Source organism: Nylanderia fulva, unplaced genomic scaffold (genome assembly GCF_048542155.1).
Source record: "Nylanderia fulva isolate GAGA-0341 unplaced genomic scaffold, ASM4854215v1 Scaffold8, whole genome shotgun sequence".
NCBI classification, from domain to species: domain Eukaryota; kingdom Metazoa; phylum Arthropoda; class Insecta; order Hymenoptera; family Formicidae; genus Nylanderia; species Nylanderia fulva.
The window spans coordinates 715,992-1,797,734 of NW_028190916.1; the positions used below are offsets into that span (position 1 = coordinate 715,992).

General features: G+C 35.0%; 34 protein-coding genes and 2 long non-coding RNA genes across 58 annotated transcripts; 20 read left to right on the forward strand and 16 right to left on the reverse strand.

Moving 5' to 3' along the window:
* Nucleotides 1-4,749: 4,749 nt before the first annotated feature.
* On the reverse strand, nucleotides 4,750-55,817 carry LOC114929518 (uncharacterized). The gene is made up of 9 exons (XM_085489178.1): nucleotides 55,691-55,817; nucleotides 53,427-53,502; nucleotides 28,353-28,384; nucleotides 27,338-27,425; nucleotides 25,104-25,183; nucleotides 12,719-12,762; nucleotides 7,375-7,435; nucleotides 6,683-6,729; nucleotides 4,750-5,972 (listed from the first exon to the last, which is right to left on the reverse strand). Exons 1-9 carry the CDS (start codon nucleotides 55,711-55,713, stop codon nucleotides 5,185-5,187), a joined length of 1,239 nt encoding a protein of 412 aa, XP_085345304.1. The 5' UTR covers nucleotides 55,714-55,817; the 3' UTR covers nucleotides 4,750-5,184.
* On the forward strand, nucleotides 17,290-18,461 carry LOC114929520 (uncharacterized). The gene is made up of 5 exons (XM_085489226.1): nucleotides 17,290-17,357; nucleotides 17,457-17,644; nucleotides 18,116-18,157; nucleotides 18,239-18,405; nucleotides 18,447-18,461. Exons 1-5 carry the CDS (start codon nucleotides 17,290-17,292, stop codon nucleotides 18,459-18,461), a joined length of 480 nt encoding a protein of 159 aa, XP_085345352.1.
* Nucleotides 55,818-56,883: 1,066 nt separating the features above from the next.
* Nucleotides 56,884-58,572, reverse strand: LOC114929525 (protein DPCD). Its single transcript, XM_029301096.2, has 5 exons — nucleotides 58,470-58,572; nucleotides 58,298-58,368; nucleotides 57,680-57,879; nucleotides 57,312-57,545; nucleotides 56,884-57,202 (listed from the first exon to the last, which is right to left on the reverse strand). The coding sequence occupies exons 2-5, from the start codon at nucleotides 58,359-58,361 to the stop codon at nucleotides 57,002-57,004; spliced, it is 699 nt and encodes a 232-aa protein (XP_029156929.2). The 5' UTR covers nucleotides 58,362-58,368; nucleotides 58,470-58,572; the 3' UTR covers nucleotides 56,884-57,001.
* Nucleotides 58,573-61,356: 2,784 nt separating this feature from the next.
* On the reverse strand, nucleotides 61,357-177,240 carry cnc (NFE2 like bZIP transcription factor cap-n-collar). Of its 3 annotated transcripts, none has more exons than XM_029301097.2 (13): nucleotides 175,752-177,240; nucleotides 131,379-131,546; nucleotides 125,546-125,621; nucleotides 106,965-107,275; nucleotides 105,901-106,095; nucleotides 89,416-89,647; nucleotides 88,887-89,111; nucleotides 63,656-63,944; nucleotides 63,174-63,322; nucleotides 62,910-63,086; nucleotides 62,663-62,761; nucleotides 62,188-62,552; nucleotides 61,357-61,967 (listed from the first exon to the last, which is right to left on the reverse strand). In XM_029301097.2, exons 1-13 carry the CDS (start codon nucleotides 176,208-176,210, stop codon nucleotides 61,800-61,802), a joined length of 2,913 nt encoding a protein of 970 aa, XP_029156930.2. In that variant the 5' UTR covers nucleotides 176,211-177,240; the 3' UTR covers nucleotides 61,357-61,799. The 3 variants fall into 3 exon arrangements, with proteins under 3 accessions (XP_029156930.2, XP_029156933.2, XP_029156934.2); XM_029301100.2 differs by lacking the exon at nucleotides 175,752-177,240 and adding an exon at nucleotides 167,630-167,788; XM_029301101.2 differs by lacking the exon at nucleotides 175,752-177,240 and adding an exon at nucleotides 156,081-156,544.
* On the reverse strand, nucleotides 78,899-80,348 carry LOC114929529 (uncharacterized). The gene is made up of 2 exons (XR_003819259.2): nucleotides 79,754-80,348; nucleotides 78,899-79,193 (listed from the first exon to the last, which is right to left on the reverse strand). It is a non-coding gene; the product is annotated as an uncharacterized LOC114929529 (long non-coding RNA).
* On the forward strand, nucleotides 83,428-87,771 carry vas (ATP-dependent RNA helicase vasa). The gene is made up of 4 exons (XM_029301103.2): nucleotides 83,428-83,630; nucleotides 85,060-85,140; nucleotides 85,321-87,363; nucleotides 87,591-87,771. Exons 2-4 carry the CDS (start codon nucleotides 85,078-85,080, stop codon nucleotides 87,669-87,671), a joined length of 2,187 nt encoding a protein of 728 aa, XP_029156936.2. The 5' UTR covers nucleotides 83,428-83,630; nucleotides 85,060-85,077; the 3' UTR covers nucleotides 87,672-87,771.
* Nucleotides 177,241-181,086: 3,846 nt separating the features above from the next.
* On the reverse strand, nucleotides 181,087-198,504 carry LOC114929517 (endoplasmic reticulum aminopeptidase 1). 4 transcript variants are annotated; one of them, XM_085489133.1, is made up of 15 exons: nucleotides 197,876-198,504; nucleotides 194,696-195,681; nucleotides 189,333-189,485; nucleotides 189,172-189,251; nucleotides 188,644-188,740; nucleotides 188,471-188,553; nucleotides 188,194-188,399; nucleotides 187,919-188,099; nucleotides 187,497-187,722; nucleotides 186,750-187,333; nucleotides 186,439-186,670; nucleotides 185,880-186,285; nucleotides 185,632-185,774; nucleotides 185,183-185,538; nucleotides 181,087-185,068 (listed from the first exon to the last, which is right to left on the reverse strand). In XM_085489133.1, the coding sequence occupies exons 2-15, from the start codon at nucleotides 194,832-194,834 to the stop codon at nucleotides 184,907-184,909; spliced, it is 3,048 nt and encodes a 1,015-aa protein (XP_085345259.1). In that variant the 5' UTR covers nucleotides 194,835-195,681; nucleotides 197,876-198,504; the 3' UTR covers nucleotides 181,087-184,906. The 4 variants fall into 4 exon arrangements, with proteins under 4 accessions (XP_085345259.1, XP_029156919.2, XP_085345261.1 ...); XM_029301086.2 differs by having other exon boundaries at nucleotides 189,333-189,488; XM_085489135.1 differs by lacking the exons at nucleotides 194,696-195,681; nucleotides 197,876-198,504 and adding an exon at nucleotides 191,050-192,504.
* On the forward strand, nucleotides 198,241-201,136 carry LOC114929522 (high affinity copper uptake protein 1). 3 transcript variants are annotated; one of them, XM_085489136.1, is made up of 5 exons: nucleotides 198,241-198,698; nucleotides 199,486-199,598; nucleotides 200,382-200,521; nucleotides 200,587-200,643; nucleotides 200,724-201,136. In XM_085489136.1, exons 2-5 carry the CDS (start codon nucleotides 199,593-199,595, stop codon nucleotides 200,920-200,922), a joined length of 402 nt encoding a protein of 133 aa, XP_085345262.1. In that variant the 5' UTR covers nucleotides 198,241-198,698; nucleotides 199,486-199,592; the 3' UTR covers nucleotides 200,923-201,136. The 3 variants fall into 3 exon arrangements, with proteins under 3 accessions (XP_085345262.1, XP_029156927.1, XP_029156926.1); XM_029301094.2 differs by lacking the exons at nucleotides 198,241-198,698; nucleotides 199,486-199,598 and adding an exon at nucleotides 200,157-200,305; XM_029301093.2 differs by lacking the exons at nucleotides 198,241-198,698; nucleotides 199,486-199,598 and having other exon boundaries at nucleotides 200,313-200,521.
* Nucleotides 201,137-215,838: 14,702 nt separating this feature from the next.
* Nucleotides 215,839-220,546, forward strand: LOC114929521 (uncharacterized). The gene is made up of 2 exons (XM_029301092.2): nucleotides 215,839-215,974; nucleotides 216,953-220,546. Exons 1-2 carry the CDS (start codon nucleotides 215,956-215,958, stop codon nucleotides 219,331-219,333), a joined length of 2,400 nt encoding a protein of 799 aa, XP_029156925.2. The 5' UTR covers nucleotides 215,839-215,955; the 3' UTR covers nucleotides 219,334-220,546.
* A 1,064-nt stretch (nucleotides 220,547-221,610) lies between these two features.
* On the forward strand, nucleotides 221,611-231,409 carry sosie (oogenesis-related protein sosie). The gene is made up of 4 exons (XM_029301079.2): nucleotides 221,611-225,795; nucleotides 227,027-227,176; nucleotides 228,547-228,678; nucleotides 229,432-231,409. Exons 1-4 carry the CDS (start codon nucleotides 225,651-225,653, stop codon nucleotides 229,509-229,511), a joined length of 507 nt encoding a protein of 168 aa, XP_029156912.1. The 5' UTR covers nucleotides 221,611-225,650; the 3' UTR covers nucleotides 229,512-231,409.
* On the reverse strand, nucleotides 231,409-233,442 carry LOC114929516 (EEF1A lysine methyltransferase 2). Its single transcript, XM_029301083.2, has 4 exons — nucleotides 233,153-233,442; nucleotides 232,951-233,049; nucleotides 231,814-232,223; nucleotides 231,409-231,661 (listed from the first exon to the last, which is right to left on the reverse strand). Exons 1-4 carry the CDS (start codon nucleotides 233,206-233,208, stop codon nucleotides 231,567-231,569), a joined length of 660 nt encoding a protein of 219 aa, XP_029156916.2. The 5' UTR covers nucleotides 233,209-233,442; the 3' UTR covers nucleotides 231,409-231,566.
* FeCH (ferrochelatase, mitochondrial) lies at nucleotides 233,054-236,563 on the forward strand. 2 transcript variants are annotated; one of them, XM_029301081.2, is made up of 8 exons: nucleotides 233,054-233,118; nucleotides 234,342-234,540; nucleotides 234,622-234,843; nucleotides 234,975-235,076; nucleotides 235,331-235,496; nucleotides 235,578-235,685; nucleotides 235,813-235,977; nucleotides 236,049-236,563. In XM_029301081.2, exons 2-8 carry the CDS (start codon nucleotides 234,443-234,445, stop codon nucleotides 236,244-236,246), a joined length of 1,059 nt encoding a protein of 352 aa, XP_029156914.1. In that variant the 5' UTR covers nucleotides 233,054-233,118; nucleotides 234,342-234,442; the 3' UTR covers nucleotides 236,247-236,563. The 2 variants fall into 2 exon arrangements, with proteins under 2 accessions (XP_029156914.1, XP_029156913.1); XM_029301080.2 differs by lacking the exon at nucleotides 233,054-233,118 and adding an exon at nucleotides 233,135-233,893.
* Nucleotides 233,056-528,045, forward strand: Invadolysin (leishmanolysin-like peptidase, invadolysin). The gene is made up of 15 exons (XM_085489267.1): nucleotides 233,056-233,118; nucleotides 237,223-237,578; nucleotides 378,463-378,563; nucleotides 470,124-470,154; nucleotides 488,598-488,680; nucleotides 517,467-517,578; nucleotides 519,087-519,268; nucleotides 520,513-520,716; nucleotides 523,800-524,025; nucleotides 524,209-524,402; nucleotides 524,476-524,608; nucleotides 524,806-524,965; nucleotides 525,057-525,223; nucleotides 525,467-525,586; nucleotides 525,744-528,045. Exons 2-15 carry the CDS (start codon nucleotides 237,396-237,398, stop codon nucleotides 525,900-525,902), a joined length of 2,055 nt encoding a protein of 684 aa, XP_085345393.1. The 5' UTR covers nucleotides 233,056-233,118; nucleotides 237,223-237,395; the 3' UTR covers nucleotides 525,903-528,045.
* On the reverse strand, nucleotides 264,665-266,545 carry LOC146719989 (uncharacterized). The gene is given in 2 exon segments (XM_085489190.1): nucleotides 264,665-264,770; nucleotides 264,772-266,545. Coding segments are annotated over 2 exon segments (1,785 nt in total). The 5' UTR covers nucleotides 266,512-266,545; the 3' UTR covers nucleotides 264,665-264,725.
* Nucleotides 375,351-377,820, forward strand: LOC146719990 (uncharacterized). Its single transcript, XM_085489263.1, has 2 exons — nucleotides 375,351-376,580; nucleotides 376,684-377,820. The coding sequence occupies exons 1-2, from the start codon at nucleotides 375,509-375,511 to the stop codon at nucleotides 377,232-377,234; spliced, it is 1,623 nt and encodes a 540-aa protein (XP_085345389.1). The 5' UTR covers nucleotides 375,351-375,508; the 3' UTR covers nucleotides 377,235-377,820.
* Nucleotides 389,973-391,788, forward strand: LOC146719991 (dynein light chain roadblock-type 2-like). Its single transcript, XM_085489222.1, has 4 exons — nucleotides 389,973-390,407; nucleotides 390,629-390,784; nucleotides 390,901-391,235; nucleotides 391,309-391,788. Exons 3-4 carry the CDS (start codon nucleotides 391,178-391,180, stop codon nucleotides 391,518-391,520), a joined length of 270 nt encoding a protein of 89 aa, XP_085345348.1. The 5' UTR covers nucleotides 389,973-390,407; nucleotides 390,629-390,784; nucleotides 390,901-391,177; the 3' UTR covers nucleotides 391,521-391,788.
* Nucleotides 528,046-531,707: 3,662 nt separating the features above from the next.
* Nucleotides 531,708-602,422, reverse strand: LOC114931831 (trace amine-associated receptor 9). 10 transcript variants are annotated; one of them, XM_085489321.1, is made up of 12 exons: nucleotides 602,149-602,422; nucleotides 601,432-601,686; nucleotides 572,336-572,631; nucleotides 571,643-571,966; nucleotides 568,196-568,321; nucleotides 559,946-560,062; nucleotides 555,459-555,613; nucleotides 554,562-554,709; nucleotides 541,945-542,199; nucleotides 538,902-539,001; nucleotides 537,392-537,541; nucleotides 531,708-536,748 (listed from the first exon to the last, which is right to left on the reverse strand). In XM_085489321.1, the coding sequence occupies exons 4-11, from the start codon at nucleotides 571,862-571,864 to the stop codon at nucleotides 537,393-537,395; spliced, it is 1,272 nt and encodes a 423-aa protein (XP_085345447.1). In that variant the 5' UTR covers nucleotides 571,865-571,966; nucleotides 572,336-572,631; nucleotides 601,432-601,686; nucleotides 602,149-602,422; the 3' UTR covers nucleotides 531,708-536,748; nucleotide 537,392. The 10 variants fall into 10 exon arrangements, 6 of the variants coding, with proteins under 6 accessions (XP_085345447.1, XP_085345445.1, XP_085345449.1 ...); XM_085489319.1 differs by having other exon boundaries at nucleotides 601,432-601,736; XM_085489323.1 differs by having other exon boundaries at nucleotides 537,392-537,520; nucleotides 601,432-601,938.
* LOC146719992 (uncharacterized) lies at nucleotides 555,244-556,693 on the forward strand. Its single transcript, XR_014926289.1, has 2 exons — nucleotides 555,244-555,682; nucleotides 556,381-556,693. It is a non-coding gene; the product is annotated as an uncharacterized LOC146719992 (long non-coding RNA).
* Nucleotides 602,423-607,737: 5,315 nt separating the features above from the next.
* Nucleotides 607,738-632,782, forward strand: prom (prominin). Of its 3 annotated transcripts, none has more exons than XM_085489147.1 (17): nucleotides 607,738-607,833; nucleotides 609,225-609,605; nucleotides 610,055-610,110; nucleotides 610,355-610,530; nucleotides 611,089-611,276; nucleotides 614,269-614,364; nucleotides 619,982-620,184; nucleotides 622,573-622,708; nucleotides 628,437-628,607; nucleotides 629,221-629,317; nucleotides 629,875-630,069; nucleotides 630,491-630,707; nucleotides 631,291-631,590; nucleotides 631,721-631,879; nucleotides 632,008-632,144; nucleotides 632,273-632,317; nucleotides 632,475-632,782. In XM_085489147.1, exons 1-17 carry the CDS (start codon nucleotides 607,818-607,820, stop codon nucleotides 632,503-632,505), a joined length of 2,604 nt encoding a protein of 867 aa, XP_085345273.1. In that variant the 5' UTR covers nucleotides 607,738-607,817; the 3' UTR covers nucleotides 632,506-632,782. The 3 variants fall into 3 exon arrangements, with proteins under 3 accessions (XP_085345273.1, XP_085345274.1, XP_085345275.1); XM_085489148.1 differs by having other exon boundaries at nucleotides 629,266-629,317; XM_085489149.1 differs by having other exon boundaries at nucleotides 629,299-629,317.
* LOC146719993 (uncharacterized) lies at nucleotides 632,344-638,331 on the reverse strand. The gene is made up of 5 exons (XM_085489151.1): nucleotides 637,583-638,331; nucleotides 635,320-635,476; nucleotides 634,905-635,103; nucleotides 633,316-633,619; nucleotides 632,344-633,066 (listed from the first exon to the last, which is right to left on the reverse strand). The coding sequence occupies exons 1-5, from the start codon at nucleotides 638,286-638,288 to the stop codon at nucleotides 632,897-632,899; spliced, it is 1,536 nt and encodes a 511-aa protein (XP_085345277.1). The 5' UTR covers nucleotides 638,289-638,331; the 3' UTR covers nucleotides 632,344-632,896.
* On the reverse strand, nucleotides 638,291-641,170 carry LOC114938090 (uncharacterized). 2 transcript variants are annotated; one of them, XM_029311843.2, is made up of 4 exons: nucleotides 640,419-641,170; nucleotides 639,705-640,002; nucleotides 639,065-639,201; nucleotides 638,291-638,336 (listed from the first exon to the last, which is right to left on the reverse strand). In XM_029311843.2, the coding sequence occupies exons 1-3, from the start codon at nucleotides 640,480-640,482 to the stop codon at nucleotides 639,111-639,113; spliced, it is 453 nt and encodes a 150-aa protein (XP_029167676.2). In that variant the 5' UTR covers nucleotides 640,483-641,170; the 3' UTR covers nucleotides 638,291-638,336; nucleotides 639,065-639,110. The 2 variants fall into 2 exon arrangements, with proteins under 2 accessions (XP_029167676.2, XP_085345276.1); XM_085489150.1 differs by lacking the exon at nucleotides 638,291-638,336 and having other exon boundaries at nucleotides 639,134-639,198.
* A 3,762-nt stretch (nucleotides 641,171-644,932) lies between these two features.
* LOC114938074 (adipose-secreted signaling protein) lies at nucleotides 644,933-647,415 on the forward strand. The gene is made up of 4 exons (XM_029311817.2): nucleotides 644,933-645,127; nucleotides 645,990-646,107; nucleotides 646,345-646,500; nucleotides 646,786-647,415. The coding sequence occupies exons 1-4, from the start codon at nucleotides 645,115-645,117 to the stop codon at nucleotides 646,982-646,984; spliced, it is 486 nt and encodes a 161-aa protein (XP_029167650.2). The 5' UTR covers nucleotides 644,933-645,114; the 3' UTR covers nucleotides 646,985-647,415.
* LOC114938065 (uncharacterized) lies at nucleotides 646,576-652,984 on the reverse strand. The gene is made up of 5 exons (XM_029311808.2): nucleotides 652,569-652,984; nucleotides 649,197-649,331; nucleotides 648,816-649,063; nucleotides 648,401-648,637; nucleotides 646,576-648,037 (listed from the first exon to the last, which is right to left on the reverse strand). Exons 1-5 carry the CDS (start codon nucleotides 652,648-652,650, stop codon nucleotides 647,567-647,569), a joined length of 1,173 nt encoding a protein of 390 aa, XP_029167641.1. The 5' UTR covers nucleotides 652,651-652,984; the 3' UTR covers nucleotides 646,576-647,566.
* A 51-nt stretch (nucleotides 652,985-653,035) lies between these two features.
* On the reverse strand, nucleotides 653,036-655,502 carry LOC114938083 (uncharacterized). Of its 2 annotated transcripts, XM_029311836.2 has the most exons (4): nucleotides 655,371-655,502; nucleotides 655,056-655,300; nucleotides 654,614-654,812; nucleotides 653,036-654,534 (listed from the first exon to the last, which is right to left on the reverse strand). In XM_029311836.2, exons 2-4 carry the CDS (start codon nucleotides 655,238-655,240, stop codon nucleotides 654,490-654,492), a joined length of 429 nt encoding a protein of 142 aa, XP_029167669.2. In that variant the 5' UTR covers nucleotides 655,241-655,300; nucleotides 655,371-655,502; the 3' UTR covers nucleotides 653,036-654,489. The 2 variants fall into 2 exon arrangements, with proteins under 2 accessions (XP_029167669.2, XP_029167659.2); XM_029311826.2 differs by having other exon boundaries at nucleotides 655,056-655,502.
* Nucleotides 655,503-657,030: 1,528 nt separating this feature from the next.
* Dop1R2 (dopamine receptor 2) lies at nucleotides 657,031-683,393 on the reverse strand. The gene is given in 5 exon segments (XM_029311800.2): nucleotides 657,031-659,951; nucleotides 663,904-663,988; nucleotides 676,064-676,767; nucleotides 676,769-677,845; nucleotides 682,835-683,393. Coding segments are annotated over 4 exon segments (1,422 nt in total). The 5' UTR covers nucleotides 677,282-677,845; nucleotides 682,835-683,393; the 3' UTR covers nucleotides 657,031-659,831.
* Nucleotides 664,707-666,638, forward strand: LOC114938049 (uncharacterized). The gene has a single exon (XM_029311786.2). The coding sequence runs from the start codon at nucleotides 664,749-664,751 to the stop codon at nucleotides 666,636-666,638; it is 1,890 nt and encodes a 629-aa protein (XP_029167619.1). The 5' UTR covers nucleotides 664,707-664,748.
* Nucleotides 683,394-686,584: 3,191 nt separating the features above from the next.
* On the reverse strand, nucleotides 686,585-687,605 carry Obp9 (odorant binding protein 9). Of its 2 annotated transcripts, none has more exons than XM_085489250.1 (5): nucleotides 687,552-687,605; nucleotides 687,264-687,321; nucleotides 686,994-687,188; nucleotides 686,721-686,785; nucleotides 686,585-686,611 (listed from the first exon to the last, which is right to left on the reverse strand). In XM_085489250.1, the coding sequence occupies exons 1-5, from the start codon at nucleotides 687,603-687,605 to the stop codon at nucleotides 686,585-686,587; spliced, it is 399 nt and encodes a 132-aa protein (XP_085345376.1). The 2 variants fall into 2 exon arrangements, with proteins under 2 accessions (XP_085345376.1, XP_085345377.1); XM_085489251.1 differs by having other exon boundaries at nucleotides 687,264-687,314; nucleotides 687,548-687,605.
* Nucleotides 687,606-705,765: 18,160 nt separating this feature from the next.
* dy (transmembrane protein dusky) lies at nucleotides 705,766-711,580 on the forward strand. Its single transcript, XM_085489174.1, has 2 exons — nucleotides 705,766-705,831; nucleotides 709,071-711,580. Exons 1-2 carry the CDS (start codon nucleotides 705,787-705,789, stop codon nucleotides 710,781-710,783), a joined length of 1,758 nt encoding a protein of 585 aa, XP_085345300.1. The 5' UTR covers nucleotides 705,766-705,786; the 3' UTR covers nucleotides 710,784-711,580.
* A 3,432-nt stretch (nucleotides 711,581-715,012) lies between these two features.
* Nucleotides 715,013-724,282, reverse strand: m (zona pellucida domain-containing protein miniature). The gene is made up of 7 exons (XM_029311850.2): nucleotides 724,208-724,282; nucleotides 718,564-718,808; nucleotides 718,065-718,258; nucleotides 716,835-716,957; nucleotides 716,527-716,741; nucleotides 716,027-716,413; nucleotides 715,013-715,937 (listed from the first exon to the last, which is right to left on the reverse strand). The coding sequence occupies exons 1-7, from the start codon at nucleotides 724,247-724,249 to the stop codon at nucleotides 715,335-715,337; spliced, it is 1,809 nt and encodes a 602-aa protein (XP_029167683.1). The 5' UTR covers nucleotides 724,250-724,282; the 3' UTR covers nucleotides 715,013-715,334.
* A 27,077-nt stretch (nucleotides 724,283-751,359) lies between these two features.
* On the forward strand, nucleotides 751,360-752,179 carry LOC146719994 (uncharacterized). Its single transcript, XM_085489283.1, is given in 3 exon segments — nucleotides 751,360-751,452; nucleotides 751,747-752,058; nucleotides 752,060-752,179. Coding segments are annotated over 3 exon segments (525 nt in total).
* Nucleotides 752,180-756,571: 4,392 nt separating this feature from the next.
* Nucleotides 756,572-758,258, forward strand: LOC114938041 (uncharacterized). The gene is given in 3 exon segments (XM_029311774.2): nucleotides 756,572-757,302; nucleotides 757,305-757,759; nucleotides 757,761-758,258. Coding segments are annotated over 3 exon segments (1,398 nt in total). The 5' UTR covers nucleotides 756,572-756,599; the 3' UTR covers nucleotides 758,001-758,258.
* Nucleotides 758,259-759,205: 947 nt separating this feature from the next.
* Nucleotides 759,206-1,029,067, forward strand: Sol1 (CUB domain-containing protein Sol1). The gene is made up of 13 exons (XM_029311762.2): nucleotides 759,206-760,937; nucleotides 795,012-795,078; nucleotides 814,962-815,142; nucleotides 849,385-849,596; nucleotides 877,888-878,044; nucleotides 880,345-880,404; nucleotides 889,106-889,317; nucleotides 890,688-890,762; nucleotides 998,406-998,592; nucleotides 1,003,787-1,003,977; nucleotides 1,017,591-1,017,798; nucleotides 1,021,141-1,021,388; nucleotides 1,024,470-1,029,067. Exons 1-13 carry the CDS (start codon nucleotides 760,935-760,937, stop codon nucleotides 1,024,547-1,024,549), a joined length of 1,881 nt encoding a protein of 626 aa, XP_029167595.1. The 5' UTR covers nucleotides 759,206-760,934; the 3' UTR covers nucleotides 1,024,550-1,029,067.
* A 7,092-nt stretch (nucleotides 1,029,068-1,036,159) lies between these two features.
* Nucleotides 1,036,160-1,040,227, forward strand: LOC114938001 (NADP-dependent malic enzyme). The gene is made up of 10 exons (XM_029311738.2): nucleotides 1,036,160-1,036,304; nucleotides 1,036,384-1,036,542; nucleotides 1,036,614-1,036,795; nucleotides 1,037,184-1,037,493; nucleotides 1,037,606-1,037,788; nucleotides 1,037,897-1,038,122; nucleotides 1,038,190-1,038,332; nucleotides 1,038,415-1,038,709; nucleotides 1,038,788-1,038,932; nucleotides 1,039,646-1,040,227. Exons 1-10 carry the CDS (start codon nucleotides 1,036,260-1,036,262, stop codon nucleotides 1,039,683-1,039,685), a joined length of 1,728 nt encoding a protein of 575 aa, XP_029167571.2. The 5' UTR covers nucleotides 1,036,160-1,036,259; the 3' UTR covers nucleotides 1,039,686-1,040,227.
* Nucleotides 1,040,228-1,043,514: 3,287 nt separating this feature from the next.
* LOC114938023 (RWD domain-containing protein 1) lies at nucleotides 1,043,515-1,045,009 on the reverse strand. Its single transcript, XM_029311750.2, has 4 exons — nucleotides 1,044,805-1,045,009; nucleotides 1,044,324-1,044,673; nucleotides 1,044,047-1,044,233; nucleotides 1,043,515-1,043,953 (listed from the first exon to the last, which is right to left on the reverse strand). Exons 1-4 carry the CDS (start codon nucleotides 1,044,872-1,044,874, stop codon nucleotides 1,043,838-1,043,840), a joined length of 723 nt encoding a protein of 240 aa, XP_029167583.2. The 5' UTR covers nucleotides 1,044,875-1,045,009; the 3' UTR covers nucleotides 1,043,515-1,043,837.
* Nucleotides 1,045,010-1,045,916: 907 nt separating this feature from the next.
* On the forward strand, nucleotides 1,045,917-1,070,572 carry Tusp (WD40 superfamily protein Tusp). Its single transcript, XM_029311690.2, is given in 16 exon segments — nucleotides 1,045,917-1,046,727; nucleotides 1,052,613-1,052,780; nucleotides 1,061,536-1,061,718; nucleotides 1,062,186-1,062,293; nucleotides 1,062,625-1,062,781; nucleotides 1,062,882-1,063,153; nucleotides 1,063,277-1,063,365; nucleotides 1,063,490-1,063,624; nucleotides 1,063,722-1,064,142; nucleotides 1,064,227-1,064,404; nucleotides 1,064,486-1,064,571; nucleotides 1,064,573-1,066,131; nucleotides 1,066,614-1,066,727; nucleotides 1,066,801-1,067,029; nucleotides 1,067,148-1,067,327; nucleotides 1,067,401-1,070,572. Coding segments are annotated over 16 exon segments (4,092 nt in total). The 5' UTR covers nucleotides 1,045,917-1,046,631; the 3' UTR covers nucleotides 1,067,518-1,070,572.
* Nucleotides 1,070,573-1,072,303: 1,731 nt separating this feature from the next.
* On the forward strand, nucleotides 1,072,304-1,075,340 carry Sply (Sphingosine-1-phosphate lyase). The gene is made up of 9 exons (XM_085489143.1): nucleotides 1,072,304-1,072,666; nucleotides 1,072,759-1,072,907; nucleotides 1,073,026-1,073,241; nucleotides 1,073,321-1,073,529; nucleotides 1,073,632-1,073,868; nucleotides 1,073,935-1,074,144; nucleotides 1,074,227-1,074,465; nucleotides 1,074,556-1,074,823; nucleotides 1,074,898-1,075,340. Coding segments are annotated over exons 1-9 (1,632 nt in total). The 5' UTR covers nucleotides 1,072,304-1,072,664; the 3' UTR covers nucleotides 1,075,000-1,075,340.
* The last annotated feature ends 6,403 nt before the right edge of the window (nucleotides 1,075,341-1,081,743 follow it).

Sequence of the window (1,081,743 nt, forward strand, 5' to 3'; positions counted from 1 at the left end):
AGATTATGAGCATAACTCAGACTGTGGTACTGATTTGACCGTGATGAAAGCTAATCATTCACAGATTGTATCTTGTTTTATTATACCAAATGCAAAATTCGAGACTGAAGAGCAAAAGTAATTTTATTTCGAATAATCATGATACTGTGCGAACCATTTTTTTTTAATCGAAAGCTTTCGAAATGTATTTTGGTTTGAGTTTATCATTGACTTTTTTATTCCCAATTATTGTATGAATGTATTAAAAACATGCCATACGTTTCCACTCTTTACTCATCAGATTATTTTTATTACTCATTTAATTACTCATCAGATTATTTTTTTTATCATTCATTACTAAAATTTCTAAAAATTATATTTCAATATGCATCAATTAATATATATTTCGTTCAATTAATATATTACTATTCGGGACATCCTCCCTCGCGATTCTTGGAAATACGCCAAAGTGCTCTAGTAATCATTATAAGTACGATAATGTGTATTTAAGATCGAGAGGCAAGCAATACGCCAATTAAACACACATAAGTGCGCTTAATTTATGCCTTTTCTATCATCAAGTCTCACTTTTTAAGGCCCCGGGGTAAAATTCTTAAGCTCTAAGGCGTTACTCGCGTGTGACGCGTGCAATTTCTCGTGGAAATTATTCCACGGACGCCAACGGCAGTTTGTGATATATGGCCAGGCGCGCGCGAGACGTGTCCCTCCTACACACGTGACCCCTGTGACTCCGGTCCGAATATTGAATCACTTTAATATCTTGGAACGAGATACACGATGCGCACGACCAGTCATGGCTCGTCCCAATCTTCCAAGCGTACGTTCAATTACGTTTGTGCCACGCGCGTACCTGCCCATGTAATCTTAGCAATGACATCAAACTATCAAGCTACTTTAGTGTACTTCAGTGTATCCTACCGAATGTGTCCTTATAAAATATTTATCGAACACTCGTAGTAAGCTGGGAAGTCGTTCTCCAGAGAATAAATTTATATCGATCGAAAGAATTGATTATACATATATATAATTGACAATTACCACTTACCAATCTGATGTACAAGAATGCAGTTGTAGTATATTACGTTGTAACTGCAAAATATAAATATATATCCAGATTATATGCAATGTCCAAAATAATTAAATAGATTAAAAATAATAATTATGTACAATTTTTTCAGCCGATCTTTAAACAAATATTTATAAAAAATTATATTTGGAAACATTTTTCAAAAATTTTAAACTTAAAAATTAGATAAAAATTTATTTTCATATAAATAGTCATAATTATAAATGTGTTAATAACATTAAAAACAATATATATATATATATATATATATCAAGATACTAAAAAATATTTTATCTAAAAATAATATTTAAAAATATATTTAACATCTAATAAAATTCATATTTTATTAATAAAATATTTCAAATATATTTTCACGAAAAATCTAAAATATTTTTTACGCATTATATTACAAAATAATGTAAAATAGATTACCGCGAAAATATAAAAAGTAAATAAGTAAATTATAAAATAATGCTCACTCAATGCGGTGTTCCATCGTTGTTCGATGCCACCTAGGCCTCCTCCTCCTCTCTTTGCTGTTTCTTCATAACACTCACTCGCGAAAAATACAGTTAATTATTATAATTACGGGCACACGATCGTAATTGTCAACAGAATATCTCAAATGCGCGAAACATTGCACGACATTTCCGGCATTACTCGAGCAGGACGCATATTTTACATTGCGACGAGAGAATTAATATGATATACAATTGCATAGATTATAATATACAATTGAATAAATATGTACTCGTGTAATAAATTTTACGTCTCGCTACGGAAACATAATTTGTAATTGATAAATAAGTTCATATTATAACACACGTAATATGCATTTTGATCAATTACCACGATATGAATTAACGATCGTACTCATTAATAAAATGCGTTTCGTGCTCGATCTAATTCAATTCATCATGTATTTGCAACATTTCATTTATAATTTGAAAATAAGAAAATAATGACAATGAAAGCTTAATATCGTTTGATATGATGTATAATTTACGCGCGATAAAACATCAAAAAATAAACAATTATAATTCAATGCTACATACGTTATATATCTCAAATGGATAAATATCAATGAAAATATATCAAGATCGTTCGAAATATTAGAAGCTTTTCATTATTTCAATCACTCCATTCTGCTATTTTGTGCTTCGGTTTAATCTAACTTTACTACCTTTTCATACCTATAAATTGCGTGAAATACCTGCTTCGATGAAAAGCCGTAATCTCGACATATTTAGGAATCGAGAGTTAATTAATCGTGCACGTCGATAATCATTAATTGTAATGGGAAATGATCATGCTTCAAGATATAATACGAAAAACACGGAGCGCGACACGCCACGGCTTTCCCGCTCGAGTCTCGTCGCGCGAATGACAAGGCCACTCAGGGTAAACATGGCGCGCACTATGTTTACGCGCCTTAGCCTTGAATACTGAACATAGTACAGCTCGTAATATTTTTTTGTTGGGAGCCTATGAAATATTTAACACATTACAGTATAAATTTTATGCAAAATATTCTGTTCTCTGAAAAGAAATTAATTATAACGAAACGGCTAATATATATATTATTACGACTTTTTGAATTATTTAATCAATTCGAATGGATATTATTACGCGCTCTTAATTTAAAGTGATTAATAAATTATATCTTTGATAATCATTTTTAAACTGACATTACGTATAATACATGAATGTTTAATTAATTCAAATAAAATTAGATCATCAGAGAGATACAATCATTTTTATATGTATATTAATAATTAATTTAAAATTTTTTACATAGATTATTTGTCGCACAAATTAAAATCGATAAATCGATTTACTTATGTAATTTTGAATATTACAATTATGCAAATATTTTTTTAATTTCAGTGTATATGTATATTTTATACTTAACATTATCAAGAAATTATATTATCGCAGCAAGGCAAAATTTGATGGCGCAATTTTCGATGTTCAATCATAATTTTCGCCTTGTTCTTTATATATATTCTTTCTAAAATTACGATCGTGCACGTATAATCGTAATTAACTGTATTTTCGCAAATTGTTTTACAAGTGCCACATATAAATAGCGAAAAATAAATAAAAAAGAGAAAGACCTAAGTGGCATCAATCAAGTGATAGCGAAGCAACCATTGTGTATTTCGTAACTTATTTATTATTAAAATTAGTTGCTTTATCGCAGTAATATGATCTATTGTACATTATTTTAATATAATATAAAATGCGTAAATGTAATATAATACATATAAAATATATATATATTTAAAATTTTATTTAGAATATACTTAAATTTTTACTTAAATTTGTAATAAAAAATATATTTTTTTAACATTGTTAAAATTTATAAATGCTTAGATTATTCATATAAAAATGAAATTTTTATTTTTATTATATAATATTTTTAAAAGTTTACACCTAACAAATTTTTTTTTAAAACAATTTTTTATTATTTAGATATTTATATTATCATGTAAATGACAGTAAATTTATTTTCAAATACGAGGATAAAGAAACTTTTATTAATTTAATCATTATAGTGAATTTCTCTTATCTCTATATGCACACATTTTATTTAAAATTATACACAGAATTACTGTCCATTCTATCTCCATTCTATTTCCATATGTTTTGATCTTTAGACAATTTGACTTAAAAAATGTTGTTTACTAGTGGATTTACAATTCACACAATAACCAAAATATTAAACACATTAAGCAAAATTAAACGTTTAAATTAAATTTTCGTAATAACGTCGGATCGTAAAAAATTATGTTAATAGTACTTAATGTATGGATAGTACAGAAACTGAAATGTGAGACATTATAATTACTTTTTCTTACATATAATATTTCACTTCCCCATTGAACAAAAATAGCGTAGTAAACAATATTATATAAATATTCTTAGCAAAATTCTGTTGCAAACTCATGATACTGACAATGAGAATCTTTAACAAATAATTCTAAATTAATTTTAAAAGAATTAGAAATATGTAATCTAGTTATTAAAATAAAAATTAAATGACATACGGTGTTATTAATGAACTTTTTTCATGAATTCATTAACATATGAATTTGACACACATATATTTTTTTATGTTGAATGTGTTTCGATATACGTGTAAATTCATATATTAAAGGATTAATGACACCGTTTGTATATATATTTACTTATACAATTTATTTTTATAGAGACCGGCTTTTTATAACACACCAATCTACAAAGATGCCTTTTTGGAAATGTTAATTTTACTAAAAACTTGCAATATACATATATACACATATACATTTATAAACGCGCAAGCGTGATTAATGTACATACATGTGTATATATGTATATAAATCATAAAATAAAGTGTCATGAGACTTTCGACGAAGTCTATTGATTCGTTAATGACCTAAAATAATAAAATACGAAGTAAAATAAAAAATAAATGATAATCCTTAAGAGTCGCCAGTAATAAATAATGAAAATCTCTCCTCCAATTTTAAAGTCGACCAGACTGGCAATAATTTATTTTAAAAATTAGTTAAATTACAACGTTTCGGCTGTCATTGCAGCCCTTTTCAAGTAATCAGATTAATACAATAAATCAAATTTACAGCAAACCCCCGACAAAATTAACCATTGTTCATCAAAACAATGGTTAATTTTGTCGGGGGTTTGCTGTAAATTTGATTTATTGTATTAATCTGATTACTTGAAAAGGGCTGCAATGACAGCCGAAACGTTGTAATTTAACTAATTTTTAAAATAAATTATTGCCAGTCTGGTCGACTTTAAAATTGGAGGAGAGATTTTCAAAATAAAAAATGTTAGCAAGAGGTATGTGTTATTGATATCGAATAGATGTAGCACGTTACAGAGTTCACACACACACACACACACACACGCGCAATTCAAATCTGTAGGAATTTTATCATCCAAATTAAAAAAATAATCAACCCTTAATCGCACAACTGCAATGTACATTCGCCTTATAAGAGTCACAAAATACAGCATTCCTGCATTCCTCGGACACTTACCAATCTGTTGTTAATATTACATGGAAATCGTACGTTAAGTATCATTATCGTATATTCCTAACGAAAACATGGTCACTTGTTTTGATTGAATCGTCCCTTCGTTTGTCGTCGCGATTGCGTGCTGATCGAAGTCGTGAGAAAATTTTCCTCAAACGTATCCACGGCAAAGTCTTGCTCCTTATGTACTTTAGGCATGATTCTGCTGGCCGGTCCGTTTCGCCTCAGCCGAATGTTTACTGCGCGCTCCATGATACCGTTTCGGATCTGCTGCTTCTTCTTCTGATTATGGAGCTGCTTGGCCACCGCCGTTCTGGAAGGCGGCAGTGGCGGCGGCGGCGGCGGCGGTGGCATCTTCGGCGGTAATCGCGCAGCTGGACCAGCCGGCAATCGCGGTGGACCAGCCATCCTGGGCATACGTGGCGGGAAACCGGGATGCCCGGGATAACCGGGTGGCGTCGGCGGCATCGCCGGACGTAAAGGCGGCGGTCCATACCTAAACCTGGGCCCGTAAAGCCCAGGTGGGCCCATCGGCGGCGGAATAGGAGGCATACCGAGCGGAGGAGGAGGCATCGGTCCGAATCCCGGAGGCGGCGGACCCGCGAATCTCTGCAGTGAAAACGGACCGCCGTTTGCGAAGCCTCGACGCGACATCGCCCCATACCCTGGCGGTCCCATCGTTCGAGCTGAGTTTTTCAATGCCGAACGTGTCTTCGAATTTTTCTTGGCCGGAAGTGCGATAGGAGAAATCTTCGGACTCAAAACGACTTTACTCGTATCGATCTTCTCACCGCATTGAACCTCCTTCAACGCGGCGAGATAAATATCGCGTTCGATGGGATATCCGCGTGCGTCCCCGAAAGCTAAATACAGACAGAGAGAATTTTCGTTTGGGCGATAAGCTTGTTAAATAAGAACGTGATTTGCATATATACGAAATATAATACTTATTGATTGTCATCGTCACTAACCTAGCTTAATGTTCACTATGTCTTTAATTAGCATACTTGTGAATGAGAGGCTTGTAGTATAATAAACAAGAACATAAATTATTATAGAGAGATTATAAATTTGCAAGTTGGAAAAACTTGATTTAAATATTGCAGCATAAATTAATTATGATTATTTATATAACTTGCAAAAAGACCAGTTTACGTATGTGAAATCATGGCCTACTAGATACTAGTTTCTTTCACAGGCAAACATATATACGCAACACAATATTTCTTCACAATTCATAAATAAATAATAATTCATTGATCATTTTTCATGTTTAATAATTAATTATTTAAGTATATAATTAAACAGTTGATTAAAATTATATGATGACTTTATCCTCGAGAATCCAATAATAATAAAATAATATAACAATTAAATATAATACATAATATAATTTTTCTAATAACGCACCTTTTAAATGTTAACATAATGTTCAACATTTAATAATAATTATTATATGATTGAAAGATCTATTAAAATAATTATAATTATTTCAACCATGAAATCCAATAATATATAGTAAAAAAATTTAACATAACAAAACGTAATACGAGAATTTTTTAAATATACCTACCTTGTACAGAATCTTGAATTACCCAACCCAGCTGTTGAATGAGATATCTATAAAAAATTGTACACCATACATGTTTCAACAACGGCTTTTCTGAGAATATTCCGATTATTTAATAACAAATAAATATAAAAATTTTATCCTGATATAATATTATACGAGATTCCAATTTCAAACGAGTATTCAGATATCTGGATAATCAAATACAAATCAAGCAAGTGAACGGCAAACGTTACTCACTTGAATAATGATAAACGAGATATATCTGAATATCACAGATAGATGAAAAAATACTACAATTAATAAAAAATAATACAGGGCTCTAGTAATAACTAGATATCAGGTACAATAAAATTATTTTTAAATTTATCTACACTAATTTTGAACGTTTGGTCCTTCCTTAGTTACGATTATCCTCAGCATACCAAAGGAAGGGAGGAAATAAGGACGTTCGCTCCTTTTAGTTCCTTCTTCTCCTTTGATTTGCTGAGGATGGTCCATAGAAAGAATCAAATCGTTTAAAATAAGTATAGAGGAATTTAAAAACAATTTTATTGCACCCCTAATATTTAACTCTTATCAGCCCTTTTTATACCGTGTTTTATATTTATATATCAAAGTCTTTTCGAGCTATTAATTAATTAATAATTGAATTAATTAAAAGCACACGATATAAAGAGTTATACAATACTGACCTACAAATTAGGTAACCGGTACGATTCACACCGTGTGTACAATGAACACCTATAAGCTCACCTGTAACAGAAAATTTACACCATTTTCTAATCCGATGACTTAAGCAGCGATATCAGCTTTATATAGACTATTGTTTTGATAAGGACCCAAAACAATAAGGATCGAAACGTTGTCTTGATTTAATAATATGTCTTAGTAACAATAAAGATACTTTTATGCCAGTTGGGTCGTTACGATTTTTCTATTTATTTATTATTCACTGGCGAGACAAAGATTTATTGATTATATATTATTAAAATGATGTTTTAATTACATTTTATTATATAAAAATCGCTGCCATCGTATATATATATATATATATAAATTGAAGTATCCGAACATTGCGCACGTTTCGCGCATATTTTCTTTTTTTCAGATATTTCGTAAGTAATGAAGAAACAATCTCGATAAAGTAATTATGCGGCGACGCAGACGAGAGTTCGGTCGGCAGGACACGCGATCAGTATCTCGAAAGTGCTTTCGAGACATCGAGCGGCGCCGAAAAGGACGCGCCGAAATATTCGCTTGCGAAAAAAGGCGTGCAATAAGGATGCATCGCGGCAAGACATACGATTCCACGGGTCATCAATTCGGCCTAGGGCGTGGGGTCGGTACCTCTTCGAGCCCAGCAAGGGGCTGATTATAATATTATCGCAAATTACCGGCGAAAACTGCGACGAATTCACGACGACTCGTGACTCCCCGACTACGGTCAGCCCAGCCGGTCGATCGCGGCAGCGTTTTCGTAAGAACTGCAATTTTAATAAGAGTAGTTGACCAGCGCATAACGATCGAAGAACGCGTCTACGACCGCTCCTTTTCCCTTCAAACTTCGGGGTCTTCTTGCTTTCGCGCGAACAAGCCGGAGGATAAGTACCAAGTACTTTAGAGGCACTTCGTACCTCCTTACAGCTCTCAGTGTGAATTAAGTGGCCCATCGCGGGTCATGCGATACGCCGTTTGACCTCTGCAAGCCGCTTGACCGAACGAAAACTACATCGGTGTATCTCTCTTGCGACGGTATACACACAGCGCGAGTTATGTCCCTCTTTCTTGGACGGACCGAGGTACCGTACTACTCGCAATGGACAATAATACAAATAAATGGAGAATTCAATGACGACGCGATAAGATTTTCAGTGAAAAAAATTGTGATAAACAGTATAATAAAACTGTTGACTGAGCACTATCTTCGATCTAACGTGTAGCATCCGAGAAAAAAGTATCGAGATAAAAGTATGCGAATGAGCAACTTGTTACTAGACTCGTGCATAAAAGCTGTTTTCTTCGTAAGAGAGTCCTTGGATTATCATATATGAGAAAATAATGATGTGAAAAATAATAGAGATTGTGAATGCTTAACATAAATAGAACATAAACCGAAAAAATCACAAAAGAAATTGAAAAGATTATAGAAGGATATTTCTATAAATTTATTTTATAAGCAAAATTATTTAATCTCTCTGAAAAAAATCGAAAGGAAAAATTTCATCATTTTTCTTTTGTTTAGAGTCTATTGAATAATTTAAATAATCTAGAGTTTTTATACATATACAATATAATTATAATAAGAAAGTTTTTTCTTTAAATCTGTACATTTTTAAAATTATTTCGACATATATTAACGACATATAAAAATTATATATTATGTTTTTAACAAAATATTTAGTTCTTATTACATTCATATTTATTTGCATATATTCGATACCGCAGATTTTGTTAAATGCAATATTTTTTTTCCAGTGTACGTATAATAATAACAATCCAAATAATTCGTATGTACGTATATACGCATATAAAATAAAATAAACTCGTTTCACGTCTGTACCTATCACGAGGTCATCTAAAGTTTGCATAAGCCAGAAACTTACATCTTTTAGCGTCGAGAATCTCAGAACACGTCGGCATCTAATGTGAATCTAGAGCCGGTACCCCTGTGGTGCAGTATGGCCTTTGTACCAACAAATAAACCGATCTTCAGATACACAAATTGTCGTAGACATACAACTACTTTGATATGTATTAATACATATCATTTCTCTGCAATTACTGTGTGTGAATATTATCTTCTCTTTATTTTTGTATAAAAGACATACACATAATTATATGTTTTATATCAAATTTAGATAATTATAACATACAATATCGACCTTTAAGTTTATATAATAAATTGTTTTTTGATATAAATAAAAAAAATTATATTTCATTGTAAGACACGTGTACCGATTATTAAATAAAATAAAAAGATTGAGAAATATTTACAGGCGGAATTTTGCTTATCGGAAATCTTCGATATTTGAGATTGTGAAACTCACGAATTCGCACTTGACTCATGTGTATGCATATACTTACATGCCCATACATAAGTATGAAATTACAACGAGCAGAGAGATATTACGATGATCTTTCAAGGCACCCTGCCGCTCAACAGTTGAAATCAAACGTTGCTCAACGGGAGCCAAAGCACACGATAATAATGTTCATCGGTCGAAAATCAGCCTTGTACACTCAGCAATATCATTAATTAAGTATAAGTCCGCGATTAATTCGGGATATCTGCTTTTTACCGTTACGATCATTCGCAGAGATACATACAGTTTTTTTCAGGTCTATGTTATAAAGATAGAATATGCTCGTCAAATTTACGACAATAATTAATCAAAAATTTACGAGATCTTTAAATAAAGAAGTCAAAACATTTCGTTTGTTAAATTTGTCATTATATAATATTGTTTCACGTTCATTGTTAATTAGGAAAATGAGTGTTATTTCTTATTCAAAAACTGTAAGCTTTTTAATTAATAATTTAAATAAAATTTCAGAAAATGTATAAAGATATTTTTAAGGAAAAATAAAATTTAAGTATGATTATATTATACGAGAAAGATTTCAGATAATACCTTACTCATCTCATATCTTTTATGAGAGGTCACATACGAGAAAAATGTGATTCGTTTACCAAAGTCAGAACAATAGCATGTTTCGCTTAACAATTCTTTGGTGGAGTAAAAGTTCACTATCACGAACCTTAGTGTGTCATATGTGAAACGACACAAAACGACGGAAAATAGGGAGTCGATTTTATAGATCAAACTCGTGTACGCTGATGAAGGTGAGGGTGAGCGATCGCATGCAAATATTGTTTTCGTCTCAACCCCCCGAGATATCGCCGACAAAAAAATTAAAAGGCAAGACTACGCACCCGGAATTGCACGTGCCACTCTGAGTACAGCGTGAAGATTGGTTTTCAGGCTACTGGAGTAGTCGTGAAGTACAACCTGAAGCGACGCGGCAAATGTGGCGATATGATATACACGCGAGTAAGGTACGTCGGCTCAAAGAGCCCCTGGTGGTGGATGCGAGATCCTGGTTACCTTGTGTCAAGAACACGCGAAGAGAACTCCTAGTAGCTCGAGAGTGAAGTAAAAGCTCGTCGGAGATATATGTATGTAAGAGCTGCTGAAACCGGGGAACGACGTTAACGTCCGGCATACATAAACATGAAAATATCGCTGGCATGTTACTGCAAGTCTTTTTGGGACGCCGATTACTGCCGTCTTAAATCAATCGAACGCACCAAGTTCGGTTGCGACGCATCGTATACGAAGCGCGAAACGGACAAAGAATTTTGCGACTTGTTTGAGAACGAAAGTAAATATTAATCCGGAAAATATAATTTATTTATTTTTTTTTTCGAAACTGCAAGAACTTAAATTTCAGAAACAATTATCTGTATGGAGAAATAATTTTTGTAATATATATATATATATATATATATATATTATAACTTGGTATAATTTAAATCTTTAAAAAATTTAAATAAATTTAAATAAGAAATATTAGGACATGCAATTTTAATTTTTACAACTCTGACACGCAATTTTAATTTTTTATGCATCACAAATTTAACAAATTACCAAGGAGATAAGAGTGATTTGTACGCGAGTCATTTTTACGTGATCAATTGGCGTCTCAGTATTGGACATTGGATATACGGTATTGATAAATGCTAAGTGGTAGGCAACGAAGCGGCTCCTTTTGCCTTGGAATGCGTCTCGACTCGTTCTTCGATGGACCGCTCCACCTCCCAGCTCAAGTTAGTCAATTCGTGAGTTTCCCACGTACAAATCTGATAGCTCTGTAAACCGCGATAACGTAACGGAATCCGCTCATGCGATTTCATCAGTGAGAATCTGGGACAATTACGTTCATTTAATATTTCACAAAGTTCCCAGGGAATCTTGAAAATTCTAAAAATTCCAGGTTATAGATTTTGTGCCTGAAAATGTTATATTAAACATATTACCTATTAAAACTATTATATGAAAACGTGAAAAGTGAAAAAATGATCCTAGATCTCTCTTAGATATGTAGATTTAAGATACAAACTATACACACCCATACACGCACACATTTGAACGTAAACTAAGAGAATCTCGAGTCTTAAATTGTACAATGAATTCCGATGCAACCTCATAGATATGACTGGTCGTTTGGCATGAGAAAAAATGGAGGAACAGATACAAATACGCAAAGGGGAGAAAAAAAGGAAGAAAGGGACGACGCGGATGTGAAGAGAAACGAGAGTAGGAGAAGAAAAAGAACAACGCTCAAGGGAACTTTCTTCTCTACTGGTTGATAAACGGCGGCAGATAATTAACAACGCCCCGGTATGTGTATTTCATGCGTGGGCGTCCTCGAATTCTGATCGGATTCGTTGGGATCGTCGCCGTTGTCGTCGTCCTTGTCGAATCGTTTCCTCTCGTCCGAGGCACAGAAGCCGGGCGAATATCGTGCAACCGCGCGAGTAAAACAACCACCGGCTATTCTACATTCGATCTCGCAACATACAATACAACCGAACCGTAATCGAGGGAGTAAATTAGGAAGGGATACGCTCGTACAGTCCTGATCAGCAGTTTCGTCCGAACGAGGATACACCTACGACGATTCCTATCAATTTTTCCTCGTCGAAACACGAGTATCCGTGTTTCGTATATTTTTTTATGCTTTCGAGGATTGTTAATACAACGTTTCTTAAAAACTATTTACCTATGCGAGTGTGTTGTTGAACTTGCATTTTAGTTGGCGCCGATCAGTTTTGCAACTTTCATCAGACATCTCAGCAATAATACAATTATTATGTATAAACCAATATATAAAACATTATATATTTGTAATTCTGTCAGACGTATAAGAAAGTTACTTCAATCGCCGAATCAAGAAACTTTGTTACGAAAAAAACTTGCATATAATTTATAAGAAATCGGCGAATGTAATATTTTTAATGTAATACAAACTCACCTTCACCGCATGTTGCCATGAAATCGTCCATCACTTTAAAGAATCTGCAAGGAAAGAGAGCAAAAATTTTTACTTTTATAGCAAAGCAACGACTCCACATCTTTATCTTTTTGTAATTTTACTTTTCGAAAAGAATTTACTTTTCAATAATCAATTTGAATCAATTTAAATTTATAAAATGTTACGTAGCCAACCGGAGCCAGCTAAAGAAACTTTCCTACAAAAAAAATTGTGAATAATGTGTATCATTGATATATGTGTGTTTAATAGCGTTGTACATATGTTTTTGTAATAATAATCAGTTTGTAAAATAGGTTTATAACTAACTAACGAGCATTAACATTCTTGCCGTCGAATTTTTTACACGGAGGGAATAATTATTTTTATCTTGTATAAACAATATAATTAACATCTTAAAATATATCTGATATATAATGTTACAAGCATGCATAATAACAGCGCCGCCTTTGAGGAGACAGCAATCTCTTATTCTTCCTTTATTTGCTGTCTATAATTTTACGAAGCAGCCAGCGCGACGGTGTGGCGATCGAATTTCCATGGAGCTGATGAAAAAAGTAATCGGCTAAATAAATATTCAGGTACTGGTAACCGGTCGAGCAAACCGGCAGTGTAATAGGTGTATGTAATAGGTATGCAGAAGCCGAGCGGCAAACGAAGGGGTATGGTAATGAGACTTAAGAGCCGGGACGTTGCACACGTCCTGAGTTATACGAGTGAGCGCAGTACGAGTCCTTTACGCGTCACGTAAGGGCGCTAAGAAGTTAAATCGATTCCGAATTATGTCATGAAAACACGCGTCCCCGACGTGGATTAATAATAGCCGCGGCGGCGGCGATTTTTCAACGGGCAACACATTTCCCCTTTTGTCTTCTATAAACTTTACCGTGAACTTACTGGAGCGGTTTCTTTGTGATCTATGGGATAAAAGGCAAGGAGAAATGGAGAGACAGGAGAAAGAGATCTTTGAAACTTCGCAGATTCGGGGAGATAGGGTGACGCTTATATAATAGTTTACGGGGGTGCAGCCATGTATCACGCTGGCTCTCCTTCAGCCATCGTCGACGAGAGATCAGAAGAGGGAGGGAAAACTTATTAACGAATTAAACCTATTTCGACAGCTCGATAAATTATTTTATATAGAAAGGTATCCTTTTTGCGTTCTTGGGAAAATTCTGAAAATATTTTCGATACGCCGAACGTTGTATTACGTTGTAATAAAGTTGATGTCAACATGTAATATTAATTTATCAAATATTATATACAAAACTTTAACATTATATAATGCATATAACAATTATTATTGTTTTTAGATTTTATTAATATATGATAAGTAAATATATTTTATTATGTAGGGAGAGAAAAAGAGGATAGTTCATTGCTCCATCAAGTATTTTTCTTTAAATTCGAAATCCTAGAATTAATTAATAAACCTGAGAGATTGTTATATATAATAAACAGAATGCTCTTCTTCAGATAAGTTTGATAAATGTGCTAACATTTAGTTTCCATAGAAATGAGAATAGTGGTGACAAGCAGAAAATTGTTTTAATCCCCGACCGCGACTACGATAGACTTAGTTAGTTCTCCGAAAAGTTACTACGTTCATCAGTATACGGGGATTGGGTGGCCCAATTGTAGCGGTCTATAGAAGCTTAATAGGACCGTTTTAGTGCCTTTGGTCCCTTTCAACTCCGAAACGGACTCCCTATAGCATCGATTAGACTAACGCGATTATAAGCAACTAACTCATTCACGACTTGCCGACTGGTTTCGACCACCGTTCGATATCGATAGCCTACGAGGTGAGAAATATTTAAAACCTTCAATGTCTGTTAACTCATAATGACTCTTGAAATAGGAGTATCTCGTTTGTTGAAAAAAGAAGAGGGATCATGCAAATGTATTTCATTAAGATCGGATTATATAAACTGTATCATATTCTTAGAATTGTCAAATATATATATATATATATATATATATATATATATAACACAGAAATTTTCAATAATATACGTACACATGACAATTTTACCTGATGAAAAATTTATTATCACAACAGTGCATCATGATTAATGCACGCGTGATACGACAAACTTACATTCACGTCTCGTAATTTACAGCGCATTGTCCGCAAAGTCAGTGCAAGAAATAAAATGAATCTTCCGTATATATACAAATCGGTAGCAGAATAACGCATAACGTCGACTGTCATTCGCTCGCACGGTCGCGGCGCATTTATAATATTTGAAATATTCGTGGTGCGTCTTCCTCGTTTCAAAAACGTGACAGCACAATCACGGAGAAATGCATCTATCACAGGGGATGAAGGCGGAGTGGGCACGGCCTTCTCCAAGATGAAATATTGAAAGATAGCTGCCGGGGCTCCGCGTGCCGCGGTGCGGCGCCGCCGAAACGTGAAAAATGACGAGTGTTAAATTAATTTGACTTTCGGATTTGAATTACAGATTCGAGGCGAACGCGGAGGTGTCGTTGTACACGGCGTTTCGCACTCGGTAGAAATTCCCCTCCAGCAGAAGAACCCAATGTCGGAGACCAGCTCCAGCATGATGATGATGATGATGATGATGATGATGATGATGATGATGATGATCATGATGATCATTATCATCATGACCATCATCATCAACGTCATTAGTACGATGACCATATTTTCTATACCGTCCTCCTCGGAAAATCAAAATCAAAAGCTCTGACCTGCTATGTGAGATGAATGGCCATCAATATTTATAAAACCAGTCATCCATCAGTGACAAACTCTACTTCAAGAATATTTTACTGCGTTATCTACTATGAATGTATAGGTTTGACCGCGTATGCACGCACACATACACACACATCGCATGTTTATCTTTTTATTCAACGTCGCGAAATATCATTTATCTCGTTCCGATGCTGTGTGTATGTGTGACCAGCCACAAATTGATTAATTTGGTCACTAGTAAATATTTCAACTCAATATAGCTTCGTTTCATTACGTTACATAATTTTGTGCGTTTTAATTTGTCATGTGGTCTTTAATCTTAAAAAAAAAAAAAGATTCAGAACTATTTTACTATTCAATACAATTATAATATAAGAAGCGATATTATGATAAAACTTTAATATTTGAAACTTATTAACATGTAAATTATTAAGTCATCGTTTCAATGAGTTTTTAAGTATATTAATTTTTGAATTTATTTTTATTATATACGTCATGTAATTATAATATATATATTTAGTACTATAATTTCAAATTTATAAATAACATTATGTAGATATATGCGACGTTCATAGCAATTATTTGCGCCCTACTGTGAAAATCATATACAATAATATCCACAACCAAGGTGTTAATGAAACACGGAGTCTTACAAGCCTCTCGTGTCTAAGCAATTTCCTCGCTAATTAACTACAGAACCTATATTGAGATTATGTTGCCGATAACTCCGGTCCGTTTCGCATAAGCCATGAAAATCACGCGTGACGAACGCAACGGAGAGACATTCGACTGGAATAAAGTGAAGCGTCCGCGTGAAACCGCGAAATGACATTTATGGTAGCGCGATTGTCGGTCGTAAGCGGTGTTCATTTGAATATCGCACGGTGTGTGGTCCTTCGCACGCGCCCACCGTACTACGTGCTCGTTTGCGTGCGTGCGTGCGTGTATGTACGTAACTTTACCGTGAGATCACGATCGGGTTGTGTTCATGCCGTGAGGACGGTGTGATTGCGTAACACGACGTGCTATCGAAAAACTTCATCGTCGCCCGGAAGAAGCGCCTATTTAAAAATCTAAATAGATATCAAGTTACAATTGCCGCCCAACAAGATGATGATAAATAAATACACCATGGCGCTTATAAATTATTTTAACATGCAGACACGCCTTGATTATCATCCGCGGAGACATATCAGACATTCGTAGTCCGTTATGCGAACGATTTTTTATTTTTTTTATCCTAGCAGATTTCGTCTGGCCAATGTATGAGATGATCAACATGTAAAAGAGAATCATCATAGATGTTCAATCGAGTCGAAAATTAGTCAACAGTGTTGAATAGCTTTATTCCTCGAACGATTCGTATCTCACGTCAAGAAGAACGATAAATTATAGATAAACGAAAAAATTTATTTAACTTGTGCATATCTTCGCGTGAAATCTTTTGATTATTTATTCAGCTTGTTTAACTAAGCAACACATTTTTAATTTATCTCTCACTTTTCTGTAGAATCACGAAATATGAGAAATGGAAATCTGCCTTTTTTATTTTATTCTACATGTTAATAATATTAAAATGCCATTTTTTTTTAATCGTGCAATATTCAAACTCAATTATTTATAAAAACGTATGTGTATACACATACATATTGTTCTATTCTATATTGTGAAGAATGATGCGAAACGCAATCGATAGTCGTTGATTGACAGATGCTATCATGTGAACTTATAATCCATGTAATTCTTTAAATGTAAAAAAAATCTTTTCGGCAAAATGTTCTAAATTATAAAATACGCGTTTGTTGAGAATCACGAAAAATAAATAACTATGTGTACCTGCGATCAAAGTAATCCTGTTACGGAAGAATATCATACTGCATTTTCTGACTTGGAAACGTATATAACCTAAATTATCCATGTTTTACTTATAAAAAAAAAAACGGAAAATTATTTCAACTTATTGAGAATATATTGGAGAAATCTTGTAAATTTTAGATCACCTCGAGAAGAGTGGCGTACATCGACACGATATAATGAGGCAGTTATTACGGCACCAGAATTCACACCGACTCCAACACGAAGACCTCAACGAGATATTCAACGTGCTATTCCACGAATGCCTATGAGAACACGTAGAATGGATCTCACAGCTGGAGTGGCTATTGTTCCACGACGAATCGATTGTAAGCACAAAACTCGCGTATAATCAGACGAATAGCATAGTAAGAGATTCAACGTATAAATATAACAAAGTATGTAATGCGAAATATGATAAAACCTGATGAGATATTAGTCTAAAACTAATAGATATAAAATTATTTCTCTCTAACTCATAATTTTTTGACCCTTTTTATTATATATGTTGCGCTGAAATTCACTAAAATTATAATTAATATCAGCCTACGAACAAATCTTTTCAGCGATACAAGTCATATTTATTACAATAATTTGTATAAAGCTGTTATCAGCTTATTAAAATTATTGTAATAAATGACTTGTGTTGCCGACTTATGTCTACAAGATATAAATCTTATGCACACGGTTACTGCTCCTATGCTTATTTTTCATTCTTTCAACAAAGCTACTGCAAACTCGCTTGAAACTATTATAAACGTGCTATAAGATTATTTAATAATCAAATTTTTTTTATTCAGTCGACGCGTTAGACGATGATTTTAACGGCGAAGATATGGGAGGTAAGTTGCGATTGCATTATGATTTGTGCGTTCAAAGATTCAAATCATTCGCTCAATATCGTTGCTTTTCTTTTTTTTTAGACGTGACAAGAAGAAGGGTAGAACGAAGCACGCCACAGCAACCCGAAGTGACTGCTCCTGGAACGTATAGGCTGAGACGCACAAGAGCGCCACAATTTCCAAGGGAAATCAAAAGGCAATACGCACCAAGAATGACTAGAATGACACCTTGCGGGAAATGTTTAAGAGTAAGCGATTTAACGCATCTTTCTCTGTTTGCAATAAGCAGAACTGTCCACTTTAATACGTCCCGATCAAACAAGAGAAACCAACATATTTTTGAATTTAAATTAAAATCCGGTATGCCGAGAATGTTTCTGATCATGTTTCTTGGAAGTGAAGTATGTGGTCATCTCATACGGTTAGAGCTGACCTAGAGTTAAGTTTCCTACCGCTCCCAAGCGCAGTTTTGGCTGCCCTTTCTTCCGCTCATAAATTCGTTTTCTCCGATTTTTACTTATGTCTAACGCTTCGCATCAATCTTTCTTTCGCGTTGCCCTACATTTAGACGAGAAGACGAAGAAAATATTCAGTGCAAATAAATCTATTTATACAAATGCGATTATTTATCAATTTTATTAAAATATCTAGAAATTATTATTAGACATTCAATAGTTAACGATATTCAACTGTAAACTCACTAATGTACAAATCTCATTTCCTTGACAGATGTAAAAGCATTGAAGTAGCACCAAAATGCAATCAACGGATTTACACAAGTATGTATATCCAGACTTCTTTGCATTTTTACACTTTACACACAGCATATTTTATTTATTTGTAAATATTATCGTGAAGAAGCCCATATAATTATTATTCAGGTATTGCAACATACGCAAAAAGTAAGAGAAAATCCTTGGAAAGAAGAACAACACACGATATTACAATGAAATGAGCATCTTGTTTCGCGTTCGTCGTAATTCACGACCGCGAATTGTGTTTTTACACAAGTACAAATGGACCAGCGAAGAAGGTGGCCGATCGCCTGAACGTGAGATTCGTGTTTGAGAATGTTTAATGCATGGACCGCGCGCGGTCGTAGGCAGATAGATGAACGGTTATCCGATGTTTGTATGGCTATACTCCCAGCACAGATCCCGGAACCCCGAAGATATCGTAGAAGTACTGCGCAAACACTCTGACTGACTGTTTCTCAATCAGAGTCGCGTACGGAAGGCGCACGGTTATAGCAACACTCTGTACACGCCTGTTTTCACGGTCATTCCATCTCTTCCAAGTGCGCAATTTGTCATCATATAAAGCATATATTTAAATGCATTCAATTTCATAAACAACATATGACCACGTATCTCCATTTCAAAATGAATATATTCAAATTGTAGAAATTTATCGAAGGAATTTATCATATAGAATTTACAATCGGAAACATATTTTGGCACAGAATTAAAAGTCAATCGTGTACATATAATATGATATAATAAAAGGTAAAAGAATCGAACTTGGACGTATCTTTATACACAAATTTGGTGCCGTATTTTTAAAATATGTTTCTAATCAATATTTATAAATGCAATGAAATGCAAAATCAAATTTCTTTTAAAATAAAATAACAAGATTAATGAGAAACGACATGATTTCGTCATTTTTCTACTGAAAGATTGATAAATAGTCAATAATATTGAATATTAAATAACATAGTGATCATGTTTGAGGAGTCTTCGTCGAGGAGAAAATTAACATTATATATTGCATGCCTGACTATCCTCTATACGTGAGAATAATTATCTCTGATCGAGAATGGTTAATCGATTCGTTGAATCCTCTCAGACAAAAAAGTTTACTCGGTATTTCATGCGAAATCGCCTTTGCACCATTACCTCATATCGCACGAGGAGGCGCGTGCACGCGAAGTCGCGGAGGACGCGAGTGGTGGCGAATTTACGTAATGAAGCGATCGCCCGGGTGGTCCCGAGCGTGAGACGCGCGTACGCACGTTCCTCTGGCCGTCTCGACGCGAGACGCTTGCCAAGGTGGAGAGAACAAAGAAGAGGGATCTCTCTCTTGCTGCTCTCGAGGACGACTTGTAGCGTCGTCGTGCCTCGTCGGGCCTCGTCGAGCCGAATTAACGGCACCGGAAATAAGTGAAGCAACGTGCACGCGCTCGGACGCATTATACGGCAGAGAAGAAGGAGCGCGCGCCGTACGTTTTACCACCCACAATCACTTGCCAAAACATGCCTCTCCCGTGGATCTCCGAGCTCTTCGTCAGGGCACCGGCCCCGAGACGCCACACGTCAGAATATTTGAGATGGGTTCGCCCCGGGCGCTAAAGGAACCAATCGACGATCTTTCAGAGAAACGTCGTCGGCATTTATGTTCGCGCGATCTGCGGAGATTACCTTTCCTCTTTGGCGGGATATATAGATTTCCTCTGTTGAAAACTTGCAGAAAGTCCAAAGATTCTTTTTAATTATGTTTTCATCTCGCTCAAATCGTTCATTTGGAAGATAAGCGCTAAATATATAATAGTTTTTTTTTTAAATTGTCAGCTATGCAACTATCTCGACCGATGATCAAATGCAATTTAATAATTTATTGGAGACATTATGGAAAAATTAGATCTACTTTCCTCGATAACAGTATTTTGCTCAATAAACTAAAAAAAATTTTAATTTTTTCAAGTGATCTCTTATGTATTCCCCGAGTATCGCGAATATATTTTCACGCTCGCAAAATATATACACAGCATCCTGCAATACAAGACAGAGAACATGTGGAAACTTATGTTCGATGTCCTTGCAAATAAAGACGTCTGTCGTACACCCACGTTTCTTGCACTTTCGCGTGTACTCGTTTTAAGCTCATAGAGAATTACGTGCACACGTGGTTTGGATAAATTCGATCGCATTTAATCAGATCACTGTCACACCGCAATATAAATATTATAATATATTAAACCATCTTGTATTTTTTTATTTCTATTTTAAAGTATATATCATTTTTTAATGAAATAATACTTTCATGTAAAATAGCTTTTTTTATTTAAGAATTTTAAATTTGAATTTTTCAATCAAATACTTAATTTTATTATTTACTATATTTTCTATCAAATATTATATTGCAGTAACCATCTCGTTTTTTTATTTTCAATTTGTTAAACACATAAATTCTATAGGATAAGTTAAATTTCTGAGAAACTTTTGCTTCTCAATTGGAATCATACGGTACATTTAATAGATATTAAATGTACCTTATTTTTATCAAAACACACGTACGACAAATAGAGAAAAGAAGCGAAAGAAACAGCAAAGTTTCGATCTATCTCGGCATGCCAAAGTAAAGATATGAGAAACTGACGAAGCATAGAGAGAGACTAGAATCGCCGAGAGAATGACAGTGGGACGGCGCGTTGAACGCGGAGGTGGAGAGTTGACAACGTTGATGAATATAGTCGGATGCAACATAAATCGGCCTGCGCACAGTCTTATGCACCATGAGTATAAGGAACCCGAGCCAGAGTTGCTGCAGCTCGGCAGCAGTCCTCGCATCAGGTTTACATTGCATGCGCTTATGTTTCAATTAACATCGTGTTTCATGTGAAATTGCTTAATCCGCCGCGCATGCGGCTAACAAGCCGCTATCAACGTGATTATCGTTAGTAACTAGCTCACGTTCACGGAACAAACGCTATCAAACACGCATTGCTTAAGGTGGCTATTAATTTTTTAAAGATAACGCGTTAACATTCTATTTATACACATCACTTAATTATAAAACTATATTGTATAATTTTTAATAAGAACTATATCTATTATATTCATAAATATACATCATAATTTAATAATTATATATACGATGAAATAAAACGTTCAATGTTGAATAATAATTTATAAAAAATAATAGATATGTGTATAAAATTAGCGTCTCTACGCGTTATCTGTTTTTATTAATTTTTAATCAAGCAAATTAATTAAGTATTAAATAAACACATTTGTTGCCCCAAGTCCAGTTAGCCGACCACTCGAGAAATGCGCAATTAACCGCGTCAAATTTAAGACTCCATCGCGAGTGAGCATAATCACGTGTCGGTTTTTTTCCCACGATTTCTCCTTTAATCGCCTTTAACCGCGTCAATCCTGAATTCACAGCGCTGCGAAATAAGGAAACGTCGTTTACCTTCCGAATACCATTTTCGAGCGACAGAACATCGACGCCCGCTGTAAAGATATTTTTGGCATATGCTTGCGGCGCTTCGTAGACACGTTCTCGCGAGGATATCCTTGAGGCAAAAGATCAACAACTTCGATCTTCCGGGCGCGCGCGAAAAACGAAGAGATTCCGCGTCCGCGGCATTAAGTCAACGTTAACCGTCCAATAAATTCAATACGAGAATACCTCGCGACCTCGAAGGATCGACTTGGTAAAAAAAAAATTGCAGCTTCCTGATTCTGCGATTGTTGGTTTATCTCGTTGGTTTGTCACCATCCCTGCGCTTTCGTCAGAGTTCAAGGATATCTATAGGATATTAAGTGGCGCCTAGTTTTCACCTATTCCATACCTCCTCTCCCTCACCACCCTTTCTCCATCTCTCTTTCTCCCTTATTTTGGCAGCGCCGGTAAGCGATTCGATCCTATCAAGGATGCAGTTAATTACACGTCGCGCAACAGCCGAGCCACAAAGCCATCAGGACTCGCTCAAAGAGATCAACAAGAGAGCATGCCGAGACCAGACAGGCGATAGGCTATTCGCATACCTGCCGGCTATTAACCGTTGATGCGAATCACCGTTTTATCCTCGAATTATACAAATCGGGCCGCGTCCTTTGTGCGGGCTGATCGACGATCGAGAAAGGAGAGCGAGATGCCGGATGATCGCGAAAGGTCGTGCTTTGACCCGCGAATGGACGATTCAAACGCCACGATTTTTTTTTTGTTTTTATTGAGAAAATATCTCATCTGTATTTATTACCCGTCTCCCGTTCGGTCGAACAAATAAATAGTATTTAATGCGACGCGACGTTGTTAAGAGCGCGAACAGATGTCACGTTTTTCGCGCGATGCACTTACGAGAATGTTTTTAGTAGCGCTTTCGCCGCGAGAAATAATCGCGTCGAATATCGCCGTGAAATGTCTTTATATTTCTTCGCGACCGCAAAACACTTAAGAGACACGGTAATTAATACCTTCATTACCGTAATAATAAATAGTTTTTATACCTCATAAGAAATCGTTAATTGCAGCACTCGAGCATTGCTCTTTCCTGATCGTATAATGCAGTTCTTACACATTAACCGATTATATAGTACTTAGAGATATTTTTCGCATGTGACAACGGGAGAGAAAGAGGAAGAAACAGAAGAGAGAAAAAATAAGGAAACGGAAGAGCGCAGTGCACAATATTCGGTAAATCATTGGACGTTTACTGCAGTTAATTAGTCGACCGACCCCATCAGACTGTTTTGCATGTATCGTTTGGAGAAAAGCCACACGCGTGTGTGCGATGGCGCCGTGCAAAGATTAACATGCATCCTCATCCCGCACGAGCGAAATATCGGATGTTATCTTGAACATCTTAGGAATTTCAAGAATTTTTTTATTAAGCCTCTTCCGATTACCTCGACGATCATTAGATGAGAATTTCAGTGATTATTTGTGTCTTCTCTGTTTATATCAGAAAAGTTTACGCGATCCATTAAGTTCAAGAAGAAGATTATTAAAGAATTAAAGAAACTTATATAAATAGCTATTGACAGAATATTAATATGTATATACATCTATTGATATGAAAATATAGTTATATAAATTTCTTTTACTAAAGATCAAAACAGTTTTATAAAAAAAACCTCCCTCTGTTCCCCTTTTAAATAATTTTTTTAATAAAAAATAAATATGTAACATTTGTATAATATATCTTGTTATAAGCCTAAATATATATGATATAAAATTTGAGCTGTAAATCCATTATCATAAATATGTATTATTAAAAATTGTCATAAAAACGCATCTCTAATAATAAAAGGATGCTAATATTACTATATATTTTTTTATATCACAGATAAATTTTTAAAGATGCAAATATGCACGACTAAAAATAATGTTTGTTTGAAAAATCGCGTCTACGCAGAAACGTTAAAACGCGGATATTGAATCATCGTTCCCTGGCAATGATTAGCCAAACAGAACAAAAATTGTCACGATCTCAGTCTCATTGTGCAAGATAGATCATAACTAAATTCATTACTCGATGCAATATGAACTAAGATATTCCGAGGACAGTGTAACATGATTCGCTATATAGCGGACATTGTATCTAAATTAGCGGACAAAAATACCGTGAAAGAATTAGAAAAAAGCAATGGTAAGCAATAAATGTCTGATGTGATATTCGCTCTTGATATCTCAAATGTTCAGAGGATAAAAAAACGATATACGCTAAGCTTTCTTAGTAGTAACATGTGATTTGCAGACAGAATGATTAATTAGTCACTTATGCAATACGAATCTTGCATCAACAATCGCCGATGAGAAGAATAATAATGCAAAACATAATTGGCACATTAAGATTAATATAAGTATTAGAAGAATCTTGCTTGGAAATCGATTAAGTTGCTTATGAAACCCATCATAATTTGATGAGATCACTATTGTGTCAAAATGATTGCTTCTTGTAGTAGAAAAATAATAATCTTTAAATTTTAACTAATTATAGTTTGAGAAATATGTGTTATATAAGAAATTCTGATACTAAACTATCGCAAGAAATTTACAAAATTTACGATGATTTCAAAAACATTCTAAACAATGAGTTTGTGTGACTGACAATATCATTATATCTTTTAAGCCAATATAAATATTTCATTCAATGAATGAAGTAACACGAGGTATGCCGCATCGTATGTTGTAAATAACACACAGTTATACTTACTTTTTAATTAGATCCATAGGCGGCACTTTTCTTCCTGGTATAGCAATCTTCTCGTATTTAACACCAGCATTTGTAAATTCCTAAAACAGAGACGTCAACTACATCAACAATCGCATGCATATTATTATGTAACAAAGGCAGAATGTTCGCCGTCGCAGATGCATTAATTGAGTACGAGCACTATAATTTGATCGGCCGAGCTATTGTCATGTTAAATCTTCATTCATTAGCATCACTAATTATCACACATCAAACCGTCAATTATAAACAATGTTAATAATCATATATTTCTGAATGCGAGCGCGTCATCAAAGTGTGATGTAAACCGAAACAATCGATCGTTACGAAACTTGCAAGGGCGGAAAAGAAATATACGATACTAATTGGCACGAACGAAAGTAAGATTCACAGTCATTCGTATTTCCTTGGCACAAGTGAATTCACCAGAAGGAAACAAATGGTACACATTCATGAATTTCTCTACTTTTAAATTTCACACTATTAAACGAAAAAAAAAAAAATTATTTCTAGTTAAAAAAAAAATTCCTTAACAAGAATAACGACGATGTAGTTCTAACTCGTTATGAGCGATATCAGATAACAGTTACCACTCGTTTCTCCACTCTGATGACAGATCACGTCATAATAATCAATCTTTTTGACTTTGCTTTTAGCAAGATATTAGAAACTCAATCCTGGTGATCGTGCAGTATTGCTTTTAATGGTTATCTCTCGAAGCTATTTTCTCTTCTCCTACCGTCAATAATGCACAAGAAATTCTTTCACACATTCAAAAGTATCTCTACTTCTTAATCTCAACAAAAGCAAAATTAAATTAAAATAATCTAAAATAAAGAAAATTAATCTTGATCGTATGTGCGTCGCGATATCTTGTAATGAAAATTCTATTTATAAATTATTTGATATATTTATGTAGAAAAAAAAAATTAATCATATATCTAACATAGTTTAAATATTCTATATATCTTAAAAAAGAGAACTGTGAAAATCAACGTGCATTATATACACGAAATGAAGAGGGAACCACATTTGTTACAGATGATAAAATCTTCATAAATAGAGGCACGCAAGATCCTTTGTCTCTATAATCTTGTTTTCCCTTGTGACACATCCACCACGAACAGGAAAATTAAAGGGATCGGCTAAGCGCTTCATTATATATGTATAATGCGCTCTAATTAGGCGTGGGCGACACCGAGAGATCTCTCTGTTAATTATCGTTGCCCCGCAGTGCTATTGATGTTTACGGCGGCATTTGTGTGTAGTGTTTTTAAAACATATATATCCCCTTAGTGAGATTCCTCACTCTCCTCGCGTGGCAAATGGCTGTCCAAACGTCGGTAGAGCCGGGACAAAAAGCAGAAGATGGAACGACCGAACCGACTCTACGACTTATTAATATAATTGATCGGTCTTCGGCCCTGACAGCTCTGACCCAGAAAACATCGCGGACATATTCTCGCTTGCTCGACACGCCGCCGGCTCGAACCGGCAGATCGAAAGTCGCTGGCAGCCGATTATTCCAAAAATCTAATAATAAGTTCATTAGCTCGCGGCTCCTTTACTCTCGCTACAAATTAGTCGGGCCGCTCTCGGGCATTCTTAAATCGAAACTGATATCCCGATGCGATATTAATAAGTCGGGGCGAGAGCAAAGAAGGCGCAGGTGAAGCGGAGGAGGGAAGAAAAGTATGATAGACAAATGGAGATAATGCGGACAGTCGAACCGTAAAGTTCGAGAAAGAGAAGGAGATCTGTATATCTGTTCGATCAAGGAATGCGGCAGGTGACAGCTTGCGAAAGAGTGAGAAGAGAAGATGTTTCTTGTCTCGAGTTACTGAAAGGTAAGGAAGTACGTACATAAACATAGCGAATTACGGCTTGAAACTCGAACGGTACGCAATATGTTTTCGCATTAACTTTGTGTGGCAATATCAGTGTTATTTCATCAGACGATATTGCCTGCATGTCGCCCCTTTTTAATCGCATGCAACAATCTCAAACCAATTTACTTACGTTATATGTTACATGTGTTATGCACAATCCAAGAATATTTATTTTAAAAGCGACGCAATTATCAAATTGATTAATTACTGACAACATAAGAATGCCACTATTGTTCAAGTGGCTGAACGTTAGTAGTTTTGATGCACAACTGATCATTAAAAAACAAAACATCCAATAATAATTTGAATTTTGGCCTTATCACTTACCTTTTTATCATAGTAGCGACACGTGTTTGTCAGGTCGATGATATACTTGAGACTAGGAAACGACTGCAACAATACTGCCGTCGTAAATCTGCAACAATGAATATGGTCAAGATTATAATACGTGCTGAATCGTGTTTTCGATTTATCGGTCGGTCGTAAAATCATTGCGCTACTTGAATCATAAAACATAAACGTGACGTCTTCCTTCGTTCGCGTAGACAAGAAAAGATAAGAAGATCTAATCGACTGAGATGGCGTATACAGGGAGATGCCTTTCGAAGGGGCGCGATCTGTATGACTGGATGATATATATCGAGGGAAGAGCGAGGAATCTCTGAGGTTCTCCAAGCAAACGGCTCGGTTCGGATTAGGCGGGGGTGTCGGCCTAAATAGTTTCACCATCCCTTTCGATATATCAAAACCCTGAGAGACGTACCAGGTGCATGCATACGTGCGTGCGTGCATGCGTATAGATATAAGGAAACGAGCACGGGCCCTCGGCTTTCGAGAACGAACGATTCCCCATAAATAAACAACCCTCGTTCGTGTATACGCGCGCGCTGAGATGTTATTAAAAAAAGCTCCCGTGAAATTTATTGGGATACGAGTCGATTTAAAAGCTATTAACGGCGAGCTAATGTGATCCCGTAGATTTATGTAACTGACCAAGTGAGAAGTATCGCGTCTTCGAGAGCGCACCACTATAATCATTGCTATAATTTTTACGAACGACGCGATTTATCAACGAACGGATGAAACTATTTTTTTCCCTTTCTTTCTTTCTTCCTTTTCGTTTTCGCGCATCGAGTTACCACGGCGCGACATCGCCCCGTCGATCTCGCTAAATGTGTTTTAGTACGTTCATGCATCATCCCCTGTCTGCCAGGAGAGAAATTCTGCACCGTACTAGAAACGCAAGTGCAAGATATTTGCGGGATAAAAGAGAGGCAATCGGCCATGGTATTTACACTTTTACACGAGGTTTGCCCGAATGACAAGTCATGCCGATACTTACCGCTGCTGCGGCTGCAGATTCTTCGCTATAGTCTGAAACAAAAAGAAAACGACACTCATCAGCGAGGAAACGCCACAAAAGATAATTAATAGCGAGTTTAGCGGCAAACCGCAATCACATTGTGCTTCGGAAGAAATTTTAAATCGCGTCTATGAACGACTTCATCTCCGCAATCCGTTAACCACCGCTGTATATATCTACGTTTCACGAAACTTATACATATATATATATATATATATATATATATATATATATATATACACGATACGCAAGTCATCTTCTATTTCTCGTTAATTAAACTAAATTAATTAATAGCGCGAGCTTAATAGGCCGCACGAGACGATCGCTAACAAATGATTGATTGACTCAAGTCTTAGATAGGTCTTAGACTCAAGTCAACGATACGTCGGTGACGTCGATGAACACCCAGAAAAAAAGTTTAAAGGCACGCTTTAGCCACGGGCACGATGACGCGATTATATAATAATATCAACAATCTTATCGATGTATCGAACATGCAATCTGTTAATTCTATCTCGCAGACATAACGTATCATTACGGCATGCATTTCTATAAATATGAGTGAAAACTTTTTGCAACAACTAAATTAAAGGATACACACGTTTGAATTGAAAAATTGCAGATATACATATATATTTATCTATTTAAGATTAAATATACATGTATATCCTCATAAAGTTGAGTTAAGAATATATTGTAACATATTTTACGTATATACGTTCATATTTTAAGTTAACAAGTTGCATAGAATAGGATAGAAGGTAAATTGAAACTTTCATTAGTCGACTTGTAGCATCGCACCCGCTATGGGTGGGCTAATGATAATTACGGGTTTAGACGTTAGCTATCCGATTGGTTGGGCGGAGAGATCGTATCTACAGATGAGTATGGAATGAGTATCGGTCGCATTAATAACGGAGTATGGCTTTCGTATCCGAACGTAATAATCCGACATTGACTAGGCGTGAGACCTTTTCCTATCCTTTTGATAGGCGATCCTGTCCTTCGTATGTTTCACATTTCAAGATGTAATTTCGCAGTTTCACAATCAACATATAATTTATAAAATGCTGCTTACGCACAAAATTACACAATGTATAGAAGATACGTTCGCTAAATGTACTACAAAAAAATTAATTGTATAATACATTAATAATTTTGAACAAATGCGGTTTAGTACAGTAAATATTTCTGTTTTGCAATGTAAATTTAAAAAAAATCTTTAAACCACGAAAGATTGACAGTAATTAATAATTTAGTAATTACATGCAGTGCTGCATATTATGATGTAAAATCAGAAATTCACAGGGAACAATGCTATGCATATTTATGTTCCAAGTAAGGAAAGAACGAGCGAGGTAAATGCAAGGATTTACGAGCCTTCGGGGGAGAGAACATTCGCGGCACTCCTCGACGGAAAGACCGAAATCGGCAGCTCTGGAACGTGGGCCACGATAAAGGAAGAAAAAGAAAAAGAGAGAGAGGATTGCAGGTAGCTTTTGCTCACCTGTGAAATTTACTAACCCCCTTCGTGCGTGAGGGGCAGTTTATTTTTCGCATGATATACTCCGTTCTCTTCGCGGTTGACAGCTGGATCTCTGATTCCACCATTCAATTTCACGATCTTTAGTCTAATATATGGGCCCGTCTAAATCAGGATTATCGGCCGCGCCTGCATTGTGAATCTTTCTGACGGTCCGCACGAGTTCGCGCAGCATCCGTCGTAATGTCATAAACTTTCCCCCGCTCGTTGTACCGCTCAAAATTTTCATTCACATTCTCATTCACATCCGTAAATATAGTATATAGCATTGAGTAATATTTTAATACAAATTTTAAATACAAATTTAAAAAAGTAAAAAAATTTGAAATTGCTTCAATTTTAAAGAATTTATTTTTTTCTAACAGCTAAAATTTTTTAAAAGGAATAATAGCAAAAAAATATTTTTTAATTAAATACATCTTTATTTATTTTTATATTTTTAATTTTTTAAAGATTAAATAAATATAAAATTTATTTTTAAAAATGGACAAAAAAGTTCAATATTAAATTTCAAAAACAAAACTCATTTTATTTAATATTTTGATTTAAACATTTCAAATTAGAATGAAATATTTCTTCATATATGTACATAAATCTAAATGTAATATCTGAATAGTATCTCTAAAAAGTGCACGGTGGGAGACCAAAACAAGACTTCGCACACCGACAAATTTGGCTGGTCGAAAACACAACAAAGGGGACAAATGTTAAATCATATTTCGTTTCGTGCCAACAACGTGTATTGGCTATATAGTATAGTGCAAGACATGTGCGCCGACATACATATGTATGTGTCTTGTTTGTCTTTAACAAAAAATTTTAATGTAATAAAAAATTAATTAGAGATTCATCAATTAAAATAAATAAAAAAATATATATTTATCAAAAACATATCCATATCTCCACATACTGATATAACATAAATATCTATACCGTAGAATATTTGCATACGTCATAAACATGTGTAAAAGTGAGTATTAACCAAACATAACGCAATAAAAAGCTATCGAAAAATACCTTTACACGCGACGTAGGCGTTAACCAACAGTTAATATTGATATTTATTGGAAATATTTATACGAGAGGGGTGAGTTTTCATGCCTTTATATCGAGTGGATCATAACATTCCAAAGATTCCCGCCTGGTCATTCGGAATCGACGGCGTAATCTCTGTGAAGATTGGCGTGAGAACTTTGGCGAGAACGAGTAGTCACGAATTCAAATACGATGTCGACAGTACGATTAAAATTGTTTAAAAAAATATAAACAATTTATTTTTTTCGTAAATTATTAAAAATAATTATTGAACATAAAAAAATATATAAGAGGCTAAAAATAAATAATTAACTATAGTAATATAAAGTCAATTATAAAATACCAATTACAATAACATTAATTACTATTAAAATACAATAGCATTATGTATAATTAAAAATTATGAATAAGTAGATTAATCTGTTCGAATAATTTTTTATTAATTCATTGTTTTATTATTTTATATGCTCACTGTTGTGATTTATGCAGCAAATTCGTAAAGCATTCTGTATATATAACTCTCATAAGTATGTTTTCAATAGGTACAATACGCGGTAATTTGGCAAACCAAAATCAATGTAATGCAAACTAGGACGGCACAACAGTTCAAAAGACGAAGCAAACAATGGTGAATAAACAGAGGTACTCTCGTATTAGAGAAATAAGCGAAACCTCATTAAATTCTACATCACTAGGTTAACCATATTTCCCATGAATTGCTCGTAACTCCTATTCTCCTGAATAGACAAGCGTGGAGAACAACCCGCAAAATATTACTCTTTGTTCGAAAAATCATTATTTCGTTTAACACACGCTCACTGTGTCTCTTTTATTTAACAAAATTATCCACAGAAATTCTTCATAAATAAGTATTATTAGATATTTATTATTGACTGATCCTACGCTAATTCAAAAAGCAATGATCAATATAATAATAATTAATTCCATGATATAAAAAAAAGATTTCATGAAATTTGCCGATAGAAATTATATGCGAAATAATAAACGCGATACGAAAAAAGGGAATAAAGAGAAAAAGGAGGCCAGTGACCTGTGAGAATATTTTACTGCATATAAGAGAGCAAAAGATACTTCTGCTATAGAGCCATGCGAGCCATATAGACTGTTATATGATCATCTCGAACTGATACATGCGCGACGTTATTCATATATACTTATTTCTTCATTTGGCAGAAGATTCGAAGTGATCTGAAATGGGTCATCTACACGGAAAGAAGACATATGCGACAATGTGACAATGCGTTACTCGATAAAGACTTTATCAAAAACTTTATAAATATATCATGAATGATCCCAAGAAACTTCCGGTAAAAATAAAAAAAGAATCTATTAACCTAGCACTTTTTTACCATTAGAAATTATATAATTCAGATTTATAGTAATTACCATTTAATTTTAAATTAATTTAGTTATAGATATTAACAACTTTTATAAAATTTTTCCAATACTATATTGTCCCACGATTTTCTCTGAGTAGAAATTCATCCAGGAAAAAATCATGGTCATAATTTTCAGGGTAAATTCTAAGAGAAAATTCTCTCTTTGTAATAAATTTCAAATCTTTTTGCCGAATGTCATATAAATAAATCATTATTCATTCGCGGTTTTATAATTCGGGTCGCTTGGTACTTGTCCATACCTGACAAATTGATGGCATTAGCGGAACTCCAAGAGTTGCATTCGTAATTAGTTGTCTAGCGTTTAGTATCACTGCATTTATCTGACATACAAATATTTCGATCTCCTGGTATCGTTTTGCGTTCCCTCGTATGTCATAGCTGTCGGCGGACCACCGGCGACAACGAGAAACAAATTCGGGGAACAAATTCGTAGTGTCGGCGAACGCAGTGGAGGATCGCGATCCTCGTCTGCCGGACACGAGAAAGGAGACTCCTGTGGCGCGCGGCCCGCCCCGAAAATATTTTTAATTTTATTATAGTCTGTAATATGGAAATTCTATGGTCGCGGTTATCAGGTGTGAATTGAATTATAGCGACTGCCGACGCGGCCCTATTATTTATACATGGTCGAGAAACACGTTCTCGCTTTCGCCATGAGCGTCCACGAGAGTCGGTGATAGGAAACACGCGCAATGGTAGTCTATAAAGTCTCGTGTCGGAGTGGGTACTAATTCGTTACTCACACAAAATAGCGAGGCTACGCCGATGTATCGCAGTACACGAGATGTCTGTAATCAATTTTTAAATGTTTGTAGTATACTGTTCATGTCGAAATAAACCTTGACGTATTGCTGATACAGACGATTCAATTTCTCTTTCCGTTTCTCGCTGCCTCTCTCTCAGTCTTGGAAAATTTTGACACCTGTCATTTTATTGATATCTCTTCTCGGACATGAATCAGCACTGATGAAAAACCATTAAGTATGCAGTCAACGGTGATTTCATAATGACTTCAATTTCAATTCAATACTTTATTTGCCCCCTCAGGGATTAAAGGCGCTTTTGAGGAGCGTACCCAAACCTTACAAATTTCTTACAATCTTAACTTATAGACTACTCTTACATTCTACTCTTATATCTATCTTACAATTATCTTATCTCTAACTTAATCTACCTATTTACTAATTAAGAGAGAGAAAGAGCTGTCCCTAACCTATTTCTCGCTTCGCCTCGGCTTCCAGTTCCCCATACATTCCCCAACACCTCATTCATACTTTCACACATTCTCCTCATACCTCCTTCCTCCTCTTCCCCTTCCACCCTCCCCTCCATCCTCTTTTTCTCTAATTCCCTCATCCATCCTTCTCCCTCTCCTCCTTCTTGCAGTATTTCCCTCATTTTTTCCCACCAGTTTCCCTTATTCCCCTCTCCCCCACATTCTCCTATTACATGTTCCCAAGTTTCATCTTCCATCCCACATAGTCTGCATCTTCTTTTCCCCTCCTCTTCCCAGTATCTCGCCCCCCTCATTTCATTGTTCATTCTATACCTCACTATCCTTCTCCATCTGCTTTCCCCCCATCCCTTTCTCAAGTATTCCGGTAAACCCTCCTCCTTCCATTCTCCATACCATCTATTGTATCTCGACTCTCTTATCTTCTCCCATCTTTCCTCCTTTTGCCTTTCTCTGTCCTTCTGCTCCCATCCCTCATATACTTCCTCCCCCCTTTCTCTTTTTTCCTCCATCTCCCTCTCTTCTATCCCCCTTCCTTCAAAAAATTTTGCCCTCTCCTCCTCCCACACCGTTTTCTCCTTTCCTTCCTTTACCCTCTCCTTCATCTCCTCATAGCATTTCCTCGCTAAACTTCCTCCCATTCCTTCCTCTAATTTTTTCTCATACCCTATCGCTCTTCTTCCTGCTCTTATCCTGAATTTATCCTTTCCTATCTCTTCTCTTACCATATACCCCGGCGTACACCAATCTACTCCTAGCGTCCACCTAATCCATCTTTCCTGCATTGCCTCTACTTCTCTCCTCTCCTTCCACCCCCATATTTCCGCCCCATACTCCATCACCGTTCCCACCAACCTTTCCATTAACCATACTCTTTTCATCCAGTCTCCTGCAAATCTTCTCTTTCCCATACCCCATACTTGTCTCATCACCGCTCCTGCTTTCCTCACTCTGTCCCTCACCTGCGCCTCCTGTCCTCCATTCCTTTGTAACTTATATCCTAGATACTTGAACTCTTTCACTTCCTCTAATTTTTTCCCTTTCCATCTCCACTCCATTTTCCTCATTCTTCCTCCCCCCTTTCTAAACCTCATTATTTTTGTCTTGTCCACATTTACCTCTAGCCTTTTTGTATCCATGTAATTTTCCATTTTCCCCAACATATGTATCATCCCCTCCTCCTCCTCCGCCAACAACACCATGTCATCAGCAGAGATTTCATAATGACTTTTCAAGTTATTATCTGTACGTAAATTTTTTATGTAAAACTCGCACAAAGAATTACTTTTGAGATATCTTGCATTTCACCATTATATAATGGTCGATATCTCTTGCAACTTAAATTTGCTAATGGTCAATTCGTCAGGTAATAATATAAAGTCACCCGATGAGTGATTGATATTTAAATTATTTTATATATTAAATTGAAATAATTTTTAATATTGTAATTTGAATATTACAAAAATTTATTATGTACGTTTTAATATTTTTTATTGTGATAAATATTTTAATCAGAGAAACTCTTATAAAATTCTTGCAATACCATATTGTCCCACAATTACCATGATTTTCAGGATAAATTCTAAGAGAAAATATTCTCTGTGTATTTGAGATGATTCGTAAAATTATGAGAAAATATACAGTAATTCAAAATAAAGAAATAAATCGAACAGATCGTGTAAGATTAGTAACTTGATTTTCCATAGAAACAGTGTTGCAATATCGAGCCGATGTACGGCTCTCTTTTGCAGCAATCACGATGTCGGCGATGTGCATTAAGCGATATTATGGGTGGGCATTACAAAAGGAAGTTATAATGCTTTCGTGTGGGTAGCGCGCCGAATGGAGCTCTAGTGGACTCTCTAAAGCCACGGTTGCATCACTTTTGCGACGTTGAGCTTCCGGTATTCACGACGTAGTTGCAGCAAACGACCGAAATGACTTATACCGACATTGGCATTTTTCAGTCAGGGATCGAATGCCGTTTTTATTACAAAATTCTTACGAACATACTGCAAGATCGAAACAAGGAAAATCCCGACAGTTCTTCATCTCTATCGACACTGGACGGCATATTTTTATCTTTTTTTTTCTATACCCCGAAGAACGGCGTGTCGGCGGTACCGGAGGTTCCAACGAATTGATTGTTTTAGCTACGGGGGTGAGAATACATTATACATTAACGAACAACCGGCGCGACCGAAGACAAGATTAACGACCCACAGGTATTTATAGCCGTGACTTGTCGGGATCGTTTAAACAAATGTTTGTTTCATGCCTCGGCGCAACCCCGCCTCGTCAGTTTCTCGAGAACGAAAGGAAAGGTAAGAAGATTTCCCGAAGATCGTAAAGGTCCGCATCTGCTGCTCCGTGGCGCCGTCGAGAGCCCATTCGCAGTTGACTGACTCTCTATATATTTCCCTCTTTTTCATCCACCCGTGCCTCGTCGATGATGCTTTCCGCCAAATCGCGCGTCGCGGTTCATTCGTGCGCGATGGAAACAGATCGACCGACAGATATCGCGGATCACCCCGGCTAAACAAATAATTCCTGCGATATTACTCTATAATGTGCGTAACCAATCGCGCGGTTTCCTCCCCCGATAGATGCGTCGACCACGCGAAGATTTATAGGACACGAGGTACCCCGCCTGCTGTCGTAGCATGCCTTTTTCTCGAGGACGTCGGAACTAATCGGACGGCGCAACAGAGCCGGTAGAAGGCGGCCGCGAGACCAATAAATTCGGAAATTTCTTCGTGTGTCATCCCATCCGTGCCCGGTGACTCTTGTAAACATACGAGCGATCTCTCGCAAAAGGAGGATCCGACCACCAGGATAGAACGAGAAATACGGAAACAGGAGAGACGAGGGAAAGAGAGACGATACAGAAAACCGGGGTTAAAGTTAGGGTATAGAACGGTGGGCACCCGCTCATACGCGCGCCATTCACGAGGAAATTTATGTACCAGAAGCATAAAGCCGCAGTGCCGCGTCTCTCGGGCATCCAAAACCACCGGCGAATCTACAATCGTTCGTTCCTTTCATCCCCCAATCTCTCTTTTTTCATCTTGTCCCCCCTTTTTATACTCTCTTTCTGTTTCTCTTTCCCTTTCTCCCGCTTGCGCGATACAATCCAGACGAATACTGCACTCCGTCACGTATAATGACGCTAGAAACGGGATGAGAGAAATCCATGGCGAAGAAAGAACATATAGGGACGAGAGCGAGGAAGGAGACATTGGTGGTCGAGAAATAAAGGAAAACTAATACTATTGCCTCCTTCTCAACGATTCCTGTCGCTCTTCGCGAACTTTCCGCAGAACATTTGCGGGCCATTATTTTCCCGTAAAGGGGATGGCCAGTGCATATAACGAAGAAATGGTTTCGCATCACAGTTATAGTTTCTTTAAAAGAAAAAAAAAGACTGCGATCGCCTTTCGATTCGCAACTTTATATTTATGAATTTCCAAATCATCTCGCCACATGCAAAATGTTATCCAACATTTAAAAAAGAAATAGTCCTCATCTTTTGTTGTGTATGAAGTATTTTAGAAATTGCGTCGCAGTGTATATCGAATAAGTGGCATTCTGCAAATTTTTACAAACAATTTTTTGTTATAAAATATGTTAAAAAATTCTAGATTTGATAATTTGATATTTTTGATTATTTCAAATCTTCTTGCTAGATGAAAGCAAAAATCTAACATGTGATATTTTCATAAAAAATCTTTTGATAGTTCAGATCCATTTCAGATAAAACTGAATATAACTGAAAATATACTTATCTGTTTGACAATTTTTTTCTCTCTAAAAGTATGATTTTTTATTTCTCTAAAATCACGTTTTTTTCTTTTTAATAAAAAAAAATGTTTATCGATATATCACGATTAGATATATTATTTGAAAGATAATTAATTCATGTTTATGATTATACTTTTTGTATATTTAATTTATTTTTAATATATTTAAAAGGTCAAAGATGCATGACTTACATTACAGTGAAATAAAATCTATAAACTTCATTTTATATATAAATATTTTGCTCTTTACAATCAGTGCAATAATTATGTAATATAAATTTTTTAAAAATAATCGAAAGAGCTATTTTCATTTTTCATAAATCTACACACATAAAAAGATAGCGAATATTAATTCTTGAACAAAATAACAGAATATTAACAAAAAAAAAATAGAGGCACTTTAAAATTTAGTGATACACCAAAAGTAAATTATATACGTATTTACATTAATATCATAAGTAACAAACACACTGAGAATAATAATAATTAATGTTTTATATTAATTAAATATATTAAAGAGAAAAATGTTTTTTAAAATAATTTTTAGATAAAATTATCGTTCTTTAAACTGATAAATTGGACGTTTATAAAAAAAAAAAGAAAAAAAGAGAAAGAGGAATGTATTCTATAAACGTGATATATTATAAACATAATTTGTCAATAACACGCCTTTAAGACGACAGTAAAAGACGATAATGCGAATATATATCAAGCTGTATCGTGAGTCGCATAAAGCTTTGAGTCACAGTAGATATATCCTAACTGGCTGTGTGAGTAGGATACTCTAGATTCTTTACGACTATGCACGCATGCTTGCTGTGCACGTACGTGTATAAACGGACAGTATCTACGCGTAACGAAGCCTCGCAAAATGAGAGGAACAGCGAAACACGATCGGGTAAGAAGATAAGACTGGCTACTGCGAGATCTCCTTTATTACGCGGGCTTCCCGGAAAGAGAGGACCCCCAGAGATGGACACTCGCCATCTTATCTAGCGAAGATAGGCCGCGGTCCAGCTACCATATCTGATGAGACGCGATGGATGGGGAACGCGTGACACTAAAGTACGAGACAGAGGTGTCCTGCGCGTCGAGCTTCCCTTCGCTACAATCATCCCCTTCGACGCTCGCGTATACATTTACAAGGACTCTCACCTGAATTCGCGATCCTCCCGTGACTGAAACTTTTGCTATTCGGTGCCATTTCAATTTACAGTCGATTCTATTGAGCAGGCTTCTACATTGCTCATTGTTCACGAACGCGCTGCGAGAGAAAAGGATCGCGCTGCACGAAAGGATGAGTCACTCTTTGTACTAAATTGACTTTAATATTATAAAACAATTAGAAAACGAACACTTTAACAAACTTTTACAATCTTAATTAATTTACAGAGAAACTCGAATCAAAAATCAACGTGCGGAATAGCGGCGGTCGTCAACGAATTTTGCGGTTTATCAGATAAGCGGTTTGCGATATGTTTTCACGACGGAAAAGCGATAAAGCTGGCAAGCGGGGTGAGAGCTCCTCATTTATAATTTCCGGAGCGGAGCCCACCTTCGTGTGACGCGCCAATAAATTTGCGTCTTTTTAAAGTTGCGCGAGGTGACCTGAGCGTATTACGCGTAATTGGCCGCTGTCAAATTTGACAGAACAACGGCTGTTAGAAAGCATGCGCGAGCTGGAGATCACGATGAATATTGGCGAAACGAGGCGCCCGTGAGAAGCCGCGCATGCTCAATAAAATATAATTATTCGGCGGAACGGTTGCGACACCGTTAATTGTTTATATTTCGAGCGTGTTTTTGTACGACAGGATAATTTATGTCGCGATATGTTTTCCAGAAAAAAACATATAAAAAAACGATATGCCTGTTGACTTGCGATCGGAAGCGAATATTCTAGAATATTCCAATAATAAAATATAATATTTTATTACACAAGTAGTTTTCTATTATGCGTTTTAAACATTCCCGCCCGCCTTGTCGCGCAGTGACAACATATGGTGGGATTTCGGTCGCGGAATCGCAAGTCGATAGTGATCGATGGTGGGGCAGGCGCGCCGGCGCGGCGAGGTTCACGTGATGATTGCGTGTAATTCGAATCGATCAGCTGAGCCGCGGAAACACGTGGTGATCGCGTGGAATGTGATGATCAGCTGAGACAGTAACGAGTGTGTGTTTGATGTGAAATGACGAACGTGTAGTGCAGTGTGGTGATTATGGAACAATTGCAAGTGCGGTGGTGCATGATGAGAGTGAGGTGTGACAATGATACAGTGATGTGTTACGTGCCGGCGGACGGCGTGTCTGCGTTATTCGTGTCCGGAATACGATCCGCGCCCGGGAGCATGACCAATTTAATGATCGGGCGTACGAATTCGGATGTGGCGGTGCGTACTGAGACCACGCGGACGACACCGTCGTCCCCGGGATGCAGTCTCGTGATCCTTGCAAGAGGCCATCGAGTCGGAGGGGTGAGCTCCGAGCGGATGATGCAAAGGTCCCCGACGTGAGGTGCGGCCTCGGCCTTGACCCATTTGGTGCGGGGGTTGAGCCCGTGCACGTACTCAGCCGACCACCGCTGCCAAAAATGGTCCCGCATCAGCTGCAGGTGATGCCAGCGTGACAGCGTGGATGATGATTGTCCGATCCGTGACGGCTCAGGTATAGCTAATAGAGGCGCGCCGATGATGAAGTGCCCTGGAGTGAGTGCTGAAGTGTCGTCTGGATCGTCTGACAGAGCCTGCAACGGACGAGAATTAAGACACGCCTGGATTTGTGTGAGGAGTGTGTTAAGCTCCTCAAAAGTGAGCGTGGTGTCGCCGATTACTCGGCGGAGGTGAAATTTAGTGGATTTCACGGCAGCCTCCCAAAGACCACCGAAGTGAGGGGCCGCTGGCGGATTAAAATGCCAGCGGATCCCTTGAGTGTTGGCGGCGCGGGCGATGTGAAGGCCCTCGGAGGTCGACGCCTTGAAGAGCTCCCGCAGGGTGCGATCGGCGCCAACGAATGTTGTGCCGCAGTCGCTGTAGACGTCAGTACACAGTCCTCTGCGAGAGACGAAGCGGCGTAAGGCGGCGATGAAGGCCTCGGAGCTGTAATCCGAGACGACCTCGAGGTGGATGGCCTTCGACCAAAAGCAGACGAAGACCGCGATGTATCCTTTCTGTGAGCGGTGTCCGCGTCCCTTGCTGGTCCGGATGGAAATTGGTCCCGCGTAGTCCAGTCCAGTGCTCAAGAAAGGTCGAGTTGGCGTCACTCGGTCCCGAGGAAGGTGGCCCATTGGAGGCTGTGGCGTGGCAGCGCGCCAGCGAGTGCAAGTGACGCACCGATGCAGTTGCTGCTTGACGACGGTCCTTCCGCGTGGTACCCAGAACCGAAGGCGAAGCAGACCGAGTGTTATCTGGACGCCGCCGTGCAGAGAGCGACGATGGCAGGACTCGATCAGCAGTCGTGTCATCCAGGAGGCCGGCGGTATGATCACCGGGTGCTTCTCGTCGTAGGGCAGCAGTGCGTGTTTGAGACGTCCTCCAACGCGCAGTACACCTTGGTCGTCGATGAACGGATTCAGCTTGATCAGTGAACTGCGTGGTGAGCCGGAGCGTCCTGCGGTGGCAGCAGCTATCTCGTCCGGGAAGTGGAGCGCCTGTACTACTCGAAGCCACTGGAGTAGGGCGGCGTCCAGCTCGTCGGGGTGTAGTGGACAACCAGGTGTGACCTCCCGGCTCGCCACGTTGAGCCATCGACGACACCAAGCCGTGACGCGTAGCAGCCGATGAAGCGCAGAGAACCGAAGAAGGATGTCCGGTTCGACGACGACGGAACCCTTGGTCATCAGGCTGGTGGTGCGCTGCTCAGGAAGGTCATCCTCCGCGATGTGGACCTCTGAGCTGGGCCATGCTGTCTCGTTCAGTGCCAACCAGGTAGGTCCCGTCCACCATAGCGTGTGATTGACTAACTCTTCCGGATTAATTCCTCGTGATGCGCAATCTGCAGGATTGTCCTTCCCGGCCACGTGTCTCCACTGAGCGTCCGGGAGCTGAGTCTGGATGTGAGCCACCCGGTTGGCGACGAACGTTTTCCAGCGAGTGGCGTGTCCCTGGATCCAATGAAGCGTGACCTGGGAATCGGACCACAGATATACTGGAGTAGTTGCCAAGCCGAGAATGTCGCGGACATGCAGCGTGAGCGTGGTGAGTAGGCTAGCAGCGCACAACTCAAGTCGCGGCAACGAAACCTGCTTGACGGGTGCGACCTTGGATTTTGCCATGAGTAGATTAATTGACGGTTTTCCCCTTTCAGTGGTGCGGAGGTAGACTACTGCGGCGTATCCTCGTTCGGAAGCATCAGCAAAACCGTGGATCTGCAACGTGGAGTAATCGCTGTCGGTGCTGAGCCAGCGATTCACCCGTATGTTGCTGAGCAGAGGTAGCTGGTTCAGCAGCTGTTGCCAACGTTTGACGTCCTTGGCAGGTAGTGGAGTGTCCCAGTCGAGTTGCTGAAGCCAGGTGGTCTGGATCAGGATCTTCGCCCGAATCACGACAGGTGCGAGCCAGCCCATCGGGTCAAACAGCCGTGCAGTCTCTGCTAGGACGCGTCGCTTCGTAAACTCGCTGACTACACGAGGATGTATGGCGAAGGCAAACCGGTCTTCTTGAGGATGCCATCGCAGACCCAAGGTCGAATGGCTCTCGTCGTCCCAGGAATGTGGTCCTTGCTGCAGCCGGTGCTCCTGTGGGACTCCGCTGAGGACGTCCGGATTGTTTGAAGCCCACTTCCTCAGCGGAAATCCGCCCGCCATGCAGAGATTGCGCAGCTCTGTCTGGAGGTTGACGGCATCGCCGAGGTCGTCCGCTCCGGTGACTACGTCGTCGACATAGCAATCTCGCCGAAGTGCTGTGGCCCCTTGAGGAAACTGCGCCCCTTCGTCCGCACAGAGTTGTCGCAGCGTCCGGATGGCCAGGAACGGTGCACACGCCATGCCGTAGGTCACCGTCAGCAGCTCGTACTCCTGGATCTCGTTTGTTTGGTGTTGACGCCACAGTATCGTTTGAAGGCTGCAGTCCTCAGGATGTACGAGAATTTGGCGATACATCTTCTCGATGTCTGTGACGAAGACATATCGGTGCCAACGCCATCGCAGCAGCACGTCGGTGAGAGCGGGCAGCAAATTCGCCCCAGTCAGCAGATGCGAATTCAGCGAGTTCCCAGTTCGTGTCCGTTGAGAGCCGTTGAACACGACTCGGAGCTTCGTCGTCGTGCTCGCCTCCTTCAGGACCCCGTGATGCGGTAAGTAGCATCTGATCTTCTCAGCTGTTGTTGCGACATTTACCCTCTTCATATGTTGCAGGTCCTCGTATTCCTGCATGAAGCTGCGATAGAGGTCGCCAAATCGAGGGTCTCGGCTGCCCTTGGACTCCATGGCTTTCAGGAGGTGCTCCGCAGGACGGCGAGTGTCTTGAAGAGTCGTCGGCGGTGATGCAAGAGGCAGTCTCACCATGTATCTTCCGGTGGGCGTGCGTGTGACGGTGCGCACGTAAAGCTCCTCGCACTTGGTTTCGTCAGGAGTGAGTGGAGCCTGAGATATTGGCTCGCTCTCCTGCTCCCAAAAGCGGCGAACGAGGTCGGCGAGGTCACGATCGGCGGTGCATCGGAATGTGCGGCGATGTCCGTTGACTGATGCGGCGTCGTATCCGCCAGAGAGGATCCACCCCAGGCTTGTTTGCTGGGCGATCGGCATCCTTGAATCTCCTTTGCGGAGGCCCTCCTCGAGGATCAAGGAATAGACCTCGGCTCCTAAGAGTAACTCAGCTGGGTCGTCGTCCAAAAAACGAGGATCGGCCAGTTGGAGTCCCTTGAGATGAGGCCAGCTGCGTTCTCCTCGTGAGACTGATCCTTGCTGCAGTGATATGCGAGGCAGCACAAAGGCTACCACGCTGAGCTCAGCGTTGGTCACGTCTGACGTTACGTGCAGCGTTACCTTGCCTCGAGCGGATCCTGAGCGGGTCCCTCCGATGCCGAAGATTGAAAGATCCGTCGAAACTCGAGGAAGACGAAGGCGTTGTGCCAAGGTCTCTGAAATGATCGACACCTCAGAGCATTGGTCGATCAGAGCGCGTACGGCGTGTGGGGACCCGTACCGATCGGCGATGTTCACTCGAGCTGTTGCCAGAAGAACGGCCTTGTGATCCTGATGTTGCAGAGTCGTGGTCAGTGTGGTGGCGCGTGTGGTGGCCTCAGCTGACAGTGAAGACGTCGGTGCTCCGTGCAACATCGTGTGGTGTCGTGCGTCGCATGTGAGGCAGTTCTTCTTCGACTGGCAGCGAGATAGAAAGTGGTTGCCTAAGCAATTGTAGCAGCGCTTGCTTGTCTCTATGAACGCCTTACGCTCGTTGACTGTCTTGGCCTTGAAGTCTCGGCAGGCCATCAAGGTGTGGTTCTCGCGACACAGTGCACAGTGCGGCGGTTCAGATCCTTGGTGTTTCGTGACGTGTGCCTTGGCGATCCGTGGAGCATCTCCGGACGGTTTGCTGGCGCTCTTCGGTCGTGCGGCGTTGAGCGTCAGGATCCGGCGGCTGATGAAGTCCACAAGTGCCTCGTTCTGTGCTGGCTCTGATGAGTCTGAAATGGACGACTCCCACTCCAGACGTGTGCGTGCATCAAAAAGCTCCGTCACCAGGAAGTTGAAGAGGTCCATCCCGTGGGAGTTTATTGGACGCCCGATGCTCTCCTGACCGTTGACGGTGGCAGTAACGGCGTTGTGGATGCGTCTCAACTCCTCTGCGGTATCTCCCTTCATCTTTGGCACGGCGATGAACGTGGCAAAGTTGGAGCGGATCAATTCTTTTTTATTGTTGTAGTGCTTGTCCAGTATCGCCCAAGCACGCTCATAATTGTCGCTAGTGACGGGTAACGACTTTATTAACCTTTCAGCCGGTCCCGTCAGACATGAGCGGAGGTGATGGAAGCGCTCGATGTTGGAGATCGCGTTGCCACTCACGACGGAGAGAAAGAGATCCCGAAACGACGGCCAATCAGCGTAAGCACCAGAGAATGGCGGTACCTTGATGCGCGGCAGTGACGACCGTGGCGTGACGTCGGCAGAAGGAGCTACGTTCGGTGCACGAAAGTGTTCGGCGTAGCCATCAAGTATGCTTCGCTGACTTACATACAGATTTTCTGTATCTGCGTGGAAATCTGATTGGAAATACTCGCTCTCACTGAATTTGTCTTTCAGGGCCGCTCGGATAAGGTCGTGCTGCGTCTCGAACTTTGCCCACAGCTGATCCAGGATTCTGGTGCGTGTGGCGATAGCACTGGTGGTGATGTTGGCGCTGCCCAGCTTCTTCAGGTACTCTACGGAGCGTGAGATTCGGATTTGAATCTCACGCTGACAATCGACCAGCGTGGACACATCCATGACGGCTGCACACCCAGACGTTCACACCTTCACTCACACGAGAAGTCACGCTCGCGAACTTGCGGTTGCCGGTGCGACGTCTCCGGCTCGAAGGACCAGAAATATGTTCACGAACGCGCTGCGAGAGAAAAGGATCGCGCTGCACGAAAGGATGAGTCACTCTTTGTACTAAATTGACTTTAATATTATAAAACAATTAGAAAACGAACACTTTAACAAACTTTTACAATCTTAATTAATTTACAGAGAAACTCGAATCAAAAATCAACGTGCGGAATAGCGGCGGTCGTCAACGAATTTTGCGGTTTATCAGATAAGCGGTTTGCGATATGTTTTCACGACGGAAAAGCGATAAAGCTGGCAAGCGGGGTGAGAGCTCCTCATTTATAATTTCCGGAGCGGAGCCCACCTTCGTGTGACGCGCCAATAAATTTGCGTCTTTTTAAAGTTGCGCGAGGTGACCTGAGCGTATTACGCGTAATTGGCCGCTGTCAAATTTGACAGAACAACGGCTGTTAGAAAGCATGCGCGAGCTGGAGATCACGATAATTATTGGCGAAACGAGGCGCCCGTGAGAAGCCGCGCATGCTCAATAAAATATAATTATTCGGCGGAACGGTTGCGACACCGTTAATTGTTTATATTTCGAGCGTGTTTTTGTACGACAGGATAATTTATGTCGCGATATGTTTTCCAGAAAAAAAACATATAAAAAAACGATATGCCTGTTGACTTGCGATCGGAAGCGAATATTCTAGAATATTCCAATAATAAAATATAATATTTTATTACACAAGTAGTTTTCTATTATGCGTTTCAAACATTCTCATGTTTATGTCTAATAAATCCATATAGATCATTTTTATGTCTAATAAATCCATATAGATTGTGCGCAAGTAGATGAAATTCAGGTCTTAAAGACCTGAATTTATATCTTTTTAGTTTTGAAAATATTTGACGTATAATTATATTAAAATTTAAATAGAGAGATCGATGCATGCACTGCCATTTCGTGAATTTTTTATTCGCGCTTTTCATTTTAAAATCGAATCCTCGACCGTAGATCGCAAGACAGTATCGATAACAAATAAAATAAGCGGCAGCTCCAATTTAGTAAATGTTCAACACTTCCACGGCGCTCCCAACCCTCTCTCTCTCTCTCTCTCTCTCTTTTGGACATAGATAAAAACTAGTTTCATCAACAAATGACATGTTTATATGCTTTCTTCGGTGTCGATTGGCGGAACTTCGAAAGCAAAGTCGTTCTGGCGCAGTGGGTCTCGGCGTGACGCACGACGACCCCCTTTAGAGGCGCCAGGCTGCTAAGGGAAGAGCAGGAACAAGACGACGATGAAGGAGAAGAAGACGAACACAAGAAAAGGAAGATGGTGAAGAAGAAGGAGAAGAAAGAGCGGAGGAGGAGAGGAAAGAAGGAAGGCGTTCCGACGAAACGGAGCGCAGTGTCGGATCTAGATAAGATCTCCGAAACGGGGATCAGTAATATTTTACAAAGTCATCGAAGTTGCTCGCTAACTTCGGCATAAATTACAATCGCTGTCTCTCTTTCTTCTTCCAGCGTTTCCCTCCTTTCTCCCGTCACGCCGCTCATCCTCGCTCGTGAAATGCTCTATGGGAAGATGAGGAGGCACTCGCGGATCCACCTCTCTCTCTTTGGTGAGTGTTAAACAAACACTTACCATTGCTAATAACATAGAACACGCGTTCGCTTCGCAGTGAGCCAATAAATCCGCTTATCTAACGACCGTGCACGGCCGATTCCTATGGGAACGTGATAATGACGCAAAGAACGTGTCCCGAATTAATCACCGTAATCTTCCAGCACGGGAAATTCGTGAGAAGAATCATTAAACGTCCACGTAATCTTGAGCGAACACCTCTCTCCGTTAAATCAATTTATGTTTGGATATCGTTTTACTGGATTTAATCTTATATATTTTAAACTAGAGAAATATATGTCAAATTGAATTATACATAGAGAGAATCTTCTTTTAGAATTTATTCTGAAAATCATGATAATCGTGGGTTAATATATGGTATTGGAAGAATTTTATAAAAGTTTCTCTCTGATTAATATTTACCACAATAAGATATAAAATATGTTCGATTAATTTTACTATGTACATTATTATTTTTTATCGTGATAAATATCAATCAGAAAAACTTTTATAAAATTTTTCCAATGCCATATTGCCCCATGATTACCATGATTTTCACGGTAAATTAAAAAAAAAAAAAATTGTTTTACATTTTGTAAACGTAAATTTGCAATTAATTTGATTATAATGTGACAGCACAAAATATATATATAATTATCAAGAATACCAAAAAAAAATAATGGAAGGCTATACAAATATTTTATTTGCCTTGAACTAAAATACAAACATATTGCGCGTTGTGAATGTTTATAAATTTTGTAATAATAATATATACTATATTATGCGTAAAATATGTGATATAATAAAAGGCCAACTTAACGAGCTTATATGCTATTAATTGAAAAATTTTTATTTATTAATTTACGTCATACTATACAAAAGTTACGATAAACGTTTCGACTGTACGACAGTCTTTCTCAATATCCTAATAATATGTTAAAAAATTAATTTAGTCATTTCGACATCATAAATAAATACAACAATTATAAGATTATATGACGAACGCAGTACAAAATTCATGATTGTTGGCATGAGTTAGAGCGTCAGATGCTGTTATATTATGTAACAACACTGCGTTTGTACTGCGTTCGTCATATAATCTTATAATTGTTGTATTTATTTATGATGTCGAAATGACTAAATTAATTTTTTAACATATTATTAGGATATTGAGAAAGACTGTCGTACAGTCGAAACGTTTATCGTAACTTTTGTATAGTATGACGTAAATTAATAAATAAAAATTTTTCAATTAATAGCATATAAGCTCGTTAAGTTGGCCTTTTATTATATCACATATTTTAATTGTATACGAGCCGAAGTTTAATTTATAAAATATATATATATATATTATGCGTGTTTGTCGTATTAATATGAAATGACCCAAATTGATCACAAAGATAATTACAATTTCGTAAAATTCCCAGTAAAATTCGTGCGAAACTATAAGAATCATTGATTACGAAGTCGACTATTTACCCGTCAGATTAACGTCTGCGACAAGGCACAATGACGCCGTTTATTATTTCCGACAATGACCAACCGATCGCTATCGCCGTTACTTAATATTTCGTCGTGAAAAAAAGAGACGAAAGGAATCAGTCAGAAGGACGCGGAGCCCGGACCGTGACACGAATATGTTGCACGAGTGATGAAGTTCGCGAGGATCTCACTCATAAATCATATGTAAAAAAATGTTTGCAGCTAATCCTACACATAGTATGCTAGCAAAAACGTCATGTATGGCAGCTGTGAATAATGATTGCTGCATAGCGGACAATGAATCGATTCAATACTCTCGCGAGATGTGTAACGCGATATTCTTTTCCTTATTTGCGCAGCTAGAACTTATTTTTCCGATGCAGGTAAAAACTGGAAATGAAAGGGCCGGCCGAGAAAAGGTATTCTACATTCTTGAGTTATCATAACAGAATTAATCAACGAGTCGGTGGAATATTTAGCTAAGGTAGTGCTATAAAATTCTAATGACTATATCGAAGAAATGTCGTTATTTTTCATGTTAGAAAACAGAATTTTTCTTCTTCCTTCTTGTTGCATCAGATATAAAGTATATATTTAACAAGATATATTTGCTAATTATCTTAATAAAAATAAAATTGAATTTGTACCTCATGCCACAAATAAAATTATCAATAGTTATATTTTATGTAACATTAAATAAAAATTTTGTAAATAATTTCGATATAAATTTAAATAATATTGCACAATAATATTATATACAATATATACTAAGTGTAAGCTTAATTTAAATTGCAAATGAACAAATTCCACCGCGTGAATTGAAATACATTCTTCTACAGTATACAGTTAAAGGAATACATTCCTCTAGAAAGTTTTAGGCAAATTTAAAACACAAAATGCTCAATCCTCTCCATTCGTCTTATTCCCGAAGAAACAGCTGCTTATACGCGTTTACTAGAAGGGCGAGTAGCCCATGTGTAACTGAGAAGTTCACGCGATAACAATCTCAATATTCGGGATTTTTGGAGGGTTGAAATATAGATATCACCCACGACGAGAAACATTATCTAGCGAGCCCTATCCTAACTTCTGGACATGAATTAATATTCTACCACCGTGCAGAAATCCCCAACATTGCCGCAGCAGTTCCAAAATAGAAAGAAAAAAAGGAAAAAAATAATCTGTCGAGATAGGCGGTCGAATTCCATATTTGACGTCCCTATCGCTCAAGAAAAAATAATAAGAAATAACTTGATAGCTATCTATTTATCTCGGATCTTGACAATTTAATGAAAGTATATGCATAAAAAATATATATACATATCATTGTCAGAAAGTAAATATATGTTTGTAGAAATTTAATTAGATATGTTGAAAAATTCGAAAAAATTATAAAAGCTTATATAAATATTTTAAAGTGTTCAATTTTTCTTCATTAATTTTATCTTTAATCAAATATTTATTATATTAAACAAAAAGTACAAACGCAATATAATAATAATAATTTGCAAAATTTTTATTATAAATAACACGAAGTTTTGGCAGTCAAGTGAAATCCCCATCTAGTACAAGTTATTTTCAAATTATTTCTATTTATTTTCTACTTATGCAAATAATTCATTGTAGAAAAATAAACTTTTGCTAAGAAATGCATCTGCGTCAAAAATATATGAGTAACACCATCTTAAATTCATCAAGTCAGCATCGTTCCCCAATCAGAGAAGGAAAGATAGAAAACCTACTGTAAAGCGTCGGCGAAGAGCGTATTACGTTTCGTGTGAGCCGATATTTGTTACAAGTTCTTATATAGATGATGAAGAAGCGTTCGCCGTGCACGAGCTCAGGCAGCCCAAGAATGAGTGCTGGCCCTTTGAGGGCCCTATTAACAAGTGGCCCCCTGCGGTCGCCGCCGCCGCTGCAGCGGGGCCCAATCAGTTTGTGAATCCAATTCGGAGCCCTAACTTCGACTTGTTTTATGTAATGCCCGCGATGCCAGAATCAATTAGCTATGGCACTCTCCTATTTTGCGTATGCATATATACGCAACGTATACGCATAGCGGGCGATCCCAACGAGCCGAAACTTATTTGCAACTGTCCTGCGCGAGTTAGAACGGCCGAAAATGGACGGGAAAGACCGGTTCCGGCCGCGAGTTTAGGCGGAAATTAAATAGCTCGGAGCAAACGAGGATCGCAAAACATTGCTGCTCACCTCCGACCGTGCGGCGAATTAGGATCGCTAATTCTTCCACTCGGATCCCGCGGATTTTTGACACGAGCGACTTGTAAAGACCCAAGGAATAATGCGACTGGGTAACGAATAGCGTCAAAATCTTCTTTCGAGTGTTTAAGCAACGATTAAATTTAATTAAATCAATGGAATGTATGCATATCTCAAATTTATCTGTAAGAATATTAAGATCAATTTAAGATACGCTGAAAAAAATTGTTAAATTAATGAATATTTATTTTAACACTGCCAAATAAATCATTGATTTGAAACAAATATAGCAATATAGAAATAAATATTTATTCGAATTCAATACAATTTTTATTTTCTTTTCAGTGTATACATATATGTATATTTTTAAAATTTTTATTTTAATACGATAAAAATAGAATATTGTATTACATATGACGTGCATGTAAAATAAATTGTGTTAATTATCGGGAAAGAAGTAAAGTAAAAAACTATGGATTCTTCTAAACAAAAATTATCGGAATGTTCCATCCAAAAACTTATCAGATACGGAACGTTAATCAATAACCATTCAATGTTGATTAACATACAAATTATCGTGAACTATTATAATTGCCATGAAAAATGGCCGGCCTAATCATATCTTCAATGAGATAACGAGAGTCGCGAGATTATTTTGTAAGTGGAGAGATGCGACGATCAGAAGTACGTCGTCGTGGCAAGCGCGATGCGGTCAATTAGACGGACTATCGTTACGTGTTTTAATGAGAATTTGACGCGGAGTCGAAGGTATATAAAAATGTTTTATATCCTATGAAACCTGGACACCGTTGTGCCGTCAATTAGGAGCCCATGCGCCGCCCATAATCAGCATATGCAACGTGACGTATGCGAGGCCCTTAAACCGATAATCAAAAAACGATTGATCTCGACTTATTTTGGTAATAAAAATGCCGCAATATGCCTGTTAGGCGTCAACAATATTTTCATATTTATGCAAAACGTTTTTTTTTTTTTCAAGATAAATGAGATGCTATGCAAATGCTCATTGACTGTGTATACAGTCGCAGGTGAAAATATTATATTAAATGAAAAGAACATTGATGACTAATAATTATAATTATATACATATTAAAATAATATCTCATGCAATATCAAATAAAATCGGAAAAAAATAATTCAGCATCTTTTATTATTTTATTTTGATATATTTTCTTTATATATAATTATAATCCCCTTTATAATTATAATTCCCAATAAAGATAGGGAATGAGAAATATTAAAAAAAACATTGAAAAGAACATTGAAGACTAATAATTAAAATTACATATTAAAATAATTTCTTATGCAATATCAAACTAATTAAAATATGCATGATATATTTTCTTTATAATTATAATTATTACGACAAGCATTTTATAATCCCCAATAAAGATAGGGAATGAGAAATATTTAGAAAAACATTAGAAGCAAATTGACATCGACAATTATAATATCTCGATCAAATTCTAATTGAAAATTCCAAGAATCTCAATGAATGAGCGCATGCATCTCATTGTCAGCGTGCGAATAACTAAATGTCAATCGGCGCGTGCAATAACGTCTGGCATTAGAGCACACGTTTCACTTATTAGACTAGTAGAAGAGGAGAGAATCGGTGAGACGGTCTGCACGAGCCGCCGAGAAAGGGAAAAGGAGGAACACACATATATCATGTTTGTTTATATCTACAGGGGGGTCATCGCGCGCGCAACAATACGGCAATTTGGCCGCGACCGATATGAGATCTCACGACAATGAGGACGAAGACGACGACGATGACGACGTTGCTTTCCCACCCTTGGGTGCAGTCCCGGAGTAGACGGGTGAACGCACGGCTCTCTTCCGTCTCTGCTTCTCTTTTCCTCCGGCTCTGCGATGCCGCATCGATTTAACGGAGACCCGTGCCACGATCCCACGAGCCCTACGTGCGTGCGAACGCACCTATACACGCGTGCATGTATCACAGCGACGACGCGTGTACCTGCCGCCCGTCGTTCATTTCGAGAATCCAACGCGATCTTATCTGCCATGCGGTCGTCCCGACCCCCGCAAAGAGAATCTTTGATTTAGTGTAAAGGGGAAGAACGAGAGAGGAGAATTGAAGAATGAGGGAGAGATAGAAGGGCGGTAGACAAAAAGGGCATCCTGTTTCAGCGAACTGCGACTATAACGTGAATTCCGCGAGAACCTCGCGTGCTTTTATAAATTTTGCTTTAATAGAATAATGCCTATAATTTAGATTTTTATATATATTATAATTATGGTGACCATCCGTCCTTTAATTTAAAGGATAAGTTTTTATTTTGAATAGTTGTCCTTTAAAATTCATTTTTTTCAACACTCAATTTTGTTCTTTATTTTAAAATTATGTCCTTTATGTTACAATTTTATCCTTTATTTTTTATTTTGCGTTTTTATATCTAATGTTGTATACTAACATGAGAATTTGTACAAAAAATAATAGAACTTCTTATCCGAAATCTATTTAAAAAGTCAAGTATTTGTTCAGAATCAAACTATAAGATTATATATACCTTTAGACTTTTGATAGTCATAATATTATTTTTTTTTTGCTCGTCGATCTTTACTTTAGTTACAAACTGATTTGGAAACATGTTGAAACAAAGTTCTAAAGTTTTCAGATTTGTCCTTTATTTTCTCTCAGAAAATGGTTACCGTAATTATAATAGAAAAATATACTTTTCATTTTTGAATATTATAATACAAACGTTTTCAACATCATGAATCGCAATAATACAACCCTTAACTCAACTATAAATATTTTTTATATTACATTCACATGAATGTAAGAATCATCAATGTTCTTAGCATTAAAAAATCAATAAATATTTATATCATGTCTGCAGTATTTTAATTTATATTTATATTATATTTATATATCAAATTTTTGTTTTATTCTTTAGATCAGTTTGCAAAATATTTTACTTTCTTTTTACATTGATATGCTAAAGCATAAATACGATTTAAGTAAAAATTGTTGATTTGATTATTTGTTTTTAATATTCAACATTTTAATTTTTATATATCCTCGTTATATACATAATTTATTAAAATACAATATAATTGAAAAAAAATCAATTATAAACATAATATATAAATATAACATAAATATAATATAAATTATATTATAATATAAATAAATATAATATAAATAAAATAAGTAAATTATTTAAGACTCACGTCTTTTAATGGAACTTTGAATGCTATGATATTGGTGCCCTTGATCACGTTACCAAAAGGTTTGTACTCTAACCATCTGTAATCACAAAAATTGCAATAATTATAAAATTAATAATAAGCAATATTATATTTTTGCATTAATTCGATAGCAGAAATAAAGTCCAATAAAACGCAGATAGTTTCATTGAATCAGATATAAAGCTTTTTCACAACAAATATTTTAACAAACATTATAAATATGTATGTCATTATCAATCATCAAATTTTGATTTATCAGTTCCTATTGTGTTTGTACATATATTCGTGCAGATATTCCACATAGAGAACTTTCTCTTAGAATTTACCCTAAAAATCATGATAATCGAGAGACAATATGATATTGGAAGAATTTTATAAGAATTTCTCTGATTAATAATATATATATATATATATATATAAAATTTATCACAATAAAAAAATATTAATAAAATCTATCACGATAAGATATAAAATATGTTCGATTAATTTTACTATGTACATATTAATATTTTTTAAAAAACCACTCCTCAATGTTTAAAGTCGACCAGACTGGCAATAATTTATTATAAATAATTATTTGAAATACAACAACGTTTCGGCTGTCATTGCAGCCCTTTTCAAGTACATCTATAAAAAGTTCAATCAAAATAATTATAATTTAATACACTTATTCGCAACAATTAATTATACATTTAAAAACAAAAATGTGTTACATACCAAATTTAAAACAGTAAATCAACTTCTATGCAAACTACCGACAATGTTAACGCTTGTTTTGATGAACAATGTAAGACTGACAGAAGTAAGCACATATTAAATAGATGTTAACTGTTCACAAGAATCTTAGTCACTAAGCGTTAAGAAGATAGAGACGAAACTAAATGTGTCTTTCGTAATTTAAATCGTCATAATAAAGTCAAATAAATAAAAATAAATAAATAGGTGGATATAAAAATAAAAATAAAATTAAAAGTAAAAATAAATATAAAACGACTTAAATAACGTCAAGAACACGATCATAAATCCCACTGAAATTCTCCGTATCTTTCTGTAAATTAATACTTTTTCCTTGTTTTTTTATGTAAAACATTTCTGCAATTTCTCTTTTTCTTGTCTGTTTTTCCTCATGCAGAATCACCGGAGAATCCCAACGGAACTCATGATCGTTGCAAGTCCGATGTAAACTAACGACAGAATGCAATGTCTTGTCTTTTTTTATGTTATTTCTATGTTCTTTAATGCGCGTTTCTAAATTGTTGCGAATAAGTGTATTAAATTATAATTATTTTGATTGAACTTTTTATAGATGTACTTGAAAAGGGCTGCAATGACAGCCGAAACGTTGTTGTATTTCAAATAATTATTTATAATAAATTATTGCCAGTCTGGTCGACTTTAAACATTGAGGAGTGGTTTTTTATTAATTATTACTGGCAACCTTAAGGATTATTATTTATTTAATATTTTTTATTGTGGTAAATATCAATCAAAGAAACTCTTATAAAATTCTTCCAATCCCATACCTATTGTCTCACGATTACCATGATTTTCAGGATAAATTATAAGAAAAGATTTTCGTATCGTGTATACACATATGCTATTTTTTTCTCTATTTATTTTCTATTCCTCTTAATCTAAAAATATGAATGATACTCAATTTCCACTAATTACGTACTTAATTCTACGAAAATACATTATCTCTAATTCATTCTATTCCAACATCTTTAACGATATATCGCTATGAAAATTAGACACTCGACGCGATATAATTATTACACACACATATCTAAAAAAAGAAACTCACGATGCCCAAGTAAACATTAACATTTTCGGGCGCGCACACTAATGAACTAAAAATGAAATTTCAAAATTCGGCGAGTTAAAGTACATAAAATGCCATCTGCAATAAACGGCGGGAAATTACACGAGACATTCGTGCTCGATCGGTTAATCAGCTGTCTCGAGGGTAGCGTCGAATTTCTTTCCGAATTAACAAAATCTCAACTATTCGCTCTATATTGACATTAGACACGTCACAGGCGCTATTTCATTCTCGGATTAATGATCGCGTACAATTGTCGCATTACCGGCACTATCGCAGGATGTATTTCGGACGCAAGAAAAAAATCGGCGAAGCATAACCTCTTCGCAATGTGACTACGCTTACGATCCCGATTCACGAGCGATTTCAACTATTGCGAAACAGTCGGCGAGCCTCGCCGTGCGGCGAATGGAAAATCGCTTACCTGTCCGGCACCGAATTCGTCATATTTGCCGTTCACTCAAAAAGTCTTCCCGCGAAACTAAGGACATGACACTGAAACGCAATACCACCATCACACAGCACACACACGCAGCAACAGCAGCAGACGCGCGGACTCGACCGACGAAGAGTTCGATAGATCGATCTCTCGATTCTTCGCGCGCGATATCGACGCCTCGATTAATCGTTATATCACTTATTGTTAATAGGTATTTTGTTTTTTCGACATTTTTTACATCAAGGATGTCTCGACGCTACAAATCATTATCACGTGCGATTAGTAAGTGCGAGAATCACACAATATTTTAATTTCCGATTCGGAGATCTCGATTTTATATTTGTATATATTATGCGAATTGAATTTAGCCGGGAGATTAAAATCGAATCAGTTTTAACGGAACCGGAAGTTCGAGATTTTTACGCGCCATGTAACGACTGCGTCGAGACGTTTCGTGATGCAAATTTAATTGTGTGTCGTGAGTGTCGAAGAAACGAAATAAATTGTTGTAATTAATATCATCATTCTAATTAATATTGTGATCGCTATAAGGGATAGCTATGGTTATGTTAAGATAGAAACATTACAAACTAGATTTCTTTCTATATCCGAGTTATGGATGCGGAAATTGCTTAGAATAAATTCGCAAATAATATTTTCTTATCGGGAGTATCAAGAAAAATATCGGGCGATTGTTTTATTATATTTTACTTTACTATATCGCGTAGTGTAAAGTGTGACAGTCTTTATAAAGGAAATTCTACACAATCACATCTGAAAGAGCATCATTAAAGTAAGTAGACCCAAGTATTGTGCTAACCTATTCACCATTTTTTTGCATAGGGCATCTCTTAAAATTTATTTAAAATATTCATTTTATTTAGATACAAAAATTTTATTTATGTTATACATGTATAATTACTGCGTTCGGATATGATTAATTATAAAAAATATGAGATCAGTGACATTTTTCAAACAATTCAAATTACTACAATTTAATTTACTATGCCTGCCTTACACAATAGAACATATATAATTAAAAAAAAGATTCTTATACTATTTATTAATTTAACATTTTTTTAATTAGCAAATGATATAAATATATTTAAGAAATATTATCTTTTTAAGGCACAAAATTCAAATTATAGAAATGCGTCACAAATTTTAAATACATATGATATTAATTCACAAACTTTATTCTGTACAAAAGTGAAATTATTTTTTATTTGATTAATACAAAGAAAACTATCACAATCTGACTTGATCAAGAGTCAGTAATATGTTCATGACGCTTTATTAAATGACTGGACATTGTTGTGAAGAATGTTGTGAATATTGTTGTGGATGTTGTGAATATTGTTGTGGATGTTGTGAATATTGTTCATTTTGTTGTCCATATGTTCGTGCATATTGTTGTACATATTGTTTACTTTCCACCTCTAAAATCCTGGATAGTATTTTATGTTCCACATCGAGAAGTTCGGCAGGCTTTTTATACTAAAATAAAGAAAAAACAAATAAATAATGATAATAAGTCATATAAATAAATATAATTAATATAATAAACAATATATACAAAACATGTATATAAAAAAATGTCTCATACCGTTATAATTAAAGTATTATACTGATGCACAAATGATAGTCTTTCCTGTTCTGGTTTTAATCCAATTCGCTCGAGGTCTAGAATCTTTATTTTCTTGAAGTACTTTCTGTTAGTTGTACGTACAGTTATAGTGTCATCTTTTTCTACAGTAACTTTATATATATAAGGAGGATATGGTAAATTCATAATTCGCCATTCCAGGGCCGTTTTTGTTATTCGTTGTATAATAAATGGCTGCAATTAAAAAATAAATTTAGAAAATACATTATGCATATTACCTGTTTATAAATATCACACTTTAGATTTTAATTAATTAATGTTGAAATAGATATTTCAACTTATATATTTATAATAGAAAAATAACATACAGCTTTTGAACTTTCTCGTATTCCGATTTCCATACTATTTTCATTAGGTTCAGGATCTCCAATTTCTACGGTCCAACCGAGATCTGTACCAAAACTATTTTTCTTCTTCCAAATTCTTCGCATTACTACATGGGTATCTAGATTATATTCTTCTACCATTTCTGCCCCATTTTGAAATAAAGAATGAACTTTTCTATGTCCTATAATCAAACATAAATCAGTAAATTATTTACATTTATTGAACATATACATTGCATTTATTAAACATTATGCAAAATTTAATTTTAAATATTTTAATATCAGGACATCCTTTAATCGAAAGAACAAGTATACAATTTGATGTATTACAAAAGAAAATATCACATATAATTTCACATATATTTGAGTATGACAAATATATTAATTTGAAATTTATTAAGAAAGCAATGAAATTGTTTCGAAAAATTTAGTAGCACTGTGACATGATGTAATTAAGAAAGTATTGTTTCTATAATTTCATATGTATATATTTTATATATCTTTTATAAAAGATTACATATATATTTGGAGGTTAGAAGCACATAACTTGTAAATTATAGGTCTGATTTAATAATCATGACTATATTTAATTATTCTTACCATTCTCAACAAAGACAGTTATCTTGGAATTATATATGTATTTTAACCATGCTTCGGGCGTCATTTTTACTCTGTAAAGATTTTGTTTCTTAGCAACCACAATCAGATATGTCAAAATAAATATAAAGTAGATAAACGAATGAATAAAGAATATTAAATATCAAGAACTTACTATATAACGAACGAAATATACAAAGCAACATAATCCTATATCGCTGAACGATCTCTCTGTTACCACGTGCTACTATTATATACTGTGCTACTACTTCCGGATTCCACTTCTACTTCCTTCCTTCTCTGGCTTCTCCCAACCGGAATTCAGCGGCTGCGTATTCGTAATTCGAGAGTTATAATTTTTGACGTTAACATTGAGCAATATATCAAAAAATTATGTACATATTTTTCAAATTTGTTTTTTATAAAAATATTTTATTATTTATTTTCCAGCTCAAAAGTCATTATATAAAGATGACTTACTAAATATTTAAATAGATATATTTTGTCAGTAAAGGGATAGGGCGTAAAGCTTACAATTACATATATATTTTCAAGAAATATTAATTTAAACAATATGACGTTTTTAAAATGGAAAAATATTTTATATGCATATATAAAAATTTCACATATATTTAACTTTTAATATCTCAAAGATGTAAAGTGTTCAATGCGTGCAACTTGAGAATATATATATTAATACATACTTTTATAACATATATACTTATTATAACTTGATTAGAAAATGGAAATATATTTTATATGCATATATATATATATTATATATATATGTATATATATATATATATATATATATATCTAATACAAATTTCACATATATTTAACTTTTAATATCTTAAAAATGTTAGTGTTCAATGTGCAACTTGAGAATATATATTATATATATTTATATATTATATATACAATTTTAAAAAATATATAAATGTGTTTTTCTTGAATAATATTAAATTTTTATAAAAATATTAGTATTCATAGATTAGGTATTCATGAATTAGACAAGTACAAATCAGTATGATACTTTCCCCAGAGGTTTATTCAGCTTTATTTATATAATATAGAAATTTAATGACAGGAGATCTTCATTGTAATTAGGTGGATTTGCACTCTATTTGTGCATATCCAAATAATTGTTTGTACAATAGACGAACAGAGTTCTTATAAATTAATTTTTTACAAAGGTTTGCCAATAGTGAGATCTCCGCTCGCTAAGTACAATATGTAAAAGGCATCCTACACCCCATTATATGAATACAATTGCATATGTAAATGTTAATAAGGAGCTGATTATTAATAATTGCTGACATAAATTGTATCTTCGTTCGTTTTTTAACATTATAACATATATTTTATTATTACTCTTTGTGTATATGTATTTATATATACAGATACATATACATAAATACATACATTCATATATTTCATATATATATATATATATATATTTTATATAATATTTATAGAAAATTATACTAGCTACATTAATATATACATAAAAAGGCAAATGTGAAATACCTGAACATTTCTCATCTTTTTATTTTATAAAAATATGTGTTTTATCATGTTTGTTCGTATTTCAACGAATGCTATTAATAATATAGCATTATAATAACGCATCGCAGTAAATGTATTCACATACTTGTATTATATTTACTATGTTATTTGTAATATATATATATATATATATATATATATATATATATATATATATATTACAGTGTGTGATCTGTCTGACCAGAATGAAATTTAAAAAATCTGTTCAAGCTGCTTTCTACATGGAACACAAAATGGTTCAAAGATTAGTTACTGCAAATTTGCCAATGCCTCAATCATTTGCCTTTTATCGCTTCACTCTACTTTGTAATCCTCAATTAAATGCAGTTCTAGTTTTGCATTATCCATCTAGTTTTGCACATCCATGACGCCCCTGAAACTAAGCGCTTCGCAAATCGATGTGTATTCTCTAAATTTATAACACAACAAAGTTTATTTAATAGTATACATATTGCGCATGATTAACGTTCACTTTATTCACATCAATATGCACACGATGTATCAACATCGCAACATTTTGCTTATTCACATCAATATGCACATGATGTGCCAACATCGCAGCATTTTGCTTGTGGCAAGTTAGAAGTGTCATACTTTTGGCAATTAAGTATACTACTAACAATAATCACAATCAATTGATTGAAATCACTGGATAGGTACATTTCAATGTAATCATCGCACTCCTATACTTCTATGAGAATTTTATATATGCATTTTATATATGTATGTGTGTGTGTGTGTGTGTGTGTGTGTGTGTGTGTAAAAATCAATTTATGTATCATATTCATAGATAAAATAATTACATGGAAACAAGATAAAATTTGTTTTTATGAATATAAAAAATGAGTTTTTTAAATGTATATTGTATCACTGCACATGTCAGTTACACATTTACGTATATGTATTTGAAGAAGTTAACAAGCATATTTTACGCATAAAGCAGGAAGAATAGTAATTGGAATAAGACATTAATTTAGAGTTGCTTCAATTATGATGACACAACAGTTCTTGTGTATGATTTTACAATATAATTATTTTACAATATAATAGTCATTTTATTATATTTATTTTTTATTAACTTCTTATTATTTATGTGTATCAATTTATCTTATTAATTATGTATGGTAATCTTCCTTTAACGCTATAGATACCGTGATTTATTTAGACAATTGCAAGAAAACTCACATACTATAACTCATTTCATTATCCTTTCAAAAGTATATAATATTATGTGTCACTATAAGGCCAATATAAACTCTTGAAATATGTTCGTTTAGTGATAGCTTAAGTAAAGCTTAAGTAAAGACAAGATTACAAGAAATTTATGAAGCTTTCAGTTTATTCATTATTCATTATTTTCCTTATTATTTCATTATTTCATTATTTTCCTTACTTAGGACAGTCAACGGACAAAATACAATGTATACGAATAAACTAATTGTATGCCCTCCCCCCGATGCTGTAATATAAAAATTTTATTGTGAGAATGAAAAAAAAAAAAAAAAAAAAAAAAAATACGCAACATGATCTTTGGACGTGAAAATGTATTAATATGGGTGTGGTCTGTAACTGAATTAAAGTAACTGAAAAAACTGTGATATCACCCTTACATACAACAACCATTACTAGGATGATTAAATCCTATTTTTTTCTTATTTTTCTAAATATATTTAAAAAAAAAAGTCATTTGTCAAGAATCGCATAGTCGCGATTTGTAAGCTAATAGCTTCAACGAATTTCGTTGTTTATTTGGAGTGCGAACCATATGTAAAATCATGAATTTTGTTTGACGAGAATTATGCGCAGTAATTCTAATAACGTATAACAATCTTCATTCCCCGACACCGTATACGCCTTCACTACGCTTCGGACGCACGTCCTCTGTTCAAGAGAGAACAGGAGTTCCTCAATAATCAATCACAATCCTTTAAGAATTTCATTCCTTGTGCTCAGGATCGGGTTTTGTCTTCGGTTCCATTGAAGACTGCCGTGATTGATGCGGATTTGTCTGATTTCTGGGAACTAACAGAACGTTCCCATCCGCAGACTGTTGAAGACTGTATTCATAGGGATGATATTGATTACCATCTGGATCCCGTAAAGACTGAAATATAAATATAAATAATTAGATATTACAGTTTTTTAAATCATTTTTACAGAAAACATTTTAACAGAAAATCATAAATAATAAAATAAATACATATAAAAGATAATTTATTATGTAAAAAATAATTTATTATTAGAAACAATTATTAAACTTTTTGATTAAAAAAATTAGTATATACTTAATACTAGAAAGAAGTAAGATTGATAGTAATACTAACTTGAAAAACATGACGATAAAGTTGACTAAATTTGTCTTTCACTCGCTGTCTCTCAATTAGCATAAACTCACGCTCGCGGACAAGCCTCATCTTACGGTCTCGCATTTCTTTTACTTCGTCAGCTAGACTTATGATTTGATCCAATTTTCTTTTGCGACAATTCTGTGCGGCAACCTTGTTTTTGCCTCGTCTTCTAATGTCGCGTATTAACGATAGTTGGGCCTCACTGAGATCATATTTACTGAGACGTTCATTAAATTCGTCCATGGGAAGGTTGATGATGTCACTGACTGCAATCGGCACATTCAATGCTCTTGCTCTCTTCTCGTCTCTCGTTAAATGCTCATCATTGTCATTTTTGCGGGCTAAAATTATAAAAAACAAACATATGATATTCTCATATTATATTCTAATTATTAACAGTTTTTAAATATTGGTATAAACTTTTAAAAATATTATACCCTTAATATATTACCTTTCTTATCGCGGGAAATTGGACGTTGAAGGGATCCTGAACTCTCAGCAGGTAAATGATAGGTGTGATTATGATGAACATGTTCTATTGCAGATCGTCCTAAAATAATATAATTATTTTTTAAATTTATATAAAATTATTACATATACGTAGAGTATATAAAACATAATTATGCATAAACAATATATTCATCGTCTATAACAATGTTTCTGAATTTTATTGGATAAATTTGTCTATTTTCTCTTACCAGATTGATGACGACTGAAATCCACACTACAACTATATTTAATTTCAGGCTGTGGCCCGGCTGCACCCTCGATTGGTCCAGAATACGTGTTCCCTGGTGCTCCCGCACCAACTGTATGTGTGTCATATTCATATTTCATTGGAGTAGTCGGATGTGCAGTAGCTCCTAAAGGTGAGCCTAAAAAATAATTTTAATTAAATTCTCTATGTCATCATTCTATATACTCTGAGAAAATTACATTAGAGATTATTTTTAAATACTAACAAGTGCCTTGCTCTTGAAAATATCGCTTGGCGAACATTTGATGTTTCTTTTGTGCGACTGGCGGTACAGTCCGTTCTGTTTGACATCTCGGAGAGCCGGCATTTCTCCCGGATACCGAGTAGCTACAGTCGTATGGCATGCGATATTTGCTACAATGAAATACAAAGATTATCTCGATAAAAATTTTAAAATATATTGCATATTAAATTATATATTGCATATTATATTTATGGTCATTAAATCTTGAAATCAACCAAATTCTCTGACTTAAAGATAAGATAAAGAAACTATTTGAGCTTTCACAGTAACTCAATATGACATTTCATCTTATATAGCTATATCTCGAAACACAATTTTTTTACAATTAATCAAAGAGGAAATTGTCATCTTTTTTTTTAATTTTTAACAAAGATTAAGTATATTACATATTAATACTTTCTGACTCGATTACATATTAAGTAATACTATTACATATTAATTACCTCGCGTAATCCATAGTGTAATGAGAGTCAGCCTGAGTATGGCTGGAATTTGATCCAGTTTCCATCCATTCGCCGTCCGAGAGAGATGGTACGCGTTCGCTACCCATACTACTGACAGCGCTGTCACTCGAAGCGTCCATCCTCTCGTCGGCTACCCCAGGTAAAGTCGTGACACCCGTAGTCGCCGGAGTCGCACCGCCAGCCGTTTGCACATTCGGTAAAGCCGCTGCACCGGTGGGTCCGGATGCATTGTTGCTACCGTTATCCAACATGCGCATAGTGTACATGCCTACAAAACAATAAATAATACAAATTATATAATTTCGTATTATATAATTGCTCTATACGAATAATTAAAGAAGTTAAAAGGTACACGGAGAACATTTTCAAAATTTATCCTGAAAATCATGGTAATCGTGAGACAATATGGTATTGGAAGAATTTTATAAGAGTTTCTCTGATTAATATTTACTACAATAAAAATATTAACATCTATACCACAATAAGATATAAGATATGTTTGATTAATTTTACTATGTACATATAATATATTAATTTTTATTCTGGTAAATAATGATCAGAGAAAGTCTTATAAAATTTTTTCATTACCATATTGTCTCACGATTATCATGATTTTCAGGGTAAATTCTAAGAGAAAATTCTCTCCGTGTAGTTACTTAAAAAAAAAAAAATTATTTCAGAAACGTTCGATTACGAATAACATGATAATTTTGATAGTGCAAATATTTAGATTTTTTTTACTTGATATAATCACTTCTTATCTCGTGCGAATGTACAGCTTTGTACAACCCTAAAATCATATTTACAGAATACGCATGCCGCGAAGTAGGTCGTCGCCTACATCTCGTGCATGACAATTTTTCGCGGACGTAATGTTCTTTCGCAAATATCTTGTTTGAGCAAAATTTAACGCAACAATAAAAAACATTTTATAGAGAATTAAATGCAATTTCTGATATGTTGGTATTTGAGCCTTTCGATAGCAAACATGACATTTACTATAACCGGTTTTTGCGCGGATGATTATTTAAAACATGTGCAAGTATCACAACTAACAATTTACTATGATCTGCAGAATATTCTTCGTAAAAAAATATGGAAATATTATTTATGAATCTATATTTAAATATAATAGTTATACAGAGATTTAGCTGTTGATTAAACAAATTACTTTTTCATGTAATTTGTATATTTTACACGCAAAAAAATTATTTTAATTGCTCTTATGTTAATTTATCTATTTCCATATGAAAAATTTTTATATATCTATTACTAATATAAATATTTAAAAAAATATTATATGTATCAAAAAAAGCCTGCGATATTATTCAAGATAATTGAGAATATAGATATATCATTAATCAAACATATATCATTAATCAAACATGCCTATTAATATCAATCGGATTTAAAGTCCACCGATTGTACACAAGATAAGATCCGCAAGAAAGACGTGCAAACATATGGGAAAAATACGTTGGCACATAAATCCCGTTATCATCATAGATGTAGTAGATTGTCATTGTTGCAAGAAATATTATATATAACTAGTTGCAAGAAATAAAGTTACTGCAAACTTTTCACTGACCTATAAACTTTAATTATTTTGAAACGAACGATCGATCTGCCTTTTATTATATGAATAATACAAATAGAGTTCTACCACAATTTTTGTGTATAAAATTATAAATTTAACATATATAAGATAGGCAATAAGAGCCAAATCGCGGATGACAGTGCGTTATTCTAAACGAAACTAAATTTTTTCGTTAGAATTAAATACCTGTGCGTTTAGAATAACGCACTGTCATCCGCGATTTGGCTCTTATTGCCTATCTTATATATGTTAAATTTATATTTATATTACAGAGCCTAGTTAAACTCTTAATGTATAAAATTATCTTTGTAGTATTATATCGCAGTAGAATCGATTAAATAAATGTATTAATCGTAACAGCTAAAAATATAACTCCGAATATTCTCATTTCTAGCTTTTTTTTAATGAAAGGAAGCTATATGGCAGAGATAAACACACTAAATATCTTCATTTACTAATGTTAATTATATTATTAATATTTTGGATATTTAGGATATTTTTATAAAAAGATAACATTTTTATAAAATAAACATAAAACTGATATTTATTGATTGCCATTATTTGTTTTACTTGATTTTCTTCGTAAACAAAATAAATAAGAATATCTTTTGCATTTAACGCCTATAATCACAAATCATTGTTCATTATATGACATATATAAATAAATGAAATATTTTTATAGTCATCAATAATTACTGTAAACGTTGAAAAAATTATTCCGAAAATTTTTATATGTGTGAGTCATAAAAGTTTGAATACAGAGATAAATTTGGATTGATACTATTTATTTATATAATAATATTATTTTATGTGGCTCTCGCACACAGAATAACAAAGAGACGGAGAAATAAAAAAATTCATTTCCACACATATTAATAACATGCATCTTCTTAAATCGCGACAAATTGCATCTACGGTGCAATGACGCGCTGATACAACATTCTTAGAAACAGTCAGCGTGACCGAGTGCCTTCAAACCGTACGTGACTGGTTCCAGGTTTTACTCGTTATTATTAACTAGTTTCAAGAAAAGGAAATGCGTCGTGCATTTTTTCAACTCAGTCTTCAACATTGCAAAGTTAATCGTTTATTTAGCCTCTCTATCTTCTGCTAACAGCAAGTATTTTTATCCAAGTAAAAGAATAGACGTTTGTGCAAGTTGCAACTTCACAATATGTAGCAAATCATATATTATGTATCATATATTATACATAATATATTTATCATATGTTATGTAATATATAAATAAACACATAAATAAAGCGCATGCATCTAATTTATATGTTTATCATATATTGTTTTTATTACATATAATGTATTATATATTATTTATAAGATGTCAAGAAAAAATTCAACCAAATTTTTTTATTGAATCTTATAAAAAAATATAAGAGAGAGATATAGATATGGAAGAAAAATAAGATATAGATACAGATGGCCCTAATAAACTCATACTCATAACGAAACTTTATAGCATGCGTGTTATAAACTGTTTATCTACCATCGATTACCAAATGCTACATAGAGTGAATTGTCGTTATCATGTTTTCAAATTGAAGCTGTGAAATAGATGTTAACAATAGATACTTTTATTTCTTTCTTTATCCTTTTCTCCGTCTTTTAAATAAGATGATACTTCTTAGAGATTCATATTCGCGCGCGCGTGAAAAAAAATTATTAATCTTTATTAATTATAATTTCCTTTCTTTTCTTATCTCTTTTCTTTATTCTTTTCTAATTTTCTCTTTTCAGATATTTATGTTTTTATTTATTATAACTCATGATACTACATAGTTATACAATTTTTATTGTTGTATTTATTATATGATTGAGTATATTTATATATAATTAGTATTTATATAATAGTTTTTAAAGTACGATATGAGAGCAGTTATATTTTACCGCGTTAAAAAATAAATATTCCATTCTGTTTTTTAATATTTATTCTATATTTTTACGTATAAGTATTGTACACACAAAAATTCGTTATAAATTATTTACTTCACATGTATTAGAAAATAATCTTTGATACATTTTATTCAATATTTAACATGCTTGTGCGGACATGCATCAAATATCGAATTATCATGACTCAGCACTACACAGACGATAATGTTATCATGTTGTCAAGAGTTACTTCTCAAGGATCAGCCGAGCGTTTAATTCAGACGTCGCATTATGTAATGCTTATTTTTACTCAAGTAAAACATTCGACTCTCATTCTAATCTCATTATACCCAAGATGATTTCATTAGCGGTGCGTGTGATCTAATCGAGCTGTCACATGGATCGGTAACGACACATCGTGCCGATGACGCAAGTCGTATGATCGGGCAATGCAAATATATATATAATAAGTACTATCTCTTTCATAAAGAACACTGAAAGATGTTATTCACATTTTTCTGACTTCCTGGTCGCGCGAGTCAGGGTCGATAAACATGTGACGTGATCGCGATATGGAAATTCGAGTGACGTTGCAATTTTCGCGGTTTGTTTCTATAGATATCAGCGAGCAGTCTTGAAACAAATAAGCGGTGCAAACGCTCGATATGCTTTAAAAAAATAGTATTGTTCGTTAATATCTTTTTCTTTTGAATTCTCCTTTATCGCAAGAATATATATTTGATTTATTATCGATATCAGTGTCCAATAAAATTGCGTCATTGTGATAGATAATAAAAATCATAGCATCAACGATGTATAAACAAATTCAGTTTACATTTTCAAGTCAAATACGAAATGATAGGAATAATTTTTGTGGCATATAGAGAATTTGAATATAAGCGAAATTACCTACTTGGAATATATACGATAACTCCCATCGTCGCCATTCAAGCTCATCGAAGAGCTTGACGATTTCGTGAAGAATCTTGATTCAACCCTTCTTCGACGTCACAGCATCGAAACGATTACGCGAACGATTAGACGTTGATTTTTACTCTCATTTAATCAGAGCGTCATCGCGAACAGCAAAGTTTCTTGTGCAAATCGTTTCTGGCAAAGTCTAAAAGTCCGGGGATCTTCGCTCAGCTCGATAAAGATCGCGGCCTGTACGAGATCTACGGAGTCTGCTCTTAGTTAAGAGTCAGCGACGAAGTCAGTTTAGCACCTCCGCTCTGCCAGATGTTCCTTTCTCTCTTTCACAATAGTCATCGAGAGTACGTCGGCTTCACCTCTCGCGCTGGTGCATATTAATTATGGCTAGCTAATGGAAGCTAACATGCTCGACGCGCGTTTCGGTTAACAAAATCAACATTCCCAGAACCGCAGAAACGCGACCGCGCACATTCCTCGACATAAGTACCGCCGTATAACGCTATTGCTCGCGAGAGTGGCTCTGAAGATAGAAGAGTGTTCTAGCTCTTCGAAATATATTCGATAATACTATTTGTCATGCATGTCAGAACGAAAACGAAAAAGTTGATGCGCTGGCACGCGTCGGAAGCACCAATCTCGTGCAGGCGATATGACAAGACGAATATCGAATCCATGACTGATAATACCACTATTGAATATTACGTTTTCACGATAACACCGTTCAAACTCTCTGGAAATTCCTGTATAAATCGTGTCACATTGTAAAGAGTATATCCGTTGGTGCAGATCGCGTTTTTGCTCCAAATTAACGTCAATGAATCACAGGATGAACCACAAGAGCGCGTAAAAGTGTCACTGGATTAATTACATTCTCAACTTTATTATTTATATTTTATATTTATTTTTCCACATTTTATTTATATTTTCTATATGTTTTTTAACATTTCTCATTTCTTTTTTATTTATTATTTCTTTTTAATTGCTCTCATGATCGACGTACGTACGAACACGAAGTATGCACGCGGCGAACACGAATCGTATTGTCCGCACGAGAGTCGTTCACGGCTTTCGCGGTGCAGATAAGACCGGCTAAGACCTGGTGAGTGATTCCGCGAGGAAGCGAACGCGATACCCGCTCGATCTGGCAGACGCGAACGCCGCGTAAACATAACTAGGTATTTCGCACCGCGGATCCGCGGGTCTGACCCTGCATGGGGCGTAACCACTCGTACAGAGAGGCTGGCGACTAGCTTCACTTTTCACTGCGGCATTGGACGGCACCCGGCGGTGGGAGCAATGTTGCTGACTGCGCGCTATAATTATAGTATTCGCATATATTTCGCATTATAATTTCGTCGTGACGTTTATACTAGTTTTTTTTTCATGAATCATATATAACGTACTTCAAATCGAAATTGCTATTGGACGCGATTTTCCGTGACGAGATGTCGATTCGGCGTTGATTTTATCCGATTCGTTCACTGATCACTGATTAACTTCTCGGAAAGCTATTCCGTATTTTTTCTCTCGCGGCTTTGATATTGACGACTTTGTTTTTCCTGTATACATATTTTTTCGCATTCGTTTAATCTTTATTGTCTATCTGTATAAACTTCTAATTATTGCAATATTCCGCATATGACGGCAGAATTGTGTGAAACACATTTTTATGCGTACGTAAAACGTACATCAGATTTTTAAAACACAATAATCAGTTAAGAATAGTATTTGATTGATAAAAAGCAATAATAATATATTTATATCTTAAATCTTTAAAATCGATGCTGTAATCAGTGATATCGAGCTTTTTTTTATCAGCAAATTGGTTAAATTGAAAGTGGTCATTCCTACAAACACGCATCTTTTCTGATAAACAAGTGGAGTATATACAAAAAACCTGAAAATATAGTATTGCTTGTGTTCAGCTATATAATTTATCGCCTTGTTTTATTATCACTGCTTATCTTAATAGAATCCCGATTTTGAATTAATGAAAAAGTATACTGGTATAAGGAATATTAATATATTAAATCATTTTAAACCATATCACATAATGGTTGAGTATCAATTCGTTACATTCGTAAAGGTAGAGATATTGTATATATTAATATATTATTATATATAGCATATATTTATAAACTAGAATGCGATGTTACAGTGTGCACGATGTAAAATAATGCAATTTCGTAAAATTTTACGTACAAAGTCTCCACAGAGAATGTGTGTATTATTTTTTTCGCAAAGAAAAAAGAGAAAAAGAAGGAAGAGGGAAAAATTGCATTCATATTACAATTGCATCCCGATATACTCAATTTGTCAATTTACAATATCGGACGATGCAAAAATATGGCTCGTCTCCATACTAGTGCTTGATTGATTTAACATACGTAACATTTGGCGAATGCAACGCGAGAGAGTTCGGCGCGATAATCGTGCGACGTAAGAGTCCAGAGAACGTAACTGCATAAGTATGCAGACAGCGGTCATTTGTACTTTCACCGTTCCTCGTGGGTGTAAATCGCGAAGTTGTTTCGCGTGCATGCGTGTAATTATATCTCACCATGTTGCGCGACGAATGGGTGGAACGCGTAAAAACCTTCACTCCGTTAATAAGCCACAGAATAGACCGAAAAACATACGAGTCGTAAAGCGAATTAATATGCTAATTAGAATGATTTTTTTTACGATTATTTATTTATAAGAGTACGGTGTTCTCTCTCTCTCTCTCTCTCTCTTTCGTAATAGTCATTACATTGCAACGCGAGTGACGCAATGAGTGGTTTATTCCGAAAGCGATGTGAGTGCATGTATGTTTGCGATATTACAAGTCATTCTCATAAACTTTATGAAGTTAAAGTCAAGTGAGATTTAATTCACTTTGTCGCGACCATTTAGAGATAAAGAGAGAAAAATCACACTTAAAGCAATATTTTTCATTTTAACGTTTGAATAATTCGTTCTACTTATTTTACGTATAGAAGAGATAAATTATTCTAGATATTATACTAGTAATGATCGCTGAAGTGGCAACACGGTTCCTTTTATATCTTTCATCGAGATTATATTTCCTGCAACTTCATTATTTTTAATGACACTTGTTTATCACAGAAAAAGAATATATATTACATTATATAGACACTCAAGGACTAAAAACTAACTACTGCTTTGTTAAAGAACAGAAACGCTCCATCTTTTTATTTTAGAATACATGCACACTTGCAAAAATCATAAATCTTGCTATTACCAAGCCTGATGTAGAGATACTCTAAAAAACTCGTGCATTCGCGCGTCCACTAGAGCGGAGAATTTATTCAGATATAAAATATTCTCGAAGTGATGGATAGTTGGGCGAATTCATGCAAAACATTTCGGGTCTGAAGATCGCAAAGGTTTTTTTTTCCTTTCTCATTATATTCCTTCCATGTAGCACGTGACACGTGAGGACTTTTGGAACCGGGCATCTCGGGCAACGTTTTTTTTTCAGAAGTTAATTGGGAGAACTAGTAGAAGAGCCTTTCAAATCACCGAGGTCGCGTGACTAAGCGTTTCAAATATGGACGCGATATCTGTTCGCCAAGCTCGCCGAATGATAATAAAGAACATGCGGTCGTGCATGTAACTATTTATAACCGTGTGTGGTTTCCGAGTTGAGTCGGAGTGTCGACGCAATGTTTTCATCTAGGACTCTGTTTTAGGATAAAAGCGCGTTTTTTTCTCGTCTCTCTCTCTCTCTATGGAGAACAGTCGAAAAAATAATGAGAAGAGAAATAATAGAGGATTATATTCGCGCGCTTTTTTCAATTCTCAGAAAAATACTTTATCCCGAAAATGAATGTACCTACGTTACATAAATATGAATAACGGAATTATTCAGATATTGTTATAAATATAGTATTCTCTTAATTTATTCAAGCGAACAATTTTGTGAAATATACTCTTGGACTATTACGGAACAGTTATGAAAAAATCATATGTGTTTTTGCATTTGCGAAATATATGGAATAAAAATATATGAAATAAAATATATGGAACAAAAATTCATTCGCTCGAAATGGTAACCAGTGATCTGAAATTACCTCAAACATAATAATCGACTGAAATGTTGCAGAACATCTGCATGACGTACGTGATGGAAATGAAGCAGCAGTCGCTACTTATTATGACGGATAGAGTCAATATTTAAAAGAAATTTACATCGAATATTTGGTTACGTAAAAAAAAAAAAAATGTATATATGTAGTATGTAAATGCGAATATAAAATAATGTTAAAAACGAAAGTGGAACGGTACAGTATCCCCGTATGACGGAGCATCGCCCTCAAAAGTATCGATAATCGTCTGGCTCGTAACTTGAACTGGCCAAATGACGAATTAGCGGTTTTGTTCGTCATGAACGTGACTTGAAGTCGAAGAGAAGCGTACAGTGTGTTATCGTGTTGTATAAAGAAACGACGTCGCAAATCGTTGACAGAGATAAAGTTCGCGTTTGCTGGGCTCCTATATATGTAGATAGCTACAGTTGTTCTTTTTTACTTACGACTTATTATCTAGTCTTTTATGCGAATGAGATAATCTCGTGTTTGTCCACGATGATCAATTATGCCATATATTTAAGACGCTGATGTGCATATAAAATTTTCCAAAGCAATTTTCCAGCATTCTATTTTGATGATTCTCACATGAGCAACTCTATTTTTTTTATTTTATAGAACATAATAATATAAAATATAAAAATATAAAACATAATCTCAAAATATATATGTAATAAAAATTCTTATCAATTCAATTTAATTCGGAAAATTTATATCAAATTTTCTATATAAATTCAGAGTGCAATATTTTACACAAAGAGGAATTTTATTGAAGCAAATATATACTGGGTACAAGGTTATTAAACAAAACTATACATATTTGCTCCAATAAAGTTTTTCTTTGTGTAAAATATTGCGCTCTCAATTTACATAAAAAATTCGAAACGAACAACTTAATAAAATAAAAGATATTAATTGATAATTATCACTATAATTAAGAAAATTAAACAACAATGTTCTAGTGGTTACTATTGATAAACATTACCTTAAAATATAAGAAAATTGCTCATGTTTTTAAAATAGTTTCTATTTTAATATTTTATCTTTTTTACGTATTAGAAATAAAAGAGTTGTTGAAATATGTGATTTTATATATATTATGCAATTCACACGTAATTTTCCTTCTTTAGATAAGTAATTAGATAAATATACGCATTAGTCATAATGCGTATAAAGTAACAACTGCGACGTTTTGAATATTTTAAACGATTAATTAAATTTACTCACATTAATTCTTTATTTTTCCAATACAAATCTGTATATTTTTCATTCGTCAAAAGATCAATATCTTTATTACAGAAAGAATATCAATCAGTTCTTTATTTGTCTGTGATTAAAAAAGAGGCACTATTCTTCCTACAACAGAGAGAATTTTCTCTTAGAATTTACCTTGAAAATCATGATAATCAGTGGGACAATATTGGAATTGGAAGAATTTTATAAGAATTTCTCTGATTAATATTTACCACAATAAAAAATATTAATATGTACATAGTAAAATTAATCGAACATATTTTATTGTGGTAGATATTATTATTTTAATTTGTGGTATATTATATTAATCAAAGAAACTCTCTTATAAAATTTTTCCAATACTATATTATCCCATGATTGCCATGATTTTCAGGGTAAATTTTAAGAGAAAATTCTCTCCGTGTACAAACTCTTTTCTTACAAACTTCAAATATTGTTATATCTATAATATTATTCAAATATTACTATCAAATCTTATTCTATCTTCAAATATTATTATATATATAAAATTATGCATTTGCAACCGTCTTGCCGGATATAGTAATGCAAAAATATTCGACATTCAATCAAACCTAAAAAAATACGACGCAATGCATCGTTGCAACGACGATTCCCTTCCGAATTCCGGGCGCGATTTTATAATAAGCGCGAGTCGAACGAGCGATAGCAGGCGGGTAAAGCGGATTTGCAGAACCACCGTTGCAAATCCGAGAGCTATAAAGAAGCTTTGTAGAAAAAAAAATTAAAAGCGGGAGTGAGTCTCAAGCGGTTGCGAGGGCAGTACCCTCGGTCAGGGTCGGCGAGTGTAAGCGAGTACGAAGGTAGATCAATGTCGATGTCGACTCACGTGTCACCGGATCTAAAGTCGACGATAAGCGCAACGTTAGCGCGGTTGGTCGTGTTATGGATCGTGGTTAGGAAACGACGTAGGAATGCATCAGCGATAAATTCATGGGTGCAATCAGTTCCGCGGAACATGTTCTACGGTGATTCTAAAACTCGGAAGAAAAGAAATCGCGGAAATAACGCAGTGGACGATGCGGTAAGCCGATATTCAAATCGAGTCCGATTGGATCTTAAAGCGCGTGGACAGAGCCTGGCAAATGCAATTTAAACGCGCGCACGTATATCTCGGAGAATCGATGGACTCGAAATCCTTTCAAGCCGGTTCTAAACGATCAACTCGTTCGCCAAGCCGAGATGAACCCAGAATCATAAGCGCGACGCAAACGGAATCGACGGGACAATGTAGTGATTGATGCAGAGATATGTCACATTCTTATTTAAGATTGAGTAATGGATAGACTTTTTAGTATACCATGTGAGAGCGCACTATATGTGGTCAATCATCAATTTCTAAACATAAATTTTCAATTAAAAATGAAAAATCTATTTTATCAATGTTATCGAACGTAAAACATTATTCATCTATAGCTATGGTGACCATATTTTCTGAGAAAAAAATAAAGGATAAACCTGAAAATTTTAGGGCTTTGTTTCAACAAAAAAATTCTATGCTTATCAGAATTATATATTCTTATAGTTTAAAACTGATTCTACGACTATGTTGAAACAAATCCTTGGTTTCTTAAATAGATTTCGTATAAGTTCCATTATTTTTTTACAAATTCTCATATTAATATTACGAAAATTATTAAAACGCGAAATAAAAAATAAAAGACGAAATTTAGATTTGGAAAATGAATAAAAGATAGCTACTTGAAATAAAGGACTGTCCTCTAAAATAAAGAATGGTAACCGTATCTATAGCTCTTTTACAAATTATATGAAATAGTAAGATTATAGATAAATTAATTACATAAGTGCGAACATACATATGACACAAATGAATCATTTAAAACTGGCTCCTTTTTATGACGACTCGTTTATTCGGCTCGAATCTCGTGCTGAGGTAGGCGAATTCTTTAACACGTGATTTTGCAGCTGTAATGCGAGTAGCTGCAATTTCTACCATAAGATATAATGCCGTCATGAGGCAACGTTGCGTTATTTCTTGTTCATTCTTTTGCGCCGAAAGTTTTCTTTTTATATAATTATCTATTGAATATTTAGTAGCTGTTAAAACGGTCTTGTGAATACTTTACGCGTCGCATTACATAATGACGATTGCTAATGATAATGAACATCAACGGTTGTATGTTACTTTAGCTTAATGAACCTAAAGTATTTGCTTTGTTTCAAATTATTTCTACCGTGTCGCTTTTAATCTTCGAGGTAATCAAGATTTTTTTTTCTTTTGTCGCAGCATTTTATATGACGTTAATGTGTTCCTTGCCATTATAAATGATATTAATTATCTTCGATTGGATTTTTTTATTCTTGAAATCAAATAAATCAGAATTGTAATTTTGTAGAGACAACTCTTAAAAGTAATCGAAAATTCGAAACTAGACTTTTAGTCAAGAATAAAATAAAGTGTTGTGTGACAAATGATGTGAACATGTTTTGACCTCCGAATGAATAATCGAAAATCTATGATTATCGTCGATAATTGATCCGCGCGTTATAATCCTTCTCTCCCATCATAACACGCGCAAATTAATAATGCGACACGCATCATCGCCAAATGTCAACCTGCGAAAATGAGATCGAAACGCATTGTCGCGTCGACGCTCCTCCGGTGAATCAATTTCGTTCTATTATTACGATCGCTGACGAGATGCAACGGCAAAAGAAGGCAGATGACTCACTTGGCTGGTTGTGACATACATACATACCTACATATGTATATACGTGTGTCTGTGTGTGTATATGTATATGTGTGTGGGTGTGTGTAGATACATATGCATATGTGTGCACGTTCTCTTATGAGAAGAGAAGGTACGGCATGAGTCGTCGCGCCGCTGCAACGATCACTGCCTGCAATCGTTTCTCCTTCATTACTCATCGCCTGAGTGAATGATGCAGATCATGTTCCGGACAAACAGTCGCATTTATACGCACGCGCGAGAGGACTTGTACGCGTTTACGTTAACGCATATGTGTTCTCTTTTTTTTAAAAACGTTAGCGTCAGAGCAGCGATTCCCATTCGCTTCGCAATTTCTTCCATGCAATATTTATAATGAAAAACAATCTGCATTAAAAGCGGGATGAAGGTACTTTTCCGGAAATGATATGGGAATTTACACTCTATTCGATTATGTTATCTCTATCAGAAATTAGTACCTCAAAATAAAACTTTTATATTTTTTTCTTTATATAAGCAGTTAAATTAATTATTAATAACTGTGTAAAATAATTGAAAATGTTTTTTATTGTAATTGACACTGAGTATTTAATGTGAAACGTTTAATAGCACTTTTTGCATATCATGGGTTGGGAATCGCTGGCGTAGGAGGACTTGCATAACACGCATCGTAACTGTCTGTCTAGATCAGCTGACACGCATAATTATTTCGATGAAGTACCATCTTCTCTTTTTTTTTTACTCTCGTTACAGACAATATATTCGTAATTAAATGCGACTGCAGTCAATGCTTTAAAAAACGATAATCGGCAATATATTACGTATGTGTGTTAGAATATTATCATATTATTTATCCTTTATTTCTTATTCTACAATTGACCTTGGATTACTTTCATGTTATATACGATTTATAAATGTGCGCATAAAATGTGCGTTTAAAAAAAAAATATGATTAACCTACTTTATTAATTTGTATCGCGAGTATGTAAATTTATCATTTGAATTTTTTTTCTCTAAATGTAAAATAAAATCTCGTATTACGTTTCTGTCAACGAGAAATATACGTGATAGTATCGAATGTCTCATATATGTTTATAAAGTGGATACACTCTTATAAACAGTTGATAAGCTAAACAAACTAAAGTCAACTCAACAGCCAACCTAATCGTTGAATATACGATTGAATACTATTAGAGATATTCTCTTTACAAAATGAAGACGTGAAGAAATAATTATTGTATATTTTAAACTCCACGGCTATGATCAATCATTTTTAAAGATTTTTTTGTATCTCCCATTATTAAAATTGTAGCGAGGTTACTAATATATTCCTCTTTTAAGAGATATAAAAAGGCATAGTTATATAAAAGAATGACTTTTTCCTAATCTTAAAATGTAATACACAGAAAGAATTTTCTCTTTGAATTTACATTGAAAATCATGATAATCAAGGGACAATGTGGTATTGGAAGAATTTTATAAGAGTTTGATTAATATTTAGCACAATAAAAAATATTAATATATGTATATGTATCCATAGTAAAATTAATCAAACATTTTATATTTTATTGTGGTATATTGTAAATATTATTATTTTTATTTGTGGTAAATATTAATCAGAGAAACTCTTATCAAATTCTTCCAATACTATGTATATATTATTCCATAATAATCACGACTTTCAGGGTAAATTCTAAGAGAAAATTCTCTTTGTAAAATGATCGTTTCTACTTATAAAAATATCATCTATAATTTGCAATATCTTCGTTCTACGACGGCTCTCAAAATATATTAGCGTTCTTCACGATTTAAAAATCTAATCGTCTTTGCTATGCGCGAATATATATGCATACGAGATAGATTCAAAGTTGATCGGTCGGCACTTTGTATGATATTATTCCGAAGTTGCCGATTCACGTGCCATGAATATTTACGAACGATGATGCTGATTGAACTGTGGTGGCTCGTTGTTTTATCGCGTTGACTCGATTAATGAATTCGTTCGAAACGAATGTGATCGCGTCTGGGAACGAGCATTGCACTAATTGTCGAGGACACGACCGTACGGAATGCTAATTGTTTTCGAATGGTGCACACACAATTACGCTCTCTCAAATGCTTTAGTCACTCTGTCGAAAAGATCTCGGCATTCACATTTGTCGGACGTCATGGAAGAGTGCGCAAACGCTGATCCTGAGATCGCCTGACTCTCGTGTGACTCTACTGCTATTAGTCATAATTAATATTCTAGGAAGTGTTTTTCTCTATTAGAAATTCAAAATGCAGAAAATAAAATAATCTGCTCAATGTCGAAATACAAACGGTTTTTGTGCCGATTAGAAGTTCAAAGCTCTTGTGAAATTTATTCTTTATTATAAAGAGAGACCATAATTGCATGTATAAAAAGGTGACTGTTTCCGAAACTACTATATATACATATATCTGCAATTTCCTTCATTGTAATGCAAGACGTTTAAATTTTATTTCCGGTACGCTCTATTGCATCGTCGTGCGAACGTTAAAAAAAGAAACGTATCCGAAGGTCGTAAAATTTGTTGTTGCATCTATAGTCGAAGAGTAGGTATACGCGATTATGTGGTTATATTGCGTATCATTTAGATTGTAGAGACGCACGGAATGTCTAGAAATTTAAAATAGCGATAAATCACGTCAAGCAAAAATTATGTTAAGTGCAATACTGCGCTTCTGTTATCTGTTGCATATTATTTTGCGCACTTATGAATAACAATAATTACAGATCCGTTGCTCTTCGAGCAGCGAACTTTGCGATAATTCAAATTCCGAATGGATCGAGTATCCGATAGCCGAATGCATGTAGCTATGCATAATAATTTAAAATGTGTTGCGTATTACGCGCCGATCGGAAATTCCACGATTCCCGCAAATATATTCGGTCGCGCGACCCGCGACCTCGATTTTCACAACACGCGTCTCTTTGCTGGGAAATGACACATATACGTATAGGAAATCGCGGTGACACGTCTGGTATCTTCTTCGAGAACGTTTGATGAACGACATATAATTTTCTGCAAGATGAAGATGCTCGAATCAAGAGCTTATTCTCAGAATAAATTAATCACTCGCGGAATAAAATTTCTTTAATCTAAAGTAATTGAATAAATTTAATAAATTTCATTAATCTTGTAATTTATCAAATATATTAATATACAAGATGTATCTAAATAAGTGCGAAAAATTTTAGGAGATGATTCTCTGTTGAAAACGGATTTACGAAGGGAGTTTCTTATATATAAACATGTATTCTTATACATCTCTCCCTTGAGGAGTTATTTTTTTAATATTAATAAATATCCTTTTTATTAGTGGAAAATATCTATCAAGTTTCATCTTTTTAATTTCTCCGAAATTTGAGAAAAAAACAAAAACTAAATTTTTACCTCTCTCTTTAGAAAAGTGTAACTCCTCAGGCAGAAGGATATATAAAGAGTACATGTTTATACATATATAAGAAACCACCCTTAATTCTCGACAAAAGAATCATCTCCTAAAATTTTTCGCACTTATTTATAGATACGCCTTGTATATATCGCAAAAAATAGAGAAATATAATAAAGTGAAGTCACACATGGTAATCACGTGTCGCATCGGCCGCACCCTGAACCGAACGCTTTTACTACGAGGAGCGTACACGGTGATAAGGAGAATATCACGACGATATAGTCAGATACGTCGCGTACCCGGTAGCGAATCGCGCGCGTGTCGCAAAACTTCGAGCGACGTTACGTTACTGGAAACTGGGGCCCCTATCACTCCGCAAAGCGACATGATTCTCTTCCTCTTTCCTTCGTCTCTTATACTGCGAGACACCTACACTTATTGTTAGGTATCTCACGCGTGCATTGCGTGGCTACTACACGTATCACCCGCACCACACGCTTATATATGCATCCTTGCGGCAAATGACGTGCACAACGTAAATCTGATAACACGAAAATATGATTATAACTTATTCGCTAATAAACTAAACACGCGCGCGCATAGCTTGTCATTATAATTATCATATTTATTAATTTTTTTTCTCTTCATTATTATCGCCACATCAAAGGATATGTTTCCGATATGGTGCTTATTAAGGATACACATTTCGAAGGATCGTCAATATATTGTCATATATTGTTATATGTATATCTCGATATATTAACAATTTTGCGATGCACTGAGAACAAAAAGTTGTTAACTTGACTAAATCGTTTAACTAATTATTATTTTGTTAATTGAACATATAGAAGGATTTAAATGAAATACAATATATTAAATCCAACATAACGTATTTTACTTAAATATTTATATACAGGGTATATCTAAATAAGTGCAGCAAATTTTAGGAGATAATTCTTTGTCGAAAATTAAGGGGGGTTTCTTATATAAATATACATATACTCTTACAGCCCTCCCTGAAGAGTTACATTTTTCTAAAGAGGGAGGTAAAAATTAAATTTTTATTTTTTTTCTCAAACAGACAAATTAAAAAAATGAAACTTAATGGATATTTTCCACTAATAAAAAGGATATTTATTATATTAAAAAAAAATAAAAATTTAAATTTTACTTCCCTCTTTCGAAAAGTGTAGAAATAAAAGTATATGTTTATATGATAAACCTTTGTTAATTTTCGACAAAGAATTATTTCCTAAAATTTTTCGCACTTATTTAGATGCACCCTGTATATTCAATTAACAAAATATTAATTAATTGAACGCATTTAGTCAAGTTAACAACTTTTTCGCAGTCTGTGAAGTAAATCTCTAAAACTGATTTGCAATATTCCAGAAATCTAACAATGTTATAAGCAAGTACGTATGAAATAATTTATCAAAATCTATAAAAGATCGTTTGAAAATAACAGTCCATGAATTTCACTACGAGGACATTGCCACAGGAAAGAAAAATAATGAAGCGCCTGTTATAAGTTTGACTGCTATTGTATGGAAATATGGGAAATCGGTGCCACAATGATTGCATCATTATCAACACATATTCAACAAATTTAATGTACGACGATGTAATCAATACGAAAATACTACATATTATATATATTAAATAATCCGTCGCACGATAGAACAGTTTTCAGATATTAATCAAATGTGATATGTTACCTTTACTTGTAAACTATTCTTCTTATTCCATTATATATTTGCTATTCGAAATATAGCTTGAAAATTATATTAAATTAAAATAGCACAACAGCAATTGGTTTTTTAAATTCATCAGTAGCACTTTGCTGCATTTGCGCATAATGTGATTGATTAATCAACGAATTAAAAAACTCGCTAAATAGTTTAAATTTAAATACATGATAGTCGAAATTTATTAGAATATATCGTAGAAACAAAACAGTATACGAAAAAAATAATTGTGCTTTGCAATTGCAATAAATATGTATAAGTTATCACACGAAGACACAGTAAATTGTTCACGAATATCATAACGAATGGACTATAGATTTGTCTTACATATTTACATGAAATTTAACGTGGCATATTTTTCTGTTATATGCACAATAGGCAATTTTGCATATCACCAGTTTGATACCAGTTGCTTGTATCGTGCTTATGTCGCGTTCTGGACAAAGGTGCTTTGAGAACAATACGAGGCTCGAAGGTGCGATACGGAATGACTCAGCGTTTATAATATTAAGTGACAACGCGTATGCGATAGCGGACTCTTAAATATGGTGCAAAATTACATCAATGATAGAAGAAAATACACTTTAAAAAATGGTAAATTATAATTAAAAATATCCTCAAGTTAATGTGTCTCGAAATAATACAAAAATATATTTTGTATAATAAACGTGTACACATACTTATGTAAAACATGAAATGTAGCAGTAAATAATACTTATTAATATCGTAGTCAATGTAATATTAGAGAGAGAGAAAGAGAGAGAGCAGATTCTCTTTTTTTTCACGATTTATATAATATTTACTTACTGTCTCATTGAGAAATTCGTAAAAACGTTATTACAGGCACATACATAAGGTCTATTCGTTTTGGCTACACTAGTCACACTAGTTCAGAGATTGTCGTTTTTGCTCGACATTGAAAGGAAAAAAATAATCTCTGAATTAGTGTAGCCAGTGTAGCCAAAACGAACAGACCTATACACACATAAAGATTGATAACATATTACCTTTTGACATCGTGAGAAAGAAATACATAATATATATATATATATATATATATATATATATATATATAATATATACATATACATAAAAGATTTTTTTCTACTCTATTATAGGTTCGATTTCTGTTGTTTGCATTCTTCACAAAACCAAATATCGACATACATCTAATATGTTGTTATTCACTTTCAAGGTCGTAATACATCTCTCTCTCTCTCTCTCTCTCTCTCTCTTTTTCTATTTCTTTAGAAACTGACGTAATATTTTGTTTATATTTTTTAAAAAATTTACTTTTAAAAATAATAGTTTAAAAATTTATACTAACTCTGATATATCAAAACAGATCAGTCTTACATAATGTGTATGTATACAAGCACACACAATACTTTGATATTAAATCCCCAAGATTTATCAAAATTAAAAATATGAATAAATGATTTTAATTTAAATTTAATATCTGTTATAGTTATTTTATTTTAAATTAAATTTAATATCTGTTGTCACACACATATAAAATATTTATAGCCAATATTTGAAAAAAAAATTACCAAAGAAGTTTGCAAAAGAATTTTTTGATATTAACTCTTTAAGATTTATAACAAAAAATATAATAATAAATGATTTTATTTTAAATTTAATATCTGTTATCATATAAAATATTTATAGACGCATTTAAAAAATTTTTACCAGAAAAGCAGTGTTTTGCAAAAAATGTTTTGATATTAACTCTACAAGATTTATAACAAAACATATAAATCAATTATTTTATTTTAAATTTAATATCTGTTATATAAAATATTTATGGCTAATATATATTTGAAAAAATTTTACCAGAGAAGTTTGCAAAAAATGTTAATGATAAAACATTTCTAATAGCATTGAATCGATTAAATTGTCATTTTTTTCATAATATATTTGGATTAGATATTAGAGAAAGATGTTTATTGCTCGTGTTGTATCGATAGTGCGAGTCAAAGGCGCCTTTATGCGGTATTGATAAATAAAAACGCGCGCCAAGAAACAGATCTCGCACCCGTACGATCGGGAGGAACTAGAGGGGATGAGCCGCGTAATGCGCATGCGCGCGCTGATCCTTTCCGCAGCTGATCTACGCGCAAAGAGCGAGAAACGCCATACAGCGTTGATACGCAATTTGCGGTGGTTCGTCTGTTCGTCTCTTAGCGGTGTACTCGAGATTGCAGACTATTCCGGTTGTGTTACTTCAATCTCGCGACTGCTGATTAAACAATTCCGTAATAAAGAACGCGGAAAGTATCCTGATTAGTAATCTGATTATTAACGAAGACTCGCAAGGTACGTAAGCGAACGAGAAAATGATCCGTTTCATCTCGGCCATATTAGCCGGTAGGATACGTTGTTTCATAATCGATCGTCTACCACGTGTTACAATAATTATGCGTTGAGATCGTGTTGGTGCGTGTAATATACGCCGACTGCGATGTTTATCGCCTGAGATTAATTACGATTCCAGTTTTTTTTTTTTCGTGATCCCGTATGAAGTTACACGATAGTGTTTAGTCTGAAAATAATATCGGCATTGCCGGTCACACAAAAGAGCCGATACCGCGCATTTTCTTTGTCTAATTCGTGGTACTCTACCTGAAAACCGGACTTCGTGGTATTTAGCTATACACGCCTTTGATATATCGAGATATGTAAACAATCAAGTACTTAGTTACTCAAAAATATTTTTAATGGAATTCACGATTTTTTATCAGTTATGAATATCTGCTATGAATATTCCGAAGCAACTATAAAAAAGATGAAACTTAATATTTTACGATCAGGCCGATAGCAAGAAAGCAAATCACAATTAAAAAATTGATCAAGACGTAATTATCAATTTTTTAGTAATTAAAGATATTTGTATTATATATACGAGTGTAAAGAAATAAAATATAATTGAAATTTTATGAAACAGAAATTGCGATGGTTTATATTATGTTTTGCTTTTGCGATTTATATTTTATTTGCTTATCAGTGACATGTATTTATGGTTTTCATATTTTTGTTTCTTCAACACATATTTCTAAGCAAAAACATACAAAGGATAGTGCGACTTTCCAAGCTTTAATAAGTTTATAGTAAAAAATGTGTAATATTTGCTAAGATAAAATTGCTAAGAAATGTCTTGATCTTTAAAAGATAAAATTATTTTTTGTTACAAATAGTGAACAGTATTTTGAATGAATTTTATCATATATAATTTTTTGTGTATTATTCGCGTACATAATAAAAGTTATTTCTGACATAAATTAATAAAATATTCAAATATATATAATTGAAAATGTTCAAATATATATAAACGCAAGAACTTTTACTTATATTATTTTTTAGGAATATAAGTTTAATTTCTTTACATTAGCAAATATAGATGAAAAATTCTTATTTTGTTGTATAATTTACATTGACTATATTGCTATAATTTATTAATAATGAGATTTATTATAATTTATTAATTTATTACTTTCTCATAATTTATGTACAAATTTATGTATAATATATTATTTTCATTACTTTATACTTAATTGTTTTTTGTGATATAATTTAGCAAATAAATTGGTTTTTAAAATTTTTTTATCTTAAAAAACAATTCAATTTTTAGTAATTATGTATGTTATTAAATTAAAAATGTTTTAATTATACATTAACTATACATTTTATTTGTACATGTTATATATATCCATTATGCTAAATATATATATATGTAATGTGCAATTAGGTACTACGATAAACAAAAATGACAGAAGAACAGTGGGGAATCAGTGATGTGGACTTTTTACCACCAGCAAACACATCATCGGTAAGAGTTTTAAATATTTTTTATGCAGAACTGTACTATATATATATATTGTACATTATTTATGACATATATGCATGTGTGTGCGTCTGTCTGTGTATGAATATATACACACATATAAATCAATAAATGATGAAAAATAAATAAGCTGGTCATTAATGTTGGCGTTTTATTTATAAATAGTTTGAAGAAGGACGTGATCCCTCTCGTGGCAAAGGACGTGGTACAATTCCATACAATTTCAACACCGATACACCAAATTATTCTGTAGGACGGAATAATTCATATGATAATGGAAATATGGATAACTATCAAAAAAATTATGGAAATGCAGATAATTATGAAAATAATGAATATGAAGACAATAATAGTAACAGATTTGGACGAAACAACAGGACTGATAGAGGACAAGACAATGGCAGACCACGTTATGGAAATAATGGTGACGATGGAAATAATCACAGGTGGCAAGGCAGGGATAGGAACAATAGTAGGCGAAATAGAGACAATGATGAAACTGAAGATAATGAAAATAATGGAAGTTATCAGAACGATGGAAGAGATAGACCAAGAAGAAATAGAGATGATAATGAACGTGATGGAAATTATCAGAACGATAGAAGAGATAGACCAAGAAGAAATAGAGATGATAATGAATATGATGGAAATGATCAGAACGATAGAAGAGATAGACCAAGAAGAGATAGAAATGATAATAGAGGTGGAAGAGGTGGCGGTTATGGTAGGAACAGGGATGATGGTGATGATTTCAATGAAAACGACAGAGGCCGTAGAGGGAACGACAGTGGACCTAGAGAAGGCAATGAAGATGAACCAAAAAAGAGAGAGATTTATGTTCCACCAGAGCAACCTGATGACGAAAATTCTTTGTTTGGAAATGACGTAACGGTGGGAATAAATTTCGATAAATATGATGACATTGAAGTAAAAGTGTCTGGTGAAAATCAACCGCCGATGATACAATCCTTTGATCAATCTGGCTTGAGAAGTATCTTGTTGGATAATATTAAGAAATCGGGTTATACAAAACCTACTCCCGTTCAGAAGTACGCTATCCCAATTATAATGAGTGGCCGCGATTTGATGGCTTGCGCTCAAACAGGTTCGGGCAAAACTGCAGCATTTGTACTTCCTATCCTGCACACTCTGTTGGCAAGCCCAAGAGATTTAATTAAAACTGATTCTTCCTCCGAACCACAAGTGCTGATTGTATCACCCACACGTGAGCTTACTTCGCAGATTTATCAACAAGTCAAGAAATTTGCCTTGAATTCTATTATACGCGCTGAACTTGCTTATGGAGGAACATCGGTTATGCATCAAAGGAATAAGATATTTGCCGGTTGCCACGTTCTAGTCGCGACACCAGGTAGATTGTTGGATTTCATGGGAAAAGGCAGAATTAAACTTTCTTCATTACGTTTTTTGGTCCTTGATGAAGCTGATCGAATGCTAGATATGGGTTTTCTACCCGATATCGAAAAGATAGTAGATCACGAGACAATGGTACCCGCATCAGAAAGACAGACTCTTATGTTTTCTGCTACCTTTCCGAATGAGATACAAGAACTTGCGGGTCGATTTTTGAACAATTATTTATTCCTTACTGTTGGAATCGTAGGTGGTGCTTGTGCTGACGTAGAACAAAATTTCTACCAAGCATCTGGTCAACCTGAGAAACGAAAATTACTGAAAGAAATTCTAGAGAAACAAAATCAGATGGGAAGTATAGAAGGCACTTTGGTATTTGTCGAGCAGAAGAGACATACGGATTTCATCGCTGCTTTCTTGTCGGAGAGCAATTTTCCAACAACCAGTATACACGGCGATAGACTGCAGAGAGAACGAGAAGAAGCCCTATCCGATTTTAAACGAGGAAAAATGTCGATTTTGGTAGCAACGGCGGTTGCTGCGCGAGGCTTGGACATTAAAAATGTCGCTCATGTAATTAACTTTGATTTACCAAAGACAATCGATGAATATGTTCATAGAATCGGACGAACTGGTCGTGTAGGAAATCGCGGCAAAGCGACTTCATTCTTCGATTCAAGTACAGATATGCCACTTACTGGCGATTTGGTTACAAAGTTGAAACAAACTGGTCAAGCGGTACCTGGCTGGCTAGAATCTGGTGGTGGCGGCGGTAGTCGAACCTTTGCACCAGGAAGGGGATCAAGAAGATTCGGTGGAGAGGATATCAGAGGCGTAAGTAATACTATGCAATTTAGATTTAAAAATAAAATGTCAATAAAACAATTTATTTTTATATATTCGATCATTTTGCCTCTGAATAATGAAAATTCTTGATTATAAAAGCACAAAGAATATAAATGGATCAAATTAGAAATTTTAATAAATATTAGATATAGCTAAATATAAGTAAATAGGATTTATATATATATATATCAATATGATAGACTAATTTTTTGCAGAACAATGATGCGTATGCTGAGAGAAATGATGATGTTGGTTATGCACCTCCTGTATCACCAGAACCAGAAGAAGTGTGGTAAACAAGACGTGCCTCCTATTTTTATAAATTGCTATACGTTTTCTTTAATTTACAATAAATAGATAACAGATTCACATATAAAGTATATGCAGACAAACATACATATATGTTAGACTGATTATTTTTTATTTTTTTTTATTTTTTTAGTTTATTGAATTTCATAATAGTATTTTCGTTATGTATTAAGGTTTTGTTTTTAGAGAGAAAGAATTTAAACACATTCATATTACTTTAAACAGATTAATATTACTACCTCAATTTCAGTCATAATTTTAACTATTCTATAATAATAGTTAACAATAGATTTATAAGCCTACTGTATAATTTTAATTATTACACTGAAAAAAATGACTAAATTAATAAATATTTATTTGAATACTCCCAAATGAATTATTTATTTGAAATAAATAAATATTTTATTTGTTTTGAAAAATATTTTCTTATATTAAATAATAGAAGAATTATTTTTTTATATCAAATCAATATTATTAGTTTCAAATAAATAATTCATTAGGCAGTATCGAATTCAATAAATTTTTTTCAGTGTACAATAATAGTTGATAATGTCTAAAGTTACTTTCAATAGTTAAGTTTTAGATTATATACGTTTAATTTCATTACTTGAACAACAAAAAAATGTATATAGTCTTGAATAAGGACATATTTTTTTCTTTAATTGAAACCAAACTATCTTCTATAGAAAGTGATATTGAAAAGTTTAATTATTTATCTTTTTGATAATGATAAATTACAAGTTATAATGATTACATTATATATAATTCCTTTTGATATTATATTTTTATGTGTTATAATCAAAAATATAACTTTATTATAAACTTTATACTTTTATAATAAAACGTTTTCTACTGAATTTTATTTCAATATGTTCACTGACAAGTTCTAATATATAGTAACCAAATATTAGTATATTATTATAATTTATCATCAATTATGCTTTTTAATTTATATAAAGAGTTAATATGTCTAACTGACAATGAGTAAAAATATTAATAAAAGTTATGTTTGAAAACTTTATAGAATTGTTTTAAATTTCAATTAGATTCACTTCATTAAATTTTGTTATAAATTTACTAATTTATAACTAATTTCTAAAAATATTGTAAATAACAGTTAAGAATGTTTAATTTTACAATAATAAAGAAGTGATTTTATTGCGAAATATATTGATATAATAATATAAGCAGATAGTACTTACCATCATTCATCGCCATATCCATCAAATGCAAATCCTCATCATTGAGTAAAGATGAAAGAAATCCATCTGTGGTTTGGTTGATCGAATCTGTTGTCGGTGTGTGATAATACATCATATCGTTAGGTTCAGATTTGTAAGTCGCGCCACTCTCTGCACCCATTGGTTCACTACTATTTGTCAAATTCATTGATGTTGCCACAGCTGAACCCAGGTTCGACGACCCACCTGTAACAGTGAGCAGTTTAGTTCAGACAATGAAATTTCTTTTAGATGACATTTTAGATTATTGCGTTCCTATTTTTTTATAAAATTAACATATACTGATATGGTTAGTATTTATATAATTTTCTATGTGTGACATAAAGAAATGTTCTATATGAAAATTATTTTTTACTTTACGTTTTTGATATGTGCACATATATATTAGCTTAATTTTAATTTATGCTGTCAAATCTACTACATCAGATAATAGCAGGATTTAATATAAAGTAGAAATAAAAACTTGCACACAACTTTAGGCAACACTCACCCACATTGTGATAAGGTCCGGTCGAATTGAGATCTCCTACCGGAGGTGCTAAGGTAGGATTGTGGAGCAATACGTTACGTTGCGTCTCGTAATGACTGTGACTTATGCCGTGTCCTGCGTATCCAGAATGTGCTGGATGTGCGAAATGATCCGATGTCGGTAGGGCTAACAGAGATGCGAGATCTTGCCACCGCTGTTCCATGCTCATCGCTCGCATGAATGGCATGCGACCCTGAAACGAATAAATTTGATAAAGTACTAAGAAAAAAATTTTATAAAAATACACGGAAGAATGATACATCTGCTATTTTTATCCTAAAACTTCGTTTTAGGAGACATTTTTCATGTAGAATTCATAAAAGCTTTGCCTCAGAATTTTTTATGTACATAATAAAATTAATTACTATATATATATATATATTAATATTTTTTATGGTAAATATTAATCAGAGAAATTTATAAAATTTTTTCAATATATTATCCCATAATTATGATTTTCAGAGTAAATTCTAAGAGGCAATTCTTTGCGTGTAATTCCAACGCTTGCTTTTCTTTTTTGCATTAAAAATTGTTTATATGTGTATAATTAATAATTATTAAAATATTTATTATAAAAAATTCTTTTAGCATTTGTTATGTATTTCGTTTATATTAATATAAAATATGAAATTTTATATAATTGCAATGTGATATAACATCTGTTATATTTATCCTCTCAAAAGAATTATTAAAATTTTATGATTTTGAAACTATTTGAGGGGATCTTCTATAGTGTAACACGCGTTTTTATTTTTTCAAAATTTTTTAAACAGAAGCTTTTTGCATCGAAAATTTTTCTCATATTTATTAGCATCTACAATGTGTTCCCAAATTTCTTTGGTACAAAAAACTGAAATTAGCTGCAGTGGAGTTATCGATGAAAAAAAGAGTTGGCTCATGCTGTCCATGATTGGGCTGGTTCTGCGCATTTAAAACAAAAAATTCAAAATAATCTCTAATTAGTATGTTTTTGGCTATCGCTCCTACCACAATTATGTCAAAATATTTTTTTCCCTCATTTTCACAACTTTTTAAAGATTTTAAAAATATTCAAAATTTTCAAAAATCAAAACCTAATTTTTACAGTGATGTAATTTTTTTTAATTTTTTATATATTTTTTATTCTGGTATCTGCTATAGCCACAGGTATACTAATTACAAATCATTTTGAATTTTTTGTTTAAAATGAGCAGATTCGATCCAATCATGCGCCAACTTTGTTTATCCAATGATGATTTCAAAGCAGTTCACTGCAGCTAATTTTCATTTTTTAGCGAAAAAAAATTTGTGAACACACTGTAGATACTAATATATACGTAGAAAAAAATTTGATACAAAAAGCTTTTATGGGTTTTGTATAAAAAAATGTTCAAAAAAACTTAAAAAATAATGCTTGTTATACTAGAAAACCCTCTTAAGAAATCTTGCATACGAATGTGTATAAATTAATCGCAATTTCATTAAACTATTGATAAGTTTCACATTCGTGTTTAAACAAGATTTATAAAATTGTTTGTATGATTATCGAATCTCAATTATTTTATTTTGTACATCTTATTATAGAAGAATCAAACATCCATCGATCGGATGTCACGCAAGAGGAACCTCGTAGCCGTCTTGCCTGTCAAATGTCAACCAGGTAGACACCAGAGAATTCCGAGGAGACAGGAACCCCTGCTGATCGCGTAGGTGTTGGTTGCAGGTAAGATCGATAAAGGATATTAATAACAGCGGTACTACGTGTCAAAAGTATCCTTTTCCTCTTGTAAGGGCGTACGTCAATCGTGATCGCGTGTCAATCGATATAGGAATTATGATGGGCGAAATTAATGATGTAAAAACCCGGGACCACTTTTATAAGTAGCCACCAAAATAATAACGTTACTCCACGAATTATCAAAATTATCAAAATGTTTGTTGAAATAATATAGATACACGAAAAAAAATTTGCCATCATAACTAAATTTTAGCTGTCTCACGGAGAGAATTTACCCAGAAAATCATACTAATCATGGAACAATATGATATTGGAAGAATTTTATTAGAGTTTCTCTGATTAATATTTATCACACTAAAAAATATTAATATGTACTTAGTAAATTTTACTATTGTACATAGCAAAATTAATTGAACATATTTTTTATATCTTATTGTGATAGATATTAATATTTTTTATTGTGATAAAAATATTAATCAGAGAAACTCTTATAAAATGCTTTCAATACCATATTGTCCCACAATTAAGATTTTGAGGGTACATTTTGAGAAAAAAATTATCTCTCTGTATATTACACCTGAAATTTAGTTATCATGCCTAAATTTTAGCTAAGATAGTTAATATTGTTGCTATAGCATTCTCCATTACTATAGCTAAATAATATTACACTTCTCAAAATAATTAAGAGATAAAAAAATTGTCCAAAAAATAAATAAATTTTAATAGCTGTAACTTTGTTTCAAAAAATGATAATTTAAATTTAAAAAAGGGTTTTAAAGCTTGAAATCTATACTTTCGAAATGTCATAACTTTTTTCATTTTCTTTAATTTTGATATTTTTATATACAGAAAACGACGAAAATAAGAAAATGGAAAATTTTTTTCATTTTGTAGACATGTCGCATACGCGAGAAGATTTAAAAAATTTTTTTGACATTTTCAGGTTAAAGCCTGAAGGTTTCTCTACAAAATCATTTTTTTAAATAAAAATTTTGCTTTTTCCTTATGCAGTTATCGCAAATTGAAGAGAAAATGTTATTTCTACTTTAATCGTTCATAACCCATTCGTTAAAAATTATCAGTACAACAAATTTTAAGAATGGATTCTTAAAGCTGAATCTTTGCTCCATAGTATGATATACAGACTGAATTTTTTAACTCGTCAACTTTTTACAAATAGGTGAAAATAACTTTACATTTTTTAAATTTTATGTTAAGTTTGTTAAAAAAAATTTTCTATTTTCTTATTTTCGTCGTTTTCTGTAAGTAAAAAGTATCAGAATTAAAGAAAGTGAAAAAAGCTATGACATTTCAAAAGTAGAGATTTCAAGCTTTAAAACCTTTTTTAAAATTTAAATTATCATTTTTCGAAACAAAGTTAGAGCTATTTAAAATTTACCTATTTTTTGGACAATTTTTTTGATCCTTTAATTATTTTAAGGAGTGTAGTTACCAAATATTAATCACCATAGTTACAATTTAGGCATGTAACTAAATTTCAGGTGTAATGTAAGAACAGCTATAAGCTATGATGGATAATTTTTTTCCGTGTATCTATATTATTTCAACAAACTTTTTAATAATTTTGATAATTCGTGAAGTAACGTTATTATTTAGGGACAGCTAAAATTTAGCTATGATGGCTAATTTTTTTCCGTGTAGCCTCCCGAGAATGTAAGAATTACAAATACTTTTCATCTATATTATATCACATGTTCGCTAATATATGTACAAAGTTAGACACAGAACGTGCAGTAAGAAACGTACAAATTAGTACATTAAACGCTTTATTACAGGTGAATAATAAGCATCTTATTAGCATATTTCTTGTTTCTTTTACGCTTGTTAAAGTCTCAGCGTAACAGGAAATACGGAATTATCTCCTATTTCTCTCTCTCTCTCTCTCTCTCTCTCTCTCTCTCTCTCGAAATGCGTATTTTACGGTCTATCGGAAAAAAAATATATCTTTACGTATGGTTCAAGAGCAAGAAACCTCGACAACATGCGCGCGAGGAGAATCCCGATTTGTCCGCTAATTGTGAGAGAAATCTCACGCGTGTACTTTCACAAAATTTCCTCCTGTTCACAACAGCAATAGGAGGAAGAGGAGGAGAATGAGAGAAAGACTCAAAGTTGCATCTCTCGCGGCGTAAGTACGGTAGTGCTGCTGCCGGGGGTAGGTACTCAACAACAACCGGCGCCTTAATGCACATAGGTATTGTCGCTAATGCGCCGGAGCGCAAGAAGAAGATGAATAGGAAAGAGCGCTGCCGTTGGCTGGCTGTACGCTGTCGGGCCTGTTGAATTGTTGTTCGCAGGACGCATCAATCAGAGTCGAGCCGGTGCAATCTGTCGAGCGCGACGCCTTTAAGGCGAATCTCGCTTGTCAGCGCATCTGCCGGCCTCTGTGTGCGTTGTAGGCCGGTGCAGCGAAATGTAGGACGGAGAAGACTTTTGTTCCACGGCGATTTGTCGTACGGCGCGACGCGGCACCGCGCGTTTCTAATGGCCGGACTTTACGGCTCATCCTGGTTCGACGTAACGCGCCGTGATTGAGTTATAGAAAAAAAAGCGTGCGCCGCATTTAAGAGCCCGTCTCTCTCTCTTGGTCTCCCTTCGTCTTCCGATAGAGAGGCGATTATCGTCCGCGACGCGACGACGTGCGACAGCTTTTCTCGCCGGACGCGACTTCCAGTTTTCAATCATCGCCGGGAATACTCCGGGATTCGTTATAGCTCGCGGCGGATTAATCCATGACGGAGATGGTTAACGGACTTCTCGTTCCTTCTACGAGGAACCGGAGTTCTCGTGGACGGTACATTAATTTCAACATTTGTAAAGATCTTTCTAAATTTATTGGAATGGAGTCTCACTTCAAAAGAGTAATTGACTTAGTTTATTATCAATCTTTTATGTAAAAGAATTGATATCAATTTATATACACATCTCTCTTGCATGATAAAATATAAAATCATAGGGATACTCGAGGATGCGATATCTGAATTGTTATCTTCGCGATTTAAGATACGCGAAATATTTAGATTTATCGGAGTTAAGGTTGCTCGACATAGAGTTCACCTTGACGAATTTACACCTGAAATCTTTGGTACCTATTATCTGTATGAAGTGCGATAAACGAACGTTATATGCATTCCTCAATAGCTACTGGCACTTGATGATTTACGTACTATTACACAGTACAGCACATGTATATGTGCAGATCTCGCTTCACGTGCACAGCAGAATCGTATGAATCCGCGAGAGGCTGCGAGGAAACATATCTGTGCGCTAGCAGATGTTTGAAACGCGCTGTCGAGGACTCGCTAGATTTCTTCCGAGATCTCTCTCTCCCTCTCTTTATCCCCTTTTACCCCTCTGTAGCTATGTGCTCTTTTTCCGCGCGTATTCATTAAAATCGTATAACTTTATCAATCAATAAAAAACCACTCCTCAATGTTTAAAGTCGACCAGACTGGCAATAATTTATTATAAATAATTATTTGAAATACAACAACGTTTCGGCTGTCATTGCAGCCCTTTTCAAGTACATCTATAAAAAGTTCAATCAAAATAATTATAATTTAATACACTTATTCGCAACAATTAATTATACATTTAAATACAAAAATGTGTTACATACCAAATTTAAAACAGTAAATCAACTTCTATGCAAACTACCGACAATGTTAACGCTTGTTTTGATGAACAATGTAAGACTGACAGAAGTAAGCACATATTAAATAGATGTTAACTGTTCACAAGAATCTTAGTCACTAAGCGTTAAGAAGATAGAGACGAAACTAAATGTGTCTTTCGTAATTTAAATCGTCATAATAAAGTCAAATAAATAAAAATAAATAAATAGGTGGATATAAAAATAAAAATAAAATTAAAAGTAAAATTTTACTCGCTATTTTACTCGCTGACCCTATTTTTCATGAAGAAAATATTAATTTAATCAAAAGAATCCTTATTAATAATTGTTACCCGTTAACAATTATTAACAAAAACATCAATAAAAGACTACGAGCGATTAAATTTGGCAGTAATCTTAACTCGCCCAATCGAAATAAATTTGATACGCGAAATTGCATTGTGTTACCTTACATTAAAGATCTTAGCGAGAATATTACGCGTTGCATCAATAAAAGTGGAATTGATGCTTTGTATACTGTCCCAAAAAAATTGGACACGTTGATAAAAAGAGGTAAAGATGGGATCGAAAACTTAAAAAGAACTGATGTTGTTTATAAAATTGATTGTGCGAATTGCGATTCGGCTTATATAGGACAGACAAAGAGACATTTAGAAACGCGCATTAAAGAACATAGAAATAACATAAAAAAAGACAAGACATTGCATTCTGTCGTTAGTTTACATCGGACTTGCAACGATCATGAGTTCCGTTGGGATTCTCCGGTGATTCTGCATGAGGAAAAACAGACAAGAAAAAGAGAAATTGCAGAAATGTTTTACATAAAAAAACAAGGAAAAAGTATTAATTTACAGAAAGATACGGAGAATTTCAGTGGGATTTATGATCGTGTTCTTGATGTTATTTAAGTCGTTTTATATTTATTTTTACTTTTAATTTTATTTTTATTTTTATATCCACCTATTTATTTATTTTTATTTATTTGACTTTATTATGACGATTTAAATTACGAAAGACACATTTAGTTTCGTCTCTATCTTCTTAACGCTTAGTGACTAAGATTCTTGTGAACAGTTAACATCTATTTAATATGTGCTTACTTCTGTCAGTCTTACATTGTTCATCAAAACAAGCGTTAACATTGTCGGTAGTTTGCATAGAAGTTGATTTACTGTTTTAAATTTGGTATGTAACACATTTTTGTATTTAAATGTATAATTAATTGTTGCGAATAAGTGTATTAAATTATAATTATTTTGATTGAACTTTTTATAGATGTACTTGAAAAGGGCTGCAATGACAGCCGAAACGTTGTTGTATTTCAAATAATTATTTATAATAAATTATTGTCTGGTCGACTTTAAACATTGAGGAGTGGTTTTTTATTAATTATTACTGGCAACCTTAAGGATTATTATTTATTTTATCAATCAAATCCATTATGAAAATTTCAGAACAGATTCAAGATTCGTATGAAATTGATTTTGAAATCGGAGGATTTGTTAAAAAAATGTTCGCTATATATAATATTTATATTATTATTTATCACACTATTTTTTAATTAACACATATTTCCTATATATGAACAAAATGTTGAAATAAGTTCTTTTAATACTATAATGAGTACATTAGATATTTCAAATAACAGCTTCAGTTAATTACCGACGATTATATTAATAAAACAAGTCATGTGAATTAACAGCTATATTTTTTGTTAGATCTGCTTTCTAGAAATATCATGTTTTCCTGTTTCTTCTTTTTCCGCTTTAAAATGCTATAAAATGCGATCAGTCTCTTCTTTTAGAATCGCTTGTCCGCAATTTTGTTTTTATTCCGCCTATAATATCACGGCGTGCACGAGCGGCAACGAAGCTATTTCGATCTATTTGACAGTGATCAACTAACTGCTTGACACCTGCCATCGCCATCGTTAACCTACCGGTCTCTCTACGGTCCTCGATCAGTTACTCCGAGTTACCTACTTTTCACCTCAACACGTCGCATGTGTTTTCGTACGTGACTGCTGGCAAAGCTCGTTTCTGTCACGAAAGTTATGAATGAAAATATTGATGGATACGGATTCAGCCCTCACCCTTTATTACGTTGCGGTATGTGAAAAATATTTTATCTATCTACCGATTCGTTCGCCAAGTTGAAACTTTTTCCCAGACCTTCGTAATCGTACACGAATATGGTAAGTAAAGATAAGATTTTTAGAGAGCCACTTGATCTCATTCAAAAATATTTGATCTATCTATCGATTCATTCTTCAAATAAGAATCTTTTCCCGATTTTTGTATACGGATTCTTAGCCGTAAAGATAAGATTTTTAGCTACTCGATCTCGTCTAAAAATATATTTATACGATTGTATGTGAGATAAAAGATTTTTTTAAATAAAAAAAGTCGGAATATATTGAAAATAAGTATTGCATCGGAGTACTGCATTCGCGCCTCAAATCCCGATATCTTGCCGCGTTTGTTGTCTCTTTGCTGCATCCACGCGTGGCCTCAATGACCATACGAAGACAGAAATTCGTTTCACACATCCTAGATAGCCCTGGCGCGGAGGCGCATTATGCATTTCACAGCGCATAAGTCCAGCAGCTGCCTGGAATCTTGGCGAATGGAACGGACTGTGACGCCCCGTCGCGTTTCTTGGTTCTTGGTGAAAATTGCCCGGTCGGGGTGCGCGTATGTAGGAATTTATGGACGACAGAAGTGCGCTAAAAACTTGACTTTCTCGCGAGACTTCTAAAATTGACGCGCATCAAGGATTTTACGCGAACATACGTTTCGCGGTGCAATAAAATTTTATAGATGGAGAACCTTTACATTATATCGATTTAACTCGAATATAAGTCAAATTACGATTGCAATTATCTTCAAATTATTTAAATCATTATATATGTGTGTTTTTAATAGAGAGCGATAATATAAATTTACTTTCATTTATAAAATAGAAGTAAAAAAGTATTGAAAAAAAGTTATAAATAATTCAAAGCATTAAACTTAACGAAAAATGGATGTTAAAAGTTAAAATGCTGAAGAATGAAAAATATGATACGGGTGTATGAACGAGAGAGTAGACAATATTTCCACTTTGTCTGACTATATCACGAATTCAATAAATACCGGATGTTACGTGTACCGTTTTGTTGAAACACACCGACGCGGCGGATGGCCGGAAACGACTACCTCCGTAATGCGTCACCGGCAAAAGGTAAGTAATTAAAGATACGCGAGAAAGATGTGCGCATTACCTGTGGTCACCAATGTAATCTTACAACTAATGGACAAAGATATTAATTATGATTCATTCGGATCCGTAGTCATCGGATTAATGCGTCCTGGCGTGGGTTACCATGAGTTTGCGCTCGCGCCAAGTTCTCCAGCTATCGCCACAAGTGTATCCTAATGTCCGGCCAGCATCTGTGCTCCCTTCCTCCGCCTTTCTTATTTCCATAGCATCCCGTTTCTCTTATTAATTTCGTCTTACTGCTCCTCTCCGACTTCGCAATCCTCGTTCCCTCCGTCTTCGTTTCCACCACGTGGATTGCCCTCTCTCACGATCCTCTTTCTCTTATTCCTTTATCTTCGCGTTCTCCTCCTTTCTCCTCTCCCCGATCCTTCTGTCTGCCGACTTTCTTCCCTCTTCGATTCGTAACTCGGTGTTATACGTAAATATTGTTCGGCGGTCCAAGGATACTTGGAGGGCCCTCCTCCAAGGCGCTTGAGGTTCTAAGCAAATATTCAAGTGCCATGGCAAATAGCACGCTACCGGCTGCTCATGGGGTCTAGCAAATCTTTGTGCAAAGATATATGCGAAGAAGTCCATCAATCACGGTCAAAGGTCATCCGGTAGTTTTCTGCTTCTTCGATTACGAGACCCCGAGCATCGCGACTTAACTACGATCATTATCCAATGGTGCGACGAACGGCGATAATGATTAACTCGCCGATATTACTTGATTGACTGTTTACGCTCCACATCATTATCTAGTGATCGCGCTTCATTATCCAGTTTCTTTCGAATATATAAAGGATATAAATTATTTAAATCAATATCCTTTAAATCACATTTATAAACATGAGGTAATAGATTATTACGTGATTTATGATTTATATGCATTTTTACAGAAGGAATATTTATTTTTTGTATATCTCCAGCTTTATCATAATTGTGGAAAAAACAAAAACAAATTTAACATTTTTATCGATTTCCACTTTATAGCTTTAGATTGATAGAATAATTTATTATTGGATTTATTTATGAGTAATTTATTCAAAAACTTAACGAGCTCGCATTCTAATAAAAAAAAGCACGTGCATGAGACAATTTATTGTGCCATATGTTATATGCATTCACGTTCTTTCCAATATAACCCCATAATTTATGAATTTTTTTTTATTATAGCAAATATCCGTGAAGATTAAATTATGAAAAAAAAAAACAAAAAATAAAATAATATCAACATATCCTATAAAAATAAATATGTATCGTTTTCAAAAATTGTTTGTTGCAAAACTACTTTAATTATTTTTTGTGTTACTATTCTTTCTACACCTGTCAGGCCCTCCGGGTGCATGTTATAGCGATAATTATTACTACGTCTTGACATATTCGACTTTATTCTCTCATTATTTATATAGAACTCCTAAGACATTCTACGCTACCCGCAGGCGAACATCTACCTTCTGTATGCCTCTGTGTACTTAATTACTAATTACTTTTTTATAATTAATTCTTCTACTGTACTGCGCAATTTAAATGCTTCTCCCGTTGACTTACAGCAATGGACGAATAAAGTTTAAGTTTTGCGTATCAAATAATAAACAATAATTATAAATAAGACAGGTAGCAATTGTGAAAAAAAATACTATGTTTTTTGCAGTTGTATAATTTATACTTGAAACTAATAGCAAAAATAGCTCTGAGGCACACTATAAAAGACACAGTATAACTAGTTATATCTTTCAGAATTTCAATTTTTGCACAGTGAACTTTATTATGTAATTTATTGCGATTTTCTTTCAAACTGTAGTTTTCAGCAATCTGAATGAAAAAATGTCTGGAGTAGTGACTCGATGACGACAGATTGACATTGATCTTGGTCGCAGTTTAAATAGAAAGTCGCCACTGGCCAACCCATAAGAGATAATCCGCTAGAAGCGGTAACGGGTTTGGGTCTGCTTAATTACGACTTAAAACTCCGGGAGGTCCTACTGTTGTCAAAACTGTGGCCACTCGGAGCTTTCATCCTCTTTAGACTCCGAGATCGTAAGATTTCGAATGAAAAGGCAGAAGGTACCTGTCGAATTCCTATTTCTTTCTACCACCGCATCTGCTTTCTAGAGAGAGTTTGGTTTGGAATTTTCTGAAGCGAAGTTCATAAAGAGCTATTTACTTTATAGAATGTAGCAAATGAATTATTTATTATTTATTCAAATAAATATACTTTTTAAATTTTGCACGAAAGAGATAGAAAGAGAGATGGGTTTGTGATCTAATCTGCTTCGTACATTCAAACATCACTCCAAAGTATTAGATCTACAAAACTCATATAAGAAAAAAATTATTACATAATGTATAGATATAATAAAGTTCAATTAAATGTCAAGAAGTCTTCATAATACAGGGTTCTCACACACCACACGCACACAAGTAGACTTAATATTAGTTGATAAATGAATACGAGTCTCTTAGACCTTGAAATGCAAATAACCTGTAGTTTCTACACGTGTGCTGTACTATGAACCGCCTTCGATAGAAGTAGATCGCACAAAAAAAGTTTGTGCGAAGTATCGCACATAACCGAGGCACTCGTGTTCGCAGAAGCGCACCGTTTTCCACAAAAAAAAGAAAGAAGAGGATCCGACGTGATACGATGTCGAAACGTACGTCATCCGACTGTAGTGAGTCGCATTACATGTTCGTAGTTTGTAGCTCGATGTATACGGTAACACGTAGCAATTACAGGTGACTGAGGTCAGTGTTAATACGACGGTCGCGTGAGAGAGGAGCTCCAAAAATGATATGGCTCGCGAGCGGCGACGGCGCGGTTTTCTTGCGTAAGCCTTCCACATAATACGCACGACACATCCTTCTCCGTAGGCAAAGGTCCCGGGCGTAGGAATATATTAATTTAGTGTACTCATTACGTATTGAAAGAGACCCGCGCCGAGTATGTATTACTCCTCCGGCGGCAGTTGCGTTTTAATGACAGTTCTACACGTGTACGCGAGACGCAAGGTCGCACGAGACCATATATATATATATATATGTCTTTATGTGTATGCGTAAGAATTACTACGAAAGCGAATTTCAGCGAGATGTCGAATCACTTTTTTAATGTCTTTCCGCTGTGAAGCCATTAGCATTAGAAATAGTTGAGATTCATCAGTGAAGAAACATGCATCATTTTAAACAGCAATATTGATCCTTTAAATATTGACCACAGATATGAGTATTTGCAAACATATAGCTATTATATATAATAGGTTTTTTGAAATTGAAATTTCCCTATAAAATATACCTTTGTTTTATTATCGCAATAAATTCTATGCTTAAATTTATGCGTTTTATATTTCTTCGATACTATTTTTTCACCATTTAATAGAGTTTCTTTAGATATATAAAAGCTATATATAACTTTATATTGCAGCAAAAAACATGCATTATGATTCTAGAATTAATGGCAGCGAACAGTCTGTCATATTAACTAAGTATTTTCAATTATTAACCGATGTTTTTATATATATATTTTTTTTCAATCAAACCTTGTTCGCAAGACCTTGCGCTAATCTTTCCCTCCTTCTTCTAACTAACTTTACGCGTGAATGTACATATCATATCTGTTATCGCATTATGCATTTTTATTTGGTTATCGTGATAAGTATTGCGCAATTGGTGTAATCTACCTGAAAAAGACCTTCGTCCAATATCAGACTCCAACATTCTGTATTCCCTTGGTATGTGTGTTCGTTGGTTTGCGGATGAGGTTTAACGAAGACTTGCTGCACGTCATTCATGTGTATCCTCTTCACTCGAAATACGAATTAGGCACGAGGATCGCACCGGTCTTCGTATTGTTAAATCAACCGAATAACAAATTTTTTTTCTACAATGAACTTTCACCTGCCGGTAAAAATTGCACATCTAATCGTCGCAAAACTGATTAATTTTAATCAGTTATGATTTTTACTAACGCACACTATTGTGTTATTATAGGATACTTTTGCATTCAGGCAAAAATCTCATTCCACTAGCGATTCTGTGATGTACAACATATCATCTTGAAATGCATAAAGCAAAGATTTGTGTATTCAACGTGGGCGGTCTCATGGAATGACCGTGAGAAGAAGGGTTTCTTGGCCTCGTTCAAATCGTTTCGAACCTATAAGTGGTGCGTTTTACAGAGATTGTCATTGTACCAACTTTATCACTTCCATGTAGTTTAATCTTAAACTCCATGTATTTGCATCAGATTAGTATTCACGTATAACGCTGAGATTTTCGAACTTTTGAACTGTAGGCGTACGAAACTTTATGTAAATTACAAACTTTGTAGAATAGTCACTGGTCTCATCAAACAAGGTAGGCAGGAATAAACTGATTACGATAGTTCAACGTTTTCATTTTGCAACCAGTTTTTCATTGATAATACGAGTGTTCTTCCGGTAATACGTGGGTGAGAAACTTGGTATCCTAGCGTGTACTTCAGAATCTACTTCTTCTTAACTTGGAAGAACCATTCCAACATCACAATATCGGTAGAATCCCGTTCAGTTCGAGGAACCTTTTGGAACTATCTACGAAACGAATTATTAACCGGTGAGATCGCTTCTTCTCGAGTGAGTTAAACTTTTCCGCGAAGTTCGCGTTCACTTCTAACCGCGTGTCGTCCGTCGAGTGTCAGCGCCGTCGGCCAGGATCACAAACATTGCGATCGCGTCCACCACTACGATTCATGGTAGTAGGGGCTAATGCTATCTCTCCCATTGGCGGGACTTTTCAGATGTGTTCCTCCACGTGCACGCAAAGAAGTCCTGCACACGTACGCGTTGCGTCACGTTTTCTCGCTGGACTCATCACGGACTATCTGGGTAGGTCATTGTCACGATCATTCTTTCTTATAACGATATAGTTTCTCGACGGAACGCATTGTATTATATGCCCCGGTAGCAGCATCCAAAATCCGGGGAAATGTGCCTACTTTCTACGAAGTTTCCGGCAGGTTTTCGAATTCACGACTTTGTCTTGAAAAATTGCATTTTACGTGCTTCGGTAACTCGTTAATGCATCTACTGAATATATTTTCTAGGTCCGGAGCAGTTAGTTAATTTTCAAATATTTAATTAGTTCACTTTTATGGGTGGTATTAAATTTGTATATATGTATATGTGTATTATTACATATAGATATATTAAATCATGGATTTTTTTATGCATATTAATGTATTTGTATCTTTCCTGGTGCAAATGATTTTAGAAGCAGGAGCAAAGATAAACTAGTTTTTGTTTTTTGCTGCACTATTTAAAATTTCTGAACTCTTGGCAGCAAGATGATTACCACATCACGTAATATACAGCTCTCTATGTAATGTTTGTATTAGCAATGATATCTCTAGATTGCCGTGTAATTGATCTGTCACGTCTGATGCAATAATTACGTGTTTCTACAATAATTACGTATTTCTATAATATATGCGTTTTTGTATATACAAAAATAATAATATTATTGTATTGATAATTATCAATCGTAACTATAAAGTCAAAGTATTTGTAATAATGCATTTGTAATGTGCATAGAAAAACGAATAGCATACTTTCATGTATGATTATTTCTATTTTTTTATTATATAAATTTATAGTGAAACTTTCTCTCTTTCTCTCTCTTTCTCTCTTTAAACTTTTTTTTAATTTTATATATCTCTCGTATATAAAATTTATGTATATTAACATATTCCTTTAATTATTTTAAATATTTTTACACATAAGCAAATATACGTGTACAAAAATAATATTCTCGTTACTTAGTAAGTACAACATCGCGTTTAATATCTATTGCGGCTGTAAAACGAAAAGATGCCATTCGAGCATTATACTCGCAGTATTGCCAAGATATTGTGTGATAAAACATGATTTATACTTTATAAAATGCCAAACAAAACAAGCGACTTAAGAAGCACCGAGTTCACGCGCATGGCTTTCTAATAAGCACGATCTATTCGAGTAGTAGAACTTGTTTCTCGCGACTGCAATAAAATTCTATAACGCTATAAAGTGATAATGAGCAAGAAATAATCTTAATATTGAACACGCTGAATAATATGTCTCATAAATAAAGTATGCTGCAAATGATAATAGATCTAAGTAGCAACGCATAAACTATATGAGAGATTGAAAAGAAAATTAAAAAATATGAACTTTAATTTTGTTTTTTGAGAAAGAGAGAAATTGTATTCAAAATATATGTATATCTATTAAAATTAATTGTTGTTGCTAACTATTGTTAAATGACAAATTTCTAATAATTAAATTATAATTGTTTGTTATAACATTGTTGAGCAAAATGTCATTGATAGTAAACCATCGATGAACTCTCTTAGAAAAATGACGTTATATCACAGCAATCAGACTGTGTAAAAGTATAAAGCAAACATTAAAAAATGATAATTACAATCAAGGAGTTGACCTTTTGCGAACTGTAAAATATATTACACAAATTTGCGACAAATGCCGTCAAAAAACAAATAAGATGCTGGTAATATTTTTCTAAAACAACGATTAATTATAATCTTCTGTGATTGCCATGTTTAGACTGCAAGATAATAAAACCCATATAAGGGTTGGAATGTAGATTTAATGCAGTCAAATAAAAATTTTGAAAAATAAAAATACATACAAGATGTTTCGCTTTCCGTTGTATCCTTTATAATCATTAATTAAGCAATGAATTTAAATGTATAACATAATTAAATTGCGATATTAAATTGATAAGACACTAAATACGTAGATTTATAATATAAATGTGAATAGGATAATATATATTTTCCTTTTTTAGCTACTAAGTCATCTTTAAATAATCTTTATGATAACAATTTTAAATGTTTGTCTTGAAACACAAGATTTTGTTTATATACATATATGTCTTTATTTTTTAATAACATCACCGTAATTATGTAATATATTACTAATAATCGTGAGAGAAAATTTAAAGTATATACGAAAACATTGTTCGATAAAATAAATTGCGGAAAAGATCCATTTTTGATACGTCCCTCATCTCGTTATATTAAAATGTACATTAATTTATGATGTGTAATTATCTGGCCCCCGAAAGGGGGTGCAAAACCACAGGAATGGAGCCGCACCGGAGTTTTTGTGGTCGACGCTGTAAAGAGTGTCCCCGTTTATGGACCGTAAACGCTGCTCCAACTGCGCGGCTTTGCGCGTCTTATCTTCTCGACGTTTGTTTCCTACTTCGTATATCATCGCCGCCTCTCGCGGTATCATCACGCCATTCCGAACCCCTCATTAACGGAATGTCGAAAAATCCCGTAGCCACTCTCGGCGACTACATCGCGACTTTCATCGTTTCTCGAAACGCATGTATCGCGAACAACGTTTATAAGATGATATAAAAGTTAATTTAGCTGAACATGTTATCTTGCAACCTGGGCAATTTTTCGGAAAATCGCCATCATGAATAAATATAAATGTTGTGTACGTTGCAAAACAATTTGAGATAAAATTAAAACTCTGAGAACGTTAGTTACATAATAGTGTATGAAGAATATTTTAAGTAATATATTAAATGATTGGAGAATATTATTAAGAATAAGATAATTCAACATTCCCGATATTCATTCAGAAAGCGCATTTAGAGAGCTCATTAGACGAGATAATCTTTCATTGATTTACTCGCATTGCATATGTTTAATAGCAAGCCTATGTGTACTTTGTACATAAGTCATTATATTGTCGCAACCATGATGACATTGTGTATGCAGTTATAAGAGACACTGGTACACGTTCTAACCTACAGGTAATGAAATCAGGGTCGTACGTACCTGGAAGGAGCGGTGATGATGGGGATGATGAAACTGCGGTGTGTGAATCATGTCGCCGGTCTCGGGATCCTCGCACTTGGATGACTTCGCGACCTCGACGTTACTCGAGGTTGAGATAGCCGAATCGTCCTCTGCACTTGCGGAGTCTTCGGTAGTATCCTCTTTCTTCTTCTTCTTCACTTCTGGTTTTGTTTCCTAATAATCAATCTTTACGTAGTTATCGCCAAGAACACCACGATATTGATATCGCGCAAGATAAAAATATGTATCAACGTATTATATATAATAATTTTTGTCGACAAGAGATTCAATTAAAAAAGGATTTGTGCCAACAGAAAATTATATATTAATATTATCAATCATTATATCATATATATTATTATACAAGAAATATAAAACACGTTATATAAAAGGGCTGATAAAAGCCAAGATATTAGGTGTAATAAAATTATTTTTAAATTTCTCTGTACAAGAGTGAACGGCCTGATCTTCGCAATAAACAAATAATATTGACTTTTTAATATTATTTATTTATTGCGGAGGTCAGGAGGTTTGCTCTCGCTTTTCCTCTTTCCTTAATATGTTAAGGCTTTAAAAAAATTTACAAATCTAACCGAAATGTTTAAAATAAATATACAGAAAATAAACATAATTTTATTACCTCATGCTTCAGTTAGTTGACATTCCTTTTTACCGTGATTTGTATTTATATATTAAAGGCTTTTCGATCTATTATTTTATTATTATATATTATTATTATAAAATATCTTAAACATAAATAGGAAGCGAAAGAGTTTTAAGTATCATCATCAAAATCAAAGCTGAAATAATTTTTACTGATCTTGCGCGAATATGAACAGTAAAAAATTTTAATTAATTACAAAAATATTAATTTTATGAAAAATATTAGAAATAAAAGTGAATAACATTTCATGATCAATGTTAGAAAGCGACCTACTCGAAACTCAAAAAACAGACAAATTTTCTTAATATCATTGATTTTTTATGAAGGCTCGAATTGTAGTTGCTTTTACAAGTAGAAGATACGAAGGTATCTCACAAACCTCTGGTTGAGCCTCATCGAGGCCAACAAGCTGAAGCGCCTCCTCAAGATTAAATTCGTCGGGCAAGCCTAGAGTATCGTTGCTGAGCAGGCCCTCTACGCCAGCGCTTTCCAAGAGACTACTTCCGAGTAAGTCTGATGTAAAGTCATGCTCGAGTCCTAGAGTGTCGTTTAGACCCAGAGAATCATCAGTTAAGTCAGCCAAGGGATGATTATCCAAAGCCAACGATGCTTCGTTGAGAAGCGGACCGTCTTCTTCGATGATGCTACTTCCACTTCCGTTCTGACTGCTGGAGCTGAGAATGTATTCACCTGCAAAGAAATACACAGATGTTCGTAGGAGGCGAATAATCCTCGACTAAATTGATAGAAATCGATCCACAAATCCAAGAAGAAAAAGCATTTTCGACGGTTTATCACGAAAAATATGCCTGCCTCGAAACGACAAGGTGATGAAACATAAGCAAGCGTAAACAAGTTTGCGTGCATTCGCAAGGTTCACGCAGAGATCATTTCAATCTCGAGAATATTTAATTAGTCGTTTGATTGTATAATACATTATCCAGGAATGTTTCTCATTCGCTCTATTGTGCAACTTGATTCTGACACGTCATTGACAAGTGTTATTATAGATTTCCTTACATGCATTTTCATTCGCGATAAGGTAGCCATTATAGAATTAACATTGTAATTTGTCAATGTATTTAAATTATTGTATAGAAGTTAGCTAACGTATAGATATTTATGTGCATTTCTATACTGATTGATGATAAAAATCGCTCGCATATTTCTACGTGCTTACATCGTTAAGAGTTAGCAAAGAATGATCATTATGCATCTACATTTTAATCATGTTTATGTTTATGTAATATGCGGTATTTATAGTTATTAGGAAGTAATATACTCACGGACACATTAATTATAGCACACTCACATGAAATAATTACTTAATCTGTTTTTATCTAGCCATTTGCAGTATTGTAACGTAGATGCGAGAATATAATCGTGACTCTTCATTTCGAGGAAATTGTTTCGCCATGTATTTAAAGAGCGATTTATCTTTCAAATCACCATAATATTTATTGCACTATAAAAATTATTATTTGTCAAAAATATTTTTATTTTTCTTGTATCCATCACGCTATTAACAAAGCGATTAGTAGTATAATAATTAATCGCAATTTTCTTATGTATACAAGGGGAGTTATCGTGAGAAAAAATAAAATTCGCAATATTTCATTGTATTATAAACTTATGACTCGACAGAAACAGTCTGTTACGAGGCGCGATGTCAAACTGGCAGCTAGTGACAGGCAGGTAAAATTTTTGGAGGAAAAGGAGAGGGATTAATTGAAGCATAAAGGGATGTTACTGAAGATCCACCTGCTAGTTTAAACAACCCTCATATGTTCCCATCGTGGTCTCATCCCTTGTGTATAAAAGATGACAGGGAAGCTGTCCGAATTTTTCACGGTTTCTAAAATACGTAACGGATTTGTATATGTAAGGTGAGGCAATATATATTATATATTTTCATATATTTCGAACAGTTAAGTAACATTTATAAATCAAAATAGTAAAAACTTTGAGAAATTATTCGTCTCTTTTTTGATCATTTAAATTGTTCTATGTTAAAATATGTATGAATAAAAATATTTTTTGTAGTTGCTAAATAATTTTGCATAAAAGATTAATGTATAGTAAAAATTATTATATTAATAATTCCTTTCCATTTATCATACAGGGACTAAGAATTATTAATTTGAAAATTGTCAATGCCAAAAATTATTCACGCTATTCATTAACAAAATTGAAGTATTGTAAATAAGATTAATAATTTGTATAATATTAATTGAGTAGATATAGATTCTGGTTCACGTAATACTGCTAATTGCTGATAATTTTTTTCAAAAAAATCTAAGTTTAAACAGTTCTGAATAGAATAATATATATTTAACTCGAACTTTACATCCTTTACTTTAACATTTATGGTAATGTTTTGCACGTGACAGAGAACACAGGTAAAGGAGCTTCTACCTAAAATTTCTACCTGGTCGCTTAACAAAACGTCGATATTATCGAATAGCTCGAGCGAGCTACTTCTACGTGTGAACATTTCCATCGAACACAAAAGCGTACTCCTTTTCCTCCCCGCAGCCGAAACGCGCGATGTTATTAGAGATAATAATCTCATAAAATAATAATTCCTCTTTCGGGAACTGTCTGGGATCCGAGCAGGTCCGCCCGACAAAACGACGGACAGGTTGGAAGAGGATTTTCGTCCTGCGTAGCTTCTGCCGGTGCCGGTACGAAGTAAAGAGGGAGATCGCACCTTTTGGATGCCTATTACATTAACGAGTGGTGGCGGCCATTGTCTGGCCCAAATGCGAAGCCGACCGCGCGATAATGGCTGCCTATAATTTGAGGGAAGTCGGAACAGCCCCTTCCCGTTCGATGTTAAAGCCTATTTAAAGCTCCGGGGGAATTACGAGGTAAAATTACTTTCAGCCACGTACACATACACATCGAAGTGTGTGCCACGCGTAATTGGTACAAGTGTAATTTTTAACTGGTGCAGCATAATTTTTTGTGACTTTTATTATCGCGTTCTCTTTTCTCTCTTTGTTACAAACAGGTATTAATAAAATGTGATTTCTGTTACGCTTTCTTATTCCAACAATAGAGATTTATTGTACATATGGACGCATTGAAGACAAACGTCTCTCGCGATACGATTTCTCTTTATTCTCTAATCAAAAGAAATAATTTTTAATAAATATGAATATTCAAAGGAACATAAATTACAATAAATAATAATCCTTAAGGTTGCCAGTAATAATTAATAAAAAACCACTCCTCAATGTTTAAAGTCGACCAGACTGGCAATGATTTATTATAAATAATTATTTGAAATACAACAACGTTTCGGCTGTCATTGCAGCCCTTTTCAAGTACATCAAATTTAAAACAACATCAAATTTTTTTTATAAATTACAATATTTTAGATACATCAATTTTAATTAAAATTAAAAAAATTTGGAAATCTCTCGTTATAATGAGTTATCTAATATCAGATGTTTGTTATTAGATTCCATTTTTTGTCAGCTTCAGAAATACGGGTGTATATAATATTTAACATATCCTATACATATACAATTATTTTTATTTTCAGAAAAAAATATTGCAGTGCTGTTTATCAAATTGAAAGATAAAAATATGATATTTCCAAACTGTGTTGAATCATTAATTCGTTCATGGTTATATTATGCAAATTACTAACGCGATTAAGGATAAGTTTCAAGGAGTAAATTCTCAGTTTTCCCCAAAGCTCGAGATTCTCTACCGTTGGAATGAATTTTCCTTCAGCTAAGCCCGTCGCAGGGAATTCGCCCTATCACGCTGCATCTAATGGCGCGGCCCTCCGGCTTTTTCAATTCCACGGCTTCTTTGAAGCCCGCGTTCGCTTTTTCCACGGCCACGGGAACGTCGACAGATCATTTCTCATATTTCGCGCGCACGCTTAACGATCATTTTCTTCCACCCTCCCTCCCTTTTCTTTCCCTTCGTCCCGACGGTCCGCCGCGTTGGATAATAATTCTTGCATTACTCGACAGAATTTTCGGAGCCGACGATCTTCCCGTGCCGAGTAAGTAAACCGGGAACGCGCGCTTTGCTTGTCCGTTTCCTATTCGCTCGTAGACAGCGTATCCGACGCGTTGCCGGAAGAGAATCCTCGAACTCGAATGCGCCAGCACGATTGTCCTATTCCCGGGGGTAACAAATATACACACACACACATATATATATATATATATATATATATATACTATATATATTTACGTGTATATGTTGCGACGATCTCATTCGCACCCCTCGACAAAAGGTGACGTTCACGATACCGGTTTGTACGACGTTAACTCCGGAACGGAATTTGACGTCTCATTTGGAGCCAAAGAAGTGCGCGAATCATCGCGCGTCACCTGCCGTGAACGATAAATTGTAATTGCGATCATCAATCCTGATCGATGCCGAACTGTCGGCCGTGTTCGTCGACTCTTATTTCGTCGGACGAGTGTGCAAACCGGTCGATCAATTGGACGGACGCGTCCTAGATGTGTCTTATCATATCTCACGTCTCTTAAAAGTCTCTTGGTTCATCTTTTTAACTGTACACGGAAGTTTAATAGAAATTTAACGTGATCCACGCGTAAATCTTATTAACGGTAAGATAATTAATAGTTTCAACATTTTATTGTGTGAAGAATCTGTGAAAGTTTGTGTGTAAAGGCAACTGCTGCAGAGTAATAATAATACAGAAATCTTAATATATATTTGCAATTTTATTAATCAGATATATGATAATATATAAAATTGTATATCATTGTGATTTTGTAGAAATATATTTGAGATAACAGCTATATATTTGAGATAAGCTGTATCGCGCGTTTGACTATCAGCTAGCCGTCGCACAAGGATTTACATGAAACTTTCTATTCAGAAAATAATTGCATTTGCAACTTCTAAACATGATTATGATTCTAATAGTCATGCTCTAAATCAGTCATATTTAAAGAATATTTCTAAATCTATTATGAGGGAGAGAAAGAGAGAAAGTTATAATCATCAATGTATATATGTAATGCAAAAATATTATTTAATAATGATTAAAGCACAATTAAAATATTGTAATGCAAAAATTTTGAAAAATGTAGGACAATACATGATAATCGCAAATTAATCGACTTGACTTGTAAACTAGGCTTTCTATCATAAACATTGTCAATGACATGTCGCATCTTTGTTGTCAAATTATGGTGATTAAGACAAATCGTCGTTAAAGCAACTGCACGTGCCCGTGTTATGTAATCCTTCAAGTCGCACTTATATACGATATAAACAGAACTACTTGGTGTTTGTTGCATACCTTTATCTAGTAGATCCTAATAGAAGAATTCGAGAAAGTAATCCAAAATGCTGTTTCACAACAGTAATCACAACCACAGTGACAATGTTTCAGTCACTAAATCATTTTATAACAATCGTGGACAATTATTAAGGGTCTTCTGCCTTTGCACTAAGCACATTATTTTATTGAATAACAGTTGTTATTCTCCAACTGGAGCATCGATCTTTCACAGCGAATATTCCTACAGAGAACAGAATGTCTTTCCCTGCTATGAGAACAACCTGTCCGTACCTGGAACTTCGAAGGTACAAGTTAATCCTCAACGCGTCCTTTTAACGTCTTTAGACTTTTACACTGACGTTGTACGTAGATATCGATGATGATCTTAGATCATCATGATCGTTGTCTGCCAAGGACTTTCAATGGGAGACTATCGACAAGGAGAAATTGCGAAAACTCGATGCACACAGACTATAATGAGACTTGAACAGGGCAGTACCCTTTATCACGTCTTGGTACGGATCACCTCCGTGTTATACAATCCGATCTTGAGAAGAGTCATGATACTCGGGCACCGTCAACGAGTTCGAAACGGGCGCAGCATGGAGTCGACTGATAAACTATCGTATAGCCAGGCATTGCCTAACCACGGGCTGGTCGGGTATTGTGCCAAGCCACGGGTTCTCCGTTAAAAAACGGACCAATCACGACGGGGTTGGCTGTTACTCCAATATGGCTGCCAGACAATGCGCGGCTCTGAGACGAGATGGGAAGGGAGGGAAGGTCTCTCTACCCGTAATGCCATTCTCCGGCTCCCCACTGCGACCCGGGAACGTATACCCGGGCTTGATCCGCTCGACGTTGCCGTGCCATGGGCTTAGCCAGGGGTGCATCTCGCCTTGGTATAGCCCGAGTCATCCCCCGACTTAGCAACCCTCCCTCTTGCTCCGAAGACCACGTCAATTGCTCCAATAGCGTTTGTCGTAATATCGGTCGCAATGGGAATTGGTCTTACGAGATACCATTTTTCACTTCTCTCCTTCGGGATTGAGATGATTACATACGTTATGCGAAAGTCGAAAAACGTAACGACGAAGGTTTTATTTATATTAACATCTGAATTAAAAAAACATCGATTCTAGAAAATGTGTATTAATACATTAAATTGTGTATGAAGATTTATTTTTATCGAGTATTTAGCAGAAGTTTAGCATCGCAATTACTAAATACATTGCATCTTGAATGATAATTGCATATGCATTTGTAGACTACTAATTTAAACTTTAATATATACTATTTTATATACCTAATAAATGTCAGCAAAAAAAAACAAAAAATTCATAAATACCACAGAGACAACCTTTAAAAATAGATCAATTCGATCAATTGCTGGTGTAATTTAGTATTAGCATTGTTTTTGTACGTTTGCATAAATATGCCTATTTAGCCCTCGCAGTGACTAACCGTTCTAAGAGCCAGTCACTAGGTTAAAACCGTCAGATGATAAAGCTTGTAAACCACTGCTGTTAAGATGCTATCTAAATCCTGTCAAATGCTCAGTCCATTGATACCCTTTATTCTTGTGTCGTCACTTTCATTCGAATGCGATTCGAGATCAGCTGCGGCATGTATTGGAATAATTGCCACTGATACGGTCAGTATATTTATTATGCACATTATATTCTACATTGCTTGACAGTGGCACCAGATATTCGATAAATGTGTAAATTTTATGATCGTGACAATTTTTGATAGTATCAAAATTATATTCATAGTTAAGCAATTTCTCTGATAAGAAAATTAAAAAAAAAAATAAAGTTAGAAAGAAATCTGTAAATTGAAAGATAAATAATGTCACTTCTTCATTTTCAAATATATATGTATAAATAATATTTAGAGAGAGAATATAAACATTTGACAAAATTAAAATTATATCAAAATAATTGCTCGGCGCAATCGATGTCTTATCACAAAATGACTCGAACGCAAATAATTATTGCAATTTTTAATATAGTTTTGCTCATTATTAATTGTTGCTTCTTACAATCAAGATTCAAAAAATGATGCATCTTTTCTATAGATAACTATAGGCGCGTGAATCGATTTAAACTACCCAGAAGAATATGACGCTATTTCAATTTACCATGTCAACGTCACTTCATCATGAATATGTCGAAGAATATTGCCATCTAATGGCAAATGTAGCGCTGATTTATTAACCAATAAGTGCAAATCATTGTATCTGCCAATACGCCACCGCGGACGAACTATAGGGCTATCGACAAAACTGTAACGTAACAATACGCAATCGATCCTGTAGAAATGTCCTGAAGAACGCAGAGTGAAATACCTTATGCAGCCGATAAATAATAGTGGTTGCATGAACTTGTGCTTTCCAATATTTCGCCAATATTCCGGACTCGTTCCGGAACGCCGGCTGACACCGACGCGCTCTCTTTGACTTTTTCTGTTCGTTTCCTCGTCAAAAGCGTAATAAGAGTTATTCAATGGCATACTCAAGCAATATACCGTCGGAAAGTAGCCTGAACCCGTTCACTTTAGCATCTGACTTGGCGATTATTTCGATTACTTCATAACACTTAATGAAACATCTCGAAGCGATAAATTTTTCAGTGTTTTTATCGTTGAAAATTAAAGTTGCAATCACTTTTAAGTATTATTTCTTAACAGTAATTAATATATAAGCTATTGAGCGGAGTAGAATACATATATCAATTAATAAGAAGCCATATTTCATATAATATATAACACTTAATTATTTTGATATCGTATAAAGAGATTCTTTTCCTTATATTTTTATCCTGTTTAAATAAAAAAAATAGTATAATAAAGTGGTTGGATTGTACAATTTAAGTGTTTTCACGGTTACGTTGTGGACATTCTATAAGTTACGGATATCGATAGCCATTTCGATTAACAATGAGACGTGAATTGCACCAGCAATTGTAAAATGAACTTGGACGTCGAAATTCACGGTGAGGTAAGGTAACATAATTAAGGGAATAATGGCAGCTAAAAAACGTTGGTCATCGTTCAGACAACAGACGTTCCGCCGTAATCGAATACGCTTACAAAAACGATGTCACACCTCTCTTTTCGAGTAAACAGTTTGCGGATCCGTGAATAAATCATGACACGGTTCGGTAATCGTGGAAGTAAATACGAAGATCTACATCAAACTACACAGTATATATAGATATCATCACAATTAATAAATTCATATTTGTTTTTTTTTTCATAAAAATGCAAAGCATTGTCAATAATTATTTATAAGAGACTGAATTTGTTTATTAGATGATAAGGAAAGTCATATAATTTTAACGGAAGCACAGGATTAAAAGATATATTAGATTCAAATTTTCCCCATTTTATCAAGATATCACGGAAGAGCAAGATAGTCAAAACGGCATTCGTACGCAAAGAGGAATTCTGAAAACGAGGTCAGAAACCTTGCTAACACCTCATACGTACAAGTCATTCTCGATCTGGTCGTGCCCGTCAATGAGCATTGTTGCCACCTCATAGTATGACGTTCTCTCTTCGTGTCTAGCTTGCACTTTTCGATGGCCACGCGTCCACCACGAGAGAGCCACGAGAGCGGTAGTCAAGTCATGCTTAGAAGGTGCATTTTTCTCATTTCAACTTCCGAAAACTTCGTCTCCCGTTACGCATCTCCTTCCGGCTCGTCGTCCTCTGTCATATCAAAGCCAGTCGGTCAGACGCGACGCGACGGCGCTTCCTTCAGGTATACGCTGCTTGCCGTGTGTATAAACCACGTTGAGCAAACTGCGGTAGCTCGTAAGGAATATTTTATTATAACGCGTCGGCTGTCCAATAAAGCTCACGATTTATTGGGTACTTTGCAAAAGTCGAGTCGAGTGTCGGCCTGCGAGAAACGTTCTCTGTGAGGCAGAGATACTATCGCGATTTTATATCCAAAATAATATCGTTCTGTGCGTATGAAGATTTATTACATTCAGACTGACTTTATTTTAAATAAAACTTGAACTCTGTGTAATTTTTTAAAATCATATTTGCAACAGTTAATTTTTAATAACGTACAAGATATAACTGGAAGCATAAATTTTTATATACAGATAAAAACAGATTCTTCAATTTTTTTCTCAAAAATATAAATTATTGTAAAATTGTTGCCAATTATATTAATATTTTGTTTATGTAGGTATTTAAATGTATATTAATGCAGTAACTGTTTGTTGTCTCTTACATCGATTCTCTTATGTTAAGCTAAATCGTAAGTGCTGATTTATAACATGTCTCGGTCTGACTTCCAAAGTTCTTTGTTGCAAGTTGTGGTGATGCACAAATTCTTTCGCGAGACATAGTAACCCACATGACAAAACAGATTTTAAATCGGTCGATCTCTAACTAGTATCAAGTCCTTCATATGTGCGTAAAAGAACTTTCATTTCCTTTGAAAATAAATGAAGAAATTTATATATTAATTTTATTAAAAATAGATCTCTCATTTATTTTCTCGTTAAATATTTTTATATTTATTTTTATTTATATATTTTATATTTATTTAAACATAGCATCCTCCCAATAAGATACTATCGTTCCTTTCCATATACGTTTTGTCAATTTCGAAAGCCAACAACAATGATAAAATAAAACAGAGATATATTATAGATTTTTTGTTAATAATTTTTTGTTGAATTTCTAAAAAATAATAAATACCAGACTAATTGTAGCTAATTGTGTTGTAAAATCGCGCGAATAAATGTACGTATTCTCTGAATAAGTATATGTACGTATACCATTATTACTTCTATCATAGTCTCTTCCGATATCTGATTGATACAAAATAGCTTACTTCTATTGTTCGCAAGAAATTCTCAGGAAAGTGCATCAACAAAAAAATATCTTGATGCATTAATGACAGGTTGGAGGTAGAACAGAGAGGGTGTCTAGAAAGGGCTAATGGTACTTCAGGTGACAGGCTGACCTTAACCCACGCGGTCTGATACATATCTATCCTAAATCAACACGATTCCACCAGAAGAACGCGCCTTACTCGTGTCCTAGTAGTGCGGTCTTTTGTTTATTTAATGTTTGGCTTTGCATTCTTCTCCACACTTGAATTTGTGTTTTATCCGGCTTAGCTAAGAATATTTCAGTATAATTTATCAATAGAAAAAATGTTGAAAGAATATTTATTTAAAAAAAACAACAAATGCACAATTTTTAAAAAGACTCTATAATATTTCTAGTAATTTATAACTCTTTTAGGATAACAACAGAGGCTTGGAAAATGTCGTTACTATTATGAATACGGCGCAGCTGATGAAAAAAAGTTTCTTCTTGAAAAGACCGAACATATTATATTATTATCCGGTAGCAGAAGTCGAAAGTCGAATTCGGTGAGGTTTCGACGAGCGGCAAGGCATGTCGATCGCTTATAGAAGTAGCATGATTTGCAAAAAACCTCACAAAATCGTAGAGGCGATCTCAACCAGGTAACGACTTCTACAGACTGTAGACAAGCTCTATTGTACGGCGGCGAGAAGTTCGAAAAGCTAAAAGGAAGAGAAGGAAGAGAGAGAAGAAGATGCTACAAACTTAATTTTTCATCGTTACTGGCGACTGTCGTCATCTCCAACATACTGCAGCTTGACTCTAATACGAGTTTTATGTTAATGTTTTAATCCGCCGATAGAATTGAAACGTTTGAGATATACGAAGGACACGGCGAAGAAGCGAGCGAGCAGCCGCTCGTGCTCGTCGAGAAGGAATCCGGCCCTTTTGTCGAGCACGTCGACGCGGCTTCAAAATGGGCGCTCTATAGCGACGCTGTATTCCATTTTATTAATGTGAGATTAACGGAGGGATTAATTAAAGCGCTCTGACTCGAAAGATTGGAGTCGACTCGCCAATCTGGACAGATAATTACACCGAACGTTGCGATCGGTATTTGTACCGCTACTCGGTTTGCGAGTACTATGCGAAACACATAATATATTATTATAATTATATTTATCAATGTCAGCTTTCAGATAGAGCCTGTATATTGTGTGCTAGCGAGATATTCGCAAGATAATTTCGAGAATTATTATTCTGCACTTGCGTTGCATGACGAATGATATATGTTTTACGAAGATGGAATTCGGAATTCAATTAGCTAATTAGTTTCTTGGGGGATCGGTATATTTAACACATGCGTGAAAGTAAGTGCAGTGTGAATATTTTCTTCCTACAATTGTTGCAGACATATATAAATCCGTAAATGTATGAATAATCTTTTCTAAGAAAAATACTTTCCATCGCAAAGAATTATATCTTTCTTTATTTGATATGCAACCTTTTATATATATCACTTAATTTATTTTTACAAAGATAAGATTAGGTAGAGATTAGATTGGATATAATTTTTACAAATATTATTTTATAATAGTTTTATCTGGTATATATATTATAAGATCAATCACAGTATCGTTACGGTATATCACAATATACCGTTCGGCATATAACAAGCCTCGCATGATTGCGAGATTGTTCCAATTTTGGTGAGCATGTATATTTTTGTATTATATACTTTATCCTGGCGCGATTATATATTTGCATTACGTATTGTACCGGCACGAAGCTAGACACGACGTCGCGGCTATTGTTGCCGCCTATTTTCATCCCGAAGCTTCCTGAAAGTGCCCTCCTGGATTCGTCCCGAATCCGTGGCGTGCAACGAGCCGCGATATGAGTAATGGTGCGTGCTCGTGTTACAGGGGTAGATGTGGCAAGTCATGGCCCCGAGTATCCCTGTAACCCCATACACGCCTCGCCAGCTGCCCTCACAGGCACATCCCTCATGGGGGCTGCTGCTGGCTGGGCATAGCTGGACTAACATGGCGGAACACGCACAGCTCCAAATATTGATTCCCTCTTGGGACGTAGTGAGGAGTCGAATAGCGCCCACAAAAATTGTCCGATGAATGGAGAATTCGGACCGAATTTCAGGGCATAATTTCTCTTGCGGAATTTATTATTGTTCAATCCTTTGATCCTCCGCACACATTCGTTCCCTGTTACAATTCTCGAAATGTCTAAGTTTTTCTAGCAAAATTAAGAAGAGCGCGAAGGGAAGGAATTTATAATTCAAGCTGATTTTTTTGCAGTTATTCCCGAAAAGAAGAATGACGAGGAGGATTTCAAGAATCGCGGAGTGTTCGATCCGGAACGATTCGAAGTGGGCTTCCCGCGTCTAATTCCAAATCCACTTCGGGAGAAATTGGTCACGGTTATTGCCACGCGTGGAGATAGTCGGATATTATTTTTTCCCCTCGAGGCAATCCTTGACGAATCGAAGAGGAAATTAACGCAACCCGATCTATCGATTACATCTATCATTTTTTTGTCAACTGCATTTTCTCGGTTATATTTTTTTTAAATTACCCTTTTTTATATATATTGAAAAGTTATATGCTAATTAATTTTTTATATCATTACTATGTTATTATAACAACATCGTGATTATAAATATATAATTTCTAATTACAAATAAAGTCATTTTAGAAATCTCTCTCAAAGAAATTAATTCAAATGTCATAGTATTAAATTTCAATGTTATATGATTCAAAATTAAAAATTCAATGTTATATGATTCTAATATTATCTGGGTAATTGTTTAACTCTTTCATAACTTTTATAAGAAACAGGATATTTAAATATTTTAAATTTTCTTATTCGTTATTTGTGGTCATATAAGAGCGTTATACATGTACCTATACATATATAAGCCTATAATAAATTGAAAAATTTTAAATTGATATGATCATGGAATAAAATACCTTCATCACATATAGTATAAAAAAACTCATGGATAAATACTCAGAGCACTATCTTTAATGAACAGCAAAAAAAAACTCAATTTTATCACTGTAGAAAGAATTGATCCTCCAGATCTCTTTCATAGACTTCATAAATATCTATAATGTAATGAAATTCGATGAAACATTACTTATATACACGTTGTTGTAATGGCTTCTACGTCTATCCATTAATTAACATTTCGATATATTAGAGCTGAAAATCGACAAAAAAATAGTCAACCCCCAGGCGGCTGCGCATACGCATGGCGGATGCGGCCATACTTTCTACGATATTCCCCCTCGAGATTTCAGTCTACGCAACGGATCTACGCACTATGCGCCGCCCGCGCACGTGGCAGATGTTCCGTTTTATGCCCTCACGCATGCGTCCATCTATTGAGAAGTCCCCACCAATTTCAATTTTGCTGTCCTACAACTCGAACGCTTCATCTTACCTCGATATACGTTCCCTCAATTTACTAAATTACTAAAATAACGAAGATCTTAAGTTGCCCTTTAAATTACGTAAGCTAGATTCTTTATTAGCTACTTAAAAAAATTCAGACTGTTTATTCAATTTTTAAGATGTAATTTTACGCTGCTAATAATCAGATCGTGTTAAAAAAAGTATAGACTTTGTGATTAATTTATAGTATCTAATTTTTTTTAATACTTCGTAGATTAAAAAAATTGTTTGAAGAATCGTGCGTGGAAAAAGTGTGTGCTATGTAAATACGTTGCAAGAATTTATGGTTGAATACTTAAAATTGATTGAGTGCTTAAAAATTATCATATTCTTTTTAGCTAAATGTAAATTTTTCGGTCGATTTACTTGAACTAAACGTAATTATCTGCCATAAATGTCTTTGAACACAATTATTTTTGAAAAAATATAAAATATCTTTAATTATTGTATTCATATTGCTCGGTATTCATTATAATATTTTTTAAATAAATCTCCGTAATGATAATAATTTTCCGCGATCATCATTACATCATAAATAAAAAAAAATGAAGCAAAAAAGCCGGTTATCTGGAATCAACGTTTTTTAAATCTACGAAGTATTAAAAAAAATTAGATACTATAAATTATTCACGAAGTCTATATTTTTTTTAACACGATCTGATTATTAGCAGCGTAAAATTACATCTTAAAACTATCACCAATGCGATCATCGCGCAAATAAGACGCGCGTGTATATCGTGTAGGAGTAAAATTGCAAATAGAAATTATAGTTATTCATGTATTATGCAACATGTGTTAAAATAAGGTGTGGCATGTGTTACTCAAGAATTTGCAAACAATAAAAATATATTTTCAAAATGAAAATCGTGGAAAAGTTTATTTTTAACATTAATTGTTCGCGTAATGTCTTTAAAATATGCAAAATCACAAGATTGTTATCAAGATAAGACAAATATTCAAAACAACTTTATAAATTATATATTGTTTATTAATTCTCATTTATATATTAATTCAATAAACAATATATAGTTTCATAATAAATAAATATAATAAATAATTCAATAATACTACGATAAATAAAAATACGTAAAAAATTCAATAATAATTATTAACTTATTAATATCAAAATTTAATCAAAGAAAAATTGAAATAAAATTATATTTCGATAATTAAAAGACTTATTCTCTTAACATCGATTTTTATTTCACGCGAATAATTTTTTATTGCATAACATTAATCTCAATATCTACGATTATAACTGATTAACAAACAAATTCTTCCGCTTTTAAGTAGAATATCTTTCTACTTAAGAGTTTCTGTAGAAATTTTATATGATCTACCTGTTTAATCCATGTAGTCAAAGCTACAGATAATGTCACAGGCTTATATCTGAGAAGGTGGAGTTGTAGAGGTTGAACACCTATTATATGACTTGAATCTTATGAGGCGTAACGAAAACCGATATATCTCTTAGCACAACATCGATCTCGATACAAGTTATTCAGTATAGAAGGTGTTAATGGTCGGCTAAACGATTATCCGAACCTTTCCATTCGTATAGACGTATCGTTATAATAAATATAAAAGTATCACGAACATGCGATAGTCGGGTTATGCTCTTATTGCTTACCAATCACGTATAAACACTAAGACTATCAAATATCTGTGCTTATAATCTTGACGTTCAAATAAGTTTCACTTCGATTAAACTGCGCGTATATTGTATTATTGTACGGGATTATTTTCGAGAATCCTAAATATTTTAAAATTAATAAAACAGTTGTTACGAATAAAATTCACTGCAGTCCTAAAAATTCATTTAGTCGACTGCGATTGAATGCGTTGATACATAAAATGTGTCAAAAGTGCACTTAATACGTACGCACGCGTTCGAGACAATGTTATGATAATTTATTCTGTGGATGTAAATTTTTTACACGAGTCGCCATATAATCCATCATGCTTCGTCAAATTGGTACAAGCACTTTGTGTTGCAACGGTAACGTATATGCTGCCCTTTTCATTCCTTCCTCGGTTTCTTTTCATTTCAAACTATGTACTACCCTCGCGCGCGGATATAACGATTCGCATGAAATATATTCTATAAATATGATTATTCTCGTACGATTCAAGTATCAATATATAGCTTGTGTCATAAATGCCATATTAGTTTTTTTATGACAGATTTTATGATAAATTCAACATCTTTTCTTATCAAAAATGATGGAAAAGAGGTCTTTAGCAATTTTGTAATATTTAATAATAAATATTTGTAGCTTTAATCAAATTTTAACTTCAATTCATATTAAACCAATAAGATTGTTTAATATACTAATTGAAAATTAAGGCTTCTTTTATATAAGTATCAAAGCGAAAAAACTAGAAATTAAGATGTCTCGTACAAATGTTTGATAGAAAAAAAATGACGTGTCAAGATTTTCCGATTTTGCGTAAATTGACGAGTTTTTATGATTCATGACAAGCTTCAGATGAAATAACGTGTAGTGCGACTTTCTTTAAATAGTTTCATAATTAATTTTCAATCAAATCGATCGCTATTTTTTTTCAGCGTACGCATCGCACTCTTGCTTTATATTACAACGGACCACCATTTTCTCCCATCAAACCCTACGGAATAAGAATGATGGAAGAATTTCTTACGTATTAGTCTAGTAACTCATTAATCATATACGCCATGCGCCGAATATCTCGATTGATCAACGACGAGATAACCGCGTAATGAGCTCTGCTGCTCTTCTTGGTCCATTCTCGGTTTAAAAAGTTATTACCGCACTAACGGATTAATTTGTTTCCGCGTATCGTTATGGTAAGCGAAGAAATACTTCAATCTATAGCGTTCTCCTTAAGCTGTCAATAATTTTTCAATATTACTTTTGACGAATAAACTAGAAACCGTATGTGGTTGAAAAAAATTAAAATAAAAAGAGAGATATTAATACCCGAAATAATTTTTATACAAACCGTGTAACATCTGTGTAAAAAATATATGAAAATCTTTTAATTTGTAAGAAAAATGTGTATGTGTAAATAAAAATATATAAATCTAATAAAGTTATTTCAAATGCTTAATTAATAGAATATCTTATTAAAAAAATGTCCGCATAAACCTTATGGATTTTGGCCCTTGGTGAAATTGGCTGAAACTGTAGTATGTTATAGTTTTTGATTCGCTGATCAGAAATCTCCACATAGGCACAAAGTTTAAGAATGACTACTTTTTTGCTACAGCCATTTAAAGTGTTGAATTTTAGCATTATTTCAGTAACGTTCTACATCAGTTTTTGCCAGAAAATGTGAAAATTCTGATTTTAATAAAACTTTATACACATATTAGGAGACTAAATAGATAAATTTATAAATATTCAGTTCATGTTTAAAAATGGTTTTAAATTTTTAAGAGATAAAACCATCTCTTATATATAAAGCAGGTTTTTGCTTTTCTCGAAATATATTTCGGAAAGCATTCGAGATATATTTCGAAAAAAGCAAAAAACCGCTCTAATATGAGGTGTAGTTTTAATCTCTTAAAACCATTTTGGAGCAACAGCTACGAAATATTTACAAATTTATCTATTTTGTCTCCTAACATAAATATGAAGTTTTACTAAAGTCAGAATTTTCAATAAAGTTTCTTGCAAAAAGACTGATGTAAAACGTTACTGCAATAATGCTAAAATTCAACATTTTAAATGGCTGTAGCAAAAAAACTAGCCATTTTCAAGCTTTGTGCCTGCGAAGACTTTTGATTAGTAAGTCAAATATTGTAACATACTAGTTTCAATCAATTTAATCGAAAACCAAAATCTATAAAGTTTGTGCGGGGTTCTTTGTAAGCATATATAGATACACAATATTCAACAACATTTTTCCCTGTTTTCAAAAATCTTTTATTATTTCAAGTATTGTCCATTGCTTTAAAATGATCTTTGAGATAATGACATATAACTGAGACGTCGATATATGTATGTATATGTATATGGATTTCTAAGGAGAATTTAACAAGCGGACCTTCGTCAACCGTCGATAGCATGCTCGACGTAGAGTGTCTCATAGCTAGGCGTATATTCTGTCGGGCGTAAAGTAATTAAATGCAGAGAGAGAGAGAGAGAGAGAAGAGAGAGGGAAACCGAACCCGACCGAAGGGCTGGACAGGCTGGTGGGGTTGAAAAGACGAGAAGGTAGGGAGGAAGGTAGCGAGGGCGTTCCTGAAGCCACTCCCCAACCTCGAGTCCTCCGGAACTGGAACCTGCTTGCTTGGAAACCTGTAGTTATATACCTGAATAAAGTGCACCTTGGCATGCAGGTAGACGCCGCGGTGTGTTACATGCGCGCTCGTTACAGTCTCCTTCCATTTCTCTCTCGCTCCCGACATTCGCGCAAGTGTCCTCGAGCGTTCTCCCACATGCAGTTCGTGTCGCATAACATTTCTCGCTGTTAGCGTATTTACCTCTCCTTTTATTATGCGACAGAAAGTGCGCGCGATAAGAATGCCAAAAAGAAAAAAAGACTAGACGACGTAGCCTAGTCTATTAAAACGTTTATTATCACAATATATCATATATGTATGAATATACATGATATATACGAATTCCAATTAAGTATACTATAATTCTATTAATTTTACATTGCGCCTAGAGTCTTTAATTTCGACGAATCAATTACTTAATTACGTAAATGTAAGTCCTCGGTCATTTTTATAATCGTTATTCATGGGAAATTATAATAATTTTAATTAGTTCAATTCAATTGCTCTAGTATTTTTGATATATGTATCTTATTAAGAATCGCACGAAATATATTTTCAATTTAGTTGACTAATATATTTTTTAAGTTTAAGACCATACCTTTTTAACGAATGTGTTCTTTCACGATGTATATAGCAACAAAATGTTTCATGGTGTACGGTATATGTACTTCCAAAGGAATGATCGACGAAGTGCATTCGGTCGGCGTGTTTATGCTAATTAGCCACGCAAAGGCGCGGCCAGGTGCGGCTGACTCGGACTATAGCGAATGTTCGGATTGGATCTTACAAATTGCCGCGTTAATTCGATACGCTCCGGACATAAAGAGCCGCAAGAACGCCAGATGTATTTAGTTGTTCTTGCTAGCATATGAACAAATGTGAAACATGCGTGCAACGCGTATGTATGGATCAATTCCTTAATTAGTATTTAAAAAGGAAATTGCGATCTATAATAATTTCGATTAAAATAGCTTATTTATAGTCATCGTATAAACGCCTTTAATCGATCGCGAATATATTTTTTCTTCCTGAATTATTATATAAATATAAGAGATGACACATGGAAATAAAATAGAAACATCGTAAATAAACTTACCGGTTTCGAGATCCACGGTGTAAGGAAGTCCTGCCCATGGATCATCTTCCTGCGATTCAGGCTCTTTGGCATCATCCTGGAAATAACTTTTTCCGGTAAGTGATAGATCCAAGCGAACGAAAGGATCATCTCCTTTCGTCCTGAGATGTCTCAAAATGTTCAGACAAACGCGACTCGTCCCCGCGAGTAAAGTTTATCTCGAACTGTAAAAATATTTCTTATATTTATAATATTATATTTATATTTATCTATAATTAAATTAATTAAAATTAATCAATTAATAACAGTGCATAAATCGCGACAAAGAGTAAATTAGCTGGAAAATTAGATTGAACGAGCGCCGAGATGTAATGAGCGCTGACCGTAATTAACGACGTTGCAGCGTCCAAAGGACGCCAAGCAGGAGCGAAGGACCCGTGGTGTGGCTTTCGAAAAGAGATGTGATCGGCACCGGAGCTCGATCGCATAAAACGTAATTCCAACAAAGATGATTACGAAGCCGACGAATTTAAGATGAAGCTCGTCAACAAGTTCGGCAACAATGGCCGAATTCAGTCGAACGCCATTCGACTCGGCCAAGGTCGAGTCTTATGGAGACGTCATAATCAAGCGGCCGGCCGACCCTATATACCGCCGCGCCGACGTGAAAAAGGGCCCAAGGGCGCGCGTATGTCCTGGGCCATAGGTCGCCCGTAGCGTGGCGATACATGCGAGCTGCAGTGAAATGAGTTTAATGAAAACAGTATTGTACTCGATCATTAATCATAGCGAGTCCCTGATAGCAACCATCCACGACCGCAGCCTCCTCTCTATCCATCCCTTTTCCCCTCCCTTTAAAAATCCGCCTCTCTCCCTCTCCTTTTTTTCGCTGCTCTTCCTCGTCGATCCCTCTCGAATCTTTCATCCCCCCGTTCTGCCTACGCTCTCCGGTCATTTTTTCATTCGACGATATGATGTATCGTTGTTGAGTGGTGCGTTACGCCGAGCTCGACGTTATGAATACGAAATTCAATCTATCTCGGCGTTCTAAAATCGAATTTACACGAAATCGACCACTTCGCTACGAACTATTATATAGAGTTATTCGACCGTTAGAATAGGTCCGAAAATATTTTTTATCCATAAAAATCATATTATTATCAGATAAATGTAACTCTTTTAATTTATATCCTTTAGTATATCTAAAGTTGAACAAAACGTTATTTAGAAATGAAAACCGCCTGCTGCTCGAGAAGTTTCTGCATCTTCAAATTGATCCTAAAATATTTTTTGAAGAGTCACGGCACAGCGTATAGCTATGCGCTTTATTTTGGGCCCACAACGTCATCTTCTTCGACTCTCGAAGAAAACGTCGGTCCTGCTCGACGACGCAGCCCTCGATGCGACAATGGGGGTCCTGTCAGCGATACGAACTTGCATAGCCGGCATAGCTCTCAATTAAGGTTTACGAACTGTTACAACTGTCTGCCCCGATCAACCGCTTTACAAGGCCTAGCGTGGAGATAGAAAGCATAATTCAAATCAACCTTGATCGACGCGAGTAAATACGAATTCAATACGGTATCGCGGCCGCCAAAGATACGGCGCGAGTCACGCTGGTTCGAATCGTATGGAACTCGCGACACGTTTCACATTTCGTGCCTCGTTCTGAATATTTCGTTTCAATAACCGGGGATGATTTTGAATGAACAATAATTAAATGTTACAAAATTTTTTATAATACAAAAAAAAGCAACGTTGGTTGTGCTAAATATATATAGAAAATAAAATGGAAAAACGTAATTTTTATAGTACCAATAAAAAAATCGTTCCACGAGAAGAGAGATGAGTAAGTTGCTAAAAAATAGCTCCACCGGAAGGAATGGATACAAAAAATGCGATAAACTCGATCATCGGTATCACCACATGTGCGCGCCATTTTGTTCCGAAATTCCAGCCGATGGAAACAATCGGGACAAGAGGAGAAAGCCAAACCCACTTCGGCTCACCGGGCGTTTTCAATTTCCAGGACCATCAATACGTCCCTCGGAATACCCCTCCCAGAGTGTTCCAATCTCTCTGGCTCCCGAAATCCCCTCTCCCTTCGTTCGCTATCTCTCTTTTTCTTTCGCGAGAAACGCTTTGGATCGACAAATTCTCTCTATCTCTTTCTCCTCTCTTTTTGGTCCCGATTCTCTTCCGTTCCGATAGGTCCATCGATGGCGCCCCTCGTACCAAAGGGGATGCTGCGTACATCTATCATTTTACCAGACCCTGCCGGCTTCACGGATACATCGCAGGAACAAATGAACGCTAGCCATTTTGATGGTTTTATGAATACGCTCGGCGAGGATGGAGAACGGGGCGAGAGAATCCGTTGTTTTCGACATCCTCCTATATCGCGCGGATCGACTCATCCTCTTCTTGCCACGGGGTCCTCCTCACGAGTCTCCCTCCTCATTCTTCTGGCACCGAGACGGAATCGCTCTAATGGAGCCCGTCGTCTAGGAAAGCTCGCTTCATTTGAATCGCGTTGGTGGATTAAAAATTCGCGTCAGTCACGATGGCTCCGAGGAAGCGATTCTCTAGAATCGAGAGTAAGACGCTCCGCAGCGATTCATCTTGTGCGCAATACGCATTCGCGTTAAAACAATTCAACGAGGCAAGGAACTCTCTAAGTGGAAAACGATCGAGTTTTGCATTACGTTTGTGCGTTGCAGACGATAAATCATTGGTACGAATCAATGCTGACTGATGAGACGCATAAAGATATACGCAATCTATAGTAAATCGCAACGAATATTAAAAGTATCTGTATACGTTATCTGTAAAAGTATATGTATGTAAGAGAAACATTGTAAGAATAGTCTATTTTTATTGTTACATTTTTTAATTTAATTGAACATCTCTAATTGTTGCAATATTATTAATAATATTTTTACGTGCATCAGTCAAGAAGTAACATGCGAAAAATCAATAAATATAGATAAATACCCGAAAAAACCGTGACGACGTTTGCTAAGCGGGAAAATTTGTTGTCTTCGCGACGAATGCTTTCCATCCTGAATCGCTCGATCGAACTTCCTTTTTCCTACTTTCTAGATTGACGTTCCTCTAAACGCCTCCATAATTCATTCCCGTTTCGCAGCGAGACGGAGTCGCTCTAATGGAGCCTGTCGCCGCGACGTGCACCGATCATTTAAATCTTGGCTCTGGATTAAAAATTTTTACCAGTCATGGCGGCTTGAGATAATTGTACAACAGCAACATGCAACGTGGTTTACAGTAATTCACTTGCCTAGCGTCTTCCTAGTGACATCAATGTCCTTTTTGCATAGCACAACATGTTGACAAATATTCTGCGTTCCAAGATCCTTTATAAAATACTTTCATTGCGCCATTTACCTTGATTTTAATTTAGAGGGTGGTAATTCTGTAAAGTTGTCTTTTAATAGACAATTTAATTTTAGCGAATTTTTATGTCGAAAGAAAGATCCAGGACCATGCAGATATCAATAATATATCAAGAATTAAGCTCGTCAAAATTCTACGGATTTTTAATCCAAAAAAGTGATATTTGATTCAAAAAATTACGCGCAATCAAATTTTCTCTTTATCGCTTCTAACAACGCCGTATCATTTTTTTATTTGATCGCTGCTTGTCTTCGATTAAAACAATTCTGCGGCCAGACGTTGGAACAATGCATGTCAATAAACCATCGCGATGCAAGACAGAGAAAGAGAAGTCGAGAGACTGAGCTCTTCTTTGTTCTCAGCTGTTCGCGGACCGTGTCTCGGATCGATATGTCGGCTTTCGATCGGGATCGAGGGTCTTCCCCGTATTATTGGGCTCTCGAAGACGGCGGCGAGCCCCCACAAAGGTGGGACTTGCTGGAACAATGCGATCTTCGTAGAGGAAGAGGTCGATAGAGACGATGCGGCGCATAGCGACGTCGGGAAAGAAATCAAGAAAGAAGGAGCGCCGACTACCGAAGGTCGTGAGAAGAAGAGAGAGAGAGAGAGAGACAAGCGAAAGAAGCGAGGCTGAAGAGAGGATGAGACAGAGAGGAAGACGAAGAACGTCGAGGAGTCTGATGGGTTACCCGCCCAGAACGTCGATGCATCGTCATTGTCGGTGACCATCGTATGGATGAGCTCTCGTAGGCTCGAATCTGCCGGATACTTAAATGCGCCTCGTGTCCATCCACCGAAACGCGCCAAGCGAAGAAAAGTCGTCGCTATCGATAAACTTGCATTGTACGACAAAAATTGGATCAAGAACCAATTGGAATTCGATCGACAAAAGAGAGTTCTTCATAAATCGATTCTAGTTCGAGCGATTGAGGAATCACCATTGTTTCGGTATATATTATCATAGATGATAATCGAACAACAGAGTTAAAAGATTCATCATCTTGTTATGATAATAAGCAGGATGAAATAAAAGCTCTCTATATTAGAACATAAATTATATCATTTTTGCAGCATATGAAATAATATTTTATTTGTATAACACATGTTAATAATATGTTATATTAGAGTCAATAATTTCTGCAAAAAATATCTTTACAGAAGAAGAGAACAAAAAAAATGCTAAAAAACGTATTAATTCATAATTTCTATCTGTAATGATATCAATAGAATATTATTATAATAAGAAATATTGCGGCCAGTCAATCTTCTACACAACTGAAAAAAATTACAATAAATTATTAAAGCATTGCAGCATCTGTGACACTGTATAAAGACATGTGTCTTTTCGTGGAACATTAATATCATCGTAAATATATCGTGAGACAAAACATCCGTTATCTTGATCCGGGTGTGTGCGTATAACTTCGAAAAGACAAGATCGATGGCCGATATATGTAGAGATTGGAATATCGATTAAGATTATATCTCCGAGAATGCATGGACTCCTAATTTCTCTTTGGGTCTACTAAAAATGGCCGCTATGGATTGGATCGGCTTAGTGTCTCCGATCGAGATCGATCATCTACTAGCGATTATACGAGTACGGAAGTTATACGCTAACTAGAATAAAATCGTAAATAAAAATAAAATTGCTTTAAATAAATATTTTATAAACGATGCGAATGTTGACTTTCAGGAATAAATTTTATATAGAATGTACAATAGATGATAAAGAAATAACCTGAGCGCCAAATTCCACTGTTAATCGAGCAAGCAGCGTCAATCTTATATTTGAGATACTTCATGATTAATTTCATGAATCGATTTAAATCTATTTATACATATATATATATATAACGCTGTTGTTTATGTTTCACATCAATTAGCTAATATTAATAAAAATGCATACCAGTGTATGCTTCTATCAAACCAAGAAACGTCAAATTGATTCTTAATGGTAGGTAAAAGCAAAAACGAAGAATATCCTGAAATATTCTGCAATGTATGTATAAATACCCGGAAGATAAATCTGTAAATCTTTTTCTTCTGAAACGTCGCGGAAAATGTCGCTTCCTATTCGCGCAATGCAATCGGTCGATGATTACCGGAGAGACAGAACGAAAAAATGCGCGACGTCGCGAGCCATTCTTTAACGTACATATGTATGCTCAGCTTTCTATCTCCAATAATCACCCGGGGGACACAGGAAGACATCAATGGACCCGTTGGCACACGGAGAAACGAATGTTTAAATTGAGTCCGAGGAAGCAAACGCTTCCTTTTACGTGCGTGAAAGCAGAAAGTTCTTGAGAAACAATTGCTCATTAGCTGCTGCGATTGGAAGACCGAAACAACGAATTCGTGTAACCTTGTGATTTTGGAGGAGAAATGAGTCAAGGAGAATTCAAAGGTATTAATCAGAAAAAGAAGTTTTTCGTACCTTTTGATTCGTGGCATTAATAGCTTCCAAAGCTTTCAGCTTCTCAATTTCGTCTGCTGATTCTTTTTCTGATGTAGATGACATTTTGGCGGGTGTCGTGGCTGGTTCCACCAACGTAAATCCGAGATCCACATCCTGCTTCCAAAGAACCTCAATTAGATCCATATCCTGAAATCAAATGTCCACGTTGATATGCCATTATTATCCATGTATGTGAAAAATCTCACTATTATTAATTTAATTAGCTTTAATTTAATTTTGTTTCTCTGTATATAGTACGACGCAATATAACCAATATACATAATAATAATATATTGTTTAATTAAAATGTCACGCGTGATTCCTTAGGACAAAATGTATGTAAAATACTTTTTGTTCATTATCTAGAAACGGAATATATATGCGGGTGATACTCTATAAATGCAAATCAAATAAATGCGAGTGCATATACGGGTGAAACTCCATTTTATATGCTTAATTCTCCTCTGTATCCATTTCAGTCTAAAAATGATATTCACGGAAATTAAACTTATATCGCCTTTTAAATGTTTTCTTTATTTGACTATAAAATGACAAGTACTTTAATGTCTTTATCAAGTATTACCAGGTGTACATAATTTAAAAAAATAGCAGATGCATGTATGATGCGCTCTCTCAAAGTATATAAAATTTATTAATATAACTCACATGCTTGCAGAAAGATAATAATAGACCATTCTAAAATTAATTTTACTGCTTAATATGCATATGCAATTAGGTTTTTAATTTTACGATGCGGTCGCGCGATTGGCATTTACGATTTTTTAAATTTTGCACCGAGTAATTATAATATATCGCTATTAAAAGTCGCACGATTAATGTTCCGATACTTCCATGACAAAATGCAGCATTTTCGTTTATATTTATTTTATATAAGTTAATAACATCTGGCCTCGATTGCGTTCAAGCTCAGTCCCGATCTTCGAGATTCATTTTTGTTGCGTCTCGGATGTCCCTCGCAGGGAGTCCCATCGACGAGTGTGTACAAAAGTGCATGATTAATGATGGCCGAGTATCGATGCATCTCGAAATGGAGGAGATCGAAGAAAGGACCTGGGAGAAGGGACCAATCACATGACGGAGCACAATCCTCGGGGCAGCTGCCCCGTAGGTTTTAATCGAGCCAATTTCGCCGAGTTCGTACTGAGCCTCGTTAACCAATCTACGGATTTTCCTCGCCAATCTAAAATCCTCTCCGTACTCGCGGCGCTACATGAAATGATTAACATGTTCAGAAAGAAAAGACCAACTTATGTATGTGTGTATCAATTTATGTACCATGAAACATTTTTTGTCTTTAAAAGTTCCAGTTACAGTATTATAGCTTATATATCATATACTTTATATATACAGGTGCAAACGTAACTTTCTTTTATTATTTTCAGATGACAAATATTAAAAAATATTTTTCAAGAGTATATACAGTATTTCTAAAACTATGTTAGAAATTTTAAGGGTGTATTTTAGGAGTCAAAAAGAAGAGGTTAATAAGAAAAAAAATTCCTATAAATATGGGTCCAAAAATGCTTTTCTTCCAAATTATAGCCCCCTAAAGTTGGGAGAAAAAATTGAAAAATGTATTAGCTATCGGAGATTTTTTCACAGATCGTTGAAATTTTGCACAATTTAATCCGATTTTGAGAAAAATAGGGGGGAATGCTAGTTTTTATTTTTAGACACAGACAAGTTTATAGAAACTTTTTTCTTATTTTAACCCCTAGAATAGGCCCTTTTAAAATCTGACATAATTTTCACGTAAACAGCCTGTATATAATATATAAAAGAATTAATTCTTATATTAACACATAAGATATTCCCATATTATATATAACTATTCTAATTAATAGTAATAGACAATAAAATAATGTCAGTTATAAATTGTTAATTTTTAGTACAAGCAAAAATTACTTTCTTTTACATTGTATTTTTCGAAGTCAGCTTAGAAAAGGTACCAGCATTTTACCTTAATATTCAGTGCCTACTCATCGTTTGCTGTTTCCCCATTTACCGATAAACTGGCGCCGAAGCGTAACGCTTCTCGAACCGCCACGTTTGCGAATTAAATGACTAGCGGGATACACGTGAGTTCTGCGTCTCTATAGCCGAACGGTAGACCTTGCTTCCGCGTCAATTAAAGTTTGCGATTGCACGTTTAGGGCCCAATTGCATATTTCTATTATATTCATGACTCGTTATATACTATTATTGCGTGGTACCTCATCGTGGATGCACCAATACTTTAAATTGTAGCAATAATTTTCGCTTCGTCAGTGACATGCGCGTAGATTAAACGGCTTGATACTTGTCGAAGCATCGGCGAGACAAGAAACCTCGCTGTATTCATACGAGAAGCACGTAAGTATGACGTGTGTCCGCGAGGAAGAAGCCGCGACTCTCGTAAAGCTCGCGACTCTTGTCAAAAACGTTAAAAGAAGAAACGAGGCTCTTCGCGTTAATGTCTGAATAGACAATTGAATCAGGAAGCGATTAGATCTTATTCCCTCGCAATGGACAAGCGTAACAACTCGACTGAGATCAGTTTTGATGTCTTGAAATAATTCCATCATTATTCAAGATCGTTTTACCTATTTTCTTTTAAGCTTCTCTCGATAGACAGGATTACGTATCTTGAAAGACTATAACAGAGACTATAAAATGAACGAAATTCTAAGGATCATTGTATGCATATAAATATTATTTTGCAGTAATTAATGGGATTTTTCTTGGGATTCTTTAATATACACAGACAGAATTTTCTTTTAGAATTTATTCTAAAAATCATGATAATCGTAAAACAATTTGTATTCGAAGAATTTTATGAGCTTTTCTAATTTTTTTACTACAATAAAAAATATTAATATACCACAATAAAATATAAATGTACAATTAAATTAATATTTTTCATTGTGGTAAATATTTAGAAAAACCCATAAAGTTTCCAATATACCATTTTGTCCCACGATTACCATTATTTTCACGGTAAATTTTAAGAGAAAATTCTCTCTGTACTATACATTGTAAAAATAAGTATATATATATATTTTTAAGTGATACAAAATATAAATTTTTACAGAATGTAAGCCTTTACAAGTATCTAAACTTTAATTAAAATTCTTTTTTAGCGTTTTCATATTTATATTATATCTTATTAATCTGCACTAACATTCTTTTATACATAAATGTATATAACATATAAGATTGAAACAACAACACATGTATTACTTTAAAAAGGACATTATTCACGCTTTCGCAAATGACAAGTGGAGAAAGCAGTGATGTGATTTTCTCGATCGCGAAATATTCCCCTCCGTCCAATCCATTACCACGCCCGTGTTCCTAATTAATCAGGGACCTCACGACTACTTTTGTCGACGTGCCCCTGCCAGTTAAAGACAAAGGCGCCGCGGCGCCATTAATCTCTCGGTATCGTTATCGGCGATCGCGAATTTGCCCGCACCACCGCAGCGAAGGGATGTAACGGATATGAGGCGCGCTCGCGCACTCGCGGGCGTAGCTTTGTAAATGACTTCGCCGACCGTGTAATTCGATGTGGCGAGAGAATCGAGAAAGGCGAACGCGGTTACAGTGGGAAGCAGACGAGGAAAGACACGGCGTGGGTGTGCATATGACGTCGGCCATGCTGGAGAGACACAGCGGGATATCCGCCGCGCCCACAGCTGATCCTTCGCGGCGCGACGTCGGTCGAGAGTTATCTCTCGCGTTTTATGTGCGGCGCAGCATCGCCGCGATGCGCATCGCGCTATGCGGCACGCTGCATTCGCTCGCTGGTCCAGGCCGATATCGATGCCCTCGATTTCTATTCGATTTAAAGGCGGGTTGGACTTAAGTCCCGAAAAAAATTAATTGTATGATGCTAGTATACAAGGTATTTCTAAAACTAGTCAGAGATTTTAAGGGTAGGTATATTCTAAAAGTCAAAATAAGAAAAAAGTTCCTATAAACATGGGTCCAAAAATGCTTTCCCTCCGAGTGAAGGGAATTGTCTCTTCAAGATAGGTGAAAAAATCGAAAAATGTTTATTGTAGTTTTCGGAGATTTTTTTCACAAATCGTGAAAAACCGACTTTTTCAACAATCTGTGAAAAAATCTCCCACAATCACAATACATTTTTAGATTTTCCCCCCTCTTTAGAGGGTTATAACTCGGAGGAAAAGCATTTTTGGACCCATGTTTATAGGAATTTTTCCTCTTATTTTGCTCCCTAAAATATACGCCCTTAAAATCTCTGATATAGTTTTAGAAACACCTTGTATACTGGAAATTTATATGCAAATAGAAGACAATAATTAACTGGTAATTTAAATAACATTTATTACTATCTTTGATTAAAACTCGTTATATGGATATTATGCAACTAATGCATCAAAGAATTACGTAATTATGTAATTGCAAAAGTATGCAATTTTAGAAAAAAAAATACTGAATTATCAAAATAATTAAAATTATATATTTAACTACATAAATAAATAAATATATACCTATTGCTTATACTTATAGCTAAACAATGTAAGTTACTCTGATAGATCAGTAATTATGTAACTTCTAAGAATAGAACATTGCTTGATCGAAAATGATTAATATCCTGAAATTCCGAACGATGCCGATTTGATCAGAGAAACTTGATGAGATCGAGTCAATGCAAAACGATCATGCAAAAGTAGAAGATGTATCTGAGGATCAGTAATTACACGAAGTGGGCTGGTAATGGTCGACCACCGGTTTATCTAACATCGCTCGTCTCTCCGACAGAATCGGATGTGTGGCGGATAAAGTTTTGAGAAGCTTTGCCGATGAAACGGTTTCGATATACTAACCAATTGTATCTGCGCGAATTATCTAGGAAAAAGCGATTGTTTTTGCGTATAGCTTATAACAGGTGCAACGCTCCCGTTATTTCCGTCGTTCTCTTCACTACAAAGGCGAATCTTTGCTTGCAGGATATTGAGTACATTACAAACGAGCATTAATACGTTCGACTATAACAGTAAATAAATTGCAGCTCGTCAAGTTAAAAAAAGATCGACACTTTTTGTTTCTGACGTTAGAAATAATAAATAGAGCTTGACATAGATTATTGTATTATTTGAAAGACCCGTTGCAATTAAAATAAAAATAAATTGTTAAAATAAAATATTTTGTCAAAGTAAAAATAATTAATAAAAAAAGAAGTATACACAAGAATACAATCCGTCTTATTGCGATATTTGCTAATATAATCATATTAGCATAATTTCGATTAAAATAAAAAAATATCAAATTAACAGATACAATGGTATACATGTCTATGGAGCAAAATAATTGTCGACACAAGATAGAGTGACTTTCTAATTTTCATTTAGTTTTGAAGAATTTGCTCAATAGAATTGCTTACTACTTTTTAAATTGTTTTTACATTATCAGAATATTATATACTTATGAACAAAAATACACACAATTATTAATTATATCGTTACAATCACTTGCTCAAAAAGTGTATCAGATGCAAGATTTTAATTCTCAAAAAAAAAAAAAATTTGACAGGAAATACTTAATCCTTGTGTATACAGAAAAAAAATAGATTTTAATAAATCATTAAATAATTTATTTATATATATAATTTAATAAATATAGTTAAATAAAATAATTTATATGTATATCAAAAAAATATAAAACTCAACGAATGTGTGTGTGTATATATATAAATGCAGTTGCTTTACCAGCGCACCCTAAAAAATTAATTCTTTTAACATGCGGGTGGTTGAAAATTTCTTTTCAAAATTTATGAGTAGTATCATTATAGCCTAACTCTATCCTTAGTTTTCCTTTAATCCTTTAATACATTTGTATACATTTATATACTGATTATTTTATAGTATTCAAGGGTAGTGTATCTGTCAGATGTACCTGACTATGAACTAATAGGTCTAATGGTGATTCTACCGTTAGGTTGACCAAGTATTATCCGCAATTTTCACGCCACCCTTTCGCTTCTGCGGAATGACGTACCGACACGTTGCTACCTTTTTTGCTATGAATGAAGAATATTCTACATATTTGCCTTTCAAATATATAAACGTACAATTATATGCTTAACATAATAAAAAAATTTTACATTATTCTATTATTATCTATATAATACTGCTTTTATTAAAATTTAATAGAAAGAGAAAGAGAGATTAAAGATTTCGAGCAAATAAAATTAAACACAAATATCACATAACATAAAATATAATTTTTTATATAATACTGAATGAATTCTTCTTTAACAAAATTTAACTAAAATACTTGCACAGTTTGGCACAAAAAGTTAGTGTTAAAATTTTTTAAATAGTTAATCGCAAAAATATACAATAGGTTTTGAAATTATCACATGTATTTATTAATTTATTTATAAATTTTTATTATTAATATTTATACACTTTTTGTCGAATTCAGTAAAATAACGAAAATACTCAGTACTAATTTGATATAAAATTGGATTTCAGTTAAATCTACTGGTTTTCTCAAATGTAACGTATATGACCTGCTGAACAAAAAGTGTAAGACTCACAATCATAGTTAAAAAATAAACAATTTTCTTATTTGATTGACTTATAGTCGCCGATATCTTATCATAAAAAATTCGATAACTTCGAAACAGTTAATCTAAATCTGGATAAAATTATAGTCTTTTAAAAAAGAGTCTGACTAAGGCTATGAGAACATGTAATAAAAAGTAAGATATTTCATTTAAAAAATTCAAAGTGACTTTATCTCGATCTTGGCAGCATCTAAGATTAAATTAAAAAAGTCAATAAATAAATTCTTTTAAACTCTATATATAACATTTTAAACTCTATAACTCTATAATATTTTGTTATAGGGTTTATCGAATATTTTATGGTAAGATGTGGACGACAAGTATAAGTCAATTAAACAAGAAAACTATTTATTTTATTTTCTAGCTCTGAATCTGACACTTTTTGTTCAGCGGATCATAAGCGGCAACATTTAAGAAAACCAAAATCAAATTTTACATAGAATTATAATTCGCACTATAGTCAAAGCACATCTGTCAAAGTATTCCGCATGGTGCAAAATACTTTGACAGAATGTGGCTCAAACGGTATGTAAATGTATTCGTGTTGAATAAGAAAAAACTTTCTTTCAAAAGGATCTTTCTATGTAAACAAATATTTCGGCGTTTGAAAAGAAGAAAAATCTATAGGGAAAGAATCCTGCAGTGTTGATAAATTAGTATGAGCATATTTACAAATGATTTTTGACACATTGCGGTAGACCGACGACAAACCATTAATGGATTCCTAATGGATGTCTATACATTTTTTGAATGCTGAAAACCATCGATTTGAAAAGAATTTACGTGCGAAAACTTGAAATACGCAGATTAAAACAATTTTATTAAAATATTTTTAATAAAATTATTTATCGTAAGTATATAAAATAAATGTAAAAGTCTCTTCTATATTTTGTCAAAAAAAGTGATTATTATACTTAAGAAAGCAATTTGTGTGTTCTAAGAATTTTATTTTTCGCTAAAAACTTTTTTAACGTCAAATTTGCAAATGCAATTCCTCATAGAAATAATATATATTTAGCAGTTTGATAAATTAAGATAGATAAAAGCAAGTATTGTTATAAGATAAAGTACACATCTCGTTCAATTGCTTCGTATTATTTTGAATTAAAAATGTAACAAAAAATTTCTATTCCAATCTTTAAAAAAATAGACAATTTATTCAAAGTTATATATACAGATTCTCTTTAATAAATAAAATATAAATAAAGTAAACAAGATAAATTTTAAGTGTATATAAAAAAAATTTGAATTATAGTTGATTCCATAAAGTCTGCATTAATTTAGGCATAAATCTCAGACAGATAAATAAAATGGTCGATCTTTGTCTTGAATTATAAAGTTTTCCACGTGGCACCATGCGTCGTATCGAGAGAGTAGGCGCAAAGGGATAAAACATTAATTTCCTGGTTTTAATTAGTGCGTTGTGCATGCAGCCGCACAGTAATGGCGGCTGAGCCTTCGGTCAAGGCGGGGATAAAGGGAGAGGCGAGGCTAAAGGGGAATTTGATTAATGATCCTATGGGATCTGAAATGGGAAGAGAGGGAGGAAGCGTATCCTAGGGGACGCCTGTCTTGCCACGAAGCAACGATCGGTCCGAAACGTAATTCGAATATACAGGCAATATTTTCGGATATATAGCACAATTGATATAGCTATTATATTGCTTTTTCATTTCTTGTGTGTGTGTGATTGTTGGAGAAAGCGTAGCTCTTATCAATTAAAATTATATTAAAAGAAAGTAATACAATGACAATAATATAAAGTTAGTCAACAATAAATTTTGTAAATTTATTAAATTTGTACGATATAACGTTACGAACTCTAAAATTATATTAAAAGAAAGTAATACAATGACAATAATATAAAGTTAGTCAACAATAGATTTTGTAAATTTATTAAATTTGTACGATATAACGTTATACGAACTAATGTAATATAATAAACGAGTATAAAGTATCTCGAAAGAGGGCGATTTAATTACGACCAAAGTTTTTTGAAGCAAAGGGTGAAACTTAATGTCAGTCACCGAGGAACCCTTGAAGGTCTTTCAAAAGAGAAAGTTGGTACCATAATTAGGGGAAGAGTCATAATCCGGCGATCAATATTATATATTCTCGCAATGACGACGATTATTTTTGGCAGCACGCATATAAGCAGTATTATAATTAAATTAAATAAATACAAAATGCAAAAACATACTTTCAAATCGCGATATGCGCGATTTAAGTGAAACAAATTTTTTTTTCATGTTTTTTTACTCTTTCCCATTGCTAATCAGAACGGAAGATGGAATATGTGGAATAAAATGAGAACGGATTGCAGTGAAAGATCAAATAAAAGTACATGCTTTGCTTGTAGTCGATCGGCGAACTATATAATCGCTTAAAAACATCTAAGAGTTTTTAGTAATTAATAATATCCTTTCAAATTTTGTCCATAATAAAAGTTATTCATATACGTGCGGGAAGAAAATAATCAAATTATGAAAAAAAATACTAATTGCATGAACTAATTAAAATTCTAATCGCAAACCGGTTACACAACTTCGCATAGAGAATACTATGACTCAATTTATTATTATTTCCTACCTGCGGTTTTCATATAAAAGTAATTATTCAAAAATCACAAGTGAAAATAAATTACGATTGCAATTTCCGATACACACAATTGTTACTTGTAACAAAAATTCCATCAGATTTTTGCGGTTCAGACATTACCAGTACGTGCGACTAAGCCCATTATCATAACGCCTTTAAGCGAACTAACGAATAACAAATTGCGCCCTGGTGCACCGCGACTTTTAACGCTCGCGTGAGTACTGAAATGCGATCATTTGCATCATAATCAAGACCGCCGCGTTATTTTCTTCGTTCGCGCGAAGCGGAAAAAAAGAAACGAACGTTCTCGCGGACGTAAGACTCAAGGGTGAGAGGGTGTGCGAGACGTGAGGGAACAGCATGAAAAATAGTTCCGGCGCTATCGGTGCAGCCAAAGCGCCCTCCTATCTCGTGTCCCATCGACGTATCATCAATGTAATTCGTATAATGTATCCACGCAACTCCGACCAGCAGGGTTGCGGAGGAAAGAAGGAGGGATGGGGAATTGCGGAGGGAGAGAGACGCGTATTTATGTTGTGGGATATCGCGGAGGTACCAGTCGGGAAAGGGAAAGAAGGAGTTGGAAGAGGGTGGGGAGACGGTGCGTGCACAAAGGGAACGCCGACGGTGCCCTCACGATCATTCACCCCGACAGGGGCGTACACTCTCCCTCCTCAATTCCGATCACTGCGGTGCGATGCCAAGCCCATGTATTTTGCATTCGCTGCTTTTTGCGCGTATTCCAAAAAAAAAAAAGAGAATACGGTCGTAACTCGAGTGTCAGTCGCGATTTTCGGTAAGAACGCCGGCAATTTTTCAAAAACGAGTAAAATCTTTTAGAATTAATTGTTGATCGCATCAGTGATAAAATTTTCACAAATAATAAGATGCGATTCAATTCGACCAAAAACTGGATATTCCTTTATTGAAAATAAGTACACGCTACGTTTCGACCCACATTGTGGTCCTTTTCAAGTATTGTTCTTATTCAGCAATTATATTAATTAAAAATAGAAACATAAAAGTTGTCCTGTCATATCGACAATTTGTTAGTTACTGTGATACTTTCATGTTTCTAGTTTTAATTAATGTAATTGCTGAATAAGAACAACACTTGAAAAGGACCACAATGTGAGTCGTAAATGTAGTGTGTACTTATTTTCAATAAATAAATAGCCGGTTTTTGGTCGAATTAAATTGCATCTTATTATTTGTAAAATCTTTTAGACAGATTAAAATTGGTATTCACGTGATTAGCGCAAAATATGCTACTGAAAATACGTTTCGCGTATATTCCCGAAAAAATATGTAGTTTATCGTGAAAAAACTTTACAACGTTTTTGCAAGTTTATTTGTATATTGACATTTTGCGCATGATAATCCAATAATGAATTATGTTGTAATAATGATCGCACAATAAGAAAATAATCTTCTATATGGCTATCGACCAATATTTAATCAATACATTTCACAGCAAGAAGTGGAAAATATTTTTTTCCCTACGTGAAAAGAAAGAGAAATGTATGTATAACAATTTGTATGATATACATAAGTGCATAGACACAAAATTAATAAACATTATTGAACGCCAAATTAGACTGGGAAAACATCATTTGTCACAAAGCTAAGTAAAGACAAATAGTTTTAAAAAAGAAACTTGTTACACAGGAAACTTGTTAAAAAAATCATTCAAGATTCATATAATAGGTAGTAAACACAATACTGACAATGAGTAAAAAATCTTAGTAAACATAGGTCGAAAACTCAATTGTTTCAGAGATATAAACTATTTTATATTTTACTATCACGGTAATTTGTGTATTAGGTAATTAGTGTCTTTTACGTGTCATATATGAAGGTTTATCTTGATGTTTACAACAGAAGGTGTTTCATGTATTCTCCTTCTATTATAATGCACGCTTAATATCTTCTTTTTACAGAGTTGTGTGCTTATCAAATAATCCAATAAAGACAATAAATTTTCGAAAATTCGCAACTTTTTAAAAAGAAGATTGCAAGCATGCGTTGTAATGGAAAGAGGACATATGGAACATCTTCTGTTGTAAACACCGAGATAAACTTTCATATATGACATATAAAAGTCGCTAATTAGTCATGATAGCAGATATATAAAATTGTTTATATTTCTGAAATAATTGAGTTTTCGATCTACGTTTATACTAATACTTTTTTACTTATTGTTAGTATTGTGTGTACTATCTATCATAAATCTTGAATGATTTTTCTGTCACTCTGTATATTGTAAGTTGTTTATAGTGTTATACAATAATGAGATCTATTTATAAAATGTTGCACAATGTTTTTTATAATGCGTTTCTTATGTATGTGTATGTTGTCGAGCATGAATACAATTTTCACAGACTTTTAGATAACTAATTGCGTGTTATATCACATACTATTCTGGATCATTAATAATTTATAATTTATTCACATGAAATCGAAAAAATTCTAACACGTGTTGAGAACCTGTATAATTAGCAAGAAAATACCGATACAAAGGATACTTGCCTGTCAACGTTTAATAGAATTTTTTCAATTTATGATAGTAAAATGGATTTTTTACATAATAAAAATTAATAATAATAAATATCGCTTATTTATTATTAAAAGTGATTAAATATTAGTTTCGCGATCATTTTTAGATTGATCAGCGATAAATCGATAAAGCGATAAACACAGCTAGACATTTATTGTGATAAATATAATATCAATCATTAACTTTTAATATGAATACTTACAGAAACTATTTGACAAAAAAATAATCCCTGCAAAAGAATCATGCTAAACTATTTTATTGTATAAACTGATATACGGTTAAAAAAATTAATTGTAATGTAAGAAAAATATCAAATTTTGACAATCTTCCAAATAAATACATAAATTCTTCATACTCTTACACATAGTTTATAAAGTAGTTCAATCCGCCATATTATCGGTGAGCCTATCTCCTTTCTTTTACTAAAGTTTCAGGTCAATGTGAACAACAGGATTTGTGTGATTTGTGAAAACAGGAAACAATCTAAGAAGAAGACTGCCTAGTCTAGGCTAATTTGTAGCAGATCATTTATCACATATATTTTCTTTTCCGCGATCCAGAGATGAAATCCTCCGTTTTACTAGAAAAATTCTTATCTTCAGCCCGAGGCTTTTCCGTACGCGTGCCTTATCTGCCATGCGCGACATAAGCTGAAGAAGTGCGAAACCAATCTCAGTCATCGTCGCAAGAACATGAACTGAATCATTTTCTTCTTGCCTGCCTGCCACTTTCGTTCCACCGCGGCCATTGAATCAACATGTATCATCCGATTATTTATTCTTGCGCGTTAGACGATGCGTTTTCCGATTGACAATTAGTATTATATCGTTGCGTGTGAATAGGAATCGTTTATTATCGCAAATCAGCGAAATCAATCATTGATTTATAATCTACCGGAAAAATCACAATAAAAACTGGATGTTGATACAAACTCGTGTATTTCTCTTTTCCTCATCGAAGTGACTATTTGTGGCTATTTCTAAGCCGATGGACAACGTACCGAACAAAATGCCTTCCAGTTTAACAATGTAACAAATATAAATAAAATTGCTTAATTACGTCGGAAGAATGCAGGCAACGAGCAAGAAATCACGTATCGAACTACTCTACAGCGAGATTACGATGCAATTTTTGCGAATATATTTACGGTTCACTGTAATAAAAATAAAAGAATTAAACGCCTTCGAGCGTGTCTCATAAATGATGATCAATTAAACGTGTTCCTAAAGCATCTTCCTCATTTTGAATCTTTCAATAATTTGTAGATAAAGTGCGCCTTAGATAAGGCTATCTATATGAAAATTGTTTGGTCTTATGATAATAATCCTTTTATTTTGATTTGATGTAAAAATACATATTTTTTCGCAAAAGACATATTTGTCGATGATATGTAAAGATCAAAGAAAAATGGCGGTTCAGCCGATGATGGCGATGGACCCTGAATTTTTTCGAGATACCGCGCGATTGGTTCGAACCTTATAATTACGCTCGGAGAAGAAAACCGGTCTTGAGCCTGGCGATGAACGTCTTCGCTCAAGTCTTCGTGTAGTTGCTATTAATGCAAATAAGGTCCTAGATGACACGATCGGAACTAATCACTAGATTTAACCTTGAATTTTTTTTCTACAAGCAATATATAAATTGTTGAGATTTATTCGCTACTTATATTTCTCACGATTATTAAAACATTCCAAGATTTTCATTTATGTGCCAGATATTCAGGCTTCAATGTCCATCTCAGAAGAAAGCACGATTCTCTCAATCCTATTTCTTTTTATAAAGTCTCTCTATTATAATTGTCTAAAATGATATTTTATATTTTTTCTGGTTACAGAATTTTCTAGGAAATATTGACGAAGTTGTAAAATCGGCCGAGCAGATGGTGCGGTCTTTCGATCAACCTCATGCCACGGTTTCTGTGAGAATCGTTTGTACCTATAACTGCAGTCTATGTGATGCGCGTTCGTATGAAGAAAATGCAATTCATGATGTAATCTCCAGGGAACGGGCATCGATCACACGGTGATCTTCCCCGACGTCAAAATATTTTCAAAGACAGTCCGCACGACGGGAGCCTGGAAATCGTTCGATCTAAGGGAAATCGTGTTTTAAACCTCAGACTCTATCTCTTCTGGATGATTCGCGGGAAAAATTAGACTTTCTCGACAAAAAGATATTATTCTTGTGATATATATTATTCTTCATGACACAATTCGAAACACATAGATTTTATAAAGTGATAAAAACCAGTTATACACTGCAACACATATCACATTTATAATGATACAAACTGCTAATTAAAGAGATATAAAATAAATTTGATCGATGATTTGAAAACATATTGAGAGATTGCATACACATATAAATATACATATATGTATGTATATCTATTTAACTGATTGATTAAACTGTTCCATATAATCAATTCCAGAACAGCAAAATTTCTTAATATATAAAAATGTAATATAATGTAGTACATACACGAAATGTGTAATATACAAAATACAAAGTTTTTTTATAAATAAACGCATTTATGTAATATGGGGAGAACCAATCACCAATTTTTTTATTTTAAAATTTTTATTGCAAATTGTGCCTAATACATTCGGGTACAATTTCCAGTAGAAATCTCGAAATAAAAAAATGATGGTTGGTTCCCCATATTGCATATAACTATATGTCCAAATATCAGAATATTTAGTTCAGAAAGTAGTGTTCACGCTTCACAGTTATATATCCCAATACGCATTATACTATTAATAATACTAAGGCGCATCGTCGGATAAGATCAGAAGAAATTAAATGCCTCCACCGAGGGCATTTAGTTCTCTTCGCAACGCGGACACAGAGTTTATCGAAAACGCACCTGAGAGACGTTTGCCTTTTTTAATCTCATGAGAATACATAGAAAAGGCATAGAGTCGAGAAAGGGCTCAAGAGGTAGCTTGACAAATGAAGAGGACGGCATCTCTTTGAATCGGACAGCTGTATAAGAGGCCTCCGACGAGACGCCGAATCCGACCAAGCAACATATAGGTACGTTTGTTTAATACAGAACTCATAGTGTCGATTATGGAAAAAAGGAGGAAAAAAAATGTTAACGAGCCGGATGCGGCCAACAAACGGCAGGAAGGTTAAGGCGAACCGAATCCGGCCGAGAGCTCGATAGGTCGACAGGACCTATCGAGGAATCGGACGGCCGATCGACGGAAAAAGACATTGCTGCGTCAGCCTGATAAAATCTCGAATATTGTGGCGTGTATCATTACGCGGCGTACGAACATACTTTTACGTCTCGCACTGTCTTTGCGGCTGTCACGATAATTACCGGTGACGATCATTGCCAGTGTCTCTACCGTTAATGAATCGATAAAGACACCGCTGTCTTGTATGCACGTTTGTCTGGTTCACGCTTTCATGCTGGGCTTTAAAGGCGCCCGTCGTCTCTATAGCGAAGAAGTTTACAATTATAAAAAGCATAAGACATAAATGTTTATCTGAAGGCAGTATGTTGAAGTTTAGAAGTCAATAACACAACTGTGTTACAAGTCGAATTTAGGGTGAACTTGAAGGGAATTTGACTGAAGATAATTCATTTCAAACAATGAGTATTTAATGTTAAATTTTTCGAATTTTTAAAATAAATAAAACTGAATCGAGAAAAAAAAATATTTTTGAGAATACTGAGAGGCGATTTATATTAATTTTTTACGAGATTAACATGGGAGCTAAATATAATAATTTTCCATTGCACCCTACTACTTCTACGCCCCTGCCTTTCTCCGGTGCTTTCACGTGGACCTCCACAAAGTGTCATTAGTCATCGCGGCAACATTTCTCCGGAGACTCGAGAAAGGGGACGCAAAACTATTCTACCCACTTGTTCCGCAAAGAAAACGGCGGTAAAGGTGTTTATGGTAATCTTAGCGAGATACCCAGCAAGGTGTCCCGTCGTTACGACTATTTTTCAGTTACTTCAATATCTTTAGCTAGAATCTTCAAAAAAAATGAATGATCGACTTCTAAATCCTTTGTGATACAATCTAACAATGAAGAAGTTTATGATCTATACGCTCGAATCTGCTAGCAAGAAAATATAGTTTTCTTTTCAATTAGTACTCATTAAAAAAACAATATTAATTTTACTTTATTTTTACAATTTAAATGATTCATATAGAGCTTGAGATTTACGACTTAGAATTCATATATGAAAAAGAAATATTATGATGCAAAGTAAATGAAGATTTGCGAAACTCTTGATTAGAATTTCTTTAATAACGCAAAGGATTAAAAATAAACAAATAAATGACTAATGAAAATCTCTAATATTAAATATATGTGTGTATGATCTAATAAAGTAAATGTATCTCATTTGACAACATAAATAACAGATGTTTATTTTTATCATGCTTTTAGGTTTTTTGCAATAATTTCCGACACTGATAAATTATGTTGAAAATAATATTATTGACTTCGTGTATATATATATAAATAAGACTATCACAGATCGATGTTATGATGATATATATGTGCGAAAGTATTGTAGTTTTCAACGTCCGTGTAGGGAACGAGACTTGACACATTGACAAGTACGTGACACGAGACCACCTCCGCTACAACCGAGATGTGTATCTTGTTTGTTATCTTGTGGCTACCACACTTTGTCAAGACAAATCAGATTGAGCTTAAAGGAGGATCCCGATCGACAGACAGGAGACATTCCTGATTCTCTAGCAAAGGAAATAGGCTTATTTTTATCCAACAAATATGTTTCGTATAAATTTGATCGAGATCAATAATCATATTACGATCAAGCGCTAAATTATTGATGCGAGTCACATCGCATCGTAAAAAATTATAGGACAATGCAAATGAATGAAGGAATCTACGTTAACATTTACATTCTAGCGCCATCTAGAACCATACGAGTGAAGAGTAAATACATGGAGTTGAATGAAAGCTTTGATGTGATACCGACTATTCACAAATCAGAAAGTAGCAAAAGATAGCGCTACCAGAAACAATGTCGAAAGATAAGAAAACAATAGTTTTTCAGCCGCATTGCTAATACAAAATAATAAAAATAATAACAGAACTGTAACTTACAATTGAATTTAGAGCGAAAGCAATATAACAAAGTGAAATTAAATGCTTAATAAAAATAAAATCTGTTAAAAATAAACAAAAAACTAAAAAGAACGAATTTGGTAGTATATTTTATGTGCAAATAAAGATTGCACTACTATATTGCAAAAAATATATCTTGTGTATACAGAAATGAGTAAAAATATATATGACGCCAATAATATCTATATTCATCTATCAATTTCTGTGATAACATTTTTCATATAAAGCTAGATTGTATAGAGAAAACACGATAAATCTAACAAGTATATTATAAATTTCATACTGCAAAGTCATTATTTATGACATATGTTTATAATTGATATAGAAAAGATGATACAAATTAACGTATAGTCATCTTTTCAGTGTTTTCTTAATATCCGTCTAATGAGATATTATTTTCTACGAAAAATAGTACAAAGCATCGTAATATTAATATATCTCAATCTACTAATATATTGTTAAATTTTTTTATATATTGCGAATAATTACATTTACTTAAATGTTTATATTTCTTTTATAATTTTCTTCCATCGATATGTGTGAAGTCAATTGTAAATTTGTTTTATTTATCACAATTTTTTTCTTCTCAGTTAAATTCATAATTAGATAAAATAAAAACTCTCTGTATTCGAATTATCATTTATAATGTAATTTAAATACTTTTTTATTGGCAATAGAGAAATGTGAGCATAATAAGAATGAATGCAGTGGTTTGTTCTCAAGATAAATGTGCGTACGTGGCTACATAATAAGCTTAATGAATCATTGATTAGTTTCCTGATGTGCGTATCTGACTAGTATATCTAAAACCTCATGTTGCATGTGATAGTAAAATTTAGCATGAAAAATTAATGAAAATTTTGATTCATCTATCCAAGATATATGATCATATCATACGTATGCTGTACATAATAAAAGTTTAATAATAGTTTAATTTTATTTATTTACGAATTTTCGATCAGTAAATATAATTATTCCGTCATCGATACGTTATTTAATCATATGAATCATATATATGTATATTACACTATAAATATAATATTATTATATAAATGCACGTTTAATAGTTATTTCGAAATAGTTCTATAATATACGTGGTAAAAAGAATTATCTATCACAAATGACATACAAATAGAAATTCGTTTTTAATTAAGATCCTAAGTATACGTAACTTATTGTACACAAAATTGCAAACGCGTTGTTATTGATAAATGTCAAGCAGAATAAAAAAAAATATTCTGAATAATTCTGCGTTGAGCATTGTAATGTATTAGGATACGGTACTGGGAGCGAGCAGCGGCGCGACGGCACGAGTGGAAATGACTGATCCGCACTCGATATAGAAGTAAGTCAGTCGAGCGTGGCGAGCGTCACGGACGCACGCGGGTACATACATATATCTGTATAACTTTTACTCAGCATTAAAATATCTTACGGTGATTGCGAAGCGGAATTGGTCATCAATTGTTAATGAGCCACCTCACCCGATACACTACAATTGGCGACGAGGACAGAGGTTTTACGAACCGAAGCAAAGGTTTCGAATAGTGTGAAAGTCGTAGGAATTTCACGTTTCGGCGTAGGGTACGAGGCGACAATAAACAGAAGCACGAAAGGACGATAACAGCAAACGCGGATGGCACAAGCGACGCAAGATTTAATCGACTATACGAAAACGTCGTGGATTTATGAACTAAAAAAACCGGAACTAAGAAAAATAATCCAAGATTTAAAATTGGTGGCGGATGAAAATTTAAGTATCGACGAGTTACGCAGAATTGTACGCGCGCACGTAAGCGAGATCAACGAAAGCAGATCAAAGCAAGCGGACGAGGCTTGTAATTTATTAGTAAACAACGAGAAACCGAAAATCATCCACACAATGACGGAGAGTAGTAGTGCGAAATTGGAATTTCACCTCGGAGATGACTGGGAAACATACACCGAGAGACTGGAGCTATATTTTGTCGCAAACGATGTGAAGGACGAGAAACAAGCAGCGGTATTGCTAACAAAAATAAGCGCAGACACGTATAAGCTTATTAGAGATTTGTGTACACCAGTTAAGCCGTCAGCGAAGACATTTGCACAATTAGTGAAATTAGTCAACGATCACTTGAATCCAAAGCCATCGGAAACGATGGAAAGATGCAAATTTCATCAAGCACAACAATCGCATACAGAATCAGTAGCAGAATTTGCAGCAAAGTTGAAAAATTTATCAATTACATGCAATTTCGGGAACAACGCGACAACAGCGCTACGAGACCAACTTGTTTGTGGCTTAAGAGATCACGCGACGAAAACATTGTTATTTCGAGAGGAGAACTTAACGTTCGATAAGGCATTCAAGTTAGCGACAACAGTAGAATCGGCAGAAAAAAATGCTAGCTCTACAAGTAGACCAAACGGAGAGTCGTCGAAAGAAACAGTAAATAAATTTCAAGGAAATTCAGAGAATAATCGTCAGTTCCAGTCACGGGGCAAGGGGTCAAACCGAGGTAAGCAAGGGAGCCCACAGCATAACAATAATACACGACCAGGGGTCAAAGATAAGCGGACGACAAACATAAACCAAGAACGTTCTTCTTCATGTTACTGCTGCGGAAAAAATAATCACTGGGCACGTGATTGTTACCATCGCTTCAACACGTGTAATATCTGCAAGCAGAAAGGACACTTGGCTTCAGTATGCAAAACCGGAAGAGCAGTCCAGCATATACAGCAGGGTACAGATGACCACGAGGAACAGCAACGGGACGAGTACGACTTCTTCATGGCAACAGACGGCAACGACTCATCAAAAACAACAAGCGGTAAATTATACTATAAGGACCATGTAAATGATGTAGAAGCGGAACCAATGTATATGAGTATGATGATTAACGGAAAAAGGATAGAAATGGAAATTGATACAGGGTCATATGCGGCGATAATTTCAAAAAAAGATAGAGAATTGTATTTCCCGAACTGTGAAGTCAAAGCAAGCAAAGTACCGTTGAAAGCATATGGCAAAGTGTTGTTAGAACATGAAGGTATACTTGATAACTTAGATGTTAGGTTAGGTAAACAAAGAGCAACACTTCAAATGCGAGTAATGACGAGAGACGGTCCTATATTAATTGGTAGACACTGGTTGAAAGTTTTTGGGTTGTGGCCTTTCGAATTAAAGAAAAGAGTTGAATTTTGCAACAAAATTAACTTAATGAGCGTAACAAAAGATTTCACATCTAAATATCCAAAATTATTCGGTAAAGGACCAGGTTTATACAATAAAGGAATGCTGAAACTAATGGTAAAAGAAGGTACAAAACCTGTGGCACTAAAAGCGAGACATTTACCATTCGCGTTGGCAAGTAAAGTTGAAGATGAGATAAACAGACTAGTAAGATTAGGTCATTTAGAGAAAATCGATGTCAGTGAATGGGCAACACCGATTGTCCCGGTAATAAAATCAGACGGATCTGTTAGAATTTGTGGAAATTTTAAACTAACGTTAAATCCCAGCTTGATTAGAGACAGGCACCCAATACCATTAATCGACGAGATTTTTGTAGCGTTAAGAAACGGTAAAACTTTTTCACAGATTGATCTGCAGCACGCTTATATGCAGATCCCGGTAGAGGAAAGCAGTCGAGATTTCCTGACAATAATAACGCACAAAGGTCTCTACCGGTACACAAAAATGACGGAAGGAATTGCATCAGGTCCAGGAGATTTTCAGCGGAAAATAGAGCAGTGTCTATCAGGCATCGATGGTGTAATTCCTTATCTAGACAATATTTTTGTAACGGGAGAAACCGACGAAATTCATTTAAAAACATTGTATATGGTATTCCAAAGATTAGAACAAAGTGGATTTCATGTAAATATTAATAAATGTGATTTTTTCAAAGAGAAGCTAGACTTGTTAGGATTTGTTATTAACAAGGAGGGATTACACAAATCAGAAACAAAAGTGAAAGCAATGACAAATGCACCGGTACCGCGAAATAAGAAACAATTAGAATCTTTTATCGGATTGATTACTTATTATGCGAGATTTCTACCTAATAGAGCAGAAAAGTTACAACCTTTATATAAATGTGCTAAAGCGGAAACGTTTAAATGGACGGTAGAATGTCAAAAAGCAGTTGATTGGGTCAAAATGGAATTAATATCACCTCGAGTATTGGCACACTACGATCCGAAAGAAGATTTAGTATTGTCATGTGATGCGTCCACGTATGGATTAGGAGCAATTTTAGCGCACCGATATAAAGATGGTACGGAGAAACCAATAGCTTATGCATCTAAAGTAATACCGGAAAAAGAATTAAATCGCGCAATCATTGATAAGGAAGCCAGTGCAATCGTATTTGGATTTAAAAAGTTCTACAACTATATTTACGGAACAACTACACTAACGTTACGGACAGATCACAAACCTTTGGTTTTTATCTTTGGTCCAAAGCAAGAAATTCCTTTGACGGTAGCAAGTAGATTACAAAGATGGGCGTATTTTCTATCGAGATTTACATACACCATAGAGTACGTTACATCGCAGGAAAATAGAAACTGTGATGCACTGTCGAGACTTCCGATTAACGATAGCATTCAGATATTTGATAATGAATTTACAATGATAAATTATGTTTCAGAAGCTTTAGATACATTAAACGCGAAAAAAATTGCAAAAGAAACAAAGAAGGATAAGCTATTGAGTAACGTTATTAAGTATATAAGCGGTACATGGCCAGCGGTAAGCGAGATGAATGAGGATGAGAATAAATTCTATGCGAAACGGGATGAATTGAATGTCGAAAAAGAGTGCTTACTGTGGGGATATCGCATAGTGGTACCAGAAGCAGTAAAACCCAGTGTTCTAAGTGAATTGCACGCGTCACATTTTGGGGTGGTAAAAATGAAAATGTTGGCAAGAAACTATGTGTGGTGGCCAAACATTGATAAAGACATTGAGAATGTAGCAACGGCATGTAAAGTGTGCGTGCAAGAGAGAAAGAAACCGCCTAATGTTCCGCTAACGCCATGGCCGTATCCCGATAAGTGCTGGAGTAGGATACATACTGATTTCCTAGGTCCTGTTCATGGACATATGTTCATGGTAGTAATGGATGCGTATTCGAAATGGCCAGAAGTTATCGATATGAACAAATGCACCACGGCAGAGAGGGTCATTGAGGAGTTTAAGAAAATTATAGTTAGGTACGGATTACCGAAGCATGTAGTAACTGATAACGGCACACAATTCACGAGTAACGAATTTCGAGAATTTTGTAAAGCGAACGGTATCAAGCAGAGTTTCACAGCACCGCATCATCCAGCAACAAATGGTGCAGCTGAAAACTTTGTCGGTACTTTCAAAGATAAAGTCAATAAAATAATGCAAGGCGGGAAATCATTAGAATATGCAGTTAATCTATTTTTGTTTGACTATAGATCCATTGAGCATTGCACTACAGGCAGATCACCGGCGTTCATGATGTTTAAACGAGAAATAAGAACGCGCTTTGAGCTAATGAAACCGAGTGTAATCGATGATGTAGAGAAACAACAGAGAGCGCAAATCATAAGTAGACGCGGTAATCGAAATGTTGAGTTCCAAACAGGTGACATGGTAATGGTTGAGGATTTTGGTGTCAGAAGTAAAAAACGGGTCGTAGGCACGATCGAAGAAAAAGTATCACCGGTAACGTTTAGGGTGAAGGTTGCACCTGATAAGCTATGGAAACGACATGTCGATCAAATCATTAGATACACACCGACGGTGGTCGATAACGATAAAGGTACAGCGGTACCAGCAAGCGAATCTCGAGTGAAGCTACGCCGCTCGGAAAGAACAAGTAAAGGGGGCGAGTTGTAATGTATTAGGATACGGTACTGGGAGCGAGCAGCGGCGCGACGGCACGAGTGGAAATGACTCACCCGCACTCGATATAGAAGTAAGTCAGTCGAGCGTGGCGAGCGTCACGGACGCACGCGGGTACATACATATATCTGTATAACTTTTACTCAGCATTAAAATATCTTACGGTGATTGCGAAGCGGAATTGGTCATCAATTGTTAATGAGCCACCTCACCCGATACACTACAAGCATCATGACAAATAAGTATATTACGCTTGAAATAAAATTGTGTACAACAAGATATGCACAATGCATATAAATTCGATATCGTTTCGCGACGAGTTTTATTTGATATGATTAAAGTTGTTCGATTATCTAAACGAGATAAAGAGATACAAAGTAAACGTGACTTCAAATTCTGTATCAATCATTACATAATTTTCGATAGTTAAATAATGATAGACATCGGATAGTAGATGTAGATTCCACAGAAATAATTAGTTGACTTGCATCATACTATGATCGTGAATTGTGTTATCTATTTGGTATTACCGAGAGATATATTATTAATAAATTGTGAAGAGACTTTATCCTTCAGAACAGAGAGTCACGACTTTGGCGCCAGTGTGAAGTATGTACATTTCAATGTCAATGGAATTCCAGTGACGTGCCGAAACAATATATCAATTAGTGCTCTATTAGTCTTTTTAATTTATACTAATATTACAAATAAAATTCTTACCATTTGATTTGATAGACATACTCTTATTAGCATTAATATGCATAAAAATATTATAACAATTAGAAATTTAGAAAATGTATTTCAAATTGATTTCTTTCTTTTAATATCAAAGAAATATTTCTTTTTATTTTATTTAAAAAAACTGCCTAAAAAAAGATTTTTAGATATATGCGTTGGCAAAAATTAAAAATAAGAATCCAGAACTAAATATTTTGTTTAATATTTTTTTTTTTTGAACATTTTTATATGTTAATATTATTTTTCAGATATTATAGTCGGATACGTCAAATGAAAATAATTTGTTAATATCATGTTTAAAAAATATACATGTATCTTCGATGAAAGAATTATAAATTTTATTAGTCTTCTTTGTATATTTATATAATAATAAAGATATAAGAGAAAAAGATTCTATAATGAAATAACTAGTATACAAAGGATCAAGACTTTGTTTATCAGCTACCAAGAAACTTGCGCATTAGTTTTATTCACGTGATTATCATGTTCGCATTTCAAGTTCTCTTTTAATCTCAGCCAGTGTTTTGCTGTCAGAATAAATTATCATCATTATTATCATATTCGATTGTCGATAGATGGATAATAGATGACATGTGATGTGCACATCTTAAATAAAAAAAAATTTTTTAAATAGAAAAGCTTTTTATATGTCTGAACGGAAGTTCGCATACACAAATTTTGAACTTTTTCGCGGAAATCGTGACATCATACGGAATGTCCGTGTTGCCGCGAAATAACAATTCAAATCATTTATAAGAACACGTTTGACCGGTTATACGAGCATCATCGACGCCAAGAGTGTGAAAAAGAGAAGTCATTCGGGTTATCCCACGTGTATCTGAATATAAGATTCCTCTTCACGTCGAAAGTAGGTGAAATATAACAAAAAGGGTATGCAATGCGCGTATAAAAGAACTTATGTTTAAATAATGTTACCTTACTTTGCATATTTTATGCTAAAAAGGAATAATTTTGAAAGAAACATTTTTAGTTTTTCATTATTGTATAATAACAAAAATTATTATTATACTTGCGTGTCAAAAAACCTAATGTCCTTTTAAAATTTCACCTTGTTTTTATCAAGTATAAATTAGATATTACTATCCCATTTCATATTGCGAAAACAAAATTTCTCTTTTCCATATTCCAATATCATTATCACGATGTTCTAATAGCAACAGCATCAAGACATACCGCATTCGACATCACTTCCAGACTCATATTGCTCCGTTCAGTCTTCGAATATATTTGGCCAAGAGAAATCACTATCTTCACAACGTTCTTCCGCGAATGCAATACGTCACGGTTATTTTTGGCGGGCTCGATGATATCTTTCGCACAAGAGATGCTGCGTTTTACCGCGTTTCGGACACGGTGTGCGGAACGATAGAGTCACGTGTGCATTATATAGTAACGTAAATTCGAAATCATCAAGATTATATATTCGCAGATCGATTCACCATTAATTTGCAGTGGACACGAATTTAACGTTTACCGTATCGGGAGATCCGATAATTTCGACGGTATATTCGCTTTTTTAGCAGCACATTGGAGAAAGAGAATTTGCCGGATGAAAGTAAAAATCACCAAACGGTCTTTCACACTGTTACATTCCCGTTGTGATTTATACACTCGCGATCGCAAGACTGACGATTGCGCGACGACGATGTAATCAACAGCGGCGAGTTCGACGGCGGCGGCGGCGACGTCCGACGAAGACAGATTGCTCTACGCGCGCGTCACGATGATAACGATGAGTACGTTGTAAGCAACCGATTCGCACCACTCGTGTCGCGAATCATGAAAAACCTCACCACGGATAGATTGCCTGTATGAAATTAGCCCCCCATTTTTCGAATTTTAAAATTTTAAAGGTTGTTCCAGGTTGTTCTAGACTTGTTCTAAATTGTTCCAAAAGATCAAATTTAAAAAATAAAAATTTTCGCGAAAAATGGAAAAAAACGATTTTTTGACCTGGCCCCCCATTTTTCGAAAATCGAACTTTTAAAGGTTGTTCCAGATTGTTCTACTTGTTCTAAACATTGTTCCAAAGTGATAATTCCCTAAACAAAATATTTCACGAGATATAATAAAAAAATAGTTTCGTGCGCTAAAACAGTATTTTTACGTTTTCGGCTATAGTTATTATCTCTTAAACACCAAACTGTATATTTTAGCTAAAAACGAACAGAACAACCTGGAACAACTCTCAATTTTGCTAGAATATAATTTTAAAGAGTACTTTACTCTTGGAAATAAACATATTTTTGTTGTTTTTTCGTGTTTTTCGACCGATAACGACGTGACAGCGATCCCAAACTATAGAACAATTACGTACTGGCATAGAACAACTTGGAACAACTCTCAGTTTTGCTAGAACATTATTTTAAAGGGTACTTTACTCTTGGAAATAAACACATTTTTTTTGTTTTTTCATCTTTTTTGCCCGCTAAAGTCGCGATAGCGGTCCCAAACTATAGAACAATTACGTACTGGCATAGAACAACTTGGAACAACTCTCAGTTTTGCTGGAACATTATTTTAAAGAGTACTTTACTCTTGGAAATAAACACATTTTTTTTGTTTATTCATCTTTTTGCCCGCTAAAGTCGCGATAGCGGTCCCAAACTATAGAACAATTACGTACTGGCATAGAACAACTTGGAACAACTCTCAGTTTTGCTGGAACATTATTTTAAAGAGTACTTTACTCTTGGAAATAAACACATTTTTTTTGTTTTTTCATCTTTTTTGCTCGCTAAAGTCGCGATAGCGGTCCCAAACTATAGAACAATTACGTACTGGCATAGAACAACTTGGAACAACTCTCAATTTTGCTAGAACATAATTTTAAAGAGTACTTTACTCTTGGAAATAAACACATTTTTCTTGTTTTTTTGTGTTTTTCGACCGATAACGTCGCGACAGCGGTCCCAAACTATAGAACAATTACGTACTGGCATAGAACAACTTGGAACAACTCCCAGTTTTGCTGGAACATTATTTTAAAGAGTACTTTACTCTTGGAAATAAACACATGTTTTTTGTTTTTTCATCTTTTTTGCTCACTAAAGTCGCGATAGCGGTCCCAAACTATAGAACAATTACGTACTGGCATAGAACAACTTGGAACAACTCTCAATTTTGCTAGAACATAATTTTAAAGAGTACTTTACTCTTGGAAATAAACATGTTCTAGTAAAATTGAGAGTTGTTCCAAGTTGTTCTATGCCAGTACGTAACTGTTCTATAGTTTACAATCGCTGTCGCGACTTTAGCGGGCGAAAAAGATGAAAAAACAAAAAAAAATGTGTTCATTTCCAAGAGTAAAGTACCCTTTAAAATGATGTTTTAGCAAAACTGAGAGTTGTTTCAAGTTGTTCTATGCCAGTACGTAATTGTTCTATAGTTTGGGACCGCTGTCGCGACGTTATCGGTCGAAAAACACAAAAAAACAAGAAAAATGTGTTTATTTCCCAGAGTAAAGTACTCTTTAAAATTATGTTCTAGCAAAATTGAGAGTTGTTCCAAGTTGTTCTATGCCTAGTACAGTAATTGTTCTATAGTTTGGGACCGCTATCGCGACTTTAGCGAGCAAAAAGATGAAAAAACAAAAAAAATGTGTTTATGTTTCTTAAGGGTAAAGTACCCTTTTTAACATAATGTTCTAGCCAAACTGAGAGTTGTTTCCAAGTTCTTCTATGCCAGTACGTAATTGTTCTATAGTTTGGACCGCTTGTCGCGACGTTATCGGTCGAAAAACACAAAAAAACAAAGAAAAAATGTGTTTATTTCCAAGAGTGTTGTATTTGAAATGTTTTCAAATTGATTTTTTTTTTTAATATCAAAAAAAATTTTCTTTTCATTTTTTAAAAAAACTGCTAAAAAAGATTTTTAGATATATGCTTGGCCAAAAATTAAAAAAAAGAACCAGAACTAAATATTTTGTTTAATTTTTTTTTTTGAACATTTTTATTTTTAATATTTTTTTTCAGATATTATGTCGGATAGTCAAATGAAAAAAATTTAATTCTGTTTAAAAAAATTTAAAGTATCTTCGATGAAAAAATTATAAATTTTTTTAGTTTTTACAGATTGCTCTACGCGCGCGTCACGATGATAACGATGAGTACGTTGTAAGCAACCGATTCGCACCACTAGGTCGCGAATCATGAAAAACCTCACCCCCCCCCCATTTTCGAATTTTAAAATTTTAAAGGTTGTTCCAGGTTGTTCTAGACTTGTTCTAAATTGTTCCAAAAGATCAAATTTAAAAAATAAAAATTTTCGCGAAAAATGGAAAAAAAAAAACGATTTTTTTGACCTGGCCCCCCATTTTTCGAAAATCGAACTTTTAAAGGTTGTTCCAGATTGTTCTACTTGTTCTAAACATTGTTCCAAAGTGATAATTCCCTAAACAAAATATTTCACGAGATATAATAAAAAAATAGTTTCGTGCGCTAAAACAGTATTTTTACGTTTTCGGCTATAGTTATTATCTCTTAAACACCAAACTGTATATTTTAGCTAAAAACGAACAGAACAACCTGGAACAACTCTCAATTTTGCTAGAACATAATTTTAAAGAGTACTTTACTCTTGGAAATAAACATATTTTTGTTGTTTTTTTCGTGTTTTTCGACCGATAACGACGTGACAGCGATCCCAAACTATAGAACAATTACGTACTGGCATAGAACAACTTGGAACAACTCTCAGTTTTGCTAGAACATTATTTTAAAGGGTACTTTACTCTTGGAAATAAACACATTTTTTTTGTTTTTTCATCTTTTTTGCCCGCTAAAGTCGCGATAGCGGTCCCAAACTATAGAACAATTACGTACTGGCATAGAACAACTTGGAACAACTCTCAATTTTGCTAGAACATAATTTTAAAGAGTACTTTACTCTTGGAAATAAACACATTTTTCTTGTTTTTTTGTGTTTTTCGACCGATAACGTCGCGACAGCGGTCCCAAACTATAGAACAATTACGTACTGGCATAGAACAACTTGGAACAACTCTCAGTTTTGCTAGAACATTATTTTAAAGGGTACTTTACTCTTGGAAATAAACACATTTTTTTTGTTTTTTCATCTTTTTTGCTCGCTAAAGTCGCGATAGCGGTCCCAAACTATAGAACAATTACGTACTGGCATAGAACAACTTGGAACAACTCTCAATTTTGCTAGAACATAATTTTAAAGAGTACTTTACTCTTGGAAATAAACACATTTTTTCTTGTTTTTTTGTGTTTTTCGACCGATAACGTCGCGACAGCGGTCCCAAACTATAGAACAATTACGTACTGGCATAGAACAACTTGGAACAACTCTCAGTTTTGCTAGAACATTATTTTAAAGGTACTTTACTCTTGGAAATAAACACATTTTTTTTGTTTTTTCATCTTTTTTGCTCGCTAAAGTCGCGATAGCGGTCCCAAACTATAGAACAATTACGTACTGGCATAGAACAACTTGGAACAACTCTCAATTTTGCTAGAACATAATTTTAAAGAGTACTTTACTCTTGGAAATAAACATGTTCTAGTAAAATTGAGAGTTGTTCCAAGTTGTTCTATGCCAGTACGTAACTGTTTTATAGTTTACGATCGCTGTCGCGACTTTAGCGGGCGAAAAAGATGAAAAAACAAAAAAAAATGTGTTCATTTCCAAGAGTAAAGTACCCTTTAAAATGATGTTTTAGCAAAACTGAGAGTTGTTTCAAGTTGTTCTATGCCAGTACGTAATTGTTCTATAGTTTGGGACCGCTGTCGCGACGTTATCGGTCGAAAAACACGAAAAAACAAGAAAAATGTGTTTATTTCCAAGAATAAAGTACTCTTTAAAATTATGTTCTAGCAAAATTGAGAGTTGTTCCAAGTTGTTCTATGCCAGTACATAATTGTTCTATAGTTTGGGACCGCTATCGCGACTTTAGCGAGCAAAAAAGATGAAAAAACAAAAAAAATGTGTTTATTTCTAAGAGTAAAGTACCCTTTAAAATAATGTTCTAGCAAAACTGAGAGTTGTTCCAAGTTGTTCTATGCCAGTACGTAATTGTTCTATAGTTTGGGACCGCTGTCGCGACGTTATCGGTCGAAAAACACAAAAAAACAAGAAAAATGTGTTTATTTCCAAGAGTAAAGTACTCTTTAAAATTATGTTCTAGCAAAATTGAGAGTTGTTCCAAGTTGTTCTATGCCAGTACGTAATTGTTCTATAGTTTGGGACCGCTATCGCGACTTTAGCGAGCAAAAAAGATGAAAAAACAAAAAAAATGTGTTTATTTCCAAGAGTAAAGTACTCTTTAAAATAATGTTCCAGCAAAACTGAGAGTTGTTCCAAGTTGTTCTATGCCAGTACGTAATTGTTCTATAGTTTGGGACCGCTATCGCGACTTTAGCGGGCAAAAAAGATGAAAAAACAAAAAAAATGTGTTTATTTCCAAGAGTAAAGTACTCTTTAAAATTATGTTCTAGCAAAATTGAGAGTTGTTCCAAGTTGTTCTATGCCAGTACGTAATTGTTCTATAGTTTGGGACCGCTATCGCGACTTTAGCGAGCAAAAAAGATGAAAAAACAAAAAAAATGTGTTTATTTCCAAGAGTAAAGTACTCTTTAAAATAATGTTCCAGCAAAACTGAGAGTTGTTCCAAGTTGTTCTATGCCAGTACGTAATTGTTCTATAGTTTGGGACCGCTATCGCGACTTTAGCGGGCAAAAAAGATGAAAAAACAAAAAAAATGTGTTTATTTCCAAGAGTAAAGTACTCTTTAAAATAATGTTCCAGCAAAACTGAGAGTTGTTCCAAGTTGTTCTATGCCAGTACGTAATTGTTCTATAGTTTGGGACCGCTGTCGCGACGTTATCGATCGAAAAACACAAAAAAACAAGAAAAATGTGTTTATTTCCAAGAGTAAAGTACTCTTTAAAATTATGTTCTAGCAAAATTGAGAGTTGTTCCAAGTTGTTCTATGCCAGTACGTAATTGTTCTATAGTTTGGGACCGCTATCGCGACTTTAGCGAGCAAAAAAGATGAAAAAACAAAAAAATGTGTTTATTTCCAAGAGTAAAGTACTCTTTAAAATAATGTTCCAGCAAAACTGAGAGTTGTTCCAAGTTGTTCTATGCCAGTACGTAATTGTTCTATAGTTTGGGACCGCTATCGCGACTTTAGCGGGCAAAAAAGATGAAAAAACAAAAAAAATGTGTTTATTTCCAAGAGTAAAGTACCCTTTAAAATAATGTTCTAGCAAAACTGAGAGTTGTTCCAAGTTGTTCTATGCCAGTACGTAATTGTTCTATAGTTTGGGATCGCTGTCACGTCGTTATCGGTCGAAAAACACGAAAAAACAACAAAAATATGTTTATTTCCAAGAGTAAAGTACTCTTTAAAATTATATTCTAGCAAAATTGAGAGTTGTTCCAGGTTGTTCTGTTCGTTTTTAGCTAAAATATACAGTTTGGTGTTTAAGAGATAATAACTATAGCCGAAAACGTAAAAATACTGTTTTAGCGCACGAAACTATTTTTTTATTATATCTCGTGAAATATTTTGTTTAGGGAATTATCACTTTGGAACAATGTTTAGAACAACTAGAACAATCTGGAACAACCTTTAAAAGTTCGATTTTCGAAAAATGGGGGGCCAGGTCAAAAAATCGTTTTTTTCCATTTTTCGCGAAAATTTTTATTTTTTAAATTTGATCTTTTGGAACAATTTAGAACAAGTCTAGAACAACCTGGAACAACCTTTAAAATTTTAAAATTCGAAAAATGGGGGGCTAACTTCATACAGGCGATAGATTCTGCCTTTGAGCGCGACCAACGATGTTAAGAGCTCTCGAAGACGCATCTAATCTTGTTCGAGGTCAAAATTATCTTAGAATCGGTTGCAAAAAGCGATAAAAATAATTAGCTAATGATCTGAGGGGATACGACACGAAGGTATAAGAGCAATTTTCACACAGTTGGCACTTTCAATAGAATTATTTGAAACCTGATTTCCATTCATTTGGACTGTGATTTCTCTTAAAATAAATAAACTGACGTTGAAGAGGAATCATCCTTAAATCGTTGCCAATGGTCAGGGGCAAACCGGATAAGATATAAACATCGATGTAAATTTAAACATAATCTTCTACTTATCTAAACGAGCGCATTTCATGAAAGAAAATATTGAGATGAGAGTAACTATATTTTTGTTTGGTAACTATGATCCTTCTCTCTCTATAAATCAAATACCGCGTGAATTTAATATATAAAACATAAAATGTATTCACAATCCTTACGAAATTATATGTATAATCTCTCAATTCATCACAAGTTTTTATGGTGAATTTATTCTCGCAATATTGCGTACGCTTATAATATACCATATGGTCAAACGGATAGATTGCGAGAGAATGCAAAGATAATACAACAAAAAATGCTACGTTATTAAAATGTGTCCACCAAGGTGATGATAAGATAGGATAAAAATATTATCGGTCGCGTATACACATGTATTTTCGTCAAAAATAAAAAAAAAAGTACAATGCGCGTAACGAAATAATGATTACACTGTCTGTTTGATAATCTTTCTTCATTATTGGAGTAAATGTTCAAAATCTACTTCTCTTGATCAGCAAACATGTTACGTTTTAGCAATAGCATTTTACAAATTCTTGTATAATTAGTATCTGCTATAATTATAGATATACGAAATCTTTCTCAATTTCCAAGTTATACAACTTTCCTTTCATTGAAATAAACTGTCTTTATACATATTTTCTGTGCTTCCAAACAACATTCTTTATCATACTCTCTTATTTTTTTTATGCCAATCATTCTTATCATTTGGTATAATTATATACATTCCGTATATGAGAAAAATGCAGTTTGATGGTGGAGTAAACTTTACAATATTTTGGACACCGCTTTGACAACTTGTTAAGTATTAATTTTAATAAATTAGCAAAAAAGTGATCCGATTGCTAGTTGAAATAAATTTAATAAATTAGATAAATTACCAAAAAAAGTAAAAGAGATAGCGTTAAAATTTGTTTTTTTTGTTATTATGCAATTATTTAAAAAATTGTTAAAGTAAAAGTAGAAAGTAGGTAGATGCATACATGGCAACGTTAAAAATTAAAGTCACCGATCATATTAGATAACAAAATAATGCAAATAGATCTTATTATCAACAAGACATGAGTCTTAATTATCATAAATAGTTATTAATAATAAATACTAAAAAATATAATTTCGAATGTGTCCGGAAAGAATATCATATTTATAGCAAAGCATAAGAAAGATTATCATACAGAAAATATGAAAAAAACTAGGTGGCAACTATAGATATATGTACATGTTTACGCAATAATGTATGAACAATTATTTGAACTTATGTCATAATAGCTGTGAATAATCGTACAAGTGAATCTTATTGTGAGTTCTGAACAATTTCTAAAAGAATTATAACTCTATCTACAATACATTGTCTAATATAAGTTAATATTAATTTTATTAAAAAATAATATCTCTTTTAGTTTATTATAAAAGACAGTAAGTAAAATGTGAATTTATCGCCAAACATATTACGTGCTATTAAACCAGTTATATTAAACTATTATTTTATTATTAATTATTAAATCTATTATTTAATTTGCAATTTTTATTTGTTTATTTTTTCCATCTTTTTCTAGATCTATTAATGATGCATTTTTTCCATATTTATATTAATAATATGATTTATAGATCTATTAAGATTAATCAGGAGAATAGGCTGAATTGAAATATATATGATTCGATACACTATGTATCTCCTATCTTTAATAAACAATAAAGACAAACGTTCTATTTCGCTTATACACACATTAAGTAAATTCTCTCTTTTCACAAACCATCCATTCGAGATAGTGTAAATTGGTTCGATTAACGTACCAAGAAAAATGATTACTCTCAATTAACCGTCGTGCTGACCTTGTCAGTTGCCACCTTGTTCAAGCGTATTTATTTTAGTTTTTTCGTAAAAATACAAGCGCATTAATTATTGCAAAAGTTCATGAGAAATCTTATCTTTACAACTTTTATTAAGCACAATAACGCGCGAGCTTCGTTATCAGAGATAACATGGTGGACCGGTCCTAAACATAGTTACATGCGCATCGTATCATATCGTGCGTGCTGTTTTTTATCATAATAGAGAAATTAATAAAATAGATATAGTTGAAGGAAAATATATTTCAGCAAGAAAGTAATATCAGCTTTTGCGTATTTTTAAAAAATGAAGTCAACAACATTGGTTTTCTTTATCGTAAATATCAATGCAGAGAATTGTATAGTTAGCAATCGGTAACTAGAATTTTGATAAAGTAAACTGAGAGTTGCTCTATCAAACTGTTTTACCAGTGGAAAATACGAAAATCATATGTTGGTTTGCTGCAGCTTTCTGCATCTACTTACATATCTTAGGCCTGATTACACCAATACTATTTTGGTATTAAGTGCAACTTAAATATATGTTTGTCTTTATTTATTTAAAAAGAAAGATAAAGATAAACATATATTTAAGTCCACTTAAACTCAAAATAACGTTGGTGTAATCGAGTCTTAGACTTGTATTTTATGGACATTATAGTCAAAATTTATTATATGTATATGTACTTATTATATGTAAAAATATTTTTGTTTTTTTATCTCATGTCCAATATTCAATATTTTTTAAATTTATAAACTGAGAAAAAATAAGCAAATTAATTTCTAAAAATATGAACATAGATCACACAACATTATAATTTCCCTCCAACAAATAAAATTAATTGAGAGAATAATGCAAAGACATTTAATATTTTGCTGCAAGTATGTAAGAATCTTGTTACTAAAAAGATAGTAACACAAACTATAAATTTTATCGAATTATACATATAATTGATTATTTATTTAACTGAGAAGAAATATAAAACTGCAAATATGTTTTGCACATATATATGGTATACATAAATGAGCGATAAATTGTAGCATCGTTGTATTAAATATGAAAATGTATATGCACTTGCAGAATTTATCAGCACAATTTGTCATTATTAGTATTAATTGTACGAACAAGGTAAAACTTGACGACGAATGCAACAAAGATATCTCGAATTCGATTGCCAAATGCGCGTACGAAAGCGCGTGGGCTTAACCCGCGAAGGTTACAAGATCGCTGCACTCTTTCATGAACAAACGAACGTTACAGAAGAGGCGCAGTTATTTTTACAGAACTGTCTCGACCTCGCTAACCTTGGCGATCATCTTTTCTAAAAATTCATCGCAAACGATTCTGCAATATGCGATAAAAAAATCGCGTTTTTTCCCTGGCTATCGACTTACGTACAGTTACCTGACTAATTTTATGGCGCAAGTCAAAAATAATGCAATGTTGTTTACGTGCGCACCGATAGAAAATACTGCGACAAAGACAAAGGTTACCGCGTTAATTTGTCTGTGAATTGGCAAGGTTTCATCGAGGATTACCTCTGATTCACAGGATTTCTTGTTGACACACATTTGCCACAAATTCATTGTAACAAAATTTTTAATTTTTATTTTTACCTTACCTTCACATCCTGGAGATATGGAATTATATCTTCTTCTCGTAAATAGCGGAGATTTAAAAATGATACAATATAGATAAATGTAATTAGCAGGAATCTTAATAAAAATGTATTTTTGCCTCAACAAAATATCATTATTCAATTTTAATTATAGTATATTAATTATATATTATATTGTGTAATATACGCTTAGTATAGCAAATTAAAAAATTCTAAGAAAAAGCAGAATTTGTGAGACTAATACAGATGCAAGTGGCAAGGATAAAATAGGAAAGTGCATAGAAAATGCAAAAATGTTATATTATCAAAAACTCACCAAAATAACGTGAATGAAGTGTATGTTATATTCCGAACAAAAACAATGTGTTGCAGATTTGTTGTGTAGCAGACAAATGCAAAAATATTGCGCATAAATAATGGCAAGTTTCAGTAAGTTTGAAATATCTTCGAGAAATTTAAGATGTGGATACATACCTGAAACAGAAAAAAACCAATATCGTATTAATTGAGAATAGTCCATAGTAAAAGATAAAGAAGTACACTAATTATGCAACATGTGGTATTACAGACAAATCTTTAATTCAGTTTTGAGTCTTCTATATCAACATTTTCCTGTCATTTACCATGTGTATTATAGGTCGTAACAAATTATCTAATAACAAATTCGGTTGGTGTGTGATGAACCTTTATATGCACTAGTGCATACTAAGTGCATATAAAGGTTCATCACACACAATTCACAATGAGACAAGTCATTAAAAAAAGAAAATAATTAGTAGTAAGAGTTATTATTGCTGTTTAATATGAATAATAATAATAACTCTTATTATTAATTATCTTATTTTTTTAATTACTTATGTCATTGTAAAATTTTGAGCGATATCCTTTATGTGCATTCAGTGCGCACTAGTACATCCAACCGAATTCGCTATAACACACAAGTTTAAAGGCCGAAAATATCACTTTAAAATATTGCATTATCAATCTTAACAAATGCCATATCAATATCTCAAAAGCGTCCTCTCTTGCAATTTAAATATCCGGTCACTCTGAAGCCTTATACACTCGCAAACGGTATTGCGTATAAGTGTTTTATCACACGCGTGAACGGCGATACTTTTTTAGCGCAAAATTAATCCGAAAATTAGATAAGAGACGTACATCGTCTGGCACGAACACAGCGATCATCCTCGGCTGTTTCCTTTTCCTGCGCGCCATCTGACACGTGCGAACAAACGATGACGATCACTGCGTTTCGGCGTTAATTACGCGTGCGGCCAATGCGTGACACGCAGTCTCTAACTTGAACTCGACTTGCGCGACGTGTTGCCGGACTGTCGGCTTGCACCTCGGTTGCGACGAGGCGCCTTGCGTCCGTCAACCGCGGACACGGGTCGTCAGGGTCATCGTTTGCATACGCTCGCGATGCTGATTTATGAAAATTTATGGAACGCTCGATGAACATGTGGCGCGATGACGGTAAGGACCCGTCGTGCGCTACCGCACGATAAAAACTCGCTGGAAGAAATCTGGACAAGAATTTTGACTTCTGTGTTCTTGGCAAAACTACGATTTATAAAGACTATGTAAAAGAGTCAAATGAACCTAAATGTCGAACAATTGTATATTCAATTTTAACTCTAGTATACGATGCTTTAAAATGTCACATAAGAATTTTATGATACTCGGTTTATATATTAATATTTTTTTCAGTTTATTTCGTTAATAAAATTATGCAGTGTTTTAATTCATATCCAAACTACATATTCATTATATATTTCATCACTAATTTGTAAATAAATTGAAATATTATTATTCGAACAGCGCAAAAAAAGGAAAGAATATGCAAATTGATCAAAAACCTGTATTTTATAATATAAATACAGCAAGATTTTTTAATTTAAATTTAATTAAAAATTTGTTTACCTTACTAGTGTTAAACTTAATGTCATAACATTTCTTATGTGTACATCTTTAACTCACTGGTATGTTACATTTTTTAGTGTAGAGTCTATAATTAAAATATATTAATACTTCGGACGATATATATAGTGACTATTCGAAATTGTTTAGTATATTATTAATATAATATTATGCAATATTTTCGGTATTGCGAGCAAATAATTATTCTTAACTATATATTAGTGGTAATATTAGCTAATAAATATTCAGTTTGCATGAATGCATATATATTGACACGATTTTTACGCGTTGTTTACCGACTCGCGAAACAAGTTAATGATGCACAATGACAAAAAATTAATATATATTACGTATAATAATTCATATAATTTTTGTATAATATTTGTATAATTTCGTATAATAATAAGCTAAAAATAGTGTTTTATACCATTCTATAATATATGTATAATGAAGCAAATTAATGTAAGAGATGGTTTTAACAGCAAAGATAAATGCGTTTGTAAATAATAATTTTTCATTATATTAATAAGAAATCAAAGTTTTATTTGCGATTGAGAAAAAATGAATATAATAATGTGTATAGACATATAAATGATGCATATAATCATATATAGACATATAACGATCTATAAAAAATATGTAAATTATGATTTGATGAAAATATTAGTTTGTAAGAGATTGTGAATGATAGTTCAATTCGTTCAAGGTAATCATCATTACGTTGTTTACTCTAGGAGATGCTTCGTTTTTGTTAAATCTCTAAACAGATTTTATACGATTGTACGTTTAATCGCTTCACATTTAGTCTACGTAAAGGCTAAATATTCTCAACCTTTGCACTCATGCGTAAGATAATATGTATAAAACCAGTAACGTAGACAGGTATACACTATAAAAGAGGTAAAAAACATAAAAATTTACTAAATGTTACAAGTTAAGCGATTCGATAATAATAAATGTTATTTGATTTATAATATATCTAGGTAAAAAAATATGTTCAACAATTTTTAACATTTTCTCTAATACATATTAAATATAAAATGTCAATTTTGAAAACTTTAGCTTTATAGAAATTTTTTAAATCTTTAATTTTTTAATCTTAAATTTTTAAATCTATAAAAGTTTAAAAATTCGTTAAATTTTTTTTTAATTATTTGGATGCGTGTGTAATCAATAAGACAAAAAAACATACTTATTGACATAACAATTACAATTAAGTCAAAGTTTTAGAAATGTCAAATTACACAGATTTATCATCTACAGTTTACGATTTAAATAATAGATAATGATTGTAAAGATATTACATGTGAAGATACTATAATATATGTTTTGATTTCTATTAATAAATTACACAGATTTATCATCTACAGTTTACGATTTAAATAATAGATAATGATTGTAAAGATATTACATGTGGAGATACTATAATGTTTTGATTTCTATTAATCAAAATTTTCAATTTTTAAATATAAACACTCAAACGTACAATGCAATTGCAAGAAATTAGTAGAAAAAAACTTGTCGGCACACGAGCTCTGGTAATATTATGGAACGAAGGTCGATATAATGCAGCGAGGTCAGACATTTACTATCTCTATATTCGCTCGCTTTGCTTTCCGTTTATCTTTTAACCACGTGTTCATATAGCATCCAATATTTAAATGTCAATTATGCATATTTGTCAAATCTTTGCATTTGACGTATATTATGCTCAAATTTTTTAATCAAGATTTTTTCATACAGGTGTATAAATAATACATAATATAATATAAAAAAGTCTAAGAATATTTATTATTTAAATATTATATATATATATATATATATATATATATATATATATATTACCTGATTATAGCTATTCACATCAGCGCAATTGCAATTTATATATATATATATATGAATTTTCAATTTTACTGTCAATAATAATCTAATAAGTATATAGTGAGTTAATTTTACTGATCGACAGTTGTCATATTTTAAATTTTTGGAATATAAGTAGTTATGTTCAACTTATATTCAACAGATCGTATTGTTTTATGGTCATATTTTTACGATTGAAGTAATGGAAACTTTCTGTTTTACACCGGCCATCCGCCTGCCAAGTTTTAAATCGTGCGACGATTTCGGAACGGGTCAGCGTGTCGAGTCTCGAAGTAAAACAAACAGAAAAAACAATGAATTAAATCGATTTTTCGATTTTTTGAGAATACTCACAGGACGAATAATCCGTAATCAATATAAATAATCAGTAATCAATATATATATATTTTGATGTAAAAATTTAAAAATATATAGTAAAAATATATTTAAAGATATAGATATATAATTTTAGAAAATCACTTTAAAATGTTTTAATATTACTTATGGTTATAATTCTTTTAAAAAGACATAAATACACTCTACTATGTAAAAACTATTTTAAAATAAATAACAATTTCAAAAAGCAATCCCCAAAAATATAGAAATAAAAAATATAGATATAAAATACTTCTGTGAAATCGGCACTTCATCTTTTAAGAAAATTATTTTTTTAAGATCTGAATACACTTAGAAGAGTTCTAGAGAATTCTTTATTTAATAATGGTTTTGAAACCAGTTCTGCCGCATTAAGTTAAAGAATGCAAGGATACACTCAATGCTACATAAGAGAACTGTTTTAGAATAAACAGAACTCTCGAAAATCGACTCATCTCGAATTGTCAAAGCATTATCATGCAATTTTAAATTGTCTTTTTTAATCACTATAAAGAACGTGTGAGAGATGCATTTCAATCGCATTAGGGCAATTCGCCAATCTCTATTCGTCAAAGACCATTGCTATTGAGATGCGTATATTTCTCTCGAGACACGCTTGGTTGCATCTGCCTTTCTAAGACTGGGGAAAGTTCGACGTCTACACTCTTCTCGATTTTCATTCACAAAAACAATTCAAAACATTTGAAACAAAAAATTTAATTGAAAAAGAAAACTATAATTTCTAATGGCATATAATAATTTTCAGGAAATTAATGCAAATTATTTTAAAAAATAATTATAAATGAGATCTAAGTTATTTTAATAAAATTTTCTTTTTTCAACTTTCAATTTTTAAAAATTGGCAAAATAATAGTGTATAAAATAGTATTAAAATGTTCACACAAACAATTATAAACTGTTGATGCTCAAGTAAATATTGAAAACCTGTTTTTAAAATATACTGGGTATAAAATATAGATCTTTGCGCGACATACATAACATCTTATCATTATTATCTATATTGACAATAAGTATCTCCGTATAACAATTTTCAACGCACAGCAACAATAAAAACACCGGTATTTTTTGCGGCATTTAGCATTACTATTCTGTTTGGTTTGCATCTGTACAAATGTCACATTTTAAAAAAACATTACTTTAAATTATCGGCCAAACCGAAGAATGTGATAAAAAGTTTTGCGAAAAATAAAATTTAAATCTTGAGATTTGCATTGCATCGATCAATGCGTCCTTAACACGTAAATTGCAAACAGAAGAGAGAATTTCTTTTCATGAGCATGTTATAATCGCCTCAAAAATCCTCGACCGGTTTCTAATTTTGAACACATATATATTGCTCTGAGAACGAGATTTGCAGAAGTTTTCAATTCTTGTGAAATGGGGGCTGCATCTGATTTTTATGTGTTTCTTTTTTCTTCACGAAAAAAGTCGTTCTTAATGCGCGTGCACCTACGCGTATGCATACAATTATTTTTATAATCGAGGTCGTCGTACGAATATCGCAAGAAAAGCTTTCAGCAATATTTTGTTGAAATGTTCGCTCAAATAAAGCAGCGGTTAATTTTATAATCACGTTCAGAAAAAAATTGAATAATGATTCCTTCGCGATATAAATTGAGATAAATTCTGTCAAGCAATCTTCGAAATGCAATAAATTTATTTGATGTCATCCACGTGTTGGAACGAGGCCAGATGTTTAATTTGGAACAAGACGATTCTCGGTAATGTACGGAAAATACACTTACGTATATTTTTCGTCGCATTTAGTTAACAGCACTTGGAAATAGTTACATAAAATTATCATTGCAACAATTCCTTTGATCTACTCTAATTTATAAACATATATTTTCAAACTTCGATATTATTCGATTAGATTTCGATTAAAAGCTCGATGAAATCTATTACCAATGTCACAAATATAAAAATTATAAATTTAAAAATAATGTATATGTATATGTTGTGTAAATTAATAAATATAGAGTAAGAACGTGATATACTGATGTTATACAAAATATATGTAAAAAAAATGTTTCCTTATATTTTTTTTTTGTATCATATTAATCGTGACTTTTTTCAGTACAAAGGTTTATATTGTTTCAGAAATATTTTCGACCCAAGAAATGCTTACTTATCATGATGCCCAAGCATATTTGATGTATAAGCACGTTTTGCGAAATAATACTCCACTTAAAAGTGAGTTTGACATAGGAATCATCATTATTAAAATATAGCTTTACTGACTTATTACATCACCTGTATTTCAAATATATCACACATTATGATAATTATTATTAATAAACAATATTATTTCTGAACTTTGAACAATTTACAACTTCTCAAAATTAAAAAAAATTGTTAATATTTTAATATCTTTTCAGATTTATGTAAATTGAATTTTACATTATAAAAATAAAAATCTAAAATTTGAATTGCGCATATATAAATTTGTCAATAACTTATTAACAATAGGTTATTAAATTTAAATTCAATTTCTCAGTCATTACAATACCGTCAAACATTTCTACATTTGGTGCACTAAAATATGCAGAAATTTTTACATTTAATAATCGTAAATCGATAATGCCAGCAATATCCTTGTTCAAACGTAAATTGTCAGTTTTCATATGAAGGCTTTTACTATAAATAGTAAAATAATCCAAAAAAAGAATACTTATGCATATGCATGCTATCATAGCTTGATTTGACCTCAGCTCAATTTGATCTCAGTCAAAGATTGCAGAATTCTATTGATAACCAAATTTAGTTCTATTCTGAACGAATCAATTGCATAGCTAATTAATGCTTGATCAGTACTTACAAGGTTACAAGGAACATGAAAGCTATTTGCGATTGGAAATATAATTTTAATTGATAAATCAGCGTACATTAAGTATATGCTTTTTTCTTCTTCATATACGCACAATTTTAAAAATATTGTTTATTACTATATTTTTTCCTATGACAATTTTGATTATTGTTTCACGTTTCATACTCATATAATTATTTTATCAATTATTTTCAAAAAAATAAATAAATCTAAATTATAAATTTTAATAACACGGAGATATCTCAAAAAAGTACTACCATCATTATTATTTAAAATACTTGAAGAAAAATTTCAAATATATTATTGTATATTATATATTATATATATATACCATATATATATATATATATATATATATATATATATATATATGATAAATCGTTAACAGATACAACTATATTTCAAGTTTTACTTTAATTTAGGGATTTAAAGTTGGACGTTCTAATCACAAGGTAAATATAAGCTCTATGTGAAAAAACTCAGAATTAGTTGAAGATAATAAATAATTTTACTAAAACATGATATATGTTATCGTATAAATTGCATAACGTAAAAGGTTAATCAATTAATTATTGCGGATGATATCAGTTACGATAATGTGTTTTTTATTATATAAGTGCGTGCGTAGTTGTTCATCTTAATGTGACATTGCGATCAATGAGCTCGAAAGATCTTAAATCTACTAAAAAGGCTACCATGTGGAGAGATTCGCAATTAGTTAACCCAGATTAGTCAGTATAGATAACAAGGACATTGTCCTACAAAGGAAAGAACTGATCTTTGTATATGCGAACTTGGCAAAGATCGAGGCAAAAATATAGACAAACATATATATATATAAACGAAACGAGCGGAGTAAGATCAAATGCAGTCACACTTTCGAAATATGTAAACAAAGAAAAGTAAGTTTGTGATTCATCAACCCGTTATTATTTTTCTACACGCGCTTTTATTTATAGTATCAGTTAATAAACTTTCTTTTGCTTTTTAAGTGTGTAATGTGCGCTCTTTCATAACGAATAACATACGGAATGAAATTCCAAAGGAAATTAACATTAAATATATATATGCATTTATATATACATTTGTAAATAAAAAATAATATATATATATATATATACATATATACATATATATATATATATATATATATATATAATAAGAATAATGTATATGCAAATGTTTGGATTTTTATATCTATATAATCTATTTAATTTCTTGTAATAAGTATATAAAATACTATGATAAGAAAATCTGATCCAAATATAAACATAATCATCCATTATATACATAGCACATAAAATTTTGCAAGAAAACTTATTAAATTGATATTAATAAAATGATTAAAATGATATATAAGTTAATTTAATTTTGAAGAAGCAAGAAAAAAAGCAAGAGGAAAGTCAAAGAATATTTATACGAACAGAGCAAGGTTGTTTACAAGGATTTGTGAGGTCATTTGCATGATGTGTGATTATACTGTTATAAAGAGTGATTGCGTTCTCTTTTCAACAGGTACCTACTTTCAAAATGACCGCAATGACATTTTTACAACTATTTTTGGCTTTTTTAATTCGGTGGCTTTTAGCAAAGAAAAATAATGTTCCAGATACACACTGCCAAATATTATTTTTAAATCTGATTGGTGCATGTAGTTTTACGCACTCAGAATTTACGTCATGAGACTGTTTATTTTTATGTTATTGGTTGAAAAATATTATAGGGGATGGATATTATACATATATAAGATTGTAATATAAAATATTTATGCTCTTCTGTGAAATTGATAATAAAATAAAATAAAATTGATCAATATTATAAATATTCTTCACATCACGAATATTTATAATTATAAATTTATAATTATATAAATTATATAAATAATTACATTTATAAATTATAAATATTCTTTGAAATAAACAATAAATTTAACAAAAAAATGCTTTTATTGATACCAAAAAGTATCTAGACTTTTAAAATGTCTAGAATACCTACTCTTTAGTACTCTATCATACATAATCTATTCTATATGTATAAATATGTAGTCACTCTCATTGTACTTATTCTACAAAATAAAAGCAAAATAAAATAAACAAAGATTAGCATGATCTTGTAATATAAGAAAAATAATTTGATTATACATAATAATTAGAATATCAAATAACAGATTTGATAACAAAAGATGTACAATTCCTATGATATATATTAGTATATACTAATCCTTGCTGTATCTATATGTTATAAATTTCTATGCTAATAATCAATTGAAGAATGTACCTCTTGAGTGAGTTCCGTTGCACCAACTGGCTCTGCAGGACTTTGTGTAGAGGTTGGTGGATCAGGAGACGTCATGTTTCTTGTTGTATTGGTTGAAACAGGCACGCTGGAGCTTGCCAATGCATCTCTATTAGATTCATCGACATTTAATAGATAAGCATGTATAGCGTTGAGACCAGAATTCATTCTATTGTATCTTCCTAGTGAATTGAGTTCTTCAAACAGATCTCTCTGGTAATTTAGAAGCATGGAATCTGGATTTTTTGGATGCACAAACATCGGACGATGGATAATTGTGTGATCGGTGTGCCATCCTGATCCATTATTGAGATCCAAAGATCCTACGTTGAGGGTTTGAATGTCCAGACCCAAATAAGATTCTGGATCCACACGCAGTAAGGAGAGCAACAATGCCAATTGCAGCAGCTCCTCCCGATACAGTTTCTTTATGCACAACATCTTGCTGGCTTGTTCCAATTAAATCAGCACAAATAAAAACAAAGTTCTATATATCTTGAAGTGTTGTCACAGTGGTTTATTGTCTTCGTTAAGTACAAATAATAGACTTAACATCATGAACAGATGATGCAATTCCCGAAGATATTTGTTGACACTGCGTGTAAATAATGCAAAGCTGTCCTCACGAAAATAAAGGATCTTCTCGTGGAACAACAATATTTCACTGTTCACGCGACAAAACACATTTCGAAGATTCTGGAGTATCAGTTTTTAAGGTTAGAACGCACCGGAGTCACCTGCCGTTTTCAATGTTTAAAAGTCCGGAGGGAAGAGTCTCGATCGACTCGTCGCTCGTAGAGTCAAAGTGAAAATAAAAGATCCTCGCTTTTCCCTCGCAAGAGCGGTATCTTAGGTCAGTTACACGAGACCGAAATAACCTCAAAATAACGCACGAATCACATCACAAACTACAGTGCAGTCGCGCGCGTCGCACACGCATGCCTCGCGAATACTCCGTTTGACAAGTGGCTCAGCACCTCCCGATAGTCGACGGCACTCGCTCGGACACTATCGAAGTATCGAATCGCGCAGGCAGCGCGTGTTGCGCGAGATGCGTCAAGCGTGACACATCACATGCGAATCAGCTGCGATCTGCGATTTGATATGAGCGGGGAGAACAAAGAATTTGACAGGTCCCTGCCGATGACACTCATCTGTCATACATATATATATAATATATGTATACATATACCTATATAAATACGTATACCGGCACACACACACCAAAAAAAAAAATGAAAAAATTATCGATTTATCGCAAAGTTCGAAACGGATATGTGCGAGTAGCCCGCGAATTATGCGCGGCGATTCGCTGTTTATGTCATATATAAATCGACACTTTTACACTTTGTCGTACAAAACACTTGCGCGAATGCGCGAGACGATTGTATACATACACGTTAAACGCGGAGAAACCGACCGAATGAGCGTCGTACACCTTTGCCGGGAGAGATCGTTCGCGATATGTGACTCAGCAGTCGCGCTTCAACGCGACGTCGCGCGCTTGTCAGGGATGTGTCAATGGCGCGAATTGCCTCGGGCAATTTATTCTTATTATTAAATCGCTCGCGTCCGATAATTGTCAGTTTTGCGCTTTCTTCAATTATTTAGCGGAGCATTTTCTATCGATGATTTATTTCGTTATATTATTCTCGTGATAACAATTCCTTCACGATAATTAATAATCTCTTCAGGTGTAAAAAAATAAAAATTTTTTAAATTAATTAATTATTATGCCTGATCAAAGAGATTTCAAAAATCGGATACACTAATACATATATGATTTGTTGACATCAAACTCAGAAAGAATTGCGAAAAATAATGCAATTTTCGTGAATGCAATTTTCTTTTCGACTCTGGTAAATAGTTTTGTATTATTTATCTTTAGTCCCCATTGTATAAGTAGACATAGGTCGATGAAAATGCAAAATCACCGCGTTGATAATGAGTCTCAGTAACGGATAATGATTGATACTGCGTCACGATATTCATATGCCTGTTTATATAACACAGTGATATTTTTTATTATACTTTTACTTTTATATGTTTGCTCACGATGGAAAAATATATAGATTCTTACACAATGTCTACTTGTAACATATTTTTATTACGAGATGTGCATTATATAGATTGTTATATATATATACGTATATATGTATATATATATATATATATATATATATATATATATATTACACACACACAATCAGAGACACTTATCTTTATATCAAAGTTTTAAAATCTGGATACTGCGCAATGATTTATTATTGTAAACACACACAAAAGAAAAGAATAATACATAGAGAGAAGTTTCTCTTAGAATTTACCTCGAAAATCATGCTAATTGTGAGACAATATGATATTGAAAGAATTTTATAAGTCTCTCTGATTAATATTTTTACCACAATAAAAAATAATATCTATTCCAATAAGATATAAAATATGTTCGATTAATTTTACTATGTACATAGTAATCATAATTATAATATTAATTTTACTATTTATACATAGAAAAATTTGCTATATACATATTAATATTTTTTATTGTGGTAAATATTAATCAGAGAATCTCTTATAAAATTTTTTCAATATTCTATTGTCTCACGATTATTATGATTTTAAATTCTAAGCGAAAATTCTTTTCATGCATGTATAGATATGTATCTTTTATTCTATATAGCCAATTTTCAGTAAGTTTTTTTATTTTAATAAAAAATCAATAATTTAAGACTTGATTTAAAAAATTTTTTTAAGAGAAGAGACGCCGCGTTTCTTTAAAATCAAGAGTTTCAAGAAACTTATCAGGATAAATACGTTCCTGCCATTCGATGCAAATCTTGCGACCATCGTGTCATGCGGACACACGCGGTTCTACTTGCGTCGTACGATTACAATATATATCTATTATGCGCAAAATCTATATCGCAATATAAAATACGAGTTAGCTCCAACGAAGAAGTGACACGTACACTGTTTTTATACGTTCCTATATATGCGACTTTGGATTTGCCACGAGAGATCGTCTGTTGGCCTGATTACGAGTCATAAAGCAAAGTGACGCAAAGCTCAATCTCTTTGTAATTACGCGCAAGTATATGTACAATATCTAGTATGCATTAGTGCAATTTACCTCATCCTCTATTCTATATAATTAGGGAAGATGGTTGCGATTTATTTTCTTTTATATAATTGGCTCACATATTTACATCTTATTTAGTGCTGAACAAGCAGTCTAATTTTAAGCATGATGTATTCACTGTAAATTTAATATCGCGGATTGAAAGTTGTGTCACTGATCATCTGATAGATAGCAAGAATGTATGTTAACATGTATATTTTATATATAGTTCGGTATGTATATAAGTAAACGTGCGTAATGCACTCTCTACGATATATAATTTTCATCTTCCGCAAAACAATTTATACTTTCTCCGTGGCTCTCTTTAAATGATATAGGTGCGTGCGCGTATATAATTCTTTCAAAGATAATTGCCATGTTTAACAAAGTTTCACGCGATGCATTTGAATGAGATAATAAAACAACAACCCTTACAGAAATTTATCACTAGTAACGCTAATTAATCACTTATTTCGAGTACTGTATACTGATATAAGCTATGCAAAATTTCAGCGGTCTGTGAAAAAGTCTTCGAAAGCTAATACATTTTTTAATTTTTTCTCCCAATTTTGATGGCTAGATGCGAAGAAAAAGCATTTATGGACCCATGTTTATAGGAACTCTTTTTCTTATTTTGACCCCTGCTAGAATACGCTCTTAAAATCTCTGACATAGTTTTAGAAACACCCTGTATATTGGTAAAGTAGTATATTCTTATAAAAAGCCGCTCTATAAATTAGAATTTGATTTATTTCGATTTTTCACGAGAACTTATCTGTCAGCGACGTATTCTATCGTCTTTTGAGACGTCGAAGTTGCAACATATCTGCGACCGTATTTACGATAACGAACTTTGACCCCTGTCACGTGGTCGTTCACGCGTGGCATCGTTGCTACGTTTTTCCACACACGCCTTTAACGCCTGTGCGTGAGCAATAATTTACATACGAGCGTTTTACGCTCTCACCTGATGTACGGCCTTCATCTATGACGCCTTGTTCAGCAATGATCGCGTTTGCGATGATTTCTCCGACAGCAACATGCCTCTTTCTCTTGCAAAAATGACATCGATATCTAGTTGTTATTTTGCACACGTGTTATCACGAATCTGCTGCTCCGTCACGAGACCAGCCAGATCTGTCAATGCTCGCGTGGCGATTGCAACGAAGTATCATTGCGTACGCCGTGCACGTCACGATTGACACTTTCATCATCGCCGCTCACCATCACAACCTTTTTCCCGTATCTTCCCGATGAAATTGAATCTCAATCTTGACTTTAAGAAAAATTTACCCGATGTTGCTTTGACATAGTTTTATCGTTTGTAATATTTTATGTGAAATGCCGACAAAACGAATTTTGAACATGAATCAGTACCATTAATTTCGATTAATTTTGTAGAACGACTATAGGAAATTTATAAAAATGTGTGCGTGTGTTAAATGTTGCAGCTATATCAATAAATTTTAAACGCACGCTGTTGTGTGTAAAGAATGATACAGTATATTATTATGTGCAATATGAATATCAATACTTTGATGAAACTTTTTTTCTTTAATATAGATACATACCTTAATTATTTTTAGAGACACTGCTTCCTTCTTTTATCACATCTATTGTTCACAGACGTTGTAAAAAATAAAAAAATTCTTTGCGCAGTAGATGCTTCACGTATTCTAGTGTTACACGTGTAAAATTATTAGCGATGGCGCGACAATCGTCAATTTTATTTCCGTTCTCCAGCAAACACGTGGCACTGGTTGTGAATCTGTTTATAGGCAACGCAATAACAATTTGTTGCAGTAATAGTTAAGAGAACAATTGTTTGACACATACTTTTAAATTTATCAAACGAATTAATATTTTTGAAAATTGATTATAAAATTGTAATTTATATTTTATTTATTATTATATTTATATTTTATTTATATTATTATTATATAAATATGCAAATATATACCTATCTAAATTTTTACTGTACTTATGTCGAGTATGATATTCGTCAATAAAGTAAAGGGGTCTATTTAAGCATTTGATCAATTACAGAGTATTACAATATTTATTATATCTATTTTTAAAAAAGAAAAAGTTATGTTCTTGGTTTCCTCATCTATGATTTCTTCACAGATCTATCATGTTTTAAATTATTCTCTCTGAATGAATTGGGATCTCAAATACATATCACACACACATCTGTGGTACGTTAAACATATAATATATTCATTTATATGCTTGTACATATCTCATATTTTTATACAACAAAATATCTATGACAACAATACAGTTGAGAACGGTATACAATATACTGTTATATTAATTCATTCATATGTATAAATATGAGAATAAGACAGCTTTGTTCTCTTATATGATGCAATTATGTCGTGATTTCGTAAAATACATAAGTATATACTCTTGATTATTATGGTATCCAGTCTTTCAATATATTATATTTTTTTTTGTTCTGTCTTACATACAATGAATCTGATATAATGGAATTTTTTTTAAATGAGAAATAAAATATCGACATTGTGTAACCATCGACGGTATCCGTTTTGATAAATCACTCACTCACGTAAGACTAATGAATCATGACGAAAAGTATTGTTTGTAAAAATAAAATATTTATTTTTAACTAATTTTAATAAAAAGAGTTATACCAGCATATAAATTAAATATTTAAATAATATATTTAGTAAGAAACACATTTTTAACGGAGAATGTACTTATCAATGCTTCTTCTCAGCCATATATAAATCTTAACATTACAGAAAATCAAAATTTTAATTTAAACTGAAAAAAAAACAAAATAAAAAATAAATTCACAAAAGACTCAATGTCTATAAAGAAATTTGTCGCATATCTACATAACGAAAATAAAACTTGAACATTCTAAATCATTTTCTTTATTGTTCATAACATATCATTTATCTAGTCAATTTTTATAAAATATTGGTTGATTAATGCTTATATAATCAAGTTATTATCCTTATAATCAAAGTTTTAAAGAATTGATATTGCGTCAAATTCTGTCCAAAATCTTTAATATTAATTGTCATAAAATATATATCGGTGATTAATGCGTGAGTAAATTATTATCACAAAATTCAAATTATTATTGAGTCAAAATCGATCCAATATTTATAAAGAAAATCTATAACAAGAGTTACATGTTAACAAAAAGATGTAAAAAATAAAGATGAGAGATATTAACTTTGTTTAGATAAAAACTGTAAAAATTTACACGAATATTTACTTATCTACAGCCAAAAATGCGACAAAAGTGAACGCAGAACTTATAAGTAAAACATGTAATGAGATCCAAAATGTAATGAGTGCATAGTTTCTTGCGTTTCAAGAAATCGAGTGAATTTTAAATAATTAAGTAATATTGCATACAATTTAATAAAGGCAAACTAACAAACTACAAAATATATATTTATATAATATTTGAATATCATTATTAGAAATAATTTAGATCTAATGACAATTATAATTTTGATCAATAAATATGTAAATAACGAATAAATCACGTACACACTTACACGAGTACTTTCGAGTGTTGTAAAAATGTTAAAATAGGCCAATTGTTTTGCATCTTGTGTGCAAGTCGGTGAGCAGACGCTTCTTTAAAAATCCCGAAGCGACTATTCGCTAACTCTTTAACAAGAGAGAATATCCGTTAGTGAAAAAATATGCTATTTACACGTAAGATCTAATTGTGCGTCGATTCATTAATTCGCCGTTTGGAGTGTGTCAAAATCTACTTAATGGGACGATGAAATGATTCATGTTGTCATTATATTTACAGATTTTTTTCCATGTGCTAGGATGTTGTGTACGTGTGTATTGGTATGTATAAGTGCGGTGCCCTTAGTTAGCTCATGGAATCGTAAATCTTGTAAATGTGAAGAATTACACACGCCGTTTAATAGATTGATTTAATAAAAATATATTATAATTATAAGTATTATTAAATATTAAGAGAATGCCATTTTTTGTAGTGGATATAGTAATGGCAAGTACGAATGGCAGTAAAGATTTATGGTATGAAACTATAGAAATACGCCATATCCTATGTGTTCAAAGGTGACAATTAACATGTGTTTTATTTGACTAACAAAGTGCTTCAATTTTAATAAAATGTTTAGAAGAACACACGCAAATTTCAAATTCAGTTAATTACTTTTCTAATAATAGCAGTGAAAAATATTAGAAAAATAAGAACAGATAGCATATGAGTGTTTGCGGATAATTTGACATTATCCGATCGAAGCAGGAATTTGTTTTACAATTGGTTTTGCAACTATATAATTGTTAAACACTTTGCAGATCCTCGAGTCTTTGTATATCCGTATATATGCGTTCAGTTTTATACAATAGACATCTAGATTTCTAAGCCTTAATCATAAAACGTTAAATCAATTTACATTGTTAAAGCAATTAATTAAAGCAATTAATTAACTATAGTTAAATATTCGTTAATATATCTCACTATTTTCCGGCGTTTATTGTCCAAGCAGTTAATTGTACGATCAAAAAATGATAAGCGGATCGAAATATAACAGAAATTTAATTGTTTCGAACATTAATCGCAATATCGTAATTTAATTAAATATTGTTCAATATTAAAGGCCTAAAACAATGATGTTTAAGAATTCTTAGATAAGTTTAAGGTTGACATTTTGCGTTAGCGTCTAGACTTTTTACAAAGTAGTTCATCAAACACGGGACACACGTCTCTCTTATTCTAATACGTGCACACCATACATATATGTATTATATATATGTATAAAGCGTTATTAAGATTATACAAATTTATTTACTTCTTCATAATAAAATATCCAATTTTCTATTTTTATACTACTTCGCATGGAGAACAATCAACTCCATACGAGACGTATCCTGCGCCTCCAGCAACCTCTAACAAATACGAATACGCGATACGGAGTACATCAATCTTTTTTTACATACATCTCCATATGACTCGCGGCCGAATTTTTTTTTTATATATCGTCTTGTCTCGTTTTTCATTGGACGGTGCTTGTGAGACACAGGCACAGATCCGAGCAATTTAGCGTATCACGCCTCTTTGCCGTACATTGATATGCTACTTACTTAGACGTATGAAACGATCGCTCGTACATTCATGATAATTCTATTAATTCTAAACGCGTCTGCAAAATACTGCAAGTTTTACACGCAAATTTTACTTATCTAAGGACTGTAAATAAAGCCGTACAATTAGCATTTTTTCTTCGACAAATTTGCCGCAAGCTCAACTCTCCCTGTCAAAGTAATAATTTATTGGTGGATGGTTTATAGAAATGGAGTTTAAACATCACGTGGAGATAATATTACTCCATTTATTTGCTTCTTGTTATAATAAAATATAGTGAACTTGGGAGACTAAAGCTTATATGATGTCAATAGGCGTACGTCGTTAGCCCTTATTTGCCAAACGTTAGGTTAACGACTACCCTAGGAACAACGATGTTTCTGCTCTCATTATCTTGTTTTATACTTATTGTTAATGATCCGATCGCGGCACGCGCTGCGTGCACGGTAAATAAATACTTTCGAAAGTGCGTATATATAAATCGGTGTATAATGTATTACATATAAACAATTCGGCTTTATTTATGCTCGTTAAGGGACCCTTTTCAGCACAGGCAAATTATGATAATGAGTTTTGTACAATCGCGAGAGTATCTTTTCAAGGAAAATAATTTGTCGTACAAGAATTGTCCTTTTAAGTTCTATGCTTTGCCTGACGGAGATGATCCCCTAACAAAGCTGACGGAAATGGTTGGCTTTTGATCTGCAAATTTATATCTAAGATAATGATTGAGATTCTTTTTACCTTTTAAGCCTCAAGAGTCTCACTTTTCGTAGGCTGTATCACGTATATCTTAGGAGTATTTCGCGTATAAATAAGAACGAGTAGAAAAATTGGCCATAGTTGCATAATGGCTGAATGCTCGTTGCGGTTCATTCTTGTTCCATTTCTGACGAGCGGAGGTTAACTCACAAGATTCAGGTCGGTGAAATATTGAACGAGCCAATCATTCACACTTTGCGCATTTATTTTCACCCAGTGGATGTTAAACTTTATCATTTCCAAGCTCAGTTGCAGTGCGCGCTTACCGCTGCGAACATCGTGTTGTTTGAAGAAGTCCGAAACCTGAGAAATAATACAATAAATAATAATATAAAATATTTTTAAAAATAATGCGACACAATTAAAAAACCAAGTACGATTGTTCTTATTCACTTAAAAAAAAAAACTTCTACTTACTTCGTGATAATCGTACTCTGTGATAAAGTAGTCGGGAACGACGTTACGTATAAGATCGCTTATCGAGAGCGATTCATTTACGTATAAGTCTTCTATTTGCGGCCAATAAGCTTTAATATGACGCCAAGCGAGATAATGTCCGTGTGGATTGCCAGCGACAGATCCTATGATAGTATTAACATCTTGCGCCTTAATTAACGTACGATTCAGTGAAAAGCGAAGATAAAGTTTAAGTAACGAAGGATCCATTGCAGTGCCTAAAGCTTGCAACATCATTATCTTTTCATTTTGAATTTGTGACTCAAGATAGACTTGCCAGCAATATCGCCAATCAGCTTCCTCTCCGAACTTGACACCTATAAATACATTTGCATTTGGCCATATATATTTATATATTTCTATAATGTCGTAAATATTTCCTATTATTACAAATATTATATTTTCCTTACCTGCCATATAAACGATATTTCGTATGTTGGGCGCGATGCGTGTTCTGTTCGATATCCATTCTTTAAAAAGATTTCTTGCAGACTTCACAACATCATCCATTTCTAGTTCGATAGCGGATTTCATTACTGTGATTCTTAATAATCTGGATTAATATAACAAAATGATTTAAAATTATGTTTTGTTCATTACGTAAATCATTGGAAATTTACATATATGTAAACATGATATGCTTAAATGCTGTACTAACTTTTTTAAATGAGATCCTTCATCTTTCCATCCGATGTATTTTGTGATCGGACCCAATAGGTTTTTAAAGAATAAGATATATCTCTTGTATGCTTCACTCTCCCCTAATCTTTTTTTCCAGAAGTTTAAATATCGAAGCGCAGTCTCCCACGGGGCGTAATCTGTTTCATTGACAAGATAAAGTGAAAGTTCCAGTGGGATTGAAGCATCCAATTCACCCGCATCGCAAAGTGCAAAAGCATCGTCGATGAGACTCGCTCGATCTGCCGGACTGAATTTGGTATGATTCTTCATTAATGTTTTAATGATTGACATCCACATCTCCTTCGGATAATTAACTCGATAAAAGCCGGTTTGGTTGATGTTGCATTTGATGTAATCGACGTCGCTCGGTATTTCAAAAGATGCTAAGTGAATGAAATATGTCTTAATTTCTTTGTCAAAATGCGTAAGAAAATGATATATATTTTACACTGAATAAATATATAATAATGAATAAATACGATATACGTGACATTGAATAAATATGTAATTTTAACATAATCGTCTGAATATATTACCATTGGTCATATTCATCCACGTTTCGAGTTGATCCGGAGGCTCTTTGTTTGTGTAACAATTCAACGGAACATACCACTTATAGTCGAAGGGTGATTTGGGCTGCGAAATGTTTGTTTTATCATCTCCTGGTGAAGTGAGGAATCTCTTCTGAGTCGCTGTGATAGTATCGCCTTCGCGAATGATATTTACAAGAGGAAAACCCATTTGCTGAGTCCAAGTGTTCATTATTGTCTGTAGACATTTTTTAAATGTTATTAAATATGCGTAAAAATTCGTGTACGACATAATATTTCCCACGCATTATACTTACTTTTACGTCAAGCTCAGTATTAACAGATGTGTTAGTACTCTTCATATGCTTTGTGAAAACCGCCCACAGATCGTTGGTCTCTGTGTTTCCGTATGCGTGTAAATTTAGATAATCGTTTAATCCGCGTTTGAAAACGCTCTCGCATAAAACTCCTTCTAGCATGTAAAGAATTGAAGCGCCTTTATAATAGCTAACTGCGTCGAATATGCTTTCTATGTCAATAGGATTTTCAACGGGTACACTTATTGGATGACTATTGGCCAGAGCATCGAGTTCGAGCGCTCGTTGCGTTTTGTATAAAATGAGTAAATCCATCATGCCCCATTCCGGTAAAATGTGATTTACGGCTTTGTATTCGAGGAAGGTTGCTGCTCCTTCATTCAACCAGACATCGTTCCACCATTTCATCGTAACGAGATTGCCAAACCATTGATGAGCCAATTCGTGAGCCATAAGAACAGTCATATATTCTTGTGTTTCGGTAGATGTGTTTTGTGGATTGTATATCAAAAATGATTCTCGGAACATAATTAGGCCCCAATTTTCCATTGCAACAGGCACAAAGTCGGGAATTGCTATCAGATCTAATAAATAAATAATAATTGAGATGATAATAATAATAAAGGTAATAAATTGAGAATAATAAAGGATAGAAAAATATGAATCTCATCAAATATGATATATATTTAAAAATATATATATAAATAATTTTTACGTTATTTTATACTTTGTATGAAGAGCGTATACCTTGCTTTGGCAAAGGATAAGGTATGCCGAAGAAAGATTCAAAGTAATCCATAATACGAGCGGCAGTAATCATGGCATACTTTGTTTGCGGAAGTATGTGCGCTGGCGCGTACATGCTCACAGACGTATTTCTCTTGGTTAATGCGAAATCACTTTTAAATTCGCATACCACAAAGGCTACCAAGTACGTTGACATCTCCACAGATTCTTGAAATTCGTCACGTAACTGAGAAGTAGTATTATTCTAGATCAGGTTGATGTAAATGCAATGCTCGCAGGCAATATCATAATTGCAATATGACGTGAACTGTCATATTTACGATTGATAGTAAGAAAAAATTAATAACACTTTTAAAATATTGATCAAACGTGCTTTGTGCCACGTTAAATTGCGTCATTATGAAAAGAAAATGCACACTTACGAGATTTTGTCCCATGTAAAATCCGGCTTCCTCAGTATTTATCACTGGCATGTTGCATAACGAAATATGGAATCTGTCTCTGTATATCAATATCTTAAATTTGGCTTTAAATTGTGGCTCGTCGAAACATGGAAAGGCCATGCGCGCGTATGTCGGCACAAAGTAAGTTGTCGCTATATATCTAAAGATTGAAAAAAAAATTTAGCAACTCATACGAATGATGTATACATATATATGCAGCATTTGAGAAAGAGAATGATTAATTTCGCAATTACTTCTGTTCTTTTCCAGGGATAAGATAGCTGCTGACATAGAATCCTTTAAAATCAGTGGAATTCAGCGTTGAATTGAACCTCATGAATAGCGTATAATTGGTTCTTTTTTGAAATTTGTTTTCCTTCAATTCCAGATACAACTGCTCACGTTTCGGATACTCGAGTAATTTCCCAATTTTCATATATTCTTCGCCGCCTTTGACTATCTGAAAGCCGATTCTCGAAAATTAAAACAAGAACATTGACATAACATCATAACTCTCAAATTATGACTTACCTGTTCCTGTATTGTCAAATTTTTACTATGGAAGACAATAAATTTGGTCTCTTCATCGACATAGAATTCGATCGCGACTTGTCCTGCAAATGAGAACAAACAATGAATTTATTAAATATAAGAAGAAAGAAAATGAGTTTCTTGTTGCAACATAGAGCTGTATTTATATTTACCTCTAAATTCTAAAGTGGTAAGATTTGGATGCATAGTAATATTGTACCTAGTAGGATGCACGAATGAAGGTAATCTTATGTCATCCCATGGAAACACCTGCAAGATTTTTCATTATATTCGATAATCTGTATGCGTGAATAAATTATTATGAAATATGAATTATTAATAAGCAGAAAGAGATATCTACTGTCACAAATAAAATATATCTGTTGATTGATTTTCCGTTATGCTACATCGTATATATATGTTTGTCTCTCATTTTAACATATGTTCAAACATATATATTCTAAACCGCGAATTCTTAATTTGTTAATTTTTATAATTATGTCATAAGTCATAGATAAATAAATTTTTAAAATTTTATGACATTCTTGATCAGTTAATAAGTTTAATTTGATCGGTTAATAAAGTTTAATTTAAACAATGTATACATAAAATTTTACAAAAATATATGGAACAAAATGTATGTAACTTTAATATTGTTATTATTAATGTTTTTATGTGATAATAGATAGAAACATGCGCACCTCTCCATTGTCCATTCGAGGCACGGCGCTCTCTTCATCATCTACAATTTTACGGGACTCTTCTTCGGAACAAGTGCAGCCTAAAAAAATTAATAATTACTTTTTTTAATTAAATTTATAGATAACATTTGAGTGACAATAAAGGCTTGACATTTAAATACCATTTCGTAAAGGCGCCAAGGCAATGATAAGTGACGTAATGAGAAGTACCAAACAACAGACACAAAGTACACAGTAAGTTTTTCTTTCAGAACATCTAACGACTTCATTTGCACGCTCGTAAAAATTTCGTCTGTGTAAGCCTGCATTGCTATCTCCTGAAACAAAGAATTTCCTAAAAAAAAGATCAACGTTCTAGCAGCATTACGTTATACTCATTACGTTGTTATAATGACTTATTCAATAATTGATTAAATAAATTTTACACGTAACTATTAATCACAAATTTAATAATTTCTGTTTATTAGGTGATTTTTTTATTTTTGTATAGATCGAGATAATAAATACAAAATAGAGATAAATATTTTAATATATTTTTAATTTTTATTATCTTATATTATTGTAAATTTTAAAAATTTGTATTTATCTGCATAGAATTAAATTAATTTATATATTATATTCGAGAGTATCGCGGACTCTAAAGTGTGATACTTTGACGCGCGCACATACAATAAGTTCGGTTTTCTCATAGCTACAGTCTTGACCTGAATTTTAAATTGCTGAACGGCTACGCATAATAACGCTAGTGTACTTGGTTTGCATTTTATGAAAATGAGACCGATAATATTTTTAACATACTGTATTTTTTATATATTTACTTATATTTAAAATAATTTATGCTATTTAAGTATTTATTAAAAGTATTTATAAAATTTAGTAAATATATATAAATAAAGAGAGGGTAAATTATTATATATTATGTTAGAATATATTGTTTCTACATACTTTAAATATAAGTAAAGTAGTTATTTTTTTCTTTATTATATTTATTATTGCAAATTTTCAGAAACTTTTCAGAAATTTTTTACTACTTATTCTTTATATATTGTAGTAAAAAGAATAAAGAAAAAAAATATAAATACGTTGTATATAGATTTGGCTCTATATTTATGTTCTTATAATTATTTTAAAAGTAATTTAAAAATTGTGTAAATTTTGAAACTAAAAAAATAACTTTTTATGTGTGTACATGTCTTAATATTTTCTACATTTTTACGTAAAACATCATATCAAATAATATATTTAGCATAAGCTTATTACTTTTGAATATTCCAACAGACTAAAAAATAAGGAACTTTCTTGTTCCTTTTATGTTAGAAATTAATTCAGTCGTTATATTATAAAAGTTGTATTTTAAAAATAAACTTCTTCAAGAGAAGGAACGAACTATTTAAAATAGGAAGTTGTCATGTATATACTTTTGCAATATTTTATTACATAGTCGCGCACATATATATACTACATGTAAATATATGTACACAATATGTATCACTAAATAATATTACGTATATTTTACGTATATTTTAGAATACAATATTATATATATTTTAAACATTGTATCTATTTTTGTTGTCAATAAGCGGGTCTCAATAAACGGTCAGCAAAGGTTGTGATACAAGCGTGGCCGAGAACGAGGTGGGCGCGTTTTAATTCGCGGGATCATAGGAAGCGTCCCTCTTATTGATCGTACGCACGTGTTTCTTGTATAGCCTATTCGCAGCTCGGAGGGTTGCGAATCGGCCATATAGTCGACCCATTCTTATGCAAAAGGGATTGTGTAACGCAGACGCGAGCTAAAAATATCAAAGAGACGACGGACACATTAAAAGGACACGCGATTGCATTCTAATTTCGAGCTAGCTATCTAGAGGATCTCACCTGTCAGAAAAGCAACATCGTCCACATCCTGCTCGCTCATCGCGAACCGATTCGGCGGTCTCCGATGAACGAGTTCTTTTACCTGACCGTCTTTCGAGGCATAGGCGACTTTTATAAGCGGTTCTCTCTGTTCAGCCAGTATTCGTGTGGACGCTTGATTGTCGTTTCGTAGCTTCTCCCTTGATTGGGCTCTCGCCACTCGAGCGTGTCTTCAAGATTAAAGACTCCGATAATCGAGAATTTTGATTTTAATGGACGGCGTTAAAAATTTGATTCACCGGCAAATACTCCCAGATGCTAGAGTCGTTCGAATCGCATCAATTATGATCGGCTCAAAATTTATGAAATTTGCTATCGGAAAATTCGATCGTTGTGCCAATAAAATGGAACAGTGTGACCGCGTTTGACCGCGTTCACCTTTTTTGTAAATGCAACTTTTAACAGATCGCAATCGATAATCTCAATCCTCTATCGATGGATCATCGATAGCGCGCGCGAGACACGAATGCGCGAGATCCTTCAAGGGAGCAACACCAAGGGGTGAAACACGGCGTGTGAGCCGCGTAAGTTCACGGCACTCGATTGGCGTGGATGCGCTTATTCGTGCGTAACGCAGGCGTTTCTGACGCACCAAACACGACCAGAATCAGGACTCCGTGAACACTATTGCCGGCAATAACCGCGGGAAATTATCGGTCCGCGAGCTTATAAGACCCGAACCAAGTAGCCCGACACCATCGGCGAGTCTATAACGCGCGACATTCCTTGACATTTCATTGGCATTAAAGCGTTGGATATAGCTACTGCAGAGTTAGGCAGAAATGGCGACTTTCCAAACCCCCTGGTGGCGGATTGCTTTGGTAGCGGGGGTGGTTTTGCTGGGTCCTCGTCAGTCAAGGGTGGATGGCCATCACGGTGGCGCCATCCGTGATTCACCCTCTGCAACCCTTCTGTGGTATTGGTATCAGTCGTGGAAGCAGTTAACCGTAATACGTGTATTTGTTTTTTACTGCAACTTTTTTACTGGCTGGATATCATGAGAATTTATGTTGATATGCTGATCTGATATTTTTTTTTTAATTCCTTTGAGAATAAGCACTAATTGATCTTACAGATTTGATGAATTTAATGCCGATTTTATAAAAATAATATAAATATTTGTTTGCTACTTGAGTAAAGTAAGACTATGTCAGACATTTAAAGTGTGGTAAAAATTTCATATTCGAGGAGCAAAAGATCATTTCTTTACGTGCATTTTGCTTTAAAATCTTGGAAATATTGATAGGGTAACTCAATTAAGGTTCGTGATGGCGTGCACAAGAGTTTTACTTTTTTATCCCGCCCTAGATCAAGAGAAATATACTTTTGACATTACGACATGCATACAGAAATTCGAAGAATTCTGTATAGAATTATGTTTTCAAATTACGAAAAATGTTTTAATTTTTAAAATTATTTATAATTCAACAATTTTTAATATTTTAATTTTAAAAGAACTAATTTTTCCAATAGTAATAATTTTTCTTAATTTATATTCTAATACGTATTGAAATGTGCAATGGATACTTAATAATGTTGTATATATGAATGTACTTTCATTTTTGTATCTTTTATAATTTTAAGTTGTAATAAATAATAGAGATTGTTGCAAATGTTATGTAAAAAGAAAAACGAGTGTGTAATATACATAATTACATTATATATGAAAATAGACTCTTTTCGAGAGATCAAATTCGAAGGCCAGTTATGTACGAATGGATCAGAATTCGTTAGAGGGGTATCGTATCGATTTTCTTTTCTCTACGCAACCCCTCTCACAATCATATTACGTTCAGTCTACTGAAATAACATTTGTGCTTTTCGTTTGGAAAGAAGCATTTTTTATGAGTTGCGACTTAATTTTAGAGAAAATTAACCTAGAAAAAATTAAATTTTTCGTATTAGAATAAAAGGAGACAATATTTTCAGGAAAAGATTCAATTTTTTAAGCGTAAACCATATGTCTTTTATCTTTTATCTAGAACTAAATTAATTTTATAAAAAAAACCGCAAAGGCGAGAATACTGGCTGAGTTAATTTAAATAGGATAAACTGCAGCATACATAATAAATTGCTAGTACAAGCTATAAAATCGAATCACAGACAAAAGGTTCTTCATTTGTATATACTGAATTCTCTATCTCCTTTAAAAACTTTCTAAGTTTCGAATTTTGTTATAGAAGATTTATAGAGTTATATATTAGATTTATATATTATAGAATATCTTAGATTTTTTCATATCAAGAGTAGCTAATAAAAAAGGACAATAAAATATAAATTATTAAACTTTTATAACATGGCAACTATATGGCAAAGAATTTATCGATTTATTTATCGATGTGATTAAAATATAAAAGAACTACCTTTATGTGAATTAAAAGTTTACGACGCTTCTAAAATTACACATTCACGATATCTGCCAATGTTTAAAAGCTAATAATATGCAAAGTAGAATTTAAATATTGACGAATATTGATGGGGAGAGAGTGTCTATGAATAGCTGAACTTTTGAACTTATGACCCTTTGTGCTTTTATCCTCGCTCTTTCCTTACGATTAAATCTTTCAATTGCAAAAAAGATACGTATTGTACAAAGTAAATTATTCAGATATTTCCCTTGGTCGTCGTGAGTCTCGCATTGCTACCAAATATATTTTGTATCTGGTTAAACGGGTTCCGCGACAGTAGACGAAACACAATGAAACATTCATGAACTTTCTGACTAGAATATGTTCGTTGAAGTTTTACGCGTCTCAAAAGATTCGGCGTTTTTATATCAATCTTTTTCACTTTAACTTTCTTAGTCACTTTAACTTTGTAATATGTATTATTAGTTGCGCGTAATAAATTCTTCTTTGGGTAATGAATTAAATACACAGGCTATAAGAAAAAATTCAGTACTAATTTATACTATGAAAAGATCGCAAAGCTAATCTTTTTTCTTAAGATAATATATCTATCTTTAGATTTTCGGAAGTAAATTTGGAAAGTTTTGCATAGTGAGCTAGTTACGAAGAACATCAATTTGCGAATTTGAATGCATACAAGTTTAAGTGAACACGCGAGAGAATCGAAGAGAGCTATCCTTAAATTACATTTATATCAAAATTCATCTACATATATTCAGAATATTCCAAATTTGATTTCCATTAAAATGAGAACTTGATTTACACAAGTAAGTACGCCGAATCGTATATATAATTGAATCTATATATAATATATATATTGATAATCACAAATATACAACACATACATAGATAACACATACATAGCATAATTTTTAAACTAATAATTTTTCTTCAAAAATTATGCAATTCATAATCTTAATACATACAATCTTATTATTTATACACAAATTATCAATAAAATTTATTTTATAATTTTTGTTTTTTTAATAAAAGTCTGTTTTTCATCAGTTGTGTTTTGATGGACACAGCGCAAATTTTTTTTATATATTATAATTTATATATATTTTTATATATTATGTATTATAATACATTTCACATAAGCACATATTAAACGCGTGAACATATACATACATTAAAATATTTACATGCAATAAAAGCTTAATAAGACTTAGCAAAATAATACATTTTATCATACATACCTAAATCACATGTTTTACGTCTTAGTGGTTCTTTTACGTCTTCTGTGGTGTCCGCAGATTCGTTTTGCCTAGAGGTCCTAGATAAGGGCTCTAGTTGGATATTCTCACTGCTATCTTTTCCTGAACTTCCTTTCGGCATTTTCTTTCTACTTTTCTATCTCCTCTTTTATTTTGCCGATTTACTATTCGGCAAAATCGGAACTATGCACGGAAGAAGCTTCTTCTGTTTCTCAAGATTCTTTGTTTGTCAAGTGACATATCTCAAGATTGCGCTAATAATTGGCGCCTTATAATTATCTTCGCATCATACACTTATAAGATAATAAACGTAGAAACTGTAGACCTTTTCTGCCATCTTTAAATACTCCCGTCTTCACAACGGTATCGATCGTTCTTTTCTTATACTGGATGTAATGCTCATGTCGAAAATTATATCGCTACTTTCGCTAATCGTAGCTCTCAGGTAAGGCTTACTTCGGCAAATTTATGCCTGTACATATACGAACATTTTATATCGATAGCATGTGCATTGGTCCCAATATTGCGATATGTTGCGTTTACCGGAATGAACAACCAACTTTACTTCGTCACTATGAGAGGTTTTATATAAAAATGTCCGACGAATGTGATGCTCTGGCAAATGCAATCAAATATGCTTGTTGTCACTGAGGTAGTGCAGCAATTTAATAAAAATTAATAATATTCCATATACTTTCTTTATACGTGGTCTTTTGTTGTTTTAAAGTAGAAAGATCTATTATAAGATCGCGTTATATCCGGAAGTTTTATTTCTTTCTGAATCAAATATATAGCTTTGTATAATGCCACGTAATTATAAGAAGCTCACAATGTGGATGTATTTTTTTTATAAATTATAATAATAAATCAGTCTTCTATTGCATATCCGATATCGTTGACTAGCTTTAAATACGATGCTAATATATTTCTCTTTGTGAAAGGTCGCTACACATCCAACCAATTTAAATCTGCAACATAATTGAGTATTATGTCATTATATAATTTCCTCGTAAGTTTAATAAAGCTGTTTCGAAAAAATTATTGCAACAGAGGGAAAAGATGAGTTATTTTTGTCAAGCTTCATTATTGGATCAATACTTTCAGAATAAATATTTATTCATAACAAGAACTAAAAGTAAAAAAAAATGAGAAAAATATTTATAACAAAACATTTTAGAGTCTTTCTTTGTAATTTTGATAAACTTCGTACATTTATATGTACTTTAGTATAATGTTTTCAATTATATTATAGTAAAATGACTTGTGTTATCTTTGTTCTATTTAATTGATTATATTCTTTCTTTGCATAAACATTCAAATACAATAATTAAAATTTGAAACTGTTTATTAATTATATATAATTATATATTTTATAAATAACATATATTTGATAATTCTTTTAATATAAAATACATATCTACGAACAAATGACATATAATATACAAGTGACTTATTTTTTGCTGTCGAGCAATACTAAATAAAGTACAAAATTATCAGAACGTATTAAAGTTTTTAAATGTTATTGTAAATGGACGTAGTATGATACTGTGTCAAGGTCTGTACGCGAAACATAAAGCAATTATTATAAAATATAGGATCGAAAGGGTCTGAATAGCTTAGTTGGTAAGAGCAGTCGCCCGGAAAGTGAAAGACGCGGGTTCGATTCCCGCTTCAGCGACTTTTCGGACCTATATTTTTCTCGCTTATTTCTCCATATGTAAGTTTCGAAATTAATTTATGTGGAACTTTGGGATCTCAAATTGAGATACAGTTCCGTTTAATTAATTTTTCGTTTCGTTTCCTTGGTTCTATTGCCCAGCTTAGAAGACAGCATACTTATATTATTTATATTGAGAGCCGATAAAAATATTTATTTCTGAGTTTATTCACGCCTTGGGCTAATCACGGCGGTATTTACTAACATCTACTAAAAAGGCAAATGAAAAATATAGGATCGAAAGGGTCTGAATAGCTTAGTTGGTAAGAGCAGTCGCCCGGAAAGTGAAAGACGCGGGTTCGATTCCCGCTTCAGCGACTTTTCGGACCTATATTTTTCTCGCTTATTTCTCCATATGTAAGTTTCGAAATTAATTTATATGTGGAACTTTGGGATCTCAAATTGAGATACAGTTCCGTTTAATTAATTTTTCGTTTCGTTTCCTTGGCTCTATTGCCCAGCTTAGAAGACAGCATACTTATATTATAAAGCAATTATGCTCCGACTTATGCTAATTATTACGAACATGTATGTGGTAATAATGGTTTTCATCTAACTTGTTACGTAAATAGTCTTGCGTTAGAAAATTGTTTTGTTTAGTATTGCATTGTATAAAATATTGTCTTGGACAGCTTGGACTTTATCAAAAAAATATAGAAAGATATAATTTTGGAGCGAAAGTAATTTTCAACAAGTTACTAGTTTCTCGAATTTTTTTAAATGTATTTGCAAATATTAAAATAATAATAAGAATTAAAAATCAATTGGAATTATAAGATAAATTATAACATATAACATATATAATCAAATTATAACAAAATTAAAATTATTAACTGTAATAATATAAGTAATTAAAAAGTTTATCTTATACATTTTCAATATTTATGCACATATATATGAGAATTAGAAAATTAATATTCTTAAGAAATAGATATACTTATTTCAATTTTTTGTGTGTAAATACAATCCATGAAAGTTAACTGAATATTTTAACTGAATATACATGTATTAACTTTATTTAGATGTCTACTTTAATTGTGTTTATATATTTAATTTAGGGATTTATATTGTTATAAAAATAAATCAAAATTTTCAATTTTATGATGATTATATGCAAATGCAAATATACGTGTATTGTATATTTAAGAAGCTGCAATCTCTTTTAACAGAGTATCTCGTAACAGAATATTAACTCTTTAGCAAGAGATATCCTTGGATAAGAACGCTAATAAATGCAAAATACTATCTCACACGAATAAGTGTTGTAATTCCATGATAATCAATTTAATTACGAACGAGTTGATTACGAACTAGTTATTTATGCACTCACTGATTTTGCATAACATATCGCAATAGAAATTTTGTATGCATCTTACATATAACACGATTCACATTTAACATTAAATCAACATAAACTACACAAGAAAAGAGAAAAAGAAACTTACCTTTCTCTTGCATGCAACATCGATCAGAGCAATATCCGACATCCGATGTGAGAAGAACTCTCGCCGATGTTGTTCATCATGGCCAATCACAAAACGTCGCTAATTACACATTCTTCATCGAGAAACGCAGTTCTTTTTCACTCGCGGTCTAGCCGTCACCTCTTTCCTCGACAGTATCAATCCTTTTTTCGCACTCCGTTGCCATATGCGGTCAACTCGTTAAGCTTGCGATCGCTGTATCGTAAAAATGAAAGTTTCAGCGCGACAGCTCTCGGCATCCCTCGCAATCATCCCCCGAGATTGCGTCGCTACGCTCCGCGCGCGATCTGTCCCTCGTAGTAGCGATGATGATGCACCCGCATCCGACGCGCATCGCCGCCGTCGACGATGATTCGCACGTTGCGCACGTCGACGGGCCGGGGTTTTCCTCGGCAACAAGCTGACGACGCAGACGGCCGCACGGTAGGAATGGCACTGAGAAGTCGGAGCGCTTTGAGGATCGAGCGTGGCTGAATTTTCGGAGCAGAGAGAGTGACGCGCCGTGCCGCGCCGGTCAGGATCAGCCACAGGTTGCGCTCGTCTCGTTCACGCAGGGCAGGCATCTTGGCTGATCGTCGAGTGGGTAAGGGGTGGCCTGTGCTAGTGGCGTATGCACTTGGGGGAGAAAACCGGAGAGAAAGGGGAGAAATCGATTTACTTAACATCCAGAACTCTTTGGCCCTTCACGACCGGGAGCCAGGAGGGATTTAGCTCGCCGCACCGATGCGATATCACGTAGTCGCGACACGAATCGAATCTACTCATCGATTTCCACTCGTCCAGCGTATGTAACCACGAGCAACATGCATCATCATGACGTTGCAATTTTAAACTTGAATTTTACCCGAGAAAATGTTCACACATAAAAGCATCGATGGATAGTATAGAAATAGGAACTTTTTAATAATCGTAATTGCTCTTCGTGATCAAATTTATTATTAATACAGAATGAAATTGCACGTTTTAGAAATTATTTAGCAACGTATTACTTTACAGATATTACATGCACTCTGTAACTTTCAACTGCTATTTATCGAAGAAAACCTGGGTTTTTATAATAAATCACGTGATCAGTTTTTTTATTAGTTTTTGTGAACGCATGAAAATTTTATATTATATATATTAAAAATTGCACAATAAAAAGTGAATAACAGAAATTAATAAAATTGATATATCTTTAATATTTTGTTACCCTTTTGAATCTGGGTTTTTTTTAGTCGGAAACTGTACAGCGCACAGCTGGTGACGCCATACATATTTTAAAATCCCCATAAAAGAAAAATTGATACAAACATAACATATTTGAATCGAATACGTGAAACTTTATGATTTTTTTCGAAAAATAGAGACAGTATAATATTTCTTTTATGTATGACGAAAAATAAAAAAAGATAATACAAATTACACAACGTGCTATTTTTAGTGATGCCGTAAAGTAAAGTAAACAATCTCTTTTTTAATCATTTTTTTATAAGGTTGAACATTGTTCATGTATTGTTTTTTAGCTTGATATTTTGATATATAATTATAATAATAATTATTATTACTGCATATATTGTTATTTATTGTAGGCGTCTGATGGGCGTGAGAGAGAGAAGTAGAATGTTTCTCTCACCGTTTCGATTAGGATATCGTGTTTCAATGGATAGGCCAAAGGTTTAATTTATTCCAACGCAAAATGATAGTATGTATATGTATGTATAATGTGCAATTGTGAATATTACACGTCTTCACGTCGACAATTCTTCAGAGCCGTATCTTGCCGTTTTCGCCGTCGTTCGATGTTTCGAAGAAGAGAGATATGATCTGTTCTGTTCGGTTCTCTATTGTCTGTCGATTCCCAAAAAGTCGGCATATTTATACCCGGTGTTAAAACCTTCCCTACCCGAAACATCGGACCAATCAGAATTACCTTCGTTCATCGCGCAGAGATGTGTTTTCGGTTTTCTCGACAAACAAAGGATCGCTCAGAACGCTTTCAATAATAAATATTACAAATAAATAAGTACCCGGCACGAGGTCGACAAACAAAACACGTAAATCAGCTAATCTCATCGTCGGTTAACGTCTTTATAAAAAAATGCCTACATTATATTTAATATTAATTAATTGGAAATTATCTCAAAGAGAATTTAGTAATAAATGTTTAAGTTCAAATTTCATCTTGAAAATTAAACAGAATTTATAGATACAAAATGAGAAAAAGCAATATGTATTTTATGTATTATAATATTTATTCCGATAAAAGCATTTTAATTTTAAACATGATAAATATACGATATGATATCTATAATTTGATAAGGTGATATTTTTCATGAGACAAAATCTCATAATAGTCCGTGCTGACTCTCTTACCTTATGTCAGTAATATTTTAATACAAAATGCATGGCGTAAGTGTCTTCCTTTCGTACGTATATATTCGTTCTCTTTATGATTATCGCAATTACGATGATTGTGCATATGCAGATGGGAATGTCATTCCATGGCGGCGTCGTGGAGACGATTCTGTTTAATGGCTGGTACATTAATGATGTGTCAGGAATGATTAGCTCCGTCATTGGAATTATTCTCTTAACTACATTATATGAAGGATTAAAATCTTACCGGTGAGTGAAATATTAAGTACGCATAAATACGTGCAGTCTCAATCATGCGTTCGTATGCATTGCAGCGAATATCTTTTCGCGCGCACGGAAATTTTTAAGAAGAACCAGAGGGAATCCAGAAAGTATGTATTTGTGTGTGTAATCTTTAATATTTTTTAAAATTATTACAGTTTCATCATAATTTATTACACCTTTATTACAGTGTATTGTTGTTCTCCAAAGTGCATTTCCTTCAAACGTTTTTGCACGTAATTCAGGTAGTTCTTGGCTACTTTATCATGTTTATTTTTATGACATATAACTATTGGCTCTGTATCGCCGTTGGAGTTGGAACAGCTGTCGGATATTGGTTATTTGCGTGGGAAAAAACTAATAATAGCAATACAGAGTGTTGCTCGTAATATATATCTCTAAAAAACTAAAATTTAATAATTTATTGAACGATAAATTATAATATATTACTTTTTGTATAAATTCAGCTAATAATATATGTTATATATGTATATATTTTTTGTATATGTATGTATTTGTATATTATGTAGATTATATCTTTCGAGATTAATCAATACAACAATTTTGATTTAGTCAAGAAATACAGTAATATATTGAGTTAAATTCTAGCTTTAATATTTGCCAATCTAGTAATAATCTCACAAAATAATTATTACATATATTCTGATACTAATTCAATTAATTTTTTTTTCCTTAATAGATAAACGCATGTCTACAAAATGGACATTTTTTACAATCACCAATTGAAAATTATCAGCACATGTTATCTAATCTAATCTAATTTATTCCTTAATACGATATCCATTTATTAATGGTCTTCGTGGATCTTGAACATTGCTTCTTGAATATTTTCTTAGTCGTCGAAGAACATAGGAATATTTGACGTGATGGCGAGCAATCAAAATAGTACAACAATTTGTTGTTCGGAATCAAATAAGCACATACGTCAACTAAATTCAATCCATCATATTATTTTCGGATGGGACAGATTTAATACTATAACTTGGCTACTATTATTGCTATTTTTCTGCATTTGGTGCATAGCATTCTTCAATATGTATCAACCAATATCAGAAGATAATCATGAAGATCATCATGATCATTATTGAAATACAAAATGCATAAGAAAAGATGATTAGTCGTATAAAAATAGAGCAAAATGTAAGTATTTTATAATATTATTAATTGTAAATGTATGTACGCATTTTTTTTTGCACGTTTATTTATCTAAATTTATTTATACATTTTTATAATTTAGAAATATGATCAGTAATTATTTTTATTTTTTGATTTAGATAACATAAAACTGAATTAAGGTTAAATTACTGGATTCTAACAAATTTGGTGAATAACTCGTATTTTTTGGCACCAAACACAAGGTCGACTGTAATAAATTGTTAAACGAGTATTTAAGCGTCTATACAAAAATATTATGATAAAATGATTTTTCCGGAACTTGTTTTCGAATGAATAATTTTTTTTTATATAGGAAGAGGTCACAAGACATACCGCTATGCTTGTAATTTTTAGAATTAGATGTCAAAACGGCAACAATGAGTTTTGTACGGACATATGTGCGCGTATATGTAAATATCTATACTTAAGCGGAACTCTTCCGGACTTTGTTTATTAACAAATATATTTTTTCTGTCATAAATAATCTAAAATTGTTAAACGGGTATTTAAGCGTCTATGCAAAAATAACATATTAAAAAATAAAATAATATTTAACTAAATTTTATTTGCAAATTTTTGTCTTTTTTAAAAGAATAAAATACTTCCATTTAGAAATAAGCTACTTCGTATTCGTTTATGGTATCTTTTTCCTATCCTAAAAGTACCAAGAATTACATTTGGGAATTGCAAGTCTCAAGAGGATTGCCATAGTCTATGTCCAACCCATCTGAAGCACGCACGACCGCACTGGTAATAGTTGAAAACGTGTTTGATGTAAGGAAAAATTTTGATATTAGGATAAAGCAAGTTATACACGTATTTTGGATTTATCTAATGTGTGATATAACTAATCTTTTTAATCTAATCCTATATTTCGAGTAAATTATAGAAAATGATAATGTTTTGAATTTTATATTTTTTTATAACTTTTACGACACTTAAAAATGTAAATAAATTTATTATATTATTCAAAGATATTTTTAATATCAATACAAATAAGTAAAATAATAATTATTATTATCTTGTTTTTTATTATTGTCTCGTTAATTTTAGAATAAGATACTTTTCTAGTTATTTAATTGATTCAAACACGTATTTGACACGCTACATAAGCTTTTTTCGATACTAATTTCAATTTTTTTGAATTGCTGATTTAATGCATATGGAGTTATATAATGCTTGTCTAGCAATAGATGCATGAGACGTGCATCGTTGCACGATTTATGTGAACAACAGTTATGATTGAATGGCTCTGTGCAGACAGAATGATGTAAGAACGATGTTTCTGAATATATTCAGAATCATCGTTCATACAGTAGTTCATACTTAGTATACATATATATATATATATATATATATATATATATATATATACCGTAAGAATTACCTTGTTAAATCTCTCTTACCGAATAACGTCAGTTGTGTTACAGAAATAAAGTGATATAGTCGAGATTACCATAAAGACATCTGTGGCACTTTTGCCGATCGATTTTTTTGCAAAAACAGATTTTATTGTTTTTTATATTATATTGGATTAAATAGTGTAATCCAAAAATTAATGCGCATCTTTTCATTTCAAAGATACAAGTTCTTTTTCTTCTCTTTTCCCGCGACATTTATTTTTCCTGCAGGCTGTAGCCTTGAGCAGCCTTTGTCTTTTGAACTCAATAATCATGCACATTGCAGCTCAACGGGGCGGGAATTTTTTTTTTTTTTTCGTTGCAATTCACGTCTTTGCCATTTTTGTCCGCTTAGCTTTTTCTCTCATGATCGTTTATATAGCGCGTTCTTATTTTACTAATGTAATAATAGCAAAATGTAGACCGTTTTTCGCGTATGACCTTTCACCGATGCATGTACATGTCAAAATGTCATGGGTGATCGACGGCCGTTTACCGATAAAATTAACGATTGGAATACGGAGAACGTGTTTTGGCTCTAATCAATATTTCGGCCGATCGTTGTCTGCATTAATAGCAGACTTAAAATCGACTAATCTATTTTTTGAAAAGATATTAATGAAAGAGCCTAGCCGGGTAAACATGTAAAATCTGCCCCCGCATGTATCAAGTCCAAATTGGTATCATATATTGGCATCTATGAGATACAAAATTCCTCCAAGTCTCAACCTCGAAAACGTATATTTGTAGGAGTTATGGAAGGAGAAAGAAAAATAAAAAAAGTAATTTTTCTCGTAAATGGCTTGACCGATTTTGATAAGCAAAAAATATGTAGGTCAATGGGACAATTTAAAAGAAATTTTGAAAAAAATTTTTGGACAAAAATAAGAGGTCTAAAAAAATTTCTGAATGTTTCAAAAATTATTTTTGAGGTTATGTTTTATATTGACACCCACCATTTTTTTTATAAATATTCCTTTAGATGTCCTTTTCAACATATATTTTTTTTCAAATTTTTTGAAGTGGTGCAACATAGTGAAAAAAAATAAAAATCGTACTCAGGACACTGTGTAACTGTGTACCGTTATGGTACTCTGTTCTTGCCGACTATTTTTTTCAGAAACAACCCTTTTTTATCTGCCTTTCATCAGCAACGTTGTTGGCAAATCTAGAACTTATATTTATATGTAATAATGAACAATATATTTTTCCTCGCCTTTTATATTACGGGGTGCTTTTTTATTGTGAGTCCCCTCGCCGCTCACAAATCAATAATTGCATTTATTTTTCTTTCTCCCTCCATAACTCCTACAAAAATACGTTTTCAAGGTTGAGACTTGAAGGAATTTTGTGTCTCATAGGTGCCAATATATGATACCAATTTGGACTTGATACATGCGGGGGATTTTACATGCTTACCCGGCTAGGCCCTTTCTCTTAAAAAATTCACGTCACAAATTTTATTGTGAGTTTTATATATAAAGATGAATAAAGAATTCTGCAGAGCATAAGAAAACAATATGCTTTTCCATCAATCCAACATAAATTATACAAAGAATTGTAAATAAAGTGTAATTGTCGTAAAATGTTCTAAATATGTGGTAGACGAATATATTAAAAGATTAATGTATTAATTTATTCATGGAAATAGTCCATTTAAATACTACTTATATAAATTAATAAAATTAATTGATATCACCATTTGCAACGTTATAAAACAACTTTTTTAGCATAGATAATTCTAATTATAAAATAAAAAAATTTCTACGACGTATCTTCTTTGTCTTCATTTAATATAATTTATACAAACTATATAAAGTACAGCGCGTATCATTCTTTAAAATAATGTAAAAATACAATCTCTTTCTTTTCCATGTATAAATATTATATATAATATAACTTTAAGAGAAGTTGTTTTTAGATTATGCTTTTATTATACTTGGAATATAATAAATGCACCCTAAAATATCTTGAGTCTTAGAAAGGCGCGTGTTTATCAGCTAGACATGTATTTTAAATAATTATGAAAGATTTTATCATATTTTAAAGGAAATATAAACCAATCTAGATAGATAATCATCGAGATATTCGTCGCCAAATATTCGACGCTGTTAGAACGTACGCGTGTGGGGCTGATCGATACCGGCGTCGCTAGGTGGTAAGCGGTATATTTCTCCTTTACGCATCAACCCCTCGAACGTATCGCGCCCTTCAGTCCCGATCTGTCGTTTGGTTGGAGCTATCCTAAATTAATACAGCAGACCATATAAAATACTTCTTTAAAACATTTTTATTGTAGCGCGTTAATCAGTGCAGATAAAATACATTGTACTTGTTCATTGCAGTAATTAAATAAATATTATTTTTATAAAAGATATTTATAATTTAATATAGTGTCAAAAAATGTGCACAATTTATTGAATTTAATATGATAATTTTTATATTTTCAATAATAAACATTCTCAATAATAAGTTATATGGTAAATTGATATATTAAACTTTTGTGTCTAAGAAGAATTTATAAATTTTGGCATGGTATACTTGTATTATATATTATTGTACTCCATTATACAATACTTAGAAAGTAAAATAATATAATAGCACATTAATTTTGATATAATTGATGATGATGTTTTTATATCTAATAAACATTTATGTCGCATTTCTTAATATTTAAAAAAATTTATATAAATTTATATAAATAGAAAATTGTAGGAAATTTATATAAATTAAAAATATAAAATAGATAGATTTTAATGAAATATTGATATAAAATATTGAAAGAAAGAAGAAAAATCTGGGCTCTGGCATCAGCGAACTTCCGCGGAACTATTCGTTACTCTCTACAAATTTTCAGATCCGTCTGGATATCAACGAATGATAATTGCATTATTTCTGAGATAAACGTGTATTTGAGCTTCTAAGGAAAATTTCTGGCTACTATCCAAATTCGATTCTCCACGTGTTGCATATTGTAAAGTAAGATGATATGATATACAGAAAGAATTTGTATACACGAACATTTTAATTTCCTTCATATGCAGGACATGTAAAAAGGTGGAATATATTTATATGATATAATACAAATTCTTTCAGGTAAAATTAATGACAGATTGACATAATATAAAACAAATAAAATGTGTAATATTAATTGAGGAACTCTCACTGAAAATACACTATCTATCAAATATATTAAATTCGATATGCGAAGAATGAAAATATTTATAATTTTATAATGATAATAAATTTCAATTATACATTTTATAACATTATAACTATTAGCTTTAAAATAAAAATAAAATAAAAATAATTTTTATAATTTTTATGAATTAATATACTAATATAATATAAAAATTATCGGCGATTAATATTTCATAACTTATTGAGTTACTTTGCAATTTTAATATTTTAGTAAAGTTGAACTTGTTCTGAATTATATTGTATTGAAATAGTAAGTTTACGATTCTTTTGGTAGATGGCAACACATACTTCTTCTTTATACTTTTACGAAATAAAATGTATATACAATATATATGTACGCATACATGTATCGATAAAGCTATTCGATTATTTATACTGCGTTATGAATATATAAATGCGCAGAATTACATTATTTTTCTTAAGAAATGTAACGATCATAAGTAGCAATTTAATTTCAATTTTATATTATTCAAATAAATAAATTATTATTACAACTTTATGTCATTCAAACAATTTATTTTTTATTGCAATTTTATATTAATTTAAATGTTTTATAAGCTGTATGCGGCAGTAAAAAATTGCTCATTTCGAGCGAGGTGATAAATTATGGCCAATCGAGCGGACTACATGATGAGGTCGTTGTAAAAGTATAACTTGAGCATAAATCGAGAACGAAGCTTTATTCCTTTCGTGTCTGTTATTACGTGTAAATTTTTTCGTCATAAGCAGATGTTAATAAATTCATAAAAACGCTGCGTCACGCTGCGTGCCCGACATGCGAAATTCATTTAAATAATAATTGCTGGCAACAAGCGCCATTTCATAAAACGTAAAAATAAAATGTATGGCAATCACATATAAACATAGAATAATGTTGGGCATGCGCCTTAAAAATACTTATTCTGCAAATACGATCGTACGTCATATTTTGCGGCAACCCCGTCGGAATCTGATAAAGAATGTGCGCAAGTTTAACGAACACCTAAACGTAATCGTCTTTTCCAACGTTCACTTTCTGCCATATGAAACGCTATCAGCATATCTCTAGAATTTAATTTAAGTTACAAAATTATTTTTAGTGATATCTGTAAGCTTGTAAGACTCATAATCACATCATAAATCACTACAATTTTTAAATGTTATTTTATCTAGTTTTATTATATCAGATCAAAATTAAATTCTGTATATTAAATATAGTTCTTAAGAAAAAATTTAATATAAAATTTAACATATATAAGATAGGCAATAAGAGCCAAATCGCGGATGACAGTGCGTTATTCTAAACGAAACTAAATTTTTTCGTTAGAATTAAATACCTGTGCACAAGGCACCAAATTTTTACTTGGACACGGCCAAGATATAAAATTGGAATAATCTCTACAAGAGATTTTTAATTCCATGTATCCCCTATTCCCCCTAAAGAAATAAAGTGCGAGAGAAAAATATAGATCCGAAAGTCGCAGAATCGGGAATCGAACCCGAGACCTTTCGCTTGCCGGGCGACTGCTCTTCCAACTGAGCTATTCAGATCCTTTCGATTCTATACTTTTCTCTGTTATATATATTAATGTTGGTAAATAAACGCCTTTAAGCCAGCGTGTATAAATTAAGAGTTTAACTAGGCTCTGTAATATATAAATATAAATTTAACATATATAAGATAGGCAATAAGAGCCAAATCGCGGATGACAGTGCGTTATTCTAAACGAAACTAAATTTTTTCGTTAGAATTAAATACCTGTGCACAAGGCACCAAATTTTTACTTGGACACGGCCAAGATATAAAATTGGAATAATCTCTACAAGAGATTTTTAATTCCATGTATCCCCTATTCCCCCTAAAGAAATAAAGTGCGAGAGAAAAATATAGATCCGAAAGTCGCAGAATCGGGAATCGAACCCGAGACCTTTCGCTTGCCGGGCGACTGCTCTTCCAACTGAGCTATTCAGATCCTTTCGATTCTATACTTTTCTCTGTTATATATATTAATGTTGGTAAATAAACGCCTTTAAGCCAGCGTGTATAAATTAAGAGTTTAACTAGGCTCTGTAATATATAAAGCACTGTCATCCGCGATTTGGCTCTTATTGCCTATCTTATATATGTTAAATTTATATTTATATATTACAGAGCCTAGTTAAACTCTTAATTTATACACGCTGGCTTAAAGGCGTTTATTTACCAACATTAATATATATAACAGAGAAAAGTATAGAATCGAAAGGATCTGAATAGCTCAGTTGGAAGAGCAGTCGCCCGGCAAGCGAAAGGTCTCGGGTTCGATTCCCGATTCTGCGACTTTCGGATCTATATTTTTCTCTCGCACTTTATTTCTTTAGGGGGAATAGGGGATACATGGAATTAAAAATCTCTTGTAGAGATTATTCCAATTTTATATCTTGGCCGTGTCCAAGTAAAAATTTGGTGCCTTGTGCACAGGTATTTAATTCTAACGAAAAAATTTAGTTTCGTTTAGAATAACGCACTGTCATCCGCGATTTGGCTCTTATTGCCTATCTTATATATGTTAAATTTATATTTATATATTACAGAGCCTAGTTAAACTCTTAATTTATACACGCTGGCTTAAAGGCGTTTATTTACCAACATTAATATATATAACAGAGAAAAGTATAGAATCGAAAGGATCTGAATAGCTCAGTTGGAAGAGCAGTCGCCCGGCAAGCGAAAGGTCTCGGGTTCGATTCCCGATTCTGCGACTTTCGGATCTATATTTTTCTCTCGCACTTTATTTCTTTAGGGGGAATAGGGGATACATGGAATTAAAAATCTCTTGTAGAGATTATTCCAATTTTATATCTTGGCCGTGTCCAAGTAAAAATTTGGTGCCTTGTGCACAGGTATTTAATTCTAACGAAAAAATTTAGTTTCGTTTAGAATAACGCACTGTCATCCGCGATTTGGCTCTTATTGCCTATCTTATATATGTTAAATTTATATTTATATATTACAGAGCCTAGTTAAACTCTTAATTGATACACGCTGGCTTAAAGGCGTTTATTTACCAACATTAATATATATAACAGAGAAAAGTATAGAATCGAAAGGATCTGAATAGCTCAGTTGGAAGAGCAGTCGCCCGGCAAGCGAAAGGTCTCGGGTTCGATTCCCGATTCTGCGACTTTCGGATCTATATTTTTCTCTCGCACTTTATTTCTTTAGGGGGAATAGGGGATACATGGAATTAAAAATCTCTTGTAGAGATTATTCCAATTTTATATCTTGGCCGTGTCCAAGTAAAAATTTGGTGCCTTGTGCACAGGTATTTAATTCTAACGAAAAAATTTAGTTTCGTTTAGAATAACGCACTGTCATCCGCGATTTGGCTCTTATTGCCTATCTTATATATGTTAAATTTATATTTATATATTACAGAGCCTAGTTAAACTCTTAATTTATACACGCTGGCTTAAAGGCGTTTATTTACCAACATTAATATATATAACAGAGAAAAGTATAGAATCGAAAGGATCTGAATAGCTCAGTTGGAAGAGCAGTCGCCCGGCAAGCGAAAGGTCTCGGGTTCGATTCCCGATTCTGCGACTTTCGCATCTATATTTTTCTCTCGCACTTTATTTCTTTAGGGGGAATAGGGGATACATGGAATTAAAAATCTCTTGTAGAGATTATTCCAATTTTATATCTTGGCCGTGTCCAAGTAAAAATTTGGTGCCTTGTGCACAGGTATTTAATTCTAACGAAAAAATTTAGTTTCGTTTAGAATAACGCACTGTCATCCGCGATTTGGCTCTTATTGCCTATCTTATATATGTTAAATTTATATTTATATATTACAGAGCCTAGTTAAACTCTTAATTAATATAAAATGTTATAATCGCGTAAAGATTTTAGAGTAATTTTTTTATATAAGTAATATTTAAAAAATTTTAAACATATACAAAAAATTATTTTATATTTTTATATTTTATATGTATTATTGATCATGTTGCATTTGGACCTTCTTAAAAAAAAGAGAAAATAATAATTTTTAGAAATCAATATGTGTATACAATGTGAAAGGCATTTCTTTCGACGGATATTTCTCGATTTGATCGAAGCCTGGTCGAAACCGATTTTCTCGACCGATGAATCGTTGCGTAGTCTCAGGACTGGTCGGTATTGCGACCTTGGCCTCCGTTAACACTGTATAATATAACGCATGACACATAAGGGCGGGTAATGTTGGACACGCGATCCGATATGTATACGCGGGTCGCAAGAAAATCGCTGCGACACGAAATACGACGTCCGTTCCGCGTTACCGGGGGTGAATAAGAATTGATGCTTGCCCAGGGCGCTCAGCACGACGTCTGCAATTTGCACTTACAGATCGTGGACTAACTCTGAAATTTCTTAGCGCTGACGACTTTCTCAACAGTGATTTTCGTCACGGACGCACGCGGAGAACGATGAGATATCAAACACGAATTCTCGACGGTGCTTGTCCTAGATTGGTGCGCTCGTGCAAGCTCGTGGTCTGAAATTATACCGAGAATTATTACACGGAGAATTACGGTGCAACCAGCCGCATTATCAGATCTTTAAATTCGTTTATTATTTTTTTTTGTTGCACTACATTAACCACGCGTGTATCCGTCATACTTGTATGTAGCCGGAATATTTCACAGTGCGAGAAACGCAAAGCTATTAGCCACAAGTCATAATTTTTGTGTGAACTTTGCGTTACGTTTTCTTTGTAACTTATAGATAATATCAATGTGACTTTGTAGGTGTATCATTGCAATGGTTGGTTACGCCTTTTAACTGTTTCTTCAAGAAATCGTGAGCAAAACAAAAAATAATTGTTCTATGAATCATATTACAATCTTATACTATTTGATAATAAAATTGTTCTGAATTATTATTAAAATTTATATATAATAAAATTGTTATCAGATTATAAAATTATGTTATCAAATTAATTAGAAATTCTTACGATATATTTTTCAAGGCTAATAAGATTAAATTCATCTCTAGTGTGTAAATAAAATTATGGATATAACTATTATGACATTAGTATTTCAAACCTTAAGGTACACATTTTCTTCATGATAATTGCTTGTAATATAAAATAACACATCCAGAGAAATAATCATCGCGAAAAGAGAGATAATAATACCTATAGCATCAATAATTTTAACTTTTAATTTTTAAGTGTTATGTCGCTTTACAATTTCAATTTGAATTTAATTATATCAGCAATTTACAATATCAGAAAGTTCAAGAAGATTTAAGATTCGACGATCTAACCGTGTGTTAAAACTTCGAATTTCATGTCCGCGATCTTTGTAGTAGCGTCACTTCCTATCCGCGTGAGCGAGTTCTGACCCATTTCACGAAGAAAGAAGCCAGGTCGGACCTCTATCGGTTGTCCATCTGGTTGGCGTGTGACCTTTCGCATCCCTTCGTTACTTGACCGCGCGAATAACAGGTAAACGAACATTTTGGATTTCTTCTTGGATTCTCATTTATATATTATATATGATAAAAGTACAGATAAAGTCTCTTGAAATTTTTATTTTTTAAATTTTTATATTTATCTATAACAACCTATTTATATGTAAAAACTCACATTTAGTGCTTAATTCTCTCCTAAAACAATTAATTTTGACAAGAGATAAAATTAAAAAAAAAACTGCATTTAATATAACGTATAATATATAAATATACAATAAATTTGAACCGTTGAAGTATATACATGTTTCCTGAACTTTGTCTTTGGAATTGTGATTAGCAATAATGCTAAATATTGCTTATGAATATTAACATTTACTTAGAAAGTCATTAAAAATTTTAAGTATTGATTTTTAAAGACACACATTGATTTATATATAATATAAAATTTTTTTGTGATATGATAATCGGTTAATTAGTAATTCACGCTGAAAAGAATTTGTAATCCCTAAATATCATTTGACATCGATTTTTTAACGCTTATTGTTTTTATCCTTGTCTTTGTGTTATGCTATTATGATCGATTGATATTATCTTTGCATCTGTAGCAATTTCATAATTGAATTTCCCTGTTTTTACGTGTACCTTTGTGCCATCTGTGACAGCTATTCAACACCGTTTAAAATTCACATTTCACGATTTAATTTTGTATATATGCATGACATTTTCATTCAGTACGTTTTCGTTACATATTGATAAATTAGAGAACATATATCATGATGTGCATGTACATGTATCGAATTTTTTGCAATTTAGTCGACATATTGTGTTGAGTAATACATATAATATAACCGGGAAAGATTTATTTTATAAAAATAGAGAAAATATATATGCAAAATTTACGAGATTTTTACTTAAATATATTTTACTTAACATTTTTACTAAACTGTGTGTATATAGATATACATATAAACTTATACATGTAAATATATTACATATGCTAATATTTGAGTATAAAAATGAGTTTTATTTAATTCGTTTTATTAAATTATCTTTAATGAAAAATTTTATTTGAAGAAAACAAAACTACTAATTATTTATTAACTGACTAAATTAATTACTATAATGGTCAATAAACATTATTATCACACACAGCTAAATTAGTAAATTCAATTTGAAGTTGAATTTTATATCAAGTATTTTATGAAATCGTGTAAATTGCGTTTAGGGTAGGCAACAGTCAGCACATGTTTAAAACTTTAAAAGTCAAAGTTCTCGCCTTTTCAGTGCTTTGTCAATGTGCATAATAATATAAAAAATTTGCATTAATTATTTAAAACCAAAATATTAATAAAATATGAATTGCTTATATGTATCAAGAACATTTTATATTTTTAACCATATATAATTAAATTAAGAAGATATAGTTATCTGCTTAAGCAAATTGTCAACCACATATTTTGATAAAATCAGTACACTATTACTACAATCGTTAGGAGTAATTTTTTTTAATCTGATTTTATATCTGTGTCACATAGTATAAGTAGTAATTCTGCTTAGGTCGTACAAATGGAGATTGTACAGGTGTAGAAGGGTACAAAAGATCACGAGGTTGCTCGAAGTGCATTATTCAAATTGTAATATCAAAGATAGACGCAGCACGCTAAAGTAAAATTGTGAAATATTTTTTCCTTAGTTATAATTTTTTTAGTATCATTATAATTAAATTTGTTTAGAACAATATATGTATATAATTCAGAAAGTGCGCATTTGAAAAATATTTTATATACAATTCCTTTTCTTTTAATTAATTTTTGTTGGGCAAAAAAAACATTAAATTCATCGATAATAATAGCGAAAATGATTGTCTTCAATCTTGAGATTTTTGATAAAAGAACTAACGTTAATTTTGAATAATGTCAATGTAATGAGCTCTCGTATCTGCATTGGCGAGACGCATAATGTTCGTCGACCACGTACAGCTGCATTGAATAGGCGCTGGATTGCCTATGGTACAACTCACAAGGAACAAAAGCTCCGAGATGTGAACTATATGGCCACAATATGACTGCTCGATGATTCAGTGCTTGACAACACGTAGCTAGAACTATAAATTAAGATTAATTGGCCGAATTACACACTATATTTGACGTCAATCTTGAAGCATAAAAATGAGAAATGATTAAATCAATTTCGAATACTTGATCGAACATATGAGTTTGCATGCGACAAAGGCAGTAATAATATCCAAACAGGATGTATCTATTAATTTTATAGATATATTAATCAAACAATATCCATCAGTGATTTTTTTATTTTTATATATTGTTTGACAAAATTTTTAAATAACTGCTGTTAAATTTAACTCTTCAAAATAATTCTATCATAATATATGTCCTGATTCTTAAATTTTTTGAAAAATGTTCAGAAAGATTATTGTTATTCCGTGAAATTCATTGAAATTATAAATTACTTTCGCAGTAACCCTAACCCGTTAATTTTCTTCTATGATGCGGAGGCGACGTTACCAGTTTGATAAGAGCACTCTATACGTTATAGTCGATTGCACGAAGGATATATACTTGAATAATATGCCTTGACCTCTCTTCTCTTTTCGTTTTACCACGTCATTATGTCTTGAATTCACTAGTGACGTCATTGGAAGCTTACCTCATAGAGCATTGCTCGCTCAGTAAAAACGGTCTTAATGAATATAGCCGACGTGGCTCGCGTGTCGACTATTTAGTTTCTTTATCACGCCCAACGGAACCCTAAGTACGCAATTTTTCTTTAATCAATCTTATTGGCCGGAAATGATAATATTTAAATCACATGTTGTTCATATATAGTCTCATTTTTCGTCTGTTTATATCGCGTTAATTATATCACAATTGTGGTAATAGAGACCTAATTATCTAACCACGATCTTATTGCGATCTGATTAACAGAGACTGAAAGTATGAAGAAATGTGTCGATCGATTTTACGAGAGTAAAATATGAAAATAATATTCTGTGTGTTGCTTTAATTTTTCTTATCACAAATTTTGTTTTTAATATTTTAATTTTTCTATATATGTATTATATAGTAAATAAAATAAGTTAGCACGCTTTTTATTAGTTAGGCTCAATAAATAATAATTAAAGAGTAACAAATGGGCAAAGAGCACGTACACGATCTTGGTGTAAAGTTGTAATAAAGCAATAACAGCAATTAGTTGTCAAATGTTTCGGTTATTATTTAACCATCTTCAGTGACAAACTTTAGAACAGCAGTGATATCAGTCAACAAACAACGATCTATGTCGACATATTAAACGGAATTCCTTATTACGCCCAACGGAACCCTAACTACGCATTTTTCTTTAATCAATCTTATTAGCCGAAAATGATAGTATTTAAATCACATGTTCATATATAGTCTCATTTTTCGTCTGTTTATATCGCGTTAATTATATCACAAATAATCTATGTTAAATGGTATTCCGTTTAATATGTCGACATAGATCTTCAGTGACAAACTTTAGAACAGCAGTGATATCAGTCAAAAAACAACGATTTATGTCGACATATTAAACAGAATTCCGTTTAATATGTCGACATAAATCGTTGTTTTTGGACTGATATCACTGCTGTTCTAAAGTTTGTCACTGAAGATGGTTAAATAATAACTGAAATGTTTGACAACTGATTGCTATTATTGCTTTATTACAACTTTACACCAAGATCATGCTCTTTGCCCATTTGTTACTCTTAAATTAAAACAAATCTCATGTAACATATATATCAGCAATTAAAAGAGAAGCAAAAAAAATATAATAATTGATTGGAGGAAGATAATTTATAGTACATTTATTGCTTTCAATTGACAGTCTTATAATCAATCTTAACAAACTTTATAAATATTATGTAATGCATAAATTTAAATTACATTTCTTTAAATTTTTACATCTTTCATATTAAATATAGTTTAAATTTGTAAATAGCAAGATGAATTGATGAGGCTTTGTTGACAACAAGGCACGAAGTCATCAGCGTGATGACCCGGGAAAGATAAACGATGACCCCAAAAAGTTCCTCGTAAGACATAGTGGGGGACAGTTTTTATCGCGACTCTTCACTTCTGTACGCTACTTTGACGGATCAAGATTTATTCATACTACTGCGCTAAACATTTAACCATTTCTTGTCAGTAAGAATTGTTCAGTTTGTGAATACTCACGTGTTTATCATGAAGGAGTGGAAAGATGGTGAGAATAAATTAATTATTAATATATATTCTCGTTTTTTAATATAAAAATGTGATTCTCTTTATATATATATCATAATTAAATATAAAAGTGTGATTTTCTTTACATATACCATAATTATAATAATAAAATAAAATAATAAAATAATTAATTAAAATATTAAAATAGTAATAAAATCTATAAGTGTAGTCTTATTTATACAAAAGTGTAGTCTGCATTTATATAATATTCATATTTTTATTTTTATATTTCATTTCTCTAATTATTACAAAAAAAATTGTTTTGTAATATAAAAAATTATTATCGCGCATGCTCATTTTTAAATTTATTATATATATATATATATATATATATATATATATATATATAAGAAAGAAAGAACTATGCCCAGTTTGGGCCCCCGAATGAACAGTCATGAATTACATGTTAATCGATAGAGGGGCACTCACAAAGTACGAAACAGAAGCTTTTAATTGCTTAATTGCAGTTTCATTTTTCCCCTTCAGAAGCATCGCCGTCACAAGAATAAAATCCGAATTTCTTGGACATGACGGCATAGATCGTGTTCAGGGGCTTAGCCGGATTAATGAACTTGTACCAAATACATTCTAGACATATTACTTCAATGTCTTTGGTACAATCCGATGCAGAAAACAACGATAAAACCTCAGATAAGATAGTGATACATGATGATAATAGCGAACATAGATAGCTCTAGCACTAAGGGGACTCCTCAGAAGGACCTGTCAATGGAAGTTCTTAATCTCTTTTATTGATGCCATAAAATTCTAGCCATGTCTCATTGCTGTTCACTAGGAGCCCAATTTTTTCTATAAAACTGGGCATAGTCCATTATATATATTTTTTATAACGTATATTCTTTTATCTTGAATTACATACGTATGTTTATTAAAATATAATTTTTTTATCATTTTATTAATAAGATGTATAAATAGATAAAAATTTAAATTTATATAGGAAAAGACGTAGAAACTTTAGAAGAAGGATTACAACAGGAGAAACAAGAATTTATAAGTAAGCTCAAATATAACACCAATTGTTGCAAGCAATGGACACGATGCATCAGATTGATATTTTTGTTACAATTAACGTTATTCCTCGGATGGGGTTGTTACATGATCTTACAGAATTATAATTTCCGAGTAACGGAAAATGAGACTGCAGATATCACTCGTGAAAGATATTTACCACTAGTGTCCAAAATACAGAAATCACATCCAACTGAAAAAATGTCTGCGACATTTGTCAAACCTGAAATTACAGATGAGCTAAATAATAATTTTCTAAAAGGATTGAAAGAACCAGATTTAATGCCAAGCAAGACAATTGAAATAGATGTAGACAGCAGTATGCAAACGAGTACGCAGAATTCTATTAGCATGTCAAATAAGAATATAATGGAAGCAAGTGACATCAATAATCCACTGATGACATCGTCAGAAGACAAAAAACTTTTGAAGATAATAATGTCATGGGGAAATAAGAATATAATGGAAGCAAGTGACATCAATAATCCACTGATGACATCGTCAGAAGACAAAAAACTTTTGAAGATAATAATGTCATGGGGAAATTTTCCGCTCGAAAACAGCGATATTACCTTTAATAACAACGAAGAATCTAATATCAGGAAACAATTTCTTGAAAACAATATAGCGATTATTGACTTAAACAAGTTTGCAATTAACAATGATTTTACTGAAAATGTTAATCCTTTGATGTTAAATCAAGAAGATCGTGCTCCAAATGCATTCAATGAAATCGAAAGTGTACGACCTAATGTTATGATTCCAAAAGTTGAAGATGCCGAAGATTTGACAAAAAGTTTGAAGAATAGTGCACAAGATCCGGAACAGATATTTCTCGATATGTCTGAACAATTTGCGGTACAAGACGATCATAGTGAAAAAAGTTCTTCGAAAGATGGGACTGATGAACAAATCAATGCATCTTCACAATCAGATTTTGTTATGTACTCACCTAATCAATCGCATGAATCTTCTGATATGTCCTCAGAATATTTGATTCAAAGTTCTTTTGCTTCTCAAATTGGATCAATAGAAGAATCCTCAAAAAAAATTAAAAATAACGTTGATGATAATTTATGGCCATTATTTTTTAATGAAGATAATAATAATGCGTATGATCCATATGTCGATATGAAGAATAGTGCACAAGATCCGGAACAGATATTTCTCGATATGTCTGAACAATTTGCGGTACAAGACGATCATAGTGAAAAAAGTTCTTCGAAAGATGGGACTGATGAACAAATCAATGCATCTTCACAATCAGATTTTGTTATATATCCACCTAATCAATCGTCTGAATCTTCTGGTATGTCCTCAGAACATTTGATTCAATGTGCTTTTGCTTCTCAAATTGGATCAATAGAAGAATCCTCAAAAAAAAGAAAAAATAACGCTTGTAATGTGTTATTATTGATGTCATTATTAAGACTAGAAAGGTTTAATGAAGATAAATATGGTGCGTATGATAGCAATATGTCGTCCAAAAGCGATAAGAATTTTGATACACGGATGTCAATCGTACAAGATACAAAAGATGCCGAAGATTTGACAAAAAATTTGAAGAAGATGAGTGTACAAGATCTGGAACAAATATTTCTCGAAACGACTAAACAATTTGCGATACAAGACGATCATAGTGAAAAAAGTTCTTCAAAAGATGGGACTGATGAACAAATCAATGCATCTTCAGAATCAGATTCTGTTATAGACCCACCTAATCAATCGTCTGAATCTTCTGGTATGTCTTCAGAACATTTGATTCAAAGTTTTATTGATTTTCAAGATGGATCAATATTATCAGATGATAAAATGCCAAATACTGCAAAATCTTCGATATCTAGTTTTGAATGGTTGAATGCGCCCCCTACTTCTGCAGATAATCTACAAAGTGGACCGGAAGACATATCAGAATCTAACAAGAATCTAAAAAGAAAGAGAAGAAATCCATCATTGGAGGATACGATTGAGAACACGGAGATTATTGATGCTTTTATTTCAGAAAAAAATAAAATACATAATCAATCTTACTTCAAAATCAAAAAGATTGATTCAGATAATTCTGAAAATGACTCTGAAATTAGGCGTCAAGAAAGGATTATTTTTAATGCACTTAATAATTTTAAGCCAGCCGATATTTCAAAATACAATTTTAACATGCCTGATTACACTTTTAATGTAAATGATATTGATATTGAAAAGATAGAGGATGAATTGAAATATGAAACCGTGCAATTAAATGATAAATTACTTTCTAATAAGAACTTTGATAACAAAATTGAAGATGTTGAAATGCACATTGGAATTTAGAATTCTAAGTAATAATTTTGTACAAGTTTTACAAACATACTTTTACATATACTATTATAATACGTATTAAAAAAATGTTATCGCGTTTTTTGACTGTTCGTCCCTTTCCTTATGCGTCGACGTGTGCACGTCGTGTCCGACTCAAATAATTCAGATAAGCATAATATTAATTAACATTAATAATAGAAGCATGTTTACACCATTGTAATAATTATTGCCACTACACTTAACGAGTTTTATATTTACATTTTTACATACTCATATATTTGTTTGTTAAGAGTTTAACAAGGCTCTGTAATATAAATATAAATTTTAAAGTGTAAGACAGGCAATAAGAGCCAAATCGCGGATGACAGTGCGTTATTTCAACGAAACTAAATTTTTTCGTTAGAATTAAATACCTGTGCATAAGGCACCAAATTTTACTTGGTCACGGCCAAGATTTAAAATTGGAATAATCTCTACAAGAGATTTAATTCCATACATCCCCTGTTTCCCCCTAAGGAAATAAATGCGAGAGAAAAATATAGATCCGAAAGTCGCTGAATCGGGAATCGAGTTGGGAATCTCAGTTGGAAGAGCAGTCGCCCGGCAAGCGAAAGGTCTCGGGTTCGATTCCCGATTCAGCGACTTTCGGATCTATATTTTTCTCTTACATTTATTTCCTTAGGGGGGAACAGAGGATGTATGGAATTAAATCTCTTGTAGAGATTATTCCAATTTTAAATCTTGGCCGTGACCAAGTAAAATTTGGTGCCTTGTGCACAGGTATTTAATTCTAACGAAAAAATTTAGTTTCGTTGAAATAACGCATTGTCATCCGCGATTTGGCTCTTATTGCCTGTGTTACACTTTAAAATTTATATTTGTTTATTAGCTTGTTAAAAAATATTTTGTTTATTCAAACTATTATAATTTACTCGGTAGTTCATTTATATTTGATCTCTGAAAACTATTTTGCATATAATATTTTTTATTAATAAATGTTAAGAGGCTTACTATACAACTATAAATATTATTGTTATATATACATGATTTGGTTTGATTAAATTCTTATCGTTTGGTCTAATTTTTGAACAGAAAGCGCGCAGCGTAATGTATCTGAAGATTGACGCATTTTAATTACAAGAAGAGAGAAACATACCAGATTTAAGAATTTTGCAAAATGCATTTAATTTATTCTTCAAAATAAATTCTTTTGATAGAACAAAAATTGATAAATAATACAATTAATAATCCAGACACAAAAGAAGAAAAGTAAGAAATATCCTTTTCTTCTCTCTCTACAACAATATCCCCCTTTACTTTTTTATAAATTTGACTCAGATACCGTCAATTCTAACAAAGAATTGAATCTATCGCTGAAGATTTCCGATACGCAACAACAGAAACATTTAAAATTCACAGAAACACAAGATTTTTTAGATTCCGGAAATACTAAAACATCTTTGGAAAGTAACGAACGTATTTTTATCTTGGAAAAGGAACTAACTTCTGTATTTGATGATAAAATGTTAAATATCGTGAAACACAATAATTTCTATGAAATAGTTTTTTCTGAAACTGATTATTCGGATTATATTCGTAGCATTTTCCTTTACATGTATCCTGCATTTTAAAAGTCATCATGGCGTCAACAGTACGTCGATTTAAAAACAATTCTTGGAAAAAATACATATTCAAGATAACCCATATAAAGAATGATATAAAGAACGACTACAATTACAGAAAGAAACGAATGATGCAACGGAACAACACACACACATATATATGGTATGTTAATTATTATATTAGAAGAAGAAAGAGGTTAGTTATATTTCACTTATTATTTATAAAATATATAAAATATATAAAATAACTTTGGAAAATTATATGTATCGCACTTCAGAAAAATAAGAAAGTTCTTATAATATTTATTGAATTTACGGGCAGCTATGTAAAATATATATAATTTCATCTTTCATATGACAATTTTATTAGTGTTAATTAATACATTGTAATATTAGAGACATTTTTGTGTTTCTATTTATTCATTTAACTGTCTGTGTGTGTGTATTAATATTAAATTTTTTTTATATTACAGAACAATCGAATACATTGCAAGAAGTTAATCAACACGTAAACTTATTTTAAAAAATTCCTTGAAAACAATTTTCCAAGAAATGAAAGTTCTTACTGCTTACATTGATAGATTTCATGAACATTTTAATAATAAATTTGATGAAGATTATGTTTCGAACAAACTTCTGCTGAAATTTAAAAAATCATATATAAACATATAAAAGGTAATAATATATGTATAAATATTCTTGTTTTTATATATTACGTTAGTTTTTTATGTTCACTTTATAAATAATTTATAAAAATATTAAAATATTTTTATTTATACCGATTATCACTTATCACACACTCACATATTTATTATAAAAACTATTATTACGATCAAAAAGAGAAGAACGAATAATAGATACATACAGGTACATAACTCTGGTTTTCCTTTAATTCACGAATAATATAAATACATACATACACATATATAGTACATACAGGGTTTGTCCGGAAAGTAATGCGTCGCATTTTTTTGTGACGCGACTATACATCGCAGAGCGATGGGATCGGTTGGGGAGGAAGGGGGGTACCCTTAGCTTTCCAACGGTAGGTCGCTCAATTGTTTCCATGCGCTTGGAGGGTTAGGACGGCTTATTCTGTGAACCTCTGCTTAGTGGTCGCGTCGAACTTGTGATGGAGAGAACGATAGAGCAACGCTATGCGATAAAGTTTTGCGTGAAGCTGGACAAGACGCCGCTGGAAACTTTTGAAATGCTCAAGAAAGTTTTCGGGGACGATTGCCTTTCCAAATCGCAGTCAAACATATGGCACAAGATGTTTAGAGAAGGTCGGAAGGAGGTCGCCGACGAGGCCCGCGCAGGACGCCCGTCAACATCGCGAACGGACGACAATGTGACTCGTGTGCGCCAATTATTGAATTCAGACCGTCGAATGAATGTTCGCTTAATGTCGGAATTATTGAACTTGCCGAAAACGATTGTTCACGAGATTGTATCGGAAGACTTGGCCATGCGGAAGATTTGCGCAAAATGGAAACTCCATCACGACAACGCGCCGGCTCACACCGCCTTTGTTATTACGGCCTACCTGACCCGGATCGGTGTGGCAACGGTGCCGCAGCCGCCCTACAGTCCCGACTTGGCCCCGGCGGACTTTTTTTTATTTCCTCGGCTGAAAAGGGAGCTCAAAGGACAACAGCTCGAGTCGGTTGACAACGTACAAGCTACTTCGACGGCCTCCCTGAACAGCATCCCAGTCAAGGAGTTCCAGAAATCTTATGACGCATGGAAATCGCGTTGGCAAAAATGTATTGACGCAGAAGGGTCATACTTCGAACAATTTTAAGTTGTTTTACCTATGCGATCAATAAATTCTTTTTTAAAAAAATGCGACGCATTACTTTCCGGACAAACCCTGTACAGTGTATGTATGTATGTGTGTGTATGTTTTATGTCTATATAAAATACATTCTAATGGTTTTTTGTCGCACAATATGTTATTGTATTTAATATGCAATATTTAATATATTTATACTTAATATGTAATATTCTCTCATATGAAATTTATTCGTAAAACCTGTGAATATTTGACAAAGCATGCTATGGTACAATTAGTGCGTTGCTCATATGCTGCGCATAGACCTTGAACTTATTCATGCTAATTTGTTACGATTTATACGTAGTTGCGTTAATCCGATAAGGTTCCCATGCGTTGGTTGAATAGCGATTACAATTGGTCATTCAATGATTATAAAACTGGGAAAGTAGGTTAAGCTCGTATATCTTTATAACAGTTTTTGATAAAGCATAATCTTTCCAAGATGTCACTTTTACTTTAAAATAAATTCTGAATTATAATTCTGTATCCTGCTATACAAATGTCTTCTTTTGTGTGTGTGTGTGTATTTATATGGCTAGACACATTTTTGTGACAATTGAGCTTGACGTTATTAGTTATTAATTCAATAACTCTATATCGCTTTATTCAAAGATATTATATTTTGAGATTTCGTATCAATGTGATGTATCGTATTATCACTTATTAAGAGTATACATAAAGGATATATTTTTGCAAATTGCGCGGCATCGTGCACGAGAAAAATGCGATTGATTTATTCAACAATTCTGACATTTAAACTGATCGAAAATGCTGCAAAATATTTAAAGTTACGTAAATGGAACGTTTAATAAAGTATGATGGCTGATCTTATCAAGTTTGTTATTGATTTGATATAGCGTTGCGCTTCTTTATTAATGTCAGCACCCAGCCAATCACGGGTTTAATCGCGCGCTGACCTTACACCTTACCAGAGTTTCGTGAAACATGCAAGATCGACCACGACAGTTCGATCAGTATTTCGATCGCCGGACGAGCATTCCGGCAAATTGCCTTGTAAATCACGGCACGTTCTGCACGCGTCTTGTTAAATTTATGAATTACACGCGAGCCTTCGTGATCGACGATCGATGCGAGCTTTTCCTTGTCGAAACGAGAGGCGACGCGGTTGTTGTAAAAACGACACGACAATTTCACACGCGTCTCACCGCTACTGTAAACAGATGTTGCAAAGCGCGATGCACTTAGCGTGTAGACGAATACATTCCTACGATTGTCCGGCCATAAAATACTGGCAACATGACGATAAATTTTCCCTCGCTTTCGTGCACACGCTGCCGGATGAGCCTCCTTTGTAATCTGCAAACTTAACATTTCGAACTCGACCGTATTCGCTGACGAAGAGACGCGATAACGGGTGTACTTCAAATGATAACAGAGAAACTGTGCTAGATATTCAGATAAATTCTTATAAGAATTGCGCTAGAAGCTTTAAGAAATAATATATTTTACGGGAAAAACTGTGCTCAGTTCTATTCTTTCTATTGTTGATACTTCGAAAGAGAAGAGATAATGAACATGTATAATTAATATATTTTCGCATGTATCTTTTGAATTTTAATGAGTGCTGCGACATCTTATACTATTGTTAAGCTTGTTAGATTATTCTTAATATAATAAAAAGTTTAAAAACAATTGTAAAATAACAAAAAAAGTATAAAATGCTTTCTCTTACAATTGCAGTATCATTGCTTATTTTCGCAAACTATTTGATGCAAACAAAGAATAATGTAAGTTTAAAAAGAATATTTTTATGAAACAAATGGTAAACAATATATATTAGCCAGGAATACAATGTATTTAAAAATTATTTAATGTTTCTGACCTATAAATAATTTTTTTTTCATTGACTAATATAAATGATCAAATATTTGATTCGACGTATATATATTTTAATGAAAAAAATAGCGGCATTTTTATAAGTTGTTTTTCACATGCGCCATCAGCATGAAGCAAATTTTTTAAATCAATCTCGTGTAACTGCGAAATATACGCTACATCATAAAAAGATTAAATCAAATTTTTTCGAATTGACTAGAAAACCTTAAAAGATTGTTGATACGATCAGAAGATAATTACAAAAGTTATTCGAGATAAATGACTTTCTCGAAAATGAAAACATTGGTATTAGACACGTTTTTATTGACTGTTCAATTTTACGTATAATTTAGTAAAGATTACTAAATTCCACCACTAATGTATGAGGATCTATATTAAGACTAGATGGCAGATGATAACGATGCAGAGCAGAGAATACTTTGGAGGGTTGTTCTCTGCTTGCGTTCCGAAAAGGAGTTAGGCTCCATGTGTTGGATTCTCATAAATTTTGGTGGTAGTAACAGTTCGGTAACAGAACACAGTCACACCTAATCGCGTCTTTCGTGGCGATCGAAGTTCAGCCGGCCAGCTTCGTATTCAGATTCTCGAAGAAGGTGGTAAAGTAACCACCTTATGGTAGAGCATTTTCTGCTTTAGTGGTGGCAGCACGGAGGGCAGTTTCGTAGTGGGGGTACTTTGAAGGCTTAAAAGGTCTTCCAACGTCCTTGTAACACGCAGTCTTGGAATCAAACATACTTGTATTTCGTGTAAGTGGATCGAAAGTGCGAGAAGTATTTTTACTTAAAAGTTAGCCGCCGTTGATTCAGACTTCCATTAAAGTGATCCTGTTTATGGTCGAGATTAATTTGTTAGAAAATTAAGAAATTAAAGAAAAAAGCCGAATGGAATAAAAGTTTATGTAGAAAAGGAAGTGATTTTTCTCTTCGTGAGTTATCTTTTTTCTAGAGTCCGTATTTGTGATTTGTGACTATAAGTGATAATAATTCAATTATTTGTATAACGAGTGACAGACCATGAAAGACGAAATGGTTGTCCGAATAATTATATCTGTTCTACTGGTCGTATCAATATTTTCACCACTGTCCTGTGCTCTTACTACTTTTGGAAAGACCAATCCACAGAATCAAAATCCAAATCCACCACCGCCGCCAACACCAAGTACGTATATGAATTAAATAATACAAATTTGAAGTTAACAATGCGACATGTATTTATCTAAATAAGTATTACATAATAAGCATTATTATTTAGAAGAAAAGTATTTGTTTAAAAAAATTTTTAATTTATGTTAAATTTTTATATTAATATATATACAATATTTATAATATATTATATATATTAAATATATATTGTACATGTATTATATATTAAACTTTTTACACAGTTAAATTATTAATTTGTGTTTATTGTGATAAAAGTATATGTTTAAATAACTTAAGTGCGATTAACAATTTTAAAGTATATTCTAATAACGTCTATTAAGGCAAATTCACAAAATATTTTAATGTATATAGCAATTCTATTTAACTTTGTTTTATTAAAAAATTCAAAAACGTCGTAAAGCTATTAATTAATTTTTGTCTATTAATTTTATTTTAAATAGAATTTCTAATTTATTTTAGAATAATAATTATGGATTTCTCCGATTCAGATTTCTATGTATATAAATTTTAATTTGATGCTCTTTAAAATTATATAAAAATATTTTTTACGTACATACATATACTGTATTTACTCAATATGTATAAATTTAATTATTTTATTGTATACATAGAGAAAGATATTATATAAAAATGTATATCATAAATTTCTTTAATACTGGCATTTATAATAATATGTAAATTAGTATTTAATAATTAAATACAATTTTATTTAAAATTGCGTATAAATAAAAATGATATTTATGAGAGTCAAGGTTAAATTGAAATGCAGATGAATACTAATGCTTTGCTGAATGTCAGAGTTCTCATTCGTATGACTTTTTGACGATTACTATTCTAAGTTCTTCATACTCATCTTTGCACAATTGAGATATAATTGTATTTGTAGATTTTATTTTATTTTACTCTTTACAATATTTTTGCTTTAATAATTTTACTTTAATCATTTTTATTATAAAAAACATAAAAAACAAAACGAGATTCTTTGAATAAATATTTTAAATATTAAATAAAAATGCGATAAAGAAAAAAGTGAATATAACAAACTTTATATATTGCTTTAATTTCATAACTTGCAAATTTAATGACCAGTAATATATTCTGAAATAATGTGTCGCATACATTTTTTACGGATTTCTATGGATTAGTATGGATTAAAAATGTATGAAATTAATTAAGGATTAAATAAAATTACGGTTTCTTATATAGATTAATATCTATAATTGCAGTTGGCAAAGCACGCGAATGCAAGATAAAAAGTGATTGTGATGGAATTCAAAATACAACATGTATGGCAGATCCCCGAGATGGAAGAACCCGATGTCTATGCGGCGATTATTCAGCACCACTTAATGGTGCCTGCACTAATAAATTCAAAGGTATTAGATTTTTACATTATTAGTTCTACATTATTTTATTTACTCGTTATATAACAGACAAAAATAACAAGATCAGTTTTTTGACAAGATTGACTTTAGTATGTAAATATCTCCAAGATAAGAGATGTCCCAAAATAATTGATAAGAATTTGAGCATCATATTCTTCGCGAAATTTGCAAAAATACAAAATTAATTTCTGATTTTTGTCAAAAAATCTGCTTCCGTGAAACATTTTTCAAAGGGATTTAGGCACGCTATATTCTGATACGTAACATCATTTTTCTTGTGTATTTAAGTTTTTGTATGCATGACAAAATATTTCCGATGTTTCGCATGTTATTCGTTAGGTCTATTATTTTAATATCATGAAATAGTCAAACTTCGGAAGGATGATTATAACTGGAAGGCACTCGGATTTGCACCAAGATTTGCATATACTTACGTGCTGTATTGCAATATGTGAACATATGACGGTGTTCGTAGCGGGTCTATGGTTATCTATGCAAATTGGTACGGGTAAAGAGTACCGCCCCGACCTACCTTCAACAGTTCTGATACTACCTGTTTTTCTGCAGTATTCCTGCACAGCAAGAGAAAGCTTAAAAATAGAACGACAGCAAAAAATATTACATTTAATCATTATTCTTTTGAAATTAGACTGTGAATGTTATTATGTATTTATTATAACATTTTACGAGTTATAAAATTACTTACGTAAGTAAAGACGTCTTTATGACTATTATATTAAATCACATCAAATGACTGATAGAAATGATAGCAATAACCGTACCTGGCACAATGCAATAAAATTGAACTAAATCTCAAAACTTTGGAAACTGCATAGGGTAATTGTATAACTGTATAACCAAGTGATTTGTAGTTCGATACGTAATATTAGAGGTTCGTGAAACGATCCGGAAACCCGGCAATTTGACTTGATTAAATGATCACTATGCATGTTTCCTTTCTGATTTTCGGCGAAGTTGCCGATGATTACCTCGGACATTTTAAGTGCAATTAATCGCAGTTACAAATCGATCGCCGTAAAGTTTCGTCGTAAAGTTATGCTCGAGCTCGAGAAATTAAATAAAGCTTTGTATGTATTACAATCACACACACACACACACACACACACACACACACACACACACACACACACACACACACACACACACACACACACACACACACACACACACACACACACACACACACACACACACACACACACATATATAAGACGTTGAATAAATGTTTAAAATCTTTGTAAAAGTAAATTTACAAATTCTAAATCTTGAAAAGCACGATTGCTCTCTGATCAGTTTTTATATCATTTGTTATTTTTAAAATTTGCGTTCTTTTCTTTTAGCGCTTCATGCATCCTGCAATGATGATGGAGAATGCATAGAAGATGCTCACTGCGTTATCCAAAACAGTTCTTTAGGAAGACGATGTTATTGTCAAGATGGATTTGTTCAAGAAACACCATTATTTTGTAATGGTAAGCTTCATTTTTTATCATCTCAAATAATTTTTGGTAATATAGTGGGGACAATATATTATATCCTGTATATATATACATTTGATATTGCGATTTCTATAGATTACAAAAATATTTATTATTGCTTTTTAATGCATTATCAAAATTTAATTTTCTACAAAAATGTAAATACAATTTGATAATTATTTTACATTGAAATAATTTATAAAAATTTATTAAATTTATTAAAATTTTTATGTTTAATATAAAAGAAGCATCAATATATTATAAGACAAAAATGTTCTTTTTAATTCTCTATAGCCATAAAATATTCTGTTAAACACATATGAAAAAATTCTGTTAGTTTTTTATTATTGCTATATTTAATTAGTGTATAATATTTAAATAATATTTATTTAAAATAAATATTTGGCAAATATCTTTCTGATTCCCCTGAAAAACAGAATGTTTTTAATCTACATATGCGTAAGAATTAAAAAAATACGATAATAATTTGCGTATTAAATATTACTTATCATCTCTGCACAATTAATAAGAAATCGAATGACGTAATAAATATCGCTTAGCTGTTCTATTTGTAATCTAAAATATGAGTCGCGATAAATGTGCGTTGTGTGTAATAATAACGGAAGTTTAAGAAATTTTTATAAATTTATCTATGAGATAACAGAATTTCTTATTTTTTCCCGTGCCATGATATGTGTTGATATTAAAAATATCATCAGCTGAAAATATTATTTATATCTTTTGTAGGTTGCTCATCGATCTTTACGTTGCATACGATGATTTTTCTGGCTACTTCGCTTATACTTGGAAGACTTAACTATATCTAAATCTTCAAGCTTTAAAAAATTATCTTGTCAATTCCTGAACCTGTATGATAACCTACGGTAGAGAAATAACAATTCTTCGAATTAAATTATGAATCCGATTTTACGCGAACATATGCTAGATTATACACTTATTTATAAGAATATCATTAATCTCATTAATTTAATAAAGCATTTAAGTATAATATATATGTATAATTATATATTCGACTTTTAAAATGATAAAGCACTTTTATATAAACTAATTATACATTTTCTATTCTGAATGTAAACTGTTCCAGTGGTCGCGCACTTTTTTCATGACAGACTATCTTGAAAAATAGTTTTTTTTTACAAGGAAAAATTTTATTAATAATTTCTTTTTTCACAAATTTTTAATAATTGCTCATATGAAATAGTAAGACGTTCACATATTTCGTAGATTTACAATTATTTAAATTGATTCTTTCTTTTTTAACATTTAAATATATATATATATATATATATATAACTATTCACTATTTTTACTTTATTTAAGTAATACGGAAAAATGTGCAATTATTGGAACAGTTCGTATACTATATAAAATGCACTATGTTGCAAATATATACGTAAATAGTCTCATATTTTCTAATTCTAATTCTCTAATTCGTTTTAAACTTGGAAAATTATACCTATTTTCAAATCGTCTTCTCTTTGATGCATATATATTGTAATCCATAAAGCCTATAAATTCTAAGTGATAAGATGTGTAATAGCTTTGCATTTATTCTATAAGATAATGGATAAGTAGACTTTTTATTCATTTTCAATCTATAAAAATAAATAATTTTGCTTTTGCCACTTCTGGATAATTTTTATTAATATAAATATCACTATTAATTTAGTTTTATGTTGTTGTATCATAGAGTGTAGCTCAATTTTTAATTATAAAGATTACGTTTGTAACAAAAAGTTAAAAAAGTAAACATTAACTTTAAATCATCTTGTATGTAATTATCAATCTATCGTAAGTACATAATCTCTTTCGTACTTGTGTACATATTCTATAATACATAGAGCACGCTTTAATAGATTTATTACGATTAGAAAAAAATTTATTATAATTCATTTAAATTAAAGTAAACAATTCATTAGCATATTCTATATAAATTTTATTTATATATTTATTGTATGATTACAATTTGCTATTTAATTACTATCGCACTATATCTTAATTTTCACATTCTATTATTCTATTGTTTTATAATAATCACAAGACAAGTGCGAAAGATTGAAAATATTAGATTAAAAATAGATAAAAAAATATAATACTAATATATGATTTAGATAAAATTTATTATTAGATTGATGAATTAGATTGTTGAATTTAACTATGTTTAAAACACGAGATATAAGAATGATGCTTCAGTAGTAAATTTTATAGTGTATGATTAAGCTTCATGTTTTAAGAACATTAAAGAGCATTGAAAGATAGAAACATTTTCATGTAGACGCACATATGCATTTTATATATCACATATAATTTATTTAGTATAATTTATATATTGTAGTACAATTTATTCTCTAATTTAACATATTTCCTTTAACATATAAAATAATAAAAAATTTTTTATCTTAACTCTGTAAAAAAATTTAGGTGTGACATCAAAGTAAATCTTTCTGAAAAATATTTTGTTAATACCTTAATTATTAATATAAATGCACTAGATAAAGAATGTATTTATTTCTCTGTGCTACCGTATATATTTAGAATATTTATTAATAATAGAGATTTATTGCAAATTTTAATTTATGATGATATAAATATCTTTTGTAAACTTTGTAATGTAATAAGAGTTAAAAAATATGTAGAAATTATTCTCACTCTAATATCATGTTATGTATTTAAACATTTTGTGTGCACAAATAAATCTTGAACTTTTTCGAAATATTTATTTATTCTCATATGTAAAAGATGATATTATCAAAATCTTTATACAAATTATCTTATTTTTTATTTTATACAAATATCTCGTTTATTTGTGTATGTAGTATAATATGTATATATAAATATACACATAAAAATTTTTTTTATTATCATTTTTTCCTAAATACCAATTGTGTTACAGTATTTCCTGTCTGTCCACCAAATTGAAATGTATCCGCAGGAAGTTGACTTTCGAGTTCGAAATCTGTAAAGAATATAATTGTATTTTGCCACAAAAATATATATTTTGAAAAATTGTCTTCATAACAATTTTTCTTGTAAAAAATTATATTTTTTATATAATTATTAGAAAAATAGAAAGAAAACTATTAAACTTTCATTATAAATTATACTAACGATTCGTAAATTGTTTTAATAATTCTTCCTTGGTCCAATTACAGGAAGTCAATACTAAATATCCTTTTGGCAAAAGAATGTGATGTATATTTTCTATATATCTCTGTCGCTTCGCTGTTGGATCTTCTGGATTTAAACTAATAGCATCATAAGTGCCTTTATCATGGACAAGTTTAAAGTCATGTGATAATGTATTATTGAGAATATCGCAGACTTCTAATTTCACATTTGGTAAATTATTATCATTCAACACCATACGGGCGAGATCCACCGCTTTCTGTGAATAATCTACTCCTGTCAAGTCTGCGAAACCTTGTTTCGCGAGTTCTACCAAAGTCATTGCATTACCGCATCCTACGTCGATTATTTTATCGCTTTCTCTATTTAAATCCAATTTCGTGGTGATCCACCTAGAAAATGATCTTGTTTGTTAATTTCAAAATTTCCGCACATATGTCTTCATTTTTATGTATGTACATATAGAAAAATAATTAAAATTGATTTTGTTAAAAATAATGAAAGTCCACTGCGCTTTTCTCTGATATTTATTGCATATTTTTATATATTGTTATCATTTATTTAACAAAAAAAATCACCCAATAGTCAACAATTACTTATTTTTTATATTTTATGAATAAAATTATGTAATAATAATAAATTTGCTCTTACATTCTTTCTATATACAAAACTCTCACATATATAAGATATTCAGATTAAATATTCAGATTATACAACATATAATCTTTATCATATATTTTAAAACTGACAAGCGTAAATATAGAATCAAAACTATTTTAATGCAATCATTAAATCTGAAATAATTAAATCTTTTACACTTATTTCTCGATTGTAATTAAGAGAAAAAGGAGAAGACAATTTTTTATAGATAATAAAAAATATATATTCGAAAAAGACGGCACAGTACTTTTTATCTACAGTAGATAAAGCTACTATTGTAAATACCGACGCGGTAACGGAAGAAATAGTTTCGTAGATGACGCCATCAGTAACGCGCGAGGAACTGCCTCGGTCGCGTCGTGTTTACATTTTCGCGCGAAAGTCCATCGTTTTTTCGTCGTGTTGTTTACTCGCGGTGCGTAAAACGGTGTGTTCGCGGTCAATCCCTAGCTCACTTACCGTACGACTTTGCGCGAATTGGCGGTGCCGAACCATATCTCGCCCACGTCGCCGTGATCGTGGAAGTTGTCGAGTTCCTGGGCGTACGCGTTCTCCCAGCTGCAAGAGACACAGAGGAACGTCAAGTAAAAGCGGCGAGTAATGCACGATGAGTGTTGCGCGATCACGGTACGTACGATATATTATATTGTATATCACTCACAATTCGAGAGTGCCGAGATTTGACGGTGCCAATTCCTCGTTTTCTTGCTCCGTCATTATTTTATTGCGATTCCCTTCGGCCTGATTGTCGAGCGACACAATTCCGATACGACCAGATCTCTCGTTACGTCAGAATTCCACAGTTGTTGTAAGCGAAGGAGGGAGTTCATTCACAGTCAGATGCGAAAATCTAGACAGATATACATAGATATTTATTAGGCGTGAACCGGTTCAGTAAATTTCAACGTGGAAAGGAGACCATTTGTGTTGCCACAGATTGTTTCGAAACTTTATGGTTAGATGGCAGTGACATCTAAGGGGCTTTCTCTTTATAATTATTTATTTAAATAATATATAAAAATATAAATAACATATATATTTAATCTTTTATTATAAGAGAAAACATAACAATGTTTTTTTTTATTAATATTATTTTGATCAGTCTAGGGAAATATTCTTTGTAGAATTGGCAACTTGATGCCAACTAACACATTTACATTTTCCACTTGTACATACACAATTGCATGTGAATGAATTGTGTCGTGTCGAATCTAACCTCATCGCCGCGTCTTATCTAACGGTACTTACTGTCATCGTGATAGTGCACGTCGTTTTTATTAACTTACATACTGTATCGCAACATTAACTTACTACCTGCAATTTTAAACATTTCGGCTTAGATTGTCAAGTACTGTCTATTTAGACATGAGTGTCAGCAAGTTGTTAATGAATTTGTGTTTTGGTAAGTAGATTGCCGTGATACTTTTATATCCGGTGATAACAGTTAACAATCAGTTGATTGCAATTATGTAATGACAATTTAATGACAAGAGAATATTAATATTATCTTGATATAACCTCTACGTTTATGCATGAAATTATTAGCCACAACGTGTATTAATATTGAAGTTAAACTATTTTTTATTGTTTAAGATGACAAGCAATATTAATTATTTTTATCTGTAGTTATTTTTTAACATTCTACATCTTAATTGTATAAGATATATAAGCTTATGAAGTTTACGGAACACTGCTATATATTAAGTTAGTTTTTGCAGTCTTCGATTACATGTGGAATAATTCTGAGCTTCAAATTTATTGTTTACATTAATCCTTGAGATAATTTACTTTTATATAATAGTTAAATGAAAGAGAATTCTACATAATAATAATAATATGATGTTATTTAGGACAACAATGTACAAAACTCTCTGTTTCAACACGGTGCTACGCTTCCATTGCTACAAATCTAGCAAATAATGAAAACATAAAACCAAAAACTGGTATATTAATGTTAAACATGGGTGGCCCTGCCAACATTGATCAGGTCCATGAATATTTATTAAGAATAATGACCGATCGTGATATGATTCAGTTACCAGTACAAAGGTTCTTTATATTTTAATACATTTGTGTGATTATAATAGTGAATATTATATAGGAGAGATGTCTCACAGAATTATGTTACAGTAAATTAGGTCCTTGGATAGCTAAACGTCGTACTCCAGAAGTACAAAAAAAATATTCTGAGATTGGTGGTGGATCACCCATTCTGCAGTGGACAAATAAACAGGGCGAACTTTTATGCAAAAAATTAAATAAAATTTCGCCTGAAACTGCACCTCATAAATATTACGTTGCCTTTCGATATGCAGATCCTCTCACAGAGGATACTCTTGAGAGGATACGCAAGTATAGTTATATTATATTTTCTTAAATATAATGTAAACATGTGCAATCTAAAAATATTAATATTAAAAGATAATTTGAATTAATTGTATATCTTTGGATAATTGTATATCTTTTATATTTACTTTTTTCAGTGATAGAGTACAGCACACAGTAATTTTTTCTCAATATCCTCAATATAGTTGTTCAACTTCAGGTTCCAGTTTTAATGCTATATACAATTATTATAAAACTAGGTGATTATTATGTTATCTTTCATTTATTTTTAGATAAGAGTCTTAGAAAAAGTTATGCACAAATATTTGATATGTATATTTATTTTATTTTTAAGTGTATATATGAGATATATGATTTGATGCATTCTTATGCATTATTTTTACATATATATGCTATATAAAAGTTGAAATAAAAAGGATGAAAGATAGAATAGAAATGCATAAAAAGACATATATATGTGTACATGAAACAGATGTAAATTACATCTTTGCAGAGAGTTGCCAAGTGAGATGAAATGGAGTATAATAGATAGATGGGCTACACATCCTCTCCTTATAAAAACTTTTGCTGAAAGGATTAAACAGGAACTTGCACAATTTCCTAAAGAAAAAAGGGATGACGTTATCATTTTATTTTCAGCTCATTCATTGCCATTGCAGGTTGCCATTTTTAACATATACATTTATTTTTGTGATTCTTTAGAAATTATTTCAATTAGTATTTTTCCATATGATCGCTAGGTTGTAAACAGAGGGGATTCTTATCCCGCGGAAGTTGGAGCCACAGTTGCATTAGTCATGCAGGAATTAAATTATTGCAATCCATATAGTTTAGTGTGGCAATCGAAGGTATATCATATAAATGTATATGTTTAAAATTTAACGAAATTAATTTAGAAGAAAATTAAGTTAATTTTAATTTAGAAGAAATCTTTCTTGTTTGATGCATTTCATATTACGAAATATATATATTTAGGTTGGACCTACGGCATGGCTAGGGCCTTTTACCGATGAAGCATTAAAAGGCTACGTTAAACAGGGCAAGAAAAATTTTATTTTGGTACCGATTGCATTTGTAAATGAACATATTGAAACCCTCCATGAATTGGACATAGAATATTGTCACGAACTTGCCCAGGAAGTAAGAAACGCTTCCGTATTTTTATTGTTTATTTTATTAACGAACAAGAATATTTTATGTTTAATTTTCAGCTCGGTATCGAGACAATACGAAGGGCTGCGGCTCCTAATGATCACCCTATTTTTATCGACGCTTTGGCCGACATTGTTGATTCTCATCTTAAATCGAAACAATCTATAAATCCTAAATTTTTAACGCGATGTCCGCATTGCGTAAATTTAAGTTGCGATGCTAGTAAAAATTGGTATGCTAAAATATGTAAAAGTTAATAATTATTGCGATATTGAAATTATATAAATATTATCCTTTCTTTATATATTTATAATTACATCTGTTTAATTATATAAATTTTATTCTTTCTTTAAAGTATGAAACCAGTATGAAATAATTGCTTGATTAAAGATACGATTAATTATATGTGTGCAATCTGTTTTATATACACATTAGTTGTATAATGTTATGTGAAAGAGAATGTTTGTTAATAATTGGATGAAAAAGAGTGAATAGGGCATACGAATTATATATACATATATGTGTATATTTTGTAAAAATTTCGTATATATATTATAATATTGATTAAATCATATTTCTTATATTTTGTTCTTAGAACCTTCGCACATTTCCTTGGCAATTCCCAGTTTAAAATCTACTTTAAAGTGATTTTATTAATAAAAAGTAATTTTTAAATATTATAGCTAAAATTGCTCGCATATTTCCTCGTTTCCAATCATAATCTAATTGTAAGATAACGTGATATTGCCTGTTTTAAGTAAATACAAGTTCTTATCAAGATATCTATATTTTTCGTGAATTTATATATAACTGTCCGAGTTGCGCATTCAGCGGATTTCTACTTTTTCCACGAGGTTAAACCATGATTACATTAGATGCATCGACGATTTCGATGTTAAATTAAGTCTTACTAACTTTTTCTTGTAACAATGTCACGACAATCAGACCGTAGAGATCGTATCCGTAGCTATAAAACAGCAGTTATTGCATTTTACATGTAAACTTAATAATATTACAACCAAAACAGTTGCTTGTAATTTCGCAACTATTCAACAAATTGTTTTATATTAAAAATATTTGCTTTGTTTTTTATATATATATATTTTTATTCATTCACCAGTCGTTTAATAAGAAAAAGAATGAATTCATGTTAAATTGAAAGTTGAATTGAAAGTTTTAGATCGAAAGCGCGAGACACACGTCGTCTAAGAGAATGCTGTGATTTCTTCTCAGGTTTTTCACGACGAAGGGTTTATCCCAGCGACAGCATCATCATCGTCGTCGTCGTCGGAGTGCAGCCTCCTCCGCCGGCGTCGTCGCGCTCGTGGTATCGAACGTGAGTCGCGCGGCGCTGCCTGCCGCCGCGTTAGCTATATAAATGCGCGACGCCGGCGGGCGCGCTCAGTATGTATCATGCGTTGCAAGTGCGAACATCGTCTGTGATGGCGGCTAGAGTGCGGTTGAAGATTCGTCGCGGCATCGGCGTGTCACCGATCGCCGTTCTGCTTGCAGTGTGCGCTGTGTCGAGTCTTGTGAGTGGGATGTTCGAGCACCGGCACTGCGATCATCAGCATCCACGAGCGCACGAGGTAAGTGCATTCCATTCATGAACATCGCGAAGGGCGATTCTAACCTCTCTTCACTCTGTACAGTAGTTTACTCCGATCGCTCGTCCTCGTCGTCGTTTTTTCTTCCTCGCACAAGTATACATATGTCAATTGTGTACCTCGCGAATGCGACATTTCGATCGTTCTTTCGTTCGTCCGATACTTATTAATATTTCGACATCTGTCAATCGCATTTCTCTTTTCTTTAACGTTTCCCAACGAGTTTTTAATCTTGTTGAAAAGAATGTTTACTAAACGTGACGCGTTCGTGTTCGTATTGGAAAGCGTGCGACCACTATGTAAATATACGCGGGAGAAACGAAATAAACATGTTCGCTTACATTCAGTGTGTCAGTTCAAATAAATTCGCACGTGTCTCCATATATTCCATATGGATTTATTGCGATGTCAATTCAAATGTTTGAGCGCGTTTTCTCTATTATAAGATGTCAAATCTCGTAATATTGACACATAATAATCTAAATAGATGAATATAATAGGTAACGCAATATAATAAATTGTTACGACTTATCAAGTCTTATAATTATGAGTTCTTGAGATGTGGAATCGCCCTGTGATATCTTATTGTTTGTAGCATTAAGTTGTTCATATTTGATTCTCATGATCTCGTGCATTTTTGCGCTACTCCTACTCTTTACTGTCAGACGACTTTGGTGAATGTTTCCATGCGCGGTGAGAGGAGAGAGAAACACGTGTTTTCGCGGCAGACACGTGCTGCTGCGGAATGTCTCACCGTATGACTTCTAATAGTTTGCGTGTCATGTTTTGCGAACAATCGATCTCTTTAAAATTTAGATTACGATTATTGACATTACACACTTAGTATTTGAAATATATTTTACGCACAATTATTAAAATCAATTCATATATTACGCGTATCGATATTTTTTTCTATAATCTTTCGTTGCATTGACATGGTTTGATGAAAAAATTAAAAAAATATATATTGCATGCGCAAACGGAATATAAAATTATTAATATAATTGAAAGGAGAATAAAAGCGCATAAAGATTTAATTTACGAACAATAAAAAGGGTAAATCATCATTATAGATTATATTACACATGCAGGTAAGGTAATTATAATAAATATATGTGTTAAGATTAATGTATTTGTGTATTTTGTCACTGGTTTGTGCATTAGTTATTTATATTGCTATTTCAAAGAAAAATAGCATCATATTTTAATTAACTATGTTACAAAATAAAAAATGATTTAACTTTTCGTTAAATGTCTTCATACGTTTTGAAAATCGTTTAAATGTTTCATTGATTTGATTATTGTCTGTTTTATTAAAACTTTTTCATTCGTCATATGCATTTTCTATATTGCAATGATATTATATTACATGAATTTTATTGACATTCGATGTTTGTTGAATAATGTAACAATTGTGCTATCAATTAATATTAACTATTATAGTTAATATTAGTAAATATTAATTATTCCCCAACATCATGAATATCTATCGATTTATAAAGTATCGAATTATCTAATATTATATTTTAGCGTTAATGAATAAAATGATTAAGGCAGCAATAGCTTTTGCATTATAAATGTTTAAAAATGAAAAATTTCCCGTCTCTTGACATCTAATTTAGTTATGAAATTGAATTCTTTAGTCTTTAAGTAGTATATTCTATTTTAATTGAATTTTAATAAAATAGTATATTTTCTACTTTAATTGGATTTTAGAAACTTTGATCATTACATAATAATTTTAATTAATATTTAAAAAATTCTCATTGAACTTTTGGTTAGAAAAATGATGCATTTTGATCAAAAATTTTATAGAGAATAAAAATAACAGCGAGACTAAGTTATATCGAAAGGCTTGCATTGTTTATTAGAAATTGTAATTTTGTGTAAATTTTAATTTTATTCTTTTTGAACGCAGGTTATTTTTTCTATAACAAAAAACAATGGACAGATACAGCACAAGTTTTGAAATCGTCGGTGAACAGACAAGCCGTCATTTCCATTTCCTTTTTTTACTTAAAAAAAATAGAATCAATTTGCAGGATTAGAATGGCTAGTATACAGATGATTCTCTCTATTCGCAGAACGAAGTAACTTGATTGACTTTTCACTCGATTACATTTGGCAATTTTCGTTTGCAAACATTGATATAGCTAAAAATGTCTTTAGAAATACAAACGCAACGCGTTGTTCTTTAATTTCAAGCATTTCGTGGTGAGATTGAAATGGACTTTTTCACAGAAATAGATTTTTTTAATTGTCCGATATCATCTGACCTACAAAATTAAACATTTTGTAGCTGAGTTTTATGTTTATGCTTAGTGTGATATATTTTGCATTAAAAATTTAGCACGTGTCAATTATTTTTTTAATCCAAAACAATAAATAAATGTGCCATTTTTAAATCTAATACAAATCTAAATAAAGATATATACATGTTATAATATGTTATATATATTATATCATTATTCTTGAAATCTTTGATTTTTTGATATATTATAGATCTTTACGGTATATTACATAAACAATCGTGGTTGATAAATTAATTTTCTTCTCTGCCCATGTATTTATTTTATCTAAAATTTATATATGTGATGCAACTTGTATTTTGCGCTACAAATTAATCTTTCTAACTGTAGATGAATTATTGCATCTCAGTTGAAATATATGGTACCATTTCTTACGTATTCGCGCGCGTGCTTTAAGGATCATTTCAAGGAGAATTTGAATGCCAATATAAAAGTTTACAGTCGACATAGTGTCCCACTCGTGCTCGCCGCCTTATGACATCTCGCACCAGCGTTCGCAAAACTTTTCTATCCGGCGATCTCGTCGTCGTCACGTACCGATTTCGCATTCTCTTAAAGATATAATTCACATTTTGATACGGTCGCCCTTTTTATTCCATAAAGAGCTCAGCGATAAAGGAGGCGCGGTTGAATTACGCGTTCGTCCACCTGGCGACCAGCCAGCTGTTTACCGTCTGCTCTTTTTCTTTTGCCAATCTAATAACACGGGAAAGTCGTACATTTCAGTGCAAATCGATATCACGGGCTCTGTGAATTTTTTGCTGCAAGAAAAATGCTTTCACCTTCTTTCCTCTTTGTGTAAATTACATGATTTATAATTACAAGAGATCTTTTTTTTTTAAATCTCGAGACTTTAATTTTTAAATTATACGATGAAAATTAATCACACTGGGTTACAAACGAATCTCTACTTATGATTATATTGTGTTACGATTTAGATCTGTTTCTCGTGATAGAATTGAAGTCATAATATCTATAAAGGGGATAATTACGCGCGTAATATCTCGTAACCCGTTTTCACAGCGAGAAGTGTCGAGTTTTCATTACGATTATCCTCGTAATTTTCTCCGCCAGCAAGAAGAACGCGTAACGCAAAAGTGTCAAGTTTTCATTACGATTATCGGAAGTACTTCGTGCTCTCTTGCAGTCGTGGCGAGAATAAAAGTAAAACGTAGGTTGCACGATTCCGCAGGAAAAACTTTCCTGCGAGCGCTTCAATGAAAGTGTACGGGAATGGAATTTTGTCGGCACATATACGTACGCGCGCGTTCGTAACTCGGTATTTTTCTCTAGCACTGATTTATTTACGAGGCGGTCGGCTGAAATCTCGTGTGCAGGGAGGTTATTAAGAAACTCGATTCCCATCGAAGTTTATGGGCTTCGTGAGACGTGCAGTGATATACGCGACGGTAAGGGGTTTAAGAGAGGACATCGTGGACACGCGAGCTTTATGTATTGAATTTTTTTTCCGACGATCCTTTGATTCGGATCAATCGATTGAGAGTGTTAAGATCCGTTCGTCTCGCGTTGACAAATTGTAGTACGGAATTACAATATAGAAATCGCGTAATGGATTTTCGACGATTAATACATTCTTATCCGGCCAATCGGTATTTATTGTATATACATGTCTTGTTCGAAGAAATTCCATTTCACAAGTATACATTTTCTACGATAAAATACTCATTTTCAGTTAGGATTGGATTTAGAGATAAAAAAAATATTTATTATATACCTATATATAGACAACATTTGATGCGCTACGTAAAAGTATTTTGAGGAATTTATACCTACTATTTAAAAATGAAAGTTAGCTAAGTTTCGTAATAATTCTGCTTTAAAATATACCGCGTTGACATCGTTAGCAAATTTATTTGCTAAATTTTTCTTCAAGAAAGAAATTTTCTTAATTTTTTCAAGAAAGATATATTGCTGTGAACATATTATATAATTTTTTTAGAAACTATTAAGTGTACACAGAGAGAATTTTCTCTTAGAATTTACCTGAAAATCATGATAATTGTGGGACAATAATGGTATTGGAAGAATTTTGTAAAAGTTTCTCTGATTAATATTTGCCACAAGAAAAAATATTAATATCTACCACAATAAGATATAAAATGTTTGTTTAATTTTACTATGTACATATTAATATTTTTTATTGTGATAAATATTTTAATCAGAGAAATTTTTTATTGTCTCACGATTACCATGATTTTCAGAGTAAATTCTAAGGAAAAAGTCTCTTCGTGTATTACTGTTTTAATGCAACATTAAATTCATTGAGATTATAATACATTAAAATTTATTATTTAATTTAATATATCTTATACACGAAATGTATATAAGTTTTAGATTATTATTTTCGTGAAACATGATTTTCTTGACATTGATAAATCTAACGAATTTATTTAATTTTGACATGATGAAATAAATAAGAGATATTAAGTTAAACAACACAAATATATATACTAGATTGAGCATTAATATAACTACTCAATTCCAAGTTTTGCAATCTCTTGAAAATAAGTACATGACATTGTAAAATCTTATGCTAAACAAGATTGTCAAGCATATTGAGAAACTTGTTGATATAAATACATACAATGATATATGTATATTTTTATTAAATATATATATATATATTTAAATCAATATATTTAATATTAATAATATAATATTACAGCTAATTGTAATTAAAAATATAGCTATATAATTTGAATATAAAATGGCATTATAATAAGACCATTAAAAGTTATATATAAAATATCACGTTTTTAAAAGATCGTATGTTTAAAAAAAACACATTAAGAGCACAAGTTTGCTATGGGAAATGCATATTTATAAAATTCAAATTTTACTTTAAGTTCTTTTTTGAACATTGTGTTTCACAATTTTATAATCTAACCATGGTGTCAGTTAATTAAGATATTTGTAAATATTTATTTAGAATTGCACGCAGACACTCGATTAAGTGCTGATAAATAAAAATATTATGCAAGGCCGCCATATTTGATTAAAAATAATACCGCAGTCAAAGTCATAATTAAAAATTATCTCTCATGCGCTAGCTTATCAAACTGTGAGAAGTAAAATATGCTAACAACACGAAGATCTGTACATAACACGCGTATACAATATATTTGAATTTATAATACGAATGTGGCATTAATAAAAATAAATTAATTCAATTTTATTAAATATTTGCAATTTCATTAATGACATCTTTATTAAGAGTTAATGTTAGATAAAATGTTCCAATATACAGAAAACGCAGACAACATAATATTTTCAATAAGAAATATTTTTGTCGGCTCTCAATATTAAATAATAATAACAAATATGATATTCTTAAATCATCCGAAAAGCCCAAAGCGCGAAAATTAATTTTTTGGAACTGTATCTCTTGGTACGAGATTACTAAAAGTTCCACATATTAATTAATCTCGAACTTACATATGGAAAAATAGGCGAGAAAAATATAAGTCCGAAAAGTCGCTGAAGCGAGAATTGAACCCGCGTCTTTCACTTTCCGGACGACTGCTCTTACTAAACTATTCAAACCCTTTCGATCCTATATTTTTTATTAGCCTTATGATAGATGTTAATAAATATCACCACGATCAGGCCAAGGCGTGAATAAAATCAAATAAGAAATATTTTTGTCGGCTCTCAATATTAAATAATAATAACATAAATATGATATTCTTAAATCGGTTGAAGAGCCCAAAGCTCGAAAATTAATTTCGCGCTTACGCGAAATTACTCGGATTTTTGGGCGCCAGACGCGATCTTGCACGTGTCAATTCGCGACACACGGAATCACGCAACAATTCGGCCGGAAGTTCCGCAACGGTCCGGCTGCTCGCCTAACGGCAGAGGAGCGAATTCGGCGAGTCGGGGGTAGGATTCGCGATAGCCATCAATTAGGACTTTCCGCGATTTTCCCCGACTCGCGTGACAGTAACGCAACGTGCGGAGTATTTTCGGTACTTCTCGCGACAACAAATTTAATATATAAATCTCGCTGAGGAGGCACGTTATTTCTAGGCTTTCGCGGTCTGAAACGACGGCCTCTTATTATACGTCGACCGACGGAATCCTGGCGAGGAGAGAGCGGGGATGCGGAAATTATCCGCGGGTCTTTGAAGCCCTTCTTGGAGCCTGCTGATGGGCGCGCTCCTGCAGCTCTCTCGCCCTGCGGCCGTTGTTGTGCTGACTTCTCGTAGGGCCACGTACGTGTTCCGTGGTGTTTTCGGTTCCTTGTTTGCCGCTTTTTGCCTTCCTTGCTAATCTCTCCTCAAATAAATCCTCTCGGCAAGACTCCCGACATTCATAAAAAAAAAAAATAAATAAATAAAAATAAAACGCGTTAATAACAATATTCTTTTGGCCGATTTAAGAATATCATATTTATGTTATTATTATTTAATATTGAGAGCCGACAAAAATATTTCTTATTTGATTTTATTCTCGCATTGGCCTGATCGTAGCGGTATTTACTAACATCTATCATAAGGCTAATGAAAAATATAGGATCGAAAGGGTCTGAATAGCATTGGTATAAGAGTAGTCGCCCGGAACGTGAAAGACGCGGGTTTGATTCCCGCTTCAGCCACTTTTCGGACCTATATTTTTCTCGCCTATTTTTCCATATGTAAGTTCGAAGTTAATTAATATGTGGAACTTTTAGTAATCTCATACCAAGAGATACAGTTCCGAAAAATGATTTTTCGCGCTTTGGGCTTTTCGGCCGATTTAAGAATATCATATTTATGTTATTATTAACATAATATTTTAATACACATTTTTTAAAATGGATTAAATAATAATAAATTAAATATTAATTTTTTATTAATTTTTTATTTTGTATATTATATTTCAGTATTGCAATATATTGTACATATATCATTAAAATTAAAATTAAATACAAATTAGACTTTTCAATATATATATATAAATCTCTATCAAGATTTTCAATAACAATTTAAATTGTATAATTAAAATAACAATTATTTATCATATGAATATAAAAGTAATAAACGATTGCACAATTTATTGCACATTAAAATTTTATTTAAATAAATTTCATTAAAAATTTTATTTAATTTTATTATTACAATGCATCATTTTTATATTTAACTAAGGAGTATTATACAGATTGAAATTTTTTTGCGAACACATATCTAAATTGAGAAAAATTTTAAAACTCGTGGCACGTGTGTTTACGTTGCGTTATGCCGAGCGACTATGAAAGCACGTGCAAATAGGGTGCTCCGAAACATTCGCGTCGACTCACTTTAATATACCCGTATTAACTGTTAATCAGGTCGGGCATATAGCACTTCTCATTAGTAGCTCCTGATTACGCAGGCTACTTAAATCAGTGCACAACAAAGCTTTCTAAATTGTTGTTTGAATATTGTATCACTTTTGCGAGTCAGGTGGTGTCAGGGAGGATTTAGTGACAAACGTATCGCGCCAACATCGTACCATATATAACCAAGGCCATGCATTATATCCGGTATGGTATGTTATAGTAACAGGAGGGACGCGTTGAACGTGCAAATTAAATTTCATCTCCATACCATTTGTAATATAACGGTGATCTGCTAACACCGCAGCTTCCATCAATCCCCCAACTTCTATCCTTATCAATAGATAATGCTTATTACCCGTATAGTTTCGCGTCAGATGTATGCCACTACCGGATATACGCTACATCCTTGTTGTACATCCTAATCATTTCATGAAAATATTCGCAGCACGTGACATATTCGTGTGACAAATCTGTCCACATTATTGATATGTATTGTCACTAATATTAGTAGCGGAATCGGTGGTATAGGAAAAAATTCTACATGACAAAACATTTTTCATATTATATTAATAAAGATCTTTATAATGTATCGAAATTACGTATAATATTGTGTATGATAGAAATGTATATCACATTTGTGGAAAATTTATTTTTCCACGTGGCAAGTTTTCAATTATTTTAATTTAATTTATATTTGCTTTTTTTGAAATTATTCTACACACATATCGCGGATGTTACATCTTTTTTACGACATATTTTATATAATAAAATTGCATATTTTAATAAAATTTTAAAGGTAATGAGTATAGTAATGACATATTTAGTTATATATTGTTTAGCAATTAATGATACAATTACGACGAGTAAGTTAAACATAGGAAATAACGTTTGCATTACATCACGTCATGAACTAACTATATTATTCTGTTACTTGATTTATAATTTGATAAAGATAGCTGTAACTCTGTATGTCTAAAGCAAAGTACCGTGATGAACGAAGGTCGGTAGGGAATCTGGACGGTTAACGAATGTCGAAATAAATCCAATTTTAAACTCAATTCAATTTTAAAATCATGATTGAATGAACGTGGTCCGGTAAATAACTCCGATGAAACGTTCTCCTATTAATCGAACTTGCAATCAAGACGAATTTGTTTAATCTAGAGTGACTCCGGACTGAGATTTAACTCTTTATGTTTGCGTAGAATATTGATTGATCTTGAATGATAAGCGAAACGATTACGTAATTGCGAAAGATAAATTAATTTTTTTACATAATTTTTTTTTTCTAATCTTTAGAGTTTATTTTTTTTAATCTGCTTGTAAATATTACCAAAATTTACCAGCACAATAGGGGACGTCAGGGCATTAGTTTATTGAAAATTAAATTATCAAAATTGACTTCCGAAAACTTTGATATTCAATTTGTACAACGAGTGTGAAATAGTATTATTCCATACGCGTCTTGATAGTTATCGGCATCAAAACGTGTGTACGAACAAAGGCAAATTAAAACGTTTCGAGAGTCGCTTTTCACGTTCGCTGTTGCTGGGAAATGCAAACTTTCTCCCGGCAGCCTGAGAATTTAATAAAACGAATCGCTCATTCGGGAATAGTATAACGGTGTAACCTTAACCTCGATCAAAATAGTGGGACGTGAAATTGCTGGAGTCGCGCGTCACTGGAGCCGAATTACGTACTGCCTTTGCGGCCGCTTTGAAAGTTTCGGGGCAACGCTTCGAATGAAAATGGATGACCGGCCGCTTCGTGCAGCGCGACGTGCTCTTTTTTCCCTTTTCTACCGTTGCTGCTGCTTGTTCTCGTCCTTTTACGTTCCATTTTTCCGCCGCTTTTTGCCCGACCAACTTTTGCACCTCTAGGGACCGCGCGAATTGCATAGCCATGCATATTCGGAACTTTCTGTCGGCGCGGCACCTTCGGCTCGTCCTTTCGTTAATAAAGAACGGCCCGTTTGGGACGTCGATTCCGACGGTAAAAACTGCCAAGCAATTTCCCGCATAGGCATATCAGATATCCGTTACGGCTTGTCTATATATTCAAGTAAAACGGGAGATACGATTGATGCTCACGATTTTACCTGTTAGATAACATTTTATGTGGGCTGCAACGCTGCCGCGAAGCTTGTCGATACGTCAATTGATTTTCTGCTAAAACCGATATTTAGTACAAGTCTAATGTGCATGTTTCAGCCTTAACTGCTCTAAACACATGCGCGTTTCGTCACGCGATAATTGAACATTCTACGAGTTTCAATTACCTTCAATTTCCTTCCTTTATTTTTCTTTTCCAACGAAGAAAATGAGAAAATTTGTCTGTTAAAATTTAAGGATTGTCTTACGATTGGACACAATTAAGCCTTAAAAGAAATTTTTATTGTGAGAAAAACACTTACCTCGTACCTTGTTTTAGCGAAATAAGAAATTGTTAGATTCTGCTAGAATTGCAGCACTTCTTGAACACTTTCATTCACTTACAACGTTTGGAAAAAATCTATATCCTTCTTATGATTTTATTTAATGATTTGGAACCAATCTCAAAGATTGTTTATATGTTGGATTTTTTATTATGTTTTTATTATACATATTTATTAGAATTCTTCGATTTGCATATCGAAGCAACCCTTACTATGTTAATACGGAAACTTTACTGGCATAAATCCCGCAGTCAGACCGCGTAAATATGGACGGATGGTCGGACCGTCCACCGGGGTCATAGTTTTCGCAGGAAACGTTCTGGATTAATCACGGTGGATTGTTTGAACAGACAATGGCAGTCACGGTAAACTCGAGGCGACGGTGAATAGGGTTCAAAGCGGCAGGGTACGAAACATTTCGGGAACGTCGCCGTTGCGCTAATTAGTGGACCATCCGCAGATGAGCTTAATATTCCATTTCCGCAAAGAACGGAATTTCCACGGCGGCGTTTTGCATTTCCTGCTGCGCAGGCTATCGCGTTGCGCTCGTTGCCTTTCTTCACCGAGAATTCGCCGGTCCGTTATTTAATCTGCCCGCTTTTCCAACAACGCGGTCTTGATTGCGAAAAATTACACCATTCTTGTAAACTTTGGCGACGGGACTGTGACGGAATAATATTTCATAGCGGAATAATATTTCACGAATAATATTTCATGCGCGATGTATTATTGAAAAATAAAATTGCGAACTGTTTGGGCGCTCTCGAGTGCAACCTAAATATAAGAACGTAAATAATTTTTCTTTGAAGCATCTGAAGCGTGAAGTATTTATTTTTGTAATTAATTAAAATTCTAACGAAATAAAAGTTTGAAAGTCGCATTCGAGAATTACAAATATTTGTTCTTGTACTTTTTTAAAGTTGGCGGATGTACATATATTGTATGGTACTTGAGGAAAACAATATAATTAAATTAAAAATTTTTATATCTATTTAAAATAAAACATGTAGGATATTCCGTGATATTTTTGTTTTTAATGAAGTTTCATGATTGATGCTTAACTCACGGAAATTATTGAATTTATTATCCACTTTGCGTATACAATCGCGATTTCCGCTTTCATTACTTATACCGTCTGTCATTTTGCTCTATAAAATAGTATTTTCCTGGAAGCATTTGCGTGTCGACATCTTCGCGATATACAATTTCTTGGCGGTGCACCAAGCGTGACCTCTTAGACAACGTCATGCTCGTTCTGACAAGTGTTGTAATTCTGGGGTTCTCGACGAAGTTTGGATACAAGAGGGCTGTTGACGATGGACGCGTTGAAGGGAGAGAAACGAACAGAAAAGAGTACGCAGAGATTGCTCGCGAGCGGGAGATTTCCGATGGTAGATCCAGCACGTCCAACGAGAATCCGGAGCGAAGTGGCCTCAGAAGTAAACCAATCTGGTCGGAGCTTTACGTCGCTTTCGTTCCTCGGCAAAAGTTCCTTTTCCATACCACGGACGGTTTCGTGTACGCAAGGACGTCGATGTAAGCGAATAGTGTTCGTTGAGAGTCGGGTGGGATGAATGAAGAGACAAGTGCGCCCATCGATCTTTTCCCCAATTCACACATGCACATACGCGCTATAAGAAAGCCTCGTATAAGACAACTTAAGTCCCGAACAAAACAGGATTTCTTTTTCCTTGTTAATTGTGACGTAAATTAGTCTTCAAGAAGACGTATATCTTTATTGCTCTGAAAATTGGGGATTTTCGAATTGATAGATGGCCAAACAGATATATTAAGCTCGGAAGAATGTTACTCTTTTATCAGGTGCCGCGATGTTCGCTATCGATGCGGTTGCCTTAACACAAATATTTATCTCGATTGTCGAGTCACAAGAGGACTTAGATTAAACTATTAATTATTTTTATATATCGTCAATTTTTTTATGTTGATTAATTTTGTAATTTAGCTAGTTTTTGCTTTCTCGCAAATTTCTATATTAAGTTTATCTTTCCAATTTAGGCAGCTAAATATATATTTCAATCAAAGGTAAATATATATTTATATTTAGTATTTAACATTTTCGAATAAGTTATTTGGTGGTAAATATTTTAAATGCATATAATAATTCTTCCTTTAAAAAGTTAACAGATCGAAAATATATTAGGTGCTCTTTAATTAAATTTGGATTATCACGCTGATAGGGATGGTAGCGAATTGCCAGGTGATTTTACAATATCAGGTAAATGTTCATCGGGGAATTAAAACTCGAATTGCCTCATTTGGTTTAAACGTATCAATATTTATGAACAAATGATTCGGTGGTTAGGGGAAAGCGAATGTTTGTACGATGAAGCGGATTTGATGGATTAGCGCGAGACGAAAATAATGATCAGCTTTCATCGCGATGCTACTGCCTTATTAATTTGCCTATAATGAATGATCGATTTCGAACGAAATCGAAATCAGGAGCCGCGATCGCTATCGATGCGGTTGCCTTAACGCAAATATTTATCTCGATTGTCGAGTCACAAGAGGACTTAGATTAAACTATTAATTATCCAGGGGTTTGACACACACACACACACACACACACTCACCCACCCACCCACCCACCCACACAGAGAGAGAGAGAGAGAGAGAGAGAGAGAGAGAGAGAAAGAGACGACGTTTAGCATAGTCTATATATACGATTAAATTATATGTTTATTTTTGATGTTGCTCATCTGGTTTACCAGTGACATCCCCAAATGAATTACATTTCGTGTGTATGCATGTGTACGTATGTGTTTGCGATTATATTATTTTAATTTATTTCACTCCGTGAAGACGTACTCATTAATATTGTTCACTGAAAAACATTATAAAGAACTAAATGATATCTTATATAATATGCAAGAAACAATGATATTAATGGACTACATTATTGATGATAAATTATTTAATTGAAGAAGTTAATTGTGTGTGAAGAAGTCCCAATTTTTTTATGTAATGAAACACGCGTACTGACTTAATGATATTTAACTAAGAAGTTCTTTTGACACGAATTTGTTTATATGAGAAATTTAGAAAGTTTTGATTGAGTACATGTAAATTAAATTTACATTTCTTACAATTTATTGCCAACGCATGACAGCATTTTATAGTACAAACAAAATATACTTTTGAAGAATTGTTATTACATATATTATACATCATACTAAGCTTGACATGATATTTGGAGCTTGTCCATTGTCGAAAGCGCGAAATTCGTTGAGCACCATAATGCGTAGATAGTTAGATAGTTGTCCATAGGATTATAGCCAGAAAATTGGGAGAATTACAAACGAATCGTGCAATAGTGTCCATTGTTACATGCGAAATTACACGTTGAAAATTACTCGAGTAATTTCACAGTTTCTAAAAAAGGACAAAAGACAAAACTGTAATTTTAACGATAAATAATGCAATAAAATGTAATGCAATGAAGTGCATCTTAAATGAATCGAACTGTTATTGTTTGAAAGAGAGAAAGAAAGTGGAAGGGAGAGAGAAAGTTTTCTCTTTTCCGAGGATTTCTTGTAACATTTCGTGTTGTATCCATGATTGCAATTCCTGATCACGACTGTATTAGTTATGCTATCAGCTGTAGGAGAATTTCATGTCAGAAGCTCATTGTGTTTGTGGAATCACAGGCAAATGGCAAGTAGCGAGATTAGAACACAACCGACTATCGATTCGATGAGATTCACTCGGGATGCGTTTCACGGCACGTCTTCTCGGACGAGGTCGGAGGGCAATCTCTGATATCTGCTAGGGACTGCCAGAGAGGGACACGCCACGCCGCTTGATTTTACAACTCGAAAAGTTGTCCGCGAAACTTTCCGCTGAAGAGTTCGGAGTTTACCGCTTCTTGTGCAAATAACGTTTCGTACGCTAAACTTATTCCGCGAGGTAGGACGCGCGCGGGTGAAAGTTTTGCGTTTTCTACCGTCTATTCTCTTTTGATATAAGGCATTTCCACACTCGCGCCACATATATACACACTCGATACTTTATTTTGCGTGATATGTAACGAGCGAATTTAAAAAAATACATTTCTTTTCTTAAATAAAAGTAGAAAATCATTTAAATATAATTTTATGCTTTGTCCATACTTTCTTTTGTATATCATTTATTTTGAATTATTTTAAAAATATCACAAATGTATTGCAATTTATTATAAGAATGTATAAAATTATGAGCAATATAATTCAGTATTATATAATTCAAATATGCAGTTAATTTTCAGCCTGTGATAACATTGAATGCAATTTTCAACTTATGTATGAATTAAAATTTAAAATCAGATATAATTTTTAATATAATTATACTTATAATATTAACAATAATTATTAATTTATTTATTATTAACAAATTTATTACAATTGTGTCGCATTAAAATCCTTTTTTAAACACACACAAGAGGATGAATTAGATCCTTTATTTCTTTTGTTATAATACTTTGAAGAATAACTTATTATTTTCCTTAACTTTAGAAGTTTAGAAATGCATGACAAGAAATATTTTATAAAGCTTATCGAGAATCCATTTCTCGCGTCACTTATAACAGCATTGAATAATTGCCTTGGATTCTGCATAAATACGAACGCGACATTGCGTCAGGCATATTAACTCGTAAGCACGAATGGCAATTATATACACAGGAGCCGTATGGCTTCTATGCAAAAACTGCTTCTCTTACAACAACGCCGACAGTGTTGGTGATTCCTTTAAATGCCGCGTTTCTGTAACGAACGTGAGTTGTTCTAATTACAACCGCAAAGTATACCGCGCAAACAAAAGTGCTCCTCTTGTGTCGCTTTTTCCTAGCCGCCTCGTTATTACTAAATGCATTCACAATGCGGCATTAATTAAAAGGTTAGTTTCTACAACTTGTATTCTGCTGTATGCATGCTGAAACTTTTCCAATTAAAATTTTAGAGTAGTCATAAGAATTCGGCGATGAATGCAGAACTCTCTTTAATTAAATCGAAGCTGGATAGATATTTTTCATAATGTCAAAAAAGTAATGCGTTTGAATCGAAAGTGCTAAAGTTGAGAATCGATGTAAATCATGGATCATTAACGTGATATTCATATATCATTCAGATAATAGGAGAGAAAAGATGCATAAATTATAGTATTAAATATTGATTATTCTCTGCAGAGTCGGTATTTCGAAGCGCAATTATTTGGTCCGCAACATCCGGCTCAATTGATTTCACTTCTATTATGTATTATCTTATTATCGAAACTGAATATAAAGGACATCAAAGTCGACTAATCTTCAACTGTTTGCGAATCAAATGTTAAACGAATCATAAATAGTACGTTTTTTTTATTAATTTTTTCGTTAATTAATTTATATTTTTTGATATGATTTTTTTTATCACGATTTATACTTATTTTTATAAGCTTATACAATATGTTATACAAATTGTTTTATAAACATTTTTAGTTATGATTAAATCATGAATTGTTAGTGAATTTTTTTTAATTCTATGATATAATGCACGAAATTGTTCTACCTGCAAAACAGTTTGGATATAAATAAAATAAAGCTGAAGTAAATTGTTAATTGTGCCACAACGATTGAAATTTTTTGTGATATAAATATTGTTCTTATAAAAAATATCACGTGCCTAGTTTTAATATTTTTTTATTGGTTTTTTTATTTATGATTATGGCTATATTTAAGCCATGAAAGTACAATATTCTTAATTTTTTAGATATTTTAAGAATATCTCTGAAATTTATTATTGAGAATTTGAAGTTAATTTAGTTAATATAGGATATAAAATTCTTAAATTAACAATTATATTGATTTCTGATATAATGTTTTTATTCAACATTTGAAATAAAAAGTGGTGTGATAATATATTAGAATGCAAATCATTGACATGTACACTGCTCATAGAAACGAATGCTAATTTAATGAGAGTAAGAAAAATGTATGTGTTAGTTAATATAAATCATGCTGGATTCTCGAAACTATAACTTATGGTCGCCACGAACGCACAGCTGGTTATTTTCCAAAGGTATTTCCGAGTGTAAGTAGAAAAATATGATATTGCGTGCATTTCCGTTACCGTCTTCCCGTCATAAAATTTAAACTGTTTCGTGTCAATAAAAATTCCGCGGGTTACATTAAACGATATATACTTCAATAAACTCACTACATTTCCAGCACTTGTGAAGTTTCTCGAACTTTTCAATGTATTTTGATAGCTTTCGAATGTTTCAGGACATAAAGTCGCTTGCGAATTCTCATTTGCCTCGTGTTGAAAATAAATATTTGTGGTTGGTCGTTTAATATATAGAGCTCTTGCGAGCTCTTATAATGTAAAATTTGCAATGAATGCGACGAAACTTACTTAAATGTCAAATCTTCATGAATAACTTTGCGCGGTGGCAAACATAATGCGCGACATTTTAAAAATTATAACAGAAGACTTGCATACATGCATCCGGCGAGATATAAGATTATGTTCCATATAAGACGTAAATTTAATATATTTCGATCATACCGGTCTAGGCGTATTCGTGCATACGCGCGAAACGTATTCACGTCGACAACCGTAATTTGTCCCGAGGAAGCGACTTGGCTCGTCAGTTAGCGGGTAATACAATGCACGTGTACGTAAGGCAGCCGGGCGTATGCGGTATGCACACAATGCATGCAGGTGCCGCGTGCGAGCGTCTTAAGAGCGACTTACTCAGAGCCATGCTAAATGATAGCCGAACCTTGATACGTCTCAAAGGACGTGCACTCGGTATATCCTTGCGCCATCAGTCTCGGCGAGCAACAACGGGCTCATCACCCGTTTGCCGTGATCTAGGTGAGCTTCTATCTCAGAATGCACGGGAATGATGCTAGCAGAGTGATGTTGTGGTATAACACATATACGCATGCACATGCGCGCGCGCACACACACGTGGCACACAAACAACGATCGCCGGCACGTAACCGGCGCGAATTTGAGATCCTGAATTCGAATCGACTGGTTGGTTCCCTTGGTTGGCCGCTTGTTCGTCTAATCAGATCGGGTTTGTAGGCGGGACACGAACCGAAGAGACCTCTACAGGCTGGAAAATCGAAGGTGCACAGAGTATATATATATATATTTATATATATATATATATATATATATATATAATATATATATACTCTGTAAAAAAAATATATATATATGACCTGGGCTACACCATCGGAACAATAGCTCGCTTGTAGCTATCACGGATGTGGATTGACTAGAAGTTGCTCTTTTTTTCGGCGGATGTTGGGTGGTATTTTCGCGTATGGGAAGCGCCAAATAAAGTTCCAATCGGATTCACGACAGTAGTAGACTCGCTACTACATAATATCGATCTGTGCTCCGAAGCAAGAGCCGCGAGCTGAATATATTTTTAAGCTTTATATATTTATTGAGAAATACTTGTGTAAAGAATATTCCGTTCGGTCCGTTTGAACGCGAAATAACATCTCGCTGAAAATATTACGATCTTATTTTTTTATTTTATTTTGAATTATTTAATGTAGTTTATGAAATTTATACGAAAATGTGATATAAACTACATATACATTAGTAATAAATGCAGTGAGCGATTTTAATAATAATTATAGGGAATCCGATCGAGAGAAATAAGCAGATATGTCGCGAACATATGCCTTATAATACAATTTGAACTTACAGCTTTATTGCATAGACATTATATATTATACTATAATTGCTCTTAATTTTACAGTACCTACCTTTCATTAAAATTAATTCAGATCAGTGAAATTAAACGCACAATTATCATTATTTTTTATGATAAAATATTGCTTTTTATATACGTGTATTATGAAATATATATAGATAATCGTAATAATTCTCTCTAAAGCATCGTTGATTTTATAACGTAAAATAATGTTTTCATCTCGCGTAAGATAGCGCATATTTTTATTGTTTTATGTTTCGGAAACAATGTTGCAATTTATCGTTAATAATTTGAACGTAATATAATGATGTTGAGAGAATTGTTGACTAGTGAAAGCGAGGTTTTTCAACGTCATCAATGATTGACTTGTGTGCTAGGCTAAATCTGGCATACAGACGAACGATTCCGAATTTCAACGCGCATTAATTATTTGACCGCGAGTAATTGATGACCAGCGTATTTCGCAAAAAATTTATTACCGAACAATATATCTGTACAGCAAACACAATTTTTTGTTCGATTTGTTGTAAAAATATATGCATGAAAAATCTTTTATATAATATATTGAAATCACAATAATTACAGAGTTATGGTATTTTACATACATATTTTTATATTCTTCAGTTACAATTCGATTGTGCACTTCGAGTTGAAATATTGGTGCGGAATACATCTAGTAGAGTATTGGCCGTCGTCGCGGACACGAATCGATCTTTGGTGCCGTATATTAGGCCGTCGTTTAAGTATTCCTAAGCGAGGAGGCTACGAGCCTCGTTCGTGCCGAGAATTTCGAGTCGGGTGCTATCAGACCATTTTGAAGCCGGTACTGCATACCGATAGCCCGACAACCCAGTGGCTTACATATTGGCAGGAAACGTACTCGGTTTAGGCCGTCGTGCGCGGTTTCTTTGCGAATTACAATTACTCGACTGTGATTTTACTGTCTGGAATTTTATTTCGCACACGGGATTCAGTGTGAATTCGATCACGTGAGCCTGCCTCTTTCAAAAGCTTGGCTTTGCTCCGGTGTAATCGAAAGTCTCGTTACATTATCGCGGACGACGTAAGACGATTTCTACTATTGATTTTATTGTTTCGAAAGATTGGTTCGTAAAGCGAATGTGTACCCTTCACCATGTCTCGAAACGGCTATGGATCCTGTTCCATCGGCTTTCATTTCACTTCTTTGGATGATATCGACATCCGTGAGAGCTTGTGAGAGAACTATGTTGCTTACCACTACTTTTAAATTTCCATCTGCCGATTTTCTGAACAAGAGAGAACGGTTTGATTGGTATCTCTCTCGCGAAGCGTGTATTGCATTTTATTTACATCATCCCCGAAAGATGTGCTATTCAAATTTAGCTAAATTAATAATATGAAAGAGAGATAATAATGATGATAATATATATAGATCAATAATAATAGATCGTCTATATATAGATATATATAGACGAGAGTTTTCATTGATTTATTTCAGTCTATTTCGACAGAGGATATAATTATAGAGACTGATTTATTATGTTAAGATCATATTTTTTAAACAATTGTCATAAAATTATAAAAACCTTTTCATCGTAATTACTGCACATTCAATTAAATGTTTTAATAGATTCTTATTTATTCTCTTTATTATATTAAAATTCATTATATTAGTTTATTCATTATATTAAAGTTTAAATGTAAATTCTTTACAATTCTTTATACGTCAGAAAAATTATCATTTCGCTAATTAATTTTCTGTTATATGTTCAACATTAATGCAAGGCATAACATTATGTTGTTTCCGCACTCATTTAAATCCATGCGTGGCACCGGATAAGTACATAGCAATAGGAGATACGAATGCATCGGTCTGTATTGGCATGGTACATATAGCATTGTTACAGAAGTATCAATAACCCAACCGTAACGCAAACCGCGTATTCAGTCGATAAATTGTTCAGTTACTGTAAACATTAAAGAGTTTACGACATACATATATGCGGAATCGTGTGCAGATTGCAGGTACTTTACGTCTACCACGTGCATAATAATTACGCAAATGTGGTAATAATGTTACGTGTCGAACTGTAAACCAAACGGTATGCGATGTTCGGAAATTAGCAAATGCGCGAATGGTAAATGCAGATATTTGCTATGGTAGGATACACTAAACGCAAGTGTTTAATGGTATAGTCGATAAAATGTTGAGAATTCTCTTGGAGTCGTTAAACTAATGAACAGAACTTGTACGAAAAGTAATTTTTTATGCTCTTTAAGGACAAAACAAACGTTTTCTAATTTTTACAGTTAAGTTTTTTTTCCGTAACTAAAGAATCTCACTTTATGTCATTGTTCTTTTTAATAAAGAAAAATAAATATGTTAATTAAAAAGAAAGAAATGATAAATAATAGAAACCAGAGAAAGAGATGAATTATTACGTAAGATTTGTTTAATATCAGGATAATTCCTCGAGTTTTGTGAATCAAAACTTTTGGCGTTAAAATGTTCTATTAATACAGCTTAAGATAACTTTGCTGTTTTTCTTAGATGCAATAATAATAAGTACGGGAAGAAGCGTTATGAAAGATCTCTGAAACTAAGCGTTGAGGCACGCGTACAAGAGAAGTCTTGGAAAAGTAACAACATGATGAGAGATTAAAGTTGCCCAACACTATTGATTTTCTAATGTACGAGAAGATTTCCTCGTTCCGCGCTACAAAAGTCATGAATATTGTATCGTACTTTTCAGAATCTTGCTAAAAGTGCTCTTCATATTATTTCTTTTATGCATCGTACTAATCGTGGATTTCGTCGATAATAAGCAAGAATAATATTGCAAATGGAAAAAAGAAAAAGTAATAACAATTACTTAACTATTCCACTGTAAATTCCACTGTACAGATTTGATATTTATTTTTATTTTTCCAATCTAAAATTTTTTTTATGTAAAATTACTAATTTTGTATACTTTTTACTTGTTACGAATTAATTTTTTTTATTGCCTTACTATCAATGTGATGATACAATTTTATTTTTTTACACACGGGTTTTTTTACATCGAAGATATTCATGTTTTAGAGAAACTTTTTATTTAATTAAAATTTGTATATGAATCGTAATAATGTAAAAGCTATCATATACAGATACAATATAACAATCGCGAATTTTTAGTTGTGTCGTGATAACAATAGCGATTGGTTCGCAATTATGGACTCGACAGTTGCAAATTGATCGCTATTTTTTATAGAAAGATATATTTCATTGAGTTTGTTACTGTGATTGTAGCATGGTTTTACTAAAAGCAGTCGAAATTCTAAATTGATATTAATGATCGCGAGTATCAATTGATATTTATAGCAATTGAATTTCCAGTTAAAAATAGTCAGATTTACGATAACGTTCGCGTAAAGATTCTTTTCGTTCTCTTTCTACGTTTGAGAATGATCTCTCTTATGCTTTCAATTTAGCAATTTTGCTTCCTTGCCCGGTCGAAATGACCATTCGAGACCCTTCCGTTTTTCACCGTTCTTTCTTTCCCTCGACAGTCCAGATTAGAGTGACGAAGGAATCCATTTTGCCCACGAGAACCATCGATCGCGGGAATTGAGAGGATTAATCTTAACGACGCATCTATCGTTCTTAGTTGCGTCTTTTCCCATTCATGAATTAGGATATCACTATTTTGGGACGATGATAGATGGTTGTTATAGAGATGTCAATTTACATGATTATGTGTTTTTGTGTGACATATAATATTATATATTAAGAAAAGTTTTATGCAATATTTTTTTTTAACGCGACAGAATGGAATGATACAAATATATTATTTATTTATTTCTTTATACAAAAATATATACATACATAATAAAAAATGATGAAATAGTATCTTACATGCAGAAAATTAATTAGCGAAGAAAATTTAATATTTTTATTGCCAAAGACATACGCTCATTCGATTAATATGGTAAATATTTATTTTTGTATATATTTTTAATAAATTTTTATTTGCATTGCGATTTCTCCAATTTAATAAACGAATTTAATCTCTATTTTCGAATATGAAATGTTTCGTAGTAATTAGTGTTTTACTGCATACACTGATGTAATTCATAACAGCTCGCGAAGATAGTGATAATAAAAAATTCTTGTTTCTTTTTCATGCAATTATTTCTTTTTAATAATTTTGTTTTGTTTTCAGTTTTTGAATTGTGAGATTATGCTTTTTATTTCCTTATTATAAAGATTGTAATATATTATAAAGATAATTTTTTTTCTTATTTAATTCTGGAGACATTCAAATTATAAAATGTATTCGATTAAAGAAAGACTAGAACTAAAAAGATAGGTATATATGTATATGTAATCTATAAAGTATAAAAAGATACGATAATATTTTTGTTATACAAACAATATTTTATTATAGTGTTATCTGTAATAATTATAGTAACGTCTATAAACTTTATGATGTTGGGAACTCATTATAAAGACATTATCAACCATCGTAAATTATATGAAATGACACGTGTAATAGCTCTCGTGTTTGCCAATTTTTATTTGACATCGTTCCGACAGAGAAGTTCGATAAACGTGTGTTAATACAGAAATAATTTTCGAGGTCTAGTTGAGCGTCATTTATGTTATAGTATGTTTTCGTTCGATAAGTTACCTCTGAAACAATAAAATGTACTATTATCCTTTTTAGAAGCTTTTATGAGACATTATAGATGTAGTGTATGATAAGGATGACCCTATAAGTATGGTGTAAGCCATATTTTCAGAACTTTCGATACAAAGAAAAATAAAATATGAATTATCCATCGCAATAAATATATAATGAATAAAATGTTTTGAGTGTTATATATACACACACACACATGTGTGTACATAATATAATATGTAAAAATATAATAGAAGCACAGTATATATTGTAGAGAAAGAAATATATTTCTGTCTTTTTTATATATGAGAATCATTTTCTAATTAGGAATATTTTTAGTATGTTTAAACTTTTTAAAATGAAATGATATTTGCACAGAAAATATTTCGTGCTCTCTATATAGGAATAATTATATATTATTTGCTTATAGTACGGCTCTATCATAAATTTTTGTTACTGTTACGTAAAGATACGACTGATAGAGTGAGTATTAAAACGGGTAATTACTGTCCGACGTACAAGTACGTAAATATTTGTCTGACACGTTTTTCGACGCATTACACATGCGGCTCGTAAAGCATTCGTATTAATGTCGGGATCAGGCAATGTGCGCCATGTATATGTCGTCTCCATAAGTTTGCCATCGTATATCATATTTGAGTAAATTATACTCACATTATTTTAGTCCATCATTATTTATACGTGTACAAATTTTATAAAAACTTTAATCTGATTTGATCGATATATGAATCATATTATATTAAATGAATCTACGCTATAAAAATATAAATATACATTTGTAGTATATTAAGATAAAATTTTTATATTTTTTATATTTTTTTCTAATTTGATTTTTTGACACAAAATGTAAATTTATTATATTTAGAATATAAATTATACTTAGAATATAAATTTTTATAAAACTTTTTATATTTTTTTTTATAAAATAGAATCAGAATAATGTCGAATTAAAATAAAGCGTGTTCATGCAGAATTCATTAACTTTTATGATTTGTTTAGTGTGATACTTGTAACATTTTAATTAAAATTTCGCATGAACATTTTTTTCCCCTCAATGTATTTAAAAAGCTACATACGCGCGTGTGTGGATAGTAAGGTAATAGGATCTTTTATGGTTGACTATTTTGCAAGAGCGGTTTGCGAGGGTGAGAAATCTTTTCGAATGAAATGTAAGCTACTACTATACTTAATAATGTTAGTGCGTTTTAGTTAAAGGGGTGAACGACTTCTGTGTACGAAAGAGTTTCCGACCATAATCAAGCGATAACGTGACTGCCATTCGAATGATTGTATACGTGAAAGCGTTGCCCGAGAAAGTTAACGAGTTGTATTCCGCCGGTACGTCACGATTGCTGCGTAATCTTGTGATGCACATAAAAATGCAAAACATGCAGCTTAAGAGCACCGCCACATTATTGAAGATCGATTAACTCACTGTGTTGTATATACGTTGTTGCAATCGCTATAATTCATAGATCTAAAAGTAGAATATCGCGACATTCATAACATCCTTCTTTCCACTTATGAGATCGCTCTCATTTCAAATGACTGGCGCATTGCGTAAGATTTATTATTTTTTCTTGTCATATAAATTTGCCAAAATTAGAATTTAACTTCACTATTTATACATAATAATCTCATTAAAATTCGGGACTATAATTCTCACAGCTTTTTTCCCCAAACACTTGAGAGATAATTCTCTTATGCATTGCATGTTTCAAAGGAAAGGATAATACAGCCTTATCGGACATGTTGCGTGGCACGTTTCTCTTCAGTGTAGTATTGCACCGAGATGTACGGGCTTCGGTATATACGTTCGGTCCTTGGTTGGTAGCGCATCGGAGTATTATTGCCATTGTGCGATGTCAGTCTCATTTTCCCGTATCTGTAATGAAATCTCTGCCAATGCCGTTGCCGGTCTTCGTATAGCGGCGGCACAGTCGAAACTTCATTGTCCCCGGGCCGTATCTCCATGCTCGACGCTCCTTCTGGTGATATACATACACTACTAGCGGTAGGCAAATTCTTGTGCGACTCGCGTTTGCGCGCGCATTTGCTTGCAATGCGCCGTGGATCGGGCCGCGTACGAGTTAATGGCACTTCCGAAAGTCGTTGTTCCGGGGCGTTAAGTGCGGGTAATGATCTCCCGACGAGTTCCCTTCTCTCGTCCGAGGGGAAATAATTACATTCTCGTTCGGGTTGCATCCCGTTGCTCGACGCACCGATCGTGGCCAGCGCGCGCAGATGCTGCCTGCAGCATTCGAGGGAGGCGAGATAGTTTCCGGATAAATCGAGAAGATGCAATTTGCGAAACGAGCACGTACGCGTGTTTTCCGCCGCGGTGTCTTATTTACAAAGTGAATAGTCGAATAGTAGAATTGCGACACTTGTTCCCCGCGCACGAAAATTTGATATTCCTTTTATCGTTGGCCACGCGCGCGGAAATGTTGGAATCAATATCGAGAGGAAACGGAACGATCGCGAAACTGTATCGGCAGCCACGGGGGACTTGTCGAAGCACGAATCGAATGAAATTATACGATTCGACGATCCAATTTTCCATACGACATCCTTAAACTCTATGTGTGTAAACGTATATGTGTACATTATGGGTGCTGCTTTTCTCTCTCAGTCTACGGTCTACTACATTGTGCTTCCGTATATCGCATACGTAATGAACGATGAAAAAAAAGTCATTTTTGCTCGATTCCAACGCGAATACACGTGCGATCGGCACACGCATTGAAACACGCATACATACGTATGTACACCATATACGTGTGTAAGCGACATTGTGTGCAAAAGGATCGTACACATGCCTCAAACCCTGCTGCACAGTTTCTGCGGGTAGATACCGACATCCTTGAATTCCATGAGCGGCGAGGCGAGCGCCGTCGGTCCGACCATAAATTTCGATTTCCATCGCGACGGGAGACCATTCGATTCCACTTGGCGATCTATATTCGCGCAACGGTAACGTACGTGCGGCAGATATAGCCGGAAAATCGCGCGCATGTGTCTTGGAGATCACGCAAGGCTCTCCTGCGGCGTCCCATGGGTGTCTCAGCCATCTATCGAGTCCCTTGACCAACGGGTCGTTGCCTCTCTGTCGTGTGCTTAACCTTTAGATACCGAATCTTTATTTATTCAGGATAATTTTGAATTTTTCACGAATCACTTTTATGTAACAGCAGACATCGTAATAATATTATCGGGTGGATCGATCACACGTAAAATTAGAGAGTTGAACGAACTTACCTGTAAGTGAAGTTCGACTGTAATTATGCTGTCTCGTCCGGATGGATATATGTGTAGTGCGCTTTCCGCACGCTCTTTAACAGGCGTTTTAAAGAAAAAAAAACGCGCGCGTCGCGTTGCGTCTAAGTTGCATGGCGCGTGCCTAGATGTCTTATATTTTAAAGCGACAAATCTGAAATACGGGAAAAAAAAGAGGGAGGGTAGGCCTATCCAGCACGCGCACTACACATTAGTATATCCATCCGGACGAGACGTTGCATAATTGAAATTGTCGGACATTATGCATAAAATAACTCCTTTTTATACTTACGTCGAATCTCGGATTTTTAATTACGTAGCTTTTTCTGATTTATTATTCCTAATACTGAATAAATAATTGTTTTTTATATAGAGAGTTTATATGTGATACGAAAATATGTGATACGAATATTATTCGTAATAAAAATGGAAAGTCAGATTTATCAGAGATTTTATCGTAAAAAATGTCGCGATTCATATATATTCTCGCTATCTATTGTATATTATTCGAAAAAGTCGCATACTCTAGTAAATGTCAAAACGGATATTAAATTTAACAGTGTGACAAAATACTATTCTGCTAAAGATGATTCCCACCGGTGCATTCAATCGCCGCGTTAAATCAGGAACGATATATGTCGTTCTATACAAGTCTCATTCACGTTGCAATGTTAAGCGCTATCTGTGCTTTCACCTATCTCCCCTTTCTGATATCATTCGTCCGGAATGCATTCATCGCGCGCTGCTGTACGGATCGATATTCGTGCGACAACAGTAGATACAGCGATCTCCGTTTTATTCTACGATACACGCGCAACACGACGTTGTGACGTACTACACTTGTAGATTTGCGTGGAAAGAAGGATGCTTTAGATAACTATGATTCTTAGTATTCGCATACCACAAACTTTATCTTCTTCGAGTCCGGGGGCATATCTTTGAAGTTCATGGAGCAGCTCTCTAGCTTTACTAGCGGACAATACTTCTTTGCAAAGCTCCTGTTTCGCTACTTCTTTGTGGTTATTGTTCTTTTACAATACTTGCAGAAGCAACATTTCGCAGCAAAATACAGTTAAAATGTCTAACAATTGTATAAGAGAACAAATAATAATAATAATGTTTGCGACAAAATTTTTACGACGTTACGAAATATTTTTAAAACTAGAACTATTTATTTTTTCTGATACTTTTGCGCGAACACGTCGATGACGACAAACAGGTGACGCCCAAACTTGAAAACAGAGTTTTTTCGAATAAAATCGTACAATGATTTTGCCACCAATAAAAATCTCGGCATAGATCGATGAAAATGACTCGCGAGTCCGACGAACCTATGTACGTCCCTGATGTTACATGGCACCGGATCATTCAACGCAGACTCTATACTCTCATCGCTCGGTCGTTCGTGTTTTAATGCGATAACCCTCTCGAGATCCGGCACGCACTTCTCCGCTCGAAGACTACTCAAACCATGAGATTCGTAGACCTCGCAGATCTTTTCGGTGGTATCTTCATCAACCGCCGGATTAATTTTCACTTTTTCGCTCGAACATACCACATTGTCGTCGCATTCAATATGCATCATTTGACTAACGCGCGCTTCTTCCGCGTTTGTAATTTCAAAATCTCGCCCTAATGTTACACGCAGCGACGGACAATTCAGGAAATCCCTACCGAGCAAAACGCTATACGCCATCGTATTAGGAGGCACCGTATAAAATTTCATTTTCAAGCGCACGCCTTTTACCTCCAAATCGGCGTGAGCGATACCGTCAATATTTAACTGCGAGCCGTTAATTCCGCAAAACTGATCGATGCTCTTACCGGCGAGCAGACGTGAGTCGCCCCGAATTATCTCGCTTTTGATCAAACTAATTGGAGAACACGAGTCTATTATTGCATCCACCACGTAATTATTGAACCCGTTATTCTCGTTTTCCATTATAATTTTTACGGTAATCGTATAAGGTTTTAACAACGCGACAGGTTGTACGACGTTCATCGACGCAGTTTGCGCACCATTGTTCAGCGTTTCCGACGCCGCGGACCGACTTCGCTTCGGACACTCCCTAGCCAAATGATCCGGAGATTCGCACACATAACACACTCGCCTTGCCTGTGGTCGCACGCACTGATCCGCAGTATGTCCTGCTCCGCGACACCTGTAGCACCTCGTCGAGTCTCCCCGTGTCGATGTCTCCGCTCTTCCTCCGCTAGTTGTCCTCGCTCCGTCTCCCCTCGGTCGGACGTCTGGTCTCTCCGAATGTACTCGAACCACCTTTTCGAACGCCTTCAATAATTCTCTTCTAGATTGGAAGTTCATCAGGCGCGCCTGGCTCTGCAGACGAGGATCGGTCACTCCCTCGATGATATAATCGAGGAGCTCGTCTTCCGCGATCGGTATGCGATTCGCGAGAATCACCTTCTCGTGATAATAATCACAGAACTGCTCGTCTCTCTTCCACACGCGAGCCTCAAATTCTCTCCTCAGCGTCAATTTTCCTGGTCGCAGATCGAACATTGACTCCATCTCTCGCAGAAGGTCCCCCAGGTCCAGTGTCACATGCTCAGCCCTTGAGTGAAACCAAGACAACGCACGGCCTTTCAACCGAGAGCTAATTAACACTCTCGTCGAATTATCGTCCAGCTGATACGTGCGTCTCAATAACTCCAACTGCTGCTTCCACCTCCAGAAGGTGCTATCCGTTGCGTCAAATTCAGGCAGCAACTCCTTAATTCCCCTCACACCGCCGAACGCAGAAATGACACTGCCGTTCGTTGTCGTCGGTGTGGAGGTTGCACTTCTCATTACTTCTATTTCTCGTTGAAGTAACTGCCGCTCTCTCTCCAAAATCTCTCGTTCTCGACGCAGTAGCAAAAGTTCTGCCTGCATCGCGTCGTCACACTCTCTTGGTTCCGGCGTCGTCATGCTCACTCGATCCACTAGTCTCGGGGTGTCGTCCACGGTCTCCATCTCCATAGCGTCACCTTGTTCACTGGGCGAACGCGCAGTTTCCGAATCCAGGATGTCATCCGAACAAATTGCTTGCCTCCGTTGATCGCTTAATTTCGTCCACACACCCGAGTCGTTGGTGTTCAGCCGCTGGATGAGCTCGGCCTTTGATCCTCCTAACGTCAGTCCCCTCTCGCGAAGAGCCTCCTTCATCTCGGCAATGGTAAAGTCACTTGGCTGCATCGTTCCCGTCACTCCGATTCGCTCGACTATTCGGCACACCGCGATGTCCACGATACTCACGCAACCCGACGATCACCACGCGTCAATCGTCTCCACCTGCGCGTCTCACACTCGACACGTATCGCGAACAAATCCCGAAATCGCCTGTCTCCAGTCGAATTCGCGAATCCGGATGCAACGCCTCGAATCCCACTTCTGATAAACTGTAGGCGTATCTTTTGTACTTAACTGTAGCCGTATCTTTTATCGAATATCGAATCGATCAATTAATTATTGATTATTGAAATGTAGGAATGCAGGGGAAGGCCGGATGAATTTAGTTGAATCAGGAAAAGAAGTCAGGTTCGGAAGATATATATATATATATATATTTATTGCGAGTCGAAAACGTCTTCGCTGTCCAAGTCCCGTTTCTATTCTATCTTCCTTCCTGCCGCCTCGATATTAAAGATCGTCTGCCGGTTCGTGAGAGAATGCGTGCTTGTATCTCGATGAAACGCTCCGAAGATGATGTTCTCTATTGTCTGTCCCGATTCCCAAAAAGTCGGCATATTTATACCCGGTGTTAAAACCTTCCCTACCCGAAACATCGGACCAATCAGAATTACCTTCGTTCATCGCGCAGAACTGTGTTTTCGGTTTTCTCGACAAACAAAGGATCGCTCAGAACGCTTTCAATAATAAATATTACAAATAAATAAGTACCCGGCACGAGGTCGACAAACAAAACACGTAAATCAGCTAATCTCATCGTCGGTTAACGTCTTTATAAAAAAATGCCTACATTATTTATTCAGGATAATTTTGAATTTTTCACGAATCACTTTTATGTAACGGCAGACATCGTAATAATATTATCGGGTGGATCGATCACACGTAAAATTAGAGAGTTGAACGAACTTACCTGTAAGTGAAGTTTGACTGTAATTATGCTGTCTTGTCCGGATGGATATATGTGTAGTGCGCTTTCCGCGCGCTCTTTAACAGGCGTTTTAAAGAAAAAAAAACGCGCGCGTCGCGTTGCGTCTAAGTTGCATGGCGCGTGCCTAGATGTCTTATATTTTAAAGCGACAAATCTGAAATACGGGAAAAAAAGAGGGAGGGTGGGCCTATCCAGCACGCGCACTACACATTGGTATATCCATCCGGACGAGACGTTGCATAATTGAAACTGTCGGACATTATGCATAAAATAACTCCTTTTTATACTTACGTCGAATCTCGGATTTTTAATTACGTAGCTTTTTCTGATTTATTATTCCTAATACTGAATAAATAATTGTTTTTTATATAGAGAGTTTATATGTGATACGAAAATATGTGATACGAATATTATTCGTAATAAAAATGGAAAGTCAGATTTATCAGAGATTTTATCGTAAAAAATGTCGCGATTCATATATATTCTCGCTATCTATATTATTCGAAAAAGTCGCATACTCTAGTAAATGTCAAAACGGATATTAAATTTAACAGTGTGACAAAATACTATTCTGCTAAAGATGATTCCCACCGGTGCATTCAATCGCCGCGTTAAATCAGGAACGATATATGTCGTTCTATACAAGTCTCATTCACGTTGCATTGTTAAGCGCTATCTGTGCTTTCACCTATCTCCCCTTTCTGATATCATTCGTTCGGAATGCATTCATCGCGCGCTGCTGTACGGATCGATATTCGTGCGACAACAGTAGATACAGCGATCTCCGTTTTATTCTACGATACACGCGCAACACGACGTTGTGACGTACTACACTTGTAGATTTGCGTGAAAAGAAGGATGCTTTAGATAACTATGATTCTTAGTATTCGCATACCACAAACTTTATCTTCTTCGAGTCCGGGGGCATATCTTTGAAGTTCAGGGAGCAGCTCTCTAGCTTTACTAGCGGACAATACTTCTTTGCAAAGCTCCTGTTTCGCTACTTCTTTGTGGTTATTGTTCTTTTACAATACTTGCAGAAGCAACATTTCGCAGCAAAATACAGTTAAAATGTCTAACAATTGTATAAGAGAATAAATAATAATAATAATGTTTGCGACAAAATTTTTACGACGTTACGAAATATTTTTAAAACTAGAACTATTTATTTTTTCTGATACTTTTGCGCGAAGGTAACGTTATTGGATGATACATATTATCTCTTGTGTAGTAAAGTGAAGTCAAATATTGAACGTGCGGGAATTTGGAGAAATAGCGCTGTGCAACGTCACATAGAACTCGTGCCCATGAAATGCTGCGATTTCTCATAAAATTCTCTTATGAAGACGTTACAGAAGCTATAAGAGCGTAAGGTAGGAAGAGCTGACATAACCTGCAATATCGTTTATCCGACGGAACTCTTAGTCTTGGGGAGGGAAGAAGGTTAGCATAATCTTATGCACTTTGCCCTGATAAACTGGATTACGGCTTCTTTGCCATCTCACGTCAACTTGCTCGGCCACTTACCCTTCTCCGAAGGCTTTTTCTCTCCTTCTATCCCTGTTTCTCCATTTTTTCTCATCTTTTCTCGAGCTTTTTGGATTTATGCTTCCTTTCGTTTGTCACCTCTTGTGCTCCTTCTCTTTTCCTTTCACATGATGTCTTTTTGAATTTAACAATTTTTCCTAGTTTTATATAACGTATGATTTTGCCGCTATATGTACTTACGTATTATCTTCCCATTCATTGCATAACTCGACCTCGACATAACGCAACCTTCTAGGTTCAATCCGCTTTTACAGTCCGATGGATCCTGGCCAATATCGCGTTTATCGGAAATTACACATCGATATAACACATACTTTTAAGCAGACTCAAATGCTGGAAACGATCCATATCTTTTCTGTATTTTTAAATGTATTTTTATCATTGATTATTTTTTTAATTATATTTGCATGGAAGGTTTTTATATGATTATATCGTAACTTATCCGTATCTAATTATTCATACATTTAAATACATTCGGAATAAAAGATCTATCTTAAAGTATGTTAAAAGAGAATTATTTTGACAAATTTTGTAAGGAGAACCATTCTTTTATAATATAAATTTTTTTAAAAATAGAATAAAATAGCAATTACATTGCACGTATCTTATATATAAATTGATTTCACATAGCCTAAATGTAACACTGACTTATTTTTCGTTTTTATGGCGTGCATGATAAAACATACATTTTCCCGATGCAGCAATTTCTATTTGAACAGGGAGGAAGTAATCTGTTGTCGAATTGTGTGCATAAACACATCTTGAGCATCAAGTAAGCCGTAGAGACCGCTCTCTGATAACAATCTGCATCGGGGAAAGAAATCTGGGAATATTTCGTCGTTGCATAAAGTATGAGCTGTGCCAAAAACTTTTGCGCATGACGAGCGTACGTAGGAATCTCGGGCGTACGTTGATGCCATGCAGATGACAAGAGCAAATACATTTCGTAACGAATACGTTGTGTGTCGAACACATAAATTTTTCCAACCGGGAAATTGTACGTGTACTTTACTTTTTTTTAAAAGTATCCCTTAAAAAGATCCCTGTGATCGAAAGTCAAGTTCAGCGTTCTATATTTATATTCTATTTGCCTTTGCTGCGATTTGTAACGGGCGTACGTGATTACTATTACGGTGCATTTCTAGATCAATGTCTTACGTATTTTCAATACGTCGGGCAGATAAAAGAAATTGCGAGGCTAGTCGCGCGCGTAAACCGGTTTCTCCTCTTTTCACTTGGATCACCTACCTATATATAGTCACGTGCATACTTCGTTCTAATGGTGTACGGCCTCCTAGTAACGTATAACCATTTTCTATATTATTTCAAACATTAGTATCTTTCAATTTATCACGATATAAATCTAGAAATCTACATTAGATAGTTTTGTTTATTTCACAGATAACAAATTTATCACGATTAATCTGACAAATTAAAATTAAATCTAATTAGTGTTAGTGTAGATTTCAAGTACGTTAACAAATAGGCTTCTTTGTTCCGCATGATTTTGCAGTTATGTCAAATCAAAATCGTTATTGCAATCTGTACAGTTTCAGCATATATCTATACTTTTACGTCGTAGATCCGCAGCGAATCGAGAGGAAGTGCGTGTGCACCGAGCGGATATACGATCAGTGTCAAACGCGTCAACGTTATGTCTCGAAACGTTTTATGGTGTGAATTCACTGAGCTTTCTCGGAGCTTTACGATAGCTTTACGACTTGGCTTTCATGAGCTTTAGTACGGACCGATATATTCGGCACTTTAATGAGACACAAGAAGCTAGATTTCATCGAGTACACGGACTAGAAAATAGCATGTCTCGTATAAATTATAGCCGTTTCATGATGGCACTGCTCAATCGTTTCTAAATAGGAATCAAAAGTTAACAATCTATTCATTTTACATATATACGTGTATGTGCGCGTGTACGTGCATGTGCGCAAATTTTGCAGTTGTTTTTATATGTAATATTTATTTCTATATATGTATATATATATTTTTAAATATGAGATATTTAAAAGAAACACATATGTAGAATGTTTAAAAAATATTTTATTATTAAAAAATATATTTATCGTAATCATAAATATATTTTTTAATCTAAAATCTAATATAACATTACATAAGTCGCACTGGATTTTTGCATGTTTATCAATTCATGGCGTAAAGAAATGCACGCATAATAGCCCGCTATATAAAATGACAGGCCGACTAATGACGTGCAGCAGGGAGAAGTAGCATGCAAATTACTACTTGCATACGATTTTTCCGGTAGTAGAGTCATGGTGTGTTGCTATTAAGCTCAATACACGTTCTGGAATTGTCGCACCTCCATCGCGCGCCATTATAGAACTTGCAAAGTTCCCGTGTGGCGCGAAGATTTTGTCATTAGCATGATTGCGCGGTAGTTCTGTCGCGAAGCATTTACGAGTGATCCTACCAATTGCACGCGCACGATAATAGGGCTGAAGGGAGAAAGGCGAAAGCGCATTAAATGCGAATCGATGAATAAGTTGGTCGCATCGATCTTTAAGCAGCAATTCAGTAGTTCGATAAATATGCTATTCACCATCGTCTTTTGTATGAAAGTCCGTATATCGTAAGAGGTGCGCGCGTTGCCATCGCTACTCCTTGAATTTGCATTACGCGATATACGCGCAATAGCCATCTGTACTCTTACTTCGTAATGCCAGCACGCTTTGCGCGTTGTTTCCTGTGTGCACAGCACAGCGTGACACACAGCGGCCTTTGAATACTGTCGAATTAACATTGTTTGCATGTTACATTTGTGTTACGTTCGAGTATGTGAATGTTGACCAATAGTTCGCCTTCAGCATTGAAGTTGAATTTCCATGTAAGTTGTAAATTTGACAGTTTTATTAACTGGAGTTGTTCGCAAAGATAAAAACGTTCAAGTGGATATATCTCTTCGTATAGTATACTATTCACAATACGCTGCGTCTACCGAGAGAGAATTTATTATGTCTATTTGTTCTATATACTTGCAGGAGCTAAAATAAACCTTCAATTAAAAGTCCAGGTTTTTATTGAAAAGTTAAGTTCTTAATTCTGCTGGATGTTTTTAAAATTATTATATTTTAAAAATGTAATACATTTGTAAAAAAATATTATTAAAAATACATATAAAATTTTTTAAATAATATTTTGATTTTTTCATATTTAATATTTTATAAATATAACAAATAAAACTATTTAAAAAACACATTAAAGCACATAAAAATTGATATCCGAATATATTAAGTAAAATGAACGAATCAACAAGGTTAATTATTTATATGGCATTGTTAGAAAATAATTACTGTACGGTAGATATTCATTTTATATAATATATACGTACGTGAATACCCAAAGGTCATGGATCATATTAAAGAATAGAAAGGTCAGAGGACAATTCTATATAAATCCACGTGTACGTTTTAACAGTGCCGTTTTTTATGATTATGACTCATGATCCAATATATGACTAATAATCCAATATAACGCTGCACAAAATTTCTCACATCTATCTATACGGAATCTATCTATGGAGTCGGCTTTTGACAAATAATATCGTTTTGCAAACTATGTATATACGTAATTATTTTCGAATTCTTAACGTTATAATATATTGCATTTACTGTATAACGCACAAAATTACTTTTCGTGTAAGAAAATATATTTTTTAAATTACTGAATATCCAAATGTTAATTATCATGTAACGCGTTTGGAAGGGGGAAATGATAGATGATAGATTACATATATATAAAATATACGACATGAAGAGAGCATTGCAATCGATTATATTTTGATATTTAAATATGAGAATATTAATGGATATTTTATAACATTATTATAATACTGGCTCATATGCCCTTTATTATCACATCATAATTTAATATATGCAGAATTTATTACAGTTTTATCGATATATCTCACTAAGTATCATTTAATAACTTTTTTGATAAGCAAGAATAAATGAGTGTGTGTGTTTGCTTTTATGATACAAAGATATTTTTAATGTAAATCTAAAATTTTAATAATATTATGAATTATTATTAACATAATATTAAATTTATGCATATAAATATTTTTACTGTTTGCAAAAATAACGATCAACTGAAGTTTCATAAATGTTTTGACGGATAAGGCATTAAGTAATTGGGATTTTTTTCTGTGGTGGATATACTAATCTAATTCTGTCAGGATAGAAATGTATTACATTGTTTAATATCGTAACAAAGGATGCTAATTAATCAATATTTCATTACATCGGTAAAACATTCCGCGGATAATAGTAGTCAATTATATCGACTTTCTTTATAATTTTTTTAAAATTTCTAGTTTATCTCGAAAATCTATTTCGGTTATACATTATGCTATATTTATATCATATATATATTTTATACGGTTATATGTTAAATATAAATTATACGTAATATAATTTATATTTTTCTGTAATAAGATAGGATTATATCACGTTATAAAAAATAATAACTAAATTGTGATAATATTATTTTGTCTGTAACATCAAACATAACTGCATATGTATTTGTCGTAATTGAAAAATAATTTATTGATTTATCTTATCTTGTCAGTTTTATACATTATAGCGAAATGTACTTTCGTTCGATTAGAAGTAGATGGAAATATCAGAGGCACAAGTTATCGATAAAATTTTCCGGCTCTTTTTAGAGTAATAGCAGTAGCTTGTTGTCAACTTGCTTGGCTATCAACACACTTAATCCCGACGTATCGTGTTTACCCGCATATGGTCCGGAGCAAACCGCCCCCGTCATGCTTTTACCGCTCTCGCATCACGTTTTGCTCGCTTTTAACCGCGCATTAGCGACATAAATCAAAACTTAGAGTCGGAATTCTCGTTCCCCATCTGGTTTCGGTACCCCCGTTTCTCCGTTCCGCCGAATCCGCCGTTCCGGATGCCACTTACTTACGAGAGGGTGGGATGCAAGTTACCTAGGCGTAATACGTTCACGTAAGGACGTAGCAGGTCGGAGACGTGGAATATCAGCAGTTTATACGACTCGCGACGGGTCCCTTTCTCTCAGCTTCTGTACCGCGCAACTTTCCGGTCGAAGAACTAGTTACTCGGTATATTTGGTTATCTTCCCGTGACTGGCTCTCTCATTTAGCCATTTACTGTAAAGCATGTGTTGGAGTTGGAGCTAAGACATCACGGGGAATAGCTAAACGCATTGCCGAACTGGTGAGAGCGTGATTCATTTGCTAATAAAATCATTGAAGTTTGAGTTAATTAAATGTCTGCTATGGGAATAAACGAATATACATATGTAGCAATTCGGTTCTGCGCTCTTTGGAGAAAAGTGCTCTTAATAATTCGCTGAATCGAAGTATGCTTTGCGCGTTTAATTATCTGCACCACAGATATTTGCCGATAATTTATATAATTAGCTTTTAATCGTTGTCGTGCGCTGCATTACAGATTACAGAACTATTTTCTTTATTCACCCGTCTTGTATTCTTGCCTCCATTAAATTAGCATAATTATATTTGTTAATTCAATTCAATGAGCAATTTTTTGTTGTTGCAAAAATATATATGACTGATATGACATTTATGAATGTCAATCAATTTTATTTTAACAAACCAGCGAAGTTTACATTGATGCGATTGCGCTTCTTCAAATATTCAGTTAATCACCGTAACAAGATTTGTTTACGTTGACTCTTGTATTTTTGTTTTTACTAACGAAATAATATTTTTTTGTAATTTCTTATAGAAATATATTTGCATGCATTGTAGCTTGTTTGACAATCGGATTTATTGAATTGACTAAAGTAGATATGCACATTTTTATATAAATTTATTATCTCTATATAAATCTCCGAAACATCAATTTTCAGATAGTTTGAATGGTTAATTTTTTTGCTAGAAAATAGAAAAATACGAGATAAAATCTCTTCTAGAATTCATTTGAATCAAACATCGAGCTCTCCAATATTCCCTCAAGATTCTCCAGAATCTTGTCTCTCATTGCAATATCGTATCTTTATGAGCTCATCCTATAGTCGTGTAAAATCGTTTTTACGACTGCAATCTCGTTGGTTTATATCGGTGATTATTGGTACCTAGTCGATATCACAAAAAATACTTCTCTTTAGTCTTATACTTTATAGAATATATATATTTACCAGATTCTTATATCGTTATATATGTATACACTTTATTCCCACTTTAATACAATTAATTTTCTCTTTAATTATTCAGCACCTCTGTGCAAAATTAGCAAGAGGCAAATACTAGATTAATTAATATTTGCATTTGAGTATTAACATAGACTTTGATGGAAATTGTTGTGCCACTAATTAGGCCGAAATTGGCAGCATATTAAATGATACATGGCTAATTACGAAGATTGAAATACAAATACTTGTATATGTATACTACTAAATCGATCGATTCTGAAAACCGCGCCAAATTTAATATGTTAAAAAAAGTCGATGAAAGTGACGATAATGAATAATGAATAATGTAGAGAATATGTGTCACAAAATTGTTACTAAAAAAATGGTTGACTATTTTTTCTTTGACAAGAAGTCGATATTTGAAACAGCGATACATATCCTTGGAAAGCTTGAGTGTATACAGACAGATTAAACGCAAACATTTCCGATTTTGAAAGGTCTTTTGCTCTTTATGGCAAATTCTCGAGCGTGAGCATTCGTTTGAAAACAGTCTACTTTGGCGAAAACGCTTTAATTAATCGCGCCATGCTTTACTGATTAATTCAGTACCTTCGCCAGAAATGGGGAAATGCGGAAAGAGAGCGTTGATGTAAAGGGCGACGTGTTTCTCTCTTTCCCTCTCTTCGATAGGTGCAACAAACGAAAGGAAAACATAGGTACTCCAGTGATGGAGTCTCTCTACTGCGTTACAGAGGATTTTAATTGGGTCGTTCTAATTATCGTTGAAAGCCTCTGAAATCGCGTACTCGCAAGCCAGCGGTATAATAATCTGACGATTCATTCGCTCTGGCATTTGCACGTCTGTGTGAAAAACACGATCGCATATAAAGGCGGAGCTTTCTTAATTTGTGATGAAAAAAGCGGCGTGACATAATCTGGCATCGCGATTATATATGTATATTAAATATTGATCGTATCTTGAGCTTTTAATTGAGAGCTAAATAAGCAATTACAAAGCTAAACGTTTTTCATTCAACAATCACTGATGTAAATATTTTATTTAATTAAATCAATATCTCTGCAGATGCGTTTAATAATTCTTTTTGTTTTAGCGACGATTGGAAAAAAATATTCTTAAATATTAAGATCTGATGAATTATAATTGTTTGGTAATACATTTATTTATTGATTATTTTTTTTATATCGATAGTATAATAATATTAGAGATATAATTTCTAAAGCTATAAATTTGGAGTTTTTAAATATGTATTACTTGTAAAGATGCAAATACATTTCTATGAAAAAACTGGTTAAACTTTGACTATAATTTGAATCATAGCATTATTTATTTTAATCGATTTTGTCTAATTAGAAACTATCAGAAATAATTTTTGCAAAATTTAGTAGTTTAATAGTAGTATTAACTTTTTGTTAGTTTCGGATGAGAAAATCCATGAATTACATATTATGAACGAATGTAATTTTGGAATATTAATTTTAGCATTCAATAAATATTGCAGCACATAGCTTTTTCACGTTACTTTATTTCTGTTGACGTAAGACATTGAAAGAACGCTATATAGAAATGTTATATATTTTTCACTTCTGTGTTGTTTCGATCGCTTTAACATCGCGCAATCGCAGATGCTTACACAACGAAGATACAGATATATCAGCTTTAAGAAATGACGTTTATCGTGCTTGAGGTAATATAACGTCGAGTTTCTTGCTCACTTCCATCCATCTTTCGTAATTCCTCATTTCTCTATCTATCTATGAGCATCCTTGCTTTGTGAGATATGTCTAGTAGATCCGACATCACATTATACACCGCTTCGCCGCTTCTTCCGGCAAATTGGTTTTTACATACAATTTACCGCAAAAATTAAAATTAAATTTAAAAACGTTTTTTTGAAATATAACGTAATTTTATTTCTGCATATCATTTTTTATAATATCAATTAAAATAGATAATGGATGGAAATTCCAGCTTTATCCAAGATCTATTTAAAGTTAACTAAATTTATCCAAGAAACTGTTATTATAGGTATTTAATGTAGAGAGAAAGTGAATAATTCACGTTATCTTCCTTTATACTTAAAGAATGTTTTTTTTCGATGTCTTGGTACGAAAAAAGTACTCTGACATTAAATTATTTTCCGACTATTTGCGCACGAATTTAAATATATTAATACGTTAGAGTCGCCTTGGTAAGACGAGAGAAGTGACTCCTTCCGTTATCTTTGCTATTGTCTCGTTGTCTCCTTACGTGAAATTGCAAACTACAAATAGCCCTTAGCGCAGTCGGTTTAATTAAAATCCTCCTACGAGTTTGCCAGGCTGTACGGTTTCCAACCTTTCAAAGTCGTCTCTCCCCGACGTTACAATTTCTGGCAGTGACGGTTTCTGGCATTCGGCCAAAATCAACTGGGATTCGCGATATGGTCGGGAAAATGGAGACGCGCCGAACCGAGATAACGTAATTAAGAGTTTGCTTCAAGATACCATTGCACCTGTTCTTTCCTGTCGTCGCAAAACCTACTTTCTTCCTTCCGCCATCTTGTGCCCGCAATTTCTATCGCCATATATCCGAATTTTATTTCTCACGATGAGGGTGCCAGCTTAACTCGGATTATTTCTGCACGTTTTCTAGAAAAAGGGAGCAGGATCTTAGTTTTTTCTACCTCTTATTATCGGGATTTTGCGCGCGCGAGAAACGTCTATCTGCCATTCCTAAAGATTTGTTCCGGAAGTCTCTATGCTTCGCTGAATCGTTCGCTAGTTCAGCCAGAAGAGCGTCTTATTCGCGAGGTACATTTTAACAAGACCATTCAACGGCCGTGGTTTCAACCGGGGAGATAATGGCAGTATTTTATGCCGTATCTCTCTCCTAGGCTGACGACGGTTAAGTCGACCGTTCTCGGCTACGAGATACGTGAATCTGAATATTTCAGTGCTCGGCAATGTATAATCAATGTTCTCCGTATCGATGATAAAAAATAGATGTACGTTTATTCTAGCACGGGCACGCGATGTTGTTGTGCTAGGAGTCTCTTTTAGAATTTTATTTATATTTTTGTCGCGCATTATTTACATTTATATTTGCATACGTTAGTGTGTAATATTCATGTCAGCTCAACCAGGAATTTATCGCTTTTCTGTCCTTATTGAGATATGAGCTCGACGTATTACGGCAATGTAGCTATAGAATACGTGGAAATTATTACTCGGTGTATGTATACGCCCTTATTGTCGCGCTGATCAAGCGACAGGCATTTCCAGCAATTCATGTTCTCGTTTGTTTCGCGGTAACTATTCCTGGCTAGAGAGAGAGGAGAGGGATAGCCTCTCGTCGACGAGCGCGAATTGTCGTCTCCAGTTATACATGGCGACGAGAGGTGAATGCGGGGAAACGACGGAAGGGTGGTTGGTGAACACCACGAGAGCGGGAACGCGAGCGTGGGGGTTGAAGGGGATGAAGGGGAAAAGCCTTTAGCGGTGGAAATGCAAGGGCACTTTGTATCCTGAGATTCATTGTCCGCCACAGCTCGAGCAACCTACCGGCTTAAGCAATGCATTATGCGGGACCACCGACAAGACGCCATTTAAATGCTCCGGAAGGTAACCGCTCCGCTGTCAGCCTTCATCCTGCCCGCGGTCGTGGCTGTCGTGTCGCGTGTCACCGTGCCTTAAACAATGCCTTCGCCCGTGTGCAGGAAAGCGTGCGCGCGTCGCGTCACGTCGGTTAGACGAAGATTACCCGTCTACGAGATGCACTCCGATGTCTCGCGGCTTCGTAAATACGTATTGCCTCGCATTAGGCTCGATCGTTCGCAATTTCGATCGGCGAACGACGATAAGCGAGAAGTATATATGGTACTATATGTACCTACATTCGGAACGCAACCGGTGTTATCGTAGAGTGTATAACTTGGGCTAAATCTCGAGTGTATCGCGTTGAAACGGCATGGCAGTGCGATTCGTTATAAATTAAAGAACGAAACGTGAGTGTTAAAGAAAGTTCATATTAAAGAAGTTTTATTCTATTGCGCTTGTTACGCGTTGTTTTATAAGAACGCGATTTGTCGTTCTATCAATCAGCGTCAATGCTGGCTTTATCGTGATGCTGTTTAATTATTTCACACTATCTTAATATAGATCTCGGTTGTTGTATTATTACATAAATTCTTATTCCCTTCGCGCGTGCTTTCTTCCCGATAAAATAAACGCAACTTTCATATAAATGTGTATATATACTATACATCTAATCATCCGTCTTCGTAACGCCGCCGTCTTGTATTTTCTCGCTCAGACCTCGTTGAGTATTAGGTGGTAGAATTCCACGTGCTTCGCGGTCGAATCTCAAAGTATTTAATTAATCATCGCTCGCTATACAGCAATGCTGTGCATTTCCTGGAATGTGCTCATGACACCACGGGGCGCAGTTTGTGGATATCCCCGTCGGCTATCTTACGTAATTGCGTATTCATTCATTGCATATTAAATGACGGCTATGTTTACATTTCCCGCGGAAGATAAACGACATTCTCTCTCCTCGCGGCATATCGATCAATACTTTCCGACTGTGTCAAATATAAATACTTTTTGGTTTTTGCGAAAGGGAATGCATCAAAATCTTTCAAAGTATCCGAATATTGTTTTATAATACACAATAAAATGCAAATATCGATATGCTCTTCAAAAATGTTAATATTTTGTGACATCGATGTTTGTCTTTTTTGCCTTTTTTTCTCATTAAGAGCCGGTTATTCTTATTTTCTTGGTCATTTTTTACTTGCCAGAGAGCATACCTATATATTTGTCTTTTTTTAATTTATCTGAAAAAAAAAAAACGATAATATACTATCTGCATCGGGTTAAGAAGGAATAACCGGTCTTAAATGATTGAATCAAAGATGTCAATAGTATCGATTTCGATATTACTTCAGTGTATTTTGGCAGATTTATTTCGAGAAAATACATGTGTAATTATTTTCTTCGCGATTTCTTGGACGTTCTTTATTTATCATTGCGAAAGTATCGAGCAAGCAATGTACATGTATACATGTAAAGCTCGCTCGATACGAGATACAAGAGGGACGTGTTAATGTACTATAAAGAGAACGCGAGTTTTTTTCGTCTTTACCCATCCCTTCGCTTTCCCTGTTCCTCTTTGTCGAAATCTGTCTCATTCTCGCGCATGATTTTTCTTCGTTTTACTCTTTTCGCTATTTTACTTTTTATTTGCCACCCTAGCACGGCGTGTTTAAAATTCTACTTGGTGATAGGATACAAAAAAGAGAATAAAAGGGAAAAAGGTGTCGAGTGAGATAGAAGGAATAAAAAGTAATAGTTATACCGTGTTGACAGTCGGATAACGGTGACATATGTATAAATGCATTTTTGAGCATTATTTTTATTAGATTTTATTGGCTGGGCACAACTATTTTAATTTAATAATCGAATAAAACATCGAGTGAAAAAACTTAACGCTCTTTTGCTAATTTGTTATTATGTTTTTGTTGAAAAAGAAATCAGCTATTTAATTTTTAATTTTATTAGTTTTTTGTATTAAAAATTTTATGTTTAACAATGAATTTATTTAAGAAAAATTGCAGACGTCGAATTTTAAAGTAATATCGCAGTTTACAAAGTCACATGCAATGAAACATGTTATTCAAAAGTTAATAATTATTTTGTCGACTACAAAAGGATTATTCGTGTTATATATATTTTGTTATATTTTAAAAGCGTGTAGCTTATATCATATCGATATAATCTTCTGGAAGCCGTAATTAATTAATTTTTAATAACCGAATAAACAATTTAATTACTGTATCGTCATGTCACTAACGTTTTCATTCGGCTTTCGTATTCGTTCTCTCATTCAATAAGTTAGGTACGCATTGTTGCTGTGGCTGGCATTAAAAGCATGTGTCACTCTCTAGGTCGAAATCTTCTTTCGATAGACTGGCAAAGCGCGATTTAACCCAGTCGATCGTCTGTTTATGTTCTGCGCCGTTTCTCGTCAATGAACATCAGGTTTCTCGCGCGTCTGTCATCGGTGTTAGGGTGAGATTTTTATTTTCCCCATGATTGCCGTTTTGTCATAAACGACATTGTGCATTACACAGTGTGGACATTAATTGTGCCACAAAACGACACGATATCCTTCAATTACGACTATTACATTTGTCGAATTGGTCAGAAACGTGTGAATCGAAACCATAAAATATCCATCATCCTCGTAACAGCATATTCGCGTATTATCGTCGTCGCGATTAATGTGTCGTTTTGGACGATTTTTCCGCTCGGTGTAAAAGCTATGGTTGATTCAGATTAAATCCAATTACCATTTATCGGTGAAAAGAATTTGTAAAATAAGCAAATAAAATGGTTTTATTGTCTCGATGAATATCTCGCGATGTTGGAAAAATGTCTTCTGCGACTACATTTTGAACCCGAGACATTTTATTTCGATCGAAATATTAACTTGTCGCGTTGATGATAGATTCTACAAAAAATTTTCTTCTGTTTAATGGACTTTAAAATCGCGTCTGAAAAGCTCTTTTTAAGATAAGAGCTTGCAGCTCGATGAGGATCTTAAACCGCGTTTATTTCTGCCTCACTTTTGTAGGAACGACGTACTTCATAGTAAGGAAGAAAGAAAAGAATAGTGAACGGATAGCATTCGTTAAAATCACGAACGGCGGAACAAACCTGCATGAAATTATGAACGGAGTTTATTTTCCTTTTTCTTTCTCTCTTATCTTTTGTATTAGTTTTATGCTGATCCATCATGTTTATTCACTGTGCACTGTGAACATTTTTTTTTATCTCATCTCGGTTCATGGAGTATCTTTTTTTTCGATTTTTAGACACTTATTTTTAAAAATAAAAGATTATTTTGTCGAATGCATATTTCCGTAAAGAAATCGTTCTAAGATCGTTACGAGAATAGAATACAGAAAACGCTCGAGAGGCGATTCAGATTTCTTATATCCTCGTGAATGACCGTGCAATTTCGTAAGCTGCTTTGAGCTGAAATTACCCAATTAGGGAAATCTACTCTGTTTATGCACTCTCATAAGGAGTCTTACAATTAGCAGTTTTTTTCCCGGACTTGAATCTTGAGAGCCTCTCTTTCTAGGAAGACTCTCTCGAGGTAAGATTCTGATTGCGCGAGGAGCTTACAGCGGCGAATCTCATTTCTTCACATTCCACGAAGGGGGCAAACAAATCGGACGAAGACGACTATCATTAGAATCACTACTAACTTAAAATGTAGCAAATCGCCATGAAATTGCAAGCAATTTTTTTTTCTTTTTTCGACGTCAAATAGCAGCTTCACTAGTTTATGCACATTATTCCCATCCGCTTTTAAAGTGAATACAAAATCCCTTGTCTTCTCTCTCTCTCTCTCTCCCTTTTTACTTTCCCCTTTTCGTCTCACCGGTCTTAGGGTCTTCTCGCCGTTCTATTACTCGCTTCTACTCGAAACCCGATTTCTCTCGGCGAAAGATTCACCGAAATCCCAACCTCTCTTGCACGTCTTCTTCTGCTTGCGTTCTTCTCCATCGCCGAGCATCCGTCAACGTCGCGGCAGAAAGTTCTCTGAAAGTAAGCGGTCTGTGAATTTACGTACATGCCGTTCCTGTGCATCTATGTCACAGTTGTCGCATTCAAAAATGCGGTAACCGTGATTCTACTCGTTTATGTCATTATACTTAAAAAAAAAGATATGTTAGATGTTGAATATTTTTTACGCGGGTACAGCGTATAGAAGACATTTTTATTCCGAGAACAGTATAATGACAGAAAATACGTTGATCTTGAAAAAAGAAACTCTGATTATGTAATTTATCTTTTTATTAATTTATTTTTCATTCCGATATATAATGTCAATTAATTAAAATAAAAATGTTATATTTTCCGCAAATGCGAAAAATATCACGCAGCAATACATACAATCAGCAACAACGTGCAAATGTTTGCGCTTATATAGGAGAACCATTTTAATTTAAAGTAAACGCCTCGCGCGGAGAAATCGGGATAACTGTGTAAATAATCGCGATCGAACATTGAAATTGCAGCTTTAGTCGCTAGTTGCTTTTATATCTTGCGGCGTAGACGGTATAATTCGTTTCGCGCGAAATACCGCCACGCGTATTCTATCCTCGCCTCGGCGTGTCGCGTCGAGGGATGCACCTTCCGCCTATTCTGCTTTATTTGAGCCAACGTTAATCTTCCATCTTACACACGGAAGAAAGATGTCTTCCGCACTCTTCTCCCTTCGCTTTCAAAGGCCGAACCTCTCCAATGCGTTTTTATCGAACCACTTTATCGGCGTCGTTCACGCGTCGACTTCTACCTGTCCTCATCCTCTTCCCCGATAAAGCAAGTTTAAGCGTCGTACTGGCGTCGTTTTCGTCGTTGAAACTCTCATCAAGATTGAAAATACATATACAGCACGATTCTAATATATGAGGATTTATCGATGTATTTATTTATAATTTTTTAATTTTTAATATTAGATTTAAAAAATTAAAATATTTTTTCTATTATCTATTTAAACTTGTAAATATTTTTATTGTTCTTAATATTAAAATTATAAATATTTTGCACAGGAAAGAAAATTAAATTAATCGAAGAAACCGTGATAAAAAATGATTGCTCTACCTGCATTATTTTTTATTGCGACGATTATTATGTGGAATTTTTAATAAGGTAGATTTTTATGCTTTCTGCAGAGCGAATGCGAAAGGCTATGTCATTTTCCATGTCATACAATGCATCACATTGTTTTCGTACCGTCGGAACTCATTTGGACACGCGTTATTTTTAAAAATAATCGATACCGTCTGTCGTTTCTAGCGCGTATTGCAAGCTGTTGCAGTAGCAGCACACCAATGCTGGCTCTAAATGTTTACATGAGTTGTTCATATATATATATATATATATATATATATATATATATATATATACACACATATATAGTAGTTTTATACATATAGGTACAATATTCCCGACTGTATTCCCTCGTGACAGTGAGTATAACAGGACTGAAAAAAATAGACAGTAAAAAAAGCGGTCGTCATATTTTTGCACAGGAACAAATAGAATTCGTAACTGTAGTAAAAAAATTTAGTAGCGAAATGTTCTGGCGACAGCAACTGTAGGGCGTAGATATGTCAACGACGCAATCTCAGAATATGTTGTTAACGATTTAATACAGTTGAATATTTTCTCGTTTTTGCTTCACTGTTTGCAAAATTATCTTGCGGATATACAATTTTTTATTTTGTGCGATGAGTTGCATTCATTTTTTGTTTATTAATTCATTGCCGGAAGAAAATGAAAAATAACGTGCTAATTTAATCACTAGCACTGCTGTGTGTTACTTTTTCTCGGAATTTAAAATAATGCATTCAGATTGCACTTAAGTCACGTACATAAATTTGCCACGTAAATACATTTTAATGAGAAAAATAAATACGAAATGATTAATAAATGAATTGCTCGCGGATTTGTGTGCTTATTGCCTTTTGAATATTTTCTTTTTATTCTCTATATGTGAACAGTATAATGTTATATCGTATAGATCTCTTTACAATATGTGTATGCATTGTATATATTGAGAATGTAAACTTTAGGAAAACGGAAAACAATCATATATTGTACTAACGATTCACGTTATCGTACCCAAAGTGTATAGTTTTTTACATGCCATTATTAATAGCGCATGCGTAATTACGAATACGGCATGGAATTCATGAAACGATTTTATTATATTTTATTATTTTTATCCGATAGCACAATGCACATTTATTATTATTTACAGATTTTTGTTATAATAGTAGTATAGTCATATATTTAGGTGAGTTGAAATATTCTTATTAGTTGAAGCAAAAAGTTATGCGTTAAATTTTATAAATATATTGTTAGATTTTTATTATATATATATGTATATATACAAATTAAATTTTTCCGATTTTCACTTTTTGATTTTTATTGTTTAATTTACAGAATATTTTATATTTGTTTGTTTTAATGAGGAGAGGATTTATATTGAATTGTTCGTGCTTCGAGTACTGAATAACACATTCACGCGTTACGTGCTTTGACAAATATCTCGTAGCTATTAAAATTACAAAAATATCTCATAAATTGAGAACACATTGTGTGACATTTGTGTGACATTTCAAACAGACATTCAATCCCGATTAGGAAAGATAAGCAAAATAATTAACCAAACTAAATGAAATTTACATTACGAATTGAATCAGAACATTTGAATTATGTTAAATGTCACTTCTCTTCTGTTAACGTAATCCATTCAATTTTAGAAACGCTCGGAAATAGTTTACAAAGGAATCAAATAGATTGCAAAGTAGGGTAACGACTTTGAACTGCACTTTAGAATATGTCGAGTATAGTTGAATTTACAATATGTTATTATAATGTAGTATACGTTGAATGTTTAATAAGATAGACTTATTTGAATAATGTATATATGTCACGTTTCTCTTAAATTATTTACAACATCCGCATCCTGCAGTTTCCGTTTTAGTAGCCACGAATATAACTCTGGTTTTATCATTTTGACACGAGTAAAGGGCCGGCGACGTGTCAACTATGCGAGTACTTATTGTCAGCAGAAAAAAAGTTGCGCCTCTCGAGCATTTGTCCGTTTACGCGTTTTAATAATTTTTTCGCGCAATGAAAAATGTGACTCGCTTTGAGCGGGGCGTTAAAGTATCCGAAAAACGACGAGACAATGCCGACACGGAACTTTACGTGGCAATATAAAATGTAACTCAGTAATACGCACGAGCTTCAAAAAATGTTGATACACTATGAGTGTTTATTACGACGGGTATGAAGCGTTTAATAGCGAACACACATGTGGCAAACCGACACGAAATCGGGGCAGCATGAGTTGTACGTTTTGTAGCGTCAATATTTTTTCTTTTTTTTTTACTTGTAAAAATTACTTTCAACATATATCTACAAACATACACACACACACACACACATACATACTTCGCGTGAGAGAAGGAAGGAAATTTCTACTTTACTATAGTCTACTTCATCATAATTTGATGGTCACGTGAGACGTGTTAATTGACACATGATATTTCATGTTAGCTACTCCACGGAGAATTGCAATTCATTCCGACGAATATCGTCTTCCGTCATTAATCACGTGATACGTTTTCGGATTAATCGATTTCGACGGTACTTTCGCTGCGTATTGCAAGAAATACGGGAGCGTCGCTGCTCCTTCCGTTATCAATAGCTGTTCTCGTCTCGTTTTATCACGGTGCTTTGAAAAGCGCGAGACAGCAAAAGCGCGACTTACGCAAAAAGTTGGTCTACGCATTCGCGAAGATTTTATTTTGAGAAAAGAAAAAAAAAGTTTTGCACATTCGCCTGTTTATATGCATAGTATCGCGCGACGTTGAAAATTGTAATTTGCACCGAGCAGATAGCTGAAGTATCCGATAAACGAGAGCAGCACACGGTGCAAGAGGATCATTCTGCTGTGCTACACATGGCATATTTTAATTTAGGACATGCTATGCAAGCAAAAACAGGGTTTTAGTAAAGAGAAAGGTCCGTGACAAGCTAGATCATAATTTATTTTACGGATGATTGGAAATAAATAGGACACTTTGAACTATAACGAGCAGGAAGAATACTTCAATTTTTATCATACTAACAAAAAACGTTTTTCAATTGTTTAATTAATTCTAAGATAAATGAAAACACAAAAAAGAGAGAATTGCAATTTGATTTATTCATTGAAAATTTATTTTCTCCGAAAATAGAGATATATATGTATGTATAGAATGTGTTATCGTATCAATCTGCATGCCTGCAATGAATTCATAAATCGTGTTCGTAACAAGGTACATGTCGTTTATCCAATATCAACGTTGACGTTATCTAGCGTCTCATCAAGCTGCAGTATCTCGCTGTCTTTTTTGTTTAAATGCATTTCGGTGATGGATGGTTCCGAGAGTATAACTATCAGTTTTGGAGCTCCACTTTTAAAGGGGAATCCGAATATGAAGAACGCTTGCGTATACGTATTCTTACAATTAATTGGTACAGGCTAGAGAGAAAGTGAGATATGGTGAAAGTCAAAAAGAGAATACCACGTAAGAAAGATTCTGAAGGAGAAGAATAGAGAGTAAAAGCGCATAAGGCGGTAAAGGAGAGCTAAAGAAGAAGAAAAGGAAAATGTGAAAATTGAAATAGAGAGGAGGACGGGGGAGACAAAGATTGTAAGAAAGAGGAACAGAGAGAGAGACCGTTCCTTCACGGCCGAGCGACAACGCGAATCATTTTCCCTTAAAACTCTCTTTTACCTCGGGGCAGTCTTCCGTTTCGAAAGCAATTTGCCCTGCCCGAGCGCTGTGCTACGTATATCTACCCTACGCGAATCCAACGGACCGGTAAAAAAAGGCTCCGGACTCGTTACGTTTCCCAAGAGAGGTACTTCAGGGTGCGAAGCACAGGAGGGAAATAACCAGAATTCCCTTTCCCTCTCTCTTTCTCAATGTAACCGCGAGAACAGACGGCCGTTTTCCATTAGGCTTTCAGGCATAGCGGACGCAATAACTTTCTCTCGATACGGACGGTAAAAATTCGTTTGACCGCAATTTGCCGCTCTTATGAATTATCGGCATATTGATTTATTGTGTCGCGATACTGAGCATTTCGATGGAAACGAGTCGTCCGATCGTTAGAGAATCACTTTTACTCGATTCAACTTTCATCGCGCTTTTGCACATTCAATATTTGACAATTGTAGTAGAATATTTTTGTTTTATAAAAAAAAACTGTTAATCTCGGCTCGAATTATTGTGTTACAATAAAAATAAAATATCGACGGCAATCGGAGCCTATGCGGATGACATGCACAAAATTAATAAATTAAAATGAGATCTCAAATCAAACTCATTTATTAAATTCTAAACGTTTCGACCCACTTCGGGTCTTCTTCAGTAGCTGCAAAATACAAAGAAACAAAAATAGAAGATAATCGGTATTTTTGTTTTGGTATTTACAAAGATTAAAATTTTTTTACATGTTGGATTAATTTGCATAATTTCTTTCATTGATAAAATTGTTCACTCAGTAAACTCGCTTACTGTTTACAGAAGAGGCATTGACCTATTAACAGACTTCTAATTAGCAAGGTAAATTAACGAATAAATAATTATTAATTATAATGCATACGTTGCATACATAATAAGATGCGCGCTCGTTGACATTATAAATTAAATGTAATATAGGACGAAAACATATATCGTAGCGTGTGACGTTATTTTATCCATGATTATTTTGCTCTTTTATGAAACGCGTTTTACGCGTAGGATTTGATTTACATATATTTCTAAGTTTGACATATATCGACAAGATCATTAAGTATACTCTCTGCGTACATTTGTTTGTTAATTATGGCAGATTCAAAGCGACGATAATATTTTGCTCTATAGAGATCACGCAACCTGCATGAATAGATCACGCGATTGCAATGAGGACGCGTAATGTCTAGTATTATATGTGTCGGGGAAAGCTGAAAAGAGCAAATTATTAACTGGTATTCAGTCAAGGCGACGAGGAGGCGACAAAAGAATGTTCTTTATGATGTAAAGTGGAGATTTTTCAAAACATTTGTGCGTATCATCGTGCTAGTTATAATTTCAGAAAAAAAGTATAACTTGAATGTCAACAATGTATAAGTGTATTATATATTGAATAATTATTTAATTCTTTCAACAAGACATAAGCACACGTGCACGCTTGTTTTACTTAAAAATATTGTTTCTGATGATAAAATGAAATGAAAATTTTTTCCAAATATTTCTTATGTTAAAACTTTTATTTATATTAATATATTCTTTTATAAAAATTAAAATATTATTAATATTATTATTAATGCGATAAATAAAAAATATTACAGAAAAGAATTTATTTGCAACCAAGAAAGAGCGATTAAGAAATTTATACTTCACCGCTACACTGTGCGAAGAACACAAGTTTCATTAATGCAACAATAAGATTAATCTTTATTATCTTCACACATGCAACACAGTTTTTTTTCATGTTGCGCAAACGCGACACCGGGATTGCTGTCGAAACGAGCGCGTGATCTCGGCAATCTGCGTTCTCTCGCAGAGACTGGCAGATTGCATTTCCTGCTTTCTTCTGCTCGAAAGACGGCAACCGTCTGAGCTTGTTCCGATTTTAACATTCGACGAATGCATTTTCGTGCGGTGCCGCTCTGTATGCAAAATAGAAACGCGGGAACGAGAAAGAGAGAGAGAGAGAATCGATTTTGCGTTAGTGATCGATAAATCCATTCTGCGTTGCATACAATGCGTTTGTCTCTGCATCTGCGAGCTTCGACGCACAACCATTTTCCACCCGCATGTCCCAAACGTTCGCGATGTCGCGCGATCGACGTTCCGCGTTTACCTTCGTCGGAATTATTTCCGCGGGACTTGGCAAAGCGAGAAAACTGACGTCGCACAGTCGTCGGTTTCTAACTTTGAGATTTCGTATGCACAAAGTTGGTTGTCTACGGAAGTCTTTGATGTTCGTTTTTCGATCCGGACAACCAGAGCGAATTTCGTCTGCATCCATCGACGTCGCGAACATTCGTAATACTTTTTCAGACATTCAATGTCTTTCTTTCACGTTTGTGCTGAATCTCTCGCTTGCGTAGATCATAGATAATATCATCTTTCTATTACCACATCTCATTTATCAATCTACTTTATATCACGTCTGATGTTAGTATTGCGTGATAATTATATCGAGAGATGTGATGCACACATATAAACGTCAATAATTATATATATATATATATATATATATATATATATATATATATAATGAGAAATATAAAAGATTTTTATATGTTATTTCTCCACAATTCAAAGAAGAATGGTATTATTTTTTTATCGGCTCAATAAGAGATAATATTATTTTAAGGATTCTTTTTTAAACGAGTACGATATTTGTTTCGAGATAAATGTTTTATTTTATTTGAATTATTATTTTCAAAAATTATTAAATATTTTCGCATTTTATATTGTATATAGTACTTACATGTCATTTAATAGAAATTGATATATATTACTTTTTGTTAAATAATATTTAATATCGTCGGCATTAATTGAAAATTGATGAATGTACATTTAATTGATAAGGATGCGTCAGATGGATACTCACTATATGCCAATCTTATCATGTAGGTCAAGCTAATTGCGGCGAACTGGGATATACTGTAATTATGTTGGCAAACAATGATAAACGATGTTCAAAGCTCGGCAACTCATAATCTAGCTTTGTTGCTAATTATATCTCACTATATTTCTATCCTTTTTCGATACGTCTTATCGTTTATTAATATTGTTAGGCGAGTAACATATCTGAAGGAGCGCGGAAACTTGATTCTTTTATAAACTAATATAGACTATCAAAATTAAGTAATATATAATATGATATTTTCTATTGAATAAAGTTAATAAAAAATAATAGGATTCAAGAATTGGTTTGTGATATCGTATTTATAATTGATACTAACAAATATATACATATGGCGCCAAAAGAGGATTGATGAAAGAAACGACGCCGAAAATAATTACGAATATAATATTAATCAACGTTATTATATAGAGATCGCAATAGAAAATGCTTAAATAAATAAGCAAGCACTACGCGTAATGCTCTTACTGATATATTACCGGCTTTATAGGAACGAGCAAACTCGTTAGAGAATATATATATACGGCAATAAAAAAGAATTACCGCGCGAGAATTCGATATTAATTTTCACTAATTCTCGAAAATATTAACTATGGCTGATATATACAATACACGTTATGCATTAATGCAATTGTCCAACGGTAGCACAATGGGACGTAATACTGATCAATAGAGCAATTGTTCATATCCAGGTTCTAATAAACGATATTCTCCCATTTCGACAAAAAAATTATTGATATTAATAAAAAGACCATGCTTATAATTATTTTATATAGAGCTACATTCTTTTGTGTATTGATACACAACCGTAACTTCTCAAAAATGTACTAAATAATATTGGAAAAATAATTATTTTAGATGTGATAAAAATAGTTTTCTGTTGTTCAACTTATTGAACATAACGTAAAAATATATCGAATCTAAGTTTGACAGATTTTATTTTTTATTCAAATAAAGAATTAATGATAATCAGACCAAGCAATCATGTTTTATATATACTATTATATTATTTCGTAAATTTTGATATATCTTTTATGGCGAAAATGTACACCATTTTGAATAAATCTTACAAATTATTTCCATTAGACATAATTTACGCACTGTGTACAGCAGTAATTATACCTGTTTGAATTACGAGAGAATGAGCAGTCTCTTCTTAATTCGCATTTGGTACTTTACGCACTTTAGTTTCATCTCTTGCCGATGTGCACGTAATACAACGTTTTGCGGGCTGAAAGACGTGAAACTGAGAGAATATTGGAATTGTTTTCTCGTTAATGAACACGATTTGGAGGAATGAAGCGTTGAATCTGCTTAACAATGATACTGCGATGCTACTCTTGCATATACATACCCTTATCTGCGCGCAAATACAAACAAGTACGTTTCTACACAAATGTAACGGAGAAGTAACTAACATCTATTACATTCACGTATCGAACGATAGCGGGATAATTACGCTTGATTATTTTCGATGCTCAGCTTTCTGTTACAAAGTTGATTGCCTCGAGCGCTTTACGTACAGTTTTTGTATACGTTTCAACTTTTTATCTTTCGTCTCTTTATAATTATAATACAAGATATACTCTTTATGCAAGATTCAATCTTTATGCTCCGTACAAAATCCATGATTACAAGTTCCGTGTAATTTTGCTTTGATTTACGTTAAAAGTACAATATATATTTTCAGACCGAAAAAGCTCGCTCTGAATTGTTTATTCGAGACACGATGTTTTTTCCATACAACGGATAAGTTAAAAAATCCACCGTCCGTGAAGTGCATACAGATGAAAGAAAAATTGGTCGAAGGAAGGCATTTTCGTCGTTCACTTCCTCGCGATGTTTTTCACAACGAAAGACCTCTCCCAACCTTCTCCGGTCGACGCGACGACTGATAGCTACCAGTCGTCGCGAAGAAAGGGAAAGGGAACCTATCGCGTGTCACGGCGAGAAAAAGAAGCGCGGAAATATCAGCACATTGATTGCGTTTGCGGCTTGGCGCGTCGGCGTTTGCACGCCTCGGTATGGCAAGCCGCGACGCGCCGCGACGCGACGTGTCAAAGCGACTGGCGGCGGCCCACCTTGTTACCCGGTTCACACGGTTCATCTCGCGATAGCTTTGCGGGGAAAATCCTCTTCTACACAAAATTCAATATCCACCCGGCGGCGCAATAAGCTCTCTGGGAGCGGCTCCGGGAAAGGCGTGCTGCAATCCCAGAAATCTGCGTGCGCGCCTTATCGGCGGAATTCTTGACGTCGCGTCGCGGAGAAAATTCTTTCGCAATTGAGGTGCGCCGCCTGTTCCCGATGCGGTTCGATGAACCTCGCGATAGAAGGAAGGTCGCGAACAAGACGGTTGAATAAAAGGGATAATCCACCGAGAATATCTCGTTCTCCCGATTATTAGTCTCTAGTAGTCGTCTGAATCTGCCTTCGGCGAGCACTTACTTCGACGGTATTTGCCGTAGCAGGCGTTTATTGTTTTCAGGCTACGATGTAATCTTCGACGGATTGGTCTGCATTTCCCTCTCGCGTTGCATCCCACTCCCTATTTCATTCGTTGCTTGTTTAAACATAATCGCGCGCGATCCCTTGACGTATAGCAGCATGAAGCGCACGTTGCTTCTAGTCTAGAGAGAGCTTCTCTAAATGCTAATCCTAATTGCTACGCATGTAAACATCGCGGATACTCTACTCAAGTTTAATCTCTCGTTCTTGAGACAAGGCTAGGTCTCTACCTTGAGATCGCGCGAATTCACTCATACATTACATGCGTGCGCCAAGATAGAGACTTTCACTCTCGCGATCACGATACATCGTACATGCATGATTTGCGTGAATGCATCTGTGTAAATATAATAGCATTCGCAAGGGGAAGGATATAACTAACGGAAGATCAATTCTCATCCGAAGGTACGTTTTAATCTTACTGTCGAACAATATTGTTCGCTTAGGCATATCAATATGTCTCATTATCAGTAACGTTTCGGAGATAATCTGGGTTATTTATTCTTCTCAATTTAACGTTTTTCTTTTAATATAAATGTAACATATAAGACGGGCAACAAGAGCCAAATCGCGGATGACAATGCGTTATCCTAACGAAACTAAATAATTTTTCGTTAGAATTAAATACCGGTGCACAAGGCACCAAATTTTTACTTGGACACGGCCAAGATTTTAAATATGAAATAATCTCATATTTCAGCTGGAAGAGCAGTCGCCCGGCAAGCGAAAGGTCTCGGGTTCGATTCCCGATTCAGCGATTTTCGGATCTATATTTTTCTCTTGCATTCATTTATTTATTTTCCGTAGGGGGGTTAAAGGGGTATTGAAATTAAATCTCAAAATATGAGATTATTTCATATTTAAAATCTTGGCCGTGTCCAAGTAAAAATTTGGTGCCTTGTGCACCGGTATTTAATTCTAACGAAAAATTATTTAGTTTCGTTAGGATAACGCATTGTCATCCGCGATTTGGCTCTTGTTGCCCGTCTTAATGTTAAATTTATATTTATATTACAGAGCCTTGTTAAAACTCTTATGTTTTTCTTTTAAATATACGCATTTTTACAAACATTCCGAATTATTTTTTAATCTTTCTGTTATTAAACGAATTTGAATATAAGTCGATGTTATTTAAATATACTTGACTTTATCATTATCTTTTAATATTCGATTTTAAACTCCCTTGCGGTTTACTGTCACGTGGCATAATAAATTCACTATTCTTTCCTCTTTTTCTCTTTACTTTGACTTTACTCTTTCTATACAATCTAGCAGTCTTATATTATATAATACAAAATTTTCCCTTCCATCTCTCGTCTTGTCGCCGTTGTCGCCGTCTTTCTTATCGGTTCTTTTTCCACTCTCCTAATGCCACTCAAAGCCAATATACCTTCCTACTTGCTCTAGTAATGGCCCATTTGCCAAAAGGGGCATTTTCCTTCGGGATGCAGCGACGACATGCTCTTAACACCTGCCTGTAATCGACTTTCTCGCGTAGCTCTACGATGGCGTAATTTTTCGGTAAATTTAAGATCCAGCATGCGGCGTGACGATACATTATATTCGTCGTCCTCGTATTCTATCTACTGGTGCGCTACCGTTTTCGCTCCTGGGCAGCGCGTCTTCTTTCTCATTTAGCGTAATTTTGTCGCGACCTTCGGTTCGTGTAATATATATTCACCGAATATTTATCATCGCGCGCGTTTCTTACGACGTGCGAGAGAACGGCGGGATAAGGCGAGAAAGGAAATGTCGGACATTATCGCGACGGACGGGGAGGATGGTAAAAGTGAAATTATGACTGCGCTAAGTCCGACTCGTCGCTTCTACGGCGCAACTTCCCTACGCGACCCGTTTCTATAATGTAACGATGTGATGTATGCGCTCTCGCGGACCGGAGGCCGGCAAAGGCCGGAGATGAGTTATGAAGGCGGTGGGCCTGCGGACTCACTCTCTCTCTCTCTTTCTGCGGAAGAAGCCAAGGGTGCATCCGACATGTTTAACATCCGAAAGAGCCTCCGAGTATGTACTCGACCACGTACGCCAGGCTGAAGGGATCTTTGCGTCTCGTGGAATTAATATATCGTCGGGACGTGATTCCGTCCTTTTCGCTGAGACTTTGCGCACTTTTAGTTTGCCGTTAATTAACAGCACGTGTTCGCACAATCCGTGTAATTTTCTGGATTTTTGACATCAATGTGACACGTGTTGGTAATTTTCTCTCTGGTGTTTTTAAGTCGTTCAAAGGAGAACGGATTAAGTTTTTTTTCTATTATTTTTTTATTTGATTTCTTTAGTCAGATTTAATATTAAACGATTAAGAAAATGATAACAATTTGAAATTGTAAATTTGATTTTTAAAATTGACGTACACGTATGAGCCTTTGATGTTAAAAGCTTTAGAAGAGATTTGATTTTATCTAGTAAAAAAATTTCACGAGAGAAAGAGATTAATAACTTCATTCTCTGATGAAACCATAAAGATTATGGAAAATTGCGAATTAAATTTATATTCTAATTAAAGATATAATTTTAATTTTAAAGATATATAAGAGTTTTAACAAGGCTCTGTAATATAAATATAAATTTAACGTATAAGACGGGCAACAAGAGCCAAATCGCGGATGACAATGCGTTATCCTAACGAAACTAAATAATTCTTCGTTAGAATTAAAATTTCTCTTGCATTCATTTATTTATTTTCCGTAGGGGGGTTAAAGGGGTATTGAAATTAAATCTCAAAATATGAGATTATTTCTTATTTAAAATCTTGGCCGTGTCCAAGTAAAAATTTGGTGCCTTGTGCACCGGTATTTAATTCTAACGAAGAATTATTTAGTTTCGTTAGGATAACGCATTGTCATCCGCGATTTGGCTCTTGTTGCCCGTCTTATACGTTAAATTTATATTTAAAGATATATTTTTAATATCAAAGATTCAAACCTTAAAACATTAAAAATGTTTAATTGGTACGTGGCTATCAATTATCGTTAAAGCAATAAATCGCAATTATATAAGTATTCTACTGTCTTATTAGATTAGTCTTTTTTGTCCCAATTGTCGAAAGACTATTCTCACTAGAGGTGAGAAATATCTTGAAAAGATGAATATTTTGCAATTGCTATAAGACATATAGGGTTAATGAATAATAAATAACTCGGGCTTTATTATAAGAAAGAGATAATCTTGTTAAATCTAATTGCAATATTTTTACAGCGTTAATTGCACACATAAATATATATTATAGATATATTATTTATATTATTATAGATATATGTTTCTGTTAAACATTGTGTATGTGTGGATTAATATAGAATTTTAATCATTTATAAAGATAACTTTTTTAAGCGCATAATTATTTATATTATAAAGATATCTAATATCCTTTATTTTTTTAAGCAAATCTTATAAATTTTTTATTTTTATGATATGCATAAAAATAAATATTTAAAATTATATTTAGGAAGCTACAATGATATAATCTTATCTTTCTTACTCTTATGTTTTTTTTTTTTTTTTGAATTTTCTCTTTATCTGTCACACTCTGAACTTCATCGGAATACTTTCCTCTTATTATCAGCCCATGAGCGCGCTTCCTTTGCTGTAGAAAGCGCGAAATCGTCATGAATATTTCACGAAAGTGATGGTGAAGCGTTGGTAGGAATAAAAGGTACGGGGTAGGTAGGATTTCATCTCTCGTCGCGAATATTAAAATATCGAAGTAAGATAAATGAGAGGTCGAATGGCGATGTTCGATGCGGAAATGAATCGCGGGATAGCGAGAGCGAGCGAAAGTAATCAAGAAGGGAAGGCCGATATACAGTAGAACAGTATCGCTTGATGAACGCTCTTGCAAGAGGATTTCCAAGTGTACGCACAATGATTATATTGCAAATTAATTACGAATGCGGACCGGTAGTATTTCTGAAATCTCCTGAATCAATAACTATAGGACGCCGGTGTACTCGCGATGCACTGTTTAGACAGTCGGAATCGCTGCTTAGATAATCCGAACATAATCCTAATTCTATTAAGATGATTGCCTCTGAAATCCCCGCCCAATCGGGTCTCCGCGCATATACGCTCTATTTGCTATGCAGAGTGGCTCCTAGACGTGATGGATATCCTGCAAGGTGAATTTCAAAATCCAAATTCGTGTCGTGCCGCTGTATAAGCGCCTTCGTTAAGACTCCTTACATTATTCCTTCTGATTTTAACTGTCGCGAAACGACGTATAATCGCGAATGCATACGTGAGAAAAAGAGAATTTAGAGTTTATGAAAATGATAAAAAAAAGTCTTGAAACGTATCTATGAGATTTTTGGTCGACGTATTTTCGCGTCGATTAAAACGCCTAGCATGCTTGTACTTACAATTTCGAAGTAATTGGAGGCAATCATGCTCGAAATGACTTTTTTAAGCGCGCTGAAACGTTTCCTTTGTACTTTATTCTCCTCCCTCGTTGTTCTACGTGCCTCGTATTTTCTGATCGTGTTCGGAGTTGACGTGCACACACGCATGCTATCGAGTGATCTTAATTTCGTATTGCGATTTGCGATTGGCGCGCTTGCGGTATCGGTGGCATTTTCAGTAGCGTTCGCGTGAGAAACGCGAACCGACGAAACTGCTCGTCGCATTATTCACAATGATTTATCCCTAGAACGACGACGGCGCTCCTCGGAGTTACGTCGTCGCGATTCTCCCTTTCTTGCCGTTAACTGTAAAAGTCCGCTCGAGGATTAACGATCGATACGTTTGAAGTATGGCTCGTGTTCTGGCACAAGCTTCAAAGGGATTCCATCTCGATTTCCGTGCTCTCGGCTCTTCAAATGGAACGCATTATTCCTTCGTATATCTGGAAATGCATTAAGCTACGTTCCGCGAATTGCTATAAAAATTGATTTCTACGACCCTTGTACTTCCTCAAGCATAAATTAAATCCTTTCTCTCAAAGTATCGGGATTACTTTTCAACGACAGCGCACGGCTGTCTCTATTATTTATCAGTCAATAGCTATTTTGCAAATAATCTCTTGAGTTTTGAATGCTATGTTACTCCAAATATTTTCGCTTGGCTTGTTTATTGACTTATGTGCCTGTAACTTGACTTATGTGCAATGTAACTCATCTTGAATTGTGAAAAAAAAGAATCATTATGTATCTATGTAATATTGGAAATATGTACTATTGTTTTCTTAGAGTAAATATTATTTGTAGTTATTTTCCCGCCATTCAAGGAGATGAATCAGATGGAATCGCAATTATAGTGAAAAGCATTAAGAAAATGTCAACGTCACATTAATTTAAGTTCTGGCTTGAGTACACGACACTAATCTTTTTACCAGTAAAAGATTTTTGCTCTAATGCAATAAAATATTTTTTTTTAGAAATTTTTTTAAAAGTTTATTTTGTTTTTTGATGCGATAATCACTCTTTAATCTATAGCTCTCTTGGAGATTTTTATTCTTGGCTGGATTTTTATTTTTGCTTTATTTATAGCTGTAAATATACTTTTAAAAGTAATAAATGTTTTAAGATTTCTATATAAAATTCTATTTAAATATATCTCTTTCGAATTTATATTATATACGGTATAATTAATTTTCTATTTTATAAAATAGCACGAAAGATATAATCATGAATGATATATCCTGCATAAGAAATCGTTTGAGACGAAAGTTACGCAGATGCCGAGAGGGAAACCTGCGTAATGCGCTCTCGCTCGGTGCCAATTTCACGGGGAAGGCACTTATCCCAAATGGCATAAAATGACGGGGAATTATTTACTATAGTCGGGCGAAGTAGCGAAAATTGGGTGCAGTCGTTCTAATTTCATGGTGGAGTAAGGATCTCAGGCGCAACCATTGAATGAAAGGCAGCGCGAGTTACTCCCAGCTGCCGTCTGCTTCTCATTTCTATATGTTTCATTCCCGACTCCTACCCCCCGAACACGCCGATGTAGCTCGCAAGTTCGTCTTCTATGGTCAAATTTTGCCGTATACCTGTACGTACGGATGCGCTTATTTAGCTATTTCCACCGTGAAAGCCGTACTTTAACTTCACCGCATTTTCTCTCCGAATAAAAATTGGACGCTGTTTTATTAAGTCCAAATAAGTATCTTGGAAAAAATTAAAAAAAACGATATTTCTTCCAATATTAAAGATAGAAAGTTATGATTGAAAGATTTAAATACGAAATGCTTTTAAAAATTTACGAGTGAGATCTAATATACGAGTAATAAGAGATATTTTGTTGTATGAAAATAATCGGTAGGAGAATATTTGTTATATAAAAATAATGCTAATAAAAAATGAATTTATGAAAGGAGGATTTAACTTTGAAACAAGAAAGAGATAAAATGCAAAAATTATGAGCTGATTGCTTTATATTGGTTTTACAATTACTCTTTTATCGTACCCGACCGTGTCGAAACTTTTACTGCGGAACTTTTTATTCCTGTCGCGTATTTCGTTTTAAACGTGTAATACATATTTATAAGCAATATTTGCTAATACAAAATAGGCCAAATAAAATATGAGATGTGTATGTATTATATATGTATTTCAAAATAGTATGCCAAAATTTATAGTTTTTCTTTTACAACTATAATTTATAAATATTTATAGAAGGGTAATTTTATAAATGTATATAAAGGAGACATGTGTTTGTATGTGTTTCTAGAATATCATTAAAAAAAAATATATATATATATATATCGATTCGTTAATATTTTTCACGATGATTGCTCTTTAATGATATTCTAGAAACACATGCAAACACATGTCTCCTTTATATACATTTATAAAATTACCCTTCTATAAATATTTATAATATTTTCTATAAATATATATAATATATATGTATATATATATATATATATATATATGTATGTATGTATATATATGAAATAAGTTATGTACACATACATACGTATGTGTATGTGCGTGTATATGTACGTACATAGCTTATTCTGTACGTATATGTGCATAGATGTGTTATCTTCACGTTATTCTACACGATGGTTGCTCTTTAATGATATTCTGGGAACATGTCCGTTGCGCCGATTGATGTCGGTACGTAATTTAACTCACACCGGTTGCTTGGTAATGTTCGATACCCAATTTCCGAATGTCCTCCATCAGTGTCTGCTTTGATATTGATCCAATTTGGAACGCTAATCGTGTATTGAACGGTTAAATTATTGCATTAGCATGGNAGATGACTGCGTTGCAAAGTTTTCGTGACACACTTTTAAGTTTGAGGATGTAAAATGTGATTATTAAATTGAAATATTACTTACGCGTTTTTCACAGTAGGGAAGCGTGTATTAATTTGTTTCAGTTTGTAGCGTTGTCACATTTGTTAAATATATAAAAATCGGATTATATTTATGTGTAATATTTTATCTCATTTAATAGGAATTTAATTTTGAAATATGTGTTAACAGTAATTTATATTAACATCTTAAAAAATAAAAATAATCGACATTTATTAAAAAATACTTTACATATTTTAAATTATTTATGTTGAAAAAATGTTTTTACAATATTATGATAAAGAGTCGAGAGAAGATTATATTTGCATTTTTTTAATTTTATCAGAAAACTGCGTTAGAAATTTATTTTTTTTTCAAAATCAGCAATTTAGGCACCATTAGCATGTGTCAAAATCAAACAGAATGCTTCATGTCTCAAATTCGAGCGCAAGTATACAGTACCGATATTGTTCCAGAATAGAACTATACGAAGCTTGCACAATATCCTTTGTATTACGCGTAAACCTGCACGCTTCTGTCGATCGATCTTGCTCACTCTTGCTGATTCTGGCGTATCTACATATGGATTCACATATAGATTCGCGACGTGTTACAATCGCGCTGAGTTATCTCAATTTGCATCTCACGCATCTCACATACACAGCGAGATGCAAAGGGCTTGGAGAGAGTTTATAAAGTAGAAGGGTGACTAAGAAGGACAGAGAAAGATACAGAGGGAAAAGGAGAGCTTGCGTTCAGCTAACGAGTCTGATCTCGCTTTAGTGAGATCCATTAAGAGAAAGAGAGAGAAAGGAAGAGAGCGCTTTTTTTATGAAGTAATTATAGTCAGCCATGTTAAGCACTTATCGAACAATTATAGCACACGCAAAAAATTAATGGAAAATTTTATCGATCTCTTAATTTCATTCAGAACCCTTTTTAACTTGATACACATTCAGCGTATACAAATATAAATAGATAGAAGAATGAACGATCGCATTCATTAGATGAAAAGACAAAAGTTTTAATGTGACGCATGTAAATCACTTTATAGAGGGCCGCGCATGTGAAAGGGAAGCAATTATTCTGGTATTTAATGTGGCTACATTGAACGGTACTTGATGCATACAGATAGAATGACGTGTCATGAGGACTTCGGAGCATGCGTTACAATTTTGTCGAATGGAATGCACACTAGCAAAAGCACGTGGCTTATAGCAGAAATTCGTAGAATTTCCAATGAATTGCGGTTGTCTGCTGGATATAACATTCCCTACCGTGCAAAATTTCATGTCTCGTTTATGCATTTACCTAGAAGTATATAGGATATAAAGAGGCATGAAATATTTATACTCTCAATGTCAAATTAAACGTAACTGAATGGCTTTTATGTCAACGGGCTCAGTCTGTAGCTTTAAATTGAGACATTTTCTGAAGCATTTGAAAATATGTTAAAACAGTCTAATATTTATCATTTTTAAACAACGCATGCAATAGCAAACAAATAGTCAGTTATGCGATATTACTGTTTTTTTATATAAATGTAAATTTGTGTATTTATATTGTTAAATATTATTAATTGATTGTTGAAATTTGAATTAATTTATGTATTTAGTGGCTTATTATAAAGCAAATTAAGGTTTATATTTATATAATAAACTCTAAATTATTTTTATTTTTATAAAATAATATATTATTCTCTATATTTTATAAAATGTAGCTTTTTCTCTCTTTTGATATTAATATAGACTTACAATTAATATTTTTTGTGCTTGTGCATTATTGCTTAATATTTTATATAAAAGTTATTCAAGTTATTCATATAATTTTCAACTTATTTACTTCTTTATTTAAATGTTTATACATTGTTTATACATTCATTATTATTAACTCAGCAATTTATTTTTCTGTAGCAACTTAAAAATACATGTACTAGAATTGCAAGATCAATGATTAAAAGAAAAAATGTATTTGAAATTTACTCTTCTTGAACATCTATTAATTACATTTTCATCAAGCTTCATAATTTCATACATCAGACATTAATTGAAACATATTTTTCATTTGATGCATTTTATGATACTTGATACCAAATAGAGAACTAGATGTCATTATGTTGGAAATAAAACAAATTAGGAAAAACTGAGTAAGTAAAATTGAGCAAGTAAATCAAATAAATTAAACTTCTTTTGGTTTCGTGACAATTAGGAAAAACGAGATATTAAAGCACTAAAAATTGGATAACTAATGTTTAATGCATCTACTTTAAAACGTGCTTCGAGCTTAAGCTATTTTAATAGTTGACAATGCATTTAAAATTCCTCTCGCAAAAGTACGATCAATTTAACTCGTAACTTGTATTTTATTTTGCTTTTATCGGACGTGAAATAAAGTTGCTGAAAAGCGTTCGGGATTGATCATTACCCTCTAGCATTTCCTCCCATGATCGCAAGGGATCTTCCTTTAAATTTTCACCGTTTACGACAGTTGCAAACCATCTTTGTGGGCGTGAACGATCCTAAAAATACGTCTCCTTGCGAGAGAGAGATTGCGAACCCCTAAGAAAAATTCTTCCATTCTGCAGCACGAAAATCTCAGGGCGATAGAGAAAAAGCTTTTTCGCCGGAAGCTCTGATCTTCGCGAAACGCGGTCTTCATGGAAGTCGATCGGATCGAGCGACTTGTAACTGGATAAGGGTGTGGGAAGTACGTATAGTATCTTTGAGACACGCGCGAAGGTGAAGGACGGCAATGACCTGTGGTTCTACGGCGTCTTCACAAGCTGTGACACGGTCGTGCTTTCTCACCGGCTATTTTGCTTGATCTCTAAACAAATTTAATTAAACCAGAGACGCGCGCGATATGGTACCACGTTTGCGGAAAATTGAAATTAGACGCGCGCACGACCCAACATTTTTTTCTCTCTCTTCTTTCTTTCCCTCCCTCTCTCTTTTATACTACAAACTGCTGCAAAGCACTTGTACATCATCTCAAGCTCTTCCCACTATATCGTGCGGTGTTTTACGCGGTTCCATCGCTTTTCTGATCCCTCGTCTATGCGCGTGCAGTCGTTGTCGTTACTACGGCAACCTTAATTGGAAAGTTCTTTGTACGTGCCTGCAAAGTGTACGCACTGTAATAACTTAAAGAATCGCTTTTTAAAGTTACTATACATATATATTTTGTTCGTATTCTTTTTCTAAGATGCGCAATTTACGTTGTAGCGCAAATTGTTCTTTTTTAATGTTTTAATTTTTACATAATATGAAGGTCTGTTTCTATCCACAGATTTATTTTTAGGCAAATAAATAATTATAAGATCTTGTTTTTGCTACGACTATAGTAATTCAATTCTTTTAGAAAATTAATTAGTTGATATAATTAATGCGATTTGTCAATTTTTTCTCAATTTTACCTTGCTTAATTATTTACTTTGTTTTATTATTTTGTTTGGGAAACTCTCTGACGTTTGAATTCTCGCGTCTTATTCGCCTCCGCGAGTGACGCGTAGCGCGCCGGAAGAAGAGGCGCTACGAGAGGCCGTTAGTGCCTAAGACGAACGCTTGAGGCGCTAGCCTCTTCCTTCGTCGTCCCGCTAAGCCGAGTCGGCTTCTGTTCGCGATCCTCTCTTGAAAAAAAAACAAACGTGTATCGTTGCTTAGGAATCCTTGTTGGTCGATTCTCTACTGTCCGTGGAGACGCTTAAGTTCAGTGATAAAAAGGTTTCCGTTCGGTTCAGACATTGAGGAGAGATTGATTTGAATATATAATTCTTTTGGAAAACTACGAGCTTGGACGCTTTGGAACCTTTTAAGGTTAACTATGAGATGGGACATATCTCTTGGTTTGGAGGACAAATTCCCTTGAGTTCGCCTGATGAGGAAAGAAAAAGAGCCGTTTGTATTCTTAATTAAAAGGATTCGACAAGGTAACAAGTCTCTCAAGACTGGCCTAGCCAGGATTCTATTAAGACTGGCCTAGCCAGGATTCTTTCACGACTGGCCTAGCCAGGATTCTATTAAGACTGGCCTAGCCAGGATTCTTTCAAGACGGGCCTAGCCAGAATTCTATTAAGACTGGCCTAGCCAGGATTCTTTCAAGACTGGCTTAGCCAGGATTCTATTAAGACTGGCCTAGCCAGGATTCTTTTAAGACTGGCCTAGCCAGGATTCTATTAAGACTGGCCTAGCCAGGATTCTTTCAAGACTGGCCTAGTCAGGATTCTATTAAGATTGGCCTAGCCAGGATACTAAAGTCATTCACATCTATTTAACGTATTGAATCTATTCGCTGCTACGATACCTTTTGTCTGGTTTAACGTACTAATTTTATATGTTTATAAAATACTAACGTCACTTATGGTTGTTGATCTCACCAAGACTTATGTTTGATTTGACGTCTTGATTTATATGTGTTTAATACTTATGTTTGACTTGACGTCTTGATTTATATGTGTTTAATACTTATGTTTGACTTGACGTCTTGATTTATATGTGTTTAATACTCATGTTTTGATTTGACGTCTTGATTTATATGTGTTTAATACTTATGTTTGACTTGACGTCTTGATTTATATGTGTTTAATACTTATGTTTGACTTGACGTCTTGATTTATATATGTTTAATTCTCAAGTTTGATTTGACGTCTTGATTTATATATGTTTAATACTGTTGTTTGATTTGACGCCTTGCTTTTTTATGTGTTTAATACTTATGTTTGGTTTGACGTCTTGATTTAAATTAGTTTATTACTTATGTCTGATTTGACGTCTTGATATATATATGTTTAATATTTATGTTTGATTTGATGTCATGTTTTATATATGTCTAATCCTTATATTTTATTTGACGTCATGAAATTATCATATCTTTAAGACATTTATGTTTGACTGAATTAAATGAAATTCTATATACCGTTCAGATATTCTGTTTTCTACATTTAACGGTGACTTATTAATTGGATATAATATCTATTATATTCCTTAAGCGTTAATATATATATATATATATATATATATATATATATATGTGAAGATTTGATCATAATGAGTAAAGTTGATAGTATGTTTCTCTCACAATAAATTTCTGTTATTATATTTTATAAAAGTCCACCAACTCCCTAAGTATATCCGGAACATTTGGTCCTTCGAGCCGGATACTTAGGTGAGCCAGATATTTATGTAAGCCGGATTTTATATGAGAACTGGATAATTTGGTTGAATTGGAAATACCATCAAAGGATTAATACCACCGATAATCTATCTTCAAGCATCATGAGGATTTCTCACGTGGAAGCTCGCATCGAGCAGCAGATATCTTTGAGTGCCCTGATCTTTCAAGCAATTGAAAGCTTCAATAAAATTCCAACGACTGACATCACTTCAAGGCTGATTAAAGCTCGTGTTACAGCTTTAAATGAGAATTGGGAAAAATTCTCTATTGTTCATGAAGCAGTTATTGTAGCTGTCAATCAGCTCAGTACAGAAGACAACGAGTTGATTCGAAATCACACTTATTTTGAAGAGGATTGCTATGCTCGAACGTATGAGCAATATCTGGACTCTCTGGATAAGATGAACGCTCATCACGACTCGGATTTTACTATTCCAAGGACATCTTCAACTCAATCTCTCTCTCAACCTGTATCTAACCAACTGGCTGTTTCTCATCACACAAGACTCCCTCGAATCGACCTGCCGAAATTCAGTGGAAATGCTTCCGAATGGATGTCCTTCAAAGATCTATTTTCTTCCATCATTATTGGAAATATAAGCCTAAGTCCGGTCGAAAAGTTGCAATATTTAAAAGCCAGTCTGACTGGCACTGCAGCTTATCTCCTCAAGAACACGGCTCTTACTGCGGATAATTTCCAAAAGGCTTGGACCGATCTGATCTCGTTTTATGAAAACAAACGACTACTTGTAAATTCAGCAATTCAATCGTTGCTCTCCCTCAAGAAGATCGCGAAGGAATCCTCCAGTGAGCTCGAGCGTCTTTACACCAACATCATGCAAATTTATCGCTCACTAGAGACGCTACAACGCCCAGTTGAACACTGGGATGATTTTCTAGTGTTCCTAACCGTTCAAAGGCTGGATGCCGAATCCGTTAAAGTCTGGGAGCATCATCTCGGTTCCACAAAAGAACCTCCGACTTGGAAACATCTGTGTGAGTTTCTTGTTACTCGCCTTCTCTCTTTGCAGGCCTTTGAAAATTCGCAAAACTTGCCAATAAAAAAGAAAATCCCATCGCAAGCAGTTAAGGCCTATCATCAGATTCAAAAGAAAATTAATGGCTCACAATTCTCCTCATGTATCGTGTGCTCTGCCAAACATTTCTTGAGCGTTTCCCCTCAATATACCTCTCAAACTACGCAGCAACGACACTCTCTAATCACAAAGCTAGGATTATGTTACAATTGTTTGGGGAAACATCGAGTTTCAAAATGTCAATCAACTCGACGATGTCTTAAGTGTGGTAAGAAGCACCACACTACGATTCACCAAAAAACACCTCCCAAGATGGAAAGTCAATTTAAACACCCATTGGTTAAACCATCCACCGAAACTTCAGGCAAGACCACTCCCTCGCAAGTATTGCATGCCGCTGTACATGCTAGTCAGGCGTCTATGTGCACTCTTCTCGCCACCGCTCAAATGTTAATTGCCAACGAAAATGGAAGTATCATGAAGATCAAAGCCCTTATAGATCAGGGATCGGAGATCAACATCATTTCGGAAAAAATTGTCCAAGCTCTCAAGCTTCCTCGCTCCAAATCAAGTATTTCCCTGATAGGTGTCGGGGAACATTCTACTAACAAGACTCGTGGCATCACTTTTTTCAAGATTATTTCTCTCCATGATTCATCAGAAGAATTCCACATATCAGCCAATATTCTCCCTAGCTTCACGAGTTCGATCCCTCCAAGTAAAGTCTCCGGAGAATCCTGGTCACATCTGGATGGATTGCCTTTAGCCGATTTTCAATATGGAATTCCCAGTTCGATTGATCTAATCATCGGTTCCAATTGTTACCCTCAGATCATTAAGGACGGTTTAATCAAAGGTCCGCCGAATACGCCTATTGCACAATTAACCTCGTTTGGTTGGATCCTCTCCGGCCCCGCTTCATCGGAATCGACGAATCATTCTATGCGAAGTTACCATATTTCAATGGATTCCCGCTTATATGACCTTCTCCATCGTTTTTGGCAACTTGAAGAAATTGGTGCACGCCAAGAATCCTTCATCTCCCCGGAAGATCAACAATGTGAGCAACACTTTAAAGATACCCACTCTCGGAACGATCAAGGACGGTATGTGGTGCGTCTGCCCTTCAAGAAGCCTCCTCAACGTTTAGGAAACTCTTATAATCGAGCTTCAAGAATGATGGATTCTCTGCGAAATCGGTTTCAAGTGAACGCAAAATATGCGGAAGCCTATTTCAAATTTATGAGGGAATATGAAGACCTCCAGCATATGAAATTAATAACCGATGTAAATGAAGAACTTTTACCTCCCAATTTTTATCTTCCTCATCATGGAGTGTGGAGGGAGAGTAGTACAACTACGAAACTACGAGTCGTGTTCAATGGATCAAGTCGTACAACATCCGGAATTTCTCTAAATGAGATATTGCATACAGGCCCAAAGCTTCAAGTGGATTTATTCAACGTTCTTATTTGGTTTCGGCAATTCCAATACGTCTTTTCTGCTGATATAGAAAAGATGTATAGGCAAATCCAAGTACACCCCGACGATTGGAGATTTCAACGCATCCGATGGTCGAATTCAGACAAGGATGTCAACTCTTTTGAGCTCACCACTGTTACTTATGGATTGGCTTGCGCGCCTTATTTAGCGCTTCGTACCATCACTCAGCTTATTGAAGATGAGGGAACCAATTTTCCATCAGCAGTTCCTTGCCTAAAACACGGACGATATATCGACGACATTTTCGGAGGAGCAGAATCAATTGGTGAGGTCCATGAAATCATCAATCAACTTAACCAGTTGTGCAAGGCGGGCGGCTTCCCGCTACAAAAGTGGTCTAGTAATCACGCTCATGTACTCCATCATCTACCACCAGAACGGTTGAGAAATCCGGATCCAATACCTTTTGATTTGGACTCCTGTGTAGCAGTACTTGGTCTACAGTGGAAGCCTACTGCCGACTACTTTCAATTTAGTCTAGATCGACCTTCTACGGCCACTATCACCAAACGAACGATATTATCCACGATTGCTAAGCTCTTCGATCCGCTTGGACTACTCTCACCTGTAATCATCAAAGCCAAAATACTTATTCAAGAATTGTGGATCAACAAACTCGATTGGGATGCGTTGTTACCAAGCACTTTGGCAAATCAGTGGATAACTTTCGTTGAGGAATTAGAAGACCTCAAATTCATCAATATTCCTCGTTGGCTTGGCATCAAATCGGATAATCAAGTTCAATTACACGGATTTTGCGATGCATCTAATCAAGCTTTCGCAGCAGTAATCTACCTCCGAACCGTGAACCTTGAAGACCAGATTAACGTTTGCCTAATTGCCACTAAAACGAAGGTAGCGCCTTTGAAGCGTCTTACCATTCCCAGATTAGAACTATCAGGAGCAGTACTTCTCACCAAACTAACCACGCACGTCCGTGATGTTCTCAACTTGAAGGACGTTCCTATTTACTTGTGGACGGACTCATCCATCACTCTAATCTGGATTCAGAACCATCCATCCCGATGGAAAGATTTTATTCAAAATCGTGTAGTTCAAATACAAGAAACACTACCTCAAGCTAAGTGGAAATTCGTTCCCGGCAAGGAGAACCCAGCTGATTTCGCCACCAGAGGTTTGTCGCCATCAAAACTCTCGTCCCAAACCATCTGGTGGAAAGGACCATGTTGGCTTTCACAATCGATTGATTGTTGGCCAGATTGCTTCCCTTCAACTGCTACCTCGGATAATCTTGAAGAAAGACCCACCAAAGTTTATTCACTCATAACCATTGAACCGCAACCCCCATGGGACTTGTTAACAAGATATTCCAATCTCAATAAGCTCTTACGCATTACGGCTGTGTGTCAGAGAGCAGTTGAACGATTTAAACGGATCAAAATTAGTCCAAGAGAACTCCTCAGCACGACTGAATTAGAGTCCGCTAAACTCTATTGGATCAACAGCATTCAACGGCAACACTTCGCTCATGAAATCAAGCTTTTATCACGAGGAGAGTTCCTTCCTAAGTCGAACCCACTCACCAAATTGACTTCATACATTGACGCATCCGGGCTCTTAAGAACGGGTGGTCGGCTTCAGAATTCAACGTTACCTCCAGAAAGGAAACATCTTCTAATCCTCCCAAAGCAATCGCCATTAACGGAGCTCATTATCCAAGATGCTCATCTGAGAACTTGCCACGGAGGTACACAAGTAACGTTAACCCTCCTGCGAGATTCTTACTGGATCATTGGAGGTCGGTTGCCGATAAAAAATTTTATCCTGCGTTGCGTCATTTGCACAAGATACAGACAAAAGAGAGCGCAACAGCTCATGGGACAGCTTCCGCCTGAACGAGTAACACCGACTTCACGCCCATTCATCAACACCGGAATTGACTACGCTGGCCCCCTTCTCATCAAGACCTGGAGAGGAAAAAATGCGCGGCAGTACAAAGCTTACATTGCCGTATTCGTTTGTTTTGCCACATCAGCAACACACCTCGAACTTGTTTCAGATTATTCCGCTGACGCCTTTATAGCAGCATATAAAAGGTTTACTGCTCGACGAGGAATCTGCGTTAACTTGTTCAGTGATTGCGGTACTAATTTGATAGGAGCTGACACGGAGCTAAAGAAATTACTCTCTGAAGCATCTCAAGAACATAAACAATTGGCCTCCCTACTCACCCAAGACGGAACACAATGGAATTTCAACCCGCCTAGTGCTCCTCACTTTGGCGGCAAGTGGGAAGCAGCCGTGAAATCGGTTAAGTTCCACTTAAAGAGAGTCCTTGGTAATCACTTGCTTACCTTCGAGGAAATGACAACACTTTTAACTCAGATCAAAGCGGTTCTGAACTCAAGACCTTTGTCTCCTCTTTCTGACGATCCAGAAGACTTAGCCGCATTAACACCTGGACATTTCATCCTAGGACACGCACCTACAGTTCTACCAGAGCCTTCGCTTGAACACATTAATTTGTCACGCCTATCCAGATGGCAATTGTTACGACAAATGCTGGAAAGTTTCTGGTCCCGATGGTCTAAAGAATGTCTTCAACGGTTTCACGACACCTCTAAATGGAGTCATCCGACACCCTCTTTGAAGAACGGAGATATGGTACTAGTAGTCGACGAAAGGTATCCACCTTCCAAATGGCCTCTAGGTCGGATCGTTGACACACATCCCGGAAAAGACGGCCTTACTCGAGTAGTCACGGTAAAGACTCAAACTACCATGTTGAAACGACCCGTCGTCAAACTCTGCCCATTGCCCATACACCAAGATCCTTTGTTGGTTCGTTAAGCCGAGTTAACGAAGGCGGGCGGTAATGTTTGGGAAACTCTCTGACGTTTGAATTCTCGCGTCTTATTCGCCTCCGCGAGTGACGCGTAGCGCGCCGGAAGAAGAGGCGCTACGAGAGGCCGTTAGTGCCTAAGACGAACGCTTGAGGCGCTAGCCTCTTCCTTCGTCGTCCCGCTAAGCCGAGTCGGCTTCTGTTCGCGATCCTCTCTTGAAAAAAAAACAAACGTGTATCGTTGCTTAGGAATCCTTGTTGGTCGATTCTCTACTGTCCGTGGAGACGCTTAAGTTCAGTGATAAAAAGGTTTCCGTTCGGTTCAGACATTGAGGAGAGATTGATTTGAATATATAATTCTTTTGGAAAACTACGAGCTTGGACGCTTTGGAACCTTTTAAGGTTAACTATGAGATGGGACATATCTCTTGGTTTGGAGGACAAATTCCCTTGAGTTCGCCTGATGAGGAAAGAAAAAGAGCCGTTTGTATTCTTAATTAAAAGGATTCGACAAGGTAACAAGTCTCTCAAGACTGGCCTAGCCAGGATTCTATTAAGACTGGCCTAGCCAGGATTCTTTCACGACTGGCCTAGCCAGGATTCTATTAAGACTGGCCTAGCCAGGATTCTTTCAAGACGGGCCTAGCCAGAATTCTATTAAGACTGGCCTAGCCAGGATTCTTTCAAGACTGGCTTAGCCAGGATTCTATTAAGACTGGCCTAGCCAGGATTCTTTTAAGACTGGCCTAGCCAGGATTCTATTAAGACTGGCCTAGCCAGGATTCTTTCAAGACTGGCCTAGTCAGGATTCTATTAAGATTGGCCTAGCCAGGATACTAAAGTCATTCACATCTATTTAACGTATTGAATCTATTCGCTGCTACGATACCTTTTGTCTGGTTTAACGTACTAATTTTATATGTTTATAAAATACTAACGTCACTTATGGTTGTTGATCTCACCAAGACTTATGTTTGATTTGACGTCTTGATTTATATGTGTTTAATACTTATGTTTGACTTGACGTCTTGATTTATATGTGTTTAATACTTATGTTTGACTTGACGTCTTGATTTATATGTGTTTAATACTCATGTTTTGATTTGACGTCTTGATTTATATGTGTTTAATACTTATGTTTGACTTGACGTCTTGATTTATATGTGTTTAATACTTATGTTTGACTTGACGTCTTGATTTATATATGTTTAATTCTCAAGTTTGATTTGACGTCTTGATTTATATATGTTTAATACTGTTGTTTGATTTGACGCCTTGCTTTTTTATGTGTTTAATACTTATGTTTGGTTTGACGTCTTGATTTAAATTAGTTTATTACTTATGTCTGATTTGACGTCTTGATATATATATGTTTAATATTTATGTTTGATTTGATGTCATGTTTTATATATGTCTAATCCTTATATTTTATTTGACGTCATGAAATTATCATATCTTTAAGACATTTATGTTTGACTGAATTAAATGAAATTCTATATACCGTTCAGATATTCTGTTTTCTACATTTAACGGTGACTTATTAATTGGATATAATATCTATTATATTCCTTAAGCGTTAATATATATATATATATATATATATGTGAAGATTTGATCATAATGAGTAAAGTTGATAGTATGTTTCTCTCACAATAAATTTCTGTTATTATATTTTATAAAAGTCCACCAACTCCCTAAGTATATCCGGAACATATTTGCTTGTTTTATCTTAATTGAAGTTAAATTAAATTAAATCACATTATATTAGATATTAGAAAAGTCATGATATATTTGCAAGCAATATAAATTGTCTGCAAAATAAAACGAAAAAATTAAAAATATAAGATATTAAATGGATTTCTTTTTGTCATCTTGTAAGTGAATTACTTTCTTACTAATTTTATGTAACAGCACACTGATAGTAAAAAATAGTCGGGAAAAACTTAATCTTTATAATCCACTAAATTCAGCCGGATGTTTATTACAAAAAGACTTATTACACACAGATTACCATTGTTTACTATAGCTAAATGACAGAAGTGGATGAGATCAGAGAAAACTTTATAATATTATATATGACATAGCTACATTTAAATCTTGCTTTTTATTGTTGTTGTAATTCACAAGTTAACATATAATATATTATGTTATCAGAATTGCCATACGGTTTTATCGCATACAGGTGAATTAATAGATTAGACACAATGCAATGACACCGAATATCTCGATGAATTATGTGAAAGATGAAATGTTTTGGCACAAAATATTTGCATTATCGAAGTTTGAGAGATTTGGCCACTGTCTGTAACTTTGAGGGAGGGATAGCGTGTTAAATCTCAATCGAAGTCTCAAACAACGTCGATTGCAAAGCGTGGGCCGCCGGTGAAAGCATTATCCTATATCGAATGCAATTCGCCTCTCGGAGAGGCTCGGCTTCGAGAGTTGTACCGATCGCATGAGGAGAGGAGAGGATCGGTCGCGAGTTGAAACTGCCGTTTGAGAGGCCCCTTAATTGCAACGCAGAGGGAAACTTCTCTCGCTGGAAACTTCGGACACTCGGGGAGGCCCGCAAAATGTTGCGACACGAGGCAAACCGTAAATACCGTGGGACTGCTGAGTCGTGGCGCTCTTCCGATGGCCGATCTCTTAACCCCGTTCAGAAGAACTTTACGAAGAGAAGACTCTCCAAAGCGGCAAATAGATTCGCGTGAGTTCTCAATGATCCCACGGATTAACTTTCCCGGCTCCTTCTAACCGGGGTTCGGGCCAGCCGTGGGATATTCTATTTTATTTCGTTTCTCAAATACAGCCAAGGTTTATGATCATTTCGACCGATGTGGTTTGCAGCCACGTCTGATTCCATTCCGCAAATCTTCGGCGAAACTTATATTTCGCCGCGAATTGGTTTCCATTTAATACAACGAAATGTCGGACTTACTTTTTTACAATTTATGTTCGGTACGCTGATATAGTATTCGTGTAGCTTTTGAGCGAACTAGTATGATATCAATCCACATTTTACAGTTTTCTCGCAAAAATCGCAATTCTATATTTATTTTCTGTGAGTGAATTTTTTACTGTTTCAATTTTTCATAATATAATTATATTAGAAAATAAATTCTTAATTTAGAAAATATATAACTCAATAAATTAAATATAAACTCTTAGTTTTGAAAATATATATTGAGCAAAACAGTTCTTGAGCTCTTCTTTGCTACTTTAAAAGTTTTATTTTATAAACTTAAAGCTTTTTAACTTTAAATTTATCGACAAACGTCTGTGAATAAAAATTTATAACTTTTTTTATAATAGAATATATCTTTATAAAGAATATTTATAACTTTGTTTAATCTATTATTTTTAATTGATTTTTCTAATGTTCTTATGATTTTTCTATTGCTCTTATACCGTGATTATGTATTCATAGCTAGCTAGTTAAGAAGCTAGGTAAGAAGATTATTGGTATTGAACGGAAGAGATGATAAAAAACGTGCACAAACAGGAAACGTCGATACATCAACGAGAAAAGTGGACTCGCTATGAAAGAAACAATCGTTTACTCAGTCTCGATGAGTCTATAGACATTATGTGTACAATAGCATATCGTATTAGACCAGAGTGATAGATTGTGAAGATAGATTTATTAAACAAATTCTAGTGAACTTTCATCATTATTATATACAACTTTTATACTGTGATTTATTTCGATTAGATTTATTATATAGAAAAAATAATTAGGATATAGTGAATACATTAGAAAGTTTTACGTGTTTTAGGGATATATTTTAATGTATGATTTATTTATACAATTCGTGGTGTAGAAATATATACCAGAAAATAAAAGCAAATGCGAAATCTCTCTCTCTTCAAATAAAAATAAAAATCTATATGGAACAACATCTTACAATGAAGATGTGCTATATTAAAAAATTGCATAATAAGAGTACTACATTTTTCTTCTACAAAAGATTATACAAAAGAATTATGAAATAAGTTATGATATTAATATCAAAGCTGGGTAAACAGGGAGAATTGAATTTAAATTTTGTCTGCGTAAGCGATGCTGATGCAAATAGAAAAAGGATGTGTAGTTTTCGTTAAAAGAATTCTGTTTGAGTGGATGTGCGTGTATGTATGAATGTAGTGAAATAATAACAAATCCTTCATATCATAATTCAAATTCGAGAGAGCCGGGTGATTAAAAACAGGAAGTGTAGCCGCGACTGGTGGGAAGCTCAACGAAGATGAAGCTTTGTAAAAACGTAGAGCCATTTGGCCGATCTCGATGGGCGAAATTTAGTACCTTCGCGAACGAGCGGGAGAGATCGATAGCTGTCGAGTTGGCTTTATTAAGTCCTCTCTCAGTTTCGCCCTACGGCGCAGTGCAAAAACCGTCGCGTAGGAAAGGCAGGAGAGGTGAGATTGGTCGGGTGTTAATCGATAGGGTCGTGTGTGGTGTACTTGCGTGACGACTCGATAATTAATTGGCTCGTAATACATACACGGGGATCGCGCACACATTTTTGCGACACGTCGCGTTGCAACGAAGCCTGGTTACGTTGGTGGTATTATTTTATACATACACTGTATCGATGAAAATTTATTGCAGCATTTGACTTCCACGTGGAACGTATATTTCGGCGACAAAGGATAATTCATTAAAAGTGTTTGTCAACGTAGCAATACTGATAGCTATGTCGATCCGGCTTTACAGCAATGGTAACGAGCGAGTGTGCAATTTCTGTTGCTGGAAAATACAATAGCGAAGATATTACATCTCGCAACCTAGAAAAAGCACGTTTCTACGCGAGATTAGAAAAAAGAATCAATAGAGAATTGTGCTTTAAAAAATTATATTATAATACATATATCACAAACATGTTATACAACACATATTGTATAATTGAAACATTTTTTTTCTTTATTCTTGAAATGCTAGAGAATATTTGTTACTATTTTTTATTTTTTTTTTTATATCGCATATATGTATTAGGAATTGAAATATGCTGGCGTATTAAACTATACGCATACAAAGCGACGCGTTGTAATATTCTCATCTGATATTCCCCACGGAACATCGAATATACGCGCATTCTTCGTCGCAACGATATATCGCGCGGGGTTAAATCATCGCGATAACAAGCTCCGCTTAAACATATATGTATATCGTCCTATGCTGTGCACGCGTTCGTGAAATTTTTCTGTCGCCGTCGCGAGAGATACATGGCGGACATAACGTGTCACAGCAAAGTTACGCGGTCGTGAAAATCTTTTGCCCTGGCAAAATTGCGATTCCACGGTCGAAAAAGCGTTCCTCGCCAAAGGGACTGGTTAATACCATATCTAACTGAAGAGCGATGATCCTCACGTTTTTCTTCGTTTTTTACATTTTTTTATTTCCAGCCAAAAGAGCGAAAAATATCGCGCGCACGTCAGTTCGCTTGTTCAGTACAACCGGTCTTATCAAGCTGCCGCTTTCTCACATTGTTTTCCTCGGGGATGATTATTGTCTACGCGACTCAACTTCTCCGCCATTCGAGATTGCCGTTTGCATTGAGCACTTTGTACACAATACACATTGCAGTGGCGCTTTCCTTCCAGCTTGGAAAATCGTAACAATAAAATGGTCGTTCGTTTTACATTTATTGAAGTAGAATCTAAATATCGACAAAAAACCTGTGCAAATAATTTTGTGATTTTAAATATTTTCAAGTAAATATACGATTCTTATATTAACGCATACACATTGATGTTATCATATCTTTTAGCTATCATAATATTAAATTATGACAGTAATTTTTTTATCGAAATAATTTAAAGTTTAGAATTATTCAATAAAAGTTAACATCGAAAATTTTTGAAATATTGCAATTAGAATTATTATTTTTTTCTTAGGCATAAAAAAATAGTTATAATCTCTATTTACTGTTGAGTTACAGTCAAGTTAATTGATGTACCTATCCTCTGTTATATAACTTCCTCCTACACATTTACCCTCTACATAGTTTAAACATTATTAAACTTGTCATATATACGGTTTCGGATACTCATGTAGAGAGTATCCAGCTTTTAAAAGGAAATGCTATTGATCCAAGACATTTTATATAGATATAGTATTTGGCATGGATGTACACATATATGGCAGAGCATCTAACTTAGAGAGAAAAAATATCAGGATAACTCGCTATTGAAAATAAGAAACTTGCCTTTTTGTTCGTAAGTAGCACTTGCAATGCGATGAAATCAGATACAATCCAATTTGATGCTTTACAAATGAGTGTACTTTTCTCGATCTAGGTCGATAACGAAATTGTGTTTTCTTCCAATATTTTGTTATGAAAATAAATTATATTTTCTACTTCACTGACTTGACAATTCGACCGTAAATTTCGACTGACACAAATGTTTAGTTCGAAATATCTTTGTTAATAAAGCCAAAGATAAAAAGCAATTTATTTCAAGCGGTTCGAGAGGAATTGTGCTTATAGATTTTTCTAATGCATCAGTTTTGCTCATTTAGGAAGGCTTATCATGAAATTTTTGTATGCCAGTTATCATTAAAAATTTTACCTTTCTAATATTTAAATATTATCATTTTCTATGATATATTACTGTATATGTATGTTTATTAATCATAATCTGTGTTAAAAGGAAAGTTTTTATTTTCTAGTACATATTTGCACATATTGTACAATGTTTTTTATCCAAGACTATTTATAGTATATAATTATTGAAACATCTTTCTGAAATCAACTATCGCCGCAGGTTAATGCGTGTGCACAATGCACATGTAATCCTAATCCAGATTTACTCGTGGTCAATGTACCCGTTAACGTCGCTCGATCAATACAGTAGCATTCAACGCTCAATGCTAATTATAATTGGTTTCAATTCGCCTCGGGCGCGACATTGAATCGGTTCATACTGAAGATACAAGTATTCCCAACGCTGCTACTGTTCGACAGCAAATGATATAGTACCGGGTGGAGGGTGAAACTTGTATAAGTATAGCGAAACACGTGCTTGCAAGATGAATATAGAAAGGCCGCCAAGAGCTCTTCATCTAATAATTTCTGCATTTTTAATCCTTCCATTTCATTTGATATTCATACGCTTTTTTGTCACAAAATACGCTTTTTCTCTTTTATGTGTCAAATGTATAAGCACGTATACATATATAATAAATGTATGCTATACTTATATTGTACACATTGCATAATATATTGCAAAGCTTATATGTTACAAATGAGACATTATTATAGGTATTAATGAATCTCTATTATATTATCATAATGCAGAAATTGTTGTATATATTTGCATGTAACGAGTAATTTCGTATAACTATGTATAATTGCATCGCATATTCATCTTGGATAGTTTTTATTACTATTGTATAAACTATGCAGTCACAATAAAATTAATGCTATCATGGATGGGATTGTCGTATGAAATTTACGGGTATCGCGGTATTTTAAAATTGTTTTATCAAACTAATAATATACGTGCACAAAATTTATCAAGCAACGAGAACATGCAACGAAAAAAATTTAACACGAAGATGCACCAAGTTTCTTCTGATCTTGCGATGTAAGTTCGTGCTAATCTAGATAGGATCAATGAATTTACGCGATGTTTGTCTACATCGTTGGTTCTCAACTGATGTGGCCTGAGGAGATACGTAACTTGTAGAAGCAAAGTTTTTGGTTTTGAAGATCAATTTTGAAATTTGATACTATAAACTCTTAATTGATTGCTAATTCTATGTTGATCTTTTGTTCAATATTGTGAGAAAACATGTAAATTTCTGAAACAAAATGAGACACGAGATTAAAAGCTTTGGGAGCCCCTGATGTATTATCGATAAGCAAGGCAAACCATGTACAACTATGTAGAAATAGTTGCGAGTCAGTTTAAGCGATAAACTCTGTTCTTGTATCTTCGTGAAAAGGAAGTTGAAGACATCGATCGAACGGAGGCAGGTGTTTCAGCAAGATTAGAATTGATCATGATTACGTGCATTTTCTACTTTCTGAAATAAAGATTGTGCGCGCATTGGTTATTTTGTTCGTCAAATAAATAGTAGAAATCGTAATTAAACGAAATATGCAGATATATATAGTAATAAATTTAGTCTGCCTTTCTCTTTTTTCTCCCTTTTTTCCTTCTCTCTACTGTAAATTACATATAATTACATTTACTAATATATCGTACAAAATACATATTGAATTTATATTCGTATTTTTCTTTGTTCTTTTCGTGAATCCAATCTTTTACTTTGCTGAATACGTGTAATTGTTTCCAAAGGACTCTCGATGTTCCACGATCGAGTTTTACTGTAGTAGCAGATTGTAATTTCGTAATAGTTGGCTTTGAGAACGTTTTCACTGCGGAAGCGCGATACGTGACAACGAAGCCTCATCGTGCAACATCTTTCGCACAGGCACGCGTGAACTCTGCGTATGTTACAAGGCGTCTAGCTACGATAGCAACATCCTCGGAGTTCTCGGTATGGGAGCGATGTGGAGCGAGAATCGAAGGGAATTAGTTCGAAGTTCCACTTTCCAAATGGGGAATCGGGCGTGTTATCCCGCAACGGCGCTCGTAAAGCGCCAGGCGAAGTTTCTTACGACGGCGATAGGATAAAAGACTTCGGAAAGCGATACAGGCACAGCGCATTGCGAGCAATGTATATATATATATATATATATATATATATATATATAGAGAGAGAGAGAGAGAGAGAGAGAGAGAGAGGAGGAAGAAGAAAGAGCTAAGCATTGTGGATAGGTAGACTGCTTCTTGGCGAAAGTTTTCCTCAATCAGCGATACTTTTATCCATCGGCGCTATTCCGTGTGGGATTACGTTTCCTAGAGACAATTAAATTGTCTTAATGTATGATTTATTTCTATTATACTTTCTGTACAGAAACACGCGATAAAATAATACGTCAGAGTTAGAGGTTAATAAATATAATAAAAGGCACGATGTGTGAATCTCGAAAAATATGAATAAAAGCTGTAAAACATTAAACCGTTAACTGTGAAAAAAAATTTTTAATTAACTTATATTATGACACTAAGCTATCAAAGTGAGCAGTATTAAAATTAATCAATTTGGAAAAGAGATTATTATAAAATTTTTATTTCAAAAGAATTATTAATGTAATTGCATAAAAGTTACTTACATTATTACAGCTTTTATATATTTATATATCGAGCAAATTTTTTCATACACATGTTCATATGCAATATAGTGCAGAGAAAATTAATTTCCTATATTTTCTGGATATACAAGAATTTTTTTCGAAATTAATAAAATGCTTGTATCGATACTGTCTCTTGTGCCCTACATTTGGTTGACAAATTATACGGTTCCGTACACAATCCGATATCATATATTGATATTATTACACTGAGTATACTAGCAAGTGGCTTGTAACACTGAAGATAATCTTGAAGTGTGATATAGACGGTCTGATGAATAGGTGACTTAACTGAATGACCTGTACTGAGGATCATCAAGTTGAAGCATGTTCGACAGATCGCGCGCATCCTTCCCTGAATATCGTGTCGCACCATTCCGGATGCCCAGAATGTGCGCACCAATTAGTGGGGTAATCTCGTTGTTTAGATCGATTATATTCCTTCAGGATTTGATTTCTCACATATCGTTAACTAATTTGTTTACAACAAGCATATTTATTCACTCTTCTTTACGAGATTTATTTTTAATGTAAAATAAAGATCATATAAAATTTTATTCATTAATTAAAACGTCCGTTAATGAAGATTGACGCGCAAATATTTAATGCTATGTTAATCAGCGTACGTTTTATACGATGTAGTTTCATGAAAATTTATATTTTCTGATGAAAGACGCATTACTTGTTCTCTCATATAATTAAAATATAGATAAAATAATTAATTAAGAGGTAAATTTTTCATAAAAATAAATTTTTAGTCTTGCTTGAATTTTAGAAATATATTTCATACCGCTTTGATGTGTGTTTTACATACTTCAAGAAGAATAATTAAATTTTCTTGTTTCGTTATTTATAATCAAAGTGCTTCTTTTTTATACGCATGGTTATTTCTCGAGATTTTAGTGGATTGAAAAATCAGACTGTTACTATATAGTGCTCAATAATATTACATCGGATAATCTTATTTTTCCACAATAATGAGATTGAGATCTCGTGTCTACACGAGACTGTAAAGTATATGCAATATACATATAGGTACTTACTTTACTCTTTAATCAAGAAAATTATTTATATACATACATATACACAGATTCCGTACATAATATATCGTATGTGTCAGAATGCATGGGTATGTTGTGTGAGTATGTACACAAGCCATACAAGATTTTCATAACGGGTTATTATATAAAATCAGAGAGTAGAAATTACAACGTAATATTATACACAAAGATTGTTCTCAAACAGTAAATAATCTCAAACAATATGATGCTTAAAGAACATAACGGTATCAACATATATTAAATATCATATCTATCGATTTTGGCATTCAATTAAAAGTGTTTTCTTTTAGTCGTTACATTCGCAGATGTTGCGTCCCATAGATTTAAATTTAAAAGAGTTATCAATATGCAGACTTTTGATACGTATTTTTTTACTATTACGAGGTGCAAAATTAAAAAAAAATCTTTTCTTCCTCAAGAGCTCCCGATATTAGCGCTATTGCAGACTGTAGTTTTATGTATAGTCATGTAGCGACCATTTTAATCCGGAGGAGAGAAAATTCTCGACTACGTGTGGAAGCATTACGTTATCTCGGAACGGCCAGCCATGGTCTCTCGCTATATACATATATAAGCGCGGTGCTCCATAGAGTTGCATGCGAATGCGACTAAGGGTATAGCAGAAATACGTTTCGTGGACTCTCTCTCTCTCTCTCTCTCTCTCTCTCTCTCTCGCCGCGATACGTGAGTTGTCGGTCGCGAATCCGATTTATCGTGGAGCCGAGCAACGTCGGGGCTTGCGAGCGATCCTGCTGCGGCGCCGTTGATTAATATGATCCTCGCGAAGAGAAGGCGCATCAATCACAAATGCGTCGAAATGGTCGCTCGCAAGAGAAATATACGGCTGCGATATCATTCGCGTATATGGAAGGGAGATGGAAGACGGGGGATGATGGAGCGTGTGCGCGGGATATCTTTGAAATAACCGCGAATAAAGAGCTTCGCGAATGCGAGCTTGGACGTCGGAAAACGCGGTCAGTCCGGGAAAATTCCCGTCGCCTTTGGGTTTGCGCTGGCTGCACATACTGACTCGTTTTCTTTGCTATCTCTATCCATTTCTCTCGTTCTACTCTTTCCTTTTTCGGTGAATTTCGGTGTGGATTACCCGTGATTTCTTTCAGTGCGACTGATATTTCGCGAGTATCCCGTATATGCATCAGGGATGCATACATACAATATGCATCTATGTATGAGGATATATCCGTGTGCATTTTACAACGACTGTTCCGGATATACTTAGGGAGTTGGTGGACTTTTATAAAATATAATAACAGAAATTTATTGTGAGAGAAACATACTATCAACTTTACTCATTATGATCAAATCTTCACATATATATATATATATATATATATTAACGCTTAAGGAATATAATAGATATAATAGATATTCCGATTTCACGGCTGCTTCCCACTTGCCGCCAAAGTGAGGAGCACTAGTCGGGTTGAAATTCCATTGTGTTCCGTCTTGGGTAGGGAGGCCAATTGTTTATGTTCTTGAGATGCTTCAGAGAGTAATTTCTTTAGCTCCGTGTCAGCTCCTATCAAATTAGTACCGCAATCACTGAACAAGTTAACGCAGATTCCTCGTCGAGCAGTAAACCTTTTATATGCTGCTATAAAGGCGTCAGCGGAATAATCTGAAACAAGTTCGAGGTGTGTTGCTGATGTGGCAAAACAAACGAATACGGCAATGTAAGCTTTGTACTGCCGCGCATTTTTTCCTCTCCAGGTCTTGATGAGAAGGGGGCCAGCGTAGTCAATTCCGGTGTTGATGAATGGGCGTGAAGTCGGTGTTACTCGTTCAGGCGGAAGCTGTCCCATGAGCTGTTGCGCTCTCTTTTGTCTGTATCTTGTGCAAATGACGCAACGCAGGATAAAATTTTTTATCGGCAACCGACCTCCAATGATCCAGTAAGAATCTCGCAGGAGGGTTAACGTTACTTGTGTACCTCCGTGGCAAGTTCTCAGATGAGCATCTTGGATAATGAGCTCCGTTAATGGCGATTGCTTTGGGAGGATTAGAAGATGTTTCCTTTCTGGAGGTAACGTTGAATTCTGAAGCCGACCACCCGTTCTTAAGAGCCCGGATGCGTCAATGTATGAAGTCAATTTGGTGAGTGGGTTCGACTTAGGAAGGAACTCTCCTCGTGATAAAAGCTTGATTTCATGAGCGAAGTGTTGCCGTTGAATGCTGTTGATCCAATAGAGTTTAGCGGACTCTAATTCAGTCGTGCTGAGGAGTTCTCTTGGACTAATTTTGATCCGTTTAAATCGTTCAACTGCTCTCTGACACACAGCCGTAATGCGTAAGAGCTTATTGAGATTGGAATATCTTGTTAACAAATCCCATGGGGGTTGCGGTTCAATGGTTATGAGTGAATAAACTTTGGTGGGTCTTTCTTCAAGATTATCCGAGGTAGCAGTTGAAGGGAAGCAATCTGGCCAACAATCAATCGATTGTGAAAGCCAACATGGTCCTTTCCACCAGATGGTTTGGGACGCGAGTTTTGATGGCGACAAACCTCTGGTGGCGAAATCAGCTGGGTTCTCCTTGCCGGGAACGAATTTCCACTTAGCTTGAGGTAGTGTTTCTTGTATTTGAACTACACGATTTTGAATAAAATCTTTCCATCGGGATGGATGGTTCTGAATCCAGGTTAGAGTGATGGATGAGTCCGTCCACAAGTAAATAGGAACGTCCTTCAAGTTGAGAACATCACGGACGTGCGTGGTTAGTTTGGTGAGAAGTACTGCTCCTGATAGTTCTAATCTGGGAATGGTAAGACGCTTCAAAGGCGCTACCTTCGTTTTAGTGGCAATTAGGCAAACGTTAATCTGGTCTTCAAGGTTCACGGTTCGGAGGTAGATTACTGCTGCGAAAGCTTGATTAGATGCATCGCAAAATCCGTGTAATTGAACTTGATTATCCGATTTGATGCCAAGCCAACGAGGAATATTGATGAATTTGAGGTCTTCTAATTCCTCAACGAAAGTTATCCACTGATTTGCCAAAGTGCTTGGTAACAACGCATCCCAATCGAGTTTGTTGATCCACAATTCTTGAATAAGTATTTTGGCTTTGATGATTACAGGTGAGAGTAGTCCAAGCGGATCGAAGAGCTTAGCAATCGTGGATAATATCGTTCGTTTGGTGATAGTGGCCGTAGAAGGTCGATCTAGACTAAATTGAAAGTGGTCGGCAGTAGGCTTCCACTGTAGACCAAGTACTGCTACACAGGAGTCCAAATCAAAAGGTATTGGATCCGGATTTCTCAACCGTTCTGGTGGTAGATGATGGAGTACATGAGCGTGATTACTAGACCACTTTTGTAGCGGGAAGCCGCCCGCCTTGCACAACTGGTTAAGTTGATTGATGATTTCATGGACCTCACCAATTGATTCTGCTCCTCCGAAAATGTCGTCGATATATCGTCCGTGTTTTAGGCAAGGTACTGCTGATGGAAAATTGGTTCCCTCATCTTCAATAAGCTGAGTGATGGTACGAAGCGCTAAATAAGGCGCGCAAGCCAATCCATAAGTAACAGTGGTGAGCTCAAAAGAGTTGACATCCTTGTCTGAATTCGACCATCGGATGCGTTGAAATCTCCAATCGTCGGGGTGTACTTGGATTTGCCTATACATCTTTTCTATATCAGCAGAAAAGACGTATTGGAATTGCCGAAACCAAATAAGAACGTTGAATAAATCCACTTGAAGCTTTGGGCCTGTATGCAATATCTCATTTAGAGAAATTCCGGATGTTGTACGACTTGATCCATTGAACACGACTCGTAGTTTCGTAGTTGTACTACTCTCCCTCCACACTCCATGATGAGGAAGATAAAAATTGGGAGGTAAAAGTTCTTCATTTACATCGGTTATTAATTTCATATGCTGGAGGTCTTCATATTCCCTCATAAATTTGAAATAGGCTTCCGCATATTTTGCGTTCACTTGAAACCGATTTCGCAGAGAATCCATCATTCTTGAAGCTCGATTATAAGAGTTTCCTAAACGTTGAGGAGGCTTCTTGAAGGGCAGACGCACCACATACCGTCCTTGATTGTTCCGAGAGTGGGTATCTTTAAAGTGTTGCTTACATTGTTGATCTTCCGGGGAGATGAAGGATTCTTGGCGTGCATCAATTTCTTCAAGTTGCCAAAAACGATGGAGAAGGTCATATAAGCGGGAATCCATTGAAATATGGTAACTTCGCATAGAACGATTCGTCGATTCCGATGAAGCGGGGCCGGAGAGGATCCAACCAAACGAGGTTAATTGTGCAATAGGCGTATTCGGCGGACCTTTGATTAAACCGTCCTTAATGATCTGAGGGTAACAATTGAAACCGATGATTAGATCAATCGAACTGGGAATTCCATATTGAAAATCGGCTAAAGGCAATCCATCCAGATGTGACCAGGATTCTCCGGAGACTTTACTTGACGGGATCGAACTCGTTAAGCTAGGGAGAATATGCGCTGATATGTGGAATTCTTCTGATGAATCATGGAGAGAAATAATCTTGAAAAAAGTGATGCCACGAGTCTTGTTAGTAGAATGTTCCCCGACACCTATCAGGGAAATACTTGATTTGGAGCGAGGAAGCTTGAGAGCTTGGACAATTTTTTCCGAAATGATGTTGATCTCCGATCCCTGATCTATAAGGGCTTTGATCTTCATGATACGTCCATTTTCGTTGGCAATTAACATTTGAGCGGTGGCGAGAAGAGTGCACATAGACGCCTGACTAGCATGTACAGCGGCATGCAATACTTGCGAGGGAGTGGTCTTGCCTGAAGTTTCGGTGGATGGTTTAACCAATGGGTGTGTAAACGCTCAAGAAATGTTTGGCAGAGCACACGATACATGAGGAGAATTGTGAGCCATTAATTTTCTTTTGAATCTGATGATAGGCCTTAACTGCTTGCGATGGGATTTTCTTTTTTATTGGCAAGTTTTGCGAATTTTCAAAGGCCTGCAAAGAGAGAAGGCGAGTAACAAGAAACTCACACAGATGTTTCCAAGTCGGAGGTTCTTTTGTGGAACCGAGATGATGCTCCCAGACTTTAACGGATTCGGCATCCAGCCTTTGAACGGTTAGGAACACTAGAAAATCATCCCAGTGTTCAACTGGGCGTTGTAGCGTCTCTAGTGAGCGATAAATTTGCATGATGTTGGTGTAAAGACGCTCGAGCTCACTGGAGGATTCCTTCGCGATCTTCTTGAGGGAGAGCAACGATTGAATTGCTGAATTTACAAGTAGTCGTTTGTTTTCATAAAACGAGATCAGATCGGTCCAAGCCTTTTGGAAATTATCCGCAGTAAGAGCCGTGTTCTTGAGGAGATAAGCTGCAGTGCCAGTCAGACTGGCTTTTAAATATTGCAACTTTTCGACCGGACTTAGGCTTATATTTCCAATAATGATGGAAGAAAATAGATCTTTGAAGGACATCCATTCGGAAGCATTTCCACTGAATTTCGGCAGGTCGATTCGAGGGAGTCTTGTGTGATGAGAAACAGCCAGTTGGTTAGATACAGGTTGAGAGAGAGATTGAGTTGAAGATGTCCTTGGAATAGTAAAATCCGAGTCGTGATGAGCGTTCATCTTGTCCAGAGAGTCCAGATATTGCTCATACGTTCGAGCATAGCAATCCTCTTCAAAATAAGTGTGATTTCGAATCAACTCGTTGTCTTCTGTACTGAGCTGATTGACAGCTACAATAACTGCTTCATGAACAATAGAGAATTTTTCCCAATTCTCATTTAAAGCTGTAACACGAGCTTTAATCAGCCTTGAAGTGATGTCAGTCGTTGGAATTTTATTGAAGCTTTCAATTGCTTGAAAGATCAGGGCACTCAAAGATATCTGCTGCTCGATGCGAGCTTCCACGTGAGAAATCCTCATGATGCTTGAAGATAGATTATCGGTGGTATTAATCCTTTGATGGTATTTCCAATTCAACCAAATTATCCAGTTCTCATATAAAATCCGGCTTACATAAATATCTGGCTCACCTAAGTATCCGGCTCGAAGGACCAAATGTTCCGGATATACTTAGGGAGTTGGTGGACTTTTATAAAATATAATAACAGAAATTTATTGTGAGAGAAACATACTATCAACTTTACTCATTATGATCAAATCTTCACATATATATATATATATATATATATATTAACGCTTAAGGAATATAATAGATATTATATCCAATTAATAAGTCACCGTTAAATGTAGAAAACAGAATATCTGAACGGTATATAGAATTTCATTTAATTCAGTCAAACATAAATGTCTTAAAGATATGATAATTTCATGACGTCAAATAAAATATAAGGATTAGACATATATAAAACATGACATCAAATCAAACATAAATATTAAACATATATATATCAAGACGTCAAATCAGACATAAGTAATAAACTAATTTAAATCAAGACGTCAAACCAAACATAAGTATTAAACACATAAAAAAGCAAGGCGTCAAATCAAACAACAGTATTAAACATATATAAATCAAGACGTCAAATCAAACTTGAGAATTAAACATATATAAATCAAGACGTCAAATCAAACTTGAGAATTAAACATATATAAATCAAGACGTCAAGTCAAACATAAGTATTAAACACATATAAATCAAGACGTCAAGTCAAACATAAGTATTAAACACATATAAATCAAGACGTCAAATCAAAACATGAGTATTAAACACATATAAATCAAGACGTCAAGTCAAACCATGAGTATTAAACATATATAAATCAAGACGTCAAGTCAAACATAAGTCTTGGTGAGATCAACAACCATAAGTGACGTTAGTATTTTATAAACATATAAAATTAGTACGTTAAACCAGACAAAAGGTATCGTAGCAGCGAATAGATTCAATACGTTAAATAGATGTGAATGACTTTAGTATCCTGGCTAGGCCAATCTTAATAGAATCCTGGCTAGGCCAGTCTTGAAAGAATCCTGGCTAGGCCAGTCTTAATAGAATCCTGGCTAGGCCAGTCTTGAAAGAATTCTGGCTAGGCCAGTCTTAATAGAATCCTGGCTAGGCCAGTCTTGAGAGACTTGTTACCTTGTCGAATCCTTTTAATTAAGAATACAAACGGCTCTTTTTCTTTCCTCATCAGGCGAACTCAAGGGAATTTGTCCTCCAAACCAAGAGATATGTCCCATCTCATAGTTAACCTTAAAAGGTTCCAAAGCGTCCAAGCTCGTAGTTTTCCAAAAGAATTATATATTCAAATCAATCTCTCCTCAATGTCTGAACCGAACGGAAACCTTTTTATCACTGAACTTAAGCGTCTCCACGGACAGTAGAGAATCGACCAACAAGGATTCCTAAGCAACGATTCACGTTTGTTTTTTTTTTTTCAAGAGAGGATCGCGAACAGAAGCCGACTCGGCTTAGCGGGACGACGAAGGAAGAGGCTAGCGCCTCAAGCGTTCGTCTTAGGCACTAACGGCCTCTCGTAGCGCCTCTTCTTCCGGCGCGCTACGCGTCACTCGCGGAGGCGAATAAGACGCGAGAATTCAAACGTCAGAGAGTTTCCCAAACAACGACACAGTGACGATGACGATGAGCCGTCTACCACGCAAAAACTGCGAGGATAATTCTATCAAAATAATCTCGCGCCATGCGGAATTATATAACTAATTTGCTCCGTTTATTCCATACTGTTTTAAACCGCGAACAGACACGGGTAGTTTTCGGTTATATTGAGATACTCGAGTTTTCGGATGTGTATTTTCGTCCGTGAAATTGTCGGTTTTTCGAAAGAATGTAATAGGTGTTATCGTGGAGCAGTCGCTTTTACGGTTCGAACACACATCCACTTTTGCGGAACGAGATGAGTGTACTTACTCATGATTAGCAACGCGAACGAAAAATATGGTCTCTCCGTGGGATCATAAATCCAAACGGCGATAACTATTCTTTATAGTTAACAACAGATACACATATATCTTCTTTTTTCACATGCACTCTCATTCTGACTTAACGTGACTATATATAACTGGAACAATATGGAACAAATAGATATGTCTCTAGCTTTATGAAAACCCGAGGAATGTAATAACTGAGAAATTATGATTTAAATTTCAGCATAATTGCCATATTTGCGCATTTTTTTATTATAAAAATTATAAAGAAGAAATTAATACAAAGAATAAAAATAGACGCATTAAACAAATACCGATATAAAAATTATTCATTAGGAAAATGAAAAATCAAAGCGTTAATAAAATGATAAAAGTTATATATTATTTAAAAGAGTGGCTATAAAAATAGAAAATATTATATGCTATTGCTTTACAGTATTTTTAACTCTTCGCCAATGAATTTTTTAGAATCATTCGGTAATATAAAAAATAATCGAATTTTTAAAATACACACTTCATTTATAGTATCATAATAAAAAGAGAAGGTAAATAGAAGAATGTTCAATAAATCTTCGACAAGCGATATTTTGTTGTTGGATTGCTCTCACATACGATTACAGTTTGATGTACCGGTACAGGTACTAAAAGTCCTCATTTTTCACTTTTACCACACGCATACGTTCGAAAGAACGTCGTCTAAACTATACCGCGATGGCATGCTCGCCGTTATTCCACGACGATATTCCTGGCACGTGAGGAACGGCAGAGTGCCTTATTTTTACGCCTGCGGTCCTACGTGCGCCCGGCCTGACGTTGAGTTTTACTACTCAGCCGCTCGAAACTGTCTACTCGCTCAGGTACGTACTTTACCTTGGGCGACAATAAAAGCCGATGGACGATGTTGTTGGGGCGCGCCGGGCTCAACCGCGTCGAACGAAATCGCTACGTTAGGAACGTCGTGAAGCAGGGCATCGCTTTACGAACGCGGATTATTGCTGCTCTGACGTGCTGGTGAGGCACGTACAAAGTGCGGCACGTGATGGCAGTAGTAGGTACGACGGAAATATAGATGCCACCGGAGTCCCTTCCGGTCGATCTCTGATACCGGATGACATATTCATAGTGCCGCGTCACTGATTGCTTCGACAGGAATCACGAAGAAGTATCAGGGTGCATAAATCTACCGCAGGATTTTGTGTGAAAATATTGAGATATGTTCACATTCGTTATTACGTGAGGAATTGATGGCTCTGACACATTTTCAAGAGCATATATAAAGATGTAATTTTTTTTTATTTAAATTCTTTGTTTATACACGGCAAACATTTTAATTTCAAAAAGACATTTTACAAGATAATTATATACAATTATAATTTTATATTTTATAGGAAAGTATATATGTATATAATAACAATGTACGCGTTTATCTTGCACATTATTTTTGTGTTTTTTAAAGGGAGAAAGAGAGAGAATGAATTTTTCTCTTTTTTTCGTAATAAAAGGAAATTTATTTTAACGTTTATTTTAATAATAATTATATAGTAAGCGTACATCTCGAGTTTATTTTTATGTAGGATATATTATTTGGATTGCCATTTTGCGATTTATCAGTTTTATGCTGGGTTTTTTTTCTATATCCTCGGATTTTATGCACGAAAGTCATTTATATCTGTCTCAAAAGCGGCATTTTAATTAATGTAATGGATTCTTTGATGCATCCATTAACAGATTAGTTATTCATCTTGCTTCTTAAGTGGTATCAAATCTGAAAAGAGCAATAAGCTCGATATTTTCTGTTAGAAACACTTTGCATTTATGTGCATAAAAGTGGAAATTTTTATCACCAAATTCTACCTTTGAAAAGGTAGTACAAAATCAAAAAAGATTTTTATCTTATTTTTAGTTTAGTCGCTATTTACCGTCATTTTACATCACACAAGACATATATATATGCGTGCAATTTCCTTTCAGGTGTAATATGACGTAACGTGCATGACGTAATATCCACAGCTCCATAATACACTTTTCAGTTATTGCGAATATGTTATATACATGTACATGTATTTCCTTCTGCATCTTCTTTGAATGATGCTTCGTAAAACGAGTTAGAATGCAACACTACGAATTTCTCTTCTTGAGCGAATTCAAGAGCGCAATATTCTACAGTTATAAAAGAAAATATTTCACAGAACTACGGTGGAATATTATTCATCTAAAATTAAATTCAGAGTTACATTAAATATAGAATTTTACGAGAGTAAGGAAATATAAATTTTATTAGGATTTATATTTATAAGTATTATGATATTGCATATATATGTACGTACATATATGTAAAGTTCCTTTTTTATTATTGAATTGCATCGCACATATTACACATTATATTTCAAATTGTTACAATTTTGTTGCAAATATTTATATTTCAATCAATGCGGAACATTTTCAGCTCGCAACAATGCAGAAACAGCACTTTTATTAATTTTTACTAAGGCAAAATATAAATGCTTTTTCAATTCTTCCTTTTGAAGATTTTAATTAAAACGCAGCTTCCAATTTTTAATGAATACTCGCGTAAAACACAATTAATAGGTACGACGCAGTTTCAAAACGTGAGACTTTTTAATGAATCACGTTTCGGTGCGAATTGTGCGAAGGTAGAGAAATGATTCAGTTGATATTTTTGCTCGGTTAGATTTTCATATCGATTCTTTCGTATACGAATCTTATAGCTATCGTCGTGTAACGCAATGGTACACATACAGATTGGAAATGAAATTTTTATATACTTGTCAACCAAAATTTCTGCCAGCGTGCTTCATAACCCCGAGCGCTTATTCCGTGTGTATACGATACCCGTATGTATAGATCGAGGTCATATGAGGTTGAACGCGAAAATACGCGGTCGCGCAATCCGATCAGTATGATTATTGTCTATGTGTTTCACCGCATACCAGAAGCGTTCTGGCATCCGCGTCCATGCTGCGAGGCTTTCATTCAAAATTTTGCATCATTCTCTCTTGTCGTTTTATCTATACGTACACATACATACGCTTTTCATTCTATAGCGTAATCCTATCCACAAGTATGACGGTACACACGCGAGACTTAGACGTGCGCTTTGTCCATTGCTCGCAATACGGTTCGTTGTGCTATTATTCTTGCGCTCGTTGTTGTCGCATACGTTATTCCTCATTTGCACGATATACCTCTGTAATAATGTAGCCTAAGTCACAGGCTGTATATTTTATGGTTTGCGCAAATTTCGTGCTGAATTTGACGCAGCGATAGAAGGATATCGCGAAAAAATATCTTCCACTTTTATTTTCATACGTTTATCTTCATGTCCGTCGGTTTATTAGACTTACAATTAGTTTTTGCGTTAATAAAACAACTTGTCACTTTTCTGCATGATAATACGGATACGACTTCGTGTGAATAATTTATGATGCTTACGTTTTTTCGTATTATCACGCTAAATATCGTGCTAACTCAAATGATATTCTCAGTTTGCACAGTTCGTGCTTTTAACAAATATGACGAATAGAGTAGAGTAATATATTCAATAATAAAATACTTTAGAGTAGGTAGATTTATATCCACTAATGATACAAAAATAAGACAGCCGTAACGTTACCATGTCATCATATTGAGAAATAATGTGCTTCTTCGATAATAGGCACAGATATTGAATTGAAATAAAGGCAACTTTATATCCTGGCAGTCGTACATTTATCTTTTCTCCGCTATAAACGGCGCTCTGCGGTAAACACATTCTTTTTTTATTCGTATCTATGCGATTATTGTTCGATTACTTGTATATTCTACAATTTGATCGAATATTTTGTTCATATATAGTGTGTTTCTAATCATTTGTTGGATCATTAATTTTTAATAATTTTTTATCCGATATAATGTTTCTGGATGTGAGATATAATAATGATTTTTTAAATATTTATATTTTTATATATTTATAATAATTATTTTATTAGAAATAATTACATCGATTTGTATTTGAATCTGCTACTATAAAATCTATAGGTAATGTTTCATATAATTAAATTCACATTATTCTCACAATAAATACACAATTCTCACAATATATACTAAGTACAACAAAATCATTCTAACGTAACAATATTTGAAAAGAGAGAAGAAAGGAATTGCAAGCGCACTTCTTACTAAAAAATGCACAGACTTATACAAGAAGTTTTAATGGCAATAGATTGAAATAGAGATATATGTGTTTGTATCTGGTGTGTTTATACCACTTTTTACCTTGGCGAATGTCGCCGATATTCTACTTTTTCTCATTGTATCCACGTATCTCTCGGATTTTATCGGCTTCGGAGGCGGAAGAAGTTGACAAATGGTAGCGATCGAAGTCACTTGTAAGGTCCATTACGGCGCGAGACAAGTATACACTGCGCTCCTTCTAAAATCCGAAAACGTTTATCGGCTAACGTTCAGTCTTCTCGTGTCTGCGCCATCGAATATATCCTCTAACGCCGATTACCCTCCAAATAAGAAAATGAAATTCAGTTTTATGATGCTTTTCCATCTAATCTCACGTTCGATTTCTCGCTCGTAAGTCAAGGAGCAACCAATAAAAAATTTAGAAGCTATCACACTTTTATATATATACACATATATATATATAGATATATATGTATGTATACATATAGCGATATAGCCGATTGACGGAATATCGTAAAGTTTAATATTTGTTAGATATGTATAATTTTCTGCAAAATGTATCAGGGTGAAAAATTTTGGAGCAGCATGTACTTATGTGTTTTTGTGCCGTTCCGTTTTCTCATCTATTTCGTACGTGCTTACTTCTTCCGAACAAAATTGTTGGCGGAACGAGTACGGCTTCATATGAGGAATTCGAAAAGGCACTTTATCAAAAGACTGCGCCTCTGCGGGAATTATTCGTTTCGTTTGTCGTGAGTCAAGTACGCGGCGAGGACCGAGCACAATTCCAGAATCGTATTAATCTTCCGTCGTCGATTGGCTGTCCGCGACACTGCCGGAATGCTCGCAAATTTTTCATTCTTTTACCTCTCCGACTCCTTTACTCCGCGTTGCTCCTCTTGCGTTTTCCCGGGGAAAAAGAAGGCGATCGCTTTAGTCGATAGCAGTTTCATATAATTTATCGTTCATTGTTTTATTATTTATCGAATAACTCCGCCGAGAGAGAAATGCCGCCAACGTATCACCTACGTGCTCGCCATAATGAGAGATTAATCGCCCAATAAAATCGTGTGTCCCTTTTTTTTAATCAATTTCTTACGCATGACCGTCTGGAAAAAAAATCGATAGCCAGGTGATGGCCCGTGTTTTAAAGCGCGTGTTATCGTTATATATGTATAATATATATTCTATATTGGACACGAGATATCCACCAACATTTACGAGTTAACGCGTCAAGCTGAAATTCGATTATTTAATCAGCCGCGTGTGGCATGAAATTTTGATACAATTTTACTTAATCGGTTGAACGAGCACCATGGGATCATTACGCATGAAGCAGAAAACAGCACGACGTTTTCATCAATTATTGCGCGAGCGAATAATTGAATAAGAGCTGACAGACGCGCATTAATTAGTCACAGATTAAACGACTTATAAATATAATATTCAGCGAACGATCATACGTATTATCGCATTAATTCAATTTTCGGTCTAATCTTATCGACCTTTTGTTTTCATATAAAATTATTTTGGATTTTCGATTTTATTATTTTACGTGGTATACACCGCGTGCATATATAACACATGGATGTTTATTTCGATATATCGCGGTGTGCGAGTAATAAAGGTGCGCGGTCTTTAGCATAAATTAATATATCAACATATCGCGAATGAAACGAAACGCAACATAAACTCGCATAAGCGATGATATCTGAAGGATGCTGAAAGCAATAATCTCGCGATATTTTGACACAATGCAACCGATTTATTTGACATATGTAAAATGTATGTAGAGAAAAATAAAATTTATTCATCTCATACATTATAAAGAAAAATGTGTGACGTGTAACGTCTTATTGTGCGTTTTCTTTCGGTTAGCTGAGGCCGTGTACCTGTAAATACATCGCAAAATCTATTGTAATCGTAATAATCGCGGCGCTCTATGAATGTTTAAAGCGTCGGTTTTCACCACGTCAAATCGCATTTATCGCGGACATGCTTTTTGCTCGTGCTGCACAACGATGAATTAAAGTCTATAAAACTTCTATACACCTGAACACGCTTCGAAATATCTACAGCCGACAACATGGTACGGAATCGAAATACGTATCTACACACCGCACCGGAAAACACGTTGTTACGGAATCACAAGCTCGTAAATGAATCTGTCGTTGTTCCGCATATAGCGCCACTACCGATTTTACGGCATCGTATTCGAATGCCCGACAAAAGCTGCGTGTACTGCAAGTTGCTCGAACTCTATCTTACGGTCGGCATTCGCCGAGTCGATATATTCGCCTGTCGTTTTCGTCCGCTTTCGGGAAATCATTTGTATGACTATCGTCACCACATGTTGTGCCGCTGTGTCGCGTACATGGATACTTTGTGCTTGTGCAACTGGTTCGGTACCAGCACGCGTTTTGTTCCAGCCCGCGAGGAGAGGAGGATGTCAAAGGATACGATTGTGTTTATACAGTAAAGAAAATTGTATAACCAATATACCACACGAACGATTGACCACAACTCTCGCGATGCGGCAATTTCTCCGAAGTGTTATATATAGGGAGTCGGTCTTCATCACGGAGGTTATTGCGTCCTACATATCCGTATGTTGTAACCGAAATATGTCACACAGCTATGACATGGTCCTGACGTTTCTAGATTTCGATTGCGAAAATTGTGAAACGTTAGCAGAGCTCGAAATAGATTAAAATGATCGATTCAATATTTTATTACTCAATATTTTATTTATGGTTAAAATGTCGTTATATATGCTCGAAATTGTACTGAATTAGATAGTGATATGATACATAGAGGATATCATGTGAATTCTGTAAATAACTTGTTACATGTCAACTGATACCATTTGGTTTAATTAACAACAGCTGTACATTAATTTAAGGTAATCAATTAATGCTATGGAAATTCAGGGATTATATCGTCATAAGGATACACAGAGATATTATCTCTTATTCGAAATCAACAATCTAATTTGTATAATTTTAATGTTAGTAGTAATATTATAAATTAATGAAGAAGTTCTATAAATTTGAAGTTTTTGATTTTAATAAAATCGTACGTCTTATTTATGGAAGGATTTATGAATACTTTTAATTAGTATTAACATTTATTATTAATTGATTTTCTGTAATAAATATTTCGTGATTTTTTTATATTTTATATATAGCTTGGTGTTCTTAATTATATTTTTCTTAAATTAAATTTTTTGCGCAACAGATTTTATTATATAAAATTATGAATATTTACGTCAATTATGAAATTGAAAGAAATCAATTAAAATTTAATTTATTTTTTACTATATTTTTTATTATTTTTCGTATATAAAATTAAAGAATTATGGAGTGGAGTGTCTATAAGTACTTTGAATCTGAAGACGCTATATTCTTCACGAATGCTCGAAAATCGCGCTCATGCATAACGACCTAAACACTACCCGCGCGATTCTCTTGATTTACGATTTTAGCGAAACGACCAGTTGGGTACTCGCTCATAAAGTCGCTGCTTTTACTTCCCTCTTTCGTGTCAACACGCGCAAACTGACGTTGATATGCAAAGCCCGATAAGTCTCCATATAGCCGCGAACGTTTCTATAAAGTTATTATTCTTATCAGATTGTCGATCGCAGCGTCGGCGTGGATGATATCTCAGTCAACGCAGAACATTGTCTTCAGAGATTATGATTTTCTCTTTCTTTTGACTAGATTTTATCAGGTAGTTTTCAAAGAATCAATAGTTATCACATGTCAATATCGAATTGACAAAATTATTTATACTTAAGTATCAAGACTGGATTATGTAGGAAAATTATAATTGATTACATAATCACATAGCCATTCACATTTATATATAAAATTGCGATTAATTAAAATATGATCGCATTTGTTTCATAAACTCTCGATTACTGCTAAATTGTTATGGTGTAATAAAAATTTTAAGAAATATTGTCTATATTTTAATGAATTTTCTAATAAAATATATTAATATTAGAATATTTTGTAGCTTAATAAATATACTCGAATAAATTTTTACTTCCAATCTAATATCGTCATTATTTCATTTTTATCGGTTGCATTAAGTTTGACGCGAAATCTCGTTAGCAAGCTTTAGTTAAGATGCCGAGCACGCACTGAGAATCGCGCTGCTTCTTCGCTCGTGCGTTTTCCTCGCATTTTTGTTCTTTCTTCACTTGCACCCCTATTTTGCGAACCCTCGACGCAACGGTGTCAGTATCACCAGGTTAGATAACGCCGGTGCCATTCTGAATTCCAAGTACAATATCTCTTCTATTCGCTTAAGGCGTCCTGTCCAAAGATCAGCGGCTCTTCAGTTGCGAGAGCGATAGATCTCATGCCTTTTAAAATTCTACCCTCGACCACCATCGGTATCGTCCTTCCACCCGTTTCTCTTCTTCTTTCTCTTCGATTTCACGAGGACGCGTCGCGAATCTCTCAGTGACATCATCGTCTTACCTGTACCGCAGCTCGTTTTAAAGGCAAGAAACTTTATTGCACCGCACAAAAAGCGGTGTCGCATTTAACGATTTAATGAAATTAACTCAATGATTAATTGAAATAAAACGGCACGCAATAAAGATGCGGCAATCGTGGAAAGTAATTTTTTTCTAATGAATACTGAGGCAAAAATAAAGAATAATTTAAAATTCTTTGATGCCGCCGATAAAATTGTAAAGGTATTTTCATTAATGACTGACACTTTAACTGGAGTATTAAAATTATATGTAATATTACGAGTTACATTTTTATGGCAAGAAACGTTTAATTGTGTTTGAGGAATTTCAGTCAATATTAAATACTCAAGATTTTTATTTTATATATTTAAGTTATGAAGTTCGCAAAAAGTACTGTAAGCTTAAAGAGAGATAATTGTAAGATTTTTTGTAGAAAGAATGGAGAGATAATTTAAAAATTTTTTAAAAATAAATTAGTCTCTAGAAATATTTATTTTATACGTGTATATATTTGTATCTTAAATAATTATTACTAAACTAATATTGTTCATTTTTATGATAATATTAAAAAATTTTAATTTTTTTTAACATATTTATTTTTTAAAGTTAAAAATATTAATAAACTGCAAATTTTTTTTACATATATGTATAGCGAAGCGTATTAAACGTACTTTATTTTCTTTGTACACAATGATAATCTTTTTTTATTTTTGTGGAGGAAAAGGAAATTAAAAATCTTGCCGGATTTGAAGAGCGAAAATACGTAGTACTCTTAATATAGTAATACTACACACTGAGAGAGGACACAAACAGAAATATAATATACTAGCGAAATTGTGTCTCATTTATTGTCTCTAATTTTCGTCTTTTTTGTATTACACTTGCAATGATATTAAAGATGAACATCTCCATCTCTCTAGGTGCGCCATTTTAATCAACGAATCAGCATCATATTTCGCAACGCAATTATCCTGTTTTTTCTTATAAAAATAATAAACGTAAGCAAAAAAATAAAGAATTAGATAAATGTTTATATTCTCGTTTATACTGTCTTTGTTAATTTTACGAAATTCTGCATTGAGAGATACAAAATTAACTGACTTATATTTTACGAATAAATTGTAGTCTGCTTTCGGTAGTATTTCTAAGTTTTATATATGTAGAAGCTATATATATATATATACTTATATTTTCTTCGCTAAAAGTAAACGATTATTAATTTATAATTTTTTATGAGCTTTAATTTTTGTGAGATTTTATAAGATTTAATTTTTGCGAATTATTTATTTAGACGAATATCGACAAGAGATATAAGGATCTCGGAAATATCTCAATCAAAATTAACTTTATAAGGATGAAATTTTTAAGATGGATAAGATTAATTACAATAATTTTCAAAAATAGATTTTATATGTTTTAAATCAATCAAATAATTATTATTTTAATCATTTGACTAATTCAAAATGTACTCGTGATCATTTAACTTACTTTTCTCTTTCTTTCTCCTTTTTCTCTGACTCTCGTTTAAATACATATTTTATACATACTTTTATATACATATATATATTTGCACGTGCTTATCTTTTCAATACTTATATTCATTTATCCTTTCTCGCCTTCCATATGTGGCAAGGTTTGGCGAGGTTTATGCAAATATGCGAAACTGCAACGCGGGCAAAATTCTCTCAGATTATGCGAACGTTCTTGCTGAGACAGGTACATGTTTACAAGAAGCCGACGAAGATCATGAGTTTGCCCGAATGCACGATGGGTCCTCTCACGCGGAAACGAATATCTTCTTTTTTCTCTTTTTTTTTTATCGTTCGATCGTGCATCTCCATCCGTCATCGTTTTATTTTGACATGAATTTCGGAAAAGCTTCTTCCGCGTAGCTCTTGTAGAGAGAAGCATGCGACGTTAGAGAATAGATAAATCTCGTTGGATAGTAATAAATAACACTCGTAAGGAAGATGCATTGCAATGCAGATTATATTACCCTATAGAGTACACCCTAAAGCTCTATAATGCGCAACGTAAGTATGCATAACGTACGTTGTACATTTTAAGGTCATAAATCAAGTTACATGCAAGATGATTAAAAAATTATGCATATACACGTTATATTTTATTATATTATTTTTATTATATTTTTGACGGATTTAAATGCGAAAAGATAGTGCCTTATCTATATCTAATTTTTTTATATTTGTCAAATTTTTATTATCTCGACGTGTTTGAAATAAATGAAATATATTATTTATAGTTCTTCGTACGTCGCTTTACAAGATTGACCGTAGATCGTAGCTTGTCACGAAACTCGAAACTCGGAGAGAAAGCTTCTCTCTCTCTCTCTCTCTCTCTCTCTCTCTCGTGGTAGTGAGCAAAGACTCAAAGATACGGACTAATTGTCAGTAATGTTTGTAACTGAACTGAACGCTACCGTGGTAAATGTTTGCGGTGTGCCAGTGGTACAAGGATCCCCCGTAGAGTCTGACCACCGACTGTTTTCAGAAACGTTTGCTTCACCTGGGAGTGGAAGCGCATTGTAACTATCTGGCCAGACCGACGGTCAAACTTCCGGCTGCGAAATTCGACAAATATCCGACGGGTACTGGTTACTGCTTAGGAAGCGAGACGCAGAACTACCGCAACGATGATATCGCTTATAACGCGTTAAGCACAAGACCTTGCTTAATGCTGCAAAATTCTAAAAGAAGTTATTTAGGAAAGTTATTCAGGCGGTATTTCTTTCGGAACGCATTTTCTAATGATGAATCGTATGATTAAAAATACACATTTTATGATTTATATATCGGTTTTATTTGATCAAGTCGAGTGATTTAATCTCCTGAAATATTTATCTGAAAATTTGATAATTTATTCTGAAATTCAACTAAAATTAAGATAGATATTTGCTGACATTTGCTGCTCTTGATTGATTTGTCTATAACAATCTCTTTTTGACAGAATTCGAACTTCTTAATGAACTATTTATATTAATTTTTAAAGAAAGACATCCTTTTTAATTATTAATATTATTTCAGTTATTAGCTGTTTTATTTTTGCAATATATATACGACATTTAATATAATTCTAATTACAGTGTTCATTTTAATCTAATTATATCTCTATAATTAAAATTACTATTTATTACTAAATAATTATAATTACTATCTCATCTCAAAGTAAACAGCCGCTTTTCTTAACATTTAAAACGCGCTCGTCAATGACAAAATATCATCTTCACGATGCGACCTTAAGTGGGCTCTTAACGTCGCGAAGCTGAGTCATATATTACAAGCAGCTTAACGCGCGAGAGGCAGCTATCTTGCACCCGGTGCTTTTATTAAAACGATGGAAGGCACGTTTACCGCTCTGGTGAATCGCTTACTCGTTTGAGAGATTACTTTCGAAAGAAACAGTGGCGCCGACACTCACGATGATTTGCCGTATTTGGAGTGAATCTCTCTATGTTCCACGTGCGGATGAAATTAGATTTTTGAGTCATTGACGTGTACAACGTTATAGTTGTTGCATTTTGCCCGTGACGGATGGCGAAAGGGTGCAACGGGATGAAAGGACGTTTGACATTATGGCCACCGTTCGTGTCGCTGTAATTATCCATCCTTGACACTGTGCACATGGTGGAACCTAACTCCACCTAATTTTCTACAGATGATAAAACAAATTGTTGTGATAAGGTCATGCGAAGGTCTCGTTATTACGCGTCTCGGCAGTATGTTCTATCCTTTCAAGAAAGTTGATAAAATTCGCTTTGAATACTTTATATATAGACATATTACTAAGACATAAATCGCGTTGTAAATTATGGGTCTAAAGTGGAATTAAGATATGCATACACGAATATAAATTTAAGTACTCATTAAGTACTCATAAGCATATTACTTACCCGTTACTACATAACAATTTAAATTGTATTTGCCGAGATATTTGCGTTATGTAAATGCATAAATAAAGAGTTAATCTACAAATGGAAAGTACCACCGATATAACATGCTATGTGAAGTTAAGCAGATTGATTGCAAATAATCTTACTATATAAACTGCACGTGACAATATAATTCAAATGGAATTGAAGGATCTGTTTAAGGAGTACTGAAGATAGCTATGAGAGATATACTAAGATGATTTATAAGTTATATAAAGAAAAAGATACATAATTCACTAGAAGCAATAAACGCTTGAATGTTGTTGAAACCGCGATTTACTCTTCCGCTTTTCACATATTTTTTGCCTTTTAAATCTTTGTACATTAGTGAGATTTTATAAAGAAACTTTTATCTATTCTACAACCTTCGTATTTTTATATCTGACATCTTACCACTTACTAATTTAACGTTACTCATAATAAGATATTCTAAGAATGTCACATATCAGAACATAAAATCAGCCCATTAATTGATAATAAAAAGAAAAAAATATTATTTAATTTAGATATTACAAATAAAACATTAATACTTTATTAATTATTGTTTCTTTATGTATCGAATTCTTTTTTAATAAAAATCAAGGAAATTATAATTGAAAGTCAAAGTAGAATTGAGAAATATAACATTATTTATTACAAAAATATTTAAATGTAAGTTAATACATATAAATTGCATGAATGATGAAACAACTATACGAAATAAATAGATTTCATATGCTAAAAGATTTACATGCTTCGACGAAATAAAATTTGCACGAGCATCGTTAATTTTGTATGCTTGGCGATTCAGTTTTATCTTGAAGCAATAGTTGTTATTTTCACGTTATATTATTATTTTCATGATTTTGCAACTACTCACAATGGAATACATTTTATTAGATATGTAAGTCTTCCGTTTGTATCAGTAATATTCATTTTCTTTTGTCGTTTGGTTGAAACTTTTTCACGAATCGAGGAGAGATTTGAGTTTTTGGACCTCTTCCATTTTCCGGTAAATCCCTGCACCAAAGCGTACAACTGCAGAACGCCTCGGTTTACGTTTTCAATTTCTGTCTTTCCCTCTTGTCGTCTTCGACCCTCGTACGATGTGTCAGTCGCGTGAAATCTGTTTGTTTCCGCCACCATGCGTCACGAGAAGGGACAGGATATTCGCAACAAAGTCTTGTGTCAACTGACCAAGCTTTCTGTTCTTGCATTCTCACATATACAGACATTCTTACGCGTACACATATTTTGACTATGCGATCGCCCTGTTTTTATTTTCCTAGTGCTACTTTATCAGAGTTATTCAAGTATCCATTATTTCAATTGGTAACCTTTGGTTTATGCTTGCTATTAGAATTGAATTATTATATATATATATATATATATATATATATATATCTTTTCTATTTTGCATTAATTAAAAATAAATATCGGCAACTTATTTTTAATATATCTAAAAGATTAGTTTAAAATGAGATAACTTTTCCCTTTATTAAAAAAATACTTTGATATTTTTTTAAAATCATGAATAAAATATAATTATTCTTCTCTTTTAACATACATACATGTAGCATTGTCTCTTTTTTCACATAAATTATTATAATATTTTTTGCATTAAATAATATTTTGTGAATCATGCACATGTAATTTAAAATCTATTTTTTTAGGATTTGAATAATATGAAAATATTGTGAAAGAACGAAGTAAGTTAAAATAGAGACTTTGTTAAGAATAAAATAGTATTTTTTGGAGTCAAAACACGATCGTGTGGAAGATCGATCTACTGTGTTTGTCCTTTTTTATTTTTCAATTACTTATATGTGTATTTAATCATGTAGTTTTTTCAGTCGCGTTTCTAGAAAAACAAACTTATTAATAAATATTGTTGACCAATATATGCTTTTTTTATTCTATAAGAATAATAAGAATATAAGTTTTATTCAGCGAAATGGAGAGAAAGCACTTTCCGATTTTTGGATGCTCGGTTTATTATTCCGATATCCCGTCATAGCATTCAAATATATGTTTTTATTCTATGTGTTCGAGTGTGCGCGCGCATGTTAAATTTGCACGAACGAAAATGATATTATCGCTATCTATGCACACGTGAATATCACTAGGAATTACTGGGACATTTTTCTGGGCTTTTGTTTCATTTTACGTGAAACGTGGCATGTATAATAGACATTAGAAAAGATAGAAATATGAAGCGATACTTCCTATTGAAATTTTTCATCTTTAATTATATATTTTTCAAAATTCATTGATTTCGATAATTGATTACTTTATATAATTTATGTAATATGTGAACGTGCTGACACGCAAGTAAAATATAGTTTTCTGTTTTGTTGAATTCAGTGATATTTATTTCACGACGCGCGACGCAGTTGACTTCTTTCTTCGTTCTGTTTTTCTACAACGGCAAAATGACGGAAGACCAAAAAGACCGATGCTGAAAACCGTATCTAGTCACGTACTGAGCGTCCAAGTTCTTTGTTCGCCAGATGAAAATTACTGATGTGCAAGCTAGCACTTTAGTGCGCGTTCATCTAAGTAGTTATCTTTTGAAGCTTTAAAATATAACAAGATGCATTTGTTTGTTTAATGATTTTTATGATCTTATGCCAAAGTATCACAGTAGTACTTAGCTTGTCTTTATAATTAATTATATACGTTTTCAAGGTAATAAAACTTTTTGAGTATTTTATCTGATACAATTTCGAAACGAAATTCGAGTAACAATTACAAAGACCTAAGCTCTTCAATTGAACTTTGACTCTTCTTAAAAAGAGTAAAAAGTTTGAAAAAAACTTTTCTCAAGAAAAGAAAATCGAATTTTGCGATTAAAAACTTAATTCCCGATTCCAACGATGCAAGTTAGTTTGGTGGTAAGTGAGAAGGATTCGTGATTTCGAAGTTTAAGGCGTATCTGATCTTGTATCGGCGAGAGGCGACTCGTTCCTCGAAAGTGCTTGAAACCGATAAGCCTTGCGAAAGATTTGCAAAGCATCTATATTCTTTCTTTCGATCTTCTTTCATGATTTCTTGAAAACTTTCAGAGCTATGGTTTTTGACTGCTCGACTTTTTTTCCGCGTTTTGGCAACCTCCGCAGTATTTCTGCACAGCTGAATTTCGAGCACGTGTCTATTCTTGCAAAAGCTTAATAGGAGAGATCGTGACGCGAATGTCAAGTTAATTAGCGAAAACGTGAGGAAAACAAAAAAGTTTGTTGCTCGTATCAGGCGAATTTATTTGGCGAATACAAGACTACCAAGCAATTCAGGAATCCCTTAGACAGGAACGATTTCGGTGAAACGTTCCAGAAAGTCGTAAAGCCTCGCCAACCACGAGGAACCAACCTTTAACTTGGCATCCTTCGCGGCAACATTGCCAGAATCATACATCACTGCTGGCTGTGGACGTGCATCAAGTCCGGGTTTGTCCGGAGTTTCTCCGCGCGATATATTCGTTGACACGCTGTAATTTTATTGTCCCGAAGACGAATAATTTTAACACTTTTATTGGAGAAGTTCTCACTGGTTTGGTCAGGTTAGATATATGTATATATCTATATATATATATATATCTATATATATATATATATATATACACCTCGGCGGTCAAAACTCTTCGTCGCGCACTGTGCAAATACGTTTCACGGGTCAGAATATATTTACATATTTACGTAACTTATTTGCATCGCCGATAAGGACTTCTATACGCGTCATCGTTAAGGAAGCTTTTATTAACAATGTGGTTGAGGACTCTTAAGTTGCGAGGGTAAGCGGAGAGATTTATAGGACGTAGTAATTATAGAAGCAATAATTCACTTGGAAAGAGATTTACACAATGGCAAATATATTGTGTTTATTTCGCTTCCGTTCTGTCTCTCGTTCGAGATTTTATTTTCATCGAAATGGTTTTTCCTTTCGATTACCGCGAATCTATCGTGCCAGGACTAGCGATTACGTGGATTTGCATCTTCGTCTGCGCCTGTAAGCCTTCATATACATTTATGCGCCTTCGTAAAGTGGAATGGTTGCTGTTTCCAAATCGCATTTGGCGCATTTCATCCAAATGTACTCGTCTGCATGTGCTCATTTATCATGAATATTGCGGAGTTCTGGGAAAGGCAAAAGGAAAAGAAATTTTGTGTAGAAAATCAGAGAAGAAAAAGAAGGAAAGGCGAAAAGGAGACGTAGAATTGGAGAGTATCTTGATATAAGGTGACAGCGTAGCCTTGTGTAATTCTATCCCGTTAAATAACGGCTTCCTTTGATACGTGATATTTGTGCATTATCGAACACCTCTGATGGAGAAAATGGCAACGTTAAATTATTGTAAATATTGTCGAGGCAATATCAATAACTTATAATTAAATCCTTTTGCAATAATCCTTGCAGTACGTGTATATCGTGATAGATTACAATTGTTATAATTTTACGCTCGTACGTGATGAGCTTCTATATTGTATTATGGATATAATTCTAAAGCAATGTTCAGCAATATCAGAATTAAATGCTATTAGTTATAATGCTAACTGCATTGTTGACAAATAATGTTGACATATATATATGAGATATTAATTATAAGAAAACATAATTATTTAGGAAAGTAGTTGAAATTAGTATACAGTTATGAACATTTCCTTGATATATTTAAAAATATTCTATACCGATAGAAATGCATCGCGAGATGTATCAAACAGCTTTGCAGCTTCTCGAAACATGCAAGTGCAGTAAAGTGGTCCATCTTTTATTCAATATGCGTTCTAAACGTGAGTAACGCAAATTTTATGTGGCTAAGAACATTTGATCAAACTATATATGTGAATTTATTGATACGATTTATGGAAATGGAAATCTCGATTATACATATATACATTTCTTGAATTATATGTGCAAACGTCAAGAAAGTATGTCAGTTAACCGTCAGTTTTACATACATATATGTTATTAATCCTATCGTCTTAAAGATTTATATCATAACGTAAAAAATAAATTTCCTGCGCTTGTCGTAGACAAATCGTCGAAAATTACAGTATTCCAATAATTTATTTAATCGATTTGGCATTTCGTTCACCGCGAAATGATGCTCAAGATTTCCGCAGTGTATTTTGCGCTCAATGGACTGATGCGATCCGAGCACATACAGATGTGCCAGACGTAACAGCGCCCCGCACATACGGTACGGTGTATGTACAGTATTTGCGTAACTTGATTGATAAACAGTCCCTCGATAGCGCGGAGTGGCTGCGCCACTCCCGAGTTTCGATCTGGGCGGACCTCGAGGGACCTAGAAACATTTACCTCGCACGTCACGTATACGTCATGTGACGTAGATACTTTACGAGCCACTAGTTCTCAGCGGTATCATTCATGCGTTACATTTGTCTGTTGGGGATGATGCGGGTGAACCTTTCGCTGCACCTTGCATCGATGAACCGAGCAGTAATGCGCGAGAGGAGAATATATAAAAATATTGTTCCACCTCGCAACCTCAGCATCCCCTTCTCTCTTGCTACCTCGTTCATCGGTTTATGCGATTTGTTTATACAATATCTTTCGGACGACGTTATATCACAGAATAGAATTACGCAAACTACACGTGACTAGACTAAACTGTCATCTTTGTGTCAAAAATATAGGGGGAAAAAAAATACAAAATTGCAGTTTTTTAAAAATCTTTTTTCTTTTTCTCTCGAAGTAAATTAAAACTTTTAATTTCTTCAAACAGACACGCGATATTCCGCTTTATTGTGTCGGATATATTTTCAATAACGATTACGTTTCAAATACTCTGTTGTACACTCGACTGTATGAATTCGCCCGATGCTGATGCAGTGAACAAATCAGTCAGTTACGCTCAATCGATTTATCATCACCCAGCATATTTGTAACGAGCGGCGAATTTATATATTCGAGTACGCGCATATGCTCTTGATAATTTATGTAGTGTTCTTTTTTTGGAAGATTTACTCTGATTATACGATTACGATTTTATATGTTTTATATGTCAAGGCGAAGGAAGTTTTCTTTTATTAAATTCTTAAGTCAAACCACTTTGCGCGGTTTACGTCTTTTTACGAACGATGAAGTATTTCTATCGTGGTCTGTGAAAATCGCGCCCGAGGTTTGCGGACTTTCTTGCCGCGTTAAAATTCAATCTTCGCGGCCTACGGTGTTCTTTTTTTTCTTTGTTTTGCGAAAAATAATTAAAGCTGGCTTTGCCGGTTCTCTCCTCGTTGCTGGAAAGACCGAGCGGAGAATGGGAAGAGAGGGCAGAGATTCGATTTATCCACCGTTTTTTCCGTAGTCGAGCGTCGTAACACAAACGGAGAAAAACCCGCCCTTCGCGCGCTCTCTCGTTTCCAACTTTTTCTTCCTTCTCGATGTCATTTCGTACTTTGCGGTTCGCCGCTATATTCCCACATATTACATCGACGTCAAATAATGCCGTCATCGAATGTGAATTTATACCGTACACTATCCCAATTTCTCGGTCCAACATAACGATAAAATATGTCTCTCTGCAAATGTACGTAACTCATTTTCTCACCAATCATGCGCATGTATTCTTTCCTCGACCTTTCCAATTCCCTCATGGTTTTTTTCCTCCATCAACGTACGAAGACTATAAAAAAAGCAAAGAAGAAAAGAAGCTGAAGAAGAAATTTGTTGCATTAATTTGTGCAATTGTGCTTTAACATATAAATTATTCTGTAAATATGTTTTTTGATATTCGATGAAAGTGTGAACTCGTGCGCCTCTTATATATCGCGCGATTGTTTTTATTATTCCATTATCAAGATTAAGATTAATAAAAGGTTTAGTTTTATAAATGCGATTCATATATCTCTGTCTTAAAAATATACGTTTGAATATTATCGTCAACAATATTTTGAGCTATCAGACAAAAGGAATGAAAGATTCGCGGTAGAATCGACATCAATATCCTAAGATCTGATAATCCTTCAAGGGGAAAAAGTACAATGAAATATTGAGCCCAGCAATGTATTGAAATTCAAGTGTAACATTTATCATCGTCTCGTATATCATTCACATATTTATGATTCTTTAGCAGTTTGCATTTTTTACCGAAATATATGGTGAAGCTGTTTGAGTTAAATTATGGATGGGAAATATAACTATCCATAAGAGAAGCACAATGAGACGTGTGAAAAAATGGTAACTTCATAAATAACTTCACACGATCCGCGACGTAAACATAACATATAGAGCAAATCACAAATGCTTTGTGGAGATGGAAGCTTCCTGTGGTCGGGAGTGGTCGGAACATTGTAACACGAAGGGTGTGTTTGGGCAAACCGAAGTGGGTTTGAGCGTGCGAGGCTGGCTCTATAATCAATACTTGCGTGCGTGAACGAACGGAATCTAATTTACGATGTGCCAAGCGTTCTGCTCGAAATATCTTGTGGAACTTGGAAACTATTTTAAACGCTACACGAGCGCGGTATTCCTGAGAGAGGAGAGTGAGTTGCGTTCTTGAATTACGTTTTTTGTCATTTACAACTAATTTGCTCGCTTAGCAATGCAATTAATACTCAAAGTAGTGTTTCTTACATATCGATTTTTTAAAAGTCAAATTATAATTTTGCTCGCTGTTTTAGATAAAAATTGAAAAAAGAAACATTCTCGTTTATCGAATATATTTTTAGGTGACTGTCCGCGCGATAGAATAATTGTTTCAAAGTTTTTATTTTTCTAACTTTTCTTTCTCTAGCATATTTGAATTATACGCGGATTCTTTTGTGGAAAATATCCGTGTTCGTTATTGGGCACATAGTTTTGTGATTTTATGTGATTTTACGTGATTCTATCTCGTATCCTTTCCACGTTCGATGAACTGAGACACCATGAGGTTGTTTGCACGTGCGCAAGGTATGTTGGTAGATCGCTGCACGTAAGAATCGTATGTGGTGCTGTCCGAGTGATTGGAAAGGAGCTCTGCAATAAGGAGACATACGTGCAAGCATTACTACTTGCCTGCTTTTGTTCGCCAAAAGTTGAAACTACTCACATGTTCAGGAACTGGAAAATACTTTGTTATTTCTTACACATATATCTGTATTTTAGAGAAACGTTTCCAAACTCTTGTCGTATCCAATAGCTACGTAAGCTACTTTCATAATATTATTATAACATACTGTACCGTATTTAACATTTAATGTTTCAATGTATTTTAAGTAATTTTACAAAAATAACAGTGCGCATTTTTTGTATAAAATAAAAATAAACGTTTCAATTTTGTGTATGTACATTTGTGATATAAATATTATTTTTTCTATTATTTAATATCGGCGCCTTGAAAAAATAATAGCGTTTATTACAAAATGTATACGTGGAATTCTACAAAAAACAACATATAAAAGTAATTTACTTGTAGTGAAAAAACAACTGTTGTTTATAAAATTTTTTTTGTACAAACTCAATACGTAATAATTTCATAATTTTCGAACACATTGGCGGTTTTATGCGCATATAGTAATTAAAGTAAAAACTATTCTGTCAAATTCTATTGAAATTCCGTTGAAATTGGTTCGACAGCTTGGTTGGAATTTAGGATTTCATTGGTGCAAATATACACACACATTTCTGCACTTTTACAACGTTATGAAACTGTGACCGCTTATAGATATATATAAATATGCGAACGTATCGACATCTAGATTACATACGATATAGATGACTGTAAAAAAAAAAGAAGTAAATTGACTTGAGTAACATTTCATTTGTGCAATTATGCTTGTATTTGTTGATGAAATAATTCTTGCACCAATATAACGTTATCGATTTCGAGTGTGAGAGAAAACGCGCGAGGAAGTTATTTCTGTTGCAGAATAATATATCTACGTTGAAGTGGCAGAAAAGTTGGGAAAAACATCAGAACATATGAAACTCTTGTACAACCATGCATCATAATTCTTGCGACAGTTCGTAATAATAAATTATAGAGTTCTGGCATTTAAGAATAAACCCAGGGATTATGATAATATGATATTATCAAATTCTCAATTAAGATGAGAATTTTTTTATGTTCTTATTTAGCAGAAATGAGATACACAATATTATATTTACAAATTTAGATAATAATATGAATACGCTGCCTAAATTTAAACTACTCTGACTACTTTTTCTCGAATGCAGTAGATTTATAATTTATATCGACAATATATACAATAAATATTGTATATATTGTCGATATAATATATACGATTTATATATACAATAAATACGCCACGTTTTATTTTACGTTGAAAACTCCGCAAAATAAATTCTCCTGTTATGTTTAATTTTCTCGATATTTTTAGATTGCAAATCGCCATTCTATTTCTCTACAAAATGAATTTCTCGTTTCCTGAAACGTAACGCTATTCGTCATCCAACAGTTTGATAATGTACCTATTCCGTATCCGGCTGTCGCGCGGCATCACGGTGACAATCGAAGAGACATGATTCCTACAGATACACAAAAATAAAAACAATAAAATCGAGGAAGAAGCTGGCGCAGCCGGATAACCATGCCGGCAATAAATCTGTCAGTGGGATAAAATATGCATCCGGGGAAAATGGGCATCCCGCGCAATCAGGGTGCGAGTCTGGAACAAATGTACCTCACCAAGCGAGTGTCGGTCGTTATCGGAAAATAGTTTTGCGGCTGCGATGGTCTTCGTTGAGAGCGCTCGAGAGAGCCGCGACTGTTATCTTGCGGGAGTAATTTCTCGAGTGACTCCCTCGTCGTGACTATTTCTTCTCTCTCGATCTTTCTTCGAATCGTAGAATTTCGAATTCTGTTAAATGCGTGAAAGGACGCTTCTTCTCTTTCGAAAAGAGATGAAGAGATCTTGCCTCTTTTTTTTTTCAACTCAATCGTTCGAATCAAGAAGCTCCGTCTCTCCGATAGAGTCACTCTGAAGAATTGAGGAAAAAGTATCTTCGAAATGCATCTGTGCAAAATGCATTAAACAGCTTCTGCGCACGGGCAGTGATCACCAATGTTTGCGTTCGCGTCTGCAATTATCGCACCTTACGCCTTTCGATTTTCCGTGACATCGGATTATCGATTTTCCGTGCACGTATAGTCCGCCGGCTACGGTCCGTAGTTTCGATTAGGAATTCTGTGGTACGAGGTTCCGGAGGGAGCTTTTACTTTGTTTCCGCGGTGATTTTCGACGAGGGACAGATTGCGAGTCGCGCGCTCGCTCGCTCGCTCGCTTGCCGGACGATTGCCGAGGGCTGACCACTTGAAACGGGGTAGGGAATAGCGAGCGAGGGAAAAGGGAAAACGAGAAGTGGGAGAGGCTTCCATTTGAATGGTTCACCTACACCAACGTGTTCGCTTACGCGGCCATTGCACTCCCTCTCGTCTCTCTTTCGGAGACATTCGGCGCTTCTCTTTTTCACCACGTATATTTTCTCTCCTCTTCTCTGGCTTCCTTCTTCATTTACTTTCCAAATGTTCGAAGTTGCATCCTGCCCGGGCCGTCGATTAACATCCCTTTCGACTACTCTGTCGCTCGACGCCCAAGGGGACGCGCGGTAACTTTTTCAATCTCATCGTGAGCAACGACAAGAGTCGTTAACATAGTTGTGCGGCTTGAAATTTAACTGATTTTATGTGATTTGTACATCTGTCTCTTTGTGCTTGCGAAAGGATCGCTGTTGCTTTTATATTCTTTATATTTATTGTGAAAAAAAAGAAATCCGGTTTATATCGCGGACAGAGAGTTATAAGGGATATTATACGCGAAACGTATTTATATATGCTCAAAGTTTCCAATTAAAAATTATTTGACGTAGTTTGCTCGCGAAATATTGATAATAGAGAATAGGTTGTTAGTTCACTGGAATAAAGAAAATTTGGAAAGAAGAATTTCACAATGCATGATTGTTCTAAAGCATCAAGTTTTTGACGTTGCATATTACATGCACAATACAATTCTTTATCATAAATTCATATTCCAGTTTTATTTTATCGTGCAAACTAATTGATATGACACATAATACGCATTGTATGTACTGCATATACTACTGGAAACGAAAATATGTATACAAATGCGATAGGATATATTACATACAAATCGGTTTTCAACAGATTTTTTTCATCTGACACAATACGTAGAATCAGTTGTTCATGTATTTTTATATTGAGAATTTCTCATTCTGAGCTATATGCAATTTTTTATAATAATATTTAGCGGAAAAGATGAGTTGTTTTATAATATATATATATATATTTTTTTTTTCCATTAAATGGCATCTTTTAATCACGACAAGTATTTATCATGAATACGCAATCGAGGGAATGTCGCGAGTTTCTTCAGCCGCGGAGAATTCATGTGCGCCGATAATTATTTAAATATTATTCCTGTTCTTCGACGGAAAATCGGAATTCGGAAGAATCGAGACTCGCGGTTCTCCTCTCGGCTCATTAATAATGTATTATCAAAAGCTCTGGGTCTTCTGGGTGGCAGATGGAACGTCGACGCGGGATGTCGATGTTGGGACTTGTCGGAGTTCCAAGAGAGGAGTTGCGAGGGGGAAATAGGGAGGGAGGAGAGAGAGAGAGAGAGAGAGAGAGAGAGAGAGAGAGAGAGAGAGAGAGAGAGAGAGAGAGAGAGAGAGAGCAGGAGGACGTCGATCCATGATGCCGCCGTGCCTCTTGTAAAAGGCGTCCCGTCGCCACGCAGGTTGACGGCTTCGGTGGCGGCTGCATTATCGAGTACACGGCAAGTCGCGAGTTTACAAGTTAATGCATGTTAAATCGCTCGAGCAGAATCGACCGGCGTACATAATGGAACGTAACGCAGTCCGTGTGAGGTCCGCAGGGTTGTTTCGGGCCGTCCTGCGAGCGACCGTCGGTGTCAGGTGCTGAAAGTGCGAGAGAGGGAGAGAGCTCAGAGGTCGGCCTGTGACATTATTAACAGATACGACGTGCATGGACGCGGAGAGTTAACGTACAACGGGGCGAAGTAGGGTAAAATGAGGAGGTGAGACATTAGGGAAGGACGTCGCTTAAAGCGAAGGGATTCTTAAATACGATGATTATCTGTCACATTTTATTTTTACGGTACACATAATTTTTGTAGAATTTTTTTTATTATTTTAAATTCACTTTAGACGATCTACAATTAGCGATAAAATTCAAAATAGAAATCTGCAATTTTATGTTGCATATTTGAATATGTATGTACATTTTATATATTTGTAACATTTGTATATTTTATTTATTTTATACTCTGGATAAAATTAGATTTTTGTCGCGAATTAAAAATTATTTAAAAGGAGTTTTAAATAAATTCACCAGTTCACGAAATTTTAACATAAATACAATATTTACCATGTCTGACTCGACTCATCTTTTATTACTTACAGCAGATATATAGTGTTAGCTACAGAAGGTGACATATATACGGCAATCATAATGTAATCTCGTATATTTCTGCAATTATAATTGGACATCAAAACTAGCAGAAATTGTTTTATGCAAATTGCTTAACTGTGATGGATTTATAAGTAAATAGATTTGTTACACGATGCATCACATGCATTTAATTTCTATTTTCATTCTATTTGTAGCTGGAAATTTCGAGCAATATTGTCGTGCGTGTACGGGACCAGACGGCAGAAATGGCTAGATTGTTCGACTAACGACATTCGGTCTTGGCCGTTTCTACCGCGCCAAATTTCGTGTCTGGAACCCGTGAGCGCGCGTGACATGCAAATTGCTTTAATTTATACGGGACCTGGAGACTGTTGTTTGGTCAGGTTGGCGACTGCCAGCCAGATTGGGGTGGTTTGGGTCCGGCGGACGTGCCTGAGCATCGATTGCCACACTTGGCACCATGCAAGTCGTATTCTGTCACTTGAAAGCCTTGCAAATAGCAACAAAAAATTGCGGAATATAAACAAGCAAGAATAAAACTATTTGCAATATATATTTATTTATTGTTCTATAATCTCTAACGGTGTGTAAAATTTTTCTTTCCACTAATTTCGTAAAATAAATGAACTTAAAAAGCATATATAGAAAGGTGCATTTACAATATTTCATCTGAGAAATCATGATTATAATTGGAATCACACGATTGAACGGATAGTTTGTTCGTAATTTTTTTCGCAAATTGCATTTGAATCGGAATTAATGCAAAATGATTAAATCGCCAGAATCAATGTTTTATTGTAACTTGCTGTGTTATTTCTACTTATCGAGATAATCAGTAAATAATAAAAAAATTGCTTCTTTTTTACAATCTATATGTAAATATTAATATTAATTACTTTATAATAATACTCTGATATATGGAAATATTCCGATTGATAAAATATTTCTTTCTTTCTAATATTGTGTGTATGTAGCATATATATATCCTACTACGTGAGAACAATTGCAAATGTAGATGTATGTTCATGTAAATTTACGCACGCAAAGCGTGCGTGCATGTTAGACACATGGACGACACATTGCGTGATGTTTTTGCTCCCGTGATTTGGTTGTAATCGACCACGATCAACCAAACAAGAGTGTTAGACACTTGTACAAATTTCGAATTTTAGTAACCGTATCGATTCCCAGTTAGATCGATTATCCTGTATAGAAACCAACTATCGCGGTAATGGAGATAAAAGGTTTCCGATGTACTGACATTCATCCAGTATACACGAATGATGTTAAACTTCGAATCATGTTTGATTTATTAGTATATAATTTATAGTATTTATTGTATTCTTTGCTCTGTTATGCATTATACAGTGTACTTACTCACGACGGTAAATGAACTTGTGGCCAACTCTAATTTAGATTGATGTAACTATTTTAATTGTCATTTTAGCGTTTACAAAATCTCAAGAGAAATTTGAGAAATTTGCATGACTACAATGTTATTTTATATTGTTGATATTTGCATTGAATGTCAGTGCTTATTATTAGTTTGATCGGAAATCTTATTTGCCTAATTAGTTTCTTTATTCGCCTGTGTGACATTTTCTTAGTTTATATAAATATATTACATATACATATATTGTATTATTTTTTAAATATAAATTATATATATATATATATATATATATATTGTATAATGTATAAACAATATATGTGAATACAAATTTAATTTTGCACAAAATTAATTTAAAAGACACACAGCGAAGAATTAAATAATTAATTTTGACATTTTAGTTTTTTATAGAACTCTAACAGACAGAGAAAGAGAGAAAGGGGTGGGAAGGAGGAAGGAGACGTAGTTAATAATGTAAATGCTACGCTCATTTTGCAAAAATGATACCCTCAAGGAACATTAACCTTTAGTCTAATAGAGATTAACTGTCACGATAAAAAGTTCAGTAGCATGCTATTTTCGTGATCAACGTATACATTATTAAGATCAAAAAATGCTTTCTAATAGTTATTGCATTCTGACCTATTTACAGAGAGAGACTATTTTATTTATTAGAAATTAGTACATTTTTAGGATTATTAGAAAAATTAGTTTAATCTTAAATTACAGAAAAGTAAACGAATTATTAGTTTTAATATTCACTTAAATTATTAAAGAATCGTAAGAATTAACAATTTAATCGACAAAATCCAATAACGAAGGGAGTATAAAGTGAATCGTTCAAATTTATCAGCTACTTCTATCCTTTTGGGAGAAGATATTGTATCTGTGTTGATAACTGCATTTCGGGACCCAGGTGGGCTTTAACCGTTCAGTATGATGCAAGACTGCTTCGCGAAAGTGCATCTCATCGCAGATCCTGAAATAATGCGGTCATAGAGTTTTTTACCATTTGATGTGTGTGATATGTATGTGAAACAGAGTGAAGGAACTATATATAAACCACTTTTACATAATTCATAGTATAAACAATGTCAGTCAGCCGTGAACCGGACGAGCAAGGACTTGTAATATCGGAGATGCATCGCATACTCAAAAAGATAGACGATAAACTTTCCGGTTAAAATCGACTTTGGTGAAAAGGAGAATTGTTGCGGTTTCGTGGGATTGGCCGAAGCGTTCGTGCCTTTGATGGTCGCTATTACTTTCATGATACGCATAATTTTACTTGTGAATTTAAAGTTTATTTTAAACAAGCCACAGATTATTTGCTATCGACACGTTTCGTAATTAAAAAAAAAAACCGCTTAAGTTTTCTGGAATACGTTCGTTTTTTCGTTCTATATCATATCTTTTTTAACTCTCCGATATTTTTACTATTGTAAAATTTAAATATTTATTGCTAGAAGTGTATTGTGAGTAAAGTGGCATCGAATTTATTTCTTTTCTCTTTTACATGTGCACATTTATTTTGATCTGAAAGTTAATACGTGCATTGAATATCTTATTTTATTTTTTGTGCCGCACGTTTTATTCAAATTAAAAAATTGACTATCACGATTTATATTTTTAAAGCACATATTTAAATAAAATAAATCGGATTCTATTTTTAAAGTCACTGAAAATTTCGAGACTTAATTACCGCAAATCGGATTTGTCTGGCTTGGAAGAAATTTTGGATTTCAGTTTAGAATCAAGAGCGATGGAATTACAAAATCCAATTATCGTAAATCTTGTTTTTTCAGTCGGCTGCGGAAGAATTTCAGACTCCATTTGGTCTCGAGACAGGCGATCGATCTACGTGAGGCAATAAATTTTGTTTTCCACGCTGGCCAGAGAGAAATTTATGGTACTAGCCTAACGTTTGATTAACTCTCTAACTTAACATAGGATGCATTGTCAGGGTTATTGACCAGTGACCAGTCATTCCATTATTGTTCATTAAATCAGATTTTTTACAGTTGTTAATTTAAATGAGCGATTTTATGTCGTAACATTGATCATTGTCGACAATACGTATTTTTTAATTTTTATATTACGCGTATATACATATATTTACTTGTCACTTTAGTTTAAAAAAATTATTATTGATACATGTGACATATTCCATGAATAATCGCCTATTAATTATCAAATAATCTGACGTATATACAGATTGAATTGACACCTATTACCGACGTGAAAATATTCGTATGCGCTGATATAATCTTTGTCAATACGAGGATTGACCTAGACTGCGTGATCCTAATCCTGTATATGTGGGGAATTAGCAAGAAGATTGCATACAATCGATGAATTATAGAATTGGCCAAGATCGACTTGATCAATGTAATTAGCGCTTTTCATATACAGATATGAAAATATATATATTGATTTTTTCATATACATATATACATATACATCATACACATATATTCTATTATACTATATATTAACAATATGTAGAATATATTAGATTCTTTTTTAGAATATAGTTGCATTCCTAAAAGATTAAATTTTTATGCCTCTATCCGAGATAAAAATTGATAAAATATACCATTTTTCACATGTAATATTTTTTATTAACAGAGTTATATATTAAAATTTTATAACTTTAAAAAATTTTTTAAATTTTTTGTTTAAAGTTTTTTTTATAATCTGTAGATGAGATAAAAATTTGGAATAAAAAACGTATATAAAATATTGAAAATTATTATTTTAAATTATTATTATCAAATATTACACATTTTATTTAACATTACATTGCTTGAATACTAAATATTTTTGCTAAAGATATTTTAAATACATATATACATTTATTTTCTACAGCTTGAAAGAAACATTAAAATAAATATCAATGCAAATTAACCTAATAGATATAAACTAGATAAAAGTAAATATTTATCATGAATTAAGTATTTTGCTCTAATAATGTGCTCTGTTTTCCGAAAATGGAAACTAAGTTAACCGAATAAAATTCGTGATCGTGTTACGATGCTGAAGAATCTCTTCAAAATAGACGTGTGTGTTATGTAGAAAGAAAAGTGGTCAATTTGTTTATAATTTGGCAATTATATATTGTTACAATTAAAATTGAATATCCTTATTGACAACTGTCTTTCGGGTAAATAATTTCTTTCCTGTCGGTTTCATTTACTGCGTTGCGGCGGCAACGTAAGGTTGCCTGTTCAAACACCCTTCAGTTCGTCGTGTCGTCTACCTTTTAAGGGTCACTAGCTACGGGGCTACTTCGACGATCGCAAGCGGCGCATGGTACCGCCGTCTCGATTAGACCAAATGGCTCTGAGAGAATTCACGGCATGTGGTGCAATATTGCTACGTGTAGATCACATCGTGCCAAGTTGAAGGAGGTGGAGGTGGCGACTAGATTGTCGAGTGGTGGTTTAATATACGCTATGAACAACGATATAGTGTGTGTGTGTGTATATTTTACACACACATGCACGCGCGCGTGTACCTATATCGATATCATACGTATTACATTGGAAATTTTATAACTTTTATGTCGTTAATTTATGCTTTCACTGACGAGAATTTTTTCTCTTAAGTATATCACGCATCTCGTACTTTTTAAAATTATCTGGCATAGTTTTCAGTCTCTCTTAAAAGTTTAAAAATTATTAACGCAATAAAATAAAATTATTTAGCATATTATTGAGTACGTTTCTTTTTTGGTCATGTAAATGATCTTGATCATGAAGAACATATAATAATTTAATGTAAAAGCGCCTCGCTTTATTCTGAGAATTCCTTAACTATTAGTGCATCAGATATTGATTGTTACTAAACTTAAAGTGAATTGATTTCTAAATTGATAAGTATATATGTTATAGATAAAATATGTAGGTTTTTCATTATCCAACAACTATAATCTATAATCATAAAGTAGTAAAAAATATAGAATATAATTGTGAATGTTATATATAAAGATATTAATGTTTCGTCTTTATCTTTATAAGAATATTTAAAAATTATTTTTAAATTTTAAATTCATATTAGCAATATTTATATTTCGAGAAAATTATGTTCAATAAAATATATAAGAAAATAGTTTGTAGATAAACAATTGAATCATTTATTTGAACTATCAAATAGAGTATTACAAAAAGAGATTTTTGCGAATTGAATGAACCGGATATAGATCTCGGTTTACTGAAAAGCATTTCGAGTTTGACTTCGAAGCTCGCGGGGAGAGCGCAACCAGACCGAAAGAGCATCTGCCCGAAATACCTTGTAACATTCTCTAGGAACATATATACACCTATATATACTCACATGCACGCGGGAATTCCCTGTCGCGTCAGAGCACAAAGCCCCACGACGCGAAATTTATTTAGGGCTCACGCTGCACAATTTGCTACGAATTCGCCGCGACGTGCACATCTGGAAATTTACCCTTTAAGCAATAGGATAAGCGGGATTAACCACATGACAAAAATTTTCAAACGATAAAAGTGTTAAAGTTATGTGAGAACGAATTAATTGCATTACCACGACACGAAAAATATTTTCGTTATCAACTCAAATTTCTAAAAGTGATCGAATTGTTTACGTTCCTATAAAATATACATTTATATTCCATTGTCATTTTATTATAGATAGGTGGAATTTATTATAGATAGATTTTCAATGTTTTTATGATAAAAATATGTAATTTTCACATACGGGACAATATCTTTTATACATATTTAAATATCTTTTGTCCCTGATCTTAAAAATATACACGCAAAGACAGAACATTTCTCAAAATTGCATTTAAGCTTAATATTTATCATATTATTTTATTTTTTCTTATACAATTATTTTATAAGATTTACGACACAGTTATAAGTCTGTTTTATCGAACTAAAATAGTTTCTAAAAAACCACTCCTCAATGTTTAAAGTCGACCAGACTGGCAATAATTTATTATAAATAATTATTTGAAATACAACAACAACGTTTCGGCTGTCATTGCAGCCCTTTTCAAGTACATCTATAAAAAGTTCAATCAAAATAATTATAATTTAATACACTTATTCGCAACAATTAATTATACATTTAAATACAAAAATGTGTTACATACCAAATTTAAAACAGTAAATCAACTTCTATGCAAACTACCGACAATGTTAACGCTTGTTTTGATGAACAATGTAAGACTGACAGAAGTAAGCACATATTAAATAGATGTTAACTGTTCACAAGAATCTTAGTCACTAAGCGTTAAGAAGATAGAGACGAAACTAAATGTGTCTTTCGTAATTTAAATCGTCATAATAAAGTCAAATAAATAAAAATAAATAAATAGGTGGATATAAAAATAAAAATAAAATTAAAAGTAAAAATAAATATAAAACGACTTAAATAACATCAAGAACACGATCATAAATCCCACTGAAATTCTCCGTATCTTTCTGTAAATTAATACTTTTTCCTTGTTTTTTTATGTAAAACATTTCTGCAATTTCTCTTTTTCTTGTCTGTTTTTCCTCATGCAGAATCACCGGAGAATCCCAACGGAACTCATGATCGTTGCAAGTCCGATGTAAACTAATGACAGAATGCAATGTCTTGTCTTTTTTTATGTTATTTCTATGTTCTTTAATGCGCGTTTCTAAATGTCTCTTTGTCTGTCCTATATAAGCCGAATCGCAATTCGCACAATCAATTTTATAAACAACATCAGTTCTTTTTAAGTTTTCGATCCCATCTTTACCTCTTTTTATCAACGTGTCCAATTTTTTTGGGACAGTATACAAAGCATCAATTCCACTTTTATTGATGCAACGCGTAATATTCTCGCTAAGATCTTTAATGTAAGGTAACACAATGCAATTTCGCGTATCAAATTTATTTCGATTGGGCGAGTTAAGATTACTGCCAAATTTAATCGCTCGTAGTCTTTTATTGATGTTTTTGTTAATAATTGTTAACGGGTAACAATTATTAATAAGGATTCTTTTGATTAAATTAATATTTTCTTCATGAAAAATAGGGTCAGCGAGTAAAATAGCCCTATCAACTAGGCTTGTAATCACGCTAATTTTATATCTCATAGGATGATTTGACAGAAAATTAATATAGCGGCCTGAATACGTAGGCTTTCGGTACCAATTAGTCGTCAATCTACCACCGATACGTATAACGTTCGTATCCAAAAAACTCAGAGAACAATTTTTCTCTAGTTCGAACGTAAACTTAAGTCGAGTGTGGAAACCATTGAACACACGAAGCATATCCTCAATTTTTCCTTTCGGAATAATTGAAAACATATCATCGACGTACCTAAAATAACAATAGGGTTCGAAATCCAATTGACGGAAACAGTATGATTCCAAATCGTCCATAACAATGTCAGAAAGAATCGGAGACAATGGAGACCCCATCGGAGAACCGAAAACCTGTTCGTAAAATTTTCCGTCAAAAACGAAGCTTGTTGAGCGCATAACCGTGTCAATGGCGTGTAAAAACTGCGCAAGGCTAAACGAAGTAAATTGTGAGATGTCATCCCATCGGTTTTCTATTGCTATTTTAATTAATTCCCAAGGGGTGTTAGTAAAAAGTGAAGTCACGTCCAACGAAATCATAACATGGCTGTCGTCGATGTTTCTGTCTTTAATAATCTCCACAAAGGACCAACTATCCTTGACATGAGATCGAGGTTTATTGACTGCATTTTGTAGTATCTCACTCAAAAAGGATGCTATGTTGTAAATAGGACTTCCTACAGTTGAAATTATGACGCGGAGAGGGTAACTTACCTTATGAATCTTTGGTAAACCATACGCACGAGGCAAATTACCATTCGTACACCTCAATTGTCTGTATGTGTTATCGTCTATTAATTTATTATCTAACCAAGATTTTAATAAATTAGCAACCCTCGTGCTCAGTGACTTCAGCGGAGTCCTATTAAGTGATCTATACGTAGAATCGTCTTTCAATAAAAAATTCATTTTCTCAACGTAGTCTGTCCGGTCCATCAGTACAGTAACCTGACCTTTATCAGCTTTAGTTGCAAAAATATTTTTGTTAGATTTCAAAAATTTTGAGCAGTCGGAGTATCTATTACAAATGTAATTATCGATGTAACATACATGTTTTTGTTTACTCAAAAACTTGTGTACCGAACTCGCTATCGAAAATCTCAAATTATCCAGGTTGTCACTGGGAAACTTTCTATGATTAACTTCAATATTCTTTATGTTTTCTAATGCAGAAATTTTCCTATCATCTTTATTACTTCTACAAATGGGTACGCCAAACTTATCACCCAAACTGAGAAACCTCATCACCGAATCCGGAACGCGACGATTGCTGATATTTACAATCCATTTGCGGTAATCTATTTTTATCAATGGATTCCGAACCCCATAATACTTGCGACAAATGTGTTCAAATTTGCTTCTTAGACGCCGCTTCTCACTATTATTATATTTATGAATGATATGCCCATTGTGATCAAAAAAGCCAACGACAAACTCAAAAGGTAAATTATCAAATAATCGCTTTTCGATATGATTCAAATTGACACGTAACGCACGTAATTTACAATTAATATCTTTAATCTCTAAGTTTAATAACGCAATTTTGCTACGATGCTGGAGATGTAGCCATTTAAGTGTAACATTTCTGCTGTGAAAAATAGTTGATTTACTTGCTGTATTGTTGTTGTTAATATGCGGAGGTAGAATATCCATCCGTCTGCACCGGAGTAAAAATATAAGTTGTTGATAAGATTTACATATGTTCTTATTCGTCTTGATCCAAGATTTTAGCATCAAAGACATTTGCATACTAAATTTCTCCGTCACGTAATTAAAATATCCTCTTTGTAAAACCACCATAGTAAGGTCACGGTGTGATAAAATAAATAATAATCCTTAAGGTTGCCAGTAATAATTAATAAAAAACCACTCCTCAATGTTTAAAGTCGACCAGACTGGCAATAATTTATTATAAATAATTATTTGAAATACAACAACAACGTTTCGGCTGTCATTGCAGCCCTTTTCAAGTACATCTATAAAAAGTTCAATCAAAATAATTATAATTTAATACACTTATTCGCAACAATTAATTATACATTTAAATACAAAAATGTGTTACATACCAAATTTAAAACAGTAAATCAACTTCTATGCAAACTACCGACAATGTTAACGCTTGTTTTGATGAACAATGTAAGACTGACAGAAGTAAGCACATATTAAATAGATGTTAACTGTTCACAAGAATCTTAGTCACTAAGCGTTAAGAAGATAGAGATTAAAATAGCAATAGAAAACCGATGGGATGACATCTCACAATTTACTTCGTTTAGCCTTGCGCAGTTTTTACACGCCATTGACACGGTTATGCGCTCAACAAGCTTCGTTTTTGACGGAAAATTTTACGAACAGGTTTTCGGTTCTCCGATGGGGTCTCCATTGTCTCCGATTCTTTCTGACATTGTTATGGACGATTTGGAATCATACTGTTTCCGTCAATTGGATTTCGAACCCTATTGTTATTTTAGGTACGTCGATGATATTTTTTCAATTATTCCGAAAGGAAAAATTGAGGATATGCTTCGTGTGTTCAATGGTTTCCACACTCGACTTAAGTTTACGTTCGAACTAGAGAAAAATTGTTCTCTGAGTTTTTTGGATACGAACGTTATACGTATCGGTGGTAGATTGACGACTAATTGGTACCGAAAGCCTACGTTTTCAGGCCGCTATATTAATTTTCTGTCAAATCATCCTATGAGATATAAAATTAGCGTGATTACAAGCCTAGTTGATAGGGCTATTTTACTCGCTGACCCTATTTTTCATGAAGAAAATATTAATTTAATCAAAAGAATCCTTATTAATAATTGTTACCCGTTAACAATTATTAACAAAAACATCAATAAAAGACTTCGAGCGATTAAATTTGGCAGTAATCTTAACTCGCCCAATCGAAATAAATTTGATACGCGAAATTGCATTGTGTTACCTTACATTAAAGATCTTAGCGAGAATATTACGCGTTGCATCAATAAAAGTGGAATTGATGCTTTGTATACTGTCCCAAAAAAATTGGACACGTTGATAAAAAGAGGTAAAGATGGGATCGAAAACTTAAAAAGAACTGATGTTGTTTATAAAATTGATTGTGCGAATTGCGATTCGGCTTATATAGGACAGACAAAGAGACATTTAGAAACGCGCATTAAAGAACATAGAAATAACATAAAAAAAGACAAGACATTGCATTCTGTCATTAGTTTACATCGGACTTGCAACGATCATGAGTTCCGTTGGGATTCTCCGGTGATTCTGCATGAGGAAAAACAGACAAGAAAAAGAGAAATTGCAGAAATGTTTTACATAAAAAAACAAGGAAAAAGTATTAATTTACAGAAAGATACGGAGAATTTCAGTGGGATTTATGATCGTGTTCTTGACGTTATTTAAGTCGTTTTATATTTATTTTTACTTTTAATTTTATTTTTATTTTTATATCCACCTATTTATTTATTTTTATTTATTTGACTTTATTATGACGATTTAAATTACGAAAGACACATTTAGTTTCGTCTCTATCTTCTTAACGCTTAGTGACTAAGATTCTTGTGAACAGTTAACATCTATTTAATATGTGCTTACTTCTGTCAGTCTTACATTGTTCATCAAAACAAGCGTTAACGTTGTCGGTAGTTTGCATAGAAGTTGATTTACTGTTTTAAATTTGGTATGTAACACATTTTTGTATTTAAATGTATAATTAATTGTTGCGAATAAGTGTATTAAATTATAATTATTTTGATTGAACTTTTTATAGATGTACTTGAAAAGGGCTGCAATGACAGCCGAAACGTTGTTGTTGTATTTCAAATAATTATTTATAATAAATTATTGCCAGTCTGGTCGACTTTAAACATTGAGGAGTGGTTTTTTATTAATTATTACTGGCAACCTTAAGGATTATTATTTATAAAATAGTTTCGTCGAGTTACGAGCATAAATTATTATACGAATTATAATAAATTATAATACGAATTATTCAGATATATTTTCTCGCGTTTGAAGACATAACTCGGAGCTATTTACGTAAACATTAACATTTTCTTAATATTGTTTTCCAGGATGGATCTTCTCTTTAACTTACCGATTCAATTAATTTTAAGTCTAGTCTGTCGCACAAAGTCTAATAACTGCGCACTTACAGCAGGGATATGTACGCGTCTGTGTTCTCCTTTATCCTATCTTTATGTCTCTTTCACTTTATGCGATGCGCAGCAAATTAGTTCGTTAGTGCCGGTTGCAATGTCTTGCATAATGGATTCCCGACGTGAGCAAGGTCCCTCCGTGTCTATAGTCGGTTCAGTTATCTGCTCGACTAATTAGCTCGCCTTGACATAGACAACGCGGCTGTTGCACATATTATTTACCGACAGAAACAATTGTGTAGTGCGCTTGATGAAGCTGACCCAGCGTAAAGAACTCTCGCTTTCTATCTGACTGTCTCTATGTTCGCTTTTATGAGACTGCAAATTGAGCGCGAAAGGTAAGATAAAGCAGTTCTTCCGTCAAAGTTCTTCTTCATAAGATTTTTTCTGCATTATTATTTTGTCTTACAAGAATCACATTTTTTAAATTATATAATATACATTAACACACACACACACACATATATATATATATATTTATATAAAATCTATAATATAATATATAGGAAATATGAGACGGAAGTTTCCTGCGAAACACGATTGCGAGTAATAATTATCTATGTTTACTGTCACCTATTCGATTATAATGCAAACATTTTTTATAAACTTGTCGCACAGAAAAATGAAATTAATCTTCCGAAATATTTGTGCCACACAATTACGTACTACATTAAATTTGAAATGGGAATAGATCTCGGTTGCAACTGAAGATGCAATGAGTTCTATAAAAATCGGAGCTTGACTCACCCTTAAGCTCGTGCTTTCCTTTCACATCGTATTATGCTTCGCACGTTCATGCCATTCGTGCATAATGCATGTTTGCCAGTACGTAAAGTCGAAAACACGGTTGATCACACTACGACGTGTAGACGTTTAACCGTCGCAACTACGTATTCATGTGCGTGGCTTTGTGTCAGATAAGGCATCGTGCACGTATCTGATCATGAATGCGAGAGATATCCGCATGCAGTACTATCGAGGGTAATAAACGTAACCGAAGTGCCTGTGGAATCAATTCGCATAAGATCCAGAGCGCGGCGTTATGCATTCGCTCGAACACCAAAGATAGTAAATACATCAGAGCGAATTTGCATCGCGAATATGCTATTAGCGATTGTCATCGCGCCACGAAATGTCATTGGATCTTTCTGGATGTAATTCGAGCATTGGGTTGTTCGTCGCGTGTACGCGTATCAATTCCGAAATCGATATCATTTTGATGAACGTATATAGGGCGCGTGCATTTTGCGTTTGTATGAATGCACGAAATCTTGCATTTAACCTCGGTCCACACTTTGTGTCAGTATGTTAAATGTGAAACCGGAGAATACAGCAGAGAGGCAGAATAGTCGACCGCTTTTCTCCGCTGTGTGTATTTGATTTCCTGTACTTTAATTAGATTTTCCTCATTTTTTGCTTCGTTGATGCTTTTCTGCAGAAAAGCTCTTTTTTAAATGGGAAGATTATAATATACTACGGCTAAATACATACATTTCGCTTGTAATGATTAAAGCGCAATTTTGCCAGAATTAACTTCCAAGCGTGTATATATGTCTAATGTTATTTACATTTCATCTATTGTTAGTACTTGTTTAAAAACTGCTTCATGTTATGCATTACGCGTCACAAAACGATAATATTAAAAAACGAGATCCTACATAAAAAGGCAGGTAGAAGCAACAGTCTATTACTTTATAACCAAGCGATTACTTAACTATGCAATTTTTTAGTGATGTGCTAAAATAACTTTATACGGCAGGAAATATCAGACACGCGAGTGCAACGAACCCTAGTCATGTACGCGCTACGATATTATCGCGAAAGCGAGCCACCCTTTTTTCCCGTACACGCTACTATAATGGATATCGGAATCATGTTAATGTCAGGCGATGGTATATGTAATTCAGTTTCTGTCGAAACTTCCGGATATTCTTTTCACACCGTATCTACATAAACATTATTTACGAGAGATATAGCTTTATTAAAGCACAAAAATGTATTTATTTAAATTATTAAATTATTAAAGTTATTTTAAACAAAAAAAGTGTCTTATATTCAACACTTTATATAAATGTATAAGAAAGATTACCTATATCTTTTGGAATAAAAAATGTGTAGCCTAGACATTTAATTAAGTCTTTATTTTTTGAGTTGTATTAATTGTTAACACAGACATTGTAGCTTAAATATTGATGATCGTCGTATGCTGTATGATTAATTTTGCAATAGGAAAAAATATTTAACTTATTTCACATATTAAGTACTATTAGAATTGTCACAATTAAAAAATGTTTAAATAAAAACATGTGCGTTTATTTAATAAGTTTATATAATAAATGTATACTTTGTATTTATATTTATATATATACATATATGAAAATTAATTAAAGTATATATATTTTTAATAATTTTTGTGTATACAAGCTAACAAGTTTATATAAACAGCGAATGCATACTATGTTTAAATACATATATTCGCTTTACTTATCGATATCTTTGGCAAGCGATATAACTATCAAGATAACCCATTTTGCGTAGCAATAGAAATTGCTAGCTATAATTCTGCAGATAACAATGCAATTGCATATTCATGAAGGAATTGTACAAAATGCAATAGCCATTTATTTGTGGTTATATGGGAATTTGGTATTCCCAATCCCCGCTAATCCAAAAAATCGTGAATGTTACCACGTCGCAGTGGTAACGGTTTGCTGACTTTGAAAACTTGATTATTTGCGTGAAATTTAAAAGAATACTTTTACGCGGCGCACTCTTTTTTTAAAATACAAAATATTCAATCGCATAACGTCGCAATTCTTAAATAAGCTATGACTGGGGAGTCTGGTTTCGCCGAAATGCTTTTACATGATACCCACGTTTTGCAGACAGCGGCACAAGGGGGAAACGACATCTTCTCTTCCGTATTCCCAATAGTAGAAGATTCCACGTACAAGCAATCGTTTCTACGTACACGTAGTGTCTAAAAGTGCTTACACTTCCCAAATGCGTGCTCAAATTTTTACTGAGCTTATACGAGAAACGAGAGATCGGAAACGTGAGAGACACAAATTTTGCCAAATTTAGGACGGAATTTTATGTTCGATTCGCGTTCTAATTTTGCATACGTATCGATGAATATTAATGGACTTTTTCTTAATTCTCTTGAAAGAGTAAAGTAAACTTTGATCATTTTCGTAATTTTGATTAGCTTGTAGCTGTTATTATATACGTGCAATCCTAAAAGTTTTGATACAGAATAAAAAGTTTTTTTTATAAGAAATATGAATTATTTTGATTAATTTTTTATAATATTCAGAAATGTATTATATTTATATATGTTACTATTATATTACGAAATTTGAAATATTTCAATTTCTGTGATCAAGAGTTTATTCTTTGCTTTGAAGAAAACTCTACAAATATATATGTTTTGTAGAGTTTCTTTTTCTTACATTTTTCTTTAGCTTGACTTTATTTCAGTGAGATAATTGTACTCCTGTGCGCCCGTCTTTTCATTTGAAAGAATAGAACTTTTTAATCTTAAACCGTACTAAAGTTTTCCAACGACGTCTGTCTTTTATCAGAACTACATTTTACAGTTGGAAAACTCAGAATAATCGATAATTGTTCCGCGTAAATCACAATGCTCTCTCCTTGTATTATTTTCCCTTTCCCAATTTCCATAATAAATTCGTTCTCTAGGAAACCAAACACATCGAATGTAAAGCTTCCACTGCACTGCACTCGACGCGAGAAATGCGTGATTAAAATAGGTAACACGACCCGTCAATCGTATTTCACAACAATAAACTCTAGAGATTCGTTTTCAGATATGCCGTATCGAGTGACATCCGAAACTACTGAACACGTATTTCAACGCGGCCTGCGATATCGTATGACGTAAATTTTCCTGACCTAAGTGCTGTTCGCAATGTAAAAGCGAAATTGATGTATTACGTCGACTAGCACGTTCCGATTCGCGCCGCAATAATGCTTGCGGTGTTTCGGACAGCTCCCACTGCACAGCATTATGATCATGACAGAAACTCGAGAGCGCATAATTCCGCGTACTTGCGCGTCTTGTCTGGCGTCTGGTATTATCCGGTATCGGACAGGCCTGATGATGACTGATGGAAGTCGGCTCGCACATTCGATTTGTCGTCACGCAAAGGCCGGGGGTAGACGACGAAAAAAAAAGTGGAGTGGATCGCAATTACCAGGATTTCTGCCGTGGCGTCAAGCGGAGGAATTACCCCGTCTCGGACAACAATTAGTCCGGTTTCAAACTCTCTGTCGCCGTAACCGCTCTCCATTGTACGAGGGAACCTTTTGCTGAGCCTGCGCGCGGCAGAGAAATAGGATTTCCTGTACCTTCCTCTCCTCCCTGCGACCTACCCTTAAATCTCATTTCGAACGGACGTGTCTTCTCCCCTATTTTCAGTGTCCCAACTCTGTCGAAAGGAGTTTTCTCTAGCAAGGACATTAATCCGTCTCGATGGTCGGAGTCAGGATTTTTATTGTTATCTCGCTAGTTGAATTTGCGTACGAATAGCTCCGTTAAAAAATATTTAGCTTCCCACTTCTTTCGCGCCGATATCAATTAATTCGAGGCACGAATCTGCGATGTTAATTTTTTGTTAGGCGATAATGAATTTAAGCAGGAATGGAATTTTATCGTTTGAAAGACGCACATTTGAGATATATAAGCGACAAAGTTTATCTCGCTGTCGACGACGCTTCCGCACAAAAGCTATTCTCCAATGTGTTTTCAAAGTTCAGGGACTGTCTTCTGACAATCAGAATAAACGGAAGAGGAAGTTAGTGCGACTGGCAAGGACCCTGGCAGTTCGAGAACAACTAGTTACAAATGATAAAATAACAGAGCTCATTTAATCTCTCACTCGCGCGTTCCGTTAATTGACGAGAGCCAGCATTGTTTCTTGATAGGCAAACTTTGGCTATTTTCCTTTCTCCTTTCGCGTTTGTCAGGGAAAACAAATCGTGTATTTCTGTAAATCGTTTTACAAAATCGTCGATTTTGCACCTTTATTTCTATTTAACTTGCATTTGAATTGCAATGGATTTCTCGGAAATCTTTAAGTTTTTCCATGTTTTCATGATTTAAAAGCAACTTGTTTTTTTTTCTTTGAAGTTTTGGATAATCTTAAAAGTCAAAAGATCTCTCAAAAGTTTCTATCAAAAGATTTCATAATTTATTAATTTTGCAAATTTATTGAAATTTTGATCTAACTGGCCAGTACAATTTAATTAAAAACACTACGTTTCGACCCTTAGGTACGAGTCCTTTTCAAGTGTAACTTTTAAGATGTTGATTCGACAGCAGTAAAATTACTAATGAGTTACTAATAAATGAGGTTAGTAATTTTACTGCTGTCGAATCAACATCTTGAAAGTTACACTTGAAAAGGACCCGTACCTAAGGGTCGAAACGTAGTGTTTCTAATTAAATTGTACTGGCCAGTTAGGTCGAAATTTCAATAAATTTGTATGGTTTTACTCATCACTGGCGACTTCATTTTATCGTTATTTATTAATTTTTTTCATTTTATCGTTATTTATTAATTTTTTTCATTTTATCGTTATTTATTAATTTTGATTAAAATAAAAAATTTTTTTTGTATAACAAAAACATGGAACTTTTTATATTTTTAGATGCTTATTTTTTATACTAGAACTTTTTTTTTAAACATTAACAAAGAGATTTATAGATTTTGTTATTCTGTAATTGTCTGTTCAACTATATTGCTGAAATTGCAAAGAATTTAATTAAGCATGAGCCATTTATAGAAACAATGCAATCAATCACCAATGCTTGAAGATTACATTCAGTTAATTAAAGCTATTCGAACTTAAGAATAAAGGATCCCCGAAATCTCGAAAATTTGCTCGCGTTCTTCGGTTCATTCTTCCACGAGGAATTTGTTTTATCGCAAGCGGCTAAACTACTCCCATAAATTACTTTCTCCATGCGATCAGATAATGTCCTCAAATTCACGCGCACAACTTCCGCCGTAGATCAATCTCCTTGATTCTCCAACTCCCCCTGGTCGGATAGGCGACCGAACGACTCGCACTACTTCGAGAAACTGCATTACATTGCGCCAGTTTTCGGAAACAGATTGTTTCGAAAATTCGTCGAATAGATTTGCAGCCCATAATTGACAATCTAAATTCACGATCGAGACTTTTTTTAAACAGCTGTGTTTAAACTTATTAAAAATATTGGATATTAAAGATATTATATCATTAATAAAAGCATGGATTGCGTTTTTCTATCAATATAATGTAAATGTAAGACATACGAATACGAATTAATAGTTTGCAATTGATATTTTAAATTTTCTTGTGTTTTTTACGTATTTTGTTATTGCAGCGTGATATCTCTACATATGTATGTCACTATACGCTGAAAAATTAAATTTTATAACAATTAAAGCATTAAATAAAAATTAGACGAGAATGGACGTAGCTAAATTATTCATCATGTAAATGGAACAGCGTTGCAAAATAGATGATGCGGATTTGAATTGGTATATTCAACGAATGGTAATAATCAACGATTTATTCCACGCTATTTGATGTTACATGTCAGAATTTTAAGCCTCGAGGCAGAGTACGAGGAATCGATTTTTAGGTTATTTACATTTCTATCTCCACGCGTGAAGAAGGACGAGCATAAAAATGCTACAAAAGTGCAGGGATATGTAGGAAACACAAAATTTCCATCGTGCCGCGTGTAAATGCGGTACGACCGGAAAGAGACGGGTATATCACGGTAGACGGCTACCACGGAAATTGCCCACCTGCCCAGTTTACACGATCTTTTCATCCCCCTTTTCGGTCCCTATTTCGATGCGATAGATATATGATAAATCGAAGTGCATCGAGGCACATTTTCATCGAGAAAAGCAGATACCGCCACGCATACGTATATTGGAAATTTTATCCTCAAGCTGTTCTTGCGCAAAATATAAACATTTACAATCAGCTATTACTGTGAAAATAATGTATTAAAATAAAATTATATTTACACATACGTATATATGCATTATTTACGCAGTGAAAATAATGAAAAGTACATATTTCCATTATATATAATACATTTTCAGTTACATATATAACATTGATAATTTAATTCTCGAAATATAAATATGTATAATGAAATATGACTTCTCAAATAAGTTGTAGACAATATGAATGAATAAACGGAATGGATAGATTTTTTTATCCTCTTAAATGCGAACATTTTAGGAATGATATCTCAGACTGTGTTGTACAGCTGTAGCCACACACTTTAATAATATTGCTTCGTACAGTTTGCCAGTACCGCTTCTATCATTACTATCCCTTGCGACCAGTAGACATGACAATGGAAGAGATATCGATTCTCTGTGGAAATCATCTTAATGTCGACTATTCCGGCTACTGTTGAATTAAGGTCAATAACACAGATGGATGTGAAATTTATATATAGAATTTTTCTGCAGTATATACATGTATATTCATGGAGTTCCATTTTCTTGCTTTCCGCACTGTTATATTTTTAATCTTTCTATTTTCTTACCATTAATCGCCAGGAAATTAAATTAAGTAATATCATTATGCTAAATGAATCTGTAAAATGTTTCTTTATGTATACTTGTATATTACCTGGATCAGTTACAGCACTACATGTATATACATATTAAAATCGCTTGAATTGTTTCGTTAATTTCCATTATTAATAATTATTTATACAATTCTATTTTACGTTATCATATATTATATTTATTCCACGGAATAAAATAAGAGGGAGTAAACAAATTATGCAAATAAACGTTTTCAGCGTAGAATTTTATAAAATCTAAGCTAAAGATACTTTGGTCGGATTTAGAAGTATACGTTGGCACGCGCGCGTCCTTTCGCGCATTATAGCGGATAGACCGTGGAGGTATAAGGATGGAAATTAGGAACGATCTAAAGTTTGATAATTAAGAGAGCACTATTTGCTAGAGTGGTTTGTAAGTTACGACGGAGTGTGCGCGTGGTTTACCTACCGTTATCTTCTCTATACGTGATATCCTAACGTTGCTGCACGTTAACTTCGACCTTCGATCCGGTCTTGGTGGTCCTCTCCGTGCTCCTTGGCTAGTGCAGTTAATGCCACTCCTATCCTCTTAAGATATCGCATTATCACTAAGGAGCTTTCCGCGCAGGACGAGGAACTCTCCACAAGTATAAAAGTGGATCGGATTAAAACTTAACGTGGATCTTCGCATAATTGCATTTCTAACAAGCACGCCGCCCATTGCGAGGCGGCGAGCAGTGACCTTCCTCGATTACACGAAGCTCTATTAAACGAAGTGTCGGGCCTGTCCGCAAGCCAAATCCTTCTTGCGGCAAAAGCTTATTACAGAGCGGCGAATCCGCTGTACGAACTAATGATACTTAAATTAAATCGATATATTTAATACGTTTTGCTAATCTTCTTATCACAGCTAATAATATATTAGTAAACTTGTGAGCTTTATTAGCTTTGTATTGTTTATATTTATTTATATTTATTTTTGTATATATGTACAATGAAGATGTTGATTTATTTATGAATTTGTATCTCTTGTTGCGCACACAATGCAGCTTGCCGCGCTATCTGCCATTGTGTTAAAATTCCCTTAACCTCCTTCTATTCATTATCTCCGTTCGGTTCCGCGAATCTATCGCTCACAACTTCTGACTGACGGCACACGACGGTGTTGAAGTTAACCAAAACTTATATCTAGTTTATGCACCTGTCTCTTCCCTCTTATAATCTCTGTAAACGCGGCTGCGGCTTTTGCCGCAAACTGCTATTCCTGCAAACGCGAGATTGCAGCCGCTGCGCTGTAGGATTCGTAACGTGGAGTACCGAGGAGGTGCATATCAGGTTCACGCACTGCTGGCATCATAATACCAGCGCGCGATTCAACATAGTTAGCGCATCTTCTACTAACAAGGGACATGTCACAACTGTCCGGAACCGATTTGATTCTCCTTGAAATATGTTGTTAAATACACAAATCTAAAAGACACGTATTTTTTTATACGTGCGCAATTTGAGTTTTAAGGGGTGAAACACCCCTTTAAAGAATAACGGTATTTTTCTTTAGGATCAAATATCTGCTAAACTATAAGAGATATAAAGAAAAAACGTACAACAAATTTTAATGGCTTGAAGAGTACTTTAAAGTTATATGAACAAAAATTTTTTTTTTTTTTTTTTTTTTTTTTAAACCCTCACCACCTAATTTTTTTTTTCAAAATTAAAAATTTTGTTTTACCTAATTTAAAGCTTATTTTTTTCCAAATTCAACCATGTGTAATAAAGTTATGTTACGAAATATCATTTTCGAAAATTAATTATAAACGCTCCCGTATATACGCTCATCCGTGCTATGTGCGTAAGTAATTACCGTCGAACAATAAAATATATAAAAAATGTTTTTGTATAATTCTTATTTATGTTTTCTATGTATTTATAACTGCGTATTGTGTATATTTAGATTTAAAAAAAAATTTTTAAATATAATTAATAAGAATTTTTTAAATATACCCCCTGCTTTCTTATTATTTCTTTAATATTTAATTTCTTCTATAAAAATTAAAAACAATTATATTTTATAATAAAATTATTTTTTAATTGAATCTTGCGAATACCAATGTCGCAATATTTGGCATAAACAAATTTTATATCTTACGTTAAATGAATCATAAGATAAGATTATGTGTACGTGTTCCAGATAAGTTATAATTTTTACAATAAAATCTTTAATACGTTAAAATAAATAATAAAATAAGATTATGTGATGACGTATTTCTGATAAGTTAATATAAATTGTTCATGTAGCAGCATAATTCTCACAGTCGGTGTAGTCTTTTCGTTGTAATAATATCTGTGTAAACTGTTCTTTTATTGCAATAGAAAGCAAAATATAACATCTTTGAATATGATTATCAATCCGCTTAACGTTGTTAGACTTTTATTGGTGTCAATAAATTCAATATATTTAACAGAAACGCCAGTAACTGAAGCAGAAGTGGAATTAAAGGAAAACATTAAAAAAATATTACTGGATAGCGTTTTTCATTATAATGGGGTGGAAGTAACGGAAGAAATATATCTCGATTATGAAGAACCTTATAAATTACATAGTTTTGAAATAATTGAAGATGACGAAGAAGCATGGCATGAAGATAGTTTAAATTCTCATCCTCATTGTTCAAATGATGATACAAATTTTGATAGTTCTTATAAAAGACGAGCTGTTGAGTATTGGCGATTTCGGGACACTGATGAAAACAGTAATGACAGAAAAAGGAATCGTCCTCTAAGAGTAGTACAAAATAAATTTAGAAGAGTTTCATCTGAACGTCAGTTAAGGCGATGGGAAGAACAAATACAATCAGGTGGAAGTCGTACAGAAAAATTATCTTACATCTCCAAATTTACACATGATAAATTTACTGCAGCTGTCGAATCAGGATTCATGGTTCATGATATTGATTTAAAAAGATGGGCTTTACAAGCTCAAGAAGAAATAGGAAATTTAAATCCTATATTTAAAGCATCTCACAGTTGGATAGCAAGATTTAAGAAGTCTCACCGAATTGTTTCAAGAAAAGTTACGAAGTTTGTCACTAGAAGAACATTAGAAGATTCTGCTGATTTGCAAAAATCAGCTGATGATTTTCTGGAAACAGTAAAACCTCTTATTGAACAGTTTGGATCTGAAAATATTTACAATTCAGATCAAAGTGGTTTCCAATTGGAACTTCACTCTGGAAGATCATTGTCTAACCAGGGAGAAAAGAAAGTAGAACGTGTCGTGCAATCCATATCATCAACAACCCATTCATATACGATACAACCAATAATATCCTGTAATGGCAATTTGTTGTCCCCTTTATTTATTGTATTAAAAGAAGCTAATGGTAAATTTGGACCAAGAGTACAAGAAAATTTATTTAAAGCAGAAAATGTTATTGTAAAAGCATCGAAATCTGGTAAAATGACATCAGGTATTTTCCTTTTATAATTACTTTTTTTAACAACCTTATTTTATTTAACAATTTAATAAGAGTCATAAAAAAACTATTAAATTAACATTTATATTTTGTACAGATCATTTTAAAATGTGGTTAGAAGAAGCTTATTTCGCAAACATTGGTCCTAATAGCGTTCTTCTTATCGATTCATGGACTGGACATTGCCCCAATATGATTTCGGATTTAACACCTCCTGGAACACATATTACTACTATGATAATACCGAAAGGAACTACAGGGAAAATACAACCATTAGATGTTTATGGATTCAGAATTTGGAAAAATTTTGCTAAAAGATTTTCAGATGCGGTTTTACTGTTGGAAAGTAATATAAACTTACATGAACGAAATAATATAATAAAATTGCAATCTTTGATACATAATCAATTGTCATCCCCACGATATCAAAACTTATTTAAATATTCGTGGTTTAAAAGTGGTTATACGAATGAAAGACCAGACGAATTCGAAAATCCAGTACACTTTAGTTTAGACGAAACTTTAACAAAATGTGATATCGAAGGTTGCAATAATATAGCTGTAGTAAGATGTTCTTGGTGCAAGAAGTCATTATGTTTGAAACATTTTTTTGTCGAATATCATTATTGTAATGTGTATAATGAGTGAATAATATAAAATGCAAATACATTTTTAAAAAAATCTAAATATACACAATACACAGTTATAAATACATAGAAAACATAAATAAGAATTATACAAAAACATTTTTTATATATTTTATTGTTCGACGGTAATTACTTACGCACATAGCACGGATGAGCGTATATACGGGAGCGTTTATAATTAATTTTCGAAAATGATATTTCGTAACATAACTTTATTACACATGGTTGAATTTGGAAAAAAATAAGCTTTAAATTAGGTAAAACAAAATTTTTAATTTTGAAAAAAAAAATTAGGTGGTGAGGGTTTTAAAAAAAAAAAAAAAAAAAAAAAAATTTTTGTTCATATAACTTTAAAGTACTCTTCAAGCCATTAAAATTTGTTGTACGTTTTTTCTTTATATCTCTTATAGTTTAGCAGATATTTGATCCTAAAGAAAAATACCGTTATTCTTTAAAGGGGTGTTTCACCCCTTAAAACTCAAATTGCGCACGTATAAAAAAATACGTGTCTTTTAGATTTGTGTATTTAACAACATATTTCAAGGAGAATCAAATCGGTTCCGGACAGTTGTGACATGTCCCTTGTAAGATCTGTCGGTAACGAGCTCAACTTTCGACGACCAATTATCGCGAATAGACTTTAGCGTGAGCATTCATGACCATTTTACCTATACCGAATCTCGAGTTTCTTAAGTGCAAGATACTGTGTCTTTATGCGATTTTACAGAAACATAACTGGCTTTACTTGCACAGTCCGTAAACAGTTAAAAAAAAGAACTACTTACACCTTTTAGTGGAAATGGCTAATGGAAGAACGTTGCATAAACTGAAATATATCGGTGATGTCTGGATATAAAATATTATGTATATGTTAGTATATTTTTAATATGGACAAAACTTTTTAAAGTAATATGGATTTGTTAGAAAATGAGTCAACGATGTAGAAAAACAGTTTTAAAAATCATTTTCCGATCTCGAATGAAAATCATCCTACAAGTACATATGCTTATCAAGATAATTGTCTGTATCTAATTACAGATATAATGACATATTCAACAGTATTTAAAAGTAATCTTGCTGCTTTTGCAAAGGGCAGAGACATATTTATGAGCCAGATACTCTATTTTAACTGTAGTGTGTAGCAACTTGAGTTGTGTAGCACGTCTAATTATAGTATTTCCTAATATATTCTACGTAAATTCTAATCAAATTTCGTCTTTGTTTCGCAGATAATTCACGGCGTGCATATCGAGCCGGCGCACGAAGTAAAGAAGCGTAGCATTAGTCAGCCAGTTCGCATCCTGCTATCTTACGACGAGAGCGTCTTTAGGTAAGTCGATACATATTTGTGTCTACAAGATTCAACGAGATTTGTCGGCGTGAAATTACGAAAAGTTACGATTGACTATACATCAAGGCGCAAATCGAGTTTATCTCGCAAGCATGATGAATTGCGTTAATTATCTTAAGTGACATTCTCCTGCAAGTTAGTCGAAAATAAAGGAATGTTTAGTTCTAATTTGATTTATACAAATCTACATGTTTCTATTCTGCATGATGTAAAATATGGGACATATTAACGTAAGAGAAAATTTTCACAATTATTTTTTTTTTATTTTAAAATTAATTTTTAAAAATTACATTTTTGCTACAAACGTCAAAAGATTAATATCTGCAAATATAATATGAACTTTTTAATACGTTTTAACTTTAAAATAATTTTTCAGTTTGTTGGGTTGTAACGTATTGCAGGACGATTAAGAACTCGGAGGAATAATTTTTCCGCTTTAAAAAGTAATGTTTTCGCGGCATACAATGAGTTTATATGCTTCGTAATTTCTTTATCTCGTGATAATTAATTTTCTACATCCGCTTACAACTCGTAGCTCATTCACGAACAACAAAATTTTTCATCGTTGTCATCTTGTCATCACGTCTCCAGCGAGTGCGTCTAATTCCCCCGTGACGCATTTTATATAACATACGGTGGAATCTTTTTGCGCGAGGTTAATTTACTAAAGTGCCCATAAATATTTTTCTTCGTAGCTTAATTTTAAAATGGTGGCAGAAATTAGCTCGACTATATCGCGTAATACTTTCATTATCGTACGACGTTCTCGAGTTACCTGTCGCTTACTCGCGTCGTGAAAAGAACAATACGAATTCACCGCGTCTTTTTCTATCTTACGAAGATAATTTCTATCCTTAATTGCTACCACGACGACGTTATTTCTAATGCGCCTGAAAAAAAGCATTACCGTAATGTTGCAGGATGCTTCTTAAACGTTTATATATCGCGAATATTTATTTTATCGCGTTTGCCGTTTCTCTGAGGAATCTACTCGAATCAAGAGGGATATTGTCTACCGTAAAATTTCATCGTGAGTTTCAATTTTGCCAAGTAACGTCTTGAAGGAGCTACGATAATGGAACGAACACGCCGTTTCGGCGTGTATATTATTATTATTATTATTTGTATTATTTTCTGTAAAGTTTTGATATTTTCGCTTCGGTTATTCCTCTCAGGTAGCTTTCCAGAAATTTAGGTACATTGAGGATAATCTCCACCGCATCTCTTAGCGTCTTCTCCCACAGTTCCTGTGGAAGGTAATGCGTTAAGGCTATAATAGCTGGAAACATGATAAGCAAAGATACGGTTACTGCGCTAAACGACGATTCCGTAGTAGTTGGTGTGAGATAATATCGGGATAGTATATGATATTACCATTAGCACTCCATAACGATGCTTATGCATTAATAAACGACTACTTTACTTGGATTGCAATTTAATATAATGTCACGTATTCCTTGAAGGTAAACAATTGAGATTTTATCCATAAAAAATAATATAAATAAAAAATGTATACTAGTATTTTTTTCGTCTAAAATTATAACGAAATTTATCATTAGGGAATAAAAATTGATTCTGTTTTTTATCATGAGTCATCTCCTTCGATTCAGAATTGTCACATTGACAGCGAACCTCGTTCTCGGGAAGACTTGTAAAACAATTATTTTTATTGTCGCGCTCGTTTACTGTTGCGAAGAGATAATCCTGCGTTATTGTCACGTAGTTGTAGCCAGCCATCTCGATCCTATTAGTTTCTGAAATAATCCCTCTGGCGTATAACGCGAGTTCGAGTTAGCATCTCGCGGCTTCGATCTTGGAACCATCTCACAGAAACGTTTCCGTTCTCGCGATTGTCATAAGATAAGTCGATGTACCAGCGCGTCATGAAGAGCAACGCGGCGACGTAAACCGTTACGAAACGACTATTGCGAATCTTGCTATCTTGGTTGGTGATTCACAGACCATTGACCCTGTTCCCTCAAGTTTGATGCGACATGTATATAAGCGGTGTTCTTTCTCCCTGTTTTGTCGTCGGAAACGTATAATTATGTCTTCAGGCTGACTCGTATATTAACGATTCGCGATATTCCGTGATAGCCCGGTTGGAAACAACGTCACATTATGCTGCTAAGGCAAATCCTCCATTCGCTTCTCTGAGTTTGCCAAGACTTCTTAGCGCAGTTTTTACACTTTGTATGTGCATTGTGTGCGTTCTATACTTGCATTATATTGGATTGGAAACGCAATCCGAATAAATATATCCACGCTAGAGTTCGTGAATTTCGTTATCCCGAATGCGGGAGAATAAATTTTCATTATTGCCCAGAAGGATTATACTATATGAAACGTTTTGCAGGAATAAAATAAAATACGATAAATTAAAATGCGATAAATTTTTAATCGCAATAATCGAATAACGGGATTGCGGAGATAAATGTAATCATCGAAAGAATAAAACAATTCGAACACTCAGATAAAAAACTAACTAAGATGTTACCGTCGAAAACGGAGAGCAACACTCGAAATATGTCATTTCACATGGCGATGACGCGGTTCGCATAAGACTTAGTTTAAAGTGCCGACCGGGGCGACGAAGCAACTTTTAACTTCTGAGAGAGCAAAAGTTCTCAGCAGTTGTTAAATGCCTCCGTGGCACTCGGCGAAACTTTTGGAGTGTCGGCCCCCCGTAAGTTTCTACGTTGCATTAACCGCGCATCTTGTTCTTTGGACGTGTATTCATCTGTAAACAAGATTTTTGCTATGCACAAAGGACTTTTCAACGTAGTCAGTTTCCATGTAAATATTATAATACGGTTTCAGCGCGACGTCGCTGAATGTGACGGTTATACAACAGATACTTCACGAACGCCTTCGGATTAGCTGCAGCTAAACTGCATTATGTCATTTATTAATTATTTTGATAATAACCTACTTAATGCAATTAAGTTTACTTTTCATCATTTATTCAGTTTGATTTTTTGATTTGCATCTCATAGATGTGTATATTTTTTTCTATTTGTAGAACAATGTTTAAATTTCGGGATAGCAACAAGCGTACAGAAGTCATGTAATCGCGCATGTGCATACATATGTACGTGAACAGCTTTAAAAGTCGGACTGACACAATCGCGTCGCGACGCACAACGACGCGTACCTACGGTATAAAAGTCGTGGACCTCTAGTTTTCGTGAAATAAGGTCACGTTGCGTTGTGCAGGTGCGCGACAGCATGTCATTATGCACCGTTTCCTGTGCACCATTATTATACCTATGTCGCGTCGGAATCGTCCTATCCTTTGCACGCGCAAAGGAGCGTTGACCCGTAATAGAACATCTCGTCGATTTCACTTTCTTAGTATCGTCGAATATTCACGACAAATTGCGCATTTGATTTGCATCATTATTACTGTGATATCCATATCGTAAAATCTGCAATTTTCAAAGGCATTTGTTATACTGAAAATATGCAATTTTTTACAAAACTCGTATTTTTCGTTTAACTATAACGAACAGTTGCTTTAAATATATAATTAAAAAATATTGCAATTAATCTATACGAATAATTTTAATTTTAATTATAAAATGCATAAATCATAAAATTATATTGAAAAATACGAAATATATGTTATAATTATCGAACGATAAAATATGTGCATTGAATGTTAGCAAATTAAAAAAATTTTTCGTATTTTATAAATTGTTGAGCAGTTTTCTGGAACTTCCTCTATTTTTTTCCAAAAAACTCAATGCTATACGACCACATTCATGTATTATTGACAATATCATAGTAGCGGTTTATCGAAAAAAGTCAAGCGAGCAGTAGTATTTCAGTTGTCTCATTTTCATTCCTCTATTTTGAATTAAGGTGACATTATTTTCACACAGCATCGTACATCATAATTATACAACAAAGTATATATGATATAAAACTGCTGGACATGTTGCCGAAGTAAAGTTAGTTTTAAAAACTGTTTACATATTTATACATATTTATATATACAACGGGAACAATTCTCTATCGTATGGAATTATCGTACAGATTGAAAACTCTCAATTGCTGCCGTGACATTTCTGTTATCCCGCGTTGCTCGATGTTGTACTATTAGCGGATTCGTCCGCGGACGAATACAAATTATACGAGCAGCATGGAATAATAACGCGCAACGCAAACAGCAAATTAATTAACGAGTGAGTCAAAAGTTAAAATATAGCGAGATGGATGGATATATAAAAAAAAGAAAATGTGACTGTACTTTCACGCAAACATGCAACATGGGACGAATTTAGCAAGCAATAACTACCGCATTTGGTTTGATAATAGATACATTAGCACATACATTTGTCGAAACATTTTATTCGTCGAAACGATATGCTGCGCCAACTCATATATTTCTCTCATTTTCAGCGAATTTTATTATGTGATGACACCGATAATTCGTGTCTTTTTCTCAGCGTCGCTCGATTATTAATTCCTCGCCTGTTTTTCATATTCGATCGTGCTTGTTATTTGCGAGTCAATCCAGCGAGAGATATCTCTGCGGCGGTGATTACAATCGGCAATATTTTTTGTAGAACGATATGGTCATGCTATATTGATAAAGCACTTGTGAGTATTGCGCGTCTCTCGCTGCGGGCATAGACTATCCGCAAATAGCTGAAATTTCCGATTGTATGTATGCGCGCATGCACATTTCACGTTTCCGGACACGTTGTACCAGTCGGATGTATACGAACTGATGATCCGAATCAATTTCTGTTCATTTGATTCATATAAATAGTTTTGTGGATAAATGGAAAATGTATGCCTGAGAAATTAATTCTCTCATACATATCTATTTATTGTACAATAAATAATTATGTAAAGATATTTTGTTTAATGAATTCTTATTAGTTCTTCAGATTTTTACGGACTCTCTCTCAATATAAGTGGCGAGTTTTGCGGTTTTCCTACACTTAGCAACGTCTATACTTTGTCTTTTTATTTCAAGTTTTCCTCATTGACTCAAGTAAAAATGCAATTATATCTACAAAAATACTTAATTGAGTGAAATGCGCTCAATTTTCAGCAAATTACGGTGTATCCGAATTTTGGATTGCCGCCTCTTGCCTAGAGACTACCCTTGTCCCTTGTAATTAATCGTGTTTCCTCGTTACCGATAATTAATCCCGTGTCGGCTGTACGCGGCGAAATGAAAAAAAAGCTCGAATTAACCGGCGAGGAGAGATCCATCGATATTGTCGCTATCCGACCGTGGGGCGATTTCTCTGGGGAGATCGTATAGTTGGCGAGAGCCGTTCGACAGAAAGCAGCGAAATTTTCGCTGTGTAGCGTCCAAAATTTGGCCACCTGCCAGGCAAACCGCAGTGACGTTGTATAAAAGCTCGTTCGCAGTTATACGGCCTTATTGAATTTCGGCATCGGTGTCGGCACTGGAAATAGAGCTCTCAATCTAGAGGTTTATACATAACCGCACATGTGTGCTTTTATTTTATAGGTATAGTCATCGAATATTGCAGCATAAATATTTCGTGCTTGAATCATGGAAAACCTGAGTGTTACAAGTGAAAAATGAAAGGATAATTTAAATGTGCGTAACCACAAGAATTTTATAAGATCTTCTCTGATTAAATATTTATCACAATAAAAAATATTAATATCTATATTACAATCAAATATAAAATATATTTGATTAATTTTACTATGTATGTAGAAAAATTTCTGTGTACACATTAATATTTTTTACTGTGATAAATATTTAATCAGAGAATTCTTATAAAATTCTTTCGGTATCATATTGTCTCACGATTACAATAATTTTCAGGGTAAATTCTAAGAGAAAATTTTCTCCGTGCACATACGCAATTTTTAATAATTTTCGAAGCCTGAAAATTATTATTTTTTACTTTCACAGTAATACAAGATAATTTTCAGATAAGATATTGCTATTTGCGAACTTGAGCGTTAATACTGATGTGCTCAGGATGCACAGTCTTCAATATAATTGCGCATATTGGAATTCCACGGCGCTCTTCTCTCTACAGAAACGTGACGCATTACCTTTGGCAGTTCGTTAAGCGTAAACGGATGATATCTCAAGCTTGAAAGTTAGAATATTCCGTGTCTACATACGATATATTATATTTGCATTTCAAAAGACTTCCTGTCTTCATTCTTTCTACTTACTTAGTGAGCATAATCTTACATCCAGCTTCCTATGATTATTTCAGTAGTCTATTACTCTTTTAGTACGAGCCTCTCCAGCCTCGTTGAACCATAACGCTACAGTTTGTATTTTTGGTCTTTCATGCGATAGCAATCTAATAATTGGATTGAATCAAATCTACAGTTCACGGAAACTTGAATTTGTTGAAGAGGATGAGATTCTCGGAATATAACGAAGCTGAAATCGTAGACTTGTTTTCGAAGATTGGATAATCCAATTTGAGTGGATCTTGATGACTTCCTTAACTTGATTAACGAACAGTATATCGCGATATTGTTTATTTCGAATACAGTTTGGGGAATCATCAAGCCCGATAAACGGTCGTTTCTATCTTCTAAAGTTCTAGATTGATATTGATGTTATTTATTCAAAATTAAACTCGGCTTGCTCAATTCGCACCAATGTTTGCACATTCGTTGGCATGACTTTGCTGTGGGATATAACTATTTGGATTTTATACGAATGCACATATTACTTCCGCTTTCAGCAAGGTAGTTGGAAATATTGTAAGCGTGAAAAAAGAATGAGACACCCATGTTTCTCGTGTGAGTCTTCGTGTATGTGTATATATTCGATGCCGGCAACTGTTTATAAAATATAAGCTTTTTCGAGCAACACGAGCGCACCCGGGCGCAATTTTCTTGGACAAGTTTACAAGAAAGTTTTCTAACGTTGTTATTGGACTACTATATTTCGTTTTAAACGGAGAAGTTGGTTATGTTTCTGTCGTGAAACCCCTACTTTGCAATATATATAGTTTTATATAGCACTAAATTAAAAAATAAAATTATTTTCGATCAAGTATATAAATTTATATGCTGCACAAATTAAATGCTTGTTAATATCAAAGCTGGCAATTATCGGTGAATACATTACTTTTCGCTAAAGAGCATTATAATTAAATAGGTCTGAGTAGAAAATAATTCATAGATATAATGTTGTCATTAGTGTAGAAACTCTATTCCGTGCACGGAGCATAGAAAACGTTTGTTCATTTGTTAAAATGAATTCGCGACGTAGCACACAGTCAACTAGTTCTCACGAGCGCGGTTATTCGCAATGAAAGTGTAGAAAACACGGTAAAGGGAGAGAGTCTGGTAATTTTGTGCCCTTTGTGCTCGTTCCCATGTGCATATTTATGTGCTCCTGACGCAAGTGGCGCTTCATCAACGGGCCCCAGTTAGCAACAATTTCTAAAACGTTAACATCCTTGCCTCTGCATACGAAAACAAGCACTGTGATACTGATAGTTTGTTTGCTGCATGGCTAGTTTCCTTTATCCGTGTGCTCATCTCTAATTCATGTATAAAAACGGAGTAAAAGAGCAAAGAGAATAGCATATAAATGTGCGCTTACACATATACACACATACACACATTTAACTTTACATAATATACATATACAATATACATGTATACATATATATGTATATATTAAATTTCGTTTTTATACATTTTATTTCAAATTTATAATATTTCTTATCCATTTTTTAACGATACCAAAAATATTTTTACAAATTAATATAAGATTGCACATATTTGCTTCTGTCATAATTATGTATCTTATTTTAGATTCACGACATTTATATAGCAATTTGCTTATGTAAGATATATATGCATTTATAAAACGGAAGCTAATTGGTTCGATGTTAAATGAGAGCGCGAATTTACAGTCTGTACGGCCACATAAAAAAGGAAATGCATTCTATGGAAAAATTTCTGATAATATTTCTCAGCAAAAAATCTATAGTTGAGAAACTTTTCTTAAAGGCGAAATTTTTTCAGAGAAACTTTCTATTATAAACTTGTTCGCGAGGGTTAGAAGAAGAAACTTTTTTTTGTGTAGGTGTTAATGGCTTATTTTTTAATATACTTTATAATTTATAAAACATTATCTCTTAACATTAAACACAATAAAATACTGGAATTTTGAAAAATGTTTTTTATTTAAAATCTATACTTGCATTAATGTTGGAATCAAATAGGATTATACCGTAAAACAAATTTGCAGTATAAAATTAAATTTTTTAAAATTGGCTTTGTATGTTATTGATGTATGTATACAAAGTGCTAATATGTAAAATATGGAATAATTCTAGTTATATGGAATTTTCTGTAGATATTATTTTTTATGTATTAACACATCCGCGTGAGAATATAAAAGATAAAATTTAATTAATTTATTTATAAAAAAAAACTTACCTTGTGGTATTTTACGCTTTTATCTTTATTAATATGTTTATAAAATTTGTACAAATTTAAACCGATTAAATCGTTGTTAATAAACGTCCGTTTAATCGAGCGCACCAGTTTCACATTTCATGAATCGCCTTTTCATGATAGTGTCGAAAACACCATAAACCGTGAAAACCTGGTAATTATCTGCTTGTACTCTTCGTCACTTGTATGTCTACGTATAGCCGTGTACGACAGAGACCAATGCCAGCGGCCATTTATAAAATATTAGCGTGCTAGCGTTTTTCAAAGGAAAACTCGAGTTCATGTGCAGCGCGTGTGCTCGTCAAAGGTTTCACCCTAATTGGTTGTTTGCATTTGCACGCCTAAATTGTACGTTGCTATTTCCTTCCTCTCTTTCTCTCTGTCTCTCTCTCTCTCATTTTCTCTTTCTCATTTTTTCTCTTTATTTTTTACTCTTTCTTCCTTTTTCCTTTTTGTTGATATCTACTATCTATCCTTCTTTTGGTAAATGTTTACCTTGTCGTGGCTTGTGTAATGCGGTGATAGGTCGGAATACTGTCAGGCAGCATTCGTGTAAATTTGCCAGTTTTACTTACCGATCGTAAATTAAGCATAATATCTAAATTTGCACATGTTTGATAGTGTAGCGAGAGCGATACGTTCTCTAAAAATATCTATTGGCCAATACATAAGCCAATATATATATACATATATATATATATATATATATATTATAATTTTTTATTAGTTAAAAATTTTGAAATTAAAAGATTATATTTAAATTAACGACGCTAAGCAAAATTTTGAGTAATTTCGACGAGGCATTAATATAAATAGCGAAATATGTTTTTCTCTTTACGCGCGCGCTCATGTTACATTTGATATACGACTCGCGTATATTTCTCGCATGAACTTCAGGAAAATGAATTGCGGTCAACCTTTCCAAACATTCGTAAAATGATTCATCTGCAATACTGATAAAAAAGATGAAATATATTATACCGAGAATTGTTGAGCATATAATGTTACGCGAATTAAATTATAGGTCAGAGAGAAGTGATAATATCAGTATAGTATCTTTTCATCTTCTTCGCGATCTTGAAATTACACGATAATTTGGAATTGTGAGATCGTGACGATCAGACAAATCCCCGGCTAAGCTGCTGGCCATCAGTTTGTTTTATTAATCGGGAGAAACCAATCGCCCCTGGGAGTTCGCATCGACGCGTCATGGACTTTCACGTAATGCAATTGTGATATACCAGTTTCTCATGAAATGAGTCGGGCCGTAATGTATAGACAGTTAAAATTGGTAGAAATTACGTTACTTTCTCAGCTTTCCGTGTAACTACTATCGGTGCAGCTCCCCTATCTATCGCAGGGCTCTTACGCCTTCTACGCTGCTAATGAACGAAACTTTCCTATTGCTTTTTTAAACAATACTCTCCTCGCCGTTGAACTTCCTAACGAACTTCGGCAATCGCTTTATCCCGTAGTCGGGGTGGCGATGTATTAAAAGACTTTCCCGAGTACCGAAGGGATGTGGCGGAGAGTTCACAGAAAGGGTAGCGCAGACAGAAAAGCTTCCGAACATTGAGGAAACGGTACAGATCTGGAAGAGAACTGAATAAGGGCTCAGGTTTTCGGGCTTGTATGTTCGCGAATGAATCTGATTCAGGACGAAAATATTTATATATTTATTATAGATTGCAAGTAATAATTCTTATTATAATTGTTGAAATACAATTAGGTAAATTTGTCTATATGTATATATATATATATGTGCGATAATTTTTGAACTCTTTAGTATTCTTTCCTGAATTAATATTTTCTGTCTTTGATTTAAGATGTATGATTGTAAAACTCAAAGTGAGATTTCTGGTATTCGAATGCGAGATTAAGTTTCTTCTTCCTAAAGTCATTTTAATACGTCATCAAACAAAGTAATCTGTCATGATTGGCGAATATTTGTGCGTAATTAAAACGATTTCACATTAAAGACGGTGATCCGCTTTCTAGAATGGGCTTTTTAGGAATCAATAAGTTCGATTCCTTTTGTAAGTGACCAATTTCACGAGTCAATATTATCCTTTGCATTTTGATTAGCAATGAAATCTTTATTTTGGTTCGGTTTCTCGAGTTTGAAGATATCTGCATTCTTCCATTGATTTGAATCGTTTGATCATCGAAGATTCATTCAGTGCTATTTGTTTTCCGAAACTGACTTTATATATTTTTTATACTTTTGCATTTAAAATTTTTCTTACAATTCTGCGATATTATTACATGAGTATTTTTAATAAAGATTACAAAAGCGTGTTATTTTATATTTTTTCTTGCATTATACGCTTAAAATATTAAAAATTATAATGACATAAGTTTAAAAAATAATGTATAATTGCACATAATTGTTTAATTTTGTTAAAAATAAGTTTTATTTTAAGAAATTTTCGATATAAATTCAATTCTCTTAAGAAGAATGTAATCCATAATCCGCTAAAAACTATTTCTTGGAGAAATAGAAATAATAAAATATAATCTGACAGTTCTTTCGATAATAACGTCAATTACTTAAAAAAATCAGATTAGTGAAAAAAATGTTATTAAATTTCTATTATTTTTTTAAAATATCCATAAACTTGTCTTAAATCTCTTCGGCGGTCTCTACATTATAAAGCTCTTTGTATTCAGGCATATCTTGTTGGCGACAAAATCACGTACGACCGTCGTCAGTGTTCGTTAATTGCCGTAATTGCAATAATTAATTCGATTCATTTCCAGTTGCGTCTGATTAATTCGGTCCCTTCGCTCCCTGCACACAACCATTCGCTCCAGCCGGTGCATCATCCTCATAAACGTGCTTCGAAATTTCAAAAGTGAAGAAAATTCAACAGTAAACTTTCCTTTCATTTCTTTCTTCACTACATTGCATACATCAAGAGACACGGTAGTGTCTCGCGACCAGTTAAGGGCGTAGCCGAGACACCGTGTATCTTAACGCGAGTCGGACATTTGAGTCTTTATAATATTTCGAATTCTCAATAACGGCTGAAGCAATCGAGTTTATACTAGACTTAATCGATAGATTGAGTTTGAATTATATAATAAAAGTGTCTTTATTTCTGCTCTACGTGATTTGTAAGCAGAGATATATAATTGCAAAGTCGAAATATGAAAAATTTCTTTTAAGAAACGTCCCCGTCATCATCATTATTATTATCATCATCGACCACGCAAACATAGTAGTATCGTGCTACACGTATTCACACGTATACAACACATGCGCACACATATATCACACGTACACAACACATGAATAGATGCATGTATTGGAAATGTCCATCTCGCACGTTTTACAACAGACGGCGATAGTTGCCCTTCGCTATATTGACAGCGTGCGGGGTTAGATATTTTCAATTTTCAATTTCAATTTTTACATTCAATTTTAATGTTATTATTTGCAAATTTATTGTCATAATAATTTATGTGCAAGTTTACAGTCTGTGATACAAAATCAGATATTTTGCTATTATTTCAATAATATTTCAATTATATAAATGCCTATGTATGAGTATGCATATATTTTTAATAATTTTCTTAATTAGCTTCTATATTTTTTTCAGTTGTACATCAAGCAGGTAGCATTATCAGCTCACTTGTGAGCATGGGTTGGGCAATGGCTAGTTATCATCGCAGCATTCGATTAGCTTAACAAGATAAATCTAATATCAGTGCTATAGGAACTATTTTACAATTTTTCTGGCATTTTCTTATTGCAGGTACATATATATCCAATAATTAATATACAAAATTAAATATTATTCATCACACACTTTGTATCAAAATAATATATTTTTTTAAATTTATTTAATCATTTTTATCATTGTGATTGTAGTGGCAAGGATCTTATTGCTCAGTGTCATTGCAAGCATCTGGCCTGTATATACCATAATATATTGCGTAATACATTGGCTAAGTATGACAATATAGATTTTGATAGATTCCCATGGAATATTGGAATTTTGTCGGACTTACAGTCATCCACCACATATGCAGCCTACAATTAAAGAACGCATTTATTCCATATGATTTGCTTCCGTTATTGGAATATTTAAAATAAAAATTTTATTAATAAATTTCGATGAAATAATTTATAAGAGGTTGAAGAAACTATGAAACAAATTCAGTCTCATAAAAGGGTAGTTGGAACAATAGTGGTGAATGCAGAAGGTATTACATGAGATCATTGACATGATTTACTTGTAGTTGTAAACAAAAATTTATAAAATTATATTTGTTTTAGGTATTCCTATAAAGTCAACATTAGATAATACGACAACAGTTCAATACGCAGGTTTGATAAGTCAATTGTCAGATAAAGCTCGTTCTGTCGTACGTGACTTGAATCCAACAAATGATTTAACTTTCTTGCGCATACGTAGCAAAAAACATAAAATTATGATGGCACCAGATAAAGAATTCATATTAATAGTAGTACAAAATCCAGTTGATTGATATTTAAAAGAAACAAAAATATATTTCAAAGTTAAGATTTATTTTTTTGGTTGTTAATTTAATCTGTATGCTACATTGGATGTTAATATCTATTCAATTAAATAAAGAAAAATAAAAGAATAAAGCTTAAAAATTATACAAAATGCAGTATTTAATTACTAATTTAACAAATTATGAACTTTTAGAGTTTTTAAATAGTGCTTTCTTCTTTGGTAACAATATTATATTTTTAAGTTTGATAATTATGAAAATATGTATATATAGTAATTCATGGCATGTTTATTTTTGTATTTAATACAATTATAAATGTACATTTTCATCAATAAAATATCACAGTATCTTTTTTATAATTTAATTTTAATATTGAGATTGTTTTTATTCAGTGGAAAAAAAAATGTGTAGTTGGTCCCTATTAATTATACATACATATAAGAGTGTCGCACAAATAATTCTATGCAGTCTTTTTAAGATAATATAAAAATTCTTATAAATATAATCAATTAAAATACATATAATCAAAATTGTATGTATTAAAATTCAATAGCATATAAAAAAGATTTTTTAAAATTATATATATATAATAAAAATCCAACATTTTATATATATATATATATATATATATATATATATAAATACAAATATATATTTATTTATTGTATATCATAAATATATATTTATTTATTTATATTTACCTATCTTTTTTTATATATATGGTAGAAATACAATGTATGAGTTATTTTATTTTGCAAAATTTTTGAAAGTTAAACTATTAATTACAATGAAATTATTTCATATAATACCGAGATTCTTTTCATAATAAAGATTAAGAGAGAGTTAGATTTTATCATAAGATTTATAAAAGTCATAAGATAAGGTTAATTGCATATTGTATAGTTTATCTCTCATTTTTTAAAGTAAATAAATATCAAAGTTACATTGCTTGAACTGGTGCGTTTGAAGTATGTTGTCTTTTTGAGGGATGCAAGACAATATAGTACAAAAGCATTGCTGTAATTCCCAAGAAAAAGGAAATGATACAAATAATAAAGATTATATTAAAGTACTAAGCCTCTTTAACTGCAGGAGGACAAGCATATTGCCATAATAAATTTGCTGCAATATTTTCAAAAAAGCAGATAACATAGAAAGATAGATGTTTTCAAAATGTTTTGCTATCTACAGCATTGAGATATATAAAAATGTGCACTATGCCAATAACGGAAGCAAATAATATGGAATAAATGCGTTCTTTAATTGTAGGCTGCATATGTGGTGGATGACTGCAAGTCCGACAAAATTCCAATATTCCATGGGAATCTATCAAAATCCATATTGTCATACTTAGCCAATGTATTACACAATATATTATGGTATATACAGGCCAGATGCTTGCAATGACACTGAGCAATAAAATCCTTGCCACTACAATCACAATGATAAAAATGATTAAATAAATTTAAAATAAATTTTTAAAAATATATTATTTTGATACAAATTGTGTGATGAATAATATTTAATTTTGTATATTAATTATTGGATATATATGTACCTAAAATAAGAAAATGCCAGAAAAATTGAATTTGCTTATTTATTTAAAGATGCTTATCATATACAAAAATGAATGATATAATCTCTAAAAACTCACCTTTAAAAAAAGGTAAAAAAAGGCGACCAGTTAAGGGCACGCCATTAACAAAAATTATCCATTGCAAACCCATGTACAATAGAATTGTATGAAAAATTATCGATTATAAACCCATGTACAATCGTAACAAAAGTAATGAAATAAAAAAAAAATTGCGCCAAGTGAAAGTAGAAACTTGTACCAGTGGAAAATTAAAGTTGCAGACATATATAGAGTCGTATAATGAATCAATAAAAATTTAAATTTGCAAATGTAGAATTGTACCATAAAAAAACTTATCTTTTAAAAAAAAGATAAATAAGATGCCAAGTCCATGCGCCATGTGAAAAAGTGTTAAACAAAAAAGTATTTTTAAGTAAAAAAATCTATCAATTGACAAAAATTTATGTTCTAAAATTAATATCTCTACAAAAAGTAATGTCCAATTATTGCGCGAATAAATAAACATTTTTATAAAAAATTTAAATTTAAAAACTTATGCAAATTTAAAATTAATATAAAATAAAAAGAAATAAAAAAATTTTAGTTAAAAAAACTGGGCGCGCTGCTAAATAATATTCTAATGATATTAAAATTAAATTGTTACTTTTAAACTCATTGCAGCGCGCCCAGTTTTTTTAACTAAAATTTTTTTAATATAAGTATGCTGTCTTCTAAGCTGGGCAATAGAGCCAAGGAAACAAAACGAAAAATTAATTAAACGGAACTGTATCTCAATTTGAGATCCCAAAGTTCCACATATAAATTAATTTCGAAACTTACATATAGAGAAATAAGCGAGAAAAATATAGGTCCGAAAAGTCGCTGAAGCGGGAATCGAACCCGCGTCTTTCACTTTCCGGGCGATTGCTCTTACCAACTAAGCTATTCAGACCCTTTCGATCCTATATTTTTCATTTGCCTTTTTAGTAGATGTTAGTAAATACCGCCGTGATTAGCCCAAGGCGTGAATAAACTCAGAAATAAATATTTTTATCGGCTCTCAATATAAATAATATAAGTATGCTGTCTTCTAAGCTGGGCAATAGAGCCAAGGAAACGAAACGAAAAATTAATTAAACGGAACTGTATCTCAATTTGAGATCCCAAAGTTCCACATATAAATTAATTTCGAAACTTACATATGGAGAAATAAGCGAGAAAAATATAGGTCCGAAAAGTCGCTGAAGCGGGAATCGAACCCGCGTCTTTCACTTTCCGGGCGCATACTTATATTATTTATATTGAGAGCCGATAAAAATATTTATTTCTGAGTTTATTCACGCCTTGGGCTAATCACGGCGGTATTTACTAACATCTACTAAAAAGGCAAATGAAAAATATAGGATCGAAAGGGTCTGAATAGCTTAGTTGGTAAGAGCAGTCGCCCGGAAAGTGAAAGACGCGGGTTCGATTCCCGCTTCAGCGACTTTTCGGACCTATATTTTTCTCGCTTATTTCTCCATATGTAAGTTTCGAAATTAATTTATATGTGGAACTTTGGGATCTCAAATTGAGATACAGTTCCGTTTAATTAATTTTTCGTTTCGTTTCCTTGGCTCTATTGCCCAGCTTAGAAGACAGCATACTTATATTATTTATATTGAGAGCCGATAAAAATATTTATTTCTGAGTAAAATTTTTTTATTTCTTTTTATTTTATATTAATTTTAAATTTGCATAAGTTTTTAAATTTTAATTTTTTATAAAAATGTTTATTTATTCGCGCAATAATTGGACATTACTTTTTGTAGAGATATTAATTTTAGAACATAAATTTTTGTCAATTGATAGATTTTTTTACTTAAAAATACTTTTTTGTTTAACACTTTTTCACATGGCGCATGGACTTGGCATCTTGTTTATCTTTTTTTTAAAAGATAAGTTTTTTTATGGTACAATTCTACATTTGCAAATTTAAATTTTTATTGATTCATTATACGACTCTATATATGTCTGCAACTTTAATTTTCCACTGGTACAAGTTTCTACTTTCACTTGGCGCAATTTTTTTTTTATTTCATTACTTTTGTTACGATTGTACATGGGTTTATAATCGATAATTTTTCATACAATTCTATTGTACATGGGTTTGCAATGGATAATTTTTGTTAATGTATATAAACACGCGAAATCAGAAAATATTTTTAAGATAAACGTTTCTACGTAAAAGAATTGATCAATGATTAATAATATAATATATTACAGAAAAAGTTTTTTATACTTAAATTTATATATAAATTTAATATAAAAGAGCCGATCTAATATTCTTATCATTGTTAAATTTATATATTTAATTTTTACATATTTTTTTAAATATTTGTGCCTTTAAAATATGCATTATAAATAAATATACATATATACAAAAAGATGATTTCTATAAATTGCGATATAAGAAGACAAATTAATAATATTTTTTTATCTGATTCATGCAACGTCTACTTTGTTCGCATTAATTTGCACTGCAGCACATGGTTCGCTGCTTCATTTAATTACTCTGCACTGTAACGAAAAAAAAATTTTATGTTATACGCTATATTTGACGATTGTGTATGGGCATTATTGCGCTTGCTGCTGCGCTTGATTCTCATGCTATTCAACTCGACTTTTGCCGTCCGCATGCACTTTCACCGCATTAAAACGGAGAGCGCTCGCAGATAGTGCAGCGGAACGATACCGATATTACGAAAGTGGGGATCATCAATAGTGCGCTTTTGTATCGCATGCATTAATGCAGCGCGCACAAAGCCTAGCGCGATAAACGGAAATTATTTAAAATGCCTTCGCGTTTATTTTAATCGACGCGTTGCGATATTTTCGGAAGCACATTGTTGCTCCGAAATTTCTATTATATAATTGAAGATGTATTTTTTTAACTTAAAACACGCATGTGTGCATATTTTTTTCTTTTTGAAGCTGTTTTTTTAATCTCGCGTAAATGAGCTAACATTAATTGATTTATTTATTCATATATACGTTCTTCCTGTGTACGTGGAACGATTAAACGCAATGAAAGATGTAAATAAATAAAGATATTAAATTTCTGGTTTCATTATTTTAAGTTGTGCAAATTTCTGTTCGTAAACATTTCAACAAAAAATTATACATTTCTTCTTTCATGGATATGTAATTACGGACGTCGAAATGGAGCACTTGTACGTGCTGCGGATAAATAATTTCAATTCGGTTTGTAATGTGTGTGCGTGCTCTTGTGCTTTATTCACTCCAAACATTAAACGAAGTAGATAACGGAATCATTGAATGCGCAATTAATTATATTGCGTAGATCGATGAATTTAATATATGTATTATATATCATCCCAGCTAAATAATGGCTCATCATTTAAAATATTAAACATGTAATTTTTTAACGCATGAGTACTATAATGGAAGAACCTTACATAGGAATCGTTAATAACGGCGCACGATTGAATTTCGCATTAATATTTCATAATCACAGACTGTGCATCGGGATTATATACGCCACGTTTTCACGAAAATGATACATAATTATAACCAATCTAATACATTCATGAGAAATATTTATAATATAAATAACACGCGAAATTGTACGAATGCAAGCAAGGCATTACACAATGCCCCAATTCATCAAATTAACAAAATACACTTTATTTATCGAGGGAAATAAAAATTGTTCGATGCATTCAAATAATGTATTTATCTTTAATTTACGATAATTATAATGTTTTGTTAATTGCTGTAATATAATATTAAAAAAGTTTTCATGTTTGAATCAATTTCTCCATTCATATTATTGTTTCGCGAGATTATTGAGAAAATCGCTACTTCTATCAAGTATCAATCTATGGATGGCATAGATCGCGTGGTTGCAAAACCAGGGCAGCTTTGCAATGCGATACCCTTTTCCCGAAAACACAAGGGTACTCAAATGTCAGGGTACAACAAAGCTGCGGGAAGTAATTGGACACAAAATGGTAGAGAATACGACGTGGCTGACCTCGTGACAAAACATGATGAAAAAAAGAAAAGAGTCAAGCACATTTACTGTTATACTTACTACTTAACTGGCGATTGACATGCACGTAAAATTTCTATTTATTTCTCTAGGTCAATTTCCGTGTATCAAGTTGGAGTAAAACAGAGCTATGTGTCAATATGAATTTTTTTATATGTATAATGTTTATAGCTCTTTTCTGATATACTGCTCTATTGGAACTGATATTTGTTAATTAAGATTGTACGAAATGATGTGATCTCGTATGTGTGGTGCGAGTAATTTGCTGTCCGTAATGATTTTAATCGTATCGTCTCGCCCAACTGTGATGTGACGGGAAAATCCACGTAACACATGCAATTAATTTTAATTCTCAAGATCGAGATTTATTGTTACGGTGCCGAGTAGATCGATGTACAATGTCGTTCTTTCGCTCGCCTATTGTGACTGTTTTATTTGTTATTCGCGCGACTGTTTGAGACGAAGTGTCCTCACGGACACGTCGATGGAGATCATCGAGGCTCATTTCCCCACTCGTCCGTGTTTTTCGGAATACGCCGAATTTGACCGAGATGAGACGAAAACGAAAACAGTGATATCATCGCGAGCGGTGTCCGGCGTAAATTATATAGTTCGTGTATCGAACAAAGATAATAATTAAATTAATTTTTTAGTTGATAATAATTGTAATAATATTGAGACTTACGTCGAATATCATATTTGCAATCAATGCGAATAAACATGTTCTTTTACGGAAATTTTCTAATTTATATAAAAGAGAAATTTAAATGTGAAATTATTATGTTCCGCAATTTTATTTAATCTATTAAGTTTAACATTTTAAAACGTTGAAATTTTGCTCAATTGTTGTTTTTCCAAAAATTTACGCATTAAATAATACTTTTTAATTAAGTAATAGTTAATTATAATTCTTTTTAATGCGGTTTAAAATTGCTTTTAATTTTATACAAAAAATTCTATCAAAAAATAATATTTCTATTTTAATATCTCATCACTAGCATTATTTATCTTAATGAAATATTTTCTTGAGGTAGAAAAAATACATATCTCAGAATATTTTTTGATTTATTAAAATGCTAGGCGTTTACTGTTTTAAATTTCTACTTTTTCAATGCCTATTCATAAAAATTCAAATTTAGTTAGTCGTAAGTCGGATTTTATTTTCGAATCCCTCGAGGCACATCCTGTTAGACTTTTCCATTGAATTTGCATGGAAATCCTCCTGACACTGATTTCATTCGATCTCCGCCACCGTCAGTTTGTCGTGTTATGCGTCCCTCGTCATGCATTTAAACATTTTTCAATATCCAGTTTCCGAGATCTACCTGTGATGTAATGCCAAATGCGCAATTTTAAAAAATACATAATTTGGGCAAAATCAATGTTTATACGATTGCTATGTATTGTATGTTGTTCATGTTAAAGCTACAACAGGTAAAAAATAATTTGCTAATCCTCTGCAAATGTGCGAATAAACATAAATTTACGTTGATGTCAATCTCTGAGAGCTTTCTATTGAAAAGGAATGGAATAAGAAAAAGATCGTATAAAGGGCAGAAGCGAGTGGAAAGTTTGGTGGAATGTGTTACTGGAAAATCTACCAGGCAACTTGGTTTCGTCCGTGAAAATACGTAAACCCTATCTCGGGTTTACACATTCCCGGTGAGCTCTCTTTTTCTTTCGCCTATGTCTCCTGTTTTCTTGCGAAGCGTTCCAAAGCGACAAGTTGTTTTCCGTGGAACAGATTAAATTGTTCTGCACCGTCACCATGCGCGCGCGTTGATAATACTGAAGTTGACATTCCAAAAAAGGAATGTTGCTAATGTACTTTATGTAATCTTTCGCGTTGTTTCTTATAATATAAAAATTGTATCAAGGATCATGAAAACTTTATTACCGCTTGTAATATATATACATGAAATGATAATATATCACATTGTTGTTGACGTATTGTAAATTTTTTTATCAGACTTTAAAGGCATTTTTCTTGATTTAATATTGAATATTTTTATTTAGGAACTTTTTTACATTTTAGTTTTAAAAATATAAGCGGATTTATTTATCCATATATAGTCATAATAAAAGTATTGCTAAATCATATATTCATGCCGAAAATAATTTATATATAATACAATTTCCTATAGCATTAATATATATTTTGGAAAAAAATATATTCTGAATGGATTTCATAAAAAATTTCAATTTATATCTTTCTTTGATATATAACAGAAAATATTTTTTTTGTTCACGTTTAATGTTATAATATTAGAATAGTAATTTTTGTTTTATTCTATAAACAGATTTTTAACATTTGATTTGCGATACGAATCATGTATAGAAAGAATAATTATTATTTGATGCTGACTTCGGTATGACGAAAAAAGGGCAAAGAGGACCGCGTGGGTGACACCGGATGCGAAACCTTTAACCTCGTAACTGTGCATTCTGTGTGGTTACACAATAACTTGAGCTCGTAACGATCCGGTCTCTAATCGTCACGATAATGGCGCGGCAACGCGTCCGGAGCTTAACGATCGTGTAAACGGGCGTCCCGCGTTGTCAAGTGCTGTGTTTTAAGCAGGCGGATCACGCTCGTGAAACGAGCCGCAGCTGTGCCACGCGTGTGTTACCAAATGACAAAACATATAGTGCTGCCGAACCGATGAAGGATGTATTCCGGTATTTTCACGCGGAACGACATGTCCGGGCCGCTCGTGCAGCTGAGTCCTGAACGCAAAAAAATGCCTTCCCATATCGCGAATGTTCTTGAAATATTCAGCTACATGGATTTTATGCGCGTTTTTGACAGTTTCATTCGTTATCGGTACATCCATGATCGATACGTTTGCTGTTAAGGTATTTAATCTTCATGTCAATTGTTAAAAGGAGAGCGAATCTATTTTTTACCAGTATAGAGATGGATATGGGTCTAAATGTTCTGGTCTATTATATCTACACAGGATTTTTCTAAAATATGACTTCACTTATTGATAACTTTTCAATAATTATAATTTGCAGAATATTAATGTTATATATATATATATATATATATATATATATATATATATTACTTTATTCTATTTATATATTATATAAATATAACAAAACAATTTTAATAATTTTATAATATATATATTTTATTTTAGGATATTAATATTTCTTAACTTTTTTATGTCAAATATTTTAAAGATTGTTTGCTTATTTAAGAAAATATGATATCAATAATTCTGGAGCATGAAATTATACTTTACTATTATACGCTACAAATTGATTTAGAAATTTAATATCAAGTAAATGACTTTTAAAAATACTTTGCGAGCACTTTTATCTTTGATGGGCCATTAAGTAGATATAATCAAAGAAGAATTGGAACAAGTTGAAAGAGTTGAACGAGTTGAAAGTTCACGATAAAAACCGAGTTAAAATTCATATTACAAATATAAATCTTGACATAAAAAAATAGGTTAACAGATATATCATACTAAGAATATGAAATATTACGTAGATATCTTTAGGATAAATGTACCGAGAACGAATCTAATTTGCACATCGAGAGGGAAGGTGTTCTTATCGATTTCGACTTTCGCGACGATATAGAAACCGGTTGAAACTTCGAACCCCCTTTATATTGTTGAACGACGCGTCTGAGCGGAATATTAACATAATGGGAAAAACTTGTAAGTCGCCGGGCACCATAAACGCGGAAGGAAATCATCGTCGATCTTCAGAGCGGCTGGGAAGCCCTGAAAGAAAGCACAGAAGTCGCGGGCGATGCACTAGACAGGTTTTCACGAAATTACTTGCCGTAGAGAGACAACCGGGTCACGTTTTGTCGCTCTCGAAAAGTTCTTCATAGAGATCTCGCTGGTCGTTAATCATGCCGCTATTTATGTGCTGCCAACCGCAAAGCACTATTGAGCGAATAACGAGAAGCCCGTATCCTTCCGGGGAAGATATCCTACGCGGAAAATATATCCCCCAAAATCGATTCATGCAGTTAAATATGTAAAATTGATGATTGATATTGTGGAAGAATGTAGTTGAAATAATGATGCGTATAGCATACAGATATACAGATTCTGGGACGAATGTTGAAAATGTGAAACTGAAATTCGTTCATCTCTTCGAATTTATACTTTTTGAAATAATATATTATCCGCAACGCAATAAATAGAATCAAAAACTATTCTAGAAATAAAATTTTGTATATTGCAATTCTTTTGTATTCCATGATAAGATAATAAATGTACTTTCACAGGAATTTTGTCATCATTTTAAAAGTGAGACAGATTAGTTTGTATAAATAATTATTTAGTTATTATGATAGAAGTGAATTATATATATACATATATAAAGCTTTTATATTTTATATATTCGTGACTGTGGCGTTTTATGCATAACGTCAATTACATCTTAATTATACGTATATCTCATACGCCAAAAAATGTAACGCAATATCTACGTTATTTAAAAACACAGTTCACAGTTTTGTAAGCACAGGACGAATATAAATGTAAAGTGGAAACTTATATATAGTTTATTCCATGAGTATTTAACCCATGTCGTCATATTATTCAAATGAACTTTTTTGTGAATTTCTTATAACTTATTTATTATTAATGATTAATTACTACATTTCGCTTAATTTAAACGATCACAATTTTTTCCGTGTAAAAAAACGTAATATGATTAATACATAGAAGAGATACAAGCTAATATTAAATTTGTCACATCAAATATCTCATAATATAATCATTATTTCTCTCTTTCTTTTTAACTAAAAGTGAAATTGTACATTCCGTGGTAAATGTAAAAATATTTACGTACATAACAATATGCAATTATTGATGATCTCGTTTTTTTTCTATTTTCTTTTAAGGATTTTTTATGAGACTCATTTTCCCTCGAGCTCGCTATTATCTTCCCACAAAGTACCGAATTGATATCAAACGGCGGACGGTTGGCGGGCAAAACTTTTTTCTGGCGCACGTATACCTGGCTGAAAGAGCACTTTCATACTTTCGATACCTTTTTTAATCGTCCATCATATGTAGTCTGTTCACGAATGGGAGAGCAAACTTCTCCGAGAGAGCCAAACTACTCGAGACTCTCGCCGAAAAGTAATTGAGCGGAAAAACTTTCTGCGCACTCTTCGTCTCCCTTCCGAAGCTCTCTCGGCGCAAAAGAGAAACCTACGAAAAACCGCCGACTAAGGACTTCGGCTCCATGTGACTGAGAGAGAAATGGTATGGTAGGTGGAAATATTTTTCGCGGCTTTAACCGCGGTTGATCGAGCGGTAAAAGAGGTTCTGTTTCGTTAACGTGATCTTAATACGATCGCAAGCGTGGTGAAGCAAAAAGCGACGATAAAAAGCGAGAGGGAGCATAATTTCGCGCGACGGAAGACACGTTTCAAAAACACTTAACTGTCGCCTTCGTTTTCGAATGATTTCGCGGATTTCGCGATTCTGTTGCGGTCTGGTTCTTTTTTCCATCTCTCTTTTCAACATAGTTCATTTGCCTTCATAATGGTACAAAAGGATCGGGACGAGCATTTTCCTCTTTTAACGCGGTATAATAACGCTGCTCGCTGTTTTAACGAGGCTGTAAAGCAATCTGCAATAATCTCCATGTTCTTGTATTACTACGACTGCTATTCGGCTAACGAAGGATGGTCGCAGTAAAAGTATGCTACTATTTTCCAAGTGAAAAGGAATTAGGTAGAATATTGTGAAAGAAAGGCAAATAATCATCTTTCTATAACTATCGTTTACATTATTCCTCAACAAATTTCTTGACAAAAATGATTTGTGTATACGTGGAATCTTATGTAATGTATTCTGAATGTTGTACAGCTTACAATCATTATATTTTTTTATTTCTTCTAATATAATTAATTCAAATACTCATAACAGAGAGATAAATATACTAAAACAGCACTTTCCCCATCGTGATATTATTGTTACTATTATTATTATTATTATTATTGTTATTATTATTATTATTATTATTATTATTATTATTATTATTAATTGAATAGTGTTCAATAATGAGAGTCTAATAATAGTGATATCCAATAAGTACTCTCAAATTAATTGACATTATCAATTCTATTTATTACATATTAGAATTACTGATTGCGATTATATATAAAATAAATATCGATAAATATTTTGATATTTTTTTATACTAATATAAATATTTTTTACTCGCGTTCTGAAAGATGGGAACTACAAGCATCTATATTCAACGTCATCGCTTAAATCGTCGGTCGTTCTTAAAGTACCGTCACGTTTGACCTAAATCGACGAACTCGTCTTCAAAGTCATGCGTGACTCCACGATGTTTGTATATCGAACCTTCGGGATACTTTACAAAAAAGATATCGAAAATGTGGAAGGAATGCGAATACGAAAATTCTAATATGCATAGATAGCAGTATAAAAAAAAAAAGACGAAAAATACGTGGATAAAAATCGATTGCAGGAATTTTATACGAAACTATCTACCAGATATCGGAATTTGTATATATCCAGCTGAAAGAAAAAATCCATTCGCAGAGAGAGAGAGAGAGAGAGAGAGAGAGAGAGAGAGCGAGATCCCTTTTTTTTTGAAAGTTTACCGATAAATGGATATGGAATATATAATCATAAAAGGGACGTTCTCGACAGAGAAGTTCACCTTGGCTATTTAACATGCAACGACGTATTTTTTAAGCAAGCGGTGCGCGGTCTAACGCGAACATTCGTTTCGTTTAATCTGACAGACGATTTTATTCAACACTTCGCGCCAGTTTGTCGGACGTCCAAAGATAATACCGTCATCTGCAATTCGTTGGCGTCATACGCGACGGTGTTAATCGTAGCGGCGCGTGATAAATGGCGCTCTGTGATTCCCTCGTCGACGATTTACGCAAGTACGGGCGCGATCGCCCATCGCCGGCATGCATAACGGACGATGCATCGTGCGAGCTGTCAAAATTATCGAATGGAATTATTAATCGTAGCTCCCGCGACCGTCAGGCCGCGCGAACAATAGACAGTTTGATGTGCATTACGCTTTTACTTTGCACAGTTCATTCGTAGTTAACACGTCGAAACGCGGTATTGTACACAAGAAGTAATCTGTTGAACTTACCGAACGATTGTTTGAGTTTTATTAATGAGCAGGTCGAATTTGGTGTTGAATCGCGACGTAAATAGCACTTGAGTAAATTTGATTGCGCTAATATTTATTTCCAATTTTCGTCACCGTGCGATTTCGGCAGAACAGATAATGTGAAATTTTTTTTTATTAGATTCACCTATATATTAAAATCATTCATATGTTTACTCAGCTGTTTATAGCATGTGGAATAATTTCTAACACAATATCGTTGGAAACTCATAATCGGAAAAAATACTTCAACTATGTGGATATATAATGCGAGAGGCAAGAGATTCCTGTATTCTTCAAAAGATATTTCAAAATTTTATTCTTATAGCTTACAGATTTACTACATTTTTCTCCGAGAGATTTTTATTACCTTACCTTTCTCACGTATTATTACAAACAAATATATATATTTTTTACTATTCATGCTTAGCGCATTTACGAGAGGTGAACGACACGCGAACCGAGATTGAAAGGTTTGCATGCAGTGGGAAAAAGTTTCCGAGTATCATTTTATGATACACGATCATGACTCGAACTCTCACTCGCGAGGTCGTGTCTCTCGCTCGTCAGCTGAGTCTGTCATTAACCTTGTCTCGAGTAGAGCCCGATTTTCCTTATTATTCTAACGATTCCCCGTCTTTATTCTACGCCAGAATTTCTCTTTCACCCACCGCGAAATCCGTGACACTCTTCTCTATCCATTCCTTGCTCCGCTAAAGAATCGCATTTTGAGAGATTTCCCCTTCTCGCGCCGGCGATGTATATATAATTCCGTAACGACGACGACGACTATCATCACCATAGCATAGCGCTCCTGGCTTCTGCAGGACTGAGCTGCGTTTCCGCGCGAAGTACTTTTACCCTTTGCGCTAAAGCGGCACGAAGAGCCAACGGAGGGTCCTTATAATATTTACGCATAGCAAAGCAAGATGTAGATGTCGCAAAGAAACGGCGAAGATCTTATTTATATGTACTACGGTTTTTTTCGCGAGAAAAATATTAATTATATCCGAAAATTCCATTTTTGCCCGAACGAAATTTTTGAGGCAAACGTGAATGGTTTCGAAGCCTAAATTAATCATTTTTTCGCAATTCTCAGCGGAATCATAAACAAGCAGGGGGAATTTCAAGGAAAAGTATACCCTTCTATATTTTATAATACATAAGAAATTGGAAAGTAATCTTCAAAAAATTGGAAAATATTTCTAAAATAAAAATATACGGCTATATGTTTTCGAAAAAATGTCAATTCAATAAAAATATAATATTTTTTCCCCTTTTATGCAAGAAACGTATTTATGTTATAATTTACATCTGAATTTTTGAAATTATTTTCAGTTTTACTTTTATCCCTTAAAAATTAAATTTATTTATTTATTTTATTTATCTTATTCCTATTATATATTTAAAGAATTAGAAACTTTTTCTCCCCTTATATCTTGAGTCAATGTTTCTCGAATATATATCTAAATTGTTTATGTTTCGTTTTATATACATTTGTCACTCACGTCGCAAAAAGATGCACAGAAAACTATAAATGCCAGAACAACTTTAACCTTAATTTTCGCTTCGATTTGTATTTTGTATTTCATTATTTTAATTGTTCAATCTCCTTCTTCTCTTTCTCTCTTCATCGCTCATATGTATTACGCAATTTTGAATCGAAATGATCATTCGTTCCAAATGGGAATTGGTTCCGCGATATCATACATCGGGTTCGGCCACCCGAATCCTACACAAAAGGACCACCCCCGATTACATAAATACCGTAAATCTCGCGATACGTAGGTGCAACGTTCGTACGCAACTTTTACGCGCGGACACGCATTTCGTATCTCGATGTTATCTCTCGACGGTTTATAGCCAGCCGGTACAGGCTACGACCGGCTCAGAGGAGGTCGTGATAACGTTCATACCCAAAGGGGGTAGTCACCCCTTCGGGCCAGAAAGAGGGAGCAGGGGACACGGTATTTTACGACGAGCTGTAAAATATATGCATACTGTGTATAACGGCGAGGGTGGTCGCGTAAAAAAGAAAAACGGAACCGGATGGAAGAATAGGATTGGAGGGATCGATGAAGCATAGAAGAAATGGAGAGGGAGGAAAAAGCATATAAGAAGATATAATAAAGAAGAGGATATAATAAAGAATAGAACGTAAGGTTGCTGAAAAGATGTAGAGTCTTACAATGTAGCGTGGATGCAATAATATCATGCGCGTTTGCAAGTTTACCCTTATTATGTGTTGACTTTCGAAGGAAAGATATTATTCGGAAATCGTATGATTTTCCAGAAAAATATGTAGATAATTTTAAATTATGTTTTTTTTATTAAATATTATAGATGCATTCCAACTGCGATTTAATTGAAAATATATGAATAAAATGGGACCATTTAAATTGAGCTCATCTTTATGCGAGATTTATTCATTATAACTTAATTACATGTATGTTATTTTACTTATTATTAATTATTATTTTAATTATGTATTCATTATATCTTTTAATTATATATATAAAATTATTATTTCTTTGCATTTCAAATTCGTAAAATTGGCAGAATCAGTGCAAGATCAATGATGATATTTCAATTATATCGTTGATTTCTCATTTTATTTTGTATCGAGCTCAGCCACCGTACGCATTTGGATAACAATTTTATTCTCGAATTATTTGCCTCGATAAACTGACGAAAGGTTAATCGGAATGTATATTAAAAGATCGTTATCTCTGATTAATTTGCTTTTAATGAAGATAAATGCATTGTCGTAGAAACTGATTAGAGCTAATTGTAAGTTGATCGTGGTATTATATGAGAAGGATAAAGATAACAACAGATTCTAAAACATTACCTTTGTACCCGGCATAAATTTTAGTCTTACATCGTATTTTGCACGAAATAATTATATTAACAAGTTAATATTGAAAATATATTGATATAATGATAATATAATTTCTATTTATCTCTTATACACACAACAATCATTTCAATATCGTTCAGTTAGACCAATATATTTATTAAATATTTGCAAGAATTGAACAAGTGAGCTGAGATTATATTTCGCTAAAACATTAACGAATATTATTTTATCGCATGTTAACTTAACGTATCAGACATAGATTTTATCATTTGCGGTTTTCGGTGGAAAATATATAACCATTTTATGCCATATATATAATCGATATAACTATCAATTAAGGTAATTGGAGAGAAATGCTTCTTGCACAGATAGTTATATGAATAATATTGCGAGATACAGGCGTACATACATACATACATACATATACTATACAGAATAATATTGTAATGGTTCGCGTATCCCTAATATTTCGAGATTAACTGCCTACGATCGATAACCGGATTACAAACTCGTAAAAGCAGGATATCCGATAACGAATTGCTGCGATCCTGAGATAACCGAAAGTTTCGGGTAATTGGATAGCTACTTGGATACAGCGTAATACCACTCCCACCCTCGCGAATGACGGTGTTTAAATCACAAGATTAATAAGCTTTTTGCAATTTAATTGACTTGTAATTGGAACATGCTATTTCAGGCATATCGATGTATCTTTTTTGATTTACAAGTTGAATATTAAGCATAATTAAAATGTTGCATTTGTTTTCTACAAGAAACGCTACAAAATATAATTTCTTTTATCAACGAATAATTATACCAATTTGAAAGTCCTCGTTTTTTCTCTCCTCTCGATGAACAAGTACATGGAGAGATCGAATATTTTGAATTGTTCTAGGTCTTAGTTCGGCGTTAAACGTACCCGAAGGGGTTAAGTTCCCTTTGGCGAGAGATTTCCTTTGAATTATAATGTCGTGTCCATCGATTCACGTACGTTCCATAGTCACTTACACGCGTTTTGGCAAACGGGCCAAGTATCGGGCGCGCGAGCGAAAAAGCTAAGGGCGAAAAAGTAGATCGATAGCGACGTGCACGGGAAAGGCTGAAACGTTTTCGCGGGATGTTTTGTATTCGCTATGCGTGCTCTCCTCCGGGCCGTTGTTTATTTAATCGTGGGAATCGCGATGGCTCAGTGCCAGGCTGCGGCCCGCAGGTAGGTGTCCCGTTCCACGCCCGCGCGATCACGCGACATACGAAAGAGGTATCATCGCTGGAACACGAGTCCGTATATAAATTTATGATAATGACGAGAGAGAGAAAGAGAGATCCTCCTATATGTATTCATAATCCACCCCCATCTTCTTTTTCCCCTTTCAGCCGTCATCGCGCCGTCGTTTGGTTCCGGCCTGCGCTCTCGACGTTACACATCGCCGTTTTACGCTCTCTGCTTTCTCCCTTTCGCCGCATTGTGTCCGACGGGACGACGACCCGATTTTGCATTTATATTCAACCATTCGTGACAGTTCGCAAAGCCGTAGCGTGCGCGTGCCACGCTCGGTTTTGCCGAACCGGTATAGAGAACCCACGCGGCGTTACGAGCGAAAAGAGCGGGCATGATGCGTGCACCTTCTCTCTCACACACATATATATATATGTATATATATATATATAATATATATATATATATTTTTTTTTTAATACGCGTTTCGACCGGATGCGCCGCGTAAATCTCGTCGCGCACGTTTAATATCCTATAACACGCGAGTGCCGCTCCATTTGCATTAATTTCGCACCGTCGATTTATTCGCGATTTGCGCTCTCGCTAACCGGCGCGGCCGGTGAAGCCACCTTGCGAGCTTTATCAAACTTTCACACGGCCGGGACGGATTAATTACTCGACGATGGAACGCACGACAATCGATGGTGCGGCGGGCTCTACTCGCCCGCGTGCGCGACTCTGCGAGAGGGTGTAAAATAATTTTTTTTTCCATAGAGAGTTCTCTCTCTTCCCCGTTACGTTGCTTCGTTACGTGTAAAACTTTCAGACGCAACGGCCCCGCTACTACCGTTCGGTTGTCCCGCGTCAGAGCAGACTGACGGATAAATGCGAGACGAGGTGTTACACGTCGAAAAGTTTGCATGAGGGAATTGGAATTGCAGAGTAAGAGGAAAAGAGATGGGAACATACAGTTACAATTCCCAGCAAATTATTTATTCTCACGTTCCACGTGTTTTTTTGTTTTTTTGATTTTTTATTTTTTCAGTTTTTTTTTTTTTTTGTTTTTTTTTACACACTTGCGCTTCGAAAGTTGTAGCTTCCAGTGTAGAGGAATTTCTGGTTATTATTATCCGAAGATTATCCCGAGTCAAAATTATACTTCGCCAATTTGTAATTTTTGGTTGAACAAAGTCGAGATAGAACGCCGCAATTTTAAATAAAAAAGTGTTAGCTTGAAGTTATGTGTTAATAAATAATTATACGATTGGATTTTGTCGCTAAATGGAATATAAAATTGCGATTTACGTTAATTTATTACTTATTTTACACGACAAAGCTCTAATTAGTCAGTGACATGATTTTGAATGTGATTTTTTCTTGACAACCAGATTTGTATTAATTAAATTAAAAAAATTTTGCGTATGTACATTAAATTAAAAATTTCTGTTACTCGGATAGTATTATATGTGGTATAATTATGTTTGTTAAAATTGTTGTCCAATTATGAAATAATTATTTTGGACACATGGTAGTAGATTTCTTTTAATTAAATTTCAAATTCTTTTTAAATGGGCGCATGCAATATATTGTTTTTTTATGTGAAAGGGAAAGAAAAAGAATAATTTCTCTATCCTTATGAAATACAATACTATGAGATGCTGAAAGAATTTTTGCGTTATTTCATATATATTCAATATACTGTCTATTGTCTTTTAAATAATATCAAATGTAATAATTTTAAACATAAAGTTGCTCGAAATAAAAAACTCTTTAAAAAATCTACATGAATATGCAGGAATCGCATTCAGACCTCCTTAATAAAGAAAATTCGCGACATGTACATGTCGAAGCGTTTGATCAGCGCTTGTAAGATCGATCATTCCTCTTTATTAAACCGCGTTATTCTATCGGACACCCATGTCATCGGTTTTTCGGGATTCTCCCGTTACTGCCCGACGTTTGATTCTAGTGGAACGATACAGCGGGTGCTTTTTACCATGCGCGCGGAATAGTTGAAAAAACTCCGTAACGAGTTACCGCGCCGTACTCTGTTTACAGAGCAAAACCGGTCGGTCCGTCCTAGAATTACACGACGCGCTATCGACGATAGCAAAAATATTTTTTCGAAACAAGCGACTGTGTTCCATCATCGATATCCGGCGCGATGCACGGCGAGTTCCGCAGCGGAAGTGCGGTAAACGTCGATAATGGATGAGCGTCGATCAATGCCGGGCACCGATCCTCTTTAACCCTGTAACAACTGATGTGAAATATCGATGCACGTGTTGTTCGTGTTGAAAAAAAAATTAATGTCGGGATTTTGTTTATACGCGCGTATAAAAATTGCGGAAGTTGTAGCAGACGGATACGATCGCGAAGCTAGTGTCATCGCGGAATAGTTGGTGAGACACCTGCGGCGAGACAACGCGCGAAGGTATACATAATCGTTCCTGAATATTCATCCACGGTGGCGTTTATCCACCCACCCCGTTCGAAACTTACTACACATTTAAATAAGTCAACGAACTGCTTCTGTCCGTGCGGAATCCCGAATAAGAGCGCGGTGAGCGACGATGAGACGCCGAAGGCTCCGTAATGGGATTTACTTTCGATTATATCGGTCAGAACTTATCCGCTACTGCAAAGTTGCATTAACGGCGCGCCGAAACCGCGGCGAAAGTTTCGCCCCTCGTCAAATTTAATATGTCTGTGCAGATACTGACTTAATCATTGTGGCATTATGTAGAAATTGCTGGAGGATATGTATTTCGTTAAAATTCTATGCACAACGTGTGTGTGGCAGATCTTTAATGAGGTTTATCACGTGTTTGTCAATCCGATAATTTTCTTTTTTATTTTTATACTTTTACACCAAAACGGAATATTCTCAAGTTTTTATTACAGCTCTACTTTTCAACTGACACTTATTTATCGCAGAGCACACTTTACCTAGAATTATCTTTTATTGTATCAATTTTTCTTTCTTTCTGTAATTTTTAAGTAAAAGTTAAATATGCACGAAATATCCTAATAATATGCAGAGAGAGAGAGAGAGAGAGAAATGTAAGAAAAAGAAAATCATCCTCAAATTTTTCGAAAAATATTTTTGACGTTTGTTTTATTATCCTTATAAAACATCAATCATAAAGTTTATGAAAATTGACTGTTCTGTGAAAATTCTATGCGTGATTTTCAATCGGTTGCACTTTAAAAATTTTGATAAGTAGTCATTATCAATCTTTAATCCGTCGAATAAAAATGTCTATGAGAATAAGAATGTGCTGAATACGAATGTGCCGGCGCGTGGAAAATCGCCACAGTGTCTGATCGATTAAGAGAAAGATGGAGAATGGAGAAAAAGAGAGATTACGTCGCCTTAGGAATGATAAAGTTTCCTGGGAGATTTAGCGAGATAAGCGACGAGGTAAAGCCTCACAGTTGAATCCGTCTCTAAATGTTCCCGCCGAATCTCGTCACTGAATCGATCAAAATCTTATTCTCATCTTTTCACTATGCTTTGGAGCTTTCGCCTAATTCCTTTCGACAATTTTAATTGCAGCTGCCAATCCACGCTGAAAAATAATCGCAGTATTTTTGTGTCAAATATGACATGTTATTTTAGTAGAGAGGAGTATATTTTTTTCTTTCAATTATGAAAATTAAGAAAGCTTACCTGCGAGCCATGCGCATAATTTATCCATTTAACAGATGTACCAAATGCAATTCACAAATAATTGCATTATATCCAGAAATATTTTGTATTATTTGTATGTGATATTTATTCTTAGTATGAGCATAGAATTTTTTTTCATATTCTTTCTTCTTTTCTCATAAAATTATAAATTATTTTTCATGCAATAATTGTGCACAATGTATTGAAACAATCATATATACATGACTATACTATTTTTTTTTAATACGAATACATAACCATTTGCACTCGTCAGCATCGTGCCACGGAGATTTTCACAGACGACATAAAGTTCGATAATTGCGCATTTCGACGTATCGCTGATGGCTGCAGGATCACGGCAGATAAAAAGCGGAGGAATTGCACTTTTTATTTTTTTTCCTACGCATTCTATGCATTTTTATTTAAACTGTTAAAATTATAATATCATTTTAATACCGAAACAACTACGTCGTTATCGTCACGATGTAATTAATACAATTGTCAATTGTATTCTTGTATTTCTAGCAAATTATTTATAACGATGTGTCCATGGGTGTTTGCAGGATTTTTTCCTGGAGGGAGCATAATTAAATTTTTTTATCCTTTCTTAATTTTTTTGGTTATTTTGTTAATTTCATTCTTTAATATTAAATGTCTTTCGTTTTTTAATATTAAATATGTAAATAAATTCCAGTATTTATTCAAAAGGATTCATCTTGGCCCTTTCTGCGGACGCATGTCGATATATTTGAATAAATTCAACGCAATGACGAAAATGCTCACGAACTGTAAGAATCGGAAAGTAAACTTCTGTTCTCCCTCGATTTTTCGCACATCAACGTTTCATCGAGCGCGTTGTTTTAATGATGGCATTACCGGGGCGATTAACACGGTCGACGCGCCGAAGTCCAATTAGCGTAACTGGGGCTATTAGGAGCAAGCGATAATGACGGAATTGTGGAACGGATCAGTAGTTTCGATGTCGGAGATCCTGGTCCGTGCTCGGGGATAGCATCGAAGAAATTAAGCTCACCGTCGGAACGCCAAACGGTGCGGCACAAAGCGAGGAGCGTGATTACTCTCTCGCATTGGCTCTCCAAGCATGGGATCCGTAATTAATAGTCGTTGCGATTGGCGCGATCATTTTCGAAGATCGTAGCTGCGAATGCGGAATTCAAGAGGCTCGAGGATGACGATCGATCCAATTCGTATAGCAGCAAACAAATTCGTGCTTGCCGTGTAAAAGATTTTCCATACGGTGACGAGGATCGCGTTACCTCCCGAATTCATTAATTAAGCACGTCATGGAAATCGTTTTACTTATTAATGCGATGCGAACCAGCGGACTATAATCCCTTCGATTAATTCCTACTTTTCGCATGCACGTGTGCACTTGTCAAAACGACGTTTTTACATTTTACATTATTGATACTCGTTAAACATTCAGATATTAAAAGTATTAGCGGCTGAACAATTTTTTAATCAGCGATTCATCGGCAAAATTAAATTAGTTCTTTCTTTAACGAATATTCCGACACTCTGTATACTTTTGTTTTATCCTCTCCTTTTTTTATGGAACTTTCTCTATTTGACTCGTTTGATTATGAATATCCCGTCTGAGTTATGACCGTATAAGATCATTGCTGCATAACAGAATATAAAGGAACAATATGAGAAAGAAAGAGAGATTTCTATCGTTTATGTTTGTCATATTCTCGACATTAACGTAATCGCTCTCGCGAGATAAGCTAAATTACCTTCGCTCCTTTGATTTTCCTCGTCCGGCCGGATAATGCGCGAGCGGCCAGCGGTAGTGAAGCTTCACAAAGGTAATTGTTTTTATTGCGCATTTTCTCTGTACATTTGTTCTTTATTATACGCGTGCAAGAATGAAGTTTGCGTTAGTAGCGTTTCCGGTGCTTTTAACCGCGCGCGAATCTTTGTGATGCAGCGCGTGGTTCTAACCGGGGGAATCAGAGCGCTAAATAACGCGCGCCAGCCCGATTAATACGGTTAATTAAAGGAATAAATTAGTACGTTGATTTATAACGGGTCGCGGAAAATATTAAAATGCAGATTTCTACCCCTCTACATCTTTCCCCCTGCTCTCGGTTCGTTCAGTCCGCCGTATACTTTCGCGCGATAGCGACGCGATAATTCTTCAGGCCGCGGCGCATGTGTATATTTTTTTAATTCCATTTTCTTTTTTTTTTATTTTAAAATAAATCGAGACGGAATATCATTGTGTCTTTTCCCGCGAGTTTTCACCACCTGTCGCGAGATGCACGCTCTGTTATGAATTATCGTGCGGCGGATGCCCAAATTTTTAATTCACGTCGAAACAGTTTTTTACTCGTAATTAATTAACTAATTAAAAGCCCGGAAAGAGCACATACACGTCGGTATACGTACATGTATTGTATAATATGACGGTTATTTTGATCCTACGATCATTTCGTGAAATTAATATTTATGAGGAACAGTGGTCTCGCGTACACTGTTATTACAGCCATCGCGCTGAATCGTTTTTCCGCTGTGAATTCGCGTTTTCCTTCGAATAAACGCAGAAATTGCAACATTTTCATCCGTAATCATATCCGATGTGGTATTTCGTGTTGTAATACGAAAGCTGTAAGTTAATAAAAATGTAAGATAATATGAACGGTATAAAGCAGCAGCCAATATTTTCCCTCTATTTCAAATATACTAAAGAGCATATTATATGTATTTCGTAATAAACAGTATTATTAATATATAATAAAATTGGAAATGGAGTCGATAAAAATGTACATATATATACTTACTATATGTATACCTATATAAATATATATACATAAGTATATATATATATATATATACTGTTTTACAACGTGAACAGAATAAAGAAAAATGATAGAGCGGAATTATATATATATATATGTATATATACTCTCGAGATCGATAGTAATTTATCGCACATTACAATATGATTATTCTGCGCTTTCTCGATCGGCTTTTATAAAATTCTTAATCCGGACTAGCAATTATTAAACTCAAGAGACTCGTCACTGGTGTAATTAATATTTAATAGGAAGAGAAATAAATACAATTTCTGAAGGATGCAAAACATTTAAAACTCAATAAATATATAAATATTCAAAATGTTGTGCTTACTTAAAGATGTTAAAAATAATCGACGTTAAAAATAGAATTTAACGAATTTTGCTTGCTCTTGTTTATTGTTAAACAAATTATTTTGGTAAAAAGAAACAATAGTTTGAATGTTTCAAATTATTTTAGTATCTTTATCGTAAAAAATAGTCACCTAAAAAATATTTAAAAATCGTATAAAACCGTTAGATGGATATAACTTTGAGGTATGAAGCGATAAAAGAAAGATGGAATCGCTTTTTACCTTTTATTCCTTAATTATCTATACATAAATCTTCTTTTTCTTGGTAGGAAAAAATTATATTTTAATAAAAAATAAAAAACGTAATTTTTTAATAGATTTTTAAACAAATATTTATATCAATTTTTGTTGCCACAAAAATCATGTTATCTTTACTATAAACATATGTAAGCATTATCATAAACGTAAATAAGACACGTAGCATGAAAGAGCTAAATTTCCATTTTATCTCCCACCTTGATCTAGAAAAGCGCTACCAAAGTGCGTCATCCGGTTAGATGGATCGAAGAATGAATCGGCCTGCGTATTAAGTAACTTGAGCCCGCTAAATGACGTGGAAGGGGATCGATGAAATAACGTGGGTTACGCAAGAGAGAGAGAGAGAGAGAGAGAGAGAAAGGTCAAGCTTGGAATTCCGCTTTTCGCAGCATCATCGCGGGCGAGAACGATAGCGAGCAAACGATAACGTTAAGTTGCCGCTTTCGGTGGAGATTCGGCGAGCGCGAGGGTTGACGTGCTCCATTAGCGACAAACGAGGCACCCTCCCCCGGGTCGATATGAATGTGTGACGATAAGCGCGAAATGTGGAACAGGAGCTTTATTGTTCGGTCTAGAATGCCGACAATAAAAGCGTGGTCGCGCGCGCCCGACAATGCCGCCGGTTTCGAACCTCGGTTGTATGTGCAGCTTGGCGCAACCATTTCGCCCGCGTTTCCCATCTCCACCATCTCGTCGCTTCCCGCTTAATACCGACCCTCCACGCCAAGTATACGTAACCGCCTCCCTTTTATCGCGACGATATCCGGGTCTGCGGCGAAGCCGAGACCGTCGTCTTTTTCCTTCCCGATAATGAACCAGCCTTGCTTTCTATCGCTTTTTCCATCACGCTCGATTATTATCGGAATAAATTTCGTCGAGAAAGAATATCATACTAGAGATTTTCGAATTTTTTTTTCCAGACGAATCAAGGAATTTTTTAAAACACTGATCGGTGTTTTTTATTTTCGTCGACAAGGAAATTGCACAATTGTACATTCGAGGGAACGAGAGACATTATTTCCTTCTCATGCGAATATAAACTCACTCCATGGTGAAAACATCTCGTGGCGAAGGAAACATGGGATTTTGACCGTCTTTCACCGTCCGTTTTCGGAATCTCCTCGCGGATACTATCTCCTTTATCCGTATCTATCGTGCGACGACGCGAGGAAAGGGAGAAAAAAAAGAAGGACACGACGAAGCACGGAGGCTGTCCGCATCTGTCCGACTGTTGGGAAATGCGCCGGTGCCCATTTGATCCCGGACTCATGGTACTCGCACGTAACGGTCGCACGGCCAGGATGCAAATGATGCACTCTCCAGAATTAAAGTGTCTGCAGCTATACCTGCAGTCACATTCAACGACGCGGAAGGGACGAGACTGTATCTTGGTTGCTGTGTGTATTTCCGCACATCCTCAGGCATGCTTTTTATCCCTTGGTTCTTCCTATCCTCGCCTTAGTTGCCTTTACCGTATTTTCTCACAGACCGTCGCCGACAATTTTTTCTTCTCTTATTTTTACTAATGTGAGTTTATCTTTCATTTGAACTTGTTGAAAATGTGCAGTTTTTATATATTACGTCAAGAGCACAGAGAAGGAAAAGGGAAAATGGAGAAATTAATAGTTTAATTCATTTAATTTATTATGTTATTCCGATGATATTTTTTCAAATTTCGCTGGCAACATGAAAATTTCATGGGACAGATTTCGCGTATGAAACAGCAACAGCACACTCTATCATGCGGTAAATCATGTTATGTCTGTTCTCGACGTGATAATATTACAATGCACGATAAATGCTATCTCATAAACCTATATTGAACAATATAGGGCTTTATCTTCTAGAATAATAGAGACATTATGATTATTATCATGTTTGAACATGTTCACCACATGTGTCTTGTATATTCCAGCTTAGTTCCGGTTTTGCGCTTATCCATGTGTTCCTTCCAGCTTCCGTTTTCCTTCTCTTGTCAGAGAGAGGACTATACTAATCTTCTCTTCTGTATATCTAGACTTAAAAATTTCTTTCGCTGTAAAGTCTTGCTTTAATAACGAGTGGCAAGTATATATTTAAAAAAATATATAAACTAATTATTTTTTACGTTTACTTTCTCTTATTAATGATATTTATCAATTTTCTAATTGATTACAAAGAAAGAAAAATCTGAAGAAAGAAAGAGTTGCATATACAAATATTTTTTCTCTAATAAATAATATAAAAATGAATGTGAATCTTATTTTATAATTTTGATAAGTTATAAAATATTTAAGCAATAAAATAAATATAAAATAAATAATAATATATTATATATCAAAATTTTTATATAATTAATACTTCCGCATTTGTTTCAAGAAGATTAAAAATTTGTAGAAATATATAAATTTCTTCGAATAATAAGGCCTTTGTTCATCGTACATCATAACGATTTGTACTGCGCCACCGAATTTCTATTTCAATTTGTATTGTTGGACGTATAGAATAATGCTACCAAGAGTCATTGTTGCCTGAATTCAATGGATTCCCGATATAAGGAAAACGCTCTCGGCTCTCATGAACTAAAGCTTCCTAACACATATATACTCCAGTTACAGCGCGTGTCGAGCTTAGCGTAAGATAGTGATCGCTCCTAAACGTCTCCGGAAATCCGTTGATCGTGATAGATCTGCGTATAACGTCCATAAAGTTCCAGTATAGTGCGCAAGGTTTACGGTTTCCCCTTAGCCCCACGGGAGAGAGAGAGAGAGAGAGAGGCGCGTTGCCTCTATCCCTCGTAGGGTAAGGTTGTAAATCACTACCGGATCCTTGATTCATTGGCTGTTCTCTGCATATGGATTTTCGTCGGGAATGGCATAAACTGCTTTTACGATCGATTTGGAATACGCATCTTCTAATGTAGCATCGCGATGTCGTAGCTTAGTGTCTTATTATTTTTGCAAATAGTCAATAATAATTACATAGTACGAATAGTATCTGAAATAAAACCAAAAATTGGTCCATATGTAAAATTAATGCGCGATCCGCTTTCTATATACCCGATGTTATTACTGTAAATTGATAATAATTGTAACAAAAATTATATACAATAGATCTCACAGTGTTAATCTTCATAATTTTACGGCGGATGATAATTATTTATATGTAATAAAATATATATGTATATATATTTGGCTCTTCTCTCCCCTTCTAATTTAACTTCTACGTATGGAATTACATTTATATACGATAGAGAATGCAAATATATTAATAAATATGAACAAGTTTCAAACTTTTATTAAAAACTAATTGCGTTGAAGATTAGTTGGAGAAATTATTCTTTGAATTATTTCAACAAATTATGTCTGTATTTTTTATGAATTCACATATTAGAATTAGAAAAATAAATTATATAATTAAATTTTTCTGGGAAATTATAATTGAATATTCTCAAACTTTTAACAAAAATATTGAATAAAGAGAGACATTTTCTGACACAATATTCTACATAATCGATAGGTATTTGCGTCATTCGAACTGTACGCCCATTTTATGCATGATAAAAACGATAAGGTTCTTGCAGTTCCATTTCCTTTACTATTGCATTATGATCGATCGCTGAATAAAAAAGTTTAAGCGAGAGGCAAGCATCATACTTGTTCTGTAAGTAGGCGAAATTGTAGTTACGTTCAACACAGAGACACAATGCGAATAATATAGACAGCTGCGACATTTCTCATTTATATTTATGCCATCTGTAGTTCTAGTTCATTATACAATACGAAATCGTTGCGCGATATATTTTATACGTTATACTTTGTTATTTTTATATTATTTTATTAAAATTTTTAATTTAATTATATAAGAATTGTTTTATTTTAATTTGTCACTCCAATTTTTTTTACTGACGCCGTTTATGGCAGAGTGAAAAAACTTCTATTGAATTTCAAATTCATATTTTTCCGCGATATTCGCGTATAACATATATGAATGAATTGCGCGGCTTTCGACGACAAGAGGCTTTACCGATGTCTTTCAACGTGCTGCAGACAGTAGTCACTTCACGCTAAGTTACTCGCTACTGACGAAACTTGAAGATACGAGCTTTGTACAAAAAAGCCAACCGTGTGGTAGGAAACCTCGCGGATAATTCCACTCGGCTTTTCTCGTATTAGAGTCTTTGAAACGCTTTGAAACGGTTACCGGAGTGTGTCAGCCAACTCAGATGGAATGCTGAGTGCTTCATGCAAATGAACGCACCTAGAAGCGATCTCTACGCAACGTAGCATTAATTTATTTCCTTCGTATGAGGTCGATCGACAAAATGTCAAAACGCTAACTCTTTTTCTCTCTCTCTTTCTCTGTATTCTCAATATTTAAAATCCACGATAGTTCTCGCATATATCACAAATATGCCACGCAGGAAAAAGGATTTTACAGGGATTTTGCCATCATGATTTATATTTATATCTATTTTATTTTTTTCTCGGCGGGCATTTTTTTCCGAGTTAAATAAATTATCTCGTGACTTTGTATTCACATAAATTGTCTCGTCTAGTTATTTAACGAGTAAATACATTATAATTGGACAAATAGCAATTGTTTACTAGATGGATAACTAATCAATAGTTCTACGAATGCACTGACTTGCACAATATGCTGGAACTCTAAATTGTAGATACATCGGTAGGAAAGCTTTCATTCACCATTGATATGAAATCATTACAATGAGCTGTCGACACAATAGAAGCCAGCGGATCCATTATTTGACGGTACTCTCAATATGAGAACAGTCTGCGCGTATAATTATACTTATGAATAGAATGCAAGTACTACCTGTTACTTTTCCTTGTCTCTCTCATCTACTGATATTTCAAAAATATCAAAAATTCAAAAATGTTTTTCAACGCAGCAAAGAAAAAGCACAATAAATTCTTATGATTTAAATATTGCTATCGATTTTATCTAAAAATTTTCAGAGAAATAAATAGAGAGAGAAATAAAAGAGAAGAGATAGGAAAGAGATCGTTAATAAATATAAGCGAAAAATACAATAAAGCCTTATCGAATAACCTTATAAATACCACGAATGGTTTCACGAACCTGCCATTAATTTTATTGCGCTTGTAACGTAAGCTACGTGAATTTTGTTGGTAATGAAAATGATTGATAGCCCTGAGGAATTTAATAAGAGATCTGTTACAAATAACGTGATGCTATAATAACATTAGCAATCATGATAATCGTGTTTTCAACATTTTATCAATTTTTGTAAAATTGTCAACATATTTCTATATTTTTTAATTTTTAAGCGTTTGAAAGAATGATAATTCACGAATCAATTAAAACTGACTTCCATCGTACTTATTATTTTATCACAAAGGAGAGGCGACTGTTTCTTTTTTTTTTGTTGCGATTATTTTCCGTGACCATCGTTAAAAAGGGTAAAATATCATACATGAATGAATGCGCGCCAATTTATAGATTTACACGCGAATCATACATATGCGGATTTACTTTTCAATGGTGATTATATCGACGCTGCCGTGTCTATGTGCGGATAGAAGCGACCGTACATATTCTCGATCGCGTCCACTTGCGGGATTCAACGTCGGTTCGCCCGATGATCCCCGGATCGGTCTGGACCAGACCGGACCGGATCGTGCCGGGCTGACGGCAACAATCGACCGTTTTGCGAATTACGGTCGCGTCGTCATTATCGACGTTTCAGAGCGACGTTTCGGGTTGGATGTTCGCGGACGAGCGTTATCGTTATATGCGTTATACGCGTCAACGTAAACAATGCCGTCGCATCGACTGGATGACCGGATAACAAGCGCGTAGGTGAGACGAGCATACGAGAGGGAGAAAGAGCCAGAGAGGGTGAGGGAGAAAACGGAAGAGGATGAGGCGAAACACACGCCAGAACCGAGCAACCGCGTTGAAGTAGCAAAGGCGAAACGCTCGTAATTCGCTCGATTGTACAAGCAAATGACCCCGTGATACATCAGCACAAATTGATTCGGCCACTCCAACTGTGCTACGTCGCTATACGTTAACAGCTAAAACGGTCTGGTATACGCACGTTCACGACTAAGCCATCAATTAACCCGCGACGGATCTCATCGCGGGCGTCTGTTTTTCGGCTATTAATCCGATTTTTCTTTTTTTTTTTTTTTTTTTTTAATTACGTCACGTGACTATGAGCGTAAAAAAAGTACTCGTATGAAATAACGCGCGCCGTACCGGAACATGAAGTATTGATCAGTTGGTGCTTGATTTATGGTTAAATAAGGCAATAACCTGTGCCTATAGGAATTAAGTTGGAAGTTTTAAAAAAAATTTAAAAATAGATTAAGGTGCATCTTTGTATTGTTTTGTTCGCTGATATCTCTCTTGATATAATTATGTATGCGTTTATTCATGAGGTAGTTATCGATTAAATCGAGACATTTTTCCCAGACTTCATCCTCTGAAAGCACGTTTTTCGATCCTTTTTTTTTCTTTTCGCACGTTGTACTCGTGTAAAAAAAAAAGCGTACTATATTACGTACGTGACGTATTGCTCAAGATCGGTGTTTACTTTGTAGCAAAGCAAAAAGGGATCGCTACAGAGATTAAAGTTTGTATAAGTTTGGAAGTAGATTAAAAGTTGCTATATACAGATTGTATGAAGCGTCGAAATAAGAAATTAGATATCTATATCCTTGATACGTTAGTTTGAATCTAAATTTATTATTTTTTGTAAATTTAAATACTTGCAATTTATGAAACTGAAATAATTGATTTTAATGGCGATATTTATAAGAAATGAATAAATATAAGAAATGTTTTAATATTTCTTATAAAAATAAAAATTATATTAAACATTCATCGAATATTAAGAAGAGAATATATGTATATATACGATATTGAATAATATTCATGGTTATCGTTAATGGATTATTTAATTAGCGTACAACCGTATTATTTGGTGATAATGCCGTTCATAGGTCATATTATGCATAGGAAGCATGTTTTGCAGCATCAAATGTACATTTGATTATGCGAATTTCCAACCTGACATGTGAGCTTTTCGTATATTATTTTAACGAGGGTATTAATTTACATAATGATTCTGACAACTGCTACAATACGTCTACAAATAAGAATCAATCTCAAGTAAAATAATTATATTTCAAACTAGTGCAGCTATGTTCTCCTATTAATTAACAAAAAAAAATATATATATATGACTATCAATTCAAATAATGGAAATAAAAGAGTCACGGCGAAGCGTTGATATGTGAGCAATACGATTGGGCGTAAATAATTATTGCATGTCGATCGAGTTCTCTCATCCGGAGAACCGGAAGCATAGTTTGCAGCAGAAAACGGGTACGCGTTCAGTCATCGCGTCGGTGTAGATTTGACAGCCCAATTTTTGTGAAGCTGAAACGAGACGGCCGTCACAGACGTGACGGGTGTCCACGTGACGTTGCTCAATTAATATCGACGGTACCGATGTGCAAGCGCACTGACGAGAAAAAACGAGCCGCGAGTTTCGTGCACGCCCCGTTGTCACGAACCGAAATATAAAACGCGCGTTATTTCTATTGAAGAATAAAAATCACTGGTTATGAAGTAATAAGCGCGTCGATAATTTTGCGTAGCGGTTATTTATTAAGCAAATACGGAAAATTGATAGTATGACGTTCATTTTAATTATATATGCGTGGCACCTGTTGGGCATTTTATAAACAGGTCATTGTTATTTCTGTTAATGGATCTTTGAAAGAGAGAGAGAGAGAGAGAGAGAGAGAGAGAGAGAGAGAGAGAGAGAAAGATAGAGTATATATAATCTATTTTTAAACGCTAATTTAAAAGCTGAATAATTATAAAGAAAGAGAGAGATTTTCTAAATCAATCTAGATGTATGTAAATGCGCGATGTTTATGCATCTTTCGAAAACGAAAGCAAAATTTATACACTCTTTTCTGTTTTATTATCTCTAATTATTCACTCTTTGTTTTCATAAACTGCATTGTATACGAAGAACTCTTAATGAGCATCTTGATAATGCGCAATATTGTCCTGCTATTTTTCGCAAAGAATTACATGATGAAAGTACGAGTAAAAAATCTTTGCGGCCTCTTGTTCTCATTGAGAAACATTCTGAAGTCCCACTAATGATGCTGCGCGTATGATAAACACGCTATGTCACCAGAATCCCATGTACGCTTTTCCTCAGAAACTACCTGCGCATTGCTTGCGTCTACATAAAAATACGCGTCCTCATTAACGATTCTTTATGTGCAACCGAAATAAAAAAGGAGAGTTTTCTTGCCAGGACTTTTTCTCTCACGACATTACATTTCTGACATTATACTGATTATGCAATAGCAATAATGATCGTAAAAATATATACGTACACATAATTACGGTAGATGAAACAAAATTTGATCTTCCATTTCCACCGTCAATTATTTACAAAAATATAATAAAGATATTTCATTATCAATTTTATAATAAGACAAATATTCAAATATATACAATGTATTATATATATTTGGATATTTAAAAATACACATGTGTTAGTATTTAATTGCTATTTATTTTGAAATGTTACTCCATTACTTTATTATTCTAACTTAGTATATTCTAATTTTTTGAATAAAAAACTTTTAATTAAATATGTGTCTCTCTCGAGAGATGCACGCTAAAATTAAAAGCGTGTCTGTCGACCCGTGCGATCTGAGATTTAGCATACATTTCCTTGTGCAAGACAAAGCTTGCGCTGCTTCGTCCTTTTAACGTCGTCTCGGTGCACACCGGCACAGCGCGTAACTCAAAATCCCATATTTCACGCTATATACCCCGTCTTCCTCTCCTCTTTTACACCAAGGTCGGGTAGCTCGATCTCTTTTAACGAAGCCCAGAAAATCCCTTGAAGCAGCGATTTATCTCTCACGTGGACACTAATCCTTCCTCACGGACGAAGAGCCCTCTCTCGGGGCAACGTTGTGGTTCTCCTTTTCCCTGTTTCTTTTTTCGGAAGATTTTATGCGTGGATTTCTGTTCTTCTTCCAAGTGTCATTTGCGTTAATAATTGCGGCTGATCTGTGATTATTCAGATAATATTCGGAATAATATTCGGATAAAACTACTAAAATCGTGGGTTGCAATCGGATACGTGTTTCTGATCATTTTGCGAAAATTCTCACGACATTAAGTGATGCTGTGCATATCTTCACAAAGATAACGTCGACCTTGCCACACCGACGAGAAACCTGTTGCATATGCAATCGAAGGTATATGTACGAAGATGTATACATAGATATGCACGCGAAGATGCGTAGAATAATATCTACGCACACGAATGCATCCCGAGAAATATTGCCGTTTACTAATACTCAATGTTGTAGTAAAATTTCGGGCAAATGTTTGAGCTAGAAATTTTTATGAACCGAGTGAAGAGGATACACTCACATAACGTGAGTGTATTTAATTAATTTTTAACTAAAAAAATTAAAATAAACATTTATATTAAAACAACTGTACACTTCTTGACGTGAAAATTAGTAAATGTAATGGGGTAGAAAAATAAGTTTGTAAATTTATACGTGAAATTTCTAACGTGACACGATCAGGAAGGGTAGCGATGTAACAGAGGGGATGATATTTTTGAAAAGAAGATGATACTCGAGGATGATATGGACCTCTAATTTAAACCGACGCGACGCCGGAGATCAATAATGTCCGGCTATAGTGAAAAACAACGTGGGAAGACTACGAGGTGCACGCCGCGTGTCAAAGGGTATTTCGCGCGACGGATTTATCGGATCTAAAAGTTGCAAACGCGGATAGCACGCTTCACAGGTCGCGCTCACCGGACTCGTTATACCCCTCGTCGTCGTCAGCAGCAAGACCCGGCAGTTATCCCTTAATCCGGGATGAATCCCAACGCTTTAATCCTGCGATTAGACGTCCTTTGATTTCTTTCGGCTTCGAACTTTACCATACTCGCGCATACTCTCACGCTGAGATTTTAATCCGTTTGGAGTGCAATCGAATTTTCTGCCGCTACCAGTATAATGAGATACGTCGGGAACTACAATTTACGCCGTTCTCCCTGATTTTATAAGAGATAGAGACTAACTTTATGCAGGAGATAATTTACTTTAAAATTAGAAAGAAAAAAATGTCGATGAGATATGAGAATTTAATAATTATACTAATTATTTGTGATAAATAAAACTTGTGTTAAATAATTATTTGAAGAAAAAAAATTGTCTTTCATGAATATTCATTGATCTTTAGAGTACGAATTATGAACTATGGATATTTTTATTATTCACATTAAAGAGCACAATATCTTAGTATTATTCGAATAACTTTTTACCAAGTGAATTGTTTTTGCTTGAGAATAATAATCCAAACGAATAAGCAAATTCACAATCACGAGAGTTGCTGGCATACAAAGGGCGTACTGTTCCCAGGCTGTTCCTACCAGCTTTCTGTTTGTAATCGATGCAGTTCACGATCTATGTCTATTGTGCGCGAATCATATCCAAATGTGCCGTTGTTAGAGAGAGGTATAACGCACAGTGAATTTTTAGCGAATTAAAATTTTTTAATGGTCCACTTGAGTTTGCAATTTAATTTTCTGCGCAGCTTTCATCATTTCGTTTAAATTTTATGACTGGTTCTTCAAATAATCGATGAATGCTTATTGATTTCAAATCGGAAATCGCGTTAAAATAACGTATTTATTACATTTTATATATAATCAATATTTTACGTATTAATTTGCGCGGTTTGTACATTTCCAATATATTTATATTTATTGCAGATAATTACTAATTACTACTAATAGGCGCTATTTTAAATTAAATGACGAGTTACGGTCACTAAAGAAATATACTATATTTATGAAGTTGGTCTGTTAATTATGCAATTGAGTTTATTTATGTATTAACGGAGGACGAGGACCACCTGCTTCATTAACGGATGAAACGTTCCCGCGTGCCATACGTACATATTTACATCAAATGATTAAATGTCGTATTCACGTTCTGCTGCCGATCGATAGTCACACATATGATTCGTTAGTACATTAAATCACGTGATTATGGCGATTTACTGATTAAATAAATTCTCACCATAAAGATATAATTTTTTATCATTCAGTTAATAGCTATATCCATATCATTTTTTATTTTTAACTCTTTTTAGAAGATTTATGGTCGATTTAGACATATCCGTGCCTTATTCGTACCGTGCAGATATTTTGGGTGTGATAGATCATTCCGTTTGACGTGTTGTCGTACTAATTCGATTAATTTCTGACTATCTATTCTTAAATGTGTTTCTAATGTCGCGGACTAATGTAAATGCAAAAAAAGTTAAAAATATCGTCGCGAATAGATATCGGACGTGCACGAACGGGAATCTTATTTTTAATTTTCCATCCAATAGTTTTATTATTAGTTAGTGTCGAATAAAAATATTTGGAGTATTGACTTTTGTTATTTGTATACACTTGAATAGAATAATCATAAAAATATAATACTAGATATAGCGGTTGAGATTATATAAATAACTAATACAAATTAATTGTATTGATTAATATTTAAATATTTAATAAAAAATCCATTAAAAAATTGAGAGACACATATGCGCCTAAAGAATGAAGAATAATGAACATTCTAAAAGTGGGGCATATTAAAAGAAAATAATTAGCAGATCTTTTTATCGTTTGAAATTATATTTCGTCCGGCCGTTGATTCGCTTATCGACATTCGAGCAATCTATGAATCCATTAATATCTTCGACGAACGCAATCAGAGAGAGGGAAAGAGAGAGAGAGAGAGAGAGAGAGAGAGGGAGGGAGAGAAAGAGAGAATTCTCCTCGTTATATTCTCATCGAAAGAGTTATACGCTTAACGAATGGTCTGCAATATTGGCTCCCGTAGATCGGCGAACGATCAGAAGAGACGGTAAGGAAAATTGCGTTTGCTCAAAAATAGTTCAGGAGATTATCGGAAAATCGAGCATTCAGAGTGCGGCCGATTCAGTGGTAGAGAGTTCATGTCGGTAGTGAAGGGTAACGACCGTAATGTATGCATTGGACATGAATGAGACGGTTTTATTTGTCTACAAATGGATTTTACTAGGTTCATGAATACGTATATACACACACTGGAAGAGATTGTTGCGCGCTCTCCTGTATAAGTGACGCTTTAGCTATTTCGATTGCACTTTATATGTCGCACTTCTTTCAGAATGAATGTGCAAGACGGGAGGTCGAGGAGCCCGAACTGTTGAATGCACGCACCACGCGATCCTCTGTTCGAGGCGCGCATAACGCAGGTCACCGACGTTCATAGCGCGGCTAGCATGGCTTCCGGTGTGCGGCGGCCTTAAGGCGTTCGCGAATGCATTCTCGGGCGCATTGCACTCGCGTGCCTTACGAGTCGGGCATAATGGCGATCACGCGACTGCCGCTGTGTTTCATTATCGGTGCTCTCGTGACAGCAATTGAGAGATTTTCTTCACGAGGTTGAGAGTGAAAGGTATCTCTTCTCATCGAGACGTTTTATATAGTATAGGCAAAGCAATGTGAAGGATGCGAGAGACAGTCTAAAGAGAGGTCATCGAGATATTGTTATATTAAAAATTATTAATATATCTCTAATATTTATTCTAAATGCATATTTCTTCTAAATCCACATTTTTTTGTCAAGATGATTGTCCATTGAACATATGGACATATCTACGTGATGGAGAAAATGATGTAGCGTATTATAAGGACAGCATCTGCGCGTAATGAGCATAATGAGCGTTTCGATGTACATACATAGCACATAAAAGAAGATAGAACACGTGGTACACGTTGCTGCGCCGAAGATGGTAATAGGTAAGCTTTCAGCAAGTGTTACAAGGCTGTTCTCTCCTCTTCGTGACCGTCGACATGGAGCGTTAAGTACTTGCGAAATTACACGCATAGATGCTTCCTAAGAGAGGGAGAACAATGACGGATCGTAGTCTCGGGATTTCATGAATTCACATGATCTTCAGAATTAACCTTCGCTCTTCATGATCGCATAACCCAGTGACATTTGAGGAATTTGAAAATAAAAATTCTTATTTTTTTTTCCGGATATTCTTTCGTGCTATCTCGAGTAATCATTGGTCTTCTTCGAGTCACGTTGTTATTGTAAAATACAATAGAAGAAGAGATAATTGCCCCTATACAAGTGATCGTTATTATATTATTAGTGCAAAGTGCATTTGCTCTGTTACGCAAGATCTTTTTCTTTCCACAAATCTTTCTCACAGTTTCAAATGATATTATTATGTCTGTTATTATATATATTTACTTAAAAAATGTAAAACTGTTATTTTTAATAAAACGATAAAATATACAATTTAGATGCAGTTTTAAAAAGAAACATTAAATAACTTTCACTTTATTTAAATTAATTTTAAAATTACAAAAAAATTATTTTTTAAGGTATATACATTAAAACGAAATGTGTAGACGTAGAGTTTAGATGGAGAGATCATACTCAAATTGTTTATCTTGGCATGAATGAGAGCTTAACAAAATATTTAACGATAAATAGAGATCAAAGGGTCAGTTTGATTATGATTAAATGTTGTTGATGAAAGCAGCTTTAATGTAATCATTAATTATAGATTTTATGTATCTATTTTCTTATTAACATAACAGCACTATGTAAATCGATCGGATATCGATATATAAGTCTACGACATCGGCAAACTTTCCAATAACATTTTCATTATAGATGCGTACGCAAACATACAAATTCGAATTCTCGGCGGTGGAAAATCGTCTCAACACCGTAGGAAAATGATCTGAGCGCAAACGTAATCAGCACAGAGGATTTCACCCTGCGAATATCCGAATTGCTTTCCACCTAGCGATATTCTAGCTTTTGTTGAAACGTGAGATGTCAACTCGGATTTCTGGAAAACCTAATTCGGGTCAGAAATACAGAACCACTGTACATTGTAGTGAATCAACGGCTTTGCAAATATGAATTAAACTGCGTCTCTCTCTTTCTCTCTCTCTCTCTCACTCACTCTCTCGGCGATGATAATTGTGAATCAACATTGTTGCATATACCAAGTCGTGGCAAATCCGCAAAATTTCATTATCGTTGATCGCAATGTTTTTCTTCTCATTAACGAACAACAGCCGATGCACCGGTATAACGATAACTCTTCGTAACAACGAAACTACTTTATCATATTATTGTTTACAAATTATTTCATGCTGGCCGCGCGCGTAGAATATTTGGTCATTAAGCTGAGGAAAATAATGATTTTCCAATATCCACCAAATTTGATTATTTTAATATTTCTGACGCTAGTTTAACACAAATCCTTTTTTAATTGTTATAAACACTGCATTTCTGTACATAGAATGCGAATTATTTAATAATATTTTTATTACATCTAGTTTAAATATCATTACATTTAACGCTTATATTATTTTATATATTTTTATCTTTATGATACTATTTTTTACTTTATTATTATTAAAGTTGTTATGCAAAATAATTAATTTTTTTATTGAGAACAATAAATTTATTTGGTACATATTTGATACTAATATACAACGTTATTTGTAATTATTAAAATATTTTGCTTGCATAATAATAATCATTTTAATTACGACGTTTCGTATAAATGGAAAATATATGTAATGATATCAGATTATTGCTATTAAAAGATATACTTTAATGACCCCCCCAGTATTATCAAGGTGAGATCAAAGTCACAACTGATGTTAGAACCATTTTATTGATTTGCTCCCAGTATTATGTTCCCAGACAATTTAATTTTTTAGCATTAGCTCGGCCAATAAATAATGAATTCACATCATTTACGGTGTATAGACTTTCGCAATGAGGACGCGCACATTTAATGTATATCGCACTATCGAAGAGTGATCCATAATAAGGGAACAGCTTGAAGTTTCGCAAAATATCCGTCCTTTTTTAATGGAAACATCCGGTATTCGCAAATTTAGCAGAACGGAAGTAACACGCTCGCCGAGTGTTCGCGAAATTGAAAAAGTAAATCCCGTGCGTACGAGCAATCAGATCGAAGTTGCGCACCTGCGTCCACCGAGGATCGATCGTTTTCGCGGACATAGCTACGGTGGCGACCACGATGAGAAGGAGAAGGAGGAGTAGGACGACGACGTGGTATTCATTCCGGGTAACTTCCGCGAGAAGAGCGCGCGTAATTACTCTTCGTTAAGTTTTCAAGAGCCCCGGACGTACCGGAGATTCCGACTTATCGAGGAAATGACTCCTCACCACTCGCGCGCGCCGTTTCTTCTTCTCTTTCCGCTCGGCGAGAACCTGTTGCATATCCGCGATTGCTACTCGCGACTCGTCTCGCCCGTTCCGAAAGTCCCGTCGTCCCTCTCGGCCGAGTGGGAATTGCGTTTCATCACGGATACACCATAACGTTTGACCGCGAAACGCGATTGCGCTGGAAAGCGGCAAGGCGTCAAGCATGAGAGATTAATGAGAGATTAACGAATATATGGCGGCGCGAATATATCCGCAGCGCGAACGAACGTTAGGTTAAAAGCGGAAACGCAACCGGTTAACGGAGCTGTGAGGATGCGTGCAAACTGCGGAATTTATTGACCGAAATGTTAATTATCCGCATCGCGCAAAGAACGGTACTGCCGCACGCTACTGTTCGCTTCGCCCGTTTCAAATCAGAGATAATAAGAGATATAAAAAAATGTGTTATACGAAAACAAGATTGGATGATTAGAAAAATTTCATTGATATCGTTAAACAACGTGCAAATGTAATATACAGTATGTTGACATTTTTTCCATATGATCGAAATGTCAAAATAATTATCATCTATTTTCTTTTATACAGAACATTTCTGTAATAATAACGTTTTCGTTTTTTTATCACTATCCTATACACTAAACTGTAGTATTTAAACTAAAATTTCAATTTTCGATATTCGTAATTAAAAGTTATAAATAACGCAAATGTTGATAACAACAGGAAACATGTTCTATTTAATAATTTATAATGGAGTTTTGCAAATCAATTCTGAACAATGTATACGATTTATTCATTTTGTGTTTGGATATAACACTTGCCAATCAAATAATATCTCCAGCTTTATCAATATTTTTTTCATTTTCTCCGATTGAAAAAGTTGCTATAATACTATATAATCAACATTATGTACACGAGTACAACAAATAAAATATTCTCATATTTTATGTGTTAGTTTTAATTGTTGACCAAAAGAGGAGAAAACGGCAATTTGTAGACAATTGCAAATTTGATCAAGATTACTAATGCATCTGGTGCCTGCTTGTCGATCAAATAACTATATTATAGCCGATCATATATGTGGAAACTGGATATGTAAAATAGATGTGGATGAGTTGCAAGAGTGCATAGTCTGATAATGCATGCGAAACCGTATCGGAGTAATTCCGAGTAATCTAAAATTAAAATGATTGAAGTTAAGACCGACATTTCCTGCGAGACGAATCTATAACGAGAAACGCAAAATATAAAGCGACAATGTAAATGCCGGTGCAAACGCGAAGTCGCGTTTGACTAGTTTTAGATCCCCTCGGGATCTTTCTTCTCTTGTATATGTCCCCTTGTCGCTACTTTTTTCCGTAATGCTTTTCATCGAGAAAATGCATCATCGAGAGATGCCACCATTTTCCGGTATAATGCTTTTAGTGAAATATATAATGCATGGGCTATTAAACAGTAGCTTTATTTATTTTTAACACGCGTCGCTTTTTTATTGAAAATGGCGGATTGAAAAATATTGTTCTGTTTTAAAAGCACACATATATACATCGATTTATTATACACGTTATCTCGAGATAATATTTAATAGCAGTAGTGAAATATAAGGATTTGTCTGTACAGATTGTGTTGATATTTTACTTGTTATACAAAAAAAAAACAATAATTATTTTAAAATCTCAAACTTTTGTAATGTTAAAGACTATTATATAAAAATGTGTAACATAGTAATATGAATATAATTATTATTAATGTTATTATATGTAACAATAGCGAATGATTACTATCAAGTGTAAGTCAATAGCTTTAGTTAGTAAATTTGATATGTGTCTGTGAAAATGTTGTACAATTTGATTGTTACATTTAACAGTTGTCTCGCGGGGATTGTTTCTTTGTTAATTTATGCGCGTGACACATTGTTATTTCGGATTAATTGAGCACGCTGAATGATATCATGACTGTCGATAGCAAGCGGCTTTGTCCACGTATATTGCACATGCGTCGCTATTTATTAACACAGAAATTATATAATTATACAATATATATATATTTATATTATAAATATAATACGCGAGTTATAAAATTTAACATGATTTTATTTTCGGGGATTACGAATTAGTTTTTGTGTTTGAATAATATTAATGCAAAATATGATTTATATAAATATATGTATGGCTAATATAACGGGAGAGAAATGTAATATTCTTTTAATACATGAAAAGTAAAATACGCAGATAATATAATATATATGTATGTGTATATTTTTACAAAAAAAAATTCTCATATGATTTACATATTATCTAATTTTATCCGTTGATTATCTCACAGAAACCAGAGATTTTATCTCTAAACGTAATCTCGAACGTACCGCATTATAAGAGTAACCGTAGCCTCAGCAACTTTGCTGTCGCGAAATGGAAATCTTTAGCGTTTATCGAGTTTCGAAAATAATCTCGTTTAGCGCGATTTCATTTCGCGATAATATTAATATCAACGGTAAACGAGTTTTCAGCGCAAACCACGTACGTTCTTCCCCGAGCTTTTCCGTGACTCATCTCCGTCCTGTCGTCGGTTGATGCATAGAAATTTCCTTCGCGTCTAGTAAAAAATTCTATGCATCTGTGAGTATTCTCAATAAAATGGGTAGTTGCGAAAACTCTTGAATTTTCCCCCGAGTTGTAACAATCATACGAAACATTACCCAAATAACAGTTGATCTCTTTGCCTCATACGCACACGAAACAATATGTGGAAAAGCATGTTTATTTGTAGAAAGTTGTGTTTCGACAAGCCAGCTATATTCACTTCTTGTATGTGCATGTATAATTTTTTTGTTTTCAAATGCGTTATATTAAATTTAATATTATCCGCTTTTTTCGCATTCACATATTTGTATTTAAATTTATGCAATTTGATTTTGTGAAAAACTGTGAACTTGAAAAATTCTAAATTTTTATAATTAATGCAATTACGAGATATACATATATAATTGAGTAGTTTTAATGACTTATAGATCTGACTTGTCAATGATAGTAAAATGAAAATTGTACACAAAGACTACTCTAAAAACGTGATCATTCAAGAATGATATGATTGAGTGATCATGGGGCAGCGCTATGCGATATAAGCTGTAGCTTATCATATACAACACGAATTCTACCAATCGGCTTCACGATTATACAGGTGAAGTCGATCACTAGAATCACATCGGAGAAGCCTTGTTGATATTTCAGATAGAGAGAGTAATCGAGTCCTGATCATCGAACGCGTTGAACATATTGCGTATGCAACTGTATATGTATACACGTGTACACTCTATAGACAACTAATACATATTGTTCAGTGTATATACATGTATATATAAAGACACGCGCGATAGACGATCGATGAAATCATAGCAATCGAGAGAAGACGCGGGACGGCGGATATCGCCGCAAGGCATACGGTGTAGAAATCAAGCGAAAATCACCGTAAATCGCGGATAAATTTATCCGACAGACAGGCAACCAGATTAAATTGACTTCGATTCCGTGGCTAGATTGGTGGTAAATACTATCTGGCTTGGGAAATCCCGATTGTTAAACGGCATCGGTGCTTCCTCGTCCCACGGATTTTTGCCCAGGTTATTGGATTCTTGCGTTCAGTTCCTATCATCGCTGGTCGACAGCAGCGACGGCGGCTGCCAGAATACCGCTGAAATCTCGTAGAATATCATTCTTTTTCACCCGACTGCGTGCACACGTGTACTTCACGGCTAGAATTTCCAGCATCGATTCAGTTCCAACTAGTAATGCGATTTATTCTGACTCTTTCTTACCGGCTCTCTCTCTTTTTTGTGTCTCCGAGAACTGAAGCAAAATACTTTTTTGCATAAAAATTAGTTTTTTCTTTTAATTCTGAATAAATGGCTTGTTATAATTGAACTTAACTTGAGTTGTTATTTAATCGTATTTATTTATAATGTTATATGCGAGCAATTAAGACAAGTAGAGAAACTTTGACTAAAACGCAGTTATAATTTAACTCTTAAAATTATTACGATGTTGTACGTAACATTTGAAAGAAAATTTCAAATTTAATAAAAAGTACAAGAAAAACTGCTGTTTGATATTTTAGTTGTTAATACAATAAAATTTCCTGCTTCTTTTTCTGGTGGGAAAGTTAATCTCGTTCAGTTAATCTTGTTTCCTAGTTCTCAAAGTTAATTTCATTTAATTCATAAAATTCGATAGATTTGACAAAGTTTGGGTAGGATAAATAAGCGTAACTTTTTTCATATTTAATTCACGACGTTAATTAAAAACTTTATGTAATATATATCCTAATATAACATGTATTTTTATTACTTGCATATTTTTAATATTAAATTAGTTTTATGTAACATTAAATTACGTAGTAAAACCTAAAGCAAGATATATGCAGTGAACAAGACCAGCAATGTCGTTATGAATTTTAAATGGAATTGGGCCGATTATGGAGTAAATTATTCAAACTTCATTCCTTTAATCTCCTTACCACCAGCATATCTTCTTACAAGCCGAGTACTTTTAGCTCGATCCTTAGCGCGGTATATCAATTTTATAGTTGTTACCATCTGGCTGCCAACCGCGGAAATCTCTTTTGAGAGAGATTACCCGCACTTATTACTTCTAGGACAATTGCGTCTCTCGCGTAGCTTGGCAGCTTCGCGTGAAAGCTCTGTCGGCGCGCAAAAAGCAGAAAAAGGTAACCAAAATTAAAACTAATTAAAACTCGTATCTTCTCATGAACCGCGCTGAATACTACGCGCTGGAATGTTCGTAAAATAAACGATTTCATATTGTATGAATTACCAAGTTAAACTGAAAAGTTACAAAGAAATGGACTTTGCGACGCGAAAGAAAAGACACTAATGACAGATATATAGAAAGATACTGGAATATATAAGTACGTTTGAATAATTGAGTCTTGTTAGAGAAGAATTTGATTCGTCAAACGCTTAATTTTGCGTTTCGGAAAGCTCTGAATAATTTAAATACGATTTGACGTCTGGAATTTCATACTTTACTAAATATGTTCCTTCTACAATTATATTTCCGATAGTCGGTCCTTTAAATAAGTGGTATCCCAATAACCGTATTACGAATATCGAGCGTCCGTTTAATCGCAACTCCAACATATGTACATGTGCCCGAACGTATTTACACACTTATTGTTCCATACATTAAAGGGTTGCCGTATATGCTTGTTGGAATTGGACGCTCACAAAGATCAGTTTATCTAATTAGGTCTAGCGTGGGCGTCGCTTCGCTTCGCTTCGTCGCCACTGATCCTCGTTATCCCGTCCAATAATTGGCGCCCTTCCAGAAGCATTGCCACGGATTTGCCAATTTATCGAACCGGCCTGGCGCTTCTGAAATTCGATCAGCGCATAAGGGGAGTAACTTTGAAAGCTATTAGTTTGGCGAGCCTAAATGGACAGAATTAAATCGGATAGAGCGTGAAAATTCGATAGAGCGTAAACGTATCTTAATAATCTTCATTCACATAACGGAACGTCAGCGTTGCGGAAAATTATTGCACGATATTATAATCTCGTTTTGCAGATGGACATATGTATAAAGGTATAATCACTGCAGCAATTATGATAATCTATGTGTATGGAGTTTTCTTTTGTGTACATACGATTGTGTTTGCATGGAAGTATTTCAGAAATATAGAATGATGCTATTTTTGCATAATACTATACAATATCATTCATATATGATTAAATTATGTTTGTGTGAATTCATTTTTCTTTTGAATTTGATATAAAAAAACGCAATTAAAAAGCCGTGTGTATCACATTGTTTTCGCAAATACTTATTTTTCTTCTATCAACGCTGCAAATTTGTGGATATTAACACTTCTCTTTGATCTAAATTATTTCAAAATCTAAATTATGAAATTGACCTAAATTTAGATGTTTAAATGAATAAACGAATAGCTTTTAGATTTATCGTATAATCTTAGCTTGAAAATAAGATTAACTTTCCAAATATAAAACATTACAATATTATTCAATTTGAAGATATCTATATATAAAATCTCTGTAAGGATTTATAAAAATAACCGATAAGAAGGTAACTCGTGATAAATAGATGAAAATACACTATAACTCACGCGTCTCAAAATGTCGATAGTGAATTAAAGTTGCGTGACAAGGAATTTATTTTGCGGTGTCTTGTCTAACTTTGTTAGAAACTTCGACGCCAAGTATACGATTATGCATCCACACCGTGACGTAACATTAAGAAACTGTCGCTTCGCGATTAAAAACTTTGTGTTTGACGTGCGCAAAGTTTCAAATTATCGACGTATGGTTTCACGACGTGCGTCTTAAGTCTAGTTTAATCGATCGAAAATACCCTCTGAACCCTCCGCACATAAACCACGCGGAATTTTTTTTCATCCGGGTCTCTTCGTGTAAGTTACGTGCCTCCTTTTTTGCGGCTTAAAGGCCGACTGAATCTCGCCAGTGGTGTCGCACCCGGTGGTTAAAATTATCTCTCGGGTAGGTTGCGCCTGCAGTGGGGCACAAGACGAATACTTCATCATCGCGCCGGCGAATTATTACCTTCTACGGAGACATAACTCAATAACCTTCATTTTTCATCCGTTCCGAGGCCGTAGGTGGGAGGAAGTTTCCGTTCGTGACCCAGGAAGCCACTGTGATCCGAAGGGTGCATTCCTGGGGCGCAAACTTGTGCAAAACCTGCGACGCGGAAAGACCTTATTACGATAAATCACGTTTATCGAACGTTCTCCTAACGGCGCGGGTAGAGTAAGGCCGCTTCTAGCTTCGACTATTTGACTTGCAAAGCCCACATCGCGCTCGGGACCTGATTCAGCGATCGACGAGAGAAAAAGGAGTCGCGCGTCGTTAGATCGCACGCGATTAGATTTGCGTCTGGACGGATTAGCACGCCCGCCTCGTTTCCACGTTTAATCACGACTAATCACACTTCGCTAATAGAGTTATTTCACGTTCGGCTTGTATTTACTGACAGTTGCGGTGACGAATTTCTCGATTTACGACGACGATATAAACATCCAAATAGAAATTATATTATATATGTAATTCACAGGAGTGAATTTCTTTAAGGTTATATAAAACAGAGCCAACGAAATGAAATATCCGATAATCGAGCGAGCAACAAAGACTTTGTAGACCGCGACAAGCAAGGAATTTTCCGAACGTGACCCATATGGATTTTACAGAGTTCACAACAATTCAATTTTCCATCGTTTTAATCTGTGGACGAATCAGCTATATTGCTGAAAAATCTCGATGTTTCTCCAATATATAGAAAATTCGATCAACTCCTAACATACGCGAAAGAAACATTTTCCATTTATAACTTTTGTTTTTATATAACACAAAACCATATTGAGTGAGGCTTGCGAAATGTTGTTTCTAAACATGAATAGTTTAAAAATTTATTTGAAACGTGTCTACATGTTTTATAATCTTTTCGTAGCATTAATTTCATTATGAAATAAATATATATATTTTTAGATCCCTATATCAGTCTTCATCTTTTTAAAATCATTGTGATATTTGAAAAGTTAATACATACACTTATGTTCTTTATACTAGATTTCTGTTATAGTTAAAATCACAGTTTCCACAAGAAATGTATGCATACGCTTTAGTACCACGCTACGTTTCTCGATAGCCAAATCGATTTTAATATTTGCAGTCTAGCATATATATTTATGTACGTTCAGCTTTCTGGCAAACGAAAATATTATTGATACGATTTGCATATGCAGTCAACGCAGTAGCTGCAGATTTTGCAGAGATATAACGGACTATAACGGTTTCGCCAAGACTCTGTAGGAATTTTACACAAAGCAGAAGACTGCAAAGGCGAGCTGCTATTGTATAGAACTTGCCCTTTGCAAAGTTATATCAATACTCATCCGCGTTCAACTGTTGTTTCGTTCGAAACGAAGCAGCCAGGTAAATAGCTCCTAGCCATATAGTGGCAAACAACTTTCTATATATCGATACAGAGTATTATTGAATCGGACTTATCTGGCAAAAAAATAGGCAGGGAATGCTAGCATATATGTCCAGTTTGCGTTTGAATGTCAGCATAACGGCACAGTAAGCTTAATTCGTATCCCTTAGTGAAATGTCCGTCGATCGATATACTCACAATGCTTACTTTTTTTCTTATCGTGCAAAAACACATAATATAAGTGATTGAAAGATTATTTCTATACTTGGAATAAGAAGACTTTGTTAAATATTTTTATGGAAAAAATCGATATCTTTTGATGTGTCACATTCTAAATTTAAACGGATCTTTTTTTTTTACAACTTGGCTCTGTTGTATTTTTTGAATATTATTATGCATGAAAAAAGATTTACAAAATAGATATATTAATTTTATATTTTGAAAAAAGCTCGATATTTTATTGCGAGATTTGATATTTTGATGAAATTGTTTCTATAAAAATGTGCGTATAAAAAAACGAATATCCAGAAATTCAGTTCTTTGTTTAAGTGTAAAACTACTAGTTTTCATCGGAAACAAAGCCAAACGTATATTGGACAAAGATTTTATTTTTATTATTTGTATTCTGCAGAACAAAACCAACGTTTCCAAAAACCACGATTGGCAATTAAAATCTAAAAGACGAGTTTCGAACAATTGCATTCTGATTTTTAATCGAAAAGCTAGAAATTTGCAATTTTCTGTGTGCTTCTGGCATTAATTGCGAAACATAGAGAGATGAACATTTCACGTTCACGATTGGCTTTAACACAGACAATTTTTATAAATATAACATTTTGCAATATTTTTTTAAATTACCGAAACAATTTTATTGGTGAAAATACAACGTCAATTAAATAGGATGATATTCTTTATTAGTAAATAATATAGAATAATATCTTAAAATAATGTGATAAAATAATGAGAACAAATGAAACGCCGAAAATTCACAAGATAACATTAGATTACGTTAGATAACATTAAAGATGGAAATCTTCTTTTTATTACCGTCTACCTCTTACATTGTCTATTTAATAATTGTCTACTTACATTGTCTATATAAATAAACATATGTGTACGTGAATTATATGAATTAGTGTGAATTATGAATATACTTGCAAGATAGAAAGACAAAGATTGACAAATATAACTACTACCAAGCAACTTAAAAATTCCCTACGCGTTATATACAAGAGACTCGGTAGTTGAAGGGTCGAACTTCTACGGAAGTAAATCGCGAGGCGAACAGAAGCGACACTCATTTCCGATTTCGTATATTCGCAGTGGTCATTCTTGTGCGCGCCGGAAATTACAAGGATATTCGATGGCCGACTTGGGATCAACTAGAGCGTGAGAGGCTGTCGAGATTGCACGGGCGTGAAAACAAATATGTAATCTCTCTCGTTCTCCAAGACGTGATAGTCGAAAACATTAACTGTTCAGAAAATTTTTTTTTAATTACTATTTAATTGCGAAAAAATTTATCGTTTTTTAACATATATACAAAAATAGCAGACAAAACTGGAATGATGTTAAAACTTAAATTGATGTGACTTCCATTTATGAAATTTTAATATATTGAATGTATTATTGATGATACATGTGCATAATCTTAAAATATTTTAACAAATAAATAAAATTAACGAATTATAAATTTAGTAATAGTTTTAGCTTTTACATTTACACTTACATTGTGTATGAAAGCTTTCAACGCATGTCGTATCGTGGTACATCAAATGTTGAATATTCTCTCTTGAAAACACGAAGATATGTCGTCAGCAATTTCACGGATACTCGATGTACATGTCATGCTTTTATGTTATCTGTGAACATGTACCTTTACAACTTCATATGTACAATAGAGCGTGAATGTAGAAACTTTTTAAATGTTTTCCCTCAACTCTTACAAATGATAAAACAAAAGTATACAAAAAATTAATTTATTTAACTGTAATAAAATCTTAAAAATGTGTGGTATATATATTACAATTTTTACTTTTGATAAAAAAAAAATTATATTTTCTTGAGATAGTATCCAATTTAAAGACATTTGTCCTAGCATGAGTGTTTGTTGGCATAATTATATTAGATTAAGAAATTACCGGAGGGGAGCAATTGATCATTCAGATGCCACACGTACGACACCAAAATTCAATTTTGTTGAACCATTGCTTGCTCGAAGACGACCATCGAAGAGAGCCGACAGTTCCCGTCTCATATCTCACTCGACGCAAAGCAATCCGTTTCTGTCGGTAGAGCCAGTCTGCCGGAGAGTCTTAGCTCGTTTCATCTCGCGCTTCGTCTCATTCCCCGTACCGATCTCCCAACTGCGTAAACCTTGTTCCGGATCATCGTCGAATTTCTCACACTGGCGGATAGCCCCCAGGCCGAGCCGGAAATTTGATTTGATGTGGGCGAGGGTGGGAATACGATTTATTGAAAGGTCGTTACGGGCGCACGATATATATATATATATATTCGTTATCCCCCTGTAGGTGGTACAGCAAATATTCCGAAGAGTCGCGGACGAGAGGGCGAGTTTGCCGCCCTGGTGGTCGAACGACGACCGCGATTCACAGTGGTATCATCGAATTAGGTTGCCCGCCGAGCGGCGCTAATGTGAAAATTACGACCGCGGAAAGGCTCGCCGGTTTATAATCGGATCTACGCCGCTGAGCGGAGAAAAGCTGAATATTTGTGCACGATCCGAGAGAAAGAGAGAAACGCGAAGAGGGAAGGTTTATCGTCTGTTGGCTTCATTACTGAATTACAAATTTTTCAACGTCGTGTCTCACCGGGCGCTGTATTGTTATACAATAATGGGCAGTAATAATGAAATAAGCGTGCAACTTTAAAAGAATCTTTTAATCGTGCTTCCTCGACATGGGATTTTCCGAAGATTATTCAGACTAATAGTTCTCCTTAATTTGTAACTATGTCAGATAAACCGCGCACATTTTTTTTTCTCATTCTTATTAATATTTCCTATAAATATAAATAATAAATTGTGTTTACTTGATTGTGCATCTTCGCGTTTTATAGTGTTTGTATTCTGTGGTTAATCACATTCTCTAATACATTAATTAAGCATTGATTACCAAAGAAATAATGTTTACATTAGATTTATAATGATGATAATTTTATTAGCACTAGATCTAATCTTCATTTATACTTAATAATAATTTAATTAGCTTATTGGTAATTTTTTATTTTAATTGATCATGATTATTAATGAAATTAATCATGATAATTACAGATTTATAAAATATGATCTTATTTATAATTATAGATAATATTGTGCGAGATTCGTCCTACACAAGTAAAAATCCGAAAGATTAAATCGCAGAAGGGTTTAGAGAGCGCGTCATTCAATTTTGCATTATTCGTTGAGCGGCAAATGGAAGAAAAATGAGATGCGCAGAAAGGAGTCAGAGTCTCGAGACTAGCGTAACATCAAAGATAATGTCGGAGAATATTGGATTTCAGAATGTGGATTTTGTCGTTGCATAGCGAAACGTGTGCAATGGCAGGCCGGGCGAAAGCAAAGGCAAATATCGTCCACGATAAAATATTATTTTGCGCATTTCGCTTGTATTGTCTTAAATTTTAATAAAACGAGGGATGTGACCCCGCGCGTTCCACTCTGTATCATGCGGCGAATCGTTAAAGCGGAAAGCGCCAAATTGTGTATCACAAGCGCATTTCGTCTCCGCTCCGCATAGCATAGTTACCAGTAGTACGCGAATACAGTTCGCAACGTTAAACTAAGCATGAAATTATGACGAAGTGCCGGTGTTATTGCGAGGCACGAGATTTGGGACTGCGGATTAAGTTGCATACTACGTTAAGCCGTACTTGAGAGAGAGAGAGAGAGAGAGAGAGAGAGTGGGAAGGGATACATCTATGTTACACCACGGACACACCAAACATTAAATTCTACTCAGACGATTCGGATAGCTGCAGTGCGTTGCTTAAGCCGCATGTAAAGTTCAAGGGGATGAAAGTGCAAATAATATACATGTATATTTATTACATCAGCGGCATCTCGTTACTCTTCTTTGATTGAACTTTGCGATTTAATCATAGGCATTGTGAAATATTTCCGTGAGAGATGAGATTACGAAAGAAGCACTCAAATATTTACCGCAAAAACCGAATTAAAGTGATTTTTTTAATGAATTATACACAATATAAAAAATATAAAATATGGTAATAATTCAATCGACCAATTCTGGCAAATAATTAAATTTATTGAATTTTCACAACGTTTCGGCCGTGGGTTTCGGCCCTTATCAAAGTGCTATAATATAATATTAATTATTAGAAAAATAAATATAAAAATAATAAAATATATAAAAATATTCACACGTTAATACGCAACCATACCTATGTTCTTAAATCAAAGTTGTGAAAATTCAATAAATTTAATTATTTGCCAGAATTAGTCGATTGAATTATTACCATTTTTTAATTATCATCTGGTGACTTCATAGTTTTATATCATAAAAAATATAAAATATAAAAAAATGAATATTGTGGAATAATTCATACGTACGCGAAGAAATCTTTTTTACGGTTATATAGACTTTTTTTAAACAAAAAAAAAAAGAAATACCAGAACCAAGAACTCATTTATATTTACTAGTGTGGGGGTTGGAAACAACGACACTGTGGATATTGGACCGCGAGAGAAGAATCTCGTACGCTATCGCGGTGTACCGGGACAAGTCAGGAGGGAAACTCCTGACTTTCGCCGAGATGTTATATAACTATCGCCAGACGTGGGATTTAGGGAAGGATTAAATCGAGTATAACGCGACGGGTTATATCGTCGGTTACAAACGACGGCGGAATATCAAACTGGAGATAAACTACTACCGCGCGGAGTTTAGGCGAGAGACATGACCGAATCGTGCGCATGTCTGCGGGTATCTCGAATATCTTTTCAAAATTCCGCGATTACGTCGCACGACGGACAGGTATCTAGCTCGGTCCCGGCGTCAACGTGGTGAAACCTCTCCCTTTCTACCTTTCGTCTGACGATACGTCTTCTCGTTGCCGGCAAATCTGTTTAGCGCGTGTCACGAATCCGAATGAATTCCGTCGTCGCGATCTACCGCTCAACGGGACACTTTGAATACTACTTTGTATACATAACCGTCTCATTTGGATCGTAACTTTTGCATTCAACGCGACGCGTTTGTCGTGTATTAAAAAAAAAACGACAGTAATTCTAACGTCACACTTTCAAAATATTATTTGTATGACGAAGGCTAAAATTTTTTCCGACAGTTTTTTCACGAAGAATATTTTTCGCGCGACAAAAACTCGTGAATTTTATATTCAATTACGAATATTTTTATACAAAAAAAAGAGAAAAAAAGGTTCTTTGATTTGTCTTAAATCTTGAACTCGAATTTTTCGATAAAAATGTCGATAAGAAAATTTATTTACACAACTTTCATCTATTAACTATTTTTCAATATTTTACATATTGCTTAAAGCTTGTCAATAGCTTCTTGCATGATTAATTCAGTATTGATCGACAAATGTCGTTTAAATTTATTGCGGTGAAAGCTCGAATGTCTCAAGTATTGAATGTTATATTGAATTGAATTGAATAGCAAGCGTTATATACCGAGTATATGTGGTTAAGTATTTACTCTTGACATTATATATACGCAAGTCATCTCTCTCTAAGATCAGCAATGTTCTCAATTAGTTCTCACCAATCCTGACATTACTGCAGTAAGTGTTCAAGGCGGTTCCTCGCATAAAGCAGACTTCTCAGAGCTTCACTACAGAGCTTTTATATAACCGTTTTATATATATTTTCTTTTATAGTTATATATATATAATTTATATACGTATTTACTCGGTGGAATTAAAATAAGAATGATTAAAAGACAAATATCAAAAATGTCGATGGAGTTTGGCGAAAAAATACACTATATCCTTATTTCTCCATCCTGTCCTCTTTCGAAGAAGGCGGTAAGAGGAGAGTTTCAGGGGGAGAGAGAGAGCTCTGGGAAGGTTATATCGTCACGTAGGATTAAACTTATACGACCAGCCGTTGTCTCGCGGGCGTATTTCAAGTGCCATCGGTGCGTACTCCTTCCCTTCGATCCTGTTCTTGAAACCGTCTGCCACCGCCGAAACTTCTCGTCGTCGACGACTCTATGCCGCGGCGTGCCGCGTGTTAAGCGACAAGAACGAGAGAGCGGGAAGATGAGACAGAGATTGCTCCCCGTCTGATGCCGGATATAGCGAACGGGAAGCGGACGAGAGATGGTGTTCGACGTAATCTCGGGGCGCGCGTTACCGCGAAAATCTGTCAACTCGCGCACGTGCGCGCGTCAGCCTCTCGTCGCGAAACAAAAACTACACGTGACACCGGGGTGAGATTGGAAAAAGGCGGGATATAGCGAGAGTGCGACGGGCGCGTATTATTTTTTTTCGTACACATCCCCGTATCTCATAAGGAATGACGCCGCTGGGAATCGCTCGCGGCACATCCCCGTGACTTTTCGACTCTCCGGGTCACAGCACTCGTATATTCTGTTATTTCATAGTCCCGCATGATGATGCGGAACGTGGCAATTTCCCTCTAGTGTTGTTGTATGGTACGTGTGTATGTACATACTTTTTTTTTGCCCTCGCATATGTGTGGGATGAGTTACCACGATGTCGCGCGGAATCACTCGGAGTTCTGATTTTCGGAGGTAACTTTTTCGGGGATATTTCTTTACATCGAGATATTTTTCTCTATATGATAATACATCGTGAAGAATCAGATTAAATCATATATTTTGCCAAAAATAAATATAAAAACGCGCATTTCTCTCCCTTTTTTTGTTCAACGCCTTCTTCATCATGTACAATTGTAGGGTAGCTTTATATGGAGTATATATTAGCGTACATAGCGGTTAATATGAATTTTCGCAAATATGAATTTACCTCGGATTTCGTGTGCGCGAGCCACGCAATTATTGTCCGCGACCATCGCCATATGCGGCGCAATTGCAATTTCCAATAAAACAAATATCTCAGTGTCATAATGAAATCAATAAATGAGAGCATGCGTGCGCGCTTGTTAAATCGTGCTCTCCTCTCTTGAGGAGGCTCGCGCGTTTTATCTTTTGACGTAGGATTTTCCACAAATTCCTGGGAACGTGAAACGCGAATACCCGAGACATCCTTCGCATATACGGCGACCTACTATAATATAGCAATTTCACATCGTGGCGTCGTCGCGCGCGCAATTTTCTCAAAACCGTAAATTCCGGCTTAGCTCGTTAGTCCGGCCGTGCTCTCCCGTTTATATCGCGACACGGCTCCTACTACGCTAATACCTTACCGTGTGGGCATAAAGCAGGAGCTCGCCGGTGGCCCCGTTGTTGCGCTCACAGGAATGGGGAAGGCGGGCGATCAGTAACGTTACAGCAAATTTCTATCGTTCCGCGTGAGAGGTTGCACCGGAGGTACAACCGCAAGTGGCTGGTTGCGCGATGCCGCAAGATGCGCGAGATACGCTATCTCGCTGGTGTGCTTAATTAACTCGGATAGCTCATTACCGACACCCCTCGCTGCTTCGGTCTCTCGCGATATGACGCGTCTGTTTCGCTTATCAAATTATCAACTTCGCGCGATATATATATATATATATATATATATATATAATTCATTATATAAACTATATACATAATGAATTATATATATATATATATATATATATATATATGTATGTATATTGCGTTGTAACAACGAGCAGAATTTTGTTAATCTTTCGCAGAATTTTATTGTATATATATTTTCGACATGTATTATATATACATTTATTTAGCGATAAAATTTTAAAACGTAATACAGTTTATATATTTATATATATCCACGTATTGTATACGCCAACAAATTTTATTATATTATATGTTTTAAAATTTATTCAAATTTTATATGCTTGCTAAATGTAGTACGTTGAGTGACAGTTGAGCAGTTATATATACGTGGATAGTTATTTGCATTTTGTCCTATATTAACTTTACTATTCGAATAATTTAATTTTGCTTGTCAGAAAACCCGCAACGTTTGAAACAATTATAGGATTCTACGAAAAAAATAGTAGTAGAAGAATTTAACTGACAACTTCTATTTAAGCGAGTCACAAAATTATAATGATGATGACATGACGCGAAGATTACGTCTCATAATTTTGGAAAGTTTTATTCATGAAGATATTCTAAAGATCGATAAGACAGAAGTGTTGTCATTTACGAGATCATAAAATGATATTTGACCGAAATGAACTATATTTATCTCTACGTTTTTTTCAAATAAAAGTCGAAAGTCTCAAAGTATAAAAGTCCTGAAAATTGTATTTTTTTTTATTTTGCACTTTTGCTGTTTGCATCGCTTTCTCTAAGCTTATATCTCGAATTCAATATCTATGTTATTTTTCTCTTCGCGCGTGATAAAATGCAGATGCAAAAATACTCTGCGAAAGGACGTCGCGATAGATGCGCCGTCTTTAGTCTTGTTTTTTTTTTTATATACGGCGCCATCGTCACGTATGCACCTACTTTACAAGGCATCTTCTTCGCAAGGCAACAACCTCATCGATTACGAAATAAGAGTATATACGAAGGCGCAAGATGCGCGCGACGGCGCGACGATGAATAACGGCGCGAAAAGAGGGACGGACGGGCCGAGAGAGAAAGACGGAGTACGGAAATTTCGTGCGTTCCTCCTCGTGACGGGACGGGGCATTAATACACGCTGCTGTGAATTTACGATGCCGTGGAAAAGCAATATCTGTCGCTCCGGGGCGTGCTGCTGCTGCATCGGGGGCTCGGCCGAATGTTCTGACAACCACCTGGCAATCCCTTCGATTATTCGTTCATTCGCGTCGCAATAGCGTGCACCAACCGACGGAGCAATCAAAGTCGACCTCGTAAACCCGCTGGTTTTATTCCAAATCCACCGGATTCCATCGCACCGCCGTCAATCTCGGACGCGCCGTCACGTCACGTCTGCACAAATTTTACCCCCGCGTGTTGTTGCGCGAAGAAGCGAGTTTAATTCGCATAAGCATCTCTAAATGGAACGACTAAAAATGGAGTTGTAAACGATTGCGGAGAATTGAAAGACAATTCAAAATGGAATCCATCAACGTGCGCTATTATATGTGCAGCGAAATAAAATTTTATTTTCAATAATAAAATAATTCGGTAATCTTTGAACGTATATATGAGAGACAACATTCGTGAATAATAATATGTGATATTCAATTTTTTTATAATGTCGGATTTATGAGTATTGGATTTTGAAAAAAAAAAAATATTGTTCTGTAATTTTAGTTTTGATACGTTGAATACTTTTAATATTTCAAATCTCATGTGTGACATGTATCAAATTCATTTTCTAGTGTTATTTCTTGCATTTGACTTGTACGATATGCATGACACTGTGTCGCTTTTATTTTCGTGATATTTCGAAAATATCACGATGATTTTACGTTAGATGCAACGTAATGAAAATATCAAGTGCTAAAAATAGTATATAGATGTTTATTTTATTTATTTTTTTGATTTTTGTTAAAAATACGCGTTCAGAAAGATAAGGGTACGATGAATTTGAGAAGATATATCAAAACGTCAAAAATATATGAAAAATAACCTTCCTGGATTGGAAATTCAAGTTTTATGATCGTGCTACTATAAAATGTCTGTACATATATATTTATTTTTACAGTCTAAATTTATCGGTTTCAGATTTATCAATCACATTTTTTATTATAGTATTATAATTTTATTACAATATCTGCTATATATTACTATATCTTTGTTATATTTCAGTAATTATTTTCAATATTAATTATAAAGCTATATCAGTCTGATAATTTTTGTCTTATGAGATTTGTCACACATGCAATTTGTCTGTTGAGAATACTAATACATTTCTACTTGAAGTAGATAGCATGAATAAATATGCGTTGTTTTTTTTTTTTTTTGAAAATTTACTTTATGTTTATTTAATAAAAAAAAAAGAAATCATAAATTAACATAAAACATATCGATAAAATCCTTATCACATTTTGCTTGATAAATAATTTTTTTTGTATTTCCTGTTCAATACAGAATTAATTGTTCTCAAATAGGTGGAAATTCCAAAATTTTCAAATTTCCGGTCAGTAAATTGAACGATATAAATTTTCCGCTTTATCTCAGTCTTACCGTTTTATCTAATTCTGTTTATCCTAGCTGTTGTAACTTATACGTCAAGATCATTCGGGTCAATCGCCGAGATTTCGGGTAACGAGATGTAGAATCTGCGAATGAAGGTGTCGATGAGGAAAATGGCTTGTGAATCGGAAAAGAATCTGAATACTTGATTATGTCGAGCTAGAGAGCGAATCTTTTTAGACTGTCAGTTAAAGAAGCCATTTTCGCGTTGTCTCTGGATCAATGATACGACTCATGATACTGGTTCTAAAGGGCTTGTAATTGACAAGTCTAATGATTCGCGAGTGATCCTCGACACGATTTCTTCTGCTTTCCTGCGGGAAAGGGAAATTCTCGAGATAACATCACTATCATCGAGTTACGTTTGATCTTTTCTTCTCGAGCTTTGATAATATCTTCTCTTCTCTTCTATTCTTCCAGCTATCTGTTTACCTATCTTTTTACCTTCCCGCTGTCCTTTCTTTTCTTTTTCTTTATCAGGAATCCAACTTGATCCCTCGCATAGGGAGCATGTCGGTCGATAATGCTGGTAGGTCGCAAACTTTACAAGGGAGAAAACGAATGATGCAACGATATATCGTAGTTTTTTGTACGATTGTCGAAAGACATACATTTCGTATTATTTGCAATAAAAATAAATTAAGAACGTAGAATCGAAAAATAATAGTTATAATATTAATATGAAATTATAGTACTGATTTTTAACATTTTTACATGATAATTATATGTTATGCATTACACGTTATGTAAAATAAATAAATATTATCTTCTTAAAATACAATTAATAATGGAACATATTTCAAGAAATATATTTCAACATACGTTTTTCGCGCGACGAGAAAAAGAATTTTCTTCTACAGTTATAATAGAAAGATATAGTAAAAATATAAAATCTATTTCTGTTAAATATAAATAAAATTATTTCAGAAAAAAACAAATATATATAAATGTAGCATCCGATAACTCATATTTTATTTACAAAAGAGATTTTCAAATTTTGATATTGAGCCACGATTAAATTATGCACATATAATTAATAAACATTAATTATAAATAATTTAAAAAATCTCATATTTTGCATACGTAAACTAAATTGCGTACATAAGCTTCCATGATATCTACTTTCTTGATATATTTAATTAATACTAATTACGTAAAATAATTATATCGAATGATCATCCCTCAACGCGGGGTGTTAAAAGCACTTTTCCTTTCTCTCTCTCTCTCTCTCTCTCTCTCTCTCTCTCTGTTTGACGCACGAGCGTTTATCTACCAAAGCTGAATTCTAATAGATAGTAAATAGAACATACACCATGTGGCTGTAGCGTGAACGCAATCAGGATGCGCTATCTCATGCAAAGCCTCGCCAGTCATCCCTACCTTCTCCTCCACTTACGTTTTCCCTCCTTGTCCCGTTTCCCACCTTCGAGTAGAGGAGCTCGCTTTACGCTCGAATTTGAACCCTCGAGAAAATTATAGAGGTGGGTTTGCGGCGGTGCCGGCCAAGCTAATCCCACCGTATAATTAACCACTGGCAACCGTCCGGGTTCTCCCGCGCCGTACGCCATTACTCATGGCTAAGCTTCCACGAATGTGTGTACACATACGCCATTCCCTCGTGATCCCGCCGATTCCACCACTCGCGCGTATACGGAAAAACGCAGAGTTACCCCGTCTATATCCGCAAAAAGAAATACATTCGTATATAGCGACACGTACCTATTCCGTGCGCGCCTCTCAACCCGGTTGTAGGGATATCGATTCGATGCGGTCAGACCGCGGGAATGGGTCGGAGGATCGTCTTCGAAGCGTGAAGCGTGTCGGAGAACCAGGGGAAGAATCGAGAGATTCTCCCTCCGAAAAACCGAGAGAGAAGAGTCAGGCCGCACTCTCAAATTGTAATTGAACTGCGGAGGGTAAAACGATGCTCTCCAGAGGGAGCCGAATGAAGCGTGACACTATCGCGCCATTCTACTTCTACTGGTCGGTAAGGTACTTTAAAGCTGCGATCAACGGAACGTCGTAGAGGTAACTAGGAGTACAATCGTGAGTGTAACGCTTTTCTGAGCTCAGATACTTGCGTCAAGTTTGTTCATGTGGTATCAGAGAAATTAAGTATTGTTGCGTGTGTGAAAACGTCGAAATATATCTACTTTATCGTTTTTACATTTGAATCTCATATCATTTATTTTTTTCTATTTAAAATTATTAATAAAAGTGCTAATTTTTATAATTATTAATAATTATAAAAATTAGCATTTTTATTAACAATAATTGTTAATAAAAGTGCTAATTTTTATAATTATTAATAACAGTTACATAATTGTTTCGCACATAGAAATTTTTAAGGTAATTAAAATGATTACCGTGTACCAGACTATAAAGTTGTTAATAAAAGTGCTAATTTTTATAATTATTAATAACAGTTACATAATTGTTTCGCACATAGAAATTTTTAAGGTAATTAAAATGATTACCGTGTACCAGACTATAAAGATCGCGATTTCAGTAGTACGAGTCAACGATATAGTAGTCGCGTACCGCGCCAACGCTATAAAGCTATATAAAAGCATCTCATATCATTTATTTTTTTCTATTTAAAATTGTTAATAAAGGTGCTAATTTTTATAATTATTAATAATAGTTACATAATTGTTTTGCACATAGAAATTTTTAAGGTAATTGAAATGATTACCGTGTACCAGACTATAAAGATCGCGATTTCAGTAGTACGAGTCAACGATATAGTAGTCGCGTACCGCGCCAACGCTATAAAGCTACCTATATAAAAGCATCTCATATCTTTTATTTTTTTTTATTTAAAATTGTTAATAAAGGTGCTAATTTTTATAATTATTAATAATAGTTACATAATTGTTTCGCACATAGAAATTTTTAAGATAATTAAAATGATTACCGTGTACCAGACTATAAAGATCGCGATTTCAGTAGTACGAGTCAACGATATAGTAGTCGCGTACCGCGCCAACGCTATAAAGCTACATAAAAGCGTTATAATCAGTCACTTATTCTATAATATACGAGATGCTACCTCAGAGTTTCCGAGAAATATGTTAATAAAATAAATTACACTTTATCCTAGATCTTATTCACCACCGTCACATTCAAAGTAGTCCCCTTGAGAGCGTATAAATCGATCTCAACGCTTCTTCCATGAATGCATCCTGAAAATTTTTCTTCCTAAGAGTATTCATCACCGTTTGCGATTCGATTTGGATGTCCTCTGCACTATCAAATCTTCGACCCTTCAGTTTGATTTTCATTTTTGGAAAGAGGAAGAAATCCCTGACGAATAAAAAGGATGAAGGACGATATGTGCCATATTACTAAATGTTAAAAACTGTGTTTTGAGAACTTTCACTTAACACTTCGTATATTCGCTTATATTTGATATATATTTTACAATTTATTGTAACAAAAATTGGAATAGATTCGATATTTTCAATAAATTAAATATTAAATAGTTAATAATTTAAAAATTTTTTACACTCTTTCTTGATAAATTTTTATTTTTCTCTGTACGAAAGACATTCAGTCCTAATATTTTTACGAAAATAAAACTGTTATAATTAATCTTTAAAATTATTGTATATTCAATTTGAGTTAATAATAACAATTCTATTAAAAATAGAAAATAAAAATTAGCTATTAGATGTTTTGATGCTGAAAACGTTGTGTGCGTGTGTACAAAGTATTGTACATACATTTAAACTACAATTGAGAGGGAACGAAAGAGAATCGCTCTATTATGCCTATTATTTACAACGGTTAAATCAATGCACTGAAGTGTATGTTGCATAAGGTACGACGGCATTTCGCTGTTACAAAGCGCGTGAAACGTTTATATGAAATATCGACGAAGAGATATCATTTACCTGTCGTTTTCATTGTCCTGCAGTGTTTTACGAGATCTGTATTGCCAGCGGACTATCCGGGATCGTTTCATAAAAGCACCGGAGTAGTTACCATATCGTAGCTGTTATCGGCGTTACTGCATTGGGGCCACTCACGTTATTATCGTGTTTAAACGGGCGGAAAAGAGAGAAAGAAAGAGACAGAGAAAGGGAGAGTTGTCGTTAAATTCGACGGAGTCGTCGCTGCCTCAGGCATTATTAAATTACTCCGACTTTCTAGCGGCATGATATGATTTCTCTCTCTCTCTCTCGCTCTCTCTCTCTCTCTTTCTCTCTCTCTTTATTTCTTTCTATTTATGCCAATATAGTTATCTACCTATAACAATGTGATATTTGTTCGCGATCTGAAGGTCACAAGTATGTACACGAATGAAATTTTTCTATGTCAATGATTTTCAATGTTCCATGCAGTAATTTGAAGTTCTAAAGGAATGTGGAAGTGAAGAACTCTCTCTCTCTCTCTCTCTCTCTCTCTTTATTTCTTTCTATTTATAGCAATATAGTTATATATATCTATCTGTAACAATGTGATATTTGTTCGCAATCTGAAGTTCACAAGTACATGAATGGAATTTTTCTATGTCAATGATTTTTAATGTTCCGTGCAGTAATTTGAAGCTGTATAGAAATGTGGAATTGAAGAAATTTAATAACTTTCTTACTTTACTTTTTTTATATGCGCGACATGCGATAAGCTTTTAATTGCAAGGTATTCACTGTTGAATGATATTTCGAGACCGCGACAAATGCACTGCCACGAGCTAGAGTATGATCAATGAATAAATAAAGTTGAACGAAGCAATATTATTCGGTATGCGAGACTTTTTTTATAACCCGGTTTATTTTATAGCCGTGTTACGTCGTCCTGGAAAATTACGTACCGAAGCTTCAGGTTGGTATATGTTACGCGCACGTGCTTTCTCTTGATTTTATATTCTTTGACTCGTGTTTATCACGCACATAGCCCGACCTTTTTACTCTTTTTTCCTCTTTTTTTTTTAATATAGCAAACTTATATTTTGTCGCTTTTTAAGAAAGACATTGATTGGATAAAAGTCACAAGTTAAATTATATTGTACAATAGATAGTATCATAATAATGAACGATTCAACTGCAAGGCAGATAATGTAAAGAAATATGATGTTAATATAATATGAGATTGCAAATTTATAAAAAAAAAATAGAAATTCAAGCATAAATACATAATTTTATTAATTACGCGTATTTTATTACATGGTGGCACAATCCGCGATTCTGGATCGGATCAGATTTCTACGAACGTGCAGGGACATCAAGAGACACGGTAGTGTCTCGCGACCAGTTAAGGGCGTAGCGGAGACACCGTGTATCTTAACGCGAGTCGGACATTTGAGTCTTTATAATATTTCGAATCCTCAATAATGGCTGAAGCAATCGAGTTTATACTAGACTTAATCGATAGATTGAGTTCGAATTATATAATAAAAGTGTCTTTATTTCTGCTCTACGTGATTTGTAAGCAGAGATATATAAATGCAAAGTCGAAATATGAAAAATTTCTATTAAGAAACGTCCCCGTCATCATTATCATCATTATCATCATCATTATCATCATCGACCACGCATACATAGTAGTATCGTGCTACACGTATTCACACGTATACAACACATGCGCACACATATATCACACGTACACAACACATGCAAGATGCATGTAGTGGTAATTTTGTCCATCTCGCACGTTTTACAACAGATGGCGATAGTGGCGCTCCGCCATATCGGCAGCGTGCGGGGTTATGTTGGCTAACTCTCTCTCTCTCTTTCTCTCTCTCTCTCTCTCTCTCTCTCTCTTTCTCACACACACACGCACACACACACACACACTCTCTCATTCTCACTCACTCACTCACTGTTCGTCTTGTGTACTTATTTAGTACATTCATGATCGGCAGCGTGCGGGGTTATGTTGGCTAACTCTCTCTCTCTCTCTCTCTCTCTCTCTCTCTCTCTCTCTCTCTCTCTCTCTCTCTCTCTCTCTCTTTCTCACACACACACGCACACACACACACACTCTCTCATTCTCACTCACTCACTCACTGTTCGTCTTGTGTACTTATTTAGTACATTCATGATTAAACATCTATATGCATTAATGTGAAATTTACTTACAATTAGTTTACTTGAAATATTCAATCTCTAAAGTGTTTATCTTATAAGATAGACAAAAAAATCTGAGTAAATAATAAGAAAAAAAAACAAGGATTATTATTGTCATAATTTTTTATCAATTAAGTACTCTCAACTATCCAATAATTAAATAAATACGTACAAATGTGCGCGCGTGTACACACATACACATATTGATATTAAAGAGATTGAAGGAGAGGAAGGAGAAGATAAAAATTTAAATATTCACATATATTTTCAAATATTATATATGAATTTATAGTTTACATATCTAATTAATAATGAATTTCTAATTATATTAAACATATCAAAATAAAGACATACATGTATTTATCAAATGAATAAAATTATTGAATACAGACTTAAAAAATTTATTAAACATAGACTTAAAAAATTAATTAATTAAACATATTCCAAATTTAGAAAAAATAAACTTTATTTATATATGCAACAGCTTTTTAAACTAAATTTTTAAATTCTATTTTATATTAGACAATTATCTCAATCAACATCTACGTCCACATTAGCTGCACTGCAGACTACCTCTACAGCCACATTATCTGCTCCACGGATATAGCGTTATGCCAATACGATACATTACATGTACTTACTTACTTGCCTTTACTGTACCAACTCTTGTTCTTTCCACGTAATCATGTTTTTACAGTTATCGTTTGCTGTATATCTTCCAGCAAACTTTATTTCGTGTGAAGTGTATTTAATTAATTAAATCTCTGCGAAAGATTGAGAAGATGAAGGGATAATTCAAACTATGAAGACATGGTTACATGGAAAAGACAAGAGTTGATACAATAATAAAGACATACATGTATTTGTATCCTGCTGGCATAAGGTTATAGAAGTTGATTGAGATTGAAAAATAATAATGAAAATAATAAAAAAAATAAAGACACATGTATTTGTATCGTGCTGGCATAAAGTTATAAAAGTTGATTGAGATTGAAAAATAATAATAAAAATAATTAAAAAAAGGAAATATTCAATCATCATTTAAAAGCATATTTGAAATCTGTAGAATAAACAGTTTTTGCAAAAAATGTGGAGCATTTGAGCTCTAGTAAGTCTAAAAATAAATGTAAACATCAATTAATAATAACTGATGTTATATATATATTATATATATAAACCAATTTGTTGCAATATTCACTATAAAAGGTTGTAAGGGTAAGATGGCTAAAAGTGAATAATTTAAAAGATAGTTAACATAATTTTACATAAACTGAAATATTTCATAAAATAAAATATTTGTAATATTTCGAAGTTTATGTAAGATTATGTAAAAATTATACCTTTACAACTTTTTATAGTAAATATTGCGAGGAATCGATTTATATGAGAAAAATTAAGGTAATTTTATTTTGAAAATATAAGTGACCTTTAAATAACCTTGAAAATCGCCGTTTAGGAAAAAGTCTGTGTCAACTTTTTCTTTTTCGAAATCCTGCAACTTTTATCTAAATTTAATAGAAAATGTATAAAAAATGCTCGACATTAGTACACACACACACACACACATACACACACATACACACATATGGGTAAATTTATATAAATAGGGTGCTTTAGGAGGAACGATCAGGATTCTAGAATATGATTGTACACATTATTTTAAGCAAAGAAGTTTAGATAAACATGTTTAATAATTGTTCTATTCCGGTCATAAAAATATACAAAAATGAATGATATAATCTCTAAAAACTCACCTTTAAAAAAAGGTAAAAAAAGGCGACCAGTTAAGGGCACGCCATTAACAAAAATTATCCATTGCAAACCCATGTAGAATCCTATCCTATTGCAAACCCATGTAGAATCCTATGAAAAATTAATCATTGCAAACCCATGAAGAATCCTAGGCAAAATTAACCATTGCAAACCCATGTAGAATGGTACCCATTGCAAACCTATGTAGAATCCTATGAAAAATTAACCATTGCATTGTTCTACATAGGTTTGCAATGGGTACCATTCTACATGGGTTTGCAATGGTTAATTTTGCCTAGGATTCTTTATGGGTTTGCAATGATTAATTTTTCATAGGATTCTACATGGGTTTGCAATAGGATAGGATTCTACATGGGTTTGCAATGGATAATTTTTGTTAATGGCGTTTATTTTACGCGAGAGATAGAGAGCATCGTTTGGCGATATCTGCCTCTTTCCTGTTTGTCGAACGGCAATATCTTATGATCTACACGTCTTGCGGATGCAATCAAGGTACACGGCGGCTCTAATGCACCAGCAAATGAAGTTCGTGATTTCGCTGAGTCAATTCGCTACGGACGCGAAAATAATGCAACTGCGCAATAAAAGAAACTTTGAAGAAACGCCGTCATTATGTTGGACGCCGCGAGAAAGAAGAAATACCTTAGCAACAAGCGATCGATCGAAGTTATCGCACGTTTACAACCGGTCTCTGCACTAACGACGCGGTCATTATCTCAAAGGAGTCTTTTTTTAATGGAAAAAGGGCAGCCCCTTTAGCGAGATCACACCGGGGTTTGCGAGCGATGCAGCTTAAGCGATCTCGGTAATGGATGGTGGAAAATAGTTTTCGTTATCGTCGCCATGACGGATGGTCTCCGTATCGGGTAAACGATGTTTCGCCTGTATAACCCGTTGCCGATTCCTTAAGCTGTCCTCGAGAAAGCGCCCGCGCTCTCATATCGCGACGTTAAATCTTTCCGCCGACGAGAGAGGTTAAAGCGTAGCGATGTTGGCTCGACCCGACCGACGAGCTTTCTTCCGTGGAAAATGTAAGGGGTGAAAGATCAAGGGCCGGCGTGGCGCGCGATGAAGAAAGTAAATTACTGTACTTATGAATTTTTTATGAACCGTCGCCGAGGCCCCGTCATCATCGTTCTCGACAAATTCTCGAGCGGCCGGCCATTTAATGAGGCCGATTAAAAGTCGGATGTCAAACGCGCGCTCGATCGTCTCCAACGAATAAATATACATAATGCATACAATCGCGCGTGCTCTTCGTGCTAACGAAAAGTATACCGATTTCGCGACGCGGCCGGAATATTTCTTCGACGACGGCGGAAAGAAGCCGTCTCCTTCTCGGCGAAATGAAAATCTCATTTAACTCGCGCTATCTTCCCGACGGCGAACTGTTGCCGAAGCGATTACGGGGACGCCTCGTAACGCACGGGGCCGACGAAATGAGTTTTTCTTCACGGTGCCACGTTTCCGCAACGTAAAAGACGAGATGGCGCGTCCGGGTCTCCGCTTCCCTGTGAAGAACAGGATGGTAATAATACGACGAAGCGTTTAGCGCGACGGAGATCATGTAGTGGTTTGAGATGTCGTTTCACGCGTTAAACTGCCGCGACATTAAGTCCCGCTCGCGATCTTTATTCGCAGCGAGTTGACATCTTAAATATGAAAGGGTCACGAGTCGACAATCCGTTATGATTGTTCAAACAGTGAATATAATTGCGGTAAAAGGAGAAGCGAGAAAAAAATCTCACAGAATTATCGCTACTATGTAGGCTTGCATTATTAATAATAATTATTATTATATGTATACTGAGAAGATGCATTTGATCAGGGAAAAATGTAGAGAGAGATTCTTAATTCTGATCACATTTTATTTTAATGGGGATAAAAGTCACACGAGGATTTAAAAGTTTAACAAAATGCGATAAATCAGTTATTTATTATAGAGAGATGTAATTAATTAAACTCAATTGTACTATCTCTTGGTACAAATCGATTTATCCGAGATACTCGATATGCAACTGCATAAATATCCAATCTATCTTTGTGCTGTCCCATGCATATGTCATGTAGATCAGCATCCCAAATAGATACATGATTAATAGTTATTAGTTGTTAAATCTAGAAAATGACAGATTGCAATCACACATGATCCCCAGTTTGGTATAACAAGAATTTGATTAATCGGTTAAAGATATTTTATATTAAGCTGAAATTTCTTATCTCACGTAACTCGAAAATGACAATCATTTTGCATTTATATGAGCGCTCTTACACTGTATGATAACATACAATTCGTCTTCGAGTTAATTCGAATAAAGACTGAATAGTATTCTCGAATCTAATAGTCACTTGCGAACAATAGAATCTTCAGGGTGCTGCAAATCGTCGCTCGACGCGAACTAATCTTGAGAGCTAATAGTCATTGTGTTCGCGTTTCATAACGAATTATGCACTTACATAAATGCAAATTGTGCGCGCGCATTCGCAGAGTATGTAAATTCTTGCACATGGATGTTCTAGCTCGCGGTCTGACGATAATCACGCTGTGGTATCTGTATGTAGTTATCGTATTTGGAGGAAAGAGGGAGAGAGAGAAAGAGAAATGCAATTTCAAACATTCTGTTTGTACAAAATATATATATAATAATAATTAGTATAGCATTTTCTATTATACGAACGGATAATTTTTGATTCAAGAATATACTTTTTGTTTCGATTTATATAACCTTACCAATTATCCTGAGATTTAAAAAAAAGGCACGTTCACGAATGAAAAAGTGATAATCCTTTTTTTCCACATTTATTATTCAGTATTAAAAATTCATAAATTTTATAAAGTTTTAAAATTACAAAATTTCATAATTTTATACACAATTTAATTTTAATATTTATCTAAATACAATGATAAATTATTAAATTAAGGCCATGTGTAACGAGCAATACGATATTATTTTATTATTGAGAAGAAAATTCTTAATTTGAAATAATAATTATACAAACGTTTCGAGCTCTACTTGCTCCTCTTCAGTGCGCAAAAAAATAGTGATAATAAATACCGATAATAAATAAATACATAAAATTCTAATAAAAAATCCGCAATACATAGTCAATATAAGTTATATAGTTGAGTCATAGTTAAAACGCAAAATATATTTACAATGAATTGAGACCATTAAAATAGTTCAACAAAGTAAGAACACAATTAGAAGCAGAATGATTCGTCCGGTTATTCATAAAATATATTAGAATTATTAATAAAAACTTGGAGTGACACTTATACATTACTCCAAATGAACCACTTATCGTTATTTGACGAAAATCCCTCGATCTGGCAATGATTATGTTCATCCTCTCCAAATTATTTGATATTTGTTAACTGAATTTAAAGAATTTATTCAATTGTAAAATAGGATTCCACTAATGTGTATGTGAAAAAAGATTAAAAATTATAAATTAAACTAACTACTAAAATATTGAACCTTTATGCTTACAAATTGTTCCGAATAACTTGAGATGACGATGCTTCTAATTGTTGTTGGCCTTATTGTTAGTACTTGACTGTTGTCTAGTCTTTTAAAAAGTCGAATAAATAGGTGTCAGATCTCACAAAATAAACATTTACATAAGTCTAAAAATTCGATATTTCTTCTAGAATGTCGAAATACGCGTTGTTAAGCAATTCGGTGTCTGTGTTATTATTTATACCATGCCTTTGTTCCTTGATGTGTATCATTTCCGAGATAAGTCTTTTATAATAATTAGATTCAATATCAAGTATTTTAACGTTGTCCCAATCAAAAGCATGTTTTTTATCTATAATATGTTCAGAGACCACAGAATGCTTGGAGGAATCAAATTTAATATTATTCATATGCTCTTTAAGTCTAGTGCGTAATTTTCTTTTGGTTTGCCCAACATACGAAGCTTCACAATCCTTACAATTAATTTTGTAGACAACATTATTATTATTGTTATGCACGTTTTTGTCCTTGTGGATTTTAATTAATTTGTTAAGATTATTTAGACAACGGTATCCTACTCTGAAATCTGATTTTTTTATTGTCGATGCTATTGTCTCAGAAATGTTATTAATGTATGGAATGACGAAAAATTTTTTCTTTCTATTATCTTCTGCAATTTCTTTTTTTCTATTGTTGTTAAACTGACCATTGTTTAAAATTCTTATTCTCTTATTTATTTCTTTAAAGATTAAATAAATAGGGTAACCGTTGTCCAATAATATTTTAATACACAGTTCTAAATTTTTCTTATGATATATGGGATGAGATAATAACAATGCCCTATTAATAAGATTATAAATTACTCCTATTTTATGGCACATAGGGTGACTCGATAAAAAAGATAGTACTCTGCCTGAACATGTCTTTTTTTGAAACCAATCTAAGTGTATGATGTTGTCTATTATTTTAATGTTTAAATCTAGAAAATTTATGCTTCTATTAATTTCGTATTCAATCGTAAATTGTAGTCGTTGATTGTAACTATTAAACTTATTCAATACGCTATCAATTTTATTCTTTGGTGCCACCATAATAATGTCGTCTACATATCTATAATATATTCCAATACCGATGTCCAATTCATTAATTATTGATTCTTCAAGATCTTGCATAACAATATTAGCAATTATTGGCGATAACGGGGAACCCATAGGTGTGCCATAAACTTGCTTGTATACAATGTCATTGAATGTGAAGTATGTTGACGACAATATAAATTTAACCATGGAAATGAATTCATTTTTTGGAATTAATGTATGTGTATTGATATAATTCCATCTATTGCTCACACTTTCTATTGCAAGATCTATCGGAATGTTAGTGAATAGTGAAACCACGTCTAATGATATTAGAATATCTTCCGCACCAATTTTTTTACCCGCTAGCTTGCTGTAAAGTTCAAAACTATTATTTACATTACTTTTTCCCGTAGGAATACTATTTGAAATGATTTTATGTAAAAATGTGGCTATCGAGTAAAGCGTGGTATTAATCGATGACACAATTACTCTAAATGGAGTATTCTCCTTGTGTATTTTTGGGAGACCATAACATTTTGGAAGAAGGGAGTCGCTGGAACGTAGTGAGTAATATTCTTTATTAGAAATGTACCTTTTTTTTTGCCATTTCTTAAGAATATCGTTTAGTTCCTTTTCTATTTTGGAGGATGGGTTCTTTTTTATGATAGAATAGGTGCTATTGTCTTCAAGTAAACCTTCCATCTTATTCGTGTAATATTCTTTTGTCATCGCGACTGTTACGTTGCCCTTATCAGCCCTTGTAAAAAGAATATCCGGATTATCATGGCAAAACCTCCTTGTATATTTATACATACTAATCAAATCTTCATGAGTTGAATTAAACTTAGTTTTGCCGTGTAAAAAATAGGAAAGTTGTGGAACCAGATTGTTACGTAATGTATTTAAATTTTTCATGTTAGAACTAGTGGAATTCCCTTCTATATCTTTGATAAACTCGTGTATGGCCAACTTTTTGTCATTCTTAAACGGCAGGCCGAATTTACTTCCAAATTGTAATAGATTAGTGACATTGGTAGGAATTATTGTGTCAGTCAAATTAATAAACCATTTTTCGTTAGTACTGGTTAGAGGATTAATATGTTTGTCTCTGAATTTATTAGGATATATGACAATGTCTTTGTTTATATTATTGTTTACTGAAATTATTGATTGTGGAATGTCTATTTTGTTGATGGAATAACTAAGTTTAATCGGTTTGATATTTCTCAGATATTCGTCTTGTTTCTTTTTAATTAGTCAATTAAATTTGTTATTATGTTTGTTATGTAGTCTGTTATGAAACATGTCAAATGAGATGAAATGATGTCTTAAAATTTCGTTCCATATGTGTACTGGCAGTTTGTTAGCCACATATCTTGAAATATTGTAAAGTTTACCATGTAATAAATTAATTAATCTATATAAATCTCTGATTTCAATATTTAAAATTTGTATTAATTTATTTAAAATTTGTTTTTTGAATCTGTACAGCAAGCTATCAAGCCTTTTTTTCGATCTAAAGTGATGTAAACAAAATTGATTCCTACAATACGACGTCAAGTGGTTAGGTAAGACATCAAAATTTTTACAATGTTTTAAAAAATTCAACTTTGATCTAGCTTTGATTATTTGATAATTTAAATCAATCCATTGCTTTAACCTCCATGTTATTTCTCCCCCAAATGAATTATATAAGAACTTAAAATTGAAACGATGAAATCTAAACGGAATATTAGTATAACGCATTTTCAGGCCAGCGTAAAAAGCAATGCTAAATTAATACCTAATCAAAACATCACATACCAATGCTCAAGCTCGTATGACAATAAAAACAATGATAAATTATTAAATTAAGGCCATGTGTAACGAGCAATACGATATTATTTTATTATTGAGAAGAAAATTCTTAATTTGAAATAATAATTATACAAAAGTTATTCCTTATCCAAGTTTTTATTAATAATTCTAATATATTTTATGAATAACCGGACGAATCATTCTGCTTCTAATTGGGTTCTTACTTTGTTGAACTATTTTAATGGTCTCAATTCATTGTAAATATATTTTGCGTTTTAACTATGACTCAACTATATAACTTATATTGACTATGTATTGCGGATTTTTTATTAGAATTTTATGTATTTATTTATTATCGGTATTTATTATCACTATTTTTTTGCGCACTGAAGAGGAGCAAGTAGAGCTCGAAACGTTTGTATAATTATTATTTCAAATTAAGAATTTTCTTCTCAATAATAAAATAATATCGTATTGCTCGTTACACATGGCCTTAATTTAATAATTTATCATTGTTTTTATTGTCATACGAGCTTGAGCATTGGTATGTGATGTTTTGATTAGGTATTAATTTTGCTTTATCTAAATATTTATTTATACACATTGTAATTAGTAAAAGCAATTTGCGCAGATTGTTTCAGGATAAAGTAAAAGCCGGCTAATTTAATGATTAAAGCACGGAAGTTTTTAAAGTTTCACGATGAATCTTTCTAGGTAGGTGGTGCACTATGAAGCGATCTACGAAAATTACGAAAATTGTTTTCACGTTCAAAAAGCTGAGCAAAACCTCTTCTCCCCTGTTCTTTTACTATTAGCTTTGTCAAGAAAATAGCTTATCTCGCCCTATCCACGTAAACGCTTGTGAAACGCTCGTGAAACTCAAGAAATTTTGCGCCTAATTTATAACAATTTGATCGTATCGTGAACGTTATATAAGAAATATATTCTTAAGTGTACGTGGAAACGTGAAAACTTCTCGGACATATTTTCATATTCCTGATATTGCTATTTTGTCGCGTGTCTTACAGAAGACGTTATCTCGCGTAAAGAGCTCTTTCGCTCTATGTGGGGGTGTTTTTTACGCGACAATAGGCGGTCTGAAAGAGGAGATACTACGATGTAACAGCACGACAACAGTAACGGGGATATAGACACAACGCGCTCTCACTTGAAAAATCTTACTACTCCTGCACGCGCTCAAAGACTTTGAAGAGACGGCCAAGTGTAACTGTCGTTTAGCCTCCTGTATTGTATTCCACGCATCTTCCTTGCATCCTAATGAGGACTTTAGACGGAACGTTGACTTGTCTTCTCTCTCTTTCTTTCTCTATCTCCTTTCCCTTCCTCTTTCTCTCTCTCTCTCTCTTTTTGACGTGTAAAGCTACTGCGACCGACTACTACTACTTTTACTGCAACATAAAGCGTATGTTTTCTGAGGAAAATGAGAACGTTTAAAAGGATTTTATGCTAGGAATAACGGCGGAAATTCAGCAGATTTGGATTTACGTGGATAGAGCGCGCGATTACGCGAGGGAACGTTCTTTTAGTGGCAACATGAATTTTTATTCTCTAAAAGTCGTTCCACCACACTTATGTTGGCGAACATATAGGCATAAAGAATAATAGATAGCGATTGTATACGTAATATCATTTTTTATAGTGCGGTTATTAATAAAAGATTAAAAAATATTGTAGAACGCGCATAAAAAGGAGTAGAGGTATTCGTAACCAATTTCTGCTATTTTCGCGACGCATTTTTTCTTTAACATTGTTTTCAATTATCTCATATGTCTCTCAATGACGCGCACTTGTTAATTGCCGGCAACATTTGGCCTTGCCTTCTGCGCAATAAATATGGCAAATGGACGATATTTCGGATCGGTGGGCGCGTTAAGCTTGAAACAATCGCATAGAACAGCCATATTTATTCAAGGCAACGAATGACCACGGGCACCATTTGCAGATCGTAAAGATAATAGAGACGCATAGTCGTAGCCATTCTCTGTCATCAATAATCCAGCACTGTAACGCGGCCTGCAATTTGCAGGACATTAGCACCGCGGTCAGATTTCGGTGTTCTATGCTACGAATGATGACTGATTTCGTTAATGTAGTGAATATATGCATAGTGCGCGATTTTCGTGTTCTGTTACGAGGTGGCCAAGAGATAAGACCGCGAGTAATACGATTTCGCGATCTAAAGTGACTTTCAAACCGCAACGATAGAACTTACACGAGCTTTCGCGCAAGAATTACATTTTGTCTTATCAACTTGGAATTGGTCACGGTATTAGAATATCCATAAATCCAAAGAAATAGAAGTTGAAACTTTGCAATTTAAAAATTGTCATGAATCACATATTTTTATCTGTTCTTCAATAATTAGTCTTTGCAGTATAGTATACTTGTCGATGAATATGAAAATTGAAAAAGTATCAGTTTTCAAATTCAATATTTGTGACATATATTTGTTTGTATAAGAAATTAAAATTTGTTAACATAAATACGAATTAACAATTTTCGTGTCGGGTTGTATTATAAAAACATTGTCTGCCAATATTTCGTTGTAAATTGTAACAATTGATTTGATTTGCTGCATGTTGTGTATACATATTCGTAAGCATTATCTATTATGTAACTAGATATGATAATTAATCTCATAAAAGCCTGTTCAAAATTCTGCTACTGCGGAACGTTCCCTCCCTGCTGGAAGGGGTATTATAGCGAGATTCACACTCAATTAACAAACTCGCGTTTCTCAGCGTTGCGCGCGACTCTGCGACGGTGCGACATTATGGATTTTATCGCGACGGCCGCTAATTGCTACTGAAATTTATCTGGCGCCTCCATATTCTACGCGATATTACTACGGCACTGCAGTCGTACACGAGATCATAACTTACCATCCTAAATCAACACGCTGTTCTCCGCGGCGCTAAAACACGAGAGTGGTATCTCGTTTGATTTTGCTACGTAATTCGTCCCGAGTAACTCGCTAAATCAAGTACATTTGTCTAGACTTTTTTCTCTCTTCCTATGCAAACTTTCAGACCATCGTTGCCAGAAGATATGCGATACTAACGAATCACGATTATGAGAAAAAATACGGTAATGGTAATATTAATTTTTCGTCTTGTCTTAAGGAGATCCTAAACGTTCTTGAGAAGTCTGTTGTTTTTCTCCTATTTTATAGACAAAATATGAGGTTATAGATAAATTATAAATCTATTGAATGGCTATATATATATTAATACTTTAATTTGTGCAGGAAAAAATTTATCAATCTATATATAGTCTCATATATCTAGGTTACAGAATTATGAATTCAAGAAAAAAATAACAGACTTCTCAAGGACTAGGATTCCCTTAAATTTATCATGTATTTGATATTTCTCGCGAACAGACGATAACTTTCACATAAACGTAATATCAATTTATACGAGTGTATATAATATACATTGTTAATTTTCATTATTTTTCGCTGTGACATTATAAGAAAAATGTTGATATGCTGGGAAAATCGAAAAAAAGAGAAGCTTTCACACAGCACGTCAATTTATAATTGAGATAAAAGCTGAGAGAGATGTAAAGAATCTATGTATGTGGTAGCATGGGGTATGTACAGGAAATTGTATTCTATATGTAAAGGAAATAGTACGATAAAGACGCGGAAGAAAAAGAGTGGCTACGTCGGGGGATGCGGAAATACTAAGAACAGAAATCGATATGTTAAATAAAAGAGAAAGAGAGAGAAAAGAAAAAAAATAAGAAAAAGGTAAAGAACAATGATGCAAGGCGAATGAGAGACTAAAACCTAGAAAGATTTCGATAGAACAGAAATTGAAGAAATAGAGAAAAAGGAAGAAGAAAGATGGATGAGTGAGAATGGATTAGCTCAAACCATCTGTATAAGAAAGGGTATAAGAAAAGGGCGATGGACGGAGATTTAGCACAGAAGTGGGCCCCCTATACTCTTGTACGCACAGATTAAGCGTCTTAATCACTTACGCGCAAAACTTGTGTACTCGGGCGAAATGAAAACGAAGTAGTCGAGTAGACGCGTACTCGTGTGAGAAGAGAAGACGCGACGCGTTTGAAACAAAAAGTTCAACGGACTTGAAATACAAGCTAGGGGAGAACGGGAATTCGCGAAGGGAAGAGAGTGAACGGTCAGAGAGAAAGGGTCGAGAGAGAAGGAGTCAAGAGCAAAGGACGCAGGAGACACGCTCGGTAAATTGGAGACACTTTGCGCGAAGAGTGAAATGGTGTAGGTAAGTTATGCTACATAGCGACCTTAGCAGAAATACAGATGAATCTCGTTTCTGTCTTTTTTTTTTTTGTATCAGCGATATAATACATTGCCGTTTTAATCTCAGTTCTACAGTTTTAACGGCAGCATACGCGCTATGATTAAAAACGAGCTTGTTTCAAAACTATGCGATTACATTAGCAATAAAATTTTCTACCGTGAAAACTTCGTTTCCTCTGCATGCGCAAGCTTTTATTGCTGCGGCCGTATTTTAGCATTGTAATTTAAAAGTTGATATTCATCAAATTTATCAGGAATGTTAATACTATTTAATAAAATATGAAAGAGTACAAGTAATTTTTTTTCAATTTTTTCCCTTTTTTATCGCGTAAAATATTATTTCTCGATTTATCTTTTAATAGCGAGCTCGAATAAATTTAAGAGGATAATTTTAAGTAACCGGCATTTGTGCGAATATATTTGACTTACAAATAAATTAATCTACTTCAGTATAATGATTTTTGTACATGTGCTATTTTTATTATGATAGGCCGCAATTTTATCTTTACTAGCATCTTGCTTGATGCTATATCAGTTATTGTTAGCGTTGGTAATTATCATGCCGACGAAAATTCCTATTTATAGATATGTCGCTTTTCTCGCGAGAAACATAACATTTAGTAACCCGTAAAATTTATTCTCATAATACAAGTTTCAACGTCGAAATAACGAATCCATTCCTTCAGAGACCTATTAAAAATAACAGTTGCACAGTACAGTTCATTGTAATGTTTTAAGTTCTATGGTATGCATAATAATATGGCGAGTAAAAAAATCTATATCAATCAAAAGTACTTTTATGCAATTAGATGTGATATAATAATATCAAAGATAATTATAAAGGAAAACGATGAAATAATGGAACAAATAGATGCGATTTGATATTTTGCTGTTCACTGAGAATTAAATATAAATTTAATGAAATTTTGAGTAATAAGAACATAAAAATTAAAATTATTATTTTAAAATTATTCATAACAATTTGAATGTGTTATTATTAATACGAAATAAATTTTTTTTTTATATTTGAGGTGTATAGTATGTTTGTCATTTATAAATATATATATATATATATATATATATATATATTTTTTTTTTGTGTCTAGTAAAACATATCAAAAATTTTAAATTAGGACAGTACACATATTTGTGCCGGTTCTAGTTTCTATTTTTAGCGAGGACTTGTATATTACGATGTAAATATTTCGTTTTGCCGCGCGGAAAGTGGAATCAACGCGAAATAACGCTGGCTCTAAAGAACTAAAAATTGCTAGAAAGAACTATTTATAACGTTTCAGATCGTCGAAATTTCAGACTTGTCAGTCGCGAAATATGCGGCAAGAAAGACGGCCATTTGTCTTTTGACTGTTCCTCACAAAGCGTCGTTGTCGTCGAGAGTGCTCACTGCAAAATCGCATATCATCGCACACATTGCATCTTTTTGTCTTTCACCGAGATTAAAATCCTTTGCTCTTTGTCCACAAAAGTATTTGATATTCTCTGTTCCCCGCTTCATTTTTTGCAAATTGTTCCTCCGGGTAGAAAGTAGACGCCGACGTCGAATAAGCCAACGAATAATTTTCTTCAACGCATATCGGGTCAAATTAGTTTTGAGGATGAAATGTGGTAGGTAGACACGGTGGGGTAGGAGATCTGCGCCACCCTAACGAGACTCTAATCTTCTTCTCTCGTGGAAGCTTAGGGCAGCTCGCTCAAACTTTCGCTTCGTGCACCAGGTAATTAAAATGTTAATCGAGGAATTAGCCAGTTAAGGAGAAGGTTCGTTCCGGGGTATACTTTGGTTTTGCCCGCACGTCGTCTGTCTTGATTAACGGAGCTCGAAAGTCGAACTTCGATCAGGTTTAATGTTAACGAAGCATGAAGAGAGCTAGTGAGGATCTTGTCTTATGATAGGCAGATCTCGTTGCGATTATGCAGGAATAATAATTATCTCTCATTTTAATGATATACAACGACGGTATGTAATATCGTAATAAATTAAATACTTAAAGAAAAAGAGAGATATTTTGTTACCACTTTATTATTATCAAAATGTATGCTTATTTGAAATTTAGGAGATTGCGAGAATAGTGTTGTATATATTTTTTATACGTTTGTATATGTATATATATCTTTAAAAACTTTTGAAAGTTGACAAACACAGATTGTATATTTATGAAATGATGAGATGCGTAAAAAATACTAAAAATAATATGCATACAGTTGAATGAAATACAACTTCCTTCTCTTCCGCCTCGCACGATTTTATCTAAACTTCTGCGCATCACGTGCTGCGTAATTTCTCGGTCATCTACGAGAGCGGTTTCTCGTTTGGGATTCCTATTTCGGAAATTAGTTGGAAAATTAGTTTTGGCCACTAGTTTACCACGAACTTTTGAAATTGGTAGGTTGGACTGGGGCACGACCAGGAACACAGTTTTCTGTCGTCGACGAGTCACCTCGTACATTGTCGAGTTCTAATGTTATTACAGTTCATTCCGAGCGACATTTCAAGTCGGTCAGCGAAATGTCGCGAAATTGTTACCTTCCGTTACAACCATCTAAAGAGCTATCTTTCATTTTTGTTGCAGGTTAGATGACGAGAAGCTGGATCTCATTAACGTAAGTAATTTTGATAAAATAGAATGTTATCTTTTATAACTTTAATTAAATGTCGCGGTTGTGAGTTAATGTTATAAAAAAAAATCACAAAAAATTATATTGCCTAGAATTTGAGAAATTTCCAAAATTACAGAAATAATAAAATACTGTAATAATAACAAATAAAAAAAAGAGCGATGTAAATAATAAATTATTTATGTGATTTAATTTTTATTTTTCAAAAAAATATTGTTTAAACTAACATAATTTCAAAAGAACAATAATATCATACAACAGAAACGTTTAATTTTATATATATTATTTTTCATCACTAGTGAATTTATTATGTGAAATTAATTTGTATATAAGGCGATATATAATATGTAATTAATTTCCAAACAATTAGTACCCGTACTATGCGAATATAATTATTATACAGCTTAGTCCTCTTTGTAAAGGATCGATTAAAAGCCCCGCGAGATATTAGCTCTCTGTAATCGCGTAAGCCTCCATACAATTTCATCGACGATGATCGACATCGATATACGGGATGCAGTATGTGGAAATGGATCATAGTAGAACCATATCAAACGTTACCGGCGTCATGGCGGCCTAATGCACCGCGTCGCGAGCGTAACTGTATGCGCCAAATAACCGGAAATTACTGGGCGCATTTCAATCAGAGCCGTCCAGTAACGTCCGTCGCATAGGCCATCGTTTGTTCCGCATAAATAGACGTCTAGCTTGTATGATAATCTCTCAAATCGAACCGGGAAATCTCGGAGAATTGCCGGTTTCTCTCTAGAGGACCGCTTTTCCGGTGAAACTACGGTGAATGATCTCTATACCTATTCAATGGAAACGGATACTCGTTTATCACTCGTGTATATTGTATGATTAACTTTATATATATATATATATATATATATATGTATATAGGATGTACCGTAAAATATGAGAATCAATAGTAGCTTCGCTCATATAAATTTGCCACTGACTTTCTTTCCTCTATGGAAAATTTATGAAGCTATAATTTCATATTGATGGTATTGAATATTTAATGATTGCAGAATATATTTAATGACCAAATTGAACAGCCTTTTCAAGAATGTAAATAGAGTATAATATTTTATTTCTTAATTTATAATATTATGTGTAGTTAAATATGTAATTATTAAGATACTTAAAGTTAAACTTATAAAAATTGTCGGTCTTAAATTTAAATAATGCGAAATATACTTTCGTTATACTAAAGTCGGACATAAGATGTAAAGTTGTTGGAGTGTAAATTACAATGGAAAAGGAACACGTTTATGCAATACAAAGCGATTTTATATACTACAGTCATCATTTTGAATATTGAAAATGATTTTCCTGCATATCCTATATCGTATATTATATGCAGTTACTACGAAATTGCGCACTTAAATTGGATAGAATAGAATACCATGTAGTAATGCCGCAAATTTATCTCCATTGTGCATCGCTGTATTTATCAACATGTTCCAATTGCGGTAGTTACGATATTTCACGCGTAGTGCAACAAAACAACTGTCTTTGAGTTTAGTGAAGCTACCTACATTCACCTCTGCGCGGTAATTGCACTTCGCTTGAGATAGGGGTACGGCTCATTAAGTATACTCTGCAATCAATCAAAGGTTTCAACGAACCACGTTAAGACGCGGTATATAGCCTTCTTATATAAACACATGTGCAAACAATGTTCTTTCGTGATGGCACTCTCTAAATTAAATGTCTCAAAGATATTATACGTCCAACATTTCATTTAACATTAATTTTACCAAGCATCTTTATGACATAATAAGAAAAAAAATGTAATACATAAGAAAACGTAAGCTATTTTTTTCACTACTTTTGATAAAATCGTTAACTTTTATGTGTGCCTTTATATCAATTGAACGCATATATTAATTTAATTGAAAAAGAAAAAAAAATCTGAAAACGTTAATTAATTTTCATTATTATCTTATAAATGATATAATCGACGATTATAAATAAGAAAATTCACTGAAATAGTACATATTTTGCAGTCTTCCACAAATGCCAAGAAACTGAGAAGTCTTTGTTCTTCTTTGCTTCCTTTCTCTGTGATATCAGTATCGAGCATGTGAACTGGCAATCTCAAGAGAGTGCCTTTACTCCACAATCTTCCGCTTGCGTTTCATTGCCGAGCTACTCTCCTCTCGCTTGTCGAACTGCTCTCTTGATTTTTCTCGGCCACTTGTTTTCATCGCACTCTCTTCTCGGACACAATCTCCCGAGGGTGCTCCTCGCACTGCAGAAACCTTACTACCTTGATCAGCAGACATACGTTCTTTACCAGTCGAAGTGAATTCTACAGCAATTCAATGATTTGTGAGCCAAGAAGAATCGACAGTAGCAGATTTGAAATACATTAGCAGTCGTTTCAGGTTTAATTACTAAATGTATTTATTCCTTATTTGTATAGATTCCTGAATGTATAGATTCCTTTTCGTGTTCTTGTTAAAAAATTTAGAATTATATACGATTTCACCAAGATTTCATCTAAATAATTAATGTACTCTATTTTTATTATTAAAAATGCATGAAATGCATTTTTCCGTTGAGATGCCATACAACACAAGTTCTTCCATTTGCATATCATTTTGCAATGTATGCGATGATAATCTCAAGGGAATGTCCATTCCACAATCTTTCATATATGTCATATTACCGCAGAACGACATTCGTGATTGTTCTTGTGGAAAAAATGAACTATTTTTTTATTCTGCTTTTTCTCGTGTAGTATTTTTCACGGATGATCCTTGAACTAATTTACGCTTTTGTATTTGCATATGAGAAGATAGACATTTTTTGATATGATAAAACTTCATTCTATAAAGTTATATGTATATTGACAAAACTATTATTCTTTACTTGGCACTACAATTTTATAAATTATGTGGAAGTATGAGTTTTTATTCCATTAACGGTGTTATCATACTGTATATACATCTAATAAAAAATTAAAAATACTTTATATTTTGAATGATTGAATAAGAATTAAAATTAAAAATTTTATTATACTAAAAAAAGGGAATTTTGAATTAAAAACTTCAATTTTTTTCGAAAATATAAATAGCTACGATTCTTTTTATTAATATTATAAATTTATTAATAACAATATAATAAATTTATTAATATAACATATTACATGTTTTATACATGGCGCGATGAAAATTTTATATATGACGATATAATTTCTTTTTACGTCATGAGCACAATGTCATGTACAATATAATACTACATTATATTAATAAATTAAATACACAAACTGTAATGACATTCTATGTTTATAATTAATTTGAAAAAGTTTTGTAAAAATTTATGTTCTGAGCTTTTTTAATTATAATATTCTGAGCTTATATAATGAAAACTGCTATATTTTAAAATTAATAATAATATTTAATGTTGTATGAATTTTACGCGCTTTATAATTTATTATATAATTTATTGATCATGTATACATATGCTACTATATATAACATTCTAATTAATATTTTTTTTAATAATACACAATTTCATACAACACTTCGCACGTCGCTATTATTGCCGGTGACAATTTTGCGAAGTAACTCTCATGAATGGAAACTTGTTAATGAGTTTAGCTGCCTTAGATATGATTCGCTCGGGGAAATTTAAATTAAAGCATTGTCTTACGTTATTTATTTGAGGATGAATGGGAAGTAGACAACCTATTTATAATCATTATCTGGTATCTACGAGACGCACTGATAGGAGGAGTTTGTCTTTATGGTGACGGAACATTCAATAGCGAATTTTACAATGGTAAGATCCAGTATAACGATTGCCTCTCGTGCAAAGAGTTCGATCACGAAAACTTTTGCGGGAGTGTGCGCACAAAGAAGGCGTGTTCCATACCTTCCTCATGGCGTGTCTTTTTTTTCTTAGAAAGTAGGAAAAAGAAAGTTCTGCTCGACGAGAATCTTTACCCTCGACTCGTGAGACAATGGCACGGTTCTTTCTTTCGCGTCGAGATCGATGAACATTATGAAGAAAGATGGCGCGATCATCTTGTCGCCTGCCCTATTATATATGTTTCGTCGAGATATAAGTTTTTTCGAAGGACTATTATATATACTTACACGACGATACATTTATCTTGAGTTTTTTTATGATAAAATTCAATAAATAAGCTCAACTTTCATAGAACGAACATTTTTCAAACAAGTTTTGACTTACATAGATAGATAGACATTATTATATTAATATAATATCAATAAATAGATTATCTGTGCAAGCATACTAGTTTTTGATATAATATACATATAAGAATGTATATTATGTACGTCTATTAATTTTTCGAAATAAATTATTCCTTTAATTAAAAAGATTATAGTATCAATTTTTAACAAATCTCGAGTATATGTAAAAAAAATATAATCAAATCGTGTCACAACACGATAAATTGAATGTGTCTTAATGATAAATATTCATTATAGTCAGGGTATTTGTAAAGAATCTTTTGTTAGATTGCACAATTATATATAAGTACAACGTTTATAAAGTACTATTATCTATCTATGCATCGGTAGCTTTATTCTCGGTTTTATTTCGATTTAGGATGGACCAGAAAACTCCTTAACTCTGAGGGCTCCTGATGGAAAAGGGGCATTTAACGCGGCAACTCAACTCAACGAACTTTCTAACAGGGCCGTTTAAATTAATTCTTCCGCCGCGTTAAATATCCGTCTACTACTGCACCTGTGTACTTGTACGCCTATCGTCTCGCAATCGTGTCGTGCACACACCAAAACGACAAAATAATGTGTTGGAAACAGTTGTCAAGTACAGTCAGGTACAGGTAGATATAGCCGACAGGTACCATTGTGTTCTCCTCTTTCCTTCTCTCCTGTCTCTCTTTTTCTTTTTCTCGAGTGTGAATCTGACGTTAATACTGCGAATTATACGCGAACGAATTTTGCGAGTATAAGTAGAAAAACTGATTTAAACGATTCATATTAGCACAAGAGTTATATTCATTTTCAGAGACAGATGAATATATTCATATTCTTCCTATCTCGCGATTAGCATCATTGTTACACTTTCATAATGCACTGTCTTGATTATAATTTGATATTAATCGGTATTATGTCGCGTCACAACATAACTTATATCCTGAACAATTTACCATTTTTCAATCACATTTCGGAGATAAATTTGGTAGCAAATAACTGTTACGTAAACAATAGTTCAATTATCCAATATTGGCGAAACAAAGAATTTTTAACTAATCTTAATTTGCAAAAATTACTTCTTCTCACAAATTATTTGTCAATAAATACATTTTTAAATTAAATTTTATATCTATAGCAAAGTAAACGTAGTTGCACGTATGTACACAGAGAAAAAAATAATATGACTAAACGCGTTTAGTCAATGGAATTTGTTTAATTGAAATATTTAAATGTTTAAGTCAAATACACTGCAGTATTTTTAACTAAGACGCTGAATTTGGAACATAATATTTTTTCATATTAACAAATATTTGTTTGACAGCCTGTGACCGCCGCATTTAGTTTTTTTGGCTGAACATTATTTTTTTCTCAGTGTACCATTATATATAAATGTCACATATTTGCATCGTTAAACGAAATGATTACTGCTTTAACGATTTATTATAACTTCTTGTTGTGTACTTCAGGTGCATTCGTGTATAAGATATTGTAAACTCGATGAGGTCATTATACACTTGATAGGGTGATAAAGTGTATAAAACTGATATTTTTACGTTGCAACTGGTACATCCACTTTATCTTTTAGTCTGTGGGTGTCTCTCACGATTCGATTTGAAATAGATTCACATTAAGCCACACGTGCGCGAGTTCGACACTAAATTTAACAGAAGATTGCTGTACATCTGCGGCCTGTGCATGGTTTTAAAGAAATGTGTTTTTGCACAGGTTGTATATTTTTATTCATTTCCCTATTTATTATACACCCTATTTATTATGCACTTGTAATGATAAAAGCACCGATAAATTAATTTCTATTTTCATTATATTGTAAGATAATAAGATAATAAGATTTTCGTTATATTGTAAGATAATAAGATTGGAAAAGAATATACTGAATTATTAATTTATGAAAATAAGATTTTTAATTAAACTTTTTCATGTTGACATTTGACTTATATACTTATATTTCTTTATATTTATCGAAAAATACCTGATTTTATATGTGTCTTATATAATATCAGGCATATTATGAGACGTTTTTATAAGAAGCAATTTTTCACGAAACTGTGAATGATATATTTCCACAGAGATGCGATTTATAGCTGCAACAATAGAGTTTTGGATTTTGGCCAACGAAAACGGAAACGTGTAAATAAATTGAAGCATTTGCAAGCAGGTGTATCGATTCATCATACACCATCGAGACATATGTCATGCAACATTCTATTTCATACATACCACACGTACACAGATATATATATATATATATATATATATATATATATATATATATTGTGAATACGAATTTCACGCACATTTCAGTCGATACTATAAACTAAAAATTATACGTTGATTAATTCTTTTCCTTATTTATCTATTCAATGCAAACATCAAACTACGGAATTCATTAAATTTTTTTACAATCTGTCAAATAGCACGCTATCTGCGGCATTTAATGGACACTAGATGTCACAAAGAATGAAGACTAATTATATTGATGTGGGAAACTGCATTTTTATTCAATTCCCACATCGCTGAAGCAATAACTAAATTCAAATTGTGAGTTTTGACGACGAATGGGCGCCTTTTCGCTGCATAATCGCGGCAGCGGTATTTCGATGTGACGGTAGATAGATTAAGCCGCAACAAGGCAAAATTAAATAATAATTTGCAAGCCGGGCGAACCCGCGAATATGTTACGCACGTGCTCGGCGTGCAAGCGCATCACATATAATATAGCTGCATTCACAAATCCCCAATAGTATAGTATCGCGAAAAGTACATTCCCCCCCTTTTTACCTTCATTCCTGTCCCGTTGATTTTATTTGCGAGAATATACGCGTTGCGAATGAAACAACACAAGCGGAACGTGCGCTTTCCGGCGCTCGTGCACCGGTCTGATCAATGGAAATAATTAGCCGGATAAAAACAGTAACTTGACGATCCAGTCGTTGTGTAAATTATCCGGGTTTACGAAAACTCGCCAACAAATTTATTTCAAAATAAATTGCATGACACGTTAGTGCGATTGCAACACATGTTTGCAATTTGCTGATGGCGCGAACGAATGTATAAAGTTGATAACGATCCCGATTAAATTGATAGGGATGAAAATCTAGATGCATCCGGCTCTTCATTGACCACACACTTCTGTTGTTAGACTTCTCGATTTCATTATTCTCTATATATAATATATAGGATTACATTGTGTACGTATATATTTGTTGAAGCTTTAAACATATTTACCATTGAATAATATATTTTATCGTTAATTAGACTGCAATGTATAATCTTATTACCAATATATTTATTTATAAAAATTTAATATGAACCAATATTCTCTTTGTATAAACTATCGATCACGTTTACCTCTTTACTCTTGCTCCGCAAAAGCAGGCTCTTCTCGTCAAATACAATTTCCGATATCGTGGAAGGAAAGCCGTTTTCGCAAAGGCAAGCAAAGTCGTGCTCCTCTCGAAAGCTCTTTACCGTCTTGATAGCTGATACTATTAAGAGGATCAGACACATATACACAGAGAAATGGGGTAATTCATTTTAAAACGCTCAATATTTGATTGTTCTAAACATTAATCTTATAATAACGATAAGTAATATGCACGATTGTCAAAAAATATTAATATCTTATATAAAAACACGACTTTATTTACCTTTACGAAAATAACTTTTCTTTTACGATATCGGAAAGTATATTCTTTTATACGTAATATGATTTAAATCTACAGTTTTATCACGATGAGATAATGCATTGCTCAAAGTTTGCGTATACGAGGTTTATTAATCCATGTATACTCGGCAACTTGGATAGACAAATGATGCTGTTAAAACTTAGGACAGCTATCGGCGGTTAAGGGAAACCAGATCTTAATACCTCGCATGTGTTTAATGATGTGCGGTTGTAGACTGTCACGATGTGACAATCCGGAACACCGACCTGAGAGAGAGAGTTGCGATAATATACCTCTCCAACTCTCCCCAACAATATCTCTGCCAAATTCAACTATTCGTCATATCGTGAACGAGTATTTCCTACAGATTAGATCCCACAGGGATATCATTATTCATATTTTATTAAGAGAGAGAGAGAGAGAGAGAGAGAGAGAGAGAGAGAGAGATTTTATTTCTAGATATATAAAAAAATATTATCGCAACAAATCAAATTTTTACGCAATTTTCTTCTAAAAAGTTCTCCCAAGTTTTCATACGTTTAGAACTTTCTGTGTTTAATTAATATCTTTTTCGCGTTTCATTTTCACGATCGAATCCCTGGTTCATAGCAATTGTCGGTGACAGCGGGTCAGGACAATCCGTCTTCCGACATACATTATTTTCTTTCTTTACCGGCCGTTACTTAGTCACCAGAAAGGCGGCGAGCACTCGCTCCATGAATAAAATGCTAGTTATCGAGACCATAAATCGCGAGGAGTATGCCGCGGCCGTTTTCACCAAGACAGGACCAAGTGGAAACAGCGCGCGAGGTCAACCGTGAGATTCGTGCATCGCCCGACGCTTGATTTATTCAGAAAATTTTCACCACGATACGATTCCCGACTCTCCCCTCTCTCGACGGGGTAAGTCGAATAATTGCGTCCTCCCCGAGAAAGAGAGAGGGAGAGTAAATGAATCTAATTGCATCTAAAATTTAAATGGGCGCCTGGCATTTGCATTTAATACCGACGTCTAACTAGCTGTACGAAGCTCGATAAAGCGAGACCAGCCACGAGATCTGCCGCCCACCATTAACGTGGCCGCAAGACTCGCCGCTCTAAACAGACACTTTTGTGAGGATGCGCGAACGCACTCTCGTTAAGTGCGTTCGCTCCGCGATTATGTCGTTAATGTGCGCGTTAATGATTGCGTGACACATGACATCGAAGACACATCATGAAGCACCAAGACAATTTTTATCATCGCGCCGTTTGCCCAGATGTTAATACTGATTTCATGAATTTTGTATTCTTTTATGAATTCAATGTATATTCAATGAATGTAATAACGATTCTTCGCAAATTAATTTGAAAATAGATCTTTCCGCATTTATTTACCGCTAACATATGCATAATCAATATGAATTATGAGAGAGAGAAAATTCTCGGTTTTTAAACGATATTGAGAACATTTTTATCGAGAACAAAAGTTTATTGGGAACTGTGAACTTGCGCACAGTTCTGAACAGTGTTGCGATGTGAGAGTTGATGTTCAGGACAGCGCGGTTATACTGGAAACTTGTCGCTTGATTGCTCGCACGCAGATACGCTTCCGAACATGTCAGGAAAGGAATTACTTCATCAACGATGTAACATCGAACTTTGGCCTGTCCCCGTATAGCCTTGGAGTCTATCCCGGGAGCTGTCACTGAGTGTCCCAATACGAACGGCTACTTTGATTGCTTCGACGACAGTGCGTCAAAGCGCCAAAATGGAGTTGCCTCAACTCCGCGATGAACGGACGAGAGTAGTAACAGAGTTAAAATATTTTATCCACTGGTTAACAACGCTAGGAATATTTAAAGATATGCATAATATATATTTTTTTTTACGATAAAAATTAATTTGTTTTTATTACGACATTTTATTAATGCACGGCATTAAAATTAAACGCATATATAATTAATTTTATTTATGCATGTATTACACGACATATGTCGTGTAAAGTAATTGTATATGTATATATATATTTCTAATTTAATAAGTTATAACTTAGCTATGAATATTAATTTTAATACAATTTGAGAGACTATTAATAATTTCGTTTCTCTCAATATTTCTCTTGCGGCATAATATTGTTAATCGGTTAGTTCAATGAATAATTCAACACGATATGTAAATTCATGTGTGCTTGTGTATAAATAATGTTTTTTTTACGCTGATCAAAATTGATTGGTGTTTTATATATGTATTATGTAAAAAATAGACACGCGGCTTAAAAGTAAAACTATGTATTACTCAGTTCAGTTGCTGCCTCAGTTAATTATTTTGCTTTACCAATAAATGGTATTAGAAAATTAATCGTGCAATTTTGAAAGTAAGATCAATCAAGGATACCAAATAATATGATAATAAATTTAAGAATTTATATTATTAGGAAAAAATTATATATATATATATTTTTTATAATTTTTTTGAATATATATATCTAGTAACAAAGATAAGAAGAAATTTTGTTGGTTATATATCACGGAACAATGAACCGATTAACTTATTTAAATTTTGATTAATGAAGAGTACGAATGCTACTATCAAGAAATGTTAATAAAGTTGCGTCATTATACTATATGAATTTCCTTTCGAATGGAAGATATATATGATAGTTCGTCTAGGTTTCTGACTGAAGCACGATTAAAGGAAAGGTCTCGAAAATTGCCGCTAGGCATATTCACCCTTAAATAAGTTGAACCGACAACGTGCTTTTGATCTTTGCGCCAGAGAGGGAGCTCTAGAACGCGATATTTAATTCCATCTTTGCTCCGCTTTGTCATTTGTCACAGCGCAAGTCGCGATTTAACGCAGATAGTATCCCTTGCAGGAAACGATCCACCCTTGCCTGACGGAGGAAAACGCGGGCGACTGATAAGGCCGCGAGAGTTACGCAATATTGTGATAAAGGCGAATGTCATCCTTTCTGTGTGGAGGTGATAAACGCGCCGCGAGAACTTGTAGACGCGCGCAGCAGATGCGGGGAAAAGCGACGACGAGCACCCCGTCGCGATGCGAGAAACGCTCGACGGGACATGGAGAGGCACCAGAGAGAGGAACGCCGACTAACGAGGATAAAGGGCACGGCGTAATGGACAGTGCGCGCTGAAATTCATGCCCGGCCGTAAGAAAAATTGGACCCGCCGCCGCCGCGCTTTTCCCACCGGAGAATTAATTCGTTGGGACTTATAACACGGTTCTCGCCGCGTGTGCTCTATATATATTATATATATACTATATATATGGTACGGCAAATTGAGAACGTTAACTTACATTAATGAAGTTTTCAAACAAATATATATGGCGTAATTGATCGCGATTCTAAATTTTTTTCAACGTAAAATTTTGGCGAAATCTTTCTTTTTTCTCTTTAGATTAATTGCAATTTCATAAACGTTTATTTAAATTTTGTGTTTTAGTTCGGTTGCGCAAAGTGTATATATGTATATAAAAATAAAGAATATCCCATGACATATCGATTTCCCTTTTACAAACCATGTTACAAACATGTCCAACAAAATATTGTGGAATTTTTAGCCGTGTCTACGATCGCGCAAAATCGCGGATTGGGGGTATCGAGTGTGACGATAGAATTTTGATAAAGATCTCTGTGTATTTTGAGGGATGAAATAATATTGTGCTTCGTATGTTATTATATTCACGGGAGTTTTGACAGGTGTATATTGTCGTGTTTATTCACATTATCGTCCGGTTTCCCATCGTAACGGATAAAAATCTCGCAAGTGATTTTGTTGAAGTTGCAATCTCACAGCGTGGATTATTTTTCTTTCCGTTTCAATCCGTCGATGCACTCGGTGCTCTGAGATATACCCTCTTACCATCATTGTGTGGAACCACGCATGTGAAACTTCTCAGCTGCATTCTATATCGCGCAATCTATATCGCGTCGCGCATCTGTATAAAATTGCACGCAGATTTTGCAACAAAATTTTTCCCGCCGTCAAAATCAGGCAAGCAGGGTCGAGAACTGACATCGCGAGCTGGTTAATAATTATCATGGTCGTTGATCCTGGATTCTCGTTTTTAGAATTGTATTTTTTTTTTCGAAACTCCCGGACGCATTACGCATGCGAAATTTGCAAAATAAAATTCGAGAGGCCGAATTAATCGCTCGCGATTCTACAATGGAACCGGCTGGCAGTTGCATACGCTAAATAGGTCGTTCCCGGGGATTGGAGTGCTACTATCCAACGGCATGGCTGCAGAATCCGGTAAATCTGGTGAAAAACCAAGAGAGACAGAAAGAGAGAGAGAGAGAGAAACGAGAGGGTCGAGAGGGAGGGAAACCAACCCTCTGCTGGGTCTCTCATCCTCCGCAACCCTTTTAGCGTCTGTCCTTCTCGCCGTTCTCGTTTTGTCTCTTTTTTTCAGTGAGCGTTGACGCAGCGCCAAATTGAATTCGGCCTCGCGCGACGGTTCGTGAATAATTTTGCGAGAGCACCCGCGTGTCGTCTCTGTCAACAATAATCGGCCAGTTGTCGCGCATCCATCTTTCCATCTTGCACGTTGCCTCTTCTCATCGCGCACTGCAGCCGCAACTGCAACCGCGTCATGAGAGAACGCGATGCAAAAAAAAAAAAAAATATGTATAAAAAATAGCGATGCCGCCGAGCGTATGTGTGGTCGGTTTTCCTCTCTTATATATTTTACTCGGCGCATATCGATTTATTCATCGCGGAAATCGAGCGTAACGAGGCGCAAAATGCTTCCAAACGTTAGCCCCATGCGCGTATCTGTCCGCGTTCAATTTTGTATTTCACCCTTTCCGCGTTCTTGCGGTCACTTCTTTATCTGCTTTTTCCTTAAACAAGTTACCAGTCAGTTTCATCTTCTCGGTACTACAATTCTATTCTCCTTTATATAGCATATTTGCTATTTGTCACTGTTAATTATATTAGCTGGATTTCTAAAACAGGGTATCGTAATTGTTACTTCTAGTTAAATGTGACAGGAATGAATTTATCGTAAAATTATATTTAACCGACCCACTTTGCGATAAGAATTAATTTATCAGAAAACTTTACTTTTCAATAAGATTAACTTATCCGAAAGGTTTAAAATAATCAGTGAGAAAAGGTCACAGTACGATTTCTTCAACAATTGACAATTATATGTAAACATGAATTACAGTATGATATAGTTATATATAGGGTGTCTGACATGAAGTGTTACACCGAAAATATATAAGTAAATCTCGTTATTTGGAGACGATTTTTCCTCAGCAAAAATGTCGAGAAAAACCATCATTTTTTGCATGTTCCTAATTTTGTATCTTCCCAGTAAACACGCAGGGATCATTTACGTAATAATTACATAATGTTTTATATGTATATATTACAGATCATCATAACGAAACTGTGACGTATCGTTTATGTCAATAACGTAATGAATCTATAATTGTTACATAGAATTGTTATATAATTTTAACGTTACTTTGTTATGTAACATTTATGAAATTTGGTGAATGTAAATGTGCATTCTCTAAAAGTTTCGTAAATGCTACGTAATTTTAATGACATAATTGTAACGTTATGTTAAATACGTAACATTTATGTTTCTTTGTGAATGTAAATGTGCATACTTTAAAATTTTCGTAAATGCTACGTAATTTTAATGATATAATAGTAACGTTATGTTAAATACGTAACATTTATGTATTTTGGTGAATGTAAATGTGTATACTCTAAAAGTTTCATAAATACAACATAACTCTAATTACGTAATAGTAACGTTATGTTAAATACGTAATATTTATGTAGTTTGACAAATGTAAATGTGCATACTCTAAAATTTTCGTAAATGCTACGTAATTTTAATGACATAATTGTAATGTTATATTAAATACGTAATATTTATGTATTTTGATAAATGTAAATGCACATATTCTAAAATTTTTTAATATACTACGTAGTTTTAATGACATAATTGTAACGTTATGTTAAATACGTAACATTCACGTATATTGGAAAATGTAAATGTGTATATTTAAAAAATTTTATTAATGCTATATAACTGTAATGACATAATTGTAACGTTATGTTAAATATGTAACATTAATATTATTTTGTTGATATCAATGTATATATTCTGTAAAAACCTTATTATAACCATTATATAATTATAATAACGAAATTGCGATGTCACATTAAATAAAAAAAGATATCGCAATTTCGTTATTATAACTATATATAACGGTTATAATAAAGTTTTTACAGAATGTATACATTGATGTCAACAAAATAATGTTAATGTTATGTATTTAACATAATGTTACAATTATAGTTATTAGAATTATATAGCATTTACGAAACTTTTAGATTATACACATTTATATTAACCAAAATACATAAATGTTACATATTTAACATAACATTACAATTATGTTATAAAAATTACGTAGCATTTACGAAACTTTTAGAGTGTACACATTTACATTAACCAAAATACATAAATGTTACGTATTTAACATAACGTTACAATTATGTCATTAAAATTACGTAGCATTTACGAAACTTTTAGAGTATACACATTTACATTAACCAAAATACATAAATCTTATGTATTTAACATACGTTACAATTATGTCATTAAAATTACGTAGTATTTACGAAACTTTTAGAGTATACACATTTACATTAACCAAAATACATAAATCTTATGTATTTAACATACGTTACAATTATGTCATTAAAATTACGTAGTATTTACGAAACTTTTAGAGTATACACATTTACATTAACCAAAAACATAAATATTACATAACAAAGTAACGCCAAAATTACATAACAATTTTATGTAAGAATTATAGATTCATTACGTTATTGACATAAACGATACGTCATAGTTGTGTAATAATTGTGAGTCTTCTTTTACCGCTACGCGGTGTACAATTCTTTATCTATCTCGCATTCAAATTTTAGTTAGGAAAGTTTAAAGTTGATGAAATTGACGGTAACATCTGTGTTAATATAGAATTGAATTTTCTTATGTTGGGATCATGTCACAAAGAATAATGAGATTATTCTTTGTGACATGATCTCAACATAAGAAAATTCAATTCAGATATTAAAGTATTAAAGTGATTCCTCAGAAATCAGATAAATAAATGTCCGACGAGACTGAGTGAAAATATCTTCATTATATTATTTACTTTCTGTAAAAAAAACAACTTTTTTCACGAATAAAATAAAAATTTTTTAATATACAATAACATTATCTTAAACTCTAAAACGCTTTCCTTAATATTTTTCGAATAGATAATCAGTAAAAACGTTTCCGAGAGCTGCTTATTATGAAACATTTCTAAAACAAATATGTGCTATCTTTTATAAAAAAATTACATAATGGTTATCATAGAGAGATTCTGTATTAGTTACGTAATTTTATAAAATTTTATGTATCTGTTAGGTTTAAATTTTATGTATTTATTACATATCATATCAGGCATAATGTTGCTGACAATTCCATCTAAACGTTACTTAATAGTTGACATATCGGTTACCTGAACAGAGAATATCTTATCTGTAAATGTTATGTAAATGTTCTGTAAATGTTCTGTAAATGTTATATCTGTAAATATTTAATATAGATTCTGTATTAGTTACGTAATTTTATATCCAATTTTATGTATCTATTACGTTTAAATTTTATGTATCTATTACATATCATATACAGGCATAATGTTGCTGACATTTCCATCTAAATGTTACTTAATAGTTGACATAACGGTTACCAGAACCGCGAACAACTGTTTTGTAAATGGTCTGTAAAAGTTACAGAACAGTGTTTATTGGGTTCATAATTAAACCTTAAATTAAAATTTTATTAAAGTAAACTCTACTTAAAATTAATTGGAGAATGTGGTTTTGTTAATACTTTATTTCCACAAGGCTTAGTTTGTAAAAAAAACCCTTTATTTTTAATTGCTTATAACTCGAAAATTATTGATGCCTCAATATTTTGCCGAGGAAAAATTGTCTTCAAACAAGATCAACTTGTATATTTTCGGTGTGACACCTTATGTCAGACACCCTGTATATGAACATAAATTATATTAATTGCAATTAAACACACTTTTTTTACATTTCTCTGCATGTTAATAAATTAAAAGAAAAGTATTAAAAAGTTTCTTTTTTTATTTTATATTTAGAAATATTCTGATCAAACGAAAAGATTGCTTTTTATAGACAGATATTAACAAAATATTCATATTATTATCTAATATTTCAATGTGTGATAACAAAATTCATTTTGTGTATTTTGCTCTGTATGTTTCCAGAAATATATTAATAAAGATATTTTGGGTACGTTTTACCATGCAGTTTTATGTTACGTTTCCTTTTGATAAGATCTATATTTTCACTATCATATATATATATATATATATATATATATTGAATGACACATTTCTTTTCATCTTTGCGTTAAAAAATCGCATCGCTACGATAGCACTATTATTCTATTATCTTTTAAAATAGTCTTAATTATTATTCACAAATGGAATATCGACCACGAACCATAATTTTCTGACAACGCGACAATTCATATTTCTTTCTAGTGCCTGTAAATAGGAAGAAAACGTAATGGAAGCGTGCGCGAGGCTTTGTTAACGGTCGTCTCCTTCCACGATGCAATCAGCGAAAAATAATTGCAGACAAAGAAAATAAAGTGTTCGCGCGTTCGAGATTTTATTCGCATCCGTTTTAATTATCAGGAGCTCGCCACTAGGCCGATAATAATGATGTGCGTTCGTTCGAACGTAAAGTTCTCTCCCTGTATGTGTGCCATTGCTTCAATAGCAGATTCTTGGACAGTAGCGATCGTTTGTTTAAGATAACCAAAAATAATGCGCCATCATTTCTTTCTTTTCGTTTCTTCGATATATTTAGTGAAAAGTAGAGAAATGAAAAGAGAAGGAAAAGAAACGTTCGCGTTCTTATTTTATTGTCTTCGTAAGAGAATTTACAACTTTCGTGTTTTGGTAGCAAGATAATAATGTGTTATAAAGTATTTATTTATTAGTCTCATATGTGTAATATTGTATATATATATATATATATATATATATATATATATATAGAATAACTTTGACAGAGTGAAAGAATTATAAATAAAAAAATACCTATATAAATTCTGTGAATTCTCTACAAGTTTCGTTACTTTTGAACATCTTGAAACTGTAATATTTTAAAACGTGTCTAGACATTGTTTTTGGAAATTATTAAATTTAATTTTTTTTTCCTTATAACGATATTCATTATTCTCTCACCGAGAGGTACAATTATCAATTATGCAATGACCGCAAAAAGAAAGAAAAATGTAATGAAGAACATTTAGATTTAAAATTTATTGATCGCAGCAGTTTAGAACTATTTTAAGTGCATTATGTAAGGCGATTCTTTTTATGTTAGTCTGGTATTTATTTTTAGAGAATTCTTTTGTGTCTTTTTCCTTTTCTTTTAATTATTTCATGAATATTTGAAAAATTATAATTAAAAATGTGCTCTGTATCTATTCGCGCATCGAGGGACATTTTGTCTACACAAAATTACATTATCATGCTCTACATTGTCTAGATTTTATTAATATTCTATTCACACACATACACACACAATCTTTTATATTTTACAAAAAATATCCTTTTCCTGAACTATCTCGTATAATATCGTTATGATATTTCCATCGGATATTCTATTCAACGCAAAGAACTGTGATTACTCAGCATGCATAATCATGATAAATGGGGAACAAAGAGACGTTCTTCTGAGATTGATGTTAGACTTTTTATGTCCGATATAAATTATATGACGAACACGGGAATTAAAAATCGCACACAATCCAACACCGTTAGCCAGGATTAACCCCGAAAAGCATTTCATCTTCAGAAGACCGCGATTGTGCTGCATTATAGAGGGGCGTAATTTTGTTGTTACACGCCAGCGAAGCTTCATAAAAGTAGACCGAATGCTTTTTTTTCCATGTGTCGAGCTTGCATTATTTCATTCTTTCGGTGTTTTCACCGTCCGTTTTGCTTCGCTCGTTCTCTCTCTCTTTACGCGATTTCGTAAGCGTCATGTTGTGTAGTGTCTTGCTTGGCAGCGGACATTTTGCAGAGAGAGAAAAAGAGGGAGAAAAATACATTAAATACAAAATTTTGCGTAATGGTTGTGTTGCTCCTTTTCATTATTACGCAATAATGGGACTCGCTATGATGTTTCTTCTCAATAAGTATCGAATTTTCTTTATACGGCTATATACATCCTTCGAATGAAGAATGCGTTTTTAAATAAATCCGATTGCATGCGCGTAACTCACTAGAGTATATATATTTTTGTTTCCAATTAATATAGGTATTGTGTATTATCTTGTCGATCGGAATGTGCGACATATCACGTATTTTTTCATACATATGTCGCAGTGGTCGTATATACTCGCATAGATCAGTCCTCGTATTGAATAAAAAAAAAGTTCATCTGTCTTTTAATTTCAGAATACCATTCTACCCGAAGCCGTGCACTTTTGGGAACGAGCGTTGATGGTGCGAGAAACGAAGAGTACCATTAGGTTGAACAGGTAAGCAAAATTGGCTTATCCAATTAGTTGATTCGTTACTTCGGAACATTTTTCTCTTTTTTTTTTATTGATCGATGGTGACTTTATTTTTACGATATTTCATTTTTAACGGATTATAATAACGACTTGAATAATTTCGCTACTATAATATTATATTAAATGATTGATAGTATAAATAATTACTGGGGTTAATAGGTTTGAATTGTCGAAATCAAAATTTTTTTCTTTGAAATATCTATATATAGGATAAAAGGAATAGAATAGTATAATTCTTGTCTCTCTTTTTTTTCTCGTACTTAATGAGAATTTTTATAAATATATTTTAAACAGTTCTGGGAAACTAACTCTAAGCAAAAAATGTAGACACATCTTATTTTAACGTTGACAATAGAAATTAATGACTGAAAAAATGTTTAAGAGCTGGAAATAGTGAGACTAAAAGAGAGAATGTGCGGAGAAGAATATTAACACTAGATGATGTAATCCACTGAATAGCATACATTATCCTGTCTTAATATGCGTACGCGACTGCAGTCGTCGCGTTTATTTGCATAGAGACCGAGATGCTAAGCTAAAAGCATGTGAATATGTATCGCACGTATTTACGTTCCCACAGCCGTTCATGTGATTTACTGTCATAGAAACACGTACCGGCGTTATTATGGCCCTATATGGTATACCTTATAACATATGTATTTAATTATTACTCTAATAAATTAATTGATGTTCATTATAGAAAAGAAATTGTTTGACATAATGACAGGGATTTAGCCTGAGATATAAGAAATATAATTATTAATACGTATTGCTTATTGATTTATTACATCGAAGATTGATAGAAAACACGAAATTTCGACTTATCCGAATTTTTTTTATAATTATCGCAGAGTTTAGTGTACTGTTGGTAGACGTATCGGAAAGAGATAAATGTTCGCCGTTTATTCTCGACCTTTTTCCGGACGTAGCCGGCATTAGTTTGGCCGCAGATACGGTAGCAACCTAAATTAATGTATCCGTGTCCGCCGACCAGATAAACAGAACACATGGAAGTGCATGGACATAAAGTCCCACGTACACATAACTGCATAGTTATGTGGTTTTCTGCACCGTGTAAACAAGCTCTACATTCCTGCCGTGTTTCTAACAGAGCATGACTTTTCGCCGCGATACCTCTCACGTTGGCACTATATTTCCGAAATCACGCGCGAATTATCTCGCGTGAACAACCATTCGCGAGAACAATGTAGCTATGAGGTTTCTGCGATTACAGATTTATAGTCCAACACATGAGGATGATTTAGTGCAAAGATATGTACCTGAAATACATACCAAATTTTATTTCACATAAAAAACTGAACAAGTCTCTTCGACTGCGTATAAATATAGAATAATTCCATAATTAAATAACACCTATGCACGAATTAAAAATTTAATAATGGAAACACGTATTTATGTGATTATTTTTATTTATTAAATCTTAATAGTTAAAAGATATTTTGTTTGCAAAATATTTATTAATGGTATATTTTAATTTAATATCTTAAAAAATTATTTCTAATATCTTTAAGTTACTGGGATATTATTTTTATAAATTTTGCGATTTTTAATGAGATTATTAATTTTTTATGTAAATATAATGACAATATATACCGTGATCAAATAAGAAATTGTGTTCAACAAGTCAAAACTTATTTTGTTTTTCTGTATAATCTTTATTTTTTATTGAGCTCACTCTAATGCTAACTCACTGAAACATATTTATCACTTATGTTGATCATATCGTGATTATGTATTTATTTGTATTTTTTAAAATATTTTTTATTTTTCTTTTCTTTTCTTACTCAACGCAGCAAGATAAAAAACTTAGTATGCTACCGTAGGCTTATATCGTCCTATAACTACATAACTTAATAATGAAGCGATTACTTTGCTATTAAGTTCCCTGCTTGCGAGTGTCGCGACAGAAAAAGCTCCACGCTTCTGGTATTTACCACTCTTGCAAGGGTGCCGCAAAGGGCGTTAAGGGTGAAAATTACGCGAGAGATGGTCACCCTCTTAGCTTAAGCCACGGTCAGTGCAAACTCGATCGATCGGGGTAGACGTGCGCAACGCGAGTTTCTTTATTGTGCTCGAGCGAATATCCCATGCCTCTCTATAGGATGCTGATATTCAATGGATGAAAGAGAAGAGCTTAGGAGGCCGCAGAGATACAGGGTATGCGAGATATAATACACAGAGAAACGCGTGCGAAGTAATAAAACAAGAAGAAACGTCGGATTGTAGGGCACATACATCAATCTCTCGCCAGCTCTCTCATTCCTATCGCTGCCTATAAAAATCCAAGCGGGGAAACTGGTGGTAATCTTCGCGCGTCAGCTGCCTCCTCGCGAAAAACTTTGCACGACGTTTATCGATCTTCTATGTATCATTATATACCGTTTTCCGTCACGATCGCGGCGCAAGCTCTTCTTCCACCGGTGCTTCGAAGATAAAGCCGGTATCCGTTCACCATTAAAGTATGTTTAATGGAGCTGATCGAATGCTCGCGCGAATGGAGATGTCAGATTTGGGAAAGTCGAAAGTGCGAACGATCGTTAAATATACAAGTCGCGTATTTGGAGAATTTTGATACTTTGTATCCGTAATAAGTTGGAACGAAATTACTCTGGCAGAATTAATTTTATGCATATAACGAGAAAAGATAGCAATTTCCGCTAACTAAAGTACATCTTGTAATATATTATTGGAAGTATAAGAAAATAATATATAAGTATATCGATAAGATGATTAAAACATGGACTTCAAAGGGTTTGGTTATTGTTGTGTACAATATTGAAAATTCTTGGAAAATTCTTTGATAAGTTATTAGTTATTACATGAAAGGCATGATTTGTTATTATAGAATTATAGAGATGCAATTTTCATGCAATTGATCTAAAATCCTTTTTCAGGTAAGAATTCTCTTGTCAAATTCTTGTTCAATTTTTAAATAAATTGATAATACAATTTTTGAAAGACATTAATTATTAGACTCTTATATAAGATTAATCGAAAGAGCTGCAGTATCGTTAATTGTTCCATCTGAATAATTTGTGCATTTTAGCGTCTGATTGCAAAGGATTTTTACGGCGAAATATCTCGGAATAGACATTTTTTTTTTATAGAAACAATTTTTTTATAGACACTTTTTATAGACACATAATTTTTCATAAGATATTAAGGAGATTGTGCGCTGCACCTATACATATATTTCAACCAATCGTATACAATGCGCGCCGGATTATGGACGGGCCACCATTAATTCACGTCAGTCTTCGCAAAAGGTAAATGTAATGTCTGTCGCTCAGAATGCAAAGTGAAATCGGATCAAATGAAACCTGAGCGGGGATGGCCGTGCACAGACGCGCAGAATTGCGTCGGGCACGCGTCAAAGGAGATTCGATTTGAGAGAGAGAGCCGGCCCCGTTTAAACGGGGCGAGCACGCGTGTAACGTTTATCGGTCGAAAGCCCGCCACGGGAGGGATGGATGGGGTGGAAGAGAGTTGCGGGGGATGATTCGCAGGTCGTTTACATAACACGATATTACGGCATAACGACTGTAACGCTTTAATGCACTTCCGGACCGTGCATCGGGCTGCCGATTGAAGATGCTTCAAGAGCCCCTTTAACCGCTTATCGTTTGCAACGAAGCGGTTTAGCCTGCGTTTACTCTGCTTTGAATCGTACGAGCAGGAGTTGACTCTGTCCATGTTTGAACAATACGTACAAATTTGAGTATAGGATAGTCTTTGACATAAATATCACTCATTCTTATTGTATCTCGAAACAATTGCTTCGTCTATTGCTATTGTATCCACGCAATCTATTTAATTTTTCTAAATTGTTTCTATGTCTATTTAGCTAAACATAAAATACAATAAAAGCCATACATATTAGATATATTAAAAAATCTTGAATATTTTTGAACAATTTTTAAATTCAAAAAATATTATACTATAAGTAAAACAACAACTTAATTAAAAAGTACTGGAATGCGGAGGTTAATTTTTATAAATTTTAGAAATATTGAGTTTTTTTGTAAGAGCGAAAATGTTTTTACGTAGTGTATATTACAAATTTACAGAATTTAATATTTTTACACATTTTACTACAATGTCAATTGACTTTCTGATATCGCGAATCTGCATAAGTTCATGCAGATTAATGAGATAATTGATTAAAACGCATTAATCAATTTCAACGTGAGAATTTGATAATGTAATATATCATATCAATTTCTATACATGCATTGACATTCGTGAATTCAAATACGATCACATAAATTTCTCTTATTTACGTCCATGTATATCGAAATTATGCATTTTATAGCGATAAAATTTATTACTTTTCTTAATTATTGCTAAACTGTCAGTTGTACATATATAAGACTAAAAATAAATCAATTTTTCTAGGTTTTATTGAAAATATATTATATTTTACTTAATAACTGATAATAAATCAGAATTGTATTATATGTATCTATATATATATATATGTAGGCATTTTTTTATAAAGACGTTAACCGACGATGAGATTAGCTGATTTACGTGTTTTGTTTGTCGACCTCGTGCCGGGTACTTATTTATTTGTAATATTTATTATTGAAAGCGTTCTGAGCGATCCTTTGTTTGTCGAGAAAACCAAAAACACATCTCTGCGCGATGAACGAAGGTAATTCTGATTGGTCCGATGTTTCGGGTAGGGAAGGTTTTAACACCGGGTATAAATATGCCGACTTTTTGGGAATCGACAGACAATAGAGAACCGAACAGAACAGATCATATCTCTCTTCTTCGAAACATCGAACGACGGCGAAAACGGCAAGATACGGCTCTGAAGAATTGTCGACGTGAAGACGTGTAATATTCACAATTGCACATTATACATACATATACATACTATCATTTTGCGTTGGAATAAATTAAACCTTTGGCCTATCCATTGAAACACGATATCCTAATCGAAACGGTGAGAGAAACATTCTATTTCTCTCTCTCACGCCCATCAGACGCCTATATATATATTATTAATAGAGATAAATAAAAAATAATAATATGATATATTTTAATTTATTCCTATCTGATGTGACGAAACAACGATAGTAATTTTATATTCGAGATGGCTAATAGTAGTCTAGAGAAAAAATTCTAGCAGAAGGTATAATTTGCGTCAAACATAAATCTTGCAACCATGAAACGTGTTAACGTTCACTGATAGTATTTAAAATGTTCCAGTGAGTATACACGCTAACGCGAATTGTATATATCTTGTAATTAAGGCTATTCTTATATCATAATTTTTTTTTACTATCTAATAAAGAATATTGGTTTAATGATTTGGAGACGTTCGAATATAAATCATAAATTATTTAATTTGATAATTTATTTTATTATACGCCCCGTTTTTTTCACTTTTAAAAGCAAATATATATTTGTTCGGATTCATCCGATTATCATTTATTTTGATATATAATCAGATATAAATTAATTAATTTAATCATAAGTTATAATTAATAAATTAGTAAATCATAAGTCATTAGTAAATTATTTATAGAATAATTTATTTGGTTCATTTATATATATATATATATATATATATATATATAATCCCTGACAGTTTAAAATATAGCGTGTAATGATGTAATTTACCGTACAAGTTTAATAATCAAATTATCATAGTTGATATCTAGCCTGTTGAAAGTCAAATTTGTATCTGATATTAGGAACCTAAATTCTTAATTATGATATAATTGAATTCGCTATAGAATTAATAAGAATATGTAATAAATAAAAAGTAGAAATAAATATATATATATTTTAATACGGACATTACAGGCACCACAATCAAGGTTGTGTATTTTTCTTTGCATTGATTTGATTATTATCAATAATTTTAATTGCGCATTTAATGATATAATAACATATATTGAAATTTCGATGAAAAACGTTAACAATATAATCTCCTGATCATATGTTAATCAAGTTATATTTACACACAATGCTCCGCGTATCAAATATTATTGCTCTAATTGAATGAAAAAGAAGATAGATAATATAACAAATATTTCCAATCTATATAATTACGTATTTGATTTTATTATATTATATCCATTACGTTCATGTTTTGAATTTAATGTGTGTATTAATAGTATGTATATGAACAAATTATATATAATAAATACTCGAAATTTTTTATCTTTTATGTTAAAAGTAAGAAATTATCCAATTTAATTATTTCAATGTATACATATTTTGAATTTCTACTTTATTTTATAATAAAACACGTTCGCTATTTTTTTAAATATAATTTCTTTCTCAAAAAGTTTAAGAATAATTTTTATAAAAATATCTGAGGTAATTATACCTTTATTACATTTCGGGCATTACAAGCATGACATGATCTGTTAATATCAGAAACTTCGCTGCGTACGCGTACGTCAGTATACGTACGACCGGCTTTAGTTAGCCGTGCAAGACCGTAATTAATTTTAATGATCTCCCAGCACGACAATGGCATCCAATACCTTTCGTCTATCTACCGCGTTTTCTCCGTACCACAACGCGCCTGTTGTAATTCAGTTAGGAAGAAGGAGCAAATCAAATTTCAACATACACGATGCCGTTGTGCAAACTTTAAGAGTTTACTTGAAAAATTATGATGATTCTTTTGTTTTAATTTGTGTGTCGAAATAATCAGGATAACTATGTACTGAATACGGAATGGGGATGCGCAATGTATTGTGTGTCTACGATAACGATTTTAATATCAACATATTAATGATCATGGGGGCCCTGGTCTATTTTCTGTGAACACAAGCCATACTAAAGCTTGTATAGTCTCATCTACATATATGTCTAAAGTTCATACGCGTGACGCAAAGACATTTAGTCTCCAGATATGTTGGAAACGTTATACATACGTTAAATGACAACGTAATCATTATGGTCGACTTACCAGAAATCAATAAAGGGAAGAAATTCCTTTTGTTACCGACTAATTATCGTCGGTATATGAGCGTAATTTTACGCTCGTTTACGTCGCAAAATGTTGCGATACAGTTTGTTGTACATCAGTTTAATATAACTTTGCTTTAACTAATATAATCAGGTCATCGATCGAAATTGATAAATTGATTGATATTTTTATAATAATATATATTACTTATATTGAAATTTATAAAAATTTTAAATATAAAACAAAATTGATGATTATAAGTATTTACTTATATGTATATTTTTTTTACTATATTTTTCTATTATTTAAACTTTAAGCATTATATTATTTAATTGCTCTCGATAACTTAAGTTTATATCAGTCAAAACAAATTTTTTTAATGTTACACTACATAGAATAAATAGGCTACATCAGAATAAAATTGGCATGTGTTATAAGAATAAATTGTTACATACAATATTAATAAAATTAGCGCATTCTTTAAATAAAATAAATAATGAAATTTGAATTAAAAATTTTTAATATATTTCTTATTTTATATTTATATTACTCTAATTTATATTTTGTCATATACTTTAATTCATATTGAAAGAATCAAAAATTATACAACCTAATTTATTCTAGCTCGCCCATTTTAAGATAATGGATCTATCTACAATCTACAATTTATATCTACATTTTATATCTACAATCTATACAAATCCGTTATCTCAAAATAAAATTAGTTTGTCACTCATCGACCGATGTGCAACAGTGGAGTTGATCATATTGAAGCGTTGATCTGTAAAATACAAATAGAAGATCAAAATTATAATAGCTTCCATAATAATTAATATTTCGAAAAATTATATTATATTACACGTACTGTTATTAACACACGGTCGTTCTGCCAAAAACAGCTCATTTGAATAAATTTATTACATATAATAGTAAATTTTAAACGTTACACACGCAAATTATTTAATCATTACTCTTAATAATTTGGATAGATGATTAATCACTTCACTTAAATAGAATTAATCAATTGAACATTAAATCTAAATTATTATTACATATAATATTAAATATATTATATAATACGTTATATTATAAAGAAATAATAATATATAAAAAATATGTTATAAAAAACTTTTTCTCTTTTGTTTTAATATCTTTTAAAAAATATATGTATAATATAATTAATTACGATATGCAATAATTAGTAAAATATTGCAAACGATGGCGAAGCACATCTAAATTTAGTCGAGTGCAACGCAAACTTAATTATATTTGTTTTATTTTATTAATTATTTTGCAACAGGATACAACAGCTAATATTTACTTACAATTAGTACATGACAAGTCGTGTGACCAAATGATTGAAAAATTCAAAAATTGATAATAATCACGATAGTATGTGAATAGATTTAATGATTAATTAAAACACGATGGATTGTATGAAAATGATAATTAAAACTCAATCTCGTACGCGAGACGTTGAGATTTGATTGTATGTATTTCGATATATTTTAAACATATAAGTCTTTTAAAAAGTTGCGCGAAATAATTACTTTAATAAATATCCATTACTTTGATACCCTTATCAATCGTTTCACAATGAAAATTAAGTATTGAAGTAATAATAGTTAAAATTATTCATAGAGAATAATCGCGTTTTCTCTTACAATTAGTAAGTACTTGTCACAATCGCATTTCCAAGAATAATAGCACGAAAACACATGGAAGCTCATAACCTTCTTCGAAGCTCGTCGTGCAAATGACAATACAACTGCACATCTTAATAATAACAGATCAAGAGAAACGAAGATAAGCAATTAATTATTGCCGCTTTGAAATAACACTTTAATATTTTACAAATATAAATATATAAATTCTGTGTATTATTTTTTATTTTAGTAACTTGAAAAAAAACAACTAAGATTAAATCACGGATCTGTATTATATTGAAAAAAAAACTTTTAATAGATTTCTGTATTTAATGTCAGCTTTTTCGATATTTTTTATTGTGTTTCGTCTAAATTATCTGACATAGATTTTACGTTAGATGTTTTCATTATTTCCAGTTCCGGTCATTTCATTTGTGTTCTCGCGTCGTAAGTAAGAGCGATGGAACTTTTTCATCAAAACTTTCTCGACGTTGGTACTCTCTAACCATCGAATCTAGAAGAAGAACGCTGCCTACATTCTTTTCTTACTTTCTGTCTTTTCTATTTCGGATTTCCGGATTTGTCTTTCTCTCTGGCTTGCTATTTAAGTACTTCTCAGCAATAAAAGTTTTCTTAAATAGACAACAGGAAAGGTGAAACATAAAGAGTTGTACAGATGAGTTATGGTTTATATAATTGAATGTAAGGATAATTTTGATTGAACATGAGGATTGAAATCACATTCATATAGATAAAAAAATTTAGTAATGAATAAAATATCATACAACTTGCTCAGCATATGAAATTGATTGGATAATAAGAAATTTTTTCGTACGTCGTATCTGTGTTTCAACGTCGTAATATGGAGCGCACCTTCTCCCCCATTTACATATCGTCAAGCACGTAGGTATGTGTACAATTTTTTATATTATAAAACATGAGAATTATAATAGCCAAAAATTTGCACGTAAAAAAGTTTGTAATAAAAGTATAAAAAATAAACAATACAATACATTCAATACAACATGCTAATATAATGAATATATTGTATAATACATATAATTATTTTAAAATTGTCCCATTGACATCGCGGATTAAAAGTTAAATATTAAGATAGTATTTTATACGAAAGAATTTACATAATTAATTTGACCTATCATATTGATGTACACAATTGTCATTATTTATAACACAGTGGTTTTAGCGTGTGAAAGCTATGCTAAATCATTCAAGTAATCATTGAACGCGAAGAAGAAATATTCATTTAACTAAGCAAATCATATCTATTAGTTGTTTATTTTTCGACATAATATTTCTGTTATAATTAGCTGCATATAACGAATATTTGAATGTTTTTGTTCTGACTTATTTGGCTCATTCATTATATAATTTGATTGGCACATAAAACGGATACGAGATATCGACGTCAACAAATTAAAATATGGAAAATTAATTTTGTAAGCTCTTATATTTCGCTTATAATGACATTCATTATATTTTCTTTGAAAAAAAATATCGCCCAAATGTTTCACTGTATTTATATTGATAGTTCAATAGTGCATAAATGCATACATTTTTTATTTTAGCTTTGGGAGAAATTATTGAGAAAGTTTTCATTTATTTTTAAAGCAAATATATGCAATTTATTTTACGTTCATAATGTATTAAATGTTTGCTCGATCTCGATCTCGAACTTTGTAGCGAAATTACTTTGCTTTCTCTATCTCAATCTCGATTTGTATGCAGAGAACGATATCTAACTTGTACATCAGTGGGACCTGAAAGACTGAAATATTCCGATAGAATTTCATCTTGCGGATTTTGGATTATAACCACAATGTGGCTGCCTAGATTGCCCGTTAACGAACGGCGAATAGCGTTCCGTTGGGATTTACATCGGTATTTGCGAGCATAGTAGACATTGCTCGCAAAATTATTGAATCCCAAATACTTCTCTTAGCCGACGTGACAATAAAAATCCTCAAGTTATCCAGAAACGAATTATCTGACAAAGTGTACATGTGTACACTTAATTGTATAAATGACGTTTACTTGGAAATAAAATACGAAAATATTTTATATATGATTAAAATTGGTTATGCATATTATAGAACAAGATATTTTTACTATGCATGTAGAATCAGCTTTGTATACTCTGACAGCTAACAACATTTTATTATTTAAAATAAAATTTTTGATCCGAATATAGGTCGCGTGTACTGCTTCGCGAGAAAGCGAAATAGATAGCAATTCTATGTGAATTCGTTATTCGGTTGCAAATTATTCAATCCGTGCTAAGTAAAGGAGCGACATGCCCTAAGGCCCTAAGACGGCATTAATTACTACCAGTATTTTATTACAGTATTTACGTTGATGGCGTTGTTCCTAAATTATCTGTGTTTTTTTTACTTGTTGATTCATAAATATACCAAGTTTTTTACAAGGAGCTTAAATAAAAAACAAATTATAAAAAATTAAATTTTATAATACATAAGAAAAAGAACAAAAAATCAATAATTTTTATTATGCAGTGTTAAAATATAAACACTATGTGCATGTATATATACTTAATACTTATATGGATATAATTTGAAAAATATAATCTCTTTCAACATTATATAGAAATATTAAACTAAGATATACGGAAAATTGCTCTTATATGTAATTCTGTGGATTAATAATCGAAGGTTAAGCCTCTAAGATTTACTTGCAGCCAAATTCGTAATGGATTTTTTATCGAGAATTTGTGCGGCGCTGTATGCTCGGCAAAGCTCTCCTAGGCAAGGAAGAAAGCAGGCTTTCCCACTTGAAAGCCCGGCGATACTTGGATGGGATGGGCAGGTTCTTGGGTTAAAACTTGGTAATCCCGCTCCAATTATTTAGGCTAATAGCGAAAGTTTCGCTGGCAGTCGCGTTAATTAATTGGCAAATACTCGATTCTCAAGTCGGGCCGTTTTTCCGGCTCGGCAGATCTCGCTTTCGTTGTGATTTTGATTTACAATGATATAATCCTCTAATAAATCTTTTACGTTCATATTTCTTCTCGCGATTTTGCTCTTCCTATCAGAGGATTCATTCTATTTAATGTAAAAATCAAAATTTCATGCGTTGCTTTTCTCTTTGTTGTAAAATGCATGACATCTTGTGTGTATAAAGTTTTAAAACTACAACATGTCGCGTCGCTTCTCACGGATTTTGATAAATGCCGCTTTATGTGCAAATGAAGTTATGGGGGCACTAGTTGAACGTACTCTCCCACCGTACTTTATACCAGAATCGTGTCAAAACGCTGCCGTCGTACCGCCGTGAGCAAACAGTGCATTCTCTGTGTTATCCTTTCCTTCATCTCCTACTGTACAATGCATAACAACGGGAACTCTACGTCTCAAGATGCAATTGTTTGCTCAAGGTTCGTTGCCGCAATTTGTTTCGCTGTCACCTGTCCATAATTTTTCACAGAATAAAGCGCGCGCTATTCTGGGAACAATAAATCTAAGGGAAAAAACGTTAGCAGAAAAGAGATATCGCATTCGTAATTCCGTACACTGTCAACCGCAGGATGGTATAATTAACGATTGACATGCAAAAATATACAAATTTATCCCTAGTACTTGTGATCTTTATATCTTATATATTGATTCATACTGTCTCATCTTGCAAATAGCTATTAAATCTTTATTTCTTATGGAATTCATATACATGAAATGAAAATACATATATGTTTATGAAGAAATGAAGAATCCGATTAATTTCACTAATATTTTGTAATAGACAACTTGCAATGTCAAACAGACGAAAGCTCTTTAAAAACCTGTCAGATTGTCAACGATATTGGAGAACATCCTGCTTTATTATGTATACACAAACAAATCAGATGCAGAATTTGAACGATAATTTTTCTCGTTGAGCAGAACGATCAACGAAAGATAAATAGGGCATACAGAAAATGCGTACAGCGAAGAAATACTCCTCCTCAAACACACTTAATAATTCGTGAAGACCTTTTGAGACGCGCGCGATAGGATTTACTTCGCCTCGTCTTCTTCCTACACGCCTTCCCTTTTCATCTTCCTCGATTCTCGCGACGCAACGACAGAGGAAGCCAAGTTTAGTTCCGCTTATGTATTCCCTTGCTGCTTACTGGAGCAGCGTCTTCGGACGAGAGAAGAGCTATAACGCAATCTATGCGTCGAATCAATTTTGCACGAGACTTTCGGATCTTTTACGATGTTTGGTGTTCTGTAACCCTCGCCTCGGCACGATGCAAAAAGACACGCGAGGAAGGAAGCGAGTGACAACCGTTCGTCCTTCTCTCTGCGACGCGAAAGAGAGGGTCGTTGCATTATTCAGCGAGCGCGTATCGAGCGTACCGGATACGGGAAGCGTTCCTTATTTTTACAAACTCCGCTTGCCCGGGAGTCCGGCTTGGCGCGGCGGTGCGAATTTGTCGTGTAGCTGTATGGACGCCCGTATACACATCGATCGAGATCCGACAGAGATTAAGCGAAGCGGAAAATGCAAGGGACGTGTATTGGCGAATAATTCTTCGCTTTAAATCCATCGAAAGGCCGTTAGACGCGAAAACTACATGGAAGATATATGATATGAATATGAATTCATTTTTTTCACGAAGGGTATAAGGAGAAACACAAGTTTAACCGTGATTAATATTTAATTCCAGTGACGATGTTAGGTTACTAACAATGGCAATTTATATATACATATGAATATATAACGTTTTCTTGCGAAAATGCATTTAATTTCTAAAAATATAACAGTTTTGTACACCGTGCTGCAACTTAATTAGATTTTCAATAGATATAAAATTTTACAAAATTGTTCTCACAACAATTATTGCAGATCAATATATGAATATATCAATGTACGAATTCAATATATGAATAAAAATCTATGAAAATATTGATATGTTTCCTGCAACTTTCATCAATAGAAATGAAGAGCATTCTAAAGTTCATTCTGAAAATTCGTCAGAATAAAAGCATTGCACATCCGACCTTGTATGTCAGAAATAGAATGGAATTGAAAAATAATACACACCGTTCTTCCATAGGTGTATTGAAAATGGAATTGTCATATCGATACTTGAAATTTGTTTTTTCGATTTAACAATTTTATATCAATTTTGTTGAAATTTTATACAACTAAATAGATTTTTAATAAATGTGATAAATTTTATAACGCTACCAATTATTCTCATTAATTATAACATAAATCACTGAATAATTTTTTTGCATGATTTTTTATTATATATATACATATATTATTATATTACATAGATATTATTTCTCTCTTTCCTTTCTAACGGTCGGAAATGAATCGGTATGAATGTATAAAAAACGTTTATCGTTTTCTCCGATAAGGCACAAATATTCATTCTCGATACTGACATAAAAACAACGAACGCAGATGTCGTTCATATCCATGTCCAACGTTTTTAATCGAACTTGTCGTGCACGGAATATCAACCTTTCTGGTTTTACCATGATCACAGGTAACATTAAGGGTATGAAAATCATACAAGGTATCATATACCGCGTCGAGCAAGAGTATTTTTAATTCTGCATCATGGATTGCGTTTCACGGAAACAGGAGACATCAAACGCATGCGAAATGAGAAATCAAAGCTTGCTGAAAATACGATAAAACGAGAAAAACAAAGCGTAATAATAATGAAATACTGTGTCATATATTTATTTTAGGATTGAATATTTAACTAACTCTTAAATAACGTTAATTTAATTATGATGCTTGAAATTACTAGAGAATACTTTGTTTTTTAAACGATAGATGTTTTTCAAACAATATACTTTATTAAATGTATATCATAAAATTGGACAAAAATTTAAAAATTTTTAGTTACGTTTTAATTATTTAAATATGAAATATAGTGCTTTTATACTCTCTCTTTTTATATGTAATAAATTTATTCAATCATGAAAATCGAAAAATGTATTATTATGTGCGATGTGAATTTAAAAAAAAATTTTATTGACAATTATTTCTAATTATTATAATATTGTATTCTATTGTAATTATATTATATATAAAATATCTTTTTATATATTTGATTATTTATATTTTATTTCATATTTTCCTTGTCCAACAATTTATCAACGTATAATTTGCTGCAATGTTACAATCTACGAATGATATATAATAACATTATTTTTCATATTTTTAATCTCTGTAATTTCAAAATTTATATTCTTTAATGTTCTCCCATTATACTTCATAATTGATGGGTGATACTAATCCGGTTTTGCAAGTACGCGTGATGTATCAATGTATTCCAGCATCGGCATGTGCCATACACGTATTCCATGTTATCCGCTCGGTAAGCATGATCTATCTTTGCTAAAGACGAATAGATTAGCATAGAGAGACATAGATAGGGCAGAAGTGAGAGGAAGAAAGAGCGAGACAGCGAGATGCATTAATTCTGAACTGCGAGACGAGCAGCTCCTGACATTAGTTACCGACATTCGGATCGGTCCCTGTTATTAATCTTAATCTCGATACTATGAGACTGCGGCGAAAGAGAGAGAGAGAGAGAGAGAAACTCTCGTTAGCGCATAACGAACGGAGTGACATTTTCCTCCGCGCCAAAACCGTATCGTGGTATCGATCTTGCACAGCCACCACTCGTCCTTTACCTCTTTCTTTTTGAATCTTTCGTACACCGAGGACTAACCACCACCGCCATCGCCGGCTCTACCACCACCATTACCACCACCGGATGACGAAGAGGAACGAGCTTGTTGCGACGGCGCACTTGGAAAAAAAGAACTGAAGAGATACAGGCCGTGTGGCGGTACACAAAAAGACTGGAACAAGGCGTGCCGGAAGAAGGAAAAATCCAATCGAGACAAAGGAACGAAGAACGCGGACGGAGAACACGGATTGTCTTGTCAGGAAAATCCAAGAAAGGAAGAAGGAAAAGAGCAAAGATAATGGATTTAAAGTTCATTGTGTGTTCTTGACAGATGATCAATGTGCGAGCTATACATTATGCAAATAAAAGCTAACAACAAAGATAATTCGGATAATATTATAATATTTAATAACAACCGCGTAATGAGATTTGAGTGCAAATAAAAGTACGTAATAGTAGTTGGGTAGGATTAAGAAAAAAAACTACTTTAGAATTCATAGAAATTATAATGCCTGGATAACGGTTACTACTCTTTGGCAATCGGAAAAGTTAGTTGAATAACTTGAAGTAAATCAGCGAGCGAGTCTTCAATTTAAAACCAGTAGGTTTCTAACTTTTATTTACTCCCAAGCTGTTACCGTATTTTTCTAAAAATAAAATTAATTCGGGGAAATTTTATCTCGAAATGTGCCACAGGTAATATTGCTTAACGTTTCTTTAAAAGCGGAAAGAAGTAAGAAAAGGAAGAAGATTCTTTGTTTCTATCAAGTAATAAGATTTATGACATAACGCCACGTGCTACTTTAATTTCGAGAAAAATGTATGCTACATGTTTATTTAACATGATAAATTGAAAATAATATTTATAGTTACATTATAAATAATACATAGGGTGTATACAAGAGGGTGTGAGAAAAAACACGTAACTATTTACTACTGGATACTCTATATTTTACAAATTAGCATTAAATTATAAGCAACGACAAGACTTTAGATTACAGACATCATCTCGCACGTCTGTTGCAGAATTAAAGAATTAGATAAAACATATTGTGCAAAACACTATTTTTGATAATTCCACGGATATGTATGTGTGAAAGATTGTTTCAAACGCATTTTGCACTAAACTAAGCTTTATGTTTGCTGTTATAACAAAAATGACCAAATTGTCAGTTTTACGATCTTCTATATGGGGAAGATTATAACGTCCAGTTACCAGACAAGAATCAGCATTTAACGAATTATCAGATTGTAATCTACGACGAGTTTTCGAAATATACTGTTAAGCTTTGCTAGATGCACATTTTGCAATGGCAAAATGCAACTACATATATTGCATACTTATATTACTCTCGACAATTGTGTATAAGATTTAGTTACTGTTACATAGGGTTTATTGTTTTAATAATAATTATGTTACATAATGGTGCAACGACGTAATTTTAAAGCATATTTTAATTGAATTGTTCGGATTATTTAAATAATATAATATTTTTACCGTCAAGTTGAAGAAATAATTAAATTCTACTGTTTATGTACGTTTCATAAGAAATTAAAAAAATCACACTCTGATTATTTAATATTTCCTATAGATATTCTGAAATGTTTTTATTTAAGTAATGTTTTATAAGTTATCGGTTTTGAATATAATGTTATTTCGAATTTAAAGTTTTCGGAACTATATGATAAATAGAGAATAAGAAAAACGTCAATTACAATTAGGCATCGTCAACATGTCTAATTAATGGTATACGAATTTGTATGCCATTACTCCATGGACAAAATTTCATCGTTCGTGATGTCACGAAGTGATAAAGTCCGCAGACTAATGGCAGCATCAGCGGCGGTCGCATTATCGTGGTCATACCGCTCGAGTCCATTTCGGAAATAAAATCAGCGGGGGTCCGAAAATTGTGGCGTGTTCTGCGAAACTAATAGCTGCGTTACCACACAGAAGGCGAAAATGGGATATAAAATGGAAGATACGCAATGATGCATTGACCAAAACCCTTGATTTCGTAATATTTCAAATAAAATCAAATTCTGTGCTCCACTTTCTTTTTCTATTTATCTTAACAATGATGTTCAGAATCGAAAGAATAATACGCGGTATATTAAAAAACTTTTTTCATTTAAAATGTGCCTAATTATAATTCAATATTACATCAGTTGTTGCTTGTAAATACTTTTTCGATCACACGATAATTATCTTAACAAAGTGGTATATCAAGTCATATGAATCTTCATGTCTGACCATATCGCGTCATTTTCCCTGCGAAAATCGAAACGGGCGCGTATGATGAATCCGCACGCGTAGACATGGCCGTTTCTACGATATCCGAAGTACGCGGAGACCGTCGTAAAAATTCACGAAACTTCGTACTACCACGTTCGCTCGGCTGGGTACTCTAAAATCCATTACGAGAACGCGCGGCGCAAGCGCTCCGTTCTGCCGCGAGAACCGGTGGGTGCCCGTTCAAACTTTTAATCGGATCGCTTCTCGGCGTTTATTTTTGTTCCGTCTCGCACCCGCGTCGTCGTTGTTTCTGCCCGTCGTTCTCACCTTTCACCGTCGGATCGCTTTTTCCTACCAACGTCCCTTGCCAATTCGCCGAAGTCAAGCGGAACCCTACCCGAACTCTCCTTCTTCGCATGAATGGCGTGAGAGACGACGGCTGGAATCCATGGAAGCAGAAAGAATGTTCGCGTTCTTCGACGAATTGCCGAAAAACCTTGCCATTGTATCGACGCGCAGTCTGCTTGCGTCGTATAGTTGAATCTGTATATACGTTCGTCGCTGACGTTTCATAGTTTTGCGATCGAGCATTCTTTTATATCAGAACATTTCCCGTAGCCAGTAGCGGAAGCAATATTTACGTTTGCGATATGAAAAAAATGACACGTACAAATGATTACTTCCAGCATTTTTTCCCTCTTGAACATTTGTCAGTTACAACGTGCTTCGACTCTCCAAAGCTCTATTTTAATAATCGTGCTCCTGGATATTCCAGATGTTGCAGAAAATGTATATGTCCATTAAATTCAGGATATGAAATGTAGGAGCAATATTTCGATATATGAAGGTAGAGAGTATCTGCAGATTTTTTTTTTATTTGTCAGTTCACTAAATTGCACATGCATTGTATATATATATGGTGGAATTCAATCTCAAAAGATATTATTGAAAATTACTTGATTAGCAGAATCATGCTTGACGGATTAAAGATTGATCACGAATCTCGCAATCAATCTCGATGACCGTTTAGGTGTACTGCACTGCGACTTTGCGAGAGGCTTAGTATATGCATTCGATAAAACGACCACACAACCAGTGCTCGAACGTAGAAACGACAGCATTCGGTGTGTGGCATGGTTTCTCTTCTACGCCATACGGTTTTCCTTTATCAACCTCGGCAGATCCAATAGGGATTACGGGAGACTGGATGGGATAGCGCCACGGGATAGGATGGGATAGCATCTCCTGCAGGATTTCCGGGGGATCCTCTTCCTTCGATTCATAAATATCCCCTGGCTATAATACCTCGCTGAAAAGGCTCCCGTGAGTATCTGCGCGATACTCGCTATCGGTACAAGCTCCCGGCACCGTTGATGCAACCCTCCGCTCTCGCGAATCCATTATCCGCAACAGACGAGCGCAAAATTTACTTTTGCGTTGTATTCCGATAACAATGATCTCTCTTTTTGTACAACAGTCCAAAAATTGACGAGGGATATAGACGCGAGTGCAGCAGTAACAACTTAAACCTGTATATATGTATACTTCTATTTCATCGTTACTTTTTCGTTTTCACCTTACTATTATTTTACTTACTATTCCAAGTAAACTTGGAACTTTGTTCTTCGTTAGCTAAATTAGCATTAGGCAAATCGTTTGGATATGCAAATCTATCCGAGTTTCTGAGGTTTTGCATTAAATTACATATTATCTTTACGATTGAGTATATCTTGTTTTTATATGTACATATTTGATAAAATAAAAATAATATTAAATTCTATATGACATATATTAATAGGATATGTATTCTCTTCAATGTTTTTTCTTATAGATTCAAGGTTTTGATGTTTGGTAAAATAAATTATTATATTTTAATTTTTTTTTTAAATTTTATTAAAGTGTGATAGAGCAATCATTAATACATCGCAATGAAAATCGGCAGTAAAACGCCTTTGTGTATTGCTCCTTAGGCGCGAATAAATTCTAGATTGATCGAGTTCGTTGCTAGAATCCCTTCGAAGCGGCAAGTAATATGGAAACTTTGCTTTCGCCTTACGTCTCGGTAGGGTAGTAAAGTTCCCGGAAAATGTTACGGTAGACAAGTTTTTATCTCTCTCTTGGAAAGTTACGCCATAAGCAGCCGATTCTCCATTCGTAGAATTCGTATTAAAAGATGTTCTGCAAGTTGAAGTTAATATTTTCATTCGCGGGATTTCACGGCGAGCACGGTAAGTCGCTAAATTAATTCTCATTTTATTGAGTAATGAAATGATATGAAATTGCTATTAATTTACAAACAAATAATGAATGTATTATTACGGCCAAGGTATGGCCGTAATTTATCCAAGTTAATTTAGCAAATAAAATTAAAAGTTGATATCGACAAAGATAAATTTAGCAAGCAATGAAAGGGACTTGTGAATGCTTGTGAAAAGCTTAAACATTAAGAATGGAAGAGGAGCTCAGCTAGCCTTTATATAAAATGCTTTCAAAAGGACATCTTATATACTCCGTAAATACGATCGTTCTTACTTTCAACTCTTCTAAAATGTTCGCGCCGAAGAAAACAATATACTATTGTTCTCGAAGAAAGGGGAGCGCTTTAATAGCAGCTAATTAACGAAATACTGCATATTCGGTATCCCCGTTAAGACACGATCTTTTTAAAGTGTGGCTGTGACGTTGCTACATGAAAGAGCTTTTTTCGTTGCCGTGCTGGTATTGCACGAAAATTAATTATTAACGGCTGGCAGCTGTGAAAAATTTTCTTAGCGTCGGCTGCGCTTTAAGTACGCGATATCAAAAGGGTTACAGGTTACAAAGGATAATTAGTGAACTTCGAGTGCGTTAACAGATCGCACCGTAATTGGATCTCTGTTATCCCAGCGCATTCAGGTCGCTGCTCGAATCTTCTTAACCATTCACTCGTAACGGCGAATTTTCTTTTATCGCAGATTTTCATCGAACATCAATTGGTAGTATATATTGAGCACGTTTTAATTAATGCGAATAAATTCCACCCGCATATTATTTCTAAAAATTAGATTTATCATTGAATAATATTTATCGGCGTTATATGTTATTGGAATAATAATATTTCTTTCAAAAACACACTAGATTTTTTTCTCTAAATGTTTCACCTGTCTCGAGATAAAAAGATTAATTATTAATTACAATAAATTTTTTAGCGCAATGAAAAGAATATTAATTAGAATAAGTTTTATTTTTATTCCACGTTTTATTACTTCTTATTTTTAATCTTATGTCTGAATCTCCTGCAACTTTGAAAATGAATAAAAGCGTTTCGTCGAAATCAAAGCGAGTGTCTCATCCAGGCGTGTCAAATAATTACATCAAAGAGATAATTATGCCGAAAGGCACTAATTCTCTTCATCTATTCTCCAGTCTCATATAAACTGGCGTCCTCTCCATTCGTAACGTGGAGCACGACGTGATGGAACACTAGAAACGAGAAATGCAAGTTACTGAAAAGAGATAATGACATTATATCGTTTTAATTAACGTTAGCGCTCTTTAAATTTAGCCCCAAATTATGAGATGACGCATTAACACTGTCTATTGGTAGATTAAATAAATGTATATAAGAAGACGTTTTAGAACATATATAAATTTTAAATGTATAATAGAATGTATCAAATGAAATTCGAGTAAACTCTTGACTTCTTTCATCAGTTTTTTAAGTCCAATTTGTTAACAGAAGCTCTCAATTTGAACCTCGTATATATAGTGAAATTATTTTTTAATTAAAAAATTATATTTCGATTCTTGCGGTGCATATGACAGATAGTTAAAAATATGATTAATCTGATAATTGAAAAGTAAAATGAGTAATCTTTAAATATGTACTGATGTTTTTAAAATTGACTATATTATTCTAATTTTAATTAATATTCTCTATTTTCGGAGAAAGCTCAGAAAAATATAACAATCAAATTTTTTGTTGTGAGACGTTGTCTCTTATCGATCTTTTTTTATTTCTATCTTTGTTTGAATTAAAAAGTATCATATACTTTGCGGGTTTTTTGTCTTTCCAAATATTAATTACGATATCTCAAACAAGTATGATTATAATGCTTGTTATAACCATGATCTTTTTTATTACGCTGCGCTTTAGTATCTCCATTACAAAGGATAGTAAATCTCAAGCGAACAATAGACACTGACTATTCTTGTGTGTGCATTTTCTTCAGCTCTTCTTTTATCCCAGCAACAAAGGAATTGCGAATAGTTATTGCATTCAAATTACAGTGAGTTGGAAAACTCTTGATACTTGATTCTATTAATAATTTCTCTTTATTTTCTAAGCATATATAAAATACAGCTGACGAAGAAATAGAAGATCTAGAGCTGTTATGTGAAATCAATCAACAATGTCCTTGCACTTTTCTTTCTTCGCCCTCTTCGTGATCCTTCTCGTGAAACTTGACTTAATTTTTTAGCTTTGCCTGGTCATTATTGAGAAAACTACTTGAAAGAAAAATATAAGGCAGTTGACGAGACTGCATTAATCTTCGTTTCGATGACTCTGCATTTATCTCATTTATCCCGATCCTTTATCACCATCACCGCGGCGGCTTTTCTACAACCCGTCATTCTCAACAAACGAAATAAATTTCGTGACGTTTTTGGAATTGCACTCGCTGCCGATTTAATTCTTGAAATGGCAAAATTTTGAGAATCAGCAGTATTAGCGTGCATGTACTTAATGTTCCTTATTATCTGTACATTTGTCATCCACATATACCATCTGTATAGATTTTGCGTAGTTTTTAATGATCTTTTTTAATGCGGATTTACCGTAAGAGACAGACTCTGCTAATATTTACGTAGCGGTATAAACCGATCACACACGAGAATCCGCCACTTGACCCATAAGCCGCAGTAGTTCGCATCGCTGTTGACTTCGGCCGAGCATGTAGCCGTAGATACTCGGCCGTTTCTACTTCAGTGTCGATGAAGAATCTACGCGAAGCGTGCATTGTACATACATCGGAGAGTGTCAGATGTGCCACTCACCGGTGATGACTGCCGCGCCATTTCTCGAGAAGTTTCTCCTTTAAGTACTTTTTGTCCTTAACTACTTCGCTACTTTATTTAATGTCTGTGCAAAATTTACGAGCATGCGCATACAGCAGCGTTGCAACGAGCAGTCATTCTTCTGCATAGCTTATATCCGACGAGTACATTGTTATGGTATTCCGAGTTTTATCAAATTTGCAGTCTTAGTTTCAGTTTTTAATAGCATTTGAGTTAAAATTGAACTGACAATAACGAATATATTTTTAACTTAATCCGTGCCTGATGTTCCGATAAGTGCATCGATTAATGGTGAACACACAGTAATGTGAATAATACATGAAAATGCTATTATAAAACGATACAAATTCAGCAAAAAATGTAGATACATTAAATTTCTACGAAAAAGAGACGGGATGTACATACACTATTTGTAAAATTGCGTTATCGTTTCTTATTATAGCAAGGAGAATGTAAGAGGCCAAAATAATGCAGGAAAAGAACGAATATATCGGATTTCTGGTTTCAAAGGAAAATGAGCATTCTCGGTTATATCCTTATATACAATTTTACATATATGCAAGCACATAAACTATATAAACGCCTTCTGCTTTTATCTCTTGGTATGCTCGCTACAAAGATGACTCGAGCGCTAAGTGAGGAACAGTATAACTGAAATACTGAGAAATTCTACGATCGTATAACGGTGTCAATAAAACTTTTGAAATTTTTATATTACTTTCGAGAGATGAATATTTCTCTTGAATCATTTTGAAATCACTTTGGTATGTAAGTTACATGCAGTTGAAAATTCTTCAACGTAGGAAAGGAAAAAATGTCTAACACATATGTATGTATATGTATATGTATGTAAAAGTAACAGCTCTAATGTATATTCAAAGTACATTAATTTTTAATCGATTTTTCTGCTTGATAACGCGTGATAACTGTGAATCATGCGGTTTCCACCAGCTGTTATATGATTTTGGGAGAAACCGAAGGATGTTGAGTTGGTGCCTGTACCCAACGAGCTCTTGGTAATGCAGAAAGCGTGTCACTGCAACAAATCCGTACTCCTGACATTACGTGTCCCGCGTAAATGCGGCGGAGTGGCGCTTTCAAAGTGCTCGGGACTCCTTTAAGTTACCTGAACGATAAAATTCTTTGGAAATCACCATCAGCATCTTCCTTGCCAAAAAGTATTTCTGAATTTCAAAAATTTCCAATATCAAACAAATTACGCAGAAATCGAGGACAATTTTGCGACTTTAATTCAGAATTATATTTGTATATAATTAAACATTTTTATAATCTGATAAAATATGTGAATAATAGTCGTTTTTAATTCATTAATTAAGTTAGAAGTTTCAGCATACTAATAAAATGTGTAAAGTAAAAAATTTTTAATTTTTAAAAAAGAATGTTTGACCTGTCAAAATTTTCTTAAATTTCATATATTTCTTATGATATCATTATAAATTTTTTTATAGTAAAAAGTATATTTTGGATTTATAATAAAATTATTATGATATGATTTATATATGCATGTATATATACTTATACATTTATTAATACAATGTATTGCTGATTACCGTAACAGAGAGGATTTTCGCTTATTCATTGTTTGCACATATGTGTGCATTTAGATAGGATCGAACGTCATTTTGGTAGGATCAATCGTCATCCCAATGGGATTAAGCGCTAACTCTGTAAGCCCGTGCTCTCACATTGGATTAAATTTGCACATTGGGCAAATATGAGACAATTATTCTGAAATAAATTGCTATAGTCTCGAGTACGAGAGGGAACATAATAAATACGGTTTTTGAAAAATTAAAATAATTTTAAAATAATAATAAAAATAGTGCTGATCTCATGTCTCATGTGATAATCGCTAAATAGTCATTATTGAAGAATAGATGGATTTGTTTTGTCTTTTATTGTCCTTTATTCAGCTTTCGAGAAATAGAATCATTATTATATAATCGATTTATATTTTGAATTTTAAATGCTTATATTTTTTTCAAGTCATATTTGTTTGTTGTAGCTAATTTAAGCCATACAGACTAATAGATGTATATATGTACACATATATTCGAAAATTATAAAAATTTTTATACATATTGTATATTCTTCAATTAATTCGAAATTAAATGTTTTTTAGTAAAAATTTTATCGTACATTATTTTTCTTGTTATGATTAATTTCTAAAAGTATTCTATGTATAATAATTAGATATATTAAATTAAAGTTCTATTAAAATCCAATTAAAATTAAATAAATATAACTTTCTTCCTTTTTGTGAAATATAATTTTATTTTATTTTTTTTATCTCTCTTTATTCTTTTATTTCTATTTCAAAATCTAAAAATAGGCTTAATATTATACATATATATTTGCGTAAGCAGATTTTTAAAATTGTTTTGTCTCTCTGGAAGAAAAGAAAGAAAGGAAAATGCGCATAATTTTCTTGGAGAACTGATAGCGAGATATTGAGCCGACTTCGCGAAGTCACCGAAATTGCGAGATTCTATCTTGACAAGAATGTATCTCGCGTCGGCAACGGAAAAGCGGTTTAAGTCGCACCTCCTTGTGAAGATTTTGAACGGAGAAGGCAAGAGAAGAAGTCGGAGAAGACTCTTAACGGAATAATAAATTGCTCGGAAACTGCTACGCTATTTACGAACTGCGTTTCCTCTTATGGTCGATTTTGAAACTTGCAATTTTTAACTCGTCATTACGTGAAATCACAATTATAAATTCCAAGAAAGAATTGAAAGATTTATTCAATTGTAATTTTAACGGATTTTAGGGCGTGGTGAGAAATATTTTCACTACGGTCCAAAATAAGAATAGCGGGAATACCTTTTCTGTAAATGAAAATCTCTCAAATAGGCAGATGTTCGTTCCTGGCGATTCGAATCTGAAATTTTTCGACGGAATGGAAAACTACTTTACCTTATGCAAATCAACTCAACCGGAACGTTATCCGATTAGCGACTTAAACACTTCTCGAAGAGAAGTCCAGATTTAACGAACGATTAGAGTTTTTTGGCGAGTTTTTGGTATTCACATGAGACATACCGGTTTGCCAGAGAGTTAATTTCTTTCTTCTGTGTTATCGGAAAGGATACAACGCGTTCAATAGCAACATACATGATTTACGTTACGTTATGATAACAATAAAAATTTTTTCTCATTATCGATGCGGTATTAATTAATTCTCTGTCTTTCATTCCATTTGCAATGATCAGTGTAGCATAATATTGAATGTTGACGTTATTCGCATATTATTCTATGAAAATGAGTCAGTCCGTTCCCATACACATACACACACGCACACATATACAATACCTCGATTAATTCCCTTATTTTTCCTTGAAATAATAATTGTTTATAGTAAATTTAATATTGTCGGTTTAAACGCGGATTTGGATTTTATTTTAAATAAAAAATAAAGGATATGAATATTCAACTTCAATCAAATGCAGTTTAATTATACAAGTATAGATGCGCGTATACAGTTTCCTTTATTTCGCGTGATTCGCCAGGAGATTTTCGAGCGGCTTGTCTACGCAAGAACACGTCTTTTCTCTTTTGCTGGAAACGGTCTTCTGCCTTCCTTCTCTCCGAAATCGTCAACAGTCTTTTATTTTCGGTTAACATACGCGGATTATTCGAGAAGGTCGCCGTAGCAGTTACCTGCTGATTTTCGCTCGCAATAACAAGGCTATTGTCTCGACAACGAACAACACAACACGCTCAAATAACAGGGGATATAATAAAATTTAGACAAATAACCTGTCTCGACAACACGCATGACGAGACATAAACATGTCGGTAGGATATACTTATTTTATTTTAACGGTAAAACTTCTTAATTCCTACAATATTAATGATAATTTTAGAATTTTGATATTATATGCATAACATTTTCAAAATACAATTAATACATATCAATAAAAACAGATGAATCTTAATCATTTAGTTTGATACAATAATACACAATATCTTTCAATTGATATTGTGTATCATTTTATAAAATGTTTACTCTTAGATAAAGGATGCATTATGCTTTTCTTAATTGAGCTTGCAGCAAATTAATTTGTTATAGAATCATCTTTTTTATATTCTGCAAATTCGGAATTTATCAATATTTCTCTCCATGGAGATTCTCACTACTAGATAATGTGTCGATTTTTCTTTTCTACTTCAGTGCAACATCAAGCGGAAACATCTTCGTCGGGGATGTCAAACACGCTTGTGTCACGACGTTTATTTAGCGAAGTGCACCTTCTCTTTAGTGCTCACCTCTCCCTGGAGCTTTCTTTATCCTTGCTTTCCGGTAGCGCTATCGTATCTGATATAGTCGTATCCACTTTTACTCTATAAAAGTATATACTAGTCGGTCGATATCGTTCACAGTGTCGATGGAAGATCGTTGTCCTGCGATGGTAGTTTTAGTTCCATCGGGATGTCACGAAGCATCGCTGCTATACTTCCTCTTGTGGATAACATTGTTCAAAAACGCGTGCGTAGATGGCCTTTCGGATGATCACTCCATGTAAAGAGCAGAGATGTAGTCTATATTCAACTCCATTGCGATATCACGTCAATGTCGTTGATATAATAATTTAGCACGGTTATATAATAATCCATTTGAAATCTTAATCTATTATATTAACTATTATATTAAATTATTTTATATTAAATTATATTAAAAGATATTAACTTGAGATTTAAATATTCGTAATCTGAGATTCCAGATATTTTTGCCATAATTGTAAGAAATTGATAAGTATTATTAGCTATACGGCATAAAAAGAAAAGATTTAATATGATTTTAAAAAATCTACTATTATTGACGAATGTATATGAAAATGCTTCCTGAAGTATAATTAAATTATAATTAAATCACCTATTTATAGAAATAAAGTTTGAAAAATAATTAATTTGCATTAGAAAAAACACGACTAGATATAACGTAAATTGCAATCAAATGAGAAATATTTTTATCGGCTCTCAATATTAAGAATAATATCGCATTTATTTCCTTAGGAGGGAAAGAGGGGATGTATGGAATTAAATCTCATGTTAGAGATTATTCCAATTTTAAGTCTTGGCCGTGATCAAGTAAAATTTGGTGCCTTGTGCACAGGTATTTAATTCTAACGAAAAAATTTAGTTTCGTTGGGATAACGCACTGTCATCCGCGATTTGGTTCTTATTGCCTGTCTATACACTTTAGATTTATATTTAATATTATAGAGCCTTGTTAAACTCATAATTTAAGAATAATATATGATATTTTAAATCGGCCAATAGAGAGCCCAAACGCGAAAAATTAATTCTTCAGAACTGTATCTCTTGGTTTGAAATTATTAAGTTCCATATATAAATTAATCTCGAACTTATATATTGAGAAAATAGGCGAAAAAAATATAGGTTCCCGCTTTAGCAACTTTTCGGACCTATATTTTTTTCGCCTATTTTCTCCATATATAAGTTCGAGATTAATTTATATATAGAACTTAGTAATCTCAAACCAATAAGAGATACAGTTCCGATAAATTGCAATGTTTAATATATAGAAGCATCTACAATTATAGTAGTATTATATTGTCATTAGTTTTTCTTTAAGTAAATCCTTCCATATAATGCTTTGTAAATATTTTACATTTCTTCATATCCAAAGAAACTCTTTTACGTTTTTTTTTTAGTATCTGTAATTTTAACTGAGTTTCTTAGATGTTTTCACTTAAGTGACGGCTAGTAATTCCGCACATTCTTGCAGAGAACGTGTTCAATAAAATGAGAAAATAAAATCCCGCACTTTTTACTTGATAGCTATTTCCTTCTTTAAAACGAGTTAATTTACGAACAAATTTATGTGAATGACGACACGAAAGATTTTTCTGAATGGCTGAATTAAAACTTAGCATTGCTGTAAGAATTTATATTAAAACCTTTATATTTATATTATATAAGTTTGCAAATACATATTTAATATATATTATAATTATATGAATCTATTAAATAATGTTGAATAATTATTTTTAATGTATAACACATTTTATAATTTAATTCTAATGAACTTTATTTCCAATTAAGTAATTTTCAATGTGCTAATAAAAAATTCAATATTTCACTCAATTCTAAATTCTCATGAGCTCTATATCTATATTTTGACGTGCTTGCAGGAAATGCGAGAGTAGTCAAGTTTTCGTTAAGGATCACCACACACACTGTATAGATACTTGTCGCCCTGTTACTATGTGCGGCGAAGTAGTCGTCCCGGAGGACCATCTTGACGTAAGTAATTACCCGATAAGTTGTCTAAGTCAAGTTAAACCGTGCAATAAATATCGAAGCTAGTCAAAGGAGTAGATCGAGTGGCCTATTTCGTGCAAATGGCAAACTATATAAAATTCACATTGCTTGCTTGATTCTATTTATTACGGTGTTTAAAGATTAGAAATTCATACCTTTTTATGAGAATACTTTTTTAATTACTATAAAATTTAACATTTATTTTAGCCTATAAAGTTTGGCGATAAAAATTTTACGATAAAAATTAATAAATTATGAGAAAAATAAATATTGCGAATAATTATTATTACTATTTATAATCTTTAATTATTTTCTATAAGGAACAAGAACTCATTCGCGCGTTAAACATGAGCTCTGTCACATATATTTTATTTAAAAGAATTTTATTGAAAAATATAATTAATTTAAAATGAATAAACTTTTAATTTTGATATTTTGTCTGATTAAATTTAATTTTAAACTAAATTATGACTGGTATTACTTAAGTAAATTCTGATATATTAAAAAATGAAACATTATTTATGATATCGGATATAGACAGATGTTTATTTCTTCGATATAAGCGTTTTATGTTGGTCTAGAATTATTAATGTTATCTGATATTGTTAAAATTCATTAAAAGTTTTAATATTATCTCCAGAATATACTTCGATTCATTAAGTTTACAATTATCAAAATTAATGATCAACACAAATACTATAATTATTTACAATAATTTATATTAACAGTTATAATTATTTGTGTGATTGAATCTATATTTTAATATGTAATTTCATACACATTTCTACCAAATATTATGTACTTATAAATATTGCTCATAATATATGAAAATATAATTTAATTCGGAGAGTTTTTCGCTCATGAGAGATGATAGCCTGTGATCGTGACAGATGGCACGATCTCTACATTTTCACATAGAACGCGTATATCCATCGAAATAAGAGGCTCGATATTTCATTGATGCTTCATCTTGATCGATTACCGAGGCTTGTACTGAAGGGATGTACTTTAACGATAGCAGCCTGGAAACGAGAGGCGCTAATTGATGAGTAGTCCTGAGAGGCGAATTGGTGTCGGATAACTTATTAGAACGAAGGACGCATCATCGTCCTTGTCGTTGACAGTATTCGCTGATGGCGTAAAATTATTTACCTTCTTGCCAAAGGTGTCTTGACAGTAATGCGATTCTCCACTCCTGTTCATCAACATTAATGTTTCCGGATACTTCGTAGTTTACAGGCTACAATCTCCTTTACAATACTTTGCGTCTGACATTATGCGATGAACACGACTGTCTCTGTCGTTTTATGTTTCTGTGTCATTTTATTATAAAATTCTTGATGTCAAAAGACGCAAAGGATATTTTTCTCTTTTTTTTTCTTCAATTGATAATTATTCCGAAATTAAATTCAATCTTCTTAAAGCATTAATAACGTTCTCTCAAATAACTTGCTATGTATGTATATTCTTGAATATGCACGTGTATACAGGTCTGCAGAACTTGCAACGCGACAGGACACAATTGTGGAATTGCTGAGGGCAGTAAAGCAGGTCCAGGAATCGACGGTGCCGATTTTGTCTTCTATGTGTCTGCTATGCAGACTGAGAGATGTCATAAGGGTTTAACAGTAGCCTATGCTGCTCATTGTCAACAGGAAGCTGCTTTAGACCGGTAAGTTATTCGGTGAAAATAATATTTAATAAGAATAATATCTATAATAGATTTAACTAAGTTTTACTTATGTCAAGATTCAGATTTGACAAAAGTATAAAGAGATTTTTTTAAATTATGAGAATTTTTAGCGTATAAAATAAAAAATACATATTAGTATCGTTATCTATATAATAGAGACACATGAAATGCGTAATTTCACTTTTCGCGATACTATGACATTTGAGAGAACATAATAATTAATAATATATTGAATAAGTGTCTGTCACATGATTGAAACATGCACAATTTCCGTTTGTATGAACAGAAGGATAGAACGAAGGCAAACAACATCTGGTATGAATATATTTCATGAGGACGTCGGATTAAATATTTGACAGGATTTATAAGAGAAATTGTTTGTGCAAGCGATTCAACAATGGCGAACATTCATATTAATGACTTTAATTAAAAAGAAATATTTTATTTTATTTATACAACAAATAATCGTTAAATGTGGAATTGCCGAGTCTCTTTTTATTTCGAATTGCTATAATTTGTTGCTAAATAACTGTTCTTAATTGTATTAACCATTGTGTTAAATAAATAATTTATTTATGAGTAAATAGCTTTTATTGTTAAAATTATTGATTATTTTAAATACGCGTGGAAAAAATAGTTCGTGATTTAGAAAATATTTGATAGAACCAAATTCGTAATCGAAAATTGCAAAAGCAACGCTCGACGTTGTGTGTGATTTGATGTCTAACTTTATGAATCTGCCGAAACGTGAACGCATATTGAGTAGATTAAATTTGTCTGTCAGGTACATACGTCGTGCACGTCGTACCACGGTCGATGTAAATGGCGTTGCGCGAATTTTATTATTCGCACGACGTCTGATCGTGATAGATCGACGATATTCGTGCGTCGGGTTGCCGCATGCTTATGGGAAAATTCTTGAAATATTTGAGTGTAAAAAATATATGTATTTTACATAATGTTCGCGCGTATGTCATTTTATACAGTCTTTAATCGATTAAAGTATATCTATCATGATAATTATAATAAATTTTGCACACGTTTTCATTTACAATACGAGGATATCATATATGTACATGTATATATTTTTGTAAATATCTTGACGAGTTTTTGAGTAGATATTTTGCGCGAGGAAATAACAATCCACAAGTTTGGGATGCTGTAATTAAAATAAAGACGAAAGGAGATTTCACAGCTGCTAAAGTGAACCAAATTGCTTCCAGGCCGATAGCTGGCCATGCCAACCTCTGCCCAGGAAGCATCAGCACGAAACCGCAGGAGTTGGAAACGTTGCTCAGCACTGTTAAACACGAAATCCTGCACGCTTTAGGATTTTCTGTGAGCTTATACGCTTTCTACAGGGACGAGAATGGCGAGCCCAGGACGACCAGAAGAAGCGATACCGGAAAACCACCCCTTAATGAAAAGTACGTTTTACCTTCTACATCTTATGTTAAAGTTCCTTTCTTCGCCCGCGAAAGAACGAAATTAATTTTCTAGGCATTAAATTATTAGCACATACAAAAATTAAGAGTTTATCGACCACGGAGATTATATTTTAAATTCGGTTGCAAATACGATACAGTTACGTATTCAAGAAATGTCTGATACTTTAGTTAGAATACCAAATATCGCACGATTTGCGATCGATTCCTTTTATGTAGATTTCTACCGATAGATAAAGCTTAAACCGTTAGCATAAAGTTACCATTAAGGATTTTTCAAAATTAAAATATTGCACAGATATTATTCATTATACGAGATGATATATATTATGATATATCATCGATCAAACTCTCTTAATTTAATTTGTAATATGATTATTTTTATATCATTTTCCGTAGTATAGTTTTCAGTCAGATAATTTAGATTTAATTTTGCTGATATTATTATCACATATACAATGCTTTCGTATACTTGACAGAAACGGATATCTTGTTTTCTTTGTCAATTTATTATTCGACTGTGTTGGCTTTTTTTTCTCGACTCCTCTTATCGGCTGTCTGATGGTGTATCTGCCTTTAAAATTGGAAAATTCCTGGTATTCTGTTCTATCCAAGTCGACGGGTCGTAACGAACTGGCTTCCGGCGTTGGCAGATGCAAGTTCTTCTCCGCACAATCTTTCTTCGCGTGCCCTTCCTTCTGTTTTCCCGTTTCGTATCCGTTACCTCTCGCAGTTACTTCTTCTGTTCTTTATCATTGTTGCTTCATTCTGTTTCCTATTCGCTATCTTGCTCGCCAGTCTCTTTACCAAGTGGTGAAAATCGACATCTTTTCACTTCAAATTGCGAAATTCCAACAATATATATCCATGGCGTTTCGAGTTATAATAGATTTCGGGAATGACGGTGGCGTTTTCCGCTTTGTCTTAAAGCTCGTTCCGGCGTATAATTTTCCAGTATGTTCTCAATACGTTTCTCCAAGTGACTGTTTTTTTTCCAGATCTCATGAATTTTCGCGTTGATTTGCATTTCGAATGATGACAGAAATAAAAATTCTGTCTCTCCTCCCGCTCTTTCTCTGATAGAACATCACTCATCGCATTGCATAACGTTAGAGAATTATGAAGCCACTCAGTAATGTATGCAGAACTTCTTAAACTCTCGATAACTTTTTACCGAGGAGTTCTGATTCTTTCTCGACGACGTCCCAGAACTCAAATTGAGAGACAGAGAGATTTTCGTCGGAGATAGTTGCTGCTCGTTCCCTCTTTCTCGCAGCCGCTTGTCCTTTTAATTTTCTTGCCTCCTCCTCTTTCGTCTATCTCACTAGAAATTCTCTTACCCTCTTACCTCTCGTCGCTCTTCGCTACTCCTCGTTTTAGTTCTAGTCGTCCTTTCCGTCCGTTTTCGCTCGGCTTCGCAATCTGCACGTTCTCCGTTACAAATTCCAGCGTTTCCTTGCATTTCCTGCCATCCATCTGCTCGTGAACGCGAGCATTCTCACCCTACCGCGTCTGAATATCTCTACGGGGATCCTCTTACGTTTAAGGTTTACGCTAATCCGCGGCAACACATGCGAAGATAGAAAGAGAAAGAGAGAGAGAGAGAGAGAGTAGGGAGATCATTATAATCTTAAATTTCAATAAAATTTATATTTTGTAATACGATGGTATTATACTAAGTAATTGTTTAGAAAATAATGAGCCACTTTTGCTTTTAGAATAAATAATTAAAATATCTACTATGCCATTAGCTTTTCAATTAGCTTCAAAATTGTTTGCTTTTCATAAAAATATTCTTGTATATATAATATAAAAATATTCCTATAATTATTTTTGTTTAGTAAATGATCAATAATGCTGATTAAATTTTTTCCATTAATTAATTTCACATCTATATTAGTTTTTCTTTATTCGTTTTAATTACCTATTTTAAATGCAAATTATTCGCATTGTTCAAACATGCGAATTTGATAATTTAATTGTACCACTGTTTTAAATTGCAATTGCAAATAGATAAGAAATGTAACAATATTTCAAGCGGTGAAATATTTTCAAAACTCATGTATTTTGCTGCGAAATAATTCTTTGAAAGTATTTCAATGAGATTCGAAAGCGTTTTTACGTGCGCAGAGGAGTTTTACATGGATTTAATCTCTCCTTGGGGTTGTGCGTTTTAATATAAAATTGAAATAATTTTTTTTTAAGCTAAGTTACATTCGATTTCTATACTCGCGATCTATCATGTTATATACTATTTCTGCACTATTTCTAACAATTTATGCATATGAGATACGTTGACGAGCAATTTTGCGCTGATGCTCAAGCGTAATAATATTTTTCACCTCATGCTCGTTCCTGGCAAAATGGCCATTCGCGAATTCATCCGTCATGTCGAAATAGGATATAGAAGGGGCCGCTCGCTGTCGAAAACAGCGTTTCGCCGACGTATCGCATCAATCATTTTATATGAAAGATAGACAGAGAGAAAGAGAGAGAGAGAGAGAGAGAGAGAGAGAGAGAGCACATGAGGGAGAAAGGATGAGATTGAAGTACAATTATATTTATCTGCCCGACATTGCGAAGTCACGAAGATATTCAACGCTTGACATATAATAAATATGTTATAAAAAAATTTCTGTAATTTTAATGGAGTCTAATATAAATCGAGAAAAAAGCGTGTATATATAGGAAACATACAACGTATATCTAGAAAAAAAGTCACAAAGAGAAAACAAACGAAAAAAAGAAACAGAATAAATAATCAAACATTTCGATGTGATTCGAAATACGTACAGATTAATGTATTGATTTTCCATTTTGCGGTATAGATGGTAGATTGTCGATACGAAGCGAGGAATCAATTATTTGGTTTCAATTATTGTTTCTCAATTATTTATTTTCCAGTGGAATATGTTAGTTTCATTCGAAATTCAAATCAAGTTTAGAGCATTCGCGAATATAATCCGCAGCGATGATATCACAGCGGTAAAATTATTACATCGGATGACAACGGCAGCTTTCGAATCAGCATATGCTAATAATGTTCGATTCTCGTTTCGGGGTAGGTTGCAAACGCACCAATGGAGCGAGAACACGATCAAAACTGTGGTCAGGCCCCGCTGGCAAGTGCACGGCGGTAACGTGGAGAGGACCATGCAAATGATAGTCACGCCTCGTGTCCGCGCTGAGGTTCAAGCTCACTTCAATTGCCCGGAACTTGAGGGCGCGGAATTGGAGGATCAGGGTGAGGACGGCACGGCTCTCACGCATTGGGAGAAGCGTGTGTTCGAGGTGCGTAACGCCCGGATAATTCCCGATTTAACTATTGTTCTTCGCGTCTACGATGCAATAATTCGAAAAAGTTTTAATTTTCGCGAATCTATGTATCTTATAGATTGCACTTGAATATTTCAATTGAAAAAAAAAAAAAAACAACGGTTGCTATTCTAAAAATTGATTTTTCCGTTTATTCAGAACGAAGCGATGACGGGTACACATACGCAAAATCCAGTTTACTCGAGAATAACACTCGCTCTCATGGAAGATACCGGCTGGTACAGTGCCAACTATTCAATGGCGCAAGAGCTAGGATGGGGGAAAAATCTAGGATGCAGCTTTGCTATGAAATCCTGTAAGGAATGGATATCCTCCAAATCATCCCCGCTATCGTATGTATTTTAAGATTTCAGAAAAGAGAACCGTATTGGAATGGCCATGCGAGAATATATTTTAATGCTTCAGGGGAAAATCGATACATCCTTTTTGCAACAAGGTGAAACAGGATCCGTTGCAAACCGAATGTACGGACGATCGAAGTTCAGTGGCCTTGTGTAATCTAGTAAAACATTCGCAACCGCTGCCCAAGAAATACCAGGTAAAAATATTTATTAATAAGAATTAAGAGGAAAAAGTATATATGTATAATGATTTATTGAAATATATTTAAAAATAAATAAAAGAGAATGAGAGAGAGAAAGCAAAATAAACTACGTAAACGATGACTACATCGATCGTATATGAGAATATTTGTGGTATGTGAAGAATCTGGATTGACGACTTCTTCTATTGCAGAACTACGATTCAATACCTCACGTACCATCGGGAGAGGAACAATACTACGGCGGTTCGGTATCTCTGGCGGATTATTGTCCTTACATACAGGAATTCATGTGGAGAGCAATGAATATAGTAGTCAGGGGTTCTCACTGTCTCTACGAGGAGAATAATCCGCGTAAGTCAAGACGCGCGCACACACATACTCACACATTTTGCGCACTGAAAAGAAATGCACATATTTCTTTCGAAATACATCCTTCTTTTAGATCCGAACAAGAATTTCGCATTAGAGAAGTATGGACCTCATTCGAGATGCTTCGACCACACTAATGACATGTGGGAGGAAAGAACTTGCAAACAAGCGCGACAATGGCAGCATTGGGGCTCCGGTTGTTATTTGTATAAATGCGAGGTCGGCAGACTGCACATTATGGTGAGTTCCTTACGATATGGACATAACGAAAAATATAAATGCTTATATAAAAAGAATTAATTTTTCGCGCTTGTGCTCTATCGGCCGATTTTAAATAACATATTTATATTATTATTATTAATATTGAGAGCCGATAAAAATATATTTCTTATCTGATTATATAAAAAGACTATCGTATAAGTATATTAAATTAATGAATGCGATGTGACGAACAAATGAGGAGAAAATTGTGTCTCTTTTCAGGTCGGCAATTATACTTACACTTGCTTTCATGCTGGACAGGAAATTATTATAAGAATTATGCAGAACGGTTGGCTGCACAAAGGGGCTTTAATCTGTCCACCTTGTCGTGATATTTGTCAAGTATGAATATTATATAAATATACATATATTTATTTATAACTTACTACGCGTTACACATTCATACTTATTTTATAAGTATGGATGTGTAACGCGATAAAACAATATTTAATGAACAATAATACGATATTTAATAATCAAACTTATTTTATTTTTTAAGGCCGAATTTAAAGCACGAGGCGAATGGTGCAAACCAGGGGATGAACATCCACCTTCCACGTATTATCACAAAGACTATCTCCACTGTGCGTCCGCAAATAGTTTTGGCCTGAGCGTACCAACATTTATTATTGCAATGTTATCTTTCGTCGTTAGATGATACGTCGTTCGCTTTAGTTAATTTGTTTTAGCAATACCGAATCTAGATCCATAAATATCATCTAATGAACTGTGTATCATATTTCGGCAGTGATATTGTTAGTCCGGTCTGAAAATATTTTATTTCTCAATACATATATATAAAATATCAACATTATTATATATAAATATAGCAGAGAAAAGTATAGAATCGAAAGGATCTGAATAGCTCAGTTAAAAGAGCAGTCGAAAGGTCTCGGGTTCGATTCCCGATTCAGCGACTTTCGGATCTATATTTTTCTCTCGCATTTATTTCCTTAGGGGCGAAGAGAGGATGTATGGAATTAAATCTCTTGTAGAGATTATTCCAATTTTAAATCTTGGCCGTGACCAAGTAAAATTTGGTGCCTTGTGCACAGGTATTTATAATAATTCTAACGGAAAAAAATTTTAGTTTCGTTGGGATAACGCACTGTCATCCGCGATTTGGCTCTTATTGCCTGTCTTACACTTTAAATTTATATTTATAAAATATCTGTTCAAGTTTTTATTGTTGTGTCGTAAAAACGTAATGGATATTGATCGAGGTGACAATCGTAATTAAACTCGTTATCTGTATGAAAAAACGATAAATTTTAGCCAAAGGATAAAGAAATTATCAGGCTTCAGGTGTGCTATGCGAACGATAGGTACGCATATATACTGTGTTTAGATTTAACTATTTGTAGTGATAATATGACGAAGCATTTTTAGTGTTAATCTCATATCATATACGTTTTTTTCGATTATTTATAGCCGACTTGTGCTAATTTTATTATACATTCCATATACTACATATGATTAATTCTTAGCACGTAATATGTTTTGATTATTATTTTGAATGGAAACACATTGTTTAAAATAGATAATCTCGCTTAATGCTCAATTTAAGATGAATTGTCGTAATCGATAGATAATTGCTAACATTATTTGACTGATATAAATATACACGGACTGCAAGCGCTGCCGATATAAAGAATAATTTTCCTAATGTTGAGATTTTATAAATGAAATTGAATTTGTTGTAAAATAAGTTTAACTGAGAAACTGCACTATACATTGCTGACAAATAGCAGTTAAACACATATTTTTTAAGAAACTATTGAAGATATCGATATGGATTTTTATTTTTAATTATAAAATATCTTATTTGTATATATATACTAAATACATATATTGCCACTTATAGTCCATAATTTATGAAACATTATTGATCTAATTTTGTCAGCAAAGTAGAGTCAGTTTTTTTCACAATTGTCTCTGGGAATAATATTCAATAATAAATTAAATTAAGCTTAATAAATAATTAAATTTTGAGTCCAACATTAAAAGAATGTAAATTTTACATTCCATTAAGAATATAATATGACAGCTAGTACCTTTGGCACACACAGTCTGTGTATTATTAATAAATCTGTGACATTTCTAGCGACATATGTGTAAAGAAGTTCGTATGAAAATACGAAAGTCATATCGAACAATATATGAATAAGTATGTAAACCCTGAAGCGATTCAAAAGCGTGTCCGACAAGTCAGTTTATCAAGAATTATTGATTGTTGTGAAACTGAATGAATATTGCGAATGTATGTGGTGTAGAAAAAAAATCTTTGTATATATATATAGTTTGAAAAATACGAAGTCTATAATACTGCAACAAAACAGCGACAGTAGCTTTTGCATAGCATAATATTAAAATTCTATATTCAATTATATATATGTCTTAATAAATCTTATTTAAATATTAATACAATAAATATATATTGCATTTCGATTATCTGTATGTTATAAAAAATGGAACTTTTCTAGTTTTTTATTATTTTAAACTTATGCGTCGTCTTAATATATAATTTTCACAAAAAGCTATTTTCACTGCAAAGATTTAATTAATGTTTATGAGTGTTATTTAATGCTATTTTTTAAAAATGTACGTTGTTCACGATTTTTTGAATGTTTTAATAAAGATATGGATAAATTGGCGCAACAATGTGTGCAGATTAATCCTAAATAAAATATCACTGTTCAAATACTATCGTACTAAGAAAAAAGCAAATGTAGGAGTACATGAATTGTACATACTAAAGTTTGTAAATTAATTATAATCGAATAAATCTTTAATACGAACAATCTTCACATTATTTTACTCTTTATATTCATTATTTTTAAGATAACTGGAAATAGCAATATTTATGATTCTCTATCTATTATTTGCACGAAAATAGCAATTTTGATATCAAAGTAAGACATTTTAAAGACATATATATTTATCGATCATGTAAGACGCAATACACATTAATTTCATTCGTATAATATATATATATTCCAATTTTGATATATTTCAAAGATTTTAGTGTAATTAAATATGCAAACATTTAATCTAATTTTGTACAGAGATAATTAATATTTAATACTGCGTACTTTGTAAAGAGTAAAGAACTTGAAGATCACAGTATTGTACTAAATACTGAAATGTATATTCGAGAACATTTCTCGTGGATTCCTGCGATGTCGTTACTCGACATTAAAATGGATTTTTGATTTGTTAACACGCGCCATTTGCTGAATATTAATACTGGACGCGTTAGATATCAGAAAATAAATATTAGAAGTCAAATATGTTTGAATATAATGCTATAAAGCTCATTTATAACTTTATCAAAGACATATATGCGTGTAGAAATGTGTGCGGCTATTTAAATACGTGTATCATAGATCGTATTCAAAATTCTAAGTTGTTATTCTGTGAAATTTTTATGAGCATGATTAGAAACTTGTATAAAGTTATTAGAATATGTGTTTCAATTGATAATTTGCTTGTAATTTGCATTACACTTCGTTATAACAAATATTTAAAAAATATAGATTAAGATTTTAAAAATTTGGACTTATAAAAGTGCTACATTATATAATTATACTGTTGTGCAGTACAGGAAAATCGCGCATATAATTTTAGTTATTTTATTTTCAGTTAAAATATACAAGCTTGAGCACAATATATATGATGAATAAATGAGTGTTATTATTTTATAAAAAAAATATGCATATTATATTTCTAATAAATTATTAAATAATATTTTGCGAAGATAGAAGTATATACATTAATAGATAATTATAAGTTTCAGAGATATTGTTTTCTAATAAATAATATACGTATCATTAAAAAATATATTTTCAATTTAATGTATCAGAAAAAAATATATTTTTAATTTCATTTTAATCTTAAAAATTATTTGCAATTATTTTTGTTACAGAAATGTTATAGAATATTTCATTACAATTTCAATAAAGAAGAACTTATGAAATATGAATGTAATGTAACATAACTAATAATTTTATTTTATATTTGATTAAATTGTGCCATTAAAGAGAGAGGAAATAAAAATTATTAATATTAGCGAAATTTTTTTAATAAAAAAATTCAATAGTTAACTAAGATTTAAATACATATTAAAATAAGCTCTAACAATAAGAATATGTTCAAGAAGTGAGATTATTTTTACAGACACTCTGATATAACGATACCAGATATGTATACCAATTTATAGGCATATTTCAGTTTAATAATGAAAAATAATAATCAATATAATTAAGTTTTAGCTTTAGTTGTTCCTTACGCAGATTTTGTCACCAAATCAATGCATTTAATTCTTTTTTGTGGATTATATTATCGTAGGAGTAAGATAATATTTTTCTTCATTTTAAATATCAATTCTTGATTTTAAAAAACATTAATAATTCTGAAAATATATTTGGATTCGTCAAAATTTAAAATAACATTCCACTGTATATACTGGATTTTACGAAAATGAGCTTATAGTTGAGATATGAAAATTGTTTCGTAATAATATTAATGTTGTTGCAAAAAAGGATTCATGAAAAATAATTTTTAATATTAGGTTCTATTCGTTGTATTAAAAAATGCGTATATAAATAGCATATAAGATGATGAGTATACTTTAAAATGTATTTTGATTGGTGACCTACTGCACAATGTACTAAATCACCGAGTATTTAAACCACTTCTTTGCATTGTAGCACAATAAACAGTGCTCACTACCTCGGCTACATTAAGCAATCTGTATTTTATTGCAATCGCCACTAAAGAGGTATATAAGAAATATAATGTAATATAAAACTCTCTACTCTAGTTTATTTTAAGCCCATTCACAATCTGAGACAGTGCATGGATTTTTATAGATTTACATCATATACTTCGTACATGTTCTCATATTGTAAATAACAACATTATTTACGTCTCATGACGAAGACCGAATAACCGACAATATAAAATGTATTTCTCATTGCCAACAAAATATTTTACATATTATAAAATGTATTTATGCGCAATATTATTTCCAATTACGTACATATAGTTTTCAATTATTAATGAACGGTTATAATATTGTATATCATAACTTTTCTTTACCTCGATTGTTCGATTCGTATATATTGCGCGTTCTTGCAATCACGCGTTAAATTAAAATTAAAATTAAAATTGATAAGACTCACCGATACGATACGTATAGCAGCAGAGTTGTAAACTGTAAAATATAAATATATGGAAATTACATATAATAAAATTTAAAACAATTGATATTTTATCACGTTTTCGCGAGTAAGTGTGTCATGTAAGACAAAGAATATGTAAAAAAAGCTAGGAATGAATAAGAGAGGAAAGTAAAGTCCGAAAAGGCATCGGGCAATCATATGATAAGAAAATTTGTTATAATTTTTTAATTTCATTATTTGCTATATATTGTATATAATTTTGCGAAATTAATTACACGTTTATTTTCACGTTATATTATATCTTTTTTATAAGAGATATTTAAAAAAGCTACAGTATTTACATTTTTAATATAAAATGTAAAAGTATAAAAAATTTTTAATTTTATATATGCATGTATAAGCAAGAATATCAGACTGTGAAGAGTTCTTTCGAATTTTAATTATTAAAATCTGATTTTTCTATCACAAGATATACATATCTTAAACAATGCAATAATTTTTATTTTTGGTATAATGTAGTTTTTTTATGAAAATTTTGAATTATAACATTATTGTGTTATAAACGCAGTCATTATCATTATATATTTAAATCATCATATACATTTAAATACATATAGCCATTTTCGCAGGTCTGTTTAACAACAAATTTGAAATTTTCATTTTATAAATGCTTCAAACTTTAATAATATTCAACAAATATTATACATGTAACACGTTTCAAATTTCGCAGAAAACATGTCGTATTACTAACAAATATATTTGATATATAGTATATATGTGTGATATTTATTTATATTTAAATCATTCTATTTGATTATAACAATTCGGGCAAGAATACGTTGCAAATAATATTTTTATTGTAGGAATTAATTATTTATTGACAAACATATGTCATATATTATAGATATATACAGATTATTTAGCGTTACAGTTATTTACAATCATTTGAAATAATGTAAAATAGGATTGCCATATCAAAAATTTTAATATAAATGCCAAGGAAAACTTTGTTAAATTCATAAATAACAGAAGGATTTCTTCTTATTTGTGCAACGCAACAGTTGTATTTTTTTACTATATAACGCTATTGTAATATTTATTCGATGATCGAGAAGTTCCGATGTAGTAAATAATTTATTAATCAAGTAATTATAATTTTTTTATAAATATTTTTCTTTTTCGACGTAAGTTTAAAATTATTGACCTTCCAGCGATCAATTTTCACTCGACTTACTCTGTTAACAATTTTTTTTATTATTATAAAAAACAATACAAGCAGATAAGATATAGATTTTTATTGCAAATATACGTATGATTAGTCTCGCTTTGTGTGCGATTTACATTCATGTACATATTTTACTCATGTGTTCCTGCACGTCTGCTTTTTTACATGCTGAAAAATTTATTATAATGTTCTGTGAAACCTTTTTAAATAATTATTATTATTGCTAAGTTGATAATTAAGATTTATTATATAGAATAATATTTTTGTTCTTATTTTTTCAATATTTTTCCAATAAATTATTTACAGGACAAAATTTAACTCATCTTTAAAAAGAATTGAGACTTTATTTTGCAATGATTACAATAGCAATAGTTATCGGTCTAATGATAATTTAAATACGAATACAAAACGCGCAACTATTGTATTATACTTAAATAAATTATAACGCTCAATTCCTATTTACTCTGCAAGAAATAGCCAAATTAAATCGGCTGACACTAGTCATCTTTTGCAGAGTATGTACAATATTTGCTTCTCCCTTTCAGTCTATGCTGCCGATTTATAAAAGATTCCCGATTAAGGCATTCGTTCGGTGGTGTGATTATTAAAAGTCTCATGATTATTCAATAATATCTAACTAGTCATTGTTTTGCCTTTAACTAATAATCTTATTCTAAAATTCTATCTAAATGCGTGTACGCATAATTGCGCTATATATCGAATTATAGAATTATTGAATACAAATACTACTCGCATTCGATTTGATACAAAGTAACGTGAATCGTGGCATCATCGTAGACAATAAATTGTCTCGTATCGATGGTAAATCATTTACAGGCAGTGTTTTATTTTTACTGTCCTTTAGATCGAGCCTTTACACCGGCTTGCTATGCTTACAATTAGAAGAAAGACGTAATATCTCTTCCTAATTTTTTTATATCGTCTTATAACGCTATTGCTAAACTTGTATTTTATCACGTTGAGAGATTTCAGTGATGATTCTCGACATTACTAAACAATTTGTGTGATTGTTGATTAATACGTTACATCTTAAAAATATATATAAATATATGTATATGTACAATTGCGTTAGAGAGAGATCTGTTCTTGACGCATTAAAAAGTTCACAAACAAACAGCGAATTCTCAAATGCAAATAAAAAATTTTTTTTTTTTTAAGAATACAGCTTGTAAAGTTTTATGGAAGATATAGTTTACCGTGATACAATTAATTTTACTTGATTAATTCGACATATAATATTCGAATTTCCTGCATTAGCGTCTTGCGTATATAATGCAAAATAAGCATAATAAGAGAGTTATGAAAACGTGAGTCAACAAATATTATTTTCTGTACTGTTAAAAGATCGTGGAAGAATTTGGAATAAACTTGAGTATTCCCGAGCTATTATTTCCTGTGAGTTTTAAAAATTACGATATGTATATATATTTCTCATTTTGTTTAATCTAATCGAATATAATTACACACGCAAAGCAAAGTTATATTATATTATTCTTTAATATAAATAATATAAAATATTAAAAATTGCAATGCATGTATAAAAATATATTAATTATGCAATGCATAAAAATTAAATATTTAAAACTTTATCAGAAAATGCGAGCAAAAAAATAGAATTTTATACAAGAATTGATCAAAATAACTGCGCTTATTAGACTCGCTCGTCTCAATACGTTCCATGCTGCACACCACTGCACCTTTCGTGCGAGACTATTCGGCATCAGTCTTGCGTGAAACGTGCAGCGTGATGTATGGATGAGATGCGCGAGTCGAATGGAAGCGCAGAAGTATTTATATCGAAAGATTCTTGTAGAAAATTCTATGTTTTATTCGCATTTTTTATTAAAAATTTAAATATTTGAATTTTTATGCATTTCATAATTAATTAATATATTTTTTGCATGCAATAAATTTTTATGTATGCATTGCCAATTTTTAATTTTTTTAAAGACAAATAATAATAATAATAACTTTGCTTCATGTATGAAATTATTATTTGATCAGATTAAACGAAAGAAGAAAGATGTATATATGTATATACACACACAACATACATATTGCAATTTTAAGAACTCACAATTAGATGAATATTTTTTTTTACAAGACTATTTATTTTTTGGAATTTGCTATATTAATTATATTAATTATATTATTTATAAGGTAATATGAGTCTCTCTAACACATTCAAAAAGTATATTATCGCTTGCACTTCCTGGTTCAATTGCTCGTGTATGTGTGTCAGTTAGATATTTCGGATTACTTTTTCTCATATATGTACATAAAATGTTTTAATAAGCAACCTCTTAAGGAAATTTTGAACGAAGGAATAAAATTCTCGAAGAATACTTCAAAGAGTCCGTGTTGCCGTCTGAGGCATAGTACTTGTTACTTATCAACAGTTTGAAATAAATAATGATCCGTCAGCTGCATATTAATTTAAACGAATAAAATAGACGGATCTTATTATTTTAGAGATATGCAAGCATGCGGATGCTTAGCAACAGTATCTATTTTTATTTCATCAAGAAATGTATCGCATGTCTTTTTGATTAATAAATTTATGAAAAATTTAATTACTATTTATTATGGCTAGTGATGTACATGAGTAAAAATATTTGATACAAGTCAAAATTACGTAAGAAATTTGTTAGTCTTTTTAAAGTCTTGTTAGACTTGCATTATTAGAGAATATTTCAATATATATAACAAAAATTAAAATTGTACATAATATTTACAATATTTAAAAGAAAAGATAACATCATAAAACATAAAATAAGCCTATTTAAGCAAATGTCATACGTATTCCTGAGATATGGAGGCACACTACTTAATTAAAGTGACGAATAAAAAATAAGAGAAAAACAAAAAATTTTAAAAAAACTAATCTATAGTTTTAAATAGAGAATTTCAATAATAAAGTATCTCTATACCTACCATATAAATCGCCTTGGATCAAAGATGTGCGTAACATTTCTAATTATTAATTAAAAAAAAACAATTATTTTTTTATACATATTAAAATCTAAAAAGAGAGAAGTTACACGCGCGAATTTTATAATTTCATAAGAATTATGTATATGTGGCGGCGTCAATTGACCTCATTAGAAGTTCTACTTCTGATCGTTTTGACGCTTTCTTTCTTTGGACAAACAGCCTGAGTGTCAGTAGAAAGTAATTTTTCTTCAAGAAGCTTATATTCTGCATAATGCTAAAACATGTACAAAGTATGATTCCGTATTTCTCTTTTAAAGCAGAGATACGTTTGCCGTTTCTTGGATATTGATATCCAATGATTTCTTCGATAATGTTCAGTGCGGCTTTATACTAGTCTTCTATTATATTTCATACTTAAAAAGTTCTTAATATTACAATTATATTATGCTGGTACAAAAGAATTGTCACATCTGTCAAAGTTGAAAACAAAATAATTACAAAATCAAGATTCACAAATTGTTGTCTTGCTTTAACATGCTCGCTTTAATACATTTTCTTATAAAAAAAGAAATTTTTCAATAATTTCCTTTTCAACAAGCTTCGAATTTTTATTTTATTCAATACAAAAGTTGGAAAAAATGAGACAACTTTTTTGCAAATATTTTACAAATATTTTGCATCAACTTAATATTTTTCATATATTTTTCAATAATTTCAACAAAAGTTCAGATGTTGGTTATTTCCATGCAATTGCGTAGAGAAAGCCATGTCATAATTAATTCAGATTTGTAATTAAATTTACAGCCTGCTTCTATATTGTTTCATCTGCATTATGCTAAACAAAAATAATGTAATTAATTTGTCTTACAATATTATCATTGGAACAAACTTCTTAGGAAACATTGTAGATAATTTCTTAGCAATGCAAAATTTTCTACAGAAGCGTAAGATTATTGAATGAAGTGTATTTTTGGAAATGCAGGAACATTGTCATTATCGCGCGTCCTATTCCACTTGTTCGTTTATTGTATAAAATTCCGCGATATTAAAAGGGTGATTTCGGATATTTGCACTTCTTTCATGCATCTCTTTGTCGGACTCTTTTCGTGAAGTATATATAAAAACAATGTTTATGATAAGGAATTATGCATCGGCGTCGTATGCCAATGAGCTCTTGAGCAAACAATTATACGTTAAAATATATCTTTCTTTTTCATGAATTTTATTTTATCTATTCGACATTTTACGTCATTTATAGTTCGTGACTGTATCGCAAGCCCTGTTACGTCGTAAGACGTTTAAATAGAATAAAATTTCTTTCAGAAACAGATTCAGTTCTAAATTGATGAAAAACTGCTGAAAGGAATACTGTAGATTTAGGATCTGTACCTTCAAATAACCCTTTTGTATATTTTGAAAATTCGTAGAAAAAAAGTTAATCGTTAGAAAGAAAATTAATTATACGCTTGAGCACACCGTTTGTGCTATGAACGTTCATGCGTTAATAATGAATTGTAGAGAACGAGGTAAATGCGGGCGCGGAATGACGTTAACACTCGCAGAGTGCTACGCCGTGATTAAACATCTCCATGTACATCGTCGAGAGCAGTACGATTAGTATCCCCGTCGGTGCCATAATTTATTCCCGTAACCGATCTTGGCACAACGAAAACTAATCGCTGTGTGTGTCGACACATGGCTTCACATATATACTCGTGTCTCGGAAGCGTGGATTTCGTAATTATAACAGGCTGATGAGAGCGCGGAGTGATCAAGCCTTCTTATGCGACCGCGACAACGGTGCAGTAGTACCCTGATACGATAATGTGATTTGCAATTAGTGTTTCACCGCGATTCTAAATCCCGAACAAGATCTGGCAGGCTCCTGAAGCGCGCGTGCTCGAAATGATGCCGTTGACCGTGTCGATGATACTGGCCCGGTCCGATCGTCGCGACGTACGAAATTCTCCCTCGTGCCAGCGAGGGTGCAGCATCGCCCCTTGGATGTAGGTATACAGACGATGGATATTGTGCCCGGAACTGTTGAAGCAGAGTCGGGTACCGCCGGCTTGCCGCCACGCTGTACTAACTGGCGTCGTCCGGAGATCCGTAATCCTCCGTCTGCGTGGCGGCATCTTTGCCTGAAAAGTGTCATAGATCATTAATCACAACAATTAACTAGACGTGAGCAGCGATAAGGAAAATAATTTCACTCGGAAATATCGGAAAAAATAAATTTTTTATTAAAGATTAATAATTAAAATTATAATTAAGATAAAAGTGATTAGCAGAAAAACACGCTATGATACCTAACAATAAAACCATAAAAATAAATAATAGCAGAAAAATTAAAAACATTTTCTTCCTTTTATATAATATAATAATTTTTATAATAAGTCTTTTAAAATATTTTTAAAAGATATTCATCTGTGTTGTAATATTTTTTATATTTAATAGTAAATAACATTTTATAATTAATACTCCGAAAAAATTTACTTGAAACTCCGGCAAAATGTACCTAAAGAATTAAAAAGTAAAATAGATTTACTCTTTTTTTTTATTTTTGCAAATTTTATTTTTTCGCAAATGCTTTTTAAAATTTTACTTACAGCTCAAGAATTATTCATGCATATGCACATATTTTCATTAAAAATACTTGAAAATTGATCAAAGAGTCTATTATTAAATTTTAATACAATGGGGACGGATCTCATATAATATAGAATAACGTGGATAGAAGCAATAATGAATAATATAGCAAAAACATATATTTATGCGACACACCTCACGTGGATGCTGCATCGTCATGTGCCATGTGTCCGGTCTCCCAAGGGAGCGGTGGCGGCGTATTCGCTAATGATAACGTGGAACAACGCGCCATTGAGCATCGTTCCATTGAGCAACGCTCCAAACCTGAAAAGAAAAATCCACGGTCTGTGGAAAAAACGTCGTTTTTCGTATTAAGTTACATTAACGATCATACGTATAAACATTAATTATTTTTGCACAAAGCAAAATTCTATTCATATTGTGGTTTATATATTATATTTCATTTATACTTAACAGTAGATTTGATTCAAGTATGCAGCTATGAAGTAATATTTGCTTTTATGTTTGGTCTTTGTGTATTTTGTTTTGATCGGCCGATAATTAAATATCGTAAAATAATCCTCAGTGCTATTTTGTAAATATTTTTGAGATATTCTACAAAAAAATTCCAGTATAAAATTTTATTGAAAATATCATTGTCTTTCTTCATGTAAACAGTTTACATAATATACTATTCTCTTTCTCTCTCTTTGCGCAGCTGAAGATTGAAAATCTATGTTGCGATATATAAAATATGAAATGCAGTAGGGATAAAGATTTAATTAAATCTCGATTTAATTAAATTAAACTAAAGAAAAACCTTTTTCTTTATTCTTATTCTAAAATCTTAATATATAATACGTTTTTTTTATTATAAAATTCTGGCGCTCCCTAATCTTTTAGCTAGTCTATTTTCAATTTTAGAATCAAAAATATGCCTACATGTTTCTATATTTATTAATATATGAATATTTGTATATATGTATATACATATATAAGAGAATATTCAGAAACTTTATCTAATTGTAGCGATAAAAATTAAACGATGCCAAAAACCAACTTATAATTTATGTTTTGCAGTATGCAAATATGGAAATGTAAAAAACATTGCGTAATATCAATAGCAGTAATCGTAAGTCCGATATATGCTCTTTCAAGCATGATTACGATATAGCTCGCATTAAATTTCCGTGTGGGTGTGTGATGACATTGATTATTACTAGTGATCGCATTAAATTTCCGTTTATGGATGTCACATAGAGCGCGAGAATGCAGTTAATGTTGATAATGAATGCCGTCAAAAGGCTGATTTCCCTTGGTTTAATTAGTGCAAAACACTGATTACGTTAATCCCATCGCTGTCGGTGTCAAATCAATATAAAAGCAAACGCGGATTGAATTTTGTTATATAATTAACACAAAGATAGAAATTCATATAAGATTGAGGGTATATTTCTTTTTAAGATTTTAGATTGCATTTTTTTGCTGAAAAATAATCATATACTATGTATGTGTAGGAATAAAACGTAAATTTATTTTAAAATTTTTGCTGCGTAAAGCGTCTCTGAACTCAATATATCTGCTGTTCAAATACTGATTCTATTGAGCTCGTTCTGCATATCAATATATGCGAAATTTAACGTGGAGAAATGTTCCCGATTGACTGACTTCGCTTTTAATGCGATATGACATCCGTTTAGCATACCTGATAGGTCGACACCGGCGATGCTGCAAACATCCAAGCCACCGGTGCTGGTCGCACAGCAATGTTGCTTCGTTCCTAACGGCTTAGATCTGCACAGAATCTGCATATTAAAAAGAAAATTAAAATTATCCAAGTATCAATCATAACAATCACGTTGCATCGATGATGGAAAAATGCTTGTCAGTTTACAAACAATAAATCAATTGCTTTCAAAGAGGATAACATTTTATAAACTTTATTGATTACCTGTCCGATGAAGTCAAGATTATTTCCCGTGAGAACGAGGTAATAAATAATCACGACATTATCTCGCAGCCTTCCTGGTAATCGAATACATTACCCCATTATATTCATACACTCGCTTACTATATAAATGTAAAGTAGTTTTAATTGTGAGCGATGTATATCGCTGTGGTTTCGTAAACTTTGTGTGCCATGTGATGAAACAGCACTCCGAAACAGAATACTTGTAATGCAGCGTCGGTCCTCAAGGAATATAATTTGTCAAATATACATATAGTTGAGACAGATATGGTGAAGTAAAGAATATGCTGTACCATTGAAATAAATACATCAATCATTTAGCTTATGATTGTCAAACATTAAAACACTATTATAAAAGTTCTATTAAACATTTTATTATTTTTTCTATTAAACATTTAATTATGTTTTACTATAAATTTATATTACGGAATATAACATTTTTTTCGTAAATTTTGCTTGTATTATAATTTCTACATACAAAAATGTTTTTACAGATAACAATAAAATTTATAATAATCGTTGGTAAACATTTGACGTTTTGACATTTTATTATGTCTGATTGGCGTTTATCGATTAACGCATATTTATAGGTATTTATATCATTTATTTATTTATCAAATACGATTTTTTATTCCAATATTTCAAATACAGCATAAAAAATTTCATGACATTTGCAATTCGTTTCAAAGTACGTTCTCGCGTGAAATCGCCTTATATAAATTTCATGGACAATATCTAAGCCACTAAAAACCAAGATTCAAGCGCAATATCCGGCATATGATCCCCAGGGTACCCCTGTTAATGTATTCGTATTTATGCAAACTGATTCCCATAAGCCAGTTGATCTATCGCTTTACCAAAACGTTAACACATAAAATTACCATCTGCTATCATAAAATTTAGTACATGTGTAAAAAATATCGAACTTTGAGTTCTTCACACATAATCTATAATTTATCTTATAATATATTCTTTATTATCTGTACATTTTCGTTATTATAACGATAGATTCTTCGAATTTTAAATTTCATTTTTCTTAACTCGAAAATTTCGAGACGCGGGATATTATTTTTAATAATTTTCTAAACATTTTAAGCTTGTTTGTAACATAATGTGCTGCATTCAAAAAAATATAACACGCGAAAAATAAATGATGAAAATATAAGTTTAATTTCCACGTTGCAATTGCGTAATTCCAATATAATCCGGCAAATCGGTTTCCATTTTTCACAAAAACAGCGGGCCACGTGATGCACCAGCAGTGGCAGCGTTTATCTCGTGCAGAGTCGAACTCGTTTATCGGCTATCAATCGAATGGCGGTGCGAGTCAGTTGTAAAGGAATACCAAAAGCTCTGTACGCGTTCACTTTGCTCGCATGTAGCTTCGCATCCGGCGAAGTGCGGACATAGGAGAGAGGATGCCGCGATGCACTTCACGCTACGATTAAAGATTTACTGCGCGCCGACGAGCTTTTCGGAATTCATGGCCTGTAAAGTCGAAGCGCCAAGATCTATGTGGCCGGACCGAGTTACGCGACGTGCGGCCTTTTCTCCTCATTCCTGCTGAATCCGAAAAGGGAATTCAGCGGAGAATAAGGAATAGCCGAGAGACCGTGCGTTCTTGGATCCGTCGCGATCGTCGCGGAAAACATCGGGCGTTGCGTAACGGGTTTTGCGCGGGATAAATCTTGTTTCCTCGACAGGTACCGTCGCTTTCCACTGTGTTTTCCGGTAGGGCGAGAAGAGGAATCATGTTAAGTCGTTCGTCTTCATTCGTTTGCCGGCGACGAGAAATCGCCATCCTCTCCGAGAAATTTACTGATTCCGTAACAACGCACGATTGATTTTACGAAATAAAGGGAGTAGAGCGTAAAATCGAATGAGAAAGAGAGAGAAACCGTGCTGTAACGAAAAGATAAAACAAACGAAAAAAAAGGAAATGGTAAACAAAAGGAAATACCGCGTCCGCCTTGCGAATCTGTCGAGCTTTTCTAATCGTATAAATTTCCTGCACAGCGTGTTTTTTTGCACAACGTAGAATATCGCTTTGTTTGAAAATTTCTTTTCTATTGCACATTGATATATATTCGAATTTACTTGAATTATAAAATACTTTTTAAAATAAAATATAAAATATAAAATATAAAAGGGAAAATTCTACATGAAATTTTTCATGATATATAGCTTTTATTAATGCTCCTCGACGGAGATAACTAGATATATTTTGTTGTATGAAAAAAGTTTAAATTGTTTTAATTCGTGAGTTACTTAAAAACAAAAGATTGATCTTTTGTTGCATCAAAACGGGAAGAAAAAAATTGTTTCTCATTTACCAAGTGCAGCGGACTGGGCTTTAATGGATGTTTAAAAACAAGCGCCTGCTGGTAACGAGATTTACGCGAACGTTCACATGTGTAAAAGAGTGTTCGTTGGAACTATAATGGTCCAGCAAAACTGTAATTCGCAAAAACCAGACAAGCTGATTTTTTGGGACAAGCACAAAAAAGTAGGAACCAAATAGAATCGAAATAGTTTGAAATGCATTAAATTAAAAGTATAAAACATATTTTTTTTTGTAGATTAGAAAATAAGCTTTGATTATTTCAAAACTCACAATTAAATTTAAAACTTTGCCTAAAAAAAATAATAATAATTATATTAACTCATTTTCTAATCGAGATACTTGTTCATTTAAATGCATTTTTGATCATCAAAATAAATATACGATAGTGCCATACAAATAATAACTGATTTAAAATGTGTAAGCGTTTATGCTTACCTTTGTGTAAAGAAGCTCCCGCGAAATTCGGCGGAAATGATTGTTGAGCAGCCAGTAGAGGAAAGGATTCCAAAAGCTATTGGAGAGAGCCAGCCACGTGGCCAAGAAGTCGAGAAACGGCGGCGGCTTGCTTCCGGTGCAGGCTACAACGACTTCCTGAATTGTCCACGGTGTGACCATGACGATAAAACCTAAACTCATTGCAGCCATTGTTCGCGAGGCCGAAGTCGACAATCGTCTCTCGTGGGCGACAAGCTGAAATATGTAAGACGTCTCCTTCGTAACGTTTACTTCGTTTAGATGAAAGTCTAGATACAGCTTTCCTCTCGATAAACCCGCTTACGGTAAAAGAGAAAATAAGCAAGCCACGGTTCTTGTATTTGTAATTGAATACTCAGAGAATACAAATGGCTATAGCAAAAGCAAAGAAGCATCTAAAATGTGTTGCCAGATTCCGAGACGTTCTTTAGATATCTTTGAGATCCTGTTTACAGTTTATACTGTGGGAAAACAGAAAACGTGTGTCTTTCAGCTTTAGAGCAGACGCAATAACATTTAATAAATATATAAATATATAATAGATATATAAATTTTGATTTATATTATGACAACGATAATTTAAGTTTTGTCGTAAAATATTAAAGTTGAATGAGGTACAACGGAGAAATCTATTTTTAATGATAGCGACGTTATTCTTCATTAAAAATCCTTCTCAGATGATGGAACTCTCATCTTCATAACTCTTTCGGCTGATAAATTTTAAAATAGAAAGTTGAGTTAACTTTGCTTTGATTAGCGTCTACTTTTAGACTTTGATGCTTATGTTTAATTACAATGATTATATCGTGAGTAAAATTTGAATGAAAAATTAAGAGACTATTTTCTCTTTATATTAAACTCTGATCGTCACAGAAAATGGGAAAATAAAACTTTTTCAAATTTTATATTATACTTCCTAACATAAAAATGTTAGGAAGTTTAATATCGTTACTGCCTTGCAAATAACCTTATTAAAGTTCAAAGTCCATTTCATAAATAAGTTTTAAGTATGCGTCTTTTACGATCACTGTGTGTCGATGTCCTAAATCCTAACTTGCCCTTCGATATTCTTCGATGCAATCGTTCGGAAAAGTAACGACTGCACGTTATCGATATTTTCTTAAAAGCTAACACGAGCCTCGAGAACTTTCGCAGAATTTCTCAGATTGCATGATAAGTTAAATTACGTAATAACATTTATTTAATAACACTTTGTGTTTATTAGTATGAGGTAAAAATATCGTCTTATTATTAATTTTTTATTTATAATAAGATAAAATAACACGTTCAGATAAGGAAAAATTTAAGAGCTATTGAGAAGGCGACAAAAATTGAAAAATTGCATTTACAATAACGAGACGAAATTGTCCGACAGAAGAAAGGTGTGATTTTTTCCACCGGACGCTATGAATACGTCACATCACAATCTCGGAGTTATAATCTCGAAAGCAGACGTAATGTCAGAAAAGATCCAGACGAATGGCTCTTAACGTGGAAAGGGCTTGCGTCGCATCTCAGGCTTGACTCGTCTTTTAGGCCGGCTTGACACGGTTACGAAAGTCGCTAAGCACTAAGCTCGTCAGCATCAAGTTTCTCGTCGTGTGGCAGTAAAGAGATTACGAATCTGCTCGTTTAGCTGGATCCGTCCATTTCCACTTCCTTTCTATGGTCTTCTCTTACCTTCTTCCTCTCGCTGAGTTCTCTTTCTCATCTACTGTATGATGCTATATATGTTGGCGCTCTTCTCACAAGTTTCGAGATTACGACGTTAATGTTTGAACAAGTATGACTCAGATCGGTGGGTCTTTCCTAAATGTTCGATAAAACTGATCAGAAGGATATAGTAGAAGTATCCTTTTACACTAAGCGAGTGTAATCTTGTAACTTCTGCATATATTCACTCGTTTGAAAATTATATAAATTATATTGGACATATAAATTATACACATAATTTTAAAATAATACTGAATTGCAGATTATTCTTATATACTTTTGTTTATTATATAGAAATATCAGAAGAATTTTGATATTCTAAGTGGCTGGAAAAAGTTATTCATTAACAGTGTGCTTTCTCCGCCTAGATCGGTTGAATAGATTAAAATAGAGGATCACGGGATATACGGGATCTTGGAAGAAAGGTAGGGAAACAAGAATTCAGACGGAAATGCCGGTCCGAGCTATTAGCATATCATACTGGTGGCGGAAAGGCAAAGCGCGAGATAAACTATTCGATCGAAGTATTAGCATTCCGATTCGATTTATCGTCCCAACTTTAGCGAGGAAATCCTAGTCTCTTTAACGTATCTCGTCTATGTATCGCACTGAGATTATTCTTGCCGAGCTTATAGTTTGTTAAACTTTCACTGTATTAATCTTTATATCGTTTTAATGAAGTAGGATTTTCTCTCAATGATATAAGAATTCCTTCGAAATATCAGAGCTTAAATATTAAAGAATATTTTTGAATGCAAAGAATATTGTTCAATACCGCGTAATGCATGAATTTAAAAAATACACGGATTTTATTTTACAGACACACTTAAGCGAGTTATTTTATCTGCTTCCGATATATACAAAACAACATGCATTTCAAAGACCTTGATACTAATATCACATAGCATATTTCGTGCCAAACATTTTTCATTCCATCGTCGTAAAGCTATTTTATCGATGATTTGTATTTTGATATTGTAATTTTAAATTTACGAATTTCCGGAGACATTGATATTATCTATAGTCGTTGCATAACAGTTCCGGAAGAAAATGGGGAGATGTTTTGAATTTCATACAAAAGGAATAATCCGTTGAAGAAAAAGAATTGGCGATAATTATTGCAATATAATCTATGAGATTATCAAAAATTATTACACTTATAGCATTTTTTCAAAGCGATATGTAAATTTGTTATACATTATTATATACAAGTGACATAACGATATAATATTAGAGCATGTGTTTGATAATTTGTTTTTAAATTAATGTGATAAAGTGATAAAGAGTGCTAAAGATTTGCAGTTCTAGAGATGAATAATTACAAAGTAAGCAAGCTCTTAACATTTGGTTTATGATTTCACGAATAATCGTACTATTACAGGAGATGACGAAACATAGTATGCAGCGTAAAATTTACATATCTCTCTATGTGCCATTCGCAGAATGTGCGCATTTACAACAATGCGAACATTGTTTCTGTCGTAATTATGCAAGGTGTTACACATTTCGTAACAATTTACATGGTATGCGGATGCGCATTATACAAATTATCTATGAAAGTGATTACATATGAAAATGTATATCCAATTATCTTAACTTCTTGATCATTTAAAAAAATTATTTTTAAATATGTATGTGCATATTATATAAATGCACTATATATATGACAGAGGCTAAAAATGTAATAAATTGAAAAAAATATATTGCTTAACAAAAATCCACAACAATCTATTTTAACACAAACATTATTTAATAAAACTTTTTGAATAAAAACGATACTTGTGTAAAACTGCCTTAATTACGTTGATTGGGTCGATATCACATAACTTGCAAACTTTACAATTGTAATATAATTATTGAATGTATCATTTAATTACATATAGTTGGTGCATTACATAGGATGTTCGGCCGTTGCATCGAGAATGGGCGCGGAAATAATTACGATCGATAATTAAATTCATGTTAATGATGATCGTATGTTTAATGAGAGTAACATTCAATTATCCTCTTGAATGGGAATCTTTTCATATCATTAGTACATGAGCGTTTAATCTTGTACAATTCAGCAGTAACGAACAGCTATGATTGTACACAGTCACACTGATTTCTTTCTATCTTTTTCATTTTCTTCATTTTCTATTGTTTGTTTCTATCGCGTTTTCTTTTTTTGCTACTTCATCCTGGAATATTTTCTGATTTCAGAAAAAAGCGTTTTCATTTATATCTTCCGCAAATTTCCGGATAAATATTCGCGCCAGCGAGAGACTTATGAGGTACTTTCGCGTAAATTGCGCTTAGATTACAAGTAAACGACGAGGATCGTGTGAAGTGTAGGTAGAGCTAATAAAGGACTCCGAGGCTTGTTCTTTTTTTTTGCTTCATTGTGATGGAAGTAAGCCAGCTCGTATGCGTCCGCTCTTATCGCATCACTAGAGTCTAGGTGGTTACGTGTGAACTCTCATTGTCGAGAGTTTCTTATCTTTCTTTCACCTTTCTTCTCTCTCTTCCTTTCTTTCTTTCCTTCCCTCTTTTACTGAATATGCGCGAAAAATAAATAAAGTCTCATAAACGCCGCTCTGAAAGACATCATAGCTGTTGGTTACGGTGCATGTCACATCTCGGAAAAGGGATTTTAAGTGGAAAATGCTTTCCTACCGCGAATACGAGAACCGGCATCTCTGACACAAGGAGGATTATAACATCTCCTACAGGTGTAATCTTCTTACAAAAATCTATCTTTTTTTTTCGCGCTGAAAAAATATGTAACTTATGTAAGAGAGACTTTCGGTATTTTGTCAACAAAATTAGAAATCGCATTTATTGTCGTTAAAATGCTCTGCTGCTAGAAACGTTATGTATATGTATATACTCAGTGATTTCTTAAATAAAATATTATACGTTAATATAGCTTATATTATATATATGATTGAAACTGATTAATAGTATTAATATAATGGACGATTTTGAAAACAAGTTTAACTTGAATTTCGAGAGTGCATTTAATATCTATTTAATATCTATTTATTAGACAGATTCTCTCCCAACGGAAATCTCTTAAGTGATCCTTTCATCTACATGGGATGAAACAATTACGTATACCTTGAATAGATGCATTGTATATTTTATTCAAAGCCGGAAAATGCAAAAAATGTGATTAAAGAAAAATTGTTAATGGTAAAAATTATTTCAAATACCTACATTCTAACAATAATTGATTAAAAAAACGTTCTAATTGATGATGAATTAAAAAACTTAAGAAACAATAATTATACATTAATTCCAACCTATTTTTTACCTATTACATTTTTCTCTCTTTTCTACTCTTTTTAGAAAATAAATTCTCTAGCTATTCTGACTTTGGAATATGATAACGTTTGTTTAGAATTAAATAAAATATGCCTTAAGATATATTATAAAAACGCATGGAAATAGAACGGATAAAGAAGTATTGACAAAAATGAAGCGTTAATGAACAGAGTCAAGAAAGAGTAGATGAGGAAAAAGGGCTGATGAAAGAGAAAAAAATTATCTTCGGGATAATCCTCGATGCGGAAATCCGCGAATTCAATATGAAGTCTCGAACTTATTTCTCATCTAATTCGTTCCACCTCGTTATTCCGCGATAAGTAGAAGCAGCATGAGGTGAAAAACGAGCAAAATAGGATGAAGAAATTGAAGGTGGCTTTAAAATCTTTTGGCTGTTCGGTGACCGTATGATATCTTCGCGAATTTCAAATGACCTGTTAGATTCGACACATTTCTATTCGTGACCTGAATATTATCCAACGTCGTTTTTCAATTTTTCGTATACGTTTTCGTTTAAATCGAAAATCTCAATTACTCATAATCGTTATTAAAGTTTTAATGTACTTAAACATTAAATTTTTTTCTTTATGAGCAAATTTTTCTTATATATAAATCATATTAAAATTATATTAATTCCCCAATTACAGCTTCTTCAGAAATATCTGAATAAGTTTTATTTTTATTTTTTAGTATTATTGATTTTAGTACAAAATAAAAATTTTCTTTTCTACCATTGCGAGTGTGATTGTATTATTTGATACTATAATTCACAATTGTCTACGTTTTTATTAGAACAAAGTGGCCATTGAAACCATCGAACCCTTCTTTTGATATACGACTTGTAACTTTGCACTCAACCATAGTGCTCTGCGATGATTCAATTGAAATAAATGTGTGCTACTCCTGCTATAATGTTTAAAAGAGTAACTGTAATTTTATATGATAGATATATTGAATATATATCTCAACACTGCTCAACAAAAAAATTAAAATCAATGAATTATAATACTTACAGATTAGAAAACAAATTAGATTTTTTCTTAAATTTTTTTTTTATTTTCTGTAAATCTTATTTAGAAAAAAGTGTCGGAGCAATGCATTAACAAGATGCATTAACAAGACGTAGATTATTTTATTTTTTTAGCAACAGTTTTCGTTTGGTTTTTAACTTACAGCTTATTATTGAAATTTTATTCTTCTACTGTCGTACACCTCAAATAAATCAATAGGTTTAAAAATGAAGAATATCTAATTACTTTGCGTATAAGAAAATTGTAGCGATACAAGAAGCTACCAGAGAATATTATCGCCGCATGAATAAGAATAATGCGAAATATCCGATGAATACCAGGTACTCAATAATTCCGTTATAGTATGCAAGAACGTGCTGAGTGAAATTGTATAATTTTTTCATTTCTTTTTTATTTCTTTAGGGGGGTATAGGGGTTTATGAAATTAAATCTCAAGTATGAGATATTTCATGTTTAAAGTCTTAGTAAACCAAGAATAATATGGGACTTGTGCACATTTCGTTTATTTCCAACAAAAAATTAATTTTTGTTGAAGATGTACGCAAGGAATATCCGCGTATGGCTCTTAGGCCTTTCGTATTTGTATTTAATATTTAAGATTATAGAGTCTTGATATATATTTCTTTGTGTTTATAATTTTTTCATTTGAGACAAAAAGAGAAAGAAAAGGAACAGTGCTTTTCATTTTTAAAATTTATTTATACTAAATTGTAAAAAAATCCACGATCATCGTTAATTTTTAGAAATTAATTTACTTAAACAATATGACAGGATTATTATAATGTAATTGATAAAATTATAATGACTTGATTACATTTATCGAGCATTATTTGTCGATAAATTTAAATACAATAATTTTCATTTTTTGCTCCTTTCAAATAAAAGGGAGCTCTTTCTTTTCTTTTGTGTAGGATTTCTCACACATTGGTGGAGGATATCTTTAGAAGGCATTATCGCATCCATTGACCTACATAAGAATCACAGACCATAAAGAAAGAAGCAGAATGATATAGGCACAACCGTGGATGGCAAGTTACTTATAAATAAATCAGCCCCGACTTCCATTAACGATAGCGCCCATTGGCGACGAAAGTTTTTTCCTGAGAAACGCAAAGCGAGTTACTAATTTTTTTATATGCAAGCATCTCGATCGATTGATCGAGAAACAGAAAACAAGTTATGCGAAATAAAGCGGCGCGACTTGACAATGCGGTGGTGCAAAGTGCTTGATTCTAAAAGTTTGAAAACCGCTAAAAAGTTGTTGCCATAAGAGAAGTGGGTCGCAATGACATACCGCGCAAAATAAAAAAGAACGGGTACGGAACGAGTATCTATTTTATCTTAATGAAGATTTATTCGTCGGTGGTATAAAAAGCACTTGAGTTTACTCTTCTGAAATTATACAAAACAGATTACGCTTTTATTAAATTTTAATATATTTTATGAAAATTTTTTATTTTAAGGTAAAACATTTTTATTTAAAATTAAAAATTTTAAATAAATATATTTGATTGTACGCTTTTACAAATGAAACGTTATGTTATATCAAGTTAATGAAATCAAGAAACAGAAGATAATTATATTAATTGCAAAAGAAAAAAAATATGCAGATACAAATAGAACAAAATGTAGTGTATGCAGATACATATAGAACAAAATTTAAATTTTAATATATCTGATTCGTGTTTGTCGGTTTTACATAAATATGCATGGCCATTAAAATATCGCTAACTTTTAAATAAAAGCTATTTTAAATAAAAGCTAATTTTTAAAAATAACGAAAAAAAGGAGGAGAGGATATTTGATATACAAGATGCAGTGTGGTGAAAGATAGCTAATATTTTTTCTTCTTTTAAACTTCTTTCTGACTTTATAATGCGGATTTCCAACAGTGTGCAGTGCGAGATACAATAGACACAACGTTTAGCTAAATTTAATCAAAAGTTGAACAAATTACATAAATCCAATAATTTTGAAAAATATTTGTAACAATTGTAATAATTTGTTCGAAAGGCGCAAACACATCTATTCTGGCTCGAAAGCCTTATTCCGGAACATATTCAAAATAATTCATGTGGCTGATTCATTATTATCGTAAATTCGTTCGATTAAGATTGACGGACATTGACCATAACATAAAGAATGAACGTTTACGGGAAGTGAAACCTCCGACCGTTCGAGGAGAATGTCGTTGTCGGGAGTTTCTCTCACCCCTGTCTTTGTTCTGTAATTCCCTGTGCTGCCTTCGCGTCGCGCACTTAACCCATTTTGTCTCGAGATCCGGCCTACCCGGAAAATACGAGCCGGTCGCGGGAGAAGAGAGCTTAACGATCCGCGGACTCTCGACCGATTATGGACCGTTTTGCGATGGAGTGCGGAAGCGGACACACGCTTTAATGCGCATTATAATGCGCTCGCGGAAAATCGGGGCGGACAAGGCGCTGCGATCTTTCTCTCTCGTGATGATTTTTCTTCTCGAATGTGCCCTGAATCCCGGACCGCACTGTGTGCTTAAATCGTACCGTTTCGTTATAATAATGCGCCGCGCACGGGCCAGGAATTTATCGACGTGCTGCTAATGCGTCATTATCTCGCGCGCGCAAGAGGAATCGCCTAGGACGCGCGACAAAAATCTCTTTGCATAGCAAAAATAGCGCGCGACGCAATCGCTACGGAGGCCGTCACTTAAACTGGGTTAATGATCGCGACAAGATGATTTATAATGATTAAGCCGTCCCGTATATACTTAATATTCGTATGGTGCTTGAGGGTTGATTTTTCAGTGCTTTAGAGCGTAGTAAATTACACGAAGCAGTAATTTCTAATATCGATTTTTTAGCTAGCGTTAAGGTGTTAAAATTTCTCTAAAGACATGACATAAATTGTGCGAGTATAACGTTCATAGAATGACTCAGCACTGCTGCCGCTTTTCATTCTAACGATAGGTCGTTTGATGAATTTAAAATCGATTTTTCATAAAACGGATTTCCCGGAAACTGTCATTTGTCGGGACGCTTCAATATCCGGATAAAATTATTATCGTAACGTAATATAAACAATGATATAAAATTTTTAAATAAAGAAAAAAATAAATTGTTGATTGCATGCGCTACACGTTCCTTTAAAACTCGAAATTTTTAAAGTGCATTATATTCAGTTAAATTATGGACTGATTCTTAAGAGAGAATTTCAGCATTGAATGAATCATTTGCCAGGAAAGAAACAGCACAACTCTTCTGACTGACTTAATCGAGGCACCTTTAATTTTCTTGATTTACTCAGGTCTTAAACGCTCGACTTCATGGAAGAGCTCTAGAGAATCGGCGAGACGACTTACGGCGTCGAAACTGGAATTTAGACATAGACAGAAGCAGGATTATTGAACTTGAAGTTAGTTCAGTAGAGATTTCGAGTGATTCTTATAGATCCGAAATTAAAACTTTTGACGAATATTCACTTCTTTTTCTTGATGATTTCTAAAGATTTTTAATTGCAAAAATGTATTACAAAGGCGCATATATTAAATATTAGTTTATTAACGAATTATAAATATCCATTTATATAAAACTTATTTCATTTTGCAAAGTTTTAGAATATACAGATAATAAAATTTTATTTTTTTATACATGAAAAATGTATATTAATTAAAATAATAATATATTAGAGAATATAATTTACGAATATAATTTACGCCGCGATACGTGAGTGTCATTAAGCCTTTCTCAGATTTTCGTCTCGCTGATTCTCTAGAGCTCTGTCATGAGGTAAGACCACTTAATACACCACAAATACGAGTGACAGAACATAACATGAAAAAAAAAAAATGAAATAAGCAAGTGCACCCAGTAGGAACAAGGTCGGAAACTCTCTGGCCTCGTCGTAGAATGGCTCTGGCTAATGTCAAGATAAATACGATTTCCTGGAAACGAAATAGGGAACGAGAGGCGACGCGGGAGGCGCAAGAAGAAAAATATTGTTTGCCGCGAAAACTGGGGCGCACATCCTGAAGAAGGACGTTGGTAGTGGTTCGATCATGATGGCGGGGGTTGAAGTGGAAGAAGCCAAAAGCTCGGCTCTCATGTCCGAGTAGCTTGCCAAAATTTCCAAGGCGTAAGGTTCGTTTTTAGAGCGGAATTAAGCGGAGGAAGCTTTTAAAATAGGGTTACTTAAATCAGGTCACACAAGGATTCTCTTGCATGACCCGAGAGAAAAGCTCAGCTAAGTCTATAATTCGCGATCCGTTTTTCGATGTATTTTCAGTAATGGACATCATTACTTATTTGCACATATTTTTGTAGAAAAAGAGCGCGTTTTTCTACAAATTGAAAGCAACTAAGAAGCTAAACTATTTTAAAAAATTTGAAGGAATCTAGGAAAATATCATCTTATATATGTACGATTCTCTTTAAATTTATGTTATAATTCTGGCAGAGAGGAATACTCTTTAAAGCACCTTTTTATTTATGCGAAATTGAAAGTAGAAAGTATGAAAAGAGTTTGTTGCTACGACCTTCAAACTTTTATACCCTTAATAGACATTGAATTCACCCTGTAGTAACTACATTAAATGCAAATTTAAAGAAGTAAATATGCAAACAGAACGATCGTTATCACATTTTTTACGAAGCTCGCCGCGGAGCAATTATTTTTGATATATTCGCGATCACTCGTTTATCGAACACTCTTGAACGCGCAGATTCTCTAAATTTCATTCATTAACGGAAGACCTCGACAGTCAATGTTCATGTTTCTATTCCATATATTGTCGAGCTTTCGCAACTATTTTGGGAAATTGGTAGATCGACGATCGGGGTCAATGTTGCTGTCGCGATCGCTCAATGTCTGACACATAGCTTTAGGTCAACGAAGACAACCTCAGAAGCTCGTTATCGTAGATGAATTCAATGCATCGCGGACGACATCGAGCGATAGCGAATTCAAGCGATGTCGGCTTAGCCGTGTTCGGACCATCCATCTTGCTTCGGACGTTTGTCCTCCCGGTAATGTCTAAGATATCGGTCCAAGGAGGCATCGATGCGGGTTCTATCGACGGAAGTTGCGCGTCTTTCTATAGTTACGACATATATTTACGATCATTTCTCCAACGACTAACAGTTATTGTGGATCGTGTAGTTACTGTAGATCGATGACATCAATTCATTCAGGTTCTTTGATAAGGCATGATACTGGATACGATATCAATTTCATGGATTATTACGATGAAGTTTATTAATGCTAGATCTAGTTATCGCAATACGAGAGACCGAATTCGACAAATAAAATAATGTATTTCTGCAAAATGCAATTTATCTATTATATATTCTAATCATTAATTTTGTAAAGAGTCACATAAGATTATTTTTTAGATGTAAATAATAGGTACTATAAATGTTATATAAAAGTTTATTTCTGCATGTAGAAAAAAACTTTTATATAGATGAATTTATAATGATATAAATTAATAATACTTATATTTTATTTTTCTGCCTTATAAAATATACAAATATATTTGCAAATAATAATAAAATGCCTGCTGTGGAAAATGTGTTGGTTGTATAATTCATGTTTTGTGTAAAAGTATAAGATAGCTCATTGCATACAGATGATTAATATTCACTAGACAGTTTAAGTCGTTTGATATTCATTAGTTGCGTCTATCTTTTACTTGGACAAGTTACTTGGACCGTTCTTTAACATATTTTAACACTATCTTTTTGCTATATTCTGATACTTTAACGAAGTTTGTGTATCTCAAAATAATTATTCGGCTATTTCGATTTAAGAAATATGTGGCGATGGCACGATTATTTGATTTTTCTTTATATTAACTGTTCTCGAGTTTACGAGATGCTTCTCATCTGAATCTTCTACATGCGCGTGAGTGTATGTGTTTGTGTATATAAATGTGTGCTATTTCAACGAAATTTAACAGATTTGGAAACTAGTCTACGAGTTGCTCTGCCCTTTCGCGAGAATGCACTGGGAAATCTTTCGTAAACTCTTGCATAAAGTTCTTCGGTGTACTTGCTCATAAGCTGTATAATTTTATTGCATAATTCGCCGGAGAATTGCGAATTTTAAGTAAAAAGCAAATTGCTTGAAAAGTTTTAAACGTGTCTATTGAAATTATACTCTTATATATTGTTTTTCTTCAGCAACCAGCAATCAACTTGTTATTGACAGCCTTGATATGAATGCGGATTCAACTCTTGATATTCTTCCGCTATGTTTTCATTTACGTGCGTGTATAAAATTCCTATCTAGCTACAGAGTTAAAACATTTGATAAATAAAATAGCATCGATATTAAATTCTTTTTAACTGCCAAGCGTAAAAGGCAGCATATATTTAATTTGTAAAGTGCCAATCGCGCAATGCACGACGGGTACGTAACAATCTTCGTATCCAATCATTCGTTGATAACAACATTGGTTTTATTTTACATTTTACGTGATTGCATTGTCAGTTGTTGCTAAACGAGCTGCTCGATATTCGCAGCTTATTCACAAAGCAAATAAACTTGACTTACCCTTTCTATATGGCCGCCGCTAACAACCTCCGGCGTGTTAACGCAAACTACTCTTTTCAAGCGTAGTTTGTTAACGTGAAAAGCCGAGCCGTAGCAGTACATCAGCACCATCGTCGTCGGAAAATAAAAACAGCAACACGCCAGGATTCTGAAAGAGGAGAAACAATAAAGAGCATTTTCCGGCTGAGAAATAATTAACGTTTCGTACACGAGCAAATGCATAAAATGGGTCAGCAAAGATGATATCACGCGCGCAAATGTAATATAAAATCATATTCATGACGTAAACTACGAGAAATCTAATGTGATACGTGCGCGAAGTTTATTAGTGCTAGATATCAAAGTGCTTGTCGTATCTGTAATGCGATAGAAACAGTTTTGCGATATCTGTTCCAACTCTGTCTCTATCTCACATACTCTCTCTGCCTCTCTTTCTACTCTCTAATTAATGTGCTTTATATAATATAATTAATGCACTTTACAATATTATATTTTGCTCTTTAATTTATGCTGAAAATGCATCAAATTTTTTAATTCATTTTTCACAGCAATATTTAGAAAAAAAAATCCTGATATAAATCGATAACTCTGCTAAATAGATAATTTATCCAACATGACACGGGAAACAATTTCTAAGCTACCAGCGCGATAAAATTTTTACGATAATTCGAACGATCGTTCATATTTAACATCGGTTTAGACGAGAAGAAAACGTTCAGATATCACTATCTTTCACAGTCGATCGCCTCAGGTGCTCTTTTCAAGGCGATCAGTTGCGATGGCGCTCTCAACATTAAATTGCAATTGTCCGCAATTGATCACCGGTGTGGCGACCAAACGCGGCGGGCCAAGATCGTGAAACATCACTCTTATCACCGGCGTTCGCAGTAGCGATACCTAAGGGACGCTCTAGCGAAGAAGGGATCGCAGGCGAGAAGGCCGGACCCGTTGAAGTAGTAACCGCCTCTGGGGAGCACGAGAACTCCAAAGATCGCCACACTTGCTATCCAGGTGGTCGACATCACTGCCACGCAACCCTGCCGCATGTAATACTGTGTCAACATAGACAAAAAAAAACGATCACTCTTTCTCACCGATACGCCAAGCACGTTATGGATCTGGTATGCATGTGTATTTGTGTATACAGGTACATGTATGTATGTTTATTTGTATGTTTCTCTATCGACCTATGTAGAAGTTTGTTTGCGCACATTCTGCATTTCATGGCATAGTATACATTGGGGGCTGTTTACTTAAACGATTATTGTGTACCGTTTTTATCGAAAATTTCAGAGCGAATATTGGAAATCTCCATACGTTCCGATCAAACGTCTAATGCTAGTGTATGCATTAAATAAACAAATATATAAACGACAAAATCTGTGCTCGCAGCTCGAGCGTACAAATATATATATTGAACGATTTTACGGTCAAAGCAAAAATGTATGCAAACACCCTCGTTTGTTTAAAAATGTAGATATTGAAGTAAAACGTAAATTAAAGAAAAATACTACAGAAATTTGACAATTCTAATTCAGTTTTTAATATGTTCTTTAAATGTATGTCTTAAATCAGATGTCGAAATTTAATTAATGTTTTAAATATTTTCATATTTCATAAGATTTCAATCGATTTTATTTATTTATTAAATGTAAGAGAAAGAAAAAATATGAGAGAAAAGTAGAAAAACTACAAAGTTATAAAGTTATAAATATTAAACTTTTGCAAGATATTTTTGCTTGAAGTTTAACAAACTCGACTAATATTGAAAGATTTTAATTGTCAATTTTAAAAATTTCGATTTTCTCTATATTTTTAGACTCATTGCATCTTTAACAAACTCACTTTCCACCTGATCAAATATCTCAGCAAATAAAGAGAGCTTCACGGATCGGTTTTATCGATGGTCCATTTTTACGGCACAAACCCAGTGTGTTAAGTATTATCTAGATTAGGTGAAGCTCATTCTGATCTCGAAGAACGATCAACGGAATGACACTCGACCCTACTATTCCCTGAGCAGAAAGAATCGATACTTGTTCAAATATCCTCTATTTTTGTTTGTTGTTATAGATGTGAAAAAGAAAAAAAGATTTGTTAACTCAAAAATATTAAAAAACATTGAAACCTAAGAGATTGAAATATTTTATTTTACACACATAAAATACATTTACCAGAATATAAAAATTCGAGAATTAACAAATTTTTATTTCAAGTACTTATTATTTGAATGATATAAGTAGTTTAATCTTCTATTAGGTACATACTTTACATGCCACTTTAGATTTTATGAGATGCATAGAAGTTATGAGATGCATTCTGAATCCCAGTTAATTATGAATCTCTGAAAATATTGAAGACATTACTCGAGCATAAATGCCATAAGAGCTGACATTCGCTGCATTGTAGAAGTAACAAAGAGGTAAAGACGAAGTCTTATTGTGAACTTTGAACTAAATATGACTAAATACAGATAAAGCTAATGTAACATGGGATCCTATTTTCGAACTAACAGTATATGATAAGAGTAAATAAGATGGAAATGATAAAAATGGTTTTCTGATTTAATATTTTTTATTTTCTTTTGTGTAAGAGAAAATATAATGTAAAGATAAAGAATATTAATTATATTGTTAAGTAAAAGAAAAATGATCGTTATTTTTTAAAAATAGAATTAAAAAATATACACTAGGATTTTAAAATCATTAACAATAAGATTTCAATTTCCGAGATCATTAAAAACAATCAAGCAAAGAATTGGAAAAATTATCGTAATTCAAAAAAAAGAAATCAAAGGAATATTAAATCCTTGAAATCTTTCTCTCTCCCGAAATCGATGAAAAGCAACAGCTCCCATCAATCAGACATAAAAAAGATTGAAGCAACGACTGCTAGAATTCGATGAGCGACCGAACGTTCGATAGGTGGAAAATTACAAAATGAATAGAAGATACGACTCAGCGATTCGACGGACTTCTTACTTCTACCTCTGATTTTTATACGTTATAATCATTTTCTCATTTTAATGATTATGCAAATAAATTTATTGTCCGATATATATATATATATATATACCTGTATATATATTTATTGTAAAGAAAAAACTAATCAAGACATATGAAAATGTTGTTAATATCAATAATATTACGGTTCAAGAAATTGCATTCTTTGAAACATTTGTCAGTAACATTAGTAATGTGTGGAATGGATAATATATAATTACTTTGAAATAAAAGCACACATAGATAATTTATAATTACTTTCTATTCCATTCTCGCTTTTAAATTCAGATATTTTTTCTGATACCCTATTATCGAAACAATCTGTAAATGAAACATTTGCAATTGACTTTATCTTATCATTTCTTTATCTATAAATTTTTAATTATTTATTTTTATTTTTAACTTTGATTGAAGATTAGTTATACAATAATTTTAAACTATCCTTATATATTATACTTCTATCATCACATAAATTTTGTCCCATTTATGTGATTCATTGTTATGGATGTTGGAATAGAGGGATATACTGTAGGCGAATAAGAGGCCGCGGTGGCACTTTGCATTCTGATGCGCTTTTAAATCTCCTCCGAAATTCATTTTGGCGCTTAAGCCAGGGTAAACCAACGCGCATCCAAGCTTCGACAAACGGCAGTGTGAAAGCACAGGTACCTATGCTATGGGCCGTGGGAAAAGATCTCGCTGATATCGCTCACAAACTTTGCAGTTGCCGCGACGCAAAAGTTGCTTTTAAAACGACCGATCGAATCGCTTTTGTTGCCGCTCGGAAGGTGATGCACAATTACTGGATTATAATTTAATCCGGCTAATAATCGACAAGTATAGATTTTAGAGCTAATTTAACGGATTAAGAACTTTCTAGCACGTTTAGTTAAACTATAGTTTAATGCGGCTCCATTTTTAAACAAACTCCAAGAAAATATGGAAAAAATGTAGTCATAACCCGCAATCCGCGCAATAACTCTCCTCCTTTCTCTCTCTCTTTCTTTCTTTTGTAATATATTTAAAAAATTTTTTTTTTATTTTCTTTTTTGTTTTTACAAATAGATTTTTTACAAATAGATTGACAGCATAATTAATACAAGTATTTAAACAATGATTAGCTCATCGTCAGTTCTACTTTATTCTTTTACTATAGAAATAGCACGAATGTATAATTTTCACACTTTTTCACTGTATTGCCCAAACAAAAAAGTTGCTATCTATTATTTTTATTTCATTGTTGAATAGCATTGAATATTCTAGATCCCAAAGACATTAAGGGATTATTTTTGAAATGGCATTTCTATTATTTTCTGTTGAATTTTTGATCTTTTTTTATTTCAGTGAATAGCTCACGTGTCTATATGTATGTATTTGACGTACTACCGTACAATGTACATATATAACTGCATAATACATGGTAGATATAGAATTAAAAAAGATATAAACTTGTGCGAGAGCATAGCTTCGGAGTATCGATATTTTAGTTATATCGAGATTAACTTTCCAGGCATCACAACGAGAAACATTTTTATCTTTTAAACTCATAAATAATATCAAATTTTATCTTATGAATAAACTGGTCGTAACATATTATATAATAAGAAATATATTGTCATCAGTCTCAAATTCAATAAAGTATTGTATAGGCTTTTGTATTATATTTATGAGTAAAATATTTAATTGTCTCAAATAAAATAATTAAAACTGAATCAAGACGAATTCTATTCTCTTGCAAATTTGAAAGTGTCAGATAGGTTTTATTAATAAACGTCGTTTTTATTGCAATTATTTTAACATGAAATGACAGTCATCTGCAGTCAATTAATTGTTTAATCTGTTTTAACAGATATCGTAATTAAGAGCAGCAAACGAGAACAAATTTTACAGTCGAATGAATAGAAAGAATAAATCTCTCTCTAGATAACAGAAACGCTTGAAATGGGTTCGTTTGATTGTAAAATACTATTTAGTTATAAAGCAATTCTATTCTGCTCTATATACCATAATAGCAATGACTAGTAAAAAAAATGTGTATATATTCGGACATTATTTAAAGGAGAAATTTTTAACATGTTATAACGTAATATACATATATATAATCTTTTAGCGTACATCTAATAAGTAAATATACGTAATTTTATTGGAATAAGAAAATAAAGAAAAAATGTATTAATTATTTTTCATAAATAAAAATTAAAATATTATTAAATATAATTAAAACTTATATTTTAAAATATAAATAAGCCATATTAAAAAATATTTGTTTAAAAAAGGTTGCAATTTATTATTATTTTCTTAGATGTTGTCGAAAGGTAAATGTGTGACAAATTTATTTTGTTAGTTCAATGGTTGATAATTAAATATAGACAATAAACTCACCCTTTTAGAAGAGTGCTTGTGATAGCGATGAGGATGTAGCATGCAAACGTAACGGTCGATTGCCATGCAGACGAGGATAACAGCGCTCTGTTGAGTCAAAGCGCCTCTAAGAAGTGCCTGGAACAGTAAAAGTTTCCGAAAGAGCAAACGAGATTCTTCAGGTGTCGTTCTCTTAGTTTTTTTCAGATAAAATAACTTATAACTTTCTGAAAAAGTGCATAGGTCGACAAGTTACGCTACGAGAAGAGTCGTTGTTAGACGACAAGTTTTGATGAGTCAAGAGAGAACATCGAAAAAATCATAACTATACTTGTAAGCATCAACATCTCTTATTATACTTTTTTATAAATTTAATTTATAAATTAATTAAACAATTTTACTTTTTATTTTTTTTAATTTGTTAAGTAGATAGAAAAACAAGAATAAAGGCTACGCAAATTTGTATTTATTATTATGTGTTTAAATTATTATGTATCTCATTATTATAGCATTATGTATCATTATAGGAAGTTAATAGATATCAAGTTATTAATGTCTGCAATACTTTTATATTATGTATATACTAATAATACTATATTTTCTCTGATAATAATTTTGCAGTTGATTAAATTGCAGTCGATTCAATTGATTGATGATTTTATCCAGAAACAATCTTTCTCTATATAAATTTATCAAAATAATCAGAATTTCGTGGTTATTTGACGAACGACAGCTTGTGGTATACCACCAATACCACAACGCTCTGCGGTATAATTTTGCTTCCATTGGAATTTGCGTAAAGCTTCTGCTGCTCCGATTTGTGGGTAAGCAGAGATAGAATTTCATCATCTAATTAATTATTGAACCCAGGTATAAGTTTAATTAACATTGTAGTATCACCAATCACACATTTATGTTTTTCATATAGACGTTACACACAATTAATTGCATGAGGAATCGTTTGTGATAAAGTTTGTGCCGAGACCCGTGCTATAATTAAATGTCACGCTCGAATAAAAAAGGACCGCATTCATCACGACGCAATGTTGCATCCGTATAGTTGCATCTGCCTGTGAATTTTAGTCCACGATTTAACAGCGTAATGTTGCTTTTTTTTAAGTTCCGCGCGCATGTTAACATTACAGGCAAAATTAAATTAACGTATGTTTAATGTGGCAAAATCGTAAAACATGATTTCGCACGGATCCCAGAAATTAATACCAGACATTATCATCAACGGCAGAATACAGTTTGTTCAATTTATGTAATCTCGTAGGTTCTCTCAAACGTAAATAACAACTTTACTGTTTTGTGACAAACTTGAAAATTTAATAAAATGTTAATGCAGGTAAAATATAATGTATATATGTATATGTATATATGTATTGTATATATATACATACACATGTGTGTGTATAATTTTGTTTTGCTAAAATATATTTTGATTTGAATATAATAATAAATCAACTTCTTTCTTAATAAATTGAAGAAAACAATTGCTTTTATATCGATCAGGAGATAATTTATCTTATTAAGGATTAGATAAAAAAAAACTTTTAAAAAAGTAATTATTTAAGAATAAAACATTAATTTTTTTTTATATTACGCAAGTTGCTCGATACTCTTCAATATATAGGTAACAATGTATCGATTACTTGGCGCGTACTGGGTCAATTTCGCATAACCCGGTCTTTGAACGTATACTGTCGCTAATTCGTTGTTCAAACGTATACGCAAAACAAGTTGTCAAACAAGGCAAATGAGTAAATTGGCGATCAAGATCACAGCTAACTTTTCTATTTAATTGAAACCGACTTCTACGACTGTGGCAAAAAAATTATAATTACAACTACGTTAATTAGCGTACATTATATTACTTAAGAAATTTAGAGTACACATATTTTCTTTTTTTTTAACAAAATACTATCTACTTAGAGCAACAAAAATCTTTGAAATTTTATTAATTTAGATTTTTCTACATAATAGAATTTTCTGTTTATTAAAAACCAAACTGCATATTTACACGTAAGTTTGTCGAAACAAAAATATGAAAAATTGTTCTCTAAATTTATCTTGCTCTTTCTTGATCTTGCTAAAATTGATAGAAAGAAAAAAGTGCATATGTGTTACCTAAAAAAAACCATATGATGCATATCCGCTTACATACAGCATGCACGTTCAACCACTATATATTAGACGATTTTATAGCTATCTATTATACTATAGCAACCTTATCGGCCGTCATTTTCGGGTCCGATACGTCGGGCTCGATACATCGGGCTGCTTTGAACGGAACAGATATAGGATGTAACAAGATGTACACTATCGTGATTCCAGACACGTTCTATTCGAAAGAAGCTACACGAGACGAGGGAAAGAGACAGAAAGAGACGATACAAGAGAGAGAGAGAGAGATATGATTCGATCTCTGGGAAAGCAAACGGTCCCAAACACTACGAGCCGCCAAAGGCGAAGGTGTGATTCGATGAATCGGTGATGTCGGTGTATCCATAAAGACACGCGGCAATGCGAGGGTGCATGAGTATACCAAGTATAGTTTAAGATGGTTGCCATGGTGACTCTGTTGGCGTACTGCCAAGAGAAAGCTTTGATAATCTGAAAGGGGCCAGAATCGGCCTGGCCTTATTTCGAGCCATCCTCGAGACACTCCCAGGAGACCTTAACCGAATATTTTCACCACAAACGAACTTACCTGATTTTGCCCCCAAGCAATTGCTAACTCTTCGCGGCAACCCGTCGTCGTCGTCGTCATCGTTGTCATTCGTCTACAACGGGAATTTTAATGAAGCATCACGGCTAACTTTTATTTGACCACGACCCAAATAATTGCATCGGTATAACGAGTTCGATTCCTTCATTCGTGAGATGCGCCGTCGAAAGAACGACATTACGTCGGGATTTCGCGAAATTGCATTTGTCTCGGAACGATCTTGTACTGATTGCGGACGCGCATCCGAAGAACACCAGGTTTTGGTAGAAACTCGCGCAAACGCGAGCGCTCGAACAATTGTAACAAATTTCGCACTATTGGGACAGACAAAAAAAATAAAATTAATAATCAACGTTAATTTTTTCTCGCCAACAATAAATTTCAGGGGCTTATTTCTCATGCATGGAATTATTGTGCACATGCATGTTACTAAATCTGAAATGCATCATCGCCACGCGTGTGCAACGTGCCGTATCTCTCATAGAAATTCACGATCGTTTCTATCAACGCGATATAATTCCTCGCTCATCGCCGATAAAGTGAAATGAACATCGACATGGTTGAGACGTGTACGCGGACAGAATCGCGGAATATTAAATTTGCAATTAAATTACTACCGCGGCGGTGCAAAAATTTTTCAGGTCGGTTTACGTGATGAAAAAAGAAAGAAGTGTTGCAACAAGCAGCAGCAACGTCGTAACTCGTTCTACGGACAAGTAATGACATTATACAGCTAAATACAGATAGCGAGCGCTGAGGAATTTACCAATAGAGAGTCTAAAGTTCGTTTTATGAAGCTATAATTAGCAAATAAACTTGTAACAGAATTCTATCTTTCATTCTGAGATAATATATTAAACAGAAAATATTGGATTCCGATGTATTTAGTTTTACAATATAAACTTTCTACAAATAATTATAAATAAGTATCTTCTTAAAAACAAAAGTTTTGTTTTTTATTTATATCATAAAAAGATTAGAAGAATAGTACATGAAATACACAAAAAATCATTTCAACTTTATTTGAAAAGAGTTCGAAATGTTTTGTGTCATTTAGGGGACATAATGGTCCTTTAAATGTGTACCATGGGAACACAGCGCTGGCAATTGTAACATTGTAACATCGTAACATTGTAACGAGTGATCATTGTCTCCAGTGATCTCGTCCCGGTGCACCGTTGAGCAAGAACAAACAGTGTGTTAGTTTATCGAAGTTTACGGTTTGGTTTCGAACGGATATCTGAATACACAAACCCGTCGCAGCCATCTGTATCCCAGAGTTATCACGTAGACGTGAAAGATTTGTTGCCACTAAGAATAGATTCTATGAATATCGAGTAGCAAGAGATGATCTATCTCGAAATAACAATCTGCGTATCATTGTTATGCTTTTTTTGTAAAAAAAAACAACGCATTGAAATCGCGCCGTTCTCAATTATTTAACTACGGGCGATAGCCAAAGTTTAGTAACAAGTTACCGAATTTCAGATGCACAACTAAAGCAATTAATATGATTCACAATAGTACGACAGCTAAAATACATTATATTAATTAAGATCTTATGTTTACATGTTATTTTTGAATGGATATTTAGTAAGAAAAATATTGTTTTGATTTATTACATGTTCTGGACGTTTTGTCATGGAATGATTTATCATTTTTAATATTTTAGAACGCGATGGATGCGCCACAACAATTAATGTATAGACGTAATTACTTTTATATATCTCCGATAATTATATAAACAAATTAAAAAGAAATAAGTTTGCATCATTTGTTTAATGGCAGTTACTGCAAACTGTAGGATTTATAAAAAAAACCAAAACACTCCCTTAATTCTATTTCTGATAAAGTCGATTCGAAAAGCGCTGTGATTGTTCGAATAAAATCACATTTAAAATATTTTCCATTATAAATATACACATATTTTCTCTATGTGTTTACTTACTGTTGTGTTTGTTGAAAAGTCCAACAATGCGATCAATAATATGTTGCGAGCGCATCAGTTGACGCAACTAAATATCAACTTAAATGCATATCATTTCATTTATTAATTTAGACATTAATACACAAGTAGATACTGTTTTGATTGTCATTTAAATTGAATGGATCATAGATCCAGTCATGACTGTCGTAAAATATTAAATACTATATTAAATACCTAAAATGCGAATTGTTGTAGAGGTAAAATATATAAGCTATTAGCTGAACGAATTTACACATTCAATTTAGTTTAATTTATAATTATGCTGGTACATCAATTCGAAAAGGATACGGGACCACAATTGCGAACGTTTTAGTAGCACCGCCCTTATTCGTCGAAAAGTTTAACGTTTTAAACTTTAGTTGCTTGCACATTCCCGTTTGCTAGTGATGTGGTGTGGTACACCATCAGTATTATCGTTACGCTCTGCAGAATTGATAGAGCTTCTTTTTATGCGAATGGGATTACCATGCCTGAATCGAATACTTTCGCTCGTTCACCAAATATTATTAATAAATAATGATTTCGTGTGCTATACTCATGTATTTACTACGATATATTTTTTTCAGGAGCGAGGAGAAATTGAGAAATTCTCGAGAGACTTTAAGGACATATTATATTGTATATTAAATATAAAGGAAAATAGCAGAGATCGAGATGTAGCAGTGCATATAGAATGTTACATCGTACGTGAGAACGATTTGAAAGCACAAAACAAGACTCCGCTTACGAACTAGAGATGTTAACCCTCCGCTGTTCCATTTCAGAGATATACGGTTCAAAGGACTGGAAGTAAGAAATGCATGCCAATATGTTTCCAAGACGAGACTATTCGTACATAGGAATATCATCTTTATGGTTTTATGAAATTCCTATTGTGTAAGTGTTGAGATCCCGACTTCGGATTTCGAGTTGATGGTTCTCGTAAAGTTTTATAGGAATCTCCGCAATAAGAAATCGAATCTGATCTGCATTTTTATGCAGCTGTTACATTTCCGTTGTATATACGTATACGCGATCTTTAAAAGTATTTCTTATCAGTGTCGGACTCTTGCTTATATGTAAGAAGAAAGAAAAGGAGACTTGTAAATGCATTTAAAGAATTGTATTATTTTTTTTTTATATTATTAATATATTTTATGATTTGAAATAATATTTTAAAAAATTAAAATTGTACATTTTTGTGTATGGAAAAATATCTATAAAAACGATTAAGATACATGTTGCGTTGGAATGTTCTTTACGTAGTATTATATTTACTTAATCTTTGCTTCTCTAATTATCCAAGAATTTTTCCTAATTATCCAACATCTGCGTCTCGCGTCTGTTTATTAATTTTCTGTGCCATCTGCTTTTTCTCAGCTTGATCTTATTAATTGTACCACATTTTCACTAAATATGCGACCTACTGTATTTTCAGCTACATGGAAACTTGCTTTCTCCGAGTTTATTAATTCTCTTTGCTTAGTTTCTACTTACTATCGCGTTTATCTTTTATTCGTTTTGGTCGCTTACCGTCTTATTGCTTCTTCCGCAGTTTTTAAGCACAATACTTCTTATTAAAAAAGTTTCTAGAGATATTTTTTAAAAATAAAGTTATATATATGTGTGTATATGTATATATATTCATATACACTTTGAATAAACTGTCTTCTTAATAATTTTAAAATATATTTTTTATTTTGAGAAATTTTTACAAATTATGTAATATATATAAGTTTTTTGATTAAAAAATGTATTTTTTCGATTCTGCTTTCTAATATTGTATGCACATTATATATGTATGTATATTTTATACATTATTACTTCACTAATTATCCAATTTTATTTTTTTATACATTATTGCTCCACTAATTATCAAATTTTGTTTTGAAATATTTTTCATAAATATAAATCTTAATAAATAAATATTATCTATTAATTTAATTTGATTTATATTTACTTATTAAGTTATTTAATTTTATTTATTTATCTTTATTAAGACACTTAATCGATTTGTTTTATTCAACATTTTTCTATTCGCATTTTGCATGAAGATTTCTCTATCCCATTTTTTTTTACTCCTCATTTCATTTCTTTACTCCACCCTTCGTTTAAATCATAATAACTATAACTTATTTACTAACTTATTTTTATATGCAGTTCCAATGTCATATAACTAACGAAAGTGATATGTAGCGTAAGAATCTTGATGACATGCACATTATGCGTCTCTAGATGCAAAGCCAAAACATCGAAAGACATCAATATCTTAGATATGAAAAAGGTGTTCCGATATAACGCGACATACATATTTCTGCTGTATGTAGCTGAAGTCTTATCGACAAAAATGCGGCAAAAATGATTTATTGTTACAGATACGGCTGTATATAACTTACAATATTCAGATAAAAGAGTGATACCACTCTCCTTCACAGTAACGTATTTTTATATTTCAACCAGTGCTTGTAAATCTGTTGTTTTTTTAATTTATCTATATTCTATCAACAGAAATAAATTAATAAATATTTATTTTTTATTTTTATTGAACATGCAATTCACGTGAAGTAATAAATTTCCAAAAAATTAGAATAGAAGAGTAAATGTTCTATATATCTTAAAGTTTATTGTAAATATATATTTTATATATCTTAAAGTTAATTAAAAGTGTATTATTACATTTTAAATAAGAGTGCGACATGGATACCTTACACTCTACGTTTTCATCTACTATTGAAAAAGAAGATAAATCTTTTTTTAAACATATATTAAATCGTAATTAGTAAAATGCATTAAATATCTGCTATAAATTATGTACGTATGGCGAATTTGCGTATAATTTTCTGTTTACTAATTTCCCTCCCGAGAATGTTACGACAATTTCCCGTTTCGGCTAGATAAGCAAATACGACGAAATTCGGGATCTACCGGCGGAATGGCGCACTTCGGAGTTTAGCACGTGCGAAATGAAGAAATATACGGTCACAAATCAGGCTGTTACCTCAGAAGATGGCGTAGAGAACGAGGAAGAGGTAGGAGGGAAAGGTGCAACGCGTAAAGATTATCGTCAGGAACTCCGATAACGTCGCAGCCGCCGACTGGTAGAGGAAATAGCGGAAGAAGTGCCGGCTCTCTCTCTCCCTCTCCTTCTGCGCCGGAAGCGCAGCTGTGAGTTTCAAACGATAATAATTTCCTGCCAAGCATCGCGAACACTATTCCAAGATTTCCTATAAATTCCTCGATTTCTGGCAAAGAAAAACTATCGAGATATGCGAGGTTATTGAGCGGCTTTTTAATGCGTATAACGTTATGAGAGATATCATAATCTCCAATATTATAGCCTAGGGAGCATTTATTTACGTTAGATATAAAAATACAGCATCGTTACATAATCGATACATTATTAACAAACACGTTCATGTGTATGATATTTATTTTTTAGTTTTAATTAAAGGAATAAAATAAGGAACTACTTTAGTCGACTATATATAGAAAAATGGTAGCACGATTTGCATTTAGTAAAGTAATTTTTGATTAAAAAAATATAGCCATAATATATGTATATTGTAATAATTACCTGAATTTGACAGACAACTTCACCATACGGCCAGCATCCGTAAACAGCTGGTAAGAAACCGAATGGCGTCACTAAAAGACCAATCGCTAGGTCGTTACTTGCTAAGCTCGTCAACAGATATCTGGGCTGGAAGAAAGTTGAAGAGACCTGTTGATCGTCTGGTCAGTATCAGTGGACGTCGTTATACTAAACGGTTGAATTGACGTATAATATCACGCGACATTAGTTCCATTAGAGAAAGCACGCAGTGAGAAAAAAATATCGATTGATTTAACAAAAACTCCATTTGATTCTTTGTGCATCATCTTCGCGTAAACATGAATTAATATTAACTGATTTTTTATTTAGGTTAATTTTTAATTAAACCAAATTAATTTATTTATTTAATTGATATGTAAAGGGCATCATTTTAAATGTGTGTAATAATAAGAAATTTAATTTTTTAGACAAAATATATTTTTAATAAATATATTTTTATTAATGCAGTCTTTATAATATAATTTTCTAATAAATGATAATCCTTAAGAGTCGCCAGTAATAAATAATGAAAATCTCTCCTCCAATTTTAAGTCGACCAGACTGGCAATAATTTATTTAAAAAATTAGTTAAATTACAACGTTTCGGCTGTCATTGCAGCCCTTTTCAAGTAATCTATGAACAATTATATACATATAAATATACTCTTAATGCGCTTAATCATACAAATAATTATAAATTTACAAAAATATATATGTTTACATACCAGATTAATACAATAAATCAAATTTACAGCAAACCCCCGACAAAATTAACCACTGTTTTGATGAACAATGTATAACTGACAGAAGTGAGCACGAAAAAAAAAAAAATAGATGTTGACTGTTAGCAGGAAACTTAGTCACTAACGCGTTGAGAAAATAGAAAACCAGAGTACTGTGTCTTTCGCAATTTTTAAAACGTCAATACAAAGTCAAATGAATAAATAAATAAATAAATAAATATGTAACATATGACAATATAATATATTAAATAGCTTCAAGAACGCGATCATAAATCCCACTGAAATTCTCCGTATCTTTTTGTAAATTAATGCTCTTTCTTTGGTTTTTTATATAGAACATTTCTGCTATTTCTCTTTTTCTTGTTTGTTTTTCTTGATGCAGAATCACAGGAGAATCCCAACGGAACTCATGATCGTTGCAAGTCCGATGCAAACTAACAACTGAGTGTGATGTCGTGTCTTTTTTTATGTTATTTTTATGTTCCTTAATACGTGTTTCTAAATGTCGCTTTGTTTGTCCAATATATGTAGAGTCACAATTCGCGCATTCGATCTTATAAACGACATCGGTTCTTTTTAAGTTGTCAATACTATCTTTTCCTCTTTTTATCAATGTGTCTAATTTTTTGGGAACGGTATATAATACACCGATTCCATTTTTGTTTATGCAACGAGTAATATTTTCGCTCAAATCTCTAATATACGGCAACACTATAGCATTTCGTGTATCAAATTTATCTCAATTAGACGCACCAAAATTACCGCCAAATTTAATCGCCCTAAGTCTCCTGTTAATAATTTTGTTTATGACTGTTGACGGGTAACAATTGTTACGAAGAATTCGTTTGACTAAGATGATGTTTTTCTCGTGAAACATAGGGTCCGCGAGTAAAATAGCCCTGTCCACGAGGCTTGTGATCACACTAATTTTATAACGCATCGGATGGTTCGAAAGAAAATTTATATAACGGCCTGGGATTCTCCTGTGATTCTGCATCAAGAAAAACAAACAAGAAAAAGAGAAATAGCAGAAATGTTCTATATAAAAAACCAAAGAAAGAGCATTAATTTACAAAAAGATACGGAGAATTTCAGTGGGATTTATGATCGCGTTCTTGAAGCTATTTAATATATTATATTGTCATATGTTACATATTTATTTATTTATTTATTTATTCATTTGACTTTGTATTGACGTTTTAAAAATTGCGAAAGACACAGTACTCTGGTTTTCTATTTTCTCAACGCGTTAGTGACTAAGTTTCCTGCTAACAGTCAACATCTATTTTTTTTTTTTTCGTGCTCACTTCTGTCAGTTATACATTGTTCATCAAAACAATGGTTAATTTTGTCGGGGGTTTGCTGTAAATTTGATTTATTGTATTAATCTGGTATGTAAACATATATATTTTTGTAAATTTATAATTATTTGTATGATTAAGCGCATTAAGAGTATATTTATATGTATATAATTGTTCATAGATTACTTGAAAAGGGCTGCAATGACAGCCGAAACGTTGTAATTTAACTAATTTTTTAAATAAATTATTGCCAGTCTGGTCGACTTTAAAATTGGAGGAGAGATTTTCATATAATTTTCTATTCTAATAAATGTTTGAATATTACGAAAATTACTTTTATGTATGTATTAAGCTATGCGTGATTTTTACTTATACATAAATTGTAAATCTGGAACGACCACCAAGCTAATGTTAGAAACAAAAAATTTTTTAAATTATCAACGACTGTATTTACAACATAAAACTCTCATTAATAAACTCGACAAATTACTTGAATAAACATTTTTCAAAAACCTTTTGGTGCGACGGAATAAATATATATATATTACGAATACACAATACAGCAAAAAGAGTAACTGATCTGAATGTTTAATTTAGGAAAATTTACATATTTATGAAAGAGAGAAAAGCAATGAATGCTATGAAACAACATATTACACACTGAGCTCTAATAAATGTATTCTCAATTTCACATATTACAGCACCGTGTGAATCACCGGAAAACTTTAATCGAGTTGACAATAGATGGTACATTCGCACAAATAATGTTTAATTTTTTTGCGGTCATCGGCATTAGTCTCTACAACTCGACGGTACTCATTTAGAATCCAGAAACATGACCGTTCCCTATTTCACGTAGCTAACCACTTCAGACTAATTTACATAGCAAGAAGAGAGAAATGGAGAAAATACCGTGGACCTTCCATCACAGACTAAATTATCGCGTTGAAATCTTCATACATTCGCATAACTAATATTTCGCTCACCGTAATCCCTTCTACAAAATATAAAATAAATATAATCTTTATATAATTAATCTCTTATCATTTATTAATATTTTCTTTTCCAGTAAAATATCGATTTTACTGACAATGAATACTCTGTTTTGATTTTATCGATTTTTTAACATAATATTTTTAGAAAAATCCATGCTGCTTTTCTAATATATCTTTTACCGAGATTTTGAAAGTTTAAGATACTTTTTGGTATAATATTTTCAGAGTTATTATTTTATAGTAAGATAAAAGAGAAAAGTTAATTTCTTTTAATTTACATTCACTCACACAACAAGATATAAATCTTGTCAAGATTGTTGGGATTAGTATATTTATTATTAAAAAATTATTTCTAAAAAATACGTGCAAAATATAATTCAATTTACTTACCTGAGCATGTATGTACTTGCTATATCGTCTGCTATTGATAACGCATATCACCAGAAGATTGGCGCACAGAATACCAAGACTTAGCATCAATATCAGGGTAGCTCGTATTAGTTCTCCAGGACCTGGACCTGTCCAAGCGGCTTCGGACGTGCCGCCTCGCCAACAGCTGCTGTTGCTTAGTGAAGGTGCCAGCAAGATTGTCTGTTTGTGTTCCATTGTCATCGGTTAACCGCTTATTTCCCCACGTGACTACGGTGCTGAATCTCCAAACGAGACGCCCGTGTCCCGCTCGAGGCACGCGTACTTTGAACGTTTCTGAATGACCTTTCAAACAAAAGATCTTATGATATTTATTTTATTACTTTTGAGTAATTTCACATTAGAGAAACATTTAATCTTTGTTTAATTATTGTAGATATGTATAAATTTGTAATGCAATATTATATTGATTTTATTATTTTAATAGATTGTGCATGTGAAAGATATTACAATAACAAGCTGACAAATAATTTCTACTTTGAAATCGTGAAAAAATATCGTCTGTTTCTTTACTTAAAATAATCGAGAGAAAAGAATTCAAACTTATTTTTAAGACGAATATTTTTTCTTTCAATAAAATTCAACGACAGAAGAAATTGAAGGAAAGGAAAAAAGGACGGGCGACGTCTCCGAAGATCAAATATTGCAACAAACCTTTCATCCCTGTCGATCGCGAGTTTTCGAGGATCTGTCTCGCTGATGGGCCACCAGTTTTTTTAAGCACTGCTTCTTCATCGTCGAGAGCGTCGAAGATCTGCACGATTGCGAGTGTTTGAGCGCGTCTGATGACGCACTCGAAAGATTAATCGTGACTCACGAGTCGTCCAGGCGCGTCTGAAAAACGATGCGTGACTTCGATCTCTGATGATGTACCTTTAACGCGCGATGCATCGCAGTGCTTTGCATCCACCGCGTCTATATATACGGGCGTGCGGATGAGTCGACGAGTTCTGAAAGAAGAGGAAAGATACGGTCTCGGATAAAAATACTATAAAATTCAATTTGCCGCTGGCTGAATTTACGTTCCCTCTACGCCCAAGTTACAAAGTCGAACCGGAGAAAAGTTCTACTTGACAGTTTGCAAGCTGTCGCGGTTGTTTTGCTGTCTATGTACCAAGTAAAATTTATGATAAAAGATAAGACGAAACTTTATTTTAGGCACACTCTAATTGGTAAATTTCTCGGTAAGTAAATCTTAGTTGTTGAAGAAGTTTTCGGGAGTGGCGCATATGCAGAGAAAACAATACCTTCGCACCTTAACTCACTAGGAGAACTAGGAGAACTAGGATAAACACTAATGATAGACTACGTATAGAGGGAGGTTCGTAAATTGCCGATATATCATGTAAGATGTATGAGCGAAGAGGAAGGAATTCGATTTCATTCTCTATGTCTACATTAAACAGTAATTAATCTCTAAATTCAACAATTACTTTTCGTGTGTCCATCAGTGATTCAATACCGTAGAGAGCTCTCTACGAAATCACAGACTGCGTTTCAAACTCGTGTGCTTCCGAGTTTGCAACGTTTTATTTACTCTTACCCGCAATCTCCAACAATCAAGCGTACGGACGCATCCTGCCACGTTTCCGGAAATTTTATTTGTACCGCGTAAACGAACGAAGTCGTTCGTCCGCGAATCCGACGTTGATCGATCGCGACCGTCAATTCCGTTCCCGCCAATGGTGAATCGATGATGCGTTACACATCACGCCGAAACCGAATAGATCTCCGCGAATTTGGACGACTCTTCCGTAAATAGGCTTTTCGTGAGGCTTTCTCCGAATAATTAATTATAAAGCTCTTACGCCAGCTGGACGTAGAAAGCTCTTTTTCCGTTGATATCACGAATGATTCTCGTATGATTAAAATTCAAGAGGATCTGTTTGCAACACGTACGCATTGAAATCCGGCTTTGTTGTTTACCATTTTTGTTGAGATTAAACACGCGTATCAGTTAATATGTGTCTGATTTTCAGATGATAATTAATGTATTGGCCCCTTGCGAATGCGCGAATAAATATTCAAAATTAATGTGGTATTAAGCGGTTCAGCGAGATGGCCTACAGACCTAAATTGTTAAACGGATTTGATTTTATTTACTTAACAGTCTTGTTATTTGATAAATCAATCATTTAATGTAGGTATCATTATTTACTGTTGCGCTAATTGTTCAAGAGCTTGTTTGCAACATTTCAATCAAGAATATATTAATAATTACATATAATTTATTTAATCACAGGTTATGATATTGTACGAGTTAATAGATCAGTAGTAACAGTTTTTGAAAGCACGATATACAATTAATTATATAAAAATTGCGATATTCTGTAATCTTATATACGTATAATCACATTTCCAGTATATGCAATTATATTTGCTAAGCGCATATTTTCGCGTGACTTATCTCCAAAATAATAACTTTGAAACAAAGTCATACAGTTATACAATATCGTATATATGAATGTAATTTCTATTAAAACTAAAACGCTTTTATGTTGAGAATTTGAATTCGAGAAAGCTACAATAAAAAAATTTAAACAGTCGGAAATTAAGAATAAAATAACATTAAAATAATTTAGTTTCCTAGAAAGCAAAATATAATTCTAATATTATTAAAAATATTATCAGTTTCTTTCCTTCTCTTTAACAATAAATCAACAATTTAAAATATATGTATCATCATAATATATATAAACGGTTTATTTGTTGTATATATCAATACTTTACAGAAACAAACTTTAAATAGATAATATTTATAAAATACATACATTTTAAAAATATGTAATACAAATATTGCAAGGATGCGAATATTTATCGTTATATATTTGCACAGCACATTTATTCTTCAAGCGAAAAATATATGGCCATGCATAAGCGTTTTGCTGATAAAGACACTTTTCAAAATGAAAAGTCCAACAACTGCAGTCAAAATCGCCAGCAGCCCGAATGCGACAAAATTTTATTGTTCTCTGCATCCTGAATTGGAAGCAACGCAAATTTTGGCGCTTATTATCTATGTATTTACGAGTACACGTCTTTACAAATTTCTTTATAAATTACATAGATTTACGACCAATAAATTAGAGAAGAGATAAATATTATTTGACCATAAGATTGAATTGATAATGCAGCGAATGGTGCACTCGATGCAATCGATACCAAGAGTCGAGAAAAACAAGTAGATATGTAATTAACAAATGCGTCTTTAGCGATATTAGATTTTAATATAATTAAAAAAATGAACGCCTCTCAGACCCGACATAGAAATTCGTTTCTTTCATTTGCGCCTTCGTGAGGATTCTCCTCATTCTTTTCAGTAATAATTCGACAGACACCGTTAGAGCTCGCTCTATTCACGAACGTACCTATATTCATACCTATTATTTGCACACTGCCGCTTTAGGCTCTGCTCCCGTTATTCGATTTGCATTTATTGAGGCAAAAATGCGGCTGGCGTATGTGCCTTTATAACACGCACTGCCAACAATCTCTTCTGTATAATAGCTTGTTTGATAAAAGGATGTACTGTATATATCTACAAAAATATTAAACTTCAAAACACCATATATATTTGTTTTTTTATTTTAGGAAAATAAAATAAATAAAACAAATATTCGATGGTACCGTTTATCTCTCTTTGCGATATATTTTTATCATTACAAAAATACAACTATTTTTCTTTTTCTTTGCAGATGCTGATTATCAAAACTGATCCAGTTTACTCCCTTTTGTATCTGCCAACTTATTGTTGATATGTATATTTTTTTGTATTTACACAATAAGTAACTATTTATTTAAAACAATAGCAACTGATTCGAATTTATCGAGAAAAGTGTTCTCGCAGTAGTATGGTATAGTTGTTGCACTCAAGCCTTCGATTTCATTTACTTGATGCGCAATCGATAAATAAGGTTGACTTGCCAGCTAGTCTCGTTTTCACGCCTGAATAGAAAGGCGAATGGAATGGAAACAGTCTCGCATCCCATATACGCACGTATTCACGTATATATGGACCAACATAACATACGAGTTTGCATTTTCCGCAAGTAGATTTCGCGCGATCGATACGTCATATACTTTACGTGCACGTGCTCGCTATCGGCGAATAAAGGTGAGCAGCTTCGTTTCCTGCAATTACACGAGTAAACATCGCATCGTTGCTTCATTAAAATAACACAGAACGAGGGCAGAATTTCCCTCTACGCGGTTGGCGATTAAACGGATATTCGCAAAATAGATGGTTCAGATACCAAGGGATATAAAACATTACTTTTTGTCATTTCTTAATTTCCCCAGTGTCACTATAGTTTAAATGTTCATATACACGCATATGATATGTATTTCTCGTTGCGAAACGATAACTCATGTCGATAATTGCAAACGATCTGGCTAAATTGACAGAGTTGCGCGCAATGATGCGGCAAATTTTAATGAATCGAGTTGGATCATCCGCAATATTGCTCACGATAATCGCAAATTTCAGAAACGAACGGAATAAGCAAGGATAATGCTTAAATTGCAGAATATCTTTCGCAAACGTAAATATGTATAAATCATTAAATCAATTAATTATAGCTAGTTACATGAGAATGTCTGATACACTTTATTTGACTTTATTCATTACAGTTCATTACTCTTTAATCCGCTTCTAACTCGATTTTTTTTAGTATTATTACGCAATATTGTAAATCACAAACTCAATAAATGTGATGAGCGCGATTATTATTTATTGTTCTTTATGCAATAAATTTTCTACAAAAGCATAAGATGAAACTGTTGCGAAATGAACTCAAAAGTTTCATTTCTAGTGCGTGTAATACATTTCTTTTCTAGGATATATTTAAGCTTTGAAAAGTTCTGCTTTCTTTTCGTGTGGGATTATACAGTATATAATTTGTGAAAACAATGTTGGTCTTCGTGAAGTCCACGGAATATTTAAGCATCGTGACAAAGTAGAATATATTCTAACTTTCTAACAATGTCAGCTTTTCCCGTTTTACGTATTAATAGAATAATCCTCCCCTGTTATATATATATTTGTTATATCTACTTCACAAACTTACAAACTTTTCAATATCATCCGCAGCAGATTTGCAACAAGAATAAACAAAATGCACTGTTTAATTTTATGTTCCACTAATTGCTTTTAGTTTTCTATCTATTCTATTATTTAAATTCTTATTCTATTTTTTACATTTTTTATTTTAATTAATTTTCAAGTTTGAATTAAATAATATGCCAATTAAAATTCTAATTGATATTAGTAGAAAAATTAATTTAGTTGAGATTCTTGTTTTTTTATATATAATACTACCGAGAAACGTAGTTATTTCAAAATCAATCGTGTATTGTACAATTCCGACAGGAGCGATAGCTCTACACCTACGTAGCGATAACACAATATAGACGTAGCTTGTACAGCTGACGCAATGAGAGAAGAAATCTCAGAAGGAATGTAACTTGCCGTTTTCCTTGGAGAGAGTCCGCATTTCAAGTTCGTTACAGTTGAGCGACACGGAACAGATAACAGCGGCGTACACTGATAACTCGCGTAAGTTCGTACCGATTCGTATCGCGAGAGCAGCAGTAGTAGAGCAGTAAGACAGGGCGGACATTCCACTCTAAGAACTTTGTCGACTCGCAAGCCGACACCGCTCGTTCTTGCAATGACTTGGCCGATACAAGTAATAAGGCAGAATATACCGAGAGCACGACGACGAGGTAGGATACAGAGTGCTTCGCGGCTGCGAGGCTGGGGGAATTAATTCGGGAATGACTTTATTATGTCAGGAATTACCACTCTTTCGTGCCCTTTACGTAACGACACTCGTTGCGTATCGACAATTTAGTCTCAGCCGCGCCGAATGCATTTAGATGGCGAAATTAAGATTTTTTTCTTCAAGAACTTTTTATTTCCTTTTTACTGATCCATGAAATGTCGCATTCCGACATGTATCCATGTTATGCGTCGGATCTACGATTATAATAGTGTTCGGTTATACACGTGATGATATGACCCGCGAAGTGCATTCTAGCGTAATTCGATCGGCGTACGTAACGACTTACGATGTCGTTAGCTCTAATGGTGGAAGACGGAACCGTGCAGTAAGTCTTTTTTTACTATCTCCCGTGGTGGCCTTTCTATAGCCGGGATATATCGTCGTCGTATGGATTTCTAAAGGATATGTACTTTCGCTCTCTTTTTTGGAAACCACTACACTGGAATCAGAATATATTATCGCGCTCACGACTATATATACTTGATCGATTTTACGTTAGCATTCCGTAACTTTTTTACTCCTTTTCATCATGTTATTTAATTTTTATAATTATGTTGGACATTAATTGTCTATTAATAACTTATCTGATTTTTAACGATTCTTCTATTTTTTACAATTATAATTAACGTTTCATTAAAGTAATTTTATTCCATTAAATTACGCACATAAATTACTCACGACATAACAAATTGTGCACAAACGTGTTAAATAAATCATAAAATTATATTGCCTCTTCTCTGCTTAATGAAGCATTCATATTAATTTATATTGACGCCTTTATTTTATAAATTTAATGGATGACTCATTTAATGACAATTCTTTTCATATGTTCAGAAATTTTTGGAACATTTTCATAAAATATAAAGAAGTGTTTTTTTCATAAATTTAAACAGAATATCATGATAGGATTTTAATCCTTGATTTATTTTTTTGCAAGAATTATTTTTAAATGTTCAATATTAAGTGTATAAATAATCTTTAAAAAACTTTATTACAATCAAGTCGTCTTGAAATTAATAAAGAAGTAAAACATTCTTTATACACTTGCAGTTTATTTTTTATTTCAAAATCTTTTAATCTGCAATGTTAAACGACTTTATAATTATACTCGACTTTAATTATCGTAAAAGATCTACGTATACCCGCGCAAGCTTTACAAAGCATTCTGCGCACGTACCAATTATCTGATGAAAGATGATATCTTTCCTGTACAATTTCTGTCTTTCTCCCGTCGCTACTATGGATGCAAAACATCTCTATTATTTACATCACGATACGTACTTGTGCGCACGATGGCATTTCGCGACTAGAACTGATGCTATACATCAAACAGTCATTTCAGCTGTATATTACGTACTTAATTAAAATCCTTTCACATATATATACATACATATATATATATATATGTATGTATATATCTTTAGACAAAAAAAACAAGACTCGTTAAAATGTACACACGTCGTATGCAAATTCCATCGACAACAATCACCTTTCACGGTTTGTCAAGATATCGACAAGTACCATGAGCCAACATTGCCAAGTGAGATATATCCCCGTGACCGTCTGTAAAGATCCAATAGAAATGTTTGTCTGATAGTGGAATTTTTCTTTTAAAAGGGGAAACGTGTTGTGCACAACATTCTCTCCATCAATTCGTCACTGTCGGTCGGTAAGGCACTTGCTGACCCCATACATCTCTCTTCATAAAAGAAGTAATCTAAGGAAAAAAATCTTACTGTAGAAGAGATATCCATAAAAGTAGTGTCGCCGAATCCAGCTACGTAAAACGTTTTACCCTTCTTCTTTTTGCCGATCCTCGGTTAGGAGCAGCCGCGCAACAAAAAGAAAAGTCGTTAGTTCCGTGCGAAATAACCATTTGTTATCTCCATTCGTTTCGCCCCGCGGCCATATCCGGACTTCCTTGTTGACGTGTTTACGTTCATAGGGACTAGCGCGTCGTCTCGAAGGGACGGAAACGAGTTTAGATACTACATCGCGCCGAGACGGTCGCGACGTATCAAGCTCGGAGATGAGAAAACAAACTATTAATATCTAATAACCATAATATAATTAATTTTTTTTAATATGATATTGTAACACAATTAATTCTCCAATTATACAGGATAGGAAAGTTCTCTATTATTTGCGATCTTTGCTATAATTATTAAAAAATTAATTGAAAAAATTGGTTAATTCGTGTAAAAAAGTATCGATAAGAAACGGTATAATAATATTGTACATAGTTCGATAATAATAGTTTTGGAAAAATAATTTTTAATTCCGAAAATTAGATATTAGATTGCACAGTTAATTTTTTTTAATAAGATACTAAAATATATTAATTTTCTAATTATACAGAGTATAGAAGAGTCTCTATCATTTTGCAATTTTTATAATAATTAATAAGAAATGAATTAAAAAAGATCAACCAGTCCGCGCGAGCAGAAGTGTTCAACTAGAAGCGATAGCCCCATGTTATGTGATTACTAAGTCTGCAATAAAACGTTGGGATTAATAATCAACTTTAATTATGTATTACGTCTAGCAATCGTGTAACAGTGAAATATCTCTTCTCACTCCGCGCTTGTATACTCGCTCGGATCGGTCGATCTTTTTTAATTAATTTCTCTTTAATTATTGTGAAGATCGCAAAACAAACTTTCCTGTTCGGTTTAATACGCTCTACCTGCATACGAGAGTTGCGGCGATTATTATCGAATATTCTCTATATGCGTGATATTATGTAAGTACCTTAAAGGTTTAGAGTTTAATTATTTATTAGACAGTTAATGTGTAATCGGAGCTTATCCTTATTTTTATTTATTCAATTCTGCGATTGAATTGTTTTACGCGTTCTGGATCTAAATTATGTACATTTGAGATAATTGAAAAGTCAACAGAGCACATAATTATTTTTCTGTTCGAGTGGTGGCGTGCGAATGATAAACAGCGGAGATAAACCGCAGCATGTCAACACAATAGCGCGCTAGACACCAAAGCTGAATACCTTTGTTATTGATAATTCGTTGCTGAAATATTTTATGCGCTGGTAGGGGTATGCATAGTCTGCACGATACATTCCATAGCTTTGTTGTCATTCGCACAGTGAGATTCGAGTAAGAATGTAAGGGCTCCACATATCATTATGTGTATATCATGCAAAGTGCGATGAGTCCGTATAATTATTATAATTAATAATTATCATTGCACGCAATTAATTATTTTAGAGTGCTCGTATAATTTAATATTCCTCGTACGCATATGTTATAGTACATAAAATATTTCGACAATACTTAGAGTCAAATATATTTCGTCCGATGTTTCATCATTTAACTTTTCGACGATCTAAATATGATTCCAATTGAAAATGCAGTAAAACAATCGGATCAAAGTAAATAAAATAAGTACATATAAGTTCTGTGATACATTAATTGTCTAATAAGCAATTAATCTATATTTTAAAATATTCTCTATAAAAGCCTGTATAAAAGCTGCACATATAAGAATGAGTTACACATATATTCTCGAATTATTTTTACCAAAACTGGAACTGTAATTGCGAAATTTGCAATAGTATTTTGAGTAAAATTTCTTTCAACAGAATATATTTATGTATAATTTTTTATTTTTTATTTTTTTTTGTTAAAAAACTATAGAAATTTAAAAAGCTTATAGGTATTTCTAGTTACACCATGTTATAATCAATAAGCAATCTTGATTAATTCGACACGGAAATCGGAACATATACTCCAAGATTCTTTCACGGTATAACGATCAATTTGATCAGGACCCTAGGTCAATGATATACGGATCGGATTATATGGTTATGGGAAAATATTTGCGATAGATATGGCGTGTATTGTTGGAAAGCTTTTGGATATATCCGATGGGCGAGCAAAACTGTACTGCACAAGTAAAATATCTTTACACTTTTATTACACGGACAAAATACACTCTGACAAAATGTCGACGAAATGTTTATTGTATCGGTAAGAGTACGTATAAATAGAAATATTTGTCATACTGTAATGCGAAAGAATCGGGATTTACTCCTACTTACAAACACAATTAGTTGAACTTTGTGTTTGTCAGCCCATTATTTTAATCAACGCATTGCATAGTTTGCGCTCCCTCTTTGTACCGTTGCATATTTCCAGAATTCTAGCTGCAGCTATTGTTTGACTAATCCGGAATATTTTAGCATGAACTCTCGGGAGAGAGAAAGAGAGTTCTTTTATATAACCAAAATATAATTTCTATGTGTATAAATCTTTTACTGACATGTAAACATTTGTATTACGAACTATACTCAGCTAAATCCATTGCAAACGTAAAACTGCAAACTTATTATGAGAGTGTGTAACTGTGCTCATGTTTGTTTTAAACAATTCTTTTATGGTTACATGGTTTATACAATTCTTTATTTATACCGATAGTTACATTTCAGTGTGAAATGAAAATCTGACTAGAGCGTGTTGAAAGCACAATGCCTTTAGAATGGATTTTCCACGAGAACAATATTTCAATACGTATATTTTGCCATGCAATAAATATATTTTATTGTGCAATAGTGAATTATATGTATAAACAAATCGGACAAACACAATATTTAGCATTTGTATTAAATTTTTTATTTTGGCATAAAAAATATTGTCACTAATTTTTTTGTACAAATTTTTTCAATCTTTTACAACATATTTTTTAATCAAATTAGAGAAAAATTTTATAAATAAAGATACATAGTGTTATAATTAAAAAAATTATAATTTACTTTCTATTATGTTGCATAAAATATTTAAAAATAAAAACTTAAAGTAAATATGTCATAAAATGTAAATAAAATTAATTTATTATACTTGCACGTAAATAATTAAATCAGATTTATTTCAAAACAAATAAATTATTCAAATAATAAAGCTTTATATTTATCAAAAATTATATGATAAACGCATTTGATAAAACAATTTTAGTTTATTTTATTTTAACAATTAAATCGAAAATATTAAGTTATACTTTTTTGCCTTCTAAGCCGGGCAATAGAGCCAAGGAAACGAAACGAAAAATTAATTAAACGGAACTGTATCTCAATTTGAGATCCCAAAGTTCCACATATAAATTAATTTCGAAACTTACATATGGAGAAATAAGCGAGAAAAATATAGGTCCGAAAAGTCGCTGAAGCGGGAATCGAACCCGCGTCTTTCACTTTCCGGGCGACTGCTCTTACCGACTTTTCGGACCTATATTTTTCTCGCTTATTTCTCCATATGTAAGTTTCGAAATTAATTTATATGTGGAACTTTGGGATCTCAAATTGAGATACAGTTCCGTTTAATTAATTTTTCGTTTCGTTTCCTTGGCTCTATTGCCCGGCTTAGAAGGCAGCATACTTATATTCTTTATATTGAGAGCCGATAAAAATATTTATTTCTGAGTTTATTCACGCCTGGGCTAATCACGGCGGTATTTACTAACATCTACTTAAAAGGCAAATGAAAAATATGGGATCGAAAGGGTCTGAATAGCTTAGTTGGTAAGAGCAGTCGCCCGGAAAGTGAAAGACGCGGGTTCGTTTCCCGCTTCAGCGACTTTTCGGACCTATATTTTTCTCGCTTATTTCTCCATATGTAAGTTTCGAAATTAATTTATATGTGGAACTTTGGGATCTCAAATTGAGATACAGTTCCGTTTAATTAATTTTTCGTTTCGTTACCTTTGCTCTATTGCCCGGCTTAGAAGGCAGCATACTTATATTCTTTATATTGAGAGCCGATAAAAATATTTATTTCTGAGTTATACTTTTTTATTTTCCAAAAAGTTTGTATCTTAATAATCAATGCAATTAACAATATTACACGCAACGTTAAATGTTGGTACAGTCGCGATCAAAATTTATTAACATACAAATTACACGCAAGAATGATATAGCAAATCTGTAGAAAGAGATTTTACTAGCATCTATGACCAAAGAATAACGCAAGAATAACTGCAAAAGAGAAAGAGATAGAGAGGCAGCCTTTCAATTGTTCCCTACTATTCCGGAAGGGACCAGTGGCGGAAGAAAAATTTCAGCTATCGCGCCATGCGGTTAAACCACGCGTTCAGGAAACCGTATGCGCGGTGGAATCGACGCTGACATTTCTATGCTTTCGAATAATACAAGCAGTGCAGACAGTTTCCAACTGCGAATGTGCTGCCAAAACTCGGGTATGCGTTTGCTCTTGACTAAGTCTAGTTAAATTAAAACGTGCGCAAACGTGGGGAACGTTTTTCGACACGCTGTTGGAAAAAGCCATTATCCGACGCGAGCACACAAGATGAATAAATATAACCTGATGTAATTTATTAGCGGTCCTCTTTTCAAAGGAACATTTAAAAAAGTTTTTTAAATATCTCTCTTATATTAACTATGCGAGTTAATAAATAATGCATATGACATTTGTTAATTAATACGAGATCTATTAATATCTTGAAAATTATTGAACTTTTTTATCGAATTATATATTGAGTTTATATGATAGTATATAACATTTAAAAAATCTTTATTTCTAAAATATTATTCTCTGATTTTTAAGATACCCTAAAATTGAAATAAATGTCAAATGATTCGTGTACGAATAAATATAGAATAGTTCGCACACATCGTAAACATCCTTTTCATTTATGAGACCACGATGTGCAATATGTGTTGCTAAGGTAATATCTGCACTTGTACTATATACATTTCTCAGATGCATTCGGTAATTTCGTCAATAAACTCGCGACTCTAAGCGAGATTTTTCAGAATCTGTGTATCATGTAGCGATCCGAGTAGGTCAACAATCTGTAATCGCGAAATTTACGAGCTTACGGAATAACAGACCGAGTGAACAGATTAATGATCAAAGTTCTCAGAGGAAGTGAAAAATAAACGCATTCTTTCATAAAACACACATTTGACATTTGTCTACGCGATAGTGGTATACGTATAAAAAAATACTCTCCGAGCCGCATCGGAGAAAGTTTCAATCGAACAGTTCGATAAAAGAGCCATACGTGGAATTGAAATAGTTTGGATCGTTTATCATTGCCATTTTTGTGTGATACGTACCTTTACTTCCAACACTCGACAAAAAAACAAACGAGAGGCTAGAAAATTTCTTCTTCGTCAAAGTGTAAAACTTTGCTAGACGGAATGAGATGAACGAAATAAAAGTATTTGACAAACTCTCTTACTCTGGAATGTGAGACGGTAAGAGCAGGGAAATTTCAAGCGGTTGAATTTTCTATTTCTTTTAGTAGTTCAAGCGGGTATATCGTATTACGTGCGAAGGGAGAATATGGCGAGATATTTTGCAGAATGCCGGTTTGGCGAATATCTTTCAATAGCGCGACCTACTCAGCACAAACACATTCTATTCTTCCACAACATTTTCTGTAAAGAGTACAGACATACCATAGAATTCTATTCCTTTGCATGCAAATTACTTATATATATATATCACGGGAACATGTTGCGTTTATGATAGATTCTTGCGTCATGCTTTCTATTCGAATCGACCAAATAATATTGAAATGTGCATACTCAATATTTGCGACAACTATCGATGATATCTTACGACATTGTGGGAAAAAAAGAAAAGAAAAGTTCCTAATAAACAGACGCGGTTCGATATCAGCTAATAATAAGTGTTAAATGGGACATGCGCTAATATTGCTGATACACGACGGAAGAAAAAAAGCCTGTTATTCTGCCTGCGCGTGTTCAGGATATCCTGAGTTCGAGAAACAGATGCTTCCACGAACGAGATGCGAACCGTCACGTCTGTGAAAAGGTGAAAGAGCGACCGAGAACCGTGTGGAATCGCGCGATAGCGAGCTGGAAAACGGTTATGCCGTTTACGTTGAGTCAGCATCATAAATTTTACGAACATCCAATCTGCTTTTCTTGAGTGCACCGGCGTTTGCCTGGTCCCGCAAATGCATCGCTTGATGGCTTAAAAGCGCCTAAAACGGATTGGGTCGCGCGTTAACGAAGTGTTAACGATAAATGATGGTTACCATAGTAGAACGTCTTTTTGGTGGGAACATAGATTTTGCTACTGTCTCGTTCATGTTGCGACGAGAGCTCAGAGGGAAATTATGAATATTTTGTATTATTTGTATCGTGTATGTGTACATACTGCGCTTGTGGATTACAATCGAGTTAGTTTTTGCAGGTCATGTCGGACGAACACGTCGGTGTGCTATATTCTCGCGTATTTATCTCCGTAAAATGTATCTAGGTTCCTGGAATCGAACATAAATCAAGAATGAATGGTACAGAGAAGGCGATATGATATCGAAGGAGAATACTTAATAAATTAAATCCGATTACAAGTTAAACGTTTTGTTCCACTGCGTGGATAATAAAACAAAAATTAAAATAAGTAAAATTATATAAAAATGTTTCTATATATAAATATACTTTAAAAAAGAAAGAAAAACATACATACATATATATACATTATATGTATCAGTAAAGAAATATTGTTGAAATTGTGTAATTGATGGTTTGTATTTCTTGTCTTATCAATATATATATATATATATATATATATATATATATATATATAGTTTTCGATTCATATTATAAATGGAACGAAAATACCTAAGGATTACATGTGTCAGATATCAATTTTGCTTGAGGTAACTGGAGAGTGCCAATTATACATATTGAATGCATATACGGGGCATATAATCGATTTCAATATGCTACAGTGCCAGCGAAAGATAGATAAATGACTGAGAATGCGTGTCAATTGCGATGTCAAGAATTCTCCTACATATACGAAAACAAATAATTTGAGTGGCAATATAAATTTATAACGATTAAAAGATGGATTGCGCGAATTAATCTTGGCGATCGAAAGAATCAATCCGACTGCAAATAACGCGGACATTAAAAACGTACGCGAGGTAAAAGTATTATATTTCAATTGAAAAGTTCAAAGAACAATTTACGATTTGTATTTCTTTTCACTTTTAACTTTTCATTTTTATGACTTCTTTTCACATTAGTAGAAAATCTAGATGGCCACTTAAATATAAACATTATAAGTAAAAACTGTTTCTATCACTGCTTTAAATATGATTACACAACAATTTATTCGTCTTGCTATTTTTATCGCAATTTTGTATCGTTTTTTTATTATTTGTTTTTATTTTTATCTAATAAAAACTTGCATTTTACAACGTTAATTTAACAGAATTACACAGGTAAATAGATAAGACAAACAAAGAAGAAGATGAAGTAATAGTTTCTAGAATTTTGTACTATTCTGACAGCGGCAGTAGTACAAGCTTGATTTGAGTCAGACGCCAGAAACTTAATCAAGTATAAGTAACTCTCCTTCTTGCACATCATTGCACATGGAAGCAACTGATTGTATTAATAAAACTATTATTTGATATTATTATATTATATTATTTTATCAATTCTCAATGATGATAATATAGAATAATATAAAATATTTTGCAGTTTTATCTAAAAAGGAAAATAATGAAATTTGTTTAAATAAAACTTTATTTTTTTATTTATAGCGTTAAATAAAATAATATTAATAATAAATTTAATATTAATATTGTTAATAAAGTTATAACTTTAAAAAATTGTATTTTAATGATTAATAGAAAAATTTGTTGCTTGGAGTTAGCAGATTTTTTATTTTTCAGATTATATATATGATCAATTTAATGAAACAATATTGAAAGTTTTGCAATAAAATTGTACAACTTTATATATTATTTTTCCATTTATGATTTCTAGTCTATTTTTTATTGTTTTATATTCTTGATTACGAATTATTGCGAAGAGATAAAATGGTAAAATGCTACAATATATATTATGTTGTAGCACCTGTCTCTCGTAACTTTCAAACACACCTGATACATATTACGAAAGCACTAACTGGATCGACTTAATGGTATTTTGCTTTGAGGGTTAACTTCGAATAGAAAACGCTTTCATCCCTCTTAGAGTTTAGCACCCTATAAACACCTACCAGACATAAAATCGACATTCCATTTTTATTATTTTCGCGCACAAATATATTGTTGCGGATAACCAGTTTCTATCAGAAGCTGTATCTTTTTCTGTATCTGGCGGCTGTTGTGTTTTTTGAAATTTGTGGCTATACAATCTTGCAGTTACGATCGAAACGAAAGCGAGATACACGCAGTGGAGAGAGATTGACGTAGCAACGGTTATATAGTATGACTGAAGTCTGACGGTGACGAGAGGGTGCGTGCAATATCGTAAAAGACGTAAAAGAATGAATCCGACGGTATGCGCGGGTGCGAAGTTGTAAGCGAAGCGTCGCTCGTAAAAAGTATAAAGCTTTACCCGAGCTTTCCTGTGTGTACCGACGTACTTCCATGATATCGATAAAACGCACAATGATCTAACTTTCTACAATGCATCTTTATGCCGTAAGTACAAGTCGTAAAAAGGAAAAAAAAAGAAATGATGGAATATTTTAGTCGCGTAACTACACTCGAGTCAAATTCGAATAACAAGCACGATGTGATGGAGGCAGAGACGTCTCTACCTCCGAATTACTTTTTTTCTCTTGAATAAAATAAAATACTCTTTTATATCTGATGTTTTTCTTTTATAACAAACAAACAGTATAATAATTTACGATTGCATAGCGATTCAGTGAGATTACGTAGAACATATTTTACGCTAGAGTCGTATCATTGGCGTAAAATTTACGTTGCGGCGGACGTCTCTTTCATTCTGACAGGAAAATAGAAACTCGAAAGAAGAGGTGGGGCGCACCCGATTCGATCGGACTTTCCCAAAGGTGTCGTATTCGGAGAAGTTTCGCCAATAAATAATGGGACTGTGTTCTCCACGCTCGTATTCACGCATTGTCGTATATACGTTCGTGCAAGTAACTTTAGCTATTTGGATGGCAGACGTCAGCGGAATGAATCGTGAGCTGACATCTCAGTCATAATGTGTTATGGGCCGTCAAATTTTGAAAAAACACGCGTATTTTCTGCTTCAAGCTTTTTTGTAAGTTTTAATAATTATATTTTATTTCGATTCAATATTTACTTTATTTTTTACATTTTAATGGAAAACATAATATAATATAGATACAATTATTAACAGATACAATAATAACACGGATAATCAATAAAAGAAATATGTTTCTTCAGAATCAATACATAATGACATACAATATATGATATTGAGTCTAGTGTTAATTATAATGCGAATATATATTTGCGTCTATTTTTGCAATCGTTCCAGTCAGATATACGTATGTGTATTGCGTGATTAAATTATATAATAAATTCGTTGCATAATAATTATGTATCTCATAAATTTGTTGTGATGTAAAGAACGCAATTACAAAATTTGTTTTAACGAAGCTATAGCTAATTTTCTATCGAAGTCAGTCAATTAGCGTAGCATTAATTATGCAAACTGTTTCTTTTCTTCATATTTATTTGTATTTAATATTCCACAGTATTTGCTATTAATAAATGAAAAATTTGTCATTTTTACAAAATGTAATAAATATGCGCTGTTCGTTGTAACGACGTCATGTGTGACAATAAATATCTGATATTGATTAAAATGCACAATATTTCAACATTTTATTCAGAACGTAAATAAGCAGACAAGAATGACAGAAACTTCTAAATCTTATTCAGAATGTACTGCCCGAAAATGTACGATTCAAATTTATGTAAACTATTGCACCATGCATCACCTATCGCAGTGGGATGCAGCGACCACGATATTATTTCCATTTTCAAATGAACGCAAAACGCAATTCTGAATAGATTTGCTCTCGGCGCATGTTTGAGCGTACGTTAAAACTGCATTTTAAATAGCGAACGTAATTGTTTCCTAAACTATAGACGATGGACGCATTAATGTTTGGTTATTTAAATTATCACGCAATTTGTAAAACTGTTTACTTATTCGCTTGTTAAACTTTATTAACTTTCCAAATCAACTTTTGTCACAACTTTCCTCATAAAAATTCATACATTTTATAGCGAAAAATTTTTTACAGTATAGAAAAATTTTTATTCGCCCGTACTATTCAGAATTGAATTACATTTCCCAAAAGAAATAAAGATTTGTAACGAAGAATTTCCAACGAAGAATTTTGCAACAAGAAAGATAAATTATTTTAATTAATATTCGAAAATTTTCGAGCATAGAATTGCCATAAAATTTTCTATTTTATTAAGACTTCAATAAAATTACGCGATTTTTTATACTTAGCAGATTTATTAATTATTAATTACTGAGAAAATATTGAGCTATTGTTAATTTCCAGTGTTTGTCACGACAAGATAAAAGCATATCTTTAATCGAAAACAGATACTTTGTCGCAATTATATTTTTACGACATATATAATTTATGATGCAACGATGTTACTCTCTTTTTCTTTTCTTCTTTTCCTCCTCTCATCATCTCGTCGAGAATTCGAAAGAGTGAAGGAGAGTGAAAGAATTCCGTGTTTTTTCTTCTTCGCTCGCGCCATTCGCCGCGTTTTCTCTCCATCGCGACTTCCGTTGTGCTGTCGTAACGCAGGAAGAGTCGAGGACATAAATAAGCCCGGTAAAAATTAATGCGTAGGAAAGTTTTTTTCCGGCCGGAAACGAGGTTGTCGAGCATGTTAAAACTTTCGTAGGGGGCTCGCTTGAAGAAGTCTGCGAGTGAGAGTACGAAAGGACGATGAGCGCGTATTCCGTGTAAGTCGCGATTTTCAAAGCAAAATAATTTTCCCTCTCGTTCTATCCGCTATTTTTAGTTCCGTGATTATCAAACTTTGTGGTCGATAATTTCCTAAATGAATTTTGAGAGAGATTTTAAACTTTTATTCTCATGTAATTTTAATACAATTATTTCTGGAATATTTTTCAAGTATGTGTTCTCTCATAGCTCCTTTTATAAATATATCAAACACATTTTTAAAATTTATTTTTCTTATAATAAATAATACATTAATTGATTGAAGCAAGTTAATGTGCTAGATGTTAGCAAACTTATATTTCACTAACATGATATATTTTATAAAAAGTAAAAGAAGTACAATGTACCGGAATGTAACTTCAATATTTGTTTTAACACAAATTAAAAAGCAATTATTTCATTAAATTTTGCTAATGAATATTTAACAGGGCAATCTATAATTGCATAAATAGTGAATACAATACGTGAACATCAATGTCTCTGTTTTTGCTTACATGTGTTTATGCAAGGCAGCATCTACTAAATTCTCCTTACAAACTAAATAATAGTAACCCTGTACCTGTTGATCCGATGAGACCTAAATGTGTACAACTTACCTTTAATGTAAATTTTATATAATATATTCTATCTTTGACTAATTATTTGTCCAACACGACATGCTATACAAAATGTAAAATAGTTTTGAATTTTAACTTGAATAATATAATACACATATAATGCAAAGCAAAACGTGAATTGTAATGGTTTAAATTTGCGCTTTGATCCGAGCACAATTTTAATTTAGTACAGTTTCATATTCAACAATGCAGCTTGTGAATCTGTACACAATAACATTATTTTTAAAATATTGATAAAGCTAAAAATACGATTTATCAAATTTAACAGCTTTTGTCGGTGGGAAAAAGCCGCAGAAATTTTTCTTCCATCGGCATGATATTTCTAACATTTTATATCGCTATGATAAAGGAAATGCTCGTAAAACTGACAATCTCCGGAATATCTTTTAAACTTTTTGCTAGATATGGCAACTAACATCACAAAAAAAAAATTTAACGCAGTCAGTTAAGACAACCAATTCTTTTATCCTTTCCAATGCTATAAAAAAGCCTGTTGCTTGTTTTATAAAAGTTCAATAAAAAAAATAACAATGCAAAAACAGATATAAAATATAAATATTTGCAGTAAAAATTCTTTATGCTTAAGCAATATTTTATAAACGTAATGATATATCATTTGCATTACCATTATATCACACATATTGTGTAAAATATATATAATAATGCATGTATATAACAATATTTATAATTTTCATACATCATGTACAGATTAATAGCATTCGGTATTCCAATCAAATATAGCAAATCGGTTTTAAAATAAATTTTGATTGCTGGACATCTGTCATTGAATGCGATATGATGTGGCGGAAATTCATACACCCATCACGAGATGAGCGCTATAAATATATCATTAAATAGCAATTCGATATCGTATTAAATGCATCTAGTATAATCAATAATGTAAAATTGATTATCATAGATCACAAAATATGTAAAATATATATATGTTAATAATATATGTTAATGTTGAATAATAGTGTTAAAATATGAATAAAAAAATTAATGTACAATTTAGATTAGATTTTCAGGTTGAATAAATTTTGTATTTAAGTTAATCTTAATTATTTAATTATTACCCTGGTAGAAATTGCCTTGCCGGTGCCACGACACTTGCTAGCACCATGCAAGTTTGCCACACTACAGTCTTATCTAAAAGAATTGGAAAGATACATATCAAGGCCATCCTTGCGCCTGATATATAAATGGCGTGGCATTTATTATAAAGTTAAACGGGCGCAAGTCTGGATTTGACCAGACTTCTAATGCGGCCTATACTTGCGCCACGTCAAATGCTGTCGAGATTTTTATTGATTTTCACATTTAATGTATATCTTTTGTCATACATATATCTCTTGTTTTTTGGATCCTTTCCTTTGCCTGGATTTTTTGCATGCAGGGAAATTGTTAAACGAGTATTTAGGCGTCTACGCAGAAATTTGTGCGCATATATATAAATATATTGTTAAACGGAACTCTTCCGGGCCTTGTTTATTAACAAATAAATTTTTTTCTATTGTAAATAATCCAAAAGTAAGTAACCATACTCATAATTTTTGGCACCAAACACAGGGACGACTGTAATAAATTGTTAAACAAGTATTTAGGCGTTTACGCAGAAATTTGTGCGCATATATATAAATATATTGTTAAACGGAACTCTTCCGGGTCTTGTTTATTAACAAATAAATTTTTTTAGTTACAGTTACAAGTTACCGATTTATAAAAATAACTTGTTACAGTTACAGTTACTCAAAAAGTAACGAGTCGTTACTTTTCAGTTACTTTTTAAAAATAATATTATACATGATTTTAAATATAAGAAGCTTACATTTTATGCACAATCACATATCTTTATATTATTTGAATAATGTTAAATATTTCGGTTATCAAATGTTATACATAATTTTGAAATTGTGTTGTAATAAGAAATTTCACTTAGCTAGCTCTGTCTCTCTCTCTCTCTCTCTCTCTCTCTCTCTCTCTCTGTCTCTCTCTCTCTTACTTATCTTAGTTAGCATGAAATCTCAAAGTGTAGAATTTCTCTTAGTGATAATGGTCATGCATACTAAAACGCGAAATGGACCAAGAAGAAATCGTTAGTTGAATACGAAGGAGCCAATAGAGAAAGGATAATCCTCAACCTGATAAAGTACAAGTAATTTTTAAACAAATAGACCTTTTTGTCAATATATTTCTGACATCATTGTTAATAGCAACGAGTTAAAAAGAATCATCGATATTATTAACTATATAAATATTGATCTGCATAAAATGGATATTGCATGTTAATGTATTAAAATTGCTTAATAAGATATTCCTTATCTCTCTACACAGTTCTATTTTTTTGGAGGAAATGTTCTGCGAATACAATGAATATAAAATGTACAAATATTCTCGTACAAAAACTTATCGCGGAAGTGGATTTACACAGGATATCCTGTTTGTGTACACATGGAAATTGGAAATAAAACTGTAGCGCGGTAACAACGATTTTATATGCGTATTCTTTGGAAAGGATCGTGTAAGGTTTCAATTGCAAATAAACGAAATAGTGATGGTGTAGTGAAATAGAACGTAAAGTGAGAGTTTTGTTACGAATTCTATGTCTGCAATAATAGTTTTTTCCGCTTTTCAAAAATATTTTATATTTTATATTTTATATTTTTACAATAAAAGTCAAATTATGATTTATTGACTGAAGTATAAGCAAGTCATTTATTTGAGCTGTAAATAATTCTAAACAATGAAATAATCTTGATAAATTTGCCAAGATGTATGTTTTTGTATTATATTTATTTAGATATATCTCAAGTCAAATTCATTTTTCTATTAATATTTATATTATATTATTCATATCATTATTTATATTAATATTATTATTTATAATTATTAAAAATATTATTTACAGTTATCCATTAATAATTTAATTATTTTTAATTTAATTATTAAGCTTTAATTATATAAAGAGTTTAATTTAGTTCTAAATAAAATGAATTTATTAATGCATAATAAAATATATTATTTTTCTCAACTATTATTATTACAAGATATAATTATGTATAAAAAATCTAGATATAAGAGAAACTAGATTTTTACAATTCTAATTTTATTTTCTCAAGAAAAATTATGTTTCTATATTATTTTGTACACATCGTCGATTGTAAAATGCAAGTTCTTGCATATGTGCACAGATTATCATGTAGTTATATCGCATGACTGTCCGCAGACCACATAATTTTCTGCGCTATGTTAGTTCCTCCTTCAGTACGAAACATCAAAGTACTCAGTAATTAAATGCAATTTGCTCTTTCCTACGCAACTACTGAATTCGGGATTATAATTTAATTAAATTTGGAATTCGATGACTTTCAAATATCACAATTCAATTATCGAAAACTTATTGCAAAATTTTCTCACTGCAGTTTCATCAATTTAATATATTTAACAAAGCAATATGTATAAAGACTAATACAGAGTGTGATCAGTAACTAATACAGCTTTCGAATGTAATTCTATATCAATGTTGCAAAGTAATTATTCAGAATAGTAAACTTTAAATGAAATCTAAAATGGACTAAATGTCGATATCAAATCAAGACGTGGTTAAATTTATAGTACCGCAAGATACCGCAAACTATATCTACATAAAGTTTAATTTCAACGTCAGTCGTCTTGTCGCTACCAGACTTTTCGATATATATAATCTTGTATATAATATATGCAAATAAAGCATTGTAAAATCTTGTTTTCGTACAAAAGCAAATTAAATTTATAAAATTAAAGTTATGATAAATATAACATAAAAAATCGATGTTTATAAAGTGTTTCAAAAATAATTTTACAAGTCAAAAAATTGATTTCTTTAAAATCTTTTTATATAATAAGGGATATAATATAGGAATATTACATATAATATAAGATTTAGATGCATTTTCATATTTATTGTGTGATGCGGGATAAGAGAGCAAATATTCAAATGCAAGAATTTAAGACTACATAATTAATGTGTTATAATGCAGTCTTTACATGTGTTATAATGCAGTTTTACATAACAATGTCGTTAGCTTGAATGTTTATATTCAGTGTTCACCGATAGGGGTGTCGTAATTAAAAGCCACAGCCAATTTATATTGTCATATATCGCCAATAACACACAACACGATTCCGTAAAAAAATTCTCAATAATTCCATTTAAGCACAGGTCGCCAGTTCCAACCGTAAAAATTATCAGTGAAATATCTCCGCGAAATATTGCGGAAAAGCCATACACATCACCAGCAAATAAATATATAGTTTTTATAAGTCCATCTATATAATATTACAACATTTCATATTTTTATGACACATACATACACGCACACACATTACATAAATTTCAAAGAGATTGTTCGATATTTAAACAAAATTCGAAAAAAATATCTTTTTAATTATTTGTTCGATTATTTCACGTGTAAACCAGTATCATATTACTATTTGCTAAGTGTTTGAAATTAAAATATATTTTTTTAAATTGCAATATTCCGATCGTTATCAATATAATGTGTAACTGTTAAGCAAGACGGATTGATTTAAAATATAAAAAAAATAGATAATTTTGTATTAAAATTTTGCTAAAAGTATCTTTAACAATAGTCTCGTTAATCTTATTTTATGAACTTATCTTTTCCATACAAAATCTTTGTAATTCCATCACATATATCTTAAAAGCATGAAAATACTATCGAATCTCAATGAGACACATTCTTGGCAGTCTACTTCCTCGAGAAATCGGTACGATGTGGCAAAACGTTTCACTCAAACACGTTTCGCGCCCCAAGAAAGAGACTTGTTTCAAGTTTTGCTGAGAAATGATGAAAGACGATAAGCACCGTTTACGGGAAAGTCATTAATTAAAACGCTCGGAAATTGAGAGAAAGCGAGTGAATATATCGTATAACATAAGTACTGTCTGTAATGTAGTAATAGAGAAAGATCTGCAAATGTGATTACCATATACGTGTATATATATATATATATATATATTTATATATATATATATATATATATATATATATGTGTGTATGTATGTATGTATGTATGTATATATGTACAGATGAAATTGCTTTTACAACAGAAAGTAAAAGATAGAAGATAGAGTATATGCGTATACTTCGCGAGACAGTAATAAAGACAACGATTATTTTTTCATACCACTTTTCGTTTTGCACTTAAATTATACTTAATATTGTCGACAAGCCACTCTTCCATAATCGATGATCGTGGAAAAATGTAATAAATTCCATCATAGCTCACTAAAATGGATATCACGTGCGGGGTTTGCGATCAATTTAAAACGATCAGCCATCAGCAACGACGCCGCTGGAAAACCATTAAGGTGAGCCATTTACAAGTACAAATTGAAGCGCAGCTTTCGATGGATGCAGTTATTTTCATATATTGAATTTGTCATGAAGAAAGAATAAAAACCTTTTTCATAATAATAGCGTCATTATCCAATTTTATTAATTTGATGTAAAGGTTTGATTTATACGAATAATAATTCACGTCATTGCTAGGAATATTTAATCGTAAAATAAAAATTTCTATATTTATATTTCGTGAAAGTAATTGAAGATTTGCTTTGCGTCATTAGATTCGCGCTGTGTTAATTCGATTAGCGCGATGCCGAGTAAATATAAAATTTTCTTCTTTTTAGAATCAGTGAACTACGACAAAACCTATTTATATACCTATTAAACGTAACGATATCGCAATAAAACAGAGATTGTACTGATTTGTCTCAAAATCATTATAAAAAGTCGACGTGAGATCTCGAAAAGATTATATTAATTTTCTGTTCAAAGTATACATTTGTAATTGATATATAGAAAATAATATCAAATATATGCAAATCGTTACGGCTGTTATTTATTCACATTGATTTATTAAATTAATGCTTAAAATAATTGAGATTAAACGATTATCAAATAAAAAGCATGTATTACTGAAGCTAACAAGTACAAAGTTCCTGCGATTTAACCTCTTGTTAAATTTACATACTTTGGATCTAAAAAAATTGTGTAAATATTAAAGACGTTTGCAGACAAAGTTTGGAAAACTTGGTCAGTAAAATAGCTACTCGATCAAACTACCTACATATACGTAATCACGAATCTGACGTAACGCATTGCTCGATATCTGCCAAGCTATGCTACCTCGTTTTATGTAGTTTGTATCAATCTTTTGTGTATATCTTCTTTAAGTAGAATAATATTGGCATAAGTGAAGTTTCCGAACAATATAAGATGTTAGTTTATAAACTTCTTATTTTAACCATTGATAGAATGATTTTTAAATATTATAGAGAGATGATTTTACTTGTGACTATTTGACAATGACATTTATTTTATATTAAATATTGTAATTGTCATTTTATATTAAATATTGTATTTTGAATCTTTCTTTTTTAATATTAATCAATTAAATTATATATACAATAATTCTACTTGTCTTGTAAAAAATTATAAAGAAATGTCTAGCTTTTATAGTTTTTTATACGAATTATGCGTTACAAACGACTCATGCACTGTTTGTAATTTAATATTTTAATTGCAAGACGTTCAATTGTACTCGCAATCAAAGGAAAAAATACGATAATTAACATTTTAAAGATAATATCAACCAGAAAAGTACAATAAAGTTTTAGAAATAGCAAATTTTAAAAGAAATTATCTAAGAGTTTTCGATCTTAATAAACTGCAAACGCACATTTGTATTTTATCGTAAAATTATCACGATTCTATATTGTTACTATTTGAATACACTCTGAAAAAAATTGTTAACTTGACTAAACTTTTCGACTAAATATTATTTTTGTTAATTAAAAATATAAAAATATTTAAATTAAATATAACATTAAGAGTTTAACTAGGCTCTGTAATATATAAATATAAATTTAACATATATAAGGTAGGCAATAAGAGCCAAATCGCGGATGACAGTGCGTTATTCTAAACGAAACTAAATTTTTTCGTTAGAATTAAATACCTGTGCACAAGGCACCAAATTTTTACTTGGACACGGCCAAGATATAAAATTGGAATAATCTCTACAAGAGATTTTTAATTCCATGTATCCCCTATTCCCCCTAAAGAAATAAAGTGCGAGAGAAAAATATAGATCCGAAAGTCGCAGAATCGGGAATCGAACCCGAGACCTTTCGCTTGCCGGGCGACTGCTCTTCCAACTGAGCTATTCAGATCCTTTCGATTCTATACTTTTCTCTGTTATATATATTAATGTTGGTAAATAAACGCCTTTAAGCCAGCGTGTATAAATTAAGAGTTTAACTAGGCTCTGTAATATATAAATATAAATTTAACATATATAAGATAGGCAATAAGAGCCAAATCGCGGATGACAGTGCTTTATATATTACAGAGCCTAGTTAAACTCTTAATTTATACACGCTGGCTTAAAGGCGTTTATTTACCAACATTAATATATATAACAGAGAAAAGTATAGAATCGAAAGGATCTGAATAGCTCAGTTGGAAGAGCAGTCGCCCGGCAAGCGAAAGGTCTCGGGTTCGATTCCCGATTCTGCGACTTTCGGATCTATATTTTTCTCTCGCACTTTATTTCTTTAGGGGGAATAGGGGATACATGGAATTAAAAATCTCTTGTAGAGATTATTCCAATTTTATATCTTGGCCGTGTCCAAGTAAAAATTTGGTGCCTTGTGCACAGGTATTTAATTCTAACGAAAAAATTTAGTTTCGTTTAGAATAACGCACTGTCATCCGCGATTTGGCTCTTATTGCCTATCTTATATATGTTAAATTTATATTTATATATTACAGAGCCTAGTTAAACTCTTAATTTATACACGCTGGCTTAAAGGCGTTTATTTACCAACATTAATATATATAACAGAGAAAAGTATAGAATCGAAAGGATCTGAATAGCTCAGTTGGAAGAGCAGTCGCCCGGCAAGCGAAAGGTCTCGGGTTCGATTCCCGATTCTGCGACTTTCGGATCTATATTTTTCTCTCGCACTTTATTTCTTTAGGGGGAATAGGGGATACATGGAATTAAAAATCTCTTGTAGAGATTATTCCAATTTTATATCTTGGCCGTGTCCAAGTAAAAATTTGGTGCCTTGTGCACAGGTATTTAATTCTAACGAAAAAATTTAGTTTCGTTTAGAATAACGCACTGTCATCCGCGATTTGGCTCTTATTGCCTATCTTATATATGTTAAATTTATATTTAATAATTATAATTAAAAAAATTTTTTGAATTCAAAAATCTGAAATTTTTGTAAATTATATAGCGCTAAATATGTATGATAACAATAAATTTAAATAAGAAAAATTATATAATAAACAACAGACTTTATTTATGTGTGATTATTTCCAACTTTACAAGCTTATTTTTTATACTTATAATTTTTTTGTTTTTTTATTATTTTTAATTTTTGTTTTGTTTTTTATTTTTTTATTTATTTCTAATTGTTTTTTATTTTTTATTTTCTAATTTTTTTATTATTTTTTTTTTTATTTATTTTCTAATTTAAACATTATTTTCTAATTTAAACATTAAAACTTTGTTGGCAGCAGTCGGGAGTTTTTTTTTTGTAAAAAATTTTATTATTATTTTCTAATTTTTTTATTTTCTAATTTATTTTTTATTTTCTAATTTTTTTTTTCTAATTTATTTTTATTATTTATTTTCTAATTGTTTTTTATTTTTTATTTTTTTTTTGTTTTTTATTTTTTATTTTTTATTTTCTAATTTTTTTATTATTTTTTTTTTTATTTATTTTCTAATTTATTGCTGTTCTTATGCTGTTTCTTCATTCTTTTGTCTCTCTGCTTCTTCATCCTACACATGTAAAAGTTTTTATTATGTAATATATATATTACAATGTATATAATATAATAATAATAATAATAATAAAGACACACATACACTCACCATGTGACTGCAATGTTCTATATTCTTTCCAAATATTTTTCTGCTACAATTTTTTAAATTAATATAATATAATATAAATAGAGAGATAAATAAAAAAAATAGCTAGATAGATAGATTGATAGATAGAGAGAGACAGATGACAAAGACAGATGACAACAATATCTTATATCAAATACATAAACTTGTACGCAGTTATAATTATGGCTTTGACAAATATATTAACTTTCTTATGGCTATATAAGTTTATACATTATGTAATCACAAGTAAGTTTATATATTTGTATAGCCTTAATTATTATTACATATGTGAATAATCTTTTGTAGTAGATAATTGGCTATGTAAGTTAATATATTTGTCTGCATTGCCATAATTATTGGTGCGCTAATATCTTTGTATAACTATAAATATATTTGTATACATATTTTTAATTAATTATATAATTATTATATAATATACAAATAAGAGAAAAAATAACTATATACATTTATACAATTATATATGTGGATATTTATAGCAATGTGGCTACGTAGCAAATTTAATAGCAAATAAGTGGCTACGCAGACAAATATAAATTCATATAGCCATGTTATGACTACAACAGATTAATTATATTATTAATTATATTATATATTTTTATTAATTATTAATAACAAGACTTACTCGTTTTCTATTATTAATAATGTTTTCTTCTTCAGATATCTTCAAGCGAGTATCTTCTTCCTACATATAAATAAAGAAACAATAAATAAATAATAATAACAATATTCTAAATAAAGAAAAAAACAATAAATATAAAAGAAGAAACTTACTCCTTTATTTATATCTTCTTGAGATATATCCATAATAATACACTTCACTTAATATTGTTGTTGACAATAACACGCAACAGGTGACAGCTAACCTATCCTATCAGTCCCGTCATTATTACTTCGAGATGTATATACCAATGTCACCAACATTCCCTATCCGGATACTACAACGAATCTCATTGGTGAATCATTTTTCCTCTTAGGTTCACACAGCAGCCAATGAGAGACCGTATTGACGAAATAATACTCATTTTTCACTTTTTATTAATAGAATAAATAACGATAATAATACGCTTTAAACCTTCCTTGATTAATAAGAAACTTATGTTCCAAAGTTGATATAAAACTATGCAGTAGTTATCGAGAATTAAGGTCACGACCGATCCGGACTCGATGAAACGCATACTTCCTCTCTTTTCGCCAACCTACGGTTGGCAGCAGTCGGGAGAAATATAACATATTAAACACAAAATGTATATTTGACCCAAATATTAATATATGTTCAATTAACAAAATAGTAACAATTCAATTGAAAAATTTAGTCAAGTTAACAAATTTTTTTTTCAATGTACTTTTATATTTATTTGATAAATAAATTTACAAATAATACGTCGCTATATACATAGAGAATATAAATATCAATTTATTTCTTTCTTTTACGACGTATATCATGAGACAGAAAATGTATCTCTTGATGGTGAAATAAAAACGACATTACTTCTGTGTTGTAAAATTAATAGAAAAATATTTCATTCTATTTTATTTTGTTCTCCTATTTCGAAAGGTATGCAAGGAAAAAAGATTCAGCTTCAATTGCAGCAATTATAGATACGTACTTCGGCAGTAGTAAATCCACGAGTGCCGATAAGGCTTGAGTGAGTGCGCGACGCTCCGGAAGGCAAGGGGTGAAAAAACGCTCGTGCGTGACTTTTCGGAGACGAAGAATCTTGATGTACGTTTCCGCGACGAAAATCGATAGATCACTTCATCGGAACACCAAGATGGATCACGTCTAGTAAAACTTCACGATTTGGCTTCTCTTTTCACCATTCTAACACAAAAAAGTCGTCTCTTCGTCTCTAATAACTTCTCTGTAGAAAATTCATGTACTACCATCACTCAATCTCGTTCTCCTCCGTCTCTTTTTGTTTAAGACAAAGAATTTTTCACGTCGATGTAATAAATTGCAAATTGCGTTTCCTTTAATGTAAAATATGCAACGAAAAAGAAGAACTAAAGAAACAAACTTTTTATGAGTGGACAGTTCTTTCAATCTTCTGTGAATTTATACTGACGGAGATATTGCAACTTTTTCTTAAAGCTGTAAATTTTTGCAAATTTTTCTGAAAATTTTGTGCATAATATTAATATGTTTTAAACACGTTTTATAATCGCAAATATAAAATAATTATTTCAAAATTTTTTAGTGTTTATGACACATATATCATTAAAAACTTTTCATACATTTTTGACAAAATTTTCTATGATAAAAAAGATCATACAAAATACAAAATTTGGTTACTCTTTAAAATTACCATTATGATTATCGATACCTTTTCTGCTTGTGTGTGGATCGAAGGAAACACTTTCGAGTGATGATGATAAAAATGTATTATTATTTTTATTTGTTTTATATCAGCTTATATATTGCGATCGTTTTCAACCCCTAAGTTCGTTTCGCTTGTATTTATCGTAGGAAAATGAACAACAGTGTCTCTTTCGATGGAATAGTCGACGAAACGCGACGCGGATGCTGCGGACGCCACCGAGAGAGCCGAGAGGAACGAGATAGAGAGAAAGAGAAAGGAGCGTCGCGACGACGCGGAGGCTGACGACGCACTGACTGCCCGCCTGGGTGCTCCCGACAGTAGTCGCACTGAGCAAGAGAGAAAGAGAATACGAGAGGGATGAAAGGGTGGGAGAGAAGGGAGAAAACGAGAGAGAGATAGAGTGAGAAAGAGAACGAGAGAAAGAGAGAGTATGTGTGTGTGAGAGAAAGGGAGAGAGAGAATGCAGCCAGTCTCCTGATCTTCTAACTGTACCGACATACTCCCGCTGTGCCAAAATCCATCCACCCACGCACCCTCGCTCGCGGACACCCTCTATGTATCTTCGTTCTCGGTTGATCGAGAATCGCGCACGATCTTCGATGCGCGAGAGGGAAACGCGACACACTTTCGACGACTATACGAAACGCTCGAATAACAAAGCTCATCTTAGGGAATCGGAGATATATCCTCCAGAAAATATACTCTCGTTGAAAGTTTTATTGTCTAAAAACAAAATCTCACGGAAAATAGAGAAGCAACACAAAATTAAAAAAATATATATTGTGTATATATATATTTAGAGAGGGTGTGTTCTATAATCACAACGATAACGAAATCTCCTTAATGAGGCTGCATATTATATAATATGTTATATCATGAGCCATATAAAGATATACGTCTGTAATTCAAGTAATATAATACTCCGAATAATATTCCTTTTTCTTCTAACAAGTGTTTATAATTCTAAAATGAAAGTTAAATGCATAATGAGATAAAATGTAATAATGAAATACACACACGAACACATTCACATACATGAAATATACATCTAGTAACTGTAGTGAATAAAGATGTGGAAAATATCCCTTTTATTAATGAGCACCATCATAGTCAAATTTTATTTAGTTACTATTCGCGTAAACAGCTCATTGTTTTAAATAATGCAAGAGTTCATATTTAAACGTGGAATTTTTATAAGAAAAAATTACATGTATTATATATATTTTTTTTTCATTTATCTTTTCTCTACAAAGAATATTAAAGTACTATATTATATAATAATATACAATTATGTAGTTACCTAACATGATTTATATCAATTTGTAATCTTAATTATATTCTTAATTATAATCATAATTAAGAGACTTCTTTTCTTTCGCTTTTAAATTTATAATGCAATTAAGAAATTAATTTGTGTGCTATTATTTATTCTGTTTTGATATATTCGCAAGTCACATTTTTTAATTATTTCGGAAAATAATTATTTCCAAAATTTTTTATTGCAAGTGAAGACTACGTAATTATAATTAGCAATTTATAAAGGAAATGGATTTTATATAACAACTGATATACTTTATAGAAATTTGCAACATAATATTTAGAGAAATACATATAACAACATATAATGTATGATAATACTCATACGCATTAATAATCGCTCTCTGGTACCTACTTTCTTTAGAGTAGACGTTATGATATATTTCTGACCACTTTACGTGCAATAAATGAGCCATTTTAAACTTTGTTTAATATATCATACTTTGCGTACTGTTTTATGTGAATGATACATTATATATTCTTATAAAAAATATTAAAAGTAGTCATCTCTCTCATAATAGATTAACATTTATATTCATTTATTTATAACATGATATTAATACAATTATAAAAGGCAGATACTTATACATATATGACATTTAACAAATATTATTATTACCTTATTGTATACATATTACACAGCAGTAAGTATTTACAAAGGATACTTATAATAAATTGCAGAAGAAAAAATATTTTCCTTGGAATATATCTGTAAATGAAAATTATGTGCATATAAAAGAACTATGTATCATATTAATTTACTTTGTTGATTCTTATAAAATTCTTCGTAAATTGAATTGAGTCGCAATGTATCTCTTTTTTGATACAGAATATTACAGCACTGAAAAATGTGACTTGCGAACATTGAAGCGTGGAAATATTTACTTGCAGCCGTATCATGCAATTACCCGTATTTTAGAAGAGAACTGCTTTGAGAAATGGGACGCGCATTACGGTACAACCAATTAAGAGACCAAGTATACACCTTCCGGCAACAGTGAAAGAACCTATTCACTGATGGAATAGGTCTGAGTGCCAAGCACCCAGTCATTTGCCATCGGTGAAAGTAATCTTGCGCTTTGTCCGCCATGATTTAGCCGCGGTTGGGCACCGCTGCTAGCAAGCCAACCCAATTCGAGTACTACATACTGGAAGCAACTATAGTGGATTCGAATCTTTGAAATCGTCGTTCGTCCACACAAGTCTAACCGTGCAGAAACGAGAGCTATCGATCCAAGAAAAAGGATCAAATTGCGCGCGGCGATTCAGATTCCGTGAAAGAAAAAATGTAAATAGAACTACTGAATATGCACGTATGCACACAGCAACACGATATTTCTTTTTATCTATAACTTCTTTTAATCATAATATATTTGAGAAATATATGTTGGACTTGTATTTTAATACATTATGCTTTTTTGCATTAAAAATACTGTAATTTGCGGTTCGGGATCAAAGTATATAGCAGCACTAAGAAAGAACCAAAAAATTAAAAATGCTCAACGCTCAAGCACTTTATGCGAAACTAAGGACTTTTCTAAAATATGGAAAATTTTATACGTAATATTAGAACATAACTATCCTGTACGCGAGTTAACTTAATTTTTTTATATACGTATCTATTCTTATCTTATATTTATATCAATTCTCTGTATGCAAATATACAGTCACAATTCAGCAAACTTTTGTGATAAATGGGCAAATATTGAAGTAAGAATATGTCTAAAGTTCCTAGACAAGATTCGCAAAATTACGTTAGATATTGCAAGATCAGTGCAAATGAGATGGTTTATTTCTCATCGTTTGACTACACGTTTTAAGCGAGACTTGCAATGTCTTTCATTATCATTATACTACTGGAGTCACCGTATTGCAGAGTCACGATGTGAATCTCTGAACGCTATCTAATAAAACGCAAAATGAGCAGCCGCCGATGAAACGAAAATTCCAGCTATTAATACATTCTTCGACGTACTCTCGGAATACTTTCCGAGTTATTTTGCGAGAATATTCCATGAATATAATATCCATCGATAGTTGGACAGATTCGATGGATCGCGAATCATCGGCACGAGGTTTGACAATAAATTTTAATTTGCAAGTCAGTTACCGTCGTTTACCCGTAATCTACAGAAGGATGTTTCAACTGTACGAACAAAAATATCAGTGAACAATAAGACAGATTACAGTCGACTGATCCCCGTTCTTCGAAGGATTATCGCTATATACAGACGTAGTCGGTTTAGCATAAACCAGTATTCATCTCTTCTTCATCTTCACAAGTAAATAACAAGCAAAACGAAGCTGTCGGGATTGTAAGAAACTTTGCGCGTTTGTAAAGAATATATTTAAAAAGCATCCAATTGTCTAAAAATCTATGTAACACGATTAATACGACTTTACATTTTACATTACCTTGCCATTTTACATGTCTTCCTAAAATTATGAAGAATATTTTATTCTTACTCCTTTCGTGCATTCTTTTCACGCAAGTATCTACCATTTTGTCGTGGCTCAAGACTCTTATCAGTAAAACAGCTATACGTATAAGTATGTACGTGAATAGATGACAGAAAAGATATACTTGATACCTCCAGGCAATGAATGTTCAACCTTTTAAAATTTACATATAAGTGCTTTCTTTATTTATATTTATTTTTATTTTTCAATTAAAGAAAAGATTATATTTAAAACAATGATAATATGTATCGCGATGATATATTTTAATTATGTTTATATCGAGAACTTTGAAGTTCATATTTTTCTATTGCTCCTTTTTCGAGCGTCTATTGGTCATATAAATAAATTTTAGAGAGAATTATAGAGAAAATAAAATACATAAAATTAAAAATTATAAAATATTTATAATAATTATATACATATAATAATAATAATAATAATAATAATATAATAAATATAAAAAAAATAAAACAGTTCAAATATATAAATAGCATTTTGCGCTGTGTATTAGCACACATAAGAACAAAAATATTTTAACACATAAATTTTGCATATATATGCATTTTTCATATGCGTCTAAATATGTAAGGTATTTCTGTATGTGTATATACAAGAACATTTGTCGCGTTCATTAGACCGATATCGCATATGTGTATCATGTATTATATGTGTGTACTATACCACGTACAATGATTATTAACGCTTATTTTCTTAATTTATAACATACAATATTATTTATTAAATATTAAAATAATATACAGCATTTATATATAAATATTACTAAACATTTATTTGCGTGATTAAAGAATAAAGTAATCAACAGAATAAAAGAAATGTATTAATATAATTGTCTTTTAAAAAAAAAGAAAGACAGAATTTCTTTTCAATTGTTGTAATAAATACAATATTTTGAATATGAATAAATAATAAAAAGAATTTTTAATAAATAATTTTAGTTGTACAAAAATGTTTTGTGGTATTTTATTGTTTTAAGTTTCTAAATTGAGAAGTAATGATCTCATCCATTTTTTTGCTATTAAACAACTTGTGTAACAAATTACTAAGGTAAAAACTTTTATCGATAAGTTTCAGCAACTTTCGTTCGATAAAACTGATTTTCTATTCCAAACTTTTTTCGAACAGGACTGTTTTTGACTACAAACAAAATAAATTATACCCAACAGTGCATTAACATTTTATTAATACATATTACACAAAAATGTCAGTTTGCATCAGATGAAAAAGTTAAAAGATCATGTAGTCGACATAAAAAAACTAACTAAGTGAAAACTAATTTTTGTTTATGTAAAATCTTATTTGTATTCATCACTACTGAACTCCCTGAGTCAGCGATTATGCGCTTAATTTAATGGAAACTCAAATGTTGCAAAACATTTTTCGTTCTATATACGATGCGAATACTGGCACAATATATTACAAAGTACCGACAACTTAATCTGGTTTAGTCTTTTTGTTCATGATTGTAGTTATTCTTCCAGTTTTGCTTACAATATCGTACAATTCAAATTATTAATTACATAAATACGAATACGCGTTTAATACAATATATTATCACAATTTCTCATTATTATTATACATTTCTATTTTTATATTATTATTTGCTCAATCTTGCATGACCTAATTACGTCGTGTGCGATCTAGTGTAATTTCTTGGCTTTATCGATATTGTCTGGTCTCGTCTGTTCAACCCCCGTCTAATTCGTTGTCTTCCCAGCGTCCGACAACATTCACACTTGCGGGATTTCATGGAAGCCTCTACAAATACAAGAAATGACAGTCTGCCAGTAACCGTGATTCAATAGAGGTGCAATTGGTGTTAGTGTTGATTATGATCATATGAAGGAAAACGTCGGATAATAATATCTAAGTGGAAAATGATCGTGATTCAAGGCATGAGCATTTTACATCTCTCCTCATCGTACAAACATATTTTTTGATGAAACGTACTGAATTTATTACTCTTAAAAAGATTATTAAATCTTTATACAAAGAAAAATAAGAAAAATAAGATTTAATTCTGACAATATCTTGTCGACAAAGAGCATCACTGTTTCACACGGAATAAATAGCAGATTTACTTCACTCTTTGTGCTTTGTAATCTTTAGCTCTAATATTCACTGTTTAATTTTTAATATCACTTTTTGTGATATATTTGTCGAAAATTAAAAATCAATTGCCGCACAAAGGAAAATTTAATTTATCACAAATTAAATGATATTAAAACGAGGAATTTGTTAGAAACTTTGTTGACGAGATTTTTTAACTTGACTAATTTTAATACAGTTAAATTATTAAATAAGCAAAAGAGTTACATATCAGAGAGTTTTTAATATTGCTTTTTAAATGTACAATTTTTTTAATACTATTGCAACCTATAATCCTATTTACGACTTAAAGAGGGCGTAAAGCGGAGTATGACGTTTGATCTTCGGAGAGCATTAGTTGGAATTTCAATTTCAGTGCTATTTAAACATAACTTGAGGCAGTGCAATCAGACTTCAAGCGCGTATCATGGAATAACATTAATAGTTAAAGAAGATAGAGGAAAGAGCAAAGTCGTCTATGTCCGTGGAGAAACACGCTTAACATCTTGAATAGATATTAATGTCTTACATTCCTCACTTCTTAACAGATACGCTTAGATAGTTTGTTCTAATTCATATTATATATGTATATTATAATTCAATATTATTTAAAAATTTACTTTATATTCCTGCATTGCACATTATTATACTATTATATTATTTAATAATTATTTGTTTATTATACTCGCTAGTGAAAGTAACTGATAAAGTAAACATTTTGCGGTTAAACTTCCTAAATTGTAGATGTACATAAGTACTATCTCTTTAATTTAATTATTTTATAAGTAAAAATATATGTGTGCTATTAAATGTATCTAAAGAATAGTATAATTATTTTTTGTTAAAATTTCATTATCAGATGTTATATATCAAATATATATCGAACATATATTGAATATAATGCATTGAGATAATATTTCAGTGTTATTAAAATAAGAAGATAATATTGTAAATATAAAAATTCTTTACTCTTAGAAAATTATAAACTTTTAATGAATAAAGTTATCAGTACTTGTAAAATATTTATGCGGTTTTAAATTATATGTCAAATATTATCTACAATTAAATTAATGTATACACTATACTGTATTAATTTTTAAAATTCAATGAATATTTATTATTACTCCTATTCGCGCGGCAGCAGCAAATCGGAATAATACAGCATCGCGTAAAATCTACTCCTCTAAAACTTACAGTATTCCTTCTGGTCGTCGCTACCTCGAGGGCGTACACGCTTCAAGAATCAGTCTCAACTGATTCGACCTCGGGTGGTAACAATTGCTCGACCACCGACAGCTTTCTCATTCTTCGTTCCTCAAACGAGACACAGGAGAGCCGGATGGACATGATAGGGACGAACGTGCTCCTTGACGATACGAGGAACAACTCGAACGTGTCGCACCCGGGAACGTTGACCTCAACCAAAGACTGGGACGAGAAACCGAAGCTGAAGTTTCCGAAATTTGCCACAGAGGAGCGTTACAAGATGGCAAGTTTGCATCTCGATAAGGGCTGGTTTGCCTTCGATTACCTTAGAAGCTTCCTGTCTTTTGTACAACCTTACGACATACCGATCGGTAAGCTAATCATAAACGGTTTTTTGCGATATACATTTTAATAAGCTTATATGATCTTTTACTAGACATGTATAATGTTTCAGCAGGTGTGTTTTAAAATCGAATCATCAGCGTTTTGTAAAGTATTTAGTTGTATTGATAATTTATGCGCGATAAAATAATTTATATTTTAATGAAGAAAGTACTTTGCACATATCAAAGCTCGATTTAACGTTTGAAAGTTTATTTATTATAGGTTTCAACTCTGTGATTGATTGATTTTTATACTTGCAATTTGCAATTAAAAGATATTTTTCCTGTATAGCAAGCAACATTCAATGTTTTTATCCTACCATTTAATAATTCTCGATTCAACAAGTAATTTAATAGATTTCTCGATACTATCGAACAATTAGCGCCTTCCTTCCAATTAGCAGAGAGAGAATTATAATCTTCCTCGCTCTTTACAGATTTACTGACGGATGCCTTGGAAAATCGCATAAGCACCATGAAATTGATTTTAAAGGTAAGGCGAAATTACGCCGAGAGACTAGAGATATTCCAGTTACTGGCGAACAATGGAATGATTCATTAAAGAAAATCTTCATTAGAAGCATCGCTGCTCTCTTGCTGCTTCTTGCTTCATTTCGGGAAGCGTTTTCCGCGATTTGTACTACACGATGTATGCGATACATAATTGTCGCGATCTAACGTCATGCGCATGTTACTAGCTGTTAAGTTTCTCACAAGCCTCATCGCAACTTTTACAGTCCATGCACGTGGAAGCAGCTTTTCTGGGCTTAGCAGGCGTTTGCTGCGTACTGGCCTGCATAATACCTGGCACAGAACTTTGGCTCGCCTGTCGTCCAATCAGACAGGATTATAAACCCTCTCAGCATCCCGGTGTTCTCGCGTTTCTCCTCGCCATTCTCGCCTTTACGCTCGGGTAAGATCCATGACGATTCCCTCGTTCTTAGACATCGCTCTCTGAGAACTTATTACCGCCACTTCCAACCTTATTCGTGTTCCTTGATTCTTCTACCCCTCTTGATTACATTCCGCGAGTGTGTAATCGTCGCGAATTTAGGGAGATGATAAAATTCCCGTGATTACATTGACTTGTAAATTAATGTTACACATTTCTCATTATTATTTTGTGCTTGGTAAAAATGCACAATTATTTTCATTCTTCATTTTTAATAATCAGTTAATAATCAAAATAGAAAATTGAAATACACCTTCATACATAATAACTACATTTTACACATAAAAGTGTACTCTTGTGTATCATTCCTTATATCTATATTTGCGTTAGAATATCGTTATATTAATATTAGATGAGGAAGTATGTGTGACGAGAATAAATGAAGACAGGAAGAAGGGAAAGGAGGCCTATAAGTAGGTATATATATCTAGTTATTCATCTCGCTATGACACTGGAAAACCTTTTACCTAGAGCAAGCACTCTCTACGTTATTCATAATCCTTGGTGCGTGGTTCGCAGGTCTTGCATGGTGACAATGATAATATGCAACGAGGAAGTGGCAGCTGGGATCGGGAAGTTCCCTATAACGGTAGAGACAGCATTGCAGGATTTAAAGGACTATCACGTAGATGCCACGTCACAGCTGCGAAAATGCCTTACGAGGAGCTTGGATGTGGCTAGCGAAGCGATTCTCGCAGATCTGGACAGTAAGTAAAATTTTTTTTACGATATTAAAAATACTGGTCTCAGCTAATTTATTCCAAACACATACAGAATTGGCTCCACACATCACTCCCAATGAAAACAAAGTGTTAAATCATTTTTAAAAAAGATTGTGACACAATTTTTTAAGATGTTTAAGAATGCTCTTTGTACTATCATACACGTATCCTACCAATTACTATAATTGCACTTTGTCCTAATTGTGCTTCCAAACTTTCTATCTTTGTGCTCGTTAAGCTCGACGTGTAAAGAGTCTCAAAAACTAACACCAGAAACTAAAAATAAGAAAAGAATCGTTCAAATTATATAAATACTATAATATATTAAATACTGTGGAATTTTTTCTTATAAATATAAAAATACTTTAATCTTTGTAAATTACTTGCGGATGTTGAAATTGCCTGCTTTTTTTCACGTTGTTTTCGTTCTTTCGCTTCTAGTTAAAGAAGAAATTCTTTTTTCTTATTAGGATAGGAAATAAACATTTGTAACGTAACTGCTGATAGTAATATAGAAATACAGCTCGTGGCCGATTAACTAATTTCCGGAACAGGTTAAATGTGGAAAGCGGAGAACCGCTTGTGGTTCGATTGCTGTAGAACTCTGCCACTTTGATACAACGTAACAGTCAGTTACAAGCGACTCTCCGTTCTTGATTCTTGAACGTAGCCGCAAAGCTGGCTAACTCTGTCACTAAACTTGTCGGCTCGTATTTAATGTTAAATCATCTGCACGATTTGTCAAATTTAAGCAAATTTATCGCATGCATAAACGTAGTCAAAATCGAAGTTTAACGACTTATAGTTTAACTTCACAAATGAGAGAATTATAAATGTTATGAATTTTATTACAGTTCGGAAGTTTTCAATCTAAGTCTAGCTTAATCACACTGCACACATTGAATTAAGAACTATTTAGTAACTGACGAATTAAAACAACATACTGACAATTTTTTTGAAATGTAAGAAAAAATGAATAAAATATACATATGTATAGCAAAAAATAATATTAATTCTGGATTTTTATATCTCATACAGTCTGACAAAGGTAACTTTAAAATTATATATAATATTTTAATTTTCAAAAGCTTTTGTTCTGTCAGATTATTTTTAGTTGTTTTATGTATGTCATGGCATTTACTAGTATAGCATAATTTCTTGCTGTATGAGGCAATCCGAAATATTTTCAGTTAAATAGTGTGCGCAATGTTTGAATTATATACACATTTATATTTACGATATGTCCACATATTTAATGTATTCGCTGACAGGTTAGAATATTTTTGTCCATTTTCTCTCTCTTTCTCTCTCTTCTTGCCTCTCGTAGATTGGCTCTTAATACTATATATTATATATATATATATATATATATATATATTTCGATTGCGTGCTTGATAAATTCATTTATAGCTAATCCAATTAATTTAACTTGTGTTGCGTCGATAGCATTGCAGGATAAATATGTATATGATCCAACAGCATTTAATCTTGATAATTAGGATAATTGTTTCGAAAAGAAAGAATATACCATTAGAAAAATCTGTCTATATATTTCTGTAATTGCATTATTATATTATATTTTATTTTTTTCTACTATTAATTACATTTTATTTTATTCAAATATTATATATGTAATATACATACATAATATATACAGAATATTATTAGAACTCTCCAGTTTTGGAATTTGTTTAATTGTTTAAGCAGAGAGTTAAGAAAATTAAATTTTAATCCACCTTACAAGAATTGGTACGTTGATTTAAAACTTAAAAATTAATTATCAGTTTTAGCAGGAACAAGATGTTATACTAAATTTCCATTAAATTGAAAGTACATAATTTAAAATGTTGTTAAATCTGTGCTGCATAGTCATAAATGTAATTTAGTAAGATCAGTCTATATATCTAGTCGAACCACGTAAATCGAGGTAAAGCGTCGATGTCCGGTACCATCATCTAATGACATTTCTCACGACTAGAGACGCATATGCATCTAATGAAAGCTATCGACAGTCTGTAATCGTCGCTTAATGGGCCCATTGTCGCCTGCACGTTAACAATCCTGAGCAAATTGAGCTCGTTAGTGCAATGCAACCACTGGACACTATGCGTGTTTGCTACCACAAACTTGTGAGCATACACACTCCTGTCCCGTCTTGATTTCAGATCACGTACCGCACGCCAAATGGAACGACAACGATACCGGTTTTAGTGGCAATGTGGCTATACGTGTTGTTTCTTTTGAATTCTATATAGTCCAGAGATGTGTGTATTATGATACAAAATTTTATATTTCCGGGAATTGATACTATGTAAATTAAACTCGAGATTACAAAGTATCGCCCGATATGTTCCGCAACGTTTATATCGATACGATATTCCGTTTACGTTGAATTTTTCATTATCTATTCTTTCTACAAACTCCTGGGCTTACCCTATATTAAAACGGAATACATTTTTAATTGTCAGAGAGATTTCGCGTAATATCGTTAAAGATCCGTATTATCAAACCACCTGCACACCGGTCCAAAATTCCTATCAGATCACGATAACCGATGCGGATACAGGGTGGATAAATTATTACTGCCACGCACCGACGTGACGGGATTTACAATGCCTGTATACTACCTATACGTCGTTTGTTAGCCCGAGGCGTTCATGATCCATTTTTAACGATGTATTTTTAACGATCCATTTCTCGTTTTCACTCTATTACGGTCCTTTATGTTTTCGTTCTAATATCGTTATTACGAGTATATCCTAATAATTTTTTGTGACACTTTTGAAACTTTGATTGGCAGGTAATTCTTTGACGGGGCAATGATATATTATATGAATAGAATATAGAAGTGATTCGTGCTTTCGACACAAATTATTATTTGTATAATATATAAGCATATAATGCTCATGTTAATAAAATATATATGTGAAATAAAAATAGAAGCGTATATAATAAATATTTCGCTTGTGTTTTATAGATGTCGAGGAATTATTGGGCAAACCTGTTCAAACCGAGCTTTCGGCCGAGACTGGACTTGACGTGGCATTGGATGCATTGGTTGACTTAGCAAATGGTAATAAAACAAACAAGAAATTAAAAAATTGAAAAAATATTAATCTATGTATATGTCGATGATTAATATTAAAGTTGCGTAATATTAGACATAGCTGTTCAAGATATTTTTTAATTTCTACATTTAAATAGCTATTATTTCTATGTTCTTCCTAAGAAATTTAGATTTAGTTATGTTTCTAAATTTCTAAATCGTATGCATTGCAGTAAATTGTAAATTATTTTATTTAAATTCTGCAACATATATATATATATATGTATATGTACAATCGTAAATAATCACGAGATTAAAATTTCACGTTTTGCGATTACGATTAATCTACAACATAGATATAAGAAAATATCTCTTTTTTATTTATTTTACTTTTACCAGATTTTATAGCATAAAAATTAGCTCAAGACTTTTGGTAACTCCAAGTGTTATATATTCGGCGCAATGGATATTGCTGGGAATATTCCGTGCCAATATTATAGTTCGTTTGTCGGAAGGTGGCGATGCACCCCGGAATGTTTGCATATTCATAACTGCAATATCTACGCGTCGCGCGTAGTACTCGTCGTACGTATATTAATTTATGCGTAGAATTGCACGTTCCGTATGGAGAAGCGACCACGTCGTTCATTCGTCGTTGCCTCGCGAATTGCGCGTGGTCATAATAAATCTGACGACTCCCGTGGATTCACCGTATTCTACAACGCATCATGCGACAAAATTTATTCAACATTAACGGTTTAACGTTTCAATATAGAGTGAGAATTGCACCAAGCTATGTAGATGAATAATTTCGTTTATGTTAACGCCAAATTAAATTAAATGACTGATTTTCGTCGTAGAAAATAATTTTAATTACTTTGAGAATCAAACACGTACCGATAACTTTCATGTCAATAAGTACGTACATATTATCGATTTGATATTATTTGATTAATTAAACGTGTGTAATTAATATGTCTGTACAAGTACACATCTAAACTGTTGCTTTTAGGACCACGAATTAATTCGATGTCTCTCTCATGGATGATTTGGATTGTTTCTAGTAAGATCATTCGGTCTTTAAGTAAATTTCCCGTCGTTAAGTGACCTTCTCAACCTAAAGTGTCACTTAGTCAGGATACCAAGTTACTAACAGTATACTAACTAAATTAGCAGCTACTACCGCAACTACGGCTCTCGCTATCTCCTTTCGAGCAACCCCTTGCGTAATCACTACACGTGTATCATACATACGTATGCGCTATGTTTGGTGTTCTCTACCGGGTGTTTTGAAATAATTATCCCCTAATATATTATTTATTTAAAAGAATTATTAATCAAAGAGTTGCGAGAGAATGAGTTATATTTTTTCTGCATTCTGATAATAAAAACTTATTTTCATTAATCATTTCTGACAATAATTTTTATCGATTTATTTGGAAATTGCATAGTATAGTTAAGAATATAATTTTCGGAAAATATATACGTGAATTTCTGCGAAGTAAAATTTGAAGTATTACAAATAACGAAGTTAGCTATATAGTCGAGCCAACATAAATAAGAGAGAAAGGCAAAGTCGTATGAAACCATCGTCCGAAAGTTTTAATTAAAGAAGATTTTAACTACGAGATGAAGTTCTTAAAGACTTTACTGTTTCAATCTTTGCGCAGTGACTATTAAATATATTACACGTCTGTTTTTCACACACACCGCACAAATGCGCTATAAAATATTTTATTTTATTTTTTATAATTTTTTAATTTTTTAGATACGCTATCGTAATTATAAATTTGTAACACACGCCGTATAGTTTGCCTAAAAATATAGCCATGAGGCACGAATCGAAGGTCGCCTTCCTCACGACGGAGTGCGTTTGTAGTAGAATTAATTCGAGTAACGAAAGCCTGTTACGGTGGCAAATGTTCAGAGACACGATATGAGACACGCTATCGCTATCGTATATTTCCCATCAGTGCAGACGAAGTATAATATATTAATAGGCAGGTGGCGGCATCTTACAAATTGCTTCATTACACCCTCCGTTATTACTTTTAGTTGTTCGGCTAATAGTTTGATAATCTATTTGAGTATATCCAGTATGTCGAAAGTTCGTCTTAAGATTATTAACGCTATCGATTATTATCAAACGTGGACAAAGATAAATGCAAATTGTTATTTATTATAATTATTTATTATAATTACACGCACCTCACGATACACGTTTATATCTTTCACGTCCTATATCCAAAGTTTAATTTATTAAATATACAGGGTTTGTCCGGAAAGTAATGCGTCGCATTTTTTTAAAAAAGAATTTATTGATCGCATAGGTAAAACAACTTAAAATTGTTCGAAGTATGACCCTTCTGCGTCAATACATTTTTGCCAACGCGATTTCCATGCGTCATAAGATTTCTGGAACTCCTTGACTGGGATGCTGTTCAGGGAGGCCGTCGAAGTAGCTTGTACGTTGTCAACCGACTCGAGCTGTTGTCCTTTGAGCTCCCTTTTCAGCCGAGGAAATAAAAAAAAGTCCGCCGGGGCCGAAGGAAATTGGGATTATCTGCACAGAGTTGCTTGAGTTCTTCACAAACTTCCACTCGGTGTTGCTTTTGCGCATCGGTCAACACTCTGGGCACAAGTTTTGCGCAAATCTTCCGCATGGCCAAGTCTTCCGATACAATCTCGTGAACAATCGTTTTCGGCAAGTTCAATAATTCCGACATTAAGCGAACATTCATTCGACGGTCTGAATTCAATAATTGGCGCACACGAGTCACATTGTCGTCCGTTCGCGATGTTGACGGGCGTCCTGCGCGGGCCTCGTCGGCGACCTCCTTCCGACCTTCTCTAAACATCTTGTGCCATCTGTTTGACTGCGATTTGGAAAGGCAATCGTCCCCGAAAACTTTCTTGAGCATTTCAAAAGTTTCCAGCGGCGTCTTGTCCAGCTTCACGCAAAACTTTATCGCATAGCGTTGCTCTATCGTTCTCTCCATCACAAGTTCGACGCGACCACTAAGCAGAGGTTCACAGAATAAGCCGTCCTAACCCTCCAAGCGCATGGAAACAATTGAGCGACCTACCGTTGGAAAGCTAAGGGTACCCCCCTTCCTCCCCAACCGGTCCCATCGCTCTGCGATGTATAGTCGCGTCACAAAAAAATGCGACGCATTACTTTCCGGACAAACCCTGTATATATTTTATAAATTAAACTTCGGCTCGTATACAATTAAAATATGTGATATAATAAAAGGCCAACTTAACGAGCTTATATGCTAATAATTGAAAAATTTTTATTTATTAATTTACGTCATACTATACAAAAGTTACGATAAACGTTTCGACTGTACGACAGTCTTTCTCAATATCCTAATAATATGTTAAAAAATTAATTTAGTCATTTCGACCTCATAAATAAATACAACAATTATAAGATTATATGACGAACGCAGTATAAAATTCATGATTGTTGGCATGAGTTAGAGCGTCAGATGCTGTTATATTATGTAACGACACTGTGAACAAATTAATATATCCGCTCAAATATTACAATACATTTAGATTTTTAATAAATAGTATTAACTTACTTTTTTGTCAACGAACATAACACCCTTGTTAAAAAATTATTTCTTTTTACTTAACATAATCACAATGTGTACTTTTTTAAAAAACAAATCGATATCTGTATCTTACAATGTCAGAGCGCTGTATATATACCCAATTTTTAAGATGACGTAGACAATTTTTTTAAAATATCATAATAAGAACCGTCAAGACGCTCGGTGTCCTTTTTTAGGTTGATACTGTTGTTTTCTTCTTTAATATATATCATTTCTGATATCAACCTTTTAAAATAATTCTTTTCATAATCTAGGATTTTTGTGTCGTTCCAATTGAAATTGTGTGTAAATTTTACAATATGATCAGAAACCACCGAGTGCCTTGCTGAATCTAATCTAATATTATTTTTATGTTCATTTACTCTTGTACCTAATTGTCTTTTCGTCTGTCCTACATATGTAGCATCACAATTATTACACGAAATCTTATATATGACCCCCGAATTATTTTGGAGCTTATCTCTGTCTTTTTGCGTTTTTATGACTCTGTTTAATTTCTTTAGACATCTGTATCCTACTGTTATATTTGATTTCTTTAATTCTGATGCTACTAGTTCCGAGATTCTTTCAATATAAGGTATCGCTATGAATTTTTTATTATTGTCATTATTTATGATTTCGTTATTTATATCTTGAGTCATTTCTTTGTTTAATCTATTAACAATAAGGAACTTCAGTCTATTATTGATTTCTGAGAAAATGAGATCAAGAGGATAACTATTGCTCAATAAAATCTCTATGATTAATGTTAAATTTTTACTATGAAAACGGGGATGTGATAATAATATTGACCGGTCTACTAAATTATATATTACACTTTTTTTGTGGCATATAGGATGATTTGAATGATATGAGAGTGTTCTACCCGAAAATGTTTTTTTCTGAAACCAATCTATGTATATTATGTTATTTATAATTTTGAGTGAGATATCTAAAAAACTTATGCTACGGTTATCCTCTCTTTCTATTGTGAATTTTAATCTATCGTGACAATCATTAAATTTTTCTACTAGATATGTGACTTGATCTTCCGGCAAGCAAAGCAAGATATCATCGACGTAGCGATAGTAAAACCTTATATTAACCTTTATAGTTTCAAGAATCCTAGTTTCTATATCTTGCATGACAATATCAGCAATAATTGGAGATAAAGGCGATCCCATAGGAGTTCCATGTATTTGTTTATAGATCGTTTCGTTGAATGTGAAGTACGTTGAAGTCAAAATAAATTTAACTCTTGACGGTTCTTATTATGATATTTTAAAAAAATTGTCTACGTCATCTTAAAAATTGGGTATATATACAGCGCTCTGACATTGTAAGATACAGATATCGATTTGTTTTTTAAAAAAGTACACATTGTGATTATGTTAAGTAAAAAGAAATAATTTTTTAACAAGGGTGTTATGTTCGTTGACAAAAAAGTAAGTTAATACTATTTATTAAAAATCTAAATGTATTGTAATATTTGAGCGGATATATTAATTTGTTCACAGTGTCGTTACATAATATAACAGCATCTGACGCTCTAACTCATGCCAACAATCATGAATTTTATACTGCGTTCGTCATATAATCTTATAATTGTTGTATTTATTTATGAGGTCGAAATGACTAAATTAATTTTTTAACATATTATTAGGATATTGAGAAAGACTGTCGTACAGTCGAAACGTTTATCGTAACTTTTGTATAGTATGACGTAAATTAATAAATAAAAATTTTTCAATTATTAGCATATAAGCTCGTTAAGTTGGCCTTTTATTATATCACATATTTTAATTTATTAATCATTTATTAACGAGCATTATGTGTATTTTCTCTCGACATGTATCAATATTATAATGTTCTTCTCTAGAACTCCTTCTAAACAGAAACAGATATTATTTCAGTGCGTTTGATTTTTATAGTGTAAACTTGGATAATTTCTCTGTGTCAATTTCTAATGGTGTTAGGTAACATAAGAACATTAAATACAGAGTATATGTAAGCTGTTAATGGTATCGTATTACATGTTTCAGCGACGCAAGAGTTATCTGCCAGAACTGAATCTTTGCTGAGGGAGGGTGAGAAAGCTCACGAACTCGGATTGGAATTGAGTAGGGAAACGGACGAGATACGACGGGACTTGGAAAGTGCGGTGAGAGCATGCTCCGGTCCAGATCGTTCTCTTTGTGCTGTCATTGACTCTTCAGGGATTCGCTTGGATCTACAGATAGAACGGGTGAATAAACTTTACAATTGACGTTAGTATGGTCTAATGCGTTCGCGTTGAATAAATAATTTGATTTGCGGCGGATTTTTATCACGCTTCTGTATGTAGATATTTTATTCATATGCAGCAAAAATTGTTTAAATAAATACGAATAGGTGTAAAATGCACAAACGATTTAGTTAACGATTATAAATATAAATGGCAGTTTACATTTATTTAAACGAGTTATAACAATGTTTTGCTACGATTTTAATTAAAATATCATCTTTTAATTAAAATTTTACTCAATATTTACGTTCTTTTCATATATTTCTGCTCGTAACATATATCATTTTTCCCCATATTTATTTTACATCTCTATATTGTTATAATATTTAATCATTAAAATATAATACTGTAGGAATCACGGATTGTGTCTTATTTCGGATAGAATAATAAAGTATTACGAGAAATGGTTTAATATAGGTATATTCAGATAACTTATCCGCAGTTCCACGTACTCTACGGCTTCGCGAAATTCGGTGCTCTTCTCCCGGAACCTCGGGAGAGACGCTTTATATCATCGTCAAGCCCCGCGTGAGCCAATCAGGAAGCGACACATCGAGTGTTCAAATTCGCATATCTAATCCATCGCATGGCAAAACAAGAGTACAAAAACTGTCTCAAGACAAATACGGGCTCGAGACAATAGACCCGCAAGTCACAATAAATTTCGGCCACGACCGATTCGTCAACACGAGAAATAACAATATGTCAAAACAACTTGAAATAAAAACGGACTTAAGACGATAAATTCTCGATTCCTACAATACCGTAATTATAAATAGTCGGATAAATTTTTCTTTTTTTTTTGCAGTTTTTGTAAAAAAAAAAAAATAGTTCGTTAGTTTTACTTTTTACTTTGTTCTGCATGCTCAAAAAGCTTACATAAATTTTAAATAAAAATAGTAAATATTTAAATTGAGATTTGAAAGAGAGATGAGAGTACTGCAGCGGAAATTTTTCAAGAATTCTTTTTTGTATTTTTTGTTAAATACGAAATCTCGCATGTAAATCCTACGCATGTAAATGCAAAAATATATAATACTCTCAGACTCCCAAATTCAAGTACATCCATTTTTCTCATCGTTAGCGACTGAATGCAATCATGTTACGCGATAATAGCAGTATTATTCTTTCACAACTTCCGCTTCTTCATCTTATTTATCATCTATTCAATTTTTTTATGATTAAAATTTACCTTAATAAAGTAGTGCTAAGTACTTAATATATAAATTAATTTATTTATATCTTCAAATTTATTTTCTCGTACATTATGTGCATTCAAATACGTCACTAAAAAAATATTAACTTTACTTTTTGCATGATATTTTAGAAAAGTCAGTCTTGAAACCTGCTTCCCACATTAAAGATGGTTGGAATTTTGTGAATAAAATTAAGAACTTTAATATTGACAATAGTGAAATGTTGATTTTACTTGATGTTACTTTTTTGTTCACAAATATTCCTACAGACTTAGTTTTAAAATCAATTGAAAAACGTTGGACGGACATTTCTGATAACACCAGTTTTAGCTTATCACAATTTTTATATAGAGTTGAAGTTCTTTAGAGTCTACAAATTTTTGTTTTAATGATCAATTTCAAAAAAGGGCTCCCCTCTTTCACCTATTTTGGCTGATTTAGTTATGAACGATCTCGAAACAGAATTTTTAAACGCTTTACAATGTAAGATTTTAGGTATGTTGACGACATTTTTGCAATAATTCCACGTTCTGAGATTGATAATATCCTGACTACATTTAATAATTATCATCAACGTTTACAATTTACTTATGCGATTGAAACAAATAATATGATCAATTTTCTAAACACAACGGTTATTAGAAACAACGGGAAACTTTTAACAAATTGGTACCAGAAACCCACATCTTCTGGCAGATATTTAAACTATTATTTGAATCACCCATTTAAGTATAAAATTAACACTATTAATAACTTAGTTGATCATGCTATTTTGTTATCTGATGATAGTTTCCATAATAAAAATATATTATATATAGTCAAAAGACTCATAAATTACTCGTAATTTTTACTATTTCAGTTTATCGATTTCCGGCATATGGATACATTTTGCTCTCGTGCGATCATTTTATTCTTATATTGTCTATACAGGTTGATTCAGAAGCGAATCAAATCTCAATGATAAAATATAAACTGTTCTTTTACTGTTTCTTTTATAGCAAAAACTACTAACAATAAAATTATATATACAGACACATACCTAACATTCATTTCGGGAGAGATTTGTGGAAAAAAATTGATGTCAAAATGATGAAAAACTTTGCTATTAAATTTGATTTTATTCTGAGACACTGTGTATATACTTTTGTTGCAGCTACTGAGAGACGATCGTTTGCTACTTCTACGGAACATCAGTCGGGGAAATTTGACGGAAGCAGGACGTCAAGTTCGCGGAGAGTACCTCTATGTACCGCATCACATCGCCCGGACCACATTGGATGCTCGTAACCGTAGGTAGAATATTCACGATTCCATTCTCTGAATTGATATTATATTGGAAAAAGTCGCGAGATCTGCGCTCTCAATGCAGAGCTTTTTTCGATACAAAAGCCAGTCGCAGCCAAACCTTGTGCCTCATCGAAAGGGTCATGAATGTGGATCCCGTAGAATTTAGTTGAGCGTGTAACTATTTGGTTCTCTCTGAGAAGAATCAAAATGGGAAGAGGCAGGAAATTGGGAAGAGAAGAGAGAGAACGATATGCACTATATATAAAGCGTCAGAAAACTTTCCGGCATTGATGTCATGTATTATGATACGTTATAGCACGCGCGACGACACGTTGAGATCGCGACGACACTTCAGCGCAGAAACTTTGCCAAAGAGCTCGCGCACTCGAAGAAAGCTAAATTAGTTCGGACCTATATTTTTCTCGCTTATTTCTCCATATGTAAGTTTCGAAATTAATTTATATGTGGAACTTTGGGATCTCAAATTGAGATACAGTTCCGTTTTAATTAATTTTTCGTTTCGTTTCCTTGGCTCTATTGCCCAGCTTAGAAGACAGCATACTTATATTAACTAAATTAGTTCCTTCAACGCCAGGTTTCTCTGAATGTTATGAGAGATGATGTGAGTTAAGCTGAATAAATGGCTTATGCCGTTCTGTTGGAGAAGTAAATGACACGAATAATTGCCATTTCACGGTATAACTCGCTAATTTACAAAAGCAAAGATGTATATACAACCTATATACATACATTACAGAGAAAACTCTCGTAATTCCTCTTTTATCTATGTACTATTTAATTTATTATGAGATAAATTTTTCTATGCATTAAAGTTTAATACTTTTTACCAATAGTTTTTCATCTTAAATGTGCATTAGGTTAGCAATAAGTTATATCTTTATCATGATTATTATTATTATTATATAATAATTATTATATTGAATTTGTAATGGTTAATTTTTTAAATATTCGTCAGTTTCTCTGATTAATTTCAAAGCTTTGTACAAACAGGTGCGTTAGTTCATTCTTGGAATAATTTCCATCGCAGAAATCCAGACAGCAATCGGGAAGAACGCAATCTACCGCCGCAAACAATAGAAGGAAAATAAAAAGAAATGCGGGAATCTTGGTGAACCTTCGTCGCGATTAAATCGTAACAAATGTTGATAAATCTAGCCGCAATGTTTGCGTAAAATAAATCTCGCATATTTTGACTAAAAATAAATAAAGGAAGGAAAATTTTATATACTTTTAAAGAAATAAAGTCCGATAAATTTTGAAAAAAAATTAATTCTAAATGTGTTTGCTTGTTTATACAAATATATATATATATATATATATATATATATATATATATATTTGTTCCAAAATTATGTAACGAGTTCTCACTATTTTAACTATCGATATCAGCACTTCGTATAACTAGAAAACTTTCACGGAAGGAATAACGGCAAAGAAAGCTGACTTAGATGGAACAAAGAAAGTTAAGAATAGATTTTTCATATAGGAAATACTATACACAATTATATAAAATTTGTTTTGAACGCTGCATGTACTTCAAAAAGCCAACAATATCAAACTTTAAAATTTTTTTGGAATTCTTACATAATATTTCATAGACATTATTTCGACATAAAGCCAATATCAAGGAACTAGAAGATAAAATAAAAAAGTAAAGTTTCGAAGAAGATACTCTTTTTGTAGATTCATAATGTGCGTTATCTCCACTGTTCTTCTACTCTTTTTTTCTCCTTCTCTTTTTCCTTGTTTTTGCATCATATTTATCGATATCTATAGTATATTGTTCGGTAACAGTGATGTTAAGCCGTATTATAACTTTAAAGGTAAACAAATCCAGGTTAAATTAGATCATATCTTTTTGTGAACAAAATTTAAAAAGTGAAAAATTTGTTCTATTAAAGTGCATTTTGATATTTTAATAATTCTATGAATCGATGCCAGAAGAGTTAATAATGTGACAGCTATAATATTCTTTATTTATTTTATATCAACAAAATTTATATTTAATCTAATTTGTACGATAAAATTAAATAGACTTTTTTTAAAGATATTTTTTATTCTTGCTTAAACTTTCTTAAACTTCTTAATTTTTGAACTATATAAGATCACAGTTTCACTTCTTCTTTACAAGCTTTATAAATAATATTATTTACTTTATTTGTAAATTTATAAATAATATTAACTTTATCTTGAAGCATAAGAGTTTCCAAAATGTTAATATATAGTTACCAAACGATACAATTCATATATTAATTTTTAGTATTATATAGAATACATATGAATTTAGCAATATCTTGAATACATATATATTTGCAGTTATTTTTAAAAGTAAGATTACTAATAAAGAAACAATTTATGTTACAACATGTAAAAAAAATAACTATTTTAAAATAAAATTTGTCACTGTAAAATATGATATTTTTAAACGATATTTTAAAAAATGTATTTAAATTTTTTGAATAATAATTTAAATAATAAATTAAAATAATATAATTATATAATTACACATGTATTAGTTGAAAAATGTAATATATTCATGTGCACGTATCTCATATTCATTTAAAATTATATGCAAGCATAAAAATGTTAACCAAATGAAAAGAAGCTTATAAGATATTCACATGCACGACTAAATCACTTTGTTAAAAAAAATTCCATTAAACTTTTCCCTTCCTTCTTCTTCGTCATTCTTTAGATCAGGTAGTTTAGCGCAGAATGTCACGTTTTTCAATAGCACACGTTTTTGCCCTTTTTACTCTTTTCCCATGTAGTACTGTATAAACGATATTTCGTCACAGGACGAGGGAATACGCGTCAGCAATTCTGCCCCAGAGTGCGATGAGCACGAGATCGACGGCGAAAAAGGGAGAGTCAGAGGACTTTATCCTTAATAGACAAACGAATGCGGTAAATGCTTTGAGCAAACATCTTGGTAGATATCGCGAACGTGTTATATATCTTTCCCGAGGCACCCGTATAAACTTTCGCGATGGGATCTATGATTGATGCTGAAAGAGTCGCGTTTTGACGGCCTGTCGTGTCGGGCAATATCACGGACCTATTCTACTTACTCTGTGTCTGCTAGATTCCGATATGTATGCTTTGTAATATTAATAAGATAGCTTTTGTAGTATAATTCAGAAATATAAATTGTATAATTATTGTAAATGTACGATAGTAATATTTATAAATTTTTTCGTCATTTTTTATATAGATAATTAAAAATCTAGAGTTAAAATATAAGTCGTTCTTAAATTAAAAAACAATATTTTACGGATGCAAAAATACATTAAGATGCTAAACCAAAATAGTTTAGAACCATTTTAGATGCATACAAAAATTTTAAATTAATAATGTTCTTTTTTTTCTAAATTCAAAATTTTCTTTTTTTTTAAATCAATGTTTATTGGTATACAATCATTTGGCTTTTTAATTATTCTATTATAAATCATTGTTTTTGCATTAAATATCTGTAACTTTATAGAATACACGTATATAATTTGCTCGCCTCTACAAATTGATATTAAAAAATATTTTCAAATAATAACGATAATATTAATAAATATTGATAGGCATTATAAAATGTTATGCAAAATTAATACCTAATCAAAACATCACATACCAATGCTCAAGCTCGTATGACAATAAAAACAATGATAAATTATTAAATTAAGGCCATGTGTAACGAGCAATACGATATTATTTTATTATTGAGAAGAAAATTCTTAATTTGAAATAATAATTATACAAACGTTTCGAGCTCTACTTGCTCCTCTTCAGTGCGCAAAAAAATAGTGATAATAAATAACGATAATAAATAAATACATAAAATTCTAATAAAAAATCCGCAATACATAGTCAATATAAGTTATATAGTTGAGTCATAGTTAAAACGCAAAATATATTTACAATGAATTGAGACCATTAAATAGTTCAACAAAGTAAGAACCCAATTAGAAGCAGAATGATTCGTCCGGTTATTCATAAAATATATTAGAATTATTAATAAAAACTTGGAGTGACACTTATACATTACTCCAAATGAACCACTTATCGTTATTTGACGAAAGTCCCTCGATCTGGCAATGATTATGTTCATCCTCTCCAAATTATTAGATATTTGTTAAAAATTGTTCCGAATAACTTGAGATGACAATGCTTGTCTGTTCAACAGTCAAGTACTAACAATAAGGCCAACAACAATTGGAAGCATTGTCATCTCAAGTTATTCGGAACAATTTTTAACAAATATCTAATAATTTGGAGAGAATGAACATAATCATTGCCAGATCGAGGGACTTTCGTCAAATAACGATAAGTGGTTCATTTGGAGTAATGTATAAGTGTCACTCCAAGTTTTTATTAATAATTCTAATATATTTTATGAATAACCGGACGAATCATTCTGCTTCTAATTGGGTTCTTACTTTGTTGAACTATTTTAATGGTCTCAATTCATTGTAAATATATTTTGCGTTTTAACTATGACTCAACTATATAACTTATATTGACTATGTATTGCGGATTTTTTATTAGAATTTTATGTATTTATTTATTATCGTTATTTATTATCACTATTTTTTTGCGCACTGAAGAGGAGCAAGTAGAGCTCGAAACGTTTGTATAATTATTATTTCAAATTAAGAATTTTCTTCTCAATAATAAAATAATATCGTATTGCTCGTTACACATGGCCTTAATTTAATAATTTATCATTGTATAAAATGTTCATATTATTGAATAATGAGCATTGCTTTCCCATTAATGAAACGGAAAAAATTCCAAAGAAATTATTAATAAAGAAAATGGAGAATATTCCTCAATGAAACGATGATGGATGTTACGCCGTTGGAATGTCGATGAACCGAAGCGACGCGAGCTTGTACTCTTGTCGACTTCTCTTAACTCGCCATCGACCAATAATGCTTGTCGCCCGTCACCATCCATCGGTAGACAGATAGGGAGATAGGGAGATGACGGCCAGGATCTAATGCGAAATCCATATCGTATTAATATTACTTCATGAAAAAAAGTCGCAAAAAATTTGTAAAGATTCGTCCCGTTACCGGGATGATAAAGTCGAACTAGTTTAATGTCTGTCGATCGAGATTGCTCTGCCAAGCTGTTCTAACGTTCAGGAAGAACACTGGATTGTTACGAGACAAGTTTACTGTTAAAATATTCTGTTACAATATATCTGTACACTTGATATAAGATCGAATATTTCCTGTATATTTTTATTATTAAATTAATTTATTAAATTGACGAATAATATTCAAACATTTGTTAATCTACGTATTTATCTTTTGTATTTAATTATTTGATAATAATTTTAGCTAACATACATAAATTATGCAAAAAATTTTGTTTGCCAGAACAGTGAAACACAATCTAATGACTATTGTTGAGATATATTATTGAGTTAATATTATTGAGTCTTGAAAATCTTGGTGCGCGGTATATAACTGTTATAACAATATCGAAGTTTATATATATATATATATGTAAAATTTTGTATCAAAAATAAAATTAAGTTGATATTTTTGTTTAAAAATCCGAAAAAGTAGAAAATATTAAGAATATATTTTAAGTGTATATTAAGTGTGTATTTTTTATAACTATTTTTTCTTGGTCCAAATATCCGTAAGCAACACCAAATAACGAAAAATTGAGATGACAGAAACGTAGAAAAATTCTATATTGCCGTAGAGATTCGGCGTGAGATCAATGCAGCACGTGCCAGGATTGTCGAGCAAACGCGCAGTATAGAGACGAATAGTTTCGAACTCTCAAAGCAGCTGGATTCTGTGAGAAGCATCACGGATTATGCTATTCCTCGTATCATCGCTTTCGAGCATATCAGGTGGATCGTTGGCACAGGTACGTAGAATTTTTCAAGATTACATTGAATATTTTTCCGTTATTCACCGAGTTCATCCTGGTATTTGGAAAACGATCGCGGAGATCATAGAAAGCATCTCTGCATGTGAAATAAACAATTTAAGAGGATAACTCTGTTATCCAAAAGTTAGACACATTTTTATAGACATTTTCTGTATGCATTTTTTCAATATATATTACAATAATATTTTTAATTTTTAATCTTTAAAATAATTAATAATTTTAATATTTTTCTAACGACGAGTAAAATATATGTATGTACATATCATTGATTAAAACAGTGACATAATTATTTCATTGATCTTCAGTGAAACTGTTCACATTTATTTGCTCTCCTTTATCTTATGTTTTACTTATAATTATAATAATAAAGTTTGATCAAAAAATGTGTCACTACTATTAATTGATTCGGTTTATAAATAGTAAAATTTTATTGCGTGTACACTGTGCTATACTTATAATTAAAGTCATTGCTATCTGTGATACATTGTAATTTCACTTAAAAGAATAACAATATATACTATACTTCACTTATGAGCAAATAACTAACGAAGAATAATGTATGTTTCTGGTTTGCTTATGCAATGTGCAGCTAGTGTTTTATGTATTCTACCGGTCTTTTTGTTACTCATTGGAGCTTTGTGTTATCGCTGGCGGTCCAAAAATAAAGTACGTCCAATTCTTTTGTGGTAAGCATTACTTTAATATATTATGAAATTCTTATTCTTTTTTTGTTATAAAATGTTATACTAAACGAGATTTTATCCTATTTGTGTAATAATTCTATTATTGTACTTAATGGAACAATTATTAAATAGAGAAGTTAATTATCTGATTAATTATTTGATTTATTCTATTAAATTTACATATTAGATTTGTTTTTAAATATTGCTAAATGTTGTCTTAAAATACACATTTATATATTATATATGCATATATATATATATATCTATATCTATATATATATATATATATATATATATATATATATATATACACAATATATAATATAAATCTTAATTGAAATTTATTAAAATAATGTGTTATTAAAAAATAAAAAATTACTCTAAATATCTTATTACACAATAAACATCAATATTACAAAATTAATAATATTACAATATAAATAAATATTTATACTGTAGATTATTATTTAATCTATTAATATGCGATTCCAAACAGTTTAATCAGACGTAATCCTATAAATTTAATAAAACAAATCATCAGGCTATCTATCGAATTTCAGTGGAGTGGTTATGAGTTGTTTTGTCTCAATTACATTATGGTCAGTATTTATCGTCACTCTGGGCATCGCCAGCCATACGGAAATGTTAATGTGTCGGCCTCTCTATGATCCTGACTATCGTATTATGGAAGCCGTGCTGGAAACCCGAGCGTTTTTGGGAAGAAGGCTCGAAGTTTCCCTCAAGGAGCTCTTTGAGTAAGCTATGTTGCTGTAATCATGCCAATCAAGTTTTACACAGATCTTATCTCAAAAGAAGTAGGTTAAACTGAAAATTACGATGCATATAATACTGCTACAATAAGTTATATATTAAAAGTACAGATTTTTTAAATTAATACTATAATTTTGTCATATTTCAGTCGTAATTAAAAATAAAAGAATCTTTTCATATTTTTATCAAAAACAAAATGTCACGTATTTTAATAAAATTACGTCATTCACATTCAATATAATCCTACATAGTTTAACTATAGACTATACACACAGTCAACGCATAATATCATAATTTTAACTATATTTTTCGATTAAGTACCCCTCAGGCTAAAAAAGACAAATACAATGAGTGGAGCTTTGCACAATATGTGTTACAGTTTTCAACAGTTATATTTATTTTTAGAAAATGTCGAAACAACGAGGCAGTTTATCCCGCCTTCGGGCTGGAAAACACGATAAAACTAGAACATTTGACTGCGCATTGGACATGGATAAGCTTGTCTAAAGCAATTTCAAATATCAAAGTTGATTTGAAAGGTCTCCGAATATTAACGCCAAATCTGCGGCTTCAGGATTTATTATATGCTTGTGGTTTAAATCTCACGGCGCACAGAATAATGGTATTTTCGTTTACTTATGGATTACTCTGCTCATATTATTCCGATTTTTATTTTTCTATTTTCTCAAGTAAAAGCAAAACATATAATTTTTATATAATATAATATAAACGAAAATTTTACTTGACTTTATCAATTTGATTAAAGCTCGGGATTACTCAACATAGCTTGAAGAATTTTCTTGAAAAATTTACTAGCATATTAAAGGAAAGTAACAAATTACGTAGCTGCGTAACTACGTAATACTAGATGGCTAGTATGATAAACGACACGAATTTCATAGCGAGTTGTTTCCATGATTATGCTTCAATGCCGCCACTAATTAAAATGTATTTAGTTGCATGTATATAGCATCGTCAATTCATCAAGTACACAATGCACATACCATACACGTGTATATTTATTTTAATATAATATTCTTATTTTGTGTGTATATGTATACGTCATTCAAATATAATTAACAAATGCTTTTTCAGCTTACAATAATTTATATTAATTAAACAAAATTTAAGGTTATTTTAAAAGCGACTTTCGATATAAATATTATATTTCCAAATATTTTTATTAATATTTTCTATATTTGCAGATTCAAGGACCAATTTTAAATAAAGATTTGACTACAATGTCCAATCAGTTAGACAATATATCCCGTCAGCTGCAAGATAGAAGTATTGCCAGAGAACTGCAAAGCATTGGGATAACAATGCGCGATCTGACATTGAGACGGGTGAAGCCTCTAATGAAATTCCAGGACGATTTGGTGTATCGCCTTGCAGTTCTGGAGTTGAAAGTGCAACCTCTTTGGCGTCAAGTTAATCAATCAATCTCTCATCTCCGAACTATACAATATTATATAGATCATCAGGGAGAAAAGATAGCTCAATTGGTGGGCGACATGCTAAAAATATTCTTGTAGATTAAAAAAAATATAAAGTTGTGGCTATTTCTTATCCATAAGATAGAAAATATTTTCACGTTAAAGTTAAATTATTAAGATTTATCGTTCACATTTTCAGAAAACAAAAGCGTACGTGGACCGAATGGCCAATTATCTAGATCAATGGCGGATGCACGTTCTTACAGAAATGAGCACGAGAATATCCAAATGTCGACCTTTGTGGGACGTTTTAGAAGGAATCCGACACTTATTGTGTGGTCACATCTTAAGTCCTTTCGTATGTAAAATAAAATCATTAACTATTAGTTAAAAATAAATCCATTAATTTTAATATCTAACAACAAATAATAATAAATTAATATTAAGCACATGTTCAACAAGGTTTTCTATATGATTAATATTTAGAATGGTTTCTGGTTCGCTACATTCGTATGTGCAGTTGTCATGATTGCCAGCACACCAATAGCTCATATTTTATCACTATTTTATAAGAAACCAGCTCGATCTCATTTTATGGAAATTGTTAGCCCGCCAACAAGAACGTTTGTATATCTGATTATAAATTATTTGATCCAAATTTAAAAGACTTAAACTATAAAAATAAAAACAAATTAACAAAAAAATATATTTATAAAATTTATATAAAAATAAAAATATATTTTCTTGTTAGGGAAAGTCTCGATATAGATGACGATAGAATATGGCGAACGCCAGAGTAAGTATATATAACTTTGATATATATAATATTTTCATATTTTATATTTAAATCACACATTGTATTGATGTATAATATATAATATCAAAAGCGTGTATAAAGCATATATAAATTATTGATATTGAATCGTATTTGTAGCTGAAATTATATTTTACAGTCCACCTCCGCTGCCGCAAAGCAATTGGTAACAATGACGAAAAAAACAAAACTTCATGTTACAAGCATATCCGGAAAGATATTAATATGATATCAGAGTTATGTGGCAAGAATATATAGCAAAGAATATGGCAAGAACATTGAAGAACCTTAAAATAATGTATAGGGCGTACAAAATAAAAATCTTGCTAGTATTTTAATTATCGTAAGTTTTCTTTACATTAAAATAATCGACTGCCATTTATTTTAATAAAATCTATTCAAACTAAAAATTGTAATCTATTATAATTGTGAAAAATTCTTTATATGTCTGTTTATGAAAAAATATGTACTTTCTGAATACCAGAATTTGTTTTTCTTACCATATCATATTCCTGCGCAATAGTAACATAAGAAATTATTTCACGAAATGCATAATATATCTCATGATATAGACACGAATGAACTCGCACTTGCTTCACCTATGGAATTGTTAGCAATGCAATGATATATTCCAATATGTTCTTTGTTCAGCCGAGTCAATTGCATCCAAGATGTTCGCATAAGCGGCTCTGGACCGTCGCTCGTATTTATCGTCGCCTCATGTTCCTTTTCTGTGAATAAAACTAGTTGTTTACTGAACATCTACGTATCACGTATTTGTATAGTTTGCAAAGTGCATAAACAATAAGAAAAATTATTAAGTATTAATAAAATATCTGAAATCAATTTTTTTTAACATCATTTCTTCAGTCACATTTTTCTTCGTAAAATGATCGTACATTTATTATTGAGATTCGTTAAAGCACGAGAATTCGCAAAAATATCTTATCTCAATGCTTTGATATATTGTATTACTTTACCAGGCAATTTCAGTATTCTTCTCCCGTCAGCTGAGTGAAATTCCCAAAAGATATCCGGCACTGGAAATCCTTTTGCCTCGCAATTTAATGCGACACGTTGACCGAAGGACGATGCAACGTCTTCCAGAGTTGACAGAATCCAAGGTCTACTTTCACAAGGACCGAGATGCTGCAACCTCAAGGAAGATGAGTTTCTAAGTTTCATCGCCTCTTCGTGCAATGCGCAGGGTGTCGCGTAAGTTTCATTATTGCTACCACAGGCCGGACTTTGTTCCATGCAGACGCAGGTTGCCTCCGGAGTGTCCTGCGTTAAAGTTCAATTCTATTATAACTAATTACACGACGCTTTTCCCTCTATACTCTATACCATCACGCTCAAATAATTGTTATCGCTTTCTCTATATTTTGATACTGTTATTACTTTTGCTTCATCTCAGAGACAGTGACTATCATCGGATATATTCGAGAACAAAATAATTCTCTCATTCTCTACTTTGGAGAACTTAAATCGTTTAAAGTTGGTAATGTGGTACTTTGTGTGTCGGCACGTCTTCGCTGTATCCTGAACTTCTTTACGAAATTACTGGCACAAACGTAACGCTTCACGCTAATAATCGTTGCAGATAGTTGTTGTTAGTTTGCTCAATTATGAATAATTAATGACCGTTTAGATATTTCAGCAAATTAGTTGACTTTATAATTAGTTTCTATAAATAATCTATTAAAGAATTAATATATTTATACAATTGATAAGAAATTTTAAAAAGTGTGTTCTCAACTATTTAAAGATTCGACTATTTAAATATCTCTTTCTTAAGATTATATAGCAAAATTATTCTTATTCAGCCCGCATCTCTATCATAAACGGCTTGCCTGATTGTTTGATTGCATGACGTGTGTATGCGCATATACATATGTGCTTACAATGCAATTACGACCCACGATGCACGACAAGATGAAATTAGATGCGAAAAGGCCAGCAGAGCGGGTCAGCGACCGTAAGTCACTGACTACGATCTTAAAACTACGATAGATCTGATTGATAGCATAACTCATTGTCGCAGTAGGTGGATAATATATGGGTCTGCCTTATACATTGTGCGGACGAACGCACTAATTTTACGCAATAACGCGCGATTTCTTTTTTGTGTTAAACTAACCCAGATAACGGGATATATCACATTACTGAACTCGTTGAAATTGAGAGATCTAGAACGTGATCTCTTGAACTGAATTAGAAAAGTAAATTTATCACTTACAAAGATAAATATCGCACGTAAGAATTACGCGCAATTTACATATTTGATTTTTAAAGAAATTGGCTTTCACTTGTGAATTATATTGATATGATGTATAAATTACACGTATGTAAAATATGATTAAATATATAATAAATAATAATTTTAATATAATATAAAAAATTAGAGGTATTCAAAAAATCTATAACACCAATAAAAACTAATAAAATTATCATAATTAGAATGAGTTTTCAACATATTAAATTTTGAGTATATTAAGTATTAAAGTAAAATGTATTGTAATGTGTTTCAAGGTCTCTTTTAATTCCGGAAACGAACTATATACAATACCTCTTCTTGTAGGTCAGATCGCAACTCGCACAGATAATTTCTTGCGCAGTATCCATCATTACGGTGCTTTGGAGATAAAAGAGAGATACTTGCATTCCAGCATGGTTCGCCAAGGAAACGGGCGCACAAACCATCTGGACAACATCCGCAAGGATCAGGTACCGATCCTAACAAACATTTTCCAGGGTTTTCTGGACACCTATTTAATGCAAAACTCTATACATAAAATGCTCTCTCTCTCTCTCTCTCTCTCTCTCTCTCTCTCTCTCTCTCTCTCTCTCTCTTCTCTCTCTCTCTCTCTCTTTCCATACATAAAATACTGAATTTTTCTGTAGAAATTATATTTAACTATATGTAATGTAATAATTAACTATAATTTGATCGTATTTAGTTTTATCTATGTAAACACTTGTACCTGTAATATCCGCATTCGATGCAACCTGATGGTTGTTCTTTTTCAGTGACACTCTTATTTTCAATGGTTTCAGCGGAAGTGACTTGTTGGAATGTCACGCAGAACACCAACGTTGACAAAAACGCGAACGGAAACGCTCTCCGGCGCGTCATTTCGCCTACTGACAGAAAGCGCGAGTATCATTCGCCATGTCACTCCCGATATGAAGGGGGAGGATGAGGCGTATGCACACTACTGCACTTTATTACAAAAAATTCTGTCAAGAGAGATAATCATCATTTATGCTTTCGCGATATTTAACATTACTTATATTTTCTAATTTTTGAAAATTGACAATAAATACTAAATATAGTAATATGTAATAATATATTTCTTATTTTCATGATTAAAAATTTTATGCATACACTTTAATATGTATTTTATTAATAAATTCTTTATTTTTTATAAATATTTTACAAATTTTTGATTCAAAACAATGCAAATAAGTAATTTACAGATTTATTAAATTGATGGAATGCTATACCTGCGAATTCCTGCATTTTAGTAAATTTAAATGTTTTTTAAATTTTATTTTAGTTAATAAACTATAAATATTTCCAGCAGATTTTCTTGCGTAATAAGAAACGGTGATAAAAGGCTGAACCAGAGGACCAGGTGACAGCTATAAAGATCAGTAGCACGAAGGATATTAATGCTAGCGGACTCGGCACGAGAGTTGAGTAGCCAATACCACCAAGATTAGAAAACACGTCGCAGCATGCACTCTCTTTCGTATGTTTATTTTTCTCTTCATGTATTAGTGTTAATGTGCTTGATGTTGCCTCCGATGTACAGCTGACACCTACTGGACGCACCACACCACGTGTCACATTGGTCCTTTGGTCACACAGGGATGCAAATATATATGAGTCTTTAAACGCATCTAGCAAACTGATAAAACAAACTGACAATAAATATTCTCAGTTTGAGTAGATATTTTTAAATCATTAAAATTTTTAAACATGCATTAAAATTTATTTTCTTTCTGTGCATTTGATGCGTATAAGATTTTAAAATCTATAAAACTAAAATTAAAAGTTTATAGTTTTAAATATATATAATAATATTTAAATATATAATATCTAATGTCATTTTTTAATATACATAAACGATTATTAATGAAATATAAAATATTAAAATTCAAGATTAATATATACATATATATATTTTTGTTCTATAAAAAAATATTTTTTTAAACGAGGGATCTGTAGAAAAAGAGATTATTTTTATAAAAATATAAGCTTATCTTTAATTATTATTTAAAATTTAGATTTGATAAAAATACTTGAAGCTAATTTTGTTCTCATCAATCATAAATTTTACAGATATTCTATTTTTAATTCTTCTATTTGTATCATTTCCGATCACAATAAAAAGCAACAAAAGAAAGTGACTTTGATTTACGAAGTACTAACAGCATCTCTCTGCTTGATCTAAGTGAAGCAGATAGTAATCAATTATATGAAACGGCATTTTTTAAACGTTCAATCATATTACGTGACTTCCTCGAAATAAATTGCTGGTATCTATCGTGTCTTCTTTCAAGGATTTACCACCCCTGCGTCGTCTGTCGATTCCGTATGTTGGTATTGTCGGAGTGCTTACTGAAACCACCAACGATCCGACATGTGCCCGCGGAACATCGCGAAAAGCAACGCTTTGCCGAGACAATAATTTATTAGGGGTCGATAAATTCTGCCGTTTTATCCGAGCAGGATTTCATGTGATTCGAGAATCTCGCGAGTGCAGAATTCCCAGAGATGTTTTTACCAACGAGTAAATGTTCCTCACGAAATGTGTAACAATCGGATCTTGCATTGTTAGCGAATAGAACAAAGTAGATGGGCAAAGTATGGGCACGATTTTTCGATCGTATATCTTTCAAAGCGCTTTGATGCATTTTCGAGAACGAATTTACCTTTTTCTTATTCCGGCATGTCAAGCAAATCCGGATCGACAGACTTCGGAGGCTTTGTGGTTTTCGACGAATTAATAAGCATATTTGACGGTAAACTCTCTAATTCAGATCTCTCGCCCAGTATTAGATTGCAACTTTCGTCAACGTGATTAGATCTATTTTCAAATTCTGTCGCGCAGCAACAATCGCACGGATCGTCGCAATTTTTTATATCATATTTCTCTCGTTCCTCAATGTCATGTCGCTCTTTATAGATGTTATTTTCCGAGTTTCTATCATCAGCTATGCAACCGTGCAAAGACTGACCTGTTCCTGTACAGGGCGAAGAAGGTCGACTACCGCGCTCGGTGCAGAAGGTTAATTTTTTACGAGGTGTCGGGGGATGAGAAGAAGCGGCTGATGCTGGTCGACAAGGTAGATACGATGTAGGTAAGCGAGAGTAACAAAAATCCTTCGGAATTGATCCCCGGCACTTGGTAGTCGTGCATGGATGGCAGATTGGTGGCGGGCACGATTGACATCGCGCGCAATGACATTTGGGAGCTGGTGGTAATTGAGAGAAGGGACAGCAAAGACGCACGTTGGGACACTTGATCGTCGTTTTTGGGAACCTTTGCTCACTGGGTGGACACGCACATTCCGGGCTGGAGGTAGAAATGGAACAGGAACACTCGCGAGCAGCGCGCACGTCAATCTGGACCGGCGGCGGACAATTGCAGCCGCGTGACATCGGCTGACACGGGCAGGAACTCGTGTTACACTGGTAGCAGTTGCGCTTCTTCCAAATAGATTTCTGAGCAGTAGGTGAGGTGCAGAATTGACAGTCGGGTGCCTGTCGCGACGAAACTTGAGAATATCTGCACTGCGAAGAGCAGCAAGACGAAGCGGTCGACGAGCAATCCGCATTAAAGGAATTACAGCAGGTCGATGGATAAGCACAACATTGACAACCACCGCCTGCTTCCCGTTTTAAGGGTCGTTCAAGCGACGACGATTTATTTATCGATGTCATTTCCGATTTGCTTGCTCCACCCGCTAAACGACGGCTCCCACAGCATTTCTGGTGAAAATAGAAAAATCTGACGACAGTTACAGAGAGGACATGATTTATTCTTCAGAGCATTTCATTACCACTTAAAATATTATCCGCTTATAAAGAAATCATAACGTGATGTAATAGTATTCTTTAAATCATATTACGAAAAAACGTGTAAGATCCGCGCATGAAAGTTTAAATCGCATTTTAAAGATTTAAACATTTCAATTACTAAGCCATTAAAGTCTGTATACAAATTAGTTTAGTCAACTTTACGGATTTTACTGAATAATTAAGAAACTTTGAACGCTAGCTTACTTCCAACTATACGATGCTAATTTACATAAATTGAGCGCACAAACTAATCGCGCCTGAATTAAATCTCCGCAGTCTTCCTCTCAATTTTAATTAAAACATATAGAAAATGTCATAAATATTAACTATACTATATTTATTTTATATTAATCTTAGCCATATTCCTTTGTTATTCAAATTCAAGATATGTATGATTTATTATAATTTTGTTCAGGTATCTACATATATTTGTTTTCTCTCACTTTTATATAGAAAATTCATAAAAAATAGTGTTAAGAAATGTTAAAATTGATTCTTTCGAAGAGTTAAAAAAACAAAAATTGATTGAATATAATAATTTCAAACTGAATTGCAAAATTAAGAAAGTCCATTCCTCTCTTTGCGCTGGAATTTAATTTTATCTTTCCTCAAAAAGTAAATACATATAAATTTACTACCTCAGAGGAATCTCAAGCGCTTTCTATTCTTGGCAAGGAATCTGCTTCAGTGTACCTGACAGTCTGACGCAGTTAAAATGGTACCGGAACACGGCGGCGTTGGTGAAAGACACAGTCGGCCTGGAGCGACAGTTCTGCTGCAAACAAAATGCAATATGGTACGCAAAATAAGAAAGTGTAATAATTCTTTCAATATTTTAAGAAAAAATATTCACTTCTTATTTACGTACATATCTTTTTGCAAATTTTTTTAAAAATTTATTATAAAAACAATGTTATTACAAATAAATGGTTTTTATTTGAGTAAAACCAGATATCAATATCTCTCAAATATCAATTTCTTTTAAATTTAACTAATTTATTCTATCATTTTTCTTAAATATGCAAATATTTACGTAAAGCGGTCAAGAGTACTGAATTTTAATATTTTAAGACAAAATATCGATTTTCTCCAATAAAAGCAAAATTGCTATTATTTGAAAATGAAAGCAAATGTTTTATATATATGTATAATAGAGAAGATTATTTATGTATCATTTATACTTTTTACTATAACATTAATTGCACACAAAAAGCGACATTAGTTTTTTCCTGCTACACTGCTTAACCGTATTGCTTAATCATCGTTATTTAACCCTACCACGATGGACTGCAGTTGCAGCATTTGCAGGCCTGCTGGCGGCCGTAATCGCTCCATTGACGACGCAACTCGGCGAAGTTATTCAACCATCGGCAATTCGGTTTAGGCGGCACGTTACTGTTCCAAATTTCCTCTTCGACACATTGACAGGGCCCAGGACACGTGCCCGTCGCAGCTGTCCCGATGGATCGCAAACCACCGTAATCACTGCGATCCAGGCATCCTACGTTACTTTGGCAATTACACGAAGGTATGCGCGCCTCTGAACAACTGCCTCTGCCTGATGCACGACTGTTTCCTGTGTGACAATATTGTAGACTAAGATAATCACATTCTCGAGATTACAGATTAAAAGTTTTTCAGAAAACGAAGAAAGGAATTTGGATTACGCTTTTTTAATGATTCTAAGTACTTAAAGAGTACTTTTTGTATTATAAAAATTAATATATTTATTTAGAGAATAAACTTATAAAAGATTTTAAACGTTATTTATATATATTATATATAATTATGAATATTTTTATATGCACGTTTTAAATAAGATGTAATACATTTATTAATTATAAACTTATTTTTATCACAGTAATAATTATTTTGTATGAAATAAAAATTATGAATCTTTATAAAATTTTTAAGACAGCAAAAATGTGTGTATATATATCGTGCATTTCCGAATTATTCTTATAATTTTAGTTATTTGATTTATATACTAACCACATACACAGTAAGCGATATTAGAACATTGTCTCTTGCCTTCAATTTTATCACAAAAGAACATACTGATTTTTCCACCAAATGAGATTTAATTTTTTGAATGTAACAACTTTATATAAGTATGCCATTTACGGTCCATTTACAGGAATAGATAATATATAAAATGGGCAGATGTGCGTGTGGCTTTGATTTACATTTTTAAATAATTTGTTTAGCTATTTTGATTTATTGACTGATCTATAGAAATATGTGATTGAAAGTGTGAAGATCAACGAAAATTAGTTGCTAAAGATACGAATATATCTATTTATCAAATTACTAAATCCAAATATTTGAGTTACCATAGAAGCAAAATGCAATATTTTTTACCCTATAGTATTGATTATATACTAAACAACACAACCCCACGTTTCACGCGCGCTATTATCCGGTTTTACATAATGTGAGTGTATGATTTAACTTTTTAATAATTGTAATGTTATTTAATTTTATTTTGACAGCTAGCAAACTATTAATTCTCGTTGATGACAGTTGTTCGATGATATGAATACAACGCACAACGCGAATTGAGACAATCAATAAGATTAGCATCGTAGAAAAGCAACAAGAATGTCAATAACGTGCCTATTAAAATTTCATACAAAAATGAATCAAACACTACTCAAACTAATCTCACGCCATATATATTTTCTATCACAATACATTTAACCTTTCATCACCGTCACGGTACGAACTGACATTATCATAATAACCGTGATTCAGGATTGCCCCGAATCGATCGCCAATTACATACGCGGAAAAAAGACAACAATACGTGCGATACACATCGACTTCGAATACGCACTTCACGGTACCGATTACTTTTTCTATGCCCTATAGTATAGGGGGATCGATTGTGTAACTTTTTCGAAAGTAAATACGTGAAAAGTGAAAAATTTGCAAAAATCACGCATTATTTTTAAAATGAAATCGATGTGTGATTGGAAGAAAATTTTCACTTTTCACATTTTTATTTTAGAAAAAGTTACACAATCGACTCCCAGAACTAAATAATACAAGCGCGCGTTTTGCTTGGTTATTTAGTTCTGTCGCTTCGCATGGTCGCTTTAACTTGGTTTAAACATTAGCATATCATTTCACGTTTTTCAAATTTAAACAATGAAATTTTATATAGGACTATAGGACTCGACGAGTTCTATAGTTTTATAGCATAGTTCCGACCGTAGGCTGCCACTAAATATATAGTTAACGCAAAAACCTTGTATTTTCAAATATATGATATGCTGGACGTATTTCGAGCATTTTATTTATTGTAAAATAATTCTTGTACAGTCTTGGGCATGTACATTAATTATCCAAAGAGTTCTGACCCATAAAAATACTTAGGATATTTTGCAACTCTTTTTCTATTCTTTCAAATTAATACATCCCACATATCCATCACGCTGCGCGGCTCGCGCGAGACTGATTCTCATGCGAGGTATCGCGAGCGCGGGCCCGATGGTCACATGATCAGTGGTCACATGACTTGTGGTCACATGACTCGTGGTCACGTGACCACTGGTCATGTGATCATCGGGCCCGCGCTCGCGATACCTCGCATGAGAATCAGTCTCGCGCGAACCGCGCACCGTGTTGGATATATGGGGTATAGGATCTTGCGCGAGTCTAATGAAAGCGTAGATATTTAATCACAAAAGATTCTTGTAAAAAATTTTATTTTTTTATTTGTAACAAACCCGACAAACGAACCCCGATAAAGGAACCCCAAAATTCGGCGAATATCTATTATGTACATAATTTTAATTCGTCAAATTGTTATGTTCATAACTTTGATTCCCCAAATTTCTATTATGTACATAATTTTAATTCGCTGTATTTAGATTATGTACATAATTTTAATTCTTGAATTTACAATATGTACATAATTTTGATTCGCCGAATTTCTATTATGTACTTAATTTTGATTGGATATATAAGAATAAGATAAGAGATAGTTTTATAGTGAGTCTGGAATATTACAAAATATTTGCTACTCACGCAATATTTATTTTTTTGCGTATTATTTAATAAACTGTAATTAAAACGTTACAAATAAAAAAAAATAAACAATCATATATAGTAGGCCAACTAAACGAGCAAATAAATAAGATGTAAAAAATTTTTTTATTAATAGTTAAATCATTAAATTAACATTCCGTTACAGAATCGATATAAATTGTAAACGTTTCGACTGCACTACAGTCTTTATCAATACATAAAAATTAAATATTAAAATATAAAGTTAGATGTTAAAAATACAAAGTTAAATATTAAAATATAAAATTGAAACGATTCTTCGCTGTTGACCAATAGATATGCAAGGCGATTGGTCTGAGATGCCAAGTTATGCGACATTTGAGCATGATTATCGTTTTAACAAGTCCTTTTCCCCGATATTTCAAGTGTGTGTTGCGAAGTCTGAATACCAAATGTCAACAGTGTATTGATAAAGACTGTAGTGCAGTCGAAACGTTTACAATTTATATCGATTCTGTAACGGAATGTTAATTTAATGATTTAACTATTAATAAAAAAATTTTTTACATCTTATTTATTTGCTCGTTTAGTTGGCCTACTATATATGATTGTTTAATTTTGTTTAATTTATACGAGCCTTTCATTAATTAATTTAAAAAAAAAATATTTTCTTGGAATAAAATTTGGTGTAAAATGATAATATTAAATTAATTTACGCATATATATAGGTTAGATCAAAATTAATATAAATTATATCTTCTAAAGAAATGTTAGATTTATTTATATGCGATGTTAACGCATATAAAATTTAACTTGTAATCATTAAAGTTAATTTGAAATTCAAGATAAGAGACAGAAAATATTTAGCTTAAAAAGTGTATTAATTATTATATAAATTGCACGCATTAATCCGATTTATTTAAAATTAGAAATGCTAAATATTGAATAATTTACTTTTTTTTTAAACATATTTTTTTATTATACAAAGATTATATCGCGTTAAATATTTACTGAACAGAATTTATAAATTATATTTTTTTGTTATAAATAATATCTATTAAATGCCAATGTAAACTCTTCGCATTCTTTCTATATTCTTGGATACAAAGATTGTCTTTTAATCGAAGAGTCTTTATTGTTATCTTTCAGGTATACGTTAGTAAATGTACATGATTCGTACTGCTGAAGAATCAAAAAAGGATCTTCGTTGCAGAATGTTACCTTTCGTTGATTCTTATGGCACCTTTCTATGCCGCGTTGAAAACTTAGAAATTCAACTAAATCCAAGTTTCCTTAATTGCTTCTGAAAGCAATGATTTTGACAATATTTTAATGATACATTCTTTAAAATCAAATTATGAAATTAAATAATATACATTAAAAATTTATTTTTTATTAAATGCTCTATTATTATTAGTATTTTATTTTATTAATATCAACGATAAAGGCACATGTATCTCATTATTCGTCAATGTACTCGTTCGTAATTACATTAAAAATTATTATTTATCCATTTGTTTTTCAATAAAAAGTAATATTTTACCAACAATGGAGAAAAAACACGTTTCTTTGACATAAATTTTAATTTCATGCATTAAAAAAATGATAAATAGTGATTAAATTATCGACAATAAAATATTCGAGAATTGCATAAATACATATAATTTATTATGCGAAAATTTGCAAAACATTGACTATTATTGATTTGATATTAAAATTATTGCTACTGGAAACAGTTTAAATAAAAAACCAAAGAGAAAACCAGCATTCATTCCTTTTTACAATAAAATAAATTATTTTTTTATTTATAATAAAAAGAAAGAAAAAGAAAAAGAAATATCTGTAGCTAGCTAAATATTATTATTTATATTATTAGCTATGTTTAACTTCCTTACACACAATCTATATAATGTTTTGTCTGTGATTTAGTCACATCACTGAGAATTTATTTCTTAGAGTTGGTAGGGTTGGCAGAAGAAATGGACAAACTTCGAGCTGATACTGGGCATCTGGACAACACAAACCTCTTTTCGTTACGCGCTCAGTTTCGCTACCATGGAATTCCCTATATATTTTAGCGTTAGCTGCACTTTAGATACAGACATAGTGATATTCGCACTTTTCATCTTACGTCTCGAAAAATTTATACTATTTTGCAAATCTTTTTTGTATTGTAAAAATTATCTGTTAGAGTTTTCGATTTTGCAGTTAATTTTGCAGTTTGGCTCCTAAAAATTTATAATAAATTCAATATGAATTCGATTGTAGTTACACCTGGTCTGCAGTTAACTGTATGTTGTTTGTCAGTTTTCGATTTTTATTTGGACCATTTTTCCAAAAAATAACTTTATAATCAAAAGAAAACGATGCTGCTGATTAGGAATATTATAATTAGATTGTGATTTACTCTTTTATTTATTTATTTGCACGAAAAATATAAATCTGTAATTCATGACTTTTTGCGAGAGGTCACCACCATATGTTTCCATCGGAATTTTGTATTTACACCATAATCGATTCGAAGTTCGGCCTCCAACCAGCTCATCAAAATCTAACCTAAACTTGAACCTAACGTTAAGTTGAGAGTTATTATGAATATGAATTGATTTCATTAACTTAGTTTACGCGATCAGTATGAAAGTACCACCATCAAATTTGCTAGACTATTTTATGAAACATGGGAGATAAAGGTATTTAATTGTTTTTTTCTCGCAATAAAATATTATCTTAATTTACTTCCAATCTTTTGCAATATATAAACATGTATTTAAAAGCACGTTTATAACAATATATTTTTCTTTAAAACAAATTGTAGTGCATATGTTTAAAGACTAAATTGTATATTATTAGCAAAAAAATAGTGATTTCTGTTTATTCATTATTATTAATTATAGAGATATAAAAGGCTTTCAATAACTGTAAAAATTATTCTAAAATTAATGGTTATTAATTATAAAATTTATAGATTCTTAACTGACAAGTTTCAATAATAAAAATTTTTTAAACTTATTTTTTAATAAAATCTAAAGATTATCTTACTCTTTAAAATAAGAATATAATTTTTTATTCTGTAATAATGTATAAAATGTTAAAACAAATTTATATTGATTAATATAATGTTATTCTTTTTCCGTGTTACATAAGTATATAGTTATTTTTTCTTGTGTTAATCCGTATTGAAAGTGATTCAAAATATTTTACGTCAATTTTGAATACATTTTACTCCATACAAATATTAAAGTTTATTATTTCTAACAATTTTTTATAATTTTCCAATCTTTAATTATACATCTCTCCATTTAAGTTAAATTTATTTCTTTGTGAAAGTAAAGTCTATTTAAAATTAATTAATTTGGTAAAGTTTATTTGAAATTAAACAATTTGTCTTTATTGTTAGTGCTTAATTTTAAAAAAGTTAATTTATAAAAAGTGTCATAAATCCTTAATTTATTCAAAAGTTGTGTGTCTTTTTTTACATATACATTTGCATTTAATTAAAAAAATTCTTCTTGTGTTATTGTTAACTTAATTAACTCTTATACTCTTATACAGAGCACCATGTACATTTTAGTGGTGGAAGTGGACTTGGAAAGGATAACAATATTATGATACAACCTCAGAGACATGGCCACATTGATGCTCACTTAGGATTCTTACAATTACATCATAGGTTATTTACTGCATAAAACTTAGAAATTATATAGTTAATACTATTTTTCAGTTTGACAATTATTATCTCAGATACTAAGATTTAAATAATTTTTATCATGATGATTTTAAAAGTTTTTTTATTATATTTTTATCGATATATATAAAAATATATAAATAAAAGAACACAGTAAATATATGAATATGTAAATATATATAACATTAAATATAGATATATATAAATCTTTCTTTATTGCAGATATCATATAGAATTCTCAATACCATGGAACACATGTACTCATGCGGAAAAAGAAAAAAAAGAGGAGGTGGAAGTTCCGCCTCCGGCAATAATTGCAGAAAATCACAATCCAAACTGTCACATTGTCGATCTTGCACAAGAAAAAGACGGTTTAAGGTATAAAAATTTATATTTTTTTCGTAAGATAAAATTTCAAAACTATAATAATTAATTATACGTGAAATGGTAAAATATACTTTATCGCTAGTAATGCTAAAAATGATCCTAAATCTAATATATATAAATTATATTATCATAAATAAATTATTTGCGATATAAATCCGCGCCTAACTTTTGTTTGCACGTAATTAATATATTGTATTTTTTTATGCTCGATTATTATCTTTTTTTTAAATTTAATTTAGATGTATAAAATATTAAAATAATTGATTCCTTTATCAGATTGAAGATAGAATTGCTGGCATATAAAGAAAAAATATTAAAGGAGGAAGTCCAAATAATGTGTTGTTCATCAGGTACACCATTGAAAATTGTATTAAACGCACGTGTTTTGGCGAAGGATAAGGGCACACCATTGTTAAGAAATGGCATACGCAGTATTGCTATAGAAGGAGTAGACGAAGACGAGATTTCTGAATAAATCTGCTTGCTGTTGAGTTCTCGATGATAGAAGCGTCGAGCTTTGTCGAGTACCAAAAGTTCGAACAAATGAATAATCGGTGAAATTACATAACATTCTAAAACAGAATGGATAATGCAATCGTGAAAGATTAATGAAATGTTTCGCAAGATAAGATGCCTACTGAAGATTTGCCTACTGTTACTATTTTAAGCATATATCACGAGCGAAATGCTTGCAAAAGCTATGACACCACTTATTATCTGCTAATTATATACCCACAGATTATAATGAACAAATTGTATTTTGTTATCGTTTTATATCGAAGTCAATTTTCAACGAAACTATCGCTAAATGAACACATTCGACAAAGCACTAATCATTTTTTAATTATGTATTCGTAAAAAAAAAATAAATAAATAAATAAAGATTAATTATTCGAATAAAGCAAATCGATAAAATTGTCTTATGAATAACATTTGGCATCCTCGTCAAAGTTTCACCAATTTATCATTTACATACATACATTATCGTATTCGCGTTTATAGAACCAACATAAATGGTCAGTTCTTATTCATTATGTGTCTTCAATGACAGCAAAATTTAACATCGAAAATTGAATTTTTTCATAGGGATTCCGGTTGGGCCGTCTACAAATTCACAAATATTAAAACCTAATTTCGCTAATGGATGACATTTACTACTGGGATTACCCCATTTGCCTTTAAAAGTCATCCAGCCTGGTAAAGGCTCGTTGTCCTCTTCCAAAAGCAATTCCAATTTTTTCCACGTCGGCCAGGCAGTCCCAAATCCACTTTCATCGTACAGACGCGGTACACGAACGAATTTGTGCTTCCCCGGAGCTGTCCAGAGCCCATGAGAGCCGCGCGCACTGAATAAAATCGGATGCGAGCCATTGGCGGTGTAAACTTTTTCAGGAAATGTCGGCTTCTGGAAGAGACTCTTTCTTGTCTCTTGACTTTGGTAGACAAAAGTGCCATTTCGTGGATCATATCGATAAAATGCACCAGTGTCATGGGCCGATACATACATCGCCAGAGGATATTCGGTATCCTAAAAATGGTGATATCTGTGTATATATGTGTATACGTATGAATCTAGATAAATAATTACGAACAAATATCTGTAAATTTCTTTTTCAATATCGCTCCGATTATTTGTTTTACTAGAATACAATTTTTATGATGATTGATACACACTATATATGTATAAATAATTCTAAATATACAAAACAGATAAGATGTTCAATACTTACAATTTTTTATCTTACATTAGTACAATCTGCCACGAGTATTATATTTTTAATTTTTTGAGATAGTTATGTATATATTACATAATAGATCGATTTTGTTTTAATTAGACAGTAGAAACAAACGAGCAAAAAAATTTATTTAAATCTTGAAAAAAATAATTTACCTTAAAATAAAGACTCATATGTTCCCAATCTCCTATGTGACTGCCGTATTCTTTGAGCGTACCTATGCACACTCCACCCATGGTAGGTATCGGCCAGCTACCGAAAAATCCAAGATCTAGTACACAGATCATCTTTCCCTCGCTAAATGGGTAGAACATCCAATAGGTCACGTGAAAGTGCACTTTTTGACGTTCATTCTTCTCTCTGACTTTTTCGAATCGCGACTCTGTTTTTATCTGAGATTAGTTTTCCGTGAAAAAAAAGAGGAATTTTATATTTAAAAATATAACGATATAACAACTTTCTTAGAATTTTCTTTATAAAATAAATAATTCAATATTTGGGATTCAATATTTAATATTTTTTTAAAAAGGCAATGTGTAAAAAAATTGCACTTATCTTCGTATCTTGTACCTGTCGCATTTGTTCTTGCAGTAAAATATGTGTTCTTAGATCATTGACATCGTTAGATTGTCGTTGAGACAAGAGCCCAGAATCCGGTAGCGTTAAAGTATTTTGTTCGCTTTTTGACGTCCGCTTAGCTTTTGTTATGCGTAGCCACGCGTCTCTGGAAATGCAGTTTTTCACAAGAGCGTAGACGGGCACAGTTCCAGCGGGTTTTCGACCATATAAAAAAGACGATTGATTCTTCAATAAGGATTCTATTAAAAAAAATTCGAAACATTGACAAGTTTGTTATACTCTTTTTTCATACATATATACTTTTATGCCATATATGTTTGAGCAGTTTTTTATTTATTTATTCCGTATGTCACAACTAGTTTGAATATTTACCTATGTCTAGTCTAGTACGAAGATAATATTGATCCGACTGTACGTTATCAAGAAAATCGGTTACACCAAGGGGTAAGAATCGTTCTCCTGGCGCGAGCCATACTAAGGGCGCCCAATCACGTATCAGTCTTTTTACTGAAGCAAGAAAATATTTAATTATTAAATAAATATCTAATATTATAATATATCTGTCATGCAGAAGGAGTCCACTGTGTAAATTACTCAAGATTCCACCTTGTACAAAAATAATCTTAAAATAAAGGTAACTGATCTGTAAAGTGTCTCTTATAGATTTTCACTAATTATTTATCAGAGAGTACGTTCAATGCAATACGCAATACAATTCAACCACGTGCACGTATATGTACGCACATGTGCATATGTATGTGTACATACATGTGTGCCGAAGATCGAGTGCACCTCTAACTCTCGGTTCGAGACTACATACTCAACTTCGCTATATCACGAGAAACGGGCACGTAGGTCAACGCGAGATTCTCGTAACCCCATTATACGAGTCTCGACGGTTAAACAGTCTTGCTCGTGTGTTCTTGTATAACTCATCTTGTTATACAACGATGAAAGGAGCGAAAAGATTACGCACGTATACGAAACATACAATAAAATCGCATTTAATGGCAGACTCAGACGATTTGCGGTTAACTGCTTTACGGAAATAGAAAAGCCTTTCATTCATGCAATCTCTTATTGGAATCAGTTGCTTAAAAATTATATCAGATCGCCGTGGTACTCAAACACATGGTAATTAGCAAAATTATTTAATCGATTAATTAATATATAGATATATATTAAATAATTCTAATATGCGTCCTTGATTTGTCAATCTTTAAAAATATTAATATACGAGCGAAATCGAAAATTAATGCGCAACCCGTTTTAATCCGCTTTAATTCATTTTGCTTCTTTCCATGGTGGAACCGGTCCAGAAATGGGACAACCAATATTGAACTCTGTACAATAACCTGTTTATTCGCATACGCGGAACAAATGCGAATGTTTTGCAGAAGGTATAGCAACCTCTTGTATCGACTTTATAACACTCGTTTTTAAAATCTTAAGTAAATTTCACTATTACATTGTCTTTTAACGACTGAGTAAGAACGCGTTTTATAATCCCGCGCTATATTTTATGATTGTGTTGTGCAATCTTAACACACTGTAGTCAATTTAAATTATATTTGACATCTCATACCGATTGTTATATTATTGTTAAATGAATTATTTATATTATTCGTAAGAAATAAAATCAATTCTGCAATTATTGCAGACCTGGTTATGCAAGATCTTGAGGATACAGTTCTCAAAGCGTTGAATTTGGAATGTTTGTTTTATTTTCGTTATGTGGATGACATAATAGTGGCCACCTCTATGACTAATATGACTCAGATTGTGAATAATTTTAACAACTATCATGAAAGACTTAAATTCACGGTCGAACAAGAGGTTAACCATAGCTTGAATTTCTTAGATTTATCACTTAAAATTATTAATAACAAAATATATATAGACTAGTATCAAAAAGAAACCTTCTCAGGAAGGACGTTATCATTTTATTCAAACCACCCACTATGCCACAAAATAGGAATAATATATAACCTTGTAGACAGATGTCTATTGCTATCACATCCACTATTTTTTAATAAAAATTTGGAGTTAATTATTAATATACTCAGAAGCAATGGTTACCCTCTTGATCTGATTTTTAACAAAATTAATCATCGGATAGAACACATCATATCTAAGGGGAGCATTATAGAGAGACAGGCCAACATAGAAAGAACAAAAAGTATAAGAAATGACTCGCTCAATAAAAAATTCTTTGTCATTCCGTATATAGATGGGATCTCAGAAATGATTGTTTCCTCGGTAAAAAATAAAAATTGTATGGTAGGGTATAGATGTCTCAACAAACTGGATAATATTATTAAAGCGCAGAAAGATAAAACTAAACATCCATGCAATTCGAATGTGGTTTATAAGATCAGTTGCAATAATTGTAATGCATCTTATGTAGGCCAAACAAAGAGGCAATTGCAGACGCGAATAAAAGAACATAAAAATAATATTAGGTTGGACTCAACGAAACATTCAGTAATTTCTGAACACATAATAAATGAACATCATACTTTTAATTGGGACAATGTTAAGATCATGGACAACGAAAATAATTATTATAAAAGACTCATTTCTGAGATGCTACATATCAAGGAACAAAAAAATGGACTAAATTTAAACAAAGATACTGAGTTACTTAGCGAGTCGTATTTTGATATTTTGGATATATTAGCGAACAAGAAATAATAATAGGACAAATAGGACATTAACGAGTAAAACATAGATATTAGATCATATATAAACACGCACGCTCTCCGATCAAGTAGAGTTTAAAATGAGCTGTCTTTCTGTATTGTTGGTTTGTTATGTGTCATCCTTAATAACTGTTAATAAGTAGCAAAATTATCAAGAAGAACGATGATAGGTAAGCATACTACCAATTGTAGGGGATACATATTATAATTTGGACATGCGTTGATCGGTAATTTTTTATAAATCGCAGCGCCTACGGAACGGGTTAATTTCTCGCATATTAACGATGAAACTATCCGAGATCTGAACAAAATCAGGGATCATATCGAGGCGAACATTGTTGGACAGGACGGATTGAAACACGCGTTAATTACTCAAAAACTCTTGATTCTGAATAACTATAATTAAATTTCAATATTATGTGAATTGTAAGAATTTATATTTCAATAATTATACTGAAGAAGACCGCGTGCGGTCGAAACGTTTATAGAATGATTGTAATTTGCGTTAGTTTTAATATAATGACTGTAGTTTTATAATTTATACATGTAATAAATGGTAGTTGACTGAACATCTCGAATATTCAGCTCGATAAGTTGGCCTTATATTTATCACTTTGTTTTCAATATACGAGCGACAATTGTATTAATTTAAAATCAATTCTATTTTTTATAATATTTTCCGCTGTTTATATGAATTTAAATAACATTTTTTTAATTGATCGCGTAGTACTAATGATACTAATCATAATCAATAATAATTATGAAAAGCGAATAATTTAAATTTTAAATCGATCAAGGATCGATATTGCTTCATATATTGATAATCACGCGAATTCAGCCAATTAAAGTACATTTAAATTTCGAATAAATTGCGTGCAACTCGTGTATGACAACCCATGAAATAAATATAATATATTATTTGTTATATACACGCACAGAAAAACGAAATAAAGACAAAAGATTTGTTTAAGTTTTCATTTCAATATATTCGAAGCTAATATCGATATATACATACATATATCTCATTTAACGAGATACATACCTCGTTTTTCATTGGCCGTGGGTAGCCGCAATCCCGCGACCGCACGAGTCAAGATCAGTATAACAAATAATAATCCAGTCATGTTCGTTCCATCGATGCATTTTGATACAAAAAACGTGATCCATAATCACCGATCCGCGTGCTTCTTCACTTACTTCCGCATTCCTGATTTGCAATTAGGTACCTATACGAAGTAGCGATAACGTAAGAGAGACAGATAGTTCTCTTCGACATCGAAGCACTTTCTGGATAACTGACTAAAGCGCGACTACCTCGCGCGACTTTCCGCGCCGTTCACTAGACAAACGTTGCAGTCGCACGTATGTACAGCCTCGTAATGCAGGAGGTGTGTGTACATACGCGCATTCGTAACCGGACGGTGCTTGAAAGATATTACGAAAGAGAAGTCCCCAAATTAATATATGGTGAACGAAAAGGAAAGCGGAACAATAGAAAGAAAGAGAGAGTAGCGTATTATTATATTAATTATTCATACACAACACTGTCAGATATTGGTACAATATATTTTATACATGATCTATTTTTTATGATTTTATTAAATATAAATCAACCTATTAATTTCTTACACATAAAACGCTGCCAACTACTGTATTATTATTTTGCAGGTATAATTTACTGATTTCTAAGTAAATGTAATTTAAATTTGTACCATCAATCCTCAAGCTAAGCATAGATAATCTCATTAAATCGCAATTTAATGCAACGAGGTTATTCTATTAAATTGAAGACAATAACAATAGAAAAAAAATTACATTTGAATAGGTTTTTGTTAGAAAGTACTCAGATTTTGCAATCACAAATCTTTTGCTTATGTAATAAACTCTATATTTGTGCATTTATATACAGAACGTAAACAAAAGTTGGAGCATTATTCTAACACCGTATCCCTGATACTATATCGAGCCGAAAAATCTTTTATCATTTTTTACATCAACAAATAATTATCGAGATATCATAACTTAAGATTGAAGATCTTCAATTATTCGTTGAAGGTAAAGCAATAAAGAACTTTTCAGCTCACAATTTAATCCCGGGAAAACTTAGAATAATATCTCAATTTTTGCTTATTTCTGTAATCGTTTGTTCCTTATATAACAGTCAAATAATATATAAATTTAAATGTAAATTGTAAATATTAACAAAAAACCTGAATATACAAAAGACTCCCGGTTATACGTATATGTAAATAAATTACAAGTTGTGATACTGATCACTTACTTATAATTAAAGCGCAGATTCATTTATAAAGAACTATATCAAAAATGTTCATTCAGCTCGAGCGAAATAAGAATAAGAGCAATTGATTTTTAACAAACCTTAAGAGCTGTAAAATGTTTTATTTTTACATCAGATAAAATTTTAGATTTACTTGCTCGAGAATTGGGCGGATGATGATTTACTTTATTTATAAATGAAAAATCTAACAACCAGGAGTCACTTATATACATGACTATGTATAATCTTTATACAGAAAAGTCTTTTTTTCTTTTTTTCTACGAAATATGTAATCTATTAATTTTGAAAATACCTTGATGAGATATAAATCGAGATATTTTGTTTTACTTTCGAACATATATAATTATAATAAAGAAAAAAGTAACTATATAACAATTATGGCCGATTCAAACATATTCGTGTCGTATCCGTATTGTGCAGATATTTTGGGTGTGACAGATCATACAGTTCCACGTATTATCGTACTAATTCAATTAATTTTTCACTGTCCCTTCTTAAATGTGTTTTTGATGTCGCGGACTAATGCAAATGCAAAAAAGTTGAAAATATCGTCGCGGATATCGGACGTACGGATACGAAACGGATACGGCACGGATCTGTCTGAATCGACCTTTAATATTTATCACGCAATGCTGTACAAGCTGATTGTACGTTTATGACGAATTTATATTGCTTGTCTGATCTTTCGTCTGCAATTAGGACAAGAAGCCTGTAACATAAAGAACACAATTATATCTTCGTATAATTCAGAGGATTATACGTAAGTTAATGCATTTTTCAAATTTTACCCCAGGATCATATTTTCTCAATTCATTAATGCAATCTTTGTGAAAATTATGTTTACAAGGACGCAATTGCGTTACATCCGATTCAATTAATGCGTATTGGCAGATTGAACAATAGCTTATATCATCTTTACTCGTTGTTGGTTCTCTCCCATCTTTACTTTTTATAGAGTTTGATGAACTCCTTCTATTGAATGTCGTGCTAGAAATAAATATGTTTTGTAGAAGAATGCTTAGTGTAACACACTTTTTCCAATATCGTAATCTCACTATTCTACTAATAGGTAAAAGATAATCTTTGCTATTTATGGATTTAATTGTCAAAAAATATATACGAGAAAATTGTACATGCAAGAAGTGGAAAGTAAAAATATTAAGAAAAAGTTAGATAATAATCTCGAACGCAAATAACAATACATATATGCATGTATATTAAGATGGATACTTTTCAGCCTTATGCGACGATATCGACCAAGAGCGATCTTCATAAGAGCGATCCTCCGGCGGTCTCCCGTTTCTAGAATACGAATGTTGCTGTCCCTCCTCGCGATTGTCGTTGAACACATAATACAGAAACGTCGCTAGTCCAATTCCAACTCCGACAAGGAGTACTAACCCGGGATACGTCATTACGAAACTTAAGCAATACACTTATGACGAGTATACCTGTCGCTCGTTCTCATTTCTATTCTGTAATTTTGCAACATTGTGTCATTTATGAATATACATTCAACGGAGAAAGATTAACTACGGAATTCACCGTTCTGTATCAATTGACGCTAAGTAATCACTTTTGTACAATAACAGAGCAAACCATCGTGTGAATATGTGCACGACTGCATATATATGTATTAAAAACCTAACATATCCTAACTTAATCTAACTTAACCTAACAGAGAAAATCATAGACATAACAATATATAGATGTAGCATTAGCTGCATGTCTACGAGGATAAGGGAGGTAATATAAGGGAGCCAATAAAATATAGACATAAGAATATATTCTTAGGCTTGTTCTTGATAGCTGAACTTTCTACACTAGTGTAATATACTGAAAATAAACAGATATATATTTAAGTATTATAGCACAGATTAATAGACAGATCGCCAAAGGCCTGTCTAAAGAAGAGACCGTCATTTTTGCCTCTTACCGACACACTTTGCCTCTGGTTCGAGTCCAGGCTAATAAAATCTTTTGACTTTACCAAAAAACTTTGCGTTTGATACGAGTTCAGGCTAAAATCTTTTTATTTTACACGTATAATCAAAGGATTTTAGTCTGAACTCGTACTAGAAGCAAAGTTTTTTGGTAAAATTAAAGGATTTTATTAGCCTGGACTCGAATCAGGGGCAAAGTGTGTCGGTAAGGGGCAAAAATGACGGTCTCCTCTTTAGACAGGCCTTTAGCGATCTGTCTATTAATCTGTGCTTATGCCAAGACTACGCACTGACTTCGGTAAAGGCCAATTATAAGTCTGGTTGCCTAAAATGGACATAAATGCTTGGTATTCCTAATCTCTATTTATTGTTAGATTGAGTCTATTAGTTATTCTGCTAATTTTAACAATTTTATCTAAAAGGACTTGGTAAAATTGGTTCTTTATTTCGATTACGTTCAATAACTTTGGCTCATATACGTTCATGTTTGTGTAGAAATTTACCGAAGTTAGGTACTACCCCTTCTCCCTTTCCGCTATTATTACCTCTCGCAGAAGGCTCTATATATTGATGTCCATAGGGAAAGTTATCTACGTCAACACAAGCTTGCCAACTTAACGTATTGTATAGTTTCTACAACCACAGCAATGAGAGCAGAGAGAAGTCTCTGATGAGAGGTAATAGCAACAAGAGTGCTAATTTAAGATATCGTATTCTTTCTACAAAATAACAACAATAAAATTATCTAAAATAAAATTAATTTTTCAATTTATTAATATTAAAATCTGTAGAAGATTACACATAAATCGAAATTACATAGAATCGATAAATTAGAATGAAAAAAATCTTGCTCTTTTTTATCTAATCGATCACATTTAATGCAACTTTTTAATGCAAACTCTGAAAAATTCTCAGCGTGATGAAAATATCAAATTAAATGTATAAAAATTTTCAGAAATTTGTGACGATCATATAATCTCATGTAAAATGAATTTTATTAAATATTAAAAGTTCTCTGATAAAAAATTTCTGAATTTCTTATATAAATTTTTGAAAATATAATCAAAGTTCTCCACATTTAATAACAAATATTATTATTACAATGTAGCTATTATTGTTTTTAACATTTCGAATTATGAATAAGATTTTGTTCATAATTTAATAATATATTTCAAATAAAAAAATGTTATTTTCATAGATTTTAAATAAATTGTCGTTTGGAATAGGAGCAAATGGGAGATAAAAATAAAAAAATACAGTGATAAAATTTTTGTATAGTTATTATTATTTTATTATAAAGGGCAATATGTTATATATAGACACAGTTTTTGGAAGTACTGAGAAGTGCAGTCTTAAAGATTCTAGATAGACTCTGTAGACCACTGTACATACAAGACTATATATATTCATTAAAAAGTAATATCTTTTCTAATTTGTCATATTTATGATACTTAAATAATATTTACAGCCAAAGAGAAAAAGTTTAGTTCTCTAGTTCCCTGAAAAAATATGTACAAGAGCGATTGTGTCATTTTGTCATTTTTTAACTTTATTTCTTTCAATTTGCCGTTTTATGATGTTTTATTTCATCACTAGAATTTAATTAGTTTTCTGTTGAAAAATGCGGACTTGCACGCAAAACAGAATGTTCAAATTAAACTATTTAAAAAACGACAGATATATAAAAAAAATTAGAAACGGAAAAGAAAACTTTAAATATATATATTCTCGTTATACTTTGTCGAATTAATGTAACTATTTTCAGTTGACAGCTGCATAAATGAAGCAAAATGACAAAACAATACGTACAATAGAGTTGTATTAAAATCACGTCATTAAATCTATATAACATATATCTATATAACATATATCAGTCATTGGAATAGTCGCATTATAAGATAATAAAAAAAACAAATAATACCTGTTTTTATATTTTTTGTTAAGGATAACGATCTTACATCGCAATATTACATCGCGAAACTTTGTCATTTATATCTGTCTAAAACTTTCCGATCGATCGCTTATGATTATATCAGATTTGATTTACTATAACGTAAACATAATGCAGCATGTCTCGCTAAGATGTTAAATGTATTTGTTAGAGTCTCATAATCGTGTTAATATAACCATGAAGTGCTCACATGTAAATATGAACATTGCTTCATGTGCAGAGTTTTTGCCGAGATATTTCGTATCTACAGAACATCTTATGGAAAGAATAAACAAGTCACGTATTTCGAAAAGTATTAATGATGGAAAAAAAAAGTTAGAGGTCAGTGTCTTTTGGTCCCATAGTCACTACTATATAGACGAAAGACAAATAAGCTATTTTCAATGATAAAAAAATCTAAGAAAAAGAAAATGTGTTATAATACACATTAAAAAAATTAATTTAAACAAGAAAATTTCAAATTATAATTGAAAATTATAGATTATTTTTTGTTTTTATAAAAAATCTATATTTAATACAATATATATTATTATATATAAAAATTGGATTATATATATGAATATTTACTATTGATTATATATAAAGATGATTAATTTTTATTATATAATAAGAGATGACCAGAATATTTCTATTTTGTCGATTTTTTCTTGTTTTATTTATTATCTGTTTATTTTGTATTAAAATTTTTTATTAATATTTTTATTGTCGGAAGAATTATCAAAAAAATTATTGAATTATTGAAAAGAGAACTGTATAATACATTGATTGACATATAATCAAGCGTAACAAGCTATAGTAAGAGCGCATCAAAGTTTACTATAAAAATAAAATTATTTAATATATAATATATATTATTATAAAAAATATAAGAGTATTTCTCATAAAGTTGAGTTGATTTTTTTCTTTTTAAGAAAGAACGCGGAAGCTGCGTTCGTCTAAACACCCTCGTAATATACAACTACATAAAGCGCAACTTATTCTTATTTTTCACTTATATTTCAAGATAAAAAAACAAAATATTTTTTCCTCTAACTCTTTTTCTATCCTTTAAGGCTATTCAATATACATGACTGGTTTTTTACAAAACTATCTTCATACGTACGTTATATTCAAAGAATGTGAAATATATATATTGCCCAAGTATTCGTTTTTTGTCTTGTTAGAGACTTTTTTTTATACTTGTATATATTGCTTTTGTTTGTTATTTACATCTATTCATATCTATATGCGTGTATCTTGCCATTGAATAAGTCCTGTCGAGTAATATTGCGAGTTTACCTAATTTTGTCACAGATATCTATAGTTTGGTCTCGTACAATATTTATCTTTGGTTGCATCGACAGTATTAGGTAATCTTGGACTAGCAATTGTGTAATTTTTTATATTGTGTGTGTATATGACTGCCACTTTTACACATTATAATTTCTATTAACAGTTTCAGAAAGTTTGACTAATCAGAGGTAGCATTGATCGATAATAATTGATACAACCAGCGTTTTAGACGAGAGATCGTGTGTGTTAAAATTTCACAAGGAAATACTTTTTTCCTATAAGATCTTTTTCCGTAACATGAATAGAACATCTACAAGTTTAGTCTCTTGTGGCACATTACGCCTGGAGCTGACCAGGTCGTACAGCTAGATTTTACGACACAGTTTTTACTTCTCTTCAAGAGTTCGCGCGCAATGACGGAGTACATTTGTTCGCTCGTTAATACGATTACAGAAGCGAGAGTCCAACGACTCGTTTTAAGTTAAATCGTGGCAATTTGAAAACCGTTGCGAAAGTCTGTTAAGTACGTGTTTCGCGGCTTCAGATATTTCGCGGTTTATATTCATTTATCAAGTCTCTCGTCTCTATCCATAACACGGTTCTATTTTTTTTTATTTCGCAGATACGTCTTGCAACAATAAATTGTATTACCGTCCAAAGCACTTTCTCAAAGCACGTTCTCTTGACATTTTTCAGATGCAATAAAAGTAAACTGCACGGAACAATTCTTCCAGTTTCATGGAGATCGATTCTTCTTGATCGTGACTGTGTCACTAATCACGCGTCACGGAATCGAATTGCTCGCTCTCGACGTGGCCCCGATCGGGCCGGCGTGTGTCGTCACATACCGCCGCTGGAAGGTCCACTTCCGGTCGCGTATATGCCGCCATCGCTGCTTTGGCTGACACTACTGTAGCTTACATTACTTGCTTGCCCTCCCGCTGCCATTCCGGAAATATACTGAAACAGAATAATTTTCATCATTGTTTCTTTGCATTCATTTTTTCGATGATTTATTAGGAAATTCATTGGAGAACAAATATCAAAGTAGCATCAAATATTCACATGTATAAAATTGCTGTGCTTCCTATCAATTCATTTCCAAAACATATACGTATATCTTTTTTTGGACAAAAATAGATTTCGGTGCTTTAATGCTTCTAATTAGCGCAGTCGGAAACTTATGTATATAAATTTTGTATTATGTGCAATCTGATTACAACTATGTTCTTATAAGAATTATCAATTGACAGTCGAAAGACAGTTTGTTTGTAATGATTTAATGATTTAATTTATCTTTTAAATATGTACATGACAACATGAATTCCGTCTTGGTTCTGCTTTCCTCTTATCGCGAATTTCGAAAGCGTTTATTAGATCGCGCTGCACGCTAAGCATTTTCTTAAAACGTCTTTTCGCTAAGCTGTGTTCGCTTTCCTTCAGAAAGTAGTCAAGTACGTTTATCCGACGCGACACAACCAAGCTCTCCTGTCGTCGTCCTAGGGACAATCGATCCATCGGTTTCGCTTCAAACGCAACCTGTCTCTCCGCGCTTGTTGCCTTCCCTTTAAAGGTCGCCACGGATCAGCGACAAGCTTTACACTTCACGCTCATACCCCATGTACACATAGCTTTGCGCCGAATCGTGCGAACAGTGCGGTCGAAGAGACAACCCATAGTTGCTGAATAGGGAGAGGTGGTTAAACGGTTTTTCGATAGCTTCTATATTCGATAACTCCTGGCCGTAAAGCAAATAATTCAATATTCGGCCGGCCGTGGAAAAAAATGTCACCGCAAATGCGAACAAGTCGAGATTTCGAATCTATAGTTTACTGAGCGAACAAAGTGAATTGAACGCGTGTTTGCTTACTCCATTGTTTGCGGAGTTTTTCATCTTTTTCCAAAAAGACAATGCGTATCTGATCGCCGATGATCGATGTGCTTTTGAATTAATGATTTTCGAAAAAGAATTTCTTTCTACATTTAGCGTTGATTTGAAAGACGAAGGACTTTTCAAGGTATCACGTATAGTTCGTGCGATAATTCGCAGAGAAAAGACGAGGTACGTGTGAAGAGAAGTTTCGTATACGCTCGCTCTTTGTCTCACATCATCCAACGTCTCACGGGATAGTGACCGCATCGAAGTTTTCTCGTTTGTCCTATCGGGTGTTGAATTCCCCAAGGTCAAATAATCTTCCTTATTTTTGTCTTTTCTCACTTTTATGGTCCGATATCCGTATGATCGCGCGGCTCTCGTTTCGGTAACACGGTCATGAAACTAAAAGTATCTATGTAGGTTATTGGAAATAGCACGAGATTGCGCGTTTATTTTAGATTTTTCATATGCAGATATTAATTTTATTTTTTATTTTATGATATATATTTTATATAGGTATACATATATGTATATAAATATTTTATCTTTTGATATTTCAGAATTTTGTGTAATTATATATACATATATACAGAATAATTCGATGTATCAATCACCGCAATAAATTCCTTTACATAAAAATATATTTAGAGAGGAATGTATTATATGTTTACGATAAAAATATTCTATCAAAATGCCAAAAATTTTAATAATTTTATTTTTTTTTTCTATGTTTTTATATTTGAATTCTTTTCTTTTTGACATTAAAAAAAGTGTAACTAAAATATTTGATAGACACATATTTGTTCGAGAAATTCGCAAGATTAACATGAAAATAATATAAAAATCTGGAAATATCTTCAGACTAAAAGAACGAAAAGCCGAATATAGGACGCGTGCACGTCACAGAAATACAGTAAACATTAATAATACCTTTATTTTCAAATTCGACATTCACGAATCAGACACATCGCGTCTACATAATTGCACATCATGATATTATTAGTTTAGAGATGAACTTATTTAATTGTTGATTTAATAGTTGTGATCTAATTTATAAAATGAAATATTATATTAACGTAAAAACGAAATAATATGTGACATAATATTTTCCATTTTTTATTCGATGATAATGTTTGCCGTCTTAAAACTAATAACTCGCACGTGCAAGTATATTTAAATACGATACGATCTGACTCTAGAATGCCGAATCCGGAAGTGAAAGCACTATGTGATGTGCGTGTGCCATTTCTAACACTTGTAGAATTATTCATGGTCTTTGGATTATCAAAGCTTTTACATTTTTCAAGTGCACTTTATAATCGCGCGCAAATATTTTAGAAACTGTTTGCTCAAATATACACACATAAAATTTTACAAGTTTTTTAATCAGAAAAATTCGAAAGAAAACCTGTCAAGTCTTTTAAGAAAACTACATCCAAAGTTGGATACTGAGACAAATATCAAGAAAGTGCATTCTATTAGATAACACAGTGCTATGTGCAAGTGCGTGTTTAAGATCAATATAGGGTGTCACACATTTACTAATAAACATACCGAGAATTTATATTCTACGGGAATGCGTCGATATTCGTTGAGATGTTCGTCGATCTCTGATACGTAATAAAAGTCTTGGAACAATTACAAGGGATTACTCTTGGAAAATAATTTGCTAAACTATATAAACTGCTTTACTCATATATTAATATGGGACGAAGAAAATAATGGCGTAAATAAAAGAAAGGTCACGAGGAATTTCACGATCAATGATCGACAGCCAGCTCGCGATGATATTCCGTTGTTAAATGTAGGTTTGCTCGCCGGAATTTTCTCGACTTCTTCGTACATGATGGAGCGAATACGCGGAGTAGTACCGTCCGGATGTGAATGTCTGAAAAAAGCAATATAAATACGTTCCCGTACCCTAATAGTTAGCGTTAGTAGCCCTGCCCACACTGTTGATAAAATTGTGACATGTGTGACGTATCGCTCCTTCTAACATTTCCATGTAGGCTCATTAAATGTGATATATTTGGTATTATATTAGCGTTTATTTATACAGTTGAAGACGATGGTCCAGATAACATATATATATATATATATATATATATATATATATATATATATATATATATATCTGTTGATTTTAATTAAAAAAATATTGATTAATATTCTATAAAATTATATGAAAAGAATACTTATCAGTGTGATTTATTTATCAGAATATTATCTACCACATTTCTCACGTGAAATATAAATTATTTATTCTAATATTTATTACCGTTATTGAATCAAAATATAAAATTGTTTTTTTTCCTAAATCTATTTTCTCTCGATAAAATAGTATATTGATTGCAGCATAGAAAGCTTTTAGTTTTCGATGTGCACATTTGTTCGATAAAGGCGCCTTAGTAAAGACGGGCGAAGAAAGACGCCAAAACCGACGTATCATTTTGTTTTGGAGTTTTTATCCCTATCTAAATTTTAAAATAAAAATTCATACCATTAATATTTATTGAAAACTATTTTCCTTATCTAATTGTATCATAATTTTGATAATATTATCTAATGAATAAGAAAGCGGACTATGTTAGTTTTAACGAAATGCGCAGAATTTAATTGTTGAAAAATAGAGTATATTGATTTAAGAAACTTACATCGGTTTTGATATCTTTACTTTTTTATATTGAATTTATATTTCTAGAAAGTTTTTTTAATATTTTAAATTCTTTACGAGATATTCATTCTTCATATTCTTTATATAAATCAAGATATTTATATTCCTATCTTTTCATTATTAATTCGTTCATCTCTTTATTTGAAAATAAAATGTCTTTATTTCTAACAAATTTTAATGCGGGAATAGTTTATGAGGGGCATCAACGCTAGATGAATTTAGGCAAAATTGTTCTAATGTTAAGCAAAGGTAAATCGAAATCGGGAATTAGTTTTGGGACAATTTAACAAACCAATTCTAGAATAATACTGCTTTAAGTTAAAAATATATATAACTAAAACGATAAATAATATTAAACTTACCTGACTTGGTTTACATCTAAATGCCGGTTGATACCGTCGTTTCATTCGTCTGGGACAACAGATGCATAAAATTCTGACAAAAGCTCTGAAACAGGAAAAAATGTAAAATGTATTGCAACCTTAATCAAATTACGAGATTGCAAAATGAGAAAATTGTATTCATATAAGTTATTTATATAAAAACTGCTCTTTTTTGTATTTATTATATGGTCGAAGGACCTAGCCTTATAAATTGACATTTTCATCAGATTTGCGCTATTGCGGCGTAGACAAGTGCGTTTGTGCAATGTCACGACGCAGTATCGTGACGCCAAATACATTTTAACGCTAAGATTGCATGACTGTTACATTTTTTTCAAGTATCGTGTGTACAAATATTTGCATAAAGGCCACAGCAATAAAAATGTGACATGCGATCGATGCTTGCGTGTGCATTGCCATATATTTCGATATCATCAAAAGATCCAAAATTTCTTTTAATCCATTAATGCCTTTTTTAGTACATAATGAGTTTAATGTAGGCTTTTGTCGCCAATAATTTTGAATAATTTTAAAAATGACCACGCATTCGCGTGTTTACACATACCATTACGATGCATTTATACCGTAATATGAACAAACAATGTGCAACGTTAAATGCACGACAAACAGATCATCTTCCTAGCGAGTGCACGAATAACATTATATGATATTTACATTCTTTCTTTGATATTATCCATTTAGATTATACACTTTATTTTCACGGATCGAGTAGTACTTAACGTGACTGTTTGGGATCGTTGAAGCAGTTGGGATATAATAAATGTAACATTCGGATGTAATAGTATAAACAGGTGTGAGGCAAAATGAATATAAATATTCGACCGAGTTTATTTAATTTTTATCGGCAAGATTATCCACGTTGTTTCTTCTTTTTCATTATATTAATATCAGCTGCTTTTGCTATTGTGACACAACATGAGACCGATGGACGCATTCTCTGGAAAAATCTCGTGAAAAACCATAATCAGCGTGAAAAATCATCGAGATTAGTGTCTTGTGCAGTGCCATTCATCATGGAATATTTCGAATATTCGGATCGAATGTCACTCTTGATCTCGGACATGTTAGAAGACGCTTCCGCTCTCATAAAACCGTTGATGAACGAATTACCCGTAAGCAGCACTGTCTATGCATTAGCAAACGAGTCGATGGAAGTAATAGAAACATACGATATTTCTGAGAACATCGTCGTTCTATCGAATAGCGCAACCACTCTGGAGACAAACAATTCCTGCTTCGTCGACTACTGCAAACACGAATGCAGTTTTGTAATAATGCTAACGAATCTATTGGTCGACGAAGAGAGTTTCTTGATAGAGACCAACATGATAATAGAACGACTGTCATTGCAATCCATGTTCAAACTCGCAATATTGGCAGTGATTGAAGAATCAATTTTGGTGGCCGGTAGCATTCCGATTCGGATCAACGAATTGTATACGCTGGCCCCGCCGACGCTTTTAGGTAAATGTCAACAGGAGAGTAATACTGCGTTTCAATGGCAACATTTCCAAACAAAATCGTCGCCATTCAATGCCTCCGTCGTTAACGCGGCAATGTTCGACAATTTTCCGTACGCCTATTTTGTCAACGACAAGAATAATTTGAGATTCGGCGGTGTTGAGGGCTGGATGGTGGAAGCGATCGCGAGTAACATGCAACTTATATTGGACAGAGATGAGATTCGGTGGCAGCAAAACTCCACGATCGATAGAGAACTGTATTTGAGACTTATCAACGCAACTGACGATTTAATATTTGGTGGTCTCTTGTGGGATCCCAATCGAAAGATAGAGTACATGACTTCTTACGGTATGGTGCAGATCGCGTGGTTAATACCGATGAAAGCGAATGTTTCTTTTCGTGGTTTAATAACGCCGTTTAGCTCAAAAGTTTGGTACGCTATAATCTGCACGTTATTTATCAGCGGACTTGTGAAACATTTCTTAATTCATGACATCACATTCCTGGACATGGCGGCCCTGATTCTCGGCGTAGCCACTCAACGTCCGAATAAAACTTCCAGCAAAATTCTATTCATATCTTACAGCCTGTTCGGTTTTTTTCTTTCGCAACTTTATTTAGGATCGCTGGCCGATCAGCTCCAGAGTGCGACGGACATTCAGATCGAATCCATGGAAGAGCTAGTTACATCGGGGCTGCAGATAGGTGGGACTCAGCGATTAGCTCAATTATTGGAGACGCCTGATAAAATCGACGAGGGCAACGTCGAACGAAGGATTCGCGAGAATTTTATCGTTTTCAAGCAACATGATTACATTGACCTGTTTTTTGATATTATTCATGGAAATAATGATAGTCTAGCTCTTCTTGTAATGTTAAATCTGACTGATATACGTCGAATGTCCAATTTAAAAAACGCTCACATTATGAAAGAATTCGTGGGCAGTTATCCATTAGCCCTCGCCACTTGGCTAGGATTCCCGTACTTGAATGATTTTAACTTCAAGATCCAAATGTTCGTTCAAACTGGTCTCACTGAATTCTGGTCAAACATGGCGGAAATTAACAGAAGTAATTGCACAACGAATGATGAAAGAGATCAGACTCAAGAAAACATAGAAATTGATGATCTTGCACCGGCTTTTCTTCTTTTGATCATAGGATATCTCGGTGGATGCTTTCTGTTGATTTTAGAAGTTATCTTATATCCATCTGAACTGCTTTTATAAATTTATCTTCAGAATATAATTTTGGAATAAATTTTGAAATAAATTAATAACTTTTGCAATTATTTTGCAAACTGTAATCTTAAATATTTAGATGTATTTTATAATATATTAACCACTGCACATATTTTTATTTACCTTTTCTTTATATACAGTACTATTTTTATCAAAAATTTTATTTAAATAGATTCACAATATTTTAATATCTTTTATCAGGTAGTTTTAAACATGAATGTTCTGCAAAACTTAATCTCCGATTTAAATAAATATTAGGATAAAAAGAGGTAACATTTTCATTCAATTATACAACTTCACTCGTTTGATTTAGATGTTTGATTTTGTCTTAATTTAATATTATTAAGAAACGACATCGCTGATGCTTAATAATTTTTAAAGATATCTTTGTTATATATATCCTGTGGTGTGAAAAAAAATTACCAACGCGATAACTATCGCGGCTCGTTAACCGTTTATAATAAGTCTATTAAAATCTGCGGAATATTTAACTGCGTCTCTCGGATATAGAGAACTCGCCGTGGGGCGAGTTAATTAGAAAAGTTCAAAGCTAATTTCATTAAACCTTTCTATTTAGCTCGTTGAGCGAGATAAAACTTGCAGTGATGAAATGTCAATTTTTAAGTTTACGATGCCACATTATTAATTACAATTATTAAATTTATGCACGTTGTGACTTTTGTCTGTAACACATATCACATGCGAATACATAAATTGATTATGAAATATCTATCTTATTCTGTCTTCGTTAATGTATAATTTATCCATTTTACAAACTCATATATATTGTAAAATTCTTGCAATAAATATAATTGATTAAAAAATAAAATCTTGAAAAAATTAGAATATTATTTTGATAATTTATAAAGAAAAGTCCATAATTGTAATTCATAGATCGAGTTTTACAATATATCTCTTTCTGAAATGTCAAATTTTTATTTCGAGTAAATTTTGGTTTAAGCTTCTATTTATTGATAGCTACTTAATACTGGTTTAATAATGACAGTCAATACTTGTTATTTTTCGAATACGCGTTTTCTTGCAGTCGCGCTCATGTTACATGAAAAATTTAACAATACCATTTTTTTTTATTCTGCTGTTCTCTGTCTCGAATTTCATGTTTGATTAAACTCGACGTGATATCGCAATGCTTATTTAATCCCGTACGCGATTGATTGTTGCCGAATATTTCAACTGGAATATTTACATTTTATAGAGTACTTTTATGGAGTATTTTTGATTGATGGAAACTAGCTAAAATACAAACTACTGATAACTAATTGTCATACTGTTACACAAATATCAATATTGCAATTTTATATTTAAAACGAGATCGAAAATTATCACTACATCTATAATGTAATTATTAATTCATTATTAACGATATATCTTAATTTTATATTTTATTATATTTTTATTTTTATTTAACTCAATTAAAAATTATTTAAATTTTATATTTAATCATTCTTCTTTACTATATAATATTGCTAGCTGGTTCAATATTCAAATTAATGTGATATACATATATAAAATAAATATATTGACGTTGTTACACATATAATGTTTTAATTTGAAAAAAACGCAATTTTATATAATTTTCAAGAATATGTTTGATATTCATTACATTTAAAAAAAAAAAAATATATATATATATATATATATATGTCATAAAATATCACAAATGTATGCATTTGTGATATTTTATGGTTAATAATATAGTACAATAAAAGATTCAATAAATAGATTACACAATCGAATATACAATAACAAATATCACTTCAGCAATTTTTGATGAATAAAATAGAAAGAGAATAAAGAGCAGGAATTATTTCCTTTTTCATACATTAGATTAGTAGATTAATGGCACGGAAAGTAACTCTTTAGATTAACACTGGAAAGGAGTTAATTCTACTCTTTTCGCGTCGCGTCGCGTAGCACTATTACACGATCGATCATACGATACATCGTCGGTCGAATTACGGTCACATCTCGTGGACTTTTGTGCGAGAAAGTCAAAGAACAAGATGACGTCGTTAATCAGAATGAATTCGAGCGTGATTTCCGGTCATCGGATCGATATCGACGACAAAACGAACCCAATTGGGGAACGTAAAGTCCCGATTGGCGTGTGATGCTCGTGTAATCAGCTATTGGCGTTGAATTTACGTTCTAATGACAGCGAAACGTGCGCCGAATGCATTTCTGCCGGAATGCAATCGAATTGAAGTGCGCGACATACCAAACCGGAAATCGATGACTATGTCACAGCATCATAATGAATATTAACGCGAATTTAACTGCTAGAAAGCTTCAATTATGATGTACTATCTAAAAGCTACCTTATTACTTCGTATAGTTAGCGATTCTAGCAGGACGTAAATAGGAAAATAAAACAGTGTAATAAGAAACATTAAGTAACAAACACTATACATTTAATTTATAGACATTGATGAGACGTAATATTTGTTTGAAAAAAAAGAAGTAACGAAAACTGCGGCAATGCGCTATCTGCGCAACTTTAAAGGTTAATCGAGCTGATAAGATTTATCTTGCACATAATTCGATAACAGAACGAGAAAGCTAGCTCACGAGCATAGTACGGTCGAAACATATGCACGGATGTGCGCAATCTGTGGTATCCGTTAGTGGAGGCGGCCAAAAGTCGATTCGGTCTGCACTACGCAAAGAGACCAAGTAATCCGTGAAAGAGAGAGTGAGTAAAAGAGAGTCAAACTCTCTCTATCTCTCTGTCTCTCTCGTTCTCTCTCTCTCTCTCTCTCTCTCTCTTCTCTCTGAAGTTCATGGTGAAGCAAACAAAGATAACGGAATTAAGGAGATGCAGGGGGAACTAAAGAGAGAGTAGTCGTAGGGAAAGCGCTGCAGATTTACGACTACGGCTTACCAAGCTTGATCTTGGTGCGATCTTACCTTCCAACTCTATATGCTCTCTCTGTTTCTTCCCTCTCTATCTTATTGTTCTTAGTTAGACGAATTACTTCCTCACTTTCTATCTCTCTCACATACACTCTCTCTCTCTCTCTTTCTCTTTTACCAGATTTTTAATAACGAGTAGTAACAGCGAGATATATACAGACGTTTTGGCGCCGAACACACAAGGCGACACGACGTCTCGACGATGTTGAATCCAGATTTTGGCGAGTATGCACTGCGCCACTCGTATGGGTCTCGCTTTCATTTTTATCTTTCTCTTTTTTTTCACAACATAAATGTGTATTCCGCATCATGGATCACGAAAGAAGGTTGTTAGAAGAAGTCAATTACTTAAACAGACCTTGGACATACTTTTGGCTATGCATATATAACCTACATCAAAATATAACGCGAATACGAATTTATATGTATTAATTTAATTTAGAACTTGCAAATAGTGTTTAATCGGTTTATTTCATTTGCAAATTCAATATTATTGACCCCTTATATATAGAGTCAAAAAGGAGAAAAAAATATGAGATATATTAAAAAAAAGAAATAAAACAAATAAAATGTTTTAATTTTTAATTAAAAAATTGTAATTAAAAAATATATAAAATTGATAACTTCTATATAATGTGTATTTTTACAATGTTTTTTCATAGTTTGGATCGCTATTTAATTCCACGTAATGCTTTCGTTCTCGATCGCACTTTAGTTTATGCTAAATGTAATGAACGACCTAGATTTTTATCATGTTATTGATCGTGACGCGAATTATCATGGTGTTTTTAGCAATAACATAAAAATTCGATAAGTTAAGACGTGAGCAAAAATTTCATCATTTTATCATTTCAAGAAAAAATTGACCTTTACATCTCGTTTATATTTTCGCTTCTTCTCGTAGTCGACATAAGTGGTACATTTACATATTTATATCAATTTGCATAAAACACATCTTTATTATTAAATTTAATCCATTAAGAATGTGCAAGGAGTTCGCTTGATACGTTTCTCTCTGGTAAGAGATAAGATAGTTATCAACCAATATAATCAACAAGCAAAACAAAATCGTTCCTATTGCCGTTTAAGGATCAAACTATTATCTTATTTCTGTCGCGCGCTTGATTTACATATTGGCCGTATCAGATGGCTGGGTAAAGGAGGGAAGCACAGATATTATTTGCAACGAACGCGGAGCATTCGTGATTATTCGCGAAACAGCGACGGAAAATCGGCCGTCCTTGAATTCGGAGTCTCTTTATGAGATCGGTGACCTGGTTTCGCTCGGTCCACCAGCTAATAGAGTGTTATCGGCGACCTTCCTTCCTTCGTCCGCACACTTCTCTTCCTCTTGAATCCCTCTTTTTAAACCTGAGATAAACTCTGATTTGTATCTTTTTTTTTATTCGAAAAATCTCCCTTTCTAATTTCGGTATCGCAAAGTCTTTATCTGTAATTTTGATAATGCATAGAGCAATGCTAATATATTGTCAGACTATTTGATTAGCGTTTATTAAGCACACTTAAATGTCTTACGATAATGTATTATATAAAAAGAAATATAATAAAATTTTTTCAAGAAGATAGAGTAGCAGGTAAATATTCCGGACGTAATATCGCGAACACAGGATTTTATCATACAATAACTTTGGTGTCTCCGTATGTTTCGTGTAGCCGTTATGTTTTATCATGGATTACTTGAAACATACCGAACTTTTTTTAATGTCGGCTTATATGCAGAGAAACATACAGGAACGAAGTAGCATTAACGGAGAGATGAAATAATCCACGCGATGCAATATGAAGTAAAAGTTTAAAATGCAAAATTTGAGATTTTTTTTAACGAACTCGCGAACAGGCAGATTAGATCTTCCGGTTTCACAGTAATACCGCTTTTGTTTGAGTGCGATGCCAATCATGCATTTTTTCCAAGTCCTTATGACATTTCGAATGACATGTTGTACATATGATATGTGGATCGATTGTTCTCAAATTTTTACGTAATTTACATTTTTATCACTCATTAACAAGTTAATCTCGTGTATTATTTGCATTTCAAGAATTTTTTTTCATTTCATTTATCTTGTTATTTTTTATCATTTGTGCATCGTCATGGAAGGTCTCGGAAGAATCCACATTTATTTCAACTGAAGCGGAACGGAACGTAATACCTACATCCGCGTCCTCTATGTACTCGCAGAAACTTTTAATTGCATCATACTCGAAAAGTCTTTCTAATTTCAGTGAGGAATCCCCTCGCGCGTATGGTCCTTTGCAAGGTAAACAACGACAACTTCTAAAACTCGCGGTAAATTGTAAATTGCATTAATTCAGACTTTTAGATCGAATATAATTACGCTTGCGCTGCCGACTCTACAATTAAAATCGAAATTCAATTTAGGAATTTATAACACAACTTTATTTAATATTTAAATAGAGATGGTATTATAGGTGTGATCGTGATTGTTTCTGGTACGTCAGCACACTCTGATAAAATTAGCTGAATAAGTAGCTCGTCGTTGAATAAAGACGCGCTATTCTATCTCAGTGCTGCTTATACTTGTAATTTTACGTCGGATATTAAAGATATTGAAAAAAGGATTATCTGGATTTCGTTTAAACGCTCGATTATAATTAACTCGACATGGGGGCGTTTCAGGAAACGTGGGACACGGATCAATGCGACACGGTTCGCGCGTTTCGAATTCTTTCGTCTTTCGCATATAAAATTAAACCGACGAAGCTATATATCTTGTTATAAGCGGTCGAATCATATCGACTCGTCATTCTTTTTACTCGAAATCGTCAGCTTCTTTTTCACATGTACAAAGTTGCAATTACCCCCCTTTTATTAATATCCGCCCGTTTGGAGCGATCGAACGATCCACGTTTTACGACCTAGAAGATAGGCCCTCACACAGCCCTATGTATACCATAAAGAAAGCACGCGGTCTATTGATTTTACATTTACCTGTATGCACGGAGTAAATATCCGTGAAGCGTGATAGTTACACGTGGGATTGCTGTACACAACGTCGTTTGGCGTCAGCCAAACCGTATCGGCTTCTCTATTCAACGTCAGCGTTACATCGCCCCCCATCATGTAGCATAACTCGCTCCGCCACGCGATTCGTGATTTAACATGCGAACATGTCCACATGGCCGAGACAGATCAGCGTCGTTAATCCATTGCTCATTACTCGTCAGAGCAATGTACACAGATGCAGTTTCTCAATTTATGTATCCAAATTTCTCATTTTTTTATTCAAAAAAAAAACCGATGAGTTGTCGCATATATTTGTATTAACAATTACTTATTTTATTTATTTTATTCGATGTGTAATATTTTTTTTTATTTTTTTGTTTTGTTTTAATTTATTAAATTTAGGCTTGTTATATTTAGTCTCGTTGATTCTTGCACAATCTATATTGATTTATGAAATTATTTTACAATAGTTAATAATTGCGAGAAAGAAATATTAATACCTTTATAATTAAACACTATAAAAGCTCGGCTCTCGGAAACGTTAATTATTACAGGAAGCTTTTCTTATAACAATGCAAATGAATAATATTGAGTGCAGTGTTGTAAAACTATTAAAAGTAATTCTACGAAAATTATTCGACAATTTTCATATATGCACAGGAATTGCGCTTTATGTGTAAAATTTATGTATTTAAATGACTTTAAATATGTATGTATATTTAAATTTATCCATATAATATTTTTACTTTATTAAGAATTATATTAAGAGTTGTATTTTGAAAAAAAAAAATATATATATATATATATTTCACTATATATATATATATATATATATATATATATATATATATATATATATATAATATTCGAATTAGCTCTATAAGTATTCAAATCTTTCTTAAAATATAATCAGAAGAGATCAGTTTAGCTTTAGAAGTTTCAAGCAAATTTACATTTTAGTATTTACATTTATATAATATTTCTTCGCTTTTTTATATAAAATAAAGTTAAAAGTATCTCTATTTTCGTTTGCAAAATGTTAAAATGTTAGCTAGATTTGTAATTTTAAAATAATTTTAAAATTAATTCAGAATTGTTAATTCTCTGCGATACCATGTCAAAAAGTTCTTAAATTATTTTACACACATAATATATATTTTACTTTTCTTTTCCAATTATATGTTTTTAAAAAATATATCATTATTATATTGGAATTAACACACAATTACTAGATATTTTCTGTATAATACAATAATTTATCAATCTGTTACTTCCCTTATCGTACTGCTGTCTGACCATTTATTTAATTATAGAATCCATTTAATTTGAGTTAAAATAAAAATTAAATACAAGTTTAATTGATTTATCTATTATTATTTCTTTCTTTGTTAAAAAATGTATATATATCGAATCACTTAAAAATTGAAATATTATAGAGATTCGCGCGGTACAAAGGTGCAAAGAAAATTCTCGGTAGCTACTATCAAGCCGAGAAGATATTAAGATGATAAATGCTTTTCATGAATGCCGAGCATCCCGGTAGCGTTCGTTGAGGCTATGAGGGAAGAAAATGTCGAATGCGCGAGCGTCCTGAAACTTCGGACTCATTTCACGCGGACGAATAAAAGTAATTTGCTAAAGAGTCTCTGGCCTAATCCACCCACAATCTCTGCTAGCCAAATTCCCTCTTTCTGTCCCGGTAGAAAACCCTTGCTCTCTCTCTCTCTCTCTCTCTCTCTGTCTCTCTCTTGCTTTTTATGCATACATATATATGTATATAAATGGATAGATAAATAGAGAGATAGAGCGAGAGAGAAAGACTTGCCTTAGTTACCGAATAAATCGAAGAGACGATTAAGGTGACAACACACCTCCAGAAGCGAAAAAAAAAAACCAGAAAAAGATTACTCCGGAGATTGTTGATCAATTTTAAATCACAGTTCCATAGAGTTTTCTCCTGTTAAAAACGTATATGCACAGGGGATAGAGTGTGTATGTGTGCGCACGCCCTCCATCGTGGATATACGTTTTAAAAAAAGAAAGCTTCGTCAAGGTTTGGTTTAAAATCGATCTACAATCTGGCAAATTCTTTTTATATATAGCTAGTTCTGTCTCTCTCTTTCGGAAGTGTTATCATCTTCATCGTCTTCCTGATCTAAGTTTGATAACTAATGCTCGGTAAATCGGAGATAGGGGAAAAGGATAATATTGATATTCGCATTAGGAGAATGCTGACAATTGGGGATGAGAGTAACGGTAATGTCAGTCCGCGATGATAGATTGTAAACTATGTATGTACATTTCGCGCTCGTAAACCTAGTGACATGTACATACGCGTTAATATTCTAGCACTACTATTCGCATTATATATTATGTGTATATATGTATAATATGAGAAAGGGGTGTAGATGAAGGTAATGGTACGTATATATATCTATCCAACATTAACGTTTGCTACTAAAGAGTACAAACGTACCGTACAGGGCGTCATAGACGCGAATTTGCTTATTCGTAGCGGAATGTTTCTGGCATATGCGAAACCCCAGTCGTGTACAACATATTTAGCAATATTGCGTGAAAGCCGGAATCTTAAAAATGCTGATGATTATTGCGAAATGTTTCTATTAGGACGTTGCGGAAAATTGGATGCGATGTTGCAAGTGTTCTGCGATAATTACATGAACATTTTTGTACACGCGGAATAATTGTGTTTTATATATGAAAACTTTGTGCTTCAATACTCTTATTAATATAGGAAAATAATTATATTATTTCAGCATTGTATATGTCATTTAATTTAACTACTATAAATTACTCGTAAATTGTTATGTGAAAATATGTTTTAAACAAAAATGTTGCATAAACACATCAAAGTAGATGTACATGTACATCTATATAATAATCAGTTTTTTCACCGTCTCAAATTTTATTAGTAAATTATTTTTAACTTATTTTTTATTGCGTCAACAGTTCTTTACAAGTAATTTGAAGTAAAAGTTAAATTGGATGACTCACTTTGTACAAACATGAAATGTTCGAATTGCCTTCAAAAGTGTCCAATCTTCTTTAATGTAATATAAAGAAAAGAGTTTACTTTTATAAGTATCAAACAAATTTATATTTAAATGTTTATATTTTATATTAATGTAGTCTCCATTTTCTTTATATATATAAAATAAATTAGAGGTATATATTTGTAAAATATCAAAATATTAACTACGATTAACTGTTATAACAATTCTAAATTAACTATTAAAATTATAATATACTGTTAAAATTAATAGTTAATTCCGAATTATTATTTTCATGCAATATAAAATCAAATAAATGTCTGCAGATCCAATTCTAATTAATATATGGCGTAATAACGTGTATTAAACTCTACAAAATATATAAAGGCAAAGCTTAAGCGTGTGAAATATATGCGTGGGATAATTGTTTCGACTGTTCTGATTTCCGCGAAATAAAAATTAATGAACAACACAGAACTCACCTACGAAAGTCTCTACTCCAGCAGGCGTATATTACGGGATTCATTCCGCTGTTAATCCAGCCGAGCCAGGTGACAGCAGCGGAAATGATTTCCTCCTGCCATATGCACCTCGTGCAGAATCCCGACAATAAATTCACAACGAAGAACGGCAGCCAACAGATAATAAAGACACCCATTACGATGCCGAGAGTCTTCGCCGCCTTCTTCTCCTTGGCGAACTTGGCGAGCTTCCGCGACAGGGAGAAATTTTTGCCCAGATGCTGCTTGTTGTTAATCCGCACAGACGGCACTCTGGTGAGACCGTTGTTGTGGAGCGGAACCGTTAATGGTTCCTCGAGATCCTGGAGATCCTCGGGCGTGCTCGAGGCGGTGCGAAAGAGGTGCCTGGCGTCGGTGTTTGTGGATACACCGCCCCGATGCATCCTGAGCGTGAGTTCGAGCTCGCCAGAGGCCATCATCACTTGTTTCGTACCGAGTTTTAGACTCCTCGTCTGTATCACCGCGGCGCGATAGATTCTGTAATACGTGAACACCATCACGAATAACGGCAGGTAGAAGCTAATTGTCGAGGAAAATATCAGGTAGCCGAGATTCTCCGTGAACGGACACTTGTCCTCGGGTACATCCTCGGTGCGTACCGCTCGCCACCACGCTATCGCGGGAAAGGAGATCGCGCTCGAGCAGATCCACACGATGGCGATCAGGAATGGCCGCGCGTTTCCTGGTCATACGCATCGGATACGTGAAGGGATCGGTGATCGCCCAGTAACGATCCAGGCTAATGACGCACAGATTCAGGATGGACGCGGTGGAGAAAAGAACATCCAGCGATCGCCATACATCGCACCAGTCCGTCGTAAAGAGCCAACGATTCTCTAATACCTCGTACACCGCGCTGATCGGCATCACCACCAGGCCTACCAGACAATCGGCGCAAGCCAACGAGGTCACGAAGTAGTTCGTCGCCGTGTGCAGATGCCTCTCGCGAAATACCGCGAGGATTACCAACGAATTTCCGAAGACGGTAGCTACGGAAAAGAGCAGCAGAACAATCGCAAGACCAATTCGATCCGAGGCGAGTCCCCAGAGATCCTCGTAGGTGTGATTGAAGAACGGCGGATAGCTCGTGTTGTAGAAACTCTTTCCGATCAAATCGTCATTTAATGGATGTGCCTCGTCGTCCCAGCTACTCAATAAATAGATCTCGCTGTCGTTCATGTTTCGCCGTGCGCAGCCGAGCCTCTACGACGACGGTCCCTCGCGACCGTAATCACCCCGACACGCGATGATCGTCCACGATGATGATTCTCGCGACGTTCTCGAGGCGGCTGGACGTCAGAGCATCGCCGTCGCATTTATGAGAGCTCTCCTTCTTGTCTGTTTTTTTGTCATTTTGTTTTCTCATTGAGACACCTCGGAGAATCATTGTAATTCTACGATACCGTCATATCTTTTCACAAATTAATTATACGTAAAATGCACTTCGATGAGATAGCCTGATGCTAAATCAATTTTTAAGCTTCCGTCAATCTATGATTTGATTATATATCTTGTAAAGGACCGATGAAACTTTTGTCTCAACACACTTGTCACGTATCTATCTGTATCTATCACGTATGGATATCGATAATGACATTTGGCACAATATATCTCTATCGACCGCGATATTAAAGTAAGTACAGAACACACGAATGGCAGCAATCGAGAAATGTCAAAAGTTTACAACTTCTTCTATCTTCAGTGGTATATTCATTCGGTTAAAATTATCTGTCTTTCGAATACCTGAAACAAATAAGTAAGTTCATGAAAGTAAGTTTGTCTTCGGAGAAATAATGATGAAAAATGAGACAAAAATTTTTTTGCGAGTAAGATGATTTTATTCGTATTATATTCTAAGCGTCATTGCAATTTATTAAGCAAATATTTCCTTTCCTTACAAAAGCTCTCAGATGTTAATATCTTTCATTTTTCTCCGATAAAATAAGCATTCTTTTGAAATCTGATTTTAATTGATAGTAGATACAAATTATTACCGAGAAAAATTATTTAAAAAGATTCATTAAAATCTCTCTCTTTTTTTCTTTCTCTTTTTTCAATTCTTGTTAGTCTTATAAAGATGCTTGATAAATCTTATCATGAGAAAAAATTAATCCGAGTTTTCTCATTTGGTCAGATATTTTATCGTCGATCGGACATTTATAGAACAATAATGTGTTTATGCTTACGATTCATCGAGCGGGCTACATTACGAAAGGTCGTATCGATATGAAAATAACAAGCGACAATATCATTTTTACCAAAACAAAACTATCGAGTCATCTCTGCAGATAATAGTAATTTGTATGGAAAATTATAATTTGCATAAAATATATTTAAACGTAAGACGGTACTTTTTAGATAAGACTTTTAGATAAGTAGTTTTGAGTGCGTAACAAGATCAACATTATGATCCTAGTAGATTTTAAGTCGAGATTTCCTGAACGTTCAAAAGAGTACGGTGAATCTCATTTTACTTTACCTTACCCGCTAACAATCATTTTGAAATAAAGTCGTGAAGTTGAATAAGACGCGGCAAGATAAGAAAAGAGATTCATGATTGTTTTTCTGCATTAAAAATAAAGTTGAATTAAACTCTTATATAAATATTTAAATTGAAGCAGTTTTATTCCTAACAATAAACATCAACGATTGCTTATGATCGCACTTTTCAAGTTCTGTTTTGTTCATATGTATCATGATATCGAGTATTCAAATTAAAAAGTATTTAAGATCATGATTGACTTTACGGATTTTCATGAGTTTTATCGCATTCTCCACTACAAATTTATGGCCAAGCAATCAAAGTGAAAGACAAACGCATATCCTAACGTAATCTAACTTTAAGTGAATTTTCTCGCTTCGACAATTTTATTGACCAATATTGACGGCTCCATTTTCTGCCGGGGACATGACGTCTAAGAATCTCCCTCGAGGCATGACAAACTCTTTCGAAGCGATATTAAAGCTATCGTGCCGCGTCATCCTATTTTGCATATGGGTCTCCGATCTTCTTCTGGAAATCGTTTTCGTTCACTGAATATCGGATGCAGACATTGTACAGGTAAAAATTTATCGAGAAATTGTCGATATCGGATTAATTCTTGTAATACATCGGTGTTTAAACATCATATTTAAAAATCATGAAAAAATTTTAAAATTATATAAAAATATAAATTATATATAAACAGTGTGCAGATATATAAATTTTTTAATCGGATTTTTATTTTAATTTACGTCGATAAAAATATTATTAGTTTGCAGACAAATCTGAATTCCGTACTAGTTCTAATCATGCCGTATGTGAACAATCAGTTTCAAAAAACTTCAATTTTCTCTCTTTCAGTGTTATAAACCACTCCCCGACTATGCCTATTTATGGATGTTCATCGTTGAGTGATTATCACAATCATCTTTGACCCCGCACCCTCGCGTCCTCGTAGCCTCCCTCGTTTTAGCAGTATGCAATATATTCGATCTTACACACATAGCCGTTGAAGAAGGCCGCCGTTGAACTTGGTCATTACGGATGAATAGTACCAATGGCGATCGATATATATATATACATGTATAGTAGTATAAAAAAAATAACTTCTCCATCGTAGAACGACCAGCTCATTAATGAAGAACACATTTTCCTGGAGGATCAAAAATATCTGCTTCTTCAAAAGTTTTCAATGTTGAAAACACTTTTTTTTCAATATAAATGTATAAATCAAAAGGATCAAATTAATTTTAAACTTTCTGCAAAGTTGTCTGAACGATTCAGATTTTTATATTCGAATTTTAACAATATTTTAATTTTATTATGAAATGTAAAACATATTTTATCGAGAATAAAATGAACGTCAGATGTTTCTCTTGCGAAGATAAAATTATATAAAAATTATACGATAAAGAAGAAAATAAAAGTAGTACAAAAATATTTTAATGTGTGGCTTATCTATGCAAATTCAACTTGATTTATGATCATATCACAAACATTACATGATAAAAAAAATAATTTTGTAAACGCGTTTATTTAATATTTTCTATTAAATATATTTAATTTGTTAAAAAAAATAATGATTTTTATGATATTACTTTTCAAACTTATATACGCATTATTTACGAATTTTAAATGCGTAAAGTGATGTAGATATATACATATAAAATTGAGTATAAACGATTAAAATAAATCATAAACAATTTGAAAAAATTTGTGGAATCTGAATCTAAAGCCATGTTTGTAATGAAGAATATTTCTTTCAAAGAACAAATCCTTATATCGCACGTTTCTCGACGAGGATCAAGTTAGATATATGTGCGATCTCTTCCCTTGTTTCTTTAAGAACTTACGAAATTGCGATAGGAGGATCAGGAGTAGGTAGAGATAAACTTACGTAACTGATCGGGAGAGAGTAAGAAAAGACATCAAGGGTAGAGGAGCGAGAAATTGAAAGAAAAATTCGAGAGAACAAAATGTAAATATTTTCTGAAATTTACTAAACATGTGATATGACATGATAGATACATATATTTATTGTATGTCAATATATAACATATGTTTTAAATTGTTTTAAAATAATTAAATTATTTATGTGTAATCCCAGACAAGTTTAAAATAATTATTTAAATACAGTACATTTTTATTGCTAAATATATATATTTTTAGCAATAATTAATAAAAATTATAGCAGATAAATTAATATAGCAATATTAAACATATGCAAAGTGAATCAAAGATGACATATCGAGAACATAAAATGACTGTCAAAGGCAAATATTCTTTATTATAATTTAAGTACTACTAATCTTTTATCTTGAGGTACCGAAATGACATGAAATGATAGCATAAATTAGCGTTGCTAAGTCGAAGAGGAAAGAGAAATCTATTTTACAAGGCTTGATATTACATTCCCGTTTGTGTGACCCCGTCGCGACCAATTGTAAAATTGCATAAGATTGGCCAAATGGTAATCGTGTAAGCCGGAAGTCAGTGGGTGTCAATAGTCTATTATCATTTGTAACTCTTCAGATATATTCGTTTATTCGTTTATTTTACATGTATAAGATTCAGTCAACTTTTGACAAAAAATATCGACTCTGCTTGAATAGATTAAATAATTATATTCATTTAATAATTAAATTTGAATTTTAATTATATGAAAATGAGAATAAATTCTGCATCTCAAATTTGCATCCAAATCGAATCGACATAGTAGTTCGTTATAAATAAGTGCGTATTATGTATCATCAGTATTCTCTAGTTTCAGAGATCAAATTAAATGGGATATTTTCAGATTTGGTATTAATAATTTTTGATTTATGATTCTTACTTTTTACTCTTGCACTAGGGACGAATAACTAATGTAACGTGATAAATGAAGAAAATATATTTCAAAAATTTATTTCCTTTAATTGTTTTATTTCATAATAAAAGGATTTTTCATCATGCTGCCATAATTGAATGATTTAAATCCGCTTTTTTAAATGTTTCCACATGGTTAGAGACGTATGATTAAACTCGAAAATTACGCGGCGTAATTTATGAACGCGTGAACATAATTGCTGCATGTATAGCTTGATGCTATATACGAATTAATCTTTTCTTTTCTTTTCTTTTTTTTTTGACCTTTAAATTTTTTTAATTACCACATAATTTAAATGTTTATGCAAACCTTTAAATTATTTAATCAGTACATAATTCTACGTTTATGCAAATATATTTTTTTTGCAAAAAAAAAAAAACAGGAAAAATTAAAATACAAAATCAGAGCTCTATATACAAGTAGAACTTTTATTATTAGAATATTTTTTATTAATGTCAACTACTCGACTATAAAAGATATGCAATGTTAACTCATCCTTGTAATCTTTGATCGAATGACAAATGCTCTTTTGATAGGTTTTCAATCTTCAATAATCTCGTCTTGTTATAGAGATATCTCTTTTGCCGCTATCTTTCTCGTTGTATCATACGATTTGTACGTAGATTTTACCTCTTGAATGAATTTAAACGCACACAATATGGAATTTTCAACACAGAATATATTAAATGAAAAATTCTATCAAACGTTAAAACATTATTTAAATATTGAAAGAAAGTATAAGAGCATTGAAAAAATAAAAATTCAATGATGGAAACGTGATCGTAAAAGTGTCCTTAATATTAAAATCTATCCTATGTGTACATTGGCGAGATCAATTTCATCCGCTGTGTATAATGTCACGCGAATCATGTTAATTCTCTTAGCGTAATGTATCTTATTTCAAAAACGTATATAAAATATTTTTCGATGCAAAAAAGTTTGAATCTCGGAAATTTATACTCTTTGTCATTAACAAGATTTAAGATGCAGCCTTTTTTTATGAATGTTTTGTAATCTAGCCTTTCTCGTGTATTAATTTTTAAAATAATGTAGAAAATAAAATAAATAGAAATAATAAAACCGGAATATAATCCTAATCCGCACATGAGATTATTGTTCTTCTGTATATGAATTGTTAATTAAAGGAGCAAGAATCACGGAATTTATAGCTACTTTTCGTATGATCTAACAGAAAATCCTTTATGGATAGCATATTAAAATGCAACGGATGAAAAATTGAACACTCAACGATATAGCAAATCTACTCATTCAGCGATTTGATTCATTCAATCAGGTAAATTGAAAAAGAATGTTTCAAAGACGGCGGAAACAGTGGTATTAAATAAAGAAGCACGCAGGGGTTGAGAGGGTGGGTTGTACGCACCATTGTATATCCTATACGTGCATCGCAACGCAATCATGTGTTCTTTCTTCCGAGGAAAATAACGCGGGTACCGCGATTGTTCTCCATTAGCGCATCATGATCGTATAACGCGCGTTAATTGCCCCCCTTCCCCCCTAATCTGGCATGTCTCTCGCTTGCAACGTGAACCTTCAAGGTCACGGCTTTTCCCGATCGCCGGTTGCGATTCAATCGATTTCGCCGGATTGATGTCACAAAGTCACGATATTCGTGGCACAGGTGATGATGACAGCGATGGTGCTGTTGATATCAGCCGTGATTCGGTTCGCGTTGTCGAATGTCGGTATCAGGCACGAGCGAATGGATAGGAGCATGATCGAGGAAGGGTACAACGTAGGGAAGAAACGACGCGTCCTCGAATTTTCCCTCGAAATTCGCCGCACATTACATACGCAATTAAAAGCGGGGTGTAAAAGTTGGCTCGACCGAAGAGAGTCTCACGAGGGGATACTCTTCCTGTAACGAGAACGCGGGTTACGTGTTTCGCGGTTTTAGACGGCCGACTGCTACTATCGCGTGGCTCGAAAAGCTCCGCACCAGTCGCGCTTGCGCGCCGCATCGAGCCGCATCATCCCCGCGCGCGCAACACATATACAAACGTATATATATATATATATATATATACACTCACACACGTACACACACACACACACACGTGCATTTTTACCCTTATCATCTCTTTTGCTCGAGGCACCCGCTTCTTTGCGTCACCCCGTAGCGGATATACGCGGATATGACGTCGGATTTTCCTTATATAGGTGACGTCATAATGCACGCCTACACGACTTTTAATTACTTCCTGAATATATGTATATATATATTTATATCCCTATTCTATTTGAAATTATCCGTCTCCGGTTTTTATTTCTACGTGTTAACGATACGTATTTAAAATCAAAATGGCAACCCCTATCGTGTTACCTCTTTACGAGATAAACACTTTATTTAATTAAAATGTAATTTATTTGAAAAATAATATTCGTCATGCTGTTATATCTTAAGTAGTAAACAAAGCAAAATTGCGATATGCTTTGTACATTTTTTTGCAGCAGTTAAAATCACAAAGCGATATTTTATACGTACGAATTTTAAAACTTTTATTATTCGAATATCATCGATTTATACGGTGGCAAAAGAGAAATAGCGAAAAGATTTACTTTTTTCGAATTAAGAGGGAGAATATATACATTGTAAATATTTCTCAAAACTATTTACTATTTTCGCCGCAGCATCTCTCCGTAATATTCTTTGGCTTGATGCGATCAGCGGTTGTTGAATCTGCCTCGTTCTTTTCGTCTTTATATTTGCAACAACCGGACATGCAGCAACCGCCAGCTGCCTCTCTCGCTCTAGAAAAAGAAAAGAATAAACGTAATGATGATATTAAGTGATTTATAAAATTCAATATACGAATGATCGAACGGATGTGCCTGGATGAAGCACTTTATATTCGAGTGAAAGTCATAACAATGCGAATTTCAAAGAGCAAACTCGCGAATTAATTCGAGATAGCCCATATGGCCGCCTTTTTAACCTTGTAGCACTCAAGGACTGGACCATCGGAAAATTACTTTCCTGTTGGACAGCAGCTCTTACGATCCGTGCTGGCATCACTACAACATCCGCCATGCTCCTCCTTCGTACCGGCGCAACATTTGGCACCGCAACATTCTCCGTTTGCTTTTTTTTCTCTGCACATTTTCAGTCGGGAATCACAATCACTGAATTATCGAATTAATGAAGGTCCCTGAGAGAGACTTGCGCGTCACAACGCCCGTGAAATCGTTATCGCGTAACCAGACGACCATATAGGTGTTTAAAAACGTGTGACTCGTTTCTTACTTTAAAATGATTATTTTAATCTCTTTACTTTTTGCTGCAACATCCGCCATAATCTTTTTCCTTAATAGCCGCATCGGTCTTTTTCTCGGGCCTGCAAGTATAACACATAACATATACATATATATATATATATATATATATATATATATATATGTACATATGTATATTTGAATAGACTAATATTAATTAAAAAACTTTTTTAATTGTTTTATCAACACACACTAAACAAGGCATAAATATTCAAAAGAACGCATTAATCATTTAAACAAACAGTGTAGCGTAGTCTTATAGAAAATAATTTTATACAAACATATTTATAAATTGATAAATATACATATATGAAAACTTACTGCTCACATCGACAAGTCACTTGACCAGCGTATCCTTTTTGACTAGTAATTTTGCTAAAAATCATATCAACATTTTATACATACACATGTAATATTATGTCAAAAAGTTTCAAAATAATAAATTATGCATGAGATAATTTACGACACAGTTGTAATTAGAACAGAGTCATATACATATATACAAATAAAAAATTTTATTTTTATTTATGCGTATCATATCGTCGTTTTTTAAGCATTAAAAAATGACAGGTTAAAATGAAAGGTTAAAATTACTTCATATAATGTAGACTTACACAGAATAAGGAATTATACTTACGCGCAATGATCACACATGATGATCCTTTTCGATATGTTACAAGATGAGTGTGCTTTAATCGAACAATTCTCTTTTATCCTGGAGAAATTTTGAAATTTCGGCAAAGTGCGTAGTGTTGAATGAGTAAAGTTTAACGTATTATAAATAAATATTACGCGTTACTATGGGTATTCATCTATTTCTATCGGCATCTTTTTTAAAGATTATCCGCGAACAAATATATACATGTATTTTATTAAATTAACCAGAATATAATAAAGTGCACACATTACAAATCATATATATTTTTCAAATTTATTTAATTAATAATTTCTAAATTTAAAAAATCGCCTATTTTTCCATATGTAAGTTCGAGATTAATTTATATATGGAACTTACAATTAGTAATCTCAAACCAAGAGATACAGTTTCAAAGAATTAATTTTTCGCGTTTGAGCTCTATTGGCTGATTTAAAATATCATATATTATTATTAAAAAATTGTCTTTATCGATGGATAAAATTGTAATTATATACTAATTAATATAAATATATGTCAATTAGTCTACGATCTACGAAATTATATAATTTAAAAGAATTATTTAACATAACAATTGTACAATGTTATACGAATTCATAATTTATTAATAATATTGCGTGAATTATTGTGTCAAACAAATATTGTAAAATCACTTACATTGCTGTTAACTATCTTTGAACTATCCAAATAAAAAATGTGATAGAGATCGAATTTCACTTTAACATCCAACACGAAGGGAGCACTCGACATTACAAAAAACAGGCAATAATACAATTCGAAAATTTCGAGAGGATTTTGATGTATTTGAATATCTCAACTTAACTTACCTTTTTTTAAATAGATTTCATTATTGTAATATATTTTATTTATTGCACTATGCAGTTATATTATTTAATCTAAAAAGTATGTATAATCTGTGAAAAAAGTGTGTTTTTTAAATAAAAATTGCACTACTTATATAAACAATATTTGAAAATTAAAATAGAAATAAAGTCAAATTAGTTTAATATTTTTATAATTATTTTACACATACACATATGTATAATAATTTTTAATATATGAAAGATAATAATATTATAAATAAAAAAAAGCTACATTTTATATACTACTATATTATTATATTACTTTACTACCATACAATTTCTATTTCTCGATGCAGTGTTTTACAAATAAAGCAATCATTCTTTAAACAAATGATACCTTTTTTAAAATCTGCAAATAAAATACACGCATTATAAGAATTTTTATAATTTTATAATTATATTTTTAAGTGCAAATTTTATTTTAATTATTTAAGTTTTACGTTGTATATAACTCTTACTTCTGGTTCTGCTTCAACGTAACATTTAGCTATTTGAAAAGCTCTATCGCAACTATTTTCCGCTGCTAAAAATTAATTTTTCGATTAGCTGTGCCAACAATCAATTTCCCTTTTTCAAACTTATTGTATTCTATTGTATATTTTAAAAACAAATAAAAACATGCAATGTATACATTTTATATGTGTGTGTGTACACTCTATAACTTATATTAATTTTAAAAAAGAAGAAATTAATCATACTGTTCGATAAAGCAATAAGAATAAAAGACTTACGAATCGATTTACATCGATTAAGAATTTCTCTCGACGACTCTTGCATATCACGTGGAAGATGACGCACAGCTTTCTCGACATCTATATTGTTATTTTCGTTAAGAATACCACTCTTCAGCATAAAGCATCTCAAGTAACATTTTAAATTTATATCATTTTCTTCAACGTTGCCGGCCTTCAATCGTTTCAAGGATGCTGGGTTAAATAATCCAATTAAGAGAGAATTCATTCTTTTCAATTATATGCGAACAATATAAAAAATATTATTACCCCAAGAAACATTTGTTTGCTGCCGACAATCTCGTTTGATATCTGCTTGTGCTCGAACATATAAAATTGAATAAATTTTATAGATACATTAATTAGTAAAAAAAGTTTGTCTATGTTCAAATATTTTTAAGATTTCAATATTGGAATTATGTATCGGAACAATCTTTATTACCATATTGTAATTAAATTATACGAATAAATATATAGAAGTATATTAAAAACTTTGAATACCTTGTATTCTAAAAGGTAATTTTTTAAATTATGCGAATGATGTTTTAAATTACTTACTAACAGAAGTAACACACCGAATAAAACAACGAGTAATATATTTGCAGTTTTCATGTTTTTAATAGAGTATCTTTTGCACTACAAGTTTCTCTGATTCAAAAGACGTTTACAGTCAAGTAACATTAAGATTACTGAGAGTATAATCCTATTATACTCTTATATTATAGCAAACATGAATTTTTTGTTTAGACTCAATCTTTAATAGCAACTCATAATTCGTTCACAATCGTATTATAAATGTCGAGTATGAGACTGAAAAATTACACACATAAATGTCATATTAATTTACCGTAGCGTGACATAAACGGTATGTCAAGAATTTTACTACACAAATTAAGAGTTTAACAAAGCTCTGTAATATAAATATAAATCTAAAGTGTAAGACAGGCAATAAGAGCCAAATCGTGGATGACAGTGCGTTATCCCAACGAAACTAAAATTTTTTCGTTAGAATTAAATACCTGTGCACAAGGCACCAAATTTTACTTGGTCACAGCCAAGATTTAAAATTAGAATAATCTCTACAAGAGATTTAATTCCATACATCCCCTCTTCCCCCCTAAGGAAATAAACATAAATATTTAATTCTAACAAAAAAAATTTAGTTTCGTTGGGATAACGCACTGTCATCCGCGATTTGGCTCCTATTGCCTGTCTTACACTTTAAATTTATATTTACTACACAAAGTTACTATACATAAAGTTACTAGTTTACTACACATAAAATAGCTCAAGATCTTCTCTTTTAATATCTCCAGTAATTATTTTGATAAAATACGTTTTTATTTTATGTGTACATGCATTGTTTATAATAAACAAAAATATGCAGAATACCTTATAAGTTAAGGTACCCGTCATTATTTGGAGATGATTTTTCCTCAGCAAAAATGTCGATTATTAATTAATATATTGTAAAAATATATTAATTAATAATAAATATTATTTATAATAGAAAATTATTAAAATGTGTTTTTGCAAAAAATAATTAAAAAAATTAAGATAGTGCATTATATCAATATATTATTAAATATTAAAAATCGATTTCCAGAAATTTTGCCAAAAAAAGATACTTATTCTGTGACAAAAAATACAGCAATACTGATATGTGTTATTTACATAGGATTTTCTGTATATACATATGCATAATGAAAATATATGAATTAATTTTATTTGTCTCTTATGTATTAACGATATTTAAATAAGAATAATAATATATTAAGAAGAAATATATTGTTGTATTTTATGCGAAACTAGTCTTTTCATTTTTTCTAACATTAAAAAAAATATATATATACATATATTTTAAAGCTATATGCACATTCTCATTATTACATAAATATATATTAACAAAATTATTCTTGGTTGGATAATGGACTCATAGATGATTCAATTTACAAACAATTGAGATGTACTAATGGCAATTTGCCTCGTGCCTATGGTTTACCTAAGATCCATAAAGTAGGTTACCCTCTTCGTATCATAATTTCAACGTTGGGAAGTCCGGTTTATTACATTGCATCTTATTTAGGTGAGATTTTACAAAATGCAGTCATGAAACCTCGATCTCACATTAAGGATAGTTGGTCCTTTGTTGAAATTATTAAAGATAAAAACATTGATGACGATCATGTCATGATTTCGTTGGACGTGACTTCGCTTTTTACCAACACACCGTGGGAATTAATAAAGGCAGCAATAGAAAACCGTTGGGATGATATCTCACAATTTACTTCATTTAACATTGCACAGTTTTTACATGCTATTGACACGGTCATACGCTCGACTAGTTTTGTTTTCGATGGAAAATTTTACGAGCAGGTTTTCGGTTCGCCTATGGGGTCTCCTTTGTCTCCAATTTTGTCTGATATGGTGATGGACGATTTGGAATCATATTGTTTGCGTCAATTGGATTTTGAGCCCTTTTGTTATTTCAGATATGTTGATGACATTTTTTCAATTATTCCAAAATGTAAAGTGGAGGATATGCTTACGATTTTTAATAGTTTTCACACTCGACTAAAGTTTACGTTTGAATTGGAGAACAATTGTTCCTTAAGTTTTTTAGACACAAGCGTTATGCGAGTTAATGGCAAATTGACAACTGACTGGTTCCGTAAGCCTACGTTTTCAGGCCGTTATATAAATTTTCTTTCGAACCATCCGATGCGTTATAAAATTAGTGTGATCACAAGTCTCGTGGACAGGGCTATTTTACTCGCTGACCCTATGTTTCACGAGAAAAACATCATCTTAGTCAAACGAATTCTTCGTAACAATTGTTACCCGTTAACAGTCATAAACAAAATTGTTAACAGGAGACTTAGGGCGATTAAATTTGGCGGTAATTTTGGTGCGTCTAATCGAGATAAATTTGATACACGAAATGTTATAGTGTTGCCGTATATTAGAGATTTGAGCGAAAATATTACTCGTTGCATAAACAAAAATGGAATCGGTGTAGTATATACCGTTCCAAAAAAATTAGACACTTTGATAAAAAGAGGAAAAGATAGTATTGATAACTTAAAAAGAACCGATGTCGTCTATAAGATCGAATGCGCGAATTGCGACTCTACATATATTGGACAAACAAAGCGACATTTAGAAACACGTATTAAGGAACATAAAAATAACATTAAAAAAGACACGACATCACACTCAGTTGTTAGTTTGCATCGGACTTGTAACGATCATGAGTTCCGTTGGGATTCTCCTGTGATTCTGCATCAAGAAAAACAAACGAGAAAAAGAGAAATAGCAGAAATGTTCTATATAAAAAACCAAAGAAAAAGCATTAATTTACAAAAAGATACGGAGAATTTCAGTGGGATTTATGATCGCGTTCTTGAAGCTATTTAATATATTATATTGTCATATGTTACATATTTATTTATTTATTTATTTATTTATTTATTTATCTATTTATTTGACTTTGTATTGACGGTTTAAAAATTGCGAAAGACACAGTACTTTGGTTTTATATTTCCTCAACGCGTAATGACTAAGTTTTCTACTAACAGTCAACATCTATTTATTTCGGGCTTACTTCTGTCAGTTATACATTGTTCATCAAAACAATGGTGAATTTTGTCGGGGGTTTGCTGTAAATATGATTTATTGTATTAATCTGGTATGTAAACATATATATTTTTGTAAATTTATAATTATTTGTATGATTAAGCGCATTAAGATTATATTTATATGTATATAATTGTTTATAGATTACTTGAAAAGGGCTGCAATGACAGCCGAAACGTTGTAAATTAAACTAATTATTTAAAATAAATTATTGCCAGTCTGGTCGACTTTAAAATTGGAGGAGAGATTTTCAAAATTATTCTTATTAATATAGCATATTTTTACTTATAGTATATTTATTACGATGCATATCGTTATTAATAAATTAGGTATCATAAGATATTATTCTTAACTTATTGATATTATTATACAGTATAATATTATTATGTAAATATAGATTATTTATATGAAGAACATTATAGTAAAGTTGTTAATATTGTGATCAATAATATTATTTTAATATTATTTCACATTATTCGATATAATCAATATAATATATTTATAATATATTTATATTAGTATGTTATTGTTATTAATTAATATAATATATAATATATAATATATGTATTTAATTTTTATATTTTAAATAAATCTCTGAATCAAAACTCGTACACATCATTATGAACAATCGGTTGTATCACATTTACTTCAAGCTTAGTTAGTAGACATGATAATTTATCGACAGTTATATATCTTTAAATAATATCTTTCAATAATTTGATATATCTTTAAATCTATATAAACAGTACATAAATACACATAATAAATGTTTTTGAAATAAAAATTAATCTAAGTTTAGTAGATAAGTGTATTTCTTACGTAACCACTGATCGATAAATTATCAGTATTCATAGCATACTATTGCTTTCCAGACGTTAGAGACCGCCAACTTATAATATATTCAGTTAGAAGCACGTCTAGGAGACAGATTTTAACTAATTTGTCATTAGTTTTATTCATTTTTAGTTAAATGTAATTTAATAACAAAAATTATATCTCTCTTTTTAATTAAACCAAAACAACAAGCACGCTCCGCACGCGTGCCATTCCTTTATTTTATATTAAAGAGATTAATATTTAAACATAAATAATATAAAATTTATTTAAACCTCATTAATTTTTTTGACAAAAATCAGCTGATTAAAAGATGAATTTTCTAATTAGTTTTTACAACGATAAGATGTTATAAAAGTTAATATAATAATTTAAGTTTTAAATAATATATTACAATTATTTAAACTCGAATACTATTTTATAACAAAAATCAATTAATAACTATCAAAAAATAATGAATCGAGTTTAAATAATTATATAACATATTATTTAAAATATAATTATTATTTTCAAATTTAATTAGCAACTTAACACTTTAATCAGCTGATGTCTGCCATAAAAAACTCGAGTCACAGGTATTATAACAAGTATTATTTAAAACATATTACCATTTATGACGATAATATTTTCAACATAATATCATTGCAAAATTCAATTAGCAATTTGACACTTTAATGAGCAAATTGATACCTTAAAAATTTAATCAAAAAATATAAAAATATAATGCATTGAAAATAAATTAATACAATTGTCGCTCGTATATTGAAAACCAAGTGATAAATATAAGGCCAACTTATCGAGCTGAATATTCGAGATGTTCAGTCAACTACCATTTATTACATGTATAAATTATAAAACTACAGTCATTATATTAAAACTAACGCAAATTACAATCATTCTATAAACGTTTCGACCGCACGCGGTCTTCTTCAGTATAATTATTGAAATATAAATTCTTACAATTCACATAATATCGAAATTTAATTATAGTTATTCAGAATCAAGAGTTTTTGAGTAATTAACGCGTGTTTCAATCCGTCCTGTCCAACAATGTTCGCCTCGATATGATCCCTGATTTTGTTCAGATCTCGGATAGTTTCATCGTTAATATGCGAGAAATTAACCCGTTCCGTAGGCGCTGCGATTTATAAAAAATTACCGATCAACGCATGTCCAAATTATAATATGTATCCCCTACAATTGGTAGTATGCTTACCTATCATCGTTCTTCTTGATAATTTTGCTACTTATTAACAGTTATTAAGGATGACACATAACAAACCAACAATACAGAAAGACAGCTCATTTTAAACTCTACTTGATCGGAGAGCGTGCGTGTTTATATATGATCTAATATCTATGTTTTACTCGTTAATGTCCTATTTGTCCTATTATTATTTCTTGTTCGCTAATATATCCAAAATATCAAAATACGACTCGCTAAGTAACTCAGTATCTTTGTTTAAATTTAGTCCATTTTTTTGTTCCTTGATATGTAGCATCTCAGAAATGAGTCTTTTATAATAATTATTTTCGTTGTCCATGATCTTAACATTGTCCCAATTAAAAGTATGATGTTCATTTATTATGTGTTCAGAAATTACTGAATGTTTCGTTGAGTCCAACCTAATATTATTTTTATGTTCTTTTATTCGCGTCTGCAATTGCCTCTTTGTTTGGCCTACATAAGATGCATTACAATTATTGCAACTGATCTTATAAACCACATTCGAATTGCATGGATGTTTAGTTTTATCTTTCTGCGCTTTAATAATATTATCCAGTTTGTTGAGACATCTATACCCTACCATACAATTTTTATTTTTTACCGAGGAAACAATCATTTCTGAGATCCCATCTATATACGGAATGACAAAGAATTTTTTATTGACCGAGTCATTTCTTATACTTTTTGTTCTTTCTATGTTGGCCTGTCTCTCTATAATGCTCCCCTTAGATATGATGTGTTCTATCCGATGATTAATTTTGTTAAAAATCAGATCAAGAGGGTAACCATTGCTTCTGAGTATATTAATAATTAACTCCAAATTTTTATTAAAAAATAGTGGATGTGATAGCAATAGACATCTGTCTACAAGGTTATATATTATTCCTATTTTGTGGCATAGTGGGTGGTTTGAATAAAATGATAACGTCCTTCCTGAGAAGGTTTCTTTTTGATACCAGTCTATATATATTTTGTTATTAATAATTTTAAGTGATAAATCTAAGAAATTCAAGCTATGGTTAACCTCTTGTTCGACCGTGAATTTAAGTCTTTCATGATAGTTGTTAAAATTATTCACAATCTGAGTCATATTAGTCATAGAGGTGGCCACTATTATGTCATCCACATAACGAAAATAAAACAAACATTCCAAATTCAACGCTTTGAGAACTGTATCCTCAAGATCTTGCATAACCAGGTCTGCAATAATTGGTGATAACGGTGACCCCATAGGGGTCCCAAACGTCTGTTTATAAATTATGTCATCAAATGTAAAATATGTAGAAGTCAATATGAATTTTATACCCCCCAAAAATTCGTTTTTCGGTATTTTAGTATTTATTCCAATGTGATCCCATCTATCGTTAATACCGTCAATCGCAAGATCCAGAGGAACGTTCGTAAACAAAGACACCACATCCAAGGAAAACATCCTATCATTCTCATCAATCTTTTTACCAGACAATATGCTGTACAAATCAAAACTATTATTAATATGACTTTTCGCTTTGGGTAGACTAGTTCGTAAGGTGTTTTGTAAAAACGAAGCCAGCGAGTATAGAGCTGTATCAACCGATGAAACTATGATTCTAACTGGATAGTTTTCCTTATGGATTTTCGGTAATCCATACGCTTTTGGAAGGAGAGAATCACTACAACGTAATTTATAATATTCGTTTTTTGAAATATAATCTTCCTTAAGCCATCTCTTCAACAAATCATTCAAATCGTTCTCTATTTTTTTGCACGGATTTTTTTTAACAATAGTGTAAGTGTTGACATCTTTTAAAACGTTTTCCATTTTGTTAATATAATGAGATCTTTCCATTGCCACCGTAGCATTACCCTTGTCCGCGCGTGTGAATAGAACATTCGGATTGTCTTTACAAAATTTTATTAAATCTCTGTGTGCACCAAGTAATTTTTGTTGACTTACGTCATTTTTATCCTTCGTGTTCAGAAGTTGTGCAAATTTTGGAACCGCGATATTTCTGATTGTTGTGAGATTATTAATATTATTTCGTTTGCTATTACTCTCTATGTCCTTGATGAATTCATGTATCGCTGTTTTTTTACTAATATTCGGAAGACAGAATTTATCACCCATTTGCAACAGATTAGAAACGTTAGGCGGAATGTCTGTGTTGGAAAGATTAACAAACCATTTTTTATTAGTATTTTCCAAAGGGTTAATTGTATCATTACTTAGCGAGTCGTATTTTGATATTTTGGATATATTAGCGAACAAGAAATAATAATAGGACAAATAGGACATTAACGAGTAAAACATAGATATTAGATCATATATAAACACGCACGCTCTCCGATCAAGTAGAGTTTAAAATGAGCTGTCTTTCTGTATTGTTGGTTTGTTATGTGTCATCCTTAATAACTGTTAATAAGTAGCAAAATTATCAAGAAGAACGATGATAGGTAAGCATACTACCAATTGTAGGGGATACATATTATAATTTGGACATGCGTTGATCGGTAATTTTTTATAAATCGCAGCGCCTACGGAACGGGTTAATTTCTCGCATATTAACGATGAAACTATCCGAGATCTGAACAAAATCAGGGATCATATCGAGGCGAACATTGTTGGACAGGACGGATTGAAACACGCGTTAATTACTCAAAAACTCTTGATTCTGAATAACTATAATTAAATTTCGATATTATGTGAATTGTAAGAATTTATATTTCAATAATTATACTGAAGAAGACCGCGTGCGGTCGAAACGTTTATAGAATGATTGTAATTTGCGTTAGTTTTAATATAATGACTGTAGTTTTATAATTTATACATGTAATAAATGGTAGTTGACTGAACATCTCGAATATTCAGCTCGATAAGTTGGCCTTATATTTATCACTTTGTTTTCAATATACGAGCGACAATTGTATTAATTTATTTTTAATATACGCTGGCCTTACAATGCGTCAATTTAACACAAAACGGACTGATTACTATTTTAATTTTAATTTTATTCATAGAGTTTTTGGAAGAATAACCGCAGATTATTTTAAACAATGGATTAATGCGAATTACTTGTTAATAAGAGCGAGAGCAAAATTGGAATTTTTAAGAAATTGTAAAAATGGCGATATTTTTCCTACACATTTAGAAGGTTTTTGCCGCATTAAATTTAACGTTTTTCATCACAGATCGATCAGAAGACTAGATAGTATGTTGTACAAATTCAAAACAAATGCGATGAGCATTGAAATCTTTGATTTGCATAGACAGGTAGAGTCATTACAAAATAGGATTTTTCATCTCACCAGCGGGTTATTTAATCGTTTACCTGTACTCGCGTGGAATAGAATTTTCGAACATCATAACATTGCTTTTAAAAATTGCCACAACAGATTGGTTACTGCACACGAAAAGAAATTCAATTGGCTTAAGAGAAAACAACACTATAAGTATATCAACAGCATCAAACCTATAGATATACATTGTTCTTTACATTTTGAAACTTCACAACCGACGAAAATATCACAAAATTCTCTCAGGGCAATCACTAATGATGCCAAGGAGATCAATATACACATAGAAGCCAATAAATTTCTCAATGATACAATTAACCCTTTGGAAAATACTAATAAAAAATGGTTTGTTAATCTTTCCAACACAGACATTCCGCCTAACGTTTCTAATCTGTTGCAAATGGGTGATAAATTCTGTCTTCCGAATATTAGTAAAAAAACAGCGATACATGAATTCATCAAGGACATAGAGAGTAATAGCAAACGAAATAATATTAATAATCTCACAACAATCAGAAATATCGCGGTTCCAAAATTTGCACAACTTCTGAACACGAAGGATAAAAATGACGTAAGTCAACAAAAATTACTTGGTGCACACAGAGATTTAATAAAATTTTGTAAAGACAATCCGAATGTTCTATTCACACGCGCGGACAAGGGTAATGCTACGGTGGCAATGGAAAGATCTCATTATATTAACAAAATGGAAAACGTTTTAAAAGATGTCAACACTTACACTATTGTTAAAAAAAATCCGTGCAAAAAAATAGAGAACGATTTGAATGATTTGTTGAAGAGATGGCTTAAGGAAGATTATATTTCAAAAAACGAATATTATAAATTACGTTGTAGTGATTCTCTCCTTCCAAAAGCGTATGGATTACCGAAAATCCATAAGGAAAACTATCCAGTTAGAATCATAGTTTCATCGGTTGATACAGCTCTATACTCGCTGGCTTCGTTTTTACAAAACACCTTACGAACTAGTCTACCCAAAGCGAAAAGTCATATTAATAATAGTTTTGATTTGTACAGCATATTGTCTGGTAAAAAGATTGATGAGAATGATAGGATGTTTTCCTTGGATGTGGTGTCTTTGTTTACGAACGTTCCTCTGGATCTTGCGATTGACGGTATTAACGATAGATGGGATCACATTGGAATAAATACTAAAATACCGAAAAACGAATTTTTGGGGGGTATAAAATTCATATTGACTTCTACATATTTTACATTTGATGACATAATTTATAAACAGACGTTTGGGACCCCTATGGGGTCACCGTTATCACCAATTATTGCAGACCTGGTTATGCAAGATCTTGAGGATACAGTTCTCAAAGCGTTGAATTTGGAATGTTTGTTTTATTTTCGTTATGTGGATGACATAATAGTGGCCACCTCTATGACTAATATGACTCAGATTGTGAATAATTTTAACAACTATCATGAAAGACTTAAATTCACGGTCGAACAAGAGGTTAACCATAGCTTGAATTTCTTAGATTTATCACTTAAAATTATTAATAACAAAATATATATAGACTGGTATCAAAAAGAAACCTTCTCAGGAAGGACGTTATCATTTTATTCAAACCACCCACTATGCCACAAAATAGGAATAATATATAACCTTGTAGACAGATGTCTATTGCTATCACATCCACTATTTTTTAATAAAAATTTGGAGTTAATTATTAATATACTCAGAAGCAATGGTTACCCTCTTGATCTGATTTTTAACAAAATTAATCATCGGATAGAACACATCATATCTAAGGGGAGCATTATAGAGAGACAGGCCAACATAGAAAGAACAAAAAGTATAAGAAATGACTCGGTCAATAAAAAATTCTTTGTCATTCCGTATATAGATGGGATCTCAGAAATGATTGTTTCCTCGGTAAAAAATAAAAATTGTATGGTAGGGTATAGATGTCTCAACAAACTGGATAATATTATTAAAGCGCAGAAAGATAAAACTAAACATCCATGCAATTCGAATGTGGTTTATAAGATCAGTTGCAATAATTGTAATGCATCTTATGTAGGCCAAACAAAGAGGCAATTGCAGACGCGAATAAAAGAACATAAAAATAATATTAGGTTGGACTCAACGAAACATTCAGTAATTTCTGAACACATAATAAATGAACATCATACTTTTAATTGGGACAATGTTAAGATCATGGACAACGAAAATAATTATTATAAAAGACTCATTTCTGAGATGCTACATATCAAGGAACAAAAAAATGGACTAAATTTAAACAAAGATACTGAGTTACTTAGCGAGTCGTATTTTGATATTTTGGATATATTAGCGAACAAGAAATAATAATAGGACAAATAGGACATTAACGAGTAAAACATAGATATTAGATCATATATAAACACGCACGCTCTCCGATCAAGTAGAGTTTAAAATGAGCTGTCTTTCTGTATTGTTGGTTTGTTATGTGTCATCCTTAATAACTGTTAATAAGTAGCAAAATTATCAAGAAGAACGATGATAGGTAAGCATACTACCAATTGTAGGGGATACATATTATAATTTGGACATGCGTTGATCGGTAATTTTTTATAAATCGCAGCGCCTACGGAACGGGTTAATTTCTCGCATATTAACGATGAAACTATCCGAGATCTGAACAAAATCAGGGATCATATCGAGGCGAACATTGTTGGACAGGACGGATTGAAACACGCGTTAATTACTCAAAAACTCTTGATTCTGAATAACTATAATTAAATTTCGATATTATGTGAATTGTAAGAATTTATATTTCAATAATTATACTGAAGAAGACCGCGTGCGGTCGAAACGTTTATAGAATGATTGTAATTTGCGTTAGTTTTAATATAATGACTGTAGTTTTATAATTTATACATGTAATAAATGGTAGTTGACTGAACATCTCGAATATTCAGCTCGAAAAGTTGGCCTTATATTTATCACTTGATAATGCATTGATTTTCTAAAAAAATTTTATAACAATAACGTACAAAAAAAAATTAAAATAGTAATATGTAAATACAAGTTCACTCTTTTCCCAATCTGCGTAGGATTCAGCGTTTCGGAGATATAGCCGATCTAATTATCGTAATACAACCAACAGCTTACATTTATATTCGAAAATACGAGTTTTTCGGATAAAATAATGTTTAAAAAATTATTTAATTATGTTCACTGTATCACATGTATCAGAACTCTATGGAAGAGCATGCATACCCCGGCACATGCCCCGAACTATAAACGAGAACTATTTAATAAAAAACAGAACTGTCGAAATACGATCAGCAATTCAACTTTATAATCAAAATTACGAATTTTTTAATTAAAATAATTGTTTAAAAAATTTTTTAATTATTTTTCTATATTATGTTAAAAATAATCATCAATCTGTGCAATTAAATTATTAAATATACAACGTGAATGTTCAGATTCTTAGACATATATTTTTATAATTTTAATATCTAGCATCTATCTATCACTAAATAATAAAGCAGCAGATTAAGAACGTTGTGTATAACTGTGTCACAAATCGTTAATTAATAAATATACTTTCTGTATCTGACATGTTTAAGTAGCGAGTGAAATACAAAATGTTAAGCGTCATTAAACGTTTAACGAGAGGTCCATTCTTATATGAGAATGGGAAAGTCGCGGTGATAAATGGCAAGTAGAGGGCAAAGATGAGCTCTGGCAAGATATATAGATTTTAAGTATCGATTCAGGTATATGTGTGTACGTGTAATCTATCGCGTATATTTAGTATCATAAATTTAAGGTATGACGGCAACACATTAAATGTTTTATCATTTCTTCGCATGTATTTCAACAAGAGACGCGTAAATACGGGACATTGCAGAAAGAGGGCGAATCTGATTACTTTTATGAACTTTTTCGAGCATATATGTACAATTAAAAAATTAATGAAACATGCGTGTGTGTTGTCAGAGAGATTGCCAAGACATCTAATCGAAAATCCTTCGATTATCATCGGGCTCGATGTTCGCCGCCAATCTATCACCACATCGAACACCCCATACTGTTTTTGCTCCCGATGGTATGCATAGGGTATCATTGACATCCCGTAGAGATGTAGGTGCATACACATTCTTCCCTCTCTCTGTGTCTTTCTCTCTTTCTCTCTCTTTCTCCTTCTTTCTCTCTTTTCTCACAAACACGAATCCAACACGAATACAAGACGTCGTTCATCGAGTCGCAGACTCACAGCGAATGTAGCGTGTGGAGAGAGATATCCTTCGCTTCGCCGCACGAGGGACCTATATAACTGTACCGGCTGTCTGGGTCAGGGGGCGGGCCGCTACGTTTGTAGTATACTCCGTATATCGGACAGGTGTACCCTATTCCGAGACTCTTCGGGTTCCCGCGTGCACCTCCGAGACCAGCAACCGGCTGCACACGCCGCCCCGCTCGCGTCTCTTTCTCTAGCTGTCGCGGACATCGCGGTGTATCGCGTCACCACGAAGAGAGGTGATCAGTCGCACGCACGAAGCTTCCGAAGGCTCTTATAAATCTCATTCGAGAGAGCGCGAAATTCGGTGCTTTGCGCAACAACAACGTCCGCGCAAGTCACTCGAAATCGCCCGGAGTTGTGCGCCAAGACAATTTTAAACCGTTCGATCCCTGACTGACTGGTGTGCTAACGCTTCGTTCATCAGACACCCTCTTGAAGGAAGACCAAACACACTTAACAATCACTCGCATCTGGATTCAATCTCGGGTATCAACTTAAGAAAGTAAGGTATCATTCTGCCAATTTAGAAAATTTCATTATCCTCTGCCATTCACCCTATATACCATATAAGTTCAATTGCACGCTTCACTTTTTTAAGCCCCTTTAGAAAAATAGTAATATATTAATAGAGAGGCTCTTCGCGATGAGGGGGAATCCCCTCGGGTAAACTATTATCCACGTCACATTTCGAGCACGTGTTCGTTTCGCTACGCGTGGACAGCTGACTGTAATACAGCGGTGATTTAATCCCGGAATACCCTACGTGTACGAGCATGCATCGTTAGAGGTAATTCGCGGCTATTAACCGCGCTTCTTGTCTTGAATCTGGTGGTTAATATCCTACGACTATGTTGGACATAGTAATTCAATTAACGTTATGTCATCGATTAAGTTATTAGAAACAAATCGCACGTCGCCGTTCGCGCTTCGCTAATGTGTTAATAACACACAACCGGAGTGCGAACTTTTAAGAGAAATTATACGTCGAGCCGCGGGACATACAACCGGCCACGTGATAATCATTTCCATTCTATCGTAGAATACGTACAACGTTCAGTGCTAACTTATTTTACAATATATCGGCTGAAACATTTCCGAAATTTTCATCATGGTCTCTTTCGTCTATCATTATAATCGTATAAACATGTATCAGCGTTTCCACAAAAAAAAATGCGGGCGAAAAAACTTATATGAGGGAAGCGATCGCTACATCGTTAATTAAAAAGCACGTAATTTTGCATACCACTGTGCGTAAATCAACGAGGTCGAGCACGTATTAGAAAAAGTAGATCGTGAATCTTTTTACGATTTTATGCATTTCATCGGAAGACGATAAAAATACATACATCTCTCTAATAAATTATTATATTATTTTTATTTTAAAAATACAAATGTGTGTCACATACATACAACAATTTGCTATTATATTGTTATTTAAAAATTTCATTATTTATTTAAAGGACCAAGTTCGTAAATTGTGGCATGATATACATTTCTAAATTTATCAACTAAAATTTGATATAAGTTTCTGCATTATTAATTAAAATTTATTGATGATTATTATTAAATTAATGATAAATTCTTCTTATTACGTGCTCTGTATCTCGTAGATACACAGCGGCGTCTTTGGATCGCAAATGTATGGAGAATCGAGTGGTCGGGCTACTCTTCGTTACGCTTGATTACCGTGCAATTGCCGCGTCGCGGGACGAGTAATACGGACGGCACGCGCTCATCTGCCTATCGCTATCAATTGATAGACACGTCTAATAATTGCGACTTGAGTATACCGTCCGCGATTCGTTCGATTTCAATTTATCGACGAGAATACCGGTCATTTTCAACGATTGATTAAGTTACGTCGCGAATGTGTGGTCGTTATTGCGGAGAAATTGACGCGGAGCGTCAACGAGATTCAAGCGAGTTTGTAACCGAGTGAGATAAAATCTTGAGAAAAAGAAAAGAAGAAAAGTGGAACAGGTATATTAGCTGGCAGGTGCTCATAAATCTATTAAAGCAGGAAACGGATAATATATAATGTAAAATCGATGCGCGTACACTCGTCTTCACTTCCGAATGTTACGCATTGTTTATAACACGATATCCGTCAATAATATGAGAAAAGACATAACGAGAGAAGATGGGGATACGAAAAAACACGAAGAAACTACATTCTTTCTATATAGGTCGCTATTAGGCGCTCATTATGCGAACGCCCGACTTCGGAATCGCCACACTGATGGAACCGTTATATGTATTTGGCACCACGCCACATCTTCGGCATACCCGATACATGCTTAACGCGGAACGGGAGACGTGTAAACAGTCGAGACCGTGGTGATTTTTATTCAAGTACATGGACAACCTGTAAGAGGAAGGACAGGTGTCGCGGTTTATCGTGACACAAATTGCAAGAGCAGAATATAACAGCTAATATATTGTACAACTTTGCGAAAATTCTCGTAAATTATATACGTTCAAAATACCTTACAACAATTTAAATTTTCAATATCGTTGATTCTTTGTTAATTGATTAATATGCTAAATATGTTTAATTAGATAATTCGATTGAATGCAGTAATATTTACATCTTTATTCAAGGAATTTTCAAAGAAAATCAATTAGTCATTAATTCAATGTGACTGTGTAGAATGTTTTACAACACTTTCATTCGGCATTTAAATCATTCATATCTAATAAATTTCTGTTAATATAATTGCCCGTATAAAAAGATTCATTATAAATTGTTTTAAGCAAAATGATATTTCTAGAAAATAATTACAACATTTAAAAAAATATCCAAATAATTGTCTTCAATATCCTGTTTTTTAATAATTGTAGAGAGATACAAGTTCTTATATGAGAATTAATTAAATAAAAGTAATTATCAAAAACATACAATTTCTTTCAAATAAAATTTTTTATGAAGAGAAATGCGGAAATGTGACTATCATATAACAGCTTAGTTACAAGCTTTGCGCGCGTATCGTAAAATATTTTATACGAATGAATAAATTACAATAAATTTTCGAAAATGTGTCGTTTAAAATAAGAAATAAAAATAATGTTAAGCATTCGTTAGAAACGAGTTACACGCTTAAAAGATATCAGGACGAGGCTAAAGCTATTGGACACGAATGAATGACCCAAGTTGTTGTCGTTTGTAGGTCAAGTTTTAAATGTGCTACGATAGATCTATCGTGAATGTACAAAAGTTAACCAGTGGAGTATTCGCAAATTGGACGAACAGCCATCCGTCCGGCTGTCCGGCCGCGCCCGGTTAACCGGTTGGTCCTTTTGACTCTTCGGTTCCACGTACGCGCGGTCGAACGTTGATCAGCGACGCGCAGGAGCCTACTTGCCTACATTCATAGAGCGCCAAACATGCCACTCGGACATCGGGAATGCACACATTAACGCACGCAGGCATCCCGCGTATCGTCTCTCCGGCTTTTCTCTTTCGAGCGCGCGCGCGGAAGCAGTCGTCGCGCCGTTCTCCAATTACACATACACAAACAATTTGATCCACTTTTTTGCAGACAGATTTTTAATTCGAGACTCGACCGAGATACGCCAAAAATTAAGAAAAAAAATAGATAGGATGGAATTAAAGTTTGTATCATGTACATATTATCGCATACGCGGGTGAACATCTCAGGTGCACTATGCTGCGAAGAGGAATGCGAAGAGATATTCTCTCAGTGTATTCCTCGGGCGTTAAAATCCGACAAGAGCGACAATTAGACGGATTAGTATCTATACTCGCGACATAAATTTACTCACTCGCCGTTTACGACCGATTTCCTTGTCTATTCGTGTCTATCCAATTTACTCTCTACAATAAAAGTCTCGACCAGCGTTTTATTACACTGAAATAAAACCACGTTTTCATCATGTTTATTGATCATTTCTTTTTTTTCCGTTTGCACACTTCCTCTTCTTCCGTAATTAAATACTTCGGTTGAAGAAAGAAAGTTTTACATCAAGAATCTGACTTCCGTCCCGCATGTGTATGCAGAATAGCGGTATGTAGCGACAAGTTAGATGACATACTCTAGTCGCGTCTCTTTCCACTCCTACTGCTGAAGATACGTGCGACAAAATTATATCCCGGTAGTCCGTTATTTCATGTCGTTTCGAGTTGAAAGGTGCAAGCCATTAAATATCTGTGTTGGCCAATTTATTTAGCAGCTCGCGTGAAAACAGCAGCGCGTTATCCCATTCCCAAATGAATAAGTTTCTATGCGCATTTCTGCGAATCCTACAAATTTGATTCGCGTCGATAGACAGGGACTGCGATTTCGACGAGATAACGGAGCAAAAACCCGGACATTCGGGGTGGACAGACGGCCTAGTGGTGCGCAAGTGACCACCTCGCCCGATAATTGGCGATCAAATACAAGCGAAACGCGACAACAGGCTGTCTTACAGACGCATCGTTCGGCTAGCGGAAATGTGAGCAGTGGTTAACAGTAATCTTGACGGCTCTTTTTGTTGTAAAGCTCGCACTTCAATCACAAGCACTTTGGGCAATAAAATCCACTAGCCAATGTATTGACCCTTGTGTATCAATTAAATTATCGGGATATTTTTTATTTCAACATCTTGTTAATTATGTTTGTTGACTGTAAAATATCTTGTATTTCGAGATATTAATAGAAAATAATTGATATAATATGACAAAATTGATGCTTTCTCCCTTTCAACTTCCTACCATCTTAACGTTAGTTAAAACTTCTAATTACAGACCGCGGTTGCGTTGAGTAATCGAAGGTTATTCCGACGAAAAGGAAATCGCTCAGAATCGTTTATTGCGATTCGCTGTGAGACACGGTGTCTCGGTTTAGAGGACTACATTGGCTGTACAATCAGAATTACAGGTAAATTATTCTGCGGTTAACATACAATTTTAAACTGCTGTTTACTTGCTTATATTTTATGTAGATTATCTCAAAAATACGCAATGCTTTTTTTTCGTCAATTTATTTGACGCGTGATAGGTCAAAAATGAATTCCAAGAAGAAAGAGTAATCATTCGTAGTTTTTTTTAGATAATCATTCTTTGTAGTTTTTTAGACTCAATATAATTTTGACTTTTCTAAAATAATTTACAATGCAGCCACGATAAATTTGTAAAAACATATTTTAATTCACCCTCATCGTGTACTAATTACGGTATATGCTAAAATAGCTTTATTATGTTAAAAATTAAATATATTGTTAGAATTCTCATATTATTAGAATTTTAAAAGTAATTTGTTATTAATTTTCATAATCAAATATTTAATCTGTTGTGCAGAAAAATTACAATTAATTTAATTATTTCACTATCGCTACATTGTATTTTAAAATTTTATAATCTTTACAATATAAATTTTTTTGAGAAAAGAATTTTATACTTAATTTTGAATAAAACTTTATTTACCTATCACACATGAATTATATTTTCTACACTATATAATATAATTATATGTTAATATAATATATTCAACAATACGTAGTCAATACTGTTTTCAGTGATACGACAGTGTTTCACCGTGGACGCCAACGCGGTATGCAGTTACGCATTTGCATCCTAGCCTGTCTCCTATTGAAGGGGGTAAGCATAAACACATTTTTTCTCACGAATCTTTCTCCGTCCGAAAAATAGATCAATCCCATATTGCATCCATGTACAATCGCGTTAAGCGCATTTCAAGAGCGCGTCATGTGAGAAGAGAGAGTTAACACAGGTCTTGCATCCGATCGATCATCGTAAAGGCGCTCGATCATTGTGCGTAACATCGTCGTCGATCAAATGCAATCTCGGGAGACGAAAGAAAAACGATGAACGAGATTCGTGCAGGCACATATTGCCATTGGCTCTGTTTCATCTCGAGCGAGACCACCTGGGGACGCAAAGGCACGAGGGATAGGTCTCTCTGTCTCTTTCTCTGTCTCCCTCTTGGCGCGTAGGTAATTACTACATTATAACCCAGATATATCGCGACGGGTATACAAGCACGTGGCCGGGCAATGCCGTTACCCAGTGCTCTGACCCAGAGCTAAGGGCAGAACTCGCCCGGTTTGACTCGGTTGTCCCGATGTCTCAAAATGGTGCGGCGCTCTGATCCGCTGCTGCTGTCTACCGCGGGAGAGACCCGAGTAACGTTTCATCGGCTCCGCTCTCTTACAAGGTGCTGCACAAAAATCTCGCGCGCGGAACGACCGGTTTCTTTGCACGCGCGCGGTCGGTGTACCCTTTTCATTCCTGCATTCCTGTGGCCCGACACAATTTTCGATGCACACATGTGCGCTCATCGGCGCGCGTCTTCTTTATTTCTCCCGGTCTCAACCTCTCGGTCGACGATTATCGTTAGCCTTATAAGAGAACGACGAGGTAGAACGGGATATGAATGAAACGCGCGCGTCGTTACCGCATCCGCGTGAATGGCGCGCGCTTTCCGTCTCTTCTGTATGCTCTTCGTCTGTCCGCCACCGATATGTCTATGTGAATTATGTGGGATAACGGTTTTAACGAAATCTAGTTACTCGTTCCTAGATGGGCTTTGAAAAGTTATTGCGGATATCTGAGAAACTGTGCTTTTTGAGAATAAAATAAGAAATTGCGAAATCATTATTTGCCATGTCCTTTTTGATCTAGAAAAATAAATAGAAAAGAAAATCGTCAAATTGTCGCGATCAGATATAAAGAATCGAATGACATTTTACGAGTCGAAGTGAAGATTATTGAACTGCATTTGACGTAACGTATAACGTGATGGCGTGATTCACCATTCATGCTTGGACCGCCATCAGCTGTATGGCTTCTTCGGCATCCTCGCTGTCGCGATGATCCGCTGCAAGTGACTCAGTAGGCCTCGGTCTGTCGCGAATTATGGGACGCGTGCATTGAAAATCCATGGGACGGGATAAGTGGATGGACGGGAGGGCGGACGAGAGAAGAGGATGAGAGAAGAAGAACCGCCGCCGAACGTGTACACGCTCCGCGCGGAACTGGCCGATTGACCCGCGGCTAAAGACACGGGTGGTCCGTTATGCCCTAAGGTCACGCGTGACGCAATCGGCCACTATAAAACGTACAAGTTCTATACGCAACCGACTCGTTGCTCCTATTCCGTCGCGAACTCCTTTTATCCTTCTCTTCGGACCTCTCTTACATCCCTTCCTCAAACGTCGAATGTGGCATTCGATATCGAACTAACTACGAACAAGTTTGTCGCCTTTTCCTCTCCTCCTCGCCGCGTCGTCCCTTTCCTCTCGCGCCATATCGCCTTCGGCTGTCGCCTTCGCCACCGGAAATAACTCTTTCGACGATCGCTCCATTTGTCCGATCCGATAATCGAGCCCGCGCCGCATTTCTCGGCGCGCGCGCGTCGCGATTCCGTCAAGCTTGACACACTTAGGCCTCCCATTGAGCACGTGAGAAGCGGATACCGTTGTATGGTCGTTTTTTTTTCATCTTCTCCTTTTCGATATATATTTTTTTTCGATATACATTCGATATACATATTTATGCGTATATAAAAATTAGCTTGTGTCTAAAACAACATAGGTTTGTCCGGAAAGTAATGCGTCGCATTTTTTTGTGACGCGACTATACATCGCAGAGCGATGGGACCGGTTGGGGAGGAAGGGGGGTACCCTTAGCTTTCCAACGGTAGGTCGCTCAATTGTTTCCATGCGCTTGGAGGGTTAGGACGGCTTATTCTGTGAACCTCTGCTTAGTGGTCGCGTCGAACTTGTGATGGAGAGAACGATAGAGCAACGCTATGCGATAAAGTTTTGCGTGAAGCTGGACAAGACGCCGCTGGAAACTTTTGAAATGCTCAAGAAAGTTTTCGGGGACGATTGCCTTTCCAAATCGCAGTCAAACAGATGGCACAAGATGTTTAGAGAAGGTCGGAAGGAGGTCGCCGACGAGGCCCGCGCAGGACGCCCGTCAACATCGCGAACGGACGACAATGTGACTCGTGTGCGCCAATTATTGAATTCAGACCGTCGAATGAATGTTCGCTTAATGTCGGAATTATTGAACTTGCCGAAAACGATTGTTCACGAGATTGTATCGGAAGACTTGGCCATGCGGAAGATTTGCGCAAAACTTGTGCCCAGAGTGTTGACCGATGCGCAAAAGCAACACCGAGTAGAAGTTTGTGAAGAACTCAAGCAACTCTGTGCAGATAATCCCAATTTCCTTCGGCCCCGGCGGACTTTTTTTTATTTCCTCGGCTGAAAAGGGAGCTCAAAGGACAACAGCTCGAGTCGGTTGACAACGTACAAGCTACTTCGACGGCCTCCCTGAACAGCATCCCAGTCAAGGAGTTCCAGAAATCTTATGACGCATGGAAATCGCGTTGGCAAAAATGTATTGACGCAGAAGGGTCATACTTCGAACAATTTTAAGTTGTTTTACCTATGCGATCAATAAATTATTTTTTAAAAAAATGCGACGCATTACTTTCCGGACAAACCCTGTATGCATAGTCTAAATATACATCGATACGCGTGAAATTAATTCTATAAAAATAAGATTAGTGAATGGGGATCCCAAATATGGTAATGTAGCCTCATTGAATCCATCGTAAACGTTCGTCGAATATAATGCATAATTAATGATGACGAAAAAAAGCGAGGAGATAGGAAAGAAGCGATGTTATAAATACGTGACTAGTTTTATAAGAATCTAATAAGTTCTTATGTTCGCGATAGCAAGATTATATTTTAATTAACCCGTTCCTATTGGATCGTTTTTAAAAATTTGCGGTACTTTTTGAAAAAAGTTGGAAGCAAAGATCTATTCGTCGCACATATTGATTGTTTGTATTTTTCTTACAGCTGGCTCGAGCCGAAGAAGTAGAAGTCGTGGAGGCGATTCCAGGGGAGGATAATCGGAGCGAAAATTCGGCATTGAATCGCCAGGACAACGAGTTAAGTAATTCCGATCAATTGGCACTGGACTCTATAGCGGAGAAGGATGCGGGAGGAAATCATTACAAGCCAGGAGCTCTTCGGGGCCACCCTCTGCTACCACCTGGACGAGGCGCGTTAAGTCTGCCACGTCCGCATCACAATATCGCTTATCACGGTCCGCCGCCGCCGTTGCCACCTTCTAAAGCGCAACCGGAAGCAATGGATAAGATTTATACGACCGGTGGTGGTCTCACCACTGCTGTCGGCGTCGAACCCTGGCCGGTGGCGACGCCCGATATGCCGAAGATCGTGTCGCTGGACGTGAAGTGCGAGAAGAATCTGATGAAGGTTTATCTGGGCTTCGACAAGCCGTTCTACGGGATCGTCTTCAGCAAGGGCCACTATAGCAACGTAAATTGCGTCCACCTGCCAGCGGGACTGGGTCGTACGTCTGTCAATTTCGAAATCAGCATACACGCGTGCGGCACAGCTGGTAACACGGAGAACGGACTATACGGCTACGGTGCCGAGTCTGGTTCCGGGACGTACTTCGAGAACATCATAGTGGTGCAGTACGATCCACAGGTGCAGGAGGTCTGGGATCAGGCGCGCAAGCTGCGCTGCACCTGGCACGATCTATACGAAAAGTCGGTCACATTCCGTCCGTTCCCCGTCGACATGCTGGATGTGGTACGCGCAGACTTTGCCGGCGACAACGTGGGATGTTGGATGCAGATACAGGTCGGGAAGGGACCGTGGGCCTCCGAGGTCTCGGGACTCGTCAAGATCGGTCAGACGATGACGATGGTGCTCGCGATCAAGGACGACGACTCTAAGTTTGACATGCTCGTGAGAAACTGCATGGCGCACGACGGTAAACGCGCGCCGATACAACTGGTGGATCAACGCGGCTGCATAACGCGACCTAAACTGATGTCCCGATTTACCAAGATCAAGAACTTCGGCGCCTCGGCGTCGGTGCTGTCGTACGCCCATTTCCAGGCGTTCAAATTCCCGGATTCCATGGAGGTGCACTTTCAATGCACCATACAAATCTGTCGGTACCAGTGTCCGGAACAGTGCTCGGAATCGTTGCCCTTCCTGGACAGTCAGGGTCTTCTGGAGAATCATCCGCATCATCACGTGGCGACAAACGGACATCCCGATGTCGGATACGGTTTACCACCTCCGATCCCGCTACCGTTGGAAGCCTATTTACAGGCGGCTGCCGGGCAACCTCGGGACGAGAGAAGAAGAAAGTCTCGAGAGATCTCGCACAATCCGCAGAAGGCCGTCGGTGTGAATCGAATCATCCGGGTAGTCTCGACCGGCGACTTGACCTTCTCCATCGATGAGGGCAACAACAGCGGCGAACAGTTGGTGAACGGCGGACAGACGATGGTATTCCCGCAACGTGTTCACGAGAACGCAGCCAGCTCGAGCATGATCTGCATGACTACTCCCGGATTCGCGATTACTCTCGTCGTATTACTCGCCATTCTACTTTCTTCGTGCGTGCTCTCGGCCTATCTCTTCATGCGTCTCAGGCCCTTCTCGGCGAGAGCCAAAAAATCCAACGTCGCCGCGTATAACGACGGCGTAACGAAGAAATCTTCGAGAACGTGCTTCTACTCATAGAGATATACTCGCGAAAATTGCCTCGTGTCCACCCTGAATCCACTCCAGCGCGATCTCGATATCCGCGCCGGAAGAGCGGCCGTCAAATTGGACGGCCCTCTTCTCGGAAGAACCGGTTTACGCGATATCGTTGAAACGTCGTTGGAGGTCAGTACGTCCGTAGAACGAATGCGGTCGCGCGGAGGAAAAAGGAAATTGGTCTCGGTCGCCACGTCGCGCCAGACTAATAAATTAGCGGTAAACGGGTAGAAGAATCACGTTCGTGCTTTTTTATTTATTTATTTATTTTTTTTTAATACTTTTGGCCATTAACCGACAGTATTCTTCTATATGTACACGCGTATGCAGAATTTCTTTTAATAAAGCAGATTGCAGCGGAGCATCTTCTGCAAGGAAAACTTTGCATGAACTGGTCTTCGAAATCACGAATCTTCAGGTTTCGTAGAGGCTATCGAATGTCGCAAGCACGACCCTGCGTGAAGTTATTTTCTCGGATACCAACAGCAATATTGTCTTACGATAACTAGGCAGTACTTCGTGTCACTCGGTATTTCGCGGCCTCCACGTGGAGTCATGCTTCGTCATAATGAAACTTAAGCTCAGGCCTATATAGGCATAACATAGGCGATATACGCCGAAAATTTAGTCAAAGATAATCAAATCTATTTCTGCGTTTATTACCTATGTATGTATTTGTATTTAGTCTCTTCTTTCGTTTCTCGGTATTTGGGACTCTATCATTTAACAAATCGTTGCTCAATAATGTGGGTGACAGTAAGGCTGAAATTTCGCAAAAATAGCCTACAACGATATTTAAGTAATGTTAATAATGTTAATGTTAATAATATATCATATAATTATTTATATTTATTATCTATCTAAATTATTTTCTTAAAAATATTTTTACAGACAGAATTTAATAAACTTTCATTTATATGAGACAAATGAAATAAAGTTATAAGATATACAAGTATTATATATCACTCCTTTGCAATCAATAAATTAAGTAATTAACAATAAACGCGTACGTATACAATACGCCGCATCAATGGGAAATTTTCAAATATATAAAAGTACATAATTATTTAAGCGTTACTCTAATAGTTTGTTCTAAGTTGCTCGTCTTAAAATGACAAGTTGTGCCAAAATGTTGCATTAATATTACATAAATCGATAAATAATAAATTTCAGTTATAAGATAAAGTGTTTCACTTTGTTGTGCCGTATGAATATCAAGCAGCGCTCAAGAAAATATAGTTGATAAAGTTGTCGAATTTATAATTCTCATTTATTTTTTTCAGATTTATTATTATTATGATCAGTGGAGCACTGCTTATTCATCATTATATCGATGCAGTACTAAGAAAACTCGCATTAATAATGTAAAAACGATTAAATGAAGAAATTCATTACATTCGTCACAATTATCAGTCATATCGGAACATAGATTATTGAACCATGAATTTAATTGGGAGGATGTAAAAGTCTTAGACGAGGAGCCTTTTTTAGGTAAACGTTTGATATCCGAAATGATCCACATAAAACGTCAGAAGAATAGTTTAAATTTACATAGTGACACTGATAAATTAAATGAGAATCTTGATCTGCTAATAGAAAAATTTACCAAAATCTAGCTTTGTGATTTTACATAGCCGGGTTTTTTTGTTAGTCTTTTGACATGAGTGCCGATTAGTTTAGTTGTTTTTATTTTTATTTTTATTTTCATATTTTACTTTTATATTTGTTTTTTACGTATATATGTATCGACTGTGTCGAGGTAGAATACCGCACAGTCGTTAGAGTGATGTGTCACGTGTAGCATCGTCTTCTCTCTGTTTTTGCTGTCGGGGTGAGTGTTCTTCCCGGTTTTTAATTTTTAATTCTTGTGAATTGTTCTACGTTTAATTTATACCATGTTGATTAGTGTTGGTAAGGGAGTCACGGCTCTGCTTCCTTCCTGACGATGGTCACCGTTAGGGAGACACTCCGACGGCCGGACGGTTTAAATAGGGAGGAGAATGATATTTAATTTATTTGCGGATTGTATGTATACGAGTTTTATAATTTTCTGATTGTACCGATTATCTTCTATTTCTGTTTCTTTGTATTTTGCAGCTACTGAAGAAGACCCGAAGTGGGTCGAAACGTTTAGAATTTAATAAATGAGTTTGATTTGAGATCTCATTTTAATTTATTAATTTTGTGCATGTCATCCGCATAGGCTCCGATTGCCGTCGATATTTTATTTTTATTGTAACATAATAATTTGAGCCGAGATTAACAGTTTTTTTATATTAAATGAAGAAAGTTATTAATTCGATAAGTTATATACGCAGTATATTTATGCAGTCATTAGTTTATATATTTACAGCGTGATCTGTTTAGTGCATAAGATAGATCTGCATATATTAATATGTCAGGTGTGTCAAAAGTTGTGTATTTCCGTTTTTTGGCTATCTAATTTTTCTTTTTTTAATCTCATATACAACTATTTTGTTATTTTATTAATCAGTGAAAACAGTTGATGTATTTTTGTATACGAAATAAATGACAATTGGAATTCAATCGTGTATATTCAAGGTTTTGTAAATATTTATTTATTGCCATTAATATTTATTTATATATATTAAATAAAAACATAATCTTTTTAACTAAATAATCATATTGTCGCCTTTTACTTTTGCCCGAACGGTTTGCCATTCACTGTCAAGTAATGCCAGCGTTCAAACCTAATAGTTCCTTAATGTTGATGTTGCCGCGCTTTAATTTAAGCGTATGGAAAGTTTTTACACATGTATACATGCATGAATAACTTAGAATCTACTCTTAAATATACTTGGCAGCTTGCAAGTTAATCTGAACGTGAATAAAGTACATATAACTTTAAATAATTCGTCCGTTATTAAAATCCACTTGGATCCTGGCCTGCTCTCGCATAAGAGACAAAAATAGACCGTACAAAAAATATACGTCCACACCGTAAATATTTTTTAAAAGGTTGTCTTTGCATGAGACATTTTAATATGAATATTAGCAATACATTTACTTACGTATACTCAGGTATAAAGAACTCGGTCGTAACGAATCGTGTGTTCACAACGACAGTTTATATAATGTGCTACGATTTGCGACATTCTATCTATACATGTGATTTGAGGAAAATAAAAAATAGCAAATCGTAAAACTCTCCCGTCAGATCTTTGCGCACAAGCCCGGAAAGTCGTCGAAGCTTTAGAAGATGAAGGAAGTGTTGGAAAATTAAATATTTATTTTCTTCCTTTGCCACGTAGACTTCCCAAAAACTGTTAACGCATATTTTATACACATTTGCCACATCCGAGATAAATATTACTTTTAGCCTCCTTAGAGCAAATCGTTTTAACGCGATCTCTATTTCTAGGTAAATAAAATGTCGTAGCACCGGACGACTCAATATCCTACAATTCATAAACATAATATATAAATATATATACTTGTGTTAATAATGTCTAAAACAACAACTTTTTTAAACCGTAAGCGATGCTTCGCGACCCATTGTATTCGTCGACTTGACAACAGAATCACGAATAATACATCCGCATTTCCGGAAGACATTTTGACGCGCCAGAACAATCGTATACCTGCGATATCATTTTTGTATGACAAAATGTTTTATTCTTATTAAAAATGCATTACTAATATAATAATTATGGTTACTTTCAATAATTATGATTATTTCCAATTTTCCTAAATTATTGTCTTCACACATAAAAACACACAAACATACATATACACATTCATGCACACAATATATACTCACGATTTTTTATTATTTATCAAGGCACCAAAAAATCTCCATGAAAATGCAACCCATTTATATAGATAACAAATCTCCCCTATAATTTTCTGTAGGTTTAATGCAATTTTTTAAGATTTTTGTTTTTATTTCTACTTAGTTTGTTTTTATATATAATTTCTTAATGTATATATTATAATCTGTAGTATATTTATCAGAGTCAGAGAGCAGAGTATTTTTTATTCTTCAACGATATATTCTTCTGAAATAATTCGGTTAATAAGGTTTATATATAAAGAAACTTGTATAAAAAAATAAGACAAGATGCATATAACGCGAAATTAATTAATGTTCAGATAAAATAACAAATACTTATTAGTGTTTAATTATTGAATTAATTGATTACTGAAAAATTCAAAGTTATATAAAAATGAAAAGAAAAGAAAAAATCAAGACGATATCCATGAAGGCTAATGTTAAAACAAATAGATTCGCTAAGATCAGGCTACATACGTATTCTACTAGAAACGGGGTCCTCGAGGACTACGATTCGCGAGAGCTCGGTAGTCTATCGTCGCGCGATTCGCATAGGAAGACAATCGGACAATTAGTGTCGATAATTATCTCCCTTCTTCCATATTGCACCCGATTATTCTCTCGATTGAGTATGAGTCGAGCACGCAATTACGATACTTGTTACGCATCTACCATACTTTGTACAGCGTACATTATTATTGCACATTGTCTGTCCTTGGACGCACCTTTAAAGCCGATGGTCAGCCTCGCTCGACCGACGGATCCGCAGCGACCTGCGAAGCCATCGCATTCGTCTGCTTCAGCTCCTCGGAATTATGAGAAGCGGCGGATCGCGTCGTACAACGTACGCGTAGCAGACCATAAGACAGCCAGCCGTTGTTATTGCTGGTGTGGACGTCGGTCTGATTGCTCTCCCTGTTGCCAGCGGTGACCTCTCGCTGCGCCTGCAGCCGGTGCAACATCGCGCCGGCAACGAGGGCGGAAACGACCGCCGAGAGCGCGACGACGATGAAGAGCGCGCTGAAACCCGGCATCGGCAAGCAGATCCCGTAGACAACCTCCTCGCGTATTCTACCTTGGAAAACCGTCACCGCCTCGGCGTGCGTATCAGGACTGAAGGCGAGATCCGCCTCGGAGATGACCTCGTAGATACCGCTGACGCCGACGTCAGCGCTGCGCGCCTTCCGGTCTGTCACTGTCACCGAGCGTTTTCGACGAACGGCACTCGCTGTCAGCGGCGTCGCCGGCATCGCGTCGCCGGAATCCTCCTCGAGATTCCGCGGTCCATGCGGGAATTGATCTTGCTCGCTCTGATCGTATCTGGTCACCAGCGGCGATGGTTCCTGAAAAAGGATAAACGGTGAGCTGTTTTTGCGTCTTTTTTTTTCAAGAGAAGATGCAACGTGGTCTCCTGTCTAAAAGATTTAAGTACCATAAGTGGCTTCGACAAATCGATCTCGTCTAGATGGATCTCGCTATCGTGCTGTGTTTCGACAGTCACGATCGGTGATAATCGATTGCCCGTCTGGGCCTGCGCTTTCGGAATCGACTTTTCAACGTCCAGGAAATGCCCGCCGATCGACGTCACCTCGTCGCCGTTCTGTATAACGTCTTCGTACAGAGAACTGTCACCCTGTTCCCCGTCTCCGTTGTCCTCGTTGTCCTTGTCCGCGCTGCTATTATCATCATTCGAGGCAATAGAAGTCGCCGTACTGTCTATATACTGCGGTCGTATCTGGTCCTTCCTCTCCTGAATGTAATGAGCTACGGAGCCACTTAGTTGACAATGATCCAGGCAACCGTGTCGGCATATCTCCACCTTTACGTCAAAATATTTTCCAATTTGTAAGAAATAATACCTTATTGTTATAAAAAAAAAAAAAAAAAAAAAAATGTAACATTCTTGTGTTCTCACGACACATGTACACATACTTTGCATTTAATGTGAACACTTAACGCGTCCGGGAACTTGAACGCATGGAAGAAGGCGTAAGTGATGACGGTCGCGCGGTCGTCCGAGCCGCGCGCCTTCAAGAACCGGCTGATCATCTTCGGCCTCAGCACGCAGCCGAACTCGTCGCTTAGCTGTATCGTATGACCACCGCCGTCCGAAGCCACGCACGACTTGACCCGCATGTCGAACTCACCTGCGCCCGGTTAATAACAGAGAATTACGTTAGCGTACGTCCGCGCGAAACCTGAGCGAGCTATGGAGTCTATTCTCTTGTAGAGCTCGTTACCTCGATAATCGTTTATGGCGATGACCAGAGTGAGAGTAGAGCCAAGAGGCACAATTCCAGATACGGGCGGCGCCCACGGACCCTTTCCGTGCTGAATTTCCATCCAGCAGTCCACGTTATCGCCTGCAAAATGATAAGAAAAAATATTACTCGTCATTCAAATTTATGAGATTAGCAAACATCAAATGTTATTTGATTTAAAGATGGAATAATTTATATTATTTATATGATAAGCAAATGCATATGTTAAAACTTTTAATTTGTAAACAAAAGTTGTAAAAATTAAAATTAATAAGATTATAATTGTGTGATTAAATATTGAATCTTTATCAATCTATTCAAAAGGCAAAATTGGGAATTAAATCATTGAAGACCACTAAACACTTTTTTCAATATTATTGATTTAAATGTTTTATATATATGCTTAATTCGAGACAAAGTTAAAATGGTTTAAAATAAATATATGATGAATATTAAAAAATTGAAAAATGTTTGAGCTTACTGAATCCAATGTTAAAATTAATGAATATAAAATATGATGAATTTAATATGACGATTATTTTAAATTGCAATTTTTCTGCGGCGTATAATAATAGATTCGATATTTTAATCACACATATAAAACATTTTATTATTGTTTAACACTCGACGTGTAAATTGCGTGTGCGTATATATTAATGTCTTGCACATAAATATCATGTATGTATATATTACCGCACGTGATGTGCTCGCTTTATACTGACTGCGATTTATGTATGTAAGGTAAACTTAAATTAACCGATATGTGTGACTCTGCGGTTTTCACATGCGGTCAGCCACGAACGGGTGCACGAGTTGCAACGTGTGTCTCGTGATCTCATTCGCTTGTATTAAATGCACCGACTGTCTATCTATCTTTAACGCTGAAAGGCAGACTAGCCGTACCTGCTGCTTTAATGCAAGTAGAACTGCGTGTATCGCGAAACATTACGGGATGAATTTAACCGTGATATTAGAAAGACTCATCGAGGGAACTTTACAGAGAGAGAGAGAGAGAGAGAGTGCGCGATTCTCTCCGTTGTTTAAGATTGTTTACAGCAACAGATGGCAATCGCAAGATACTTCTCGTACATGCGGATGTCGCGCAATAAGTCTCTCTATAAGATAACTTGTAAGAGCTCGTGAAATGTATGCCGATGATTCATCTCCATTAAGTAATAACATCTGTATAATCTATAAAGGTGTCCATACCTCTAAAGTCCAGCTGTATGACGTCGAGGTCCGCGATAACCATCGGCGGTTTCGACGCGGTCTTTTCGTAATCGTTGAACCATTCGCACCGCAATCGTTTAGCCTCGTCCCAAACCTCGAGGAGGTCCTTATCGTATTGGACCACCACGGTATTCTCATAAAACTGTCCATGCATATCCGGTTTGGTACCGCATCTGGGGAACGAAATAAGTACACAAAGACATAGAGATTCTCTGCAATGTCTGATAAATATAAGCTCATTGTGGCTCATTGAAATTTAATACGACGCAAGAATAGAGAGATGATGAAAGAGAGAGAGAGAGAGAGCGAAACAATCTGGCGTCATATTATTATTATTATTATTACCATCTCGCATAGTGTTGCAAATAAATAAATGCGTGCGAAAATGGGAAAGTTGAAATGAGATGTTCTCAGGGATAGAGAGTATATTATATTCCTTGACTAATCGCGCTCTATCCGCGCGGAATCGGGAACTTACCTCGCATAAGCTATCCGGAAGGTGAAGAAAGTCTGACCGGTGGACGGTGGAACGTAGATGCATCGCGGATCCGCGTGCTGACCCTTGGACGAAACGATACCCTCGAAGGGCTGCGAGAACGAGAGGTGCACGTCCATATGATCTTTTCCGCACATCACCTCCAAGGACTGGATGGCCGGCATCCCTTCCGGTCTCTCCAGCGGCCAAATGTCGCTATTGCTACTGACGCTCCTCAGGCCAACCACCTGCGAATTCGAAGAATATTATGCATTTGTCCTTTGAACTCTCTCTCTCTCTCTCTCTCTCTTCTCTTTCTCTCGCAGTCTTTATTCTCTGCCATTCCTTCGCTTATTGTCCGACACGCACGTACGACTCCGTGAAGCTCGCGGCTTCGAAGTTACGTACGTAAAACGGAAAGAATATCAACGGTAAAAATTGTCGATCCTATATACCCTCCTCGCGGCGCAAGAAAATTGCTCTCCGGTGCACAGAAGGGTCATCGGGTCGAAACATACGCCGAGATTGCTATATCCGGCAAAAACGTTCGACCGAGACGTTAGCGTAAGTCACGATCGTTGCAGATAATAATGCGCATAAATTTGCATAAATGTATTTTCAATCATCATAAACGTTTTCGAGGTTTCTCTGTGATTCGTAGGTGATTAAATATTTGCGATTAAAAGAAATACAGAGTAGAACTGTACAATAAATATTGTCATTACAGAGGATATCTATCGTTGGTACGGAATTACTCGACGACGGTAAGAAAAGCGTATAGTTCGATTCAATTGAAACATCCATTTCCCCACTCTCTTCCCCCTCCTAATATGTCCACGTCGGAAATCATTAGCCATAAATCAAGTTCATTACCGTACTCGCGGATCGAGTCCCTCTTTTTTGCACACGGCGCGCTTAGAAAGGTCTACCGCGCGAGGATGGAGCCGTAATGAAAACTTAAGTACCAGTGTGTTTTCGCTCCGCCCGTCCATTAGACCCAAGATAATCCGTACGATTTAACCGTAAATACCTCTCACGCTCAATCGGAAACTGACAATCTCGCTCCCTCGCTTCGCCTCCGATATGCCGAGGCAAAATCGCGGCGCGAGTCGCACGACAAGAGTACGCATCGCAGCGTGTCTATCACGAATTAATCAACAACACGTACATACATGCATATACGTATACAGGGTGTCGCAGATCTGGATTATCTGTTAATGACAGATATCTGGTATCACGATCTTAAAGACGATTTTTTCTCAGTAAAAATGTCGAGGTACCAATCATTTTCGAGTTATAAGCGATTGAAAGTAAGAGGTTTTTCGCAAAGTAAGCCTTGTAGAAATAAAATAAAACCACATTCTTTAGTTAATTTCAAGAGTAGAGTTTATACTTTAATAGAATTTTAATTTCAGACTTAGTTACAAAGATACATGATGGCAAAAATTGGGAACATTCAACAAATGATGGTCTCCCTCAACATTTTTGTTAGGGAAAGTCGTTCTCGAATGATCCAAGAATCTGCCATTAACGGATGATTCAGTAGATCTGGGACACCCTGTATATGTGTGTATAGCTTTTATCTTGCATCACTGTGCATCCTTTCTGCTTCGAATGTAGGTATATTGCGAGCATTATTATATCCTTTTCCTTCTCTCTCTCTCTCTCTCTCTCTCTCTCTCTTGCATGTCTGCGGCACTGTTTAGCGAGACTACAAAAGTATTAATGGCGATGATGTTGTTTTGCACACCCCGCCTGACTGGTTCTCACGGCAGTAACGTACTATCTCATAAATCGAGCCAGGGCGCGGCGGATAATTAAATTTATTATCTCGTCATATTTATTATCTTAATAATATGATACTGTTATTGACGATATTTATTATTTTTTTTCTTGTAATAATATTACATTGATTGATAATATCCTGATTGCAATATACGTACCGGCACGCTATGGGAAAGTTTATTTGCGCGACGAGAAACTGCTCAATTCTAAAGTCGAATTGCATATGTATAATACAATAAAAGATAGAAATAAAAAATAATAAAAAAAAGATGTTATATATTGCCGGAGTAAATGGATGTTACTTCCTCTTTTATGCATAATGTGTTTACTCCTTTTTAAAATTTATAATAAAAATAGTGCAGTAAAACGTTGGACGTGAAAATGGACGCAAGATTTATAAATCCATTAACCGCACGCGTTTGCAATCTCGTTGCTAGGAATTATTACCAGTAGCAGGATGCATGTATACATTTTAGGTTTTGTACTATATGTACTTTATCGAGATTTATTTATAGCATTACCATTATCATGAAACTTTAAACACTTCGATACATCTGGTCTATTAAATGCAATCTAGATTATAGCTTTTAGTATACTTTTTGCTCCCGTTTATATTATGATTGGATCGAAATACTTTATCCTCTCTCTTTGTGCATTATGTGAATAAACACGTTTAATTACGTTTATTATGTTTATAACATTAGCTTTAAATTCAAGCAAGCGATATTAATTATTTTCAATTAACTTGTATACCTCAAAAGATATACATTGAATAACTAATAAAATTAACATGTTGATTGAACATCTAAATAAAAAAGATTATCCAATATTTGCCAAAATTTATATATTTAAATTTGCTCTCTTAAATTACTGAATCATATAAAATTGACAAATATATATAATAAGACAAATACAGTCATAAAGTAAAAAATTACAAAATAATTCATTTACCATTCCTTTTCTGTGCTGTAATAGTAATTTAACACTTTCGACACAAAAGTTTTTATGAATTTTCATAACGCAATTTTTTTTAAATAAACAATTAAAAGAATTCTTTGAAAAAATTCTAACAATATATAATCAATTTCAAAGAAAATTTGAAAAACTCTTATTGCAGATCACATTCTATAAAAATAGTGCAAGTTACAACTTTAATTTCAAATTTCTCAAAATTATAACACGACAAACATTTCTAAAGGCAAAATCATATCGCAAGCATAAAAAATCTGTAGAGTCATTTATCTTTTTTCTTAAAATATTTTTTATTAAACTATATAATCATACAAGAAGAAGAAATTCAAACAAACACATCGCCCATTCTCAAACGTTGCTCAGGAGATCGTAAATCATTGCACACTGTACTACGAACGTGCATATAGTGATCAGTCCGTGAAACATATCAGGCGTGTCTGTCTGGCGACACGTTTCTCAAAATGAAGGGACAGCTATACATACGGTAATGTATTAGTTCGCCATCGCGGAAAATAGTAGACGCGATGAGAGTGAGCGAGCGTGGCATCGTCGTCGAAGCGAGCAAGGTGTTCCCTATGTATTCCACGCTCGCGCCGTAACGGGAGAAGCGTCTTTACCGCTGCATTAACGGTCGCCGTTTTTCGCGCAAGTGAAAACATGTTTCTCTCTATGCTCCTACAATCGCACTGTTAAATGACAGCGTTTCATTAGAAATGATTACGCACCTGGCGGACGCCCGACGCGCGTACCCCTTTTTGCGTGCGCGTCGCGCAACATCGTATATCGATATACGTGCGATCGTTGACTCGAAGCTATTACCCTTTCCCATCGGGACAGAGCTCGACAGAATACTCTCTCTCTCTCTCTCTCTCTCGTATCATCAATTAAATTCGTTCATTGTTTAAAGAAAGAAAAAAAGAGCGAACGATTTATCGGCTGGAATATTCTTCTTCTCGCGGCAAAAATGACAAGTAATATTCGCATACGTCGAGGTCGTCGCGGTTTTACAACTTGTCGGGACTCTTGGTTACGACCTCTCTCGCGCGTACATCGGTATTCCAAGTTATTCGAGACGTGAAGCATCGGTAGGCGAATTTCCCATCGCGGCATAGGGTATATTCGCGTTCGAATACTAATGTCCGTCTGCGGGTAGTCGATTGTGTTCGTGACAGCGGAAATAGCCACCTCGCCGGCGGCCCGCGTGCGCCGATCGTGAGAGACGAAGAGGATCGGGGTCGAGACACACACGAGAGTATATATATATATATATATATATATATATAGAGAGAGAGAGAGAGAGAGAGAGAGAGACCTTACGACCGATTTTACTACTGACCTTCCTTAAACCTTCGGGAACTCCTATCTCGCAATTACGTAACCATTGATGGAATTTGACGTCAAACTATCGGATTATCCTCCGAGCGAGGATTTGCGGTAGTAGCAGAGGTCTCGGTTTAGGACAAAATGTGTATGTTCCCAAACTCACGGCGGATTACACCCTCGATTTCACCACTATTTTCTGAATTGCAAACTGCGATAGTATCCCTAGTAATATTAGTCTCGCCTGTCCCGGTCTACATTGGAAGAAATTATAGCGCTCCGAGAGATGTACAATAATAATCGTCGAATGGGCAAAACGCGCGTCTGTATTTCGCGAGCAAGGCCGCGAGATAAATTCCTCTTTCCTTTTCTCTCCTCTTCCTCTCTTTCTCATCGCACGGTACCGTCTCGACGTGTAGTTTCGCGCGCGCGGTTCTGAATAACCCGTGAGAAGAAGGAATGAGAGAGGGGAACCGAATGGAGGGTCGACGGGAAAGGGGACCTCGAGACGTGATAACGGTACCTAGAGTAGGCACGAATATCCGCCTGCAAGCTGTCGCGGCGGCTCCCGCCACGTCATCGCATTGTCATCCTAAACAGAGAGAAGACCGGCGAATTCCCGCGAATTATGTCGCGGGAACCCCTAACGCGCGGGTTTGTCCCCCTTTTATTTCCCGCGGAAAAAAAAGACAGTTATCGCAAATGTGACTATTACGTGACGAAGGACCGGTATGTGTATCGCTGCGGGGACCGTTATTCATTAATTATAGGATCTTCGCGGCAGAGTGCGTAGATCACGCCATTGGCCAAACACACTCGGAATTACGGGCCCATTATCGGAATCAGTGTGCGCGAGTGGGGTCGAACCATCCTACGTGCTCTAGGGCCTAATTGACCGACAAAAGAAAACCGCTAGAAGACGCGCGCGCGAGACGTAAAACGCAAGTCACGAATCTCTCCCTCTTTCTTTCTCGTGTGAGTTCTTCTATAACTCGCCGCCGCTAGTCAATACACGACTGTTCTTCCCGTGCTCCTGTCTCTCCTTAACGCAAACTCTCGTTCGCTCGCTCGCTCGTTATTAAGACGGCGAATCTGATGCCTCGGATTCTCGACGTCGATAGCTCCGCGCTGATGAACCTTTCTAATTGAGGACGAACAAGGCGATATCTCACAGAGACGGAACGTCGCAGTAATTATTTAGCATTACCTCCGACCTGAACAATGAGAATTACGCGGAATTGGAATATCGCAGACAGACGTCTTACTCAAAGTGTGTTAAACGTTACATTAATCTCCGATGCGAGAATTAATCTTCGAGAATTAATCTCCGAGAATTTAGGAACAACGTTAGGCGATAAATTATCTTGTAATTTCTAGGAGGGGTGCGGAAGGATTCTGGAGACGGGGAGAATGTGTTGTCGTCAGTTTGGCACTAATTCAAAATCCATTGAAATATCGTTTCTCATCGTGTGTTGATACGAACTGGTTTAGCAAGAGTCGCTTAACGACGATATCCAATTCGCATCGATATCCAATTTTGCAAATTGCGGCTCGCATTCGCTTGACTCACCATATAGATCAGCGTACGTAGCAACTTCCACACCCCTGGCATCCTGGAGATCCCAGCCTCTCACGACGTAACACCGTCCTGCCCTGCAAAAAAAGAAGAAAGAAACACATAGACGCACAAATCCTGCATTAGGGTCCGACGTACGAAGATTTTCAGTCGGCTCTACGCTAACATACCCGAAGCCGGATCTATTTTAATTTATCCGACCACCATGGTCTAGCGAGCAAATTAACCGGGCGCCGTTCGCGCAGGTCGCGCTTCGGATCCCAAGGAGGTCTCGGGCGCAAAATTGATCCGCCCGCGGAGAAATCGTGGTTACGAGGAGTTTCGAGGTAGGACGCGCGCGTTCGTGAAATCGGAATTGTGAGAAAACGAGGAAAAATTGGAGCGATGTATATACGTGTACCTAATTTCGAGTATGTGTCTGTTTATCGAGTGCAGTTTGACACGATAAAAAAATATATTTTTCTCGATTAAATTTAAATACTTTCTCTATTGTTGAGACTCCTTTTTTTCCTCCTCTCTTTCTCCAAAGGAGAAAACTTTCCTTATCACGCGCGACGCCTTCTACGGGTGTGTGATCGCTCTTTTATCGCTTTGAATTAATTTATAAGATTACTGCAACGACGCGGTATCGTGTGAACCGCGACGTAAAAACGAAGAAATATTGATAGTCATAACGGTGCACGTTCGTAAAGATAACTTAATCCCGTATGCGAATAAAATGTCCGCGTATTCAATCCGGAGATGACGGATGCGGCAAATAGCATTTAACGTCGTGTAACGCGATTCTTGTGCATCCATTTGTGCGTGGAATTACACCGATGCGGTAATTATCGTCACGGACGGGATACGACGATATCGCGTGAAAGTAAAAAACCAAAGCGATAACTTCATTATCATATACGCGTTTGTTCTCATTAACGTTTACAACTTGTAATCTCAAACGCGGTTGTAACAACCGTGTGGCAACGTTATTATGCCAGTTATGAGTTAACGCCGGTATAATTTCTGCCGTTTCTCACGCATACGTTTGCAGTTCAGACATTCACGCAGGCAAGGTTTCAATTTATTTCTTTCCTACGAAAAATCAAGACCATTTCTTTATTATTTTATTATTTCGTTATTTTTTATTTATTATTTAAAGGGATAGAAAGGGGAATAAAAACTCGTCGCGGTACGTCGACCAACTTGAAAACATTTAATGAGATAGGTAAATCGTTTGTGATTAAATCTTCTTATTGCGGATTTTACGGCTTTCACGATTATCGAAATAATGTTGTCACCGAGGGGGATACCAACCATTATAACGGTGCGTCAACATAAAGACGCGTCGTACATTGTATGTAATTGACCCGCGGGTGACATGCGGTATGCGACGACGCGAGAATCGTGAATGCATTTTGCTATCGAGAGTATCGCGCCGCGTAAACGTAAAGATAACCCCGTGGTTATGAATGGAAGATAAACGTCACTTTGCGCAGAGTGACAGTAACATACCGATTCCTTGTTTTACACGCTATTCGCACCTTTATACACACAGCCGTTAATTAATTTGCTGCACAGACAATCTTAATTCATTATAAAGTATACTGAGCCTCTCGCGATATTAGCTTCTCTTCATTAGCATCCGTAACTGGAATGTTGTGTCAGATTATAGAAAGATTTTAAGATACTTTCCTTGTTCTTTCCAAGAGAATTGAGTTGTTTTGCAGGATATCGTTTCTTTTTTTCTTCTTCTCATGAGATCTAGAATATAGAAAAAAGCAGGTAAAAGGTCATGCCTTTATTTTCCGGCCTACTTGTTAGTCATTACTCATCATCTTCGTGAACGAGCGAGAAGTCGCTAATGAATCTGTAAGAGTGATGTTGCCAGTTATGCCGACTTTCTTAGCTTCCTCGCGGCTCTATTAATCCGCACGCGCGCGCGAAAACTTATGACTAGTTTAACCAGTATTTTCATTTGCAACAATGTGGCGGTAAGCGATCCGTATCGTTCGACCGAAATAGAACAAAGGCCAAGGATTATCATAGAGACCGGCCGATTAATAATAATAAAGCATAGCGCTCGTTTGTGGTGTGATTTATCTCTTATTCCAACGGGAAGAGAAGACGAACATGATAAGACAGTCTGTTAAATATTCATAAAACTCGTTAATATAATGTTGTATGATATAAGTATTAATTCACTATAAAACAAAGTACAATAATATATCTTATATGATTATATCTCGCTCTTTTTTCTCTCTATACATATCTTTATATATATACATTGTTGTTATTATTATATTCTACTACATCGTTTTTATAATCCGTTAGCTACTCTTCAAGATGTTATATGCTAATAGAGGAATATTTTAATCGTATTAAAGATTTATCTCGAGTCTCCGATCGTCGCAACAAGATGAGGAACAAACTCAATACCGATTTCAAGGCTGTTCGCGGCCCATTAACTCTTCGCCGGGTCGTTTTTACCGGATTATAAACGCATCGCCACGCCGATGCTTCTGATGGACTCCATGTTGACAGTTATCGTTCCATACTGCGATAAATAAATAGATTATTGGGCGAATCCGTTGCTTTCTCTCTGTGTGAGTATTCGAGTAACAAACTGTACTATGTTCCTGACAGTCGTATAGATTAGCGGATCTATATGTATAACTCTTCCGAATGAAATTTTGCGATTAAAATGTTTTCGCGTTTCAAAGAGATACAATTTTGTGCATCCGGAATCTCGCTAGAGAAAAATCACCGGTGTTATTTTTATTACGAAAGCGTCACATCCCATATGCGGATATTCACTCTTTGAGATTTTTTTAAACAAAATCAAAGAAATGGAATGAAGCTATAATGAAGCACATTCTTCGGATAATGATATTTTATATAAGCGCTGTACCTAGTTATCCATACGTATAGAAAGAGATTGTAGCGGTGTTTAAGAAAAATTCCACCTGAACCTATCCCAAGAGAAATCCCGTTGACGCTTTGCAGGAGGACGTTCGCCGAGTCTCCAAGTCTCATAATTCGGAACGAACTGCACACTGTCACGATGTCAATTGTAATCCCGGCGCTGTGCTGGTCGTGGGAGGCGAAGAAAGAAGGCGCAGGGAACAGCCGGTCGTTAAATCCGACCGGGGGCACGTATTACGACTTCAATTAAAATCTGGTTAACTAGCATGTTGCTCGCACTTAAGTGGATCCCGGATAATGTTTAAGCGCCGGTTTAAGCGCTCGCGAATATTCATGCGTGACGCACCGTTTGCGGTCGTCCGTTGCCATTGTCCGTTCCAACGTGTGATTACATGTGGTTGACCGACGTTAGCAAGGGTTAATGTCTACGCCTACTTTAATCTTGATTTATAATGACGGATATATCGAACAATTAGCGCTGATTGTTTAATGATTCGCGCCTTCGGCGAAGTGCTATAATTTTGTACGCGATTGTCTTACCGGAACGGCACGCACCGTGAAACCGGATATACAAAATGTACGAGGAGTAATTTTATTTTGTATTAACAATTAGCACACACCAAATTAAGAAATCGTTGAAACGTCTATAAGAAGAGTTTCACATATGTAAGGAGATTCTAACAGTAATTAAGAAAAAAATATATACGTTTAAGTATGCGAAACGGAGCAATGCTAAAAGATTGATGTTAAAATGATAAAAAAAAATTAGAATGCACTCCTCAAAAAATCAGCAAATTTTAAATTGTTGTAACTTTGTTTCGAAAAATGAGAATTTAAATTTTAAGAAAGGGTTTATTTTGAAAAGTATATAAATTTTTGCCAAGAAATCTTTATAATCGACGAGATATTCCAGTACACGTGATGCTGATCCGAACTCGAGAGATGAACGCGTATCACGCTTGAGAAATTCTCCTTCCGTTCTGCGCTATTAGTTGTATGTAACTTGCGATAGCGTAATTCACGTATATTAAATGGCAATCATTAACGGCATTGAATTTTATCGTTCGTATAAGCTCTTGAAAATTTTATTCTAATGTTAAAATATTTTATTAGAACAGTTTGTTATCAATTGGGGGACAATCCTGATCTATCCGATTACGAGTCGTATCCTGCAAAAGTTTTTGCGACGTCGCTCGAGTATAATTTTCATAGATATCCGTGACTTTATTATAGCGATATAGAACTTATACATCCGCATTTTGCATTCTCGATTTTTCGTTATTTCCGTTTGGGTTGTCATATATACCACACAATAATCACACAATTTGCATTACGCCATTCTCGCTTAATACAACATTTTACAGTTACATCGGACATGCTCTCCTTATTATTAACGAGTACAAAAAAAGGAAAGAAAAAGGGACAAGCGTTCGCGATATTCCAGGAAAAGTTACGCGACCGACACGTTAATAGGAAGAGAGCAGAGCCGAAACGGGTGGTCCCCCGATATGATGGAAGGGTTAATCGGAGCAAGGAGCTGTTTCGTGATACACAAGTATACCGTGAATGCTTCGCGTGTTTTTGATTCGCCCGCTTCGAGTACGCCGGCTCTCAAAGCATTAATTAGCTGTGCATAACCGACTCCAAGCGCATATGACGCACGAGTACACGGATTTCATCGCCTCGCTATCATTTTCTCGCGTTTATCCACGGATGCTAATGTACGTGCGCGCTCTTGCTCACGCTTAATTATCCGAGTAACCAAGGTGTGTAATAGGTAAAGCGACTGTAATAAACCAATTTGTAATTCAAACGGATCTCTATGCGCACACACGATATATAGGTATTCCTATACGAAAGGGAAATCGTTTTTCGTGAGAGATGTATCGCGATTTCCTCGCAGCTTTTCGAAGGCGCTGCCACGCGAGAAGCCGAAGAGTGATCGATCCGATGGGGCATTGTGTCGCACCTGCCGATTCCGCTTGCCAATAAAGACGGATGGCCGCAGGCGGACGATACTCGCGCGCACAATATATTCCTGGAATGTTTCGACCGGACCGGCTGGATTATACGCGTCTCGTAACGGTGTTTCCCGCTCGCGCGCGTTCTCGAACCGCGGCGGTGTGTGCGATAGATCCCACGCTAATAATTCTCCCCTCGGCACCGTTTCAGGACGCTTTAATGTGACAACGTTGTCTCGCCGCCTTTCCTTTCCTTTCCTCGACCGACGAGCCACGACGTTGGTCGTACGCGCATCAAATAAGGCGAATTACACAGTTGGACAAACAATAACTCCTTTTCATATCAAAATAAAAGTAATTATATTTGGTGCATTTTTTTTTTTAGGTCAAAGACATTCCAACTTTCGAAACACTTTATTACGTTTGCTCTAAATTTGGAGTTAATATTGTAAAAAGAGTCATTTTTACATAATATATATATATATATATTGTTTTTCTTCGTGTATAGTTATGGTATATAATATATGTATGTTAAAAAGAGTTTCTCGTAAAGATACACTTTTTAATTATTAATTGTTTCATTACAAACTTAAAGATTACTCTGATTGCAGAAAATAAAGCTTTGATGTCAAAAAGCTAACTTTTTAAAAAGCGAAATTAAATGCATGTCAAAAAATTTTTCAAAATCTTTCAAATTTTTTTGTTTATATATAATTTTTTAAGTTAATAAATACAAATTTTATATTCATATTTAGTGATATAAATACGATAGAATATAACAAATACACATACAAGTAGATAATTTTAATCTTCCTCTCATGTGATAGATCTAATAAAATATTTGACAAAATATCTTATTTTAATCTTTGCAACAAATTCCTTTTGAGAGCAAGTTTTAACATACTTAATATTTTTAATTAAATTTTTTAGCACATTAACATATATACCAGCCATTGCATAAATTATGTTTAAAAAATATATTATTCGTATATATTATTCTTTTCTAATTTTTTTATTATAAACTATGATGTATCCGTTACAGTTGCTTCTAATATTGCGGTGTTTTTATGGAAGTTATTTGTTTCCCAAGGCAGAAGAGCAGAATTAAAGAATATTTTATTCGTTTGAATTCAATTATTCTAGAGTGCTGCGCGAAACAAAAAATTCTTGCTCGATAAAGTTTTGACGATGCCCGCATTAGGATGAATTTTGCATTCACTGGTAGCATTAAGTAATTAGTCGATAGTCGATAGCAATAAATTAGTTAATAAAACTTTGCGCGCGTTTGAAATTTCTTAAAGTACATTCCTATTGTTTCCCAATACGCTAATTTCTCACGGTACCGTTTCCAGATGCATTAACTTAACGCACCGGCCCTCTCATTCCTTCTCTCTCTCTCTTTCATCAGTATCAGCAAAGTACAGTACCTTCTTCTTCCTCGGCGCGAACGCGCATACGGCGATTTGTCTTTGCGCGTACGTGCATCGCAATATCAAATCGACTACCGCGTCGTTTATGGTATTCGAGGCGACGACAGGACTCCGTCTCGCGTCGACCGTTCAAGAATTCCAGTCGATCCCCGGGGTGGCGGTCGTGATTCCGTACATCGGACGAACGACGTGTATTCGCGATTTATCTAGAATTATCCGCGATATATCCACAAACGCAGACGCCGCTGGCGAAATCGCGTCATTATTGTTTATTTGCATATATTTTGTTACAGTAAGCTGTCAAATTTTTTGTGAAAAATGACGATAGCGCACATTCTAAAAAAAATGGAATTTTAAAGAAGGAAGATATTCTAAAGACTCACCGCTATTTGTGCTAGAAACATCTGAGTTCACATAATTAGGAACATTTCTATACAAAATTTTTCGGTACACAGCATATTAAACATGTGTAATGCTACATAATAAGTGTCATAAATCTCTTGCAAGATGACAATTTCGGACTGATCGTGTGATCTCGGTGTATTTGTTAAACGCGATATGATCGAAACGATTATCGAAACGAAAGAGTGTAAGAGTGTGTTAATTGCGAATTCATGTACGAAAAGAATACTTGGCGAAACATTCGTCGGTGCGAACCGGGTCAAGATAGCGTTACCAGCTTCGGCTTCTCCTCTTCTGGCCGTTTAATGCTCGACAGCCGCGCAGAGATAAGCTTTATAAATTCCCCGGGGAACGATCGGTGCAAAATGCGTACCCAACAAACGTACCGCTTAGCGCCGGAGGTAATGATTGGTATTAATATACGATAAGTGCAACTGCCAAATTTTCAACCTAAAGTACCATTCACTTCCGTAATATTATCGGAAATCGTACTCACGATAACCTTTTTTTTTCACAATTTACATATCAGCTTCACGTACTCTTGAATATATCGATGTTCTTGTTACGATCGCTCTTGTATTCTGCAAGATATCTGTATATTTATGTTAATATATATACATATACGCGCACATATTTACTAACGACATTAAAACGATTCCTCAGAGACAGACTCTCTTCTTTCGACTGATGCGGCAGAGAGAAACTTTCGAGGAATGCGAATTTCCGGAATGTCCGGAGGAAACCGCTAAATCTTATACTAGCTATTTACATATCGCGAAAATATCTTTAAGAACTACTTGCAGTACTGATTGATGTATTCTTTTTACTCGGAGCAATTCATTCTGTATTCTCCAAAGTATTCATTCTTATGTATCGTCTTAAATCGTCGTGTTCCTTTTGTCGATCATTACTGTAGAACCCGACGGTCAATCAGCCACAATACATCTGGACACAATCCGTGTTATAAAAATTAATATAATAATAAGCACACGTCATGTTACGCTGATGTTGCAACAATCATACGTATATATCAATCTCATGGATAATAGATAATGTATCCCTTGCGAGAATATATATATATATATATATACATGGAGCATCTCGATAAAATCGAGATGATGAGAAAAATATCGGCGGCATCGACTCGCAATGAGAATAGATTGCATCATTAATTCATTTCTTACAAGATTCGATTATGCTATATATACCGTTATATCTCATCTACAGAATTCATTCTATATAAAATTGTACACACGCGTAACACGATGATACAATACATAATAAATTTATTGACCATATCACGAGCGCGCGTGGCATACAATAATTAAAATTATATTATTATAAGGAAATACATATTATATATAATATAACGCGACATACACAAATTAATCGCCCATTGATCGGCCAAGGCATTAGTTGAGATTTATCATTTGCTCGGCAATAATCTTCGGATTACGATTCGCTCCGCTTTGATTCTCTCTTCCTTCACCCTATACTCGGCGAATTTATTACTCGACAAATCGCAAAGGAAGGCGGAGAAAGAAATCGGTCGAAGCGGCGCTCAGCTGTAATTGGCTTTACGACCCATTCATCGAGAGATTGAGATCGGTTGTGTTAACATTAACGGTTAATGCGACCCGATGATAATCGTTGTCCCGGCGCGATTGTAATTATCGCGTGTCCATCCCGAACTAGTGCGTCTGTAGGAAGTGCGTGCGCGCTCACGCGATGATACTTCACGCGTATAATATGCACACGCGATGCCGATAAACATAGGGTAAGAATTGCAGTCGCTGGCGGCTGTGTAGTTATCGACACCACGACGATAAATGTACTTCTACGAGCTTCCTATCATAAATATAAAAGAAAGTTATATATGTTACATAGTACGTACAAGCATATACGAGATATTTATTTCTTCCAATGATGACGTTATTTGATAATCTGATATTTGTTAGAAATAAAAGTGGAATATTCAATTTTCCAAATTTACGTTCAAATCAAAATTTAATTATTATTATTATATGTATAATTAAAGTCGTCTCTCGAATACATCCTGTATACACAGAGGCCCGTCTACGAAGAATCGGTATATTCGCCAACACGATTCTTAACGAGTCACGCTCCGCAGGATGTAATTTAGGCATGGACACCCGTTATAAAGTTCCGAGTCTTCGACCTCGTTAATATTGTTTCATCGAAAGCCGCTCGTATATGTATATATAAGTACATCTCGCGCCTACGTTATGTGATCGACGAGCATTATCGATTATCGTTTATCTTAAGGCGGTTGTGATGAGAGATAGATGCGTCTTTGCATTGACTGAAAATCAATTTAGATCGCAATCGGTCGATTTCGTAATTATTTGTGCGTTGCATATACTTTATCTAATTTACTGTATTTAATTGCCACAGTCGGACATTATTCCGCGGATGAGATAAAAATCTAATTAATTATGCTATACATAGACACATATGTTTTTCTTATTTTTATATGATTATTGTTTCTTTAAATGTTTCCGCTTTTGCCACTAATCTAATTTCTTCCAACAATATTTCATGTATTTTATACAACACAATAGAATCAGGAGTTATTTGAATTAAGAAAAAGAAGTATTTTTTTTACTCTATGATTCTGAACACATCTTTAGATTTCATCTTTGTTACATAATGGTATAATACTTTTTTTTTTTTATTAGAATTATATTAAAACAGAAGGCAGATGTAAGATATCCATTTAATTACAAAGATTTCGAAAGGAATTTTGATAAGAAATATAGAAATGAATTATAAATAAAAGCTGTAATTAAATTTTTCTTCTCACATTTTTATTTGTTTTAATAATATTTTTCTAATAATATAATTCTATATATTTTATACAGACATATTATATTATATTGTCGTGTATATGACCATTACTCGTATCCGCTAGAAATTAACACGCGTCTTTGGCAGCGTAGTAGTAACATCTGTAACCATATACCATAAGCGTGTCGCATAAATATAAACGTAATATTACGACAGATAATGTATAATGGGATACTTCTCTCTTTCTCTCTCTCCCTCTATCTCGCTCTTTTCCTCTTTCTCTATATGGTGAGACCGGTTTTCAAGAGTGCCGGAGAGGAACGCACGAATCATTCTCGCTATGCGCGCGTTTTCGATCTCGCAAATGTGTGCGCTATCATTGTCTCGATTGCAATGTTTTAGTTACGGTCGAAAATTCGATTGCAAATAAAACGTAATAGGTGACCGAGATAAATGATATAAATAACTGCGCTTAATGCAAAGAGATTAATTGCATAATGCGTGTATGCACGCAAATGCGTGGCGATTCCAGTCATATTTGCGGTTTAACTCCGTCGCGCGATTACGATTCACGCGGTCGGGTTCGCGCGCGACCGACTTGTTGTATATATATATAATATATATATATATATATATAAAGTATCGTAAATTGCCGGAAAGTATTATAAACTGCCGCAGACTCGCGGGTATTATAAAATGTGCTATTTCGAGAGACGCTAAAAAACCGGAAAACCGACGCGATCCGTGCACTTTTATGCGCCGATAGTCGTTAATAGTGTTCGTGTAAACATCCGGAAGCGATAAAGTGTATGCGCCGTTAATAGGTGACTGCAATATCTTACGGTCAGGCGGGCTTATATACACTTGAGCTTGTGTAATACACGTATGTTGTTATAATACGTTAATACATTAAGTTATTATTACAGTATCCTAATTAGAAGTTTGAAAGCTTCCCAAGAATATAAAGAGAAAATTATTATTCAATCCTCCGCATCACATGTCGTTCTAATACCTTAATTATTCGTTCCGATATTATAATAGATGACGGCAAAATGAGATTCCAGTCAAAGGAAAATAAAAATGACATAAAATATTGAAATTGCACATTGAAACTATTTCACGTTTAATCTATCATGTTTGTCTATCCATAATAAAGCGAAGATGAAGGATACTTAACGCTACTGCTATAATCTGCTGGTTCCTCATCTCACAAACGCGGAGAATTATCGACTCGCTAATTGCGAGAGCGTTAAAATTCTCGCGCGTCTCCTCTTTCCCGAGGAGTTAAGCCGTCGGTGAATGAGCGATAAAGTTCCAAGAGTTACTGCGACGAGACGAAATATACTCGGGTGATCGTCATTCCCACGGCACCGTCCGTACAAATAGACGAAGTCTCGCGCGCGCTCGCGCGGCACGTTAATGTTAATTCACCGAGGAATTACATTGGCAAACGAATGCAAAATTATGTCGGGCGCGATTCCAAGACGTATTGCGGCGAAGAGGTTGAATGCCCCGGTCGTCGCCGTCGCCGTCGACAGACGGATTAGTCCGGCCCCCGTGTACCTAACGTAATCGTATGCCTGGTGAATATTTCATGAAGCACGGAAAAAAGAGATGACACCTGTTCGAAAAACCGTTAGCGTACTCCTTTTGCCTGCCGAGGGAGGACGGCGGGGAAGAGGACGAACGGACGACGGACGACTTATTTCGATGCAAATTTCGGAAAGAATGCCCGCCAAGCGCATTCGGACTGGTATGTGCGATCCATCCCGGAAATGAAGACTGATCCCTCAGCCTAATGTAACGACGACGTTTGACGTCGCCGATTCCAAATGATTGATCGCTCTGTGGGTATTAAACCTTCCGCAAGAAGATGCTGGATTAATATCTTTCTCCACTTGTGTAGCGAAACTTAAATTACGATTTGCCGCATCTCGTATCTCGCGTGCGTGTGTAGATAAAAATGAGATGAATGGAGCTCGATCCGCTACGGCGTCCAGTTTGAAACGAATATTATTATTTCTAAGCGTGGAATGAAGAGCCAGTAGCAGCATGCGCGAAAAAAAAAAGAAAAAAAAGTCTGACACAATTTCGTACCTACCCAATAAACACTGTTCTGTAACTTTTACAGACCATTTACAAAACAGTTGTTCGCGGTTCTGGTAACCGTTATGTCAACTATTAAGTAACATTTAGATGGAAATGTCAGCAACATTATGCCTGTATATGATATGTAATAGATACATAAAATTTAAACGTAATAGATACATAAAATTGGATATAAAATTACGTAACTAATACAGAATCTATATTAAATATTTACAGATATAACATTTACAGAACATTTACAGAACATTTACATAACATTTACAGATAAGATATTCTCTGTTCAGGTAACCGATATGTCAACTATTAAGTAACGTTTAGATGGAATTGTCAGCAACATTATGCCTGATATGATATGTAATAAATACATAAAATTTAAACCTAACAGATACATAAAATTTTATAAAATTACGTAACTAATACAGAATCTCTCTATGATAACCATTATGTAATTTTTTTATAAAAGATAGCACATATTTGTTTTAGAAATGTTTCATAATAAGCAGCTCTCGGAAACGTTTTTACTGATTATCTATTCGAAAAATATTAAGGAAAGCGTTTTAGAGTTTAAGATAATGTTATTGTATATTAAAAAATTTTTATTTTATTCGTGAAAAAAGTTGTTTTTTTTACAGAAAGTAAATAATATAATGAAGATATTTTCACTCAGTCTCGTCGGACATTTATTTATCTGATTTCTGAGGAATCACTTTAATACTTTAATATCTGAATTGAATTTTCTTATGTTGAGATCATGTCACAAAGAATAATCTCATTATTCTTTGTGACATGATCCCAACATAAGAAAATTCAATTCTATATTAACACAGATGTTACCGTCAATTTCATCAACTTTAAACTTTCCTAACTAAAATTTGAATGCGAGATAGATAAAGAATTGTACACCGCGTAGCGGTAAAAGAAGACTCACAATTATTACACAACTATGACGTATCGTTTATGTCAATAACGTAATGAATCTATAATTCTTACATAAAATTGTTATGTAATTTTGGCGTTACTTTGTTATGTAATATTTATGTTTTTGGTTAATGTAAATGTGTATACTCTAAAAGTTTCGTAAATACTACGTAATTTTAATGACATAATTGTAACGTATGTTAAATACATAAGATTTATGTATTTTGGTTAATGTAAATGTGTATACTCTAAAAGTTTCGTAAATACTACGTAATTTTAATGACATAATTGTAACGTATGTTAAATACATAAGATTTATGTATTTTGGTTAATGTAAATGTGTATACTCTAAAAGTTTCGTAAATGCTACGTAATTTTAATGACATAATTGTAACGTTATGTTAAATACGTAACATTTATGTATTTTGGTTAATGTAAATGTGTACACTCTAAAAGTTTCGTAAATGCTACGTAATTTTTATAACATAATTGTAATGTTATGTTAAATATGTAACATTTATGTATTTTGGTTAATATAAATGTGTATAATCTAAAAGTTTCGTAAATGCTATATAATTCTAATAACTATAATTGTAACATTATGTTAAATACATAACATTAACATTATTTTGTTGACATCAATGTATACATTCTGTAAAAACTTTATTATAACCGTTATATATAGTTATAATAACGAAATTGCGATATCTTTTTTTATTTAATGTGACATCGCAATTTCGTTATTATAATTATATAATGGTTATAATAAGGTTTTTACAGAATATATACATTGATATCAACAAAATAATATTAATGTTACATATTTAACATAACGTTACAATTATGTCATTACAGTTATATAGCATTAATAAAATTTTTTAAATATACACATTTACATTTTCCAATATACGTGAATGTTACGTATTTAACATAACGTTACAATTATGTCATTAAAACTACGTAGTATATTAAAAAATTTTAGAATATGTGCATTTACATTTATCAAAATACATAAATATTACGTATTTAATATAACATTACAATTATGTCATTAAAATTACGTAGCATTTACGAAAATTTTAGAGTATGCACATTTACATTTGTCAAACTACATAAATATTACGTATTTAACATAACGTTACTATTACGTAATTAGAGTTATGTTGTATTTATGAAACTTTTAGAGTATACACATTTACATTCACCAAAATACATAAATGTTACGTATTTAACATAACGTTACTATTATATCATTAAAATTACGTAGCATTTACGAAAATTTTAAAGTATGCACATTTACATTCACAAAGAAACATAAATGTTACGTATTTAACATAACGTTACAATTATGTCATTAAAATTACGTAGCATTTACGAAACTTTTAGAGAATGCACATTTACATTCACCAAATTTCATAAATGTTACATAACAAAGTAACGTTAAAATTATATAACAATTCTATGTAACAATTATAGATTCATTACGTTATTGACATAAACGATACGTCACAGTTTCGTTATGATGATCTGTAATATATACATATACAACATTATGTAATTATTACGTAAATGATTCCTGCGTGTTTACTGGGTACATATGCGCGATCACGTGCGTGATTCATTCCGAAAAAAAATTTTTTCCAGCGTGTGCACGCGTGCCGTATATTCAGGATCCGCTTACGCATTTACGCCGCGAAATGAAATAGTTTCGCATTCCATCGCGCAACAGGCAGCATCCAATTCCTGAAATTTCAATTTCTCATCCAAAATGTAACTATAAATCCAAATGCGTTCCTTCACGCACATCGCAGAAGAAAGTTAACATTCAAACTACCGACAAGAGAATTCGTGATACTTTTCATTCAGGATCGACAATTAATTTTCTTTTTCGTCAGCATCGATTAAGTAAGATATGTACATAGATAAGTTATACGACTCTAACTATCGTATAATTGTCGAATTGTTGGAGTAACCCAGCTGCGTGGACCTATCCTTCCTCCACGCCGAGAAAGTAAGGGTTGACCGACATTCACGGCGGATCGATGGCGACAGACACGAGGGCAACGACGGCGGTAGCTAAAGAAGCAGCAACGGCGATGCGATTCGCCGGACCGCTAACCGGAATGCGCGCGCTAACTCCTCGCCGTCTCGGAGCTCCGGTCGGCTCCGATCAGTTCGACTCCGAGAAAGCCGGGAGAGAGATAAAGACCGATGAGGAGGAAAGAGAGACAAAGGGAAAAAGAAAGGAGCGTAGAGAGGAGAGTGAAGTCGGTGATCCGCGGGAACGAAGTCTTTATCCGTATGTGCGAGAGAAAGATGCAACGAAGGGGGAAAAGCGGCCGACGAAGGTAGAGATGAACGAGACGTTGGCAAAAGTGGGAAAGAGAAATAAAGAGAGAAAAAGGAAAAAGAGGAGAGAGAGAGAGAGGTGGTCCGAAAGCACGTGGGGATCTCACAGGCACATTGCGTCCGGACCAACGGTACGAAAATTTGGTGAGGCCTCCTTGCCTGTCGACCGACCACATTCCCTCCCCTCCCAATTTCCTTATACAAGAACCTTATCCGCCTGGTTGTTTCGGTCCGGTCGTTCTATTCGCACGCGTTTACATCGGTAAGCAGATCACGCAAGCGCGGATCGCAATTCGTTCATCTCCCGTTCATCTCTTCTACATCATGCCAGAGACGGGATGTACTTCGCGACACGTTACAACAATCCTGTCCTGCAATCGACGTGGATTAGCGATCCCGATTAACCTTTAGAGGATTGCCAGACGTCGTAATTGTCTTTACGATGCACTATTGTTCGTCTTCCATTTCCAGTGGTCCCGGAACATGACATCGGGTATTTTAACGTCGATTCATTTAGCATTCTATTACGGAGATGTATGCGTCATTCATTAAACAGAACGTATACTGTCTTTTACATTCGTCTTTATTAGATTACTTAATCAAGATGAATGCAATAGTCGGTTATCGAGGTCTACATCCGCTATTTGACCGCGTGCGAGAAGTATCGCGCATAGAAACGCCTTGAAATTTCATATATTATCGATCGATTATTAATCGCATCGTTATTTAAACATATTTTAACCTTATATCTTTTTTTATATTTAGTTGAAAAAAAAATAAATTGGCGCTTCATACAGAAATACTCCGCGGAAAAATGTCAACTCCGTAATACGCAGAAGTAACAGCTCGCAGAAGTAAGACTCACCTCGCGACTGCGAAGTAGCGTGTGTAATCGCCACGTGTTAGCTGGAGCTCCGCTGGAGCTCCTCGTACAGCATCCCGGCAGTTCTCTCCTTCTATCGCGCCCTATTACTCCGCCACTCGTCTCTCTCGTCTGTCCCGTCCCGGAAGTTTCGCTAACTCTAACAACGTAGGAGGACGTAGCACTCCTCTTCCTCTGGTTTTCGATATATCGAGAGGACCGTTAGAAATTCTATACCGCTGGGGCGTGCGTCGTTCGCCGTCGAGTGCACTGCCGTAACGGCGCGAGATGGACCACCTCGACCACGGCGGATAAGTTCGCCTTGGCGCAACACTTAACACAATTCACCGGCGCCGTGACCTCCTTGCTGGCGTTTACCTTGGCGCGGTCGCGGTCATCGTGCGATTGCGAACTTACCAGGTTACTCTGTATCGCGGACGTATTGGTATGCGGAAGTTACGCGTCAACTATAACGCGAGATACTTTTAAATAAAAAAATATATATTAAAAAAAAAAAATAGATGAAAAACGCACTAGTGATCTCGACAGCGTGTGCTTATTTCCTTCGCGTTCCTTTCCTTTACCTCTCTTTTACAGACGATCCGCGAACGAGTAAGCTATTAGCTAGCATAGAGACATTAACGTTTCCACTCCCGATTCCTGTGTTCCTCGAGCTACACGTTACCACGACCGGGACTTGCGTTTCCGTTCGCGACCAAGATGTTCTGCCGACTGATAACCCGTCGTCCACTTACCTCCGTCGAGCGCCCCTAACGCGCCGAACTCCACGACAGGTGCTCCGCAGGAGTGGGAATAAGAGGATGGTCCCGCGGAGGGGACCAGGGATAGTACCTCCGTAACGACGGAGGTAGCGGCGGCGACGATGGTGGTGGCGGCGGTGGCAGTATATCGTGAGAGAGCGAAAAAGTGACGGTGTGTGTGGAAGAGAAAGAAGGAGACGGTGGCGGCAGTCAACGACGAAAAGAAGAGGGCAACGACATTTCTCTCTCGGGCTCTCCGACACATTTACCCAAAAACTATACGCCACCGCCATCGACGCCACTGTCGTTTCCACGACATTCCTCGAATCCCTTCGAAATCGATCAATTCACCTCCCCGACCAAGATTTTCGCTGACCGACGAATCACGTTAGATGTCGAGAGACACGAGCTATCGCTCGTCCACGTTTATCGTTTAATAAAATTATTATTGACCTCTTCCCAGATTTCGAGGAGAGAAACTCTTACTAGTTTCTAGCGCTCTCTATTGAAATCCATTTCGAATCGTGGCTGAGCATCTCTACGTAGACGTCTCGACAACCATCCGGTGTAATAGAAACCATTCATCAAAGATTCTTTGATTGTTAAAGCGATTTTTCACGGCGAAGTATATTCTTGAAGTAGAAAATTGAGTAGAAAGCATTTAGGACTTATCGAATTTGGATCATCCATTGACGTCAGTTAGTCGTGTTCTTAATCGGCTTTCCTATATAGATTTGAATGAGTCATTTCGTAAGTGGACCCTTTTCCACCCTTGTCATCATCGAAGCTATCGCGTCGGCTCATCTTCACTCTCTGCAGCCTTCTTCTTCTTTTCTTTGTTCAGTATTTTTTATCATATTTTTAAAATATACTAAATTAACATATTATATATATATATATATATATATGCATAATATAGTAATTATATATATATATATATATTTAATGTGTTAGTATGTATATTTCGAATAATATATATAAATACTATATACTATTCATGCTAACTTAACTTGGTAAGCGTTGCTTTGCCACTCACGACACGCAGATGCGAGGAGATCCTCGCGATCAAAGAAAAAGGAAAACAATTTCCGTTTTCATGACCGCGCTAAAAAACTCGCGATACGCAGTTCTTCGCGCGTTCTAAGAAAAATCGGGGTCGCGGGATCATCCACATAAACGCGTTCATGTCGTGCGAGAGGCAGAGTAGAACGCAAGGAAGGATGGTCGATTCGATTCGATCCGAAGCGAGGCCACGGAAGGCGAACGGAGAAGAGGCGACGAAGAGGGATAAGGAAACGCCAAAGAGTCACGCTGTCGTCGTTGTGCATCTAACTGCCCTAAAAGGCAGCACTTCTCTCTTTGTCATCTCTAGTCACTCTTGTCTCTGGGAGTAGAATGCCCTAGAGCGAGGTGTTCTCTCACGCAACGTGCGATCGCGTGATTACGAGTCCACGGTATAATTCGATCGATTATTTCGAGATGTAACGGAACTCTCGGACAGCTAGTGCGAGCTTTCAGCTATTTGCGAAAACGTTCGGTAGATATCGACGATCTATTATAAAAAGATGCAACGCGTATATGCAACATCAGATGAGCCTCAATATATGATCGCAAAAAGAGCGAAAAGTCTTCGTCTCGATGCAATCATGAATTTATCTATTTATCTCGGCCGCGTCCATCATTCGAGATAGTAATGCATGAAATGATTTCACGCAAGAAAGGGCGCCCTTAGCCTTTCTCTCAGCTTGTATCAGTACCCCGCGGACCATTGATCCGAATCGCTGAGCCTCCAGACGCGCTGGTAGCCGCAGACCACGTCCGGGCGCACGTGACGCGCATTTTCGTCCGCGAACAGGGTCATACACACACGTCGCCGACCCATTGTCTTGTTCTCTTGTATCGACGAGTACTCCCGAAGGCTGCCAGGCTGCATATCAATGAACATGGCCAATCAAAAGGCGAGCTGTTCTATCAAGTAACGAGGCAACGTCGAGGCAATTAACGTCGCGCAACGTATCGTATGTCAATTGCCTAGCGTTCAATAACAACGGTCCTTCCTGACGGTCATTCCTGAAACGCTCGAAATCAATTTCCCCGCTTTGTCTTGTGCCACATTATTTGTGTTTAGGGGTTAGAGTCCAATGTCTTTGATAGACCTATTGCCTTGAGTTATAATGATTGGTGTCAATTCGAAATGCGCCGATCGATAGCATCTGAACCTATGAATATCGTGTCAATGTAGAAGTATGTATTTTCAATTCGATAAACGATCGAGATGTTTCATACAGAAGCGACAAGTATATAGTATTCTATTGTTCGAGTATAGGAACTCGTCATCGCCTGATATATTTCAAGATAGTATCTATTCAGGCACACTCTGAGATGGAGTCCATCGCGAATGAGTCGACAAAGATGTCAAAATATAACACGGACAAAACATTTATAATTGGAATGTAAAAGGAAAGAGACGTTTCTATTATACCACCACTAGTATTATATTATTAGCTTTATTTCGTTTACCATATTTGCCTTGATACCGTTTTTGTTCCATCTCAATATTTGCTTTAATAATTACACAACCGTTGAGCTTCTTGAATAGTATTTTTTCTGAATGCACTTTATTATTTAAATTATAATTGTATTTACATTTGCCCAGTAATTTGTAGCAAGCAATTTATGGTACCCATATTTCCTCGCGTTCCCTTGCGCGCGCGCGCGAATCGTCTTAAGATTATAACGCAATAAAGCACTTATGAGGGTAAAATTAAGCACAAATAGAACATAGCTGTTCTTTTTTTAAATCTTTCTATTTAATCCATAGTTATGAAATTTAATTAATCTTACAACTAGGTTTAAATGTAACTTTTTATATCTTGATTTTTTTCGGCCGCAAAAAAATTCGGTAGCAGGACTCGCTGAGAGACTTTCTCATTGAATTTCAGGTACATGCAGATACTTTATGCGGTATCTTTGCCCCGGAGGTCAGGCAGAGTATCTTTGAACTTTGAGCGAGATTCAGTGGCGTCTCTCTGCCACAAGCCTCGCGCTAACTTACGACTACGTGCTCCCCATGAGACCGTACTCTTCGTTTTCAGGTCAAAAGTTCGAAAGTGGTGCATATACGTCGTAGATACCGCCGGCTGACGTGAGCCGCCTCGCGCCGAGCCTATGAAGAGCCGAATGATTAGCAATGGCACTCACGCCGGTACACTTATTCAAGCAAATATCCAGCGAATTCTGTACAGACGTGTCCGTTTGAGAAAGATTAATTCCGTGCAATGTTAATTATTTAAGTCAAGAGACTCTCGCGAGTATTTAGATATATGTACGATAAGTAATGGTAAATATCTTGATAGGTTGATCGATTTCACGATGCTTCTGAGAATCGAAAATTTTAAGATGAATCGATATTTACTCGCGCAAGAGTCTTAAACTTTTTCGCAATTAATGTCTCTTAGCCGAATATCGCTACACATAATATACTTTAATATTTTTATGTGTCCCGAGAGAGGGTAATAATGTCATTACTACTCATAGGATCCATTCAAATCGTGTCGGACGTTGACACGTTTGTACGTGAGCTGCATTCATTTCAGGTACTCGGGCTCTTTAGCTAGTTTCTAGGTGAAACTGACGGAATACGGCGATACGCGTCATATCGCGCATATGCGGATATATTGCGATTATTGGTGCAGATCAACGAGGCTCCGAGAAAAGAAGCGAAGGCGGATAGAAAGCGAGAGAAAGAAAAAAAGGAGACCGAAATTACTCGGAAAATGCGGTATCAAGGTCGCTTCTCGAATCTTATGCCAAGTAAAAGATAATAATAGCTATTGTTGCGACAAATAATTACATCAAAGTAAATCGTGAGAGATTTTTGTCTTACGAGAGTGAGAGAGAGAGAGAGAAGGAGAGAGAATTATGTAATTTTACTTTTATACATTTTCGCTTTTAAAAATCTTAAAAAGCGTGCGTGCATCAATGAAGGAAGTAAATGGAAATGAGAGAAGTCGGACGATTGCAACTCTAAATCTACTTGACGTTACGTGCAAGCAGCTAAGTAAAACGATGCGGTAATTTCAAATATATACATGTGTCTCAAATCAAGTGAGATTGATGTATACGGTTGTACCCGTTATATAGTCTTACAATCAAAATCAGGATTTAGGAACAGCCGGACGTAAAGCGTGTTACGCATGCTACGCAATTGGCAAGGATGTATGTAGAACGACGTGCAGTAAATTGGATGCGTTCCTATATACGCGTAGGATTGTAACTTTGTAGTACAATTTGTAATCGCTATTTCTCCTCTTCTTCCATCTATAAATAAACTCGAATGATAATCACGTCACGTGTTATTAATGGCATTCATAGATGTTTAACATGCATCTGCGGTTTAAATATCAAATAATTGCGGTTTAAATATCAAGATATTTACGAGCGATGTCGCCATCTACAAAAATAACAATAATTCAAGACTATTATTAACAGACACCGACGAGAAAGAAGAGCCCAAGTTGTATTTACAACCTGTTTCGCGTCTACCTTTTCGTACATTCTCTCGCATCTTGTTATAATTTACGTTGGGAAAATATCATTAAAACATGATGGGTCGCTACAAAAAAAACACGCAAACATCAAGAAACGAGAAGCAAATTTCAGTTAACCGCGGGAGGATCGATTCTGCGCTTCTTTTCATTCGCAATGCTGTGAATACTACCTGGAACAAACTGGCTTCCGCAGTTTCTCGTACTTACAACGTTGTGCGTTCGCGGGGATGTAAGAAAGAGAGAGAGAGATCGAGGGTTCTCTCTCGCTATACACAAGATCGCTATTCCGTATGGGATATTCAGCGGACACGTACTCCGCGACTTGACTCGAGTGGGTAAAACGCATCCTCCATTTCCGAGGCAGAGCTGAATTAGCTGTCCCGAGACTAGGTAGCCCGTTACCCGAGAGGACAAGGAAGAAAAGGACGACGAATCGATGGCCGTTGCCATTACGTTGAGTGCCGGTCTATTATTTATTTAGCTCGCGACTCCGCTTCGCGTCGCCCATTACTTAACTAAGCATCGACTATGAGTGACTTCAACGATTGTCCGTTGTCGTTGTTGCTGTATCGTAGTCACGCGAGTTGTAATCGCGCGAAAGAAAAGACGAAGGAGAAGGACAGGGCCTCGGTCTCTCGAAGAGACGATGAGGCAACGGCTTTTCTATAACGCGACTTACATGGAACGCGCTGCGCCACGCCTCGACCCGGACCCTTGACACCACCGTTTCCTCCGACATTACGAGAGGAGCCATTCCGGCGCACGTACATACGGCGATTATGCGTGCCAGACTCCTAGTCCGCTATCATCTCCCAAGCAAAATCCATCTTGTTCTTTGTACAGAGTGCTAAATGAATTAGTACCTGAAAGATCCACGGTGCGTATTTTGGACAGAGTCAATACACGTGTCTGCTGGCTCGCATCGCAGACCTCTTTACATGAATAACTATACGTTGTACTTTTTGCGTGGAAGAGAGCTACCCAAAATACACATATATGTAAGTTTCCTCCGAACTCGTATTTCTCAACGATAATTGCGGAACTCTCCGGCATGGTCCGCTTAATTAAGTTTACTCGGTAGAAATCCAGATAGTTAGTACATTTGTTGTTTGTCGCTTTATGTGTTAAATTAAATTATACCGACAGATTTTTAAAATCAAAAAAATTCTTCCCATAATTTTTATAAAATTGCAAAATAATGGTACTATAATGGTACAAATAATGGTACTATAGAGCAAAATATCCTTCTTATTGTTAGTAATTACTTGTTAATAATAATTATTCTATTGTACATGTTTCTAAATTTCTACTCTGCCTTGATCATTTTTATCATAATTTTTCGAGAATTATACTTGATTTTTTCAGATCTCGATTTTAATCCACTCTAAAAAAATATTCACTTTTAACAGCAGAAAACAATATTATTAAAATCATGATAAATATGATGGAAAATTAAAGGTTAAAAAACAGAATAGTATGTCGATTTCGACTTTCTTTCATGCGTCGCTCCCGTTTCATAAATGTAATGAGCAACTTTTGCTACATCCTGTATACGCGCGTGGGAAACATAAATCATTACTTGAGCGGAACCGATGAGTGCTACGATGTACCGCCTGTGATTAAGTATGAGTACACGGAAATACTTAATCTTATATCCCGAGTACGGAATCGACGCGAGAAAGAGACTACAGGCGGTTACACGTTATTCCGTGTTATTTACAAGTCGATCGAACGATCAGCACCATAAGGTTTCTGATTTACGTAGACGTCGAGCGTCTCTCTGAGTAAAGAATCATCGCGGAAAACGCGATCTCGGGAAGCGAGATCTCGAGCTTCATTACGTAAGAAAGGGGGAGCTAATTATACGCATGAATATATATATATATATATATAGTATATATGAGCGCGAATATGATACGGACGCTCGCACGCGCCGGCTGTCTGCCGTCTATCTATTCACGCAGCCGTGCCTATCTACTAAGTAGTTGAAGTGCGGTGGGTAATAGCGTGACAGCCAGTAAGACGGATGTTGAGCGGTAGCACGTGCGTGAGCGCGAGCGTGAGCGTCTCGAGAGCGTCATCCTCGATGGCTGGTCAACTTATAGACGTAGTGGCGGTGTATCCGGCGCAACGCGAATGCGCCATTAATTAGGTTCAGTGGGCATCGCGGTGGCTTTAACGGTATACCGGAGAGACACGTTGCCATTAACACGAACGCCTCGACGATTCGACGCCGGTCGTGTAGAGGCCGGTCGTAACGAGGATCCGAGTTCTATGCGCTTATTCCGCGGGGTCCCTACTTTCCATGAAAGAAAAAGAAAGAAGAGAGAGAGAGAGAGGTGGGAAAGAGAGACGCCTCCCTGGAACGTGTAACCACGGTAAATATAGGCGCAGTCACGGCACAGACGAAGCAAAAATGCCTGTCTTGTCTGGCATAACAGTAAAAGATTAGAGTTTACTTATACGCCGAGCCCGGGATCTCAATCGGGCGTCGCCGGAATTTTTCACGAGAGGCTGACGCATGAATACCTAAGACTCAAACTCAGGAACTCACGAATAATTCAACAGAGTTAATAAACAGGAAAATATCTAGAGAGATAAGATTGCAGGAAGATCTTTCAGCGAAAAATGTCCATAAAACTCTTTCTAGATACATATAAGATAAAGCAAACAGCTATCGCAGAGCAACATTGCGCTACACATCGATCCAGACTTGTGCATTTCTTGCGCCAAGATGCACCGGGTTGCAGAACCACGTAAGTTCTTGGAGAGACCAGAAGCTCGTCGCTCCTTGTTGCGATGCTCGCACCTGCCAACTAGTCGAACCTGATTAAACTACATACATACGTGTGTCGTGAACTCTGTATACACGCTTTAACTTACCCACCTTCGCCTTTCAGCGCGAACAATTTTTTCGTTCGATCCATCCGAGGAAATGGCCAACTCTTTCTCTACAAAGTCGAGCTTCCTTTTCCAGCTTCGTTATCTCGGAATTAGATCGAAGCATATTTTCCAGTAGAATTACGGTAACATGGCTCGCGCGAATTTTATCGCGTATCTGGAATACGACGTGAATGCGTATATACCTTTGTTCTCTCTTCGTTCGAAATCGTCTCGATCGAGATTTTTGGAGGATATCGCGCGATTTGCGCAGAGATGCGATCGAGTTCCTCTTCCACCGTCTAAGGATAAACGCCAAAGATTTGCCAACGTAAAACAGCCGCCCCATTCTCTTCTCTACATCTTCGCTTCATCCGAATCGAACTTGGTTAAAGTAGGAAGCGATTTTATGAAAAAATTTTTTTCACCAAGTAATAGTATGAAAAGCGAGACTTTACCCGAAGACTTACTTTTTTGAAATGTTGAATGCGAATGTTACAACATAAAATGAATTCAACACAGTTTTTGCATATTAATTTTGAGAAAAAATGTTACAAATTAAGTTCAAAGCGGGAATTGGTTAACGTGACTCGCGAATAGGTCAGAAATTCTGTCGCAATCCCGATGATTGTTCATTTTAATTTCATTAGATAATTAACCGCAAGCGTTCAATTTGGTTTGACTAGATCTACCTCGTTCCGATATACGTCGGTAACGTAACGAACGTGACAAAAAGAACAGCGGTCATATACGCAAATTAAGCAAATGTGCTTTAATCGAGGCTTCTGTAGTTGTAGTTTTTACATTTTAGCAAGAGACGCTCCCAGACTTTACGAGATCGATTTTCGTCGTTAACGTTATTGCATTTTTTTCCAGAGCGTCGCTTTAACAGCTCCGCAAAATACAATTTACTCGGAAATTCAATTCTGTTAGGTAGATTGTCGTGCACTATATTCTCTACGTCTACCGTATAGATTCTTGTTAATGAAATAATGAAAGGTATAAAAAAGTCAATAAAGGAGCGCACTATATGTTCCTACTCAATAGTGTAAGAGTATTGTAACTGTTTCAATCACCTGTTGAGAAGAAAGATATGAAATTAAATTGGTTAATCTATAAGAGTCTAAATTGTTAGACTCCTTCTCTCGCTTTCTGCATAGTCCCTTTTTTAAAATGAAAGCTGTTTTTAAAGTTTACATCTCTCGTCAGCCAATTATTTCAACAAGAGAAGAATAATCTTTTTATTTAATTCATTTTGTTTTAATTTTCCGTTCTTTCATTAGCAGGCCAGGTAAGTTTTTAAATTCTCAACGTAATACCGACATCGAGAGCAGAAATTTCATTTTAGCCGAAAGGACAGCAATTGTTAATTACCGGTTAGTATTCCGTGGAAGCCAGACGATTGCTTTGTCCAAACACGATTCTATATGATGCACCGGTGCAACAAGCGATTCATCTTTTGGATACGTCAAGGACGGAATGACATTCTTTTTGTTCGATCCGATCGGAGAATATCACGAGAGACACCAGCTGCGAATATTTTCGAGGAAGCGTAGAACGAACTGAGCTGGTTTGATTTTTTGCAGTATCAACACTATCTTGACGTGAAAATTTTAAAAAGAAAATTCTTAAATATTTCATATACTATTTTTTGCAGATTTTACATTTTTCTACTTTTCACGGTTTGTCGAACGCGTATTCCATCATAAAAGTTGGCAAGTTATATAATTTATGAGAGTTAATGATATTTTTGAGAAGACAAAGAGCTGAACAAGAGAATTAAATTAAAAATAAAACTATTAAAGTACTTTGTATGAAGTAAGAAAAAAAACTAAATGAGTAACTATGTGAGATTTATAAGTACAGGTTGACGTTACTGTGAACCAAAGAAGTTGCTATTTTACTCGGAAATGAGAACGAGCGAAAAAGACGCATTGTGCACCTCCCTAGAATACCTGCCCTTTTGCGATAAGAGTTTAGAACGTGCGATATGTGTCTACGTTAAATTGCAAGACTTGCCTGTGAAACAACATTGTAGACTGATGTACTTTGTAAAACTTCATACATTCAGGCAGTAAAGAATCATATATTAAATTGTTTTATACGAATAAAATTAAGAAACACATATACCAACGAAAAAGATTTTTCTTCTTATCCTTTTTTTATTTAATAATTTAAATAAGAATCGAATTTTTTAATCTTATTTCTTTTATGCAGGAGAAGATAATACGAGATACATTTATACAGTTTTATTACTTAGGTCAGTCTTCATAAAATTTACGACATTGTTATATAATGTTAGATTGAATAGAACGGAGCAAAATACAGTTATAACATTTATAGTAAATTTATATGCGTAAATGATATTTAAAATAGACATATTTAATATAAATTTTTACATAAAATCTTTCAAATATAAATATGATTGAAAATATGAATTTTATGTATAGAGATTTAGAAATTATTTTTCAGATACACACGTCTTGACAAAATTCTCTCTCTTCCTATTATGATTTCTATAAAATAAAATAAATAATAAAGATGTTTTGGAAATTTTTTTAGTCTCATTTTGATAAATTTTAAATTAAATTTAATTGCACTGGAACAAGAAATAAAAAGAATTTTCTTTTATATTTAGCAAACGTTGATAATCTATTTGAAAGATTGAATTGAAAATCATTCCTTAATAATTTCTATATATTATAAAACTTTTACTATCACAATTGGGCATTATGTTTGACATTTTTGTTGAGTATAAAAACATGTAGATAAAAATCTTAGTCGTCTAAAAGTCAAAATTAAGTTATTTTCAAATAGCAAATAAAAAATATATATTTAAAGTAATTAGTTAATGTTATAATTTTTATTCTTATTTTATCTCTCTCCCTTTCCATAGTAATTAAAACCTCACTAACACATACATACCTGATGACTTCACATCGAGAGTATACTGACAGCGCCGCGCGGCATAAACTCTTTGAACTAATGACCACATTCCGAGCATTTGCCGCTCGTTTTGCAAGATGGCGTTTCCTGGCTGTTATCGGCGCATTTCTTTTAAAGCGCATAATTCGCGCGCGTCTTTCATATCGCGCTTTCGTTCACGTTTCGCGTTTATTTTGTGCAAAAAATACCGCTTTCGTACCACATTTGAAATTGGTTATTTACAACATGTGTGTATTTTGACAAATTGCCAACAAATATTGGACAATATGTATCGCATCGAACGTGTTACAGTTACACCGTGGATGCGGATGCGAGTGGGAGAGATTAATATACACAATGAGAGAAGACTTCAAAGTTTGGTGAGTGCGATTTTCTCTAATGTCCGTCAATTTATTTCTTTCTCAATATTTTCGTAGAAACAATGTAAAGTATAATATTTATAATTTTAATATATCGTAAAAGACATATTCATTTGTATACGCGAGATATTACTTTGCATTACGTTAAAACAGATTCGTATAATATAAGTCTTACTGCAATCATATTTAAAATAATTATTAAAGGTCTGTAAAGCAACAGTTTTAAATTAACTAATAACTAAAATTAGCAAGCGTAGATATATGTATATATATCGATGGAACGATAAATTTAAGGCGGAACCGTGGACCGAGCGACACGCGACGACGTATTTCAACAATCGCAAGCGTGAGAGGAGAATCGCTGACGCGAGATCGGCGTACGATCGTTTGCACAACGTAACTCCCTTCGATCCGAGTAAACCGCGATGCGATCGCACCAAGCCAAGTCTCATTTGGGCGGAGATACACGAGGAGAACAAACGTCACGTCGTGCCGATGACTGCTAATCACTGGTACAGTCGACCGAATAGAGTCCAAATCGATTATCCGGACATGAGATTTGCTCGATCGAGCAAAACCAAGGATTTCTATAGCCGGAGAATAGAATTCTCTCGATCTAACACCCGATAGAGCAGAACGAAACGCTTCCCTTAGGTCATCCTTTGCTAGCTTTCGAAGCCTTCACGAAACGAGATCTCGCAGTGCTCGAATGAAAAAAAATCAATAATTAAAAATTATACACTTTATTAAAAAATTTGATAAATGTGTCGTTTTATTATTATTCTATTCAAATATTGCTGTATTAAATTAATAATGTTGAATTATGACTAGTATGACTATAGTATGACTATATATTGTATTATTCTTTCTCGTTTTTTATATTTTATCATCATTTTTGTGAAATTTTTTTTTAAACGCGATTACACTATTGTTAGCATTTTTATTAGCGCTTTAGAGTTAAAACAAATGTTTCGATAGGGTAAATGAGTATTTGACATATCGGATAGAGAATGCCAATTGCTAATTAATATTAACGCCTCATGTTGTGTTTTCAAACATTGGGTAAGCGTGTGACAATATTGACAATATATAGGATTTGTCCGGGAGCGAAACAAGTAAAGTATGATATGCCGTAAACTGTGCTCCTCCCCCCCTCCCCCCTTCCAACCCTCTAAATTTATAGTCTCGCACAGCGCTTTTGATTAATGAATTATTTTTGTCGCAGTACAAAATGTGCACGCACAATATTTTTCTACCTCAGCAAGAGTAGAGATCATTGTGCAAAATTTTATTCTATCCAAACGTAAAAGAAATGTAAAATTATTTTTTAGGAAATGTATAACATTTTGAAAATTTCGTTTTTTTTTTAATTTGCGTATTTTTTATTATCAATTCTTGTTTAATCGCCGCGAAAATTTTGTATCATTATATTTTATTTTACGTTTAGTAGTTTGATACTGCAATAAAACAACGATATTACACCGCGCATATCTCGTGTAAAAATCGATTATAAAAGAAATACTCTTTCTCTTATATCCCTCTACCACTTGAACGAACGTTGAAACCTCGAGACCTGTTTTGTCTAGCAGCCGGCTTTATCTATACAATCGAGACTTTGGAACTTTTTGATATTAAGTCATTTTATTCGTTTTCGCTTCTATAATCTCGCTTGTTCTCGGTGAATCGCCAGAAAATTTAAAAGGACAGCTCGATAATACTATAATTGGAATAAAGCGAGACTTTATATGCCACTCATGCCCCCGATCTATTCTCTTATAAACGACCTTTACTATATCGAGAGCTCTCCTTCTCAGAGCAAAATACTTTTAGTCTCGCGATACGATATTCTAGCCTTCTTCGAGCTTTTGCTTTCTCTATTATCGCACTTGAACGTATAGTTCGCTATCGGGATTTATTTCTTGGATAGACCAGTGAAAAGAATCCAATGTACATAAAAGATGAAATGTGGATAGTGCCACATAGAGTTACTCTCTCAAGACTTACATATATACATATATCGACCGTCTAGTTTAAATTCGATATTCTTAGCACATATATGTATATAATAGCTTCCTTATTTGCGGATAATCTTTTTTCATCATATACGTATTACATTCTTAATATATTTCTTGTACACGCAAATCTTCAAGTTTACGGACATTTCGATTATCACGATCGATATTAATCGTAGATTATATTATATAATATTATTGTATGTATAATTTGATGGAAACGCGCTTTTGACAAAATAGAGTTCATAGCGCTTCTTGAGTTATTTTTTACAGTATCAGCACTTTGTAACGATTCGAATGTATTTTTCTCGTCTACGATCAAAACAGTTCTGTTTCGCATTTTTCAAAGCAATTCGCGGACATCTCTCACGTCCCTAGGTGTTTCTGTCTTCTCTACCGTCTTCTGCGCCACTTCGCGGAAGCAAGGCTGATACCGGGATTGCTTTACTTCCGAATACTCAAAAGGAAATGCCACGGAAAGAGAAAGAGAGAGGTGAAAGCACGCATATATATACACAGACACGTATAAATTTCCGCTCTCAGCTCGCAACTCGGCATCGAGTTTCACGCGAGATCCTTGAAACTCAAGACACGGAAAGTGGTGACTTTAGCCGGCGACGTTTATGTCAGAATAAATTTTTTTATATTTTTTCCACTCCTTTTTTATCGCCGATATTTATATAACGTCCAGGAATTTACGTCACGCCCCGCGAACAATTCGTAACCCTTTCAATATTCAAAACGCCAGCGGCATTATGGCCCCGAAGACAACATGTCCATCTAGCATCGCGTTTTATCGCGACTGTAGGTAATCGTTCGAACAATCGTTGGTTGTTGCATATTTTAAGACAAACGTTCCTCGGACAAACGGAATTGCTAGCGTATAATAGAAGACGGGATGCGAAGGACGTGCAATCGAATAAATAATACACGTTTATATCGTTAGACCGATAGTGAAGAATGAGACTTTGTTCAGACGAAGGTTTTATAATCGGAGGCGACGCAAGGTTTAAATTTATAATCAAATGCAGAGATAGAGGAAACTCCGTCGCGTCTCGGTAGATTTTTTCTCACAAAAGCGTTACATATTATTACACTACGCTATTTGAAGAGGAATCACGATTTGAGTTGTCTGGGGAAAAAAAAGAATGCACTTGTGAACTTTGCATTTAGTATTAAAGTCGGAGATAAGCGACACGTCACGTCACGTCTCTCTCGAATTGCTAATCGCTACTGAGGACTATGCGCAAATTTATGTGCATTTAATAGGCGGTTGACATGATTCTCTCTCTCTCTCTCTCTCTCTCTCTCTCTCTCTCTCTCTCTCTCTCCCGCTGGTGGTAGTTAAATCATTAGAGATACGAGAAACGCGACATCTGTTCACAAATCGTTGTTTATTTTCATCTCGTTAATTAAAAGTCTAATTAGTACCGCGTCAATTAATGAGAATTCCACTTTTGTCGGGCTCTCCGCGTGGCCGCTTCACGTTTGCGCAGAAAAAGGAAAAGGTCGACGGTTCTCTCCTGTCGGTTCTGGCACTGCGTGATGACTGGCAATTACAGACTTCTCGTGCAATATTTCCTTTTGCCTTTATTTATTTATACGATGCATATATATCTCTCGCAACAAGTTTTATTTTTAGCAGCAACAAAATTGTTACGAAATCTAAAACTTGAAGAAGCTATTATGTCTTTTTTTTAATACGCAATTGCAAGGATTTTTTATCCCGACTTGTGAAAACAATCTAGTCGTAATTTATGTGTGCTAAATATGTATCTAAAAACGACCAGGCAAATTTTTTGGCCCTTGCAAAACCGAGGAAAATGTTTCGACTATAGTAGATGAACAATGTTGCAAAAACCTTATTAGGAGTAATTTTAAATTGGTTACTCCGCCGTATATACATTGATATTAGCGAGCTCGTCTCCGTTCCAGGCTTCGGGACACAGTTAATCGAATTACCTTTGGCATCGTAAAGTAACGTAACCGAAAGGGACTATATAGAGTGTGACCCCATTAATAGTTGCTCCCGAGAAGTTAGATGCGTTTGCGCAGTGAGGGCGAATAAATTTTGGCGGTTACGAGGGAGAATCGCGAAGTTTCTCCTCGAATTGTTTTATAGTACCCGGCGGACTTTAATGGTTTCTCTGTACCCGGGATTATGCTTATTATTATGTCATTTCGTTCGCGTCTCCCGACGCAATCACGCAAGTAGTATTCGTCAACGATTGCGGCGACGAAAGGGAACGCGTACGCGCGCAAACTACTTATTAAGCGGCGTTACTTTAGTTACGTTTGCTGCGTAATACGCATTCGAGTAATTAACGTCAACCGCATATTTTCTTTAAATCTATATTTAATTGGCGCGTTATTGACGTTAATTAACAGGACTTGCGGTCACCCTGGATTAATCGTTAACGATATTCGTACGAATCCAAAATTCCAGTTTTCCACGATGTTACGTCCAACTACAACTATAATTGAGTCTTGCGTCGCTCGATGCGTTGATTGCAAGCGCGTTTATCGACAGTGGTTCTCTCGATTATTCTAGAGATTCGTATTCTATTTCCGTAAAATCTGCAAACCGATAATTGCCGCAACAATTGTTCATCTCTCGCGCTCCGGCGCACAAGATATATACTCTAAGATAAATATTGCAAGCCGCAAGTATTCCAACTTCATCCCGCAACATTTTTCTCGAGCCGACCGCACACGTTGTGGCGGGTTGTGCCAGTAAATTTCCGGAATACGCAGACACACTATCGCGATACATGACTCCTTCTTTTTTCCCCCTTTCTTTCTTTGTTCTCTTTTTTTTTTTATTTTCTCTCAGAAAACGGTGTATATATCACGAAATTCGTTCTCCACGTCACATTGCTAAAGTATATGAGATAGATTTACGATGCGACATAAATTACGTCAATCCGCTTCGAGATATTTGCCGTTGCGTCACTTCGCCGAGCCGTCTATTTGCAATCTGCGTCGCTCTACCTATCAAAGATAGTAAGCTAAATATATGCGAATAAAAATTGCGCCAGTCTTGTCGAAATAATCGTATTATTATTTCTCGTTGCGATAAGGCGCTTATATAAATTTAGCGCAAGCATCGTCGTCGCGATCTAATGCAGTTGAGATATGGCGACGAAAAATGTCGACAAGACGTGCTCCGCGTTGCCGATGACGCCGCAGGATCATCAGACGGAAAAGTCTCTCCTGACTGATCGCGACGTTAACAAAATATTGGAGCGTAAACTCGGCAGCGGTAACTTCCGACTCGTTGACTGGAGATTGGAGCACCTTCGCGACACGAACGGCCTCCTCGGCCAATATTATCGTTTGCACATTTCGGTAAGATGCGGCGAAGACGAGACGCGGAGTTTGCAGTTCTTCGCCAAGGCGCCGCCGTCCGATAGTCCGTCGTGCGGGTTCCTGGAACGTTACGACACGTTCAACAAAGAGATCGCCGTTTATACAGATCTAATGCAGCGAATGGGCACGGGTGGATTCCCGAAATGGATGGCGGAGTGTTATCTCGGCAAACAGAATGCCATCATCGTTTTGGAAGACGCTTCGTTAGACGGTTACGCGACTCTGGACAAATACGTGCCGTTCGACGAGGAGCACTGCGTCTGGACACTAAGAACTCTTTCGAGGTTGCACTCAAGATCTCTGATACTGGACGAGAGACTCCGCCGAGAAGAGAACCGGACCATCCTCGATCTTTACGGACACCTGCTGATCGAGATACTCTTCAATGACAAGGACGATATATCGAAGAGACTTCTTGCCTCTAGTATTATGGGACTTCACGCAATGGTTGATATTGCCGAGGATTTCGACGTGACGCTAGAATCAACCTTAAACATCGTATCACCACGTGGTCGCAGAATATTGCGCGATTATTGGCGCCGTCCGAGAGACATAGAAACGTCATCTGTCACCGTGACGTCTGGGTGAATAATATAATGTTTCGACACGATCTGGCCGGCAATACGAACGGTTGTTACCTCGTAGACTGGCAGTTCCTATGTTACTGTCCACCGGCGATCGATTTTGCGTGCTGCGTATATCTCACCACCACTCGAAGCATCAGGGATCGTTATTTCGATACTTTTGCCAAGATCTATCACGACTCGCTCGCAGAATGTCTGGCCGAGGAAGGCCTCGACATTAACAGCCATCTGTCCTGGATGGCGTTTCGCGAGAGTTACGTGGAGGCGCGAAACATATCACTTTTTTATGCCTCGCTCAATCTGCAAATAATGATGCTATCTAAATCGGCGATTATACAATATTTTCACGTTCGAGACCGACAAACTCGAACAAGTCCTGTACGGCGACGGACGAGCGGAACTCGTGCGACATCAGTATGAGAATAATTCCGCGTTTAAGACGCGTATTCTAGAAATTGTACTCGAACTCAAAGATCGCCTGCCCGAGGGTTCTACCGAATCCTTAATTCCCGAATCTACGGATCGTGAAATACGACGTGTTCGCACGCGCGTGTCGTTGCTTTACCTGCTTTACGATCTGTGATAAAAGACTGGAATCGCGCCAAGTAACATCGTCGGAATCTTATTTACGATTCTCGATTGCTGATACGTTTCGAAAACTGTGTCGTTTCATCATTCGGAAGGAATCTTGTTCGATTAGAACGAAGATATCATCTCGCGAAATGTGTCCTACGTCTATATCTGCTACTGCGTAATGTATTTCTTTTATTGATATTGGATGAATGATTACTCTTTGTAAATATATGTATATATATATATATATATATAAAGTTAGCCCTGATTTTTTCTCACACAATATAGGAAGAAATTTACATTGCTCTGTATAATAATTACAATTAAAAGAAATTTTTATGTGAAAAATGTCAACGGATAAATTACGTCAAGAACGGAAAAGAGTCTCGAGCCTCAAGATAGTTAGATATATTAAAACGCGTATTGAATGGGTAAAGAAAAGAAATATATATTGGAATCTCTGTTCTTCAGTTATAATTGATGATGGAGAAACGCTTCTGATGCAAATAGACATATAAGAGGGTTTTTATATAGGAATTTCATTTCGCTCATTTTTCAAATGTCATCATTACCTCTCATCTTCGTGAGAGTTTTTCCTTGACGATGCATATTCATTAACGCTCTAGCAAAATGAATAAAGTACTACTATGTCAGATTTTTGTTCAAATACTTTTTTGTTTATACTTTTATGCAATTGACACAAGTTGTATATTCAGTATCGAGAAAAATAATTGTTTTATCTCCATCCCCGTCATTCGGTCGTCGCCTCAATCTTTGTTAAACGCACGGTCGTCAGAAAAGCTAATTCTACGGTTAAAACCATTGTGTGGCGTAGCGCTTTGCAAACTTAAACGAGACCATCATTCCGTGTTACGTCAGACGAACTTTGTCGTGAAAAGAAAAAGGAATTACGCTGCATAATAAACTTTAGAGCAGTCAGCCGAGGAAGAAAGCGCGAAGAGAAGAGAAGAAAGTCCCTGCCTCTTGAAATAAGTCATGTCACATTCGTGCATAATGCACTTTTTATTTGCATGCAATAGAAAACATTCTTTTTAATTGATCATCCAATTTAATCATACAGATATTACTGTAACAAAAAATGTCTATATATATATATATTACACATAAAGAAATATATATACGAAATACATGTCACACATAAAATACCCAGCACATAAACTTATAAAAATAGATCTATGTTTTCAAGTCTATTCAGCGAATTATAGATTATTTTAAAAGTCGATTTTATTTAGTAAAACGTTTATGAAAGATTGTGCAAAATATATATTTTGTTCGACGTTAATATGTGGCGGAGAATCGAATGAATTCAATTATTTTGTTCACGTAGCGATATTATTTAGTGGTATTCGGAGTCGTTGGTCGCCGATCGCAACCAATGTACCCACGAGGTTTCTTGGCGATAAAATGATGAAGAACGGCCAAGTTTAATGGGCTGCGACGTTATATCGAATTAAAGCGGAAGTTGCTTTTATTGCTGGCTATGCGAGACGTTCGTATAATCATACGGCGATATGTACTCACCGAACGTAAACTTTCAACACAGCTAGATACTATTTCAAGATTACGAATAGTTATTATAGTTGATATATTATAATTAAAAACTGTGAGTATATGTAATCGTGAAAACGATTGCTGAAATGCACGGATCAAACCTGATCTATCTCACTTGATTTTCACTCGACGGCGGGAAGCCGCTATATCTAGAATAATGTTATGATTCCATTATACGTAGCAAGGAACGCATCTACCTTTATCGTCGTGGTAAAGAACTCGGTAATCTTCCGTAATAGAAATCGCGGGAGTGTATTAGCTATCCATATACATACGAATATTATCATCGATCCCTTCCGTTCTACATTGCTGACACTATATCGACCCAAATATCCGAATAAATTTCTAGTTACCTGATATGTGTATAACCAGGAGGATATTTGTGTCTGACGACTGTATTTCGGCTCTCCGAGAATGTTTGTTCGGAGAATCGGGTAAACACTTTCGATTCGACGACGGGAATAATTCGTTGCGTCTGTTCAAATGAAGGGACGGAGCGTGTGTAAGGAACTTTCGACAGTGCATTCGTCTTCCGGAATACCAGCGTGTCGCGGACACACGTTGTTTATGCGAAATCCTGTGGCTCGTGGCGGCGAGAACCGAGAGCGCAGGCGTCCGGAGTCCTGTGGCGGCAAGCGCGGACTCGGATTTTCTCTAGTGTCGCGTCAACTGCCGCTGGAGAGTCGTGCGCATCACACCCTCGGTCTTGGTTGTTGCCAAAGTCCTATACAAGCTCCTTTTGTTGCGTAGCTTCGCCACGTTTCGCGTCGCCGCTCGGCATTAAGTCCGGAATTAAAAAGTACTTCCGAAGCGAGACTAATTCGCGCGAGGACGTAACTTCGCATCCTCTCGAGAAGTTGTTTATACTTTTCTCTAAGTGAAACGGGGTTCTTTTTTCTCTAAAAAAAATTGTTTCGCGCACACACACATATACATCAAATATATATACGAAATATATCACGTACGCGTCGCGAAACTCGTAATCGATTTCGACGTGACGGACGATCGACAATAGGTGAATGTTTCTTGATCGGAATTCCCCGATCGAAAACTGAGATAATAGATTTCCGGCAAAATCGTGAATGAGAAGTGTAGAAGCGTAATGCGCGCGTTTCGTAGGAGCGCAAATCGTTCAATGTGACTGGCGGGCGCGAATTCGGTCGAAATAGCTGTTCATCCCGAGCGCATCCCATTTCCGGTCGTCCGCGCGGAAGCGTGACGTATTCGCAAAGAGGAACAGTGCATTCATCGATCATGAATCAGCGTGACGTGCGAGCGCACGCTGATTCGACCGACGAGGAATCGTCCCCACGACGTCAAGGAATACTCGCGTCGGACGTCAAAGCATGAGGAACGCCAAAGCATTGACGTAATGGTGAGCTCGGTGCTATTATTTCCTGTATCCGTTGTTTATACATACCTATATGATTCGTGAAAACAAAGGAGCAGCCGCAAAGATAAACGTAATCGGAAACGCGCTCGAAACAGAGAGATATATCCTTTTGGAACAATCGTAGAGAGATAAGTTAGATTCGCTTTGCGAATACTCCGTTGCTGCTGCGAAATAAATAATGTTTTCAAGCGTAAGAATACCGGCTGGCATACATGACGAATTGATCACGCGCGAGTGAAAAATCGTATGCAGCGCAAAAGTGCGAACTCGCGTGATAAAACCTAAAAGGATACAATCGAAAGGAAGGCTCTATATGGGGATTTACGTACTATATGAATTGTTATCGCGCGCGACAAGGTTCGCGAGCCGAAAGGAGTTGACCTTTCATTGTGGAAGGATGGAAAATGGCGTGAGAGAGTTTCGGAGCCATCAGCCATTAATGGCACGTGTTGAGGTGCGCAATCTACATACCTAAGTATGTACATAAGCGACACAATAGTGTTCCCGCGATTTCAGATTCTGTTCCAACTTTATACAGATATTGTTACACATTAACCAACGGTTTACGACGATCCAACTAATTTTAATACTCGATCGATCATTTGCGTGCACGGAATAATCATTCTTATACTCTTTGATGCAAAATTATTTTATCGTGCTTATAATAATGTTATTAAATATATATAACGACAACTTTTTAATTATAGAATTAAAGTTAGCTCTTTTACAATTTAGATATTTAAACCACACAAGACGCAAAATTGATTCTTGACTTATGAAACATGTTTGTACTTTTTGTTCTAACGATTAGTTTATGCAGTTACTCCAATATTTGTTCGCCTATTTGCAAAAGTTCTCAGATTATTTCTGAAAATTTAATTTAGCAAATTTTTTACCTTGTAAGAAAATTTATAATTAACGATTTCTTGAAGCAGAACTTTGATATTTCTACTTTTGACATTAAATTCTTCGAGTCACTTTAGTTTTGTTATTTCTTGACGGTTTAATAAAATGTCACTCTCTCTCTCTCCCTATAGTTTATTGCAATACACGAACGTTGAATCGGCAAGTTTTAAGCTTTCAAAAGCAAGAGATTCGGTCGTCGAGCAAACAGAGGATATCTCTCGCCGGCAATGATTTATTCGACGTTCACGAAATGACAGCAGGTGACATTCGTGCAGCATCCGACATGCGTGCAACGTATGCGTGTTCAAACATGTGACGAGGATCATCATAAGCCACGACATTCGTTGTACAACTGCCTTTACATATACGGTGCACGACGTGAAATATGGGGTTTACAATCTGCAAATATCTTTTTTTAAATACACTTGCTTTTTTTATTATTTGCATCAAATAATTTGTTTTTTCGTAGTTTTACAGATTATGTTAACTTATCTCACAATCTATTAATTCCCGTGTTTGTAGATTTATAAGTAGAAAGATTAAAAGATATCAATTTCATTATTTACACTATATACACCAGATGTGGTTCAAAGAGATTAGCTTTCGAAAAATATTTGAATGCAGATAAGATCTTGATCTGTAAGGACTGTAAGGAGAAAAAGTTGATATGACAGATGCATTTCGTTTATGAGCGAGCATAATTAAACGTGTAGAAATTGCTTAATAATCTTAATCGCTTGTCAGATAAAGCTGTGTCAATTTACCCCAATGTCTCGTATCCACGAGGAAATTACGTGACATATTAGACTTTATACACATATAGTACTGCATATGCATACCAGCGGTTCGAGATAAACCGCTACGAGCTAATGGCATTAAAATGTCTCACGACTAATCTCATTTAGATGTGTGGATGTGTGTGTGTACACACGTACATATGTGACATGGTCGCATTTCAATCCGCATACATATACAACATACGTGTATATGTACAAACTTCGACCTTGCAAAGTGGGAAGAGCAGAAGCGTGACAGGCATGAGTGAGACGCACTCGCAATGTCACTTTTACAAACCGCGAGATTTTATTTACATTTTCGTAAGCGCGCGCTTCCGTATAGTCTTGTACGGGAGATTGCATTATCAGTCACGCTGACGCGTGTAAACCGATTTCGTTGGCGTTCACGATTTCGAACGTTGCATGTGCATTTACGACCGTCGCAGGCGCTACAGGCGTCGGAGCTTCGCGGATATACTGTTTCCCGGAGATATGAGCTTGATTCGTATGAGGCAGAACGAAGTCGTAAACCTTCTCCGACTTGCCAATTCGAGCTTCGAGTGATCGATAAATAAGCAAGTGTAATACGGTAGAGAGCAGCTAGAAACTGTCATGGCTATAGAGATCAGTAAATTATAGTCGAGTTGGCTCTTCGTATCTATTCTCGTAAAAATCTATTCTCGTATTTGTCGAAACGACGACTTGTCAATTATACAAGTTAAAACGAAAAATAATTTATTTTTAAACTCAAGAGAAAAAGTAGTATAGAATAAAAAGAAGAGAATTCTTTTACATTTTTGATGCTTAAACTTTGGATTTTTTAATTTCTATCGTGTCACAGTTTTGGTTGAAATTTAATTTAAAAAAGTTGTAGAATAAGTCCACTTTAATCATCTTATCATAAATGTTACAGATGTTATAGAAAATTTGCTGTAAAGATTAAAATCAATAAAACTTTTATAATAAAATATTAAATCTATCACGAAAGACTTATATAGTAGAAATATTACGGACAATCTGTAGAATATTTTTTTAATTTTTTATTTAAACTTAATAACTTGTTCAGAATGCTGACTACAATCTTCATGTCAAAATCAATAAAAAATATTGAGATTAATATGACAGATATGATCAGTTTATAAAACGTTAAAATATTTTTGCATGTTTGTAAATTTTTTTATGTACAAATTTCTCAAATTGTATACAAATTCAATATTAAAATTAATACACAATATAACACTGCCAATATATGCATAAAGCAAATAATTAATTAAAACATGGTTATGATAATAAGTCCAATATTTGATATGAGAATTTTATTAACTGTAACCATTTTTTTTTAAATCAATAATATGCTTATCCAATTTTGAATAAAACAACACTTTTTTAGCACGTCATCGTGACTATAACGTGGTGAACAATTTTAAAATAGTTTTTCCTTTACAATTTTAATCTTAATTTTCCCCACATTGTGATGCGATAGAACAGTTTTTTAAAGGTTGAAACCATTGTATCAAGAATTGCAAAAAATAATTGTTTCTTTTTGACATTTTTTCTGTTGAATTGTATTATAAGAATTAATGTATTTTTGTACGAAACAATATCTTGAAAGCTGGCTCTATATGTAAGATAGATTGCTTTGGCAACGAGTTGCTTTGGGATCACTATCTAGACGATTGATCCCTTGAGAGAGGTTTCGAGGTGACACGTATATCTCGTGCGATGCAACGTTATGCAATTAGACACAGACGTTGTACACAGTTGTACGCGCAGTCATATCGGTAAACTCTCGAAATCCAGCGTCGCGTCGGCTGGTTCATACGTTAGCGCGATTCAGTTTGAAGCCGTAAATTAATCGTAGCCAGAGCAATCCGCTACGACAAAATCTCGGTGAAATATCCGCCAGAGTACCAATCGGCAATTTGAATGGACTATTTTTTTTATATTCACGCCGAGAGATATTTTATGAGTCATATATTTTAAATTTGTTTTCGCACGCGAACTAGGGAAACCTATTGCGTATGTGTCGTTCCCAAGTCGCTGTGTATAACGCAGAGAGATTATCAAATTCTCTGATATCGATTTAACGAAAAAAAAAATTATATATATATATATATTAACATTCCCGTCGAAATTACGAGGAGATTATTATTTCCCTTGGGGAGCATGAGCTTTGAAGTTACGCGATTTATCACTTAGAGAATGATAAAGTTCGTCCCTTCGATATTTTCCGCCACGCGCGATCGAGAATAGCTTTTCTGCAGCTATTTCGCTATTTAAGATTCTTCTTCTCGGCAAAACGGTGACATTCAGAATCGTAAAGGCGCGAGCGGAGAGCCCCACTGCGAAATAAAACATGACGCTTCTTTGGATCAAAAGCCGAATCCGGATTGTGTCCGGCGGAAATAAGGTACTTCGATTGAATGAGCAAAGGGAAATTAAAATCTTCTTCGACCTGCTGGTCTAATCTTTCGAACGCGCGCAGCTGAATGGGAGGAGGGGGTCAATAAAGATTCCGTGATTTCCGACAGTAACTCAGACGTTTGAACGCCCTGTTCGACGATATATACAGTATGAAAGATGTGAAAAGGTCCATTTGCGCGAACTATATGAAAATGAATGGCTCGCGAAAGTAATCGCCGTTTATATCGACGCGAAGGATATATACGTATACATATATATATATATATATATATATATATATACGCTGAAATACGCTAGAACAGCGGACGCGTCTACCATTCCCAGTGCATGTAATATTTACCGTCGTATACGACGGCTAGAATGCACCGCGCGACAGCCAAAGGATCGATATCTAACAGCCTTTCCCTACGGCTTAGATTTTATATTCTAAATTCGAGACGCGCGCGCGAAACTCGCGCGTTTTGCCCGGGAGGGAAAGCCCGAAATAAAGTCCGAAAGAAAAATAACCGAGAGAATAGCGAAAATTGTCGTCGTATAGTCGCGCACCGAAGCTTCTTTTGCGACAGGGAAAAAATTTTGGCTCCGCGGCGCACGATATATAATAAATTAAAACCGTACGAAAGGTCGACGATCGAGGAACACGCATGTAGATGTACAGGGTATCGCGCGATTTGTCGTACCTGCGAATTATCGTATATGCAAAAAAATAGAAGATAAGTAAAGACGCTGTGTGTTGTTTCGAATTGTGCGTTACGGGCCGCGATAAGCTCTTAACAGATGGTGCACGACCCATGCGTGCGTTGTTAACTCTACTTATCACGTCGTTCCGGCTTAATCGGCGAACTCGTTCGTCATTCCGGCTGCTTGTGATTTTTCAGCTCGATAAGCGATTTAAGGATCGACTTGCTTGAAATACGTATACTGTTTAAAATTTGCATAAAATCATGCGCGAGCAATATTCGCGAGGCCGTGTTCGCTTAATGGCGATCCGTGATATTACAGCGTCAAGTTCATTGATACTATACGAAATAATTGACGGAAGCGTGAAATGTCGCTCGTATCCAATAAAATGTTTAACGCGATATAACTCTGCGCACGTACAATGCATTGTCCCGAAGATGAGAATAATACGTACAGATGGAAAGAGGAGAAAGTATATATGTATAGGGGAGGATTTGACGTAATGCCGTGCGAATGCAGAACAACAACGTGTCATTCGTGACAACGGATGTTTTCGATATTTTTGACACTATCCTGTGTAGACATATATACTATTCACGTATGCACCAGATATTTTTATTTCATCCATATCTCCACTCTTTTTCTAATGTGAACGTGTTATAGGATATTTATTCCTGTAGGTAGTACTTAATAACGTTATCAACTCTCTTGAGAATAATTTCATTTGTAATTCAAAAATGCATGGAGCACATTTTTAATTACACGTATGTAAATATACGAATCTCGGGATGTAAAAAGAAGCGTTATTTTACTTACATTATACGTAATGGCGTAATGCACTTGGACATAGAGACGTCAACATCAATGAAAAAAAAAAATCTTTTCCATTTCTCATATATGGTATACCTATCAAAGGTTTCCTATTTGTCTAATTAATTCAAATATATTCTGTGATATAACATATCTTTTACAATATTATTTTTTAATATAATGTAACTGTGCAAATAATATAAGTAAATGTAATTTTTCTTATAAACAATATAGTATATTTCAAGATAATTATGTTTACAAAACGTTTTACTCATTACTCATATGTTATCTTTATTCCAGAGAGCTGACGTTATACATATATATATATATATATATATATATATATATATATATACATACATATATATAGATATATATTATTAATACGGTAAAAGCGTATCAAAAGTCGCGGTCAGCGTGTACTGAAAGCTCATGATCGTAAACATGCTTTTAGAACTTTGCGGTCGCGTGTAGCGTATCTAGAAAGCAGCAACATAATTCGAAAAAAAACACATTTATGTTTGAACTAAATATGGATCGCGATACTTGGCATGTAGGACACTAGGACGTGACTTACACTAGTAACTACTTGCTTCTAGAAAATTCCATTTCGACGCTAAATTGCCTTCATGCTTTACAGACATACAGACATCGATATTGTTTTTTATATTTGTTTTAACTGATTCCTCGTTAAAAAATAATCGGCAATCTATTGCTAAAAGTGCGATCACTGCTGTTATTCTTTACAGGTTATTACATTTTCTACAGCAAATCGGGACCGTCGAAAGATATTTTTTTACGAGGGGAAAATAGCGCGTACACACGATGTAAGATTTAAAGAGTACCAGTCTCTCTCGCTATATTCTTTTAGATGCAAAGAAATGCTCACATAATACACGCAAGTGCCTATTAAATTCGCGCAGCGACGCTCGTAACGTCACGCATCTGCACTGTTGCTATTTCCGGCCGTTCGATCGTTCAAAGTTTTATGCAATGATAAAAATCCGATAAATCGTGCTGTTGCTGCGAAGAAAATTCGGCCGCGATCTCGAATTTATTTAATTTTATGGCGTTCGCTTTTATATCTCACATATAAGCGCAGACTTTTTAATTTTTTAAGCTGTTTATATAATAATGCCTTATTATATAAAAATACCGATTATCTGCACTCTTTTTGATCAATAATCGCCTTACGATTGTATTAAATACATCTGTTAGCTCATTATAAGCAAAACACAGAGTTAAATAACATGTGTACAAAAATGTACAAAAATTATTATATAAATTATTATATAAATATATATATGTATGTATATATATATATATATATATATATGTGTATATATATAAAAGCAAACGCCATAAAATTAAATAAATTCAGGATCGCGGCCGAATTTTCTTTGCAGCAACAGCACGATTTATCGGATTTTTATCATTGCATAAAACTTTGAACGATCGAATGACCGGAAATAGCAACAGTGCAGATGCGTGACATATATATATATATACGTCACGCATCTGCACTGTTGCTATTTCCGGCCATTCGATCGTTCAAAGTATAATATATATATTATATATGAATCTTCGATCTCTGGATATCTTTTATATGCGTAGCACATACGCGCGGAAAATGATATGAACGGATACGTTCATTAGCTATTAGAAATTTGTACGTGATTTCCTTGAATACGATACGTCTCTGCACACTGTCATGATTTCCTCCCCGCGATTATTCCATTTGAATCACAGATACGAGCGTTCCACTCAATAGCTCGTGAGAGCGGGATAGATTACACGGTAGGAGCTACAAGAGTCTATCCTCAGACTCTATATACGTACCCTTCCTCGAGACGCGTGTATGCATATGGAACGCTATGGCGTGAAATCTCCTTACACTAAGCCACACTTGCTGCCAAAACTAACATGTCCAAAACAGGTACATGAAGTTATCGCGCCATATATGTAACTACATTTTAAGCTACAAGAGCTTGTGTATATTACTAACGTTCATTATCTAAGACAGGCGATACATATACGTACAAAATGAATGATGTGTACATATACTCACATGCATACAACATATAGTCATGAATATTTTTTGGGAGACGCAACGTATTTGTCAGCGCGATCGTAAACTACGAGCCACATTCGCGTATACCCTTCAGATATTATACTGTTTTGCCCCTGACTTGATGTCTTTCAAGATATGTCTCCGATCTTTTGTATATTTCGCATAGCACATATGTGCACATACGACTAGATTCATATGATGTATAGAGAGGCGGAATTTCCTCGCGCTATGTCACCGGTGTCAGAACCAAACACGTATATGAAGGACTCCTATGAAACCATCGTAGAATAATGGCAACCTCTCTCGTCTCGAGGACGATATTATATAGCTTTCAACGGCTAAAGAAGGTAGATTTACACAAATCAATCGTTGCGTATGCGAGTAGCGATCGAAGCTGCAACGACGGAGACTTTTATATACAAAATTGATCACTGCATTTTTTTATTGCAAAAAAGTCGATGATAAAAAAAGAATATTTGCCTCAAAGATATATCATATAAATATTTAAATAACCATATGTGCGTGAGATGTGTAAATTAAAAACGATCTTATATATACATAATTAAAGAACTCTTACGATTTCTGTACGCGCGTTTAATGTGTACTGAACATGAGAACATTTATATATATATATCTTTTTCTACATGAAGAAACCGGTATTCAATGCAAAGGAATTTACTGTATTGCATGACCTTTGGGTTCTTCCCTTACGAATGCTTTCACAGTTATGCCGAAGTTATGCTCAACTATGCAACTATACGAGGCGATGCTGCGCATCTTCGAATCTCGTTATCCGTACTTCCACTTCGTACAGCGACGTTACTTCCATTTCAGATAACTTGGCAGTACGCTTCAGCGATCGGGCCGATAACGTTTTGGAGGTGTCGCTTATTCGTTAATTTACGAAGGATTAACTCTCGAGGACACCTCTTTACGTGACTCTTACGCGCTTTCGATTTTTTTCCATTGTAAAAAAGAACCTGGAGGGAAAAATCTCTCTTTAATACGCGGATATACAAAAAAAAATATAAAATATATCTTATAACAAAATATAAATAGCCAAATAATAAGAAAAGTATATATGCGAAGTCCGAGTTATTAGAGAATTGCTTTGTGTGATTGAAAAAAAAAGAAAAAAAATGGAAACTTTATTCGCACAAGGATCGTATTCGTCTTATCTCCGCCAAAGTTACAATGATGACGGACGATTTAATATCGCCGGAGCTACTTACTCGGCGAACGACGGGCAGACCGAGATCAGAAAAGATGTCGGTCGTAAATGGATGTCTTGTGTTGCGGAATAACGAGCGAAAGAATGTGAAAAAGAAAGAAGTAAACTGTATCGCGCGGAGAGGAATAGTGGAGATTCCACGGTATATATATATATAGCTGGTCCAGCCAAACTCGCACAGAATCGATCGCCACCTTCTCCTTCTGGCTCGGCCATAAATCACGCCACAATATGTCGGTATCCCTGCAAAATGGCCTTGAATATTCGGTAGCTGTCAAACAGCATACTGAGATGAGAGAACGACGAAACGTCGGTCTCGAATAGAGACATCGACAGAGCCGGATCACTCATGTTGGCCTACGACTACTCGATCATTTACGTTACAGCGTGAATCTCTTAATGGATCCGGTTTCTGTTTGTTACGCGTTGTCTACGCAAATCCGTCGATCCCTTCGATAGGGCGTCTCTATTATGCAAATGAGGTAACGCGGTAGACGAGGTGTAGGTACAAGCTCGACAAGTTCGATGTATCTTCCAAGGCGGAAGTGATTGCATAGGAGTAATAGCAGACTCTAAGAGCCACGGGCAAACTAACATAGGCGATCTTCATTACTTCGCTATGTAAACGTAACTTGTCCCTATGGTGTTTTCTCAAATAGGGAGAAGGAGAACTCTTCAGATATTCAGATATATAGTCTCGACTGTCCGTTTCGAGTAGGAACAGATCGACGAGAAGATCGAAGAGTTTCGGAAGAAAGGCGATTCGGATGGAACTTTAGTACGTCTGTTAGAGAGGAAGGAGGAATAATAATCCTTCTCTATTTATTTAGTTTGCATTTTCGTTACCGCGAGATATTCCGCTCGCAGGCAAATTATCGGGCCGAATGCGATTCCACGCGAGGGGAGGATAGTCCTGCAAAACCGCGCGCGTCCCCGAACTACTACTGGTCATAATAAATCAACCGTTTTTGCGACCCGATGTATTTGGCGTCGAGCTCAAGCCACGAATCCCACTAACGCCGCCCACTTGGTGCCTCGCCAAGTTTTGACTAGAATGCCCGTTTCAGCAATGACAAAATATATGTTATTAGCGTTATCGAGAGTGCGCATCGCGGTTTGCTTTTTACGCAAATAATCGCGCTCTTGATACGATAGGATCGACCGCTTCGAAATTAAGTAACTCCAAGAGTAACGCGCACGCAAGCTTCCGCTGAGAAAATATTAACTCGAGTGCGGTCGTACAAAATCGTTCTCTCTCTCTCTTGACACGCGACAATTTTGAGCAAAAATTACCTCTGAATCCGCGGAAACGTTTTGTCGCGATATTTATAGAGGTATATACTTTCGTATAATATATCGTATATGTTATATCTTGCGATCTCTCTTCTCTTTAAATCATCTCGAATAGATTTCGGCGCAATGTAATAGGGGATTTATCTCAGCAAATGTCAAGATTATCCTCGACTGCGATCGGGAAACACATTCGCTCCCCGAAAACCGGACGTCCGCTGTAGCCGCGTTTGGTTGGCCGGCTAAACAACGTGTTTACTAGCAACTGACAACGCTAACCTCTTCGCGGCATGTTAGTCCTGATTGCAGAGCACCATGCGACCCGGGTTACAACGTTCCCACCAATCGACCGCGCAGCGATAATTACTTTTTGCATCTACATGTGAAATTCCAATCAGCGAGCTATCCAGTGAAAACGCTCGTTAAGGCGGAGCATGAAAAATGGAATTTTCGTTAGAGCGGTTTCCAAAATCCAAAAGAAACATATGGATTTTAAAAGCCCCGTTATATGATTCTGTGTTTCACCCTGTGAAAACTCAATTTTCTCTACTGCTGGAAATGACGTGATGTTTATCGAGTAAGCTTGTGCCTCGGTGGTTGAACATTCAAACACAGTCACGCATATATTACACGGAAACTTGTTTGATTTTCGTAATTCTATCTATCAGTTTGTGAAAAAAAAAATTAATCTCGCTTTTGTACAAACGAATGGATTATTTCCAAAGTGAATTTTTTTAACAAAATCTATTCCTACATATTTTTCTTTAGTTTATTTGTAAAATGGAAATTCATTCATTAATTGCATTGCGCATTTATGTATGCGCTTAGCATGCGCTTAGATAGAATGTCCCATATATGATTCAACCGAAAATATAATGAGTATAAAAAAATAAGTCGATAAAGTATGTAGAATATTTTTTTTATATAAAATTTCAAAAAAATTGCCTGGGAAAATTGCGGAATTACAACGTATATTACTCTTTTTGAAGCTTGAATGATCTTTAACGATCTTGTGTTACATATTATCAAATTTATATCTCGTATCTATCAAAATTTATATAAAAATTTTATTTTATTCACATTTTTTCTATTAAAAAAAATAATAAAATTTATCAGTATTTTTATATGTGGACTTTTATTTGAGTAAAATTTAAATTATTTCAAATTATTTTAATAAACGAAATATCGTACTCTGTTATATTGTTATGTACCATATATAGATAGTCTCGAAACAACAAAGCCTTACATGAAAAAAGTTTCTCTTGCATTATATCTATTTATTATTTTCCAGTAAAATTATTACCTTCAACTACACACGCGTTATTGCAAATATGTACGGAACATGCTGTACGTAATATCGATCCCATTTCTAATAATGCCACGAAAAATCGATTCGCGGAGTTTCTAATATCTCGGTGAAATCTCTCTCTCTCTCTCTCTCTCTCTCTCTCTCTCTCTCTCTCTCTCTCTCTCTCTCTCTCTCTCTCTCTCTCTCTCTCTCTCTCTCTCTCTCTCTCTCTCTCTCTCTCTCTCTCTCTCTCTCTCTCTCTCGTTGGTGTGCCGCATGTTGCGAGTTCTGTTCCCATGCGTATTGCACTCGAACGCATTTATCGAATGGTTGGCTATCTCTCTATCGATCCGAGCGTGTGTCGCGGGAGCGTTTATTAAACACCGGTACAGCTCTTATCAAGAGTGCCGAACACACGGTATAATATATATACACACATAGAGAAAGATAATTCGCCGCTTTTCGTTTTCGTCGGAAATAAGAAGCCGGACGACGCGGCGAAGATTTATGACTCGCCGTTTAAGGTTCACAAGTTTCTTCCTCCTCGCGAAACCTCGTTCCATTTCGCGCGTACTGCCACGCATTGGCGAAGAACCGCGCGGTCTTTCCGACTTTTAACCCGCAAACGGTCGCGTTATGAGGTCAGCGTTCGGATAAGAAACTGCTTTACTTTTTTACGTGAAACGGGGAACTCAAAAAAGAAAGAGAGATGGAGGAAGGAAACGTCGGGTTTTCCTAAAGTAACTTTCCTCGGAGAATATAAATGTACAAATTAAAATCACATATATTTCTTTTTTCTTTATACAGATCGGTTACAACATCGAACAAATCTTCGCAACGAGTGTCGGATTACTTGAACGCAGGAATATATATATATATATATATATATATATATATATATATATTTTGCTTCGCTAATTCTCTACAAACGCAGATAGATTCATCACGCTCAAAGCGCGATATGCTAATCTCGTACATACGATGAGAGCGAGAGAGAGAGAGAGAGAGAGAGAGAAACTCGGGGAAACAAATTTTTCCGCGTGTCCGGATGTGCGGGCCGTGTTCTCGACTCCGAGATTTTCCATTAACCACGGCAAAATTGGATTCCCGCGGATATGCGAAATGGAAAATGCGTTCGAGAGGCTAAATAAATCTGGTATAAATCTGACGTCATAGAGCCGCGAATTGCGAACTACAAGAAAAGAGAAAGAGAGTGGGAAGAAGGGCAGAAGGACGAATAAAAGGCATTTGTTGTCTGATAGGACAGAGAGAAACCGTGTAATTTTACAGAATTTATCTTACAGGATTTTTATCAGTTCTATGCGAGAAGCTGCGAAATCGAATAGAGGCGATGACGGCACTAAAAGCTTAAAATTTTTCATTCGGTGATATCGTGGCCGAGAGTTAGCGTTCTGCTTTCCTCTCTCAAAACGGAAAAGATAACGTTATATGTTATATCGAAGTTCGCGGACGGGACCGAACGATTGGAAACGACTCGAAAGAGGCGGGACGTTGAAAGTTTTCAGTGCAATTAAATTTTTCTTTTGTTTTTTTTTTCTACTCCTTTCTCGAAAATCGAGCGAACGAGATCTTTCCACTTACGCGAATCGATTGAAAACAAGTTTTTCTAATTTTCAAGGATGTTTGTTCGAGGCCCATCGCGAGTCGCACATCATGCTTCTTTTTTTCCCTCGTATTTCAAAGAGTCAATATATATATATGTAACGTGCTATACATTTATCGTATCGTATAGATTGACACACGCCGTGACAGTCCAGTATATAAATCAGTTGTGATCGGTGATGGATAGAAATTCGTGTGTATGCGTTCGTCATTCGTTATATCTCGTAGATAAGCAAAGAGCCCTCGAGGATCGCGTACAGGAAGCGATATTATGTCAGATAGTATTTATCTCTCGAATCAGTGTAATAAATTATGGTGTATGATTCATGAGATTTATAAAATTTGATTTTAACAGTAATAGCATACGAAAAGCAAAATTTTTCTTTCTCCTTTTCGTAGATTATCTTGTGTAACATCAACAGCATGCTTTATGATGCATGTAAAGTATATTAACAAATAGCTTGTATGACAGGAACATCAATTTAGGGATTCTCTTCTAAAAAAAAAAAATGAAAGAAACCGTTTTCCGTAGAAACTTCATAATGAGACGTACACGCGATACGCTAGTGAGAACATGACCATTTTAATGTCTCGCTTCTCGATGTTTCGCGAATTTGCTTTCAGGCGGATACACAAATGGTTCTCCCGGAATACGTAGAACGAGAGAAGACTACGACGTCTTCCGCTTCAAATCGCTTTGCGCGCGAGTTCGCTTTTGGTCTGCTTAGCCACGCCGGCGAGTCATTGGTCTAACATGGTCTAAAAACTTGCCGAAGAGAAGTTCAGCGAGGCATGCGGGATTTCCCTTTTAGAAAGACGCGGGCGCGGACGACCGATCGCAAGATAGAGAGCCGCACTCATTTCTTTTCCCCTTCCGTCCAATACGACTGGTTTGACTGGATTATGCGATATACGGCGATTCCCTCGACTTAATTGATCCAGGATTTATGGCGCACGCGCCATTCTTCGAGTCTAAATATTATATACATGTATAATATCGGCTTAAGCTTCTTTATAATGATTACATTCATGATGAAGCAAACGCGACATCACAGAGTATCGCAGCATATATTTATACAGCGGCTGTGTAAATTTTCTTCAGAGTGCGGAATATATGCATGGCATAGCGTATTCCTCATTCACCAAATACGCCCGCAACGATTAACGTGCATCGCTTTCGCAGAGCGCTTTTACAATAATTGTTATGATAACAGCCGCGTTTCTACCTGCTGTTTCGGTACGAATTTTACGTTTCGAGGAGGATCAGCCCCGAACGTCTTATGCAAATTAACGTGATTCCGACTTAATAGACCCGTGGTACCAATTATCGCCAGCATTGTTCTATTTTCGACCTGTTCCTGTTTCGCAAACACGCTCAGCCACTCTAAACGATCACAATTGCTTTGATTTTGGTGTACAAGAAATTAACGCCGCATTCCAATAAGACGTCAGGCTGATAATGTGTCAGGATAGTATCAATTAAAACGCTCCTCATATAATTCTAGAAATTAAAGGTCAAAATGTAATCTGATTATATTTTTATGAAGTTTGATTAATAAAGAAAATTGAAGCCAGTTGGGTCGTTATAATAATTTCTTAATTTATTCTTCACTGGCGACACATAAATACTCTGATATTAAATTTTTAGATATGAAATTATTATGTGGTTTATAGATAGATATATATTTTATTATTTCATAACTTTTATCGATCTATATATGTGTATAAAATTGTTAAGTCGACGTCTAAAAAGATAAAACCGTCACGTCTGACCTAACTGACAATGAATCTCCTGCGCCGCATCACACTCGATCCTCGACTCCTCTAACGACGTTAGCCTGAATTATAAATAAACCAAGACCATTTTCTCAGAATATCGAGAAAAGCCTCGTGAAAAATTAATATCATTTATAAAATTAATTCTATTTTTGTACGAAAAGGAATGATCGTTTCTCCGCTGTTGCAGCACAATTATGGAACGCGCATCCCGTCTAAGGTGGAAACGTGACTCATTTAGGATAGCGAGAGCACTTAGGCATACGTGCGCGCGCGTAGCGAACGTACGACCGATTATATACCTGCACGTAAGTTCGCGGTAAACCGGAATCCGGCGGCGCGGGAGCGTCGAATCTCGCGGCAGAGGCAGAAATGCGTGGCCGCATTCCGTATTCTGCCAACTACTACTCTGTTAACGGTCGCAAAACTGGCCATCTCGGTCCGAGACTCAAAGCACATACGGACCGGGCACGTATAGCGCTTTATTGGCGACGATTTCACCCCGTTGCGCGTAAATCCGGAGGTTTACGATGTTAATTCAACTTTTACGGGAGATCGCGAGCGTGACAATTCCATCCTCCCTAGGCAAACTCCGCCCAGACGGATAAACGGATCAGCGAAATAGAGTCGAGAGTCCGTTATACCGACATGATACGCGATTAAGCAGGATTTACATGACGTATGATACACGTGGAGGCATACAGATATATAATTCGTTACGTGTATCAGTAAACACGCATCTCGCTACTTCTTCGTCAAAATTTTGCTAACTTCACATTTAATCCTTTATTACTCATTTTAAAGCTGGATTGTGTGTGTGTGTGTGTGTGTGTGTGTGTGTGTATGACAACAATATCGCAAGTGAAAGTGATACTGCCCAGATATCATGAACGCGAAATTTAACCGGTTTTCTATCTGCGTTTATCGCGGATCGATATTTATTGCGGTATGCAATGTTCACGCCAACACGTTAACAGATGCATCGCATAAAATGTATGACTATTAAATGCGGAAACGGGATTATTATTGTAAGTGGACATGCTCATAAATGTCACGTAATTCGCAATGCAATTTGCCGGCGCCGTACAACGTCAACGAAATTATTAATCGAATCGCCCTTCTGACCATATGAATTTTGAAGTAACAATGCGTTCGCGTAATATTCGCACGTCGTAATACTCGCTTTTGTTCATGTAATCCCCGCGGCTTAAGGATGAGAATTAATAACAATAAATATTCAGTAATGACTTATCGAATTATGCACATATATTGTGAAATTATACAAATTCTAAACATATAATATGTGTATATAATAATTATTTATTGAAAAAACTTACACAATATACATATTTAGATTTCATTTACTATAATATATTAAAATTCAATTGCTACTATATATCTGAGTTTATATTTCTATAGAAAATACATTTATCCCATTAACTCAAAGCGTATTTATCGTCTACTTGTATATGTAATGTGTGTGTGTGTATATTTATAAAATATACAATTCCAGTGAATAAATTTGGAAACGGACGATGGTGTATCTGTGGTTACGTTGATAGCAATTTGTGAAATTGATTGCAGAAAATTAATGGATATGTGAAACAGGAATTAATTAATGTCGTACTTTCAGTTGAATCCATTTGTGGTTGTACACAGTTTTGAAATTAAGTTAAGTACATATTAGATAAATATATCATGCGCGTATCCAAACCGATTTAAGTTACAGCAGATTATAGCTTTGCTATTTATCTAAATATCCGATATATCGACAACTGCGTCTTGTAAATTTAAATCTCAAATAATGAATCACTATAATTCATAATAAAGCGAACCTGGTTACGATTGAAGTTTTATTCAAGTAGGACATCATTTAAGTCAGCTAAGCTACTTTATCAAAGTTCTTTGGACTGAGTAAATTGGAATCACAAGACTTCTCGATCGCTCTATATACATATATATCGCGTCGTCTGAGTCTCTTCAATAAAGAATAAATTTACGTAAGATTTTCCGGCGACCGTATCGCGATCATTATTAATACGCGCGTAAAAATGCACAGTTTTCCAGTATAATACATAAATTTAAAGCTAACTTTCTACAATGCCACGTCTGTAATAAGACCACAAAACAGTCTTAATCAATTGACGTATTGCTGCGGCGGGAACTTTGTAGCAACTTAGTTATTTTCGCCATTTTTCAATACTCAATCAATTCCAACTTGATTTGATCTTTATGGACAATAATTATTCTCCCTTCGCGTATTTCAAAAGATTCTCGGAAAAACTTTCGTATTTTATATGAAAGTTCCCCGGTAAAGAGGGAGAGAGACAGAGAGAGTTTCTAGCAGTTTCGTACTCTCGAGATTTCCTTGCTCATTGCCGAACGATATCGACAAAGCTTCGCTATGATCGGGAGAAGCTTATTACTGCTTTCTGTTATATTGTGTACTGCGATAGAAATCGCTAGTAGTTCGCGACGTATTCTCTTCGTTGAAACAGTACGATCAGCGTAATTGCTCGACGGATAGAGAAACTCGTTGGGAATTCCCGGCCATGAGCGATCTCTTTGAGGAGAATTTTAGAATTCTAACGTGAGCAGCGCCCCATGCAAGGCGACCAACAGCCCCGACAAAACGGGGCTCCTTTTGAAGCATTTCACCTTTGTTCAAGCAGAACCTCGCGTACTAACGCTAACTCGATTGATAGAGACAGCGCGCGTTCGATCTACCACGTAAATCTAAATCTTGCAAAGCGAGTCGATTGGATGAAGAAACGAAGATTACGCTAATCGAAATCGTTTGCGAATCAAAGGCGGAAGGGATAGTTGTCGAAAATTAAAGGTCGAATCCCAGTTTAATTATTTGACAATTAATTCATGGATTCCTAATTGCGTAATGAATTATCTATGTAATCGCCTGCTTTATCATTAATAATAATCGTCGATATACTTTTGTCGTTAAAATAATAGCGGCGAAATCATCGCGCCATATATCGTTAATAAACAGTTCGGAATCACGACGCAAATGGCAGGGTGCATTTACGAATTCATTAAATCCGTTGAATAATCGCACGCGATGCAACGGGCATCGAAAATGCGACGATCGGCCGTATTACTGTTTTAAACGAGGCCATCTGCCAATTTCGCGAATACGTGCTCGCATAGATCAAAGATCGATAGATACATCTCCTATCGAATATTATCGATAAAGCTTCGCTAGAAATCGTTTATATTACCGATTTACGTAGCTGTGAAAGAACGTAATTATTATAATTAAAAAACGCTATTATTTTTGCAAAAGTAATTATTTAATTAATGTCTGAGAAGAGTGGAAAAATTGCGCCAAATGTAAAGCCCATTCGTTCTCGGTAGTAATCTCTTTCTTGCTCTCTCTCTTTTCTTCGCGGGAAGAATATATAAATAAACTACGCAAGAGAGCATGTGATAGCGAATGATAATTAGTCCGTGCAGAGAGGCTACAAGAGAAGACGAGCGTTGCGAAGGTATGCGTGGAATAAAAACTATAACCGGAGAATACGTGAGTTATGATACTTGAATATCTAGTTACTTATTCGCATAGTTTATATACGTGTCCGTTAACACGTCCGGGATATACGCGATAATGTTCCCTCGGACTTTCTCGGAAGCTCGCGAGATTACTCTAAACCGACATTTCTTGCCGACAAATTTTCTCTACCTTTAATAATTAATAAAACTGGCATTTATGCGCGGCCTGTCAGCGAGAGCAAGAACGAGGGTAGCAGGGGGCATCATTTCGCGATCAAAGATTCATCGCGCTTAAGTTAAGGGATACATTTTCCAGCGCACTCGGGCAGTTTAAGACGGCTTAGACTCTACGCAGCGAGCAGCTCGGACATATTTCGCTGTTGTAGGACGACTAGAACGAGCAGACTCTTCCGCGGAAAATGTTAAGCTGCGCTTTTATGCCAGAGCGATAATGGGTCCGAGGAAACGAGAGAGAAAGGGAGAGATTGTTTCCTTTTATTCCCGTGAATATAATAATATAATGTCTGCCACGTCGTTGCACCTCGAGGTCTCGGTCGTCGAGACCGGCTAGCTAGTACCTCTACTGCTTCTACTACGTAAGGAAGCTATTCATTTTAACGTGAAACTTTAAGCCACCGCGCTGTAATAAGGGAGAAGAAACTTTAATAGACGCGTTTTAAGGATATGCCCCGTCCTTTTGCCTGCACGTAGACGTTTTAGATAACCTAAGGAACCGCACGCTAGGATAGGCTTTGCCAAGCCCGCTCTTTCAATTTTTGTCCACGTTTCTCGGAAGCTTCACAAACGATGTAAATTAATTGCAATCTATTTATTCTGAAAATATATCCCCCATACATACAATAACACGTTATCAAAATATATCGCGTAATAGTGTTATTTGAGGAATAATATCTTGCAGAAGGGATTATGTTAATATTTATGCGAGCAACTTGCATACACAAATTTATTCGGAATCATATTAATCTTCACATAAATATGGCTAATATGGCTTGAAATATTAGATGATAAAATGTAATTTGCAATATTCTCGGACATTAAAGCATATTCGGCCTTCTGCATTCTAGATCGGATGATTAATGAGTTGCATATCGATGAATCATTATTACAGTAGTTGATAAAAAAAACAAATCTCCCTAAATGTATACCCTTTAAATTTTGTCTGCAGTTTACGAGTTATAAAAATCGTGGTCAATAATAATTTATACTTATGTAAATATCAGATGTTGAAATATAATAATAAATGATGCATAATGTGCTGTTAAAATATTTAAAACGTAATATACAAAATATAAATAGTTTTAAATAATTAAGATAAATAGTTTTAATATATTTACCCTATAATTGTGTGTATTAAAAATTTTTACTTTTTAACTGGTTTTTAGAAAATTATTTTGCAACTCACAATTTTGCTCCGCGCGTACTCTTATCTACAGGAAACTAACTGCGCTATACATTTGCCTGCGGAAGTAAACTCTTGTGGCGACTCTTATTTATGACTCGCATTTTTCGAAATCGATGTAAGTAACTTTGCGTTATATTCTTAGTAAATATAAAATATAATTTTAATATTATAAATTCGCTTGTATAAAATTTGTGCTGCGTTATGAAAAAGAAATGTAAATAGAAATAAGGACAGAGCTCTCCATTGATCACCATCGTCTCTCCCGCATTTTGAAAAATAAAATTCGGATTTGACATACTTAAATATTAATTTATTATGTTAATTTGTTATTCTCATTATAGATTTCTTGCTTCTATAATAAATATAAGTTTAGTTTAGTTTTGTCCAAAATAATCTAAAGAATTATAAAATTTTTACACAAGGCTAACATATTATATATTTATGTATTTAAATTGTTTAATAAAATATTAATTATAAATATTTTAAATGTACATGTATACATACACATATATATTTTGTTTTAATAAGAAAATAAATTATTTTATATTTGCATTATAATATATACTATATACAATACAATGTTATGAAGTGAATCGCAAAGATAAGCGGGCAATTAATTTTATAAATAACAAATTAATTAATAAAATTATTACTCCGTCGTCATTTTCTTCGTAAATTTTCTCCTTCTCTTTTGTGTACCCTTTGCTACTCCATCATGACACTCACTTGCTAAGATGTTAATTACAATCGCGCAGGTACCAATTACCAGAATACGATGATTGCCCAAGTCTTTACATAGCATTCCTAACGTTAATTGCACACGATGTACATGCAATTCCTAAGTTGCGATGAGAAAACGTGAAAATCTCACAATTGCACGAAATTACAATTCACTCGGCACTAAAAAAATCACGTGATTGTTCTTAAATAATAATCCATTTTTATTACTGAATGGTTTATACACAAAGTTTACACGTCTTGGTATTTCTTATTATATAGACTAAGTGAATAAATATACAAGTCAAAATTAGAGATAAATATCCGCAGAGTGTAATATCCAAGATGGCATTATTTTGTCACTTCTGCGATTGATCTCAATGGAATAAATTACATAAAATATGCATAATCAACAGATTAGCGAAATACAAACGCCGAATTTAAACGGTAAATATTAAAATACGGGCTTGCTTTAACGATTGTACTTATTGATTAGCACGTCAGAATGACGTTTGAGTTAATTTCTGTTTTTATATGTGACATTTCATTAATGACTGAAAAATTCGAAAATTGCATTTAACATCGAGCAACATATCACGATGGTATTTCGAGAGATAATGCGACGATACGACAGCTCGCACGACACTGCCGTCTCACTCGAGTCGGACTGCGTGTGACCTTGTTGTCATTTGCGCAATAACATTCAAGCGAGGCGTTACAAGGCCACAAAGCATTCAGTGTATCGCTGTAATTCGCAAAATATGGTCACAATAAATGGTAGGAAATATGTATTAAATATTATTAAATTGATAATATTTCTTGTCGCCTGCATATGATAGTATTAATGATCGCGTATATCGAGATCCCTACGTCTGATTTGATAACTAGATATCAAATTCGATATATATATTACAATTTGTATATGTATTAATTTTTTAATTTTTAATTATCTGTTTATTTATATACCAAGTGTTTTTATTTTATTTAATCTAATTTAAAATATTTAAATGGAAAATATAATAAGACAGTGAACATTTAAAATGTGTTTGTGAATTTCTGATTAAATAAAATCTATTAATTTATTGTTATTTTTAACAAATAACATAATTAACAAAAGCTTAACAAATAAATTAATTAATAAAAGCAATAAATTCAGGAGAAACCAATTAGTGATAAATTTTCACTTAATTATGTATATATTTGAATTTCATTTTTTATGGTAAAATTAGATGGAAGTGCCAGATTAATGGAAGGAGGATCGAGTAAAGGTTGTAGTCTCTCATTATTTTCCACTTTTAAAATATTCAGTACAAAAGCGCGCGCGAGTCTGTGAACAATCAATATTCGTTAACGTTGTTCAGAGTTGCCAACGGTCTTCGTCAAACTGCAAAAGAATATATCAGAGATTGTTTTCCAATAATTTTATACTGCACATTGCAAACAAGCGAAAATATAATTTAGCCGACAGTAGAATTTTTATATGCAGTAAAACAAATTCTTTCAAAATATTCTTGAATATTTTTCTATAAACCGTATATATAGTAACATATTTAATCGTTTAAATAAAGTCCGAAGTGCTATTTTAACATGTTACGATCAATTCTGCTCGTCAGTGTACATCATTTATTTACGGATAACTTATTTCATGACGCAGTCGCAGCAAATCTGCTATTCATGGCACTATTGCAATTACGTATAATTATCTAATTATCTGATCTATTATCCAGTACTAGAAATTAGCAAAGTAGCTCTAGTACTAGGAATTACAGATACATTATGAAATATATTTAAAGATATTATTTTAAAAATACATCTTTAAAATTTTTAGGAAAACAATTGAAAAATGTAGTGGAAGTAATCGAAAAAGCTGGAATTAGATCAATTAGATCTCCCATTTAAATTTTTAACGTTAAGAATTAAAATTGCAGAGATAACCACAGAAAGATTTCGATGTTACAAGGCACTGCCCAGACTGCGTATGTGCATATACATATAGTCACTAGGGATAATCAAGGTGAGGATTCGTATATATGTATATACTGGCATTCTTGGATCGATAACAGCATCTAATCCTAACTTGGATTCCAATGACCTCGGATAAAGCCGTTAGCTCGTAAAGCACCGGAGCGATAGGAACGATTACTTGCCCAAAGTACGAAAGTACAAAGATTATCGACAAGTAGCATCGTCCTTTTCTCGATCGACTGCGAACGGCATCCGTGATGGGAATCTACTACTTCCGATCGTTCAATTATTAACGTCTTATCGTCGGACATTTTCGTGTAACAGAATGAGCTCTTCTCTCGATTTAATCCCTGTACAATTCGGGTTGCATTTTTTTTCTTCACGATTCTGCGTATAAAAAAAAGTTTTATCCACTACTTCAGATAATTCAACGATTCAACGATTATAGAGTGGTCCGAGTAGTAAGCCGTGAAATTCAACGTCATTATTGATCAGTAGATTAACAATGTTGTACATTAGGATATCAAAGGATCGACAGCGGGAATTATGCGAGATGGGACTTTACTCATCGTGATAATTGTCTATGCGTGGATGAAAAGAGAAACAGAGAACGAGAGAGAGAGAGAAAATCGATTTCCATTTTCCGGGACGGGTTTGCCTCTCGGAGCCTTATTAGTTCCTCGCCAAACAGCACGGAGGCTTCTTTTTTTTCTCCTCTTTCATGCCCTCCCTTTATCTGCGCACACTCTACTCACCCTCGTTCCATCCCCGAAACTCGTTCACCATGTTTTATTTCGTAGCAGAGATCAGCATTGTTACGGAAGTGTTGTACGTCCTGTCCTCCGTTCTGGCGCTCGCCATCTCTCCTGCTTCCGTCCTATTTCTCGAATCCTCGTGGAGAGAGAAACGATTTCGTCTTTTTTAATAATTCTTATCGTATCCTTTTGTACTTGGTTCTTTTGGCTTTTGCTGCGTGTAAAATGTATTCGAATTTAAATAACGCAGGAAATAAAAAACACAGTAGCAGGTAGATGTATGCATACGTGTATGTATATTTTATACGCGTTCCTCACGTAGAATATTTCCTTTGTGCTTAAAGGCTTCGAAGGGTTTTCCGCGCGACATTTCCGATAATATTGTCTCCTATCCCATATACAGCTCCGATATCTCAGATTGGACAATTGAGAGGCACTTGAGACCCTCCGATTGTACACGTTGTAAGTGAATTCTAGATATAGGAAGCTGAGACTTTCTCCGCGGGAGTGTAAAACGGGAATGTACAAGGCTCGTTATACGATCCTAGACGGAATCGAGGATACCGTCGCGTTCATTGTTGCGATACCACGAACAGAAGTTCGTAAAGTCCTCACCTCCGGCTAAGAGAAGTGGAAGTTTCAACGGCAGACACGAATTCGTGCTTTTTTCCCTTCCTTCGGCTGCGCATTCGTTTCCGCGCCATAGAGTAGCCAAGCCCTTCATTAAAGTTTCCATCGCCCGCTTTTGTAGTTTTCAACCAGTGGCGGCTGGACGAGATCTCTCACGTATCCCGCAATCTCGTGTGCATGTAAAATGAAATACTTAGGGGTTAAATATGCTTTTGCACAAAAGATCCATCCATAGATAGCTTATTTTATTGTCGAAACAGATCTTTCAATATTTTTACAAATAACTATCTTATTTTTACAAAATGTAGTCGCGAAATAAAGTGCTCTCTTTATATTAATGCAAAATTTCCTCGCAGTTCAGATGTGTTGTAAAGAGAAATAAATGCAAATTTTTTAATTATTTAACGCGAACAAAATAATGTAGTAAGTAGACGGATTGTAGCATAGCTGAAAAAGGGAAATCTTTCTCGTTATTATCTTCTCTCTTAAATTATTCCAAGTAAGTCCGCGTGCGCGAACTTCATCTAAAAAGATGACGATGTTCTCATGCATATCCATAGATTTGCCGGTGTCGTTAATTTTTGATTGAATTAACATTAAAGTGATTTGATATTAATAATACAGAAAGAGAAAGAGAGAAAGAGAAGATCAACAAAAAAATAACTTTTTTTTTATTACAAGAAAAAGTAATTATTTACCGTATTTTTATTTGACGCTGAATTTCGGCTTCCAAATTGTTTCATGTATTTTATTATTTAGCGTATATGACGTATAAAAAAATGCATTAAAATAGTCTTTTCTTCCAACTTGAATTACAATTTTCTCAAAATTGTGACATAATAAAACAATTTGAAGGCTGGAATGGTATTTAATGTCGACAAAAATTGAAGAAAATCATCATCCTTTCTTGTTTCTTCTTTATTGAATTGTATAATTATATAACTTGTGTCTTTACAATTTGATGTGCATGTGTACGAAAATATTTAATTCTTTATTTACAATTGCTACGCTATAGATGCTATTTTCATTAATTACAGTTTCTATAAATTAAAGCAAATATTTTATATAATTCAATTTGCGGCAAAATTTTCAAGAGAGAAAGAGAAAATTTATTTACATATATAATTTACATATATGTACCTTATATATTTTTTGTTTATGTATATATTTTATATATGTTTCTATTTAATATTTCTTCAAATGTTTTCAAGTGTAATACACGACAAGTAAAGTTATAAATAGAATTCCGTTTCGAATTCTGTCGCGAATCATATATCGTTTAAAGCAGGCTTTACTCGGAGCAATGTTTCAAAAAAAAGAGAAGCACGAATCGGAAGTCAGATCTACATTTCCATTCTCTGGGGAACATTGCATTTTGGTGCAAACATCGAATTTCTTCTACCTATATTCTCCCTTTTAACGAATGTATGAAAATCCACGATGATTCAAGATTGTTCCTTTTTACCTCCCTCTTTTTCTTCTTTTTGAACGTCCAGATAATTCATCTCGTATTATTCCGATTTTCTATCGCGCTTCCAATTGCGATAAAAAGAATAATTGATGCGCGGCAAGCGCGATTCTTTCGCGGATTGCAGTTTTACGAGCGGCTGGGACTACTTGTCGATGATTTGTCGCATCGAATTTCACAGAAAATCAAAAATAAAAACATAAATCGCAGACAATATGAGAGTAATTTCGATAAACTGCGATATAAAATCCTCGCAAAATGTATCAAACACGAATAGCGGAGATTCCCCGCTGCACGCGAATGTTTAATTTCATTCCTGCGCGATGCACGATGCTTCGGATATTATTACTGCAGGTGTGCGCCTAGTACATATAAATTTAGGCCGCACCGTTTTGAACCACCTCGTGATTATTCGGATAATTGCAAATTATTTCGCGGATATTCATTAACGCACGGGTTTTGGCTGAAAATCCGCGGCTTTTGCGCACACAGACCCCGGTTTGGACAGGTGCAGTCCTTTTATCGTTATATTGTGTCTGCCTACATTCAGATTATAATCCCCAGGATTATGGTATTTCTGCGCAAAGGACACTCTGTATTCGATTCGGTTAGTCGCATAGCTATCGTATGCAAGCATTTATTAATTCATGGAAATTGGAAAATAGTTCCCTGCGTTTGTTCCGTTGCGGTATATATGTATAATGCTGATCTGATATATATCGAATGTTTATAATCATATAATATAACAATTACAAATTAAAAAGTTATAATTGATTTTTCTATATATAATTTTGTATACATAATATTTATATTGAAAAGAACTAAACATTAAATTTCTATGAATTTTTTTAAGTCTAGCGAGAATATAATATAATATGTATTATATAATTTTTCTAATTATATAATACCATTTTTCTAATTATATAATTTCCAAAATAATTTCTTTCTTCACTTTTTATCTTTTTATTTTTGCTTTCTATCATATAACTTTGTTACAGATATAAGCTTAAGAGATATCGAACTCTATTGACTTTTAATATTCCAATCTATTAATAGCAAGGAAAGAATGTACTGAATTACATTTTTCTTCTTTCAAACGAATCGACAATGGATCGTGAATAAGAAACTCGAAATTTTTTTGTAATAAAACTAGCAGATGAAAAAAAGGACAGCTAAACTGCACATCGTAGCTATCTAGGTTGATTGTTCGTATAGTCATCACGTAGAAAGAATAAAAATGCAAGAGACGTGAATAGCATATCGTCATCATAAAATTAAATACATTCATCGCAAGTGTGAATACGTATATATATATGCAGCAATAAATTTGCATGTTTAATCGTTCATAAAAAATAATTTTAATAACAGCGTTTTATAGATATGTATACATTTTTAAGTATACTGCATTTTTTAACATTTTAAGTCCATGATAGTCGCAAGACCTTAAACGTAGAATTATCCCTCTCTCTCTTTCTCTCTCTCTCTCTTTCTCTCTTTCATTTTTTATGAAATTTATAATTCTATTTAATTCTTTTTTAAATACTTATCTCGAGCCTTTTTCCCTTTATTTTCGAGCTGCCATTCTATCAACTCGACAATTAAAGCGGATATCTCGAAAAAATGATATCATGGGGACTCGTATTTCTGTCTTGTCGAGGTACTGAAAATCTTGACTAGTATTACTATCGTAATTATTTTCCTCTCACCCTATCTTTAATTCCGATAGCGTCCGACAATCGCTTAATTCGAAGAGTTCTATTTTCCGATCTTACTTGTCCCTGTTCTTTTTCTCTTTATCCGTATTATTATTCTTCATCTCGGCATACTTTCAATGCTGTATTATCCCTCTTGGCATCGAGTTGGTCAAACTCTAGCGGGCTTTGGAGGGAAAATCATCGTGTATTCAGCTCTGAACCGACTCATCCAGCATGATCAGAGGTAACTGCGAAACGCGAAAACTAGCCGCGGATGTTTTCGGAATCAATCCGATGTTCTCTACATGACTGCACGAACAGCGCGCACATCCTGCTAGTTTCTCCGTGATACTTTCTTGGTAGAAGTTTCGATGGAAGATATATTACACTTGCATAGATAAGTCCTGAGATATTCGTGATATTCTAGGTATTTTTGTTTGATCAACTTGAGTTTAGTACGCGCCAAAACGTGTTCACATGTACGGTTGTATACATTTTCGAGTATTACGGTCGATTGAAACTGTGGCGGATGAATAATAAACTTGCGAGAGATATTAATTCTACGCGGATGCGATAGCAAGTTTGCACAATGAGTGCTTTAACTCGAGTTCATGAATCTTTATGTTACGACTGCGAGTTTCTATATCACACGTAACGCCTAACACATTTTAACACGTCGCTCGATTTCCGAATGTGTTCTTTATTAGCTGGATCAGCGAAATAAGATTGATCGCTCTTTACGTTTTCGGAAGCAATCGTGTAGAATTGTCGCTCGCTGCGCACACGTATGTATCTGTCAGACGCAAACAGCGAAGTTTTCCCCGTGTATAGATGCAAGCAACTACCGTGAATGATGTGGTAGTCTCATTGTCGTTCTTACTTTATGATTTAGCGTCGTCGCGCTGGAGTTTATGATTGCTCGCTCGTGCCGAAATGGAGCCATATATAGGCACACAACAGGGAAAGCAGCATCCGTCACCTCGTAACGCGTCGCGATGCTAAATCGCCGTAATACACGCGTGTCCGACGAGAGTAACGATATCACCGGGATATCAAGGCATTAAAAACTCTCTCGTCGCGAGAGAGTTAAATATAAGTTTAATAACGCGCGTCGCACACCCCTTTTTCTTCCACTCGCTCGCAAAACTTTGGATCGATCCAACTTTCGATCTAAACTTTAACCTAATATTAATCTAATATAACGACGTTATATATATATATATATATATATATATATATATATATATATATATATATTAACTTGACGTTAAAATGTCATGAACTCTTTCGATTAATTACGAGACATCCTCTTGAAAGTCTGCGGTGATCAAAGTTTTCTTTTAAAAACATACAAGATTATTTGCCCTTTTTATCGAGATTCTTTATGTTTAACGATTTTATTCCAATAAACGAAGAGCACACACATCTGTTGTATTCTGCGAGATCACTGAACAGGAGAAAGAGTTCGCATTTCTCTCGCACCATTGCTGCCGTTTTACATCGGCGGGTCCGTTGTTGCGGCTGGCTGGCCGCAGGGATGCTGCCAGACTCTAGCGCTTCCCATACTACTGCAGCGATCTGCTGCTCGAATTTCTTGCGTGCGCAAAATCGCAGCTGGACGTTGCGAACGAACGTACGCGAACGTCGGGAACGTAGGACAGGGAACTTTCAACGCGGCGAACTTTAGCGCGACTCATCTGTCTCACACCGGGATGCAATTCGTCGTGCATACACGATACATAGCTGTCTGCTGAAATTGCTGCTTCGTGTCGGAATGATTCGTCGAAGCCGGCGGCGCGGGCTTGTAAAGCAGTCGGGAATCGCATTAGCACTTTGCCTGTAACTTACGCTTCTCACGTACGATGTCTGAGATATTGTTAAAGATCTTGCACGTCTCCGCGAGTTATACCTTATTAAATAACCAACTTTAATAAGCATGACATTACTTCGTGATTAATTATTCTTACTAATTGAATTACGAGCTTTCTCGCTTCGTCGTATTTTAAATTGTCATTTTTTTCCATCACCTGGAATATGACGTGAGAGAACTTTCTCTCGAAAAAAAGAAAGAATAAAACATTGGAAATATTCTTTTATTTATATTTTCCTTTTGAATCCGCATATTTAAGTCTTTCAATCGTTCGTGATGAATATGCGATAATTAAAAATAATGAATGATAAAATTAAATTTCCTCGCGATCATTACTCATGTATTGACTAAGATCGAGCGCGCAATTTGCATTTCAAGGCAGAGGGTGACCTCCTCTTTGATGAAAAATTTCTGAATACTGCACTAGCGAGAAAGCGCGAACTCAAGGTTTAAAAAATTTTTAGTTTTACTCATTGTCGGAAATTTAGTCTAAATTCTCCGGTGTTACATTAATTCCAGCATAGTGAATATTTTGTGGTGTCTATGTCTATTTGTCGCCCTTATTTTCTATGCCCGTTGGTGCTCTTTGAATTCTTTGTCCTTGTTTCGACCATGTCATGCGCAACAGATTTGCTCTTCTGAACAAGTTCAAAGCTCTCTTCCGGGTTTCGCATTACAGACAAAGCGTGGCTTTTGTACGTGTTACGACACGACATTCCGATAAACGACAGAAAACGATTGAACCGATATTAGAGATCTGATATTTATTTACATCGAAGACGATGCAGATAACATAGGGAACAGAATCATCGATCACCTCTTGCAGGCGTTTGAAAATCTTTCGAATTTACAAGGAATTTGTAGTAGCTCTCTGATTTAAGTAAAATATTGCAAATATAAGAATATTATATATACTAATAATTAAAACAAAGCTTTTATCAATAAAAAAACTTCAGGTAGGAAAGAGCCAATAAGAGACAAGCGCAGAAATATCATATTATATGTATACATATAATATATATCTGCGTATATAAAAGTATTATATATGTACATATATGCATACATATGTATAAAAACATTGTATTCTACTGTGAAATTTTTTATTATGGGCTAATAATTCATGACATTCGTGTGGCATTTCACTTCCTGTTTTTGTTATAAAGTATTTCTATTCGTTCATAAATATAATCACTGTACTCAACTGTCATAATATAGTCACGCAAGTCCCTTCAAAATGTCTACACTTTTTTTCCACACAAAGCTAAAAATGAAACGGCATCACGGAAGGGATTTATTATTTCCGTAAGTGTTCGTGTAATGTTTTTTTTATTTTCTTTATGTTTTTACTATTTCAGCCATTGATGATTGAAATATGTCATATATTTAGAACAGGCGTACAACTTGCACGTATAAACATCATTAAATATTGCTTGAATAACGAAGTGCGGAGCAAATGTCGCCCAGTTTGTTTGCAAAACGGTGCAGCATCCAATAATACTCAACAACAGCATATAATAATACGCCGATGTAATATTTCTCTGAAATGCATTCTTTGATAGCACTGATGAAGTAATCATATCAAATAATATGGCATTTGCAGCATCAAGTAATTTGCAGGATATCTTATTGCAATAATAAAAGTTTTAATTATGTTTTTAATAAGAATATTTTACAAAGGCAAAAAAAAGTTTTTTAATCTTTTGAGTTTTGAATCGCGTTTGATCTAAACGTAGAATTATTTTTTTATAACAATCAGAACATTTTTCAACAGTCTCTATTGAAATGTTACTACGAATTTATAAAAATTTTATCAAAACTTCCAATTTTATTTTTTCTCTTATTGATTTGTCCATTGACAGATATAATTACCGCTTTTACTAAACATGAATGATTAATTAAACTATAGCATTTTGTATATCTTTGCTTCGCTAGTGATCCAACACAACAAAAATTTAGTTCATGACATTACATGTCCATTGAATTTATTGGTATAATTAAAAAAATCATGAGGCGTATGAATACGATTAGCTTTATTTTAAGATAATATACCAAGTATTAATATCGGTCGAGCTCTTTTTATTTCCTTACGAATTGAAACGGCGCGATTCGTTTATTGGCACGCGGTCTTTGAAACGTGAAAGAAAACGAGATACAATATTTCTGCTCATTTGACGTATCATCTACTATTTTATCCACAGAGCTTCATGATGAGGAGTCGGCTCTGTCTAACATTTCTGTCTATATAAGGCGACGAGTCATAAAGGGGTACCGTCGAAGTAGGTCACCCAATGTGTCAACGTGAAAACAGTCTTTCTCGACTATAATAGAACCCTGAAAGAGTTGATGGACAGCAATCCGGAGTGATTTCTTGACGTTTCCTTGTCAGCCGTGTGAGTTATTGCGTATTTGGGAATGTGGTGGATATTTCCTTTAATTCCATATCAATTTTTTTATATCGTTTCATATTATAAAGTTATAAGTAGTAAGATATTCTATCTATTCAATCTTTATCAATTTTTTCAGACTGAATATACTTTATGTATATTAAATTTATTTTAAATATTTTACGGGGAAGAAAAGAAGAGAAAAGAGAAATACTTCTTTCGATTACATTCTCGCGTAAGCAATGCTTCTTTATTTACAATGGCTTTGTATTGCAGCGACATAACGATTCATGAATTTTTTAATTTTATTTCAATATGATACAATGAAAACAGACTGCTTATATTGGCAATAAATAATGCGCTGCAATTAAAAAATAATTTATTTTTCAAATTAAGCAAATTTATTCTATTAAATGCTTTTGTTTTATAATTTTTTCTTATATATATAGGTGCACACTCAATTTTATTATATATACATATATATATATATATATATATATATAAAGATTAAAATATCTATTTCGGTTTATAAGACATTAAAATATTACAATCATTTAAACGAAAGTTATTATTTTTACATTAAAACAAGATGTCCCTAAATTACTCATCGCATACGAGTGATTAATGGAACAGTAATTGCGAAAGCGTACACACATCAAGAGAACTTACGAACTCATTTAATCTGTAATTCCACCCAACCCGGAGTATCAACCCGTACATTCAATAGAATACAATCGTCAGTGCACTTTTGACCTGTGCGACCTTTCGGCCCGACACGACCTTTCGTGCCTATCTCCCGCACAAAATGAGATTAATACTGCTCATCAATATCACGGATATCGAGTCACTATTTGCCACAATGCAGCAATTTTTTTTACAGAAGTGTTTTTTTGAAAAAGGATAATTTGTTTATATTTATGTTTTGATATACATATAATACATTGTCGCGACATGGTGGATATAAACTGAATTTCAGAAGAAATATTTGACACTTTTCATTTGCATATCGACATAAAGATGCATGGTGGGCTTAAAACGCATAACGATATTCGAATCACAAGCGCGATTGATAAGTATCGACTGTATATTTTTATGTAATGCACAAGCCGGAATTTCTTTCATTTACATACATGTCAATATACAACTTTTTCCATTCGCTTTATTAATTTCGTTCATATTGCATACCCCACTGCGTACTATTTACATCGTACATACCTATATCCTGTATGCGGAAAAAATATTAAAATCTATGAAAGTGATAAATTTTTTTATGTATACATACATATCGCGAAGGATAGATTGTGGATAGAAAAAGAAATAATTGAAAAATACGTGGAGAGAAAAATGTTTGCTATAATACGAGAGAGAAAGAGAGGTGACGGTATAGTTTCTTTTTCCCTCGAATAAAAATTAATCAAAATATATTGCGTCGATCATCGCTGCACCTGTGAATATTTTTAATTTTCCTCACGACATGATATCGGAATCGCGAGCTGACAAATCGTTGCGCTTGCGAGATACATGGGCCTTGCAAAAGCATCGAGTCTCTTTTTATCCAGTCGTGCAGTTAGTGGAGAGACGAATTGTGTTCTCTTGTAAAAATTCGGTACGAATACTTCTTGCACGACTGCCTTTGTACCAGTCGTATACGTGAGTATATCTCTTGTGACGAGCGCATGCATATACCGAGTTTATTTTTTATTAGCACAATGAACAGTAGAGGATTGCCTTTACTCTTTCTCTTTCTCTCTCTCCCTGTCTCCATACATTTACCATGTGTATACGTATATGTGTGTGTATATGCGTACATGTATAGGTTCTCGTTTCTCACACAGGATCTTGACTTATACGCATATAACAAGCACATTAATAACGCCGAGATTATTTTACATTACGGCCTTAAATGCGCGTATGAAATTAATAGACATTAATATTGAAAATTTCATTACAAAACGGAGAGAATGTGAAATGGAAAATTCTATATATATAGTACTTCAATTCTAGATTACGTAAAAAATAAATTAAAAGTCTCTTATAAGCTCTTGTAAAAAGAAAATAATAACGAGGAAATATAGACACTCAAGTTATATCATACAGAATCGTATTATGTATATTGATTGCATCCATACAATTAATTAATTATCATAGAAATTAAAGTAAAAAAATATGTCTGCATTTTCATGATAAACTTTGACAAATCTAATTTGAAGAACTCTGAGCTGATTTTCTTTAATAGAGTTTGACGCACAAAACCACCATTTATTCTCGACTGAGAACTTTACAGGATTCAAAAAGAATTATACGTCTTGTCAATTAAAACTCACGTTAAGTCCCTGTTAAAGTAAACCAGAAACGAGAGAGAGAGAGAGAGAGAGAGAGAGAGAGAGAGAGAGAGAGAGAGTATTCGTTAGCTATTTATTCTCTTAAAACTAGACTCGCAGAGAAATATTAAAAGACAATTTAATTTCCAATGATAACCACCCTCATAATTAGAATTTCTATCGAGACTTTTTTGTTAAAGAAAAATCAATTTTGTGTTTGTTACCCAGATAGCCACAGTAATTATTATGATATAATTTTGATGTCAAAATGATCTGGGTAAAGAATCTAAAAGAATAATACAAGAAAAAAATATAATTATAATCTTAATCGCGGTCAGTGTTTCGCGAACATTTTGCGAATACGATACAGTCGCCGAATTTTAGCTGCGTACGTCGTCTATGTGGATTTATACTTATAAATGTTTCACGGGCGTTAATTCTGATTTCAGATGCAGAGAGCGGTGCTACTGCTCTGTTGGCTGCCGCTCCTCAACCACTGCCACGCCGTAAATCCAGGTAAATATCGATTATTTCTAAAACTGCGAGCGCGCGCGCATATCGCAAACAAGGGAAGAAGGCGAGGGGTGGAGAGCGAAGAGGGTGAAAGAAGGTGAAAGAGGGTGAATATTATCGTCGTGTTGCGAAATCTCGCGGATTCCTCCGAAGGAACGCGTGGAGTGGGAGATTTTATTATTCCGCGATTCTTTTCTCTGACATGCCTCGGCCGAAGCGGATTACTGCTAACGCGAACCGATATTGCACACACATGTTGGTTTAAGGATCCGTTATCGTGCGCGAACGTAAGCCGCATTTATGTTGGCGCATCGGGCTTAACGTATAGCCGGACGTTAGGTGCCCGAACGCATTAGTATCCAGGCAACGTGTCCGACAAAAACAATGCCCCTGTTACCACGAGCCTCGACCTCGGCCTCGACTAGCCAGTACCGTTGGCAAAGTCACGAATTGTGAGGATACATGCTTAGTTCTCTCGTGCATGTATAGTGCAGGAGATACGATGCGGTTGTCTGATAACGCACTCATAGGCATAAGATTATGGAGCAGCTGGAAGATTATGATGAGCCGTCCGTTTATAGAGAATACAAAACGTCAAATTAAAGGGGAAAACAATGATTATTTTAAAAGACAATGTAATATAATTTGAGAAAAAAATATTAGATTGTTTATTTGAAGCTTTCCTCTTTAATCATTTTTTTATACAACTTTGATATCAAATTTCTTATCACGCGATTTATTATATCTTTGAAATCAAAATCATATTGGACGTAAGAATGTATGGAAGACAATTATTGATTTTTTGTGGTGTATTATAAATTTTACATGTTTTTATATTATCCAACTTTCTTTGTAGCAAATACTCTTCGAGTATGCTGAGAAATATAATTGTTAGCTTTTTATACATATATGTAAAGTAAGATTATCAATTAGCACGTTTTCATGCACATGAAAATATATGCGGAAAAGCTATTACGCTATTAAAGCCCATTCTGGGCAACGCTTAATACGGGTGTTTTATTCCCATGCGAGGCGAACCGCATCGAATTTTATACTATTTCATTATAGTGCTCCATTATTACGTTAAAGCGCGTAACATTCCACCAATGTACAATCCGCGTTGTATGCCCGTATGCATTTTGTTAGTTGTAACTGAGCGATTGTAAAAATTCACATGAGAATGCGCTATCCGCGGGGTAATATCGTGTTGTGCCATAACGTAACCGTATAACGCATACATATACACGTATATATTTGCATTTTCTTTGCACGGGCGAGCACAGAGATGACGCATGAGCGAGACGTTTACAAAAAGAACGGCGTTTAGTTATACGTAACGTAGTATGTCATATGACGTCAGATGCAGACGCTGAATTATATTTGGCTTGATGGATTGCTCAGTGCGACTCGGTATTCATTGCTTTAGTAGTCAGCACCGAAGCTGACCCATAAATCAGGAGGCATCGATACAAAATGTAAAATGTCCTTTTTCCCAGTTAAAATTTAGTATCGTAATCGTATATATCGTCAGTTTATCTCTTAATAATAATATATTGCAAAATTAACGCAGACAAACGGCAAACTGTAATACGAAAATACTTAATCTCTTTCATCGCAAGTATCTGCCATTGATAAAATGTCCACTTGTCTCAAATGTTTGTAAAAAATTTATAAAAAAAATGATAAAATTATGAAAATAAAAAAAAAAGTTTCAAAGCAATTATTATAAGGCGAGGAAAGTAGAGCAAATAATTAATAAATGTAACGTATACGCGGCCGTGCGAAACTTGGAGCGAAAAATTAAGTGCGGTATAATAACGCATTGTAATTTAATTACTGTACGCAGATGAGAGCCCGTTAGAGCGCATTTGCGCGGATCGAGCGCCGCAATTTTTTCTGACAATGGAAGAAGAGTAACGAGCAGCTAGCTTGCCAGTATATATACGCCGGGCTGGCACGGCGAATAACTGACCGGCGTTACACGGCGCACGAGTGTATCACATTTAATTTGGTCCGAGCCGTGAGGGACGCACGGATATTCATTGCACCGCTCGCGCGACGTCATCGAGCCCGAGTTACATATAGACGCTTGCGCATCGCACATGCGGTTAACAGCGCGGAACAAACGATTCTCTCTCGCCTTCTCGCTCCCGTCCCACTATCCCATCCTCTCTCTCTTTCTTTCTCGTCATTCTCGCGCGTGCGGAAATATTTCGATGGTTTTAGTCTGTCAACGCGTCTAGCGCAACGTTCGGGTTCATCAAGCGGAATTGGCGAGAATTCCGACGTTAGCCCGGGACACGATACGTTCATTTCTCACTATCTTTTTTTCTGTCTCTCTCTCTCTTGTTCGTTACTTATTCGTGTAACGAATATCCATCGTCACGCGCGCGCGTCCAAGCGTTACCGGATATCACGTTTTACGGAAGCAAGTTTAGATCTAATCAATTCGGCCGCGTCGCGCCGTCGCCGGCGAATAATTTTGCTCAGTTTCCCGCTGGGGTGAATGGGCTGAGAAATCTCGTCGTGGGGCTGCGCGCGGGGCAAAAGTTAGCTATTACGATCTTAGACTGAAGAAGCGACTCTCCCGGAATATGCCCGCTTTCGGCTTACCGGAAGTTTAATAATACGGCTCGCGGAAAGCGGCAAAACTTGGTATCCTCGGTCTATATCTCGTCGGATTTGCCCGAGCACTCATGTTACACGAGCCAGATACACCGATTCAAGAGTAATATTCATTAAAGGTCCGAAAAAGGAAGAGAAAGAGAGAGGGAAGAGAATACTTATAAATTCTCTGGCCGCGCTAAAGCGCATATTTAAGTTGTAATCGTCGTGCAATTACAAACTTTTCCGAGTTTATCTTTCCGAGTTCTCCGAAACGGGGGACATGGGTGCAAGTTAAATTTTCTCTCTCCTCCACTCGACGCTAACTATAAGACTAGGAAAAACTACTGGCTACACAGTATCCGGGATTCAAACCCGAAGAGTTTCTCCTCTTTCGCGATTCAGGGTATGCATGTATAATATAATAAAATTAACGCGCATATCTCTGGAATTTTCGCACGCTTCTGTATACAATCGGTATTTCCTCTTAAAACTTTGGTATATTTTACAAACGCTACGAGCGCTTCAGCAAAGTAAGAATAATAAACGCGAGCGTCTTATTACGGAAATTACGAAAATTTCCGGTCGTCGGATGTTGCGTATCCGCATTATCTACGTGGAATATTCGGGGAGTCAGAGTCGCTTGACGCGATTAATTGCGTTAAACACTGCACTTAGGTCGTAAGCGGAAGTAGAGAAGTAACTCGTCGAAAATGTGTACTTGCTTGCACATTTCCCGAACTTGTATAATCGTAGCAACTTCGTTATAGCCCCGCTCCGATTTCGTGGCTGCGGAATGCGAATAGTTATATGTGGGCGACACGAGAATAGTAATACTTTTAACTGTCTTTCTCGCACCCTCGCGCAAGCACCGCCGCGCCGTCGCCGTAACTCAATCGTATGTAAATTGCCAACGGTGTAATCTCGTAAAGCGGCTTAACGTTACGACGAAAGTTTGCCGCAACACGCCGAGGGGTGAATGGGTGGACGACGGGTGGAAAGCGCCCAAAACTCGCGCGCGCGATATAAATTGACGTGATTCTTTATCCGAGGTAACGCCTGCAAAAGCGAGGTCGATACCTTTCAATTGATCTCGGGCTATACTTCTCAGCTCCTTATCGTGGCCGACGTGCGGCCCTAGCGGAGCGCTCCTATATCGATCCTATCCGGGTAGAAACTGTACCAGGAAGAGACTCGAAAATCAGGATCGATTCGATCAATTGGCAATAGCGCGGTTTCATTGCGGGTTGCTACCTCGATTGTTTGATGACCTCATGCTGTTACCTAAGTTGCGGCAAACTTTATCTGGCTTCCGAGTAATTTCGGTGCCAGCTTGAAGTTTATCCTTTGTGTCTGCCACGTTGAAAGACATCAGCCGCGACCGCGCGGTTCGGATGAAAATGGCATCGCACAAGCTTTAGTATTCTCTCTTGTAAAGTATAATAATTCCGTTTATATATAGAATGAGTTAGAAACGAATTTGGCTCATTCGTCGTCGTTGACTTTTATTTATTAATTTCTTTTTTTCTGTCGCTCTTTACTTTCTCTCGCGTCTTTTTTTTTTCTCTTTCATACTCCGAGGGAATTTTATATGCCCGAGTTTTACGACTTCTTTATTTAAGAAACAACGATAGGTCTTATTACGATTATCGTTATAATAAAAGGGACGCGCGCGAGCGTGTAACGGTTCGAAGAAAACCCAGGGGGTTGCAAGGTCCGATGAAATATACCAGCTGACTCCGGTGCTACCCGGAATAAAAGCGCAAAGTAATAACGCGCGAGATTCGGGCATGCCAGATTTATCGCGGCAACACACACCACTGACGTGACGGGAACGGTAACGAGGCTCGGTAACGACAGCTGGTGTGCACACGGCCCACTTCTCGCACAGGCGATAGAATACATATACTGTACACGTATATTCCTCCCCTTTTTCATACATACACCCCGCAACGGATAATCTGATCGCGCGATCTTTCATCGACGAACTGTCATCTCCGCGAATTCTCGAACAAGCAACCATATCATCGCGTAAGACAGATTCGAGGAAAAATAGTCATTTTTATTATTATTTGTCCCTTGTGAACAATCTTTAAAAATTAATTTGGCGGATATATGGATCTGTGTTTGCATATATATCGAAATTCTCGTATCACGCATTTGTGTCATGCACGCGCTTTCTCGTTATCGATACAGTGAAACGTCAAAGCGACACTCGATAAAATTGTCGGTTTCAGGCAACAAAATGAAGTGATCGCCATAAAATTCAGTATATTAAAAAAAAAGAGAGAACTGAGAAAAGAGAAAATCGACGTTTCGAGGAGGTCGCGGATTCTATGGGCCGTTCTATATAGCCATCTCGCAGTCCTCAGCGAATATCTGTCATTGCGGAAATTCAATTTCAGGGATCACCGCAACGACAAGATTAATAGTCGGCCGTTTCGTAACTAAGTCGCGAAAAAATGAATTATTAACGAAAAACGGGACCTCTGATATCGCCGCGTAATGGCGATGGAAAGTCGATACTTCGAATGAGTTGCTCTCTCCTTCTACTTTGCCCTTTTTCACGATATAATTTTCTCATCGTCATATGGATATATAGTGTTATAATCGTTTTTATCATTAATTCGATATGGACGAAAAGATATAACTTCAATAGAGTAGCAATTTATATTTTTCTATAAAAAAATAGATTCAATCGAATTATTCAAACCGATACTTTTATAATTTCAGAAAAAAAGTAACAAAACCGACACATAGATTTCCCAATTCAATATAGCTCTACACTGTAGCAATTAAATGCATTTATCTGACAATGAGTTATAATGAATTTAATAAGATAATAATTTTTTAATAATAGGTACTAATTTTATATTCATAAATTTTAAATCTTTTATCTTTGCCTCCAGTGATGTAAAAGCTATCATTTTATTTTTAAGTCTTCATTTAAAAAATGTAATAAATATATCGACTGGATTTATTTTTTATAAATATCTCACCTGAAAATTTTGACATTAAAAACTTTTTTAATTATTTATAAAAATCTTTCTAAAAATGAATGAAAAGATAAAATATATAATTTTTAACTTAATAAACTAATTAAATTTAATAATTTATTGCATTATATTTTATCACTTTTGTAGCGCGTTTCTGTAATCTTTTAAGCGAAATAAAATCTCAATTTCAAACAACGATTTTTCAATTTTTTGTTTATTTTATAAAAGGTTATTGATTGAAATAATATTACTAAAACGGTGATAGAATTTGGTAAAAGGAGCAATCTCTATTTTTTATATATTTTTATCAATATTTGTGTTTAAATATTTATTTTAAGTTTTTAGCTTAATACCTTTTTTCGTGCAGGAAATGCTTTACGCATACCCCTATCCCTCGGGAAAAGGAACAGAGGTTATGTAGGACTCTCCTCTTTTGCGTGCCATCGCCGAAAGCTCCTCACCTTCCCCAAAGAAGGATTGATGGTTGGGGACCCATGGTACTGAGAGGCATACCCATACTAAAACCTGCACGGTTACCATCTCGGGCCTTATATGGAGCCCCCTGAAGCAACTGGCAATTGCACTACTTCCGGGGGGCGCCTACTAGCTTAATCCCCTACAATTCACAAAATATGACATGTCGGTTTTGTTACTCTTTTTTCAAAATAAATTCTTTTTGATGTCAAAAAGAAAATCCGATGTGTTTATACTACATAAGTTACAATATCTGACACAATGAGTATAAAGGCAGTACAAAAAGTACAATTGTAAAGAATAACGTGGACGTGTCCCGTCTCTCGTTAAAGAGAGAACCGAGAATTAGTTTTCGTGCTCTTTCACAAGGACAGTTTCATTCTTCAAGAACCCGTGCAATCTTCCATATGACTGAAAAAGATGAACGAGATGTTGGCACGCAGCAGAACGGAGTGAAATTCTCCGTGAAAATTACAGAGTTTATTCCCTCAACTTTTTCGTAGTCGACACTTTTTTTTATAAAATTAATGATGTGCAATATGTGACGTAGAATGCGATTTGCTGATGGCTAATATTTTATGAGTACATTCAACGTATATATTTCATTTTAGTTTCTCTCACGCGAACTCTACGAGAGGCGTGCATTGACGCCACGACGAATAAAGGTGGTTTAGATGGTATTGGCAACATTTCGCTCAGTTGGACAGGTAAAAGGAGGTTCCTCTGAAATCGCGCGACGGTCTTCGCGGTTGAAAACGAGGTTTCATATAGCAAATCAGAACGAGCGGCGGAAGAAGTTAGATGTAATGCGGCATAAAGTCTAAGGAAAAAGTCGAGCGAACTTGAAGATAAACTTCCTCGAGTGTCTGTTTGCTACGTCTTTTACCCTGAAACGAGGAATCCGCTTCTAACCATCAAACGTGACATTTTTACAAACTTGCAAGTCTCGCCGCTACGTTTCTTTGAGCAACATTTTTTAGTACGTGTATAAGTGTATACCCCGAAACGCGAAATATCGTTCGAGATTTCGCCCGAGCAAGCAAAGCTGCGATGCCGACCTCGCTAGAGGTCGGCGTCACAGTTTCCTAAGTCTCTCTTCGGTACTCGGGATTACGCTGCCAAGGTCCCCCAGTATGACGCATAATACCGTAGAGAGATTGGAAAGAACTTACGTTAAGCCGGGAATAAATACAGCGGTTTCTCTACCTCGGATTCCTACACCCGTGCATTTTAACAAGAAAACGAACGTACATATCTTTGTCGCATTTTCGAGATTTTTGTGCGGAGAATGAAACGTATTTCTTTCAGATCAGAGAAACGAGAAAATCTTTAGTATATAAAATATGGTTTACGCAAAATAGAGACGCGCAGGAAAGTATTCCGCTTAGCTGAGCTTGGATAAAAATATGATTAGTTCGCAATTCATTGCTTTGAAAATTATTGCGAACGATACGCCGTTAAATTCGTAAATCCCTAAAGATATTCGAATACCTATAACGATGAAAATGATAACATAAATTAACGAGGTGTTGCTCTTGATTCAGGCGGACTAGGGCATATTGCGGATTGGAGATTATCGATGTAGAGAGAGGCCTATCACTAGCGCAAACTGTCATTAGCGGAAGAGATCGCGGGTGGATCACGGATATGACATTGTAACCAGTTTAGATGAGAGCGCGTTCCCGCGCTCTCGGTAATGATCCAGCTGATCCTATCTCCTCAATTGCTTTTAATGGACGGCTCTTATATGCATACATCGATGCGCGAAACCCAGTCAATATTCGACCCTTTGTACGTCGATCGGGGACTCGGTATTTACACGTTAATCGGTTAAACCTGTCTTCTTGCTCCGGGCAACGCGCGCGATCTGTGTGTATTGAAATTCCTCCCCACTTTCCTCCCCGGGTCAAACCGCTGATCCTTTTTCCGCTATCTGATATTTATCAATCACAAAACACACATCCGTGTATATCTACTCTCACTATCAACGGAGTATTTGAATTTTGATTAAAAGAATTGACATTCCTCTATATTCGATATCTAAAAAAATTGCAATCAATGCAACCGTATAAGATTTTTCAGTTTGCAAACAGACACTATATATATATATATATATATATATATATATATATATATATATATATGAATATTGAATCTGCTGACCGAAATTAATTGAGTTTTGGTTGCGCATTCTCTTTCTCTCTCTCCTTTAATTCCCCAAATAAAACGATAACAAGATAGCAAATGCGAAACAGAATATTATATTTTTGCCTCTCCCTTTTTGCGATAATCCCTTCCGCTATATAATACTTTTAAATACGTCTTCTTATTTTCACATCGGTATTAACGTGATTATTATTCTCGTTAATAGTGCTGTAAACGATCGTTACGTCATCGTGATATACGAAGCTTACATTACAAATTTATAAAACAATGACAGAGAAATGTAGCAGACGTGATAATGTACGAGCCATTAACCGTAACCATTTTGTTTACCGGGGACGTTACGCGAAAACAATGTGATATCTCGTTTTCGGGATGAGGGAAACTCGGAGAGATACATCGCGAAATGCGTCACGTTCGTTACGTGCATATCTGTAATTTCTTTCCAAATGTCTTCACATTTCGCGGTAACGCGAAAAAAAAAAACATATTTTCGTGCGCTCTCCGTACCTGGTTTTTTTCTTTCGAGTGTTATCTCCGTCTATTATCAGAAAGCTTCTAGCAAACAGCGTACGCTCTTATGAGCGCGTCCTGTTCTTTCGCGCGATTTGTACGCAACGGTGAGATATAATTTTCTCGTTAGAGGAAATGGCGTTTTTGCATACAATCCTTCTGACAGATTTCTGGCGTCGCGCGATAAAAGATGCAGTTAAGCGAAATAATTCTCTCATTCGGAAAACATGAAATTGAGATAACTCATCTACGCGAAGAGATTAAGGAATGCGATATAATTAAATTTACGTCGATTTTTGAAATTGCTTTCTGTTAGATTAAAGTCTTTTGTCGGATCGTAAACTGGTCTTCCGGGAGAGTGCATAGAAGACACACAGCATCACTGAAATATATATGTATAGAATTCATACACAAAATAATATCCAGCGGATATCGAAAATATTAGTTTTCAATATTGTACACGACACAAGGAACTTTCTTCAAGTTTATGTGTCAATAAATAAAATATCCTTTGCCAGTTTGCCGCAGACTAAATTATTGTTTAATGCAAATCCTGCGGCATATCTAAAAGTGCGTTTAGCGTAACGTCAGCATAAGCTTCGTACGTTGTAATATGAAAGTTGTATAGTCTTTCCTTGCATTATGCAGGTGAATCTAGTTATACAACCAGCCAGTTCACTGCCATTCTGAGCAACAGAAAACTGGTCAGGGGGTCTTCGCTCTAGGATCTCGGACAAGAAATTATTTTCAATGTTTTGTTTCACTTTTTTTTTTATTCGAATATCCATTTTTTCATTCCTTGTACGTAAAAATTGGATCGTAAACAGAAAGATGGAAATACAAACGTATCTCGATGCATAGTGGTTCACGTCCAAATATCGAGTTCATGTACATACCAAATCGAGTGTATTCTCTGGATACCTACAACAAAAACGCGCAGTTGATATCGGCGCAATTCACTTTACGCGGTTGCTTTACAGTCACGTCGCCCTACGTACACTAAGAATACTAAAGGCTAAAATTTGTATGTGGGATATACCTGGAACCTGCATTGTGCGCGGCATACAAATTGCTTCCTTTATTTTTTTTTTTAACGAAGAGAATGCGATTGCATCGAAAACATTTGTCTCATTACGCGCGGGAACGTAGGTGGTCTTTCGACAATTATGTACGTCTATAATCTGCCCTTTACATCAGAAGAACTGCAAATGAAAGTTCCACAAGTGTTCGCGTAGTCTGTCGTTCGCAGTTTGCAGTATAAGCTACGCTAAACTTTTGTTTCACTCCGAGATAATTGCTAATATACTCTGTCCCTAGCAGCAGGAATTGTATCCAACTGCGAAGGGATGACGCTCGCGCGTTTAACTTTAATAGTACTAATTAGCTGTATTTATACATCGACAAAGTGCATTTCGTGTTTATTTCATACGTTTCTACTTCACATTAATTTATCGAGGAATTAAAAATCAACCGTAATATACTTCTGACATTATTTACTTTTTCAAGCTTCGTTTCTTTATCTTGTCAGAAGGTAACATAAGGGGAAAAGAAAAACTTTCACTTAATATAACAATAAAAATGTCAATTAATACCGCATGTCTGATAAATTTATGACGTTTCTCGTGGCGAAATTATATTTAGGCGATAATTGTGTTCGCTCGTTTCCCTCCTCTCCCATATATATTCCCATTAATAGTTAATATTATCCCGTTTGCCAAACGCCTATTAACGCGCATGATTTAATTCGCAACTTTCAACCGCAGCGTCAACACGGGTATATATTCTCTCAATATGATGGTTACCAAAATGGCAAAACGAAAGCCGATCCATCATAATGCTCGATCTACCCCGGAATAATTTCAGCGCGTGCGCTCATCCCGTACCTAATGCGGCGAATATCTCCATTAAAAGGGGAGCATCGATTCCAGCTGATATCCAACACGCGGGGCAACGGAGTCGGGTTTGTTCTCTCCGAATATATAATCGCTAACAGTCTATTTATTCATACGATGCGGGTCTATGTAATTAATACATATGTAGCTCACGAACTGACCGTGTTGTTGCGTGGCCTCGATTTAATACGCCAAAGGAGAGGAAGAAAAAGACACAGTTTCGTAAACGGCCGACAATAGGGCGATGCATCATGTCCACAACGTAATACGCGATATATAACGACGGTTACATCTACGGCATTTTTCTCAATATCTTTGGCGAGCGTGTCCAGAATTTTTCACATTTTTCAGACTCGCAAAGAGAGTAAGTGACGAGAGTATACGTATAATCGCATTCTATTCGTTTATGTTACGTTTATATAAAACCGTTTAAGACATAAATCATATTTTTAGAGATACCTCACACACAACAAAACCTCATTGTGCGAACTTAATTCATTTCCTTCCGTATTTAATCGAGAATTCGTAATTTCAATTGAGAAATTCAACCGAAACATTATCATTATCATTATTATTAATGATATTCATTCGAAATTCTTTTCGCCGAAATTGAATTCGAAATATCGATATACGCAATGATCAATAGATCAGATCGAATAACCAGAATTAGGTAAATTTGAGAACCGAGATAATAAACAAACATATTTTTGTTTATATCGTCGGGTAACAATTCAACGCAATACGGATGTACGCACCAACACTTTTAATGCGATAGAAGAGTACAATACAACCCTCCTCCCCTCCATCCGCGGATATATACACATATACATTCATGGATTTTCACTGTAAACGGTCTGCTGTTTTGGCGGGGGATATAATGGCAGAATTGTATACTTCGCCCATTATGATCTGGCCGAGGCCAGACTAAAGCCGGGTATTTATGTAATGCGGCCGTGTCGCGCCGTAATGCATGCATTGCGCATCCGTTGACACGGAGTTACAGAGCGTGTTAATTACTAGGCGGCCGTTATGCGTCATAAATTAATATTTCAATTACGATTTCACTAATGCCGTGTGTATACCGTCCCTCAGTGCGATTCATACGTATTCCGACAGTACGAATTTCAACGACCGGGCAAAGAGAGGGGGCTCATACACGTGTACGAAAATTGAATATAAATTATTGTCGATAGCGCAGAGAATGGAAACCTCGTTAATTTCCGAGCGACTCGATTTCGATAATTCGTATGACACCTGTGAATTCAAGTTTGCGGTTGGACATTTGGATATTATCGAACGCGAATAATTGGCCTTCGAAATTACGCGAAGAGCTTTACTAATCTCTAGCCAAGGCTTCTTGAGATTGAAATATTTTCTTCCCCCTTTGATGTTTTATGCCTGTTATATTATTTTCAGTAAGCTTTATAAATATTTTTTCTCATATAAATACATATAAATTTGCAAATAAATTCAAATGTAAAAACGCGATCCGCTGACGTTACTCTTTCACAAAAGTACATCAAAAATATTAAGATTAATGTTTAAACACCTGTTTGCGTAACGCGATGGTCTGCAATTCAAATGCGCTTAACATTTGCATTAGTAAAATAAAAAACCGAATGAATACACAATATATATGTATATATATATATATATATATATATATATATATATACGCTCGCGCATTTGTGGCTGTGTGTAACCTTCGGTCGCGTGACGGGGAACTTGATCGCACGGGACGAGAAAGCATTGTGGCTACATTGTCATTCCGCGGATTCATGAATAAATACCTGCTCGCCCTTAAAAAAAAAAATCCGATTCACGAGAGAGCGTCGCGAAAAAATTCCCCGAGCCAATAGCAGACGACGAAATAAAACATGTGTGCTGGCACCACCCACGGCTGTATATAAATTCTTGCTAGCTTGTTTGCGAATATTTCGGCCACCTGCTCCTAGATTGATATCCGCTCCCTTGCACATCGCAGGACCTATCAAATCGGTGTTGCACGCCGAGCGATCCATAAAGAAGTGCCGATAGTCCAGATTGCGCGATATTTTTCCCTCTTCATATCGATCCTGAGCAAACGGTGTGTGCTACGACATAACTGTGATTAAGTGTACTGCCACTGACAAAATCAACTCAATTATTTCAATCTTTTGTCATTTCCACCGATATCAATTGACGGATAAAAGCACATCAATAATAATGTGGAAGGATATATATATATATATATATATTATAATACGGATATATATATATGTTTATAAATTTCTATAAAACGTGCGGACAAAATTTTTGATTTGTGAATGTAATTTATATTTTATGTATACTATCAGTATTTATCCTCAGATTTATCCCAATATTATAAAATGGGAAATGGATACAATGATGTTTAGTTTGCTCGAAAAACCGTTCATTTTTACTCTCTCTCTTTTTCTCTCTTTCTTTCTCTTCCGTGTAGATGTACAAAATAGAAATATGTATATAGGAAGCTTTTTCCAATAAATTTTACATCGAGTGTGAAGAATAATTGAAATATATAAAAGCGGCTTTTAAAATTTATTCCGACGCGATTGGGAGGATTGCGGACACATCCGACCGTGTGATGCACGATTGTTGTTGACATTACGTAGGCACTGTTAAATTGTGACGCATACACGCTAAAAGTCGTTTAACGAAACATTCACGATGCGCATGCTATATATATATGCAGTCGACTAAAAAGGGAATTCGCGCAGAATTACTGACCGATCTCCAGTTCGACGTGAATTATCCGGTCAGCGTAGGTACATAGAAACGTGTATGTTCTGATACACGCGGAAGAATAAGCGATAGCAATTTTATAATACATGAAAAGTTGAAAAAGCGCGGACAAAATGGAACTTGTTTTATTAATAAACTCTTCAATATCTAACGCAATACCTCGATCAGAACCGAGAGCTCTGATTTATTTCAACGCGTACAAAATGTGTACCTTCGCTATTTTATCCTATTCATGTTGTAATATTAATTTTTTCATTTTTTGCAAACAGATTGTGATGGTTTGTGATGGATGAAATTTTTGTGATTTTATTCAAAGTTGCTAAGAATCAGAGAAAATGCGCGCGGTGGAGTTTCTAAATATTTATATTCTTTCCTATTTTCGAGAATATGAAATATCCAAGGATAATCTTTACAGACACGTTCTATTGTCACGAACAACTTAAAACATAAAAGGATCTGATGAAATAACACTTGATGATTACGAGGAAAAAAGTATTAACAGTTTACTCTATGCTTTCTTAACTTTATATCTGCTACTTTGGTTTTCAAAGGAGAATAGTATAGCAGCAGCTTATCTGACGTACCTTCCGGTTCATTGCCATTTACTGTCCGTAATTCTGTTCGAATAAAAAAGGTTTATAAGTGTAAAGAGCAATTTTCATTAAAAATAAAATATATTTACTTTTTTGTTCTCTTTTATGTTACTATTGACTCGAATTATTATTATTATTATTATTAATATCTTTTTATTTCGCTATCCATAATTAATCGTTAATAAATAATCTGTCATTAATCATTATATTCTAATAAGATTTTAATTATTATAAGTTGAGATTATATTTGTTTATTTGATTATTTATTTATTTGAAAAGTGTCTTTAAATAGCCGTGAAGTCAAGATTGAAGATTAATGCAGTCGATTTTATTTTACAGAATGAATTTCGGCATATTTTAAATTAATCATAATCTCAAAATCTCACGTTTTTTTTTTATAACCCTCGACAAAATTCGATTTTACGAGTATGTCAAGCGCTGTGGGAAACGAAAAGTTGCCAATATAGAGATTGGCTCTCGAGGAACGTGTAACATAAGATAGAATCTCGTACGTAGCGTAAGAGGAGTCGAGAAGTTTAGCGCAAGAGTAATTTGCGCAAACGAACGATGCGTCGAAAGAAGAGTCAAAGAGCGATTTCTGCTGTTCTTCCCGTAAGTGCATCTCTGGGGTAATTGAGTATGGAGCCATTTTGCTTTGAGAAACGATATTTCTAACCGGAGATAGTCAGGAGATACACCAAAGTCCCGCGGGAAATACTGCTCCTTAACGCGAGGTGCGGTTTTCCCTTCCTTCTCTCTCTCTCTCTTTCTCTTACCCCGTCTCCGCCTTCTCGTTTCTCCAGCTTTTTTTCCTTTCCTTTTTTTCACTTGCCTCTTTATCCGGCTGCTTTTAGCAGAAGCCTTTCTGTGTCCACCAAGTAATCGCGTGATCTAAGTGTGGTGGTAGCCGTGCTTTCAACTTTCAACAGATATCTGGCTGCATCGTGCAAGTCTGCTGCATCGCGAAGGATTTCGAACCGTCAAGAGATAGATAAAGCATTCTATATACACACATATATATGTATATATATATATATATCTACATTATGTATATATGTGTATAAATGTAAAATACACAGAAAGATAGTATCAATAACTATTATTGCCTTTATTATTTCTGAAACTATAATAGTGAAAAATTCATTAAACAAAAGTTACATTGTATAGAGAGAGAACTATTGCACAGTAATATAATAAATGTTTAATGGATGGAATTGCTTTGAAATTAGAAAAATCATCTTAATTTTTTAAAATAAAATTATATGATTTTTTTATATGACTTTCTTTTCCATATCGTTCTCGTTTTCCATGTAAATATATTAAAGCATATACAATTTATTATACAATTAATATTTTAGGAGATATTTCATGATTTATTTTGACATATAAGATATGCAATATATCATAAAGCGTATTTGCTTTTTTTTTATTTCTACATTTTTATACACATTTTTATAAAAATAATGAAATAAATTGATTGATATAGAAAATACATAATTATATTTTACAAAATTTTATTTTAAACAATTATGAAACTGCTGCACTTGTGTACAAAGAGTCATCAATCGATTCTATATTCATTATCTCGTAAAACATTTAATGAATATTTTAATGAAAGTAGAGGGTTACAAGGTATTTCACATTTTATTGTTGCAGTAAATCAAAATAAATTATTGTGAAAATTAATAAATTTTTATAATTTTACTTTAACAATGCAAAAATTTTATAATACATTTAAACAAATGAAGATAATCTTTATATCTCCTAAATAATTCGAAACAAAAATTTTATTATCGCTGTTTTTTTGTGCAATGTGTAATTATCGTTAATTAAATTTTCCCCAAACTATTACAGTATCTGGATTAATTATTATATATTAATAATAGTATACACGGTATATATCTACATGTATACGTAATAATTTTGACAATTGCATATACAGAATACCTCATATTCGCCGTAATTATATTTGAAATATTAAGTATTTGATTAATTTAGAATCAAATATTCCGCAAAGAAAATTTGATTTGCCGCTATACTTTCTTGCAACTGTTTAACCTTCAAATTAAAATTCTCTTAAGTCAAGTCTGCTTTAATGTATCAATCAAAATTTTTAATTGCCTATAACAATTGTCATTTCAATCCTAAAAAAAGACGACTATATTCTCAAGTTCAATTTATATCTATAGTAATATTCGCAGTCTATGGAGTAGAGATTACGTGCGCGATACTTAGACATTCCGTGTATATTACGAGATATGTACATGTATATGTAACGAAGGACTAAGGGGAAGAGCCGCGGGGTCAGAGTTTCTCTCGCTTTTGCGGAAACTTCCAAGTTCCGATCCTGCCAGCCGCTTGTGGCAGATCGGTCCGAATTTTAGAAAAGTCAACTTGCGGCTGGAATTGAGTGCTAAGTGATTTCTGCTGTTTCCGGGACGGCAATAATATCGTTGCCGTTTCTTAGTCCACCCTTCTGATCTTATATCTTTGTCTGTGTGTTATACTATCTCCCTATAACAGTGTACAGACAGCCGAAGAGTCGTGGGAAGAAGCGTCACTTCGCGTTTCTCCGTGTCACACAGATCACCTGTCAGAGTTCTCACAGTATATACAGTCATAATGCTTGAGGGAACGCGGTTTCGTCTTGCAAGAAGATCGCGTTACGTATCGATACATAATGACAATCTAAAAGCGGCTTAATGCATATTCGACTTAGAGATATGATTTCCCGACTTACATTAAATACAATTGACGTCTAATCTTATTTGAGAAAGAAAAGAAGAGCAAAGAAAAATGGATAATGATATTTGAGAAAAGTGGCCGTTGTATCGATTGTATCGTTGACATTATATTTAGCAACAGAAACGATAATTTTTGTGTTGTAGTTATAAAATCTGTCGCTTTTTTCCTTTCTCGCAAAGTCATTTTCATCCTTGTGTATAAATAATTGTTTAATATTCGAGAACTAATATATTTGTAGACTTTATACATTATCATGATTGCGATCTCGATTTTTCCGTAAGTAAAGCACGTTCAACGTGCCAACTATCGCCATATGCTGTGCGGAACACTTCAGACCATGCACTCGCATCCTTAATCGTATGCGCGTTTTTCCACGTTCGCGGGAAAGAGCCTATCACCTCTTCTCTCGGGAACTATCACGGAATTCGCTAGCTTCAGTTATAAATAGAGCGCGGCTTGAGAACGCTCGAGTCAGTGCCGGCGAACGTGACTGAACAATGATGTCTCCGAGTGTTTTAAAGCGGCCTGGCGTCCCACTTTAACAACCAAGGGGCCGTGGTCGTTTATAACATTGTACATACACGTGCATATACATACGTATGAACATATATGTGACCCCGCGCGAGAGGAGAATTAATTCCGCCGGCACTTAAAATATTTGCTAGATCTCTCGGACTCTTTGAGAGTTCCTTCTCTCACGAATTCGTCGCGCCAGCATTTTTGCGGAAATCATTACCATCGATCATTTTTGGATGACTTGGGCTTTTTTGATGACCTCCTCTGCTTCGGTTCTCTTTTATTAAATTATAGTATAATATTTGAATACATTATTACTATGGAATTAATTTAGTACAGTTTCAACATAGTTTGTTTTCTTTCTGATAAAATTATAATTATTTCTCAAATGGCGTGTGCTAACCATTGAAAAAGAGATAACCGAATTTACTTTGTTGATTCATAGATTAAAAAATGTATGTATATGATCGGGCACAAGAGGACGAAATAAATACCATCAATCGTGAGATGTTAAAAAATTGCAGATGTCACAGCATGTCTTATGCGAGACGGGACAAATAAGTTCAAGCGCTACCGCAATGTTACACGCGATAGGTCACTTGGGTGTCCTTCCTCTTGTAGAAATCTTTATACGACAATGCAGAGAGTTGAAAACGGGTTGGACGAGAAATGTGTGGCGAGAGAACAAGAGGAGGAGGAAGAAAGAAAAATCGGGTTATCGAAAGAAAAAAAGTAAAAACGAAAGAAAGCGCTTTGCCCAGGGTTAAATAGAGAAAGAGCAGGCAAGGGAACGAAGAGAGAGAGAGAGAGAGAGGGAGAAGGCAAAAAGAACATGCTCCGTTTTTGCTAATTTACTAAAAGATCTTTCCGACTTGCGGCTCGCGAGGCTATTAATTCGCTGCGCGCGAAACGCGATATGTCCTTTCCATTTTGGTGCGCGACTTATTCCTTCTCCTCTCGTGTCTCGCTTTTTCGAAGGGCTGATTAATTGCGTTACTATCCTTATAAATTGCTTTGTTTGCATTAGTTCTGCCGTACCGAACGAATGCCCCGCGCTAATGGATCGCTTCAGCCGGAATAATCATTGCAAAGCACTCGCCCGCCGACAGAGACGGATCGCGAGGATGGTGATATCATCTTGGATAAATGATTGTATTCGCATTAACGGATGCCGTAATGATTCACATTTTTCTTGCCGTTGATACGACCTTGATGGCGTATAAATATTATGTTCGGGGGAACGAGAGAGGGAGGTATAAGAAATATAAAAAGATGTACGACCGAATCTTACGATCGATTATGACGCTATACAGATCGCAAAAGTATCTCCTTTCTACTTTTGTGTTTTTGACGTAAAATGCTCCATTATAATTTAAAATTTATAATATCGACGTAATTTCTGAAAGATTTCTTTTCAACTTTGAAAGGAAAGACGGAATGTTGCGCTTTAGGATCGCCACGAGAGCTTCATAGCGTTTGCACCGCGGTCGAATTTCAACTTCTTGCTCGCGTATAGTCAGTTGCTCTACACACCGAATCGCTTTATTTTCTACAACAATGGCCACACAATAAACCGGTATATTACACTCTCCGGTACATGTACCTCTGCGGATAAAGAAAAAAGAAAAAAAATGGAGAAAGAGAGAGAGAGAGAGAGGCGCTCTCCCTCTCTCTCTCGCATTACATCGAGTTACGGGATACAATGGGGTCCCCAAAGCATAAAACTGGTCGAGAATGTTCGTGCGCTCTTTTGTACCGGCGGTATAACTCAAGTGTCATGCCGTTATTTAACCATAGATACGACAGGTCTTTGCATTCTCCCCCGTATGTCCTCGCCCGCCCACCCAAGAGCAGAAATCCCGCTGGCCCGACTAACGTAAAAGTTAATTGAAAAACAGGAAATTAAATTTTCGCTATTCCCGCCAGTCGCGCGAAAGCCGGTCGGAAGCTTCTCGGATAATAGGAGCCAATGTATGTCTGCCTTTGGTCGATAACTTCTCTATAAATTATCGCATTTGCTTAATCATTCGCCGTCTGATCCACCGGATGGGTAGAGAAAAAAAGACTTTATGGTGCATCATTTTTGTATTCGCGTCAATGCAAATAGATGAGAGGAATGGAAAATCCATCTTGCAATGTTCCCGCTATTCAACGTTTTCCGATTATAAGTCGCGTATTTTTTACTATCCGCTTGAATTATTATGTATTTCTCGTCCGTGAAATTTTTTGTCCCGAAAAAACGTCAAAGTATAATTTAATTCCTCGAGTTTGGCACTCTCCAGTAGTGCGAAAACCAGATCGATACGCAAACCGACGGCTTCATTTTGGAAATAAGAAAACTTTTCATTCGCGCGCGCACACTCCCTCGCCTCGGGGAACTAGTGTCAGATGGTGAATTTCATTATCGACAAGACCCGATATCTCTACATTAAAATCGTTTCGCCGCGAGACACATCGACGTTCGGGAAAACTCGCGGCGTCGATTGGATACTTGTCGGACACACTGTCAAATATCACTAAAACTTTGCGTTACTTCGTCCGTCTGCGTGCGCAAGTGTGCGCGTTACATCATTTCTCCCAACTTTCGAATTTTGCCAGATGTCTTGTATATTACTTTTCTTTTACAGGTTGTTCTTGCGTTGTATATAGCAGCTCGGACAGGCCTCAAGGTGGCACTTTTACATCCCCCAATTTTCCCAGACGATACCCGCCGAACATCGATTGCCTTCTTTACACGTTCATCGGTCATCCAGATGAGATCATCGCTTTAACGTTTCATCAGTTTAACATTCATCGTATTTGGCCCGAGTAAGTAATATAAATTTGAGGAGCAAACATTTAAAATCTTCTATTTCATTTGCATCTCATCTTTGATTAAAGGAAAATCGATTACGTTATACCTACGACGGAATTTAAAGGAGGAAAGACATGAAAATCATCTTGTTTTTGGGTTATTTTAATCTTTAACTAAAAGTTCAAAATAATTTTTTATATTTAATGAATATTTGTTAGAGATCGCTTTCTATTACAATAACACAATGTTATATATATTATGCTATATCACAATTTTATATAACAATATTATTTTAAATCAAATAAACTTTTAATAAAGCAAACAAAAATTTGCAAAATTAATGTCCAAAACTGATATTTTCAGTAAAAATTAGAAATAACTATATAATATAAATGTAAAAAAAAAAATAAAAATAAATTATATAAATTAATTAAGTTTGAAATAAAATTGTATTGTTTTTTTATTTATTTTATATAAAAATAGATATTAAAAAAATATATATACATATTTTTTGTATTAGACTTATTAGTTTTAAGTTGCAGAATTTTCATATGTGAGAGATTTGTATATGACAAATATATACAAAATCAGTTGAATTATTCATATTCTGTAAATGAATATTTCAAAACAAAATGTCAAATTATATCGATGTTGAAATCACATGATATATGTATCGGTTTACAAAATCCGAATCTAATTTTCTTGCGTATATTTTGAAAGAAATGATAAAGATAAAAAAACACAAATAAAATAGAAATAGAAAAATCGACATACACACACACAAGTATTATAGAATCACATACATAATATATTATGTAAAAAAATACTAAACTTCTTTCTCTCTAGTTATATTTTTTTAAAAATCCGAAAAAGCTTTCACGCAAACTTTAAGAACTTAATATAAATCAATTTAATGTATAAATACACAACAAATGCATGAGATGAGAAAAGTAGATTTGTGAGTAAACTAATTAACAATAATTAAATCATATCACATCAATTCTAATAAAATGTAGCATTTAATTGCTAAAACATATGAAATGATTTACAGAAGATCCGTGTTAATTTTGACACTTTTGCTCCACATAATATTGATTTATGTTTATTGAATATAATATGGATTAAAAATATTATAAATTCAAGTATTTTAAAATTTACATGCGCATCTATCGAAACTATGCTCTTTAAAAGCTGTATGGAAACATCAGTTTTTAAATGTCCTGCGCTTTAATTACATTTACCACAGCACAGCAATTTTAATACAATTTGTAAATTTTTCGCGCTCCTAATTTGCGACGTTAAGTGCAATCAGGCGTACGATATAACGCGTCGCTTTCATAAATAGATTGTAATTAGACAGGTCGCCAGTTTCTGGCCAGTGCTCGGAACTGGCAGACAGTATTATGTCAACAGATAAATTATCTACGCACAGAGTGATCTGCCCTTCTACCTAATTCGGACCTTTGGTTGTCCGGCGAAGTCTATTCGCGGTTGTCTGCCACCAATGGAATGCAGACATATGTTCCGTATGTTAAATTATACTCCGATATGGTCGTGCACGCGAATATATATATATATATATATATATAGACATATACATTAAGAATATAGAGGAAGAGAGAGAAAGCATAAACTAGGATTACTAACGTAGCACGTAATACTGCAAGTGGACGATGTTGATTCCGACATGTCGACAGTTCTGTTGGTTAAGAACAGTGAATGCGGTTCTCGAGATATTGAGACACGTTCCATTAATCTCTAAGTAAAATGATCGTGAACATCTATTTTTATTTTTATCGCTCGGTCAATGACCCATCGTCGATTTTTATTTCCGTAAACATGATTACGGACATCGCGATATTTTTTCCCTCGGAGAAATTGCGCTCGTTCACGAGGGAATTCCGAGCGAGATATCTCGGTTCGCCAAAAATCCAGTGCCCGGAATCCCTGAGACATAGTAATACGATTTTAAGAGTGTTCCGGGTCACGCCGTGCAAAGGCAGGCGGAAAGTAAAACGCTCATAGCGGGGGAGTTTCTTTTAACGACCGTTCGCTTCATTAACCTCGTATCAAGGGTGATTAAATTCCTAATGCATTAGCCGCCGATTCAAATTTTTTCCAAGAATTGTTTCCACTCTAAGTATCCGTGTGCGGATCTATTAGACGAGAACATTTTCCAACAAAGTGTGAGCGAGATCTCTCTGTAGAGAAGCATTAAATTTATTCAATTATATTACAATGATCCAATTCTTTCGACGATTCGTTCGTTAAGAGAATAGCATTATCGAATTAATTCACGATATGGAATTAAAATCGATAAATTTCTTCGATATCTTGGGTATCGATTGTTATACGATTGTTATACGATTTTATACGTAGAAATGTGCGGTATGTAATGAGTGTTGCGTGAAATTGAATTCGGGATGCGATTCGTCCCAAGGTGAGAACGAAAGAGGGAACGAGTGCCGTGACTTACGACATGAGTCCCGGTAGTGCTCGAGTAAAGCTAGTAGCCAATTTGTAGCGCGTTACGTACTTCCGTTACCTGGGGAAAAGCGCGATGCGACGGTAACGCAATCGTGTAAATCATGCATCGTATCAACGAGTGGCCTGCAAAACTTGTAAACCGCCATTTCATTGCCCGCAAGAGAAACTTAACCCACGGATAAAGATTTAACGAGAATTCTTTTTCCGCGACGCAAGTTTCTCCGAGTGTCACTCCGGGGAAACCGTACTCGATTTATCGCATGAGCAGCAATTACATTCGAAAGAATTCGTAAAACAGGCGGGTATATGTACGTAGAAAATTAGATGGCCGCGCTCTTCGGAAAGCGGGCGCTAAATGCGCTTTAAATCTAGCTTTACTTTAATAATCTATGTACATTCATCGGGGATTTCGCTCGCGCTTTTCGTGGAATTTACGTTGCGCCTGAATGCAGTGTTTTAGGATCCGAAACGAGCGTAAGTCCGCTGCAGCGCGAGACGTTTACTTCACCTGTACCGCAATTTATTGCAGGTAGGAATTTAACGTAGAGTAGGAGTCTCTTTCCTCTCTTGGCAAAAGACTGAAGCTCGCGCGGACGCGCAAGATATATATTTTAAATACACGTTAAACAAAAATGCGCTCTTTTCTATCAAGTGTCTAGAGATTCTTCAACCTTACGTTTCATGTATAAAAATATTAATGCCTTTTTTATTAATCAATAATTATTATCTTATTATTAACAAACTCGATTAATAATAAATATTATGACAGAGATATATTATTCCGCTACCATATATTCACAATTGAGCTGCGACACACTCTGGCAGTGCAATTTTACGCACGCATCTTACCTCGGACAAAAGATACTTACTTTGATTAAAAACAAAGTTTTATGCCACGAACACAAGGCGTCCTGCCCTCGTTCGCTCACATTCGCCTCGCGTCAAGTCCCACGATAGCATAGGGTGGCAAAAGGTTCTTGCACCTCGGTCGCATCGCATGCAACGGCGTGCCTGATTGCACGACGTTGTTCCCTTGACACTCGGCCGCAGTGACCTGCCAGCTCGATTGCAGCAGCAACTGTAACGCGGAACGCGCGACAAGACACGACACAAGCTCCGCGACACCGGTTGCGTTGTATGCAGTTTCGTTGCTGTCAACCCCTTTCGCGTTACCCCCTTTTTAGTCTCACCCTCCCCGATATCGCGCGGTATCTAGAAGCTCTGCTCTCGTGAAAATTCGACGAGCAATGTGACTCACGCCGGATCCAAATTCGCGTACCGAAATTTCCGTTCGAGGGATCCACGGCGGCTGAAGTTTCGTTCGCCGGTTGGTTTGCGAGGTAACTTGGCGCGGGTTAGCAAAGTCATGCGGGAACAGGAAGAAGGAGAGGAAGGGCGGACGGGTCGCGAGTTCAGGATGGAGGAAAGTTATGGTCGACGGGAAGGGTTGGTAGATGCTCCCCCGAGGATACGTCAAGGAAGAGGACAGGAGGAGTTGGGGGCCCGCAGATTTTATTTTCACCGTCGCGCGCGCGCGAGAACTCCGGTTTCCCGGTTCTTATGTGCGAACGAAGAATATGAATCTCCCTTTTGTGAACTGAAAGCGCGGTTGCACTTTCCGCTTGCTAAAATCCGTCACATTTGCGGGGGTAATGTAATATCGCCGATTCGCCATCGAATAGATGCACCGTAGAATGACACGGCGAAAGATAGCCTTTAAGCGGGGAAAAATTCGCGCATGATCGATCTCCGCGCGTCGTCGCGCGGGATAAGTAACGTCGTCGATCGTCGTCTCTCGAGCGAGCTGTCAAACGATCCGTGAATCGCGTTTCGGCGATCGCCGCGCGAGCGGCCCGCGGCGCGTTTACGTATGCAAATGTTGCGCGCTTGCGGACGGAGGATTTCTGCTATCGCGCATTATGCATCGAACTGCGATGTCGGCCGGCGGAACTTCCGACAGGCAAGACGGACCGCCGCAAATGCAAACGGCAAACAACAATCCCGGAGCAACGAAGCTTTGCGAAGCCGTTTGCTACAAATCGCTCGAGCGATCATTTCGGTAGTTACATTACCATCGTCAGTTACAGCCCGTCGGAAATTTCCGCGGTTCGCTTTTCGGACGTTTACCTATATTCCTGTCGAAGCGTCCCTCGGGCACGTAACCTCTCTCCAGAGAAATCGAAACGACCGGTCGTTTCGCTAATCCAGAGAATATATATACGCGCGCTCGCGAAGGATCAGCTGATTCGTTCGGTTGACATTTCGAGGATTACTTTTTTTTTTTTTTTTCACCGCCTCAACCTCGTTACTCGTCTCATTTTCACGCGAATAATAGTGTTACTCTCGTTGAAATTTTATTTTTCCTCAGTATATATTTGAGTAGTTAATTGAAAAATTTTCCAGGAGAGAAACAGAAAGAGCTCCCGATGCCAAAGTCGACGCTCCGCTTGGTTATTTCTGTTAAATCCCATCGAGACTTGTTGGCGAAACGTAATGGAAAAAGAATCTCGCTCGTACTTTTTCCGCAAAGTCGCGGACCGAATGAAAGTCTGTATACGCCGTGCAGATTAATATTTTCGCGAAAGCGGAAGCTAGTTGAATCCACCCCGCGCCGATTTATACCAAGCACGCGCGCGCGTTATTCCCCGGGTGTACTCCTTGAGCGAGATTCTATTTACAAATCCTCCCACCGTCGACGGTCATAAATCGATTCTACTACTTCTAAGGTCGCGCGTCCAAGACCCCCGCGCACCACGGGTCCAATATTAAAGCCGCCTATGGAGATGGTCCCTATTAATATGGCGTGCTCGAGCGCGCGCGCGCGCGAAGCGCATGGCGATCGTTTGCAGGGTGCCGCGTGTGTCCTAAAGCTTAGAAAATCCCTCGGAGAAGAGAGGAAACTTCCGCTTTATATCCAGGGACGCCGATAGTAAGCCGCTTCCTCTACGAGTTATATACGAGCAAGAGATACTGCTTGAAGTTTCCGGCGCAAACTAAGGATCTCCTAATGGATACCCCACGGGTTCTAACTATTAAATGAGCGCGCGCGATAGGGCCCTTCGAATACGACCGGGCTCTCGCGAATGCAACACGAATATCGGTGAATTGACATTTCTTAATTACATATCGATTTTGTCTCCCCCGCGACTGACTAAATTATTATGTTCTGCTTTCGACGCCGATAAATAATTTCGAGCTTTAATGATTTTCCCGCGGTTTTTATTTATAGAACCGATTATCATTTTAGTATACGCTTAGTTAATTTATTCGTTGAAATTCGTTGCTATTTTATGCTAAATCGGTTTATATCAATTCTTGAAATTCGGAAGACTTTTTCCTGCGACTCGTTTTAACGAATTATATTTATATCTATAAATAACGGTGAATTTTTTTAATTTATTTTATTTTCTTCTTTTTTATCATTTCTCATATACGATTAGAGTATTTCGTAAATATATTTTATACTTTGTGTCTCGATCATTTGTTTCAAAGTATCAATTTAAAAATGTAAATAAATTGATGTTGCTTTTGCATTTGCCTTTTATATGAAGATTTCCTACAAACAATTTTTCGCGCTGAAAATATTAATTATCAAAGACGAAAAAAAAACATTTATTTTTGTAACGTATTTTTATAAATTATACAACATACAATTTTATTTGACGTTTAATAAATTTAATTATTTTTATTTTGCAGCATTTGTTCATATTTCTATCATATTTTTGAATATACGCACATATGTATTCGTATACCATGTTATATATACATTACTAGAGAGTCGGTTTCAAAGACAATTTCTCAGACCTCAATTTTCGTTCGCTTTACAGAAAGACCGTATGTTCGAGAGTTTGAAACAATATTCCCAAAATATCTGTGACACAGTTTGACAGCGAGCAGTCTCCAGTAAATATTCGTACAAAATATAAATGTTTAGTTTGAACTTTCGGCGCGCGAGGAGGAAACTGAGAGATGTAGCACGGTGGTGTGTCTCTTTCCCGCTGTTCGTATCGCCAACAAGATCTAGTATCTTGTATGGAACGGTCCCGGATGTCCGCTAAGAGTTTTGGAATTACGTGTAACTTTGTTCGTTTAGCGCAATTTCACGCAACTCGCGGTCGTCAGCGGACTATCTTGGCACGGTATCTGGCAATGCGGACGCCTGAGAGACGAACAAGGCGGTTTGGCGTCGCGCTGTAACATGGAAACGCGCGCGGCCACTTCGGAAGGAGAGGAAACCTCGAGTTTGCGGCGGAGAACACTGTACATAGCCAGAACATCGGCTTTCACGTAACGGCCGAATACCTAGACGGCCGAGTCGCAACTAGGAATTATACTTGTCGGCCGAGATTAATTATGTGCGAGATGAAATTCCTGGATACACTGGAGTGTGACAATTGAGAACGGTTTCGTCGCTCCGAAGAGCTCTCGACCGCGAAAGCTGGTCCGAGGTTTCCGTTTATGACCTGCCGACTTTGCCACTTGGAGATTAAATTAGCCGGAAGCTCGAAACGACGGACAAAACGCCTGAATTCGTGCGACCTATAGCCGAAGCTCTAAAATATCCTCGCGGTCGTAATCCAAGTTTCTTTTTAATTGTCATGAATATTTCAGCTTCTCTCGGAACAAGAGGTAGGATTGAACGAACTTTGCTCTTCGGTCTTGCGGCTGTGAAGATATCATTGTCCCGCCCTTCGTAAAAGGCTACCATTATCTGAAATTGTAGCCGGTATGTTTTTGCCCTTGGAGAGGAAAAAGTCGAAAGTCCAAAAATGAAGAAAAATGAAGAGACGTAGTGTAATCGTTATAAGTTCCATCTCTTAAATCGAGCACCGTACTTTCTTCGTTACCGTTTACTTATTGTATCGCTGTTTCCGTAAAACGTTCAAGTTTTGATCCAAGAATTCGAATGATATCAAGGATGCATAGTAGTTTGTGTTTTTAATTTGTTTAATTTGTCACGGGAATTCGTCGCGAACAATATCGTCGTTAAATCTTGACAGCTGCCGTCCTACGTCGCAACTTGGTTAAAACGGACGCATTTGAATACTCACCGAGATGGTAAATATTGTGTGCGGGAAATCTCCTCCCGTCGATAGTGCCTTCAATTAACATACAAAATGCAACAACGTTGACTTCATGAAATATTCAATGTAGCAACAGACATCGAACGAACGCGAGTAGGTTATCGAGTCTCGCCTGCGGAAATGAATGGCGCAGTTATAATGTCGTAAAAAGAAGCACCAAGTTTTTTTTTTCATCGAATTGCGAAGCGACGCCCTTACTAGCCATTAACAATAATATAACAGAGATAGAGATGTGCGATTATATGCCTCTGAGTTCGCCCGATCGCATATATAAAATTCGATCGAGAAATAGAAATATTTTAAGTCTATATAAAAAGAAAACGAAAAGAGAAGAAAATGGGTTTGCAGAATAAAGGATGTAGGATGAAAGGTTCGATGACAAACAGCCGCATTCCTCAAACTTTTTCTGCATACAATTGCGCATAAAACAAAAACCATGTAAACCGCATCGAAGAGAGATCGAAACATTATTTCTATATATTGTAATAAGACGTATTTACATCGGAACAGAAATAATGTTTAATCAATCATCATTTTTCATCAAATCGCAAAGCGCAATTATTTGTTCTCTTTTCGAGATACAAAATGGACAAGCTTTTCTCCAAAAAAAATCCCCCGAAAAAAGTTTTACGGTAACATTATTTCCTACCTCTAATACTTTTTAAAATATGCTACCGGGTCGATTCAGTGAATATATCGTGTAAAGTGAAATGCTTTCTGCGCGATGTCTCCAACGGAAGGCCACTCTACCTGTACGCGATTAGTTTAATACCAATTTTTTCTCCTCGAGACATTCAATGGTACCCGTATTTTACGAGTAACTTTTGTATTTACGCGCGAATATTACGAGCATTAAAGAAAATGTGTCAGAAATTTCTCTTCAAACTCGCCGGAAGAAGCGTTCTCAATATAGAAATTTTTAACGTAAATACCAACATCGAATTTTATATATATTTTGGCATTGGCGCGACATAATAGCCTAGCTCAAGTTAGAAATCTGTCTCGCAATCTCTTTTTTCATTTCATTCATCACGAACTTTCCAAACATATACGGAAATATATTGTGTATATATATATATATATATATATATATATATATCGCGCGAAATTTTTCGACGTCGCGATGCTTCCGGCCACTATTTAAATTCGCGTTTCATCGCGCTGCGTACGTTCTGTTGACGTAACGCGTAGCGGCTCGCGGCGATGTTTACTTTCCATCAGGGGCCAAAGCGTCAGGCATTCGTTATTCCGTTCGCGGGACAGTTTCCAATTTCCGTAGCTAGAATCCCCGGCGCCGTCTCTCGTAACGTGGCGAGGTCGTAACGCTCGATGATTAACCAACCTTGCGTTCCGCCCTTTCGTGAGTCGGCACGCGCGAAAAAGAAGCGACGAGAAAGAGAGAAGGAGAACGAAGAGTGCGAAACGCGCGAATTAACGGAGCGTCCGCCTCCTGATTGCGCGAGTTCCATCGTAGTCATTTTTTTCTACCGCATCGCTCCCAGAATGAATAATGCAGAAGATCTCGCCCCGGTCTCTCTCTCTCTCTCTCTCTCCCTCTTTGCTCGAACCCCTCGTGACCTGGTTCAACCCCCGACCGAACCCCGAGGGTGCCACATTCCGCATTCCGCAATCTCTTCGTGTCTCGGCGCTCGTCTGCGTTAGTTCCTCATTCCCCCATCCCAGTCCCGCCATCAGCCCCTTCTCTTTGCCCGCAGTCGTTTGCACGGCGAGACTCGCGGCTTCTTTACAGACCATTTCATCTCTTACGCGCGGACCCTCTGCATACTTAAATGCACGCGCGAAACGCCGTCTGAGCTTTGACCTTTCGCTCGCTCCGGTACTCGACGCGCGTTTTCCCCGTGAATCACTTTGCTCCTGTTTGGGCTCATAAGAATTCGATGGCGGGATAGGATCAATGCGATTTGAAATGTATAATCGTATCAAATGTGGTTTTTAAAATAATCATATTGTCGATATATGTGGAACTATAACTGTACAAATACAAATGAAATTTCATATGCCGTTGTAGATATTTATATTCTTAATTTCTTCTTGTATACTATATAACTATAATGATGTGCAAAGTGTATGTGTTTACAAGATAAGATAGAAATCGCGATGCAATCGTGAAAAGTCTCGACAGTATCTATTAAAGTATAAATTAAGAGAGTATCTACAATATTCTATTTACTAAAACAGCAAGATTACTTTTATTTTTTTAATTGAATATTTATATACTACATATTTTGATAGCCGCTGTTGAGATGAATTTGATGAGATTTAACACAAAATTTATTTAAACGTAAATATAGATTTTCAAATAAATTTTTAATTGCTAAAGTTATAGTTCTTGAAACAAAGCCTTTCGTATAAAAAGATTTTATATATTATATATTTTTAAAAATCTTTCCTCAATGGTAAAAGTCGACCAAACTGGCAATCATTTATTATAAATAATTAGTTAAAATACAACGTTGGTGGACCAGTTTGGTCGACTTTTACCATTGAGGAAAGATTTTTATTAATTATTACTAGCGAACCTTATGGATTATTATCTGTTATATATTTTTATTTTTTCTTTTTTGTTTTACGAAAAGTCATTTTCTTTTGCCGTATTGCGGATACGCATTGCATATATACCGAAAAAATTCATGGAAATGTGTTGCAAATGTGATAAAATAAGCATAGATATCTGCTTTTTCTCTAGAACTGTCGCACGAAAGTAAGACGTAGCCTGTGTTGCCTATACATAAATATGTTTCTGCTTTCCAGATTGTATATGAGCTTGTATACTATTTTGCATTATAATACTATCGTTTATCATAATTTGCGCATTATATCATGTGCGGCCGACCTATATTCGGACGGCTAAAAAAATATATCACATGTATTTCGCGCATTTTGCGTGCATAAACGATGTGTGTTTAATAATAGAACAGTAATTTTTTTAAAAAAAGATCTACTACATTAATCGAAATATATATATATATATAAGATCTACTACATTAATCGAGATATATATATATATATATGAGTATGTAAATAAAAGTACTGTTCCCTCTTATATACAAGAAGCATGCTTAACTTAATTATATCCCAGTGTTCTTTGATATTCTACGCCGCTTGGAACATCTTCTCTGGACAAGAAGTACAAGCAGTGTTGACTACGGAAATAGGATACGTGTATTGGACTGTCTTCCACGAAATACAGCACCTACATACAACGTCGCCCTACAAGCTGGGATATGACTATGAAACGGGAAAGAATTCGGAGCAAGATATCAAGTAGTTTTTATAGTTTGGAATTTGCGCGCGCGTTGGAATATTATATGCATTTGACAAAATTTTTCGAACAAGTACAGCGATTTCACATTTCATGACGCGTTTCTGATAATATGTTTATAATAATATAGAAAGTAGGTCGCTCGTGAAAGAAGAATAGCTGCTCGCACAGAAAGCCGCGTTTAGGATTTAATGTCCCTTGTCATTATTTATATATTAAAAGACGCTCTCGCGCAAGCAAAGACGACGTCGCTTAAGGCGCGATATAAATAATTTTCAGTACAATGTTATATGTAAATGATTAATTTTTCCGTTTCGTCTAATACTTTTACACAAATTCCTAAACGGAACACCCTACGATTAATCCGCAGAATGCAATTAATTTTATCTTCTCTTTTCAAATATTCGAATTGAATATTAATTTAATAATCCTGTCGAATGTTTGACGGCACGAACATATATAATTTAGACGTCAGATCGTACTTTAAGACTCGCTGCCATAAGAAAGGGCGGCTGCGCGCCTCGCGCTAAAAAGTGCATCTTCCCATCGCCGCCTTATTTCGCTGCATCGCCGCTACGACATGACAGCATAAAAGACTCGTGACGATGCAACGAGGCGGCGTGCGATTTAACTGCGTCACGCAGCATTCGCATGAGATACTCCCAAATTTCGTGTAGATATTGCACGTAAAAAAAAGCGCGACCCCTTTTCTGCATTCGATTTATACGAACAAAGTCTCTTCTTCAATGTTTCACGAGATGGGAAAAAGTTATACACAGTATGTTCAATAAATAAGGGGACTTTTTATTTAAATCATGGAACACGTAACGCCATCTATTGAACGTTGATAACATTAGAAAGGTACAGGTCTCACCTTTCAAACGCAGCCAACTTCATGTAAATCGGTTGACAGGTTAAAAAATTACGCGCTTTTTAATGACAGTATGTTTTGTGCTTGTGTCGTAAAAATACAATGGAAATATTAAATTTTGTTTTAAACTTGGAAAAACATTTAGTGAGACGTACGAATTGATGCAAAAAGTGTATGGTGATGATTGTTTAGCTCGTTCAAAAGTTCATAAGTGGTTTAAACGATTTAAAAATGGTCGTGAAGATTTGAATGATGATGAAAGACCTGGTCGTCCAGAAGGAAGTAATCGTGCTGAATTGGTGGAAAAAGTCCGCGAAATCATTGCTGTTGTTGTCAAACTGTTAATAGAGAATACTATTTACAAGTTTTACATCGTTTGTGGTCAAGAATTGTTCGTGTTAGAACTGAATCCAGAGGGGAAACAGCTGTTTTTATTGCATGATAATGCACTACCTCACAAAACCAAAAAAGTTCGTGAATTTTTGATGAAAAAACAGATTTGTGTCATCGACCACCCTCCGTATTCTCCTGATCTATCACCATGCGACTATTTTCTGTTCCCTAAACTGAAAACTGCCATGAAAGGAGCGTTTTACGATGATATTCCAGCCATTCAAGCAGCCGTGACACAGGTGTTAAAGAACATTCCTTTAGATGACATGAAAGAGTCTATGCATAAATTGGTTGATCGTTCTAAACGTTGTATTGAGTTAAATGGAGACTATTTCGAATAAAAAATAACTTTCAAACATAGTACGATATGTGTTTTATTCCATATCTTAAAAGTCCCCTTATTTATTGAACATACTGTGTATGATTGATAACACATTTTAATTGAAAAAAAATTAATGTTTTTTACACTCAAAATACAAAAAAAAACATTTACTAAATTAAAAAATTTTTAGTAAATTTTCAATAATCCAATTCGTTTTCACAAATTTAATTATTGAAAATCTATTCTTCTCCTTTTTAATAGACTTATATTTAGTTACGAATGTCCAATTAATCATAATCGATATAATATATTCTCCCATTTTTTGAGAGTTGAAAGTCCTAACAAGTTCTAAAATTAATTACATTAAAACTTCCTCAACACATCACATATTGTAACTACAACATGATCGATAAATTACATTAAAATAATTAATTTTTTGCAAAATTTTAATTACAATTTTTCTAAATTGTGACGTACTAAAGCAAATTGGAAGACGGTCGTGAAAAGGAAAGTAGGAGAAATGATTAGCTCCTTGTGTTTCTTATTTGTTGAACTATGTAATTACTTACGAAATAAGACAAATCAGCGAAACGTGTGATTTATTCATAGAATTTTACGCGGTGCAATTTTTTTAACGACAAAGAAACAAACGCAGGTCGATGATCTCGATTCTAACCGCTCCACGAAACTGTTTGACTTTTATGAGCACTAAACGTAAGTGGTCGCAAGATACGAAGACATATCGTCGTTTATCGTGCATCACATAGCAATGCGAAATTCGAAGAAAAACATCAGTCAAGTTATCGTGAAATGACACGGCTATCCTTTTGTTCGATTGTATCTTTTATCGAGGAACGCCAATATATATAAAATGACAGGTTTCTGAGTCGATCGATAAGAGAGAGGGTCGTGCAAGTTTCTTTCTAATTAATTTTTAAATAAGGATGAAACACGCCAAGTACGAGAAACATGAGGTATGAAGAGAAGAAGGAAAGTTTTATGATAGACGTTGGGTAACGGAGAGAGCAGCTGTTTCTCGGCGGTAAAAATCTTCCATAAAACCCCAGATATTGAGATACCATTTAATCGAAAGCTTAAGTCTTATATTGAAAATAATTTCCAGATAATTATTGGAAAATAATAATATCGAAAATAATATAGATAACGCTATCCAATTTTGATGATAATTATACGACGCGTTGATTCCAGTTGGATGGAGAGAAAGAAACCGGAGATCCGCTCGTGAAACTTAAACTCCACTTTGTTCTGCGGAACAATCTCTAATTATCGCAATGTAGTTCGAGTTTCGCAACTTGAGTAGCGACTCTTATGAGAAACGCACGGTATAATCTTCTACAAGAAAAAGAATGTTAGAACGAGAGAAATAGAGTTCATCTCATCACTCCATTTCCGTTCTTTTACGTTGAGGCTTGTTTCTTTCGACGTTCGCACCGTGATGCATATATATACATATATAGAGTTTAGTGATTTACTCTGAAAGAACTTAATCGCCGTTTATGCCGCACGCGCGTGATATCATGAGGAGAGAAATAATGAAGAAGCGCGGTATTAGCCTCATCTCATATTTTACTTGAAAATGTTGAGCACTCTTAACTTCGTGCCGGATTTGTTTTAATTAACTGCGTGATAATTAAAGGCGCTCGCCACTGCTTTAAGACCATCGGAAGAATTATCGTTGCGAGAACGACATCGCTCTTTCTCTCTTTCTCTCTTGTTCGACTTGAAAGTTTCAAGAGAAAATATCTCGCCACGAGACACGGTGCGCGAGCGTGCGTAGTTTAAAAAGGAGATTTTGTATTACCTGCTGGGCAACTACTTTATACCTTTGAAAATTGCCGGGATCGCGTCTTCTATCTTGTCGCTTCTTACGAAGCATGATAAAGTTTTGTGACGCAATTTATATCGATAAGAGTCTTATTATCGATATATAAATTTGCCCCAATCACGGCATGAAAATATTAATATTTATATTATTTAATGTCTTTCTTTTTTTAAGCGCGCTATTTAAATTCTTAAATTATTTAGAAATAATTAAGTAAATAAATGGCGATAAGAGCCTGGTGCTGTTAGAAAGGCTCAAACAATTATTTAAATTATTAAAATATCATCGAGATATCGCTATTTTTATTTATTTGAAAGAAAAAATATGTAAAAAATGTATTATCGTTATATTCTGTGTGTCTCGTGTGTCAACAAGAAATAAGTATTTTGTGAGAAACAAAGATTTATCTTGCCTTATTCTATGTAATTTTTTTTATAATATCATTACAAATATCGACACGCTCCTCTAATATATACCTATATCTCAAACACTTTTCACCCGATTAGTTTTGATTACATTACACTTTTCGGTTGTTGAATCAAAGTATACTCAAGCAAATAACCCGTCACTTGTCATCTTTAAGAGGGAAGGTTTCATGAAAAGCAGGAAGGAAATTAAATTGATCGAGAATGGTTACAGAAAATGGGAGTACACGGGAATGCCGAGCGAGCCGTTCGAAAATGTAGCACGTTCCTAATAAATCACTGATAAGTCTCTTATCGTTATACGAAACAGATTCTAATATCGGACGACTGAAATATTTTGCAATAACGAAAGATTTTATTGCGAATATTTCTGCCGCATATTCTCGAGTTGAAAGACCTTAGAGAACTACGTCTTAGCTATAAATTGATGATACATTTCTCTCTTATAAACTCGTACAAAGAATCGAACACATTGCAAAAGCATTTTTCCAAACAGCTTTTTTGCACTGAAATAACACGACGACATTTAACAATTATACGAAAAAAAAAAAGTTTGAATATACTAATGACAAATGAAAGTTTTGCGAAATGGATTTTGTAGCAGCTGAAATATTCAGTATCCTCGATATTAATAAGGAGCGAAGGATGAAGTTTGCGCTCGTCGTCACTGTATTCTCATTACTTCGAAACTTCGAGATTAAACTTTTTAATCGGACAAAAATCAGGTACTTCTCTTCATCGGGAAGGAGAATGGTGAAGGAGAATAGGAGGAAGGCTCGGACGGGCGAGTCATGGCCCTTTGAACGGAATAAGAAGGGGAGACGCGATCGTTGTCGGCGGGAAAAAAGGACCTGGCGCGCTGCCGTAATAATGTAAAGATGACGGGACGGATTTCGCGCGGGTTAAAATGGGTTCGATTAATTCGAGCTCGAAGAGAGAGAACCAGAAAACGAAAGAGAGAGAGAGAGAGAATAATGGCTCAACACTCGGGTCACAGAATCGGGCTTGCTCGATTGGGTTTCGTTTCGGGAAAAGGTTCGGGGACGCTTCCTCTTTGGACGAGCGAACAGAGTTAACATCGAAAAGAAAGAAAACTAGCGAAGCGTGCGAAGGAGAAACGAGGCCACGAGTATAAGATCGAGCTCGAAACACACCGACTCGAAAAGTATTGTAGAACCCGCGCGCGCGTTTATGGAAAATTAAAATACAGTACCATCTTGCACATTTTTATTGGTGTATGGATCGAAAGGGAAGAGATGCTTTTCTTCTCCGATTTCCGCGACGCGAATAGCTTCGCGCTGTATTACAAATAAAATGTGACGACAGGAGCGAGCCGAATCGTGCCGTGAATCCAGACCGGAAGCTCTCGTGCCTCTTCGTAGGTCCTGGCCTCTCTCCGAAAGGAGTCTCGTCATCACTCGCGCGCGCGGCTTCTCATCCTTTTTCACGTCCATCAAATCACCATTCGCCCACGTTAGTCGTTCTACTTTTCAACTCAAGGAGTAAAGGATACGCGCGTGGAAAACGTAAAAAGCGATACATCCGCATCTTCACCGCGATTGAAAAATACCGCTGCTCCGAAGAGCAGACAATATGGGTCAAGAAAGAGTGAGAGAGAAAGAGAAAGAAAGAGGATTTGAAAAATTTTATTGTTTATACCGCGGTCTCTCACGATTATTGTTCTTTACGGATATAAGAGAATCGCCACGACGCATTTCCGGCGTGCGAGCGTAAATTCTTATCATCACGCACGGACTCCTTACTTTCCTCCGTCTCCGTTGTACTTTCATGCGCTTCCTACAAGAGACGAGTTCTCTCTTAGCTCATGGCAACGTCCCGACAGATGCTGGTCTGCTGTCCAAAGCAGACGGCAACTTCGTTTGTCAGTGAGAGCCACTCTCTCTCTTTCTCTCTCCCTCTTCTCGGTGAAGAGCGACGGCACATTCGTTCGTCGTCCTGTATTTTGCTTGCAACCGAGGACGGACGCTTCCGCGTTTTGTCCCATAAATTCTCCTCCGCGCGTAAGTAATCGTCGGTAAGAAGCTGGAATAGTATCCGTCGCAATCTCTCGCGCTAAATGAGAAACGGTGATGCGGGGTAGAGAGCAACGCGGGGGAGGAGGGAAGAAGAGGCAGGAAGAAGCGGAAAACGAGGCGGGATCGATAGAACGTCCTGAACACAATGGCGAGAAGCGAGGGACCTTCGAGTGCGTTAGATTGCACAATGATATTACAAAGCTCCCGAAGCTCATCGTTAGATCCATTGCGGAAGATTCCGTCGAGGGATGAAATCGGAACGTGAAAGAGAAAGTGGACGGCTCGCGTATATAGTTATTATGAAAGTTATGCTTCTCTGAACGAGAATAATTATTCCGCAATTAGTGCCCTGCAATCAGTAACTTCCCACTTTCGCGCTCGCTATTTCATACGTGCTGTGTAAGCGAGTTTATATACTAGAAACGTCATAGTAATTTTAATAATCCCAGTTTGAAAGCTTCCTTTCCTCTCCGTTCCTTTAATATCTTCTTATCGCCAAATATCGCTTTGTCTATATCTAGGGGATTCATATATTGTCAATTCGCGTCGCGTAACAACTTTTCTCTCGCCACTTCTTCTTCACACTTCTGTTCTCGATTCTATTATTCTTATAAACGAGAAAAGATTTTTGGTTGTCGCACTATATTTTGGGAATTTCTAATCATAGATATATCGATTACGTCTTCTTGCTACTAAAGGTTACTTTTGACCCATATAAGTCATGATTTATAAGTCAGAATTTGTAATAAAATTTTATATATGTACCTATATGTTGATATACAATTTTGTGTTTTGATAAAAATACACTATAAATACTATATATGCGTAGAAAAATATTGTACATAGAGTTTTGATTTTTCCAATGTTTTTATTATATATAAAAAATCCTATCTCAATGTTTTGGAGGATTGTTTAAATTGAATTCACACACAAAACATTTGAAAGAAAAAAAAATATAAATGCAAAAAGAATACGTATTGCACGCGTTTTTAGATGTAATTTTTTATAAAAAAAAACCCCCCGATTTAAAAAAAACAATGCGACATATAAAATTGCAAAAGGACTGTCTTGAATCGTGAATCATAAATGATCCAAAGTAGGCTTATAAATAATAATAGCGTGTAAACCCGCGACGGGATAAATAAATAATTCCTCTCCATGATTTGACCCCGATTGTCAACCGATTGCGAACACTTCGTACGTGTCACGAAGCAATCTGTCTATCGCGCGCTTGGCAAGCGTGTAACACAGTTTCGCGCGATACGGCCAAGTGGCAAGCGGAAGTGGATGCTCCCTTTACAAGCGCGGAAATCGCACGAATGGTGTGTTCAGCCGTTTTGAAGTCGACGATGAAAATAGTTGGTAGCCCATATCGAGAGTCGGCCGGCATCGCCGCCGATGCAATTTTTGTTCCACTCGAAGACAATAACTCGAAAGGGGGAGAAGAAGGGGCGGGATGGGAGAGGGTGGAGAACGAGAGAGAGGATTCTCGAGCAGAGAAGATACAATAGGAGAGAAGCGGGTCACGAGCTCGAACGAAGCTCCCGATAGCATCCCAATATATCGAATCACGTACACGGTGTCTGACATTTGATAAAAAAAAAGGTAAAAAATAAAATAAAAAAGAAAAAAATTTCGTCCAAATTTTCGTCACGCCTAGTAAAAACAGATCCGTGGGAAAAAAATATATGATGATGAACCCAAAACGCCTGTCTACGCGAACCCAATTGTGCATTGTTGCATCACTGAATATCGTTTTCTCTCTACCGTGTATTATATATCTCGGTATCGTAGAGAGAGCTAACTATGTAATTTTAAAACGAGCGTGTAAATTTGCCCTAAAACGTATCTAGTTTAGCTCGGTGGAACGTAGATAGTTTAGCGTACGATTCGCCACGGTAAAATTATCTGCCTGCATTATTATACAAGTTAGAGTTATAGTTTTCGAGCGCAAAAAGCCGCAGCGCGAATATCACGCGTGTCGCGAGGAATATAGCTTCGCGTGCGAAACGCGAGTGAATCGGAATTTTAAGAGCGCAGCTGTGACATTGCATATCTTACGTAGCGCAGAAATGTCGTAGCGACAGAAGTACCAGTGCACTTATTTATTTATTAGATCGGGAATAATACATGGCGTTTTCAGTGGCGCAAATTGCCTCTTTTCAAAAAATATAAGGGTGCGGATGCGCGACGCGTAAGACCGCGTCTCGCGCACCTTGTCGTATACACGGAATATTAATATTTGACATTTACACGAAGTTATACATTCGCGAGTCTCGAGGAAGGTATGCATCGAGGAAGGGGCATCCTACGGTGTATCGCACACATATATATATCTATATATATAAACACGTATAACGTCACGGCGTATACTCTTTAATGCGCGTTTTAGGAAAGGGTGGCCCCTTTATGAGATACGACTGCGAGTCGCGAAAAGGAGAACGGTCCGCGAGAGCAGTTTCCGGGACGGAACGCCAATGTTATTTACGTCCGCGAAACAAGTCCGATAAACACTAGCGATCCTGTGGAAAAAATTTCGCCGGGTCACACGTATATATATGTACCACTCGGAGTCTCGTGTATATGTAGCTACGGACACTTTTTTATTTATCCGTGCAGTTTCGTCGACACGAGACTCTCGGCTCTCGCGTTTACGAAAACGTCGCGCATTTGCATCGCCCGGAGTTTTTTTTTCCTGCGCGCTGGCTAACTGAAGTCACGATGGAAACATGTATATATAGATACCTCGAATGCGAATTCTCGGACCGGTATCCGGTGTCGAATCGACCGGTCTGATACCGGTCCTAGATACGTCGAGGCCGTCTTAATTAAATGACGCGAGAGAGCGAGAATAAACGGAACAGCAAATTGGCTTCGCAAAAGCGTTATAGAGACGGAAATATTAATAAAAGGCGGGAAGGGTGCGATTTTTTACGCGCTCGGTAAAACACGCAACGCCTCTGCGTGTTGGGAAAAATGAGAAAGGGAGGGAAGTTTCTCTCGTCGTTTTCAGAAATAAATATAGACCATCATCCCGTTCCCGGCAGTTAAAAATACGGCCTATTGTACAGGAGGAACGTATACAAAAATATCCGGTGCCGAACCGTTGTCCGAGTTTATTGTGCGGGATTCATCTTCGCGCGGATACAGTTGATACACAATAGGTGAATCGGCTCGCACGGGCGAATGCCATTATGAAGTTTATTTACCATGTATTATTAACTTCTCCGACGAATTTAAGCAAATATTTTTTGTCCTCTCTTTCGCAGGAAATTATTCTCCCATTTTATAAAAATCAATATTTATATATTTCTGGTTTATGAAATCTGTCAGACCTAATTTTTCTAATACATTTAAAAAAATAAAATACATGTTTCATTAAATGATAATTTTTATCAGAAGATATCTCATTAAATAATAATCTTTATCAGATAATTTTTAACCGTATTTTGTATTCAGAAATAATTATTAAAGAAAAATACGTGTTTTTTATAAAACCAATTACTTTGACAAATTAACTTGTTTTTTTTTTCTGTGCAGAAGAAGATCAAACGAATTAAACTCTACTATTCCCTGAGCTTAACTTGAGTTAATCAAACATAATTATTCAGCACTTTCTTCTTTCGAATAAAAAAGAGGTAAAAAAATCAAGTATAATTTTTAATATTTCATTATATTCATTTCTTTTTAATATTATTAAGAAGATAAGTTAATCTAGTCTATTATTCGCCATTCCATGTTTTCTACGAGAAACATAGTTTAGCATGCACCGGAAAACACGGTGAGTTGAGTAGTTGGTTCAGGGTCAGAACAAGACAGGTTAGATCGGTTGAATTAGATTACGTTAGATTAGATTACTCGTTGTACCTTGTTTTACACAAAAAAAGAGAAGGCCGTTTATGGTGGACCTTGTTTCGTGTAGGGATCTTGAATAATAATTGGATTGTGTAATTTTAATAATTATATCTCAGCAATCTAAGATGATCCCCACTTAATTCAAAATAAACTGATTTAGGACTTCACACTATACAATATATTTAGAATAATTAAAAAGATATAATTTTTTATAAATAAATTGATTAATTTTTAAAAATGTGTACAATGTAAAAGAAATTTTTATTGAACACGAGCGAAAGTTATTTTTTGTCAAAATTATATAATTTTGTATTTTTTTTATGTATATACATATTGAACAAATTTTATCTAATATCATAAGAATTATATTCGAATAGTTACCGAAAAAATACAATTTGAATGGAAACAATAACATTTTACTTCATAATGGTTCGCTAAAGGAAAATCACGTAACGTCGCAGTAAAGAGAAATAAGTAGTAGTAGTCGACAATAAGGTAGACAAGAAGAAAAGCGCGAAGAGAAGGCACGTGCTAAAGTAATCGTTCAAGTGCAGAGAGTTAAATCTCGCGCTTTTACACTTTCCATACTTACGTAATAGTATTACAATCGTTCATATTCTTGCGAGACCTGTGATTATATTGTGTACGTGTGTATGTGTGTTTGTACGTTTTTTTTCATTCGTTGCTAAAATGCATATTGATGCAATATTTTTACGATAAATATTTATGATATTTATATTTGTGACTACATCGTGACTCGAATATTTTCCCGAGGATTCTCTTAAATTTCACACTCTCTCTTTCTCTCTTTTTCACTCCCTTTTTTCACTTATTTCTTTATCTTTCTCGATCTTTTTGTTAAACAATGAAGGATTATCGCGGAATAACCGATCGATCGATGCGTACGCGTTTTTCTCTGGATGGAGGGATCGGCAACGGAAGCTTCGACGCTCGGTGTAATGACATCGATACCACAAAGCTTCTCATTGTTAGCGCGTTGGATAAACGTAACGAGTACGGCGATCGAGCCCGCTTATTCAAAGGTCGGTTTGTCCGATCCACCAAATCCAGGGCGAAACGCTCTATCGAAGCCTCTTTCTTTTACAGTTTAATACTTGCGCTAAATTCTCGTCGTACGTATTCCCGTGTCTTCTTTACACTATCGCGTATGTAAATGTCGAATGACTAGTTTGCGCAAAATTATATAATCCTTTTATAGCCGGAGAGATGATTCAGACTTATCTGAATCGTCACGCATATAAATGAGAATATTGAGCTTCGTTCGCCTTCCTCGCGAAATGCGTTTCAGATTATTATCCATCGCCATAAGGTCGAGGTCACTTAAGATGTTCCCGCGAGAGAGCGTCGCGTCGTGATATTGAAGGAATCAGAGGGATTCGTAATTCCGCAGACGCCATATGGTGCAAAGCGCGGGAAGAGTATTAAACCATATTCCGCCCATGTGTTGAGCGCGGCTGCGCACGATTATAAAACACGAAAATCAGTGAATCAGCCAAACTCCTCGAGCTTATTGATATCACATTTGTTAATACATATGTTGAATCTCATAAAAAAAAAAGATGCTTAACGCGATTTTATCGGGCGTGAGCGTTGCGGTAACGAGAACGCCGAGGGCGACGCTATTATTCGAAAGTCGCGAAGCCGAATACCATGTTTCCATCCCGTGGCGCACAAGAGTACAAATCTCCTGTCACCAAGATAGTCCCTTAGTGGTGTTTGCCGAGGACTTGGCCGGTCGACCGTGCGCGCGGATCGGGATTTCGTAGGATTTGAACAAATTGTTGCGCACCGAACTTACTCCGCTCTCCTGTCTACTTAACGACTAGTCGAGATTATACTCCGAAATCTCGCGTATTTTCTCGTTCCGTGCGACATTTCCGGGGGAAAACAAACGAAAATTGCAGGTCGCAGTTCCCGATGTGCTTAAGCTAAGTAATTGAGATGGGATGATGCCCTATATACATGCATATGTATATCGTATAAATGCTGGTCTATCGCGCGTTAAATGGAGAATTTTAATTAAATACGGTAAATATTACGCGCGTGAGGAATTTTATGTATCGAATAAATTAATCGAATTATATGCATAAAAGGGAGAATTTTGTTTGAAATTTATAATCAAAGTTAGGTTGGATTTAATCCCTCCGCTCTTATACATTAAACACACAATTTAGATATATAGAACCGTAGGCAGGAGAGGGTATTAGTCGCGGGATAAACGGTCTCCTTTTGGAAAGCGATTAATAGTACGAAGCTGCGGTAACTCGACAATATTATCTGGCTTTAACATTCCAGCTCAACGTGGCATAATCCGCCAGGATGCACATGAAAATGAAATATACAATGGAAAATGCTCACATAACGTATATACACATATGTCACGGATACGCTAAATGTTTTAACAACTATGTATCACATAGTAATCGTAAAGCCGATATATATGGCTTATAAATGCACACACGGTAGATCCCATTGCAATCAAATAAATTATTAAATTAACCCGCAAAAAATTATGGTACGGACAATTAAGATAATATTATACATAATTGATGTAAAATAAAGCCAAGAAAGCTTTTTTCACTAGATTATTACTCCAATAATGTCGTAATATCCTTTTATAGTTTCAACAATGGCCGAATTAAAAAATATCAATTTTAGTAGTTTTATTAATATATATATATATATATATATATATACGCGATTTTTTTATCTTTTAGTTATTTCAATAACGAAAGCTTGTAAAATGTTCCTGAGAACTTTTCACTCATTGTGCCAGTAATGAAAGCGCCTCCGCAACATATAACGTACCGCACATTGCTCGTTAAAGAGCTACGGATTAATATCGTTATACAACATTCTTCTTTATTATGATTTTCTTGCTACGAGTACGGGCAATAAAATTCTCTTCTCTCTAAAAGAAGCTCTATTAAGCGCGCGAGTCTAGTAATAAATGGGACATATTACGACACATTGACGTGACGTCGCCAATAAAGGCAATGACGAAAAGTTAAGACATATCGCTCTCTCGCTGCCTTTTGAATTATTGCATAAGACGACCACTTTTCATCGTCGAGGAGTCGTATTCCCGATGGGAGACAGTCCGGAGGACGTGTCGTATCAGCAGGATAAATGCCTTTATTCTCGAAGGACGTAACTAGACGAAAAGACACATCGGGTGAGAATATTCTTTATCAATTGGATTACTTCAATCCATCGTATTTACGAACAAAATAAAAATACCGCATATATTATGAATGATTAAAACAATTTTCTACGGCTATTTTATAAATTTATTTTTAGCTACTCTTTTCAAAGCGGAATCTCTCTCTAAATGAATAGGATTTTTTTATTTCTTCTTCTGAATAGATCACACGCTGAGAATTTTTAAAAAAGTCATTTAAATCTATCTCCTCTTCTTTTGTACATTGACGTGTATTGTTATGAAGTTCAATTTTTAAAAAGAGAATTCACATTTCAGTCAAGGCAAGAATAGCGGCTAGATTCGCTGGGAAAGGGAACCATCGACGCTATCTGTTACCGCAAATGCCGCTTGGTTTAATAACGGTGATTATTCAGAATGCGACGATAATATTCGCGTACTCGAATTGCAGAATTCCGCTGAAATAAGTTATCGTAGGGAGTCACGATACTATCCGTGCGATCGTAACGCATTTGACTGCGGCTTTTGTCGAGCGAACGGATGCAACATTACATGCACACCTAAGGTCCGAATGTAATATAGCTCGACGGCGATTATCCGCACGCCAGACTGATTACCGGCACGCTTTTACGTCAATAAATCGTAACATTTTCGAATATTATTCTTCTCCTGTGTTGCGGATGAGGATTCTCCCTTTCAAATGTGATGCAGATTACGTCGGATATATTCCAAACCAGATCGATGCACCATAAAATACATATTACGAGCTTTGAAGAAACTTTATATGTATCTATTTGTGTTCCATCAGTGAACCGTGAACGAATCTTCGCTGCTTTGACTCGAAAGATTTCAAGTTTCAAATATTCATATTTTCAGTTTAGAGTATGGCTGATAGCTTAGCTCACTTCTCTCTTTACAAAGCGGCTGTCAGGATTTCAAAGGAACGGGTTAAGGTGGTACGATCGATGAGAGTAATATCAGAAGTGATTACAAAGCCGTACGACGCTTTTAACGTTCGTATTTTCCGACACGAGAGAAACCGCCGCACATCGCCAATGAGTCTTATCAGAAATATCAGGATGAGATGATACTCGACGATTTCAATCCCATTGAAGTAAAGTATAACGATATATTATACGAGGCGCGTCTATTGCAGAAATATATGGTCTATTAATTGATAACCCCTTTTTAATTGGCGTAATTAAATGATTTTATATATTAATAAGCTCAATTAAATATCGACGAAAACGCGGGAAAGCTCGAAATTCTACGATATCTCGTTCTATAAACAGACAAGGTAATTACAGAATATCGTCTTACGTGAGACGCGCGAGCTTATATGTATATTCTGTGCTAATATTGTGCACGACATGTTTCGCATTGCAGCAGGATCGATGTTTCAATTGGACTAACGCACTCAACCCAGGCTCGATTCAGAGTGCGCTTTCGACGGATTAAAAGACGCGGCAATTCTGTTTATTCCGTGTGTCAGGTGGCGAGGGATAGACGAAGCACCTTAAAATATCGATCGGTCGCACGACGACGAGCGATGTAGTAACCGCCCGTCCATTGTGCTAGATTTAGGGTTCTCATAAAGCTCCATTGTTTAGCTGACCTCGCATTCCTAAATCTCCATTGTCGCCCACCGCGGTGAGTACAATTGCGAGCGGGTAGTAGGCTCGCGCGCGTAAGCTAAGCCGTCGCCGATGGTGCGATGGACAGACGCCGTTTCGTCGCCCATTCGGGGAAAACAATGCGGGGACTTTGCCACGCTTTACGCTTTACAAATGACCGGGAGACTGCGTCCAAAGCTGTCGGTTTTTGACGCGACACTGCGCCGCACCGGTCTCAAGATGAGTGACACGATAATACAGTTCAACAAACGGTGAATGTGTGTGTGTTTTTGAACGCAAAAAGGAGAACATTCATTTCCCGTAATATTTTCGAATTTTGAGAACTTGGCGATTAAAATCGCGAGAAAGAGTTATTTTATTACATACACCCATACGCAATCCAATAATATGAATATAATGATGATATAGAAACTGATTAAAATAATTATTTAATTAAAATCAAAATAATCAGTTATGCAATAATTACAAATATTAATTGAAAGCTTATCTAACACGATAATCATGATTTCCTTCTTCAAATTACCCAATTGACACATTGTAGCGCAATTGTGAAAGAGAATAAAAAAGAGAGATGAGATTTCTCCTAGTTAAAACTCTAACTAAAATAATGATCACTTTTATATAATGTCGACAAAGACAATTATAGATGATGTTTCTTTTTTGTCGGATACGTTTCCACATGATATATCTAGATAATGAATGGATAATATACAGAATTTCGCTCAAATTCTACCGGTACTGATCGTAACGATGATACGTGATACCACGATAGGATATTAATGGTATCATTCCCTGTTACAATCTGTATTTAATGAAATTACGGTAGTGGGAGATGTAACGCGAGCATGTAAATAATTATTGAGGCCACGCATAAAGGGTAAAAGATTTGTATCAATAATATTACTCTATATAGTATATTATACTCACGCGTCAAATCGTTCAATAAGTAGTTACGATCAATCTTTGGTCAGACAAGACCAGCAATCGTATGCGCGATATAAAATCGTCGTACTTTTTTTACGAATTTGTTTGCATAAACATCTTCGCATGTGTCCAGAAATATCGTGTCTTGTAGCAACTAGAAATTTACCTATAAATTGGACAAAAATGTGTCAATTTTTTTCTTAAGTGAAACGAATCAAGAAATTGTCGACTCATCAGTCGTATCAGCCGGCATCGGAATTCTTTTGAAACGTCCAGCGAAAATCCCGCTAAGCCGATAAAAGCTTTTATAAGCTCAGTAAGATATCACAGAACACTGAAAAACGGGAGAGGGAATAAGACATAAAGAAAGAGGAATGCGCGACTGCTTTATTGAGGGAAGAAAGTCGATAGTCTAAACCTGAGAGGAATCAGCGAGTAACGATTCGAAGTCGGAAAGGAAAATTATCGTCGAGTGAGAGAGCTTGATATCTTTCAAGTATATCTTTCAAGGACTCTTTTTCATGGCAAATAAATTTTTCTCGAATCAAATGTGTACCTCACGAATATTTATAAATATTTTAGACATATTTTAAATACATTGTTATTTTTGTGTTTGTCATGTTTTAATTAAACTTTCGCTAAATATAGTTTACAGGGATTTGTGCACTATTATATTTTTAGTTACAACGGTAACACGACACACATATTGTACATATATAAATATATAAACTTTTATTTTTGCGTCGCGTTTCATATAAATGTGTTAACGTCGCCATTTAGTTTTCTATTTTGCACAGACTACGATTTAAAGAGCGAGTAACATGCTCTCGACTGTGTAGGCATGTCGTCACTGCGTAGATAAACGAGAGGAAGAGAATTTGCTGCTCTTACACGCTCCTGCACATCCCCACACGTATGCACGTACACATATGCATGTACAGACACGCGCGCAATACTCGTAGTCTTTTAATGGAACGCGCGTATCGCGGTGCTAAAGTAGCGCTGGTCAGACGTCTTTTACGAGCTCGTCCTTGGTACGAGCCATTTGGTGTAAAGCCGTTTGAGTGCAGCTACATTTTCTGATTCGGGCCCGAACCGCCTCAGGCCTTATCTGGAAACAATGCCAAGCTGACCGCACTGTCCATTCGCGTTCCTATGTTTTCGCCAATTTTACTAGATTCCAGCGGAACATTTATAAAAAAAGAGAGTATAGGCAAAATCGAATTATATCTTTTCTCTCTGTTACGATGACTGTAACGGAAAAATCTTTTTTTTAATGTACAACAAAACAAAGGAAGGAACAATCACAAAACATGAGACTAAATGTATTTTCGCCAGAATAGAATCAGTTATTTTAGACAGAAAGTAAATATTAAAGCAAAAAAGACAAACTCGATGTACTTGCAAAATTAAATCGTATATACTTATTAATTTTACGCACAAAGATACGAATGGATATGAAAGATACGCGAAAATGAAAAGGCAAAAGCCGGAGTACAAAGAGCAGGATTATACATATTTGAAGAGTTACTCTTATTAGCTGCCAGAGTCAATAATACGTGGTTCTTGTCTCGTCACAGGGATACTGTAAGTATGATGAGAGAGAGAGAGAGAGAGGAAGAAAATTAAAGTCTCTATGGATTTAATTAGCATGAACAGCGGGATCGATAATTGCAATATACGTATAACAAAAAGTAAAAATTTTTTAAATAATAAAAATTACGTGAAATATTAAAATACGCGTGCTCGTCAAAGATATATCAAACGACCGTGCGGATGTAATAGGGTGAGGTTTTCCACAAATTCTCAAGTCATCGCACAAAACAGGACGGATACTTGCACGTAAGCGAGCCGCCGCTGCCTGCGGAAATTACAAGCCGGAATTGCGCGGAAATAACGCCACGAAAGATCCGACGGAGCGTTGCTCGCGAACAAAGTTACGAGTATAGTGTAGCCCCTCCTGGAGGAAAAAGAGAAAGCAGCCCATCAAATCTTTTGCCGAAATACAAATAGAGAGACTGTGTTGATATTTCTGAGGAAAAATACTTTTTCTATTTTAATTTTATAATTTCTTATTTTTCAATTTTAAATATTTTAGGTCAATATTTATGTAACTCGAATAAGTATTCACAGTTTCTAAAGAAATATAATCTTTTAACGCGTTTATTTTTTTTTTAACAAAATCTTTTCGTTCAAAAACTATTCCTATAGATGCAAAGAGTGGTTACATTTAAGAACGGTGGATGCTGGACACTTTTTAATTTGTTTTGTATTCGTGTTCTTCCTTTTCCTGTCGCGAAGAAAGTGATCTTGAAACTTCATAATATGTTGCAACGACTCTTGTAAATTTCTTTCTATAAAATATCTTTTACTGCCTTCATATTAATTATTTCTTAGAATCTAAAACATTATAATAATTTTGTTCGATAAAAAACAAATATAAAAGCATGTTGTACTGAAAATACTTAAAGTGTCTTTAGTTATATATTTCTAAATACAATTTCATTCAAAATCTTTGCTCTATAAAAGATAAAAAAAATGTAAAATAAAAGAAATTAAAGAATATAACAGTTTGCGAATACACAAATACATAATATCATTTAATACATTACACAGTATTTGTCACACAATATTCACACAAATTTTTGCAAACATTTCTAAATATTTCTATCTATAAATAAAATATTAATGAAAAAAGATACTTATTGAAGAGATTTAAAAACAAACTTTCTGAATAAAAATTAAACTACGCGAAGCATGTTGTTACTCAGGTTGCAAATAGATTAATTAAAATGTTAAATTGTACGTGTTGATCTTTAAATTTCCATTAAATTATTATTAAAAAAATAAATTATAATATATTTTGGATCTACAGTCTCTTTTAATGTAACTCGAAAATTAATTAACTCGTTGATTTTAATTTTATCATTTTTTTATATCTGTAATGTGAGAGTCACGCATGTTAAATTTAAAATTAAACTATATTACATATGAACAAATTTATTTTATTATAACAAAACATTCCTTCAACAATCAAGTTGTGGTATATGTACATTTTAAAAAATATATATTGAGAGCTCGAGTCGCTTTTCGGAAATGGAATGAGAGAAGAGACTAAAAGGATGATAAGTTACGACTATGCGTTTGTGCGCGACCGATTAATTAAACTCATGCTGCTGGGATCAGGATGAACATGTAAAACGCCGCGAGCGCTAGATCTTCGGGGCAACTCTCTTGCCATACAATGTATGCGTAATCTCGCTGCGGTATATGCATTTCGAATTAAATGCGACGTGATTGGATCAAGCGGTGTAAGAGAATTGTGACAGTTAGCGTGTTATATACAACGGTCGCGAGAAAACCTTTGGGACGTCAATATCCGGAATATAGTCCCGGAAATCGACAAAATGTCAGTTCCTAATGGTACATTAATCTCAGATCCATCAACTCATACAGCAGTTAAATCAGGATGAAGAAACTACTTTAACTTGTAAGTATTTATCTTTTCTAGAGTCGAATAAAACTAAACAAATGTATACATTTGTTACAGAATAATTATAGTGATAATGATGTTAAAAATATATGATATATAAATCTCCACGCTATAATTTATTGGTAAATTTATAATTATTTATTATTATTATTATTAATATTAACATTTTTGTTTTGTCAGATAGAGAAATAGAATTATTGTATAGTAGCGTCTTTTTTCCGTTGAATATTATTTTCCATAGCGTTTATATATATTTCAATTAATTGTTTAAATATTATCCTATAATTATCGAAAAATATTCATATATGCGATATGTCTGGCATGGAGCCAATCTTAAAAAGAACTTCTTTCGCAAACTTGAGCTTTTCCCGCTTACTGTTACACCGACGACTTTCGCAGACTCTCGGGAGTAAAACTTTTTGAACCGTCGCACGCTAATCAGGATCTTTGCCCCTATCGCGAACCACCCCGGACTTTATACCCTTATTCCAAGAGTTTGAGTGACTTCTCGACAGTTTCATCGTCGAAGTAATGTGAATTGCTATTTTGATTCGTCATCTCGTTGCTTACGCATTATGGTTATATAACAGCTTTGTTTTCTCTTTCAGCGATATGTCTTGTGAGATACAATGTAATAAATGCCAAATTTTTTCTCTTTTTCTTCTCCCTTTCTTTCTCTAACACAATTGGTAATATCGAATACTAACCGTAGTCGCCTGAGCAACGATAAAGACATGTGTTCGTCATTGATCGCATAAATTGCCATATTTATATAGTCGATATGTCTAAATAAATTACATGTAATACATATGTATACACCGCAATAAAAACTTACAAGTTTTATCTTGGAAATGCCGCTTTACCTTCGAATGTTCTTTTAGTAATCGATAGCACATCATGATGCGTTTGCGTATCTATAACAGCAGTCTGTAAAGTTTCCTGCTCAACTTTCCTGAGTTCGTGCATTCATTTATTTATACATATCCATGTTTGCGGCCAGCACGAAAGAGTCGATGCGAACGTTTCTATTCATCCGATATATTCGGTGAAATTATGTGAAAACCACGACTCAATCGTTATATAGCGGAGGAAAGCGCTTCTCCTCCGCTTACCGCATTTCGACATTTTGATATATGTATGTACGAATGAAGTAATGCAGGGGAGAGAGAGAGAGAGAGAGAGAGAGAGAGAGAGAGAGAGGTAACTGCGAAACCCGCTGTACATTCTAATATTAACAGGAAGTTCCCTCCATTAATATTACGCGTGTGGCATCGCAACCACACCATACCAGAGGCTTCGATCATAATAAAATTTTAACTGCGTTTCGACTTTTTGACGTACGATGAAAAAAATAGAGGGGAGGAGAAAGGGGAGGCGAAAAAGAGTCGGCCATATTTCACCGTCATCCGCTTTTCTCTCATAAAACTCGTAACCGTCCAACGTGGCCAAAGGGTCCGACAGATTCATCAGCGGTTCGATTTATTTTTTCCGCCGAGTTCTCTCTCCGATCGACTATCACGGTCGTTCATGATGATTTCCCGTTTTCGCGTCCCCCTTCTCTCTCTCTCTCTCTCTCTCTCTCTCTCCTCACCTTAGAAAATATCGCCGGGCCATTGCGCGGAAAGTGAGAAACTCGTTTCCCGAACCACCGTAATAAATTGCGGCAGCCGGTAGTCAGTGCAACCAGCACTGGAATGAGAGGTGTAGGGGAAAGTCAGGCCACGAAAACCGACAGCAAAACGCTGTAAAGCAACGCGGACGTTGAAGTGGTAGCAGTCACTTGATCTTGGATCTCTTTCTCCTCTCCACGTAGGGTTTCGACTTTTCTTGGTCCATTTGACAAGTGAGTCTTTCGAAACAAGCCCTTGATATTTCTATATATATATATATATCAGCCCCTTTTCTTCCCTCGTCAATCAAAAGCGTGACGTGGTGTATTATGATATACACACGCGTGCTATACGAATATCTCACGGAGAATGGCTCGCGTAAATCTCGATTCATCGAGCTTCAGAGACATCTTAGTTTCCGACCCACGCGATGTCACCCCTCGATCTGAATCTACCGACCTGTCTCTGCCCTCCTGAATCTTCCTCTCTTTCCTTCTTTTTTGCCTCTCTTGCTAAATCGTTCCTGTCGCTGTTCCGTTACTCTATCATGATTTATAGTCACTTGCATTTTACGAATTTCCGGACTGCGTAAAGTTAATGTGATATCGCAATCTAACATTGAAATTGGTATAAAAATATCAGTTATATACTGACATTTTTTCAATTTTATAATAATCGAACAAAATCGATCGACATTTGTACTTTAACACACGCACATACATACATGCATAAATAATTTCTCAATAATGCTATATTATTGTACAAAGTCTTTTAGAAAATGATTATTTTAAATCAATCAGATTTGTAGATATTCTTGACACATATTTAACAGACGAAATTACAAAAAGGAAATAACATATCATAAATTCCGCATCTTTTTAAATAATTAATTACATTCGTATACAAATGTGTGAGTTTGTTTGCAATTTGCGCTGTTTACGTTTCTTTGCACATAACGTTTATCTTTTAATCTTCATTTAATATTCAATTTTATTCTAGCATCATTAATGTTAATATCACATACATTATAAAAGAAAGTCATTATCAATTTCCGTTTCAATACCAACGTTCGAAAAATATAACAAATAATACTCCGGTATTGTAACCGGTACGGTAATATTATGAAAATTTATTTGACCTCCGATACCCGGTATAATTAAACAAGCATCGTGCGGTTTTATATAAGAGACCGGAGATACAATAGCTAGCGAAATTACTTGAGCATTCAGTCTCTGACTGAGACACTATTGCACGAGAATATGTTAAGTGCAACGTTGATTCGCGTCTCGCCGTTAATGCACCGTTCTCGGAGACATCGCGCATCCATCACTCAAGCACAAACACTCTTTAGAAGGGGTATGTAATTTCACTCCCGGTGTTCGCCCTCTATCTTCTCGTTGGACCAACGGAGCTCCCGCGAATTTAGCCACCAGGGACCCGTCGAAGGACCAAGCGAGGACCTCCATTGCGCGTCCTAACATCCGTCTATCCCTATCTCATTATCTGACACAGTAGAGGCGCGATGTACCGGGGACCGCCCTATCCCTTTCCTTCGTCCACCTCATCCCTATGCTCGCTCCGGTTAACGACGTCAAACGTTAACCGCAGACACGCTCGTATCTTACACGGCCGTACGGGAATCGTAAGATCCGAGCGTCGACGGAAATACGTTTGGGAAATTAAGGTGCGAAATTAATATACCAGACCTGGATGGCGGCGGCCTTCTCGCGGTCGATACGCGCGGTCACCCGCGGGTTTCGTATTCGCCCGCAGCTCGTTATTCCCTGGGGCTGCCCCGAGGACATCTTTCCTCGACGATGCGATGGCCCGTCTGCTAACGATGACGAATTGTGTGTATACTGATAAATTATTCATTGGCGAAAAAAAAATTATTTTTTACACCCTTCGGGAAGAAACATCGCATACGTGTGAAATTAATTCCTTTTATTGCCGCAGAGCTTCGGGCGGAAAATATCGCGACAGATAGGGTCCCGCACCGATTAATTATGACCTGTCTCGGCGACTGTGATAAATAGATTGCGTAACGGGATCATTAAGATATACCTCGGTGAATTTCGGGCCGAAGTTGTAGCGCGATGTAATTAACGCACTCTATCTCTCTCTCTCTCTCTCTCTCTCTCTCTCCCTCTTGCTGTTTGTAAATAATTTCGATTTAATGGCGCTTCGCCGCGCCCCTTGTCGGGTAAAACAGGATCTCGATCTCACCGCGAAAGTGCTCACGGCGAAAACTTTAACGGAGTAATTTCGACATTAATCATGTCGGGTCATCGATAAGCCAATAACCAGCGAAAGCAGTTTCGTTCGAGAGAGAGAGAGATTGCTACGAATTCTCGAATTAATTTGCTGACCGGCCAATTGTTTTTGCGAACAGGCGCAAGCAGCCGGCCATGAACTTCTCGGCTTTGCCATAAGCCGCGCTAATTTCGGCATTGTATTCGCTTTAAGTCACACAGGCTCGCAGACGTTCTCGAAGCACGGTGAACTGCGGTAATCTGTGTACAGTGAGACTTGCGAACACCTGTTCCATTTCAACATACCGAGTGTAATTAGTCAATTAGTTTACTTCGCGTGTATTATACAAACTACATATTTTAAACATATACTACAGCGTGTAAATTTAATACTCTGTTAAACTTTGTATCAAATTTGATTGTGTACTTACTGTTCATACGATGCGACAAATTCGCGTATTAATTTGTTGCCGAGCAGTCATGTGCCCGAATTAATTTGTCGTCATATATTGTTCCAGTTAATAATATATGCATATGTATATCTAAAAATTTTCGCGTTGTAGCTGTTCCAGGGGAGACTACTTGAAGCTATTTTTACACCTGGAGGGCATGGGCGTTTCCGAGTACACTCCTTGGTCTAGTGTGCTTTGCGGAGACCTGCGTGACATCCCGCAGGTTCTTTACAGCTCGACATCGAGACTCATTCTGGAGTTTCACACTGAGAGTCCATCTAATGCCACCGGCTTTTCCGGCATTTTTCGTTTCATCGATAGACGTAAGTTAAAGCACCTGCATGCAAAGTTGATCTTTCAAATAAATTTGCAAATCTAAAAAAATACGATATAATAGCTATTTATAATATATCACCAAAAAATTACGAGAAAATTTATGTACACATGTATGATAATTTTTCTATTCGAAATGAGATATGCTCAAACACTCGTATCGAGTATCAGAAATCAGACGCTTCCAGAGAATCAAAAGCGTCACAAACTCTCGAAAAGTTTCAGATAAGAAATAAATTAAATTAAAACTCATGGCATTTTAAACGAAAACCTTTTCGTTTTTCCTGAAATGGAAAACTCATTTGATTTGAAAAAGAGAGAGAAAGAGAGTTTATTCAATCTTCACTTATTGAGCTACTGCGTCTCTATCGAAAAATTTTAGATCTCGTTTTATGAAACTCTTTCGAGTTCGTTTCAAACTCAAACGTTAAATTGCTCGATCAGAAAATTATTCTCAAGTTATAAGGAGATCGCTACGAATAACGCACCCGTGTTCGGATGATGCTGATTAAGATATAACACACGCATACACAAGTATGTATGTATGTACTATATAATCAAGGAATGAGACCATCGAAATCGCTAAACAGATTCGCGTGACAGCTCGTAACAATATAAAGTAGTTAATTAAATTTTTCTCCGCAATAATTCGCGAGATTAAAGTCGGTAAAATTCTTTTGGACTCGCATGACTAATCTCAAATTTTGCGGATTTTAAGCCAACGGTTCGTTAGTAAGCGTTTCACGCAACATAACTGTCCGACACATGCTTTAAACACATGCTGTCTCGCGAACTTTTTATTTTACTCACATGTGTGCAGTCGGCTTACGTATGCCAGGAATAACAGTGACATAATTCTGCCATAGTGCGAATGAGAATTCTCTCTACATTCGGAATCGTACTATTTTTTGTTCTGTTCGCTGACTGCGAAATCCCCTTTATGTTCTCTGCAACTTTTTCCTCCGTGTGAAAAATTCTGTGTACTCCCCATAATAAAATGTCAGATCTCTATTCACGATGTATGCCAAAATCTGCGCATATATGATTTTATAATACCAATCTCTGATATATTATAAATCATTATTTTGTAATGCATGTCCATAACGACATTTTAATCCAACGTAAAATAATAGCGAGATTATAAAAAATTAAACGGAGAGACAATTTATATATGTATATCGTGTAAGAGACAATATTGTGAACCTCTAATCAAATAGATTTATACATGATTTGGCATAATATATAATTGTCACAGAATCAACCGTGTTTAATTATTGTAAATTAGATCAATATTCAATTTTGTAATAGATATTATATAGTGTGTCGGTGTTCTATCAAAGTTTGCGACTAAATAAATGGAATATAAATAGCTCTTGACATAACGTACACATAAGAAAAATACACTTGCGTCATCCTTACTACCTGGGAAACGTCACGAATCCATTTTGTTCGATCCATCATCCGGCGAACACGTCGTTGGCGTATAAGCGGGAAAAATGATGCTATCAGCAAAAGGCATGCCTCTTTTTCCTCCCGCACGTTTCACGTTTAAATTGTTTTTAAGTGCCTTTTTTTTGGTTGTTAGTTGCACATTTTTATTTTCTCCTTATTCTTCACCAGGTAATGAGATGGTTTTTTCTCCACAAATTAACATACCTATCTTATAAGTATTATATACATATATATTTGGTGTGATATAAATCTCTCTCATGAATTAAAATATAAACTTTAAACGCGTAATTCTTTTATACACGGCTCAGTTTTGATTAAAAAACAAAGAAATAAAAAAAAAGTTACACGAGAATGTTGCTCTTGTTGCAGTGTATACGTTACAGTACGTGAAACTTTTGGATTTTCAAACTTTAATCTTTGCAGTGTAACGCCCATTGGATCAAACCAAAAATAAAATATAACAAAAAAAGTTTGGTTTTATTTTTTTCTTTTCAACGTTACGTTGCAATATTGATAAAGAACATCATATGATCGTACATGTAGAAAGAAACTTGTCAGTAGCCTTTTGCAATGTCATGATGGACAGGATTATTTGTATAAAAAAAATCATGATAAAACGCAGTACTTTTAAAAGAACGTCTTGACAAATTATAACGTCAATAATAGCATCTAATTATAAAACGTTCTCATTCATGAAAAATCTGCTCTGTAAAAAATTCTAAAATTATTGATCCAAAAAATATAAAATTTATATTTGTAGTATATATATCGCACGTTATTTTTTTCCATATGGAAAAAATTCTTTAACGTTTTTTTTTAATCTTAAAATATATAATAGCATTTTAGTGTTAAAAATATCGCAACGTATATAGTATAAATTAATAAGCTGGTGATTACATCACCGTCGCAGACTAAATCATTTATTACGCTTCTTCGCCGACGGCTTCAATCTTGCCCAAATCCGCCAATTAATAAGAAAATTGCGAAGGCGTCTCGGGTCTCTCATTATGATTGCTAAAAATATCCCGCGCTTGTCGAAGATTAACAAGGATATTCTTGTTTTCTCTGGATAATTATCGGAAGTTTAACACAAGACAAGTTCGTGATGAGCAAGTTTCTTGCACGTTGTGTTATTTTGCAAAAATTATTGTATCATTCTTTTTACATCGTTCGACCCAAAATCGAAGAAAAACGTGTAACAACAAAGTTTAACAACAGATCATAGAGAGAGGGGGGATGTCAATAACTGTTCGAACAAGGCGCAAACTTATGATAGGAGAATAATGATATCTCTCAGGACATTACCAGGTCTAGCAAAGTTATACAGACAAAACTCTAATGAGTCTGAACGCACTTATCGTAGATAAAATGTGCCATAAGTGCGATACGAGAGACAGAAAAAAGAGAGAGAGAGAGAGAAAGAGAGAGAGAAGCAATATAAAGTAAGTCAAAAAGTCCTTCGGCTATTTGCGCGGTATTGATTATAAAGTGGGAGATTTAGTCTAGACTATTTTCAAGTTCTCCTACCGGCGACGCCGGGCTAATTACTCGAAGAGCGCCGGGCCTGCGCCGAGATATCAACTCCAAGTCGATATTCCGTTATCAGAATCCATTTTATATCTTCCGGCAATTAGCGCGCATCACGCTAATGCATATTTCGCTATTCGCTGAACGTCTTTATTAAGAAAGACGCCGCGCGATCAGCAAATTTCATGATGTAAAATTTCCGATCGCTCATTAAAATTTTTTGTTGAAAATTTGCGCAAATTTCGCGCGATAAAACACCTCTTTGATAAAAGAGAAAATAATTTTAAAATAAAATGAAGATTATTTGTATCCTTCGATAATTATTAATTAATTTTCACATAGAGTAATAATAGGTTCTCTCAAGTCATTGGAGATCCGATAAAAATACATTTCTCGGTTTGTAAGTTCATTAATAATTTGTCAAAATTCTTGATATTTTTGAAGATTCCATCGAGCTAAAGACGTCTTTATTAAGAAAGACGTCGCGCGATCAGTAAATTTAATTATATAAAATTTTCTGTCACCTTTATAAAAATTATTTGTCAAGAATGTACACAATTAACAATTAAATATTTTACAGCACGCAATAAAATATTTTCGATAAAAACAAAACTTGATTTTTGAAAAATATTATTTATCCTACTTGTATTGTATATCTTTCTTAATATTTGCGAAGTTTATGATAATTTGAGAATATTTTTGATATTTTCGGCAATTTCATCGAGCTAAAAACTATTCGCTCTATCGCGATCTCTTCCTATGCAATCTCCTGTCTTGTCGTGAGTATTTTCCAGTTGCTCGTACCTTCGAGACATCTGATACGCGCGAAAAGTACTTAAAACTCGTAAAGTTTTTCAGAGAGTCGAGAGTTAACGTAAATCTTACCTTACGAAAAGCAGGCTGAGTGGAGAAAGAGAGAGAGAAGGTACGAAACTTTGACTCGGGATGTCTATCCATTTCACGGCCTCGTAAACAATTTCGTGTGTCATTACGAGTTTTATCGTAACGAATATACCTGCCGGTGAAGAAACTTAATGAAAGCGGTGGGAGAAGGAGAAAGATGCTTATATGCAAAATACGCGCGATGTTTCGGCCAAAGATTAAAATATGAGGCTTATGCGCGATACTCGGTATAGTGCCTTGAAACAATTTATTCTGAGAAAATATAAAGCTTCGCGCTTGTGTTTCAACAAGATTGTCAGACATATACTTTTAACAAGGGAGTATTTTAGATATAAATGGAGCACTAAACTTGACTCATCTCTTTCATCCCGTGGAAAGATGCTGTATGTATTATATATCGTTCGTGATATGTGTATGAATGTTTAAAATTTCTTCTTATCATGAAATATCAAATTGCGCAGCTGCAATTTCAGAAACGCAATGTATAAATAAAAAGGAATCATAAAATGAATTTTTTAAACAACATCGGTATTCCTTGCAACTATTAATTATTTTCTACATCGAATCTTTTTCTGCGCCCTTGTATATTTGTTATCGAATAACATAGACATCTTCTTTAAATTTGGAGCACAAAATTCAAACTGCTCATTAGTAATCGATAATCTCATAAGAGATAAATATTAACAAAAATTTTACAATGTTGAATTTCATAAATCATTGAAGGTACACGGATATTTTAATAAAAGAGAAAGAGAGAGAATTTGTGTGCGGTTCTAAGTTAAAATATTTCTCTTTCCCTGCCGTTAAATGTAACATCGCCATTCGACTGAGTATAATTTTAAAACAAACTTTGGTAATGTATTATCCACGTAATATGTTCGTGCGAACATTATAGCTGCAGAGTTATAGGCTGCCGAAATGCATGCTACTATTACGAGAGAGTTCAAACACGAGAGAAGAACGCGTGACGAGAAATGTGACGTATCTCGTTTCGATCACTATACTATAGCATTGTCCCGGTAGCCATATTGCAGTAACGCAAACAAACAAACATATCGCATATCGCAGCTCAATCGCTGCAATTGCCTTAATTTGCACCGAGGTAGATAGATTGATAATGAATCGCAAGCGTCATTACGCAATTAATTTACGAAATTCAATTGCGCGGGCGCGCGCGCACGTGCGAATAACGGGGGATGGAATCGGAAGCACGGCTTGGATTTTCGTCGCATCCCCGATGAAAATTACGGAACAGTAGCGTTGCACAAGTTTGATCAGCCGTAACGACGTAAACAAATATTGACACGTTCGTACAAGCGGCTACAGTTTGAAAAACGCAAAAATCTCAGCCGCGTGCACGGTTTATTCCAATGTTGTTTGCCAGCAATATTAGGTCGACTCAAATGAATGATCGAACACGACGAATGAAATTAATTTCAGACGAAAACATTCGAAAATTGTATAATTATTGTTACGTGAACTTTGGATAAATGTATCGACGAGAAATGCTAAATAATTAACTTTATAAATGTTTACTTTATATAATTAAAACACGCACACATGTACATACATCTCCGCTGTAACTAATTCGGAAATATTTTGATAACAAATTTGGTTATCGAATAGAGAATTAACACCAATATGGAGATATTTTTTCAAAAATGAAATAGATATATAGCATATAATAACTTGACTCTTTTAAGATTGCAATTAAAATGTAAAGACGTAAATCGTTTATTTCTCAAATAAAGTCTTTGATTCAATCGAAGTGTGTTCTTAATATTAGATAGGATAATAAAATTAAAAATTTGCGTCTTACGTCGTCCTTGCGGAAAATAACTTACGTAATAAGATTAGTTTAAGAAGAGAGAAAGAGAAAGTGAGAGAGAACAAGTGTGACGAGATAAGAAAAGATTAAGCTGCGAGGATTAATTCGACAAGAAAACAGTTAATTGAGTTAATGCAGAAAGATTTGTCGTGCTGCTTCCACAGGAGAACCCGAACCATTGTAAATCATCTCGAGACATATTCCCTAATACATTTGCAACAATAATATATCGATACTGCTTCATTCTTATATTTCTCGTTATTCATCGCGCAATTCTTCTGTGGTCGACGTACAAAAATAAATAAATAAATAAATAAATAAATAAATAATTAATTACGTTCACGCGTGCGTGTGATAATTTTCCCAAATAGGTTTCCTAAATAGTTCAGCATCCTTTGCGGTATCCTTTGTGCCATGTGTGGATTGATCGCAGGTCACCCTTGGTCGATGCCAAAGCGCGAGCGTGTTCGGCCAAGTGGCGGCTAAGTGTTTGTATACGTGCGCCTCTGTACATCGCAAACACACGCGGCTACACCCACGAGGAGAAGGACATACACGAGGGGATACGTATTACACGCGCGCGGCTCGCCGGCGCAAAGTGACTACGTGTCCGGCGTACCAAGCCCATTAAAATCTATCTACGGGCCGGGGCCTCAACGAGCGTAGTGAGCATGAAATTCGAGAAGAATCCCGAAGATGGAGAGCTTATATCTTCACCCGTTCGTCTTATATTCGTACCGTTCAGAAATCGGGAGATTTCTGCGAGGGACGGCTCAACTTCCGATCCGCGTGAAGCAAAGATTGGCTCGGAGAGATGCTGGTCTCTCGCGGGAGAGAGAAAAGAGCGCATGGCTCTTATTCCCTTTTGCACTCCACCCCCGAGGTCTCTCGTTTATCGTGTTGACGCGCGATTCTTTCAGATTTGCATAAACAAGCACAAAATAAAACGATTAGATCCGCGAAGCGCATAAAGTACACGGAATATCGAATGAAGCTTACTATCTTCGTCGGAGGCACATAAATTTATGTGTATAGAATAAATAGACGCTGTTACACAGTGTCTCGATTAAAAATCGGCTATGATTAAAAAATGCGGCGCGACGAATTGTTGTCGTTACATAAATAGGTCGCGCTTAGGATATAATCGTAAATTTTGTTCATAACGTTTAAATCATGTTACATTAAATCACGAACATGTGCGCGCGCGATTAATTGGGATCGTCCAGCGATGCAGGAAGCATATAAACGAAAGAAACAAATTATTTTTTCGTGAAGAAAAAATGAAAATGGTTTGCGCTTGCATTTACCGAGCCGACCGCGACCTAAAGAAATATAGGTACGGCGATCCGTCACCGAACCACGAAAACTCGTCGTTAGCGCTTCGTATTCGTTCATTAACACGCGGATACAAAAAGGATTTACGGGAATGATTTATTAACCATGGTGAATTCATGACACACATATAGGGCATGTAAACAGTGCGCGGCATTTTGTGCGCACACATGCTCCCTTGTAAATATATTTATCATTTTAAGACGAGACACATTAAAGTGGTCATTAAAGATTTTGTCATATCACGCAAAGCGGCAATTTGAAAAGGCTCCACCGCTCACAATAGAAATGAGCTTTAATTATAGAGCGAGAGAAGAATCCGGCTTTCTCTTGTACTTTATATACGATAATGCGCAACCCGCTCGATGCCTCTGACGAAGGTAACGATCCCGAGCACCGGAAGATCCTCCGCTAACAAGTCTAGGCACAGATGCGACCGACTTTATGTAAGCAAATTAATGCCTGCCCTCTTAGGTACGCGGTACTATTGTGCAACGCTGATCAAACCGACGTCGTTCAAAGCGCATCGCTTAATTAGCTTGGTTAGTCGTGTTGTCGAATAATAGCACAGTGCACAGAGATGTATAATTAATAATCACGGCATATATATTATAAAAATGTACGTATTTATAAAATTTATAAATATAAATATAATTATAAATTTATAAATATAATATAAAATTACATATGAAATTTATATTATACATATTATATAATATAATCAATGAGTAAGCGCGTAACAACGTTCAAACTAGTTTAATGAATAATTCAACGTCCATAATTAAGCAAATATGCTATTGTTACGTATTAAATATTTTGACATTTTATTGGACGCATTATAACAAAAGCATTGAGAATAATTTACTTTCCCTTTCTCTCTCCCTTTGTCACGCTTTGTTTATTAATCAATTTTCCAATGTGTAAAATACGGCCGATTCATATCAAAGAAAACACAATATATACATAGTCACCTTTCTGCGTCAAGATTCAATTATCATTTTTTTCATTTTCGACAATTTATCCATTTCATTGATAAAATATCGGATAATTCTATTTTACAGTCATGAAATTATCCTATATATAAACTCGCATAGAATATTTAATACAACTATTTATTTTTAAGCTATTTAATATTACTTATTTATACCATTTAATTATACATTTATTTTTCCTTGTTTATTTATTTTAATTAATATACATATATTTTTCGTGCTTATTTTTGTAATTAAAATACATATAGTATATTTTCCATATATTCGCACCTGTATTTGTAAATATATAATTGCAACAATTGCGATTATGAATTTTGCATAAAATTTGTAATCCTCATATTTCTATTTTGCAATTAATTCACATTTCTCGTTAAGTTTCTTCTTTATGCAAAACAATCCGATTGCAAAGTATACAGTGCACGCTTCGAACAATCTGCCAGCATCGAAAATGAAAACACACATGGAGGATGGAGGACAAACAGTGACACAATCGCTGCGAAGACTCCCATTTTTCAAAGCGTACAAGCGAAAGAGCAGCAAGACATATCTTTTGCGTCGCGGGAACCAGCACGTCGGCACTTTCTACATCGATCGCTCTAAATAACTCGCCTGGTAAATTTATTATCGGGCTCGGGCACCCTTTCAAAAAGAACTTTCGCGCGAAACTTGTTCCACCGTGGAGAATCTCTCTTATTTTTTATTTTTTGTATTTTTTTTTTTTCGAAGGAAAGTCCTCTCTCGTCGCAAAAATTGTACACTCGGATTCATCGGCAAGCGATTTACGGAAAAGGGATTAACGCACGTAAAATTCTATATGCGTTACATCCCCCATGAAAATAGCGTGTTATATAGCATGCGATGGCTACACTTTTGTTAATTTGCGTTTCGCGCGTGTCACACGTTCGTTTGCGATTCGGTTTAACCGGTAGTGTTTAATGAACGCGTCGTTAAACCGAAAGCAGCACAAACATTTCTAATACTCTAGTATTATATTTGATGATTTTTAGGATTTAATTCGCGTTTCTCTGACCTCGCAAATTTAACGCGCAAATATCGCGGACTAAAGTCGCGCAGTTCGCTAAGTAAAACGCGCGTTCCGGTCTCTCCTACGCAAATTCCGTTTTACTCTTCGAATCTGAATAATTATATGTGCGCAAATACCGTGGCACTGGTGCAGGACTGAATCACAAACATATACCAATCTCGCTAACGAACTCTACCTTTCTCCCAGAGACCTCAAGATAATAAAACATACAATACTCCTATATGTACTTATATGTACCTATATGTACAAGGATACGCGTATATTTGCGTCATGATGGCGAAAACAAATATATATATATATATATATATATATATATATATATGTACATTTTAATACATACATATATCTGCAGAAAAGCCTCGAGAGAAATACAATCTTATTAACAAAGATATGAAAATATTTGAGATAAAACAAATGCTGATTAATGAGAGGAAGAAGATTCCCTGATGTTTTTCAATTGCGAGGTACTGTTAGCGCAAACAAATAAGAACACGGGGCGGAAGAAAATTAAATTTTAGTAAAGAAAAAAAAAGGAATTATGTAAAAGGAGATGGCAAACACAAAGGACTTGCGAGAAAAGGCGGAAAAAGATAAGAATCTTGAGAAAGAAAATAAAGAAAAAAAAACAAAATTCCCCACAAAAGTAGAGAATATTGCGGAGAAACACCTTAATAAAGACGTCGTGGCAATTCTACCGAGGGATTAAAACTGAAAAGACGTAATGTACTTAACCAAGACGCTAATCACTTTGCGTTCAATAATAATTTTAAACTACGTATATATATAAAAGTTATATATAGACGGTACGATAATTACATAATTTATCAGAGACCCAATTAAAGCGATCTCTAACTCTTTTCGTTCTCCTTGTTCGTAACATTTCTGTCGTGTTCTCCACATTTAAGATCGTTTTACCCAAAGTAGAATCTTTATATCTCCACGGAAGTTTATCGCGCGTTTTATCGAGATCTCGAGAATATTTGGAGGTACTTTTCTCAGAGAGAACGCGCGTGATAATCGAGTTTTGTAGAAATAAGATTGTCGACGAAAAAAAAGACTACAATCGCAGAACGTGAACCCCGATGCCGGCGACCGATTTCGGCGATCGATAGCGCCGGATGGGCCCCATTTAAATTTAGTGGCCAGTTTATTTCGCATATAAAAGGGGAAACGGGAATCATTTATATCCGAATGAGAGTATCGTTGTCCGTGGAGAGGAGAGGAAGGATGCTTCAAAGTTCGGAAATCGAACTTAGTCTCGAAACGTTAGGGTAAAAGTCTTAAACTGTTCTCGAAGGTAACATTACCGGATTGCAAAAAAAAAAGAAAGCGTACGGCTCTACCCACAGAAAATGCGCGATCGTAAATTGCAAAGTTGGATTTAAAATATCTCGGAATTGAGGGAATTGGAGTTATGCTCTATATAGGATTATTCTAGAACCATTATCTGTCAGGATAAAATCTCGTAATGAATATAAAATGATATTTAATAAAAAAGAATAATGTGAAAAAAAACGCATTAAATGAGAAATGGAAGAATTTTTGTAAGTTGCAAAATTAACAGTCGTATGTTTTTATCAAAACTTTAGAACTTCAAAATTTTCTAGCCGAAATGGCAAGCAAAGATACTTAAATCATTCTCCAGGGAAATTTGGTAGACTCATTGAGTGAAATCTTGAGAGAAAATACCTCTCTAGTAAAAACTCGTCCAATTTTAAAAAATGCATCAAGATCAGAGAATATGTTGTATTTAGCTACCAAATGAAAAAATTATCATCATCATTAATTAAATAAAATATTCGTTATAAATTTAATTCAATGTTTGTATTCTAGGTATAATTTTAATATATTCTTTCGTTTTCTTAAAATTTTTTAAGTAGATTTAGTAAAATGAAAGAAAAAAATTGATGATTAAAAATATATATTGCTATAGTGTGATTTAAATTATATAAATTTTTTACATATTTGCCTTAATACAATATTATAAAACGTGAAATTTCTCTTCCCGGAATGGAATTACATTGGTTTGCAATGAAAGCTACGACGCCTTAGAAAGCATCGTCGATGGAAAATTGCGAAAGTTCGTTAGATTCCAAGACACTTTCGGGCACTTTGCCGTACCGCCTAATGCTCGTACACCGGAATGGTTCGAACAGTTAGAAGGGACGATAAATTTCGAGGATTTCGTTGGTCTTCGCGTTCGAGGATGCTCGAAGGTTGTTCGAACGGTAGCGAGAGAACGGGCCTATTATCAATTGTCTGCGATAAGGAAGGACTGGTCGGCGGGAAAGCCCATTTAGGATGGATATATCCTGTGGATAGGAGATATCCTTTGTGTAGTTCGGAACTTCGCCCCCGAGAGATCTTAAGCCGTACGCTCGAAATTCGACGACAGAGCTCGTCAACGATGCTATCGACACCTCGCGATGTTCGGTCATTGATGTTCATTAAACGTGGTTTCATCATAAGGCTTCTCTCTCTCTCTCTTACTTGAGGTATGTTCGAGCATTTGTAGATTAGATCGAACAGGCTTTCTCTAATATAATAAAGTGACATTTTATGAAAAATATTTGAAACATGAAATATTATTAATTACATTTAAGCCTAATCATTTTAAATGTTAAATTATATGTTTCTTCCAAAATTTTATAGTATATTTTAACGTTTTAAATTATAATTATATTAATTATAATACACAGAGTATGTTGGAAGTATATGTATAATAAAAAAATAAATTTTAATTGAAAAAAAAAATAAATTTTATATAATTGATGATACTCATATTTTGAATACTTAGCTATATATATCTTAAAATCTTTTCATTCGAAAAATTTTGCAACTCGAATTATTCGAAATTGTTTCAAATAATCATTTAAGCTTAAAAGAGTAATTTTTAAAGTCTATTATATCTCGGAAATAAAATCTCATATATTATTCTATATTTTCGATTTATTTGCAAATTACCTAATTTTTCGGAGACGCACCCTATATATTTCATCACAACAATGACTCCGTCGTCGAGAAATTTGCCCGAGAGCCCGTCGCGTCACACGTGACATTTTATGAATGCTTACTCCTAATATATCGAATACCATAGTTAGGATTACCATGGTAGGCGAAGGCGCCTTCATTCGCAACGATGATCCAGCCCAGATTCCCGTCCCTAGAACGCTGTGCTCATTTAGACTTTGCGCGCGACTTTATAATACCGTATTGTCCCGCGGCACAATGAATATTGTTCTCGTAAAATCTCAAAGCTAATACCGACTCCGTTTTGCTCGACGCTCGAGACCGGGTGGGCATTTAAGATATTTCGCGACGATGCGCGTCTGACTCCGATTTACCAATAGAAATGCAAGAACTGCGCTATCATGAACACGATATAGTTTCGACATATTACTATATCGCGCTTTTGAACTTCAGAACCGATTGACTATTACATAACGAGAGATGGATAGCTCGAGATATGCCTGTATTCCGCAATTGCACGACGCAGCGTGATATCTGCATCAACCCGCAGCGCTATCAGTATTCGTCCCGTGTCAATCTACGTGCAAAACTACAGATTGCTCGTACGCGCTCGTACGCTTCTCAAACAACATTTAACGTCCGCGAATGTATTTTAAACGCAATAAAAATATTGAGCGTGCTGTTGTCCGCTGATGTCCCGACGCAAGTTTCGAATAAACGCGTCGTGATGTATGAGCTGTGAAAAAGTGACAAAGTTGCAATCAACTGAACACGCTTTTCTATATTGAAGAAAAAAGACAATTTGAAATTTAAGATGATAGAAAGTGATTTTGAGACATCTCGACACGCGGGAGATCTCGACTCTTTTATAATTTAATAATACTGTCAACTATTGATACGAATTTCATTATAACGACGTTGATGTATAAAAGATGTAATATTATGGAATATATTCATTACTTTTAAAATAAGCGGGAAAATAAAACGCAAAAGAACTTGTAAGCTTTATGTGCAAAAATAGTCCTATTAAATAACTTTATTCATATAATAGGTTTTTTTTTATTTCTAGAGATATATTTTCAAAAAAATTATATTTCAACATTTTAAACCAAATGTCCAAAGTTTCTTTAAAAATGTTCATATTTTTTAATCTATAAAAAAAGTATAATTTATGAGTTATACTAAATTTAATTTTAAATATTTTTGTTTTTTTATAAATCTCCATATCTCTGCATATAAAATAAAAGCATTTGTTTCAATTTGTAAAAAACATCAAGATATACTAATATATAATTAATACATCATTTTTTTATGTTGGCATATTGAGAAGCTTTTACATTATCCTAGTGTTTGATCTAAAAAAGTAAGTCTAATTTTCTATTTGACATTCTAAATGCACTAATTAACAAGCATATCGTATTATTGATCGCTGTTAATTGTCAGCCGCATATACTATAGCTCGATATCCGTTCTCGTTACTTGTCGTATAACGTGTAGCTGGTTGTTTTGCGGGATCGTTGAAAATTGCGTTTGCTTCGAATTAATATCACTTGTAGAGTACGTAAATTTGTCAATATAACATTAATTTTCAAATATCGACAATTAAATATTATTGCAAAGGACTGATATATTGACATGCTTGATAATAAACTTGCATAATCGTACTCTAAATAGTGATTATTCCTGAAGCCGATATTTAACTAAATTTAAATATAATGAACAAATCATTTCTCGTCGGCAGCACTTAGCGGACAGTGATTTCGATCATAATGGAACCCGCATTTCGCGAATGTCGTCCATGCTAACATACGTAGGAGGTCATAAACGTATACGTGAGACACTTTCGGCACTCTGTGTGAATAATGCCAAATCGATAGTAACGGCCGCTATTTATCTGCTTTTAAACAATGCAAATTACAATTACGGGTCCGGTTCGCGTCGTGCCGAAGCCATTCGCGTTATTTACCGTAAAAGCAGGCGTACTGTTATTCCATTATCAAGCTCGAGCGTTAATTATCCCGCTTATCGTGTCCTTCCGAGCTACCGTACCCGGCATCTTCCAGATATAGCTTGGCAGTACACTGTATAAGCGATGTTATCCAGCATCCGGTTTCATTCGTTCATTCCATCACGAAAGGATGGAGAAAGAGGGAGAAGGAGACGTGGCGCGAATGTATCGCCGGCACGGTATTCGTATCAAAAGGTAATGCATTCATTCTTATGTGTGCCCATGCTTATATTTTCGACGCTTATACACTTTTGCTGCCGGTGCGTGACGCGGCGCATAAAATTCAAATAAACCGCACCATTAAGCTAGAAGAGAAAGGGAAGAGAAGGGTTTGTCGCGTCTACGACGCAGAGTCGAAGCCTGCTTTCCACACTCTTACCATTTCTTTTTTCCCTCCCTTTTTCTCCCTTCATCTTTTCTGTCCATGCCGCGCCTCTTGCATCCCATTTTTCCCGTCAATTTATATTCCGCTTAAAGCGTCGAAAGAAGCATTTTTTGGCTTTTGCAAACAAGCCGAGCATCTTTCATAATTTAGTTCAACAAAAAAATAACCATTTTTCGAATATAGGAAAGAGAGTGTCATTTATCGCAATTTTTTTACATTAAATATTACTTTGGCTTTTAAATTTCAATCATACCGCAACTTTGAGGCAATTAAAGTTAACTTTCATAAGTCCTTAATAATTAAGTAAATCGCAATATATTTATTCATAGATATCTTATTAATTGTTTTAGGAGTAAATGGTCTAACACATACAACATCCCTGGTAGAAATTGCCTTGCCGGTGCCACGACACTTGCTAGCACCATGCAAGTTTGCCACACTACAGCCTTATCTAAAAAAATTGGAAAGATACATATCAGAGCCATCCTTGCGCCTGATATATAAATGGCGTGGTATTCATTATAAAGTTAAACGGCCGCAAGTCTGGATTTGACCAGACTTCTAATGCGGCCCATATTTGCGCCACGTCAATTGCTGTCGAGATTTTTATTGATTTTCACATTTAATGTACAACTTTTGTCATACATATATCTCTGGTTTTTTGGATCCTTTCCTTTGCCTGGATTTTTTGCATGCAGGGAAATTGTTAAACGAGTATTTAAACGTCTACGCAGAAATTTGTGCGCATATATATAAATATATTGTTAAACGGAACTCTTCCGGGTCTTGTTTATTAACAAATAAATTTTTTTCTGTCGTAAATAATCTAAAAGTAAGTAACCATACTCAGAATTTTTGGCACCAAACACAGGGATGACTGTAATAAATTGTTAAACGAGTATTTAGACGTCTACGCAGAAATTTGTGCGCATATATATAAACATCTCGTTAAACGGAACTCTTCCGGGCCTTGTTTATTAACAAATAAATTTTTTTCTGTCGTAAATAATCTAAAAATAAGTAACCATACTCATAATTTTTGGCACTAAACACAGGGACGACTGTAATAATAACTACAATTTTATCGAACATTAGAGACTTTAAGAAATTGGTCGAGAATAAGAAAAATTATACAAGAGAACAATAGTTAATTTTGATTAATAATTTTGATTGATTTAATTTGAAACAAAATTTCTTCAATGCATCACATATTGTAGGTATAATATTATAAAATCAAAATAGTCCATTTTTGCAACTTTAACCAGATATTTCTCAAAATTGCGACATAACAAAACAATTTGAAGGCTAGAATCATATTTAATATCAACAAAATTACAGAAAATAATGACACTTTAACTGAATTAGTCTCTTTAGAAACTATTTAATCTCTCTCTTTATAGTATTTAATCTCTATAATTTTTACTGAAAACTCTCTTTTAAATTTCTAAATGAAAAATTGTTCGTTTACTGCCTATTTGAGGTACAAAGTATGAGCTTAATTAAACGTATTGAAATTCTCTGAAAATGCATAAAATGCATAAACGTGAGAAATTGAAGTTAAAAAAGAAGCAAAATTTTGATTCAAAAGGGATACGGAGTCTTGGACCGCGTACGAACTTAATATATTCACGCAACTTCCTGCTTTATATATTTAATGTTATGCCGCTTTTGCAAACAGCCGCGCCGTGTTTAGCATTGCACGTGAGAGTTTACGAGCCTCCGATGATGAAAAAGCGTTGCAAAACTTTTGGTTGTGGAAATATACGCCACATTCCGTTCGCCGGAAACAATAACCCGAAAGTAAGTCGCGCAAATATCAACGAGCGCAAATTCGTCTAACCGGCCAGCAATAACTCTCCTTAATTATTGCCTCGTAACTACACATGCAGTAGGTTTGTTAGTTTATTTGCTCCGGTTTACTGCGGGGAAAGCCTCGCAGCAAATTATTCTGCGGGAAATGTCAGGAATATATCGAAGATCCAGATTTCTCCCCGACTTCTTTGCCTAGTACAAATGTCTTACATTAAATAAGCATATTATGTGTTTCTTTAATAAATATCGTGCGATACATCAACATTATTTTGATACATACGTATGTACATCTATCTGCATCTACATCATAAATTTATCGATTCCGCTAGTATTCGTGCTTTGACAATTATCAATTGTTACGCATCGTTAGACACGCGTTCGGGTATTTGTTATTACCGTTTAATGCGATATAATACGGAATTAAATCGAGGATAATAAATTGATAGATGAATAAAATATGGGAATTCTATTAAAGCTATTGACGTGAAATATTTAATAAAATTACGCACAAATAAAATTATCACTTGTTATTATTAACTTATTAACCACACAACTTTTTTCTCGTTAATAATCATGATAAATAATAATTTACATCGATTAAATATTAATTGATTTAACATTTTCCATGTATATTTATGTATGTGTATACTTTTATTTATGTCGTTGTACCGCGTTTTCTTATTTTTTTTTTCTTGTACTATTAAATATTACATTTCCACTTATCAGTGAGACTCTTCATGATTCTTTTAGGATACTATAATTGCAGTAAACATTAAGATAAATTTTAATTATGCAGAATTTTTTTCTTTACACAATGTATGTTTATAAGGAGCTTTTTCATCAAGATCTTTTTTTATCCAGACACGCTTGTAAGTAGTAACTATATACGGATTAAGACCTAGTATATTACCAAGATGTATCATTCGAGTACAAAGTGCAATATCGTAAAGTTCACGCGTCCGCTACATAATTTTCAAATAATTATGAAAGAAAGAGATATTCGCACGATGTAAATATCGCTTTAAAGAACATGCGATTTTATATAAAACGTTAGATATCCGCACGCTATTGTGCAGAAAGCATCGCTGTGTACTTCGAAGTAACTTCGAACAACCGCGTCACACTTATAAAATGGAACTTGAAATCTCTTGAGACGAAGGTGTCGGACCTGTCGCGAGATATGCGAAGAGAAAAACGTGAAAAACTCGCGGTATTAACATATCTCCTCTCGACACTTATGTTTCACCTCAACGTGTCCCTTATTTATCCGAAGTTTATAGCTCATTGCTCGTTTTATTCTTCGCTCATATTACGCGCGACGTAATTGTTTTTTTTTCTTTGCATTCTTTTTTTAAAGAGAAACAGCAATCTTGTTGCAACGTTGTGTTCCTTTTGCAGCGCAAATTAAAGGCTACAAGACAACATGCGTAAAGAAAATTGCAAGCTTTCTCTCTTTCTCTTTCTCTCTGTCAAATACGGGGAAGAAATTATATACTGTTCCTGTTCTGCGAACGAGTGTGCCCATTGATTATCGAGGCGAAGTAAATATTACCTCGGTTTTTATCCTTATCAAGATGTCACATTGCAGGAATATTTACTCGCTTTATCTGTCACGATTCCATCCACGATCTGATTAGAGAAACGAAATGTTCTCTTTACCGTATCTTGATATTGATTCGCTTTGATTAATGGAAATTTCCGCGACATTTCATGTGGCGTCGTGAAAGCTAAATGCTTTTGTTGGAAATTTAATAGTTAATTTGACAGATGAGATTGTTATGGATTTTTAATATAAGCGCGCAAGGATTATATCTTTCATCATTTTATATGCGCATTTATATAAAAACACTTATCATAAAGATAATTTTATTCAATTTTATGATTCTTAAAAAATTAGCTCCTCCGTTATCTGAAAAGCGTCATGAAATATTCTCAGACAAGATTCTCAGCGCGTCCACAAAACTGGCCTTATATACTCCGTTTAATTAAATAAGAGTGGATGGGATACGAGATCGCGCAGAGGCATGCATCGCGCGTAAAAGGGATTTGTAATTTAAAATTTAATAACGCTAAGAACTTGATTTCTATTCCTTTCGCCATAGAGTAGTATAGCCAATGTCGGCGTATAAAAGTAGGTAGACCGTCTTCTTTCAATGACCGAAAGCCGACGATGGAGATAATCCGATTATAGGGATGCTATATATACATATATATGTATATATGTACATATAGCGGATATTTTGTCGCATTTTGTAATTTAAACCCGCAATCCTGATCCGATCGCGGAGAATTAAGACAACGATTACATATTTGACAGAGGAAATAAGAGAAAAAATAAACCAACGAGACGTCTCATTGATATAAACGCGTATTTACATAAAGTCAGAGTAAAAAAAAACCTCTTCCTCATCTCCAGAGATAGAAATATATTAAACGCAGGTTTGCCTTGCGTTATTACGTCTTGAAAATGAACATCCGCGACAAATTTAAAAGAGCACGTTCATCTCGGAGAACACTCGGGGACTCCTTTCCTCTCCTTCACATCTCCACGAATAATGCAGAAAGATCGGTCGTGCCGAGCAGACAAAATTCTAAATTTTCAGCCTTTTGTCAGCCGACAAGTGCGGAGACGAAGTTGCGTTCACTGCGACGATGATAAACATTGAAGTTACAGAACAATCTCTGCCTCAAGTTGCGCAGCATCTCGTTTAACCTCGTATGGTCTTATCATTCTAATTGAATTCGCGAAACGAAAAACACGAAAAATTCTCTCACATTATTTTAAACTTTTTTCGAGAAAATAAAACATTGCGATAAACATAGGAAACGTATATATATTAAATTTGTAATAAAAAATTATATTGCATGTTCTGATATAATTTAAATCGCAATCCGCTCGACTCTAAAGCCGTAGACCGACTTATCAACAGAAAGGAGACATTTTTCCGTGAATACCGAAAATCCAAATGCAATCCTCTTAGAGACATAAAACGCAGTATCCGCGTATCGATTACGTTGGCTTCTTTCTGCCCGAGGTGCCGAGAACTCAGACATCACAACCGCTTCCCTTTTTTGTCCGGAGCAGGAAAAATGGGTCAGAAGCGAAAGTGTCCGCTTTTATTCTCCTGATATTACAGGGAGAAACATAAATGAATATGAAATGGTAAACCTCCCTCTTTGTTGAACGTGATGATCGTTGACAAAACGCGAATAGAAGAGATCGGCGGTTTTACATTAGATTTTTCACTTGTAAATTTCCGGAAAACACAAGACGAGGTGCGCGCATATTGACGCATAAGCGAGATAACGTTTCTCTGCTCTTGTTCCGGTTGATAAGAGAAATCTTTCAAGATTCAATCGTCTCTGCGTTCAAACCGGTTGAATCGACGGTCGGAATGGTGACGAAGGAAAGGGCAGATTGATCGGAAAATGCTATCTCTTCTCGTTGTCATCGATATTCCGTCGCGAAACGTCTCTTCTCACTGTCATTCCGCGACAAACGTTTATCTCTATGGAGATTTCGCGCGAGTAATAATAATTATGTATCGTCGAATATATTCTTCCTCATTTATTGAAATGCCCACACATATTATTATTCACATATTTCATGTATCGGAACGTGTTGTCTTTATTTTAATTATTACTTTTGTTTTGATATTTAGTCAGCTTATTGTTATCGTAATATTTATTGTGTATCTTTGCATCATTAATTTAAGAAAATTATAAACCAAAAAATAGGATAAATTTTAACATTATGTACATTTTTTATTTGGACAATTAAATAATGTTTTTTTGAATATATTTTTTAATAATAAAATTAAGATGAAAATTGCGAAACATATATTGAAACAGAATAATCACGTTCTAAATAATCGTGCATATATGCATAATAACCAAGATTCAACCTTGATGAATAGTAAAATAAAAATAAAAAATTCTTAATTAGCATATAATTCTAACATTATAAAAGCATACAATTATATGCAAAAGCGTATAATTAACATATTTCAGAATTATATTTTATATCCACAGTTATATTTGTATGGCTCTGCTTTTTATTGATTTTTACGGTCTTTATTAACATAAACTGTTGAAGTAATATAAAATAATGGAAAATCTGTACCATATGTCTCTTCAGTGTCTCGAGTTTCTACATTTATTGACTTCGCTAAAACGAAAAATTGATGAAAGTTGAAAGCAAGTCATCCTCAAACTGATAACGGAGTATCTATTCGCTTGTCAGTAACTTCCGTCCGGAGAAATTTCTTTTCCTTTAGAATGGCTACTTCCTGATAGAAAGAGATCGAGTTCCTCTCTTTATTTGTAATTCTATTGTGAACCAGAATCGTCGTTCGAATATCAGATATTGTACGTACATACATATACATACGTGTCGCGTACGAGATAATCAATGAAAAAAAAAATCTTTTTTTCGTTCGCTATCCGAGAAATAACGGAGCGAGGATAATATTGCAATTCCTCGGCATCTCACCGCAATAAATTTCCCGTTGCTTTATTTTCATCAAAAATCTCTCCCTCTCTCTTTCCCTTTTTCTCTCTCTTTTTATATATCGGGCTTAGTTTTAAGCCATAAGTAACTTTTACATTACTTTATAATCCTGTTACACCGTAATATTTTGTATCCTGAATCTTTCGGCATAATTACAAAATACATAACGCAATATTTCAAATTAATCTAAGAAGAGAATATTATATCTAGATCTCTACCTCTTACTTAGAGATACATATTCATCGCGGGATTTTAACGTATAAAGCGGACTTTTAACGAGCAAGCTTCGTGTACCGCTAATCGCCTGTAGACGTAAAGCTGCTCTCTGCCTCTAATTGCGATACGAGCGATATTCTAACAATATGAGAAACGTATCTGAATGAGATAAACATGAACTGTATACATTTATACGTGTAAGAGAGATCGTGCAATGGTACCTCGAAGGAAGAAGTATTCGCGCGAGAGTAGCTAGTCGTAAGGGAGGAACGGCAGTGCTATTATGCGCGCGACATAGAAGCGAATGAGAAGAAGGTAGTACGCGGCCCCCATCATCCGGACAAGCACCCAGCCGCGAGCGCCTTCTCCTTACGGCTACATTATATGCACTCGAGGTCTTCTCTACGTAGGCCGCTTTATTAGCTCGATAAAATAGGATTACTTGGCTATGGTTTATAAGAATTGTCGGCTTTACCGCGTCGAGCTGTAAGAGAGAAAGGAAAGATCATTTTTTTCTCTCTTTCGTCGTTTTAACACAAAAGCCAGCTGGTATAACGATATTATTGTTACGGCAGAGCCGTAATAATATATATAGCAATAGGAACATCTCGGCACCCACGGGACGTTTCCTATTATGACAATGTGAATGGACACAAATTCGCCGCAACCGACGTTGTGATCAAATCAAAAGACTGGTTCCGGAACGGAAAATTTAATGAATGAAAAGTGGAAGAACCAAACAAAAGCGCGCTTAGCTGGCTTTATTTATTCGATTTATATATACAATAATATATATATATTTTTTTTGTATAAAAGAGTCAGCTTCATTTCCGCAAAAAGTGTCCAAATTTTCCGCATATCCTGAATGTAATAAAAAGCAATTTCTCTCTGCTTTTATTGAATATATTCTTAAGCGTTTACATTTTATAATCTCTTCATTATACATATGTGTATATAATAAACATTATAGCAAATATTTGATTAATTATTTTCATTTAAATTAAATATTTTAATTGAGTTTATATATTATATATTTTATTAAATATTGTTTCTTAATTTTAATTAAACAAAGTTTGTAAAATATTAAAAATATTATATCTGTCAAAGCAGAGTTATCATTTTTTGTACTAATATATCGAGAAATGTCTCTAAATTACTACACTATATCTGAAATATGTGGAATGATAAATTTTACTCCGACAAATGTTAGCAATTAAACTTCAAGCATTAAGTTAACTAGCACCATTCATTTTCGACTTATCTATATCTAAAGTATATACACAATATAATCCAAGATAGGTGGAATAAAATGGGAATCTTAGTCAATATGTTTAAGTTTGCCGTTTGTATATACTAAGAAAGTTATAAAGAGTATAGGGGTAAAGTACTTTTGAATTTAACCTGTTACTACCAGGATGGGGTGCGCCAGGGTTGTTTACAAGGGTGCATCTCAAGTTGTACACTGTGCCGCGAACCGCGCGCTTGTTTACCTTTTTATCTGACAGCGCTCTTTGTTCCGTGAGCGACAGCAGTTGTCTCTACCTGTGTTCTTCGAAAAAAATAAAGAAACTTAAAAGGCAACTCTTCGTCTTTTCTTCTTCTTTTCTTTTCTTTTTTTTTTTGTAGCTATCGTAGTTTTGTTGTACAAGATTCGCGAGTCTCGCAACAACTCTAGTAGAAACATCCTGTGTATATCGCCATTATCTGTATTACTTCCTTAAGAATCGAGATTTCTCCTCCCACGAAACGGCGGTAACGTTCGTCGCGCACTTTGCGTAAGTAGAAAGAGTCATTCGGCGCAAAATTACTCGACGAGGGGAGTATTTGAATGCGCTCTATCACTATCCACGTAAAGCGCCTAACAAAAATATTTAGAAAGCTTATAAGAGAAGCACACAACGCGATCAACAAACGCGAAAAAGACAAAGGTCTCGAGCAAACAGCGAATCAATTCCATTGCGGTGAACAATATATTCCATAGTTTTCCTCGCAGGAAACTCGTGATGAATCTCGAGATTTCAAGACTATCACGGCTGCAAACAGTTGCGTCGCGAAAGCGCAGCATCCTCTCTTGTGTGTGTGTGTGTGGTTTTCTCGACTTGACTCTGTACTTTATGCGATCGTTCATGCAGAGATTCCGGATTCGTGGAAGATTCCTTTCATAAAGAAATCAAGAAGACGGTGTACGAGGACGAGATCAAAGAGAATTATGTCGAAAACAGGCTGGCTGGAAGACATCAATGTAAAACGCCAACGTGTACATCGTCTTAGGTTTGCTGCAGTGAAAATGAATGCAGGCTATTGATTCCCTTTATATTCGACCGTCAATAGAATACCACTTCAAGTCTTCCTTTCTCTGTTTTTCTTTTTCTTTCTTCATACTCTCTCTTACAATCCCTCATTGATGAATAAGCCTTTTAAAGTAGCAAGCCCTAACTTCATTCAACTTCTGTCAAAGGTTAAACTCCGCAATTGTTGCCAGACCTCCTTATACATAATTTTCTATTGAAATATTAAATACAATTATGTAATTTAGATGATTGATCACTGTTATATAATTTCTGAAATTAATTCATAGGAGATAAATATATCGTAAAAAATACATGTACCTATATATAAGTCAATTTTTTGCAATAATACATGTATCGTCGAGATTGCATTGTTGAAATAAACATGATTATGCAAAATGTCGCGCGATCATAGCGAGCGATGCAATCTGTTGATCGAAATTGGAAGTTTCAGAATACAATTCTTCCATAAAATTTCAAACCGGAAATTAAAAATATTACAAAACTGAAAATATGTAAAAAGTCTTTGTAAATATTATACATTAATTTTTTACTGTTTTGAATTTATTCACAGAGACTAAAATAAATTCCTAAAATTGACTTATTCGTGATTTTTATTCTATTATTTGCAAAAGTTTTAAGAGATATAAAAGAATTTTTAAAATAATTGTTTTTTCTTTCAACAAGACTTAGCGATTTTGATTTATTAAATCTTTAAATAATACGTGAGTGTTTAAATAATCATGAGCAATATAGAAGACTAACAAGATTAACTTTTCTGTATAAAATTTATATTTTCTTTTGTCCAGAAATAATAAAAAGGAAAAACTGTCCAATTTACGTGAATATTTCATTCTCTTAAAGCGAATGTGGACAGTGAACAAAAATAGCGAATTATTTATCAAGGCGTTCGCTATGTGTTTCCAAAGCTTCATAATTTTTTTGAATTTCCGACCCGAGGAACTATTCCATGTCAAGCTCTAGCGATTCAAGAGAGAAGTTTCTTAACTCCCAAACGACGCGTCAAGACGTAACAACGTCACCGGGAATACGTTTCTCTTTCTTCTCTTTTTTATTTCTATCTACGTCTTCCGTTCTCTATTTGCGAATGTCCGAGGATGTGACGCGGAATTTTATGCTTCGACACTGGGTTACGCCCGTCACCTTCGCTCTGTAAAATATTCAGATAAGATCCGTCCGGGTACGTCGTCTCATCCACGGAAACCCGGATATGTGCATACTCGGAACATAAAAGCGCGCTATATGGAAATTAAAAATTGACGATGCTGTTATATCGACACGTCAATTTTACTAATTCGCTGATTTGCAAATTTCATTTCATTAAGAGAAAACGTTTCGATGTTAATGACATTATGCGAAAAGCACGATTTCCATTATATGATGACGTTCGAAAAATATAAGAACAGAATAATCCCGTAACTGTTTACACAATTAAACGAAAATATACCGACACCAGTATCTCCTGATACGATAAAAAACACGTGAATCTGCATAATAAAATGAAAAATGTAACGATAGAAAAAGATGTTAAAAAATTAAATATGAAAGTATTTTGAATATTTGTGATCATAATTTCAGAATCAACATGACGTGCGAGAGAGAGAGAGAGAGAGAGAGAGAGAGAGAGGGATGGAGGGAGAGAGAGAAAGTTTTGTTTCGCCGCTAGACTCGTAATTGGAACTGGATTCCCAATGGAGCTATTTCACAATTCAAACATATGCGCAGCTCTTTTCCCGATAACGCAAAAATTTGAAATAAATCTGTGTATCGGGAGATTTACAGCGAGCATTAAGCATACAGTGCATCGGAAAATCACGTCGTTAATTTCAACCACGTGTGGTAGATGACAAATTTCTCACTCTTCCTTCAACAGATTAACGTTACGCGACAAATAACGCGAACACTATGAATATTGATAAAAGATTTGTTGAAAAGAAATATCTTGAAATAGAATGTTTGATATATTTATGTAAGATATTATTATGTAAAAATCTAGTAAAAATGTAATTTTGCGCGTTATATTTCTTGTAACGTAATACATCTTCGGTTTTGCGAATGCTATCGGAAACGGAATTATTTGACGTTAAGAGCATAGGTATCCATTCATCTCGAGAACGATGTCTCGCTCTTCTTGCATCTAACGCTCGGTTTTCTAGTAGCAACAGAACGGAAAAGTTCTTGCAATCTGCCACGTGACACCGCGCCGTGCGCGACATCATCAAGCAGTGCAATTTCACGTGAGGAACATATATATATATCGCGCGCGTCGCGATTTCGGTCCAAAGAAAGCTTCGCCGTAGATTGGAGAGAAAATCTCGAGAAAATGAAAGACAATAAAATTAATACAATGTCGACAGCGCGACGGTGTGTTTTATCAATTTTCTCTGTCTCAGATTTTCTGAAGGATGGAAAGAACTTAGCTCCCTTTTTCCAGATCTTTATTTTCCGCGGAAACCTTACTTATCTTGCAGACCGCAACGTGACGTCAGATAACAAGACGGTATCAGACGTCCGGCACACGTACAGGCCCTCCTTTTCTGTCGCGAAAGATAGGTTGCTGTATGCATGAATGTATGTGTGTATAAAATCGACCACACAGCTCTATCATAGAACACACTGACATTAAAGTTCGAATAGTTCGTCAAGACTCGGAGTAGAGAGGAAGGAAGGCGAGAGCGCGCAGACGGGAAAAGCGTATTTAAGGACTGAACGAAATTAATCAAAGGTTCCAATTTACCGCGAAAAGAAAAAAAAACGCGCCACTTTTTCACGCGCGAAAAAAGCAAACTACTCATCTTTATTTCTCTCTTATCGGTTGTTTTGAGAAGACTGACATTAACGAGGCTATATCAGCATCAGCGTGATATGAATCGAGTGGAGTGTGCATCATTCAGTGTTGCGGTTTAATTTTTTTTTCTAATTCCTTCAAACATCTCTCGATACGCTTTCTCGTATTAAAGTTTGAAGCGCACGAGAGAAGCAGAAATAATATTCTCCGCGAGCTGGAACTTGAAAGAACCTTGCCGAGAATTCAGAATCACTCTTAGCAAACATGACACAGGCATATATGTATATATACATCTCTTTATACGTTCGCAAAATGAACTCATTAATGTCGCATGTTAGATGAAGATGCTCAATAGCTCTTATCATAAGTCTGTCTTTTCTGCGCTTTTCAAATGGCGAAACAATAGGACGATAAAAACTATGCTCTCTCGGAAAATCATTCTGATTAATTACACGTCTGTAATGTGAATCAAAAGATAGAATCCCTTAAACGTAGATAATAAAAATTTCACACGATATTAAAAAAATATTCCATTTTTCTATAATACATTTTCTAGATTATTATAATATTGCTTAATTTAAACCATTATATTTTCTGAATTTGTATTTTATGAGTATTAAAAAATATTTTTTGTATTTATTTTATTTTAAAATGAGAAATGGTTCTATTTATATAAATACAATCGTTTTATTAATATTATAAAATGAAGAGGCTATATAGAAGAGAAGAGACGTGTACGCTATATTTTCAAACTTTTACGATTATTTTATTATTATGTCGCTGTATTCATCATCTCGCACTCGTATCGGATTTTCAATATATCGGTGGCATATATTCGAGAAGTTGATAAATCGTTATTTCGTAATCTGATTATGTATTTAAAGTAACATGAGGCCTAATAGAAACTCCTTTATTAAGATAATTGATCGAGTACAATGCACTAGACCTCTCTACTCCTCTTTTACTCTCTCTTCTCAACTACTATTCGCATTACTTACAATGGGACTTTGCCAATGGGCGTGTTAACGATTAATTCGTCCTGAAACTCAACGTTTTCTCGTGGAATCTCTTCATCAACGAAAGAAAGAGAAAGAAAGAGTGAAAGAGCAGAGGGACAGAGAGGGTCGCAGTCGGTGGCCTCCCCCTTCTCTTATTCCCTTGTCCGTTCTTTTTTTGGATCTTCCGGAAACTGCCGCTTTTTCCTCTTGCCTTTGTTTCAAGCACAAAAGAACGATCCCGGGCATTCTGGGAATCGCACGAACCAGCGATGTAATTGCCCGTACGTATCCCGTAGAATTCGTGGAATTTAAAAACGGCACAAGAGCCCTTTATACGCACTTCGAGCGATAATTCCGGTCGTGCTTTCAACAAAATCGGTCGGCACTAAATTCCCCTATCGATGTCATTTATCGAGTCGCTAATCCGCGCATTCGAGATCCCGTATAAAATTCCGTACTTGGGGGGATCGCCATTATACATCGGAAAAAAATATACCGTATACACTGTTTGTATCGTACGTACACGCTGTTCGGTTTCATTTCGCGCGACCATTCTCTGCAGAAACTAATTAATTAAAAGAAATTAAGATTAACTTTTCATCCGGTGTACGCGCACCGTGCCGTTATATAGGTTTTCGTTAGTCGTAAGTAAGCGATACAAGCGGAATCAGTCTACCGTGGCGACACCTTTAAATGGAGAGTATGGAACGTGCGACTAGTTAATCAATACGTAACGAGTTCTGTATAGGGTATATTTGCACGCTCTAAGGACGCGCTGGCGATCGTTAATTTTATTTCATTTCGATTCCTGTTTCCGCGAGAGAGACAGGTCTCAAATAGGATTCCGTGCCCTGATATTCATCGGTAGGTTTTTCAAAGTGGCGAAAGAAGGTTGCTCGTAACGACATCGACTAGGAGGATTTTGCTGGAATCGAGAGGATAAAAATTTTCATTGAGAAATTATAACTAATTGAAAGCGTGAGAATCGCTCGTAAAATAGGATTACTCTCTTTTTATCAAAATTTCATAAAAAGATAATAAAATTATTATTATACCGCGTTATTTTAGTACCCATATTTCGTTCGTTTTACACCAAAAGAAATGTTCTTCGGCATCAAATTTTTTCAGAGTCTGAATGATTTTTTGACGCATCATTCCAGAGCAAAAGAGATGTGTGATAACAAGTACCTATTTGCTCTGTTTCAGGTTTATTCGAGACGGACGGCCTACTGGTGCCCGGCACGATGTGCGACCACGAGTTCGTCAGTTCGCAATCGACGCCTCATTACGGACGATTCTACTCACCGCGTTACCCGTCCTCTTATCCGAAGAACATCCGGTGCTCTTACCTCTTCCGGGCAAGGTAACTGTAATCCAACCTAGTCGTGAACTCGCGCGCGCTGTATTCTATGGGGAGGAAGAGAGAGAGGGAGGACGGGAGAACCTAATCCATATATAATGCATCTCTGCGGCTAATCTCCACCTTCGCCATATATATCTACTACTGTCTTAGCGCATTTAACGAGACGGCAGTCCGTAATCCCGCTCGCAGTTAATTAACGTCCAATCTAACGTATCGGAGGATATGTTTGATCATCTCGACGTTGCGTTTCTCTCTAAAGTTTCGCGCGCGCGCGAGAGAGAGAGAGAGAGAGAGAGAGAGACATTTAAATTTCGCGTGTTGAACCATTAAATCTCTCTCGGGTTTCTCGCTAGTTTCGAACCACTGATAGACACTGAATGTTCGTACCGTCACGCTTCTGGCGTCATCCAAAATTTTCCAGCTTCCTGACCTCAACTTTCGCCGTTCATCTCTCGACTCCTTGTTACATTCGTGGTCGCTCAGAGTTATGTTGCGAGCTGGTTCGCAGTACAACGCTATGAAAGCTGCGTACTGCGGAGTTGAAGAAAAAAAGTGGCAAGTTCTTGGCATGAACCCTCGCAGGAAGCGTTACTATTTTCTAACCGTCTCCGCAAAATGCGCCGAAACTACTTGCTGGACGCTCGCGAAAACGCGACTCAATGTTCACCGACGAAATATAAACAGACATTTTGATATTTATTTGTCGAATATATTAAAAAGGAATATTAGAAATAAATTTCTTCTTCAAATTATGTATTTTTATATTATATTTATTATATTTTATTCATTTTATATAATAATAAACTATAGAATAAATTCTAATTATTATTTTTAGAACAAAAGCAATGCTAATAATTATATAACATATTAACGAAAAATATTCAATTTTTGAATATTTGTCATTAATTTTTTATCGACATTACTTTTGTTTTTAAAAAGCTTTAAAGTAACAATTAAAAAAATGGTATTTCAAAAATTAAGCACTAAAGTAATTATAAATAATACTTGTAGATATTTTAGGCACAGATTTCAAAAAGTATTTTAATAATTAATAGAATAATACATAATAGTAACTTATTGTTTTAAATATATGTATATACATATACGAATCTATTTATGTATACTCTTTCATCGAAGCTAATCCTCTAAAATTTTTAACAAATTTTAATCTATTTTTTTTCTCAAAAATTATGAAAAATTTAATTACATTTTATTTCCCCCGGGAAATTATATTTTGCACTACTTTTGATTCGATTGATTTACTATAGGATTCTATTTATCTAGTAGAATTTCTAGTTTACATTATAGAATATCTATATCTGTAAACGTCATAACTCACATCAACGTATCGCTCAGTACGGTTCATCGGTTACGGTGGATGTCTGATCCGCGTATACGGCGATCAAAGGAAATGGTTAACGGTGTCGAGTCAGAACGTCGCTCAATCGTGATGAATTTAATCACGGCTAGTACGCGCGGATGTGATTTCCGTAGTATTGTGGGTCGCTGCTTAATTGCCGTAATTGTATCAAAGTAGCGTGCGCGCAGTCTCCCACCCCTTCTCATTTCCCCTCCTCCGTTTTCACTTCCCCTATATGTCTAACAGTTATGTCAACGCAACATAGCCGGCCGCTATAAAGCCGGCTGATGTGTGTGCACGCGAATATATATCACACAGAGTCTATTCGCTCTCCAGGTATTCATGACACTCGCTCTATATTAACGCGCTATACTGCTCTGATGATGGTCTCGCCTTTGTGTCATGTAGCGATCGCTGCGAGCGAGCCATCTCGACAGCCGTCCTCGGATAGGAGGAAGAAAATAGAATAGGGAAGACAGAATGGAAGATAATAGAATGTGTCACACAATATTTCGATTATTTCTATTTTCTTACGTAAAGCGTAAGTTGTTTCGCGGTTCCCTCTTTTACAAGGGTATATTTTCTCCCTCTCTCTTCCTTCCTTTTTTTTCTCCCTCTGTCGTTTGACTGTGAATCTTTTTGCGCAAAGAGAGATTTGTGGTCCCGCCACGCTGTTCACAGCCGCCACTACTGCCGCCGTCGGTTTAACAAATTCATACGCTAGGTGCGCTTATAACGAAATTAATTACAACCCCCGTCCATCTTGTTTCATTAGTACCGGCGGGAATAGGATAAACCGCCGCACGGACGAAAAATGCGCGTAATAATATTTCCGCATTCATAAAAATTCAGGTTTTAATATCGCGCGTTCAAAATAGCCTCCACGGGAACAAGCGTGGTGTTGTAATGTAGAATATAACTCGATTGATTTTTGTTTCAGGTTGAAGGAGAGAATTCGTTTGGTTTTCGAGGAGATCTCGCTGCAAAAGGGAGATCTGAGGTGAGTATTAACTGAATTTTTTATTTTCCAACTTTGTGTTACGATGACAGAAACGAAGCGAATAAATCAGTACGTATCGTCGAAGGCGAAAAATAATAGCGAAGAATAAATCGATGAATTAGAGATATTAATATCGTTCGCCTGACGTCGCGCATTTTAAAAAAACTTTGTTCCGTCATAAATGATTTACAAATTTCTCCTCCCGGCGCGTTTTGCCCCGAAGTTGATAGATTTGCGAGAGAGCAACGTTCGACGCATCCGCGAGAAAAAGTTTCCCGTACATCCCTCGCATATTCAGGATAGAAATTGAGTTCTACAAGTTGCGAAAGAGAAAAATCGAGAGGGTGGGGGAAAGGGGAAGGGAGATTTAGCAGAAGGGATCAAAGTCGCGAATCCACGAAGTATGACCGAAAGAAGGGTGGAAAAGGGGAGGCTGCCTCGTCCATGTAAACGACGCACCATTAAGCCCCCGTCGGCTGATAGAAGGGCATTTGCGCGATCTGTCGATTTAAAACTTTGAAACCGTCCCCCTCCCAGGCATGCGGAGAGTTAAAAACAGTTCGCGACCCCAAAAACCGCGACAGGCGGATACATAGAATGGAATATGCGGTGACACCGTGACACGTTCGGATGCTGCTCGGTTCTTTGACACGGACGATTTAATTCTTATTCGACGATTAAATTCTATTTCTCGAGTATTTGTTTAATATTGTGGTATTATTCGCTCTCACAGAAAAAATAGTATCCTTGAAAGAATGCAAATAATGATTCAAGTATATTTTATCCTTATAATAGCGCCAAATATAAATAATTTTGGATAAAGGATAATTTATCCTTAAAACAAAGTGCAAAATATTATTGGTTGAAGCTGAAATTTACTTATAAATATTGCAAGGACAAGTGACAAGTGAGCATCGGATATATAAGCGATACTTTCAAGTATATATAATAATTCTTAGTTCAAATGTGACTAAGTTTGTTTTTACCATATGCGATTTTTAAAACAAGAATATATCTTAAAGATAAAATATACTTTATACAAACTTATTTATTATCAAGGCAAATGAAAATTTGTGATTACAAAGAGCTTAAATCTATGCTTAAATCAATCAAATAGCGTTCAAGAATAAAAATATACTTGAATCAAGGATTCCTCTTTTTTTCTGTGCTCGTATTGATTATTATATATACTTTTTTTTCACCGCGAGAATATGAGTATGTCGATATCGAGCCACTATACGTACTCAGGATAATTCGACCACTTTGAATTGGTCGACTTTTATTGCGCGCTTGCCGAACTAATCCCTTACAACTTTGAGCGAGACACAAAATGAAAACTGCAGAACCATTAAAACTTTAAGACACGTTTGGACACATTTACACGCGCGTGTAATATCACATCCGTGCAGTTTTAGAAAAAAAATAATTGAACTTGAAATTACGAGAGTATTCAACCCCGTTACTACCAAAAACGAGGGCGCGTTTTTACAACTTGGTTAGAAATTTCATTGGTTTCGCGTAGTAGATAGTCGCGATTCTATCTCCTCGGAATTGAACCCGAAGATAAAAATACGTTCACATTTCTCGTCACGACAATACTGCGGACGTGTTTTTGCCTTTGAAGTATCTAATATACAATATTGGGTATATTCGATCGATACTTTTTGTTCAGTAAACTCTTTCTAAATTTTAATTGATTTTTAGAAAATTAACTTTTTTAACTTTAATCGTAATTGTTGATAAAGCTTCAAACTCTTAAATAGTTAGTTTATTTCTGAACAAATTAATGATGTGTCCAAGAAAAGGTATATCAAAATATTGAAAAGCATAATTTTTCAGAAGAAATTCAAAGATTGGATATCATTCTTATATGTTCATTTTTTTTTTTTTTTTTTTTTTTTAAGTACTTATAGATATATTTAAAAATTATTTTATACAACACTTTGAACGTTCAGAGAATTATCTACATTATTCATAAAAAATTAAATAATTAAATATTTTAGTATATTTTTTCAAGTATATCTGCATCCCTCAATATGCACAATTATAGAAATAAAGTTCAAAAAGAGGGAAAGAGAAAGAGAGAAAAAGAGAGTGCTCGTGGGTTTTATAGAAGCAGAGATGCTATTCCTTTCTATTACTTATTTACAGCAGCGAGAAAACCTGTGCATCTCCGTTCGCGTTCTTAACGATTTAATCACGAGGTACTTTTCTCACGATGAAGCTTTTGCATGCACCACTTTCGCGGAGTGTGTGGTAAATTTTAAAGACTCGGTGCGCAGGCGCTCCGTTACGCTAATCGTGAATTACGACGCTATTATTCTGTTATTAACGTTTAAGATCTAACGAGCGTTAGAGAATCGAGGGCGCGAAACTTTTTCTATTTAAAACTTTCTCATCCGATACACGATCGCGGGCAAATCTCTCAAACAATTATACAGCTCAGTCAGTCGGCAATAAAGACCGGCAGATGGATTAAGCACGCAATGGAGATTTACGCGCGCGATAAAGTCGTCTTTGATCTCTTTTCCTCCCCCTCTCCCTTTCCCCTTTCCCACCCGGTCTTAATTTTCTCCGTTTACACGTCTTAAATCTAATCCCGTGTAATTGACGCCTATAATTAACCTGCGAAAACACCCGGTTTGGCGCGAGCGCTATCTGATCTGTCGCCGAAGATCAAATTCATTCCGTCTCGGATTAATTTCAGAATAAAGTCTCCAAACGATCGCAAAAGTTACTCCGTGCTCTGAGAATTTTATCGGTCAGAAGAGACGACGAGGCGAATAGATAATCGGCGTCGATCGGCCTGGCCGGCTATAGATAAAACATTCGAGTGGCGAAGATGAAGAGACTTGTCGGCGCTCTTCTTCGGCGAGAGGCGTAAAGCCAAACGAACCATTAAATTAATCAAACGAAAACTGATTTGTTTGCCGAGGAGCAAAGGGTAGGAAAGGGTAACGTGAGGAATATTGATGCAGAATCTGAATTTGCGCGCGCGCGCAATCGCCCGAGAAGAACATGTCTTCCCTTTATTCTTTAAGACATTTACAACTTCCCTGATTCATGTAGTCTTCGAAAGTATATCGTGGAACGTAGATAATGTCAGCCGTGTGTTGTAGAGTACAGAAAAGATACAGAATGGCTGGAACGACAACGATAAGTGAGGGTCGCCTTGCGCGTCGTTACGCGTCATGGACGTCGATTTTGCAAATTGAAAAGTACAGATTTGTTCAACGTTTGAGATAAATGTGAGACATAAAAATGTTTTCTCTTTTCCGAATAACTCGTTTTTAATCCTGTTTCATATCGTCAACATTTACGTATATTTATTGTAAAGATTATTTTGCGAATAAGTTTTGTAATTATTTATTGAAAGTTACAAAAATGTATAAAATAATTTAGTGAAGTGCTCTGATATAAAAATAAATTTTTTATATTAATTGATTAACTTTTTGATCTTTTAAACTAACACATGGATGTTTTATTTTGCATGCAAAAAAAAGTCAATTATAAAATAAACACACAAGTAAATTTGCTAGATATTCATGAGAGTAAATATGCTTTTTTATTACGTCAAGAAACATTTGGACACTTCATGGGAAAATGTTGATATTTCGCTAAAACATACAATATATATTTTTTTGAAAATATACTTTTAACTTTTAAAAAATTTAAAAAAGCATATACTGTATCATATGAATAAAAATAATCATTTATATATCATTTCCGCAAAGTTCTTGTTTATGCCAAAAAAAATTATCATATAATTTTTATAATAAAAACATTGTTAATATTTTTCATATTGCAACCCATATAGTTATCAGTGCTTTTAAAATTTTAGTTTTTTTACAATATCGTTCAAATTATAAAAATGTCAGTTTTCACAAAAAAAAAAAAACCATAATGTGATGTCTAAAAACTATGTATTTCATATAAAAAAATAAATATTATATGTTTCTTGTGGATGAAAAAAAAAGAATATATTATACATTCAGAGATATTAATTAAAAATTTGAATAAGACGGTGACAGATTTGTTTACGCGATAATGTTTTTTTTTTTCGAGGTATTAAGCAATCAGCGAACAAACGAACGAATCGATCCGCGGACGAGAGTTCGCTGTAATTCGAACGCCATCGTACGTATTGAACTTCCTACTACGTTTCATGAGCGCTCCACGTGCGTGCCGAGAATAATCGTCGGTCGTTAGATATATCTCGTTACGCGCTCCAGCGCGAGAGGAGCGTTCGTGAGTTGGAGAGTCTTCCACGTGATCGCGAGGGGTACTTAGGGTACGCGGGTACCTCGAGCACTCCCATGTACTTTACTATGGAACATGCAAATCACCAGACACACACACTCGCCATCGATCGAAAGGGACGCGGAATCTGATGTATTATCAATCCTCATGAATGAGAGATAGCCCCTCTGCGCGCGACTCGAAATTTTACGATCACCAATACGTCAAACGACTAATGCTTCTGATATTACTGACATAAATCTGCCAAACGGTAATACTGAGAGCAGTGAGAGCCCCGCGACCGCCGCCGATCCTCTTCAACCTGGCTACCATAGATTGTCCTGTCCCTTCGATTTCCCACGGTTAGCGCGCCATCGAAAACGCGACATGCCTGGACTGCGCATGAACTGCGGAAGGCGGAATATTTTTTCGAACAAGTCCTACATATATTTTGCTCGGGACATATCTCACGTCAGGATCTCTCTCTCTCCCTCCTGTGTTTCTTATTCGTAGCTCGGTAAACTTCATATTCCGTCTAGCGAGCGCAACGAATATCTTACCGGGGATATATTTACGACGAATTTTTCTCCCATGCTCAAGCTTGCGTTTTTCATGTCGGTCTTTGTTAAGGATTTAAATGTTTGCACGTGAATTTTTCGCACGTTTATCGTAATTAACTCGGCTGCAATACGATACCTATCGATCTGACAGCGATAGCATACTTTTTTTTTTAATCCCGCAGTGTGTATGCTGGTTACATCTGACCTCTAAATCCTTTGAACAGGACGCGGACCGTGATTCTACTTAACCCACATAAAGTTCCTCTGCGCGCAAAGACTTAGAACTGAGAATGGTGATGGCGAAGTCAACTTGAGGAAACGAGAGGCGCCTAGGGACTGGTACTTGCAGTTGCAGCGTGCAGGAGTTAATCCTTGATAAATCCTCGAACTCCATCCTAATTCAGTATTGAGCTCCCTTAATTTCATTCCGTCAGTGATCTTTTAGCTTCAAACGCCGGGATCAAACCCGATGAGATCTCGGACGAACGAAAAGCGCTGAAGAAAAATGACGATAAAAACGTGTGTGAAATTAATGTCAAATCAAACTCGAGAGATCTCGACAACCGGAATTATCATTCAGTCATCGTGAGATCGTAAATTACAAGCGGTTTTTTTCGAGTAACATTTGCAGATATACATAATATTACTTTGTAAACATATATGAGAAAAAGCGGCGCGCGTGAAATTTGAGAAAATTGTACACGCTTGCATCTAGCTAAGAATAATGCGCAAGCAAATGTAATTTTCGTAGCGGGAGACGAGATACGAATAATAAGCAATTTTCAAATCGCATTATGTTATTACGTAAGTCTCAGTATGGGGTCTGAACATGGCTGAAAATGGAAAGGAAATATCATTGTCGAAGTAATAAGTTTTTGCGTGCGCTCGCGATAAAATATTTGAAAAATTTAACATCATTGCTTTTATAACATTTATCTACCAACACGTTCGGCGATACTTTAATCGATCTCATCAGAGATTAAAATTAAGAATTCTTTTTAAATATTTTATAAATGTAGACGTACGTACAATATTCCGACATATGTCAATGTTTAAGTTAGCAGCTTTATTTCACATGGTATAGGGGTTTTATTTTGCGAGTAAAATAGCGGATACCACCGAACCTCATTTAAAGTTCACTCTATATTCTGTTTCGCACGTCCTATCGGAGTCTGGCTATAGCGTAGTGATTCATGAGCAATTCACCGTCTATACGACGAAAACCGACCATTACTGGCTAGGGGAAAATTTGTGACTATCAAATATTACTTCACGCGACTCGTTTTACATAATTTATTCGTATTCAGGTGTGTTTATTTGCCGCACATCGAATCGTTGTTTATGCGCGATAAAAGCAATAATCTCCTTAATCTCGGAAACAATATCGATTTTTTGTGCAGAGTAATATTTCTATTTTTTACATAATATATTACGCTCCGCGTAAAAATTAATCGAACGTATATCTTCCGCCAATGAATCCATCGATATTCATGTAGCGGGATAAATTGATCGTTAGCTTTATGCTGACGTATTTATACGAGAGATGGAAGGAGATGATGTTGCATTTGCATTCATAACATCAAACATTAGAAGAGAATTATCTCGCGTATTTGTTCATTCAACGCATTTAAAATATCAATTATTATATATTATTTTAATACGTTTATTTTGTTTAAATAAATTTATCAGGATTACACACACATCCTATGCTAATTATTTTTTATTTCCACGAGAAATCACGGAATAATGCAATAATATAAGTAGAGAAAACTCGGAAATGATATTTTATTCCATATACTAAATTTATAATAATTTATTCTACATATAATTCAGTAGAAAAAGATTCCAATCGGATTGTCCTGTTTCTTTAGAGCGCCGTTTTATCTAAATGCGGAATTTGACGAGATATGCGATACCGAACGCTATAATCGTGGCATAAATCGCAAGAGCATGAGAGAAAAAAGGGAGATCAACCGAATCGAAAGGGCGATATGGGAAATGCTGTCGACAAATCTGCGATCGATAGCGTTAATTTATGTCGCGGCCGATGGCACTTCCTTCGAAGACTGCTGGTAAAAATCTGTAAGAGCTCGGGTAAGAGCTGAGAAATGCTGCCATATATCAACGTTAAGCCGCTCCGTCAGACGCACTCGGATATTATCGTGAATGGTGCTGATGGATACTGGGAGAGAGAGAGAGAGAGACTCTTCCATCTAGCACTCGATACAATCTCGCATTATATTCGAGAAAGTGCACGCTTATAGCACACGCGTATAAAGTTATCAGTCGGGGAACTATCGATAGTATCGACAGTATCGGTAATCCCTTCCTATGGGCAGGTAATGGGTATGAATAATCTCTTCGCACCACGTACGCGAGACAACTTGCGAGGGTTTAGGGAAAGAGGAGAAAAGGGAAAAGGAAAAGAGGAATAGCGCGTAGGAGGAAGGGCTTCTTTCAGCATCGCCCGTGTTCGAAATACTTGAACGTGCTTTCACGCCTGAATTCAAATCTCTGTAGAGGTAAACGCTACTCTCAACGATATTCATGAAATAGCCACTATGAGACACAGTAGACGCGGATAAAATCAAGTGAAGCGAAACCCGACGGAGTTCGCCGATGATGGGCCCGAGTAAATCCTGTCGGCCACTTGAAGAATTCCGCGTATATACACCCTCAACGCGTGCGCGGCATCACGCTAGATTAACTTTGATAAACGGATTTGCTTACCTTCCTTGCGCGCCGAATTTTCGCGCGAATACTGTTAATTTCACGGGTCTAAACCTTTCAATCTGATTGTCTCGAACGAATTTGACTCGCATTTACTATGCAAATGTGTGCGTGTATGTATGTATAAACCGATCGAAATTCATGAGTCGGAATGGGAAATAATCTCACGCTTCCTGCCCGCGTATTCGTACGTGCATACATACATATATACAAAATATCACGTATCCGTGTTATATCGACGAGAAACGTTACGTATTAAGCGGGCGAGGTCAGAAGTCGCGCGTGCAGGTCGATAGGCGAGGGGTCGAAACGGACCGGAGGGACAGGAGGGGAGGGAAAGCGGCTCTTTAATCTCCGGCTCTTCCGACGATAATCTTTCTCTGCCAACGTAATTGCTTAACCCGTGCAAGTAATAAGGTTATCCCGTCGGCCGTCATCGATCAAGCCCTTTAAATCGATCGGATTGGCGAATCCCGTCGATGTAGCGCGCGATTCGTAAGGTCGGAAAGATGGGAGGGGTATGAGGGAAGACACCGAGAAGATATAATGCTCCTCTTCGGTTCGATCGAGCGAAGACCAGTTCGCGTACACGTACATAAAACGAATCGCCCGCGGTCGTCGAGATTTTCTCCTCGGCCTCTCGCTCTTCTCCCTCTTCCTCCTTCTCCTTTGTCACTTCACCACTCTTTACAGTTTCACCTTCGGCCCCGTTGAGCTGTCTCGCTTCATCCTGCCTCTCATCTCTCTTGTCTCTTTCATCCGCGTCCCCTTTTTCCTATAGGCGCCCGTTATCTAGACGAGCCGCGGTACACTCAAAGCGGATTTGGAATATCTTCGTTGTCGAGTATCTCGAAGACCCTCTCCTTTATTCGCGCATCCCATTCCGATTTGAATCTTTATAGAGGTGAACCTTTACAATGTAAAACCGGGGCTTGGGGATCTTATGAGAGGCGTCGAGGATAGTATATAAGATTCATTTAGAGCAGATTTTATCAATAAATATTTCTTGTTTCTTAAAAGCGCGAGAGTGGCAATTAGGTTAAAAGTGAATATTATTTCTCATTAAGAGAGCGAAACAGAGAGAGAGGGAGAGAGATCGGGTAGTCACTCGCCTGAGGTTAATGTACCGATAAGTCGCCGTCTTCTAACGAAGAGCGCGCATCCTGTTACAGTTGCCTGAATAGGGCGGATTTAATCAGGGTGCACGACGGAACGGGTTCAGGGGCGCCCACAATAGCCGTGCTCTGCAACCAAGGAGCGGAAGTGGAGGTACTCAGCACGGGACCAGACATCTACGTCGAGTTCGTCGCTAATTCCAACTGGCCGGGCCAAGGCTTCAAGGCGAAGTTCCAATTTCAACCATTGGACGACGCGCCGCATCCTGGTCAGTAACGAATGACGATCACTCTTGGACATTACGAAAATTCAACCCACCCTTGAATCGTTCCTCGATCATCCTTCCCTCCCATCCTCTTTCTTCGGTCTTATACGCATCGCTTCGTTTTGCGATGTATAAGACCGCAGTCAGGTGCTTCCGCTACCGGATGAATTCCCTAAAGCCACGAAGACGAGCCATTAAATTATCCGTTACTTCGCATCGTACGCTAGCGAAGCATCTCTTCGCTCGAACTCACGCGAACCATTCATCCATTGATTGTCTACCTCTTTCATTTGCATAGCAATATTCCGTTATTATGCAAGACCAGCACGTTCGCAAATTTCGTGCTTCTATTAACAAGGACAACATTAATAATGGAGATTAACAATACCGATCTCTTCATTCGGACCATTCAATTTGACATTTATTGCTATTTGACATAATCGTAAAACTTTTTTTCTTCTATAAATAAGTATTTTTTACTTATAATAAATTTTGTGTCTTCGTATATGAATATATGTATGTATTTTTATATAATTATTTTATATTGTTTTATACACGAATATCAATTTTTGAACTATCAATTAGAAGAAATTGATCAAATCGGAGAGTAATTGAATAAAAATCAATTATTAAATTTAATCGATGAAAATAAATTATAATGAAGCGCGCGCCGGATCACAGACTCGATCGATACCGCAGTTTCAAGCGAAATAAGTTCGAAAGCTCAACGTAACGTGTCGCTGTGCTGAAGTACGAAAGCGCCATGAAACAGAGCTTTCTGCAAGCTTTCGGTAATGCCGCCCGGAGCTTTTCACAGTCGGCAAGGAAGATTGTGAAGCTTTCCGACAAACCGTAATACCCAGAGACGATGAGAATCAGCTTGCCCTGTGGATACTTCTATTGCTAGCTCGATAATCATGATTGAGACCATTCAACAATATCTTGCCCAAACATTTGGACCATTGAATTTATCCTTTGATATATTACAATGGCTTTTGACATTGCCATTGACAGATATATAATGACACAATGAACGAGATTGACTGTTAAATGATAATAGAGTTTCCTGTTTAAATTCGATATTCTAGATCATTTATCGTTACCATCATTCATCGTGAAACAACGACAAAACGTGCTATGCAAATTTGATCAATTCCAGCACTTAGTCCTTATTCTGATACATTTTGATGCAACGCTCTGGTATTTTCCAGAGTAAGAGCACAAGCAAGCCTTTACGTATTTACGGGGTGATGAATCATGCGGGTGGGTCCTTTGTGCTAAGGTAGATTGGCCGCGGTCCATCGCATACGCAGCTCCCTGTTGTAATTAACGGCACTGTATATTCCAGGGATAATTACAATAATGTGTTTCAGAGCCGGACAAGGTCCCAGGAGCCGTTACGGGGAACCCCAGGTACTCGGTCATCGGACCAGCTGTCAGCGCTACGAGTAAGTATAGCATGAATGCGATTTATCACTTTTCTTAATCAATAATTGTGTCCCATGGCACGCTCTTCCTCTTCCGGGATAGATAAAGCGGCGGGTTAATAATGCAAGATGAGGATGTCACTTGTCGAAGGGAAAAGTGACATACGAAAGTTACTTTGGTTTGGCGTGAAAAAAGCTTGAAGACCTGCATCTCGATAAGCGAGACTCGTGATCAATTTATAAGAGTTTTTCTCGCTTCGGCTTCGTAGGAAAAAAAATTCGTACACTCGCGGGACACTTCTCTCGAACGACTGAAACGTAATCTGGAAAAATGTGAGGAGGGACGAAAGGGAAAGAAACAGGATACCGCGATGTAAAATAAAATTTTACTCTGTACATAACATACTTCTATGAAGTCGGAAAGAATAAGTGTAACGCCGACCCCCGGAGGATACATGGTACCTGTCGTTGTTTAAAGGGATTATTTTGATGTCTTCAGCGTGAAACGCGCGTCGGCGTGTAGAAATATGATTTTCCCCGGGGAAGAGGTCCCACGGCACATAACTTCTAACGTAACGCAACGGCATATAAACTTTGTGAGTACTTTGCGCCCGTGGAATCATCATCCCGTATGTTACGGCGACCGGCGTTGAAAGCACGGACGGACTACGACGAACTTTATGGCTTTTTCATGAAAATAAGATCTTCGTTTTATATCCTAAGTATTCGCCGTAAATACGCTTGACAAGTAGCTCCGCTCTCGATGACCTAACTTTCGTTCAGAGTTCAATGTGCTGTCTCTCTTTTATTGACACACATAATGCGAGTTCAGTTTAGCTGCATTTCAATTGTAGTTGCGATATAGTATCTATTATGTATTATGACAAAAGAGGAATAAGAGCTGAACGAGAAGAGAAAAAGATAAAAAAGAGATTGCGTTCTAAATCTATTTAATTCTTTGGATTAAAATATACATATATTATATTTTTGACAAACTTCTAATTTAAAAAATCCTAAATGCTCGTACGGTTCTTTAATTAATACATACATTCAAATCATTCCTCTATATTCCCGGATTTAACTCTGATCTCAATTTGTACGTGGAACCCTAGACCTCAACGTGTTTACTCATGTAAATCTATCTCCTAATACGGGTGTACAACAACAGCGGCGGTAGAGGGTAGAAACGCGCGTTGCAATGAGAGGCTCTAACCAGCACAACGGAGTCATGAGAGTGCTTGAGGCTCGAATGGTAGCTGCCACCCTTATGAGACACCGAAGCTTACGCGCGCGAAGGCCGATCTCGGTCCCTGTCTTTCGACCCGCCCTCTTCATACGACACGGTTCGGTTTACCGTAAAACATGACGCGCGCACGATGTACAACACTTATACATGCTTATACTGATACATGCTTTTACCCATCCGCATATTTTTCTTAGCTACGCTACGATTCTCTGCCCGGAGCATTCTGAATTATCCGCGCAGCTGCGTTATAGACTGCGTCGTAGAAAATGTATCCGCTGCATTTCAGTCGCATTTTCTCGAAATATGTCTGTAAAATCTAAAACTTTAGTCGCACTAAAAAATTTAACATCAATAAAAATTTATATATATATATATTATATATACATATATGTATATATATATATATATATATCACAGATATTGATTAAAAATTGTATTTTTATTGGATTGTATTGCAGTTTTGATAAAATTGTTTGTTTGTGCAAAACGTATATTCATTGAAAACTATAGACAATAATCGTGGTAAAATATCATAATAAAAACAAGAATGAAAAAAATTGAAATCTACACAATCGTGTAGAATAAAACGTAATATTATTTGTTTCGTTAAAGTAAGAGAAGACCAGAGCTTTCAAACTTCAAAAACTGTAATAATACAAGTTGATTTAGCATATAAACGAACGATATGAATGCAGAAAGCTACGAGCTCCTGATGAGTAAACTAAGTAAACGAACCAAGTTCATATCAACTGTGATAAAGTGCGGCACTTAATCGCTGAGGAATACGGGGTGTCGGTTTACGATGCTCATGTTTTAGTACAGCTTTTCTCTAATATCATACAAAATATAATAGAGTAGCATATACGCAAACATATATATATTTATATATGCGCGTAAACATACACACACACACACACACACACACATACTGCGTGGTAGTTTCGAGCAGCTCGGCTTTAAGTCGTTACAGGACGAGTTAATGTGGTAACAGGAAGAAGATTGAAATGTTTTGAAAGCCGGATCTCTCTTCTCTCCGTAGGGTTCTCGATCGTGGATCTCGATGGCGCGGCGTTTGCGCACCAAACAGTAATTACAGTAAAGTGAGAATGAGCAATGTCGTCGAACGAGCAAGTTTCATTTGCGTAATTGGATGGTTACGTGAAAATATCGTCGCTTTTCGCGCCGCGAAAGTGACCTATCCCCCTCCCAGCCCGAGGGAGAGGTCAACTCCCTCGTCTTTCTCTTTTTCCATCGAACCGAACTGTGCGTCGATAGGGCAATTACGTGCAGGAATTAAGTGCGCCGATAAATAGACGGAGAAAGTCGTCGTCTAAAAACAGCGAAATGTCACAAGTTTTCCAATTTTCCACGGGCAAAACAGCAAAACGTCGCGATCCACATCTAGAACATCCCCTTTCGCGAGGGGGTACGTTTATCGTACGAGAGGACGGAGCGAGTAAATAACGTCCGCCAGGGAAGGTAATGTTCCGCTAAACGTACATACGCATTAGCTCGCGGAAAAATAACGCGCTTTCCTCGCGTCGCGAAAGGATAATGTTCCCGCGCGATGCGGTAAATTCTGAATGTCCCTCTCTTTCTCTCGGAGAAAAAGCAAAACGGGAGACAAATGATGGATCGAGGACTTGGCAACTTACTCCCTCGTCCTCGCGCTTCGAGAGAGCGTGTACGACGCGTTATGAGCGCGCTCGCGCGATGCCAACTTTGCAAACGACATAACATTGTTTCCCGCTATTTTACGCTCGTCCTCTCTTTAGGACCAGGAGAGCGCGCTTTCCTGCGAGGAAACTAATAATAACTTTCTAGCGCGCGCGCACCCACCCGTTTTACACTTAAGACGTAAGTGTCGCAAACTTTCCGCGACTTACCGCGCGCGCATTCGCGATAACAAATTTCCCTCACTGCTATCAGCGCGATTTAATTGCCGATGAAATATCGTTCGCTCTTGTCGGGGGCGAGAATAAGAGGATTCTTCTTGACTTATGAGAATGTTATCTGGAAAGCAAAGTTGTATCGTGCGCGCGATTCGCGTGCTGCAAAAGATTCTCCCTTTACACTTCGATATCTAAATCTCATTTATTTATAAACGAGAAAAAGAGGGAGAACGAGGGTAAATTTTGCCAGCTCGATGGACCGATATCGCCGAAACGCTGATATATTTGTCGAATCTCTATATGTTATATATATATATGCATCTGAAGACTCTCGAGTACTGGCAACGGATTCGATGATGCACGCTATTCCATAATTGCGATAATGTGTGCCGCTATAGGGCAATGTATCGATGAATTCTAGATTGATACGCACAACTGCGGGTGCGGAAAAGGGGAGAAAGAGAGGAGAGGGGACTTATAATTTATGAACCCAAATGACAAATTTACATGACCGTAAGTGGAGCACAGGGCACTCCAATTTTATATTCTTGAATATTCACGTTATTCATCACGCTATGAATATGCACGGTCTAGCGCATTGCACACGCTTCTAGTTAAAAACATTCGACTAGCGTGTTGTGATCAGGTATACACAAGCGTATGCATAACGGTAAATTTCCTACATAATGGATAGCTGAATATCGATGCCGTATATATACACACATGCGGTTTCCGCACGATATAGTATGACATAACTGTTATTAATTTACTAATCAGCCAAATATCTGACAACGCTTGCGTTGCATCAGGAGGAAAGAAGTACGTACATGCCGCAGAGACCCGGACAAGTGTGTAATCCGCGGTAAATTACGTTATCACGAGTTCACCGCAAGTTTATAAGTCTCTTGAATCGGATGATCGTTCGCGCGCTCCCATTTAGGAAGATGGAATTATCGTAAACGCGATTACAATCGTAATGGATTTTACGTAATTAAATTGTTATAGGAGAAAGAGACGCAAAATGGAACGTGGGCGACGAAATGAACTTATAGTTGTCGACAAAGGGAGAGAGAAAAGGCCGCTTGTAAGTACGATATAATACGCGCTATCCCTCGTTCCTACCGGGCACGGGACATCCGAGCGCACACAATGAGGTTTGATCATAATATAACGTTGGTCATAAAGCGCGTCCACCTGCGTCTACGTGTCGGATGCAGAATGTCCACTCGAAACGAAACGACCCGACCCGTGATAAAGCGGGTGCTAAACTGGCCGCGGCGAAAAAAAGAAGAAAGGAAAAAGGAGCCTATTACCGACACTTGTCCGGCGTACGCGATCGCTGAAATTTACGATACGAATTACATTTTGTGCGCGCTTTATTCTCTTCCCCATCGAAGAAAGTTTCCTTAAGATCTCGTCGGACATTACAGCGGAAATTATTGCTGCGTTCACGTGTAAACTACTAGAGGAGGATTTAAGGGGAATATCAATCGGTCGCGAAAAATATCAACGAATTACAAAGTTCAGAATGAGAAATATCTCTCTTTTTTTCAAATACAAGAAAGTGAACAGTTCATTTCCAGTGGTTTGTACTTTTATGTTTGTTTTATACAATTCCTTCAAATTAGTCTATCGCGTAAAAATTTTTGCAAATTTAAATTGGAATTAAAATCTATTGTTTATTCAAATTTAAAGTTCTCTCGAATCGCAAGAAATAAAAATTCGATGCCGAAGTTAAATGAAAAAGATAACAAAATCAATGCAGCAAAAATTAAAATTGAAAAATTTTTGTTCATAGTAACTTATTGTATTGGAAAAATTGATTTTTAAAAATTTGCAAAAATTAATAACATCTATGTTTTCTAAACTCGAATCAATTTTCCAATTTTTAAAGTGAATTTCCGAAAAAAAGCCTCGTACAAAAATAACGTATTTTACATTTTCAACTTGTTTTTTTTTCTTTTTCATGTAAAATCATTACCTTCTCGATGGTATCGTCAGTAAAAAGGTGAGCCCTATGAATGACAAGTGTACACCATTAAGAAGTTATTCATAAACATTATGCAATGTCGGCATTAACATGTAACTGTCGGGAACGTCTCACCGCAAGAATCATATGGGACGCCGATAAATCGCCGCGGCTTGCGAGCGGTGGATCTCTGGCAGCGAACATCGAGTCGATTCGGCGAGACCGGTTATCGATTTCGAGTTGGGCGTGTGCGGTCGGGATATCCGAAATCGGGCATTCCGCATCTCCCCGGATTCGTCGGAAATGTATAAGATCCATCTCTCGCGCGCTTCCAGGGATTGACGTTGAAAGAGTCACGATTTACGTTAGCCCTTTTCTGCATGAAGAAAGAGAGAAAGAGAGAGACTTGGCGACCTCTTCCTTTGCCCCTCTTCCTCGTCCATTGCCCCGGAAACCGTAGAAATCTAATAGACCGCAAGCGAAGATGAGATATTGGTTCCCAGATCGGCCTCGATCGATGAAGTGTAACAGTCGCTTATCCATAGCATATCGTGAAATTCGATATTCAACCCTTTCTCCAACACAGCGCCAATACACACGCGGAACATTTTTCCGAGCGTTTTAACCGAGTGTTCGTCTCGACGATCGAATTAACAGCTCTTTCTAAATCCTTTTGCATGTCCATAACGCAAACGAGACAGGGATATATACATCTGACCGATGATTGAAATTCTCGCATTAATCTTCTAAAAGTCCCGCGCGAAATTGTAACGAAAACGTCACATTTGCACAATTAATGAACCGTGTATTCAAATCGTTACGAAAGAGTGCCGCTTACCGCCGTGCACGCCATTCGCTGATGATAAAGACAAACGAGTTGTCCGGTTTGCAAGTCTAGGAATTGGTCGCGTAAGCGTATATTCAACGCCCGGTCGCGCATCGATCATACTTTTTCAGTACAATTGTATAATTGCTGATGATAAATCAGTTTTCACAGGCAAGATAAAAGCCTCTCTCTCTCTCTCTCTCTCTCTCTATATATATATATATATATATATATATATCCATGGATCCATGGATATATATATATATATATATATATATATATATATATCGATTTTTATCTATATATATTGCATATATATTTCACGAATGTTAAATTCGCGAATATATTCCCGATGAATTATGGAAATATTTGGGGCAGACAATTTTCAATTATACGGTTATTATTATGCGAGTGTATATTAGTCATTTATTGCAACGTGATTAAAATGAATCGTATATCTATCGTTGCTTTAAAAATACTTGGCGTTCTGCGATTCTTTCGACCGCATCGTTGGAAAAATCGCCGAAAAGAGAGGCGGAAGCTTGTGAATAAATTTTAACTGAGAGGTGAGTTATAGGAGGACACATAACCCGCGCGCTCTGGTCGACGGTATCCATGGATTATTCCGACTAATGCCCCGCTCGAGACTTAACCATTTTAAATATTACTATCGAAATGCTTATTTTATAGCGTCGTAGCCCGATTCGATATGTGTTGCCGGTAGAATACGCGACATATTCCCGCAACTTGGCGCGGACAATCAAAGGAGCCCGAATTAATTTTTCAACCTGCCTTCTTCCCGCTCTTTTGAAAAGGATTCTCTCGCGTTTGTGCCGTGAATTTAAAGTTAAAGAATTCTCTCTGGGCCGACACAGTTAAATAGTAAATAAATATTTCGCGAGAAATAGATCCTGCGCGAGTGTTTGCTCCGAAAACATATAATACTATATATATATATATATATATATAGGTTCGTATTCTTTAATAGAAATATTGATTCAAGTGATTTTCGATATAATCTGACAACTTGAAACGGCATTGTCGAATTGTCATAGATATGAGCACCGTTACACTTGGAAAGCTGTCTGATTTATTTCAATCGCGTTCAATTTTAACGTCTCTCTCTCTTATCGCGTTGAGAAAGGATCGGACGTAAAATCGAACGTAAATCTGCGCTTTGGAGCAAATTTGCCGAGATAATATCGAGTCGCACCAGTCGACGGCAAATTTAATTAATAATTTTTAGCAGTATACCTCATATATCAGAGTGCGCGCTAATCTTGTTCCGAACTTTCTAATCCGCGCGAGAAGGGGACGGGAAAACACGAGGAGAAGAAGAAGCGTCGGTTGTGCGTCTTTGAACATTGATAAAGCGTATAACCATCCACTTGGCTGCGTCCGCCAATCTATACAGACAACTTCGCGGCCACTTCATCCGAGCATTAGACTCCAACGCCAAGTTTCCATTAACGTCGCGTTCGAGTGTAACGCTCTCTCTCCTTTCTCTCTCTCTCTCTTTCTCATAGAACTTCAAATATACAAGTTTTCGGAGCTCTTGGAAGAATTCTAATCTAGTGCACAGGAAGAGAAAATCATCTCTCTCCACATTTCCCTTCGTTCTGATGTAAGACGCGGGATAAAACATTTACGCTGGCGCTACACGATTTGCTCGATCATGAAAAAATCAGACTTTGCCCCAGGAGGGAAGATGTAGCAGTAAAGAGACGCCTAAGAAGCTCGCCGGAAGCTCGCGGATTTTACCGGCGACTTTTTCCGCGAACGAATACATTTATTACACGAGCGCGAGTTATTGCCGCGTAATCTTCGCGTCCGCCCCGAAAGTTTGCGCAAAACGCGACGCTATAACGCTTCGCGTTTTTTTGCGACGGTCCTGCAAAAGCCACGCGACGGTCGTAACAATTATCATTAGTTGCACTCGTGGAAGGAAGCTTGTCGCTGCACGGACGGAGATGGAAGAGAGAACGGGAACGAAACGCGCGTTCGGTAGTTTCTTTCGGTCGCGAAGTCGTCGTTCCGATAATTCGTCGCTACAAGAAACTACAGCGCGACAGAAACTAAAGTGCAGCGAACATTCAATAATCAAAAGCTCCCCTCTCTTTCCTTCTTTTTTCACTGCAAATGCGCTTCAAAGTTTGCGCCACTTTACGGTATATCGATTTAAAGCAATCCGGCAAGAATGATTCGAACGTGAATGATTTGGTCTGTGATATTTTATTGTGTTTTGTTGTGGTCATTTATGAATAAGAAAATGTGTGAAGATAGTTGAGAAACACGTTACACTATAATAAAATTTGTCCTTCTTTCTCTTTCATAGAAACACGTTAATTATTTATTTTCAAAATGTGACTATTTAATTTTTAAATTCAAAAAATATTGTTGCAAAAATACTCAAACAAATATTATTGTAAAAACGTTAGACAGAGAGAGAGGGGGATTTATCATTATTTTTGTTACGTAAATGTTCATTAAATGGATATCTCTCTTTTAATTAACGCTTATAAAAGATGATTACAAAGATACGTTTATTAATGGCATTGTTTCCCATTTTTATTCAAGGTATATTTATTTAATATTCAACACGGAAAAAACTTTGTGAAATAATATATTTTTTTCTTTCTCTTTCCCCTCTCTTGCTCTCTTTCTCTTTTTCTAACAAGTTTTAGTAGCTACTTCTAAGATATTAAAAAGCCTTTAAATTCTCGCTACAGAAGAATCGATTCAATACTAGCTAAAGAATTTGTAGATGAAAAGCACGCGACCATAGTTTTGGAACGTCTTATATATGTCCGACATCCTCCATTCAACCATTTGCCCTTTCAATTGTGTTCTCAAGCGGTGGAGTTTTGTCGTGATTTTATGATCACTATTTCAAGTTAAGAGGGAGAAATAAAAGTGTATCCCTCCGCCCCATTATAAAAGTCCGTAAAAACCGGATATTGCGAAGTTTAGCGGGGATGGCAAACAATGTTACGCAAACAGTCACGATCCTCTTGCACTTTTATCAGGTACAAACACACTCATACGTTAAACATTCACAGCTGCTCCCGGTAATGTGTGAGAATGAACTATATGTGCGTTATAAAAGTAAAAGAACTAATTTTAAGTACTCTACAGATGTTAATATCTCGACGCGTCTCTCTTATAATCCTTGTCAAATGCTTCTTGCCAAAATAAACGTTTCGCTTATTTCGCCGTGATTCTTCGTTCAAGAATAATCGCTATTATTCACGAAGACATATTGGTTAAACGTTATTGACTAAACGGATCGATGTGCATGTGTACGTGGACAAAGTGTATTATTCCTTAAAGTTGGCCGGAGCTATGGAAGGTAAGCGGAAACGCGCTCACGCGCCCGACGCGTCTTCCAAAACGGAAGTTTGAGGGATGATGGGGTGTTCAGTCTTGACAATTTCGAGGAAGTTGTGACAGTCTGTCTACGTTGCGCATGGATATCGAAACAACTTGGTGGCACAAGTGAACCGTCCTACTCGTGCGTTTCTCATCCTCTTGTCAGCTTTACTTCTCTCTCTTCATCTTTGTTTCCCTCCAACACAGCGAAAAAGCACAGTGACTCGCTAAACGAGCGAACTACTCAATATGAGAGCTCGATTCAAATCTGGATGCTACTGCGCGAAACGCTTAAATTCCTACATTACAGCGAAGAGCTTCGCTCTTCCGATATCTATTTTTCTATCTTTTTTTCTATGTCTTTTAAAAAAAAGAAAGAAAAAACGTGGGATTTGTCGTCCGGTATAAACTGCGCTTTGCAGAGAGAGAGAGAGAGAGCAGCTTCTCGTAGCGATTATCCGCTTAACCTTTTATGGCGCACGGAAGATAAAAATACGTGGGGAAAAAAAAGTTTTTCTCTACCGTGTAATAATGTCTACGTATAGAAGAAAGCACAAAATAGCGGAAAAATAGCGATATATGTTCTCCGAATTGACGGGAAACAGTACGGTGGCTTTTTCGGGAGTGGAGGAGGGTGCGCTCCCGGTCGTAGATAGCGGAGACGAATTTTGGTCGCGCGGGGGAGGATCAGGAGAGGCAGTGGCCCGCCGTGATTGCCTCGGCCGGAAGTACTTTCCGCGGGAGAGCGCAGAGAATGGATAACAGTCCAATAAAATCTAATTTAACCCGGACGGAGTACAAACTAGGGGATGATACATTTTGCGGTTGACTGACTCCAAGTTGCGGTGTAGCAGACGGAAAATAGAAACGGCGATGGGGAGTTGGCTCGCGAGCATACCGTTCTGCACTCATATATATACGTGCATATCTCGCCCACAAGCGCGCGCGTGTGTATAAAATCATATATTTATATATACGAATGTGTATAGCGCGCACGAATGTTGTAGTACACGAACCATCGGTGTACAACGCGCCAACGGATTGGCCACCTATGCATGCTGTTGGATAGAGAAACCGGGCGACTCGTGGGAGCGCTAGCCGCTCGGATACGATTGTAATTGGCAAGCCCATATCCTCAACACGTAATATCCTCGCTCTCGCTCGCGCCATCCCGTTCCCGGAGCTTCATTAATTCCCATTTCCAAACCTGGCCTTTTCTAACGCATCACTACTCCACACGTCCTTTCTATACTCGAGACTTCTCTGTCAACTTCGATCGACGGGCTTTAACCGTCGAAGCTCAAAAATATGTTTACCGTTTCTCAGCCTTTACCCCCTCATTTTTATCCCACCTTTTCGCCCTTTCTCGTCTCTCCCTCTCTCGACGTCTCTGCGCGCCGTGAAAACGTCGTAAATCCGTTCTCGATGTTATTTCTCAAATATCGCTTCCACTGCTAGCGCACTTCTCTTCCGTCGTGTGCACGTCAAAACACGACGTAAAGTCGTAAAGTCGTTTTCCGTCGTTTATTGGGCAGCATGAAGGACTTAATCCGTCGGAGGACTCGGTCTCGCGTTTAATCCGCAGTTGAATATCATAATTTTTTACAATACTTTACAGTCGTTTTACAGTCTCTTCCGTTCTATAAATCGTTGTCACTAACGATGCGTTATATAACAAATGGGGGAAAAAAACAAACGTGTTTCTTTTACGTGTTGACTGGCACTAATTAATCCGTAGGTTATACATTTTATTTGTAGCGCGTTTCGTTCATCACTCTTGTGCGAGGAAAAAAGTTGAACGCGTGTATAAACCACGCGCGATACAGGTATATCGATCGTTAATTACACGAAAATTAATTTATACTCGATACTATACACAAAATCCTTGCCGTCCTTCGCGAGATCCCTTGTCGTCCGTAATACGTCATTAACTCCGCGATATAGCTGAAATTCATTACTGCTACGCGAAAGTTAAATTATTGCTGGACCATAATTACTTCGCGGCACCCCTAAACTATGGATGGTAAAAGGATTACTTTAGATACCAGTGTCTGCTGACCTAATTATAAACAGCAGGGGACTCTGCCTAATACTTAATCTTCCTTATAACGCTTTTAATTACGCTATTATAATATCCGTGATCTAGTTATTAAGATGGAAGATCTTTGAATTTTGTAAAGTCAATCGTATTTGTGGAGACAGCATTTGAAGTAGAAAATAAAAATATTAACACAAATTATTATTTCTATTTTTTCTAGAAAGGATCATAAATTATTATTAATTGAAAATAATTAATGTATATGTTGATTAAAATGTCTTATACAAAGTATTTAATTAAGTTAATTAATTAAAAATAAATATTTTAGAAATATATTTCTTGTTATATAAGTTAAGTACTCAGTTCAAAAAGGATAATTAAACACTCCTTATATAATTAGTAAAATTGTGTAATATTATTTTTTACGAATTTATATATATATAACAATAAAATATTAAATTTCGTTCGCCAGGAATGAAATACTAAGGTAGTAGATATTAAACTGACTACACTGGCTGTCTATTCGATTTGTTAAACTATATTTATTGACGTTTCGACCATACGGGTTGTGGTCCTTTTCAAAATTACAATAGAAGCATTAATGAGTTACTGCATATCGTTATTGACATTTAAAAGTACGCTCCGGTGAGACTTAACTTAAGATCGGATGGTAAATTAACTGCGTTTCACTTGTGTCATCTTGCTACGACTGATATATATATAATTTCAATTCCATTTATTTTCCCATCATGTCTCCCATATCAATTTGTATTTTTATATTAAATCACGTTTTTACATTGTATAAAAAATGAAATAAAAGCATATTTGCTTTGTTACTCTTTTCTAATTATTTTCTTTACATTTAAAATATTTAAAATGGTCATTGCAAATTCGTGTAATCAGTTTAATTCATAATTGAAATTATTACGTTCCTAATAAATACCAATGTGTTATTCTCAAAAAATATACATATCAATTTTTAGCAATATTTTCTATTTAAAAGCGTAATACGCTACATTTAAATAATTATTTCCAATAATTCGCACTTGACACATACTGCTTACCACTTCCAAAATGACACTCAAGAATTCTCTGCATCTTTGATGGAGGGGATTTTATATCGACTTAACGTTGCAATCGCACCGACCGCTAAGAGATTGATATAAAACAAACGTCCGCAGGCAACGTCGACGATCGATGAGGAGGCGCCGCTCCATATTCGCGGAAACGCGTGCTGTGCATTTAAACGTAGATGGTTCCGCAGCGATTACTAATTCGCACGCCAGGCTCTTTATTAATTCGACGCGGCGAGAGCAATTCGTCGTCGCGCACGTACGAAGAGCAAGACCGGCCAGCGATCCCATTTTCGTCGCGGCTGACGCCGAGAATTACGAGGGCCAGACCTCCCCGGCGTCATAAGACTTTCATGACTTTGGGGAAACACGCGTGCGTCTCCATAACGTAACGTAGGTCAGCGGATTGCGAGTCTAGTCTACCCTTCTCTCCGCGCTCCCTTTCCCTCGTCAAGTCGCGTGCTTACCTTATGCACGGCCATGCATAATGTCTCGCATCTGCGAAAACGTTCACCTTTCGACCCGTAGAAAACTCCTCTGCCGGAGAAGGAAAGATCCCGCTAGCCATCACGGCACGCGGGCGAAAAAAAAAGGAGCGAGAACGAAAGAGCGAGAGAGACCGAGATGCAGATAGGAACGTAGCTTTAACAAGGAGGCGAAATAGAGTTACTGGAGGGCGTGGATGCAGAGTGGAACTTGAAGTAGGTTACTAGAGAGGGTGACTACTCGTTGTGCGCTCGAGGTACTTACGTGTGCCGACGTATTCAAGTTACCGGAACAAGAAATATTTCTCTCTCACACATATGGCCGGATATAACGAAGCCCATTGAATTTCTCTCTATGTCTATCGCGGTTGTTTACATTGTACATACAAATTACAAGTCAAATATCTTGGTATTATAAATTAGATATCTGATAGATATATGCCCTTTTTCGTAGTACGGTTTATAGGTTTGAGAGAAAATGATTTGTGATAATGTTTGTCGGATGGAGACGTTATCGAGATCATCTTCAATTGGATTTTTAAATTGAACTGCATTGTGATACCTATTGCACATATATCGATATTTTTCTAGTCATTGTTATTTCAAAAGTATTATAAAAAATCAAGTTTTCGTTGGATTTTTCATAATTTATATTTTTTTTATTATTATGGCATAAAATATTATTTGTAAAATAACATTTTCTGTAAAATCTTTACTTTTTCAATGACTTTATTTTAATATTTTTTTATAAATTGATTGATATGAGAAAAAGTATAAAAATGCATAATGGTTTTAAAAAATAAATATGCAACTGCACGTTACAAGCGAAATGTTGTACTTGTACAAAGGCTCATCGATCAATGTTATTTATTATTCTGTGGAAAATTTAACGAATATTTTAATGGAAAAGTGAGTACTTTACACGAGTTATTTCATATTTTACATTACAATACATCAAAATAAATTATAAAATATTTTGCAAGTTATTGATTTTTTGATGATTCTAAAATATTCTTACATACAAAATATGACTAATTGTAAGAGAGAAAATCTATATAGTAATAAATAGAACTTTTCCATTTTTTTGCCTCTTTCTCTTTCAATATCACTCTATAATAGAGGTATAAGCTGTAGCTTAAATTCTGATGTTTAATTACAGTCAACTATTCAAAATTAAATTGGATTCGATATTTTTTATTGCAATTTACGTTTTTAAGAGAAAAACAATATCTGAAAATACCTAATCTAAAATAATTTTTGTCTAGACAGCGATATTCAAGTAATTGCAAAATGATATATCTTATTTTTATAAAAGATTATACGTATAAATTTTATTGAAAAAAATAAGTATAGCATCTTGAAATCACTTGAATGTCGCTGTCTAGATAAAAATTATTTTATCAGATATAGTTTCTCTCTTAAAAACGTAATTGCCATAAAAAATATCGCATCCAATTTAATTTTTAATAGTTGACTGTAATTAAACATCTTAATGAATTTAAGCTACAGCTTATATTATAGAGTGATATTGAAAGAGAAAAGAGACAAAAAATAGAAAAGTTCTATTTATTACTATATACATGTATATAATAAAAAAAGAGAAAATATGCTTGTAACATGAATCAGCTGTGCATCTTATGTATATCGATTGATCTTTTTAAATAATGCAAAGGGCTTTTTAAGGAAGGCGAATTACATGAAAGTACAAGGTGAAAATATTGGCCGCATTAGGGAGTGGTCGAGCGAGACTTATTGCATACGTCGTGGACGGAATCGCGAGTAGGTTGGTTGGCTTACTTTGAGAATGGCGCTTGCATTCATCTTGCACACGCAAGAAAAGCTATGGGTCGTTCGGGCCATGTGAGGCGCAGTATATATATTAAAAAAAAAAAAAAGGAAAAGAAAAAATCTCGATTCCTAGAGTCCACGCTATTACGCGGAATCAGAGCATCGTGGAAAGTTTCTTCCCTGGACCATGGCCACAGATATTTGCTCGAGTGTCACCCACTTAAACTGACCGACCGCTAAGTAGCCCCAAATTACGCTAATGGATATCGCGCTGTGAAGGATCGCCACCGATAAAATTATAAAGTTTGTCGGAGATGGTCGACGAGAGAGTGAGGAAAGTTAAGTGAGCGACGAAAGGTCCGGGAGAAGTATAAAGAGGGAGACTTATAAATTTTCGAGAAGAGAGACATTGCAGGACGCTACATAACTATGGTATCACGCGTTGACCTACCCTCGACTATATGCGATCTCGTGGGATTTCATAGAGAGAGTGGAGAACGTAGAAAAGGAACGGAGAAGTGCACGGCTCGATGAGTACATCGGGAACACGACTGGTGATATATGTATGCGCCTAGTGGCTGCAAATGTAGCGCGGGCGAAGAGCGATGCGACACTGTCGGAGGAGAGAAGAGGAGAAGAGTGGAAAGGGAACGACGGGCAAAGAATCGCGCGGATACGACGACGAAGAAGGGAAGTTTCGGGCTGCGTTAAGTGGTAAAGGGGTGGCTCTCTCGCTCGCGCGCAAAGAAATGGAAGGGGATTATGGGGCAACGCGCGACGACACGATGACGCGTCTCGCCCGACCGAGAATTATGATTCTTCATTTAGCGCGCGATGGCGGTATCCTTTAGTTTATCCTCGCGGCACTTTTAACGCTCCTAAATCTGCGTTTACGCGCAATATTAATACATCCGTCGATCGTCGCGGCATTATGATACATCACGTAGACTTCGAGAGGGGAATTTGTAGTTGCGTGAGCAAATTTCTTCTTATACCGAAACGAAAGAGAATAAATATTCGACATCAATTTTGCGCGTTTTGTATTCGACGTACAATTTAAAGGAGAAAAAGAATCCGATTATATGAGAGGAAAAAAAATTGTGAACAAGTGTATGAAACAAGGATATTCGAACAAACAAGTTTGGAAAGAATAAGCCATTACACGAGCACAATGTAGGAGAATTTTGCGAAGAAATGATATGGGGCAAGAGCTCGTAACAACGAGGCTAAGTAGAAACAACGAGGATTAAGGTTTATAAAGGGAGTGGCGTGTCTCCTTGTAGCTCCTTGAATGAAAATTATAACACCTCCTTTAATGTCGGAGCGTTTTCACACCGCCCTTGTTAGAGCTTGAGTTTATCGTCAGCGCCCGTAAGACAACAATCCGAAGTGTACTTGGTATACAGCGATAGAAAGTGATATAACCACGTATAATACGTATCCTAAAGCGCAAAACACAGCTATTTCACAAAACGATTGCTAATTGTTGTGGCATTTATACAAATAATACTGATCCCCGCTATTAAAATAGACGAAACTAAAATTTTGTATTGTATTGTATTTTAACCAACAGAACCATTGTTGCGCATGAAATCTGTAAAATCGCCATAAAATATAACCAGTGCAACAGAATGCGAGCCAGAAAAGCTCTCTTTTGAGAGAGATCGTATATAAATGAAATACACGGGAAATACAAAAATAAGGGTAAACGCGAAGCTCTAAAGCGTATATAATTTCATAATTTTCGTTTGAATGACATTTCGAAAAGCTCGATACTTATCCGAATTTCACACGGCAGCACAGTCGCATTCGTTAAATGAACACCGGCTAGAAAGGACCGCACGAGCCAATCGCATTTCCTGTATCGGGTTACCAAGACTACTTAGCGGCAACTATGCGCCGGACTATACCGTCGCGTTTTCTACTTACGCGAGGATTATGGTTTTACGACGCGACGATGGCCGTAAAACTGCACCGCTTGTGCGGCTACGCTTGACGCCGCAGAGATATACGGTCAACCTTAAAGCGAAAATCCCGAAATTGCCCGTCTTTCTTTTATATCTCCCAGCGTATCGAAAAGAGAGAGAGAAAAAATAGCGAAGCATCCAACAACCTGACAGTAAATGGTAATGAGATGTAGCATTTTTTTATTTAATCCTCCTGTGCAAGACAGATTAATCAATAGCTTCACACGTGAACATTTTGCACACTTTGTGTATGTGAGCGCAATGCAATATATTACATGCAACTTGGATAAAGCGTGTTTCAGACGAATATTTCAGTCTAGACGAGACACTCCTGACCTTTCCTTCTTTGTATTTTCGCTCGCACGCGCGCCGGGTAAAACGTATAAAGATATATCTCCCGCCGTGTCGATACAAGTTTGTCAAGAAATGTCTCTCAGTCGCGGAGAATGGAATATGTAAATACTGTATTGTGTATATGTAAATGTTGTATAAAGCCCGAGTTTGCAGAATGCACCAAAATATTCTCATAAAAAATTAGGTCGTATTGAGCTGAACGCGTTGAAGATGATATATGGATCTCTTTGACATACATGTGTAAAACGTGCTACGTGATATTAATAAGTTTATCATAAATAAAAAATTTTACATCTACTTTTATACATAAAAATATATGTATTCATAAATAACAGAAAAAAAGATCGCATTACGCGATAGACGATTACATGTAAATAATATGTATTAATAACATTTAATTGGATATTTATCGGATATCACAGACGAGAGAGAGAGAGAGGGAGAGGAGGGATAAAAGCATATCGCTTCGTTTTTATATTATTCCGTTGAATAAATACATCTCTCCGAGTGTCCGCACTGTATAAAACTTTTCGTGTAAATAGGCATATTCTATCGGAACGAAAAAAGAATAAAATTTATCCGTTATCTTGCCTCGCGAGAAAGCCAATCGCGAACGCGTCGAATAACGAGTCGATCTATTTAATTCTCGCATGAAACAAAGTGAGGCAGAGGCCGCGCGCAGGTGTTTAAAGGGTAGCGCGAAATTTTTCGCTAATTGCCAGACAACGCTTGGATAAAATAGCAGGCGCGTCCATTACCCATATGTTTAACGCGCCAAATACTTTCGGTTACGCCCCTTTTGGCGCCGCATGTATCCACATCCGGTATCAATCAGCGGGTAACGGTTTAACGAGAATCGCGAGATGCCTCCGCGCAAGCGTGCATTTTTTCTGCCGTCCCCGCAAAAGAAACGTTAATTTGCACGCCGATGGCAGGAAATTGCATCTATTCGACACTATCTATCCGCGAGCGCGTATATAACACGTCCGATCGAGTTTTCCTCAGTGTCCCGCACTCACAGTAGGCGATCAATACGAGAGAGTGAGTGAGAGAAAGAAAAAGAGAAAAGAAGGGAGAAACCCGGGTTGCGATCTATAACATCAAAAGGACAGCGCGCGGCTAATATAAGTGCGCGCGAGACATCGTTGCTCTATCAAGCGACGACTTTTCTTTCAAAGACGCGCTTACCTCCGGTCCGCTTTTTCTAGACGAGTTCGTGCTTCCAGAAAATACAATCGGTGCGCCGGAGATCCACGGAGACAAAGTTCGTCACTTTATGTGCTGTTTGAAAGTGAAGTAAAGTGCGCCGCCGCCCTTCTTCTTTCTTCCCTCTCTCTCTATCTTTCATTTTGTACGTTCCAATCAGCTCGATACTTTTCAAAGACGGTGATGCGATAAGGGGAAAGCGAATGAGAAAGTGGCGCAGCCGTTCGCGATCCGTCGCGGTGTCTTAGAAACGGAATGACCCGATACTGACAAATGCTCCGCAACTTTTTTTTTTTTTTAAATCGTGGAAAACTCGCGTCTCTCACTTACATTCGGCTACAATTTCAATATTAATCGAGTTTTGCTCCTTTCTACGCGTAAACGTGTTGAATATATAAGTTCCATCATCGCTTCCCATATTTATGCATGACCACCGTAATAAATGTAGATAAATTAGATGCAAATTGAATAGTGCATCCATCGTTAATATCTTGTTCTGAGAAAAATATGCTAAGATTTTTTCGCGTTTAACATTTTCCCTTAAACACCAACAATTGTTAAATTTTTCTTTCAATAATTTTAACTTTTGATTTCATCGATAAGAGAGAGATTAAAATTCTTCGACTTCAAAATTCTTCTCTCTTATTAATAAAATAAAATATAAAAAATATTGAAATATTTCAATCGAGAGAGATGTTAATAATATGCTAAATAGATACGCGTTATATTTTAAAAATGCGATTGTACGCTCGAAAGTCAACAAGCTTTAAAAATCGAACGAAAAAATCTCTCCGTTCTCTCAACCATTCTTTCCGAGGGGAGAGATCGACAGGCAATTTTTTCCCATTAATCCGACGGTAACTACGTCTCGTTATTATTCCTCCGCGAAGGGGAGCGCGCGACTTCGTTTCCCTTTGGAAATGGTTTTCCGACGTGTCCTCCCCTGTCGTTGCCCTGGTGTTGCTGATAAGAAGTGTCAAACACTCCACCCTATTTAACGACAAGACTCTCCAACGATCACGAACGCGATAATTGCCATTCGGCAATCAACGTTCGGCCGAGTTGATTAAATTCCTGGCAAATTCTCTTCTCGCGCATTAAGCGGCTTAAAACGCAAATGCAGCGCCTGGAAATTACTATCCGCGAGGGAAGGGAGAAGGGCGCAACCAGTGTGGAATTTGCGGATCCTCGGGTGGCAACTCGCGTGAAAAAGCATCCTTTTTTCTTGGATTTTCGATCCAGCATTTCCCGTATCAGCAGAAGAAATTGAAACCGGCCTGTCGCGTGACGCGCCGAATATAAAACATCGCTATCATCGTATGTACACATACACGACGATGTATAATCGGATTTTATGTTGGAAGATATGAATGGCACCACAAGCGATCGCGCATGATTAACGTTTTGAGCGCGTTAATCATGAATCGTAAACATACAGGTATAATTCCGAATCGTTCCGATATAAGTAAATTTGAGACTTCCATGAAAGAAATGAGAGAGAAATATTATTGATCTTTTATTTTATTACAATTACATTATTAATTCAATGTATTAATACTGTTGCGGCTCTGCTTTTGATCCACGAGAATCGTCTTCGATGTGGAAAGTTATCTTCAGAATCTCGTTGTCAAAGAAGAGATCCGTCTTCGAGAAGAATATTAGTTGATGTACGACTGTCAGATTGGAAAATGAGCTGTCGTTCTGTGCGGACGTATTATACGACAGTTCCGCGAGATTCGCGATCTTTAATGTCAGTTTTCGTTCTTATTGTGTTGAGCATTGTAATATTTAAGCTTAAAGTTATTATTATTCAAAAGGGGTGTTCTCTCATTTAATTGATATTTTCGCGAGTGTCGGATCGTCGCGCAATCTTAAATCGATCTGCGGGCGCAACATTTTGGGGGCTCGTCCGGGATCGACCATGAATCGTTTGGGAAACTTTATAAAGACGTGTAGAGACGGAGACAAAATAATTGAAAAGTGTAAAAATGTCGATGGTACACTCGCCGAGGAGAACCCGTGCTCAGGTAGCTGAGGCTTCTGCACCAGAAATGGATTTTCAACGTGCTATTCTTCAGGAGCTAGAGCAAATGAGAGAACATTACATTTTTCCAAATATATATTTTATTAAATTTGAAATTATACCTATTAAAATAGAAAAAGAGAAATATGAAAAATATTTAATAATGCTTGACTTTTCAATAACTTTATGTTAACATATATATATATATAGATAAAATGACAAAAAGATTGATTGTAAAATTAGCTATCATTGAAAAAAAATGTTTAAAAAATGATTTATTTGTATACACAGCTTTCCCGGATTTAATAAACACAAATTATATTTAACATTAAAAATGTATAAATTCAATTTTATCAATAAACTGTACGTAACGTGTAGTGGAATTAATTGAATCAATTGACTGCAATGAAGCAAAGTATTTCAGAAACCGCAAACGTTTTGATTCGAGGAATAATCTCACGCCATAGCGACATTATTTCTCAATTATTAAACGTATCGTTCGTTTACTGTACAAATATACAACGATTTCTTTATTAATTAGGAACAGAAAAAGAAAGTAAAAAAATATTAATTTATGCTAAATCATAGTTCGATACACGGACGTTGATTATCGACTCGTTCGTGGCACATTGTGCAAAGTTAATTCTCCGATATAATTAAGATCCCCTTCAAGCTACCGTGTCGCCTTATTGGCCTCACCAATAGAACAAAGCCTGCATTACGCGGCAAAGTATAGCTCGCGGACGTGTGTGCCCGCTGGCACATCGGGAAACCACGTCTGTGGGGACAACATGACGGCGCTTAATCTTTCCTCCTTGTCTCTAATACTTCTTCTCGTAGCGCCGCTGTCTCGTGATCTCGAAATTGCGTTCCCGCTTTTGAAGTACGAGCTCCGCCGCGGGAACTCATTGGTTCACCATCGAATGCTATTATCTGTCACCGTGAAAAAGTACGTACGAGAGAAAATCGAATTTAGAATTTGTTCCAACGTTTTTTCTCCAAATATTTAGATATTTAAATTTCGTTAAAATCTTATTTGTGAGAGGGGAAAAAAATAAATTGTTCTACCTGTTAAATCTCTCGACGAGATGATAATCTTCTCTCGTCTCTCTGCTCGAGCGATCTGAAATGAAAAGTAATCGCGCGACTGCTACGTTTCCGTTAACGAGACACAATAGCTGATAAAAATCGTTTTATTTAGAGAAAAATTCGGCGTATAAAAGCGCGCGCGCTCTTTCTCTCAATTATCTTCCTCTCTTGTAAGTAGTTTCCTCTCGTAAGTAGTTTCGTATGTTTCGAGAGTTTGATCGAGATTCGTCGACGTAACAGTTAATTTGAATTAACGACGATGATTCGAAATTAGCCGAGCATCAACGACCGACAAGTGGAGCAAGCAACGAGGACGGTCCCTCTAAAATAGTTGTCACAACTGCATTATCTCATTATAAACCAGCTGGTGGGATGATACACGAGATCATTATATATGTATACACATGGTTGATAGTAGCGTGTATTTAACAACAGAGAGGGTGAGGGAGAGTGTGTGTGTGTGTGTGTGTGTGTGTGTGTGTGTGTATTTCCTCTGATTTGCCATTCATCGGTTTACCGTAAAGCGGATATTAATGTTAAGCTTAATTGCTGCGCGCGTATATCTCAGGGCATTCCACGACGTTAAATAATTTCAATCGTGAGTTCCGACTTGAGATTTCGAATTCAAGAGACTCGACTTCGAGGTGTCTCGTCGAGGGAACGAGAGTTTATCACGTTATTTGCGAAATACTCCGTACACAGACATCCCTTACGGGGCTCTTATTTGGGCTCGTTGCCCGAATCTATTATCCTCACGATCACCACCGGCCTTCGAATCCTTCTCTCCATCTGACTCGTCTCTCTCGCACGCGTGTTGCCACGAATGGTAAATGCCAATGGGAGGAGAACAGCGGCAGCCATTCACCACCCGCCCAACTTTTACTTCCGTTTTTATTTTCTACGCTTAAAGAATATTTCCCGCGCGATAAAGAGAGATCGGGTTATAGCTCGTACAAAGGCGCTGGAAGCTTTCGTTCTGTTTGTTCCGGATCGGCTCGGAAGAGACCGCAACGTGAGCTATATACGTATCTTTTCGCGAATGTTTTCTTATTATATATACGTATATATATATTTTTTTTTTCTCTCTTATTGTATCTTCTTCGTCTTCTCTCATTCTCTCATTGTTATCCCTATTCTCGGCAAATAGGTCCCGACCAGTGTTCCCTTTGCCAGCCAATTATCGGTAATCCGACATTTAATGAGAGAACATCGAAGGCATTCTTTTCGTGTACTACGATTTTATAGTTACTCTCTGTACAACACTTCTTCTTGAGCAACACGATTTCGTCCCTCTCTCTCTCTCTCTCTCTTTCTCTCCCTCATTCTCTTCCGTGGTCGAATCGATAAAAATCATCGAAGAGGAGAGAAAGAAAGGTTGACAGCGATTCGCAGATCTCTCTGAACCTGATAATAATATGCGGCCGATTCTAGAACTAACCACGGAAAAAGTTTCTCGTCATCGTGGCGACTATTCAAATTACTTCCGCTGAAGGAAGAGAAAAAGTTTCGAGCCTCGATAGTTTTTATGCTCGCCGTTCAATCCCGCGAACCTCCTTCCGCGAAGGATATGAGAATGGGAACTTTGAGAGAGACAGAGAGAGAAAGAGCGGCGTGAAAAATAATAATTGCCAGCGCAAAACGTTTCCGCGCGACGATTTTTCCATTTGTCATGCAAATGCAAATCAATTTCTACCGAAAATAAAGAACTCGAAGGAGGATAATTGATATTTTCGGAAGATTCGGATCAATTCCTGAATACGCACGAGATAGAGAAAGGAGAGAAGGGACAGTGAGAAGAGGAGAAATCATTAACCTTTTTATCGTACCCCTCGGACTATACTCGCAATTTTCGCAATAAGTTGAAAATCCAATAACCTGCAGTAATATTACTCTGCATGGAGTACAAACGCTATATTTTATTCTGCCCTCTCCCTAACGCTTATTTATCCCTCGACCTACTTCCCGGAGCCGCACGGAATAACGTAGCCCGACGTCGATAATGTCTTCCCGCGCGAACGCAGAGTACCATATCCGGATGCATCCCGATACATCTCTGCGAGAATAGCCGTGGGATTTAATATGGCGCATTATATTTGCGATATATAGATGGGAGAGGGATAATCTACGAACCTCCAATTACCCAAAGGGGCAAATGTAATTAAATCTTTGTTCCTTTTCTTATGTACGTACAATAAAAAAAAAACAAACAAACTCGTTAATGTAAATATTTAAATCGATGTAGCAAAAAATCGGTATCAATCTCTGCCGCTGCTCGAGTTGATGACAGCTGGCAATTCCATGAATACATCACCTATCATCGGTAGACAGGGAATCGCGATCGAAAGCGCGCGAAATGTCTCGATTCGATTTAGTGGAAACGCCCCGCGAACGATCACGGGACGCGACCGGAGGGAGAGAGAAACGGGAGACGTTAATTTTTTCGCGTTATGGTTTAATGGAACGCTTCCTGGCGCTGGCGCGTGCGCTCATAACAATAATGCATGGCGCGTAATCAATCATTTTTTTCCCGCGTGACGCGAACCGCGTTACCTACCATCTCGGCGCGGACCGGCCGCTATCAATCGTGACAAACTCGATGTACCGTACACCGTAGCCGATTTGCCGAGACCGAGTCCGAGGCCGAAAGGGGGGCTTAATCGAATTTATTATACCCCCTGTTTGAAAACAGCCAAACGAAGTTGGGACGCGAGCGATTCGCCGTCGATCGCTCCCGTGACCGACCGACCGACCGACAATCGATTTAGGATCGGCTGCGTCTGTGCGCGAGTCCACTCGCGCGGGTCCATCGGAAGCAAATTATAACGGACGGCCGGATCCGGGAGGGCTTTGCGAGAGCCTCTGTTTAAAGGACACGGCGCAATTGTAGGCCGGATCGATCCGTTGCCGAACAACGAACGCCGGAAGGTAACGTGAAGTAAAAACAATGACCCTCTAATGGGAGGGTCGCACGATGTGACGTCGGTCCCAATCTACCCCTCTCTCACCATTTTTCTATTCTCTCTTTTTTTTTTTTATTTTGAAAAAAGTGAAGAAAGAGAGTGGGAAGGAACGAGCGCGCTAGCGAAACCGGAGACCGGATCCTCTTCATCGAGGAGCATTGCGCGTAAATCGAGTTTCGCGGAACGCATTCGGCATTATGGCGAGTTACAGCGCAAATCGAGTTTGCGCTCAAAGACTGATCTAAGTTTAAGCGTAAACCGATGGCACCGTACTTTCTAAGAGACAGAGACAGAGACAGAGAAAGAAAGAAAGAAAGAAAGAAGAGAGAGATGGAAAAAGAAAAAGAGAGAAACACATTTGTGCGCGCGAAGCGTATCGGGCGCAATAGAATTCGCCAGCTTTTGTACACCGTTGTTAACGCGCGTTGTCGGAATCCGTGTCGTGGTATCAAAATGCACCAAAGAGGGACTCTTGTTCGTAAGATACAAAGTAAAATCCTTTCATGATCCGTTATTATCGCGCGCTACTAGAAATTCATACCGTCGTGCTATTTACTATTTCATGTTCCACCTCGTGCTCGATTTTATCTACATCGAAAGAAGTATTAGAGTCCTCTCGTTTATGTAAGAAGGCGATAATGGAGGCAAAAAGCACAGGGGGGAGAAAAGAGATACTTGATTCATTCCGCGAAAAATTTAAGGGCGGATCGGGTCTTACATGTAAGGTCTTATATTGTACCACGTCTCAAAGGAACACGTGCGCGGGCGAGAAAAGTTTTGCGAAAACTCCAATAGAGCCTCCCCATCCCTCTCTCGATCTCTCTCTTTTCTTCCCTCGCACCGAGGCTTATTTATTTTTCTCTCCGCGGCCCTTACACGCTTACGTCGTTTCCACGGGAATCTAAATCGACCGCGGCCAGTTTGGCAAAAAGGATCGTATTTCACAATCTCACACGTTGGTTGGTTATCGTCCGAAAGACATCGTAAACATTATACACGATACACCTACCTTACGTAGGCGTGCACCGTTTACACCGGTCGACGTTTACATCCGGGAACACGCGCGGGCGAAGCGATCCCGATTTATGGCCGGTCCGCGGGACGTTGAATTTATTACGGCTTACTCTCCGTGATCTCTCGCAGGGATGCCATAGTCTTTGATCTAGTTGCAGAATCCGTACCGGAATGACCAGGAGAGAGAAACAGAAACCGAACAATAAACGCGATAAATCATCCTCGGACAATTCGGACACTTCTCTCTCCCTCTAACTAGTATTTAATTAACGTTATCTATCCCCAACTGCATCACATCCGGCTGTCATTCTCAAACGGCGCAAAGTTTCGCCGTTCACGCCAAAGATCGCGCTTGCGAAGAGTTATTTTTGTAAGGGAGAAGATGTGTTCGCTCTTCTTATCTATGTTTTTCTTTCTCTGTGGAGGTCGAGAAGAGATCTGTGTGCCCGCGCGACTACCTCGTAAAAATCTAAAGAGCTCGCGCGACGCAAACGGTTTTGTTGCCGACGAATGTTGGCGGACTATATCTCGGTAACGTTCGACGAATCCGAAGGAGCAAAACGTATAAATATTCAACTTGTTGAGAAAAAAAAGAGAGAGAGAGAGAGAAAACGACGTCGCCGCTTGCATCCTTCCAAGATGTAAAAAACCTAGCCGTATAGCAAATTACTTCGCGTTGATGACCGCAAGCGAGCGATATCTCTCTATTAAAGCGAGCGCGATTATAACTCTGGAGAAATTCGCGCGAGAAACTTTATACTTGCGCCCCTCTAATCTTTCCACATTCCATTCTTATGAAGAATATCTTAAGGAAGCGGATAGACGGCTATTTACCTTCTTCCGTCGATTTGCGTGACGAACGCGACTCCGGTTCATTTCTATTCCTCTATCGATCGCGTCGGAAAGGTTTCAACGACACACGTGTCGTTCTGTGAGTTTCAAAAAATTTCGACGAGTTTCGAAAGTTACATAGAACAGAGAGGAAGAGAGACAGACAGAAATAAAAAGAATGAGAGAAAATTATTGAGGATTGGTCCATCAGCTTGTTATCCACAATTTAAAGTTAACGCACAAAATACAGAAGCATAAATCAATCTTGGCGTGACAAAACGAGACCGATGTTATCGGGTCATTCGAATCTCTCTTAAGAGTTTTCTCGCTGAGTATGCGGGCAACGAACGTGCGCAGGCACAACTGACTGAGATACAGGAATTTGGGATCTCTCCTATAGCACGACGGGTGGAAAACATATCCGGCACGTAAAGAGAGATCCGCTTTATTTACAGCGCGCGAGACGTCCGAGACTTACTTGGGCGATAGTTTCGGGTTGACGGGTTCTAACAAATTCGGTTTCGATTTTCCGTCGATAAAAATGCGACTTGGCATATTCCACGTCTCTGCGTCATCGCGTGTAGAAAAATCGCGATAAAACAGATTGAAAAATGATTAAAGATATATACTTATCCGTTAATACATTTTGTATTCTTGTCGAGAATAATTTAGAAATTCCCGCAGCGTAAACAGAGAGAAGTTTGTTAAGTTAAGGACAGAGGAGAAAGGCGAGAAACCCACCCTCGCGATATACAATATGTTACTCGATCATGCAGCATGTGCTGCCTCACCTATCAAGGCACATGACGAACGATCAAGGATTCGAGTCACCAGGTCACACACGTTTCCAGAATTCCAATCACAAAAGCCGAGTGTACCGAATGTCCCCTTCTCTCTACTGTCGAACTACTGTCTAAAAACGAATTTAGCACTGATCGCTTTAACATAGAGTGCAGTAAGTAGAGCAACATTAACAATATCCAAATAATATTATATGTATACGAGAATTACGCAAATACATACATTAACGTCTGGTACGAGTTGTGAAATCTGGACTTAAACATAGAAAAATTACGTGTATGTACGTGTATTTAGTTATCGATTAAAAACTTGAATAAAAGAAGAGAAAAAAATAGAGGGAAAAGCTCGAATTATCTGTCACGGATTTTAAATTATCGGCCTTTCTAACGAAGGGCGTTAGTGGATAGTAACGACGATATTTCTGATTTATTACATAGAAAATTTAAACAGCGCACAGTGTTATCCGATAGCGTCGAGTATATATTATAATATCACACGAGGAAGATATGGATATTATATATATATGTAAAATTCTCATCGACGTCATTATAAAAACAATATTCACGTTCGTTAATAAGATTATCAATTATTTCGATATCATGTCGCGTGTACATTATAAATATCATATATGTGATTTTTTTGAAAGAGAAAGAGAAAGATGTGTAACATAAATCTCTTATATCAAATTAATCATATAAATAGACCCGGAAATACAATTGTGATACTTGCGAGAAAAGAAGAAGCTTTAACAAAGCATGAAACAAACGAAATAAGTAATACAGAGAAAGAGAAAGATGTGTATGTGTGTGTAACATAAATATTTTATATCAAACTAATTATATAAATAGGCCCGAAAATACAATCACGATATTTGCGAGAAAAGAAGAAGCTTTATATTTTTTCATTTTATTATTCGGTAAGAAATTTCGTAATATTATGTAATTTATATAATGAAACGAATGAAATTATGAGTCATTATGAGTAATACAGAATAATTTGATATAACTGGAAACAATAAGTTAATATTTTTCGTAAAAAAAATTTCTATTTGAAATTCTGTTTAAAAAAAAAAATTTTAATAGAAATTAAATAATACATTTAAAAGTAAAATATAATATATATATAAATTAGTTCTCAATAACATATTTAAGTTTGCATGAGCTCTAATATTAATAAAAAAATATGCATATATAATTTTATTTAATAAAACAAATAAATGTATTTAATAGATCATAAAAAATTGAAGTGCATACATATATATATTTTATTAAATAAAAATTAAAAAAAAATAAATTCGAAAAATTTGAAAAATCATTCAAACTTAAACAAATAATTGTATTATTAAAAATTGTTAAAGTTATATTTGTCATAAACAAAGCATCACAAAATTTTATTTTTCTACATTTTTCATTCTTCTTTCTTTCAGATAGAAAATCATTCCCTTTTCGATTATCTTTTTTTCTACTGCTCTATGTATGAGTTCTCGTTTCTTAGGATTTTACTAGACAGTAATAATGGAGGAAGTGATCGCGGATAAGAAAACACAGGCTTTAGCTTGTGAAAGGATGCGATAGCGTCATATACCCGAATTGAGAGAGAGAGCACTCCGGTTTGTATATCGGTCAGTCCGCAGAATCTGGAATTATCGAGGAAATGAGGATAACAAGGGAAGAGAGATAGAGATAGAGAAACAGAGAGGGTGGATGTTGCACTCCCCCGGAGAGGTAAGTCAGGGGTGGCGGTCTCGGTCGCAGGGAAAAGGGGGTTAGGCACAGGACGAGGGCGCAAGGGGTGAAAAGGAGAGAAGGGGTGCCGCTGGTAGCGGGAGGACGGGCGTTTAGAGAGGGAGGGAGGGAGTGTACGCGTATTATGGAGAAACGTTGGAGGGCGCAGTCTCGGCTTGCACGCCGGGCATTCGCGTTCGCGCGCCGCGTGTTCGCTGCTTAGTTTCGGTCCAGACGGAATTGCACGCGCATACAACATACGGCTCACGTATAATCAGTGTTGGATAGATATACATATACATATATATATACATATATATATATATATATATATATGTAGATGGACTCATACACGCACTCACGCACACACGAACCGCGCGCCGCAAAGTTCGAAAGGTTGCGCGCCGATAAGCACGAGGAGTGAGAAACCGGAACGACATTCGCTCGTTATCGCCAAGCGGATACGGACGTGATTCCTCGCTCGTTCCTTCTTGGATTCCCTCCTTCCTTTTGCGGAATCCGTTTCTTCCCGTAGAATTGAAGCACCTACTTTTTCCCCCGAATTTGAAGAGTTTATTAAAAGAACTCATCGCGCGAAATTGTTCACTTCGAGATCGAATCGTGCAATAATTATGCGATCTTTGATTCATTTTTCTCTCGCGATTTTGTCATCTTACGCCCGCAACGGCAGATCGTAATAAGAGAGGCGCAGTCGAGTACCAAGAGCTCGCATACTTGCTCCTTTTTGCTCCGAGTGCTCGCAGGGGAACCCCACTCTTTTCCTCCATTTATTACTTCCTACTCCGACGAGAGACGGACTCTATTAAGGGTTCCGGAGTTGACCGGGATTCGAGGCTAGGTACATGCATGACCCTCGTCACCGCGATCAAAATATGAATGCCTTCCCTGACTGGGAGACTCGGCTCGGCTAGTTGCGTCATTGAGTCGGGTCAATTTTTCGTAACGCGAAAGAGATCGCTAAACGTTCTTCTCCTTCCACGCGAAGACGTTGCGGTCGAGACGGTTCGACGTCGAGAGCAAAAATTGATCGCGGGGAAAAAATTGTTTACTCAAAAAAATTGTACGCATCCGCGAAAAGACGAGTTCGCTGAAGGCTTCCTTTTGAGAGACACCCACGAATCTCTGAATCGACAAACTGCATCTCGTCAACTTTGACTCGCTTTTTCGCAGCTCATTCAAACGGCTAGGCTCGCGATATCTAAAAAGGTACACAGGTTGAGAATCTCTCCTTCGTGAAAAATCGAAGAAATTCAGTTGCGTGCATACAAACGATTTTTCTCGCGTGTCGCGCCTCACCGTCGATTCAATCACTGAAAGTATACATATTTCTTTCACGTGTTTTCTGCTTGTTACATGACAGTCGTTTAAATTCGCACGAATGTGATCCACGACGACGACGTTCCCGTTTCCCCTTTTACGCCCTTCGAAACGTTCGCGACTCCGAGTGTAGAAACTCTATAAGAGAGAGCAAAACGAAACAGGAAAAATACTAACGAGACACGCATTCTCTGAAAGTGAAATATCCTTGTGGTAAAGTGATAATGATGTTGCTGCGTACGTTTTGGTGGCTGGTTTGTACTTCCTCTGTGACACTCGGTGCTCAACGTGGAAAGGAGCTTGGCAGCGACGGCAAAGGTAGGCTTTCACAAACAGTACGTCTCTTCTTTCCCCCTTGCGTTGAACATACGTAATGTATATCTTTAAATCTTCCATCTTTCTACGCCACGTACTTCTTCTTAGAGCGCAAATCCCTCCTTAATTATTCCACGAAACGGAACGATATAATTCCGGGTTAGTAATAGACTGTAATTATTGTAGTCACGTCCTAGGAATATGTCTCGAGATACCGAAGCTACGGGAAGAGAATAGGCGAGGGCAGAAGCGAATCCATGGGACACTCTGGGGACTGAGTTACGACCACGAGCGCGGAATTTGCGCTTTATTAAAACAAGTCGCGCAAACATGCGGAACCACACCGAAGGGAAGAGAAAGACTCGGGGGGAGAGAAACGATGGAATTATATTCGCGTTAAACCACGGTTGCGGTTGATTGTATCCGCGCCCGGTTTGCACAAATTGCGTACAGCAATCCGTATGAGGAAACAATAATCACGCCAATAAGAATAGATACGCCCGCGTTTATCTCGATGCGCGTTCGCATGGATTTTCTTCCACGTAATGTGGACGAACGAAAAATCACTCTCCTTCTCTCTTCCTCCATCGAATTCCATCTACATCAAATACGGTTGCAGATTCGATGCACACGGCGAACACGATTTCTCGGGGCTATCGATATTTTCTTTTGTTACCGCGGCTGTCGGGGCTCGCCAGGTATCGCCAGCGGTTGCGCTTGGCTGTTTATCGAGCGTGAAATTTGGACTTGCAGCGCACCGCAATAGCCGCATTCACGGGGGTTTACGAAACCTAACGGCTTGGTCCTTGTTCCATGAAGGCCGAAGGCTGCCCTTACGCGATTAAATTGTACGCCAAGATGATTAAACGTCGTCCCTGGTAATAGTCCGTCCGAGACGTTTTATCCAAACATCCCTCGCTGCGCGGAAATGTCCGCGTTCTATATATATATATATATATATATATATATATATATCTCTTACGATTCGTGTTCGTCATGCTATTCAAACCAGTTACAACAAGAAGTACGGCCGTGTAATAAAAAATGGAAATTTAAATGTGTAAAATCATTTCGCACAGACATTCTCTCTTTAGTATTAAAATAAAAAGCAATTTTATCTCTTTCGCGCCGTTCAAATAACACGAATGACGAAACATCACGATACAATCGCATGAATCCGACGAATTGTATTTTATCTCATTGTTACGAAGTAATTGTTAAATTAATTTGACTTTAATCATTGATGAAATCACGGAAATTGCGTGATACGATTCAAAATATCCTTCGAACGAATATAATTGTATTTTGCGAAAGAAGGACACGCCGCGCATCCTTTGGATTTAATTAATGCCCGTTGAACCGTCCGATAAATTGGATAATTTAATGTGATCGGAGCCGCACAAGCCGAGTTTTTGAAAGAATTATACACCCCGGCTATGTGTATGCGTGTGTATATGTATCGCGACATATAAATGGCCGTAATAACGCATTATTATATACGTGCTCTATCAATACTCCCGGTTTATTAACAATGTTAATTTTACGGTGTAAAGAATGTCTCGTTAATCGGGCCATAATTAATCCCGTAATTGGATTACTCTCTTAAACGCGGCGTTTTGTTACGGAACGAACGCGTAGAGTCGGGCGACTCACACGACTCGTTATTATGCGTCGCAGACGCATACGGACAAACATACCGGAGTAAAGACGAACGGCGTGTACAACAAGCTGTTACAGAACACTAATATACCGTAAGTGAACGCGCGCGCGCGCGTTCGCGTCTCTGCACAACTGCTCGCGTTACTCTAATTACAACATTTATCGTTACAACAGGACACTAAACGTTACTATTAATTATGGCGCTGAAGTACCACTTAGTTGCCGCCATTAAGCGAGCGTTCCGCATCGGAGGATAAGCTTAATAATCCGACTTCGCAGCCTCTGCGATCGAAAGCTCGCGAGTTTTTTTTTTTTTTTTTTAATGAACTCCTTGCACGGAAAGCTCGCTCCTAATAATCCGATATCGATTACACAAGGCGCATCAATTCCGCGTCTCTTGTTTCATACATCGGGATTCTCTGCGAGAATATACATCGTTTTAATATACGTGATAATTTTTTTCACATGTACGTGTGTGTATGTATTTGTTTGTTTGGGGATATCGTTGCGCGCTTTACGAGCGCTCTTATAAGGACGGAAGCAATTTTCCGCTAATCCATTTCGCGAAACGCGTCTAATCGACCATACGGTCTTCTAGATCGTACGGCTATAACTTTTAATTCCAACGACTTTTTCCACTCACGGATAATTGCCATTTAAATTAAGGCTTGCACCGAGAATACTTGTGCAAGGAAGAGGAAAAGAAAGGGGGAAAGGGGGACAAGAGATCGATACGACGCAGAGACCACTGCGAGTGATCTGTGCAAGACGGAGAACGTCATCGTATACGCTCCTTAAGCCATCTTAAGCCGACTTAAGTTCGCTTAGGATCGCGCGACGTTTCTTCGCGAGATGAAATTGGGATGCGCGAGAGAGACGGCCCTCCCGAAATGAAATACGCGCGCCAAGCGAACATCCGAGAGAGAGAATTGTTATAGGGCCACACGCGCGCATTGTCCAACGAGAACTCATTTTGCACGTGTAAAGTCGTTTCGAATTTTATTCCATCTCGCATTCGTGAGGGTACCTACCAACCTCGTGTCGCGAGGAAAAGCTTTTCACGCTCAACTCGCGAGGCACCGTGTAATCTCGCGAGGCTCCTTACAAGGCGCGGATCGCGACGGCGAGATTGCGTCGTGTTCTCCATTATTTAGCGAAATTTCTCCGCCCGGCGGAAAATTCCGTCATGCAAATACGCGTCCGCCATTTCGACACGACGAACGACGACGACGACGACGACGACGAGGAGACGTTTCCTATTACTGCGGCCGCGCGAGTATCCCTTTTCAATTCGCGAGCGACGAGGATATGCAGAAAGGACGAGAAGGAGTCTCGAGGTCCTCCGCGCGAGTTCTCTCGATTCCCTCGGGTTTCCGCGGTTTTCACGCCGCGTGGCTTCGCGTAGCGTCTCTCCCCTTCAATATTCCTCGCACAACGCGACTCAAAACGTAATTTCGACGCGCGACGCGGTGATTGCCACGACGCAACGTAAAAACGTAAGAATCCCCTTGAATGGAATTTGACGCAAGAAGTTCATATCCGATCCCTCGTTCGCTTCCGACGAATCGAAAACTCTGAATTAACGGACCATTAATCGTAATCCCTAATGAGACCAGTTAAATTTAAGCGCGCACAATGCATAACAATAATGATAATTTTATTCGACGTACAAACGAGTTGATATAATAACAGTCTATGAATAATAATAATGATGTTAATGAATCTACGCTATAACATCTACAATATGTACATCTTTTAAATTATTTTCTACCTTAAAATGTGTTTTAATTAAAATGCAAAAACAGTCGTATCGCATTGTGAAAAATTTGTAAAATATAGATAATATATTGCACGAGATATCATATTGTACAAAAATATTTCCGCGTTATAACTCCTGCCTCGCGCAATAAGACCCTACCGATGTATTTATTCGGCTAATCAAATCTAATGGCAAAAGTTTGAGAGAGAAAATTTCGGAGAAACCCTCTGCAGTAAAATTTCCGAATGCAGCAACGTGACGATAGCGCGGTGGATAGTCGGCGACGCTATGACAGTTTGCCATTCGTTGACATTTCCGTGACCTCCGGCAGCGGATGCATTCCGACCCGACCGTCTCGTTTCTAGGCGTTCCTTGTGCACAGGATACATATTCTCATTATCACGATATATATACATACCATGTACGAATGTACATGTACAGGCTCGCTCTCTACCGTACGGACCGCGCAACCTTTCGCCCATAAATTCATTCCGGATGATCCCGGTTTGTTCAGCGAAAATTCGAGCGTCACGATCGTTGATTTTACCTCTAAATTTGCAGATCTTCCAGAAAGCCGGGCGTCAAGTTAATTCACGTAGACCGTGAATATACATATATCGCGACTTTGAAGCAGCCGCTGGTCCTCTTGGCTCGGATTGTACTATCTGTGGGTGAAAGGTTACGAGAGAAGGACGTCCGGGATGTCTCGCGCATATATGTAAATCTCGCACGTTGTGTGTGTGTGTGTGTGTGTGTGTGTATATATATATATATGTATGTGTACGTATTATGAACACTGTTCAAGAGCGTAAGGACGAGAAATTCTAGAACGATATAATAACCGCGTGAATAACGCTGATAAGCATCTACGGTCTCTCACGAAGAGGAAAGAGAAAGCAATTAGTCAGATCCATTACATCATTACGTTAAAGACTCAACCCGACGAGCAAGAACGATGTGGTATGGTGTGTATATATATATATATATATATACACATAGTAACGATATATATATATATTTCGTTACTTCCCTCAGAAACGAGTTACGGAGTTGATCCCGATAAGTTTTATCGATGTTCGCGATTTTTTACAAGGACAGAATTGCTCGCCAGGGAACACGGAATTTTCAAAGAGCAATTTCGATGTACACCATAGTGTGAAAAACACGTTTCTTTTTTAATTGACACCTCTCCTTTCAATTAAGGCACGATGATCAACATTACTCAAAACATTTGTACTCCCTCCTTCTTTCCTCATCTAATTCCTTACAAATAATTGAATTAAATTCTATATATGATACGAAACGGAAGGTCTCCTGCCTCCCCGTCTACTCTCTTTCCCCGAAGAAAGAGAAATAGCAAACTGTACGGATAAAAACAATTTTAATTATTTTAATAGAGAGACGGCAAGAGTTGTTTCAGCCCGCGCGGGTTCGTTAGCGAATTTAGTGTGCGAAGGATCGCGCGTTTACAAAGCGAACGAATCAAAACTTTTGTCCCGCAAAACAAGCGTATATATACGTAGATATATCTTTTTTCTTTTTGCTTTTTTATTTGCTTTTTTTTCATCGACGAAAGAGGAACGCACACGCGCATCAACACCGACGAACTCACCAACTTCCCTATTTTGCTCCCGCGACTTCATTCTATTCCGCGGAATATCGCACGAGGTGCTTTTTTTTATTCTTTTTTCCATGCGTCACCTGCCTAATATGATCCCATCCACCTCTGGATGTGACCGACTGTAATCCTGTACCAAATCGCGTGTCGCGCGAGCACGAAAATTACGCCTGCTGAATTGTCGATGGGATACACACAACACACGCTCATACATATATGTACATGCATAGTACACGCGAAAAGGGGATAAATTTTTGGCTGACAAAGTCGAGACACATTTACTTGTGACCATTTGCACGCGTCGTTGATTCCGAACGATATCGAGTCAGCTTTTCGAGAACTGTGTGAGGTCCGGTTTTTACTCGATCCTGGCATAAGTCGGTCAGTATCTCCATCGATATCTGGACGAAGAATTACGAGAGACGCGGAGAGAAAGGAAATGCACGTGCGCGGAACTGATATAAATCCTGGGGGTTCATCCGATATCGCTTGCTCGCAAGAGAATCTTTAGGGGGCAGGAAAGGATGATACATCTCTCTCTCTCTCTTTCTCTCTCTCTCACGGCCGCGTCCGCGAATCGCATTCAAACGTGTTCGGACGATATTTGCGCTCGTCGCTCCTCCGTAAAGATCCGCGACTCCCTCCGGAATGGAAAAGCGACGGCATAAATTGCTCCAATATCGGCGCTAAGTTACTTGATACCCCTCGCCGAGTCATCGGCCACGATCCGATGAGAGGTCACGTACGAATCTTCATTTACGCCTCCGTGTAATCGGAATAATCCGTAATCAGATCGCTCGGGCGCGTGATTTGCGGGCGGCGAGAATCATTACGCGATGAACCTTACAAGACGACGAACATATATATTATATATATATATATATATACACACATGTAACGCGAGAGATTCATCGTCGATCTCGCATGAACAAATCGTTCCGTTCGACGGCTAATCCCGTTCAAACTATCCTACCCGTATTACGCTTGGGCGCATTCATTGTCTCGCAAGACCGCGCGACGTCTCCGGCGGTCATTAGCATCCGAAGAGCCGACGAGGGTGAGAAGGGAAATAATTGCCGCACACGCTACTGAGAGAGGCCCGGATTGATTGTTAACAACGTAATTAAACTATCCGTTACCGCAGAAACGCACCGATGGTAGTAGCGTCGTCCCTCGTGTGCCCGTATAATCCGACCAATCCTACGCGCCGCTTACGAACCGCCGTGTCGTGGTTCGCGTCGATATGGCGGTTGTAATGAGCGGTAACGTTGATTAGAACCACTCGTCATTCGAGCAGAGAGCTGCGGTGACGTAGCTCTCGCGCGCGCATATATTCGCAAACATCGTTTCACGACGCGCGTACGGCACGCGGAAATCTCCACCCCTTTGCTTCATAACATCGTATACTACAGGTACCGCAGTCACTATCGGCATACCGTTGCGACGCAATGAAAATTCGGTGGTCGAGTGGACCCTCCGACGCATGGAGAGATTGCATTCGCGCGAGGGCGAAATGACACCGACAGCGTGTACGGCTATAGATCTCTCGCGCGCGAGCCAGCAAATCACAAATTGTATTCGCGTTAACGTCGATTTCTCGCTGCCATTATTATTTGTTAATTATAGAGTCTAATCGAGAGAATCTAAATCTCCCGCGAGAGAGAAATGTAAATTCCGCTCTCGTTATTCGGAGTAATATATATATTTTTTTTTTTTTCGCCGAAAGAGGAAATGTGGGACAAATGTAGAGTGGCGAATATACATATATAATTATCTGGTATACACGTGTGCTGGATACGCGCGTATGGCGAACGCGTATGTTCGCGCCGGGGGTAACCTGACTCCTCGCAGTTTAACCGCCGATGACCGAAAGCTTTGCATGCGGCGAACCGCGCGGATTAAATCAATTTGGAAATCGCGCGCGCGGGAATACACGACGCATTAATGCGCGCATCCGTCTATAACTTGCGCGCGATAATAAATCACGCGATCCCCAACAGACCGAATTCGAATCCGTGTGAAACGTAACCGGCGTAAAAAATAAATAAATAAATAACACCATAAATTTGTTTACCGTTAACGGCATCTGACGCGACGTTAATTAAATCTCTATCTCTTCCTCTAATCTCACGGAAGTTTTCATTTATGCGAACCTTGTATAATGATGTGTCTTCAGCGACATAATACGGCTGTTGCACGGTGCGTCGGATGCGGTTATCGTTCAACAGCGTATTGCGTGCTTATGCATTATACTCATTTCACGGTCGCATAATTTTAAGAGCGACGCACGTATATACACACAAACACACAAGCCAGGGAGCAATGCGTATTAATGTAATTATAGTTTTATCGATCTTGTTTGTATATAGAGAATTTATTTATTATCATTTATCGATGAAAATAACACCCCAACGACGAATAAAAAAGAAAACAGAATCGATTACGAAGGTATCGCCGATGTAAACATATATGAAATATATAAAAAAAGGAAAGAAAAGAAACGAGATATTGTTTCAAATCTTTGTGATTCCAATTTACACTTTTTTAGCAAAGCTTTCCCGCATATTGAAAAAAAAAAAAAACTAAACAAATATGTAGGTATCGATTCTCTTCAATTTTTGGATCAATCTCAATTTTGGTACATGAATAGTACGCAATTCAAATACCATGTGCACGACGACGTCTCTAATTGTATTTCTGCGTACACATCCGTCCGCAATTTCGCTACATCTTATCTACCGCGATTATGTCAAATTACGTAGGCTAAACATCATTAAGATGTTTGATGAATAGCGAATCCCAAAAGGTTGTTAGAGGTCGCTTTTAGAGGTTTCCCGGCGCTCTCCCTCCGCCTAGCTCCGATTTTCTGGGGCTGCATCGATCTCGGAAAATAGCAAATAACAGCGAGAATGGAAGGGTATCGCGACAACCTGAATCACAATAACCTGTACGACTCGATTCGATCTATGCCGATGTAACTCACGGTACATGAGTTACCCAAGTTTTGAGTTCCTCTTTCACAGTCCGAGTTCGAACAACGAGTTCTGCGAGAAATTGAAACGCTTATTGTCCGCGTTGTCGAATAAAAGCTCGGTAGAATTTTCCGTTTCGCGAGATAGGAGTTTCCGAAATCCTACTTTTGAATACACTTGGCGATAGTATACGATCGAAAATTACGTCGGTGAATTCCACGATACATCGCGCAATCATTTCAATGAGATAGCGCATTGCGCGCGTTATACAAGGTCTGTTCCATTACGCGATAACGTTCGAGCGTAATGCGAGCGAAAGTATCGACCGATCGCATTTATCTGCCGACTAATTTCGAACGCGGGCTTCCTTCTATACGTATATCGAGTCAAAGTTTATCTACGCGCTCGAATAATCGCTCGAGGGGTCCTCCTTCCCGCGTATATCCTCTAAGTACAAAGTTCGCATGTCGAATGCGAAATCGCGTTTACGCCTGATAGAACCCGTTAGAATGTTTGACGAACAGCGTGTCAACATCGCGGGAAACTGTCAGCGCATTCGCGGGGTATTGTCTCTATTCAAGCGCGAGGCGAGGGAGGGGAGGAAGAGGGGGAGAGTAGCGCAAAGAGCGCGTTGGCGGAAGTGCATGGAACAAGAGGGTTGCGCCGAAGGGGCCGCGAATCGATCTCACCTCTTAGGGCGAAGGTGGCGCGCTTCGAGAGCAATAGCACGCTATATATACGAGAGAGAGAGAGACCAGGTTCTCGAAAATGCGATTCCGCCCGAAACGCACCGCAACACACGGCTTTCAGACGACGAATTTTCACCCCCCAAGTTTTTGTGCGAGAGTTTAGTTTCTCGGTTCACCTACTCCAGCTTTCTTAGATTGAGGTGGAATAGTAGAAACGTCCGTCCCGGGGCTCTCCGGTCGGTCCATTTCGTTCCGCGCAAGTAATCTCCCGCCGTTGCGGAATTACTGGCTAAGACACGCTAGGCTCGCCCCGAGACCGTGGAATTAAGCGACGTTCGTGGGCACCCAAGAAGTTGCCCTTTCGCTTGATCGTCTCGCCGGATTTTCCACGTCCTATATACGAATGCCCGAGATTTATCGTCGATAATGAAGTATAAATCGCTGTTGCGCGTTGAATATTGATTTTCGATACCCTCGCTCCGCGAAGCGTTACGTATTGGCGTTACTCTCCTAACGTTACCTGTTGTTGATGACCTCGGCAATCGTGATGGACACGGTTTTAAATTGTGAGAGAAAACCACACAAGTTCGGGAGAAACAAAATATCGTAAATATTGTAACGGAAGAAAAAGGTAATTCAGTTTCGGAGCAGATTCGAGAGAATGGTCGAAAGTTTTTAATGAAGAGATAAAATCTGATCTGTCACAAGGCCAAATCCTGCGGTGAAGAAAGGGAATAACCGATCCAGCAATTTTCCTCGACGGTTAAACGCGCCGGTTATAAAAGTAAAACGATATCGTCGACCACCTCTCGTGTTTCGACCCCTCGTCCGTCATTTCCTTCTCTTCCTCGAGATCATATCGGTAAATCACCCAAGCCCGTAGCTTCTAAAGTCGGGAAGGAAAATAAATTCCATTTCTGGAGGCTCTGGAATCGCCGGATGCTAGGAAGTAAAAGAGTGGCTCGGACCAACCGTCGTAGCGAAAAACGGGTGGAAGTAAAGGGAGGAAACGTAGAGTGGAGAGAACAAGCGCTCGGGGGAACGTTATTTGAGAGACTCGGAGGAGAGAGACCCGCTTACCCGTTTCTAAGATTATTTTATGACGAACGACATTGTCAAAGGCGCATTTTCATTACTGTCACCGCGAAGCGGCTGTTTACACACCGGCCGATGCTTGCCTTCCCCATTTCCTTTTCTCTCTCTCTCTCTCTCTCTCTCTCTCTCTCTCTCTCTCTCTCTCTCTCTATCTCTCACTCTCTTCTTCAATGAAACCGATAAAAGTTTCTTCCGTCATAATCGCGTCGCATGGCGCATTCGAGCGCAAAGTCCCGAATGTCCCGGATGATCGATATATACCGGTCTTATGGATTTAGTTTTGATGATTAATTTCTTCCTCCTTAAAACGAATTAATCTCATAATGGCAATCGAACGCTTAACTTTTCGGTTACTTCGAAAATGCTCCCTCTTCCAAAATGTTTCGTAAACTGATTCAACTGAGCTAACTCGATATTAGCTTTTAACGATAACGAAGGCTTGTTGTCTCGATATATTCGCAGTAGTATATTCACAGTGTAATATTCATGGGCGCTGACAAGATTATTCTTAGAAGGGTGCAAAGAGAAATTAAATTATCTCAAATTTTCTATTAAAACCGGATGCATCTTTCGTACTCACTTTAGTAATTTTATAATAAAAGTTAAAATTAACGAGAGGTTTCTATAAACTTAGCACCAAAGTATTACCATTTATTTAAACTTATTCTTCGTCTCTAACCAAGACTAGTAAAAGATTATTAGCGCGTCACTATTTACAGATGGATTATATTTGAAATAGAGATTAAAAATATTTATTAGCGAGTTATTTATATTTCTCTTATTGAATTATATGATATAAATTATTAATACAAATAAATAAATAATTAAAATTTGAGCGTTAATTAAAATCTCGTTGAAAATACTTGGTTGGTTTCGCAGAAATAAATATTTGTGGTAGGTGTTTCTTGTTAAAGAGACTTTAAGTATCAATTAATTAAAATATTTGTGAATAAATGGCCAATGTAAATCTGAAAATTTTTAAAGATTATACGTACCTATAGTTCAAACGAAAATAAATCTTTTAAAATATTTTTTTTTTCAACAAATAATTTCAATTATTATCCGTCAGTTATATGTTTTAAATAAATATTTTTTTTTCATATATGTGTTTGTATCTCTTATCATTAAATAAATAATAAAAGTTTTCAAATAACATTTTATTTCAATAAAACATTTAAATTTAAATAATTTTTAATATTTAAAGTGTGCATTTATTACTGTATTCATCACATTCATTGCTTGTTCAGAACTAAATTATACATTTTATACATAGAGAATATGTAATATTAAAAGAATGAAAATTTGTGGCTCTATATCAATATGTATAAGCTAAAATAAGCGCATGAAATAAAAAGAGAGAGAGGTACGTGTGATTTTTGACTTCCTCTTCTCGAAATGTATCATTTGCACCACGGTGGTATATAAATTCTCTCTTCCTCGCTCTCTTCCACCTGCGCGAGGACATAAATACGTTCCAGCGGTTATACTTATCGCGACGAACCCTCGGAATGGTTGAACGAAACTGTGTCGCATTCGTGATATCGACCGCGTTTTATTGTCTAGTCCGATCCCAGCCTGGACTGAATGTAAAACCCAGCGGGCGAAAACTTTCCCCTCCGCGGCGAAAAGCCTCTGGGAAACACCGAAAGAGAAACGCCATTCGAGCTAAACGCATCTAATTAATTGACGGAACGCGCGCGAGAGGAAACTTTTGAGAAACGAAAGTTCGCGGACGCGCCGCCTGACTGCTCCGACGTTGATTGGTTTTGCCAAGTTCCGGAAGAGAAAACGGAGCTAGAGTTATATAATAATAATAATAATCGATGGCAGCGATATGCGTCGACGATATTGCTTCTTGTTTTATGTGCCATCCAACTTGTAAGCGATTACAAGCGATATAGAGCTTTATGTCAGACCATTTCTCTGGCGATTAACGAAAAAGTTAGGATACGACGCCTGCTGTAACGCTCGAAACAAACGGACGGGTATAATTTATTAACGCAATATACGAATTTAACATCATGTTATATATATATATATGTATTGTGACAGTGCAGCCATAAAGGTACCCGTTTTAAATGTCGCGCGTATTTCAGATGTTTAATATTTCAAATACACCAATATACAATACATTTGCGAAACGAATTAATTCATTTGAAAATCACAATTTATTGTCATCTCATACAATATTCCCGGAAATAATATACTTTGTTAGATGTTTACATAATATGTTATGTAATATGTATGCTTTGTTAGAACGCGTTATTGAACGTAATTTAATTTTGTATTATATATATTTTCCTATTATTAAATATTTTCAAATTATTAATAATTTTCCATTTCTTTTTTATATCTTACGTGGCTTTTTTAATAATTAAATCGGCTATCTCGTACACATCATATCCGATATTGCGAGGAAAAAAATAAGAGGAGAGATATTTCACGATAGATTTGATGTAACGGGTTGAAATGAAAAGATATAATCGTATCGATATCGACTTTAGCGTCTCTGACAGGAGGGAGAGGGTGGCATTAACAGAATTGCGAAAATCGTTCGACGGGAATCTCATTACGTAATGACGGGATTATTTTGAAAAATTACGCCGGCGTGCAACAAACTTATTTTCAAAGTAGATGTAAGAACGATCTTTTCAAACTTATAAGCTTTTGTCCCCCGCTTTGCCCGAGAGCACAAGACTCGGTAAGACCGATGAAAGTTCTAATCCTCTTGACGTCGCCGACCGAAGCACTTTGCCCAACAAGCTAAGAGCAACGGGTAAGACGATAGGAATGTAACTGCTCTAAGTCGTCACGTATATAAAATCCGTAGCGTCCAGTTATGAATTACGGCTGTTTCGCAGTCGCATCGTTGTAAGAAGACGCGAAGAAGAAATAATCACGTGCACGCGACTTCTCGGCCCCTCTCCTCTTTTTCTGGCCCGTCACCTTTTTTACATCCTCCCCCAACGATCTTTTTATCGTTTCGGGCGCTCGTTTACTTAACGCGTTAACGCTTCCCTCATTTGCCGAGTCGCTTCGTGACAACTCTCGAGGGATTATCGGGTTAGACTCCCGTCGCGAAAACTAATGTCGTCGAAAAAACAAAAAGTCGAAAGACCCGTAAAACGATTGCATTTTTTTTTTCATCCAGCTAAATTAAAGAGAACGAGTCCTTGGTCTCTCTAAATTAGCGCGGAAATATGTCTTTAAAAAAATTCTTTGCGTTTTCAGTCGCGTGCTCCGCGTGTTTCGCTAACTTTATTACAAGAGAAACTTTCGACCATCTCTCTCTCTCTTGTATTCTCTTCAGCTTTATTTCCATCTCGCACGTGTCAACGTACCGCGAGATGTATATAATTAAACAGTGAATGAGTTTATTAATAACCGTCTGCCAGCACGGTACACGAAGGAACGGGCGAAATGCCCGTTTATTGAAAATATATCCTTGAGAAAGTGTTAGAAATTTATAACTGCATTTCTCTCGGGGGACATATTCAACGGAGCGAAGCCGTCGCAACGTCTCACATAAGTAATGCAGATAGAAAGATAATTAAGGGAAAACAAATTAAAACTTATCGTCCCGAGTTTCAATGAATAATTTATCGCGTATACGCATATACGCGCAATCTGACATTCTCCCGACGAAATTAAAGCGTTCACACATATATACACATAAACATCGTTGTCAGATTACTGTGTTTTAATGATATGCATTTATTCTTTTCGCTTTTAACCCTTGCTTTAACAACAATAAACTCAATAATTGAACGATATTTCTTTAGGCGGTATTAATGAATATTAACGCATATCACGTTATAATGCAACACAATGTATATTATTAATAATCGAAGAAAAAGCCGCAAGCAATACAATCGAGTGCATAATACACACGTGGAATTTAATTTAATTAAACCCTCAAAGGGTGCGCGTCTTTATGAGTGTGTGCGTGTGTAATCACGCGAAAACGCGAGCGCGTAAAATAAAAAAAAAACACCTTCTGTTTCCTCCCGTATTGTCGATTGCGCCCAATTTTATTACGCCGCGAATGATTCGAGCCGGCTTCTATGGCGTATGATGGCTCGTAGCAATGAACAACTGCCATTGTCGGTACATTGCGGTTATGGAAAAAAAAAAAAAAACAAAGCGGGGAAAAAAACAAAATAAAAGAGTCAACATACGCGAGGCAAAATATATTGCATAAAGTGTGTGCATATCGACTATACTCGCGCGGCTTCCTGAGTAAATTATTATTATACGACTCCATTGCACTCGTGCCCTTTTTCTCCGCGCCGCTGTGCATTTCGCTGTGCGCGACATCATGAACGGATGACTTTAATTACAGCGACATTTCCTATTAAGAGGGCAATTTAGCTCCTTGGCAAACTTCGCCTCCGATCCGGGAGCCAGCGTAAATAAAAATAAACAGACGTCGCGCAACCTTTGCGTAACGATCCAACCCTCCCTCGCGCGAATCTCTCGGCCTGTGCTTTCGCAGATCTTACTGTGGCGCTTCGAGGGAACCGTGATATATATATATATATATATATATTTCTTGGAAGAAAATTATTACGGCGTTCTTCATTCTTAATTGATAGTATCAATTAAGCAGATATTATACTCATATGCATTTTTTTGCTCGGAATATAAACATATATAATATATGGTATCCTTTTGATATCCATATACACGAGAGATGTATCCGTACACAATATTCTTTCATTAAAAGAGCTTTTATTCTAAATTACCGCACTAAAATATACACGCGAGTTGTCGCGCAGAATGTATACTCCGTTGCAAATAAATAATAGTTAATAATCTAGACAGGATAATTTAGCTTCGCACATCCATCGTAATCCCAAATAAAGAACGTTGGAGAAGGAAAAAAAGAGGTAAATACGAGATTAACGCGAGGTCGAATGTGATCTTCTTTTTTTTTTTTTTTTTTTTTTTTTTTATGGTAAAGAGAAGAAATAAGGGAGGAGAGGAGGAGCAAACGACGTGTAGTATGCGATTCGTTATTGGAGAGTCGCCGTTTTGCAGCGACATAATTTATGCGGTCGGTCGGGAAGATCAATGCGTCCAACCTCCTGTCTCGACAGTTGACATTAATTAATTATGGAATCGGACTTTTTCGCGCCCTGGCGCGCGTAGAGCTGCGGATCGCTGATCATCGTGTGGCGACCATGTGCGCACGCCCGGTGGTGGTGATATCAATGTGTTAAGTAGCCCGGGAAAATGTAGGACGAGCAAAAAACTTAGCAAAGAGGAAGCGCGCAAAGTCTGGCGCGCGCGGCTACAAATTACTCCCCGACTCCACCCTCTTGCTTCACCCCCTCCCCCGCGTCTACCCCGCGTCCGACGATATATAACGGCGAGGCCGCGTGCACATTCACCACTAGCCCCGACGATTTTATGCCCGCGACCCTTAAACGCCGGCGTATACCTATTTTCAGCTCTTTATCGCCGACGGCTTCAGTCGCCGGAGCTTTATTTACACGACAATATAAAAACGTTATCGCCCGGACTTTTTTCAAGCGATTAATCACGCGCGCACTACGACGCTGATTACAACGAGCGATCCGTCGTGTCGCTTAATTAGCCGCTCTTCGTCTACACGCGCTCTGTTTCCTCGTAACGTCCCCGAAACCATCGAGACCGCCCCTCAACAGCGTACTTCTGACACCTGACATCTAACGAGCGTTTCGATATTGCGTGGCAATTAAGGCGACCGCCGTATAATGGTATCTCTTTGACGGATACCAGCTGCTAAATTACGGTCACGTCCGTGTTAGTATCAGTTACCGATACGCGATGCAAGTATAGTCTCCTCGGCTGAAACATTTATTGGGACTGTTTCTTCAATCATCGTGCGGAAGCGTATTCTATTCGCAATATATATTACGTAAAGTTTCGTTCTTTCAAAAGATCAGCAAATATAATAACACTTGAAATAAAAAATAAAAATATATTATATTTACGTAAAAGAGAAGATAATTTCTCGCTTGCGCTAGCTAGATCATAAACGGTCCTAAATGTTAAATGAAAAATTTTTTATTTGTATGTCAATGAAAAAGTTATTAAAAAAAAATAGTTATTTTTGCACGACTCGAGGGAGAAATATGTATATTTCAAATATTATTCTTTTTTTGTATTTCTCGTTTTATATATACAGGGTTGGCCATTTTAAAAAATACGATCGTGTTCGGAGCTTGTCTTAACTAGCTGGATCATGCTTGGACTTTGCCCTGATTGATCGGAGCATGTAAAATAAGACTATCGGAAAGTGAATATTTTAAGAAATATATTTTGTATTTTTATCAAAATGTAGTAACTTTCGAGCTTTATAACTCAAAAAGTACGCAATAAAAAAACATTTGACTGTAGTGTTTTGGAAAGCTCTCGAGATCAGCTACAAGAATATGTAATAAAAAATAGGGGGTGCCATTTAAAAAAATTGAGGTGACCTTCGCGTGACCTTCAATTGAATATCCAAGGTCAAACTAATGGCACCATCTTATAGCCCCTTCGAAACCATACGACACATGTCTGAACCATTTTTCGATATTTCGCTTAGTTTACGAGAAAATTGATCGTATTTTTTAAAATGGCCCACCCTGTATATGTAGTATTGGGACTCCTCGATAACGCATGAGTAGGTAATGCGGAGAAGGTTGAGCAGAGGGCCTAGGTAGCTTAATGATTAGAGCAGTCGCCCGGCAAGCGGAAGGTTCCGGGTTCGAGTCCCGGTCTAGTTATCCAAAGGCCCGATTCTCTTTTTCGCGGATCCCAAATTTGGGGGCTCGTTCGAAATGGAGGCAGGATTCCGGGTCTACACGAGGCAATACGATGTTAGACGGTTTGCCCGTGTCGACCGGGGGTGGGGAAACATTCGCGGGCGAATGTCAAAATAGGCTGGCTGACATTGAGTGTGCATTTACTCCATAACGAGTGAGTTGGTGATGCGGAGAAGGTTGGGCAGAGGACCTAGGTAGCTTAATGGTTAGAGCAGTCGCCCGGAAAGCGGGAAGGTTCGAGTCCCGGTCTAGTCATCCGAAGGCCCAATTTTTTTTCGCGGATCCCACATTTATATAATCACAAGTGACATTATTATTTCTCTCACGACATGCACAGTAAAATATTTTGATGTTATTTTTTCATGAATTTTGTGTACTCATTCCATTTATTTCATTTTTTTATAGTCCACTTAAGATGTATAATTCGCGATAAAAATTGAAACAGCATTTTGTTTAAAGAGTTGTATTATATAATACATTCAAAATAGTAAAATACCCATATTTACAGGATACAGACACATTAAAATATACGGTATAAAAATTATAAATAAATTTGTTTTAAATTTTTTATCTCTGATAGAATTGGTTTTATTTGTATTTTATTAAATCGCAGTAGTCGTTTTCGTAAATTAGCGTTAAAAATAAATCAATGAAATAATTTTTTTTTTTTAAATATGCGCATATTTGGCACTTTTCCAACTATCATTTTTATATAATACTCGAAATAATATTTAAAGTACAAAAAGAGAATAATATTTGAAATGGTTAGTGTGTGTGTGTGTGTGTGTGTGTGTTCCTTATAATTCTTTTAAAATTATCATTTTAATTAAATAATATATAATTTTAATTATTTTATTTCAAATAAGTATATTTATCTCTATTCACTATATTTTCTATGTATATAACTCTATTAACTTTATAAAAAAATATACTTTATCTAAATAAAACACAGAATTTAACTAATCATATTTTCTCTTGTCTAGACTTGAAACGTCCACTGCTCGTATATTTTAATTACGAGAAAAGAAAGCAATTCTAGAATCGATGCCTGCATTTTCGTGTCCGATGAAAGAAAAAGATTTCATTTCGTCGAGGAGTGTAATAGAACGTAAAGTCGGTACGAGGCAACGCATAGCGATTTTATCTAAACTCTTCCTCTCCGTCCCGATGCATACCAATGACTGGCGCCGCGTATCAGCCTCGAAAAGCACGCGCGCGAAACTGACGCTGGTTCGCTTTTAGGGTCGTTGTAAAGGCTCCACCGCACGACATGATAGTTAATGATTTAACCAGTCGATAGTGCTATACGAGGGATGCGGGCGATTCGAGCGGTGTAGAGCGCGTTGCATGGTGTCAGTAATAATGCAGACAAGCGTTAAACGGGTCGACGTCAAAAAGAATCCAAACTACGGTGTCAAGGATCGCGGCAAAGAAGCGATTGCTCGTCCATTGCTTGGAAGTAAGAAATATAAGTCCGACACAAAAATAATAAGATATGTAAGCACTGGATACATATATGTATATGACATGACATATAACAAGGAACTGATATTATAAAATCATAATAAATCAACAACAAATCGGAATCGGATTGTGAAATATGGAAGTGACGGAGAAGAATCTCTCGAATGGAGAAATCAATCGGCAAGTGTCGTTTCGCAGAAAGATGTTATTTCTCACATCAACGTTGTCATCCGAGCAGTCGTTGTAAAGGAACTTGATGCGAAACGTCATACGATATGAATGGCGGATGCCCGAGGGAATAACGCGTAATGATAAGAAATTATTATGTTTGACGGGGTCTATATTGCAGTTAACATTTAGTAAGAGGAGAGAGAAAGAGAGACCTGATATATAGTCTGTATCAATCTCATTTCTTAAAGGTAGATACATTTATACAATTCATGTTATACTTTAATGTAAAAATGTAAGATGACTCGACGATCGTGTGACACCGTAAATTTAAGCCCTGGAGAATTTTAACGGAACTTTAAAGAACGCCATTTTCTTTCATCCGTATGGAAAAACGGTCGGTTTACAATCCTTTTTATTCTTTTTTTTCGAGCTTTTCCCGATCGTTCGCGATTTCTCGAAGATCACATTTGGCGAGAGGAAAAGGTGAGCTACTGCATCATGTGCATTATGAGATACATTAATCTCACTGCCATTTATCCATGATCCATATCTATTATATCCGCGGCAAATGGAGGAGATAAATGCTGCTTTAAATTCGAAGGAGGTCTCGATAAACGGGAGCGTGCAATTACGGCTCCCATGATAGGAAAGGATTATCGCGTTATAAACGAGTTTAACAACAAGTTTATTCTTTCGAGAATATAGCTCCCACGCTCGATAATAAAACCAAACATCTCTCGGCGAATCCATATTCGCTATTTCACACCATATATTCATGGACGGCGAGCGAGATACGGGTAGAAAAACAATTTCTTATTCGCAATTAATTTGTCTTTCAATTAACATCAACATCTTCTTGTTTAAAGTCTACGTTATCGTATGATATTATGCAAAGAAAAAATATTCTGCAATTTTTAAAACATAATTTTTCGCGTAACTGTGCTTTATCGCAGAAACATAAATTTAGTTGAAAATAGTATTCGTCTCATTTCTCCCCTTTCATGCGCCGGATCCTTGATATCGATAATTTGCTCCTCGCGATTCAATATTAGGGAGAATATTCCGCGATTGTTTCGTGTCCTACATATAGTCTATTCTACGGATACAAGCTCTATTGAATAGAGGAGACATTTCTAAAACTCGCTCGCAAAATCGAAACTCGATTTCAGTTGAAATTCAGAACCTCGGACGGAGGAAATGCGAATTCGCGCGCATCGCTATAAAATTTCTTATTTCGCTTCCGCTCATCCCGTAGACGACTCTACTCCAATCGATTGTCCGCTTACTATCCATCCACGATCTGAAAGCACATAATTGGATGATGTCGCGCTATGACCGTAATAAGGAGACACGATCAGTTCGCTATCGATTGGCAGAAAATCTCGGAAATCCCATAGTATCTCAAAAAGAAATAAAGATTCTTCTTCTTTTGCTCGAATATCTTGTGTATTTATATCACATCCACTTTCCACTTTGCTAAATATAGTCCTCGATAAAATTACATCGTCGCATTACGCAAATGAAACTCGTAATCGTAAACAGTTATGAATATAGCGGCGTATTCGGCATAATTAATAATTGCAGGATTATTACACCGCACATATGTGAAATTAATGAAATCAATTTTGGGCAATTAGGGCAATGTAAATTGGATATATATATATATATATGTATATATTTCACGAGTAACATTTAACCATTTGAACTTTAATCGATTTACATGCATATATGAAAAAAGAATGATGCAAAAAAAGATCTCTCGCTTTTGTGTGCGACTTGCGTCGCAATTTTCGCCTGTCTCGTAATTTTCCTCCCCGTACGTGGAATCGCATGTAAGAAATTTCACGTTTACAAAGAACGATCTACGACATTACACTGTCCGCAGACACGCAAGTAGGTCGCAAGAGATAGCAGCGAGAGAGCATTTGAAGAGAATCGGTGGATTCGCGCGGCTCATAAAGAGCTCCGAGTGCTCACGTGACCAAATGTCATGAAAGACCGTCGTTATCGTCGGACTGTGCGCGGCCCGTTAAACTGATCGTCGTTTCAAGACAAGCAATTTTATCGCAAGAATTCATCCACAAAGCGAAGCGTAATAGAAGCGTTCATAGAAAGGAGAGAGAGAGAGAGAGGGAGAGAGTTTGGAACGCGTTCGCGTCATGATTGAACATTCCATGAAACGCTATTATAATTACTCGTGTATCTAATTACCTAATATGTATTAATTTGCAATCGCAATTAGACCATCACTATACATCAATGTATTCGGAACCGCTCGTCGAAACGCTTTTATGGGTGCGAAAAGCGAATTTATTCAATCGTGCTGCGTATATATTATTATCGCGCAAGCGTATTTTTTTCAAATATATTTTTGTTTTCTTATTGTTTACACATACATTTCGAAATTGAATTCCGCCAATAATTATCCTTCCAAAAAATTTCACGCAGTTTCTAACATTAAATGATTACCGACGTAAACAGGTATACCATATATAACAATTCGCGCGCCCGGATCAATTAAGTTGCGGTCGATATTTCCGTCCTTGACACAGATCATTCCGATGGTAACCACTATAAGGGTGGTCCATTAATTACACACGATTAATGCTCCGTCTCGCGTTACTGGGAACAGAGTAACATTGTCGAATGTACGATAACGTCCGTCAAAAAGTCGCGTCGACGTTCCACCCGATGATACGAGTCCGTTCCTAGATAAATCATCCCCCGAAGGGAAAGAAGGCCGAGGCGGTGGGAGAGGGAGGAAAAGAGAGAAGGAAAACGCGCGGGACGACAGCTCTCATAGATTTCAGCGTCCCGGATGCGCGAAACGCGGTGGCTCTTAAGAAGTAGCGCGCCATCCGTCTTGTCGTTGCCGCATGGATAAGAATGGGAACGTAAAAATCTCCGTAACCGGATATACCCTCTCGTACCCTACTACTCTCTCTCTCTCTCTTTCGTCGTCCCGCGGAATTCCTCGAGACAGTTCGAATCCGTTGCCTCATAATTTCCTCGAATAACGACGACACCGGGAAAAGAGAGCGGAAGAGAAAGGGAGAGAAAGAGAAAGAAACAGGACGGAAAAAGGGGAGACCATGCGGGCGCCGTTTAGGGAGCTCATTTCTCACGAAAGCGTGCGAAAGCCGGGGGACGAGCATCCGCCTCGCGATACTTTTGAATTACGACTTGCCACGGCACGAATGTATCATGTTTGCGGGGGCGCGCGATCTCCTTATCTCTCCCCGACGTCGAGGAGGAATCGCATCGGAAGCCATCGTTGTCGGTCCCAGCGGAAACCACCCGATACAACGCGACGCTGTTCCGCGGAACGAGAGTACATACGCTTCCGCCGTGATTGGAAAAATAGAACGGCAACGTCGTTCGAGTCGTTGTTATTATGGAGAACGCGCTTTCGCGTATTACGCAACGAGATATACATAAATTACATCGTGCAGACTCGGGAAGCCGATCGTTTTGATTGCCGAGCAAAACGAACGGGAGTGTATGTATGTCCTCAAGCAGAAATCCCTGTATAGGGATATATATATATATATGTGGTATATACTCTCCTCGTAGAGGGATGAAAAAGGGTATTCGAGCCTTCTAATACATCATTCGCGTGATCCGGCGCACATTAAACAGCAACTGTGTATATTACTCTTGTGATCGTGACTCTGGTCCGTATTATCGCTTACACTTGCGTAACCATTTGATGGCAACGGTGTTAATCTTGTTTTTCAAATATGAAAATTTACTCTCGGTATCCGAAAAAAATCTTACAGAGCATTGCTTCCCGGTACGCGTGCGCGATGGAAATAATTCCTGTTTTTTTACGAGGCACCTTTTTTACGTGCAAGCACACAGCCTCGCCGGCAGCGAAGTAATTTCGTACGGAAAATTGCGACCGTAGGTATACAGGCGGGATACGGTGACCGCTGTTTACGATATCCAAAGTTATTTCAGTTTTCGTATTACGGATAGACGTTTTACCTCGCTATTCCTCGTCGTTTCGCCGAAATCTGTCTTTTTTATATATCGATAATTATTGCAAATTTTGGCCGTTTGGATCATTCTTTTTTTTTTTTTTATCAAAAGTTACATCTTATCAGGAATGCCTATATTATGCGACACAACAAAGTAATAGTCATAAAGAATCGGTCCGAATCGTATTAAACGTTAAAGAAAGCTACAAGGAATGATTATTCTCTTAAGCGTTTTTTTATTCGTCGGATCTAATTTTAGAACGATATTAGCGGCAAAATATGAAACGATTCATGCGTGTGTATTGGTTAATCGCAGTTAATTCGGGTATGTCGTTACTTCATTCATATTGCATTAAATTTATTCTACTAATGGAGAACATTTATATCGTATTATCCAATTTTCCATTTAAATCTAACTTATAATCTTATTAACTTACAATCAATTATACAGAACCACGCTGCGTGTATACTTTCGACTAACAGCGCAGTATTAACAATGCGAACATACATTTGTATTAGTAGTAAATTCGACATAACATTTACCTACCTAAATTAATTGCGATTATCATTACTGCTCGCAACGCTAATCAATTTATCCTTGCCTATTCTCACGTATATGAATATTCGAATGTATGCATGATATTCCCTTTCTCTTACTCTCGGCGCGACATTATCGCCGCTAATAATTTTTTTTTTTCCCCTAAAAACCGAAGATTCGAGTTTGCGCGCGCACACTTTGCACGGATTACCGGGGGAATCGTACACGCGCCCACGATGAACCTTGCTGGCCTAGCTCCGGCACGTCGGGGGCGGCGATTGTACTCATATATTAATGCCGTGGGATGCCGTGCGATGCCTCGTTAATAATTCCACCGGCTCCATCCTCCTCGCCTCAACCCTCGAGTCTAGTATCTATCCATGCTCTCGGATCGTAACACGAGGTACTTAAGTGCGCAGTCTGCATCGTAGACGAGATGATGCTGGTATAGGCGCTGTTCATTCTCATCTGCGCGTAAATAAAAATTCGGAGCATCGGCTACATACGGAAGAGGAATAATATAGCTTTGAAGAGAGAAATAAGCAAATCAAATTTCTTTGAGCGAAGACAAAATTGAACTTTGCGAAATGTATATATATATATATTTTGGTCAGTTCGCAAGGAGGAAAGTCGAAAATGCGAAAAGCGTTCAAACGTAATGGCAAATTTTCGAAAGTAGCGCAGAGTTACGGTCTAACGTGAATTCTAATTCGAATTTCGGAATGACGAGAGATACTGTCGGGAGAAACGGACGTATTAGAGCTTCACTTACCCCAGATTGCCCCGGAAACGAACGGACGCGGACGGTAAGGCAGCATCGTGGAAAGATAACGTAGGAAAGCGTAATCCCTCGCAGACCCTTCTCGTTCCTCTTTCTTCCTCCTCCTCATCTCGTTCTTTCTCTTTCCGCGTTACGAAAACGCGAGAGCCCTGATTCCACCTTCCGGACGAGAGCTCGAGAGATATCCTGCTATAATGGTACACGCTGTCCTGATACATTCGCTCGCTCACGAGACTGTTACTTTTGTTGGACCGAGCCGATTTTTCATTATCTCGCACTTTCTTGCCTCGCGAATACAAAAGAGCAGGCATATATTTATTTATTTTGGAAACGACGTCTCCCGGATGTGCGAGAGCCTCCCTATTAAAATCGCAAACGACGGAAGTTTCCGGGATAACGAAGAATGAAAAATATTTACACGCGCGCGAAAAAAATATACGCGGCGTATACAGTTTTTAATTAAATTTAGGAAGCTTACGCGTATTTATATCGTTAGATTAGGTATTTTTAATGTTATATATATGTAAAATTCGTGTTACACGCGGGTAAAGCATAGATGTAAAAAGCACGGTAAGGTCGAACAATGCCGCTGAATGCAGCCGGAAACGCTGAATGCAAATCGCGGGCGCACTTGAAATGCACGAACGATAGGTCGAATTGAATCCAGCGCGCAATATTTTTAGCGATATCGGTATTCGCTTTTGCTGCAATCGATATTTTCATTGAATGAACGATCTGCTTATCGGGAAGTTAAAATCAAATCCACTCAAATCCACTGTTCAATTACGAAATGCACGTTCGGTGCTTTATGCATTGAAAAATTAATTTATATATACAATATATATATTTGAGAATTCTAAAAGGGAGCTAATTAATTTGAATGGCATACAATTGTTCTTTAATTGTGAAATACGTAATACGTGTTGCGTATGATATAATGCATATTTTTACGCCTTTAAATCTAGTTATTTCGCGCAGTTGTAAGTTTTTTGTGTGACCAATTTTAAAACCGTGCCTAGAATGAATTCAGACTGTAGTTCCATAGGCGGCTTTCAGACTTCCAATTAAATTGAGAGAGCCTATTCCCGCGGACTGGCCTAGCTGTCTCTTTTTTTCAATTAAATTACGCTCTTCCTATCCTTTCTAAACGCATGGCGTACCATAGTATATCGAACGAAGAGAATACCATTGAAATGGCCGCAAAAATTGTTTTCAGCGTCAAGTACTCTTGATACTCGATAAAAAGACTCGGCGTTCGGTTAAAAAAATTTCTACCTTTTTTTCTGTTTCTTTTTTGTATGCGTAATAATCCGTCAACAAAACTATATTGAGTTCGTTATGAATAATTCAACGGAGCGAGATCTTATATATGAATACTAGCAAATATAACCACTGTTTTTTCCCTTACAGATTATGAGACTTTAAAATTAAAGAAGTAGGAAGACTGGTACATAAATATCAAAGGAGACAAGCGGCAGCTTGTCGCGCCAAGTGTATTTGTATAACAAATTCTCCCTTCAAAGAAATATATCGCGCGTCTTTTCTCTCGAGCCGGGAATACAGCACTCCTTGCGAAATAATTTATTATACACTTTAAAAATCCACATTATATATATATATATATATAATATACAACACATTTCTCAAAACAGCGAAAGAAAAATGCTGGAAATGTGTGCACTTATTGAAATAATGCAAATATGAATTCGTGATAACACCCATCGAGTTGTTGGAATTTCCTAACTATGCACAGTCCGAAAACCACGACGCAACCCTCGTTGACACAATTACGTATTCTCCGGTGAAGCTAGGGGAAACTATTGTCGGAACAATGTTTGATATAATTCTCCGTACGTCGGGTTAACAATTTCTCGCTGCTGATCTGTTTTATTTACCATAATATACTTAATATTCGCATCACTATATGGAGAAATCCCCGCGAGAAATCTGTCTATACGTATCTTTAATGAGAGGAGCAGAGGGATCCGGTCGTCGGGGTCGCGCGGACACAGGACAGAATCGAATTAGTTTCAGGACGGCGAACCTCTGCGCAAGCGAACCACGTCCATCATGTATTAAGAACGACGAGTTCCGCAAGACCTTTCCGCAAAAAGCGTGGCTGCGAGCACGTATGCAAATTTCAATGAACGCGCGCGTGTATTTTCAAGACCCCATTTTACCTTTACCGTCGATGGGAGACTAACGATGAGCGAACGATCTTGCGAACGAACCCCTACCCGCAGTTAGCTTTGCGCGACTCTGCGCTTTCAATCGTGACGAGAGCGAACCCCGGTCGAATGCACCTGAATGCACGGGAACCACGAGACACGCATAATTAGCGACAGAAAGGCGGAAACGCGCGACTGGCGTACGGGATTATGACGAAAGAGGGTGACGTTTCGCGTGTATATGTGCGCGTGTATATGTGCGACGACACACGTACGAAAATGCGCGGTCGTTCCGCATAATGCTTGGCAGAAAAGTGATCTCGTCGGGGGAGAGAGTATCGCGGCTTCGTTAGGGTTGAAAGTAGCGCGATGCTGGTGGTTAGAGATGCCCGTCCCCGAGGTCAAAAGTATACGCTTGAACAAGACGAGCGCTGAGCGCGTTGGCGGCAAAGGAAATTAATCAAGCGCCTCTGTGAGCACGCGCGGCCGGTTCTCTACACCTGAACTGACTGAAATTGAAATACCGAGGTTGTGGACCGCGCACGCTCGCTCTCTCACTCGGAATATTATGAGGATTTACCTGAGCGGTCCGAAAGTCGGGAATTCCTCTCGGTTTAACCTGCCAAGTCGATTCGAGGCGCGCGCTCGGCGCTCTGATATACAGTACGATTTATCTGTGTGATAATATCTAAGTCTTTGTCTCTCTCTCTCTCTAACATCTCCGGATACTGGGCAAACTTTTGGCGTTACGAGGATTACCGAGTTGCCACGATCTTACGTTTCACGTACTCTCTCGTTCTATGAGAACGGGATTAAACGTGTAGCTTCGTGGAATGTTCGTTTTGTATGCAATCGGCCGCGCGCGCATATCGCAGCCATTGTTATGAGATGCAACGCAATCCTGCGAGAGTACAATGCGTCGAATTGTTTAATAATGATACTCGCAGACAAACGCTTAACTTCGAATGTGTCGTATGTTTCGTATATAATACTGATTGAAAGACTACTTAAGGTCATGGCACGCCGAAAAATCGATGCCACGCGGAAGGGAAAACCTTTTCGCGGATCGTCGCGGATAAATTCGAACGAAAAATCACGACCAAGAAGAATTGCGGTTACTCTGATTTTTCACGAAAGAAATTATCGTTGACTTGGCGCCTTGTCGCGAGTCGACGACATCTAACGAGTAGTAATTCGGACGTAGTCTAAGCATCGGGGAGCCATCACCGGGCTGTAAGAGATTGTAAAATAAGTTCGATCTATCGCGCCAAAGAACTTAGTTCCGCCTCATTAAGCGAAGCGCGCGATAACTCGCGTGATTTCGTCGCGAGCTTGGAACGAATTTTTCGATCAAGCTGTAAAAATCGGAATTCTTTCGATGAGTTTTTTTTTCAAAAACTAAGATCTCGTCGACAATCACTTCTTTCTATGCTATTATGCCAAATTTATTCCAATTGTTACGATTAAAGATATAAATTTTGATAACAAAATGAGTTGTAAAAAATGAGGAATTGTGACATTTATTTATATGTTGTACCTTGACACGAGCAATAATTATACATTTTAACGATAGTGAGAATATTACAAATTTTAATTTTACTTTTTTTATGGGAAGCTTAATATCATGCCGCTTTATAACTTTTTAGCCTATAAACAACTACCTATATGTAATCGTTTTTCATTTTTTGTATTTTATCTTAATGTTTTGTCTTTCTCACAATTCAAAAAAATGTTCACAAAAAATTGGAAAAAATTGCACGATTTAAAAATTGTACAAGATATACAAGATTCTATATAATTTCAATTATTATTCAGTATAATATTTACAAAATATTTAAATATTTTTTAATCTCTTCAGTTTCTAGCTTTTTTTCATATTTTAAGTGAAATTATATACCAAGGAAACCTTAATACACAACATGCTCTTATTTTTACGCTTTATTTTTACTTTTTGCAGTCTCTTCGCTCTTTAAGTGTGTACTTTTACTTCTGCTCTTTTTCTAGACTACTATAATACTCCGAAGTTAAGAAAAAAAAGTAGGTACAAACAAAATTAATTCAGAGGCAGCAGTAAAAAATATTGTAGATGGAAAAACCGTATATAAACGAGTTCGCTGTAAATTACTATAAAACCTCAAAACCACTTTTTCCTTGCGACAAGTAAACAAATTCAGAAATTGAAAAAAAGTAAAATATTAATAAAAAAAAATAATTGCGATTATTGAAAAAATACAACTCGGCATCTCTAGATACAACTACCCTTTATATAATTTTTCAAAGAAAAGAATAGTTAATATATAGATCAAGTGAACATACAGAATAAAAAAAAAGTTAAAACAATTCTTTGGAAATATCAGAATTGAAAGATTTCCCTCTCCTACGCCAATCCATCGTACTCGCAATAACGCATCATCCCCGGTATGGAAACGTCGAGGAGAGATCCTCAATGGGAAGGGGAAGCTGAGCGCTCGAGGGCTCGCGAAATGCTTTTCAACTTCTTTTCCAGCATGCACTTGTCGCGCGTGACGCAACCCTCTCGCAACGGTTATTGTTCAAAGCGCGACAGCGTTCGGAGAAGACGCAAAAGGAAAAAGAAAGAAAGAGAGAGAGAGAGAAACACGTGAAAGTATGATTACACGCGACACGTAATGCGCGTATAGGCGCGCGTCTGAAAGGTGTCAAAGTGCATCTCCGGAGTCCAATGGAGCGAATATCTTTAGAAATACGCCAACGAATGCATCCGGACTTTCGCTATCCGTTGTGCATCGCGCGGCGTCGCCGTTTGTATTTCTTTCTCGCGAGCGTTTACGGTGTACTCCCTGAATATCCCTCCCTTACGGTCGGCAAACAAGAATTTACGGTCCTGACGAAGCGACGTTAGCACACCAGGCCACGTCGATGCGCTCTCGCGATTGCGTTTCCACCGCCATGTGTGTGCACGATGGTTTAAAAAACGGTGCTTTCACACGCCCGGTGAAATCATTGCAGTTTTAAAACGCGGACCGCGATGCACGGAATTTTTCATTCCTTTCGTGTTTCGCTCCCGTGAAAGGCACGTAATCATTATCAACGTGTGGACGCCGGCATAAGGACGCTGCATCGACATTCATTCTCCCTTTTGAAAGAATCGCGCATAGTCATTCTCCCTTTGTGTGCGAGAGCTTCCGTAATTATTAAAGCTGCTTGCGGTACTAATATTTTTATGTAATATATTTTTAATTTTTCACACGCCAAAGTGGCGCAAGAGATTGGAATAAAACGCTTTGTGCATCTATGACACAATGTGTCATCATCGTCAGCAGCAGTTCCTCTCAAAATCGTTCGATTAAAAAATTATTTCTCTCGCGTATTGATACCGAAGGACATTTAATCAATCACCGCTCTTCGCGCATGCTATCGGTATGCTTAACTCGCGCGCGCGCAAAAAAAAAAAAAAATAAACAACAGCACTCGAGCATTTTTCAATGTAACAAAACGCAACGAACGAAGCGTACTACAGCAACTCGAGGATTTCTAGAAAATAATCGACGATGATCACTCATCGCCGGGGAGACGTAATGCGTATCGACTTTTCCATTTCTGTATTTCCAAGGAAACACGAAGAAAAATATGAAATGTCTAAAATGGATTTGCGCGCGGTCGGGAGACGACTTTGCTTTTTACCATTGGCTACCAACGCAAAGGGAAAGCTGGTCGGACATTATTGAATTCACCTTCCATTCACCATGTACTTTATTCCAAATGCTTATTGCGACCACATTCTTTAAGTGGTCCATCTGACAAGTAAAACGCAAAATGACCCACCGCCATTCGCACTGCGGCGGTGACGTATTTGCATTCATCCCTTTACGCGTTCGAATATTTCTCGTAACGCACGCGACCAATCGCATTAAGCGTTGAAATGACGTTCTCTCTCTACACATACACTCGAAAAGTCATTTCGCGGATTACGAAGAACGACGTGGAATTCAACTTCGCCGGGGAGTTGTGCGCGCGGTAATCGATCCCGAGCTCTGCAACGAAGAAAGTCGTCTTATGAACCAAAGGCTTGCCTGATCCCGACAGGATAGAGAAAGCCTTTGGCCTTGCGGTACCAAAGGCTCACCTCGATGCCCAACCAGTCTAGAGTACGGCAAGTAGATAGGTCTGCCTCGGACGATAGAGGCATCGTGCTAAGAAAGGTAGAGGACGCAGGTAAAGCCAGCCGATATTTCCCATGAGAGTGTAGCCTGCATTACATCCTCTATGTCGACACAAGCAACATGCGCAAGCGTAAGATTCACGTAAAGTTCGTATATGTACGTGTATATATACGTGTATATATTAATGTTTACGTTTACGTTAACGCCGAGGCTCGACCTGGAGAGAGCGAAAACCTCGCTGAACCCGGCCGGGGCGACGTTATCCGCAAGACTGAATACTTTATGCGAAAATAATGACGGTCTCTTTCGTAATACCTCTTTCTCTCTCACACACACACACACAACCGACCGACCGACCGAAAGAACGACATGCAACGGATGCAAATTCAAATGCGCGCACGCCACGCGCCACGTTTCTCTCTGTTGTTACTCTGTTGTGCACTTTCTCCCTCCTGCGTCCTCCCGCTGATACGGGAAATGTAATTTTTTGTTCGATATCCAACGCGAGAGAGTGCTTTGCGGATTTCTACAGCCGCAATATTTACCGCCGGAACGGAGATTCACGTCGGCGAATAATCGTCCATTATTTTCAATTTCCGATCGAGAGGGCGTAATTATTCATAAATATTCGAAGGATTTCGCGAGTTAGACAAATATTTACTTAGCTGCTAATTGCACGAGTATACAAACGCAATATAGAGGTTAAAAAATTCTACCATTCTTTCTCTTCTCGTATTGATTGATATGTTGCCCATTCTGTTTAACCTAACTCCAAAGCAAAGCGCGAAGTACATTTCCATGTGGAAATCTATGAACATCAAATTTGGCTTTGGCACATTACTACTTCATCGGATTAAACGCGTAGTGCGCCTCTATTATCCCACACGCGCCCTATTCACAGCTATACATCTGCGATACTAATAATATATTGACTTCATATATAGTGCGCGAGATGATTTCCGATTAAATCGTTTCGCGCGCAATCCGTGCGAATGCTAAACGTACGCATCAACGATCTGCGAAACATTTGCATCGGCATTGTACGGTCTGATTAATGGAAAATGATAAATTAAATAAACTTTTCAACAATAATGTACTATTTTGTATTGCGATAATAGCTTCATTAATATACATAAAGTACTTAAGAAAGAAGTCTTTTCAAAATACTAGCTCCGCCAAGTATATAAAAAGTTTTGAATCTAAATTTGTATGTTAATTTTTTTTTAATTTTGTATTTTAATTAAATTTTAAAAAAGTAATTTTACAAAATAATAAGATATAACTTATACTTGGCGTTTATAAAATAAAGTTTCTGATTCACCGGTCGATGCGCAGCGGAGGTAATGATATCGATGATCTGTAACACACAAATGTAAGATCCAAATTGTAACGATTGCAATAATAAATATTTCGAGAAATTATATTATTCTACGTATCAAAGTTTAAATTCTTATTGTTTAAATAACAAATTTTATTTAATGGAATAATTCCTATATATATAATTTTTGGAAAAAAACTTCCTCTTAAGTATAACTTTTATAAGATATTATCGTTAAAATCTATTTCTCTCATTCTTCTGGATTCTAAATCATTTAAATAGACAAATTAAATACAAATAAACACGGGTGTATTATTATTATAAAATAACATATTAATAATAAGTTACTCACCCCAGGGTTGCTCCGCTGGCGCCTGATGCCCCTCTTCCACCTCTCATCAGGCTCGTCAGCTTCGTTGACCTATAACATACAAATTTGCATGCATATGAGCATACGTGAGACTGAAAATGAAATGTTAAACAAAAAAAAACCTCATCACTTTTTTGTCTGTCGACTTAATTATGACATCTCGAAAAGGATTGCCATTTTATTCTAACTACTTAGTCGCAATTGAAAACTTACATTAAAAGAAAAACGCATAATCGTGCAAATCATTCTTTATACATTTGGCGTCGCATCGCTATCGCATCGGTTGATTACAAAAATTATTTCGAGTTGACACAAATAAATCGAGTATATCGAGATCGCAGCAATCAAAAAGATTCCTTCCAGCCATGATGATTCGTCGAATAGGTTGCTCGAAGGAGTTTTCATCCTCTTGTAATTAAAGCGATCAGCATAAAGCGCTCCTGGGACTGCATTAATAAAAATGCTATCTCGAGAAGGCGGTTTCTTATACTGGCCCGACCAGGCAACCGCTCTTAGTTATAATTACCTTGTTTGCATCCGAGTCCGTTTGAAGTTCTCATTGTTGCGGGTCAGAAAGAGAGAGAGAGAGAGGGTCGACGAGCAGCGATCAAAGCAAAGTTCACCGCAAAAGTCACTCTCGTAAGAAAATGCGCGGTCCTCCTGTTAGTATAATAATCGCAACATTGCAAAGTTTTCGTTATACACGCCACCTCTACCCTTCCTTCGTCTCGTCCATCCTTTTTGGTAGAATAGATATAAAATTGAGAGCCGAGAGAGAGGCAGCACGGTGTTGGAATACAAACGAGGAAAACGCAACGCGACCAGACATCACTATTTCGTGAAAAGTCATCGGATGTATGGGTGCACATGTGTATATAGTGCAATAGTTAAATATGTATATATGTAGCTCGTATATAACATACATCTGATGCTACACGAGTACATGTTAGCGGGTTTTTAACATTGCGAGCGAAACACGTCCTCGTTATTCATCGGTGCCACGATCTGCCGCGACGGTAAATAAAATAAACGCCGCGGATGCATTATGACGAATTTCTGTTTGATTTTTTTCCATCGCGGTTTGATCACAACGACGAACGTGAAATTATCGTGCGCGCGAAATTGTCGCGGCGAATCGCGAAACGAACCGCGAATCCGATGTATTATACATCTCGCGTGGCTTCGCGAAGGAACGCGAAGGAAGACGCGGTTGTTGCCGGAAGGAAGGTATATGTACAAGCGTAACACGGCTTGTACCGATGAGGAAGAAAGGAAGGAAAAGTCGGACTCTCTCCATAAAATACGACAATGCCCCGAGAGGTATTAACGTGATCTGTGTAAGCCACGTGAGGCTGGCTGACTGGCTGGGCTGCGGTGCGCTGACCGCTGAAGCGCGCCTCGTCTCGTGTGCATGCACCGCCAAGAGATAAATAATGCAGAACACTCCTGAAGCCACCCGTTCACGTACGACCAATATGTTCCTCGTGCGGAGCCGCAAACTAGGATAGCGCAGCTGGAAGAGTGCGCGCGATGCAACACAATTTTAAGGATTTTGCCGGCGCAACTGTTTACCCTTTCTCTCTCTCTACTCTCTCGCTCTCGCCGTGAATAAAATTTCTGCCTCGCGATAAACGATTTCAACTTTGCATCCGGTATCGTTTAAGCCGCGATCGATCCGCGTCTTATGTACATAGAGTTTAGCCGGGCGCATCCTGCGCACGACGATTTCCAATTTCGACATTTATCTCTCGACTATAAGGTCCAGTTCGTATAGCTTTAATGGGATTCCCAGAGTGGCGCGATGATTTCTCCGCAGCGAAAATATAACGGATATTAATTGGGTGACAACGGGAGGAAAAGGAGAAGGGGAAGAAAGCGAGGGACGAGGCTTGTGCACGAGAAACTTTTGTTCCGGTAGTTGGCGGAACTTGGGCGGTTAAAGTTCCAAGGTGATGAAGGCTCGTGAGCTGCTTGAGATGTCTACCTATCCATCATTATGAAAACTCTCAGATAGAGCTACTCATAAGCCGCTAGTCATGTCAAACGGCAAACTCGAGGTTTAACCTTGATTAAAGTTCGTCGCGTCGGTACAAATTTCATCAATATAATTTTCTCTTTTTTCTTTCATGGATTTCTAAAAAGCCAGAAAGATTCCGACGACTACGATTAATGAACAAATAAAAAAAAATAAAAAATCTCATCGGAGAAGACGCGAGGGTCGTCAAAGTTTTAGAGTCCACACTCGAATGTATTTAACTTAAAGGACGAACTTGCAAAACTCCAACAGCCGAGTAGCAAGTTGTAGAGCTAGAGGTATAATCTAACTTTGCGCGGCATGTCAAGATTGTACCATGTATTATTAGGGATATATAGACGGGTTTGCGCTTATTTTATTATTGATGACGCAACGGCAGAGCAGTATGCGAGTTCATCTCATCTCGCGAAAGAGATTCGAGGGAGTGCAAGTACAGGAGCGCAATCGTGAAATATAGAGTAATCACGGTGGAAGAACGCTTCGCGCGTTTGAAGTGCGCATAAAAGGGATACAACGGAAGGTTTAAGTACGCTAACTATAAGTAACGCGCGATGTATGTAACTCTGACACAAATTTATCCGGACAAGTAGAATATATGATACCACGAGTTACATACATACGTAGTAAAACCCGCATTATTCCTTTTCGCCTGGCTGCAGCAGTGCAAAATTGTGCGTGACAGTTTCATGCGTGCCCTGCCGTACGTATCTATTTTCATGTATATACATATATATCAAATGTCTTGTAATTGGTGAGACAAATGAGAAATAATGTGATTCTGCGTGGCAAAAAGTTGAAAATGCAAATAAATGTCTTCTATAAGACTTTATTTTCGAGAAAATCAATTTTAAAATTTAGAATATTTATAATATATTTAAGCTTTTTCAGTTAGAATGACATGTAATAATTCTGTGTCATATGTCTCCAAATTCACTCGCACAGCAATTATTAATACGTAAATCTAAATATTTCATTTTCTAAAATCATTTGCAACAATTTAAATTAAATAAAGAAAAATGGTGCATATATATATATAAAAGCATATCCGGATAATTGTATCTTTTCAATAAAAACTGTTCAATAAAAACTATATCGATGTTATATGTATTTTATACATATTTTACTACTCACAAAATAAATAATACAAAGTTAGAGAGGTCGTGCAAGCACAATACGTTTTCTAATTTAATTTAATTTCTCTAATTTTCAACATTAATCTCAAAAAGTTTTGTATGAAAACATTTTATTCCATATTTTTAATTTATTTATTAATTTTTTACTCGTGTAAATCATCTAGTTTGCTGCCACTTACGAAATATCATATGCGAAAAATATAAAATAAAATCATATTAAAATATAAAGTAAGATAAGTATTAAAAAATTTGGACGTCTAAAATTTCAAATCTATAATATTATTAATAAATTAAAAACATTTAAAAAGAAATCATTGAATCATTCTATTTCTAATTGCAACGATGGAATTTCATCTTTCAGCAAGTAAAATTCTGCGGTTGGTGACACAGACGCACATACACACACACACAAACAGTTCGCAAAATCGTTGGTTAGGGCATTCCGTGAATGTAAGAACCGCTACAAAATATCAGCGCAATTTAAAAGAAAACAACCATAAAAGAACGCAAAGTTTTTCGTACGTGTGCAAGGGGAGTTTTAAAGGCGCGCCAAGAATGGCACGGGTAAATGCTCGGGAGTCTAGTGGGAAATAAAGCTTCCGCTCGCAAGCGGAAAAGAAGAGAGTTCCGTAAACGGGAACGCGAATGGAGCACGTAATCTCCACGCGTCCGTGGTTTTATATCCATATCCATATCTCTCCGTGGGCGTAGAGAGCGCGATGTTTTACGAATCACCGCGCGTGCACGCGCTCATACACACCTACACGCGCCAACACACGCACACGGCCAAACTTGGGCAAACAGCCCGAGAAAATTGCAATTTGCCACGTAGCAGCTGTTGTCGTAAGTGGTCCCATAGCAACAGTGTATTTGCTAAGCAAATGGCCAATCATGCATATCTAAGGAGGGTCGCGTCTGCATCTCATGCATTATAGAGACAGGCTCTTCGCCTAGGCGCTCTTACGAGCGCGGTAGCGCCTATTCCCAACAACTAGACACTAACTTCACGCGCCCGACGCCTCCTCTAATATTCTATTATCAACGACATTTCACCCGCCCGAGGGTCGTCGAACATCCCTCACGATGCGCCCCACGAATAGTAACGAAAAATTGACGCTACACCTCAGCATCCAACGCGGCTCCATCAATATACCGAGTTTTGTCATCAGAGTACGATCGATCCCTAGCTCGGTTCACTCACAAAATCCGCTTTTACTAACGCGTCACTAATCGCCGTTTCGGCGATTACAGGCTACATAAAAAAGATTCTACTTTTTTACAAACGCAACAACAAAGCTAAGTATTTTGTGCGCGAGAGTTAACGATTACAATCACGTTTTTTTTACCAAACTAATGATAATGCTTATACTTGCATACTTATTTTTTGTCGTTAAGCTTTCTTTCTCTTTTTGCACATTGTTTCGCCACAATACTCGTTGTGCGAGTGGCAAAAAATTCACGCAAAAAACGTTTCTCGTAATACAAAAAAATAGCGGAAATTTACCGGTGGAACTTACATAGTTATAGAAAGAGAGAGGCTCTTCACCTCACGAATCGCAGCTCTTTTAACGTTTCGCGTAATCCGCTTCGTCGCAAGAGAACATAACTCTCTTCCGTCTCGCGATCGTTTCACTCGAGGAAGAAGCAAAACGAATCCCTTCCGCGCTCGTCATTTATCAATGCGACGAAAAATTCCTGCTAACTATATATATGTATACGAATGTCAACACAACAATGAATCGTCAACTGAATAACCTCGTTATGCGACGGAAGCGCATAAAGGTCGCGGAAACGATACGGGAAAGCGATAGGGGCATCTCCGTTTGAGGACTTCCCTGCGTTGGCCCCACGCGCGTTACTTCCTTCCTCCCTTCTGCATATACTCCACGTAATTATATTACTCTTTGGTACTCTCTGCGTTCGTGTCCTCAGGGCAGAGAACCCACTACCCGATGCGCCGCGCCGACTAAGACAATTACGTTTCATTCCGACCGTCATCGTGACATATTTTCCTACCACAACCAAGTGCTTTTCAGCATATTTTAGATACTTGGAAATATTAGCCGGATCAATCAGCGAAATGCTGTTGTTTCTTATAGACTTGTAGAAAATTCAGATTGCAAAAAGTATCGAGTAAAAATGTAAGCACACACTTTGTTACAGAGAGATGCGTAAACACATTATTCCAAAAGAAGACAGCTAAAGGATGTATATATGTCCAATAAACAAAATCGAGCCAATATCTCTATATTACGCGTGTTTTCGGAATTTTGAAAAAATACGTTTCTAAGAGAATTTCGAAAATTATATATCAATGTAAAAGTTATTCTCGCATTTATATCCTTTAATGTCAAATAAGAATTTATATTTTTATATTTCAGTTAAAATTTTATTTAAAATATGTAGTTGATTTTACAAATATTTATTTCAGGTATATATTTCTCATTAAAGATTTGAAATAATTATGTCTCTAATTCTATATACGCAGTAAAATATTATAACTAAATGTTATTTTCACAAACTTCAATTTATTTTATATATGTTTTTGTTTATATTTCAGTAATTTGTGTTTTTGTTTAGCATTAAAATAATAATTATTTTCAAAATGTTTGTGTATATATTTGTTTTGATTATTTTAATAATTTTTTAAAATGTTTTTCTTATATATATATATATATATATATATAATATTCGAAAAAATAATTATGTTTAAAAGTATTATTTAAAATAATAAAGAAGTATAATACTTGAAAATGGGCAATGTTAAATTCGAAATCTTGATTTAATCTTTATTTTAATAAAACTATTATTTCCATTAATATTTTCCATTATTGTTTTTCGAATAAAACTGTTTTATATTTGTGTCTCCATCATTTTTACAGAAAACATTAATTTTCAAATAATATTTTTTTACAATGTATACACACTATTTGAATGGTCATTTTTAGTAATACGTATTTGAAATGTGTCTACCATTAACGCTGCGCACGTTACACGTATCACTTGCAAAAGAGTTTTTAATTTATCATCGCTTTCAATAGTAACCAATTTTTTTAAATAAATAAAACAAAATAACATTCAAGCTTGTATTTTCTACAAGCATGTATCTACATATTGATCCAACAATTATTAATCATCGAATTCTGAATTGATCGACCTCCAATATAATATTTCTACGCTTATATGGGTAATTGAGCGTACTAATTCGTTTTGATTATACTAGGTACCTGCATTTAAAATTTATCTCTGAATGACATAGTCGCGCTGTAACGTGAAAAAGATCGTTAAAATGTTCCTCTTATATTTGCACGCTTTAAATATAGGATTCTTAAAGAGGTTGACTCACGCAAAAAGAGATTCACATTAAAATTCAACGTCTCCTTAAAAATGAACGAAGTGCCAAATTCAGTCGCAGACAACCAATGTCATTTCCTTTCGTCAATTTTTCGATAAAATGTCGCTCGTGTTTTTCTCACTGCACAGTACTGCGAGAACAGTAAATCTGATATTTTATCACTGCAGTGAAATTCGCAGCGATACTTTGCGCCTGTCTCTTATCATAATTCTAACGGATTGTGTCCAGCAATGACATGGCAAACCTATACAGCCGACAAATATAACCTGCCAACCGCTCTCGTCGTTCACAGGCCACCGCATCCTCGCAGTGTATACGCGACTTTATTAGATTAAAATGCAATAAAACTCAATTACAACTTCATCAACTGCAAATTACCGGTTCTCACTTCGCCGGCATCGTAATCCACTTATCGGGTGTGTCACGCGAACCGGGAACGAAATCACGTCCGCGTGACGAACTGGCGCGTGCTTGTGTGTAACGAATCGTGCACTTGCGAATTATTAACGTTACGACGAGATAGTTTTGCGAACGAGAGGGTCGTGTACCTATTCCGCCATATAAGACTTTATATAATTTTCTACAACAATATAATATTTATTTTATACGTCCCCAAACTTTCTCTCCCTTAAACAGAGAACGATCTCTCATTGTGCTCCCGGACAATAATGCGCGCGAGACGTTCCGCCGTGTGTGAATACGTGAATGATTCACGGCGACATTATATATTCCCTTGAATACTGGATCGCGCGCACGGCCGTTACGTCACTTTTAGTGACCTCGTTGCACAGTCTCTTTTTTTTTTGTTCGCTCTGTCCTTTCAAAAGTGCAGGCCGTTGCGCGCGCGCACGCGTAGAAAATTTCATTCGTGTCCGTTCGTGTATCCGCAGTATTTTATTATGCAACGACCTGTGTATGCATTATTTAATCCATACCTGAAAAGTCAGAAGCGGCAAGAGATCGCTTCCATCTAATGGCCATACTCTCTATGTTCCTACATAAGGGCTTTCCGCGAACAGCTACGGTGCATGATTATATCACGACGGACCATTCTCTTTGTCTTTAAATTAAACAAATTAAATAATTTATAATCACTTTGGCTCTTTAGCTCGTCTACAATAATACGACATATAAAAAGGACTTCATACGGAAGAGACGAATTAAGACTCCGATTCGGCAAAGGGAGGCAATAACGAGCGGTTGAGATTCGCCACGCGATAATGAATGCACGTGGTAACCTTGCTCGTGGCTAACCAACGCTATCCCAACTTTTCGACACGAATGAGAATGTTAATCCGGAACGGATCCTGGACGATCGCCAATGATTCTCTCCCTCCCCCACCGATAATTCAGACTCATATAAAGGAGAAGGTAACGAATCTCTATCATCTTAAACATTCCATAATTTCTCACCACTTTTCTTTCTCTTTTTAAGTCCGATAAATCGTGTAATCAATAGGGTTTCCCGAAAGAAAGAAAAAGAAAGGGGAAAAAGTTCCAATCTCATTAGCTGTCAAAATATTAATAGTGTAGTAAAACTTCTATCTTACAAAGCATTATATCTAGATTTTTGCGAGCTACGCTCTGCGCTCAGGAGTTTTAAATATTATAAAGTTTAATACGGGATTTATAATTATTTTTTGGAACTTGAGAGATAATACAACCGCTGTAATATAAAAAAAGAGAAAAAGAGACTTATCATTCGCGTTATTAAATTCTTGGCCCCCGAGTTGCAGAAACAAAACGAATAGATTATATGATTACTTCTGTCGTAATTTGCCTATGTACGAGATTTTTATTTCGTCTGGGAGTTTTATTTCGGCTTCTGTTCAATAGTTTGCGATATTACTTACATAACGAAGCGATATATATACTACGTATTATAGGGTCATTTTTCATACGCTCTTAATTAAATTGAATACAATATACCTTGTGTATTAGCGTTTACGATGCTATCGCCGCGCGCATAAAATGGATTCAAATTTAGTCGGAATATGAAGCAGGTAGATATATATATATAATATATATCCGCGGTTGCACTATATATGTATTACTATGTAAATGTGACCACCCCGTACGGAACCGAGGCTTTTACGGACCGACATCGAATGCATCCGTGACTGCGTTGTTGAGGATTAAAACGAATTCGATTACGCGTGATGCGTATCCGTCTCGCGATCTCAGTTATTTTCCCGCGCAAAATTTCGTCGGATAAGCGAATTTTCAAAGATAGTCCGAGAGAGGATTTATATAAATTACATAAAACACACCCCGTGCGCGTGCGCGCACACAAGTAACAGAAACGAGAGATATTCCTCGGGCCATTGGCTATTGAGCCCCATGACTCGTAACAACGCGATTATCGGAATTGCGTAGATACCATCGTCGAAATCACATCCATCTTTTCCGCCTCGGCGACGCAACCTTCCTCTCCCCTCGTTTAAATACGCATTCGGTTGCATAATGCGCGGCTCAGAGACCGCCGAGAGGAGAACGCGCGTTCCTCTCTTTCTCTCTTAATCCCCCTATTAAAACGTAAATTACCGAGTAAGATAAACGAGGATGCGCGAGCGATTCGGTTGCCTCCCGCTCGGCGAGCAACGAACGAATTGTCTCCTACCTGCCGTCATCCTCCTTCCTTTTTACCCTCCATCCTCGGAGGTTGCATCGAATAATGCGCAATTAAAGTTTTAATCGAAAACTTGAAAGGTTGAATAAGAACGGCGTTAAGCGCGACGATAGTCGGGAGTTCTACGACCGCGTGGATTCCAGAGTCGGTGGTTGGCTTGGCCGGGTGCAGTTACATCGTTAAGGGATGATGGGAAAACTGAAAGGGCCGCGTCGCCACCGCCGACGATGACGCGACGAAACAACCGCGGAAACGCGGAGAGGACGAGGACGACTACGACGATGGCGACCAACAGCGGCGACCGATAAACGATAAACCGCTCATGGACCGGGTGGTACAATGGACCGGGGTTTAGGTCCCGGTTTTAAACAGACTACCGGGGCTAGAGAGCTCGCCGTAGTTGGGACGCGAGCATCAAGTTTGCAACGCCGTGCGTATAATGGCGTTATCGAGAATTCTATTGAGTCGACGCACCGCACGGTACAGCGGGCTCGCTTCCGAGATAATCGCGCCGGGATCAAAGTGCATGCCGCGCTCGCGCTACCCTCCCCAACCAACCCCCGATATACGGCGTCCGAACCCGGTGGGGGATGCTGGGAACCTACCCGTTTTAACGCTTTAACGAGCAACGATTTCCTACTGCCAATCATCCGAACGTCTCTCGAATGCTGCTAATTGCAACTTTTATATACTTCCGTGTCTAATACACGATTTCTTCGGCATGAGAGATGCGGATATAGGAAAGATACTTGAGAAAAATCTCTGTGGAGATCTCACAGTTTTTATCAGTATTCATTCTTTGATTAAAAAAAAAAAAGGATTTTAAGATTTGAAATTAATTCTCTGTTATTTACGGTTTCTGCAAATCTGCAATTCGTGAAAGTTATAGAACTCTTATTAGTTAGTTAAAATTCTTCAATTGTTTAATTGTACTCTGTATAGCGATGCCTTTTTTAAATTAATAATCTTCTTACGAGTATTATAAGTTATAAGTAAAAAGTATTTAATTATTCATTACTAAGACTGATTCTCTCAATAATTCCGGATAAAGATTTCTATTTTTATAATGGACGACGGCTTGATGTCGATAACCAAAGTATAAAGAATTCTTTACCAAATATTTTCAAAGTTGTGAAAAAAATAACAGATACATCGGTAAACAAGAATGCAGTTAATCTAAACAGTGAAAATGTCGATTTAAATGATTAATTTTCTCTCTTTTATAGAGTTTCAATTATAGAACAAGATTTAAGTATTGAAATATTGAATAGCCTTTAATTAATTCCTAGAGTGGAAAATACTTGTGCTTTACAAGTGCTCCTTAAATGTCAGACAAATATAAACTATCAGTTTATTGTATTCAGCTCCATTAATGATTCACGAGATATCAAATTCAAATGCATAACATGATTAAATGTAAACTCATTGTTAATTTATTATCCTAATTCGCAAATAATTGTTCCTATCAATTAGCACAAAATTAATATTAAAAATAAGGGTATTGATTAACAGTTTCGAAACATTTAAACCAAGTCGTAAACAAAGAACTATAAATAGTAAAATGATTTGCTAATTAGTTGATAATTATGAAAAGGTTATATATATATATATATATATATAAATTTTATTTTTATACTTATTTTATTAATCAAAATTTTATTAGTAATAAATTCGGATAAAAATATTTCAATAATAATTATAATTAATTTAGAAAGTTATATTTAGTAAGCTTAATATTAAATAGATTAATTTCCTACTTTTAATATTATACCTATATGTTAATATACATATAGAATATAGAACTATATATATATATATATATATATATATATATATATATCCGAATTTATTACTAATAAAATTTTGATTAATAAAATAAGTATTAATAAAAAAATAAGAATTAATAAAAAAAGTAAAATTTTTTATTAATTCGGAAGTAATAAAGAAACAATTAAGCACATAAAAAACAGTGTTTTCGTATCAAAAAATCAAAAAGTAAAATCAATTATTATACTTCTGTTCTTATGTGCCATGTTAATATCGCCATACATTTAGCCTATTTTTCTCGATTTTTTTAAACAATAAACAATAAAATTTGACATTGATGTATTCCAAAAAGAAATAATTAAGAAAAGATTTTAATACATTAAAATTGCATTACATGCAGCAATTAATTACATTAAATATGCATTACATGCAGCAATTAATTATATTAATACAATATATATATAATATGTTATAATCATTATTTATTAACTTAAAATAAAAAAATATATCAAATTGTGCGATATATACGATGTGCAACAACCGAGTTACAGACTAGAATAATATATAAGACAAATACATATATCCAAATTACATAAAGCAATGTTCAAAATAATTAAATGTTTAAAATAATTCATACTTTAAATGATTGGGAACAATTAAATTTTTATATTTGTTTTTTTGTAAATAAATAATTAATAAAAAACAAAGTTCAGAATTTTTTAAAAATTGCTTTAAATAATTACTTATATAAAATATGATGAATAAATAAATTTTAATTCTTTTATATAAAAAATATATAAAGAATTGTGAATCTCAATTAATATGTTGAAATACGAGTATTATTATAATATAGGTATACATACACAATATATTTTAAGTATATTTTTAAAAAAGATCTAGAATATTTTATACATTCTATATTACACAATAACACATAGTATTGCAAAGAATGAATACAGATAAGCATTTTAATTTTACAGATAAATTACAAACAATAAATTAACAAGATTATAAATTGCTATCCACCAGGTTAGATTACTCCGTCGTCGTCTGGATGCTATCTCGAGTTTTCTCTTGTTGATGCTTAATTGCTTCTTTATGGCATTCGCGAAAATGGTTAATTACGGTTAATATCGCGTGAGAGTACTAATCAACGGAACAATCGCACAGCGCTTTGCATAACATTCCGACGTTAATCACACACATTTTGTTTATATCGCGACGAAAGAACAAATGCGAAATGTAATTCAATCCGCTCAACACTCAAACGCATAGCTCACTTGTTACGATGATGTTAAATTTATATGATATATAGAGAAATATAGTAAAACGCGTAATAAACAAATGAAAAATGTTGAATTGCTTACTGTTCACTTATATGTCTTATATTTACATTCTTTTACATGCCTTTACCTTCACAAATATATCATTAATAAATAATACATGCTTTTAAAGTAATTTTATATTTTATATTTTATTTTATGTTTTATTATAAACGCAAATAAATATATTTAATATATGTATATGAAATTAAAGATAAATATTCGCGGCTATAATATTTAATTTTTATTATAAAAAATATATTTGTCGACAGTTTCCATCACAGATTCTCGCGTAATTCTCGCTTTTTGATGTAAATCGTTGAATTTTTTATGTGGTACCCGATTGATAAATATAATATAGGATTAATATAATCTCTATATTTACTAAATAATACTCATTATACGTTCGATGTTGCTCGACTCGAAGTCGATATTATATGCATATCCTACGTTTGCTCATAATCTAAAAATGTGAAACTTTAGCGTTCATATCGTGCGATATAATTTTACGAGTCAAATTAATGATTAATTAAGACGTTATAAACAGTAATTATATAATTAAAATTCAATATTGCAAGGATATAGTAGGGACGCATACATAAATTTTATGCAATACCCGTATCATTAATAAACAATCAGTTTCATGCTATTTCGTTACTTGGGTTAAATAACTTATGCATTCCTGGCGCAAGTTAATTATGCGAGCTTACGATCATTAATTGTAATGATGGTAGAGAACTATTGCTTTTCAAGAGGTAATATGATACATGGAGTGGTTCACGCTGCTGTCTATACTTGCTCAAATGCATCAAATGTCGCCACACGACTGAGTAATACAAGATTGAAAGCACGTAAAGTATCGTATTACATACCACAAGCATTGCTTTGCCATGAAATATTTAACATAACTAAACACGAAATATTCGGAATATATATGTTCTTTAAATTTTACTTTATTTCATTGAATTTTTCTTCGAAGTTCCGTAAGTTGAATTTTTAATAAAAATAATATGTTCCATAAATATATAATTAAATGAATAATTCGACTCACATTTCGATTATTCTTTTCCGGTCTCGGCATATTCTAGATTCCTCGCCGATACTATTTTTTCTGTAGAATAAAACTAAACTCTGCGTCGAGAACGGTCTTCGTAGAAGCTTCGAAACACTTTGCACTCGCGTTACTTTTTTCGTTCGCGACGCGCGACGACGCACGGATTTTAGCTATCACAATCTTCGACGCATTTCGCTAAAACGCGAGAGCTTATTCGCGCCCGAATAAAATCAATACTTCGTTTTCGCGTCGCTTTCGCCACTTTTTTCAGAACTTATCGAAGGGCCTTATCGAACGACGACTCGGTCTCTGATTGGTCGGTTAAATTCTGCACATTGACGGACAGATTTCCAAATGCAACTCTAAAGTTTCTTTCGACACCGTTTATAAATCGCTTGAGTAAATTATTTTATTATATCCATCCGTGAGTAAATTATTTTATTTATCGAATTGTCATTGCGTGTGTGTCTGTGATATTTGCATTTTATTAATTTATTTATGTATTTACTGGATTTATTTTAATTGAGATATTCTATTTAAAATAAAAGTATTATTTCGATTATTACATCAAAAGTCACGCTGTTCTCATCGTGTCGACGATTTGTGATAATTATTGTTAATTGTTTTTTTTAATTTGCATATAGATTTTTCGTGACACACGTTGCAGCAAAATTATTCCTGTATTCTTCTTTTTAAGCATAATTTCCCTCCTTGTCTTATATTTTTTTCTAGTATAAATACAGTACAATTAATAGAAAAAAATCTATGTAAAAAAAGATAAAGAGTGTCAATACCGACGTAGGCGACGAGACGTAGGTGCTCGTCGAACGGGCGCTTCGAGATATATCGAAAGTGAACCTCGCGAGAATGAAGCGATTCGCGAACTTCAGTGCAGCGTTCGCGGTCATATCGAGACAACGAATTCACGCGTTTTCCGTGAGTGTAACGTAACAACGGGACGCAATGCGCGACACAAGATGCGTTGTCTATTTATCGAGATGCCGAATTACGTATTCCATGTCATCGCGTCGTCTTTACGGTAAAATATCATACTTTGTATGATATTTGTATATATTGTGTATTTTTGTGCGTAAAACACGAATCTGTAAATTAAATCCGGTCCTCCTCACGCTGTAACTTTTTTCCTACTTGAAAATGATTTTAATTAACAGATTTGTGTTTTATGCACAAAAATACACAATATTATAAAGTTTTAGCAAAATCGGAGAGGGCAGAACTCTCTTTCAGTATTATCAGTTTTGTAGTTAATTATTAAGATTAAAGTTATTAAGGTTATATATATATATATATATATATATATTTTCTCATTTGATTACTCTATTTTATTTTAATGATAATCCTGCCTGTGTATCCTCAATTATCGAAATTAATTAGCTAAGTCGACGAGTAAAGTGCACAGAGAATATATTTATTATATACTTCAGACAGAAATATACCTATATTTAAAAAAATAATTACTTATCTCGTAAATATTGCATTATAATCATACACATACACACGCAATAATTATAATCCTAATTCCTATCACATACAATTCGAAATTTCCTCTTTAACAAATATATCACAAGAAATACTTTCAATAAATTAATTCTCATAATTAATAATCTCTTATAAACGTATCAACACTATTTATCAAAGTAAATATTTCTCACAATGCATTCTAGCTATAAAACATTTCAATATATTGTCTGATTGAGATTAATAATTCTCTTTAAATATTTCTTAAATAAAAAGAATTAAAATTTTATTTACTATATTTTTTACAAGTATTATTTATATTATTTTATACAAGTGTAAAAAAACACATTTTTATAAAATTTTATGACTTCTTTTATTTATTTCAAAGGACGAATATAAAAATTTACTTGTGCGTCATAATTATTTTTTTAAATATTAATTACTTTAGACATTGCTTTATATAATTTGAATATATTTTTATTTTACGAATTAACATTATATTCTGCAACTTAGTTGTTGCGCATTATACTAAAAAATTATTCTTTATTTTATAATTTAGAGTTTTCTTTTATATATCATATTTTTTTTATCTTAAAACCAAAGTATCTTAAAATCTTTTATCTTTTATCTTAAAATCAAATTATTTGCTTTTCGAGAATATCAATGCAAAATTTATTACATCATTTAATTTATAAATCGATCGAAAAGGATTATTAAGAGAGAGAGAGAGAGAGAGAGAGAGAGAGAGAGAGAGAAAGTGCTAAATAGCCATATAAAGATAAAATTCATTTAAAATTTAATTGCTCTTCTGATTTAGTATTAATGTGTTTTTTAATTGTTTTAAAAAATATTTCACCTTTAATCAAAAATTTAATTAGCGAACACTACATTTGAAAATTGCATCTTTTATATGAGAGCAATTATAATTCACATTTTTTAATTCCAAGATCAAAAGAAAGAGAGAGCTGTAATTCCTTTAATACAATTTATTCGTGTGTGACAAGCGAGCATTACCACATAATGCAATTAATTTTTTTAAGTTAAATAATAAACAATTAAATTTGGCATTCATATATGATATATTTCAGAGGCGGATAATTTGGAAAACATTTTCATATCAAAACCGAAAGCAATCGATTACATTAACATAATTTATTCTTTGAGCGCTTCCGATTATTTGATCACACTTATTTCGTAAGCAATAAATTTGAAATTAAAACAACAATTAACAATAAATTAGCACTTAATTATGCCGCGCATTCGAATTAAATTTCTCGTGATGCCCGGTTAACGGAGGTGTGTTGTTTCCGCCGCGTCATTCATCGACTCTTCCTCGTATATAACAATTTAACAACAGGCGTGTACTCAGCAAATATAACTGGCACGACGATGCTCTACGAATAAAGAGAGAGAGAGAGTGCTACAATATCGCGGCTTATTTTTAGATAATGAAATCGCGACAATGAGAAACCTACGCAACGCGCTCTCGCGTTACAACACACGAATATTTAAAGCCGCGTGGTATCCTTTCAAGCCACTCCGCTATTTACCCGGATTCATTTTAATCACGGCAGTCCATTTGTGTACACGGCGCGCGCTATTATTGCATGCTCGCAATTTCGCGTATCTCGTGCATTTTTAAAGTAGACTCTCATAAACACAGACCGATATCAACCATTTTTCTCTCGCCGCGTAATATAACGCCGTCCCGATAAAAAAAAAGCAAAGACGCCTAATAACATTACGTTGCTAATATCAAATTGTTGATAGTTTCTACCTGATATCTCTCGATGCTTTCCAACGCTCGCGTCTATGCATTACTAATGCAAGATATCGGTAATATATACAAATTGCTAATATAAAATAATCAATAATTTGTATCGACACATATTCAAAAGGGGGAGGATGGAGGGAAGCAACGTATCGAATGCGCGCTTTACGCATCGACGTCCCCGCGGCCGCCTTTAATTAGAATCAACCCGGCATATTTAATAGGCGCGCGAGTCGCGCGTGCTAATTGAATCAATTAACTCACCGAACTTGCTGCGCGGTCGGGGACTGAGAGGAGGAAGAGTGAACATTTACAACATTGGCGGGGTAAACACAGAGAGAGGAACACGCCCGGTGTTATGGTTTTTCTTTTTTCTTTTTTTTCATCCTTTTTCGATTATCCCTGCCTCCCGCGACTTCATTCCTCCGCGCGAGTGAGCGTTTATAAATAATTTAATTTACACTCGGCTTGGCGGGCGAATTTTTTATTTTTTAATTTTTTTTTTACCCGTGTGTCATCGTGTACGGCCGGCAACATTTCCCGCTCGCGCGTCGTTGTTCGGCTGTAGTTACAATGGTCACCATGCACGAAGAATCACGGTAACGAGGTGTCGGCGCGCTCGGAAGTTCGGATAGTTAACTCAGCGGCGATTATAATTGGAAAACGATCGGGAGGAGAGAGAGAAAGAGACGAACGCGCGAGAGATATATCGATGTACCCCCGATAACGAGTGCCGGATCGTTGTGCGACAGCTATTGCCGCGCGCGTTACGCGTATAGTCGTGACACTTGGAGCTATTTCTACGGATTACGTGCGACGCGTGTTGCACGTTGCACCCCGGTCGGTGATTTTCGACTGGCAAATTTTTATCGCCACTCTACTACTATACCTACCCTCCCGAGACACACAGTACAGTGGTTGGTCGAATTAAGAGAGATCGACCGCGACTAACGTACCGTAGATGAGATTAAATACGGCGTATTTAAAACGTTATAAAAAACAGGTGGACAAAAGCACACAACGTGAAAGCGAAATTTCAAAAACAGAATATAACATGTTCTCGTTGACGTCGTTTAAAAGTTGGATAACGCACAGAAATTGTTGGTAGACGGAAACAGAAGCGTTTATTAAACTTTCCGCGATGTCAAAACCAGTTAACAGAAATAGGAAAAAAAAAAAAATATATATATATATATATATATATATATATATTTTTTTTTTGAGATATGTGTGTAAAAAGGATTTCGACAATCCTTTCAGATTCCACTTCGCTTGCTAACATCGTCGTATCATAAACGCGAATATTTCGATACAATTTTATTTCGTATATTCGAGCGACACAAAATTTCTAGAGTGCAAATGAAAAATGAAAAATTTTCAAAAAAAAAAGAGAGTACATTAGAGTTTCAAAGCACCAACATCAATTTCACCGGACCGCGATAGATTGGTTATTATATTAATTATTTTTTTTTCAATTTCGCGAGCTCGATGTCATCAAGAAATTCGATGCGCTAACACTTTTCTACATTACAGTGTTCCATATATATATATATATATATATATATATATATATATATATATGGAACACTGTAATGTAGAAAAGTGTTAGCGCATCGAATTTCTTGATGACATCGAGCTCGCGAAATTGAAAAAAAAAATAATTAATATAATAACCAATCTATCGCGGTCCGGTGAAATTGATGTTGGTGCTTTGAAACTCTAATGTACTCTCTTTTTTTTTGAAAATTTTTCATTTTTCATTTGCACTCTAGAAATTGTGTGTCGCTCGAATATACGAAATGAAATTGTATCGAAATATTCGCGTTTATGATACGACGATGTTAGCAAGCGAAGTGGAATCTGAAAGGATTGTCGAAATCCTTTTTACACACATATCTCGATCATAGACTCAGCGCCTATCCTGCGATCTCTCGCAAAACTTTGGACAAACAAACAAAAAAATATTGGAATCAAGCGCACGAAAAATGTTTTTGCAAAGAGAAATTTATATTCAACGGAGCGCTCTTTAATCCATCTATATTGTCACTGACATTGTGTACATGTGTCGCCGTACCGATGCAACGGATGAAATGCCCCGCATACATACGCGTGACGCGTTATCCAGCCTAAAAGTGACAAAACATCGCCAACGGGCGGCGGGCACCATTGCATAACATAAATGTCGAAAACTGTCACTCATGTAGGTCATACGACATGCAAAGTCGCGTATTCCCTTTCAGCTTTAGGTCAATCTCCGATGAGCCTCTGACTGATTTTCCACATTTTCACGGAACATTGGCAAAATTATATCTCAAAAATGTTCAACCCTCTAAAAAAAAAAAAAAAAAAAAAAAAACAAAGCCGTTGACGTATTATACGCTTTATAGCCCGCGCGTTGTTATATTCTTCACATACAGATTTGTCAAAAGATCGTTCAATTTAGCTGACGTGAATATTCACGAGACGACGACGACGGAATCGGCTCGAGCGAAAAGAATTTAAGACGAATGCCTTGTCGGCGCGCGAGAGAACACTGGTAGTCGAGGGGGACATTAAGTGCCAACAGTCTCCATTAATGATTAATGCAACCTAACGACCGTGTCCCTCGTGACTCGAGTGGCTCGCCGACTCTCCCGCGTCGCGTCGGCCTAGGGAGAAAAAAGGAGCTTGAACAAACAACGCGCGCGCCATTCGCACCCCCACTTATCTCGGTGCGACGTCGCGGAGAAAGCTCCCGGAATCCTCTCAAAAGCCTCGACAACGATGACCCGGACTTTATGAATACCCCGAGGAAATCTCGTCCCTCTTTCTGTCTCGCCGAAGAGCTGTAACACCTAGTCTGTCTGATCTTAAAAATGACGCTACACTGTCTTTCGCTGTATATGCATGCATCAAGAGCGATTCTTCATCCCAACTGTGCGGCTGCTAATTTTTTTTCCTCGTAACTTCAAGGCGATAGAGAAAGGAGGTAAAAATGGTTGAAGAGCGACTCGATATTTCGGACGGATCCGAAGAGAGAAGAGAGCTATATCGCTCAACGGATTATTATTTGCCGTTATCGCTCGTTTCGGCTCGCGGAAGCTCCTGGCGACGGTGTTCCTCGATCATTCTTCCCATGGGCGAAGCTATCGATAATGCAAACTGCCGCGCTCCACCAGGAAATCGGCTTAACGAACGTCTACCGGAGTGTCGAGAGTGCGCGAGAACCGTTTTAACACCGTTCCTCTGACATATTACAGCGCTCACGTTTAAGCGCAACGTAACTCCCGGCGTTTCTCCGGAAGATCCGATTCGAGGTAACCGGTAGAAATTTTTGCGTCATCCTTACCTCGACTATGCTGTAGATATATATATGTACATCCATCCGCGTGCACTTCCGCTCGTTTCGATTAAACAAAAGGGACCTCGTTTACAGAGATAGATTCCAATTATACGTCCATTGAAAGAATATGAATGATAAATGAAGGGAAAGGGAGACACGCTGCATTTTTTTTTATTCGTTCTTTTGACGACGCACATTGATTGTGGAAAAGTTAACGCCGCAGCCAGATACGTATACCCGGGAAAACATCGTCGCGTGGGTGTTGCCATCGAGAGCAATGAAAATAGGAAAAATAAAAACGCCACGGGGGTTGACGCGTGTACACGTATATCCCTCACACTCCCTATTATAACATTGGCTGTGTCGAGCGCAGCTAGTCGATATGGAAACGCGATGCTCGATCCTGCGACGAACGCACGTATTGCACGCTACAAGGGCAGCTTTTATCGCTGCAATCAAAGTTTAAGTTCTTGATGGATCGATGTGAAAGAGCAGGAATATATGTATATATTGTATATTTTTTCTTTTCCTTTTTTTTCTCTCTTTTACCGCCTTTCGACGAAAATGCTACGTAGCAAAAATGTGTGTACATATTTTTCGCGCGGAAAAATCGTGAATATCCTGTTATTACAAAATGATTACCCGGCTCGAGTATTATTATTACGGTCGTGGAATGTAATTATTTTCAAGTGACACGACGAGAGTTTAATTTTAAAGCAGATGTACCTTTGTGCGTTATATTAAGGCTTCGCGCTGCGTCTTCTTTCGAGCGCAATCTCGTGCATTAATTTCATTCAATGCGCGCGTTTGAATTATTTCTAATGGTTCCTACGCACCCCGAGTTTAGCCGAAAATGAAGAGGAATATGAAATTGAACGTCGGAGCTTTTTAGACGATGCATCGCTAATTCATGGAGAGGAGGCCGCGAATAGTCGACGAGTTATGTATTCCTGTTCGGCGCCCGTGGAAATTTCATCCCTTCCTCCCTCCCCCTCCTCTTCCTCCCCCTGCCCTCCTCTACTTCTCCCGTCACATTATTAAACACAGCGCGACGTTTAGCTGAAAGCATTTGTCAGTGAAATATACGCGTATTTAACTCGACACAATGCGAGATTCAATCCTATTGAGCTCGGCTACCTGTAATTGTCCCGCGGTATCAGAGGCAAAGGAGTTAAATCCTTCCGCGTTAGTTTGGAATTTCGCCACGTATTCGCGTGTTAAAATTTCAAAGCCCGGGCTGCACGCGGTTGCCGAGTAAGCCCCGTCGCCGCTCTTAAACTTCACGGGCGCATTATGCACTTTCGTCGGGCGTAAGCGCGAGCATTTAAATTAACGATAATTTCAGTCACAGGTTTGCAAACCGCCGACGTATAATTCCGCAGGCTGTGCGCGCACAATCATGCCGGCATACTTCTCTCCCTCTCTCTCTATTCCGACGTGTACTTTTGCAGTGATACCGAGAGGGCCGTTTACGGTACTTTACGTAGTTGCGAACGGGAAAGGGGAGTGAGTTTGCAGTGCATTTAGATTGTCGACCAGGATTTTATTTGCGCATTGCCGCAGCAGTGCGTCGACACCTGCAACGAGGAATTCGCTATTTTCTGACGCTTCTCTCTCTCTCTTTCCGATAGCTAATATTGAATACAAAATGTCGAAACAAACTCGCATTGAAATATTGATGGTAAAATATAGATACTACGATAGTGTATCGTATTCATAAGGTGTGCATTCGAAATCATATATAGTACATACGTATATATATATATATAGGTACAACTTGTCGAGGAAATGATTTCTCTCTGAGAAAAATGAGTCGAAAATATGAAATAAAATGTACCAAATTTTCTCTTATTTATTTAAAAGAATGATTGAAAATTGTGCAAAGTCGATAACGTATTTTCACTTTTTTAAACTCGAATAATTTTTTTGTAACAATCTCGTATTACATATGTCATTGCATTTATCTCGACAGCAACTGTCAAAACATATATAAAAAAAAACGCAACATATTATAAATAATACATATTAAAAAAATAACAGTAATCTCTTTCCCTCTCTTATATTTGAATTTAATTTTGTTAAGTTATAAATTGTTTTACTAAATGGAACGTTGTTTTTTTTTTTTTTGTATTTATGTATCAACGGCTGCTGTAGAAACAAATTCGACAATTTATACATCACCGAAAGAGCGTTGAAAAAATTAAAGTTCTTAAAAAACGTACATAAATACATTATTAATTTAAAAATTTTCAAAATTCTTTTTCGTACGAGAGAAATCTCGTACAAAAGAATTTTATTCTATATTTTCAACTGATTTCCGCACAAAGAATCACTCCTATCTCAATTATACCACGATTCCGGACTGCACCTAGTGAACGTTTTTATTCAGCATATATAAGACGCATATCTCGTAAAATAATGATGAAATTTTATCCGCCACAGGCGGAAGAGAATTTCGATTTGCCTTTGTGGAGGGGATATATATATATATATATGTATATGTATATACGCCAAGAACATGTAGAGATAGTCGGACGCGGCTGTGTAATAGGTACTCCTGCGAGAAACCTCGTGAATTATTTCAGCTCTCGTTAAAGTAAATAAGGTTCCCTTTTCGCCAGGGATGAAATAACGCGAGAGACGCTTGTACGGGAGCACGGGTGTTAGGTTAATAAACGAGCGTAATTAGACACCTCATTTCGACGTCTTCCGCGATCGGGAGGACCAGCTTGCTCTTTCCGGTTCTATCTCCCCTCCTGTTCTTTCTACTTGAACGTATTTGTCTCTTTCGCGCACAATGCATCTAATTGCATTATGCGGCGAGTAAAGCGCGGTGGCTCAGGACGCTAATGAGGAAAAACTTGTACAAGTTTCCCTCTCGCCACGCTTTACTTTTAGCTTTTATACCGTACAGCGATTAACACACAGCTCGAACGCTCGGTTTTACCCTCGAGTGTTTTAACGACGTTTGCGAATTGTCTTACGTCTATCGCGATAACGAGCACCTTTCTTTTTCGCATATTTTCGTCATCCCTCTCTCTCTCTCTCTCTCTCTCTCGACTACATTTTATATTATTTTCAACAACCGCGCTATCGTTGTGTAAAGTGCCTAAATTGCGATTTAATGCCGTTTCTTTAAACTCGACTGCCAGTTTGGAAAGAAATATTCGGTCAACGATTCGAATCAGATAATGTAACGGAGAAAAGTTGTGCAAAGAGACGTGACTTATCTCTCCAAGTAAATGTACTTTCTTTTAATGCATTCCGCAGAATTCTATTCCGCGCGAGTTTAGAGAGGAATTATTTTAGAGAGAAAGAGAAGGGAAAGTAATCCGTATATACTTGAAATAGTAAAGTCGGCAAACTTTGAAAGAAAGCTCGTCGTTCGGAAAGAATACGTGGAAAATCTGCTAAAAAGAAATTTCGCTTAGACAAACAATGTAAAATTAAATCAAATTCGAATATTAAGATGCGCGCGCGCGGAATATCGCATTTGTGTACACACATACATATATATATGTACACATGTAGATATTCCCACCGGCGGTTTGTTTGATTCCCCCAATATAAACTTTACTCGATATCATGAGGTGTCACATGCAAACTTAGCATCGCGAATGTCATTTCATTGATTTATTGTCGCGGCGTTCAATCAACACACGATGAGTAGAAAATTGTTAAAACTGTCATCAGGCTTCAACGATATGAAATACCAATTGGAAATAAAGAAACGGGTGTTTGCCGTGTACAAACAAGAGAACACAAGTAATATACTTGGAAATCTTAAAGATGCGTCACTGTACTATACTTGCGAAAAATAAATTTGTTCCCTCCGTATGAAGCTCGAATATATAAAAGCGTTAAGATGACGAATGATAGAAACAGGTATAGAACGCGAGAGAGGGTGGTTCTCTCGATTGTAGCGGCAGCTCGAGGGTAAGAAAAGAGAACTTGGGGGTGCCGGATCGTCCCGAGAACATGCAGAAACGAGCAACGCGAAGGTGGTTGGCAAGCGGCCAGCTTGCGAGTATCTCTCATGTGTTTGGCAGAATTTGTCGTTCCCGGATCACCCTTCCCTTTCACCTCCGCCCTTTTCTCCCTTCCTCTTCGTCGCGCAAAACTCGTGTCCTTCTTCACTCTCTGTCTCAGCCTAGAATTCTCCTCCAGCGTGTCCGGGTACGTATGTTTGGTTACGTGAAACGCTCTCGTGCATCTCAAGCCGAATGTTTGATGGCGCTCTCTCCTCTGTTTAAACACGGACCTAGACACTATGGCTGAGCGGTGTCTACAAATCTGCATACATTCGCCCGCGGCGCCCACGCGGCTTCGACCCCCTTTTGCGCTCCGAGATGTCTTCCTTCCCTTTTGCGCGTTTCACGTTGAATTACGTCAAAGAGCTCCCGACCTCTCGCTTCCTCTTTCTTTCTCCGTATTTACGTGAGATGTGTGATTCGGCTTTTCAAAAATCCACGAGCATCACGGGCGAGGTTTATGCGCGAGAACGCCCTACGTGATTATACATCGCGCAAACCGAACGCGATTCCTTTCAAAACAGGTTACGACTCTCGAGCCAGAGTGGCAACGTACTTGAATAACGGCGGGACGGAGTCTTCGACGAAGAATATTTCTTATATTTAAAGCCGACGTATAATACCGTATATATTGCATGTATATATATATATATACCTCCTCTCGAAATGAAATGTAGCGAATCTAATCTACCTCTGTCGCGCGTTGGATCTTAAGAATATTATACACGAGAGAAAAAGCCATTCTACGTGACAAATCGAGCGACCAACTACTCTTCAAATTACGACGTCTGAAAATTCTTGGATCGCGTTTATTCCCCGAGCTTCTTCGCGAGGAAGAAGCTCGACCGTGAGAGAGAGAGAGCTCGCTCACATAATTTTGTCGCGTTCCCAACGGTAGAATTTCACCGGGGTCGCGTACTCCGCGGGTTATTAAGTTCGACGGTATCGAATTTACCGCCGTCGTGGTCCGCGCCTAAGGATCCTCCTCTCGCGAAAGGAGAGAAGGGGTAATAAATTATCGCATAATGTTTCCGCGCCGGGCGGTTTTAAGAAAGTTCTGCCAAGTCGGCGCGATAGAAAAACATCGTAAATTCATATCGATTCCGAGAGACATCGTCATCGCGCGCGCGGAGACGACGACAATAGCCTGGCTCGACGACGACGCCGACGAAGACGACGACGACGACGACGATGGCAACGACCGTCTATAAATTTTCTCTCGAGCAGTTGGCGTTTTGTACTCATGCCGTACGAGATCGCTGAAAAATCCGGTATAATGCACCTCTCTCATCCCCCATGGTTGGGCGCGGTTCTTCTCTCGCGCGATGACAGATTTCCGCGTTGCACCGACGGATTTACAACAGAGACCATTTTTAACCTTTCTGTCTCCCGGTGTCTCTCTCTCTCTTTCTCCCCGGGTATCGCGCAGTTTTCGGCCGTGTGCCCTCCTGTGTGCGTCCGAGTTTCCGCCGTAATTCAATTTGTCACGCAGACGGAAGTTTTGATAACATCCTTCCGCTTGATTTGTATGCTTCGCAGAATGAAAAAATAAACTCTCTCGGCCTAGTCCGCCATTCCTGCACAATAGTCCTCGTTCATCGATTTTTGTTACTCGATTTGGCGCTGCTCTCGCCCGTTTTTTTCCGTGCCAGTAACCGAATTGTAACCTCGATTTTAACGAACCCCCGCCCAATCCTCCTCCCGGATTCCTCTCTCGGTAACCGGTGCTAAAATAATATCAGCTGTAGCGGCACGGCCCAACATAAACACGCGATATACGGCGCCGCATTTATTTTCCTTCGTCTATTACGAGAGCGTTTCGCATCGTACCTGTACAAGGTGATCGACGACAACGGCTGCGATAACAAGGATCACACTAATAACGATCGCTTTCGAAAAGGTTCCGGGAAAGGAAAATTGCGGGTTACATCCAATCGTATTAGTTTTCGCATATCGTCGTCGAATCTGTTCAAACTACAAGAGTAAAATCATAAATATCGCTCTAAATTCATCCCCCTCGTAATCCACCGAAAGTTCAACGCTGATCAATAATTCGGGATTATCCGAGCTTCGGATTCATTGTCAGTAGAATTCAAGTTGCAACAGAGAGAGAAGAGAAGTCACACATTTCGAGCGTTTAATTACGCTTAAACGCTTCGAGCGAAACGGAAGGGATGTTTTTGCATTTTCGACGCGGCATAGTCGGAAGTCGTATAACGAGGCGAGCAAAAGGGGGAGGATGAGATTCGAATACGGAAGATTCTGGGCGATCGCTTCGTATCGATCTATCGAAAATCGGACGTTTTCCCGGCGTGGGGAAGGTTCCCTCGGGACAAGGGCGCAACTTTTTCGATATCCCGCGCACTCTCTGTTCCGTATATACTCGAACTCGGCGGATATGCACGTGATGCATATGTGTGATTTGCCACGCACAATACGTCTTCGCGGCCACGCGGTCGCGTTTCCGACCTGCATCGCGATGCGCCGTGTCAATACACGCCGAAACGAATGTACCGGACGTTTGGCTATTCCGAAAGTTAGTCGAAATCGCGCTCTCGTGCGCAATCCGGTTTATTTGCGGATCGTGTTTGTTCTCTGCGAATTAATTGGCTGTGCCGGGAGGCAACCTCGAAGTCGCGTCGATCGCGGCTATCAATTCGCGACTGGGGGAAGGGAGGGCAAATTTTACGTCCCATTAAAAGTATATATTGGTAAAGAGAGAGAGAGAGAAAGAGAGTAATTTCATTTCACACGTTAATTTCTCGTTAAAACGCGTCCTCGAGCGTGTCGAAAAGTTTCGTGGACCGTGTTAAATTGTCTTCTGACATTTCGCTCAAACGAGATCGGTACAAAGATTTTTATTGTCATTCGGAGAATGAAATTTTCGTTCGAATTTTTGTCACGTTTCATTACTCCCATACGTCTTTCCACAACGAAGAGAGAATATAATAGGGCGACGGGAGAACGACACAACAATGACGAATACGTGTTTACGTGTACGTATGTACATATATATATACACACACACACATAGGGTGTCCCAAACTTAATTTGGAGACCATTTTTTCTCAGCGAAAATGTCCAGGCGTCGATAATTTTGGAGTTCTAAACAATTGAAAATAAAAGCTGTTTGTAAACTAAGCCTTGTGAAAATAAAATTATACAAAACTACATTTTTCATTTAATTTCAAGTTTACTTTCATAGAATTTTAATTTAAGGCTTAATTATAAAAATGCATGATTTAAAAAATTGGAAACATTAAATGGATAACCTTCCTCGACATTTTCGCTGAGGAATGATCGTCTCCAATAACCTTAGGAGTCTTCCATAAACGAATGGTACGGACGGTTGGGACACCCTGTATGTATATATATATATATATATATATATGAGGGATGCACTTCTCCGGTTCTATTCCTCAAACACCTTCAGATTGGAATTTCAGACCGGTTGGCCATTCCGCGGATCTCTTGCAACGCTCGCTCGTAAATGTCGCGGTGAGAACGTAAAACAGAGTCCCACGTAGAGAGAAGTAGATCGCACGAACGCCATCTGAATTTTTCATTCTATTTTCCTCTATCCCGCCCTTTTCGAGCCGACTTCATAAAACGAAACGGGGTGATGAAACAACTGCGGGATGGAATTTGAGAAGGTAGGATTATCGTGCATATTTTCGAGGATACCATTCACTTTGCCACGCAAACATACAGTATTATATATATCTCTCAAATATAAAAGATAGAAAGATGGCGATTTTATATATTTCTCTATATTATACGTCTTTCTTTTCCTCCCCGTTTCCTTAAACGATAAAGACGGTAAAGATTACTTCGCCGGCCCCTATTTTTTCTCTTTCTACGAGTCGTAGATGCGAAAGAGGCGGGATGAAGATGAGATGAAATCGACGATGGAATTTGGAGAAAAACAGCCGATCCGATGCACTGTCCCGAGATTACCGACGCGATGAAAGAGAGTTCACGTGCGTTCAAGCACCTTGAAGAGGGTACATTTACGGCGTACCGGAGATAACTCTCGAAACGTGCACGGATGTGGATCAATTGGGTGCCTTCTCCTCTCTCTCTCTCTCTCTTACTCTCCTCTCGTTGAAAGACATCTCAGATGCGACGCAAAAGTGGGAGATATCCCTGCGACGCGAGAAGAGGGCACGTGAAATGAAATCTTACGGAAATGTGCCGCCATCGCGACACGGCCAATCAGTGCGAATTCCTTTCCCTATATCGTGTTGCTCTTTTACAATGGCATACCATGACAAACCGCTCGAACGGGAAACTTCGGGACTTTATCGGTGCGGAATTCTTTCGACGAGTTTCGGAAAAAAAGAGAAAAAAAAAATAAAACCCTAAAAAATATCTACAACGTAAAATAGTTTCGCGCCAGCGATTTATACCTCGCCATCCCGGAAACGCTAATTTTCACGAACACTGTCCGTTCGCTCGCGCTATAAGGGAATGCCTATCGATTGTAATGGCATCGCTTGTTGTTAGAAGCGCACGCGTGTCGAAGCGCCATCGAAACCGCATCGCATACGGCTGATGGCGTACTCGTATCCGGGTCGGGGCGCATTATTTTCAATGTTAAAGCGCAGTTACACGCGCGAGTTGGCGCGTCGCAACGCGATTACTTGAACCGTATAGATATCGTTGAGATGCCTCGTTAAGCACCGCCTTTAATTTGACCGAACAATTTCCACCCACGAATTTCGCCAAAGTGTTGTAAGAAGAGCGTTGCGTTATTTTTTTTCTCTCGCACACCTTTTTCGGATGTATTTTTATTTCGCCTCTTATCGTAATGTAACATCCGAGAATCTACCCCGCAAAACAGATACATACGTTCGGCTTTTTTCTACGGCGCTTTTTTTCCGTAATTACAAAAGGGTCACAACATAACTTTCGCTCTATCAGATGCGTGACTCTGTTCCGTTTTAGGAGCTAAGAATGCACTCGAGCGCCATCGAGAAAATGCGGATTATAGGATTACAGGAAATAATTTCAGTCCGCGTCTGGCTTCTTGTCGAGCCATTTAAACATTTCAAATAGCACGGTGTGCAGCAGTACAGATGACTATATATATATATATACACGTTTGCCTCTCGAGGCAATACGTGGCAATTCCCAGGGAGAGCGTAATCCTGAATGTTCGACGCTTCCCCGATTCGCACGATCGTGCAATTTAGAATGCGCCGTATATATACATAGGTGGATCTGTACATTTGTAGAAAGTCATCTTTATCGCTCGCGTAAATTCAAGGTTCTCGCGATCAGTTTCAATTCATGTGCGAGATGTGTATCTTACGAATCGCGCTCTCGATATATGCCGAGAACACAACGCGCAATAAACTATATTGATTAATTATTACGCCTCGCGGCACGTTCCGATAATTTACAGACGCGTTTAACAACTGGCTTACGAGTCCTTGGCTCCAAATAAGAAGCTCGATATAAAGGTCGTCGAAAAGAAAAAAAAACAGTGTATAAATAAATAATCGACGACCTCGTGTGCGAGCGTTCAAGCAAAAGCGTCGCGCTCAAGGTTGAGGAGAGAGATTCTTTGCGCGTCCGACGCGCGTTAAGTTTAAACTTATTTCAGCGGTCTGTCACCGCGCCGCGAGAGCACGACGTTTTAATGCGTGTTGCTCGCGGTTGCCGCATGGTTTCCGTCGCGGAATTCAATTTTCGCTTTTCCACGCGTCATTTGGTTATAACCACGCGCGTGGCACAAAGTTCGTCTTGTCTTTTAACGCAAAGCGACGGAGCTAATTCCAAATTCCACGAGCTGTGGCGCAGTAGAGACGGCTTTATAGGAATTTTAATAAATCTCTCATACTTGCGTCGCGCTCCTTCCCCCAATCCCGCATTTCGCGACGAGTACATACGCACACTGATTCTCGCTCTTAAGATCTTCATAAACGCCAGAGATGCGCGGGATAATTACGATCTCTCTACGAATAACCATGGTAATATCTTATTTCTCGAGAAAATATTTAATGCAGTCTACTCTCGGTGCTATGAAAGTCGTCATATTATATTGAGAATAATTCCGAGTTACGTGGTTGATGAACAACTCATGTTTTTTTAAATACGTGACAAATAAGTTTTTCCTATATTTTTATATTTTTGTATGTATTTATGTTTAATGCATTCTTTAATAGTAAAATAGTTGAGCTCATATATGTATATCATAGTGCATAATTACGAGTCAAACTTAATCAAAAATTTTCGTAATAACGAAGAGAGAAGATAAAAGAGAACTCGTAAATATTATGCATTATATGTTCTCTCATATAACATCATAAACTGACTCCATTAAATACTTTTTAACTTCAAATAATCTCCAGTCTATTAAATTTGTTGTATTAAAAAGTTTAAAATGTGCGTTTATATTTTTTCTGCTCGCATACACATAAAAATAAAAATATAAATTTCAACACATTTTAAAATTAACTAATTTCAAAAAAAGATTTCTCTTTTTAACTATATTTTATTTTTTATTATGTTGACATAAAATTACAGAACTGATTTTTTTTTATATATAGGAAGAAAAAAACTTCGAAATAACATAGAATAAATATACTCAATTCAAAGTATTTTTGACAAAGCAATGATTGACAAATGCCACTTAAGTGGTTGACACAAAATTGAGAAAAATAACTCTTTTTCCAAAACATATATATTTTTAAAAAAAGCGCTTTGATAATTAATTTAATAATCTATAAAAACAATTATTTTTAATGTGATTAAAAATCAGTTTGCTCTCTCAAGAGTTGTTTTAACAAAATTACAGTTTGCCTATTTTTCGGAGATTTATCTAATTTTAATTCTGCGATTTAATAAAAGTACAGTATTAATAAAAGGAATTAAATTTCAATTATTCCATTATTCGATTATAAAATTCTATTTGTGTTAGCAAACATTTATTGATTATCAATAATAAAGTTCGGGAATTAATTCATTAGGGATTTGCCGTCAAAGTTTCCAGCTAAAAGGTCGAAACAACCATCTACGTCATGTTCCATCCTTACGTCCCAATCTGTGCCATCTAATCCAAATGCAAAGGGCCAGACGGTAGGACAGATAGTCAGGTTGGCGTGGGTGGACAGTGTCCTGAGGGATAAGCCGGGAGTGGCGCTAACCACGTTCGATAAGCGGTCAGGTCAGAACCCACGAATCCTCCCCTTCTTCCCCCTCTTTGACCTCTCTCGCGCGCGTTTTCGTATTCCAGCATCTCTACGCGGTTACCTTCTGTCCGGAACGGAGCTGGAACTTCGTCAGACCGAATCGAAGGTACCTAGCGACCGTGCCTTTCCGACACGCGAAGAACTCGATCGTTTCGAATCTTGGATACGTCGAGTGTATCGCGCCTTGTACGGGTGAAATGCGATAATGGCGTCTGACGGCAATGCTTTTATCACATACTTTCGTATTTTTGTCAGAAAGATTTCCTCCTGGGGGGGAGATTTTTAAAAATCAAACGTCTCGCATTTTTTATTTCGCCGCATAATGTGTAATAAGAGAAGAGAGCACAATTTACTTTTATATAAATATATGAAGAAATCTTTTTCTAAACATTGACATCTTCCAATGTTTACATATACCTATATATGCAAAGAAAAATGAAGACATTAATTTCAGTTTGCGCTGAATCGCGCCAGTTGAATTATGATTTTTGCAATGTCAACTGACATATCTTACCTGTAAGCTATACATCTGCACGTATCATCGGTCGCATTCTCGCCGCCGTCTACCACGGCATGTAACGTCACGAAACGTCGCCGGCGACAAATGGGGCTCGTGCCGCGCCATTGACTGCGCCCGACGTACGGACAGATTAGTGTTAATGCGTTTTGTTGTCCCCCTCGTCGCGCGCGCGTGCCACAAAGCCATTCGGATATATTGGGATATCCTCCATTCTCCTCCGGCAATATACTAGTACATCCAGAAACGGGCGATCTTGCGCGCGAGCGAGCGAAGATTCTAGAGGTACAATTCCAGAGCTGGGGGATTTCCAAAGGAATCTTATCTTCCAAGAGAGAGAGAGAGAGCGTAACACTATCTCGAATAAAGTCCGAGCCCGTATACGCGTGTCATCCTGCGAAGGGTCGCATCTTCGGCTTCCTGGGAGAGAAATCGCGTAGAAGATACGGTGTATCTTTGGAATCGCGTAGAAGCGGGATCATCGCGTTATTATATTCTCTTCTCTTTTCTCTCCGCACGGTCCAACTCTTTCGCCTCCCTGCTCTCGCGGTACCAAAAAGAAAAGAGAGCTCCGCGTTTCTAGGAGAGTACCGATACAGCGCTCCCGTCTGCTATTCTTCCGTTTGAGCGCCGTATAACGAGATGGAGAATGTACGCGGCAATAAAATAATTTATCCGGAGAGCGAGCTAAGCGAGGCGCAAAAATTCCTCCACTGTGTACATACGAACGAAAGCGGTACGTTCACGGCGAGAATTTTCATTCAGTCTTTCGTTTCTTTGGGAACCAGCTTTCTACTCCTCATCCCCTTTCTTCTTTTCTCTCTCCTAATGTTCTATTCTAATTTTTCTGCTCTCCTTTGAGCGAGGTTTCAACAAATCCCTATTTTCCGCTTTACTTTCGATCGATCGAAAACTACCGGTAATGACTCGATGCATGAGGGTAATAGAAGGGCGCGAAATGACAGAGTCGAATTGCGACATTCGATTGTATCGAATGTACAAATCGCGGCTTTTACGACTCTAGCGTGCTCGAATGGGTTTCCTGTATTTTTCTCACGTTTCTTTTTTTTCTTTTTTTATACGAAAACAATTTCTGGACGCAGAGAGCGTTGTCGTACTTTTCCTTCCTTCCCGGCATGAGCGTCCGCAGAGGAGGACAATAGAGGGTAGTTTCCCCTTTTGGATAATTAGTAAAAAACAACAAAATTAAAATAAAATTGTAAAATTAATGTAAAAACAGGCCAACTCAAGAGCATAAATTATTAGGATGTTAGTGGATATTATAAATTTTTATTACTTCCCAATTTTATACCATATTAAAACAATTGAAACATATTAATACCATTAAATCAAACTGTACGCAGTCTTCATCAATGGTGTCATATAGTATTGGTCAATTATAAAATTTTAAAAAACATTTCGACGATGCGAACGATTGCAATTCAAACTATTAATTATAAACGTATAAAATAACTTGCGAAGTTATTTTGCGAACGATTACAACTTTTGATGATGTGTAGCATGTATGATTTTGAGGCTGAATACATCACTATATTGTTCTTGGATCATTTCAAGGTGGAAAAACTCTTGGCATTCCATCGTTTGAAAGCGTGGAATTGTCTTATTGTTAGTTATATTTGACTAATATTATATGATTCCACTGATGAAGACTGCGTACAGTCGAAACGTTTGTGATTTAATAGTATTAATATGTTTTAATGTTTTTTTATATGGTATAATTGGGAAACAATAAAAATTTATAATATTCATTAACATCCTAATTATTTATGCTCTTAAGTTGGCCTGTACTTACATTAATTTTACAATTTATGTCTTAGCTTCCCTTAATTATTGTACGTTTTAACGAATCTGTTAAATCGATGACTTTATAAATATTCACACCGCTGCTCAGTTACATATCACTTTACACGCCATCGTGAAGAACGGTTATACATTTGGTTCTTAAACAAAATTAAATTTTAAAAAATTAAGAAAAAACCAAAAAATTTAATTACACTCCTGGAAATAATCTTGCGGACCTAGCACGGACGTGCAAACGAAGACAGATAAAATGGAATATAAAAGAGTTGGGGTGCGATTCTCTCCTCGTCACAAGATTACAGATCGCCCGTCAGATATCGCCGTTCCGTCTCGACGTCGCGGCGCTTTTTCTCCATTCCCGACATATGATTTTCCATCCCTTTGAAGACACGCCACCGTCTCTCGCTGCGATCACCATGCGCTCTAAATCTCTCTATCTCTCTCTCTCTCTTTCTCGCTTCCTCTGTTCTTTCGCAACCCGGCGGGAATTACATAACGAGCCCTGGGTACGCGCGCCTCGAATTCTTCCCTCCAAATTTACAAAGGACACATCGGGAGTTAATCTCACGCGCGAGACGGAACGAAGCTAACTCGGAGGCGCCGCATTTTCTCGCTCTCTTTCCACGACAACGACGACATGGAAAGGAAACCGCTCTCGTCAGAAGGGGTTGGAAGGAGAAAGTTCGACGTCGCCTGTCGCGGAAAATCCCGCGGAATTCCTCGAGACTCGCACGCTCGCAGAACTTTAGGGTAGAGAAAGAGAGAGACGAGAGATCGCGGATTAATTTATAAGGAGAGTACTTATCGGGCGGCGGAAAGAAAGGTATTACGGACAGGAAATTGGAGTTGCGCCTTCTACAAAAGGGCATCGATCCCACTCCTGCCGCGGTTCGAAAAAATTTCCACGAACGCGAGCTTACGTTTAAATAAAGCATTTTATGTGAGGAAGTCATACGAAGAAGGGAGAAAAAGAGAGGGCTGAGAGAGCTGTGTGTACACTTTATTACATAAGTTTTCCAACGCTCGCGGGGTTACAGGGTGCGTACAAAGACTCGGCTTCGAAGCGGTCGGAAGCGAGACGGAAGAACACGATGATATATATGTGTTGCAATGACATTTACACACTACAAAGACACCGAAATTGTATTACTATTTATACTCGATCGTTGTAGCATAAGATTTTATACAAAATATTTTTAAAGAATACTAATTTTATTATTAATTATATAAAATATTAATATCAACTTATATATAAGGATTAGAATCTATTTTTCATAAAGGACTAAAGTTCCCACGTTTACAAATGTTGGTAGATATATATATATATATATATATATATATATATATGTGTGTGTGTGTGTGTGTGTGTAGATATATTGCATTATTCTCTACGAGAGGAAGAGGGACAGAACAAACAGGATGTCATTAACTATTCCACAGAATTAGATTTTATATGAGAGAGACTGTATAAAAGCTGTGTATGGAAGAGCGTACAATAAAACATTTGGCAGCCGAAACATATAGTTCTAAATAATACCGTGAATATAAAATTACATTACAGACAACGGCAACGATTCTGGAAAGGGACAAGCAAATTTTCGGCGATTAAGCATTCGTGGTACGACAAAAGGCCATATTTGTCTCACGAGAGAGAAAAGAAAAATGCGCGAACGAATTTCCATGAATATAATGAAAGTAATTGGCGAGAAGTTTAATGCTTTTCCTCCCTCGGCGAGACACGTTCGAGATACATTTACGTCTCTCGCGACCAGAGTCGAAAGTGTATTCGAATGCAATCGCGCCTGTTTCCGACCGATTTACACGAATCTCCGATTATCCGTCGCACAGACGGAGGCGTGTGTGTTCCCGCGTCCGCTCGCTATTAGGAAAGTTCGTACTTCCATATTCATCGACGGTCGCATCTGGAAATGGAAATTGGATTTTGCGCAAAAACCGTTATCATGTTGCTTTGGGGATCAAAGAACGTCGTAAATTCCGCGAATATATATTCGCGCGTCACTCTTCCGCAAATTTTATATCACATCTCTTTTTAATCCAATTAAATTTGATTAAACGGATTACATCGCAAGTTGCGAGAGATTTTTTTTTTTATAATAATAACTCTGAATATTCCGTCATCGGAATCGAATAATGGTATCCATTACATGTATTAACTCATTAAAAAATGTGCATGTATTTACATTTTTTACGTGTATGCGAACAAATGGCCGGCAGATATTTTACGGGAATATTTACAATCCCCGATCTAAAGTGGCGCGTCGAACCAAGCCCGTCGCATTTACATATATTTATGTGTGAATGTGCGTGTGTGTGTCGCATCTATTGACTTGAAGGAAAAATCATAAGCCATGGCTTTTAACTGCAAAGTAAAAATGTATGAAAATGTTTTTTTAATTTGCAAAATGATAATTTATGAAAAACATTGCTTCACAATGTGTACATACTTTGTGGCATTAATAAAATCGCATTAATAACACACGAAAGCGTACTGCTCAAATGATCTTTCCGACAGAATACCATCGAGATATCGTGCATTTAGTCGCATTACATTTTACTTGCGCGAGCGTTGTAAATATAATAACACGGCTAGATAAATGGACATTGGTGAAAAATTGAATAACGTCAAAAAGCGCTCGTGTTCTGTACACTTTATATATATATATATATATATATATATATATATATATATTCCGGTTTTTAATACACGCTCGCGCATGATGGCGCGCGCGATGGATAAAATGGGACAAAATGAGGAAATGGAAGAATAGAGGCCATAAAGGAAACATGGCTTCGTTAATTCGATGAATTTTGGAATTTTTTAAATAACATTTTTTGATTGACTCGGCTGACGATGCCGCCGTTGTTGCGCGCTTTGTAGCTTTTTGCTGTCAGCGGTTTATCGGCATTCCGGATATTACACAATCAAAAACAACGCGCAATGTGAAGAACGAATTTTTATTCGCCGTTCGGAAAATCGGAACGATATCGTATTTACCTTCAGGGGAGGAGAGGGGGAGAGGAAGGGAGGGTGATATATTGTCGTCGGCTGTGCGAGAGCAGCTGCGCTCGCTGCGAGTCAACAGGGGAAAGAACTTCAGTGATCAACGTGAAATATATCGCTGAAACGAGGCGACATTACCCGAAAATCGAGGATTTCGAGGATCCGCAAGAGTACGCGCAGGGTTCGCTCCGAGGATCTATTTACGCTTCTAGAAGATCGTAGCCGCAATTCGGACGTAGACGGAGGGATGCTTCCGCGCGGTGTAAAGCACTTTAGATTTGCCTGGGTTTGTTCCGCACAAAGGGAAAAAGAGAGAAGGAAAGAATGAAAAAGAGGAAGCATTTGTTAATTCGGACTTGCTTATTTAACTACTCGAGATATTTAACGTCCGAGCGCTTCGTGACTCGCTACCGAACATTTCTCAAGAAAGAGAGAGAGAGAGAGAGAGAGAGCCGCCGTTTTGTTATAACGGGGCGATATAAAACTTTCGGCAAGAACATCCGGCGCTAATATAAGCTCCCTCTCGTACACCGAAAACGTCCGACGATTCTTCATCCCGACTCCCCGGCGTACCGAGTGACACTTAATTGCCAGTTTTCTTCGACTGGGGTCTCTTCCGCGAGTGTTCGCATGATGAACGACCGAGACTCGTCCCCTGACCATGCGAATTCCGCGGATTCGCGGAATTCCCGGGGCAGCCGCGAAATTTCACGTTCCACCACGTAGACACTTGGGAAACGCGTTAATCATTGCCACCTGCCTCGTCCTCGACTCCGAGATGTAAGAGAAGAAACAGAGAGAAAAGAAAACGAGAAGAACGTATAGGGTAAGATGGAAAGGGAAACAGAGAGAAAGAGAGAGAGAGAGATCCTTGCACGAAACTCTTCGGTTGTCCTCCGGCTGAATTCCGGAAGAGCGATCGGCTGTCACGATTACCGATCGTCTCGAGTCCGTCCGTACGCGAACGTGAGGGAAAAGGAAAAAAAAATCAACGTAGTATCCTTCTCCCGGTGAAGAATGGCCGTCGTTTCGCGCCGAGTCTGAATCCCGTTAGCTTGCGGTCTTAACGGATGTCTGACGAAGATACGCGGGAAAGCGCGTTTCGGAAATCGCCACGAGGCACGTTTTACGCGAGCGATACTCTCGCGGAAGTCTAATCGCGGAGATGAACGTGAGATATATATATATAGTGTATTACGCGATTATTGCATATGTATCGATCGAAAGGGAAATATAAGGATTATGTGTTTTGCAAGGATTATGTCTTTCGAACTCTCGCGCTCTTAATCCTCCTTTACGACTCTTTAAAATAAATCACCAGTCGTTGGCTGGCTCCGGCTGGCGGAAGAAGAAGGGAGAGGAAAAGGGAAAGAGATTTTATGTATATCCCCCGCCTCTCGTTCTCTTGCGATATACTTTTTCATGGAAGTAATTCTTTTCGCGCGGCAATTAGTTTAGTCCGATCTCCTTTCGGTGCGAGGCCGCGAGATATCTCTCGCTACGCGAAACTCGGCGTATCCCCTTCCGGGGACTCTTTTCTTCCTCGTTTAAATCTCGTCATCCCCAAAGAATCGTTCCTGATTGCGCACTCCCCGGTGCTGTATATGCCAGCGCGTATATACACCCGCTGCTTAGTCGGAGTTTCCGCGTCATTTGACCGCATTGAGCTCATCGTGTAACAAGTATTTTGCAACGACTTAGCGCGCGGGAGCGTTGAAAGGATTAAGTTTATAACTGAGTTTGCGAGGATTATCAAGTTGCGGCCACGCAGCCCCGTTGATGCGGACAGAGTTCATTCATACTCGGCGAGCTTTATCGTCGCTAATTGAGATCTCGATGGACCAACCCCCCGACACCGAGCGCGCTGGCATTGATAGATGATGGATGCTTCACCTATGGGATCGTAATATCGGGGTCGACGTACGTCTCGAAAGGAAAATTTTGCGGATGTGTCGATTCGCTGCGGCGAGACAGAGTCGTCGTTGCTTTATCGGCCATCGAATTTATCGCGCGTCGTTGAGATTAATATCGGTGATTCGCTCGAAAGAGTCTTCTCCTTCGAAAGAGGAGTTCTCTAGGGGCGTCGATGTAATCGCGAAACGCACAGATTAAATATTTCATTGACTTTAACGCGCGCCGACACCGGTTGCCTCCGTAAAGCACGAGTTTATCACTTCGCCTTCCACCCCCGTCTATCGCGCCCAACTTTTTCTATTCTTTCCCGAGAGGGCACAGCTCATCAGCTAATGGAAATGGCGATCGAACGTTGGAAGTGATATCGATCAAAATATTCGGCCGTCGGGACATCGAAGGAAAGGGGTTGCATTATACTTGTACAGGCGGGAAATAACGCAATTATAATTTACGAGACGCAAACAGCACGACAGACAATCGCGACAATCGAACGTCGTTGGGCGACAGTGGAGGAGGAGATATCGAGATGGGGACGATGAGGAAAAGCGACAAATCGGGCGAAGGCGCGCAAAGTGCGACGACGCGGTGCGAAAAGCCGATAAATCAGCCGACCTAGTCGGAATTAGTTACCGTTCCATTTTGTAGCAACGTTAAGTAAGTTGCCTTCCGCCTCCCTCTCTTTCTTTCTTTTCTCATTTCCTTGCTCGTTTGCTCTCCCTCTCGACGAAGCTTATCTCCTCTCTCGGAGGAAGTTCGTTCGTCTCTCCCTCTCTTTGTCTCTCGTTTCCTCGTCGTTTTCTTCACCAGGCGGAACGAAAGTTGTACAGCGCACTTCTGTGAGACAAAACCACGCGACGTATCCGCGGTGTATTTCCCGACTAAAGACCCGAGGTCTGTTTCCGGCGTGCGTCATACCCGTGCGCCTTTTAGTCGTCCCGTGTGTCTTATCGATGACATTGAATTGAATACCGTCACCTCATCCCAGCCGCGCCGACGACATTCTTGCGCTGGACATTGTCGTTCGATCGGACGACTTTCGTGACGCGCGAGGGTTTTTGATTATCGGTCTTGGCGAAAAGAGAACCGCGAGAGAAATTGAAAAAAGTTTCGCCGAGAGTTTCCAATACCATCCGCGAGATTTTTTTGAAGGACGTTCCATTGAAACATATTCGTTTTCAACGATTAAATGGTGCCGCGTACCGCGTGCCAAGCTTTTCAATTATTTCTGCGGCATTTACAAAAAAAAAAAGTATGCCTTTATTCGTCGTGCCAACGTCAAGGTGAAACAAGAAAATTGCATTTTTTTTTTTTCTATATCAAATCTTTTCTTCGAAAACGCGGATCGAGAGGAGACGTTCAGAGATTCGCGTATACAGGGTGTCCGGTAACTAACGAACCAATGATTAAGGGCGGATTCTCTGGCCAATTTGGAGACGATTTTTCCTTACAATTAGCAAAAATGTTGAGAAGTCAATAATTGAAAACTAAAACGTTTTGGAGTTAAAAATCTAACATAATTACATTCTTCAGTTAATTTCAGGTAGAGTTTACTATAATAAAATTTAAATTTGAGGCTTAGTTATAAAGATACATAATGACAAATATTGGAAAGTTGTAAAAAATGATGACCTTTTTCGACTGAGAAAAAATCGTTCCCAAATTGACCAAAGAATCCATTTGTAATCGTTGGTCCGTTAGTTACCGGACACCTTGTATATACATATATACGTACAAGTACGTCAATTGCACATACGGTCCGCGCGAGATAAAATTGTAATGGGTGAACTATTGACCTTTGCCGAATAATAAAGTATGCTGAACTTGCGAGATCTCAAAGGTCACTTAATGCGCCTGCTAACGATAAACGAGCTGCTCGCTAGCCGTTAAAGTAGGTGATAACCTTTTTCTAGGCCGCCGGCTACATCTTTTTTATCTTCATCTATTCGCAGCGGCTATTCGCGCGCCGTCCTCGGAGAGGAGAGACGCAAAAAAAACGAGGAAGAGAGAAAAGGGCACGCGTTAAAGAGCACTTAGTGACGCTTATGCAACAATGATGCCGTTGTCTGGAAAGCTTCGTAATTAATGAATTATCTTACATGTACGCGACGTATTACGCTGCCGGAAGCGTTGTAAAAAGAATCTCTCGCTAACACCGGTGGCGTGCGATAATAAGCGGGAAAGTCTTTAAAAAAAAAACGGAGACTCCTTTGTTACTTCTAATAATATTCAATATATATCGCAAAAACTACTGCCACATGAAAGATTAATTAGCGATATTTTTTTTCCCGGTCGAGCGAAATAACTCGAGTTTATATATACATATTTACAAACTCCGACGTACACCTATGTGTATTTTCACCGTAAATGCGTCTGACGCGAATTGCGAATCCAATAATAATTTTTTTAATCAAATCAGTATATTGAGTTTTTATCATTTCTATTATTGTTACTAATAAGCAGTAGTTTTAATTATAAATGTAACAAAACAGTAAAAGTATAATCATAATAAAAAAACCTATAAAAAGTATATAAGAGAAATTCGTAGGTATATATAAAAGAGTTACTCATTTTTATGAGTTGATTATCTTATTGTTAAAAGCAAAATAAAGGCAATTTTTGCATATAACTCTGAATTTGAATGGTTGTGTTTTTATTCCAGATATCTATCCAGATATTATTAATTTTCTAATGAAAAAAAATCTTACCGCTACGTAAGTAAACCAAGACGGAGAAGCAAAGTGTGTTTTAACTAAAGATCAATAAAACACTTATTAATCTTGTCGCTGTTTTAATCAATGACGTTTTCATTGATTTAATTTAAAGTAGAAAATTCTACAAATTCTTATATACCACAGAAACACAATTTTCCCCCTGGTTTCCGATAATTTTATATTTTTTGCGTTCACCGTGTCCGCGCGTATAATTTAAGAGCTCGAGACGTAATCGATACGCGCGTAAATAACGCGGAGTGTAATTTGTCATCGCGCCGATCATCGTTTCGGAATGATCGGAGAGTCGGGTGTCTAAGAAGTCTGATTTAAAGTCTGAAAATTAAATTCCGTGGCCGCGGCGACGAACTTTTTGCAAGCGACTGCTGCAGCTACCACTGCAGTTACTGCTTCTGCTGCTGGGTGCGCATTGGATCTGCACGTATATATATATATATATATATATATATATTCGTGCACAGTTACGCCAAAATGCGCAAGAAAATATGAACGTTCATCATTGGAGCGGAACCGGAAACCCGTGGCGGATATACTCCCTCCCGCCCTCCACGGATTCTGCTGAGTGAGAGGTGGATGGAGAAAGGGGTAGAGTTGCTTAAATCTGCGGAGTTGGGACAGGACTTACCGCCAAGACGCGGCTCGCAAATGGCGTTCAAATTAATTTCAACAAAGTTCGTAAATTATTAATACCCGCCGTGGGGCCGGCGGTGGCGGCTGCTGACTCGGTTGTTCCCGGCTAAATGTGCTGTTTAATTAGGAAATCCGCGATTGTGGTAAGACGGCGGGATTGTCAACCCCGGGAGGTTTTACGTTACGTTACGCGATGGAGAACGGATGGGAGGAAGAGGGAGAAAAGTGGAACGCTGTGAAGGCTTTTCGCCCGTCGTGACCACTTGGCTATATACAAGGGCGGCTTGCGGATATATCTCGCAGTAGCGCCAGTGAAACGAGCTTAAAACTATTCCGACAACGCCGTGCAACGCGCATATCACGTGCACGTATACATATATATCTACGTATGTGTGTGTATTGCGCAATTACTCGACGCGACGTGGAAGTTTCTAAAATAACACGGTGAAATCGTCACCGTAGGGGAAGCGGTTCTAAAACTTCTTTTTTCGCGGCTGTAAAGCGACAACGTGAAATTGCGCCGCTTCGTATTTAGAGCGTTAATCGCTGTCGGACATTAACGTTTCCATGCATTATTAGCGCGCGGAGCGATTGCTAGACCGCGGCGCTCGTACTAGACACACGTTACACACTCGTACTAAAGTCGCGAGACGGAAATGCAAGCGATAACATTCCCTCTCTCGAACCCCGTTTCACATCGTTTCACATGCATAATATATGGCGGTTTATATAAGCAACGATCGCGCTATTCTAAAAACTGTCGATTGCCAATCTCGCCGGAACGGGCCGCGTCTGACAGCGAGCAATATTCGCGCGAGTATAGAGAAATTGATCGCCGTAAGTGAATTCGTTTCCCAAACGGAAGACGTACTTGGTGACTGTAAGAATTTTGAGAGGACGACTCATGAATGCAAATTAAAATGCTTGCCGCATCTCCTCTTCCTCTCTCATTTTTGTCCGATGTTATTTGACTCCCTTTATAAACGATATTCAAAAGATTACATCAATAATGCTCGAAGAGAAATTGCGATAAATTATGCAGATGCTGGATGAATCATAATTTTCGCATCCTTCGGGCCGATGATATTATCCACGAATTAATTAATTGAAGGAAAATTGCGCGAATTACGCATATAATTAACCCACGTAACGCCGACTTTTCACGAGGGATTAATGCATTTTTAATCGAATATCGTTAAACACACGTGGTCAACACGGCTCGGTCCCGTCGCATACTACTATTTTCACGACGTTAAATGCCCGCAAAATCGTATAACGTCTGCTTGCTGCCTTCTTTTTTGCGGCGCGCACATTTTCCTAAGTTTTCCGCGCGAGAGTATATACGACGCAACGCAATGCTCAACAATAAGAAAGCTTAAAGGGCGGCCATTATGGCACAGCATAATGCGCATTTTCAGTCCCGACATTTCCAATAATATGCCGTTGGAGTGAAAATTATGCATTGACGAAACGACCAAGAAACACGACAGAGGAAATTAATGGGCGGACGCAATTTCTCTATCTAAGATTAAATATATATATATATATATATATATATCGCTCGGCTAAGGATATAATATATAGAGAAATGGAGGAAATATGTGAAATTTCGACACAGACTATATTCTCGAGAAAATGCTTCGCGTTTCTCTTCAAACATTCATGCCGATACGTATTTCCTTAACACACGCCGAACACATTACTATAGGCATACTGTAGTCTCGGGGCGGAAATGGAGCTAAAAACGACTCTGTAAGAGGAAAGAAAGAGAGAGAGAAACGGATCAAAAGGGACGAACTTGAGCACAGTGCACCAGAACGATATTTCCAATATTCTCGTAACGACGCAGAGTTCGAGATAAGTACGCTTCTGATACAAACACTCATGCAACATTCATGACTGACGACGACAACGACGACGACGCATTGATACCTTGCGCCTTTCCAGTTTTCAGTTCATCCAGATTTCCCCGTTGTATCAATGCCGCCTTTCTCTCTCGAGCGCAACCATTAAAAGCGCCGCACCGGAACTGATACAAATATACTTTTCTTTTTACAATTTACAGAGAGGCACCAAATATATACAGGATGTATCTAAATAAGTGCGAGAAATTTTAGATGATTCTTTGTCAAAAATTAAAAGGAGTTACTTATATAAAATACTCTTATATCTCTCCCTGAGGAGTTACACTTTTCTAAAGAAGGAGGTAAAAATTAAGTTTTTATTTTTTTTCTCAGACAAATTAAAAAATTGAAATTTGGTGGATATTTTCCACTAATAAAAGGGATATTTATTAATATTTAAAAAAATAAAAACTTAATTTTTTATCTTCCTCTTTAGAAAAATTTTGCAATTCTTCAGGGAGGGATATAATAATATGTGTTTATATAAGAAACCTCCCTTAATTTTCGACAGAGAATCATCTCCTAAAATGTTTCGCGCTTATATATGTGTGTCCATCTATGTGTAAATATATATGAAAGAGAGAGAGAGAGAGAGAGAGAGAGAAAAGAGAATCCACGTTGTACGCGAAGGTCGTTAAGGTAGTTGGCAGGCCGAGATATTGCGTTACTTTTTCCAAACTCGATAAAAGCTATTGTCGACGGCGGCTTTGAAACCGGTGAGATTGCAGCAACGATGACTGCGGCCAAATGACAGTTTTATCGAATTTCTTCGCGTCTCACAGACACGAAAACGCGTCTCGGACCGCATGTTACACGGGCGAACGATGAATTATGAGAGAGAGAGACAGATTTCGTATTCGACCATGCATTATTGCGTCCCTAAACTGGGTTTTCGAACCTCCCGATTACACGCATCGTATAGCAATATTAATTACCGGCCAGTCAACCTGGACCAAGTCAACGATAAATTAACACTGTCGATACGCGATGATCCGTTCATTTATTTAGGAAGATAAATCCTGATTATTATCGCGATCTGCATACGATGACACGAACGTGTTCAACGATTTGTCATCATTACATTATATTTTTCGTTTCATCATGATTTATCGGACATTGGCAGGCATACGTATATTTAATTATGTAATTTTAATTTCTTTTAAAAGGAGTCGACTCAAAATTTAACTGTACCGTGGAACTGTTTATTGTACGCAGGAATAAATATACGGTGCTGCATTTAATTGGGAGAAAGAGAGAAAAGAGAGCTCTCATAGGAAAATATATTCACAAGGAGATATACAAGTACCCACATTCGTAAAACGCCAAGGGTTACCTAATGACGGCGTTTCTTCAGAAGATTCATCTTGCGAAGCGTACCTCAGCGATTCTGGCGTTAAATTACGGAAAGATTAATAACTGTCGGGAAGATTAAAGCGTAGAGACTCTCGAGAAACGAAACGCGCCACAATCGCGGTGCCGTTATACGCGGGGTTAAGATATATTTATCACATTAAATAATTTCGTACCTCGAGCGCGCTCTTATCCTCGCGAGACTCGTTTAATCTTAAAGCTGCGCGGATTCATAAAGACGACGATCTGTAAAAAAGAGCGCGACGAAAAGACTATACATACAATTATTCGTATCAATTTCCATTTATTTTTGGATACGTGATAATAGAAAAACGGTTCCGAAATTTATTCGTCGCATCTCTAACAAGCGAAATGTTTCCCTTTGTTACCGTATCTTCCATGCCTTCAAGAGCGAAATTCAAAAAATGTTTCATACGTCCTGATTCGAGAGAAAGAGGATATATTTCATTTCCACTAATATAACTGTAATAATAAGTATGTACCACATAATTATTATCGTGTTTTTGCAGGCTTTGCGCGATTTTCACGCAACACAGCCGAAGCTCGTTTGTACATTGTAGCGAACCACCGATGCGTAAGGCACTTGTAATTAAAACGCGGAATATTCATAATTTAATTCGTACAGCGTATCTTTCGACGCAGAAAAAAAGAGGAAAAAAGGAACGAGCGCGCCGCGACGAAAGAAAGCTGTCGTGTAATTTAATTAGCCCCTTCTTTCCCTCCCTTTGGCGCGCCGACGCCGCGCGTCAATTAATTACTTTCGTTACATTCGTCCTTTTTTTTGTTCGTCGACTGTTGTCGCTCGTTAAGTCACCGCGCGTCTTTCTTTGTTACAGCATCGCTGTGCGACATGGTTTACAACAGCGATTCGACGAAAACGGGGATAGTCATGTCGCCTGGATATCCGAACCCGTATCCGGCCAGGACGCACTGTACATACGACTTCCAAGGAAGAGGAAAGGAACGGGTGCAGGTGACATTTCAGGATCTGAATCTGTTTCACTCGCCGAACGGTGCGAATGAGTAAGTTCATTATATACTTTTCGACTAATTTTGTATATGAGCGCAGACGCGAACACACACGGATAATTTTCAAGTGTCTCCAGTGAATCGGAATAAACGAGTAGAATTCTATCTCCGTTCCTCGCGAAAGACACGGGGGTTGTACGATCGATTCATATTGTGTCACGATTTACAAAAGTACGATGACGTGTTTTTACGAGGGTGCATTCAACGTCGTTGCGTTTAGTAACGGTGCACTCTCGCGATTCATATCATCGTGTCTAGTACCTCTTATGTTAGTCCATTCTTACGACACAAAAGGCGCGGTACATTATGTATTTGTGCCCGTAACGGATGTCATCTGCCTTTATCTTCGAAGTGCCCCGAGTCGGGGATTACGATAAGTGCAATCTCAAAATTTCACGAGACGTCGCGTACTCGTATACTTTATCTTATAATTCTATATCGAAAACGGATGCTACGGAAAGCAACGGAGAAACCCAAGTCTCAATTTAACGATTAATAAAATCGTCGCTTTGGGAATTTGTTTTAATGACATATCGACGCATCTCTCTCGCGTTTCTCCTCTTTCATTCATCGAAATTCATAGATCGCTTCATCGACGATAGAAGATTTATTTAATCCGTGCAAAAAAAGATCGGATCTCTTCAAAATCTGATTAATCTCTCGAGAGCACCTTGACATAATTTCAAAGTGGAGGACACATTGTAAACGTAGAAATTGAATAGAGGAACTGCGTCGCCACAGCCGAAAAGGCAAATCAGCCACGGGAAATCCCGGGGAAACCGTCTCTGATACAATGCTTTCTCCGAGAATTGTACCGGCCGCGATCACTTATCCCTTCATTCGTTTTCCGGGTGGCTGATCTTGAACACCATTTAATTAGGGTTTCAGCGTACCGTTGAACTAACGTTTAAGTGGTACTTAACCGACGTTTCACAATTGTCTCTGTCATGCATTCGGCGATAATCAAGAGCCCACCTGTCTTTAAGATGATAATTACGATCAAATAAAATCCAAGAACTAATGATCGATGAGAATAATGCAATCTTTTCCTCATCGCATACTAATGACATATAAAACGATAAAGTTTCAAATAAAAAATTTTTCACTCGCCTCTTTAACAATGGAAAATATCTAATTATGGAATTAGCTAATTAATATATGTGCATAAAATTTTCATCGTTGTATAATCGAAGCTAATAAAAAATGTTAATCATAACGCGCATATATATGTGCTATAAATGAGGAGTTTCAAAAATCTCGATATAAAAAATATTTTATTAGTGCAATATTGTATTTAGAGCACATTTTTCAAATTTGTTTTTTTTGGCTAACGTTGATTAGTGTTGAATGGCTATTCTGTCTAACTTTGATTAGTATTGAATGGCTATTCACTCGAATGTAGACCGCAATTTCGTGCAGATTCAAAAATATACAGTTTTATTTAAACAATTCCTTTAATGATTTTTCACGATAGAAAAAAATAATCATATTCGAAAGACATATCTTATATTCATAAAGCATGTCAACTTTGCCTAATTACTTATTTTCTTCTTTTTAAAATCTATTCAAAAATAAATAGATTATAATTTGATTCAATTAAAGATTATATTTAATATTAAAAAATTGTCATTTCCAAAGTTACATCAAAATTTTACCACAGTTAGCAAAAAGGACACATGTAACTTAAAACTTAATTAAAATTTAAAATGTAAAAGAAAAAATTAGTTTCAAAGGGAAAAAATCACTCTTGTCTGCAACAAGCAAAAATCGAATAAATGAGAAAGAGAGCGAAAAAGTTCTGAAAAAGATTTGAATCTGTTAATTTAGCGTTGATGCTAACATGAGAATTACAAAGATCCCGCATCCAATGTATCCTTTCCCTTAAGAACAACATATATATCCCATCAAAATAATACAAGCATCATCTTGTCTCTCGCGTCTGTTTATAATAGGCAGACGCTTCATAATGTATCTGTTTGTAATGCGCGCAGCAAAGCCATTCGAGCGCATTCAAATGCTGAAGGGGTTGCCCCGTGAATAGAACGTTGGAGAGCTCCTCGTCGACATCTGATTTTACTCTGCCCAGTTTCCTTCCAATCATCCGAATGGATTGGTCCGAAATTTTCCTCCGAGCGGCCGCGGCGCATTCATGCAGTCGCACAAATTTGCTCATGTACGAAATCGTTACCGCGCAATGATGTTCGCGCACATATTATAGGCCTTGCGCAAGGAGAGAGAGAAAGGGACGAATAATATTCTTTATTACTCGTATTCCACTAGTTCGAGTCGTGTCTTGCCGTAATCGTAAATTGGCCGATTTAAAGCCATCCATTGTAAATCGTGCCCCCGAGACAATTGCTTGTAATTATAACCCATACAGCACAGATTATTGCAATTATATTGCAGCAACGTTGCAATGTTGCAAGTTGCAATGCAACATTATAAAGACATTGCAGAGATATAGGTGCACAAAATTCCAGCACACTTGTAGCAACATGACATTAATATTTCGGAAATATTGCATGTAATCCAAATTCTATAATTTATATATTGTAATATATATAAATTAATTACAACGTATTTTCATTAATGATTTATTTACATTTATATACCTGTATATGCAACATTAGTTTATGGTTGCAATAACAATGCATTATTGCAAATTCATAACATTGCAATGTTGTTGTAATATTTTGTTGCAATCTTCCAAAAAGCGGACATTTTAACATTGCTGCAATTCAACAGCAATGATGTAGCAACATTTTGCAGTGAATTTGCAATATTGCAATATTGCGGTGAAAGATTGTTGTAATGTTTTTGCAATCTATCGGTGCTGTATGGGAATACAGTAAATTGCCGCGGCACGTTGAGCTTCAAATAGAAGGAGGGTATAATAGGGACATTTTCAAAAGCCGCTAAATGTACGGTAATGGAAACGAGGCTTTATTTTTATACGAGAATGAGTTTTATACGTGATTGTGTTCCTTTCAAGCTTATGTGCCGTAACATTTTGCGAAAAGGAAAAGGTAAACACGTTTGCTTCTTTTTCATGTTTAACACAATACGTAAAACGGTTCTGCAAGTATATGCTCGATATTTAAATACCACGTAGAAAGTGTATTCTCTTTCTCAAAGTTCCCTCTAATGTAAGTTTAAAAACGAATTTTCTGCGTGTATATTTTGCAACATTACATCGTATTACTTTGGCTAGTCAAATTTTTCTGTTGTGTTGAAGTTAACTTGAGACAAAAGAGCAAGAAGAGGCGGATATATATTATTAATGATTCTAACTTTAATGCTGGTTTTCTGCATTTTAAAATATCGCATTTCAAAATAAAGTTTCATATGTTTCACATATACATTACGCAGAAAAAGTTGAAGTACTAGTTGCACGTTTACTTGCATTTGCAGCTTCGCAAATGCGATATTCGCTGCTCCTCGAAAATCTTTCGGAAAAGTAGCACTTTGCGACTAATATTTGCTGATATAAATGCAACGCGCATATTCCAGCGTAATCGATTTAGACATCCAAATTATTGGTCCAACGACGCTCCACACACAAACAAATTTGATTGATCTGCACTTTCGTTTTCTTTAATATAAGTTTGCTTAAATAGTACCAAAATTCCAAAGAATCATATATTAAATATCGAGATAACATATATTTATCTTTGAGTATAAAATAAATTATAAATTTTAAGATGTTATACATGTTGTTAAAATTAAATTATAATTTTATTTAATTTTAAATTATTTTTTAAACGTATTGTATTTTCTCGCGTATAATACGTCTGACAACAACATATTATTCGAAATTAATGAAGTATTACGAGAGAGAGAGATAAAATGTATTCTACATTATAATTAATTAGATGGGGGTTTATAAATGTGGTAGAGAATACAATCTAGAAGCATTTAGACAAGTTTCCCTTATCTTCTGTCATAAGAGTTGCTTTTTCCATTTACATTAAAACTCAGATAAATCTCACTTCTGTCTTTCTTCAACACCCATGTTAAAAAAACACAAAAGTGAGATTTATCTAAGTTTTGATGTAAATGAAAAGCAATTATTATGTCGTATAACGCGAGACTATAATTACTACATATGGTATGTATACATGACATAATTATTTTATATTAAATATATTATATAAAGAACGAGAGAATTTACGATAAACATTAAAACATGCAATTGGCAACAGATAAACGCGATTAAATTTCGTCGAGTTAATTGTAGTTAGTCAGTATTTCGCTAACCGCGGAGACAAACAGATTGCAACGGATAATTTCGCCGCGACAACGGTGAGAGAGAGAGAGAGAGATAGAGAGAGAGAGGGTGTCACGAGAGTTTCCGAAGCGAAGAAGAGTCCAGACTACGCGACAGTGTCAACTCGGTGTCGAGTTATCGTTCAAAGTTCGCCGGCGGCGTCGTAAGCGCCGGAATATAAAATTGGACAACGCGTTGCACAACGTGTTGCCGTACACATCGTGTCCCGGCGCGGCGTACCGGGACAAATACATCTTGATTCCTGTTCCTTGTGTTCTAACAGGACGCGAAATCAGAAGCGAATGGAAATACGCGGAGTCCTCCCCCAGAGGGATAGAAGTGGAACGTCTTTTGTCGAGGAAATGAAAAGTTTTTCCTATCGAGTATGCGTTTTGTAACGGGGCTTTCGTCGTTTTCAGAGAGACGGTTCTTTTAACACAACCGAGTCGATTGATGTGTCTATAACGATTCCTCCGACGATAAATGATAAACATCGAATAAAATCGCGATTGAAATTGTTGTTTTAACAGAGTATGCAATAATGATGAAAAGCTGCATATATATATATATACATATATGTATACGCAGATAATATTCCTTTCAAATCAAATTTTGCTCCGTCCACGTGTTATGTATCTTTTTCATTCTTCCATTCCATTTCATAATATTACATTATAAAATAATTGCGCGAGAGAAACGAGAGATATTTTATCTGCAATTATTGAAATTATATGGAAATTGTTGGTTTTCCGCAATAATTATCGCGCTCGGAGGTATCAAATTTTGGTTGTTGCGCACAGCCGCAAATATATTGTATATGAGGCGCGCGTTCGAAATGAATTAAATAACCAATTTTGAATACATATATATGTATATATACATCTCTTGTATATATAAATATATTCCTTTTCTCTGTTACAGCTGCGAAGGGATCGACTCGCTGGTGGCATTCGTGCACATAGACGGGAAAAAGGAAAAGATAGACTCGTTTTGTGGAGAAACATCGCCGCGGCCTATCATGAGCAACGGTCCGCGGCTCTCGTTGGAGTTTCAAGGGGTGACGTCTTCCCGCCATTCAAAAGGCTTTAAAGCGACGTACTCCTTCATGGAAAGTAAGTGTGTGACACATTTATATAGACATCGTCTTTAATAATAAGGCCGCATTCGTGGCACATATACAAATGCGATAGAAGCATAGAGGAAGGATAAAGGAGGAAAAAGTTCTCGTGTACTATTTCCATGCTGTAAAATTCAAATCGAATCCTCCCCGAGGCGCGGAGGACACAGATTTCTCTCTGTGCGCGAGCGAGCGGAGTTTAGATTTATACCTGGTATTGTCCTACCGTGAAAATCGATCAAGAATGTTCCGGTCCACAGATGGACGACGAGCATCATTGAGAATAACTTATCGACGTGAAACGTGTTCTCGCGGCGCGAGAATCGCGACCCCTCGGTGACGTACGGTCTTATATAGGGATGGAGAAAGGGAGAATATCCCGGGGCTTTCTCTCCTATGGGTACCTATGTCCCGTCAAAATTTCAATTTCCGCCGAGTATTCTATCGCGATAGCAATGCGTCTCCCCACGTTCCGCCGTTTATCACCAGGCAGGTGAGGAGCAACGCGGATTGTAACGCACACGGGCGGGAACAGCCATTGGTAGCGGAACAAATGGATCGCGAAGTGTATTCGTCTTGGATCCCGTAACGCGGAAAGTCGAGAGAGTGTATCTCTCTGTGCGAGCCAAAGTTTTGCGGATAAGAGAGAGAGAGAGAGAAAGAGAGAATCCCGACAGCCACGCAAACAATCTGTCTCAAATATCAGGCTAGCGTGGCAGCGGAGAGTGGGAAATAGACAACTTTGCCGTACCATCAGTTAAGGAATGAATATCGCTCGATTATGCCGGGGTATTTTATCGCCTTTCCTCTCCCTCTCTCTCTCTTACTCTCGCCCGACCATCGGTCGAAAGTTCGCGCGCGCTATCGCATAATTGAAACGCGGCAAAATGGATCCGACCTATTTCGAAACGGCGGAAAGAGATACGGGGCGACGAAGTTTCCGGCAAAGTCGCCTCTCTCTCTCACTCTCTCAACGGTTCCGCGGTATTATGAATGTTAACGGGCAAGTTTGAGCTTAATTTTTACGAGCGGGAAACGTATCCCGCCACGGAAACTTTGCGGCTGAATTATCGTGCGCCGAGGGATATGCGGGTCTCTCTTCGACGAAGGGGTGGCCCACATAAGTAGGACTTGGAAGAGTCCTCGACGAGAGACGGGATCGCAAATCGAAGTAGGCATTCGCCAATCGAACTGGAACGGACACCAGGAAGAGATTCGCAGTCGACGCCCTTTCCTTCTCCCTACCTCCCTTCTGCAGAAAATCAGACGCGAGTCTCTCACTCCCGAACTGTCACAAGCACAACGACGTTCTTGGCGACGAATCGATATGACGCGTCTTAGAAAGGACTCGCCGATCTCTCCCGGGAATAACATTCTACGCGCTGACTAGGACATTTCCTTTGGGAGGAAACGGCGGACTGTCATTCCGGACTGACACGTGCGTGTCAACCGCGCGATACATTTGCTCCCCGTGCGGTATCTGCCTCTCTCTTTCGAAATTAGTAACTAATAATTATGACATCGTTCGAAAGAGAAGTCGCGCGACGCAACACACATATATACAAATCTCACTTCTCATATCGCAATGACGGTCGAGATAAAATCGCCACACAGCACAGCGACAAACACTTGCAAAATTTATGAACTCTAACTGTGCAACCCGCCCTTTTTGCAATTAGTTCCTTCTGAACTAAATTAGACTTTCTTCTCTTCCCCTGAATTTAAAAAATCTCGCGTCCATCTTTTTCCCTCTCTCGACGCAGAATTGTCGCGAGTTAGTTTCGCGTCGCGATAACACGAGAATCCATTTCGAAAGGCGACTTGGACCATCGATCTCCGTATCTGCCTCGTCGACGACGTGGACGACACTTCGCGTCAAACCGTCGACGTTTTCCCGCGAAGACTTATCGCTACGTCGATGCTCGCAGTCGTTTAGTTTCGCGGGTGAGGAAAAAGGACGTCGACCGGAAGTTTCGGAATTCGGTCGAACGGGCCAAATATCGTCGACGTAGACGAGTTAGAAGGGCGACGTATTCTTCGCGAAAGTGGCTGACAGAGGGAAAAACGTTGTCGACTTGCCGAGTGAGACGGTGACGGATTGACGAATTCATCGTAACGATGGAAGGATGCTGCTGCTTTTGTAAAACAACATCGTCGTAGTCGCGTCTCGACATTCGAACTATACTTTCGCTGTTTGTCTCGACGCGTTTGTACATACGTATGTACGAATCCCTACGTCTAGCATCAAACGGTTTGAAACTTACCGCTGTATTAGCGGTAACGCTTTAACGTAACCCGACGTATTCTGCTTCCGAACTTCGACGCTCAGTTGCGACGCAATATTTCCGACCAACTCTAGACAAAGTTGATACGGGCGCGTCGTACATTGCATTGTTGCCGAGCCATATACAGCGAGAATTACGGCGTTTCGCCGAACTTTGATTAACCACGTAACTCTTTATATAGAACGTATTTAAATCCTTTGTTTCAATGAAACGCACTGGGATATCAGAAGATGAGAGATTGCATGGTTCTCACAATATGCCAGCGCTATAAAATCTTAAGGAGAAACTTTAGAAACGTCCCTTTATGCATTTATATTATTTATATTATACTATTAAATAAACGATATTGCATATATAAACTGTTTAATAAGAATTAAAAAAAAAATTGAGAGAGATTTGGATTTTTATGAGAGAAATTCAAACATTTTATGTAATATCAAAATAAATTTGTATTTTTTTTAAATATATATAATTCTTGAAATAAAATAAAATTGTATCGTGTAAAAAATACAGCTGGTTACATACAATTTTCGCATATAAAGTTTAGTGCATTTATGTGCAAAAATTATCACAATTTTTAAAATTATCACTTTTTTAATTTTTCGCAACATTGTAACAAATTTTATTAATTAATTTACATCGTCAAAGCCTAAAAATTCCACTTTATACACTCGAGATTTCCGAAACACGTCGAAACGTCCTCCAAACTACCTTGTACGGGAAGCAAAAGGGCTAAAAAAGCGACAGGTTCACACGAGACGCGACCGTCCTTTAAATACCACCTTGGAACAGGGAGCGTTTTGCATTTCGAGAGAGTTATTCCGCGCGAATAGTAAAACGAGGTGCCGGAATCGTTATCGTTGATTACAATTGCAAAGTTGGGCGAGGCAAGGGCCAGAGGAAGGAAGGAAGGAAACGACGAAAGGGAAGCCTCGGCGAAGCCGAAGCGTCGCCGCTGTACCGAACTGCGAGACGCCGGTGAATCTTTTGTAATGTAGATCACCGGACGATTTTAACGACAGTTATACCCCACGCAGAAGTGTGATAAGCAGCCCTTGCGTGCATACATATACATATAGGTACACCCTAGCTCGGGACGATCCTAGCTTCCGCCCATCCCGCCCGACTTCGGTATGCAGCGCGTCGTGTTCTGGAGTAACATAAATTGCCAGCTCGTATATACTTGAACATTCTTCTACCGGGTATTATAAAAGTTCTTGCGAAACTTTATCAATTTTACGGATACGCCACGTATACTAGAAAAAAAAGAGAAGGAGAAATGAGCGCGAGCTTAGAGTCCCTTTCTATCGTTTTCTATCTTCCTCTTTTTTTTTTTTTTTTTTTTTTTTAATCTCTTGCATTTTTCACTCGCTTTGATCACTTATATTATATACCTATGTGTTTGCATGCACTTATATGATGTTGGATATAATCGTATACGAATATCCAAATTTATACACGATGAGTGTAATAATTTTAAACATTGCCGATAATTATAAATGTCCAAGATATAAATGGGATGACGTTGATTTATGGATTACTGTATTTATGAAGATTGAAGATGAAGGTGATGAATAAATTAGATTAAGATAAATTAATTTATTTCTTGAACTGTATATATTTGAAACACGAATGTAGAAAAATTTTTTAAATCACACGTTAATTAAAAATATTTTTTATCTAAAAAAATGTCAAATTAGCATAAAGTTACATTCGTTAAGTCTCGTTTTGCGTAGAGAGCGGACGACCGCGAATGTGTGACTTTGACCTTCTTTTGAACAGAACACGAAAAGAATTTTTAGGTGAAAATAAGATTAAAAGTACTATATATATCAAAATGACATATCTCGGGAACCAAGAGCGATTCCTATGTGAATCAAAGTGGGAGATGATTTTTGTCCTCTACAATAAATCTTGAAATTATAATTGGTGATATGTAAATTACTACCAACATTCCCTTCTTAATTTTGTTAAAATATTGTCTCTAGTAGAAAATGATCTAAACTGTACAAATGAGAGAAAGAGAGATCTTTCCTAATTCATATTAAAAAATACTGATAGAAAGATCTCGCCCAGTCGCTGTCATGATGAGATTTTAAAAGAAGAATAGCAAGAAATCTCTCGCAACAAAAGATATATATGTGATATATACATTAAATATTCTTATACGTTAAAACGTAAAGTATGAAGAGTATAGCTACTTTCAATACACTCAGTATATATCCAGTATATAGCCACGAGATTACGTATCCGCTTTCATCGGAGGAAGAGAAGCAACTCACTCTCTCCCCGGCAAGACGGAGAAAATTTCTCGTCTCGGCAACCTTGAAAAATTGATGCCGTAGGTCGCCTCGGCTAGGCTTTATCGGAGTAACGGGCAACTAAACGTACCATTTTATTGGATCCGCCGTTCTCCGGATACCGCCGCGAATACCGGAACCGAGAGAGACTCTCTCTCTCTTTCTCTCTCTCGCCCTTTCTCTCCCTCTTTCAAGCACCCGTGCGTGAATCTCAATTGTGGAATCGCCACGGCGAAACAAAATAGGTTTCCCGTCTACCCCGTGTAACTCTCTCACCGGTTAACGGAGATTCGTTCGACCGACACGCAATCCCGAGAGTACCCTCGATACCAAAGTTTGTAGTACAAACGCTGTCCAACAACAAACACGGCGAGATTGTTTGCTCCTTCGATGTGCAACATGCGTAGTTATAATATCTGTAACGTACGTATATAAGATAGTTTAGGAACATCTTTCGATATATTATGTACGGAAAGGTGAGAATGTAATTTAACAATATTGAGAAATCCAAAATCTCTTAAAAATGTCAATGACTATTATTACAGAACATTTTTATTACGATGCAAAATGAACAAAAAAACGAATGCGATGTTGTTGGAAAATGTCAAAAACAATTCCATGAAAATTGTGTGACAAATATATGTGTTTCATGTACAGAGGCACTGGACTTTACGCGCAAAAATTATGTTTAATTAACTTTATTTACTTGGATAATATTTTTTTACATTTTAAAAAATATATTTCAATAAAAATATATTTTTTTTTCACCATTATATGCATAACAAAAAGCTGCTCATTTTCACGAGAATCAAGAAAATTTAAATATTTATGTTATATAAATCTCTAATACATATAAATATATATAAAATAAGGCATGTATTTTTTGCGAAGATTAAAATACGAACTAAATTACTTTATACGTATGATCTAATATAGCCACGAAATTTAAAGATTTCTTTATCTTTCGGTTAAGTAGCGTATCATCTCGCATAAAACATCAATTCTGGTTACCATTCTCGTGAAATTACAATCTGCATCAGAACGTATGATGTTCAAATGGCATTCCGTAATTTCCGCAAAAATGTGGAAAACAAAGCGTGGACAAACACGCGACGGTCTCGTTACTTTAAACCGTTTGCACAATTGGGAGGAGCAGCGGACATTGCTTGTTGCGAGAGTGAAACACGCGGTGCGATCGGAAAAAAAAGAGCGGGTCGAACGTGGGGGTCATTTCAAAATGAATGCGGAAACGCGAGACGCGCCAGCGATACAAGTAGAAAAAAAAGCCATCGTGCAGACAAAATTGTACTTTAAATTTGAAATAGATGTCAAGCGACAAATAAGACTATAAGAGCAAACGGTACAGCGATATATCAATCGACTTTTCGGAATATATAATATTATCATCTTGATTATGATAATATTTCTCGAGATCACCGCGAAAAGAGAGAGAGAGAGATAAATAACTGTAATTATTAAATTTAAACGGCGAAATTGTGCGGATAATTCACAATGTTATCCAACGGTTTCGCGCGCGTTTCGCTAAATATTCGATAAACATTAAAGAACCATCGCGCGCGCAACTATTTGCTCGCGGGTATTAATTCGATGATTTCCCGGTAATAAACATCGACACACGCATACATACGCACACTCTCTCACACACACACACACACACACACACACACACACACACACACATATGCACAATCTACACTGCCATCGGGTCTCGATAATTCGCAAGAACGTTTCGGAAAACTCATTTATTTATGCCCTCTATATACACACGTCGATATGATGCCATTTGGGAACTTAGTAATATTGATTTATTCATATCGTAATGCACTCAATCGGACGGGACAGTTTATATTTTCTGGCACGTTGCCGATAATCATCGAAATAAAATCAGCCAATTCATAATATGAACGATGCGTTACGCGTTAACGCAACGCATAACTGACGCAGAGTGTTCGCTACGCGGATGAATAACTGACCGATTAAATTATAATACATTAAAATGTCTCTCGCTGAACGCTTCTGTTAACTGATCGTAAACAAATTTAGATACAGATATTCAGTGAAAAACAACATTCCGCGTAGCGAGAGCAGCAGACATATATTATCAATTGTACACGTAGATCTGATCAATCTACCCACTTTTTTCGGATTCAGAATTAATTGAGACTGCGTGATGTTTCACTGCCTTCCATCTAATCTCTCTCTGCCATTTTTTCTGGCTTCGATGCATGGGGATGTCCTGGTAATCGCGTATTTTCTATGTCGTTTAATTCCAAGTAATCTGCACTTTTATGGAATCTTAATACGAATTTAGCTACCAGGATATTTAAATGTTAAAAATTTTCAAGCTACGAAAGCGAACAATGAAAAATGGACTTCAAATTCCCCGAGTAGCTTACTATTGAGAAAAGGCGCACGATGCTTGGGGCACTCGGTAAATTACGAGCTTCTTGTTTATTAACGGTACGCTTAATAAGTGAGTAATTGTTGCGCAACTTTCTCCTCGGGGCTCCATTCTTAAATTGAATAAACGTTGTGTAACAAAAGTCTATAGCAGACAGAATAAGTACGCGAAATGGATTTGATAATTTAATTTAATATTTTATATGCAAATATTATTTTTATATTATTATATTATAATTTTATATATGTACATTATTACATATTATATATTACCTATATTATTACTATATTTACAATTTAATTTAATTACACGTGAAAATTTAATTTATCTGATAGCGAGAAAATTGGTAAAAAAAAAGCAGAGAAGTAATTTATCGAATCCCCCCGGGGGAGCGCTCGCACGCGTGAGATAGAATAAATCAGAAACTGTCATTTTTAAATTTAGAGACGCGCGTCATATTTTTAAGTTCAATACACGCGTATATGTGTGTGTGTGTGTGTGTGTGTACATACGTGTGTGTGTCTAGAGATGTGCACTCTCTCCGTTCCGGACGCCGCAAATGAATATCGGATCACGGCCAGGTTCGATCGAACGTTATCCGGAGATGCCTTTAACCGTGTCGTTGCCCGTCGCGAGCTATCGGGAAATGTCATAAAGCAAAGCGCGACCGTGTCATAAATATCCGATTTCGACGTCGAAATTCAACAATCGGAACGGGAGAGACAAATTGCGCGGCGCTCGCGCATTAAGGAATTACGCGCGCAGAACGCACGCATCAGTCACTCCGATTGATCACTCGCGGAAAGAATGCGCGATGCCATAACGATGGCTCGAGTAAAGACCCCCGTTGCTCTCTTCATGATCTTCCAAGTTTCGCGCGAGCGTATAAAAATTCGTAATTAGCCCATCGTTAGATTTAAATCGAAATATATATATATATATATATATCCAAAAATAAAAATAAATTTACGCACGAGTATATTTAATTACATGTATCTGACACAATGTAGCGCGTGCTAATGGCGCGTCGTGGTAGTGAATGATAATTTCAGCCGTAATCAGTAGGTGCACGGATAATAAGCAGCTGATTTAGCAATACTCTCCGATTATTCCGCATTACGTTAAAGAGAGAGAATGCCGAACACATATAATTCAACAAATATTTACACTATATCCGATCATCAGAGACGGTAAATTCTATTAAAATCAAGCGCGATGCGGATGCTGCGATCTGTTTGTCCCGCTCGCGCTAATTACATGACGCTTTACGCGCGCAAATCATTTCAATCTCGATGAATCGGCAAAATTGTGCCGCGTCCGAGAAACGTTCTGGTCCCTATGGTATCGTATTTTATCGTATTCTTCGGATTTCAGGATTGTAAAATGTAGAAATATCGCGGCTGGTAAAATCGCGATTACGTTGTCCGTGAAAAGCGGCATAATTTGCCTCATTATCATGTCGCGAGTGTTGAAAGGCGTTTAATGTAGTTTTATCGAATTTTAATAAACACGTCCATCATAATTTTCGATGAAAAATTCTATTAAATCTTCCTTTAATCGAGACCAGCTGATATCTCATCACGCGAGAGCGATGCATTTTTTTGCAAGGCGTCTTTCAATCCCATCGGGAAATATTTTCGCGCGCTACGAATATTTTTCCATAATTCCAGTTTCAACGCGCAGACTCGTGTAATTGAGGAAAACCAAATATCTGCATCTTATACCTACCTACAAATCTTTGCTCTTTCTGATAATTAATTTTCGTCCCGCGTTATGAAAATCAGTTTAATCGCTCTGATTACACAACATCTGCTGCACCACAGAGATGCAGAGAACAACGAAACAGCGCCGAATTCCACGCTTAATTCGCCAGACAGGTTTGCGGTCCGCTAACATCATATATACGCTCGTACATCACGCTCAGCTGATTAAAATATCTTTGCGGATTCCGCGTTGTGTGATGATATCGCGTTATGTAAATCAAGGTATTCATTCCTTTAGTCAAGATATGAAAGCGGGACGCGAAGACGAAAAAGAGAAAGAGAGAGAATATTATACAGTGAATAGTAGATATATATATATCAAGAAAAAGAGCGTCGTTGTTTTCTAAAATACATAAGAAAACGTGTACATTACGAGAAAACGAGAGAACCGAAAGTATCCGGAACAATGTACAGAATGTATCATCGTACAAGCGAAATAAAGATAATTTTTCAAAAGCAAATCGAAAATGTAAAATAAAATTTTTTATTAAAACTTTTTTCATTTAGAATGTTTTTTTCGTTTTCAAGGAAGTTGAAAATTCATTGAATACGGAAATAATTTATGTTAAAAATGATTAAATTATTCTCAATTATAAAACAATATTACAAGAGTTTGAACAAATAGATATCACACTTCTTTAATTCGACGTGCAACATTTTCAGTAATATGTAATGTAATAAAATAGATACATTATTAAAACTTACATATTTTTATCCAAGTTACGACATCATTTACAAATGAAATAGTTGTGCAAAATCGTGTAGCAAAATCCTTTCGAACTGATTCTTAACATTAATCAAGTGCTCACACGAATTGGAAATCGATTCAAGAATATTTAAGTCAATTTTCTCTAAGGCAGGATCTCGAAAAAAATTGGTTCTACATTTTCGATTTGCACGAGAAATCACCTCCATTTCGTTTATACGATTTCCCATACACTATATACGCGAGCGCTCCAGTTTAACTCGCACGGTAACATTACATCGGATACTTAAACGCTCGCGATATCTCTCGTATGCCGTCAAGAAGCACCCTTTACGAGCCCGTTACAATAAAAATCACGATGCGACGAACGCGAATCCAGAACCTTAATTGCAGTCGGGCAATTCCATCCGGCGAAAATACGACGTACTGTGTACATGTTTAATGGTTCTATTAAATGACGAATATACGATCGGTCACAATGATGTAACATTTATTCTAGAAAGAGAAAGGGGCATAGAGAGAGAGATCGCGTATTTATTTCTACAATATAATACGTTTATAGCTTAAATAATTACATAACCGTGTAACAATTTTACAGAATAGCATTCTCGATGTCAAATTTATCCAGGATTTTCGTTTTTCTGACAAATATGCGCAAATGCAAGTTTAATGCTTCCGCGAATTGATATTGTCGTGACCAACAAACGAAAAAAGGGAAATATTCTTTTTTTTTATTCGAGATTTTTTACAGCGCGAGATTTTTTTACAAACCTTTTACACACAATGGGCATAAATAAAAAAAGACTGCAGATTTTTTTTTATACAGCAAACATTTGAAACGAGAAATGTTCACTCCGATTGTGCAGGCGGGATGAGGAAGAAAGGAGAAAATGCGAAATAAAAAGCCTGTAGATTATATATAATATATATATATATATATATATATATATATCTTATATTTGCCGCGTGCGCCGTATTGAAAATTTTTTTAAAAATTTTTCTGATCACATTATTCATTTACGCGATAGACATTCGCAAAGAAGGAAAAGATATATAAATTAATTTTTCCAAAACCGTCTAAATTCTATCTACCTACTTTCATTCAAATAGAGTGCCAATCTCTATGCATTATTCGCAATTTTTGTGGATTACCGCCGTGAATTTTAATATCACTTCTTATGAATATGAACTAGAAGAGTCTCGCGCGGGAGGAGATAGACTAGCGTCGCGGATGAAAAGGGACAATGTGGCGATTATATCGTCACATGCTTCCCCAAAAATATTAGCAAGAGAAACACGTATACGAATACGGACACTCACGCATACGAAAAGGATAGAGAGACAAATAAACATAAATAGAAATAAATATAACAGACGAGACGAAAGACGAAAAACATCGTGACGTTAGAGACAAAGAAATTAAACATAGAGAAAGTTCGCGAAGCCTCTCGAAGCCGATCGAAGGGCGTTTTGAGGCGAACGAGAAGTAGAATATTTTTACATGCGAAAGACGAGTTCGCTACCGATAGTCGCCGCGTACAGTCACACTATATCCGCACGGTCTTTCTTTATATATTTCTGTATCGAATCTTAACGTGTGCATTTGAGAAATATATTAGTGATATCAGCAAATACTCTCTCTCACATCATTATTAAATTCCCGTCTCGTATCGTTCCTCCAAATTCATCGCGACACGCGTAATAATTACCAAAACAATATGCGAGGTGAGTTAGAAAGGAAAAGATTCACAGGAAAAATGGTCGGGTTGACCGACTCGCGTTCTTTCTCTCGGTGCTGTACCAGCACTTTTCAAACGCGTTTTCGCACTTTTCTCTCTAGAGACCGACCCGTGTCTACCCGTTGTTCGTCTCTCCTTCCACGCCTCTTCCAAGCCGACCGCAACAGGACAAGGGTGACCGTATACACGGTGACCGTAACAAATGCGGCTAACTAAGCGCAAAAGTCTCGCGGAAGCTTATTACTCGATGTTTACAGCCACGGGAGAAACTTGGACCTCGCGGACGCGGTGCACCGCACTTTAGGAACTCTCGAGAGGAGTTCCGCAGTAACTGCGACCGAGTCGTTTCAAACGGAGGGTTTTCCCTGTGTCGTGTCTGTGCGTGTGTGCGACGACGGGCCCCGATCTCGTAATTAACATACTCTCTTCTAGGAAGTCCCTCGCGACGTTTAGTCTCCTTCTCTCCTTTGCCGCGTATATACGATCCCATTTCTCGGGGACAGCCGCGCCGCCGACGGCGACGTGTCGCTGAGACGAATATTTTTCAACGGGAGAGAGAAAGCGGACGAGGGATGGAAATCACTTTCCGGGAAAGTTTCCCGGCGGAAGGAAGCGCCGGGAATCTTTCCTAAACCATCCGTTCGCAGCCGTCGCTCTGGGGCGTCCGTCGCGATCGAAGTTAATTGAGTCGTCCGTAATGAGGTTTCGGTCGCTTCTGTCGAGAAATTTTAATCGGCGGGGGTGTCGGCCGTGGGAAGGAAACGGGAGACGGTCACGAAGTCGCGTCGGCAACGCTTGAAATGTTTGCAGGGAGTTATTCAATTATTTTACATCCCGCCGCGCCGGTCCGAGGTGCCTCTCGATTTGCCTGTCGCAGCGACGGATCAGCCCCGAATAGAATTAACTGTATCTCGAACGTGCCGAACGACCGATGGAACGGTGAGTGCGAGGTGAAATAATTTCTCGCGATGACAAAAAGGAAAGAAGAATTTTTTAAATATCGAATGGTCCGTGTGACTTTACTCGACTTCTCTTTTTCGCTCGAACGAGATAAATCGATTGATCCCGGTCAATCCTTTGAGAATATGAACTTGATTCCTCGCATCATTCGACAAATCAGCGACATTGAAATATATATGAAAGAGTAGAATGTATCAGATGATTTTTTAAAAAATTTGCCAGATAAAGATGAGATGAAAATTTCCAGACAATATTATTTCCAAGACTATTTATGTAAACACAGTTGTAAAAAAATGTAAATTATAAAAGAGATATTAATGCTTCGATTCTACTACTTAAATATTTGTATGTGCTATGACTCTAAACCTAAATTAATGAACAATATTCTAGATAATTTCAAGTGAAGATAACACTTTTTTTCATCCAAGATGCAGATATATAGAAAATACATATTTTTATCATCTATATAAAGATAAGAAATGGCGGCAAAATTTCATCGAGATGATCACATCTATATAATTTTATTTCGATAACAGCAAACACCGGAAATGTACGATACAATTTTTATTTATCACACGACGAAGAATCGGAGAGAAATCGAATTCTCGCAAAACTCAAATAAGCTCGAAATTGAAAGCCTCGCTGATTGTCGAAAGCGTCACGCAGCGAAAACACCGTCGAATTTAGCCTCGTAGATCGCCGTTCTGACACGCGTCGCATTTTCCAACATCAAACCGCTGTCACTGAACCGCCTTGCAAGCAATATAGCATGAGAACAAGCGCCCACCGTGCGCCGCGGGCTTTACACGGGCTTTTGTACATGTACACGCGCGAGGGAGCGATGTGTTTCGAAACCCTCCCCGGGATTTAATATTTGATTTTGACGTTGTCTGTATATTGAAACTGTCGATTAATAATACATTAGTAATTACTTCGATATTATTCATATTTCTCGGCCGCTTTTATTACAACATCACGATTGCACCGCCAATGATTTGTATTACAAATAATTGCACACACAGCCATTAGTATATGTCAATATGTATTAAGCCGCTCAGGAGATTATAAACGCACCCCTACTCTTTTCTACAATAATGAAGTACGCGAGGATAATAAATGAAAATAATGGGGAAAAAAACAAGAGATCCCTTTGTACGCTTAGCGCGCCAGAAATTAAATTAAATTAATTATGCTGCTATACACATTTATTTCTTTCTCTCTTTCTACTTTTCCCCCTCTATTTTTGACAAACGCCGTGATAACTGGCATTTAATTGGAAAATAGAAAGAATAAAGTTTTCGTTTTGTTTTGTCTCGAAATACGAGAGAAATAGAGAAAACAAGGCGCTCCCTTAGCGCGTCTTCTCGTTTGATGCTTGCATCGATCCGCTTCGAACTGCAGCATACTTACGAATGTATGCTTGGCTGTTTCAGACTTCGGGATAACGACAGGTCGGCAGGAGGATACGTTTCCGTGTGCCTTTGTTTTTAACAGCAACGAGACCCGGAATGGTACGTTCGCGTCGCCAAATTACCCTGGGCTGTATCCTCGCAGCACGGAGTGCCACTACTTCTTCAATGGTCAACTTAACGAGCGGGTTCACCTTCATTTCCACTTCTTCGACGTCGAGGGAGTATTACCGTAAGTTCGATGAAGCGAATTCCTTCGAAAGGGAGAAAGCCGCTAGCTTTTAAATAACGCAATAATTATACGCGAGTAATTTCGAAAAAAATTTCGCCGTCAGCAAATAATACCTGTCATTGGATGATGTCGTGGAAATGCGATATAATGAGAAACGAAAATTAATTAATATAAATGATAATGCGATATATCGAGTAACGGGGAAAAAGGAATAAAAGCGGCTGACGATAATTATATTAGCAGCGAAAACATGTATCGCGATTCGCGATAAATATTTAATGGCACATCCGTGCTTCAGGCATCAATAATAAATCAAATTGATTATCTCGGATATTTTTCTAACGCGAATTATCAAAAGTATGAGGTGCGTTTATACGCGCGGTGTGAGATTTAGGCATTAAAACAGGAGTATATAACATATGGTATAGTATCTCGTGTCCGTTATCGGGATAGATATATATTCTGGCTTTGAGCGAACTTGGCGCGAATCTATTTGCGACGATAGATTCGCGGTGGTCGTTCAATTCTGGACTTTCACTAGGAGTTGAGACAGCTCGTTATATCAAACTGGCATCTAAGTTCTCAGCTACTTATCGAAACACGAAGGAAGCCCTGCGGTGAAGGATATCGGCGGCTGTTACTGCCGAGAAACGGAGGCAATTACGTGTCATCCATGTCGCAGACTGTTATTAACGAGCGTATTATCTATTATCCGATGTAACGATATAACATACCGCAGCTCCTTTTCGGAAAATATAACGGCAGGTGATGCAGAGCGCTCCTAAAGATCGTGATAGACGAGGTTACGCCAGAGGCAGAAAGAGAGAAAGAGAGAGAGAGAGAGAGAGAGAGAGGGCGATGGAAATCGTAAACAGGGAAAAAGGGAGGAGGGTTGGACCCAGTGGGGTCATATGATAGCTGGTTCCTAATTGGGTCGTATTAAATCGCGGGACCATCAATATTCCGGCGGCAGCGTTACGCTACGTTCATTACACGGAAGCCGCTAATTAATCATGTTTCGCCATGTTTCTGTCGAATTTTATAACACACAACGTGCTCGTTTGTCGCACACGGCGCCACGATGGTGCAAGGAACACGGGGAATCCGCGTCATCCGGTCGGCTCGCGCGCTCGCTCTGTAAATTAATAATAATTTGTCGTTTCGCGAGCGACATCGCTGTTTATCGCGGTCGACGCGCATACGTGAAGGGAATCGCGGAAGGATTCCTCCCGATTCACGTCTCGCTGTATATATACGAGAGACGGGAAATCGTAAATATATATCGGTCTCTCGGCGCGCAACCGCAACGAGACGAGAGTTCGATTGGACCGAGCGTAAGGTGCTTTATTCTCTGGATGCATTTCAACCCTCAACCCTCCGTCCCGGGACGAAGCGAGACGAGGAAAAAGATGTATACTCGGCCGTAAATCTGCGCGCCGGTAAACAGTCCTCGAGACGTTTCGGGTTACGCGCTCGCGCCGGACAAATGATGATCTATCACTCGAATTGCCACTTATGTCATCGGGGCCAACTAGTGGCCGCGATATACATTCTTCACCGCCGCGATAATAGCACCATCGCTCACGCATCAATATTTCTTTTCGCGACGATGTGTCGTTTGTCTCGCCGGCACCTAACCAGCCGGAGACGGCCGTGTAAATCTTACTTATCGCCTCTATTTATCTGCCAGACGACGCTACACGATCGCCCACAATTATGCTTGATGAGAGGATAATAAGCTATTATTATATTATCCAATATATATTTCGAATAATAGAAGGTATAATAATGATATATCTTTTTTCATATATACAATAGTATATGGCTTCTAACGACGCTTCATTATGATATTCACGAAGGTGTTGACGTTATTAAAACAATTAGATTATTCTTCAAATTAAATCAAAGATTGAACAAGTTTTGACAATTCTTTCCTGTGTAAACTCATCTTACACGCAAGTATATAACATTCGCGTTAGAATGATGTGAATAATAGGCCGAGATTGAATTATTTATGCTGGCGGAGGAAAGAGAAAGATAGTGAGAAGGAGAGGGAGCTATGAATGCAATTTATGACCGAGAGGGTAGCCAAGGAAGACTGTTAAGAAAAGTCATCCGAATTTTATCGATATTCTTTCCAGAGGTAGATATCGGAAGCTTTTTGCTGGTTCATTTTTCATCAAGGATATATATCAATGTATTGTATATCTCGTATAAGGCGTATTTTGAAAAGAGAAAACGTAGAGAATATCCCGCGCAAAAAAATTGAACGGCTTATCGAGTGCCGGAGAGAGTTCAATGCTTAATAATCTATAATCCTCGTATTCTCAAATATACACAGCCGATACGCGTGTATTTTATCGAAAGATTTTGACTTTACGGCGAATATAGCCGGTAGAAAATCGAATCTCCTTCTAGCAAGCTTCTTCGAGAGATGTAATAATGGACGATGGAGATACATATAACTTCCTTAATGAAATGCGCGACCGGCAAAGTTTTTGAGCCATCAAAGCTTGCAAGGAAAAGTTAAGTGAGTCGTTTAACTATCCAAACTTTAACTAATCCCCTGAATATATTTATTTTACTTGATATATTCCGACAGAGTTATGGAGCTGCTGCGCGCGCGCGTGATGTTTTACTTAATTTGAAAACGCGATAACTTGATATAAATATATATATATATATAAAGTTGGAACACAGAACTATGTACAAAGTTTTCATAATATGTTATATAGAAATAGATATATTTTACGATGTGCTTCACGCGTTCTTGCTTTATCACGCGCGAATGAGCGATATCAATTTTTATTACTATTTTTACGATTGTACATTTGAGAGGATCAAAATATGAAAAGTAAATAAAAAAAATATATATATATATATATATATGTAAAATTGATGAATACACGCATTCAATTAAAGTGTACGTATTTATATACGAGAGTGCAAATAACATTGTTAAAATGAAGATCGTAGTTCACTCGCTTCAATAAATGTAAAAACGTTAACGATAACCTTGCCACATACATATTTCACCAGCTAATTTTTGAATATTTAAAAACTTTTTTTTTACTGGATGTATTTCGTTCGTTTATCTTTATCGTTGACATCATCTTCGTGATTAATATCAGCGGGAGAAAGAGAGCGATATTGTAACGCGTAAGTGATACATATCTTGTATACCTATAATTGTACAGAATATCAATTATAATATCGCATGCACCATGTGTTTTTTTACGAACGATTAATCAAACGAACAACACACCAACAACGGCTGGTTCGTTCTCGTCCGATTAAATAAAAGGTATCGATCCGTTAACGATCCGGAACTCTGTTTTACAGGTGCGAAGCTGTATCAGCCAGCGATTACGTCGAATTCTCCAACTACATGATCAGAGATAGAAAGTACAACAGGCACTGCGGTCAGATGAAGGAATTCGACATTTACAGCGACAGGAAGTTCTTTCGCGTTACGTTCAAGAGTAACGATCGTCTCGACGCTACGGGCTTTAATGCCAGCTACGTGTTCCTGGATGAGGAGGAGAATTACACGATAAAGATACCTGCGAGCAACGGATCGGCACAGCACGGTGAGGCGCTCTTTCGTGAAATTAGTTAATTAATTATATTATACTATGCGGCGCGTTATTTCTGCTTCTACCCAGAGAGAGGGAGAGAGAGAGAGAGATAACTTCCGATTTTTTCAATTATTCATTGTTAAATCAACACTGTGTTATATAACGAGAGAAGAGAGAGAGAGAGAGAGAGAGAGAGACTGACATTGTCTCTAACAAAGATATGGCGCGCCTCGTCGAGGGAAAACGCGACTCGTCGTAAAATTCGTCGCTAAATATCGTAAATATACATTATTTTTACACTCGGTGAACATTTAGACGCGTATTACGCTGTTTATTATTTATCCCTGTCGACAATTTCGTTACGGAAAATATGAAATATGAAATACGCATCGTTAAAAAAAATTGCGACACGCCGCGCCGACTCCGATGAGAATATTTGGTTTATTGCATAAGTTCATTTCTACATTTTCGAATTTTGACAAAAAAAAATTGCCTAGTTTTATATCTATATACAGTATGTTTTCGCGCGAGCTCCTCTCTCCACATATAATACAATAATTTACGATAAATATCAAAAATGGAGGAAAAAATGTTGGGTGCGCAAAGTTATCGCGCAAATTATCATCGCGACACATAAACCATAATATGACAGTAAAACATTTATTTTATTCCATTTGAACAATTTTTCAAAGGCAAATTACCCAATTTTTTATTATTACAGAACAATTTCAGCACTTGCTTTAATTATGTATATATTGTAAAATTGGCAAATAGAAAGTTGGCCGAGATAGTCGAAATAAAAATGAATAAAGCTATCATTGTGTGAAAAGATACGACATTACACAAGAAATCGAGAGAAAAGAGATCTCTCCTTTGTGAAGAACGAAAGAAATCTCTACTCGCGATATTACTAGCTAAAAGTACAATGTATTGTACTCAATTGAATTTTAGGGTTAATAATACAGTTTTGTGATGTAACATAATGTTCGTTGTAATGTAACGAGAGAGTTCTACGCGCGCGGTATTAATACGGTTTCTGCTGAAAACTCTCGTTCCTAACGCTTGTATTACACAATTCGTAGGCAGCTGTTAACCGCCACGTAATAATTATTGTATTCCAGCTATTTAAACATCCTCTCTCCGCAATTTTCATGACAAAGAGAGGATTTTTACCCTCTCGCACTCTGATTTTCCTTCTTACCGCTTATACCGCGTCTTCTCGTAGGAGAGAAGAGACGAGCGAGAAAAAAAACGCGGACGTACATTCTGAAAAATAATTGAGTCTTTTGAACATAAAAGAACGCCCCCGACGGTAAGAGAGAAAGAGAGAAGCCGGAGAACGGAGGGATCTCGCTCTCTGAATTGTACGGAGATTCGTTCATTCGCATTCTCATTCTACGCCGAGAAGGAGGCGAAAAGTCACGCGCGCGCGCGCGCTTAAATGGATAGAAGAGCGCGCGGAGAACCTGGAAAAGGTAGCAGCAGAATGAATTAAGGCGGTGTACTTTAGAGCCCGTACCGCGTCAAATCGAATTGCGCGGAGAGAAGCCCGTTATTCACTCGTTTCGCGCAAACGGGGTCGAATACCTCGGATTCGGTGAGAAACTTTTGTTACAACTTGGAGCATTGTTGCACGTTGGCTGGGGGAAGGGGATGAAAAAGGGGCGGAGAGGGTGGAGAGTAGCCCCGGCGCTTACGCCGGGGCTTAATAGCCCGAAATACATCTTCGAGCTTCGGTTCAGTCGCTCGTTTAAACGCCGTTTTCGAACGGGAGAAAAAAAATGTACGCTCTATCTCTCTTTCTCGCACGCGCGCTCGTGACTTCTTTCCGCCGATTGAAATGTCTCGTATGGATTCCGATTTCAATTTTGCGTCGATAATTTTTCTATCCCCTCTCTCTCTTTTTCTCTCAAATCCGCGTACTCCAGAGAGCACGTTTAAAACAAAAATTGCACCTACATTACTCATTACGATCCCGATTGAGCCCGCGCACAAAGGAAGTTTCAAATAATAACGCGATTTGCCCTCTACGTTCGTGAATGCATTTGCGCTACTATTGCATCGTCCACGTAATTATGTAAAATTGAATTTTGCACGGTTATACATGGTGCTCGAGAAATTGACTCGACGAAACCAAACAATATGAATTACTTTCGGCACAACGGCCCCGGCATGCGCGGTCAACTAGAATTGCCCGCCATTGTCGCGAAACAAGTTGCAAATAGGACTCGGCCGGATGTGACGCGTATTTATAGGCAATCAACGATAATGTTGCGACCCACCCACTTCCACCCTCTGCCCGCATTTTCCCCGTTTTCCGCGAGATTGTGTAGCGGCAGTTTCAATATTCTAGATTGTATCGTCGACTTTGCAATATTTGTCCGGAGGAGCTTGCGTGAGATTGCATAATGAACGAAGCGTCGTAACAGGATTCGATATCAGTTCGAACGTTATCGTCGAGTTTGATAAATACGGGCAATGGGTAATGAGAAAAGCGCTCGCGGCATACTTTTTTTTTTTTTCGAAGAGAGAGAGAAATAAAATAATGAGAAAAAATATCTTTGTTTTTCTTTTCTTTTTTTTTTTTTATTCGCAATTTTACTCGCAACGATCGAGACAGTCCCGCGGAATCTTGAAATTCTCACTTGGAACTTTTCTCATTGGACACTAAGTAAGGAAGAGGAAAGAAAAAAATTGGATATTTCGTATCGATCGTAGGAATTTTGTCGCTTACCCCCGATAACGCACCCCCGATCGCCCCCTTTTTTTTACCTCGTCACGCCAATCTCCCATCCTTTCTACCTTCCCTCCCCCATTGCATTGTATTGTTTTTTCCGCTCCGCGCACAATAAAAAGGTCTACGAGAAGCGAACACGAACGTGACGAATTAATACGTGTGTATATTATTAATTTATGCCATCGTTAACACACATGTGTTATCACAAGCGCGATAGTTAGGTATACAGGCCAAACCCCAGGATCGATAACAACAAACGTGGACGAGGTCAATCACGAGAGAGAGAGAGAGAGTGTGTGTGTGTGTTATTGTGTATATCGGATCAAAGTAAACGCATTTTTTCTTCTTCGTTAAAGGTGCCGCATTTCCGCTGATGTTCCTGCTATTGTTGCTGTTGACGAACCGTCTTCTCGCTGGCAGAGACTCGCATCATTAAGAGAAGCAGGTCAGCTATCGGATGGGTCCCTGGCTCAATTTACAACGAACCGCAATCTGGAGAATGAGAAGGACCATCCCAGGAATCGCCTCGAACGGCTCTCGTCTCCGCATACCGAAGAAAGTGGCGAAACCTCGTTGATGAATTCGTCGAGAGGGAGCGCGTGTGTTATATTAAAGTCTATTACATCCCTCTCCCCCTTCCTCCCTCCCAAGACACGGCGGTTTAAATCCTTCCATCATCCTATCTCTCGTTCGTTCGCGTCACGTCGACTTATTATCCTCCGCTCCCCATGAAAGAAAGACATTGGCAATAAAATATTTTTATCGTCGTCTGAAAACGGCGCGCGCGGAAAGAGAAGAAATGGATGAGGAACCCGAGAGAGATGTGTCATTCGTTGAGAGTCCGTTGCAACCCCGTTACCGTTAAACAGTGGAAAGTGGGATTAATTGGCTGCATGGCTAAATTGCCGCTAATAGCCTACGCGGGTAAGTTATAGTCGACAGTTAATTCTCCCCAGAAGGATTCTTATTTTCAGAGAGAAATAGAGTGAGAGAGAGAGAGAGAGAAGATCGCGAGATGGTGGCTCTCTGGGAAAACATTACGAATCGTCGTTCCGCCGCGTCTTGATTTAAAGAAATGTATTTTAAGAGAGAACGCGCGCGATATCTCCCCTTTTAAAATTATACCCAGTCTTAATCGTAGCTGCAACGAGTCCGCGAATAAATTTTAATCTCCAGCATGTTTCTTTTAATATTGAACAAATTTTTAAAATCAAGCTGTTAAAGGAGATTTGTACGATGCATGAGTATGATTTTACTCGTTGGACGAGCAATGATTTTTTTCCTTCTCCCGCGCAAAACGAATCTCTCAAGTCACCGTCCGTGTCTATCACTCGAGAAAGTCATACCATAGGAAAGAGACAAGCCTTCGCCGGATATACGGACGAACTTATCGACTACATCCTCTATACGACTGTGATGTTCCCCCTATTCTTTTTTATTGTATTAGTTCACTTTAGAGACCTTAGAGACGGAAGCAAGTCTGATACGCGCGCGAAAAAGCGGATGAGTTATTCGAATATAATTAGGTCGAATCGAGGTCTCTACTACGTATTAATCGCCGATTGCATCGTGGAAAATTTTAGAAAGTTAAGTATTTATCGTCAGAGAGAGAGAGAGAGAGAGAGAGAGAGAGAGAGAGAAGAGAGAGAATTTTAAGCGAGTGAGCGAACGTTTTTTAAACAAAAAAATCGCGAATCAATTTTGGATTTCGAATCCTACGAGAATACGTAAAATCAATGCATTTAATGAGATTATATGGGAGCGGTCGAAAGCGTAATGTGTGTTCTTAAAAATATGTACGATCGAACGGTTGCAATAATGAATGATCGACTGAATTTACGGACCGCGGACAATTAATAAGGAATATTTTGAAAACACTTTTTGAGCTTGTGGAAAGATCGTATCGACAGCGCGTAATTCGATATTACGAGGAAAAAAACATATTGGTGTTGATCTTCTTTCTTTTTCAATATATCGATACGAACGTGGGAAATTGATCGCACTCTCGTCACGAATTTACAATCATCACATTTTCATTAAATTATAATGATACACTTACGTGTAAAATACAGAGTAAATGTATATTTTTATTTAACTTTTTTTTATTAACTCGCTATTAAAATCGTCAGTCTCAGTTTATTATCAGTCTTTAAAATTTAATATACAATTTTTCTCGCGCACGAGTATATATATATATATATATATATATATATGAGAGACTTACCTCTCTTGTTAAACAGGGATCTTTAATTGATTTTTTAATAAATTAGAGAGTTATTTTTCATTACTTTTATCCAGCGAAAAATTGATGAGTGTCCTTTACGCGTCAGAACATTTTTTATCATATTGGCAATTAAATCTGCATTAAACTAAATTCCGCTGGAAATTAACTGTTGAATGTAATTCTACTTCATTTTAACAACAAATTTCATAAATTGTAATAAAATTTTTGCTTGCTAATTAATTATGATACAATCATTATTATTATAATTATAAATAAAAATTTACAGACCCACTAAAAAAGACGAGTAGTGGATGATAAAAAGCCTCTGCTTAGATACAGCACAAATTGAAGATGATATATAAAGTATAAATTTTTGAAAGACCGATTTCTTTTTTTTAAGCAATAAAAATTGATCAAAGTTTACTTAGAAGTAAACATTTTAAAATACTTGTCGATAAATTGGCATAATATCTGCTACATTTGATACGGTTCTTGTCAAGTCTTGCAAAATACACATACTATATAATATGAGTACACACCCGCCATAACTCCGACACATATATATATGTATATTATGTATATGCGCCAACATCTTCAAAGAGTTAACGAGGCAGATACTAGAGTTAATTTTGTACGTCTTCATGCGCGATATGTGTGCATCGGGCCGAGTCGAGGTTGAAAATTGTTAACGTTGATACACTTTGCTCCCGTTATAGAAATAGGAGGAAAGCAAAGATGATAAAAGTCGCGCGCTTGTCGGGGGAGAAGCGCTGCTTGTTATAGAATAATTTACATGAAGGTCGTACAACTTGAGAAACGAGAAAAAAGGATCCACCCGACTCATCTCCGGGCAGATTCGACTGAGTGCGTTCGCGCTATATATCGACTCAAAGCATTCTGTTCTCTCTCTACTTTCTTAAAAAATGATTTCAAACGCTGGAGCGTTGGCGCTGTAGCGGAATTGATAGACCCGACGTATTTCCTCGAGCTTATTACAGCGATTATGACAACCAGATAGTGTCGTTTTCGTGACACGGAAGTCGGTATAACCGACCGTCGACTACTTATCGTATCGAAAAGCGTATAAGTGTACGATTTTTCGTTCGACAGCAACTCCTCATGGCAATGGTGGAGGAATGAATAAAACACAAGTGAAAAAAGAGAAACGAAACGGACTTGTATGAACTCGATATCAAATTGTGTATCTACAGATACATAAACTAGGTAGCAATACTGTCATTGTGTACGTTAGATACTCTATTGTGAGTGATTTTTAAATAGGTTTATAATATGTTGATCTTCTTCCGAAGTTTTTGGCTGATTTCTGCGAAAGGGGTGTGTATGTGTGTGTGTCGTGTGTGTGCGTGTGTGCGATGCGACTTTTATGTGCGAGAAATAAAGCGGATTATGTGTGCGTGTATGAGACCAGAGATCACCTTTGTTTCCGTTAACGTTTTCTCGTGTTAATGATAAGAGGAAGGGAAAGGACACACTTGACTAATTAGTAAGTTGAATACCTAATCGGGGCACTACGAAATGCTTATATATATATATACATATATATATATATATATAACTATCACCATGTAAATATTGTTACATTCGATCCGTTTCAACTGCTGTCACTATACATAGCCATACCGTCTCATCCCGTAATCGTATTAGCGATTCACCAATCGAGAGAGTCAATGAGAAGCAGTATAGGTCGCAGCTTCGACAATGAAAAAAAAAATATATATATATATATATATATATATATATACATATATATATATATATATATATATATACATCTGTTGTCAATCAACTTTTCAATGTGTCATCGAAATAATGACATTAATTTTACAACCGATGCTTGCACGATCGATTGATCAATTGGAAGTTAATTGATTATAACATACATACGTATATAGAATATGAATTAATAAATTATATGCTTTATTTGGGGACACAATTATAGATTAATATTAATTTTATTACCGTAATTTACAATCAATTGATCGATTGAGAATTAATTTATTGTAAAACACATAATTTATTCATAAAATATACTACTATCCACCAAAAATCTGGATAAATAAAAATCTGGATTAAAAAAAACGAGAGAAACTGATCAAAGAAGGCACTTATTTCCCACTTCTGCGTCAGTAATGCAGTTCAAGAAAGTTGAAATTTCTTTTGCTAAATTATATACATATGTATCTATGTTTACCTATATGGACGATACCGTATATATTTTTATCATTTCCGCATTTACGTCTAAAAAATATACATTATAACGAAGTTTAATCGTCAAAAATTCGGTGAAGTGACGTACTGCTGGCACGGCGCTCCGTATAATCAAGGACGATATGAGTCCAAAAAAAAACGCAACTTTTATTATCCTTTCGCGTGTATCACACCGCCTATTACCGGGACCTATGGAGTCGAATTATCCAAGTTGCGCGCGCCTGGGGCGCATCCCGTAACTTTGTCCTGCGGTTAAAACTATCCACGAAAACACATCGTAGTCGTGCTCCGAAACGAAAGGAACGACCAGATGGAGAACGTTGGAGGACCGACTTCGGTATCCGCTAATAACTCAGCGGATGTATTTTCTTATTCTGTTTTGAGGCCCTTTGTGAGGCCCGACTTGTGTCTCACGCATAAGTTACGAGAATGTAATGCAATCACACATCGTTACTGTCCTTAATAAACCTTCACGTATGAATCCATACGTCTCACACGATACGTTTATAGTTGTTATTTCTAAATATATTTTAAGAGCACCCTATAATTCCTCTCTTCCCATTTTAAAAATACAATTACAGTCGTATATTTATATACGTCTGCAAAATTATATATTTCAGAGCGATGAACTTTTCAAGTGGATCTTGATGAAATGTTTCGGAGGAGCCTAATGCACCGAATATCGTTAACGATCGATCAGTTCTGCTATCCTCCGAGAGACCAGGAAACGACCTACATATAAGGCTGAAAACGTTTAAACTCCGCCGTAACTTTAGTAGATCGTTAAAGGGGACCGCTTTATGTTACGCTACAAAGAAGCTGCGAAACGAGAAATCCTCTTACAATTAATGTCTCAGCAAAATTGTTTGAGATAATTATTCTAGATATTTCGAACCTGGGCCAGACATAATAACGAACTTTGTCCCAGCATAATCCGCCGCAAGTGTACTATATATGTTCAAAGAGATACATATATATATACGTTGTGATGTATTTGCTTGAATAGCGGAAGTGAACAACGGAGGGAGGGGGCAGCGGAAAATTAGCTATTTATCTGAGGCTCTCATGATTTCATAATGTCTGTGTACAAATGAGAGATAATTTAAACGATTAATTGTCAATAACTATTTTTCTTTTAATTTCCAACGCGTAGCCCTTATTGTATGAAACATATATTTGCGGTCACAATTAATTATTTGCATTGGTAAAGTTATAATAATTGATACAATATTATATTAGTTGTAATTAATGACATAATTGGAATCCAGTTTACCTTGTGTTAGTAATTTTGATCAAAATTTCGCACAGATATAGTCGATTAAATTCCACATGTTAATCTACATCAATTGCTTTCATATATGTATATAAATTCCTTTCATTACTTGCAACATTATCAACAAACGATAACAATATCGTGCGGCAAAGATATAGAGTATAGAGTACAAAGCATCCTTTTCCCAAGTCTAAAAAGTGAATAAAGATAGGGGGTGCTATCTGTTTCTCTCTTTTGACATACTAAAGCCGGTCAGGTCATTTCCTGTTCTAGCTTGGAACTGTGTGAAGGTATTAACCATCGGTTAGCGAACAGAACTCTGCTTTCTCAAAAATAAAGCATATATTTTTCTGTAGTATAAAATTATTCAAAAATTATATAAAAAGACTCTTGTTAAATGTATATATTTCAAGGTTTTGATTCCGGAGATCGAAACAATCCTAATTTATATATTATAATTATGTAATAATATATAATTATAATATATAATTATAATATATAATTATATAAATTATGCATAATATATTGAAATATATAATTCTATATTCGAAGTTCAATTTATAATATTTAATTATATTATAAATTTATAATATATTAAATATTATAAATTGATGTTTAAATTAAATCCCTTTACTCACGCACGAGATATTTAAAGTTTAAATCACCCTCGTACGCACGTGGTTAAAATCTGAGGAGATCGGAATCTTCTTTCAAGACCTTAACGTAAAATAAAAAAAAAAGACGAGAAACTCTCCGCATATTTCCTTCCAAGTTCTTCCGCGGCGCACCTTTCGCGGCGCGCCTTTGTCGCCGCCGACCGCGACGCTTTGAAGCGAGCCGACCCGCGGCGCGGGCGCGGCACGGCCGCAGTTCCTTGTGTGAAAACGCGCAGTCGCGCGCGCCGATCCTGTCGGGTGGGAGGTGCGATCAGCTGCGAACAGCACGAGGAGAGCGAGATGTTCGTCCTGCAGAGGTCTTTAATGTGAGTACTGAATCAGAGTGCGAAATTTTTCGCTTGACCGTCACTTCCGTGACTACGTCTCGACGTCATCTCGTGCTCGGGACGCCGAAACACGCGCGATCCTCTCATGTATTTGTTACGCGAGGCCCTTGCGGTTCCTCCAAGAAAGGATTTTGACACTTCCGAAGAGATAAAAGGCCGCCAAGTATAACCCAACAACTCTCTTCGCAGTCCCGCAATGCGGTGCTGAAAATAGGAGCGCCCCAGCAACCGACCAGCGATCGATACTGGGTAGCGAAGCCAGGTTACTGACGCGCCACGACGACCCATTGTCGAAAGATAACTCCTCTGTCCAGGTGTTCTCTGGGATAGTTCTCTTTCTTCCTTTGTGTTTCTATCTCCCTCTTCTCTTCCTCTAGCCTTCGCCAGTGACCTTTATTGGTTTTGAGAATTCGTTTCTTTTTACAATATTTTTCTCTCGTTTCCTCAATAAGATTTCGTAGAATCGTTCTCAGGTGCTTCAGAAAGTAATTTAATAATCCTCTTTGACAAAAGAATTAGATAGAAGGTTTTTCTCTAATGTATATCTCTTAAAAATCTCTATCTTGGATTAATTTATCGAGAAATATCAGTGTCAATATGATTCAGATAGATTTGATAATTCCACACACACATCTTAGAGTGTTTTTAAAATTGTACACAGTGTACATGCGATTGTTAATTAGTACCTTTTGGCTGTGCAAATAAAACTTGACGTAGATAAGTAAATCTTATATTATTTACCGTATCGTTTCACCTGATTTTCGTTACTGAAAGTGTTGAGTAGCGCAATAAATTCTTTTCCTCTATTATACAACTTCTCAAGTTTTCATAAGTTTTCTTGATCGCAATTTGTTGAAAAGAATGCAAATCAATATTCTTGTTGAAGACAAGATCTTTTATCGCGAAATTAAAGTCAGCGGAAATATATCATTAACATAGATAATCTCATGACCCAAAGTCAAGGTAAAAATGGTGATTATTCATGTTCCGGAAGCACCAGCGACGTATAATAATACGCGATTTATTCGTGAAATTGTAAAAAGTTTAGAAAAATAAAGAACGCTCCAAATTTAATCAAAATAAAATATTCCCGAAAATTTCGATTGCATACTCCAAAATATTGATTTTTTTTTAAAAGCAGAACTCGAGAAACCGAAGAAGTAATTCAGAGCAAATAGATTGTTGATTTATTTTTCAATCTAAATAACGAGTAAAAATAACAAACATAAATATTTGCATCCTTTTATTTTTGTTTATTATAAAATTGTCAAGAGATGTTATCAATATTGCTACACTACATGTATATATTACACATGCCAAGAATAATTTTCGTTTCCGAATAATCGCGGGGATATCGAGAAACTGAACGAGAGAAATAATTTTAATTTTAAAATAAGAAATATATAAATATTCATTTCTCAGCTCTTTAAAATAAAATTTCTTAGCTATAAATATAAAATCGTCGAAGGTAATCGACAGAATTTGTACTTGAATTTTGCAAAAAATAATGTAAGTAAGCAATTTTTCTGTAGATAAAATTAATAATGCACATAAGTATTTTAATTTTTATTTAATTTGTAGCTAGTAATTAGCAAAAGATTAAGCAAAAGATTTAATTTTGATTTATTTCTTATGTTTAATATTCTATTAGTCGTGTTGTGACTATCTGACATTTACCGATAATTATGCATAATGATCGAAAGAGATACACTCGAGCAACAGGCATGTATAAACTTATCCTTTATGTTAATGACTTTCAACAAAAACTTAAACTTAAATATAGCACAAAGACACATTAAATAAAAACATTATCGGTTGTATTGATTTATCATATTTAATCTTGTGCATATTATTAATTATTACTAACATTTTTTTTATCTTAAAATATTTACGGATAATATATTTATAAAACATTCTTTTCTTATTCTTATTAATCTATTCTCAAAACTTGATGCATTCTGTATAAGATGATTTCAAAAGAAAAGAACAATATGATCGAACACGATCATTTTCATTTCGTCGAAAGACAGAGCAAATCATCCTTCTTTCTTACTAATTATCATTTCGGGCGTGCAATTGTTTGACATACATAGTATTATCTGCGAGCAATTTCGAGATAATCGATAACCAGAAACGATATACGAGCACACAACACAATCGTATCATGATAAAGCGAAACGTTTGACAGATGCGCTTAGTTACCCTATCGCGTCGCGTTCCGCTCGATCCAGTTTACGATACTCAGCGTGCTGCGCTTCCACATCCGCGGTTCGTGAGATGCACTTAATCGATTATTTGCGCAAATTGCCCGAGCATCGCTTCCTGGTAATACAACAGTTTTGCGATCTATGCACGTATCGCCTCGTTTTGTAAGTGATGTGACACGTTTATAATGCACAAGTTGAATATTAAATGTAATTTCGAAAGCCGAATCGTTTTTATCTCAGAACGAATTTATCTATATTTATGTATCACTAGAGAAAATATATATTATATGCAATAGACTTTTCGTGGATATAAGAGTCGTTTAATATTCTTGCTAATCTGTACGCGAAAGAATTTCAAGTCTTAATTATATAACTTGTGTTTTAATTTGAGAAAAACATCTCCTGACAGTTGCAAAACATTCAAAGAAGGAACTTTTTTGTTGATGTTTTCTTTTGCTAATTATAGCTAAAAATTACATTTGTAATTTTTTTAAGACATACATAATTTGTTAATAATAGATGAGCCGAATAAACTTGGAGATTATTTTAATGAAAAACTCGTAAGCCTAAAATAATAAAGTGATTTTCTCAAGCAGTTACAGTGTCACGAACGTTCTTGATATGCAAATCAATGTAAAAAGCATTACCGCTATTATCATAGTTGATCGATCTCACAGAGCTATAGAAAAGAATCAAACAACAAATTAGTATATAAGAACCGTGTATTTCAACGTGGAATTTCAACATAAAACTTCGATTACGTCATGCTGTTTTAATGTCACTGATGTGACTAGAACTTGTCAGATATTTATAGAATCCATTAAGTCGGTGAGAGAAGAGTTTTACATACTTAATTATTAATATCGATGAAAGAATAATATTTTACATATATATGTACATATAGGAAAGAGGATCGCGAGCCAAATTTCTTTCAGTCTCTTGTATACTTACAATTCATGATTGTTTTTACTCTACACACATACATATGTATATAATTGTGACACAGTTTTAGTCGTTTAACGACAATGAGGAAACTACAACGAGGTACTTTACGTGGGAGAGTTATGCGTGTCTCGCTATTAATCATAACATTGAAAATATACTCTCTCTCTGATTATAATGATGACAATGCGAGGCAAGTGAACACAAAAACACGCTCGTAATGTTCATTTTCCTTCTATATCCTACATTATAATGTAATTTTTGCATTACAAATATGAAGAAGAAATTTATTATTAAGTCCATTTTAAATAATCAATTAATTCAACAAAACTCATAGAATTATAATCTTTTTTCTATTTATAATTTGATACAATATAGAAAATACTTTATATATACAAATAATACATACAAATGCATACAAAAAATTGATAAAATTCTATCTTGAATTTTGTCGTAAATTATAGAGCGTATAAAATAATGTTATAATCTATAAAAAAAATCGTGACACAATTTTTTAGTCATAATAAAAAAAGTTTGAAAAACCGGATTATAATATATCAAAAAATATATGTAAAGATACATAGTACATACGTGTAAAATAATAAATAGATATTTTAAAATACACTCACGAACCAAGAATTCGTCTAATTGTAAATAGACTTTATGACGTTGAAGGGAAACATTCGTTGTATGTTTTAAAAGTACAAACGTTCATTGTGCGGACGTGCTGCTTTAATTTAAAGTGTCTTGCGGGGGTTTCAAGCGTTAAATGCGGGCATACTAATATAAGCCTAATACACTATGACTATTATATCTCTGAATTATGACTAAAAGAGTATAATATACATCGAGACAAATTTCGCACAGTTATTTCTCTAAAGCTGGCTTTACGTCACGGCAATAATAATAGCGTAACCTGCTTTGGTTCTCGAGGTGAGATAATTTCGTGGGCGTAAGATGCTTGTTGCGAGTCGTTTCAAGGTCTAAAGCGAGATGATATCGTTTTATCGATCGTCCAACATTTTTTGAACATGCAAAAATTGTTTTATGGGAAGTATTCGCGTTTTAGATTAGTTAATTTAGTGTTTCTTTTTTCATTGAAAAAAAAATAAAATGATTTTGTTTTTATATATTATTGTGAAAAAAAAATATTTAAGATATAAAAAGATACTGTTTCACAAAAATTTTATTTTATTTAATTTTGAAACTTTTTAAATATGCTATTCTATAGAAATAGTGTTCTCTTCGGAGAAAATGCAGTTTTTTATCTATATATACTCTTGCAGTTTCATTCGCAGTCTAACAGGTTACAATTCTAATATTCGACAAATTTTTATCTAATCATTATCTCCGTTTATCGGGCAATTATCAATCTTATTATCAATTTTGCTATAGCAGTAAATAGAAAATTATAGTACATACATATCCTAGAATAACGACGCCAAATATGCTTCTATAATTCTTCCATTTCATGTTTGTATATTCGTACTTTTAATATTATTTTCAAAAAATTAAAATTGAAAAATGTAAAATTGCATTTCTAATTTCTATAAACAATTAATTAATTTTAATATAAATTTTAATAAATAATTTTAATAAAATTTTAATATAAGGATATATATATATGCATGTATCGTATAAGATTTCTATTGAAATAATTTTTTTCTTTGAGTACATTTTAATGTATGTATGAAATCTCCATCTCTTTTGCCAGCAAGATTAATGAGAGCGGATGTGCGCAAAGCGATACGTGATAAGAGCGATTCATTTGCCATATTTAATGAGTTTTACCCGTTCCATCCATTTTCGTACATTTCATCAAATTGTATATCGTTTATCGGTCATCATCTAATATAAGTAATTCGACAATCAGATGGGTGTTATGTTTATTTCGCATAAAAAGTTATCATTTTTTCTTCCCACGCCGTTGATATTTCCTGAATGACTCATTGACTATGTCGTCATTAATTGCAGTAAATTATAAGTTGACTTTAATAGGCGTGCCGCGAAACGTCAGCCGCGGTTTTGTCATCAAATAAAAAAGAATAAGAAAAATTCTATTTACCGCGAGGCATAAATAATGCGCAATTTAATTCAATCGCGGGATACCGGGTATAATGTTTCGTATGTGTGCCAGATCGGCCAGTGGCAGAAATTGTGGTGGATCATGGACGCGAACGTTTCCCACCTACTCATATCGCCGTGAAGGACGGCGCCCAACCACAAAGGGACATCCACGAGGTCTCGGGAGATGTGGTACCGATAAATATGGTAAAGGGAATCGGACATCTCAGAGATCCCCGACTTAACAAGGTACTTTGTATTTATTAAAATTTGTTAGCTACTTTATGATGTTTCAAAAATATAAATATTTCATGACGGAATGACACAGGGCTTGGCATTCACCCTGAAAGAAAGGATAGCTCTGGGGATACACGGACTGCAACCTCCCAGATTTAAGACGCAGGAGGAGCAACTGGCGCTATGTAAAGCTTCAGTGATGAAGTACTCGGAAGATTTGAACCGATATCTGTATCTCGTGGAGCTTCAAGTGAGCAAAGCTCTCTTTTCACTTAAAATCGTCATCGTAATTTTAACTTTCCCTGCGAAATGATTTTCCAGGAAAGGAACGAGAGATTATTTTTCCGTCTGTTGAGCGAAAATATCGAACAGATGATGCCAATCGTCTATACACCCACTGTCGGTCTGGCCTGCCAAAAGTTCGGCGTGATCTATCGCAGACCTCGCGGCCTTTTTATTACTATATATGATAAGGGTCACATATACGAGATCTTGAATAACTGGTTAGTATCGAACAAAATACTTTGCTCCAAAAAATTTTGTATTTGCATACTTGTGAAAGAAGACGACAGCGTTTAATAATATTCGTCAAATAACTTATCTTTCTTTTAACAAATTACACAATTAATGAAGAAGAAATAATTGTGAGTTGAGAAGGAATGTGATTTTTGTCAGGCACGTAATGTAGAGTGTAAACGAAAGTAAGCATCCGCGTAGTGTGTCTAAAAATAGAATTCGACGCAACGCATACAATGCGCGCGTTATCTTTATGTCACGATATACGGCAAGTGAAAATGATTATTTCACACATATAGTAGCCTCTATTTCTAGTTAATGCCCTATCTCTGTAACCATTTTCTATATTTACGACGACTTCTGTCACATCGCTAGGCCGGAGCAAGCCGTGCGAGCCATCTGCGTGACAGACGGCGAGCGAATTTTGGGTCTGGGCGACCTTGGGGCATGTGGTATGGGTATCCCCGTCGGGAAACTAGCGCTTTACACAGCTCTGGCTGGCATTAAACCGCACCAATGTCTACCGATTACCATCGACGTAGGCACTAATAACGAACAGCTGAGAAACGATCCTCACTACATCGGTCTTAACAAGCCTAGGAGCCAAGGTGCCGAGTATGATGAACTGATCGACGAATTTATGGCTGCCTGCGTGCAAAAGTACGGACAAAACGTTCTTATTCAAGTAAGCTAACATACGCAACTATCCCGCGTACATTTCTATATGCATGTAATACATGTAATGTACATGCGAATCCGATATGATAATAATGATGCGTTCTTGTTGTACGTTTCAGTTCGAAGACTTTGGTAACCACAATGCCTTTCGTTTCTTAGATAAATATAGGAATAAATACTGTACGTTCAACGATGATATACAAGGTACAGCTGCGGTTGCGGTCGCTGGAATCTTGGCATCAAAAAGAATAACTAAAAAGAGGATGGCGGATAATAAATTCGTCTTCCTGGGCGCCGGAGAGGTAGATTCTCCAGACGGTTTAATAATCATATATTTTGGCAGTGCTAAATATTTACGCGTTCCATCGAGGAAATTACATTGTAATAATATTTATTTTACTTGGTTATAGGCGGCCATCGGAATAGCTGATCTCTGCGTGAAAGCGATGGAGGCTGATGGTTGTTCTCAACAGCAAGCGCGTGATAGTATCTGGATGATGGACATTGACGGATTGCTCGTGAAGAATCGGCCCGAGGGTAATCTGGAAGGCCATAAGATCTGGTACGCGAAGGATTATAAAGTGATGAAAACGTTGATCGAAGTTGTAAAAGAAGTCAAGCCTACCGTTCTGATAGGTAAGCAACAACTCTCTTCAAATGACCTCCGAATATATAATAAACAGAATTAAAATGTTTCGCGCAGGTGCTTCGGCAGCTGCAGGAGCCTTCACTCCTGAAGTTCTAAGAGAGATGGCGAAGAATAACGAGAGGCCGTTGATCTTTGCTTTGAGTAATCCAACCAGCAAAGCTGAATGTACGGCGCAGCAGGCGTACGATAATACCGATGTATGTGAATATAATCTACCTTAAAATCGCACGCGCTGTATCGATAATTTTGCTTGCTTCGAACTTGTCTATGTCTTTTTAGGGTAGATGTGTATTCTCTTCCGGTTCACCATTCGGTGAAGTGAAGTACAACGGGAAAACGTACAAGCCTGGTCAAGGCAATAACGCGTACATCTTTCCCGGTATCGCTTTGGGCGTTATCGGCACCGGAGTGCATCATATCACCGAGGATCTCTTTTTAATCTCGGCACAGGCTGTTGCCGATCACGTGAAAGACGAGGATCTTCAAAAGGGTAGTTTGTATCCGCCGTTGAATACCATCCGAGAATGCTCCATCGACATCGCGATTAAGATAGCCAATTACGCTTACGCTAAAGGTTGGTGTCGTAAATCGCGAGATCGAGAAATAGTCGCTAATCGCGTTATTTATATGTTGTTATATATTATTTATACAGGTGGTTTGGCGAGCGAGTATCCGGAGCCGAAAGACAAGCGAGAATTTATCATAAGTAAGATGTACGATGCCAACTATGACAGTCCACTGCCAAATCTATACGACTGGCCGGGTGATTATGCCAAGCCTCGCATGTTACCGGAAAAGTAAGTACAATGAACGCTCTCACGGCCGCGAATCGCAATTTCCCGATTACAAGTGATAAATCGCGATCGAGTGACAAAATCTGTCATTTTCGCAATAAGTAGGATCGATAAAGTAGTCAGATAAATCAAGTTAGTCGTAGCAAATAGCGTCACAGCGACTTTGTAGACAGTCTGAACGAGTAGGATTAATAGTAAGTTCGCAGGATTGCAGTGAATTAGTCTTTAATAGAGTCACGCATTAAACATTTCTAACAAACTATATATGTTGCTTTCTTATTTTTTTCTTTTGCATTTTGTTTCATGATCATAGTGCTCGATATAGTAAATGAAATTGTTTTTCATGACCTTTTATAAATTCATGTCTATAAATGTGTTATTTTGCAGCTTGATATTTGCAAACGCAAAGATAAAATTGATACTCTCGATTTTGAGCTTATATTTTTAATAGCGATTTATTTTCGAAAAGAGTAGAATAATTGCTTTAATATTATTGAGCAAAAATTCATCAAGCTAGTATCTTATTTTATAATATATATACAACCGCTTTATTCATATAATATTTCATCCATTCCCACAATGTAGTATAATAGCATAATATATAACCGCGTATTCATATACCATTCCCTTGCTACAGTGTTGTCTCTAGCTTTGATTCATTCGTTTTCTCGACAAATCTCGATGAAACTGCTGAAGCTTAATTATACTTTTTCCAGAGACAGAATAGAAATTCGCCACGATTTAAAACACCTGTAGCGCATTTCATCGACCGGAAATATAGAGAGGAAGCTATCATTATTATCTTTAAAAAATATCGATGTTTTCTCAATCTTTAACCAATATCACTCATGGTATATGCAAATTTGCAAAATGATTTGCAAATCATTTTGAATGTAAAAGAAATCAGTTTGCACGAAGTACTAACACAGTACATGACAGCGGCATGATTTGATTGCTGACACTTTATTGCAATAAACTAACAATGCCGCATCTTAATGTTTTCCTCTTCTATGTAGCAGTATTACGAAAAGCTGAAGAGTACTTCTGTAGGAAATGGTCGAAAATATAAGTAAGGAAAGTTTATACAACATAGTCGCATTTTATAAAAAGTACTTGTTTTGTTTTGTGTTCCTCAATGTTGGAGAAATGTATGTATGTAAAAATGTATATCACGATATAGTGTTAATGGTTTTCCTTATCAAAACCAACGATAAAATTAGACTTTAGAATTTTTCTGTCATTTTTCAGTTCTATTAAAAGTTTAATCGATCGTAGAATATTAAAAATATATATATTTAGGTTCCCCGATTTCTTATTTACAGACGACAATTACCTAGAAAAATTATGAAAAACTCTAAATCCTTGTTCTCGATTTCCTCTCCTGAAGATAAATTATCACCCGAAAATTCATCTAACAATAAGAATGAGTTACTCATCCAAACTCTAATAAAGATCGGTACATGCTTTTGGAAATAAACATTTTTACTTTGCGATATTTTATAGATACTAAATTATTAATATTTTTAAACATTTTAAATAAATACATGTGCATATATACATATATCTATAGGTACAAATAAAAAAATTGGTCAAGAATCAGAATTGCTTTTTTTATATTAATGTTACATTTGATTACATATTTATTTGGATAGACAGCATATTCAAATTTCTAGTATTTTTATGAATGTAAATGATACTTAAGAATGAAATGAGACGTGCGTATTGAAAATGGTGGACAGCGCTTAAAAATTACTTTGAACAATATGTATTTTCGAATGTTTTATGAAAATCATATATACAATATGCGGATATAAAATAATAATATATCAAATAATATATGTATATGTAAAATATTAAATGATGATATTCGTTCGAAATATTTGCCTCTAAAAATTCTTGTGTTCGAAAACCAAAATACAAAGTTTTCTTAATAAGAAAAAAATTTTTTTTTAATTTTTAATAAATAAATAAGATATATGTTGCATTTGTATTGTATAACATTTTTGTTAGATTTATATTTTGTTCTAAATGCATATCATAATCATTATTCTTCTGGAAGCTGCATGCTGCATAATGTGCAATATTGAGATTTCACGACCGTGATAGAACATGCTTCTAAAATTATAATCGATAAGCAAGCAATCCTTATAGTGTTTAACACGGATATAATACGCACATATTTCCTTTAACAAAAACATTGTCTGAGAGACAATATTAAATCTGTACATTTTAATATCCTTTATAAGTTTATCCAAGCGATTAAAATTGCATTTTTTTCGAAAAGATTAAAAACTATTATATTTATTTGCACTTGTTTAAATCATTCTTCTTAAATCTCTCTCTCTCTCTCTCTCTCTCTTTCTCTCTCTATGAATAATTATTTAGAAGAATATTATTTATTTACACATCGCTTGGTTAAATTTATGAAACTATTATTTTGTGTGACTAACTGTGACATTTTCTCTTAACAGATTATGACATGTTGGCGAATCTAAACGCAAGACGAATAAACATATACAATATAGAAATCTTAATATTAATTTTTAATTTTTTGCAGTCATAAAAACCAATAATGTTACGAATGGTTAAATGAATATTATATATATTCAATATAAAAAAACTGTTAATCTCGGCTCGAATTATTGTGTTACAATAAAAATAAAATCTCGACGGCAATCGGAGCCTGTGCGGATGACATGCACAAAATTAATAAATTAAAATGAGATCTCAAATCAAACTCATTTATTAAATTCTAAACGTTTCGACCCACTTCGGGTCTTCTTCAGTAGCTGCAAAATACAAAGAAACAAAAATAGAAGATAATCGGTACAATCAGAAAATTATAAAACTCGTATACATACAATCCGCAAATAAATTAAATATCATTCTCCTCCCTAAATTAAATGAGAATCTTGATCTGTTAATAGAAAAATTTACCAAAATCTAGCTTTGTGATTTTACATAGCCGGGTTTTTTTGTTAGACTTTTGACATGAGTGCCGATTAGTTTAGTTGTTTTTATTTTTATTTTTATTTTCATATTTTATTTTTATATTTGTTTTTTGCGTATATATGTATCGACTGTGTCGAGGTAGAATACCGCACAGTCGTTAGAGTGATGTGTCACGTGTAGCATCGTCTTCTCTCTGTTTTTGCTGTCGGGGTGAGTGTTCTTCCCGGTTTTTAATTTTTAATTCTTGTGAATTGTTCTACGTTTAATTTATACCATGTTGATTAGTGTTGGTAAGGGAGTCACGGCTGTGCTTCCTTCCTGACGATGGTCACCGTTAGGGAGACACTCCGACGGCCGGACGGTTTGAATAGGGAGGAGAATGATATTTAATTTATTTGCGGATTGTATGTATACGAGTTTTATAATTTTCTGATTGTACCGATTATCTTCTATTTTTGTTTCTTTGTATTTTGCAGCTACTGAAGAAGACCCGAAGTGGGTCGAAACGTTTAGAATTTAATAAATGAGTTTGATTTGAGATCTCATTTTAATTTATTAATTTTGTGCATGTCATCCGCACAGGCTCCGATTGCCGTCGATATTTTATTTTTATTATATATATTCTTTAATATTAAGAAATTGCAACTTATTGATGATAATTACACTCGATGTTTCTTACGTTTAAATATTCTCATGTAATTATTTATTTAATATACTGTCTAATGACGTAGTGATGTTGAACGTCACGCAGAATTTTATATAGATATATGCTCGAGAGTATATAATGTATACAACTATTCACTAACTTCGACATGGATTGTCAAATATTCCAATATTATGGATTATTCTTTTTTTTAAAGATCTTTATTTAAAATAACAACAAAACTATCTCTAATAGCGTGGTATCATTATATTATGTGACATATACAATACACACACATCATATACTTATTTTATATTTAAAATTATAATTAATAAATAGTTGTTTTTCTTATTATGATTGTTACGCTATCAGAGATCAACTGCTCTCTCCTCGTTATATAATTTTTCAAATGATATAAAATATAAACTAAATAAATCGCGCGGAACAGTTACTTATCTTATTTAATTGTGCATCAAATAAGCTACAGAGAAATATCAGGGAAATCGTTATAATTATTATACATATATAAAATATTGTAATATTAATATTTTTTTATATTCTGTGACATGCATTCTTATATTTTATAGAAAAGAATATGCTATCAAATGAAATTTTCGTCAAAAAAAAAAAATACTTACGTTCTGTGGAATCATATATTTATGGATAATACAGATTTAAACTGATTACTGCCTACAAAATAAGAAATCCTGAAATTGTGCAAATTCTACACAGAAAAATATATTATGCTGCCATGAGTAAATATATTGAATATTACAGAAAAAATAGATTCCATAAAGTTGCAGAGATATATATAAATTTATGAATTATTACTAATTGTAAGTCTATAAATTACAATGTTATAAGATTACAAAAATAAATGTTAAACTCTGGTCGTTATTTTTTTGATGATATATTATTTATCTATGTTGCTTTCCTATTGTATGATAAATATATAAGAGGGAAGAAGGACGAATATTAACAATAAACAGATATTATACGCGTTTCTTTAATAAACAAAGCTTGTAAACAAAATTCATATATACATAAGTATAAAAATTATTTCGTTCTTTAAATATTTTCAGTTTTGTAATTTTATCTGCCAGTGAAATATTGGTTGGAAATATTTCAACCATAATGGTTCAATTATCACTGCCATTTTTTACTAGATATACAGCTCACAAGAGAAATTCTAGTACTTAAAATATATTTTCAAATATATATATTTTTTATTCACTTTCTGTAATAATTTAGTAAATTTTTTTGTAACTTGTTCTACATATCAGTTCATATTAGTGACTACCAAATTAATCCATTTAGGCACTATCATCCGAGATATTTGGATCAAAATCTGGGTCATCTTCATCATCGTCTTCTAAATCTAAATCATCTAGATTTTGGAACAAACTCTCATCTACTTTTACAGCATCACCTATATAATAAATTACATATCAGATATTAATGTTTTTGAAATAAAACTTAAATGTAACTTGACAAAGGAATAAAACTTGTCAAACTATGTTACCGTCATCTAAGAATTTGAGATCTGATTGATCCAAAGTTTTATCGGTCATAAACAATTCTCTCCCTGTTAATTTTTTTCCTTCACGATCTGCCAATTCTCTTCGTTTTGTATAACCCATTTCTTCATCAAATTTCTCCTTCCAGCTCAGAAAAGATTCCACAGTTACACGAGTTCCCTCAAATCGTCTCTACAGGATACATACGCATAAACATTATTGTGTTGATTATATATATTGAATATATGCAGCGGTCTGCTCTCTCTATGTCAAACATCGTACCCTCTCTGCTTCCTCTTCCTCTCTCTGTTTTTGTGCAGCAGTCTCTTCTCTCCTTACTTTTATTTTGTCCCACTGTACATTAAGCCATTCCTGTGCTGCGCTAACTAATGTAAAAACCATTACCATACCAAGATTTTCATTCATCTGTTCCATCAGATGTACTTTTAATTTCTCATCATCACCATCCTCGAAATTCTCTTGTTCGGTGATTGATATAAGCAACGGTTCATCTGGATACTTTGACGTATATGTAAATTCTAACCGACAACTGAGACCATTGACAGTTTCTGTTTCATATTCTTCCGTTTTAATCGGTATGGCAAATGTATAAAACGGTTCTGTCGTTAAAACTGGGAAGAGGGAGACAAATGCACATCTTTGAAATATTTGCATAAAACATATCCAAAAATTAAATTATCATTATAATTATTTTTTTAATATTGAGTATACAGAGAGGTTATATGGTAGAATTTATACATACTTTCCAATTCCCCACAATAAATTGACTCCAAGGCTTCAATTTCATTGTGCTGCTCGTCCTTATAATCCATTATTAACAAAATATGTACGATCTTTAAACGCTTTCGATTAAAATATATAATTTGCTACTCTTCTAGGAAGCAACAAAATATCATGTCAAGCTGTTGCTGCGCTCGCCCGCGTGGAGTACGAGAGAGCGAGAGGTCGATAATCGATACTTCGATACTACAACAATCGATAATCGAAGCAAAGAATTGAATAATAAGCGCGAAAAATTGTGTAATATTTTTGATATTTATTCGTCGATTATCTGTCAATTTTGCACGTATTTATTTTCAAACGTATTTAAAATGAGTAAAATTGCTTACTTAATAAAAAAGGTTTATTTTTCAATATTTTAATAATCTTTATAATTCATCATAACTTTAAATATTGTGTTATGATAAATAAAAAGCATAATAAATATTTTTAGAGCAATATCTAATTGAGATTATCAAAAAGAGAGAGAGAGAGAGAGAGAGAGAGTGTGTGTCCTCTCTCTTAAAGATTTATGTAATTATTCTTACGTAAATTATATTACGTAACTTTTTATATTACATCTTAATCGCAAGAGTTCATGCATCGATAGCGCGAGAAAAAGAGAAAAACCAACTGCTGTCAATGAAAACCTCTGCTCATCTAAAGCTCTCTGCTTCCTTCTTGCGATTCCACGTTGCTACATTAAAAACTCAATATTTATATCGGTATGGGAAAGAATTGTCAATGTTTGAAGTAATATCGGCAACAAGATACAGTCGTGTTTTAAAATTGTCACTGTATGTCTAAAAAAAAAAATGCGTTGAAAAAGACGCGAAACGTTTTAAATAGAATATCGAATATACGCAAATCGATCGATGAGAGTCGCGATTTAAGCGATACCGATGTAACGCAAGCGTCTGCGTGAGCAAACAGGGCGGCTCCGCGCCGCGCCGGTCGCGCGCGGAAAAGCTCGCGGCGAGTTTAATGCAGCACCGGCGCGGAGAAGAGCGCGAGACGGTCTCGCGGAACGGCTGGCTCTCTAATCAATACGCTCGTCGCGCGAAAGCGACGCGACGAACGCAAGAAACGAGAGCGCGGCGGCGGCGAGCTTTCAGTCGGACGCACGCTCGCGTCGGAGATACGCGCGCGCGTCGGGAGTACCGCGCGAGAAGGAAAGAGAAAATAAGAGAGTGAGAGAGAGAGAGAGAAAGAGACACGCACGTCCACCCGCACGTAAAGCGCGGGGATCGGCAACCCCGAAAGGTGGAGTAGCGTCTCGGGCGGCAAAATGGCGGTCGTGATAAGAAACAAATGATCGGGGATTGGCGAACAGCGATAAACTGAGAGTTGCGCGCGGAAATCCAGGGGTGCCTTCGAAGAGGCGGTGGTCCTCTCCTTTCCCGGTGGTGGTGGTGGTGCACGAAGATATACGTGCGGCTGCTATAATTTTTTCCTCTCTCTCTCTCTCTCCGAGCCGGGTGATATATCGTATATAGACGCGCCGAGAGCGCGCGACGCGTTCCTCCCTTCGGCGAGAAGGAGAGAATACGACCTCCCCGAATTTGAAATCACGAGGGTTGGCCATGAGGGACTGCTGGTCGGCTGGTCGCGTGCGGGCGCGCTGACGTGCGAGCTGTGTGATTCGATTATCGATCACGGGATCCGTCACGGAACCTAGGGTGCAGGAGGGCGCGCTCGAGGATGCTCGCGGAAAGAGCGACGTGGAATCCGGGGCAGCGATCCGCGGGAAACGGTGCCGATTCGATAGATTGATGGACCTGCCGACGGAGAGACCGATCGCGTCGCAACCATGCATTTGCACTTTGAGAAGAATAACAACGCCAAGTGCGATTGCAATATCCTGTCGCTCAGCTGGATGGGCAAAGTGCCGGACGAGTCGCCGGAGGTAAATTTCTTTCGGTATACAGAGCGTCTCGAAAACTATGTCAGAGATTTTAAGGACGTATTCTGCGGCTCAAAATCAGAGAAAAAGTCCCTGTAAACGTATAGGTCCGAAAATGCTTTTCCTCCGAGTTGTAGAATCGAAAACTACAATACATTTTTCAATTTTTTCATCCCTCTTCAAGGGGGCTATGACTCGGACGAGAAGCATTTTTGGATCCATGTTTAAAGAAACTTTTTTTCTTAATTTTACTCCTGGAATACATCCTTAAAATCTTTGACATAGTTTTAGAAACATCCTGTATAAATGATCCAATAATGTCAGATGCGTCAGCATATCTTGTGGTTTTTTCTCTACTTATACTCGATCATTTTCATCAATATATTTTGCTTTCGCTTCGTCATGTTCATATAGATATAGATTTTCATTTGTCGCGTCTAAAGTACATGAATATATATGAAATAAAATTACGCTATCTCCTCAAATCGGCCGGGAAAAAATGTTGTTATTCTACGTGTGATAGATTCGATACATTTAATCCAGCGCAAATGCAAGAGGCTAAAAATACATTTAATAGCATTCCACGAGTCACAAGGTAAAATGATACCGTGTCGCTTGCAATCGTTAACAATACGAATTAAAGTATTAGCGTAAGTTATGCAACAACTTAGCGGCGTAGAATTATTACACAACGCGCGCGTTGTGGATAATAGTCATTGCGAGCGAGTTGTTGAATAAGTTTGCATATATTCGTAAAGTATCGCGTATAGTATCAGATAAAAAATTCTCAATCTATGCGAAGCGAAAAGGATTCATCTCCGTTTCCGCTTCTCTGCCTGCGAATTTACATAAAATCTGCCGCAAGATATGTCCATAGTTATTTTTGCATGTCGACATCGTCAAAGAGAGTCAACCTTCTACCTTTAGACGGTATATCTACACATTTAATATATCCATTTAGAAAAATATATCCGGGAAGATCCGCGACTCAGGGACGCTGAATTTTTGACTCCGATTTGACGATAAAATTTCATTTCGCGACATTCGCGTTCGTCATTTATACTGAAGGGAAGAAAACGAAGTTATAAACATTAACGGAAATAGCTCGGCCGGCCTCGCGTTGCAGTAAAACGGAATATATAGACGCGAATAAAAATGCAGCTGCCGCATTTTGACACATATACCTAGCTGCCCTGCTGGGTCGGGTAACGTGGGGGAGGAATAAACGACGACGACGATTAGATAAAACTTGTCGGCCCTTCGGGCGAGACCTCGCGCGAAATTAATTTGTCCCGTCTCGCGTGAAACAGCGAGAGCAATTAGCTCAGGTTCGTTTGCTTAGAGCTACACTGTAACTTATTCACGAAAACCTGATTCTACTACCTGATTGTAACATTCAGAAGTACAATAGGTTGCATGAGCTTACCAAAACAAGCTTGACTCACCGATTTCCAAGTATGAGAATCAAATGCGACGGAAAATTAACTCTTTTTGCAGCCTTGTGTATCATTTTACGACCTGAAACGAATCCTTATCCGCGGTTGCAATTAATTAAATTATTGCTGTTTCGTAATTCTACCGCATAATGGCGAACGATGGGATTACGTCAGACTCTGTGTATTTATAAAATCGTTAATAGATATACGGATATACATGTAATCCAATGGGTATGCAATTCCTGACGAGGATCTCGTCAATTTTCGAGGAAGTCTCTTTGTGAAACAGCAAGAAGTCTCGCAAGTCAATAACGCCATCGAAAACGACCGCATCAAAACAGCCACGAACGGAGATTGGAATATATCAGGACGAGGTGTGTGCACGTTTCTGCGGAGTTCAAGGAAGGGGTTGAGCAGGGGGCGAGACGTTGCAAGGGTGAAGGATTTCACGGTGGAGGGTTCGTCGTGGTGTAAAATCTGACTTTGCGACGATAGCAGCCCCGTGCTTGGCGTCTCGAGTGGATCTTTTCACGGACCGACTAACGAGTGCCCAAGTTTCCCGCGACGGGCTTTGTTCCGCGCCACTTACCGAGGTCATCGAGAAACACGAATTGGTACCGCGTGCATCCGCCCGAGAGAAGCGGGTGTGCAACCGCGAAATTTCTTCTCGCGTTGAGGAAATTTTCCATTTACTCCGCCGCGGGTAAATGATTCTCGCGGTTAAATGACACGTGGCTCTCTTTCCGATAACACGATTCAATAGAAAAAAAAACTCCAAAGAGGAGAATAATTATTTCCTGTAATATTCCAACACTTTTTTTATTCAGAAATGCTTTATTCTTATTATATTACAATTTTGAGAAATTTGAAGTTTTGTAAAAAAAGAAACTTTTCGTGTTATAGGTAATTATAATATGTGATGTGTTAACAAAATTTTATATTATATTCTGAAACTTTTTAATTCTCGGAAAAAACTTTGTTGCAAAGATTAAGGATTTACATGATGAAACAATGAGTATATTATACAGCGAGAAGCTTGTACAATAATTAATTATATATTCATTACTTTATGCTAAAGATCCGCTATATTAAACTCGTTAATTTTGTAATATTAAATATATATCAAATCTTTTTAATCTTTTAAATTTTAATGTTGCCATATTATAATTTGATTATATTAATTTGAAAGCTTTTAATATGAGGTTTTTCTATTTAGCGATTTGTAAACCGCTAAAATTCGAATAAACAATTAAAAAATGTTTCGTATTGTCAGTGATTTTCACAATTATTTTAATTTACACACTATTTATATAATTTAAATTTTTTTAAATTATATAAAGCAGTTTAAAATTGATATTAAAAACATGTGGAAAGCGATTTTTCTCTTCCTTTAATTTTCAAGAAAAAAAATTATTTTTTGTTGAATATGTTATGAAGTGTTGCTTTTGAAAATAATTTTTTCACAAACGTTCTAAAGCTCGTTTAAGCTTCAAGCTCTCGGTCTCTCTCTTTCTTTCTCTTTTGACACGACCTGTTCATGTCTTTCCGGTTAAATATTCATACGTATACATGTGCAACGCACAACAGGAATTAATTTGATTACCGAACTCTCGGACGAGGCAATCGATCAGAATTAATTACGGCTTCTCGATCGACGAGCACGTTTCTCGTCGTCTCTCGCGCCTATTCTAATTCACCGCCGGAGACTGCCAATCTGCCGATCAACGATTTGAACGGAAGCCCGGCCCTCGGGACGCAGGAAGAAGCGCGATGAAAACCTGCGTGGAGAAGCGAGAAGGGAGGGAGGCTCAATTACTGGAAAAATAATTGACTTAGCAGAGAGCGAATTCGATCGAATCGCTCGCAGTCTATACCGTTCCCGGGGGAAGAATTCGCAATCGGTACGCAATGTATCATTTTGTTTCTCCGATTTCATTAAGTAATACTTTCCGTGCCTGATTACACGGTTGTTATCGTAAGTTATTGTGATTCGTATAGCGAAACGCCGATATTTTACGAATTTATGTATAATAGAGGTCTCTCGACCGAAAATGTCCGAAAGCCATTACGCGCGATATAAATTTTCAATGTCACCTTGACAGAGGTCGCAAAGAATAAATGGTGATCCATTAGAAGGAACCATATGCGTCGATCAAGCATCGATCGTTCTCGCCACTTCGCGAGTGAATAAATTTTGCGACTAAAGATTTTTTTATTCAATCTAAATATTATTTTCTTTTCTCTAGAATGAAAGAGGACTTTGTTAAAAATACGTAACTCTGACAGAAAATTAGCATGCGCAGATTTCACGTGGATCACGGTCGCGTGTACGCGCGACCGGGATAATCCGCCCTCCACTCCCTATTCCATATACATTTCCATTATACTCACACTTATTGTGAATCGCGCGTCCGCAAATCGATAATGTCATTATATCAAGAGCCGCTGCTTTACACTACTATACGCGCGCTATTGTTCGCCAGAAAATTGCACCGAGACATTTTCGAAAGCGCACTAAACTCTCTTTCGCGGTGTAAAAAAAAGAGAAAATTTCCGGTCAGCCTCGCTCACGTTTCGCATTCGTTCCACAAGGTGTCCCGTCTTCGCGCAACATCGATTTCCACCAATCGAGACCTCCTCCCTTTTGCCTTCGATTTTCCGCGAATTGCATTTCCAACGTGTTCGCGAAGATTGGATTACCGCTGATTTCTCTTTCCCTGCATCTCCCACTCCCTAACCACACTCTCCCTATTTGTTATATCACTCTGTGACTTGCAAATAAAAACCTCCCTCGCGGTCATCGATCACGCCGCGCCGTTTTGCGAAACGTTATTTCGTCTCGACGCGACGCGACGAGATATAAATCGGGGATGCGATTCTGCGAGGACCACGCAACAAAGCTTGGGACGTTAACGAAGATTTACGAGCGGGACACTAATTTTTTACTATAACTACGAAGGATTATTGTCTCGAGGTTTGACGGCGCGCAGCGTTTTCGCATCCAGCTTTCATTATTTCGGATAGTTATCTACGAAAGTTAGCTATCGAGTTACCTCGCATCGCTACTCTTGCTTCAGAGTAGTTGTATCCTCTTGGATGTCATCGCATTATGGCTGCGTAAAACAGCTCTGTTAGATAGCGTTTTAATTATACTGGCAACCCGGTACTGAATGCACGAACTGTCAGAAATATGCGAACTTGTCTACTAGGAGCCACAAAGTACACGTGTATTTTAGCTGTAATTAAATTTGAAATTTTAATGAAATTCTATAGTATAATTTACGTTATCTCGCACGCGCGACATTTCAAGGAAAACTTCAAACGCGAATGAGAAAGAAGGATTATATTATATCCTACCTTCGAAAGCTTTGATATAAATGCGAAAAGTCAAGAAGTATGGTAAAAAGAAATATCTTTTGTTTCTTGATTTCTTTTAATATTTAGTTACATGTTATTTCTTTCCAATACGTTACAAAGAATGAATGATAAACTCTGTTTTTGACGTTTCTTTTTAGTCAAAGGTGTTAATTAACAAGTAAAATCCAAATGCTCTCTTAAAATAGTCGTATTCGACATTGCAGCGAATTACAGAGATATATATTCGTCTATCGATGGGAAAGATGCCAAAGAGGGAAGAGACGGGCACAAATTATCCATATCGAATATTTCCTGCATTTGCGATTGTTTCCTGTGCCAAAACCAAAGTCCAGAACACGCGCTTATATAATTTTAATCTTGTTTTCGTGTTACAGAAATATCGTAAAAATTCTTTATTCGATAAAAGTTTAGGATATTAAACGGTAGATAAACTTGATGTGTTTTCTTGTAGCGCGCATGTGTATCGATATTACTAAGGATTCGGGCTGTCTTGAGTAATTACATCTATGTAAATTGGTGGCTGAAACCCCTTTTCAGCATTTTCGAAGCCCTTGCCACCTGACTGTATTATATTTCAGTTCAAAATTATGTGCCAACAAATAGCGGTGCAGAATATTCTGACAAACATCTTCAATTTTAGCTGAACGATTGTGTGATCTTATATTTAAAAAATGCGGTAATCGATTAATTAACTTATTGATCATTTCCGGCTCGATCTATTGCTTTTATATATAAACTTGACCGTGCAAACGCTATATATTCTAATTAAATTTTCGTATTAAATTACGCAGATAACGAATTATACGTGACGACCTTTTTGTGTCACGTATGATAACGCACTAATTTATTTGTGCAAATTCAAAGGATATTTGATTTAAAACGCTTTCTAGTCGACGACTTCAATCATTAAATAGAATAGGTCACAATATTCTGCATGATGGCTCTTTTCCACATTTACAGTCATTAAAACAAATCGCGATAGCGGTATCATGATTGACGTCGTTGCTTGAAAAAATTTCACGTTACTTTTCGCAAGAAGGAATAACGAACATGTCGACTCCTCTTATTTGCTAGGATGAAGGATGGAAACTCGATCGTACAAATTACTACCAAGAAGGATGGTTGGCTACCGGCAATGCTCGCGGCTTGGTAGGGGTGACTTTTACTACATCGCATTGTCGTACCAGAACCGCGGAACTTCCACTCAGAGCAAATTACAACCTCCGAGGGCACCGTAGTGAAGTGAGTATCGCTTTTCTCCTTTAACTTCTTGTTAAATCGCTCATCAGGAACGTTTGAGCGAAACGGATATTTAATTATTTCTTCCTCTTTGAGAATGCCAATGTACTTTTTTCATTTTTTTTTATTTTAGATTTTTTTTTCATTTATTTGGATTAGATATTAATACAAAAAAATGTTTTTTTCCTCTTTTACACATTTCTATAACTCGAAAAATTTTACGATACCAAAATAATAATTTATAGATTAAATATATGATGATCGATACGTTCGACAAATGCTATCATGATTTCACGGTTCTCGAAATCGGGTCCTTTGACGCGAGCAACGTTCTATCTATCATTACTTTGCAATATGAAGGGAAACACGAGAGGCTTATCATTTAGTAGCAGCCAATGTGTATACACTTTATCTGCTCGATACCAGTCGCCGAAACGATCACAGAATGCGTGAATTAAATCGACAAAGAAATTGGATGGTTGCGCGATGTAGATAGGAATTTCTGCGATAATGCATTGAATCGTTAGAGAAAAATATTATAGGAGACCGGTATATTAAATATTACATATTGTATAAAATAATATCAGGGCATAGATGAACCATCTTTTTTAATTATACATTTTACATTACGTTTATTTAATATTACATTATCCTACTCACTATAACTTTTATTCAAGTAAAATTTTTTATTAATACAAAGGAGAGAAAGTAAATCACAAATTAAAAGATTAGAATTCATTTTTCTCTTAAGATAAAATAAAAAGATAAAATATGGAGAAGAGACAAACTGTATATTTTTCGAAAATTGAATCTAAATCAATCTTTGAGAGAAAGAGTGAGAGAGAAAAAGTGGATATTATAATTTTTAGTGAAATCTAAATAATTTTTTTTGAACATTCAATAAATAAGATAATGAGAAAAATAAAATTATTATTTAATATTAAATTAATTATCAAAATGCTTTTAAAATTCATTCATAATTATTAACGCTTATATGTTTCACTCTCTAACAAGTCGAACACTCTCTAAGAAATTTCCGATATTTTAAATGCACTCTATTTACTTTGACACAAAAAGTATATAATTTGTCCTACAATCTATTTATTTGAAAATATATGACTTGAAATAGAAATTCATCTCCGTTAAAACTGGTTCATTTATCCTCGTTAAAATTGATCCAACTATCCAACTTTTAAAGAATAGATAAATCACATGAAAACTTTTAATTAAACACAGATGATCAAATTATTGAAAGTTGAAAAAATATTTAATAGACATAAAAAATATGATATTTTTCATGAATGTTCTTTTCTTTTTTACCATTGTTAGAAACACTGTTAATACATTATCTAAATTTAAATCATATTTATGCTAGCTTGGTAATATTAAAAAGTGCCATTAACTAATCAAGCTGTAATTAAAACTTCAAACGTACGAACTGTATAAAGCTGTCTTCATTTATATTAAAAAAATTGAGCCTTGAATTTCAACTCAATCAACGTGGTTCATTTATTTCTAAATTATTTTATACATATATCGTAATACTATACATTGATGTTTCCATAAATAAAGCAACAAATTTTCCCAATTGAAATATATATATATATATATATATATATATATGGTATATAATATGATTTAATGATAGATTAATATTGTTTATACCTACATTTCACGGTTTCTAATTCTCGATTAATTTATCATGCAAATACCACGATTTAAATTCACCTGCGAAGCATTGCAGATAATAGTTGCAAAGTTCGCTAATATTTCGAACAAAGTGATTAAATAGTTTTGCAACACGTATATTGCGTGTATATATACCATCGTTGCTGTATACGCATTGGCAATTCCGTGGCCGAAACTTGGTGTAATCTCGGTATCGATAGTAAGCGGCCAGAGCGAAACAGGAGTCCTTTGTGGCTCTTAATCGATATTAAGCCGTATGGCGCGTGCTTTTAACAAACTGCCTGCAGGCACTCATAGGCCTTACCTATCCATGTCGCGCGATTTACAGCACCTACATACATACATACATACATACATACATATACATGCACACGTCGAGCTACTCCGTCGTCAGCTTCTCCAATATTAATATCACCGGCTTAAAATCTCGGGGGTTGCACCCTCCTCGCTCTGCATTCCTTCCTTCCTTCCGTACATTCGCGCGTTATTACGTATAGGTAGCGTTTTCGTTTTATCCTCTTCGAAAAGTTCGCGTAATACTCCCCAGATCTTCGCCGTCTCTTTTCCAGCAGAACGGAAGCATTACAATAGAACGCGAGTAATGGCACCTGTCCACGAATAATGTATGGCGCTTTAGATACGAAGATCATTAAATAAGGATAAACGTGGTAGTCTTGTACACAGCGAGATAAATCGCGCCATGTTTTTTTTTTTCCATTATTTCGCGATTCAAAAAAATCTTTTTCCTCGCCGAGATACGCAGAGATTCGCTCCTGGATGTAACGCATTGCACGTGATATTCGTGGGTGCGAACGCATGGCGCTTACTATCACAGTGCGCACTTTACTCTCGTCCCCTATCTTTTATGGATACGAGCCACTTCTATTTGAGGGGTTGCTTCTGTGGCATAGCGGAACGCGAGGGGCGAGAACAGACATCGTGGATTGTACGTAAGGGTTGCGAACGCACTCCACGTGACGTGACAAATGAGACGTTGACGCGTTCGCGCGAGGAATCTGTTCCTCGTCCACTCCGGGAGGTGTGTCATTCTTGACGAGACATTCCTCTCGGCGATGGAACGCTTCGAGTAATACCGCTAAAGTATGAGGCGAAAGAGTATGAACATTTTTAAAAATGTTTAAAAATGTCTAAATGAGAAAAGCCAGGATGAAATTTGTTATCATTTTGCGCAATCGATTATTTCTATCCATTCTATCCGATATGTATATAAATATCGGTTCATCAGATTCTATTCCGCGACCTCGTATCAAACTCGCGTAATAGCCAATACCTTACTCAGTTATGAGGCATTCGAAGCTGCTGGTAAATTGTTCGACGGCATTTAAACCGGCGTTAATTAAATCGAGATCAGCCACCCCCGCCCATCGGCGCCTGCTCCGGACACGATAGTGGCACGCGTGCACACGACGTGTATGTACGCCTATCTGTGTATATATGTGTGAGTATGCGTGTGTGTTATCGGCTCACGTGTCCCCCCTTGTGTTCATCTGTTAACTTTCCCGGACCCCATGGACCTTTCGCCTCGTTTAACGGACTTCAGTCAATAAGTCAACACGGGACCGACACGCAGGCACGAGAGACGATCGCCTTACACAAAGTGCATGTACGAAGGAAACGGTCCTGACAAGCGAGAAAAAGCAGGTCGGAATAAAGTTACGTCGGAAGAGCGACGAAGAGACTCGTATACGTATTTCGTTATGTCACGTCGATTTATAATTTATACGGGTGAATTATGCATTCGCGCTAGCTAGATAGATAAGTCAACTGTGCGCGATGCTCTTCGCGCGACATAAAACTAAAATGTCGAAGAAGAAGTAAAGCTCGTTCATCACGGTCAAAAGTTAATAAAAAAACAATATGTTTGAGGTTCCGACAGACTTTTCGACGGTTCGCCCCCTTGACTGTCCGCTCGAACGATCCGCAAGTATAAAAAGTCTCTCATCTTATTTTTATTATCCTTCTCCTTTTATTTTTTTTCTATTTTTTCTTTCATATATACAACATTACTACGACGACGAGTGTCGATGGAAGCTTAGAATTTTGCGTCCACAACACTTCGGTCCACATTTCAGAGTTTAAGGGTAGTAGCCGCCATGGTATCGATCTGGCACGCAGTGCTGTTTTAAGACCGCGGTTCTCAACCCTCCGTTTCCGTGGCTACAACTTCTCTAGAAACGTTTCTCTTTTATATAGACGGAACGTTACTTTTTTTCTTTCACCTTTTACACAAACACGCTATATCTTTACACCGGCATTGTCTAAAAATAGAGGACAGCACGCTTCGAATATATATACCCTAGGATAAATAGCAGGCTCCTGTACTATGATAAAACATCATCCTCCGTGTTATAAATAATATTCTAAAATAGCAGAAGAGAAAGCAATTTGGTTCGACGCAATTCGGGACACAAAGTCGCCCTTCTTCCTCTCTCTCTCTCTCTCTTTTCTAGATTGCCATCGGCGACTTATAGGGCTGTATTTTCAGTTATTTCTGTTCTAGGCCGTACCAGCCATGTTCGGACCTCGAATCGATAGCACGATTATATCTGCACTCCTTATACAGTAGCTGTCACTTATTCGAGCACTGACAATTTCCGCGACGCGCAATTGTACGACTAACTGATTTCCGCCGAAAAGTCTCTTTCTTCTTTTTCTTTTTGTAAATCCCTTATTATGAGTGTTCAAAAAATTGTCCACAATAACTGCGACGATGAAATACAGATACGAGGAGAGGGAAAATTCTAGTCACATTGAACATTTCCGACATAACCATGCATCCGGTGAAACATTCACCCGCCCTTTTTGTCCAGCTTTCAACCGGATTTTAACTAGACCTTCTTGGCACGTGTGCCTCTAAGCTGGTTTTATGTTTTTATACTATTACTGCGATCCATCAAAAAAGAGATCAGTCCGACGGATGTAATATCTCTCGTTACTCGCGGAGTAAATGAAACTTTGATGTTGGCCGAGACATTTCTTTTTCACGTGCTGACATCATTAGCCCTCTCTCGGAGAGTCTCCCTTTCGTGTATAAGTAACGTCGAAGAGATTCCAAGTGGAACCCCGGCGAAAGCCGGAACCTCGCTAACTATACGTACTCGCTAATCCCTCGGGGATAAGTGTACTGTGGTCTAACATTCAGAATAGAGCCGTTAAAACGAGCGTATCGTGCTGAAGGACCAACTCTGTGGAATATTAAACGGACGATATTGTATTATACGTATAAATTATTCATCCCGCGGACTCAATACACTTTGATCGCGAAACCGGCGATATTTCGATGGCGGAAAAGCACGTGAGGTAGCGTCAACGAGGGGGGCAAACGTGCGCGTGAATTGATGTAATTAATTAAGATACTATGTATCTACAATTTCGAGAGCGTACGCGCGGAATTAACATGTTTATCTGCCGCAGTTCTCGCAATTCTAACATCTTAATGAACATTACATTATTCCGAGGAGGAGATAATTTCTAAAAAAAAGATCAAGGAAAAAGAAAATTCAGATACCATTTATTAAAGTTTTTTTTATGCAATATGACTGTATAAATTATTGCACGCGCGAGGAACAAAATATATTCTATTTGCGCGCTTTTCGACTCATTTCTCTATAAGTGTAAAATGTTCCGTACATGCAATATATATATAAGTAATGCAGGAATCTTGGAGGGTGTAAATTTTAATTTACGGAGGGGTTTGTCATAAATCACGAGGTGAGAAATGGAGCCAAAAGAAGGTGCCGGCAAAAGATGGATAGATAGAGAGGGAGAGAAATATTTCTCGTGGTATACGCGAACGTGTGGAGTTACCTTGACACTGAAAAAGAACGAGTGTAGAAAGGAGCATCATTGATTTACCAAACGAGCTCGCCGAGGCTCTGGCACTTGCTGCAGTCTTTACCGCAATGCATTAGCAGTCAAAGGATTACGTGACAATCTGCCCCTGCTTTCGGGACGAAAAGTAACGGCTTGGCGAATAAAATTGCGGTATATTAAAATAGAGAAGAAAAGAGAGAGAGAGAGAGAGAGAGAGAGAGAAGAATGTAAGTCTTCTCCCCGTCTTTCATCCTTTATCAATATGCATTTCTGCATATAAATTGGCGGGGGATCTGCGTGAATAATGCACGGTAGCGAGAGATATAGAAGTATGAAACTTGATGTCATTATAACGCGAGACTTGGCATTTTTCTCGTGCTTTTTCCTCGGAATAAAGATTAGAAAATTACGCGGAAGAAGCAAAAGAGAACGATATTGCGAGAGAAAACGAGAAAAAAAGTGTAGCGTTTCTTTTGAATAATTTCTTTTACATCTTTTCGCTCGCACGGACTTTTTCATTCCCGGAGTTGTACGGTTGCATCGAAAACGGAAAAGGCAAAATACAAAGCGGCAATACGTCACAGGTCGTAGAACTCTCAACGAACCTTAACCGAGCGGGAGAGAGGAAAAAAAAGAATAGGGACAACATACCGTAACACTCCCATTCGGCGCCTTTTAGTTCGAAAATACAATTACGACGAATTATCAGGCGCGTCGTTGCATTCGCCCTTTCTCTCCTTCTTTCTCGTTTTTTCTCTCTCTCTCTTTCCTGCTTCATACAATAAGCGTTGTACGAGAATAAAGAAGACAAAAGAGAGAGACAGAGAGAGTGTGAGAGATCAAGCAGGGGTGCTACTATTCGTATTCCATGATTAAACGAAAAATCTGTACAGAAAATATGACTTTCTACTTGCGACCCAATGTGGTGTGTACGTAACAAAAGTGCGGGGGTGTCGCGTATAAAAGCTGATAATACCATCGTACGTTCCATTGCAGAATGCGATTACAAGAGCCGGCGTCTCGCTCAAAATAGACCGTTGCGTCAATTTGTAGCTGTACGTATAGCGACCGCACAAATCCAGCCCGCCAGAATATGGTTCCTCTCCGATTTACCTAGCTATCTATATCGAAAATCTATATTGAAGCTTGCGACTTTAAAAATCCAAATGTAAATTCAAAAGTGTAAAAGTACACTTGACATGCAATTTAACGTGCCTATATAATTTAATAGTTTAAATTTATAAAAGAAAGTTATATACTATGTATATTACATATATAAAATTTACGATTTTTTTTAATTTTAATATATTCTTCGGACGTATCTCACGATCTCAGATTCGGCACGATTTTGATATCGCGAAAAATTCGAAAACGCCTATATGAGGTTCTTCTATTGATCAGCACGCTCATACTATCAGCGACTTTCTCGCACGATCATGCAATTTACAACCTGTGTCTCTAGACAGATTTTATTGCGCTTATAGAGAGTACACGGAAAATCCCGTTTATTCCCATCAAGCGGGAGCTTATCCTATAAGGCAATTTCGTTTATCGGCGATATTCCGCACTTAAAATCAGATGGGATCAAACTTTTATTCAACAGAAAAAACTTTCTTATTTGCTAATAAGATTTTTTCATGCAGATTTTTTTCATTCTTTTAATATGCCGTTTCAATTTCTTTCTGATTTAAATAAAATCCTCAGTTATAATAATTAAATATAACGACGCTATAAAAGCTTGCATGTATATGTATGAGCTTGTATGTGTATTCTATAATAATCTGCGGGACAAAAATGGCTTCTATTATTACGTTCACATAAGCGACTTTTACAATTTTTAATATTTGAAAAAGCACCAATTCTCCAAAGAGAAAGATAAATCTGCGACAACCTACAGATTAATCAATCACAGAATGATACAGTTGTACAACGATACATGGTAGAAAATTGTTCTAGGAGACTATCGATAACTTTTCGAATCTTTTTTCACACATATATACACCTACACACACATACGCGCGCGTGTGTAAATACGTGTGCAGACACATACATCTTTGCCGTCACGTACGCCATCCACGTTCTCATTTTTCGCTGTTCATCCTCGTGACTTGGTTCGCACTTCCGTTTTTTCAAGAATACGAACGAAAAAAAATTTTACGTAGAAAAATTAATCTATCGTGCATTTAAAAAATCGGAAAAAGATAAAGGTAATTTGTAATCCGAAGAAAAATGTTATAGAGCTTATCATTTTATAATTTTGTGGAGCAACGTAAAATTTATTGAGAGTTAAAAATCTGTGAAACACGATAAACGAATAAAATACAAAATGGAAAGATAGATTATTACAAATTACAAGATAAATTCGAGCGATTTAAAAAATCTGCCGAAATTTCAGTTTTATCTCTCGTTTTTTACACTTAATTAATTATAATTAGCAAAGATATATAAATAGTCCTCAACGAGAACAGCACATAGTGCAAATTATCTAATATTTTATTCCAGAAATTAATTTTCCGATAAACTTCTATTTGCCGTATCAGCATGATAAAAATATATAGACGAGCGTTCGCTCGTCACCGCAATAGAAGGCGATCGATCGACGATGGAGCAATGACACTTTGTAGATATCTCTGCGCACACATCTCGACTTTGACCTATGCAAGACTCGCCTCAGCCACCGATAGCGCGAGATAAGTCCTTAAAAAAGAGGGTCACGATTACCTTTCTCGAAGGATTGATTTAATCTCTTCAAACACTTTCCGATTGCCTTTTTCGAAGGACTAATCCTTTCAGAGTTTTCGAGGAAAGTTACGCACGCTCGAAACGACGTCTCGTAATTAAAACAGCAGTAAAGCGATATTTTGATCGATGGTTATCAATTACCTATCATATTAATTATCTCGCGCATTTATTTAAGAAAGAAAAACGATGGAAGAATCTTGATTAAGAATGAAAAATGTTCGTCGAGAACGCTGAAGATACCAATTAAGCTTAGGCTTGCTGATTAGATTGCCCATAAAATTAGTTACAGAGTTTAAGATGAAATACCGAATCAATTTATGGCAATGTAATTAAAGCTGGCAGCATGAAAAATATTAGCTTTGGGATTTGTTATTATGTTTATGAAAATTTACAAAAATTGAAGAAATAATACCATTATAAGAGATTTCGTAATTAATACAATTTTTAATATTTTAACTTTTTTAGTTTATAAATCTCGTCTACCTGATTACAGGTGATACTCGTCAAATGGAACGAACCCTACCAGAAACTAGCCTCGTGCGACAGTTCGGGTGTAATCTTCGTTTGGATCAAATACGACGGACGATGGAGTATAGAATTAATCAACGACAGAAGCACACCTGTTACACATTTTTCTTGGTCCCACGATGGTCGTATGGCTCTTATATGTTACAGGGTAAATTATAGTACATGTTGAGTGTATAAATGATAACTATGATTTTTTTTCTCAATAGCACCAATGTTATAATATCTATTGTATTTAAGAAGTATTAAAGTAAAAAATACAGAATTATAAAATAAATTTTAATTTTATATATTTTTTGAAAGTGTATTATATACATATATTTTATATATAAATTATATATATATGTGTACACATAATATAATATAATATATGTATAATAAAGAGAGAATAATCTCTGTTTTTCTTTAAATGAATTAAGTCCGATAAATCGATGGTTATTTATTTTATGGATGTAGAGTATCGCCATTCGGATCAAAGCACAATTCATTTCATTCAATGCGTCGAGACGCGCTCTCGTTAAAACTTCAGAGGTTTATGTATTTATTTACGATCGCTCGTCGTAAACGTGCACGTTTTCACGAAGTATCAGCTGCAGAGAATGCAATGTTTTATTGCAGGATGGTTTCGTTCTGGTTGGGAGTGTCGCCGGTCAAAGGTATTGGTCGTCGATGCTCAACGACAAAGCGACGATAACCTGCGGCATTTGGACTCCGGACGATCAGCAGGTTTGAAAAAAATTTTAATCTTATATTTTTTGCGTGATTTTTTTCACCTATCATGAACGTTGTAATTATTGAGAAAGAAAGCAATCGACGTATCAATAAATTCGCACGTTTTCATTGACGATTAGAATACAATAACATGAGCATTTAAAATATCCTTTCCCAATAAAATTCTTAATATTATGGCTGAGTTACACTCGTTTATTTAACAGCGATCTAGTGAATTAAAAGTTTCCTCTTTGTTTCGGATCATAATATCTTTAGATAGAATATCGATAGAAGAAAAATAAAACGACATTTTATTCATCCTTCCTCTATTCTTTACAACAAAAAGGTCTATTTCGGAACGACTGCGGGCCAGTTAATCGTGATGGATGTCCACGGGGCTATGGTGTCGGAGGTACAACTAGCGGCTGGTGTCACGTCGATGGCGTGGAGCGCCGAAAAATTCACAATGGATGAGGATGAAACGTGTGACCGATCTCAAAAAGGTATGAATCGCGATTTTTAAAGGCTCGAGATTCTCGAAAAATAGACACCGGTCGAGAGAAATTGACGCATACGTTCATCGTGACATATGTACGAGTGCAGATGACCGGAATTACGTCCTAGCCGTTTGTCTTGCTGACGGCAACATCGTCATGTTACGGTCATTCGACGACGTGTCGCCCATTACGATACGCAGCAATCTGAAGCCGCCTTTACACGCCGAGTGGAGCAACTCTAGAAAACTTCTCGCTATCGCCGGCACGAAGGAGTCCGAACACGTACACCCGGGAAGTCCGCAGGAGTATACGAATCTGCTCAAGTTCTACTCAGTTAATGGTACTCTCGTATACACGACTGAGATTCCGTACACGCAAGTACGTTCGTAAGAATGTTCTATATTTTTGTATCTATCTGTCTATTAAAATCGACGCTCCGAGCGCGACTAAATAATTTATCTTACGATTTTTCTTTTTTACAAAACTTAACGCACGCTTCAGTGTCCAGTATCGGCGTTGACATGGGGACACAACGACAGGCGACTCTTCGTAGCGACCGGAGCGCGCATCCACGCCGCTTGGGTCTCCAGGTGATCTCTCATTTCGACGTAATCGCGTTTCCGCGAATGCGGATACTTAATACAAGTGACACTTCGAGAGTTACCGGAGTGATGATGCGCGGAATGACAATCAAGTAGGTATTGTTCCTTGCAGGAGAGTGGGCTCGCTACAACTGTTGTCGAGGCTAGCGGTGAGAGCGTCTCTCACGAGGGAATCCAACGTTCAACAGCTTCCATTGCCACCACGATTGAGAGCTTCGGTGGCTGCCCTGTTCGCCAACACGATACGGTAAAAAAAAGAACTTTTCGCTTTTTTTTTTTTTTAATTCAATTCAATCAAAGAGAAGACGTTATGTATAAATGTCGCATCTTTCGGGCGCTTTCAGATGCTCAGTCCCGGAACCGAGAGAACTGCGACGCTTCGTGTCGAGGCCACCGCCTGGAGGTAGTCGATTGCACTGCACCATGCTTAGACATGCCGTCGAACCCGTGCCGTGTTACACGCTCTATCTGGAATACCTGGGCGGTCTTGTGCCACTTCTCAAAGGCAGACGGACCAGCAAGATCCGGCCCGAGTTTGTGATATTTGATCCGCAGAGCCAGGAAACTCTACAAGTGTTCGACGACATGTTGCAGTGTCCATCGTACAGCGACGGCTCGGACACCGAGAAAGACACGGCGGATTTATGCGGATCCCCCCGATACCGGAAGAAGAACAGGAAGAAAAGGGACGAGAAATCGAACGAAGAAGCGACGGAACGGGATGAGAAGCCGAACGATCTCTCATACGTGGATACCTTGCCGGAGGTAACGCGATATTCTTCCTCGTATTTATATTAAGTGAAATAAAACACGCAGTTGGAACATTATAAGCGTATCTCTGTGTCGCAGCACGCGAGACTGGTCGAAGTAACGTCAAACATCTGGGGCACGAAATTCAAGTTTCACGGCCTGGCGGATTCGATCCCCGCGAACCTAGGTCAAGTGACTTATCGAACGTCGTTGCTGCACCTGCAGCCTAGACAAATGACGCTCGTGATGACGGAGCTTCGGGACGATCTACCCGCAGGTAATTTCGTCTAGCTGCGTGACTTTGATTTCTTTCTTTAGATACAAAACCACTCAGCACACGATGCAACTGTCACGACAGGTCCGGATCCAACGTTCAACCCGAATCTATTTTCCGAGGACGAGGAGGAGTCGTATCAGGAAACGAGCTCGCGAGCCACCCCGGAAGGCTCAACCGCCGCCGATCGCGCCGATGACGCCTCGCAACGCCCGTTTGAATCATCCGAGTCGACCCAAGTCCCAGATGTCAAACCAATTTCTAGCGACGGAGACGTCGCTGGGAAAGATCGAAAGCTACGAGAGCGAGTACGTACCGTACGTAGATCTACAGGACATGGGCAATCTGTACGAGAACATTAGGAATGCTCCCACCAACACGTATCGCACACCACCGAGACACAATCCGCCGCGATGTTGCGACGTGCCGGCTCTGCAATCGCCGAAAAACGCGGTCGCGCCTACGCAGACGTTGATAGCGACGTCGAACGCGGGTACCGATTACTCCAACAGCATTCAGAGGATGAAGAACGTTCTCGCGGACGTTCAGCAAACCGGCGTGCCGACGAAGAAGGAACTCGAGAACAACAAGCTCAATCAGATCGCGTCGGACGACAAGAGCCTGACGTCAAGTACTTGTCCGACGAGCATCATCGCCATGCAAAACGGCCAGACCGCGGAAGCATCGAGCAGTCGGTACTCGATCTCGCAGAGCCCGGTTACGAACGGCATCGAAAATGTCGATTGCACCCCAGCCGTATACCTGAACGGTCTAAACAATATGGCGTGCGCGAGCAACGCCGTCCACCAATCCGCGATGTCGCAGAACGCTCACAGTTTTGTACATAGTAAGAATAATCAAAATACCGGGGCGAGTTTCAATGCGACGTCGTCGAACAACAACGGTTCCTCTCAGGTCGGACATGCCGCGGGTCTACTTGTCGGCGCTAAGAACGGCGTGCACGGGATAGTGTCGCCCGCGTGTTCCTATCAATTTCCGGAAAACATCGAACAGTGCTTCGGATCGTCGTGCACACAGTGTTTCGCGAAACAAAAGGATCCCAAGTGTCACGCGTGTTACGGTAAGACGAATGCTGGGACGACACCCGGTGTCATTAAGCTCGACGAGGATCTGATGCGATTCAGCGACGACGATATCAGCCGCGGCGATGCGGGATTAACGCGGGGCGTTCACAGAACCTCAACTGTGATCAGTATCGGCCCAATGTGCTCCAACGACTCGATAGTCAGGAGTTGCAGCGTCGGTTATCTGGACCTGGTGGACGCTCAGCTGGTACCGTGCGACGTCGCGTTGCGAATGCTGCGCAGGGACGCGCCGAACAAGAGACTGGTGTTGGTGTCGCGAAAAACGAAACGACGAAAAAGAAACAAGCCTCAGCCGCAACTCGACGCGAGTCAGCCGAGCTCGAAGCCGCCCAGATTGCGCAACTGTGGCAAGTCCAAGAGTCTGGATTCTAGCGATATCTTTCCGAGCAACGAGCATATAGCCTCCCCGCCGCAACTGCCGGAACATGTGGAGGAGACGACAGTGGGAATGAACAATTCCGAGATGGTCGAGGATAGCGCGGTCAAATGCGAGGAATCTGAACCGTCGAAGGATGCGACGCGCGAGATCGTCGACAAACGCGAGGAAAGCAACGGACATGTTGTTCATGAAGTTCATACTGGAGAGAAGCCGAGCCGATCGCAAGCAGCCGCGTCTCTTGTCAAGTGAGTGTAATCAAATTCAGATATAAAAAGAATTAGTAAGAGGCACATATTATATATTATGTGCAATAAAATTATTTTAAAATTCCTCTATATTTTATTTCGAAAGTCTAGTTCTCTACCTCGCCCTTCTGGTTTTTAATAAGCTCTTTATCACATTTTATTTTGTACAATAAATTCGAAAAATTTGTATACTGAAAAAAATTAAATTAATAAATATTTATTTTAATATTGCCTAATAAATCATTTATTTGAAACAAATAAACATTTATTTGTTTTGAAAATATTTTCTTATATCAAAAAAATATTTATCACATCGAATCAATATTATTAGTTTTAAATAAATGATTTTTTAGATAGTATATTGAAATAAATATTTATTCGAATTCAATATATTTTTTTCAATGTATCGTATTATATCTCGATGAGAGAGAACTGTAATTTTTGTACGCGACACAAATAATAAGACTGAGATTGTATTTTAGAGGATCGAGTCCAAGCGGATCATTCGCCTCGTCTCTCGACGGTCTCGCAGCGAGACTTCGAGATTTCGATGACAGTCATTCCTTGCCACCTCCTTCTCCTAGGCCATCATCAAGGTAGTCATTCATATTATCGATATAAATATGCGCGCCCGAATCATTACAATTTATAACTGTTCGATGAATATAGATTGCCGAGGAGTTCGCCCAGCAGTCCAGCACCGTCTAAGAAAGGCAAGAGACCGGCGTCGGCTTCTCCGATCCGTAGAAGGCTTTTGTCGAGTCCGCTGTTGAGCAGAAGGATGCGAAAGAGTCGCGGCGAGAGCTCGGACGAGGAGGGTCTTCTTCAGGACGACTCCTCGTCGACGACGAGTTATCGAGACTTAGAAACATTCCAGAAGGCTCAATTACGTCAGAAGGTTGGTGTTACAAATACATATCTTTAACGTCCGAAGAAGAATGTGTTTCCATAAACACGATGTACTGAAAAAAATGCGCGAGGAAAACGATACCGAGATGCAGACATTGCATTTACAGCTCAAGCAGAGAGGAGCGGTAATCTCCAAGCCGGAAGCGATAAGGCGCGACGCACAACTGGTGATGCACAATAAAGCGCCCATGTGGAACGAATCCAGTCAAGTGTACCAGCTTGATTTCGGCGGCAGAGTGACTCAGGAAAGCGCCAAGAATTTTCAGATTGAGTTCAGAGGTAGACAGGTAAGGAAGCGCGACTTCTCAAATTCGTGGTCTCTCAAATTAGAGTGTAAAATATTTTTGTAAATTCTTTTAGGTAATGCAGTTTGGAAGAATAGACGGAAATGCCTATACGTTGGATTTCCAGTATCCGTTCAGCGCTTTGCAAGCGTTCGCCGTCGCTCTGGCGAACGTCACGCAACGACTTAAGTAACTACTCGCTCTACGATACGTTCAAATTATAGAAAATTTAAGAATGGAAGATCTCGCGCGAGGCCTTCAAAATTGTCGAGAGTTCACGGAATTCCGTTCACCTAACTTGTCCGAGGTTATAACATATTGACGAGACGATAATGACTTTTTGCGAGTAATTTTCTAGCGTCGTGGTGAAAGAAATCGCGTAGCCAGGACGTCAGAGAAGATCGTCAGCTGTTTCGAGGACAATGTGCAATGAAGAAATGTACGTTAATTTTCGCGAGTGCAGTTGCGAGCGATTTGAATTTGAGTGGAATACAAAGATTTTGTGTCGGCAGCTATGTTTTGTTGAATGCTTCTTCGTCGTACCGTCCAAAATATTTCGTTTCTCCCAACTTCGAGCGCTCATTTTTGTATAGTTTATGCGACACGTTGGAGTCTAGTGACGCTGTTGACGGTTTACCTCGTTCATTTTTGTGGTTCCGCCGAGTGTGTGTATTCGAATTTTATATACACTATATTATATTGACAGACTCGCACGTGCACGGGCGAGTGTTTCATGTTGTTCAATTAAATGTTTCTTAACGCGTAATGGTAAAAATAACGATAATAATATAGTAATGATAATGATAACGCTAATAATAATAATAATAACGATAATAAGAGTAACGATTGTAACGTAACGTTTGACGTCCGGCCTGTCTTCGCCATTAATGAGGTAACGGGGCAGACTAATCCTAAGGAGAGAGCGAGATATCGAAAGTATGCACCGTGTGTATTATGCATCTCGAGATGTGAATCGCATCGTATGCAACTGCAAGTCGAGTCGACGCACGATCGCATCGTGGTGCTCGCTTCGTCGACGAAAAAAAAAGCGATCAGGCCTACGCAAGGCAGGCAGTGTGTTCGTCGTCGGGGAAAAATTCGTCGAAAATTCTGACGACGGTGTCCTATACATCAGGAGTCAAGATTCCCGCTCGCGACTTCTGTTCCGCGATACGGAGAATTGTGTTTGTTTCTGCGTCCGGAAATCTGAACTTAAAACGTAACGTCTCGTTAGGATCCATATTTTCTCACACTCCGCAGCATCGCGCGTATAATTACGGTAATTCGGGATTCAGATGCCTTTTTTACACCGCGAGTTTCGCACGTTTCGAATCTACATATACATATACATACATCCGTATCCTGCATCCGTTCGAGATGGATCCATCCATTTTAGCGACGGTTTTAGAAACTCTCATCAGATCGTCGAAATGCCGAACGGTATAAGGTCGTAATACGACGATCGATTGATTCTCTAGTCGTTCCCCGTATATTGCTCCACACCCTCTTCAGCAAGTAATTGTAACGTCGAGCACTATTTTAACGTAACGTCGCGACGAGAATCATCGCGAACTCGCGTAGCGGATGATTCGAAAGAGGATTTATTGGAAATACATGCATTACATTGTTGGCATGAATAAGGGAACTTTTTTTCTCAAACTCGTCCGATATTTAAATCGATATATAATGAGTTCGTGAATTTCTCGTAACGACGGAACTAAGGATTTTGTATTCCGAGTGCGGATTTCTCTTCCATTTGTGCGAGCGCGCGCGTTTCGCATTTAATAGAAAGTTTCCCTTTAATACGATTACACCAGAGTGATATAAAGTTACTCTCGCGTCTACACACCCCGCTAACTTTTGAATACCATTGAATAAGAGCTTGACAACAGGCACATGGGAGAGAGGAGGGAGCGAGAGAATGAAAGGAAGCACACATGTTTAAATGAAATCTCAGAAGTGTATTCAGAAGTTGAAGTTGAAACGGGTGCGCGATTGGAGGATAATTCCGTACCGTTTGTCGTGTCTCATTGCATCGTTTAAGCACTTCATCATCATCTCGCGCCATCCGATTCCGATCGAACATATCTCATCATTTGTTGTAAAAAAAATATTGCATCCTTCGATCAGCCGAGCAAAGCGGATTTGAGTCACGCGGAGCAACATAAAGTTACATCATTGTGCGTTTTAAGGCCCCCCAAAAAACGGGGTCTGTCGAATTTACGCGAGTAGCAGTTTCATGTAAATTAAAATATATGGAAAAAAAAAAAAAAAAAAAAAAAAACAAATCGCGCATTAACGATTTTCCGTATCCCATATAATATTGGACATTCGCATAAAGATGCTATACACCGCGTAAATTCGAGGACCCTTGGTATAAGATATAACGCGAAGACGATTTTCTAGTGAAATAATCGATGCTGTGATTATCCGTACAGATAAAAGTAAAATAAAAATACGCGTTATACTTCTCTTTTGTAATCTCTTCGAGGACTTTGAGCGTATTTCGTAGGAGATTTGCGCGACGCTTCAATGCTGGTAAAAAAATAGAGTGCCTACATTTGCATTTGACCGAAACCGCCTATTTAAACAAACGAGATTAATACTCAACATCAAGCCGCATATGAGATGTAATGACTCGAAAGCACTCGCATCTCGGATAAAATGCTTGTTATATTCTCACGCGCATTTCACATTATTAATATATTTGCACATTTTAAGTCATGCGTTTTTCCAAGAATGTAAAAAAAGGTGCAAACATCAGGATTCGCGGTTAATTGCATAAAATGTGTATCTCTAATCTGCGATTCCCCTAATTTGTTTCACTCATCTTTCGCGACACAGGCGTATACACTTGACACGTGACTGAGCTCCAAAATGTTCGGCCTAGCTCAAAAGTTAATTCTTGATATGTTAACCTTTTACGTTCGATGCTTCGTTTCTCTCCTTATCTTAATGGTAGCGTTATAAAAAGAATTGTGCTTAAAAAAAAGAAACGCTATATGTAAATTTTACGACTGAATATATCATAAGGAGAAAGACGATTAAGCATTGTATCCAATTGGAAATACGATTTTTCTCGTACGGATGACGTATATATTGTTAATTCAGTTCTTGCCTTAGTGCTATAACGATAATTCTGTATATGTGCAATGTAATTTTGTTACCGAATACATTATCGCGAGACTATTTGTAAATAAAGAAGGAAATACTACGTATAAAAATGTATAATATATGATTTACGCTTCCTCTGCTGGCAATATAATTTCTCTATCCATCACATAGTCGCATAGTTTAACAAAAAATAACTTTTTGTTCCAATATAAAAAAGAGCATAATTTCCTGTAACCTTTTAACGCCGAATAAAATTCCGATTTTCAAATTGTCCCACATTGCATTAGCATTTTAGGACGATTAAAGTTGCAAAAAAAAAAACGATTTTAATTAATTTTATCATATTTTAGCTACGCTATTTGAATTACATAATGTGAGAAACTTTTTTACAATCAAGATAAAATATTATGTTAGGACTTTCAAAAAGAAATTTGTTATATCGATTATTATTGATCGAATTACGGAAAAGTTATGAATTACAATAGATTATTATGTTTATTAAAACTTAAGAATATATAATACTGAGACAAATTACTTCAACCAAAAACTGGCTAATTCTTTTATTAAAAGTAAATGAACACTACGTTTCGATCAACATTGTGGTCCTTTTCAAATGTTATAATTATTCCGCAATTACATTAATTCGAAATGGAGACGTGAAATTATCACTTGTCATGTTAACAATCAACAGATTGTTAACATGACAAGTAATAATTTCACGTCTCCATTTCGAATTAATGTAATTGCGGAATAATTATAACACTTGAAAAGGACCACAATGTTGATCAAAACGTAGTGTTCATTTACTTTTAATAAAAGAATTAGCCAGTTTTTGATCAAAGTAATTTGTCTCAGTATTATTTTTAAATTGTCACTGGCGATCAACATTATTTATGAATATTCTTAAGAATATATTTTAAGTCGCTGAATATGAATTCATGAAGTACACACAAAAAAATGTATATACATATAAAAAAAGATGTTTTGTGTCTATAAGCTTTTGCATTCTCTCTTGAATATTTTTAATTTTGACACATTTTGATTCTACCAGTTTTAATTTTTCAATTTCGACATATTCACAATTTAAAAAAGATGTGTAAATTTGAATAAACATAATTGAAAACTATTTTATATTTGGTAAATCTTCAATGAATAATTTAATTCGTAACTTTTTCACAATATATTTAGCGTAAGAAAACTTATAAAATATATATTATTATGAGATTCTGCTAGTTTTAATTCTTCAATTTCGACATATTTATATTCAACAATTTAAAGATCTGTAATGTTAATTGAAAACTATTTTATATTTGATAAATATTTGAATAATTCATAACTTTTTGATAATATATTTAATATAAATATCTTATATATTAATTTTAATTGATATGTAACAATTCTCTTTTTTGAAAATTGAAATGCATAGCAACATAAATTAATGTTGATAATGAAACTGATTGTGCGATATTATTTAGCGTATTGTATATATTATTTTTTTTTTTATTAATAAACTGTATTATGTATGTTCTCCAATGACAAAGCAATATTTAAATTTAAAAACGTATTTACAAGATATTTATGCATTTACGTAAAGATCTGTAGATAAAAACAAACATGCAAGATAATAAACGATATCACTCATGCTATGTCATTGTAATGAAAATCTGTCTTACTTTTTGAAACATCGTAATGTTACGTGCTTATAAAATTTATTTCAATGTTGCAATATTTTATTGTGATGACCTTTTCCACATTTTTCGTAAAAAAAAAAAAGAAAAAAAAACTATGTATATATACATCTATTGTCATGTTTTTGTACTATTGTAATATTTCTTTATAAGAAAACCTATTCTTCTCACACATCTGTAAGTCTTTGCCGAGAGGGCGTTAGTAGATAAGCAGTCTCAAGTGCGAATTTTCGTCAGACACTATCAGTATTTTGTAGTCGTCTGATCAGCATCGAGTTTAGATAAGCGCTTGTTAAAGAACATTGAGATATTATTCCGTTTTGAAAGTGCAAACAGTGCCAAGTCATTCTATTTAATTAGAAATTAAAATTTTTGTGCTATTAATAACAGCTAATTGTGAATCCAGGTAAGCGTTAAATTATTGGAGCAATTTTAGTCTCCAATCATTAACAAAGGATTCTCTCCATTCCTCCCAGTACTTATGCAAGTAATTTAACAATGAGTTAATGACAGGTGACAAGTCTAATGTATAATCAACATGTATGCATAGTATACTTAGTTGTTTATAGTGTAATAGAGAGTTACGTACATTGTAATTTTAATAAAGCATATATTATTATTTTCTTTTAAAGGAAAATGCGTCTCCTCTATGTGGATGCTATACCAGGAATTGTAAATAATGCATTCCAGAACAAGGAACCATGGCAAATAGTAACTATGACCAGTACAGCTACACTCGCTACAGTATGGTTGTGGAACTTTATTTTCTGTCAAGATGAAAGTAATTATTATAAATATATTGAATATATTAAATATATTGAATATATTATATATATATATTGTGTTAATTATTTGTTTTAGAGAATTTATTATGTATTTTCATAATTAATATGTTGCAGGTCTGTTGAACCGTGGAAAGAAACAGCTGTTCAAGTTAGCTCGTTACATTCCCTCTATTCGTGATAAAATAAATAAAGAACTAGTTAATATTAATGAAAACTTTGAAAAAGATGTTGTGCACAGACTTAAAGAATCTTCATTTATTGTACATCTTCCTAAAAATGGTCTAAATAATGAAGAAATATTACATTTAGTGAAGCAATCTGTTAACTTAGGTAAGCTAAACTGACTAACTTTCGTAACCTGTCTTTTTGATATAGTACTTTAATTCAATTTTTATCTGAATCTTGCTAGGTGATTATGATTGGCAATCAGGTCGTGTGTCTGGTGCAGTTTATAGAACCAACAGTGATCTTAAACATCTGATGGGAGCTGTGTATGCAGTTGCATCGTACACTAATCCGTTACATCCAGATGTATTCCCAGGAATTTGTAAGATGGAAGCCGAAGTCGTTAGAATAGCCTGTGACTTGTTTCATGGAGACAAAGAAACTTGTGGAACTGCAAGTAGCTTTTTCTATTATTATTAAAATTATAAAAATTGTACAAATTAGAGAAAGAGAGATGTATAGATATAACATAATCTCCTATAAATATATTTTTAGATGACTACAGGCGGCACAGAATCGATTTTATTAGCGTGTAAAACATTTAGAGATTATGGTCGTGAAGTTAAAGGCATCAAGAAGCCAGAAATAGTAATGCCGGTCACTGCTCATGCAGCATTTGACAAAGCTGCGCAATATTTAAATATAAAAATACGTGCTATACCTGTTGATCCAGATAGTTTTACAGTTTCTATCCATGCCATGAAAAAGGCAATCACGAAAAATACAATAATGGTAAGACACATGTTATTTTATGTGTTATAAGTTTATTCTCACAAATTATTCATATATTTGTGATAGTTAGTAGGATCTGCACCCAATTTTCCTTATGGAACAATGGATGATATTGAAGCAATTTCTGAATTAGGTGTGAAATATAATATACCAGTTCACGTAGATGCCTGTCTAGGTGGTTTTCTCACTTGTTTTATGCCTGATGCTGGTTATCATTCACCGTTATCTGACTTTAGACTACCTGGTGTTGCTAGTTTATCAGCTGATACCCACAAGGTACTTGTGTATTTTGTATTACAGTGTAATAACTAAATTTATATATAAGTTCATATACAAATAATCACATATGATTTTTCAGTATGGGTATGCGCCAAAAGGATCTTCAATAATTTTATATCGGAACAAAATGTATCGACACTATCAATATACGATAAGTACGGATTGGCCTGGTGGTATTTATGGTTCTCCAACAATAAATGGTTCCCGAGCTGGTGGCATTATCGCTTCTTGCTGGGCCACATTAATGTTTTTAGGATACAATGATTATGTGGAATCTACCAAGAAAATTATAGAAACTACAAAATATATTGAACAAAAGTATGTACATCTAACAATAAGGGATAAGATTTATATTACAATTAATTCTCAAGACATCATGTTATGTGATCTTTCAAAAATTGATTGTAGTTTGAGAGAAATGGATGGGATTTTCATATTTGGTAAACCAGCCACATCTGTCATTGCAATAGGTTCTAATAAATTTCACATTTATCGACTATCGGAAGCTCTCAGCGCCAAAGGCTGGAATTTGAACACCCTACAATTTCCTTGTGGTATGCACATATGTATTACACATATGCATACTGAGCCAGGAGTGGCTGATCAATTCTTAAAGGACATGAAGTCTGAATTGACAACGATTTTGGAAACTCGTAATACTTTGGTGGAAGGAAAGGTAATATTTAGTAAAATTAGAATTTATCAACAGATATTTTTTAGATGCTAATTATATTATGTAATATTTTTCAGTTGGCAATGTATGGAATGAGTCAAAGCATCCCAGATAGAAGTGTGGTTGGCGATTTTACAAGATGCTTTTTGGATTCTATGTATTATACTAAAGAAAGCTAAACATGTCAATCATCTCATCATAAGAAGTGATAATTTATGCAATGAAGATATAAAACACATTCTTTCTTCCTGTGATGGATTAAGGATTAAAATTCAAATATATTTTCTATAACTATTCTTTCAGTGGAAATTCGTGCAAATATACAAATATTTTTATCAAAGTATAAAAAGAGAGAGAAAGAAAGAATATTCTTTTGTATGTTATAAAATATATTATAGAATAAACCGAAAAACTACTGTATAGTACAATCACTCTCAAAATAAGAAAGAAATCAATTTTCTTATCCTCGAGTGATCTCGTTTCTATATATAGATTAAATTTTACATTTATGTATATTAAAGACTGATCTTATACCTCGTAATTATTTTACATAAGAAAAAGTATATGCAATTGCTCAAAATTATTATATAGAAGATTCCACAAGAATAGAATAAATTGAGTTGAATTTTTTGAAGTTATATATTATTATTCGATAAAATTATATACATTTTATATATTTTATATTTTAACTGAAATATATATATATTTATATATATCAAAATATAAATTGTATTGCTATATATATTATATATTTTGCTGATATCATTGCATTATGGTGCCGGTATGTTTAAGTTATATATGAAGAAAAATCTATATATAATTATTGAATTTTTATCTCCAAATAAATAATACGTATAATTTTCCAAGTTGATAATATTTATTTCCTTTCTTTTTGTATTGGTCTACATTCTTATCTTTATCATATTCAACGCTAAATGTGTTTCATTCCGATAAGCTAAAATCTCTTTAATTTTTTTTTAATTCTTCTTTTGCCAAATCCTTTCGTAATCTTCACATTAAAATAGCTATTCCACGTCTCTATTAATCTACTTTCCTATCTAAACTGCATTTTCTACTGATTTACTTCTTTAACTCGACTACATTAAGAAAATTGCGACTGTTTTAAGACTACGCGTAATCACGTTAGAAGAATAATGAAAGACATAAGAAGGGAATAAGATGCAAATCATACTCATTTTCATTCTTAATGAAAGTTCTTTGAAGAAAATTCAATAAATAGCATAAATAAATATGATATTTTATAATTGTATTTTCCTTATAAATATCTTTCTTCAATCAATATAAAAATTTGAAAAATAGAAAGCTATTTTTTCTTACAATAACTGCCTAATGCTAATGTATCACAATCGATTTAATTTCACTTATTATTTGTTTCCTCATGCATCAATATATTTTTAATTTTCAGATAATACCTTGCATAATTAAATTATTATCAAATCTGTAGTAGAATTATATCGCGTGTTTGTAAATTCAATATATATTTACTCATAACCAGTTAGGGCTCGAATAAACGGAATGTCGCACCGGTTTTGTTCATCGAGAGCATACTTGAACGATATCAATGTGCTTCAGTATGAGAAATATTTTATCGTATGCATGAAAGTAGTTATGAGGGCAAATGCCGATGTGATCTCGCCTGGATATCGCTATAATCATGTTATATATATTATATATATATATATATATATGATATATAATTGCGTATTTAGCAACGCTTTAGATAAAATAAAATTGAATCACAATACATTCCGGAGCAAGTGCGAAAATGTACCGGTATGCATTGAAATTGGTCATATTGGTATTAATTTGAAACGAATGAACACAAGATATATCAATAATGTACGTTCATCGTAATACACAGCATATTAAATAAAAGAATTTAAATGTGTCAAAAGTAATTATAAACGTGGCGAATATAAAATACAAATCGATTACAACAAAAAATTACAAAAGACTTAAGAAACAATAAGCGTGCATAGATATTTATTGGAATATTATAAAAAAACCTGATAATCTCGGTCTCAAAGTAATTGGTTTACAATAAAAATAAAATCTCGACGGCAATCGGAGCCTGTGCGGATGAACATGCACAATTAATAATTAAAAATGAGAATCTCAAATCAAACTCATGTATTAAATTCTAAACTGTTCGACCCACTTCAGTCTTCTTCAGTAGCTGCAAACAATAATAAAAGATAACGGTATAATCAGAAAATTATAAAAACCTCGTATACATACAATCCCGGCCAATAAATTAAATATCAAGTCTCCTCCCTAGTCAAACCGTCCGGCCTGTCTGCGGGCCGGAGTGTCCGCCCTAACGGTGACCATCGTCAGGAAGGAAGCAGAGCAGTGGACTCCCTTACTAACACTAATCAACATAGTATAAATTAAACGTAGAAAAATCTCACAAGAATTAATAATTAAAAAAACCGGGAAGAACCCACTACCCAAACACTCACCCGACAGCAAAAACGGAGAGAAGGACGATGCTACAAACGTGACACATCACTTTAAAACGACGGTGCGGTATTCTACTCTTTCGACACAGTCGGTACATATACACGCAAAAAACTTATTGACAAAAAATTTATTGACTCTGACATTCTCTCTAACGTAATAATATTAAAGTGATAAATAGCGAATCAAGTAATTTTGATGTATATTATATGTATCCTTTTATCTTCTGCTAGATGATATTTTTCATATGACTTGTATTACATAAATGACAAATACGCAATCCTCACAGGCTGTATTTCATTCTGAAATAATGGCTTTCCCTTAGTAAAGCCGGACTAACGCCGCTTCTCTTTCTGATGTCTGAACAATCCAGAATAATATTGATATCTATATGTAACTTTATATCCGGACGCAAAATAAAGAGGAGAGAAAACTCATATTATGAGAAGCTCATATGTCACATCGAGGACGATAATAAAGTATATTTTTCCCGCGCACGTCCGATCCTCCACAGCATCGGAAATAAATGACTCGAATAGTGTAACGCGTAATTGATTCAATTAAAATGAATTTGTCATAAAAAGATTCGTGAAAAAATTTCTTAACTTGCTTATTATATATTTTTTAAGCGAATTTATCGAAGTATATCAATTCCACCCTCCTTTTATTGTTTGTTACTTTTGCACGAGATTACAGCATAATGTGCGAAAGTTTTCTATAATCTGATGATTCTTCGACAAAAAATTTCTATATCCGCAAACATGAAATGAATGCACAATTGACGTTTTAAGAATCACTGAAAAAATCAAATGTTGATGAATATTTCGTATTGCTCAGTTCGCAGCTGCTTGTAATTGTTACTATATTTATCTTCGTTAACGATCTCGTGGACCGTTCCCATAATTATTGGTTCAAGTTAATTGAGGTTGATATTTAGTTCTTAGTTTCAGTTTCATTTCTCTTCTCTTCTCCCCATGGAGAGAGACATAATTAGAGAAGCAGGAACGTCGAAGTATAAATTAAAAATTAAATACGCGGAACTAACAAAGCCGGACTAGATAGATAGATAGGTATACGTAATCTTATTAATTACGCAATATTAAATCGTAACAGCTTAAGAAGAACGAAATTAGTTTAATTTTCCCCCAACTAAAATTGTACACAAATTACGCGACTGCTAAATATAGAATCGATCGCATCTGTTTGTATATAAGCTTACAGCCAATTTCTAACATGTGTTGCGCGGCATATTTCGGGATTTAGCCCATTTGGTCCTCGAATACGAGGTAAAAGCTCGAAAATTTTCAATAAAGTTCTCTGGCGTATTTCAGTAGACAACATTAATTAGTTTTATCAAATAACTTTCTTTTAATATTAAATGACAGCTGTGTTATACATTAATAACCGGATTTAGTCAAAAGGATGAATGGTCATTCATATATCTATATTTTATTTCTTTTTCATTTCTCTTGTGTAACGCGTGCGCTCGCGCCTTGTGTCATTTTAATATCGCACCCATTCGTAATTGGCTGAACGTTCATTCTGTCAAAGCGACAATTGAAAGCGCTGTATGCATAAGTAATTGAAAATATTCCAATCATTGAGTTTGCGACGCGTCGCGATCTGTTATAATCCCGATCGTATTCTTTTTCTTCGCCGATTCGATTATCCGTGTAATTAGAGCATATGACTGGTACTATGAAAAAAGTTGTACAGACACATATAATATACGATGTTGCATAAAATGCATATCTCGTCATATGCGATCCGTCATTTAAATTTAAAAAATTATAAAAAAAGGATACAGATATTATATATTTATATTATAGCATTGTGTGTATAACGTGAAAATGCAAAATAATATCAGGAATGAGAGAAGAGAAAGAGAGACAGAGAGAAAGAAAAAGAGAAACGAGAAATATAAATATAAATGTTTATTTTTATTTCTTTCATTTGTCATTTTAGCCGTATTTTGAATAAAACATATTGAATGTAATAATTTCTTTCTCTTTTTCTTTTCATTATATTAATTTATTGTATTAATTTTTAGAATACTCTTGTTGATCTAAATAAAGCAGAAAGATATGAATATTCGATACTTTTATTGAAGAGGTTTTTTTCTCGTCATTATTAGAAAAACTTCTTTTATTATCCAATAGAATTAATGGATTGATTCATCTAATGAAATATTACAATTATTAATGAGATAAAAACTAGGTAAAGCTAATCTTTTAATCTTTACAACATGAGAGAATATCGAAAATTATGAACTTTCTGAGTATACTTATATGTTCCATAAAACTATATTAAAAATATACTTGGGGCTTTAGTTAATGTTAAATGTCCGGTGACGAAAATTGCGCTTATAGCAACATGATGAGATAAAAGCCACATGGTCGGCTCTATTGTTTCTATTAGATAATGGATCATTAAATACTGTCGTACGTTCTGCTACATGGTACGACGACAATGTAATATTCAACGGAAATAAAATCAGTTGCGTAATTTCATTATAATGTATTCTAAAGAGATTTCACACACGCTCTTATATTTATGTATGTATAGGTATATTATATCTATATATTTCAACTTCCTTTGCATATATATAAAAATGTAAAATATTATCAGAATTTTTAAGCTAATATTTAGCACATATTTTACAATATAAAAGGGTATTGCGTCTTTTAATCCACTTATTGAAAAAAAAACAAGTCGCAACACGTATTACACATAATTCTCATTTTTATTTTTCGTTCCCATTATGCGAGCGCGATATTGAAATTACAGAGTCATAAAAAACTGTGCTTTCGCAAAATAATAAATCGTCATAAAACGCGAGCAATTACTGTCGATTCGTGCGCATCACGGTTTTTATTTCGCCAAAATTTACGTCAAATTTTATCGCGATTGAATTTCAATCTATTGTACAGAGAAACGATCAGTGTGACGAATCTTATTGCAATAACTGTAACGTCAATTGAAAAAGTTGTTAGTTCAAAATCCATTTTGAAATTTCAAATCTATTTTGAGATTTAATAATATTTCATAAAGAAATATGTTAAAATACAAATGTCATTTTTGTAAAAAAAATCTCTTTCTCGTACAGAGTAGATTTAGAAGAACATTCTGTCTCGCATCATGGTAACCTGCACCTCTTTTTACGTAAACATTTAAAGACAATATGTACATTCCCCTTATACAAGTTCAATTTTTTTCTTAAATGAGCTATTAATAATACTATGATATGTCTCTTAAATGTCTTATCTGAATTCTGCTCTTCGAAATGTTAATTTATAAAAGTAAATATTTATAAAGTTTGTGATTTGAATAAATCTGCAACATCAATCGTAGAAAGTTTTGCAAACATTGTTCAAATAGCAGAATGAAGCAACTAGATAATAAAGTAGAAGCTATTATTTCATTGAGACTGAAATAGAACATTAAGAAATATATCATTTATCTCAAAATACGATAGGGACAATGGTTTCTGTTGCACACATCTTCATACATGTATATACGCAAAACAACTTTGATATATAAAAATTGTTTACTGAAAGACTCATATCCCACAGTGGCTGAAAAGCGAATAAAACGCCTACGTTCAATCGACAAACTCGAGATTGAATTCCGTCGTAAAATTGAGTGGCAGGCAAAAGAGGGGAAAAGTCATAAAACCATAGTATGGTTTTAATGCATATGAATGGGATTGTCGTAAGCAATCAAACAACTCGTTATAAAATCAACATTGCGCATCGAATAGCCATAGATAGTTTAAAGGTTAACACTTTCGCTGCTGAACTGGGCGCCTTCGTTTGCTTACGCAAAAACGTTTCAAGAGTCAGTATGCTCACAGCTGTCAAAGGATGACTACTTTACTCTCGACTATTAAAGCTACTAAAATATAAAAATAATATAAAATTATTAAAAAAAAATATAACTAAAATAATTAACATATTTATTATTAAAAACATACAATCAATCAGCAAATACTAATCGGCAGTAAAAGTATTAAATAAAATTTTTCTTTAATTCATACAATATTGAATATTCGAATTTATAGTTCGATTAACACAAGTGTTCTATTCTCATCAGTGATGTGTTTTATAGGTAATCGATTTCACTCAAAACAATTTGCTCAGAACATGAAATTAAATATTATTTACAATATATAGTACAATACTACAATATACTACAATATATACTACATATACTACAATATATAGTATATACTACAATATATAGTAATTTAGGAACATCTTGACATGTGGGAAATTTCACGATTTGTATAATTTACCAATATTATCAAAATTAGGACTTCAAAAAATTGTTGTAAGTTGGTTATATTAATATAAATGAATAAAGTGTGTGTTGTAAATGTGCAATGTGTATTGTACAACGCGAATAATGAATGAAAATGGATGTAAAACTTTATGTACGAAATA

Bases quoted from the DNA above. Each gene is read 5' to 3' on its own strand.
- prom (XM_085489147.1), top strand. The intron at 614,365-619,981 runs GTAATAAAACAA...TACATGTTTCAG, and splicing joins ATTGGTTGACTTAGCAAATG to CGACGCAAGAGTTATCTGCC. The intron at 622,709-628,436 runs GTAGGTAGAATA...ATATTGCCGTAG, and splicing joins CACATTGGATGCTCGTAACC to AGATTCGGCGTGAGATCAAT.
- Sply (XM_085489143.1), top strand. The intron at 1,073,530-1,073,631 runs GCAAGTAGCTTT...ATATATTTTTAG, and splicing joins ACAAAGAAACTTGTGGAACT to ATGACTACAGGCGGCACAGA. The intron at 1,073,869-1,073,934 runs GTAAGACACATG...TATTTGTGATAG, and splicing joins TCACGAAAAATACAATAATG to TTAGTAGGATCTGCACCCAA.
- LOC114938049 (XM_029311786.2), top strand. From the start codon at position 664,749: ATGAATATAAATATTCGACCGAGTTTATTTAATTTTTATCGGCAAGAT.
- cnc (XM_029301097.2), bottom strand. From the start codon at position 176,210: ATGTTGTGCATAAAGAAACTGTATCGGGAGGAGCTGCTGCAATTGGCA. The intron at 107,276-125,545 runs GTAAGTTTATTT...ATTTCTTTGCAG, and splicing joins CACCGTGGATCTCGAAACCG to GTGAATACATTCTCAGCTCC. The intron at 61,968-62,187 runs GTTAGTATTACT...TTTATATTTCAG, and splicing joins TTTATCGTCATGTTTTTCAA to TCTTTACGGGATCCAGATGG.
- LOC146719993 (XM_085489151.1), bottom strand. From the start codon at position 638,288: ATGACATCGATAAATAAATCGTCGTCGCTTGAACGACCCTTAAAACGG. The intron at 635,477-637,582 runs GTCAGTCTTTGC...TTCTGTCAGTAG, and splicing joins TTCGCCCTGTACAGGAACAG to GCGAAATGACGCGCCGGAGA. The intron at 633,067-633,315 runs GTAAAGTAATAC...TTTTATTCACAG, and splicing joins AAGAATACTGAAATTGCCTG to AAAAGGAACATGAGGCGACG.
- LOC114929520 (XM_085489226.1), top strand. From the start codon at position 17,290: ATGTGTACCTGCGATCAAAGTAATCCTGTTACGGAAGAATATCATACT. The intron at 17,358-17,456 runs GTATATAACCTA...TGTAAATTTTAG, and splicing joins GCATTTTCTGACTTGGAAAC to ATCACCTCGAGAAGAGTGGC. The intron at 18,158-18,238 runs GTAAGTTGCGAT...CTTTTTTTTTAG, and splicing joins TAACGGCGAAGATATGGGAG to ACGTGACAAGAAGAAGGGTA.
- LOC114938074 (XM_029311817.2), top strand. The intron at 646,108-646,344 runs GTTATTTACTGC...TCTTTATTGCAG, and splicing joins TTCTTACAATTACATCATAG to ATATCATATAGAATTCTCAA. The intron at 646,501-646,785 runs GTATAAAAATTT...TTCCTTTATCAG, and splicing joins CAAGAAAAAGACGGTTTAAG to ATTGAAGATAGAATTGCTGG.
- LOC114929522 (XM_029301093.2), top strand. From the start codon at position 200,346: ATGATTATCGCAATTACGATGATTGTGCATATGCAGATGGGAATGTCA. The intron at 200,522-200,586 runs GTGAGTGAAATA...TATGCATTGCAG, and splicing joins GAAGGATTAAAATCTTACCG to CGAATATCTTTTCGCGCGCA. The intron at 200,644-200,723 runs GTATGTATTTGT...CCTTTATTACAG, and splicing joins AACCAGAGGGAATCCAGAAA to TGTATTGTTGTTCTCCAAAG.
- LOC114931831 (XM_085489321.1), bottom strand. From the start codon at position 571,864: ATGACAATGGAACACAAACAGACAATCTTGCTGGCACCTTCACTAAGC. The intron at 560,063-568,195 runs GTAATTATTACA...TTACTGTTCCAG, and splicing joins AAGTTGTCTGTCAAATTCAG to GCACTTCTTAGAGGCGCTTT. The intron at 554,710-555,458 runs GTATCGCTACTG...CTCCTCTTTCAG, and splicing joins TTCGCTAGAGCGTCCCTTAG to AATCCTGGCGTGTTGCTGTT.
- m (XM_029311850.2), bottom strand. From the start codon at position 724,249: ATGCCAGGGGTGTGGAAGTTGCTACGTACGCTGATCTATATG. The intron at 716,958-718,064 runs GTATGGACACCT...ATCATTTTGCAG, and splicing joins CATACAGCTGGACTTTAGAG to GCGATAACGTGGACTGCTGG. The intron at 716,414-716,526 runs GTATGTGTACAT...TTTGACGTAAAG, and splicing joins GTGTTCACATTAAATGCAAA to GTGGAGATATGCCGACACGG.
- LOC114929518 (XM_085489178.1), bottom strand. From the start codon at position 55,713: ATGACGAATTCGGTGCCGGACAG. The intron at 25,184-27,337 runs GTAAGTGATAAG...TCTCTGTTTTAG, and splicing joins GTCGCTACTATGATAAAAAG to GAATTTACAAATGCTGGTGT. The intron at 5,973-6,682 runs GTAGGTATATTT...GTCTGTATTTAG, and splicing joins AATTCAAGATTCTGTACAAG to CTTTCGGGGACGCACGCGGA.
- LOC146719991 (XM_085489222.1), top strand. From the start codon at position 391,178: ATGAAACAAATTCAGTCTCATAAAAGGGTAGTTGGAACAATAGTGGTG. The intron at 391,236-391,308 runs GTATTACATGAG...TATTTGTTTTAG, and splicing joins AATAGTGGTGAATGCAGAAG to GTATTCCTATAAAGTCAACA.
- LOC114929517 (XM_029301086.2), bottom strand. From the start codon at position 194,834: ATGCCGAAAGGAAGTTCAGGAAAAGATAGCAGTGAGAATATCCAACTA. The intron at 185,539-185,631 runs GTAAGGAAAATA...ATGTATTTATAG, and splicing joins AAATATCGTTTATATGGCAG to GTGTCAAGTTCGGAGAGGAA. The intron at 185,069-185,182 runs GTAAGTAGAAGT...ATTATTTCTCAG, and splicing joins CAGAGTACGATTATCACGAA to GTTTCGGACTTCTTCAAACA.
- LOC146719990 (XM_085489263.1), top strand. From the start codon at position 375,509: ATGATTATCAATCCGCTTAACGTTGTTAGACTTTTATTGGTGTCAATA. The intron at 376,581-376,683 runs GTATTTTCCTTT...TATTTTGTACAG, and splicing joins ATCTGGTAAAATGACATCAG to ATCATTTTAAAATGTGGTTA.
- Sol1 (XM_029311762.2), top strand. The intron at 890,763-998,405 runs GTAAGTATAGCA...TCTTTGTTACAG, and splicing joins ACCAGCTGTCAGCGCTACGA to CATCGCTGTGCGACATGGTT. The intron at 1,021,389-1,024,469 runs GTGAGGCGCTCT...TCTTCGTTAAAG, and splicing joins CAACGGATCGGCACAGCACG to GTGCCGCATTTCCGCTGATG.
- dy (XM_085489174.1), top strand. From the start codon at position 705,787: ATGCAGTTACGCATTTGCATCCTAGCCTGTCTCCTATTGAAGGGG. The intron at 705,832-709,070 runs GTAAGCATAAAC...TTTTTCTTACAG, and splicing joins CCTGTCTCCTATTGAAGGGG to CTGGCTCGAGCCGAAGAAGT.
- LOC114929516 (XM_029301083.2), bottom strand. From the start codon at position 233,208: ATGACGGAGCAAGAAAACGAGGAATTGGCACCGTCAAATCTCGGCACT. The intron at 233,050-233,152 runs GTGAGTGATATA...TGTCTCTTGCAG, and splicing joins AATCTCGGCACTCTCGAATT to CTGGGAGAACGCGTACGCCC. The intron at 231,662-231,813 runs GTTAGTATAATT...TATTCTTTACAG, and splicing joins ATTAAAACAATTTACGAATC to ATTTCGAACTCGAAAGTCAA.
- Invadolysin (XM_085489267.1), top strand. From the start codon at position 237,396: ATGTATCATGCGTTGCAAGTGCGAACATCGTCTGTGATGGCGGCTAGA. The intron at 524,026-524,208 runs GTGCGTAACGCC...CCGTTTATTCAG, and splicing joins GGGAGAAGCGTGTGTTCGAG to AACGAAGCGATGACGGGTAC. The intron at 525,224-525,466 runs GTGAGTTCCTTA...GTCTCTTTTCAG, and splicing joins TCGGCAGACTGCACATTATG to GTCGGCAATTATACTTACAC.
- LOC114929525 (XM_029301096.2), bottom strand. From the start codon at position 58,361: ATGACGCCCGAAGCATGGTTAAAATACATATATAATTCCAAGATAACT. The intron at 57,546-57,679 runs GTATGTTATTTT...TTTTAATTGCAG, and splicing joins TACGAGAAAGTTCAAAAGCT to CCATTTATTATACAACGAAT. The intron at 57,203-57,311 runs GTATGAGACATT...TCTTTATTTTAG, and splicing joins ATAATACTTTAATTATAACG to TATAAAAAGCCTGCCGAACT.
- LOC114938090 (XM_029311843.2), bottom strand. From the start codon at position 640,482: ATGTTCTTTTGTGATAAAATTGAAGGCAAGAGACAATGTTCTAATATC. The intron at 640,003-640,418 runs GTTAGTATATAA...ATTGTCACACAG, and splicing joins TATCGCTTACTGTGTATGTG to GAAACAGTCGTGCATCAGGC. The intron at 639,202-639,704 runs GTAGGGTTAAAT...TTTTGTTTGCAG, and splicing joins TGCAACTGCAGTCCATCGTG to CAGAACTGTCGCTCCAGGCC.
- FeCH (XM_029301080.2), top strand. From the start codon at position 233,857: ATGAGTGTCAGCAAGTTGTTAATGAATTTGTGTTTTG. The intron at 234,541-234,621 runs GTTCTTTATATT...ATTATGTTACAG, and splicing joins ATTCAGTTACCAGTACAAAG to TAAATTAGGTCCTTGGATAG. The intron at 235,686-235,812 runs GTATATCATATA...ATATATATTTAG, and splicing joins GTTTAGTGTGGCAATCGAAG to GTTGGACCTACGGCATGGCT.
- vas (XM_029301103.2), top strand. From the start codon at position 85,078: ATGACAGAAGAACAGTGGGGAATCAGTGATGTGGACTTTTTACCACCA. The intron at 85,141-85,320 runs GTAAGAGTTTTA...ATTTATAAATAG, and splicing joins CACCAGCAAACACATCATCG to TTTGAAGAAGGACGTGATCC. The intron at 87,364-87,590 runs GTAAGTAATACT...AATTTTTTGCAG, and splicing joins GTGGAGAGGATATCAGAGGC to AACAATGATGCGTATGCTGA.
- sosie (XM_029301079.2), top strand. From the start codon at position 225,651: ATGAAAGACGAAATGGTTGTCCGAATAATTATATCTGTTCTACTGGTC. The intron at 225,796-227,026 runs GTACGTATATGA...CTATAATTGCAG, and splicing joins ACCACCGCCGCCAACACCAA to TTGGCAAAGCACGCGAATGC. The intron at 228,679-229,431 runs GTAAGCTTCATT...TATCTTTTGTAG, and splicing joins AACACCATTATTTTGTAATG to GTTGCTCATCGATCTTTACG.
- LOC114938001 (XM_029311738.2), top strand. From the start codon at position 1,036,260: ATGGTAAAGGGAATCGGACATCTCAGAGATCCCCGACTTAACAAG. The intron at 1,036,796-1,037,183 runs GTTAGTATCGAA...TCACATCGCTAG, and splicing joins TACGAGATCTTGAATAACTG to GCCGGAGCAAGCCGTGCGAG. The intron at 1,038,123-1,038,189 runs GTAAGCAACAAC...TGTTTCGCGCAG, and splicing joins CAAGCCTACCGTTCTGATAG to GTGCTTCGGCAGCTGCAGGA.
- LOC114938023 (XM_029311750.2), bottom strand. From the start codon at position 1,044,874: ATGGATTATAAGGACGAGCAGCACAATGAAATTGAAGCCTTGGAGTCA. The intron at 1,044,674-1,044,804 runs GTATGTATAAAT...CCCTCTTCCCAG, and splicing joins TTATTGTGGGGAATTGGAAA to TTTTAACGACAGAACCGTTT. The intron at 1,044,234-1,044,323 runs GTACGATGTTTG...TGTATCCTGTAG, and splicing joins AGGAAGAGGAAGCAGAGAGG to AGACGATTTGAGGGAACTCG.
- LOC114938065 (XM_029311808.2), bottom strand. From the start codon at position 652,650: ATGACTGGATTATTATTTGTTATACTGATCTTGACTCGTGCGGTCGCG. The intron at 649,332-652,568 runs GTATGTATCTCG...TTCTTGCTTCAG, and splicing joins CACGGCCAATGAAAAACGAG to TAAAAAGACTGATACGTGAT. The intron at 648,638-648,815 runs GTACAAGATACG...AACTAATCTCAG, and splicing joins TGCAAGAACAAATGCGACAG to ATAAAAACAGAGTCGCGATT.
- Obp9 (XM_085489250.1), bottom strand. From the start codon at position 687,605: ATGAAAACTGCAAATATATTACTCGTTGTTTTATTCGGTGTGTTACTT. The intron at 687,322-687,551 runs GTAAGTAATTTA...TCAATTTTATAT, and splicing joins TCGGTGTGTTACTTCTGTTA to GTTCGAGCACAAGCAGATAT. The intron at 687,189-687,263 runs GTAATAATATTT...TATTTAACCCAG, and splicing joins GCAAACAAATGTTTCTTGGG to CATCCTTGAAACGATTGAAG.
- LOC114938083 (XM_029311836.2), bottom strand. From the start codon at position 655,240: ATGACGTATCCCGGGTTAGTACTCCTTGTCGGAGTTGGAATTGGACTA. The intron at 654,813-655,055 runs GTATCCATCTTA...ATTTATTTCTAG, and splicing joins TCGTCGCATAAGGCTGAAAA to CACGACATTCAATAGAAGGA. The intron at 654,535-654,613 runs GTAAAATTTGAA...TTTATGTTACAG, and splicing joins TGAGAAAATATGATCCTGGG to GCTTCTTGTCCTAATTGCAG.